At 42.5% G+C, this 1,153,433-nt stretch overlaps 3 protein-coding genes and 1 long non-coding RNA gene across 10 annotated transcripts; 1 reads left to right on the top strand and 3 right to left on the bottom strand.

The window, feature by feature from the left end:
* Nucleotides 1–503,633: 503,633 nt before the first annotated feature.
* Nucleotides 503,634–652,845, bottom strand: CYRIB (CYFIP related Rac1 interactor B). 4 transcript variants are annotated; one of them, XM_074943854.1, is made up of 13 exons: nucleotides 652,704–652,845; nucleotides 578,894–578,973; nucleotides 564,303–564,339; nucleotides 543,354–543,436; nucleotides 530,059–530,180; nucleotides 524,772–524,877; nucleotides 522,002–522,138; nucleotides 514,205–514,282; nucleotides 513,525–513,641; nucleotides 511,953–512,032; nucleotides 510,642–510,768; nucleotides 509,600–509,670; nucleotides 503,635–504,422 (listed from the first exon to the last, which is right to left on the bottom strand). In XM_074943854.1, exons 4-13 carry the CDS (start codon nucleotides 543,424–543,426, stop codon nucleotides 504,359–504,361), a joined length of 975 nt encoding a protein of 324 aa, XP_074799955.1. In that variant the 5' UTR covers nucleotides 543,427–543,436; nucleotides 564,303–564,339; nucleotides 578,894–578,973; nucleotides 652,704–652,845; the 3' UTR covers nucleotides 503,635–504,358. The 4 variants fall into 4 exon arrangements, with proteins under 4 accessions (XP_074799957.1, XP_074799955.1, XP_074799954.1 ...); XM_074943853.1 differs by lacking the exon at nucleotides 652,704–652,845 and adding an exon at nucleotides 630,765–631,017; XM_074943855.1 differs by lacking the exon at nucleotides 652,704–652,845 and adding an exon at nucleotides 594,511–594,535.
* A 5,085-nt stretch (nucleotides 652,846–657,930) lies between these two features.
* Nucleotides 657,931–662,618, top strand: LOC141981268 (elongation factor 1-alpha-like). The gene is made up of 7 exons (XM_074942944.1): nucleotides 657,931–658,332; nucleotides 658,451–658,630; nucleotides 659,033–659,329; nucleotides 659,713–659,863; nucleotides 660,279–660,535; nucleotides 661,606–661,840; nucleotides 662,299–662,618. The coding sequence occupies exons 1-7, from the start codon at nucleotides 658,171–658,173 to the stop codon at nucleotides 662,415–662,417; spliced, it is 1,401 nt and encodes a 466-aa protein (XP_074799045.1). The 5' UTR covers nucleotides 657,931–658,170; the 3' UTR covers nucleotides 662,418–662,618.
* A 5,175-nt stretch (nucleotides 662,619–667,793) lies between these two features.
* On the bottom strand, nucleotides 667,794–1,038,774 carry ASAP1 (ArfGAP with SH3 domain, ankyrin repeat and PH domain 1). Of its 3 annotated transcripts, XM_074943849.1 has the most exons (32): nucleotides 992,819–993,204; nucleotides 954,138–954,224; nucleotides 951,787–951,854; nucleotides 942,950–943,079; nucleotides 852,089–852,161; nucleotides 839,094–839,239; nucleotides 827,791–827,865; nucleotides 827,398–827,447; nucleotides 808,365–808,494; nucleotides 807,366–807,451; nucleotides 805,497–805,572; nucleotides 800,065–800,151; nucleotides 787,302–787,402; nucleotides 783,787–783,856; nucleotides 759,302–759,389; nucleotides 757,721–757,769; nucleotides 743,955–744,118; nucleotides 742,054–742,187; nucleotides 733,904–733,995; nucleotides 732,156–732,342; nucleotides 730,154–730,239; nucleotides 723,963–724,078; nucleotides 723,591–723,658; nucleotides 717,978–718,085; nucleotides 709,840–710,068; nucleotides 704,284–704,337; nucleotides 700,407–700,568; nucleotides 692,576–692,642; nucleotides 687,554–687,612; nucleotides 683,471–683,973; nucleotides 679,409–679,531; nucleotides 667,794–671,092 (listed from the first exon to the last, which is right to left on the bottom strand). In XM_074943849.1, the coding sequence occupies exons 2-32, from the start codon at nucleotides 954,201–954,203 to the stop codon at nucleotides 671,018–671,020; spliced, it is 3,522 nt and encodes a 1,173-aa protein (XP_074799950.1). In that variant the 5' UTR covers nucleotides 954,204–954,224; nucleotides 992,819–993,204; the 3' UTR covers nucleotides 667,794–671,017. The 3 variants fall into 3 exon arrangements, with proteins under 3 accessions (XP_074799950.1, XP_074799951.1, XP_074799953.1); XM_074943850.1 differs by lacking the exons at nucleotides 951,787–951,854; nucleotides 992,819–993,204 and adding an exon at nucleotides 1,038,540–1,038,774; XM_074943852.1 differs by lacking the exon at nucleotides 951,787–951,854 and having other exon boundaries at nucleotides 992,819–993,203.
* Nucleotides 1,038,775–1,040,888: 2,114 nt separating this feature from the next.
* LOC141981267 (uncharacterized) lies at nucleotides 1,040,889–1,054,777 on the bottom strand. Of its 2 annotated transcripts, none has more exons than XR_012637709.1 (3): nucleotides 1,054,673–1,054,777; nucleotides 1,054,330–1,054,493; nucleotides 1,040,889–1,041,048 (listed from the first exon to the last, which is right to left on the bottom strand). It is a non-coding gene; the product is annotated as an uncharacterized LOC141981267 (long non-coding RNA). The 2 variants fall into 2 exon arrangements; XR_012637708.1 differs by having other exon boundaries at nucleotides 1,054,668–1,054,723.
* Between the last annotated feature and the right edge of the window lie 98,656 nt (nucleotides 1,054,778–1,153,433).

Genomic DNA, 1,153,433 nt, shown 5'->3' with positions numbered 1-1,153,433 from the left:
CTGGTAGGGAAACTAAGCTGTTTGGCCCTGAACAAGTTGCAAGGTCAGTGTTAAAATCGAGTCATGACTGACTCTCAGTTCTATACTCATTCCCCTAGACCAGTGTTTCCCAAAGCATGGGACTTCCTCTATGGAGGGGAGGGTGCTTGCTACATAGGCTCCCCCGGTCCCCTCAATTTTGCTCTAGAGTCTGAGATAGCTTGATTTTCTTTCCTTCCCCCTTTCCCCTTCGAGTTAGTCTGTACCTATTATGGTTGTGGAGCAAAATGTTAAAAGCATGATCTGCATGCAAACAGTGCAGATGTATGCCTGACTTTGCAGAGAGCCTGAAATCATAGCTCTGAGGTTTCAACTGCCCCATTCATTCTAATTGGTGCTAACTCAAGTGAAAGCAAATAATCATATAAAGAATGTCAATGTTGTTACCTGTTTCACTGCTCAGCCAGTAATACATCAAGAGAGGAACTGTCTTCTTACAAAGAACTACACCAGTGTTTCCCAGAATGTGGGGTGAAAACGAAAGAACTAATGGGAAGGTATTGAAGGCAGGGCATATCAATTAAGATGTGTAGGCCTTTAACAACAGTTGATGGGGCTGGACAGGAGAAGGAGTCATTATGACTGACCCCATTTTTCTGAATGGGGGGGCTCAGCTTTTAAAGGTTTGGGAAATGTTGCCCTATACCAAACCCCCTATGACATGGTTAGAGAACTAGGTTATTGCTACAGTAAAAGGAAGCTAAAAAATTTGCTGTGGATTTATTCTCAAGAGAGAGTAAGAGAAAGTTTCATGCCCAAGTTGCATCTGTCTGAAGATCATCTCTGGAATTTACATATGTTCTCAATACACAAAACACATCACTGATGTTCATTCTTCCTGTTCAGTCTATTGTTTAGCTCTGCCTAGAGCAAAGCACTTGACTGCTTTGTACTGAGTTGAAATGTTTAGCAGGGTAGGGCCTTTAGGCAGAAAAGTGGAAATCATAAGTTTCTAAGTTTTTAAACTGTCTGTCTAAGAACCTGCCTGAAGAGCTGGTTTAGTGGGACAAAAAACCAATGAAATACTTTTGAGCCTCCATAAACCCTCTCATGCAAATCATTGAAGCCACTAAAGACTGACCATAGCTTAGCTCTAAGCAACTCAGTCAGCTTCTTATTTGAGCTTAGTATATCTGTTAACAGACTTTACAACTCCAAAAAACCTCACAGAAAGGCCATCCTGTGTCTCTGAACAGGGGAAGAAAATAATTTTGTAGTGCAAATCACTTGAGAAGGCACAGCTGAGCTGAAGTTAGTGCCCGCTTGAATAACAGTCCCATCCCTCTCCCTCTGTGGTTTGTATAATGTGGCAAAATAAATAACTACCAACGCTTCAGAACCACAGCAGGACATGCATTGACATTGTAACCGCAAAGTAAGTTCTCAAAGAACGATTTGATCCTCCCCAGCTGTTGGTACCTTACAGGCCCTGTCCACACCAAACTTGTGACTTGAGATCCTTTTAAACTTATTTTAAAAATGACCTCTTACTAATGTGGGGCCAGATTCTCGGCTGATGTAAATTGATGTATCACTGGAACTACACCAATTTATACCAACCAAAAGTCCTGCCCTCAGTTTTAATGCTGTGGATGGATTTAAATCAAGCTACAGCTGTTTTAAAAAAACCCAACAACCTGTTCATACCATCTAAAATACAGGTGTTATTAATTATTTTTAAGTAACTAGAGCCCAGCACTGTACTAGGAGCTTTAAAATTCAAATAGAATAGGTTCCTTGTCTAGTGTGGTTGTTAAAAGCACTCAGAAATGAACTAACTCTTCTCCCGCTGAAGTCAATATGAATTTTGCTATCATCTTCAAAGGGGGTAGATTGGGGCAACTCTGAGCCCTTCTGAAAATTCCACCCTAGCCTTTAATTTTCAGGGTGACGTGATGAGTGAGATCACATGCAGCCTGGAGGAGATGGGGTGAGGAAAGATAAGGCCTGAAGCAATGGAATCACACAGTTACTCCATTTAGATATCTGCACAGTTAGGAGAGTCAATTAAAAAACCAGAAACTTTAACAAGTATTATTACTGCTGACTCACCACGTGTGATTACTGGGGGCTGGCGTGGGGGGCATTGTTTTAACACTGTCTCACCCCTTCCAGCGTTACCATTTTAGCCTGACACAACTTAAAAGCACTTCAGCAAACCTGGTTTTAGTACAAAATGAGGATGGCTCACAGCAAAGCAGTACCAAAGCTGGGAATGCAGCCCCAGCTCATTGGCTCCTAGTCCTGTGCTCTGACCAATGGCAATATTTCCTCTCGCCTGGCAAGTGAAGACTACAAAACGTTTTTCATTGACTAACCCTGTATCTTGTAAACATTAGTTACGATCTAGTATAAATTCTAAATTGCAGAGAACAGTGTGCTTAGACTCCTTTCTAATTCATTGACGTTTTTGGTTTTTCCTGGCCTTGTATGTAAGGGAATCATGCCCATGGAATTACATAATGTGGATTTGAAGCTGCTGCTTGGATGGAGCAGCATTCACATAAAGACTCTCAGGCGTATTACGGCTGCTCTGTATCTCTCAACCAGCCACTGGCGTTTTCCTTCAGTCCAGAGGAAAATTGGTGTGTGGCCATTTATCAGCTCCTATGCCACCTTCCTCCTGATGTATGGGGCTGCCCTGGGTCCAATAGAGCATCTACACTAGTGGTCTCCAACCTTGTTATGCCCAAGATCACTTTTTGAGTTCAAGGGCAACCCAGGATCTACCCTGCCCCTTCCCAAGGCCCTGCTCCTTCCCCACAGCCACGCCTGCTTACTCACCTCCCCCCTCTCCCCCACCCTCACTCACTTTCACCGGGCTGAGGTAAGGGGTTGGGGTTCGGGAGGGAGTGCAGGCTCTGGCCAGGGGGTGTGCAGTGTGGGAGGAGGCTTTGGGCTGAGCCTGGAGCAGGGGGTTGGGGTACAAGCTCTGAGAGGGAGTTTGGGTGCAGGAGAGGGCTCTGGGCTGGGGCAGAGTGTTGGGGTACAGGAGGGTGTACAGGGTGCAGGCTCTGGGAGGGGGGTCAGGGCTGGGGCTTGGGGTGCAGGAGGGGTGGGGGTGCTGGTTCTGGGAGGGGGGTCAGAGCTGGGGCAGAGGGTTGGGGTGCAGGAAGGGGTTTAGGGTGCCAGAGGGTTCAGGGTGCTGGCTCCAGGAGGGGGCTCAGTGCTGGGAGTTGTGATGTGTAGACAAAACCACACAGGATCGTTTCAGGGGACAAGACAAGATGTCACGTTTATTATAACACAATCTGATTTATAACCACTAGCTAATACCTAATACTTATGGACACACACACACATATCAAATATTCTGCAGCTGCTGTATAGTTACCAGTCCTGAATGTGGCTTGGGTTCGTAGCTTGGGGCGGCTAACTGGCCAAGAAAGCCGGGCACAAGGAAGGGCTGGGTCTCTGTGGGGCATGCACCGATGCCCTTCCATGTTGGCAGCAGAATGTTACCCTCCAAAGTCTGCCATCTCATCCATCCTTTTTGTAGGCTTTAGTTTGAATCCAGAGTCTACAGGTCTTACTGTGTTACGTTGCCTCTGGGTTCAGTATGATTGATCACCTGTCAATTGCAGACGTGACTTTCAGCCTAGGACCTGGCTTTGATGTTTCTTGAATTGTACTTTTGTTCTTTTCTTTTTAGGGTGGATTCTTCTTGCTTTGTCAGGGCTGTTGCCTGCATCTTCAGCCGTTGGTGTTTACACTTTATCTCAACAGGACAGGCTGGGGCTGGAGGTTTATTCCATCATCCATACAAACCTCATACACACACCTAAACTAAACTAATAAGATTACAGCAGGGTTTTGCAAAAATGAAGGTTGCAGCAAGCTTTTAAAAAAATGGAGTTTGAGTTACAATAAGGACAAGTGTAAGGAATGGCAAACAGTGAGCAGAAGTTACAATGCTGAAACAGTGCAAATTTCAGTGATTTAAGCAGCAAACGGATTGAAAGTGAAACTCAATTAGCCAGTTACTGGGGTAACCGGTTTTAGAATGAATGTTGTTTCATTCATAAAACTTTGCTTATGAAGTTATATTAATAAAGTGAACAATTAAAAACAATTTCATTGATCAGTTCTACAGTTGGGGTGCAGCCTCCCACCAGGCAGCTCTTACCTCTGGCGGCTCCTGCTTGGTGGTGTAGCGTGGCTGCCACTAAGGTGGGCTCCTTGCCTATCCCGGCACCACGCCGCTCCCGGAAGGGGCCAACGGGTCCCTGCGGCCCCTGGGTGGGGGAGGCGGCGTGTGGCTCTGCGTGCTGCCACTCTCTGCAGGCACTGACCCTGCAGTTCCCATTGGCCACAGGAATGGGAGCTGTGGGAGTGGTGCTTGCAGGCAGGAGCAGTGCGTGGCGGGAGACCCTGCCTTCCCAGGCCCGGGGCCACAGGGCTCCCTGCTGGGGCGGCCAGGGAGCCTGTCTGAGCGGCAGCCCTGCTGTGCCGCCAGAGATCGCGATCGACCGGTTAGTGACCACTGGTCCACACAAACCACACCTGTATTTATAATAGTGTGGACCAAAACCTCAAATGTGAACACACCTGAATCTGGAATGTTTGGAATCCAGATCCAAATTTTGTGCCTGGAGAAATATTTCCAATGGTGACGTTATATTTTTTTCTTCTGATTAAAAGCCAGTTTGTTTCAACACTGGTTTGCCAGTCACTTGTGCCGAGTTCCCATGTTGCCACTTTAAATTCTTTAATAACATACCCACAGCTATGATGGGCTTGGAGCTCCTCAGTGTAATCAAACCCTTCCTTTCCAGATACATCGTCTAGCCTATTAATGGGGAATGAGCTTTTTCCCCTGCTGAGCTTTCAGACTGGTAGGCTGAGAACAATGATGGGAATTTTTCTTTCCGCTGGGGCTTGAACAGCTCACACATGAATGACTGTTTTGAAGAGAGCCTGAAGCTTTAGTTACTCATCACAAACAAATCTGTTTTCCCCCCACACAAGTACGAGTGTGTAATGGGTATTTCACTGCACTCTTTCTCTCTCTCACACACAGCTCTGCCTTATGTGGGTGAGGTTATAAACCGGTGTGTTTTTCTAACCTTTTGTCCCATCCAAACAGCAGATGAGTAACATTTCCATTCTTCACAGTGTGTGGGGGGGTAATGGGCAAAGCGCTGCCTTGCAGGCAGGTCAGAGCCTGGGATAGTGAAGGACTTTTAAGTCTAGTTGCTTATTTCCTTTTTGTCTGAGGGTATGTCCACACATAAACCGCTAGAGCAGCGGTGGTTCTCCTGTCAGCATAGATAAACCCCCTCCCGGAGAGGAGGTAGCTAGGGCAGTGGAAGAATTCTTCTGTTGACCTAGCAGGATCTATACCGGGGGTTAGGTCAGCGTAGCTCGGTCTTTCAGGAATGTGGGTTTTACCCCTTTGCCAATGAGAGTTCCCAGTGTAGACTAGCCCTTAAAAAGGGAAATCTTGATTGAGCTTGAGTTGAAGAACATTGAGAATATCAGTCTCGTCGGATGAGCTGCTAACATTCACAATTACCAGCTATTTCTGGAGACTAGGGCTAAGATTTTCAAAAATAGGAGCCTAAAGTGAGGCATCTGATTCCCTTATTAGGCACCTAAATCATTGGTCTGATTTTCAGAAGTGCTGATCATCCAGCAGCTCCTGGTTTACATGTATGGATCAGGAGCCTATTTTAAGCATCCATTTTTTGAAAAATTTACCCTAGGAGTAAAACAACTGTCCTCTTGACAGACAGCTGTCAGTTAGCATCACATCTCCTCCAAACAGTGCTGGGCATTAGTGGTACTACTTGGTACTTATCTGGAGGAACTGAAGAGGTCACATAAAAGAATGTAAGGGGACTGTCTGGTCTTGTGTGGTGATTGATATTAGCTTCACTTTCTTTTTCCGTTCATTTTTGAGTGCAGTTTCCTTTCTTTAGCAAGTTGCTTATAAGCATGGAGGCTTTTCCTCTTCTGATTAGGGTAAACAGGTATCAAGGACAGGACTGTGTAATGAAGTAACATAAGGACTATATAAATAAATAATTCTGCATTATGCTGTTGAAGAATAAATGCACTGCAAATGTGGGATTAGAATCTAAGTAGGGCTGCATATTTCTAATCACTAGCAAATTAGAAATATCAAAATGCTCAATAGTCTCATGACTTTATGAAGAAGTCTGCCGTAGGTATGGGGGGACTTTGGTTGGTTCAATTAAAAAAATTCAGTGGACTGTCTATAGTTTGCCAAAGGATTGCCTGATGTTACAAAATTTGAAAATGCTATGATGGCCTTCGAACTGTCTGAAAAGATATGGAAGCTTCTCAACAGGACGGGCTGAGTTTTACACTGTGCTGGAACTAGCAGGGCACGGACTCTGTCCCCTTCCACTCCAGTGTACCTGCAAATCTCTACCAGCACCCACCAACCAGTCACACACACAATCATCCTCTGGACATCATACACCATGCTTGGGCTCCATGGAGCTTAGAAACCACTAGACTCACTGAGATAAGGCCGTCCCATCTCCCTGTTTCAACCTGTCCAGCCCACTGACACCATACACAGCTCCCTGACCCCCACACCATGCCACAACCTTCCCAACTCACAGAGAGTGAAATATGTGAGTGAATGTACTTAGGTGGCCAGAAAGTCTGGAGGGTCATACTAAAAAGTTAGGGTAGAAGCCCTTTAAGGAATCCTCTTCCCGGGCTCTGTTCCATAGACTTGTTAAAATGTCAGCTCCACTTCCTATTTACCATCAACTTGTTTCTAATTAAAATCTAATAGTTTATTAACAACTTTCCAAGATATGCTAAAATCAACAGGGGTTCTGCTTTTTACTGGGACACAAAACATCCTGCCTGACCTATTATAACTAACTATAAGATAGTTACCAGAGTGATGGGAGTGACATAAGAACCTGATTAGAAAAGCATTGCCAATGTCTATCTGCATCTGTCCACACAGACAGTGGGCCAGCTCTGTTCTGCCACTTTGGCTATCTTAGATTGTATAGCCAGCCTGCTCAGTCTTGTGGCTTCAGACATCCTGAATGCTGTTTCCTTGACCTGATCAAATTCATATTTTGCTGCAATGGGGTTCCAGCCATAAGGCCAAAATATACAGGGCCTGATTCTCCTCTCAGTTGCACCAGTATAATTCAGGAGGAACTCCATGGAGGTCAGTGGAGTTTCATAAGTGTGAAATTAATTTAAGTGAAAGGAAAATGTGGTTTAGGAGTGAACTATATCTTATTTAATCATTGACCCTCTGTGACAGTCTGGATGCTTATGTTCATGCTTCTTACAGGACTACGATAATTTTTTTTAGAAAGTATGCCTTGTGAGGTATCATTTGGAAACTCATAATCTGCTGATCATTATTGTCCTTGTAAAATATGTGTGGCAACATTGTATGTAAAGTTATAAAATTCGACTGTATCACATTGCTGAGACATGTTCCAGGTTTAGAAAAGGAGGCACAAACCAGTTCCTCAGAGGCAAAAGGCAGACTGATGCCTCAGACAGGTGTCAACAAAAATCAAATGGACTATCACAAAATCAAATGGCTCTGGGGTTTTTTCGCCTTCCTCTGTAGCATGGGGCACAGGTCACTTGCTGGAGGATTCTCTGCACCTTGAAGTCTTTAAACCATGATTTGAGGACTTCAATAGCTCAGACATAGGTGAGAGGTTTATTGCAGGAGCGGGTGGATGAGACTCTGTGGCCTGCATTGTGCAGGAGGTCAGACTAGATAATCATAATGGTCCCTTTTGACCTTAATATCTATGAGTCTATGAATCTATGAGTCTATCACCTAGTTAAGTGGCCATTTTTTGGCAGGAAAAATTGTGTGAGTGAGAAATGCAAGTGAATTGCTCCCGTCAGCTAAGTTTACATATTTATCACTTTAATGTCAATGTATTGTTTATTTTTGGGGATGGGTGGGATGGAAGTACTTTGAGTTAATATGGTCCCTTTCATTTGAGGATCTCAATGACCATGTAGGCCAGCATCATGCAGAGAGGTGTTATTGGATAACTTCAGTATTGCCAACTTCAAGAGATCAAAAATCATGAGTCAACCCCCACCCCCGGAGGAAAAAATCATTAGATTGGTCCCCCCCAAAATGAGATTTTTTAAAATAAAATATTGTTTTTAGTATGTTATTTGACCTTAACTCTCCTTTTTCCCTCTGCTCTGTGTGTGATAATGTCAGGTTAAAAAGTCAACCTTTAATACACACACAGATGTACACCTCTCCCTGACTGCTCAGAGGGAGACTCCTCTCCTCATCAATGAGATAGGGGAACCGCCATCCATCTCCTATTACTGTTTTGTCCTAGCAGCATCACTTCTCTGCATCCAGCTGCCTTGGGACTTCTCTACCTGGGACCCAGCAGTACCATTTCCCTGATTTCCGCCCCAGTCCTGCATCCTGCTTCCCCAGGACCCTTTCTCTTCTGTGAGTCCCTACATGTAGGCAGGACTCAGGGTCAGGGCAGGGTTGGGTCCTCAGCCTGAGGCTCTTACACACAGTTCTGCCCAGCTCTGAAAATGGAGGGTTAGGATCCTGACAGCTCCTACTGCAGGTGCCCAAATCTCATGACTTGCCATTAATTTGCAAGCTGGTGACACTGCCTTCCACTAGCTGCTGGAAGAGGACTCTCCTTCCCTGCCACTGCCCCCAGGTCTGGGAGGCTGCCATCTGATCCCTCCATCTCTCACCCCATCACTGTCCTCTTCTCCTCTCAGCCTCCCTCCTGCCCCCACATTCCCTGCCTCCTGTCCCCCTGCAACCCATAAATAGACCTCCTGCTCCAGCCTTCCCCCAGTACCCTGCTCTTCCTCACTCCCCCATCCACCATTCACAGTGTCTCTGCTGCTCCTCATAGTCCCATGTCCTCTCTAACCCCCTGAATCATAGCATGGCAGCCATTTTGCCTGTGGGAGCCTTCAACTTCCTTTAAAACAGTAAGAGGGGGGAGCCAATTTTTTTAAGGGCAGCCTGACTCCCACATGCAGAGCGGGAAATGTTGGCCATTTTGCTGGCTTCAGCCCCACTTACAGTAAGAGGTGATGGGGCCATTTTGAATTAGGGAAAACTTGCTTTTTTAAACACCCCCTCCCCAATTACTACAGTCACGATAAAACTGTGAGAGTTGGCAATACTCTAACTTGCCCCCATGAGAAGTTTCTTCCTGACCTCCAATAATTAAAACTGGCCCGGTCACACACTAACTCAGTGGCAGAGTCTGTAATAACCCACCTACTCTCCTGATGATAAGCCTCTTGCTTTAACCATTAGGTATATTCCTTGATAATGAATGTGGCATGGAAATACATTTTAATACTGTAACTGACCTGATTTGGTGAAGAATTTCACTGTCACTGACAAAGTATTACAGTTACCCTACCAGCCAGCCAGGCACGCCTCCCTTCACCTATGATTGCAATGAGGGTTTCATTGTGAACATATCAGTGTTTAGCCTTGTCTCAGACAAGCTTATCTTACAGCATTAGTCATTGCTGTAAGTGCAAAGACTCTGAAAGCCCCCCCTCCCCAACTGTTGTCAGTGGTTGTGGTAAAAGGTGTCCCTTCAGTTCTTGTTCCATGTTGCTGAAAATAAAACCAGATTCTTATAAGTCTGTCTCAGTCAATGTTTATTTATAACTGCACAAGAATAGCCTCTCCTGGCTACAAACTGTATAGTAATGTATATTGGCTATGCTTTGATGAATTTTCTACTGAAGTGGAAGGCTATTTATTCCACCTAGTGATGGGTGAACCTTGAGTTTCAGAGTTTGGATTCAAATTGCAAGCTTATGAAAATGATCAAAATCTTTGGAGTCCCCCTCCCACCATTTCTCAACATATAAAATCCTTCCTTATGTAAGCAGGGTCTGAATGAACTTTCCCTGACAGATAGTTCAGGATGGGGAGAGAGTTCAGGAGCAATCTGTATTTACATGAACACACCTACTCTGCATAGGTGACAGGAGTTGTGTAGCTCCACGTGATCAGCTTTCACTGGTGTTGGGCTACAAATCACTTTAGTATTGAATGCAGGGGTAGTAAAATGCTGTTATCATGTTATTGTCTTTATTGTATGAATAAAGAGGAGTAGAACTGTGCTTAACCTGTCCCAAATGAGGAGGCCACTCTCAGCTGAAAGGACCTTGTTAAGCCAGGGGCTTGGATGCCAGAGCCCTGTGAAGGTAAGAGGGGTAACAAGTGTCCCAGCCAGGAGGTATGGATGCTCCCTAAGGGTCCCTGGGCTGGTTTAACCTATTCCTCCCCACTGTTCAAAGACAGAGCTAAACAGGCATCATTAGGAGCCTTTGTTATTTTAAAGTGCTCAAATGAGAGCTGAAATCACTTGTGATGGGGCAGTGTTTCTGCCCAGCCTGCAAAGAGCTGAAAATCACTAAGCGACTGACCTGCAGAGGTCACAGCAGACAGGCAGGTGGCAGCAGAAGGTGACTGATAGTCGGCCGGCAAACGAGCAGCTGGTGAGACAGCCAGCGGAATGAGCAGCTGGCAGGGTGGCCAGCCAGAGCAAGCACTCAGATGGTGGAGCAAGCAAAGTGCCTTCTTCCCTGGGTGGGGGGGTGAACTCACACAGCTGCACCTCTGAACCCTGGGTCCTCCCTGACCAAGGATAAACACTGTGACTGGCGTATGGTGAGGGAGCAGAAGGGGGCACAGTAAAGGAACTTTTGGTTGTAGAACTCAAGAACATGAGGCAAAAGGCACTGCCCCACACACTCTAGGGTGGGTTTCCTGCTCACAGTTTTATGTTTATGAATCCTGCTTACGGCATTTTCCCTAATTAATGTCGGGTGACTTCTCTTCTTTCATTAAACGTTTCTTTTCTAGACTCAGACTCTGTGCTTGCGAGTGGGGAAGTATTGCCTCTCAGAGGCACCCAGGGTAGTGTGTAATTTTCACAAGTTACTGGGTGGGGGCTCGAGCCCGTTCTGTGTTGTTGAGAGGAACCCCTAGATATTGAACCCAGCCCTGGTTGTTGCTGGCTCCACCTGGTAGAAGGGTTACACTTAGAAGTCCCCATTTTCCCCAACAGACCCTAGAACCTTTCAAACAAACTAATCATCACAAAAGACACTGCCTTAGTTCCAAAATTGGCCAAAATCAAGGAAGAGGTACAGTGTTTTTTGAATTTTGTCCTTATGCTGGATGAGAATGGAGTGGGGGGTTCGGAGGGAGGAATGTTTTCCTAGTGCCATTTTCATGTCTTTCTTCTGTGAAGCATCACTTGGAACGGTAGCTGGTTGAAAAACAGGCTGGCATGATCAAGAAAATGTCACCCTAGTTGGTTGATCAAAATTCCAACCAAACACTTTGTCTGAATTTTCTGACCAGCTCTAATAGGGGCACTTTTGTTTGACCTTCACTGCACCATTTCATTGAGTCTAAATGTTCAGATGTATCTGAGAACTTTGAATATGTATTGTGGCCCATTTGGATATTCCTTTTAGATTGTGCTATCAGATTACCCTTGATCCACCCTTTGTTTTGTGCTTGCAGGGAAAAAGGAAGGGCTGGCTGTTAAGCATTAAAGAGCTTTGCACATTACTCACCTTTTTTCACTTCTGCAGCTCCTTTAGATTTGTACGCTGACCACAGTGAGTGGAGGAAACTGCTAAACCTTTTGAGTGTGTTGGGTTTTCCTGTTCTAAGCAGGTCTGAAACTCATTAGCTTGTGAAGCAATAAAACCACAATAGTAAGAACCAGTAACTTATTACACTGGAAAATAAGTACTGCCTCTTACAGACTGGCTCAAAGAAAGTGTTGTGCTTTTTGGGGGGAGAGGGGTGGCGTTGTTTTTTTTTGTTTTGTTTTTAGTACTATGTGATTATGTGAACGCTATCAAGATCAGGCCAGTTGTACTCACAAAGGTCTTCTTAGTACAACATGCTTCCCTTTCACACATCACGCAAGTCTTAAATTTAGCAAGAATAAGAATAGAAATTGTTTGAAACTTTATAATGGGACAAGAGATAGCAAGATGGGTCTAACTAATTTTTGATAATAAAATGCTGTAGATCCAGATTAACTTTCTGTTCAGGTCTACTATTATGTTTAGCCTGTCCTGCCTTGAAATTGCAATTGCTTTGTGAAACTGACATAAGATTTATTAGTGAGACAAGGTGGGTGTGGTAACATCTTTTATTGGACCAACTTCTGCTGGTGAAAGAGACATGCTTTCGAGCTACACGGAGTTCTTTTTCAGGTCAAAGCTCTGTGTAGCTCGAAAGCTTGTCTCTTTTACCAACAGAAGTTGTTCCAATAAAAGATATTATCTCACCCACCCTTTCTCTCTAATATCCTGGGACCAACACAGCTACAACCAGACTGTCTCAAGGTTTGTCTGGTTTCAGAGAAGGTTCTGCAAGTGGCACAGCAGTGGGCCTATTTGTGACTTGTAGAGCCAGAGCCAAGCAAAATATTCACAATGGAGGTCAAAACTATGGAACTTTTACCTGGCTTCCATTTTATGACCCAGATATTTGACTCAAAGCTGAACTGATTTGCTTGTTTTGATGCAAAACAATGTGACACTCATGTTTTTGCCATGAAACCATTTTTGTTTGATGCAAAACTTGGTGATTTTGACTGCATTTCATACGCAGAGTTGGGTACTGCCTGCAAACCCATGTGGCTTTAAATCAAAGGAAATGTTCTTGCAAACTACTGTAATGTAAAACCTTCAGGTTTCATGGATTTTGAATTAGTGTGTTCTTCCAGCAACAATAAAATCAGGACACCTCCCCCAGCCCACTGTGCTTTCTCTAGCGGTGGTCATACAGTGCCATAGAAGGCCAGGTTATGGCGATCTCTAGTCATCTCTTCACTGATGTCAATTGTGGAAAGTGTACTGCTAAAAAATTGGAGTGGGTTAAATCACGTTTCAGAGGCATGTTTTCTCTCCTACTGCTTCTATTCAATTTGGTTAACATTGCTTTTTTTATATTAATCACTAAGAAGATACAGAGATCCTACAATATTATAAATATCCCAAGTGAAGATTTTGTACTTGACTCTTGCATTTCCATTAACTAAACTATAGGCTGGTCCGCTTTCCATTTCACACCTTCATAAAGTAGTGGATTTGGCTGATCAAGTGAAGTCAGATTTGCTTTGCAAGAGCTTCATTGTGTGAGTAAAATGTGTGCTGTGATACAAAATCTAAGGGAGAAAGCTTTGGTGCAAAAGGCTGAAAAGTAAAAGTGAAGATACTGAGACAATGAGCTATATATAGGATGTGATTGTAACTAACAGATTTAACCCCACAGCAAATATAACACCCACACAAACAGGATAATACTTTTAGGCATGTGATTTTTAATTAACTACACACAAACAACTTGCAGGGTGTTGACAGATTCTAATATAGCCTCAGACCATGCATCAGTTCCCCAACACTAGTGACTCTGTCTCCACCTAACCACAGGCCAAACTGTGACCCAGCATCTGCGGCCCCACCAGGGAGTAAGGGAGTGCAATGCACCCCTGAACCTCTTAGAGTAGATCTTTGCTGCACTGTTAACCCAGGTGCTTGGCACCCATGTTAGTTGAGCCTGGGTGCGAGTGTCCCCACAGCAAAGCCCTTTCCGCGTTACAATGGCCTCACTGTGTCGGCACTCACGCATAATGTGTCGGGGGGGGGGGCATAGCCCGTGGTTCTTTGTTCTGAGACACTCTAGGATTCTTTCCCTGTCAATTGTGGAAGAAGTTGTCTGTCCTTCAGCAGGAATTGTGGGAAAGGCGCTGGAAATCTATCAGCAGCTGAGTGACTTTTTTTTTTTAACCTGCATCTACACTGCAGAGTGGCTGTTTTCCAGCCACAGTTAAATTGTAGCTGGGGCTCTAACCTCTACGCTGAGACATGTCAGCTAGCCCTTATTTAAAGCACCTCCAAACCTGGGTCAAAGGTTTTTCTCTGTGTGGATTGTTGGAGAATGGGGGGTGGGTGTTGGACTGAACTAGGATGAAAGTCCAGTTAACTGTGCAGTGAAGAGATACCCATCCACGTTAGGGCTTCCAATTTTGGTTGAACGTATTCCTGGAGGTTTCATCACAACATAATTTTAAATTAAAGATTTAATCTTTAATTCCTGAAGATTTCAGTGCTATCCTGGGCGGTTGGCAACCCTATTACATCTGTTACTCCTACTGTGAATAGTTGTGTTGGAACGGAGAGCAGCCCCTGCTTGGTTGCTACGTCCCTCCCTCTTACACATGAGTGTCCGATGAGGAAGGGCAGGCAATGGGTGAAGTCTTGACTCCCTTCTCCTTTAACACTATGCTGCATGGTGCACTGGGGGATATTTGCTCAGCCATGTGTAGGCCAAGCACAGAATACTTCTTCCTCCCTCCATACCTGCCTAGAGAAAAGGGATTGAAATCACAATCTGCTTCTTGGTCTGTTCCTGGGGCAGCACAACTATGTGTGGGCGTCATGTCAAAGTCATAATGTTGCCCTGTGTGATCAGAATGTGTAACCCATGCCTGTTTGATGAGGTGCTCTGTCCCTCTCTAGTGGCACCGAGCCCAGCTAGAGATCGATGAGTCTGCCACAGCCATAGCTAAGTCATGTGGCTTTTAGCTCAAGCAGTAGAGGCTCATACGCTAAGCTTTAGGAGTCCCAAGTTCGATCCTGCAGACTGGGGTTTGTTGGTGTTATAAAGGCGCATCTGAAGGAGCAGCTATAGAGGCGATGGTATCCCAAAGCCTTCATTTCACAGGCAAGTGGCGACACAGTTGTGTTGCAGTAACACGGCATTTCACTACGTTCCCAACATTATGCCTTATTTTGAGCAATCTGTACCAGTGAAATTAAACGTTGCCATTGTAACCTACAGTATGAACAAGAGCCGTGACATGAAGCACTGAGAAATAAAAACTGATGGCCTGATCTCTCAAACCCTTTTCAGGCAAGTCATCCTTCCCCACACTAATTGTTCACTGGATTACTCATCAGTTGAGGTATGTTAAACATACATTAGTGAGGCCTCGTCTAGACCATGATTTGTGGTCAAGTTATAGTTTGGTTTTTCCCTCTAGCTCAGTTCTAACTAACCCTGTATCAGTACTTTTAAGTCCCTCCTTTTTTTATGGGTAGCGTTTTAGATCATGCTAAGTAACCCAGGAGGAGGCGTAGGGAGGCTTAGTTTGTTTACCATATCAAAGAAAAAATTATGACGTGACTTAGGCCACGTCTACACTTACAAGTTTACAACGGCACAGCTGTACCGATACAGTGTTGCCACGTTATGCCGATGGGAGAGAGCTCTCCTGTCGACATCATAAAACCAGCTCAATGAGCGGTGGTAGCTATGCACATGAGCACTTATGCCGGAAAACTTATTTCACTGAGGGTATGTGGGGTTTTTTTCACGCCCCTGGGCAACAAAAGATTTGCCGACATAAGTGCTAGTGTAGACATGGCCTACGTAGCCGACACATCTCTTCAGTGTGGTGTTCTGTCCCCTCTAGTGGCACGGAGATCACTTCGAGATTAATGAGTCTGCTGCAGCCTTAGCTAAGGGCTATGTGGCTTTTAGCTCATGCATTTAGCTCCAGAGGTCCCAGGTTCGCTAATGACCAGGGTCTGTCAGTGTTATACCTACATAAAGAAGGTTTCTGATATTGGGGCATAACAAGACCCAATAGCTGGAAGTTAAAGCTAGACAAATTTAAACTGTAAATATGATGCATATTTTTAAAAGTGAAAATATTTAACTACTGGAACAGATAACCAAGGACTGTGGTGGATTCTCAGTCAGTTGAAAACTTTAAGTCAGGGCTGGATGTCTTTCTAAAAGATATGGTCCAGCTGAACAACAAGTTATCAGGTTAGCTGCAGGAATTAATGAATGAAATTCTTTGGGTTGCATTACACAGAAGGTCTGACTAGAAGTGCTCCCTTCTAGCCTTAAAATCTGTGAGAGTAAGGACTACCCTCAGTTTGGGTTCGTGGGAACAAAGCTTTGGACAGTCAACTAAAGCCTAAGAAACATTAGCTGTGAAGAGGGGAAAAGGCTGAAAAACTGTAGATTTTCCCCTAGCTGAACATGAAGTTACTAGGCAATGCAGATACATCTCAGCATGTTAGAACTCTTTAGCCCAAACACACCGTGGCATTTTCTGTTCCTCTATTTCAATTCAAATGTAACTTTCACTAATTTACATTTTCCCCTTAGCTGCGTTTTTCTGCTCTAGAATGGGGAGGGTAAGGAGGTTCCTGAGCGGCAGAGACAACAGTCTGGCTCTTATTTCACTTACACCAGTTTCACACACGTGTGTAACTCCATCCATTCGCTTCAGAGGCGTTCTCTGACTCACACCAATGTAGATGACAGACTCAGGCCTGTGCACTTAATCTGGTCAAATGGAACTGTGGCCCACAAAAGGTAGGGAGCCATTATTCTAAACAGTATATCAGTGAAGACTCAGTTGTCTGCTGTAGTTTGTTGTGGTGTTGTCAGGCTATTACTCTGGAAAAAACTCTCTAACAGTCTTAAAGCTGGTCAAAATCGTTTTCACCTTCCTGGGTCTTATTCTGTGATGTTTAATAACAGCAGCCAACAACTCAAGAAGCACAATAAATGTCCAATATTTGCTTTGGTACTATCCTAATGTCAGTGGCGGAGTGATACTGCACATCACAACAAGCACCTTCAAGAACAGCACAGGGACAGTCTCAAAGGCTGGCACCAAAGAAAGCTAGTGCTAGAAAATTACAATAGCATAGGCTAACTCTGCCTTCTCCCCACCCCCTTCATCCAACCTATTACAAGCTGCGAGACTGTTGTAGAGATAATGAGAACTAAAGAATTTACAGCTGCTGTTAGGCTGGGAGACAATGAGTGTTATTAATGGTTCCACTTGTGCCCATCTAATTCCAGATAAAAACAATCTCCTGCACATCTGCAGAATAAAGAATCTGATGGTGAGGCAGAGACAGGGGGAAAGTAAGTTGTGACTGTTAGTCAAGCACTGAGCCATATTGTGTAGGACAACTCATATCTCTCTCTCCGTGAGTGATCCCTGGCATAAATCTGTCCGTTGACTGGTTCTCTAGCAAACACAAAACCAGCCCACACTAGATATATGCAGCTGCTTTTATGCCACTGCTGAGATACATCACACAACAGTTATTTATATTGAGTGGGAAGGAGGAAGAAAAAATCTCCCTTTATTTTCTTTTGTCTTTTCCTTTTCCCTTGATACAGCCGTGCTGACATACGTCTTCATCAAATCCCAGCTCTTCAGCCTGAAGGATCAGACGGTCACATTACCCAGGTGCACTGAAAGGAGTATCCACGAATAGTGAAATATACGAGGTGTTAAGTATGATGTCGATACTGGGCAAGTGACAAATGGATCTATGCCAATTTACACCAGTGCTGTATGTGGCCCTCTGACTATACAGCCAGCCAATGGATCAAATGTGAGGCTACATACATGGTATTTGTTATCCACACAACAATCCTTCAGTAGTGGGTGTACACCTGGGACCTTTTGACTCACAAAATACATGTGGCCAAAAGAGACATGAGACAGAAGAGACTTTCCACTAGTAGGTCTGACATTAGGGCTTATATGTTGGTGGTCCAGCCACTAGAGGGTAACGTGATCACTTGAGCATGCCTTGATATTCCACAGGCATTTGTTACAGCGGCAACCTATAGCTGCATTTACCTTGGGACGGTCTTTCCTTGCTGTGGTTTCATGTAGCAGGCCAGGGATTTCAGCATGTCTGTCTCTTAAAGAACCACCGCACCCCAAAACAAGTCACCATCTCACATTGCGTCACCAGATCATTAACATTACTACCCTGCTTAACACACAGTTCACACTCATCCCCTCCCCTTTCAGATAGCCGTATCTTTAGATGGCTTTAGGTGGCAGCCGTCGCTTGACCGGAGGCGGCGGCAATCCCTCGAGGTCGAGAATAATCTCTTTCACAGGTTTTATTTTTCATGGGTCCTTTGGTAACTGAGGACCGCATCGCTTTATGTTTATCTTGAGGGTGTCTTTAAAGCGTTTCTTTTGGCCTCCCAGTTTCTTCTCCTCTGGTGAGTTGGGCATACAGCCCAACTGTTTTGGTAAGCGTACATCAGGCATGCATATACAGTGCCCGCTCCACCTTAGCTGGTGCTGGATAATCAGTAGACACAAACGGACCAACAAGTGCTGACTCAGCACTGTCGCTTATGTACTGTGCTACATTAAATTTCCTGTGAAGGCTTCAGAGTAACAGCCTGTGTTAGTCTGTATTCGCAAAAAGAAAAGGAGTACTTGTGGCACCTTAGAGACTAACCAATTTATTTGAGCATAAGCTTTCGTGAGCTACAGTATGCATCCGATGAAGTGAGCTGTAGCTCACGAAAGCTTTGCTCAAATAAATTGGTTAGTCTCTAAGGTGCCACAAGTACTCCTTTTCTTTCTGTGAAGGCTTGTGTGTGTGTGTGTGTGTGTGTGTGTTTGTGTATAAAAAGGAAAAAGGCTGCCTAAGATGTGTTCCTTTCTCTCTACTGAAGGAAGTGTAAACAGGATCCTTATAAGGAACAAGAAAGTAATAAGGCACCAAGGACAAATTTATAATAGCAATTGAAACTCCTCTGTGGACCTCACAGAGGAGGCAGCTGAGCTCTAGATTCTATAAACAGACCCCTGTGCATCTCTGGAAAGGGGATTTGAAAAGCCAAACACACCCTGGCCATGCCTATACCAGTAAAAATTACACTGCCCAGAGCCCTGTAAGCAACAGGCTTATTTCAAACACCAGAAGCATATAAATGTGAGTCGTGGGAGAACAAGTCAATACATTCCTTCTCATGTAGATACACATCTGCCTAAGATGCTGTTAGTTTGGGGATTTTACACATTACAGCCATGTAAATATTTGTGTGCTCTACCTGCCAAAAGTTAAACTCAGTAAGGCATTTTAGCCCATACATATGCAATTAAAGGATGATTCAAACTGCCTGACTCAGGGAAAACTCCATGGAGCTAGCGGGGTGTATAGACTGGGGCTTAAGAAGGCAACAAAGGAAGGGGAAGCCTAGTTCCCAACCTCACAGATCTCAGATAGCTGCCCCTCTGGCAACACCAGCCAAGGGAGAGCCAGTAGGTGTGCTGCATTGGCTCACTGCCCCTGCTGCATTCAGTGACTCCATCAAGCAGAGGCACAGAGCATAGACTCTGCCAGATATTTTGCAGAGGGCAAGGTAGCTACATGGTCTTGGGAGAAGTAGCCCCCTTAATAACCTTCCCCCTCTGAACTTTGAGATCTACTGATGAAAGGTGTTATGGAACAGCTAGATATTATTCCTGCTATGACTGCCCTAACCAATTGCTCCTATTCATTACTGGCTAATTACTCTAATTCATTACTAGGTGGTGGGGAAGGAACACATATGGGAAACGGGTGGGATGTCCTGGGTCTTGGAGTTCCCAGAAAGCTGCCACACCCCAGGCTCCACCCAATGGCTACTGAAATCAAATGGGCTGGGAAGGCAGCCAAGGCACTACCTATGAGAGCTCTGATTGGAGGATTGCCCAGCTCCACTGATTGGTCCAGCTATGCTATTTAAGCCAGGAGGTGGCACAGGAAGTTTGTCTGAGCAGCATGGTGGTTTCCTGTTGTGTTGCACTGACCCCCAGGTTTCTGCTCCTGCTCCTGCTCTGTGCTTGGTCCTTGCCTTGCCTTGCCTTGCCTTGCCTTCAATCCAATCCAATCCAATCCAATCCAATCCTCAGTGGCCAGGCCTGGCTCCAACTCTATCCTTCAACATCTGACCCTGACTCTGGCTCGACCCTGGGCTCTGGCCTTTGGTATCTGATGTTGGCTCTGACCCTCAGCTTTGATTCCTGGTTCTCACTCTGGCTGTACTGCTGGCTCTTGTAACTGGCAGTTGACTCTGGTGCTGACCCTTGGCTTCATTCCCCAACCTAGATGCTTGCTCTGCCCACTAGGCTAGACCGCCTACATCTCAGTCCATAACAGTGGGTTGGGCTAGAGATGGGTTGAGAAAGCTATTGCCTGGCCTTATTGATTCATTTAGATTTATTGACAGTGATGATAAATTCCAGGTGAATTGCAAAATGGGACATAAATATTACGTAGAGCACAGCCCCACTAAAACTACAGAAAGGGGTGCCCCCAAGGCTACACCTTCAACTTTCAAAAGAGGCTTTCCCTTTGCCATTTCCTCCATCCCAAATTGCACTGTGCACAGCGCCCTCCCAACACAATGGAAGCACAATTCACCTATGCAGTGTACAACACCAAGCAAAGCTCCTGTATGTTCTTAATTTGTATCCTGACCATCTTCCTTCTGAAAATCAGTCCCCTTTAAGGTGTCTCAAATTGGACACCCAAAATCATATGGCATTCTCAAAATTCTTGGCCTGTGTCCTCTTTTTGTTCTGTAAAGGGCTGGCAGAGTGTGTAAATATAGCACAACAATAATAGCCACAACACAACCACCCAGGGTATGTCTACACTGCAGTGTAAGCCCAGGGTTAGTAGAACTCAAGTTAGCAGACCCTGCATTTGTTAACATAGGGCTTTAGCAGCTACATTCATTTGTTGAGGCCCAGGTTAGGAATTGTTGAACTGTGCGGCTCCAGCATCTACACTGCATGATGAGGGCCTGAGTCCAACCATCCATATCCCAGACTTCCTAGTGCCCTCCCAAAATGTGGCTGCTCTAGTCCTTTATTCATGGTGCAGTGAGGGAAAATTTGACTGTCCACCAAACTTGAGTGTCCAGAGGACAAAGAAAGTTGGCCGGTGGGATACTTTTGACGGACTTCTGGAGCATGTGTCCAATAAGGCTGCATCTACGCTGCAAAGTAATAGGGCCATGAGTCCCAGCTTGATTCAGGCTCAGCTCCTCCATCCTTTTGGGCCCTGGGTCTGAGCCCTGGCTTAGCATTATTTGTGTGTAGACAGAAGGAGAGGAGGTTAGGCTTGAGCCTGATTTGGAACCCTGGGCTTACATTGCAGTGTAGAACTACCCTAAATCACAAGAAAAGCCTTTTCAGACCTAGTAAGGGGTTACAAGTCTCTTCAGGGATGATAACTTTTTTTTCTGGAGACCTTTCTCGGAAGAGAAAATTCTACAACTGCTCCAATTAATCACCAAGAAAAGACTGTTTGTTCGTTCCCTGGAAGACAACAAGAGTTAAGGGTGCACAGCTCCAGCCACTTGTCAGATTTGGCAAAGTCCAGCCAACAGCTGGTGGAGGCAGTTAATTAGTCCTATGCCCTGCTCAAAGTTCAGTTTATTGGCAGGAAATGGCAGGCTGCACCAGCCTGCTTTCCTCTTTCTATTAACAAAGACCTGTGCCATCAGATTACCTTGGCCAAAATCCAAGACCTACATGTCATTTGCCTGCCTGAGCTTTGCTATGGCAACAGGAATGCTAGGCTTGCCAAAATAGCAGCTGGTAGATGGGTGGCAGATTATCTGCCAAACAGATTTACTAGCCGCAAAGTGCTGCAGACCTCTTCGATGAGTTAAATAAAAGGAGAAGGGAGGAATTTGTGACAAAAAGATGGTTATCCCTTTTAGGGTTTTTTTCTAAGCAAAGGTTTCCTGGTGTCCAGCTGCTGATGTGTGGGTAGACCACATCCCTATTCTTTTGGGTATGAAAGGCATTAAACAAATTAGTCTTTATCTTAGTTTCAAGTCCCCTGGGCATTACAAAAGCAAAAGGCTCCCTTTCCTAGAGGACTCATTTCCATAACTCAGTAACGAGCCTGGAATTGGCAGAGGACTGCTGATTTTTCATTTCATTCTGTGGCTTTCCGTGTTGAGTCTGGCGTTGGATTGTGATTCAAAACCATGCATCTAAAATGCTCGTAAACTTTGGAAATGTTCAGAGCCAAGTCTGAGCATCATGTCTCACTCCAATTAGCCATAAAACACCAGAACCAGGCCAGAACTTGAATCATGGCAGGTTTGGGTCAAATCAGGGTTAAAACCTGCTCTTTGATATTTGGGCCCATTTCTAATAGTTACGAGCTTTTCTGTGCAACTTTCTTGATCCTAGTGAAATAACGGCCAACTTGGTGAACCTCAATAGGTTTACAGTTCAGGTTTAGTTAAGCTAAATGTCACAAAATTCAAATGTTCTTCTGAATGCAGCCATTCCTCCCTGGAACACAAAATTTACTGATGGCTCTCATGAGAAAGTGGCTTTTCTAATGAGATTTCATGAGCTAGGATGGAAACAGGAAATGGCCCCCAAAGCAAAAGCTAAGGTCCAAACTTACTGGAATTTTGAGAAAATTTGGATCTGGAGCCAAACTTTGTGGTTGGTCTCAGTCTCTCACTGTGCTAAATCCAAATCCAATGAAAACTGGGAATATCTCAGATTATTATAAAATTCCCCCACCCAACCCACCAATTATGTTACTACATATTAACCACCATAATAATTCCTTGAAAATAATCCCAAACAATAAAAGCAGAAATCTTATCTTGCAATCAAGCAAGGCCATTTTTATCCCTAATTAGTCAAATTAACTTGACTCCCATATTCTCTTCTCCCTGCTGCCCAGCCCTGGACCTCCCTCCCTCCCTTTCTCACCCACCAAACTGTCCCTCATCTCCTCATTACCCCTTTCCAAGAAAATGGAACCTCCTGCTTCTCATCCACCAGCCACAGACATAATTCTTGGTTCTGTGACCATTCTTCTCTGTCTCTGGCCACTGCTGCCTTCTGGAACCACCTCCCCTCTTGTGATTCATAGCATGAAGTCGGGAATGGGCCTAGTAGTAATAGCTGGAGAGGAGGCAAGACTGGGAGAGGAGCGGTATCCATGGCCATGACAGGCCTGGCTCTATGCTGGAAAGCTAACTCGGCCCATGCCCAGAGCTATAGACGCTGCCCCTCTTCATACATCACAGTGCCGGTGAGAGATTGCACTTCAGCCATCTTGGAGGGTAAAAAATCCCTTAGAGCTTAGTGCCCCAAGAGTTAAAACATATTTGCAAAAGAGTGTGATTGCCTTCGTGTCGGATGGGCCCACACTGCACCACACAAGTGGAACCATCAGCTAATCCATAGAAAATGAGTACATTACATAGTATTTATCCTCTGAATGCCCTGTGAAGTAGGGAAGTTCTATTATACCCATGTTACAGTGGGGGAACTGAGACATAAATAAGCTAATTGACTTACCCAAGTCACTCAGAATGTCTGGGGAAGGGCAGAGAATTCAACCTAGCCCTCTAATGGCCTAGAGTAACACCTTGACCATTGGACCATCCATCTTCGCATAGTGGCTTATCTTCTCCTTCTAATGCACAACCAATAACCCACTATGGCTCAATGGGCAGAAGGTGCTCTTAGGGCCAAATCTTGTAGTCTGCCATACTGGAGTCAATAGGAGATTTGCAAAGCTGCCTTTCTTTACTACAGCATTCACCTTCCATGGTATCATACCATCTCTATGAAGCTGTTCTCTCAACCAGATCTCACACATGATAATGCCCTGTGCTCCTCGGTTCTTTTTGCAGAAAGAGGATCCTGGCATTTTCTTCCCCGATGGTTAAAAATGATGGATCAACAGTATTGATCAAACAACAAACATAACTTGGATGGATGTTGTTTAAGTTTCTCCATTGCACCTTTGCAAGAATACCCCAATCCTGAGAGGCAGTACATCTATAACTCCATTCCACGTGCTCTCCTAAGAAGAAAAACTGCTTTTTGTGCATGATTTGCATTACGACCCAGTTGAAATTTTCCAAATTTTGATTCCCCCACCCCAATTTTAAAATGTTAACCGTAACAGAAATAAATGGAGCAATGCTGATAATTTTGTTTGCAATAACTTTCCCCTGCTTTTCAACCAGCAATAATTGCCTTAAAAGGAGTTTAAAAAAGCATCTTGCTGGCACTAGAATAATCCAATCAAATTCTCCTAAATTGGTATATAGAGAGTTTGATCTTGCAGGCTGATGAATGTCTCTTGTAAAGTGCTAAGGGTCTTGAACTCTCACTGAAGTTGTTGGATGCTGAAAGTGTCCAAACCTAATGTGCTGAGCTCTTTTGGAAGGTTGGCTACTTATTTTAGTGCCTAAATGGGAGCAGAGCTCTTGGTGAAAATCTGTCCCCAGGGATCTGCTCCAAAGCTTATTGGAGTCAATTGAAAGACTTCTGTTGACTTCACCGGGCACTGGGTCATGCCCTAGAAGAATGTTATAAGTGCCAACAACACTTCTGAGTGCTATAATAGAATATAATTATAATTAATTAATTAATTAATATAAATATATTCCTGCTCTATGCCACCAATGGCAGAGGTAGCTCAACCTGTGTCTCTCAGCATGTTGTACGCTCTTATGGCTGTCTTCCAACGTAACAAGGTTATTTATTTATTACTGATTTAATCATCTCATCCAAGACAGACTGAAGGACTTAGCAATATGGAATGTATTTTGTTTACCTCTCCCCATAACCTGATGTATGTATAGGAACTTCATTGTAAAATGAAAAGGACACACATGGGCTTTTAGCTCAGTCCCCAAACTATGCTCAGCAAACATGTATGTCGCATGAGCTTTGGATAGGCAGAATTGATGCAAAACTCTGTCACCTCAAATATACTGCTGGGCCAGCCTAGAAAATCCTAATAAATCTTTCCAGCTTAATTGCTAAGCTCTCAGGGCATGAAGACAGACAAAAGCAGAATGCTAAATGGCTTTCAGAGGACGTGAAGTTTAAGAAGCTGAAACTGAGAACACATTCATTATCACTAAAGCACTCTTATTATCTTGCACAAGCTTGCTTGTAGTTCTTCATCAGAGTGACTTTATTGGGAGACAGCAATTGTCAAGGTCAAGCCTAATTACCTACAGCGTTAGGGTGTCCTCATTCTCATGTCGATCAAATCCCAAGGAGAAATATCAGCTGGTTGGGGGAATATTTCTGAATATGGTGTTGCATATTTGAAATGGTGTCTTGCATTTGAGGACATTTTTCTCTGTTCGATGGTAGCGATCTGCCTCAATTAAGGGGTGCTCCACTTGGGGCACCATGAAAGGCCTGATTTTCAGAAAGTGCTGAGCACCTGCCCTCCCACCCCTTAGAATTGTCTCAAAGCAGGCACCCAAAATGAACAGTTGCTCTTGGGGGAAAAGAATGTAAGTCACTGGTTGCTGCTGTGAGTAAATCCAGGGTTTCCTCCCATGCAGCAATCAAAGTTTTAATCCACAAGTAGGTCAAATCCAGATGGTGCATCGTCAGCCAGTAAAGTGTTTTAATTATCAGGCTATTTTTAGAAGGTTCAGCATCTTCTGGTGCCAGTAAGGGAAGTGGAGCAGAAAATGAAAATGAAATGAAAAGATACTTCACTCTTCACAAGGGTTAGGCATCAATAAGACTAAAAATAAAAGAGGCTGCATGAGCCGCAAGTCCAGATTGAAATGCTTGCAGATAAGTGGGGGTTCTCCTCAGCCAGTCAGCTCCCTGTATTTGTCTCCTCCAGAGCTGTGTTTACTGACAAGCTGATCTTGTGATCAATGGAAGTTGCAGGTGGTCATCTGCTGTCAACCTTACAGAATGTCTACACTGCAGCTGGGAGCATGTCCCCCAGCCTGGGGAGACAGACACACGCGAGCTCTGCTCAAGCTAGCATGTTAAAAATAGCAGCGTGGATTTAGTGGCATGGGCCAGCTGCCTGAGTCCAAGCCCGCCAGACCCCAGGGTCTTATACTCAGATGGCTAGCCCATGCTGCAACATCAAAGTCCACACTACTATTTTTAGCATGCCCGCTCGAGCAGAGCTAGCATGTGTCTGTCTACCCGGGCTGGGAGGGATGGTCCCAGCTGCAGTGTCAAAATCCCCCTGAGTGCGAATATTCCTCATATTGGTCTTTTCCACTCAGTATTGGAGCTATGCAAGCCTCATATACTTGGTCGGCAGGAGAGTCACATGACTCTCTTCTTCCAGATTCCATTTGTGTGGCTTTACAGTCTTGAGTTTTCCATAGCTCTGTTCATTTCTGTGAATGGCTGGGTGGATTTGAACGACAAACCCCAGTCAACCAAAGCTCTGCCCCAAATTCAAAGCAAACCTGCTTGAGTGAATCTCAAGGCCCGGCAGAGACAGGCAGTGTCTCAGAGACAGGCAGTGTCTCAATATCACAGAACACCTTGTTCTTCCATTCCCCAACTCACGTGCGCAGAGGCCTGGATAACTCAGATGAGATTTGTCTAAGCATCAGAACTTTTGGCTGACTTTCTGAACAGAACTGCTGAGCCTTTTGAAGGTCATCTATTACTATTCATCACACTCTGACCCTTTTAAGCTGTAAGCACCTGATCATAAGCTTCCTGAAGTCAATGGGAGCCTTTCCATCGATGTCGCTGGGCTTTGGATCAGGTCCCAAATCTGCATTCATAATGTAAACAGTTACAGCTACACTTTGCAAAAACATCCATAACTTGCCTACTTTTGGGATTCATTCTGAAGTCAAAGCACAGCCCAGGTTCATCAAGAGGCTTATTAATGTTTCTGAATCTTTACAAGTGACATCTGTGTTTGTGTGTGTGTGTGTGTGCATTTACATGAAAACCTACATGTTTTCAAAAGTGATTGTTTCATTGTGAAAGGTGGTAGCCTTGACTGAACTCAAAGCAAAACTCAGGGTGTGAACCCATATGAATGGAAAATGAAGAAAAGGGTGGTCTGATCCCTTATGAAATGAGCCTGCTAAGTTTCACTCTCACTGATTTCGTAGAGCGAGCTGGAAAGCCTAGCACCACCAGCCGCTTAGCTGCTGTCAAGATTTTTGTGGAGCACCCTCAAGGTTGCTCTAACTATGCTGGGGCCAGGAGTGGTACTGCAAAGTGGTGGAGTAATTGGTTCCCTGACAGACTTCCCACTCTATACGGCTTTCTTTAACTGAGCAGACCTTGTTACAGGAGGGAATCAGGCCATTCCCAGTGGAAAAACAGTGATGATAGGCAAAATTTGAATTGCTGCAGACAGAGATACATCCTCATTATTAGCAGTAATAGCATGTATTATTTGTATCGCAGTAGCACTGAGGGGCTCCCATCCTGGACATGGGGCCCTACTGTGATAGGCACTGTACAAAGGGATGGTTCCTGCCCCTAACAGCTTACAGTCAACATACAAAACAAGAATCAACATGGTAGATTCAATAAACAGGGGAGAAAAAGGTAGCAATGAGACACCACTGGTCAGCATAATAAGCAGTGGTCTCAGCATACCAGCTATATAGCCATTGTTAAGTATTATGTAGTCTTCACAGCAGAGGAGAGTTTTAAGGAGGATCATCCTAAGCTTGTATGATTATCTGAAGCTCTTTATTATGGAGCAGGCTAGCAGAGTATGTTGTCTTCCCCAAATGGGTTCATTTCCATCCAACGCATTTAGGTCCTAATCTTGGCTCTGCAACAGACTTCCTGTGTGACCTTGAGCAAATCATTTATTCTCTTAATACCCCATGTGTCATGGGAATGATAACACTGCACTGGCCTATTTAGATTGCAAATTCTCTAGGGAAGTGATTGCCTTATTGTGTGGTTTTGTAGCCCCTACCAAAATGGGACCCTGATCTTGGATGAGGCCTCTAGCTGTTATTGGTATTATGACAAAATTCCTCCTCTGCCACGGTGGGTCCTGCACTTATTGGTGGATTTGCTCGCCTCAGAGATTCATGGCAGCCCTCAGTTTGGCCGCTCTTGCTAGTGGCTCAAACCTGCCATCCACTCAGCTAACCTCATCACCAGCCAGCACAGGGGAAATGGAGAACAATCCCCGCAGTCTCTGTGTCCCACCTAGTGGGTCAGGGACAGGGCAGATCCCTTTCCAATTTAGACCTTCCCTTCTGGTGTTTCTCACAGACCAGGTCATCTCCTCCTGTGTCCAATCAGGGTTGGGGGTGATGGGGGGGAACCCAGGCTCACCCTCTACACCAGGTTCTAGCCCAGGGCCCTGAGGATAGCAGCTGTCCACAATGTTCCCTGTATCAGCTGCGTGACAGCTACAACTCCCTGGGCTACTTCCCCATTGCCTTCCCCCCAGCATCTTCTTTATCCTCACTGCAGGATCTTTCTCCTGAAGCCTGATCACGCTTGAACTCTTCACTCCTCCAGCAGCACGCCTTCTCACTCCCTGCTCTTGGCACGCCCCCCTACTATCTGCTGGGAGGTCCTTTTAAACCAGGTGTCCTGATTAGCCTGCCTGCCATAATTGAATCTAGAAAGTTCTTAATTGGCTCCAGGTGTCTTGATTAGCTTGCCTGCCTTAATTGGTTCTGGCAGGTTCCTGATTGCTCTAGGGCAGCCCCTGCTCTGGTCACTCAGGGAACAGAAAACTGTTCATCCAGTGGCCAGTATATTTGCCTTCTACCCGACTCCTGTAGTTCCTCTGGGCGGCGTCCACCGACTCCCTTGACGCCTTTGAGGAGCGGTGGGCACTGTCCGGGGTCCTCTGCTCGGTGTCCCCGTCCGGTTCCCTTCTTTTGACCCTTTGACCGCACTCCCGTCCCTGTTCTTCATTAGTTGTCCCCCGTAATTACTTGGCTTCCAGGTCTTGTGGATCTCCCCCTTAGGCTGCGGGGGGGATCCTTTAGCAGTGGGTGAGCTTTGCCCTCCCACTTCCTGGATCCCAATAGGACCCGACTCCTGTAGTTCCTCTGGGCGGCGTCCACCGACTCCCTTGACGCCTTTGAGGAGCGGTGGGCGCTGTCCGGGGTCCTCTGCTCGGTGTCCCCGTCCGGTTCCCTTCTCTTGACCCTTTGACTGCACTCCCGTCCCTGTTCTTCATTAGTTGTCCCCCGTAATTACTTGGCTTCCAGGTCTTGTGGATCTCCCCCTTAGGCTGTGGGGGGGATCCTTTAGCAGTGGGTGAGCTTTGCCCGCCCACTTCCTGGATCCCAATAGGACCCGACTCCTGTAGTTCCTCTGGGCGGCGTCCACCGACTCCCTTGACGCCTTTGAGGAGCGGTGGGCGCTGTCCGGGGTCCTCTGCTCGGTGTCCCCGTCCGGTTCCCTTCTTTTGACCCTTTGACCGCACTCCCGTCCCTGTTCTTCATTAGTTGTCCCCCATAATTACTTGGCTTCCAGGTCTTGTGGATCTCCCCCTTAGGCTGAGGGGGATCCTTTAGCAGTGGGTGAGCTTTGCCCGCCCACTTCCTGGATCCCAATAGGACCCGACTCCTGTAGTTCCTCTGGGCGGCGTCCACCGACTCCCTTGACGCCTTTGAGGAGCGGTGGGCGCTGTCCGGGGTCCTCTGCTCGGTGTCCCCATCCGGTTCCCTTCTTTTGACCCTTTGACTGCACTCCCGTCCCTGTTCTTCATTAGTTGTCCCCCGTAATTACTTGGCTTCCAGGTCTTGTGGATCTCCCCCTTAGGCTGTGGGGGGGGATCCTTTAGCAGTGGGTGAGCTTTGCCCGCCCACTTCCTGGATCCCAACAGGACCCGACTCCTGTATCCCACTGGTCTGGGTCTGTCACAGTATACAAATAATAACAACGATGCCTGGCCTCTGCACAGAGACAAATGAGGACTTCTTGTGACCTCTCCATGCCCTCTTCATTCCAGTTGTGAATCTGTGCAGAAAAAAATGCAACATAACTAAACACAGACCAAACAAGAGAACAGATTGTAAAGAATAAGCCATTTATCCTGGATGCCATGCCCTCTGCCTGATCCTGATCCCTGGGATAACTGCAGAATTGGCTTAGGATGGAAAATGCCCTTCTTGAGGTTTGCAAGCACATCATTTTGAATTGAGGGTTTTTTTTCGTCATGTGAATTTGCTGTCACTTGTTGGCTTATTGTGTGGTGTTAGCAGGGATCTACAAGCAGGCTAGACCTTTGTTGGATCTCCGGTGGCTCTATTGCCTTCCTCTTGTACTTACTCATTCATTCATTCAGTATCTCAGAGTCCGCCAGCTCCATGGGCATGCAGCCAGTCTTGCTTTTACTACTGAGTTGTGCGCCAGTCACAAATGACGGTGATCAGTGGATTCAATGGCACCTGACTCAGATCTGTTAAATTCCTGCATTAGTTTTTAACCCTCTCGCTACCAAAATTAATTATGCCTTGCAATGCACTGAAATGTGGATCCATTTGGTGAGGTACAAGCCTTTACTAGTCACTAAACCATGGAAACAAGTCTGGCGCTATTTGAATTTTTGAATCCGGGGTATTTTATTATTATTGTGGAAGTAGTTTTATAAAATTCGATCTTCAATCTGTCTCAGGGTTTTATCCTGCACCTATCACCACAGTAGCTGAGGACTTTCCATGTAAAATCTATAGCAATAGAGAAGCTCATAATGAACTTTATGGAGTCTCTGGGTCTTCCCCCTTTTTGAGGTCAAAACTTGGCTTGGGGTAGGGTTTGGGGATTTTTAATATATATATATATATTTTATTACTTTCCTCTGCTGTTGGAAGGGGTGTAGGAATACAATGGGGTGTCAGAGCTGTGGGTACCATTCCTATGGTGGAAAGGCTTTTTCAAAGAGGAAGTTGGTCAGTCTTTTGGTAGGCATCACTCATTAGTTCCATGAGTTGGCACCCCTGAATTTCATTGTCAGAACCCTAAACTCACTGTGCACCTCCACCAGAATGGCCAAGTTTTGTCTGGTTTGGAGTCAATGCCCTGTGGAACCAGTGAGTCTTGTATGCTCTCCATCCACACGCATGTATGAGTCCAGGTGCTTGTGAAACTTGGCCCAGGCTCATTGATAGGTTTGAGAAGCATGGCAAACATAAAAGTGCACCGGACACGGCGTCATGTAATTGTCAGCCCACATCTTGGTCCCAACCTAGAAGACCATGATGGCAGCTCCCGAAAAAAGAAAAAGGGAGCATAGACACTGGGTGTCTTCAGAAAACCCAGGGAAGAGGGACACCCAGCCTCATCAGATATTGGCATCTGTGGGGGAGGGGAGGTCAGGCTACAAGCTCCTCAAGAAGACACCAAAGAAAAGCAGGATGGAGGTTCCCAGGGATTAGTCTTGGGGGAAGGGGTAAAGTTTTTGAAGGTTCTGGTTCTGTAAAACCCAGACTCTTAAGCAAGCCAGCAGGGGTTGGTTCAATAACTACCCCCGCAAATAGATTGTAGCTAAAACAAGGAATTCTGCCCAAGAAACAATGGGATGGAATGAACATATTTTGGCTAAAAGCAAAGCAATTAACAATATAACAACTAATTATGCCTGATGTTAACAACAAAATAAATATGATAAATTATGACCGCAACATTCTGAGTCAAAACCTCATGGAGAATTACCATTTGCTTTTAAATCTTCCTAAATGTAAATTGTGTATCGTTAGCCAAGTATTAGCCATGTGTTTTTCACCAATGTTTAATTACATGGGAGGCAGTTAAGCAGATCAAAGAGCTCTATTAACAACAGATAACCACAGAGCAAATATGATTAAAAGTAATTACAGTAAGTAAGTAATCGGCAATTTCTAATGGCTCTGAGGACTCAGAGCGCAGTTATCAAGGTGATTCACATCACTGGGAATCGGAGTGGTACTGTAATGTCCCAATATGGTATCTGGTCATTCAGAACTGTGAGCTTTATAAGCTATGTATTATCTTTATTCAGCAACAGTGGGACATCTTTTATTTAATGCAACATTTGCTCAAAGATGGCTGATTTTATTGATTTATTTAAAAATCCAGGATGATTTGGAAGCATCAGGAGCCACTGAGTTGTGCAAGAGATCGTCATGCAAGCACAAGTTACTTTCATTACCCACGTCCTCTTTCCAACTCGTCCCTCTTATTGATTGCCACACTCCCGTGTTGTGACTTGTCTCAGATTGTGGTAAATTCTCCATCACTTTAAATCAAGACTGGAGGTCTTTTTCTGAAAGATGCTCTTGTTCAACCATAACTTGCTGGGCTAGATGCAGGAATCACTAGCTGAAATTCTCTGACCAGCGTTGTACAGGTGGTCAGACTAGATGATTCTCAAGGTGCCCCCTGGACTTGAAATATATAAAATACATATGGACATCTGTCACAGGGCAACTGGCCACTTTATGGGCCGTCAGGGCCTAGTCTGCCCAAGACTGCCTTCTCAAGATCCACCTGGGTCCTAATTGAATTAATTAGTTTATTAATTAATAAACAAGCACCTGGGCCTAATAAAGGTTACACAAGCTCAATTAGAGTGCGGATGTCTTAAGGAGAGGTGGTTGCAAGAGGCCTCTGGGAGAGCTGTCCAAGATGGGAGACTCCTAGAGGGAGAACTGCAGGCATCCAGGAGGGCCTGGTCTCAGCCTGTGGGGGTGTCTCTCAGACTGTGGCAGGAAGTCTGATCCGAGAGGAATCATGTGCTGCCCCGGGGAAGAGTGGCAGTGGACAAAGCTCCATGGACCCCTGACTCCAGAGATGGAGCCCATTCCAGTATCAGCAAGGGGCCTACCCTCAAGGATGTAGGCCTGAACTGAGAGAACTCTGGGTATGTTTACCTCCATCCAGGCTCCTCTAGACTCAGGTGGGAGCCAGGTGGACTAAGAATGCTGTGGGTGCCCAGGTAGGATGCCATGGTGAATGTTTTGTTTATGTTCTGCATTGCCCTTTCTGTTAATAAATGAGACCCTCCAAAGGGGGTGCTTTTTAGTATCTAAAGGTCTGTCTGGACTTGCTGGGTGCAGGGCAATCAAGGCAGGACTCACCTGCAACACCATGCCCGCCCACAACAGCATGATCTGGGGAAGCCTGGATGATGACCACATGAAAGGCCAAATTTTGGTTTGGATGCATGTGTGCAGCTCCCATTGAAGTCAATGAGAACCTCACGTGCACATTCAGCAGCAGAATTTGTCCCCCCATGTAAAGATATAGAAGAGAGAAAGTTTCTTGCAGTTAACTTGAAATCAAGAATTGTATGTCTCCTGTCTCCTACTTCATCCCCTTGTCTCTCCTCTGAAGCAAAAGGAGAAAGAGCCCCAGTTGAGCAAACCTGGATTTCCAAGTCCATCCCTCTTCAGCAAACCACATAACCCGGTGCTTAAGTCCCAGGGCAGACTGCTGAATTGGAGTCAAAACGAGAGGGGGTGTGTGTTTATATATAAAATTTGTTTTTTTGTTAGTCTCTCTCATCCCTTAGTCTTCTCTCTGGGCTGCCAGACCCACCTATCTACTCCCGTTCCCTTTTTCTTTGCCCCTAGCCCTGTTTCTTTCCTTCAAATCCCTGTCCCCACTACCATCCAACTGCACTTGACCCTATCGCCTTCTAGTACTACCACTTATGTGCCTTGTAGCCCTTGTACAAAATGATTACAAACCACTTACAGCCTGCTCTAACAACTACCACTCAACAGCTCTAATTGCAATGCTCGTAAGAGCACCCCAAGTTTCACTGCAATGTATTTCTCCTGACCCCCAAGATCCCAACTTCAACCAATAAACAGGCTCACTGAACCCCCTGTGATCTGAAAGGAACATATTACACAGAGCTGTAATCTATGCTCTTATTTAACATTTGGGTTTTATCTTCAGAGAGACATTTTGTGCGTATTGAAATGTGTCCTAGATTATTTTTAAATTATTCGGACCTCTACTATCTAGTCTCTTGCTTTCTTCACTTTTTCCTTGATGCTGTTTGGAACCTGACCTTTTCTCCAGCAAGAAATTTTAAGGTAAAAACTTTTGCTTTACATTTTGCAGTAAATAAAAATGACAATTTTTCTAATGTCAATTGAAAACAAACACTTTTATTCTGAAATTTCTCATGAGAAAACCTTATATTTTCCATCAGTATTGACATTTTACCAAGAAAAAATTTGGTTTAAACTAAACTATATTTTTCAGAAAAAATGCTTTCTATATGAGAAATTTCTACTTCTTTATACATTTCTTTTCTTTTTCCTCTGGCATAAGGATCTGAGTCACAAAGTTCTCTTTCTATACTTGGTGGGTTCAGCACTGAGCTTCTGCTTCAACATGATCTCTAGTTGTTTGAGTGTTTGAGTATATGTGCTTTAAATTAAATTTTCTGTCAGATTTTGACCTGTTTAGAGCAGGGCTTGTGCAACAATCAAAGATCCCTTTGCAGCATTTAAAACATGAATCCTAGTGTAATTTACAGAAACCAATTAAAACAATATCATGCAAAAACATTGCGAATAGCACAGAGGCAAATGGGTTGCTATTCTCGTCGATCTTTGGAAGACTGTGTATATCAGGGAAATTCACAGTTGCCTTTGCGGGGGGTTCTTCAATGAAGATATATTATATCTATTAAGAACTATAGGCCACCATAGTTTTAACTTCTTCAAGAGAAAGGAAAAAAAACAGTTTTATCCCACCCCCCCACCGAGAAAAATAAACACACCACCGGGGAGGATTAAGTTGCTACGTCTGGAAACTTTTCTTCCTGCAACTACAACATGAAAAATGTTTTCGACAAATGGCTCTTTCAGACTATTTGAGCAACACAGAGGCCTAGAAATAATCTTTGTTTGTTTCACCCTGTCCAGAACAGAGCTTTATGAATTCCTGCACTAAAAATATTCAAGTCAGAATAAGTATCAATCGGAGCCAGATCCTGCATGTGAACCACCTATTGAAGTCAAGGCAAGTTCCAGGTGAGGAAGGCTTAAAAGAGCTATTCTGTTCCATCTAGGTTTTTATATTGCTCCCATCACCATAGTATCTGTGCTCTCGGGGTGAAACCCTGGCCCCACTGAAGTTAAAGGGAGATTTGCCATTGATGTCAATAAGGACAGCATTTCCCCTCTGATTCGTTTTTTTGTTCCTTATAGTCTCTGAATCAAACCCAATGTCATTTGATACCAAGATTTCAAAAGATAAAATTCTAAATCTAGGCTTCTAAATTCATATTTAGGTGCCTAAATAAGTGATTTTTTTTTCAAAATGGTGCGCATTCAGCAACTCTCACTGAAATCAGCAGTTAATTCACAGCTCTGAACGCCCACGTTTGAATGTAGGGCCTCTCCAGAACTCAGGAGGTGGAAATCTGACTTCACTGAGGAAATCGGAAGAGCTATTGCCTGTGTCATGTTTAAAGTACCTTGATCTGGAAGAAGCTGAGGCTTGGCATCTGAAACAAGGAAGGTGGGCCCAGACCCTCAAAGGTACTTCGGTTCCTGACTCCCATTGGTGCCAAAGCGATTCAGGCATCAAAATACCCTGGAGGCTGTGGGCCATAGCCACTGGGAACAGGCAGTCTTGAGGCTGCGTAATGAATGTGAGATTCAGATGTAGCCGTGGGCTTTCGTGGCACTAGTGGTGAATATCTCTGCAGCTCAGGCTGCCAGGACTGATGCTGGGGTGGCTTAGCTCTGCAGCCCTGGCTCTTTCCTCTTCCTTCTCATGAGTAATTTTAAATACCACCTTGAAAGGTGACTTGTTTGAACTACGCAAGGCATATTTTATATTTCCACAATTTGTGTCAGTCCTTTTACTGAACCAGTGAACAGACTGTGAGTGCTATTCAGGGACTATTCATTGGATTTGGAGGACGCGGACTTGAATTTTACAGGCCCTCAGCCACCTGTTCTTCTATGGTCTCTTCTAGCTAGGTGTTGTATGGCCCTCATTTTCATAGTGTCTGAACACCTCAGTCACTAATGGAATTTATCCTCATGACACCACTGGTGTAGGGAGGCATCTCCAATTAACAGATAGGGAGCTGAGGCACAGAGTTGATTAGGTGACTTGCCTAGGGTCACATAGGAAATATGTGCTTGTGCCAATGACTGAACCCCGCTCTCTTAAGTCATAGTTCAGTGCCTTACCTGTTAGACCACCCTTCCTGTCCATGGGCCCTGTTCCTGCACTGGGCTGTGTGTAGGGTTGCCAACCCTCCAGGATTGTCCTGGAGTCTTCAGGAATTAAAGATTAATCTTTAAGTAAAGATAATGTCATGTGATGAAATCTCCAGGAATTCAACCAATCAAAGCTGGTAACCCTAGCTGTGTGCCATCACAGGGTTAGCCCAAGGAGGCCCCACTGAAGGATCAAGGCCTTAGATATAAATTAAACTGTAGGGCAGTTGACCCTATTTCTTCACCATTAGTGCTGCAACCCAAGTACAATCAATAAGGTGCCCCATAATTAATGAATCTATGGTTTTTAGCACATTGAATAGGTGCCTTTAGAGCTCTTAATGTGTCACAGACAACTTCTGATGATATGTCAGTGTGAGTAAAACTTTTAAAATGTTTCTCTTTCATTGTGAGGCAGCAAATGTTGCATAAGATAAACCAATATGTGAATATACTGTAAGCTGCAGAAAGAACTGCTGTTGGTTGCTAAGCTGTAGCTAGGGTTTCACCTTTTCACAGTTGGAGGTGATATATTTGGTTACAAAGCAGTAGGCGTATAGCAAGCAGGATTGCTTATGTGGCCTGTTCTTTTTGCCCATTGCTCATTCAGTGAATACTGGTTTTATATAATTTCTGAGAGGGAGTATAGACCCTGCCAGATATTGGTAGTAAAGAGGTTAACCTCTGGTAAGATCTAAGGACATTCTTACTTGCCTTAAGTGTAGCAAGTCTGGGACAACTGTGGGGAAATAGCCCTGACCTGCTTTCATTGAAGTGGTATCTATCTATGGACCTATATGGTCCCCATTGCCTTGGTAATTCCCTCACATTGACTTTCCCCCTTTCTTGCCCTCCTCCCCATTGCCAGGAAGATCCTTGCTCACATCCTTTTGAACCATCTACTCCCTCTTGCCGAAGACATCCTTCCGGAATTCCAATGTGGTTTCAGACTGTCTTGGAGGGGCATCACCGACATGATTTTTGTTTCACAACAGATCCAAGAGAAGTGGATCCAAGAGAACTAGCCATTGTTTATGGCATTTATTGACTGACTAAGCCCTTTGATTCCATCAGTCATGAAGCATTATGGAAGGTGCTGGCTAGGTTCAGTTGTCCATTGAAGTTCATTCATGTTCTCAGGCTACTTCATAATGGGATGACCACCACTGTCCTCTGTAATTGGCTGGAGACAGATAGACCCATTCACCAGCTGTACTGATGTCAAGCAGGGCTATGTTATTGCCCCAACTCTTTTTTCCATCTGTCTTGCGATGATATTGATTCTTATTCATGACCGCCTTTATCTGGAATTGGAACTGAGTATCGGATGGATGTCCAGTTCTTCAACTTGCAGTGTCTTTATTCTAAAAATAAGGTCACCAGGACTGTTTCAATCTTCAGTATGCTGACGACTGTGTTATCCTCACACACACAGAGGCTGACTTGCAATCCACACTAGCTCTCTTATCAGGTGCCTATCATAGTCTGGGACTTTCCCTAGCCTGGGAAGACTAAGGTGCTACACCAGCCTGCCCCAGCATAAGTTGCTCCTGTTCTCACACAAATTGTCATCGCTGGTGAACTCCTGGAAAACATTGAGCATTTCCCTTACTTTGGTGGCTACCTCTCCCAGACAGCCAATCTTGTTGTGGAGATTGAACATAGGATCCATTATGCCAGTGCATCCTTCGGAAAGTTGCTTTGTTGAGTCTTTATTGACAGAGATCCGTGGATGGACTAAGAGCCTGGTCTACAATGCAGTAGTCATCCCCACTCTTCCTTATGGGTGTGAGACATGGATGACAAACTGAAGCCATCGTAAGCGTCTGGAGTGGTACCAACAGCACTGCCTTAGGAAGATTCTCCATATCAGATGGGAATATTGTTGCACCAATGCCAGCATTCTCTCTGCTGCTAACATCACCAGCATTGTGGTGAAGATTATGAAACATCAACTTTGCTGGGCTGGCCATTGTGTGCGGATGACTGATACTCGTCTTCTGAAGCAAGTCCTCTTTTCTCAACTTAGTCATGGTAAGAGGACCCGGGGGTCAGAGGAAACACTACAAGGACACTTTGAAAGTATATGTTAAGAAGGGAGACATTGACCCCACGACTTGGGAAAAGCTGGTTGGCAATAGAGTGTAATGGCATCGCATCATACATCAAGCCTTTTCCCATTTTGAAGAGAATCACCTTACTCAAGAGGCTTACTCAAATGGCAAAGGAGGAAGGAAAGCATACAGGATCCTGGCCAGTAGTTGTGCTCTCTCCAAGTAATCACCTGTCACATATGTGGAAAAACCTGTAGAGCACGGATTGGATTCCTCAGCCATCTTAAGACTTATCAATGATTTTTCCCCTGAAGACATCACCCTCATATCGAGGGATAGCCAACAATGATATGGTCCCCAGTCCCAGAGTAACTGAGCACCTCACAGTCTTGAATGTATTTATCCTTTTATGTATTTGATGCATCTATCCCGTATTTATCAAAGTGAATGGGAGTGTCCTTTGACTTCAATAGGAGTAATACTGTGCTCATTGCACGCTATGGCCTCACTCCTGCAAACACGCACAAATGTGTTTATCTTTATACATGTGAATAGTCCAGTCAGCTTCAATGAAAGACTCACATGTATAAAGTTAAACATGTGTAAGTATTTGCAGGATTGGGGCCTATAAAACGTATGTGCTGTGGAGAGTCAAGATCTCTAGGGAGAGGGCTGAAGGTAAAAATAAGAGAGGAGGTTTTCTTTTCAGAACTTTTTAATGTGAATCATGGTTTTGATTTGGGCTTGGCTGAAGCATGCCTTGACTTCTATGGAATCTTTACTTTGGCTGGGGGAAGTCCTATTGTATTTCTGTTTGGCTCTTAACTGGGAAGAGTATTCTTTGTAGGTGCTTTTCTATATTATGATAAAGCTATTTTCCACTTGAGTGCCCAAAAGTCTTTCTCTGAGCTGTCAGTCACAACTGCTTAGTTTCAAGGGGAAAAGTTCTTTACTTGTATTATTAAAACTGAAGTACTTTGCTTTTCCCAGTTTATGCAGTTTGTTTATACTGTGTGCGATGAAGTGGTAGTAAAGCTTATTCACAGACCATGAAAGTCTAGATGCTTTTAAATATTTTTTGGTGAGAAATATGATCTCAAAGGGAAAGCGCAGAATATCTTTTACCCGGACCTTTAAAAAACCATCTCGTAACCAAAAGTTGGTAATTCAGTGACTAAACCTCTGAACTCCCTACTGGAGGCTTCCACTCTTATTGGAATCTTTTCCCAGCATGCTTTTCTTGTGGCTAGCCATTTAAATTTGGGAGAGAAAAGCAACTTCAGCCTTAAGGAGGCCATTTTCTATTTGACTGCAGGCTGTACCCTCCTTCTATTTTCCAGCTATTTTTAGTATTTTAGTATCGAGTATTTTTAGCTCCTCTTGTGTCTTCTCTTGTTACAGAGAATATGTTATGTTCTTATATTTTGCATTTCATTCAGCGTGAGCAATTAATATAGACTAGTCAGTTTCATTTTTTGGCTCCAATGTTTATAGCACAATATTCAGATGTTCGGTTATGAATGCTGCAAGGAGGAGGAAACTCTTTTCCTTGGATTTAAAGACAAGTTAATTAAAAAGCTGGGCTTTAAAAAAAATTGTTTTGATTTAATGAAATCTAAACTAAAGGGAAGCTATCAAGTCCATACAAACTAAAATGTTTATAATTGTTAGAATACTAATCCTTCAAGTATCACGTATTTTTATTTATTCTAGTCTAAAAAATGGGTACACAAAGCTAAGATCCAAATACCATTTTAGATAGCTGAATAAGTGTCCTGACTTTCAAAAGTACTGAACTCCCAACTGCTTTCATTCACCTCATTGGCAGCTGATGGATGTTCAGCATTTTTGTAAACCAAGCTACTTATTCAGGTGTCTAAAGCCCTGATCCTGCAAAGACTCACATATGTAAGTTTTCTGCAGGCTTGAGGCCTTAATATCATCTTTAAAAAAACTAGTTTTATGTTCTTGGTTTTTCTGAATTTTGGCTGCTGACTCCAAACTTCCTGGTATTCCTTTTACTTTACTTTAGAATTACAGCATCTAGTGCATGAAAGATTGGTTTTGACAAATAACTAAGATTTCATTATCTGAGCAGGTGGGAGGACATGACTGATAAGTAAGGTGTCACATAAATCACTGAGAAAAATGACTTACTTTGTAGGCCAATCATAGCAAAATGGTAAATCTCTCTATTTGGTACAGATTTATTCTTAAATCAATACACAAATCAGAGCTAGGAAGTCAAATTCAACAGCAATTAACTTATAAGCAAACTGCCTCTCTCTCTACTGAAGAATTTTCTATAGCACAGCTCTCTAAGCTTTATTGGCCTTTACTACCATGCTGGCCACTATGCAAAGTAGTTTGAAAACAGGTCTACTATTTCTGGAGGAAGCTGATGTTTTGCTGTCATTTGGGTACCTAATGCTGGTGAAATAATTGAGCTATTTGATGTAACCACATAAAGTACTTGATGTAGAAATGCTATTCCGTTACTAAAACTTCAAAGAGGGATATATACCTTCATTCAGTTCGGGGGACTTTCCTTGGCTTTAGCATATGTTTTCTGAGTGTCAGTAGCAAAACATTGTCCTATTACAAAGATCATTTTTCTCATGCTATTCACTTTAGAGTCTAGTTTGTTGCAATCTTTATTAATCCCCTTCCCTCACCTCCTCCTGTAAGAAATTAATTTATATTGGAATGTTTAAAATGTTATTTGAAAAGTAATTCTGTGTGCCAAACATGCTAGAGTTGTTTTATAAATGAGCAGGGAAGAATGGGGGACTACATTTAAAGTAAGTAGCCAATAATTATTTATTCATTTGACACAAAATCATAAATCATCTTCTTTTTTTGCAGAAGAATTTCACTGTAATGTATATTACCACTTACCCATACAATGTATAAATGCTACTGTAGCATGAAGTAACTTGTCTAGAAAAACAATAATGATTTGCCTTCCTAATATGCCTTCAGGGATCTCAAAGCCCTTCATCAGTGCTAAGTAAGTTTGACTATACCCTTGGAGGTAGAAAAGCATTCATCTCTCCACTTTACAGTTGGAGTAACTAGATACAAAGTGGGTAACAGCTGAGTCTTCAGAAGTTCTGAGTACCCAGAGGGGAGGGATAGCTCAGGGGTTTGAACATTGGCCCGCTAAACCCAGGGTTGTGAGTTCAATCTTTGAGGGGGTCATTTAAGGATTGGGGGCAAAAATCGAGGATTGGCCCTGCTTTGAGCAGGGGGTTGGATTAGATGACCTCCTGAGGTCCCTTCCAACCCTGATATTCTAAGTCAATGGGAGCGGATCAGCTCTAAAAATCCAGTCCTAAGTGACTTACCTAGTGTTACAGAGGATATTTTTGGCAGAGGCAAGAATAGAGCTCAGATCTCCTGAGTGCCAGACCTATGCTTTAGCTTCTAGATCTTGCATTCTCTCCAGATAGAAAAGGTTTTTGTGTTTTTTTCCCTAACTCTCGGGTATAGCTAGGTGAAACACAAAAAAGGCTAGAATGGCAAAAAGCAATGTCCAACAAAAACTGAAATTAGCCAAATTTAAGGCTAAGAAAAGACAAAAGGAACATAAAAAACAGGTAGAACTCAAACAGATGGAGATTGATGCACAAGCGGCCAAAAAAAAAAAAAGCTGCTAGGGAGGCAAAAAAAGCTGCCCACAAAAAAGCTACAAGGCAAAGAAAAAAAAAAGAAAAAAAAAAGAAATGGAGGCAAAAGAAAAAAAATGGAGGAGAGGGGGAAAAAAAAAAAGGAAGCGTGCACTAAAGATAAAAAAGGCAAGGGCTCAGCATAATATACCAAATAACCCTAACAATCCTTCCCCAACAATCCACAAATGGGAGCAACTATGTCCACAGTATAATAAATCCAGTGATATTGCTGAATATTTTCTCACCTTTAAGAAACTGTGCACACTCCATAAAATTCCTGACACTCACAAGATGACCGCATTGGTCACAAAATTAACTAAAAGAGCTCTGAACATATTCAAGAAGATGCCTACTAATAAGGCTTCGAACAAGAATAAATTCAGGAATTTGGTTTTAAAACAATTGTAAGTTACACCTAAAACTTACAAAGTAAAATTTCAAACCCTTAAGAAAGGGCCTGAACTAAGTAATGTGGCTTATGTAAACCAAATAAAAAATCTGTTTGATAAATGGCTCAAAGAACGGAATGTAACTAGCTTTGGAGGAATGCGGAATTTGATGATACAGGAGCAATTCCTGAATATGTCCAAGGATAATATAAAACAGTGTTTACGGAATAAAAAAATAAACTCAGCAAAAACTCTTGCTTCTTATGCTAATCAATACGAACAGTCCCAGACCACCAAAAAGGCGGGGCAAACTTAAAAAAAATGGGAGAAGGAAGCAAAAAGAAACAACCCTGGTAGCAGTTTAAGCGAATACCAGAAGGGACACCCTCAGACCACACCCTACCACCGGGAGCAGCCCAAAACCCCAACTACACCCCAAGAAAAACCCCAAACACCTTATTGTCCCACCACTCCATTCTCCAGCAACCCACCTCGCCCCAGTGACCAGTCAGCTGGGAGATGTTTTAAATGTAACAAGCCGGGGCATGTAAAGGCCAACTTCCACAAGAACCCCAACAGATTACAGTTCATTGCACCGAAATCACACCAGAGGTCCTCAGGCCCAGATGCCTCCCAGATACCCTCAGAGCAGAGGGAAACTGTAAGTGTGGGCGGAAAAAAGGTTACAGCGTGGAGGGACACCGCAGCACAAGTGTTGGCTATCCACCAATCCTTAGTGAACCCCAACTTCATCGACCCAGAGATCCAAGTGACAATTCAACCCTTCAAGTCAAACTCTTTTGACTTGCCTACAGACAAGTTGCCGGTCCAGTACAAGGGCTGGTCAGGAACGTGGCCTTTTGCAGTCTATGATGATTATCCCATCCCCATGCTGCTGGGGGAAGATTTGGCTAACTATGTAAAGCTGGCCAAGAGGATGGAAATGGTCACCCGCAGCCAGGCTAAGCAAGCTGTCTCACCTAGCTCTGTTCCAGAGACTTCTACCAGGGCCCAGTCCATGTTACCAGAGACCCAGACAGAGGTGATGGAACCGGACCCCATGCCATCGTCTGCGACAGCAGTGGTGGAGCCAGTCGCAGAAACCCAACCAAAGCCAGTCCCAGAGCCGGAACCGGTGGAACAACCAGCACTAGAACCATTGCCAGCACTGAATCCAGTGCTTGCAACCCCAACACCAGAGGGCCCCACCGGACCTGCACTGGCAGCAGCAGAAAACCCTGACAGATGTGCTGCATGAACATGGCTGTAAGTGGAAAGTTTGTTTGGTATTTTTTTATACTTTTTATAGGATTGTATGTTAAAATGCATTTTTGGATTCTGCCCTGTACAGTTCATGTTGCCATTTTGAATTCATTTCTCCAGTGGAGTGCATTCTCCCAGTAGATTTATACTGTTTGAATTAAAAACCAAGTTTTAAATAGTGCCCTAAAGATCTTCACTAAAGAGAAATCCAAGATGGTTCTTGCAATCTTGCAGCACATATAGGGACCCCACAATATCCTACACTTTGCCATGTGTGTCCATGACTGATCTGTTGCATGAACGCAATTCAGAATATTGTGCTTCTGTCTCATTGGCTAAAACTTTCTTTGTTTTTTCAGTTCTCCAGGATGCTTTAGTAAATTGGCATTTCACTGGCAACTACTGTATAATGGGATTCTCTAGTTCCCTGCTGGAACATCCACCCCCCCCAACATAATGTAATGGGTGCGCTGATGAGTAAACAATTGTTGGAGAACATTGCTGCCTCTTCTTTTGACACCAGTTTCACCCCTGTGCCAAGCGGTAGCAAATGTCTGAGAGCCTTGCAGGTCAGCTCTCCAGTGGAGCAGAAAACAGTGACAGAATTTGAATATATTCTAAGTGTAACTTGCTTTATTGGCCCATATATATACCAGTCCTGGAACAGAGGTGATCACAGACAGCACCGAGGAGCCTCCCTTCTTTCAGCCATCTCAACCCAACACCAATGTCCAGTTCCTCAGAAGCAGCTCTGCCTCAAGAACTGATTCTAATCAGAACTCATAGAATCATAGAATCATAGAATCATAGAATATCAGGGTTGGAAGGGACCCCAGAAGGTCATCTAGTCCAACCCCCTGCTCGAAGCAGGACCAATTCCCAGTTAAATCATCCCAGCCAGGGCTTTGTCAAGCCTGACCTTAAAAACCTCTAAGGAAGGAGATTCTACCACCTCCCTAGGTAACGCATTCCAGTGTTTCACCACCCTCTTAGTGAAAAAGTTTTTCCTAATATCCAATCTAAACCTCCCCCATTGCAACTTGAGACCATTACTCCTCGTTCTGTCATCTGCTACCATTGAGAACAGTCTAGAGCCATCCTCTTTGGAACCCCCTTTCAGGTAGTTGAAAGCAGCTATCAAATCCCCCCTCATTCTTCTCTTCTGCAGACTAAACAATCCCAGCTCCCTCAGCCTCTCCTCATAAGTCATGTGCTCTAGACCCCTAATCATTTTTGTTGCCCTTCGCTGGACTCTCTCCAATTTATCCACATCCTTCTTGTAGTGTGGGGCCCAAAACTGGACACAGTACTCCAGATGAGGCCTCACCAGTGTCGAATAGAGGGGAACGATCACATCCCTCGATCTGCTGGCTATGCCCCTACTTATACATCCCAAAATGCCATTGGCCTTCTTGGCAACAAGGGCACACTGTTGACTCATATCCAGCTTCTCGTCCACTGTCACCCCTAGGTCCTTTGGGGCAGAACTGCTGCCTAGCCATTCGGTCCCTAGTCTGTAGCGGTGCATTGGATTCTTCCATCCTAAGTGCAGGACCCTGCACTTATCCTTATTGAACCTCATCAGATTTCTTTTGGCCCAATCCTCCAATTTGTCTAGGTCCTTCTGTATCCTATCCCTCCCCTCCAGCGTATCTACCACTCCTCCCAGTTTAGTATCATCTGCAAATTTGCTGAGAGTGCAATCCACACCATCCTCCAGATCATTTATGAAGATATTGAACAAAACCGGCCCCAGGACCGACCCCTGGGGCACTCCACTTGACACCGGCTGCCAACTAGACATGGAGCCATTTATCACTACCCGTTGAGCCCGACAATCTAGCCAGCTTTCTACCCACCTTATAGTGCATTCATCCAGCCCATACTTCTTTAACTTGCTGACAAGAATACTGTGGGAGACCGTGTCAAAAGCTTTGCTAAAGTCAAGAAACAATACATCCATTGCTTTCCCTTCATCCACAGAACCAGTAATCTCATCATAGAAGGCGATTAGATTAGTCAGGCATGACCTTCCCTTGGTGAATCCATGCTGACTGTTCCTGATCACTTTCCTCTCATGTAAGTGCTTCAGGATTGATTCTTTGAGGACCTGCTCCATGATTTTTCCAGGGACTGAGGTGAGGCTGACCGGCCTGTAGTTCCCAGGATCCTCCTTCTTCCCTTTTTTAAAGATTGGCACTACATTAGCCTTTTTCCAGTCATCCGGGACTTCCCCCGTTCGCCACGAGTTTTCAAAGATAATGGCCAAGGGCTCTGCAATCACAGCCGCCAATTCCTTCAGCACTCTCGGATGTAACTCGTCCGGCCCCATGGACTTGTGCACGTCCAGCTTTTCTAAATAGTCCCTAACCACCTCTATCTCCACAGAGGGCTGGCCATCTCTTCCCCATTCTGTGATGCCCAGCGCAGCAGTCTGGGAGCTGACCTTGTTAGTGAAAACAGAGGCAAAAAAAGCATTGAGTACATTAGCTTTTTCCACATCCTCTGTCACTAGGTTGCCTCCCTCATTCAGTAAGGGGCCCACAGTTTCCTTGGCTTTCTTCTTGTTGCCAACATACCTGAAGAAACCCTTCTTGTTACTCTTGACATCTCTTGCTAGCTGCAGCTCCAGGTGCGATTTGGCCCTCCTTATATCTTTCCTACATGCCCGAGCAATATTTTTATACTCTTCCCTGGTCATATGTCCAACCTTCCACTTCTTGTAAGCTTCTTTTTTATGTTTAAGATCCGCTAGGATTTCACCATTAAGCCAAGCTGGTCGCTTGCCATGTTTACTATTCTTTCGACTCATCGGGATGGTTTGTCCCTGTAACCTCAACAGGGATTCCTTGAAATACAGCCAGCTCTCCTGGACTCCCTTCCCCTTCATGATAGTCCCCCAGGGGATCCTACCCATCCGTTCCCTGAGGGAGTCGAAGTCTGCTTTCCTGAAGTCCAGGGTCCGTATCCTGCTGCTTACCTTTCTTCCCTGCGTCAGGATCCTGAACTCAACCAACTCATGGTCACTGCCTCCCAGATTCCCATCCACTTTTGCTTCCCCCACTAATTCTACCCGGTTTGTGAGCAGCAGGTCAAGAAAAGCGCCCCCCCTAGTTGGCTCCCCTAGCACTTGCGCCAGAAAATTGTCCCCTACGCTTTCCAAAAACTTCCTGGATTGTCTATGCACCGCTGTATTGCTCTCCCAGCAGATATCAGGAAAATTAAAGTCACCCATGAGAATCAGGGCATGCGATCTAGTAGCTTCCGTGAGTTGCCGGAAGAAAGCCTCATCCACCTCATCCCCCTGGTCCGGTGGTCTATAGCAGACTCCCACCACTACATCACTCTTGTTGCACACACTTCTAAACTTAATCCAGAGACACTCAGGTTTTTCCACAGTTTCATGACGGAGGGCAAACTCTTGCTACGTGCTCAATGTCCTGTCAGAGAAGCACAGCCTCAACAAAGAACCATCCATAGCTAAAGCTAACACAGCATGTCTTCCCAAAACTGAATGTTTGCTCACACATTAAGAAGAAGAACTTGAAGGTCTATGTGTAACAGTGTAACCCACACACCTCCTGGGTGTGCTGTTCTGTCCCATGTAGTGGCACCGAAACCACTTAGAGAGAGAGAGAGAGATTAATGAGTTTGCTCTACAGCCTTAGCTAACAGCCAGTTGGCTTTTAGCTCATGCAGTAGAGGCTCATGTACTAGGTTCCAGGTTTGATCCCGCCCACCAACAGACCCTGGTTACAACAGCACCACCTGGGGCTTGTCATACATACATAATACAATACAATCCATCACCAGGATGGAAAGCTTACGGCTGCTGCTTCAGTCTTTCATTATGAACAGAGAATTATATGGGAGTGAAATGGTGGTGTGTGGGTTTGGGTCTAAGAGCAGTGTTGGCATACATATTTTGACTACATTTCCCCATTTCTGTGAGATTTATCACATTAGCTGTTACCTAAGAGTTATAGGGCACACTGATTAAATTCAGATCACCAAGGGAATTTTCAGGCTAACTGAAAGATGTCAGGGGATGTGACCTGGTTTTGGATAATGGGGAGTGTTGGACAATTGAGGTTTGGATAATGAAGGTTATTCTGTAGTTGTATTTTACCTTCCGACAGAAGTTTTTTGAAGAGGTTGTCTAACCTTCTGTGAATCATTGGTTTTCCCCTTCATACCGTGCTGATGAATACCCTTGCTTAAAAGCATTTAAGTCATTAATGAGGCATTAAGCACACTTCTGAAGGTAATCCCCTTTAAAAATGCCACAGAAAATTGCAGAGCAAAGCCAGAGAGAGTGTCTGTTGTTGCTTCTGTAGAGCGGTTGATGAGGCTGGAGCGAGCTTTAGGCTATGTCTACACTATCGCCTATATCGGCATCATTTATGTTATTCAGGGGTGTGAAAAAGTCACCTCCTTGAGCCACATAAGTTACACTGACATAAGTGCTCGTGTGCACAGCGCTATGTCGGCGGGAGAGTTTCTCCCAGCAACATTGCTTCTGCCGCTCGCAGAGGTGGTTTTATTATGCTGAAGGGAGAGCTCTCACCTGTCGGCATAGAGCGTCCTCACCAGATGCGCTGCAGTGGCACAGTTATATCAGTACAGCTGCAGCGCTGTAAGTACAGACATGGCCTTGAAGGTGACTGTGCGGGGGGAGGGCAAACATCCCTGGTTTAGTAAACTCGTAGTATAACGTAAGGGTGAAAAACCAGTGGAATCACAAGAAAATACCTGGCGGGAAGAGAGGCAGGGAAAGAGCAAGTAGTAAGTGCTTTAATTGTAGTTATGGCAACCACAGTCACTACATTCTTCTTGGAATCTATGTAAACCTTCTCCTTGAGTTAACACGACATCGGAATAAAACAGCTTGTCACTTTAAAATGTGAGGAACATGCTGGCTCTGACTGAACATGCTAGTGATTGTATGGATGGAATTGGACTCCTGGGAATGAGTTCATATATCCTGATACCACAGGGCTGACATCACTAGAATGGAAGATAAATACATTCTCCATATGTTCTTGCATGTCTAAGAATACAACATATGTATGTGACAATTCTATCTAAACCCTACCTACAGCATTGCAAGTGGGGGTGAGGCGAGTATTGTATTTAAGTAAAGAGCAATGTATTTAAATATTTTTGGCCAAACTAATCTTTAGTGAGCTCAGTGGAATTACACTATTGATGAATTTGACCCTTCTAGATTTATATGAAACTATAGCACATCAGTGGAAGGCACAGTTGTTTCCTAAGGCCTACAGTTTCAAAAGTGTCCAATAGTTTTGGATGCCTCTGTGGCCTGGCATCCAATTTAAGTCACCTCAGTGTATTAACTTGGGCCTCCAGAGTGGAAAGCACCCCAGATTCAGTGGCCACCTTTGAAAATGTAGGCCTGGGGCTTTATCCTAAGGTGGTAATGGAGGCATTATATTTTCTTCCATAGCTGTGTTATTCTGTACTTGTCCACTACAGGGTTTCTTTTACCTTCTTCTAAAGCAATGGGTACTGGCCGTGTCAGATGTGGCCTTGATGGATGACTATTCTAATCTAGTATGGCATTTCCAATGGTCCTATGAGAGCGGGGTGTGTGTTTGTTTAAGTTTTAGACCTTCTGTACGTATTGGTGTATTGAAAGTAAGAGGGTCAACTCAAATTGTTGGCATGGTCTTCTCCTTGCAGCACCCCTGCCACCATCAACTGCAGTACACACTACAGAAGTCCATGTTTAGTTTCTTGGCAACCTTTGGACCATTACAAGGACAGAGGTTGGGGTGTGAGACAGTAATCTTGTGAGAACATTTAATGTTGCAAGATTTCTGCTGTTGGGGTCCTGTAGGTGGATCTAAGGATGGAATTTAGGATAAGAATACCAACCTGGAACTTGAAGATGGGCGGTTTCTGGATTGGAGCACCACTACCTTGGTTTGCATGTGGCTTGATTTTTTTCCGCAGAGGTGTTGAGCCCACACAACACCAGATGAACACCCAGAGTTTCCATCAACTTCAGCACCTCTAAAAACCAAGCCTATACGGTTTTAATGAAGGATAATGTTTCACAAAACATTAGAAGGGTTTAACCAAAGTCTTTATTTAAACAAATTCTAGATTTATTGAGACCCAAATGCCCTAAAAAATTGTATTACAGGTAAAGAAAGTGTATTTTATTTTGGTAGTGCTCAGAAAACTCAACCAGGATCTGACCACATTGTGCTAGGTGCTACACAAATATAAAGGAAGACACACTTTTCCGTTTTGTACTAATCTCTTGATTTAGACCATAAGTTCTTATGGGAAGGGAACCAATCTTTTATTTATACTGAACCTAGCATCAGGGGGCTTTGATCCCTGACTTGGGCTCTGGGTGTTGCTCTCTACAACTGTTTGTACACTGCCTAGCTCAGTGGGGACCCATTCTTGGCTGGCCCTTAGGCACTACTTAATAAACATGATTATTATTAATAAAAATTGTATTTTTAGGCTTTTAGGCATGATTCTCTTCTGCTGAAGTTTTCCTTGACGTATTATTATTTGTATTAGACTGGCACCTAAAGGACCAATATCAGGTTCCCATTGTGCCAGGCACTGTACAGTCATACAGTGAGAGTCCCTGCACTGAAGACCCTACAGTCTTAAATTGACAAGACAAAGGGTGGAAGGAGAAACAGAGGCACAGATATGTGAAATGATTTGACCAAGGTTGCAGAGCAGATTAGTGACTAAGCCAAGAATAGAAACCAAGTGCCCTATGTCCCAGTCTAGTGCCCTTCCCATTAGGCCACACTATCTCCTAGCCCAGTGGTTCTCAAAGCCAGTCCGCCACTTGTTCAGGGAAAGCCCCTGGTGGGCCGGACCAGTTTGTTTACCTGCCGCATCCTCGGGTTCGGCTGATCGCAGCTCCCACTGGCCGTGGTTCGCTGCTCCAAGCCAATGGTGGCTGCGGGAAGCGGCGCGGGCCAAGGGACATGCTGGCTGCCCTTCCCGTAGACCCCATTGGCCTGGAGCGGTGAACCGTGGCCAGTGGGAGCCATGATCGGCCGAACCTGTGGACATGGCAGGTAAACAAACCAGTCCAGCCTGCCAGGGGCTTTCCCTGAACAAGCGGTGGACCGGTTTTGAGAATCACTGTCCTAGCCCACTATTCTCAAGCCCACTATTTAAGTGTGCTTTTAAAAATGAGACATAGAGTTATTTTATTAGAAAAGCTATTGGTTCTGTTTGATTCTTTATTTAATGCTGGCAAAAATCTGATCGCATTTGAAATTCACACTGCAGGGAACAATGTATTTCCCCTGTTTCTCTGTTCTTCTCCTCTGGGTAACTCTTGTTCTGGGGCTACCAGTGGAACGTTGCTGCAGGCTGTCTTTAGCCATTTGCCATCTGAATGATAATTGTTCCCTATCTCTCTGAGCCCTGACTTCCATGCTTCCCTCCCTTTCCTCCTTGACCTGCACTGCAGCTCTGAGCTTCCTGTGAGGTCTCAGCAGTAACCCCTTGGGCCTCTTCTGCCACCATATGTATGCAATCAGAGGCTGAAAACTTCTCCGCCTCCTAATTCACAGGGCTGCCATGTGAGATAACGGTCTACAGTTATCAACCCCTCACTGAAAAGAGAGTGCATTCGCCGCCTTGCAATCTATCATCCTCTAATGCTTTTGTCTTGCTGTTTTGGAATTGCTCTGGCATGAACATAATGAAGGATCAATATTAAGTTAATCAGGCAAAAGTAAGCCACCATGGAAACCTAACAGCATGTCAGGCCTCGTCTACATTAGAAAAGCTGTACCAGTGTAACTAAAATCGGTCCAGTCACACCAGCTCTAACCCCCAACAGTGCTACCTCCCTAAACTAAATTGGTTTAAGCATTAACTAAACTGGTTTGAGTTCCTCCCATAACTAGATTGGTTTAATTACATTAGTGCAAGACAAGGCCTAATTGAGGAGCTAAGATTTTGGCCCAGTGGGGTTATTTCAGATTGACCCCATTGTAATGGAGATCAGAATCTGGCCCACTCTGCATACGTTAGTTATAATCAATCATTCCTCTCATAATGTGCTGTCAACGGAAGCATTTTTACATCGACTGAGTGCATCTACACTGGGGGGTAGGTCTGCATAGCTACAGTGCTTAATTCTTTCCATCCCTGAGTGCCATAGCTATGTTGACCTAACTTTTAAGTGTAGACCAGGCCTTAACAGGCGCAGATCCCATGCTAAGAGGACAAAATACTGCGGCTTTTCTCATGGAACAGCACACAGACTTAAGGTTATATTTGAAAAATAAAATATGCTCAAGTATATTTACACTTTCATCCATTTCACAACATTAATGGAATGAAATCATTGTGGTTTAACTCCCCTCCACTCTCCCGGGTCAGGCTTTGTCTACACTTTGAGCCGGAAGTCTGATTCCCAGCTCTCACAGATGTACCCATTGCTAACTGGGGAGCACAGGTGGCAGCTTGGGCTAGCTGTCCGAATACGTACCCATGAGGTCTGGGGAATCATGCCTACAGCTCCAAGAACAGACATACCCAAAGGAAAATGCAATTTCCCCGATATTTATCTTCTTCCTTATATATTTATATAGGTTTCTTTTAACAACTTTCAAAACATATGCTCTCTCTCCTGAGTTATTCCACCAACATAATTGAGTGGTGAAATGATTCATGTGTGTTGATGACTAACATATATGGGTGTTGCTCTCTGTTGGTAAGCAATTATTCAGAAGTGGAACTATGGGGAGAAGTCAGCCAGATTCTGAAACAATTCTGGATTTTGAATCATGTGATCCTTACATAAACCAGATTAAACATAGTTTGCTTTAGTCTTGTTATAAATTCCACCCCCCCTCCCCCCCCAGCCATTTGAGTCAATGGGTATTGAACCTAGCCTTGTGACGGGAGCAATAACCTTTTGTAGCTATGATAAGTCTTACCTGACACAGGCCAGGGGAAAAGAACAGTCTCTTGGCAACACATGTTGGTTACGCAAAGTGGCTCTTGTGAAATGCCAAATGCCTGCAACTTCCAATGGGAGTTGGTCATGCTCAGCATTTGCAGAGCTAGGTGTTTTATGGACAAAAGAAGCTGTCTTATCTAAAAACATGGCCCTGTGGACTTTGGTGCCTGTGGGATAACAGTTATCTATTAAGTTAAAAAGGGACAGGTTTTCATGCCTCTTCAAGCAGCGTATATAATTTTAAAGAAGGAGCACTATTCAACACTGACTTGAAAATGTAACTTATATTTTTAAATCATCTGATACAGCTATCTATACTGTTTTGTTTTTTCCCCCCACTAAACAGAGCACATTCTCACTCAAAAGCTCCAGGTTTCCTTATCTGTTTCCTGATCTTCTATTTAACTGATGGAATTCCTCACCAGGTTTGAATTGCCAGCTCTCAAAAATCCTCCTTACAGGAATGGGCTCTAGGGGCTTAAATTCTATTGAGTGCTTTGTCTTGCTAACGAGTTTAGGACACAATTGGCCATCAAGCTGTGTGTCTGTTCTTTGGCTGGTTAGGGACTGATTTTTAGCCCACAGGAGGAGAATGGACCTCAATAATAATGTCTGAGGAGAGTTCTTCTTCAGAGGATATGGAGGTCATAGGCAGGACTGAGCTAGCAGATTGCATTTTCTTGTTTAAGGACTGGGCTAGGAAATGGGTAACGATGGGGGTTAACAATGGGATGAAAGACTCTCACTGAAGCCATAAACCGCAAGGAAATGATGATGGCCATGCATACAGGGAATTAATGGACCTGAGGTGGGAGGCAACAGTATTAAGGGAATGGTGACACCCTGATATAAAGTAAAAAAGGGTTCTGTATTGGCAAGAAATGTGTGTTCTGTTCTCTCAATGTGGTACGTGTGTAGAATGTGTATGTTAATGATCAAAGTCATCCATACCCCTCTTCTGAGTCTTCTATTTAATGCTGGAGTACAATCTTTTTTTCTGATCTATCTCAGTAGTACCCATGTCTCTTCACATTAACTTCACCATACTTGCTGTCCCTGGTGGGAGAAAGATGGAGCTCAGCACTTCTTGGGAGCTGACAGACCACCCACTCTATTGAAATTCATTCAGGGATCTCCTTTGTCCAATCTCATCTCCATCAGTTCCCAATTTCAGGTCTCACTCTAACAAAACACAGGCAGCACCGTGCTGCAAACTGCCCCTTATCTTCATGTACCACCCTGAGACAAGGCTTCACAAGTACTATAACGGGACATTGTGCCTTCCAGTTTACATGCATAGCCTGGCCAGATGTGTCACCTCTAAAGTACTTGTATATCCTCATCGCTGTAGTATCTGAACACCTCACCCTCCTCAAGGTAGTTCTCCTCACAACACCCCGGGGAGATAGGGCAGGGGTGATATCCACATTTTGCAGAACTGAGGCACTAAGACTAGGTGGTTTACCCAGGGTCACATGTGAAGTTTTTGATGGAGCAGTGACTCAAACCCAGATATCAAGTCCCAGCCTCATGCCCTAACCATTGCACCATCCTTCTCCTAAGCTATATCTAACTGGGAGGCAGGACAAGGAGCACAGCAACAATTCCTATGCTTCTTCCCTTGAGGAGTGTGGTGATAATTACATTCGATTTACATAGCAACCCTAGGTGCTGATATTACATAAAAGCAACAAGCTACGGTTTCCGTGCTGTCCTGAAGAACTGGAAGTGTGTTAGGGGTTGCTTCTGCCTCCTCACTCACTTTGACCAAGTTATAGTATGCGTGTTCTAGGCTGATTGACTGAACATACATATATGCGAGAGTGCACGCAATGAAATGTTAAAGTTACAAAGATTCTTGTCTGTCTTGTTGAATTATTTGTATTGTGGCCTTTAGACACTGCTACGATCAGGGGTTAGGACAGTCTGGTGCTACACACTGTACAAACATATAACACTAATATGACCCTGCTTAAAGTTGTGGTACGGGATTGAGGATTACCCAAGGAAACCGTGAGATGGTTTTGGTCATACAAGACAACACAATTTAGGACTGGGGCCATGGACCCATGGGGCCAAAGGAATTTGAATTCAGTTTTGTACCTTCTCCATGCGTATGTAAACATGAGGTACATACAGCCAGGGAAAATGGGAAGCAATGTGAATCTTAATTTGGGGACACAGTGCTAGTTTTACATTCTCCCCATTGTTGCAGTATGAAAAGTGGGTGCATACTTTAAAACTGACTCATTTTTAAATGAAAGATTTTTGAAAACCCTAGTAGTAGTAGTAATACTCTGGTGGTTCCTAAAGGCTCCAGCGGAAATCAGGGCCCTCTTGGGCCTGGTACTGTAAATACACATAGGAAGAGACAGTCTCTTACCTGAAATGCTTACTGTCTAACTAGACAAGACAGACAAATCGAGTGCTATTATCCCCATCATACAGATGGGGAATTAAAGCATGGAGGGATTAAGTGACATGCATAAGGTCAGACAATAAGGGAGGTCTACACAACCTAGGTTATGCAACTCCAGCTATCTGAATAACATAGCTGGAGTCAACGTAACTTAGGGCGACTTACTGTGGTGTCTACACTGCACTGGGTCAATGGGAGAAACTCTCCTGTCGACTCACCTTATGCTTCTCATTCCAGTGGAGTACTGGAGTCGACGGGAGAGCGATCTGCGGTCGATTTATCAGGTCTTCACTAGACCCGCTAAATTGACCCCCGGTGGATCGATCGCCACAGTATCAATCCCCTGTAAGTGTAGACATAACCGAATAGCACAGGTGGTAATTGACCCCCATCTCTTGAGTACTAGCCCAGTTGCTTTAACCACAAGGTTATCCTTCCTTAAGGGATGACTTGGCACAATGAGGTCAAGTGACTTGCTCAAAGTCATATATTGAATCAGCACCAGAGCTGGACTAGAGTCCAGGTCTCCTGAACCCTATGGCCCTAACTATTGGAACATGCTGCCATCCTATAACCCCAGATAACAATCCAGTTCTTGAACTCTTGGCATTGTGCATGTCTGAGAGAGAAATTGCTAGATGATGCATCCCAGCCATTAGTGGGTTTTTTACTTGCTATTTCAGAGTACTAGTGCTGGTGTATGTTCATTTTCACGTAAGCCTCTGGTTAGCTGCAGACTAACATAACTCTTAAACACAGAGCATATTTACTATTGTGACTTTCAGCAAGATTAGTGAGGCAGGACATTATTTTAATTTGTTTCAGATGGGGTAGAGCCCTTGGTTAAATTTTCCTCTCTAACTGAAGGAGTTTGTGGCTTAGGAGTTAAAGGCCTAATTAGGCTGCGTGTCAAAAACAACAAATACTAGCTCAAGTGATTCCTTCTCGCAAAACTGCCTTTCAGTTCAGGCTCCCACTTTGACTTGGTACCAAACAGCAGGTCCTCTGGAGAGGAGTTCATCTTAAAAATCCATCCATACTTGAAGCTTATCATTCCCAGCCCAGTAACCCCACATCAGACTACTTCTAGCCATGCTGGTTCAGTTCAAATAACGTCAGGGACAGTATGGACTGAAAAGCACAAAATCTTTCCGATAAACCTTCGTACAGCACTTCGGTGGCATGTTTTCCATAATGCATTGTATGTGTGAGCCACAACGATATAGGTGTTATAAATACACAGCACACAACAGTCAAGTGGTAACTATGGCAACTGCTTCAATAGAAAAGTAATATTAGGAAACTACTTACAGCATCGTTAGCTGCCTTTAAGTAACTTAGCAGCTGGAAATGAGGAGGAGACAACAGCATCATTTTCCAGGGACCCCAGGTCAGGCCTAGAATGCGTCAGCAAACATGCTATGCACATGCCATTGTTGTTTAATTTTTGAAAAGTGCCAGCCACGTGCTAGATGCTGTACAAACAAGCAGGAAAGCGCGGGGAGGCAGGGAAGAATAAACACAGTTCTGTGAATTGCTATGGGAAAATGAACTGCGCTGTGACATGGGAGATGGGATTACAGGTGCCGACTTCCCCACTTTCCCCTGGGTGCTTGACCCCACCTCTGCCCCGGCCCTGCCCCCACTCCACCCCTTCCATGCGGCCCAGCCCCTGCCCACCTCTTCCCACCTCTGCCCCGCCCACATCCCAACCCCTTCCCCAAAGTCCCCGCACAACTCCACCCACTCTCTGCCCCTATTCCAACCCCTTCCCCAAATCCCCGCCCCAGCCCCACCCCTTCCCCCCCTCCTCCCTTGAGCGCACCATGTTCCCGCTCCACACCTCCCTCCCAGCACACCGCCAAACAGCTGTTTGGCGGCAGCTGGGGGGAAGCACTGGAAGGTAGGCGGAGGACCCGGGACATGGCGCACTTGAGGCGGGGCGGGAGAAGGAGGTGGGGAGCTTGGCTGACAGTGCGTGCAGAGCACCACTAATTTTTCCCTGTGGGTGCTCCAGCCCCGGAGCACCCATGGAGTCGGTACCTATGGATGGGATGCATTGCAAATCCAGTGGAAGGAATAACTTAGAGGGGTTTCTTTTTAAATTAAGTGAGTCTTAAGGAGGGACTCAAATATGAGGGATGCAGTGACTTGGTGATATTGGTCTGGAAATGCATTCTGTGCCTAAAGAGAATCCTTGAAAAAGCCGCAATGAACAAGGAAATGAATGAGGTAATAGGCAGTGCACCTGCTCCAGGGAAATGTGCCTGGACTTGTGGGCTAGGTGCCATAGGACAGCTATGCAATCATGGTTGAAGGTAGCACTGTGTGTGGAAACACTCCACCAGTTGACACAAGTCATGCTGGTAAGTGAGGGTGCACTGGCCTTTGCAGAAACAAATAGTGCAAGAAAGGCTTAGTCACTACCTTCAGCCTTCCAACGATTGTCCTCTCATGTAACCTGGGTGTTAGATTTCAGAGTAGCAGCCGTGTTAGTCTGTATTCGCAAAAAGAAAAGGAGTACTTGTGGCACCTTAGAGACTAACAAATTTATTTGAACATAAGCTTTCATGAGCTACAGCTCATTTCATCGGATGCATTCAGTGGAAAATACAGTGGGGAGATTTATATACATAGAGAACATGAAACAATGGGTGTTACCATACAGACTGTAACAAGAGTGATCACTTAAGGTGAGCTATTACCATCAGGAGAGCCGGGGGGGGGCAGGAGGGGAGAACCTTTTGTAGTGATAATCAAGGTGGGCCATTTCCAGCAGTTGACAAGAACACCTGAGGAACAGTGGGGGATGGGGCGGGGGAATAAACAAGGGGAAATAGTTTTACTTTGTGTAATGACCCATCCACTCCCACTCTCTATTCAAGCCTAAGTTAATTGTATCCAGTTTGCAAATTAATTCCAATTCAGCAGTCTCTCGTTGGAGTCTGTTTTTGAAGTTTTTTTGTTGAAGAATTGCCACTTTTAGGTCTGTAATTGAGTGAGGTTGGGGGTTCCACGACCACCACTCCCAAGAGAAGGAGGCGGGTGGTGGTGGTCGGGGACTGTCTCCTCAGGGGGACTGAGTCATCTATCTGCCGCCCTGACTGGGAAAACAGAGAAGTCTGCTGCTTGCCAGGGGCTAGGATTCGCGATGTGATGGAGAGACTGCCGAGACTCATCAAGCCCTCAGATCACTACCCCTTCCTGCTTCTCTACATGGGCACCAATGATACAGCCAAGAATGACCTTGAGCGGATCACTGCGGACTACGTGGCTCTGGGAAGAAGGATAAAGGAGTTTGAGGTGCAAGTGGTGTTCTCGTCCATCCTCCCCGTGGAAGGAAAAGGCCGGGGTAGGGACCGTCGAATCGTGGAAGTCAACGAATGGCTACGCAGGTGGTGTCGGAGAGAAGGCTTTGGATTCTTTGACGATGGGATGGTGTTCCATGAAGGAGGAGTGCTGGGCAGAGACGGGCTCCACCTAACAAAGAGAGGGAAGAGCATCTTTGCGAGCAGGCTGGCTAACCTAGTGAGGAGGGCTTTAAACTAGGTTCACCGGGGGAAGGAGACCAAAGCCCTGAGGTAAGTGGGCAAGCAGGATACCGGGAGGAAGCACAGGCGGGAATGTCTGTGAGGGGAAGGCTCCTACCTCATATTGAGAATGAGGGGCGATCAGCAGGTTATCTCAAGTGCCTATATACAAATGCACAAAGCCTTGGAAACAAGCAGGGAGAACTGGAGGTCCTGGTGAAGGCAAGGAATTATGACGTGATTGGAATAACAGAGACTTGGTGGGATAACTCACATGACTGGAGTACTGTCATGGATGGTTATAAACTGTTCAGGAAGGACAGGCAGGGCAGAAAAGGTGGGGGAGTAGCACTTTATGTAAGGGAGCAGTATGACTGCTCAGAGCTCCGGTATGAAACTGCAGAAAAACCTGAGTGTCTCTGGATTAAGTTTAGAAGTGTGAGCAACAAGAGTGATGTAGTGGTGGGAGTCTGCTATAGACCACCGGACCAGGGGGATGAGGTGGATGAGGCTTTCTTCCGGCAACTCGCAGAAGCTACTAGATCACACGCCTTGGTTCTCATGGGCAACTTTAATCATCCTGATATCTGCTGGGAGAGCACTACAGCGGTGCACAGACAATCCAGGAAGTTTTAGGAAAATGTAGGGGACAATTTCCTGGTGCAAGTGCTGGAGGACCCAACTAGGGGAAAAGCTTTTCTTGACCTGCTGCTCACAAACCAGGAAGAATTAGTAGGGGAAGCAAAAGTGGATGGGAATCTGGGAGGCAGTGACCATGAGTTGGTCGAGTTCAGGATCCTGACACAGGGAAGAAAGGTAAGCAGCAGAATACGGACCCTGGACTTCAGGAAAGCAGACTTCAACTCCCTCAGGGAACTGATGGGTAGGATCCCCTGGGGGAATAACATGAGAGGGAAAGGAGTCCAGGAGAGCTGGCTGTATTTCAAGGAATCCTTACTGAGGTTACAGGGACAAACCATCCTGATGTGTCGAAAGAATAGTAAATATGGCAGGCGACCAGCTTAACTTAACAGTGAAATCCTTGTGGATCTTAAACATAAAAAAGAAGCTTACAAGAAGTGGAAGATTGGACAAATGACCAGGGAAGAGTATGAAAATGTTGCTCGGGCATGTAGGAATGAAATCAGGAGGGCCAAATCGCACCTGGAGCTGCAGCTAGCAAGAAATGTCAAGAGTAACAAGAAGGGTTTCTTCAGGTATGTTGGCAACAAGAAGCCAAGGAAAGTGTGGGCCCCTTACTGAATGAGGGAGGCAACCTAGTGACAGAGGATGTGGAAAAAGCTAATGTACTCAATGCTTTTTTTGCCTCTGTCTTCACGAACAAGGTCAGCTCCCAGACTGCTGCGCTGGGCAACACAGCATGGGGAGTAGGTGGCCAGCCCTCTGTGGAGAAAGAAGTAGTTAGGGACTATTTAGAAAAGCTGGACATGCACAAGTCCATGGGGCCGAATGCGTTGCATCCGAGAGTGCTAAAGGAGTTGGCGGCTGTGATTGCAGAGCCATTGGCCATTATCTTTGAAAACTCATGGCGATCGGGGGAAGTCCCGGACGACTGGAAAAAGGCTAATGTAGTGCCCATCTTTAAAAAAGGGAAGAAGGAGGATCCTGGGAGCTACAGGCCAATCAGCCTCACCTCAGTCCCCGGAAAAATCATGGAGCAGGTCCTCAAGGAATCAATCCTGAAGCACTTACACGAGAGGAAAGTGATCAGGAACAGTCAGCATGGATTCACCAAGGGAAGGTCATGCCTGACTAATCTAATCGCCTTCTATGATGAGATTACTGGTTCTGTGGATGAAGGGAAAGCAGTGGATGTATTGTTTCTTGACTTTAGCAAAGCTTTTGACACGGTCTCCCACAGTATTCTTGTCAGCAAGTTAAAGAAGTATGGGCTGGATGAATGCACTATAAGGTGGGTAGAAAGTTGGCTAGATTGTCGGGCTCAACGGGTAGTGATCAATGGCTCCATGTCTAGTTGGCAGCCGGTATCAAGTGGAGTGCCCCAAGGGTCGGTCCTGGAGCCGGTTTTGTTCAATATCTTCATAAATGATCTGGAGGATTGTGTGGATTGCACTCTCAGCAAATTTGCGGATGATACTAAACTAGGAGGAGTGGTAGATACGGTGGCAGGTAGGGATAGGATACAGAGGGACCTAGACAAATTGGAGGATTGGGCCAAAAGAAATCTGATGAGGTTCAACAAGGATAAGTGCAGGGTCCTGCACTTAAGACGGAAAAATCCAATGCACCGCTACAGACTAGGGACCGAATGGCTAGGCAGCAGTTCTGCGGAAAAGGACGTAGGGGTTACAGTGGACGAGAAGCTGGATATGAGTCAACAGTGTGCCCTTGTTGCCAAGAAGGCCAATAGCATTTTGGGCTGTATAAGTCAGGGCATAGCCAGCAGATCGAGGGACGTGATCGTTCCCCTCTATTCAACACTGGTGAGGCCTCATCTGGAGTACTGTGTCCAGTTTTGGGCCCCACACTACAAGAAGGATGTGGAAAAATTGGAGAGAGTCCAGCAAAGGGCAACAAAAATGATTAGGGGTCTGGAACACATGACTTATGAGGAGAGGCTGAGGGAACTGGGATTGTTTAGTCTACGGAAGAGAAGAATGAGGGGGGATTTGATAGCTGCTTTTAACTACCTGAAAGGTGGATCCAAAGAGGATGGATCTAGACTATTCTCAGTGGTAGAAGATGACAGAACAAGGAGTAATGGTCTCAAGTTGCAGTGGGGGAGGTTTAGGTTGGATATTAGGAAAAACTTTTTCACTAGGAGGGTAGTGAAACACTGGAATGCGTTACCTAGGGAGGTGGTAGAATCTCCTTCCTTAGAAGTTTTTAAAGTCAGGCTTGACAAAGCCCTGGCTGGGATGATTTAATTGGGGATTGGTCCTGCTTTGAGCAGGGCATTGGACTAGATGACCTCCTGAGGTCCCTTCCAACCCTGATATTCTATGATTCTATGATTCTATGATCAAAGAGACTGAAGTGTTCTCTGACTGGTTTTTGAATATTAGATGTAACTCTTCAGAACATACAAAATGTTTCTGTTTCCCAGTAAACCTGGAATAAGTGGAGTTTAATTGATATTTAAATGTAGATTTGAATAGTGACAAATCATGTCAGAGCGGTACCGCTGAAAACGGAAGGACAGCTTTTCAGTGTGCTTGGAGGACCACAGCTTTCTATTATTACTGAAAAAGCTCAATCTGAAGGACCCTCCCTATTTTTTGGATGACAAGTAGTTTACTTACCTTGGCCTAAGGAAGATAATCCGATACTAACGTATTTTGTTTACAGGGTCAATAAACAATAAATCACTGATAACCTTTGACATTTCATCAATATGTCTATCTGGATGCCTCTAATCTTTATTTGCCACGATGCTGCTGCTAGCATAGATAGGAAAACTTCTTGCTGTCTGTCCATCTCGGACAAACTTCAGAAGTTGGTTTGCTTGGTAGAACCAAGTATTTTCCTCAGTGTCCTTTGGTTTCTTCCTCCAGTTTGTGAGCATCACTTAGCTCCTCAAAAGACTTCTATGAGGTGCTCCTCATCCTTCATAGATGCATTGGCATGAAGCCTATATTCCCTACTCGGAATTTTTGCTCCACTTGCTGGGGAAAGTGAAAGGGAGCAAAGAAAAATAAAAAGGCGAAGGAAAGATCTTGCAAGGCAGGGAAGGGTGTTTGCTAAAAGTATTCAATAAAAATAAGTGCATGGCCAAAAAAACACACCAAAAAGTATTGGTGAAATCATGGGAGATTTGCCACTGATTTCAATGGGATCCAGGATTTCATCCTATAAAGGTCTATACACCAATGTGAGAAGCTCAAAAGCAATAGTAGCCTGGAATTTGGACAGTGGAAGGAGATTTTGACATATCAGACATTACTGAAATATGATGGAATGACAAAAATAAATGGGATTCTGTAATACATGAGTATAAACTATACAGGAAATTGGTTAAAAGATAAAGTGCGGGGAATACTGAAACATCAGACTTTTCCCACAGAACCTAATGCAGACCATACAATGGAATAAGTTTGGATACAAATCCCAAATCATAGGAGTACAAATATGCCAGTAAGGTTTTATTTCTGATCTCCAGATCTGAAAAAATATACTCAGTTCATGATGCTGAAGAAGATCAAAGAAACAAGTAACTCTAATAACAGTCCTGATGAGTGATTTCAACAACCTACTTATAAATCTGGTCAAATGTCTTGTTGAGACAAGGCTTAGGCAAGCAGTTTCTGGACTTATTAAACAATTGCTAACTCTGAAATGCATAAGGAGAAGACACTCTTGAACGTGTTCTTTGTAATAAACAAGGGTTAATTCAAGAGTAAGTTGAGCCACTCAAAGTCTGTGATTCCAAGGTGTCCAGGACTTGTCCCAAAAGCCATGTGCTAAACATGCCCATGCATTATTATCAGCTCCATTCATCTCATTTCAGTATCAGCTGCAGTCATATTTTGACAGGTTTCAGAGTGGTAGCTGTGTTAGTCTGTATCAGCAGAAAGAAAGAGGAGTACTTGTGGCACCTTAGAGACTAACAAATTTAATTGAGCATAAGCTTTCGTGGGCTAAAACCCACTTCATCGGATGCATGCAGTGGAAAATACAGTAGAAAGATATAGATAGATAGATAGATAGATAGATAGATACAGAGAACATGAAAAAATGGATGTTGCCATACTCACTATAACCAGATTGATCAGTTAAGGTGAGCTATTATCAGCAAGAGAAAAAAAAAACTTTTGTAGTGGTAATCAGGATGGCCCATTTCCAAGAGTTGACAAGAAGGTGTGAGTAACAGTGGGGGGCGGGGAGGAAGCATGGGAACATAGTTTTACTTTGTATAATGACCCATCCACTCCCAGTCTTTATTCAAGCCTAATTTAATGGTGTCCAGTTTGCAAATTAATTCCAATTCTGCAGTTTCTCATTAGAGTCTGTTTTTGAATTTTTTTTCTTGTAGTATTGCCACTTTTAGGTCTGTCACTGAGTGACCAAGGAGATTGAAGTATTCTCCGACTGGTTTTTGAATGTTATAATTCTTGACGTCTGATTTGTGTCCATTTATTCTTTACGTAGAGACTATCCAGTTTGGCCAATGTACATGGCAGAGGGGCATTACTGGCACAGGATGGCATATATCACATTGGCAGATGTGCAGGTGAATGAGCCTCTGATAGTGTGGCTGATGTGATTAGGCCCTATAATGATGTCCTCTGAATAGATATGTGGACAGAGTTGGCATCGGGCTTTGTTGCAGGGATAGGTTCCTGGGTTAGTGTTTTTGTTGTGTGGTGTGTGGTTGCTGGTGAGTATTTGCTTCAGGTTGGGGGGCTGTCTGTAAGCAAGGACGGGCCTGTCTCCCAAGATCTGTGAGAGTGAGGGATCATCCTTCAGGATAGGTTGTAGATCCTTGATGATGCGCTGGAGAGGTTTTAGTTGGGGGCTGAAGGTGACGGCTAGTGGCATTCTGTTACCTTCTTTGTTGGGTCTGTCCTGTAGTAGGTGACTTCTGGGTACTTTTCTGGCTCTGTCAATCTGTTTCTTCACTTCAGCAGGTGGGTATTGTAGTTGTAAGAACGCTTGATAGAGATCTTGTAGGTGTTTGTCTCTATCTGAGGGGTTGGAGCAAATGCGGTTGTATCGTAGAGCTTGGCTGTAGACAATGGATCGTGTGGTGTGGTCTGGATGAAAGCTGGAGGCATATAAGTAAGTATAGCAGCCAGTAGTTTTCCGGTACAGGGTGGTGTTTATGTGACCATCGCTTATTAGCACCGTAGTGTCCAGGAAGTGGATCTCTTGTGTGAACTGGTCCAGGCTGAGGTTGATGGTGGGATGGAAATTGTTGAAATCATGGTGGAATTCCTCAAGGGCTTCTTTTCCATGGGTCCAGATGATGAAGATGTCATCAATGTAGTGCAAGTAGAGTAGGGGCGTTCGGGGATGAGAGCTGAGGAAGCTTTGTTCTAAGTCAGCCGTAAAGATGCTGGCATACTGTGGGGCCAAGCTGGTACCCATAGCAGTGCCGCTGACTTGAAGGTATACATTGTCCCCAAATGTGAATTAGTTATGGGTGAGGACAAAGTCACAAAGTTTAGCCACCAGGTTTGCCATGACATTATTGGGGATACTGTTCCTGATGGCTCGTAGGCCATCTTTGTGTGGAATGTTGGTATAGAGGGCTTCTACATCCATAGCAGCCAGGATGGTGTTTTCTGGAAGATCACCAATGGATTGTAGTTTCCTCAGGAAGTCAGTGGTGTCTCGAAGATAGCTAGGAGTGCTGGTACAGTAGGGCTTGAGGAGAGAGTCTTCATAGCCAGACAATCCTGCTGTTAAGGTGCCAATGCCTGACATGATGGGGCGTCCAAGATTTCCAGATTTATGGATCTTGGGTAGCAGATAGAATACCCCTGCTTGGGGTTCTAGGCATGTGTCTGTGCAGATTTGTTCTTGTGCTTTTTCAGGGAGTTTCTTGAGCAGATGGTGTAGTTTCTTTTGGTAGCCCTCAGTGGGATCAGAGGGTAATGGCTTGTAGAAAGTGGTGTTAGAGAGCTGCCTAGCAGCCTTTCGTTCATATTCTGACCTATTCATGATGACAACAGCACCTCCTGCACAGACACACCCCTAGAACTCCGAGCAGGGGTATTCTATCTGCTACCCAAGATCCATAAACCTGGAAATCCTGGACGCCCCATCATCTCAGGCATTGGCACCCTGACAGCAGGATTGTCTGGCTATGTAGACTCCCTCCTCAGGCCCTACGCTACCAGCACTTGGGTAGCAGACAGAATACCACTTGGATCTTGGGTAGCAGATAGAACTGCATGCATCCAATGACGTGGGTTTTAGCCCACGAAAGCTTATGCTCAAATAAATTTGTTAGTCTCTAAGGTGCCACAAGTACTCCTTGTTCTTTTAGTCTTATTTTGGTTTCTTCCTGCCTCTATCTCTTGCCTGTTTAGTTCCCTTGGTTTTATATTTATTTATCTCTATAGGTGTTTGCAATTCATCATAGTTTAGTATCACCCTCCAATGTCACTAATATGCCGTTTCATGACAGTAAGCCAGTTTGTTTTTTCCCCCCATGTTGTCCTTATAATTTCATAGGCTTCTCCTTTTGTTCTCCTGGCTCTGAATGGCCATGCAAAGGGGAAGGGTTGGATTTAGCACTAATTTGGAGGTGCTGCTGTGTGTGTTTATTTTTTTACAGTATTATAATTTCACAATCAACAGCATTTCCCTCCCATAACTGAATCTCTTGGAAAGCTGATGCGGGAGTTTTCCACGCTCTTACGACATCAGCCGCTGCTTTCTGTTAGGAATGCAAACACTTAAAACAAACACCCAAGGTGGAAATTATGAAGAGATGCCTTTCTGTGCTGGGAACTGTTGGCTTCAAGCCAGCTTCAGTGTCTTTCTCACTCTCCTACTCCCTCCCTGCCTCAACACTGGCACCTTATAGAGCTTCACCTGATGTCTTAGGAACCCAAGTACGTCCGTGCCCAGCTCTGTGAAATGAGCCTTACACATGTGCCATGTTGTTTTTAAACATATGTTTATTGCCCTGGCATCCGTTCAAGAATTCCTGTTCACGAGCACAAGAAGTGCTTTATCAACTTTGCTTTTACTTGAGGCAGTAAGAGATCTTGGGTGGAGATGGTGGCTCAGTGCCTGATGCTGGTGGGAAACTTGTTCTCTCTCAAAATAGCCTTGGTTCTCACTAAGGTGAGAGCTGCAGCTGTTTCAGGGATGACAGCTTAGGAACTGAGCTAATTAATTGGGAATATACAGTGTGTTTTGCTGTAGATCCTTTTTTGTTTAATTGACTCCATATGTATAATGTACACCCAGCTCTAAAAGACAAAAGGCAGGCCTTCACTGAGCAACTTTACAGCTGTAAAGTTGCTGGCCCCTGACCAGAGGGAATGTGGTGTAGTGGTTACAGTAATGAATGAGGAGTCAGCACTCTTGGGTCCTGTTCTTAGCTGTGTCATTGACTCACTTTGCCACCATGGTCAAGTCATGTACGTCAGAGCTGACAAGCTTAGGTGCCTAATGCAATCTGTTTTAACGTGACTGCGTGCATTTAAAATCTGGCAACTAATGCCGCATTTATGCTTGTTTGTAGAGATGTTGAGTGTGACATGCATCATCTCCACCAACTGAACTGGGGGCAGACAAAGCTAAATTCATGAACTGCTACAGCTTGAGCTAAAGAGCAAATGGTCTAATAGGTGGCCTAAAACACCTGGATTGGGCTCAGAAGGGTACTTGTTACATGCACGTGCCAGTGGGTTATATTGAGCACCCAGAGAGCTCATCAATTTCAATATATTTCAGTGGGAGCTGAACACCTCTTAAAATCAAGCCAATGAGACAAATGTGTAATTGTTGATTTAGATGTGGATCTTCATGTGCCTGTGATGGGGTGTATACCCCCCCACAGGCGCTGAATGGGTTAGTATGGGGCTGAGAGTTATGCTACCTGGCTGCACCTGGAAGGACAGCCAGCCTTAATTAATGCTGAAGCCCAGTTCATAGAATCATAGAATATCAGGGTTGGAAGGGACCTCAGGAAGTCATCTAGTCCAACCCCCTGCTCAAAGCAGGACCAATCCCCAATTAAATCATCCCAGCCAGGGCTTTGTCAAGCCTGACCTTAAAAACTTCTAAGGAAGGAGATTCTACCACCTCCCTAGGTAACGCATTCCAGTGTTTCACCACCCTCCTAGTGAAAAAGTTTTTCCTAATATCCAAACTAAACCTCCCCCACTGCAACTTGAGACCATTACTCCTTGTCCTGTCCTCTTCTACCACTGAGAATAGTCTAGAACCATCCTCTCTGGAACCACCTCTCAGGTAGTTGAAAGAAGCTATCAAATCCCCCCTCATTCTTCTCTTCTGCAGACTAAACAATCCCAGTTCCCTCGGCCTCTCCTCGTAAGTCATGTGTTCCAGACCCCTAATCATTTTTGTTGCCCTTCGCTGGACTCTCTCCAATTTATCCACATCCTTCTTGTAGTGTGGGGCCCAAAACTGGACACAGTACTCCAGATGAGGCCTCACCAATGTCGAATAGAGGGGAACGATCACGTCCCTCGATCTGCTCGCTATGCCCCTACTTATACATCCCAAAATGCCATTGGCCTTCTTGGCAACAAGGGCACACTGCTGACTCATATCCAGCTTCTCGTCCACTGTCACCCCTAGGTCCTTTTCCGCAGAACTGCTGCCGAGCCATTCAGTCCCTAGTCTGTAGCGGTGCAGTTGTGGCTGGGCTGGGAGAGAATTATAAACAGAGGCAGTTGAAGGCAGACTGGTGCTGCAGGTAGAGCAAAGAACTCTGCAGTCGCTTTCTCTGGAACTAGAGAGGTGGTGAGGAGACAGCACAGGGGGAGACTTGATCCTTGGATGGGATCCTCTCTGGAGTAGAGAAGTCTGGAAAAGGCCAAGAGTGATAGACAGCGGCCAGTGGAGTGGAGCAGACTGTGGCAAGAAGCCCTGACAAAAGAGCAAGAACTAGACTTTCTAGGGAGCCAGACCTGAGAGGTATTTAATTGAGAGGGATGTAAAGTCGTTGGTTCACATTTATATTTTATGGTTTGGGACTTAAAAAATTTCCAGAGGAGAGTCCTCGGAGTCCAGGCCCCTGACAGACAGGTTAACCTAGAGAGGTTATAGGAGAGAGGGCTTGAGAAAGGTTGTGTGGGAAGAAGTCCAAGGAAACAGTAAGAAAACGTTGGATGGAACACCCCGTGGCTGCTGGTGATAGGGTGGGAGGTGTAGTGCAGTGGGAGTGCCTGTTCCTCGGCCTACCACCAGCTGGGATGTGACATGAGGCCAGAGAATGGGACAAGAATGATGTTGAGGCCTGAGAGAAAAGGTGGGGAGGAGGATCCAGAGTTAGGGCCAAAGACCTCATACAAGGTTCTGGACTTTAGTTTGTTGACTTGTTACCCAAGAAGGGGTAGATTCCGACATGACTTGGCCAAAGAACTGAGTCACAAGAAGAAGTGGACCACCACCAGGGCCATATTAACTTTCCTGTGGGCCAGGGGCTATTAGATTTTGTGGGGCCCCTGTTTACAAGTCTTTCTCCTAATTTAAAACAAAATGATTACAATTATGGCATCGAGGCTATTAACGCTATACTGTACTAAACTTGCCTTTTAATTAAACATAAAGCCGTTCTGTGGTTACATTTCAGTCTTAAAACATGTAGAATATAGTTAAGTTAATTCAAAATAGCCTACTTCTTACCTTAGAACAGCTGTTATATTAGTTTCTTTCTGGGAGGGCGTCTCGGTGCAGGAGCAGGCTCCAGGCTGGGGCAGAGTGTTGGGGTGCAGGAGAGGGTGAGGGGTGTAGGTGCCGGCCAGGAGGAGCTTACCACAGGTGGCTCCTGGCCAGCAGCACAGCAGGGCTCAGGCAGGCTACCTGCCTGCCTGAATGCTGTGGCCCCTCTGCTCCAGGAAGTTGCCGGCTGCTGGCAATTCTCTGTGCACCCCTGGGGGGAGGGGGACAATGTGTCTCCATGCGCTGCCCGGGCCCGCAAGCACCTCCTCTGCAGCTCCCATTTCCTGGCCAATGGGAGCTGCGGAGACAGTGCTGGGGGCGGGGGCAGCACATGGATCCGCCTCCCTCCCTCCCTCCCGCCAGAGGCTGCAGAGATGTACCAGCAGCTAGCTGCTTGCGGGATCGGCATGAGGCCACGGCATGCAGGCAGCCTGCCTGAGCCCTGCTGTGCCAGCCCCCGTTTAGCTCAGGGCCCTGGGCTGCAGCCCCTAAATCTCCTGCATTAATCTGGCCCTGACCACCACGGCATTGGAGTGACTGTTGGCAGGGGAGTGCTAGACAGGAGAGAGGTGCTACGCCACACCCAGTGACGAGGAAGTGCTCTAGAAGTGAGACCACACTTCTACAGTGTGACAGTCTGAAAATGTTGGCCCTAGCTTCTGTACCTCCATGGGTTGTTGTGAGGATTCATTATGAGAACCATAAATCAATCACTCCTCTGATAAGGTTGTAAGTACATTTCCTTTATAAGCTAATTTAAGCCTCCACCTGCCATCTAACTTGCTGAAAATTGCTCTTATTACAGTGTCTATTTTATAGTGTTTGCCATTATTGACTCAGCTATAAGTGACTGGAAAGTCAGTGTTGGGAATGTGTAGTATAAAATGTCCAGTGAGGTTAGTTACAATGGAATAATGTCAGCAAATAGTATCAATCTGCATAATCATCCCCTCAGCTTTCATGAGGCGAATCTGAACTTGTGAATGTTGGCTGGGAAAGATGAAATGGAGGGAACCGCGAGTCAGTGGAATCATTCCTTGTCATTCTCCCTCCACGGAAGTCCTGGGGCAGTAGGGGAGCCTGATAGGAGAGTTGCTTTCTGAGACCTCACTCCTTGGAGACCTGAACGGAATCCATTGTTTCCTCCACAAAATGGCCCACCTCAAGGGAGCGTGAAATGAATGCAGTTAGCAGTAGGACTAGTTGGAAACAAGGACTTTTGTTTGGCAAAAGAACTTTGAGATTTTGAAATCTTTTCTTTGTTCTGCATTGGAATGAAAACGAGACCTTTTGAAACTTTTCTGAAAAAAAAAAAAAACAAGAGGGAGACCCAACTGTTGGCTCTGGGATGGGTGATTAGGGCACTTATCTATGATGTGAGAGACCCAGGGTGTAGTCCCTGCTCTGTCCAGATGACTGCCCTAATCACACAGCTATTCTGGGGTCTTTCTTATGCTCTCCAGTTTTGACCAGAAATTCTACCATGGACCTGAGGAAGTTTGACAGAATGATAATGTTTTGATGCAGACAAAGCAGCATCTTCCATTTGAAAAAACACTTTTTTTTAGTCTGAAAATTCCCAGCCAGCTCTACTTAGTAGGCGAGCACATGGCAGAACTGCAGTGCTGCTTCTGAGCTTCAGAAATGAGCACTGACTTGTGGGATCACATCATAATGCAAGTTTGGGACAATGAGCAATGGTTGCAGAACTTTCGAATGCAAAAGGCCACATTCCTAGATCTGTGTGCGGAGCTTGCCCTAGTCCTCCAGCTCAGGGACACTAGAATGAGAGCTTCACTGAGGCGATTCACTGTGGAAGATTGCATCACCGGACTGCTACTAGTCAGCGGGAAATCATTTTGGAGTTGGAAAATCCACAGTGAAGTTCTTTGTCATGCCAGTGTGCTGGGCCACTAATCATCTCCTGCTATGCAGGACTGTGACTCTCACCAATGTGCAGGACATAGTGGATGGATTTGTAGCAATCAGGTTGCCGAACTGTGATGGAGTGATAGATAGCACACATACCCCTATTTTAACACGAGACCACCTTGCCACAGAGGACATCAACAGAAAGGGCTACTTTTCTATGTCTATGCAAACGTTGGTGGTTCACCGGGGACACTTCAACAACATCAGTGTGGCTGGTCAGGAAAGACGCATGTCTTTAAGAACACAGGACCGTTCAGAAAGATTCAAGCAGGGACATTCTTTCCTGACTGATGGATCACCGTTTGTGATGTTGAAATACCAATAGTGATCTTGAGGGACCCAGCCCATCCTTTGCTTCCCTGGCTGATGAAGCCGTACACCGGCCACCTCAACTGTCCCAAGGAAAGATTAAACTACCAGCTCAGCAGGTGCAGAATGAGCGTTAGAATCATAGAACCATAGGTTAGAAGGGACCACAAGGGTCATCTAGTCTAACCCTCGCCAAGATGCAGTTGAATGTGTGTTTGGTAGATTGAAGGGACACTAGCATTGTTTATTCACAAGACTGGATCTCTGAGAAAAATATCCCAATAGTTACAGTTGTGTGCTGTGTCCTGCATAATATCTGTGAAGCAAAGGGGGAAAGGTTGCCATGGAGGTGGAGTGGCCGTCTGCAGTTTGAACAGCCAGACACAGGGGCTATTAGAAGAGCTCAGTGCTGAGGGGAGGCCTTGAAAGAGCACTTTAACTGTCCTTCACAGTGCTGTGGTATGGTGGAGTGTGCTGTACCTGGCCCTAAAGTTTTAGGCTTGTTAGGAATTATGTGGTGCTGGGGTATGTTTATGAATTTAACACTGTCTGTTAATGCACCCATTAGTTTTCCAGTGCTTGCTGTATATTTTATAATGATTACACTGAGTGTCACTGATCCCATGGGTTCTGTCACCCTGTACCATAAGAAGTAATGGGTGCTTTCAGTATCACTAGACATTCTACAACGTGTGTGGGGAAATAATAAAGATGAATTAATTACCCCCATCCCCAAAATAGAATTTTATGGCACAGCAAAACAGTGCAAAAACTATGTGCAGTTGAAAAACAAATACAATAAAAACTTCTGAAATAAATGAACAGAATTTAACAAGGGGAAAAACATTCATGTCCAATTTTGGCTACACACCCCCCTTCACTTTCACATGGCACTGCTGATGATCCCTGCTGTGCCCCTTCACCTGAATTGCCTGAGCAATCTGCTCCGAGATGTCCACATTCCTATGACTGCTCTGTAGCTGTGCCTGCACAGCCTCTTCTCCCATCAGGCCCACAAGATCCAGTCTGTCTGCTAGGGGCAGGAGCATCACGTGTGTTTAGGGCATGTAACCAGCATGGTCATTTGGTCAGCAGCACACAAAAAGGGAGAGCTGCTAGGTGTGCTCACCAAGCTGGGCAACCAGGAAAAGTTATTTCAAAAATATGCAGGGCTTTTAAAGGGGGTATGGGTGGGAGCTCCAGTCTCTGTGATCCCCTGGGCATCACAACTGTAACCAGAGCAGTCAGTGCCAGGCATTATAGGACAGCTGCTGGATGACTGTTAGGGTCGACATAAGTCATGCACTGTCTACGTTCACACTGTCAACCACAGTGTGTTGATCATAGCTCAACGCCATTTGGGGACATGGTGTTCCTGCATCACTATAACAGGGCACTAACATCTGCAGGAAACAAATTTGAGTGTAGACCCATGCACAGCTAGGTTGATGCAAGGTGCCTTATGTCAACCTATCTTTATGGAGTAGACCAATCCTGAAAGTCACCATTTTATATCTGTTCCTAGATTGGATGAGCACACATGTACACCAAGCATGAATACTGAAACATGGGAAACATTTGATTTTCACAATCCTCCTGCACGTGACTTTGGAATTAGTTTTTCATGAATATTTTTGCGAGCAAAACACAGTCCCTTTCAAGTTCATGGGAAGTGAAAAGGAGTGTCAGTGTATCTTACACAAATTCATTTAAACACTGGCACAACTATTCACCCAGGTCCAGTCTTTCCACTTCTGCAGCTTTAACGTTCCATCTCTCCTGCAGAAAGTAAGTCTCTTTTTTATGGGAACTCGGTGTTATTCAATAAGATTTACCATGTCGGGCAGGAACTGGGTCAGGTAGAAGTTTAAAAATCCAGTCCAATGAGGTGCCACATGCCATCAACTCCCATGCAATAAGTGGGAGTTGAGAGCACTTGGTACCTTGTACTATTATGCCCCCAATTTAAGTCCTATGTAGGTTTCGCTAAAAGACAAAGATTAAAAAGAATGGTTCTCCAATTATCTTTTCAGCGTGTTATATACAATGTCATCCAGGAGAGGAGTGGGGGAAGAATGGGTATTCTTTCTCTTTGCTTCTGTAGACCCCATGCCTCAGGAATGCCCTACCTCCAAATCTCAGGAGAGTCTAGAAAGCACTCTCAGAACATTTTCCACAGGGTCAAAAATAGCATGACCCACAAAAGGGTAGCAGCTTCTGCCTTTTTAAAGATACACTAGAAAAAAACACTGATTTGTTTGGGAGTGGGGGTAGAGATGGAGTGAAAATTGGGAGGGGAAGACTTTGCTAACATGGGGCTAAACAGGGGATAAAAAGAGAGTTCCCTTTACAGAACTACCCCCCCCCAATCCTTTCTGGAATGGGGAGACAGGACAGATTGGACTAGGACCAGAGGCCCCCTGTTGGAGGCGTCAGGGTCCTGCCACACTTGTCCTAGGAAAGGAGCAATGGAGAGGTCCTCCAAGCAGGCTCAAGTGGCTACAGTGGAAGCAGCCAGAGAGTATTGAAGCTTGGTATTTCCCAAACTAGTTGAGGTTTAATCCATCCCAAATCCAAGACCAATATTAATTAAGTTGGTCCAAACTACACTTTAAAGAGAGACTTTATAGACGAGTTTCTTTAGTTTTCTGTGTCAGTCCCAGACTTGAGATAGGTTTTGAAATTTTGCTTCCAAAAATTCATCCAATGCTTCCACCTTTGGTATGTATCATATGTACAAAGCACTCCATCCCATCACCTTCAGCTCGATGGAGGGCTGCCAGCACAAGGAGACGTCAAGGTTTGTGGGAGAGGGAATAGGAAGATAACAATGGCTCAAAATATCATGGCAAGTCAAGTCAGAGCAAGTAGGATCCCTAGAATGGCAGAACACTTTGCTTCTGTGAAAGAACTAAGCGCACTGGAATGCTTTATAAAGAATCCTTTCTCTGGAAGATAATGTAAAGGCTTCATTGGTAAGTAAATGACACCTTCGTTTGTAAGCCAATATTGTCTTGAATCTCTAAGATAATTCACTATGGGGAGGCAGTATGGACTAGTGGATAGTGCACAGGATGGACGCAAGAGTTCTATTCCTGGCCCTGCCACTGGTTTGCTGTGTGATCTTGGGCAAGTCACTTCACTCCTCTGTACCTCAGTTTACCCATCTGTAAAATGAGGATAATGATAGTGACTTTCATTGTAAAGTGTTTTGAGATCTACTGATGACAAGAATGTTATAATGGCTCCACTTAAATCACACCTATAAGTCTAATCTAGGTGGAGATGAGTAAGCCACATGGAGGCTGTCTAGGTGCACCCATTAAAGGCACTGATCCTAAATGGCTTCAAACCACATACTGTGAACTAGACACCTTCTGAAACATGGTGTTTTATGGAGAGGTTTGGGGCTCTCCAATCTTTACCCATCCCCTCAGCTGACTTTCAGCTAGACTTGGGAACATCTGCTCTTACCTTCTATGGCAGCAATTCTCAAACTGTGGGTCGGGACCCCAAAGTGGGTTGTGACTCCATTCTAATGGGGTCACCAGGTCTGGCATTAGATTTGCTTGGGCCTGGGGCCAAAGCCCAAGCCCCACTTCCCGGGGCTGAAGCCCAAACCTGAGGGCTTCAGCCCTGGGTGGCGGGGCTCAGGTTAAGGCCTCCTGCCCGGGGCTGAAGCCCTTGGGCTTTGGTCCTCCCAACTGGAGTGGTGGGGCTCGGGCTTTGGCGTGGCTCGGGCAGGCTCAAGCTTCGGTCCCCTCTCCTGGGCTTGTGTAGTAATTTTTTCTGTCAGAAGGGGGGTCATGGTACAATGAAGTTTGAGAAACCCTTTTCCATGGGATCTTCTTGCCCTCAAAAGGAAGCAGGCTCCTCGTCTTACGTTCTACTGGCCTTTGGGGTGTGGCTCAATGGCCTTTTCCCTCCCCACTCCTACTACGTTGGAGATGGAAGGAATCCGGTCCCTTCAGGGGTGGTGAGGAGGGGTCATTTATATAAGGAGTGGAGAGACAGGCCTACAAATAGTATCAATCTCTCAATACATCAGAGACTGGAACAGTGATCAGGTGAAGAGGGCAGCTTTTCACTCTCTCTCACAAGCAGTAGCATTATATGGAAGTCACTAGCATTGTGATCAGCACTGCACAAGCTAATAAGCCATGATCCCTATACAGAGGAGCATGTGGGTCTGCTCCAGCCCTTAGTAGCCCCAAGTAGCACCTACCAGCAGTCCCAATGGGAATACTCATGTGAGCTAGCGATACTCAGTGTAAGGGGTGCACAATCTGGACCTCCTACATTTAAAATTCTCTTCCCAAATTACCAAGTGCAAAGGTCAGTAATTTTGGCTCTTGCATGTCTTGGTGTGCTTAATAATATCATTATACATTTCTATAGCATCTTGGATCCCAAAGGATCCCAAAGTGCTTTAAAGCCCGATACACAAAGGTGTATTTAAATTTGAAGAACTGCACTGATGCCGTCTACAGACTTAAAAGCCTATTATTCTTTTGATCCTCCAGCTGCTGGGAAAAACCACTTACTTTGATAAGTGATCATAGATTTGCTTGATTGGCTTTATGGGTGTATTGTTTGCAATGACAACAAAGTGCATTGATAGTTAAACTATATTGATCTCTTTTTGGAGTCATATACAGTTTTCCTAATTGAATATTTTTGCTTCATTTTTAATGGATGTGTTCAGTCTGTATTTCAAATTCCAGAGTCCTGTGTTTTTCTTAGCTTCTAAATGGACTTTCCAGACCATGTGGTATTTTATACAGAGCTGGTCAAAAACCTATTTTTTGTTGTGTTCTTCCCCCTCCCACCACACACACTCACAAAATGTGAATACACTTTTTTTGAAAATTTATTCTGATATTTTTAGGGAAATTTTGAAACAAAATGAAAATTTTCCATAGGAATGAAAACATTGATTTCAGTTTTAAATTTTTGGTTTGGGGCTTTTGGCTGTGAGAAAGTTCGGGGAAACTTTTTTTTTTTTTACTCCTTTCAATTGGAAAAGTGTAAAGTTATTTTTTTTAATATAATATGTCGGTCTAGAAAATAGCACTTTCCTTCATCATCACTTTTACCTTTTTTTTCTTCTTACACTTTTTCAATTTTTAAAAAGTATGTCTCCTCCCTTCCAATTTTTTACTTTTGTTTTGGTCCAACATTGTCCACAGGGGGAAAAAAGGTACATGGGGGAGAATGTGGACTTACTCCACTTTCTTTTGATTCATTTACACTCTCGCTTTCTCTGGCAGAGGAAAAGTTTACCAGAAAAGGGAAGAAAGAAATCTGAAAATTCAAAAATTGAAAACCAAAACCTGAAACTTTTTACTTTTTTGAAAACTGAACTGAAAAATGCAATTCAAAATGAAAACTTTAATTTCATTTCAAATAATTTTATCAGAAATTATGGATGAATTACTCTTTCCAATGAAAAGTTATTTGATCAAAAACCTGTTTTTGGTAAGAAAATTTATCGCTTGAAAAATTTCAACCAGTTCTAATTTTATATAATGTTTCCCATTCTTTTCTTCACCTGTCTGCACATTCCCTGACATCCTTTGTTTCAGAACAGGTTTCAGAGTAACAGCCGTGTTAGTCTGTATTCACAAAAAGAAAAGGAGGACTTGTAGCACCTTAGAGACTAACCAATTTATTTGAGCATAAGCTTTCGTGAGCTACAGCTCACTTCATCGGATGCATACTGTGGAAAGTGTAGAAGATCTTTTTATACACACAAAGCATGAAAAAATGAGTGTTTACCACTACAAAAGGTTTTCTCTCCCCCCACCCCACTCTCTGATGGTAATAGCTTATCTAAAGTGATCACTCTCTTTACAATGTGTATGATAATCAAGTTGGGCCATTTCCAGCACAAATCCAGGTTTCCCCCCCCACACACACACACAAACCCACTCTCCTGTTGGTAATAGCTTATCTAAAGTGATCACTCTCCTTACAATGTGTATGATAATCAAGGTGGGCCATTTCCAGCACAAATCCAGGGTTTAACAAGAACATCTGGGGGGGGGGGTAGGAAAAAACAAGGGGAAATAGGTTACCTTGCATAATAACTTAGCCACTCCCAGTCTCTATTCAAGCCTAAGTTAATTGTATCCAATTTGCAAATGAATTCCAATTCAACAGTCTCTCGCTGGAGTCTGGTTTTGAAGTTTTTTTGTTGTAATATCGCAACTTTCATGTCTGTAATCGCGTGACCAGAGAGATTTAAGTGTTCTCCGACTGGTTTATGAATGTTATAATTCTTGACATCTGATTTGTGTCCATTTATTCTTTTCGTAGAGACTGTCCAGTTTGACCAATGTACATGGCAGAGGGGTATTGCTGGCACATGATGGCATATATCACATTGGTGGATGTGCAGGTGAATGAGCATCTGATAGTGTGGCTGATGTTATTAGGCCCTGTGATGGTGTCCCCTGAATAGATATGTGGGCAGAGTTGGCAACGGGCTTTGTTGCAAGGATAGGTTCCTGGGTTAGTGGTTCTGTTGTGTGGTATGCGGTTGCTGGTGAGTATTTGCTTCAGGTTGGGAGGCTGTCTGTAGGCAAGGACTGGCCTGTCTCCCAAGATTTGTGAGAGTGTTGGGTCATCCTTCAGGATAGGTTGTAGATCCTTAATAATGCATTGGAGGGGTTTTAGTTGGGGGCTGAAGGTGACGGCTAGTGGCGTTCTGTTATTATCTTTGTTAGGCCTGTCCTGTAGTAGGTGACTTCTGGGATCTCTTCTGGCTCTATCAATCTGTTTCTTCACTTCCGCAGGTGGGTATTGTAGTTGTAAGAATGCTTGATAGAGATCTTGTAGGTGTTTGTCTCTGTCTGAGGGGTTGGAGCAAATGCGGTTGTATCGCAGAGCTTGGCTGTAGACAATGGATCGTGTGGTGTGGTCAGGGTGAAAGCTGGAGGTAGGTAGGAATAGCGGTCAGTAGGTTTCCAGTATAGGGTGGTGTTTATGTGACCATCGTTTATTAGCACTGTAGTGTCCAGGAAGTGGATCTCTTGTGTGGACTGGACCAGGCTGAGGTTGATGGTGGGATGGAAATTGTTGAAATCATGGTGGAATTTCTCAAGGGCTTCTTTTCCATGGGTCCAGATGATGAAGATGTCATCAATATAGCACAAGTAGAGTAGGGGCATTAGGGGACGAGAGCTGAGGAAGCGTTGTTCTAAGTCAGCCATAAAAATGTTGGCATATTGTGGGGCCATGCGGGTACCCATAGCAGTGCCGCTGATTTGAAGGTATACATTGTCCCCAAATGTAAAATAGTTATGGGTAAGGACAAAGTCACAAAGTTCAGCCACCAGGTTAGCCGTGACATTATCGGGGATAGTGTTCTTGTTGGCTTGTAGTCCATCTTTGTGTGGAATGTTGGTGTAGAGGGCTTCTACATCCATAGTGGCCAGGATGGTGTTATCAGGAAGATCACCGACGGATTGTAGTTTCCCCAGGAAGTCAGTGGTGTCTCGAAGGTAGCTGGGAGTGCTGGCAGAACAAAACTATAGAATCATGGAAACAGAGGGTTAGAAGGTACCACAAGCGTCATCTAGGCTAACCCCCGGCCAAGATGCAGGATTTGTTGTGTCTAAACCAGCAGTTCTCAACCAGGGGTCTGGGGCCCCCTGTGGGGCCATGAGCAGGTTTCAGGGGGTTTCGCCAAGCAGGACCAGTGCTAGACTTGCTGGGACACAGGGCAGAAAGCCAGAGTCCCACTGCATGGAGAAGAAGCCTGGGGCCGTGAGCCCCACCACCGAGGGCTGAAGCAGAAGCATGAGCAACTTAGCTTCACGGTGTCCCCTGTGGCAAGGGGCCCTGGGCAATTGCCCTGCTTGCTACCCCTTAATGCCGGTCCAGACTTTTATATGCAGAAAACCAGTTATTGTGGCACAGGTGGGCCGTGGAGTTTTTATAGCATGTTGGGGGGGCCTCAGAAAGCAAAAGGTTGAGAACCCCTGGTCTAAACCATCCAAGACAGATGGCTATCCTGCCTCCTTTTGAAAAGTTCCTGTGAAGGAGCTTCCACAACCTTTCTAGGCAGTCTATTGCATTGTCCTACCTTTCATAGAGCATGTTTCCAATTCCATAGATTTTATTTGATTTGATTTTTATTTTTTTAAAGTTATTAATTCTTAAAGGCTAAACCAAGTGTTTTTCTGTGATGGCACTTCCTATGCTAAATCATCATGGGGTGTAGTTTAGATTGAGCTGACATCAGAATGGAGAAAGGCAGTTACAAGCAATACCTGGGACTGGTGTCCTGCATGTGATTTTTGTAATGGAGGGACAGAGAAAGTGGACTGCAATTCTGAAGTGACTTGTTCCTGCATCATAGTTTTACCAATTATCATATACTTGTATTCATAGCATTCATGTGACTGCGATCAGTTTATATAGTGGAGTTGTAGCTGTGTCGGTCCCAGATTATTAGAGAGACAATGTGGGTGAGGTAATATTTATTGGACCAACTTCTGTTGGGGAAAGAGACAAGCTTTTGAGCGACACAGAACTCTTCCTCAGGTCTGGGAAAGGTATGGAGAGTGTCACAGCTAAATAAAAGATCAGACAGCTAGTTTAGCATAAGTGTTAGCACATGTTCTAAGGGTAGAGTGGCCTATTAACACCCCTGTAGTCATAGGACAAAAAGCGTGGTTAGTGTGGGTTACAGATAAGTTTATAAAACTTTGGGTTTGGCATAAGAAATCAGTTTTGGCCAAATCTGAATTGTGACACTATCTATAACTAAGATCTTGTCTGGCAGATCAGTACTGCATTACACCAGCCATCAGACTGAGTTTGCTGTCCTCCTTAGAAACACTAGACAATTTTTTTCTTGCTAGGGAACTAGCTCTGCAGACTATGGTTCTAAAAGTACTTTAAGAGCACTCTAAAAATACAAGGTACTTGTCCTGTACATATACGTCTAGTCAGTCTTTACAATTGGCTTATTTTACGTAAACATATATTGTTTTCCACATTTTTCAGATAGGGAAACTGAGGCAGAGAGGCTAAGAGACTTGCCTGAGACATGTCACCGTCCAGAGTCACGGTCATGATTAGAACGCACGTCTCAGAGAAGTCTTTAATTGCCTTCAATGGGTTCAGGATCAGGCCGTTAAGTATTATAAATAATCACTGCAGTTTTCTCTTTCTGAAATGAATACATCTGAAATGGCAACTGTAGTGTAGTTTACATAGCTGGTCTTTCTGAAGCCCTTATTGCAAGATACTTTCTGGTTCTTTAGAGAACCACAACCTGTCATCATTTAGAATGAGCTTTTGAAAAGTGCCCATCGTAACCTGAAATGTCCTGATGCTGAAATACACCCTGTTCTCATTTTTATACTCGATATCCATCCAAGTCTGTCCCACAACAAGGCACTAAGTGAGAGCTCATGTTCGAGTCCTGTGTATTAATAGACACACAAACCCTCAAGAAGGCATGTCACAGACTTTGAAGTGTGGCGCTCTAGCCAAAATACTTTAAAATTACAGAAAAAGAGATATATGGAGATAAAAATCTATTTCCCACTTATGAAGACCTCATGTTTATCTGGCCAAGGGCACCCAGCCCAGAAATTCCAGGAGTCTGCTGGAAAAAAAAAGACTCTTCTTAAACCATTACTTGAAGTCTCAAATCTAAATGGCCTGAAGATGAAAGAGCCTCTTTAGTTAATTTTAGACAAAGCTCTCCTATTTTGGTTGTGGACTGGAAGCAGAGAAAAGTAAAATGTTTACTCCGAGAACAACAGTCCTGGGCAGCAAGCCGAAATACAGCTATCTTCCATAATTCTCATACCATATAAGATATGGTTCCTTTCAGAACTATTTACAGCAGAGTTTGAACTATCCTAATGCTTCCCAATGCAACATATCATCCATTGACAGGACAGTCTAATCTGCTGCACTGCAACCCAATGTGGTGCTGCCACTTCACTAAGGCCATTATCCAGCGACCAATGAGAATCAGCTCTGAGGATCTGTGCTTAACCAATGTGATAGGAGATCAGGCCCATGACGTGAGCAGGAGCTGTGATAATGCATTGCTTTGAAAGCAAGGACATGAAGCTTACATGTAATGTTTAGCACACTCAGGAGCCAGAAAAGTTGTTCCAAGGGTGTGAGGTAGGGTGTGTGTGTGTGTGAAAGACAGAAACAGAGAGAGAAACACCCACATAAAAAGACAGTGGGAGAGAGAGAGAAACAAAGTAGCAGGCTATAGATGAAGATTACGGAATTAGAATTTTGGACCAGCTGGAGAAAGGTGAGGTTATTATCAAAGACCCAAAAGGAGGACATTGCAAATAATGAGAATGGGAGATGGCCAAGGCATAAACAAGCAATTTGGTGGTTGGGATAGAAAGGAAAGGCTGAATTTTAGAAATACCGCAACGGGATGGACAGAAGAGGAGGGCAAAGATGGCTCCTTGCATCCCTTCTCTTCCTGTGCACTCATGCAAGGCTATACATAACATAGCCCTGTGTCTTTACAGCGTAACTGAAGCTCTACTCTGAGCTTTTGTTCTGAGTATTGTAAAACAGGATTTACAACCTGATGCACAAGGATCAGTTGGGTAAAGGGCATTGAGCACTTCAAAGAGGTATAATACTATGGCCTCGATCCTGCAAGGGCCTGAGTATCTTTAGCACCTCTTGAAATCCCCTGTGTCAAGAACAGTTTGCACCTCTCTGGATACCACAGTATCACATAGTCTATTCGGGCTCTCCCTTCTAGTTCCTATGAGACTCCCAACCTAAAAGCAGTGGATCCACAGCTTTGGGATATCTTAATTCCCACCCTCACTCTCCCTATCTCCTCACCTCAAAAAAAATCTTCCTGGCTTGGTATTTTTTGACACTGTTCCATTACAGAAGCACATAACCATACCTCCATATGTGATAACAATTCTAAAATGGAATGCTTGGTATTTCCTTGCTCCAGTACAGGACCTCGGAGAGGATTTTGAACCAGATGTTCTGAATCTGCAAAGCTCACATTTTTCCATCCATATGTTCCAATGACCCCTATGTAAAGGTTATGTTGTGATATCGCCAGGTACTGAGAAGGCTTGGCAAGAGTGGATGAAAAGGTGACCTTAGGTAAAGAAAGGTGATGAAATAACACAAATAAAATACAAGTCCAGTTGAGTTATATACAGTTATTGGTTAGTGATTTGTTCTACAATATCTGCGTGCAGTTCTTCCAACTGAACTGATCTCCTACCTTCCTCAGCACTCTTTACTCAGGCAAAACTACCTCTGAAATGAGGATTTCCACACGGTTCAGTGGGACATGATTGGGCCCTGAGTAAGGAGCACTGAACAGGCAAGTCACTTTACCTTGTTTGTATTGCTGTAACATGTTGTGGGGCCTGATCCATGACTGGGGTTCTTCTGTGCTAGGCACTGTACAAACACAGGACAAATAGACTCCCTGCCCCAAAGAGCTTAAAACTTAAGTATAAGTCAAGATACAAAGGAGGATACAGCCAGATGAGGAAGTACCAGGAAACAATAAGACAGTATTGATGCTTTGTTTCTCTTGTCTCTTCAGAACGTAAACTGTACAGAACAGGGGCTTCTAGACTAGGCACTATATCATGACACATTTTTTAAAAGAAGTTCTTTATCCTGTTAGTGATTCACTAAACCCTGAGGCCATTGTGTCCTTTCCATATTGCTAAATGGGAGGGGAGCCTCTGAGAGAGAGGAGTATGGAAAAGGCTTTGGAGCGGAGCTGGTTGTGAATTTTTTTGAAGCAATATTTTTTGGTTGGAAAATGCTGACTTATCGAAACCAAAACTCTTCAGGGGCAGGGGGGCAGTTGGGAAGATTTCTTGGATCCAGGATGGAATTTCTGGTCAAAACATAGGGACAGCCAGGTGCCCACCCAAGAACAGCCAATTGGTAAGGGCACTCAACTAGGATGTGGGAAACCCAGGTCCAGATGCCTGCTCTGCCTGATTCAGAGCAGGAACTTTAACCTGTGTTTCCGAGCTGTGGGAGGGAGGGGGGTGGGGGGCGGGGGGTAGGGGAGGTGCTGGGGTTTTTTTAATGACTTTTTTTTTTAAAAGGTCTCGGTTTCATTCTGATGCATAATGACAACAAATGCCCAAACCTGAACATTTTTGGAAACATTGTTTTCCACCCATCCCTATCGATAACCACTGCCCGTCCCCTTCCCCACTCTACCTTCCTCAAGGATTCTGAAATGAAACCAAACAGCAACACGATGCCATAACATTGTGTGATCTTCTTTTAAGGGTCTAGGTTTTTGGTTTTTTTCTTTTCTTTGCTGCATCACCAAACCTGCTGAAATCCAGTGTTTGGATCTGTTCCCACCCTACGCTGATATAAATCTGTGTGTTTGTGGTGTGCTCTTCTTAAACCCTGGTGGAAGAGTGCTAACATGAACTGAGCACTTGGCTGACTGCCTGGGATGAAATGAACTTTCCCCTGCAATCACCACATCAGAACTTTCATTCACGATCTAACACAGCAGCGATCTTATAAAGGAATTGCTCCCTGGTCCTTTTGGCAACAATAACCCTGTATTTGTTCTGGTGACATACTGGAATGTGATGATTTTTTTTAAAGATACCAAGTTCTTTTTACAATAACTGACGAGATGGTAGAGCAGCCTGAGTGCAACCCCCCCACTTATAAATTAAAACCACTTTTTATATATTTAACACCATTATAAATGATGGAGGCAAAGTGGGGTTTGGGGTGGAGGCTGACAGCTCGTGACCCCTCCCACCCGTGTAATAACCTCATGACCCCCTAAAGGGCACCGATCCCCACAGAACCCCTGTGGTAGAGTCTATTCACGTTATCCTCCTGCAAAAGCTTCTTCTGTTTCTTCCTATTGCCAGCTGGGGCAGACTTTGCATCTCTTTGCATTGGGCTTTGCTGACACCTACTGATCACCCTCAGAGGCCAAATTCTGCTCGAAGTTACATGAGTGTAAAAGTGGAGTTACACCATTTACCAATGAATGAGGTGCTGGGTTCAAGCAGTTAAGGCGCTGGGGCTCAAGTAATTTTTTTACATTCATAAGTGATGCAGCCAGCCCAGAGGTGCTAGGGCTGTGAACTGCCAAGCCTAGAGGTGCCGGGGCTCAGCCCTGGCACAAATTAAGCACTGAAACTTACTAAGTTTTCCATTGGTGTTGCTGAGAGCAGCAGAATTGGGTTTCTGGTGTCAGTTGTATTGCTAAGCTAGTGAAATGCCACTTATGCAAAGCCGTTCACACAGTTCTAACACTGACACACATATGGACATGCCAAGGGTCCCTGTTAACTTTCTACAGCCAATAGTATCACCAGTAGCTTTCTGGCAGGACAGTCAGCCACGAACCTATGGTTCACCATGTTGGGGCTGATCAGAATTAGCAACTTGAACTGGGCATGTAAAGTTGCTATTAGTTGAACATATGACAATATCTGTGGCCTGGGACCCATGACCCTGTTGTCTGAACATCTCCCGGTCCTTAATGCATTTAATCTTCACAACACCCGAGTGGGACAGGGAAGAGCTATTATCGTCATTTTACGCATGGGGAAAACTGAGGCACAAAGAGACGAAGTGATTCGCTCAAGAGCACACAGGCACTGTGATTGAGCAGGGAATGGAAGCCCTGTTTGCTGAGTAATGTGCTAACCACTGGATCATCCTTCCTCAGTGTGGGATACAATTCATCCATGGGATTTATCTCTAATAGATATTACACTGGCAGTTAATTTTGCCCCACTATATGAATGCCTAACAGTGGTTTTGCTGACAGATCTGAAGCTCCGGATGCCCATTTTGTAGGTCATTGCTACAGAAATCAATGATGGATTCGAAACCTCTAGGCTTGGACAGAGCAGAGAATTGCAGAGTCTTCCTAAAGAGCTGTGTTCTGAGTGCATGTTCTTCAAAAGCTCATCACAAGAAGAAAATCTCATTAAAATTAGTCCAAGGATCCACTAACTTCCACTGTGAGCTGCTGCAGAATGAAAGGATCAGCTGCAAAAAATCAAGCCAGCTGAGTCAGATATCCTTAAGCTACCCTCCTCATGAAAAGGTATCTGAGGCACATCGTGATTTAGAGAGAAGCCAGCTTGAAACAGGTGTTTGGTGGCTTAGCTACAGAGTATGTGTCAAAATGAACCCTATCATATAGCTGTGTGTACTGGCCAGCTGTGAAGGCTAGAGAACATAAATATATACATATGTAAGAAGAACATATGTTCTATGGGTTAGAAATGGTCTAGGCCAGCAGGAAGATAACAGTGTAGCAAGCGAAGCAGCTGTCAATTGCAATACAAGCCTGGATAGTGCTTCAGCTTTATGATGCCTGTAGTGTGTAGGTGTCCTAACTAGATCATTTCCTATACCATGCCTACAAGTATATCTGTAGTGAGCTGGGCTTGACAAAGGACACCAGGCATGCCCCCTAGGCCTCTCCTCAACTGCTATCAAAAGCAGTTGTGTCCCTGGTAAGGATCTATAAAGCAAAGCATTGTAGAATGGGAGACACATGTTGAAGTTAGCTCTTTCCGGCATTAGCTGTTTCTGACCCCCACTGTTAAACATGGTTCATTTGTATTGTGTTCTAATGCAATGGGAGTCTCCGATCTGTCTGTAATTTTCTGCTTAGTTACATGCAGCTATATAGTAGTAACATACTGAATTAAACCTACAAAAGCTGGAGAAGTGAATAGAACTAGATAATTGGGGCTGGCTTTAACTGCACATCCAAAATTTGAATGCACCTCCATCGTGCATGCAAATGGCCAATTATCCAGCTAAGTACTTAATTTGGGGAGTAAATGCTCTTCGTAGAGGGGGATGATTTCTGGAAGAATCTACTGATGTCTGGCAAACTTGTAGGTTTATGACATCACAGATACCAAGGGACGGAGCCTTGATTAACTTAGAGATGAAGTGATTTTCATTCAAGTTGATTAATTTGGAATTCATTTTATGGACTATTTAACTCTTCACACCTGTCACAGAGCTAGAAGGAAGGATCTCTTTAAAGATTCAACACACCTCATTTTTCAAGGCTAGCTAAGAAAGCTCCTAGTCCATATGGCTGAGTTCTTCAACTAACATCTTCAGCTAAACCAAAGTGACAGGACTATCTGAAGTGTCAAGATGTAAGGTAACAAAGAGACATTTATTTTTATTTTCTGTTCCCATATCATAAAGATACAGTGCCCTAGCCCTTGCTCAATTGCTGGGAGAAGGGGAAGAGATTGCCCACCTTCTTATAGAAGGGTCTGAGGCCATCTCAGCCCTTGTACTTGGGGGTGGGTGAAGAGCATGGGGACTGCTCCCTCCGTGCACCTCTGGGGGAGGGCATGTTGCTCAAAGGACACCGAGGTGAGTCTACACCCCTCTCCAGCGTGCAGTGGCGAAGCACTCTGCACCATCACAAGGGATACCCCGGTGTTCTCATGGCCCTTGCACCCCAAAGACTGTGGTAGGGGTTGAGGAGGAGAGGTACTATGCAGTGTGATTCTCCCCGGGCACTATGTCTCTGTACTGCCACATACGCACCTGCCACAATATGTATGGCACCATTTCTCAAAGTGAGAGATGAAGTAGCCCATTGTGAGAGTAAGTACTTAGACTGAGTGATAAAATGCATATTTATGTAATGAATGGTAATGGATCCCTGGGACCCATTCTGGTGCATGCTGTAGATTCTTAGGACATGATCCTCTGCCCAGGGAGATCAATGGAAGAATGTTCAGGCCCTTATTTTGAACATTTATAAAATATGTTTGGTACTCAAACGATCATGAGAGTTTTTCAAAGCAGCTAATTGCCTGGGTAAAGTATTGTATTAGATAACTCAAGGCATGATCAGCAGCTTCTCTTGTGCCAGTGATGTCTTGTGTGTGTGGTAAAGGCCTGTGCTTTTGGTGTTGAAAGTCCCAGGTTGAGCAGTTTGTATTTGTATGTAGGTGGCCATGGCTTTTTTCCATCTGTCTCACTTAGGAGTTGAAGTGGGAGTGCAGAAATATCAGGAGATTGGCTGTTCTCACAGAATATATTCATTATTATTTACAGGGGCACCTAGAGATCTCCGTGCTGAAGTCAGGGCCCTAGTGTGCCAGGCACTGTACATGCATTTAGAACCAGTCACTGCCACAAATTGCTGCTGATCTAAATAGACAAGACTAAGGCTGCGAAGGTAAAAACCTTCACGGAGAGGCAAAATAACTTGCCAAGGTCATCAGCGTGGGTGAGTGGCAGAGCTGAAATAAAACCCAAATATCCTGACCCCCACGCTGCCTCTTATTTTTTCCCTGGCTGAAAGCAAAAAGGAATGGGAACTCCCTGTGCCAAGCAGAACCTGGGGGGCCTTGTAGGGCAGCTTCCCATCTGGTTCAGAAGCAGGTGATGCAGAGCCAGCCATTTTCTTAGTGTCCCTGATTGATTTACAAAATGTTCACAAATCCAGTTTCCTTGGACAGAGGCGGTAACAAATGTCTCACAGGGATCTCCCTCTTCCAGAAACATCAGGTCAGGCACCATTACCCTGCCCCCAGAAAGAGATCCTGTCTCTCTCCTTGGTCTCGTGTCAATCTTGTTGCTTCATTCAGTCTTCTTCTTTCTGCCTCAATCCCTGGGTTTTCCACCTGGGAAGCCCCTCATCCCAGGCTGCTCACTGGGACCCTAATGGCCTGGAAAAGAGAGCCTGGACATCTACCCTCCTGTCCCGCCTCTCTTTTGCGACACAAAGGAAATTCAGAGCTCCAGGTGCTAGACCAAGGAGGGGGCTGTAACACGCACAAGGCCCTTAAAGACACTTGGTGTGGTGACTGCATAGCATCATGCCTCTTTCTATGGGGAATTTCATCCTGGCTGCTCCTACATCGGTGACTCCTAATGGGTAGCTGCCATTGTCGTCAAACTGTAACAGACTCCTAGGAAAAGTCTAGCCCAATTCTGCAGACTCAAGTTTAAGCATCCAGGCTTTGAGGTATTGTTCTGAACTAAGTTACTGAAGATTTTGGGTCCGATTCTGTGCTGTGCCTCTGAGGTGCATCACAACATTTGCAGGGGAGCAGAGGGAGAGGGGGTCATGGTGACTCTAAGCCACCTTTCTGCCTCTCGATCCTAGGTTGTCCTGGGGGCTGTTGTAATTACAGCCACCTTCCCATGACACCCTGTGTCTGCAGCACAGCCTGGAATCTCTGCAGCACTGTCCCCCAACATGCCTCTTTCATCCCAGCCCCATCCTGCCATGTCCCCTACATTGGAGCTTGCAAAGGGGTCCTTGGAAAGAAGTCGGATGTCTGTGTTCCACAGTGCCTGAGCCGGGGGAATCTCTCTCTACCAGTTACAGGGCTTTTAGGGCCCCTTCATGCTGCTCTGGCCCTCTTAGGTACTGTGAAGGGGCTGTAGCGCACAGGTGATGATACCATTTGAGTTTTGCTCCTCAGTAGTTGTGACATAACTATCACACAAGCCTTTACCGCACAACTCCCCAGAAATACCCACCCAGCCTGTGAGTCAGTTGACACTCAGGTTTAAAATGCTGTTGGTCAAAACCTTAGCCAGAAATATAGTTCAGAGATGAGTCAGTCTCATGCATAGTAATATGCAAGTGAATAAGAAAACGAACCTGTTTGGAGAAAGGGGATGAAATGGGAAAGATCAGAGGGAGGCAAGAGAAAACTGAAGTGGTGGGGGAAGGGCAGAAAACAGAAAAGAAAATGGTTAAAGAGTGGAGAGAGAGAAAATAGCATGGAGATAAGGGAGAGGGCGAGAAGAAGAGACAGAAACAAAGTAAAAACTACACCAAGAACACACACGAATTTGGACCCAGCTTCATTAGCTGGAAAGTTTAGAGGCACAAGGAGTGAATGGTTAGGTCCTTTATGGTTAGTAAATTTCTTTTTCTTCTCTAGCAGAAGAGGAGGGGCCTTTACCTTTTCCCTTGTCCTTCAACCCTCTCCCCCACTACCACAGTCATCTCTTAAATGACACCTTAAGGCACCATCCTGCAAATAGTTGCTACCATGAAGTGGCAAGTGATCACTGGTCATGGTAGGAAGTGTGTGCAGGATCAGGCCTTTGATAGCAAAGTCTGTAGGGTAGAGACCCTGGGTCAGATCCTCAGTCGATAAATTGGCACAGCTCAATCGAAGCCCTTATTCTTGTATTAAGCGTCCTACAGATCATAGAATATCAGGGTTGGAGGGACCTCAGGAGGTCATCTAGTCCAACCCCTTGCTCAAAGCAGGACCAATCCCCAACTAAATCATCCCAGTCAGGGCTTTGTCAAGCCTGACCTTAAAAACTTCCAAGGAAGGAGATTCTACCACCTCCCTAGGTAACGCATTCCAGTGCTTCACCAGCCTCCTAGTGAAAACGTTTTTCCTAATATCCAACCTAAACCTCCCCCACTGCAACTTGAGACCATTACTCCTTGTTCTGTCATCTGCTAGCACTGAGAACAGTCTAGATCCATCCTCTTTGGTCGTTGAAAGCAGCTATCAAATCCCCCCTCATTCTTCTCTTCCGCAGACTAAACAATCCCAGTTCCCTCAGCCTCTCCTCATAAGTCATGGGTTCCAGTCCCCTAATCATTTTTGTTGCCCTCCGCTGGGCATTTTCCAATTTTCCACATCCTTCTTGTAGTATGCGGCCCAAAACTGGACACAGTACTCCAGATGAGACCTCACCAATGTCAAATAGAGGGGAACGATCATGTCCCTCGATCTGCTGGCAATACCCCTACTTATACATCCCAAAAATGCCATTGGCCTTCTTGGATATGTTGACTCATATACAGCTTCTCGTCCACTGTAATCCCTAGGTCCTTTTCTGCAGAACTGCTGCCTAGCCGCTCGGTCCCTCGTCTGTAGTGGTGCATGGGATTCTTCTGTCCTAAGTGCAGGACTCTGCACTTGTCCTTGTTGAACCTCATCAGATTTCTTTTGGCCCAATCCTCTAATTTGTCTAGGGCCCTCTGTATTCTATCCCTACCCTCCAGTGGATCTACCTCTCCTCCCAGTTTAGTGTCATCTGCAAACTTGCTGAGGGTGCAATTTACACCATCCTCCAGATCATGTATGAAGATTTATGGCTCTAATTAAACAATGAGGAAAACACTGTCTGAACAGCTGAACATCCATCCTTGCTCCATGAGAGCCAACATTTTACTACTTTCCAATTTAAGCTGTTTTTTGATGTACTCTTGTGTCCACGGGAATTTGCAACAATCTATTCTGTAATCCAGGCAAAGTCTCAAGACTTCCCCAAACTCAGTTTGAACCAAACTACACAGGAATCTTTGTAAAGAACAATCTTGGGCCTTTTGAAAACGTACTGAATGCTCAGAAGTACTAATGCGTTCCACATTTGGTCTTTAAATGCTAATTGGTAGCATACTGTGTATGGGATCACACTTTGACTAGCCAGTATTTCCTAGGTCATGTCCCTGCAAGACCTGCTCTGCCCCCAGTGCCTTTATGTGACCTGCCCTTTTGAACTTTTAATCCTACTTCTGGTCAAAGAGCAATAGTAGCTCAATCCATGCTTTAAACCACTGGAATTTTTCCCTTGGCTTTTTAAATATTTGCTTGTGTGGTCCCCCCACTTCCTTAGCTGGTTACGATGCAGGATGTCTTGTGAAGGCCTAACTGAAGGACTCGGAAGCACCTGGTACTTTATGATAAAACTGTTGTCCTTGGTAAACATCAGAGGGTTGTGGGTGATGTTTTTTTTTTTAATGTATTCTAATATTTATCCGATTAGTCTGCCATTTCCCTGTGAAATTATGAACTTTGCTGACCATTTAAGCAAGCTAGTTTTATATATATAAGGTGTGTGAGAGAAGAAAAGCCACCAAGAAGCTCTTCATCAAAACAGTGCTTGGAATGTAGCCTCGTGGAGGCTAATCAGCAATTTAATAGCAATGGTAAGGGGAAATATCAGAAAACTAACTATACAGAAAGGAGGGGGAGAGCCTCAACTGGTGTCAGTCAGTGGGCTAATTTGAATTTGATGTAACTAAGCACTTGGGTCCCCTCCCCCATCCTTTTCCCTTCTCTTTCCCCCAAATGAGATTCATATGAAAATAAGACCTCCTTATGAGAGCCACCTGCATCACTAAGCATTATTTGTACCAGAGAGTGAGAATGATTTTAATAATAATACCTTGGTCTCCTAGACTTTTCATCCCACGTTCGTAACCTACCACTGGTCTAAAGGTGGGAGTGAGAGGGTGACAGCAGCAACACCACCACCTCTTCTTCCTTTTCCGGCCATTTTGCCAAAATGCCTTGTGTCAAATTTGAAAAAAATTGTATCACCCAAATGCATTTTTCATCTAAACTATTTGTCTGAAAAATTGTACCCAGCTCTAGTTGCATCAACACTTGTTTGTTGAAATTAGCTTTCTGTTTCCAGAAATACAGCCAGAGTATACTCCTTAACCTGTCATCTATGCAGGGCAGGTGCCTCCAACAGCTGACAGTGTACCAGAAACAGCTTCTTCTGGAGCAGTAGCTCAAGGGGCAAAACAAAAGCAAACTATGTTGTGGCATGTTTGGGATGTATGTGTGAGATAATTGTGTGTTTGCGTGCATCCATCTGCAGCATGTATTCACTTGGTTTTAAGTGATGGCATCAACCTCAAACGCCTTGGAGGTGAGGTGTGGGTTAGATAAAAATCCAGATCTTTAGAGGCCTACTGGAAATTTGCCTGAACTTAGGGTGCGTTCTAGCTCTTAGGCAAGTTGTTGGCAAAACTCCCACTGTATTCAGTGGTGCAGGATCCTTATTCAACAGCCAAAATTCTCAGAACCTCTGGGTGTTCTCATGATGCTTCGAGTTCCGCTTGCAGGATGTAAGCGGAGAATAAATACCAAAAACTTCAAATATGCAGAGTCATTTTCCTGTGAAATAAGTCTTAACATTATGGAAACTGCCCCTGTCAGATACATACACCCTGTATTATCTAGGCCAGAGAAACAGGCAGCATACAATACATCCAATCTGAAAAGGGAACACTATTTTATATAAACAAGCATTCTTATTTATATTCAGCCCCAATCAGAATCAGGGTAATGGTATGCTGGGTGCCGTACAGCCACATAGGGAAAAACAGTTCTTGCCCTGAAGAGTTTACAATTTAATTTTAACACAAGACATGATAAGCTGATATAACAAACAAGCAGAAGGTGGCAATAACATTGACAGGAAGTCATGGTCACTTAAATTGGCCATATTCATGATCTGCAGGGTGAAGGGATTCAAATTTTAACCATAAAGTAGTTTTGTCTCCAGATCCAGGCCACTTAGCTGTTTGGAAATAAGCAAGAAGCGCTATTTCCAATTGCTTAACTAAACTGAGCTGTATGATCTATCCAGATTGGCACATATCTAATTTCTCTGTTACCCAATACACCTGTCTGAGATGTGGCAATAGATGAGATCTATTGATGACTCACTAGTCTATAAACTGCATTACATCACAGTTCCTTTAGGACAGTTTAAATTCTGACCGCTAATCAAACATCTAGGAATATTAACTGAATCCCTGCTCTGGACTCTGCAAAGGCTATTAATCTTAATGTAAAGTTATCTTAAAAACACCCATAGCTATCTTAAAGAAATGGGTTCATTCTATATTTTCAGTAGCTACTGAATTATAGTGAGGATTGAACACTATCATCCCTAACCTTTTGTTGGTTTACAGGTTTGGTGTTGTAATTATTGACAGATAGTGGGGAAGACTGTGTAAATCCCTCAGAAAAGACAATGGGTCTAAGTCTGCCATGACGTGCACCCAGTGAAATACCCTTTACCCATTCAACAGGTGTGCATCAGGACAGAATATTGCTCATCGGCTTTTTAGCTCAGATTACTGGTCTGCGTAGTTTTCTGTGCAATGCTGGTGAAAGCAAAACTTAGACCATCAAAGCTATAGGTTTCATGTGGTTATGCTCGTAGTAGTGACACTGCGGGTAACGTAAGGGAACAGGAAAAAAGCTGCTGTTGTAGGTAGGAAAAGACAGACCAGCAGAGATCATATGTCCACTCCCATTAATCCTCCTCAGGTAGTCTTTAAGCTTGATCCAAAGTCACTGATTTCATTCCTCCCTCTCTCTAGTGCCATTCTTGAGTCGCTATCAGGTTCCTTAACCCTGCTCCACAGTTTAGTAGGCTGGCCTAACTGGCTCAAATTAGACTGGGACCAATATCACCTTGTTTTGTGAGCTGCACCTGCTCCAAAACATTAAGGAATCCTAGAGGTGTAGAATTGGAAGGGACCCCAAGACTCTTCTAGTCCAGTCCCCTGCACTCAAGGCAGGACTGTGTAATAACTAGACCAGGGATCAGCAACCTTTGGCATGTCAGGGAAATCAGCTGGCGGGCTGGGACGGTTTGTTTACCTGCAGCATCCACAGGCTTGGCTGACTGCAGCTCCCACTGGCCACGGTTCGCTGTTCCAGGCCAATGGGGGCTGCGGGAAGTGGCGGAACAGCACATCTCTCTGCCCGTGCCGCTTCCCGCAGCCCCCATTGGCCTGGAACGGTGAACCATGGCCAGTGGGACCTGCGGTTAGCTGAACCTGTGGACACTGTGGGGTAAACAAACCGTTCCGTCCCGCCAGCGGATTTTCCTGAGGGGCTGCATGCCAAAGGTTGCCGATCTCTGAACTAGACCATTCCTACCAGGTGTTTGTCTAACCTGTTCCACACACAACTAGTCTGAACAGAAGATGTTTGTTTCCATCACAAAACACTAATTTTATGTTAATAACAAAGTAAAAGATGGAAGAAAAACTTTCACCCCAGAGCCAGACTCCCTAGCTTTGGGGATGATTGGATGTGGAGCCAGATCCAAATCTTGCAGCTTGAGTCCACCTCTAATAAGGTCAGTAATAGAGCTGGTCAAGTATTTTCCATCAAAACTGTGTTTTCACAGGAAAATTCGAGTCTTGGCTAAATGCAATGTTTTGCAGAAAGTCTCTGCTTTCTGTAGAGCAGTGATTCTGTAGAGCCCCCAAATGCATACCCCAAAATTCAGCAAAACAAAAATACTTTTATTTGGATAGTCTGAATTTCCTCATGGAGCTGTTTGTTTTCTCCTCATGTCCCCATTCTCCTCAGTGGGCCTCACTCCCCATCTAGAATGCATCTCCCATGAAGCACCACAGCCTTTACTGTATCCCCTTCCATCATCAACAAGGGGAGAAAGTGGTGCATCATGGGAGATGTAGTCAATCCAGGGAGCCCAGCCTACAGAGTAGAATAGGAGCCTGAAGCACCCGAATTCCAACTCGCATGAAGAACTAGGGAAGCATTACTCAAAACTGAAATTTTTTTCTTTTTGCCACAAAGTCCAAACTTTTCTGTGGAAAAACTTCAATGAATATGTATTCTTTTTCATTTTTCTCTAAACTTTTGGAAGCCTATTTTCTGACCACTTCTAGTTAACAGTTGTGTCAGTTGCCTTTTGTTCCTTAAATGCCTCTGAGCCCTTATTCCTGGATGTGAATTGAGCTCTATGTGTATTCAGACTATTGAGATGGTCTACTCTCTTGTCCGTGGGCCTGATCCAAAGCTTTCTATTAAGATTTCTACTTCAAATCAGACCCCTCTGGATCAGACCCCATATGTAGAGCTGTCCTTAATCATAAGCTGTATAAGTGGCCAGTGAACGTCCCTTTCTCTTCTGCTAAATCAGCAACTCGTGCTGGATTGATTCTACCACCACCACCTTCGGAGTATCAAAACTACAATAGGACACACATAATGGTTTGATGCCCTCACTCGTCACCCCTCAACAGTGTGAACCCGGCTCTTTTTTGGTGCCTCACCTGAGACTCCAGCCCTGTTTGCGTTTGTGCTCCAATCAGCGCCAACAGATGGCTCTTTCATGGAAAGATGTATAGCGTTCAGGATTACGTCATTTGGAAAAGTAGCCACTATTTCTAGTGTTCTGAGATCTATCTGTGTTAAAATGGTAAGCTGTCACTTTAAATTTCAGGAGGTTTTCCTGATCCTGCTTGCCAGGAAAGGGGGCTCTGTGGGGGAAGTGTGGGAGCTAGGCCTAGCAGCAGTCAGTCTGCAGACAGCTAGCTGATAAAAAGGTGGAGTGTGTTATACCCTCTCTGCTTTAGGGAGTAGCTTGTTTTGTCTCTGTTTTGGTTACTGCGTGTTATCATTCTGGATTCTAAGAAATAAAGTCGTGTTATGTTGCAACCTTCCAGCAAGAGTATTTGATGGTTTTTTTTTTTTTTAACTTTTGTGTGTTTGCTGTAAACACGTGACACTATTCACATGCAATAATCTTTCCTCAGCTGCAGTGTCATCAGAGAGCTTAGAATGAACACATACGGCAGTTCCATGGGCACGCTTCACCAAGATCTCTGTTAGTAACAGGCATGTTTATGCAATTCAGTGTTACGGTTCAAAAACAAAATTCTGTTCAGACAGGTCAAAAATGTGCTTTAAAAACACACCCTTAATGTATCCCTTGCATCTGAAAACATTTGGTGGGTTTTTTCTTTTGTACAGCACAGTAACTGAACCCCAGTCCTTCCCCTGAGTCTAAACTTGAGGACGCTGGACACTACATTGAATCTGAAATACATGAAGATATATAGCAGGGGCTATCACTTTTTTTTTTTCTCTCAGCTGCCTCCACAGAGTCTTAACTGTAGAGGGGTCAGTACTGATGAGTAATTTTATATGTTGTGCTACTCCAATACCTAGAAACAAAAGTAAATGTCAGAGGTTCAGAATTTCCTGGCCCTGGTTTAGAGTCAAAGTTTTAATGCTTGAATGTGCGTCCGGTGGGGAGTGAGTTTGGTTGTGCTGATCTGAGAAAGAAGTAAATACTCAGAAATGTCACCAGTAGGACAGGTAATTCTTTGCATTTGAAGTGCTCGCAAACCTTTGATTTTTTTTTATTACTTTTCTTTTTACTTTTATTACTTTTTATTACCTATTCCAGGCCCAAGTCTAATCAAGCCTAATGTGCTTTCAGTTGGGACCTTGAGGAAGAATGGAATGGTCTGAGGGTTAGATTGCTAGCCTGGGATTTGTGAGACAGTTTGATTCATTGCTCCACCACAGGCTGTCTATGGGCAAGTCACTTAGTCTCTGAACTTTAGATCCCCATCTGTAAAATGGGGATAATAGCACTTCCTTACCTCGCAGGGGTGCTATGAGGGTAAATAAGACTGTGAAGTGCTCAAGGAACTATGGTAATAGGGGCCATATGACTTCCAAAGATAGAAGTCCATAGGAGTCTCTCCATTGACTTATGTGGATTTACAATCAGACCCTCTGCGCTACATATTATTTAAAATACTACATAATGCAATACTTAAAAATAACAAGTCCATTATTGTGCAGTCCTATAACAGTAGCAACATTGACCCACCATCTTGATCTCTCACACCTAGAATTTTCAGACATCATTCCATGGACCCTGCTTTGCCATAAATGCCTACAGATCAAGAAAATTTTTTTGCAGCATCCCCTGAAGGTAGTCAAATTAAGGCTCTTGCAAACCAGCTAATGTTTTCAACATCCTTGTGAAGTAATAACTACTATCTCTAGGGGAAACCAAGACAATCTTTCTGTGTGTGGAGATATGGGTGGCCATGCCATCTCGCTGGCTTGCCTCTGTGATCTTTCACGGGTGTATACATTTTATCAGAGCTGGTTCAAGACAGGAAAAACTAGTTGGGGGGTGGGGGGGGAGGTGGAGGGAGAGGTTAAATGAAAGATTCAAAACAGATGTATATTTTCACTTCTCTACCCCAAAAGTTTTTCTGTTTTTAATATAATACACAAATTTAATTTTAATTAAAAACATTACCAAACTGGCTATTCAATATTTTTCATTTACTGCAGATCTGATATATGGACAGACACACAAATTTGGATAACCATTTTGATGATTTTTAGTGTTACTCATCAATTTTTTTAAAAAACAACATTTTTAGCCAAAAATGTTTATATTGTAAGCAATTTTCATGTTTTGATGTCAATTTTTTGTGCTTAAAAAAAGTCTGTAGAAAAGGCCATTTTTGGACAAATTGTTTAACATTGTTCAGTTCTAGTATTTTTTTTTCTAGTAGAGCATGCAGTTCATAGATTTGTAAAGTTAAAACCCAGAGGGACCATGAGATCAACTAGCCTGACCTCTTGTATATCACAGGTCATTAAATTTCACCCAGCTATGCCTGTGTCAAGCCCAATAATTTGTCTAACTAAAGACAATAGGCACTTTTCAAGCATGAGAGGGAAAGATCCCTACCCCAAAGCTGAGAGTCTAAAAAGACAAAACAGTGATGGGAGGGGGGAGAAAGGAATGGCAGAATAAAAGTAAAATGGTGACCCTGCAGGATTCCTCCTGTTGTACTAGGTAAGGAAGAGGGGAGTGTTGCCAGATCCCATGCTGCCATCCCAGAGACAGCCAGTTGTCTTGGAGTAACGAGACCTGGGCTATATTACCAGCTCTGCCATTCGCATTCTGTGTGACCTTGAGCAAGTCACTTACCTTCACCATGCCTCAGTCTTCTCAGCAGTAAAATGGAAGTAACTAATCTTTTGTCCCCCTTGATGAAACTTTTGGAGATGGATGCTAAGTGCCTAATAAAAGCTTATTATTGTTATGAATGAGAGTCAAGGAATGCTCAGATCCACCAGCTGTTGGTGTAAGTGGGTTAATAGACTCCGTTAATCAAGCCAGTATCTGCCCAAGGCACATGTAAATTTTCTCTCTGTAGTAGAATTTGACCAAGCTACAGGGAGATACTGCTGTTACAAAACATTTCCCCTGACTCTACCTTTGATCTCTATCCTTGAGGTCACATCAGTTTCCTGATCTTCTGAGAACAAGATGGTGGTTTCTTAGAAGCACCTAGTACACATCCAGCGGCTGTTATCTGGCTTACAAGTAGCATCTTCTCTCGTGTAATGGGGGAATACACAGAAGATGGAAACTTATAGTGAAAGGTCAGGAATTTTAAAAAAGTGTCTGTACTGGTGTTTTCTCTCTCCCTATCTCCCCACCTCCTGACCCTCTGTTTTTGTCTAATCAGCATGTGGGACAAATGTGGGCTCCTACCAAATGTGTAATATGATAAATAACTGCTCAGTGGTCTAATACCTGGTGTGGTGGCCTCTGGATATAGGCTGTAGTGTTGATGATTCCACTTGACTTTTAAAGGAATCAGTTGGATTATAAATGTGGGGGGGGGGTGGGGGGTTTGTTCCCTGATGGTAGGGTAACTGGGGTTAGAAGAGATTACACCGAGGAGTGTGTACCTGTCACGACACTGAGGGAAGTGAAATTGTTTGCTGAGGGAAGTGAAATTCTTCCATCCACAATCCTTCTGCGTGTGTATAGGGTTTTTCATATAAAAAATAAAGGAATCCAGCTTGAAATATGGCAACAACAAAAAAAAATCCTGTCTGACTATTTGAAGCATTATATTTTTGGGTGTCAAGTTAGGATTTATATCTCGAAACTGAGCAGACAGACAAAAGAAGAACTTTGCTATCCCCCTGTTAACAGCAGGTTACACATTTGGCACCAAAATCATTGACTTCTATCTTCTGGGCTTTTTCTATATACTGTAGAAAACAACATGCAAATTTGTTCCACTTTGTATAATATACTTAAATAGTCAATGGGCCAGAAATAGGGAGTGAGAGTGACTCTATAGCCCAGTGGTTAGGCTGCTTGGCCGGAAATTTTTTTCCTACTTTTTTTTTTTATTTCAGTTAGTCCCGAAATGATTTTTTTTTTTCCCAATTGCTCTGTAACTATTCATACCCAGTTTTAAGTGAATTTGCTTTGATCAGGCTTCTGGTCACATAATTAAGTGCTTTGCTGAATCAGGGCTCATTGAGTAAGTCATTAGTTAGGAATGAGTCATTGAGCTCTTTGTGAAACTATGATCAGAATATATATAGTCCATTTTTCCTAAATTAGCTCATTGCTATTGTGTTTCTCTGAAACAGAGACGGGATTCTGGACTTAAACATATCACTGAAATACTGTAAATACTATTACTGCTTCAGCACTTTAATCATGTCTCTTTCCTCAAAGGAGATTATGAATGATAGTAAGTCAGTTCTGGTGTCTTTTCCACTACATGCACTAAACAAATAATAATTTATCCAGATGCAACACTGAGCAATATACACCAGTCAAGTTCAGACACTCTCGGGTAGGGAAAGTGGAACCAAACACCTCCGTATGTGTGGATGGAGAAAAGTGCCAGAGCCAGAGATCCACAGCCACTTTGATATTTTAAAAAAAACAAAAAAAAAAACCCTATGCAGCAGCATGAATAGACTCTGTAGGTGTGTAACTGGATATCTTCCCACAGTTCAGCGTTAACAGCCCAGCCAAGTGGCCGCTGGATAGAAGTCGTAGTGATTTTCAGTGCCGGATGTGTAACCTGCTGTTGATGGGGGGGGGGAAGGAAAGTTCTGCTTTTGTCTGTCTGCTAGGTTTCATGATAAATTCTAACTTGACAAAAATATAATGCTTCAAATAAAGTCAGACAGGAATGCCCATGGAACAAATGGGTTTTCAGGGAAGACGTGAATCACAAGTCTATTAGTCTGGTGAACTGTTAATAGAGGTTGGGAATCTTTTTTTCCAGGAACAGTGATTGGACAGCCAATATATACTATATGGTCTAATGTTTTTCTCTGGGACTGTCCTAGATTGTTAATTCCATGGGGCAGAAATTGTGTGTCTTTGTTTTTATCAAACAGACCATTCATCAGTTATTGATTCAAGATCCGCAAAAAGAAAAGGACTTGTGGCACCTTAGAGACTAACAAATTTTATTTGAGCATAAGCTTTCATGAGCCACAGCAGTGAGCTGTAGCTCCCGAAAGCTGATGCTCAAACAAATTTGTTAGTCTCTAAGGTGCCACAAGTCCTCCTTTTTCTTTTTGCGGATACAGACTAACACGGCTGCTACTCTGAAAACGGTTCAGGATCTGTGGTTCAATGTAAACAATTGCTATTATTGTTATGAGTATGCTATGTGACTGTGAAAGGTCTCTGAAACAATATTTTTTTACATAGATTTAGAGCTAGTGAGGAAAACAGAATTTCTGTCTCGGGGGAATTCCTACACTTTGAAATGTTTGTCTCAACTAAAAGTCAAAATCTTGAAATATTTTGCAGAATGGAAATTCCAAAATATTTTGATTTCGACCTTCTGAAACGGGTGGCCAACCTGAGCCTTGAAGGAGCCAGAATTTACCAATGTGCATTGCCAAAGAGCCACAGTCCTCAATCAGCTTCCCCAGCGCCTGCTGCCTACTGGCAGCCCCGCCGATTAGTGCCTCCCCGTGCCTCCCCATCCCTCCCTGCACCTCCTGATCAGCTGTTTTGTGGCGTGCAGGAGGCTTAGAGGGGAAGGGGAGGAGTGAGAGCATAGCAGGCTCAGGGGAGGGGGCAGGAAGGGGAGGAGTGGGAGCAGAGCCAGGGGTCGAGCAGTGAGCACCCCCGGGCACATTGGAAAGTTGGCGCCTGTAGCTCCAGCCCCAGAGTTGGTGCCTATACAAGGAGCCACATATTAACTTCTGAAGAGCCGCATGTGGCTCCAGAGCCACGGGTTGGCCACCCCTGTTCTGAAACAACCTAATTTTTTTGATGATGTCCAAACGCTTCATGTCAATAATATGGAAACAATATATAATAAAATAAAATTAATACTAAATGACAAACTCCACTTCAGCTTTGAATTTTCCCACTGAAAATTGTCAAAAATCCATATATTCATGCAAAACATTTTGAAGAAACAGCATTTAATGACACAAAGCATTTAATGACAAAAAAATGAAATTTTTTCAACCAGCTCTATTTCTATTAAGATGTGGTCCACACTATGGTAATTTGAGCATTGCTTCTATACCACCAATACCCAGACTAGTTTTTTCTCAGCTAAACTGAGAAAGTAAATTACCTGGGACCTGGTGAGTTTTTATGAGCTGACTATAGTATTCATAAACTTGGAGTGTCCCAGTAAGTAAATAGTAACCACTTCCTCCAGCTGAGACAACATTCCTTGGCTGTAATGTTCATGTAACATCTGGAAAGTGAATTCACTCCATCTTAATAGTAACTAGTAATAGATGTGTTCAACTCCCGAGCACATCTCACACTGCACATAGGAAGGGAAGGTTTTTTTTTATTGTTAGCTACTTCCATCTTAAAATCTGTTAATCCTCTATTCCTTTCTGGTATTAATACATCCTCAAATTGTCTGTAACTGGTATAATTAAATAATCCTAAAACAGTCATCAGGGTGACATTGTTAGGTATTATACAATGCCTAACATAGAATAAAGGGAGAGTCCCTGTCCAAAAGAGCGTACAGTTTAAGTAAGAAAGTCAACGTTTTCTGACCAACAGGTCCTGAGGGTTGATATCCAGGAGATCTCAGTCTCACCAAATTCAGATGCAAATTAGTGTCAGGCTCAGGCTGATTGAGATTAATAACCTTGAGAACCTCAGATGAAAGGGACTCTAAAAGTGTGCAGGGTTTTCCAAACTTCAGTTCAACCTCACAACGTGCCTGTAAACTATTATTGTATTATTATTTGTTAAACACTCTTCGCAGCCCAACAAAGGTAGAGAGAAATGAAATGATTCATCCAAGGTCACAGCCAGCTAATGGCACATAATAAACTTGACCTACTGAGGGAATATTGAAAAAATTAGGTTTCTTTAGTCAACAAAAGACTGAGAGGGGACATAACAGTTTTCAAATATCTAAAAAGGTTGTTACAAGGAGGAGGGAGAAAAATTCTCCTCCTTAACCTCTGAGGAGAGGATCAGAAGCAATGGGTTTCAATTGCAGCAAGGGCTGTTTATGTTGGATGTTAGGAAAAACTTCCTAACTGTCAGGGTAGTTAAGCACTGGAATAAGTTGTCTCGGGAGATTGTGGAATCTCAATCACTGGATATATTTAAGAGCAGGTTAGACAAACACCTGTCGGAGATGGTCTAAATCAGGGATTGGCAACCTTTGGCACGCGGCCCGTCGGGGAAATCTGCTGGCGGGCCGGGACGGTTTGTTTACCTGCAGCGTCCGCAGGTTCAGCCGATCGCAGCTCCCACTGGCCGTGGTTCACCGTTTCAGGCCAATGGGGGCTGCGGGAAGCAGCGGCAAGCACATCCCTTGGCCTGAACTGCTTCCCACAGCCCCCATTGGCCTGGAACAGTGAACCGCGGCCAGTGGGAGCTGCGATCGGCTGAACCTGCAGACGCTGCAGGTAAACAAACCGTCCTGGTCCAGCAGTGGATTTCCCTGATGGGCTGCGTGCCAAAGGTTGCCGATCCCTGGTCTAAATAATACTTAGTCCTGCCAGGAGTGGAGGGGACTGGACTAGATGACCTCTCGAAGTCCCTTCCAGTCCTATGACTTTTATAATCAGGAATATATGCCAAGAACAGAATCTCCTGCCAATCTCTGATATAATCACATAAGCACATTGAGGAATGCTAGGATAATTTAGCCTATTCTAGTGAAAGTGCTTTTAGTTTCTATCAGGTTGGTAAGCACTATGCTGATCAGAAGTTACTAGTTTGACTCACAATCTGGTTGACTTTTTTTTTTTTTTGTGTACCTCCAAATAAGGTTGAAAGTTCCTGATTTCCAGTCAGTAACACGTGAGCACCTTAGTGAGTTCCCCTTACTTAGCTGAGATTCATCAATACTGATGCCTCTTTGGAAGGGCTGACACTTAATGACACAACCCAGATGAAGTCAACTGAAACCTCAGCTTTTTCAGATGGGAAATATTTTTCACTCATCTATCAAAAAAAGAAATTCTTTATTGGAAACTTTATTTGGGTCAGTGTTAATGATATGTTTGAACCAAATGAAATGCAGTAAAAATCTGGACTTGGTTACTCATGAAGAGCCCTTTTGACTCTGGGACAGTTTAGTTTTCAGCAGTCTTGCACTCTCTCTCTTATTATCAGATGGTTTGCATTATGATTTCCCCTACCAGTTTTCTCTTTCTAATGAGGCTCTCGCTCTAAGATTTTATGTGGTTCACTTAATGTGGTGGAGAAATAAGAGTGAGATACTGTACCCATTGCACTTATGATTGTACCAAAATTAGGCCTAATCAAGGAGAGTTTTAGGAGCTCAAGTTGGACTCCGGCTCCCCACAGGATGAAAGATCATTGCAGTCATTGAATCTTCTAAAGCTCAATGGAGGAAGGATGGTCTGGTGATTAAGTTACTAGATGGGGACTTAGGAGCAGTGGGTTCAGTTGCTGGCTCTACCTGGGTGACCTTGGACAAATCACTTTAATCTGTGCCTCAGTTTCTCAGTTGTAAAATGGGGGATTATAGTCCTTTTTCCTCACTCTTTGTCTGGGTTGTCTAGTCTATATTTAGGACTATCCACAAAGCAAAAATTTCATGTCATGAAAAAAATCAAGGTTTTGCATGTTTGTTTTCATCCTGCATCAGAACAAAATAAGGGATGAAGAGGAGAGGGGAAAAAAAGAAACCACGGACACACACACCTCTAGGATAGCCTATAGGTTAGGGTACTCACCGGCAATGATGTGGTATATCCAGGTTTAAATCCTCCTGATTCAGCTGAGAGATCCAGGTTCAAGTCTGCTCTGAATGCCCTCACCCTTTGGCTATTCTGGAATCTCGCATGCACTCTGCTTCTGACCCAATATTCCATCCTGGAACCGAGAAAGTTTAGTTGAAACTGATAACATTTCTGCAAAAAAAGTGTTTCTATATTTTCAATGAAAAACACTTGTGGGCATCCAGTCTGTGGGCACACCACTAAGCACATTGCACCAACCTGCTTACTTAAGATGAGGCACTAGCAGATGTACTAAGGAGAAGGTTCCTGCATTAGCAGGGAAATGGACTAGATGACAACACGTCCTTTCTGTTTCTAACTTCTGTGATCCTAAGACTAATTTCCATTCATTAGAACACAGCTCTTAACTACAGAGGGGGTTGTGTGTGTTTTCTTCTCCCCCGCCCCAATATGTGTTAACTATTTGAATGGGACCTGGCTACTGATCCATTCCTGAAAGTTGATGATAGCTTTTGTTTTAAGAATAGTGAAATGAAATGGCATCACCACTTTGGCAACTGACTATGGGTGGCTCATGTTGTAGGCAGCTGCTGTGTAAGATCGGAGACAGGATTCAGTAGCTAGATGTCTTTACCGGAGTGAAAATCTAATTTATTAAAGCAAAAAAAAAAAAAAGTTTATCCCAGTGCAAGAGGCCCATCCTTGAAGAGTCATTTGCATCAGCACTACAAATAGCTGGTGGAAAGAAGCTAGCAGGGGGCTAAATATAAGATTAATTACAAACTAATCTGCTAACTTGCTATCAGGATTTATGGGACATAATTTGGATCAAGATGCTTAAACTGGAGCTGCACTTATGACTAGACTAACACTGTTTTATCCTCTTTTCCACTGAAACAGATCCATGAAGTATTCACCTGCCCTTCAGAAATCGTCTCCACCATCTTTTTTTAGAAAGAAGGTCTAAGAGGAAGCTGAACATCACTGCATGTTCTGAGTGGCATAGAGATTAGATATTCTTTAAGGACAAAGTACTTTTTATAACCTATTTGGTGGTGCTAAGTGCTGAAGGCTGGAATGTTGTTGCCTCGATAACACTGTCCGGGCTGCTCAGTGCTTCTGTCCTTGGAGCTCCAGCGTTAGCAGATAATACAGCCTGCTAATTCAGCAGACCTCCGTTCTTACTCATCAAGAAAGACCACAGGCACAGTTAAGTAACAAAGGTGCTCTGCCAAGTTGATTGCCCTCAAGGCACATTACTAGCATCCCATAGGAACTACTATTACACTAGCATATGAGTGTCCAGTGACCAGGAATGGCTCAAGGAGCAGTGGGATTTTCTGCTGTCCCCAAAGCCACACAAAGGGCTAAGGCAAGGTACCCTGACATTTATAGACTGAGACAAACAACTGGAATAAATAACTTATGTACCACCTTAAATGTTTCATGACATCAATTACCTCCCCTTGTTCCTGATATCTCAGACGCAACATCCCTATTCATTGTTCTGTCAAACCCTCTTATCTTGTACTAGATTGAGGTGTATCTGTACTAGCCTTGAAATATATTTATGGAAATAGCTAATGTCTAATATACTAGCAACAACTTTGCCAAGTTCATGTACAGGACAGTGAACTTGTAAGCATCTGCTTTATTACATGGCCTGACTTGGGTTCACAGCCCCTGGTTCAGGCTTCAGATTTGCACCAGGTCCAGTGCTCCAGGCACTCAAGCACAAGCTCTCTCCCCCCTACACTGGGAAATTATTTTAGACCATATGGCCATTGTGCCATGACTTCATTATTAGCAATTAATGATAGGATTGGAAAGACACTCCAGTGGCATAATCCATCCTCCTGTATGTAATGGAGACAGGTGAGCATATAACTAGGACCCATGGTGAGTTCTAATTCCAGCTCTAACAATCACTATTTCTGGGGTTGATCCAAAGCCAAGTGGAAAGACTCCTACTGATTTCAATAGGCTCAAACCTGTGTTACTCAGGACTAAGTTGAGAATAGCTTCTCTTTCTGGTCTGCTCTAGAGTCAACTGCTGTCAGAAGCAACTGAGAAATTACTTTTCTAAAGCAGTCTTGATGGGGATATTTGACCAGTTTATATTCAGATAGTTAATGTATTACTTGTTGATGAGATGTAATTGCCTTTTTGATACTCCTCAGCTTTAACTGTTTCCTGAGTTGTATGTAGCATAGTTGTAGTCGTGTCAGTCCAGGATATTAGAGAGGCAAGATGGGTGAAGTAATATTTTATTGGACCAACTTCTGGTAGTGAGTGTGTGTGTCAAAAGCTTGTCTCTGTCAACAAACAGAAGTTGGTCCAATAAAAGCTATTACCTCACCCTACCTTATCTTTCCTGATCAGGAGGACCACCTAAATAATGCTGCTACTATGGGTATGTCGACACTTACCTCTGGGGTGATCAATCCAGCGGGGGTTGATTTATTGAGTCTAGTGAAGACGTGATAGATTGACTGACTGCCAAACCCTCTCCCATCGACTCCGGTACTCCACTGGAACGAGAAGCATAGGCAGAGTTAATGGGGATAAAATCATGAGTGGTATAGAGAAACTAAATAAGGAAGTGTTATTTACTCCTCCTCATAATAAAAGAACAAGGGGCCACCAAATGAAATTAATAGGTAGCCGGTTTAAAACAAACACAAAGTTGTTTGTGTTTTTGGTTTTTTTCACACAACGCACTGCCAACCTCTGGAACTCCTTGCCAGAGGGTGTTGTGAAGGCCAATACTATACCGGGGTTCAAAAGGGAGTTAGATTCATGGAAGATAGGGCCATCAATGGCTATTAGCCAGGATAGGCAGGAATGGTGTCCCTAGCCTCTGTTTCCCAGAAGCTGGGATTGGATGTAGACCAGGCCTATATTTGTGATTTGGGGATTTTTATCCACAGAGATACACAGTTCTCTCTAATCCAAAATTTGATCTCCTTAGATTCCATGATAAATTCTAGGTTCAGTGGCAATTCCACACATCTTTGACCCAACTTTATTTCCCATGTAGTTCATAGCTAGTTATCACCATATCCCATTGATCTGTCATTTTCTGTTTCAGTAATTCCTTTTATGTCCGGTGTCTCGTCTCTTTGCCTGGGTGAACTGGGTGAATTAAAATGTCTAGCAATAGAAGATGGCTCTGTGGCCTGCTGGTGGATGAAGATATTACCAATGATTTGGGGAGAGAAAGAATCCCAAAAGTGCTGGAGCCTTTAAAGGTTTGGATGTTTAGATTCACAGCCTACGTTTTGGGTAGTTGTCTTCAGTGGGCCAGGCCTCCCTATAGCTTGAGTGTCTTCCGGTGCATTACTGTCCACTTACATTTCACGCTGGTGACAGGAGATAATCCAGCTATCTCTACAACTGCCAAACATCATGGGGACATGGAATGCAGGGGGGAAAGGGCATCTCCTATTGTTTGTTTTAAACAGTACTTTTCGCAAATCCATAGATTTTGAGCTATTCTGCATTTTATAATCTATACTTGTCATAGTGTTCCCTCCTTGTTTGCTATATTTTTATGGCAGTTTGGAAGTGCTATAAACCCTCATGTTGCAAAACACCATCTCTAAATAATGGAGGTTAGGAGGAAAGTTTTCCTGGGGTAAGACTATCCTATAACTGCCCATTGCAAGGTTTCTTGCGCCTTCTTCTGAAGCATCTGGAACTGGCCACTGTAAGAGACTAGACATCCACTTAGTCCTGTATCTTGTTATGGTAACTCCTATGTTTTTATAAACTCAATGACATACTTTCTATACAAGCATGGCAGCCGATATCAAGCACAGTGCCCCAGGGGTTGGTCCTGGGGCTAGTTTTATTCAACATCTTCATTAATGATCTGGATGATGGGATGGATTGCACCCTCAGCAAGTTCGCGGATGACACTAGTGGGAGAGGTAGATATGCTGGAGAGTAGGGATATATTCCAGAGTAACCTAGACAAATTGGAGGATTGGGCCAAAAGAAATCTGATAAGGTTCAACAAGGACAAGTGCAGAGTCCTGCACTTAGGACAGAATAATCCCATGCACTGCTACGGGCTGGGGACAGACTGGCTAAGCAGCAGTTCTGCAGAAAAGGACCTCGGAATTACAGTGGATGAGAAGCTGGATATGAGTCAACTGTGTGCCCTTGTTGCCAAAAAGGCTAATGGCATAGCGGGCTGCATTAGTAGGAACATTTCTAGCATATCAAGGGAAGTGATTATTTCCCTCTATTCGGTACTGGTGAGGCCACTTCTGGAGTACTGCGTCCAGTTTTGGGCTCCGACTACAGAAAGGATGTGGACAAATTGGAGAGAGCCCAGAGGAGGGCAATGAAAATGATTAGGGGGCTGGGGCATGTGATTTATGAGGGGAGGCTGAGGGAACTGGGATTATTTAGTCTGAAGAGGAGAAGAGTGAGGAGGGATTTGATAGCAGCCTTCAACTACCTGAAAGGGGGTTCCAAAGAGGATGGAGCTAGGCTGTTCCCAGTGGTGACAGATGACAGAACAAGGATTAATGGTCTCAAGTTGCAGCGGGGGAGGTCTAGGTTGGATGTTAGGAAACATTATTTCACTAGGAGGGTGGTGAAGCACTGGAATGAATTACCTAGGGAGGTGGTGGAATCTCCGTCCTTAGTGGTTTTTAAAGCCCGGTTTGACAAAGCCCTGGCTGGGATGATTTAGTGGGTGTTGGTCCTGCTTTGAGCAGAGGGTTGGACTAGATGACCTCCTGAGGTTTCTTCCAATCCTAATCTTCTATGATTCTGTCTATTTTTTCCATTATGTATTTACTATATTTTTGGTGATTGGTTTATTTTGAGTACCCTGTGTAACTGTTGGAAAGCATTGTTCTCAGTTCTAACATAGTGGATTTGTTTTGTCCCTTTCATTAATGCTCTCTATAGTTGCATCGTAGCTACTGAAGAATATATAGACTTTCCACCCTGCTTTAAATTCAATAGGTGTAGCTATTGAATGAGTAGTGTAGTCTTAATTTATTATCTGATACCAGAACGTGAAATAACAAGCAGAGAGAAGAGAGACTTTCAAAGCATGAAATTAAAACCTTTGGGCTATGACTTAACTTACTATTTTCTTTCTCATTTTGTTGCCATCAATACCTTAATTCTGATCTTGATCCTCTGGGATATGCTAGGTCATGATCTTGGGCCCACTTGCATTTTGTGTTAGTGTTGTTTTTCTGCATTATAATATGTGCAGTGCTAGGAAGTGGAGTCCCTGATTTATTGGCTATCCCTGCTAACGTGTATGCTATTGATGACTCGCTGAGGTCAATAATTCCTGTCCAATGTCCAGCCCCAGATGTCATTTAACTCACTCAAGGGTTAGTGTTGATTAAACAGAAATGTCACGCCTTGGTGCTAAATGATAAAAGCCAAATGATCCTCTCTGTTTCCATGAGGAGAAGGGATGAAAATCCAGTAGATCCAAGTAAGGGAGCAGCATAAAAGGAGGGAGAACTGGCCGTGTGATATCCCTCTTCACTGCCTGTGAGTCAGGAACCCTACTGAGCTGTGAAGGATCATAAATTATTTCTATAGTAATCCTCTATCTTCAAGAACTTATTTTCCCCCCCTTCCGACACCTATAATTCAACAAGCCAAAAATGTAGCTCTCTTAACATGCTATCAATTTGGGAGTTAGAGAGGCAGGATGGTCTTGTGATTAAAAAGCTCAGGAGATCTGTCTTCCATTCCTCGCTCTGCTGCTCTTTGTTGAAATAGGGCCAGTCACTTCCCCACTCTGCCTCAGTTCTGTTATGTTCACGGCTCAGGAACAGAAGTTGGATAAAAAACTCTGTGGAAGGTTGCAACTTCACACATCACTTTTTTATTTCTTAGAATTCAAATCTGGAATATGCAAGAACTGAAAACGGGGAGAGAAAGCAGGCTGCTCCCTAAGCTAGCTATTTACCCTGACTTCTGAGGTTATGTCTACATTGCAGTAAAACGCCCACAGCTGGCCTGTGTCAGCTGACTCGGGCTGCAGGTCTATAAATTTTCAGTGTAGATGTTTGGGCTGGAGCCAGGACTCTGGGACACCGTGAGAGGGTCCCAGAGCCTGTGCTCCATCCCAAGCCTGAACACCTACAGGGCAATTTTAAAGCCCCACAATATGAGCCAGATGACACAGGCCAGCCCCAGATGTTTTTATTGCAGTGCAGATATACCCTGAAAGACCCAGCTCTCTCAATTCCCTACAGAGCCCCCTAGGCTGCAAGCAGGACTAGAAAACCACTGCAAATTTAAAGAGAGCTTATAATTTTAACACAGTTCCCAATACACAAACTGAATTCACCATCACTAAAATGGGGATTATGCTTGCGTTCGCCCAGCTCTTTGTGTATCATGTCTATTTAGACTGCAAGTTCTTGGTTCAAGGAGCGTCTTTTACTATGAGTATGTGCAATATGCATTGTCATCCTAGACTGTGACCTCCCATAGGAGCTATAGTGATTTATTTTGTGAGGCAGGTAACTTCTGTTTGTACATTATCTACTGTATATGAGGTACTTCTAAAGTGCTTATTATCTTGGCATAAAAATGCCAGACACAACTATGACCAAAAATACAAAAAAGGGGATTTGCTTCCTTATGCTTATTCTTCTTTCTCCCTAGAGGAGAAGATTGACTGACTGGCCCCAAGCGTTTCAGATAAATGGTTATTTTTAAAATATACATTAATCTCGCAATTTACATGAGAACTTGTTTTCTTTATTCCACCTCCCCCACTCCCTTCAGTTATCACTAAGGAAGTGTATGCATTCTCACAACTGCATGAGTAGGATAAATGTAAAATGTCTAGTTTTAAGGTTATGGTTTTGAAAAGTGGCCAGTGATTTCTGGGGTGCCCGATGAGATACTTAAATGGACTTGATTTTCAAAGGTTGGGTGAGTAGCACTTTGTGGGATTCAGGCCGCTCTCAGGTGTCTCAGATTGGACACTTTAAATGGTCAGTTACTTTTGATAATTTGGACCTAAACCTATACTAGTTACCAGTAAGAAATTGAATATAATATTAAATCAACCCTATCTAGCCTTGTCAATTCCAGTTGGCTCATGTAATATGATATAAAAGGGCACAAGACAAATTAGATTTTAATTCCTAGGCACAATAAAGCCTTAAGATTCAGATTTAACTGTGAAGTCCTTACAGGTTTGAGCCCCAACTCTTACATTGTGGGCCAAAATCTGATCTCCTTTATCCCAATATAATTCTGGAATTCCAAGGCAATGCTTCCTCTGGCTAGGTCTGGCAGATGGGCCGCCTGCCTCTGGACATGGCAGTGCTGCCTGTTAGCTCTGGTGGTGATGGAGGCTCCTGGTTGACCTTGTCTGTAACCATGGCTGCCCTGGACAGCGAGGAGTTGAGGCAGACCATGTGTGAGTGGCTAGGAAGTGCTGCATTTCTGTTCTCTGGCTTCTGGATGGGGTGGGCCCGAGCTGCAGCTGCTTGAACTATGGTTCTTTTTCAAGTGCTGTCCCTGTGTGTGCTCCACTCCAGGTGAAGGTGCGTCCTGGCGCCGTTGATCAGAGATCTTCGGTAGCAGTGCCTAGTTGGAACGCACACTCTCAGCTGCTGTCTTGCGTCATCGTTAGGGTCTGCCTGAGACGTACGTCCACACCCCCCTCAGTTCCTTCTCAACCGTCCTCGGCTGAAGACTGGACTCGGGGCAGTACTTATCTCTTCCCTGGTTACTGTAGGAAATAAGTAGAGAAAAATAGTTAGCTAGCCATTTCCCAGTTCTCCCTTTCCTTTAGTGTAGTTTGTTAGTGTCAAAAAAAAAAAAAAAGTTCCTCTCTTTTTTTCTCAAGTTAGTCTCTTGTGGAGACTTCCCCGGCCACTCATACTTTCATTATGCTGCAGTCGCCAGGCTTTAAGAAATGTGGCTCCTGCAAGGAGTCTATGCCGCAGTCGGACGGGCACTCACTCTGCGTTAAATGTCTTGGCAAGACACATGTCCCTGTGAAGTGTCTCCACCAAACCAATTTAAAAACTAGAGCTCGCCGTGACAGAGACTTGCGGCTAAAAATGCTTCTCATGGAGAAAGCTCTGCAGCCGTTTACGGAGAAGGGCAGTAAAGCCTCTCCCTCATGCTCCCCTGCCGGTCAGAACTGACCGGGAGCCCGGCCCCACCCTCTCCCGCGAAGAGGCAGGAAGCACTAATGTCTCCTCTGAGACACTCAAAAGGGTAAAGGATCTCCTGCAAGGTCTTTACCCTTGGTGCTGTCAGTGCCAAGAGCAGGCAACTCTGACGGCCCCAGCACTTCAGCAGCAACTCTCACAGGGTGCAAAAGCAGGGACCCGACTTCCTGCAGGGGGAAGCTCTCTGCAACACCGGTCCTGCCGGCACCGACAATGGACCCAGTGCTGGCAACGTGTTCCACCCCAGTGCTGACCAGAACATCGGCACTGAGCCTGCCTACCACCCCCGGAGCAGATTCAGACCCCCCCTGTGGGGCTCTAACAAATGTTTCACAGGTTCTACAAAAGTGAAAATTAAAATCACTCCGGGCTGCTGCTCACACTCCATGCTCTACAGCACACCAGCCTAGGGAGCAGCAACAATTCCTGCATCAGTAGGATATCACTGTGGCCCCTGAGCCTGACTCTCTGCTCCTAGACAGGGAGCACTCGCTGTTTGAACAGCATCTCTCACCACCTCACCTGGCTACTTTCACTGATAGTAAGAACAACACACAGCAGGCAGAGTTCTCCCCACCTGAGTTTTCCCCTCCACCAGAGCCATACGTACCCCAAGACATAGCACATCATAAGAATAGTCTCAGTTTCCCTACTTTGTGCCCCGGTGGCCAGGACCCAACTTTTCCTACCCAGTTCCCTGGCCTCAGTGGTACCCATGGTCTGCTCCTGCCACGTCTACTGGACTGCAAGCTCGTCCTATGCCTATATCCCCAGCTCCGTCAAGATGTGGAGCTCCTGAACCCCCTCCTGAAGAGGTGGGCTATGAACCCTTCCTGGATTTACCGGCTCCTGCCTCGCCATCAGCCGCAGAAGTCACTCTCATGCCTCCTCCTCCACAGAACGTGGACGACTTTAAGCAATTCAAGGAACTTTTCAAGAGACTGGCACTCAGCCAGGATATCCCTTTGGAGGAAGTCCAGGAGAAACAACGTAGACTCCTCAAAATCCTCCTACCCTCTGCACCCCTCAAAGATTGCACTACCCATAAATAAAGCTCTCCTAGAACCAGCTGATACTCTCTGGCAGACCTCTGCCTCCATCCCACCAACATGAAAGAAAGCTGAACGTAAGTACTACATGCCCGTGAGGGATGTCAATTTCTTATTTTCCCATCCACAACCCAATTCTCTTGTGGTGGATGCAGCAACGCAGAGAGCAAAGCAGCCACACCACCAGCCCCGCTCCGCAGGACAAGGACCTCAAACACCTTGACCTCCTGGGCTGCAAGGTTTATACCTCTTCTACTCTACAATTTAGAATTGCAAATTATTCGGCCCTCCTTGCAAGCTATGACTACAACAACTACAATGAGCTCTTTGATTTTGCATCCCATATCCTGGAGGACAGGAGAGCGGACTTCAAGTCAGTCCTCATTGAGGGTCAGTTGGTGTCTAGGATGACATTACAAGTGTCCATGGACATGTATGATACAGCAGCCCGCGCCACTGCAATGGTGATGCGCAGATCTTCCTGGCTCTCGGCATCTGGTATCCCCAAAGATTTGCAGACCAAAGTGGAGGATCTTCCCTTTGATTAAGACACATTTTTTTTTTTTCAAAAAACCACCGATGAAGTCCTTCATGCTATGAAAGACTCTAGGGCCACTTTGCATACCCATCCATCCCCAGAAGACCACGGTATCGACCTTATCAGAGGCCCTGCGCACAACAATATCCCCAACCCCAGTCCAGACCGTATAACACTGGGAGAAACCACAACAGACCTCCTAGGTGCAGCAAAACCGGGTGCAACCAACGACTTCCCACCCATCGGGTAATAAACAACAATTTTGAAGTGCTGGTCGGGGGTCTGTGCAACCACCCCTTGACTCCGCCGCCTATTTGCCCATTTGGCTACTGCCTCCAGGCTTTCTACGATGTCTGACAACAGATCACGCAGGACCACTGGATCCTGGAAATAGTTCAGTCCGGTTACTCCATCCCTTTCCCCTTCCCCGTCCTTCTTCAGGGACCCCTCTCACGAGCACCTTCTCCGTGTGCAGGGGGCTCATCTTCTCCACCTAGGTGCAGTCGCACATGTACTGACGCAACATTGGGGGAAAAGGGTTCTACTCCCACTACTTTCTGACCCAAAAGAAAGGCAGGGGGTGGGGATGGAGACCTATTTTAGACCTACACCGACTGAATTAGTTTGTACGTGTACAAAAATTCAAGATGGTCACATTGGGCACAATAATATCCACACTGGAACAAGGGAACTGATTCACAGCCCTCGACCTACAAGATGACTTTCCATATATCCATTCATTCAGCACACAGACGCTTCCTGCAATTCACACTCTGACACAACTGCCTTATCAAAGCCAGCTCCTACGCCGAGATGTTAAAAGTGACAAGCTTTACCATCTCCCTTTTCCACAGTCCTAGGCTTGCAAATAAATTTCCAGAAATCCACCCTAATACCTACACAGCAGATAGAGTTCATTAGAGCTCACCTGGGCTCGATTTGAACCAGAGCCTTGCTTCCACACAACAGATTCCTCATTATTCCACATCTCATAGGCACGATCTCTGTTCGCCCCAGAATACAGGGCACGGATCTGCCTTCAGCTTCTTGGTCACATGGCAGCCACCACCTTCGTGGTCAAATTCACCAGGCTGCACATGAGATGCCTTCAGGGTTGGCTCAACTCCAACTACAAACCCAACGGACACAGTTTCTGCATAACACTGACTCCGCCACCGTACGTATTGACCTCCCTACATTGGTGGACAAAACCAGAGAACCTATGCATGGGTGTTCCCTTCCATCCACGCTCCCCAGTACTCAGGCTTACCACAGACACTTCCCTGATAGGTTGGGGAGCGCACCTAGGTGACCACAAGGCGCAGGGCCGCTGGACCCTATCAGAGATGCATCTGCACATCCATCTCACACTCAGCAGACACTTCTCCAAGGAACACAAATGGGAATTACATCCCATGATACTCTGACAGCTCTAGTCCCACTGGGGTACTCCGTCGATAGACCTGTTTTGCCACACCTCAAAACCGCAAATGCCATCTATTTCACTCCAGAGCAGGACTCGGAAACACATCTCTAGGGGATGTGTTCCTCATTCTTTGGAACAACTCCCTCATGTACGCTTTTTCACAGATTCCACTGATACACAGGCTCACAGAGAACAAGCTCTACGCAAGCTCACAGAGAACAAGGCCCGGGTCATACTTAGTGTCTGTTTGGCCCAGACAGACATGCGTAACAGGTAAGGATGCCATGTCCATCCATCCTCCAAGGGCTCTTCCCCCGACAGACCAGATCTCCTCTCCCAGAACCGCGGTCGGCTTCTTCATCCGCAGCTCCAGAAACTCCATTGACGGCGTGGTTCCTTCGTGGTTTCAATCCATGAATTAGCCAGCTTGGAACAGATCCAGCACATCCTCCTGCATGGGAGAAGGGACTCCACTCATAAGGCTTACCTGCAAAAGTGGTAATGCTTCTCCACCTGGTGCTTCCACAGCCACCTGACACCCCAGACTGCAACCCGCCCTGACATCTTCGACTATCTTTTCAAACTAAAACAGGACAGGCTTTCGCTCAGTTCTATCAGAGTACATCTCACGGCCCTTACTGCCTTCCATCACACTCTGGATGGTGTCAAGTTTCCTTCCCCACTCTGAACTCTAGGGTACAGATGTGAGGACCTGCATGAAAACCTCCTAAGCTTACTTTCACCAGCTTATGTTAAAACTTCCCCAAGGTACAAATTAATTCTATCCTTTGACCCTGGATTTCCACTGCCACCACTAAACTTTTTAACTGGGTTTACTGGGAAACGTAGTTTGGACACATCTTTCCCCCCAAAATCCTCCCAACCCTTGCACCCCACTTCCTGAGGAAGGTTTGGTTAAAAATCCTCACCAATTTGCATAGGTGACCACAGACCCAAACCCTTGGATCTGAGAACAATGAAAAAGCATTCAGTTTTCTTACAAGAAGACTTTTAATAGAAGTAAAGGAATCACCTCTGTAAAATCAGGATGGTAGATACCTTACAGGGTAATTAGATTCAAAACATAGAGAATCCCTCTAGGCAAAACCTTAAGTTACAAAAAAGGTACACAGACAGGAATAGTCATTCTATTCAGCACAGTTCTTTTCTCAGCCATTTAAAGAAATCATAATCTAACACATACCTAGCTAGATTACTTACTAAAAGTTCTAAGACTCCATTCCTGTTCTATCCCCAGCAAAAGCAGCATACAGACAGACACAGACCCTTTGTTTCTCTCCCTCCTCCCAGCTTTTGAAAGTATCTTGTCTCCTCATTGGTCATTTTGGTCAGGTGCCAGCAAGGTTACCTTTAGCTTCTTAACCCTTTACAGGTGAGAGGATTTTCCCTCTGGCCAGGAGGGATTTTAAAGGGGTTTACCCTTCCCTTTATATTTATGACAGATGGCTATTCACTTTTCGCTCACCCCACCATGAAATGCTTCTTCACAGGTCTGCAACATCTCTACCCTGAGATTCATTCACCAGTAGCCTCCTGGATTCTCAACCTAGTTGTCCGCACTCTTATGAAACCCCCTTTTGAGTCCCTGGCTACCTCATCCCTGCTCCACATGTCTATGAAAGTGGCTTTCTTGGTTGCCATAATGTCAACGAGAAGGGTTGGTGAAATAAGCCCTCTGATGGCCTATCCTCTAAACACCATTTTCTCTAAAGACAAGGTTACTATGCAACTCCCACCCCAAATTCCTCCCCAAGGTGGTGTCTACATTCCACCTTAACCAGCCAATACACTTACCTGTATTCCATCCCAAGCCTCACACAACTCCCCAGTGCTACTAAAGAGAAAGTTACTCACCTTGCAGTAACTGAGGTTCTTCGAGATGTGTGTCCCTGTGGGTGCTCCACTCCAGGTGATGGTGCATCCCGGCGTTGTTGATCGGAGATCTTCGGTAGCAGTGCCTGGTTGGGATGCACGCGCTCAGCTGCTGTCTCATGGCATCATTAGGGTCTGCATGAGCGCATGCATCCCGCAACCCCCTCAGTTCCTTCTCTACCTTAAAGTTGTCTGATTAGTACTCCAAAGTAGAGGGGAGGAGGGTGGGTAGTGGAGCACCTTACCTATTCAATAGGAAGTTCTGAGTCCTAACAGACCACTCTCCATTGGCATGGCTTCATAGAACGAAAGAAGCTAATTCCAGACTGCTACCCTTTAGCAAAGTTCTGCAAGAATATGATATGGAAGCTGTACATATTAAAGGCACAGAAAATGTGGTGGCAGATGAAATGTTCAGGCAAGAGGGTTCCAAGCTGACACCTACAGATTAGCCAGTGGCTAACCTTATAATGTCAAGGTAAGGGGTGAGGTGTGATCAGGGACCTCATGAGGCCAACTGGCATAGAGGTTTACAGGCATCCCCTGGGTTATATATATATGCAAAATAATTCACTACAAGATGGCAAGTGAGTCTCTACCGAGAGCTAGTAACCCACTGATCATCATAATCATTGCAAAATGAATGTACAGATAACCCCTTAAATATTGTGTCTATCGTGAAAATTACATTCCTAAGGTAGCCAAGTAGGCAGGTGGTGACCTGTCTTGTACAGGTTCTTTTCAAGCAGGACATAACAGGTACTTATCTCCCGGTCCGGTCACGTGTGTGTTGGGCATTGTGTCTCACAATGGGTGCCTGTTTGCATACTGAGCCAAATGCTAATCAAGGGATTGTGAAATCTTTGAGAAGAAATAAACAGCCAGATACATCCTATTTACGAGTAAAGGTGATGGATTGTTGGCATATAGCCGGGGGTGCAGAGGTGCACCCTGGATCTGTAACTGAGACCAGGTGACAACATGACTCGTCCCATGAATGGATGATCACAGCCAAATCTGGCTGTGAAGTGCTGGAATTCTGCTCTAGGAGACATGAAAGTATCTAGTTAAGTATATCTAAGTTCTGGAATGCCTGTTCTGATTTTATTTTATATGTAACCATTTTGTTTCCTGTACTTCTACTTGCTATCACCTGAATCTCTATACTTTGGTAAACATTTTTTTTTTTACTTTCACTATAAACATATCTAAGTGCTGTGTGTTAAGCAGAGCGGCGATCTGAGGTGTAACTGGTAAGCTCTCTGTCTCTTTGGAAGCAGTGAATCTATGAACACTGTGAGTGTCCAGTGGACCAGGGTCTGGAACCACCAGGGAGATGCTCAGAGGGCTCAAGAGTTGGAATGTGACTTCTCTAACCTGGGGACGCTGGGGGGAGTGGGACAGGGGCGGGGGCTGAGTAGGCCTAGAAGGAAGTGCTTGTGGTTGGGGGGGGGGGTAGGGGTTTGGGGAGCTGACCCATGGCAGGCACAGACAAAGGTCCCTCATGCTATGGCCAAGGGGTAGCAAGGGGCCTAACTGGCCTGGGTTCCCCTGAGGGGCCTCATGACTGGTCTCAGTTGTAAGTGTATCTTTTTCCACTATTGGTCAAATCAAAATGCCAGAATTCATAACCCCTCATACCATGGCAAGAGGGGTCCTGCAGAGGCCCAGAAAATACCTCCCATAAAAATCTTCATAGTATCTGTATACCAGCTACCACCCCGTTATTTTGGTGGGAAGGAGTTAAGGAGCACACTTCTTACCTGAGAGACCCTCTGATTCATGATTTCATTATCTTGTCCTGCCCCTAGTTTGAGTTCTCTGGTTGATTATCCAATTCTAACTAAAAGCAAGGAGTAAGTAATGCCTCCTGTGAATCAAGGACTGGACAGTTCTCTCATGATCATAATAGGGATCTGGGCTGTCCTCGCAGAACCACACATCCTACACAGGGCGATTTTTAAAACTGTTTCCCAGGGTTGTTAGCAGAACAAGTTCTCTGCTGAGAGCATTGACTGTCCTTAGGGAAGTTAGTGGATATGATGATTAAAGCTATCTCAGAAATCAAACTTTCTTTGATTTCAAGGTTATGCTGTGAATGTGGTGGTGGGGTTATGACAGGTTTGGCAAGAGTCCAACTATTCTAAGGGAAGTATTAACCCTGAGTGTGTCTCGTTAATATCTGCTAATCAGAAGAGGGTGCTTAGCATCTCTTCTGATCCAGATCCACGTAATGGCTCGGGTGTCAGATTTACACCCATCAGTACTGAGCCTGGTACGTCCCCAAAAGGTGATGACAACTCCCAAACCATTCTTGCTATTCCCTCCCATACCTCTGAGGTTAGTAGGCAGCCTTAGGAGTCTCCACATGTTGCTTTATCCTCTCAACCCAGTCCAATTGAAACCACCCCGATTTAAGAATAAGAAATTTCTAAGCACCTTTGACCTGTGGCTCTTGTTTTTAAAACCTCTCTAGGGAAAAGGTTGCATCACAGGCCCATTTGCAATGTCCTATATATGTATTGCTAGAGTTTTATTCTTTTCCCAGTAACTAAACTCTAAAGATAAAAAAGGCTCTCTTATATCGGATCATGAGAGAGTTAAAGGTGGCGTTTAAAGATGGGTGGGTGGGTAAGAAAACCTGGAGTGAGAGAGCTCTTCTAAGCTATAGAGGCCATTCAATAGAAAAAGTCAAAAGGAAACAGCTTATGAACATACGGCCAGAAAGAATCTCTAATCCTTTTAACAACAAAATAAATTACCAGACCACCCAAGCAACTCTTGCTGGACTGTTTAGGTGAAACCAAACAGCCTGGTCTGAAACCCTCTTGCTCAAGACCCAAAAGCCACCCAGAGGACTGAAGACCACCATATTCAGAGAATTAGGCCTAATCATAAAGACAATAGGGCAGTTTTTCATGGCAAATTTTCAGTTGAGGCAGTAGGAAAGGAAGGTGAATTGACTCGATGGGCCTGATGGGGATTCCAGTAAAACTTGTATCAAATCTGTCTTGTGGAATACTGCTGGCTATAAAAAAGTAAATCCTGAGATTTGGCTTTCTGGAATTATTTAGCTCAATTTGATTTCATCCAAGAAACGTGCCTTTCCAAGGATGAGTCTGTTTATTTACAAGACTTTGAATTTTTTTTAGAGAGGGATGCTAAGCATGCAAACAGGTAGACTCAAAGGTGGTTTGGCCCCTCTTGTTCCCACTAAATTAAAGTAATAGCATGTTAACATCTGGCAATCCCTACTTTCAGGCCAGGAGCTGAGAATTTAAAGAAAAACACCAAATATTTACAGACAGAGATGGCAACACTGTGGACATCAGGTACATTTTTAAGAACCTTTGCCTCGTTTTCAGGACTTTAAGTTGGAAGTGCTTTTTAAAAGAATATATATTGCCAAGTGTCCCCACATTTGAAAACCCCATTAAAAGGGTTAATCATAGCTACCAAGAGCTTAGTAAGATTCAGAAAAGGACTAGACATGGATATTGATAAAATGTATCCACTGTTCTCCTGACAATTGTAAGGGATATAAACCCTCATGTTTCAAGGCATAAACCAACCATGAACTGTTGGGTACTCGTAGGAAGCCTTTCCTATGAGGAGACTATTCTCTGTGGTCCACGTCAGATTTTGTTGCATCTGCTTCTGAAGCATCTTGTACTGGCTGCTGTTAGTAGGAGGTCAAGTTAGACAACTGGTCTGATCAATATGGCAATTCTATGATTTTAAAATAAAATGTTCTAAATCAGACCAGTAGAAACCAAAATGCTGGATCTGAAAAATCCCGTTTAGGCAGAAGTTAACGTCCAGTTGCTAACTTGGTAGCTGGGTCTCAACAGTTGCCCTAAACAACATATCCATACCAAATCCAGTCACTGCCAAGCTTGAAGAAAGTTGATAGCAGGGCCTTCATCGAACTTTGAAACTCAGGCCGATTGCTAAAGCGTGTGGGAGTTCGTGGGCTTCATCCCACAAACAACTGAATCATACTTGGAAGAACATTTTTGGCTTAAACTGGTTTCACAAACTCACATTCTTGTTAGAAGACCCCCAAAAGTTTTGTAAAATCTTGAAGTTCATGAGGCTTCCCACCCTTCAGATGGTTTTTTTCACATGCTTTCAGTCTGTTAGGAAAGTCATTCATTGAATGAAGCTGCGTGTTTTCATTGCTTCTTGAACAAAGAAAACCTGATTCATTCCTAGACTGAAAGATCTCTCTTAAAATGCAGATCTATGATGTGAACTGTGGCTACCAAGGTAACCCCAGACCTAGACTGAGCAGACAGTTGTCTAAAATGAAGACAAATCAATCAACTGGTTAATCCAGAAACATTAAGATGCAACATTTCTAACCAGCTGGTCTCCCTCCAGTAGGGCAATTCCTATTTCTGCTCAGTCATGTTCAGTGGGTACTTGTGGATGAAAGTAATACCCAGAATCCTTTGCATGGTCTACCATTGTGTCTCCTTTAAAAGATGCTGTAGCTATTGCAAATTATAGGACACATTTTGTGGACTGAACACAGGGAATAGGTTATGTCCTGGGAAGAAGGGCACAACATGCAGACAATATGGGGAAGTGAATGTTTTTTTCTTTTTTGCATGACTGGAATCAATTTTTGTGAGATCAAGTTTTTTAGCTGGAAGGGCCTGAGTGTATTGGAAGGATCTTAACTCCATTCATTCATTCTGTCAAAAATTGATTTTAACAATACTGCAATGAAGATACATGTGTATGTAATATGTATACTGCTCTGCCCTCTACTGGATGGAATCAGAATGTCTCAAGGGTGTAAGTGGACTGATAGAAATTTTCCTTTTGGGTCAAGTGTAAGGGGCTTGTGCTTTTGGAGCTGGAGGAGATGTATCTTCTTGTAACAGTGACGTTCCAAATTGGCATGGTGTAAAGCACAGTGATAGCCTTGAAATTCCTAGGTGGCTGTGGATTTGTTATAAAACTCCTGGTAGCTCCTGCTGTGTGGTTAATCCATGTATAATCCCTAGAAAATACAGCAATATGTGCTGTAGAAATGTCTCCAAAGGGTCAGGTTAAACCGCACTTCTGCATAGCTGATTCATCAAGACTTTCTGGTCTCAACATAGATCTTCTTATGTGGTCTTCCTTCCACTTGGGAAGGAACGATCAGTTGCACACACACAAAATGGGAAATGACTGCCTAGGAAGGAGTACTGTGGAAAGGGATCTGGGGGTCATAATGGATCGCAAGCTAAATATGAGTCAACAGTGTAACGCTGTTGCAAAAAAAGCAAACATCATTCTGGGATGTATTAGCAGACACCAGAAGCAAGACACCAGAAGTAATTCTTCCGCTCTACTCTGCACTGATTAGGCCTCAACTGGAGTATTGTGTCCAGTTCTGGGTGCCACATTTCAGGAAAGATGTGGAAAATATGAGAGAGTCCAGAGAAGAACAAAAATGATTAAAGGTCTAGAAAACATGACCTATGAGGGAATATTGAATAAACTGGGTTTGTTTAGAGAAGAGAAGACTGAGAGGAGACATACCAGTTTTCAAGTACATAAAAGGTTGTTACAAGGAGGAGGGAGAAAAATTGTTCTTCTTAGCCTCTGAGGATAGGCCAAGAAGCAATGGGCTTAAATTGAAGCAAGGGCAGTTTAGGTTGGACATTAGGAAAAACTTCCTAACTGTCAGAGTGGTTAGGTACTGGAATAAATTGCCTAGGGAGGTTGTGGAATCTCCATCATTGGGGATTTTTAAGAGCAGGTTGGACAACACCTGTAAGGGATGGTCTAGATCAGTGGTTCTCAAAGCCGGTCCGCTGCTTGTTCAGGGAAAGCCCCTGGCCAATGGGGGCTGCGGGAAGCGGCACAGGCCAAGGGACGTACTGGCTGTCCTTTCCGCAGCCCCCATTGGCCTGGAGCGACAAACCACAGCCAGTGGGAGCCGCGATCGGCCGAACCTGCAGACACGGAAGGTAAACAAACTGGTCCGGCCCGCCAGGGGCTTTCCCTGAACAAGCGGCGGACGGACTTTGAGAACCACTGGTCTAGATAATACTTAGTCCTGCCTTGAGTGCAAGGGACTGGACTCGATGGCCTCTCGAGGTCCCTTCCAGTTCTGTGATGCTTTACATGTCTCTTCTGCTTGTAGGAAAAGAGAATCTTCATTAGATACTGCTAATATTAGTTCTTGGTCCTGTTTTGGTAGGCCAGCTGCCAGAGCGGGTGTTGATCATAGCTCTCCTATTTTCCTGAAGTAGAAATCAATGGTACACACACACAGCCCACTCTGTTAGCACAATACTGATGGGATCCCAAGAAATTGCTGAGATAATCTATCAAGTGATCATTGCAAGGGAAATGGCTGTCGGTTTTCAAGAACTGCTTGAGTAGCTGGATTTCCACCCCCCTGGAAATATTCCTGGTCTTCAGGATTGTGAATAGTGACTGAGGAACCTACACATGGGTATTGACAGAAAAGGGAGAATACTTACTTTAATTGAAATCTGGTGTGTTTCATTGGGGCTGTAGATGAAATTCAGGGAAAAGATTGTGTAGTGGGTGGTAGAGGTTTGGCTGTAGGAAGAAGCTTTAAAATCTATCCTGTCCAGCATCAGACTGGGAGTCCTTATGTGCCTCATGAGGCTATAGCATGATATGGCTTAAGTAAGAATAAGCATATTTTTATTAAGACACTTTAGGTTAAAGAGCTACAAAGGTTTCTTAAAGGTAAATAATACACACTGTGTGTGTGTATTATATATATACACACACACACACACACACACACACACACACACACACACACACGTTCATGGAAATGGACAAATGAGGGAGCGATTACAGAAAACTTCTGAAAGAGATGAAATCATTAATGGTTAGGCCAGATCAAAACTTCCAAACTTTGATTTTTATTTATTTATTTATTTATTTTTGTATTAAACTTTTTTTTTCTTTTTCACTTTTTTCTTTTTTAAACCAGCTCTTTTTATGGTCATTTTCAGGGCTTTAAGAGCAAGTTCAAATTACTAATGTCTGGAGTCTGAAAACTCAAGCATGATATCAGTCTGAGTTGATGAAGTTTTATTAGTTTGCCCTTGAGTTTTGAATCAGAAATAATTGTGTAAAGACAACTGCTTGTCTACTTACCCGTGTGCGTGGTTATACAGTTAAAATAGACTGGAAGTGCCATGCCCAGAAAGAACTAAAAATGAGGCCACGTAAGCAAATATACTTAATTATTTATGCTATAGTTAAGGATAATGTAATTCATATAACTCTAGGTGAACTGATGCCTTGAGACTGAGTGGCCATTTGTTTCAGGAGTGAACCTATTTTGACTAAGGATGTTTCGAAACATAACCATGCCCTTTCATAGATCATAACCAGTATGCACTGTTCATCAACTGTCTGTCACTAATATCTCCCCTTTATTATTTTAATTAATGTTATTTTTATCAAATATTTTTTACAGGAGCATACAGAGTCCCCAATCTACACAAATGCACACAACGTGGTCCCTCCCAAAGATCTTACAGTCTAATAAAGATCTGTCCGCTCCTTTGTAATAGCTATCCAGGATGACCACCAGCTAAACAATCATTAACGCCGGAGCTTGATCTGGCAGATTTAGATGCTACTGAATCACTTTGGCTTGGCTCTTTGGAAGCCCATGCAGGCCTTCCTTATCACTCAGGTAGCTCATAAACTACACAAGAAACCAGCTGAGCAGCATTTTTCCGATGCTCCATTGTTTACAGACAGGAGTTTGTGTTTTGCTAACTTGTTGATCAGGGGGCCACTCCTGCGTTAGCAGAGTAAGCAGAAACCGGTGGCTGTGCCATCATGTGAATTTAAGGAACATATAAAATATGAAGGAGGCTTGTCAACTCAGATTAACCTTGCAAGTGGCTCTTCTTCTTCAATCTGCAGTCCAAAGGAAAAAAGAAAGGGCTGTGGGAAAGGGTTCTGCAAATGCGTGGGCTCTGTTGCGTGCAATACAGGATAAAGCACAATTGTTTGCTAATGAAAACTTCACAGCAAAAAAAGATGTTATATTAGTTAAAGTTAAATACAGTTCAAGACAAGATATGCCCTTAAATACATCTACTTAAAACAGGTGCGTGCAAACAATACCCTATGAAAATCATTACACTGATGTTAAATCAACAGTTACTATACCTAGTTCACACACGCCATTACATGGAAACGTTTTCAATGACAAGAAATCAAATAATATTAATTCTGCTCCTGGATTCCTATTTTAAGTCCCCATGAATACTTCCATTGAAGTCATTGGTAAGTCTTCCTTCTGACTCTAATGGGCTTTGTACTGTGCATATTTTTCCCCTTATAACATAAGACTCCTAAAAGCCAAGGTCAAAAGGGACCATTGTGATGATCTAGTCTGACTGTCTGTATAAACACTGGCCATACAAGGTCCCCAAAATAATTCCTAGAGTGTATCTTTTAGTAAAACATCCAATCTTGGTTTTAAAAATGGTCACTGACTGAGAATCCACCACAACCCCAGGAAATTGTTCTAGTGGTTCATTACCCACACTTCTTTTTAATGTATGTCGAATGTCCAATCTAAATTTTCTCTAGTTTCAAGTTCCAGACACTGGATCATGTTATACCTTTCTCAGCTAGAGTGAAGAGCCCATTTGTTCCCTATGTAGACTGTAATCAAGTCATACCTTTACCTTCTCTTTGCTAAGTGAAATAGACTGAGCTCCTTGAGCCACTAAAGGCGTGTTTTTTTTAATCCTTTAATCATTCTCATGACTTTTCTCTGATTTTTTTTTTTCAACATCCTTCTTGAATGGTGGACACAAGAACTAAATTCCGTATTCCAGCAGTGGTTGCACCAGTGCCAAATACAGAGGTAAAATAACCTCTCTTTTCCTACTGGAGATTCCCCTGTTTATGCATCCAAGGATCACATTAGTTCTTTTGGCCAACGCGTCACACTGGGAATTTGTTCAGCTGATTATCCACCACAACCTCCTAACCTTTTTCAGAGTCTCTGCTTCCCAGGAAAGAGCCCCACATCCTTTAAATGTGGCCATTATTCTTTGTTCCTGGATCTTCTATGCGTTTACTTTTAGCCATACTAAATGCATATAGAAAATGCATACTAAATGCATTTCGTGCATCCGATGAAGTGAGCTGTAGCTCACGAAAGCTTATGCTCAAATAAATTTGTTAGTCTCTAAGGTGCCACAAGTCCTCCTTTTTCTTTTTGCAAACACAGACTAACACGGCTGCCACTCTGAAACCTGTCTAAATGCATATAGTTTGCTTGCTCCCAGCTTACCAAGGGATCCAGTTACCTCTGAATCTGTGACCTGTCCTCTTTTTACGACTTACCACTTCCCCAGTTTTTGTACCATCTGCAATCTTTATCAGTTGATTATTTTATTTTCTTCCAGATCATTAATAAAAATATTTAATAGGACCAAGAACCAATCCCTGCTGGACCCCACTTGAAACACTCCTGCTTGATGATAGATTCCCCATTTATAATTACATTTTGAGACCTATTAGCCAATTTTTATCCATTTAATGTGTACTATGCTCATTTTATATTCTAATTTTTAATCAGAATGTATGGTACCAAGTCAAAGTGTGTTATATCAACACTATTACTTTTAACAACCAAACTTGTAACCTCATAAAAAAGATATCAAGTTAGTTTGACAGAATCTACTTTCCGTAAACCCATGTTGGTTAGCATGAATTCTATTACTCTCCTTTAATTCTTTATTTGAGCCCCAGATTAGCCACTCCATTTTCTTGCTCAGGATCAGTGTCAGGCTGACAGGCTATAATTACCTGGGTCATCCTGTTTACCCTTTTGAAACACTGGCACATATGTATAGCTGAGTTTGTGGATTGTTCTCCAGCATCAAGTTTGATGGCTTGTTACAACGTAAATCGTTTCTCTATAATCTGCACAGGAGTAATGTTTAGTCGATGTTCCTACTGCAGCTCTCTGGTTTTGTCCAACTACTGGTAGGAATTATTTTGGTTGCTAGGGGAATATGACTGGATGGTTCTACAAGAGACTGGAAGTCAGGAGCCTCGGGGTAAAATTCTCACCCCTCTTTTTAGCACTTTGTTCCTGACAAAAGGGATGGAGTGATGTGAAGGGGCCCTAAAAGCCTAAGTTCCAGTTGGGGAGGATTTCCCCAGCACGGGCACAGAGAAGGAAATCTGTAAAGCTGCCTTCTAAAGACCCCCAAAGCAAGGGGGTCCTTAGGTGCTGAATCATCTTTCTCTGTTTTCTTTCTTTCTTTTAGGCACTACCCTTGGCCTCTGGCCACTGCCACAATGCAAACACTGACAAAAATGATACTGACGTTCCCTTGAATTTCATTTTTGAGGATTGTCTATGGCTCTATGAAAGGCAAGTCATAGAATCATAGAATATCAGGGTTGGAAGGGACCTCAGGAGGTCATCTAGTCCAACCCCCTGCTCAAAGAAGGACCAATCCCCAACTAAATCATCCCAGCCAGGGCTTTGTCCAGCCTGATCTTAAAAACCTCAAAGGAAAGAGATTCCACCACCTCCCTAGGTAACGCATTCCAGTGCTTCACCACCCTCCTAGTGAAAAAGTTTTTCCTAATATCCAACCTAAACCTCCACCACTGTATTGAGACCATTACTCCTCATTTTGTCATCTGCTACCACTGAGAACAATCTAGATCCATCCTCTTTGGAACCCCCTTTCACGTAGTTGAAAGCAGCTATCAAATCCCCCCTCATTCTTCTCTTCCGCAGACTAAACAATCCCAGTTCCCTCAGCCTCTCCTCATAACTCATGTGTTCCAGTCCCCTCATCATTTCTGTTGCCCTCCACTGGATGCTTTCCAATTTTTCCAGATCCTTCTTGTAGTGTGAGGCCCAAAAACTGGACACAGTACTTCAGATGAGGCCTCACCAATGTCGAATAGAGGGGAACGATCACGTCCCTCAATCTGCTGGCAATGCCCCTCCTTATACATCCCAAAATGCCATTGGCCTTCTTGGCAACAAGGGCACACTGTTGACTCATATCCAGCTTCTTGTCCACTGTAACCCCTAGGTCCTTTTCTGCAGAACTGCTGCCTAGCCATTCGGTCCCTAGTCTGTAGCGGTGCATGGGATTCTTCCTTCCTAAGCGCAGGACTCTGCACTTGTCCTTGTTGAACCTCATCAGATTTTTTGGCCCAATCCTCTAATTTGTCGAGGTCCCTCTGTATCCTATCCCTACCCTCCAGCATATCTACCTCTCCTCCCAGTTTAGTGTCATCTGCAAACTTGCTGAGGGTGCAATCCACGCCATCCTCCAGATCGTTACAGAAGATATTGAACAAAACCGGCCCCAGGACCGACCCTTGGGGCACTCTGCTTGATACCGGCTGCCAGCTGGACATGGAGCTATTGATCACTACCTGTTGAGCCCGACAATCTAGCCAGCTTTCTATCCACCTTTATAGTCCATTCATCCAGCCCATACTACTTTAATTTGCTGGCAAGTTTATGAATGAGGTTTTTAAGTTATGTATATGTGTCAAAGTTAAGGGATGAATGGATAAAGTTCAGTTCTTTGTAGTTACTGGATTTTTAAGGGGCAGAGTTAAGGGTATTAGGGTTGTAGTCATTCAGAAAGTGTTTGCTTAATGAGCTTTGTGTATGAATTGGAGGTTAAAACTGATGTGAGAATTGTTGATGTGACCTTTAGCATGTGATTTCCAATTTTTGTAATATTTGTGGGTTTTATTACACTTCTTTTAAATTCTTTGCTTCATATGGAAAGCTCTGTGCACTGCTTGGTGAAAGCTTGAGTGCTGGTCAATGCCTTCTCCCTCCCAGGCGTAGAAATGAAATCTAGCCAGGACTCCAGGGCTGCTATTGGTATCCTAGCAAAATATGCCATTGGGCTTGGATATTTTTATGTACAAATTTATATTTGTCTGTACAACCAGCCATTGCTCTTTACATTTTAATTTTATTCAAAGCACCAACTATCATAAACTCCAAGCATTTTCAATATACCTAATGAACATCTTCCACCAGGAGATCTCACTAGATGATCATAATAGTCCCTTCAGGCCTTAAAGTCTATGCATTTATGAAAGTACTGCTGCTTATAACATTCATACTATCCCATCATAATAAAATTAATTAGACTGAGAATCCTGTATCTCATCTGTGCTCAAGACTTCGGGTTTCTGAATGGTTCTGGGCAAGATTCTCTGCTGCCCTGCACCTGGGGTTCAAATTTACCTCTGAAAACAGGCATAAAATACTTGGTAGAATTTCATGATGTCCTTGCACAGCTCTAAGTGGTGCAGTGGCGTGGAGAATCTAGATCGTCTCCAAAAGTACAGCACCTCCTAGCAATATGCTGAGTTATGTCTCAGAAGGAAGAGTACCACCTACTAACTAAAACAATGCTTTGCATTTATTTAGCACCTGTCATTGAGAATTGCCTAGTGTGTGTCAACCTACAGATGAAGCCCTTTGTACAATATTGTAATTGTTTTGCTTAGAACTGAAATGCAGCCACCTTTGGGGTGATATGTGGCAGTTGTTAATGGCAGTAATGTGGATTCTCTCATTCTACAGAAAACACATTTACTGCTCAACAAGTGCTTTGAAATGGTTACTTATTGCCACTTGCAACAGTGGTTGGTATCTCCTATAATCCCATAAAAGGGAAAATGAGAAATCTCTAACCCCCGTTTAATGTTTTGTTGCTGCTGCTGTGATTTTTTGTTTATGGAATGAAAGACGTATTAGTAGTGAAATATTCATGGAAATGGCCCTTAAATACCAAGATGTGCCCAAGTTTCGTGGATGTTTATTCCACTTTTACCTGTTGGAACTTTAATGCATTTTGTTTGCTGCTTCTGATTTGTTACAAGTGCCCATCCATTGCTCTGGTTGTTTTCACAGGGCGGGATTCTTGCATAGAGGAATACCTTACTTCTCCAGCACTCCCATTATGAGATGAATGTTCATGAAGCTCTAATCAACTAGTCAGCCTCAAATTATCTAAATGGGCATGCTTCCATTGAAGTGAGTGGTGCTGTGCTGACTTCCACCTGCTAAGGATCTGCCCTAGTGGAAGAGTTGGCAGAATGTGGGTCACAATAATTAAAATGGAGACTGTCAAGAAACATTCACCATGTGAATGGACTGATTATACAACCTTAACTAATACCCTAACAAACACCTTTTATCTGTCCCATATACCTGTAGCTGGGGAAAAAAGATGTACCCAGATTAGACTGTGACTTACATCAGAGTAACTACATTGACTTTATTAGAGTTGATTTGGATTTATACTGGTGTAACCGCAATTAGAATTTGGCCAGAGGACTTTGTCACATGCCTGGGTTTGTTAAACTTTTGGGCTTTGCCAGAACAAGATGGAGAACAAGTTCCAGGGGTGAGAGAGTTTCATGGATAATACAATAGCAGCAGCCTCTCCTGTGTTTGGCCCTGATTTTAGCAAAACTCTTATGCACATACGTCAATCCCACTGAGGTCACTGGGACTGAAACATGTCTAGATAATACTCAGTCCTGCCATGAGTGCAGGGCATTGGACTAGATGACCTCGCAAGGTCTCTTCCAGTCCTATAATTCTATGTGGTTAAATTTTTTGAAGAATTGGCCTAAAACAGGGGGGCTCCACCTTAAGCCCAACTGTGGAGGTATCACACACGGAGGAAGTAACTAAGTTTAAGTAACTAAGGCCCTGATTGCACATTAGGATCCCCTAGGATGGAGTCCTGTGCCCATGTGGAGTCCCGTTAAAGTCAGTGGCACACAGGTGCAGAGGTCTGTATCAGCAGATATTGATGCAAAATTGAGGCCCAAGTCCATATAGGACGTATCTCTAATCTAATGACATAAAGTTAATCAAGAATGCTTAGCACATGACAACTATTCAAAAAACAAAAAAAATCCTAGCACCCTTGTGAGGCAGGACAATGTAACTATCTCCTTTATACTGAGGAGGAAGCAGAAGCACAGATTAGGTGCCATACAACTAGTGAATGGCATAGCCAGGACTAGAATCCAGACATATCTAGATTTCAGTCCTGTGCTTTAAGTCCACAATTATGCAGTGAGGTGGCCTGCAATAGTAGGGATGGACTCCAATATCCAAGATGTCCCTTCCAGTCCTATGTTCCTTGCTGCTGCAGCTGCATACATGGTACACTGCACTGTGTTAATGGTTTTGAATTAACTTTGCTTTGACTATGATTTTTTGTTATGGATTTTAAACCATAGCCACATTGTCTGGCCATACAACAAAGCAAAATGGAAATTCTCTGGTACTGAATGTTAAAACCCAATCCCAACATGCAATAAGAAACAAAAGTAAAACAAGGACTTCCTTTCAATTATATATTAGTTCTAGTAATTGGAACAATTCAATTTACATTACGGAGAATTAGACACAATACAGGTTCATTGTCCTGTACGGGAGAAAATCACAGCTGGTCAATTTTAGAACACAGACTATTCCAGATAATCAATGTCTAATGCAAATCAAATAATACTTATTGCTTAAATGTACTACACAAAATCAAACTGGTGTGTGTATGCCATAAACATAATTGTTTCCATATTTCTCAACAAATTTACTGTATAGTCATAATAAGGTCTACACATAAAACTTCGGCAGGTATAGTAATGTTGGTTAGAGGAGAATGACTTCTTTATGACATTTTTATACCAGCAAAAGCTCTAATGTAGACATAGTGATACTGGCCCAAAATAAAAAAAAATGCTTTTGCTGGTAGAGCTTATTTTGCTTGGGGAACTGGTCTGAGCTATACTGATTGCCATCTTTTGCCAGTATAAGATGTATCTGCACTAGGAGTGTTTGACAGTGTAGCCATAACTTTTCTAGTGCAGATTAGGCCTAAGACTTCTGTAGGCACTAAGCATTGTAAGAAGACATGAGAATTTTGTTTAGCTTTCAGCACCATTATGTCTTTCAACTATTGTTTGATTTGCACTAGACAGTAATTACATGAAGCAATATTTAATGTTCTGAATTGACCAATTCATAGGTAGTGAATTCACAGAACTCAACATCTACAGTGGAAAAGCTGCCACAACAATGTCTAGACTGAACAAGAGGGTATGGCAAAACAAACTGATAGAACACACAAAGATCTGTGTGTATCGTACATGTGTTATCAACCCATTTTTGTATTGGAGCGAGACATGGACCTTAGCCTCTTTTCCTGATAAGAGTATCAACAGCTTTCATATGCATTGCCTTCATTGAACCTTTGGAATCTCCTGGAGGGACAGAGTCACCAACACTGAGGTGCTGAAATGGGCCAGCAATACCCAGCATGTAAACACTCCTCCTCAAACAGAGATGCCTCCACTGGCTTGGGCATATGTGCCGAATGAATGATGGGTGCATCCCAAAAAACATCCTCTACGGCAAATTGGCATCTGAAAAAAGAACCAAAGGGTGCCCAAAATTACGTTTCAAGGATGTGTGTGAGCGAGATCTCAAAGAAATTGACATGGATGTGGATAACTGGGAAGATCACACTCAAGACCGCAGCCTTTGGAAACAAGAGCTTAACTAATGTCTCTGGAGTTCCGAGAGGAAGCCATCCAGCTTAGCAGAGAAGAAAAAAGTTTGCAGAGGGCAGAGCCCAAAGGGTCATAACATCTTTAAATGTGGCAGAGATTGTGTCTCTCTCGAGTGGGTGTCTTCAGCCACGTTCGTAGCTATCATAAAACAACTGAGTAAATTCTTTACCTCTCTGGGGCGCATACCCAAGGTGTTTCAAGGTTGAAGGATGCCTACTTATTCAGGACAGCTATATGTACCATTGATTGATTTATTTATATTTGAAAAAACATTTTGAGTAGGTTCTCTAACAATTACTTTAACTGAAAAAAATACTTTCCAAAACAACTTGGTTTGTAATCTCACTGGGCCAGATTCTACTCTTTTAGCCCACCTGGTGTAAATCTGGGATAACTCCAATGACTTTAGCAGAGCTGATCCAGATTTAGTCTGGTATAACAAGAACAGAAACTGGCTCAGTATGCAGGAACCTGTCCCAGATGTTGAGAGTGTTTGCTACTACTTAGGAGGTACATAGAAACTTGTCAGAGTGAATTCTTAGCCCCCTCCTTGCTCTTCTTGTTAATGTCCTAGACCTTTCTGACAATGATATCCCTTTAAGACTTCTGTCTGATCCTCAACTGCTGTAAATTGGTGTTAAGTCCATTGGTGTCAAATGATTTATACAATCTGAAGATCTCACCTTGTTTTTTTCACGGAGGATATCTGGATTGTCTTAAGTATGTGTGTCTTTTCTGAGACGTCTTTTCTAAATAATTTGGAAGAAAAACTACTTTCTTTTGGAGAGCCTCAGTACTATGAAGCGTGAATCCTCTTGAGGGTCAGAGTAGCTACCTGAAATTGGTGATTCTTTTCTCTGAAGATGTGAGATCTCTTTTGTTAGCTCACTACATATGACTATTGCAAATTTTTCATGACCTTTTGGGAGACTGAAAATGTTCCTCACTGAAGCATGTCAAAATCAGTTCTGAGTGAAACTTCACACTTGTGAATTTTTAACTTGAAGGAAAAGCAATCCGTGATGGGGAAGGAAGTGTGGTCCTGGGGAAGGAATACAACCCATAATAATTGCAGCTATATAAGACTTTACAAATATTAGTTACCCCTCATTACATCTCTATGGGGAAGATAAATCTACTGCCCCCCTTTTCACTGATGTAGACACTGAGGCTGAGAATGGTTAATTGAGCTGGCCAAGGTCACAAACTTTTGAACAGCAAAAAAATAAGTTTTAGTTTGGTATGTGTTTGGGTCTATTGTTTTAAATCCTATGGCTTATTCACGAATAGTTGCAGACAGTTGACTTCTGTATTTGTTTCTCTTTAGAGTCCTCCTGACTCTCAAATTCTTGTTTAGAAAACAGCAATACTTGGTTTGCCTTAGAATTCATGGTGTATCTCTATATTTTAACTGAAGTTTTCGAGGATATTGAGCCCACTTATAGTGATTTAATCAGATCATTTATTTCTTTGATTTGGTCACCTCCTCTTGTCACATTTCATGGTTTGGGGCCTGAGTTAACACTGCATTATTTTAGTTTTGTATGGGAGCAAATTCATTGATTGGAGTGGTAAATTAATCCCCCATGTCTCTCACTTTTACAAATGTAAGTTTCTCAATCATTAGTATCATTGGATCAAAGGAGCATTTTATGCAAAATGTACACTTTTTTGGTAAATTCTATGTTAAAATTTCTGAAGACTTGGAGTTCTTTGCATCAAAATCCCAAGAGATTCCCGCATACACCATTATTTCAGTATTCTGGAGCTCTGTAAAGAATAGCAAGCTTATTTTATGAGTAACTCTTCTAAAGTTTCTGTGATCATTTTATCTCTTGAAGGGGTCTTTAAAAATAGCCATTATGCAGAAGAATTCTAGATATGTTTCATCTACGTAGGACAAAGTATATTGGAATTTTGTCCTCACAAGCAGCAATCAAATGAAAAGGACCAAAAAAAGCCCCCACTGTCATTAAGTATTTTTATTCCACTTCATAAAGAAGGTTGCTGTGCCAATTCTATTCATGCATTTTAAAACAATGCAATCAAAGTGTCTTGGATTATAAAGTTTAATGTCCTTTGTGTTTGTTCTCAACTCAACAAAGTTGCTTTTCCACTTGACTTTCATAGGTACTTAATGAGCTTTATAAAAAGATTCCTATGGCTGGTTTCTAAATCGGACTATATAAATCGATACGGATCGCATACACCTTTTGGAAGGTTACATTTGCAGAGAGGAAGGTGTTGTTGGAGGAAGATGAGAGAACAGGTTTACACGAGGAAGAAATATACCAGTCTGTCTATTCAGATTTTTCAAATTATTCATAGCTTTTGATATGTAGTACACACTTTTTGGGTGAAATCCTGACCCCAGTGAAATCAATAGGAGTTTTGCCATTGCCGTCAATGGACACAGGATTTTACCCCAAGAGTTTTAGAGCGGCTATAAATGCTTACTATTCCAGACATCACACAACCTCTGACTAATGGGGGTTAGGGAAAACTTTTCCTTGTGACCAAGCCATTTCAGGACAGTTTCCTGCGGGATTTCTTGCACCTTACTCTGAAGCATCTAGTACTGGACGCTTGGAGACAGGGTACTGGACTACATGGCCCACTGGTCTGACTCAGTAAGTCAATTCCTATGTATCAGTGCCATACATAAGAACTAATCCTCCCCGGTCTGTGACCAGTATCCTCTGTGGATGCGGGGTCAAGAATCACCTTGGTTGCGTTCAGAGTAGCAGCCGTGTTAGTCTGTATCCGCAAAAAGAAAAGGAGTACTTGTGGCGCCTTAGAGACTAACAAATTTATTTGAGCATTAACTTTCGTGAGCTATAACTCACTTCATTGGATGCATTCAGTGGAAAATACAGTGGGGAGATTTATATGCACAGAGAACATGAAACAATGGGTGTTACCTGATCACTCTTGTTACAGTGTGTATGGTAAGGTGAGCTATTACCAGCAGGAGTGCGGGGTGGGGGAACCTTTTGTAGTGATAATCAAGGTGGGCCATTTCCAGCAGCTGACAAGAACATCCGAGGAACGGTGGAGGTGGGGAATAAACATGGGGAAATAGTTTTACTTTGTGTAATGACCCATCCACTCCCAGTATTTATTCAAGCCTAAGTTAATGGTGTCCAGTTTGCAAATTAATTCCAGTTCAGCAGTCTCTCCTTGGAGTCTGTTTCTGAAGTTTTTTTGTTGAAGAATTGCCACTTTTAGGTCTGTAATCAAGTGACCAAAGAGATTGAAGTGTTCTCCGACTCGTTTTTGAATGTTATAATTCTTGACGTCTGATTTGTGTCCACTTATCCTTTTTAAAGAAAAGGAGTACTTGTGGCACCTTAGAGACTAACCAATTTATTTGAGCATAAGCTTTCATCCGATGAAGTTAGCTGTAGCTCATGAAAGCTTATGCTCAAATAAATTGGTTAGTCTCTAAGGTGCCACAAGTCCTCCTTTTCTTGGTTGCTTTGCTACTATATCACATTTGAAAGTGTTTTGTCTAACTTGCTGACCACTGTCATCCTTAATCACTTGCAGCATTGCTGCCTTCCTGGTATTTGCTTTCCATTAAACATCGTGTTTCAGGTTATTCTTCAGTCTTGACTTCCATGTTTGCCTGGATCAGTTTCAGTTATGTATTCCCAGCCCATAGATCTAACAACTCTAGGGCCTTGTCTATTACTTCTCTGTCCTCCCTGCTGTTTGTAGCACCTCCTAATTTAGTAGTATCTGCAGATCTAACAAATGGGCTATATGTTCCTTCCGCAAGCTTGTTAATAAAAAATGTTGAATAGCACTAGGCCTGACTCCCATCCCTAAGGCCTTTCTCCACAAGGTGATGCATTGCCGCTTGAATTTTACAAGCGTGCAATACTTCCTTGCATTATATGTCCTAATGCCAACCATGTGCCTGAGAGTAAAGCCATCGGTAATAGTGGAATAGAATATCCTTTTTCCCTGGGCTCAGTAAAGTTATTTTTCTAGTATCTTTCCTGCCTGACATGCAGTTGTACAATATCAGGCAAGGGAGTAATATTCCCAGGCTTGTCGGTGCCTTAAAAGTACAGAGAGAACCAGTGTTTGACTTTGGGAGAATGTCTGGCGTTTTATTAGCATTGCTTCCATCTTTCATGAGAATTCAGTGGTTATTTTGGGAGGTCTGATTAGAAATGCTTTTTCAACAGAATATGGGAGTTTCCTAGCAGGAAGATCAAAATCAGCATGTACACCTAAAGGAAAAACCTAGTGTGGGCCTGACTTGTAGTCCAGCCGGCCTTAAAAGGCAATGAGAGTACTGGCTAAACACAGTCCTTGAGTTTAGTGCTTCTTTGACTGCCCTCTCCTCTCCTCCCCAGTCCACACACACCAAATTAGTTTTCCAAAACTGTAAAACTAAACAGCTGTTCAAAATAGCCGCCTTTCCCTGTGGTCCCTCAGTGGGCTTTATCCTCTTGTCAGATTAACTGCATTTCTCATGGAGTCTGCATTCTGCAAATAATGACCTCTATTTACTTCAAGTAGAAATCTATCTCAATTAGCACAATGTAAGCATCAATTGGATCCCTGGTGAGAAGCAGGTTTATAAATAAACTATTTTGTTTGTTCACTGAACTAGACTGTCAGACAAGCAGAATTGCTGACTCAGATGAAGATAAGTGATTTAGAAAGTTTACATGAATGCCTTTTTAAGTTGGAAAACTTTCTTGCTTTAAGTGCACGGAGAGAGGGACTGGGGAAGGGAAGTCCAGGGTGCCGTGCGTTTCATCATCCTAGCTGATACGGAGACAGGTTGTAGCCAATGTCCATAATTCCTTTATGGACACTTAGCATATGCTTTCTATTTCGATCAATGGTATTTATATGGTACCCATTACTGTAAGTACCTGAGCACATCATCATCTTTAATGTATTTCTCTTTACAACACCCTGTGAGGTAGGAACTGGGGCACAGAGACTCAGGCCCAGATTTTTTAAAAAGGTATTTAAGCGTTGCAACTCCTGGCTGCTAATCGCTGAAGTCCTTTTTGAAAATGAGACTTCGCCTCCTAAATCAGTTAATCATGGCAATGCTGAGTGCAGCAACATCTAAATACTTAAAAATCTAGGCCTAAATGACTTGTGCAGTGTCGCAAAGGAAATCTGCGCTGGAACAGGGAGTTGAACCCTGGTCTCCTGCGTCTCTCTTACAGTGCACTTAAGGTACTTTCTTCTTCTCTCCTAGTCTAGTTACTTGCTCATTTATTTTCTATGTGTCAGTATCCGTCACTGTAGTATTTGGGTGCTACTACTTGCTTTTAAAGGATGAACACGTGAAAATGTCCTGGGGGTATTTTAAAGATGATGCGGGGGGGGGGGGGGGGAAGAGAATCTCGCAGGCAAACTTCTATCCCTCTGGGGGATGAGTGTGAAAATACGAGATGGTGCCCTACTTCTATTTGCAAGCAGGCAACAAGGATGAATCTTCCTGAGGTCATTTGGGGACTGAGCAGGGAAGCTCCAGTAGAGCTGTCTCCACTATATTTGAATAGAGATCTACAGTTTTGAGTGCTAAATGTTACCAGGAACAGAGATTCATTGCTACTAAAGTCAACCATATAACTGCTGAAGACTGTGAAAGAGGGGGAGAGAGAGGAGTCTTTAAATGGACTATAATCTTCTCCTCCATGCTGCTACACTTTAACAGATTAATGTATATCTACTCCTTATCCCATGTTCTGTAAGAATATCAAGTGTGGTTGTTGAGACCCAGCTGGAAATGTCTAGTCTGCTATTTCCCCTGAGGTTGAGTGCCTCTGATCGAAGGTACGCGTCTTCGCTAATCCTACCTAAACTAATACAAACCAAGAGAACATGTACTGCTTTCACAGGTGGCAAATGAGAATTTCTTACATGCTCAAGTATGCAGTGGACTCATGGAGCCTCCAGCATCCCCAAAGACAGGCGACAAAGAAATTCAAGTTGGTGTGAACTCTGTTTAGAGTTGTTCCACCTACTATGTATAGATCTTCCTTCTATTTAACAAGGATGCTGAAAGCGTGTCTCAAGGACTAAATATGTCCACGGTATGATTTTATCAGGCCCATACGCTGGCCTAGCAGTGCAGCAAGGCATGGTAGCATGCTTCAGGGAACTGATTCCTTAACATGTCTGTGTACGGAAAGTGCTAAACCCTCTCCAATGGTCATATGACAGGGTATGTGATGGAACTATGCCACCTGCAACTCTCATGGCCGATCCGATGGAACACAGTACCCTAATCACAGCTTCCTTACGCGCTCTGGTCCCCCTTCTCATTAACGTTTGTAACTATTTAATCACACAAAGTAGTGCTGGGGCAGGGCAAAGGGACATACGTTTCTACACTGTTGAGATATATTGATCAGAAAGTCGGGTAAGCCTAGATCTTTCCCTTTGGCCCATTCTACAGCTAGCAATCTGAATATGTAAATACAATAGCAGTAACCCAGTGGTTCTCAAACTTTTCAGTTGGTGACCCATTTCACACAGCAACCTCTGAGTGCACCCCCCACTCCTTATTAAAAAAAAATTAATATTTAACAGTATTATAAATGCTGGAGTGAAGCATGTTTTGGGGTGGAGGCTGACAGCTCGCAATCCCTTATGTAATAACCTCGTGACCCCCTCTTAGAGAACCCCTGCGGTAACCCATATTCATTGATAAAATATGCAAATATTATGGAATAAATCAATATAACTATAATGGGCTTGATCCTTATCTCACCTAAACCAATGGAAATCAGTGGTAACTACCGAAGCCAAATGAGTTACAACAGTTTAAAATTAGTGTGAGATCAGAAGCGGGCATGAAAACCTTCTCACTGATTTCTGTTAAGCTCTAATACCTTCAGCTGATGGAAGTATGAAACTGGTACAAAAGAAATGCTAGGAGTCGACACTGCAGTAGATTTAGTAGAAATGAAACTCCAGGCTTCCAGCATTTTGTGGGGAACCAAAACTGTGGGTCAGCACACATTCCCATAAAATGGTTATCAGATGCAAGTCAGCAGCTTCCCAACAGTGCTCTGTGATTTGGATTTAGCAGCTTTCACCACACAGCTGAAGTCATTTCCATGGGTTTGCCCTGGTTCTTTACCAAAAAAAAAAAAATAAATAAAAATTAGGAATCCAAGGAGTTAAACAGCATATCTATTGTTTTCTCTTGATGAACATTGGTATAATTTCTTATTAAAATTATTTGGATTTTTAAGTGGTTATATTTTCTCAGGTCATATATATTAATAATGACAATAAGGTTTTTTTGTTTTTTTTTTAAAGATAAGATGCATCTAAAGAATGCATTTCACTCAGATAATGCTTTTATATCTTCCAGATGGCTTGCAAACATTATCAATTATTATTACGATCTCCATTCCTCAGGATGATAAATTTAAAGCAAAAAAATAGCTGTGTTGACCAAATTCATACATCAAGCTAGGGGCAGCGCCAGGATCAGAATCCAGGTGTCCCCAGCATCTGGAACAACCTTTAAATTCAGGGGAAAGACCACTTTTAACTCCAACTGGCTTTGGAGCGGGTAGCTATTCTTTTGCTCCACCAGTCATTCCTTATTGCCTCTGCCAGCAGTTTTGATAAAACTGCCAATTAATACCGCTTTTGAGCAGCGTTGCGGTTATGTTGATACAGGCAACTATCAGCTGTAACTTGTGGATTCCTCTGGCTTTTTTTTCCCCCCCAGGGTCTTAAATCTGAACTGAAATCAATGCAATTTTTTCCCAGTGCACCTTGAGAAACTGACATTGTATCTGGAAAAACCTGTTTGGCTGTGTGAATCTACGGCAGACACCGGCTCATTAAATAGTTATTTCAGCCTGACTATCGTAATTGTGACAGTTTCAGGTTCTAATCAAGGAAACTGGTGATAAATTATTTTAAATGGGCTGTTTAAAGTGGAAATGGAGTGGCCACTTGCCCGAAGTTCATGACAATGAAGAGAAGAGGCCAAGATGATATGTTAATCCCCAGATGACAATCGCCATGGCTAATTTTCTAGGGGCCTTCGTGTTGTGCTGGGAGCAATGTGCAAAGAAGGTTTCTGGCTTCTGAGAGGCAGAGCTAGGATGGAACTCTTCCTTAGACTGTGATTCAGTGGGCTTCCTCACTGCCAGGAACCTTCCCGCTCTCCCCACCCTGAGTACATGTGGTCTGCTCCCACCTGCTGCTGGTTCTCAACCTCCTCTTTAGAAGGAATCCAACTGGAGGAAGGCTGCGTGGGAGTCAGGCTCAGGGAGAAGATGAGAGTGCCTAGAGTAGGAGAGAGCATGAGCCACAGGGAGCCAGAGCTGTTGGCCAATAAAAGAACCCAACATTTATTATTTTGTAAAAGCCCTGTGATTTTTTAAGCCAGTCTTGTGATTATTTTAGTGGGGCGACAACTCATGAATTTTGAACGTTCAGTGCTGGAGTACTGCCTTTTAATACAAGTTGTTTCCTAAGGGTACTTTCCATCTCCATCTACTGGACAAGGCACCTGGGCATGTGAAGTGGAAAGGGGGCGGTGTCAACATTTTAAGAAATGGGTCAGAGTCCCATTTGCTGCCAGCAGGTGATCTATAACAAGCATACTCATTCTTTCTTCCTTCCTCAAGGGATACTTTGACTAAATACACTTTTTACTGTATAGTGGCTGCAAAGAGGATTGCACAAGAAGGCAGGAGTCGGCTAACAAAAGAGAGCAGCAAGAAAACTGAATTAAAAATAACGTTTTGGAATGTTGGTTGACAGCGACTCAGGGACTACTCATTTTGAGAACAAGCAGTAGGCCCATTGCTGTTGCTTGGAGAGAATAACTAAAGATGGGTGGGTGGAATTGTTGTTTACCCTCCAATGAGGTTATCAGCACTTCTTCTAGGCCTCACACGCAAAATCGTTAGGCTTGCTGGAAGTGCAAATTCACCTCAAGCAGCCATGTCCTTCATCCTTCTGGGCAGAGCCAAGGGAAAAATTCATGATGAATAATTGAGGTGGCAAGCGTACCTTCTTTGCAGCTTGTGGGATATCTGTGAGCGGGCTGCCCTTTCCTCAAATGCATTCACCTACAGCGAAACTCACCCCTGTAAAGAAACACAGCACAAGTCAGTTAAGCTGCTCTGCCCTCGGCCGCAGTGCGGAGGACCTGTATGAGGTCCTAACTGCCACTTCAGTCTGAGTGACACAAAAGTTCACAAGCAGTAAAAGCAGGCAAATATTTGAGTACATCTGTTGGATACCAGGCGGTTGAATCTGTGCAGCTCTTTGGACAAGCCCTTAAAAAGACAAGCTCTTGTCTACTCTTTTTCAATACTAAAGATCCCAGTGTATATTTTGCAAGAGACTGCATTTGCTCCTGCCGCCCTACCCAAAATGTTTCCCCTCTCCACTCTTGTACAGCATATCGGGTGCCATGTTGGCTGTGTCTATACTATTTTCCTTAAATTTCCAAAATGTGTATTAGTGAATTTAATGCTGATGACAAATGGAGTGGTAGATGTGAAAACCCAAGGCCTTGCTTTATTTATAGGACATATACAACGTATTCAGCTTCAGTGTAACCTGTTCTACTGTGCCCCATCAATGTGTCTCGACACTGTAGATGAGTCATCAATCAGGTGCCTACGCTCCATCTTACAGTGGTTTCTTTTACCATATCTGTCTCCACTTTATATACTGGTTTTCAACCCTCACTCATTTCCTTCAAATCCCGCTGGCACACTGATAGCCTCTGCTTTCTCAGACGCTAGACCCCATGCAAACAAACATTTCTTCTGGATCTTGTCATTACATAACCTTCACACCAGATGGTCCATTAATGAGTCACTTACGTTTCCTCTAAATTCACCCAGCTCTGAGCTGCTTCAGGTCAGTCCCCTCAATCCTTTGTCCTCTCTGAAGAGGCCCTTAGCAAGGTTGCTAATAAGGGCCATTGTGATGTTGTTTTAGGTTTGTCTACACGTGAAAGTTAACCAAATATAAAATAGGGGGTGGCTTTAAAGCGGATTAACTATTCCTCATTATCATCATGTTTGGAAGCTCTTATTCTGGAATAAGAATAATTTTATTCCAAATTAGTTTAATCCACTTTTTGGGAGTGGATTAAGGTAATTCAGAATAACATAAAAGCATCCACATATGATTCCAGAATAAGAATGCCTTAATCAGGAATCAGAGTAACAGCCGTGTTAGTCTGTATTCGCAAAAAGAAAAGGAGTACTTGTGGCACCTTAGAGACTAACCAATTTATTTGAGCATGAGCTTTCGTGAGCTACAGCTCACTTCATCGGATGCATACTGTGGAAATTGCAGAAGACATTATATACACAGACTGTGTATATAATGTCTTCTGCAATTTCCACAGTATGCATCCGATGAAGTGAGCTGTAGCTCACGAAAGCTCATGCTCAAATAAATTGGTTAGTCTCTAAGGTGCCACAAGTACTCCTTTTTTTTTTTTAAATCAGGAATAGCTATTCCAGCATCACTTCCCATGTAGATATGTCCTTCATGATGGCTTACATTTTATCTTCACTTCACTTTCTACCTTCTCTTTCAGTGGTATTTCAATCATATGTTTGGCGCTCCACATAATTTTAATACCAGCATCACCTCTCTATAATACAGCAGTTCTGGAGACTTTATGGATAGCAAATCATTGTTAATAAGTGACATCAGCAGCTACATAGTGACATCCACTAAATAGAAGTGCCATGAACTGTACAAAATAAAACAGGTCTTTAATAAAAGAAAATCTCTCTCTAGACATGAACTTGGGGTAATGAACTAGTTTGTCTCAAAGATATCTCACATGGGTATTTGGTATTCAGTTAACTGAGGATGAAATATATACTGTTCTACCTATGACCATTCTGTACTCTTATTGTCTTCAATAATTCATAGAAGGCAGACAAAAACATTCATTGAGTTGCACAGAAAATAGTGTATATCAGCACCCAAAGTGCTCAGAGGATGGAAAAGATGGCCACAAAGCAAAAGGAGTGAAAAGATCAAGAGACTTTTTGAATTCCTCTAAGAAGAAGTGAATTTTACTTAACATACAGTAGGACATAAAATAATCCCAGTTCTAAAATAGTTTTTGTTTGTGGGTTCAGATGGTATCTAAGGAGTCTGTAGTTGAAAGGCATGAACTGACTTAGAGTGACAGTGTTAGATGGCTTATTTTTAGTACCAATTCCTTTTCCTTGAGCAATAAGACAAACATTTCCCAGTGTCCACCTCTTCCATTCCTGCAAGCCCTCGTGCTTTGAAGTCAGTGGCAGCCCTCTGCAGGATCAGGCCATTGTGGGGTTGAGATTACCCTGTTGCTGCGGTAATAAGGTATTTCACAGGGCAGATGAATTCCCAGTGATGTCCATCCTTATCCATTCTTTAATCTCTCCTTACTCAGGTAAAACTCCTTACAGCCAAAGGGACATTGGAGTTGGGCCCACTGAAAGTTAGTTGTGATTGAAATCTCCTGTAATTATGGGTGACCTGCAAGAAATCTCATAACCCCAACTTGCTTATGGATCACTTTTGAACCAGTGAGGTCTGCCACGTTTTAATGTCAAGCTGAGAAGAGCCAGAGAGGAAGTAAATTTGGGAGTGATATCACAGAGATGTCTGCCAGTCAGCATTGTAATTTGGCTGGCTAGCTAGGATCCTTGGATCTGTGATGTACCAGCTAGCACTGTAGTCGGTGCCCCTAGAGCATTACGTTAGGATTCTACTCTGCTGTGGTGGTAGGAGTAAAAGGCAGAACCTTGCTCTTACAAAGCAAAGGGAAACCGGTGAGCAGCTAGAAGAAAAGGAGTACTTGTGGCACCTTAGAGACTAACCAATTTATTTGAGCATAAGCTTTCATGAGCTACAGCTCACTTCACCAGCTGTTTGTCTATAGAGCAGCAACAACTTTCATGAGGGTGAAAAATATTTCTGGATCTTATTATTGTCCAACATTTTATATGCAAAAACGAAAGAGGAGGCAGGTCACAAGCCAGGCCTGAACAAAGACTAGCGACCACTAAGAGGAGTATGTGCTGTTTGTAGCTGTAAATTTGCACTCATGTAGCTACTTATTAGACAAGAAGATGGCTTGGCAATTAAACCACTTCTTTGTGACTAAGTGGAAAATATGTAACCGTTTTTTGTTTCAACCTATCAAGTGCCTATAACCTGTTACCCTTATCAAGCAGTTCTGTGATGTTTTCTGTTAGCTTAGTTATTCATTCATACCCTACAAAGCTGCACTGGTGGGCCTGGTCTCATAAAAGCTGACTACTACAGCCTGAGGACACAGGAAACCAGCAAATGCATGTTTTTTAAAAAAGCCATATGACCTAGCACAGGAAACGAATCTAATGAAGGAATGTTCTCAGCTCTCACAGGAAATTATTTTCATTTTATGCCATTTGCTGCATCCATAAAAGTAACCGAGTTGACCTCTTGTGCTCTGAGCTAACCTCTCAGCATCAAGGACTTGCGGGCAGTAGCATTCCCTCAAACACCAAGATGCTAATATGTTAAGAGTGTAACAGGAAACAGATTCTTTTCACAAAAGGGCAGACCAGCTGCAATCAATGGGCCAAGATTTTCAAAAGTGGATTTTGTGCCCAATTTGAGACACTTTAGAAGGGCATGATTTTCAAAAAATGCTGAGCCCTCTGCCAGTGGAAAGCAAGCTCAAGTTGAGCACCCAAAATCCAGGAACTCAAAATCACTGGTTACTTTTGCAAATCTTGGCCAGTGTCCTCTATGTGCTAAAATTGATACGGTTCTTATTAAAGATCTTGAGGTTGCATGCATAGAAAACTTCCTCTATAAGGGGAGAGAGCATGTTTCTGTACTGTGCACTAGAATTAAAAAAAAATGAGGAAGGTTTTGTGGTGCATCCTTTCCAATTCTGTTCAGTTTGATTTCAGGCGAAAGATTAGGTCTCATCTTTCTTTTCATGCAAAGTAGTTCTCCCATATTTGGTCCTCACCCTGGTTCACTCTAGTTCCAGGAGGAATCTAGTTTTCTTTGGGAGGTGCCTTATCTTGGAGAATGAGCCACAGGTTCCGTTTCTAGTAGATATTGCTAAAATGCTCTGCCTCAGGAAACAGTAAGATAAACGTGGTCTTATTTAAGACGTAGTCTTGGAGAAAACCAAAACCACCTTTTGGGCAGCTATCTCACAAATTCCTTAGGGCTGCACTTTTTTAACATTTGGTACAGTTCTAGGTAAGCTTGCATTTTAACTTTTTGTATTACTTCTCTTACAGCGATAGGTCAGGAGGTTTGAAATACAGCTACGTGGTGCCATAATGTCATTCCTTGATGTACCTACTTCTGGGATGATTTTATAACATGCACTGGGTCAGCAGGCAAGTGAGAAAGGCCTGTGGGAGTTACCTTAGGTAGGCAGGGGTATTATATTACTAGAAAACACATTACGAGAAAACAAGGATGAAAGAAAATATTCTTCATGCACCTTTGAAAGAATCAGTTCTGAGCAGCCTTTAAGAAACATTATCTGCTCTGTATTTAATTTATTTCTGTGCTTTCATGTAACTCTCAAATTAACACTAGCACAATGAATCTTTGTAAATTTAATGAGCGAACGAGAATCAATCAGCTGTTTCAAAACCCATAACAGCTAATAAGAATTTTAACCAAATCTGAACCTCTGAGTCATAGCTTACTGCTAATAGGATGCTTTTTCCTTTAAACAAAATAATTAAAAAATCATCACATTCCTTATTCTTTGAGTAACTTTTTGTATTCTATTAGATCAAAACATAACCATTTCCCACCAAAGGTTCTTTGTAAGAAAGCACTGGAAAACAGTGAAGACTTTCTGAATGTTTTTTTCTTCCATGGCATGCACTTCAGGCAATGCAGTTAGCAGTAATGATTGATTGAACCTCCAAAGGTTTGGATAAGCAGGGCACAGCTAGATGTTTAAACACCCTGCCAGAAAAAACACGCAGATCTCTGCACAACTTTAGTTACAAAATTTAGAGTAAAACTGCCTGTTATACCAGTGTGAGAAGGACAAAAGCAGGCTACCTACGTTGTCTGACAATGGAAGAGACTTGGACTTAGCAAGCATAGCTGAATGACCAACATCAACGGAATCCTGGCTATAGACTACATAGGAATGTAAGATCAGATCAAAGAGGTGCAGGAGTAGCATTACAATGAAATCTAATGAGAGAAATTCTTAGTGGAAAGGCCCATTACAGTACAATCTTTATGGATACAAATCTGAAGTCATAAAAATATAAATATTGTAGCTGGGTTATATTTCTGGCTTCCTGATCATTGAGTGCACAATGTTGAGAGAGATCAAAGATCAGCTTAATAAAATGATAATGGATGACTTTAGCAACTTGCATATAAGCTTGTCAAATGTCACAATTGGGGGGAAGGTTTAGAGAAGCCATTTCTTGCTCTCTGAAAGGATTGCGTCTTGGAACCACCATTAATCTAGTGTAACTCTGGCTACTGGTATATTTTTTGTTCTAACAGTGCGTTATTACTAACAGCTGCATATCCCAGATAGTTACACTTATGATGCAGGTTCATGAAGCACAGTTAAGTCAGAGTATGATACAAAGCACAGGACTAGAAATAAGGAGATCTGGTTTATACTCGCAGGCCTGCCAAAGTCTCATTGTGTGACCTTGGGCCATTTACTTGACCCCTCAGTGCTTTAGTCTCACCACCTCTAAAATATAGATAATACCCACTTCATGGGGGGCATTGTGAAGTTGAACTCATTGATGTTTGTCGTGAGCTTTGAAATCTTCTGATGTAAATAGCTATGGAGGTGTAAAACATTGCTGTTTATTCTGAACATTATGATTTATGGTCTCTTTTGAGTGCCTCAAGAGGACGTGATCTTTCAGCAGATGTTCTAAATCACCAGCATTGTCTTCAGTGAGTCTAAAAATACCATGACTGCGACCAAATACATGGAGTCCACTCAGTCATTGACTTCATGGCTGATTAATCTTCTTTAACAAGAATAACAGGCAGACTTATTTCAAATGATGAAGGAGTGGGTCTGATGAGGCTTAGCATATAGTGGCAGGAACTTCAGGGAACTATTTTCATGCTTGCCATGGTACAGTATATGGGGAAAATCTGAACATCCTTGCTCCCTGTGGGAAGGATTCTTCAAACTATGGGCTTTCAGTTCCCCCTAATGCATAGCTATCAGGTGGCCAACAGTTTTTCTTTCCCATGGAAAAGGGGGTCCTTTGTTAAACATTACAACTTTATTTTGTTACATCCTTGTTAAAACCTGCAGTGAAGCCCTTAGCCATATTTGCCTTTATGCTAAAAACTAACACCCAACAATACATCCAATGAGGTGAGCTGTAGCTCACGAAAGCTTATGCTCAAATAAATTTGTTAGTCTCTAAGGTGCCACAAGTACCCCTTTTCTTTTTGCAGATACAGACTAACACGGCTGCTACTCTGAAACCTGTTATGCTTTAAACTTCAAGTGAGTTGAAGCCTTGCTCTGAAATCTTGCTAGCATAACTTTTCTGAAAGTGTGTATCAGGTACTTAAAACTCACTCACATAATGATTATGATCATCATTTTGCATAAACTTAGTGATTATGATCTTGTAGCCAAACTTTAGAATTAAAGCAATCTGTTTCCTCTGTCTTCTCAGAGTGTAGCTGTAATCTTGCACCTGAAAACTGTTTATGCAAGTGCAAAGGGGTAATTGCACATGAAAAAAATAACGGTGCATATATTTTCAAATTGATATATGTAGTGTGCTTGTTTACCAGGTATATTTACTATTACTGTCATATATAAGTATATGTGTGTGTATTTCACAGGCTTCTTCTTTCCCTGACATACCGATACTATAAATCTACTTACCTTTAGTGAATTAGGCCTTGTCTACACTCGTTTTGTCGACAAAAATCCGCTTTTGTCAATAAGAGTGGAGTTGTACACACTGAAATACTCCTCCTGCCAATGTAACTCCCCTGCTATGCTGACATAATAAAACCATCTCGGTGAGAGGCATAGGACTTATGTCAGAGTAGTTAGGGTGACACAGTGTCCGTGAAGCCCCGGGCAGCTGCCCCCACCCCTGCTTCTGGCTGGGAGCTGCGCAGAGCTGAGAACCTGGCCTCTCAGTCCCCCACACTTGCCCCTCTTCAGTCAGTGGAAGCACTCCTGATGAGGATGCACACCACCAACAGAAGGAAGGTAGTGTGGACATCAGCCACCGCAGTAATTACTGTGGTGGCTGTAAGTAGACCTAACATAGGTTGACTTAAGATTGTAGTGCAGATATAGCCTTAGTCTTCCTATGTTTACAGACAGGTTTTCAAAGGGAGCTGCGGTCTACCTGCCACAGTCAATTTAATTTTCTTGGCTGGTCCAATAAAACCAGAATCTATTGTTTTCAGAGAAAAGTGTAAGGCATTTTTATTCTCCCAGGCTGCCTGGGGAAGGAAGGAATTTGGGTTGGTACTTAGTTTTTGAAGAATTTCTATTATGGTTGAAATTGAAGAAATTATGGACAAAAGAGTCTAACCTGGGTGAATATACTAGGTAGGGGCTGATCCTGCAATGATTTATGAATGTGCTTAACTTTATGGGCTGCAAGGAGCTGCACTGCAGTCTTTACACACATGCTTAACTTTACACAGTCTTTTTTTTTCATAGATATTTAGGTCAGAAGGGACCATTATGATCATCTAGTCTGACCTCCTGCACAGCGCAGGCCACAGAATTTCACCCACCACTCCTGCAAAAAACCTCACACGTATATCTGTGCTATTGAAGTCCTCAAATCGTGGTTTAAAGACTTCAAGGAGCAGAGAATCTTCCAGCAAGTGACCCGTGCCCCATGCTACAGAGGAAGGCGAAAAACCTCCAGGGCCTCTTCCAATCTGCCCTGGAGGAAAATTCCTTCCCGACCCCAAATATGGCGATCAGCTAAACCCTGAGCATCTGGGCAAGATCTTTGCAGCATCAGTCCTTAAGCTCTTAAATAACAGTGGCCTGATGTTCCAGAGGTCTTGTGAATCTGCAGCTCATGTTGACCTTGGACTGAAAATCCATCTGCTTTTATTTAGGAGCCTAATTTTAGGTGTCCCAGATGGAAAATTTGGGGCTTTTTTTTTAAATAGGTCATATTTTTCTAAAATGCATTCTACGGCATGCACAAAAATGGGCACAATTGCATATCTAATTTGCACAATGACTGCAACTGTGTAGGAACAGTTTTATGTCTACCTGGCCATTTTATTGAGCATATTTATCCGAGACCTCGTATTTAATTTAGTTGTCCAATGGCACACTTCTTTTTTTTTTTTTTAAGTCCAAGCACTAGATACACTGAGTTTAGATCATTAAGAATATCAGTCATGCATTTTAAAAATAACTGAAAATAAAGCAAATGGGGCTGATTCTCTGCCCCGACACATCCTCTTTGTGCCACCCAAGTGGGCTGCAACTGACTGCAAATGCCCAGCAGGAAATTCTCCTGGTGCCAGCAGAGAATTCCCAAAGACAAGTGTGTGCCAGATCCAGGCCGTGAGACTGCAGACCATCACCCCTTGGCATGGAAAGCATAACAAGGACTTAAGGAATGTGTTGGGAATGGGGAGGTGGAGTGGCAGAACTCCACTATGTTCTACCAGCACTCAGCTGGGATAAGGCTAAGAAGGATACCACATTCGATTTGTGCAGCAGCTGCTCTAAGTCAGGGCTGAGCCAGAGAGCCATAATCTGTTTTGTGATGTCCCCTCCCTTCTCTCCCAGCACTGAGCAGAGCTAGAGTGCAGGAGAGAAGCTACCCTGACTGCTTTATTTTCCGATCCTGGGAGGAGTATTATGCCTTGAAAATTAGAAAAATCATCTTTGGACTTCTAAGCTGAGTATGGGGTATATTTGATATGCAACTCTTTGAGAGAGAATAAATATGGAGCATTACTGAAAGAAAATAAATAGAGAGCTCTGTAAGGCCATTGTTGTTGTCACTTTTCAGAGCACATCTGCTCTTTAATATATTTAGAATTTTTTTAAAAATGTTTTACTAGATATCCTGGTGCACAAGCAAGCTCCTAACAACTGCCCAATGTCCTGTTTGGCATTGTCTTGCCAATATCTCCATCGTCCGGAGTTACATTTCAGAAATAATGTTGGTTTGAGATTATTTAACTCAATTTGGATCATCTGGATAGGCAGAATGGAGACTCTTGCATAGCTCTGTATATACCAGTGCTGGCCATAAAATGGAAATCCCTTCCTGTGGAAAAACTTCACATTTTGTGGGGGGAAATCATCCCCAATCAGGATGAAAAGTCACAAGTGTGACATTTTTCACAGGAAGAGATTTCTACAAAAAGGCCAGTTCAGGAGAACCAAAATGGAATTTTTCTGGCTTGCCAGCTGCCATATATGTGAACTGACAATGAAGAGCCATCCAGGTAGGCTCCTGGAAGCTTAGCTCCCCAGTTCCTCCTCCAACTGAAAAGTGAAATTGAAAAGAGGCTTCCACATGGACACCTTTTCAAATTTTCCAACAGAAAATGGAAATTTTCCTATAGAAAATTTTGATTTGCAAAAAGTGTATTTTTTCCATCAGAAAATCATTCTGCTGAAAAATTCCTAACTCCCTCTAGTGTAATCCACTTTCCCATCAGGTCCCGGGAAGTCTAGCGACTCCTGAATGTCCATTGTTCTTCTGAGTTACAGCAGAACCTCAGAGTTACGAACTGACCAGTCAGCCCCACACCTCATTTGGAACCAGAAGTACGCAATCAGGCAGCAGCAGAGACGGAAAAAAATTAAAGCAAATACAGTCCTGTGTTAAATGTAAACTACTAAAAAAAAAAATAAAGGGAAAGCAGCATTTTTCTTCCGTATAGTAACGTTTCAAAGCTGTATTCAGTCCATGTTCAGTTATAAATGTTTGAAAGAACACCCGTAACATTTTGTTCAGAGTTATGAACATTTCAGAGTTAACAACCTCCGTTCCTGAGGTGTTTTGAAACTTTGAGGTTCTACTGCACTACAAAATTCAGCCCAGATTAGCAGTGATTTTCAAGGCACTGTCAAGGGATGGCTCTTGATCAGTGACTTGGATAAAATGAGCTGATAGCCTGAGCACAGTTTCTAGAGGACAAGTGAGAAGTTTAGTCAGTCAGTAGTCACAAATTATGGTAGTGGTTAGCCGGGAGCAATCACAGGCCTACTAAAATTCATAAACTATGAGCTGTATTTGTGTGAATAGAAATAATGACTAAATATCTGTGATGCTGATATAATTCTCGCCGTAACAGTTTGTAACCCTGACCTCCCATTCTCATTCTCCCAGCTCATGTGACTAGGTCCAGGAAATGAAACCCAGTCTTTTAGGAGCCTTTGTCTGTGTCACACCTTTGAATACATGATGTCAGAAATAAATGAACCCTTGGGCATAAATAGAGCAAATGCAGTGAACAGAATCCCTCAATCTGGAATGGAACCAGTCCAAACTGGAGGAGGTGTCTGCTGTTACTTCTAAATTTTCCAGGAAGCAAGTGGTGGTATAAAGAAATCAGACAGGAGGAAATACTCCACCGAGCTGCACATGTGAGGACTAGACACAGTGGTGATCTGCAATACATTCCAGTGAAAGCAAATTGCTAAAAGTAATTCAAAAATGTCAGGTACACTTTGCTCCATACAAGAGCCACTTTGAAAAGGTACATTATCTTTACAAGAAACTAGCTGGCAGTAAAGGCCATTGACCATTATGTTAATGACTTGCATAATAAAGCTGTGCCATGTGAATGTGAACAGCCAGCAGATGGACTAATTGGCACCTGAATTATGTGAAAATGGATGTGGGTTTGCCAAGAACAGGAGTTATTTTTTACAGGTTTCAGAGTAGCAGCCGTGTTAGTCTGTATTCACAAAAAGAAAAGGAGTACTTGTGGCACCTTAGAGACTTATGCTCAAATAAATTGGTTAGTCTCTAAGGTGCCACAAGTACTCCTTTTCTTTTTTACAGGGTGAGTAAAACCTGTGCTTCCTAAATGAAAATGCTGGCAAGCGGTGAAAGAACTAGCATCTTGTTAAGAATGTAAACTAAGGCAAAAAGACACAATGCAAGAGTATAAAAAAGGTCCAGAGTAAGAATTGGGAAGGTGGTACCACACATTTAGCATCCACATCTCTTAAATGCATAGATGCTAGTGTAAGGAAAGGCTTCTACTATTAGATCACGCACCTCATTCCCTTGCCATAGATATAGACCTAAGCCAGCGGACGTAGCAGACACTGGGATGAAAGAATTAGTAACTGGTGTCCAGTAATTACTGCTGATTCTTTTTTTTAATCACTACCATCATTTTTATTTTGTATCAGAGGAGTAGCCGTGTTAGTCTGTATCCCTAAAAACAACGAGAATCTGGTGGCACCTTAAAGACTAACAGATTTATCTGGGCATAAGCTTTGGTGGGTAAAAAACCCACTTCTTCAGATCTTCAGAAGTGGGTTTTTTACCCACGAAAGCTTATGTTCATTTTTATTTTCCTTCACACAATTTATCTCTGTTCAATCCTGGTAATGTTGGATGCTGCCTTTAATCCATGGCATCTACACCTTTTAAGACAGGGCGAATGTAATTAAGCAATCAAACATGGCTGGTTGTGTGTGGTGCGGGTTTTTGATACACTCGGAAGAGAGCCAATAACCAATATGAAGCTCTGTGATGTCTTCAGCTGATAATGAAGGAGTCTCCTTGAAGTAATTGGAATTTTCTAGAGTTAAGCTATTGAAATTTAATTAAAATATATCAATAGCCCAGTGGATTCATGTATCATCCAGTACCTGCAGGTTCTACAATAATTTTAATACTATTTATGACTGCAGCAACAGTGCTCTTGCAGGTGGGACACTTCACCGCCCTGAATGAACTCAGAAAAGAGCTACACAATTTTTTTTAGTTTAGCGCAGAGAAGATGAAGAGGTGACATGATCATGGTTTATAAGTACCTGCATGGGGGAAAGATTTCTGATAGGAAAGGGCTCTTAGGTCTAGTACAGGCATAACAAGATCTGATGTCTGTTAGCTGAGGGGAACCAAATTAACAATGAGGTTAATGAACCACTGGAACAATTTACCTAGGGATATGGTAGATTCTCCATCACTTGAAGTCTTTAAATCGTGATTGAATGTTTTTCTAAATGATATGTTCTGGCTTATCTGAAATGTACAGGCTTGACAGAGGAATTGCTTGGTGAAATTCCATGGCCTGTATTTAGGTAGATGGTCAGAGTAGAAAATTCTAATCCATTCTTTCTGGCCTTCAAATCTGAGTCCATAACAAGTAGAAAATGAAATCAGAGCAAAGTGAAATTATTATCCTAGTTCCATACGTTGTTTGTAGTCGTTAATGTAACAGTGTCGCTCTCTATCTCGTGTTGGGTCCATCCAGCGAATAGCTTCAGTCACTCTGACATGTTAGCTCACATTCCAGGAGGAGGTTTCAGACGAGCAACAGGGTCCTCACGGTCAGACATTTCAATGAGCAGCCCAGAAGCAATGGCAGAAAACTGAGTTGCCTCTTTCAAAGCACTTTCCCAAATTCTGTCCTCATTTTACACCCATGCAACTGCTTAAACTCAGGAGCATTGAATGGGGCACTGGCAGCAGTGGGCCAAATGTTTAGATCCTTGCTTAATTTTTACTCTGTCCTCTCTCAGGCAAACTCTGAAATCACTGGGAGCTTCTAGTGAGGTTCTGCCTGAGTGGAAAAACAAAGGCCCTGGTCCTGTAATAGGCTGTGTGCAGGTACATCCTTAGGTCCACAGGGAGCCCCCATTGGCTTAAATGTGGATCTGTGAGTACAAAGATCCACCTGAATACAGCCACTTACAGGATCAGGGCCCAAGTAAAGTAATATTTGAACTTAAAATGATTTTTTTAAATGATCCTAAATATAAAATTGTTAAAAATCAACACTGAAATACTAAGTTCCCTTAGGAAGTTCTGCAACACTACAGTTCCTCTCCCAAGCTCTTTCACTTCTTCCCTGCCTCCTCCTGACCCTTGTCACAACATCTGTGAAGCTGCAGCTTTTAGTAACACTTCGCCTATGATTGCCCTGCTTTTAACTTTCACGGTTCATAGGGAGGAGGAAAATCTTAGGGGAGAAGGAAAACCCAACCCTGGTTACTTAATGCAGCATGGCGAAATTCAAAGGGAATCGGGGACATCTGGAGTAAAATGTTAGTTCAGGGAATGGTGCTCTTTGCTGGTTGCATGTTAACTTCTTCAGTGCCTTATGGACATATAATAGAAGTGGAATTTAAAATCTAATGCAGTTGCGGAAGGTGAAGTAGCACTGAACATAACATGCCAAAATAAGATCAAGGGAATAATAGCTGGGATTTGGAAGGGGGGGGGAATTGGGTCAGGGCAGGGGGGTGTTAGGAAGTATTTGCATGCGCCTAGCTTTTCATGGCACCTTTTCCTTGGACGGTGCTAGCTTTTTGGTTTGCTCCCCCCCCAAACAACCATGAATAAATGAAAGTATCGATACCCCATTTATAAATAGAAAAGGAGTACTTGTGGCACCTTAGAGACTAACAAATGTATTTGAGCATAAGCTTTCTTGAGCTACAGCTCACTTCATCGGATGCATCATTTATAAATGTTTATGTGCAATATATTTAGTCACTTAATGTCTTTGTGGGGATAGTGGTTCAGACAGGGTGTGGTCTCTGGTAAACAAGGGAGACAAAGCTAGAACTCAAACTATGTGGAAACGTGTTCTTGTTCTGTAGTTTTCTTTAATAAAACCCTCCTTTTCAAGATGTTCTGAAACTCCATACATAATGATACTGATGTAAGAGGCAGACATTGGAGAAAGAGGGTATTGCTCTCAGCCATCTGCAGACTGGAAGAAAAAATTGTCTGAGCGCAGTGAAGACTTCAGATGATGTCAAGCAAGAAAACATGGTTATCTGGGTGTCTGGCTTTGACCTCATTCTCTCATTGAAATGAAATGCTGCTGCTGCTGTAATTATCTAATGGCTTTTCTCTGAATCTGTTTGGACTGTTCTGCCAGGATTTTTTGTTTATATTCTCTTATTTGTGGTGTGTCTGGATCTCTCTTAGTCTTATGTGTTTAATATACATTTTAAATGCCAGTGTCATCGCAGGCCTGGAACTGAGTCTGTTGTAATTTATTTGAAAACAAAGTAACTGTTCTAATGATTAAATAAAAATCTGGATTTTTCAACCAGATTGACATTATCCATATCTGGTCACACAAAATACCACTATTCTAGTACTCTGCTAGTGCTGCCTTCATTTTTGTCATTGAATGCCTGCTCTGATTCTATCCACAAATGTTTTTTTCCCTTTCCCCCTTGATGCCACGAGACAATAGTCTGATGGGGCACAAAACGAGATCAAACTAGTTAGAGGCATAATAGGTAACATGAAAACATTCTACAAATGCAATAGAAGTAAGAGGAAGACCAAGGACAGGGAAGGCCTGTTACTCAAGGGGGGGGGGGGGGGGGCGGGGGGGGGCAATAACAGAAAATGTGGAAATGGCAGAAGTGCTAAATGACTTTTTTGTTTCTGTTTTCACCAAAAAGGTTAGCAGTAATTGGACTTCTAGCATAGTGAATGCCAGTGAAAATGAGATAGGATGAGAGGTTAAAATAGGGAAAGAACAAGTTATAGATTACTTAGACACGTTAGATGTCTGCAAGTCAGTAGGGCCTCATAGAATAGAATATCAGGGTTGGAAGGGACCTCAGGAAGTCATCTAGTCCAACCCCCTGCTCAAAGCAGGACCAATCCCCAATTTTTGCCCCAGATCCCAAATGGCCCCCTCAAGGATTGAGCTCACAACTCTGGGTTTAGCAGGCCAATGCTCAAACCACTGAGCTATCCCTCCCTGCCATGAAATACATTGTAGAATACTCAAGGAGCTGACAGAGGTGAGCCATTAGTGGTTATCTTCAGAAAGTCATGGAAGACTGGAGAGATTCCAAAGGTCTGGAAACGGGCAAATATAGTGCCAATCTGTGTTTTTTAAAAACAGTGGGGTGGGGGGAATAAGGACAACCTGGGGAATTACAGACTAGTCAATTTAACTTCAGTACCTGGCAAGATAATGGAGCAAATAATTAAGCTACCAATTTGCAAACATCTAGAGGATAATAAGGTGTTAAGTAACAGCATGGATTTGTCAAGAACAAGTTGTGTCAAACCAACCTAATAGCTTTCTTTGACAGGATAACAAGGGGGTGGTGGGTGAGGGGAGAGGTAGATGTGGTATATCACACTATCAGAGGCTCGTTCACCTGCACATCTACCAATGTGATATATGCCATCATGTGCCAGCAATGCCCCTCTGCTATGTACATTGGTCAAACTGGACAGTCTCTACGTAAAAGAATAAATGGACACAAATCAGATGTCAAGAATTATAACATTCAAAAACCAGTCAGAGAACACTTCAATCTCTCTGGTCATTCGATTACAGACCTAAAAATTGCAATTCTTCGACAAAAAAACTTCAGAAACAGACTCCAATGAGAGACTACTGAATTGGAATTAATTTGCAAACTGGATACGATTAACATAGGCTTGAATAGAGACTGGGAATGGATGTGTCATTACACAAAGTAAAACTATTTCCCCATGTTTATTTCCCCCACCCCCCACTGCTCCTCGGACGTTCCTGTTAACTGCTGGAAATGGCCCACCTTGATTATCACTACAAAAGGTTTTCTCCCCCCCTCCCCCTGCTCTCCTGCTGTTAATAAAAAGAAAAAAGAAAAAAGAAAAGGAGTACTTGTGGCACCTTAGAGACTAACCAGTTTATTTGAGCATGAGCTTTCGTGAGCTACAGCTCACTTCATCGGATGCATAGCATATCGTGGAAACTGCAGAAGACATTATATACACACAGAGACCATGAAACAAAACTTCCTCCCTCCCCACTCTCCTGCTGGTAACAGCTTATCTAAAGTGATCATCAAGGAGGGCCATTTCCAGCACAAATCCAGGTTTTCTCACCCTTCCCCCCCCCCCCACAGACACACATACAAACTCACTCTCCTGCTGGTAATAGCCCATCCCTCTTTGAAACCTCTCTTTATAATGCGCATGATAATCAAGGTGGGTCATTTCCAGCACTAATCCAGGTTTTCTCACCCCCCCCCTCCCTACACACCCCCCCCTCCAAAAACCACATACACAAACTCACTCTCCTGCTGGCAATAGCTCATCTTACAATGTGCACAGCAATAATCCAAGTTTAACCAGAACGTCTTGGGGGGGGGGTTTGTAGGAAAAAAACAAGGGGAGATAGGCTACCTTGCATAATGACTTAGCCACTCCCAGTCTCTATTCAAGCCCAAATTAATAGTATCCAATTTGCAAATGAATTCCAATTCAGCAGTTTCTCGCTGGAGTCTGGATTTGAAGTTTTTTTGCTTTAAGATAGCGACCCTCATGTCTGTGATTGCGTGACCAGAGAGATTGAAGTGTTCTCCGACTGGTTTATGAATGTTATAATTCTTAACATCTGATTTGTGTCCATTTATTCTTTTACGTAGAGACTGTCCAGTTTGACCAATGTACATGGCAGAGGGGCACTGCCGGCACATGATGGCATATATCACATTGGTGGATGTGCAGGTGAACGAGCCTCTGATAGCGTGGCTGATGTTGTTAGGCCCTGTGATGGTGTTCCCTGAATAGATATGTGGGCACAGTTGGCAACGGGCTTTGTTGCAAGGATAGGTTCCTGGGTTAGTGGTTCTGTTGTGTGGTATGTGGTTGTTGGTGAGTATTCGCTTCAGGTTGGGGGGCTGTCTGTAGGCAAGGACTGGCCTGTCTCCCAAGATTTGTGAGAGTGTTGGGTCATCCTTCAGGATAGGTTGTAGATCCTTAATAATGCGTTGGAGGGGTTTTAGTTGGGGGCTGAAGGTGACGGCTAGTGGCGTTCTGTTATTTTCTTTGTTAGGCCTGTCCTGTAGTAGGTGACTTCTGGGAACTCTTCTGGCTCTATCAATCTGTTTCTTCACTTCCGCAGGTGGGTATTGTAGTTGTAAGAATGCTTGATAGAGATCTTGTAGGTGTTTGTCTCTGTCTGAGGGGTTGGAGCAAATGCGGTGGTATCGCAGAGCTTGGCTGTAGACGATGGATCGTGTGGTGTGGTCAGGGTGAAAGCTGGAGGCATGTAGGTAGGAATAGCGGTCAGTAGGTTTCCGGTATAGGGTGGTGTTGATGTGACCATCGTTTATTAGCACTGTAGTGTCCAGGAAGTGGATCTCTTGTGTGGACTGGACCAGGCTGAGGTTGATGGTGGGATGGAAATTGTTGAAATCATGGTGGAATTCCTCAAGGCTTCTTTTCCATGGGTCCAGATGATGAACGCATTATTAAGGATCTACAACCTATCCTGAAGGATGACCCAACACTCTCACAAATCTTGGGAGAAAGGCCAGTCCTTGCCTACAGACAGCCCCCCAACCTGAAGCGAATACTCACCAACAACCACATACCACACAACAGAACCACTAACCCAGGAACCTATCCTTGCAACAAAGCCCGTTGCCAACTGTGCCCACATATCTATTCAGGGGACACCATCACAGGGCCTAACAACATCAGCCACGCTATCAGAGGCTCGTTCACCTGCACATCCACCAATGTGATATATGCCATCATGTGCCGGCAGTGCCCCTCTGCCATGTACATTGGTCAAACTGGACAGTCTCTACGTAAAAGAATAAATGGACACAAATCAGATGTTAAGAATTATAACATTCATAAACCAGTCGGAGAACACTTCAATCTCTCTGGTCACGCAATCACAGACATGAGGGTCGCTATCTTAAAGCAAAAAAACTTCAAATCCAGACTCCAGCGAGAAACTGCTGAATTGGAATTCATTTGCAAATTGGATACTATTAATTTGGGCTTGAATAGAGACTGGGAGTGGCTAAGTCATTATGCAAGGTAGCCTATCTCCCCTTGTTTTTTTCCTACAACCCCCCCCCCCCCCAAGACGTTCTGGTTAAACTTGGATTATTGCTGTGCACATTGTAAGATGAGCTATTGCCAGCAGGAGAGTGAGTTTGTGTGTGTGGTTTTTGGAGGGGGGGGTGTGTAGGGAGGGGGGGGGTGAGAAAACCTGGATTAGTGCTGGAAATGACCCACCTTGATTATCATGCGCATTATAAAGAGAGGTTTCAAAGAGGGATGGGCTATTACCAGCAGGAGAGTGAGTTTGTATGTGTGTCTGTGGGGGGGGGGAAGGGTGAGAAAACCTGGATTTGTGCTGGAAATGGCCCTCCTTGATGATCACTTTAGATAAGCTGTTACCAGCAGGAGAGTGGGGTGGGAGGAAGTTTTGTTTCATGGTCTCTGTGTGTATATAATGTCTTCTGCAGTTTCCACAATATGCTATGCATCCGATGAAGTGAGCTGTAGCTCACGAAAGCTCATGCTCCAATAAACTGGTTAGTCTCTAAGGTGCCACAAGTACTCCTTTTCTTTTTTCTTTTTTCTTTTTTCTTTTTTCTTTTTACGAATACAGACTAACACGGCTGTTACTCTGAAACCTGCTGTTAATAGCTCATCTTAAGTGATCACTCTCCTTACAGTGTGTATGATAACACCCATTTTTTTCATGTTCTGTGTGTATATAAATCTCCTCACTGTATTTTCCACTGAATGCATCCGATGAAGTGAGCTGTAGCTCACGAAAGCTTATGCTCAAATAAATTGGTTAGTCTCTAAGGTGCCACTAGTACTTCTTTTCTTTTTGCGAATATAGACTAACACGGCTGCTACTCTGAAACCTGTGGTATATCTTGACTTTAGAAAGGCTTTGGATACTCTCTCCATGACCGTCTTGTAAACAAACTAGGGGAATACACCATATATGGAGCTACTATAAGGTGAGTGCATAACTGGTTGGAAAACTGTTCCCAGAAAGTAGTTATCCGTGGTTCATGGTCAAGCTGGAAGGGCATATCAAGTGGGGTCCTGCAGGGATCTGTTCTGGATCTGGTTCTGTTCATGATCTTCATCAATGATTTAGATAATGGCATAGAGAGTACATTTTTAAAGTTTATGGAAGATACCAATCTGGGAGGGGTTGCAAGTCCTCTGGAGTATTGGATTAAAATTCGAAATGATCTGAAGTAAATAGGATGTAATTCAATATGGACAAATGAAGAGTACTCCACTTAGGAGGGGACAATCAGTTGCACACATACAAAATGGGAAACGATTGCCTAGGAAGGAGTACTGCAGAAAGGGATTTGGGGTCATAATGAATCACAAACTAAATGTGAGTCAGCAGTGCAACACTGTTGCGGGGAAAAAAATCATTCTGGGCTGTTTTAGCAGGATACAAGAAGTAATTCTTCCACTTTACTCCACGCTGATTAAGCCCAAACTGGAGTATTGTGTCCAGTTCTGGGTGCCACATTTCAGGAAAGATGTGGATAAACTGGAGAAAATCCAGAGAAGAGCAACAAAATTTATTAAAGAAACATGACCTATGAGGGAAGATTGAAATTAAAAAAAAGGGGGGGTTGTTTCGTCTGGAGAAGAGAAGACTGAGAGGGGACCTGATAACAGTTTTCAAGTACATAAAAGGTTGTTACAAGGAGGAGGGAGAACAATTGATTCTCCTTAATCTCTGAGGATAGGACGAGAAGTAATGGGCTTAAATTGCAACAAGGGTGGTTTAGGTTGGACAATAGAAAAAATTTCCTAACTTAGAGTAAGTAAGCACTGGAATAAATTGCCCAGGGAGTTGTGGAATCTCCATTATTGGAGATTTTTAAAAGCGGGTTAGACAAACACCTGTCAGGGACGGTCTAGATCAGAGGTGGGCAAACTACAGCCCGCAGGCCACATCTGGCCCGCGGGACCATCCTGCCTGGCCCTTGAGCACCCGGCCTGGGAGGCTAGCCCCCAGCCCCTCCCCATCATCCCACCTCACCTGCAGCCTCACCTCGCTGCACTGCCAGTGCAGTTCCTGCCAGGTAGCGTGGCGATGCGGCTGCAAGCTCCCGCTGCTCCGAGCAGCATGGTAAGAGGGCGGGGAGTGTGGCGGGGTTGGATAAGGGGCAGGGGTTTCCGGGGGCAGTCAGGGGGTGGGTGGATGGGGCGGGGTGGTCGGGGGAAGAGAGCAGGGGGGTTAGATAGGGGGTGGAGTCCTGGGGGGCGGTTAGGGGTGGGGCTGTGAATAGGGGTCGGGGCAGTCACGGGGGGTTGGATAGGGGGCGGGGGTGGTCAGGGGACAAGGAGCGGGGGGGTTGGATGGGCTGGGAGTTCTGAGGGGGGCAGTCAGGGGGCAGGAAGTGGGAGGGGATGGGTGAGGGTTGGGGGCCAGGCTGTTTGGGGAGGTACAGCCTTCCCTACCTGGTCCTCCATACAGTTTCACAACCCTGATGTGGCCCTTGGGCCAAAATGTTTGCCCACCCCTGATCTAGATAATATTTAGTCCTGCCATGAATGCAGGGGACTGGACTCGATGACCTCTCCAGTCCTATGATTTTTAGTATCTGCATCCAAGTCCTAGTATGAGCTTTGCTGCATATACACTGGACCCTCGCTATAAAGCGCGAGTTCACATATAACGTGGTTGCGGCCATGGATCCCAAATTTAATTACTTTATTTGCAATTCATTGTAACGCGGTCCCCGCTATAATGTGGTCCCCGCGTTAACACGGTACCGCCCCTGGATCCCAAATCCTGCATTCTAGCAAGGGGCCGGTGTATAGCCAACAGCTTGTGTTGATTAGATTCCTTTGTAAAAGCCACATTCTGCAATTGCAGCGCTACAGGACAACGAGAACAAGATTTCCACCAAGAACAATTATGTCCTGAAAGGCAGTTTAGAGAGAGAAGATGGGGAAGGTAATATCTTTTACTGGACCAACTTCTGCTTGTGAGAGAGACAAGCTTTTGAGCTACACAGAGCTCTTCCTCAGGTCTGGGAAAGGTATTCAGAGTGTCGCAGTTAAATACAAGATCGAACAGATAATTTTAGCTTAAGTAGTTAGCACGTATTCTAAGGCAATGGTTCTCAAAGCCGCTCGTTCAGGGAAAACCCCTGGTGGGCCGGGCCAGTTTGTTTACCTGCCACGTCTGCAGGTTCGGCTGATCGCAGCTCCCACTGGCCGCGGTTAGCCGCTTCAGGCCAATGGTGGCTGCAGGAAGTGGCACGGGCCAAGGGACGTGCTGGCCGCCCTTCCTGCAGCCTCCATTGGCCTGGAGCAGCGAACTGCGGCCAGTGGGAGCTGCGATCAGCCGAACCTTCGGATGCGGCAGGTAAACAAACCGTCTTGGCCCACCAGGGGCTTTCCCTGGACAAGCGGTGGCCTGGCTTTGAGAACCACTGTTGTAAGGGACCATTCATGGCACCTGAAGAGCAGGTGGCATTGTAATGGAAAGCTTTATTAAATATGCACTGTCACTTGTTATGGATTTGATGGCATTGAAGTGTGATTATAGACGTAAGCACTGAAGTAGGACATTCTCTTTCTCTTCCTCCCTCAATACCAACCTGTGTAAACTGGTCTAGATGATTACCAATTTGTGCATTGCAAGAATGGGCTAATTCTATATTGTGTGGCATCAAAGCAGTGAAACGATTAGAATGATGGTCGTTGTAGCCAGTGAATCTGGCATCCATATGTTCACTGGAAATTGCATATAGATCTGATTTTTCTGCAGCCTTGAAGACCCTTAAATATTTAGCCCTTACAATAAGATTTAGGACAAAAGAGTCAACACGGTGTCTTTCACTACTGGGAGTTCCAATGTAGCACTTTTGAGCTTTTGCAAAGTCCCAAACAATAAAATATCTTCTCTTTGAAAAGTTAGACCGACATCGGTCACAGTGAAAAATAAATTCATTGTGAAATACATTGTTCACATAAATTTGCCTGTCTTGAGCTCCATGGGGATGTCCCTGACTCAGTTTCAGTAATAAATTCCAGTTGGGTCACAGCCAACAATGATCTTTGCATATCATTGTACTCTGCCCTGACCAGCAAAGCAATGTATGTAATGGAGAAGGAACATTCATCTAGCTCTAAGGCAGCTTCTGCAACATGCTTCTGCAATCTGTATGTGACTGAAATATTCCAGGCTGCTTCTTGCAGCTCTAGATGCACCTTTATGCAGTGTTACTCCCTCACTTTTGTGCTCTAGTTCTGATGCCCAACTGAGGAGAGCAATCCTGCAATCACTTGTCAAATACTCCTGGGGCCCTCTTCCTGGCAGGTCACTACTACTTGCAGTGGAGATCTTTTCTGGTAACTCTTAGAGGAGAAAAAACAGTTGCCAAAGTAACTGTACTAAGCCCCCATGGATTCACGTTCCTCAACCACCTTCTTCAAAATCATTTGTGCGAGAGATTTCTGAGTTAGTGGAAGGAAATGTAGAGTGATGTCTTTTATACTCTGGAAAAAGATGTGCAGTAACTCCATGGACCTCAGGTGAACTACTCCTGAATTACCACAGAGTAATGAAAGCAGACAGGCCCAACAGGTTTACAAAACAGCGTGCTATTTGTACTCTTCTCCCTCCCAGTACCTTCCAAGATGCAGACTCGCACTGGGATTAGCAAACCCTGTGACTTTAAAAATTAGTTGAGATGGGCCTAAGGCAAAACTCTGCAGCTGAAGATACCTGAAGTTTGGGGGAAGTTTGCATCAGTATCTGAATGCTGTGGCTCAGACCACCACCTAAAATATGGTGGTGACCTTCTTCTGTCCTCCTCCTGGCCCGTTTCCAGACAACTGCAGCTTCCTTTTGCTGATGGCAACAGATTGCTTTAGCACAGAACTATACCAGTATAGTCAGTGATGATGAATAGTAGGAGTCTCTCCTGATGGGTCAATTCTGCAATGAGCTCATGAGCATCAGTGGGCTCGCTTGCTAGAGCTTGAAGAAATTTCAGGTGAACAACTAGCTGTCTCTCCACTTAAGTGTCCAATCACTCAAACCTATAACCATAAAGCCACTCTGAATTAAAATGAAGAAAGAAATTCTGTTGTGGTAACTGTAGAATCACGTCATCATTTTGGGCCTGATTCTTTCATCTGTGCTCACATTGTTTAGTATTTATTTAAATGATTCATCCTGTTGATTTTTAACAGAATTACTAGCATCAGCAGATACTGCTCAATGTGAACAAGGGCTGTAGACCAGACTTAATATTATGATTAAACAGACAAACTTTCTGGTAAAATTCTCACACATTTCTTTAATCATAACCACAGTTTTTGGCTTAATCTACCACATGGTATCACATGTCTTGCAGAGCGCCGTTGAATTGTAACTTATTATGTGTGCAGTTCTATAATAATATGAATAAGATTATCCAGCATTGTGGACTCAAAGGACCCTGCTCTATTGTTGTTGTTAAAATCTGATGAGGTTTAACAAGGACAAGTGCAGAGTCCTGCACTTAGGAAGGAAGAATCCCATGCACCGCTACAGGCTGGGGACCGACTGGCTAAGCAGCAGGTGGGCTATTATCAGCAGGAGAAAAAAAACTTTTGTAGTGATAATCAGGATGGCCTATTTCAAACAGTTGACAAGAAGGTGTGAGTAACAGTAGGGGAAAAATAGCATGGGGAAATAGTTTTTAGTTTGTGTAATGACTCATCCACTCCCCGTCTTTATTCAAGCCTAATTTAATGGTGTCCAGTTTGCAAATTAATTCCAGTTCTGCAGTTTCTCATTGGAGTCTGTTTTTGAAGGGTTTTTTTGTTGAAGAATTGCGACTTTTAGGTCTGTAATTGAGTGTCCAGGGCGGTTGACGTGTTGCAAGGATAGGTTCCTGGGTTAGTGTTTTTGTTGTGTGGTGTGTGGTTGCTGGTGAGTATTTGCTTCAGGTTGGGGGGCTGTCTGTAAGCAAGGACTGGCCTGTCTCCCAAGATCTGTGAGAGCGAGGAATCATCCTTCAGGATAGGTTGTAGATCCTTGATGATGCACTGCAGAGGTTTTAGTTGGGGGCTGCAGGTGACGGCTAGTGGCGTCCTGTTACTTTCTTTGTTGGGACTGTCCTGTAGTAGCTCTCCTGCTGATAATAGCCCACCTTACATGATTAGTCTCATTAGAGTTGGTATGGCAACCCCCATTTTTTCATGTTCTCCTTGTGTGTATATATATATATCTTCCTACTGTATTTTCCACTGCATGCATCTGATGAAGTGGGTTTTTAGCCCACGAAAGCTTATGCCCAAATAAATTTGTTAGTCTCTAAGGTGCCACAAGTATTCCTTGTTCTTTTTGCTGATACAGGCTAACACAGCTACCACTCTGAAACCTGTATTTTAAAGAAGCCTTATTGAGGGCGCAAGAACAAACCATCCCGATGTGCAGAAAGAATAGCAAATATGGCAGGCGACCAGTTTGGCTTAACAGTGAAATCTTCTGTGAGATTAAACACAAAAAGGAAGCTTACAAGAAGTGGAAACTTGGACCGATGACTAGGGAGGGGATGTGAAGGGTAACAAGAAGGGTTTCTACAGGTATGTTAGCAACAGGAAGCTCAGGGAAAGTGTGGGACCCTTACTTGATGAGGGAGGCAACCTAGTGACAGATTATGTGGAAAAAGCTGAAGTACTCAATGCTTTTTTTGCCTCAGTCTTCACAGACAAGGTCAGCTCCCAGGCTGCTGCACTGGGCAGCACAGTATGGGGAGGAGGTGAGCAGCCCTCAGTGGTGAAGGAATAGGTTTAAGGACTATTTTAAAAAAGCTGGACATGCACAAGTCCATAGGGCCAGATGCAATGCATCCGAGGGTGCTGAGGGAGTTGGCTGATGTGATTACAGAGCCATTGCCCATTATCTTTGAAAACTTGTGGCAATCGTGGGAGGGCCTGGATGACTGGAAAAAGGAAAATATAGTGCCCATTTTTTAAAAGGGGAAGAAGGAGAATCCAGGGAACTACAGCCCCACTTCAGACCCCGGAAAAATCATGGAGCAGGTCTTCAAGGAATCCATTTTGAAGCACTTGGAAGATAGGAAGGTGATCAGGAACAGTCAACATGGATTCACCAAGGGCAAGTCATGCCTGACCAACCTGATTGCCTTCAGTGGTGAGATAACTGGCTCTGTGGATATGGGGAAAGCGGTAGATGTGATATGCCTTGACTTTAGCAAAGCTTTTGATACGGTCTCCCATAATATTCTTGCCAGCAAGTTAAAGAAGTACGGATTGGATGAACGGACTGTAAGGCGGATAGAAAGCTAACTAGATCGTCAGGCTCAATGGGTAGTGATCAATGGCTCCATGTCTAGTTGGCAGCCAGTATCAAGTGGAGTGTCCCAGGGGTCGGTCCTGGGGCCAGTTTTGTTCAACATCTTCTGTAATGATCTGGATGATGGGATGGATTGCACCCTCAGCAAGTTCACGGATGACACTAAGCTGGGAGGAGAAGTAGATACGCTGGAGGGTAAGGATAGGGTCCAGAGTGACCTAGACAAATTGGAGAATTGGGCCAAAAGAAATCTGATGAGGTTCAACAAGGACAAGTGCAGAGTCCTGGACTTAGGATGGAAGAATCCCATGCACTGCTACAGGCTGGGGACCAGCTAAGCGGCAGTTCTGCAGAAAAGAACCTGGGGATACAGTGGACGAGAAGCTGGATATGAATCAATAGTGTGCCCTTGCTGCTAAGAAGGCTAACGGCATATTGGCCTGCATTAGTAGGAGCATTGCCAGCCAATCGAAGGAAGTGATATCTCCCCTCTATTCGGCACTAGTGAGGCCACATCTGGAGCATTGTGTCCAGTTTTGGGCCCCCCACTACAGAAAGGATGTAGACAAATTGGAGAGAGTCCAGTGGAGGACAACGAAAATGATTAGGGGTCTGGGGCACATGACTTATGAGGAGAGGCTGAGGGAACAGGGCTTATTTAGTCTGCAGAAGAAAAGAGTGATGGGGGTACTTGATAGCAGCCTTCAGTTATCAGAATGGGGGGTTCCAAAGAGGATGGAGCTAGGCTGTTCTCAGGCAGACAACAGAACAAGGAGTAATGGTCTCAAGTTGCAGTGGGGAAGGTCTAGGTTGGATATTAGGAAAAATTATTTCACTAGGAGGGTGGTGTAGCACTAGAATGGGTTACCTAGGGAGGTGATGGAATCTCCATTCTTACAGGTGTTTAAGGCCCTGGCTGGGATAATTTAGTTGGTGTTGGTCCTGCTTTGAGCAGGGGGTTAGACCAGATGACCTCCTGAGGTCTCTTCCAACCCTGATATTCTATGATTCTACTTATATGATCCCCCATTACCATAGTATCTGAGTGCTTCACAATCTTTAATGCATTTATTCTCAAAACACCCCTGTAGTTAGGGCAGTGTTATCCCTATTTTACAGATGGGGAACTAAAACATGGAGAGACTAAGGGAATGTCTACACTTTAAGCTATAGGTATAAATTCCAGCTCGAGGAGACATACTGGTGCTAACTCTGATCAAGCTAATGTGCTCGAAACCAAGTGTAGCTGCAGTGGTATGCTGCCTGCAGGATATACTCATCTAAGACCCTAGGCACATATTCATGCAGCTAGGCTCTTCCGCCACGGCTATGCTCTAATTTCAGCCTTGAGCTGGGATTTACACCTTCATACCCGAAGTGAGTTGTCCAAGATCACACAGGAAATCAGAAGCAGAGTTGTAAATTGAACCTGGATATTCCTAGCCACTGAACCAGTCTTCTTCTCAATTATTATAATTATTATAATATCGCTAATTTTACATGCTTGATTTTAACTTTGTTAGCATATTTCTTTGGTATGAAAGGTTGAGAGGAGAGGGGAGAGGCAGCAAACACCTTGTTATTACTATTTATTTTTGGTTCTTGCTGTTTCAGAATAATGTTTTAGGAGGCTAGCCCTCTTTGTGGTGTCTGAAAGAGTGGGGTACCCTTTAAGAAAGGACATACATGGCATCCTGGGGCTTTAGTGACTACACAACACACTTGGCACCCAGGCGATCCTAATTTGGGTCTAAACTCAGTGAGCCAGCAGGGGCCTTTGCCAAAAGAAAAGTAAAGAAAGAATAAAATGGGGAATTCCTGAGGGGGAGACAAAGCTGAGGATGTTATATACAGCACATACATACAGGCATCATTCCGATATGGTTCTAATGTTTTAAATCTTTTAGTACTTTATGTAGAGAAATCATTATAGTTTTTTTTCTTACCCAGAAACTGAAATCCGATTTGAACGGAGTCATACATGCTTAATGAAATCCTGTTTACAGTTCATGCAACATGGCTTTTGGCTCAGTGGGGTTGTTTTCCTTTGTGCTCCCAGCATACCTACAATATCTGGCTTGATTAATCCGTTGCCTTTGCACGGTCTATTTAAAATGTCAAATTAATTGTTAATGCAGGAAAACAATGCGGGCCAAATTTATCTCTTGGTTCCACCTGGGCCGCCCCGCAAAGTTAAAGCATTCTCTCATTTGTAAAGGGAGAGCAAGCTGAGTCTGAAGTAGGGGGAAAATACAGATCTGTGACACCATTTTTATTCTTTGTAAATGAGAGAAATGCAGAGTGGTTACAATAGTGTGTCTGACTGTACCTGGTGAAAGTCCACTGAAGTCAGTAGAAGGCTTTGCTCTGACCTAACTTTGAACAGGGATGAGGATTGTTCCCTTTGTGAAAGTTTCATGCCACGTAGGTCAGCTTCTCTCTCACAGGCACATGTATAAATTAGATTCTTTCTTTAATTAAAAATAAACATAATAGGAATGGTTTCTCTCTGTCTTAGGCACTTATGTGGCCCTGATTACCATTCTATCTGAACCCCTCATAATCTTAAAAGTATTTATCTTCATAATGCTTCTGTGAGGTCAGAAGTACCATTGTCCCATTTTACAGATGGAGAATTGAGGCAAAGAGAGACTCGGTGACTTGCAAGGGTCACACAGGAAGTCTGTGTCAGAGCCGGGAATGAAATCCTGGTTTCCCAAGTAGCAGGCTATTACCCTGGACCATCCTTCCTCTTATGAAATTCCCTTGATGGAGCAAAGAGAGTCCTTGAAAGCTAGTACTTCAACTGACCAAGATAGGTTTCCCAGTCTGTAGAAGAAATAAATTATTCATCTCTAGGTTTTTATGTACGAAAAATGTACACAATTGCACACCAGCAATCCAAACCCTATTGATCAGAGTACAATAGTTCTCATCATGCATGTGCATGGTATATAGAAAGTAGTCTGTAACTCTTACGCCTTTGTTTTGTGTGTACTGTACTTTTAAATTTCAAAGAACTCTGCTTGTCTGTAGAGCTAGCAGTCATTTTGTTCTCAGGTCTGTTACAGAGAAGGCACACCTACTGTGCACTCTTCTGGAGACTTTATTCATTTTGCTCTTTTCCTTTCATTTAAAATACAAGACACAGATGAAGAACATATAGTGGGGAGAGAGAACTCAGGTTTTTAATAGTGATCTTAACAATCCATCCTGCACATACTCCAGTACCAGCATCAGTGGCTTGCACGTTAGCAGTTAACATGGAGATGCAGTTGCTTCCTGTTAGCTGGCAAGAATTTCACCTCTCCTTCTGGCTTTGTGATTCACAGCTGGAAACAGTAGGTCTGAATCTTGCCTGGGTAGGCCCATTTATTCTGTTGTCACATGGACTATTTGATATTTAAATCTGGCATGACAACCATAGCAGAGGTGTCTTAGAAAGCCCAGTGAAAAATAAAAGCTCCAGCTGTCAGAAGGGAAGAGATTCTTTTGATTTGACATGTCTTTCTGAATCCAGCTTTGTAAACAATTAGGGTCAAATTCATAGATACCAAGGCCAGAAGGGATCACTGTGGTGATCCAGTCTGACTGCGTATATAACACTGGCAACAGAATTTCCCCAAAATAATTCCTGCAGCATATCTTAGAGAAAAACAGCCAATCTTGACTTTAAAATTCTCAGTGATGGAGATTCCCTTAATAAATTCTTCCAATAGTTATTTACCCTCAGTGTCAAAAATTTACTCCTTATTTCCAGTCTGAATTTACCTGGCTTCAACTTCCAGCCATTGGATCATGTTAAACTTTCCTTTGCTAGACTGAACAGCCCACTCTTAAATATTTGTTCCCCGTGTAGATACTTATAGACTGTGATCAAGTCACTGCTTAACCTTCTGTTTGTTAAATTAAATAGATTGAACTCTTTGCGTTTATCGTTAAAAGGCATGCTTTCTAATCCTTTAATCTCTCTCATGGCTCTTCTCTGAACCCTCTCCATATTATCCACATCCCGCATGAATTCTGGGAACCAGAACTGAACACAATATTCTAGCAGAAGTCACACCAGTGCCAAATATAGAGGTAAAATAACCTCTCTACTCCTACTTGAGATTCCTTTGTTCATGCATCCCAAGATCACCTTAGCTCTTTTGGCAACAGCATCAACTTGAGAGCTCGTGATCATCTGATTATCCACCATGACCCCCACATCTTTTTCACTTACTGCTTCCCAGTCCCCCATTGTGTAAATATGGCCTACATTCTTTCTTCCTACATGTATACATTTTAACAGTATTCAAACACATATTGTTTGCCTGTGCCCAGTTTACCAAGCAATCCAGATTGCTCTGTATCAGGGACCTGCCCTCCTTTTATTTGCCACTCCCCCAACTTGTGTGTCACCTGCAAACTTTACCAGTGATGATCTCATGTTTTCTTCCAGGTCATTGATAAAAATGTTTAATAGCATAGGGCCAAGAACTGATCGCTGAGAGACCACACTGAAAACACACTCACTTAATGACAATTCTCCTTTTACAGTTTCATTTTGAGACCTATCAGTCAGCCAGTTTTTAATCCATTTGATTTGTGCCATGTTAATTTTATATAGTTCTAGCTTTTTAATCAAAATGCCATGTGGTACCAAATCAAACATTGTACAGAAGCCTAAGTATAATTACATCGACACTATTACCGTTATCAACCAAACTTGTAATCTCATCAGAAAAAGATATTAAGTTAGTTTTACAGGATCTACTTTTATATAAACCCATGTTATTTGCATTAATTACATTACCCTCCTTTATTTCTTTATTAATCGAGTCCTGTATCAGCTACTCCATTATCTTGCCCAGGATGAGTGTTAGGCTGACAAGCCTATAATTACCTGGGTCATTCTGTTCACCTTTTACAAAAATGGAACCACATTTCTTCCACTCTTCTGGACTTCCTCGTGCTCCAAGACTTATTGAAAATCAACATTAATGGGCCAGTGAGCTCCCAACCAGATCTTCTAAAATTCTTGAATGCAAGCTATCTGGACCAGCTGATTTTAAAATGTCTAACTTTAGTAGCTGCTGTTTAACATACTCCAGAGATACTAGTGGAATGGAAAGAATGTTATCACCACCATATGATGAGACTATATCATCTGGGTTTTTTTTCCCCAAAAATACAGAAGAGAAATATTGAACACTTCTGCCTTTTCTGCATTATTATTGATAATTCTAACATTTCCATCTAGTAATGCACCAATACCACTGTCAGGATTCTTTTTGTTCCTAATTTATGTTTTTAAAAAACATTCTTATTGTTCTTCAACTCTTCTGGCCATAGATTTCTCCTTTGCTTCCCTTATCAGTTTTTTTACAGTTCCTAACTTCTGGTTTATATTCATTATCATCAACTTCCCCTTTCTTCCATTTGTTTATAATATATACATATACATTTTATATCTGCCTTCACTTCGCCTCTAAACTAGGCCAGTTTTTTAGCCAGCACAGCCTTTTCCTCAATTGTGGGATTGTGGCTTTTGGGGCATCTGGTAAGATGTTCTTAAATGATTCCCAATTATCATTCACATTTTTCTGCTTAAATTCTTCCACCCAGCTGATTCGGGTGAAAATAATTATTTTCAACTTTGTGAAACTGGCCCTATTAAAGCACCAAATATATATATATATATATATATATATTATTGGTCTGGATTTTATTCTGCTTCCACATTATAAATGTGTTCAAGTCATGATCACTTGTACCTAAGCTACCATTAATAACTTTTTTTTTTTAGTTCTTTTTCTGTTACTCTCTTTATCTGTTAGGACAAGATTTAATAAAGAATTCTCCTGTGTTGGCTGAAGCACTTTTTGAGTTAGGAAATTGTCATCTATAATATTTAGAAAGTCCAAGGATGTTTTAGTGCCAGCAATATCAGATTTCCAGCATATGTCACTCAAATTAAAATCCCCTATGATCATGCAGTTTTTTTCTTATGTATTATAGATAGGTACATAAGGAGGCAATCATCCTGTTCCCTTTTATGATTTTGTGGTTTGTAGCAGACACCAGTACCCCATCTTGTGTTTTACCTATTAAGACATTGATCCATAAGCATTCAAGATCATTTTCTTACGTGTTATTAGTGACTCGGAAATAGGTAATGGCTTTTTTGACACAGGGTGCCATTCCCCCTTCCCTTTTTGCCCACTCCATCTTTCCTAAACAGGTTATACACACTGATTTTTAGTATTCCAGTCATATGAATCATTCCACCAGGTTTCAGTAATACCAGCTAGCGTAAATTTATGCCCATAAATAAGACTCTTCTCAGCTACACTCATGCATCTCCATTTGCCCCTTACACTTGTGCCATTCCATGAAATTTTAAGTAAGGAAAAATTTGGCCCTAAATAAGGGCTGTCGATTACTTGCAGTTAACTCACGCAATTAACTCAAAAAAATTAATTGCAATTAAAAATATTAATCACAATTAATCTCAGTTTTAATCACACTGCTAAAGAATAGAATACCAATTGAAATTTATTAAAAGTTATAGATGTTTTTCTACATTTTCATATATATTGTATTCTGTGTTGTAATTGAAATCAAAGTGTATATTATTTTTTATTACAAATATTTGCACTGTAAAATGGCAAACGAAATAGTATTTTTCAATTCATCTCATACAAGTACTGTAATCTCTTTGTCATGAAAGTGCAATTTACAAATGTAGATTTTTTTTGTTACATAACTGGCATCAAAAACAAAACAGTGTAAAGCTTCAGAGCCTACAAATCCACTCAGTCCTACTTCTTGTTCAGCCAATTACTCAGACAAACAAGTTTGTTTACATTTGCAGTGTCACCAGAAAGTGAGAACAGGCATATGCATAGCATTTTTGTAGCTGGCATTGCAAGGTATTTATGTGCCAGATATGCTAAATATTCTTATGCCCCTTCATGCTTCTGCCACCATTCCAGAGGACATGCTTCCATGCTGATGATGCTCTTTAAAAAATAATGTGTTAATTAAATTTGTTACTGAACTCCTTGGGGGAGAACTGTATGTCTCCTGTTCTGTTTTACCCACATTCTGCCATATATTTCATGTTATAGGAGTCTCGGATGATGATCCAGCACATGTTGTTCATTTTAAGAACACTTTCACTGCAGATTTGACAAAACGCAAAGAAGGTACCAATGTGAGATTTCTAAAGATAGCTACAGCACTCGACCCAAGGTTTAAGAATCTGAAGTGCCTTTCAAAATCTGAGCGGGATGAAGTGTGGAGCCTGCTTTCATAAGTCTTAAAAGAGCAACACTCCGATGCGGAAACTACAGAACCCGAACCACCAAAAAAGAGAATCAACCTTCTGCTGATGGCATCTGACTCAGATAATAAAAATGAACATGCATCGGTCTGGACTGCTTTGGATTGTTTTCGAGCAGCACCGTCATCAGCATGGACGCATGTCCCCTGGGTTGAACCATGAAGGGACATATGAATCTTTAGCGCATCTGGCATGTAAATATCTTGTGACACTGGCTACAACAGTGCCATGAGAATGCCTGTTCTCACTTTCAGGTGACATTGTAAACAAGAAGCAGTCAGCATTATCTCCTGCAAATGTAAACAAACTTGTTTCTCTGAGCGACTGGTTGAACAAGAAGTTGGACTAATTGGACTTGCAGGCTCTAAATTTTTACATTGTTTTGTTTTTAATGCAGGTTTTTTTACATAATTATATGTTTGTAAATTCAATTTTCATGGTAATGAGACTGCACTACAGTACTTGTATTAGATGAATTGGAAAACACTATTTCTTTTGTTTTTTTACGGTGCAAATACTTGTAATCAAAAATAAATATAAAGTGAGCACTGTACACTTTGTATTCTGTGTTGTAATTGAAATCAATATATTAGAAAATGTAGAAAACATCAAAATATTTAAATAAACGGTATTCTATTATTGTTTAACAGTGCAATTAATCACGATAATTTCTTTTAATCGCTTGACAACCCTACCATAAATGTATGCTGATGAGAATCTTTGTATGCTGTTCCACTACGGAAATGAGCAGTGGCAACTTATCAACTACGGCAAGCGAGGCCCAGCCTACTCAGAGAATTCAAAAGCTGATTCCTAAACTCTATTTTTTTTTTCATCTATACAGATTTAAAAGACAGTTAAGCAGGTACATAGTAAAATATTCAAGAAAATGTAGTACTGCATGTGAGGCTCAAATCATGGCACAGGTCATGGTGCCTCATGAAACTACCCTTTACCATGGCAAATTACCATACCCGAGAGTCACTTCATGAGGGTATTGCTGAGGTAACCACAGCATGGTGAGGCTGCAGCAGGATGGCAGCAATTAAGGCTGGTTCTGACAGCGGGGCTGCAGGGGGCTCCCTCCCACCGCTGACAAAGAGGGGCTGGAGGAGGCTCCCTGCATATCTGAGAAACCCAAGATGCCAGGGTGCAAGGCGCCGAGGCGGCTGCAGTCATCCTGGCCTGGCACAGCATTGCAAGGAGTAGCAAGAGACCCCAGGCATGGGGGAGGCCACCCTGCTGTTGAACAGTTCCTGCCTTGGAATGGCCGGCTGGTGAGGGATGAAGCGAGCTCCCTGCAGCCATGCAGGGCCAGTGACACCTGATCCCTGCAGGTGCAAGGAAGTAACAGCAGTGGTCCTGACAGGGTGGAGCAGAGATCCCTGGCCAAGACTGCAAGGAGGAGGATGTAGATTGGAATCTGTGAGACTTTTTTCAATATTAGCCTCACCTGTCAAAAAAGTCACCTGCCACCACTGGAAATAAGTACTAACTAGAATTTGCTTTCATTGCGGCTATCTTTTTCTGTACACTGTTCCTGTTCTAAGTGTGTGTGTATGTGAATGCGGATACCAATTTAACCATCCTGGAGACCAAGCTATGCTCTTTATTCACAGAATGAGTATGTTATGGGCAGCAGCAGCAGTGCAAGCGTCTTCCCCACTCAGCCCTCCACGGGCACCTCAACCCTGCTTCAGGGTAAGAGGGAGGCGTTCAGCCTGCTCAATTCTTGAGCTGCCTTCCAAGGCTAACAGGAGGAATGCCAATTGTGGAGGTGGTTTGTGTGATGTGGTGTACTCTCTCTACTGGGCTCAAAGTGTGTGCACTTTACTCTATGTATTCTCGGAAATTCCACTGCTTTTTAAAAATTGTTACAACGGTGTAACCAAAAACATTATATAAACAAGTTGCATACTTCAAGAAATACATTTGCTGCCTAGAAGCTACCCGCATTGCTTAAGTGGCTAAAAGCAGTTGACTTTTGAGGTTGTATTTGTCAATGCACCCAAAGGTGCTTAGTCATGTGGTTTACCAAACACTGTGGTGTCTAAAGACTGTTGGCTAGAACAAAAATGAGTAAATGCAATGTACAGCTGAATACTAGTAGGGATTTCCCAGTTCAGCAAAGCACTTAAGCACGTGTTTAAACCCCTCTGACTTCAACAGGGTTTAGACTTGTGCTTAAAGTCAACTGCCTTTAGTCGCGTTAGCAATCCATCCCTTTACAATAAAGTTCTTGCTCAGATACTTAACTGTAAGTGAGTCCTGAAGAGAAATTTGAATGTAAATGGTAGTGGTTTGTCCGATAGGAAGTAGTGGGAACTTCTGTGAGTAGGGGGTAACATGGGAAAAGGCGTGAGAGAAGCAGATGAAGGAAACATCAAGGCTGGCACATTGGCAGGGCAGAGAGGTCAGGGGAAAAGAGATAAGATCAGCGGTGCTGGCCAGGACAGATTTTGTATTCCAACTTGATCCACATTCCAGTCCAGATAAGAACTGGACTGATATTAGTTTTCTGAACATCTTGGAGGATTTTTTCTGCTGGGAGCAGCTGAATTTCATATTTGAATGTAAAGCACAATCCCAACAGATACTTGTTGAGAATATACATCCAATTACCACATGGCACAATTAAGCATGACTGATATTGTTTACCCCATAGTCCACCAACTTTCCCTGCTATGCAGTGTATATGTGAACTAAGAGCTGCTAAGTCTTATGGGGAGGAGGAAAGAGCTAATGTGGCATTTCCCCAGCCTCATTGTCACTTGTCTCCCCTCGATGGCCAATATGATACAGTTTTTGATCCATGTGGCCAAGAGGACCAGAGCAAGGGGAAGAGCCAAAGACTAGCTATTCCACCATGGCATATTACCCTTGAAGGAAATCAAGATTAATGACGTATCACTGTAAGCTTCTGCTTTTTGAATGCAGCTGCAACTCCTACTATGTAGCTGTTCAGTATTGCAGAGTAGACAGCCAGGAGTGACAAGCAGCACAGTTACAGCCAGGAAGGAAGCCAGGATACCCACCTGTGCAAAAGGTACGGAGAGGTAGAATTCCATATATAAGTGCAGTGTGGAAGATATCACTGTGGCGGGTAAGGGACACAGAGAGGAATGGCACATCACTGGCAGAATGGAGGCATCTTGGAGAGGCAGGCCAGAACAGAGCTATACAGGGTCTAGAAGATGACAACACAAATCTTAAATCTGATCTAGTGGAGAAGTGGGACTTTTGTGTGTAACTATAAGAAGATGCAGAAATACCAAATATAGGTGAGTTGCAGCTAAAACAACCCACTTTACATTATCATGAATACCTGCTCCAGACCAATTTCTCCATGTGTCTAAGGTGAATTACAGCTGTCTCCTTCGCTTCTGCAGGAAATATGGGAAAGTATGGAGTCCTTGTATTTGTTGTTCCTCCAGATACACTGGACTATGATTTATTGGTGCAGGCTCACTAATGATTTTTCTCTGAGGGAATATTAAGAAGTCACTAGCTGAAAAATATAACTGACTACAATAATCAGTTCCACCACAGTCCAATACACTTTTCAGCAAGGCATTTGCTGCAGCAGATCAAGAGAGATGTCCTTTGAGAATGGTATTTTAAAGTGTTCCCCTAAATTACAGTTGTGCCATAAATATGACCAGTTTAAACTAAGGCAGTTGAGAAATTATATATATTAAAAATTACAGGGGTATGATCTTTTTGCACTAGCGCATAAAGATTTAATCTTCCCAGGGTTAAGTACCCAGAACACAGCAGTTGTGTCAAGATAATAGCTAGAAGGATGTTCGGAGAAATGTTCTCATGGTTATTTCTCACAGCCTCGATGTGTTCTTTGAAGGAAATGCCCTCTGCAGAGCACAGGTGCAAAGTATACATAGCATTATAGGGATGGACTAACCACTCCTGTGGGGACATTTTGCAGGAAAGAAAAGAGGGAACGTGGCCACAGGAGAGTTAGCCCACATGTGAGCTCTTATCATTTCATCTGATGTTCTAGGAATGCTCCACAGGCTTCTGACTAAAGAAAGAAAAAAGTCAAATTTACCAGGGAAACCACGTAGTTTGAGACAACAAGTTGGCAAAATATAGACAGATCGCTGAGAACTAGCTGCAGCCTTTCATTGTTTCAATACAGCCATTATTACACTTATGGGAAAGTCCAACGAGACTTAGGGATGGATGTCTCTGTTTCCCTGTTGAAGCTGTTCCACTGTGTATGAAATATTTACTTTCTCTCTAGCCCAATGAAAATGTAAGAATTATTGTATTGCCTAATAGTTAGAGCACCTGGTTCCTATCCCTGCTCCAATGACTATTGAAGTCTATTATAAAAAGTGGAACAGCTTCAAGAGGAGAGATTGAGACCTAGCCTTGATTACCCTATAGCCTAATGATTAGAACACTCACCTAGCAGGTGGGACACATGGGTTCAAATCCCTGCTCTAAATTGGGCAGAGTGGAGATCTGAACACCTGGGTCTCCAATGTCCCAAGTGAGTACTCTAACTGCTGAGCTATCAGGAATAACCAGGCACCACTCCCTTTTTTCATGTGGGTTAGGTGTGCTCTAAGCTTGGGCCCCACAGGTCTGATAGGGGAACACCTAGTTTGTGAATCTGATGGGGCTTGTATGTGAGTGTCAAGCAATTCAGCACCATCAGGACTCCAGTGGCTTTGCACGTAACCACCAGCAGCAATTTAGGTGCCTATGGGGGCTGACGACAGGTAAGCAGGAATTATGAGGATCTAAATTTTGGATATAGGCATGTAAAGTGGTAGCTAGGAACCTAAATCCCTTTGTAGAATAGCCCTAATATGCTAAGGGGATCAGGGTAATAGACAATCTTTTCTGTCGTTTATAAAACAAAAAGAATCTATTATACTCTGTTTCCTATATGTGATCTCATTATTTTATGTGATGAGAATACCAGTTGGGTTGATACAGATAACTGCATCAATATAATAGACTTTTATAAGGCATTTAACTTAAACACAGAGCCTTAGCCATGTGGTACTGTCACGGAGGTCACGGAAGTCACATGTTCTGTGACTTTCCATGACTTCTGCAGTGGCTCGTGCAACTGGCCCGGGAGCCACATAGGCAGCTCAGGCAGCCCCTGGGCCAGTGCTACCGGTGGCTGCTGCTGGGGCAGTCTCACCCCCCCTCAGCTCCCCAGCAGCAGGAGTTTAGGTGGGGGGGCTCAGGACTGGGGGCTGGGGTGAAGGGCGGTGCTTACCTGGGGGGGGGCACATATTAAATGGATTCAGAACTGAGTAAATGACAAATCTCAAAAAGCAGTTGTCAATGGGGAAATGGTCATTGAATGGCAGTCTTTGTAGTGGAGTTCTGCAGGGATCAGTACTAGGCTCAATGCTATTCAATGCTTTTATCAATGATCTGCAACCAAATATAAAATCACGGCTGATATAATTTGCAGGTGATACACAAATTGGTGGAAAGGTAAATAATGATGAGGACAGGGTAGTCATACAGAGCAATCTGGATCACTTGATAAACTTGGCCAGTTTAAACAAAATGTGTTTTAATATAACCAAAGGCAAAGTTATACATCTAGGAACAAGGAATGCAGGCCACACCTATGGAATTGGGGGACTGTATCCTGGAAAGCAGTGACTCTGAAAAGGATTTAGGGGTCATATTGGACAAGAAAATGAACATGAGCTTCCAATGTGATGCTATCTCAAAGGGGGCTAATGCGATCTGTATAAATAGAGAAGTAGTGAGTAGAAGCAGAAAGATGATTTTTACTCTGTATACATCATTGATCAGACCAAAACTGGAATACTGTGTAAAGTTCCAGTGCTGACATTTTAAGAAGGATGTTGAAAAATTGGCGAGGGTACAGAGAAAAGCCACAAAAATTATTCAAGGCCCAGAAAAAATGTCTTACAGTGAGAGACTTAAAGAGCTCAATCTGTTTATCAAAAAGAAGATTGAGGTGTGACTTGTTTATAGTGTATAGGTACCTTAACGGAAAGCAAGTGCCAGTTATTAAAGGGCTCTTTAATCTAGCAGAGAAAGACATAACAAGAACCAACAGTAGGAAGATGTCAAACAAATTCATTTTAGAAATTAGACTCAATTTTTTCACAGTGAGGATGATTAACCATTGGAGCAGAGTACCAAGGAAAGTAGTGGAGTCTCCATCTCCTAATGTTCTCATATGAAGGTTAGATGCCTTTCCAAAATACATGCTTCAGGCATACACAAATTATTGGGGGTTAACTCCATTTTTATCTGCTTATAAAGACACAAATTCATAATTCAACTTTACAGTAATAGGATTTTCTTTCTCTACCCTTTGAAAAATCCAAACAAAAATTCACACATGTTTAGGGTTGCTTTGTCTTGCTAGTTTTAGAACTGGATTTATTATTTTTATTATTATTCATTAATATTTTTTTCCAGGAAGCTTATTTTGTATTTTTTGTACTGAATTTGAATAATCCTGCCATGTGACTAAGATGACCAATCAAAATTGACAGTGTGTAAAAAAACAAACAAACAAACAAAACAAAACAAAAAAAACCCCTCAAATCAGAATCTCATGAGAAATTTTTCAAAAACAGAAAATCTCCATAAAAAAAAAAGTCAAAGCTTTTTGGTGAACACTTCAATGTAAAAAAACAGCCAAATTTTCATCAAAATATTTTGCATGAAAAATGTGGATCAGCTCCAATTCTAAAGAGTTTCTTTACTGTTCCTGATGTGTATGGAGTAGGGCTTATTTTCCTGGGTGTCGCCAACATCCTTCAGTCCTAAAGAACTGGAGTTGCCTTGCATCTCATGACATGAACACTGTATGACATTGGTCAGACTATGATCAGATTCTGATTTCATTTACACTGGTTTAAATATGGAGCTAATCCAAGTTTACAGGGGTATAAATGAGACCAAAACGAGGCTTATGTTGCCACAGCATAATCAGAGCAAGCCTGTGGTGCTTTGGCACTGAAGTTACCAATTCCTCCTTTTTAAAAAAAGGTAAAAGAAAGAGCAAGTTGGGCCAACAATGCAGATTTGTTTTCTCTAAGATGTAAAGAAAATGAAATTACTCAGGATTTACACCAGCATCAGAGCAGAATCTGGCCTATACTGTTTAATAGTTCACACAGGCCTCAATTTGGCTAAGCAGTTAAGTATTTGGTTAAGGCCATCCCCTGTTCATGAAAGCCCCTAACTATGTGCTCAACTTTAACCATGAACTTAAAGTCAATTCGGCCTTAAGCCTGTGTCTAACACCTGTGCCTAAAGTTAAGCACTTGCTTAAGAGCTTTGCTGAATAGGGGATGGACTGCTGAATCAAGACCAAACAGACAGGGACCCAACATAGCCCACTATTATGCAGGTATGGTTTCCAAAGTACTACGATAGTTTGGATTTATTTGGGGGAGTTATTTAGTTATAGGTTAACTGTGAAAATTCACAAGGAAAGACTAGAGACCAGCGTATGCCAGACTATTAAACTACTTTACTCCTTGCTATTTACAGCTCAGCTTTTTCCTTTTGTTTTCCTTTTTTTTTTTTTTTTTTTTTGCTGTCTGGTCAGGTTCCTGGGAGCTCACCTCTCTGCCTCAGACAATGCATTTTCTCAGGTTCTCTGATTCTGGTAACTTCAGCTAGTAATTGATTCACATATTTCACTTTCCAAGATGGCAGCGCTAAGATTACTGTGAGGAGATGCAAACAGGGGAAGGTTATAAATTACAGAAACAGATTTAGTGGATGCAGAGGGCTGCAACACAGCTGTGAGCAACTTGCCTCCCCCCTCACACACATACAGTATTTTTAAAAAGCTGATATAAGCTCTCATTAGCTTCCGAATCAGATTCCTAAGAGAGCATGCTTGAGACAACACTATCTACCTGCTGGAATAGCTAAAAGCCTACAAATACCCCGCACATGGGACTTTGAAATGTGAAATTTGCTTCCTGCTTTTTGGCCACTAAACTTGATTGTTCAAATGTTCATGGGAAGAAAATGCAGAAGGGATGTGTACATGGTCGAAGCTAATTTTCATGAATATTTCCAGTAATTTTTTTGTATCCAGATCTACTAAACTGTATTTAAGGTAACTAAGAATTTAAGTTTTGCAGGTGGGACTTTCAAAACACTCAGCACTGCATGTGTAAGCGTTCATAATCGGGGCCAGATGATCAAAATGGCTCCCATTTAGGCACCAAAGTGTTCAGCACGCAGAAGTTCCTGTTGGGACACTTATTCTGTATCCCAAATAATTTCCCAGGCATGACTCTGCCTCACTCTATCCGATGAAGTGAGCTGTAGCTCAAGAAAGCTTATGCTCAGATAAATTGGTTAGTCTCTAAGGTGCCACAAGTACTCCTTTTCTTCCCCTTCTAGTTATTTTATGGATCCCTTTCTTTCTTTGGTCATCTCTTCTGTTCTTTCGTTCTTCTCACTGGCTCTTTGACTCACTGGTGTGTATTATACGACCCTCTCTGTGCCAAACCACTCAGGGATATTACTTGTTACAGCTCCCTGCTACAGAGCCTTATCTTTTTTAGCTCAAGATGCCAGAGGTGTGGCAGAACTGATTTGATCACCTGGGGTGTTGGCCAAGAGGGTGGTCATCACATTTGTGCAGTCTTTAACTTGGGAGTTTATGTCCAAGTTAGGACATCAAAGGATCTGACCCGTTATTGTTAAGGATCTACCATGTGTCTGACCCTGTACAAAGTATAGAAGATGACCATGCCCATGCTCCAGGTAGCTGAAGAATCTGATCCTGTATCCTCCAGTAGAAAGATGAGGGTGCTTTGGATCTCTCAGGGTCAGGGCCTTATCATCAAACTAAATTATGTTCCTCTTTCAAAAAGGAGTGAGAAGGTTTTGCTGCAATATGGCTGTACAGACGCAAGACCCTCGCAATTACCTAATTTAGCTGTACAAAAGAACACACATTTGGAATTGCATTTTTGGGAACTGTTTTGAAACAGACCAAACTTGAGTCAGCGTCCATCTGACTTTACTTAGTTGTTTGATAGCATTGTTTGAAGTGGTTTCTTTCGGTTCTGGCTGGGGCTCATAAACCAGGCAGCAACGGTACAAGCTGCCACCCACAGTTAACTCAGAGGTAAGCAATGCACAGCTGGAAACATTCATTGCTCTAGAAAGAGCAGCAGCAGAGCGAAAGAAAAAATTGCTGACTCATGCTTTTGGCTAGTTTGGTTTTCAGGAATTCTCTGGTTTATGAAAAGATGAAATCTAGGACTGCTTAATTATATAGGGAAAGACATCAGTATCCTGTAGAAGTGATTGTCTACTAAAAAAAATTGAGTGTTTTTATCGGACATACGTGATCTTAATTTCACTTGATTTCTATAAGTTAGACTCTGGTTTAATTTTACTAGGCACAGTTTAGAGAAAATATGGAAAGGGGATGTGGGAACTGTCAGTGAATACTTCAGAGGTAATGAAGGAAATGCAAGGGAGATGGGTTTTCGGATGTTTAAAGAAAAGAGAAATTAAAGAGTAGTGGGCTGAAGAGAATGGAAGACTATATAAAGTTTTGCCCAACTTCTAACTAAAATAACAATGAAACCATCTGAACAATGTCATCATTTGCCAAGAGAAATAGTGGATTAACCCTGCAAACTGCTAAACAAAGAGATAAGGCCTTTGACAAAGATCTTAGGTCCAACCTGGGGATCCTCTGTATCTCTTCTTTCCTCCTATTTTATATTAACAAACTGTGTGTAAATAGGATTGTAAATATCTCATCCTTTAATTAAGCCATTTTTTGCTTTTGTTAGTGCTTTTCTGTGGTTATCTAATAGAAATGAATGCCACGTGTTGTTAATTGTCTGTGTTACAGTAGCATGAAGGGGTGTCAAATGAGATCAGGATCTCATTGTAATAGGTGCTGTACAAACACATAATAGACAATCCTTGCCTCAAAGAGTATGAAAATCCAAACAGGCAGGACAGACAAGGGGCAGGAGAGAGAATGTAGCATTATCCCCAGTTTACAAATGGGGAATTGAGGCACAGGGAGATTAAGTGACTTGACCAAGGTGTCACAGGATGACTGCTGGAGAGCAGAGAACTGAACACAGCCTTCCTGAGTACCTTCCAGTACCTTAGCCACCAATCCAGCCTTCCACTCATACATCTATAATAGTTAGGTTACAAATTTTTAACTAGCAGAAGTTCAGAAAATATTAATATTTAATAAAAGTCCCTATAAATATTTTTGCTTTGCAAAAACCTCCCTAAATAATTTTTTGGCAGATTTACTTCTTACACTGCAACACAACAGCATAAAAGAATTCCTGCATTCCTGTTGCAGAAAGAAGTTAAAAGCAGGCCACAAATAAAATAGAGCTTCTATTCAATGGAAGCATTTCCAAGAATAAATTACTGACTACAGGTACAGTACTCTATATAGTCATCTTTCATTGATCAAGTTAGCTTTAACTCCCTGCCGCCCGCCCCTTCCCCAAATGAATTATGGTAAGACTCACATTCTCTTTTTTCCTAGGCTCAATTATTCTTTGTTTTTCCGCACCACTCACCCCAGAATTGACAACAGCAAAGGTCGTGTAGGTCATGCTTAGCTAGTCACAAATGCCATAGCACATTATCTGTGACACAAAATATAATTATATTTTCAAAAGTGGCAATTAGTAAGAATACCTCCCATCAATTCTGTTTAGAATTTAACATGGTTGAAGCTGAAGTATTATAGCCATGAGGCTCTGGTATCTTGACAGGCTTAAATCTGACACCAAAAATGCATGGATTTAGTGTTTAATAGTAAAAATCTGAATTTCAAAAATCTGAATTTCATAGGAAAAAACATAGTGTTAACATTTCTGAATATTTGAAAAAGCATTTTTGTAACACTGTTTGTTGTAAAAGTACTTGGTATTGGGCAACACTTTCCTTTTCCGGATCTCGGCATACCTCAGAGACATTAATGGATTAATTTGCTAAAATAGATAAGTAGTATTAGCCATGTATTATAGATGGACTCCTCATCTCAAGAAGGTAGGTATCAGAACTTCTATTTTATAGATGAGGAACATCCCAGGAAAGGTAGGTAAACACCCTTCCAAGATATTATCATCCCTATTAAAACTGGGGGAAACGGAGATATGGAGAATTTAAGTTTCAAATTTTCAAAAATGAGGTCTAATTTGAGGTGTCTTCCTTTCTAGGTGCCCAGTGTTACTATCCCCGGTGACTTTCTGTAGCTCTTACAGGTGCTATGAATTACATCCCCAAATCTCCTGACTCCCAGTTTGGTGCCTTTAATTGCAAATCCTTCCTTCCATCCCTCCACAGCTAGGTAGAGATTTAAAGGCTAAATTTGGGTATTTACAGACTGACACGGAAAGGATCCTGGATCACCTATAAACAGTTCCATTTGATATGAGTGCTCATTTCCTACAATGCCATATTCACAGGATACATTTTTGCCCAGTTAACTCTCCTGTACATAATGGTTTCTGGTTGCAGCAGTTACTGAAAGATGTCTTTGGAGTGAAATGGCTTTGGGCTTGATCACTGGGGATTTCACTATGCTTCAATAAGCTGAAAAATGTCCAGACACTGAAATTTCTGCTTATTTCTTTCTAAAAGGATCTGTTTTCCTATCATTTGTCTTGAAGCTACAAAAACACATTCTGATGGTTTCTCATCTCAGTGAAAGACTGGCTCTCAACCCTCCATTATATTTATATGGAGGAGGATATATTTTAACTTGGGCAAAGGGCACACAGAGAAATCACGTTATTCCCACAGCAATGTAGCTGCAAGATAATTGTGCTGAGCACAAAAATGTTGTTTGGAGGGACAGAAATAAAACTATCCAACTTGTTTCAAGTGACTGAACTGCATGAGGAGTCCCACCCACTTTATATGAATACTGATTTCACCCTGACATTTAACCCACGATTGAACTTCTGTGCCCACCTGAAATAGATTCTGGCTGTACATTGTATTTAGGCACTTTAAGCCTATATGCAGCCTATACTACATAATCCACAGTATCTGAGCATCTTGAATGACACTCAGATACTATGGTGATGAGAGGCATATAAATACCAGAATAGAGTTTTATTGATAGTATGATTTCACTTACGAGACAGACAAGCAAGTTGGCTCCATCTCCATGGGCCTTTTGCTGATGTGGAAATAGCTATTTACTGCACTCGTCTATGAAAGTCTGGGATAGGGACTCATCTACATGTTTGATGAGAGGAAAATATTAGTTTGGCAAACTAACTTCTTTGCTTCCTCTGGTAGCCCTTGAATATCCAGTAGCAGAGAACAGCCAGGTAGAGCATCAGTGGCATTACAATTAACAAATGGATGCATTGTAATTCCTTCGAAATGTTTGAAAAAGTTTAGGAAAGTTCTCCCATCTCCCCAGAGATGGCTTGAATTATTTCCTGATTTTTTTTTCAAATTGCAAAAATGTTTGCAAGATGAACCAGGGAAAAAGAGTAACATATTAGACATCGTTTCAGGACATTCACTTTATCTTGCCAACAATGCTGTCTGGACTTACACGAATGTAACAGACAATAAAGTCTTTATTTGAATTAGGTCAGTGACCATAAGCCATTATATCTATTTAATTCTACCATAAAACACTACTGGTCTGAATGAATAGCTCAACAGAGAGTGCTAGCATCAAGTCATCCTCAAAAAATAAATAAAATCTCCTTTCCACACACTGTTAATCGAGAAACTATTTTGTGAGGTCCCTATGTATTCCAAATATGTGTTGCCTTTTCTGGCATTCAGTTCCCAAAAGTCTACATATACTGACTGCCCAGGAGAGAATTTGGCTGCTTGTCCAAAAGCAAGGAAAAAGCTAAATGACACACCTCTGCGTGCTACATGGAGATGGAGGAACTCATATAACTGAGCTTGTCATTCCCTATGTACTGCAACTCCCTATCCTTTCTCTTCTTATGTGTATTAAAGTAGCAGGTAGAGGCCCCAAATGAGATCAAGGCCCCTTTGTGTGTAGTATATACACATAGTAAAAGTCTTAGACCCAAAGAGCTTACTGTCTAAACAGACAAGACAAAATACAGGTGAATTATAAATATCCTCATTTCACAGATGGACAAATATGACATAGAAAGATTCTGATTTGCCCAAAGCCACCAGGGAGTCAATGACAAAGTCAGGAATTGAACCCCAGTACTAGTCTGGTCCCTTAATCACAAGACCATCTTTATAACCTAATTATACTAATTTTCTTTTTCCCCTTCTTCCTACTCCTGCTTGTAGCTTCTTTCTGGGGCTTACAGGATGCCACTTTTCAAGGCCACTAACTATTGAGATGACTTTTAGTCTGGAGAAAGCCCATAGTTAGTTACCAGCAATGACCTCTCCTTGACCCTCATTTCAAATGCATGTAACATTAAACATTAACCAGCCAAAGAACTAAAACCTTAAAAGCAGTCAGAGGTAAGCGAGAATCAAAGCAACAATGGCATGCAGCATGCCACTGGACAAATACACAAATACCAAAGATGCTGCTCTTGTCTGGTCTATTACAGCATTATGTTTGCACCTGAAATTTTTCGAACGGACACAACCTACTACTTTGCCTTTGCTATCCTAGAATCTTTGCACGAGGAAAAGGCAAAAAAAAACAAACTTGAAAGCAGTGGATTTCACTGTGAATCTCACTGAAGACGTTCTTTAAAACACAAAGGTGAAAGGGTTTTTTTAGCTGTTGGAAATTGTAGTAACATACACTTTCTTTTGATAGTTATTCAGGCCAAAAACAAAACAAAACAAAAAACCAACCTTGCCTGACTTTTTGTCTAGATGTTTAATATCCTTGTTTCTAGCTTACTGGAGGCACCTCTTAATGCTTGCTGTCAACTCATTTGTGATAAGCTAACCATAGTTGAAAAACGGTTGAATTGATGGTTCTGTAATGCATACATTGTTAAGGATTATCTATCAGCATTAGCCTCTGGGAAGAGAGTGTCTGCAGGGCTCTAATTAAAAGAAAACATACACAGTCAAATCAAGCATTTCCTATTTGTTTTATTTAATAAAAAAGAAAAGATGTGAATAATAATTTTCCCTCTTAACCCCCCTGGGTGGGGGGAGCAGACAGAAAAGGGCCTTTCAAAGCCATTTAGCAGCCGTAAACTAGTCTCAGATCAATTGGCATCCCAAACCCATCTCTGAAGGCTTACTAGTATTTTCACGTGGGATCCAAAGCAGTCAGTCTTCAAGGGAAGTTATTGCATCTGGTGAAAAAAGTAAAGTTGACATTTTTTGACAAGACCCTTAAGTGTGCTCCTCCCAGGAGGGTTGTACCATAGAAAAGGCTGAGCAGGTGGCAATAATCAGCATTACATACATTCGAGCATTTTCTATCATGTGGATTACCATGGATTTCCCCCCTCCCTCCCCCCCGGAGACTTGTGTGAATTGGAAGTGTTTTCAGAGCACTGGGATAGCGTTTCTATCGTCAGTTCCACAGCTGTAGCTAAGTTGTTATTAAACAAATATAAAAACAGCCCGATCCTCTCCCCAAGAAGTAAAAGGGGAGGGAGGTGTGGATTCCCCACTTTCTCCTCTTACCCGCTATTGTGCCTGTACGACAGATTGTTTTTGTTTGCTAATGGCTACGGATATTCCATTTAGTTTTTTTAAACGTGTGCTTAAGCGTTAATAAGCCATTGTTAATCTGTGAAGATTGAACGTTACAACCATGTCTCAGAATCAATTAGGGAGAAAAAGTAACTAGGCAGAGCGCAGATACCCTGTTGTTGTGGGGGTGGGAAGGCAAGTTAAACACATTGGACTTGCTTCTCCTTTCACTTTAACCTGTATAAGTCAGAAGTAATGCTGCTCAAGGCAGTAGCCAAAAGCCTTACTTACATTGACTTCAGTGGGACCATTTGTGTAATTAAACCCATGTAAGACCAATGTTCTGATTTTCCTCTTTCTTAGACCAGTTTAGTGCAATTGACTTTATTTATTTGTATTGGAGTTGGGCCAACAGACGCCAATCAGCCCCATTGTGCTATGTGCTGTACATAATGCAAAGATGATCCCTACCTCAAAGAGTTTATAATCTAAGATAGAGCATGCATTTCACTCCCTCAGTTGGAGTTGTACAGCACTTTAGGATTGCAAAATATTATTTATAATAGAAATACCTCCAGCCCATGAACCATTCTCAACCTCAATATGCTCTTGAATCTTCATAAATTCCAAGGCCAAAAGGGACCATTGTGATCTTCTAGTCTGACCTACTTTATAACACAGGCCATAGAACTTCCCCCAAAATAAGCAGATCTTTTTGAAAAACATCCCAATCTTGATTTAAAAATAGTCAGTGATGGAGAATTCCCCCCATGACCCTTGGTAAGTTGTTCCAAGGCTTAATTACTCTCATTTAAAAAATGTATACTTTATTTCCAGTCTGAATTTGATTGAAGAGCCCATTATTAAATATTTGTTCCCTATGTAGATACATAGACTGTAATCAAATTACCCCTTATCCTTGACTTTGTTATACTCAAGGAGCTCAGTCTATTTAGCTTATCAGTATAAGGCAAGTTGTATAATCATTCTTGTGGCTCTTCTTTGAACCTTCTCAAATTTATCAACTGCCTTCTTGAAATGTTAATATCAGAATTGGACACAGTATTCCAGCAGTGGTCACACCAGTGCCAAATACAAAGGTAAAATAACCTCTCTACTCCCACTTAAGATTTCCCTGGTTATGCATGTAAGGATTGCATTAGCCCTGTTGGCCACATCGTCACACTGGAGTGCATGTTCAGCTGATTATCCGCCATGACACCCAGATCTTTTTTCAGAGTCGCATCCTTTAAGTATGGCCTATATTATTTGTTCCCAGATGTATACATTTACCTTTAACCACATTAAAACTCATATTGTTTGATTGCACCCATTTATGAAGAGATCTGGTGTGCTCACCACCTTTTTTGTGAAATATCGATTTTAACAAAATTTTACTTAGAAAAAAATGGAAAAACTTGTTTTGAACACTTCAAAATGTCCTATTTAAACATTTTCTGAATGGAAAGTTTTTATTTTTCATTTTGAAACTACTTCTCATTTCCAAATTTGTTTTATATGTAGCAATACATTTTAAATGGTCAAAATTGAAGAAAAGAAAAAATTCAGTTGAACTGAAGTGAATTTTTTTCAGAATTTCCTTTCATAAAATATTTTGAAATGTTAGCTTCCCCTCACCCCGATTTGAAACATTTGTTTTTACAACATTTTTCATGGGACAGAAAATCCATTTTCTGAACAGCTCTTTGATTCAGTGGACTGTAGCAATAATCTTAAGTATCTGAGCAGTGTTGTCAATTGAGACTTATTGTCCTATCTCAGTTAATAGGTTTGCCAGTGTGTGTAGAATCTGAAGGTGTCTCCAGATTTTTTTCTTTACGTTTTTCTGCAACTGAAAACTACAGGTATTTTTGTTACTATTTGTTTTATTACTATTATTAAACATTGTGATATCTTGATTGTCCTTCTTGATTGAAAACATAGACTGTGATTCCTGTTTCATGCTACACATCTTGCCTTCCAAACTACAGGTCTGTCAGTTCATTCCTTGTTTTGTTTTGTTTTGTTTTTTGAGACACAATTCGTCTCCTTTTTATTTTTTTTAAGACTCCATTTCTCCATGCTCAGTGACACTCTTTCTTTTCACTTAGCTTTAGCTTTTCACTTTTCATATTGCATATGTCAAAAAGCTTTTGTAAGAGGAAAACCTAAATAAAAGTACAGTGTGCTCTCCGTTAGTCTCCTCTCTGACGGGGCTCCCTCATGCTTCAGTATACTGAAGCCTTTATTTTTCAAAGCATACAAGCAATTTTTCCCCCGGAAACAGGGAGAATAAATGATTAGTTCACTGCATTCAGGTCTATTCCTGAACAGCATGTCTTAGGAAATTATATTCTTACAAGGAACAAGTAATTATCAATTTTTGTTTTAAAAGATCATGCTATTGGTGTTAACTGAATTGTTCTATGGAATTGTCAAAATGATGGTTAGCGAATAATTCCCTAGCAGAGGTGGGAAGAGAGAAAGAGATTGTAATTTTCTTGGGGAGAGACTGTATCTTCTGTGTTTCATACATCTCCATGCACACAGTCAGTGACTGACGTAAAATGTTATTATAATAGAGAGAAGAGAAGCTGCTTAGAAGAAAGCCAGGGTTTAAGTCTGGTCTCAGTTACAATAAAGAAAGCCCACTGAAGTCAATAGGATTGCACCGTTGCAAGGACGAGAAGAATTTGAGCTTGTGTTGATGTAAAATCTGCATCTAATCCTAAATAAAGCCTGGCAAAAGAATTCTCTATTTCAATTCTCAAGGCAATATTTCTGTTAGCTAGGCTTGTTACAGATTTGAGGCCCAATACTCAAATTTGAGGTCTTGAAGTTCATCCCCTCTGAATTCACAATTGGCACAAAAATACCTATTTCAGCAGCTAAATGTTGATTCAGTAGTAATTCAAACCAGAATGAATTTTGTTCCCATAGAAATTAGTTATGAACTTGTCGTATGACAAGGAGGTTCATCTTCCTACTTATAAAATAAAATACTAGAAATTCTCTTTTGTATGATGTTTTATTGGTACAAAATTACACAGGACAGCAGCATGTAAAATGGAAGCTGTCACCTGAAGTAGCCTGAGATTTTCACACAGCCAAGAAATCCAAGCAAAGTAAAACACTGATGCAATAATATCATTAGCATGCTGGATGTACTCTAACAAGAGACCTGTTTCTCAAAGTCATTGGCTGATTTAAATGCTTTAGGAATCAACCCTGTTACGTCATCAGATAGCTGGCTGACACTTTGAGAACCTTAACATGAACATACCAGTCTCATTAATCCATTAACCAGCTGCATGTTCACTGGCTGATCCAGTATCCCAGCTGAGCACTAACATTATAATACTCGAACAAGTCAGTAATTGTAACAAAACATAGAAGAAATTAATAGCATGAGGAGATGTGCATAGCAGTCTTGAGGAGTTTCTATCTTTTAGGTTCAGTAGTGCTTCAGGCTAATGGCTCCATAATTAGTTAAACCAATTACTTGAAGACACCTTCAGAAAATCTCCCTCCCCCATTTTCCCTTGCTTTGCAAGGCTCCTCATATTAGTGTAATCAGGGGAATGGTCCCTCTATTGTGAGGAACTTTCCTGGCTTATGCACTATCCCGATGAAATGGGATAGCGAAAGGATCTGAGTCCTCGCTCTCACTTCCTTTACCTAGAGGCCTGCCTGACCTCGAGGGCTCCCCGTCCACTCTCCTATGTGGCAGAGTCCTCGTAACCCCAACAAGGCTGAGCCCAGGATTCCTTGGCCCCCCAACTTTGTCATGGTCACGTAGGAAAGGGGCAAATGTATCCCCACTCTGGGGTGCTCTCTCCGCTCTGGATGCTTCCCTGACCCACTGATCATTACATATAGTTCAAGCAAACACAATTTATTAAACAGCAACCAATTTTAAAAAATAAGGAAAAAACGGGAAAGGTTAAAGGAAAACACGTAACCCCGCTCTGTGGCATGGGGACATCACAACCAACCATCGCTGAAATGTAAGTGAAGTTCACAGTCTGTTCCTCACATGTCCCAGGCCTCCTGCTCAGGCCCTGGCTGTGCTATGGGGATGCTGTGGGTTGGACACTTGCTCTGGCAATGGTCACACACCTTCAGGTGCTAGGTGGCAGGACCCTTCTTCACAGCATTGGCCCCCCTGTTGGGGTTATGATCCCTCTCCAAGTCTGGCCTGCAAGACCTCTTGGCTAGGGGCGTCTCCTTGTGCTGGGCCCGCTGCCCAGGGTGCCCCCTCGCTCTCCCCAGCTGCTCACTGCACCTGGTTCCAGACTGCTCCAGCCCCAACTCCAGCCCCAGCACTGCTGCTGCTCTGCCTCCAGGTCCCTGGGCTGTTTTTCTGACCCCTCTGGCTCTGGTTGCTGCAGCTCTCCTCCCGGCACAGGTCTGCTCTCTGGGCTGCTTCTGTGACTCTGCTCCCAGCAATGACCTTTTCCCTGGGCTGCTTCTCTGGTTCTCTCTGGCTGGTAAGGCTCTTCTCCCCAGCTCAGCTCGGGCCCCTGCTATCTCCTTAGCTTGGCCCCACTCTGTTCCAGGCAATTCCAGCTCACACAGAAGACAAGACTTCCCCAGCCTCCTGACTCCCTCATTAGCCTGCCCACCCTGTCAATCAGCCTGACCTGGAATGTTGGCCACTCCCCATTGCCCTGGGGACTGTCTGTCTCAGGGTCCTGATTTCCCATCAACCCTTTCCCTTTCTTTTGGTACTGAGAGCTCTCCAACCCAAAACCCCTTACTAAAACTCAGTAGGGGGCCAACAGTCCCCTTGCACTAGGGGTTGTCTATGCATGTTTTCAACAGAAGTCCTTCAACAGTAGATAAGCAGGGTCAAACTCTATTTCCACTGGTACATAAAGTTCCTGTTTCTAGCAGATGGGTTATAAGGTATCAGACCTTAGTGGGAGAAGGGTTGGGGGCAATTTCACATTTGGAGAGAGCACAAAGAAGAAATTTGTCTGGCAGGTTGGGTTTGGTTTTGGCTTTTTAAAACTCTTTTTGAAGCCGCTCAGAGACTTAGAATGTCAGAAGTGGCCCCTCTTAAGAGAGGTTTATGGAGAGAATTCAGGTGAAGCTGTCAAAGGTTACTCAAATGCAGATTCCAAAATGTATCCTATGATGTCACAATTCATATGTACTGTAGTGCATGTATATATCAATATAAACAGGCACACACACATATATATAATGTATGTGCATATACATATACATCATGCATACCAGCCCATCCTTTGGGTGGATGTGACTGTCTTATGCTCCAGCCACACACTCAGTTGCCTTTCAACAATTGCCTAAAAATCTGGTAAATAAAACCAGGAATCTCAGGCAACCTTAATTTTTCCACAGTGAAGGCTTCAGTTGCAATATGGCAGTGTCTTAGAAGAAACTTCCTATCGCTTTTGTGAGGTCACCCAAAGGTCATCAATGAAAGAGTCAAATTTCCATTTTTCCCAGTGATTCTTGTTCAATATTGAATTAATGCACCAAAAGTTCAAGATTGTAAATCTAAAAGGCATCTGAAGAGTTGAAATCAGAGAAGAAAGACTTATGACCTTTTAGTGACATCTGATAGAAAGATCAGAGGTCAGATTTTGTGACCTGAGGGGCTGTAGAGAAATGATGGCATATTGAATGAGTGAACAAATTTCATGACTGCAGCTTTAGAGGGCATTTGAACGGTTGAACTGAAATAAAATGGACTGGTTTGAAAATGACCTCTTATAAATGATCTCTTAGGTCAAATTTGGGATCCCCAACCCCTTTCTCCTGTTCTGAATGGCCCATAATGAATATTTGTACCAGATTTCAAGATTCTAGTTCAATGGGAACATGGATGCTAATTGTGTTAATCAGTACCATGGTTACGAGTGTCTGTATTAGATTAGATATGTGTGTTTATGTATATAGCTCTTATCCATACTGATCTGAATTGCTCTTGTTTGGAAATCAAACTTGAAATATGACACAATCAGAGGGGTTTTTATGGTGGTTTTGTGCTGGGCTTTTTAGAATAAATAACAAAATTATTGGATTTTGTCTCAGGAAAAGCCACAAGTGATACCATTCTAACAATCTGAAGAAAAAATGGTGCTGTTTCAGATCTAAATGTACTAAATACTATATATGTTTACAAAGTGAGGTTAATTAATCACAGAACAAATTACCTCGGCATGTGGTGGATTCACTGTCACTTAGCCTTTAAATCAAGACTGGATGTCTTTCTAAAAGAAACACTCTAACTCAACAAGAAGTTATGGGCTTGATGTAGGAATCACTTTGTGAAATTCAATGGCCTGCGTTATGCAGGAGGTCAGACTGGATCATGATGGTCCCTTCTGGCTTAAAAACTGGGGGGGGGGGGGGGGGAGGGTGTATGTGTATGTTGATTGATTTGATTTTTTTATTTCAGTTCAAATACAGAGGGGAGCCCTAAAATCAAAGCTCAATAATAATTTAATTAATAATAATCCATACAGGGATTACCACCAAGCAGCATAACAAAACTGAGAATAAACTGCTTTAATTACCAGTGATTCAAAGCAGCAAAATACTCTTCTCACTCACACCTCCACCACACCCATGCCATCAGCCTTTCTTACATGCTTACGACCTATCTTTTCAAACATGATTCCCAAAAATTAAGCTCCCTGTAAAATGACTTGATTTTTTCTCAATTTTCCAACAGCTCCCAGCATAGTCAGTGAGAATTACCGGATGCTCATCAGTCTTGAAAAAGAGCCCTCTTATCTTAGATTTAAGAGTCTAACTTTAGGCATCTATTTTTGAAAATCTTGGTCCTAGCCAACAGCAGGTCTCTGCAATGGTCCACAGATTTAGGCCATACTGGGCTACTGGGGAATGGGAACAAGTTCCAGCAACTAGAAGTCTTGATGGAGAACACTCCAGTTGAGTACACGCTGGTAGCTGCTCACTCTTTTCTGTACAGAGGGGCACATCCCCTGACCACAGCTGTGGAAATATCATATAGACATACCACATTTGCTGGAAACCAGTTTACAGTGCCTTAAACTGAGGTCCCGTCATAAGGCATCCCCTGCCCGAGGCACCATTCTGTGGCAGTGTGCAGTGTGACAGGTGTACCTGCCTCAGCTTCTTTTCTTCAGAGACCCAAAACATATTCCATTTATCACCATCGCTGTCTATAGTCCTTAAAAACTCATATCCTCTTGTCCATTGACATAGTACATACTATGCTTCAGCTTCTTTTGCTACACCAGGGCTCTTCGGGCCTCATCTGTCCTTTTCCCAGGACAGCTACCCCAGCCATTCTCACTGGAGTGCAATCCCACTCATCCCCGGGGGAACTCCAACAGCCTCTTCTGTGAGTTCATCCTCCCCAGCAGAGGATCCCTCACTCACCTTGGCCCTCATCCCTTTCCAACCCTCTGGGTCTAACTCTCCATTGCTCCCCTGCCTTCAGCCCTCTCTGGCCCTCAGCTCTCCACCTTAGAAATCAGCAGATAACTCCCTCTGCTGTTCTCCTGCCTTCAGCCTTCTCCCAGGAACCATCTACATCATCTTTCAGGGACCACTTGCAGTCCCCTGGTCTCTAACAGCTTTCATGTGCCAATCTCTCACTTCCAGGCAACCCTCATCTGCCACTTTTCCTGACTGATTCTCACTGCCTGTCCTTGGGCATCCCCCCATTTATATATCCCAGGAGTCCTTGCTTAAACCCAATTAGGAGGCAGCTGACTAGTCAAAGGTGCATTGGCACCTCTTTCCTCTTAAAGGGCCAGTGCCACTCTGTGAAAGGTCCCTTATTGACATTGACAAAACATCACTATTTTTTTTTCTTAGCAAGATGGCTGCTCCCAGGAGAAAGGTAGATATAGTTGTAATTTAAACATGTGTTTTCTAAATACATTTTATAATTCTTCATGAGATTTGCTTTATTTTATTTTACTTTTATTTTAGAACTTGCAGGCTGTTGCCCTGAGACAAATGGGTGGCCCCATTTCCTTCTATGCATAGTGTGAGTAGGGGGAAGCCTTTGTATTGTTGTGCGATTTGCTTTAGCAGCTGGCATAAGATGCAATATTAGGCAGGTTTAAAACATTTTAAGAAGAGATTAATTAGATGGTGTGTTGGCCCTTTTACTCCAGCTGGGCACATGAGCAGTGATAGACTCTTCTACCAGGTTGGTAATTAGGTCTGCCTCACTCCCAGGAGATTAATTCTCCACCGAACAGATTATTACAGTCCAGCTCCTGTATCCATGGGCAGACTCAGTCAGTAGGCTGATTTCAGTTAGAGAAGTTAAACTCTATTGCCTTATCCTATGTACAAGGAGAGGTAGGAGACACATAACAAACAGGATTACTCAGTTAATCTTACTGTCACAGACATCAGAAAGATTCGTAATCCATTATTATCTCTGAAAGGAGTAACTGAGGAGATACGTTTTATTTCATGGTGTCATAAATATAAAGGGAAGGGTAACCACCTTTCTGTATACAGAACTGTAAAATCCCTCCTGGCCAGAGGCAAAACCCTTTTATCTGTAAAGGGTTAAGAAGCTAAAATAACCTCACTGGCACCTGACCAAAATGACCAATGAGGAGACAAGATACTTTCAAAGCTTGGGGGGGGGGGGACAAAGGCTCTGTCTGTCTATGTGATGCTTTTGCCGGGAACAGATCAGGAATGCTCTTCAGAACTCCTGTAAAAAGTTAGTAAGCAATCTAGCTAGAAATGCGTTAGATTTCCTTTTGTTAAATGGCTGGTAAAATAGGTTGTGCTGAATGGAATGTATATTCCTGTTTTTGTGTCTTTTTGTAATTTAAGGGTTTGCCTAGAGGGATTCTCTATGTTTTGAATCTGATTACCCTGTAAGGTATTTACCATCCTGATTTTACAGAGGTGATTCTTTTACCTTTTCTGTAATTAAAATTCTTCTTTTAAGAACCTGATTGCTTTTTCATTGTTCTTAAGATCCAAGGGTTTGGGTCTGTGTTCACCTATGCAAATTGGTGAGGATTTTTATCAAGCTTTCCCCAGGAAAGGGGGTCTAGGGCTTGGGGGGATATTTTGGGGGGAAGATGTCTCCAAGTGGGCTCTTTCCCTGTTCTTTGTTTAACACGCTTGGTGGTGGCAGCATAGGGTTCAAGGACAAGGCAAAGTTTGTACCTTGAGGAAGTTTTTAACCTAAACTGGTAAGGACAAGCTTAGGGGGGTCTTTCATGCAGGTCCCCACATCTGTACCCTAGAGTTCAGAGTGGGGAAGGAACCTTGACACATGGTAATAAATTGAATTCTTGCTAAAGGTGACTTGCAAAGGGGAAAAAAATTAAGTGTGTGTGTGTGTGTGTGTGAGAGAGAGAGAGAGAGAGAGAGAGAGAGAGAGAGAGAGAGTCTAGAAGTTTTTACATTAGAAATTCATGTCTTGTCTACCCTTGAAGACTCTATGGTGATTCGGAGGACTAGTGAAATTATGACACTGTGATAGTCGAGTGACACTGTGAAAGCTGAGCCACTGACAGGGAAAAGTCATCTTAGTCAGGCTGCTTAAGCCTTTGTTTCTGGTAAGCGCTGTTTAATTCTATGAACTAATGAATGTTTGGAAGAGCCTACAATGTGTGAGGTGTCCCATTCATCTTAATGGGCTGTTAACTCTAAAACCCACTGCTGTGTGGAAGGGACCCTACCAATACCAGCCAAGCAGAGGACACTCTAGGAGAGGGTCTTTGCTGCTCACACTCCCATCAAGGTTTTGCTGGAGGTTGGCAGAGGTCCCCACATAGAAAAGTCTTCTGCTCCGGTGGGTGGAGGCTCAGAACTTTTTCTGGTATGGACCCCAGCCCATCTGCAGAGAGGTAACAGTGGTCCAGGGAATTGGTAGGTTGTACCCTGCCCAAATTGGAGTGTAGTGGGCAGCTACCCACCCAGCAGGTGTGTTTGCATGAGTGGCCCATGCCAATACCATCCCAAATTTAGACAGAACATAGAGATGCTTCCATTGAAGGGTGTGCCTAGGGCCCCAAATTGCTTGGATCCAGCCTTGGCCATCCACTGTTTTAGAGATTTATGACTTCTGCCGTTTCCATGGACCACTCTGTGAACAGCCACAAAGCTTATTATGGTAGTGTCACTTGGGGGTTCACCACTCTGTGTCAGCAACTTTTGTCAGGCCTGAAATACTCACTACACCTAACACACTACAATGATATATACCCAAAAGATTTCATGTAATATATCATTGGAAAACTAATAACTCACTAACCATTACTATTCTTGTGTGATGTATTTATGGTAAACCCCCAAAGGACTTTATAGAAATGTGCTGCAAATGTCTCCATGGACCATTCCCGCCTACAGTGCTGTGTGATGTCTTGGGAACACTAAACATTCACAAGCAACTTCCAGAATATGGGTTCAGATCCTCAGCTGGTGTAAATCAGCATAAGCGTCAATATCAGTGAAGTCCATTCACTTTGATGGCGCTATGTAGAATTACATCAGGTGAGGATCTGTCCCATAGTCTATAAAATGTGTCTGTCCCTAACATCAGCAACTTCTTTCCCATTGGAATCCAACTGATGGGGTTAAAAATGCACTTGGAATTTAATATGTCTGATTGTGGTGGCCTATTCAGAGCATAAGAAAAAATGCACTCACAGGAATTTATAGGGTTCATGTGTCCAATATAGGATGCAGGGACTAACTTAAAGCAGGCTAGGGGTTAAAGATTTCTAATGTCATTTGTTTCAGTTTTCTGTGCAGTCATGGAGGAATCAAATGTTTGCTTTTCAATGGCCGCAGAGCATGTGGACAGAGATGTGCAGGTGGAGATGTCATGCCAATTCTGAGAGCTATCACACATCTGTGTGCCGAGTGTGTCTCTCTAATCACAGTGTTTATGTCTGTTTCTGGGCCCTCTTACTGTGCAGCAGTTTATTTGTAGACAGGGTGTCACGCCCAGATAATACTACTTTGCACTTACCTCTTCAAAGTGATGTACAAGCAGTAATTAATTAAGCCTCACAACATCCTTGTGAATGAGGGAAATATGTACTGTACTATTTATTATCTTCAATGTGTAGATGAAGAAATCGACACAGAGAAGTTCAGTGACTTGCCTCAAACCCAAACTTCAAGTTAGTGGCATTGCTTGGATTAGAATTTGTGGATTCCAGTTTTTACCCCTATCCTCAGATGACAAGTGTCTGTGACTGCAACAGACACATGGTCTCTGAACAAGAGTAACACGCCTCTCCACTCCCAAAAGTATTATTCCCGAAATGGAACTTCAAGGGAATAAAGGCAATTTGGAAAGATGCACCTTAGGTTAAATTGTCCCTATTTGATGTGCTGTGATGTTGGTACACAACCGCCATGATGAAGTGGGGAAACCGACTCAGTGAGCTCTCTCTCCCCTTCCTCGGTTACCAGCAAAGCCCCGAGCTAGATCCTGTATACTAGCTCAAGACCTGGGGCATCCCCGAAGAGCAGGGGGGCAGTTGAGAATAGGACAGAGGGGGTACAAGCAGAGAAGAAGAGTGGATTGAGGGCCTCCCACCCCACCTGAGACATGACATCAGCATTGAGTAAGAGGCCTGCTGGCCTCATCGCTGGTGTATAGGCATTGACAGACAATGGCTTCTCTCTCACACACACAAATGAACTCACTGATAACACAGCTGGATGAGACAAATGCTTTCCATTTTTGCTGGGAAGCTGAGAAGAACAGCAAATGAGTGACCCATTCCCACCCCCATCTCCCTCCTAGAGAACTGTAAGGAGCAGGAGACTTGTGGGCTGAGGGCTGTTTCTCCCCTTCCTTCCCCCTGAATTCACTGGTAATAGGTCACTGGGATACACTTTCTTTCCCTGCCAGAGAGCTGAGAAATGGAATAAATGGGAAGTCCACCCCTCCCCCTTCCCAGAGGATCAAAAGGAGCAGCAGTTGTGTGGGTCAGGGGTCATCTCTCTTCACCCTCCCCTTTATTGCCTGTGTGGAAGTTGCGGTGGGTGGAAACCATGCCACCAGGGGTAGTGACACATCTGAAAGGAATTGCGATGGAGGGATGGAGAGAAAAAAACACCTTCCCTCTCTGGCGAGCAAAGGTGGTGCTGGTGGTGACAGTGTAATTGAAAGGGGCACAGGAAACCTTCCCATGGTTTAAGGCTGGATCAGTGTAGCCTGGAGGCAGCCAAAATACAGAGGGGTACAGAAGGTGGCTTTGGAGTTAGTAGGTCTATCCCAGAATTTTTGGTGGTGGTTGGGAACTCTGGATGCAAAACACAAAGAAAGGGGAAAGAGCCACATGCAAAGCAAGTAAGGAGTCAGAGCCCAAATGTCTACTCTGCAATTTTATAGCCCTGCAGCGTGAGCCCAAGTCAGCTGACAGAGGCCAACTGCAGGGTAGACATACCCCAAGTCAGAAGAAGACTCAGCAGTTCTGGGGAGGGCTAGTAAAACAGTGGCACAGATTATTTCCAATTTCCCTGTGGTGCTGGAAACCCATTTCAGCAAGTTTGGAAAAAAACATTAAATAAGAACCTGACCACAGTGGATCATTAAATAAATGAATTAATAGAAGCCACTACAGATATGGACTGTGGAACACAATGAGGAGGACATGCGGGATTGGGAGGAGAGACTTGTGGCCCTGGAATCTCAAGTCAAACCACTGACACTAAAAATGGAAGACCTGGAAAGCAGAGGCCACAGGAAAAATATTAGGATTTCTGTGCTACTGGAGGGAACTGAAGGCAAATATCCCATATGATACATTGAAACACGGAGCCTCAGTGCTTTGGGGATCCAACAATCAAATCAAATCCAATATATATTGATGCTGATACCAGCCATTCCATCAGGAAGCAAACTTTCAGAAAGCAAAATGGCCTAAAAGAGCTTAGAAAATATTTGAAAGCAATGTTCACATAACACCTCTGGGAGGGGTTTTCTGCTTGTCCTGGCTAGTTATGGATGTCCCTTGCTTTGTTTGTGCTTGATTTGAAAAACTTACACCAAAATTGGGGAGTGATTCAGATCTAGACTTTAAGTTATCCAACCTTAGGGAATGTAAAATGAAAGGTTCTGTTTCTCGCCCCTCTGAAGATGTGAACCCAGCTTTGTTCTGGCTGCTGCCAGATGGTTCCAGAAAGAATATTGTCATTTTGGTGTGGTTTTGGCTCTTACTAAAGCTGGGCAGAGAATGGAAATTCCATTTTGTAGAGGATTTCAAGATTTGCTTTCATTCTGGAAAAATCCCTGAAAAATCTCAAAATTCTTTGAGAAAGAAAATTCTGAAAAAAATTCATTTCAGATCAATCCAGATGTTTTGCTTTCAAAATGGAAAGTTTCCTCTTGATTTTGAGTTCTTCGTTGTGTCGTATGTAATACATAATTAAAAAATCAAAACAAGATATCCTTTAGAAATTAAAAACTGAAACATTTACTGCTGAAAATGTTGGAAATTTCCCCCCTCCGTTTTTCTCCAAAGTGAAATTTCTGCAAAATCATCAGTTTTGCAAAGTGTTTTGATTTCACTGGAACTGTATTTCATGCCAGAAAATTGTTCCATTGAAGTTTTTCCAACCAGCTCTAATTCTCACTTTGTCCAAATGATTTGCTTTGCTTCCGGTAGAGCTGGCACAGCAATGATGATAATCCTCTTTAAAAGTGACTCTCAAATGTTTTTCAGAAGGAAAGCTGTGATGAGTTCTTCTAGCTCTTACTTATGGAACCATGATATTTGTCTGTTGGTTTTATCTAGATGGCCATTGGACACTTATAAAAATGTTTGTCAATCCCCCAAATTCTAGCACAAATGATTATTCATTTGTAATTTATAATATTATTAATATTGATTTGTAGCATGATAGTACTTAGGAGCCCTGTTGTGCTAGGTGCTGTACAAACCCCAAACTAAAAGATAGTCCCACCCCAAAGAGCATATTATGTCAACTGACTGTGAATAATGAAGGGCAAACTGTGAATAGTCTATGAGTCTGATCCAAAGACCTTTAGAACTCAGTAGATGTCTTTCACCAGCAATTCACAGGCTGACATTTGTTTGCATAAATAATTTCACTATTTTATGAATAATGAATGCATTCCCCGAAATCAGGGATCAGGTCATAAATCATTCACAAACAGAAAAAAAGGGCTTAATTAAAAAAAAAATTAGCCACATCTAGCTTCCAACTGACTGAAGCAAGTTCTTCTCAACCTTGATTCCAGAAAATTGGTGAGTAAAGGGTAAGAAGTTCTCTTGCACTTTTTTGCTAGCACATCTAGTTTGGTTTCAGTGAAGATTCAGGTCGGTTCTAATTTTTTCCAAACCAATTCACTCAACCCTGATGTCAAATCAAGTGAGAAAGCTGCAGAATTCACACACATATTAAAATGAATATTTGATACTCTTGCTGATACTGTAAATTCTCCGATGCCTAGTTTTTGAACACAATAAGAATTAAGTTATCGGACAAGCCAAGAGTCTACAAGCTCCATAATTCCCGCTGTTCAAGTGCAACGAGAAATTTTTTTTGACAGTATATCAAATCTCTAAGAAGGAAAACACTCACTTCAGTTTTCTAAATAAAAACTACTGTAAGAACAGTTGTTTAAGGGGGTACTCACTGTTGTCTGATAGCTAAAAGGATCTGATCCCTGATATGTATATGAGGTATCACCCCAAAATAGATCAGCATTTTACCTCTGTGTAGGGCCAGCAGCAGCTTCTGTGCCGACTGTTACTGTGCTAGGATAGTGCTGCCTTTTAAAAAGGATACATCTTAGAACAGATACTTACAACATGGCTGTGCCCAAACAGCCCACAAAACAGGGACCAAACATGGGAGATTTTAGCCCTGCATGGCAATTATTTGCATTCTCTTGTTGAGAACAATGTATCATGCACATGACTATCTTCAGTATGTCTAAGGCACCTATCACCTTATCATCTCAGGCCTCAGTTAAATCGCAGTAGGAGTTCTCCTTTCTCTGCCTTCCCACGGGTACTGGGAGTGGCTTGCAGTATGTGATCCTTTGTTGTTTTTGTCTGAAGGAAGGCAGGTCTTGCATGTCAATCTGAACACAGCTAGGATTGGGCTCAGCCTAAGGAAATGACAAGCCTGCAGTCCTCCTCCTGAGAACACGCAAAAGACTAAACGCTCAAACGACTAAACTTGGATTGTGAGCTCTCGGGGCACAGAGACCAGGCCTAGTGTGATCTCATTTGGGGTATGTCTACCCCCTAAATGAAGGACTGATGGTAGCATGGGTAGACATACCTGTGTTAGCTTTAATCCAGATAGCACAGGTAATAATAGCAGTGAAGACGCAGTGACACAGACCCTGAAACAGGCCAACAACCTAAGTTCATCCCTGGGGTTTCTGGCACTCTTGTACTGGGACAAGTACAAAAACAGGAACCCCTACTTGCTGCCTTCTGCTTACCAGTAGGAGGGACGTGGTGAGCTGCAGGTAGTGGGGGCCTTATGGGACGGGGTTGGATGAGAGGAGGGACTTGGGCAGGGGCAGGCGGTGAGGGTCTGGCCGAAGGGGCAAAGCAGGGACAGGAAGAAGCGGAACGCAGGTGGGGCCACCACAGTCCAGGTGTTAGCGCTCTGAAAGGCAGCAGGTTGGTGGCCCACCACCTATGAACACATAAATAAAGTGTCCAGGTAGTGATTATTGCTGAGCAGCTTCAGGATTATTAAATATTGTTTCTTTATATACATATATATGTGTCAGGTTTCAGAGTAGCAGCCTTGTTAGTCTGTATTCGCAAAAAGAAAAGGAGTACTTGTGGCACCTTAGAGACTAACAAATTTATTTGGGCATAAGCTTTCGTGAGCTACAGCTCACTTCATCGGATGCATTCAGTGGAAAATACAGTGGGGAGATTTTATATACACAGAGAACATGAAACAATGGGTGTTAACCATACACACTGTAAGGAAAGTGATCGCTTAAGATGAGCTATTACCAGCAGGAGAGTGGGGGCGGGGGGGGGGATAAAATCTTTTGTAGTGATAATCAAGGTGGGCCATTTCCAGCAGTTGATAAGAACGTCTGAGGAACAGTGGGGGGTGGGGGGGGGGAATAAACATGGGGAAATAGTTTTACTTTATGTAATGACCCATCCACTCCCAGTCTCTATTCAAGCCTAAGTTAATTGTATCCAGCTTGCAAATCAACTCCAATTCAGCAGTCTCTCATTGGAGCCTGCCCTTGAAGCCTTTTTGCTGAAGAACAGCAACTTCCAGGTCTGCAATCAAGTGACCAGAGAGACCGAAGTGCTCTCCAACCGGTTTTCGAATGCTATAATTCTTGACGTCTGATTTGCGTCCATTCACTCTTTTACGTAGAGACTGTTCAGCCCGACCAATGCACACGGCAGAGGGGCACCGCCGGCACATGATGGCATATATCACATTGGTAGATGTGCGGGTGAACGAGCCTCTGATAGTGTGGCCGATGTGATTAGGCCCTATGATGGTGTCCCCCAAATAGATATGTGGACACAGTTGGCAATGGGTTCTGCCGCAACGACAGGCCCCTGGGCCAGCTGTTCCGTTGTGCGGTGTGTGGTTACTGGTGAGTATTTGCCTCAGGTTGGGGGGGCTGCCTGCAAGCAAGGACTGGCCTGCCTCCCAAGACCTGCGAGAGTGATGGGTCGCCACCCAGGACAGGCCGCAGATCCCCGACGATGCGTCAGAGAGGTTCCAGCCGGGGGCTGAAGGTGATGGCCAGCGGCGCCCTGCCACTTTCCCCGTTGGGCCCATCCTGCAGCAGGCGACCCCCAGGCACTCCTCTGGCTCCGCCAGCCTGCTTCTCCACTTCAGCAGGTGGGCACTGCAGCTGCAAGAATGCTCGACGGAGATCCTGTAGATGTCTGTCTCCGTCCGAGGGGCTGGAGCAAACGCAGTTGCGTCGCAGAGCCCGGCTGCAGACAATGGATCGTGTGGTGTGGTCTGGGTGAAAGCTGGAGGCATGTAGGTAGGAACAGCGGTCAGTAGGCCTCCGGCACAGGGCAGTGTTCACGCAACCATCGCCTATCAGCACCATAGTGTCCAGGAAGTGGATTTGCCGCATGGACCGGTCCAGGCTGAGGCCGATGGCGAGATGTGTGTGTGTGTGTGTGTGTGTTTTTCTAGCACAATGGGGCCCCAGCCTTACTGACCTCTATGACACACACACACTTTTATATATTTTCTAATCAGCCATAGAGGTCAGCAAGGCTGGGACCCCATTGTGCTAGAAAAACATGGTAAATGACAGTCCCTGTCCCAAAGAGTTTACAGTTAGAGGTGGTTGGAAACCAAAATTTCCATTCTGCAGCAAACACCAAAATTCCACACACCCATCCCCCCAAAAAGAATTTGGAATCAGAAAACAAAAGCCAAAATTTAGACATTTCCAGCAGAACAAAAATTCTGAGAAATTTCAGTTTGGGGCCATTGAACGTTTCATTTTGATAAAGTAGAATTGTTATAATGTAATGTAATTAATATAACCAATACAAAATATGACATTTTAATATAATATAAACATAAAAAAATGGATTGAAATGATGAAGTCAAAATGGAACATTTTTACCTTATCAGAATGAAATGTTTTGACAACATTGAAACAAGAAAGCTACTATGATTTGTTTAGACTTTTTCCTGTCAAAAATTTGTCAGAATTGACATGTTCCCATGAAACATTTTGATCTAGACAAAACTGTATTTTCTGTTAGAAAACTGTTCCATCAAAACTTTTTTGACCAGCTCTATTTACAAACTGAAAATGAGAAATAACAGGTACATAAATCAAACAGTCTGGGGTTAGGAATAGAGAGGAGAGGGGTAACAAAAAATAAAAGATGGCTACAATTAGCCCAGCTAGAGTGGTTATCACAACGTTGCTCCATTGAAGTAATGCCTCTTTGTACAACCTACCCCAACTACATACAGTCCCACCCATCTTGAACACTCCTTACCCATAGCTAAAGATCTTGCCTTCAAAGTGAGTACTCCTTTTCATGCAGCTCTAGCCCCAACTGTGTTAGCACAGCGCCTAGCACAACAGGGTCCTGCTCCAGTACTTGGGGCTCCTAGGCAATATGGTAATACAAATAATGGATAATAATAACTGTGACTGATGAGGGTAAATGTAACTAATATCCGTCCTTGAAAGATGGTAGAAAATATTGTTGGCTAGTCAATTAAAATAAAGAAAGTCATAGAATCATAGAAGTGTAGGACTGGAAGGGAGCTCAGTAGTCCAATCCCCTGCACTCAAGGCAGGACTAAGTAATAACTAGACCATTCCTGGCAGGTGTTTTTTCTAACCTCTTCTTAAAAACCTTCAATGATGGAGATTCCACAACCTCTCTTGGCAATTTATTCCAGTGCTTAACTTCCCTGACAGCTAGAAAGTTATTCCTAATGTCCAACCTAAACTGCTTTTGCTGCAATTTAAGATCATTTCTTATTGTCCTAATCTCAGAGGTTAAGGGAAACAATTTTTCACCTTCCTCCTTGTAGCCACCTTTTATGTACTTGAAAACTGGTACGTCCTCCCTCAATCTTCTCTTCTCCAGACTAAACAAACCCATTTTTTTCAATCTTTCCCAATAGGTCATGTTTTCTAGACCTTAGATCATTTTTGTCCCTCTCCTCTGGACTTTCCCTAATTTCACCACTTCTTTCCTGCAATGTGGCACCCAGAACTGGACACAATACTCCATCTGAGGCCTTATCAGCGCGGAGTAGAGCAGAAGAATTACTTCTTGTGTGTTGCTTACAACACTCCTGCTAATATATCCCGGAATGATGTTTCCTTTTTTTTTTTTTTGCAATAGTGTTCCACTGTTGACTCATATTTAGCTTATGATTCACTATAACCCCCAGATTCCTTTCTGCAGAGTCCTTGCTAGGCAGTCATTTCCCATTTTGTGTGTGTGCAAATGATTGTTCCTTCCTAAGTGGAGTACTTTGCATTGAATTTCATCCTATTTACTTCTGACCATTTCTCCAGTTTGTCCAGATCATTTTGAATTTTAATCCTATCCTCCAAAGCACTTGTAACTCCTCCCAACGTGGTATCATCTGCAAACTTTACAAGTGTACTCTCTATGCCATCATCTAAATCATTGATGAAGATATTGAACAGGACTGATCCATGCAGGATCCCTCTCAATATGCCCTTCCAGCTTGACTGTGAACCACTGATGAATGGTTTTCCAACCAGTTATGCACCCACCTTATAGTAGCTCCATCTAGATATATTTCCCTAGTTTGTTTCTGAGAAGGTCTTGTGAGGCAGTATCAAAAGCCTTACTAAAGCAAGATATACCACATCTACTGCTTCTTCCCTATCCACAAGGCTTGTTACCCGGTCAAAGGAAAATATTAGGTTGGTTTGACACAATTTGTTCTTGAAAAATCCATGTTGACTGTTACTTACCTTATTAACTTCTAAGTTTGCAAATTGATCGATTAATTATTTGCTCCATTACCTTTCTGGGGACTGAAGTTAAGATGACTGTTCTGTAATGCCCTGGGTTGTCCTTATTCCCCTTTTATAGATTGGCACTATATTTGCCCTTTTCCAGTCCTCTGGAATCTTTCCCATCTTCCATGACTTTTTGAAGATAATCACAGATCTCTCCTCTGTCATCTCCTTGAGTATGCTGGGATGTATTTCATCAGGCCATGGTGTCTTGAAGACTTCTAACTTTTCTAAAAAGAAAAGGAGTACTTCTGGCATCTTAAATTTATTTATTTGAGCATAAGCTTTCGTGAGCTACAGTTGCATCCGATAAAGTGAGCTGTAGCTCACGAAAGCTTATGCTCTAATAAATTTGTTAGTCTCTAAGGTGCCACAAGTCCTCCTTTTCTTTTTACGGATACAAACTAACACGGCTGCTACTCTGAAACTTAACTTTTCTAAATAATTTTTAACTTGTTCTTTCTCTATTTTAGCCTCAGATGCTACCTCACTTTCACTGGCATTCGCTATGTTAGACATTGGATTGCTAGTAATGTTTTTGGTGAAAACTTAAACAAAAAAGTCATTTAGTCATGTAATTAGAGAAGGGTTGCCCATTCTTGTGATTGTATTGTGAGTCTCGTGATATTTGTTGTATTTTTTTAAAGCCTCATCTCCTAAAGTCATGTGAATACATGAGAATCTCTGCTTTAATTTCTTTTTTTCTTACTTTCTTAAGATTCTAGCCTTCATGATTATTGAGAAAACTTTGGAATTGTGACCCATGTTCACCCCCTAATGGTTCAAAAACCAGAAGGTAAATAAAGCAACCCTCCTCCCCCTTTTTAAAAAACTCATGATTTTGAAGTCAATCTTGATTTCTGAATACTTGGAACTGGCGATACTGCTGGAGTGTTGTGTGTGTCAAACCTTAATAGTTTTCTCTAGTTTCCAGGGATAGTGGTGGTTGCTTGGTATTTGTATTCATTGGGGCCTAAAGTCGGATTTGTGTCTGTGTTCAGAGTCCTGCTTGGATTCCAGATGAACTCCTTAAGGTCTTATACAGAAGCATAAAAGACTCTACCCTTCCCTGTGTAAAATCATTTTTACTTGAATGTTCTGAATACTATACCAGTTACCCATATTCAAGCACATCCCTTTTTCTGATCAGTTCTTCTCCATCTTAGTGGTGTAAATCTAGGCACTTACTTGTCAAGTATTGACTTAGAGCCAAACTTTGGTGCCTGCACCAAGCCTGAATAAACAGATTTGGCTCAGGGAGGTTCTACAGAAGTCTGGGAAGGACTGAAGCCACCCGCTCACCCACTGCACACTGGGGAGTACCCTCAGGGCTGAAATACCCTACATGGCTGTTGCTCACCCAGCCCATCACACATTGATAGGGCCACTGGATGTAGAGCTGGTTGGGAGTTTTTGAACAAATAGCTTTTTGTTGAAAAATGCCAACTCGTTGAAAGTGAAGCTGTTCACGACAAAGGGTCAGGGTCAACAGATTTCCCAACTCATAAAAAATGTTGGCGGTTTGGGGGTGGGAAGAAGATTCAAAATTCTGCGAATGTTTTGTTTTGACATTTTCAAAATGAAAAGTTCTGTCTTTCCAGTTCAAAGTGAGCTAGTAAGACTGAAAAAAGGTTAGAGAGAGAAGGTCAAAAATGCAATATTTTTGAGATTTTGCAGTTTTGTCCGCATCTGAGTTGTGAAAAAATTTCAATTTCTTGAAAGTCTTTGGAGACTCGGAAAACTATTTCCCACCCAGCTCTATGTGGGATGTGCTGACTACCCTCCAACCTGTGCTCAACACACAGATCTTTCCAGTCATGGAAAGCCGAGAGCTCCACAGAAAGCAGACGCTTTAGAATCCGTTTACAGGCTCCTTCCATCCTGCCCCTCGCACTGTGTATCTGTGTTGTTCCCACTGTAATCAGGCAGTATGTACCTGCTTGTACATTACGGGGCAAAATCCTGCCACTCTAAAACTTTATTTGATTATTTCGAGCGTATAAGAATGTTATAGTTGATGGAGCAAGAAACTAACCCCACCCTCTCATCCGAATGCTGCAAAACTACATTCAGTGTCTCTGTAATGGAGAACTTGCTTTCCTTAAGGGAAGAAGAATGAAGATGATTTACTGATTTAGGAACTGGGTGGAGTAGACCACAAAGAAATAAACTGAAAACATATGGAGTGAATAATTTGCAAAATAAGAAAAAATATGCCTCAATATCTCTGTAGATAGATCTGGATATATAAATATATAATATAGTTTACTAGTGAAACAAAGCACAGATGATTTGGCTACATTTAGGCCAAACCAAACATTCACATTAAACATTGCACTTGGCCACATTTCAAAACAGGCAGCAGGAGCAGCAGCCACAGAGAGAGAGAGAGTGACTGCTTGCCAAAATTGCATCAGACACACATTAGTGAAGGAGGAAATGAGTTTACTTGAGCCAGCTGTGACATGAAAGGGGCTGGTCTTGCAATGAATTGTGGGAAAGGGTTCCCCCTTCGGTAAAGTTTGCAAAGTTCAGCCAAACTTTTACAAAGAGTCCAAACTCCAAAAACAAGATGATTTTTTGTTTATAATTGTTTCTACTATTAGAAGAGTAGCATTATCAATCCGCTAAATGCATTAGGGTAGTTAAGGGAAAGGGGGATGCAAAGTTTTGTATTGGCAGAAAAGGATTGAAACCTCATTTGAATAATCAACATCTTTATACAAGGTGCTTCTGTAACAAGCACTGCTCATTGCTAGAGTGACTGTAGGTAGGTTTTCATTATGAGTGGCCTTCTTGTTGGATTGAATTTGGATGTAAGAGCTATGCTTTGGAAGAACTAGGAAAGGGAACAATTTTCTCAAACTGCGGCCAGTGTAATGGAAATATAGATAAAACTTGGGGGATGGTGGTGGGGGGCAGGGGACGGCAAATGAAATCCTGACCTCACTGAAATCGGTAGCAAAACTCCCATAAGTGTCAGTGTGGCCAGAATATCAACCAATTTGTATGAATCTCTCAGTTTAATATTCTCTCTGACCCACCTCTCACCCTGCCTCCTCCCATAGCCATGCTCCTGAGCCGACTGAAGACTTTCATAGCTGCCTCAGCGATCCCACAATGCCCTGCTGTGGGAAACCGCTGACTCAGCCAGCCCTCACATCAGGTAAGAGAGGTACGGAGCTGCTTTGATTGCAGCGTTTGTCAGACAGCACCACACCGCGGCTCCTGCATGATCCACATGCACACAGAGAAAGTAAAAACCAGTGCTCTCTGCCAGGAGGCTTTTAGATCTTTGATGCCCATTAAATGGTCTAATTCGCTCCCAGATGTGTGTCCATGAACTATGGGAGACTTGCAACAGTATCCTTTTAATTAACAGGAGATTTTAAACTGCTGTTTGAAATCTATTTTTGAAAGAGATTCTATATGCCTAATATCCACATGGTACATGGGTAGTTTGTGTCCTCACACTGTGCATAATACAGTGGATAGTAATAAAATCATGGATCAAGATTTTCAAAAGCAATTAGTTATTTTGGCTGCCTCAGTTTTGGGGTGGGCGCTGATTATCAAAGGGTGGGTGCTCAGCTGGGCTATGCGGATGCAAAGTGTCCCTAAACATGGCAAATCCAGCCCCCAGAGGATCTCCCTAGTGGTTGGGAGGGAGGGGATCACCCAACAGGCATAGAGCTGCCATAGCATCTTCTGCACAACCCCTTCCTGACTGCTGAAGGATAAACTTCGCCAGGTCTCCCTTGTTTCCCAAGATCCCCGGCTGTTATGACAGCTCCTTGCATCCATGGAATCATAGAATATCAGGATTGAAAGAGACCTCAGGAGGCTGTCTAGTCCAACCCCCTGCTCAAAGCAGGACCAATCTCCAACTAAATCATCCCAGCCAGGGCTTTGTCAAGCCTGACCTTAAAAACCCCAAAAGGAAGGAGATTGCACCACCTCCCTAGGTAACGCATTCCAGTGCTTCACCACCCTCCTAGTAAAAAAGTTTGTCCTAATATCCAACTAAACCTCCCCCACTGCAACTTGAGACCATTACTCCTTGTTCTATCATCTGGTACCACTGAGAACAGTCTAGATCCATCCTCTTTGGAACCCCCTTTCAGGTAGTTGAAAGCAGCTACCAAATCCCCCCTCATTCTTCTCTTCTGCAGACTAAATAATCCCAGTTCCCTCAGCCTCTCCTCATAAACCATGTGCTCCAGCCCCCTAATCATTTTTGTTGCCCTCCACTAGACTCTTTCCAATTTTTCCACATCCTTCTTGTAGCGTGGGGCCCAAAACTGGACACAGTACTCCAGATGAGGCCTCACCAATGTCGAATAGAGGGGAACGATCATGTCCCTCGATCTGCTGGCAATGCCCCTACTTATACAACCCAAAATACCCTTAGCCTTCTTGGCAACAAGGGCACACTGTTGACTCATATCCAGCTTCTCGTCCACTGTAACCCGTAGGTCCTTTTCTGCAGAACTGCTGCCTAGCCACTCGGTCCCTAGTCTGTAGCAGTGCATGGGATTCTTCCATCCTAAGTGCAGGACTCTGCACTTGTCCTTGTTGAATCTCATCAGATTTCTTCTGGCCCAATCCTCTAATTCGTCTAGGTCTCTCTGTATCCTATCCCTACCCGCCAGCCTATCTACCACTCCTCCCACTTTAGTGTCATCTGCAAACTTGCTGAAGGTGCAATCCATGCCATCCTCCAGATCATTAATGAAGATATTGAACAAAACCGGCCCCAGGACCAACCCTTGGGGCACTCCGCTTGATACCAGCTGCCAACAAGACATGGAGCCATTGATCACTACCCGTTGAGCCCAACAATCTAGCCAGCTTTCTATCCACCTTATAGTCCATTCATCCAGCCCACATTTCTTTAACTTGCTGGCAAGAATACTGTGGGAGACCGTGTCAAAAGCTTTGCTAAAGTCAAGGAATAACACGTCCACTGCTTTCTCCTAATCCACAGACCCAGGTATCTCATCATAGAAGGCAATTAGGTTAGTCAGGCATGACTTGCCCTTGGTGAATCCATGCTGACTCTTCCTGATCACTTTCCTCTCCTCTAAGTGCTTCAAAATTGATTCCATGAGGAGCTACTCCATGATTTTTCCAGGGACTGAGGTGAGGCTGACTGGCCTGTAGTTCCCTGGATCCTCCTTCTTCCCTTTTTTAAAGATGGGCACTACATTAGCCTTTTTCCAGTCGTCCGGGACCTCTCCTGATCCCCATGAGTTTCAAAGAGGATCTGTAGGCTGCTCTAACCTGCATCAAGGGACCGGCATGTGACAGAGTAATTTTAGGACTATGGACTGCGAAGGGTACCGTTGCATCCTTCTTTCTGGGCCACAGCCAAGGATCAGCCCCACAAGGTTTGCCACACTGTGGTGCAACAGTATGTGCACTCCTACCTTCTGCTGGGAGTCCCACTCTGGTCCTGAGGACTCTATAAAGGATTCTTTTCTCAACAGCAGAGCTGAGGCTGCTGCAAAACAGTGGATGGTGCAGAGCTGAGGGTGGCTTTGAGGAGATGGATGGCACAGAGCAGCAGTGGCCAGAGCAGAGCAGAGCTGAGGCTGCTTGGGCTGAAGCCACAGAGAGCGCAGCAGCCTGCCGAAGGGACTTCATACCCAGCCATTAAAGCTGAAATCTCCCTAGCTTGGTCAAGTGGTAGGGCCCCCAGAGCAGCCGAGGCAGCACTGGCCTGCCAGCATCCTTGGAGTTCTCCAGCCCAGGACGGCTGTGAGTGGGGAGCTAGGGAGGAGGGCAGTGGCTACGCTGTGCCACCCCCTCACAATTGCCAGGAGAAGAGAGATTGGGAGGTATTATGTCTAAGGAGCCCTGCGGGGGTGGGAATTTTACCTCATAGAATATGTTTGATTTATTAATTGCTGGTTTTCCGAAATTCATTCTGTTCTCTCCTCCCCTCCCCGCCCACTTTTGTTTTAAACCCCTGGATTCAGTGCGTATGAGTGAGGAAGCATTTTATGTCAAGGGCCCCCAGGGTGGTTGTACAGTTTCCCAGGTTTCTGGGCAAGGGCTCGAGCTAGAGTTAGGTCTTTAAGGAAACCCCCAGAAAGTTGAACCCAGCCCTTTTTGCTCCCGTCAACACCTGGCAGCAGGGTTACAACTGATGCTGTAAAGATCTCCTGTCAGCGTGCTAGGGGCTAGAAACAAAACTACCCAACCAAGACAACTGAAAATATTGAAAATCTCATAATAAGTACAAAGCGGCAGGTCATGGTATAAATTTAACACACAATATGAGCAGGTTGGAATAACCAATTTATTTTCATGCTATAGGGCTATGACTTGCATAATTGGCTCATGGTTTCTCTGCGCTTCACTACTTGTGAGTTACATGGTGATCCCTAAGTCATAAAAATAAATGGTTTATTTCCCATATACATCATGACGTGCTTAAAGCAGTCACTAAACATTTGATTTCCCTTGTCCCAGTGGGGAACAAAGACAGGGATTAGATCTTGTTCTGGGAACTTGTTAAAGCCTCTTATTGGCCAATTAAAAGTGGAATGTTTCATTTTGATGAAACTGGGTGCATGAAAAACAATGTTCTTGTCTTATGTATGTTTGCAGACTTCCCCAGCCCTTTACTAACTATGTGGTTCTTGGTGTCTCTGTCCTCTATCTGTATGTACTGCTCAGATTTTTTTCCATTAGCATTAATAGTCTCTTTAAAATTAAGATATTTCCAAAATCAAAAACCAAGTAACTTGTATGGTGGCATTTTTAGGGTCACAAAAATGCTCATACAAAAGACAAAAGTACACTTTTCTTAATGTGTTTTGATGTCAGTACTGCCAGCTTCTGACCTGATGGGCAATTGGGATGGACAAGTTGACCTAACAGGGCTTTCTGGTCCTGATTTCCAGAAGGCAGAACACATAACCAGTAGCAGAGAGTTGGAGGGGGTAAAACCACTGGCCTTTCCTTTGGCCAACTATCCTCCCCACCAATGTAATGATCCCAAGAATATTCTTCAGATCTTCTATGGTGGTCATTTCTGGAGAGGTGAGCAATTTAGCCCTTTGAGTCTTAGATCCCTATTTTTCTTGGGATGGAGGAGACTGCATTTCCCAAGCAAGCTGTTCATCTGAACAGGCTTGATTCAATTTGGAGGAGACAATGAAATCTTACACTGGCTTGTAAAGACAAAGGGAAAACGTACTACTGTGCTGTCCAGAAAAGAGTTAAGATTCCTGGTATTTGGGGGCCTACCTGCCTTAGGTCCTCTGAAAATACCAGCCTAAAATAGGAGGCATAGATTTAGATTACTTTTTTAGACTTTTACATTTTTCTTCCCCTGTCTTTGTGTTAATCAATGCAGACAGAAGTTGTCACTGCTGAGAATTGAATAATGAAGCTATTAGTTTAGTCCATTTAACAGAAGCAGGAAACATGGTGTATTCCTGAAGCGCTTTAAATACAGTAATGTCTATAACATGTTATCCTTCAGTGAGTAGCTCTAATTGTCGGTTGTCATGCTGGAACTGAAAAGCAGTATTCAAACGATTGCTGTAGAAACTGTGTCCTGCAAAAACTAAGCCAAGCTGAATTTCAGCTTCAGGGTAACTTTACTAAGTCAGCAAGGGATTCAGACATTTGTAATAATGTTACAAAGGTAACGAAAAAGATGCACAGAAATTGATTTGAAGCTCCTCTAGAATTAAGTGTTGTGCTCCTTTCCGCCTCCCATCCCACCAGTCCTCAGGCAAGCAGGCTCATGACTGCACTAAATTGCACATGGCTGTCAACAGTGCCCTGACCACTCCCCCTTTGTCCTAGCCACACCCCCTACATTAGGGCTGGGAGTGGGCGGTATAGAGCCACTATGTACCAATTTCTGTTGGTGAGAGAGAGAGAAGCTTTCGAGCTTCCACTATCTATTCCATTACTGTCTATACAGTAATGTCTTCTTCAGGTCAGTGTGACAGCTCCTGTTCCTGGGAAAAGCTGATCAAAATTCAGCTGGAATGTTTCCTTTACTCTAACATCAATGGTACCACAGTCCTTATCAGGAGCAGTGCCAAATATTTATTCCCCCCAAAAATCTATTTTATTGTTTCAAATGTGGTTAATGAATTATTTCTTTGTCTTAATATTTATAGGACTGATTATGGAATTTAACTGACAGAGTTGATCAAAAAAGTAATGTTTGCATTTTCTGAATAATAACAGCTCGCTCTTACATAGCGCTTCCTATCAGTAATTCTCAAAGCAAAGAAGGTCAGTAGTATTATTTATAATGGGGTTAGAGAGGCAAAGTGATTTGTCCGAGGTTACTCTGAAGGCCAATGGCGGAGCCAAGTCAAGAACACAAGTCTCCTAAGTCCCAATCCAATACTCTGTGCACTTGGCCATACTGCCTACCTGAAACAGCTATTACTTTTTCGATGGACTGTGTCTTCAAGATTCATGGCTTAGAGCCCCAGAACGTAATTGTAAATCATACAGTATGCAAATTTGAAATATTTAAAATGGCCTGATATCAGGGCCTGTGTGGTTGGATGAGTGTGTGTTGACCTCTTGGGGCATGCCTATGCTGCAATCAGAGGTGTGACTGCCGCACATGTAGGTGGAACCAAAGTATCTTTGATCTAGCTAGTCTGAATAACAATAGTAATGAGGCACATGTTAGCTGCTTGAGTATGTACCCAAGTTGCCAGACAGCCCAAGTTTGTACAGCCCACACCTCTACAACTCCACTTCTACTACTCAAGCTACCTAGAGCAAAGTTAGCTTGGATATGTCTACATGTGCCGCAGTCACACCTCTGATTTGCCATCTAGACATACCCTTAGATAAAAGAGTCTGTGTGTTCAGAATAATTCCTTGAAACACCATGACAAGTAATGCTAGTTTCATGTTAAGTTTCTTTGAGAACCATTTGTGGACACTGGCATCTCTTTTGCCTACAATTGAGTGGTAGGGACGTTAACTTTTTGAGGCATAATTACTCATGTTGGCTTAAAGTTAAAGTTGTTTGCTCCTTAAATCTGTTGTGACTTGCACTCTACAGACCTCTCAAATATAGCTCATTTTGAGGGATGTCCCTTTTAGGGCCAAAGTTACTTAGGTACCAAACCAAGGTGGTGCCCCTCACTTTTACTGCTAAAATGTATTTACATCAGAAATAATGAACCATGAAATTGAGGTTAAAGATTTATTTTACACTGAAGGAAGGAATCCCACAGGAATGCCTATGTGAACAATTTGAAGCTACAATGTTTAATCCATATTCAGTAGATAGCATGAGTCAAATTAACAGCAGATGTAACACCGATGGTGATACATCAGGATGAAGTTAGCCTATGTGTTTTGCTTTGACAGGTTAGGTTTCCTTATGGATTACAGATGCTGAAATGCTTATGGGTTCTCCTAATAGTGTCGTCACTGTACAATGCAGTATCTGTGGAGTACTCTTTAGGGTTCTCACTACAGCACATTGCAATGCTAGCTGGACCAGTGTCAGCAGTTTAGGTCATTGACTGTCTCTAGAGAAAAAAGAGTGTGGATGATCAGCCCATGTTATAACTTGGCATGGGAAATATTTTGTCTCCCGCCTCCTTTGTTGCTGTCATCTAGGTTTAGATACTATCTGTCAGCCTGCAGTTTGGTTTGCTATTTCCAGAAGGAACATTAATGAAGACTTAGCTTTTTTTAATGGCAGGAGAACTCTGACTTCTCAGAATTCAAGTATAGCTTAAAAACACACCCCATGTCACACTGGGGCCCCACCCATGGAGCAAGGTCAGGCCCCCTCTGCCACTAGTCCACGCTGGGCTTGGTCCTCTTCAGTCACACAGTCATTGGGGGCCAATTTACACCAGGTATGTCCACACTGCAATAAAAAGCCCGTAGCACCAAGTCTCAGAGCTCGGGTCAGCTGACTCGGGCTTGGCTGCAAGGCTAAAAATAGCAGTGTAAATATTCGGGCTGGAGCCCAGAGTCTGAGATCCTCCAGCCTCGTGCCCAAATAACTTTTCTGCTATTGTATAGCCCCACAGCCTGTGAGCCCGAGTCTGCTGATCCAGGCCAGCTGTGGCCCTTTTGTTGTAGTGTAGACATACCCACCGACATTTGGGACTTGGATGCCTGTAACAGTGTGCCTGCCCTGGGTTATGTGTGTACACTCCAGCACCCTATTCCAAGGGCTTGGGCACTGTGGGGTCACATGCCCAAGGATTACATGATGGCAGCCTGGAGCTGGTGCTTCCTATACAAGGGAGCAAGTCTAAAGAGAGATGGAGAGTGGGGTCATGGAAACGGAGCTCTCTGCACCAGCCGAGTGGAAGACTAGGTGAGAGACACCTGCAGGAAGCAGAAGAAGAAGAGAAAGGCCAGGCAGGAGGACTTGGTTTCAGAAGAAACTGTAGAGTCTGGAAAATGTTTGCTTTTGAGGCAAATTGACTCATGAGAGCCTATGTGCAGTTACTGGGAAGCTCAAAAAGGGGAAACTGAGGCAGTGAGTTAAATGGCCTGTTGGAGGTATATTGACCCTGTGACAACTGCATAAACCTGAGTCAGGTTTTTTCCCATAATTATGATTCTCTTTTTGCAACGTACTATTAGAATTAGCAAGATAAAGATCCCTGGCATGAGGAGATTAACATTTACCTGAGTCAGAGGCAATACCCATGGAAGAAGGCAAGGAGAGATCACCAGTGGAAAAAAATCGACAAAGGGATGCTTGGCAGAAGATTGGGGGTTTAAGAGAGGATGTGGAGCAAGAGAAGGCGGGCCCTTGGCATGCAGGAAGGCAGAAGTTTTTCCCCAAGCATAGGGGGAAGGCATGACACCCAGAATGAGGGAAAGGGATAAAGGGAGTGGCAAGAAAGAAGGAGACAGAGAAAAGCAGAGTGTGAGTGTGTAGGATAAAGTGAGAGCAGAAACATATAGTCAGGGATGAGATTCTGGAAACTGAGTACAAAGAGAACAGACTTGATAAGGAAGGTGAAGGAAAGCCCATGAACGTTTCCTGACCGCGTAAGTGGGAATGTTATTAATGTGTGAAAGTGATTGTCAGTTCTTTGGGGCAGACAGTATCTGGAGCAATGGGGCCCCAATCTCAATAGGAGTCTCTGGATTCTACCATATTACTGTACTACTATTACTATAGCCTTTACAGTAACTCCTCACTTAACGTCCTCTCGCTTAATATTGTTTCGATCTTATGTCCCTGCTCAATTACAGAACATGCTCCATTTAAAGTTGTGCAATGCTTCGCTATAATGTCGTTTGACTGCCTGCTTTGTCCACAGCTGGTAGCCCCCCATCAGCTCCCCTAAGGCCCCCCCAGCACCTCCCACCCTCCGGCAGACCCCGTGGACTAGCGCCTTCCCCCTCCTTCCCCTGCCTCCTGCAATCAGCTGGCTTGCGGTGTTCAGGAGGGATGGGGGAGGAGCGAGGACATGGCGCACAGGCTCCCCCTCCCTCCCCTGCCTCTTGAACTCCGCAAACCAGCTGACTGCCACGGGCAGGAGGCAGGGGAGGGAGAGGGGAGGCGCACCGAGTCCTCACTCCTCCCCCTCTCTCCTGCCCCCTGAGTGTCGCAAGCCAGCTGATTGCCGTGGGCAGGGGGGAGGAGCGAGGATGCAGCACGCCTCCCCTCTTCCTCCCCTGCCTCCTGCCCGTGGCAATCAGCTGGCTTGCAGTGTTCAGGAGGCAAGGGAGGGAGGGGGAGCCTGCGCACCGTGTCCTCGCTCCTTCCCCCTCCCTCCTGAACGTTGCAAGCCAGCTGATTGCCGCGGGCAGGAGGCAAGGGAGGGAGGTGGGAGGAGCGAGGACGCGGCGTGTGGAGTAAAGGGGGAAGAGGGGGGAAGAAGAGGCAGGTTAAGGGTGGGGGCTTGGGGGAAGGGGTGGAGTGGGCAGGCCGAGGGTTGAGCCCCCCACCCCTGGTGCTTGCAGAGTAGGGGAAGCTGCCACTGCTGCTGTGCAACGTGCTTCTCCTAGCCTACAGCACCTTCCGCCTCCTTTCCTTCCTCATTTTCTCCAGTGCCAGTGGGCTGTGCCTGTGTGGGGTAAGGCGGGGGCACCTCCCAACTATAGGACTGTACTGTATGGCAAAAAAAAATTCCCTGGAACCTAACTCCCCCCCCCCCCACCATTTACATTCATTCTTATGGGGAAATTGGATTTGCTTCACATCGTTTTGCTTAAAGTCGCATTTTTCCAGAACTTATAACTACAACGTTAAATGAGGAGTTCCTGTATTTGAATCGCAGGAGTGCCTCGGGGCTTTAACTGGGGACCTGGGTTCCATTGCAGTAGACACTGTACAAACACCTAAAAAACAGGTGTCTTCCCTGCCACAAGGAACTTACAATCTAAGCAATACTAATCGTTTTAAGTTCTAATAACTCTCCATAAATAAGATCCTGAACATTACCATTCAAATTTCTAAAGGTTCATGGTCTTCCACACCTGGCCTTTTCTCAGGAGCAGACAACCTGCTTTGGTGGTGGAAAACATATTTTTATGCTCACCCATAAATGTAACCAGTTTTAATGCACCTGAAAAATTACATAAGGCCTATAGCTTCCCTCTCTGGATATACCTGGAATATCTTTCCTTGCCCTGGTTAGTAGGATTTAAAGGAAGAAACTGTAAATTAATGAGTTAATGCTGCTGTGAAAAGTAAGAATAATTGTGTGTTATAAAGATAGTCATAAACTTTTATCGTGCCTTCACCTGAATGAAACTGTGTCCTTTGGCTGTTTGCCACATATTCACCACAGTCCAGGTAATTTAGGGAACTCTGTGGTATTGGCAATGATCCACCGTCTGTGTGCTAGGAAAATTCTTAAACTGCTTTCACTGGTGCAAGTCTGGCATAGTGCCTGAAATATTCCATTGTGGGAAAGCCTGCTAGAATTTCCTGATTAAGCTGGTATCTTAAAAGCTATTTAAGGCGTGACAAAGAGTTCATTGTCACAATGCATGCTTGTACCAGTATGATTTTTAAAAACTATTTATGGTCTCTTGTTCAGGATTAGTATTAATATTTATTTAATCTCATACATAATGAAAATAACATGGTAAAGTAATGCTCTATATATGTTGATTAGGATTCTCTTTCTGGAAGTACCTCTTTTTTTTCTGAATTTAAAAGCAGTTCAGCAAAGACTGTGTTTTAAGCCCCTCCCCCCAAAAAAGGCTTTTTTTTTTTTTAAAGTGAGCTATGATAAATAAAACATCTCTTTTCCTTTAATGAAATTAGATTTTTTTTAGTGGGGTTTGTTTGTTTTTTTGGCATCTCTAAGGCAAAATGTTACAAGTGACCACACAAAAATGCATTCAGATCAGATGCAAAAACTTTACAAAAAACTGTATAAAAATAGATTTACAAACTTTAAGAATAAATAAATAAAATGGAAGAGAACATTATAAAAAGTTCTCAAGGGCTTATATTTCTTACTTTTCATATTTTATAATTCTCACTTATATTTCTCACTTTTCAGGCTCTTACATAAATAAGGCCTGATCCTACAAATCCTTATTCATGTGAATAGTGTCTTTGAAGTCAATGGAATTACTGTAAGTGCTACTCGCATGACTCAGAGTTTGCATGATCAGGCCCCTGGTGTAAATATTTTTCTCTTGTGTATATGGTTGAATGAACCAGCAAAAAGGCTCAGTTAATTTCCTTAGCCTAAAAAGCTAAATATAAAAGAGTTCAGCTCTCCACATGGTCAAGGCCAGATGATCAAGGCAGCCCTAACTTGTGCTAGTAATACCAGCCCTCTAGGGTTTGTTCTACCAGCCCAGGATTGCTGGAGAACAGTGCACACTAGTCACACCCCTAACTAATTCTGGATCACCTCCCTACACCCAGAAGAAAGCCAAGAGCCAGTGCTGTAGATTCAGCTGCACAGCCCAGAGAATTCCCCTTTTCAAGGGGAGTTACCCTCCAGTTGCTAATATTTGGCCCTTAAAGTTTGTTATCTTTGCCGATGCAACCAATCTGTTTTGCGAAGTTTAGCTGCATATGTCTTTTACCACAGCTTCCTTAATAAAAGCTGACAATCTGCCCTCCAGAAGGGAGGCATTGGCCATCTCCACCAACCATGGGCCCAATTCCTCCTCACTGGCCTTCACCAGGAAGAACATGGCCCCAAGGCAGTTGGTCTGAAATAAAATATCCATAACACCAATACTACCTCAAGAAACGACACCCGTCTCCGCTCAGGCAGAGAAGACTTACTGCTAGTGCCCTCACATCTCACCCTGTACAAACAGACTGTCCAGGTCCAGATCAGGCTTGCCCACAAAATAACATGATATATCATGATATAAGAAGGAGTTGTATCAGCAAGTCAGCAATTAAAGAAGCTCAGCTTAACCAGACTGTCAACTATCAAACAAATCCACTGACTGAGACGTAGCAGGCACTAGGCCACAGAACCATGACACAAGATTTTAAAATAATGTTATAATGCAGTTGGTCAGATCTGCATGAAACTTCCACCAGCAATCTTCTAGGCACCTTACTTCCCACTTGAGTTGTTACAGGCCATCTATAAACTGTAGTGACCTTTAGGAACCAAGCTGAGGGAAAGGACACCAGAGGGCTACTTCAAAAATTAGTTGAAGACAAAATCATAGAATCATAAACTATTAGGGTTGGAAGAGACCTCAGGAGGTCATCTAGTCCAATCCCCTGCTCAAAGCAGGACCAACACCAACTAAATCATCCCAGCTGGGCTTTGTCAAGCCAGGCCTTAAAAACCTCTAAGGATGGAGAGTCCACCACTTCCTGAGGTAACCCATTCCAGTGCTTCACCACCTTCCTAGTGAAATAGTGTTTCCTAATATCCAAAATAGTGTTTCCTAATATCCAGTATCCAAAAGATCATTATTGAAAGAGTGGTCTGTGAGAGGAAGAATATTCTCCCTGTGGAAACACTCATGTTCAAAACCTTCTCATGCATCTCAAGTTGGATTTTCCAAAAACAGAGGCACTCCAAATCAATAACCACTTTTTGGGAAATGTAGGCCAGTTAACTTAATTATATCACAATATGTGGCATTCCAGCCCAAATTCAATCTTTTCTATGTGGACTATTGGGTGGGGTACTAGTGTTGCTTTAGCTGTCAAAACAATATGCTCCGCTGTATTATTACCATTTTGTGTCTCACTCTGCACATTCACGAATTCCTAGATAAAGAAAGGAATTGCTATATTAGAAAACATTAATGGCTCATCTGGTCCATTATTTTGCCTCCAGTAGTAGCCTACACCTGACGCTTCAATAGAAGCTGAAAAACTACCATTTACGTACGCAGCCAATAGTGTAATACCATATTAATAATTTCATTTGCACTCAATGGAGACAATATACTATAATTTCTACATGGCTCCATTTCATTCCGTCATTTAGCAGTTGTGTGGTTATGCCAGCTCAAGAATATTACACTTCCACATTTGTCTAAAATGTTATCTTTTAACATGAAAAATTATTCTCTTTCATTTGTATAGCTGATTGGACTGGGTTACCAAGGTCAGATAGGCTGTCTGTCTTTATATAGCCATTTGTTCACAAGCACAGCCTTCTACTCTAGATGGAGAAAACTTGTTAATGTTTTTAAGCCCTAATCCTCTCACGTGCTGGTAAATGTGCTTTGCACAGGGGAGTCCTCCAAAGAGAAGGTGAGCGGGATGGAATCATCATCTTCCAATTGTTCTGGGATGACTCCTGCAGCTTCCGAGAATGTTTCACCCAACACAGGCTGCAGTGGAATGGGGAGGAGAAGTGGGATGTGTAGGGAATGAGAAGGCTACCTGTTGGAGATGAGTAGTCATGGCTCCTGGCCTGTCCCCAAAATCTCCTCTCTGGTCCTCTTGTGGCAGGTGCCCAAGGGGAAATGTTCCGTGGTGCACAGAAAAATTCAGCCAGTTCTATAAAGTGGAAGACGAGGAAGTCACATGGAAGCACTAGAAGGAACGGTGGGAGGGGAAATAACTTGCATCAGCTCTCTTTTAGATTTACAATGAGCCACTTTCCCTTTATCAATAACATAAGGCCAAGCAGCCGACTACAGTAAACTTCTTCTGGACTTGAGTCAGAGTAATTAAAAGCAGAATTTAGCACTATGAGCATAGCAGTTAAATGCATGCTGAGGGGAACATTGCAGACTTGCCTTTGGGCTATTTGAGAACATTGTATTTGAGGCATGGGTGGTCTCTATTTTTCAAAACAAAAAACAGACACGGGAGACTAAACCCATCATTGTTAAGTACATAGGTTTATTAGGAGTAAAAATATCTTGTAATGTTTGTGAAGCTCATGAAGTTGAGAAATGCTATATAAAATAAATGAAGTATTGGATCACATGCTACATGTTCTAAGCAGACAGCAACTGGAATTTAATACTTGTCGGTATGTGAAGAGTAAGTAGTCAATGATCTCAACTTAAATAACAATAATATAAATAAATTAGAAGTAAGATGGCTATGGAATTCAGAAAAGCTCATTCCCTAGTTGACAACAAGGCTGATAGTATTCAGAGACTAACAACTACGTTGATAATTCCTTTGAGACAACTCAAAGTTTAATGGCCATTGTGACAGTCATTGGACTATCCCAAGTGGTTGCCATCTCAATTTTACCCATGTCATGGACCATTTTACCCATGTCATGATCATCACTTCCTGTGCTATGATACAGGGGTACATTCTCCTGAATGGGTGAGGTCCACCCTGGGTTTGATTTTCAAAAAGTACAGAGGCCAGGCACTCTGAAAATCAGGGTACTGGGGTGTATCAAGCTGGGCACCCACAATCACTCGGCACTTTTGAAAAGTTAAGCCATTAATCTTCATTTCATACTAGTATGTGCTGCAGATATTTTTGATGCAACTGGAAAAAAAAATTCATTTGAATTGCCTTCTCATTTACTTGCCTACTCAGTGCTGGTCAGAACCAGTCAGTAATGCTGAGAAGAATTATGCAGACACTGGTAGGAGTCCTGTCTTTTTTCTCTTCCTGCATCATCACTCCAGGTTCCAAAGCCAACTGTCAAGTGCAGAAACAACTAATCGAACAATGCTTCGGCTGACCAGTCCACTTAGCTCTGAGCTTGATGGCAATTTGTGATCACAGTTTGTTCACATTTCAGATGCTTATTCTATATGTGTCCTATGCCTCTGTGGAGAAGTGCTTCCCCCATTCAGTCTGTTTAGCCTATGCCATGTTCCTAATTTAGGGTGGTGTAAGCTAGGAGCCTGATAGTTGAAATGTTAAAATCAATTTTATTTACCGGCGAGTAGCAATCAGTTGTATTTATGAAGATGGATTAGTGATAGGACCTCATAGAGCACAAGGGAAACCATAATTAGTTACAGTCCCGCTCTGCAGTTCCCAGCCAAGAAAGATTCAGTCTCTCTGAACTGTTTGTAGAACGTGTTTCCATGCCTCCCAGAAACAAATAAGCTTGACGCAGTTGAACGTGATGTCTCCCCATATACGAAAACTAGAGACTGCTCCAGCCAGCACTACCGGATCTGGAAACCCTTGGCACTCGGTTAACTTTCCACCATGCAGGGAAGTCATTGGCTGTGCTGCTCAGAGGGTCATATTCTGTTGTAAACCCAGAATAGCTACACTGACTTATTGCACAGAGCTACCCTGGGTAGCTGAGAGGTAGATTAGACCCAAGAAGATTTTTGCTTTGCTTTTTCCTTGTGGTCTGTGCTTAGCAGTCTTAAATCCGGCAGTAACCTAACAAAAAGAAATCCTCTTTAACAGCTATTGCATTCTGTCAAGTGAGCTAGCGTAAGGAAGAAAAAGCTCTTAGACCCACACTGAGACAGATTTGCCGCTCCCGTGGGAGCACTTGTGGGAACAGCTGACTCCAGACGCTTCACTTGGAAGGGACCTAGAAGTGAGAGTGGAACAATGGCCACTTCTGACTTGCGGGATTTAGGAAAAATGATCATCAGCTGCACAGTAAAATCTCCCCTGGATTCCCCTATTAAAAGTCTGACGTAAATTAAGTACATTGCTCTATGGCAAGGTGCCCAAGACTTCTGGGAAGTACGTTCAAATAGTCGTTGTGCCAGGGAAATCAGCAACACTTCAGAACTGTGTGGTGCACAGGCTATAATTAGGGATGTTGAACTACCCACAGTTGTATGCTTAAAATTATTTGGAAACTCTGGACAATAAAAGGAAGAGACAGCCTCAATGCATTTTAACACACTTTCTATTTTGGTGAATGAATGATCCCAGGAATCCACCCTAAGTGTGAGCTAATAACTACTTTCTCATCTGGCCTCTTTCCCCCTGCCCCCCTTCTCCTCCCTACACTCCTTTCCCATTATTTGCATAGATTATATGTTACTATCCTATAAATCATAGGTACTTGGAGGTGAACTTCAACTTCTCACTTGGCATGAGGCCTGATCAAACAGAAAATGCCTCATTGTAGCAGGCCAAATGAAGATTTAACAAGAGTCATCTTGCAGCCAGTAACTGAGATGGAATTCAAAGTAAGCCCTAGGTAGTGGTTTAAAGGGTGATAAAGAGCCCTATCCTAGGAAGGGCTGAGTGCCTTCAACTTCCATAGCTATCACTGGCAGCTGAGGTTGCCTAGCACCTTTCAGGAACTCACAGGATCAGGTCCAAATTATCCTGATGGTATACAAGGCCTATGAAAATATTCTTACATATACACTGGATCGCAGTTTTGTCTCTTATTAGAAAAATGCAGAGTTTCTCTCACCTCCCTACTTACCGTGTTAAAATGCTTTAGAGAGTAGTCTTAATAGTATGTTCAGATCATAAGCTTTCAGGGCCAGATGAGTCCCTGTCTTCTAGTGACATTCTCTTACCAAGCCAAATAATCATAGAATCATAATACTGGAAGGGACCTTGAGAGGTCTTCCTGTCCAATCCCCTGCACTCATGGCAGGACGAAGTATTCTCTAGGCCACCCGTGACAGGTGTTTGTCTTACCTGCTCTTAAAAATCTCCAGTGACACAGATTCCACAACCTCCCTAGGCAATTTATTCCAGTGCTTAACCACCCTGACAGGAAGTTTTTCCTAATGTCCAGCCTAAACTGTCCTTGCTGCAACTTATGCTCATTGCTTCTTGTCCTATCCTCAGAGGTTAAAGAGAACAATTTTTCTCCCTCCTCCTTGTAACAATCTTTTATGTACTTGAAAACTGGTATCATGTCGCCCTTTAGTCTTCTCTTCTCCAGACTAAACAAACCCAATTTTTTCAATCTTCCCTCATAGGTCATGTTTTCTAGACCTTTATTCATTTTTGTTCTTCTTCTCTGGATTTTCTCCAATTTGTCCACATCTTTCCTGCAATATGATGCCCAGAACTGGACACAATACTCCAGCTGAGGCCTAATGAGCGTGAAGTAGAGCAGAAGAATTACTTCTCGTGTCTTGCTTTCAACACTCCTGCTAATACATCCCAGAATGATGTTTGCCTTTTTTTTTTTGCAACAGGGTTACGCTGTTGACTCATATTTAGTTTGTGGTCCATTATGACCCCCAGATCCCTTTCTGCAGACTCCTTCCTAGGCAGTCGTTTCCTCGTTTGCATGTGTGCAACTGATTTTTACTTCCTAAGTGGCGTACTTTGCATTTGTCCTTATTGAATCTCATCCTATTTACTTCAGACCATTTCTCTAGTTTGTCCAGATCATTCTGAATTTTAATCCTGTCCTCCAAAGCACTTGCAACCCCTCCCAGCTTGGTATCGTCTGCAAACTTTATAAGTGTACTCTCTATGCCACTATCTAAAACATTGATGATAATATTGAACAGAACCGGACCCAGAATTTACCACTGCGGGCCCCACTCGTTATGCCCTTCCAGCTTGACTGTGAACCACACAACCAGTTATGCTCCCATCTTATCGTAGCTCCATCTAGATTGTATTTAATGTCTGTAAAGGAAGCTGCACTCACCGCCTGATAGGTGATTTTGGACTTGGCTATTGTGATTTTCTGGAGCATGTTTGAGTGGATTTTAACAATACATAGAGACAGATTTTTCCACCCTTACTGAGTACTGGTTTACTCTAGAAGTAGTGCCATTGATTTCATGGGGCGGCTCACATAGTAAAGTATTATTCAATATGGATGTGGGTACATTGGAGTCTAGCCCTTAACATTTTTACACTTTTTTTGGTAGTCCAACTGAATTTTGGTTGCAGTTATTTTAAATGTCTCCCTGCCAGAAATTGACATCAATATCTGGTTGTGTGAGCTGCCAGGCACTATTATAGTGTGACCCCTATCTGCTGGTCCCAAGGGCTTGGTGCATTTGTATCCATTTCAAAGATAAGATACAGTAATTACTAAATGGTTCGCTAGGAGTAATTTTACAATAACTTTGAAAGCCTCTGCTTTTACAATATGAGGATCATGACTGAGGAGATGAAAAGCAGTAATTCACACTTTTGATACCTGCATGATCCTGAAATGAACAAAAGATTAGACATTTTACATATATCGAATTGCTAAAGCTGTCCCCCACACCTCTATCTTCATGTTAGCAGTAAACAGATGATGCCATTAGTGGTCTAGCTAAAACTGTAGTGAAAAAGTAAGTGCAAAAACCAGGCATTTATTTATTTTCATTCATCCATAACATGAAAGCAAATACCATATTGCATAGTTCATAAAATCATAGAGTTAGAGATGGAAAAGAGTGATAAAGTCCTCTAATCCATCTCCCTGCTAGTGTGACTTGTTCCCACCAGTGTATCTTCTAGTGTTCTTAGGTAGTCTAAACATCCTGAGCAATGAAGCAATCAGTTGGCAGTGTAGAATGGAGGAAACTTTGTGTGACTGTGTATGAAATGTTCCCAATTTTGCATTGCTTGTTACTGTGTACCTGACAAATTGTGTCTTCAGGACAACAAAACTGACCAGTGAAAATGTTTAAAACAATGGCACGTCACTTGTTTTCACAATGAAGACAATTTTGTTGTAAAATGAGACCATTCTAATGGGAAAATTGTAAAACTGGAACCAAACTTGAACAGGGAAGGAAAATGATCATATTAGCATATTGCCAATATTTCAAAGGGTTCTGTGACTTGTGTCTACTGGAATGAATTGGTTAGCACGTACATTTACCACATCCTTCTACTGGAAGAAATAGCTCCCTTCAATAGCGCCCTTTTACTGCTGCTAGCTAAGAGAGTTTCCTCATTATTATCTGTGCTTTGGCAGCAGAATTAGTTCTGTTCCCATTGTCTCTGAGGGGTTCTGAGTTGCCATGGTGTGAAGTTTAGTTGCAATCATGAAATAGCCAAGGATTTGCATAAAATACCATTACAGCTGCTAGATCCAGGATGCTATTTCATCTTATTATAGCTTTAAAAAGTTTTTTGTATATTATTTATGAGAGTCATGACATTAGTTTTTTTTTATTTCAAAAGTTTTTATTTTCGTGGAAAGATCATTGAGGCCAAAAGCTCAACAGAATTCAGAGAAAGCTTGGACATTTCTGTACAGAAGAATATTCATGGTTACATTAAATATGATTAAAAAAATTAGGGATATAAACCCTGATGCCTCAGGGTATAACCCAACCACAAATTGCCTGGGTTAGAAGGATGCTTTGCAATTGGCATGTTATTTCAGAATGATCTATTATGGAATTTCTTGCATTTATTTCTTAACCTCTGGTGTCATACAGGATACTGGACTAGGTGGACTATTAGTCTGATCTAATATGGTAATTCCTGCGTTCCCTATTGCAGTGCAACTGGTCTGGGGTACTTTGCTGGGCTCAGCATCTCTCTCCTAAGGCCAAGAGGCCACATACTCAGTCCATGCACAACAGGACAGATTTAGCTTGTTTGAAAGGTCCCAGAATCCTGTTGGTTTATCCTCATCCCTTTAAACCTCTCCTTCCCATCTTTTTCATCCCCACTGCAAGGAACGGGGACAACAGGCCTTCTCTCTTTCCGTCTCCCTTTCCATGTGATCAAGAGGAGAAACAATCTCCTCCCTTTTCCTTCCCTCACTGCAAGATTAGAAGGGAATGGAACTGGAGTATCCCTCATCCACTTCTCCAGGAAGGGGAAGAAGGTTTAATAGCTGGATCTGTTCTGAGAGAAGGCTGGGGAGGCCCACTGATCTTTCCTCTATTATGGCAGCTTTGCCAAAGACCAGGCAGAAGTAATAGAACACTAGTCAATGCACTTGTGTAGTAGCAGCTATCGTGGTACAAAGTCAAATTCAGGTCTGTTTTTCAAATTAGAATCAGGATTCTCCACCAGCTTTGGGTTATGTAGGTCCCAGATGCTGATTTCTCAATGGAGAAGGTGCTTTCTGTGATTTCTGTGCCAAAGTAGAGGACCGGTGTTGTTTGGCTCTGAAGGAAGTCCCATACTGCTGTCCTCAAACAACCAAGGTCACCACAAAATGGAGCCATATGGGAGGGAAAAAGAGGAGGAAATCCCCTATGGAGGAAATTTTATAAATATAACCTTTGTGTTTATATAGCACCTTTATCCCGAAGGATCTTAAAGTACTTTGCAGACAAACAACCATTCCTCCACCACTGAAATCCCTTCCTCACAGTAAAGAGACACCCGTGCCTGGCATAATACAATAAGACAGGAAGAAAAACGGGTGGTGTAACCCAGCGGTTCTCAATCAGGGGTACACGCAGAGGTCTTCCAAGGGGTACATCAACTCCTCTGGATATTTGCCTGGTTTTACAACAGGCTCCCTAAAAAGCACTAGAGAAGTCAGTACAAACTAAAATGTCATACAGACAATGACTTATTTATACTGCTCTGAAATGTAAGTACAGTATTGATTTTATTTTATTTTATTAATTGATTTATTTTATAATTATATGGTAAAAATGAGAAACTTTAAGCAATTTTTCAGTAACAGTGTTCTGTGACACTTTTGTATTTTTATGTCTGGTTTTGTAAGCAAGTAGTTTTTAGTGAGGTGAAACTTGCGGGTATTCAAAACAAATCAGACTCCTGAAAGAGGTACAGTAGTCTAGAAAAGTTGAGAACCACTGGTGTAGCCACTCCCAAAGAATTACTCTGTGTCTGTTTGACTACTGCCCTCTAGGGAAATCTGTCGCACCTGACTGGATAAAATGGCTTATGTTGATTTAAAACAGTGTAAGGCTGTATCCTGTGCTGGCCAGCAGCCCACTCCACCACATTGACTTCAATGCAGTTGCACAGAGTGGTAATCAGAACAGATCTTGGCCCTTTGCTGTAACTTTTAAAGCCATGACAAGATCATATACACGCTCCAAAAGTAACGCATGTATCCCCTCTTCGAAAATCTTCATTGCTTTTTAATGACAGGTTTCAGAGTAACAGCCGTGTTAGTCTGTATTCGCAAAAAGAAAAGGAGTACTTGTGGCACCTTAGAGACTAACACATTTATTTGAGCATAAGCTTTCGTGAGCTACAGCTCGCTTCATCGGATGCATACTGTGGAAACTGCAGATAACATTAACATTAATGTTTTCTGCAGTTTCCACAGTATGCATCCGATGAAGCGAGCTGTAGCTCACGAAAGCTCATGCTCAAATAAATTGGTTAGTCTCTAAGGTGCCACAAGTACTCCTTTTCTTATTGCTTTTTAAGTGAGCCAATATACTGTAATGCAAAGTGGCGCTATCTCAAATGAAATAATATAATTACACTAATGGCATGACCAGTGATGCTAAGTTCACAATGTACAACTTGTAATGAGACTCCTGGATCAATAAGCAGCTCTTTGCCTTGTCACACCAGGCACACAGCAGAATATTTCTGAAAAATGCAAAAAATTAACTCTAAAAATGCTGGCAATATTCTCCTAAAAATAATATTTTCTTCTGGTTATACAGTGTGTTACTTACCTATCCCACAATGTACCTTGTTAATCAAAGTGATATGTTTATAGAATAGTATCACTTTATAAATACCAAACAGGGATGGATGATGCTATTTTTCCTATAACGCTAGACATCTGGTAAGTCTCAATGCTACTACCATGTTCATTAATATTTGGAAGAATTAAAATGTTACTTTTTCATTAACAGTAGAAAATCAAATATCTATCTCTAGAAAGAAATCTTTGTATGTTTCCAAGGTGGGATGGATCCTCAAGCAGCTTATCATTCTAAAGCAGGGGTTATTGAAAACCAACGAGTGTGCAGAGAAAACAGACTTCACTGAAAGGAAAAGCTCAATAATGTATATTTCATTGTCAAGTCATGTTGGGTAGATGAAATATTTCTTGCTGTGTCTTAAGCATTATTCATACTGAACCCATAGTGTAGGAATGTCCTTTGTCCAGCCCCTTCCCTCTGGATGGCACCTTATATTTTTTTCAGTTGTAAAATTCTTGATAGAGAACACAAACATGTTTTCTTGTCTCACAAGCCATGTAGGAGGCAAATAATATTGATTGAAACTAGCTTGGAATTAAGGCTGTGCTGTCAAGTGATTACAAAAATTAATCGTGATTAATCATGCAATTAAAAAAATTAATTGCACTTAATCACACGATTAATAGCACTGTTAAACAATAATAGAATATCATTTATTGAAATATTTTTGCATGTTTTCTACATTTCCAAATATATTGATTTCAATTATAACATAGAATACAAAGTGTACAATGCTCACTTTATATTTATTTTTGTTTACAAACATTTGCACTGTAAAAAACAAAAGAAATAGTATTTTTCAATTCACCTCATACAAGTACTGTAGTGCAAACTCTTTATCATGAAAGTTGAACTTACAAATGTAGAATTATGTTTAAAAAAAACCCTGCATTCATAAATAAAACAATGTAATATTTTAGAGCCTGCAAGTCCACTCAGTCCTACTTCTTGTTTAGCCAATTGCTCAGACAAACAAGTTTGTTTACATTTGCAGGAGATAATGCTGCCCACTTCTTGTTTATAATGTCACCTGAAAGTGAGAACAGGCATTTGCATGGCACTGTTATAGCCGGCGATGCAAGGTATTTAGTGCCAGTTGCGCTAAAGATTCATATGTCCCTTCATGGTTCAACCACCATTCCAGAGGACATGCATCCATGCTGATGACAGGTTCTGCTTGATAATGATCCAAATCAGTGCAGATTGATGCATGTTCATTTTCATCATCTCAGTCAGATGCCACCTGCAGAAGGTTGATTTTCTTTTTGGTGGTTCAGGCTCTATAGTTTCTGCATCCGAGCATTGGTCTTTTAAGACTTCTGAAAGCATGCTCCACACCTCATCCCTCTCAGATTTTGGAAGGCACCTCAGACTCTTAAACCTTGGGTCGAGTGCTGTAGCTATCTTTAGAAATCTCACACTGGTACCTTCTTTTCGTTTTCTCAAATCTGCAGTGGAAGTGTTCTTAAAACGAGCAACATGTGCTGGATCATCGTCCGAGACTGCTATTACATGAAATATATGCAGAATGTGGGTAAAACAGAGCAGGAGACATACAATTCTCCCACAAGGAGTACAGTCACTAATTTAATTAACGCATTATTTTTTTAACAAGCATCATCAGCATGGAAGCACGTCCTCTGGAATAGTTGCCGAAGCATGAAGGGATATATGAATGTTTAACATATCTGGCAAGTAAATATCTTGTAACGCTGGCTACAAAAGTGCCATGCAAATGCCTGTTCTCACTTTCTGGTGACACTGTAAATAAGAAGAGGGCAGCATTATCGCCTGTAAATGTAAACAAACTTGTGTCTCTTCGCGTGGCTGAAGAAGAAGAAGGACTTAGTGGACCTGTAGGCTCTAAGGTTTTACATTGTTTTCTTTTTGTGTGCAGTTATGTAACAAAAACAATCGACATTTGTAGGTTGCACTTTCACAATAAAGAGAACACACTACAGCACTTGTATGAGGTGAATAGAAAAATACTATTTCTTTTGTTTATAATTTTTACAGTGAAAATATTTGTAATCAAAAGTAATAATATAAAGTGAGCACTGTCAACTTTGTATACGGTGTTGTAATTGAAATCAATATATCTGAAAATGTAGAAAAACATCCAAAATATTTAATAAATTTCTATTGGTATTCTATTGTTTAACAGTGCGGCTAAACTGTAATTAATCGCGATTCATTTTTTTTTAGTTAATCACGTGAGTTAACTGTGATTAATTGACAGCCCTACTTGGAATACACACGTGCACACACATACACCCCTGATTCTCCACCACACACTGACAACAGTGCAAAGAGGCCATAAAGCCAGTGGATCTGACCTCCTGGAAATTCCACTGGCAAAGAGGTAAGACCTTCCCTGACACACAAAGCATGGCTGGGGAAAAGGGGTCTGTAAGCAAAGCATTGCTGCACTCTATTTATTCCTGGAAGCTGGAATGACCCAGTGGGTTGCAAGGCATAACCAGACAGCCCTTAGGCTGCTTTAGCTGCTGTAAACCAGTCCTCGGACAGCCCCAGAATCTGGGGACTAACTTTCTTCTCACCCCACTTAGGTCTTGTGCTAAGCTGCTCTTGTCTCATTGTGACGCACCATAGTAGCAGTAAGCAGAACTATTCCTATGGTGTTATCTTTACTTTGGAACTAGACAGCACCATAACTATTTGTTATTACCATAAAGCTTCTCAGTCAATGATGACTAGGGCTGGTTGTGACAACTTTTTGTCACCTTTTCTTTCAATGGAAAATTGGGTTTTCAATTCAATTGAAATGTTTGTGGAAAGTGTCTGCTTTCCTTGAAAACTTTCAGCTTTTTGCCAGAAATCTTTGGGCCAAAAATTTTGTATTCTCAATGTAAAGTGATCCCTGCACACATTTTTTCCAGCCAGTTCCATCCATGACTTTACCATATTAGGAGAGTTACCAGCAGGTCTCCGTGAACTTTTACTTCTGAAATGCCCCTTCAGTGGGCGAATGTTATGCACATCCATCTCACATTAGCTTCAGTGGAAGTTGTTCCTACTTATAAAAATGAAAAAATTGGGTTTGTTTAATCTGGAGAAGAGAAGACTGAGGGGAGACATGATAACAGTTTTCAAGTACTTAAAAGGTTATTACAAAGAGCAGGGTGAAAAATTGTTCTTAACCACTGAAGATAGGACAAGAAGCAGTGGGCTTAAATTGCTGCAAGGGAGGTTTACGTTGGACATTAGGAAAAAATTCCTAATTGTCAGGGTAGTTAAACACTGGAACAAATTGCCCAGGGAGGTTGTGGAATTTCTGTCATTGATGGTTTTTAAGAGCAGGTTAGACAAATACCTGTCAGGGATGGTCTAGTTAGTACTCAGTCCTGCCTTGAATGCAGGGGACAAGACTAAATGACCTATTTAGGTCCCTTCCCGTCCTACATTTCTATAATTCAATACCAGGGCTGAATTTGCTCCATTGTCTTTTGATACCAGGAATATCCATTATTTAAGCCTAAATTTCAGACATTTGTTTTCAAGGATTTATTTTAACTAAATAGAAACTTTGTGAACTGAGTTAACTTTGAATTTTAAATTTCATTTTTAAGACAACTATAAGTACCTACATGGGGCACAGAAATTGAATAATAGAGGGTTCTTCAATCAATCAGACAAAGGTATAACATGATCCAATAGCTGGAAGGTGAAGCTGGACAAATGTAGCTAGGAATAAGATGCAAATTTTTAACAGTGAGGGTAATTAACCATTGGGACAACTTATAAAGGTTGTGGTGGATTATCCATTACTGGATATTTTTAAATCAAGACTCAAGAGTGGATGTTTTCCTAAAAGATATCATAGAAATGTAGCACTAGAAGGACCTGAAGATGTCATCTAGTCCAGCACCCTGCGCTGAGGCAAGACTAAGTATATCTAGACCATCCTTGACAGATGTTTTTAAAAACCTCCAATGATGGGGATTCCACAACCTCCCTTAGAAACTTATTCCAATGCTTAAGTATCTTTATAGTTGGAAAGTTTTTCCTAATATCTAACCTAAATCTCCCTTGCTGCAGATTAAGCCCATTACTTCTTGTCCTACCTTCAGGAGACATGGAGAACAACTGATCACCATTTGTCTTTATAACAGCCCTTAACATATTTGAAGACTATTTTCAGGTCCCACTCAGTCCTCTTTTGTCACAACATGCCCAGTTATTGTAACCTTTCTCATAAGTCATGTTTTCTACATCTTTTATCTTTTGTTGCTATCTTTTGGACTCTCTCCAATTTGTCCATATCTTTCTCAAAGGGTGGAACACGGAACAGGACAAATACTCCAGCTGAGACCTCACCGGTGCTGAGTGAAGTTGGACAGTTACCCACCATGTCTTATATATGACAGTCATGTTAGTACACAGCAGTACAATATTAGTCTTTTTCGCAGCTGCATCACATTGTTGACTCATATTCAATTTCAAATCCTCAGGTCCTTTTCTGCAGAAGTGCTGCCTTGCCAGTTATCCCCTTTTTGTAGTTGTGCATTTGATTTTTCTTCCTAAGTGTAGTAATTTGGCATTTGTCTTTATTGAATTTCATCTTATTCATTTCAGATCGATTCTCCAATTTGTCAAGGTCATTTTGAATTCTAATCCTGCCCTCCAAAGTCCTTGCAATCCCTCCGAGTGTGTTGTCATCTACAGATTTTATATGCACATTCTTCACCCCATTATCTAAGTTATTAAGGAAAATATTAATGTAGTACTGGACCCAGGACAGACCCCTGTTGGACCCCACTAGATAATTCCTCCCAGTTTGACAGCAAACCATTGACAACTACTCTTTGAATAAGGTCTTTCAACCAGTTATGCACTCATCTTATAGTAGTTTCATTTAGACCACATTTCCCTAGTTTGTTTATGCATTAGTTCAAAAAGGACTTTAATTCAAAGAAATTCTATGGCCTAAGTGATGCAGAAGGTCAGACTAGATTATCACAATGATTTCTTCTATTATAATTATTATCTATTATTATAACCTATGAAATAAGTTGTTCTTGTAATTAATTTTGTGGTATTGTTCACTAGGGACTCAAATATTTGCCATATGGCAAACCATCACATGGTCCCAGATAGGCAGCCTGTTTCAGAGAAGTCTGAAAAAGCAAGGCTGTTTCATGGTAGGATTAAGGGGTATTGGCACGGCTTTGTGGAGAAGCCGGTCTGTACTATGCATGGCTCTCTGTAGCAAGGACCATCTTTATGTCACTATCTATTGCAGGTATCGGCAACCTTTGGCATGAGGCCCATCAGGGAAAGCCCCTGGCAGGGCAGGCCAGTTTGTTTACCTGCCGCATCCACAGGTTTGGCCAATCGCAGCTCCCACTGGCTGCGGTTCACCATTCCAGGCCAATGGGGACTGCAGGAAGTGGCGGCCAGCACATCCCTCGGCCCGCGCCACTTCCCACAGCCCCCACTGGCCGGGGATGGTGAACCGCAGCCAGTGGGAGCTGTGATTGGCTGAACCTGCAGACACGGTAGGTAAACAAACAGGCCTGGCCTGCCAGTGGCTTTCCCTGACAGGCCGCATGCCAAAGGTTGTTGATCCCTGATCTAGTGTATCTAGCGCAATGGGGCCCTGATCCTTGACTGAGGTCCTTTGACACTTCTTCAATATATACAAGTCATAGTAACAATAGTGCTTCATTTTGGGGATCCTCAATTCATACCCAAAATTTTAAAAAGAAATTGACATTTCCATTAATTTTCATTTTGGTTTCTAAGGAGACTATGGAAACATATAGATTTAAAATAACTCTATAAGCAAATGGAATTCTCTTGTCAAGTTGCCAATGGACCGTGCAGGTTTCCCCACACGGCTTTTCCAATAAGCTAGCCGTCCCCTGCCCCTTTCAATCAACAAACAAAACTTTTAGAGGGGGAAGCCTTTCATATCCCAGTAGGGATTATTGCTGATGTAAGTCACAGTGTGCTACCCAAATAAGGGAGGGAGGAAATGGAACCATCTGTTGGAGGAATGTGTTAATGAAAGCTAGACTCTGATTACAACCACGTTGCCTGTGTCCTGGTGCCCTATGGACTGTTGGAGGAGCAGGAAACAAAACGTAATTGGCATCTTTATTTACTAATAAACCACACAAAAATATGTTAAAGTAATGTTTTGGCTGATTTTCAAGCATTTATTAGCCATTATTGAACTGGGTTGAAGGAGAATTTGCTTAATTACTGTTCTACTGGGACTCTCTAGGAAACAAGATGTGTATCTCATAAGCCAGTCCCTTGGAGCAGTATTTTAAACCAGTTATCTATCAGAGAGAGGGATTAGATACCTATGCGCCTTAACCCACATGATGATAGATAATGGCCTGTAAAATGCTATATTTTTTTAACAAAAGGTAAGTTAGTGATGTGCTGCGAATAAACATTCCCACAAATAAATTTGTCGCTCTACAATCCGACCCTGCTCCCACTGACAGCAAGGGTACAATTCTTATTGGTTTCAATGGCAGCTGGAGCAGGCCCTTGGTCTTGTTATAGTTTTTAAATGACCACTTAGGCTCCTGATCCTTTGAAATGGCCAGTGTGGCTGGAACGCTGGTAATCTGCAAGCCCTATTTTTGGCAATGGGGCATCACACAGCCATATAGATCTACTTGAGGGGTTCTCTTTGCAAAACCAGGGCCTAAATGTAAGGCCCAAATCCTGTAAGAACCTCGATGTGGCTAGATCACTGGGCCTGCAGAGCCCAGCTGATTTAAATGGGGTTCTGTGTGGGCTCACGGGTCTGCCTGCAGAGTCTTCTCAGTGGCTGGTCCAAGGTTGAGGCATGAACTCCTGCAGGATCAACCACAAACCTTACCAGCTTCCAAGTGCACAGTGCATTTTGACCTGCCTCCACCAACAATAGCACACACAAATCCACATGTAATTTTCCTCCTCACGGAGTAAAGAGAGAAAGAATGAAAGTCCCATACATGGCAGATTGTAGCATATTGCTTAATGTGCTACTGGAAAACGGACAGATACAACCACGATGGGCATGGTGAAAGAGCTAGGACAGGATAAGATCAGGAATCTTTAGGTGATAATAATTTTGGGTAAATAACAAAATGCTCAGAGCTCTGTTTGGACGCTTATCTGAACTATTAAAAGCACTTATATGTACAGAATTGGGATAAAAACTGCCATCTCCTATCCTGAATACTATACTTGCAATCAGCCTCAGCACGGACTTCAAGATTGAGCCCCTTGAGATTATCAAGAGTCTCATGAGACTTCTGGCCCTTTCTGTTCCCAGTCAGGCTGGAATGACTGAAATAACAGCTTTTGGTGGCATGGGGTTTATAAAACATTCTTTTCCAGTTATAGTCACAACTAGGGAGCCAACTCTTTTTCTTAAAAAAACAACTAAAGTTTAAATCTGGGGGGTAAAAATTTTGTATAAGGACCTTCAGGAGGAGGAAGTGACAATTACTAAAGGGCTCTTAAATCTATCAGAGAAAGGCAGAGAAAGCCAGAGAAATTCATATTCGAAATGATGCACAAATGTTGTAACAGAGAGGGTGATTATCCACTGGAACAAACTAGCAAGTGATTCTCCATCTCTTGAGGTCTTCAGACCAAGACTGGACGCCTTCCTGGTAGATATGCTTTAGCCATAAACAAGTTATTGGGCTCAAAACTGGGGTAACTGGGTGAAAATTCATGCCCTGTGTTATACAGGAGGTCAGAAGAGATGTTTACAATTGTCACTTCTGGTTCCCCCTGCCCCCTAAACTGCAAGCTTATGGGCTAGATTCTACCACATGTACCCATGCTGAGAAGCATGTATCCTGTGACTAGCCTTGTAATGGGGTCTTAATTCAAGAAAAGAAAAAATAAAGGCCTAAGATGATTCTAAATTATTTTTTCATAAATAAAGAGAAAATCAATGAATGTTTGAGATAGGAAGACCAAAGATTATTTTGATCCAAAGGCACAAAATTAATCATTCTACAATTACTAAGTAGAGTTGAAACATCATTTGTCATGTAATGATTGTTTAAATTATCTTATTGGTTCTGTAAACTGCTCTCTAATCATTTTTTTTTATTGCTGATCAGAGGAAATAGCTCGACTATTGGCATCATGTTGTCTATCCAATGGATTTTATCAAGGAGCAGTTAAAAATCTATACCAATTTTCCAGTGTTGTTTTGTTTTGTTTGTAATCTTTGGTCTTTTTTTTTTTAAAAGAGAGTATTATGGCTCAATCCTTGAAAAATAATCAGTCTAGTATAAATCCCGGTTTGCAATAATTTTAAAGCACTTGGTCTCCCTCCCCCTCACCTTTTCAGCCTTTGCCAGACAAACAGATTAATTTTTGTGACAGTCACAGAGCAGAGAACACATCCTCCCATGAAATGCACACAGATTGATCCAGCCTGATTGGCTACCCTTACAGTAAATCGGTAGCTTCTATTCCCATGGTAACAAAAGGGGTTACACTGGGCAGCTGTTCTTGCTGTGAATGACTCCAAAACAGACAATTGCAATGTAGCAAATCTAACCCTTATCTGACATGTTAAATGCAAGGGGTTCTATTTACAGCATTTTCTACCAAGATTGTATTTATTTGCTTTAGGTGATTATTTCATCTGCACTGATAGATTCAGAACAGCATTACCTTTTTTCAGAGGATGAACATATATAGGAAAGGGATGCATGGTAGAATGTGTGTGTGTGGGGGGGAGAGGTTTGGGGGAGGGTAGAGTTTTTTGGGGGGTGTTGCATGCTGCTTTCACACATCGTCATTTTGCTGTTTTATGCTTTTGATGTTCTATAATATTTTATTTTTATATTACTTTCTTTTAAGATATAGACCAACCTTGCCACACCCCAAATAATCCAGAGATATTTTTTCCCAACGCCTCTTCTGGTTTGGAGGGGAAAAACAGTAGCATGAAATAATGAAGACTATGGGTGACAGCTAAACCACAGACATGTAGAACTAGGAATTTCTGCTTCATAAACAAAAACTCCTACCACCTGGCTTAATGGAAACTCTTGGCTAGCTGTACTAGTATTAAAGGTTATGTCCTCTGGCTACTAGGCACCACAGAGCAACATGATCTCCCACATACACACTTGAGCAACTTTGATTTTACATCCATAAGGGGCAATATATAGTACCCCATACATCACATCATTATATGGTCCACCCAACTAGGCAAAGCTTATATCCAAGCATCTGGGGTTTCTAGAAGTTCAAATTCAGCAGCCAGGTGCCAAATTGTAACTTATGTGGCCACAAAGCATGGACACCACAGTCCTCATTTAAGCCACAAACATGCAACATTGGCTATAGAAGCCAAGATTTTATTGGCCACTCTACCACCTGAGCTAAAAGAAACTCTGTTGCTTACATTGATAGTAGAGTTAATATTCTTCATAGGCTGCAGCCATATGTTTTCACATACTTGAGCAGGTGTGAATCCACTCAGTAGAGAGCAGCGGTACATGTCGTGCTAATTAGTCTGAATCTTAATCTTAGTAGTTGGGTCTTTGCCTTTTAATTTCACACATCTCTGGAAAAAAATAAATCTAATCAATCAAACCATGGCAGAACTTGGTATGGATGGCTACCATCATGGGCCCTCACTGGAAAAAAGTATACAAATAGCTCAGAAGTTTGAAAAGTTTGACTCAAGGCTACAGGAAACACAAAGACAAATATTGAATAGGTGGAAAGGGTGATCCATGGGCATGATGCTGTTCTCCAGGGATGGTGCTGAAAATTACAAAGCACCATTGACTTGAAAAGCAAGTGTAGACAGAGAAATATCTGAATGAGGAAAGTTTTAGATGCTGGGGTTTCCAAAGCCACCTAAGAGATCGAAATGTCTGGTGACAGGAGATTATTCTGACTCTTGCCAACGGTTACAGTGCTGTCCTTTGAAAAGCAGCAGGGACTCAGGAGAATGTGTTAGTTCTCCTCGGTTCTCAATAGGAGGCTTGCAAGTTCTTGCAAACTTCTCCTTGAGTCTTTATCATATTTTAGTGGATAGTACTCACTGGAGGCTAATTCTGAAATCCCTCTGTGTGATGGTGAATTGCATTCTTTGCAAGTCCAACAAGATACTATATAGTGCAGAGGAAAGAATGTTACGTTTGGAATTAACAAGATTTAGAATGAGTTTGTTTGTATTGAACCATTCTGAAATATTTGTTTTCTTCTAACACTGAACAAGGAACTTAATTAGAACAAAGAAAACCATATCATCCCTGAGGCTACTCTATCTCTCTCCTCCCGTCATTGGAGAGCTTCTGCCTGGAATCTTCCTTATCCCCTAGTTGCTGCCTCTGATATAAAGAAATAATTTGTTGGTCCAGTAAGAAGTAGAATATCTGAAAATCTAGAGAAATAGTCAATAGCGACTGGCTAACTATATGCCTTTTTTCATAAAGTTCTCGTGCTTTTCTTTCCAATGCCTATTGAATAGTGCTGTAAACATGAAAGGTCCTTTGAATTGTGTCTTTCTGGTTGCTCTGTAGCATTCAAATGATTTCACCTTGCATTTTAGGCCCCACCCTAAGTTTGTCATATTATACTTATTATTGTTTCCTTTTTTGTCTCCACCATGAAACATTATTTTGATATCTTTTTACAGGCTACAAAACCAGCAAAGGGCCAAATTCTACAAACCTCTCTGTATGTGCAGCTTTTTTTGGAATCAAGGGGGAGTTTATCTGATGAAGGGCTTGTGGGATTGTGCCTTGTAAACATACCATGTTGTATTCGTGACCCAGAGCTTGCTCAGCATATTTCAACCTTTCTGGATGGTAGCTGCCCCTCAGCTCTCAGTGGTAATTTATTTTTAATTGTGCGGTGGCACAACTGAGCACTGTTCCTTTAATTTAATGGTACTGAACTGAGCACACAACAGATTTAATAACAACACCAAAATTATTAGTCACGGGTACTGATTTAAAACAGATAATCCCAAAGCCCCAGCAATGCAGCTAGTCTTGCCTGGATGTAATGCCCGTGTATGGTATTTTGTTAACAAACATGAATCAGAAGGAAATTAAAATATCAAAGGCATGTTGACCGAGTTGTTGATTCAATGCCTAAGAATGAGAAGGAAATATGGAATCTTTTATAATTTACAAATGTAGAATATGGGCGGCGGGAGATGGACAACCTAATTTGTTGGTTTAGGAAAGTAATGCCAGCTGTTAATCAGTGAATCTAACAGCGAAAATATTGGCTTTATCACTGGGGCCTGAGGATAAAACATCCGTTTGTACTGGAAGCTCAGCCATCCCAGTTTTACTGAACATACAGTAATTCAATCATGACTAGGAATAATTTATTTGTAACAAGGAAGGCTTCTGTTTCCCCATAATGAGTTGATTATATCTTGTCAGAGGAGCCTTAAACCCATCAAATGTCAAATGAATTATATCAAACATATTATTTTCATAGCAGCTGGATATTTTCATAGCAACTGGTGAAACAGAGCTCTATATTGTCATATTTCGCTGAGAAAGACAACATCTAGCTCGTAACTATGGAACTCGTGACAGGGATTCACATCGGTCTCTACATGATATTGTTATTTACCCAAAGATTAACTCAAAATTTGCAGGGGGGGAATTATCCATCATAAAATTCTGATGTAAAATACCTCACCCCTTCTTGTTCAAACAATACTAGCCCTGATTCATAAAGCACTTTTGGACAATTCACTTATCCAAAATAAGGTTTAATTATTTTTTCATCCCCCAAAAGCACTGGCTGGGGGGGGGGGAAAGTCAGCAATTTGACAAAGTGTCCCAGCTACAAAACTTGGCAGATGTCTAGATTTCAGAATATATGTGCATATCTGAACCTGTGTAGCTCGCATGTGAATAATCTGGTTTATGACCTACTACTGGCAATCGTCCAGTATCAAATTTGTGCCTGGTGAGGAAGTTTCTTAGGATATAGCTCATGGGGAATTGCCAGTGACTGCACAATATGTTCGAAAGAAGCAGAGACACAGAACAGTGCTTCGATACTACAGTAATCCATGCATACGAAATGCTGATTGACGGAAAGAGAGGGTCTCTTCAGCCACCACTGTCAGGCTACGTCATCCCTGCCCGTACTATCACAGCTATACTACCATTTTTAGTGTGCTAGCTTGAGGAGAGCCAGCAGGAGTATGTCTACTTGAGCTGGGAATCACACCCCTTGCTCCAAGACTATATGTAGCCCAAGACAGATTTGTCTCCTGATATGCTTGTAGGCTGAAATCACTCTGCTCTCATAGAGCCAAAGAAATTAGGCTTTACAAGGGTGACGTGCAAGTAGGCTAGGGAGATGGAATTCACCCTCTCAACCCAGAACCGGGGCATAGGTTTCAGGACCAATGGCTGCATCCATTCTGTGCCACTTGTATAGTGTTAGAGCCACTGGATTTGGGCCTTGCCACATCCCAGTTTTCCCCAGTGTGGCAACCTGTAAGGAAGATGGAGGGTGGAGCACAAGTTGCTGGAGGGAAGTGTTTGGAGGAAGCACCAGGAAGTTAGTCTGTGTGCACATGGGTAGATCGTTAGCTGCACTTGCGGCATCTCTGCCACGTTTTATGCAGCATGTGGTACATGAAATATCCAGTGCTGCCCACTACATTGGTCTATGTGGCCTAGCATAGAGACCCCTTTGTAGGATGAAAGGTGTTCCAGGTATATGAGGGTGCCACATAAAGAAGGAAATGTGACGGGGGTGGGAGAAGGAAATTAAAGTAGCTGCTGCAGTATTTCTGAAGACTCTTACCTCTACATAGGAGCTTCAATGGCCAGACAGATGCTGGTGGCTCCTAATAATAAACCTACTTGATACACTTTGCTAATGCTTCATGTACAGTAATAGCTTGCTGCTCCCTTTCTTCTGTTACTTTGTTGTGTTGATGTTGCTTGCTCTTTTTTTTTCAGTTACAAAACTCACTAAGGACTAGAGATTCAGCATTTAGCCATAGCCCTGAATAAGCACCAGTGCAGCTGTACGGAGGGTGTAATCCCTTCTGGCTATTATAGGAGTGCTATATGAAAGAGAGAAGTCCATTTATATGTAAGCCTGTGGCCTGAAGCTCTGAACATTAGGGAGCACACTACTACCATCTGTGGTTGAAGAGGGACAGGAGTGGCCGAGAGTGGTTCCATAACTGTTTGTTTACCTAAAACTCCAGATGGACAGAAACTCCATGAGGGAAGGAGTGCTCTGCCACCATCTCTTCATGAAGAGGGGAAAATATGCCTACAGAGCGAGTGTAAGCTTTCTACCCAGAAATCCACCAAGTGCCATTCTGGGGAGTCACCCCACAAACTCTGACTGCGTAGGGTAGTGAGACTGAACTGAAAGGAGAGAGGGGCTCTGATCGTGTGGCAAGGGGTGAAACTCGGGTGGCAAGGATTCTGCTTGGGGGTCCTATGCCACTGATCCCTCTTCACTGGAGACTTTGAGAAGATATGGTGTAGAGGTGACTTTGTAGAGAGGCATTGCCAAGGCAGCTCTAGAGGGCAGTAGCTGTGCTGCATGAATTCTGGGGAGGCCCCTCCCTACTTAGCACCAGTAAAGCTGAAATCACTGGGACTACATGTATAAAGGACACCAAAACTATGAGTGGCGTGTAGCAGAGGGGGAATGGGGAAAAATGATGTCTTAAAGGGATGCTTGTTTATTGGATGCTCACACCAGGGGGTGGGGAACCGAGGTGAGGTACTACTGCCAAAGATACCGTGAGGGTGGGTATTTTACTTATTATTCAGTTATATATATTGTTGCTTTGTTCTCCCAAGCGGATGCTTCATTCCCTTTCCCTCTAATAAAGCTTCTCTTTGTTTTATACACAGACTCAGTGCTCACAAGCCTATGAAGAGCACCCCGGAGAGATATTTACTTTCCCTAGATTTCTGGGTGGGGAATCAAGTTGGTGGTGTTTGTTAATTTTAATAGGAAATTTTTGCTGCCAACAATACCTGGCGGAAGGTTTACATACCGGTGTACATGGTTGGTTAATGAAAAGAGTACCCTCTACCGGCACAGCAAAATATGTAACATTGATCATAAATTAGGCACTTGAATAAAGTTGTTGTTATGGACTATCAATGACTTCCTAAATCCAACCATCAACATTTGTATTTCTGACAGCGTGCATCTTCAAACCTTCTATTGCGTGATGTAACAGGCCTCTTGCTTTGCATTTAGCTGGCTCAGTGGGCTAATGCAGGATTGGGAAGGTCATGTCCCTGCTCCTCCCTGCTCATTCTGGGGTGATTTATGACCTAACTCCAGAGAGTAGATAAGATGTAATCTGAATGGGAGCCAAACCTGCCAATGGGTATAACCTTCCTACTGTACTGCTTCTAGTCACTCTGTGGAATTTACTATCATAGGAAAACATTGATCAAATACTATAGCAGAATTTTAAACAGGCCGGCTAATTTTCCGACCCATAATATTTATAGGTAAGCATTCTAAAGTGGGTAACCAAATCTCATGCTTTAGGTATAAAAGAATCATAAAGGGTTCAGGAAGGAAGCTTCCGCCGTTCCCCCAGTACAACAGATGAGGAGTATTATGAGGAGGAAAACAGTTTGCTTTCCTGAGAGTATTTGCCACTGCTGGAGTCAGAATATCTGACATGACAGACCAGTGGTCAGATAAAGCCTATGTTCACTGGCCAATCAGACAAGATCATGTTATCAAATATTGCTACTATTAATATTGAAGTGAAGCTACAGGAGATCCTTGATCACACTCAGCAGAAACTTTATGGGATTTTCCAACACACTGAGATCTATGAATGACAAATTCTATAAAAGTGCTATTTATTCATGGTTTGTAAATTTGCTCGTGACAGAATTAAGTTCAATTCCTTATACGTCAGATCCATACTATGTGGTGGCATGTATTTTAAAGGACATACGTATTTTTAAAATGTATTTTTTATAATACATAAAAAAACATTTTCTCTATACCAGTCTTCCTCTCTTGGACTGCAAAAAGAAGAGGAGTACTTGTGGCACCTTAGAGACTAACAAATTTATTTGAGCGTAAGCGTTCGTGAGCTACAGCTCACTTCATCGGATGCATTCAGTGAAAAAACATCCGATGAAGTGAGCTGTAGCTCACGAAAGCTTATGCTCAAATAAATTTGTTAGTCTCTAAGGTGCCACAAGTCCTCCTTTTCTTTTTGCAGATACAGACTAACACAGATTCTACTCTGAAACCTGTCTCTTGGACTGGTCTTTCAAATCAAAATGGTAACTGTTATCAACAGAGACTGCCATGCTATATAGATAGATATACTTTTATTACACTTTCAGGCTGAATGTGGCTGTCAGACCAGTGAAAATTTAGAATGACTCCATTGATTTTTGTGGCGTTATTCCATATTTACTACACCTATATGACTTAGAGCAAATTTGGCCTTTCATTGGTAGTGTCAGCTCTTCTGGAAAGCTAGACGCCGCTACAAAATTGTAACAGTCTACAAGTGATTGAATTGTGGTCGTAGCTGAGTATTTAACACCATTTCACACGTTTTCTGTCATCTGGATTATATAACAATGTGCTGATTTTATAAACAGCAACTACTCATTTTTGTGGTTGAGTTTTACTGGATACACAAGAGAAACATCTGACTAAATAAAGCTGGAGACAGAGAAATTGAATGCAGAGGAAGGAGTGGCATTCCGGAGCACATGAAAATAAACTGTGCCAGGCCTTTCAAACTGCAGTGCCACCAGACAAGGCCCTTGCCTTCATTTGCAGCCAAAATACCATAAGCATTCATTTTTATGAGGTACTGTATTTAAATGCTTTTGCTTGGAATATTCTAGAGAAACACTGCACTCACCTCTTGTACTGTCATATATGTGGGGGGAGGGACTAACAGTATAAATTCAGGAGGATAGGAATGGTCAAAAACGTTAATAACAAAACCAAACCATAAGTATGAATACATATTTCGAAGCATAATAAGAAACAGTGGTGCAGATCTTCAAAAGGTATAAATCAGCATAGCTCCATTGAAACTACGCTGATGTACACCTGCTGGAGATGTGCTCTAGTAACTTAGAGGAAAAACACCGGTATCCGTTCTCTCCGGAAATGGAATAATCAGTCTCTAAGGAAGTGTTTAAAGCTTCGTATATTTTATAGTACATTATTACTGTTATGTTAACATGCCACAAGCCTGTACCAGCATGAAAACTTAGAAAAACCTTTCCTGCTATATTACGTAACTATTTTACACTGTACTTGAGGTCCTCTGTTCTCATGCTGATGTTCTGGGCTTCCTTCTGCTTGAGGCAGTACAAAAATATATTTACATATAACAAATGTAACCCAGAAGGATCCCAAATGCACCCTAAATCAATTTATAAACATAGACTGATCCTGAGTGGGTCTGAGCAACCACATTCTACAGGTTCTCTTTATGCTATACTACATTGCACCATGTGAAGAAGTATAGAATAGAGTCCATAGCCAAGGAGTACTATCATGCATAGGAATTGGTGAATATACTTTTAAATAGCTTGAGAGCCCTTTAGTGGTGCTCGCTGTGTTCTGTTTTAGAAAGGAGACAGAGCAGCAGTGTATAAGGAACTAGGAACTAGGCTCTAGATAGTGTTGATAATCCCTCCTATGCTTCCCCCTATGGTGGTTTGCTCTGCACCACCCCTTAGTGCTGTGGGACATTTGACCGCCATATTAGAAACATTAGTGAGATCAGACTGGAGTGCAGCATATCAAATCTGATAAGCTTAATACCCTGAAATAAAGAGAAAAAATGTGATGTGGTTTGATACAAGAGACTTCACCTCTGTACAACTTAAGCCAAAAGAGATCCTTTTTCCCACTGTCACACATTCCAAACCAGGGCTGGGTCCGAGTGATGTTTACACCTCTGCTTTTGTAACTCATTGGTCCAAGTGTGGATGGAGGATTTGGGTCTGTTACAGTTTCCATTACAGAGTCTAGTTCAAACTCATGCTTTTAGATCTGGAAATCCATGATTCAATCCTCAGTGTCAGTCGAGATGGTAGCCACCATACTTTCTTTCTAATTTTACTTCTTTCTGGAGACGGGTGCAAGCGGGAGTGTTCATATCTGAATTCCCTTCCAAACTTCTGCAAAATTCAGACCCAGGGTTCTGGTTCAGGCCTATCTCTACTTGTCTCTCGCTCATTGTCCCACCTCATGGGAATGCTTGCATAACCTCATGGGGGAGCATAGCAAGCTCACCACTACTGCAGCTTTCTGCACTGAAGGCTTTTCAGCAGAAATGAAAGGAATTGAATTAAAAAAAAAAAGGCAACTGAATTTACAGTGCGGGGCAAAGTCTGAGATCGATCTGTACAAAAGCGATATACTTATTGCCAGTGCACTTCTCTTAGTTTCACACTGTATGTGATGGCTTCTCATCAAAAAGCAGTTGCTTTTGTTCCTGACATTTTTGACTGTGAGGGGAGGCCTTACCTTGTTACGGTAATTTAAAAGCACCTGTTGTCATATATTTTCATATGGCAGGTAACACTGGAACTAATCCCACCTAATCCCCTTAATATAAGATGTTATGGGTTTACTCTACTGACATGGGTTTTGCATTTCACACATCTTACTACAGATACATTTTTGTTTTATTTCTGACATTTCAGTATTATCTCTAAGTGCATGTATTATTTGCAACATTTGCAAATGTTTTCCATCTATTACAGACAGCCAAAATAACAAAACAAATTCCTTCACGTTATCGCACATCCCTATTGTTTTCCAGGCACCACTTGTAATCCCGTTCTTTTTAATATGAATGCCACCATTGTTTCCCATTTCACTGGATTCTACTTGATGGTGAGGTGCATAACTCTGAGTTCTATTGATCATGCCTGCATTATGGCCCAGATTCAGAAGAGCACTTACACTTGTTCTTACGTCCATGTCTGTTCAGCAAAGCACTTAAGCACATGTTACATTCAAGCATATGCCGATGTCCCATTGATATCTTTAATAGGTATGAAAAATACATGGAAACATTAATTATTGCTTAAATAAATAAAAGCTTGATGGCTAATTTCCTTTTAAAAGATCATTTACAAAACATCATTTTGATTCCTTGTATGATTAATGTAATTTTGTCAAATTAACGATTAATAAAAGCATGTCTGTTCAAATTTCTTTCACCTTTGTTCCATATTTTAAATCTTTATCCATCTGAATTTTGTTCCCTAACAGCTATCATTTTATTTCATCTTAATCATTTTTATTTTGATTAGAGTTTCATCTGGTTTCTCATTCACACCCTGATATTTTGTGGGTTTTATCCACTATTTTCAGCTGTTTTGATTTATATGCAACCATCTCTTTTATCATTCACCCTTACTTTGTATCCATGCCTATTTACTATATTCACTTCATATTGATGCCCAGGTTGTACTCCACATATGTAGAGCTCGATGGGGTCGGCATGTGTTTGTATACATTGTGACAGGGTCGGGCCAGATGGCTACAGAAAAAGGATGGTAGACACAATAGCTCCAGATTAAGCAGTTCCCTTTTCCCTGGGTAAGGTAACAGGGACTATTTTTTTTTTTTTAACAGAAAAGAAATTTATTTGTAACAGTTACAGAGATTACAAAAAGATAAAGAAAAATTTAGCAACAAAACAACGCAATCAGAAGGTATAACACAACAGCTTTCAGGAGGGAGAGGTGTTCAGGCTAGCCCAGGCCCAGAGCGGGGGGGCTTCCTCGACACTCGTGGTCTTCCACCCTCCTGAGTTACCTGGTGGCCTAGAGCGGGGGGGCTTCCTCGACACTCGTAACAGGGACTATTTTTTTTTTTTTTTTTTTTTTTTTTTGAAAACAGGAAAGAAATTTATTTGTAACAGTTACAGAAATTACAAAAAGATAAAGAAAAACTTAGCAACAAAACAACGCAATCAGAAGGTATAACACAACAGCTTTCAGGAGGGAGAGGTGTTCAGGCTAGCCCAGGCCCAGAGCGGGGGGGCTTCCTCGACACTCGTGGTCTTCCACCCTCCTGAGTTACCTGGTGGCCTAGAGCGGGGGGGCTTCCTCGACACTCGTAACAGGGACTATTCCAGAACAATCAGGAACCTGCTAGAACCAAGTAAGACAAGCAGGCTAATTAGGACACCTGGAGCCAATTAGGAAGCTACTAGAACCAATTAAGGCAGGTAGGCTAATCAGGGCACCTGGTTAAAAAGAAAGACCTCCCTTCAGTTAGGGAGAGGCCCGTAAGGAGCTGGGAGTGAGAGGACATGCTGCTGGAGGACTGAGGAATACAAACGCCATCAGGAAGAAGGTCCTGCGGTGAGGACAAAGAAGGTGCTGGGGGGAGGTCATGGAGAAGTGGCCTAGGGAGGAGTTGTTGTCACACAGCTGTTCCAGGAGACATTGTAGACAGCTGTGATCCACAGGGCCCTGGGCTGGAACCTGGAGTAGAGGGTGGGCCCGGGTTCCCCCCATTCCCCCAATTCCCTATTTGACACAAGAGGAGTTGACCTAGACTGTGAGTCATATCAGAGGGGAAGGTCTCTGGCCTGTCCCCAACCCACTAGGAGGAACAACAGAGACTGCAGGGATTGTTCTCCCTTTCCCCCGTGCTGGCCAGTGATGAGGTTAGTTGAGTGAACGGCAGGTTTGAGCCAATGGCAAAAGTGGCCAAACTGAGGGCTGCCATGAACCTCTGAGGCGAGCAAATCTGCTGGAAAGCACAGGACCCACCAAAGCAGAGGAGGAACTTTGGCACAACGTATATATAGATTACAATGCAGCCATATCTAACATCCAAAAAACTGCATTAAAAGAACATTAAGGTTGCAAAGTCAATTACTCACTAGTTAGGGAATTAAAGTTGTTTGGACAGCCCTAATTTGCCCCCCTCACACACACCCACCCTTGTGTGTACGCTTTATGAAACAGTCTTAAATTCCATGAACCCTATTTTTTTCCATAGGACCTCTGCCTCAATCGGTGCACAGGATGGGTGTTGCTCACTGTATTGGCCACTGTTCAATATTTTGTTTTAGCCTCACTGTTCCATGTTGGCCTTGTGCCTAATTCACTACACATTATTCAATCCTTGCTCTGAATTCCGCTTTTCTATGGCACTTGTCACTATAGTGTCTGAGTGTTTCACAAACATTAATGGATTTATTTTCATAACCCCCATTATTATTACTGTAGCAGTAATATAGGAGTCTTGGACCAGGGCCCCATTGTGTTAGGCATTGTACAATACAGAACAGACAGTCCTTGCCCCACAGATTTACGAGATGAGGGACCATTACTATCCCCATTTTACGGATGGTGAACTTAGGTTCAGAGAGATTAAAGTCAAATGTGTCAACTAATTTTGGGGGCCTAGTCCAAGAGGACTAAGGCCTGATTCTTCCAAGTATTAAGCATTATATGGCACTTCATACGCCAAAAGCATAGCTCCCACTGACATCAATTGCAGCTGTGTCTATTCAGCACTTGTGCGACTCAGACCCCAGGGTCTCACATTGGACACCCCCAGAAAGTGAGGAACACACAATTAGTGGCCACCTGTGAAAAGTTTGGTGTTAAGTATATTTCTGAGCCTCGGATAAGAACTCTGTGGAAGAGGCAGGAATAGAATCTAATTCTCTAGGACAGCTATCTTTAGCCATGTGACCACCCTTCCTCTTCCTGCAATCCCCTGCCTTATTCACTACATACATTACAGTTCTGGTCCTTTTTCACTTCATGTACGCAGGCAGAGTTCCTCTGGGCAGTGTCCACTGACTCTTTAGATACCTTTTGGGAGCAGTGAGCTCCATCCAGAATTCTCTGCTCGGTGTCCCTGGTTCCCTGATTTTTAACCTTTGACCTCACTCCTGTCCCTGTTTTTGACTTTGTTGTCCCATGTACTTTTTTCATTTGTTGTCCCAAGTATCTGGGCCTAGTGGTTCCAGTGGTTCTTAGTGGTTCTTAGTTCAGGGGGCAGGCCTTTCATTTTTGGACAGGCCTAGACCCTCCTGTGCCAGTCTAGCAAATAGTACACACGTTCCCATTCTGGACCCTTTTCACTTCATGTGTCTGGGCATAGTTCCTCTAGGCCCTGTCCACTGGCTCCTTGGACTTATTTGAGGAACAGTGGGCACTGTCTGGGGTTCTCTGCTTGGTGTCCCCCTCTTGATCTCACATTTTGATTCTATGATCTTCACTCCCATTCCTGTTTTCTCTCTTTCTCCCCCTGCCCTCTCAACCCCACAAACTCAGTTGTGGCTTGAGTTTTGTGGTTCCTCCACCCTTGATAGAGGGGGCAAGCCATTATATTTGGGCAGGTCTGGGCCTGCCTGTCCCAGTACTCACAACAGGTACATTTCGGTACATAGCTTCCAACTTCTGCAACAACTGAGACTCACTCCATGAGCTCCCTATCCAAGTCTTTCTGGCCAGGCTTCATGTCCTTGCCCAGCTAGTACACTATATCCACTGGATCCCCCTTGTCCACATGCTTCTTGATCCCTTCAAAGAATTCTAGTAGATTAGTGAGGCATGATTTCCCTTTACAAAAACCATGTTGACTTTTCCCCAACTAATTATGTTCATCTATGTGTCTGACAATTTTGTTCTTTACTATAGTTTCCACCAGTTTTCCCGGTACTGAAGTCAGGCTTACCGCCTTGCAATTGCCAGGATCACCTCTGCAGCCCTTTTTAAAAATTGGCATCACATTAGGTGTCCTCCAATTATTTGGTACAGAAGCTGATTTAAATGATAGGTTATAAACTACAGTTAGTAGTTCTGCAATTTCACATTTGAGTTCCTTCAGAACTCTTGGGTGAATACCATCTGGTCCAGATGATTTATTACTGTTTAGTTTATCAAATTGTTTAGTTTACCCAATTGTTTATCAATTTTTTCCAAAACTTCCTCTAATGACACCTCAATATGGTAGAGTTCCTCAGATCTGTCACCTAAAGAGAATGGCTCAGGTTTGGGAATGTCCCTCACAAAAAACCCAAAAGAATAAACAAGTAAAGGATTGGAAAGGGAGGGAAAGAAAAGGAAAGAAGGGGAACAGAGAGTGACCTCTTGATATCTATCTTCTAGGATTTAATCAAAGATTTTTAAAAAGTCAGACCAAATCTTTTTAATTTTCCCCACATTTTTGACCTACTAAAGAGCAAGTTGAGAGAAAAAAAATCTTCTTTTTTTTTGGAAAACAACATGGAAAGCTCTTGGTGGAGGAGGAGAAGGGAAGCAATTCCTTTTCTTTTTTTGGCCTGCTGTAGCTGAAATTGAATCTTCAGTTTCTGCAGCTTTCTCCAAACACTGAGTGATTTAGCAGAGCAATTAGTGCAATACTTAAGCACAACCGAGATGAGTTAAGGACAGAGAGGAATTAGAGTTTGATAGAACAGTGACTGGCCAATCTCAAAAGATTTATAGTCTGGACTGATTTTTTGGATGAGTACCCAAATGTTCAGAGGCAGATGTGAGCATCTTGAGTTCATAGAATAGAACCAGATCTCTCACAAGCTCTCCTGCAAAATTCCAGTCCTTCCTTTGGGGGGAGGGGCGGTTATTGCTAATCACGTTGGGCCAGAGTTTGAACTGAGTCACCCATTCTGAGTAAACAGCATCTTACTCCATGATTGAATTCCAAAGGGCCTATTTGTGGAATAGGGGAATAAGGGAGTACTCAACACGATTAAGGTTGGTAGAATATGCACTATGAATGTACATGGTACGTTTCAAAATACAGAGTAGGATGTTGATCCCTGTTCTGAAGAGCTTAAAATGCAAGACACAAACCAAGCCAAAACCACAGGACAGTGGTGCAAGAAGGATAGTCTAGAGATTAAGCCACAGAGTTGGGAGACCAAAGTTCAATTCCCTGCTCTGTGACCTCCAGCAAGTCATTTAGCCCCTCCGTTTCCCAACTGTAAAAGTGCAGCTACTCCTCCACCTCACACGGGTTTTGTAAAGGTAAATAGAGTAATGATTGTGAAGCACTCAGATACTGTAAAAGCTTATGCCCAAATAAATTTGTTAGTCTCTAAGGTGCCAAAAATACTCCTTGTTCTTTTTTCAGATACTGTGGCGAGGGGCCTAGGCAGAGAGTGTGAAGAGTTTATTACTGAAGAGAATCAGGTAGGGAAGACCTGGAAGAAGTTAGTTAAAAGGAGAGATCTGGAGTAGAATAGAGGGAACAAAGGTGGACAGGAAATGGACAATTTTTCCAGCTGTAGGGGGGAAGTAGAAAAGAGCGATGACTGGGAAGAGGAATGAGATCAGAGGGGTGAGATGATGTCAGACATTGAAGATGTGGGCAAAGAGTTTGAATCTTGTGTGGTAAAAGGCAGGAAGCATTCTCCCTTGTGGTATTTCAGTTTCACTTGCATTTCTATTCCCACAAGGACCATATGCATGCAAAGGTATTCCTACTTGAGGGATACATTAACAAAATGAAGGGGCAGCAAGAGACTCAACAAAACTTTATCAAACCTCCAAAGACTTCAGGACAAATTTTGGACAAAAGTCTAGGGAGGGGGGAGAAGGGGTGCTTTTATTTTTTCCAAAGCGGGTTGCCCCTTCTTAACTCCATCCTGCATTCCTCACAGTGGCATTACCAAAGCTCAGGGTTGCTTTTTCCCTTCTCTTTTCATGGTTTAATATAGTTTATCATGTTATCAGCAGCCTGGAACTTGAACTAAGTCTCCAGGTAGAAACCTCCTGAAAAGAATTCAGATCCCGTGGCTACTCTTTCCTGTTTAAAAAAAAATATCTATGTGTCTTTAAAAGAGCTGGGGTCAAAGGACCTGCGCTTGCTTTTAATTGTCCCAATAAATTTGAAAGATGCTATTACACTGCAGTGATTAAGAAATGGTAAAAAGAGATGCAATTTGATAACATGAAGGCCATCAAGCTTAATAGTCCTTAACTGATTGTCACCCTGCTCAAAAAAAAAAATAGATAGATCTACACATATATACATGCTGTTCTTTCCCCTCTCATGCTCCCCTTCCCTCCCAGCCTTCTCAAAGCACCTCAAGCCAACAGGAATTTATACCTCCTGCAGTAAAACCCAAAGTACAGAACAGCTGGCAGCTGAACTTAAGATTGCTAAAACAAACATTGTGACATTGATGGGTGGGGGGGATTGGATCATTATTACAACATGATGTGGCTGGTTCTGCAGCATGCAAACAAATAGCTTTTTAAAAAATAATAATAATTCTATTCGCTTTAAAAAATACCTCGAAAAAATAATGGCCCACATGTTCAAAGTTGGAGTCATAAAGTTAGGTGCCTATGTGGATATTTAAGCATCTAAATAAGTGGCCTGGTTTTCAGATCAGAGATTCATCCAATTACCCCTGTACTGAGGCCAAGAAATTGGGTTTGATTAAAGCATATCTTCCAGAAAGGCATCTAGTTTTGATTTGAAAACGTCAAGAGATGGAGAATCCATCGCTTCCCTTGGTAATTTGTTCCTGTGGTTAATCACCGTGACTGTTAAAAATTTGCACCTTCTTTCTCATTTGAATTTGTGTGGCTTTAACGTCCAGATATTGGTTCGTCTTATGCCTTTAACTGTTAGGATAAAGAGCCATCTGAAACTTTCATTTAATTTAACTTGGCTCTGATCAGTAAGATACTTAAGCACATGAGTAGTCCCACTGACTTCAACATTACTACTCACACGCTTATGCCACGTTGCTGATTTGGAGTCTGGGTGGATGGATTGAGGGGCCTAGCTTTGAGGAACCTAACTTTGAACATTTTTGGCAGCATTTCTATAACCTCATAGGGTGAAAGAAATCCAAGTTTACAAAGAAGGGCAATTTGTTGCCTTAAACGGGGCTTCATGTGGGCGCACCAGTCTGTCATTGGGTTGCAAGCTGCAGGATCAAAGCCACAGTGACAGGCAACTAAGAGATACCATGGATGCAGCAGGCAATTTGTTAGCTTAGAGCAGTGCAAAAATTGTATAACCAAATGAAAAACCCTAATGTCGGTGTCTTTGCACAGTTTTTAAAAATCAGAAACTGTTCTGACATCACAAAAGAAAACCACAGAAAGTTTCTGAATTTTTCACTTGAAAATGGATCCACATTTTATCCCAGAAGGGGGAATTGCACACACAAATGGGTGATATTTCCAATGAAATGACTCCCATTTTTGAACAAAGGTGTATTTCCAACTAAAATGGGGGAGGGGAAAATCCCTTTTGCACATGTTTTCAAAGCAACAACTCCACTTCACAAACCATTGAAAGGGCAGGGGGAAAATCATAGTTTTGCAACCCCCTAGATTATATAGAAGCTTCCCAGACTGCTATTGATATTTATTTCATTAGGTAGGTCATAAGGGATCTGTTTGACTTTGTGTGACGTTTGATATTTCTGTTAGAGATGAGTGAATCTTAGAAAGTTCAGAGGTTTAATATAAATAAGCACCCAAAAGTTTGGCTTCTATTTCAAAACTAGGGTTACCAGATGTCCTGAATTTATAGGGACTGTCCCGCTATTCGGGGCTTTGTCTTGTACAGGTGCCTGTTACCTGCCCCCATCACCTGTCCCAATTTTTCACACTTGCTATCTGGTCACCCTCTTCAAAACTGAACCAAACTGCAAAACTTGAAGAGTCCTTTCCTAATCCCTCATGACCCTTTTTCTCTGAGAACTCTGAACCTTTGGCTGATCACTCCTTGCTAATTCAAGACCTCTGCAATACTTACCCCAAAGAGGCAAGTTAAATCCCTGTCACAGGATGGGCTGGCCCTTTCAGGAGAGTTGGGTCTAGTCCCATATGTCTAGTTATCCACCTCCAGGGTAATGGGCTTCAGCTTGGACTGGTGGTTGGGTCAGGTGACCAGGGTTCATGTGATGGTTACTTGGAGCCTGGGAAGTGCTTCATATAAAAGGGAGCCTGCTCAGTTAGGAGCGACTTGCAGAGAGGTGGGATGCTAGGAGACAGCTGGTGGAGGACTCCTATACAGGCTAAGGGTTAAGAATGAGACTGACTGAGCTCCCCAGCTGAAGGGAACTGGGGAGCTGAGAGAGAACTGGGTCCTGAAGCCCTGATGCAACAGGAATGAGAAGGCCCTGAAGAAGCATACTCTTAGAAGGAAGTAGCTTGGACAGGGTAGCATGGAGAGGTTTTGAAGGAAATTGTACTTACTTAGGGTTCCAAGCTGGGATTTCTGATGGGGGTGACTGGACAAGGCAAATGCTGAGCTGGGGTGGATAGAAAAGGATGAAGATACTGTGGGACTCTGACCTGGGCATGAGGGCTTTGTTCACACACCCCTTTTGGATGGAGGGGATGAACTTTATGACTTGGCCAGATTTGCTGAGAGAAGAAGCACAGGAGTTTTCCAGTGTGAGGAACCTGAGGCAGTGGCAGGTTCCACTGCCAGATGAGGTAAGTTCCTGCTACAGGCCTGAATTCAGGAAAGCAATTAATTCAGCAAATGCCTAAGTCCATCCCTAATCAGGAAAGCACTTAATCATGTGACTTCAATGGCACTTAACCATGTGTTTAAAGTTAAGCACGTTGCTGTAGTGCTCTAATGGAATAGGGATGCTTTCCTGAATCGGGGCCTCACACGCCAAAAACCTCCATGGAGTTATTCCGGATACGTAACCTGTGTAAATGATGGCAGTGCCATCCTGGAGTTTCAACCTTAATTCCAAATGCCAGAGCATTTGGAAGGGTCAGATGAGATCTTCCTGAGGACAAAGATAGACATGGGTAAGAAATAGGGTCACATCGGAGGAAAGAAAAGGAAAACAAAGCAGATGTTGCTGGTTGCATTTATATTAAGCCTTTAAAGTGAGCCAAAGTGGAGCAATGGAAGAAAATTCTGCTCTCCCTTGGGCCAGTGAAAATCCGGAGTAACATCCTTCCCTTCAGCTGAGTTACACCAGTATAGGTGAGAGTGCAATATGTCCTGTAAATGCTGGAAGGAACTTCATGGTTGTATTTTACAATGTCACCTTAATATAAGCCCATAGCCTGATTGGGGATGCTGCTGCTTGCTAGCTGGGGTGGGAGGAGCAGCAACAGACCCTAGCAAAGCAAATTTAATAGACTGTCAGCATAATTTTGGCTATCTTTGTGCACAGCTGACTTGAACTTTAATTGATGAATCCAATACCAGATGACAGGGGATTTTTCTCTACCGTCCATAGGTTTGTCACACAAAAGTGAGATTCATTTCAGTGACTGTAAATGTAAACTCCTCTCCCAATCTTCTGTCTCTCTACTTAACACGTATCGCTGATCATTGCTCACTGAGCTGTGATGTGCACGGACAGGCGTCAGACTCAGAGCTGGAATTTACAGATGGAAAAGACATATTAGGTCACTTAGTGCACTTAGTCCCCTTCCCCTAATGCAGGATGGTGCTCTGCACTAGTGGGAGTGCAGGGGGAGGCAGAGGCCAGCCAGCCTTGCCTGTGGTCTATGCTGCTTGAGGGGTGCAGGACGGGTCGTTGCACAGGCATGGCCTCTGCTCACCAGCTGGCGTATGTGGAGTTGTGTTGGGAAGATGGCAGATTACGCGTGCTATCAGTGTGTCAAAGCGGTCAGCAGTGAACATGCTACCCTGGAGGCAATATGGGCTTGATTTCCCCACCCCCTCGTAGTCATCTACACCTGTTTAATGTGGGTTAAAATGTTAGCAAATTCTCAGTTCACACAGCAATTGCATATTACAACCAGTAACATTTGGTGCAAAGGACTCCACAATGTGCAGAAGCAACAGAGCTCCCGATGGCTGCTCCTGGCCTCTGGAAGTATAAAAGTGCCTCCAGGTTCCCTGGTCAGGTGCTGTGTGTTCTCCACTTCTCCTAGTTTGAACGCCTGGGAGCAGCATTAGGGCCAGATTGTGCTTGTCTATGGGTGATGCATGAAAGTTGGAGACGGCTTAATGCCTCTTTGTGGCAGTAATGGCCATGCTCAGCAAGAACAAGAACAACTATGCATGTCTAGCCCAGCCAGTGCCTCTAGATGCCTCAGAGAGGGTGGGAAGGGGCAGCAGTTCCACACAGACTAGCAGAGCACACACTGCACCTTTACGAGTTCACTCCCTCTGCCCTCCTAGAGGTGTTGAGCCTGATGGTTATTAATTATTTGTATTAGGATAGCACCAAGATGCCTCCATCAGGGTCCCATTGTGCCAGGCACTGTACAAACACAACAAAAAGATGGCACCTGCCCTCAGAAGCTTAACCTCTAAGCCATAGTCTAACTAAGGGAGGTTACCTAGGGAGGTGGTGGAATCTCCATCCTTAGAAGTTTTTAAGGCTTGGCTTGACAAAGCCTTGGCTGGGATGATTTAGTTGGTGTTGGTCCTGCTTTGAACAGGGGATCGGACTCATTCTCCTCTGTTACGCTGGTGTAACTCCATTGACTTACCCTTGCTTTAGACCGGCGTAACTGAAAGAAGAGTGAGATCTCTTTGCATCTTGTCTGTGGCCCCCTGAGCCCAGAAGCTTCCTCAAGGGAACAGCTCTTCTTCTCATTTCCCACATGACAATCAGTGGCTGGACCTGAACTTGGTCCCAGGTCTGATACTTTCCACTGACTTTTTTCTAACCCTGTGGCATCTCATCTGCAAATATCCAGTTATACAGTAAGATCACTGAAGCCTTTTTTAAAAAAAGCATAGGGCTAAACAACTTAGATGAGACACTCTTGAGTCATAAGCATTCATTATCCGTTCACGCTGTGTGTAGGGAACATTACCTGGCATGCTTTACACTGAGCCGCACTTTTTTTTCCTTTTTCTGGTTGGAATTAAAAGCTTCAGGTAATATCGCACGACTACACATGCTGAAAAAATGTTACCATAATGACACACAAAATTACCAGCCATCCACGAGATATGAAAAAAGAGCTTCCTTGTTGTGCTCCTGAGAAAGTGAGTTCAGATTCGAATTAGTCAAGGATTTAATCAAAAGTGTCAACATCGGGACTGGAAAGAGAGAAGCATATATGAAATACAGGTTGCCATTGTTTTGGGGTTGGTTGGGGGTTTTTTGGGGGGAGAGGCAGTCCTCCCCCCACTGCCACCCATATGCACATTTTCATTTTAAAGACTAAAAGTTTTTTAGGTCCTGTTCATTCCACAGCTAAGCTGGGGCTGGCTCTGAAAGAAAGCAAATGTTTTTCTTCAGATAGTGATCATAACAACCCACCTGTTTCCCCCTCCTTCTCTTAGAGGTGCCGCACCCGGGTCATTGCACAATCCTATTAAGGGTAGGTGCAGCAGCGGCCAAATATAACCTCATCTGTGAATTGTGCAAGAGTGGAATGATGGAGCCTGGTTCTGGAGCCTGGCTAAAGGACGACACCTGCTGCTCCCCAGGAAGACCATGAATCTTCAGTCTTCACAAACTGCAAATGCTGCTACTGACAGAAATGTCTCAGCTGGTTACTGAGTGGTTTCTACCTCCACAGAACAGGTGTGAAAAATCCGTTTGATCATGAGCTGCCCTGGGTTTCATGGTACTTTTTCAGTTAAAGACCAAAAATCCAGTGGTGCTTTTCTACTGAAAAACTTTGTGAAGGAAATCAGCAAAATTGGTCTATTAACCACGGTACTTCCCAGGGCCACAGTTTAATATATCTCGATAGCCATACATTTTCAAAACAAATATTTGGGACTGAGTTGGAGGCTTCACAAGGGTAGTCATCTCTCAGTCTTATTTCATTCACACCCAACTGATCATAATACAGACCAGTAAGTCTCCTCATTCAGTATGACTGTCCTCATCACAATCCCTTCCCTGTTGTAACTTAGCAACCGTTCCCAATTCAGCAAGATACGGAAGCACATGCTTAAAGTTATCCACTGAGTTCAGCGGGTTACTCACATACTTAAAGTTACACATGTGCTCAAGTACCTTGTTGAATCGGTGCATAAGAAAGGGTGTCTTGAAATGCATATTATGATGATCCCTTAGGCACTCTCCCCTCTGAGTGAGTCAGTACTAAATCCATTTTCCAACTTGGTGCTAATGGACATACTGAGAATGAGGGGCAATCAGCAGGTTATCTCAAGTGCTTATATACGAATGCACAAAGCCTTGGAAACAAGCAGGGAGAACTGGAGGTCCTGGTGATGTCAAGGAACTATGACGTGATTGGAATAACAGAGACTTGGTGGGATAACTCACATGACTGGAGTACTGTCATGGATGGTTATAAACTGTTCAGGAAGGACAGGCAGGGCAGAAAAGGTGGGGGAGTAGCACTGTATGTAAGGGAGCAGTATGAATGCTCAGAGCTCCGGTACGAAACTGCAGAAAAACCTGAGAGTCTCTGGATTAAGTTTAGAAGTGTGAGCAACAAGAGTGATGTAGTGGTGGGAGTCTGCTATAGACCACCGGACCAGGGGGATGAGGTGGATGAGGCTTTCTTCCGGCAACTCACAGAAGCTACTAGATCGCACGCCCTGGTTCTCATGGGTGACTTTAATTTTCCTGATATCTGCTGGGAGAGCAATACAGCGGTGCATAGACAATCCAGGAAGTTTTTGGAAAGCGTAGGGGACAATTTCCTGGTGCAAGTGCTAGACGAGCCAACTAGCGGGGGAGCTTTTCTTGACCTCCTGCTCACAAACAGGGAAGAATTAGTGGGGGAAGCAAAAGTGGATGGGAATCTGGGAGGCAGTGACCATGAGATGGTCGAGTTCAGGATCCTGACACAGGGAAGAAAGGTAAGCAGCAGGATACGGACCCTGGACCCTGGACTTCAGGAAAGCAGACTTCGACTCCCTCAGGGAACTGATGGGTAGGATCCCCTGGGGGACTAACATGAAGGGGAAAGGAGTCCAGGAGAGCTGGCTGTATTTCAAGGAATCCCTGTTGAGGTTACAGGGACAAACCATCCCGATGAGTCGAAAGAATAGTAAATATGGCAGGCGACCAGCTTGGCTTAACCGTGAAATCCTAGCGGATCTTAAACATAAAAAAGAAGCTTACAAGAAGTGGAAGGTTGGACATATGACCAGGGATGAGTATAAAAATATTGATCGGACATGTAGGAATGAAATCAGTAGGGCCAAATCGCACCTGGAGCTGCAGCTAGCAAGAGATGTCAAGAGTAACAAGAAGGGTTTCTTCAGGTATGTTGGCAACAAGAAGAAAGCCAAGGAAAGTTTGGGCCCCTTACTGAATGAGGGAGGCAACCTAGTGACAGAGGATGTGGAAAAAGCTAATGTACTCAATGCTTTTTTTGCCTCTGTCTTCACGAACAAGGTCAGCTCCCAGACTGCTGCGCTGGGCATCACAACATGGGGAGTAGATGGCCAGCCCGCAGTGGAGAAAGAGGTGGTTAGGGACTATTTAGAAAAGCTGGACGTGCACAAGTCCATGGGGCCAGACGAGTTGCATCCGAGAGTGCTAAAGGAATTGGCGGCTGTGATTGCAGAGCCATTGGCCATTATCTTTGAAAACTCATGGCGAACGGGGGAAGTCCCAGATGACTGGAAAAAGGCTAATGTAGTGCCAATCTTTAAAAAAGGGAAGAAGGAGGATCCTGGGAACTACAGGCCAGTCAGCCTCACCTCAGTCCCCGGAAAAATCATGGAGCAGGTCCTCAAGGAATCAATCCTGAAGCACTTACACGAGAGGAAAGTGATCAGGAACAGTCAGCATGGATTCACCAAGGGTAGGTCATGCCTGACTAATCTAATCGCCTTCTATGATGAGATTACTGATTCTGTGGATGAAGGGAAAGCAGTGGATGTATTGTTTCTTGACTTTAGCAAAGCTTTTGACACAGTCTCCCACAGTATTCTTGTCAGCAAGTTAAAGAAGTATGGGCTGGATGAATGCACTATAAGGTGGGTAGAAAGTTGGCTAGATTGTCGGGCTCAACGGGTAGTGATCAATGGCTCCATGTCTAGTTGGCAGCCGGTGTCAAGTGGAGTGCCCCAGGGGTCGGTCCTGGGGCCGGTTTTGTTCAATATCTTCATAAATGATCTGGAGGATGGTGTGGATTGCACTCTTAGCAAATTTGCGGATGATACTAAACTGGGAGGAGTGGTAGATACGCTGGAGGGCAGGGATAGGATACAGAGGGACCTAGACAAATTGGAGGATTGGGCCAAAAGAAACCTGATGAGGTTCAATAAGGATAAGTGCAGGGTCCTGCACTTAGGATGGAAGAATCCAATGCACAGCTACAGACTAGGGACCGAATGGTTAGGCAGCAGTTCTGCGGAAAAGGACCTAGGGGTGACAGTGGACGAGAAGCTGGATATGAGTCAGCAGTGTGCCCTTGTTGCCAAGAAGGCCAATGGCATTTTGGGATGTATAAGTAGGGGCATAGCCAGCAGATCGAGGGACGTGATCGTTCCCCTCTATTCGACATTGGTGAGGCCTCATCTGGAGTACTGTGTCCAGTTTTGGGCCCCACACTACAAGAAGGATGTGGATAAATTGGAGAGAGTCCAGCAAAGGGCAACAAAAATGATTAGGGGTCTGGAACACATGACTTATGAGGAGAGGCTGAGGGAACTGGGAATGTTTAGTCTACGGAAGAGAAGAATGAGGGGGGATTTGATAGCTGCTTTCAACTACCTGAGTGGTGGTTCCAGAGAGGATGGTTCTAGACTATTCTCAGTGGTAGAAGAGGACAGGACAAGGAGTAATGGTCTCAAGTTGCCGTGGGGGAGGTTTAGGTTGGATATTAGGAAAAACTTTTTCATTAGGAGGGTGGTGAAACACTGGAATGCGTTACCTAGGGAGGTGGTAGAATCTCCTTCCTTGGAAGTTTTTAAGGTCAGGCTTGACAAAGCCCTGGCTGGGATGATTTGATTGGGGATTGGTCCTGCTTTGAGCAGGGGGTTGGAATAGATGACCTCCTGAGGTCCATTCCAATCCTGATATTCTATGATTCTATGATTCTATGATTCTATGACATTGTGCTACAGAAGGTTCTGTCTTGTGGGTGAGATGTAAAACTTATGTGCAGCTCAGTTATGTTTATTAAAGCTCCATTAAATTTTAGGCAAAGGCCTGGGGTATTTGGCCAAAGACTCATGCCATATCTGTATGCTTTCTGGTGCTCTTAAAAGTTTGATTCATCGTGATGAAACAAACATGTTTCTATTCAGCTCTTCATTTTCTATTTTCAGTTGGGACTACTATAAGAAGAAGCTAAATACCTCCAATTTTTTTTTAAAGGGTGCTCTTGCCATAATGCTGGAACCAGAAAGAACTAGAACAATTAGGAGAACAATTGATCTCGCTAGGTATCCAGCTAGAGTGTTTGACCAGGATCTAAGCTTTCCGATGCTTATCCAAACTCAACTTCCCGACTCCTGGAATTTCACCCATCCATATTTACAAGAACAAGTACCTTCCAACCAAGTGAAAGTGCAGAATATTCCACTGCCGACATTCTTCACTTCCTCATGCCTCAACAACCCTGTTCAAACAATTCCCTGGTTATCTATATCTCTGACAGGGCTATTAGAGACAACATAAACTTGGTCTCAGTGCAAGTGATAGCAGGAAATTGCTTATGTTTTTACTCTCTACCAAAATTATATATCATGAAAAATGATCAGTACATGAGTTACTTCTCATTTAATAGCAACTGAGGTCTTTCCATTAGCTGGTTTTGATTTTCCAGACATACCGCTTTAATTAAGCTACGAGGAAGGTATACTTAAGCCTTCAAAACTAAAGTATTACAGAGGGGACAATACAATAAGTACATTAGAGGAACTCATTCTTGAGGCTGTTTGTGTTGTGGCAGGGAAGCAATCTCAAACGTATGTCATTAGATCTCAGCGCTGCCTCGTATAGAGACGTATGGAAGCAGTTCTGTCCCTTGAGACTGCTTAGTAGTAATGCTGCTGCGGAAGTTAATGGTTTGCCCTGCACAGTAGGGAATTCAGAGTTTCTTTGGCTGGTACAAACCCAAACTGGCTTTAAAGGCCATTACCATACAGGGTTTATTTTAAGTTTTGAGTTTTCATGAGTATCCATGATTAAAAATTACTCATTCCTTGATTAAAAACTTCCTTTTCTCTATCAGGAGAGTTCAAATGGTAAAATGCATGGGATGGATATGACTCCAAACTTCTGAGAAAGGTCTGTACTTTGTTATATGTATGAATCTTAATCAGAGATACCTAAATAGATACAGGTTTCAGAGTAGCAGCCATGTTAGTCTGTATCCGCAAAAAGAAAAGGAGGACTTGTGGCACCTTAGAGACTAACACATTTATTTGCGCATAAGCTTTCGTGAGCTACAGCTCACTTCATCGGATGCATTCATGAAGTGAGCTGTAGCTCACGAAAGCTTATGCTCAAATAAATTTGTTAGTTTCTACCATTGTTTCATGTTCTCTATGTATATAAATCTCCCCACTGTATTTTCCACTGAATGCATCCGATGAAGTGAGCTGTAGCTCACGAAAGCTTATGCTCAAATAAATCTGTTAGTCTCTAAGGTGCCACAAGTCCTCCTTTTCTTTTTTCTAAATAGATACAGTGGTGAAGACCTTATTGGTGGCCACTGCTGCATTATTTAAGGTGCATAAAATTCAGAGTGCCAAATTCTGCTCTCTGCTGCAGGAATCTGGCCATTGTTTAAAATAAAAAGCTCTGGCAGAGTTAAGGATTTTCTGCTCAGCCCCTATTTATGGGCACAAGCAGAATTTGGCCCTAACTTAGTTGTGGAGTTACAGCCTTTTACCTTCATCATAAACAGCGGACTAACTAGTGCTTCTTGCATCCCCCCTCCATCTCTCCACCCCAGACTAAACAAGTGCGGGTCGTTTTCTCTTCTTCGTCTTTAACATTTTATCAGTGGGGCTGTCATAAAATCCACCCTAAAATATCTTTCCCTTGATTCCACCAAAAGTCTTTTTGTTTCTTTGAGTAGAGACAGGCTCAGACTAAAAACCCTGGCTCCAAACACTCCTGAATGTTGATCAAATTTGGCTTTAAGTTCCTTAGCTGATTTACAAATCCCAGATCTGAATAAACCCTACCTTTTGCAGATGTTTTTAACCAGTGCGTTCCAGTTATGGGCAAAATGAAGCCTCACTTTTGACAAGCATGGTCCAGTGGCTAGAGCACTGGCCTCAGACCCAGAAGGCCTAGCTTCTATTCCCAAGACCGACTCTGGCACTGATCTGCTGTATGAGCTTGGGTAAATCTCTTTACTTCCCTGTGCCTCTCTTTTCCCTCCAACACTTTGTGTGTCTTGCATATTTAAAGTGGAAACTCTTTGGGGCAGGGACTGTCTAGTACTGTGTTTGTGAGCTGCAGTGCCTAGCTCTGGGGTCCCAAGAACTTGTTGGATAATTTGTGCCCTGCTGTGTTATTTTCCCAACAGATGTCTGGATAGGTTGAAGTCCCCCATCACCACCAAGTCCTGTGTTTTGGGTGATTTTGTTAGTTTATAAGAAGCATTATCCATCTCCTCTTCCTGGTTAGGTGGTCTGTCGTAGACCCCTTCCATGACATCACCCCTGGTTTTTTAACACTTCTATCCTTACCCAAAGATTTTCAACAAGTCTGTCTCCTATTTCCATCTCACCCTCAGTCCAAGTATATACATTTTTGATATATAAGGCGACACCTCCTCCCTTTTTTTCCCGGCCTGTCCTTCCTGAGCAAGCTCTACCTTTCTGTACTAATAGTCCAGTCAAGTGTATTATCCCACAAGTCTCTATAATGCTGTGTTGTCAGCCATGTCATAGTTTTCAGAGTAGCAGCCGTGTTAGTCTGTAGCCGCAAAAAGAACAGGAGGACTTGTGGCACCTTAGCGACTAACCAATTTATTTGAGCATAAGCATTCGTGAGCTACAGCTCACTTCATCGGATGAAAGCTTATGCTGAAATAAATTTGTTAGTCTCTAAGGTGCCACAAGTCCTCCTTTTCTTTTTATGTCATATTTGTGTTTATTGACTAGCATTTTGAATTCTTCCTGTTTATTCCCCATACTTCTCTCATTAGTATACAGACATTTTAAGATAGTGATTTTATTTCCCTCCTATGTTCTCTCTTGTCTCTGCCTTATCCCTGCTATAATGGCCCATGCACCCCCCCACCCCACCCCCAGATTCTTACCCTTCTCCTAGGTCTCGATGTTTTTGTTTACGTTTGGGCTTTTATCTCCTGTCCCCATCAAACCTAGTTTAAAGCCCTCCCCACTAGGTTAACCAGTCTGCATCCAAATATGCAAATGTACCCTAGATCTGCTATCACCTTTAAAGAAGCACATTTAGGGTATGTCTACATTGCAAAGAAAATCTTGCAGTATTGAATCTCAGAGCCCAGGTCAATTGACTTGGGCTCACAGAACTCGGGCTGCAGGGCTAAAAATAGCAGTGTAAACATTCCCATTCTGGCTGGAGCCGGTGGTCTGAAACCCAGTGAAAAGAGGCAGGATAGCTATCTGTCTTGGATAGTATAGACACAACAAATCCTGCATCTTGGCAGGGGGTGGGGGTTAGACTAGATGACCCTTATGGTCCCCTCTAGCCCTACTGTTCTATGGTTCCATGATTCAATGTCTACAATGCTTTTTTAAGCCCCACAGCCCAAGCCCTGGGAGCCTAAATCAATTGACCCGGGCTCTGAGACTTGGTACTGCAGGATTTTCTTTTCAGTGTAGACATAGCCTAAGCAACATACTTGATCTAGCCTTTCTGGAAAAAATATTATCCAAGGGCCTGATCTAGGGCCTATGGAAGGCAACTGAATGACTCCCAATGACATCAGGGTACTTTGGAGCAGGGCACAAAAGCAGAATCTGCTTCCTTAAGTCTTCTCCCTGCGTGTTGTCATTTATGTGCATGTCAAGGATATAAATTGTTTTCAGGGTAGGGACCTTGGGTAAAGTTTTCAAAAGCACCCAAGTGACTTAGAAGTCTAAGTCCAATTTTTTAAAGTGACAACCTCTTCCCACTGGCTTTCAATGGACTGATGTGCCAGAGTTCACCTTTTGAAAAAAAAAATTGGATCTAAGTTCCTAAATCACTTAGACACTTAATCTACCTATGGTCTACAGTGCACAATGATGATAAATAAATAATAATAAAATGAAAGCTCTGATCCATAGTTGTACATTCCCATAGCCCCTTTCGGTAAGTGTCTGGCATTAAAAGTAGAACAGGAAGTGTGTGTGTTGGATTCTTTAGTGAAAAAGATTTACTTTCCCATAAAGGTTATTGGTTAAAGGTGAGAAGCAGCAAGAGGATAGGAGAACTCATTGTTAAGGACTAACTTCCAGACTCAGCTAGAGTTTAGGATCATAATGGGGAAAGATAAATCAGTTTCTGGCACAAAGACCAAGAAAATGGGTTATGAGCTTATGAATGAAAGATCCAAGATAGTTCCTTCTGAGCTGAGAGAAAGATAAAGCAAGGGGGGGAAATCCTCCTTTCCATGACGGCCTGCAACTTCTAACCTGCTGGGAAGGAGGAAATACTCTGAATTCTTCCCTGGTTACAGTGGTGCAGCAGGACAGAAAGGTCCTGCATTTGACGTTTGTGAGTGGGAGGCAGCATTACCAGATGTTCATAAGAACTTCCGGCTTCCAAACCAAGTTCCATGAAGCCAAATATCTTATTTCATTTGGGTTTAGGTTTCCCATATTTACAGAGAAACAGCAGGATATACCAAGGGAACAATCCTGTGACACATGGGAGGAGTGGGGTGAACTACAGCGATTAAGATGTCTGTCCCATTTCTAATTTCTGTTATTCCCACAGCCATTAAGTAACATTAAGTTATTGAGTAACATGGTACCAAAAACTGACCACACCTAGATATGAAAAAAATTCTTGTATTCATGGACAGGGCTCAGTTATACTCCTAGAGCCAGAGCTCTGTTTGTGTGTGTTGTGTGTGGTGGGGGGGGGTGGAGGGGGGAGGCTGGAGCAGTGCTGCCTGAGATACATTGTATCTGAATGAACTCAAGGCCAAAGTTAGTAGCTGATAGGTTTTGCCTGTATTCAGGCTGAAATTATGCAAAACCACCTAGTTTCAGTCCACAAATCGAATTCCCTCCTTGACAACCGAGCCATGGCTCAGGTTCACTCCAAAGTTTGCAAACCTGAATGAACCAGGAGTTTTTAATGAACCCCAGTTTATCTGATTGTGAATGTTTATAACACTAGTGAGAATATGGACTCACCTTCTAAGGTCCATCATGGAAACCTGAGTCAAGCATACTGCAAGGTAGGTAAAGTACTGTGTGAACAGGGATAATACCACATATTGCAACAAAAGTATAGGTTGGATGATCTTTTCTACCTCCAATATAAGCGATTCATTCAAACTGCTTGGGCTGATTTTTCTGCAGTATGAAAGCCAGGGAATGATCAAAAAGAAAAGGAGTACTAGTGGCACCTTAGAGACTGACCAATTTATTTGAGCATAAGCTTTCGTGAGCTACAGCTCACTTCATGGGACGCATTGATCCTCACTCATGAGATTTCTCCTTGTTAAGGCTGAAAGTCACCTCAGTGCAAAGGGCCAGCACACAGCCCTGAGGTGGGGCTTGACTGGGATTTAAGTGATACATAGGGCCCTGACCAATCTGGCTGCAGTAGGGTGAATTTCTCCCCAGATTCCTGCTCTTAAACAAAGCCTATTTATGTGATTGGAAGCTTCTTTCTTTGTGTAATACTGGTCCCTAGTTCATATGACCTAAAATATCTCCTCTGGCTCTTTATGAGGAGACTGGTCTATGTCATGTTATCTAACAGCTGTAGGCTGCATCCTGTCAGCTGTTTGGTAGATGTCTGAATCAGCTGTTAGAGCTGCAGCAAGAACAGGGCCTCTTGGCTCCACTACAGAGGTCTTCACATTTCTTGGTGAAGGCTGCTTCTGAACAAGCATTTCACTAGCTCTAGAGATGAAGAGGTGCATTTTGGAGTGAATTAATCATGGTTGTAGTGGGGGGGACGGACTAAAATGACCAATTGCTCAAAATGTGAGTTTGTTTTTAGTGTGTGTCGTTACAAATAGATTTCTCCACATCTGTGCAACAAATTTTACTTATTTCAGGTGGGACACTGGTTTATCAAAACCCAGAAAAACAGAACTGGTGAAGATACAGTGTAAAATGTTCAAAACCATTGAAATGTACTTAGCAACTAATATGATTAAAATGAATTCACTGGGGCAGGTTCTCAATTAGTGTAAATCTCCATGACTTTAAGGAGCTACACCAATTTACACCAGCTGAGGATCTGGCCCAATAATAGGAAAGGGGGAAGGTAAAGAAAGGGGACTAGTTGTGTCAGAGGAATGAGAATGGGACCAAGTTGTTCATTTGTGTTAAATCTGGGCTAGACTGGTAATAATAGAAATAAGAGGTGGAAAAGACCAGTTACACAGGGACCCCAAGTATTCTATGATTCCACTGAGGAATCCAATGCAGAATTCACCCTTTACTGTGGAATTGGATTCCAGTTGCAAAGACAACCTTGAAAACAAGAATCAAATGTAAGCCAATGCAGTGATATCTTCCTGATGACTGTTTAAATCCCAGCGTTGTTAGCTAATTAACTGCTTCACCAGTTAATATGCTTATTCGACAACTGCACACTGCTTCCCAGGTGTCTAAAGCATCAGCTTCAAAAAAAGCCAGCTTCACCTTTGATGGCTTCTTGGACGCAGTTAGGCATTGTCAGTGCAAAAGTCTGTGGCACATTGGAAACTGACAATTCAAGGACAGCAAAAACTACATTGAACTTCTCTGATTCAGACTACATTGGCCCCCTCTCAATTTCATCCTATTACTCATATCCATTGACAGCAGGAGGCATAGGGAACCATCCCTCCCCCCAAGAGTTGGCAATTGCTTAAAGGTCCTCCCGTATGTGGCTGAGCTGTCCATATTCAACGGGGGTGGGTGGGCTGCTTCTCTAGTCAGGGGGATTAGGCCTAGGGGTTCACTTCAAAGCCCAGAATGGTAAGGTGTGCAAGGAAGGAGAGGTATCAGTTAAGATGATCCAGGAGAGCATAGCTAGAAGACGGGGGCATTTTTTTTCTTTCCCTCTCCCAGACTGAGTTTTCCTCTAAGGGTGGGAGGAGGTGGGGGGCTGTCATGAGAGGGTGACAGTGAAGAGCCAGGCTAATCTAGGGGTTCTTTACTTTTGACTGTTTGCGTATGTAATGTGTATCTATTTCTGGTTGTTAGCCTTGTGCTTTCGACTGCAACCTCTTCGGAGCAGGGCCTGTCTTTTAGTCTATGATTTACTCCGGGGGAATTCTGTGCTAAAAAACAAAATTCTGCACACGTGTTAAAATTCTGCATATTTTGTTTGTCAAAATAACATAATATAACCACCCCAGTTTCAATTATTTTGTTAATTTATTTCAAAATACCTGTCAGCAAGTATTTCTGTAACAATACAGATAACAAAATGGGTTCAGGAAATGGTTTTTGACAAATAGATTCCATACTAGGCATATTAATACAGAACTTTGAGTAACAGTTCGTTTAAAGTTCAATACAGAAAAAGTCACAATAATTATTCAGCATTTTCTAAACACATGAAAGCAAAGTTACAAATACTTAGTAACCAATATCCTGCATTTCAATTATAATCCTGGATTTTCATTTTCATTACACTGCAGAAGACCAAACAGCAAAATAAAAATAAAGAAGAATGTCATTTTAAATTGCTCATTTTAATCACTATCAAACAAAACTGTAGTTCAAATTCTCAGTTCTTCCTTCAAAAGATGCCAAACACAAAGCCCATCAGTGCACTTTACCTGAAGTGCTGCATACACATTATAGGCCTGATGAAGGCATAAACTCTAGGTGGGCAGACCCCTGCACCCACATGGAACCTCGCTGCAGGATCAAGGTATAAGCTACCCTAAAGTAGGAGAGATGGGGAGGAAGGCAGAAAGCAGGTTAGTCAGTTGAGAGAATGCATTAGCTTAGTGGGGTCTGTGCCTGGTCTCTTCCCAGGGAGAGGTGAGGGTGCTCCCTCCTTCTCTGAGGGCAAATGGACCCCAAGACCCACTTAGCTGCTCCTTGCCCCCCTCACTTCTTCAGCTCCCCCTCCCTCAGGATCCTAGTCCCCTCAGCTGCCCCTGCCACACTCACTGCCCCCTCCCTCAGGGCACAGACTTATGCCCTCACCTCTGCCTTCCCCTGGAGAGTGACTCCCCTTTCCCACCACACTGCCCCCTCCCCCAGCTCCAAAATGCACCCCCGCCATTGGTGCCCTGTGCTCCCTCTGCTCACCCTCCCACCGGCAGTGGGGAGCCTCTGCTTCTTCCCCCTCCCACCAGCACTGTAGTCCCCCCTCCCACCCTGACTGACCCCTCCCTTCCCTGCCCCATCCCCAGAGGCCCTAGCACCGTGGAGGAAATCGAACACAGGAGCCGCAGGTGGAGAACTCCAGCTCCTGGAGGAGGAGACCTGCCTGTGTGGCACTACAGGTAAGAGCTCCACCTGGGCTGGTACATGGCCATGAGCAGACCTCCAGTACGAAACTGCCCTCCTGCCCTCCCGAAATGGCACTCTTGGCCAAGGCTCCCTGCGGCTTCCCCACAGCTGCCTGTGTCAGCCCCATGCCTCTGCAGAGGGGCGCAGCGATGTGGGCAAAGGGTCCCCACTGGGGCTGCCTCCCAGTGAGAGTGCAGGCCACTGGCTGCACAGAGGTGGGGGATCACCCTGCAGCTCCCCGCCACACACCCCCAGGACACGGACTCAACAATGAGACTGCACCCGACCATAAGACAGCACAAAGACTGGGCCTGCCCCATGTCTGCCCTAGAAATACCCTTGGGCCCTGCCCCTCCATGCCAGGTGCACTGTGATAGTGAATGAGAGGGACAAAGTTTCGCATGCACACCCAACATCCTCCACTCCCCCCTCCCACCCCAGGTGGTGAGTTATGTCTCTCCCAGGGGCTCCTGACACCTGAACTGATGCGCCCGCTCAGGACCACTGCCGGGGAGGGGCGCATGAACCCTCTTGCAACTTCCCTTTGCTTCCCTGTCAGAATCTATTATTCTGCGGGGAAACAAAAAAGTCTGCAGGGACATGAATTGATGTGCATGCACAGTGGTACAGAATTCCCCCAAGAGTAATGATTGCAGTGAACAGGTAGGGACATTTATATGCAGAATATATAACCATCATGTGATTGTGAAGGGATTCTACCAGTTTGTGCCTTGGTGAAAACCAGGAGTGTGTCATATGTGACCAGACAAGAAAAAACAAGAGAACTAAATGATTTAAAGCCTGGTATTGTCCTTCTAGCACAGGAGATTGTCTTTTATTTTATTATTTGTGTCTGGTGGTAGGTACATAATGTGCTAGGCTCCTTTCAGGCACATTCTTGCCACAGTCTCTGCAAGGACAAAACAACCAGACAGAGAGACAGAGGGACAGGGGAACAGCAAACAAGTAAGGTGGCAACTGTCCAGGTACCAATAATACAGAGTTTTAAATTCATGTATTTAGAGAGAGACTTCAGGTGCTTTCCTTTATATAATTGTCAGCTTTATCCAAGTGTCTGCTGTAGTGACAAAGCAAATGAAAGTACTATTTAACCATGAGAATGTGGAAGTCAAGCCTTTTATTGCTTAAAAATCTTCTGTGTTCTCACAGAGATGTACTCCTGGAACTAGAATTTACCCAGATTTCCTCTGCCTCACGAAATGAACTTTTACACAGTTCTTCAAAAGACAGATCTCTCCTCTATCACCAGAGCCTAACTGTGATCTGCACCCTCTGTAGAGTGATTATCCATACAAAAGCTCATTCAGAAATGCCCACACTTGTTCATGCCTTAAAATTCCCACATCTGGTTCTTACGTAATGCATCAGCTGGATTTCTGGTCTCTCACTATCTCTATTAATGCTGGCACTTCCATCTCCTTAGTGTGCAGAGCACAGCTGAACCAGTTATATGGTGGCTTTCTGATTTTAATGCTTGTGCATGGCTGCTGATTGTTCCGAAACTTATTAGCACAGCCTTTCACAAGCTCAAAAAGGGCCCGGGCAGTTTCTTTTCCCAAGACTTTCCTTATGAATGTTTTCACTCAGGTTCTCAAAAATGAAGAAGGTTGAGTGTAATGAACAGGTCTCTGCAAGAATTTCAAACTAGCATCAGGGAAGACAAAGAGAGGATCTCCTACAGGCAGTAGAATGGAGTTTGGAAAGAGAGAGAGAACCATGGAAGTTAGGAGCAAAAATATCCATTATGGGCCTGATCCAAAGCCCACTGAAGTCAACAGATGTTTTTCCATTGACCTTAATAGACTTTGGACGAGGCCTTAGGTGATCTAATCCATCACCCTGTTAGTGCAGAATTGTTCCCGCTAAATCACTCTCCAGTCCAGTTTTAAGTGTCTCAATTTCTAGAACTTTCATAGCTTTTCCTCGGAGACTATTCCACAGCCTAACATGTCTCATTGTCCAGAGGTTTTTCTTATACGTACTGTCAGGAATCTCTGGACAATCTAATGAGCACAGCTGGCCTGTAGTAAGGTGCCTGATCATCTGGAAGAGTCGGCAGACTGACTCTTAAGCCCAGCAGCAGTTGAGCACCTGTTCAAAGCATGCACCCATGGCTGCTGTAGTTCCTGTGCTGGCTTGTTCCCAGCCTTGTTCCAGCCCCACTCCTGCCTTAGTCCCAGCCCTGGCCCTGCCTTGCCTCACTCCAGGTAACCCAGTCCTGACCCTCGGCTCCATTTCCTGACTTCAGCTCTGACCATGGGCTCTGGCAGCTGGCTACCAACTTCTGGTCTAACCACTAGGCATGACTCTCCTTCTGACCACTAGGCATGACTCCTCTCCAACCACTAGGCACAACCCCCCCATGTTCCAGTCCCATGTTAGAACCTTCCCTTATTTAATTTAATCTTATCTGATATTTTGTACCACCCTCGATGAATGTCTCCTTCCTTTCTGTTTACAAACATGAAATAGATGCAGACTTTTATCTCATCTCCATGAAGGGACAGATTATGCCAAACTAACTCATGCTGATTATTAACATATTTTACAAGTAGTCCCATTGACATCAATGGGACTTTATATCACATAACTAAGTTATACATATTTACCTCTTTTAATATTGCCTCATAAATTAAATGCCTCCGGCCACCTGACCATATTTTTTGCTCTTCCCTGAATGTACCAATTTTTCAGTATTTTTCTGTTAGTGTCCATTACTGAATGAAATATTCCTAGTGCAAACACACCAGAGCTATATAGAGAGGGGCCGTTTACCACTTGGCTCTATGGCATGATTAATTTGCATCTGCAGCGCAAAAACTCATCAACCTCTTTTGCTATCATATCACATTCAAATCCACATCCAATTTGCTAGCCCATCTCCTTGTACATTTCTGTCCGCATATTGATTGTTCCTGTTCTGAAGATCAGAGCTACATTTGGCTTTCTACAGTCCTCCAGCACCTCCACCGTGTGTTTTCCATTACTTTTAAAAAATATCTGTCAGGTGAAGCCATTTCATCAACTAATTCCCTGGGTGCAAGTCACCAAAGCCGGCAGATTTGTATATGTTCAGATTTTCACTTTAACTGCTCATATAGCTATACTTGGTTTTTCAAGGCCTTCTGTACTTCTGAGTGGCTCTTACGGCTTTTCTCCTTGAGGGTGGTCTTTAAAAAACATTTGAAAACCATTCAAAGTGGAAGTGAGATGCAAAGACCTTTGTAAAATTGTAACCTGGATGTGCCAGATGGACAGACACTATATTAACAACAGGTCTGCTATGAGCTGGATGACCATAAATGGGAAATCTTTTGTAAGCAGTTATAGCAGAATGCTTCCGAGTAGAATAGTGGGGCTGAACAAGAATTTTATTCTTTGTGGCAATGACACTAGAATGTAATAAAGGTTGAGGTCTCCCACTAACACTGGTTGATCTTCAAAAGGATGTTCATAAACCTGGTTGATTTTACAAGCTCAGAATTATGGCTCTAATTCAGGAAGGTATTTTAAGCACATATCTAACTTTAAGAATGTGAGTAGCGCTCAGAGTTAGGCATGTGGTTAAGTACCTTGCTAAATAGGGCCCTAAATCTCTTAAAGTACCTTTCTCTCAAGATGAGAATACCTAATGAGGCACCCTGATACTAGGGGTGTAACATATCCAGTCCCTGTGTGGGTACACAAGGTGGGGTGCAATAGGGAGGCAGGAGTCTTCTGTTGACTCACATTGTTAGCAATAGTTAGAAACCTGTAAAGGACTACTGATGGATTTTGCTGGTTCACTGCAGCAAGTGGGGCTCATTAACTGGATATAAAGGAGATAGGAGTCAGGAGAGCTTCTCTGGACAGGCTGTCTAGGTTGAATAGTCTTCAGAGAGGAACCCTAGGAGCAGCCAAGTCTGGGGAGAAAGTTTGGGTTAGACATTGTTATTGCCTTCTTTGTTAGTAAAGCCAAGCTGCAGGAAGGGGGTGAGTCTGAGCTTATGCAGCATGTGTGGACTGTCTTCTGAAACAGCGTACTAGAGGTGTGATATTTTAACCACCATTATGAAAGAAGAATAAAGGGGAAAGATGGAAGAGGTCCTGAAACAGCTGATGGAAACAATAGTCAGAGAAACTGGTGCATCAGCAGAAGCAGATGTTCCAGAGGCTGGTTAAGCAGGGGATACCACCCAGATTTCCGGCAAGTCCCAGCCCTTCACCATCCAAGATGGGACTAGATGAGTATCTTGAAGCCTATGTAGTCACTTTTGAGAAGGTGGTCACTTGTTCTCAGGAATCCTGGGGCATCCACTTTTCTCCTGTCTTCCGAGGCAAGACACAAGCTACATGGTAGGTTCTGGCTGGGGGTGCTGCCGGAGATTACAAGGCATGTCAAAGATGCCACCAGGGACCAGGTTGGGATCCCAGAGATGGTATCAGCAGTGGTTTTGAAAAGAGCACTTTTCACTGGAGGGGGTGAGGATCCCTGCTCTGCCAAATCCGTGCCAGCTGTATGTAGGCAGAGCTGCGAAAGGCCACAGCATCTGAGAGCTCGTTTTCCATTGCTGCCTCTGTAACTTATTGTTGCACTTAAGTGAGAGAGAGATGAGGGGTGGGGAGGGGCTTGGAGGGCTCTTTGTTCCTCCTTACTGTATCTGGGTTTATAATCTTGAACACAGCAGCAAGTTTATTTCAAGGAGTGATTGTGTGAACGCCATGTGTGTTCTAGTCTGAGAAGCACAGATACGCTTAGATGAGAATAAATGACAGATTACCATGGAGAAAGCCAGGGAATTAAGTTACATGGCTGTTTGCAAAGTTATACCCGATACTCTTAATATTTTTAATGGCCTCAAACTCTAATTTCCTCCCCAAAATTGCTGCTTTAAATGCAGACTGAGTACATATAGGATTCCCTTCTTGTACAGCCAATCTCTTTGCTTTGTGAATGGAGTGGTGATGATGTGGGTGACATGCCCAGAAGAAAACCAGGAAAACTAAAAAAGCGTACAGCAGTGTGAAGAAGAAGCAGAACTGAGAGCACACCTGGCTCACAACTTTGTTTTCCACTGCGGAAGCTTGTAAAAATATCAAAACTGACGTTTCTTGCTGTGCCTGGAGAGTCTTCGAACAGGACTGCAAAGCCAGTAGGCTACTAACCTAAAATTAATTTTGAAAAAGCTGAAGCTGGGGATGGGTTCTGGCTCTGTTCTCATTCGTTTCATCAATAGCTTCATCTCATTTGTGTGAGGATCTCAGGAGAACAGCAGTTCTACACTGTTGCTCCTGCTCTCGGGCTTGATGCAGAACAAATGATGTAATTAGAGAGGAGCCTGATCTCGCAAGGTGCTGAGTCCCTCCTGCGGTCTGCTAAGCATCTTCAATTTCCATGGACCCTGATGAGAGTTCAGGGCACTTGGAATGGTGCAGGAAGTGCATGGCACATAGCAGGATTGAGCTATAATGAAGGGCTGGATCTGAATTTCCCTGAGGTTTGCAGGTGTTTGTGTAACCCACTACTGAGCGTGTTACAAGGCCCACTCTGTGGGATATGAGCTGCTACAGTGACTGTTTAGCTCAGCTCAAGCTTGTGCATTCAGTTGCAGAGATCCTGATGTGCTGACCAAGAGGGCAGCAATCATCTTTGGATCTTGGCCCCCCCTAAAAATACAGACCTGTAAAATATGAGGTGACATCAGTCAACCACTACATCAATTCTTTGTGCACTGAATAATCTTATTAAAGTGCTTGCACACAAAACCTGATGTCTGTCTTAATGAAATAGTCTGTTTGGTGCTGCTACTTCGACTATCTACCTCCTTCGTTGTAAAAAATTCATAGATAGCCATGAATGAAAGCCGTTGGATAAAACAGCACATAACTAGGCTGGTGCCAAGCTGTGAACAAAGCATGCTTATACAAAGATTTACATCTAGTTACACAATGTTGCTGCCTTCATTCAGGGAGACTTGGCCAATTAAGACCATTGTAGAAGTCACATGATCGGTCCTGACTTCATAAGAAAAAACAAGCCAGTATCAGGAGAAGGGAGTTTGTTTCTAGTTTTACTATTGACCATAATACTTCATGTAGCCAGAGTAATGAATAGAAATAGAGCATGTACAACCCAGTTATCAGACCAGGTGACCTTGTTATCAGCCAAGTAGTGGCAATAAAGCTGATAAGAGAATTATTTCTTTTATTATTGTTCACTACTAGTTTGAATTAGGGCTGTCAAGCGATTTAAAAAATTAAATCACAATTAATCGTGCTGTTAAAGAATAATAGAATGCCATTTATTTTAAATATTTTGGATGTTTTCTACATTTTCAAATATATTAATTTCAGTTACAACACAGAATACAAAGTGTACAGTGCTCACTTTATATTTATTTTTATTACAAATATTTGCACTGTAAAAAACAAAAAAAAATGTATATTTCAATTCACCTCATACAAGTACTGTAGTGCAATCTCTTTATCATGAAAGTTCACCTTACAAATGTAGAATTATGTACCAAAAAACTGCATTCAAAAATAAAACAATGTAAAACTTTAGCACCTACAAGTCCACTCAGTCCTACTTCTTGGTCAGCCAATATCTTAGACAAACAAGGTTGGTTACAATTTGCAAGAGATAATGCTGCCTGGTTCTTGTTTACAATGTCACCTGAAAGTGAGTATAGGTGTTCGCATGTCACTGTTGTAGCTGGCATTGTAAGATATTTATGTGCCTTATGCACTAAAGAGTCATATGTCCCTTCATGCTTCAACCACCATTCCAGAGGACTTGCTTCCACGCTGATGATGGGTTCTTCTTGATAACGATCCAAAGCAGTACAGACTGACGCATGTTCATTTTCATCATCTGAGTCAGATGCCATCAGCAGAAGGTTGATTTTCTTTTTTGGTGGTTTGGGTTCTGTAGTTTCTGCATCAGAGTGTTGCTCTTTTAAGACTTCTAAAAGCAGGCTCCACACCTCGTCCCTCTCAGATTTTGGATGGCACTTCAGATTCTTAAACTTGGGTTGAGTGCTGTAGTTATTTTTAGAAATCTCACATCGGTACCTTCTTTGTGTTTTGTCAAATCTGCTGTGAAAGTGTTCTTAAAATGAAAATGTGCTGGGTCATCATCCGAGACTCCTATAACATGAAATATATGCAGAATGCGGGTAAAACAGAGCAGGAGACATACAATTCTCCCCAAAAGGAGTTCAGTCACAAATTTAATTGACGCCTTTTTTTTTTAACAAGCATCATCAGCATGGAAGCATCTCCTCTGGAATGGTGGCCGAAGCATGAAAGGGCATACGAATGTTTAGCATATCTGGCATGTAAATACCTTGCAACGCTGGCTACAAAAGTGCCATGCAAATGCCTGTTCTCACTTTCTCGTGACATTGTAAATAAGAAGCAGGCAGCAGAATCTCCCATCAATATAAACAAACTTGTTTGTCTTAACGATTGGCAGAATAAGAAGTAGGACTGAGTGGACTTGTAGGGTCTAAAGTTTTACACTGTTTTGTTTTTGAGTGCAGTTATATAAAAAAAATCTGCATTTGTAAGTTACACTTCCACAATAAAGAGATTGCACTTCAGTACTTTTATGAGGTGAATTGAAAAATACTATTTGTTTTATCATTTTTACAGTGTATATATTTATAATAAAAAATAATATAAAGTGAGCACTGTGCACTTTGTATTCTGTGTTGTAACTGAAATCAATAGTGAAAATGTAGAAAAATATCCAAAAATATTTAATACATTTCAATAGGGATTCTATTGTTATAAGTGCGATTAATCGTGATTAATTTTTTTTAATTAATCGCATGAGTTAACTGTGATTAATTGACAGCCCTAGTTTGAATACATATATTCTGAAATGTGTAACTGGCTGTTTGAAAACATTAAAATCTCAGAGCAAAACACATTGCCCTCACCCAGATTATAGTTACAGCATATGCCAGTGTCCATAGACACTGTTCACTACTTTAATGGCTATATTAGTCTTTCTACCATATGGTCTTGTGGTTAAGGAACTGGGCTGAGACTAAGATGACTGGGGTTAATTACTGGTTCTCCCACATACTTCCTTCATCTATGACCTTGTGCAAGCCTTTATTACCTTCTGATCCAGCAAGATGCTGTGCAGTGAATCCAGGGTCCACCCAGGCAGAATAGATTGTAGAATCAGGGCCTTAATCTCTCTGCGCCTCAGTCCCCCATCCTCACAGAACTGGAATAATAGTAATGCTTCCTTCTTCCCACCCTTTGTCTGTCTTACCTATTTAGAAGGTAGGTATTTTGAGGCCTGGACTGCCTCTTAGTCTGTGTATGCACAGCACCTAGCGCAACTTGGCCACTAGACGTTACTATAAGAACAATGAAAACTCTGTGTTTAGAGATTTCTCTCCTTTTGGTCTGTGAATTTTAGTGCAGGTCAGTGTCCGACTGACAGCCCTGGATGCTGAAGTCCTTTGTCCACAGTGTAGCTAAGGTAAAAGGCAGCAACAATGCAAGCCTATCCCCAGTGTGGAACTCTAAAGGGTGACTAAGGTCATGCATATTCCATCCTCAGCCTTGGATGCTATGGCCCAGAGAACACCAAGAGAGGTGGTGGGTTTTGTGATGTGCACAGCTGTCGACTAAGAGTCAAGACTGTTTCACAGACTACTAAACAGCTGTCAAATGCTTTTTTGATCACTAGCAAACAAAGCTTCCATTAAACCATGATCTTCCTTTTACCAAGTACTACAATGGCAAAAGCAGTAACTTGGTTAGCTGGCAGCAGTAGTAGGCTGTTATCCTCTATGACTGGAATTTGCAAAGGAGTCTCAGGGTATGTCTAGAATGCAATCACAGGGTGTGATTTTTGTCTAACTTGGGTCCTCGAACAGTGGAGCCATGAAAGTGTGCCTTTTCAGCATGGGCTAGCCCTGACAGTAATCGCACAGAGGGACTTAGGTATTCAAATCCTATTGAAATTCTGTGGAAGCTAAGTGCCTAATTCTTTTATCCCCTTGGCAAATCCCAGTCTATATGGATGACCACTGGGTGCAATATACACTCTACAGAAATGTGATATAGATGCCTACTTGTGCCTTTCCAGCCAAATAAAATGAGAGAATTTAAAAAATGGTCTCCTTGTTCCATTTCTTAGCACTGGGGGTCATTGGACAGGGAATGAAAAGCCCAAACCTGTGAGATGTCAACCACCTTCTGCATGGTGTTGCATATTCCTTCTGAAGTCATTGGGATCTGAGTATATTCAGCCCTTTGCAGAACCAGCCCCTTCCATCAAAATAATCCCACAGGAGATGCTTCCTGGTGTGTACCTGGAATCACTGGAAAAGCTATTGCCAACAGTTGGTACCTTTAGAACCTATAATTCCCTTAGCTATCTGTACAAAACTAGAGCTGTCTGGAACAGTATGAATTCATTCCCAACAGTTGTGAATCCTATATAATTCATTTATTCGTGTGTCTATAAAAGGCATTAAAATGTAAGTGTCTGAAATAAAAATGAGTGTAATTGCACCTGTCTTTAGATTCCTTTCCAAACTGCTGTCCCATTTCATTTTTACTGCCATTTAAATGGCACAATGTTTAATTGAAAGCTCAGAACTGCTGACTGCTGGTGCAATGTGACTTCTCAGTGGGAAAAGCCTCTATAAATAATTTGAAGATGAAATGGTAACCTTGCTATCCACAGTAACGTGCCCGCATGTGAAAAGCCAGAATTAGAGGAATGATTATGTTCATAATTCTGGCTCAGTGAGGATTCCTGGGTCTGGTTTTAGTGAGTGAGCTGCAAATATGATATTAAAACTTTGACATATAATGCACCACCTTGTAGTCACTTTACCGGGTCTTCTTCCCCTTTGGATTGATTAGTAACTAGCTATTCAAAATAACACAGTAAATAAGTTATTTAATATTCAAAAAAGAGACAAATTTCAACAGATAAAGAAATAGACATAAACCAGACATAAAGCTATGTGGCAATTTTCCAGCTCCAAAGAGTATGCCATCTGCTATAAGACAAAAGATGGATGAAACAAACACTGAAGAGACAAGGTAACACTGAAATGCTCTGATTAGCCAGCTAATAGTGGTGTCAATGCACAATGGCCATTAAAGTCAATAGAAATCCTCCCATTCATTTAATTATCTTTGGATCACACCTCACCTGTCAAGCCTCAAAGCTAATGAGAACCTGGATGACCAGGAGACAATAGACATGGAATGACTAGATGGCAGTTCATTAATAAGGGATGAATAGTGAAGTGTTTTGGACAATTGGATCAAACATGGTGGTGTTTGCATTTATCATAGCTAGCATATACCAGCACCTAAATTTAGGAAATTGCACCTGTTTTGTCATTACTGATCCAAAATTTTGGGCAGGTTTGCAAACCTGTTAAGGTATGTGAGCCATTGATTCAAGCTAACTTTGACCAATTTAAGGTTTTGATTACTCTCTCTTCTTGCCTGGTTCCAGACTGAGAACAGGCAAAAATTGATGGTTAGAGATAAGGATTTTTTTAAATGTGAATTTTTGGCTTCACTCAAATGCAGAGCTCATGGCACGTCAATAAAAAAGTTCTCAATAAACCCCTAGGAAATTATTCTGTTGGGTTTTGCCCAGCTGTAGTTTCCAGCTGTAGTTTAATGATATGATCAATAAAATATAGACAGAGGGGACATTTCCTACATTTTCTACAAAAGCTGCAGACATGGGAAATGTTTGATGCATCCCTGTAGCTATTACTGCACCTGTGAGTGTTGTGAGACCTAGACACAGCTTGTGTCAGGTCTGTCCAACTGAACGTGAACCTAGTGTTAATTCCAACAGATGTAGGCTGACCAGGTGTTAGACTTTGATATGACATGGTGAGATCAACATTCATAATTAATATGAGTAGCTGGCCTAAAAGTGCTCCTGCAGAACACAGAGGCAGGATACGATGCTCCCCTCAAGCCAATCCAGTAGAATCCTTATGCACTGATCCCGTCCTGCCTGGGTGGTAAAAGAAGACTGGCTTCTCCTATGTGGCTGCTCCAGCAGTCCTTGGAGCCCCCCACAGGCTGTGTCTGGGGAACAAGGGAAGGGGAGGGGACCAGCTTTTAGTCCATGACTGGCCCAAGGGGGAAAAACCTCTAGAACTCCATTCTTAGAGTGCAGACAGCAAGGGAAAATCAACATCAAAATCCACCTTGACCTTCTCCAGAGCCTCCCACCCCCAGCTAGAACCTTCATCCAAACAGGGAACAGAAGCAATATCATGAGAATACAAGTAACCAGCACAGCTGGAATCTCTCACCTTGTTGAGTAAATTGTTTCCTGCTGGTTATTCACCTACCTCTGTTTTTTTGGCGCCCTCCTTTTAGCGACCACCCCACAGTATCTCCAAATGTACTGAGATTAGATCTGCTCCAGTTACATTAGAAGATTGCCTCTGATAAGCAGCCACATTTTGGTTGGTCGCTCGATTCGTCTCTTAAGACAAGCGTTCCCTAAATCCAGTGAAGGAAACAGATCTGCCATATCCCTGTGGTGAACATATCTGGCTTAATCTTCAAACCTAATCACCTGACGAGGGCATCTAAATGCCCAGTTTGGATGCTTAAATTAGCACATTAAAGGCCAATCCTAGCCTCTCTTCCACAGCCATGGAGGGCCTACCTGCAGCTGAACTGGTGCTGCTCTTGAAGTCATGGCCGGGATCTAAGGAGTGTGCACAAGAGCCCTCATGTCTCACACATTAGGTTTTGGAATGGTTTAGCATGGGCCTCTAATGACAGGAGCAGAATAAATACTGATGAATCCACAGCAAGCCACAGGACTCAACAGCAAAAGGCAAGCCTGTAGCTCTAGCATTCTATGGCACTGCCTATGGGCAAAGATTTTGCCTTCCTCACTGCCTCCACAGACGCTCCCTGAACCAAGTCCGTTTGCCTTGTGCACAGGGAAATGATTATCCCTTCTATGCAGTTTCACCCTCGGAATGTATGAACATCCGAGGTTTGGGAATTGGGGCCGAGGTAGAAAGGAGGCAAGTATTTTTCAGTATGAATATTTTTTCTCTACATTCACAGAAAATCAGAGCCCACAGTCACATCTTCAACACATCTTTTTTTTCCCCTCAGTGGTGCACTAGACCCTGAAATGTTCTCCAGATCTGCAATGCATTTAGTCCATATCTTTCCCTTTTACTAGTAAGAGCCTGGCCCAGATGAAGGACACAGCTGATGAATGACTCCATTCCTTTCTCCTTCTTTACAAGGTTTTTCCCGAACCATTTATATCATCTTGATTGTATCTGGCCTGACCCATTAAACAACATGAGCCTACAGTGACAAAGGATAGTTGTTGTTTCAGAGGCGCATCTCACCTGTCCATGCCACTTATTTGATAATCACTCTTTCTTTCTGTGAGAATACAGGTGCTCTGCTTCCGTGCAAGATGCCATCATCCTCCCAGCAGGAAACTGCTTCATTCCTGGTTCCATTATTATCAAAGTTAAGAGGGCAGGATTAGAGGAATGTGATGTGTCTGCTGCTCATTCCCTACAGTGGATGTAACCAGTTCCTCCAATTCAGTCTCTGACTCATTCATTCCGGTCTTGTGCCCAGAAACACCTGCACATCTTCCACTGGAGTCAGTGGGAGTTGAATGTGTTAACAGTTCCTGAGGTCAGAAGCAGGCCCACTGTTTGTGTGTCCTGAACAATACAAGAGCATGTCAAAGCCTTTTTCTGGAGATGTCACATCACATCAGGGACTGACCTTGGTGACTGGGAGTATGATCCTACAAGGGGTTGAGCAGGTTCAGTTCCCACTGACTTCACTGGGGGCTGAACATGCTCAGCACCTTCCAGGATTGGGCCTTAAACCTCCTTTTGAATATTAGAGATGCAGCTGTCCTGTCCATCACCAGCCAGAGCAGGATTGTTCCCTGCAGTATAATTCTCCATTGCTCTTCCAGTTTTAAGTGGTTTAAGCAATAAGCTTCCACATCTGTGTGCCAGTTTCAGGTCAAAAGTACAGGGAAGGAAATGAACTGGGGAGCTAAATTAGGTGTGTGTGAGTGTGTGTGTGTGTGTGTGTGTGCGTGCTCATACACACACAAGTTATATTTAACTTTATATACTCAGTAAACAGGTGAGGTTTATTTATGTACTCTATATACACACGTGGAGTGGGCATCATCACGAAAGCCAAAAGTGAAGTCAATGGGATTGCTCATGTGCTTAAAGTTAGGCATGTGCTCTAGTATATTTTGGAGTCAGGGTGAAAGTGAAGCCATCCAGTGGTAAATTTACCACATGATACTGATCCCAGCAGCCTGTCAGCAACACTCCAGTCACACTCTGGCTTCCACCAACCTGGGTTACTACCTGCAGGGTGACCCCAACATACTCCCAGTCCTGAATTTTCCCAAAAATGTGTGTTCTGCACTGTCCAGCCCTCTCCCGGGCAGTTCAAGGTCTGTTGCCCCTGTAAAAGATCAATATTCAACAGTTTACTACTTTAAATGGTGTTACCAAACAGTTCAGTTTAAATCCAGCACTGGATTGGTTTAGATTAAAAAAGTAAAACAAGTTTATTAACAAAAGAAGATGTGATTTTAAGTGAATTCAAGTATCAGGTATTAAAATCAGAAATGGTTACTAGAGAAATAATTTTTAGCTACTAGAAACATTTTATCTTTAACATGCTAGACTTGGTTTGAGGTCAAATCCTTACCATGTGTTCCCAGCAACACAGCTGATCAAATTCTCAGGTCAGGATCTCCCCCCTAAAGTCAAAGGGCTGCTTCCTTTGTCTTCTTAGGTGAAACACAGAGAGAGTTTGGAGATTTCTGCTCCTTTCTTCTATAGTCCAGTTAACCTTTGAAGTGGATTCTTCTAAAGGTTACCCCTCAAAGCAAAGTTTCAAACAGTAAAGAAGGAAACATGGAGTTTGGGGGTGAAGGAGGCTCCATGTTCTTTCTTCTCACCTGTGTTTGCTGAAATACAAATTTGCTTTGTCTCCTGCCATCTCTTCTCCCTACTGTCTTGAGGACCCTGTTTATTACTTATATGTAAATTGAGCTAAAGGCACATTTCTTCATTCAGGATACTTCTGTGGGGGCAGAGCTGTGTGGTTTTGAACATGTGCTAAGAGCATCATACAGGGGGAATCTGTAACTTCACATAGAATGTAGCTACATACATTTCACCAGGTTATTACTGACCAGTGAGTTATTGGTTTTTCAGATGGCACCTCACAAAACATATTTTGTACAAAGATTATTACAATAGTATATAGGATGTGAATACAGGGGTGCTCTCAGTCAGACCCACTTTCAGCCTAGTGGTTTGCACATTTGTCTGGGATGTTGGAGACCCAGCTTCAGTGCCCCTCTCTCTCTCCCAGAGATGGGAAAAAGGATTTAAACCAGAATCATCCACATCTCAGGAGACTGCGCTGACCACTGAGCTATGGGATATTCTAATATGGAGCTCCCTCAGTCTCGTCTGTTGAAGCTGATCCACTGTGGATTAAATATTTATACAGTCATTTGGCCAGAGCAAAAGAAAGCAAGGGGGGATGACTCTGGTCCAGTGGTTGGGCACCTACCTGGTAGGGTGACCAGATGTTCTGATTTTATAGTCCCAATATTTGAGGCTCTCTCTTATACAGGCACCTTTTACCCCCCACTCCCGTCCCAATTTTTCACACTTGCTGTCTGGTCACCCTACTGCCTGGCAGCTGGGAGACTCTGAGTCCAGTCCCCCTGCTCTAAACACTCTTTCATTGTTCATTTTCTGGCACACAAATGCATTGCTAGAAAGTCCCCAGCCTGTTCCATTAAGAAGTAAGAAGAATCCTTAGTTTGTATTTATGCTGATGACTGTTGTGCACTGTGCCTTGGCATTAGCTGCACTATTCTCCACCAAGCGCCCTATCCAAGTCCTCAGCTGGTGCAAATCTGTGTAGGTCCATGTAACTTTAGTGGAAACGTATCACTTTATGCCAACTGAGGTTCCAGCCAGACAACTGCTGCAGATGAGCTTCACTATTAGCAAACTTTTTGCCTTGTGTCATGTTTAAAAATAATAAAAACCCTAAGAACTGTAAGAAGTTGCATTTTAGCACTGTCAGTGACAGCTGGTATATCAGGCAAGATAATCGGTAGCAGAAACATACTGTCAAATTAATTTTAACAACTTTTGCTGGAGTCTTCTTTTCTGGATGCTGTATAGCTGATTCAGAATGACAGTTGCTAAATGTTAAAAGGAAACCAAAAAAGTTCAGCTTTTTGTCTAACTTTTTTAGCAGTCAGCACACAACCTGCCTTACAGCAGTTCATGCACAGTAATTATGTGTAATGAGCTGCTGTAATCAGAGATACTACTATTCTACTAAGTTATGGGCATAGAAAAGGTCTGATTAAGGGGTTTGGTCATAGTTGTATTTGGGGTCTATAACTCATGCTCCAAACCCTGCCCCATTATTAAGGGACCGTACAGCAGTAGTCTATGCCTGTGATAGCAGGGGACTGATCTCTATAACCCAGGAGGTCACGTCCACACCTGTGTTACTAGGTATTAGTTGTTAAGCAGTTACAATTTTCAAAAGTGCCCGAGGTATCATGAGCCTGAGTACCGATGACTTTAAGTGGGACTTGTGCTCCCATCTTCCTTGAGTGCCTTAGAAAATCCTACCTGTCCTCCATTTTGAAAGGATCCACCAGCTTGTGAAATATGCTGTACAATTAAAATAAGGCCTATCCCACTGGCACTGGTCATGTCTGCCAAAATGGAAAAAAAATTTGGAAGAAACTTTTACAGTGTGACCACTGCATATAGCCCATCATTATTTATACTAATGCCTTCTGCAGTCAGGGTCCTACTGTGCTAAGCACTGAACATACATATAGTAAGTGAGTGTCCATGACCCAAAAAACTTACAATCTCAACAGACAAGGAAAAGGAGAAATGACGGATTTTACTCCTGGGAAACTGAGACACCAAGATACCAAATGACTTGCCTAGAGTCATGCAGGGAGTCTGCGACAGAGCCAAGAACGGTATGCAGGCCACTGGGGTAGCTACGTGACCAGCCTACTTCTCGCGAGGTGATGGTTAATGACTTACGAAGTGATCAAAAGTGCTCCAGGTAAAACTAATAGGGGCACATTACCCACCCTAAAGATCTTACCATCAAAGGGCCTGATCCTGCAATGAGATACATGTGGGCAGAGCCTTGTGACCATCTATAACGAAGGGGTGGAGCCAGGAAAAAGGAGGATAACTCTGACAAAAAGCGCATTCATAGAATCGTAGACTCACAGGGTTGGAAGAGACATCAGGAGGTCATCTAGTCCAATCCCCTGCTCAAAGCAGGACCAATCCCCAACTAAATCATCCCAGCCAGGGCTTTGTCAAGCCGGGCCTTAAAAACCTCTAAGGATGGAGATTCCACCACCTCCCTAGGTAACCCATTCCAGTGCTTCACCACCCTCTTAGTGAAATGGTGTTTCCTAACATCCAACCTAGACCTCCCCCACTGCAACTTGAGACCATTGCTTCTTGTTCTGTTATCTGCCACCACGGAGAACAGCCTAGTTCCATCCTCTTTGGAACCCCCCTTCAGGTAGTTGAAGGCTTCTATGAAATCCCTCCTCACTCTTCTCTTCTGCAGACTAAATAACCCCAGTTCCCTCAGCCTCTCTTTGTAAGTCAGGTGCCCCAGCCCCCCCATTGTGCTATCACAGTGTATGAAAATACATAGCAAGGCCCATGGACAGAAACCGTCAAATATTTATGGATTTTAATCCAAAAAGGACTGCTAGGATCATCTTGACTGGCCTCTGATATAACGCAGCTCATAAAACTTCACCCAATAGTTCCCGCATCAAGGCCAATAGCTTGTGTTTGACCTACAACATACCTTTTACAAAGATGTCCGGTCTTAATATAAAGACACCAACTAATGGAGAATCCACCACAATCCTTCATAAGCTGTTCTAATAACTAGTTTATCCTCACTGTTCCAGTTTGAATTTTTCTACGTTCAACTTCCAGCTATTGGATCTTATGTCTTTGTCCGCTACTTTAAAGAGCCCTGTAATATCAGATATCTTCTTTCTCTGTAGGCACTTTTGATCAAGGTCTATGTTATCTCTTAATCTTCTCTTATAAAACTAACTAGACCAATCTCTGTAAGTCTCTCATTGTAAAGTGTGTTTTCCAGACCTCAGATAATTCTTGTAGCTACCCTCTCCAATTTGTCCACATCTTTTTAAAGTGTGGACACTAAAACTGAAAATGATATTCCAGTAGTAGTCAGCACAATATCCTAGCTTCTCTTCCCTTAGTCCTCCCCAATAGAATAGACGTTTTTCCCCCAAACTGATCCCAGCTGGCGTCTTGCTTCCCATCAGCTTGCCACAGCACAAACCCTCACTCCCAGTCAGATACAGACTGACGCTGCGTCTTTTAGAGTTCCCCCCTCAGACTGCTCACATAGTATCTGTGAGGCAGCACAGTTTATGGCAATGTAATTGCCACCCAAGCAAATTGTTTTAATGTGGTAAAATGTGACCATGATTGTTACTTCTGTTGCAAACAGGGGCTCATGGTACCATCTGCAACCCATCAACGGATCACATAGCAAATTTGCTGCAGATGTAAAATGAACCCTCGACACCTCGGAGCATATTGTTAAAAACTCCTCTGAATTGAATGCTAATATTTCTGTTTCAGACGGCACACCGGCTATTTGCATAGGCTCAATAGGTGCAATGGTGTTGGTGAGACAAGAAGATTCCAAGATCCAACGCCAGAAGGGACCATTGTGATCATCTAGTCTGATCTCCTGCATAACACAGGTCATAGAACCTCCTTGAAATAATTCCTAGAGCAGATTTTTTTAGAAAAACATCCATTCTTGATTTAAAAATTGCCAGTGAATCCACCATGACCCTTGGCAAGAATGTAGTTAGGTAAGACAATAGCAGGGTACTGACGGCTTCTTAGGTTAGAAAAAAAGAATAGGGGCATAAAGAAACATCATCAGTGCTAATGAGTCAGAGAAAGTGTCCTAGGATGAGACCGCCCTGTTGGGAGTCTGGGTGCTACTGCTGGCAACTCACTGTGTGACCTTAGGCAATTCTCTTATGCCCTGAAGTCAGTGGGGAACTACTCACAAGTCTAAAGTGTTCTCAGTGCCTTAACCATTCTGCATCTCAATCTCCCAAACTGTAAAGTGGAGATAATACCAGGTGGACAGGGCTATTGTGAGGCTAAATGAATTAATGTTTATAAAGGGCTTTGAAATGCTTTGATGAAAAGCACTGCAGGAATGCAAACTGGGGTTCGTATTAGTAGTAACGGGGCTTTCTTTTAATAGTCATATTTTATTTTCGTATATCCTCAAATCTTAAAGTTAATGTAAAAAAAGCATATCATCATTCTATTCTTGAAAATATCGAGCAAACCCTACACATATTTTTGCCCCATTTAAAAGTTTGTTGGTGGTTTGTTTTTTAAAAAAGATTTTTGGGGAAGATTTTCAAAATCAGCTCAAGAATTTAGGAACCAGAAAGTTCCATTGACTTCTGATGAGACTTAGGCATTTAGGAGCACTAGGTTCTTTTGAAAATTTTTCCCATAGTTCATAGTAATCTAGATATTCATTATCCTGGCAAAACTCATTCGAAACTGAATTCTGAGGCCTATCAAGGTTGGTATTTCTGCTGAAGGCATTGTGTCTGAGATTACCAGGATACATTACTTCATGAGTCAGAAATGTTTTTTCAGTCACAGTGATTGTCACATTTTGAGCCCCATCCCTTCTGTGCTGTAGTTTGATTAGAACGTAAGCAGCTCCCTTGGGACTCTTCACTGCACTAAGAGTAGGAGATATTGAAAGAGGAAAAAATATAAACCAAAATTTGTAAAATGTGTGCTTCCTACAAGTGTTCTGGTGTGGCTGCTGAGCTTCTCAGTGACCTCCGCTGCCAACATCCATTTGTCCACAAATCCATACCCTCTAGTGTGCAAGTACCTCTTTTGTATACATGAAGGCATAATTTGGCATGGAGTTAACTGGATGTATGAGTGTGCACACATTTTGCTGGAGCAATATATGCATTTATACTTTAAAATATTGGCTTATAGTACCCTGATCGTTGTACCACTTAAAATGAAGATTAGTTTAATTTTCTCGAAGCTAAATTCCTAATCAAGTGCATCCGCACCTTGGGACTTAAATGGAAACCTTATGTAGCCATCTGAGTTAACCCACAGACTTTCAGATTATAAGCTTTCTCCTGGAATTGTGTGAATTTAGATAAAGAATATAGGTCAATAGATCTGCTTTATTTTAACTAGCAGAGAACTGGCCTTTTGGAGCTGATCCACAGTTCATAGAAGCCCATGAGAGTTTACTAATGTGAATAGGCTTTGGATCAGACCCCCTAAAGATGTAGGGGCAGAATCTCTGCTGGTGTAAATTATCATAGCTCTGTTGACTTCAGTGCAACTATGACAATCTTAGTCTCTGTCCCCAAGACAATCTCAGTTCCTGATGGATAATATCTTGCTTCAGGATAAATTAGGCCACCCTTAGACTATCTCAACATTGTGGTGTAATGCTACACTTTTACAATCCTGAGCACTGATCCTCAGTTTTATAATAAGCTGTTTAATCTTTGTGAATTATAGACTGGAGGCTGGTTGACTATCAGAAAGAACAAATCAGGTTTTTTTACTGTTGAAGGGGAGGGAGATTTTTTTAGGAAGGGCATGTTTGCAATTGCAAAGATTTTTTTTTTATTGGATGAATGATTTGTAATGTTCAATAATGTGCAGCCCTCTTTGCCAGCATTATCTTGGGAGCAAGGCACTGTCTTAATGATGTTTACTCTCATAAAATAAACTGTAATAAAAATGTAGAAGCTAGCACTCGATTATCTCTTCCATTACAGAGCACTTTCAGGAAACAGTTGCACTGGAGCATCCCTGGTGCAACGTAAGGCGTGATGCTGGGCACTTGTCAATTATGATCATCCATACTGAAACTCAAAAATCACTGCTTTATTTTATTATTGACTTTGTCAGTAACAAAACTAGTTCTTTGGGGGGGTATTTTGCACTGGATTAGTAGTGCCAGCTAATGAACTCCTATCTTTTGTCTCTGTTTGTCTGCTCAGCTGACTGAGTAACATGTTCCAGCAATCCCCAGAAGGGAGAAATCTCGACTGATCTGTTTAGCTCTTCACTGGCCTCTTTGCACCTTTAGAGTTGTAGAGAATATTGCCTGCTATCTGAAGTATTGTGGTCTGGCCTGGTCTTCATATCACATGACTGGTGTTATTGGCTTGGAGAGGGTGCAGCCCAGAAAAAGAAAGGTTAGAGAGTTTTGAAACACCTACATGACAAGGAAACTTCAGAGGGGCTTAAGTGGTGCATGGTTCTTGTATGGATCCTCTGAGCCGGGGTGAATTTCATTCTATTTGCATATAGGAAATAAGCTGCAAAGAGCAAAAATGATACAATACATCTGAAAACAAATCAGCTTTAAAAATTCTGAGATACTATTAGGAACATAATCAGAGCTGCCCATGAATTTTCCATTTAGACAGAAAATATTTCCACAAAATTGACTACTTCCATTAGGAAAATCAAAAAGAACTGGTTTGCGTGTAATCAATATTTCAGAATGAAAACATTCATTTCAAACTGAAGTGTCAAAACAAAATGCCCTGACATTTCCAAATTAAAATCTTTTACAATATTTCATTTCATTAAAATTTCAGCTATTTCGACTTTTGATCCTGGATCAGGACAAAAATGACTGTTGAAATATTAGAATTTCAGGGGGGGATGGAAATTTCATTGTCTAACCAGCTCTAAATATGACTTAATAAACAAAAAATTACACTGTAATTTTGTATCCATTTTCTTGTATCGAAGTATATGGGTTTGCCGAGTGCTGTTGCTCTATAGGATAAACCGATACTTGCAATAATTATTGGGAAGGGAAAAATACGTTAAAAAAATGAAGGATCACAAAAATATTTGTGCCATCTTCCTATTTTTTTTAAATACAGTAAATATAAAGCCTTACCCAGCTGAAGGCCAGTATTGCTTTCTATTTCCTCCTAGATATGGTTTTCAAAACCCATTTTTAAAGTTCATGAATCAGGGCATTGGGAAATTTATCTGCTGTTTTTTCAGTAGGCAAAATATATAGTTCTAGTTCAAGGGGGGAAAAGGGCAGCAAAGTTGATCTGCAGACTTAGCTTTAGTAATTTTAGACAGGTGCCCTTTGCCTAGCGGTACTTTTCTTGAAAGAATGTATCTTGGCACAAAGGAAAAAAATAAGTAATTGTAGACATGTGGCCTTTAGAATGACTTACACACCAATTTTACCGGAGGCCTGTAACAATTACATGACTTGTCATTTATGCTGCCATCTAGATATTCACCTGAAGCTCATTTGTAGACTTAACTTCTCTGTCCAGTTTTCTCTTGAGATTAGTTGGAGAAATAGTGTGCATTTTTATATGGCCTGAAAGCAGAATACAGCAGCTCCAGCACTGCCGAATGTGCTGATACAGAAAAGCTTCCCTGGATTGGCCATAGCTACCCTAGAGATCACCTCACTCCACATCTGTGACTTCCCATGTCAGCTAAGTTCATCTGGAGTAACACTGTCAACCAGTAAGAGAGGTCCCGAGTGCTTCTGACAGAACTTTCAAAGGAGCTGGAGCTAGACTGATTCTCACACAATCGTGCAAGAGGTAAGAATGACCATGGAACCAGTCACTTTAAGAACTAATTACAGAACTCATTGCTTCAACTTGGCCTCCCCTTGACAGATGTTTTGCACATACGCAAATGAACAGAAAAGCTAGAAACTATCTCTTCTAGAAGACTGGAAGAAAAAAAGAGAGAAAAATAGAGCTGGTTGAAAAATGGGATCAATTTTTTGCCAACATTATTCTGAAAAATTCCCTATTTGGTAGGGTGGGGTCAAAAAAAAGGCAGAATTTGAAACTTTCAATCAGCTCTGATTGCTGTTTCTACTTGTAAACACTTGGTAGACACTCAGATGTTATGGTGATGAAGGCCATGTAAGCAGCTAGATAGATTGAGACAGAGATACTATTACAGGTTAGAAACACAGAAAGCTAAACTATCCTCAGCCAGTTATTGTAAAGGGTGTCATGGTGTCTGTCGTCTTTGATTAGGCAATAGAAATCTATAGCCTAATCCAAAACCCTTTGAAGTTAATGGGAAGAGTGCTTCTAACTTCAGTGGGCTTTTGATCAGCCCCTTCATCCACATTTTTAAGCTCTAAAAATAAATTATAAAAATAGATTTGGGCATGAGCTTGCAAAATTCAGATCCATTTTTTCCAAAGTTTGGGTGTTTGGGTGAAGGGTTAGGTTTCACTGTTTTCTCAGAAAATGATTATTTGACTCAGTGGATAGGCATGACTCATCAAGAAAAGCTTTCTTCTCTATCTTACATTTTTCACAGTTTTGTATAATATAATATATTAAAAAGACTTCATAAACATTTACTTTTTGATAACAATGGCCCTGAACTGCACCCACAAAGGAGTCACTTAATAACAGATGTTTGTCTCAGTTTTGACTGTGAAATGCAATGTCAAGCTTCCTCATTTTATTTAATTCAAATCATTTTAACATTAGATCGTGTTCCTCATGGGAGTACCTCACAATGCAGATCAATTACAACAGAATTAGTAGTTGTTACCTTCCATCCTTAGATACAGTAAGTACCTCCAGGGTTCTTCCCTAATTCCCCAGTTGGGAAGTGGTTATTTCCAGTGGAAACGTTGGGCCCTGGCTGTGAGCCTTTCAAGACCATAGGAGTGAGGTTCACAGATGCAACAATCCTCAAACCCAGACTGAGTCTGAGTGGGTTCAAGGGTTTTTACAAATTTTGTATGTGGCTCCATATGCACATAGGACCCTTCATTAGATGGGGTTTCTTCAGATTCCCTAGAAGTAATATTTTAAACCAAAAATCAATTACATAGAGTCGTAGAACTGGAAGGGACCTTGAGAGGTCTTCTAGTCCAGTCCCCTTTATTCATGGCAGGACTAAGTATTATCTAGACCATCTCTGACAGGTGTTTCTCTAACCTGCTCTTAAAAGGAGATTACACAACCCCCCTAGGCAATTTGCTCCAGTGCTTAACTACCCTGACAGGAAGTTTCTCCTATTGTCCAACCTAAATCACCCTTGTTGCAATTTAAGACCATTGCTTCTTGTCATCCTCAGTGATTAAGAAGAACAATTTTTCTTCCTCCTCCTTGTAAAAACTTCTGTGTACTTGAAAACTGTTATCATGTCCCCTTTCAGTCTTCTCTTCTTCAGACTAAGCAAACCCATTTTTTTCACTCTTCCCTCATAGGTCATGTTTTCTAGACCTTTAATCATTTTTGTTGCTCTTCTTTGGACTCTCTCCAATCTATCCACATCCTTCTTGAAATGTGGCACCCAGAATGGACACAATACTGAGGCCTAATCAGTGCGGAGTAGAGCGGAAGAATTACTTCACACGTCTTACTTTCAACACTTCTGCTAATGCAGCCCAGAATGATGTTTGCTTTTTTTGCAACAGCGTTACACTGTTGACTCATATTTAGCTTGTGGTCCACTATGACCCCCAGATCCCTTTCCGCAGTACTCCTTCCTAGGCAGTCATTTCCCATTTTGTATGTGTGGAACTGATTGTTCCTTCTTAAGTGGAGTACTTTGCATTTGTCCTTAGTGAATTTCATCCTATTCACTTCAGACCATTTCTCCAGTTTGTCCACATCATTTTGAATTTTAATCCTGTCCTTCAAAGCACTTGTAACCCCTCCCAGCTTGGTATCATCCGCAAACTTTATAAGTGTACTCTCTATGCCATTATCTAAATCATTGATGAAGATATTGAACAGAACTAGACCTAGTTTGACACGATTTCTTCTTGACAAATCCATGCTGACTGTTACTCATCACCTTATTATCTTCTAGGTGTTTGCAAATTGATTGCTTGATTATTTGCTCCATTATCTTTCCAGGTACTGAAGTTAAGTTGACTGGTCTGTAATTCCCTGGGGTGTCTTTACTCCCCTTTTTATAGATTGGCACTATATTTGCCCTTTTCCAGTCCTCTGGAATCTCTCCCATTTAACATGACTTTTCAAAAATAATCGATAATGGCTCAGATACCTCTTCTGTCATCTCCTTGAGTATTCTAGGATGTATTTCATCAGGCCCTGGTGACTTGAAGACATCTAACTTGTCTAAGTAACTTTTAACTTATTCTTTCCCTATTTTAGCCTCTGATCCTACCTCACTTTCACTGGCATTCACTATGTTAGATGCCCACTTGCTTCTAAACTTTTTGGTGAAAACTAAAACAAAAAAGCCATTTAGCACATCTGTGACTTCATATGCATTAGCATGTCAATATTCGTTCTAATTACAAAAATCCATGTAGCTGTATTTTTCCCAGTTGTCTGCACTGAACTTTTCGGGACTGCTTTATGACTTTCCTTGGTTTTTAAGTGTTTTATTCCTTGTGGGGAGAAGTGGGTATATCTTTAGCTTCATAAAATACTTGGTTTTAAGAAATGGTCACCTGTTCTAGTAAATAAACTGGAATTTAAATAGTAATTAAACAGTGATTTGTTAAGGGAGATATTCCTGGCATGTTAATTTATGAAATCTAAAATAAGCTCATTCTGCATAATAAAAACATCCCAATATTTAGTCACATATTTAGACTACCATTTGCTTGCATAACAGAGTCAATGGTAAGAGAACAAGCTATCCTGGAAATATATAGAGGTGCCATTTTTCATCTTCAGGGGATTGCAAAGCTGACTCTGAGAAATATCGTAGATGCTACCATGTGAGCCTAGCTCTAGAGCAAACTTCAATAGGGAGACTTGAGATTTTTCCATTAATCATTGTTTTACAGCTAGTCAGTTTCAGCCATTAACTTGTAATGCCCAGCAGGCTTGGAGCAGATAGACTTTTGCTGCTGTCAATGTAAAAAGGCCAATAAGAGTTTTTAAGATCTATAGTAATTTGTAGGGGTTTTTAACTGTAGTAATAACAAATCCAGAAAGTAAATAATTCATAAAGGTGCTGTCACTTATGAAAACCAAATATAAATTCCCAGTATGGCTCTAGATATCAAATTATTACAATAATTCTCTCCAAGAACAGATGCTGTACTGATGTACACTCAACATTTTGCAGCTTTTCAATACTGTTCTGAACTAGAGATTGGCTGGAACCAAAATTCCAGATCCAAATAAGCTGGAGATACAAGGTTTTCAAAATCCAGCTCTGAATTCAGTGTGTTAGAAAGAGGAGGTTCTCCAAGTCCACTGAAGGTAATCATCTTAATGTTCAGTGAGAGAGATTTAGGCTAGATATTAGGAAAAGCTTTCTAAACTACGGGTATGTCTACACTGTGAGTAAAAACGTGTGGCATCAAGTCTCGGAGCCCGGGCCAGCTGGCTTAGGCCATGGGGCTATAAAATTGCAGTGTAGACATTTGGGCTTGGGCTGCAGCCCAGGATCTAAGACCATGTGAGGGGAGAGGGTATCAGAACTCGGGTTCCAACCCGAGTCCAAATGTCTACCCCACAATTTTATAGTCCTACAACCCAATCCCCAGGAGCCCAAGTCAGTTCACCTGCTGCCACAGCTTTTTGGCACAATTTAGATGTACCCTAAAAAGATAGCTAAAGCACTGGAATTTAAGAATATGTTAGACCAGTGATCACCAACCATTAGATCACGATCAACTGGTCAACTGTGGAGCCTCTGACAGTCGATGTCAGTCTCAGTCTAGGGTTGCAACCCTCCTGCAGCCAAACTGGGAGATCGGCCACTAACAGTCCAGCAGCACAGCAGGACTAAGGCAGGCTCCCTGCCTGCCCTGGCCCTGCGCCACTCCTGGAAGTGGCCAGCATGTCAGGCAGCGGCTCCTGGGGGGAGGCGCAGGTGTCTCTGTGTGCTGCGCCTGTCCGCAGGTACCACCCTCGCAGCTACCATTGGCTGCAGTTCCCCATTCCCAGCCAATAGGAGCTGCGGGGGTGGTGCCTGCGGATGGCGGCAGCATGCAGAGGCTCCTGCCAGGGGCCACAAGAATGTGCCAGCTGCTTCCGGGAGTGGTGTGGGGCGAGGGGAGGCAGGGAGCTGCCCAAGAGCCACCTGAGGTAAGCGGCACCCGGCCGGAGCCCGCACCCCAAACCCCTGCCCAAGGTCAAAACCCCCTCCCACACCCTAACTCCCTCCCAGAGCCTGTACCCTGAACCCCTCCTGCACCCTAACCCCCTGCCTCAGCCCTGAGCCCCCTCCTGCACCCAAAGTCCCACCCAGAGCCTGCACCCCCTCACGCACCCCAACCGCCTCCCAGAGCGCCTACACCCCGCATCCCCTCCTGCACCCCAGCCCCCTGCCCAAGCTCCCTCCCAGAGCCTGCACCCTGCACCCCAAACCACTGCCCAAGCCCTGAGCCCTCTCCCAGAGCCAGCACCCTGCTCTCCCTCCTGCCCCCCAACCTCCTGCCCTAGCCCTGAGCCCCCTCCTGCACCCAAACTCCCTGCCTCAGGCTCAGCCTGGAGCCCCTCCCACACTCCAAATCCGTCGGCCCCAGCCCAGAGCCTGCACCCCCTCCCGCACCCCAACCCCCTGTCCCAGCCCCGTGAAAGTGAGTGAGAGTGGGAGAGAGCAACAGAGGGAGCGGGGAAGGAGTGAGTGGGGCAGGGCCTGGGAGAAGGGGAAGGGCAGGGGCGTGGCCTCATGAAAGGGGCAGGGCAAGGGCATGGAAGGGTGTTTGGGTTTGTGTGATTACTGTTATTTCTACATTTTCTTTGAGGTAGATCCTGGGTTGCACTTAAATTCAAAAAGTGACCTTGTGCTTAAAAAGGTTGGAGACCACTGGGTTAGACAAACACCTGTCGGGGATGGTCTTGTCCTGCCTCAGCACTCGAGATCTCTTCTACCTCTACATTTCTGTGATTCTATGATCTTGAGACTAATGCTATTCTAAACCTGGCATCAGTTTTGCCTGAAAAATGAGCCCTGGACTAAGCCCCTTGTCTGCTCTGATAATTCAGAGAAAGAGAGGGAACATAGCTCATTATCCTAATTGGCAACTGTCATGTTCCTATTAGAGCATATCTGCAGGGGGGAATTATTCCATGAGAATTAGTACATTTGAATATTTGTAAAAGTCATTTGTCATTTCTCTGAAAAATTCTTTCTTTGGAGATAGAACCTTGGTCTCCTCCTATAATTAACCTTATTTGCATAAGTAATGAAGAATTTATAGTGACCCTCAGCAAGTTAATATTGCCACCTACTCCACAAATTGTGTAGAAAGCTTTTGACTGTGTCCCCTTCTTTTTAATGCATTTCAACCCGCTTTCTAGCCTTCAAGATTTAAAGTACTGTTCAGGGTACATGGCTGCAATACTGTGGTCTGAGGTTAAAGCCGGTGCAGGTGGGTAGTTGAATGGGGTATTGACTGGGTAGCCGTGGAACAGAAATAGGGAGCTCAGAAGGTTTTTTAATGAGGGATTGTGCAGGAAAGAACAGTTGCTGAAATTCACGGCAGTGCATAGGGAAGTCATAGTTATTATTCTTCTTCATTATTTGTACAACCCCATCAGAGACCAGGACCCCATTGTGCTATGCAAGAGACAAACAGATAATTGCCACTTACATGATACAGTAGTCCTTGTATTGGCTTTCTGCACCACAGTGAATTTTGCCTGGTGTGAATATAGAGCTCCGTAACTAAAACTAAAAGCAAGGGAACTTCTGACTCCGTTACAGAAATCTAGATTCTGCGACTCTACATTGCCCCTTCTAAGGGAACAGGCTTCCTGATGGGGCCAGAAGAGTGCAGTGAATTTGATTTGAAGGTGAATGTTCTTCTTTTTTAACCTGGCTAATTTGTCTGGAGACCTTCCTGCTGATGGCTATCTTGGGTGGAGATTACATTTCAGTCGGCTTGTAAATGGGAAGTGCAAATGGCTCTCCTGGAGAATATGCAATAAGTAACCTTTCATTGGGCAGAGATTGAATGAGACCCAGCTTAATACTTATTACATCAAACATCTGTCTGTCTCTCTCTCCACTTTACTGTGCATGTGGATGAGCATTAGTGATTTCATCAGTGGGCAATTATACTTGATAATTGTAGAATTCTAATGTAAGTCATACAGGGCCAAGATGTGGCCTGGTGTAAGTGGGCGTGACTCCTTTAAGGTCAACAGAGAGGCTCCTGCTTTCACCAGGTCTGAATGTGGCCCTCATTCAGTAGACACAAACAGACACCTGTTATCGTCTGCCAGAGCATAGTATAACTGTCTGCCTGATCATTTTCCCAAAGAGGATGCAACTGTAATGGTTTTACCCTTATCTTCCTCGCCATGTAGAGTGCCTGGCCAACAAAACAGCAGCTTCCAGCATCACATTAAAGAGACCTGGTCTTGTTTTAATCTAAAACGTATGCATTCCATTCCCATGGAACCTTTCCTAGGTAAAAGAAACTGATCTGCTTAGTTGCAACCAACGCAACCTATAGGTTTGCCTCAGCTTCCTTTGTAGTAAAAGAAAACTGGTCCTGCTAACCTACTCACATACACACCACTATTCTAGACTACAGATCTGTCTCTACTGGAGCTGGAAGGTGTAATGTCCAGCTCAGGAAGACATAGCAGTGCTAGCTTGATCAGAGCTAGCATAGGTATTTCTACTCAAGCTGGAAACTATACCATCCAGCTCCAGTGAAGACATACTCTAAGAGTATGTCCACATGGGTCACTTACAAACCAGGCCCCCATCTAATCTATTGTTCAGTAGCCTACCTAGGCATTTATACCACACTTGTCACTGTGGTATTGGAGTGAGCCCCACTTAGGTTTCAGATTCTCCCATGAAAAACTTTTCTGAATGCTATCAGGTGTTCATGGTCCCACCCAGCTCTCACAGGAATGGGTGCCATTGAATAACTAGATTCAGGACCCCAGCACATTCAGCTGAGCTCCGTTAGGCGGCTGACAGTGGTGACCCTCCACCTCTTCAGCAGATAGTTTCAAAAACGAAGGTTTCAAAAGCCCCTCCGTGAGTTAGGAACACAAATCCCATTGGCTGTGAGTGGAACTTGTGCTATGGACTCCCTTTTGAAAAACCCCACCCATTATATCGAGATATACTTGGAAAGAGTTAAAATGATGGTTTGGGGGCACCCTCAAATGTAGCCATATATTTCTATATATGTGGGTGCCTCAAAACATCATTCATTAGCCCTCTAAGCGTCCTGTGGCGAGCCCTGTGCATATTACTGTGGTGGCAGCAGACAGGAGTCAGCAGTTGGTTCCATTTAGGGACAGAGGAGAAGGGATAATGGTTTTTATGGCAGGCTAGGACAAAATGCTGATGCCAACGTAAGTGGTGGGATCTCTCACCAGCCCCGGAGGGAACAAGTGCCATGCTCAAGGCCGTTCAATCCCTTGCCACACAATATATTAGTCAAACGTGCAAACTCATGATGCAAAACAACACACTGCAATTCCTGACCAAAGCAGGCTGCAGTCCCCAGAGGGATTTCCCCTTGCTTCTCTCAGCCTGGAAAGAGAACATGCCCCTTCTCAGTGATATGACAGGTAGGCAGCTTTTAACCCTTGCCAGGCTATTTCACCTGATTACACGAGGATCTGGCTATCCACCCTTCCGAGCCACCTTGATTAACAAATACGTTCTGACACAAAACCACCAGCCTTATGATTCCAGCTTTTAGAGACGTGATTACTGTTCATCATCTTGTAGGTCTCAGTCCCGCCGGGAATAATGACAGGATGGAGACTGAGCCTGAAGATAGTAGTGAGGGGAAGGGAATGGAGGATTTGTCTCGCTCAGGCTGATTCAGAACAACTCTCAGTCAGGATGGAGACGGGACCAGGAATGAACATGCTGCTAATCTCTTGGACAGCAACCTGCATGTATCTGGATCACTGTGGCAGTCTAGCAAGTAGGGGTCCTACCATAATTATGTCAATGACAATACACACTGCCTTCACATTTAATATAAAAGGCAGCATATCATCTTCAAGCAGGGACAATTGCTGTTTCACATCATTTCTAGAATGAAGGAAGCAGCCACTTGCCTAGGAATCTATTCAAAACTAATGGAAGATTGTGGCATGGAGGGCAATCTTATTTTAAAATCTCTCCTCTAAAGGGGTCTGGACTGTGGTCACCTCTGAGACTTCAGCCAATGTGAAAACCTAATTAAAGTGAAGAAGGCCAAGCTCCAAAGAAAGTAATAAAGCATAAACTTCTTTGATTTTTTTTCTCCACATCAACCAGAGCTTTCAATTTCCTTGCTCCATTATAAACATGTCATTTGAAAAGAGGAAGACAACACTGAGCCGGCATGGGGACTACAAATACAGATTAGAAAACATGTTACAGTATTAAGCCTTACAAAATGTTATTCGGTGACTATATGGGGGGTGCATTATAGAGCAGGGCGGTTGAGGGGGAGGAAAGCAGTAGCTAAAGATAGTTGAAAACATTTTGGGTTTTAAAATGTACTGTCAGTTCAATAGTGAGGGGGAATCAGTCTGGTCTGATGAGCTGCTCTGAGAAATTCCAGCTCTGAGGCCAGGTAATTCTAGCAATCGGTATAAAAGACGAAATCTGTCTTCCTCCTTGGCTTTTCAACTAACAATTCTCTTCATCCAGCTTCAGGATGAACATCATAATTCATCATTAAATGGAGATGGGTTGAAAAGACAAGCACAGAGAAGCTCAAATCAGGCCAGGTGTCTTAGTGAGAGGGCATTGAGATGTTGTGATTGGAGATGCACTTGGCCTAAATCATGCCCCATTAGATGAGAACCTGAGTTCAAAGGAGAGGGGATTGCTCGTCTTTCATTTTAATTGAAAGACTTTGTCCTCACCTCACATTGGTAAAGATTAAAAAAAAAAAGTATGGAAGTTTTAAAAAGTTCAAGAAACATTTTGTCAGAAAGAGACATCGAAGAGCTTTCCTTTCCTTGCAGAAACATTTCTTCTGCTATTTATTGCTTCTGTTTTCCACAGTGACAGGTCACCAGCCTCTCTAAGAAATAGGAATCCCCTTAGTAAATAACTCTATTATAATAAGGTCTATAATGTCCTTACAAGGAAATATAACAATGCTGTAGACCAGATGCTGTCCCCAACCCCCATATGTAGTCTCACACAGGGGATAGGATGGGCCTGGCTCCAGAGGAAATGACAGCAGAATATGACCCATTGTTGTCAATGCTTTGGCAGATAATATTACATCAGCTGCCTTTCTTTTCACCATCCATTCAAGCAAAAATTGTGCTAACATTTGTCTGGCATAAGGATTTGCAGACCAGCAAATCTAAGCAATTTGTAAAGAAGTAATTAACTTCCTTAGAAATTGCTTAATTTCCTTCTCTAATCATAAAAACACAAAGTACAAATAACACAAGCTCTCTCGTTAGACAAATGACCCTGCAGCTCTCTGAATTGTTTTCATTCTGCTAGGCTAGGCTGTAATCATTATAATTTAGAGTCCTAATCATCATTCTTTACTCACACCTCTCTAAAGCAAAATTCCCATTGGACCAAATCCCCAGTTTCGGGCGAAGTGCTGTAAATCTGACGTAGCTGTTGAATTCCAGGTGTGAGAGCAGTATTCTGCCCACTGACTTCAATGCCAGTCTTTCCTGATTCCATTGTGCTGCGTATGGCCCTGTCTATTCTTTATTAAATAACTAACTATCTACCTTTTGCTGATTATCACATTCTATTCTGCCAGTTTCACCTGTTGTTAGGAATCCAGCACAGAAGGCCTCTAACTGGGAGTCACTGAAGACATGAATTACCCTGGGTACAACAATAACAGATGGAGAGTGAAACTTAGCATCCATTTAAAGGCTCTGTCTGTGCAAAAGCTAACTCAAGCAACTTGCTGGCTAAGAGGGAATAAAGATCTCTCTCTGTAGGAAGCTGCAGTATTGCAGCCGCAGACTCTCTTTCAACTGCCTTCTATAATGTACTGTAATATTCCAAGGGTTTGTTCCAGAGTCTTGTCTTTTGTATTCCAGTTATTGGTTCAAATTCAGCCTGAAATTAGTTAATGCTTGTGTGCGAATTGCCTAATAAGGGCAAGAATAATTCTGAAGTAACTCCTCTGAAATTAAAGGAGTTACACACCAGGGCTGGATATAGTCCACGTGGATATAGCAATCTCCTCATGAGTCAGATTCCATCACTCTTACTCCTGCTGAGTAGCACCTACCTCCCAGAGTAGTTCCATTGGTTTCAGTGGGACTTCTTGCAGAGAAAGTTAATATTCATCATTAGTACAGGGCTTTGATTCCTGTTTCTGTGGTGCCAGTAAATTATTTGTTTTAATATTGATTTTTCTTTTTATATTTGTCTTATGGATTTCTGCCTATGTAAGAGGTACATTTTAGGCACATCCTAAACCACTCAAAAAAAAATCAGAATGACACAGCAGTTTATTAACATAGAATCGTAGGCCTGGAAGGGACCTCGGGAGATCATCTAGTTCAGTCCCTTGCACTCAAGGCAGGACTAAGTATTATCTAGACCATCCCTAACAGGTGTTTGTCTAACCTGCTCTTAAAAATCTCCAGTGATGGAGATTCCACAAGCTCCCTAGGCAATTCATTCCAGTGCTTCACCACCCTGACAGTTAGGAAGTTTTTCCAAATGCCCAACCTAAACCTCCCTTGCTGCAATTTAAGACCATTGCTTCTTGTCCTATCCTCACAGATTAAGAACATTAATTTTCCTCCCTCCTCCTTGCAACAACCTTTTATGTACTTGAAAACTGTTATGTCCCCTCTCAGTCTTCTCTTTTCCAGACTAAACAAACCCAGTTTTTTTCAATCTTCCCTCATAGGTCATGTTTTCTAGACCTTTAATCATTTTTGTTGCTCTTCTCTGGACTTTGTCCAATTTGTCCACATCTTTCCTGACATGTGGCACCCAGAACTGGACACAATACTTCAGTTGAGGCCTAATCAGCATGGAGTACAGCGTAAGAATTACTTCTCGTGTCTTGCTTACAACACTCCTGCTAATACAGCCCAGAATGATGTTTGCTTTTTTTGCAACGTTACACTGTTGACTCACCTTTAGCTTGTGATCCACTATGACCCCCAGATCCCTTTCCGCAGTACTCCTTCCTAGGTAGTCATTTCCCATTTTGTATGTGTGCCACTGATTGTTCCTTTCTAAGTGGAGTACTTTGCATTTGTCCTTATTGAATTTCATCCTGTTTACTTCAGACCAAAATAAATAGTGGGGCTCTGGGAATGCAGTGTCCTGAGACAAATTGTCCACTTTATGGTCTATTTGGTAGAGGTGATCTCTAGTCTCTACTCCCCAAAAGGCACAGAATTGAAAATGTTGTAATACTAGGTTTTCACCTACAACCATCTTTCTAGAATGCCCAGTGCACTGAAATGGATTGCACAAGACTAATGTACTCTACAGCAAGAATAAATGGAATTTTCTTTCCTCTGGGGTTCCACAGAGATTCATTTTTTGGCAGTAATTGGTCCAAAATTCCATCATACATTTCAATGTTGCATAAAATCCAACATTCTGCTAGTTACTTACATTAGTCTACAGTGATGCATCAGCTGATCTTTCATAGAATCATAGAATCATAGAATATCAGGGTTGGAAGGGACCTCAGGAGGTCATCTAGTCCAACCCCCTGCTCAAAGCAGGACCGATCCCCAATTAAATCATCCGAGCCAGGACTTTGCCAAGCCTGACCTTAAAAACTCCTAAAGAAGGAGATTCCACCACCTCCCTAGGTAACGCATTCCAGTGTTTCACCACCCTCCTAGTGAAAAAGTTTTTCCTAATATCCAACCTAAACCTCCCCCACTGCAACTTGAGACCATTACTCCTTGTCCTGTCATCTTCTACCACTGAGAATAGTCTAGAACCATCCTCTTTGGAACCACCTCTCAGGTAGTTGAAAGCAGCTATCAAATCCCCCCTCATTCTTCTCTCCTGCAGACTAAACAATCCCAGTTCCCTCAGCCTCTCCTCATAAGTCATGTGTTCCAGACCCCTAATCATTTTTGTTGCCCTTCGCTGGACTCTCTCCAATTTATCCACATCCTTCTTGTAGTGTGGGGCCCAAAACTGGACACAGTACTCCAGATGACGCCTCACCAATGTCGAATAGAGGGGAACAATCACGTCCCTCGATCTGCTGGCTATGCCCCTACTTATACATCCCAAAATGCCATTGGCCTTCTTGGCAACAAGGGCACACTGTTGACTCATATCCAGCTTCTCGTCCACTGTCACCCCTAGGTCCTTTTCCGCAGAACTGCTGCCTAGCCATTCGGTCCCTAGTCTGTAGTGGTGCATTGGATTCTTCCGTCCTAAGTGCAGGACCCTGCACTTAACCTTGTTGAACCTCATCAGATTTCTTTTGGCCCAATCCTCCAATTTGTCTAGGTCCCTCTGTATCCTATCCCTACCTGCCACCATATGTACCACTCCTCCTAGTTTAGTATCATCCGCAAATTTGCTGAGAGTGCAATCCACACAATCCTCCAGATCATTTATGAAGATATTGAACAAAACCGGCTCCAGGACCGACCCTTGGGGCACTCCACTTGATACCGGCTGCCAACTAGACATGGAGCCATTGATCACTACCCATTGAGCCCCACAATCTAGCCAACTTTCTACCCACCTTATAGTGCATTCATCCAGCCCATACTTCTTTAACTTGCTGACAAGAATACTGTGGGAGACCGTGTCAAAAGCTTTGCTAAAGTCAAGAAACAATACATCCACTGCTTTCCCTTCATCCACAGAACCAGTAATCTCATCATAGAAGGCGATTAGATTAGTCAGGCATGACCTTCCCTTGATGAATCCATGCTGACTGTTCCTGATCACTTTCCTCTCATGTAAGTGCTTCAGAATTGATTCCTTGAGGACCTGCTCCATGATTTTTCCAGGGACTGAGGTGAGGCTGACTGGCCTGTAGTTCCCAGGATCCTCCTTCTTCCCTTTTTTAAAGATTGGCACTACATTAGCCTTTTTCCAGTCATCCGGGACTTCCCCCGTTCGCCACGAGTTTTCAAAGATAATGGCCAATGGCTCTGCAATCAGAGCCGCCAATTCCTTTAGCACTCTCGGATGCAACGCATCCGGCCCCATGGTCTTGTGCACGTCCAGCTTTTCTAAATAGTCCCTAACCACCTCTTTCTCCACAGAGGGCTGGCCACTTACTCCCCATGCTGTGTTGCCCAGAGCAGCAGTCTGGGAGCTGACCTTGTTCGTGAAGACAGAGGCAAAGAAAGCATTGAGTACATTAGCTTTTTCCGCATCCTCTGTCACTAGGTTGCCTCCCGCATTCAGTAAGGGGCCCACACTTTCCTTGGCTTTCTTCTTGTTGCCAACATACCTGAAGAAACCCTTCTCGTTACTCTTAACATCTCTTGCTAGCTGCAGCTCCAGGTGTGATTTGGCCCTCCTGATTTCATTCCTACATGCCCGAGCAATATTTTTATACTCTTCCCTGGTCATTTGTCCAATCTTCCACTTCTTGTAAGCTTCTTTTTTATGTTTAAGATCCGCAAGGATTTCACCGTTAAGCCAAACTGGTCGCCTGCCATATTTACTATTCTTTCGACACATCGGGATGGTTTGTCCCTGTAACCTCAATAGGGATTCCTTGAAATACAGCCAGCTCTCCTGGACTCCTTTCCCCTTCATGTTAGTCCCCCAGGGGATCTTACCCATCTGCTCCCTGAGGGAGTCGAAGTCTGCTTTCCTGAAGTCCAGGGTCCGTATTCTGCTGCTTACCTTTCTTCCCTGTGTCAGGATCCTGAACTCGACCAACTCATGGTCACTGCCTCCCAGATTCCCATCCGCTTTTGCTTCCCCTACTAATTCTTCCCGGTTTGTGAGCAGCAGGTCAAGAAAAGCTCCCCCCGTAGTTGGCTCCTCCAGCACTTGCACCAGGAAATTGTCCCCTACATTTTCCAAAAACTTCCTGGATTGTCTATGCACCGCTGTAGTGCTCTCCCAGCAGATATCAGGATGATTAAAGTCGCCCATGAGAACCAGGGCGTGCGGTCTAGTAGCTTCTGCGAGTTGCCGGAAGAAAGCCTCATCCACCTCATCCCCCTGGTCCGGTGGTCTATAGCAGACTCCCACCACTACATCACTCTTGTTGCTCACACTTCTAAACTTAATCCAGAGACACTCAGGTTTTTCTGCAGTTTCATACTGGAGCTCTGAGCATTCATACTGCTCCCTTCCATACAGTGCTACTCCCCCACCTTTTCTGCCCTGCCTGTCCTTCCTGAACAGTTTATAACCATCCTTTAATATCATAGTGTTTAATGAGACTGTTTAGTCTCTATATTTATCCAGACTGAACTCCTGCCCATCATCTACACTTTTCTATGTCTCAGTGTTTGAATCCCTCAGACAGAATTCTCAAACTGTGTTTTGGAGACGAAGCACATCTAAACTGAGCTAAAACTGAGTCCTTGTCCTTGTTAATTCATTCACCAAAATGTTACTGTACAGGATAGCCAGTGCAGAATGGCCCACATGCTGACCACAGCGCTGGCTGAACTTGAGTGATTGAGGAGTAAACAATAAGAGCAATTCAATTATTTAAATGAGCACAAGTTATGCTAAACAATGGTTTACCAATATATCAGAAGTCTGATTTACTGTGTACAGAGGCACATATTGCTCAAGACGAAATGGAAGTTCTGAAAGCTCTCGGTTCTGATGAGCGTCATATGGTTTTTATTGAACAGATAAAGAATAAGGAACCCAAATATCAATTAGCTGTTAACTTATACTTTTAGAATAATCCCATTGATTGTAGTGCGGTCCAAGCAAACTTCATTGGTGTAACTCAACATTTCAAAGACAGCGATACAGTTGTAAAAGTACAAAGGCAGTTAAGTATTATTACTGGGTATCAGATACCCATAAATGTGTAGATTAACCCAATATGCACCTTTAAAAATCAGTTAGAACATTGCCAGATGTTCAGGCAAATGACATAAAATTACAGTACAAAGGTCTCTAGGAACTTCAGCCAAGAGTGTTTCATGTCAAAGTTGTCTTTGTGTGCATGTGTATGTACTTACAACTAAAAAGGAGTATTTAATGATGAGTAAGGGAATGTGTATATGCCAAGATTTAAGCAAACCACCTCTCTTATTTACTGAAATTGGTGCTACAGCAAGTGGCTCTGACAGATAACCAGTTCGCGTGTTAGGATGCTCTCCTAAGAGAGCAAACAGATTAGCTTTTCTCAGCTAAGACACGGTAGAAACGAGAGGGTCAAGTTATATGGGTTTTAGTTTATGGACAGCGTCTGTTGTCTACTTAGTGTGTCTTGGCTCAGGCTGGAATTCTCTGGGAACGGATGGTACCTACTGGACGGAATAGCCTGGAGGAGGGATAGATGAGTCTCTTTCTAATCTGTGGGCCAGTTCAGCTCTGAAGTTCTAGTATGAGCTCATCTAAACTTTGAACTAAACAGATGAGAGAGAATGAGCCAAGCAAACGATGAAGAGGCATCCCCCATGAGTGTTTCTGCTAGATTTACTGTTCCCATTAGCTGTTGTTACACATGTGAACCATTTGAAATTAATTGTGATAAGAGCCCCTTTTGGTATTTACTAACTGCAGTCTCTGAAAGATAAAATTTGGGGTCCTGCACTGAAATTAACTCTTGATTTATTCATGTATCAAGACTCCTGAAATAAGCATGTCTAACTGCCCTCTTTATTAATACTTCTAAGAATGTTTAGAATTTTACTGCCATTTAAACAAGAGTTCCAAAAAGACACAGTATCAATTAATGGTCTTGTTAAAAGTCAGATGGTATTTTTCCAACACCAGCAGAACTCCCTGTTACACATTAGACACCTTGGAACAAATCTTAAGTGCCAAGAAGAAAAGGAATGCTCATGTTTTTATTTGGAAAGGTCCATTGCAGTGATATGCTGCCAATACTTTAACAAGGGACTCCCACACGAAATCTCTTCCTTCACCTGTGATAAACACCTCGTATCAGGAGTGTGTGGGCTCTGGGAAGGGGATGAAGGACAAGGGAATCCATTCCTTTGTTTTCCTTTTAAAAATAATTTGTTTTTTCATAACCCCAAGGAAAGAGGTAGCTCTGCTTGCCAAACAAACTGGTACTAAATGCAATCATTGGAAATGTTTATATTTTTCTTCTTCAATATGCTGAGCATACAGCACAGTGTTTCACTTCTCCAGGGATCAGTGAGATGGCTCAGGAGAGCCACACAGTTAGCCAGGTGGAATTAATATGCATCATCCCTACCTCCTCCTTCCCACCCCCAAACACACACCAATCCCAGGAGGGCGATTCTGAAAATGTAATACAGGCTGAAGCTAGATGAACATTTGCATGGGTATGTCACCATCGTTAGAGGGGGATCCCAGCACGACCATCAGGTGGGGGAAGCCCTTGGCAGCTTGACTCCGTGACAGCAACATTGCTTGAGAGTCTGGGTGAAGCAGAATTGGTGCAAAGTCCCAAGGCCTCTTTTAAATCCTCTGAAATCTGAGTCCTGGGGACAGAGCCCCCTTGTTCGTTCCATAGGGGAGCAATCTCCACACACACATATATATTTGCACGCCATGGAACCTTTCTCTGTCCCTAACCACTTACTACGTTTTTCCTGCTGGAAGGGAAAATCCTCCCAACCACCAATTACTCTGGGCCTTATTCAGTACTACTTCTTTCTCAGACACCACTCCTGTTCAGCTGCAAGGGGAGGTCAGTAAGACATTTGCCCAGGAAGCCAATAGAGCCCTGACAAAGCAACGGGACTGGACTTTGTACAGGAAATTTAGTTTAACCGTCAAATTCATGTTGTTTCAATATTGGCCAATAAACTCCTGCTTATATTTACTTGATACACTTCATTGAAAGAATACTCTGAAATGTAAATGCTGGATGTATCAAGACAAAGGAAGATCATTTTTCCTCGGTGAGCTAATCACGTAAACTTCCATGAGCAGTTAAAGCCAGAGATTCTGAATGAGTCACTTGATATTTGAGAAACGCTTAAGAGATGGAAGCAGGAATAAACAGGCCAATTCTTGTGGCCCTTCAGGGCAAAGCAGGCAGTAAGCTCATGTACCACCCGTATACCGGTAGGAACAAGGGACCAGATCCTCAGCTGGTGTAATTCAGAGTAACTTCATTGAAGTCAATAGAGCTATGGCAATGCACGGCAACTGAGGATGGGGGGCCACAGTTTAGATGTCCGTTGTGCTTTCCCACTCTTGTTGCCCAACAGCTTCTTCTGTAAACCGAAATGTGTGAGAGAGAAGTGATTCTGCAAATGTGTTTGGTGTGGGGGGGGAGCAGGGAAGATTTGCATTAGCACCAGCATCCGGGCCACCAAAAAAGAGGTGCCTTTAGGATTTATGAGCTTATGACTTTGGCGGCAAGCTTGGCAGTGTCTCTGGGCTCGGGCTAGCCTCAGGCATTGGCTGGTCTGGCCAGTCCTCGGGTCGGCCGCCGATTGCCGTGGTCTCCCAGCTAGAAGCTCTGCCATCGGCGTCTGGCCTCTCCGGTGGCTGTGTTTCAAGTGAGCTCTGGGGTCGGCCTTTTATACTTCCTGTCCTGCGCCTTGACCTCTGAGGGGCAGGCGCAGGGTTCACTGGCTCCGCCCACTTTGGCATCCAGAGAGGCTCGTCCCTCTACGGGGCGGTGGGGAGACAGACCGCCTCGCTACAGGCACATATACTACGTTTTTTTTAAAAAAGACAAGATTATAACAAACTATCAGCAAATAAACCTCCCCTAGAGTAATCGGAGAAGCCTAGTGGCTTAAAGGAACTCAAACATACCATCTCTTCTCAGCCATTTAGCTGAGCACTCTGGGCCTGAGCCAGCAAAGTCCTTGAGCCTGTGTGTAATTTCAGACACACATGGGTCATGTCGCTCCAGTGGAACTACTCATGTGTTTAAAGCTCAGCATGTGCTGAAGTGCTTCTGCTGGGTCAAGGCCAGAGGGCTCCGCATCTTTCAGGAGTGAGCACATAAGACTTGCGGGACCTCCTGTCCAAACCTTTATTCAGGCAAAGTTCCTGGATAAAGCAGTTGGACCGTACTCTTCAAGCTGACAGTCACCAGATGGTGATTCTGATGGATCAACAGCAAGAGGAGAGAGTTGCAAAACCAAATGCCCTTCATTAGACAGTTTGTATCTTGGGCCTGTTAAGTGAAGCACCTTGGCTGATCTCAGCTGTAGGAGCAGTATTTTCGGGGAGATAGGGTCTCAAAAATTACAATCGGATTATGAGGATGGCTAATTTCATCCTTGTGGTAACACCACTGAAGCCAGTGGAGAGCGGGGATTAATTTGGTCCTATGTCTTTTATGTGAGTTGTATAAAAGTTGGTGATTTTAGTTCATGTTGCTTCATGAGAGTTCCCATTCCCCCCAAGTTCGTGACAGACCCTGAACTATGACTTCTGCATGGCGTCAGGTTTTGTAATGAAAGATTTTCACTGCTCTTTCTTATACTGAGATTCTTTTGTGCATTTTTTAAAAAAACAGCCTGCTTAATTGGTGCAAACAGTCAATCTAATTGGGAGTGAATTACTGTAAAGTTTTAAAAGTTAAACATTAAAGAGTAGTTCGTGACCACACTATTTAAAGTTTTTCACACCAACTCCTAACAAAACATGGCCAAATCCTCAGTGATGTAAATGAACACAGAATTATTATTGAGATTAGCCCTTCCAGAGAACAGGTCAAAGTAGTGTTGTGAAAATAACTGCAAATTTATATCAGGATGTTTTATTTTTATTGGCCAGTTGTACCATATGTACCCTTCAGAGTAGACAGGAAGAGCAGTGGTGTAGTTAGGGCACTAGATTGGGATCCAGGAGATTTAGGTTCAGTTCCCAGTTCTGCCACAAACTTCTTGTATGACCTTGCACAAATCACTTAATCCAGGGATCGGCAACTTTTGGCATGCACTCCATCAGGGAAATCTGCTGGCGGGCCGGGACGGTTTGTTTACGTGCAGCAGCCACAGGTTCAGCCGATCGCAGCTCCCACTGGCCGCGGTTCGCTGTTCCAGGCCAGTGGGGGCTGCGGGAAGCGGCGCGGGCCGAGGGATCTGCTGGCCTACACTTCCCGCAGCCCCCATTGGCCTGGAGCGGTGAACCGCAGCCAGTGGGAGCTGTGATCGGCCGAACCTGCGGACGCTGCAGGTAAACAAACCGTCCCGTCTGCCAGCGGATTTCCCTGATGGGCACCATGCCAAAGGGTGCCGATCCCTGACTTAATACCTTGGGTCCCCAATGGAGATAATAATTTCTTTGTCTATCTTGTCTAATTGGTTGTTAATGCTTTGCAGTAGGACTTGTCTTTTACTGTGTTTTTGTACGTTTGCTAGCAGAGCGGAGCTCCAATCTCGATTGAGACCTGTAGTTATTGATAACAAAAGTTCTGTATTTTCTCAAGAAAAAAGATTGATGGTGAACTAATAATAGTACCTTGCACTTCCTCAAGCACCTTCTGTTTCAAGAGCTCAGTTTGTGTTGTAAATTAAATCTCATAACATCTATATGAATTAGGTCAGTATAAATACATCCCTTAGTAGATAGGGCACTGGACTGGATGCAGGGATTTCAGTTCAATTCCTGCCCCTGCTACTGGTTTTCTGGGTGACTTTGGGAAAGTCAGATGCCTCCCCGTGCCTCAGTTTCCCTATCTGTAAAATGGAAATAGTGATACATCCTTTATAAAGCAATTTGAGATCTACAGATAGAGTGCTCATAAGAGCTAGGTATTACTACCATATACAAGTACACTGAATGGTAGAGAGAAATGATTTGTCAAAGGTCAGATAACAAGTCAGTAAGAGAGATGAGAATAGAATCCGAAAGTCTTGACTATTAGACCTCTACTGTAACTATTGAATATTCCTTTCCAGTACACACTTTACCTTGAAAACTTTTTGTTCTAGTTTATAGCATCTAGTACAAGCTTTAGTTTTCGCTATAGTGGTATGTGAATTTTACTTTTTAATGAGTGCAATTTATCTAAAATTTCACTTCATTTTTAAGTAATTATTTCAGAAATCCTAATGACTTTAATGGAGAAGTTTTCATCTGTCACTTAAGATATCATCATCTGACAAGTGAATAAGAGAGGCCTGGTGTTTTTTAAATTCCAGTCATTGTCGGTATTTAATTCAGTTGAATCCGCATAATACTTGGGACTAACTTGTTAAGATCTAGAGAACAAAAAAAAAAAAAAATTAACCAGTCGACAGCTGGACATGGAAGAAAGTGTCATGAAAGGAGAGCTACTGTAGCAGCTCTGAGCAGTTAGAACAACAAGCTGCTAGTTGGCCATGTTCAGAAAACATATATCATGGAATCATTGTCGGAATTCTATGTTCCTAATTCCTGCCAAAACCTAAAAATTGCCAGTCTACAATTACAGCTGAGAATCTGTTCGCAGAAATAGGCCCCAGTCCTGCAATGAGCTCTGCCCAGACAAACCACTGCACTGAACCCCAGTGACTTCATCAGGGCTTCATGCAGATAAACGGGTTCATCCATGTGGGATTCATTGCAGGATCAGAGCCATAAAGCGAGGTTCTGCGAGGTGCTGGGTACTCTCAACTCCTACTGAAGCTTCTCTTATTGGATCACACCTCTTGTCATGGTTTGGATCACCTGCATTGCTCCACCACCTACACCCAGCCTCAAAACCATTCTATGGCCTCCTCCCACTACCTTGTGCCTTCTTCCCCTGCACCTCCCAATCCCAGCCTTCACCCTCACCCTCATGAACCCCCCTGTTTCTTCCACAAGGCCCTGTGGTATAAACAATGCAAAATGATCAGATTAAGAATGTGAAAAAATAAATGCAATCCGATGCATACAAAAATCATGAGTAAAGCCCTGCAAATCATGAGATTGGCTGGAAGAGTCATGAGATTAAAAATAAATAAAATAATTGTTGGGGGTTTATTTACCTTCTGATTTTTGAGTCTTTATTGGGGTTCAGGCTTTTCCCTACAACCACCAAGGTGGCCAGAAACTTGTTTTATTTAAAATGAAAGCTGACATTTTCACATAATCACATGACTCCAGGAGCTGAGGCTTTTAAAAAATTGCCTGATATCATGATACCGGCAATAAAATTGCAAGAGTGGGCAACACTGTAAAATTGCCTACAGTGACTCTTTCTTCAGTGAGTCCCAGTGCATCTCCTCCCTCAGTGTCACGCTTGTAGGTTATAAACCCTGAGGCAGGGACTGTCTTCGTCTTGGCTGTACAGCACCAGGCACTTGGCTGGCACATAAATAACAGCCACAATGTGAGATTAGGCCATTTGGCACCTAGTAGGAGGAAGCCTTTCCCCCGCCCCCATCCCCACACACACACACACAGCAGAGTAGCACAATCCTGCTTGTTCTTTCCAGAGACCCTGCAATATGAAATCACTTCCTCCTAATGCCTATATTGTATTCCGAGGACCCCAGATATGCACAAAAGCCTCTGTTGCAGGAAGTGACTCCTCTCCTGCCCATTTGCTCTTTAAATACATGTCTCTCAACGAGCAGGATTTAAATGGCAGCCAAACAGGGCAAATTGCACTTGGTTCCCACTGCCTGGCTCAGTCAAAGCTTGCTGACTAACTAGTGGTCTGTGGAGTGCTGGTCTACAGGGAGCTGGCTGGTCATGTGATGCTGGGTTCCTCCCCCTTGTTTCCAGCTGAATGAGACAGAACCAATGAGAGGAGGAGATGCCACAAAGAGCTGAAGCAAACAGCGCGATTAACATTTTCAACACCAAGTAAATGCTGCTTGCACTTGAGAGAGCTGCAAATTCGCTAATACCCTTCTAACGCTGTCCCGTGCGTAAGCAATTGCTGTAGATTCCAAAGGGATGTGACATTATTGCATATGGGAGAGGAGTAGGTCTCTGTGGTCACCCATGGGAGGGGAGGTTAGCTTCAGCAAGAAAATGCCACAATTAATATGTTACCCACCCTGCAAAACTTTGGGAACACCCATACTCTGGATTTTGGTGCTGTAGAAGTACATTAGCTGATAGATAAATACCTCGGGCCCAATTCACTGGCACATCCTGGCTGCTTTGTATTCCTCTATCAGCACAAACAATCTGTAAACCTGGATTAAACAACCACTTGTTGTCACTATTTAATTTCAGTATTACAATAGCACACTTGAGGTGGGGACCGGATTGTGCTATACATAATAAGAGTGAGTTTCTGCCCTGAAGGGCTTACAGTCTAAATAAAGAACACAAATTGGGGAAAGATAAGTAATTATCCCTGTTTTACATATGGGCACTGAGGCTCAGAGAGATTCAGTGATTTGCTCAAGATCACTCAGGAAATCTGTGATGAAGCTTACAATTGAACTCAGATCTCCCGAGTTTCAATCCAGAGCTGTAAATGCAAGTCCAACTTTCCATTCCCCCAGTGGGGAATTCTCCTGTGGCATAGTTCCTCTCTAGCAGGAGTACGGCTAGCAGGAAAGGGACAATGCTATTCATGGGGTTGTGGGAAACTGGGGCAAAATAGAGCAGCCATGAGGGTGCTCTGCCCGGGACAGCCTTCAAATGAAGGGACTGTAAAGGTTGCTTTCAGCCACCTTTGCATCCCACCCTGGGCTTGTGTTAAGCACTGTTTGGTTGAACCAGAGAATCTGTTCTCTTCTCTCCTGACTCACATTTTCCCTCTAACATTTAAGCTCAAGTGCTGCTTTTAGGGATTTGTACATAGCTGCATATTGTGCCAGGAGTCAGGACGTCCTGACATTAGTCATGACAGCAGACTCCCATCAGACAGCATCGTTTGCTGTAAGTGTGGTTAACATGGACCCAGAGAAGCTCTGCTCCCACGGCCAGGGAGATACAGGACAGCAGATCATTAATTATTCCTTCCCTCAGAAACTGAACAGGAAAATAAATAGATGAGCACTGCTGGACCCAACACAGCAGAGCCTTCTGGCGAGTCCGTCCATTCAGAATTCCTGGAATCTGAGTTCCTAGCACATATGTGACAGGTAAAGATCAGTTAATGCCCCTCTGACAGAAGATCACTGGTTTGTGCTTCTTCACTGATTTATTGTCAAAGTCTTCTTCTCTAGCATTTTGCTCTGCTCTCTCATAACTTAGGATCTTCCCTCCCTGTGTTTTATATTTCCTTTTACTGCCAGATGTATTTATTTCAGATTCATTTTTTACGAACGCCTCATCCTTGCTCTTCTAAGACCATTCGTTCCTCTCCCATCCCTCCCTCCCCCAGTGCTCTGTTCCTACCTCCCAGGGCTCCTTGATAATGAGATCTCTCAGCAAGTTAAGAAGTCTTCAATTAGACTGTAGCTTTCTATCTAAGACAGCAATCATAGAAGAGCCCCAAGAGTTCCAATTTCTCCTCCTCCTGTTTTGATGCACTGATTATCCTCTTGTCAGATCAATAGCTCATCTACTTCTAGGGGTATTCTAGCACTCTGATGCTAAATTAAAACAGATAGAATCAATCCTCAGTTAATTTCCCCAACCAAACAATTTATATCTCTCTTCTGGTCCTCCATAGTGTGACTTATATAATACTGACATGCTATTAGGCCTCCCCAGACAAAGTAAGCACTTTTGTAATGCTGAATTACCCTTTTTATTAATAACTCTCAAATGTGACAAAACAGGGGATTTGTTTTATAATGTTGCATAGTCCCTAGCTGAATTTGTTCAAACACCCAGGTATGGTACTGAATAAATCTCTAATTAACAGTGGCTTTGGGGGTTTTTTAACATACTTGAGGTATAAATTTGAGAGTGGTTTTAAGCTTAGTGTAAAAGAATATTGCCGTTAATTATTTCAAATCTATTGTTATACTAATAGTGAACAATTGCTTCTCTCCTTACTGTAAATTAATATACCAAAAATAACTATAAAAGGAAAACACTACGTAACAGTCTTACAGGGAGCACCAAGGTTTAATGCTTAACACGCTTTTAGAGACGTGGGGCTTGATTCTCCACTGCCTTGGATCTTGTGTAGTGCTTAAGTTAAGCATGTGCCTAAGCTGCAACAAAGGCAACAAGACATAAGCACTTGCTTAAAGTTAAACAAGGCCTAAAATATTTTCCTGAATCAGGGCCTGTGTGAGTATGTGGGCTGCAGAGGAAGCTTTCACAGCAGAGATATAGGGCCTGATTTTCCATGGCTGGCTCATTGTCTAGTCATTTACATCTGTACAAAGGGATAGCGAAGTGTATTTATACTATTAGCATTGGGCTGAGTGGAAAATCCTTATTTGGTAATGTTTTACACCCACTTTGCACAAGTGTGCATGGTGGCGTAAATCGGTGCAGCTCCATTGATTTCAATGAAGCAATGCTGATTTACACCAGCTGAAGATTTGGTCCACCAGGGCTGGGGCAGTGAAGCACCATGCCCAAAATCACCTAATTTCTCCACTGAACATTTAGGACTGAACCGTTCTCTTATTACACATGTGAATCACTGGGGTCAAACCCTGCTTTAGACCAGTTCATGGTCTGGCCCCTGGGCTCTTAAATGTCATGATCTTACAGGTCATCCAATCTTTAGCATTTTGGCCCACTTCTATTTGACTGTTACCTCCTATCTGGGAAGCTCTACCCAGCTCTTCCCTTGCCCTGAGGCACTTGTTTGACTACATTATAGGTTTATGCGCACAGGGGTCTTGTTTCCCCTCAACAACTATGCATGCATAATTCTTATTAACGTCAATCAGACAGGAGGAGACTAGTTCTTAGCTCTCAAAATCACAGACGCCCATGATGCAGACAGCGGAGAGCAAAATGTTTTGATGAAGACTAAGTCAGTGCTTTTCTGGTTTAGATTCTACTGTATAGGCCGCTGTCACACTCCTGACTGAGCTCCCCCTCCTGCATGCTCACCAGGCAGCTGTGTTCAGACCCATGCAATGGATCCATGTGCTTCTAAGCTCTCCTGGCTTTGGGCAGGCTCCAGCCAGACTTTGGCCTCTCAGGGTGTGTCCATACTGCAATTAGACACCCGTGGCTGGCCCTCGCCAGATGATTCGGGCTAAAGGGCCCAGGCTAAGGGCCTCTTTAATTGCAGTGTGGACGATCAGGGCCAGGCTCAGGCAGTGGTGCTGGAACAATTTTTATAGTGAGGGTTCTGAAGGCAGAAACCATGTATTTGGGTTGTTATTACTACTTCAAGCCAGGGGGTGCAGTAGCACCTCCAGCACCCTTAGTTCCAGCACCTATGGGCTCAGGCTGCAGCCTGAGCTCTGGGACCCTCCGACCTCGCAGGGTCCTAGACCCTGGGCTCCAGCGCAAGCCCAAATGTCTACACCACAATTAAACAGCCCCTTAGCCTGAGTTCCACGAGTCTGAGTCAGCTGGCATGGGCCAGCCATGGGTTTTTACTTGCAGTTTAGACATACCCTCAGGTGCAATCCTAGGCACAAACTCTCTGTCTGGTGCTGCTTCTAGGGAATGGGACCCTGTGGTCCAGATGCCCTAGGCCTCCAGGATTGGTGCTGACCTCCCAAGACACCCCAGGGTTTCTAGCACACCCTGCCCAGAGTTACACACTCCTGGATACTCTGATTTACAGTTTAACCTTCCTTCTTCCTGCCTCCTTATTCTGCTCAGTGAGAGAAAGCTTCCAAGAGCAGACCTTGTTCTTTTGTAACTTTCCACTCCCCTTTGTCACATGACCCTCCTGGTCAACCTCAAAGCCTATGTCACATGATCAAGATTCCTCTCCAAGTGATCTTTTGCTTAAAGTCTGAACTGAAAAAACTGTTTTCTTGCTGCTCAGCCACCCTCTCTAGAATCAGCTCCATGTGTGGCTAGCGTAGAACTATTCAGGTGTTAATGAGACTTGACATTCCTGCAATAGCTGTCTAGGTACAGTCCGTGCAGTATGTGACGCAGTCCCTTTTAGCAAACGACTGATTCGGTATGCGCTGAGGCATTCAATGACACAGCAATTCCATTAAATCAGACAGAATTCACAAGTGTTACACAGACAAATGCTACAAATCGTCACCATAACGAAAGCATTTCAACTTGAGAATGGAGTCTAGTGATCAGAGCAGAGGTCTAAGAACTATCGGTCACTGGCGCATTGTATGGTTGTGGTCGGAACACTTAACTTCTGAGCTCCAGGTTCCCCCATCTCAGTAAAATGGTTTCAGTCACAGGCCCATCACAGAGGTGGTGTGTGTGTGGCGTATTCAGATATGCAACTGTCATACCTTCTTGTGTTCTTTGTACCGCATCTTTAAATAGCGAATGTCTCTGCTGTCTGGTGATATGGGCAACCATTTTGTGTTCAGTTCAGTGCAGACAGTTACAACGAAGGCACATGCCTGGTGATCTCTCACGTTTGTTCTTTTCATCTAAACTAAAAGTCATTGCAGCTGTAAATATGAGAGTCTACTCTTTGTACGAAGCAACATAAGACCGTGAGACTTTGTGAGCTACTTGTAAAGCATTTTGAGATAGGAGATGCAAAGTATTATCATTATTGCTGTTATTTCTATAGAATATACTATAAAGTATGTTGACTTTTCCCAGCATTTCTCGGATGCCTACCCCACTTCTAAGCTCTGTCACATGGCCTTGTTTCTCAATCAAAAGAGAGAGATGGATATTGTGCATTCTAAAAGTAAAATAAGGTTTAAATTTGCTGTCAGAACTTTAATTAAAACACTTATAGACCAACTTTACCATGGCAAATTGTCTGTACCACTATTACTATAGCAAGATGAATGTTAGCTGTGAAAACAGGCAGAGTGCACTCCCCTAGACTAATGTGTAATTTCATAGCCATTGATTTTTTACTTTGAAAATTCTCCCACATGCTCCTGGGAATTGGAACTTGTTACAGGTGACCTGGCAGCAGTGTTAGCAATTTTTTAAACCTTTTATGAATGTGGGAGATCAGTTCTTTGGCCCATTCATGTTTTACCTTGGCAGTCATGACCCATAAATACTCACCTTCCTGGTTCTGAACTAAAGGCTAATATATGAATGATTAGATTTAAGAGATAATAGTTAATTTACAGTTTTGACCTTTTGGGGTATTGGAGAACAAAAAGTTTTTTTTAAAAAGGCTATAGGGGCTAATTTTGCAGTCAGTCTGAGCACAAGACATCCACAGAATTTGGGGGGAATAAAAACAGAAGGCCACGACCTCACCTGGTGTAAATAACTTTCAGTGCATTCACTCCAGTGGAGCTGTGTTGACTTACACCAACTGAGGTGTATTCTGAGACCTCAGAACATAAAAAACTGCCCTCAAATTGACAGCATACATTCTGTAGCATGCAACTCTGACTTAGAATGGTTGCAGAGGTTAGCAAATGGACACCCTCAATGAGGAAATTAACATTTTAACAAACTCAAAGTTAGGATGAGCACTGCACAGTCTTTAAAGTTTTTGTCTTCACAACCTCCCTGTGATGTAAGAAAGCTCTATTATCTCTGTTTTATAGATGGGGTACTGAGGCATAGAGAGGCTGTGTGATATGCCCAAGGTCACACACAGGAAGTCTGTGGTAGCAAAGGGAGTTGATTGGCTAGCATCCTAAGCAGTGGCCCATCCTTCTTCTCCAAGAGAGTTGAGTTTGTGGCTTTCTGGTAATGGCTATGCATGCATGGCTCTCCTCACCAATAGTAGCTCCCTCTGATCAACCCACAATGGGGCAATTAGGGGGGAAACACAGGGGTCAAGAATGGCCATAAGAAAGGGATATGCAAGAGGGAGGAAAGAATGATTTTTTAAAGAATATAAAAAAAGATGGTGGTCCTTTTTGGAGGGGTGCTTATTGCTTCTTAATTGTACAGCACTGAGGTACCATGGTGATGGACACATGACAAGTGCCTGTCGCTGGAGACTCAGCTGTGGTCCAGCTGTAAAGTATTAAGTAGAAGGGCTGTAAATTGTGGTAGTTTAATTGAGTTCATGCTGTCGATAACTGTTACGAAAATGTGGGACCAAGGAGGGGGGGCATATAATATCTGACCACACTGCAGCTGGCATGGGACCTGAAGTGGGGAGGAGGCCTGGGTTTCTGGGAAGAGGTTTGACCTCTGGCCTAAATCAGAGCAGGGTTGCTTTATCTTACAGAAGCTTACAATGGCCCCTTTCAAAGTCTTTGGGCTGAATATAAGGATATCTGAGTGAAAATTAATGGCCTGTGATATCCAGGAGGTCAGACTAAGTGATGTCCCTTCTGGCCTTAAATGCTATGAAACTATGCAATACCGCAAGGTGTGCAGGAGCAGTGTATGCTTTGGCCACACCCCATCTGACCCCCAACATGTTCCCGCTGTTAGAGGGGCTGGAAGGGGATAGCGTAAAACCAACTACACTGGCTTTCGCACCACCCAGGAATTCTTGTGTTCCAGTGGGATCTCCAGCTTGAAGCTTGCCTTGTGCCCCAGAGTTGTGCAAAGAGGCCTCACCTGCAGGGAGGCTATGTCCCTCAGTACACACCAGAGTGCCTCACTGACTAACATGCAGCAAATTTTGGGCCTGAGTCTGCTCCCATATACACCAGTTTTATACTGGTGTAATTTCAACCCCCTGATTTACACCAGCATGAGATCAGAATCAGGGCCAACAATTGTGTCCTAAGGAGCTTCTTTACTGTCCCTGATTCTGGCCTGGAGCTGGCAGTTGGAAGATGGCAGGAGAACCGGGTAAGAGTATGATCATCCAGAAACCCGCCACAGGTAAAGCATGGTCCTTGTTATTACAGAGTATTTAGGGAATTTTTATTTATCATTTGTATTGTGCTAGTGCCTAGACGCCCCAGTCGTGGACCACGACCCCATGGTGCTAGATGCTGTACAACACAGAACAAAAAAAGTGGTCCCGACCCTCAAGAGCTTACAAGCGAAGTATAAGACAAGAGAGACAGGAGCATACAGACAACCTACAGAATAGTGCCAGGGAACAAAGAGACAGTGTTAGTCATCATGATTGGCAGTGGCATCTGCTGTAAGGGAAATAAGTGTTGTGCTGAATGTGCCACTCATGTCACTGTCTAATCTCCTGGGTGAAATTGGCTAGAGAGCTGTACATGCAGATACAGGGAGCTAACTTTTTTTTTTTTCCTCATGATGATAAAAAGGTTCAGATCTGTCACCTGATATCCACATGTAGACAGAGTTTTGGCAGCTGCCAGAGATGGTGCATGCTGAAGTCTCAGATCTTCAGGGCAGCTGTTGTTTCTCTCTGGCTCAGATTTGTGGCAACCGTATGTGTCCTTTGTTGTACTCTTGTGAAGTATTAAAGATGCAATATTCAGGAGGGGCTATTTTTGATGCACGATATTAATTGTGTGCCTGTCCACTAATGACTACTATCTGATCAATCAATGTTTCCAAATCCTGCAGTTTGGGGAATATTGTAATCCACTCCTACCTCTCCCCGAAATCAGATTCGTCTTTTAAAATCATGCTAATTTTCACTGTGTATTTTTAAGGACAGTTACCTATTCTATGTCTTGTTTAGCCTAAGTACATTCGATGTGGCTGGATACTGGAAAGCGTGCTAAAGTTACGTGCAAAAGTAATGCATAAACCAAGCAAGCAATAGCTTCCCTCTGGGTTAATGTGCTGTAGCAGAACACAGCAATTCTGCTGCATCCCACAACAATTAGCACAACAAAGAATGCAGCTAAAGATGCTCTTTGATACAGAGCAGAACAGGGTTTCCCCAGCACAGGCATGCCTCTCCAAGCCTGCAGTATGATTTAACATATTCAAATCAGTAAAGCCTTTGTTGGTAAATAGAACTCTGTGCTCTTGTGGTGATCACTCATGACCTCACCATATATGTTTACCTACATGTCACGCAAGCAAAGAGAAGCAGCAGGGCACATAACCCACAAGGCTGCTCCCTGTGATATTTAGGTCTGAATCCAGGTTTGGGTTTCCCCTGCGTTGTCTCTGCTGTTCTATTTAAGGCCCTACTTGAATTGTGGGATGACTGTCAAAAAAAAATTGCAGCTGATTTGCAGCCAAGCCATGGAAAATTGCGGAAAAGTAATAACGGACCTTTTTATTTGCAGTAATAAAGTCCATTATTACTTTTCCATGATTTTCCGCTGTCAGCTTCCCAGGGCTGAGAGTGGGGAGTCCAGGGCTGACAGTGGGGGCTCCCGCTCTTAGCCCCGGGGCGGCTGGGGCTTCCACTGTCAAAATTGTGGTGAAAGCCTAATATTGTGGAATCAGCAATTTCCACAATATGGCAAGTTAAGTAGGGCCTTAGTTATATTTGTATTACAATAGCACTACAGGACCCACTCGGGATCAGGACCATCTTATTGTCCTAGACATTGCACAAACACATAGTAAGTGGCCATTGCTGCCTTAAAGAGCTTACAGTCTAAGTAGGAAAGACAGACAGAGGAAAACTATTATTCCCATTCTACACATGGAGAACTAGGACCCAAGGCCCAGATCCTCAAAAGTTATTGATTTCAATGGGAGCGAGACACCTAAATACCTTTGAGGACCTGGGCCTAAGTGACCTGTCCAAGGTGACACAGAAAGTCTGGGATAGAGCCAGGAATTGAACCCACATATCCTGAGTCCTACGCCAATATCCTTTAACCAGAAGATCAACCTTATTTCTTGGTTTCTAGTGGCACACGTCACCACTGGGCCTTTCCTTGGCTCTGTGAAGACACAACACAAAGTGAGGAAGACTCCTATGTTTCGTTGCCAACAAATGTCCCACATACGGACCCAATTCTGCTCCCCTTCAGTTCTATGGAAGTTGTGCCAGAGACTTTGATGGGAGTAGGCTGAGGCCCAAAGTGAACTCTTGGAGGTTGTAATGCTGAGACAATCACACAGGAGCACTGAGTGAATGGAGGACAAAGTGGATTTGTAACGGACATGGCGTAAACAGTTTACACTAAATAAAACAGGGGGGCATAAAGGGACTAAATGGAAGCTCTTCCAGCACAGACTCTACTATGTGAATGGTGAAGCAGTACGGTCCCCCAAGAGCCATTGGACCTGAAGCGGGATAATACTTCCCAGCTCCATCGCTGCACCACCAGCTGCTCTCAGTGTTTGAGTGCAGGCTGTTAAAAGGGAGGGTGGCTCTTTCCCATCTCTCCCTTACCACTATTAGTAGTATCCTCTCCAACATGGGTATCAGCCTCCTGCTGTCTTGAACCTCAGGAAGCAAAAGGGCTTTAGTTGTGCCCAGCCCTTGCACTAGTGCACAAAAAAGGTGGTGCAATTTACCCTCTTCACCTTGGATGCTGAACCCAGGCTGGGGGTGATCTTTATTTTTTATATTTAATTTGCTCTTTACTTTGCCAGATAATGAATTGTTAATATCAGGTAACTGTTTATTAGCAGCGTTGTTGGGATTGGGATTGGGGTAGGGTTTTGAATGGAGCAGAACCAAATGTAATTTGCCCTGCTTCTCCTGCAGACAGACCACTAGTTTTTTGTAGAAGGTTTGGGGGTTTCAGTTAAATCAACATAGATTTCCCAGAGCACTCCAAATGAGCATCACTCTTACCACTTGTCTTGTCCCAGGAATTGGAAAATCTTACTCTAACAGCTACCCTGCGGGAACCTTCCCATCTGTCAGCCGACAGCAGGCATATAGATCTGAGTGCAAAAATAAATAGCTAGCTTTCATGATTCATGCACACACAAAAAGCAGCCAGCAGCCTGAGGTTTTGGGTGTACACTGATGGTGGGAAGGAGTCAAATTCCAAAGTGGCATTTCTATGCTCTGAAATCATCAGCAAGATTTCTACTAAAGTTAGAACCAAGCCACCCTAGTGATAGTTCTGATAGACCGGCCTGTAATTTAGCGAGATCTGTGGAATGTACGCAAGTCTTGTCTGTTTGATTTACACACGGGCCTGCATTAGTGCCTGATCCTGCACCACTGAAGTCAGTGGGAATTCTGCCATTGACTTCAATGGGAGCAGGAGCACAGTCTTAAAGCAGTGTAGCTCTGTTCCTCCCGCAAACTCCTGGACCCATAGGGAGTGTCAGGGTTCCCTCCCCACTCTGAACTCTAGGGTACAGATGTGGGGACCCGCATGAGAGACCCCCTAAGCTTATTTCTACCAGCTTAGGTTAAAAACTTCCCCAAGGCACAAATCCTTCCTTGTCCTTGGATGAGTACTGCTGACACCACCAAGTGAGTTAGACAAAGATTCAGGAAAAGGACCACTTGGAGTTCCTGTTTCCCCAAAATATTCCCCCAAGCCCCTTCACCCCCTTTCCCTGGGAGGCGTGGGAATAATCTACCAACCAGATAGGTAAACAAGGTGAGCACAGACCAGACCCTTGGGTTTTTAGGACACTAAACACCATTTAGATTCTTAAAAAACAGAACTTTATTATAAAGAAAAAAAGTAAAAGAAGCACCTCTGTAAAATCAGGATGGAAGGTAATTTTACAGGGTAATAAGACTTAAAACACAGAGGATTCCCCCCAGGCAAAACTTTAAAGTTACAAAAAACAGGGATAAACATCCCTTTTAGCACAGGGAAAATTCACAAGCTAAAACAAAAGATAATCTAACACATTCCTTGCTATTACTTACTATTTCTGTAATATTAGATGTATCATTTCAGTAGGAGCTGGATTACTTGCTTGGTCTCTTTCTTTGTCTCGGAGCGAACACACACAGAGCACAAAAGCAAAGCCTCCCCCCCCAGATTTGAAACTATCTTCTTTCACCATTGGTCCTTCTAGTCAGGTGCCAACTAAGTTAATTGAACTGATTAACCCCTTACAGGTAAGGGGGTTCTGTACCTTTGGCCAAGAGGGATTTTATATTACTGCATACATAAAGGTTGTTACCCTTCCCTTTATATTTATGACAACACATTAAACTTATTAAAAGCTGGCTAACTGATAGATCTCAAAATGTAACTGTGAATGGGGACAGGTTTCAGAGTGGTAGCCATGTTAGTGTGTATTGGCAAAAACAACAAGGAGTCCTTGTGACACCTTGCAGACTAACAAATTTATTTGGGCATAAGCTTTTGTGGGCTAGAACCCACTTCATCAGATGCATGGAGTGGAAAATACAGGAGCAGGTATAACTACATGAAAAGATTTGAATTGCCTTACCAAGTGTGAGGTTAGTCTAATGAGACAATTCAATTGACAGCAGGATACCAAGGGAGGAAAAATCACTTTTGAAGTGGTAATGAGAGTGTCAGACAGTTAACAAGAAGGTGTGAGTAACAGTAGGGGGAAATTAGTATTGGGGAAATTAGATTTAGGTTTTATAATGACCCAACCACTCTCAGTCTTTATTCAGGCCTAATCTGATGGTGAATCGTCATTTAGCGGATGTGTTTCTAGTGGGGTTCCATGGGGATCACTTGTTGGCTGTACTCTATTTAACATTTTTATCAATGATCTGGAAGAAAACAGAAAATCATCACTGATAAAGTTTGCAGATGACACAAAAATTGGGGGAGAGGTAAATAATGGAGTGGATAGGTCACTGATACAGAGTGATCTGAATCATTTGGTAAACTGGGCACAAGCAAAGAATATGCATTTTAATATTGCTAAATGTAAACGTATACACCTAAGAACACATAGGCTGTACTTACTCAATTGGGGACTCTATCCTGGGAAGCAGTGACACTGAAAAAGATCTGGGGGTCATGGTGGATAATCAGCTGAGCATGAGCTCCCTGTGTGACACTGTGGCCAAAAGAGCTAACGTGATCCTGAGATGCATAAACAGGAGAATCTTGAGTAGGAATAGAGAGGTTATTTTACGTCTATATTTGGCACTGGTGTGATCACTGCTGGAATAATGTGTCCAGTTCTGGTGCCCACAATTCAAGAAGGATGTTGATAAATTGGAGAGGGTTCAGAGAAGAACCACAAGAATGATTAAAGGATTAGAAAACATGCCTTATAGTGATAGACTCAAGGAGCTCAATCTGTTTATCTTAACCAACTGAAAGATTAAGGGGTGACTTGATTACAATCTATAAATACCTAGAAATGGACTAGAAATATAAATATATAAATTTTTCACAGGGCATGTAATTAACCATTGGATCAACATACTAAAGGTGCTGGTAGATTCTCTAGCACTGACAATTTTTAAATCAATATTGGATGTTTTTCTAAAAGATCCGTTCTAGGAATTATGGGAAAGCCCTATGGCCTTTTCTATACAGGAGGTCAGACTAAAAGATCACAATGATCCCTTCTGGCCTTGGAATCTATGAATCTATTAATCTAAAATCACTATTCTCACCCAGGCTGTGACTGCACACACAGATTAACCACTTCTATGCAGAATTATCCATTGTTCACACACAATTGCATTTTTGCTGCAGACCAGGCCTGCTCACTTTGCATATATTTTCAACTTCATCTGAAATGTTTCCATCTAGAACCGATTTTCAAAGGCGTCTTATGCTTTGAGACTCAATATGAGTGTTAGGAGTAATTCCTGTTATTGCATGCCTGGGCTCAAGGGTTTGCTGAGCAGAGAAATACTGTGGCTGATTAATCTAAACCCTGGTTCCTTTCCACATTTTCACCTGAGTCCTCTCCTTGAGCAAATACAGTCCAGCTGCCATTGTGCCTATATCGATATAGGTTAGCTTCTGGTCTATAATAAATGAGAGGTCAAGGAGAAGCAAGGACAGGCTCTGGCGAGATTATGATAGTCTTATATTAAGCAGATAAGGCGGGTTTACTGTGACTATTACCTCTATTGGTATTTCCTTTGACTTTTGACCTTCTTTGATGCAAAGGCTCTGGTCTCCTCAAAGCCAGCTGCGTCTCTCTCTGAAGTGCCTGTAGTGTAACATGATACCTGAGGAAATGGTACCTAGGGTAATTAAAATGTTTGTTGACTTTGGTACTGCCCACATCAGTGAAGCTGTCCATAGGAAGCCGGTATTTACTTGTTGATTAAGTGCCGAACAATTAAGAGACTAAGGATAACAGCTTGGTACATAAAGCCATCAGCTTTCCTAGAACTTAATGCTTCATTTCCCAGGTGTCCACTCTTTTCCCCATGGACTAAAGCTACAGTCACTAGACCTGGGTATGCACAACTGAGGCTGTAGTTTGACAAGGGCAGGAAATGAACATCTATGTATGTACCATTTTTTATTTTGTAGAATACAAATTTTGTAGAATACAGTGCGCATAGTACATCATTCAGTGAGACTCCAGAGATAAGATATAACAACTTTTGAGTGTTCAGAACCTTGCGGGATTGGGCCCTTTGGTATCTATCTGATGGATATTTATTTATATCGCACACATACGCACGCACACACACACGCACAAGTACATTAAAAGAACATTAAGGCTGCAAAGTCAAAAATTAAAAGTGAAGAAATACCAGAATTAAAGTTGCCTGGGCAACCTTATTTTGGCCCTTTTATGTGAATGCATTATGATTCAGTCTTTAATGACATGATAATTTTTCCACAAGACGGCCACCTCATTCATTGCACAGGATGGACAGTGATCAATATTTTTTTCTTCTCAGTGTGTGGCCCCGGGCCTTGTTTACTGCACGCTATTCAAACCCTGCACTGAAGACAGAATAATTACATTCCTAATAGGCTCCTCTATGGCACTTAACACAATAGTGTCTGACAGGTTTCAGAGTAACAGCCGTGTTAGTCTGTATTCGTAAAAAGAAAAAAGAAAAGGAGTACTTGTGGCACCTTAGAGACTAACCAGTTTATTTGAGCATGAGCTTTCGTGAGCTACAGCTCACTTCATCGGATGCATAGCATATTGTGGAAACTGCAGAAGACATTATATACACACAGAGACCAAAAAACTTCAAATCCAGACTCCAGCGAGAAACTGCTGAATTGGAATTCATTTGCAAATTGGATACTATTAATTTGGGCTTGAATAGAGACTGGGAGTGGCTAAGTCATTATGCAAGGTAACCTATCTCCCCTTGTTTTTTTCCTACAACCCCCCCCCCCCCAAGACGTTCTGGTTAAACTTGGATTATTGCTGTGCACATTGTAAGATGAGCTATTGCCAGCAGGAGAGTGAGTTTGTGTGTGTGGTTTTTGGAGGGGGGGTGTGGGGGGGGGGGTGGTGAGAAAACCTGGATTAGTGCTGGAAATGACCCACCTTGATTATCATGCGCATTATAAAGAGAGGTTTCAAAGAGGGATGGGCTATTACCAGCAGGAGAGTGAGTTTGTATGTGTGTCTGTGGGGGGGGGGGGGGGAGAAGAGTGAGAAAACCTTGATTTGTGCTGGAAATGGCCTTCCTTGATGATCACTTGATGATCACTTTAGATAAGCTGTTAGCAGCAGGACAGTGGGGTGGGAGGAAGTTTTGTTTCATGGTCTCTGTGTGTATATAATGTCTTCTGCAGTTTCCACGATATGCTATGCATCCGATGAAGTGAGCTGTAGCTCACGAAAGCTCATGCTCAAATAAACTGGTTAGTCTCTAAGGTGCCACAAGTACTCCTTTTCTTTTTTCTTTTTACGAATAGTGTCTGAGTGCTTCACATACATTAATGAATTTATTTTCACAACACCCCTGTGAGCTGAGGGGGCATTATTATTCCTCATCCTTGTCCCATTCTCCTCACCTACCCAGTCCCAGTCTCCACTCAGTCTTTTCATCCCAGTCATTCCCTGTTCCAGCAGACACTGGCATGGAAAATATCAGTCCAAACAATTAAAGTTTGGCAAAGCTATAATCAACTGAAAACAGGAGCTTATGATGGGAAGTGTCAGACAACCTAAATAATAGGCAGTGCTACTAGTGCCATCTATAGCAAGAATATGAACTTGATCCACCTCTGTGTTACATGAGCATAAATCTGGATTGTAGTGGAGCAATGCCAGTGTAAAACTGGAGCAATGCAGAGGTGAATCAGGCCCGGTATCTTTACAAATATGAATGTTCAAAACAACTTTAAAATATATGATTCTATATGTGTCTTCATTCAGAGGATGCTTCTGTTGTCTCTGCCAGTGAGGGCTGCCTTTTACCCACCCTTCCCAGTGGAATATAGTAGAGGGGGTGCTGGCTCTATGTCATTTGTGAATTTCCCCTGCCACAAAGAAAATCCCCGGATAGCTGGTTAAACTGACTTTCTAGCTTCTTTGCACCATCAGAATGGAACAAAGCAGCCTCATCACAGAACTGGAGTGCAGCAGCTCTTTGCAGGCTTGGGCCCATCATTTGCCTCCAGACTTTTGCTGAAGTAAGTTAATACACTACTGTGGTCCCAGTTTTGAATTGGGTGCAACCTACTTCTCAGTCAGTGTTGGGTGTTCCAGTCTCATGCTGCAGCTGATCCACCAGGAACAGCTACCAGCTAGTGCAGCTAACTAATGGAATGGATCCTTTCGGTTGGTCACAGCAGTCTATGCTCCAGGTTGTGCTAAGGTTGTGCGTTCAAGTCCCTGTGAGCGGTTGCTACAATAACACCAGTACTTTGTGTTTATGAACTGAAACAATGCTAATCTAAAAAAAAAATTCCATTCTTTCAAAAATCAATTTCACAACAATAATGTGTACTATTAAACCACCCTTTTGGCTTTCTATATATATGGTTATTGCTAGTCCTAGAAGATGTCACATGAGCCATAAACCAGACAAGGGCAGCCAGAGAGCATAACCCAATATCAAAGGCTTTATAACAGAAATTAAAATACGCCATGCTACAGAGATGAAGCACAAGAAGCAATGTTTTATGTGGCTACCCTGGGATTTTCCAGTTACTAATTGTTCCTTTTGTCCTTAAATGTTTGTATTTTGGCCAAGTAAAGCCTGGATGATTATTTTTTATTATTATTTGGATTACGGTGGCATGTCCAGACCCAAACTGAGATCAGGGCCCTCCTGTGCAAGAAGGCATACTACAAACATGCGGTGAGACACAGTCCTGCCCTGATTGCAATAGGAACAAGAAAGGCATAGAATGGATGTAAGATATCATTGATTAACTCAATTTTACAGATGAGGAACTGAGGCACAGGAGATTTGCCCAAGATCACGCAGGCAGTCTGTGACGGAGATGAGAACTGAAGCATCCCTCTTGAGACACTCATCAGTGCCTTAACCACAAGGCTGTCTGTACTCTGTTCAGTTACTGTTTTCCACGTAAAGGGCAAGTAACAGAGTTGAAGAAACTGAAAGGCTGGAATGGATCGCAACTTCTGCTGCAAATGGATTGGGAAGAGCCATTGGTTTTTGAGCATCTGGAGACAGAAGGCGAGCCTGGCATGGAAGCATAGAGAAAACAGCAGGCTTCTGCCAAAAGAGAAGGAAATTGCAGAGCAGCCAGTGAGTAAAATCACAAAAGAACTACTTGGAAGGGGAGAGAACCAAACTCTATGGGTGGGAAATCCAAAAATGAACAGGGACACACACAGACTAGAGGGGACATAAAGGGAAAATGATGAGCGGGAAAGAAGAAGAAATCCAAAGAGAGACAGAGAAAAGGAAAAATGGAAGGAACTGATCCCAGTGACTGACCGAAAAAGGGAAAGGGACATGGCTGCAGGAGCAGGTTCTCTATTGAGCAGATATGCTGCACTCTACTGTAGATGGTAGATAATGACTGGGGCATTGGAAAAAATGCTTAAGTCATTTAGGAACCGAAGTCCTATTGACTTTCCATGGGGCTTTGGCTCCTAAGGCATTTAGGTGCTTTTGAAATGTGTACTCTAGGTCTTTATCCACTAAGGGCAAGAGCAGTCTTTTCCATGAGCTTTGGATCATGTCCTTGGGGAAGCCTGGAGAACTAAGACTGAAAAAACATTGTGGTCCTGATTTCAAGCTGAACCTCCATTTTTGCCAGCACAAGTTTGTTCATGAATGCTTTCACGTGCTAATTTATTGCAGATGTGCGATTTTGCCTGAAAAAAAAACTAAAAAAGGCCAGAATTGAAAATCAGGTCCTCTAGTTTAAAGTTTGTTCTCATTGTTACGGTATAACTAAAAGGAGGAGTTTGGGAGTTTAAAAGCAGAGATTCTGCATTTGTGCTTCGTTGTATTAAATAATAGATTTAATGGCATTTGATCATTTCAGTCCAGTTCTCAGTGGACAGGATCCCCAGATCACAAAACACTGTCACAGTATCTGTTGGTTACTGACTTCTGGCATGTGATCGGAGCATTGCACTTTTGTATCCCTGATCATTGAGAACCAAGAAATAAAGATCCATTGTCTTACCAGCGCTACTGAGGCAAAGAACTGGTTGAGTTGCTTGCACTGCTTCAGATTGTTCCTAAAAACAAGTGCTATTACAGAGAAATTGAACAGCATGAAATCCTCCACACTGCTGTACGTGGAGGCACAGAAGCACTGGAAATCTACAATACAATTCCAGTGAAAGCATGAAGACAACTGTTGACCAATCTGAATTTGAATAGTTAACGTATGGACTAATTAGAGACTGAATTATTTGTGGTATAAATGATAGCCAGGTCAAAGAAGGTTATTGAAGAAATGGACTTGTCTTTGCAAAGAAGAGTAGATATTTGCAAAGTGAGTGAAAACTGTACTTCCTAAATGAAAATGTTAGCAAAAACCAAATGGAATGAAGGGAATCTGATTAAAAATGCACAACCAGGCATAAAGACACAATGCAAAGGTAAATGAATGGCTTAGACCAGATGTCCTTACAGAAAATGTGACAACAGTCACAACATGACACAAAGTTCTCCAGCACCGGGGGCATGGGGTCATACATGAAATAAAGGAAACCGTTCTTCAAGTGTGTTGCTCTCTCAGCAAAACGTTGCAGAGAAATACAAAGGAAAATACATGCCTGAACACATACCTGAAGGACAAAGTTATAATGTAGGAGCATAGATAGTTCTTTGAATCTTAATTTACAAAAGCAAGATTCTCCAATAGATTTGAAACACTGGAAATAAATTAAAAGACATTGCAGCTGAGTGCAATGTAATTATCATCTTTAATTATGTATATCACAGTAGTGCCCAGAGGCGACAAAAAAGATCAGGCCCCTGTTATGCTAGGCATTGTACAAACATTGTACATAGTAAGTGACCATCCCTGCCCCAAAGAGCTTGCAGTCTAAACAGACAAGAGACGGGAAGGAAAACAGGCACAGAGAGAGGAAAGAAGATATTTTCCCCCCAATGTATTCTGGGAGGATTTTAATGTCTCCTTCCTCTGAAGCAACAGAGATGGCCACAGCTGGAGATGGGACAGAGGATGGGGAGGGCCAGGGCTCGGAGGTGTCACTGAGTATTATCTCTCTCGGGTGCTGCTTGGCTGGTTGGGTCTTGCTCACATGCCCAGGGTCTAACTGATCACTACATATGGGGCTGGGAAGGAATTTTTCCCTGGGTCAGATTGGCAGTGACCTTGGGGGGGTTTTACTTTCCTCTGCAGTGTGTGGGTGTGGCTCACTTGCCAGGATTATCTGGGTGTATCTCATTTAATCATTTCCTTGCCATTGCGGGGCCCTTGGGTCCCTCCTATTATCTGCCAGTCGCACACAATAGTCTAGTCTCCTGGGGGCTGTAATGCTTTGGTCTCGTTTTGGTTGTTGGGTTTAGTGTGCAGGTGCTGAGTGGTACTGGTGGCCTGTGATAGACAGGAGGTCGGACTAGATGATCTGGTGGTCCCTTCTGGTCTTAAACTCTATGACGTGACTTTCCCAAGGCCATATGCTGGTTATTAGCAGAGCTGGGAGTAAAACCCAGATCTCCTTACTCCCAGCCTAGTGTCCTGTCCACTGAACACCCTGCCTCTTGCTCTAAGCACAGTAAATGTAGTCAGAAAGACTAACCTTTGTGCATGTAACAAGTGCAAAACAAGCCCATCCAGCAGAGCCACATTGGCACTTCTCCGTAAGGACAGATGCCACTCAGAAAAGCTTGAAACAGTGGAACGGGATGGCTTGTGTGCTTCAGTTGAAGACAGTCATCTAATGCAGGTAATTAAACAGGTGCATAACTTATCTATTGACCAGAATGCAAAAGACTGTCTGAAAGAATTTGATGAGATGGTGTTCAAAGGACTGGGATTCACTAAGCATACCATCTATCATATTGGTAGATTCCAGTGAGCCACAAAAATACATGCACCATATTTTAGAACAAGTGAAGGATTTATGTAGTTCCAGAAGATTCAGATCACATCATCCTGGGTACCTGCTGGGAACAGCTGAGAAGGTCATGCCTAGACTTCAAAATTCAAGAATATTTTCACTCTTGGGTGCAAGCCAGGAGTTTGAGATGGCCCAGTGCAAGAGAGAAAGGGTAACACTGTGCACCTTCAGCTCCCCTCTTTCACAGGGCACATGGAAAGTGAAGGACCCTTTCCTCCTTAGAAGTAGTTGCTATAGATCAGGTATGAGAACTAGGTCTGCTGGGCAGAAGATTGCTCTGTTTACAATCTGTGCTGTACCTGACCTGTCAAAACAGAGAGGGCTTCAGTCTTCAGGGATGTAACTTTGCTCTTGTTCGTACCAAGGCCATGGGTGTTGTCTGGGGTTCTCTGCTCAGTGTCCCCCTCCCCCGCCCCGAAGCTCTTGTTTTGACCATGTGACCTGCCGCCCCATCCCTGTTTATCCATTCTTTGTCCTAGGTATGTACTTAGGTCATGTGCCCTCTCCCTTATCTGAGAAGGTGGACTGTAGAGATGGGCTCCGCTCTCAAATCCCTGGATTTAAATAGGCCAGCACCAGTCCTTTCCTCAGAGCAGTGGGCATTGTATGAGGTTCTCTGCTCAGTATCCCTTTCTGGTTCCTCATTGCAGTACCAACTCCCATACCTGTCCCTGTCTATTTTTCCCAGAAAGAGTAAGCTGGCCCCATCCTTCTTGGTCTCTCTCTCCTCCTCCTTGACGTAACCCATGCGGTTTTCATGGCTGCCTTCCCAGGTCCCTCCCTCTTACTAAGGTCAAAGAAGCTAAATTTACTACGCCTATTTTTAAAAAGCTAGGCACATTTGTATTGTTTGTAGATTCATAAATTCATAGGTACTAAGGTCAGAAGCGACCGTTATGATCATCTAGTTTGACCTCCTGCACAACACAGGCCACAGAATCTCACCCACCCACTCCTGCGAAAAACCTCACCTATGTCTGAGCTACTGAAGTCCTCAAATCGTGGTTAAAGACTTCAAGGAGCAGAGAATCCTCCAGCAAGAGACCCGTGCCCCATGATACAGAGGAAGGCGAAAAACCTCCAGGGCCTCTTCCAATTGCCCTGGAGGAAAATTCCCTCCCAACCCCAAATATGGCGATCAGCTAAACCCTGAGCATATGGGCAAGATTCACCAGCCAGATACTACAGAAAATTCTTTCCTGGGTAACTCAGATCCCACCCCATCTAACATCCCATCACAGGCCATTAGGCCTATTTACCATGAATATTTAAAGATCATTTAATTACCAAAATCATGTTATACCATCATACCATCTCCTCCATAAACTTATCGAGTTTAATCTTACAGCCAGATAGATCTTTTGCCCCTACTACTTCCGTTGGAAGGCTATTCCAAAACTTCACTCCTCTGATGGTTAGAAACCTTCGTCTAATTTCAAGTCTAAACTTCCCAATGACCAGTTTATATCCATTTGTTCTTGTATCCACACTGGTACTGAGCTTAAATAATTCCTCTCCCTCTCCGGTATTTATCCCTCTGATATATTTATAGAGAACAATCATATCTTCCCTCAACCTTCTTTTAGTTAGGCTAAACAAGCCAAGCTCCTTGATTCTCCTTTCATAAGACAAGTTTTCCATTCCTCGGATCATCTTAGTAGCCCTTCTCTGTACCTGTTCCAGTTTGAATTCATCCTTCTTAAACATGGGAGACCAGAACTTCACACAGTGTTCCAGGTGAGGTCTCAGCAGTGCCTTGTATAACGTTACTAAAACCTCCTTATCCCTACTGGAAATACCTCTCCTGATGCATCCCAAGACCGCATTAGCTTTTTTCACAGCCATATCACATTGGCGGCTCATAGTCATCCTACGATCAACCAATACTCCAAGGTCCTTCTCCTCCTCCGTTACTTCTAATTGATGCATCCCCAGCTTATAACTAAAATTCCTGTTATTAATCCCTAAATGCATAACCTTACACTTCTCACTATTAAATTTCATCCTATTACTATTACTCCAGTTTACAAGGTCATCCAGATCCTCCTGCATGATATCTCAGTCCTTCTCTAAATTGGCAATACCTCCCAGCTTTGTAACATCCGCAAACTTTATTAGCACACTCCCACTTTTTGTGCCAAGGTCAGTAATAAAAAGATTAAATAAGATTCGTCCCAAAACTGATCCTTGAGGAACTCCACTGGTAACCTCCCTCCAGCCTGACAGTTTACCTTTCAGTAGGACTCATTGTAGTCTCTGCTTTAACCAATTCCTTATCCACTTTTCAATGTTCATATTGATCCCCATCTTTTCCAATTTAACTAATAATTCCCCATGTGGCACGGTATCAAATGCCTTACTGAAATCTAGGTAAATTAGATCCACTGCATTTCCTTTGTCTAAAAAATCTGTTACTTTCTCAAAGAAGGAGATCAGGTTGGTTTGGCACAATCTACCTTTTATAAAACCACGTTGTATTTCGTCCCATTTACCATTGACTTCAATGTCCTTAACTACTTTCTCCTTCAAAATTTTTTCCAAGACCTTGCATACTACAGATGTCAACCTAACAAGCCTGTAGTTACCTGGATCACTTTTTTTCCTCTTTCTTAAAAATAGGAACTATGTTAGCAATTCTCCAATCATACGGTACAACTCCTGAGTTTACAGATTCATTAAAAATTCTTGCTAATGGGCTTGCAATTTCACGCCAATTCCTTTAATATTCTTGGATGAAAATTATCTGGGGCCCCTGATTTAGTCCCATTAAGCTGTTTGAGTTTTGCTTCTATCTCAGATATGTTAATATCTACCTCCATATCCTCATTCCCATTTGTCATGCTACCATTATCCCTAAGATCCTCTTTAGCCTTATTAAAGACTGAGGCAAAGTATTTGTTTAGGTATTGGGCCATGCCTAGATTATCCTTAACCTCCACTCCATCCTCCGTGTTTAGCAGTCCCACTTCTTCTTTGTTTTCTTCTTATTTATATGGCTATAGAACCTTTTACTATTGGTTTTAATTCCCTTTGCAAGGTCCAACTCTACTTGACTTTTAGCCTGTCTCACTTTATCCCTAGATGTTCTGACCTCAATAAGGTAGCTTTCCTTGCTGATCCCTCCCATCTTCCACTCCCTGTATGCTTTCTGCTTTTTCTTAATCACTTCTCTGAGATGCTTGCTCATCCAGCTTGGTCTACAACTCCTGCCTATGAATTTTTTCCCCTTTCTTGGGATGCAGGCTTCTGATAGCTTCTGCAGCTTTGATTTAAAGTAATCCCAGGCCTCCTCTACCTTTAGATCCATAAATTCTTCAGTCCAATCTACTTCCCTAACTAATTTCCTTAATTTTTGAAAGTCAGCCCTTTTGAAATCAAAAAGCCTAGTTGCAGATTTATTTTTGTTAATCCTTCCATTCAGTTTGAACTGAATTAGCTCATGATCACTTGAACGAAGATTATCCCCTACAAACATTTCTTCTATGAGGTCCTCACTACTCACCAAAACCAAATCTAAAATGGCATCCCCTCTAGTAGGTTCAGCAACTACTTGATGAAGGAATTCATCACCTATCACATCTAGGAAAATCTGAGCCCTATTGTTATTACTAGCACTCGTCCTCCAGTCTATATCTGGGAAGTTAAAGTCTTCCATGATCACACAGTTTCCATTAGTATTTACTTCATTAAAAACATTAAAGAGGTCTCTATCCATATCCAAATTAGATCCCAGAGGTCTATAGCACACCCCAAGCACTATCCCAGGGGAGGCTCTAATAGTTTTCTTCCCCAATGTGATTTTTGCCCAGACGGACTCTGTCTTATCCATTCCATCGTTTCTTATTTCTTTACATTCTACCTCATCATTGATATACAATGCTACTCCACCACCTTTACCTTTATTTCTGTCTTTCCTAAACAGCACATACCCTTCAATACCCATACTCCAGTCATGACTACTATTCCACCATGTTTCTGTTATCCCTATAATATCTGGTTTCACTTCCTGCACCAGTAGCTTTAGTTCCTCCATTTTGTTACCTAGGCTCCTCGCATTGGTGTACAAACATCTTAATTTTTGCTGTTTGGCCTCGCTCACATTCTGTACCCTATTAGGCACGGTCATTCTTCAGCCAGTGTAACCTATTAGACTGGTATCCACACTGCCCTTCCTCCTTATATACATTCTCCTACCCACGGCTGTATCCTTTCTTACTTTGTTTTCTTCCCTCTCAATGCTAAAATCCGGCGTAGAGATTACCTGGACATCTCCCAACCATCTCCCCCAAATTCCTAGTTTAAAGCTCTCTTAATCAGTTGTGCCAGCCTCCATCCTAGAAGTCTATTTCCTTCCCTACTCAGATGAAGTCCATCCCGAGAGAACTGTCCTCTGTCCATGAACGCCTCCCAGTGGCCATACATCCCAAAGCCCTCCTTATAGCACCACTGCCTCAGCCATCTGTTGATAGTCATAATCTTGTCACACCTTTGTTGCCCTTCTCTAGGAACAGGCAGAATCCCACTAAAGATTACCTGAGCCTCGATTTCCTTAAGCGTCTTCCCCAGCCTAGCATAGTCTCCCTTAATACTTTCCAGCGAGAATCTAGCCGTATCATTTGTTCCCAGATGAAGGATAATTAGGGGATTCTTTCCTGCTCCCTTTAGGATCCTTTTCAACCTCAGGTCTACATCCCGTATCTTAGCACCTGGAAGACAGCACACCCTTCTATTCTCTGGATCAGCTCTGGTTACAGGCCTGTCTATTCTTCTCAGTAAAGAGTCCCCGATCACATAAACCAGTTCTTTCCATTCCTATTCTCCCTTGTAATCCTCTTCAACCCATCCTGTATCCTCCTGGGGCTCATATTTGGTGTAGTCTCCATTAACTTTTCCCCTTCTCCTGTAGGACTAGCCGCTCTTCTCTTCTTCCTTGCCCTTCCACCTTCAGCGACTACCTGCTGAGCCCCTTCTTCATTTTCCAACTGTGCAAACCTGTTCTTGAGCTCTATTTCTCCTTCACTAGCCCGTCTTTTCCTCTGCCTGGTTCTTTTAGTCACATGCTTCCACTGACCACTATCCTCACCCAGCCTCCCCTCAGAATTCCCCAGCCCTATTTCCATCTGCAAGTCTGAGCTTTTCCCTTCAGATACCTCATGTCTTTGCTCCATAATCTGCTCAAACCCCTTCCTAAACTCTACCAGACTTTCCACCTGCATCTCCAAACCTCGGATCTTTTCCTCCATCAGCTCTATCAGACGGCATTTCATGCAGACAAAACTCTTACCAGGTACCCTCTCCAGGATCATGTATATACCACAGCATCTCCCTCTTCCCCCACTTCTAATCCACTGGGCTCTTTTAGTGTGGCAGCTGTTGCCCACATAATTCACCACTGAATTTTCACACAACAACCCTGGTTGGTCAGAGCTGAGATTAACACTGTGCAAGGATGGGAGTAGGCACAGAATTACTATTGTCTAATCAATGAGCATGGCTGTTTGTTCTAAATTTGTTTAAAATGTTTAGTTTAATATTAGAAGCTGGCCAAGTGGTTTAAGTATGCTTGTCTGACAGCAAGGAATGTATTGGGGGGAGATGGGGGAATGAGATGTTCCACACAGTTGCTTGAATGTACAACACTCTAACCATTCTCTGATCTCATCTGCAGAGAGGCACAAATACTAATAATAAAATAAGTTACCTTTATAGACTGAGGGCCATATGTGGTTCTAACCAGTACTGTATTTAGTGTACAGGCATCTATTGCTAGGTTTTTCTCGATTAAGGCTATGTCTACACTTAAAAAATACAGCAGCACAGCTGCAGCACTACAGTGTAGGCACTTACTATAGTAATGGGATGGGTCCTCCCACCGGTGTAGGTCAGGGGTGGGCAAACTTTTTGGCCCGAGGGCCACATCGGCATTGTGAAACTGTATGGAGGGCTGGGTAGGGAAGGCTGTGCCTTCCCAAACAGCCTGGCCCCCGCCCCCATCCGCCCCCTGGCTGTCCCCCTTAGAACCCCCAACCCATCCAACCCCCCCTGCTCCTTGTCCCCTAACACCCCCTCCCGGGACCCCCACCTCTACTGCCCCCTGGGACCCCACTCCCTAACACACACCCCCGCTCCCTGTCCCCTGACTGCCCCCTCCTGGGACCCCCCCACCCACCCCTAACCCACCACCCCCCGAGGAGCCCATCCAACCCCTCCCTGCCCTCTGACTGCCCCGACCCCTATCCACACCCCCGCCCCCGACAGGTCCCCCCAGGACTCCCACGCCTTTCCAACACCCCCTTACCATGCTGCTCAGAGCAGCAGGAGCTCACAGCTCCGCCTCCCACGTTGCCCGGCAGTAGCGGTGGGCCAGAGCACTGGCGGCGCGGTGCGCTGAGGCTGTGAGGGAGGGAGGACAGTGTGGGAGGGGCCGGGGTTAGCCTCCCTGGTCAGGAGCTCAGGAGCCGGGCAGGACGGTCCTGCGGGCTGGATGTGGCCCACGCTCCATAGTTTGCCCACCTCTGGTGTAGGTAATCTATCTTTCCAAGAGGCGGTAGCTAGGTCAATGGAAGAATTATTCCATCGATCTCATGCTGTCTACACTAGGGTTTAGGTCGTCTTAACTACATCACACAGGGGTGTGGAGTTTTCACACTCCTAAGAGACGTAGCTATGCCAATGTAACTTTTCAGTGTAGCCCTAGTACAGATAATCAAGTGAGACCTAAGCTGGGCTCTTTACATCCAACTACATTTATTTTGAAATTGTGCCGTAAATACAAAGGACATTTAGCCATGGCACAAAATAACAATCCAGTTTAAAACAACAATCCAGTCATGAATAATCACACTGAGCATAACAAAGCATGATCTCCTCACAGTCTCCATCCTAATCTTCCCCCCCACACATTTGTTTCTAGGAAGGAGCCTGGGAGAAGAGACCAGGACTGCAACATGTCTAGAAGGTTAAAAAAATCTGAGGTCTAGCAAACCAAGGTTGGAAGTGAATTCTGAAGCGTGGGAGCTGTCACAGGGAATGCCCCTATCTATTAAGCCAGGAAAGTGTGTGGGGCAGAGAGAGGGGGGGATCTATCTATCACACAGGGAGAGAGGCAGTCTCTAGAGCAGCCAGGACCTAAACCATGTAGGACTGCAGATACCAAACCCAACAGCTTAAACTTCACATGAATTAAACTGTTTCACAAATATTTTCTTTCCTCATTCTCCCAAACCCCCTTTTGGGAGATGGGGGGGGGGGGAGCAGGGGGCAGCCAGTGAGTAAAGGGAGAAAAGGGGCAGAGGATTCTGGGAAACTCATACCTTTACACAAGACTTCTGCTCCCTATGTTTCATCCTCTCCCATCCTGTACTACCTAATAAACAGTCTCCCATCACACAATGCGACAAGGACAGGACACTTGGGAGCAATGTGCAAAAGCTGGGATGGGAGCTCTCCAAGGGCCTGCTCCAAAGCCCTTGGGAGTCAATGGAAATCTTCCTATTGCCATCAGCTGGCTTTGGATGAGACCCCCTAGAGCCCAACAACAAAGTCTGTAAAATCAGGTTTAATACTCTTGGCCATTTATAACCGCGTAATCTTAGAACACTTTTTTTTCATCTACTAACAATAGGAAAAGTGCCATGTAATGTAACTTTCCAATGGGATTGGCAAAATCTTTGTATAATTCAGTGATGGAGTGCGTCCCCTGGTTAAGATGAGGACCTGGGAATCAGAACTCCTGGGTCCAATTCCCCCACCCTCTGGGGGTTGTATAATAAAACAGACAGTATAACAGAATTGGAGTTCTACTGGGGTGAGAAAATAGGGCCCCTGGAATCTATTTCTGATTGCATCTGGATTGCTGTGTGTTTGCGCAAGTCACTTAACTGCCTGGAGCCTCAGTTTACCCATTTCTAAAATGGGGATAAAAGTACTTATCCTTAACAGAGTGTTTTGACCGTTTAATTAACTAATGTTTATAAAGGGCTTTGAGCACCTTTGATGGAATGTGCTCTCAGAGTGGAAGAATGATTCTATTACCATCAAAAACTGGAAGTGTTAAGAAAGCTGCACAACTTTTCATGGAATATGGGAGGAATATGCAACTAAAGCTGCTTGTGCTAGTCCTGAGCTTGCCTGATAGACGTGACATGGGGCCTGTGTTGAGATTAGACCATTGCTGTAGGCACAGCTCAGAAAGCTCACTTTTTTTCTTCTTCATGGCAGCAAATGTACATCTGAATATCCAAATGCAGTTATTGTGCAGGTGATACGTACTGAGAATGAAGTGCCTTGTGATACAGTCTTGTTTCAATTCATATTTTATTCACTGAATATTTTCCAGCTAGAATACATGCAACATAAGAAAGCAAGCCATGGAATAAAAGATCATTGGCTCAGTTACTTGACAACGGAAAGACTTGTACTATCAAGTAAGACATCAAATAAGCACTATCAAGACTTGTACTATCAAGTAGCACATCAAATAAGTGATGAACAGTGTAGTCAGTGTTAATATGTGGCTTTGAAATCCACAAACTATTTTTACATTCTCTATTATTTTGTTAACATGGGTCTGTCTAGGTATTTATAGCTCATTTGTCACTGCCCTACCAATGTAAAGGAAATGAACAAACATCATCAATCAGAACTAAAACAACTTGCCCCATTTAATCTACCTACCTAGATCAGCTTTAGAAATTTACCAGCTAAGGCACAAAAATTACTCATTCCCTCCTCCCCCTACTCCTTTTTAGCCTGAGAATTGATGGAGAAAAGACAAATGATATTTTATTCACCCCAAGTCAGTGGCTTAGTTGAACTCTGCAAGGCTAATATAAGTATAGCTCACGCAGGCATCCTGCAATATCTACTCATCATACCAGAGATTAAAAAGAATTAGTTGCTGTCTAGTAGTTTCCTCTCCTCTCTTGGGGTTCTTTGGGGAAAGACAACTTAGAGAAGGAAAATCTCACTGGCCATGTTAAAGACCCCTCTGCTGGGGTAAGGCCTTCACTAAGAGGTAGCCAGAATTTTTTTCCTGTCATGACTAACTAGCATCTCTAGTCTGTGAGTCACCCCACTGGCAACAGATGAAATTGTTTCTTGCTTCAGTCACATCTAAATCAGCGAAACAGGCATGAAGTCTTTCTGCGGAGAAGGAGAGTGCGGTGCTGGTTAAATCAGTCCTGTAGATCCATATAGCTGTGGTTGTGGATTGGCAACATGCACTCTAGGAATATGCCAGGTTATGAATGCCTTTTATCTCACGTTTCATTTTGCGAGACCCCATGATGCATATGAAATGCAAACACTATCTCTGTAGCTTCTTACAGTAATAAACTGAGTTCCCTCCAACCTTCCACTGTCATTTTATGGATTCTCTCTTTTTAGTACCGTTGATTCAGGAGTACAAACTGAAATTATATTGGATATTAAGAGTGTTAAAAGTCTGCCACAGCTCAGGTGCATCTTTCTGACATTTCAAACTTAAGGAGAGTGTGCCATCTAGAGGGTGAGGCATTTTGATCTATTTGGAAAGTGGTTCTCAACACTGCACATTACAAATTAGGTGAAGAGAATTAGACCAAACGAGAAAGCGGTCTGATGGTTTCTTTCTGACTGAGTCCTGGAGGAACAGTAATTTTCTAATTTAAATTGTGTGAGCTGAAATATCCAGTTTAATTAAGCTGAGTAGATCAATGGCTTTCATATTTAGTGGAGAGTGTACACATTTGGAGCAGATGCAGTAGATTCAGAATATTCAGAATCATGATTATGACCTCTAGTGGTTAAACCCATAAGGGCCAATCCTGTGAGGTGCTGAGTGTGGCTTGCTGTAATTAAACCATTCATCTTGAATCTCCTTGCACACACATTCACAGGCAGGCACAGCTCTCATGTATTAAAAACGCTGTACAGAGAAAACAGATTCAGAGGTACCTACATCCCACTGAGGGCCAGGTACAAGGTCATGAGCAACCTCAGCTCCCATTTAATTCCAATCCAGCATACTACAGTCCCATTGAGTCCTAGGCTTTTGCCCTAACTCTTTTTTATTCTGTATACTATATGTTAACACTGGAGAGAATGTCCATTGTGCTGCCCTGGGGACCCTGGACATAGGACTTATTAGCTGCCATTTGTCAGCATTGTCTAGTAGTGGACACACAATCAAGAGACCTAGTGTTTCGGCTTGACCTTGCTGCTTGTTAGCTGGGTGACTTGGAGCAAGTTATTAAATTTTCAAAAGTGGCCTCTAATTTTTGGTGACTCCATTTTTGGGTGACCAACTTGTGTCGTCTTAGACTCGATGCTGAGCAGCTACTGGTACATTTGAAGTCAGCAGGAACTGTGAGTTCTCAGTATCTGGGTAAAACAGGCCCAGGCTGTGTCAAACTGAGACACCCAAAACTAATAGCCACTTCTGCAAAACGTGGCCTTAATCTCCTAAATAAACTTTGTACTAACATTGCCTTAAGATATGTTGAGAACAGGAACTATTATAAGTCACCAACACTTACCTCTGCCTTCCATCCCTACTAGGCAACCATCTGCTAGCTAATAGTTCTTGCAAAAGTTCAGTTGGGTGACCGTGCCAAACCTTGCTAGTAGTGGAAACTTTTCACAGAACCCAAGTCTCACTTTGCACCCACAATGCAGGGAATACTCTTTAGCTCCATCGAGTGCCACTGCATATTTCCTCCATTCACTGTATTCTCACCGTGTTGGACATGAAACATGCTTTCTATTGCTACTTTCCACAGACCTTTCAAGGCTGTTTTCCACAGACCTTACTTCCTGCTGCTTCTCATAAGCATGCAGTTGGAAAAGGAATGCAGTCTGAGCACCTGGAGTCCCCTGAATTCTAATCCCAGTTCTAATGATGACTCTGCGGCACTGAGCAAGTCACTCAACCTCTATGCTTTGGTTTCCCTGCTTGTTAAATGGAGACAATCTGTTCCTACCTCACCAGGGCATTAGGAAGTTTGTTTCAAAAATGCTTTTCAGGGGAAAAAGCAATAAGGGCCCCATCCTTGGGGGTGAAATTTCTCCTTGAAATTCTTTTCACCCTTTACGCAGCATTAGTCTTCAGTTCAGACTCAGGTAAATGATACAGCATAATTCTTCATGGCAAAACAAACAAATAAAAACAAACATGCAGATCAGTCCAGTCCTTGAAAGTGCTGGGAACTTCAGCTCAGTCAGAGAAACTTTTCTTCCTCAGCACGTTTCTGTATTGTGTGTCTTGTGATCCAGACTCTAGTGTATTAAATTGTGCCTGTATCGTTTTCACTAAACGGCTCCTAAAAAACACTCTAAACCACCTGTGCTTGCAGTCACTTGGGGGTGGAAGAGAGGGGAAACCAAAGCAGCAGATCTGTGGGTTTTTCATTACTTTGTCAGTTTTGCTGTGAGGATCTTATGTCAACCACTCAGATAATAGTGTTTCATGGGTACTGGCTTGTATGCAAAAGGAAACCTGCTCTGGATACAGTTTTCAACTGCTTTCATTCTCGCTTCCATGTTTTTTTAGTCTGCTACCTTTGTAAGCTCGTGTTTGCATTCCTTAAATCTCCCGGCGTTCGGTTTTCCATAATATGGTTCCAGGCTACTGCTTGTACGACGTCACAATCTGTTCAGTCCTAAATAGAAAATCTTCCTGCTTTGGTCTGTCACTTAGCATAGCAAGAAGTGGCATGTACACACAAGGCAAGCAGATGTGGCCTGACTTAAAACAATGCCCTCCCCCCATTTAGGGGAGCGCTTTGCTGCTAGAGGTGCTTTTTGGGGATGAGACATAAGCCAAGGTTGTGAATGCTTGTGGCCATTACAGATTATGGGCCACTTTTTTGTAAAAGGAAAGCTCTCAGATTTGTGCCCTGGACAGTTTATGGCTGCAGTGATTATGTATTGCCCACTTTCATTTGCCCTCCAACTTCAGTTAAACACCAATGAGCCAAATTCAGAAGTGAGTCTGAGGGCTAGTCTATATAAGAAATGGTGCACCAGTGCAACTATATTCATGTAAAATCAATCTAGTTAGACCACTCCAAACAACTCATGTAGGTGTGATTAAACTGATTTAGCCCTTGCTTAAATCAATTTAGTTTCATTTGGCATTTTACCAATTTAAGATAAATTGATTTAAGTGAGGATTAAAACTGATTTCAGTGCAGCTTCATGAGTGATTTGCACTGGTGTAACTAGATCTATTTTATTTCCTTTAATGGCATTGATACAAATTTTTAATGTAGGCCAACAAAGAATTTAAACATGTGCTTCACTTTAAACATGATGCCCGTAGTCCCATTGACTTCAATTTCCACTTTTTTAAAGCTCACTCAATTTGTAAGCTACAGCAACTTGGAATCTCTTGGACTCCATGAACCAGACACAGAGACCACTGGGGAGGAAGTGTGAGACAAAGGAAGTTCAAGTCTGAACTGCTGTAAATTTCAGGAAGGGCTAAATTCTGAGCTCACTTATACAGCTGTAAACAAGGGCAGAATTGAGCTCTAAGGTAGAAGGTACAAAGCATACAAGCTTGGACTCCTTTAGACTCACAATCATGGCCTACAAATATCTACATGGTGAGGACATTTCTGTTAGAGGCTGGCGCTTTAGTTTACCAGAAAAGGGCATCACAAGACAAAATGGCTAGAAGCTGGACAAATTCAGGCTAGAAATAAGATGCTCATTTTTAACAGTGAGGATAAATAGCCACTGGAACAACTTTCCTATGGATGGAGTGGTTCCTCCATCACTTGAAGTCTTTGACTCAGACTGGATATTGTTCTAAAAGATACGCTGTAGCTCAACCAGAAGTGATGGGCTTGATGCAGAAATTATTGGGTGAGATTCTCTGGCCTGTGTTATGCAGGAGGTCGGACTAGGTAATCATAATGGTCCTTTCTGGCCTTAAAAAAAAAATCTATGATCCCTGAACAATAATGGCTTATTAGAGTATAACTCACTGTCTATGCCAACCCCCCTCACCTATCACTAACACATTTGGTTCACTGGGTCTAAATGTCTGTAAAGGAGCTGTACACTTGCATGATAATGGTTCAGAAGAAAGGAATGGGGCAAAAACAACTTATCAGGCAGTTGTAAGAATCAAAGTTAAAGTAGACCACGCTAACATAGATCTTCTTATAATTCCTTCGTCTCCTTTCTACGTAAGCCACATCAGCTTCAGATCCCATACACTAATTTACACATTGGTATGTGGGACGCTCAGAGTGTCACCTAAAGATTCCTAACTTAAATCAGCTCATACACCACTTCTGAATTTGGCCCAGTGTGCTTTCTGTCCAAAGTGTGGAGTAGTCCTGATGTGTGCAGTTAAACACCTGTTGCAGCCTAACCTGGAAGTGACAGCACTTCATTGTGTGAAGCAATTCCAGTCTCTTATTAATTATTAGTAGTAAGATTTATTATTTGTATAGAGGTAGCCTCTAGAAGTCCCAGCCATGGACCAGGGACCCCATCGTACTAGCTGCTGTACAAACATGGAACAAAAAGACAGTCCCTGCCCCAAAGAGCTTACAACCTAAGTACAATCTTACTTTCTACAGTGTTTTTGGAGTGAAAGGGGCTATGTAAGAGATAGTTGTTATTTATTATTAATGGGCTTCTGTCACAAGAATAGGTATTTCTAAAGTTCTGAGGTACAAGAAATTAGCTGGAAAATTAATCTGATGAAGGCTTTAAAGGATGTATTATTTTTTATTAATGGACTTTAATGAAACTGTGAAATAGGGTGGATTTCTCAGCCTCAGCTAATATTTTGCAGTTGTAGCCTTAAGTCTATTTTTTTCAATTGAAACTTCCAGAATATACACTTTCTGTTCAGCTTTTGCAACTTCCTATGTGAATGAAATATCCCCTGACCAGAAAACCCTTCCACATCTCTTTCAAAAATTCACCTCAGTAAATGTAACATCCTCACCAGAAGGAAACTCAGCTCATAAAACATTCTACTGCCTTCCTCTCTGTCTGGCTTTCTTCAGGCTTCATTCATAAAAGAGAAAAAAAAGAAAAGAAAAAGTGACAGTTGATTCAGAAAGTTGTAAACACTCATCCCTGGGTGATGTGTGGATGGCTAGTGTTGCATATCTCTAAGGACAACACATGCCTGTCTTTCATACTTGACAAATCATAACGGCCACTGTTATCAGCCTACAGTAGCTTCCAAATTCCTACTTGTCACTGAAATTCTTAGAAACCATGACACTCTGAGGGGAAAAAACCCCATCCATCACTCTTATGCTGCAAATGTTCAGGTCCAATCCTGCAAACAGTAGCTCATGTGCTTAATCCTTGCAAATGCAAGTTGTCTTATTGAAGCCACTGGGACCTGAATAAGGGTGTGCAGGCCTGGACTATCAAGATCCTTATAACGGCTCCCATTAACTATTTATTATTTGTATTACCGTAGCAGCTAGAGGTTCCAAGCAAGATCATCTGAGTTCCATTGTCCTGGGCACTATACAAACACAAAGTAAGAAACAACCCTTGCCTTGAAGAGCTTAAAAGACTGATAAGGAGAGTATTATTAGCTCCATTTTACAGAAGGGAAAATGAGGCACAGGGATTAAATGACTTGTCCAAGGCCACTCAGTAAGTTTGTGGCAAAGCCAAACATTCAACTGAGCTCTCCTGAGGCCCACTCCAGTGGCTCGACTACAAGACTGTCCTCCTCTTCAGCGCCATCTGTGTGGAGGCTTTAGGGCCTGGATGCAGTTAGGCCCTTACGCCCTTGTTTTAGGCACCCAGTTTTGTTTCTGCCTCTGAGCATGCACACTGCTGCCTCCCTCAAGGTACTCGGGCACCTATCTCCCACCTAAGCCCCAGAGCGATTCACCAGCCAGGGGAATAGAGGCATTTGGCCACCTAAGTCACAGGCAAGGCCCAATCCAATAGGCATCCTCTAAGCACACCTATCAGATTGGGCCTTTTAGGCAGGTTCACATAACACAGCCAGAGGGGGGGGATGAAGAGGATGTGCCTCATAACTTTTAGCCCAGGGGTTAGGGTACTCATCTGGAATGTGGGAGACCACCAGTTCAAGTCTCCCTTCCCCTTGAGAGGGAGAAAGGATTTGAATAGGGATCTGCCACCTCTTACATGAGTGTTCTCACTGTCAGGCTATGGGATATTCTGATGTATTCACCCAGGATTTGGGAGACCCAGGAGCCAGTCTCCCTGCACCAATGACTCTTTACTTGAACCGGGAGTGTCCCATGTGCTAAACGAGTACTCTAATCACTGGGCTAAACGTTATAAGAGCGCTCCTCCTCCTGAGCTTCTTGCTAAAACAGAGTAGGCACCTAACTCCAGGAGAGAGTTCACAGCTGAGAATCACTAGCAAACACGTACACCTCCCTACACCCTGCACTTAGGGGCCTATCTCCTTGAGGGGGGTGTGCAGGGATGGCATAGTACTTACCAGAGGTGTTTTTTACCAGGTGAAATTATGGTTTTTACCTCCTTGGGAAAAACTAGTTAGTCCCAGTTTACGGCCTTTTTCTATTTTAAAAGCTCTTTCATTAATGCACACCACATTACACATAATTCTAGCTACATGTTCAAATTGTGGTTACATAAGATAGTGGATTAATTTAGGGTTGTACAAATAAAAAGTAGAACTGCAGTGGGTGTAACACTAACATGTAATTGTAACATTGAATAGCGGAATGTCTGTATAGGTTTTGGTTCGGTATTTTCTCAAGGAAGTTATACATGTCATGACTCATATTTCAGTTTTCAGTACTATATAGACAAAAGTCAAAGCCATTCAACTATATGAAAATGACAGTAATGCAGAGTTGGCTGGAAGCATTAAGCAATCAGAAGCATGCAGCATCGCTGACTACCTTTCCTGGTCCATTTGGCCATGCAGCAGTCTGTAGCAGAAGATGCACTTTGACATAGTGGATAGACCAAGCCTATTGCTCAGTTTTGAATGGTGATATCCAAAATTTGAAGATTTATTCTATGCTTGAAGCAATTCCCCCCCCCCCCCCAGTTTCTCGGGTTAAACTAGGTTCAAGCCAGTATTTACCAGCAGCCTGTGCTAAACGAGTTTTTCCTCAGGAAATTGCCAACCCCAGAGTTGTGGCTTAGCACACACCTTTGTCATCGACATCTTCCTTTGGCTAGCTTAGGCGGCTCCTTGCCTGGCATGCTGGGATTTGTGAATCATGTTCAAAGGCACCTATCTTTCCCCATTCACTGTATAAGACCTAACTCTGTGAATCACAGTGAATTTTTAGGTGCCTGAGCCTCACAACACCTGACGCCTTTTGTGCATCCCGGCCCAGGTCCCTTGCATTTCCCTACCTCCATATTCAGCTGTGTGACTCCAGTAGAGCTGTGCTGACAGGGCTTCCATAGCTGGCAGCTGGTTCTGGGTCCATACCCTAACAGAAATCTCCACTGTGATGTCATAATGGGGGTGAAGGGCAGAAATGTTTTAAAGTCTCTGGCTATATTCTATTGCTGCTGTAAACGCTAGTGAGTGCAAGAGGGTGAGGGTGATGCACACATCTCCCTGCACACCAGCAATACACAAAATTAAAATGTGTTCTCAAACACACCAATGTAATTAAAAGTGCTGGGTCTATGGGAGCAAGAACTTCTGACTAATGCGACCACGCATGATCCCATATTGCCACTTGAGCGATGGCACTAAGATAACAGGGAAGCAAAGCTGGCAAATATTGTCATGAATTTTCCAACCAGTGCCAAGTAAATTTTGAGCTAAACCTGCCAACATAAAAGACAGGGACAGTTTAAAAAAAAAAAAAGAGAGACATTTTCTCAGCAGTAATATGAGGATACTTGATGACGAGAACACACATCATGCTATTACCTGGAGCGCGCCAGACAGTCAAGCAATATGAGCAATGCCTTCACTCTGGATTTATGTATGCAGGTACGATAGATGTAGTGGTGGATGGGAGGTAGTGTAGATTGGTGGTTAATAGCACTGGGAGTTGAAAGATCTAACTACTATTCCCAGCTCCACCACTGCCGTGCTCTATAACCAACAACCAAGATGTCATAAAATGAGCACCAAAATTAGAGGTCACTTTTGAACATATGGACCTAAAACCTCTCTGTGCTTCAATTTCACTAGCTATAAAATGGGCATGATAGAAGTTCACAGGAGTGTTGTGTGACTGAACGTATTAATGTTTGTCAAGTTCTTTGAATCGATGGCCATATGATGCGACAAGTTATCAATATACTTCCTACATCGCTGTTGTCTACATTTGCTCCAGCTCACCATCACAGCAGCCCGAGGCCAGAAGCAGCACAGAGCACGTAAGCAAGAGTTAACCCTGATTAGCTATTGCTGCTGGGGGGGGGGGGGAGGAGGAGTGTTGTAGACTTTGCTCCACTAGATCTGGCTACTTTTGAATGCACTGGGACTCTCAGCAGGCACTAGGAATTTGTGGAATGTTGAACATCAGGATTAAGCCATAAAACTCACAGACATGAATGATATCTAGGAAGCTGGAACCTCACAGATAGCATTTTCTAATTAGGCCCCAGAGCTGGCAAACAGCCTTGTCATTCTTGCTGGCAGAGAGGAAGTAGGAATTGTTTGCCTTGCACTTCTAGGGTCCTAGTTTTCATTGAGAAAAATGAGAGCGTGTTTGGTACCTGATAGATTATCTTTCACTGGGCAAAAGTCTAGTTCCCGGGCTGTGGTTTTTTTTCAATGACTTCAATGTCCCACTGACTGTAAAGGTTACTTCCCTCACCTCATCTCACTGGATCCTGTCACAAGTTTCACGCTGTGAATGAAAAGCAGAAACTGCAGGGCTGAATGAAACCACTTCTTATTTTCAGTGTTTAGCGCTTCCAACATCCCCACCCCCTGCACACACATGGCCTGTAGGTCATTTCAACATCTGAAACCCTTCCCCCATGGTCAGGAGCTACCAAGAGAGCTAAGGTAGTTGGAAGTCTTTTATGGATTTTGGCCTGAATGCACAAAAGGAGTTTGGTGTTGTGACCCCAGCATTGTCACGCCTAACTTTTAGGTGCCGAGAAAATCACTGGGATTCACACAGCCTGAGTTTGGCACCTAAACTCCAAAGAATGGGGGGAGAGAGAGGCGCCTTAGAGTGTGATTCACAAAAGCCAGCATGCTATGCAGGGAGCTGCCAATGGGAGATGCTGACCAGATGGGTGTGCGCTAAAGATAGGTGCCTAAATCCAGGCTGCAGGGAGATGCCTCTCTCTGCTTGGGATTCTCAGCTGCAAACTCTCTCTTGGTATTAGGCACCTATGCTGTTAGCAAGAAGGCTGAGGGAGAGGGAGAGGAGCAATAGCTTCCTTGTGAGTTTTAGCCCAGTAGTTAGGGTGCTCACATGAGATGTGAGAGGCCCCAGTTCAAGTCTCCCCTCCACCTTAGCAGGATACGGGATTTGAACAAGAATCTACCACCTCTGCGGGTGTGTGTTCTAACCATTGTGCTCTGGTATATTCTGATGTAGGGCTCTCTCAGGCTCTCCTGAGACGGGTGCACTCTGGAAAAAGAATTAAGGCATCATTGGAACAGGGTACTGGCTCCTGGGCTTCTCACATCCTGGGAGAGTGTGCTAGAGAGTCATTCTCATGCTTCTGTTTTCTCCCTCTCTCTAACGACTCTGAAAGCGAGTGAGGACAATAGACCAGTGGTTAAAGCACCTGAGAAGTGATAGGTGGGAGATGGGTGCCTAGAGTAGTGGTTCTCAACCTATGGCCCGCAGACCGCTTGCAACCCAATCAACACACAGCTGCAGCCCATGTGACATCCTCAGGGCCATACAGGTAGTGGATACGGCTACATAACAAATAGAGGGCTGCATATGCAGCCCACAATGGTAAATGGGTTGAGAACCCCTGGTCTAGAGGGAGGCAGCAGTGCACTGCCCAGAGGCAGACACATAGGTGCTTAGGGAACTTTTACTGTAAAAACTTAGGTGCCAAGTGATTTAGGCACCACAGGGTTTAGCTGTAGTTTTGTGTATCGCTGTGGTCCCAATACTGAAACTTTGGCACCTAACTCTTTTTGTGCATTTGGGCCTTTGCTCCTAGAAATGCTTGTGTGATTCTCTGTGACCGTGTACATGTGCGCATAGGTTGGAACTATGCTTGCCTTGTGATACATAGGAAGGGCAGCACTGTGGCATTCAGCCATTACCTGTGTTCGGGTGGTGCAACAGTGGCTGCTTCTAGACACAGGCACCTTGCCTCCAGGAGTGTTGGGGCAGCACAGGTCTCAGCAGTTCCTGGTATGCTCTAAAAGCCATCCTGAATTATCCCCCACGGTTTTTAAAAATAATAAAATGGCTTGAGTCTGTTCTTGCTTACCCCAGTTTTACACTGGTGTAACTCATCTGAATCATAGAGTTTAAAGCCAGACAGGACTATCAGATCATCTAGTCTGACCTCCTGTACATCACATGCCACCAACACCACGCCACACCAGCACAATAAACCCAGCAACCAAAATGAGACCAAAGTATGACAGCCCACAGGAGACTGGACTATTATGTACCACACGCAGAGACTAGGAGAGACTGAGGTGCACCAGTGCCTGAGCTCCCTGCAATCGGAGTGAAGTAATTGAAGTGTACCCAGATTATCCTGGCAAGAGACCTGCACCCCATGCTGCAGGGGAAGGCAAAAAACCCCAAGGTCACTGCCAATCTGACCTGGGGGAAAATTCCTTCCTGACCCCACAAATTGTGATCAATTAGACCCTGAGCACGTGAGCAAGAACCAGACAGCCAAGCACTTCATTGGAGCTACTCCAGATTTGCACCAGGGCAATCACACACCATCTCTCCCCTTGCCCCCCTTCCCCCCCGTAAAGGGGCTATGCCAGGGCTCGACCCTCTCCGGGGCGGCGGGGAGCCACACCGCCTCGCTACACACAGTTAACTTTGGGGAATTTGTCTGGCCACTGGAGTCTCCCTCGGCAGCCCTTGCGGTAACTGGATGGAGCACCGTAGGCCCAGACCCTGCGTCAGGGCAGGGGGAACAAACAGTCAATAGCTCAGGCCTTCAGGCAGGGACTGAGCAACACAGGATGTGTGAATTAGCCCAGGCCTCTAAGGACCTGGAAGAGGGAGAGATTGCCATCCACGAGTTGGGTGGGGGGGACACAGGCCCACGCACTCCACTGCATCCCAGCCCGGGGCCCTAGCCGCAGCAAACGACCCGCTGCTGGGTCACTGGGGATCCTGGCCGCAACACACTGACATGGTTCTGGCAGAGTTACAGCCGGACTAGGGTCGGCTGCCCCCGGGCTAGTTCCTAACTCCCCTCCTTCTGGTACCTGGGTCCCAGCAGGGCTCTCCGGGGGGTCCAGCACCAGGGGATCCTCGGGGCAGTGGACAAGTGACCGGCCTGGTAACTCCCCCGGAGAGCGGGCGCGGGGCAGGTCCGGCAACTCCCCCGGAGAGCGGGCGCGGGGCGGGTCCGGCCAGTCTTGGCGTGGACCTGGGGCTGCGGGGTTTTCCCTGTCGCAGGCTAGGCTGGCTACATCTGGCCTCCCCGGTGGCTGGTCCTCTAGTGAGCTCTGAGGGCCCGCCTTTCTACTTCCGGGTCGCGCCTTTCTACTTCCGGGTTGCGCCTTTCTACTTCCGGGTTGCCACCTGTCCCTCTGAGGGGGGGCTCAGAGCTTCTTGGCTCCGCCTACTCTGGTGTCTGGAGGGGCTCGACCCTCTCCGGGGTGGCAGGGAGCCCCACCACCTCGCTACACCCCCCCTCCACAAAAGAGACCTAGGGTGGGCTTCACAAAGTATTTAGGCATCTTATGGTCGACAACTGGCTGGCTGCTGGCAGAACCAGCCACTGGCTGAAACTACCAATAACAATGCTGCAGATTTGACACAAATTGAATCAGAAGATGCGGGGGAAGGTGAAAATGAGCTCAAAGGAACTTCAGGAAAATCATCACCCGTGTTAGTGCAAGTCAGGGCAGACCCTTGGTGAAGTGAATGATCACTACATGCAACTCTTTGAAGGGTAAAAACCAAGGAAGGAAAGGAATTATCCAGCATGGTACACAAGTGAATAACTAAGAGAAAGGGATTTAATTTAAGAATGGAAGAGTTTGGTCTGACTATCAGGAATAACTTCCTGAAAGTGAGGTGTCCTTGACTGTAGAACAGTGTCCCAAGAGAAATTATGGAAGACACACCTGTTGAGTTGCCCCTCCCCCCTGATTATGTATTTGGTGTTATGATTTTGTTTGTACGGCACGACTAGCATTCTAGGCACTTTGCAGGCACAATGAAGATGAGCTCCCTGCATTGAAAACATTACATATAGTCAGTAGGAGAACTTTGGACTGGATTATTTTTTTTAATAAAATGCTTTTTTTTTTCCATCAGAAAAAGCTGATTCATCAAAACTAAAACTTTTGGTGGAGACATTTTGGATTTGACAAAATTTTCTCATGTCTGCAAGGGAGTTTCTGTAAGAGAGAGAGACCCCAGAATAGCCAATAACCCAGGTGCTAGGGCTCTGATGTGAGGGAACCAGATTCAGATGGCTGCTTGGAATCCAGCAAAGGCCTTGCATCCAGCTCTCCTAAAGCACAGTTGGGGATTGGTCCTGCTTTGAGCAGGGGGTTGGACTAGATGACCTCCTGAGGTCCCTTCCAACCCTGATATTCTATGATTCTATGACCGGTGAATGCCTTAACCACTGGACTATTAGCTAGTCCAGAGGAGGGCTCTCCCTGCATGCTTTTTCACAAAACCATTTGAAAGGGCTTACTATCAGTCTGTCATGGCACGAAAACAAATTTCAGAACTGTACAATTTTTCACAAAAGAAAATGTTTGCTTTCCATCCACTTCTAGCTAGTATACAAACTTGCATCAGGCAGAACAAGGGAGAAAAATGAAAAGTAATGTGATTGAATGGGAAGGCTAAGTACAATGTCTTGTTAATTTCACAATGTGTGTGGGGGCACTGGGAGATCTGTGCTCATCTTTTTCTGTTACTTAAGGAGTGGAGCTGTCTAGGGTTTACAAATCATGTACAATTAAAACCATACTGAACAAAATGCTAACAAGTGCAGTGTAAGGAACAATTCAGCATTGCCAATTAGATGGATTAGATTATGGACAGTAACAACTCTTCCATCGCCAGTGTTTATGAGTCTATGGAACACATGGCATGGTACCAATTAGAGATAGAGTCCTGATTCTCATCTTTTTTTACACTGATGCAGATCCACTAACTGCAGTGGAATTACTCCTGGTTTATACCATTGTAAGTAAGAGAAATAATCAGACCCAAAGTCTTTCAGTCAGATTTTCAAGCAAAAGCACTTGCTCTGCAAATACTGGTGATTGGCATTTAAGTTATATATTGAAGGGGCCAAGTTTCATACTCACATTCTATCCTCAAATGCAGTGTCAGACTGCAGAATACTACCTTACAGTGAATACACAGGAGGTTTAAAGTATCATAGAATCATAGAATATCAGGGTTGGAAGGGACCCCAGAAGGTCATCTAGTCCAACCCCCTGCTCGAAGCAGGACCAATTCCCAGTTAAATCATCCCAGCCAGGGCTTTGTCAAGCCTGACCTTAAAAACCTCTAAGGAAGGAGATTCTACCACCTCCCTAGGTAACGCATTCCAGTGTTTCACCACCCTCTTAGTGAAAAAGTTTTTCCTAATATCCAATCTAAACCTCCCCCATTGCAACTTGAGACCATTACTCCTCGTTCTGTCATCTGCTACCATTGAGAACAGTCTAGAGCCATCCTCTTTGGAACCCCCTTTCACGTAGCTGAAAGCAGCTATCAAATCCCCCCTCATTCTTCTCTTCTGCAGACTAAACAATCCCAGCTCCCTCAGCCTCTCTTCATAAGTCATGTGCTCTAGACCCCTAATCATTTTTGTTGCCCTTCGCTGGACTCTCTCCAATTTACCCACATCCTTCTTGTAGTGTGGGGCCCAAAACTGGACACAGTACTCCAGATGAGGCCTCACCAGTGTCGAATAGAGGGGAACGATCACATCCCTCGATCTGCTCGCTATGCCCCTACTTATACATCCCAAAATGCCATTGGCCTTCTTGGCAACAAGGGCACACTGTTGACTCATATCCAGCTTCTCGTCCACTGTCACCCCTAGGTCCTTTTCCGCAGAACTGCTGCCTAGCCATTCGGTCCCTAGTCTGTAGCGGTGCATTGGATTCTTCCATCCTAAGTGCAGGACCCTGCACTTATCCTTATTGAACCTCATCAGTACTAGGACTTAGCTTTGTAGTGCATAGCTGGCTAATGGTATGTCTATAAGGTAATACTCAGGGCACAATCCTGCTATGGAATATATTACCATATACTTTGCTAGACAAGCTACTGCACTTGCAGATGATAATTCATACATTATGAATTTGCAATGATGTATGTTCAAGTGTCAAATTCCATTGAACTTCTTTTTATGTATTGTTTGTATTACCTTGGTGCCTAGGAGCTCTAGTCGTGGACCCTTTTGTGCTAGGCACTGTATACTAATATTGAGCCTGCATATAGCCCACTGAAGTGAAGTGTGCCAAGTACGTCAGCATTGGTCAGGACTGAGCCCTTATAGAACAGCATCCTGTAATAAGTGAAGAATGTCTTTCTTTCTTTCTTGCACATAGAGATTGTTGTCCGATCTTCAGAACAGTGCTTCTGGCAGTCAATATTCTTATTAGCAAATGACTGTCCTTTATTAGTACTAAATGAGGCTCTTAACCAGGCTGAAACGTGGGAATGTAACAGTTCATTTACAAAGTTATCCCAGGAGAACACAGACAGTCTACAGAAATACACTGTTTTTATTCAGTTCATTTAAATGAGTAAAATGACAGCCCTGACATTATGCACTGAATTTACATGTAGACTGGTCACACTTAAAAACCGGCCAAATTGCCTCAAATAACTAAATAACATTACCTTACAATAGTGCAGATACTAGGTATGCTTTGTGCTAAGTACAAGGAAGTATGAGGGAGGCAACCTAGTGATAGAGGATGTGGAAAAAGCTAATGTACTCAATGCTTTTTTTGCCTCTGTCTTCACGAACAAGGTCAGCTCCCAGACTACTGCACTGGGCAGCACAGCATGGGGAGGAGGTGACCAGCCCTCTGTGGAGAAAGAAGTGGTTCGGGACTATTTAGAAAAGCTGGACGAGCACAAGTCCATGGGGATGGATGCGCTGCATCCGAGAGTGCTAAAGGAGTTGGCGGATGTGATTGCAGAGCCATTGGCCATTATCTTCGAAAACTCTTGGCGATTGGGGAGGTCCCAGACGACTGGAAAAAGGCGAATGTAGTCCCCATCTTTAATAAAGGGAAGAAGGAGGATTCGGGAAACTACAGGCCAGTCAGCCTCACCTCAGTCCCTGGAAAAATCATGGAGCAGGTCCTCAAGGAATCAATTCTGAAGCACTTAGAGGAGAGGAAAGTGATCAGGAACAGTCAGCATGGATTCACCAAGGGCAAGTCATGCCTGACTAATCTAATTGCCTTCTATGACAAGATAACTGGCTCTGTGGATGAGGGGAAAGCAGTGGACGTGTTGTTCCTTGATTTAGCAAAGCTTTTGACACGGTCTCCCACAGTATTCTTGCCAGCAAGTTAAAGAAGTATAGGCTGGATGAATGGACGATAAGGTGGATAGAAAGCTGGCTAGATTTTTGGGCTCAACAGGTAGTGATCAATGGCTCCATGTCTAGTTGGCAGCTGGTATCAAGTGGAGTGCCCCAAGGGTCGGTCCTGAGCTGGTTTTGTTCAACATTTGTATTAATGATCTGGAGGATGGCGTGGATTGCACCCTCAGCAAGTTTGCAGATGACACTAAACTGGGAGGAGAGGTAGATATTATGGAGGGTAGGGATAGGATACAGAGGGACCTCGACAAATTAGAGGATTGGGCCAAAAGAAATCTGATGAGGTTCAACAAGGACAAGTGCAGAGTCCTGCACTTAGGACGGAAGAATCCCATGCACCGCTACAGACTATGGACCGAATGGCAAGGCAGCAGTTCTGCAGAAAAGAACCTAGGGGTTACAGTGGACGAGAAGCTGGATATGAGTCAACAGTGTGCCCTTGTTGCCAAGAAGGCTAATGGCATTTTGGGCTGTATAAGTAGGGGCACTGCCAGCAGACCGAGGGACGTGATCGTTCCCCTCTATTCGACATTGGTGAGGTCTCATCTGGAGTACTGTGTCCAGTTTTGGGCCCCACACTACAAGAAGGATGTGAAAAAATTGGAAAACGTCCAGCGGAGGGCAACAAAAATGATTAGGGGACTGGAACACATGACTTATGAGGAGAGGCTGAGGGAACTGGGATTGTTTAGTCTGCGGAAGAGAAGAATGAGAAGGGATTTGATAACTGCTTTCAACTACCTGAAAGGGGGTTCCAAAGAGGATGGATCTAGACTGTTCTCAGTGGTTGCAGATGACAGATCGAGGAGTAATGGTCTCAAGTTGCAGTGGAGGAGATTTAGGTTGGATATTAGGCAAAACTTTTTCACTAGGAGGCTGGTGAAGCACTGGAATGCGTTACCCAGGGAGGTGGTGGAATCTCCTCCTTAGAAGTTTTTAAGGTCAGGCTTGACAAAGCCCTGGCTGGGATGATTTAGTTGGGGATTGGTCCTGCTTTGAGCAGGGGGTTGGACTAGATGACCTCCTGAGGTCCCTTCCACCCCTGATATTCTAACTAGGAGGAATACTGCAAATACTGAGATAAGGTTATCTGTTTAAAGTGAAACTGGCATATTTTTAAGGGTGACCATTGTATAGGGATTAGCACTTATGGGAGAGAAAAAACATGATCTTCATTTTAAAAAAATCAGTCAAAATTACTGGTTCTTGGCTTTCTACAGTTAATATTGCTAGTCCCTCTGCTTCCAGTCAGTCAACTACCATCAGACAGACTTTTTTTTCTCCAATTTTAGGACATTACAAGTCAATGAATCAAGTTCATCCCTGTTGTCTCTCTACTGATTTCAAAGGATTTACACTAGGGATGGACTTGGTTTGATATGTGAGGGGATCCAATTACACAATTGCTTGTACCTATCCAAAAAACCCTGTAAGATGAATGATTTTTCTAATCAAGCACATATGACTTAAAATAAACCAAAATTATAACTTCTTATGGCCAAAGTCTGCTCTTGTGTATGGCATACATGATTCACCTCTCACCCACCTCACCTTCTAATCTGGCACTGATGTGCAATGCAACATACAACCCATTTTAATATAAAATGCACAATGTGATATTATCAGTCTTGAGTAACCATGCAATTAGTCAGTGGCATCTAATCTGTACATATTTCTACTTGCAAAATAATAGATTAACAACATTCCCATACATAATTACTAGGAGAACCTTGCACCTTGTGTCATAGGCTTAAATGTCTGACATTTCTCTGTAGGAAAGGAGGGGTGTCAATGGATAAGAGTTAAAAATCAAAGGTTAACTCCTGAATAGTAATGTCAATGGAAGTTGCAGGTGCTAGGGATTGGTCTTGGGTCTTTGCACTGTTTACCTACATAAAGAGCCTGATTCTAATTTGTATCAGTCTGCACGAGTGTAACTCCACTGACTTTATTTGAATTACTGCAGATTTACAATGGTGTAAATGAAAACAGAATCAGGCCCTTCGTGTAATAAAAAGACTCTTGTGTAAAACCAGAAAAAACAGTGAAGTGACAAAAGAAAATGTCAAAATCTACACCGTTTTTTAATACAAGTTATTAACAAAAATCGAGGATTAAAAGACTGCTCTAACTCGCAGGGAAAGATCACAGTTCTGTGTTACTTCAGCTAAGACATCTTTCTTCAGCTGTGCGTGGGAAAGCCAAACAAATGAAAATGAAGATATTTATTTACAAAGCATCCCCAAGCGTTGACATGATTGACAACACTGTACATAAAGGTGCTAACTCACGAATCAATTTAACATTTCTTGACTGTAGTGCAATCCAAGGCAAGTCTGAATAGGAGTGGAGAGGAGGTGTGGGTTTTTTGGGCAACAGCTCCCCCTAATGATTTCTTGGGTTTAGTGTTTCAGAGTAGCAACTGTGTTAGTCTGTATCCGCAAAAAGAAAAGGAGTACTTGTGGCACCTTAGAGACTAACAAATTTATTTGAGCATAAGCTTTCGTGAGCTACAGCTCACTTCATCAGATGCATTCAGTGGAAAATAAATTTGTTAGTCTCTAAGGTGCCACAAGTACTCCTTTTCTTTTTGAGTTTAGTGTGTTGGTTTTACTGACTTAAAATTGAATTTGAAAATTTAGGAGATGTGTCATTAAGATCCAAGTGAAGAAAGAGAGCCACTTACATTCCAACCTAGATCCAAGATGGAATTAGTGTTATTTATTATTAACTGGTCAACAACTGTTAACAATTAGTAATGTAGGCGTATTTTAATGTCATTATTTAAATAAAACTAGTTAGTAACTGTTTTTTTCATTGATACCTCATCCAGCTATCCAGGAGAAGACTAATCATGAATGGCTACCAGCACTGGTGAGCCTAGAAAGCATTTGGCCTTTGAAAGCAAACCACAGGAATTAGCTGTGGTTGCAGTATTTAGGCATATTAGCTTGAGGGTTAGGCAGTACTTACACTAGAGAGGGTAAGCAGCTGTTTCTAAGTAATCCAGGTCAAATTCTTCTTGGTTACCATTGTCTCCAGTGGCGTTTCTCTGATAATTGGAAATTTGGCCCTCCCCGCTGAACAGAAACACATTGTTTGTGTCACTGAAATGCTTTTCTCTCCTCTCATAATCTGCCAGCTCAATATAACACTTTAAGAGCCTGATCGGGCTCTATTGAAGTCAATGGGAATGCTGCCATTGAGTTCTACGAGAGAGTACTGAGACTCAATTCTCCACCAGCAAGTTTCTTTAGTCACAAGTCCTAGAACTATAATCATAAAGATGAGTTAATAATTTGCTAGCAATATGTCAAATGTCATGTCTTGACTCCTGAGGGAAAATGCCCACATAAACCACGGCAAAAGAAACCAAGTCCATTGGTTTCTATTTCTTACTCTAGCAAAGGCTTGGGGAATTTCAGAAATCTCCTTTACTAGGAGACATTCAAGCTCTTACCCTCTCCTTCCCCCATGCTCCCAATAAAGCAGTGCTGGAAGAAGCTGTTTGTCTGGACTCCTGGATCCTACATGGTGGCCGTCAGGTAGACGTTTAGGGTCTGATTCTCTACTGCCTTGCAAATTGTGTAGTCACTTACACCAGTGCAGGGTGGATGTAAAACTCTAATACTGTGATCTGGTAGCACTTCACACTCAATTTGGACAGGCATAAATTAGTAACAAGAAGCAAAGTCCCTACTCCGCAGCAAAAAGGGATAGCTATGGGCAAATCTCTGCAACCTGTACATATATCAAGCAGCACTTACTCACATAAGTAATGCCATTTACCTGAGTAAGTACTGCTCCATTTTCACAAGAGTTGCAGAATCAGACTCTAATTAAGTAAAAAAGGAGGAAAAGTACTACCTGAAATAGACTGGTGTAAGCTCCATGATCCTTACCTCTGGCCATATCTTCAAGTTAATAGGAATTTTGAGTACAGACAGCAGGACTGGGGATTTAATTAGTATTAGCAAGTTTTCTAGATAGCAGTTAACTAAAGAAAAGCTTGCATTTAATGTGTGTGTGTGTGTGTCAACTGAAGATTAAATGCTCTTTTTCAATTAATTTGCACTGGCTGGAGGAATTTTCCTCCAAATATCCAAAACAATGCATTTTTGGGAAGAGACCACTCATGGAAAAATTAATCACAAAAGGATAATTTTTTCCAAATTTCATATGGGACTGAGATATGCAGATTAATAATAGAAAAAACATCCTTCTCTACAGCATTTGCTCCCCGCCATCCAGCTTCTCAAATCAGTACTTACCATAGGCAACTAAATTCCCATTTGATGTAGCTAGATTCCATTTTGGGATTTGGCTGTCCTGTTAAGGTGCCAACCTCTGAAAACTGGGACTCTGGTATTATTAACCCGTATATACACTAATCCCAAATACTTCGCTCTATGCAGAAAGTTCTTTTTAACACCATGTGTGATAGATCTTTGAAAACTAGGTGGTCACACTAGATGATCATAATGGTCCCTTCTGGCTTTAAATCCATACAAACATGATCCCATCAATCACGTGCTAAAGCCCATTGATCTCATGTTTACCTTCTACACCATCTCAAGAAAATCCTAACCAGCTGCAGTGAGTGACACTAGACGGAAGACTCATGCAGAGAAGGCTGTAGTGTCCATGTCTTTTGGCTGTCCATAACAAATGGCATTGCCCTCAGCAGCAACTTGTACAGAGGCAGCAGAAAGAGAAGCTAAACAAAGGGTCAAAAATGTCAATAAAATGCTGCAAAAGAGCAGAACTGAGTTGGCTTCTACTGGAGAGTCACATACAATATTTTGACCGGCCTTCTGAGAGGGAAAGGCAGTAATGTATCATGGCGTAATCTGTACTATGATGAAAAACAAAAAAAATAAATGGACATAATTTGAAATCATAACATCCCAGATTCTGTTCTTATATTTATAAAAGTAAAAAGGATTACTTCACAGTGGACATTCGAAGAAGCTTGTCTTGTACCATTATCTGGTATCTGTGATATTCTCTGTACTTAGAACGGGGAATTTCTGCAAATATAATAAACTTTTACATGGCTGAATTGATAAATGCAGCTTTTTAAGATTGCCCTTTGTACATAGCATATCTTATTATTCATTACTCACTGAGCACTGTCAACATGTTAGATGCTGTTCAGTGCAGACTAAATTCCGTCCTTCGCTCTGGATTGTATGGGCAACGCAATGCAGATGTGGAATACACCTGATGATCAGAGTCTATTCTCAGAATGGTGCAAAATGTTATTTTTTGCTTTTCATTTCATAGATCGATTAGTGATGAAAGCTTCTTGGATCTATATATTTTGGAAGGAGTTATAATAAATACCTGAGCAACACAAAATCTATTAAAAAAAGAAAAGGAGTACTTGTGGCACCTTAGAGACTAACAAATTTATTTGAGCATAAGCTTTCGTGAGCTACAGCTCACTTCATCGGATGCATTAAGTGGAAAGCTTATGCTCAAATAAATTTGTTAGTCTCTAAGGTGCCACAAGTACTCCTTTTCTTTTTGCATATACAGACTAACATGGCTGCTATTCTGAACCAAAATCTATTGTTATTCTAGCTTCTGTTGAACAGTTGTTTGTGTTACATTCCCTTCTCAGAAGGGCTAGTTTTTCTTAACTGCTTCCTTCAACCACTGGGCACAGATTATGGGGAGTCACAAAGGTCACAGTTGCAGCTCTGTGGGTCTGCGGTTAACACCCACCCCAGCCTACCTTAGAGCCACCTGCCTTCATTGGAGCTACAGCACTGTCCTACACCAGCTCCCAGAACCATAAAAATAGCTGTGGGATTGGAGAGGCTCCCCGTGTTTATTCTTTGAGTTGCACTCCCAAACCCACCTGAAAACCAACACACTTGGCATTCAGAACCGGCCACTCCAAATCACTTGAACAGCGCTATTGCAGACAAAATAAATCACTCTAGCATGATACACATAACCTAGAATGTTGGGATTTTCCAACATGTAGGGCCAAGTGCTCTGCTGGTGGCAATTGGCACGCCTGAACTGAAGTCAATGGAGATGGGCCAATGGACAGTAGCAGGGAATCTGACCTTAGAATAGTGAAAAAAATGTATGACTCTATGGAGTCGCACAGATGCCTTTCCTAAAGTATTTCTAGCCTCCTCTGCCCCTCCAAGTGTTCACACATATGAGAATGTGCTAATTGGCACTATGGGTCCACATAATGACCATAAAAATAGTTCGTTAACCACCCTCGGTGTTGCTAAAATAGATCAGGTATCAGCAGCTGCACCAGCAGAGAGACAGTAAGTCCATATCTCTATCTAGGAGGGCCCCCATAGCTGTAGTGCCTGGTGTCTTTCCATTGAGGTTCATGGGCTTTGGATTGGGCCCTGTCTGAAGAAAAGCTGTGGTGATACAGCTGAACACCATAAAACTACTAAAGACTTTTGTTCTTGCTGTTCTAGTAAATGGTGAGAACTCCCAAACAAACATTCCCTTCTTCCCATTTGGGAAGTAAACACGATCAGAAGGGCAATAATCACAACAGTTCCCCCTTCACATGTCTCCAATTTGGATGTGCATGTCATTTAAAATTTCCCATTCAAAAGTCTACACTTCCTCTAAAAGCCTGTTTGCTCGTTACATTAAAGCCAAAGATGGTGTAAGCTGCAACATTCAGCTCTGGATCTGAGTTTTCAGTACCCTCAAGTGTCAGGGGTGTTTAGTTAGACCCCTTGATTTAGTTCATCATAAGGGTAAAAGCAATTTTCAAAATTCAGATCCATATTTGAATTCTGAACTTGGACCCCCCACAAAGGTTGGTTTAAGTAATAACAAGTTACATTCCTCTGACAAATCTGAGGGCAGAAAACAGGCATGTCACTGACTGAAGATTTCACAAGTTCACCCACTTCTGCCAAATCCAAGAACAAAGCACAAATTCACCACACTTCAGGACATGAAAACAGTACAGGACACAGCGTGCCTGCAAGGCACTGACTCACACTGGTGACAGAGCACGGTTGCATCACCCCACTGGGAGCTGTGTGAGGCATGGTACCTCAGAAAGTCACAGACCACCCTGGCGTGCACGTGCCTGCTGCTTCACCCCACTTAATGGGGCTCAGTGTACACTCCTCTTCATGGCTGACATCCTCAGCTGGCCAGTACAGAGAGGGGAAAACCTGTGGCTTTGTCTCCCCCATGCCTGTTGTAGTAGCTAATGATAGAAGTAGTCCTTGTGCTTAGTAGACTGAGGGTATGTCTACACAGCAATTAAACACCCATGACTGGCCCAGGTCTTCTGACTCAGGCTTCTGGGACTCGGGCTGCAGGACTGTAAAATTGCTGAGGAGACATTTGGGCTCGGGCTGGCGCCCATGCTCTGGGACCCTGTGAGGGGAGAGGGCTCCAGCCCAAGCCCAAATGTCTGTACAGCAATTTTTAGCCCCGCAGTCCAAGTCCCACAAGGCCGAGTCAGCTGACCTGGGCCAGCTGTGGCTGTGCTGTGGGTCTTTTAGTCCAGTATGGACATACCCTGTAAGAACTTAACTCTTCCACCCACTCATGGGAGAGTGCATGTATCCTGAGCATCACTGGGCAGAAAAGGGACAGGTTTTTAAAGGCATTTAGTTTGCCTAGGGATACAAATAGTGCACCCCATGGACTTTTCATTCTGTATCTTTAGACACCTAAATGCCTTTAAAAATCTGGCCCAAAGAAACACAGGAAGCTGTACCTTCAGGTAATACCCCCTCACACACACACATGATTTTTTATTATATTTTATTTAATCAATCCCCTCCCAAAAGCAAAATCCTTGCCTGTCCCTGGAACTGGATCATTATCTGGAAACCCAGACTTCACAGAAATGAGCAACATGGCATTTGTAATGAGAACAAGACAAACAAAAACCAACTGTGAAGACTTTATTGCCACTGGAGCCATTAACCTGCGTGGCACGTAAAAGGAACTGGCAGCTATGCCTCTCCTCATCTGGGAAACAAAGCAAACGAAGCTCCGTATCAAGCCGCTCGCCTGACCGTTACATCAACTTCAAGTTTCTTTCTCACTCTTGCCCTGAAACTCATTATATTATGTAATTCATTAAGTAGGAGACAACTGTGGTTATTTCTTTGATGGAACTGTGCAGCGTAACTGTAGAGTAACAAAGAAGAGCTAGGGAAAAATATTAATTAAAGGATGGTGTAATCCCTCAGGATGACACACCACAGAGCAGCTAAGATGTTGCAGGGAAGAACTGCAGACGCAATGGAAGAGATGTGATGACATAAATGGCCCCAGAGTCTTCAGGTAGCTCTTGAAGATAAGGGTGGTTTCCAAGGCCTGAGGTTTGGCATTATATAGAGAAGCTAATGCACAAAATGTCTCGGGGAAGTAGAGTCAAAAAGCATCTAAGATACACTTAAAGCGAGGGTCTGCATAACCCAAATGGATGCCACATTTTTAAGGTGGGGAGAAGTATGTGTGTGGTTCTGCACGGGCAGTTCTGGCCTGGTGCCAAATAACTCAGCTAAGTGAAGAAGTCAGATCCACAGATTAAGCAGCCAAAAAGGCAAGATGGTGAAAAGTGTCCAGAGGATTATGTGGTGAAATCCAGTAGCCATTGAGGTCCATGGCAAAACTCAGTGGGGCCAGGAGTTCACCTACTATTTGTGACCTGTATTGTGATAGCAACAAGAGGGCCCAGCCAAAATCAGTGTGCCATGGTGCTGGGCACTGTAAAAAAACACAGAAAGACCCAATCCATGCCCTAATAAGCTTACAGCGCAAATGAATGAGCTATGAAGGGTAGGGAGAGAGGGCTTGAATCACATATACACAATTTTATAACCATATATGCATTTACTAATGTAAGTGTAGCTGGCAGTACTGCCTTCTATTAAGTTTATAAATAGATAAAGTGTTAACTAGCCTCATGTGCCTGTCAACCTAGCAGCCACTAATTGGCTTATTTCTTCTAGTCATCGCAGCAGAGGGGGGTGTTGAGGAGGGATTTAAACAGCAGAGGCTAGTGGCCTTATGGATGAGCTGAAGGTGTAACATGGAAGAAGGCAAGGAGACCTTTTGTCAAAAGCATTCGAACAACAAACTGTCTCACAAGTTGATGAAGACCAAAAAAATCTGTAGCGAAACCTTGTTTCATTCCCACAGAGCGGCTGTGATTTAGCTCAGGTAGCTTTCATAACATAACGGTTTTCTTTGTGGAAATATTTGAGCAATTTCCCGCAAACTCGACCCACCATGCCAGCCTTACAGCATCCACTCTGTTGTCTAGATGCTTAATTCACAATACTGCTGTGTGCAAGCGGTCTGGTTTCTGACTGTCTTGGATAAGAGTAGTCGTGTAATTCCCACAAACCACAAGTGACAAGGTGCAGTGGGAGATTGGAGGGAACTTGTTTCTTCTGTTAGTAACCACAGGAGTTTCTCTAAGTCTCTTGTGGTTAATTCCTAGAACAGGAAGTTGGAGAAACTTTAGGTACAGGGGACTCTGGTTCCCAGTTTGCTGTGCCCACCCATCCAGAGGTCAACTGATTAGGAGAGCTCTCAGAGTTACATAATGACATTTCAGGGTTGGTTCATTGTGAAGGAGTGGGGCCCCTTTAGAGCAAATTTCTTTTTTAAATAGAAAAACCATAAGAAATATAATTTTCTCTTTGTTCTCTTAATCTTATATTTATTTATTCATTTTGATTTAAAATAATGTTAAAAACACCTTTCAAAGGGTCTGGACATGCTAAGGCTAACACATCATTAAGAATACAATAAAACACCTTGTGCATTAATCCTTTCAACAGGAACTCAGCTAGCCAGCCACTTACAGAGACTCCTTTCCATCTCTTCATTGTGGGAAGCATACCTTCAGTCCTTTCCAAAACCTCTCTCAAACCAATGTCTTGCAACATGACTCAAATTGGTGGTAAGGCCTGAGAAGGGGAATACCCTCACTCTAGTAGAGAGGAGGCTAACGTGATCTTCTGGGCTCAGCCAGCAGGAATCAGGTGCACCTGTAATGCTTGCTCAGCTTGAAGGGAGGAAGCTTAAAGAAGGAAAGGCTGCCACAGAAAGGGGTGGTGAACAGGAAGAAGACTGCTGTACCTCAGACTGCGGACCACAGAGACAGATCAGCCAAGGGGGAGACAGTTGCAGATCTCACCGCTCCTGAGGCTGCACAGACCAGATATAAAAGTGAGGTGCCCCAAGACAGGTCAGACCCTAATCCTGATTAAAGACACTATACCATCTGATAAGCCAAGCCCCAAAGAGGTGACCCAAAAGACTGCCTAAGAGACAGACCATCTTTGCCTTTCACTCTCATTCCCCTCTCTCTCAAGGGAAAGAGAGAAAAGGACTATTTTTTGCTTGGGGGGGGGGTTGTTTGTTTGTTTTTTTGAGAACGCCTTGTGTTACAAAAACGGGAAGGATGTTGTAAACAATTCAAATCATGGTTTGGTGGGGACTCAGGGGAGCCCCCAATCCCCCCACAAGTGGTGGAGAATGTGGGCATAACTATGCTTGATACAAGGGGTTAAAAAGAATGCCACACAGAGGATAGAATTCAGCATCTCTGTGCAAGACAAAAACAGAGCAGTGGTATAAGTGGCTAGCAGAGATGCAGCAGCAGCAAGCTACCCAGAAACAGCAGCAACTGCTGCAGCAGTGGGCAACCAGCAGATGGTCCAGGAGCAGGAGTTTCAAAAAGAAACGATACAACAGATAGTACCAACCCTACATCCCCAGGTAGTTCCAGCAGGTCATGCTTCTGCAGCGGGGATTCCCCCACCAGTGCCAGTGAGGCTAACCAAGATGGGGCCAGACGATGATCCTTAGGCCTTTTAAATTACATTTGAGAGGGTGGTAGTAGCATTCCAGTGGCCCCTAGAACAGTGGGCTTTGATTTTGGCCCCATACTTGATGGGTCTGGTCCCGGCAACCTATCGTAATCTGGACTTGGAACAAGCAAAGAACTATAAACAAGTACAATCCACCATTTTGGACTGTTTGGACATTTCCAAAGAAACCCACTGCTAACTCTTTCGGCCAGACCCCGAATTGTAGTGCAGCAGTTGAGGGAACGCTGCCGGAAGTGGATCCACCCAGAAAAACTATCGGGGTGCCAAGTGGCCAAGGCCATTGTGAATGAACAATTTATAATGATATTACCCATGAAAGGCAGGGAGTGGGTATTACAGCACCACCCTGCAACATTATCAGATGTCGTGTGGCTAATGGAGGACTTTGTAGAAGCCAAAGGATCACTAGAGGCAGAATCCCCCAAGACTTTGGCGGCACAGGGGACAGACCAGAGAGAGACCCGGGAGGGCGAACCCAAACCAGTAACAACCCCTCTGAAAGGTCTGACCCCCAAGGAAGTCCTCCCAGATGGTCAGACCATACCTTAGACCAGGGGTAATCCAAGGGGGTCAGGCACAGACATAACACTGCCAGTGGGACAGCCAGGCACCTCAAACAACTGGTGTAGGACTCACAGACCCGGGGTCCAGCCACTGCTCCACAACCAAGTTCACCCCCACCTAGAAAAGACACCAGCCCAATAACTTGCTAATTCTGTGGGCAGCCAGGACCCATGAAGAGGGAATACCCTCCTATGGACTGTGAATATGCCCAGGGCTGGATGGCAGAATCCCACCCCCAGAAAAAGACTCCCCCTAAACTGAAGGTATCAGTGGTGGTCCAAGGAAAGAGGGTTCAAAGACTCTTGGACTCTGGCTGCAGCCCGATGATGGTTCAATTCTCCACAGCAGGAGATGACAACACCCCTAAAAATACAATCCACCTGCAATGTATACATGGCGATGTCAAAACGTGCCCCAGCCAACTTTTACAACTGACAGTGGGGACACATCCCACAGTGATAATAGTAGCTTTTGCCAAAAAAGTTGATCTACCTCATAACCATAGGCCGAAGGATGTGAAGAATCTGATAGGATGGGAAATGTGAGGAAGTCTTTAGTGAACTGAAAGGGTGACTATGCTGGGCACCTGAGCTCTTCAGCCCCGATTTTTTTCCTGTCAATTTGTACTGCACACAGGAGTCCACTCAGACATTGGACTCGGGGCTATGGTCTCACAAGACGTCAGAAGAGAAGAACATCCAATGCTATACCTGAATAGGAAGCTATTCCCTAGAGAAAAGGCCTACTCAATTATTGACAAAGGAGGCACTAGCGATCAAATGGACCATGGCTTCCTTTGGGTAATACATGTTGGGTAACCTTTTATCCTTGATCATGCTCCCCACACATGAAAGACATGAACCTGCATATAATGCGATGGTGCCTTGAGCCACAGCCCTATAGGTTGAGTGTAACACCTTGCTGGAAAGAACCACACTACCGTCTATTTCTTTTCACAGGAAATAGGCGATGGAGACAACCCAGCACTATCAGGTGCACCCGTAAGGATTATGCTGTGTGGAGTGGGGAAGCTTAAAAATGGAAAGCCTGCTACAGGAAAGGGGTGGGGGTGAACAAGAAGAAGATGGCGGCACCTCAGAGGCTGCTGACCACAGAGCCAGGTCAGCCAAGAGGGAGACAGTCACAGGCCCCACTGCCCCTTAGACTTCATGGACCAGGTATAAAGTGGGATGATCCAAGAGGAGGGGCTGGAGGCGGACCCTCATCCTGACTAAAGAGACTATACCAGCTGGTAACCCAAGCCTCAAAAGACTGTCTAAGAGACAGACCACCTTTGCCTTTCTTCTCTTTTACTCTGATTCCCCTCTCCATCAAGGGAAAGAGATAGAAAAAGATTTTATTTATTTTTTTGCTGCTTTGTTTTGGTTGGAGAACCCCTCACGTGCTACAAATGGGGGAAGGATATTGTAAACAATGCATACTCTGGGAATCCAGGGTAGCACCCAGCCCCCACACAGTTCCAAGACGGGGGAAAAATTCCAGAGTCCTCCCAGAGAACACCCTGCCAGCTGACCCCACTCTTTCATATTGAGGGAAATCCAGCATGGGTGCCCTTGCTGATGGCAGCTGTCGCGCAACTGGCTTAGCGCTTGTGAAAGAAGCTAAGTTAAGAGCTGTGACAATTGAAGCCTTCTACTTGAGTGACATTCTCACGGAAGCAGAGGGCCAGTGTGACGGCCACCATCCTGGCTGACACCCTGGGTCCTGAAAAGGGACCTCCTAACATAACTGCATGAGCTGCTACAGCTTAAACTAAAGAGCCACGGCTCTGAAGCTGGCAGTTCTCACAACTCTTATCCTCTGTGTATTGGCAAGGGGGCGGGCGGTACCTGTACCATACACACTCACCAGCACAAGGCCTATGCAACATTTACTCCCTCAAAATGGGGCTGAAATAGGATTGAAGCAGTGCAGTCTGTGTGCTGGCCCTCCACACACAGGTGAATTGGGGTCTTTATCCACCCAACATGTACTATGCAGTATGGGCAACTCTGGCCCGCATTGTACAACTAGGAAGCTTCAGTTCTGATGTGAAGAGGCCACCTGTAGGTGGGAAAGGAGAATTCAGTCTCCAACCCTGTTTGCTTGACCTCTCAACCCAGGTTGACTACAACAAAAGTTCATCTGGAGGCAAGTGTGGCGGTGTTATCATGATACAGATTTTTGTCTGTAGTGAATTATACTGAAACCTCCAGTTCTTTTTACATCGGCGACTTAACTCCATAAGACAGAGATATAATTTTCTTCCTGCTCCAGGAAGAAAGCCTGACTTTAGTTCAGTGGTCTATGTGAAATGAGTTGTGGAACGTCAATGTAATTCCCCCTAGACATTGTACAGCACCAAAAAGACTACAGCGTTCAGCAGCAGATGGAAACAATTTCGGGGAAGTACCGATGTGGGGACAGATTTGGACTCATGGCCACAGAGGGTAAGGTTCAGGGTTCTCGTTGGGTCTGGGAGCTGTAACAGAAAAAGTGCAGTTGTTCAGAGCTATCATAGCGTGGCAATAATATTTTTATAACGCAAACACTTTTCCATATAATTCAAACACCACTGAAGGGATTTTCCTCAAACTTTCCACAATGATTTATCTTATGGCAGAGCGTAAGCATGGAAAAAAAACATATCAAAACAGAGTGAGTTCCCTTCTGGTTTCTTTTGTCTGAGCGAATAGCTCTCCTAGAATTTTAAAATTATTTCAGGAATTTAATTTCTGCTAGGAGTAGATTGAGTCAGTAATGCCATTGCATGAGGAGGGCCATTAGTTGCTCTGAACTAGAAGCAGAAGACCACTAATACGCCATAGTAAGTTGCTAGGCAAAATGTTGTTATGAATACCCTGCACGTAGGTGATTGAGAAAAGTTCCCCCTTACCAGAGAGAAAAAGATAAACCGCTCTGAAAAAATACTGAACTGCATCCTAATGGAATTCTTGTGGAGTTATATATTACAGCCACGCAGATGCCACACCAATTCATCATGATTAATGTTATTACAGTGAATCCCACAAATTCCAGTAATGACTGGCCACTTATTGTGAAGTGTTGCTGAATAGTTATTTTGTTCCGCGTGCTAAAGACTGAAATCCTTTAAACACCACAGATTGGAAGATGCTGATTACATTCACCTTTGAAGCATGCAAATATTTTCTCTCTCTTTTAGCTTACTAAGGCACATGCATTTTCCACGGAGTTCTCAGGAAATTAGCCACACAAATCCCATCAGTTGTCATGAGAGTTGTGTAACCAATTCTTCAATAATCTCTCTTAAAAATAAGTTATGTTCTATAAGGTCAGTATCTTGGGGGTGGGGCTAGTGCGGATGTGGAATATGACAGAATTAAATGGTTGATACCTGTTTGTCTGACCCTTTTATTGACATAACCATACTATTACGTGTATTACAATAGTGTCTAGAGACCCCGAACATGCTAGGCACTGCACATACACACAGTAAGAGACCGTCCCTGCCCAAACAATCTGAATAAACAAGACAGATATAGTGTGAGAGAAGTAACAGAAGAACAGAAAGGTGAAATGACTTACCTAAGGTCACAAAGCAAGTCAGTGGCAGAGCCAGAAATATTACCCAGGTCTCCTGAGTTCCAATGTGCGAGGCCACATCGCTAAGACCTTCAGGTCATTCCAGACAGACCTTATACATAGGGCAGTGGTGGCTGTAGTTTCACTGCTGGGTTACTCTGACATAGTTGAGCTCCTAGGTAACAAGGTCCGGGTGGTACAAAGCAGAGCCTGGATAATTTAAAGTGTAGCTAATGTTTGCTGGGGTAGTGTGGTCAGGGGGCTGGTCAGTAATTCTCCCAGCAGAGCTCAGGTGTGTTTTAAATCTGTCCTCCCTCCTCCAGGCATAAACAGCAAAGTCAAGTAGAAACAAAAACACCACCTGCCCTGTGCTAGGTGAATCACCCCTCCTGTGCTGGACACTTAGTAATTTGTATCTCCCTGTCCTGTATTTTCTGAATACTGCTTAGCCATTTAGAAAGTTCCTGGAGCCATTGTCATCTGTTAAATAAAGTAAAGAGTGAAAAATGTGGAATTATGGCCTCAATAAACCTGTTCAATATTAAGGTAGATCTATATTAATGAATGCTCAAGCACTGGTCTGCCACTCAGGAGAGCTGGATTCTCTTCCCAGATTTGCCGCTGGCCTGCACAAATCACTGAGATCTACCAATGGAAAGTGCTGAATAAAAGGCAGGAATGGTGATGACGATGACATGTTTCAGCAGCTTGTTACTTCCAGCCATCACCTTCAGACCCATTATTTATTTATGCAAAATACAGAGAATACAATATTCCCATTCCCATTTTCAGGCCTGTGAGCATACACATACATTCCCATGTGTACACGTATGTACACAGACACCCCCACAATAGTCAGCCCTCCTAGGCCAGCGACAGATTTAAGCTACATCTCATTCCCCTTCAGCACATACATGAGCGTTATCCCATTAGAAAGGGACTGTGACAGCTTTCCAATAAGCTACATAACCCTCACACTAGTGGGGCATGCACGGCAACATCAAACCTCAATCCTACGACATCAAAAATTGTCTAAAATAGGTTTTCTAGAGGTTTCTAAAATGTGGTGGTTATATTTTCCCTCTCACTCTGGATCCTGTACAGTTGGACTCATCATACTAAGCGCATCTGGCTTTACAAATGGAAGGATCTGAAAAACAGTCCTCATTTAAAAAATAAGTAGCATGCTCTAAAATATGTTTTCCTGGAAAACATGTGGCATATGCATGATGTAGGCCTTGCTGGAGCCCTAGCCATAACTAGCAGTGTGAACCAAAGGATGTGAACCAGTGTCTTCACTGAGGCCAGGATTTTACCCAAAGATTTTAATTACACCTCATTCAGGACACCCTGCATCAATCACTCACAGTTGCACCAATTCTGAGTAACATGGCCACCCCCAAACCATGCTGATGAGACCCCACCCTTCTCTCTCTCTCTCTCTCTCTCTCTCTAACCAGGCTTTGGGATAAGCTTCAGAACAAACACTTATCTGAACTAAACCTTCAAACCATTTGATTTTGTTAAGAAATGTAGAATGGCAGAACATGCAGCATTGTAGACACCTGAGCTTCTTATTACAGCTCATCGCCTGTTAGCAATAATAGTGACATACCAAATGAAAACAAGAATAGGTTTGGCATGGTGGCTTACAGACAGGTTTCTCAAAAGGTCTAAGCACAACCTCACATTACAATACAAGGAATAGGTTGTTGGTTTTTTTAAAGAACGTGCTTTTCAAAACAAGTAAATCAAGAAATGTAAGTGTCATGAAAGGGAGAAGTTCAAAATTTGTCTTAAGGACTGAGCCAATAACCATTACAGTGCTTAAAATATCCATAACAAGATGGACGAGACAACTTTAGAGTATTTTTCCCCTATCTAGTGTGTCCCCAGCTATGTTTACAGCTGCTGCTGTCAATATCAAAGTATTTTCTTCCGGAAAAATCATAATCACAGCCAAGGAATATTTCTTATTCCTAGATCTATTATTGTCATGACTGGAAAATAGCTGGGTAAATAATTATCCTCTCAGATTTTTCAGTAATTAATTAAATAACTCCTCATAAACACCGGAATAGAGAAGGCACCATAGAAGGTATTATACACACCCTTCTACTTCCCATGGCCAGTGTCATCTCAGTCACAACTAATATGGTTTTTAACTATTCAATTTAGTAGATGAGTCAATGGAGCTTTTGAAAGAGCCTTTGAACCCAGAGACTAATTAAGAGGACATTCCATCAGAGGCAGAACAATGCATTCTACTACCTGCAAATGATCCATGTTTAGAGATGAACATGGAATCACCTACCCCCAGGGACAGTGATAAACTGTCAAGCCAAGGAAGCAGTCAGTCAGATAGAGTAAGACTACCCCCCACTGCTCATTGAAGGGACTGCATTAGTCACATATAGACAATTTTTTTCACCCTACCAGACAAAGAAAAACAGTTACTGTAAGCAGAGAAGACGAAGAAGAGGAAGGTGCAAAAAACAGTTGGGAAGTGAAAGATTTAAAAGGGTTCAGTCAAACTTGCTTTCAATTTCAGTTAGTTTCGCAATGGTTATTTTTATTATCTGAAAATTGTTCTGCACAAGTACTTTCGTTTTTCAAATATAAATGGGCAAATATGATTGGCTTTTTTGGATTTGCATTTAGTCTCCTTTCTTCTCTAATCACCCAAGATAAACATCCCTTATTAGGAGAAACAATGCAAGTGTGTTAGAAGAGTGATTCCAGATGTCTTTTCCCAATTTTGTACTGCTTTTTGTGAAAATAAAGGAGGCTCTACATTTATATACTGATTTGTGTTCCCTGCTGTATTATATTCCCTCTTCCCCTCACCTGATTCTTAATTCAGTCTAATACCTTGCATTTCTTCAGTGCTCTTCATTCAAAGATCTCAGTGCACTTAGGGTAGTACAATACTCTTCAAATAGTCCCACAGGGTACTGCTGCATGTCAATAAAGACATCAGGATCTTGCCTTTAATGAATTAAGACTCATATCACCCTTGTGTAGTAGGTAAGAATTATTAACCTATTATTCCAGATGGTGACACCAAGACGCACAGACAGATGATGGATTGATACCAAGGCCCAAACGAGAATCTTTCCCTTGTCTTCAGTGGACTTTGGATCAGGCCCTGTGACTTGCCCAGACACAGAAAGTCTGTAGCAGAGATGAGAATAAAAGCAAGGTCTCATGAGTTCCTGGCCTATCCCCTCCATAACATTCTATGGAAAGGACCTCCAATCGGTGATTATGAGTTTAATTTTATAAAGCAGTTTTCATCCAAACTTTACCATTTGTACAACTCATACATATGCAACCAGACTTTGTCCAGCGCCGATGTGCAGCCTCTTCTGGAGCATTTGTTTACCAGCACACGGCAATGCTACACAGCTGTTTTTGGGCCATACACTCCCCAACCTTTATGCAGTACAGAGTGGAGCCAAAGACCATTAACATTGTGAGGAAGAGTTGTAGGAGGCCGAGTGAATAGAAAATTAAATTGTAGTCTCTCTCTCACCCACACACATGCCCATTACCATCTGCCCTATTCAATTAACGTAGCAGACATCCTGAATGTATAAAAGGGGGTTGTGGCCTGATGAAAAGGGAGGCATTGGAGAACAGACACCACATGTGGACTACAGTAAATTGTTCAACTTGTGCCCCAAGAACCATTGTAACATTAATATTCTGAACAGGGTGAAGTAGAAGAATAACACCTACAGTATGTCAGTCACTCACCTAGTGATCAAAGGAACAAGAGCATGTAGCAAGTTCCTTACATGCAGCTGGGCTCACACGTGTGATGAATGCCCTTCCTAATCCTGTGGAGCTTCAACCTCTGTACAGTCTGCAGCATACAACCTCTCCCATACGTGCACAACCACAGGACCTACTGCCCAGTGCAACTACTGTAATGTTATAGCACTGCCAACAAAGCAAAGATCTTTGCAGGCGACACCTTCTTTTGCATGTGTGTGTTTTCCCTAACAAGCAGAAGACGTAGTTCTAGGATATGAAGTGCAGAGTAGCCCTCATCCATTTGGAAGCACAAGGAGGAAATTTAAGTGAGATGAATTCAAACTGAAATTTAAACAGGATGCAGAGAGTTAACACATCTACTTTTTTGGCAACTTTAACAACCGAGAATGGTCAGGACCTCATTTTTGTGAGTCATCTAAAAATTGGCACCTCCACCAGTCCTCTCCTTGTAACACTATATTGCAATGTTGGTTCTTTGCTAATTCTGGGCAAAGAGTTCCTTTCTGCTGAATCATTAAATCCAGCATCACCTAAGCTTTCCCTAGAGATCATCTATCTGAGCTCTCACCTCGCCTGACCCTGCTTAGATTGTGACCTGATGTTACCACCAATAAGGCAGTGTGGTTGTAGGCGGAAAGCGGATAAGGTTAAATAGCACAGTTCCCTCACAGAATGTGAACTATTAAAATTCCTTCACCTCACTGTGGTATAGTACTTGTAACAAGAGCATTAAAAATACTTTGCTGATTATGCTAAGAGTGGAATATCCCATTCTGATTATCAAAGGTCTGATCCAGTAACGTGCTGAATATCATCAACATCTCCCTTCCTCCCCCATGACTTCAGCATTCCATGAGGTGGATCCAGCCTTGGTATTTTGTGATTCTCCTCAGATGCCATGCCAGTGTGTCTGTCAGAACTCACTCCCCGCAACTGCATCTTCCTGCACCATAACGGGTCATTGAAAAGGGCAAGCAAACTAAGGCTCTGCTGAATACCAACTAACCATGAATTGCACTACAACAAGTGAAGTAATAATTCCCTTGTGTCAAAGTTACAGAAAGACATCTGCTAGAATGATCCATCATGGCAGGTTGATGTTAAGTCTAAGACCAAGTAAACAAGCAAGTGAGGCCATCCTGCTATGTGCTTCAGGGTCCAAAAAAAAAATTCAAAAGATACCTGTTTACAGTCCAGAGATGTTTTTGTTGTTTTTAGAAGCATTGTTATGACAAGAAGGAATGTGCAGCAGAAAATGAGACACATGGCATAATCTCAGGGTTCATTTTCTGCAACGAGAGTTAAGCAGTAAGGAAAGGTTCCATTTTCATCCAGAAACTTTTCTGTATACTAGAGTATTTTGTTTATTATTTTTATGGATTGATCCTGGGTAACATTATCAAAAGTCCCTACATGATTTTGGCCCAGATTCTCATAGGTTCCCAAGTTCCATTTTTAAAAGTGATTTTGGCACTTAGTAACACTATGAGGCTTCGGTGCCTAAGGGCGCAATTAAAAACCTGCAGCTGGCCTGTGGCAGCTGACTTGGGCTCACAAAAGCTCGGGCTAAGGGACTGTTTAACTGCAATGTAGATGTCCGGACTCGGGCTGGAGCCTGGGATATAGGACTTGGAAAGATGGGAGGGTCCCCGGGCTCGGGCTGCAGCCCGAGCCGAAATGTCTATACCACAATTAAACAGCCCCGTAGCTCAAGCCCTGCGAGCCTGTCAGCTGGTATGAGCCAGCCATGGGTGTTTTCAGTGCAAACATACCCTGAGTCACTTAGGCACCTTTGAAATTTTTATCCTATATATTTATGATGGTATAATGCCCATAATGTGCTCAGCACTGTACTGTAGAAAAATCAAGCAGTCCCTCCCCCGAGGATTTTAAAATCTAAAAGACAGGCTCACAGAAAATGGGACATAGTGGGAAATCCAAAGGTGGTGATAACTTTAGATGGCATTTTTCCTTCTCTTGTTTATAATTATTATGACTTCATTTCTTATGAAGAAGTGGGGGATTATTTTCTTTCTATATAACTTTCATTCTGACTCTAGTGTTAGGAAACAACACACAGTCACCAGTCTTTTAGCTTTAGTGAGTAGGGAATAAAGACAAAGGCTGTGTCTACACTAGCACTTTTGTTGGTAAAACTTTAGTCGGTCAGGGATGTGAAAAAACACATCCCTGACTGATATAAGTTTCACCAGGAGAAGTGCCAGTGTGGACAGCACTATGTCAGTGGGAGAGCTCTCCTGCCGACACAGCTACCGTCGCTCGTTGGAGGTGGTTTAATTATGCTGATGGGAAAGCGATTACACAGGAGACCTTACAGTGGCGCAGCTGCCATGGTACAGCTGTAAGGCCTGTAGTGTAGACATAGCCTAATTCTAAGTCCTGGTTAGTAGTAATATTTAGAAGGGAGGGGTGAGTGGAATCAGTAAGGGCTTGTCTACACAGGGATACTCAGAAAAGTTAATCCAAATTAACTAAGGTTGTGAATTTAAAAGTGCTTAGTTAAACCACATGAAACCCCTGTGTGTATCTCTCATTCTGATTTAAAGTGAGTTTAGTGTAATTGAAATGAATTAAAGTAAACCAAATTAAGACAACTTTCATTCTGACTAAGAGCGTCCACACAAGAGTTTCATGTGGTTTATCTAAACCACTTTAAATTCACACCTTTCATTAATTTGAATTAATTTTCCTTCGTATTCCCTGTAAACAAGCCCTAAAACAATATCCAGGTTCAGAAGAGTGCCGTTTTCACAGATTCACCAACACAGCATAAAGAGGGGAAGTGTTCATCAGCTTCCGTGAATGAAATGCCGTGGAATGGCTCCCTCCTTTATCCTATCTGTCCTAATTTAGAAGTCCCCAATGATCCATAGTGAACCAACTCTGGATTTAGTCTAACATGGGTTTTGAGTCAGCATGCACATGTGACTCTACTCGTTTTACATTTATTTGATGAAGAGCTCTGGTTTCCAGCGAACTCAAGACATGTGGGTTTGGTTAGCATGATTTTCTCTCATGACAGTGCACCTATTTAGAGCGTTAGAACTACACTATGCATGTATTAGCTCTCAGAGAGTTTGAACTCTCACAACCTCCCAGACTAAGGGCATGCCCTCTCTTAACCTTACTGCACAGCAATTTGGGTTTACAATTCTTTAAATCATGATGTATTTTTTTTTTTTCATTCCTTGGAGCAAAATAGGGAAGTATAGGGTATGTTCATCAAACTTTAATACTACTTTGCATTTTTACTGAATTCCAAATTGCTTTGTTAATGAATTGTTAGTTATTATTTATACTATGATAGCACCTAGGAGTCCCAGTCATAGCTCGGGACCCCATTGTGCTAGGCTTTGTACAAACACTGAACAAAAAGACCGTCCCTGCCTCAGAAACCTTACAAACTAAGTAGAAGACAAGAAGCAACAGACAGACAGACAAGCGGGTACAAGGAAACAGTGAGACAATATTGTCCTCACAACAGCCCTGTAAGGAGGGCATTATTATATCCATTGTGCCGGGGAGCGGAAAGGGGGGGGGGGAACTGAGGCACAGAGAAGTAAACTCACCTCCCAAAATGACAGGTTTCAGAGTAGCAGCCGTGTTAGTCTGTATTCGCAAAAAGAAAAGGAGTACTTGTGGCACCTTAGAGACTAACCAATTTATCTGAGCATAAGCTTTCGTGAGCTACAGCTCACTTCATCGGATGCATTCAGTGTGAAGTAAGCTGCAGCTCACGAAAGCTTATGCTCAAATAAATTTGTTAGTCACTAAGGTGCCACATGTACTCTTTTCTTTTCACCTCCCAAAGTGCTCCTCAGGTAGTCCCATAGACTTCAGTGGGACAAGTCCTGGGGAAAGGTACTGCTCAGGGGATAGAATCAGAGCCAAGAGCAGAACTCAGAAATCCTGAGGCCCATTCCTATGCCTTAACCACTAGACATGCAAAACTCAACTGGACCTTTACTGTGGAGCTGCCGTAATAGATACCTGGAACAGATATAGCTACATGGAGAGAATAAATGTTTGTGTGGTGTAGTAGAAAGGTTTAGTTGGCAAGAGTTTGGGATGATGACATCACTTACAGGTGGTGAAGTACAACAGAATTAGGCAGGTCAGCACAAACAAGTACCAGAAAAAAAAATCTATACCTCACAGCACACCTTTCTCTATTATAGGTGTGGCTGGTAGCCCCACCAATTATTAAGGTTTCCCAACACTTTCCATTATAAGACCCTGTTTTCAGTTGCTTATAACTTTGCCAGGCTTTAACTGTCTGGGCTGAAATTTGCCATACCTCATGCTGAATTTGTCTGGAAAATTTAACCCTAAACTCTTCGGCATTTCTGAGCATGAGGCTAGGGAAATATACATTGTTTATTGGCCATCTTTTCTAAGAACAGCATTAGCAACCCTATGCTTTGGAGAAGGGACTTGAAATTTGCCAGGAAGTGGCCTTTGTGTCAGGCATGTGCCTTTTGCCATCCCTATGAAAATCTGTCCACGTTATAAGCCTTTGAAAAATCACAGTATACAAATGCTCAGTAGAGTCTTCTTAGCTACATTCCCTGAAGATTCTGTCCACACTGGGCATGCTGCAGCTCAGAGCTGAGCAGGACTTTCCCTGCAATTACAGCTCTGAGTTACTGCAAACCGTGCCAGGTCTGGGCATTAGAAATGAGAACGGGGAGGCTGTCAGTCCTGTAGACCCAGGCAGCCTGTAGGAGGAAGCGGCCTGATTCAAATGCATAGGAGACAAGGGCCAGATCTGTGGGGTGAGGAGAGGTAGATTGGGACAAGTACCTGTGGGAAGAGACTGGGGCTGGAGGCTGGAAGGGGACAATGAGACTGACTGGCAAGGAGTCTCGCACCAAGAACAGGGGGAAGTGACTGAGACTGGGAGATTGGGTGTGGGGGGAACTCTTGACTGCCCGGTCCGGGAAATTGGACCAGAACTAGTGGGGTATTGGGAAGAAGGGAAGAGGAGAGAAATTTGACAAGGAGCCAGGATACAGGTAAGAGAACTGGGATGGCTGGCAAAGAGACTAGAACAAGGAACCATGGTGGGGTTGGACACAGAGACTGGATGAGGAGCCCAGGGAGGGAGATTGGAACTGAGAGCCAGTAGGGATAGGGAATGTGGGCATGGACTGGGACTGGAGACCAGGGGTAGAGGAAAGAGACAGATCAGTTGAGGAGCCAGTGGAGGGAAGGCTGGAGCTTTGAGTGGCTGGACCAAAAGATGGGGGCTGGGACACTGAGCCCAGTTGGGGAGACTAACATTGTGTACACATACCTCGTGATAGGCTGGGCAAGGTGATCGGACTAGGATGAGAAGTCTGAGGAGTGGGGAATCAGACTGGGACAAGGAACCAGGGGTGGGGAAGAAACCGAACTGTGAAAGGCCAAGTTTGGAGAGGAAGGGCAGAAGGAGTCAAGCTGCAGGGAAAGGGCCAGAAGAGACTGTGCCCACTCGAGAACATTCCCGTCTACAGCCTGGAATGGAACCTAAGATTCTTGAGTCTCATCATTCCTTTGCTGAAACCCACTGGCAAAGACCCCCATCCCTCTCTAGTGCTGGTCCATAGAGAGGATGACAACCCACTACTGCTATCAGTTACTTCTTTAGCTCAAGAGACAGAGGTCCATGCAGCAGTTCCAAAGGTTCCAATGCTGCCGATGGTCCATGTGGGGCTAAACGTGGTGCCACAGAATGGAATTTCTCGTTTTTTAGTTTGCTTTTCAAAACCTTTAAAGATTCTCAAATGAAGTCAATGGGAGCAGTATTCAGCACCTCTGAAAACTAGGCCTGTGGCCATCCAAGCCCCTGCCTTTACAGGCGAAGGGACACAAAAATAGTCCCAATAAAAATCAGATGCCTCAGTGGTCACCAGCCTGATTTTCAGAGGTGCTGAGCACCCCGCTTTTCCCATTGACTTCATCTGAGGCTCTGGGCTCACACTTCTGGAAAACCCCAAGAGCCAAGTTGCACTGGACACGCTGGAGGACCAGAGCTGCAGCAGAAGAGCAGGGATATCCTTTCACGGCCCTAGGATCTTGGCCCCTCCCTCTGACTTTAGGTCTCTCCGAAAGGGAAAGTTAATTTCTGTCGGGGGGGGTTGTGCAGAGGGAAAGTAGAGAACTGAGTAGCCAGGAGAGGAAGGTGAGAAGCGAATGACATGTGTTCAGCATCACTGATTTCTGTCAGGAGACGCGCAAGAGGTTAGGCGGGGATTAGTGAGGCCTTCTTTGTGTTGGGAAGGTTTGGTGGGGAGAAGAGGTGTTCTGTAGGTTGCACGTGGTTTTCAAGGGTTAAAATAAAGGAAGGTATTTAAAGGGGTTAAAAATGCTATTTTTGTTTAAAAAACTAAAAAGTTACTTTTAGATATAATTTAAATGACTGCAGACAGTGTTTGTTATATAAAACTCAGGTTAGAAACAGCTACAAAATAGAAAAGGTGAAGGTCAACTATCAATCCTTAAAAATTAGAGAAAAAGCAAAGGCTAGGAATATTAAATAGCAGTCAGCCAGGCCAGGGTGACATGTTCAATAAACAAATACATGTGAATAAAAGCAAGAGTTAAAGTGACAGTCTTTCAATACTCAAAAGCTGCCATGGGTCTGATCCTCCACTGCCCTGCAATTTCTGTAGTCACTTCCAGCTGTGCAAAGGAACTGTAAAATGGGTACAAAACATCATTTGAATCTGGTAGTGTTTTACAATCACTTTGCACTGGTGAAAATGACTGTGCAAGGAGCAAGGGAGCAGAGACTGAGGCTCCAAGCCATTCAAGTCCTAAAAACCAGAGCTTCCTATCACTGGTGATTTTTACTAGCTTCTCAGTGGGACACACTACACTTATTTCTAGCCCTGGAAGTTGTGATATTATTATGAATCAAGAAGTTATTTTACATCACTAATTATTATTATTTATTCCCTGAACACTCCATAGAGTACCAAATGATGTCCAGACATATAAAAAAGATATGTTCCTGGCCCCTAGAATCTTAGGCCCAAATCCTCAAAGGTAGTTAGCCTGGTCTATACATAAACTTGCATCAATTTATCTGAATCAGTTTCTTAGATATAGCTAAACTGCTGCAAACCTTGGTATGGACAATATTAAACTGGTTTAAAAGTAGCCTAGCTCCATTTAGTGTAAATTGATTACTTACTGAAGTAAGCTAAACCAACATGACCCACTCTTAAACCAATGTAAGATTATGCACAGAGGGCTTACTAAATAAGTTCTTATTTTTTAAAGAAATGAATCTGAAATGTATTTATTGTGGCTGGTCAAAAATGAATTTGCAAAAATTTAAAAATTGTTTTCAATTCACAGGGTTCAAAATGGACCCATTTTTCTATTTTTTATCAATACCTTTCTTGATTTTTAAAAACATTTGTCTGTGTTTTTCCTTTTTTCCCCAGTGCAAAACAAACAACAATTTTTGAAAGTTATTGGGGGAGTTGGGGGGGGGGGGGAAGAGGAGGAAAGAAAAGAGGGAAAAGAAAAGAAGGGAAAACCAAACAATGGGGGGGGGGGAATGAAGCATTTTTAAAAGTACTGAAAGATTCTTTAAAAAACAGGAGAATTTTCACACAAAAATTTGAAAATGGAGAATTTTTTGAAAAAAAAATCAAATTTGAAAGACGCAATTTGGGAGCAAAATAAATCTTGTTTGAAAAATTTTAACCAGCTCTAGTCCCATGATTTTGCTACTTGACTCAATACTTAGTTGCAGCTGCCTCGATATTTATAGGTTATATTAATAAATCAACCTGTATGACTTTTAAAATCCTGTCAGATATACGTTTTTTCATGTGTGTCTGTAGTTTCAATTCGTGTAGGAAGTGCTTGGACTATAGAGTTGGGCACTATAGAAACCCCCTGGACAGACAGTTAATTGTGCTGAAACCAAAAATAGCAATGTCTGTAGTAAGAACCAAAGGATGAAGGGAAAGGTAGGTGTAGAGAGGTGCTTAGTGCCTCTGCTTAGCACCAATCAAGGTCAGACCTGAAGTAGTTTGCAGCTGTAAACTCCCTCTACCTGCCCCATCATCCTCATATACAAATCTAGGAATCAAGCTTCCTTGACAAGTAAGAAGATGGTGTGTGAGAGAGAGAGCATATTGTGCCTGTTTACATTTCTGCTGACGATCAAGGGTGTAACTTCTTTCTAATGACAGGAAGCTGCCAGCCTCTTATGTAGTGGACAGTTTAGATAAGCTGAGTGACTGGTGGGCTCCAAGTAGTTTAGTTGGGAGCAATATTTGTGTTTTCTTGAGAGGCAAGATGTTTATCCATGTCCTTCCCCGAAATTCATTGTTTGTCATAGGTTTACAGGTAGTCTATGGTTGGGGTGGGCTGATCTCTCTGTTGTGATATGCTTATTTTATGCTTGCCTTTTTTCCATCCACTAGTTGTGAGGAATCAGACTCAAAAGGGTTTGCATTGCAGCCTGCTGATGACAGTGACCAGACGAAGACAATGGTTCAGTGAGATGCACAAGCTCAAGCCTTACTGAAGTAGCAGTATACTTTGCTGGTTAAAGCACAATATTAGCAGTCAGAAGACCTGGCTTTAGTCCTGGCTCTGATACTGAGTTCCTGTCTAAAGTCGTCTCTGCCCCTCCCGACCAGTTGCTTGACCTTGGCTTGTGAGAGGAGTTGAGGCAATCTTTAAGTGTATGCTTCTATATTACATTCCAACTATATCCAGCAACACTTTAGCTCTATTCCTTATCTTTTCTCATTATTCTAAAAGCCCCATCTGGTTGTGGGAAATGCAACATGCAGTGTCTTTGTTCACATATTAATAAAGATATAAAAGTATCAAAAATCAAACCCAAAATTCTATCTCAAGCTAACAAACAGGCCTATGTACTAACAGATATATTTCAAGCGTTTTCATAAAAGAATGATAATAAGCAAATGCTATAATCTTGCTTGGTTTCCTAACATTTACTTTCGGTTTGACAAATTTTACCCAAGCTAAGCCCGTATTTTGCATTGGGAGTTCACTTAAAAACTCACCTTGACTTCAGTCAGGTGCTTTGCACGCCAAAGAACTGTAGGATCGAGCCACCCAGATATAGCCTAGTTGTGGACTACATTGCTGTACTTACAGCCTTGTCCTGTCTTCTGCAAGACTTAGAACTCGCCCTGGCTACACCAGCCAAACCCATCCCAGAGGCAGGATGACAGCACACTGTCTCCTAATAGGTTTCAGAGTAACAGCCGTGTTAGTCTGTATTCGCAAAAAGAAAAGGAGTACTTGTGGCACCTTAGAGACTAACCAATTTATTTGAGCATAAGCTTTCGTGAGCTACAGCTCACTTCATCGGATGCATACTGTGGAAAATACGGAAGATGTTTTTATATACACAGACCATGAAAAAATGGGTGTTTATCACTACAAAAGGTTTTCTCTCCCCCACCCCCACTCTCCTGCTGGTAATAGCTTATCTAAAATGATCACTCTCCTTACAATGTGCATGATAATCAAGAATGGCCCACCTTGATTATCATACACATTGTTAGGAGAGTGATCACTTTAGATAAGCTATTACCAGCAGGAGAGTGGGTTTTGGGTGGGGGGGGAACCTGGATTTGTGCTGGAAATGGCCCACCTTGATTATCATACACATTGTAAGGAGAGTGATCACTTTAGATAAGCTATTACCAGCAGGAGAGTGGGGTGGGGGGAGAGAAAGCCTTTTGTAGTGATAAACACCCATTTTTTCATGGTCTGTGTGTATAAAAACATCTTCTGTATTTTCCACAGTATGCATCCGATGAAGTGAGCTGTAGCTCACGAAAGCTTATGCTCAAATAAATTGGTTAGTCTCTCAGGTGCCACAAGTACTCCTTTTCTTTTTGTCTCCTAATAGCTTATTCTGGCCTTTGTTGCACCTACGTTTTGTGGCATGTGGTGTTAGTTCTCCTCCCTGGCCCATGGGCTTCCTCCTAGCCTTAAATATACCATTCACCTTAGCGAACTCTTGTATTCACATTGTTCTCCCTTCTATACATTTTTCAAGCCTCTGGAGCCTGACTTTTAGCATATACTCCACTTTTTGGTGAGTGCCTATTCACGTGCTCCTTCTGTCCTGACAACAACAAAGACATGGTCTACACTAACGAGGTAAATCGATCTAAGTTATGTAAGATACGTAACTTAAGTTGACATATCTTAGATCGACTTACAGCGGTGTCCGCACTGCGCTATGTTGACGGAAGACACTCTCCCATTGACATAGCTTCTGCTTCTCAGGGAGGTGGAGTACTGAAGTGAAGCTCTCTCATCAACTTATCATGTCTTCACCAGACCCACTAAATCAATGCCCACTGCATCGATCACAGCACCGCCACTTTAGCCCGTAGTGAAGACAAGTCCATACTTGTGGCAACGCAAAGTAGCAAAGCAGTTGATTTGAGATATATGTCTGCAATGCCAAATCTTAATTACATTTGTGTAGCAATACTTAAAATGACTTTATATATTCCTTGTAACAGGCAGACAGACAGACAGACAGTGTGAAACCTGTCTTACGGGACCATTCAAGGAAACTATAAAAATTGGTGTCTTAATGGAGCTTGTCTCCAAATAAAAGTAAAGCAGGATTGTTTGTATAATGCCTGTGCTATGTAATTATAACAACTATTTGTCCAATGGGAGTGATTCAGAGGAATTTTGCAATATTGATATTAATTATTAAAGAATAATAGAAAAACTTAACTCAAAGCAATTCACTCATCCGTAACTGAAATGTTTTAAAGTTTACTTTTCTCTTCTTGCTTTTTATTTTCTGCAACCTCATTACAGAAAAAGACTCCGGCATTATATGTCCCAGTAGTGGATGAGCCCTCCCTGAAGAATTTGTTTCTTGATACAGGGAGGAACCAGTAGCCTGAAGCTAAAGGAGAAAAGTTTTAGGCTAAATATTGGGAACATATCTGAGCAGTCACACCAATTAAACTGATGAGATACATGTGTGAGGCACCATCGCTACACATATTCAGCAATGGGTTATAGAAGATAGTAATAGATGTTAGCCTTGCAAAAAGACAGAGTGGATAGACTGAGAGTGGCCTCATATGACCCAATTCTCTGAGGTCTCGGTCATGCACCATTGAAGTTAACAGAGTTTTGCCACTGACTATAATGGGAGCAAGAACAGACCCTAAGGACCAAAATCTAGAGAGATACTGAGTACTTCTAACTGGTGCTAAAGTCCATGTGTAAGCAGGGGAATAGTCCCGCTATTGTGGGGAACCTTCCTGGCTTCTGCACTACCCCAGTGAAGTGGGCTAGCAAAAGGATCTGAGTCCTCACTCCCACTTCCTTTACCCAGTGGCCTCCCTGCCCTTGAGGATTCCCCTTCCACCCTCCTGTCTGGCAGAGTCCTCATAACCCCAACAAGGCTGGGCCCAGGATTCCTGGAGGGCTTGACCCCCAACCCTGCTGTGGTCACCTAGAACAGGGGCTAGGGTGTCCCCACTCCGGGGTACTCTCTCTGCACTGGGCACTTCTCTGGCCCACTGACCATTACATACAAGTTAAAGCCAATGCAAGTTATTTAATCAACAATTAATTTTTAAAAGAACAAGGAATAATGAGAAAGGTTAAAGGAAACACATCACCCTGCTCTGTGGCAGGGAACATCACAAACAGTGTCTCTGGAATGTCAGGGCAGTTCACAGTCTATTCCTTGTAAGTCCCAGGCCTTCTTCTCAGGCCCTGGCTTTGCTGCAGGGATGCTGTGTGTTGGACACTCGCTCTGTGGGTGGCCACACGTTCTCAGGCTCTAAATGGTAGGACCCTTCTTCCCAGTGTCAGCCCCGCCTGTCGGGGTTATGATCCAAGCCTGGCCTGCAGAGCCTCTTGGCTGAGGCGTCTCCCTGAGCTGGGCCTGCTGCCCAAGGTCCCCCTCGCTCTCCCCAGCTGCTCACCACACCCAGCTCCAGACTGCTCCAGCCCCAGCTCCACCACTCTGTCTCTGCTGCTCTGCCTCCAGCTCCCTGGGCTGCTTCTCTGGCCCCTCTGGCTCTGGTTGCTGCAGCTCTGCTCCCAGGACAGGTCTGCTCTGCAGGCTGCTTCTGTGACTCTGCTCCCAGCACTGACCTGCTTCCTGGGCTGCTTTTCTGGCCCCTCTGGCTCTGATTGCTGCAGCTCTCCTCCCAGGGCAAGTCTGCTCTCTCTGGGCTGTGCCTCTGGCTTTGGGGCTGCAGCTCTGCTCCCAGGACAGGGTCTGCTCTCTCTGGGCTGCTTTTCTGGTCCCTCTGGATCTGGCACAGCTCTGCTCCCCAGCTCAGCTTGCGCCCCTGCTTTCTCCTTAGCTCAGCCCCACTCTGTCTGACCTAGGCAATTCCCGCTCACACGGAGGACAGGACCTCCCTGGCCTCCTGACTCCCTGATTAGCCTGCTCGCCCTGTCATTCAGGCTGACCTGGAGCATTGGCCTCTCCCCATTGTTCCTGGGGGCTGTCAGTCTCAGGGTCCTGATTCCCCATCGACCCTTCCCCCTTTTTAGTACTGGGAGCTAGCCAACCAAAACACCCCCAGTGAATGTTAGTAAGGGGGCAACACATGGGAGGTGCAGATGCTTTATGACTCTCAGGATTTGGCCCATATGACAGTAATCAGAATCCTAATGCACTGGATTTGGGGAAACACACCATCAGTAATGAGAAGTGAGCATCTGATGCAGGTGTGTATAAGATACATTCATTCCAAGGATTAGCCAATACTGAGTAAGACAGTGGCTGTAATCACCTTTAAGAATTCTCTCTTACTACCTCAATGTCTTCGAGGAGGTGCTGTTTTCTCATTGAATTACTGCTATCACTTCAGCCTTCCATGTCCTTTAGTCTTTACCAGTCATTTTTGATGCCAAGCCAAGTGGGGAGGGGGGGAGAAGGGACTGTTAAGGAGGGCTGAGGGGGGCAGCAACCTCTTAATTCAGTTAACGATTGCAGGAAGTGGTTTGTCAGTTTAGAGGTAGTCCCTGCTCAAAGCCAGTGCCCTTCTCAGAAATGAACTTGCACTTCTCTAAAGATAGATTGTGCAAAACACCAGGGGGCCCTCGGGAATCTGCAGCCACAATTCCCCAGACAAGGAGTTCCAGAAAAGAATTGAAATGGCCCCCCTTTGTGCAGCTGCTCTGTGGACTAAACCAACACTCAGTGGAGCGGGTCTCTTATGCAAGTTCTCAGGTTTCATATCCGCAGTGACCAAATTTTGTTAAAAATACGACAGCTGCTCGTGTCACTTTTTTCCATGTAATCTTAACTGTAACTTCCAACTGCACATGCATTTGCTGAAATTCTGTGATATTAATGAGCTGTTCACAGAAAATGTGGAAGTTTCCAGCTTTGACTCTGAAGAACAGGTACTGATCGTGTAATAGCCAGATAGATTAGATAAGACAGTTTGCAAACCATAGCAAGTAATCAATCTACTAGGTGATGTTCAGAACACGCTGCTGGAGCAATGTGACTGGTCACCTGTGTTCGATTAGAACTGCAAAGAAATAGGCAATTAGTATGAAGAGAGATTGCATCTTAAGGCAACTGCTCCAGGGATCCCCTTTGAAAATAAAGAGGAGATGATTGATATGAGAAAGTATTAGGTCTTCTAGTCCATCCTCATTGGAAATGCAGAATCAGTACCTTCATCTTAGTCTAAGATAAACACTTCTGTTGTGAGACTATTGCATTCATTGCTAAAGAATTGTTCCTGATATTCCATTTAATGATCAAATTATGTTCTGACATAGTGGTGTAAATCCAGAGTAACTCCATTCATGTCAATAGATTTACTCTGAATTTACACCTGTATGCCGTGAGAGCAGAATCTTGCCCTACATTTTCCTTTATTAATTTTCATCTCAATGCTCCTCGATAGTTATACTCCTCCCATTATGACACCTTAAATATATGAACTGCCCTTCTGGATCAGACCAGTGGCCCCTGTAGCCCAGTATCCCACCCATGACTGTACGGGCAACATCACAGGAAGAAACTCTGGTGCAGGCCCCAGGGAACATCTCCTCCTAAACCCCATTACTTGGAGGTTGATCTAAACATCCCTGCTCTCTCTTTCACCATGATTTTTATCCTGTTCAAATATTAGTAGATGGTTATCACATCTCAATGACAGTGGTGGTATAGGTGTGAATTATTCACCAGTTGTGCTTCTGCCTATCCAGAATGAATTTATTTGTTGTTTTTTTCCCCATGAGAGTATTTTTGCCCTCCTCTGGCCCAAAACATTAATGCAAAAGTTTTAAAAATAAAAAGGGGGGTTGGGTGTTTTTAAAAGTTTAAAATTTTAATTTAAAAGTTTTTAAACTGTGTAAGATAGAGATGGCAGAACAGATTTACAGCAGTATAATTCTATTGGACCAAATTCAGGGGTGAGTCTAAGACAGTCATAGAAGGAGTGAGCCCAGGAGGCAAGGACGAACACAGTTATATAGTCCTTTTAAAAATCTGACAGTCAGTTACATCAATGTAAATCTGGAGTAATTCTATTGACCTTAATAGGTTACTTGAGATTTCCACTGCTTTAACTTGCCTATGAACTTCGTTGCAGTACTGTAGAGTGCAAAGTACTGCTGCTTCCTACCCTTGGACTAGAAGTCCAGTCGTTACTGGGCTTCTTTTAGCTATTTTTTTTCCTAACTCAAACGTATTTTACGTTGTAGCTGGACGTACCCAGTGTCCCATTAATATTCCATGTAAATAAAAGCCTAATTAAAACAATTGGTTGCCAGACAGGTTAAAAAAATACCTTTGAAAAGTATTAAATATATAGATTGTAACAAGCACCAAAATGTAAATCTCACTCCTGAATTTAGAGGCAGCCACCAGTGGGGATATTTCCCCAGCCCACCACCAGGTTTTTACTCTTCTGGTTCAGGGTACGTCCACACGGAGAAAAATGGTGTGTTCTTAACTCAGTTTAGTTAACTCACGGTAACTAACCTGGGTTAAAACAGCAGCGAAGACACAGCAATAGGCTTTTAACTTAGGTTAGCAGCCCGAGTTCAATCAAGCCTCTCAGGCAGCCTGAGGCTGAACTCAAGCGGCTAACCAGGGTTAAAAGCCAAGTTGCTGCATCTGCTCGGTTATTTTAACCCGAGTTAACTGACCCAAGTTAAAAGCGGAGCTGCTGTGTCTGCACTGCTATTTTAACCCAAGTTAAGTGTGCACCTTTTTTTGCAGTGTGCAGAGACCTTCACTGTGGCTGAAGAACTAATGCATTTTCACTCTCATTTCTCCCCCCATCCCCAGCTTTTTGTAAGCAGTTACATCACCTCTCCTGAGCCCTAATCCCTGGTGGCGGCAGCTCCACAACCACTACACAGACGGTCCAGTGACATTGTGCAGAACTGGCCATTAGACATTTTGCAGGGAAACAGAGACAAATACTGTGCCAATAGATTTTATCTCTAAAGTAGTGAGTCTCGGTGCACTTTGGTATGAGGATTTCATAGCACTTTATAAACATAAAGTAAGCCTCCAAATTAGCTAATTAAAGCTACCTTCAATCCCCGTGAAGCAGGTATTAGCATCTCACTTCCAAGCCTGTCTCCCAACTTCCCTCTTTTGCTTCCTCAAATCCCATACACATCTACCAGGAAACCTGTCAGTCATGAGCCACTGAAGATACCTGCCCCACATCACACTGGTAGCTGCACCACTAGTGAGTAATTTATAGCCTGCAAACTTGCGCTCTGCATCTCCCAGAGAGGGTCTAATAAAAACAGCACCACCACCAAGTCACTGCATTCACTGAGACCTAGACTGTGCATGTCGTTACTCCTCAAAGGGACTAATGCAAGGAAGTGTCAATAACATAGCTGAGGGTTGCACACCCACCCCTGCAGCTGTGAGTCTTTGAATCAATGGCCTGTCTGCTACTGTTCACTCCTTCCATAACCCCCCTTTCTTCTTATGGAATAATTTAGCTTTTGTGATAACTCATAAAATAATCATATGTTGAAGCACTGAACACTGGGATTTTCAGGGTTCTGTGGTGGATGAATCAGATGAGTGAATGAGTGTTCTCAGCCCTTCCAGCTTCCAGCTTTGCTAGTCAGGGTCTGCTTTTGCATTCCTCGCTCACCCAAAATTCCCACATTAGGCCCTAGTTGTGTAATTTAGCCAGAGAGTCTCCCCTTCCCCCCTGCATCCTCTGTACAACAGAGAGCTGGCCACACAGCAAGAGAGGAAATGAACAACATCTGGTGAGATTCCTCCCTCTCGTAAGAATTGTGAGTGAACAGCTGTGTCAGGCATTTCATCCAGCTCTGGAAGAGGGAAAGAAATCCCTTTACCACACCCCCTAATTCTGGCATTTGCACTGGCCCTGAAAGATAATCTTTTGATTTACTTTCCTGAAAATATACTGGAATTGTATCCCAGGCAGGGAGGACATTCCTTGCTGTGAATACATATGTGTTTTTAACGCAGGGGGGAAGTTTGTTTAAAACACATATTTAGTATTTTGTTATATTTGTAGTGCATTTAAGCCCCATTCTAACAAAGCATTTAAGCATCTGTGCAACTTTAAGTATGTGAGTCATATCATTGGATTCAATGGGACTACTCAAATGTTTGAAGTCACACATATGCTTAAGTGCTTTGCTGGATCAAGGCCTCAGTGCTGATAAAAACTGCTGGACTGACAGTCCTGGAACTTGGAGTCCCCTTCTTAGTCACAGAATGGACGCAGGGCAGCAGCAGCAGCCATCAGACAGGTACAGCACCAGCAGTAGTAAGGCGATTTTCCTCTCTCTGCCCAACCAATATGCCTCCACCCTGACTTGGAAGGACAGAGCTAAGTCTAGGGTTGAGGGTAGCTCACTGTCTGTGGCGTATTCAGTTCCTGGCACTGCTGACACTGCCAAAAAGTTACCAATTAGTCCCAATGGCCATGGTGGTTATTGTGATGTAGGCATCTGGCCACAGAGATCCACCACCTGATTTCATATGATTCACCAAAGAGTCATTAGATAACAAGGATGAGCTCACACACAACTCGGCTTTGCCCACGAAGCAGCGGAGGAGATGGGGTGCAAAGGGTTACACATTCTCAGTCCGGGGACACTTGTGCGTCAGGCCAATCCCCCAGTATAGCCTACAGCAGCTGGAATTATTCTCAGGTAAATCAGCGGCTAACAGTCCCAACGGGCCACTGTGCTAGCCAAGGGAAGCCTCAGCCATCTTTTCTCTGGCCACACTGCTTATGTCAAGAGCAGGTGCTGAGGAGCAATGTAGGAGGTGTTACGCTGGTTCTACACCCTTGAGGACCTCTTCACTGCTGTGCTGGCTCTAGGCCTAGATTCCACTAGTGGTATGGTGCAAAGCAGAGACTGTACACCCACAATCATTACCATTCTGACCTGCTATTTGAACTGAAAAACAGACAAATACATTGGACAGACAGACAGACTTTGGGCCAAATCCTGGACCCTACAAGGAGACCAAGTGTCTAGTCTAGGGGTGGCCAACCCGTGGCTCCGGAGCCGCATGCGGCTCTTCAGAGGTTAATATGCGTCTCCTTGCATAGGCACTGACTCTGAGGCTGGAGCTACTGATGCTAACTTTCCAATGCGTTGTGGGGTGCTCACTGCTCAACCCCCTGCTCTGCCCCAGGTCCTGCAACCACTCCACCCCTTCCCCCAAGGTCCCTGCCCCTTCCCCCAAGCCTGCCGTGCCCTCGCTCCTCCCCCCTCCCCACCAGAGCCTCCTGCGCACTGCAAAACAGCTGATTGTGCGGGCGGGAGGAGGGAGGGGGAGGCGCTGATTGGCGGGGTTGCCGGTGGGTGGGAGGCTCTGGGGGCTGGAGGGGGGTTGCGGATGGGGGGCTGCTGACGTATGACTGTGGCTCTTTGGCAATGTTCATTGGTAAATTCTGGCTCCTTCTCAGGCTCAGTTTGGCCACCCCGGTCTGGTCTGTGTGCTGGAGATCTCCACAGGCGCTGCAGGCGCACTCCCAGCCCTGTGCTCCAACCACTACACCACATTGTCAGGGATACTTATAGGCAACCAGCTAGTTAGGTTAGCTTGATCTCATCATTTCCCTACCCCCCACCACCCAATATCATACCAGTTGTCTTTCATGTTTAGATCTGGTCACACAATTATTCCAGCCTGGAAAGAGACAAAAACTCTGAGGAAGAGAGGAAAGGAGTTTTTCAGCACTACTGAGTGGGCCAACATCATTGAAATCTGAGCTCTCTTGGCATGGTGCCTTCGTGAAGAAATGTGGACTGCAATGTTAGAACTCCCCCTTTCCCAGCATCAGCCACCCACACCTACAGACATATGCAAAGCCCCCACCAAAATGGTGAGTTTCATTCCTGTAAAATGGCATGAAGAATTTAGATTAACAAGAGAAAGAGGGAGGCAGCTAATAACAGGCATATATGTAATCAAAGGAAGTAAGCTGTATTATTAAGATTAAACTACAGCCCGAAGTTTTGCCAATACGCCGTGTAACAGCACGGGTTTATGATTTCATCATCCACATTGCATGATAGCAGATAATGAGTAAAGCATTTGCATATGGGTTCAGACAAAATATTACTGTCTGGGTACGTACACAAAGGCCTCACACTCTTCACAGGTTTATTACTTGTGAATGCAGAGTTAAAGAAGGGAAAAATAGCAATGACAATAAAACATACTTTTCCATCTAAAATAGGAATTGAGCAAATAATCAGTGAGAGAATTTAAGCAGCGTGTGTGTTTTTGTAAAGTTGTAGCTTTTTTATCCTTATTATTTATTTTAACAGCATCTGTTTTATACAGGCTCTACTTGTACAGCCCCTATTACTGTAGTGCCAGAGTTCTTCACAATCTCACTGGGAGGTAGAGCAGTGCTTTTATCCCCATTTTACAGATGGGCTACTGAGGCACCAAGAGGCTAAGAGACTAGCCTAGGGTCATACAGGCAGCCTGTGGAAGAGCAGGGAATTCAACCTAGGGCTGCTAAGCCTTAGGCCAAACACCCTAACCACCAGACCAGAGCAGCCTTCCTTCCTAGAGGAACCACAAAACAGGGGACATCATCACAGGACCTAACCACATCAGCCACACCATCAGGGGCTCGTTCACCTGCACAGCTACCAATGTGATATATGCCATCATGTGCCAGCAATGCCCCTCTGCCATGTACATTGGCCAAACCGGACAGTCTCTATGCAAAAGAATAAATGGACACAAATCAGACATCAAGAATTGTAACATTCAAAAAGCAGTAGGAGAGCACTTCTATCTCCCTGGACACTCAATAACAGACTTAAAAGTGGCCATTCTTCAACAACAAAAACTGACTTCAACGAGAAACTGCAGAACTGGAATTAAATTGCAAACTTGACACCATCAAATTAGGCCTGAATAAAGACTGGGAGTGGCTGGGTCACTATAAAAAATAATTTTCCCTCTGTTGATACTCACACCGTCTTGTCAACTGTTGGGAATGGGTGACATCCACCCTGATTGAATTGGCCTTGTTAGCACTGACCCCCAACATGGTAAGGCGACTCCCATCTTTTCATGTGCTTTTTATTTATACCTGCCTACTGTATTTTCCACTCCATGCATCTGATAAAGTGGGTTATAGCCCACGAAAGCTTATGCCCAAATCAATTTGTTAGTCTCTAAGGTGCCACACAGACTCCTCATTGTTTCTGCTGAACCACACAATATTCATGGCAGAGAAGAAAAAAATGCCAAAAAATAAAAACTCATACACACAGGAGCTTCTGCTCCAGCCTGCCACAAATGAAATTATTGGGTGCTTGTTTTGTTTTAATTTAAAGGTGAAATATAATTTGGATTTGTGCCTCAGTCCTGCAAGCAATTATGCACATGTGTAACTGTACTCATATGAGTAAGCTCACTGGTTTCAATCGCATGCTTAAGTGTTTGCAGGGCTGGGCCTTAGTTTCTGCTCAGACCCAAATGACACACAGAGCATCTGTAGTAATCACAGGATGGCTATGTTGAGGGGTGGAGAGTTGGTGAGAATTAACCCTCTTTTGCTGCTTTCTTCACTTGCCACTTGCCCTGATTTTTGTGTCAGGGAAATCTTGCATATCTCGGACTGGCTTCAAGCTGTGCAGGCCAACACACAGCTAAGAAATGAGGTTAGTCTATATATAATACCCAAAAAAGAGTCACCAGTTTGGGTTCACATGAGGTTAGGACAATGTTTAACTGAATTTTGCTTTGAATTTCAGGAACTAAAACTCACAAATAGAATCTCAGCCAAAACCACATTTTACATGATTTCCACCCAAAACTATCAATCAGCTCAGAGCCACTTGAAACTTGCCCAAAATTTTGCCTAAATTGGCTTGAAACTTGGTGGGACTTGTTCAAAACTCAACCTAAGCTCTCCAAAAGGTTCGGAAACCTTCGGAAACCTGCCTCAAGGATTGGGGTCATAACTGAAAGTGAAACCAGAGCAGTTTTCTTCCTCCTGCACATCCAAGGGAGGGCAGAACTCTTCAGTCTCAAACCGCAAAAGGGAAAATAAAAGTTTCCCAATCTCTGTTTTGGGAACTAGCGATAAAAATACTTTGTATAACAAAGCTGTTGTCGATACATAGTCATCATCAAGGTTTCAGCGCTGTCAGATCAGGGAGATCTATAGCAAACTCTAGAATACCCAGGCAGATGGTAAGTAGACTGTGCAGATTCACTATTTCCCAAACCTGCACTGAGTTGAGGGACATCTCTTTTGATTGCTGATACTTTCTCTCTTTCTGGTTGACATACAGCTAAGAGAGGTAAATATTCTGCATAGAAATAGGACAAAAATAAATTCATGGAGGAACGAGGGCTTCTATATTGCAAGCCGCTGAGCACCCTCAACGTCCATTGAATTCGGTGAGTGTTGAGATTGCTCAGGAGGTGCTCAGCACCTTATAGATTTAAACCTCAGAAGCAAATGTATTACTCTGAATCAGGGACTGTGTGTGATTTGCTCTGCTAGTCTCTGAAAGTCTAACTTGAGCCACACATTTCAAGGTAATGCGCAAATTCGAATGGGTAAAAAAATCCACTAACAGCTTGGAGGCTTCCAAACTACAAAATGTTTTGTTTGTGTAATTTTTTTTTCAGCAGTGTAGGTCTGTGTGTTATTGGTGTGTGTGCTTTGAAGAAATCACCTTATTTTTTATTCAAATGAAAAAAATGCTCAGGCTCCCTCCTTCCCCCACCCCCACCACCCCCATTATTTCTAGCCCAAAGACATACCATACAAAAGTAAGGGTATTAAAATAATTCTGCTTTTTTTTTTTTGCAATGTTGTTGTAGCTATGGTGGCCCCAGGATATTAGAGATACAAGCTCTTCTTCGGGTCTGGGAAAAGAGAAGACCTCCCACTCTTTGAAGCAGAGCCTGCCCCCTTCCCCTCCTCTTCCCCTCCCCCCACACCCGGCCAAGTCAGCAGCTGGTGGAGCCCAGCCGGGGAGCTTGGGTAGTTATGGGAGCCGCGTGGACCCTCCACCTGCCCACAGTGCTGGGGGGGAGGGGCTGAGAGCAGCCCCCGGCTTGTGTCCCCACTCCCCAGGCTTCCCGTCCAGCCCAGGGCAGGTGGAGGGTCCGCAACTTTTCACCGGCTCACCACAGCTGCCCGTGGGGCTCTTACTCCAACCTGGCTCCAACTCGGAGCTCCAGCCCGGCCATGGTAAGAGCTGTGTGGGCAGCTGTGGGGAGCTGCGGACCCCCCACTTGCCCTGGGCAGGGTTGCTGGGTGTGGGGACATGGGCCAGGGGCTGCTCTCGGCAGGCCCCCAACCCAGGGCAGGTGGAGGGTCCGCTGCGACTCTCCACAGTTGCCCACACAGCTCTTATCATGGCCAGGCTGTGGCTCCGATGCCCTGCCCCCCAGCCAGAGCCGGGTTGCGGAGGGCCACATGGGCAGCTGTGGGGAACCTGGGGCCCTCCATGTGCCCTGAGTGGGGGACCTAGGGGATGAGACCCTGGGCAGGGGGCTGCTTTCGGCCCCACTCCTCCCTGGGTGGGGGGAGAGGGGACCAGGCTCCCGTGCCCTGATCCAGCTTCCGGCTTGGCCAGGGACAGGGCCTCAGGGGGGAAGAGGAGGGGTGGGGGCAGGGCCTCAGAGGGGTGGGGTCTCCGGCCACCAGTCCCCCCACTTTTGGGAATGTTCCAAAGACCTTGCTCTGTGTAGCTCGAGAGCGTGTCTCTTTCACCAGCTAAAGCTGGTCCAATAAAAGATGTTATCTCACCCACCTTTCTCAGCTGCTTTTTGTTATTACTAGGACCACATCGCATTCTGATTTAAAAAGTAGCACTCTATAAATTCAGTGTCATACACATTAAACGGATGAAAAACTAGTGAATGGATAGTTCTAATAAAAAGGAGGGAAATTGGTAATGGGGAAACATCACCAAAGGTGTGTATTTCTAGTGGGATCCCAGAAGAATCTATTCCTGGCCCAATGCTATTCAATAACTTTAGTAATGATCTAGAGCGGTGGTTCTCAAACTTTTTTTTCCACCGACCACTTGAAAATTGCTGAGGGTCTCGGCAGACCACTTAAAAATCTTTCCAGATGTTGTTTGTACTATTAGCTAACTATTGTGAAGCACTTTGGATAAAAGCACTATATAAAAAATAATAATAATAAATAATAATAAACTTTTTTTGTTCAACAAATAAAAGCACACAACTCATATTTTAATATCAGTAGTCTTAGCTTTCTAATGCAATGGATATGCCCTCTCTCCCCTGCTGCGGCAGTTTCCGAGCTGGGGCTGGGAATGAGGGGCGTCTCTCCCTCTCTCCCCCACCGCAGCAGCCCCCTAGCTGGGGCTGGGAAGGACATCCATCTCTCCCTGGCAGCCACAGCCCTGAAGCTGGGGAAAGTCACCTCTTTCTCTGGCCATCGCAGCCCTGCACGTCCCAAATTCCCCCCACTCCCTCTTCTCACCCCACTGCCCTACCTCCCACCTACCCCCTATTCCCCCCAAGGCCACTACCTCACTTTACATGTGTGTCTTCTCCAGGAGGCTCCATGCATCTGAAGAAGTGGGTTTTGTACCCACGAAAGCTTATGCCCAAATAAATGTGTTAGTCTTTAAGGTGCCACCGGACTCCTCATTGTTTTTGTGGATACAGACTAACACGGCTACCACTCTGATACTTGAGCTACTTGGTGAAATTCTATATCATGTGTTATTCCAGAGGTAAGACTAGAAGATCATCATCATCCCTTTTGGCCTTAAAAATATATGAATATATTAATCTATAAAGAAAATGCAATACTCAGTGCATAATTCTTGTGTCCGTTCAATGAAAGATTTTCATAGAACAGTTTATTAGGGTTTTTCCAAAGCTCATTGAAGTCAGTGAGAATATTTACATTCACATCAATGGGAATTGTATTGAGACCTTATTTTCTGTAACAATCACCATTGCTTGAGCTCTGTTTTCATATTGCCTTTTAATGCAAAGATTCTCCTTGGCATTCCCATAATGTTCTCATTTCCTTCAGGTGCGCAGATTGATGACAGAGCAATGCTGAAATAAGAGCTAAATGAGGTGAAAATATATCCCATAAAAACTCCCATTAAAGAGTTTAAAGAGAGCCTTCCTACTGGTCTGACTCTGATAGCCCCATTTTATTCCTTCCAAGAAACAGCAAACCCTTAATCCAGTAAGAATGCAGCTAGAATCAAAGAGCAAGAGGTGGCATTAGGTTGCACGAAGAGGGAAAAAAAGAAAAAGAATTTTACAGCACACTTGGAATGAATGGGATATCATTATAGCCACGGCATAGCTCCAGAGCCCTGAGACAGAGAGGCGAGCGGATGTGGGAGAACAATACGATAAACTGGCAATCTATGAAAAAATCCATGATCAAATAGCACTGGGTTACTGTAATGTAACAGACCATTGAGTGCCTAATGACCCAGCCTCCATTAGGAAATATATGCATAAAATAAAGAAGTACATGAACGGCTTGTATTCAGCTATAATTAATTAAGAAAATTGAGAGAAAGAATCAGTTTGAGAACAGCTCATTCTCAAACAAAGACCCCGTCTCATCTGTAAATCAGATATAATCTATCCCCCAACTCCATCTCATGTTATTTATTTTACTTTTTTTAAAAACCAGATCCTGTTCAGTATAGCATCCCAGATTCTGGGGAAGTGATGGTTTGTGCCAGGTACAGTGTGTGAATTCCACATGCATATCTTAGACTACATGAGTGGTTGTATGGTTCTCTGTTCATGCTTGTTTATCTTCAGTTTCAGTGCAGTGTATCTGGTGGGTTTTTTTTATTGCTACATTAATGTAAATGTAGTAGGTCGCATTCTGCTCTCATTTACCCTGTGCAATGCTACTAAAGTCAATGCAGGGCAGAGAAGGGTAAATGAGGGCACAATTCTGCCCTGTGTCTATGTTTTATGGCATCTGCACAACAAGGTGTAATAGACGCATGTTGAATTTACTGTATTTTCATATCTACATGCATATCACAGTATAACCATTCTGGGACAAATCCTGAAAGGTACTGAGCCTCTGACAAGTCCCTTTCAAGTCAATAGAATGGGGAATGCACAACATGAGCTCAGCACATCTCAGCATTTGGGCCTGTGTCATTTTTCACGTGGTGTTGTCCAGTGAGAGTTTTTCTTTGCACTTAATCTGTTTTGTGATTTTCTTATATTCACTGATGTTGCTAACACAAAGAGACAAATACACAGAGTTCATTTAGCATACAGAGACACTCACATTCAAGTAGCTATTGACTGGCTTGGAAGCCAATAGCAATAGAGGACCCAGGAGGAATATAGTTCCCCATCTATTGACCTGAAGTTGGAGGTTAAGGGGAAATTTACATAATGAAAAGAATGTGAGCTGACATGATGGGAGGGGCCTATAAAAAGACATTTTCCTTCCACACCCTGTGATCACACCACTATGCCTGGAATCAGCCTTCGGATCTGGGGGAGAGTCTTCAAAATGATTCTTTGCTTCCTCCTAAATTTTCAGACAGCCATCAGCCATGTCTGCTATAAGCGTACAGCCAAGACGCTCATGCTGGCATCCATGCATAGCTGTTAACACTTACTTTTAAATGTCAAGAGACAAGTCTCCAGGTCCCTGATAATAAGCCCACTGAAGTCAATGGGAGTCTTCTATTGGCTTTGGATCAGTCCCTATATGAGCTGTTAGGGGTGAGGTGGGAAGGGAAGGGTGGCTGCTGGGTCCCCATCCACCAAATGTTAGATTTTCTCTGTCTTCTCCTGCAGTTATTTAACTACAGAATCCAGCAACACAAACACCATAGTAAGGGATCAAGAACCCAGCCCTTTGCCTCAGATGTACAGAAATACAGGAAACTACAACCAAATAAAGGAGCATATGTTAAATACAAATCAACAATTCCCTTAAAAGTTCTGCATGTGATTTCTTGTTTCTTCACTTCCTCCCATTCTTTATCCTTTTTCCTCTCCTTCCCTTCTCTGACACAGTGTATGTACCTAGACACCACTGAGGTTCCCTGTAAACCTTATTTTGATCACTTGGCCTGGGTCTTGTTTTGGGTGTCTTTTGTCTGCATAAACCTACTCACAGGAGTAAAGCAAGCAGCTTTTGGGCCACAAGGCGGCAGCACATGATATTTGGAAATTAAGCCCAGTCACCTTTCGTAGAAAATGTTGCCCCACCATGAGTCCAGACTGCAGTCCACAGGCAGGTGTGCCTGGAGTAGAGAGAGGTGATAAGATGCCTTTTCTCCACTTTAAGCCCCACCACCACTGTCATGCAAGGGCTACAAGTGCAGGCCCTTCTGCATGCAGGCATCGCTCAGTGCTTGCTCTCAGGGTCCTGCCTGCCTGCCATTCTTAATGGCCAGAGTTGCTGCCTGGCCATGGAGGGGAGCATGTACTTCCTCCTTGCAGGAGTGTAACATTAAGTGTGCTCCCTCTGCATGCCATGCACCCTGGGAGGCATCGTTTCTCCCTAAGGTCCTAATGCTTCCTGGTGACCTTGCATCTGCCCCTGACATAGGGCTGTGGCCTAAAACCACAATAGAGCCCATAGGAACTTTGTGTATAAAAGGCTTCCATTTCTTAGAATTCATTCTCTGCTTTAAATATGTGTTTGCAGGGCACCTCCATTGTGAATTTTTGCCCCCTCTTAATTCCAGGGTTGATAAAAGGAACTGCAGCCCCACCCATCACCCCCTTCCCACTCAAATCAACTGCCCTGGTTTGGACCATGCTGCGCTTTGGCAGCAGAAAGGCCCTCATCTCCAAACCAATGAAAACAGCCAGTTCAGTAAATCTGGCATATTGCACAATGTTGTCCTGTGGGAACAAAGGGATTGACAGAGGGTTACTCTGTGCCGAGGATTCTCTGGTGTGAATGTTCTCCGGCTAACTTTAGAGTGACAATATCGTCTAATTATAGCGAGAGTGATCTGTTCTGTGGGTGTGTTTTTACTTACCAGTGTGCGTGCATGGGTCTTTGGGATTCTAGGTGTGTCCATTGGGGGCACTGTAGATTGAGCTTCAAACATATTAATTACTCATTTGGGTGCTAGCATCTACTGTTGGTGGATTTAGATATCTTACCTGTGATTTTGCAGGGCAGGGAAATACGTACTGATCTTTTCTCCAACATCCTGAACCTATGCATGGACTCTTCCCTGTCCTCATTGCACACCCTCCCTGGATCCAAGAGATGAGTTGCAACTCCCAGACTGCTGCACTGGGCAGCACAGCATGGGGAGGAGGTGACCAGCCCACTGTGAAGAAAAGTGGTTCAGGACTATTTAGAAAAGCTGGACGTGCACAAGTCCATGGGGCCGGATGCGCAGCATCCAAGAGTGCTAAAGGAGTTGAAGGATGTGATTGCAGAGCCATTGGCCATTATCTTTGAAAACTCATGGCGATCGGGGGAGGTCCCGGACGACTGGAAAAAGGCTAATGTAGCGCCCATCTTTAAAAAAGGAAAGAAGGAGGATCCGGGGAACTACAGGCCAGTGAGCCTCACCTCAGTCCCTGGAAAAATCATGGAGCAGGTCCTCAAGGAATCAATTCTGAAGCACTTAGAGGAGAGGAAAGTGACCAGGAACAGTCAGCATGGATTCACCAAGGGCAAGTCATGCCTGACTAATCTAATTGCCTTCTATGACGAGATAACTGGCTCTGTGGATGAGGGGAAAGCAGTGGACGTGTTGTTCCTTGACTTTAGCAAAGCTTTTGACATGGTATTCCCACAGTATTCTTGCCAGTAATTTAAAGAAGTATGGGCTGGATGAATGGACGATAAGGTGGATAGAAAGCTGGCTAGATTTTCGGGCTCAACGGGTAGTGATCAATGGCTCCATGTCTAGTTGGCAGCCAGTAACAAGTGGAGCGCCCCAAGGGTTGGTCCTCGGGCCGCTTTTGTTCAATATCTTCATTAATGATCTGGAGGATGGCGTGGATTGCACCCTCGGCAAGTTTGCAGATGACACTAAACTGGGAGGAGAGGTAGATACGATGGAGGGTAGGGATAGGATACAGAAGGACCTCGACAAATTAGAGGATTGGGCCAAAAGAAATCTGATGAGGTTCAACAAGGACAAGTGCAGAGTCCTGCACTTAGGACGGAAAAATCCCATGCACCGCTACAGACTAGGGACCAAATGGCTAGGCAGCAGTTCTGCAGAAAAGGACCTACGGGTTACAGTGGACGAGAAGTTGGATATGAGTCAACAGTGTGCCCTTGTTGCCAAGAAGGCCAATGGCATTTTGGGCTGTATAAGTAGGGGCACTGCCAGCAGATCGAGGGACGTGATCGTTCCCCTCTATTCGACATTGGTGAGTCCTCATCTGGAGTACTGTGTCCAGTTTTGGGCCCCACACTACAAGAAGGATGTGGAAAAATTGGAAAGCGTCCAGCAGAGGGCAACAAAAATTATTAGGGGACTGGAACACATGACATATGAGGAGAGGCTGAGGGAACTGGGATTGTTTAGTCTGCAGAAGAGAAGAATGAGGGGGGATTTGATAGCTGCTTTCAGCTACGTGAAAGGGGGTTCCAAAGAGGATGGATCTAGACTGTTCTCAGTGGTAGCAGATGACAGAATGAGGAGTAATGATCTCAAGTTGCAGTGGGGGAGGTTTAGGTTGGATATTAGGAAAAACGTTTTCACTAGGAGGGTGGTGAAGCACTGGAATGCGTTACCTAGGGAGGTGGTGGAATCTCCTTCCTTAGAAGTTTTTAAGGTCAGGCTTGACAAAGCCCTAGCTGGGATGATTTAGTTGGGGATTGGTCCTGCTTTTAGTAGGGGGTTGAATTAGATGACCTCCTGAGGTCCCTTCCAACCCTGATATTCTATGATTCTATGAACACTTTGAAGATATTATGCTGAGGTACAAGAGCCAAATCCCCTTCTCTTGCCACTGATTCCATCCTGGTACTCAGCAGCTCCTTCCCATCCTGTGTCTCAGAAAGATGCTATGGTTTCTCCATCATTCTTGGCTGCCGCATCATCCCACTACACAAACTTGTGACATTGCCAGGGATAGCTGCAGCCAAATGATGGGAACGCAACTTCCTGCCACAAAAAACTGCTGCAGCAGATGCTTAATGAGTACCCTTTCCCTAAGATTTGTGCTGACTAGGGATGTGTAATCAGTGTGCATCCAAAAAAAAAAACTGACCTGAACTTTTACTCAAAAGTCAAACTAACTGACCTAGAGATTGGTTTGAGAAACTGTGAAGTTTGCACTGAGATCAGAGGTTTTGGACACTGAAAGATTAAAACACAACTGCCACACTACTCCGATAACAACATGACAGCACAATGAACAAGCCCTTTCATGGAATGCCTTAAAAATAATGCTAAGTTATCACAGCACAACAGAAGTACAGGGAATATAATACTAGCATATAATAAACAGGACTCAATTCATGGCGAAGGTTGCTGGCAGCGGTAATCCCACCTGTAGTAGGGGAACAGTGTCCACAAACCCTGCTTTGCCAAGTTAAGGCATAAAAACATTTGCATAAATTCTCCAGATTTCTGAACCTCCTGTTTGAAAAAATTATTACACAGATATTTCTCAAACTGTTTGTAGCAAGAATTCCATCAATTCGTCTGGAATTGACTCATCAAGTTGTGTGACTGGTCCCTTGAGTTATGTGATATTTTTTCTGTTATTTGATTTGATAACTTACGCTTTTTAAAGTATAGCCTCTAACCAAATTTGTTTGCACCCAGGATAAAATTTCATTCTGTGCCAAAAGCTCATCCAATTCCTTGATTACACCTCAGTTTTGGGCCCAAATGTTGCAGTTCAGGAAACATTCATACAAACAAAAACATTCATTCAGGAAAAGCAAACAACAAAGGGAATATAAACAGGCCACATCTGTTGCTAATTCAGCAAGCTGTTTGCGACAGGTTTTTACATTATTCCACCAGCTCTCATATGTACAATAACATGACATCACCCGAATCCTACAGTATACTATCTTAGGGACTGACCCATAGCCCATTGAAGACAATGGGATTCTTTCTATTAACTTAGTGCACTTTAAATCAAGCTCTCAGTTCAAACTGTTGAATTTTTTGGTTTGTTTTATAACCCTTCTTTGTAGAGCACAAAGGATTCCTACCCTACATTTTACTGAGTGGTGATATAGGGTGGGAATCAACTCTGTTAGGCACCTATCAGCTATTCTTCATGTTGTATCACCCTTCAGAGACTGATTCTTCACTATGATGCACCTTTTGCAGCCATCCACACCTGTGCAAAGTAGGTGTCAAATGTTACCAAATCATAATGCCAGCATTTCCCCATGCACACTTTGCAAATAATTAAGACACTCGCCTCACTTTAGATTGATTGATAAAATGGAATCAGACAAGATTAATTTTGATCCCCTCCGATCTTTGAATGCTTCGTGTTATGACAGGGTGTTAGATAACATGTCAGGTAATGTATCGTGTCACATTCCATGGCTGTTTGATGCCATTTAATCCAATACATTCTGGCACATCATGATGTGATGACACAAAATGAGAGAGAAGCCAAGCTGGCAGTACCAATTACCCACTCTTAACCCTTAGTCAGTGGGAAAAAAAATAAAGCCAGATTCTGGTTGTCCCACGATCTGCTTATTCCCTAAGCTTAAAATTTAAGAAAGTTTGTGCTGTGTGTTCTTCAGTCCTAAGTCATTATGAAATGTTGAGATGGCCAAAGTATCTATGCTCTGGACTTCATCAAAGATCCAAGAGAATAATCTGAGAAATTGTCTGAAAATGTAAATCATTGTTCCCAGAGTGTCAAACTGAGCTGATATTCTGTGTCTAATAAGCTGCAAAGCCACAGGTATAAGGAACCATAGGAAAGAAAAGGCAGGAGAGATCAGCTGGAAGCACCTAGTATAGTGGGGCCCTGGTCCACTTCTGGTGAGCCAAACAGAAGATCTGTACACAAAGGCCATGTATAACCAATGCAGGTTTGTGAGTACTGAAGCAAGGTGAAAAGTAACAAGCAGGACAAGGGAGTAACCTAACCCTGCCTTAATAAAAGCGCTGCTGGCTGCTGCCAAATTAGTCCTGCCTAGTAGCAGGAATAACATCTAAAAAAGAGGAACACAGAGCTAAGGGTCTCCTTAACTTGATGAAGATCATGCCTGAGACCAATTAGACAGCAAAGGTCACTCACATGACACCAAGCTTCCTGCTCCTTTCCAGAACCACCCTCAGACTTAAATTTACAACTCCCCATAACATTCTTAGCAGAGATCATCTCCACCCACATCATTTGGATCTTATATCCAAATTTCAAACACCTGGCCGTTGGGGTGAGTTCAGAGCCAGGATTCTGATTCAGCTTTTTCTCTATCTAAATCTAACATATACTGTGTCCTCTTTTACCAACAATACTGCATTAGGCAGTACCCTTGAAAAATCCACATGTTGGTAAGAATGGAATGTCAGAGGTTGCTCCTCTTTTTTCCTCACTTTTCTTCCTTCTCCATTCTTTGCTTCCTCCATTGATCCTGCCTTACAGACACCTCATTTTTGTACCTTAACTTTGTTACACTTCGCTGAGTTTTGAGATTGCACCCAGAGAAGTAAGTAGGTGACACAGTGGGCAATGTTAGTAGGGAACATAAAGAGAACTAAAGAAACAAGGCAGGTAGCAATGATGATTAGGTTTACTATCAGTGATTTGTATTCTTCTACTACTTAGTAGCCCCAACCAGGATTGGCAGTAGTGATGGTCGGAAAATGGGTTTCTTTTTTTGTGGAAAAATTTCAACAAACAAAAAAATGTTTTCCATGGAAAATTTTTGACTTTTAGTCAAACAACTGAAAAGTTTTGAGCTGAAAACTTTGGTTTTTGAGTTTGGGGGTTTTTGATAAAAGCTGAACATTTCCTCAGAAAGCCACACTTTTTGTGAAAAACTTTTAAGCTGCTACATGTGCACAACTTAGCTCTGAGTATCACACCTGCATTGAGGCAAACAATATAGCTCAGTGTGTGAAAAAGATTTTAAATCTCAGATTGTAATATTGGCCTGACTTTGTCTTGGTTTGTTCCCACACAATCTTGCAGAACTCTGGAAATAAACTGTGTAATGGTATATTTTCGTTAATCATCTCCACTGCTGTAGAAACATTACACTATCTGCAGAAAATGTTTAGCTTACAGTGTGAGAAAGCGAGAGAGAAAATCTCTAAAGTGTCTGCCATTAAAAATGGCAATGAGCATATCTAGTTATATCATTTAACAGCTGGCAACTACGAATATGATATGGCAGATCACAGCTAGGCTGGACTTACAAAGTCCATTTTGTTCAGAGCTGAGCAAAATTGCAGAGATTCCTTGCAAGAAAGGCTGAGGGAAACACAAAGTTAGCCAAAGATGTGTTTTCTTCTGTTGGGATATACATTGCAATTAGTATCTTTATTTCATTCTGACATATTCTTCCATTAGTTTCTTTGGTGGAGCAAAAGGACTAGCCAGTCTCCAGCAGAGCTGGGGGACTGAACAAATTTCAGAAGAACACCATGTAATCGCATAAAGAAAAGTGCTGAAATGATGCAATCAAATTCCAACATGATGGGATTAAAAAAAGATATCTGAGAACCATTGTACCAAGTCAACAGGGCAACTGGAGGATTTAGGATAAAATCTCTGTGACTGGGATTTGGAAGATGGTTGTGAGCAAAAATATATACATCAAATATTTTCAGTACAGAAGAGAATGTGGACCAGACACGTGATTCTTGGACAGAGCTAGTGACACAGCTCAAAGCTTCAGGATTCTTCTCCCCAAAAAATGACAATATCTTCACAAACCATCATGGGCCAATCAGTGATAGTACAAATCCTACATACTTGCAAAGCACATGGAGTGCTACACTGTGGTTCATGGCTACTCTAATATTTAACTGGGAAGTGTGCTTTCCAGAGACTACAGAATTTAGGATGCTATGATTCTTTGATCCAAGCAGTGCATGCTGCATGAGAGTCGTAGACTTTCTGGGCCACACCCTCTGTGTCAAATGGATGAACGAGCTAAACCAAAACAAAAGAGATTCTCACACCTCTGAGCTTTGGGGTGATTCAGAGCCCGGGCAGAATTTAGCAGCCAGGGCCTGCCTGTCTGTTAAAGATAAAGGTGTCTTCAGTGCCCAGTATTTTATACAAATTAGGTGTTGCTTTCTGGCTCCTGGAGGGATACCATTGCTTGGATGGTCAAAGTTTGGATGCCCCAGTTGTAACAAATGTTACTCACAGATTCTTGTGCAATAGACAATGGCTTGCTAATTCAATTTGATCTGAAAATTTTTGTTACAAAAAATTCAGTTTTTATCACATAAATGATCCACGATTTAAGAGTGAGGACCATTCTTATTATTTAATATTTAAATTACTGTGTAGGCCTGGCATGACATGGGTAATTAGACATGAAAAAATAGGGTGACATAAAAAATAGGGTGAGGCCCTATTTTTTAGGAGACAGGATTAGGGAGGTAAATGAATCAGGAGGCTGGAAAACAGAATGTCAGTAGTAGCTAAGATAAGGGGGAATGCCCAAGAACCATTTACAATGGACAAGATAACAATGGATACGATTAAGTCAGGAATGTAAAGAGGAGGTAAAGAGTAAGTCATACAGGGACAGTGAGCGGACAGAGCATACTGACCAGGGATTGGCTCCTACAAAGTAACCAAGCCAATCCCAAAATGTGTGATGCAATGTATACTAAATGAAATGTAATGTGTAAATGCATATAAAGGAAGGGGTTTGCTGTGTCACTTTGGATGTAAAATATGCCCTGTATCTACACCCTATGCTTGCATCTGGTCAACTCAGCATAGCTTTCCTGTATGCCAAATAAAGGAACCAGAGTAATGAGACCATAGTCCAATTGAGTTCTTGGGAAACTGAGTGGAAGAGGTGTCGGGGGAACCCCAACATAAGGTAGCACCCAAAGAACCCAACCAATATCTGGATCCCATTATGCGCAGTGCTGTACAAACACATACCAGGACACAGTCACTGCTCCCAAGACTTCAAAAGCTAAGACTAGAGTTTGACTTTCTCAAAAGAGCCATGTAAGGGGCAGTGTGTAGCTGCACTGCCTCGGGAGCAGACCTGGAACTAAGTCATGACTCAGAGTGTCACAATCTGCATTCCAGGTTCCTCACTTAGTCCTAGGGAGAAATAATCTGCCCTAGCCCTGTACTTGGTACAGATTACGCTTCTCCTGCACTGAGGTGCCCTTCCCCATAATATCTGCCCACCTCCACGGGAGAGAGAATAGCAGCCCCATGGAGTCTGATAAACCAACTTCATTGCTACCCAGAATATGGCTAGCCTGGGCAGGGGACCAAGAGATGCCTCATATCCCCTTACTTCCTGCATCGCAGCCTTGGACTAGTGACAATCTAGCCCTAAGACAACAAATGACAAGTGAATGGGGAGAGAGATACACTCCGATATATACCGTATATTTTATACAGTATATCACACGCACACACACACAAACTTGCAATTTTTAAATCACAATAAAGAAATGAAGCACACATCATCTATCCCCAGCTGCCTCTCAACTCCTGTATAATATTCATATTAGTATCGTTATCTTCTCTTTTAGCTCCATGCCCATATTTGCTTTGGCATTGCTGCAGTGTTCAACAGCACATCACCCAAGGGTGCGCTGCTGGAAATTTAACTTGTTATGTAGTATATGGAATACAGTAAAACTGTGAAACCTTAAAGGACCTCTACTGTGCATATTAGAATATTAATCAAACTAAATCAGGAGCCTTTCAGTTGTATTGATTTCCTTTTATGTTAGGATTTTTTAAAAAAAGGTGAAACTGATCATGTTGTGGCTGAATGTCCTGATCTTACATTCTGTTCCTAAGGAATCAGAAACTGTGGTGGGAGGTGTTTGCTTAAGTAGATCATACAATGACCTACATCTCAGGGATACCAATTACTGTCCTTGTGCTGCTGGAAGTTCTGCCTTTGGATGAGAGTGAAATCAAGACCCTGCCTATCAGAGCAGCAACATAAAGCCCAAGAAAGAATACTCATGTTTCATTTTATCGAATCGTATCAAGGTAGACTGGGCCTTGTGCACTGAAATATACCACACCTTCCAGCTGCAAGGAAGTCGCGAAAACCTGATCACCATTTCTGCATGTCTGTTCTCAGGAAGGTCTGGTTGCCAGCATTAACACTGCAATGGATGCCAGGATTTCAGTGTAAGGGAACACTTAAATTACATTACAGGGGTAATTTTCTTACAAAAAGTTTGATCAGCCTCTGGTTCATTATAACCAATTCACTCCTCCTGTTCAAGTTTTCTGTTTGCAAAACTTTTCAAAGGGCACTGGATTTCCTTAGCTAATTTGATGCTTCCTTTGTTTTTACTAATCAGCAGTCGTACTTACTAAACAGCGTGTCGCTTACTAGCTGGTATGTCACCTGTGAGTTAGAAATCAAGGTTGAGATTCTCAAAGCTGCCTAGGGGATGTGGATGCTTCATTCCCATTCATTTAGAGGGCTTTAAAAACCTCCGTCTTCCGCAGTCATTAGTTAATATAAAGAAAGAAGAGCTCAAGAGTTAAATTCTGCTCAGTGTTAGACCAAGTGGAGCAACTCCACTGAAATCATTTAGATTTTATGAATGGAAAGAAATAAAACAATATGGACCAGATGGTGAACGCTTGCCTCAGAATAGTGAGTAGTTATTCACATCGGGCCAGATTCTGATGCCATTACTCAAGTTGAGTAGCATCATTCTCCTCATCTAGGCCCACAGAAGTGAATGGGGCTACTTGTCAGGTACTAGTCAATATATCAGAACCTGGCCCATAAGCCGTCCCGCTGAAGTGAGTAGGTTTACTTGGGTGAGTAACTGCTCACTAATAATGGTTCATAATCTGGTCCTAAATAAGGGCCTGATTCATAGACTCTAAGGCCAGAAGGAAGCACTGTGATCATCTGGTCTGACCTCCTGCATAACACAGACCATAGAATTTTACCTAGAAGTTCCTGTGGTGAACCCAATAACCTGTGGCTGAACTACAGCACAGCTCTTAGAAATATTTTGATTTAAAGACTTCAAGTGACAGACCTTACAGTGAGCAGCACCCACTATACGTTCCATTGAAATCAAGGGGCTGTGAGTACCATGAGGTATTATTCAATGTGAATAAGGGTGGCACTGTTGGGCCCTGACCAAATAACAGTATCCAGCTCTCACTCTGAGTTCCACAGGAGGGAACTTACAATACACAGCCCCTGATTCTGCAATCCTTACTGTCCAAGACAGTGCTACCTAGCTCAATGGAGCTCCCAGCACCAGGGTGCACCGGGGGGTGCCAGGCTGCAGGGAGCGTGGCACTCTTACATCAGAGTCAGTGCTGACCTCAGTGCACCGGCACGATGCTTGGGTTTGGTGAAGCAGTATCATAGACTCCACATAAAAATAAGAGTTGCAGGGGTGGGCCATAGTCTTTTATATCGTTCAGATTTTGCTACTTTGATACACATTGAGGAGCAACTTACTCAGCCAATACTCCTGTTGAAATTCACGGGACTCATGGAGAAAGGTGCTACTCAATGTGAGCCATTAGTGTTTTCATTCATATACTCATAGCTTCCAAGGCCAATAGGGCCCATTGTGATCATCTAGTCTGACCTCTTGTATGACACAGGGCAAAGACCGGCCCCAAAATAATTCCTTTTGGAACTAGAGCACAATTTTTCAAAACTTCTGACCTTGATTTAAAAATTAATTGATTGATATTATAACCTCCAATTGGTTTCCTCCACCCCCACATTATTGCAGCCCCAAGGATGGATTGTTCCTGGAGCAGCAATTTTCTCCATCTTTGTGATGCTCAATTATTTCCCACACAAGTTCATTTTTTTAAAAATTTTCTTACCTCATCATTAGGAGCAAGCCAAGCTAGTCTGGAAACAGACACTGAAAGAGCCAGAGCAGAAATGGCAATAAATAAACAAATAAACAGGGACTCCACCTCCTTTCATCCGTTTCATCTCTCACAAAGACAGGTCATTACTGAGGATTAAGCCTTTGAGTTCAGGGGACCCAAAGGCTGAGGTCAGCCTCCTGCTAGGATCCTTCTTTGTGTCTTGGCATCTACTTCCCAAGCCATGAAAAGCCATCTCTTTCTGCTCCCCCTGACCTTCCTCCACATAGACGCTTACGCCGATCTTTGAAAATTAAGGGAAAAAAGAAAAGGAAAAAACCTCCAGTTCTCAGCTTCTGACAAAAAATGAGATTAAAGTGTTCCTGGACAAGCCCAATAAAAATGGCTGAGAGGAAACTATGGCATGAGGCAAATGCAAATGGATCAATCATTCACTCATTTCAGTCCGTCTTTCACTAAGACATCTGCAGAAGAAAGAATTGTAGAGAGAGTGAATTTGGAAAAGGGGGTCTCTTCCTTCGCCTTCCTCCTGTTAAAAGCAGCCCAATACAATGGCCTTTCGACCATAGTTAAAGAAGCCATAGGTAGGGGCAGAGGGTGTCTCATAGGATACTGTCAATTTGGGGGAGGCTTATGAAATCCACAATAGGAATAAAAAGGATTTTCATGGGTTTTTTTTAAAAATTCAGTAAAGAGGAGTTTGTTTTTCTAAATTTAAAACATTCCATAACATTTTGTGAACCAAAGCATGTCAGTATAATGCACCACTCTCATTTATTATAGTAATACCAAGATCAGGGCCCAGTGTGTTAGGTGCTGAAGACACGTGTAGTAAGAGAGAGTTCCTGTTCCAAAGAGCTTTCAATCTAAAAAGACAAAACAAGCAAAGAGTGAGAGAAAAGAAGGTACCATTATGGTTATTTTACAGATGAGGAACAGAAGCACAGAGAGATTAAGAGCCCAGCCCAAGCTCACAGAAAGTTTTGACAGAGACAAGATTTGAACTCAAATTTAAAAAAGAAAAATCAGTGTAATGTGAGCTCTTCAAGGCAAGGGTTGGGTCTACGTTCCATTGTGTTTACTGTGTGGGCTGTATTCCAATATCCTTACTTACAGTGAGTAATGGTATCTTATTCTGAAACCCCTGGACTAACTGTAGAGTAATATATTCATAAATTCTAAGGCCAGAAGGGATTGTGATCGTCTAGTCTGACCTCCTGTATAACATAGGCCATAGGACTTCCTTGAATTAATTTCTGCACGAACTAAGACAGATCTTTTAGAAAAAAACGTCCAATCCTGATGTTAAAACGTTCAGTGATGGAGAATCAACCACAATCTTTGTTAAGCTGGTATTTCCTAATGTGCATACAGTAAATGCATCAGAATCTGGCCATGTGTTTATAAAACACAGTGGAACTATACAGCAGGACATAAATGATTTTTCATAACAATGTGGATGTTGTGGCAAGACCTTGAGCTAGCTGTCCTTGTCCAAGCCCACCTGATCACCTGGGTTGCAGCTCGGGTGGTCAACCCATGTCACTGCCTGTGTCACAACATCTGCACTGCTATTTTTAGTGCTTTAGCTTGAGCAGAGCTAGCGTGAGCCCGTGTTGGGAGGCATGCTCCCAGCTGCAATGTTTACATACCCTTTGTCGCTAAAAGCTCATTTTAATCTCTGGAACCCACTAGATGTCTGCCATGTCGTTTGCAGCAGCAGCTTTCATTTGATTAATCATTTGCTGACTCTGTTCCCTTGTGTTTAATTGTCTACTAACAATCTGAGACCACTGCCAGTCCTGCTGGCCAATACTACCTTGTTGACTCTTTGTGCTCCCTTCTGTCTGTCTCTCTCCATCTGTCGTCTCTTGTCTTATACTTAGATTGTAAACTCTTTGGAACAAGGACTGTCTTTTTGTTCTGTATTTGTACAGCACCTAGCACAGGGGGGTCCTGATCCACAACGGGGGGTCCAGATGCTACGGTAATACAAATACTATAATTATTCCTAGTCAGCCAATTGACGTTTCTTGGCTGCAACAGCACATTTACACATTGCACATATCTGGGGAGGTGGTGGATTAGCCAGCTTCTGCACTCTTCAGATGAAGTCTGGAAGTCTTTCTATGGGTACGTCTACACTGCAACTGAAGACGTGCTTGCAGCTCATCCAGACATGCCTGTGCTAACTTTCATGTAGCTAGCACAGCTAAAGATATCATTGAAGACGGGGCAGCACAGCCGTAATCTGGGAACACGAGTATGTACCCAGGGTTACAGGTGGGCTTGTACTGACTGCACCTCCACATCTTCACTGCTATTGATAGCCACGCCAGGTAGATTACAGCTAGTTTGGGATTGTCTGTGTGAGCTGCCATTACACTTCCAATGGCAGCATAGAGGTACGCGCAAAGTCCACTACAGATGATTGGGACTGATGAGGGAATTAATGGGCGAAAGCCAATGATGGGCCGTTAGGCAGTGTGCTGCTAAGATTTACTTGTCCGAGTTTGGGTTGGGTGCACTCCTTATAAATAGCAAAACTATTGTTTGAGGTTTCCAAAGCTGACTAAGGGCTTTAGCTATGCAACTCCCATTGAAATTGATGAAAAGCACAACTGTGACATTTCTACTGACACAATCTAGTCATTCGACACTGCCACATGATTATGGGGTATTCTGAATATTGGCAATCAAGATGTCACCAGCCACTATGCCAAACCCATTGTAGAGAAGCCAATAACTCTACCAGCCGGCAACAACTTTCATTCACTATTGACTTGGGTTGCACGTGGACTGGTGAGAAGGTTGCTCTGTCATATTACCAGCCCCTTAATCCATCATGTCTCAAGGGCCTAGTTCTCCTCTCTCTCATCCCAGTGTAACGCCGTTGAACCCAAAGTAGACTGCCTGGATTTTAGACGAGTACGTAGAAGAGAAAATATGAACAAAGCGGTGATATTTCAAAAAGAAACGGACCCATTAAGGGAATAGTGTTGTGTCAGAGCTAAATGTGAACCACATTCTACAGTAAAGGATTTCGCACAAAGTGTACTAGCAAGCAAGAGCCACTGCACTTTCTGTTCCCCTGAGTATCAGAAGACCCATCACATGCACAGCAACAGTTATGTAATAGGAAGCAATCATTTCCGGCACTTTCTACATCAGCATATTATATAATGAACACATTGATGTGGCCTTGACCAACGACTAAGCCACAGAGGGATGCAATGCTGGCAGGTCGATTTATAGCTTCTTTTTTTTTTTTTTAATGGTTTTAGTTCCAATAATACTTTGCCTTTCTGCTGCACCTTTCACCCAGAAATATCCAAGCACTTTGCAAATTTCCCATCATTTCATTTTGCAACATCCCCAGGCAGTACAGTACATTGATATTAGTAGGCCTCTTGTATGGACGGATAAACTAAGTAAAGAAGGGAAGAATGGTCTTGTGGCTAACGCACTGCACTGGGATTCCGAAGATCTGGGTTCATTTTCCAGCTTGGTCACAGACACGCTGTGTGACTTGGGCAAGTAACTTCGAGCCAGATTTTCAAAGGTATTTAGGCACCAAGAGATGCAGATAGGCACCTCGTGAAGGACCAAAAGGACTTACACACTCAACTGCCATTTTAGGTCCCTAAATCCCAGATTGAGGCCCCATTAGGATTCACAAATCCCCGATTCAACTGACCCCAAACCCTGTAGGCACCTAAAATCACTTGGCGCCTAAAATGTTGCAGTAAAAGTTCCCTAGGCACCTCTGTTTCTGCCTCTGCATATGCTCACTGCAGCCCCATGCCAGGTGTCCCGACACCTACGCCCCAGAGCAATGTATAAATGGGGCAACGTTAGGCATTTCTCTAACTCTTCTGTGGGGTCCAATCCACAGCTAGTGTGCTCAGGTCTCACTTACAGGATCAGGCCCCTACAGACAAGCTTACACAAAACTGCGAAAGGAGCCTCTCCCTCATAATTTTTAGCCAGCGGTTAGGGATGTGGGAGTGACCCAGTCCATGTCCCCCAACCACATGAGGGAGAGATGAGGTTTAAACAGGGATCTGCTACCTTTCAGGTTAGCATCCTTGCCACTGGGCTATGGCTTATTCTGATGTGGGTGCCTGTTGGTTGCTGGTACACTTTGTGCAAAATTCTTTACTGTAGGATTTGGTTGGCATTGAGCTATTACACAAGACAATTTCCTTTGCATGCCCCATTTCCTTTTGAAATATCACATCTTTATCAAAAACTTCCCTTCCATTTACCCTGCTAAGCTGTTCCACTGTGAATAAATAAGCACAACAAATCATTGAAGCAGGGGAGTGCTCTAACCACTTGGCTACAGAGTCAGTCACATGCTGGCTTGCTCTCTCTAGCTCAACAAATCTTTCATTGTTTATCCACAGTGCAAGAGCTTCAACACTGGGCGAGAGAGCGAGCAAGCCAGGATGAGAATGATTCTCTAGCCTGCTGGTTATGGCACTCAGATGGGAGGCCCAGGAGCAAGTCCCCCTGCTCCAATGAATCTTTTTAAATATATTTATCCACAGTGGAACAGCTTCAACAGGAGAGACAGGGGGACACGCACCTGAGAGGTGGCAGATCCCAGTTCAAATCCCTTCTCCCCCTCAGGCAGAGGGAGGATTTGAACCAAGGGTCATCCACATGCCAGCCTTGTACCTTAACAACTGGGCTAAACATTATGTGGGAGCTCCGAGTCTGCCTCTTCCTCCCACTTTGCTACAGTGGCATAGGCGCCTGGCACCAAGAGAGGGTTTGCAGCTAGGAAGCCCAAACAGAGGGAGACTTAGGCACCTATTTTGAGAGAGGAGGGGGGCTTAGCACATACCCCTAAGCTTGGCATCTCCCATTGGCTTGTTTAGGTGAGGCATTGCCGAGCATGCCGGCTTTTGTGAATCCATTCTAAAGCTCCTACCTCTCCCCATTTGTTATACAGGGAGCTGAGGCACTGAACTCAGTGTTTGTGAATGCCAGGGATTTTTCTAAGCGCCAACATTTCCTTTGTGAATCTAGCCCCAGATGAGGTTTTCAAAAGCACCTAACCTGGCGCCTAACTCCCACTGTTTTCAATGGGAGTTAGGTGCCTAACTTGCTTAGGGAAAAATCCCACTAGGCACCTAGCTGCATCTTTCGGTGCCTAAATACCTTTGAAAGTCTAGCTCCTAATGCCAAGGGCTAGTCACGTGTTTACAGTTACACACATGCTGAATCCAGGTCACAAGCTCTCTGTGCCTCAGACCCCTCCCCCTCCCAAACTGTGAACTGGGTTACAAAAATTGTCTTTTTCATACCTTTTTACCTGTCTTGTCTACGTAGATTGTAAGGTCTTCAGGGCACTGACTGTGCTTAGAACAAGGAGCCAATCTCAATTGCTACTGTATTGCATCTAAATGATATTAATAAACAATATATAATAAACGAATAATAAATAATAATAATAAAGCAACTTGCCTTTGGAATGCTGTCATTATTTAACAGACCATTCCATTTTGAATAGGACTAATCTATCCCCTGCAGGGCACCAAAATGAGCCCACAGCAAAATTAGGCCTGACTCCATGTCACAATAGCATAATGGAACAAGTGTCTCTCTGTCTGTCTTAAGTACCTATATGCCCCCTATAAGCATAGTATCTGACAGCTTCATAATCTTCTCCCACAGGACAAAGTGTAAGAAATAGCCACCCTTGAAATCCAAACCCTGCATAAAATACAGTCCAGTGTGGTGGCAATACATATGGATGGTCAACTACACACATTGGTCCCAATCCTGCTCCTAGCAAAGTCAACTGAAATTTGCTATTGTCGTCAGTGGAAACCAGATTAGGCCACTCAAAAAATATCATTCCTCCCACTTTGCTAACAACCAACTCTCCAGATAGGCCAGAAATGTGTGAGTTTTAGTATTTACATGCAATGACAGCATCAGGTTTGACAAGAGACAGAGCAAGAGCAGAGGGGCTTTGATGCTGGCAGGCAGTCGTCGTCCCCCCACCCCCCTGTGCAGAGTCCCAAAGGTTAGGCAAGCTATTTTTATATTTGGTTTGAAAAGGCAGGACTCCTGTAAAATTGTATTGTTTTATGTTAAAGATGCATTCACATCTGCTCACACACCTCTAAGACATTTACAGGTGATCTCACCACCCTCTCAGTCACATGAAATGTACTGAACAATTCCAGCTAACAATCAAACCCTTCTGAAGGAGCAATGCTTATAGACCGTGCAAGCAGGATACACTTTTAATTGGTTCCCACACACCACTGAGTACTACTTGGGCTCATTGTTGCTGTGTGATATAGCACAACACATCAGAATATATTTCCACTGGTGCCCGCTGCTAATGAGACAAGAGAAGTTTAAATTGTATGTGTCTGGAGGACATAATAAAGTAATGACACTGAGGGTGAGCCCAGAGAGTTAGCTGAGCTTTTTATATTGGACCTGCAAAACCAAAGCCAAAATTAAGACAGGCCTAGATGGTGGCTCCACCAAAGTTTGGAGGATGGAGTGTCCTGTTGCACAGAGGGGGTGCCGTTGATCGTATATCTCTGAATAATAATAAGAGGAGCTGTGGGTACTCACAGCACCTTCTGACAATCAGATCCAGGCACCCAAAGATGGAGGAAGTCAACATAAGAGGCTGCTTTTGAAAATGTGGACCTGAATGGGGCTCCATTGCTGTGGACCTTGTGTAGCCATTTACATTGTGTATGCCAGTATGTTCAAAGCATGTGTTAATGCCACCAGTTCATAGTGGCTGTACTTTTACACTCCTTTGGGACAGATTTTAGGCTGAGGTCGAGCAATGCACAACACAGCTCAGGAAGGGATGGTTGCAAAGGTGGCTTTAAGACAATCCTTGTGCTCCTCTGATCATGGGGCCATCCTGGCATCAGTCCAGTCCCTGGAGGGAATTAGAGCAGCCTGAAGTGGCCATTCTTGTGAGTGAGGAAACTGCTGGGTGTAAGGAAGTACGGACAATGCGCCCCCTTCCCCAGCCACATCCGCTACACTCACAGCCAGATTGAGCAGGTGGATTAGAAACCACAATGGCGATTCTGTGCCACCGGAGTTTTCCCCTAGCCTGGGGGGACCTCCCCATTGGCCGACTCGGCAGGCTTTAGGGCTGCATTGCACCAGTGGATGAGCACAAAGCTTAGTGTAACAGAGCATCAAGCTGTCTTTTCACAGGTGTAAGAGGCTGATCCAAAACTCCCATGGATTTCAGTGGGTTTTGGATCAAGCCCTGCATTACTAAAGGTAATGCAATGGAGAATCAGGCTCAGAGTATTTCTCATGCTGGCCTGAGGTTATATGGAGCTTCCTGTAAAAGCCTACCCCGCTACACACACACAAAATCACTACCTACTTTAATCGCTGCTTGCCTAGGAAGCTTGGATGTTTAAGAGCCAACCCGACCACTTGTTTTAAATTTTCTTTGCTATTTTTAATTTGGGCTTCCTGGAAGTTGCTGGGCTGACAGCCCTGGTTTTCCAAAGAACAGGACAGGGTGAACACCAGCAGTGGCAGCTTTACTCCATGACCCTGGAAACATCCCCAGGAATTAAGGGCATAGTTCACTTTCTGCAGCTCATTTAGTCCTTGGCCTCTCTGACGAAGCTGCAAACAGTGCTGCTAATTCGTGTCAAATTTTGCTGGTGGGTTTTGTGATGGGGGCACTTGTTTGCTGGGAGATGGACATAGACCACCCAACCCATTTCACGTAGCCCATCCGACAGCTATTAGAGTATAATCTTTATTTATGACCAATCAGGGGTGGATACAGACCAGCAGCCTGGAAGTAAAAGACGCTGTATCCTATTACCAATTCCTTGAGTCACCTGCTCAAGAACATTCATTTAAACTGTGGAGATGATTCTCACTCGCTGACGCCAGCATAAATCAGAAGTAACACGACTGAAGTCAATGGAGTTACACTACTGTGAGAGAGATCAGAAATCCACGCTATTCTGGGCTGTTGTATAAAAGGTCTGTAACTGTGAAATGTGATTCGATTTAGCTGAAGTCTCTAAAGATTTCCTTTTCATGTCAAGTCATCTGTGCAGAATAGTTTTATGAGCTGATAGCAAAACATAACTGGATGCCAAAACACCCAGCTTTCTGTGAGGTTCACAATTTGTAGCATGAAGCAACGAGAGGAGGGGAAGGGTTTATTTTATCTCATGTTTAAGATTAAGAACATAGAAGTTGCCAGATGCATCCACCTCAGCAATGAGCAGAGGTTGGCTTTGGTAGCCTCAACTTGCATATTGACCCCTCCCCCTATGCAGTCCCTGCCTGCAGATGGCTACAGTCAGCTGTCAAATGAGAGAAGATTGAGCATTTCTTACCTGTATTCAAGTGGCACCTTAAAAATTCAGACAGAAACATGTATTTTCAATCAGAAGTCAGATTGCACAGCAGTGGCTAAAAACTTAGCACTATGAAGGCTTTTCAGGGTCTCCTCGTCTCAAGCAAATAAGAATAACCCCTTCCCTTACAACCAGGACCCCTTACCTTACAACCCCGCAACCAATTTAACAAAATTAAATCAGCAGGTTCTACAGAAATATAACAAGGCCTGTAGCGATTACTCCTAAAACCAACAGAATTTAATCAACAATGAGCGTCTTTTTGTAGACTCATAGGACCATCCCCTAGAAGTCTACAAACAGTAGAAATGAATTTTCTAGTAAATCTTATAGGATGATCCAAAATCCAATAGAAAAACTATCATTTTATACCAAACGTTATGGGAATTTTTCATAAGGGTCCCACAACACTTCACCTAGCCAGGACTTAGGGAGATGCTGGATAGGTCAGTACGGGTTGCGGATCTAGTTTGGGAACAAGAATATACAAGGTCTTGTCAGTGGTCCAACAGCCCTTTATAACCCACACTACACACAGGACATAGATTGATTGTGCAATCCTATTTAGCCAATCTTTGGGGTACTCTCCTCCACCCCACCCCACCCCTTAGATCGAACACAGTTACACTGACTGTATCATCCCCAAATACAAACCTGAGTTACTTTCTCCATCAGTCACCTGAATGTCTTTAATTCCTCTGAAATGGGTTCCCCGAAGTGAGTTTGTTACAGACATTAATTCCCTCCAGTCTAAACACCGAGAGCCATTTTAATACGTTGTCTTCTTTATGATTATTAATGACTATGACCAAGCACATCTGCTGATCTCAGGTGTCGGAGCAATTGGAGACACAGTTTCCAACCACACATGTCCAGATCTACATGCCATGCAGGCCTTCTGTGCACGATCTGCCCTGCCTGGTGTGGAGAGAGGGGGAGGGCAGCTTGGCCTCTCCTTGGGCTCCCCACAGAGAGCTCTCCAAAAGGGGGGCACACCTGGCTAAGTCACCCCCACAAGTTCTAGATCTGGGCTGCATGTGTGTTGTGGAGGGTCCTGGAGGTGGCCCTACCAAGGGGGTGAGTCTGGTAATAAAGCTCCATTGAAGTAGCACTTGCAGGGAAGAGGGTGAAGTGGATCCAGGGCCCTTGAGGATCTGGGGAAATCTGTGTGTCTTGGGAGTGAACCCACATCTCCTTCCACAAGGGGGCAGCCTCCCTTTCCCAAGTTGTGCCTTTTAGCATATAGAAAACATGACAATCCTCCTCCATCTTCTCCGGAGAAGTGGGAGAGCAGGCTGCTTTGCATTCCCTGAGGAGTGGCTCCTGGTTAATGGCTCTGCTCTTTGTTCCCGAAGGACTGGCAGCATAAGCTTGCGCTACACATCCAGCTCGCCATTATGATTAACTCCCCAGTCACAGAACGGGACATAAGCATTCATCTCAGCAGAGCCAAACACAATCAGCGGCCAGCACCCCCGATGCCATTTATCACTGCATTTTACGTGGATAAAATGAACAACAGGTGTCACTTGTGCGTGGGAAGAATGATTCAGTAAAGCTGCACGTTCTTAAGACCACTAGGTTTTTTAACGAAAAGCACTAAGACCTTTTTGTTTCCCCTGCAGGGCCAGCTCTCCCATCTCCCCACCCTGCCCCTTAATCGCCTCTTGGAACATGAGGTGACAGTGTGTGCTGCATCTCCACAAGGCCCAGCTCACACATGCCCAGCCCGAGGGGGCATGGTGGGATGGGGACAAAGGTGGCTTTAGGTTACCTTTTCACACTTGGGATTCTGAGCTGGTGGAGGGCTGGTGCAGCCTCCATTTCAACTTAGAGAAACATCAGGAATGGCTCTAAGTTACAGCAACCCTGACTGGGCTGCCTATGGGCACCTCCATGACCCAGGACTGCCCAGAAATGCTGTAGTAACAGGCTATGGAGACTCCAGGCCCTGCCCCATCCTGACACAATGACCGCCATGGGTGCCATCCTACACTGTGAGGCTTGTGAGCGGCCTGTGTAAGGCTGCCATAGGCAACCCTACACAGTGTCTGCACTGGGGTAAATCTTCCCCAGCTGGCAGCAGTCTTCGTACACCACCATAGCTCTATAGAGAGGCTGCAGCAGGGGAGAGAATCCCTCCCACGTTCACCAAAAATGTCAGCTCTGGAACCACCTTCAGAGCCAATCCAATTGCAAAAGGCCCCTGCACATTCCAAGGTGCCGTAGACAGAAACCAGGGTCATAGTCACATCTTGCAGCAGCTACCCTCTGAAAAGGAGTCACCTGAAAGTGAGAGAGAAAGGGAGTGAGAGCATGCCTTTAAGAGAGAAACAAGACCATATAAAGAGAACAAGCCACACAGGTTTGGTCTCTGCCTGCAGCACTGAAGTCCACAGGAATTATCTGTACCCAGCAGAAAAACGGGGCCCACAGCAAGGATAGAGAAGCAGGTACCAGGATGGAGAAGAAAAGGACGAGAAGATCTGTTGCAAGAGGAGATCCCAGTTCACAAAGAATTTCCAATGGGTCTACTCAGCCAAAGGGCTGCAGTTGCAATTCTTTTTTTATGTCTTGGTCTTTATGCCACAAGAGGTGAATTAATCCTTTTACTCATGAAAGTGGGAATTTTTTTAGTTACATTACGACAAATGCAAAAAATGTTTCTGTACATGTTGTGACAACTAAACAATGGCCCTTATCCTGCAAGCAGTCATTCACATGAGTAATTTTATGTACACAGCACCAATGGCTCTAATTAGGATATCACTTACCCTACTTCTAGATCTGCATAGCGCCACTGACTTCAGTTACTCCTGATTTACACTGATGTATGTGAGTTCAGAATCAGGCTCAATGTTTCACAAAATGCTCAGAACAGTTTACAAAGTTTATAAAGCGTAAGACCCCTAAATCTCTCTCCTGTTTCCAGAAAAATCTAGGTAGATTTTTCTAACTGCATGTACCGTGCAATTCAGTGACACTCGTTGGCATGACAAATTATGTAAGTGTTGCCTAAGTGTAAGAAAAAGTGAGGCCTCTCATGGGTCGGTCTGACTCACTTGGGATAGAGGTACATGCAGTGTTTGGCGGTTTGATCCCTTCGATCCTTTGTGGTTGCTGTCTGCTCCAGGGACAGGTTGTTACTTAGCATGATGCCAGCTCGCTCTCTCCTTTCCCCAGCACCAGCAGCATTTCCTCATCACTTCCTCATCATGAGAATTCTCTTACGTTTCCTGATAATTTGAGGAAACATCTTTCTCGCACTAGAGCAGAAAGGGCATTTCACTATGGTGAGACACCAGTGAGTGTGATAATATTTTATAATGGGTCTAGGAGTTTCTAGAGCAAAGGAGAGACACTATTTTTGTGGAACTCGAGTGTACAAATGTAAATAGAGTGGTTGCCCTTTCAGTGCTACGTACCAATAAGCTGGGGTGTTGCTTGAAACAGGTGCGTAGCTCCCATTCTCAGAGTAACTAACAGGCATGGCCTAAAGATGCCTGGAAGTGAATTTAGCTCCTAGACTCAGATTTTCTAGTACTCAGAATAATACATTATTCTAAAGATCAGGGTCACGCCCATCTGTCCCTAGTTCCCTTCTGCATCCTCCATCCTTGTGGCACGGAGACATATGTAACTTTCATCACAAAGCTGTAAAAGACCTGAAATTAATGGAATCTTTTCATTGGCCTCAACCGGATTTGGACTGAGCCCTAAATGTGGTGGCATATTCTTCATATCCTTTTTTTAAAAATGAACACACATTTTTTTAAAAAATGAACACAAGCTGCCTTATGTACATAATAGGGGAAGGAAAATATTTTTTAGGTGACTTGTCAAAGGTTAACCTGGATCTCCAGGAAGAAAATATGGTTGCCCCACTTGTTTGCAGCCAAAAATAATTAGCCATGTGCTCTGTTCCCTATGTGCATTTCTGGGCACTTAGTCTGAGAAGAGCCAGGAGGGGAATTTAGCAAAACAGTAAGCTGAATGAGCAACTCATCCTTTCTCCCCGCTGTTCAGTGGAATGAACACAGAACCAGAACTGAAAGGGCAGCTTTGCTTTTCAGCCTCATCTGATGGCAGACATCTGAACAAGGCCGTGCACTGGGGCCCGGCTCTGATTTCACGGAGCCTGGGTTCACTCTGGAGTATTGCCACTGATGTTGATTTCAGTGCCCCTCTCGTGCACACGATTGAAAGCGTGGTCAGGGGGTCAGATCACCCTCGTCCCACTGGAGGGGGTGTCACCTAGGGCTCAGCCTGTCTCCGGCTCCAAAGCATGCACTGCCACACCCACTCTTTTCAAGGAAGTTTATTAACAGAGGTAATCAAACAATCAGAAACTAGTCGTAACTCAGTCCTTGGCCCCACCATCACCCTTTCCAGGGGTCTCTGGCACTCCTGCTTCTGGCAGCTTCCCTCCTCAGTCAGCTCTGCTCCCTGCCTAGAGCAGCACCCCCAGCCCCTGGCTCCAGGGACCCACCACAAGCACTAGCTCCACTCTAGGCTGGCTTTCCCTCCCCAGGGCTCAGACTGCCTCAGGCAATTCCTCCTCCAGCTTCCCACTGGCTGCCCTAGGCCCAGGTGTAGCCCAGCCCTCTTTAATTGGCTGGATTAGATTTGCTCCTGCTCTTGTCTAGGGGAGCTATACACGGGGTCCAGCTACCTTGTAACAAGGGGCCTTTATAGAGTAAAATACCCTCACACTGTACCATCAGTGGATGTGGAAGAGGCTACAGGGCTCACCCCTCAACCTGGTGGATACCCAGGGCCCTCCCTGTGCCTGCCTGGCAATGCAGCTCTATTTCATCCATCCTCCCAAGGATTCCCACCCCTAGTCACAGTGGCCACAGGATCCCCAGTGGGCTCTATGGGGAAGGTTAATATAGCTTGGGGCAGTATAACCTATTCTGCCTAAAAATGGGGCAGGAAGGATGATGCTAGAAGGCAACACAAGATCTGCTGTCCCTCCCAGGCTCCACCACCCCCATACGTAGGCTGGAGGATGGGTGGACATAATACCATGAAGACACCTATGCCACTTTTCCCCAGGAACATGCAGAGACCCCTGCATGGGGTGTCCCCTCCTTGCATGAATCTCATGGGGCGTGGGGGGGAGACAGGGTGAATGATCCAGGCCAGAGCAGGCCTGAGGCGTTTAAGTGCAAGTCAGCAGCTGTCTAGTGGGTCACAAGTGATTGTGTTGTACCTGGCTAGGAAGAATTGGATGTTCTAACAACCTGGGACAATCCAGAACCCAAGCCAGACGAGTGAAATCCAAACACACATTTCTCCCGATGCAGTAAATGCTGGAGGACAGCATTTTGATTCATTTCTCTATTCATCTGAATAACGCCTCGAATAATAAACCTGCATATCTCGATCTTCCATTTTCCAAAATTCAGGCTCACCCTAGACCTCATCAGACAGCAGCAGCTGCTTTTGCTGAGACACTAGACAGCAGGCAATTGCTCATGGGGGGATGATGATGAAATCAGCTGTAACTGTCAGCCCTTCCTTCCAATTCAAATGCCTATGCTGCCACCTGCAGCCTCTTCTGCGTCTCAGGAGACTTTGACTCATAAAAGAATGGATCGGAGAAGAATCCTAATTTAGAAGCATAAGGCATGATCGTGCAAACCCTGGCTCTCATTGGGCCCAGTCTTACTCCCATTGACAGAGAGGGTGAAATGCCTTTTGAGTGCTTAAATAATTCATCACAAACCATTTAACTTAGGAAGTTAGGTGCGTTTTGTGCATGTGCACGTGTGTTTGTTTCATAATTAGCCGATAAATCAGCTTCCTGGATTTATAATCTCTAGGAGCCAGACCCACAACTCATTCTATGGCTAGCCAAACCCCTCGCTGCTTATGGTAGAACAATATGCCGGGGGCGGGTGGGGAGGGGGAGTTCCACTCCATAAGAGAACCTCATTTTCACACGTCCATATGTTTTATTGAGGGAGATAGAGTCTTATGATTAGGGATGTAATAAAGTAATAATAATAGATACCTAGCTATAATATAGTACTTTTCCTAGGAGGTCGGTATCATTATCTCCATTTTATAGGTGGAGAAACTGTCACGGGGGGAAGTGACTTACCCAAAGACACCCAGCAGACCAGTGGCAGAGCCGCTATGAAACCCAGGTCTCCTTGCGAGGCTACACCACCTCCCTGCGGCAATGTATGTTTTAAATAACCTGATTCTTCAAATGGATACATTTTCACAGATACATAATAAAGCATGCTAATCGCCGCCTCTTTCCCCCTCCCGCATTGGGACTCAGCTAGTATTTCAGGAAAGTGGCATCTTACAGAAATAACATTCCAAGGTAATTAGAGTAACAATCTATTTGATAGCCCTAGTAAAGAATGGATGTGCGCCTCTCACTTTGCCATAGTAAACATTGCCCTTTCTTGCTGCAAAAATGTAGCCAGCTTTTTTAAAGGTCACTGTCTCGTTAAAAATGATGGGCCAAATTTACACGTGATGTAACTTCAGTGAAATTAATGCACAGGGCTTAATTTGGCCCTACCCATATTGGGAAATAAAATGCCCTTACCTGTGGGGTAACAATTGGTAATAACATCTTTGATAATGCTGTTTATTAAGGTGTTTCGGGTTCAGGGGGGGGAGGTTGGTTGGTTTGTTTGTTTTGTTTTGTGGTTGGGGGGGTTGTGTTTTGTTTTGTCTTTTGTGTTTTACTCACTGGGACAGTGAAACTAAACCGTTTTACGTTAGTGCCAGAGAGTTTCTAGTCAATTTCACTTGCAAGGTGTCTTACAAACAAAAAAAGAAATATTTGTTCTTTTTTTATAAAGCTCTTTCCATGTTGACTCTTAAAAATGAAATAATAGAAATATTGATGTTTCTATCATGTAAAACCTTCTTCTTCATGTAAACCAGGCAAAATTTCACCTGTCGGCATCCTTTTAAAGTCAACGTTGGTGAAACTCTTTGAACTTTTGTGGTCTGTGCTACACAGGAGTTCAGACTGGGTGATCTAATGGTCTCTTCTGGCCTTAAAAATCTATCCATCTATGCAACTTGAAATCTCACCAATTGCCCAGCCAATTTTTGTGCTTTGCCACCACTTTTCCTTCATTTTAAAATAGTGCTCTGTGATTTTTAAGTTGATGTGTCCCTTTAAATACAGATGTCTTTTTAAAATCTTATATTCTTGTATGTTCGTCACAAAAAAATAGTGTAATACATTGGTGGCACCCTAGGACTTCAGGACTCTAAGTATGCTGTGCAACAAATCCATTCGCAACTTTGCAGATGCCTGATCCTCCTCCTTCAAAAGCAAAGCCCTAAACCACTTGAGCAAAAGGAGAACTGCTGTGAGCTGATTACAGTATGGGACCTATGACACACAACAGAGCCATTCTAATTTCATCCTGTAGATGGCAGTGGTACACATACACACTAACCAGTACATGATTCTGTCTACACAGTACACGTTCAATAGTTATTTGTATTAGATATAATTTTACAAAATAAGTACTTTCCCTTTTTGAACAGCTAAAACGTACCTCCATTTATTGTAAAGGAATAAAAATAAATAAAAACAAAGAATGTAGACTAGTGAACTGATTAACAGCTACAGGCACCAGACACAACGCCTAAGAGAACCTTTGATTTTGTAATGCTAAATATCATGTTTTCTTGGTTGGCAACACAACCCCAGATCCTTATTAAATGTTCACTGTTCTGGATCCACAATGAATCTGTGAACCAAGGAAAGCCTGGAGGCCAAAAAAAACCATAAATTGTTGGGCCATGGGAGGCTCCCACTAGGAATTTAAACACAATTCACAGCTAGAGTTCACAGCCTGTCAATCACATCTCAGGAATGTGGCAACTGTCAAAGAAATGCAGAATTAGCTACAGAGCTGTGAAGCCCCATCTCATGAAAGGCACTGCCAGTTCGAAAAGGATTTCAGATTCCAGTCTCACGAATGGAATTTCAGATGACTCCACCACACTAGGTGGCTGGAGGATTGTCACTAGAGAACTGAAAGGACGCCAGAGTAGGAAATGCATTTGAGAAGCAATTAAGGTGACATATACGGTACTAATCAAACTAGAGCTTTGAAATATTGTAATATGTGTGTGTTTTCTTCCAAACTGTGCTCAAATTATTCAGAGGCTTGCAAAAAATGTACACTACATGCAGGCATGTGTACATACTCAGCACTGCCATCTACGGGATGGAATACGTCTGACCTGCCCTAATTTAATACACCTATGTATTTTCGCACTGGGATTTTCCAAAGCATTGGTCTAACCTCTGCTCCCATTCCAGCGAATGAGAGTTTTACCACTGATTTCAACAGGAGCCGAGTTAGACCAGGGCTGAATGCATTTGCAAAATCCCACCCTTAATGTTTATTTTTGAACCATCTATAAGGGGCCCCTTATGTTTTACTATGCAGCACAGAGTGGAGAAAAAGTCCCATAATCCCATGCAAATGGAAATAGAAGGGACTGAACAAAAGTGAACACTGGACATGCATCCCCTTCCAGCAGAGGTGGCAGCCACACCACTAGACAAACTGTGACAAGCCATGTGCCCAATGGGCTGTGTGGAAAAGGCAGCATAGCTAGCCAGAGAAGGTGGGAGTCATGGGGACAGCTGGGCTGTACATCAGGCCTCCTGATCAAATGGCAAACAGACGTGGAGCATTAAAGTTAATACTGCCTGAGACAACACTGATCCACACCCCCATGCCATGCGACTCTCCCATCAGAAAGGTCACAATGCACACCCACGCTCCAGGAGCCGGTGGCAGCGTGGAAACTGAGACAACCATTACCAGTGCTGGAACAGGAAGGCAGAGGAGTTAAGAAGCAGAAGGGCTCCCCACCTTTGTGTGATTACACAAAGCTGTCTTTTGGGGATCTTTCCCAGCATGTTCTTTGGAGGACAGCCCCTTGACCCTCCCACAATAGAGCTAACCCAGCCCCGCCTGGGGAGCAACCTGCACAGTGAGGAGGGAGAGTTTTTGAAACAAAATTCATTGTTTTTACATACTTTTTTAAAGTTAATAAAAGTCCAAATCAGAATGAAACGTTTCGATTTTATTGAAACAAAAACATTTCCGGTGACCCAAAACAATTGTGACATCTTTGTTTTTTGTTCATTTTGGAAGGCAAGACATTTCAAAATCACGGCATGATCCATGAAACAGGAAATCTGGTTCCTGCCTGGCTCTATCTGCACATTCAGTGACAAATTCTGGAGCCCCACTGAAGCCTAATTAAAGCAACCTCATACAAGGAATCTCTTTTGGGGCAGGACCCTCTCTCCCATAGTGCTCAGAACTTCGGAGCAGTCACTCTGCAATGACTGCTAGCAGCTGATGGGGTGACAGTAGCATGCCCCTCCACCTATCCACCCCCACATACAGAGTTTTGCGTCCATGTCATCAAAATCCCCTTTCCAACTGGCCTTGACCCTCTTCCTTTCCTAGTTAACCTCCTGTCCTGCCTTCAAAATGTGCCCCACCCTTCAGCCTTCCATAGACTTTGGAACAGTGGAAACAGTGCAGCTTCTCTGTGCAGGGCGAGCAGGATTCCTCACAGATGACTGGGGGTCTTGTTAGGGAAGGTGTGATCTCTACGCTCATCCAAAAACCATTCCCCTCCACACTAACAGAAGACTGGTAACAGCAGCTGCAGGGGCAACTGCAGCTGTGAGGTAGCTCCATGGACACTCTGTGTCCTATCAGAGGTGGTGAGAAGATTCCCCGGGTCTGCACAGAACCCCCCCCCCCCCCCCCGTACCATGCCAGTGTAGCTAGACTTGGTGTAAACTCTAGAAAGGAAGGTCTGCGAACATCCCTCTTCCTTGGCACCAACTCTACTACATTTGCCTATTGCAGCTTCAACCAGCTGCCCTTTAAAGTGAGAGTAAAAGGCCCAGCGTACACAGTCCAATGTTTCCTGGTCATTCATGCCACTAATTTTCCCTTCCCCTTCCCACCCCCCCAGTGCAGGGAGCTAGCTCCCACATCCTATTTTTCAGGACACTTTTCTTTTCGAGAAGAGCCGCAACAGACCCTCAAGAGATCTGGATTCCTGGGAGGCTCTCAGACACTACCAGAATGGGTGTTCTATAGCTAATTAGCTAGAATCCCATATCAGAACTCATTCCCCTATAGCTTTGGTTCCAGGTCGGATCCAGGACTGGAAGGGGCCTGTTTTGCCAGCATTCAGCCAAAAACTCTCAGGGGATATCAGGCTTAAATTGCAGAAGGTTCATAGATCACCTGATCTTGAAAGATTTCCACTATTTGCAGACACACTCTTGTGAGGACAGCTTGAATCTGAGCCCAAATCCTTCTCCTGATTTGGCCAGACACTTGCCTTCACAGGATCCAGACTATTGCCTTTACATCTCACCGGTCTACTTTCTTCTGCTAGTGGGCATGGATGTTTTTAGGCCAACCCTGCCAGAGGCTGACTTGATTGCAAAGGCGGCCTCATTCCCAATCAGATCCTATGCTCCATCTTGCTCTTTTCTGTTTTTTTCAGTTGCTTCCAGGAGTTTCTTATCTGAACCATGAAGGCGTTTCTAGTGTCCCAGTGATATGAGCAGTTAATGCATTTTCTGGGAACCCAATGGTGGAGTGTGTGTTTCAAGGACACACCTCCTTCCAAATACAAATTCTGTGAATTAACCACTGCGCTGTTTATCGCTTCTGGCCCAGCCCTGATCGATGGCGATGAGTCTGACAAACTCTGGCAGTGAGCATCTGGGCAATGACATCAAGCACAACAGGCCCGGGTAGTTTCCAACTCGGTGGTATAAGTCAGTTGGAGAGAGTTCCTACCAGCCATGTCACCAGGGCTGGGGCAGTGCTGAATAAGCTGTGGAATTCAGTGTAAAAAAGGAACAGATAGGATTCTTAATAGGCAGTTACTCCTTGGGTAGCAGTGGTATGGACAGCGGAGGGATAACAATGAAAGACATCAACAACAGCCTTTTGGCAGAATGAGGACAGTATACCTAGCTTGCCCTGCCACACTGCACAGCGCGCCTCCCTTCCTGGGGATGTTCTGGGATCCAATCCCCGATGCGAATGCCTTATGTCATGGCAGCAGTCTGTGACAGGATAGCCACAATGTCTAGCAATGCAGAGGTACCTGATCCTCCGTATAAACTCCCACACACGTGTGCCCCACTCCCTCACAACACAAGCTCTGGAAAGCAAGGAAATTATGGCTCCCGTCACTGTCAGCACAATATTAACCTCCAGGTGTTAGCCCAGTCCCGTTAACACCCTCTCTGCTATGTTCAGCTTGATTTCACCAATACTATCCCCTTCATTGTACAAAAAATAATGAAAATGACGCTGCGGTGTACAGACTTAGCACCAGCATGGAGGCCCCCCCCTCCCTTGAGGGATCAGAACATGGAGCCACATGCCCACAATGGGACTGGTACACATAAGCCTTTAACTCCCACATGACATCCTGCAAAAGGCGAGCACGTGCTGACATTCACACATGCACACTGGCTCAAAGGGAGCGATGGGCACCAATACGCATTCCTGTGCCCCATTCATAGAGTGATCACCTGGCACCCACACTTACTCCCGTGCCACTGCAACTGACTCCAGTGGAATCTGCGTGAGAGTAAGCATCAGCTTGTGCGGTTTCCTTTACTGGACTGGGAACCTAATTTTCTAGTTCAAAGCATTATGTATGTTAGCACACAATCAGTCTCCAGACGCTGCATGCCAGCCCCGCTTAAATCCTAACCAGTACTTTTCTCCAGGTTTGGTAGCCTGAGCACAGGCAATGGCTCTGCTGGTGTAAATTTTGCTTTGAAATACATTTTTTCAGTGTAACAGTCGCTAACAACAGCAAGGTGGATGACCCTGCTGTCTTGGAAAGATTAAGCTGCGTGAAATTGTAATCACTCTGTCATGGCAATATCTTGTGCTGACACAGGGGGCCTGAAAAGCCAGTTCTTAGCACTGGCCAGTTAAGCTCAGTTCAGACAGAGGTCAGCTCTGGGGCCTCTCAGAGCACAAGAAAGGAGCTCTGGGCTAATGCCAGAAGCTGGCCCTCACTCTTAACAGATTCCAGCTGTTCTTGTACCCACCCCACCATTTCTGCTGCTTGTGGGGGGACATCTTCACATGTGCTTGACAGAAGGCAAGGTCAAGTGGGTTTCTGAAAATGAGGTTCAGTGGATGTCAGAGGCAGGCGGGCTTGTTCACTAGAACAGAAGAGCTTCTGTTGCTTGACTGGCTGCAGCCAGTTTGGGGGGTTAGATGGATAAGAATGCCATCTCCACACAGCAAGCCCGTCGGAAACTGTAGTCACAAATCCTGGTTGCCTACAGTGGAGAGGTATATTGTGATCCCAGAGATTTGAGAGTTACCCTTTCCTCCTTCAGAGGTTAATGGCATACATAAGCAAAGAGTATGAATACATGATCTTTAAAATGTTGTACACAGTTTAACTAATTCATTTTTCTTGTTCCCTCTGTGATGTAGGCACCAGGCTCTCGTTTCTATTTTAGAGGTGAGAAACCTGAGACAAGGTGGTTAATGGTCTGGTTTTCATACGCTGGTGGAAACTGCAAGTTCTCATTACCTCTGATAATCAGGCCACCAGTGATTTACTTTCTCAAGACTAGAAGAAAGTGTCCAATGGGACTTTGTTGCCCAGCTCCTTTAGGCTCCTTTGAAAATCACAGCCAAGTCTTTTTTCAGTGAGGTGCCTAGATATTCTCAAGAGCTCAGAAAACAACGTGGCCCCCTTTTTCTGACACTAGAGCCCACTCTGACACAGGTGTCACCCCGTTGCTGAACGGTAACAGATGTCTGGGGCCTTGCAGGTTGACTTCCCAGTGGAGGAGAAATCAGTGAGGCAGAGTCTGGGTACATTCTAAATGCAACTTGCTTTATTTACACATATCCAGCAGTCTTGGAATGGTGGTGGTCAAACAGCATGCAGGGCAATTCCTTCTTTCAGGAATCTCAGCCCAACACCAGTGCCCAGTTCCCAGAGAGCAACTCGGCCTCCAGAATTTACTTTAATTGGAGCCCCAGGCTAAGTGCAAACTCTCCTGCTGCTCACATAGCATCCCCTCTCCCAAAGTTGCCTCTACATAAAACCTTGCATAAGCCAAAAACTGAGAACACAGTATGTCTTCTCAAGAGTCAAAACTTGCTTGCACACTAAGAAAACAAACTAGGAAGACCATGTATGCTACTTGGTGACACCTGCCATAACAACAACAATCATTATTATTCCATTGGTTATTAAAACAGGTTGAAAAATATGACCCACTCCACTGACTACACACATTTATTTAAAATAGTTTGAAAACCTCAACTTGCTCAGAATTTGTGAATGTGCCCACAACTGCCAGGGTAAGTCTTGGGCTCATCTGGCTCTAAGCCCATAAACTTAGCAGCCGTTCATTGAAGTCATGGCTTTGCAGATGACACAAATATGATCAATGAGATGTCAGGCCCTTAAGGGACCTCATGCTTCCAGGTGTTAATGTGCAACAAAGGTTTAAAGTTCAGGGAAAAAGACAAGAGAAAACTCAGCTCATATGGCCAAATGCATGTCGGCATTTGACATCTGACCTTGTGTGACAGATACAGGTCAACAGAAGTTATCTTTAGGGATATTGGCATGTCTTTTGGATGAATGTAATAGCATAGATTGTCTTAACTTCTCAGCCCACCGACTAACAGGATCTTATCTGGTACTGCAAGAAATTGTTTATCTTTACTGGAGGAGTGGAAACAAGCAGACGCTAAACTAAAACAGATTTTCCCACTCTGTTGCACCAGTTCTATGGCAGTGTAAATTCATTGTAATGAAACTGGAAAGTCGGGCTTAAAATCTTCAGTCCAGTCCTCGACACTCCTCATTACTCGACACTCCTCATTACAGCAATGTTCAGTGCCCTTGGCCCAGTTGTAAGTCTGTACCTATGTCATACTATAACAGATCCTCAGCTGATGTCAATTGGCATTACTCCATTAACTTCAAGTTTAAAATTAAAACCTAATGATTGTCTGGTTCTGCGTGGGGAACAGTTACTTGGCTAGATCCTAAGTTGGCGTAATCAGTGTACCTTTATCGAAGTCAATATACTATCCAAAATAAGAACAATGGTAGTTTAGGACGTGTTTATATTTTGATGGACTCTTTTCCTGCTCCCATTCAAATAAACTGACAAATCCTTCTTACCACGGCTGTGAGTAACCAGGGGTTTGGGCAAGTGGTTGATACTGTGCAAAACATGTGCACAAAACTGAAGCCCTGCAGAACTTACCTGATTATGTTATAAAGTCGGGGCCCCATTGAGCAATCCGATTCTCATGGGTGGCCCCTTACGCCCATGTAGAGTTCAACTGGGGGATCAGGGCCTTAATACTTAGACAAAAGCCTCACCAAGATTTGAGAAGTGTTTGAGTGACCTATGTCCTGCGTGAAGTAAACCTGGGCCAATTTACAGTGTCGAGTGGAACACACCACAGGGTTTCACTGATTTAAATTATGGGCTTATTTAAATTGGAACCCAAAGCAAAGCTCAGAGGCTCATATGCTGCTAATATGTCTAATGCAATTTTGTTACCATGTGACCAGACAAAAAGTTTCGTGAGAAGTATGTGATTTTACAAGAAAATGAATTGTGCATATTAATTATTATGTTGTATTACTGTAGCACCTAGGAGCCCATTGTGCTAGGCGCTGTACAAACAGAACAAAAAGACAGTCCCTGCCGCAAAGAGTTTACAATCTTGGGATAAGAAATGAGACGACAGGCTGAGACAGACAGATGATACTCCGGCCTGGAGTGCAGGGGACTGGACTAGAAGATCTCTCAAGGTCCCGTCCAGTCTATGATTCTAGGAGTATAAGGTTACAACGAGACAATATTGGTTGCAGCAGCAGCAGCCTAAACTGTTGTCAAGTGTCTTGTAGAAATCAGGTTAAAGGACAGTTAAAGAAAAATATGGAACACTTCACAAATGTGCATGTCTTATAGAATATCGTTTGCCTGCAGGGAAGATGAATGGTCTGGAGACTAAGGCATAGAAGTCAGGAAATCAGGCTTCTCTTTCTATCTCTGTCAAATACTTTGTGTGTCCTTGGGAAAGTTACATAACTATTCACAGTCTCCGTTTCCCGATCAGCACACTGAAGGTAGCAAGACCGTACTGCTCTCACAGGTATGTATGTTTGTGCGGTGGTTATAGCTACAGTAATGAGTGCTGTAGAAATGCCAATAAATAAATACAGAGTTAACTGGTATACAGCTTAGGTATGCAGTAGACCAGAGGTGGGCAAACCACGGCCCGCGGGCCACATCCGGCCCACGGGACCATCCTGCCCAGCGCTTGAGCTCCCGGTCACTCCCCTGCTGTCCCCGCTCCCCCACAGCCATGCCGCCAGCGCTCTGGCCCACTGCTCCTGCCGGGGAGGGCAACGGCATGGCTGCGAGCTCCTACCGCTATGAAAGGCATGGTAAGGGAGTGGGGGGGGGCGCGGTTGGATAAGGGGCAGGGGGTTGTGGTGGGCAGTCAGGGGACAGGGGGCAATTGGACGGGGTGGGGCGGTCAGGGGACAAGGAGTGGGGGGCGGTTGGATGGGGCGGGGGTCCCTGGGGGCCTGTTAGGGGGCAGGGGTGTGGATAGGGGTCAGGAAAGTCAGGGGACAGGGAGCAGGGGGAGTTGGATAGGGGGTGGAGTCCCGGGAGGGGGCGGTCAGGGGACAAGGAGCAGCGGGGGTTGGATGGGTCAGGGGTTCGGAGGGGGGCAGTCAGGAGGCAGGAAGTGGGAGGGGATGGATAAGGGGCTGGGGCCAGGCTGTTTGGGGAGGCACAGCCTTCCCTACCCGGCCCTTCATACAGTTTCACAACCCCGATGTGGCCCTTGGGCCAGAAAGTTTGCCCACCCCTGCAATAGACTGTCACCAACTTGGTAAAACTATTGCAACACAATGGGATACAAGCAGAAGGTGAAAAAAAGGAGTGTACTATGCTCACTTTGACAGCACATACTCTGAGGTCCCTGCCCTTCTTTGAACGTATCACATAAGGAGAGCCATAATTGTCCTGTGCTGAGGGGACCAGAGACTGGTCTGTGTGTTCCTGGGCGTGGGGGGAGGCAGGACCATGGCCTGTGAGGAATAGATGACACCATTGCAGGAGTTGGTACAGTCTGTACATCCCTGCACCTCATCCCTGCAACAAGGTTCTGTTAATGGATGTATAATTCATCCCCCTGCTTCCCGAGAGGTAATGTGCCTCTGCACCACACCTAACGTATGGCTGAGCCTTAAAGCGATCTAGCCCTAAAATCAGAGGGATACAAAGAAGATTAGCATAGGCCTTAAAAAAAAAAAAGCCAAAGTGTCACCCACAAAAATAAATGTTTCAAGAAGAGGGGAAGAAATAAGGTTTATCTGAGTCGTGGGCAAAGCACAGCTATTCCATTAAAATGGAATTTGGAGCCACAATTTCATTTAAAGTTTACATTTGTAGCTGCTCCTTAGTTTGCACCCCAAACTGGGAGACAGAAATTTGCACTTGCATGTGTGGGTGGGGGGGAGGGAAGGGGGAGAGATAGAATGATCATGAACAACACATTTTTGCTTACCTGTCTTTCCATTCATCATAGGCTGGTTAGGAATAATGCAGTCCTAGGCCACAGAAAGAGTTCGTAACGAGCTTATGAAAAGGTCAGAGGCTGTGCAGTGCTTAACAACTGCAATAAATAACTTCAATTGACAATTTTTGCCCCACTACCCATGACTAACTATGATCAGTCCTGTTCCCATTTATAAAACAAAACAGCTGAGCAAATTATTTACCTGGAAAGTAGAGGTGTGGGAACAGGTTCAAGAAAGGGAGAGATTAGAGAGGTCAAACATTCAGTTTGCCAAAATAATCATTTCCCAGCGTTAAGACTATCATCTAAACCATATAGCAGATTCTACATATGCTCACTGGATCTTCCTTAGCTAAGTGTCTTCAGCATGCGGAATAGATTATACTCCATTTAGACAAGGTTCCTTTTGCACTTTTACATGCAATTAAAAACATAATAAATCTGTATGGTTTGGGTGAATTTGTGAACATGTCATTTTATTAGAGCGTGGAAAAATGGCAATCAGAATTTGTTTGGATTTTTTGCTTGCTTTCTTTTGTTTATTAATTTCTTGCAAAAAGCTTTTGGTTTCACAATGAAAAATGGCAGGTTTCAGAGTAGCAGCCGTGTTAGTCTGTATCCGCAAAAAGAAAAGGAGGACTTGTGGCACCTTAGAGACTAACAAATGTATTTGAGCCTAAGCTTTCGTGAGCTACAGCTCACTTCATCGGATCACGAAAGCTTAGGCTCAAATAAATTTGTTAGTCTCTAAGGTGCCACAAGTCCCCCTTTTCTTTTTACAATGAAAAATGAAAATCCAAATAATTTTTGGTGTCTGAAAACCGTTTCTGACCAAAAAAAAATCTGTTATTGGTAAAATTTCAGTTTTCAAAATGGACATTTTTGTTGAAAAAGTAACCAAAAATGTTTCAGTTTTTAATTTTCAGATTTTTATTGAAAAACCCAAACATTTTGACCTAAATTAAAGTTTTCCCCCAAAATTTAAATTTTGGTCAAAGAGTCATTTTATGATGAAAAAAGGTTTGGGTGAACAAATTTTGACCAGTTCTAGATTTTATATATAAAGGGCCAGATTTTCTTCAAGTGCAGGTCTCCAGTTTTTGAAGGCAATAATTGTGGTTGGCAAATAATTGCAGGTGCAATTTTGTGCGCACAATTATGGTAAGTTAACTGACTAAGTCATTAATTTGCAGGTTATAAATTGTGAGTATGAATAACTGCAGATGCAAAATTGTGCCTGTAAAAACTTGATTGAGGCTGGGTTGAATATTTAACTCTGTGTCTGTATATGTGTATGGTAAACCATTTCAGAGACCAGGGCAAATTTGCTCTCCTTGCTTTTATAGCCCTCTATGCATTTGCTTCAGACTAACTTAAGGCCTTTGGGTGGGATTTTCAAAGTGTTAAAATAACTTAGGGTATGTCTACACTAAATTAAAAAAACCCACAACAGTGAGTCTCATAATCTGGGTCAACTGACTCCGGCTCACAGGGCTCATGCCTCTGGGCTAAAAATAGCAATGTAGACATTCCCACCTGGGCTGGAGGCCGGGTTCCGAAACCCAGCAAGAGGGGAAGATCTCAGAGCCTGGGCTCCAGCCCAAGTGGGAACATCTACGCTGCTATTTTCAGCCCCATAGTGCAAGCTCTCCAAGCCTGTGTCGGTTAACCCAGGCTTTGAGACTTGCTGCTGCAAGTGTCTTTGCAGTGTAGACATACCCTAACGCATACAAATGAGGTGCTTTGGAAAACTTCACCTTTTTGTCTTGCTCTGCTCTCCTCTGCAGTACCTTTGGACATCTAACATAGACCTCCTCTCTGTCCAGGCACACAATCTCCCCACTCGTAGGGCTCACTCCTACAAGGCACAGAATACGCCCTTCCTGATCCAGCAAAGCACTTAAGCAACAGAATAGCCTCAATGGAGCCAATGGGACTATGCCTCGGTTTCCCCATCAGTAGACCCATCTGAGGTCTACAGATGAAAAGCACTAGGAACCAGGGCTTATTATTATCACTAATAAAGAGAACCATGAGCTTAAGTGCTTTGCTGGATCACTGCTTTGCTCAGCATCTGTCAGGATCCAGCCTTTAAAGCAATAACCTCATTTTATGCAGCTCCTGCTCTCTGGAATAGCCTGACTCTCTATCTCTTCATCTCATTGCAAATTTTACTGAAAATATAGCATGTTTCTGCGCTCATGCCTCTTCATTTGTCCCTCTCCATTTAAGGTGGTAAATTCTATAAATCAATACTGCAAAGTAGTTAGTTTGGGATACGGTTTGTATGAAAGACTCTCTCAAGCAGTGCTGTTGTGTCTCTCTTCGCAGGTAATATTTTGCCATCTCCAGCAAACCATTTGCAGCTACTGTATAAGCATATCCAGCTGCTTGCACTGGCACAGGACCACACATTCTCTCTCTCTCTCTCACTTTAACAAATTGAAACTAGCGGGACACAAAATGGGCTCCCATTCACCCACAAAAGTGGCAATAGTATTTAATGAGCTCAACCCAAAGCAATCTGTTTAAAGTGCACTTTATATTTTTTCCATCATCCTGCAAGCTTTGTTTTTCAGTTGCCACCAATGAAGTAAATAATTACATTGCCAGCAAGCAACGACTGTTGTAACCTGACATCAGTCCATAGCTTTAAAACATATATATAAAAGTGTGGAAAGACATATCTCATTTCTGGACGTGTTCCTGCTTTATATGGGTCCACTTCCAAATGTAGGAGGAATGTGTCATGGAATAAGAGGCTGAGACAAGAGTTCACAGCTACTCTAACAAGAGATTGGTCCTTCTTGATAGTTCCTCTAAATGACACCTGTCCTTTACTTTTAGAGTGTTCCATCTGAACATTCAACTCCACTGCTTAAGCAGGAAGGAACATGCCATTTCACCTCTTTAAACACATACACTCGAACAGATACACATGCTTATTTACATGCTCATATACTTACCCCCACCAAACACACCCTTAAGTATTTCTAAAGCACCTGTCACCTTGGTTTTCATTCACACACTCGTGCCTGTTAGAAATTAAAGTTTGCAGAACCACACATGTTACTCCACCATAGGAAGAAGAACACAGTACAAAAAAGTCACACCTTGATGTCTGCAGTACGTTGTGCATCTGAGCTGTATTGTTTGCATAATTCAGGACCTGATCCTGAAACTTATTCAAGCGTTAAGCACCCTCATCTCCACTGAAGCACTTCAGGCATAAATTTTATTTGTTTACATATTTTTGATGGATCAAGGCTGCTACCACATATTTCCTCTTACCCAACGGGATGTATCTGGTGATTCCAGAGTAGGTGGACCCTTCCCATTGTTAACACCTACCTACCCAAACATTTCCCAGATAACACTGTATTCTACAAATTGATTTCCTTTCTGTGGTGAGCTGAGTTCAGGGGCTCAGTGAGGCTCCCCAGGGGCTATGGGATCCACCCATGTGGACCCCACTGCAGATCAGACCCTTATTTGTTTCAGTGGAGGTGCATAGCACCGATTGCCCATTACTAGCAGAGACATTCAAACATAGTTATTGCTATTCACACGGCCGGGGCACTCAGAGCCAGTGCAGCCACCGCTAGATCGGATCTTTGTGGTGTGAAGATTACCACACCCTCGTGCAGCTTGCTAGCTAAGATATAGGGAGGTGGAGCTGAGGTGCCACCTCCTTCCCCCCCCCCCCACCACAGAAAGGGAGTTGGGATGGAATGGCCCCTGTACTTCTCCATGCACAAGGTCTGCAATTCTGCTTGATCTTTCTGTGGCCCACCTGAGAGAGGAGTGGGAAGATTTCTTCTTCCACCTTACCCACACATGTAAGGGCCATGAAAAATCTGGCCCTTCATTTCTACGTGACTAACTACAACCAAAACAATGTTCTGTCTCCTCTACCATAGATTTAAAGCAACTCCCCAGCTTGTTGCCAAGAAGGTTATTGTTCCTGAGACTCAGGTAGCACCCCACAAACCCCCTGGCAGTAAGTTTCCAGCAGTCACGACAGAAAATGATCAGTTGAAGAACTTACAGGAATGCGTGAAGTGGATATTTCCAGTGTGCCTGTAAGTACCTGACTTCCCAATAGGCCAAAGTGCCACTGGGCATGGTTTCTGAGAAGTGCCAATTCTTTCCTGCTGCTGAGATTCAATGGCACAATACAAATGCGTTTCATATGCAACTTGATGCCATCCTGGCTGCATTAGCCACAGATCCCAGGTTGCCAGGGCACTCATCAGTCCTCTGTATTACAAGTAACTGAAATATAGCCAGAGATCATAGAGTAATGTTATTGTTAACAGGTAGGGAGGTTGATAACAAACAAGCAGTTAATTTGCAGGCTAGGGATCTGTGTACCACATCACCCTTAAGGGTTAATTTTCCTTTAAGAGGTACAGAAAGGGAGGCAAAGTAAGCCCCATGCAACCCTGGGCCACAATCTCTGCTCTCATATGATTGTAAATGATCAGGAAGGAACCACTAGCAGGAGGATATTTGTCTCCTAGCTACGGTTATCATCAGAGGCCTACCCGGTGTATGTTACGCATCTCCCCCTGTGTCTGCTACAGGTGCCTAGCTAGAGGGACTTAGTCCTTTCACTCAAGCTTGGGGGGGCTCAGTCTTTTAGCTCTAGAAGTTTCAGATTCAACCTCTGCTGACATCCAAGATGACAGTTGTTACAGATAATATAAGAATTGAATAATCCTACCTGATGACAAATTCATATATCCCTGCTGGAAAGGCTCCCTGTATATGTCCCATGGGCTTTATACATCTCCCCCCCCTCGCATACACACTCCAGTCAGAGCTCCTGAGCATGAAGATAAGCAACAAGCTGGCCTGGATATTTCAAGGTGTGACAATTACTATAGCAGTTCTCTTCTCAGACAGCCTGTGATCGATTCAGTCAGACCTCATGACACATACAGTACTGTAACTGGCAGCAGTCACGTGGTGTAAGCATTACCCAAGAAAAATCAAAGCAATGGGAACAGACTGACATTCTGTATATTTTAACTACTGAACAACACAAGAGCAGAGGGACGGTGGGGAGCTAATCAAAAATATGATTCTATTCTGAGATCCAGGCCTGGAAAGCAAAATGCATCATCTAAGAGCTCTTACCAAAACCCACACATCTCTTCTTACATCCCTGGCACTGATTTATTAATGAGACACCATGTCCTAGGGACAGTCACACATATGTTTCACATTGCCATCGGTTCTGTTTCCCACACATCTCTGCTATATGTGACCATTTGAACTCGATGTTTTACCACACAAAGCAAATTCCCTTCAATATTCTAATAGCTGGTGTCCAAAATTGGTGGACTATGTGACTTTGAGTTTATCAGAACCAGCCATCCATACCAACACATTCTTTTACCTTATGTTTTCTGGACTAAATTAGATTTGGATAGAGGGGGGAAATGATATAAACAGCCTACACCTTAGCCTAATATCTCTTGTTTTGTCTTCATCTGCAGTCTGTGGTGTATGCTTAATAAAGACAATTAGAGTCAGTAAAGTGGCTTCTTACAGCCTGGAAAGTAGGCCAAGCATCTCTTTGATACACATCACAGTTAGATTTAACAAGATCCAAATCTGCCACTGTGCCAACTTTAACCTTCTCTTGCTGTACAAAGATCTGGTAAATGGGGGGATCAGTAGCTATCTAAGTTACTTAGATGGCCCCCAGTAACAAAGTATCTGTGCACTCCATGATCTTTAACATATTTGTCCTCACACCACCCTGGTGAGGCAGGGCAGGGCTAGGAGTCTCATTTTGAAAATGGGGAACTAAGGCACAGAGCTGCAGCAACAAGCCTCAGAGCCTGGGTCTACAGACTCGAGCTTGCACTGCAGCACTGAAACCTGGCAAGGGAAGTGGGTTTCAGACCCTGGGCCCCAGTCTGAGCAGGAGCATCCACACAGATATATTTAGTGCCATAGCACAAGCCCAAGTGGGGAGATTTGGGGTTTGAGACTAGTTGCCAGTGTAGATGTATCCTAAGGGTATGTCTACACTGTGATAAAAAACCCCTGGCACCAAGTCTCAGAAGCCAAGTCAGCTGACTCAGGCTTGGGCTGCAGGGCTATACAATTGCAGTGCAGAGGTTCTGGCTCAGGCTGCAACCCGAGCTCTGAGACCCTGCCCCACTTGTGGAGCCCCAGAGCCCGGGCTCCAGCTTGAGCCAGAAAGTCTACACTGCAATTTTATAGCCCCTGTAGCCCCAGGCCGAGTCAGACGGCCTGGGCCTACTGCAGCCATGCAGTGGGTCTTTGATCTGGAAGTCTGTGGTTGAGCCAAAAACTGAATGCAGTTCTCCCAAGAGCCTTAACCACATGACCAATGCTCCTGACTCTTCTCTCCATATTTATTGCTGCCAGTGTCTGTGCTTACTCTTGCCTCCCAAAATAGAAAATAACCCATATAGCCTCCTCTTTGCCCTCTCTGTCCATGCACTGTTACAGCGTGTCAGTGGATATACCAAACGCTCTGTAAAGGAGCATACTATTAGCTAGGGATTGAATTCCCTGAGGTATTATCCAGCCCTGGAATCCCAGGAGTGCAGCAATGCCAGTGCCAGCATTCCAGTCTGCAAAATTTCAGGCTCTGAATCCCAACCCTGGAGCTCAGTCAGAAAATAATTATATGTTGGCTGGCTGACTTTGCAGACTAGAAGGGCAGCTCTGAAATCCGCATGCTGAATTATAAGAGCTTTCAAGATCCCAGGAGAAAGTAAAACTGATCCTGATGCCCCAGGATTGAAAAGTCTCTTTAACATTGCATGCCCTACTGCAAACAACGGCTCACCTGTTTTTACTAATCAATATATGATCCATGAAAGAGCACAGGGGTAAACTCATGCAGATAGATAAGGATGGGGAAACAAAATCTGGGAAAGCAGGAGTCTTGCAGCCATGAAATAATGAAGAGGGGACAGGGCCACTCATTCCTGTGTAACCCAGCCTATGCACAAGAGAAAACTTAAGCAGTGACAAGACAGGAATACTGCAGTCTTCCAGCACTGCTTTGTAGCATCGGTGGACAGTGCAATACACTGGTCTAGCAGGACAGATTCCTAAGGGATTCCCCTTTAGAACCTCAAGTCTGAGTTTCCCAACAAAGAAAAAAAGACCTTCCTCTTTTCCTTAGCGGGATAACTGTTGTGTAAAGTACTTAGAAACATGCAAGAGATTATGGGTACATCTACACTGCAGCTAGGAGGTGTAATTCCCAGATCAAGTATATATACTCACATTGTCTTTGTGATCAAGTGTGCAAAAAAATAGCAGTTTGGCCATGACAGCACGTGCAGTGGCTCAAAGCTGCCCAGATACAACCCCATCTGAGATCTTAGTTACATACTTGGTTGGCTAGCCCAAGTTACTGCCCATGCCATCACAGCCACACTGCTATTTTTAGATGCTGGCGTGGAGCAGAGCTAGTGCATGGACACCTCCCAGCTGCAGTGTAAGGAACAGATCCTCAGCTCACGTAAATTGTCACAGCTCCACTGAAGTCAATGCAGGTCTGGCACTTTATACCAGATGGGTATCTAAAAACACTCATATTGATACTGGAGCGAGGCACAAGTGTGTTTGTGATGAGATGAGAAGTGCGTATGGGCACTAAGGGCTGGTCTATGCTACTGCAGTCGACCCAAGTTACGACGCTACTTCAGTTATGTGCATAACGTAACTAAAGTCAACGTACCTTAGGTCGACTTACCGCGGTGTCTACACTGCGTTGGGTCAATGGGAGACGCTCTCCCGCCGACTTCCCTTACTCTTCTCAGAGAGCTGGAGTACTGGAGTTGACCGGAGAGCGCTCTGCGATCAATTTAGTGGGTCTTCACCAGACCTGCTAAATCGACACTGCTGCATCAATCATAGTAGTGCCAATCTACCGGTAAATGTAGAAATGGCCTAACATAAAATCGGTGGTAGATGGAGTGCCTCAAAGAAATAAAGATGTCGTTAGAAGTATTTCCATATTTTCCAGAGATTTTAGGGGACAAAATGTGCTCCTGATAAATCAGAAAAAGACTGGTGTATCAAAGTGGCCAACACTAGCAAGATGGGAGACAAACTTTCCAAGTGAACCTTGAGTTTATATGCAATACTTTATAAAATCCATGGTTTGTCATTCCTAACTCCAAGAGAAATTATCGGACAAGCTTGCCAGGCTGTACACTCAATGGCATTTCTCTGTCTGTAGTATAACACAACTTTTGAAAGCCGCTTCTGATCGCGTCCAAACTTTCCAGGAATATTCTAGGGATCATTGGGCAGAACCCTATTGATTTTGTGGAAAGTCAAAAAACCAAAGGCGGTATAATGGGGGATTTATTGAGCTCCGTTCCTCTGGTTAGCAGAGCCACAGCTTCAAGCACCTCTGCAATTGTCTGTAGAGCAAAGAACTGGTTGATGGCACCCATGAAGGCCTACACGTATAACAATAACCCTGTCTCAGTTCTGTCTATTCTCCCAATAGAGTTTAACATGCAGGGGAATGGAGAGATGCAAGGAGCCCCTGGTGTGTGCAGAGAGTTCGGTCAACAGCTGCTATGAAGTGTGCAACCTCCTAGTGACTAACAAGCCTCTGTGATGCTGAGAACTCTTAAATCCCACTAAAGACACCACTCAGCACCTTGCAAAACTGGGTCCATAATTAGTAGCCATGTTATGGATGGGAAAAAAATCCAGGCAGCTATTCTAGAATGCTGTAACATTATTTCTAAGATATTTTGAAATACATCCAGAGGGATATCCTCTTTTTGGGGGGTAGGTGGGAAGGCTGAGGTTTGGGAATGGACTAGCAAGACATACGGGCAGCAGAAAATGACAGCATCTGAGAGGGGGTATCTAAACCTGCCATAAAGTGGAATGTGCAAGAGACATGCAGAGTAGGGTGGCTCATCGTCTGGGGGAAATGATTTATTTCCCTCCCCCACCACAAATTCAGGGCCGAAGCGCCTCAGCTGGTGTAAATCAACCAACCACCTTTGACTCCAATGTCTCCATGCCAGTTTACACCAGATGTGGATCTGACCCAACTGTTTTCAGTCTAAGGGCATCTTGACAATGTTATGTGAACATTCAATAAAATGTTTTTTTTTAAATTAACTTATTATGTATCCCTCCATTCCAGACCATGTCCTATTTTGGAAATGTATTTAAACTGCTTAACAGTTTGAGGTCGAGTGTCTTGCTGGGACAATGGAATTTCCATGAGCATATCAAATAGAGCTCTAAACATTTTCTTCTTCTGCCTCTGAATTTAAAGATTGCTGGCTGATTAATAAGCAAATAAATTCTCTTACCTGACTAACTGTACAAGCAATACTGTTGCTTTGCTTCCAGGCTTGAGGGTTATCACAAGTGTTCACATCTTTAAAGGGAAAAGTCAGCTGCAAAGAAACCGGAAATCACAAAAGGTTTTCATTTTGTGCTTGAGCATGTGTGTGTGTTCCCAGGGCTACAGGCTGCATGAAAGAGAAATGCATGAAGTAAATGACACCAGTCCAAAAGGGGCCAATTCTCCCACACAGCTCTGAATCAACAGGAAAGAAGCATCTCTCATGCTGCTCAGTTATGCTACTTTGAAAAACAGAATTTTTTCTCCCAGAGAGACAATTTACTGTGATCCTTGAGGATGCTGGTGGGAGATCCCCATGAGCACACTGCTGGCTGTATCAGCTACTGTTCAGTGTTCTTCAGATGTTGCGTGGCCATTTCTTTCTTCCAAAGCTAGTGCTGTTTCTAAGCTGGAGCATACATACATGTACTTAACTTATAAGCAATGATTTGAATAGAGGCCCTGATTCAGCAAAGCACTTAATCCCATACATAAGTACTTTGATGAATCAGGGTCATAATAATGTAAAATCCTCAAACAGTAACAACTGAGTGTGGAAGGGTTCCCAATTAGACTAGTTTCTAATACCAATATATTAGGAGACCAAGGCTCAAAGGGTTTGCACACAACAGCACAACCCCATCATAAACTATCTGAGGTAAGCATATGCAGTAGAGAGTCATCTTGGACTGGGAGTCATAAGCTCTGGGCTCCAGCACCCATTTTGCCACTGGCTCATGTGTGGCCTATGGTGGGTCACTGAGGCCAAATTTTTTAAAAGGCATAACTAGGGCTGTTGATTAATCGCAGTTAACTCACGTGATTAACTAAAAAAAAATTAATCACAATTTAAAAAAATAATCGCGATTAACCACAGTTTTAATCGCATGGTTAAGCAATAGAATATTAATTGAAATTTATTACATATTTGGATGTTTTTCTACAATTTCATATATATATTTTATTCTGTGTTGTAATTTAAATCAAAGTGTATATTATTTTTATTACAAATATTTGCACTATAAAAATGATAAACGAAAGAAATAGTATTTTTCAGTTCACCTCATACAAGTACTGTAGTGCAATCTCTTTGTCATGAAAGTGCAGTTTACAAACATACATTTTTTTTTGTTACATGACTGCACTCAGAAACAAAACCATGCAAAACTTTAGTGCCTACAAGTCCACTCAGTCCTATTTCTTCTTCAGCCAATCGCTAAGACAAACAAGTTTGTTTATGTTTATGGGAGATACTGCTATCCTCTTCTTATTTACAATGTCACGAGAAAGTGAGAACAGGGGTTCACATGGCACTTTTGCAGCTGGCATTGCAAAGTATTTACATGCCAGATATGCTAAACATTTGTATGCCCCTTCATGCTTCAGCCACCATTCCAGAGGACATGCTTCCATGCTGATGATGCTCATTAAAAAATAATGTGTTAATTAAATTTGTGACTGAACTCCTTGGGAGAGAATTATAAGTCTCTGGCTCTATTTTACCCACATTCTGCCATATATTTCACGTTATAGCAGTCTCGGATGATGATCCAGCACATGTTGTTCATTTTAAGAACACTTTCACTGCAGATTTGACAAAATGCAAAGAAGGTACCAATGTGAGATTTCTAAAAATAGCTACAGCACTCAACCCAAGGTTTAAGAATCTGAAGTGCCTTCCAAAATCTGAGAGGGATGAGGTGTGGAGCCTGCTTTCAGAAGTCTTAAAAGAGCAACGCTCTGATGCGGAAACTACAGAACCGAACCACCAAAAAAGAAAATCAACCTTCTCCTGGTGGCATCTGACTCAAATAATGAAAATGAACATGCGTCGGTCCACACTGCTTTGGATTGTTATTGAGCAGAACCCATCATCAGCATGGACGCATGTCCCCTGGGATAGTGGTTGAAGCATGAAGGAACATATGAGTCTTTAGCGCATCTGGCATGTAAATATCTTGCAATGCCGGCTACAATAGTGCCATGAGAACGCCTGTTCTCACTTTTAGGTGACATTGTAAACAAGAAGCAGACAGCATTATCTCCTGCAAATGTAAACAAACTTGTTTGTGTGAGCAATTGGGACTGAGTAGACTTACAGGCTCTAAAATATTACATTCTTTTATTTTTGAATGCAGGTTTGTTTTTTTACTTAATTCTACATTTGTAAGTTCAACTTTCCCAATAAAGAGATTGCACTACAGTACTTGTATTAGGTGAATTAAAAATTACTATTTCCCTTTTTTTTTTTTTTTTTTTTTTTTTTTTTTTTACAGTGCATGCCTCCCCACTTTTTAACATAGGCATAGTTGCGAGGGACAGAGGGTGGTGCTGCCCCCACAAACTGCAAGCCTCAGGCAAGCGTGGAGTGGTGCCGGGAGCTCCCCCACTGCAAAGCACAGCCCCTGCCAGTGCCGCTCCGTGCCTGCCCCCGAGGCTTGCAGTTTGAAAAACACCTCTCCCTGCCTCCCAGTCTACGCCCAAGTTAAAAAGTGCCCTTGCAAGGAATGACGCAATCAAGCAGGGGAGGCAAAGAGTCAATTAAAGCTCACAGGGAAACAATGGGGCAGCGAAACAAAATGGAGTTCATGCTAGCCAGGGAGGCAAGGAAAGTGAGAAAGACTTTCACAAATCACAGAGTAGTATAAATAAAGGAGGAGGTAGTGAATCTGGGCACTGATAAAGCAACGCACATAAGTACATGCTTGACTTTAAGCAAGCGCATCGCCCTATTTAAGTCAGTGGGATTTGTCATGTGCTCGAGGTTTAGCACATGCATTGCAGGGCCCAGGACCTAGTGAGGACACTGATGGCTGGGGTACTGAAATCTTTTTCAAAATTTGTCTTCAGATAGAAAATAAAGAAACCTATTTGGACTATTGCACTTAGCTGGCCTGTAAGGCCGCAGGAAATGAACTCCCCCCTGCCCACCACCACCACCACCCCTTATAACACATTTGTTCTCCTGCCTCAGTATACACAGGGCACAATATATGTTTAAAATGTAGCACCCCTGTTACACCTTTGTGCTTAGATTTAGGATGGCAGAACAGAGAACTTTTAATAAAATCTCTTTTTGTTACTTTGTGGTTATAGAACAATAAAATGAAGCATTTATATAACACAAGTGTAACATTAGAAACCCTAATTAATAATATCACTTTGAAAGACAGTTATTTGCTGTGACAGGGAGAGGTGTTGCTGAACACAACAGAACAAGTCCATGTCAGAGACTAGAATTCAGAAGCTCCCGGATCCCAGGCCTGTGTTTACTCTTATCTGGGAATTATTGATGTTGTTTGTGTTTCAGCAGCACTGTGGAAGAGTGGACTCTCTGCTAGAGTGCCCCTTCATGGCTGGACATGGCATGGCAGCTCTTTCCTCATCTAGTGACAGTCACTGCTGACATCCTGCTGACAGTCACTCTAATCCTGTGATGGTTCCTGTTCTCATGTCTCGACACTCCAGTCAGGTCACATTTAGTCCTACCCCATCTGAGGTAACAGAAAATCCAATAAAAACAAATGTCCAATCCCTACATCCATTCTGCTGCCGTAGGTTCTGGACCCAGTGGTCCATACACACTCTTCTCAGGGTAGTCCATATCCCCTTCTCACGGGCTTCACACCACTTTACCAGTGACTGGTAGGGAACCAAGCCCACCTTCAAAACTGGGTTCCAGTCTAGGAACCCTAGGAAAGGTAGTCAAGGTTCACTTTACCAGACTCCTTGCTGCCACCTCCTGGAGCTTCTTCCTACACAAGCCTCTACCTGGGCTTTCTCCCCACAAATTCTCTACGTTCACCCTTCTTTCAGGGCCAGGACTTATAAGGTTCTCCCCTGGAATCCCCACACACAATTGCAAACCAAAAATACAAACTTTAACCAACTTTTTCCCTCCTCACGTTTGACCTTTCAACTCTCTTAAGTTACCTCAGTTCTATTCCTCAGTTAAATTCTTCCCAAGGCTCTTTCCCTGGAAGTCGAGATCCTGCCCTATTATCTGGGCTTGGTCCAGCCCAGTGACTACTCCATGTCTCTCCTAGCTTTCTGCCAGACTTTTCTACTCAGGAGAGGATCCCAAGGCCAACTCTCCCTCTGAGCTTCCTCCTTTATCCTCCCAGTTTCTCTAGTACCAGAGAGTGACAGCAGCATTCTTTCTTCTTTCCCTACAGTCCCCCTTTTGCTCAAGACTCTCCTTCTTTATAGTCACAACCCATGTCCTCCCTCAGCTGGGCTTTATCTTTAATTAAGCCTGACCCACCCTCCAAGTGCAACTAGGTGTGTTAATTCATCTCTCAGGATCTCTAACTTTTTCTTTGCTTGTGTTCTGAAATAATTCTCAATTATCGTTCACGTTTTTCTGATTAAATTCTTCTCATAAGCGTTTTCAGCTTTTGAAATTGGCACTTTTAGAGCACCAGGTTATACATATTACTTATTTGGACTTTATTCTGTTTGCACATTATAAATGTGATTGAGACATGATCACTTGTACCTAAGCTACCATTAATTCTTAGTTCTGAGATCAGTTCCTCTTTATCTGTCAAGAGGAGGCCTAATATAGAATTCTGCTATGTTGAATGCAACAAATTTTGAATGAGAAAATTCTCAATATATCCCGCTCCCCTATTTAAAGATAGAGCTAAGTTCTTAGACCTGCTGCAGAACAGCATTTCTGTGGAAAAGACAGCCCAGCCTGCACTCGCTATGAGGTTAAGAACATACGAACATAAGAATGGCCCTATTGGATCAGACCAAAGATCCATCTAGCACAGTATCCTGTCCTCCAACAGCGGCCAGTGCCAGGTGCCCCAGAGGGAATGAACAGAACAGGTAATCATCAAGTGATCCATCCCCTGTCACTCATTCCCAGCTTCTGAAAAACAGAGGCTAGGGACACCATTCCTGCCCATCCTGGCTAATAACCATTGATGGACCTATCCCCCATGAATTTATCTACTTTTGTTTTAACGCTGTTATGGTCTTGGCCTTCACAACATCCTCTGGCAAGGAGTTCCACAGGTTGACTGTGCATTGTGTGAGGAAATACTTCCTTTTATTTGCTTTGTTCCCCCACTGAGAGCTGAAATCACTGAGAGCTGGGTGGAACCTCAAGAGACCAACTTGCAGGGGTCACAGTGGCAGGCGGCAGCAGAAGGTGATAGCACAGGGCCATCAGTGATGGAGTGGTGGAGTGAATGGTGGCGCGACAAACAACAGTGCCTGGAGTGAGCGGCTGGAGCGAGTGGTGAGCAGCTGGAGGAATGAGCAAGGTGCCTTCTCCCCCCCGCCCACTCCCCCAGGGTGGGAGGTGAACTCATGTGAAAGCACCTCTGAACACTGGGTCTTCACTGACCAAGGACAACAACTATGAGTGGGGTGCGGTAGAGGGAGAACGGTGGAGCACGTTAAAGGAACATTTGTTTGTTGGAGTACATTTTAGTGACTTTGCTCCAGAATGCTAGATTGGTGACTGAGAAACTTATATAAATATACATTTCCTAGTAGGCCAAGATTTTTAAAATGCATTATTTGCCAAGGTCATTATCTCACATTGTTGCTATCTTGAGAGGTCGTTATCTTGGGGAGTTTCTGTACTAAACATTTTTATTATATTATAATTAATTTTTACATAAGAACGGCCATATTGGGTCAGACCAATGGTCCATCTACCCTGACTTCCGACAGTGGCCAATTCCAGGTGCTTCAAAGGGAATTAGAACAGGGCAATTATTGAGTGATCCATCCCCTGTCATCCACTCCCAGCTTCTGGCAAGCAGAGGCTCTCAGAGCATGGTGTTGCATCCCTGCCCATCCTGGCTAATAGCCATCGATGGACACATCCTCCATGAATTTACATAGCTCTTTTTTTAACTCTATTATAGTTTTGGCCTTCACAACATCCCCTGACAAAAAGTTCCACAGGTTGACTGTGTTGTGTGAAGAAATACTTCCTTTTGTTTGTTTTATACCTGCTGCCTATTAATTTCATTGGGTGATCCCTAGTTCTTCTGTTATGTGAAGGAGCTTATTCACTTTCTCCACACCAGTCAAGATTTTATAGATCTCTATCATATCCCCTCTTGGTCCTCTCTTTTTCAAGCTGAAAAGTCCCAGTTTTTTTAATGTCTCCTGTTAGGATATAGATATTCAGGCCTGTCTGCAAAAGCCTATACTCTAAGAATTTAGGTGTATTCTTATCACTTGGCTAATTATAGAGGTATAAAAGAAAGAATCAAAATCACTGTCTGCCAGTGTAAGGGCCTTCTCTTACTGTGACAGTCTGAGGCCCTGTTCTTAGGCTAAGGCCTTTGGCTAAGCAGCAGAGGCAGCCATAAGCTAGGAAGCGAACAGTCACCTCCTCACATTCCAAACTAGTCACATTGAAATAAGGTGCTATTGGGCTGTTAGGCACTATCAGGACAGGATTGTATTCCTATCCCCTCCAGAGAAAGGGAAGTGCCTAGAAAATGTAAAAGGAAACTTAGTTTGATAGCATCCTGTCTGGCAAGAACTCACTTATCAATAGCTGGGATGTGAAATCCTCACTTCTGTATTGTCTTGTCATTATAGTTCCCACTTTGCTATTGTTAGTCTGTATAATCTCTGTCTGGTTCTGTGATTGTTCCTGTCTGCTGTATAATTAATTTTGCTGGGTGTAAACTAATTAAGGTGGTGGGATATAATTGGTTACATAATCATGTTACAATATGTTAGGATTGGTTAGTTAAATTTCAGGAAAATGATTGGTTAAGGTATAGCTAAGCAGACCTCAAGTTTTACTATGAAGTGAGCTGTAGCTCACGAAACCTTATGCTCAAATAAATTGGTTAGTCTCTAAGGTGCCACAAGTCCTCCTTTTCTTTTTGCGAATACAGACTAACACGGCTGTTACTCTGAAACCTACTATATAATCTGTAGTCAATGAGGAAGTGAGTGGGCGTGGGTGGGTGGGGGTGGGCATGCGGGTGGGGGAAATGGGAACAGGGAATGGGGGTGAGGAAATTGGAATCATGTTTTGCTAAAGAGGGGAAATGGGAACAGGGAATAGGAGTAATGAAGGGCAGGAATGGGAACAGGGACACAGGTGTAAGGCTCTGTGGTGTCAGAGCTGGGAAGGAGGATACTAAGGAAGGAAACTGGAATCATGCTTGCTGGAAGTTCACCCCAATAAACATCGAATTGTTTGCACCTTTGGACTTCGGGTATTGTTGCTCTCTGTTCATGCGAGAAGGACCAGCGAAGTAAGTGGGTGAAGGAATAAGCCCCCTAACATCTCCTCATATGGAAGCTGTTCCATACCCCTAATCATTTTAGTTGCCCTTCTCTGTACCTTTTCCAACTCCAATATATCTTTTTTAAATGGGGCGACCAAAACTGCAAGCAGTATTCAAGATGTGAGCATACCATGGATTTATATAATAAAAGTGGAGGAGCTTGGTTTGCCAGACAAATCAGCAAAGCCAATGCTGACAAACTGTGTGAAAAGGCTGCAAAACACAAATCCTCTGGACTGCACTGACATGCAGAAAACCTTATAAGCCAGTCATTGTCAAAGCCAATTTTAGAAATACTTAATGAGGCTGTTAAAAATGCTGGAGACACGACACAGTTTATTCAAACAAACATGGCTGTCACATCGTACTTTCTCTTTAAGCAAGAGATACCACACACTACAAACTGGAGGCCAATGTTAGGTGCATTGTCATTTGTTTATCCTGAAGCTGGACACTGGTTCCGACCAAGACCGGCAAATGCTCTCTATCTTTCTGCAAGAAATTCAGCTGACTGGTTAGAAGCATGCAGTGCAACCGCGAAAGACTCAGCCGTTGAAAAAGTGAAGAACTCTCTCACCGCTTTCAGAAAATGTGCATACATGGCTGATGAATGAACCGATGCAAATGGGTGTCACGTTATCTTGATGTCAGTGGAAGGCCAATAGATGAATTTCTAGATGTTCAGGTTACAGAAGGCACATCAGCTGCAACTCTGACAACCCACGTCTTCGAAGAGTTAAATGCTTGTAAGTTGAACCCCAAAGAGATGGCTGCTTGTGCATCTGATGGAGCTGCAAACTTCTCTGGAAGACATGGTGGAGTACAAGCTTTGCTCATTTAAAAGTGTAACTCTAAACTCTCCTATACACACTGCAGAGGCCATCTACTCCTACTAGCACTAGTACAAGCTGCAGGATCTTCAAAAGGCATTTTAAAAGCTATAAATTTAATGTCTTCATTACACTCTTTTTTTTTCAGCAAGAGTCCAAAAGGACTGAACGTCTTGGAAAATCTAGAAGATACACTGGGACTGAAGTTAAATTAGTCCAACCTGGGAAAACCTGCTGGCTTTCTCGTGAGCAATGCTTGGCAGTTATGTTAAAATTACTGCAACCATTATTATTGGCTTTGGAAAATATCTACCAAGATGGAATAGATCTAAGTAGTGAGGCTGGTGGACTACTTTTGCTACTAAGTTCAGAGAAGAAAATCGCCATTCTCTCATGTAAGTCTACTGTTGAAACCACTTGGGTCATTAAACAATGCCACCCAGGCATCTACTACAACAATGGCAGATCTCTGTCCAGCAATGGAAGCTACGCTTGGATCAATCAGAGAGATATCCATTGAAAACATACCGAAAGAAGCAAAGACTTCAATTCAGAAGTTGACTATTTGGGGCACTTATATTGACAATTCAGAAGTTGACTTCTTGGGGCAAGAAGTGTTTGTTAAGCCAGCTGAAAAAGTAAAGTACACAGACTTGATTCTTACATCTCTACAACAGCAACTTCTGGATTCTATCAACCTCTACGTAGCTTTTACAGATGCCTGTCTTATAAAACACCTATAGTTGAGTGGAGTGAGGCACTACCAGCAATCGGGCTGCCATGTGATCAGGACAGAACAGAGAATTTGAACACAGAGTAGAATATCATACGACGAATGAATGAAGATTTAACTTCAACTTCTTCTTTATCATCACTAGAGGTTCGACCCAATTTTTGTGCTGTGTTTCCTGGGATGAAAGAAGCAGGAATTCATCTCTTTCTAGTCCCAGTCACAACGGCTACAGTTGAGCGATGCATTCTTTTTCCTCACTGAATAGAATTTTGTGTTCTAAAAGAAGTCACCTTCTGCCTGATCATGAGCATATCATGAAGGACTGGAAGTACCGGACTCATGAGAAGCCACCAAAAATGAATGCATTGCATTCAAGAAGTTCATTAACAGAGTTGTGCAAAATTACAAGAAGAAACCAAGAAGGATGTAGATATAATGCTTCATAGTAGTTTTGTGTAGCCAACTTTAATTTGTGTGATGATTTAAAAACATGAGTTAAAGCTAATAAAATGGTCGTAAAACATTTTTCAGTTTTTACTATGGTGTCATACAGCCCACCTTCGCCCTAATTGTCTCCCCCGTCATCAGTCCTCACACACACCCCATATTTTTGGACACCGCCACCCTAATTTCCATTCCTGGGGAAAACACTGGAAAGGTGGTCACACCAGTACTATGAGTAACCTTGCTTTGCACAAAGCTAACCACCATGTGGTCTTCCACTTTACCAACCTGGACTGGCACTGGCATTTGTCAGAAGACAAATGCTGCCTAGCAGCCACAGAAGTGCAAATAGTTTTCCCATTGCTATCCCACAGTACCCCAGGCTACTCCACTTTATACAGCATCACAACACTATCATGAGTTAGATTAGTACCAAATTATCTTCCCAGTTTTAGAGAGACTCTCTTTGTGTCACTGTTGACCTAAGTGACAGAGCCAAGGCCACATAATCAGTATCAAAAAAGGAGACAGCATCAAAGCTGGGAATAGAATCCAGGAGTCCTGACACCAGACCATTGCTTTCCCACTGCCTATGGAGAAGAAACCCACTATGAAGATTCTCTGCTCTCTTTCTTTTATACTTCTGCAGCCTCTTAGTATACTGACCAGCACAGGGCTACTGCAGAAAACAAAACACGAATAAAATTACTTCCCCATGCAGTCCAGCTTGCAGCAATTTTTCATGAATTATGCGTGTCTATGAACCTTCCCTTGCCATGGGAAGCACAGTAACCCTGACCATCAAGCTGTCGACAGAATCACCCAAAGGCTTTATATACCCTGATGTAGGAGAGTCCCTTGAGATTTTGGTTCTTGCAGAACTTCTTCAATGCCTTTTGGCAACACAAAAAGTTATAATGCTCTATAGCTCCACGTCTTTGATCATCCTCAAATTCTAAGATGGTTTTAAATGGAATCAACAGCATCAGCATGCATCCATTTGTGGATGAAGAATGCTAGCAGCAGACAGTGCAATTTTTTGTGGGAAGGGCCAGAGGGGTTGAATGGCTAGGCAGCAGTTCTGCGGAAAAGGACCTAGGGGTGACAGTGGACGAGAAGCTGGATATGAGTCAGCAGTGTGCCCTTGTTGCCAAGAAGGCCAATGGCATTTTGGGATGTATAAGTAGGGGCATAGCGAGCAGATCGAGGGACGTGATCGTTCCCCTCTATTCGACACTGGTGAGGCCTCATCTGGAGTACTGTGTCCAGTTTTGGGCCCCACACTACAAGAAGGATGTGGATAAATTGGAGAGAGTCCAGCGAAGGGCAACAAAAATGATTAGGGGTCTAGAGCACATGACTTATGAAGAGAGGCTGAGGGAGCTGGGATTGTTTAGTCTGCAGAAGAGAAGAATGAGGGGGGATTTGATAGCTGCTTTCAACTACCTGAAAGGGGGTTCCAAAGAGGATGGCTCTAGACTGTTCTCAATGGTAGCAGATGACAGAACGAGGAGTAATGGTCTCAAGTTGCAATGGGGGAGGTTTAGATTGGATATTAGGAAAAACTTTTTCACTAAGAGGGTGGTGAAACACTGGAATGCGTTACCTAGGGAGGTGGTAGAATCTCCTTCCTTAGAGGTTTTTAAGGTCAGGCTTGACAAAGCCCTGGCTGGGATGATTTAACTGGGAATTGGTCCTGCTTCAAGCAGGGGGTTGGACTAGATGACCTTCTGGGGTCCCTTCCAACCCTGATATTCTATGATTCTATGAATTCATGAATGACCAACCACGACCTAAGAGGTGTCTCAAAACGTTGTTAAAGAGAGACTAATTCATCTCATTCTGCAATAATGGCTGCTCCTATGCAATCACAGTGCCATTTTACAATGACCCACACATTCTATTTTGCTCATCTTAAACCATGCAATTTGTACTCTCTGTTCACTTGTACTATATTTGACTTGAAAAGACTAGCTCATTTTCTGAAGTGTCCATCATACCAGTACCGTGTTTGCCAGGTGTGTTGGGGCTGCTCTGTTTCACATGGTGAATAATAAGGAAAAGTAATAAATGGTTTGGGGGATGGGGAGGTGGTTTAATATCTTCAGATATTTTTTTCACATTAGCCTGCATGTAGTAACAAATGTCAGTTACACCCTACAGACTCAGACCAAGAAAGAGATGCAGAGAGGCAAAATCCAAGTGCATATCAGCTTTCTATGCAAATCAAAACATTCAGAGGCAGCAAAATTTAGGGTTCAGTAGGACGAGGAGGACTGTTCAGTCTGTGGGTTCCTGTTTGCAATAATGACAATGTGTGTGTGATTTTCTTCACTTCTCTTGAGTTTGAATACACAGTCAGCAGATGCTTATTTAACTCACTTCAAGATCTTGGCTGAGAGCCTTACATTTTTTCAGATGATAAGTGTAGTTAGAGTGGATCTACTTAATCATTTCAGTAAGGATAGAATGACCCACACTGAGCTTCTGAGCTGATTTATAAAACAATTACATGAAATAGAATAAAGTAGTGGGCTGATACAATGGTGGTCACATAACATCCCTGCAATGTTCAAGCACAAGGCTCAGAAGAGAGACAATGCAGCCTAATTGGACGGCACAGGGTAAGGATCCTGCCTTCCCTGTAACATCAAACCTGTATGTTAAAGTTACAACATTAAATTTACAGCTGTAGAAAGCAGTTCAAGTAGGGAAGGATGGGGTAAAATGGAGCCCAGCTGGGGCCATCCTTGCCTCCAGACCCAGAAGTATGCCGGGGAAACCCCACAAAACTATGGGGACACTACGACTCATACAGTGTCCATCCACCCCTCCCAAATCATCATAGTTCACTCTGGATGTGTGCCGTTCCCCTTTCCCCTATCCTGTGTCTGTGTAGTCCATCTGGGCTGTAATATCTTTAGGGTAGGAACTGTCTCTTATTCTGTTTGAACAGTACCCAGAACAATGGGGGACCATTCTCAGCTGGCCACTAGGCATTGCCATAATACCCACGATTAATCAGTTCATTTCAGTAGAGTGCACGCTTCCTCTTTGACAATCCTATGTGACCAGCTTCCCTTCCTGCTGACTCAGAGACTGGTTGCTCAAAGAGCGGAGCTTCCTCAATTCCCACTTACTTCAGTAGGCATTGAGAGCACTCAAACGCTTCCGGGAGGCACTTAGTACTTTGTAGTATTTGCCCCCTACTAAACATATTGTTGACATTATTCCACTAGGCTAATGCATTAGCCCAACCACAGCAGGGTGTCTCCCAGGCAACACTGAGGATCTAGTTTTAAACAGGCCTATGCAGATCAAGTGCTTGGTCTTCAGCAGAGAGACAGGAGTACTTAATAAAGGTGATTTTCATATCTTTTGTTACCATCCTTTAAGGAATCCATGGCCACATACATACGAGGACCACACTCCTCGGCAAAACAATCTCTTTGGGTGTGTCTACACTGCAATTAAACACCTGCAGTTGGCCCATGTCAGCTCACTCGGGTTCATGGGGCTTGAACTGTGGGGCTGTTTAATTGCAGTGTAGATTTTTGGGCTTGGACTGGAACCTAGGGTCTGGGACCTCAAGAGTAGTGAGGATTCCAGAACCTGGGCTCCAGCCAGAGCTCAAACATCTACACCGCAAGTAACTAGCCCGGCAGCCTGAGCCATCTGACACAGGCCAGTCGTGGGTGTTTAACAGCAGTGTAGATGTACCCTTGATGCCTCAATTCCTCATCTGTAAAATGGAGATACTACTTCCCATGTCTGTTTTATCTATTTAGATTGCAAGCTCTCTGTGACAATGAATGTATTTGAACAGAACCTAGCACAATGGACCTCTAATATTGGTTGGAGCTTCCAGGTACTGCTATAATATCAATAATTAACGATAATACTAGGAAAAAGGGGATTAGATTGGGCATATATATATATATATATTCAAATTCAGGAAAACTCTTAAGCACATGCTTAACTCTAAACATGCACATGAATCCAATTGAATTAAGCATGTGCTTAAGTGCCTTGCGAATAGGGATTGCTCCCTGGAATAGGAGCTATAATTAGGAGGATAAAACACAAATAGCATGTGCACTGCGCCTGCCCAGTGAAAGGAAACAAAAGGGGCTTTCTGAGTGAATGGACCTTGCTGCACATGCTCAGACACCAGATGATGAGCTCAGTACAAGAACCAGAATTGAACTAATTTCAGTGAAAACAACTACATTTGCTAGCCTTTTGCTTTTCAAGAATGATAGTCACAAAGATTTACCAGCAGCAAACTTGCGTTTTGAGGGGTGTTCTCCTGCAGATTCCTACTGAAAACCTGATCTTCCAATGTCTTGAACATCCCTGATTCAAGCACTGAATGCCTAAGTCCATTGATTCTTGACCAACCAGAGAGACTGTGGCTGAGCAACACACAGCACGCTCTCTCCAGCCTGATCCAATGCACACTGAAGCCAATGGAAACATTCACATAGATCACAATGGATGCTGCATCAGGCCTGTATAGTGCAAGGGGTGAGCCCCAAGAGCTCGGAATTTAACCCATGTTTCCAACATGTCACAGTGCACAGCATTGCTAGCCAATATTTCTGGTTTCTTCTTTATTTAGTTATTTACTTTTGAACTGTGGTAATAATCCCATCTACACATTCTCTTATATAGGTTCAGAGGTTTTAAAGCCAGAAGGGGCTACGAGATCATCTAGCCTGACCCCCCCTGTATCCCACAGCCCATCCCATTTCACCTCCTGTACTGAGCCCGCTACATGGGATGAAGGAGAAAACGTTGGGTTTTCTTCCATGTAGCCAAAACCAATTAAACTCCTTGTTCCTAAATTCCAGGTGCTCCCTTTAAGTGCTTTCATTATTGAATCACCAGCTCATTTACCAGGACAAACTGTACGTTTTGGTCTCTGCGCAAAAGAGCAGGCATCTCCAACCAAACCTTGCAGCCCAAATGCAGTATAATTAATTCAGTCTTCCGCTACTCAGATGTTCTCCTGACTGAAAAATCAATGCTAATAAGGAGCCTTGGGAAAGAAGTGTGTTGCTGTCTGCTGTCAAATGGACTAATTTTAACCTGCTATCTAATGACTTTCAGACTGACAGGCTTTAAAGAACCTACAAAGCCAAAGAGGTTTTTAAATGTCCCTTTCCGAAACAGCGTTCTCGGCTGATGAAGGCATCTAAATGCATGAGGATGCATTTTTATTCCAACTCAGTTTCTCTATCAAGAATACTGGGTGCAAGGACTGAAGTGACAATTGTATTTTAACTTTGTCAGCCATTAGACCCGTGTGCAGGGAAGAACCAGGTAATGCAGATTTGAAAGACCAATCTCAGCTACTTAGAAACATAACAGGTTCTGAATTCATTGCAACCTGTGAGGAAATTGGGATTGATGTCAATGTGTGCTCAGTGAATAGATCTGCTCCCTGCATAGTTGCAGCCCAAACTGCATATAAGGTGTTAGGCTATATTTAAGAGAGGGAGAATAACGACATGACCATTATCCACAACACCATTGCCTAGCGTCCCTCTACTGGCTCCCCCGTCTCCACTGCATCAAACAAAAGCTCCTTGTCTTCACCTTTAAAGCGAAGCATGATTTGCCCCCCCACCCATCAGATCCACTAGCTTACGAAGTCAGCCTTTGCTCTGCCAAGCATCCCAACCCTGCTTATCCACTTCTCACTCGAGCACCTTTGTGCTTCTTCTCCTGCTGCCTGCCCAAGTGTGGGGCAAACTCCCCTGGCAAAATCTGTGAAGCAGCCACATTTTATCTTCCTTCAAATCATTCTTTGAAGCCCACCATTGCTGTGATGCCCACAGATCACTCCCACCTGCCATCGGTTAGGCACGTGGCAAGCGGTGACATTTTGTTCTCTGCTAAACTCTGTTAATTTTGTTGTTACCTGAGCCTTCCGACCCATTGGTTTGGTTTGTCCACCCCTGTTGTGACCTCCCTGGGGCAGGGACTGTCTTCTTTGTTAAGTGTCTGAAGAGTGCCTTGCACAATGGGGCCTTGATTGTCAAGGGAGGCTCCCCGGTACCACTAGAATATAAATAAATATTACTGTTATTACGGTCCATCCTCACTTTGAATACTGCCTCCATGTTTGGTCACTTCATTGCCAAAAAGGGCCTAGCTAAAAAGGTCCAGATAAAAGTAATAATGGCCATTAGATGCATGGGAGAGAGGGATTCAAGAAGAGGGGAGACTGAAAATATTAGAACTATGTCGTTTTGAAAAGATTCAAGGTGAAATTCACTCCCGTGCAGAGCCCTAGGCATGATTTAGAAATGGGCTGTAGAGATGGTCTAGCAGTTAAGTCACTAGCATGGGACTTCGGAGACGGGTTCAGTTTCCTCATTTGTCACAGACTTCCTGTGTGATCCTGAGCAAGTCACTTAGTCTCTCTGTGTCTCAGTTCCCCATCTATAAAACAAGGGTAATAGCACTTCCCTGCTACATAGGGGTGTTATGAGGATAAATACATTGAAGAGTGTGACGCAGTAATGTGGCAATATAAGTACCTTAGATTTAAGTCCTTAGAATACTCAGTTACTCTTTCCCCTTGCACAAGCCTTCAATGAACTTAAAAGGCAATATATTTACAAAAAATATATTTAGTACATATACTTAACCTGTGGAACTCCTCACCACAGGAGATGAATATAATAAAAAATGTAATATTATTTTACATGTATATAGAACATTTCTCCTCAGAATCTCAACAGGATTTATAGTCATTAATTTACTCCTGTGAGGTAGATATTATCCTCATGTTATTACATGAGCAAACTGGGGCACAGAGAGTTTAATTAATGTGCCCAAGTTCCCACAAGAAGTGTGTGGCAGAACTAAAAAACAGAACTCCAGTCTCTTGGCTCCTAATGCTGTGTGTTAAGTGGGAATTTTCTGTAATATTTTTCTGAAGCCTTAGAGACTAACCAATTTATTTGAGCATAAGCTTCCATGAGCTACAGCTCACTTCATCGGATGCATGCAGTGGAAAATACAGTGGGGAAATTTATATACATAGAGAACATGAAACAATGGGTGTTACCATACACATTGTAACCAGAGTGATCACTTAACATTCTAAGGCTGTCACCTACTGTAAACACAATTTAATACTAGTCCACCCAATGTTGGCACAAAGTTCAAGTTTCTTGATGTTAGTACATCAAGTAATTTTTAAAATTTAAAAGTTTCGAAAAGCTCAGAGGATATGATTTTTTTATTTGCTTATATATGGCATGAGTAAATACAGACTTACAGATCCTAGTGTGCCAATTTATCGTCTTAGATAACAGGAATAAATCATGCATGCAAATTGTGCATCAAAGTCGTGAAATGGGCTACAAATGCAGTAAAAATAAGGTATTCAAAAGTTTAACAAATGGAGGGGGTTGCTGAAGACTCTCCTCGCCTATGGAGCCATTTGGTCTAGGTCTGGCCCTGTCAAGCAGTCACACCTAAGTGCAAGATAGAACAGATTGTTTAGCGTAAGTAGTTAGCATGTATGAAAATGGACCATTCAAAGTATAGTGCCTACACCTGTACTGCATGCACTCAGGACAGGCAGCTGTGTTCCTTCTTTCTGCGGGAGGGGAAGGCTAAACCTCTGCATATGGACTTTACTTCGCCCTTCACAGATTCAAACACAGCTCATTGGTGCTGCCAATTTTCTCCACTGCATAAAATCTCCTCCTGACAAGCCTTTCTGCGTGGTCTCTCATGCTGGTGCAAACAGGACAGGTATGGTGTTTTGGTTTGTCTGAAGATCTGAGGTTATGGTTAACTTCTGACAACAGTGAGGTTCTAAAACATTGTAAAAGAACAAGTTAGATTTTTCCTCTTGGCAAAGTCACATGATGTGATTAAGATGTGTCAGATCCTCGTTGCATGATGGCTGTAGAGTACAGCCGTATTTCAAGTCAGAACTGCTTGGTTTTATTCCACCTATGGTAATAAACTGATCAGTGTGGGTGTTTTCACACTGCAGTCTCTTAGATGGAAGCTGAACTTCCTAGTTATTTGTCACAGATCCTATCCCATTAATACTTAGCAAAGATGTTCCTCAAGCAGAAGGATAAGATGTGAGTAGAGCTGGCTGGGAAATGGTTTCACATCCCATGACAATATTTGAAATTTTGAAAAAAATATGTCCCAACTGGAATCGGGACAAAAAACAAAATCTTAAATTTTTGCAAACCAAAAATCAGCTCAGATCAACTGAAACATTTTGTTTCAATAATACTGAAACATTTCGTTTTGTTTTCAAACTTTTTAATTTTTTTTTTACTTTTTTCTATAAATTAAGTTAAATTTCAAAACAAAGTTGTATCAACTCCAAAAAATTAGAACTTCTTCGTTTAGAAAATGTTGAAAATCGAGGGCCTTTTGATAATTTTGAAAATATATTTTCAATTTTTTAAGAGGGAAATTTGTTCCAACCATTCTTTTCCCGCGAACAGTTTCAGTTTCAATGAATCAGCACTTTCCAATGAAAAAGCCTTTCATCAAGAAATTCCCACCCTGCTCTAGATCTGAGGTTTAGCCCCACTGCTGCTGTGAAGCTCCATGTGTCCAGGACACAAGTATGAGCTCAACTATAAGCTCCAAGGTGACCTCTGGCTACTTGCTTAATACAATCCATCTAAAAGGCTAGAATGCTGGATTCAGACACTGTGATCTACAGCCAGTCAGTCTCTTTCAATCTCTCCTATTGGAGCTGTTCCACTTTGTATAAATATTAATTGAGCCAGAAACAAAGATTGACTCTATAACCTGGTGGGTAGGAGCCTGAGGACCAAGTCCCTGCGCTGACTGATTCAGTTCAGAGACCTGAGCTGGGTTCTCCCACATCTGAGAAGACTGTCCCAACTACTGGTTATTCTGGGGCTTCTGTCTCTCTTGTTTTTTCACAACAAATTTCAAAAGGACTCATTTTCCTTCTGCACTGGAATGAAAACAAACTTCAAAACCTAGCACACTTTTGCAAAACACAATTGTTGTTTTCCAGCCAACCCCAGTTACTGCCCATAATGCACATTGTGGATCATGAAGAAAAACAGATACATATTCTATGGCAGCCATTTCTTATGCCTGACAGCCTTACGGTGCATAGCCCATCATGACAGAGTGGGTAGAGGGTTAGGCAGGGGCACCACACAGCCTCACAGTTCAATTCTCTCTGAGCAAAATCATAAAATACATTTTCTTCTCCAACAAGAAGCAGCTCTTTCTGTAGCACTGGGCTTTGCATTGTAAGGACACTGCCGGCCATGCAGCACTCTAGACTATTCTAGCTATTTCTTTATTGACAAAACAACTTAAGGGGGGGGTTATTACCAAATGAGAAGTCCTGCTCTTTTGAGGTTAGCTCATCGTTAACAATCTAAAAGTCCCATTGACAGTGTCTCCCTCATTCAGGGATGGAAGAGATCCCATGTAAAGAATTTTGGCAGGAATTTCAGAGAGTTAAGCCCAGATCCTTCAGGGGCATTTAGGCACCTAACTCATAGTGAAACTAACAGGGGGTTTGTAAGAGGATGAGGGAGAGGTATCCTCCCACCTCAACCCCACCACCTCTGCTCCCAGAAGAGTCTAGGGAGGTGGTTTTCCTTAATAAGAATCCAAAAAATGTCAAGGAAGGTTTGTTTCATCAACACAGAGCTTCTTTGGACTCCTCCCTTGGGGAGGGAGAAGGCGACCCAAAAACAAACTTAAAAGGGGGAATTCCCCAATCATTCAGAGTCCCAGAAAGTCTGTCCCAGGGCTTGGCTCTTACCTCAGAGCCTGGGTGAGCAAAAAAGATTTCTTCACAGTCTCTCTCATATCACTTCTTTTGAGGTGACCCATGCCAGGTTTGGCTTGCAGCTGCCTGGCTTATAGCTGAGTCCCTTGCAGCCTCTCACTATCAGTCTTCCCTACCTCCTACTCCAAAATCACTTCAGCTCCTTTATGAGGAACCTGCCCCAGGTGTCTCTGGCTGGCTCATTGAGCAAGCCGGCTCCAGGCTTCAAGTCTTCTGAGGCAGTTCTCTTATTTCTTTGCTTTGAGGATTTGGGCCCTCGGCACCCAATTCTCACTGAATGTCAGAGGGAGTTTGACATTGAGCTCCCATAAACTCTTCTGAAAACCCCAGACATTAAGTTCATCTTGGAGAACTTCAATGTCCATTGACTAACCTTTGTAACACATGCCTGCCACTCGAGTTAGTGGTTAGCTTATTTTGGGCAGAAGAGATCACCCTTTCCAGCTATGCTTGATTATCTTCAGGTGACATTACCTGAGAAAAGTATAAATAATTTTGAGCCAACATTGAAATGCCAGACTATATTGACATTTTGGGTATCCTACGGTCTGCAGTTAAATTAACAGTGTTTGGATGTAACCTTAATGATTAAGCATTTGGGGGCCCAATTCAGAGGTTAACTGATTACATTAATTGTTAAATTGTGTGATTTACATATTGAATGGGCTGAAATAATGTGAAATTATACTAATTTAGGCTCCTTTAATTTCATTGTGGCTTAGTCTATGCTAGAAAACCTTTTCTAATACAGCTGTACCAGCATATCCTCCTAGTGTAGACGTAACTCAAACTGACAAAAAAGGGCCAGTATAGTTTATACCAGTTTCTTGAGTGAAATAAACTCTAACATCAAAAGGACTTTTTGCCGTATAACTGAGTCTACACTAGGGCTTTTGCTGGTATAGAAAAATTAAAATCACACACGTAACCAACGTTTCTTTACCAGCAAAAGTTTCTTCTGTGGATCTGGCCTTAGAATCACCTTTAAATCTGGCCTTTTATGTGTAACAATTTCCAGCTCATGGAGAAGGCGTGTATTCCCATATTGTGTGACTGAATTATCCCAGTGTGGTTACAAACCCTTTGTTCCTGTGGCATGGAGTAAATTGTTTGCTCCACTTAACTGTTCTTAAGGAGTAGTTGAAAAGGTATCTGTATTTGCAAGAGTGAACTACCAGCATCAGAAAATTAAATGATTCAGTATCACAGATTCAGGGTATTCTTGTTCATTTAGGTTAAGCCACTCATCGAACACATTTTGGCAATGGCACTGTTTCTGTAGCAGAATAATTACTATAATTGTCACAAATTGGTAACTCAGTGGGTGACATTGTATAGCACCATTCATTCAAAAATGAGCTACACAATCCATGCAGCCCTTTAAAATCATCTCCTTTGCTGAATAAATGTAACTGGAAGTCTTACACTTTATCCTACTCCTGCAAAGTTTAACTTCTTGTTGTTCCCAAAGTACTTTGGTACCCACTGAGGGAAGGTGCCCCAAAAGTGCAAAGGATTATTAATTCTTATGACTATTCTCTCTTCAGTTTGTTTCATAGAACTCTCACCCTGCTAAATCTGAAGGCCTTAAAAGCAACCTGTCATGGGGCGCACCACTCACAGTTGTCTGGCACCTCCTCCTTGCCACTTTGGGGATTAGCTTGAGGTAGAGGACTTCCTTCTGTGCTTGCTGTCCCCCCATCTTGACTACTGCTTTGCTCTCTCCTGGATCTGCAGTTCTCTCCTCCTGACTGGGCCCACCGGCGAGGTCACTTAAGTTCTCCCCTTCCAGGGAATCACAATCTTTCCTGACCCTGCTGTCTTCTTTGTAACTCCCACATCCTTAACCACTACCCAATGGCTGTTGGCAGGGATGGGACCCAGGCCCATCCACTGCTAAAGGTCCTTGCCCAGAGACCCTCTGAACCACAGTCTGCATTCCTTTACCTTGACTACCGCTGCATTTCCCTAGGCCATTCCCCTACGGACACAGGACCCTACTCAATCCCAGCAGCCCATCTGAAACTCCTTCTCTACTCCCCAGGTCCCTGCCTGCACTGCTCTGTCCAAGGAACAGGTTACAACCTACTAGGGACACAAGCTTCCCACAGCCACTGACCCTGCTCTGCCCTGCAGCTCTTCTTATATGGGCCTGCTGCGCCTGGATTGGCTGTTTCTAACAGCCCCCCTCTTATTGGTCGCTTCCCTGCACAGTCTCCCTAACCCTCTTAACCCCTTACTTGCCAGTGTGGGGTGGATGCCCCATCACACAACCCATCAGGCACGTTCAGCAGGCTGGTTTGCATCCACTCTATCTCAACTCTCATCTGAGCTGCGTTCTCCTTACATATCTCAGGGTTCAGTCTGCACAGCAGGCCTCCAGCAGATATTTCTGCATTTAAAAAAACAGCCTCTTATAGCCTGCGCTGATGAATTTTCTGCCACCGGTGAGTTGGGAATTCAGTTACCCGGAGTTTCCCTGCTGGTTGCAAAACATTTCCACAGAAGCAATGGATGAGTCAGGCAGAGGGGGACAAAATGTTCAGCAACCCTTCCCCGCCACTGTACACAACAAAGCCTAAGCTGCCACTGCAGTTAATCATAAAGCTATCAGCACCTGGAGCAACTTCTCCAGGGAGCCATTTCAATTATGGAGCCAGATAATAATACCAGTGAAAACACACAGGAACAATGTACTACAGATGAGGAAGGGAGACTGCCTGGGACTAGCTCAGCATGTCAGCCCTTTTGTTGTTGTGAAACAGATTAATTTCATTACAAGCAAAAAGATATGACTAGAAAAGCAGCGTGTCTAGTGGGTAAAGCAATGACCGAGCACTCAGGAGACCTGGGTGATATTCCCAGCTCTGACACTGACCAGCTGTATGACCTTGACTGAGTCCCTTCTGTCCTCTGTGCTGCTGTTTACCTTTCCACTTTTTGTCTATTTATTTAGATTGTTTAAGCACCTTGAGGCAGCAACTGTCTCTCACTGTGTGTACGTACAGCGCATAGCACAATTGGACCTTGATCCTGGTTGGCATTTATAGGTGCTACTGAAATGCAGATCAATAGTAATAAAAGTCACACAATAACTTTTTGATACTCATTAAAAAGTTTTTTTTATCGGTATTTTTAATTTTTTCCTACCAGCAACCATTCCACATAGGCTAGTCACCTTGTTATACCTCTGGCTCCATTCAAATGCTTTGGCTTCTGTTCATGGATTTCAAAGCAATTAAGGGATATTCATGAATTAATCCTCTCACTATTAGAAGTGAAACATGATTGTCCCACTTTTCCATCTGGGGGAAACCAAGGAACAGAGTCTGTGAGTTGCTAAAGGCCACAGAAGAAGTTAGTTAGTTTCAGAGCAAAGATTAGAACTGGAGGGGTCCTGGTGCCCAGCCGAGTGTTCAGATCACTAGAGGTAGAAAGGAATCCTGATCCTGCACTGGGATCCACATGGAGAGATCCCTGAATCAAGGACCTATGCCCAGGTCCTCAAAGGTATTTAAGTGCCTGACTCCCTTGAATTCAGTGGGAATTAGATGCCTCCATACCTTTGAGGATCTAAAGACCATTCCATCAGAACCATTTAACTTCCAGACAGAGGTCTGGAAAAAAGGAAGAATGATGCTCCCTCCCCCAAGTACTCAGCACAGGATATTACTGGAGATGATGGCAACAACTTGATGCAACCTTTATCCCAAAACTTGTGTCAAAACTGGCTGTAGTATAATGGGCTGGGCAGGCAGTTGCTATTTATTCTCTCTGCTTATTAATTTGGTAATGCCTAAGGACAGTTAGAAAGCAGCATGACAGCAATCAACTATTTATGCTTCAGACATGCATAAATTACACACTATGAAGCATATACCAGCCATACTGATTTCTCACAAGTATATGCATCTGCACATAGGTATCTGTGTCTATACACTGGTTGCATTAAAAGCTGTGTTTTGGTTGTGCCTAGTTTGTCAAGCAAATCAGACCACTCCTCCTCAGTGATCTGTTCTCATCATTATTTACCGCCCCACCAACCTTTGGGTCATCTGCAAACTTTGTTGATAAATATTTTATATTTTCTTCCAGGTCATTGAATATGGATAAATATCGAATAGCATTGGACCAAGAACCAATCCCTTCAGGAGTCCACTGGAAACACCCTCACTCATTGATGACTCTTCATTCGTGCTGTCTGCACACAGACACACACATCAGTGAGGGCTCGATTGGAAGTCTCACCTTTGACTTCAATGGGAGCCAGATTGAGCACTAGAAGGTTGAATATGCCAGAGTTATTGCTCATTCAGTTTAACAGGAAATGTTCTCACTCAAGCAGGGTTTTGCTACAAGGGAAGATGATTCCAACCATAAACTGTGTACCATACCAGAGGAGAAGTACTCAGCTGTGAATTCTGAACCATTCCATGCCACCCTTCCTTCTGCACTGCTGCTGGGCGGCGACACTGCCTTCTCGGCTAGATGCCCGGCCAGTGGTTGCCTTTCTTCGGCTGCCCAGCTTGGAATTCAGTACCACTGCGAGCAGCGGCGCAGAAGGAAGGATGGCGATACCATACCCATAATACCCTTTGTTCGGCGCTGCTGCGGGCGGTGGCACTGCCATCTGTGTTGGGCACCCAGTCGGTGGCCACTGCTCTCCGGCCAACCAGCTCAGAAGACAGCACCACCACCAGCATCAGCACAGATGGAAGGGTGGCAATACCGTACCATGCCACCCTTCCTTCTACACAGCTGCTGGTGGTGACGCTGCCCATTGCTGCCGCTCTCCTGCTGCCCAGCTTTGAAGGCAAGGAAAAAATCAGACATTTTTCTTTTTTTTTTTCATATTTCCAAATCTGCCCACAGGGAGATAGCAGACCAAAAAAGAGGTCATGTCCGGGAAAACCCTACACTAGTCTTGCGACCCCCTTTTGGGTTGGGACCCCCAGTTTGAGAAAGGCTGCACTAGTGGATTCCCCAACAACCTTGAGGTCCAACATGGCCAATAGTTTCTGGCAGACCATTTCCCACAACTTCTGCCAAAGGGGTCGTAGATTCTCAGGGACCTTTTTTCCCGGGGTGGTATCCACTTGGTGGTAGGCTAGGTGGGTTTGTTCTGGCAATGCTACGAACACTAAGGAGAGGTCTTCGATTAGCTGTTGTATTTGCTGTCTCTGTTTGAGCAAGAATCATGGATAAAGGGCACTTATGGGGCCATATTCTGGTAGAAAAGGCATTATGAGGAGACTCTCTTGGTCCTTCTAAGCCTTCAGAAAGTTCATGTAGTACATCTGTGCCTCTTTTCTCTTCCCTGGATGGCAGATTTAATAATCAACTGCCCTTGCCCCTTTTTACTGCCTTGAATGATCCTTGCCACTTGGTCACCAGTTTTGACTTGAAGGTTGGTAGCAACAACAAACCCTAGCACTGGTCTTAAATTTTCACATCCTGGCCCCGTTGTTGTAGCCATTCCTCATTCTACTGAGATTTTAGCAGGCTTTTGCTCAAGGAAGCCCACAGCATCTCCAAGTTTTCCCTCAAATAGAACATGTACCATACTGGCTGTTCCTGGGTCTGGCTCCTCACATGGTTTGTGGAGATCAAAGATCCTGTGGGACTGCCTCTCATAGAGTAGCGCAAATGGGGATAATAGGAGGTGTGGGATCAACTGGGCCAAGTGATGGGGATCTGAGGCCTTGGCCCTCTGGCCAGTTCACCAATTGAGTCCAACAAAATGTATACAATCCAATGTCCCCACAAAAGAAAAGGTCTTCAGCCCACCTCTGGTCTCCTGTTAGTGGCACACCTTTGGCTCAGGGCTTATAATTTCTCTACCCTCTCCTCGTCTCCAAGGGAGGGAAAAGGGGTCTATGTCCCTTCCATGAAATGGAGGGTTAGTACGGGAGCCCAGGCCCTCCCTCTCCACTGGGCAATCAAATGCCTCAGCCATGATACTCCCGAAGTTAGATCAAAGGGTTCTAGTCTTAGGGAAAGGCTAGCCCCTCCTCTCAGGCCTGGGGTAGCTGCTTAGCTGCTGCTAGCAAAATGTCTCCGGCAGCCTGGGCTCCTGTTGCACCATTATTCAGGATCTCCTGAGGTAAGTCTCTTGTTCTCTGCTGCCTCTCCCCCTTCTGAGCTGTCTGGCTCTGTGGGGTGGTGCGTCAATGCAAAGGTGCCTGCCTTAGCCAAATGGGGGTGGGAGCATGGCTCTGACTCACTCAGCTGAACGGGGCTGTCAGTCCACTCTCCTGGTGTCCAGTAATCTGGACATCTTCTCTGTTCTCAGGTCCATCAAGGGCGTTGGTAGGGGAACCCAGGCCTACCCCCTCCACCGGTTCCAGCTCTGGCAGTGGGGCTCGGGGGGGCATTTTAAAGGGCACGGGGCTCCAGCCACTGCGGGGATCCCTGGGCCCTTTAAATCACCGCTGGAGCCTTGCTGCCACTACCCCAGGGCTCCGGCAGCGGGGCTGAGGAGGCGATTTAAAGGGCCCGAGGCTCCGACTGCTGCAGGCAAGAGCCAGTACGCCATGCCGGACCGGACCAGCTTACTTTCACCTCTGAAAATATCTGAAACAGAACAACACAGACCTTTTGAACTAAAGGTCTAGGTTTAACATTCTAAGGCTGTCACCTACTGTCACACTATTTAATCCTGGTCCATCCAATGTTGGTGGACAGTTCAATTTCTTGATGTTAGTACATTTCAGTTATTCTTAAAAGTAAAAAGTTTCTATAAGCTTAGAGGAAATGAATGTTTTATTTGTTTATATATGGCATGAATAAATACACATTTACAGATCCTAGTGTGCCAAATTTATCGCCTTAGATGACAGGGATAAATCATTCATGCAAATTGTACATCAGAGACATGAAATGGGCTACAAATGCAATAAAAAATAAGGGATTCAAAGTTTAACACATGGGGTGGGGACTGAAGACACTCCTTGCCTGGGGTGCCATTTGGTCAAGGGCCAGCCCCCAGATAATGGCAACTGTTGTGTAGAGAGGGCATAGACTGTTTACCAGTGTGTCATCTCAAAGTAGGAATAAATGATGTGATATTAAAACAAAAGACTGTCTCTTTCTACACTGCAGCTCTACCAATGGCAGTACCAGTGTGTGGGAAAATGCACACAAATCTTCCTACCACATACAAGATGCATGAGCAACATGTCTATCATATGCACAGACACCAGAAGCAATCCCTAGTACACACCTTCCTTTGAAGCTTCTGGCTTTGACCACTGTTGGAGACAAGTTACCAGAATAGGTGGACTGATGGACTGTTCTATTTGTTCCTACAGTTGCTTCCAAATGTTTACACGCAATGTGATGTCTAATTACATGATTTCTCTACTATTGTGTTAAATTTTTAATTGATATTAGTACAAGCAAATGGAGTGAAGCGTCTTTTAAGGAACCCACAAATCAGGTGTTTTTGAATCAAAACGTTGAACAAAATTGTGCTTGAATTTTTATGGTTAGTTAAGTGGTCATTTAAGACATGAAAAGAAAGTGTTTTTCCCCAAACCAAACCACCAAAGGGAAATTGCTCCCAAAAACAGAGAGGGAGGGAAGAAAGAAATATGGTGGAAAATGGAAAATGTTAAAGCTACATTCATATTTTTTATTTCTTTCAATTTTTTTCAAGAAATATACTTACCTTTTCCCAACCAACTCTACTGTCATCAGTGACATGCATTATCCTCATTTGACCTTGACAGTGTCCCCCATGACTCCTTAGACAGCTCTTGTCCATAGATCCATCCCCTGTGCAGCTGTACTCCTATCTCATGTCCCTCCAAAGAGTCCTATTCTCCTTATGGCGCCACTGTACAGTCCAGATTGCCCCAATCCTCCCACACGCCACAGCATGCCTGCGAAATTCATTTTTAAATGTATATCTAGATAAGCGCAGGTCCCGGATTAGTGCAGTTTACACCGCACCGGTTTTCAGAGCTGTGCCTAACATCACAATCTAGCCTCAATGAAAAATAAAACAGTGTGGACTAAAATGGCAGTGGGGGAAAAAATCCTCCCACCACACAGTATCCTGGGTTTTAATTTTACCTTTCAGTATGTATCTGTGAACTTCTGTGGATGACTAATTACCCAACCTCTTCAAAAACTCCAATTAACAGCAATTAACAATTAATGAATTGACGTGGATGCCCAACATTTAGAACAAGTTAAATACTTGGCAAGAACACAGCAGTAGAATTTTCCCCATCTAAACTACTGGGGGTTTACTTCGCGGTCGTATCCCTTTGCGGAGAGGGTGAAAGAAACCAAAGATTCAGTCAGTCAAATCTATTTTTAACTCAGAGACCCGGACTAATAATATCCGTGTAGCTAGTTTATCAGCTAGATCTTTTGCCTGATAAACCTTAAACACAGAGTCTATTGCCATGTGAACATCCCACAGGAATACTATTTCATTCTGCGTGTGCCTTGCTATCACACAAATAATGCTGCCTTTGACAGAGCGACTCATGCCAAAGCTTGTGAGTCTAATCCCAGAGGAACTGAGGCCTCTTGCAACAGCCCTGTCGACCAAGGAATTGATCATTAAAGTTTCGCTTTCTCACAAGACTCTTCACTTCGTGACTTGACCCTTTATGTTCCCTTCAAATGACTTCTGAGAGGCTGAGCTCAGACATTTGGAGAGAAATTCAATTGTCTCCTTTGAAAATCCTGCTAATGTAAGAAACTACAACATAAACCATCGCAGCTACAGGAATTTCTGTCCCTGAGATCTGAATTAACCCACTTTCTTTGTTTGTGGCTTGAGGCGACACTCCCAGTGCACAAGGGAAACCCCTTTTATCTGAAATGGTCTCCAGAACCAAGGACGTAGATTACTAAGAAATCATTATTTCTGACTTCTTGACCTACTTGTAGCATTTAACAGAGATTGGTTTGGTAATGCAAAAATTCCAGCACTGGTTCGATTTCATTTTGTGTCCCAGTTCAGTATTGAGAGCTGCTGAGTTTTTAAGCTTGTGGTGATGCAGCTTAGTCTAGTTGATAGGGCCCTAGACTAAGAATCAGGATTCTTTTCTAGTCTCTGCTACTAACTTGTTATACAACCATGGACAAGTCACTTCTCCTCTCTGTGCTTCTGTTTCCCCTCACACCCTTTGTATGTTTAGAATCTAAGCATTTTGGGGCAGGGACTGTCTTTCACAATGGATTCTCTAGGCACTACTGCAAGACAAATACTACTACTGGCATATTGACTGATGAGGGTCAGAAGTACACAAACATATATATCAAAGACTCACCCCATCCCCTATTGGTAAGTCTCCATCCAGGCCCTGGCATGCTGCCACTGCTCTTCCCTTTTTCTCTGCACAGTGAGGCCTGCCCTCATGACAGAAGTTTACTGTAACCCCAGCTTCACTGGAGAGCAGAGACTGTAAAACTGGAGGATCAGTGAGCTTTTTACAGAGGAGGTCTTGGCGTGGTAAATTGATACAGTTACCTCTAACTATTGGGCATTAGGAGGAAGTGTACCCTGGCTACAGGTTATCCCTTAATTACTTACTGCAGGATTTCTTGCACCTTCTTCTGTAGCATCTGGCACTCACCACTCAAACACTGATTCTATGTTATTAGAAAAGTAATTGTCACTAACAATTGTCTGCTACAAACATCTGTATAGATTCAATCTATTGTACAAGCAAGTGAGGTGTGTGTATTTTATATATATTATATATCTTCTGTGTAGTCTCTCGTGCCCTCTACTGGAGAATGACGGACTGGCTTAGCTGGCATAGGAATGTTCCTGCACAGAAGTCTGCAATTCAAATCCTTTAATGGTGCTGCATAAAAGGGGAATGTTTAAAGACCATAATGCAATAGTGCACATCACCAACCACAACCTATTACAATGCACTGAGACCTCCACTTATTGTATGATAACTTGCTTACTTTATTATTGCTTTACCTCATCCTCCTTCATTTGTTTATCTGATCCACTTATTGCATCTCGTCATTATCTGAATGGAAAGCTCTTTTTTTAATGCATAGCTGTAGAGAGACCAGAACAACAGGGCCCCATATGATTGGGACTTTAAAGTGATCCTTTAATACAGATCATAATAACAAGACCCTGAGGCTTAATTGACATCTCTAGGACCTACTGCAATGCAAATAAATAAAAAAAGTAATTTTACGTTTTCTTCATTTACAGTCCCCCATGCACTTGGCCACACATGCGCTACCCACACACAAAAATCAATATACAAAACGTTTCTTAGAAGTATTGCCCAGAGAAGTTGTGCAGATGTTGCTGGGGTTTCTGAGCTCGACTCGCTAACATTTGTTCTGAATTCCTGGCTTTATCAAAGCTTCAGATGCCGACGGTATCAGAACTCTGCTCGCCTGCTATCAGGTTTCATCTTCTATTATATCCCCTTGAGTGGGGTGGACCTCAGTTCTAAATGTCTGGAATCTTCATTCTGAACAGGAAACAGCACAGACCGACCAAATTCCAATCCCATGATATAACATTTCTGAGCCACTCCTGGTACGGGTTAGCGGAGCGCTGAGCTTCTCGCTGTAAATGTAAAAATGCTGCTAGGATTAAGGATTCCAAACTACTCGTTTACAATCGAAATCCAATATCACTTACTGTCATGCTCCTAGCACCCAGGCAGCATGAACCCAAGCTGGACTTGTTGCACCAGGCTATGTGCAGTGATTAATGATTTTTGAAGGGCTCAGGATGGAAAAGAATGCAGGCCGAATTCCAGACCAGAATGTAGGCCTTCAGCAGTACAGAGTTACACAGTCTGGCTCAGGTAGTTCTGAAGAACGCATCTCCACAGTACCTGAGATCCTCCCATCACTGAAATTCTGTAGGGATGGGCACCACAGGACAGCTGGAGAGTATCTGAATGCCAAACGGAGTCACCTAGTTTCCCACAGTACTCCCCAAGATGACATTATAGCTGATTCTTCTCTCTCCCTCTCCCAGCTCATAGGAGAGGGCCTTCTGTGACTTGGGCTTGAAGGTCTTGGTCTCCCACTGGCTGGGTCTCAGGCTTTCAGACTTGAGCCTCCCATTGGCCAGTTCTTCACCTTCATCTTAATAGTAAATGGAATTCAAATGATCCTGAATGGTGTATAAATTATTTCTGAGCATAAAATACCTTTTAAATTGCATTACACAAAATCAGCACCCTAAAAAGTTTCCATAGACCAAAAGCATATCAGACTCTGAGATCGCCGGCACTTTGTCAGCAGTCTCAGCAAAGAGGCCAGGGATGAGTGGGTAAAAAAAGGTTGCCCCTCCAGGTCAGGGTAGAGACCCTTAGGCAGGTCAGTTTGGAGAAAGTTTGCACTACTGCCCATGCTGTACCATTTAAGGACTCCACTCCCTGGGGATGTCTATCCAGCACCCTTCATAACAACAAAATCCACTGGATAAAAACTAAGTAAAATATCCACTTAACAGAACACTTCCAAATGACTTACAGATCTGTAGGTGCTGACACAGAGCCCTTTGATTTTTTTTCTTATAATATTATTATTTTAAAAGGTCTTGTCACTTTGCAATACAGACATGGAATTTGTCTGCAGTACCAAGTGCTCCCCATTTGCAGAACCAGAGAATGAAGCGAGTTGTGGCACTGTGTTGAAATGAGGATGAAGTAAAGACACTGATGGATCACCGAGCCTTTGAAAGGAAAAGTTGCACTATAGTAATTTATGGGAGGGAGAATTTGTAGGTGGGACAGCCACTAACAGAATGGTAGCATTTAGCCAATAAAAGATTCCTCACTTCAGTAGAACTCTACTGCCATCTTCAGGACAGTCAGTTTATCTCCAAAGAGATATAGAAATTTATTGAAACCTTTTCCTCTGAGCTTTTTTTTTTTTTTAAGCTCCTTTTATAGGCGGGAGAAAGCTTTTATTCCAGCACTATAATTATTCCTGTTGCGTGTTATCAAAGTTTGATAGATCATGCTTTTGTTCAACACTCTCCAACCTCTGAACTCTAAATGCCAGAAACTAGTTAGGAATCTTTTCTAATGATTGACTTAAATTGAATCACAGATTCCCAGAAATTCAAGATGGGAAAGACCATTTAGGTCATCTAATCCAGCCCATTCCAGTGCAGGATTGTTTCTTAACGCACTTTTTCTAGTGTTTTACCCAATCTAAGGGCTTGTCTACACTACAAAATTAAGTCAACTTTATCTAATTCGACCTCGAACCTCCAAATTAATTAAATTGATTGTTCATGGCCACACCATGCTCATTGTCTTGATGGAGTGTGTCCTCACTAGCAGCGCCTGCATCAATGCACAAAGCAGTGCATTGTGGGTAGCTATCCCAAAGTGCAACTTACCGCAGTGTGTTTTGGGAAGTTTGTGCAATGCCTCATGGGACCAAAACATTGTCACTGGGGAGAATGGCAACATTGCGTCATCATCCCATGATGCACTGTCCTCCCTCCCTCCCTCATATCAACAGCAAACAATCCAGTGTTTTTCACGCCTTAAAACCGCTGCGCGTACGCCATAACCCCAGGAGCGTGGAGCCTGCTCAGTTGTGCACTCTTGCTGTGAGCATCTCAAACACCTTGCGCCTTCTCCTGTAGTATTTCCAGAGCCGAAGTAGGGTCCACCGCATGGAACATAGCGATGTCCTGCAAGCAGCCCTGCTGCAAGCCACTGAAAAAAACAGTCACAGAGCAGCTGCACTCTGTTGAGCACCGTTTCTGGTCCCATGAAACAAGCGCTGACTGGTGAGACCACACCATTTTGCAGGTATGGGATGACAAGCAGTGGCTACAGAACTTTCGAATGCGGAAGGCCACCTTCCAGGAGCTTTGTGCAGAGCTTCCCCCTGCCCTGCTGTTCAGCAACACAAAAATGAGAGCTGTTCTGACAGCGGAGAAGCGTGTGGAGATCGCAATTTGGAAGCTTGCAAGACCAGTCAGTGGGGAATCAATTTGGAGTAGGTAAATCAACCGTGGGAGCTACCGTGCTCAAGGGTTCAGGGTCATTAATCGACTTCTGCTACGAAGGGTAGTGGGTCTGGGAAATGTGCAGGACATAGTGGATGGTTTTGCTGCGATGGGGTTCCCTAACTGTGGTGGGGCGATAGATGGCATGCATATCCCCATCTTGGCACCAGACCACCTTGCCAAAGAGTACATAAACTGAAAGGGGTACTTTTCAATGGTGTTGCAAGCACTGGTGGATCACAGGGGGCGTTTCACCGACCTTCAACATAGGATAGTCAGGAAAGGTTCATGACGCGCGCATCTTTAGGAACTCGGATCTGTTCAAAAAGCTGCAATCCGGGACTTTCTTTCCAGACCACAACATGGATGACGTTGAGATGCCTGTCGTTATCCTGGGGGACTCAGCCTACCCCTTGCTCCCGTGGCTCATGAAGCCATACACTGGCCGCCTGGACAGCAGTAAGGACCAGTTCAACTATAGGCTGAGCAAATCCAGAATGGTGGTTGAATGTGCCTTTGGTCATTTGAAAGGGTGCTGGAGAAGTTTACTAACAAGGCTGAACCTCGGTGAAGAGAATGTCCCATAGTTATAGCTGCCTGCTGTGTGCTCCAAAATATCTGTGGAAAAAAGGGCGGAAATTTTCCGCAGGGGTGGGCAGTTGAGGCAGATCACATGGCAGCCATTTTTGAGCAGCCAGACACCAGGGCAATGAGAAGAGCACAGCAAGGGGTGCTGTGTATCCGTGAGGCTTTGAAAAGCCGTTTCAATAATGAGTCACAGTAATGTGAGCTGCTTGTCTGCATTGTGCTTACCCAAAGCTTCACCTGGCTTGTATCACTGTCCTTGTAAAGCCAACTCCCCACCCAAGCCCAGTGCTTCCACTCAATAAAGAACATTTATTTCTCGAATCCATTTAGTTTATTTAACGAACATAAGTAAAGAGGGAGAACTGGAAAAAAAGTTAGTCTTGGGGAAAAGGGGTTGTAAAGTTGGAGCAGGAGAAACATATCCAGCTGTGTAACATACCACTGCGTGCTAGACCATCAAAGGCCTGTGAATGGGCACCTTCTGTTCCTTGTATCCTCCCCTTGAGGTAAGTGAAAGGGATAATGGACTTTTCGCCCACACCTCATGGAACGCTTGGGGGACAGTGATTCTGCACCAGGCGATGCTGGCTGGCTGTCCACCACTGTCTGCAGGGGGACTCCACCCTCCTGCTTCTGTTCCTGCAGTTCAACCAGGTGCCTCAACATGTCTGATTGGTCCCTCATAATCCAAAGCAGCTCGTCCTGTGCCGCACACTCATGCTCATGGGAAGCTTTTCTGCTTTCCATGTCCACATCTAACTTCTCAGACAGTGAAATCCTCCATGCTCTCAGCTCTGGGTCAGCTGTCCCGGAGGTGTTCATTATCTAGGTGAACATGTCCTCCCACGTTCTCTTTTTCCTCCTTCTAATCAGCGAAAGTCTGCTTTCAGGTGTTGATGACATGCTGAAGGACACATTTCCAGCTGTCAGTCATGGGAAATAAGAAAGGAACCATTGTACATGCATAAAATGTTTCCATAGCAAGGCTGTTTTCATTTTTAAAAAACCCTTATTACACTAGGTGCAAGCCATAACATGATCAGAATCTGTAACCATTCACTGCACTATTTTGCTGTTCCAACCATGGTGAGTAGGCCCCCCCACCCAAGTCATGGGTGTCCACACTTTTAATGAAGTTTATGACAGGCTCATGTCGGGAGCACAGGTAGCTAGTTGAACAATCGCCCCTCCCTGGGAAGCTGTTTATGAAGGGGCGGGGTGGAATGTTTTCACTCCCAAATTGTGGAATCTCACATGTGGGGCCCCAGTTCCCTATCAGCCACTTTAACTACTTGCTGACCCATGCCGAGCACAATAAAGGCACATTAGTGGCCGCGTGGTTTGGCGATCCGGAATGTGGGGGGTGGGGTGGTCTAGATGCTTTTTTTTTTTCTTGTAAGAGCCCCTAGGTGACCCTATGTGATATCAGTCTCCTGAGGGTAACAGAGGTGGAAAGGAAGAGATGCTGCAAACGTCTGGGCATAGACCTGGTCCTTATGCTGCTATACCGTGTACCACAATGATGCCAGCAGAATTAATTCAGGAGTTGCGTGAGAAAGTGTCCTACCATGGTGGAAGAAATAAGACTGCCCTGCCCAGAAACCTTCTGCAAAGGATTGCAGAATACCTCCATGAGAGTTTCTTAAAGATATCCATGGAGGATTCCCCGGGCTATCCAAGGCCACATAAACAGTCTTTTCCAGGGGCCACCTTCTGGAGCGGCCTCTTGTAAGCAGAGAACCACAGCACCTCACTTTTTCTTCACAGTAAACATGCAATGCCACTGAATGTGTGTGCCCACTAAAGTTTAACTGGACTTTCATTGTAACTGTATACTCACCAGAGGTGCCTTCCCCAGCATCACGGTCGGCCACCGTGAGCTCCAGGGTTAAAAATATTTCCTGGCTCTCGGGGAGAATGGATCCACCGCTTGCCTGTCTCCCATTCTCCACCTCCTCTTCCTCATCCACCATATCGTCCTCCCTGTTGTCCCTAGACTCACACACCTGTGAGGTGTCCATGTTGCTTGTGGGGGTACTGGTAGGGTCCCCCCCAAGAATCACATGCAGCTCATTGTAGAACTGGCATGTGTGGGGTTCAGCACCAGAACGACTGTTCGCCTCCCTTGCCTTCTGGTATGCTTGGTGAAGTTCTTCTATTTTCACACTGTACTGCTGTGTGTCCCTCGTGTAGCCCTTCTCCCCCATTCCATGAGCGATCTTTGCACAGACGTCAGCGTTTCTTCTGCTGGATCGGAGCTCTGCCTGCACAGACTCTTCTCCCCCCACAGCGATGAGATCCACCACCTCCTGTGCAGACCAGGCTGGAGCGTGTTTGGGGCGTGTGGTCTCCACGATCAGCTGTGCTCATGCTGGCACGCTCCCAATGCTGATCAAACACGAAATGGGAAATCAAAAATTCCTGGGGCTTTAGCAGGGGAGGGGCTGTTTCCTGTGTACCTGGCTGCAGTGCAGCAGAGTTGAGAATGATCTGCAGAGCGGACACAGATGAGCATTGTGGGACACCACATGGAGGCCAATTATGTCGAATTACACAACGCTGCATCTGCATTACCGATGCAGTCGACCCATGAAAATCAAATTAAGCGCTGCGCCTTTCGCAGAGGTGGATTACAGAAGTCGACATTAGAGGTGATTTAGGTCAGCGTAAAGGACCGGGTAGTGTAGACACATACATTAACAGGTTGACTTAAGGCAGCTTCCTTCCACCTAACTCTGTAGTGTAGACCAGGCCTAAATTTTCAATGCCTCTAGGGATCAGATTTCCACCAGTTCCCCTGAAAGATATTTCTGCAGCATAATAGATCTCACTGTTGCGATATTAGCCTATTTCCCCCTCTCTTAGCATTACTTAGAGTTATACTCTAATCTCAAATATGTAAATGTAACCCTTCTGCCCGTCAGAGTTGGCAGCAGCAAGGGCCGGGTTCAATATCTAGGGGATCCATTCCAATAACACAATGCACAACCGGCTCAAGCCCCCACCCAGTGACCTGGGACAAATATATACCACCCCCGCTGGGCGCCTCCAAGAGGCAATACTTCCCCTCTCGCAAGCACAGAGTCTGAGTGTGGCAAAAAGCCTTTTAATAACAGAGAGAAACAATGTGGCATTATGTTGGGGAAACACCACCAACAGGATTCATAACACAACCCATGAGCAAAAACCCACCCCAAGCAAATTGGGTTGTGTCCTTTCCCTTTGGTTCTTGAGTCCAGCAACCCAAAATCACCCAAAGTCCCAAAAGTCCAATGACCCAAAAGTCTCTGTCCCTGGTCAGGGCAGCCCCAGAGTTCGAAAGTTTATCTGCAGAGCTTTACCTCCCTACCTGGGTGGAGATGGGGCTGGAGAAGAGAGGTAAGAGGCACCTTACATGATCTGAAGCTGACTGCCCAGCAGTTCCACTGGGCTCCTCTCCGCTGCGCTCCACATCCCACAAGCAGCTCCCGTTGTCCCACAAACTGCTCCACCAGCCAGTCCATGAACTGCTCCACTCCACGTCCCACAAACTGCTCCACCAGCCTGTCCACAAGGCACTCCAGCCATCCCACAAACTGCTCCACAATATATCTTCAGGCTCCCCCACTACTTAACACAACGCTCAGTGATTTCAGCTCTTAGTCAGTTCAGCTCTTTGGTGAACTCAGCTTGTAGTAGGGGAGCCTCAGTGTTGGTGCACCATTAGCCCAAAGTGAGCTCAGCAGCCTGTAACTAGACATCTAATGAAATCAAAATTAGCTCTGATATTCCACAGTGAAGAGAGGAGAAAATGTAATTAGCATGTAAGGCCCTCACCAAGGGGCCCATGCTACCAAGTATTAATACTTGTCCCCAATCTCTCTCAATTCACAGAGTTTTGGAACCCATGACCCTTGCCTAGCGAGTGCTACTTAGTTGATGGTGAGTCCCTCCATCATAACAAAAGGCCAAGTACAGTTCCAAGCACAGTTCCCATAATCAGGGTAATAACAATTTATTCTTCCTGCCCCAATAAGAGACACTGGGGGTCCCACAGCAGCCATAGTGACCATTTGGGCAGCTATGGCCTCATTCTAGGCGGGGTGGGTGTGCCTATGCAAATGAGATCGGCCCCTGAAGTTCTTTTCCACAACTTGCCACACCTCACCACCAGATGTCAGGGTGGAGCTCATCCTGACTCTGCTTACATAAATATCTGCTACATGTAGAAGACACCGCTGCAGGTCTAGCACCACCATAATGATATGCCATTTGTCAACCGCTTGCTTTTTGCAAACAGTTTTAAACATTTGCAGTATGATGATTATACACATGTATATATTATATACGAAAACAACATTAAAACATTAAAGTTCACAAAGTCAAGCACTGACAAGTTAGGAACTGGCAGAATTAAAGGTGCCTGAGAAACTTTACTTCAGCCCCTTTGCATTATGATAAAAGTCTTTAATTACATGATCACAATCTTGTTTTGTTTGCCCACAGGACCCCTGACATTCAGTGTACAGGAAGAACAGTGCTCATTAAACAGACAGCTAGTCACTATTTCTTTTTATTCCCGTGGTTCAGTATATGGCCCCATGCCTTATTTACTGTACATTATTCAAACCCTGCACAGAATACAGAATTATCATCTTCCTCATGGGCTTGTCTATGGGGCTCATCGCTAGAGCATCCAAATGTTTCCCAAATATTAACTGAATTTATCTTCACAACACCCTGGGTGAGATGGTATTATTATTTTCAATTATTTTACAGATTCATAGGTTCCAAGGCCAGAAGGGATCATTGTGACCCTAAAAGCCTTTAATGCCCCCTGGCATTGGGTACACTGTCTCCTCAGACCCAGCCAACTCTCTACACCCAATACTCTGTTGTCATGGTATTTATCCAATTTCCAATACCAATATTGTGTAAGGTATCATATGAAAGCTAATCACACACTGGTTATTAATGTAATTGCCAAATGCATGTGTTCATGTTATATGTGACATTATGAATTCCCTCTGTGTGATATTACTAGAACATGTGTAAGACCAGACTGCCCAGCCTAGGTAAAGGAGATAATCAGGTACGTCAGTTCTAGTCAAAGAAATGTGGGTTTACTTAAATTTACATATTAGCAGTAAGCAAAGCAGTCGAGCAAAACCAGCCAGGGTTATTCTGAATTCCAAAGAAACAGAGAATTAGCATGGCTCCTCCATCCCCGAGAAACAGGAGACTGAATCCCCAGGAGACCTTCCTGACTTGTAAGACAAAGACAATCGCTTTGGGGATATTAGGAACAGAGAGAGATTCCATCTTTATCCTTCACCTCAGGAAACAAAGGAAGAGGAAGTTACTCACCTTGTGCAGTAATGATGGTTCCTCAAGACGTGTGTCTCTATGTATGCTCTACTCTAGGTGCATCTGCACCCCTGCGCCTCCGATCTGACGTTTCAGGTAGCGATGTCCGTTCAGCACTGGTGGCTGGTATCGTAGGCTGGGGGAGGCTGTGCCTAGCATGGCCCTAGTGTGGCCCCACCCACACAGCCTAGTGTGGCCCTGCCCACACTCCGCACCCAAGCCAGGCCCCATCCTGCAGTTCCCAGTGCTCTGCCCTGGCCCAGGCTGGCTGGGGCTGACCAGCCTGCCTCCTGCAGGGCCTCAGGGTGACTGGCACTGGGGCCACACTGCCCGCCTGGCACACCAGGGCTGAGGGCACGGCAGCTGCACCACCCGGTACACCGGGGCTGGGGCCTGGGCGCTGCAGTGGGGGTGCTCTGGGCTCCTGTGGGGTGGGGCGGGCAGAAAGGGATGGGGAGGAGCAGGGCCAGGGGCTAGCCTCCCCCAACAGCTGGGCCGCCCATGCCATTCAGCCTCCCTCCCTTGCGGTCTGCCTCGAGACTATCTAGCACTGTGCACGCAAACCGCCCACAGTTCCTTCTCTACCGCAGAGTCCCACACCGAGAACTCCAAAGTAGAGGGGAGGAGGGTGGGTTGTGGCGCACGCAGAGGGATACAAATCTTGAAGAATTATGATTACTGCACAAGGTGAATAACTTCCTCTTCTTCTTCTAGCAGTGTCCACTGTCGGTGACATCACAGCAGTATCCGCCCTGTGCGGGCTGAGGCTTCAGAGTGGAGTCTGTTATTACAGAGAGCACTGGGGAACTGAAGATGGCATCGGAAACCGAGGCTCCAGTGATTGCATGGTGCTCCAAGAAAGTATGGGCAGAGGCCCAAGTCACTGCACTGCAACTTTCCAAGATAGGAACATCTGTAAGGAAGAGATTGACCTTGTGGTGTGCGTACAGACTCCAGACGGAGGCACCAGGCTTCGCCCCTGGTAACAGTGAGTAATGCAACTGGAGATCCATTTGGATAATCTTTTAGTGGACATTATGGAACCTTTGGATCATTCCACAAAGGACAGGAAGAGTTTAGGACAGTGGTTCTCAAAGCCGGTCCGCTGCTTGTTCAGGGAAAGCCTCTGGCGGGCCAGACCGGTTTGTTTACCTGCCGCGTCCGCAGGTTCGGCCGATCGCGGCTCCCACTAGCCGCGGTTCGCCGCTCCAGGCCAATGGTGGCTGCGGGAAGGGGTGCGGGCCAAGGGACGTGCTGGCCACCCTTCCCGCAGCCCCCATTGGCCTGGAGCGGTGAACCGTGGCCAGTGGGAGCCGCGACCGGCCAAACCTGCGGACGCGGCAGGTAAACAAACCGGTCCGGCCCGCCAGGGGCTTTCCCTGAACAAGTGGCGGACCGGCTTTGAGACCCACTGGTTTAGGAGACATCCTGAAGTCTTCAGTCCTGTCCAACTAAAATGCTAGCACTCTTATAACATCTAGCATGTGCAGAATCGCCTCCCTGTTGTCATGATGTGATTTCAGGGAAAAACAGGAAGATGGATTTGTTGATTCATATGAAAGGCTGAGGCTATTTTAGGGAGAAACTTGGGATATGGCCTCAGTGTTACTTTGTCTTTTAAAAAGACTGTGAACAGCGAGTGTGCCAGCAAGGTCACTATTTCTCCTATGTGTCTAGCTGAGGTGATGTCAATAAAAAATGCTGTATTCATGGATAGGTGTAAGAGAGAACAGGTTGGCATGGGCTCAAAGGGTTTCTAGTCAAGGTTCTAAGAATTAGATTGAGATTGCATGTTGGAGCGGGTGATCTGACACGTGGGAAGAGATTTTCAATACCCTTAAGGAAACTGCGTGTCAGTAGGTGAGAGAACACTGAGTATCCATCTACTTGACATTGAAAGGCCATTATAGACGCAAGATGTACCTTACAGGAGCTGAGAAAGAACTTTGACTTTTTGAGGTCTAAAATGAGAGGCAGGATGATGTTGGGTCTATGTGCTTAGAATGAACCAAATTTGGGATCACTTCCATTTCTGCAGGTAAGCACACCAAGTGGTTGATTTTTGGCTGTGTAGCACGTCTTTCACCTGCTCAGAGCATTCTACCTCTAAATCCTGGAACCAGGATGGAGCTAAGCCTGGAGGCGGAAAATCCAGAGGTTGGGGTGAAGGATCCATCCATCATCTTGAGTGAGCAGGTGAGGAATGGGCCAAAGAGGAACCCATGGACATCTGATGAGGTTCAACAAGGACAAGCAGAAAAGGATCTACAGGTTACAGTGGACGAGAAGCTGGATATGAGTCAACAGTGTGCCCTTGTAGCCAAGAAGGTTAACGGCATTTTGGGCTGTATAAGTAGGAGCATTTCCAGCAGATTGAGGGACATGATCATTCATCTCTAATCGGCATTGGTGAGGCCTCAACTGGAGTACTGTGTCCAGTTTTGGGCCCCACACTACAGGAAGGATGTGGAAAAATTGGAAAACGTCCAGCGGAGGGCAACAAAAATTATTAGGGGGCTGAAGCACATGACTCGTGAGGAGAGGCTGAGGGAACTGGGATAATTTAGTCTGCAGAAGAGAAGAATGAGGCGGGATTTAATAACTTTTTTCAACTACCTGAAAGAGGGTTCCAAAGAGGATGAATCTAGACTGTTCTCAGTGGTACCAGATGACAGAACAAAGAGTAATGATCTCAAGTTGCAGTGGGGGAGGTCTTGGTTTGATATTAGGAAAAACTATTTCACTAGGAGCGTGGTGAAGCACTGGAATGGGTTACCGAGGGAGGTGGTGGAATCGCCTTCCTTTTGGGGTTTTTAAGGTCAGGCTTGACAAAGCCCTGGCTGGGATGATTTAGTTGGGGATTGGTCCTGCTTTGAGCAGGGGGTTGGACTAGATGACCTCCTGAGGTCCCTTCCAACCCTAATATTCTATGATTCTATGACATACTGCCATCTGTGCTTGGTTAGGGTACCAAACTTGCCTTGGCCAGGAGGGGTCAATGAAAATAACTCTCACTTTGTCTCATTGTATTTTCAACAGGACCTTGGCTAGTAAGGGAAAGGCATATAAAAGGTTCCTGTCCCTTGGGAGGATGAGCGCATCTCTCAGAGACTGCTCTGGAGCACTAGCGAGGGCATTTCTTGTTCCAGGGCATAGCAAAGAGATCTATAGTTGGGGTTCCGCAAAAGATGAATATGTCTCAAAGCACCTCTGAGTTCAGGTCCCATTCCGTTCAGGTCGTGAGAAAAGTTCCAACTGAGACTGTCAGCTGTCATGTTCTGTATCCAAGGTAGGGAGATGGCTGAGATAAGCATATTGTGTCAGATTAATCAATTCCAAAGTTTGAGTGCTTCTGTACAGAGCAATGGAGATCTGGCACCGCCCTCCCCCCAGAGATTGATTGTCCATCATAACCTTCATGTGGGTGTTTTTGAGGAATGGGCGAAAGTGTGCACAGGCGTTCCTGAGAGCTCTTAATGCTAAAAGATTAACATGGTGGTTTGCTTCTGTAGGCGACTACTAGCCTTGAGCCACTACAACCCCCCCCAAACCTTTTTCAGAGTTATTGCTCCCCAGGATACTCCCTCATCAGATAGTATGGCCTATATTCTGTGTGCCTTTGTTAATGAAGACATGAGGCACAAAGACAAAATGTCAAAAGTTTCCACTAATTTTGAATACTTAGTCTGAAATGCTTATGGCCTGATTTTTCAGATAACTTAGTGTAAGAAGAGTCAGAATGAGCTCTACCCTGACATCTGGTCATGAGCTGTGGAAAAGGACTTCAGGGGCTGATCTTGTTTGCATGGGCACACTCACCCTGCCTAGTATGATGGACTGCTTGCCCAAATGGTCACTTTGGCTGCTGTGGGATCCCCAGTCTCTTTGTTATTGGGGCAGGAGTAATAAAGTGTTGTTATCCTGGTTATGTGAATCAAGGACAGTAGAACTGTACTTGGCATTTTATGATGGAGGGACTCGCCCTCAACTAAGTAGCACTTGCTAGGCAAGGGACATGGGTTCCAAAAGCCAATGACTTAAGAGTAGGGTTGGGGACAAGTATGTGTGCTTGGTAGTGTGGGTACTAAATACCACTTTGATCTCTTTGCTATGTAATAATCTTTAATCTTGCAAAATGGTGTTGCGGCTTGTTTAAAGGCACAGGTCTGACTCTCTTCTGCCTTGCAATGGAAGTTGTTAATAAGTTTTTGGGGGGAGGGATAGCTCAGTGGTTTGAGCATTGGCCTGCTAAGCCCAGGGTTGTGAGTTCAATCCTTGAGGGGGCCATTTGGGGCAAAAATTGGGGATTGGACTAGATGACCTCCTGAGGTCCCTTCCAACCCTGATATTCCATAATAACAGAGCTAATTTTGGCTCTATTAGGAGTCTTGTTATATGCTGCAGAGCTGAAATTGCTGATAGATAGGTCTGAGCATTACACCTGCTTTGGGCTAGTGGTGTACTAGCACTGAAGCTCCCCTACTACCAGCTAAAAATCACTGAGAGCTGTGTTAAGTGGGGGGGGCCTGAAGACAAGTTGGTGAGCAGACAGCAGGATGGCTAGCGTGGAGTGGAGCAGATAGCAGGGCAGTTGGTGGAGAGGCGCAGCTGGTGGTGAAGACTGCAGCAGAACCCCATGGAGAGGCGTGGCACTTGGCTGTTGACCTGAGCAGTGGAGCTTGTAAGATGCTCCCCATACCTCCCTCCGCTTCCATCCAGGCTGGGAGGTAAACTCTGCAGATGAACTTCTGAACTCGAGTCGGTTTTGCCTTGTGTTATTGAAACGGAACCCCTAGATACTGAACCCGGCCCTTGTTGCTGCCAACTCTGATGGGCAGAAGGGTTACATTAGCATTTTAGAACACTTCTTCTGTTCAAAGCTCACCTGCCATTTGTGACACTGTACAGAATCTGGGGGACACTTTAGGATATTATGAATACAAATATTGTAAAATTGCAAGGAATCTGGCCAGATATGCCATGTAAGGTATTTATGAAAATGATATTATTTGCCAAATATGATGATCTTGTTTATATATTTGGATCACCTTTGTGTTATGAGTTATAGATATGTCTGGTATCTCTTTATTTCCAAACTTGTGCTGTGTTTCTGTGTGACACCCCCCAGACAGATTGGCATCAATATTAGACCTGGCTTGAGGGCCCATCAAGGGTCATCAACTGTACAATGAACCCCTTGAAAGGAACAAGGACTACACCTTATGATTCAGCAAGACATGCAGGGGCATGCCTATGGACAGAACTCTAAGGCTTCCAGACCACGTGCTGGGCAGCTTGTGTTTGCAACAAAGAAAATACAAGCTGCATGGCAAAAGACTATAAAATGCAGCTGCATCTTCTCCATATTGTCTTCAGTCCTGCTTCTTATCTCTGGAGTAACCTTCCTACAAAGGAAGCTCTGAACAAAGAACTGAATGACCCATCCAAGCTATGGATGTGTACCAGAGGGATTTTCAAGCCAGCACACTCACCAATATTGCTAGGAATCTGATATATGGACTTTGAAGTGTTTGTATGTATGTGACTGTTTTACCAATTAACAACTCTTTTCTTGTTCTTTCTTTTTTCTTTATAATAAACCTTTAGTTTTAGTGGTATTCTGGGTAAGATCCAAACCTATACTGACCTGGTGACGTGGCTGACCCTTTGGGGTCAGAAGAACATTTTGTATATATGAGCACAGTTTTTTAAACAACTTCTCACTGTACTGGACCGAGGTGCTGATTGGGAGCCAGAGAACTGGAATGCAATAAAGGGGGCTACGAGATTCCTTTTTTGCTTCTTGATAACCAGAGTGGGGGATCAGAAGCAGAGTTTGTGACTGGTTGGGGGGTTTAACTTCAGTGTTACCCACCAGTCTTGGGAGTATCTGCTCTCCCTTTTGCAGCCTGCCCTGACCTTGGCATTTCCAGTGAGGGCTGTCCCAGGCACCCCGGGTCACACCATTGACTTAAATTGCAGCTGAGAGTGCTTATTACTTCTACAAATCTGTCTCCATGTATCTCACATTAGACACCCAAAAAAAGGAGAAACACACAATTTGATTATTATTGACATTAGAAAAGTAATGAAAAGTTCTGTGTAAATGATTTGCCCGGCATCACACAGGAACTCAGTGACAGAGGTGGAGATAGACGTCACTTCTTCAGGGTGGCATCAAATCACCTTATTTATAGATTCATAGATTCCAAGGCCAGAAGGGACCATTGGGATCATCTAGTCTGACCTGTATAACACGGGCCATAAAAATCCCCCAACTTCACTAAGTCATCCTTTTAATGCACCCAACATTTTCTGGTAAATAAAATCCTGATGTGGTTTATGAGCACCAGAACAAAGGCAAAGATGAACATTTTGTTTTTCAATAGCATTACTGGGAACAAATGATCCCAAAATAAAAATTAAGGGCCCAAACATTTTTAACCCAGCCTCCTTTTGTGCACACACTATCGTGTTTTAAGCACATTTTTAAGCACTATCACTTGCAGTCACATAAAATAGTCTTAAAAAGACATGCAGAAGTGCTTTCCCGTGCAGAGGTGCAGACGTAATGATCCACTGTATGTGTCACTGGGGAGGTATGAATGCTGGTTCTTCAGCACTAAAAAACATGGATCCGTGCCACTTGAACAAAAGGAGTAACTCTAGTGGCTGGCAGAAGTAGAAATCTGGACTAAGCCACATAATAGAGAGACAGAGGCCACATACTGTACCAGTTATTCATGCATGCAAATGGAAAGCATGCTGTAACAATTTAAATGCTGGCATTTGCAGTCTGCTTGCCCCCTGTTCCAAAGTCAGTGAAATACACCTCATGTAGCTCTAGGATTAACAGGAACAATTTACAGGTTTCAGAGTAACAGCCGTGTTAGTCTGTATTCGCAAAAAGAAAAGGAGGACTTGTGGCACCTTAGAGACTAACCAATTTATTTGAGCATAAGCTTTCGTGAGCTACAGCTCACTTCATCAGATGCATACTGTGGAAAATACAGAAAATGTTTTTATACACACAGACCATGAAAAAATGGGTGTTTATCACTACAAAAGGTTTTCTCTCCCCCCACCCCACTCTCCTGCTGGTAATAGCTTATCTAAAGTGATCACTCTCCTTACAATGTGTATGATAATCAAGGTGGGCCATTTCCAGCAAAAATCCAGGTTTTCTCTCCCCCCCACCCACAAACCCACTCTCCTGTTGGTAATAGCTTATCTAAAGTGATCACTCTCCTTACAATGTGTATGATAATCAAGGTGGGCCATTTCCAGCACAAATCCAGGCCTTCTACCCCCCCCCCCCCCACTCCCCTGCCAGCAACAGCCCATCTGAAGTGATCACTCTCCTCACAACATTTATGATAATCAAGGTGGGCCATCTCCAGCACAAATCCAGGGTATAACAAGAACGTCTGAGGAACAGGGGGGGGGGGGGAGGAATAAACAAGGGGAAATAGGTTACTGATCACTTTAGATAAGCTATTACCAGCAGGAGGGTGGGGGGAGAGAAAACCTTTTGTAGTGATAAACACCCATTTTTTCATGGTCTGTGTGTATAAAAACATCTTCCACAGTATGCATCCGATGAAGTGAGCTGTAGCTCACAAAAGCTTATGCTCAAATAAATTGGTTAGTCGCTAAGGTGCCACAAGTACTCCTTTTCTTTTTAGGAACAATTTAGTTGCATAAAGGAAATATCATTTGCAAGAGGCTGGCAGCAAAGTGCTGAACGTGTACCTCAGAGACACCAACATGCCTCCAGTTCAGAAGCTGAACAGCTGAGGCAGGCCTGCCAGCATCCCAGATGTTCATCTCTCTGGGGAGAGGGACTAGCAAAATCAAAAGTATGCCAGTTGTAATCTGTCTTCCCAGCTGCATATGCCAAGAGCAATCATAGACCAGAAACGTTGGAAAGAGAAAGGAAAGCTCTAATTATTCTCAGGCTGCAAAGGAATGATGTTTAAAGGCAGAGATTGGAGGGAGAGCAGAAATGAAAAGCTGTCCAAAGCAGTCAGATTTAAAAGGCCTCTTTCAGGCAGCGCAGAAAGAAAAACCTGATACACTGTTAAGTCCTTAAACAATAGCTTCCCGGCTGGATTTACTCTCTTCTAATGTCTCAAGCCTTTTATAATGAGATCTTAAATGGGGCTGACAAATTACACTTTAAAACATGCTCTCCAAAGAGGGGTTTCCTCAAACATGCTTTATTTCCAGTAATAACATGAAACAACAGGGAGTGGGATTGTGTCTCCTGAGATTATTACTAGATAACATTCATTGTGAAAAGACAAGAGGCAAAACTAATTGCCGCTCATCCTTGATGGTGGTGAAATCATCAGGATGGCGAGCTTTCAGGTACCCCCTATGTGATTTCAACTGTGCTGTTAGGAGGGACCATGCACACATCACAGAAAAAAGCTCCAGGTGACATAATCTAAAGGAGTAGAAACCTAGGGTCAAATCCATCTGTGGGATAAGCAAAGTCAGTCTATTGGATTGGATCCATCAGCTCCTCAGCAGGTGTCAATCAGCACATCTCCGCTAAGGCTGCCTACAGAAATATTGAACTGCTCTTCTATAAACGCTTTCCCATGTATCGTGTATGTAGTGAAGACGAGACAGTTCCCTACCTGTGCTGTAAATGTAGTTCTTCCAGACGTGGGTGAAGCCGTGTATACCACTTAGGTGCATGTACACCCCGCTCATCAAAGCCAGAGAACTTTGCTGAGCAGTACCCTTCTGAGCAGAGCTCACACCCTCTGGCCTTCTAGCCCCGCCCTATTTAAGCAAGCACCACCCCAATCTCCCTCAGTTCCTTAGCACCGAACATTAGGAGTTGGGTCTCTGTATCAGAGGGGATGGAAGGTGGGTCGGGGAATAAGTCTGCACTCACATCTCAAAGAACAGTTACAGCACAGGTAGGAACCCGTCTTTTCTTCTTTGAATAGTTGAAAATGTGTACTCCGCTCAGGTTTCAGAGTAGCCACCGTGTTAGTCTGTATCTGCAAAAAGACTAGGAGGACTTGTGGCACCTTAGAGACTAACAAATTTATTAGAGCATAAGCTTTTGTGGGCTACAGCCCACTTCATTGGATGCATAGAATGGAACATATAGTAAGAAGATATATATATATATATATATACACACACACACACCGAGTTTGTATGGCAACTTCCACCTTCTCTGTAAAAGGCTAATTAATTAAGGATGAGCTAATAACAGCTGATAATAGCTCATCTTAATTAATTAGCCTCTTACAGTTTGTATGGCAACTTCCACCTTCTCTGTATCTATCTTTTATTATATGTTCCATTCTATGCATCCAGGGAAGTGTAGCCCACGAAAGCTCATGCTCTAATAAATTTGTTAGTCGCTAAGGTGCCACAAGTACTCCTGTTCTTTTTACTCCACTCACGTGACTCACAAGCAGTATTGGTAGGAGGTGGGGCTTGGAGTCTACTTTAAGAACAATTGCAGAATGGCTTTCCCAAAATTTGCATCTGATCTGGATGCTGTCGTAACGGCATAATACTTGGTAAAAGTATGTATGGAAGACCAAGTAGCAGCCCTGCTGCAAATCTTCAATAACGAAAAGTCACTGAGAAATGCAATCAATGTCACTTGGGCCCTCATTGAATGAGCTCGTAACCTCTGTGGAGGCTTGTGAGAAGGGATGGGGATGGGAGGTGGGAAATGAGGGGTGTGCAGAAATTGGCTGGCATAACTCAATCTCATGGTGCTTGGGACCCAATTGTCCATAATTACTGTGTCCCAAGCACTATAAAAGCGAGACAGCCTGTCCCTGAACTGAAGAGATTGGGATGGGGAGGGCACAGCTGTCCAGGAAATGACAGTCAAAATGGCTGCTTGCTCAACATTGCTGGAGGTCAGGTTGGCTGGTTAAAATGGACCCAGAAGGTCTTCTCCTCTGTGACCTATGACTCTTCCTGGAGAAATCTTGCTGCCCAACAAAAAAGGACAACTCCCAGAAGAACTGCTGTGAGTAGTATTGCTGCTATTGTTCCTGACCTCCATAATCATGTCTGTTTGGGGCTAGGGCAGGGGGGCCAACCTGAGCCTGAGGAGCCAGAATTTACCAATGTACATTGCCAAAGAGCCACAGTAATACATCAGCAGCCCCTCACCAGCTCCCCCACCCCCACTCCCAGTACCTCCCACCCACCGGCAGCCCCGCCAATCAGCACCTCCCCCCCCCCCCATCAGCTGTTTCATGGCATGCAGGAGGCTCTGGGGGGGAAGGGGAAGGAGCGAGGGCATGGCCGGCTCAGGGGATGGGGCGGGAAGAGGTGGAGTGGGGGCAAGGCCGGTGGCAGAGCCAGGGGTTGAGCAGTGAGCAACCCCCGCCCCGGCCCACTGGAAAGTTGGCGCCTATAGCTGCAGCCCTGGAGCCGGTGCCTATACAAGGAGCCGCATATTAACTTCTGAAGAGCCGCATGTGGCTCCGGAGCCACAGGTTGACCACCCTTGGGCGAGGGAATAAACCCCCAATTAATGTAATGTAGGATGGGAGACTTTAAAAGAATGTAAAGTCTCAGCAGTTTTGTCAGAAAACAAAACCCAACCAAGTCTATGCTCTGCTGAACCCCATGAGCAAGGCCGGAATTCTATACCCATGAGGCCCTTCTCATGTGGAAAAATTGGAAAACATCCAGCGGAGGGCAACAAAAATGATTAGGGGGCTGAAGCACATGATTCATGAGGAGAGGCTGAGGGAACTGGGATAATTTAGTCTGCAGAAGAGAAGAATGAGGCGGGATTTAATAACTTTTTTCAACTACCTGAAAGAGGGTTCCAAAGAGGATGAATCTAGACTGTTCTCAGTGGTACCAGGTGACAGAACAAGGAGTAATGGTCTCAAGTTGCAGTGGGGGAGGTCTTGGTTCGATATTAGGAAAAACTATTTCACTAGGAGCGTGGTGAAGCACTGGAATGGATTACCGAGGGAGGTGGTGGAATCTCCTTCCTTTTGGGGTTTTTAAGGTCAGGCTTGACAAAGCCCTGGCTGGGATGATTTAGTTGGGCATTGGTCCTGCTTTGAGCAGGGGGTTGGACTAGATGACCTCCTGAGGTCCCTTCCAACCCTGATATTCTATGATTCTATAGTCACAGCTGATGTCATAATATGGGAGAAAGCATCTGCTACAACCAGAGCTGACTGCAATGACATGTTGACCACCAGATGGCCCTCTGCAATGAACATCTTAAACATTTTCCTGGAGTATTCTTGCACATTATCAATGAATTTGGACACAGCATCCCAACTGATGAAGTCATATTTAGATAACAATGCTTGCTGATTTGTAGTGAGCATCTGTAATGATGAGGTTGAATAAATTTTTCTCCACATCAGCTCCAGCCTCTTAGAGTCCCTGTCCTTATGTGTGGACTTGCTTCTCCCCCGCTATGATCTATTGTTTGCTGCTGCTACAAGAGTTAGGGGCTGCATGGGTATAGAAGCACTTGAAACTCTGCATAGGGACATAATATTGTTTATCAGTACACATTACTGTAGGTGGCAATGAAGCTCTTCTACAAGGATTAGGCTCCAAAAGATCTGGAGAGCTACACACCAACATGAAAATCAATGTGGAGATGGAGGATGGAAGAACAGTCAATGTCTTATCTACGAAAGAGACATTACACTTCCACTCAGCAGCGCAGCAGATGGGGATACTGAAGCTGGAATCAGTACCAATCCTGAAGATGAGGTCTGCACTTAAAAGTATCGTTGGTTCCAATGATAGCGCCCTCAACAACAGACCCCTCAGTACTGAAAAGAAGGCAGACCTCAACGCTGCATGCTGCACCCCTGGTGGTGCAGAATATGGTAATGGCGAACGAGATAATTCTGTGACCAGACCAGGTGGCACTGAGGACACAGCCAAAGCAGAAGAAGGAAAGCAATCCCTCTCTTCCTCCTAAGCCAGAGCCTGGAACAACATCTCATATTAGTTTTGAAGGGCTCTGCAAGTCTACATAATCAGTGGAGGTTTCCAGTGACAAAGCGGGTCTCAAGGCCTGCTCCAGAAAGTACTGCTTGAGGTGCAAGTCCCTCCAACTTGAGTTCTTGAGAACCTTTTCTTTAATGTGCCAGCTCCCAGGTGAGATAAGCACCCAGTGTGGGGGTCGCTATGAGGCATAGCCACCCCACATGGCAGGCAATATTTAAAACTTAGTGAGGTCATTACACCAGGCTAAAAACTACTGCTAACTACCATCAACTAATAAAAACCTAAGGGTACTACTAAACTGACTTACTATATATAACAACTTCTGAAACTCTGGACAGAAAGAAGCACGAGATAAACACCACACAGAATGCTCCGACAAGTCATGGGAGGTGAGAAGGAACTGAGAGGGCTACAGGGCCAGAGGTTACTGCTAAGCAAAGTTCTCTAGCTTTGGTGCACTGGGTGCTTGCAGATCTGAATGGAATACTCATCTGCAACCACTCAAAATAGTTCTCAGCATTTTTCTAGTGGCAGCTGCTAAAAAGAATCCTGAAAAGCAACCGAGCGAATAGCCAGCTCTTTTTAGATGTCTTACACTTTGCTTTACTAAGGTTCTTGGGCAGCAGTACAACCAATGAAAACAACAACAAAAAGTCTGCCAAAAAGAAATAGAGCAATTTTGTTGGAATGTCATTCTAACGCATTTTTTCTTAGCTTTTTCAGATTTATGTCATTGAGCTATCAAGGACAACAAAGGCACTAAGTAATCTGGTATTATAAGAAAAGGTCATGGATTGTTCTGAGAGAATGTGTCTGCTCTTTCAGCAAGAAAGAAAACTAGGGTAAAGTATAACAAGAGTTAAGAGTACTCACTAGCTAAAAAGAGATGCAGCAAACACAGTTAGTAGCAGAATGATCACTTGAGGGCCACAGCTGCTTGTTTCTATCGCATTTAAAGGGACATCTCCTCTTCCCATGTTGGGAAAGAATTTCTATAGGACAACCATGCTGCCCTGGGGTGGACCAATAGGGACCAGGCAAACAGAAAGGAAGGTGCTCCTGGAGAAGAGGTTGCTTTGCCTTTTGTACCATTTTCTGTATCACAAAGTTTTATGCCTGCACATTGCATCTTCAGCAGAGGAGGAACCCCTACTCTCGACAATTTGATGGCTACAGTTGACTTATTCAGTGCTCTTCTAGCGAAAGAGTCACGATTAGGGACTTCACTCCTCCAAAGAAATCTCATTGTTTTGGTTCTGCTGTGACCCACAGAATACAAAATCTCTCCAATATTTTGTTATATGGCCGTTTTGCAGCTTTCTTCTCATCTGAGAGCAAAGACTGCATTGTATGTTTTTGAATGCAGGTCTCCTGGCAGGAATCCCTGGTGGGAGACATCTAGTCATCAGTTTAAGCCTTCCGATGCTCAGAACATGCTTCCTTCAACAATCATTATGTGGTATGTGAAGGGTCACCTGAGTCGCATGGTATTTCTGCCTTCGATTGTAAGACAAGATGAGAAGAGATGAAGACCAGCCAGCAGATACTATTATTCCTGCACAAACACCCTTGTTTGCATGTGGATATGGGCATTCGTTCAAATACAGCCATTCCTCAAGTATTTGTACTAACAAAGACTTGTTCGTGTGAATGTTCACAAACAGGAGGTACAATCATAGTCAAACTAACAATATTTTTACAGAATTCAAACTGCTAGCAAACAATGCTTTCGATCAGTTCAGACAGCTTTAGTCATGAAAATTTCTAGATATTTTCTACAGAATAAACTTATTTTTTAAAAAAGTGTTTCAATCCCTTCTAGTTGGGAAAGTTCACAATATAAAAAGGTACAGTGATGTTAATTAAATACTACATTTGGAATGTGCAATTTGAAGTTGTCAATAAGCACGTATAAGGGTTAAATTTTGAAGGATTTTTTAAATGAGAAATCAGTTTATTTTATGCAAATGCCTACTTTAATCTTTTGATAATTTTGCCACAGATTATCAAAGATTAAAAAAAATCTCAACTAAACGCTTTCCATTCTGCCGTCCCCATGTGTACCGTCTTCTCCATTTCGAACAGATTTTAATTTTGGGGTGGGGGGAGACAGGATGACTTCTGTGTTTTGAACAGTGTTAGCACACGCACTGTTTAAATTTTTTAAAAATACACATTTTAGGTTTTTTCCATTGTTCTTTACTGGGAGAGCACAAATGACTATGGGACACAGTGAAAGAAGACTGGGATGTTTTGGGCTGCTTGGTTAAAAAAACTCCTGGACTAGCTGAACTAACATGATTTTTTCCCATCCCTTGCTTGTATGACTGTCTTGGGATTAGGAAATAACCCATATCATACCATATATTGTAAATCAGGGACCCTAACAGATCCTGTTAGGCTTAACTAAGCACTGGCTCCATCCATTTCAGGTGATTACATGTAATGAAACAGCAGCATAGTTTTCACTATATAAAATTTATACATGTACTTTTCTGGTAAAAAGCCAAAAAACATGGAGACATCTCACTCAAAACAATGGTAAAACAAACCACACTTAGAAAAATGAAAGCTGATTTTTATTATTTTATCCACAGCCAATCATTTGACATGAACATGCATACGTAATTTTGCTACGCACACACCACATATTTTAACGTTAGTTTTTAAAGGTTAAACATACATCATACATCCTTATCCTTACAAAAATGAGTCAAAATGCAAACATAACTTTTAAACAAAACAGTCTTTACTTATTTAAAAAAACTTTTGTGTTGAGTACCATTTTGTACAAACACAGTTAATTTAAACAAATCTGCTCTTATGTTTCCTCATGGTTGCACTTGAAAATAAGCCGCAATAGAAAATGAAGTCATTGAGGGTTTTTTAAATAGCAGAAATAGGCAGTTTTGCCATGCAGAAGAAGCAATATTAAATATTAGTTTTTCAAAAAAAGAAAAAAAACCACAAGTTTAAAAATATTTAGTTCAAGTCACAGAACTTTCCCCGTACAGAGAAATCCAAACGCAACGCATAATTAGCTGCCACTTAAGGATGGCTGTTCTGAAAAGTAAAAATACCTTCCAGAGTTGATCATTTTCATTGATTTGGCACAGAAAAGAAGTCTGAGCTTACTTAAGAACAAGAAAGTGATTAAAAAGGGAAAAGAGGAAGAGAAAAGAAAAGAAAATAAAAAGCAAGAACGAATGAGATAGTAGTTGCAATCACTAAAAAAAAAAAATCTGTGCATCTCAGTCATTGCAGAATACTGTCTTCTGTTTACAGCAGGGGCTAATTCCAGGTAACTGTTATTGCAACATAGATTTAATTTGCTTGGAGGTAGTCTCATCATTCAAATGCTTTGTTGTGTACCTAAAAATGAAAAGAAAAAAAAGATTTACAAAAGCACACTTACAGTTCTGTTCTTCTACAAAAGACAAAGCAAGTAACTGAAGGAACAATACCAAATTTATTTAGTTACAGTAAACCCTCACCAATGATTGGGAGATCTATTTGTGAACTTCCTAACTAGGAAAATTCAGTAATTCCCATTGAAAGTACATACATCTTTCAGAAAATTAAATTTATAAAAATATTAAATGACAGATAATGCTACTCATGATTATGTCCAACTGTTCTGTTACTAAAGGAGATTTTAAATGGATCCCTACATGGATTTGGGAAAAAACCTCAAGATCTCTTTTGAGTTGGATAGACTAGAATCAGTAAGGAACACTGACACATTAAAGACTGTTAAACTGTCAGTCAACGACATCTAAAATGTGTAGGTCTGGACTGAGATTAAGGTTTGATGATGATGCTCTACTTGAGTAAAGACAAATTTTGGGAATTCCCTACTGTAAACAAATGGCTACTTATAGGATTTCTTATTCTTGAATTCTGTTTAACGCTGTAGGTAACATTGAACTAAGCATTTATATTTACAATAGTCCCTATATTTGGAAAATGCTGAAGAAACATTTAATATGGGTAAATAGCAAGTATTTAAGTGAGGCCATCGTATGTGTGAATTACTACGGGAATTATCTAAAGTGTGTTTAATCTCGTAATTGATAATGTATATGTGCTTCAAATTATGTAGAATACAAGGTAACAGACATTTAAGTGTATTTATGTGTGGACTGTTCCTGTCCTATGTCACTGGAGGAAAACTGAATTTAATTCCTGCTCTAAAACGCTTTCTTTTCTTGTACCCAGCTCTCTCTTCCTCTCCTTTCCCTTTAATTTTATGTTCACCAGATAATTTGTTTTTTTTATTTTTATTGGTTATACCAGTAGCTCCTTTGCAGAGTATGTTCTTTTTTATGACTGAATGTACTGAAATTATGCCCAGGTGTTTTGCTGATGAGTGGGGGCATGCTTCTGATTCTTCCCCTCTATCTCAGGACCTGAGAAGCTCATCTTCTGAAGCCCCACCTCTGTGGAGTGTCAGAAGGTTTCTGGAGCTGGAAGGGATGGAGCAGCCACTAAGCTCATGGTTCTCATGGGAGACTTCAATCACCCTGATATCTGGCCAGAGAGCAATACAGCAGTGCACAGACAATCCAGGAAGTTTTGGAAAGTGTAGGGGACAATTTCCGGTGCAAGTGCTGGAGGAACCAACTAGGGGCAGAGCTCTTTTTGACCTGCTGCTCACAAACCGGGAAGAATTAGTAGGGGAAGCAAAAGTGGAGGGGAACCTGGGAGGCAGTGACCATGACATGGTCCAGTTCAGGATCCTGACACAAGGAAGGAGAGCAGCAGAATACGGACTCTGGACTTCAGAAAAGCAGACTTTGACTCCCGCAGGGAACTGATGGGCAGGATCCCCTGGGAGAATAACATGAGGGGGAAAGGAGTCCAGGAGAGCTGGCTGTATTTTAAAGAATCCTTACTGAGGTTACAGGAACAAACCATCCCGATGTGTAGAAAGAATAGTAAATATGGCAGGCGACCAGCTTGGCTTAACAGTGAAATCCTTGCTGATCTTAAACACAAAACAGAAGCTTACAAGAGGTGGAAGATTGGACAAATGATCAGGGAAGAGTATAAAAATATTGCTCAGGCATGCAGGAGTGAAATCAGGAAGACCAAATCACACTTGGAGTTGCAGCTAGCAAGAGATGTTAAGAGTAACAAGAAGGGTTTCTTCAGGTATGTTAGCAACAAGAAGAAAGTCAAGGAAAGTGTGGGCCCCTTACTGAATGAGGGAGGCAACCTAGTGACCGAGGATGTGGAAAAAGCTAATGTACTCAATGCTTTTTTTTCCCCTCTGTCTTCACGAACAAGGTCAGCTCCCAGACTGCTGCACTGGGCAGCACAACATGGGGAGGAGGTGACCAGCCCTCTGTGGAAAAAGAAGTGGTTCGGGACTATTTAGAAAAGCTGGACAAGCTCAAGTCCATGGGGCCAGATGCGCTGCATCTGAAAGTGCTAAAGGAGTTGGCGGATGTGTTTGCAGCGCCATTGGCCATTATCTTTGAAAACTCATGGCAATTGGGGGAGGTCCCGGATGACTGGAAAAAGGCTAATGTAGTGCCCATCTTTAAAAAAAGGGAAGGAGGAGGATCCAGGGAACTACAGGCCAGTCAGCCTCACCTCAGTCCCTGGAAAAATCATGGAGCAGGTCCTCAAGGAATCAATTCTGAAGCACTTAGAGGAGAGGAAAGTGATCAGGAAGAGTCAGCATGGATTCACCAAGGGCAAGTCATGCCTGACTAATCTAATTGCCTTCTATGATGAGATATCTGGCTCTATGGATGAGGGGAAAGCAGTGGATATGTTATTCCTTGACTTTAGCAAAGCTTTTGATATGGTCTCCCACAGTATTCTTGCCATCAAATTAAAGTAGTGTGGGCTGGATGAATGGACTGTAAGGTGGATAGAAAGATGGCTAGATTGTTGGGCTCAACAGGTAGTGATCAATGGCTCCATGTCTAGTTGGCAGCCGGTATCAAGCGGAGTGCCCCAAGGGTCGGTCCTGGGGCCAGTTTTGTTCAATGTCTTCATTAATGACCTGGAGAATGGCGTGGACTGCACCCTCAGCAAGTTTGCAGATGACACTAAACTGGGAGGAGAGGTAGATATGCTGGAGGGTAGGGATAGGATACAGAGGGACCTCGACAAATTAGAGGACTGGGCCAAAAGAAATCTGATGAGGTTCAACAAGGACAAGTGCAGAGTCCTGCACTTAGGACAGAAGAATTCCATGCACTGCTACAGACTAGGGACCGAATGGCTAGGCAGCAGTTCTGCAGAAAAGGACCTAGGGGTTACAGTGAACGAGACGCTAGATATGAGTCAACAGTGTGCCCTTGTTGCCAAGAAGGCTAATGGCATTTTGGGCTGTATAAGTAGGGGCACTGCCAGCAGATCGAGGGATGTGATCGTTCCCCTCTATTCGACATTGGTGAGGCCCCATCTGGAGTACTGTGTCCAGTTTTGGGCCCCACACTACAAGAAGGATGTGAAAAAATTGGAAAGCATCCAGCGGAGGGCAACAAAAATGATTAGGGGACTGGAACACATGACTTATGAGGAGAGGGTAAGGGAATTGGGACTGTCTAGTCTGCAGAAGAGAAGAATGAGGAGGGATTTGATAGCTGCTTTCAACTACCTGAAAGTGGGTTCCAAAGAGGATGGATATAGACTGTTCTGTGCTAGCAGATGACAGAACAAGAAGCAATGGTCTCAAGTTGCAGTGCGGGAGATTTAGGTTGGATATTAGGAAAAAAAATTTCACTAGGAGGGTGGTGAAGCACTGAAATGCGTTACCCAGGGAGTTGGTGGAATCTCCGTCCTTTGAGGTGTTTAAAGGACAGGCTTGACAAAGCCCTGGCTGGGATGATTTAGTTGGGGATTGGTCCTGCTTTGAGCAGGGGGTTGGACTGGATGACCTCCTGAGGTCCCTTCCAATCCTGATAGTCTATGATTCTATTGGTGTTCTCAAATTTCCAAAGTAGATTTTTACAATGATTCAAGCAGCATGAACATTTAGGCGCCTACCTTCCCCACTTCAAGGCTGCTACCATGCAGCCCTTGCTGCTGCTGCTAGCTCTGTTCTCAAAACAGGACAGCTGCACAGAACAGCTTTCAGGAGAGCTAATTGTTGGGGGTTGGGGGAGGAGCTGGCTTTTCCACAGGGGACAAGAGGAAATCCCCACTGATGCAGCATGAGTTGGAGGATAAACTGAAACTGGCCACATCTTACTCATTTTTGGACATATTTGGCACATCAAAACTTCTGACTACAAGATCTGGCTACGGTCCTCTAAGGACAATGAATCCAGCAGATTTTTTTGGCTCAAATTTTCATTCCGACTGCAAGTTGTGCACCCCTGCATAACTAAAGAATCTGCTATGCACTGAGGTGTACATTTTCCCAAGTATCTATCTATAAGGTTAACATCAAGTATTTTCCAGATCTATGCAAATGCTGGCCACTGTTTATCTTTAACAAACAGGAGAATATTGTATACAATCAAGTTTACTATCCATGTATAACACCCCAGTTGTTTTATATTGGAGGTCTACTTTACTAAACTCCCATTAGACTACAGCTTACATTTATTCCTGTAACTAAAATCTGTTATACTAAATTATTAGCCACTTGTCTGCCTGTGATACTCAGTTACACAGATTTTGAAACTGGTTACTCTGATTTGATGATGTTATCCTAGTGAAGAAATGTAGTGGTGCTTTCTTCCTAGGATTTCAATCCATTCTGATAATGTATGTTCTGCACAATAACAGACTAAGATTTTCAGAGATCCAGAAGGATTATACTGTACAGAGTACTGTGCCAAAGTGAAATGCTGACCTGTATTAAAATATTTAACTGAATCTTGAATTATAAACGTCCTATATCTTTCCCCATATACATACTAATATCATATAAACTCATCTTAAACAAACTGATATCTCAAAACATACAATATGAACATTTCTGACATTCCCCACAATCCAAAATTGAGCTTTCACTTCTGTGGTTCCTCAGATTTGCTTAAACTGGCTTCTCATCTATCATTTTATGCCTCCTCGTTCCATCTACCCAGTGAGCAACTAATTAAATTTTTCCAATTCTGTTCCTTTGCTTTTACTTTATGAATTGGATTTGAGGAGTCTATTTGTTTGGGCATGACATTTTATCCAGTGTTAACTCCCCTAGTGTCTCACCTAATGTACACAGTTGTGCAGTTAGGTGGTTAACTGGCTATGGAAATGGGCAATACAAATGGCAGTTCCATGTTAGTAAATGCAAATTTTGAACCAAAAAACCACCATAAAACAACACAATTAACAGTAGGTAAGCTGACTGGCAGTCGTAGCCAGGGAGCAGGGAATGAATGGGCCTGAAGACTTGACTATTGTTTTACCCACAAAGGCCGTCAACTCCATGTTAGGATTAAGGCATGCTAGTGAGGAAGCCTGCAGAATAGAGGCTCATCTTTTATCTGTTATATTGATAAAAGACTTCTTCATCCAGGTGTCTCTGTTCAGCACCTTCTAAAAAATTCACGTTAAAATCATTTCAAGTTAAAAATAAGTACCTGAGAGCATTTAGAAGGCCTTCTACGCTGTTAGGAGGCTGGTCTTTAAGGACTTTGATGCATCCTTTCATCTGGAAATTAAACAAGTTAACACTCTGTATCATGTAAATGCCATACAAAAATAACTTGCAAAAAGTATAATTCCCCAAGCCCTAACACTTAACTACTTTAAAGGACTTTAAATGTACATGTTATTCTTCTGGATACGGGAAAGGTAGCAAACATCTAGAACTCTGAAATCTTCCCTTAATGTAGAAAGGCTTATCTAGTTACTTGCCATCACACTGAGAATTAAACCCATCTGCAAGCAGTGGAATAGCTACATCAAAATCTGCTGTAAGGAACTGAAAGACTTTTACCTTAAGGACAATATAAAAGGTTTCACAGGGTTTTTTTCTGGTTTTTAAAATTAATACTTGTTTTGTCAGTGTGCTCAGAACAATACAGAATAAAAACCCCTGACCCTGGTCCAAGTTCCATGGGACAACATTTCTTTTGATGCATCTACTACACATTTAACAAATAAAACATACACGCAATAGTATACATCCAACAGCACATTTCAATTACAGAACAAAAGGGGGCAAAGTTGGAGGACAATGCAACCAATCCAAGTTGGTCTGGATGATTGTGAGGGATGAAAAATTATGTGGCAGTGGGGAACATACTGGACCTACTAGCCTTTCATTTGTAGATATTCTAACGTTTATGTTATTTAAAAGATAGACATATTGTGTGAATAAAGTATAATAATGTTTCTGGGTGTTATCTGGATTCCACTGAAACTCACTTTCTACCTTAACTCTTAAGATGCCTTTTTGTGCATTTGAATGTATATTTTGGATTGCTTGCTGTGTGCAGTCATCTATACGGTAGGCTGGTAGTATATGCCAACCAATTAGGACCATTCCAGACTGTACGCATACTTGTTATTGATTTATTTGGACTCAGAAAATTCATATTACAATGGGAGGGGGGAAGAGACAGTCTACGTATAACTTTGGTTTAAACATCCAAAGACTATGAACAACACAAAACTTACATCAATTTTTGAAGTTTTGGCAAAGGCACCCACTGGATGCACATGGTCATAGAGTATGATGACACCCACCATTACCCTCAGACAGAACGATACTGTTTCCTCATTTGTAAACCTGCTTCTGTACTCACTGGAATTTCAGAACACAAAAATATCCATTATTATATCAAACACCAAAACAGGCCTTCGTCTTTAACACTGACATTTAGAGGGGAATCTTCCAAAAAAGAAAAGTTTCTTCAGAGACAAGAGCAACTATTTTCACCAACACAAAAGTTAGACCATTGCTTAGAAAGCCCATTATTTGGAAACTGGAAGAATAAATCTCTCTCAAGCCCAAACTGACATCTTGCTGTTAATTTTAGGATTTTTCGTATTAGCTGTCTTGGCCTCTTCCAAACAAATGAACATTTAGTTTATACCCAAAGAAGAAAAACACAATTCGCTTGTGATGTACGCATGGAATAAGGATGCCAAGTTTTTATGAGCAAGGCGTAACTGCTTGTCTGTCAGTGGCACAAACTGTCCCTGAAGTTCAATGTTTGGAGTCCCTCCTTCTTATACCCCCAAAATAAAACATGCACTGGTATTCAGCCCAGTCCTTTGTGTTTTTGTTTTTAATTTGACACGGTTACTTCATTCCTGAACAGCTATATCAATAGCAGCCTCTTCAGATCCATGAACAGCTGGTTAGAAAAACTTAGCACACAATGTTTAACTTCTCCTGCCCATAGTTTGTCACATTTACAGTAGACTCAAGTAGCCCAAGCCTACAAGTTATTATATTCAATACTCAAACAAGGACCCAGGCAGTATATTCAATACTCAAACAAGGACCCAGGCAGTAGACTTGCTGGAGCCACCATTCACCCATTGAACTCTCCTTTCATGCAGCAGTTAACAAGGAAACAACCATTACGTGCACTGCTCGAGCCACTTTTCAAAGCATGCTCTAGGCAAGTGTGCTCAATTTTCCTGAATTATGCATGACAAAGTCATTTACAAATGTACTGAGAGATCTGTTAACCTTCATACCCATTCTACTTTTAAATATTAAACAATATTCTCACAGAAAGTAGACAACATGCTGTGTCTAGTGCATGAGAAAAATAAGCCATAACAAGGCTAGAAAAATGTTATGGAATTTAGTAAAAAAAATTATTTGGCTCCCATTTTGTTAATTTTCCTATTTTTTCCCATTCATTTTATGCATTATGGATTATGCCTGACATGCATACTTATATTTTCTATTGATATTGTGCACAAGAGGCCTATGAATGAAGAACTGAATTTTGTCACTCAGCTCATACTTACGGGGTTTCCAACATGACTCTGCACACACTAGCCATGGTGCTTAAACAATCTGTGGTATTTTCAATTGGTAAATTTTTATTCTGTGAAAGGAGAAATGAGTAATTCTATTCAGTGTAATGAAAGTGTAATACTGTAAAACCTAATACAATTCTAGGTCAATGAACACTACCTAAGACTGAGTGCTCGACCCACACACCCCCCTTTAGGGATAACACACACTGCAGTACTTTATCAATAAAACATCTACAATCAGTTGTTTTAAAACCATAGTGATTGTACCACTTCCACTATTACAGACACCAGGCCTTACTATAGTTTCCATTTTTACACAGAATTTTTCATTGATTTTTGGAGAGTTTGTTTTTGCTATATTGATTTCAGTGGGGAGCTTAAACAATGGCATGACAGGTCCATTGAGAAGGAAGAAAAATGTGACCTTAAAATAAGATTCTCTGTCTTTGACTGCAGATCATTATGTACTACAGTATTAATAATACATTACTATTCATTTGAAAAAGTAACATATTTTGTTTAAAAAAACAGTATAGTTTTAAAAATAAAGGTTGATTTTTCTCAGCTGTACATGGGAAACTGTGGTAATAAGTGAGCCAAGTCAATAATAGTGGTGTTGTGGATGTCATGTCAGATACTTCAGTAGGTAGTTCAAGGACAAATGCGAAAGTAATTGGATACTTTGATCCTATTCCATAACAGGTTCAAGATTTATTCTAACACACTCGTGTATCTAATCAAGTTTATGCTTGTATTGTTGTAATTACATTTGAACTTCTATATGTACCAGAATGAAGCTCTCCTGGGAATCTTTCTTTTAAAAAAAGCACATCACTTCTTTTTTATTTGCTTCTCAATTTCAAGCAGAGATATTCAAGCCCAATTTGTTTCACTCTTTGTTTCTAGAAGCCCTTTCCGAGTATGGATATATCTAAAAATGCAGATTATCAGACAACATAACCGAAGGCACACGACCAGAACAGGCATGTGCTTATTTTACTGGATAAAATAAGTTTTTACTGATAACAGTACAGACATAGCTATTGGACAGCAGCCTACAACAGAACTGTTGGAAGGCCAGCTGGAACCTATTCTACCATGCACAGCATCTGCAAGACTGGCTGCATCTAAATTTCTTCTGCTTGTGTAAAAGGCAGAGATTTGATTTACAGATTCTAAATTACGGGCTTGTATACACGGTGCCAGCAAAGCCCAGTAGAGGGTTGTGATTTGTAGAGCGCGCTCATGTGCTGCACTGTAACTGCCCTGTGCAGGTATGTAGACTGCTGGCGTGCTCTAAAAGGTACCTAGCTTGTCTTAACGCAGTCCTGTGCAGTTAGAACACAGAATGTTAGAGTGATCTATAAATCATTCCCTTCTACCCCTCTGGTTCACTTTGCTGTGCCATGTAGACAATCCTTAAGTCTTCAGCAAATTTCACCTGGGAGTTATCAGGACAGAATGTCCCACAGTAACTTCTTAATTGTTGTCTTTCAGAACATAGCTGCATTTTACAGTGCAATATCCAAGTCAAAGAAAAACCTTCTCCCATATGCTTACCTCTGACACAAATTTTGTTGTGGCATCACTTAAGGTTTTCAACATTGGCGTCGCTTCAGCATAAAATAAAGACATTCTATTTGCCAATTCGTTATTTACTTCATTTTCACCCTCTGCCTATAAACAAAGATACAAAATTATATGTACAGTAAAAGCTTTGTTATCCGGCATATTGGGGGAAACGGGGGTGCTGGTAAGTCAAAAAAAATCCAGTTAACTAAGAGGGAGGGAATTTGGGTGTAGGAGGGGGCTCAGGGCTGGGGCACAGGAGGGGGTGTGGGCTCTGGAAGGGATTTTGGGTGCGGGAGGGGTTCGGAGTACCGGATTCGGGCAGCTCCTGGCCAATGGGAGCTGCAGAGCCAACGCTCGGGGTGGGGCGGGGCAGCGCGCAGAGCCGCCTAGCCGCACCACCGCCTAGGAGCAGCAGGCACGTGTCACCGCTTCCGGGAAATCACGCAAAGCCAGGTAGGGAACCTGCTGGCCCTGCACCAACCGGTCAATAAACCGGACTTTCATGAAGATGAGAAAAGCCAGTTTATAGAGCTTTCCGGTTGGTAAAGTGCCAGATAACACAGCTTTTACTATAAATTGTTTTGTACCCTAAAAAACTGGATAAATAGTACTAGAAAGACAAAGAATTTAGCATTTAAAGTGTTTTTTCACTTCCAGAGGTTACCTACTGGAACATTATTAATCCTCATACGACTCAAAGTTCTTCTGTAGTAGCTGAAGTCATTCTGTATAGCAGGATTTGTCATCTACAAAAAGTGAGAAAATGAATATATTTTAGTGACAGATGCTCAGTTAGGATCCGAAGACAAACTTTATGGAGATATATACTAAGAGGTATAGTGCACACTCAACTGTCATTGAAGTCACTGGAAGTATAGAGCCCTCAGCATCTTGCAATCCCTGGATGTCTTTAGAAGTTCTCAAACTGGGGGGCCTCTCAAATTGGGGGTCTGGGGGGAAAACCTTACTGTGCAGATTCAGAGCTGGGCAGCCGGAGAACTGCAGCTGCTGGCTGGGTGCCTAGTCCTGAAAGCAGCACAGCCGCCAGCAGCAGCACAGAAGTCAGGGTGGTATGGTACTGACACCCTTACTTCTGCGCCGCTGCTTGCGGCGGTCCTGCCTTCAGAGCTGGGTCCCCAGCCGCAGCTCACCGCTCTGCCTTAGGAGCTAGGCAGCTGGAGAGCAGTGGCTGTTGGCCGGTTGCCCGGGGTAGGAGAGCGTAAACTACTACAGACTCAAAGAAGGGGGTAGGATTAAATAAGTTTGAGAAGAGAAGGTTACTCACCTTTTGCAGTAACTGAGGTTCTTCAGGATGTATGTCCCTATGGGTGCTCCACTCCAGGTGATGGTGCGTTCCTGCGCCATTTGCTTGGAGAGTTTGCAGCAGTGTCTGTACAGGTCGCGCATGCGCGGTGCCTACCTCACACACCATTGGCACTTCATCTAGCATGCGCGCAACCCGGAATCCTCAGTTCCTTTTCTACCGCAGAGTCTACTTTAAACTACGAAGTAGAGGGGAGGAGGGTGGGTAGTGGAGCACCCACAGGGACACACATCATGAAGAACCTGTTATTCCACAAGGTGAGTAACCTTCTCTTCTTCGAGAGAGATGTCCCTGTGGGTGCTCCACTCCAGGTGACTGTAGAGCAGTGCCCTCCTAGGATGGTAGGGGCTTCGGAGTTGGTAGGATAATTGCCGATAATACAGCTCGGCCTAGCCGAGTATCCGCCTTAGGGCCTTGTGTGATTGTATAATGTTTGGCAAAGGTGTGTTTGGAGGCCCCAGTGGCGGCTTTGCATATGTCTATAAGTGAAACATTGTTTAGGAACACTACTGACACTGATATGATCTAGTAGAGTGTCTCTTCATCCCCGCTGGAGGTTGTGAGCATTTCAATTGATAACACAGGTGAATGCATCCAGATATCCATTTAGAGAGTCTCTGCGTGGATATGGCGGTACCTTTAGAGAGTTCTGCGATGGATATAAAGCGTTTTGGTGAAATTCTAAATGTCTTGGTTCTGTCCAAGTAGAAAGCTAGTACTCTTCTAACGTCAAGGGTGTGCATCTTAGCTTCAAACGTGTTCTTGTGTGGTTTAGGAAAGAAAGCTGTATAGGTTGATTAATGTGGAAGGACGCTCGTACTTTGGGGAGAATAATGTGACTTCATCTTTAAAAAAGGTCAGGTATGGTGGATCTGCCACGAGTGCCCCAATTTCTCCCACATGTCTAGCTGATGCGATTGCTATTAGGAATGTCACTTTCATGGATAGGTGTAGTAGGGAGCAGTTTGCTAAGGGCTCAAATTGTTGCTGAGTGAGGGCCATTAAGACCAATGGTAAGTCCCAGGGTTGTGTGGGTGCTCTTACGTCTGGATATTGAGTCCTTGACCTTGTGGGGGCATTGTTAATCATACGTTAAACCTGTGTTCGTTTGGTCTGTAGATGGTTGCTAGTCATCCTTGCAGGCAATGAATGTGCAAGTGTGCGTGTCTGACCACAAATGTGCATGCTGCCATGTGGCCAAACCGTTGTAGGCACGTGTGGGCTGTTCCGCACTGTGGATAGGGGTGTCTTTACCATGTCGAATCTGTCTCGTGGAAGTGATGCCTTCACCGTCACCAAGTCTAGGTAAGTGCTGATGAATTCTAATTGTTGAGCTAATTCTACTGTTGATTTCTTTTTATTTGTAGACCGAGACTCTGGAAGCAATCTATCGTTGTTTGGGTAGAGCGAATGGTATCTAATCGAGTGTATGACTTCAAGAGACAGTCATCCGGGTAAGAAAATATTATTCCTTGTTTTCACAGGTGCACTCGCCGTTACTACCGCAAAGATCTTTGAGAAGAGACGAGGTGCTGTTGACAGACCAAAAGGTAAAACCTTGCATTGATAGTGGTCTGTGTCCGAAGTAAATCTCAGAAAACGCCTGTGGGCAGGGTGTATGCTAACATAAAAATAAACATCCTGCAGGTGGAGGGCTGAAAACCAGTTCCCCTGCTCCAGTGCTGGTATTATTGTTGCTACGGTGACCATCTTGAACCGCTGCTTTCTTACAAACTTGTTCAGTCAGCTGAGATCGAGAATAGGTCACCATCTCCCATTTTTCTTTTGTGTTAAAAAATAGTGGAAGTAAAATCCCTTCCACCTGTATTGTGCGGGAACAGTCTCCACTGCCCATAACTGGAGGAGATGATGACCATTTGCTATGTCAAGAGGTATATGAAAGGGGTCCCTGAAGATGGACGGGGAGGTTGGGGTGTAGATACAGGAAAGGAATGGTATAGCCCATTCGGATGACTTCTAGGGCCCATTTGTCCATGGTGATGGCAGCCCATTTCAGGTAGAATGAGAACAAACAGCTTCCAAATAGATGGGTGGATGGTGTAAGGACTGGAATGTGGGAGAGGTCTTCCAGACCCTCGAACAAGCCTTCAAATTTGTTTATTAGAGGCAGTAGGTTTAGATGCCGCTCGTGGTGATGGACATTGTCATTGTGGTCTCTGTCGTTGTTGGTGTTGTTGCTCGTAAGGCCTCTGGTGTTGCTGTGCACGTGTTGGGTATCTATTCCTCTGATATGGTTGATACCTATATTGTCTCCTTCTTGTGGCAGGTGTATGAATGCCGAGGGACTGGAGAGTGCCCCGCGAGTCCTTCATAGTGTGCATTACCTCATTGGTTTTGGCTGCAAACAATTTTTCTCCATCAAAGGTGAGATCTTTGAATGTATTTTGTATCTCCCATGGGAATGCTGAGGAGTGAAACCATAAGGCGTGTTGCATGATGACAGCTGTAGCGGTGGACCTGGCGACTGTGTCAGCAGAGTCTAGTGAGGCCTGTAGAGCTGTGCGTACGATCATCTGTCCTTCAGAGACCAGAGATTTAAATTGTTGCCCCTTTTCCTCTGGGATCTCCCTAATAAAGTCCATAAATTTGCCATAGTTCCTGTGGTCATATTTGGCAAATAGTACCACGTAATTTGCCACTCTGACTTGAAGCAGAGTATACTTTGTGGCCGGATAGGTCCAACCTCTTACTCTCTTTATTGTAGGGTGGATCAAAAGTGCTGTTGTTTGCCCCTTTAGTTGGCTGCTTCCACTACCAGAAAATTGGGTGCAGGTGTGTGAATAGAAATTCTGATCCCTTCGAGGGAACATAATATTTTCGGTCCGCCCTTTTGCAGGTAGGAGGTATGGTGGCTGGAGTTTGCCACAGCATCTTGGCGGGTTCCATGATAGCCCCACTGATTGGCAATGCTATCTTGGAGGAGTAAGATGTCTAAGATATGTTAGCTTATGTTGAGTTTCCAGCACTTCCTCCAGAATAATTTTGAGCTCACTGACCATTCTTTTGAATAAGTTTTGGAAGGGGGTAAAGTCATCCACCATGGTTGGTGGTGGAGGCAAAATAGCCTCACCCAGTGAGGAGGGAGGATGTATTGTTGTTGGTTGGCGAGGAATCAGGAGCAGTGTCTTCTTCCTGCTTTGCCATGGGTTCATCTGTCTCTGTCACTAGCCTCTGAAGGTGGAGGTGGGGATCTGGCATCTTCCCTATGTGGTCTGTGGTGCCTGCTATAGTGTCTTTGGTAAGACCCCCAGGGGTTCCAATATGGCCAGTGACTAGGATAGGGTATGGCTGGTGCCATCCATGGGTGGCTGTACTATAGCGACATGTCGTGAGCATATGAGGGTTGTGGCCGTAGGGGTCCAGTAGCCATGGGGGAGGAATGGTGAAGGGAAAATACCCCTTCAACATTCTTCTCTTCTTTGATCAAGAACTGTGACGCTATCGAAGATAAATGTTGGTATGGTACCGCTGGCCCTGGTGAGAGATATTGGTGCCTAAGAGAGGGGACTCCAGAGTTGAGGATACCAATAAATCCTTGCGGTGCAGAAAATGGCGTACTGCTGAGAGCCTCGGTGCTGGAGGGCAAGGTCCCGATTGCATCGTTGGTGTGATGTGCTGAGCCAATGTAGTTTGTATTGGCGTCACTGCCCTAGTAGCATTGGGCTGCGGCACGGAGATAGGAGCGGTTGTCGGTGCAGTCTCCTTTGGAGCTGCTGACGGTACCGTGGTGGAGGCAGGCAGCTTAGAGCCCTTAACCATGGCACCGTAGCGCTGGGTTCCGGCGGCCGCTGCCGCATGCACTGTGCTGGAGGTGCCCAGAGTATCATATCTGCTGAGCAGCAGCGTGGCTGGCACCGATGAGAGCGATTTGGTCAGTGACCGTTTTGTGTTGATCTGCTCTCTAGGAGGTTAAGAGGATGGCCAGTTTTTGGCCTTCAGGGACCTTGGCAGTGGGGAGACCAGGGACCTATGCTGGGAAGAGGGTTCCTGTCCCGGGTCGGAGGCTGGTCTTAAGGACTTCTCCATCAAGATGAGTTTAAGTCTCAGGACTCTATCCCTTCGTGCCCTAGCCTCCAGTTTGTTACAGTGGACACATTTCTGAGGAACGTGAGCTTCCCCCAGGCAACGGACACATTGAGTGTGTCCATATAACACAGGCATTCCCTCTCTGCACGTCGTGTATCTTTTAAATCCTGGTAAACTAGGCATTTTCCTAACCTAATTTTAACTGTACTAAGGGATGGAAAAAGAAAACTTTTTTTTAATTTTAAATAAAAGGAACGTAACTCTAATAACTGAAACTTAACTTGTCTAAACTATCCGAACTCACTAATTTATCTAAACTTATCTATTTGAAATGAAGATTTTCAGCAGGACTGCTGAGCAATGTCTTAGGCCGGGGACGGTTTAGAAGGAACTGAGAGTCCGGGTTGCACACATGCTGTATGAAATTGCCATCAGCGCGTGAGGCAGGCACCGCGAGTGTGCGACCCGTACTGGCACTGCTGCAAAACTCTCTGAGAAAAGGCGCAGGAATGCACCATCACCTGGAGTGGAGCACCCACAGGGACATCTCTCGAAGAACCACCACTGCTTTAGAAGCAGCTAGAGCACGTAAGATTTCCTGCTTTGCTCTATATAATTTTTCAGAATAAAAACTATGTGAGAGAAGAGTGGATGTTCTGTTCTGCTCCAGTTTGCCAGCTTTATTGCCATAGGATTAGACCAGTGTGTCTAGACCATTGCTACGTGGTTTTTGGGAAACTACAGACACATGGAAAATCAGATAGGATGAGAGAGAGAGAAGAGAGAGAGAGTGTGAGTGTGTGTCCAGAGGTAGCAACTTCCTCTTGATGAAGAGGTATGTCAGACTAAAACGGGGAGACAGAATGTGGGGAGACCTCAAGAGGCCATCTAGCCCATCCCCCTGCACTGAGGAAGGATTAAGTATACCTGTACATGGTTGATATTAGTCTTGAGCAACTGGAATAATACACATGGCTTTAGGGCTTGTCTGCATTATGGATTTTTGCACTTGCAAAGGCATGTTCAAGTAAACTGTCTTTGCAGATGCACTACACCAAGGTGACTTACTCCAGGAGGTAAGTCATACTGGCACGCACCTCACTTTACAGTGAAGCAGCACATGTACACTGTGGGGTTTGCATTGGTGTGGAAACAATGGTACAAAAATCTCTAATGCTGACATGCCCATAGTTTAGAAAATATCCCCAGTGCACAATTACTTGTGGACAAAAATAAACTTGGATCCAGGAGTGTTTTTTTTAAAGCCAAAATTAAAATTGGTATTTGGGGGCTACTGATTCCACATGAAGAAAAGAAAACTAATATTTTTTATTATTTGTATTATAGTAGCAACTAGGGATGCCAAGAGAGATCAAGGCTCCATTGTTCTAGGCACAGTACGGAATGAGCAGGTCTTCACTAGACACGCTAAATCAACCCCGATGCATCGATCGCCGGAGTGTCGATCCAGCAGTAGTGTAGACATAGCGTTAGAGACAGTACTCGTCTGAGGAGTTTACAGAATTATTGATGGGTCTTGACATTTCCATTATGTACAGACTTCATTATCAGAGTTTAACACTTTATCATTAACATTTGTGCCAAGTAAAAATTCTGTTTTCATGTTCAATGTTAGTAGGCATTTTGAAAATATTCCAAACAGAAAAATGAAAGGGATTACATTTCAAATAAGTAGTATGTTTTGTGCTCCCCATTTTTTTTAAAGTCCTATTTTCAAAAATTAAACCTGGAAATGGATCAGGCAAAAATATTTCTTGTTCTTTTTCAATCAAAAACAAAAATATACAGAATTTCAAAAATGTTGTATTGGTCACATGCAATAATTTTTAATGTAAAGGCAAACAGTTTGAGATTTAAGCACAATGAAAGTACTCTCTGTAAAGAAATCACAGAACAGTAAGTACAGATATATATGGAAGATATATATATTTGCTTCATACAAATTGACAAGAGCCAGGGAAACCCAAAGACCATCCATCTCAGTCATAAATTTCCTAGCTTTTGTTAATTGCTTTCTTCTCTTTTAATGTTAGTCAACTTTTTCTTCCTCATACTTAATTATATTAACTATTTTCAGGAACATGGGGCCAGATTTGATGCAGTGCAGCTTCCTTGTACCACACTGACAGTGTAACCTGGACCTAAAGTCAGTTTAATTAGCCCAAGGGGATTTCACCTGTGTATGGGTGAACTTCAAATGGCAGAGAGCCAATTTATGGGGCTCTTATTCTTTTGACCACTCTTCTTTCACTCCTGCTGACATTGCAGGGAAAGAGGCATGGTCAGAAGAAAAACAGCACTGCTGACAAGGTCATGTGCTATACTAATCCTCGGCTGCATTTTCAGTGCCCTGGGGCCGTTGCAGCCTGATGTTAAAGTAGCCATAAGGAGACCTAGCCCGCATACAGCTACAGCAGGATCAAGGGAGTGAAAAAGTGAGCTTTAAACTTTCGTTGCCCTCTCCCCACCCCTGACATTCGACTTGTGCAATTCAACCACATTCCAGAATTGGCCAATGAGTGTTGACAATTATATGCAATTTCTATTGCATAAATGAAGCAATTCTCAATTTTTCCATAATACTTGATGAATGCTAGCATTCAATGAAAGAATTAACTTTTCATGATCTAGACCAGGGGTTGTCAAACTGGGGGTCGGGACCCCTTAGGGGGGTCGCAAGGTTATTATATGGGGGGTCGCGAGCTGTCAACCTCCACCCCAACCCTGCTTTGCCTTCAGCATTTATAATGGTGTTAAATAGATAAAGTTTTTTTTATTTATAAGGGGGGGGCACACTCAGAGGCTTGCTATGTGAAAGGGGTCACCAGTATAAAAGTTTAAGAACCACTGATCTAGATAAAGTATCTGAGCATTTTAAGTATTAGGAAGCATCACAGAGGGACTGAAGCAAACATCATTCTTTTTACAGATAGGGACATCAAGAATGATTAAGAGGTTTGCCCAATGTCATGGAGTCTGTGGCAGCGTCTGGAATGAAACCCAGGTTTCTCCAAACCTCAGTCCTGGGCTCCTTTTAGATGAACGGCCTATTTAAAAATGCATGAAAATTTACCTTGAGCTCATCAAATCGGAGTGTGAAATGAAGAATTTCTGCAAACTGCTTAGCAAGAGCCTGCTCTCGCTCCAGGTGCTGAGTCGGTGAATATGGGGTGCTTGTCAGGGCTCCCAATAGACCTCGCAATCCTGCCTCTAAAGAAAGAAAGAAAATCAAAACATGTCAAACGGTATCTGCTTCTACTATATATTAGTCGTTGACTTAAAATGCTAAAATGTATGGTAATTCCATGATCTAAAGTGAGTTTTAAGATCAAATAAGTTATAACTGGTTTTCATGGGGCATTTATACTGGAGATTACCCATGAATTGCTATAGATATAGAGCCTATATCTGACTGGATTCTACAGTAAACTAATTTTTCAAGTTGTTTCATGACTATATTCAATTTTTGTTTGAAATTGACTTTACATTGGTCATTTCAGTTAATATTGCTATATGAAAAGCTATTCAATGTTAAGGAACAGAAATGAAACAGTGACAAAATTTCCCTATCTACAAAGGCCATATCAAAAAATTGGAAATGCAGCTAGTAGTTAAAGAAGGCAAGCTGTAATCTCTTAAAATTTGGCAGGCTAAAGTTTTATTTAAAAAAACAAACAAAAAAACCTTTGTCATGAAATTATCTACTTAATTAAAAGATGCATTTCTAAGTATCTTTCAATCCACTAACCCAGAATGGAGAACTCTTCTGTTGGTTGAATACCTAATAAAGAAACTTGTAAACCTTAGCACTAACAAGTGAGAAGCTAAGTAAATAAGTGGCTAGTTTCCTATGTTCTTTAGACATGTTTATGTAGACCTTCAAATGTTTTTGCTCTACAATTTTTTTTTGGTGGGGGAGGGGGGGAGAAGAGGACTGTGGTGAGATGAGATTGCCTGAAGAAAGCAGAGTTTACCTTATTCATGAAATACAATCCTGCACTTAGCACTATTTTGCTATTAACTGTGGAAGTGACAGAAGGCTGTTCAATAGACAAAGCCGCCACAAATAGTTCTGAAAGTTCTATGGCTGATGCATTTCCAGCTTTAACATACAAGGGACACTCAGATATTGACTAATTACCATTTCTTAACACTGTAGTTCAAAGGGACATTCTGAAATTGTGTCTCTCTCACCAACAAAACTTGGTCCAATAAAAATATTACCTCACCCATCTGGTCTCTCTAAGGCCTGTAAAACTAAGATAAGATTTCACTTTTAACGGATTACATTTTTTCATCTTCAGACACTTGGAACATTTAGGTGCAAGAAGATGCTACATTTTCTTGGAGACCACAAGAAGGTTTCCAATGACTGTATGCTAACATACAAGGAAAGTTCATGGAAACATATTCCTGCAGGAAACACAGTATGGTGAGGGTGACATATTTTATCCTTTCTTTCAGTGGTGTAACTGGTTTGCCTCTACAACAGTGGGCAACAGTGCACGTTTTATAGTAAGTGAAGCACCTCCTGGAGGATAATCAAAAATACAATGTGATCTGTGTATCCCCTCTAAATTTTCTTATGTTTTCCAGTGTGCATTACTTTGCATTCATCAACATTCAATTTCATCTGCCATTTTGTTGCCCAGTCACCCAATTTTGTGAGATCCCATTGTAACTCTTTGCAGTCTGCTTTGGACTTAACTATCTTGAGTAATTTTGCATTGTCTGCAAATTTTGCCATCTCACTGTTCACCCCTTTTTCCAAATCATTTATGAATATGTTGAACAACACAGGACCCAGTATTGACCCCTAAGGAATACAACTATTTACCTCTCTCCACTGTGAAAACTGACGATTTATTCCTACATTTTGTTTCCTATCTTTTAAACAGTTACTGATTCATGAGAGGATTTTTCCTCTTATCCCATCACTGCTTACTCTGCTTAAGAGCCTATGGTGAGGGACTTTGTCAAAGGCTTTCTGGAAGTGTAAGTACACTATATCCACTGGATCACCCGTGTCCATGTTTGTTGACCTCAAATAATTCAAATATACTGGTGAGGCATGATTTCCCTTTACAAAAGCTATGTTGACTCTTCCCCAACAAATCACGTCCATCTATGTGTCTGATAATTCTGTTCTTTACTACAGTTTCAACCAGTTTGCCTGGTACTGAAGTTAGGCTTACCAGCCTGTAATTGCCAGCATTGCCTTGGGAGCCTTTTTTAAAAATTGGTGTCACTCAGCTATCCTCCAGCAATCTGATTAGGGTGACCAGACAGGAAGTGTGAAAAATCGGGACAGGGAGTGGGGGATAATAGGCGCCTATAGAAGACACAGCCCCAAATATTGGGACTGTCCTATAAAATTGGGACAACTGGTCACCCTAAATCTGGTACAGAAGCTGATTTAAATGATCGGTTACATACCACAGTTAGTAGTTCTGCAGTATTATATCTGAGGTCCATCAGAACTCTTGGGTGAATACCATCTGGTCCTGATGACTTACTACTGTTTATCAATTTGTTCCAAAACCTCCTAATGACATCTCAATCTGGGACAGTTCCTCAGATTTGTCACCTAAAAAGAATGGCTTAGGTGTGGGAATCTCCCTCACATCTGCATTGAAGACCGATGCAAAGAATTCATTTAGTTTCTCCACAACGGCCTTATTGTCTTTGAGTGCTCCTTTAGCACCCTGATTGCCCAGTGGCCCACTGATTGTTTAGCAGGTTTCCTTCTTCTGATGTACTTAAAAAAAAATTTGCTGTTACTTTTTGAGTCTTTGGCTAGTATGAAGGCTATCAAGTCATTAGTTTACCATCTTGCAACTTACCCAGCCTTTGAGAAAATTCATAGAATTTCTTTAGCTTGCCTACTAATGGAACAACTGCACCCCATGCCTTCTCCTGCAATTTTTCATCAGTGGGATGCTGTATCGCCTTGAAAATCGAACACATGGAGAAAGCAAAAAAGTCACACCTCGCTTAACAACAGGAATCAAGACTAGGAAAGTTTTCTTTCATTCAAAATATGTATTAAAAGAGGTTGATCAGAGGTACTGCAGGAAAACAGAAGAAGGGAGCATCGTTCTTTAGATTGTGGGAAAAGAACAGTTTCTCCAGACATTATGGGTGCAACCAGTGTCCTATTATGAGTCAGATTTTCATTGAAAATTATAAGCTGGTGTCTTTCATCACATACTGTACCTGTTACGCACATTCTTTACACATACACGATGAAAATAATTAAACACACTTTATGACCATAATATTTTATAGGATGTAAACCATATTATACAATTACTTGTATGTGGACGATTTTTAAAGTTGCCTAAAATACAAAAAAGGAAACAATTTACACAGTACAATCTACTTGGTCAAATAACTGCTTTATCAGGATACTCCAAGAGAATGAGTTGAGCCTAGTTTAATGATCATGGCTTGTACACAAAGTTAGTTTCAGCTACAGCAATCGGTATCAGGTAATGGGGAGGGAGAACCAACCACCTTTAGCTCATGGAATTTTTATACAATCAAGTCAATACCGCTGGCAGAATCTGACACCAGGGAAAAGGTGACTAAACATCTCAGGTAGTTGAGATTTTTTGGTGTTCTGACAGTAGTGCTGTGTCAGAACATTTGATATATAAACATTCTATATTAATTGCAGTTAGCTTTGCAGTATTTTGTCACATTTTATAGGAAAATATTTGTTCAAAAATTAAACTGTATAACATTGAGTTCTAGAATAGCAAGTTATTCAGCAGTGTCAATCCAAGAACTACATTTGCTTGTATTTGGAATTTTGCTTAAAAGAGGAACACTCAAATATTAAATGACCCCTTTGTACTTTTCAGATCATACAATAATAAATTCAGATATGTTATTTCATGCAGAATTTTAGTACAAACAATAAATTTAATTCTATAAAATTATTTAGAAAAATTTTACTGCAGTAAATATTAAAGTTTAGAGTAATTTCCTTTCTCCCAAAACTAAAAGGACGCATAATGCATGCAAACAATCTTATTGATTTTTTCCTTCCATACTGTAAGGTATTGGGGAATTTAATTTTCTTTTTAAATGTTTCCTAGTCTTAACCTTCCCTTCCCAGTCAACTTAGATGAGAGGTGTACATATATCACATATCTTACAGGAAGGATACTAAAATTTTGAAAATAGACACTCTTGGAAAGAGTTGCTGTGTAAGATACCAACAGGCAGGAAGTTTAGAAGTTTAGAAATTCTAATGTTCCAGCATAATATTTGTGAACTGATACACTTTTATTTTCATCTGTCTAGTTTATACTGGTTACTACATTGTTTCACTTCTTGTTCACTGTTTTCTTACATGTCTTGCTGCAAACCTTGTCTTTCAGTCATTACTTTTGAACTAATTCTTATTATTTGTTAAAAATGTTAGTTGATTTCTATCAGTGTGGAGGTATAAGGTGGGAGTTTTTGTATATTAACACTTCATTTCTCTCTCCATCCCTGGTTCTCATCATTGTGGACACACTCAGATTACTCAGTGGTGTCCCAATACAGTAACTCCTCACTTAAAGTTGTCCTGGTTAACGTTGTTTCATTGCTGATCAATTAAAGAACATGCTCGTTTAAAGTTGCGCAATGCTCCCTTATAATGTTGTTTGACAGCCTCCTGACAGAAAGAGCAGCCCGTTGGAGCTAGCTGGTAGGGGCTTGGAACCAGGGCGGACCAGAAACCCCCTATCAGCTCCCCACTTCCCTAAATTCCCTGTGCGGCAGCCGCCCAGCAGGCTATCAATTGCCGGGCAGTTCAGCTGTCCCTCCCCCCACTGCCACGTGCTGCTCCTGCCCTCTGCCTTGGAGCTGTTCCCGGGAGCCTCCTGCTTGCTGTGCAAGGGGGATGAGAGGAAGAGGGGTGCTAATGTCAGGGTGTCCCCCTCCGCCGCTCCTTTACCCCATCTAAACAGAGCAGGGGTGGGATACGACAGGGCTCAGGATGGAGGGAGCTTGCTGGAAGCAGCTGCTGTCTCAACTTGCTGATCTACTTAAAAAGGCAGTGTACTTAGAGTGGGGTCAGCATATTTAAACGGGCAATGCGCGTCTCTCTCACACACATGGTGTGTGTCTCTGTCTCTCTCTGCCATGCTGTCTCCCCTCCCTCCGTTTGTGCTGCCTTGTAGAGCGTGAGGCAACACTGACAACGTGTTAACCCTTGAGGGCTCAGCCAAGTGCTAGTTCATCATTTAGCAGTAAGGCATTCCCTGGGAAATATCCCACCCTCTTCCACCCTCTGACTCCACCACCTCAACCAACTTCACAATCATCACTGCTGGGTACAGTATTAAATTGTTTAAAACTTATGCTGTGTGTGTGTGTGTGTGTGTATATATATAGTCTTTTGTCTGGCAAAAAAAAGTTTCCCTGGAACCTACTCCCCCCCGCCCCTTTACATTAATTCTTATGGGGGAACTGGATTCGCTTAACACTGTTTCGCTTAAAGTAGCATTTTCAGGAACATAACTACAACGTTAAGCGAGGAGTTACCGTATGGTACTTTAATTATATTTATATAGAAATCAATAGACTTTAGAAGTCTGTTTTCTCATTCAATTATTCAAAGCTGGGTGTAGTAGTAATAGTCAACAGAACACCAAAGTGTGCCTGAATCTATCAAAATCAAAGACTCTGGGCTTTCCAGTCTAATCATTCCAAACTGATTCACAAACCTTGACTGTGACACTACACTATGACCACTCTGGTCTAAGCCAAGCCCAGCAGTTAACATGAAAGGTTCAAGTAGTGATTAAAATCTTCAAGCAGAAGATCTAAAGTTTCAGGAGCCATCCAAATCCATATTCAGAAAACAGAAACAGAAAAGGCAGACAATACCCTGAACTGTACACAAAAGAGTTGCTCCAGAATTGCAATTGTTATTGTAGATGGGAGAGATATGGGAGTGAGAGCAAACAAGTCAGTTTGGGACACCACTGCAGGTTGCCTATATTGCCTACAACTGCCGAAAACAATTCTTCTGCCAGCTGTGACCAAAAGAGCTAATAGGATCCTGGGATGCATAAATGGGGAACCTCGAGTACGAGTAGAGAGGTTATTTACCTCTGTATTTGGCACTGGTGCGGCTGCTGTTGGAATGGTTTTCGCCTTCCTCTGCAGCATGGGGCAAAGGTCACTTGCTGTTTTAAACTAGATTAAATGGCAGATTCTCTGTAACTTTAAATCATTTAATCAAGATTTGAGGACTTCAGTAGCTCAGCCAGAGGTTATGAGCTATTACATGAGTGGGTGCAGGAGGCTCTGTGACCTGTGGTGTGCATGAAGTCAGATTAGCTCAGTGGACTGCATATGCAGTTCTCTCTGTATTATGTGGGCCACATCCACACAATATACATACTACCTATATGGCCCTGAGGATGTCACATGGGCTGCATCTGTGTGCGGATTGGGCCGCAAGCGGCCCACGGGTTGAGAGCCACTGGATTCGATGTTCACAATTGTGCCTTCTGGCCATAAATTCTGAGTCTATGAATCAAGCAAATATTATGTCCAGTTCTGGTGCCCACAAATTCAAGAAGGATTTTGATGAATTGGAGAGGATTCAGAGAAGAGCCACGATAATGATTAAAGGGTAGAAAACATGCCGTATAGTGACTTAGCTTTTGAGTCTATTTAGCTTAATAAAGAGACAGTTAAGGGGTGACTTGTTTATAGCCTATAAATATCTACACGGGGTAAAATATTTAATAATGGGTTCTTCAATCTAGCAGAGAAAGGTATAAAACGATCCAATGGCTGGAAGTTGAAACTTGACAAATTTAGACTGGAAATAAGGCATAACTTTTTAACAGTGAGATTAATTAACCATTGGAACAATTGATCGAGGGTTGTGGTGGATTCTCCATTATTGAGAATTTTTAAATCAAGATCTAAAAGATCTGCTCTAGGAATTATTTTTGGGAAAGTTCTATGGCCAGTGCTACACAGGTGATCAGATTAGATGATCACAATGGTCCCTTCTGGCCTTGGAATCTATGAACACTGAGGTTGTGCTCAGCTTTGCATTAAGAGCTGTTCAGGTCTGCAAAGTTTGACTTTTTTCTTGTCTATTTTTCTTTGAAATAAGTTGGACTTAAGAGCAGACCAGAGAAGTACCTTGTGGTGCCTTTTTAAACTCCACTGATGGTGATGGATATATAAAATTAGTTAACAGGTCTGGGCAATTTCCACAGACCTTTAGTTACTTGTAGTAGGGTTACCTCTGGAGAACAGTTGTCATATTGGCCTGGCTCAGGACGACAATAGGACTTCATATACATTTGGGGCATGGTGCACTGAGCTGAGAACTATGAATTCTCTAGGAATGGGAGGACTGCCTGCGCCACCGTTTTATTGGAAGCAAGGAACAACTGGAACAAGCTATTAGAGAGGGAACCCCCCCCCCCAAAATCTCTAGTTCAAATAAGACTATTAAAATGTATTATGGGGGCATTTCTTGTCTCTCAAGATTTGCACAGCAATTTTTCCCAGCAAGCAAAAACACGGCTCCAACTGCTAGTCCTGCAAACTCACCTATGAATCTGAAAGGCAAGCTATGTTCTTTCTGGCTCATGCATTATTATAAGTAATAAAGATTCTGCAATTTCAGCTTAGTTAACAACGATTACATGTGTGGTCAGAAAAATCTTCTATAGTCTCCAACAGCTGTGTTAGCTTGCAATAGTAAACAACAATGAAAAAGTTGTTTTAGTCAGTAAAGTCAGCAAATGTTATTGAATACACACAGAAAGCAGATCTCTGTCTCAGGCTAGTGACCCAAGATCCAGCAGCAAGAATCCTGTTAAGATGAAAGCTTTAGAGGAAACATCTTTTTAATTACTCAACTATGTGCATTTAATATGAAAGTTACTGAAGACAAATATAGTAGCCAGTGATTTTTTTTAAATCACATTTTAGAGTAGAACCATATTTCAAAGTAGAATATTTTCATTTCAGATTATTAATACAATAGCCCTGCCAGAGAAGCTGAAAATTAGCTCATCTATCTGTTCCAGGTTATGTACGCTAACAACACTCCATAGAATTGTGTGTATGATCGCAAAATATCTAACAATGCTTTACCTCTCGTATTTCGTGGCCAGCTCCTCTGTATGACTGTAAGTCTTCCAGGATTCCTTCTGCATCCTTTAGCACTACATTCACCTGATTATAAATTTCCTTTTCAGATTCTGTAGGCTGGGCATCTAAACAGTAGGAGAGCATATTAAATAATTTGTTTAACTGCGTGAGTTTTTAAGAAGTCCACCATGATCGAAAGGACAAAGTTCCTAATGAATTCTTGTATAACTATTATTCCATTTACTGCATAAAGCTACCACTATATCTCTGAGAAACTTTACAAAGATAACTACAGTTGTGTATATTCCCCCATCATTGTTTGGATTTGGAATCTTTTGTGTATGAGGTCTACAGGCAGCGGGGATGTTAAAACCTTAAATTTACCTTCCAGATTACCAAACATTATTACCCATGGTTAGTTACAATTTTAAGGGTTTGTTGTTTTTTTTTAATTAAAATTGACAAGTTTTAATATGTTTTTATTTATCAAACCATATTAGGATTTATTCTCACTTTTAGGATTCAGTAGGAACTCAGTGGAAGAGCCATAGATGAGTTATGGAAAGACACACTGATTAAGGATACACTAAAAGTGTTACAAAATAAGGTAGTCTTATCTACTTTCATTTTAAAAAATTGTACACTTTTATATATTTCAAGTTTTTGGAGCAGGAACTGTATTTTTGTGTTTTCTTTATAGCCCTGGGCACATTCTCAGTTCTGAACATATTAAAATATAAATGCTGTTTAAAGGCCAGTAATCGAATTAGTCATGAGATGATCCATTGTAATTGGCTCAAAGACAGATGCAACAAATTGTTAAAGCCACCTGTGCAGACTCTCCTGTATATTGTCTATAGTTGGGATATATTGTTATCCCACATAATAGGATAATTAAATCTCTCTCTTTCAGCTATAAGACACTCTCCATCTCTGGGTATCATTTAAGTAATGCTATATTTGCCTAATAAACACAAAACTAATTCATAAAAACAACGTATATGTTTTAAGAAATGTCGTAATATTTTTGTGGTCTAACAAGTTTTTTTTTTTTTTTTAAATATTTAGGAGCATCATCCCTAATCCAAACATTTTATTTCATAAATTATTTATCTGAGGTGAGATCAGATTGTGAGAAAAAAAAGTTATAAAAGAATATAATTTTGGCTCCTTTTATATCCCTAACTGGTAATTATGGTGTCAGAAAGAAAAGCTATTCAGACCAATGAATGACCAATGGTCATTACTTCTGAACTCTGCAACTTTAACACTGACACTATTTCTTAGCTATCTACACTGGCAAATGAGTTAGGAAATAAACTTTCAAAAGTAAATTAATCTAAGATTTTCAAAGTACAAAATCCAGGTAATTATATTGACCAAATAAAAATTATTTTTCTAGTAAGGATTATCTGTAAACAATTGACCACTAATGCTAATATTTCATGTGTTAGGTGCAGCTAGGCCTGTACAAGTTTAATGTAACTAATCAATACTACATTAAAGGTAAATTAGAGTAAAGGGTCTTCTGTCCATGATACAAATGCCTAACTCCCAAAATAAAACCAGCCTGCTGGGGTAGCAGTTCCTGCTCTTCCGACTGTTTGTTTTCTGCCTGTTGTACGTAAGCTGTAGGGAATGCCTGGCACCCTGGAGTACGGGATCCCCTGCACCTGGCTCTCCCCTCCATGGGACTTAACAAGCAAAGCTGCTGTGGTCCTAGAGGAGACACAGAACTCTGTTCCACTTTTGGCAGGACTCTGCTGCCTTGTGACGGACACCAGGTGCCTGCACATTAGTGAAGAGTGTTTGGAATAGCTGCTTTCCCCAGCTGGCTCCTTGCAGCTCAGGTCATGTGTAGCTGTAGCCAATGTGTTCCATGGGATATGTTGCCTGATTCTTTGTAGGTTATTTAAATAGCTTCTATTAAGTTATACAAATGTAAATAAAGTGCATTGTGGTCCATGAGAAAAAAAAAAACATTGATGGAAGTTGGGCACACCCATCAATTGGAGCGTACATCCGTTAATTTTATACATTGTGGAAAACAGTTTTAATGCATGGATCATGATGGAACAAAAAGGTTACACACACATTATCTATCTGGTTTTGGTATATTCAGTTTTGTTAAACCACAAAAATAGGACACCTATGTTACGTGCATAAAGATGGGGCATTGTTAGCAAGTGCACCTAAGTAGACCTTGCAACATTTTATTAATACTTAACATTTCAATATTAAGAAGTATCTGAACACAAGGAAGCTTGCTGCTCCCTTTTTAAAAGGAAAAAATAGCACTACATTGATTAGGTCTTGACTACAGAAATAACTGGCCAACATTTTTGAGATGGTCATAGAAAAGTCAGATTTATAATTTTGAAAGCTGCTGAAGACTGCTGTAAGAAATTAAGATAAAAATGGGGGAAAATAGCAGACAGGTAAGCAGCAGTTTACTATTAACAGTTCATGTACAAACATGAAATGCTATAGTACATGAAATACTATAGGACAGTATAGTCTAATATAAAGCTCTGTAGCATTCCAGAGTATTTGCATTTTTAAATAATTCAATCAAGACTTGCCACTTTGGTTCTCTTATACTGAATACATCTCCTGTAACCTTAAAGCTTTTCCATTACCCTTCCTTGCTTCACCCTCCTTATAAAGGGTGCTCCTTTTAGACAATGAGAGTAGTAGAAGGATTTGTGAAGATACTAGCCAATGTCAGAAATTCTACACAGAATGGATATGCTGAGTTGATGCATTAGGGTAGATTGTACTCTTCATTTCTGAAGTCATCTGAGGTGATACCACCTAGATACTCATCTCTGGGGATTGGAAGTAGGGCTGTTTCAGTTAAGGGTCTCTCGCTATGGAGCTCATCCCCTCAGGATGTGGGCAGTGAACGAAGATGAGGAAGGATATTTATGCCGCAGTTCATTTTAAAGACAATCCTTTAATGACTGGTTGAATTTATCTATGTCATACACCCAGAACAGGATGAGGGGTTGATACAATTATTCATTCTAAAGCAAAGTTGAAAGAGCTCCCACTCTTGCTTATATGACAAGACCAGGATTCTACATTTCCCTTGTAACACCTGATGACAGCAAAAACACCAAAAGTTTTGCAATGTTTAAATGGTTGAGGTTGTCATTTGTTTCTGGGGGAAATTACAACCTTAGATCTTTCAGGTTAAACAGGCTAACTTCACCTTATACTTGATATTACCAATGAAGTCCTGGGATGCATAGACAGGGGAAACTTGAGTAGTAGAGAGGTTATTTTATCTCAATATTTGGCACTGGTGTGACCACTGCTGGAATACTGTGCCCAGGTATGGTGCCCATACTTCAAGAAGGATGTTAATAAATTAGAGAGGACTCAGAGAAGAGCCATGAGAATGATTAAAGTGTTAGAAAACACGATGTATCATGATAGAGTCAAAGAGCTTAATCTATTTAGTTTAACCAAGAGAAGGTTAAGGGGTGACTCAATTACAGTCTACAAGTACTTACATGGGGAACAAATATTTAATAATGGGTTCTTCAATCTAGCAGAGAAAGGTATAACATGACCCAATGGCTGGAAATTGAAACTAGACAAATTTAGACTGCAAAGAAGGTGTAAATTTTTAAAGGTGAGAGTAGTAAACCACTGAAACATTTTACCAAGGGTTGTGGTGGATTCTCCATTACTCAGAATTTTAAAATAAATATCAGATGATTTTCTAAAAGATATGCTCCAGGAATTATTTTGGGGAAGTTCTATGGCCTGTGCTATACAGGAGGTCAGACTAGATCAGAGGTGGGCAAACTACGGCCCGCGGGACCCTCCTGCCTGGCCCTGAGCGAGCCCCCGGCCCCTCCCCTGCCGTTCCTCCTCCCCCGCAGCCTCAGCTCACTGCGCCACCAGCGCAATGCTCTGGACAGCAGGGCTGCGAGCTCATGCCGGGCAGTGCAGTTGCAGAGCCGCGGCCTGACCCAGTGCTCTGTGCTGCATAGTGGCGTGGCTGGCTCCAGCTGGGCGGCACGGCTGCCTGTCCTGGTGCTCTGGGCAGCCTGGCTGTAGTGCTGCCAGCCACCCGTGCTCCAGGCAGTGCAGTAAAGGGGAAGGGAGCAGGGGTGGCTGGATAGAGTGCTAGGGAGTTCGTGGTGGTGGTTGGGGGCGGGTGTGTGTGGATAGGGGTGGGGGCGGCCAAGTTTGCCCGCCCCAGACTAGATGATCACAATGTTCACTTCTGGCCTTGAACTCTATGAATCTACATTTCTAGATTATAAACTAGAAAGACTGGCCCAGTTGTTTCAAGCAACTGATGAGTCCTTTTAGAGCTAATTTTCAATGAATTTTAAAATGTAATTGGTATGGGAATGCACTAGATTCAATATATATCTAGGAGTTCAGAAAAGCTATACAGTATTGCACTGAAGTAATAAGAACTAGTAGGAATATGAGTACTGTCACATGGGCTGAATATTGGCTGAAGGACAGTACATAAGAGTACGACAGACAGTGTATCAAGGAGGGGGGATGTGGATGCCCATTCTAGTGCCAGAAGTGAATCCAACTTAAGAGGGAGAGGGATTATTTAGGATAATTTGAACAATGAAATTGAGCAACAAATAATTTACACTGCATATCAGTAAATACTTCCCTAATGGCAAGTTCTATTGTACTGTGAAATATTCTCCCCAGAAGTAGCAGCACAGGAACCAGCAAGAAGAGCTGTAAAAAAGGGAGGTTGAGTAGGAGTTTGTAGGGGAGAGAAAGAGAGAGAGACAGGGGGAGGGTTCCCACTCTTCTTGACAGGAGCTTAGGAAGGAAAGCTATGACAGCTACAGAGACAGCAGTGCTAGTGACCCAAAGAAGGGAAGAAACAATTAAGATGACTGGATGTGGAAGCCATGGTATTTACATTATTCTGGAGTAGGTATCTGGAAGCTGCTTTGCTTGTATGAAGTGCTACCTGAAGATCTGAGGTTTGGAGAGACAGCTAGAAACTATGGTTCAGTTTTGAAGGGGATTGGAGTGGATGATGGAGGGAAGGAGAGAGGAGGCTGAAGGGAAACCTCAAGTCTTGGAGATGGATGCTGGACCAGAGGACTGTGAGGTAGACTGCTGAATGAGGAAAGTGGCCAGTGGAAGCATGTGACTATGAGAACAAGTCAGAGGAAAAGACTGGCTAGCGAAGGAGAAATAGATATGAATAGCTTACTTTTTATGTTCAGCATGTATGAATAGCTTACTGAGTTGGAACATAAAGTGAAGAGACAGGCAGTAACAAGATGAGAGAGCAAGGGAGAAGAGAAGAAGAGCTAATCCTACAATAAGAGGGAACGACAATGGAGATAGCCAGAATTCAGAGTCCCAGAAAGAAAGAGGATGATGCACAAAAGACTGCAAGTGATAACAGAAGACAAGAAGACTTGCTGCTAGAAAGAACAGAAGGGGGAAGGCTGGAGAATTGCACCCACACCAGGAAGGGGCAGGTCTACGTAACTGGGGACTCCCTACTAAGGAGAGGAACAGACAGGCCTGTAACCAGAGCTGATCTCAAGAACAGAAGGGTGTGTTGTCTGCCAGGAGCTAAGATACAGGATGTGGTCCTGAGGCTAAAGAAGATCCTAATGGGAGTGGGAAAGAATCCACTGATTGTCCCTCATGTCAGAACAAATTATACTGTTTGATGCGTCCCAGCAAAAATCTGTGCCAGGCTGGGGAAGGCACTCAAAGAAATGGAGGCTCAGGTGATCTACAGTGGGATTCTACCTGTCCCTAGAAGAGGAGAGAGAAGGTGAGACAAGATTATGGTTATCAACAAATGGCTTAGCCAATGGTGCTATAAAGGAGGGCTTTGGGACATTCAATCACTGGGAGGCATTCACAGACAGAGAACTGTTATTATGGGATGAACTCCACCTGAACAGGAAGGGAAATAACTTCTGGGATAGAGGTTGGGACGACTGATAAAAAGCTTTCAACTAGGAATTTGGGGGAGACGGTTGGGAGATCCTCATGTTATCTCCACACGTGATGCTAATACTAAATGGTAGGAAAAGTAAGTAAAAGATGGAGAAAGGAACAACAGAGGGTAGGAAAATAGACAACAGGAAACCGTGTCAATACCAATGAAAATAACACTCAGGTAGGCTGTAGCTAGTTGGGCAAGGAATCTGGGTAAGGCCAAGCAGAAACTACTAAGATGTCTGTACACCAATGCAACGAACACAGGTAACAAAAAGGAGGAATTCGAATTACTGGTGCAGGAAGTGAAACCAGATATTACAGCGAAAACGGAAACATGATGGAATAATAGTCATGACTGGAAAACAGGTATTGAAGGGTATGTGCTGTTCAAAAAAGACAGAAATAAAGGGAAAGGAGGTTGAGTAGCATTGTATATTAATGACGAGAGACTATAAAGGAATTAGAAGTGATGGAATGGAAAAAATTGAATTTGTTTGGATCAAAATCACTTAGGAAAAGAAAGGTAACAAAGGCTCCAGTAGAATAGTGCATAAATAAATACTACTGAGAATTGTGTGATTATGGGAAAACTTTAATTTCCCAGATATAGGTTGGAGGACAAATGCGACTAGTAATGGTATCCAGATATTCCTGGATGTGATAGCTGACAGATTTTTTCACCGAATAGTCATGAAACAAGTGGAGAAGCCATTTTTGATTTAGTATTGGTAAATATTGAGGATCTCACAGAAAAAATGTTACCTACTTCTCATAATTGTTGTTCTTTGAGATGTTGTGCTCATGTCCATTCCATTCTAGGTGTGCGCGTGCCCATGTGCACAGGTGTCAAGAGATTTTTTGCCTTAGCAGTATCCATAGGGTCAGCAGTGGCGCCCCCTTGAGTGCTGCACCCATGCACCGGTACATCAGGCGCTGCTGAACCTACGCCCTCTCAGTTCCTTCTTGCTGGCAAATACGATAGAGGGGCAGGAGGGCAGGTAACCGAATAGACATAGAATTATCATAGAGGCCAGCATCATCCCGGGCCTGCTGGGTCAGCGCATAATGGGACGTAAATGTGTGGACAGACTATCAGGTAGCAGCTCTACAGATCTCCTGGATCAGCACCTCGGCTAAGGCGGCCGCAGATGCTGCTTGTGCTCTAGTCGAGGGTGCTTTGACTACTGCTGGTGGAGGCACACTTGCCAGCTCGTAGTAGTATTGGATGCAGGCTGTGATCCAGGATGAAATTCTTTGAGCAGACACAGGGCGACCTTTCTTCTGGTCTGCTATGAACAGTTGTGTTGACTTACGGAACAACCATGTCCCATCGATATAGATGGCCAGTGCTCTCTGGACATCCAAGGCGTGTAACCTGCGCTTCTCTTCAGATTTATGGGGTTTCAGAAAGAAGACCGGTAAGAAAATGTCCTGGCCGGTATGAAACTGGGAAACTACCTTGGGCAGGAACATCAGGTGCGGCTGGAGCTGGACCTTATCTTTGTAGGACATAACCGCCACCAGAAACGCAAACTTCCAGGAGAGAAGGAGAAGAGAGCAGCAAGCCAGAGATTAGAAGGGAAGCTCCATGAGCCTTGACAGCATGAGATTCAAATCCCAGGGAGGGACAGGATCCCGGACATGAGGGTAAAGATGTTCCAAACCTTTCAAGAACTGGGCCGTCATGTCTTGAGCGAAGACCCACCTGCCTTGGAATGGAGGGTGGAAAGCCGAAAAAGCAGTCAGGTGGACCCTGACAGACGACAGGGACAAGCCCTGAAGTTTGAGGTGCAGAAGATAGTCCGGAATCACTTGCAGTGAGGCCCGGATGTGCTGATCCGAAGCCCAGCACGTGAATCTTTTCCACTTAACCCGGTAGGTTGCTCTGATGGAAGGCTTTATGCTACCCAACAAGAACTGTTGCACCCGGGTCGATCAATCAAAAGCTATGTGCACACTACAACTTACTGTGGTATAACATACATCGCTCGGGGTGTGAATAAGCCACCTCTCTGAGTGACGTAAATTACACCGACTTAAGCATCGGTGTGTACAGAGCTATGTCAGCTGGAGAGCTTCTACTGCCACTTGCGGGGGTTGGAGTAATTAAGTCGATGGGAGATTCGCTCCCATCAGTTTAGAGTGTCTGCACTAGCAGTGTTACAGCGGTGCAGCTGCACAGGTGCAACGGCACTGCTGTAAGCTCTGTAGTTTAACCATAGCCTTAGTTCAAGTGATCAAGAGTTAATTCAGTTTAAATTAAACAGAAGGATAAACAAAAACAGATCTTCAACTAAGGTCCTTGATTTCAAAAGGGCAAACTTTAAAATATTAAGGGAATTAGGGAAGTGGACTGGACTAAAGAACTCAAGGATCTGATTGTGAAGAAGGCTTGGAATTACTTTAAATCAAAGTTGCAGAAACTATCTGAAGATTGCATCCCAAGCAAGGGGAAAAAATTGTAGGGAAAGGTTGCAGACCTAACTGGATGAACAAACACCTTAAATAGGTTATTAAGAGAAAGCAGAAAGTCTACAAGGAATGGAAGAAGAGATGGATCAGCAAGGATCTCTTGGAGGTCAGAAAGTGTAGGGAAAGTGAAAACTGCCAAGAGCCAAGCAGAGCTTGACCTTGTGCAGGAAATTAAAACCATCTGTAAAAGGTTCTTTAGCGATACACATAAAAAGAAAACAAGGAAAGAAGGAGTGGGACCACTGAGCACTTAGGATGAGGTGGAGATTAAAAATAATCTAGACATGACCCAAAATCTGAATGAAAACTTTGCCTCAATTTTTAATAAGAATAATGAGGTGCTTGAGGACAGAGGTAGGGTGACTACTGGGCATGAGGATATGGAAGTAGAAGTTACCACATCCTGTGTGGAAGCCAAACTCAAACAGCTTAATGGGACCAAATTGGGGGACCTTAATATTCTTGGATGGACACTATTTAAGGAACTGGCACATGAAATTGCAATCCCAACAGGAAGGATTTTAAATGAATCCAGGACTCCGGGTCATACCTTATGACTGGAGAATTGCAAATATAGTACTTCTATTTAAAAAAGGAAAAAGAACAGTGATCCAGGAAACTACAGGCCCCTTAATTTGACCTCCATTGTATGCGAAGTCTTAGAACAAATTTTGAAAGAGAGAGTAGTTAAAGACAGAGGTAAAGGGTGACTAGGATAAAAAGAACATGGTTTTACAAAAGGTAGATCATGCCAGACCAACCTGATTTCATTCTTTGAGAAGATAACCAATTTTCTAGACAAAGGAAATGCAATAGATCTAATCAATCTGATTTTCAGTAAATCATTTGATACAGTTCCACATGGAAATTGGTTGATTTGGAGAAGATGGGGATTAACGTGAGAACTGGTTAAAGGGAAAACTACAATCTGTCATACTGAAAAGAGAACTGTCAGGCTGAAGGGAAATTACTAGTGAAGTTCCCTCAGGGATCCATCCTTGGACCCATCTTATTCATTAATGATCTTGGCACAAAAGGGGAGTTTGCTAATGAAATCTGCGGATGACACAAAGTTGGGAGGTACTGCCAATCCAGAGGAGGACCAGAATATCATAGAAGAAGATTTGGATGACCTGCAAAACTGGAGTAATAGAAATGGAATGAAATTTAGTAGTGCAAAGTGCAAGGTTATGCACTTAGGGACTAACAACAGGAGTTTCTGCTATAAGCTAGGGATGTATCAGTTGGAAGTGACAGGGAAGGGCAAACACATGGGTTTATTGGTCAATTACAGGATGACTATGAGCCGCCAATGTGATGTGGCCATGGAAAAGACTAATGAAATCATTGGATGTAGCAGATGAAGTATTTTTTGTAGAGATAGGAAAGTGTTATTACCATTATACAAAGCATGGGTGAGATCTCCTCTGGAATACCGCGTGCAGTTCTGGTCTCCCATTTTTAAGAAGGATGAATTCAAAATGGAACAGGTACAGAGAGGGGCTACTAAGATGATCAGAAGAATGGAGAACCTATCTTGCCAGAGGAGACTTAAGGAGCTTGGCTTGTTTAGCCTAACAAAAGAAAGGCTACAGGGAGCGATAAATAACTCCTCTCCCTTCCTGGTGTTTAAGTTAATGGTGGCACAAGAACAAATGCATATAAACTGACCATCAACGAGTTTAAGCTTGAAATTAGATGAAGGTTTGTAACCATCAGAGGAGTGAAGTTCTGGAACAGTGGGGACAAAACACCTAACTGGTTTCAAGTTTGAGCAGTTTATGGAGGGGATTGCTCAACGGCATACGGCCCATCCACAACTGCTATTAGGAAATATCTCCAACGGTTGCAGATGGGACATTAGATGGGGAGGGCTCTGAGTCACCATAGGGAGCTCTTTTCCAGGTGTTTGGCTGGTGGGTCTCACCCATATGCTCAGGGTCTAACTGATCATATTTGAGGGTCAGAAAGGAATTTTCCCCCAGGTCATATTGGTAGAGACCCTGGTGGGTGGGGGTTGCCTTCCTCTGCAGCATGGGCCATAAGTCACTTTCTGACTTTAACTAGAGTAGATGGTGGATTCTCTGTAACATGAAGTCTTTACATCAAGATTTGAGGACTCTGGATTCTATTTGTTTTTCAACTTTACTTGTTGAGTACTAATCAATATTTGCTCTTCTGGAGCAATTACACCAACCTATAAGGTCCACTGTCATCACCCTCTACTGCCCTGTTGCAACGACTCCTGTGTGTGTTTTCACAAATAACCACACCATACTGTCCCCACCGTAGCTGTGCCCCTTACACTGGTGGTCTTAGAATGTTGGTGCACGGTAGGGTGACCAGACAGCAAGTGTGAAAAATCGGGATGGGGTGGGAGGTAATAGGCGCCTATATAAGAAAAAGCCCAAAATATCGGGACTGTTCCTATAAAACCGGGACATCTGGTCACCCTAGTGCATGGACACACGTAGAAAACAAAAGGCTACTATTGGTTTTCAGATATTTAAGGAGTATTACAACAATGCTGAGTTTAAAACCACCAGTGTTGCAACACACTGACAATATCTAAAGGGAGAGCCGACAGCCCATCATACCAACTTTCTTGATATTCTCTCTTTGCATTCTCTGAAAGCCAGTGAGATTACTATCAGTGAAATCTAGCACCAAACAAAATTAAGTCTGGAAGTCTCAGAGACTGGCGTACAAATCCATACTACGTCTTTCAGGTTCACCACGTATCCTTAGTAAACCTTATGGAGATTAACTTTGTGCTGTGTACTGTATTCTCTGATAATACGGGTGTTTAACAACTAACCTTTTCAAGAGGTCATTGTGAAGTGTGTTTATAGGCTTGAATTATATGGAACAACGACCCAAAAGTAGCTTGTTCTGTAACACTGATAGGCCAAACAAACACAGCAGCTAGCAAATTTGTATTTAATATGAAGCTTCCTCACTTGCCCACATAAAACACGACATTAAGTTTATCAAAAGATCAAGTGCCAAGTCTTGAAGTATAAGATCTTGACTGTATCAAAGCCAAGATTCTGTAAATGCAAGCCATCTGAAACAGAACAGAGAGAGGCACGGACACGAAATACAGCAGTAGAACCAAATGCAAGTTCAAAATGAACAAAATACATGACCTAAAACTCAGCCATAATATAAGCTGCTTCATTTGATTGCATGTAAACACTTTGTGTCAGCAACCTGCTTATCCCCATGCCAATTACCCTTTTTCATGCTGAAAACATGCACTTTGCAATAGAACTGATCATTTTAAAAGGTCAAAAGATTTTAAAAACTTAGCACAGATTTTTATCACATTTTAAGTTTGCTAGATGTATGATTCTTACCACTAAAGTCATTTGATGAAGTGCTATTAAATAGCCTAGAGCATGTGGAGTGCATCTTTATTCCAACATTCTGATACACAACTCAAAAGCTCCCACAGTTAATATTTTACTGTCCTGAGACATGATAATTCATAAAGTATATTAATAATATTAAAGAAAATTAAAAAAAACAGTAAACCAAAGAAATCATACATAAAAGGCAGCTATGCCAAGATATTGGAACGTAAATATATTCAGGAAAGTCAATACTTGTAAATGTCAACAATAAAAGGCAAGTTTAGAATTATTCTTCTACTGTTTTAAAGATTAAATTTAACTTTTTAAACTAGTTTTTTCACATTAAAACCAATACAACCAAGATGGCATTGTTTTGGCAAAAAGGGGAAATTTAAAAAAATGGAGAGTGCACTTCATATTTACGCTATATCAATATTTGCTCTCTTAATATTTCACTTACATATTATTGATTATATTTTACTAAAAGGGCAACTCTCTTTCCCCACAGACTAACAGCATTAGTTTGCTTTTTCTCATGTGCTTTGGTGCACATCTGGGAAGTTAAATAATAGCCAAAAGCAAAGCAGTTAAACAAGCACAGCAGCAGCCAATAACACTTACCTGCCATTTTTAGCCCATATTACATCATGCAGTGTGGAACAAACAAAAAGCAGAAATAATCAAAAGATATGTGAACCTTTCAGGACATTTGGCACTGATCAGGAAAGGAGATTTTTTTCTTTGCTAAAAATTACTAAAGTTCTGCATGTGGATTTTGGGGTTTTTTTTGGTGAACTGTAGGAAGCACTTCTGTGCTTAGTCAAGTTAGGTTCACATGTAATGCACCTTTAACATGCTGCTGTTAGAGAGTTATGAATGGCTTTTGTGAACTGATTAGCATGGTTAGCATACCAACGATTGTTTCAGTATATATTGGTATAGTGTGAAAGACGGGATTCACATTAGTATTCTAGTTCTGGAATCTGTAAGCCAGTTTTGGCAAGTCATTCTACAATTCTTTTTAAGTTATGACATATTGAGAGGATTATTTACCTCTATGTACTTAAAGGGTTTTGGTTTTTTTTAAAGGGATGAATGGACCATTATATGTGCAAGCTCTTCAGCTGTTTTACAATTAGTGAAGTCTCAAATTTACAACGCATAACATAAGAGGCAGATATTTTCTTTAAAATGTATTAATGTCTAGAAAAGGCACAAAAGCATATCAGATCCCTATAGACAGTGTAATATCAATAGCGATTGCTAAGACAAACTCACTTCTGGCTTCCCTTTTTTTAAAAAAAGACAAGCTTACCTTTGTTAATATAAATATAGTGGGATATTGACAATTATTTTACTTTCCAATTGTTCACAAAAGTATTCATAACTCGGTCATGCAAAGTAGTTAGAAGGATGGCAAAGTGAAGACATATGTTTAGCATGAGACATAAATGCAGTCTACTGCAGGCAAAGAGAAATAGATATATAAAATCATCTTCTCACTTTCAAAATCAAGGAAAAAATTTGGCCCCTGCTCAAGGTCTGTGCATGTCAAAACTTTAAGAAGGTTCCCCATGTTAAGGTACCTGTCGAGACAAGAATGAGAGAAAAGAGAATATCCCTTTATAAGAAGGAACAGCCCAAATATAGTAGAATGAAGGTGGGGAAGGGGAGCGGGGGGAGTCCAAACAGTTCCATCAGACATAAAAGCATCCTTCAGGTTCCTGCTATGATGGAGGGTGATCCCCACCTCCAAGGATGTACAACTGGTGATCCCAGAGATGCAATGTGGATTTCCTGTAAAAAGTGACAGTCATATGTCACCCACATCTTCATAGTCTCTCCTGTGAGAAAGAAGAGCTCCAACTGAAGGCTTTATAACTGAATAAATTCCATCTCACTGAGCCAGTGTCCTGAGCAAGCGTCTGTGCCTTCAAGGGTAAGTATCCTATATGCAGCTTGGCTACTATGTTAATGTTGACCCAGACTGCGTTTGATGATGTGGAGTGGTGGAGAGCTTTCTTTTTTTCCTTTACAATTTTGTTAAAGGAGAAACATCATAGAAAGCTGCATCCGGACAGTTTTTTCATTTCAGTTTAATGTGTACAAAAAACAAACATAGCACCATATGTGATCCTAGAGATCCTGTGATCTTTAGGTAATGCACCTGAAAATTAACAGGTGTGACGCCCAAATTCACTTCCATTCATGACTTTAAATCCTGAGTAAAAACAATACTAGCCCTGCTATGAATGAACAAGTTGGAATCAGACAGGGATTTTACTGTTCCTTCATACAAGTCTGTACATTTCACTACGGCACACTGACAGAATTTTTCATTGTATGGCTAGTTGATTTGCAGACAGATGAAAGGACATCACTGACCAGAGAGACCCAAAATGATTAAGCACATGAAAATCAAGAATTACATAGTAGCATGATGGTGGCTTGCCTCTACTGAAAAAACAAAACAAAACATGCAACCCTTTCTCAGACTGTGCTTTTGCAACTGCTGTTCCCTCCGCCTTCACGGTGGTGGAGGGTACACGCAATCCTACCGTGACCATTTTAAAATGCACCAGCTGCGAAGGGCTGAGACTTACTTTCAAAATCCAAGAAAAAATGTGCTGCATTGTGGTCTATGTCCCTGGTTAGCACTTTAATGACATTACCCATGCCAGCAAACCTAAAAATAAAAATGGCAACATTGTTTAGTTCCAATAATTGTTTCCTTTTTTAAGCAGAGGACTGGGGTCCATTTAGGGCTGGCTCCTTTGTGGTTTCACACATGTGCTGATTCACCAACTTGTGGCTTGGACAGGGCTAACATGCACTTTGTGCAAGTGCCATTCCACCTATCCCTTCTCAGAAATAAGTGGTTAATGAAAAAGAAGATGGCAATTTATACAGAAAAACGAAATTCTGCCATTATGCGTATCCAACTATGACAAGCATTTGTATCCAACTATGGAAGAGCAAGGAGTAATTCTAGCATTATAGTTGCTTAATACTGAGTAGTATGTGATTTGCAGTGTCCCATGGGGTGGTCACAGCTATATCACAGACTGGGTGGAATCATGGTGTCCATTATAAATACAATTTTCTTCCTCTCTCTAAAATCCAGAAGAAATGCAATTCTGGCTAGAAATCTGGTAGGAGTAGTCTGTAGCAAAGGACAATTTTCCCCACCGAAACTGAAGTTAAATTGACAAGCCAAATAAGTTAAACTTTATTCCCCCAAAATATGAGCGAATCATATTTGAAAGGTTCTTCTTATGCTTTTCTGCTGCATCTTAGCTAAAACAAACAGAGTGAAAGAAAAACAATTGTGGTTTATTAGATTCACTTGGTTGAGACATATATCCACATGATGAAACCTCAAACATTACCAGCAAATTTTAGAAGTAATTAAATGCTTAAGTAGGAATGCCAGAATGACACATCATGAAAGGGCAGCATTTTCAATGCACATCAATAGTTCTAAGACCAACATATAGCTCTCCATCATGCTTTGGCAAGATCTGCAGAACAGCAATGAGCATGAGCCAACCTAAATTCAGTGGGGTGCTTTAACAATGTTGCCGCTACAAGGCCCAAATGCAAATACTTACTACCAGAACGATCCCATTTCAGAAGCTTCACTAAACTAAAAAATGTGAGATGTGGATTTCAAGCACTTAAAAATAAAAATGTTAAACTAAGGCCAGCTCAATAGTCTGACTTATGGGTTCAAATGGAAGGAGCCAAGAAGGAAGTTTATTGATCTGCAATTTATTGAATGCATTTGTATAAAAATCACAGAAATCCAGTGTTTTTCACTAAGGTGCTTTGAATTCTTTATTCATGGCAGCAATGTTTATTTGGAGCGGGAGAGCACAAGACCATTCACTCTGAATTATTAGTGACTTGTAGAGTACATGACTGAAGCAGCAACCAGTAAGTTAAGCAAGCCGTTGGATCTCATAGTGCTTGGAATCAGCAAAAGGAACTGGGGTAATTTGGAAAGAAGTCAACTAAAGACACTGGAAACAGGCCCACTACTCCTATCCATCTGATTAGATAGTACCCCAGAATGCATCACATGATGTGAGAAGGGGGGAGGTGGGGGAGGATATTAATCCAAGACATGCAGAAGGTCATTGGTGTTTTCTACAAGCTCTACTTACAGTGTTTTGTTTATTTATGGATAATAAAGCATTTCAGAAGCCGTTTACAATGAAGTCAGACAAAAGGCAGGCAATTATGAAATTGTTGGTCAGTAATGAGAAAATCTCTCTCCACAGCAAAGATTTATACATGCTGCCCAATTTTAGCCGCTCTCTAAAGTCCTAGAAAGAAGGTCACGTGCACCTCAAATTTTGAAAGTCTGATCCGTATTTTTGCAATATGGAACTTGAGAAGTCAAACAGCTGGTAATAATCTTTTGAAAATTCTCCCTATCCTTTTTGCCATATACCTCATATCAAAACACAGCTATTTTAAAAACTCCAAGTGAAGTTTATTTTTAAGATCTCAGCAAGATACAGTACCCAAGACCAATAAGGGGAGCAGTGGGGGGCAAAAAACCTAGCTGGCTTCAAGACTGAGCTTGATCAGTTTATACAGGGGATGTTATGATCAGACTGCCTACAATGGCATGAGGATAATCTGCGATTGCTAGTAGCAAATATCCCCAATGGCTAGCGATTGGATACTATATGGGAAGACCTCCGAGTACTACAGAGCAGCGGTTCTCAACTGTGGGTCCGCGAGCCCTTTCAAGAGGGCTGCGAGGCCCTGCAGCTAGAGCCCTGATCCCTGTTACCTGCCATGGGGGTGAAGCCAGGAGGGCGTGGGGCTGAAGCCCCAATCCCTGGTGCCCCCCAGGGGGCTGAATCCCCGATCCCCAGTGCCCCCTGGGGAGCTGAAGCTGGGAGGCAGGGCGGGGAGGAGGGCCCTGAATCCCGGAGCCCCGAGCCTTGGTGCTCCCTGAGGGGCAGAAGCCCTGAGTCCATGGGCAGAGTTGGGGACATAGAGGGCATTGCCTCCCCAAAAACTGCAGTGCAAGAGCACAGCATTCCAAGGGGCAGCTCCACACCTACACCCCACAATCTCCTCTCCCTGCTCCCTGGCCAGGTTGGAGACAGGAAGCCAGAGCTGGGCACTGCGGGGCAGCTGCTGCTCTGGCTGGTGCTATGGAGCAGGCAGCGGTAGCATTCCCTCTTCCCCTGCTGGTGCCCCAGGTTGAAGTTGCTCCTCAGGTCCCAGCCTCCTTTGCTCCCGCAGAGGCAGCCAGTAAGAGCCCACCTGGGTGGAGAGACGTGGCTCCGTGGCCAGCAGACCCCTCTGGGAACAGGAACCGCAGGGGAGTCCTCCCAGCACATAGCTCCTAACACCCCTCTCCCTATACCCTGAGCTATACCTCCCTGCACCCTGAGCTACCCCCTACCCACACATAGCCCCTAGTACTCCCACCACATGCACAGCCACTCCCTGTCTGCACACAGCCCCTAGCTACCCACTTCCCTGCACCCTAAACTGTTTTCAAACTTTTTGAGTTAAGCCCCCCACCTTTGAGTTATAATATTTGGTTGTGCACCCCCCAAAACCCAGACAGGCTGGATAGCCTGCTGCGGTGAGTCAGGGAATGGAGGTGGCACTCCCTACCTGGACCCCATCATGTGGAGGTGGCTCGAGCCCTGCTGGCCCCTGCCCCCCCCAAAACAGAAGTCAAACTACGCCTATGCCCAAGGCCCCTGCCCCGAGAATCCCCCGCCCCTGCTGGATCCTGGAGTTTTTATATGTCGAGTGGGGCCTCAGATAGAAAAAGGTTGAGAACCCCTGCTACAGAGGATCCTTTCCCAGGTGTCTTGTTGTTGGGTCTTGCCAAAATGTTCAGGGTCCAACTGACTGCCATATCTGGGGTCGGGAACGAACTTTCCCCATGGTCAGATTGGCAGAGTCCCTGGGGGTTTTTTTGCCTCTCTCTACAGCATGGGACATGGTCACTTGCAAGTTTAAACTAGCGTAAATGGTGGTAACTTGAAGTCTTTAAAACACGATTTGAGGACTTCAGTAATTCAGCCAGAGGTTATGGGTCTATTACAGGAGTGGGTGGGTGAGGTTCCATGGCCTGCCAAATGCAGGGAGGTCAGAGTAGAGGACCATGATGGTCCCTTCTGGCTTTAAAGTATATGAGTCCAAGGAGGCTGGGAAATACATTTATGAAATTACTCATTGGAGAATTAAGCACATAAGAATGGTCCATAAGGTTCCAGCAAATTCTAAAATATAATTAAAAAGGTAAGCCTCTAGCCCTTTTTCTTACCAAAGCATCCCTAAAATGTAAACCAACTGATCATGATGGACTTCCCTAACATTTAAAAACAAAACAAAACAAAACCTTCAGAGTCTACACCCTCCTGACAAGCTGTATGCTCTCCTGTTTGTCTGGCTACTGCATAAAGGGTTTGCAATGCTTACCAAAAATTATAAATTTGAGAAATAAGACTAAGTTAATACAGCAGCTAAATATATTTGAAACCCACCACTATAGCCTTGAAAACTATTTTGCAGGAGAACCTATAACTAACCCCATCTTCCAGCACTTCCCCAGCCCACCAAGAACATGGACTGAAGTTAAGACAATAATGAACTATGTATTTTAGTAGGTTAAAGTACCCTCAACCCAAGGTAAATTTTTAGCATTTTTGGCTCTCAAAAGCTTGTTACCGTAGATTAATTTATTTCCCAGTTTACTGAAAGGTCACAGAGATCTCTACAAATATCACTACAAATGGTTTCCTACTGGTTAATATCTCATTAGAATTTGCTATGTTTCAAAGAAACACAAACTTGACAGCTACAAAAGTTAACATAAGCAATAATCGACGCTTCTGAAAGTCAGGTCACTTATTTAGGTCCCTAAATATGGACTCAGAAGCCTAACTTTAAGCATCTGTTTAGGAAAATCTTGACCTATTTCAGCAATGTAGTGAGACTCATGTTTTGAGAAGTTGTTTAGATGGATTGATTTTTTCCTAAATACACACACAATCACACACTTTCACAATGCTCCTTGCCAGAGCATCTGAGCCTGTCACAAATTTTTGACTTTTTCCTCAAAACCCACTTGTGAGGCAGGGAAGTAAAATGGGGATAACTACTACATGCTTACCTCACAAGTGTATTCTGAATACATATTCATTGTTTGAGAAGTGCTCAGATACTACAGTGATGAGCACCATAAATAAAATGAATTCATCCTTAGAGTTTCAGATAGGGGATTAAGACGAAGTGTAACTTCCCATTGTCACACAAACTTTCTAGCAGAGCCAGAAGTAAAACCCAGATCATCTTCTGAATCCCAATCTAGTGACTTAATTAAAAAAAATTATCCCTCCTCTCAAATTCTTATGTTGCTGCATAACTTAGGACACTTTTACGTTACTTGCTCAAAGAGAAACAAATATTTAAGTTTAACTATATATAATAAATATCTTTATGCACATCCTTGAGCTGCCCAAAAGTTCCCTCAAACATTTTCAGTTCTAAAATTACATATTTTTTTTGTTTTCTGATTTGTTTTGGGCCAGATATTAGTTACAGAAGCAGGAATTTTCTGCCACCGTTGCAACACGGTCAGATTAAGTGGGTTGGCGAGTGTGTGCTGCTGGGTTGAGAAGAAGATAAAATATTCTAGGAAAAATCTATAGCCATCATTCAAGGGCAGTTTTAAAAATTGTTCAATAAAATCCCCCTCTCTTCCTAAAATAAGCTAGAGGGGAAATACAGTTTTGTGCCTAACGACTCCTCAGTCAGAAATGTCTTCATATAATAGATTTTCATTTCCTGCAGGAATCTACTGTTCCAAGTTTCTTTTCTAGGAATAAGGTTAACAAATAAAACCGTTGCCATGCTTCATTGAAGCCCTATGGTGAAATATCGCAGAATACATGCTGGATTTATAAACAGAAATGCGATTACCTAAAGGTAAACTGCTTAGTACACTTCTCCCACAAAAGAGGCACACATAAGGAATTCATTTGTCTTTCTCAATATCTACTCTGACCAAGTATAGCCAGAAGTAATGTGCTGCACAAATACAATGATGCCTGGACTTGTCATTTTGTTCCAGTTAGAATTTAGAGGTGACCAGACTTCTCAGACAATGAATTCATAAGCAAATAAAGAGTTTGCAAGATATATTTTAACTATCAGCAGAAAAAAAAAATCTTCATATAGCATTTGCTCAGACAACCATCATGATTCCTTACGAAAGGCCTAACACTATATATTTTCAATTTCAGTTTAAAACTAGAAGACAAACATTTTTTCCAAAGTCTGTTATTTAGACACTAAAGAGTATCAACTAAATGAAAAAATTGTTAGGGAGAAGCAAAAGACAAAGTCAAATTAGAAAATATTTGGTTTTGCTACCTAGTTTCAGAACAACTGTGAAAAAAATTACTCAAGGCTCCCAAAAGTTTTCATAGTATATAAAGTCTGAGCTCTTGGAAAAAGTAATGCTTTCTCCAGTTTCATAACAGTGGATTATGACCACAACTCCCCACTCCGAATTCTCAAAAATTTAAGCCACCTAGGTAATGTTCAGCATGTTTCCTGATCAACTAATTTTCAATGCGCTGAAAATATAGTATTAAAAAAAAAAGGGGGGGGGGGACACTAATATACTTCAATACATAGGAAAGGCTGATTTGCTTTTTAATAATTGTGTGCCTGTCATATGAACAAAGACAGGAACTCCGAGTTTACAGAAGCACCAACAGCTCTAATATAAATAATTTAGACAAAGGCCCAAACAGCTGTGTCTTCTGAAGAAAAAAAAGAAAGCCTTACCATCATACAACAAACTGAAAAAGATATACTGTATTCAGCTTTCAAAAGAAAAGGCTGCACCCAATTTAAGTGCCCAAAAATGCTGTAATTACATGCTCAGTTCAAATACTGATATACACAAGGCTAGGCAAAGTTGGGCTAAATCAGTTCCTTGTTGATTGATCTCAACAGAAAACTAAGGAGGAGTTGCAGGAAATGGTGCTGGTGATTTGAGGAATAGCTTTCTTCCTTCCATGTCTGCACTGATCCAATGCCCCAGAATGGGATTAAAAGACACTGTGCAACCAGAGGCAGGGAAGATGGCTTTGGATGAGATTTGCAAGGAGTGTCTTGATCATTAGGAAAAAAATTCCCTGTGCTTTTTATAAGGTCTAGGGATATGAGTTATGGTCCTGGCCAAATTCAAACAGTTATATTTTAACTACTAAAATATCACATCACATCTTAGTAAATTCTGTGTTCTTTACTCTTTCTTTTCTTAATGTGTGTGTTGGCTATATATACAGTTTTTTTGTTTCACCCTAAGGTGGATTCTATAATGGGATAAGCGATACTCAATTTGTCAAGTGTTTTGGGATCTATTAGGATGAACAGCACTATTATTTATATTGTCATAGGACCATGGACCAGACTCCTATTGTGTAGGCGCTCTACAAACAGAGAAAAAAAGATGGTCCTTACCCCCAAGTTGCTTGTAATCTAAGTAAAAGACAAGAGACAAACGGATGCAGACCAGGAGGGAAGGGGAATACAAAGAGTCAGCGTGATAACTGATCTCAGCACACCAGCAGAATATATTATAAATAAGTGCAACATTTCTTAAAACATGTGGTGCTATTACTTAAGTGCTGATAACATCCTCTGAACAGTATGATGTGAAACAAAAGTTCTTTCCAAGTACCAGACAGAAAAGAGGGTGTACTGGGAAATACAAAGAGAGAGCAACTAGGTAAGTTTTGTGGGCATCCCTAAAGAATAATCATTAAAGAAAGTGCTAATGATCTGGGATTTTAAACAACTGCTGTTTAATTTAATTGTAGGTCTAGCCACTCTTGTTGCTGGCCTGGTAGCCTCCACCACTAGACTCTCATAGATTTGGAATGGGGGAGAAAACTGATGGCATCCCCATACAGAAAATAGAGAATACCTTAAAAACAGCTGAAAGTATGCTGCTGCTCCCACACTCACTAATTAGTACAATGTCGGGGGGGGGGGGGGGAGGATGTTGTATGAAGATTTTAAATGTTACACTGAGTTGAGCTCCCAGGGCAACCTCTTGTTTTTGAGGGATAAAGAACCAGTTCAAATAAGGCTGGGACAACTAGAAGCTTCCAGGTGTCTAACACAGAGTTATTAGCATTTTAGTAATAGAGTAGGGAAGCCGCTACATGCTGTACACCACCACACCTAAGTCTAGCTGATTGGAGACATGCTGATTATCAAGACAGCACCAAGGCTTTCAGTCTGGCTGCTACCAAGGCAGAGTCAGATGCTCGTCTGAGACTTCCAAATGGGTCAATCAAGGTTGAAGCCTTTTGGACCAGACTCTTGGCCTGCTGTTCCTTCAACCTGGAAATATCGACAAGGTGGTTTCAAAATGCCTGAGGTTCTAACTGTTCATAATATCTGTAATCAAATCTTAGCCAAGCCAGAACTGATCACTTCTGAAACAGGATGTACCAGCCATGCCTGTTCATAAGTAGATTTGGAAAGATTAGATTTTTATCAGTAAGTATCAGTAAACATCAATTTCACCATACACTCACAAACAAAAAAATTTCCATCGATAACTACTGAAATTTACAGCTAGGCAAAGTTAGAAAGATGCTACTTGAGAATTTAGTTTGATTTAAGGGTATCTAGACATGTGATATTGACAACTTGTGTTTTAAAAGTTGCAAAATTTAACATTGTGAATCTCAACATGTCTTCATTAAATAATTGTCTGACCCCCCCACCCATAATTTCCCACAACTTTGAAAATGTAAAATCTACAAAAAGTAAAAAAAAAAAAAAAAAAAAAGCTTTGAACCCATAATTTTGCACAAGTCAGAAAATTTTAATTGATAAAAATTGAAAAAAAGCTTAAAAATGAACATATTACCCATCAAAATTATTTTAAAAAACTTAAAATTGAATTCTGCCAAGCCTATCCATACAAGATACTGTGTCATCACTGAACTGTACTTTTTTTTTTTAAATAGCAATTGCAGAAAAGCCAGTCTTGCAGAGCCATGTAGTGCTGAAAGGCATCAAAAGTTTCAGAGCTCTGTCCATTATCAGGCTAACTCCTCTCTCATTCTAAGCAAAAAGTCACTGAGCTGCACTTTGTTGAATTTGAGCTTGGGTCCACCATCATATGACAGTTCAATCAACTCTTTCTTTTCCTTAGCTGAGAACCCATCTGGCAAGGTGTCTTCTATTTAAAATGGGTCTCTGATCCTTACCTGGGCACCAGGCAACTTGAGCTCCAAGCTGCTCTTATTCCCAGTTCCCCTCCAGTTCCCTCTGAGCCAGAGAGCTCTGCCAGTCCCACTGCAGGCCCTGGAATCTCTGAAAAGTCTTTCTTATTAGTCTCCTCAGGTGCTGATCTCAACTCCTTCCCCTGGACTCAGGGGCCCCACAGCCCTCCAGCTTGGGCTGCATTGTGATTCTAGCAGGCTTCCATCGCAGGGAGCCTCTCTCCTGACTCAGTGCTCCCCTGACATTGTCCTCTCCAAGCTGTCTGCCTTCCTCCTCCTCCTGGGAATCAACTAACAGCTGGGTTCTATATTAAGAAGGTAGTTACCTGATTAACACCTGGCCCATTTTCCAGCTAGTCTGCTGCTCCCTTGAAGCAGATCTCTGTTTCTATAAAAGGGGCTATATATCATGGAACAAGGATTAGCTGGCCCTGAGTTCCACTACTCCTTAAAGGGGACAGTCATAGTGTACCACTTCCAACAAGCTTAGGTCTCACAGTTTGGGGACTGCAAATGTATAGCGTAACTGTCATACTCTGTGTGAAGATTTGCAACACCAAGTTTTTGAGTACAGGTAAGGACGTTATACAGGCCAGTCTGATGGCTCTGGGCTAATCATGTGATTTGGGGACCAGGTTCCTTGAATCTGTAGGTGCTCCAAATGAGCTCTCCAACCTGTCCCTTGGGTTCCAAACACTAAGCCAGCTCTGCAATATGTTGTGGTATTAAGACCCTCTAGTCTGTCTGACATTTCACCAGATAATAGACTGGTCTGAGCCAGTGTTGAAAGTCTAGCAAGTGGCATCAAATCATGTACATGAATGCCAGCATGTGGCCTAGCACTGCAAGATATGTTCATATTGTTGTAGCTGGTTATTATAACTAGAGCATGAGTGAAAGCTTGTAATGACTGGAACCGGTTCTTGGACAGGTATTCTTTTTCAGATCTGGAGTCAATCAAGGATCCTATGAACTCTATCATATGTGCTGGGGTAAATGATTATTTTCACAGTTCTCTAGAAAGCCCAGCTGGGTGAAAAGGGATAGACCACATTATAAGTTTGTTGCTGCCTCTCACTATGCTGTACCTGTCATCTGTCAGTCATCCATGTATGGGCAAATGCGGACTGCTACCACGGCAAGGCATTTCATGAAGACCCTCTGTGCTGTTGAGAATCCAAATGGCAGTGCCTTGTACTGGTAATGATTTGACTCCACTGTGATACCCAAGCACTGGGTTAATTTCCCATTCACGATCATGCTCAGTCCCCAGAATCACCGGGGTGTTCACCTCCAGCTTCCCTCTCAGCCCCACGGATGTTCCAGCAAGGAGTCAGACAGTGACCAACATGACAACCTCTCTCTGACCTCACACCTCTAGCTGCCTACTTCCAGTTATTTTTACCGATTTAATTCACAAACTTAACTCAATATTAGTGAAAACTGAAGTTCTTATTTTTTATAAGATCTCCTCAGCATTATTGTAGAACCTCAGAGTTATGAGCTGACCAATCAACCACACACCTCATTTGGAACCGGAAGTACACCATCAGGCAGCAGCAGACACACACACACAAAAAGGGGGAAAGCAGTTAAATATAAAAAAAAGTAGTTAAATGTCAACTACTAAAAAAAATAAAGGGAAAGTTTAAAAAAGATTTGACAAGGTAAGGAAACTGTTTCTGTGCTTTTTTCATTTAAATTAATATGGTCAAAAGCAGCATTTTTCTTCTGCATAGTAAAGTTTCAAAGCTGTATTAAGTTAATGTTCAGTTGTAAACTTCTGAAAGATCATAATGTTTTGTTCAAAGTTATGAACAACCTCCATTCCCGAGGTATTTGTAACTCTGAGATTCTACTGTACTTTTTTCTGTTGCCACAAAGGTAGCAAGATAAAGCTAGAGAGAAAATAAATGCTACTACCTATCACTCAGCGCACAAAACTCTGACTATCCCTGTGAAGCTGCCCATAATCCCTTCTGGCACTCAAGGTATTTTCGCCAATGCTCAGGCCACGTGGAACAAGTTGTGGGAAACAGAAGGGCTAGCCAAGAAAATGGTTTCAAACTTGACCTACTTTCAAAAAAAATAAGACATATGGAATGCCACATTTGATTACAATGATTTGGCCCATTACAGCCTTATGGGGCTGTCTGATGCTGAGTGCAGTGTCAAGATCAGACAAGCAGAAAGCAAAGGCATATTTTCAAAACAAAACTCGCACGCATGCCCTTCATGCTGAAAACACCCGACAGATTTCAGTTTTTTACTGAAATCCAGAGGAAATTTAATATAAGTACATGACGTAACCAAATTCCCGAGCACTATAGACCAATTCCCTGAGGGGAACTGTACATTAAAGTACTTTGCTCCCAACTGGTGAACAACAAAATATATGCTCAATGAATGATAAAACCCTTTTTAGTATTTATGTAAGAAAACATGAGAATCAAGAATGGTGCCAAATGTAAAAGATGTGAGGTATAAAATTGCCATGCTTTTAACTCAGATAATGTACAAATACAGGAAGATATATTTGTAACCAATGAGGCTGTTTGTTTAAAGAATAAATCAACTCATCTTTGTAGAGGTAAAATAGAAAATACTAAAATATTCCTGTGATGGTTTATTATTTGCATTTAAATGCACATTAACATTGACAGCTATGATGTTTAAAATCAATAGCAATGTTCAATATATTTAAGGTCTTGTGCTTAATTACAAACAGTTACCTTAAATCCAGGCTCTGTACACTAGTTGAGCTTCCTCTTCCAACCCTCAGACATGCAAGAATACATACCATTAAAAACATGAAAACAATTTATTTTCTTTGTGGGGAACTGGATCCTATGGAAGTTTTTAAGTCAGGCAAGCATTTGTAACTGATTTCAGAGTGGAAGCCGTGTTAGTCTGTATCAGCAAAAAGAACGAAGAGTACTTGTGGCACCTTAGAGACCAACAAATTTATTTGATCATAAGCTTTCGTGGGCTAAAACCCACTTCATTGGATGCATGCAGTGGAAAATACAGTAGGAAGAGATATAAATATAGATACATACATACACACACAGAAGATGAAAAATTGGGTGTCGCCATACACACTAAAACAAGAGTGATCAATTAAGGTGAGCTATTATTAGCAGGAGAATTCTCCTGCTGATAATAGCTCACCTTAATTGATCACTCTAATTATAGTGTGTATGGCAACACCCATTTTTTCATGGTGTGTGTGTGTGTGTGTGTGTGTGTGTGTGTGTGTGTCTTCCTACTGTATTTCCCCTGCATGCATCCAGTGAAGTGGGTTTTAGCCCACGAAAGCTTATGCTCAAATAAATTTGTTAGTCTCTATTTGTAACTGAGAATCCCCTCATCCCTTCAGCATGCTGTTTGTTTGGCCTCTGGAAAAACAGCATGCTACCAGTCGGAAAGACACACTCCACAACATCACATACCTGATAGACCACCCATATCACAATAAAAATGCAGAGATTGACAGACAAGAGTCAAGCTGGAAATCAATTTGGCAACTCTGTCTTTTAAGGCACGCTGAACATGTTTTTATTTGAATGTATCACAAAGAGATAACCAGCTCTTCCCTGCTTAATGAATAACAGTTATTTTCTGAATATATGATGTCCCAGAATTAGATTAGTCAGATAATGGCCTGAGCATGACATCAGAAAATAGCTACCCAATTGGCTTGAACTATTTGCTTTCTTCCCTCATGAAATATACAGTTTGTGATTGGAGGGAAGAGGAAATGGGAAGTTGAGGTTATACTCTGAAGCTTCACCACCAATATTGTGGAATTCAGAGGCTCTAGATACACTCAGCCTTCAAGGCAGATGGCAGGCTCCAGGAATGCAGAGAGGTTTGTAACCAATGATACTAGAGTTAATCCTTTCACAGAAAGCGTCCAGAAAGATCTTAATATTTTACTTGGCTCTGAATGTAGTCCACATTACTGTCCCATCTCCATAGTTATTTTTTCCCCCTCCAATGGAGCCATATGAAGGAACAGGAATACTAAAAAGTGTAACCATCTCCATCTACGGAAACATGCTGAATCCTAGTATTATAGATGTTACCTAATGAGGTCTGCCTAAGGGATCTAAGGATCTAACGTTATAACTCAGGGACTGTCTTGCGCAAACAAGCCTTAATGTCCAGCTTGGAAAGGATTATTCCAATAGATTTTTACTTGAAATCTAGCAGCTATTCAGACACTTGTACAAGCTTATAAATAACCTGCTCAACTGCTCACTGAGAATGCTCAATCTACAGACTGAGTGGAAAAAAACACAGCCCTATTAATGTTTATAGGTACTACTAATTTAGACTGCGTAACCACTCAACAACAGAAATGCAGGTTTAAAATCCAATGACAAAACAGCTGTGGTGGAATTTTTATTTATTTTTTAACACAGGAAAGATGTAAATTTAGAGTTATGGACATTTACTTATTTCAGTGTATGATTCAGATTAAAGAATGGAAACTACCATGAATTTCATATGAGCAACTCAGAAATCGATTTGTGCTTTAGCTATTTAATACACAAATTACTTAGAGCACATTTTACTGTTTAATATTCTTACCATCAATTTAAGTTTTGTGCATTCTTTTCCACGACTGACATCTAGTGGTGGCTCTTAAAAGAGCCACTTCAAGAACTCCATAATAGTTTTCACACAGACGAGTTTTATCTTGGAACAATATTCTACTAAACTACAATGTTTTTCCATAAGTGGCCCTTCAATTCTGCAGTTGGAATAGTTCATGCATTGTTCTTTGATAAGAAAAATATTGCATTAACTGAAATTAATCAGTAATGGAATAAATGTAGATTAAGTCTTCCAGCAACTATAATAGGGTTCAAAAAAGAACTAGATAAGTTCATGGATGATGGGTCCATCAGTGGCGTCCCTAGCCTCTGTTTCCCAGAAACTGGGAATAGGTGACAGGATGGATCACTTGATTACCTGTTCTGTTCATTCCCATTCCTATTTGGGCATCTGGCATTGACCACTGTCAGAAGACAGGATACTGGACTAGATTGACCTTTGGTCTGTCCTAGTATGGCCATTCTTATGTTCTGTTCAAATTGTTATCTACTTGGAGGGTCCTTCATAAGCAGTTTGACATCAGATTATAGGACTGCACAGCTGAGCGGTTCTTTATTAATATCTGAGCTGTGAATAAGTTGCCTTCTAATTTCAGAGGAAAGTAAAACACCTGTTTTTACTTAAGAAACTATTTTGATGGAGTGATATTTTTTAAAGTTGTATCAATAGTCCCCCCTGTGGCAGAGTTTAGGGGTTCAAATCACAGGACTTTCTTCCCAGGATCTCATCATTTGCCAGAGGAAATGGCTTAGTGAGCAAATCAACACCTAGATTCCCTGAAATCATAGTTTCAAAGTTTTGGCAGGATTGATTCCACCCCCTTCATTTTAAAAGAAAAATGGATCATCATGTTTTTTTTTTGTATGAATCACCGATGAGACCTTGAGCTGAATACGGTCTATTCTGTGTAGACACTAAAGATTCTTTTCAGAGTAACAGCTGTGTTAGTCTGTATTCGCAAAAATAAAAGGAGTACTTGTGGCACCTCAGAGACTAACCAATTTATTTGAGCATAAGCTTTCGTGAGCTACAGCTCACTTCATCGGATGCATACTGTGGAAAGTGTAGAAGATCTTTTTATACACACAAAGCATGAAAAAATACCTCCCCCCACCCCACTCTCCTGCTGGTAATAGCTTATCTAAAGTGATCACTCTCCTTACAATGTGTATGATAATGGCCCAACTTGATTATCATACACATTGTAAGGAGAGTGATCACTTTAGATAAGCTATTACCAGCAGGAGAGTGGGGTGGGGGGAGGTATTTTTTTCATGCTTTGTGTGTATAAAAAGATCTTCTACACTTTCCACAGTATGCATCCGATGAAGTGAGCTGTAGCTCACGAAAGCTTATGCTCAAATAAATTGGTTAGTCTCTGAGGTGCCACAAGTACTCCTTTTCTTTTTACTAAAGATTCTGTGGAACTTTCTTCAAGAATTGGAGGCCCCGTGGAAGACCTCATGTACACAGGGAAACCGGCCAGCATAGATGTTGCAAGAATAAGAAAAGTTCATCCTGTGGACGCTACTGCGGAATAGAAGTCACTTTTATTCTGGAATAATTACTATGCTTTGTGAACTGACTTACCCACAGCCAAAAACTGGGTGCAGTTCACCTTGGAGTGTGTAAGTCCAGGGTTAATACAGACTTGACTATTAACAATGTGCTTTTCCTTTTCATAAGGACACAAGCTAAAGGATGTACTCTCTATCTTACCTCCAGATCTCTTTGTTTGTTAGGTGTTCCAAGCACACATTTTGCATTTAATTTTATATTTGCATCATGATTATGTAAAATATTTCTAAGTTGTATTTTTTTTAAGATGAAAAAGTTATTCGCCAGTCCTTATTAAGTTAAAACAGTTTGTACTAAAAGTTAACAGATATAAATAATTCTTAGAATTAATGAATGGAAAAAAGGAAACAATTTTTCAAAGTTGAGTTCAATGCCCAGTTCAATGCCCAATCTAATAATATTACACCACCAATCTTAGTTACAGTATATTTACATTCAATTGCAAGCAGGTTTCAATCTTTCATATAAAAATTATCTTGTAGTACTTCATCTCCACCTGTAGAGGTCATTCATTTACAACTTGACCTTGCAGACCAAGGGAAATATTCATCACAACTTCAGAGAAACAATCATCATAGAAGATTTTTCTCTGCATATCCCCAGGCATGCAGTTCCTCTTCTTCTGCACTTTACACTGTGACAACCAAGATCCTCAAACCTTAATCACTGGTACCACCTTGTGACATTAATATATTTGTTTCCTTTCAAAGACACTTAAAATTTCTTCATTCTATTAGTGTTTTACACAGTCATGGGAAAGGTAACAAGAAATTCACATAAATAAAGTTGCAAGACATTAAAAATTTCGCAAGGTGCTTTGGATGGCTCCGTGATTTAGACTGGGATACAGACCTTCACTCTTGATCCAGATCAGGTTAATAGCCAATGAGATAAATCATTACCTCAGGCCTGTTCAGTAGATTATTTGAAATAAATTGATGGGTTTAGTATATTTTCTAAGGGATGGGTGTCCAATGTTATAGAGCCCACACTACATACTTGGTAGTTACAGCTGTAGTGTTAGCCAAAAGGCCATACATTAAGTGATTAAGAATACCTTCTTCACTCTTAGAAGTGACACCCTCACAAAAGGGGTGAGGTGGGAAAGCTTGCCTTTTCTGTGGCTAAATTTTGTAATTCTCAGTGCAAGGATTGTCTTACGCTCCTTATAAAGTGTTATGCATATTTATTGTGTTTTACAGCAGTAATACAGGATTTTCTATTTCAGGGCTGTCAGTCTAGCACCTTTATTGAGCACTAAGCACCCCTTAAAAAAAAACAAACAAACACTTTCACATCATAGATTTATCCATTTAAAGTTTCAAAACGTACAAGTCTTTTTGCCTCAATACATCATTTAAAAAAATATTTCAAATATTTTCACTCTGAGGTCTATTATCTATTGATTTATTGCATTTTTGGTGTGAATTTCACTTATCTAGAGGAGAGGAGTCATTTAATAACTTTTATTCCAATCATACCTTCTTGAAATCAGCAAAACTCCCAGTAGACTTAACTTTATTTCCCCACACAAAAGCCAGTCTAAGTGCCCAGCTATCCTGATGCTAGATTGTGACCTGAACATTCATATTGCTTCAGTTAATATAAAATATTTGTTATTCGAACACTGGAAAGTACATGAAGGTCTCTGTCCATAATGGCTCACTAATCCTGTCATCTGATCAAGTAATGCAAACAATGTGTTGTTTCTATGCACTGTAGCTAGAGAAAAAAGTATTAGATAAAACTACAGCAAAACAGAAGATTCTTCAAAATAAATGGAAACCCTTAGTTCACTCTAACTACCACCAACCATCACAGATCAAAATGGTCATGACTGTGATAATTATCAATAATCACCTATTTAATTATGTAAATGCTTATTTCCATATTCTAGCTCCCAGTCCTCAGGTTTGTTTTGCATATCAGCCAGTAAAGATGACATTCAGTATTTGAAAGATATAAAGTTGTTTTTCTATAGATTTAACTATCAACCTATGAGAGTTAACTAGGGAAATACACAGGACAGCTCCAAGGAAAGAGAGCACTTCAGCTCCTGTAGCCTTCAGATCCAAGAACCTGAAAAAACGTGGTTCAATTTTGGTATTGGAAGTCCATCAGATTGAGCTGTAGGGGATCTCCATTTCCAGAATACCTACTGAGTGCAGTCCCATTTGTTTGGCAGAATTTGGATGAGACTGAGCCAATACATCATGATAGATTCCAGCTATGTTAACTGTTGACAGAGGCAGCAGGTTACTTTTGGCTCCTGGGAGGATATTACTTCCATTCCCAAAGTCAAAACTGGAGATTTTCAAATACTAAAATAGCTGCCACAAATCTTTGGGGGACTCAATATGAGGATTTTGAGGATCAGACTTTTTGCATCCATAAATAGGGCAAAAGCTAGAGGGACAACAGCAATCCTTTAAAATGTTGGCCCAACAGTGCTCCACTTTTTAAATTTGGGTTGCAGCTCTAAAAGAAAGACTCCATCTCCAAAGGAAGCCAGTGTTTTATTGATTAAAATAGATGAAAACTTTGAAAAAGAGTAGAATTAAATGGAAACAAACACTTGGACGTTCATATTTGTATTTTAGACTCTCAGGAAGGCAATTTATGTTCACATTTAGATCTTGCATAGGCTGTGTTTTTCCCCACTGTCATAACTGCCAAGATCAAGTATAGGCATTTTCACTTTCTGTTATCTTCAGTTGACAAGAAGATAGTTATTGGCTAATACTATAGGTATTAACTTGCCCCATTATATTTTGAGAGGTTTTGTTCTTGATTTGGTATGGCAGCTCACTTGCTAGGAGTCTGGTCCTTGAACTGTGCCAAGTCACTACCATAAGGGGCAGTTTATACCACTTCTTCTGTAAAAAACTTCTTTATGTTTCCCTGCACACATTCTAAAGCAAATACTGAGAAAGTTCTCTTGACCTACATATATTACTATTTCCTCATAATCCTAAATTCCACCTACTTGTGATCTTGTAGACTATGAAAATATTCCCTGTTTTGGATATCTGATTTTTAGTGAGGAGACAGCCAATATCAGAACTGCCAGGAATCTCACTACAAAGCACTGAAAATTAGATTTATAGGTGTCAGTGAAAAATCAAACCTTCTTGTAAAAAAAATGTGAGACAACTATGCAAACCCAAAAAGGTTTAACCACCTTTTGATGTGTGGACAATGTATATACATAAAAAGCTCTTTTCCATCAAGAGCAGAAGAGACTATAAAAGTCAACAACTGAAAAAAAAAAGAAAAGCAGGAAGCTAGGCACAGATGAGTTACCAAATATGGAGTGAGAACACGCAGTTACTTGCATGGTCACACATTACTGAACTGAAGTCTCCCAAGAATTGAGATGAACACTTAACATTTGAAATAAGCAGATATCTAAAAATCAGTTAAATTCCTCGCCATTACTATATTACACTGTGCACCAATCAATTATTTCACTAGTGACTATGTTTTTACAGTGTTACTAGTAAGAACTCTTAACTGAAGCTGAAGAATGGAAAGGAAAGATGGACTTATGGTTCAGGCACTGGACCAGGACCCAGGCAATCGCGGCAATTCCCAGCTTTGCTACAGACTTCCCATGTGACATTAGGAAAGTGACTTAAATCCCTCAATGCCACACTTCTCTATATAGAACAATCTCATAAAATATGTTCCTATCCCCCTACATTCTTATTCCTTAAATAAGACAATTAGTTTAATTGGTAACAAAGAGACTTCTTGACACTACTCCCAACACTAATCAGACAGGACAGATGTAGGTAATTTCCCACCCCATGATTCAAACACTTTCTTGATGCTGCATCAAAACTAAGAGGTAAGGTTCATTCTTCTTCTATCCGGTGCCAGTGGTATCTTCTTCAGCATCTCTAGTTAAGAGACAGCCAGCACTGCTGGGCCTCTGTTGGCACAACACCAGATAAACATGGAGGTACAATACAACTATGCTTTATGTGCTAACTTATATGACTGCAAGATAAAAAGCTAATAATATAGGGTATTTATAGTGCACACCCCATTTCACAGAATCTTAAAGTGGTAGAAGATGTTGCTTGTTTTGAAGGTAAAACATCTGGTCTAGGAAAGATCCTAAAGCAGATGCCACTGTAGCCACATTAAGAAAGCATTTTTAGTGTGTAGCAAAGATCTGAAGCAATTAGTTTTCTCTTTGTTTGGTCTTCCAAAGAGTTTAAGAAACACTGCCCTTGAAGGTCATTATTATTTTTAAAGGCTATCAATGATTTACATGCTCAGAGCCCATGTTTCTTTAAATGAAAGCCATTTTAATGAGCTTTCTTCAAGTTATCTTCTTATTCCTTCACTGTTATTAAGTTGAAGACTGTGTTAGGATATTGAAGGAGCAACGCAGAAGCAAAAGACTCCTTTATCTGTTTTCTCCGTGGCAAGATACTGTATAAAGTGCATCTTAATGAAAAAAATTAGTAGATCAAGCATATTTATACTCTTTCCTACCTTCTGAAGGTTAAAAGTAAGACAATGAATAAGTGAGAGAAAAGGTAGGTGGGGTAATATCTTTTATTGGACCAACTTCTGATGGTGGAAGATAAGAAGCTCAAAAGCTTGTATCTTCCTATCTTCCACCATCAGAAGTTGGTCCAATAAAAGATATTCTTTCATCTACCCTGCGACCAACATGGTTGCAATAGCACTGCAAACAACCACTAATAAGTTTCTGTCATTCCTTTCTAGTCTGAAAATCTAAGTAATTCCCAATGAGCTTTGTACATTTCTAAAATCAAAGTAGCCAATTGGGGCTTTTCCTTCAAGATACAATTAATGCTAGCTTAACAATTTTCTTCCATTTGCTATCTTTTAAAAGCTTATAGTTTTAGTTCCCTTGGCCAATTCTCTCCCCATCAATGCACTTACACAGTGATAGAGAAGTTAAAATTCTTACCTACAGCCAGCGCTGCTCTCTGTTTTTGGACCCCCGTCTGTTTAAAAAAAAAAAATACATACATTATGAAATAATATATTATCTGCACCTAGATTTTATAAAGCATTTTAATAAATATTAAATGTTTAAAAAAGCCTAAGTTTAAGATGTTTAACACACGCTACCTAGCTTTATAAGAAGAATATATATCTGTTTGATCCACGGTACTGTTCTTTTGAAACTGATGAATGTATAGAACACCAATGGTGTGTAGTACTGAGACATTTTACAAGCGTGGGGAGTTTTTAATGAAGGGCTCAATACCACATGCTAGTTCGTTTCACTGATAGATATCAGAATAGATCAGGCAGTTCTGATTATTTTACAACTTGGTTTCAAAATTTGTTTTTACAGAAGTTTGCTAGATTTAGTTTAGCCATTAGTACACATACCCCATCATTACATTAATCTCTAGGCTCTCAATACAAATAAAGGCAAAAGTTTTCAAATACTGTGAGAGACAGAAGCTTTAAAATACACTAAATATCTTCTGAAAATAGAACATCAGAAGGTCTGGCTCCAGTGCTCAGAACATGCTTCTTTTAGGAGTCTGCACCTCTGATAAATACATCAAAGGGTTACATCTGTGCAGTGAGGAAGGCCACATGGCCCCTGCACAGCTCTAGTCTGTGCTATATGTTACTTTCATCAACTATCGAACATTTTAGGGTTAATATAAAAAAGAAACACTACTAAAATGGTTTGAGCATTGGCCTGCTAAACCCAGGGTTGTGAGTTCAATCCTTTAGGGGGCCATTTAGGGATCTGGGGCAAAAATTGGGGATTGGTCCTGCTTTGAGCAGGGGGTTGGACTAGATGACCTCCTGAGGTCCCTTCCAACCCTGATATTCTATGATTCTATGTTAACAGCATGCTTCCTCAAAAGGAAGCAGGGAAATCCACTGAATCCAATGCAGCTCCCAAGCTAGACACTACAATATTTTCTACTGATAACAGTACCAAACAAGAACACTCAGCAGGTACTGTAGCACCAGGAGAGCCAGGGATAGAGGGAGAAAGAGGAATCCGAGTTATCCTCCCCGCTTGGCAATACCCAGATCTGCGTGGATCATCAGATACTAATGATTTCAGACTACTTTTGTGCGTGTGCATGTATACACACAGGCAGTGTTTAGTACAGTAGAGCCCTGATTCCTGACTGGGGACTCTTTGTATGTGAGTGCATCTACTTTCTCCTCTACTGATTGGCTATTGGCTCCTGCCCTCTTTCTTACAAATAATAACCAACATTAGCTGCTTCTTCCACTACCTCAGTTGAATATTCCATGTTAACTGCCATTTGTATTCGAACAGGGATTCTCAGTCTGGAGGTCACAAAGAGGTTTGAGGGATCATGACAACCCTACCTTTCCTCTCTTTTTTTTTTTTTAAAATAATAAATGTTTATAGCCTTCATGGTCACAGACATAACCTCAAACCAGGAGCGAGCATAAACCAAAGTAGTGATATCTGTCTGACTCTATGGACAATCTGAAATAATAGCTAAGACATGTGAACTGCCTGAATTGTTTCAGCCAGAGCTCTGTGGACTATGCAAACCTACAGCAATGGAATTTGGCATTTTTCCAGTATAACATAAAATCAGAACTTTTGCCACAGAATTTGCCAGTTTGCTGCAGCCAAGCATCTAATATTCTGTTTAGTCTCCCTGCTCTGCTGGGAACTGGCCTGCAGCTGCTTCTTGCTCCCCAGTTTTCTGCTCGAGGGTTAAATACATTGGACTATATATAGCATGTGCCCTACGCTATTCCATGAAGCCTGGCAGCAAGGCTAGGCTTGGCAAGCCGGTCAACTGACCGGCCAAATAATATCATCTGACCAATAACTAGCCCCCTATTTGACCACCTGTCAAATACTCCTGTAAGAATGTCCAGATGTAGGTGGTGGCATATCTTTCTGACTGCACCATGGTGCCATCTATTACCAAGCCTACTTCAATGTCTTGCTCAATACCCTTTATTATATGCTAATGCCACCTGTTGGGAAAAAGGTGAACCAACTGAAAGCTAAGCATCTTCTAGATGTGTCATGAAATCTTCTAGAACAATGGCATTACGTATTATGTATTTTTATATAATTAATGTACATGGCAGTTTTCAAAGCACAGTAAACAATTTAAAAATCACGCTTCTTGCCCCAGAAAAACTAACTCAGAAGGGAGTGGGAGGAGAGGAGGGTTCACAGTCATTAAACCCCCTCTCCCAACACAGAGAGGAAAAAATGTCCAAATGTTAAGCCTCTTCCTTAAACAAAAGTATCACAGCTTTTAATTGCCCCAGCACCTCCCCCGCACTTTCAAAGCAAACAACCCACATTAAATGCCCATGTAAATAAACCACCACTCCACCCCTCAACAAATATCCCATTCATAACCTCCCTCCCGCCCACATATCATTAGAACCTGCAGGGCTGGACCAGGGGGGTTCTCAGCTGCTGATCCTCCGCATCACCATAGGAGGCTCAAGTTGAGCTCCCATGGGAGGACCCTGTGAGGTTGGGCGTGGCAGGAGGTACAGGCCAGCAGGACCTGAGTGGTGGCCCTCACAGCTCCCTGAGTGGCCAATACCAGTACTTAAACAAGGAAGCTGTGAAGGGGAGCTTCCTGAGCAACAACACAGACTGCCTGCCTGTCTCTGCTCCAGACCCCTGGTTGTGATTAGTCTCCAGCTTCTGACCCTGGTTTGTCCTCACCTTTGCTCTTCGATTGCTGTCTGTAACCCGGCGCCTGATCCCAATCGCCTGGTAACCTGACCCTGCATGCCCCCCTACACCTGATCATCAGTTCACTCTCTGGCCTGTCTCAGACTCTGATATACCGGTACCTGACTCAACCTGGCTCCCAACTCCTGTCGCTACCACTAGATCTGACCACTCTTGTCCCGGTCATGACACATATCCTCAGCCAACTATTACTGATAATATGAAAAGTTCTATGCTAATGAGAGGACATCACATCTTGGCAGAGGAACCTCCCTTTCTATTCTGTTCCTCCTCCTGCTGCTTATGAGTCCATTGGTTTGCTATAGGGATGTCTTCCTCCCTTTCTCTTCATGTTATCTAGAAGTCTATAGGGGTCCTGGAAAGAAGGGGCAGCATATGTCCTAAAACACTGATTGGTTGGAATCTTCTGGGATAGCAGCAGTTAGAAATAGAACTGAATGGCTACTGGTTGATTGAAATACAAGAGATACTTCATAATCTAGAGAGCATCCCAGAAGTAGTGAGACATTAATAACAGTGACAATGAATTATACAGAGTCCAGCAAAGCCTAAATAAAAAAAATTTAAAAATCCATACAAATTAACTAGACATGGAAAAACTTAAAGCTAACTGCACATTTCTGTTCTTCTGAGTATGACACTCATGTAGACAGAATGGAGAAACACTTGTTGAATGTGTGTGATGTGTGTGTCCAGTCAAACCAAGAAATGGAAAATTAGTCTGCAACAAAATTTGTTTTCTTCTGTGCATTTCCCTACTTTGCTTTTGGCAGCAGCATCAGAAAGCATGGACTCTTTTGATGAAAACAGTAATATGAGCAACAATTAAAGTGAAGCTAATTCCATTTCTTCATCCTTTAATACAAATTTTACTACTTCAACTGCTAGAGCATCAAATACTCCTAATTCAGGAAAGTCTTCAGATGTTCATCAAATTGGTATTACGACGTTTTTGAACAGAATGTCCAATGACCAGAAAAACAAACCTGATTGTATGTTTGCCAGAGCTATTCATGCCAGCAATACATAATGTCGTATGGTTGAAAATCCTTATAGTCTAGAATTTTTTCATAAATTGCATCCAATTTACAAAATGTCAAGTAGGAAATGGTTGCAGGAAGTCTTCTGAATCTCAAAATGGATAATGTGAAAAAGAGTTGGTGTTCTTATTGCACAAGCTCCTCATGTGTCTTTAGTGTCTGATGGATGGTACGACATTCACTATGAGAACGTAATCAACTTCATGGTGGTAATTCCACAATCAATGCATAACTGAGTTTCACCACATGGCTCAATATATTGCTGACCAATGTTTAAAAATGCAATCAGAGAACTGGGTCCATTGAAGGGAATTTCAGTTGTGACTGACAATGCAGCTAATATGAAAGCTGCCTGGGCTCTGTTAATAAATCAGTATCCAGACCTTCTGTGTTATGGATGTGCTGCCCAGATAATGCAGCTTTTCACTGGTGATGTTAAAGAGCTGACAACTTCTCATCATGTGTCAAAAGTAAAAAGTATTGTCCAGATTTTCAAAAGCAAACATGTACTAGAAGCCATTTTTCATCATCGCTTAGTACAGCCCTTGATTTTATCCACACTGAGCAAGCCATGTCACACTCAACAGGAAATCTCTATTAAATGTCTCAAAGATGCAAGAAGGGTCTTCAATCAGCTGCTGTTGAAAAACGATTGGCTGGATGATGCCCCCCCGAATATCCACACTCACATTTTTGATGACAGTATCTTTTGGATGCTAAACTCAAAATTCATTCCACTGCTGGAACCCATAAGCTCAGTCCATTCAGAATATGGATAATGATAGTTATACACTGTCTGATGCCACGAAGGAGTTCTTGAATGTCAAGAAACATATTTGTGAGAATGAATACAGTCCACTTACAAAAGCTAAAGAGGAAATGACAACAAAATAAAATCACAGAAAAATCAAGTGATCCTCCAACACATAATGTTGCTACCATCTGGAGCACATTTTCAGGGACAAGACCTTTCTGATGATGTATTTCATTCACACTGTGACCTTGTGGTGGCTTTTGCCAATTTCAAGAAAATACAAACAAGCAATTCTGATGGAGGCAGCAAATTATAAAGCAAAAAGACATAAAACAATTTGAAGTGCAATCCCAGCAGTTGAATCAAAAGAGTTTGCTCCTTCATCACGCTGGAAAGGGTTGTGTCCTCCCTGCTCTTTAACTACAGTGGCAGAAATTCTTTTTAACACTTCAGCATTCAACTGCATGTGCAGAACGAAACTGGTCAGTTTGGGGAACCATCCATTCAAAAACCCAAAATAGACTGAAGACCTCCACTGCTGGGAAACTGGTGACCATGTATCACAATTTACGATTAGAGAAGAAAATGGCAGATGAAGATTTAACTCAGTATTCATCAGATGAAGAACAAGGAGATACTGATGACGACGACAAAGATATAGACAAATCAGTTGAAGCAGATAAAGAAAGATGATAATGAAAAACAAGATGCTTCAAGAACTGGCCCAGCACTTACCTAGTATATGTACATTTAAAATTGCCTGGTTTTTTTATAGTTCCTATTTTTGTTTTATTTCTGCTTAAATTTCATTTTTCTTTTGTAATTGTTCAGTCTTGAACAACAGTCACATTTAAATGCTAACCCAACACTGATAAAAAGGTAGTAATTCTCATTTTATATAAATGCAAAGCACAATGAAATGAAGTTTTCTGAATTAAAATAACTCAAGTAACATTTTGTAATTAGGCATAAGTTTCTAAGGCCAAGCCTACTGGAGACCCTGAACTCCTACTCCTTTTTGTTACTGTTCTAATAAATTAATGGTTTAAAGGAGCTTAAAACACGACTAGACAACTTGAATGATGGGAAACTACAAAATGTGAATGACAGATAAGGGTTAAGAGGCTTCTTACCAGTTCCAATTTTTTATTATTAAGAATTCTCTTCACTTCTAGAGGCCCCAATTAGTAATTAGAGCCTCACTAGACAAAGAACTGAACACACACAATGAAAAGAGTCCCTGTCTCAAAGAGCTTACAATCTAGCTGTTTAAACACACAGATCTGGTTATCTGGGATAACCAGATCTTACTCTATAGCCCTCAGGGTTATTTCCAGCAGGGTATTTAAAATGAGAACAAAGCAGCATGGGCTTTGTGGCATAGTAGGATATGAGAGCACAGGATTGAGAGAGAAGGCCAAGGAGGCGGCACCTTAAGGCTTTTCTACACAGTTTTTGTACCAGTTTAACTATATCTGACTTAATAAGCACCTTACAAATGCATCCACAATAGGGGTGGCATAAATCTTAAACTATAATCGTAAAAAGAAAAAAGAAAAGGAGTACTTGTGGCACCTTAGAGACTAACCAGTTTATTTGAGCATGAGCTTTCGTGAGCTACAGCTCACTTCATCGGATGCATAGCATATCGTGGAAACTGCAGAAGACATTATATACACACAGAGACCATGAAACAAAACTTCCTCCCACCCCACTGTCCTGCTGCTAACAGCTTATCTAAAGTGATCATCAAGGAGGGCCATTTCCAGCACAAATCCAGGTTCTCTCACCCTTCCCCCCACTCCCCCCCCACAGACACACATACAAACTCACTCTCCTGCTGGTAATAGCCCATCCCTCTTTGAAACCTCTCTTTATAATGCGCATGATAATCACAGACATGAGGGTCGCTATCTTAAAGCAAAAAAACTTCAAATCCAGACTCCAGCGAGAAACTGCTGAATTGGAATTCATTTGCAAATTGGATACTATTAATTTGGGCTTGAATAGAGACTGGGAGTGGCTAAGTCATTATGCAAGGTAGCCTATCTCCCCTTGTTTTTTTCCTACAACCCCCCCCCCCCCCAGACGTTCTGGTTAAACTTGGATTATTGCTGTGCACATTGTAAGATGAGCTATTGCCAGCAGGAGAGTGAGTTTGTGTGTGTGGTTTTTGGAGGGGGGTGTGTGTGTGGGGGGGTGGTGGTGGTGAGAAAACCTGGATTAGTGCTGGAAATGACCCACCTTGATTATCATGCGCATTATAAAGAGAGGTTTCAAAGAGGGATGGGCTATTACCAGCAGGAGAGTGAGTTTGTATGTGTGTCTATGTGTGTGGGGGGGGGGGGGGGAAGGGTGAGAAAACCTGGATTTGTGCTGGAAATGGCCCTCCTTGATGATCACTTTAGATAAGCTGTTACCAGCAGGACAGTGGGGTGGGAGGAAGTTTTGTTTCATGGTCTCTGTGTGTATATAATGTCTTCTGCAGTTTCCACGATATGCTATGCATCCGATGAAGTGAGCTGTAGCTCACGAAAGCTCATGCTCAAATAAACTGGTTAGTCTCTAAGGTGCCACAAGTACTCCTTTTCTTTTTTCTTTTTACGAATACAGACTAACACGGCTGTTACTCTGAAACTATAATCGGTTTCCAAACAGATACAGTTAAATCCATACAAAATTTGTGTGTAGACCAGCCTTTAGTCACTATTCTTAAATGGAGAGGGAACGAGAAAAGAAGTACTTTATGATCTGGGACAGGACTATCTAGGTATATCTCACGTAATCATTTCCCTTACGTTGCAGGGGCCTTGGACACTGGTGCACCTCAGTCCCTCCGATTCTCTGCCTGGGCACATAACAGTCTAGTCTCCTGTGAAATGTAATATTTTGGCCTAATTTTAGTTGTTGGGTTTAATATTCAGGTAGTGGGTGGTATTGGTGACCTGTGATAGACAAGCTGATGTGGTGGTCTTTTCTGGCATAAACTCTGACTCTGTGAGAAGTAAAATCCACCTATAGAAAACAATCTCAAGATCTAAGCATTTCCAGTTTTTTCTTATTACTTTTAGACCTGACTGTTTGTAGCATTAAAAAACAGCAAAAAGAGTGCATTGAATTAGAATTTAATCTTTTGAAATACTTAGCTGTTATAAAAAAGTCTGAAAAAGAATTTCCATCAAGTTTATTGTACAGTGTGGACTATTCAGGCAGTATGTTTTATTGTGACGCCTCAAGTGGCTTTTAATATATCTAAAAAGTTAAAAGCCATCAACGGAAGATCAGAAATATTCTGATATGGGGAGAAAGTGAGTCAAACCGGAGGTGCATAAAGAGTGGAGGGGAAAGACAATGCCAAAGGCCAATCAGAATGAAGAATAAAAATACTCATAGCCAATTCCTGACACCCAAGAGAGAAAAAGTTAAACACACAATGTTGGGAAGCTAGAAGCTACCAAAATAAGCCTTGCGAATCATACTTCAATATCAATTTTTTTTATTTTTAATGGTATTCAGAAAAATACCAAGTGCTAATTATGCCCAGCTCTAGATGAACACATCCAAATTTATGCAGTTAAACTAAATGGAGTCAGCTCCAAATATGAAAACAGCTGCTTAAGGTATAACCCAAACTATGATTTGTAAAATTAAATACCTTATTTAATTCTACTCCTAGGTGCTATTCCCAAAAGCACACCTTTATTAGAAAAACAGTAACTGAGTATTATTCATTCTTAAGGCTCCTCAAAGTGCTACCAAAAAACCCCAGACATAACACAGTGAAGTATGGGATATATGTTGGCAACCATAAACATGACGCTGTACAATAGTGGAGTAGGGAAATTATGGCCAAGGACACCAGGACAACGATGTATTCTTATGAGCAGTGTCATGGAACCCTGAATGCACAAATAGGAGCTCTGCTTTATTTCCATCCCAAATATGCTCAAATGGTAAATTACATGGTACTTAGTTTACTGTAAAAAGATGAATAGTTTAAATTCACTGCATTGAAATATAATTGTGTGCTTCCAAGGAATCTAGTTATTCCAGATCTGAAGTTTAGATCACTAGGATATCTCCTGTAGCAATAAATATGCTACTTTGTTTTTAAAGAAAACTTACTTTTAGACACAACCTGGATGTGGTGTTTTTTCAAATATTAAACGACTTTATTATAGCAATTTAGAACAAAAAGCAGCGCTTATCATTTGGAATTTAAAGGAGGCTAAACTACAAAAAAACTAAACTAAAAAACTAAAAATAGTTCAGTTGAGTCTAATTTGAACATTTGCTGTTTAAAATGATCCAGTGTTTAAATATTTATCAACAGTGGAGCAGAATGAATGAAAAATTAGGGCAAAAACCTTAAGAGTCTCACTGTTTCTCCTTTCTTCAAGAATTGCCTCTGCCCAGTGCTTACTCTGACCTGACTCATTATGACTCATTATGGGACGGGGGATGAGGAAGAACCAGGTTCAGGTGGCTGATCAAGGTGGTTGAATCTCCTCACTGCCAACTTGGCCTCTTCTCTGCCCACCCTAGCTGCTCTCTATTCCACAAGGCAGATAGGTATGAAAAGGGTCAGGGAGGGGGTGATGGTGGTGGATTAGATAGAAAGCTAGATGAGCCAGCCAACAGTCCTAGCTGAAGGGCTTTCACCTGGAAATAAAAACAGGAGCAAAGCCACTGAAGGAAACAGCAAGGTGGAGATAGGACTCAAGAGTTGAAAGCCAGGGAGATATTTTTCTGTCCACCTGCAAACACAAGGTTATGACCCACAGGTTGGCAAACTCTGCTTTAAGCACACCACACCAGACAAACAACTAACCACCAACAAAACATCGGACGTAATAGCATACTACTGAGCATGTGGTTAAGCTCAACTGCAGGAGTGCATCAACAGGACATCATGCTTATGTCTCACATAACTTGCTATTGAACACATGGAGTAGCTGCACTGCCTGGGAACTAACAGCATATGAAGATTTTATTTTGCCCTTTTTTTTTTTTAAACTCATTTTAAGTAGGAACTGTTTAATTTTCACTGTTTAAATTTCAAAGAGGTGTCCCTACTTATATCTGAATATTAGGACACTAAGCAAAGGTTTGAATTTTCAAACATTTGGTATGACACTATTCAAACATAATTCCTTCTAGTTTAAAGACTGCTAAAAATGTGCTCCCACACTAAGAAACCAGAAGACAAGGTCTGCCCAAAATTCATTTTTAACACCGAGATAGACAAAACATTTACAAGTGGAAATAACGACAGAACTGCAGCAGGACTGTAGGGCTAAGCTACGCAGTGAATTAGTATGGAATATGACCCATATTCACCTCTAAGAGCAGTCACAATTGAAAGTTAAGTCACTTATTTGTGTAAATATCAAAAATTCATCTTCCACCCAAGGACCTCTGAACACTTGTCAAATCCGTGGATAAATTCTGCTTCTCTTATTACGTAGTCAGATCCAGTGACTTCACATATAATATTAAGGGGATCAATATTTGGCTTAAAAATTGCCTCACTACCCTAAGGAATAGGTAAGTATTATTGCACACATTTAACACATGGGAAAATTGAACCAAAAATGGGAGGATTTCCAATGGTATACAGTGAGTCAATGGCAGTGTCAGGAATAGAATAGAGAGTTCCCCACTTTAGCCACTAAGCCAAAGTCCCAGACTCAAATCCATTATACTAATTTAGCACGTTTATACAGAAAGTAAAAATTCTAGAGAATGCAATAGCAGGGCTGCTGCAGGTGACGGGGGTGCACTGACACAGCTGGTGTTCAGAACTATTAATCCCTCACTTTTAGAGACATTGCTTTCATTCAAGGTTTTAAATATACCCACTATGACAGTATCAATAGCACAAGCCACATCATTAAACCAGTACAGTTGTGACTAAGGAGACTGTTTGTACATTCAGTGCCTACAAATATACCATTGTTGTTTGACATATTAGATAAAAACCAGATAAATTTATTATGCAATTTACAATATTAACTGATTTACAGAAGTATTACATTTTATTATAGAAAATAAGAACAGCACATAAATATGCCTAAATCTTTTGGGGTTTTGCCAGTGCTCAGCTCAGGTACCAGCATTGCTATAAAATATGCATGTGCTGGAAAGACGTTCAAAATTATTACAATGCAAATGAGCAGGCAAATGTTTTATGGTAAATCTTTTCTAAAAATAATCCATGCCTTTAAAATTTACAAGAAAATTGCTTCCTATCATCCCGCTGCTACGAAGCATTTTGATTTAAATTCAACCAATACTACAAGGACCATGCAAACAAATCAACTCCACAAGCTGTCTATATAAAATAACATTAAAGTATTTTTATGCTTCATTGTATTGGTGTCCTAAATATTTTATAGCAATTTATGTATGCTAATACGATCAGAGAAGATTATTTCTAATTTGTGATGCTAATATAAGACAAAAGACAAGTGGTTTCACTCCCCTGGAAAATAAATATAAAATGGGATTTTCCACATATTTCTGGTATGTGATACTATCATTCTGTAGCTTGTTAGCATGACTTTCAGTGAAAAATTATTATGCGTGGTACTTTGTAACACAATTTGAAATTCTACAATTAGTATACCTTACTACATTTTCCATCTTGCACAAAAATTGAGGGATCTGTGCAATTCAGATTTCCTTGATGATAAAATACATGCTCTAATAAACAATTTTTAAATATGGTTAATCTCTTACTTAGAATCTATTTCCTAATTTACTAAAAGGAAACATTGAATGGTGTGCTGTAACAATAAAAGAGAGCCTCATATTATACTTCTGGCAACACAAATAGATTCTTCTTTTACTTCCCCACCAATTAACCCAGAGAATTGTCTCACAAAGTTATCAGTGTAACTACATGGAAACTCGTTATCATATGCAAGATTGTGAGTATTGGACAACACTCACAACATCAGTTCTGAATGAGCTATTTTGCTACTTTTTTTTTCTTGTTTTAATTGTTTTGGGGAGAAAGGGGAAGAGGGAAGGAAAGGGAGGATATAAAGGCTTGTGCTAGATTGAATGCAAGTTAGAAAGTGACCTACACCTATTTTTCACAACTAAATAAGAAGGGGTTTGTGCTGAATACTGCAATTGTTTTGGGAAAAAGGACATTTCACACACAATTTAAAAATTTCAAAGGAAAATGGTACACTTCAGAAAAAAAAGTTTGTTTAAAAAGTCAGCAAACAAGATGTAAACCTGTTAATCCTTGATTATTATGATACCAGCTCTGGGATACAAGCTGCATAACATGCTTAGAGCAGTTTGTACAATGCACCATAATAGATCAGCATATATACTCATCATTACAAATTACAGGAAACTTCAACTATTTCTGGTAAACTAGCTACATAAAAACAAATCTCTAACAACTTCTAAAACATGTGGGTGAGTCACAGGGTTGCAGGTGACAAAACAGAGCTATTTATAAAATTACAAGAAAGAGTGACCATTCCTGTATTTATACCCTCTGAAGTAGGAGACATAATTACAGAGATCACAATTATTGAAAGGGGAGTGGAGCATCTCCCCCCACCGCCCCAAGAGAGTCTATTACAAATAAAAATGTCCATAAAATTCAACCTTATATATTCTACGTAAGTATCAGCTACTACATCAAATAAACAAGGAACAAACATTTTTAAGATTCCTGTATAATTTTGCATAAACTTAATTTTAAGATTATCTTTTTGTTCTAGAGCACAATATTTATTTTGCATATCTTCAAAATGCAAGATATGTTATCCTTTTTAAGGAAAGGTGGGGTTTTGGCTTTAGACTCGATACTCAACAAAAGCTTCTTTTTAGAAAGAGGGTTCCTTTAAACAAAGGAAATAGCCTACCTGGAATCAACTAGTTTACTCCAATGGATTTCTTCCCCTGAAAAACCTTGTATTTCCTATTAATTATTGCTATTAGCTCTCTAACTTTGTCTGCGTGCATAAGAACAGGGCAGGCTTGTCAGTCATGCAGTGACATAAGCACATACAGTATTTGTACTAAAAAGATAGCATGGTTCAGTTGACTAGTTCTTGACCCATAATAGGACTGGCTCAAAATCAATGTTGAGAATGCAATATTTGGGTATATCGTCAAACGTGCCATAGTACAGATGAGAAGTCCCTTCTGCTTGCCCAGATAGAAGTTAAGGGTCCCATGGTGTTTTTCAAAACTAGCAGGGAATAATCCCCCACCTGCACGTCCTAATGTCAATGTCAATAGCCACCACCTCAGGAAGCCAGGTGCCTATATCCAAAGCTGTTCAAGCTTTCAGTTACCTCAAAAAATTGCTGAACTATAAGACTATAAATCAAGCACTATGTTAAACCTTGTATATAGGAGATACATATAAAGCCAAATTCACAGAATGTGGTGTCTGCATTTCAAATAGCTAGACAACATTGACTACTGTGTTTTTCCAGACCCTTGGTGCAACTGTCTTCTTACAAATTTAGCAAACTACTAAGTATGGCAAAGCATTAAAACAATCACTATTCTTCCGCTCCATCCCACCAATAGTAAAGGTTACGCAACCACTTCCCATTATAACACTCTTTTCAGTTGCTTATAATTTTGCCAAACACAATCTTTGAGCTGAAATTTTCCATGCCAAGTGTCTGCCGCAGGCTGATTTTAAGTTTCAGCTAAAATGGTTCATCCGTCTGTCAGAATGAGTTCAGGAAAAAATAAGTTGTTTTGCCTTCTCCTTCATCCTGGAACATCTCTGCAGTACAGTGTCACCATTCATTCCTGTCCATGGCTTGCTCCTCCAATAAGTCCAGACTGGTCACCTTCCTGCATATGATGTCCCACCATCTAGTTGGTGGTCGACCTCTAATTCTTACAAGTGTTCCAGTGAGATGCTTTAGAGCCTCTATGGTAGGCCAGGTCCCTTTCTCTCTGTTTTTCCTCCTCCCTAATCCTAGGCCCAGTTGTCCACTCTCCCTCTGGATTAAAAGACTCCCACAATCAGCTAGTTTACTTTGTCCTGTAGCTCAAGCAGTAGCAACGTGTGCTGACATGCTGAAGGTTCAGGGTTCAAACTCTGTTGCTGGATCACAGTAAGGGGTTGTTACAGTTGTGTGTGTGTGTGTGTGTGTCTACATACACATAAATAACAATTTGTTTTTACCTTTTTTCTTTAAAAAGCCTCAGAAAGTTGCATACAAAACACTACATTTAAAGAATGTTATTTAGGATGCAAAAACAAGAAATGGAAAAGTTAGGAAATGTCAGCTTTGCAGTCGCTTGTGCAATCATAATTCTGTCCCCTCATGCCTATGCATTATCATATACACTTTAATTATATGATCACATACTATTTTTGCTACAATCCCTCTGTCTCATTCAGTACACAGGGTGGAGACACAAACAGACAGGAAATACATTTGCCTGTGCAACCTTATTTCTAACTTTTGAGTGTTTGACTAAATAACTTGTTTAAATGCAGTTTTTGGTATGTGATTTATATCTACACTACAGGAAGGGTAATATTTTGCCACATACCAGTAGACATATGAGGTTTGAGGCCACATATCAAGACAATACAATACCTAAAAAAACTTGAACTGTTTATCTTCTTAAATATAGCTATTTTATCCTCCACTTCTGAAAATGCTTTAGATTTGAAATTTCAACATTAGTTTTATGTTACTACTTCAACTATGCAATCTTTGTGCAATGCGTTTTGTATTATAGATGTTCAGAGAGATGTGAGATGTCAGGGGTCTATGGAATGTAAAAATTAATCTGATCAGGCAGACTCTAAAAACAATAAAGGAATAGTTACTATTATTTAAAAAACCCACCACAACCTAATATTTCCCAATATAAAGGGTTGAGTCTCAGTGGATAACATATTGATCTTTAAATTTAATTTGGATTCAGTGAAGTGTAAAATGCTATTCTTTCACTAAAAGGAAGATAATTAACAGTGTACAAGCAAGGACACCTGAATAAATATTTACCAGTTGATGAGATCTTCTTGATGTCTTAATGGAAAATTCCTACTCCTTATGGAGTTGATGTAGCAGCTTGTCTTCAGAACCTGAACAGAGAAACGAAATTAAAAATAAATGGCACATGGTCTAATTCAATAAAAATACCACAATTAATTTTTATAAAAAACTTTAATGTACAGTAACAAACTTAAATTAATTACAGGTTGTTAACTATTTTCATGTCAAGGAACCAATATAATTATTCCATCTTAAAAACAGAACATGGACGACATGCAAAGAGCAGTCCAGAATAGTGAGGGATGGAAGAACCTTGTTCATGCCCTAAGCAACGTCTGACAGCACAGGAAGGATTCTGACTCAGAAGAAATGCAAATAAGAATCATGATATTTTGAAGTTGTTTATGGAAGTGGAGCAACATCATGAAACCCTTATCCTACAAATATACATAACTTGAGTGTGATGCAAGACCACAATTCCAGATATCTTCAGTTGCCTCAGGAATAAAACTATAGGACAAACACATTGAGGAGTCCTATGTTATTTCAAGTTGGATTGGTATTAAAATTGGACAGTACTGAGAACCATTTGAGTGATATCAGAAAACTGATTTTGAAATACCAGCTACAAGTTATACTACCTGTGAGATGACTATCCAATTTCAGTGATCTGACAACTTCTTTTTACAATAATTACTCCATTTTTAAGTCAGAAAACTACTATATCTTGTAAATGACCTTGCTCAAGAGATTTCAATTGCCAGTACACTAGACTATTTCAGTAGCTACAGGTAAACTCACAAGTTTCTGACTCATGATTTAGCACAGGATGTTAGATAATGGGAACTCTCCCTCACCAAAATAAAATGAGTATCAAAAAAATTCAAGAAAAGAATTTTTACTCATTGGTTCCATGAATCACCACAGGCAGCTGGTTAACCACTACCAGCAGAATGAAACAAAGCAACCTGTGGCATTAAATTTGAGCATTACCCAGTGAAGTTACTATCAATACAAAACAGCTCGCAGTTTAACAAACACCACCGCACAAGTGTAGTACTCCTGGTAATCAAATCCCATTTACAATGTAGTATATCTTTCCAGTAAACAGATTTTTTTTTTTTTAAAATGTGCTATTTTACTGGTAAGGCTTATTTTACAGCAGTAAGAATGACAAATACATTAACACGTAAGCTTTTATATTGACTTTTTCTTCATGAAGACGCTCTCAGAATTACTCTAATACTCCCCTCTTTGAAACACTGAAGTTTCTAGTTTATACTCTGATTATACGGGCCTTTAGTTTCTAATTTGATTTTATATAGGGACTCTCTTTATACAGGCCTCTTGAAAGCACTCAAAATAATGACAAATACACACACACACACACACACGCTTTTTGGCATAGCAATTGAATCATAGACAAAGAATTGGCAACAGATTTATCTTCCACTACTGCAGATTTAGTAGGCCTTTTCACCTTTGTTATGATCTTAAGAGTCTAAACAAATATCCTGGACATTTAGTTTAGTCATACATAGCAGACACCTCAGGGCAACTGAAACAGTGAAAGAAACAATTTAAAAGTGAAAGCCCATAGTTTCGGGCACAACATCTGACCTCAGAATCACCCTGCCAATTGCTGGGGTTTTATAAAATAATGTTTTCCTATTTTTTAATCTCTCTCCCTCCCCCGACCCCTCATTGCTGTATTCAGTCAGTGAAATAAAATGTTATGCTTTTACGCCCCTGTAGTAAAGGCAATTATGTGCCACAGTGAAGAATTCTTTGTGCTAACATCAGAAAAATGCATTTTAAAAAGCAGAAGTTAAACAAGTCTGAATATTCTATTATGTGACCAAGTGCAGCTTGACTCATTAATCCAAGTTATCATCAACATGCTTTTGGTTCATTGCATAGGCAAAAAACTACATTCAATATTACATTGTATGAGATCAGATACACGACAAATGCTTTCTACATTAGTAAACCTGGACAACCTATATCAGTAAGTACTCAAAGCAGAACAAAACCATTTTGTTTTACATTTTTGTTTTCTTACATATTCCTGGGGGAATTCTGCACCACTGCGTAAGGACAGAATTAATGTCCTGAGCAGATTTTACTCTTTCCCTGCAGAAAAATTGATTCCTGCATCCCTCAGTGGTGAAAGAACAGGTTGAGGACTATTTAGAAAAGCTCGACATGCACAAGTCCATGGATCTAATGCATCTGAGGGTGTTGAGGGAGTTGGCTGATGTGATTGCAGAGCCATTGGCCGTTATCTTTGAAAACTTGTAGTGATCAGGGGAGGTCCCGGACGGTTGGAAAAAGGCAAATATAAATATAAATCTTTAAAACTAGGGTTTCTTCAGGTATGTTGGCAACAAGAAGAAAGCCAAGGAAAGTGTGGGCCCCTTACTGAATGAGGGAGGCAACCTAGTGACAGAGGATGTGGAAAAAGCTAATGTGCTCAATGCTTTTTTTGCCTCTGTCTTCACTAACAAGGACAGCTCCCAGACTACTGCACTGGGCATCGCAACATGGGGAGTAGATGGCCAGCCCGCTGTGGAGAAAGAGGTGGTTAGGGACTATTTAGAAAAGCTGGACGTGCACAAATCCATGGGGCCCGACAAGTTGCATCCGAGAGTGCTAAAGGAATTGGCGGATGTGATTGCAGAGCCATTGGCCATTATCTTTGAAAACTCGTGGTGAACGGGGGAAGTCCCAGATGACTGGAAAAAGGCTAATGTAGTGCCAATCTTTAAAAAAGGGAAGGAGGAGGATCCTGGGAACTACAGGCCAGTCAGCCTCACCTCAGTCCCCGGAAAAATCATGGAGCAGGTCCTCAAGGAATCCATTTTGAAGCACTTGGAGAAGAGGAAGGTGATCAGAAACAGTCAGCATGGATTCACCACGGGCAAGTCATGCCTGACCAAACTGACTGCCTTCTATGATGAGATAATTGACTCTGTGGATATGGGGAAAGCGGTGGACATGATATATCTTGACTTTAGCAAAGCTTTTGATAGGGTCTCCCACAGTATTCTTGCCAGCAAATTAAAAAAGTATGGATTGGATGGACTACGAGGTGAACAGAAAGCTGGTTAGATCGTCAGGCTCAATGGGTAGTGATCAATGGCTTGATGTCTAGTTGGCAGCCGGTATCAAGCGGAGCGTCCAGGGGTCAGTCCTGGGGCCGGTTTTGTTCAACGTCTTCATTAATGATTTGGATGATGGGATGGATTGTACCCTCAGCAAGTTAGTGGATGACACTAAGCTGGGGGAAGAGGTAGATATGCTGGAGGGTACGGATAGGGTCCAGAGTGACCTAGACAAATTGGAGGATTGGGCCAAAAGAAATCTGATGAGGTTCAACAAGGACAAGTGCAGAGTTCTGCACTTAGGATGGAAGAATCCCATACACTGCTACAGACTAGGGACCAAATGGCTAGGCAGCAGTTCTGCAGAAAAGGACCTAGGGGATACAGTGGACAAGAAGCTGGATGCGAGTCAATAGTGTGCTCTTGTTGCCAAGAAGGCTTATGGCATATTGGGCTGAATTAGTAGGAGCATTGCCAGCAGATCAAGGGAAGTGATCATTCCCCTCTATTCAGCACTGGTAAGGCCACATCTGGAGTACTGCATCCAGTTTGGGGCCCTCCACTACAGAAAGGATGTGGACAAATTGGAGAGAGTCCAGCGGAGGGCAATGGAAATGATTAGGGGGCTGGGGCACAAGGCTTACGAGGAGAGGCTGAGGGCACTGAGTTTATTTAGTCTGCAATAGAGAAGAGTGAGGGGGGATTTGATAGCAGCCTTTAATTACCTGAAAGGGGGTTCCAAAGAGGATGGAGCTAGGCTGTTCTCAGTGGTGGCAGAGGACAGAACAAGAAGCAATGGTTTCAAGTTGCAGTGAGGGAGGTCTAGGTTGGATATTAGGAAAAACTATTTCACTAGGAGGGTGGTGAAGCACTGGAACGGGTTACGTAGGGAGGTGGTGGAATCGCCATCCTTAGAGGTTTTTAAGGCCCAGCTTGACAAATCCCTGGCTGGGATGGTTTAGTTGGTGTTAGTCCTGCTTTGAGCTGGAGGTTGGACTAGATGACCTCCTGAGGTCCCTCCCAACGCTAATCTTCTATGATTCATGGGCAGAAGTTTGGGGGAGGAGGGGGCATCTGGGTCGGGCATCCGGAGCAGCTGGAGGAGATGTAAATCTCTGCCTCTGGGCTCTCTCTGTCCCTCTCGCTCGCTAGCACGGTGAGCCTGGAGCAGGAAGGTGTCTCCCACCCTGCACCAGGCTCCAGCTGCTAGTCCTGGCTGGGGTGGGGGGGAGGAGAGACTTTCTCTTGCCCTGCACAGGCCACTTATGTGACCAGGGGTGGGTCAGAACCACGCCTGGGAACGTCCAAGGGCTACAGACCCAGACACTTCCTCAGCCCGCTGAGTCCCACCGCCCCCTGCATCCGGACTCACCCCTTCATCCAGCAACCTCCCTCCACAGAGCCCCCTGCACTCAAACCCCCACCCTGACAAGCCCCATCCCCCTTGCTCTTGGACCACCCTGCTAAGCCTCCCGCACCTAGACCCCCACCCCACCAAGCCCCACTCGCCCAGCACCCGGACCCCTCCTGCTGAGCTCCCTGAACCCAGAGCTCCCTTCCGAGTGCCATCACCCCACACCGAGACACAGCCTCACGTAGCCGCAACCACCTTCACGTGGACCCCCTGACCCCTGAGTCCCATCCCCCTGCACCCGAAACCCCGTCAGCGAGCCCTGTGCATCCAGATGCACCTGGGACCCACACTGAGCTGCCCACACCCAGATTGACCCACACAGGACCCTCTCACCCCACACCTGGATCCGCAGACACTAAGCCCCTCCATACTTGGATCATGCCAGGCTGAGCCTGCTTGCCCAACACCTGGATTGGGGGAGGGTCGGGATGCATGTGGAGCCACATAGATGTGCTGATATATTAGTAAGGATTTTATTTGTCAAAAATCATTTCCTGAATCTTTTTTGTTATATGTTACAGACATAGTTGCTGACAGGTATTTTGAAATAAATTACCAAAATAATTGAAAATGCTGTGATTATATTGTGTTACTTTGACAAATAAAATATGCAGAATTTTAAAATATTGTGCACATAATTCCCTCAGTATATTACAGCCACTAGTCCATAGTTTTACTGTGTTCTCCCAGCCAAAGAACAGCTTTATTTTTCATTTTTGGTGCCAGTTCGCGCTCATAAATAGGAACTCGTGCACCAAATTTCACATTAAATAATTTTTCAACCTGAAGAACAAAATTACCAGTTCTGATCACCAAAAGAAGAGCCAAACTAAAAACTATGGGAGAGGGATTCTCTAGATTAATGGATTTATCGTGCATGTTATGGAAAAGCCAATTTACAGACAAGACAAAGTTATCCTATTTTCATCAATATATAGGAGGCACACTTGAGATGTAGCAGGGAATAGTACAAGGAAGGGAGAGAGAGAGAGAAAAATCAGGTATTAAAGAGTTGGGTGGCCTCAGCAACTTGCATCAGCAAAGGCACAATCTGCACAGGATGAAAACAAACACACTGTATGACAAATTAACACAGTTTGCTGTTCTGAATATTTCATTATCTGAAGCACTGTTTGTCACTACCCAAGAAATTGCTAATGATCTAACAGTGTGAGCTAAGATACTTTAAGGAGTTTTGGTGCCTAAAGAGTTCTGAACAGCGGCACTGAAAATTATCTGTGTTATTACGCTCAGTTGCATGTTGACAAAGCTCTGAGCAGCAGAGGTACTGTAGCAGTCTGCAGACTGAGAAGATGACATGGCATCAATTTGTAATTAGCTCATGTATGACTGCTTATTTGCACAGCCTTAAAAGCTAGAATTTCTTCTAATAAAACCTAAATTCCTGCAGAAACACATGGCTTAGATCCCTTTATGCTAACCAGGAAAGCATCTGACTACTGGAGAATGGATTTTTCAGGTTTTGCTTGAATGTATCCCTTTAGAAACTAGAACATTTCTATTTTGAATTTAAAATTGGAACAAGGAACTCATTTTTACTCTACTGCCAATTTTTTCAAACATTACTTCATTTACCTTAGCTCTGATAAGATTAATGTATTGCTACTTAGATCTTTTTAAAATGACACTGGAGTTAGCGTGCAAAATAAACCTTAAATTTTCAATCTAAACATTCTCCTGCAATTAGGAATACAATGTAACAAAACAAGAAGTCAGACTAAATAAACTGTTTTGATTGTCCACGCTGAGTTAATTGCAAAAAAAGTTTACAGTACTTTTGATAACATATTTAAGGAAAATCTGTTAACCTGACAGTATCTCTTCAAATCAGTATTTAAGTCAACAGAAGGAATTTTTAAAAAATATATAGTTAACATGGCATTCATGCAGTAAATCAAGAAACTGTTTTGCAAATGTCTCAAAAAGATTAGTATCAGAGGTGTAGCCGTGTTAGTCTGGATCTGTAAAAGCGACAAAGAGTCCTGTGGCATCGCTTTTACAAAAAGATTAGACATTTATACTAATTAAAACAGCAACTTCATATTAACTGTAGGTCAAAGATTATCAATGTTGTATTTCAGCGCATAGGCTCTGAAAGAATAAATTGATGCCCAGAAGAAATCACCATCCACCCTCCCCAAAAAGCCCAGTTGTATAGTAACACATAGGTAGTTGAAATATGGTGTTTTTACACTTTTTTCTGAAGCATCTAACATGGACCAGATGGGAGTCAGAATGAATTACTTAGACAAAAGGTCAGAACTGTAATTATGTTTTAATTAACTTTTTTTAAATTGGTAAATCAGTTACTAATTTCTTAATAAATTAAAACTATACCTACAATATTGCATTTACTTCTTTTAATTTCTTAGATTAATTTGAAGAAATAAAGCACAGGTTAATTATTTTGTTACTGCAAGTTCATCCCATTATAACAATTCAAAAGTCAGCTAGTCACGTACTCTAGATTCTTGCTTCCTAACGAGCTTCACTAAAAAGATGTATGTAGGTTACAAAAGTGGATGTTTGCAGGCGGCTTCATCTTTTCAAAGCAAATATCACCAGTGCATTTTTGCATAGCTTATACAAAGTGTAGTAACGTAAGTCTCCCTAATTCTCATTCTTCATGATCAGTCATGTTTCATCATTATAAGAACTGTTCCTACTCAGAGGAAACTGGAAGAAAGGGATTTAATACACAAATCACATATGCTGACACTTTTGTATCTTAAGTCACTGTGTTCTGATATACTCCACATTATTTCTGACAGTTGAATCTTCACAATCATTTAATCTTTTTGGCACTCAGTTGCATACCTTGGTTGCCCCTCTTTTAATAGAAAGCACTGAGTAGAAGAGGTCTTTCCCCTCAAGAATCTACTGCTTATTTATGTCACAACAAGTCATTTACCTGCATGCCTTTTGGAAGTCAGATTCCTTAGGATAATCTAAACATTTTTAAAATTATTTTTTAAATCAGTGGTTGCACTTTGGAAAGTTCATTTACAAACAAAAGCCACATTACGACATTTCCTACTCCAGCACTAATGAACATTCACATGAATATGGTACCTAAATAACACAAGAACAACTTATGAACAACTGCTCCCATTAGCAAAACTAAGAAAAGAGGAGGCCAGGAGAAACTTGTGCAATGTATCCCAGAGGAAGGGAAATTAATTCCTATTCTAATTTTCATAATAATTATAATAAATATTGGAACAAAGTTTTGGGTTAGATTATATCAAAATAAATGTGCTTTATAATTTACACAGTGAACGTCTTCAAGAGTGTCTAAAAATTGACCTTTTAACTGCTCTTCTCTGATGCTTCAAAATTCTGTGCTTCCTTCTAGGCACCGGAGAAAGTGACCGGTGCCGACTTTCAGATGCAGTGTCCGGAAAGGTACTTCTCACTGATGCCAAACTACTTGGTGTCCGCCCTGAGAAGGAAGGTTCATGAGGTGGCCGCAGGGTGCCTCTATGAGAATGTGGCACAGACTCACTTCTGTCCTTTTCTGTCAGGGGTTTCCAGTCCCTGAAAGTCTGGCAGAAGTCTTGAATGTGACCCTCAAGAGGCACTTCAGTCACGCAAAATGAGAATCTCTCATCAGCATAGATTTATTTTACCTGGCACAAGACTGAGGCATACCCCAGTACCGAGCATTGATACTCTGTGACTAAGAGGGGACTAATGCTCCGAAAAACATAACATAAGAACGGCCATACTGGGTCAGACCAAAGGCCCATCTAGCCTAGTATCCTGTCTTCCAACAGTGGCCAATGCCAGGTGCCTCAGAGGGAACGAACAGAACAGGCAGTCATCAAGTGATCCATCCCCTGTTGCCCATTCCCAGCTTCTGGCAAAACCGAGGCTAGGGACACCATCCCTGCTCATTCTGGCTAATAGCCATTGATGTACCTCTCCTCCATGAGCTTATCTAGTTCTTTTTTGAACCCTGTTATAGTCTTGGCCTTCACAACATCCTCTGGCAAGGAGTTCCACAGGTTGACTGTGCACTGTGTGAAAAAAATACTTTGTTTTAAACCTGCTGCCTATTAATTATATTTCGTGACCCCTAGTTCTTGTATTATGAGAAGGAGCAAACAACATTTACTTTCTCCATACCAGTCATGATTTTATAGACCTCTATCATATCCCCCTTAGTCATCTCTTTCCAAGCTGAAAAGTCCCAGTCTTATTAATCTTTCCTCACACGGAAGCCATTCCATAATCCTAATTATTTTTGTTGCCCTCTTCTGAACCTTTTCCAATTCCAATATATCTTTTTTGAGATGGGGCGACCACATCTGCACACAGTATTCAAGATGTGGATGTACCATGGATTTATGTAGAGGCAATATGATATTTTTCTGTCTTATTATCTATCCCTTTCTTAATGATTCCCAACATTCTGTTAGCTGTTTTGGCTGCTGCTCACGCTGAGTGGATGTTTTCAGAGAACTATCCACAATGAATCCAAGATCTCTTTCTTGAGTGATAACAGCTAATTTAGACCCCCTCATTTTACATGTATAGTTGGGATTATGTTTTCCAATATGCACCACTTAGTAAGTGATGTGATGAATTCTGCACCAGGTTCAGTTCATTTTTTAATCTCAGTGCATAGCCCCATTTACAGCACATTATAATGATCTAATCTTGAGGTGCCGAAGACAAAGCTACACATAGTTGCAGAGAGGCTAGGTTGCACTTTCAACTGCACCTGACAGCTAGAAAATCGCTGTTGTCCACAGCTACTTCCTGAGTACCCAGGTACAAACTAAAAGTTCACACGCCTTAAATTGAGCACCTATACTCCCTCAATTAGGAAGGCCAAATACAGCAAGCAAGAACTTCTTTACAGCACAGAAGAATTTGAGAAACTAAATTAAAAAACAAAAAGTATCCTCTGAATGTGAGACCCCAAATTTTGCATTTTTAGAAAACATGCAAGTCTGAAAAGAGTAAAAGAAAAAACTTCTTCAATTAGGAAGAGGTCCTTTAGGCCAGGAAGCCGTGATTGGGTTTTGGTTTTTCTGGTGTGTTGAAAGCCAATGTTTGTTTCTATTTTTGGGAGGATGTTGTAGTTCAGGGATTGGCAACCTTTGGCACGCAGCCCGTCAGGGAAATCCGCTGGCGGGCCGGCACGGTTTGTTTACCTGCAGCGTCCACAGGTTCAGCCAATCGCAGCTCCCACTGGTCGTGGTTCGCCATTCCAGGCCAATGGGGGCTGCGGGAAGTGGTGGCCAGCACATCCCTCGGCCCACGCCACTTCCCACAGCCCCCATTGGCCTGGAACAGCAAACCGCAGCCAGTGGGAGCTGCGATTGGTCAAACCTGTGGATGCTGCAGGTAAACAAACCGTCCCGGCCTGCCAGCGGATTTCCCTGACAGGCCGCGTGCCAAAGATTGCCGATCCCTGCTGCAGTTGGTTCAGAAGATGCCTTGTTACTTTCTATTTCTAGAGCACGTTTATTTCAGCCTTCTCAATATCGGAGTGTAGAGTTTGTGTCTAGATTTAGAACACTGGAATTCCAGAAATGAATAGAAAATATCCTTGGCATCAATTTTATCTGACCAATGATTAGAGAGGTAATCTTAGATAATTAACTGTTCTGAGATATCCTATCCAACAGCTGAAATGGGCAATCCTGAATATCGAACATTACAAGCCCTTAACTAGATCACTGGTAGCATGAGCCAAAACAAGCACTGCCTGCTATGGAACTATTTTCTTTTCACTGCCATTCATGAACTTTTGCAATTTATCATAGATGTCCTATGGCAAAAGCATTGGAAAAATATAGAGTGGTTTATAAACACATATACTGTAAGCAGAACTCCTAATAGATTTTCTTCTACATGAGGGGCACTCTCAAGGTGCCTTGGCCTATTGGTAAGGGGAAGAAGAAAACAGTGGATGTGGATAAAGTTACATGACCTTGGATCAGCTTCTCACCAATGCAAGTATATTCTCATGACTCTGGGTAAACTGGAACACTACCAGTTCTTGGCTAACACAACAATCACTGAAAAGACCAAGCTGAGGAGATTGACAAAGCAGGATCATTTTTTAAAAAACATAAAAATAGAATAGATGCACTTTTTATTTAAATGAAAGACAACTAAATAATAAGAAACTTATATTTTACATGTACTATCGTTTAAGACAAAGGACTTAGTCTGACACTTGAAAGTCAACAAGAGGAACTGAGTCCAAATGATGGGCCCACACCAATCATGAACATTTTAAATTTTTACTATCTCTGGTAATATTGTCTGCTTAAGAGCATGTCAAATGTCAGGTTGGTTTACATTTGGTGTAGTTGTAGCTGTGTTGGTCCCAGGATATTAGAGAGACAAGGTGGGCGAGGTAATATCTTTTATTGGACCAACTACTGGTGGAGAAAGAGAGACAAGCTGTCCAGTCACACAGAACTAACTCAAATTTCATCTTGAGATACTACTATACTATATCTGTTTCACAAAGTATTTCCGTGGTGTACATGATGGCAGCAACACATATGTCAAATGGAGGAATGACAAATCACCAGTTACAATGAACAGAAGGGTTACTTTACACAGTAATTTAATACAAATGTTCTTCGGCTCCTAGAATACCTTCCTTAAATTATTTATACTTTGCCGCTTTATAAAGAAATCAAGTCCTCCTTTCTCCGAGTATTTGCCTACACGTGGACTATTCATCTATCCAGTACCTAACTGTGCGTTTACATATACAATAATATAAGTAAAATCACTTAGAAATTGGTATTTGTACCTTTCACCAAGCACTTAGAGGTCTTACATCAACAAAAGATTTAAAAGAAAAAGACAGGCTACCAATAAGGGAACTAGAGCCCTAATCCCTAACATTTATCAAACCTAAAAATTTTCAAAAAGCTTGTCCAAGTAATTCTTGATCTTGGAGAATGCTGGAGGGAACATGTTCCAAAGCCGAGAATTCCTGACTGAAAATGTGCTTCCAGCCACAGAGAGATTAATTGCAGCAGCTCTCAAAGAAAGCTGCAACAGTTGTAATGCCTTACACAAGCGTTTTCATTCAGGCCTCTCTGTTACCAGAGACACTTGACTACTGTCATATTGCTAATACAAATGATGGGTTTTTATGGTAAAAGCACCAAACTGGGACTCTGGAGACTTATACCACAGCCTTCCTATATGATCTCTGGCAAGTCACTTCAGTTTTGTATGTCTCAGCACCTCATCTTAAGTGGGACCAATGCCACTTCCTTTCTCCTTTCTTGTCTTATTTATTTATTTCACAATTTCTTTGGGATAGGGATTGCATGGACACCTAGTAAGAGACAATATCCAGCATAATGGGACCCCTCTCTTGATGGGATCTCTATACTACATGTTAATAAATAATGATGGTGCTGACCAAAAACAGGACTGGTTCAAGCTTGTAGCTAGTACACTCAATTGATCTGACTACACAATTTTCCTTCGCTCCTCAAATCTAAAGCGATCATTACTAATTCTGTTGGAGAAACAACAGAACTTATAAGGATAGACTCCATCTCAGATTTCTCTAAACTCAGTTTATTAGACTAATATATCACAAATTACCTTCATATCCCACGCTAATCTTAGTCACCTAGGTACAGATAAACATGAAAACCAATCCTTCGCTAATGAGTAGTCAAAACAATCAGACTCTTGTTGGAAACTCTGAACCTGGAGCTGCAGACAATCTGAAAATTAGTACTCAATGGTGGAAATGGTTTTTGCACTGCTGAAAACAAGCTGCCTATGCCTTTTTCTTACACAAATATAAGCATCTGAGACAGAGCACCAATCAATCCTAGGCAGGAAGAGAAGAAAATACTTTGCTAAAACACCATGGGGCACTCAGAAAATTGAACAAACTTAAGAGATCAAAAATGTGATACAACTTTATTTTTGGTAGGAGGTGGGTTGGGAGAGAAAAAAAATATTGGGAATAAAAACCTTTGTTTGCAAACTCTGCTGGAACCCTTACTACAGCACTCATCCCTGGAAGCAATCCCCACTTGACATGATGGGCTCAGATCCAAGGACTAAGGTAAAGCCTCATCTATTAGCAGGATCTCCAGTCTCCACTGTCACATATGGCAACAGCCCACAGACCAAACAATCCTTCAGGCAGTGCTTCCAACTACTGACCCTGCTGATCTGAACTAGAGAGACACTTTGATACTCAAACACACTAAACCCACCCTTACATTATGGACTGGACCACCCAAAGCCATCGTTAATTTCCTGAATAAACTATACAAAAGGTAGCTAAATTTTAAACTAAATGCTACTAACTGTAAAAAGAGTAGTCAGTTCCATGACTATTCTCACAGGCAGAAAGTAGGGAACCGTGGATGCGTCAAGAGGGCCTTCTATAACCTAGAGTTCTGTAGCCATCAGATCCTAACTAGGTGTGGTACAGTAACTTTTCACTTAAAGTCGTCCCGATGAATGCTGTTACGTTGCTGATCAATTAGAGAACTTGCTCGTTTAACATTGCGCAATGCTCCCTTAAAATGCTGTTTGGCAGCCACCTGCTCTGTCCAAAGCTTGCAGAAAGAGCAACCTGTTGGAGCTAGCTGGTGGGGGCTTGGAACCAGGGTGGACCAGCAGCCCCCCTATCAGCTCCCCTAAATTCCCTGCACAGCAGCCGCCCAGCAGGCTATCAATTGCCGGGCAGTTCAGCTGTCCCTCCCCCCACTGCCCTGTGCTGCTCTCGCCCTCTGCCTTGGAGCTGCTCCCGGGAGCCTCCTGCTTGCTGTGCAGGGGGGAGGGGAAGAGGGGTGCTAATGTCAGGGTGTCCCCCTTCCCCCCACTCCTGTACCCCATCTCCACAGAGTGGGGACGGACGGACATGAAAGGGCTCAGGATGGTGGGAGCTTGCTGGCAGCAGCTGCTGTCTCAACTTGCTGATCTACTTTAAAAAGCAGTGTACTTAGAGTGCGCATCTCTCTCTCTCTCTCACACACACACAGGGCCTGTGTGTCTGTCTCTCTCTGCCATGCTGTGTCAGCCAAGTGCTAGTTCATCATTTAGCAGTAACGGATTCCCTGGGAAATATCCCACCCTCTGACTCCACCACTTCAACCAAGCCTCACAATCATTTAATAATAATTGTTTGTTTAAAACTTATACTGTATACACACACAGTCTTGTCTGGCAAAAAAAAATTTCCCTGGAACTTAACCTCCACATTTACAGCCATTCTTATGGGGACACTGGATTCGCTTAACATCGTTTCACTTAAAGTAGCATTTTCAGGAACATAACTACAACGTTAAGCGAGGAGTTACTGTACTGTTATTGACAGTTCTGTGTGCAAGGGCGATGCACTGTTCCTAAGGTGATGCTGCAATAGCAGTATTTGAAGAAGCACAGAGTTTTTTTACCTAGATTATACCATATCATAATTATATTATTAGGAGAGAACACACAGCAAAACAGAAAGCCAATTGGGGGAAACTAGCATTCACACTGAGGAAACACCATATTAGTAACTCAATTTCTCTAATCTTATTAGTTCCTTTTACACATCTGCTTCGAACTAGCAAAGCAATGCATGGACTGTAGTTGGACTACACATGATACAGGAAGCAAGTTCTGAATAACCATGACAAAGGCAGATTCAGTTACAGTGTTGGGCAATCCCTTTATCCAATATGCAAGTGGCAGTTTTATATGCATGCAGTAGCTGCTGAAGCTGCCTGATCTGCCTAGAATATTACAAGTGCTTTTGCTTCAGACACTACCTTTACTACTCAAACATCCTTCTGGAAAAAGTGTACTTGTGTATAGAAGAAAAAAAGACTACTAGAAGAAGAGTTTACATGGATTTCCTAAAACAATTAGTCCAATTTATGTCTACTTACAGAACCAATATGTTATCTATGGCAGTAGTTCAAATTGTAAAACCTAGGAAATTCAGAAATTAAAGCTGTTATGCTAACATCTCTGAATGCTTTGAACAATTCCCAACAAACAAACCAGCCTTTTACACAAACTTATGGAAGAAATGAAATATGATGAATACTTGTGTTACTTGAATGTAACTGCAAAAAAATTAGAGAAAAATCCGTTCGTTTATTTGCTTTATTACATACAAAAAACATTAAGAGCCTTAAGTTTTAAAAGCACTCAAAAGTTAGAAAATGCCAGAGTTAAAACTGTACATGCAACCTTAATTCTGCAAACCTGGGCACATGCCTTAGTAATATAGTCTTCTGTTACATGATCAACAAAATGATTAAAGATATGAAGAGCAACAAAAATTATTAGAGTATGGAACATATTCCATATGGGGAGAGATTAAAAAGGCTGGTACTGTTCATCTTAGAAAACAGACGACTAAGGGAGGATGTGGTAGAAGCCGACACATTCATGAATAGTGTGGAGAAAGTGAATAGGGAAGCGTTATTCACCCTTTCACATAACACAAGAACAAAGGGTCATCCAATGAAATTGACAACAGATTTAAAGGAAACAAGGAAGTACTTCTTCCCACAACAACCCAATCAACCTGTTGGGATATCGTGAAGGCCAAAAGTATAACCTGATTAAAAAGAAATTAAATAAGTTCACAACGGATAGGTCCATCGATGACTATTAGCCAACATGGTCAGGGATGCAACCCGATCCTCTGGGCGTTCCCAATCCTCCAACTGCCAGAAGGTGGAACTGGATGACAGACAGGGTGATCAGATAGCAAGTGTGAAAAATCAGGACAATAATAAAAATGATAGAGGATGGATTGTTAAAATTGCTCTGTTCCGTTCATTCCCTTTGAAGCATCTGGCACTAATCAGTGTCAGAACATAGGATACTGGGCTAGATGGACCATTGGTCTGACCCAGTATGGCCATTCTTATCTTCTGTTCTTATCACAAGAACTCTAAATTTGCAATCCTCAGTTATTTAAACAAGATGACCAAATCTAATACTAAATTAAAGATACAATGATTGTGTTATAAAACATTTAAAATAAACTTACAATTCAAGAAGTAGGCCCAGAGTCTAAAGTTAGCATGAATTTACAACAGAGGAGAGGAAATATTCTCTTTACTTACAGAATAATCATTTGAATATATCCATTTGGTGTCAGATCGACCTAAGAGATGATTAATGAGAAAAAAAGTATATTTTGTCAGTGCACAACTGAATGTGCTAAAAGAACGTGCTAGAACGATGTGTAAAATTATTCAATCCCACACAGCATTGAACACAAAACTATACCAATTACTCAATGGTAACTATCGCAATATTCTGCGGTACAGTTTAGGAGTGCAGTTATTTCATGCTGTATTGTCTTTGTATATATGTATAGGAAGAGCTGAGTATGCACTAAGATTGAATTTTAAAAAAAGAAATCAAGCTATCATAATAACAACGTTCTCTCTACCAAATCACTCAAATGTTTCCATTAAGATTACAGATTGACATAACGTGTAGTGCGTAATCTCGAAGAGATATAGCAAGTAGCTTTATTTTCATATGAAAAGGGAACCACTGCAGAGGCAAACTATCCATTTTCCTATTGGCTACCTCATTAAACAGAGCATGGGCTGCAGAGACTAAAGAAGGCAGGCCAGTGCAATACAGCTTGAGCTTCAGTGAGACAACTCAACGGGTCAGTACAAATATAACTTAACATGTTATCTAAGGGAAATACTTCATACCTACCAAATCATTAGGATGCAAAACAGTCTCTCTCAAAGGCCAAACTCCTGAAAGAAGTCAGAATTACACTAACTTTCCTACTCAAAACACTTCATGTTGAAACTGCTACAAATCTGAAACAATGTATAAATTGACATTACTGCTTGAGCCAAGATGCATGAGTCAGGTTAACTTTAGAAGCTCTTACTAGTTAGCAAAACAGAATAGAATGAGGGTAGCAACAATTTCTATGGCCACTTTTAAAGACTGCAGTAACAAACTTGGGGCAGAATGACAAAGTAGCACACTCAAAACTGTATCATTCAAGGGAGAGTACAAGAAAGACTTCTTTCATGAAATACTGTGTTTTTTTAACACTATATCTTGATTACTTTAAAGTAAACAGAATAAGATTGAACTAATTAAATGGGTTCTAGAAATTAGCAGTTCTCCATTAGGGGTTTGAGCCCCCTGGGAGGCCACAAGCTGGTTTCAGGGAGTCTGCCAAGCAGGGAAGGCATTAGACTCACTGGGGCCCAGGGCAGAAAGTCAAAGCCCCGCCACCCGGGACTGAAGCCGAAGCCTGAGCAACTTAGCTTTGTGGGGTCCTCTGTGGTGTGGGGCCCTAGGCAATTGCCCTGCTTGCTACCCGCTAATGCTGGCCATGGCTTTTATATGCAGAAAAATAGTTGTTGTAGCACAGGTGGGCCGTGGAGTTTTTGTAGCATGGTGTGGGGGGGGGGGCCTCAAAAAGGAAAAGGTTGAGGGCCCCTGCTATAAACATCAAATTGAATACTACTTTGTTAATAATCCAACAGGGCATACGCAATATTTGATGGAAAGGACAAGGACTGCTTAAGTAGTAAAAGAATTTAACCCAATGATATTATTTCACAAGTTGCCCCTCCATTACTCAAGGACAGCTTATCGAAAGCAAAAAACTTACAAGATTGAAGTTTGTGAAAGTCAGACTCAGAAACAACAAATGCCAACTCGAAACTTAAAAAATTAAACCTCTTGGACAGCTAAAAACAAACGCTCCAAGCAATATTTACTTCTGGAGAAAACAACTGTATTTGGTCTCTCTTTTATGAAGTATAAATATGACTAGTAACCTTGGAAAGAGGAAGATCAAGATCAAGATAAATGCACTGAAATTTTGATAGTTATATAAACATAAGATTTAAGTTTTCACACTACTTGAAAAACTTAACTAAAAACTCAACCAAATCAAGTGCAGCCCATCTCTGGCTGCAGAAAGTGGTATTTCTAACTCTAAGTGGTCAGGATTTCAAGTTAAACTTCAAGCCACAGACAGCGTCAATAGCCAGGCTTTATATCATCCGTGTAAAGAGGAGCAAATAAAATGGTGGTACTAAAAAGTATTGGTACAGTTGAGCGGAATGCTGCCATCTTTAGAACATAATGATTTGTTTGAAAGTGAGCAGGCAATCCACTGATCAGAATTTGCTGATTGTCTTCTCTCCCTCTCCATTTAGCCAAACCACAGTGCCTACCAAATTATGTTACGGCATATATTATTGGCATAGTTTCAATTCCAATATCTAAAAAACAAAACAAAATCAAAGCTAATCCATATTAATAGCAGCACAATACTTTATAAATCCTAGCAAAAGCATACATTTTCTTCTCTAAACTGCTAAGAGTTTAAAACTACGTTAAAAATATGGTCCCTGAAAAAAACTTATCAGGGAAATTCTCTTTTCTGTCTGTACGGTGACTAGTATATTGAAGTCCCAATCTTGATTTGGACCTTTAGTGTGATCATAAGTAACAACACATCATATTTGGTGATGTGGCTGTGGTACCAATTAGGAGAGCTGGAGAGGACATATGCCCCCCCATACCCCAAGGTTTTTGCACTTGCTCAAAGTTCCATAGGTCACAGAGCCCTGGGGTGGGGTGAGGGGCCTAACCACTTTAAAGCAACAGTCCCATACTAAATCAACCTGCCTGCTGCCGGAGCAGTCCAGAGCATTGCTCCAGCTTTGTGGTTGTAACACCACTGAAATTTGAGTAGCCTATCTGTCCAGATAGCGTCACCAGGCCAAATGGCGTTGCAACCTGGAGCATAGGGAATCTGTTCCTGTACAACAGAGCACAGGGGAGTCTGCTGACGACTTGACTCCTGGCAGCACTGACTCACACGCTACAAGGATAATAGAGATGGGAGACTCCCTGAGCCCAGGAAGACCCAGCATCCCTGCAGGAGGTGTGGTGGGAGGGAAATGAGCAGGGCCTGGAATGAGTTCCTGCCAGGGATGGTGGCAGGGACTGGAATTTCCTCCTCCCACACAATAAATATCTGACATGGCGCCACTGTTGTGAATTGGTTTGTTGTTTCATTTAAGGGAATGGGTAGTAAATGTTCACTTTTCTTCCATCTAATAGAGCTATTCAGGATTTAAAGTAACAGCTTTGTCTGGTATTTTTAGTGCAGTTGCATTCTATGTATTCAGAGTTATTTTCTGACTAATCATTAAAATAAGATATTATTGGTTTTTTAACCCTGTTGGCCTTACAGAGCCAAACATAATAGGGAATGAGCATGTTAACAGAACTGTTAGATTTGGTTGCAGAATTTTTATTGCTGATGTGGGGAAAGAGAAACTCAGCTTGACTTATAGATCCCTGTAGGAGTTAACAGGACTGGCAGCAAAATAAACCATGGTTTAGTAGATCTGATATGGAAATCAATTAAACATGGAGCACCACACTACCATTTTTACAAAGTTATCCTTCAAAATCGAACACCACACATTAAAATGACAATGAATCACTTGGCATCCTTAGTGACAAAACAGCAACAACTGCCACAGAACTGACTGGGGGGGGGGGAACACAAACTTCTTCCAAAGTGTTCCTACATGAAAAGAGAGAAAGATTAAACTTTACATCTAGTATGCTTCAGTTATCTTGTCAATACACCTCTACCCAGATATAACATGGTCCTCGGGAGCCAAAAAATCTTACCGCATTATAGGTGAAACCGCATTATATCGAATTTGCTTTGGCCTCGAGCATTTCTGTTATTAATACAGTATTTGACACAAGAAGTTTTATTCCTGCTGTTGTTTTAAAAAGGGTGCATCTGATGTCGTCCTTCACATCAAGCCTGGGGCTGGGGTTCGCAGCCACGCGCCCCTGTCGGGGTCGGGGCTCGCAGCCCAGCACAGGAGTCAAGGTTGGGACTTTCAGCTGTGCGTCGGGATCAGGGCTCTTAGCCCCACAGCTCCACACAGGGGTCAGGGCTCGCAGCCATGCGTTGCAGTCGGGGCTCACAGCCCGGCGCAGGGGTCGGGGCTCGCGACTCCCCACATAACCAGGTCGCGACCTCCAGTTTGAGAACCAATGTTGTAGACGAGACAGAAAATCATTTTTGCTTTACCGCATTATATCCGAATTCATGTTATATCAGATTGCGTTATATCGGGGTAAAGGTATAGTATGCAAGCTCATGAGCCTACTGGCTCCATACACTGTTTTGCCTGACACATTAAGCAAGGTAAAATTTTTTTTTTTTTTAAAAGAAAACACACACACTTACTCCAAACTTGAACAAATTGATCTGTAGCACTGAGCAGAATGGATTCCAAGAGTGAGTGCACGTGTCTTACTTAGAGATAAAAACAAAGCCAACATATGGAGTAAGAACTGCAGCACTTCAGACAGAGTCCTGTTGAACCTGTGAGATTTGTATATGAACATGTCATTACATGACTATTCTAATGTGTTTTTAATTTCAGTTAAGGGCCTTATTCTAGGTACATCTAGATTTTTTTTCCTCTTGTTTTTACACCTAAATACTGGCTTCTGATCAAAAAGATACACACACCCCCCAACCCCAAAAGGAAGGAAAAGAAGATGTAAGCAAAGAGAGTAGTATCTTGATCTAATCTACTTTCTGAATTTTGAGTTTTACTCCTGCCAAATGCAGTATAAAATGATTGGACAGATTTCAAAAATGTGTTTCAAAAGGTGATATTTTAAATACTTGAATACGATATGAGGAACAGTTAAAATTCACTCAAACCCTGCAGGGCAGTAAAGTGCAGAGCTTTCTGTATTTCAAAAGCACAACAGCAGCTCAGTCAATTCTTGGCAGACACACACGGAGTATAAGAATCTCTTATATCCTGCACATGGTGTCAGCCTTGGACTCATTCACATCTGAGTAGAGTGTACTTTCACAGTAGAATTTTGACTGAGAAAGTTTACAAAAAGAGATAAGAACTTCAAATAGTAAATCACTGATTGAAACAACATCCAGCCACTATTTTGGAATATTGCCAGATGGCACAGTCTAGAAAAAGTCTTGTGCTGACACATTGAAACGGTGGTCATTTTGTCTTTGGGATGAAAGGAGGCTAATCCAGCACTAGTGCTATTTGTACAACAGATTAACAAACAAGCAAGGATTTAGGAAAGTTGCTTAGCCACTGTACTTATTATTGTTTAGCTAGCCAGCTAGCTGTAGACAGACTAGCATTCTACCAACAGAGAGAACAGTTCCGCTATTTTGTTGCTCACAGTTTAAGTTTCATAATCTGCATACAGGAAGTATGAGACTTCAGTTTCATTTTGCTTCAGAGGATGGAAGGAAATAATTTGTCCCTACACTTAAATGGGAGAATGACAATTATTGGTACAGAGGTGAAACTGAGTTTATTAAGTAACTTACTAATAACATGCCTCACTGCCCGATGCCCCCAAATTCCTTTCCAGATGGTGTTAGCAAAAAATTAAACTGATGAGAATTCACTATTCTAACCAGTCTCAAACCACAACTGCTTGGAAAGGTGTCTTATGCTGGAGCATATGTCATGGATTGTGCCTGCTTGTGGATTTGTTCCTCACATTCTTTAAGGTGAAAGTTGTGTACTTTTGCAGTCTCACACACTATTTAAACTACTGCAATTGTAGGAGTTCATGTTTAGACTTCTAGTGCTGCAATTAGTGACCTTACAGATGACAAATCCATAAAATTAAGGAAATCCATACAAAAAACTATAATTTAACTTTTACTTCGAGAAATTAGTTACAGTGGTATTAATTCTATTCAGTAATAGTGCCATTGTTGAAAGCACTCTGCAACAGTCTGCCAGAAGTTCAGTTTCACGTTTCCTTCCTTCTACAAGAAAGAGTCATATCCTTAAGTCTGTTTCCTTTTTAGAAAGCTAACACAAACTATATTACAAGGAAAACAAGTAATCTGTAATTAGACATTCTGGTGTTCGAGATCACACAGCACTACAAGGAATGTGGCCTTCCACATCTGAAAGTTCCACGTCCACTGCTCGTCATTCCAAACCTACATTACGATACAATTCCACTAGTCGGTGTTCATTTCTCAGGCCCCAAAGCAGCACTCCACTGTCTGCAGCTGCTCCATGAACACCACCACCAACCTTGAATTGTTTTTCGCTATATCCCTTAGCACAGTGGTTCTCAACCAGGGGTACATGTGCCCCTGGGATACACAGAGGTCTTCCGGGGGTACATCAACTCATCTAGATATTTGCCTAGTTTTACAAAAGGCTACTTAAAAAGCACTAGTGAGGTCAGTACAAACTAAAATTTCATACGTTGATTTGTTTATACCGTTCTATATACTATACATTGAAAAGTAAGTACAATATTTATATTCCAATTGATTTTATAATTATATGTAAAAATGAAAGCAAGCAATTTTTTCAGTAATAGTGTGCTGTGACACTTTTGTATTTTTACATCTGATTGTGTAAAAGCAAGTTGTTGAGATGAAATGGAGCCCTCTGCCATATAGATGAAACTTGGGGTACCCAAGATAAATCAGACTCCTGAAAGGGTACAGTAGTCTGGAAAGGTTGAGAGCCACTGCCTTAGCAAACTGTCCTCAAAGAAATCTTCATGTCTCCTGTTGTGGCAATACTTCTTGTTGGTCTGCAAATACAGGAGAATTGCATGGCCTATATTTGCAATGTTCATGAGAATAATGCATAGGCAAAAAGTGATGCATGGGTTTGTGAGATTTTTTAAAAAGGCATCTAAAATAGAGAATACGTATGGCTTTATGAGATGGAGAAAGTTGCATGCTGAGATCTTTACCCCATTGGTGCATTGTAGTGTGCATCAACATAAGCACTCCTGGCAAGTACATGCAGCACCAATGCCAGCAGTCAATTGTGCATACATACAGGTGATATATGAACTTTGGCAGCTGTACACAGACATAATTTGCATTGACCAAAGTTTGTAGTGTAGATGTGGCTTTTTTTTTTTTGCTTTTTTTTAAAAAAAAAAAAAAATCTATAGGGCAGAAAGCTTCATTACAGCGATCAAAGAATTCTTTTTTAGGGGCTAAACAAAATAATTAACTGTCCTTCACAGAGATCACAACAGTACATTATGAGCTGAACTCCACAAAACAGATCTCATTTCTAGACAGTCTTCCTAAAATATTAAAGCTTGCACATATTTGTTAAAGGTTTTTCCATTCACTTTGGAATTTCAATGGCAGACAGTGGTTCAAGTGAAGCTAGATCAACAGACTCTCACTTTGCATCAACTTTGCCAGAATTACCTTCACTATGATGAAGATGTGGGGGACACTGACAAGTCCAAATCAACAGAATTGTAGGCACCGAAAGAATCATTAGGCACACAGTTAAAACATGGTTTGGTCCCCTCCCCACGAAGACAGCTGAACTGTGTTCTAGTGGTGTTGTAAATGGAACAAGATAGTTTTGCCAGCATAAACAGATTTACACTCATCTACATTACAGATTTTTTTTAAAACCATGTAGTGACATAGCTGACTCCACACATGACATGACTAACATAGGGCTCCTATCCATGCTTCATAGCTGCTCACAAGCAAGGTTGTAAAACAAGCGTGAGATCGCAATAAGATTCCAAATGCTGATCTGCGGCATCGACAGGACTGCCTAATTGTGTATGGGCATGTAGATTATTCTAAATCCTCTGTCTCAGTGCAGAAAGACATCCTAACGTGTACTGTACAATTCAAAGACACCTATAGTCCTCTGCTCTTGACCCCAGCAGCTGACGTAATACTTGATGGCTGTCCTGGTTTCCTGCACAAACACTGAACAGCACATAAGATACGTACTAGCAAACACAATTTACACATGAGTTAGCTGAAACCATTCAGAACCTGATTGAACGTAACACTGGGCATTTATACAAGTTATTTTATTACCATTATACCAATAAACTTCTAATTCTATTGAATGATTAAATGTCTTCTGTTTTGCAAAGTACAGATTCAGTAAATACAAGGAGCAGGATTATCTTTATTACAGAAGAGTGTAATAGTGGTGAGAGAATTAACTGCCGAGGTGCTGGTCTAGAATGTAAGAACATTGGGGCTTTCCCTACACAGCATTTTAAAATCTGCAGCAGGTTGTCTTACCACATCTTAGAAGTAGACAGGGGACTAAAAGAACCAAAGCCCAAGAAACCAAGAGCAAGTTCTCCTCAAATTAAAAAAAGATTAGGACAATTAAAGGGCAAAAGACAAAACAGATTTTCAAAGCTTTTCCCATTGACGGAAACATGTTTTTTTTTTTTTTTTTTTAAATTAACAGCAACTTAGCCTTGGGCCAATGCACAGAAAACAAAACATTATAATAAAGCCTAAAAACTTAATTATAAAATTATAAAATATTAAAAAAGACATACACCATTATTTTGTGTATAATCATCTTGCCGCTTGCCTTTTAGCCGCTGACTGTGACCCTAACAGTATCCTAATGCAAGAGGACAAGGGGCCTATTAGTATGTGATAGTGAGTTTCAGCTGGCCTGACCAGTTCAGTGTGCCCTAATTCATAAATGTCAAACTGATGTGTGTCATAAGAACAGAAGAATGGCCCTACTGGGTCAGACCAAAGGTCTATCTAGCCCAGTATTCTGTCTTCCGACAGTGGCCAGTGCCAGATGCCCCAGAGGGAATGAACAGAACAGGCAATCATCAAGTGATCCGTGCCCTGTTGCTCATTCCCAGCTTCTGACAAACAGAGGCTGGGGACACCATTTCTGCCTATCCTGGCTAATAGCCATTTGATGGACATATCCTCCATGAATCTAGCTCTTTTTTGAACCCTGTTATGAGCTTAGCCTTCACAACATCCTCTGGTAAAGAGTTCCACAGATTGACTGTGCGTTGTGTGAAGAAATACTTCTTTTTATTTGTAAAAAGAAAAAAGAAAAGGAGTACTTGTGGCACCTTAGAGACTAACCAGTTTATTTGAGCATGAGCTTTCGTGAGCTACAGCTCACTTCATCGGATGCATAGCATATCATGGAAACTTGCTGCCTATTAATTTCATTTGGTGATCCCTAGTTCTCCTGTTATGAGAAGTAGTAAACAACACTTCATTATCTACTTTCTCTATACCAGTCATGATTTTATAGACCTCTATCATATCTCTCCTTAGTCGTCTCTTTTCCAAGCTGAAAAGTCCCAGTCTTAATAATCTCTCCTCATACAGAAGCCATTCCATACCCCTATAATTTTTGTTACCCTTTTCTGAACCTTTTCCAATTCCAATATATCTTTTTTGAGATGGGGGGCCCACATCTGCGCACAGTATTCAAGATGTGGGCGTACCATGGATTTATATAGAGGTAGCATGACACTTTGTCCTATTATCTATCCCTTTCTTAATGATTCCCAGCATGCTGTTCGCTTTTTTGACTGCTGCTGCACATTGAGTGGATGTTTTCAGAGAACTATCCACAATGACTCCAAGATCTCGAGTGGTACCAGCTAATTTAGACCTCATTATTTTATATGTATAGTTGGGATTATGCTTTCCAATGTGCATTACTTTGCATTTATCAACATTCAATTTCATCTGCCATTTTGTTGTCCAGTCTCCCAGTTTTGAGAAATCCTTTTGTAGCTCCTCGCAGTCTGCCTGGGTCTTAACGATCTTTAGCAATTTTGTATCATCTGCAAATTTTGCCACCTCACCGTTTACCCCTTTTTCCAGATCATTTATGAATATATTGAATAGGACTGATCCCAGGACACACCCCTGGGGGACACCACTATTTACCTCTCTCCATTCTGAAAACTGACCATTTATACCTGTCCTTTGTTTTAACAGGGAAGGTCCTCTCATGGATTGGTAGCTCTTATCCCGTGGCAGCTTACTTTGCATAAGAGCCTTTGGTGAGGGACCTTGTCAAAGGCTTTCTGAAAATCTAAGTATGCTATATCCACTGGATCACCTTGGGCCACATGCTTGTTGACCCCCTCAAAGAATTCTAGTAGATGGGTGAGGCATGATTTCCCCTTACTAAAGCCATGTTGACTCTTCCTCAACAAATTATGTTCATCTATATGTCTGACAATATTGTTCTTTATTATAGTTTACTTGATACTGAAGTCAAGCTTACAGGCCTGTAATTGCTGGGATCACCTCTGGAGCCCTTTTTAAAAACTGACGTCACATTAGCTATCCTCCAGTCATCTGGTACAGAAGTGGATTTAAATGATAGCTTACAGACTACAGTTAGTAGTTCTGCAATTTCACATATGAGTTCCTTCAGAACTCTTCAGTGAATACCATCTGGTCCTGGTGACTTATTGCTGTTTAATTTATCAATTTCTTCCAAAACTTCCTCTAATGATACCTCAATCTGGGACAGTTCCTGAGATCTATCACCTAAAAAGAATGGCTCAGGTGTGCGAATCTCCCTCACATCCTCAGCCACGAAGCCCGATGCAAAGAATTCATTTAGTTTCTCCGCAATGTCCTTATCAGCCTTGAGTGATCCTTAAGCACCTCGATCATCCAGTGGCCCCACTGGTTGTTTAGCAGGCTTCCTGCTTCTGATGTATTTAAAAAAATTTTGCTATTACTTTTTGAATCTTTGGCTAACTGTTCCTCAAATTCTTTTTTGGCCTTCCTAATTGTTTTTTTACACTGCTTTTGTTTATGCTCCTTTCTATTTTCCTCACTAGGATTTAACTTTTGCTTTTTAAAAGGATGCCTTTTTGCCTCTTACTGATTCTTTTACTTTGTTGTTTAACCACGGTGGCTCTTTTTTGGTTCTATTATTATGTTTTTTAATTTGGGGTATACATTTAAATTGAGCCTCTATTATGATGTCTTTAAAAAGTTTCCCCAGAGCTTGCAGAGATTTCACTATTGGCACTGTACCCTTAATTTCTGTTTCACTAATCTCCTAATTGTTTAACTAACCTCTTCATGTAAGGTATCATTGGAAAACTAACACCACATTGATCATTAGTATTCTTGCATGATGTCTGTACAGTAAACGCCCAATGGACCATAAAAATATGAAGGAAACATAGAACTAAAATATGTTTAGTTAACCAGATAAGTCTGGGGAGTGGATAAACAGGTTTCTCCCAGACAAGGACAAGCCAATGCCTCCAGCCAGGTGACAGAGTCAATTAGTAATCACACATCAAGTAGCCATTCATTTGCACTGGAGAGAGCAGGAATAGATTGATTTGCAATTTTGCAAACGCCAACGCGGGAAGAAACCAGCATGGAACTTCTTTCCCCACCAGACTCCATGTTTCCTTCCTCACAGTTCAAACGAACTTTATTTTCTGGGGTAACCTTCAGAAAGATCCATTCCAAAAGGTTCACTGGAGGGAAAAGTGAGGAGCAAAAAACCACAAGTTATCTTTCACCTAGAAAGACAAGGGGAACCAGCACTCTGTACTTCTGTGAAAGGTTCTGACTGAGTGTCAGTCATGCTGCACAAAAGAGTGATTGTTTAGAGGAGCAAATGAATCTTATTATTTCACTGAATGATCCAGGAAAGGGCAGAGCACATGGTTTTGGGAAAATTCAGGACTAGGAAGGTGTTGGGGTCAACTTGCCAGGAGTAACCAAAATGATGGCAGATACCAGAGTGTGGCTGGGGCGTAACAAGCAGGATGCCGGAATCAGAATTGCTGGTCCATGGCTGCTTATCAAAGACATTCAACTCAATACATGTTTGTATGCCGGCCTAGAGCATCCAGACAAGGGAGGTACAGCAGCAGAGCAATTTCAGGCACCCAGAGTAACAGGGCAGGCAGTGACACAACCCTCACTCGTCTGGACTGCACCCCAGAATGTGACACTGACCATGTAAATAGAGTAACCACTCGAATCACAGACACAGTTTCAGTTCCTAACAAAATACCTTTTTCTACGACGTCTCAGATAATAAAGTACCCAGGACAAAACCCACAGAAAGCCATTTTGACCTCAAATGGCAATATAAATTATAATGCAATAACTAATGGAACAGATCTTCCACATGCCATAACCACATGAATAGAGGCGGTTGAATTTCATGATGCTAGTATAGCAGCCTTGTAAGTAAGCTGTTTCCATGGATTGAAAATGGAGAGCTGTAAAAGTCCTACTAAGCATGTTATTACACAAACTATCTAAATATCTGGCATAACCATGAGTCTTTTTAACAGGGGGAACCAAGGAGACATTTGAACTAGATAATTGCCATATCCCAGTTGCTTATTACTATCTTCTATTCTTGACTTCATTAGAGTGTTCACATTTTTAAAGTTTAAATCTAATCATTTCCAATTCTGAAAGGCCAAGAGTACAAAGAATTTTTACTATACTCTGACAAAGGAAATGTATGTGACGAAGTCCTGCTAAGCTGTTTGTCTAAGCATAACCTTGGCAAACACTGTGGGTGCATACTATGAATACAAAGCCAAAAATTAATATTAGTGTTGCATTTTGGACAGAACAGAATTCCTACCTGTCTCGGATCTAAGAAGAGCGTCTGAAGTATTATTTGGGAGACCAAGGATCTTCTTAAGACATTTGTTTTGAATCACTTCCAGTCCCATGGTATCATTCCATCCCTATATTTCTTCTCCATACAAATTTGAATCCATATCTTAGCCTCAAACACTCTAAGGGCTAGGGCAATTAAGTTGCTCCCATGAATCCAGTAAAACACAACACTGTTTGCAGTGAATCTGAGGCCTTCTCTCTCTTGTTACCTGAATATGCTTACCCCACAAACCATTTTCCCCAGGTTGGAGAAAGAGCTAACTTGTTCGCTATACTGCCCATCAATCCTCCATTTATGCATTTCTGTCTCAGACTAAAAACAATTACTTTAGTTGTGGAATAATTTATTGAAAGTCCCTCGAGTTGACAGTATAAACCAAATGTGTTTAATAAATGCTTCAATCTTAGAAGGTGTTTGTGACAGCAGAACCATATCATCTGCATATAACCAGACAGACGCAGGGTGATTCACGATTTTATGGGAAAATACTGATCCCCTTTTAATGCTAAAACATAATTAATACAAAAGTTAAACAGAAAAAGGGCTAAAAGTCAGCTCTATTGAACCCCCTTTGTCATTGGGATAAAATCAGTCAGTTCCCCATTCAGGACTATCTTAATCTCGGCTACTGTTTATTGTGAAAAGTTCTTCACATACGAAGTAACCGGGGATCTATTCCTACCATCTCCAATTTGCCCCACACATGGTCCCTATCAAGAGAATCAAAGGATGATTTTAAATTGACAAAAGCTGCATACAATTTTCCCCCTTAGAAGGCACATACAGTATACTCCAGAAACCCTATTATTTGAACCTCTGCATTATACGAATATCTTCCTTGTCCACCAGCATGAGACATGCCCTCTGCAGCACCTACCTGATGCTGGGGGACAAACAAGGGTTTTGGAGAATGCAGAGGTTCAGATAATAGAGCAGATACCTGTGGCCAGGATTGCAAAGAGGAAGAGGATGAATCCCCAAGCTGCAGGGGAGGCTGCTGCGGTACCCTGTAGCAGCAGAGCTGAAGAGGGCTCCCTGTGCTGCTGCAGGGCTCGTTAGATTTGATCCCTACACATGCAAGGTGCAGGGAAGCCTGCAGTCCTGGTGGGGCAAAGCAAGAGTCCTGGCCAGGGGTCTCTGCTCTGTCCTGCCAGGACCACAGCCTCTCTCCTCCCGCCAAAGTTTGTGCCTGCAAAGATCAGATGTCACAAGCCCTGTGGCAATGTAGGGAGCCCTTTGTAGCCCTGCTGTCACAGGAGTAAGCAAGCAGCGCAGAGCAGAGCCCCCAGCCCAGACCGCAAGGAGGAGGAGGAGGACGACAACAACCCCTACCCGCAATGGAGGCCATCCCGCTGCCAAATGGCTCCTACCATCTCAATTGTCCGAACTCCTAATTATCCCAATAAAATCCATATCCCCGATGCTATCTGGATAATCAGGAGTACCCTGTGTTTGTAGATCATATAAGAAAGAAAATAATTATCTGTAGTGAAATGGCCGTTTCTGAAACTAGCTTGTTCCTCAGCAAATAAATTCTTCAGTTTCCCCCAAAAGATTTCTAATGCAAATTTTAAAGCAATATCCAATAAACGAACTTGGTGGTAATTCCCAGGGCCTTTCCTACCCCCTTTTTTTATAAAGTGGAATGATAATACTAGTAGCCCAAGGTGAGGGAGGGAAATCCCTGAATTATTTATATTAAAGTTTAAACAAAATCAGTCAATGTTCCTTCTCTGGCGCTTTATTGCAATGTTGTTGATCAATTAAAAATTTTACTTCCTCGGTGGACACTGCTGACCAGTTTGGAAGGGAACAGGGAATAGAGACTACCAGAGCCAATTGTGCTAAAAAGTTAATTCATGGCCTACCATTATAAAGCACAGAAAACTATTTCTTCCAAATGTGCTTGGGGATCAGAGCCTCAATATTACTCCTGATCTTCTTGGAGCCCGTTACTACCAATTTCCAAAAATGTACAGAGTTTTTCATTTTGGCAGCAAACTCAGATTCCCTCCACAATGCCATGTGATGTTCCAACTTTTCTTTCAGCAATTTTTTTTAAATAAAGCTTTCTAAAATTAACTACTTTGTGTATGGAATCCTATCAGCCATCTTTCCTATCCTCCCTTGCCATAATCTGTAGCCAAAAACAATCTGCGTCATACCGAATTCTTTTATCTTTCAAAGGGAAATAAAAGCTCTTTTTGGTAGTCAGAACAATCTGTAAATTCTGTAGGATATTGTTAATACACTACAGGATACAATCGATTCACTAAGATCAAAAATTGAAAAAAAAAATATTATTTTGAAATTGCCAGATAAATTATAGCATTCTTCCCATAAGCCATAGTTGCATAGTTTCAGCAAAGGCTATTTGCTAAAACGATACACTGTAAAAGTCCTACATGGTTTGTTTTTCATTTAACTAAATATTCTAACAAGTTATAATTGAACAATTTGCTGGTAACTTTTCTGCTCAGTGACCTCTAGTTGATTGGAGTTCCCGGTAACCATGAGATTCCAGCCCTGTCATGGAAAAATAGAGCCTGCTGTCACAGAATCAACCTTCTACTGGTTTGGAAAGAAGAAAAGGGAATGAAACCTTCTGCAACATGGAGTATATGTCAGAGAGATGGATTCTACCATAGGCATATCTGACCTGACAGCGAAGGGATGGCTAGAAGCACTAATGGCATTCATTAAATAAGAGAAGCATTACCACCATCCATTATCCAAATCTGTTAATATTCAAGGTTAGAACTACTACTAGTGATAAACACTATGTTTGGCAAGGTGGAGACAGAAAAAAAAAAAAAAAAAAAAGAGGGCAGTGACAATGGATGAGGAAGAGAAAGATGTGCAAAAAGGCAGTTTCCTACTCAAGGGACAGACTGTCTCATCAGTTAAAAACAAAACACTGTCCTAAATACAAGTCAAATGCAATGTCAGAAATACAAAGAGCAACAGGCCAGATTAGAATTCTCTGATCCAAGATACAACTGGAACGTAACAGCTATTTTCCAAGTATTTTCCATTATATTAAAGAAACTATTCCACATTTGGGGACAATGTATACCTTCAAATCAGCAGCACTGCTATGGGTACCCGCATGGCCCCACAGTATGCCAACATTTTTATGGCTGACTTAGAACAACGCTTCCTCAGCTCTCGTCCCCTAATGCCCCTACTCTACTTGCGCTACATTGATGACATCTTCATCATCTGGACCCATGGAAAAGAAGCCCTTGAGGAATTCCACCATGATTTCAACAATTTCCATCCCACCATTAATCTCAGCCTGGACTAGTCCACACAAGAGATCAACTTCCTGGACACTACAGTGCTAATAAGCAATGGTCACATAAACACCACCCTATACCGGAAACCTACGGACCGCTATTTCTACCAACATGCCTCCAGCTTTCATCCAGACCACACCACACGATCCATTGTCTACAGCCAAGCTCTACGATACAACCGTATTTGCTCCAACCCCTCACACAAACACCTACAAGACCTCTATCAAGCATTCTTACAACTACAATACCCACCTGCTGAAGTGAAGAAACAAATTGACAGAGCCAGAAGAGTACCCAGAAGTCACCTACTACAGGACGGGCCCAACAAAGATAATAACAGAACGCCACTAGCCATCATCTTCAGCCCCCAACTAAAACCTCTCCAACGCATCATCAAGGATCTACAACCTATCCTAAGGACGACCCATCACTCTCACAAATCTTGGGAGACAGGCTAGTCCTTGCTTACAGGCAGCCCCCCAACCTGAAGCAAATACTCACCAGCAACCACACACCACACAACAGAACCACTAACCCAGGAACCTATCCTTGCAACAAAGCCCGTTGCCAACTATGTCCACATATCTATTCAGGGGACACCATCATAGGGCCTAATCACATCAGCCACACCATGAGAGGCTCGTTCACCTGCACATCTACCAATGTGATATATGCCATCATGTGCCAGCAATGCCCCTCTGCTATGTACATTGGTCAAACTGGACAGTCTCTATGTAAAAGAATAAATGGACACAAATCAGATGTCAAGAATTATAACATTCATAAACCAGTCGGAGAACACTTCAATCTCTCTGGTCACTCGATTACAGACCTAAAGGTTGCAATATTACAACAAAAAAAGACTTCAAAAACAGACTCCCAACGAGAGACTGCTGAATTTGGAATTAATTTGCAAACTGGATACAATTAATTTAGGCTTGAATAGAGACTGGGAGTGGATGTGTCATTACACAAAGTAAAACTATTTCCCCATGTTTATCTCCCCCCCCCACCCCCCACTGCTCCTCGGACGTTCCTGTTAACTGCTGGAAATGGCCCACCTTGATTATCACTACAAAAGGTTTTCTCCCCTCCCCCCGCCCCGGCTCTCCTGCTGGTAATAGCTCATCTTAAGTGATCACTCTCCTTACAGTGTGTATGATAACACCCATTTTTTCATGTTCTGTGTGTATATAAATCTCCTCACTGTATTTTCCACTGAATGCATCTGATGAAGTGAGCTGTAGCTCACGAAAGCTTATGCTCAGATAAATTGGTTAGTCTCTAAGGTGCCACAAGTACTCCTTTTCTTTTTGGGAATACAGACTAACATGGCTGTTACTCTGAAAGATGGCTGAAGTAATCTTTTATTGGACCAACTTCTGTTGGTGAAAGAGATAAGCTTTTGAGCTACACAGAGCGACTCTTCTGGTCTGGGAATGGAACTCAGATGATAGGTCTATACAGCAGACAAAAACCGGCAGCTGGCCTCTGCCAGTTGAGTCGGGCTCACACAACTCAGGCTGTTTAATTGCAGTGTAGACTTCCAGGCTTGGGCTGCAGCCTGAACTCTGGAACCCTCCCACCTTGCAGGGTCCTAAAGCCCAGGCTCCATCCCAAGCCCAGAAGTCTGCACTGCAATTAAACAGCCACGCAGTCTGAGCCCCACAAGCCCGAGTCAGTTGGCATGGGCCAGCCATGGGTAATCACAATGTAGACATACCTAGAGTGTCACAGCTAAATACAAGGTAGAAAAGATTGTTTAGCATAAGTAGTTAACACATATTCTAAAGGACCATTCAAGGTAAAGTGGCCCCTTAACACCGGTGCAGACCTAGGACAAAAAAGGGAGGTTAGTGTTTCACAGATTGTTGTAATAAAACATAAATCACATGAGACACAAAGTGGACCACTTCACCTTGAATGGTCCCTTAGAATATGGGTTAACTACTTATGATAAACTACCTGTTCAATCTTATATTTAGCTGTGACAATACATTTCCCAGCCCTAAAGTAGAGCTTTGTGTAACTCGAAAGCTTGTAAAAAGAAAAGGAGTACTTGTGGCACCTCAGAGACTAAACACATTTATTTGAGCATAAGCTTTCGTGAGCTACAGCTCACTTCATCGGATGCACAAAAGCTTATGCTCAAATAAATTGGTTAGTCTCTAAGGTGCCACAAGTACTCCTTTTCTTTTTGCGAATACAGACTAACACGGCTGTTACTCTGAAAGCTGTCGAAAGCTTGTCTCTCCCACCCACAGAAGTTGGGCCAATACAAGATATTACCACGTTGTCTCTAATATCTAGGGACCGAGACAGCTACAACACTACTGCATACATAAATCCCAGTGTCTCTACGGAGTCCATGAGTTTAGTGTTTAGCAAAGTTATGAATTTAAGCTCCCACGCTCATCTTTTGAAGGTGTTTCCTTTGAGGACAAGGACAGAAGTCAGATATGGAGTAATCATTTTGTGAAAAGTGTTCACCCATGGATGATATGGCGTTTTTGTCTTATTTTTCTGTGATAATTCATTCAAGAGTGTTGTGAATGTCTGGTTTTACCCACATAGTTGTACACCACATGTTGCACAAGGCATGTGTAGGACCCACAGATCTTGAAAGGTGTGTTGTCAGGAGTATTGATCATTGTAGCAGTGGAGATATGTCTGAAGGTTTTGCATTCTTTGTTATGGCAAGGTCTGATGCTTCATTGAGTTGATGGGTCCTGGTCTACAGGGATCTTGCTTTGGCTGACGAGCTTGGCAACACTGGAGGGTTGTTTGAAGGCCAGAAAAAGGGGTTCAGGAAAGATTTCTTTGAGGATGAGGTCCCCATTGAGAATGGGTTGTAACTGTTTAATGATACCCTGTAGGATTCCATTGTGGGGTGGTAGGTGACAACTCGGGGTGTGCAGTCAGAGGGTTTCCGCCCCCTATATTGAAGCAAGTTCTCTTGGGGTATTTGGGGGACTTGTTCCACGATGCAATCTACAATTCCGGTAGAGCTTCCTTTTTGGTGAGGTGTTTTTAAATACATTAAGGTGTGTATCCTGGATTCTCTCTTCTGAGCATATTCTGTGGTATCTGTGGGCCTGTCTGTAGATAACAGATTTCTTGCTGTGTTTAGCATTGTTACCAGATCTGTAATGGTAGATCCATAGTGAAGGTAGATTATATTGTCACTGGTGAAATATGGCTTCACACTGAAAGACTTCTAAAATGAAAACCCATAAACTGATAGAGAGATCATAGTCTTGGTGTAAGGATGAGGCCTTTTCCTGTTGCCATATTGTAAGGTCTGAGGTTTTTTTCTGCAGCCATATTAGGACAGCAGCAGACACGAGCCATGAAGCAGAAAGTCACATCCTCACATTCCATCTAAGTTACATCAAAACAAAGAAGATCCTGCCTAATAGTACTCACTATCACCACATAAAGAAACATATCTTTAGATGATTAAAGAAAACTTTGTTTGATAAGTGATTTCTTGCCCGACAGAATGTTAACAGTTGTGACAGTAAAATCTATACTTCTATTGTTTTGCCTTTATGGTCCCTATTCTCTGTTGTTTATCTATGTGGTCTCTGTCTGATTCTTTGATTGTTTCTGTCACATAACTAATTTTGCTAAGTGTAAATCAACTATGCTGGTGGAGTATGACTGGTTAAAGAATTGGTTTACAATGTGTTAGGATTGGTTAGAAAATAGTTTAGTAATATTTTAGTAAAATGTTTGGTTACGGTATAGCTAAGCAAAACTCAAGTTTCACTCTATAAATGGGTCCAAAAGGAAGTTCTTTGGAACCAACTCTAGGACACAGCCCCAAGAGCAGAGCTGCCAGATCTCAACACCCTGCCAGTCACACCATGCAGAAGCTGGAGTCACCAAATGATCTAATCCTGCCGGCCACCAAGACAAGTTCACCTGCCTATTGGGAGTGGTGAGCATTGTATGCTTAGTGTGTGCATCCTGTTTTGGTGATTGTTAATAAATAGAGGTTAAGGATATTACTGTGAAAGAGCCTTACACTGGTAAAAGACCCTGTAAACTAGCAAAAGATTAAGCCCTGAGCCCTAGGAATTGGGTATGCGTGGCCCTGAGCCCTAGGAACTTGGTGCCTTTCCCCCGGAGTCCTAGGAACTGGGAAAGGATGGGGTGCCTAAATCAACCAGGTTACACCTTGAGCCCTAGGAAGTAGGTAGAGCCAGGGTGTCCTAGACTGTGCGCCTTGAGCCCTAGGAACTAGGTAAAGATTGGGTGCCTTATACCTTGAGTCCACAGAAGGGTAAAGGTGGTTGCCCTAGAGTATGTGTAAGAGAATTTTGTGCAAGTAACATTGGTAATTAGTGAAGTGGAAATTAGCCAAAATTTTGAGGAAAAACATGGGGAATGACTGGATGACTTTTTTAAAAAAAGCCACTTTCACTAGATGCCCCTTTGGATTCAAGGAGTATGCAAGGAAAAAAGATAATTGGTGCTTACGAATTATTGGAGAAGGGAGGGAAAGCAGATTTCTTGGCTAAAGAAGAAAAAAGCTCTTAACTGAAAAGAAAAACATTTCTAACACTTTAGAAAATTGGATAAGACTAAAAAGGTTAAGAAATGTGTGAAACACTGTGAGGTGCAAGAAAGTTGCAAAGCCAGCTATGTTTAATAAAAAGAAATTAAACAATAAGCCCAACATTCAGTTAATATAATTGCTTACCTCTTTGCTACATGCAGTGAAGAGAAAAATCTAACCACCTTTCCTCTATATAGTGTTCTGTCAATAACAGTGTCAAGGAGCATTTAATTCAGTTTTTGATGGTGGTATTTAAGGCCATTGTTGTCTTACAATAGTGTTACTACAATACATTGAATTTCTAAGTCATAATTGTGTGTTTATTGATAAAAGTGACATTATTAAAACTGCAACATGAGCTATATTCAGTCATATGCTATCTAAAAGGACTAAAGTAAATGCTTTATTTTTAGGAAAGCTTGATTTTGGAATCAGGAAACAAACTGTTGCTCTGATCATTAAAGTTAGTGCTTCCATTTGAAGGAAGCTTTTGATCACATTAATGAAAGTGCTTTTGCCAATTAAAGAATTTTAATATTGAACACTTGACATGTTCTAAGTTAAAACTATAGTTTCAACAAACTTGAAAAGGCTTAAATTGTTTTAAGTTACATAGGATGCTTTTTTAGTTCCCCTTTTTGAGAATTTACACATACATAAACAGGACAAAATGGAAAAACAGTATGCAAACCATGTTGTCAATACTGCAAAGGCAGCAAACATGAAATTTAAGGTGATAAAAATGAACCAAATGCAAACTTAGTGTAAGTGTAAGTGTGACAGTTTCAGCAATGTAAAGGAATTGCTGAAATTGTAAATTCATTTACAATGAATGCACACATGCCTTTTCCAGAGCGCAATGAGTACTGCCCTCACAAAATCACCACAACTACATGACTAGAGTCCAAAAGCAAAATTTATCTTACATTTTCAGCAACCCCCTTTTTCTGGAGTACCATTAAGTCATATAAATTTGTAGAGAAGGGAAGAAATTGGGTGCATTGCTTACCAATTATTTTAACTCACATCCAGGAAATTTAACATTTTAGTCACAGGCTTTACATAGGAGCTCAAATTATTGTATGTGAAGTAGTAATTATTTTATTTAATTTTTTTTGTCCTTAACTGACACAGGTACATCCTTTCTTATGGAAGTTCTATACATAAAAGAGCAACTTTATGTTATTAGATTGACAAGAAGAATGCCATACCCTGCAGCTTTATTTCATACTTTCATTCTCCTATGACTATATGGAAACAAGGTTATTTTGTTTTGATTTGCTTTTTTAAATCATGACATTGTTCATTCTTAATGCTACCATACTCATTTCATGCCTGACTCACCCAGAACTATCTGTTTCAACATGTTGTTTTTTATGTTCCTCTATAAACATGTTATTACAATCCCTTACTTGCACTAAAGAGATTTAAAAACCACATAAATCCACTCATTGAGATAAAGATATGAAGAACTGACAGAGCACCTAACTCATAAAAAGCCTAGAATGGTAAGACCAGAAACTAGAACTTGTGGCTCTCACATTTAATTGTTTATATTTTTCTAACCATACCTCTTTTTACATGAAGTACCTTAATTTGGGGGGAAAAAAAATTATACTTAACTTTGTCTGCCACTTGCCCAGTGTCAGATATCAGTAACCAGCTGTGCTAAGAGACCCAGCATAGAGGTAAATTTTTCAGAGCAAAACCACAATTACTATTGCCACCCTATTTCTCCAATAGGATAGTGTTATCTTTAAATTGCTTTTAAAACCATTCACTAGCAATGTGTAGAAAACTTTCACTGGAAACTGAGCGTGTAAGCCAGGTTTTGCAGCGTTTAATCGTTTATGCAACCAGGTTTTTTTTTTTTTTTTTTTTAGCCTGTAAGGTTACAAAGATAACCTTCCAAAAATGAACTGAACATAAGCCTTCCCTGTCGCTGCTCATAGCTTTGCCAAGTGCAGCATAATGTAACAAGATCCAGGTCAGTTTCATGTGTTGTTCAGAATCCTGTGACCAGAGGTGAACTTGTTAATAATCATGTCAGTTTCACCTAAATGCTTTGAGTAAGGAACAATAGGACACCAACAGAAGGCACTGAAGTTATTCACACAGAAAGAGAGAGGACCCAGAAATGAAGGATGTAGGAGAGAGCCAAGCAGAGGCTCACTGAGCTTGATTTACATACAAAAAAGCCACGTTAATATAATATTAAGATTGCAATTTCCCAGTTTAAAAAAAACTGGGGGTGGGGGGGAACAAAATAGAAATTCCACCACCTCACATTCTACTGGCACTCATATGGCTCATCAACAGGGTTGGGACCTTTGGATTCATCACACAGACCTCTGCTACTTGAACTAATAGAATAACTGATAGCAGTAGCAGGTAATCACGCACTGTGGACTCAGGAATTTTGGGCTCCATTCCAAGATCTGGACGGGAGTGTGCTCTAGCGGGCACATGCCTGTGCCCCTGCAAACTTGACCTTTTCTGCTGAGTCTCCTCCAACATGTCCCATTCTTCTTGCCTTCCCAGTCTCTACTACTCAAGGTTCTCATCCCAGTCACATTCTCCTTCCCACCCAGCACCAATCGCCCCAGGCGCCTTGTTCAATGGCAGTTTGCTCCCTATCCAGCCAATTGGCTTCCAGTCTCTCCCCTGGTGCTAGTCTCCTTGCCTAACCAGTTCCAGCCTACTCCCAACCCTGCTTCCCAATCCCCACCTCACCTCCCAAACAAGTCCCATCTCCATCCCCACCAAACCTTGCCCCAGTCAATCTACTCCTTCTCCTTCTGGTATGGCTTTTATCCCCTTCACATTTCACACTGCCTGGATGCTTGGGAAGGCAAGGAGGGAGAAGAGAAGACATTCAGGGCAGAGAACACAGAAGAGATAGGCTCCCTGTTCTTCATTCCAATGTCAAGCACCACCCCAGCCTGAAACAGCTGTGAGCAGCCATTACAAAAGTCCAGTTTCACACGTGTAGTCCTGGGCTGGTAGAAGCATGCTCAGTGGGGATGATGTGCAGTCTGGTCATGTGTAGGAGCTGGTTGCGGCTTGAGGGTGGCCAGCAAGTATGAAATTTTTGGAGATTTTAACAGCTAAAAATCTAAGTAGTCTCTACTGGGCACACGTGAACTACAATTTGTCAGAGGCTTATAACCTGACCAAATAAGGGTGGATTTTCATGTAGAGGACTAAAGGCACATTCCTGATAAAAATCACCCCGACCCTCTTCTAAAGCTATGTCTACGCTACAAAGATAAGTCGACCTATGTTAAGTTGACTACAGACACCGCATTAATTACTGCGGTGTCTGTAAGTCCACACTACCCTCCTTGGGTCAGTGGTGCGCGTCCTCACCAGGACTGCTTCCATGACATAAGAGGGGCAGTGTGGGGAGCTGAGAGCTCGATCTCTCAGCTCCACTGGCAGCTCCCTGCCAGAAGCCCAGCTGCCCCATAGGCTTCCGGCTGGCTGCTCTCCCCACCCCCTCGTTCCCTGCTAGGAGTGAGGGGGAGGTCACCCAGGCTTCTTGCCCTGACTTCCAGCCAGGAGCAGGGTCCAGCTTCCTAGCTCACCAGGGGAGCGGGGCAGCTGGGCTCTAGCTGCCTGGCTTTCTTGTCAATTTCATGGCTTCGCTGTGAAATTAACAAGAATCATAGCCAACAGCCAATGTAAGGAATACAGTTTTTACTTTACATTGGGTCATCCTAACTACACTGATACAAGCCCTATGCCTCTTGTTGGGGTGATTTTATTATGTTGTCATACCAGGGGAGTTATATCGGTGGGGGGAGCATTTCAGTGCATACACTTGCACTGTTTTGTTGACAAAAGCCACTTCTGTCAACAAAGCTGTGTAGTATAGACAAAATTTCAAGTCCCAGATGCAAAACATGGGAACATTAGAGCATTTCAAAGAAAAGGTCACCAAAATATGTTTTTTTTTTTTTTTTTTTTTTTTTTTTTTTTTTACCATGGGCTAGACATATATTTTAACCTAGTCTCATTCTCAGGAACAGCTGAACTGTTTTGGATGAACTTTTCCTGAAAATTCAGCCTGACACAGACACCAGGCATGGAAAATTTCAACTCAAATAGAGTTTGGCAAAGTTTTAAGCAATTGAAAACAAGGTCTTATTATGGGAACTGTTAGGCAACATTAATAAATTGATGGCACTACCAGGCCTTCCTATAATAAATCCCAAAACAGTATAATTTTATGATCCACATTTATCAGAAAGCCACTATGATTAAACAACTGACAACTTAATTGCTTAGGACTAATTTCATTATTGTTAAAAAAAATGAAAACCTTAAAAAAAATAAAGCTCCCAATAAAACCATCATTTATTTTCTAGACTATAAAAGATACTGCAAAAACTTTCATTGACTTCTATTGGCACACTTTACCTTTATTGCACAATGCTAACAGAACACTAAGCAATTTATTCAACCATTTATTCAACAGTGATGTAAAAATATTGACAATTAAGCATTTTTAAAAGGTAGTATCACACTGAAATATCATACAACAGGCTCTCCATATTGATTTTTAGCAAAGTAAGTAAAGATTCAGACATATTGTATATTTAAACAGAGGAAATGCTTTTGTCAAATACACAGCAACCTTGGTTTACTATGTAAATTTGAAACAGGAATGTTTTTCTTTTAAAAAACTTTTATGCCAAACTCTAAATTACTATTCAGCTACATACTGTGTAACTTAAGTCATAATGACAGGCAACAATTACTAACAGATGATGTATTTAAGGTTAACCTTTAACTGTAACATTTTATTTCTTCCAGGTGGGGAATAGATCTCATAAGATTCTAAAGTGCTATACAAGTTTAATGCACACTTTATAATGCCATATATGCTGCCGCAACATTTCCAAGGCTTGCTATATTTTGAATGAATACAGTAAAGTGACAGATTAAATGTTATTTTATTTTGAACTCTGATTTTGGTAATCCTTCACTGGTCAAATGTGCATATATTTCCATAGTTATTCACATCACATAGCAATACAAGGCTAAGATAAATGGATAAGTACTATACATGCTTATGGTGCCTTCCAATTAACCTAATTTACCTACATTTATAGAGACACTGAGTTAAAATGCAGCAAATTGTTTAAATAGATGGAATTTTAGCCCACTGTTGCTCCCTCAGACACAAAAAAAGGCCAATTTGTTATACATGAAAGGAGGTATAAAGACTCTAGAAAAGCTCCAAACTCTAGACCAGGGTTTGAAAAGACAATTCACTGTAGGGAGTGGGAAATATCCCCTAATGGACATGAAAATGGAAGCTAATTTCTTAAAATTAAGTTTATTTAAAAATGCATTTTAGCCGTTAAAAGTCGCAAAAATAACCTTCCCACTATAAACCTGCACAGGTTGTGGACAGACAATTAGAACTAATGGTATTTGATGCAGTAATCACTCCTCAATCATTCCAGAGATAATAAAACTAGCTTTGTATCTCAGCACAGGTTAAGAGACAGGGAATGCCTCCCTTGACCAATAGTAAGAAAGACTACAGTCCCTCTTTCCCCAAAAGGTTCTGTAAGGACAGTGACTACTGTAAATGTGGGCAGAGGAAGAACCAAGAGACATGAAGGATGCCAGGCATGACTGCAAATACTCTTTGTCATTTTTCTTAATGTTCAAAATTACATCTTTGCTTGATCAACCTACATCACACAAAAAACTCCAAGCCCTTTCATCGAGTCAGCTGCTGCCCTACCGCAGCTTTTGGGAATCACTCATTTATTTCCATGTAGCACACATCAGAAAAAATCCTTCACGTTGACAGTTCATGCAACTCAATCCTCAAGAATATCAGCAAAAAGAGGACTCTCACAACCAGCAGACAGTTCTATACAGAACTGCACGGTCTTGTAGCGGACTTTAGGAGTCACTTAAGGTGTGCCAATGGGATTCATTTACAGGATCTCCCATGTTGAGGAAATGCTGAGGCATTTAAGATAAAACATGTTTCTGGGAAAGCACACTGTCTCACCGACTTTCTCATACAAGAAAATAATTATGCCAATACTATAATTTTGCCTGATGGACAGTAATGCAGTACGGTAGTGGTCGTTGACAGAATTTAGATAATTAAAGATACCATCTGCCATCAAAACCAGACCTCAGGCTGATGGAAAGGAGTGTTTTTGCAAGGTACATTATTTTTGTGGAGGTGGATCTGAATTAGCTAAGGTGCATTTATTTTACTTTTGGTAGTAAACAGAAGTAAGACACTATCCACCAGTGAAGATTTTGTATGGTACTGTGAAAAGTGTGGCAGATCAGTCACCATTGGTTAACTATATGAGTTCACAGTAAACAGAGGCATGACAAAAAAAAAAAAAAAAAAGACAAAACTAAGCATATCAATCACACTGATGTGTTCAGTTTTGAGAAGTTACATTTTCATGAGACTAAAAAAAGAGACAAGACACCTTAAAAGAAGATAAGCTAAGCAAGATAACAAAAAGCCTTGTAAGTAATTATAAAGTTATGTTTTTACTATTCCCATAGTTAACCTGATTGAACGTACCAAACACTTTAGACAGGATCAGGAAAACCCTCATTTAAAAATACTAAATCTCCATCAACACTTGCTATAGCACGTAGAGGAAACCATGACCAAAACAAGGTAAAGCCCATGATTCCTTGGTTACAACTTTTCTCACTTTCCTATACCACTTATAGGGACATTATCAACTTATACTTGTGCCTGAAAATATTTTACCTACTATTGTTCAAGCGACTCCTAAAATTACTGTAAGTGAAAAATTAGAGAAACACACTTCTCTGTTTATTCTTTTGTCCTGCCTTATGTAACTAGTGTCATTGTTTCTTCTGTGTAGGCATTTTTTCTTTGTATGGGTCTTTCACACTGAAGTTATGCAAGTAGGCTAGATGGAAGAAGAGCTGTTGTTTGAAGTTTCAGGAGAGAAGCTCAGTCAAGAGAATTTGTGTACTTAAAAAGTGTACTTAAAGTGTCCTGGGAGAGAGATCTGAAGAACTGAAAAGAAGAACTCAAGGTGCATAGTCGACAGTGAAAGAGGTGGTAGGAGTACTGTAGGACCAGCAATTAAGTAATAAACTGAAAGGAAACGTGTATGCTACATGTGTTTGTCCCTGCCAGCTCTATGGTTTGGAAATGGTGGGACTTACAAAGATGGAAGAAAAGAAAACACAGATAGTAGAAGAAAATATACTGAGAAGAATGGCAGGCAAACGGATTGTAGACAGTGCACATGGAAGAAATTAAGAGGAAGATGAACTTGGGACTCTCAGTGACAGGCTGGAGAGCACATGCTGAGGTGGTCTGAACATGTGACAAGACAGGGAAGAAGGGGACAGCCAAAAGGGACATGAAAGACCAAAGATACAATGGAAAGACTGTGTCAAGAGAAGTTTGTAGGAAAAAAAAAAGGACTGGCACTCCAAGACCTAGGAACCTGTGCCATGAACTGGAAGGACTGGCAAAGAATTGTGGGCACCTCTGACCCCAAGTAAATGGGAAAAGGAGTCAACATGGGTCTTTCACGTAATAGGGGAAAGAAATACATTATTAAATACAGGAAAATGTCACAAACCATAAAAATTGTCTCACACAAGGGAAGGTGTAATATCTATAAACATTAGTTGAGCAATTTTAAAATTGACTATATTCAAGTTGATAGAGATAAGTAATAGAGCATAAAAGGAGTAAGTAATACTTAAGTCTGTAAACTATTGGGTTGCAATCTATATCACAGGCACGATACAAAATAAAGTTGCATAAGGAAGAGTACCTTTATGTTATTCAAATGAGACTTGAAATTAGATTGAGTTGAGACAGAGATGGCAGGAGCGCCAGAAATAAATCCGGCAGCTACTCAGTTTTGCTTTGGGGTCTGTACAAGTTTTCTGTGGATTCTATATCTCAAGACCATACATTTTAAGAATCTGCCTGATGACACTATCACTGCTGAGCATTCTGAAATATCATTACATCCCACACTTGCCACCCCCAAACAATCAGTAAGAGTTTGCATTATCTAGGGGCATACAAAATCAAAGCAGAGGAGTTTTCTTTAATGTGAAAAATATTCCAACTAAATGCATTTTTTTCCAAACAGAATTATAATTATGATCATTTTAACTAAATACTTCATTTGGGAATAATTATAAATGACTTCTAGTATTCTCCCTCATTCAAACTACAGTTTGGTATCCTATTATGTGTAATACGGGTACTACATGCATCCCCATTTTTATCTTCAAATGCTAGAACTGATTTTGCCAGGTTATTGCAATACACCATACTTCCTTGGCACACACAGAATATAGCGCATGGCAGTTTGGCATTGTTACAGCCACATCTCATAGATTTACAAGGTGCACTGCTCTCACAGGAGCACTTGATTAACTTCAAAATGTCTGGAGGAGCAAGAGCAGCATTCTGCAGAGGCAGCTGTGTACTTGTACTCAACTGATGCATTCTGCTTGCTTCTGTAGCTCTGCTAGATCTTGTAACACTTTGCACTGACACCTTTATACCTGTAGAAGACAAAGTCTATATCACCTGCTGCTAGCTTGTGTTCAACATAGACTCTGAACCTTGTCAAAGTCCTTGATGATATCACTTGCTGGCCAGTATAATACCCAAAGAATTGTGGAACTTCAGTGACTGCGCAGGTGACATCTTGTGAAGTATGTCTAGTTGACACCTCCATCTGCAGCTACTTCTTTAGGTTAGACTTGGCCTTAGCAATCCTCATGTAACCACAGTCAATGAACACTGACACTGGCACAAGAAGCCATGTGACAAGATATTCTTGATGTGACTCTTTTGTGAATTTGCTTGTAGGCCTATCGGTCTTGAATAGATAAGGTTGGTGTCAAATGGCTGTGTTGGACCAACCATTGCATGCTTTTTTTTTTTTTTTATCACTGCCGGTGTCTCTATCATCCTTGGTATTGTTACAAAACCAGGTGGGCTATGTTCAAATTCTTGCATTTGTTAAATGTCAACTGTGCTTCGCCTACACTGGCTGATGGTGGTGCCACTCTAAAAACAATGTTTACTATTGCCTCCGAGTGCTTAGTGGGATCTAAAGGATCCACACACGGCCATTCTTACTAATGGCTTCTCTGTCCATTGTATACGCAGCAATCCTTAACTTCTTCGTGTAGCTCTTGTATTGCATTTGGTGTATGTTTGGTTTATAATCTGTTAATGTCTTTAATTGTCCAGTATTTGAAAATTTGTCATGAGTGAATATGTAAGAATTTGTTGAGTGAGCATACTCAGAGTACAAGAAGAATATACCTTGTGTCTCAGTTCGGGGAGGGAGGTGGGCACAGGGAGGGGCAAGGGTTGATGTACTAGCAATGTATACAAAACATATGGAACAATTAGTTACAATGCACACAAAATATTAGTGTGACGTTTTCATTAAAAGTAATTGCACTTATTATCATCCCCCTCACGTGAAACAGGAGGGGGTGATAATAAGTGCTCATATTTCAGAATGCTCAACAGTGACAAAGTGTTATCAGGCAGTTTCTTATTATGTAGGGTCTTAAAATACAAAACCCACACACACACACAAAAACCCACCGCACACACTCTATGGACACTAAAAACAAAATACTGCCAAAACTTGTATTTGGCTACCAGCCTCAGTTCTTGTGTGTGAGAGAGTATAATAGGGTAAATTTAAAACAGGTCCTGAAATTAAATTGAATCTAATGAAGCTAATGCTAGAATTCACTTGGTCATGCTACTTTAAATGCATGAGAAAGTGAAGAGTAAATTTCTGCATATGATGGAGAGTGGAAACCTTTGGAGAGCCCAAAGCAGAAGCAGCAACAGTACAAGCAAAAAGCGATGAAGGTGTAGATGAAGATTATAGCAAGATTTTCAGCTGTGATGGAGAATACCTCATTTGCCCAAGAGAAGCACTATTGAGTTGATATGGAGTGGAAATGAAGCTATATGTTTACCTGGTCAAGATAAAAACAAGTTACTAAAAAGATGTCAAAAGATACATGTAACTAATAATCTGACACATTATCTATTGTAGGAAAGAGATAAGTATGATTTGTAACTGATGCACTCTTATTAGAATATGTTACATCCAGTACCAACTAGTAGATCTTCAAAACAACAAAAAACCTGATGACCAAAATATTTCAACCTGGGGGGAAAATTGTTTTTAAGCTTTGTTTACATTTATTAAAAATTAAGACAAAAAGCGAACATGGGCAATAATATACAAGGGAATATCCATGAACAGCAGCTTAAAAGACAGAACTCACTCTTTGATGCTACATTTAGGCCTGGTCTATCTTGGTGATTTCAACGATCAGTATAGCTGCACTGGTGCAAATCCCTAGCACAATCATGTAAAGCTGCAATTTGCCCTAGTGTCACTTACACAGATTTCAAATAGGAATAATGACACAAGTGCACATTGTGGCTTAAACTGTCTGCACTCGGAATTTGCATCAGTGTAGCTATAGTTATGGATGGTCTGCGTTGGCCAAAATCCTCTGTGCAGATAAGGCCTTAATAAAGATTTGATATTATGTCTTTGTATTCTGCTAGAAAAAGACCGCCAATAAATAATTAAAATAATTCATGTTTATTATCCTCCAAGTAACTAGAAACCACCACTAGTTTCCCTCTAAACACTACCTTCTAAATGGCAGAGTCAATTTCTATCACTGTATTGCTCAATAATTCATTAGTGCTCAATAGGAATATTCCCTGCCTCTCTGTGTCTTTACAATATCAATACCCAGTATCTGTCCTCTGAGTGAGGTCTAGGAACTTAGTTCACGGTATTTGCTGTTGTATCGAAACTATCTACATATTTTCCCTGCAATATTTTTAACTTGCTTTGCCATGATTTATTTGGATGGTATAGTCACACAATGGTCCACTATAGTTGAAGACAACACAGAAATTTTTAGAAGAGGAAAGCTTTTGGGGCAGAGACCATTTCTTACTATACAAGTGCACAGCACCTAGCACAATGGGTTCTTGATCCAATTGGAGCTTCTGAGAACTTTTTAATACAAATGCATTTAAAGATAATAAGAATACCTTACTAACAGCTTTCTGCTTACACACACTCCCTTGTTATAGTTTGACTTAGATTAAAAGTTTTTTACTTTCCTATTAAACACTTGTTACTGGCATGGAATAGTACCTGTATGCTACCCCAAAAGTGGATACATTTTAGAGGTGAAGCAACAGCGTCTGTAAAGCACTGTAGAATCATTCCTGGTAAAGATACTAAGGAAAGTGGTGACACGAGACAGGAAAGTGGAACACTAAAAAACCTCTTAAATCTGTGCACTTTGGTAAAGAGCAATTTACCAGACAGAGCACACAACCGGGAAGACATTTGGATTCAAGTTCTAGCCCTGCCAATAATTTACTGTGTGCCCTTAGATAACCATTTGATCTTTCTTCCCCAGTTCCCTACCCACCCCAATTCAGAAAATGGGGATAATGCTGCCCTAACTCACTACTATGTTGCAAGTCTTCGTTCATTAGTGTTTGTAAAGTGCTCTGAAGTAGTAAGAGCATAAGCAATTCAACAATTTTCCATTTTTGTGTAAAGAGACAGTGATGTGTAAAGAGTCAGCATGTTCAATTTATAAGAGGAGAGAGTATGGAGTAAAATGTAATCTAGGTGAGAATATAATACCATGACTGAAATTACAACATTATTTTCCTGTGTAATAGAGGGAGGATCAATGCATACCTGAGAACAATAACAATACTTTGCACTTACATAGCACATTCCATCAGAGGCATTAAAAATGGTGTACAAGTTTTAAATGAACAATGAGACTCCATCATTACAGCAAAAAAAAAAAAAAACCCTGACATCTGTCAAACTATTACTGCCAACAAGGTCTAGGACGCTGATGAAGTTGCACAGAAAATGCAAAGGGAGAAAGATACCAAGAATCTTCACAGAAGCAGTCTACATAAAAATATTTTAGATGTCAAAAAAGTCAGTTAGTATTTTCATGAGCAGTGATTCAACTGCAAAGTGACAAACAGAGGCTCTGAATTACATTTCTTCCACATATTCTTAAATCAAAAGCAAGAGAAAATTAATGTCCTGTGAACTGGATTTTATCATTTCCATTTATGAAAAAAATTGAATTATTACTTTCTTTCATGGTTTAGAAATTCACCTGAACCCCAGATGGAATTATAGCCCTGTGAGTCAATTACCTACTACTATGATAATATTTTATTATGCTGTCTAAACTTCAGGATATTACCAATACTACCATAAATTCACAAGTGAATTCTAGATAAACCATTGCATATTTTAGTCCTAGCTTTTTAGAGAAACTAGATGTCCCTTCAACAAGCTTCGCCTGCAGAAAGAGGTCAACAGCAAACATTCATACTATTCTTCCATTACTACAAATCCTGAAATGATCTATGTATCTTGGGTTCTGTGGTGAGATTACAGTGCCCCAAATGCAAATGGGTTCAAGAGAAGGCCATTTAAATTAAATAGCAAATGAGGTTAGGTCACTAACTACTGGCACAAGTAGACAACTCCACTAACATCGATGGAGATGTGTCCACTTACATGAGTGGGGAAATTGGACCAGATCTGATATTTGGAAGGGAAAGAAGATTAAATCCCTTGGGAATGGATAGATCCGGGGTACACTCTTCCTGGAAGATGTTTTTATACATGACAATTTATACAAACTAGTGCAGAGGTTTCCAAACTCTTTTTTGCTGAGCCCCTCTTCATAGATTCATGTTCCATGCACACACCCCTCTCAGGGGAGGGGTGCCCAGTACCCACAGAGACCTGGGCAGGAGGAGAGGGGAATGCGGAGAACCACTGCATCCCAGAGACAAAGTAATCATAGATCAACATGTGACTACTGCAGTTTCTTACATAGTCAAAAGTACTGATTTAAAAAAAAACAAGAGGGATAAACAATTACACACCCCTGCTGCCTCCTCTAAGTGTCATTATTAAGTGCCTGCAGGGCATACATGGAAATAAAGCAGGCAATGGAGAAGAGTCCAGGCAGACTGCACATGCTGATGAAGACAGTGATGAGCCTATAAGCCAGTAGAGTGAGAAAGTGATGAAGGTATGGTTGAGGGTGTGAGATGAACGATATGAAGGGAGAGAAAGAAGCCAGGTATAAGGGGAGGGTTGGATCAATGTGTGAGGAATGGAGGAAATGAATGGAAGGATTAAGAAATTTGATGGAATACTCAAAGAAAACACAACAGGAAGGGATGAAAGAATTAGGGTTCAGTGAGGGTCAGTAAGAAGGGATGGGATTTGGTCACCAGTGTTCGACTGAGAGCAAGGCAGCAGATGCTAGGAACCAGGCCCTGGGCAACAGGTAAAGGATCAGTGGAGAGAGGGGATAGATGACTGGGAGGTTGAACATGGGGTCAAAGAGTGGCCTGTGATTGAAGAACCGGCCAAGAGGACGGTCAGGGAAGATGTAACTGATGAGAGTTGGCTTGAAAGAGAAAAAAAAGAAGTGGAGGGAGGGGAACTAGGGTCAGTGTGGGGAGGCAGGAGGAAAAAACGTGGAGGGGAACCAGCTTAGGATAATTGGCAGTGGGGCCAACAGGGTGAGGCAATAGATGGAGTCAGTATGGCAGTTAAAGGAATAAGAAGGAGCACAGTTGACTTAGGGTGGGAGGCAGGTGAGTTTGAGCGGGAGTGATAGAAAGCGCATGCCTGGTTACTGAGAATAAGAAAAGTGGGGGGTCCTGGTCAGCAGAGAGATGATGTGGGAAACAGCAGGAGGGCAAACGAGAGGAATGAAAGGATGGGGTCACGAAGAAGATGATGGGGAAAATCAGTGTGCATACGTATGGCAGGGAAGAGCCAGCATGAGCTCAGGGAGCAGGATGTGAACAGAAATCAGAGAGCAGGGCTGAAGCCAAGTGGAAGGGATGGGGCAGCTGCGTTAAGGAGTCAGTGAGGCAGATATGGAGAGCAGAAGGGGGGCAATGGGGAAAAGGGGGTGGAGCTGAGGTCAGGGGAGGACAGTGATGGAGGTGGGTACAGGGAGCAGAACGGATTGATGGGGGCGGGACTGAAAAGAGGGAGCAGTATCAGGGGAGTTCAGTGAGAAAAGCAGGTACGGGGAGCAGAGGGGGTTGGTAGGTAGGTCTGAGGGGGTTGGTAGGTAGGTCAGAGGTAGGTCTGAGGTGAGGGAATAGGATCGGGGAGATCAGTGAGAGACGCATGGGCGGAGAGCAAAGGGGGTCAGGGTGAGGTGAGGAGACAAGTATGAGGAGCAGAGAAGGTCAGTGGGGGACAGGCGGGACTGAGGTGATGGAGCAGGGTTGGGGGAAATCAGAGAGGTGATAGGTACGGGCAGCAGAGGGTGTCATGGGGATAGGGTGGGAGCAGGGCTAAGGTGAAAGGAGTGGGATCAGAGGACACCAGTGAGGGAGGCGGGTGAGGGAAGCAGAAGGGGTCAGTGGGGGTGGGAGCAGGGTCAGGTGAGGCAAGCAAGGGAGGCAGGTACAGGGAGCAGAAGGGGTCAGTGGGGGCGGGGCTGAGGTAAGGGGGCGGGGTCAGAGGAGGTCAGTGAGGGAAGCTGGTAGGGGGATCAGAGAGGGTCAATGGGGTGGGGCTGAGGTGAGGGAGCGAGGTCAATGGAGGTCAGAGATCTAACAGGTATGGGGAGCAGAGAGGGTCAATGGGGTGGGAGTGGGTGAGGGCAGGTCAGAGAGGATCAGTAGGGTGGGGCTGAGGTAATACAGAGAAATGACGGGTACGGGGAGCAGAGAGGGTCGGTCGGGTGGGGGCCGGTCAGAGAGGGGGGCCGGGGAGCAGAGGGGGTCGGGTCGGTGGGGTGAGGCCAGAGGGGGGCCGGGGAGCAGGGGGGGGGGTCGGTGGGGTGAGGCCAGAGGGGGGCCGGGGAGCAGAGGGGGGGGGGTCGGTGGGGTGAGGCCAGAGGGGGGCCGGGGAGCAGAGGGGGGGGGGTCGGTGGGGTGAGGCCAGAGGGGGGCCGGGGAGCAGAGGGGGGGGGGTCGGTCGCGGGGGTGAGGCCAGAGGGGGGCCGGGGAGCAGAGAGAGGGGGGCCGGGGAGCAGAGGGGGGGGGGTCGGTCACGGGGGTGAGGCCAGAGGGGGGCCGGGGAGCAGAGGAGGGGGGGTCGGTCGCGGGGGTGAGGCCAGAGGGGGGCCGGGGAGCAGAGGAGGGGGGGTTGGTCGCGGGGGTGAGGCCAGAGGGGGGCCGGGGAGCAGAGGGGGTCGGGTCGGTGGGGTGAGGCCAGAGGGGAGCCGGGGAGCAGAGGGGGTCGGTCGGTGGGGTGAGGCCAGAGGGGGGACGGGGAGCAGAGGGGGTCGGGTCGGTGGGGTGAGGCCAGAGGGGGGCCGGGGAGCAGAGGGGGTCGGGTCGGTGGGGTGAGGCCAGAGGGGGGCCGGGGAGCAGAGGGGGGGGGTCGGTGGGGTGAGGCCAGAGGGGGGCCGGGGAGCAGAGGGGGTCGGGTCGGTGGGGTGAGGCCAGAGGGGGGCCAGGGAGCAGAGGGGGTCGGTCGCGGGGGTGAGGCCAGAGGGGGGCCGGGGAGCAGAGGGGGTCGGGTCGGTGGGGTGAGGCCAGAGGGGGGCCGGGGAGCAGAGGGGGTCGGGTCGGTGGGGTGAGGCCAGAGGGGGATGGGGAGCCGAGGGGGTCGGTCGCGGGGGACAGGTCAGAGAGGGGCCGGGGCCGGGCACCGGAAGGGGTCAATGGGGAGAGGCGGCGGGTGCCCGTCGCGGAGCGGAAGGAGCCGGGGCCAGGACGCCGGTCCCGGGCGGAGTGGCGGCGCTTGGCGGGGGAGGGGCGGGTGCCGAGGTCACTGACGACGGGAGGGGATGGGGGAGCCGAGCCGAGCCGCCCGCTCCGCCCCCGGCAGCTGCGCCCCGCCTCGCCCGCCCCTGACACTCACCGAGCCGCCCCAGAGCGGGCGTGGATGGAACCCGGAGCCGCCTCTCTCGGCTCGGCTCGAGGCAGCGCCGCGGCCGCAGCCCCCGCTGCGGGGACAGACCGATCCTGGCAGCACCGGGCGGCCGCAGGGAACAGGCTGCAACCACCCGGGAGACCGTGCGGGCGTGCGAATGACCCGGATGTACCGGGGGGCAGCAGGCAGGTGAATGCGCCTGCGCGGCGGTGGCCTTCACGTTGCGCATGCGTATGCACCTGCCTCAACCCTGCGTATCTCGGTGCCTGAACTGGTTTGCAAAGTGAGGCGGGAGGGTACAGCGACCAGTGCAGCCTCTTAAAGGCACAGCGACACCATTTTCGGCTGCCGAGGAAACCCACACACTGTGGATTAAGAGACTTCACATGTAGGCTAAGCTGCGGGAGCAGATGAGTGAAACAGAGATCCTGTTTTCTGGGCAGCAGCCTTTAGTAAGAATGCACACACAAAAGGGGAAGAGATCTTTTTTTTCTGATATCCAAGTAAAACATTTTTTTCAAAAATGTTTCCCCAAGAGGCCTTAGCTGGTCTTTAGTGTGGCTGCATCTTCTGAAGCCAAACACTCTTTTATTATTTAAAATTTGGCATTGCTGCATTACCAGCTCTATAGAGTGGTGGCCACACAATAAAATAGGCAAGCTGCCTTTAATGCCAAGAGTCTCAACAATGATCATTTCAAAGCTGCTAGCTTCTGATTTTCATACAGTTCCTGAATCGCAGCGCAGCACAGGTGGGCAAAAGGACAGAAGTAGTGCAATGAGAAAGCAGGTGGCTGGCTCTAAGGCTTTGGTGATTTGGGTCTTTGTAAACACAGCATTAAGATGGAAAGCAGCACTATGGGCAGAGGTGATTTGTTTTAGAGTAACCACACTGAAAGCTACGAGAAGTGTAGTCACTTGGTTCTGCTACTTCCTCTTCAAAAAAGAGAGGAACTCAAGTTTAATGCTGGAACTGTCAATAGCAATGACAACCCCACGTTAGTAAAGAGAGTGAGGAATAGAAAACTCAGAGATTCAGATCATGTATATGTACTCACTTTCTTATTACCATTGCTTCTGGCAGGACTAGAGCATATGTCCACTCATGCTGCTTTCCATACTCTGATATACTATACAAAGCTTCTGCACAAACTGGTAGGAACTAAGGGGGGATCCACAAAGGTACTTAGGCACCTACGTCCCATTTTTAGGCACCACAGCAATCCACAAAACTCCTGCTCGGCTGTCACCTAACCTTGTAGGCCTCGACACTCACTCTGCACCGAAGGTTTTTTTTCCTCTGGGCACCTACACTGCAGCCTCACTCTAGGTGCCTCTATTCTGTCCGAGCAGGCTCACTGTTGCCTCACGGTAGATGTCCGAGCACCTATTTCCCACCTCAGCCCCTGAGCGATTCACAAACCAGGAAAGATAGACATTTCGCTGCTCAAGTCACATGTGGGGGGGCCTGATCTAGTAGGCAGCCTCTGAGCATGCTTACTGGATTTGGCCCCTCAGGCAAGTTCACACAAACACAGAATGACTGCCCCTTGTCCCCAGGCTCTTTCTCTGGCTCATTTAAATATGCTATTGTTTAATTAAAGCAGAACAACGTGAAGAGGAGAAATTGAGGGAGACTATTCCATAGCCCAGTGGAGAGGCAATCACCTGAGAGGTGGCAGATCTCTGTTCAAATTCCTCCTCCTCGGGAGGAGCAGGGGACTTGAACTGGGGGCCTCCAAAATCCTGGGTGTGAGCACCCTATCTACTAGGCCAAAGGTTATAAAGGAGGGCCTCCTCGCCCCTCCCCAGCTGTTTTGTTTCAGGTCCCTCATGCACCTCAGGTAGCCAAGCGCCTATCTTTCCCCAGTTCATGGAGCACTAGCAGAGCTAGGTGCCTCCCTGCAGCCCAGATGTAAATGCCTATCTGAGAGGGGCAGGGCTTAGCACACACACCTCTGGTTGGAGTCTCCCATGGGCTACTTTAGGCAGTTCCTCATTTAGCATGCTGGCTTTGTGGATCGCAGTCTAAGGCACCTATCTGTCCTCATTTATAACACAGGGAGCCTGAACTCAGGCTTTGTGGATCACAATATTATTCCTGTGACTTTCTGGGCCCCTAAAAGTTAGCACCAGGACGATCAGCATTGCAATACCTAAGTCCCTTCATGGATCCCACCCTTAGAGCTGTGCATGGATACGTGGACTCGGTGCTGGGCAAACTAAAACCTTTAATATATATTTATAGTGGATCCTTGGGCTCTGAGTGGCTGCTTTACAGTGCACTGCTTGGCATACTTCACCCACAAAACCTGTCCAAACAGCCCAGGGAGGATCGCTCCAGTGCAAGGGTGATCCTCTAGAGGCATATGGCCAACATGGGGGCTTGCATGCCACAAAATCCAACCTCCTGTTGCCAAAAGCATGATTAGAGAAAAGGAGAAGTGAGCATGCCCCCTGGGCTATGCTGATCCTGGGCTTTGATTTTGGTCCTTTGTGTACGACCCAAGGGCAGGCTGTTCTAAAACAGCACAAGAAAGAAGAGATTCATTGAGCAGCACCAAGATCAGGGAAGTGCAAGGGAGAGATTAAAGTTACACTCTGATTTGTCCTCCATGCAGTTTGGATGAACTTAAGAATTTAGCCCATAATGTTCTCTGCTGCCCTCCTATGGCATTTTCCCCCCAAACTAGTTGATAAAAGTGGTGGCTGATTGGGGGTATGGGTGCCATCCATCCTGAAATGTGCAAGTCAGTCTCAGATTTTCATGGATCAGTCTTATCCTACAGCTTGTAGAACCTTTAAAAACCTCATATCTAGGGGCCAATCCTACTCCAACTGATGTCCAAGCCATGAAATTCAAGCAGACACTGGATCACGCTTTCCGTTTAGGTTGGATGCAATATCATGGTTGAATAGTATCATGTCATCAAATGACCAGATCCTGTCGCGTCCTCATGGTGCAGCTAGTTTGTCCCACTAAACACATGTAAGCTCACATAACCTTGCCTGAGGGTTGGGGACTTGGGCTATTGAGGACATTGTAAGCAGAGCTGACAGAAGAGCCCCACTGAAACAATAGAAAGGTTTATTATAGTACTTCGGCTGGAGTTTGCTGTTCTGAGAAGCTGTAACAATCGTGTCCCCCAAGTTGGGCACTCAACTGAATTACTTAACATTAGCGGATACTTTCAAAAAGTCATCCCTAATGACTAGAAAAGCTTTGAATACCATTAATTTTGCCTCAGATCTTAACTCCAAGTGTTCCCCTCTATCATAAATGCCTCTGAACAGCTTATTAGAATAACAGTAACAGAAACCAAGATGAGACCACACTTGCTAGTTAGTATCACATAAATGGTAGGTGGCAATAGTTGCTGTCAGCGACGTCAGTCACACAGCTGAACATCTCCAAGTTTGTTTTTATTGTACAGCACAACTCCAGTGTAGGAGTCTGAAGACAGATCTGACAGTGAATGTGTGGTTTTACTAATCTGCTCTAAAATGTTCTCCAAAATTAATAATTTATTTTAAAAACGTATATAAGTCCCATGCCCAAGGGAGTTAGGCACCATGAACAGCTACAATTGTTCTATTACTTTTAATTTTAATGGCAGCCTAAGGGAGAAAGTCAGAAATAATAAAATAAGGGAAGTTCTCTTTTGTCATTTGTACACAGAAATCACAATCTGGTGCATTGTCCATGAACAGTAGTGTTTATCCAGGGGGCCCATTAAGTTTTCCATTACATGTCTCAATGTGGAAACCAGGCTTTTCCCCACATCCAGAGGTCTTTTTTTTCCATTAAGACAGATTTTTACTGTAAAATCTTAAGAATGAAAGATAGCAGTTGCTTTTGTAACAATCCTTTGTTATACTGGAGCAGTTCATATCACCTTTCTGCTACAGATGAAACGAAGGTTATGTTTTCCCACTTTCAGATTTCTCTGCTCAAGTCACCGTGTCTAACATATGGGAGACTGCCGAAGTAGTTGCCTTCGGACTGCACTGTCCTTTAAGGCTTTACACATTTAATTTCAGCAAGTACAAATCGTGCAATATAACAGATATTACCTCACCAACCTTGTCTCTTCAGAAATATAAAACACTTGTAACAAACATGAATCAACTATGTAAATTTCAAAGCGTAGAGACAAAACAAAATGCCAAGGTCAGATTGTCCTATGCTTACAAGAATGCCTGTAGGGTTTTCCCCAATACAGTAACAGCACTTGACATTGTGCGTAGCCCTTCACCCCAGAATATCAAAACACTGTTTTTAAAAAGTGGCTATTATCTCCATAAAACAGATGCGGAAACTGAGGCACAAGGAAATTAAGCAATTTGCTCCAGCAAATCAAGGGCTAAATTGGGAAAAGACCCGAGATCTTCTAACTGCCACTCTCATACTCTAACCACCACACTATGCTGATTGCATCAGTCATTTCTTTTATGCAATTACTTGTACCAAATGATTAGGGCAGTTCCCTAGTCTGGTGTGGCCAAGGCCCTAGGACAACAAATACAGCACATCCACAGCTAGTGGACAGTTCCTGAAGGTCAAGAGATACCAGAGGGTAATAATGTTGGCCCATGATCAGAGATAACGCTGATATTACAACAATACAGCTTCTTTGTTTTGATATCATCACTGCCTTCCTTCTGCATTTCTGCCTGCTCGTATGTGGTAGGGGAGAGAAATAGACAAATATTGGCAGGTGTTGAAATTGCACTACAAACAGGATTGTAAAATAAGGATAAAGGAAGGTCAGAAGAGAAACTGCAGCTTTTAATTTAATTGTACTTTGTCCCCATTATAAAATAGAGCAACATCCCCTATGCTATGCTGAGTCTTTTATTAGCTTGTTGAGATGAGTACAATGCAGAATTCTTCCAGTAACTAGGGGTACAGATTATAATTGCATTGGAAGGTAATTCCTCATCAGATGTGCCACGGTGTTCTAAAAGCTATTGGTAGCAAAAGTGAAGTGGAAGAGTGAAAGAGAAACCAGTTTAAACAATCCTCTAGACAATTCAGCATTGTTCAACTCAGGAAGCAGTGGCTAGAAAGAAGAATTCAGAATGACAGGACCTTTGACTAGGTTCAAACCGAGGCTCCGTGATTCATTTTGGCTACAGTCAGCAAGGGTGTGATTCAAAGCCCACTCAAGTCAAGCCCACAAAAGTCCTTTCACCTCCAACAGCCCCAGACTCTTTAAACGTGCTTAAATACACCCTATTCAGCAAAGCACTTAAGCAGGTGCTTAACTCACATTCAAGTTACTAGATTTAAGCAAATGTTTACATGTTATGTTGAATAGGAATGGACTACTGAATCGGAGTCTATGTGACCTCAGGCATAGAGTCAGACTTTAAGGTCAGCAGGGACCATTATGATCATCTAGTCTGACCTCCTGCACAACGCAGGCCACAGAATCTCACCCACTGACTCCTGTAACAAACCCCTAACCTATGTCTGAGCTATTGAAATCCTCAAATTGTGGTTTAAAGACTTCAAGGCATCTTACTTGACCCTCCCTTCTGCCTTGGTTAGCTCAGCGGTAACCGGTCAACAGCGAGGATCTCACCCAAAGCTAGATATTGTATCGGTAGTGAGTTTTCATGTCTAGCCATCCACTCTTCCCCTTATAATAGTCTGAGTCAACAGTATTCCAGCTAATGAATATAATCACTGTTACAGGCAAGAAAGAGACATTTTAAAAAGATAGGACTAATAACCCTCTGCCAGAAAGAGAAAACTATTTCTATAAACCCAATCCTGCAGTTCTGATGTAGGCAAACTCCACTGATTTCAATGGGAGTTGTGTCGGCCTCAGGCATGTAAGATCAGCTTTTAATTTGATTATGTCCTTCACTGAAATGTTGTTGCTTTTTTAATTAGGTGCTGACTTCATTCATTAATAGAAGTTATTAGAACATTATTCTACGCATAATTGTTTTGACTGTGTCTAGTTGTCCTCCAGGGACATAGTCAGAGGATCACTTTAATTCTGCTTAGCTGTTTTCCCCTCTACAGTTTCACTTGTAACATCTTCTTTAGATCACATGAGATTCAAAACAATTGTTTTCAATGGTAGACTAGCTAGGTGACTTAGTTAAAGGACCTCTGCTAAACGGCTGGGGAAGAGGTATTCTCTAGTGCCGAGTCTAAAAGTCAGCATATAAGCACAAATTTCACCAAAACAATAATAGGCAAAGCCAGGTGTAACATGGGCATGAGACAGTTGTTCTCAACCTGCGGCCCAATCAGCACACAGCTGTGGCCCATGTGATATCCTCAGGGCCATACAGGTAATATTGGATGCAGCCCACATTCAGTGGTCTGAACACAGCTGCCTGGTGAGCATGCAGGAGGGGGAGCTCAGTCAGGAGTGTGACAGCGGCCTATACAGTAGAATCTAAACCAGAAAAGCACTGACTTAGTCTTCATCAAAACATTTTGCTCTCCGCTGTCTGCATCATGGGCGTCTGTGATTTTGAGAGCTAAGAACTAGTCTCCTCCCGTCTGATTGACGTTAATAAGAATTATGCATGCATAGTTGTTGAGGGGAAACAAGACCCCTGTGCGCATAAACCTATAATGTAGTCAAACAAGTGCCTCAGGACAAGAGAAGAGCTGGGTAGAGCTTCCCAGATAGGAGATAACAGTCAAATAGAAGTGGGCCAAAATGCTAAAGATTGGATGTCCTGTAAGATCATGACATTTAAGAGCCCAGGGGCCAGACCATGAACTGGTCTAAAGCAGGGTTTGACCCCAGCGATTCACATGTGTAATAAGAGAATGGTTCAGTCCTAAATGTTCAGTGAAGAAATTAGGTGATTTTGGGCATGATGCTTCACTGCCCCAGCCCTGGTGGACCAAATCTTCACCTGGTGTAAATCAGCATTGCTTCATTGAAATCAATGGAGCTGCACCCTTGTGCAAAGTGGGTGTAAAACATTACCAAATAAGGAGCCAGGAGAGAACCATTGAATGGATTATGTAAGGGCCTGATTCTTTAAGCTGTTGTGTGCCCTCAACTCCTATTAACTTCAGTGGGACCTGAGGGTGCTCAGCACTTTGTAACACTGAGACTTGTTTCTGCCACTGTGCTGCTTCTGTACCTTGGCGCCAATTTGAAACACTCCCCCAGTCTGGTCTTTGGATCCATCTACACTGCCCCCCCCCACACACACACACCACCACCCCAAAAAAGTGTGCTCTTAACTGGGTTATGTAACCTGTTTTAGCTATTTCAAGTTAAAAGAGCAGTGAAGCCAGGGCAACTCCGCTTTTAACTCCCTTTAGCAGCTTGAGTTCAGCCTTAAGATTTCCTAGAGGTTTTAACTCGAGCTACTAACCCAAATTAAAAGCTGAGTTGCTGTGTCTTCACTGCTACTTTAACCCAAGTAAGTAATGCAAGTCGGCTAACCCATGTTAAGAACATTTTTTGCAGTGTTAACATACTCTTTGTCCTGCTCAGTGGAGTAAAAGTGATAGCTTGATTCGCCAAAACCTGTTTTTTGTGACATCCAAATGCACTTTCATTTATAATCTGAGCAGGGTTGAACACACAGCTTCTAAATGGTGGGGGGAAAAAAACCTCACAGACATTAGTCATTCAGTGTCACCAGCCATATGTCTATTTTTAAAATACACACTATATTCAATGCAATTTACATCAATGTGCTCCTAAGGGTCACCATCTGAAGAATACCATTACTTGGTGCAGGGAATTTTTGAAATAACCCCCAATTTTCTATTAGACCATACCATCTTCTCAACAGAAGATCACTGTATCATTTTTCTGCAGATTAAGGAATCCCAAACCATGATCACATAGTATATTTGGATTTAAACATAAAAAGCATGTATTATTCACTATCTGTCCCAAGATACTCAGCAAGCTAGAAGCACAGACATAGCCTAATCCTGTACTCGTATTACAGGCAAAACTCCCACTGACAGCAAAAGGAGTTTCACCTGCATAGGGAATATGGAAGTAGGTCCTTTTCATGTCACATGATCATTGCCAGGTGTCTGGAGGACAGACAGAACACAGCGTCAGGCTCTGATTCAGGGAAGGACTTGAGCACAGGCTTAACATTACAAAAGTGCTTTGCTTAATCAGGGGAGAATAGCAGAAAGGTGGTGTGAAGAGATGTCAGACTTCTCCATCTTTCCCTTCTTTCAGAACTTCAGCGTGACATCTTTGAAATCCTTACCACATACTAAACTTAAATCTGGCATCAAATCCAGCCCTTTAAAGTTTACAGTCAGAAAAGCGACTAAAATAGACATGGATATTCCATTTTTTGAAAGCTTTAAAGTATATTTAATAGAAGAGAAGATTTTTCTGATCAGTCTATAAACTCCACATAAGAGCTGAAAAATTATGTTGCATCCTTTCTGCTTTTTTATCACCCGTAATAAAATTTATGCAATCCAACCTTAGGTGAATATTTTGCTGACAAAGCATGAGGTATAACAGAATCCAGCAATTTCCCCTCTGCAACAGTGTTGGCTGTGTATACGCATTATCATGTAGTCTTTAATTACATGATCACCTTTCTTAATCCTAAGAATTTGTAATTGACTTCAGTTAGAGATTTTACTGCAAATATATCTATTCATTAAAGTCTTATTCCCTGTTCTCTGTAAGTCTTGGTGTTCCCTACAGTAGTGAATAATCTGAAATAGCACTTGGCAAATTCTGTTAGGGGAATTAATGACAAATCAACCCTTCCAAAGATTGATTTCTAAGACTGAAGAGAAAAAAAAAGGGGCACACACGGAGCTTTAAAATAAATGGATTCAGAATTACAGTTGTGTGTAGAATGTTCCTTTCCCAATACAAAAGGAGAAAAATTAATATAGGCCCTTAGCAACTCAAAGATTTTTGTTCTATTTAAAGATGTTTACTACATAGCTTGGGAGCTGCATTTCTCACTTTGAAGCAAAGTTAACTATTGCAATTCATTAATTGACAAGTGTAGCCACTGAATGTTGCCGTCAATCCAGACTCAATATTTTACACTTTTACCTTTAAAAACAAAAACGCTCTATTAGCTTTACGTGGCTCAAGAACAATACACAGAACTACTCTATTATTAATAATCTGTTTCCCCTTCAATAAAGCTTTTTGGATATTTACTACTGTCTGATGACCTATTCATTGATATGTGGGAATCAGAGTACAGTAAGTTAGAGCACAACACTATCCTTTGGGACAGAATCCAGAAATAACCATCTATTTGATATCAACCCAAGGGATTTCCTAAGGGAATGGAAGCACCATGACAGTGCAAGTCATCAATGGTTTAGGAAAATGAGACAAATCCATGTCTGAGGATCAGATGCCTCAGGAGATTAGCAATGTGACATGGAGCCTTCCTCCTGTAGGTCATCAGTTCATATCCAGTCCAGTAGTGATTGGAAGCCATTAAACATCTAATCGTGTTTGGTGGTCTATGTGGCATGAGAGAGGGATTCCTAATGGACAGGTGTCCACATCATAAAGCCACCAACATCCTCATTGGGAGTCTCAGCAGAAAGGAATGAAACTTGATAGACAGAGACTGAATGAACCACATAGGAGGTCCAGGGAAGAGGTACACTAGTAGGGTGTAGTAAGGTACCTTGCAGTGGCGAAGATGTGGCCAGAGCACTTGTGTTTCCAGGGCTGCCAGTCTGACTTTAGATTTCTTGCCAGCACTTAATTAAATAAAATAAGTACATTTTAAGGCACTCTATTTTAACCCTTCTTCACTACCTTCGTTAGGAGAACATGGGGAACCTGACAAAGAACTTATCTCCAAACTTAGCACTCACAAATGGCATCCAAGCCTACGTCCACTGGGTCTCAATAAGTCTTGGAGAAGGAGGAGGAAAGGGGATGTGGTCTGCAAAACAAGATCATGCGTTATTCTTACACACAGTTCTGCAAATTCTAAGTCCCCAAAATGCTACATGCTGCATGTATCTACCCACATTCCAGGTCTGCTAGAGGAGACCAGAAGCAACATATATAGAGTGCCTCCATGGGTATTGGTTAGAGGTGACAAAAGACCACTGAGGAAGAAAGCTGGGGCACATGGCCTGCAGCATGAGGTAAAATAGCTTGACGGTCTCATTCTGGCACCAAGCCCTTTTATCTCTGGATCTCAGATTCCACCAATACTATGTAGGGGATGCAGATTCATGGAATCTGCTGCTACCAGCTGTGAATTCAGGTGCATTTTCATACCTGCATTTCAGTTAACAACTCCTTCACAGCACATGAGCAGTGACCACATGGCCCAGTTTTACTGTATATTCTATTACGGAGCAAGCCCATAAAGCGTCGAGCTTCCCTCAACTCCCATCGAGTAAAAGGTGAGTTGAGCATGGTAAGTACCTTGCATGATTCAACTCTTACTGAGCGGGTCAGTTCTGAGTACAATGGGCTTAGGTACACTTATACAATACAGATGTGGAAAGAGTTCTTAAAACTATGATTGTTTATCATTTGAATTCTCTTCAGATTTACTTTCAGATAGTGATTCAACAATTTACATTTAATTCCACCAGTCTAAAAACATAAACCTTAGAACTTTGTTATAAGAATTGTGTTCAGTGCTGCAAATGAATCATAATATTTTGCGGGGGTTGGAGGTAGGAATTCTTACTTTTTAATAATTTACACTGTACTTGTAGTGAGATGTGAAATAGCCTTTTCAAGAATATCAGAAAAATATCCAGCCACAGATGTTGCCACCTTAAAAAAATGTCATAGGCCAGGAGTGCTGGAACAATTTGTGTAGTGGGGGTGCGGAGAGCCATTGAACCAAACTGTAAACCCTGTCTATAATGGAAACCACTTCAAGCCAGGGGGTGAAGCCACACTCCTAATTCCAGCACCGATGTCAAAGGCTTTTTGAACTATCATGCAAGCATTTATGAGCAGAAAGTCATTCAAGTATCTCTAGAAGATTGGAAGTTAGTGAAGAAGATCCCACTTTGACACTGCTCATTTCTCCTCCTTGTGAGGAGCAACTCCCTTCCTGAGGCTAGCCTCTCCAGGATCTGTAAGATTTGCTAAAGACAAATTGTCTTTGGCATTGTGGTCCAGCAGATACAGTGCTGGCCTGGGTGTCAGGAAAACTGGATTCTATTCCTGCCTTTCCCACTGGCTTGCTGTGTGACCTTGGGCAAATCATTTCACCTCTCTGCTTCTGTTTCTCCACCCACCCTTCATCTATTTACACTGTAAGCTCTCCAGCACAGAGGTTTCTCCCCCTATGTGTTTAGAGAATGCATAGCAAAGTAGGACCCCTATCTCTTTTGAGGCCTTGAGCCATTAATATAAGTAACAGCAACAAAGAACTTACAGTCTAGGGTGGAGAGAGAGAGAAAGAGAGAGAGGAAAGGTTTGCTGTAACAGGATCACTTGGTTACTCACTTTTGGTACCAGCATGTACACAGCTAGCTATTCCAGTGCATTATCATCTATTGTAATGCATGCAGATGCAGGTGAAACGTCAGACTTTGGGGTAAAGTTACATGGTGGTAGGGGAATTTGTCCTTCAAAACACCCTTAGTATTAATGGCAGATTGATCAAGCAATTTAAACTCACAAGGGATACAAGCTCTTGCTCAACTATTTTCTCTTTTTGAAAAGAGTTCAGTTTTGTGAACCAAGTACAGATACATTTTATTAAGCCTTTTAAAGCTCAACTGGATAGGAGAGAAGATGGGTGATGAATGTTTAAGATACAGATTAAATACATTTTCTAGGCATGGGAGTCCTGGGGGGCCTGTCAGGGGGTGGGGGTGTGGATAGGGGTCAGGGCAGTCAGGGGACAGGGGGAGTTGGATAGGGTGTAGGGTTCCAGGGGGCGGTTAGGGGACAAGGAGCAGGAAGGTTGGATGGTTTGGGGATTCTGAGGGGGGCAGTCAGGGGGCGGGAAGTGGGAGGGGGCGGATGGGGGCGGGGGCCAGGCTGTTTGGGGAGGCACAGTCTTCCCTACTCAGCCCTCCATACCGTTTCACAACCCCGATGTGGCCCTCGGGCCAAAAAGTTTGCCCACCCCTGTTCTAGAGACAAAGCCACTTCAAAAGGTCCTCTCTGGCATTAATGTTGCAAAGAAGGCTCTTCCCTTCCCGCACGGGAATACATAAGAAGGATTTGCATTGCTTAGAAATGTAAGAGGAAGTTGCATTAACTCAGACACTGACTGAGAATGCTACTTTCCTTATATTGTGCACAGAAGATCATGCCTGCTAGAGATAAGTGGAGGGGGAGGACCCAAAAGCCTGTGCACTATGCAAATGATCTAGAGGCAGTTAATCCCTAAGAAAATGAGAACCTAGAAACACCACAAAGTCCACTAGGCAACAAGCTACACAAAAATCCAGGGAGCAAACTAAAATTCCTCTTTGCTATCTTTAACAGAGCACTCTCTCCAGCAGCTCTGGACAAAATAGAGAACACTGGGCTGAATCCTGCACTCCTTGTGCATTCAAAACTCCCACTGAGGTCCAAGGATATAGAAGGATTGCAGAATCAGGCCCACTGTATGTGACGGGTCTGCAGAATCAAGTCCATTATATTCAATGTGTTCACCTGAGCAAGTTCTTCCCTTTCAAGCATCCCGGTTCTCCTCCCTTGTCCCCTAGAACTGGCTGAGCTACCATGAGAGTCTATGGAGAGAAATCATGCTGATGTTATACTGGTTGCACGAGAGATCAGAAGAGTCCCGTAGTAAGACCCACATACTAGCAGTCAACGACAAAAAAGCATTTTCAGTCAGAATATAAACAAAGAGCGCAAACTACTCTGGGTGGCTGGGTCTGGTAATACAGCACACCAAGTAGATTAGATATAAGGCCCATCTTTTTGTTATGTGCTTGTACAGCACCTAGCACAATAGGGACCTGGTCCACGACTGGGGCTCCTAAGAGCCACTGCAATACAAATAAATATTTTAGATGTACTAAGATTTATATTTTATACACACACAAATTTATCTGGTAAACACTAATCACATAAACAGAAAAACTGGGGGTGGACCTGAACTAACCCCTCCCCCCAAAAATCTCAGGGGGCGGTCTCCTTCCCTTCTTCAGCCTGAAGTTTTCATGGTATTTGAAACCCCCTTCTACCAGAAATTAATTTCAAACCAGCAACCAGAGCAAAGATACTTGGATCCAATCCTTAAATAGATATTTGAATAGCTTGTTCATTCAGAGGGAATCCTACTAATGTTCTAATTTGATAAATTGTCTTTGGCAATTGCCTGTGGATATTTGTGATACGTGGAGCATATTAAAGAGAGAACGTGGCTCCTTACAGTAAATATTTCTTGAGGCCTCAACAAAAGCAGAGTGCCAGATGAACCTACTAATGGCCGCAGATCATGTTTTCGGGACATGGCCAGACCATTAGAGGCAGCGAGCTGCCTTAGGAGTCATCTGCAAACACAAAACGGCAGCTTTTGCCACTAACAAAACTGAATGGGGGCAGAAGGTTTGAGGAAACAAGCTTGGTGCCGTGATTTACTTTTTAATGTCATGCTGGTGAAAGGTTCCAGACCCACAGTCTGAAAAACTAACACCCCCCGCTCCAGTATATGCTGGCAAAGGACACGGCCTGCTCCCTACCATCATGTTTCAGCCCTGACCTGGAGCTGTGTGCTATAAATTACAGATTCATCCCTGCCGTAACTCTACTGTCTCCAATGGAATTACAGTCAGAGTTAAAATGGCTCTACATCATCAGGAGTGCACAGAAGAAGAGCTCCTCAACCTGTTGGCTGCAAATGGAGGGATGGATTTGGTGCTGCACCTCCCTGAGGCACAGTGCAGAAGGCACAGCCTAGGGGGAGGAAGGGCAAAAGATGGCTTTAAAGCCACCTTTGCACCACATGAATTCTGGGCTGGCTGGAGGCCTGTGCAGCCCCCTGCATAAGTTAGAGCCCCTGCGAAACTGCTCTAGTTTATGGCTGCTTATGGAGCAGGCCAGGCTTTCTGTAGCGGTCAAGAAACCTCCATCATGACCCTTATGCCAAAGGCTGCCAGGAGGGCAATCTAGGGCTGCATACGCTTGCACCACAGAAATTCTCCCCCTTGTTTACAGTGACTGTACGGTTTCTATATGTCATCAAAATGGCCTTACTGGGACTAGAGTGGAGGCCAGAATAGGCCCAAGAGTATTTTACAGTGCCTAAATAGCTGTTACAATAACATTAAGTTGGGTATTCATGGTAGACTGTCTACACTTGACCTAGAGAGTGTCTTCTCTCTCATTATGTGAGAAAGGGCATCAATGTGAACATCATGATAGAGAGGCCAGCCCTCTTTGCAAACTTTTCAAAAGGGCTTTAAGATATTGTTTAACTTGATTTCCAAGTGACCCTTAACACCTGTAGGCAGGTTGGGGTTACAAGGAAAACTCCCAGAGGTGGAGGATCTGCTTGGATCTGCGATGGCATGGCTGAACAAAGCTAACGTTAACTATCAGGTTTATTTTTTGGTTGACTTTCAGGTAGTTATTAGTTCTTAGAGTCCAGCTCTTGGGCTTCTCTGTGCCATGTTAGAGGACATGATTCTAGGAATCTTTGTCCCCAGAGGTCTCTTAATACAAGTATCCTGTGGAGCTAGTAATAGAGCTTTGCTTTAGGTTTTGGGTCTGGCAATGGCCTCCAATTGTTCTGTTGGAGATAAGGAACAGCCCTGAGACTCTAGAGGAAATGTCCACCATTCAGCTGGAAGGATGCGACAGCAATGCAAGGCCATGGAGGCTGAAGGAAAGACATATAGGAGAGCGAGGTATGTGTGTGTCGGTGGGAGGGGGGAAAATCCAGAAACCTCGAAGAGAAGCATAGATTTGAGGAAAGATATAAAAAGGAGCATCTAGACATTGCCAGGCCTTCTGAAACTTTTTGCAAAGATACAGGTCTCCCTGGATTCCAGGTTACTCCCTTGACACCATAAATCCCTTCGTGTCCTAGGCAACCTACTGCCAAGCAACTAACTAACTGTGGAAGCAACTGCTCAGCAGTGCTATAATAATCTGCACATTCCCAGAAGTTATAATTTAGTACCCTCAAATAAAGCAGTTTAAAATAAATAGTGCAAAAAAGAGGAAGTGTACTGTATTTCCAGAGCAGTGAAACAGGAAGTCCAGCTCTGCTGTCAATTTTTTTGACAAGTCAGTAGTTCCTCAGCTGAGATTTCTTACCATCAGACATGGCAATGTTACGAATTCAGGACATGACTTCCAGTTCATCTGACTTGATTATTCTCTGTGTTTCAGTCACTAAAAACTTCCTTCCCCTTCTGGGTTCACGGCTCCTGGGCCATGCAGCCGTAAGGCTTACTGTAGCTCAGTGATTTTCAACATTTTTTCATTTCATCTCCTAAAAAACGTGGAGGTGCAGACCCCTTTGGAAATCATCAACATAGTCTGTGGACCACAGGTTGAAAATCACCACTATAGATCGATGAAATCAATTTTTTTTTTCTTAAAGGGTCTCAGTCAAGGTTGATGGGACACAAGTGACTAACATGGTCCCATTTACACAATTTGTAGCTTAGAAACTCAGAGTGAAAGTGGTCAGTTTTCTCACACAGTTGTCCCACTAAGGTCAAACAGGTTGACTAATATTAGTAACTGCTGACCAGCGTGGGTAAGAAATTCATTGTGTTCCTTTTTAAACACGCATTTGGTACTGCCACAAACAGTGCATGAATTACTATCCATTAACAGCACTTAGAAAATTGCGTCTGGCTTTATTTAGCATGCCTGGTTTGAATTACACAGAATTGAGGCTGAAAAGAAAGACCTTTCTGAGGGGACCATTGACAAGAGGGGTTAATTTTTAGACCTACTAATGGTGACGTTAAAATTTAAAAGAAAAAAAAAGTCTTGCAAGCAGTTTTATGTATCCTGGTTACAACGGCCTGAGAATTGTTTGTATATTGGTCCCCACATTTTGCAGTGAGTGATTCCAACTTTTCACACAGTCCCCTTGGCAGTTACTACAACTGACCTAAGTATTCTGGAGGCACAGAGTGCATCTTCGCTTCCAGGGTTCCAGTGATTATTGCTGACAAATTCTTTGTGGTATTACAACAAATTAGGTTGCGGGTTAGGTTTCCATTATAACTCTAGCATCCATATTATTTCTTAAATACAGAGGGTTGGGGTCTAATGGTCTGACAGCCAGGTGAATTCCGAGTTCTTCTCAGTCTAGCTGAGCTTCACTCTTACTGAGTCTCTCTCAATAAGAGCCAGGAAGAGAACCCAGGAATCCTGACTCTCAGTTTTCTACCTAGCTAGTAGATTTTATATCCTCCCTTTTCTAGGCAGCAAACTTTGAAAAATAAAGGAGAGCTTGCACATTAGGTACCATGGTAATGAACACCATGAAGATAGATAAGAAAGAGAGATTTGTTGCAGTACTTTTGCAAGTAAGATGGGTTTTGATGTACTTTTTGTTGTTAGAAATGCAGCACAATTCAATACAAACTTCAAACCAAAGGAGCCAGTGGAAGCAGGAACCACACTGATCTATTAAAACACATGGCCGATTCTACAAGGATCCTTCAGCATCTCTTGGGTGGAAAGATCCTAGGAGCGTGAGAGCCTTGATATTTAAATTAACGGTGAGTATAAGAATATGGACCAGAAAGACAGCCTTAGAGCTTGTGGCACCAAAAACAAAACTAGCTTATACTAGGCCACATAAAGAGTCACAGGTTAGAGGGGTTTAAGTTAGGTTTGTACTATCAGGGTAATTTTCAGATTTCACTTTGCACAGAAGACGCTAAGGCAAAGACACTCCTTTTCCACTGGGAGACAAAGGCTCATGTTGCTGAATCCAAATTGCTGCTCCAGCAATTTCTAATACATAGGTATTGTCAGTATAAGTTTTCCAGCATTCTGAAGCAGTCCTAAGGCCCAGAATTGTGCCCGTACGAGTTAAAGAATGAGGCATCTATGAGTTGGTCATCTCAGTTCAGTTCCTAGTGGAACTGTGTCTCCATTACAGAAGCCACCACCACACTTGGTGCTTCCTCAGCGAAGAACTGTGCTTAGACACTGTAGTGATGAGTGCCATGCAAAAACCTACATTAGCTGATCAGACAGATATGGCACAGAGCCTGAATTAGCTTTGCCTAAAGTTAGGCCTTCTAGGTCAGGGTTGAGACACAGTGACAGGGCATTGTGGGAAAGATCCTCAGCTGGTTGGCCTAGCTCCATGTGATAGGTTACTCATGCAGAAAGGGGGCCTATCTTGGCCACTGGAGCTAGCAACTGATAATCCAACCTATAGTATCTAATCAGATGTTTAGTGATATTTGTAGGCAAACAGAATGAACTCTCCCCCCTCCCCCGGCTCTGGTGAAGTGAGGGAAGAGATGTATTTTGTTACAGGCCAACTGCAATGCTAGGCCCTGCTGCTGAAAGGTACTGAGACCCCTCCCCTCTCCCGTCTTCAGCGTCCTTAGAGAGTTCCAATCATAAAAAGAAAGAATTTCCATTTAGACTTTCACTGGAGCTAGGCTGACTTATCCAGCTGTGGATCTGACCCTAACAGAGTTCCATGCACTTTAGCAAGAAATTCTCCCTTACACTTTCCCAAACCAAAACACAAGAAATACCTTGTTTGGACCTCAAATAACTTGATCGCTGCCATTTATCCTACAGTAACTTTCACTAAGAAGAAATAATAATTCATTAGAGTGACTACGGCTTTTCTACATCCTGCAAACTGCATTAAACTTCTCACTGGCCGCACTAGCTAAGCCTCTTACATCTCTATCTGGCCTGTTCATATTTAGAGGCACAGCAGTAAGGCCCAATTGTTTTTTCTCAGGTCTTCCCATGTCTAGGCCTTATTAACTGTGCTCTCTGTATTACTGAAAATCCATTACATGCTTCTTACCAAGCAATGTAAGCTACAGATCTTGTTGAAAGAAACACATACTCTAGACTGTATCAGCAACGTTTTAAAAGGTGCTGACTGGCTGTGAGCCTGATCCTGTTTCTGCTGGACCCAGCGAACTTGTTGGAATGCCTGTTTGAGTAATACACTCCCAGAACTGCGATTACTTTTCTCTCCTGACACTGGAGAATCTGCATAATAGACATTTCACTGTTCCCACTGCACAACTGCCTCCTGCAAGGTTTCTTGCACCTTCCAGTATAAAACCTGGTACTGGCCACTCTTATAAAGAGCAGACCAGATAGACTATCTGGTCCAAACCAACATGGCAATCAAATCCCAGATCCCTTCAGAATTTATTTCTTCTTGGAACAAAAAAATACAGGGTTAGTGATCTTGCTGTGATGAAAGCAGATCCCCCTTGACATTTCCTGTTCCTATCAGGCAACTGATGAAGTGGCAAACACAAGACCTATTCCTCTTGTCTTTTTAAAGGGACTTTAAAGAATGGTCCATTTACAGATAATAGCTCATTTATGCATTGGTCAAGCTGGGCATCAGAATATGACGTTCTAACCACAAACCAGGCAAATCAACTAGTTATAATTATTTGGTTAATTTCCTCTGTATTTCACCATCATTCCTTTTGAACCACACTATAACTTCTTCCTTAAGAAAGGGAGGTGGCTTTTGCAAACAGAAGTCATGCTTGCAGCTTACAGCCATTGTGCTGTCCCTTCTCAGACAGGGAAGTACAAAGCCCCAAAAGCAGAAGTGCTTTTCTTCTCACAGGCCAGTCCAATACATTTTTGGCTCTCAGGCTGAACTTCTAGCTGTGTTAGCCAATAACAGGTGCAAGATTTGCATTAACAATAACAAAGATTCAAAGGTCTCAAACCTGGCATCTGCTCTAACATAAGGGGACAATCTGCTTTTAGTCAAAGGAAAACTATCCAGATCAGTCTGTAATAAAATGGCCCTCCAATATCATGTCAGTTGCTGCAGTCAGATACTTGGATAATCACAAACAGCCTCCGAGGAGCATGCACACACCCATGCATCCATGAGGAAATGTTAGCCTGCAACTCCTAGCAACTGACAAAACTGGCAATCATCAATTAAGAATGCTGGGCTTCAAACTGGGAGTTACTGGAAATTGCAGTGATTGAAACTAGGAACATTATCCACTCGCTGGTGTTTCCTTGGGACTGACATTTGCTGTGATTATCTTTATTTGCAAGGGAAGAACATGAATAGTACTTAGCACTTACACAGCACTAGTATGTCTTATGTAATGCTAATATTCCAGTGTTCTAGCCTTATTACTTTTCATCTTCAATTCACTTTACAAACATTAACTAGCTGATCTCCACAACCACATCCATCAGGTAGGTGGACAGAATTAACCCCATTTTACAAGTGGGGAAACTGAGGCAGCCAAGCCAAGTGACATTAAGGTCACAGAGGGAGTCACGATCAAGGTTAAAAGCGTAACTCAAATTCCTGCCTCCCAATCCTATGCTCAGACCACTAGGACATCTTCCCCATAGACTATGCCTCTTTAAGCCCTATTTCCACCAGAGGCCCCTTTACAGTCTGATTCTTCTGTCATGTAAGCTGGTGTAAGTCAGGGTAACTCCACTGCCTTCAGTGGAAACAGGCTCGTGTAAAACAGGTGTAACTGAGAGGAGAATCAGGCCCCGCGGATCCGCAGGTGGATAAGTCCAGCCACTCTCTTCTTTGTAATTTACTTCTCTGAGCCGTGAGCAGTCCCATCAAATCCACTCTCGTGCCAATGGCTGAGCTTTCCATTCTTTGCACCTTTTATTGCTTGATCAACAAACTAAGGATTGTGGGCTATTGATTTGTATAGTTATTTTAAAGCCAGGGGCAGGGAGAAAATCCCTTTATTGTAAACAAACCTTTTGATTGAGATTTGATTATTTGTGTATTTATGAACTCACTTCTTTTGCCATCTCCACTGAGTGCAAGGGCTCAGCATTTTGTAAAGAAGCTCTACAAAAATCAATTGAATTGAATGCAAACCCTTTCTTTCCCTAACTCTGCCAATTCCTCTGAGAAGCTCCCAAGCCATTCTTGCCTTATTCTTCACTCGCCAGTTTTGAGAGTTCAAACAAACGGTCTAAATTTCTGAGATCATGTTTCCAAAAGGCTCCGACGGAGGCACCTTTCCTTACTGCTCCAACAAAAAGGAAATCTACTGGTTTGATTACTTAGCTTTATGCATCATTTGTCATAATCATACTCAACCTCCTGCCTTTGCCCCCAGAAAACTTGGGACTTTTGCCATGAAAAATATAGCACGTGGACATTTCAACAGCTGTCCCGCACCCTAGCTAAATTAATGTGCTTTGAAATCCGCTGCTAAAAAAGGGGTGAGAAGATTATTGGGTTACTAAAGCTGCATGAACACCCCAATGCGGTGGGTAGGTCTGAGCCCATGTTGCAGCCGGGAGAACAGAAGCACTGTGACTTGCCCAGGTACAGCACATAAGAGGCAAAGCCAGGAATCCCCAAGAGTCCTGACCCCAGGAGCCTCTGTACTCTTCCAGCCGTTCGAGAAATTTTGAACTCAAGGGCCAAGTGTAAGAGAAAGATCACCAGGCAAGCCCAGGGGCTGCTCGTTTTTCTCTTTTTAGAGGAGAGGGGCGTCACGCCAGTGCCATAAAAAGAAAACCTTCCCACATCAACCTAACAGCGATGGATAAAAGTGTCCTGGGTTTTCCCTATGAGGAATTTCCACCACTCTGACATCTGCAAAACCTCTTGCTTCCTTCCCTGACCCCACACCCAGTGTGAACCCAGAGAACTAAAACAAGCACCACAATAGACCCCGCCCGGCCTGCATCCTTTGCACTCAAGCCAGTTGACTATGACCCCTTTCCCTCATCGCCAGTTGTCCCCGCTCCCCCACCTGGGGGCTGGGGCTCAGAAGCCAGCTATCAAAGGAGCACTTCCTTTTATTTCTAGGACTAGGAGTGAGAGATGGAGCAGGAGCCCTCATTCCTGCTAAGCACTATTTCCTTAAGGCGATGATGGTTCTTGGTGGAAAACCTTCAAGGTATCCCCCTCCTCCCAATATCATGGTATGTGGAGTACTTAGCAGAGAGGTTTGTATGCCACTGTTAAAAACAGAACCGCCCCCATCGCTTTCTCTCTCACACAAACCTGAAATAAACGTTTTTTAAAGCTGAAAGAGGAAGTCTCCCTTTAAGACAGGCGGGTGCCTAACACTATGAGGAAGTAGGAGAGTTCAAAGATCTACCCCCACACCCCACGCCCCAGTTCCTCAAGGCTGCAGCTGTTGCTTTCCAGCCCCAAATGACACCCATTAATGAAACCAGTGATTTCGCCCACCACAATCGACCTAGCATTGGAAATAGCCCTTCGGCGAGTCCCACACTCACCCCCCAGGCCATCTTCACCCCCCTGCGGAGGAAACCCCACTCTTGGCCCTCAGCCGAAATACAGCCATTGCGTCTGGGGCTGGTTTTGATCCCAAGCCACGACACGCCCGGCCCCCCACGCACGCCTGGGCGCACCCACAGTGGGCAGCGCATCTGGGCATTGCAGAGGCGGGGGGAGCAGAGGGCGGGGGAGGGAGGGACACGCTCGCCGCCGCCGCCGCTGCTGTCACCGCATCCACCCCGGAGCAAACAATCGTGCTCGGCTCGGCTCCTCCGGGGGCTGTTGCTTGCGGGAGGTGAAGCCCTTCGTGCACGTGCATCGCGTGGGGAGCGTCTCGGTAACGGGGGTGGAGAGCACACGCAGGCGGCTCTGGAAAGGCACACCTGCGGGCCGGGGGGGTGGGGGAGGAGACGGGCTTTGCTCCTGGCACCTTGTGTCGGCAGATGAAGCGCCGTCCCATCCCTGCAAAATGCCAGCCCCATCCCTAACCCTCCCCGCCCAGAGCACCCCCCCGCTGCAAGCCACCGGAATCGAGCCGAGCGCCCTGCAGACAATGAGGTCACGGTACCTGGGGCCGCCGCGGGAAGAGGCAGCTGCTGCCGCCGGCGAAGGAACCGCGGGTGCCGGCGCCGGTCGCAGGCTTCCGGGTTGGTCCGCGTCAGCGTCACCGCCCCAGGTTTGCAAAGCGGCCGCGGCAGCATGAGAAATAACTATAAAAGGAAGAGACACGCGGGGGAGGAAGAGGAAACCCTGTTTACCTTTGAAAAGCGCAACTGGCCTGGCAGAAACAGCGGATTCTTTACCACCCCTGCGGGGGCGCCCGGGAGCGGCTCGGGGCACGTGCAGCAGGGAAGCAGAGATCCCGCCCCCCCCAGCTCAAAAAGCGGGGACTGCTCGCAGTGGTGGCCCATGACACGAGGGATCTGCCCCTGCAAGCTGCTGGGCAACTCCTGGCCGTACAAAGCACCCTCACGCCCACTGGGAGCTGACCGGCGCTGAGCACCTTGCAGGATGGGGGCCCTAGGGTGCTGTGAAGTTCAGCATTTGTAAAGCACGCCCAGATCTTCACAGGAGAAGTGCAGTAGAAAGCATTTGTTTACTGCTGGATTTATTTCACCCGTAGGGATACTACAAGCACGCTCACCAGGGCGATCGTAAAGTCCAGTCATTTTCTTTCCTTCTTTCTCAGACAGAAGAATAACCCACGCTGCAGCTGGAGTCTGGTTGGTTTCATTCACCGACGGAATGCGCCCACTGGGGGTCTGATTTTCACAGCTGATGAGCACCCCCAGCTCCACGCGAAGCCAATGAGCCCGATTCTCTTCTCACTTACACTGGCTTAAACCCACTAACTTCAATGGCATCGCTCCTGTTTTACATTCGGGGAGAGGAGAAATAAGCCAAAGGAGAGGTGGGCAGGAGTGTTTAGCAGCTCTGAAAATCAGCCTCTAAGCATCCCTGGAAGGTGGGTCTAGTGAATGGGACCACTCAAGTCACACGTGTAGACATGGAATAACAGCCACGCTCGGCATGGATTGCAACCAGTGGCTACTCCTCTCGTTACCTGTCAGACTACGTGCAGACATGCCTGCAGCAGCGAATACCCAGTGAGCAGAATGGGGTTGCAATAAACCCAATCTTTCAGACATTGAAGCGCAAAGCTAATTTTATGGACATGGGCTCCACTTTAGGAGAGCCCTTAAGCATGTGATGAAGTTCATCCCTATTAAACAAAACACTTAAGTTTGTGCTCAACTTTAAACGTGCTTAAATCCCACTGAAATCAATGGTACTTAAGCTCATGCCTAAACAGAAGCATGCGCTTAAGTATTTCCTGAATCGGGATCAATTGCTGCATGAGAGACATGAGCAGCTCTGTTGAACTCAATGGAGTTCCTCACCCGTATTAAATTTGTCACATGTGTAAGTGTTTGCAGGATCCGAGCAGAAGGCAATCAGAGGTTTAGTGCTGGCTTTACAGAGCTGTGTTAGAGACTCAATGGCCTGGTTTTGCTGTTGACAGTGCTCATGCTATAAATGTCAAGTTTTTGTCTCATGCTTGAGTGTTACTGCCATAGCACTAAGCCAGAATGCAGCGCTGGTGTGAATAAACGCTACAAGCAAAACCACAATTGAAAAGGAAGGATTGCGCTCTAGACACACCAGCATACAGGGGTTAGTGCTTGCACACAGGCGGTCACCGATGAGACGCTATCAACTGCAGCCTGCAGTTTTAATTTTTCTTCTCATTTATTATACCCTCTTGAAAGCTTTTCTATTAAAGAAATACTGACAGCCCCTCCGGCTTTTCCTCTCTCTTCTGGCAGCAGAAGTCAGAGTAGCTCTGTACAGCTCGGTTCCCCATGTGTGCACAATGGCTGAGGCAGCCAGGATCATGCAGAGCTCTAGAAAGCCAGGAGAATTCGATCATGTCACCCTTCCTCCGGGAGCAGCACTTTGCTCCTTAAATAGTCCCCCTGAAACATAGTCCCCGTCCCTGGGGGGAGGGATAACTCAGTGGTTTGAGCATTGGCCTGCTAAACCCAGGGTTGTGAGTTCAATCCTTGAGGGGGCCATTTAGGGAGCTGGGGCAAAAATTGGGGATTGGTCCTGCTTTGAGCAGGGGGTTGGACTAGATGACCTCCTGAGGTCCCTTCCAACCTTGATATTGTATGTAAATGGGAGCCACAGATGACTCCGTGTGAGTATGGGGTGGCAAAATCAGGCCCCCCAGTTTGTTAATTCATTGTAGCAGACAAAAGATCACAAAACCGTAGCATTGTGGGAACAGCAAAGAAACAACCTTCCATCAAAATATTTCTCAATTCTGCAGACACTTATGCACATGCTTAATTTTAGGTATATAAGTATTTCCATTGACTTCAGTGGGATCTTTCCTGTGTTTAAAGTTCAGCGTTTGCAGGACACGTTAGATATTCTTTTCCACATTCAAAATAAAACCAAGGTCCTGTCTATCTATGGTAGTTAAGAACTTCATGGCACTTCCCCCCATCACACCCCCAACCAGGAACAGCGACGTCATACCCCAGTATCTTATACTGATGCCAGTTTCTTAATAATACTACAACAAAACTCAGAGGCCTTGATCAGGATTGGGGCTCCATTGCGTTATGCAGAGCACACACATATGCTAATGAACAGTCCCTGCTCTGAAGAGTTTACAGTGCTAGGCCTTGATCCAGCAAACCCTGATGCCACGAGTAAGTGTATACACATGATTAAATTTCTAATACGTAAAATCAGGTCTTTATGTAAGATAAGACACAGGAGGATGTAACCAATCCTGTGAGAGAGGAACAGGCTCACAGAGACAGGAATGTGTGGTTAGAAACACTATGTTCACTATGAGTTGGTTTCAAGTCATTTAAAGAGATTTTTAAGAAGCATTAACAGTATATGAACAAAAATAGCAGCTATAAGTAATCCCTAGATTGTAAACTCTTTGAGATACAGCACTGTCCTCTTACAAGTCTGTAAAGTGCCATGCATATAGCACTGGTGCTATAAAAATCATGCAAGAATTTTTTTTAACATGAATAAAGCCACATATTTTCCCCTAATCTGCTCTGACCATTTTTGCTGAAACTTTCCAAAAACAGTTCAACCTGAGGCAGATATCTGGTACGGAAAATTTCAGCCCAAACAGTTAAAGTTTAACAAAGCTATACACAACTGAAAACAGGGTCTTCTAATGGAAAGTGTTAAGGAAACTTACCTATAAATGTTACTACCAGCGCTGCCTATAATAAGGATAATTTACATGGGCTCTGATCCTGCAATAGGTGCAGACCTTGTAGATCTCCACTGACTTCAGTGGGGCTCTGTAGTTGCCAGTGTCAGCCCATGTCGATCCAATCACAGCATCAGAGGCTAACGTTCATAGTAAATACTTTCCCACACTCAGCCCACTCTTGCAAACTGCCTGTGTATCATTCCTTTATGGCCCCTTTCACCATAGTATCTGAGCTCATAATCATTAATGGACTTATCCTCACAACTCCTCTGTGAATTAAGGAAGAACTATTATTCCAATTTTACAGATGGGACCCGAGGCAGAGAAGCTAAAGCCTAGATCTGCAAAGGTACTTCACTCCCATTGATTGCAATGCCAGTTAAGGCCATAAATAGCTTTGAGAATCTTGTTCACTGTCACACTAAAGGGATTTGAACCTGTCTTTCAAGTTCTAGAACAGTGCCCTAACCACTGGACCATCTTGCTGCATGAGCAGCTTGCAGTATCAGTACCTTGGCTATGAAAATTAAAGAGACTAAGGTGAATGGACTGTACTCGATGCTTCCTTAGTTTACTCCATTATATTACTTTGATATCATTTGCGTTACGGAAGCAAACAGGAGCCCTAATCATGGACCAGGACCCCCTTGTGCTAGGTGCTGTACAACACAGAACAAGCAGAGGATCCCTGCCCCAAAGAGCTGGCAATCTATATAAATATTATTAGCAGTAGATTGCACGTAAAATGTGTAAGAAAGACACTGTCATATTAAAATGACATTTTAAGAAACCCCTTACTCATATTAGAGCTTTAACATTACAAAATTTTTTCCAATGTAGTCCACTTCCCAACACCTATGCTCTTTATTTCATATTGGATTTTCCTTGTCTCCAACTTGGAAAATGAGAATAGGGGAGTCTGTTGTTCTTTAGGCCCGGATCCTGCAATCAGTTCCATGCCGACAGACCCATATCCCCACACAAGGGCCCACTGACACCGTGTTCATCTTCTAGGTCTATGCATTCGCACAATGCATCTGTGATTGGTTGCAAACACTGCAAGGGACTATTTGAGATCCAGTGACAAACCATCTTTATTAAAAGGGTAAAAATATCCCGGGAACTGGGCTCCATGATTTTTTAAAAATGTAAATGTTGGGACAAAATTATAATGTCACTTTAACACCAGAAAGAACACAAGGCAGTGCCTTAAAATGGTTACAGCCAAGAGAGTACTCTAGCAAATACCCAAGGAGCAGTTTGACTTTCCATGAAATTCTAGCCTCTTCTGACTGAAAATCAATTACTGGCTGCCTATACAGATGACCGGTGGGCTTTGGAAGACTCAATTTCTTTTAGTTAATTATAATGATGACATCTAATAAGAACAGCCATACTAGGTCAGACCAAAGGTCCATCAAGCCCAGTATCCTGTCATCTGACAGTGGCCAATGGCAGATGCCTCAAAGTGAATGAACAGACAGGTTATCAAGTGATCCATGCCCTGTCACCCAATCCCAGCTTCTGGCAAACAGAGGCCAGGGACACCATCCCTGCCCATCCTGGCTAATAGCCATTGATGAACCTATCTTCCATGAATCTATCTAGCTCCCTTTTGAACCCCATTATAGTACTGGCCTTCACAACACCCTCTGGCAAGGAGTTCCAGAGGTTGACAGTGCATTGAGTGAAAAAATACTTTATTGTGTTTGTTTTAAACCTGCTACCTATTAATTTCATTTGGCAGCCCCTTGTTCTTGTATTATGAGAAGGAGTAAACAACACTTCCTTATTTACTTTCTCTATACCACTCATGATTTTATAGACCTCTATCATATCCCCCTTAGTCGCCTCTTTTCCAAGCTGAAAAGTCCTAGTTTTATTAATCGCTCCTCATAGGGAGAGAGAGAACCTGGAAAAGTCCCCAGTGAAGTTGCCTGTGAGAAGAAGACCCAGTTATTCTCTTTGGGAACAAAGGCAGGGGCAGCGATGACCTGGGGACATCTTGGCAGGGTTGGGGCTGGTTTTCTCTGTTAAGTAACTTTCTATGTACATGATGACTCTGGAGCGCTGGCCCAACACGGGGACGTGAGACTTGCGCCCTGGGGGGAAGCTGCTCTCCGGGCAGAGGCCCAGCACAACACAGGGCTTCAGAGGGGTCTGAAATGCGGCCGAGTCCCTGAGGGGAGCGGCCTGGCCCGGCAGGTGCGGGCCTGCGCCCATCAGCGCGCCCGATAAAGGCGGAGCCCGCGGCGGAAGCGCCTCCAGCCACCCCGGCAGGATGGGGGAGCCGGAGCCGGAGCAGGTTCGCAAGACCCACATGAACATCGTGATCATCGGCCATGTGGACTCGGGTAAATCCACCACCACCGGCCACCTCATCTACCAGTGCGGGGGGCTGGAGCCCCGGCTGCTGGAGAAGCTGGAGGCCGCGGCTAGCCAGGTACGCTCGCCCCCGTCCGTCCCCCCGGCGGGGTCGCCCTTCCCCGGGCCCCGAGCGGCGCGGCTGCGGGCCCGGGCGGCCCCGGCCCGGGCGCCCTGACCGCCGCTCCGCCCCGCAGGTGGGGAAAGGCTCCTTCAAGTTCGCCTGGGTGCTGGACAGGCTGAGGGCGGAGCGGGAGCGGGGCATCACCATCGACCTCTCGCTGTGGAAGCTCCACACGCGCCGCTTCTCCGTCACCATCATCGACGCGCCGGGCCACCGCGACTTCATCAAGAACATGCTGACCGGCACCTCCCAGGTAGCGGGGCCCCGATCCTGCCCCGGGCCGGCGGTGCGGCCCCGAGGGCGCGGGGAGCGGCCCCGATCCTGCCCCGGGCCGGTGTTGCAGGGTGTGTGTGTGGGGGGTGTATGTGCAGCCCCGTGGGCGCAGGGAGCGGCCCCGATCCTGCCCCGGGCCGGTTTTGCGGGGGGGTTGCGGCCCCGAGGGCGGGAGGGTTGCGGCCCCGATCCTGCCCCGGGCCGGTGTTGCAGGGTGTGTGTGTGTGGGTGTGTGCAGCCCCATGGGCGCAGGGAGCGGCCCCGATCCTGCCCCGGGCTGAGCTGGGGCTAGTGTTACACGGGGCTGGGGGAGAGGGGGGTTGCAGCCCCGCCGGGCGCACGGAGCGGCCCCCTACCCTCACCCGGCCCGTCTCCGCCCCAGGCGGACGCCGCGGTGCTGATGGTCTCGGCCGCGCCCGGGGAGTTCGAGGCCGGCGTGTCCCGGCAGGGGCAGACCCGCGAGCACGCCCTGCTGGCCTACACCCTGGGCGTCAAGCAGCTGCTGCTCTGCGTCAACAAGATGGACCTGACCGAGCCGCCCTACAGCCAGCGGCGCTTCGAGGAGGTGGTGCGGGGCGTCAGCCTCTACCTGCGCAGGATCGGCTACAGCCCGGCCGCGGTGCCCTGCGTGCCGGTGTCCGGCTGGGCCGGCGAGAACGTCACCCTGCCCAGCCCCAAGGTGGGGGAGACCCGGGGATGGGGAGCGGGAGCTGAGGGCAGCTGCTGGTGGGAGGGACCACGTGGAGCTCAGTTCCGTGGAGGGGCTGCTCCGCTCCAGCAGGGCTCTGGGCCCTGGGCCATGCCCAGTGGGTGGGGAGGCGATGGACTCTGCCTCCTGGGCCAAAGGTGCCATGCAGTTGGAGCTGGGGATGGCAAGGTGAAGCGCTGAATGCTGCAGCTATGGCTGGGAGGGACAGGCCTATGGGCACCCTTCAGGGTGAGTCCAAGGGGAATGGCCCTCCCACGGGGGCTAACGCCAGACCTTGGGTCCCAGCCCCAGGCTGCATTTCCTGTATCCAAAGGCTGCCAAGCATCTCCTTGGCTTCCCTCGACCCCCTGCAGATGCCGTGGTTCAAAGGCTGGAAGGTCAAACGGAAGGAGGGCTTCGGGAAGGGACAGACGCTCCTGGAAGCGCTGGATTCTCTCCTGCCTCCTGCGAGGCCCAGTAACAAACCCCTGAGGGTGCCTCTGCAGGATGTCTACAAGATCGGAGGTCAGTCCAGGCAAGAATGGGACCCTGGGACTTGCTGATCTACAGCTGGGTTCTGCATGGGGTTTCTGAGGTGACTGACTGTTCCTCTGTGGGAAGGGCCCAAATCACCCCCAACTTAATGACTTTCTGTGTAGATGAGTCTCTCAGTAACTTGCTCCTTGTAATGCCTGAGACTCAGGAAGTGTGTATAGCAGTTACAGTGTTAAGCAGCCTGGGTACTGGTCCCTTTGCTATTTCTGGCCTTGGTTAGTGAAGGCTCAACTTCATGAAGGAAACACTTCTAAGGAGACGCTCCCTTCTCCCCCATCCTGGCCAGGACACCCCACCCTACCTCAAATTAACTGGTCTGCTTGCTGTGCTGGTTATGGGCTTTCCGCAGTCAGCTCTGACTTACTCTTCCCCTGTCTCCTCCCAGGAATTGGCACTGTACCAGTGGGGAAGATAGAGACAGGCATCCTCAAGCCTGGCATGAACATCTCCTTTGCCCCTGCAAACCTCTCAGCAGAGGTCAGAACCATTGAAATGCACCATGAGCTGTTGCAGGTGGCTTTTCCTGGTTACAATGTGGGCTTCAACATAAAGAACATTGCAGTCAAGAACCTGAGACGGGGCCATGTAGCTGGCAACTCCAGGAGTGACCCCCCAGCAGCAGCAGCCCACTTCACTGCTCAGGTGCAGAGACTTGCCTCTATGGGGCTTACATGGTTCATAGGGTGTTGGCCCTTCATGTCTGTGCAGCAGGGAGGCCACAATTCCTGAGGGGTGTGACCTCTGGTAGCACCACTGGGAGGTTTGGAATAGATGTGGGGGTCAGACTGGACTCTGCAGAATACAGTAATTGCTACAGACACTCCTCACCAATGCTGGTGTCTGTTCGCTTAGGCAGTTTCCAGCCGTATCTGCTGCCCAAATTTGGAGGCGCTGCTCTCCATAAATGTCTATGCCAGTGGTTCCCAAACTGGGGTTCGGGAACCCCTGGGGGTTTGTGAAATGTTACGGGGCTTCTCAGGAAAAACATCCCTAATGGCGGACAGAGTTGTCCCTACAGACCCCAGACAGCACGGGGCCAGCAGCACTGAGCCCCTGGACTTCCAAGAGCTAAGCAGATCAAAGCAAGCATATCTATCACACTGAGGAGACTTAAACTTCAAGACTCCTTATAAGAAATGGAAAGGGTGATGGATATTTTTTGCTGGTTTTAAAATTAAATAGGCAGCTAGTATTTTTAAATTTATTATAAGTTTAAGCTTTATGTGCGTTGTTTGCCTGGACTGCTCAAGACCTGAATGCTTGGGTAGGAGGAACTCTTTGAGTTGACTTCTTAAATATCGTCATGCTGTTTCACATCTGATACTCCTTGATGAAACATAGGAGCCTTCTCTTATAACAGGCTTATTCAAAGTGATACAAGCTACGAAAGTGAGATCTTGGAAGAGCATTGCCATTTTCATCATGTAATAAATACTGTAATGATAAATGATGTGTAATAAGCATGTCATAAAACAAATTTTATATTTCCAAGATGACTGCTTTTATAATTTATACTCAGGTAAAGGAGAAAATCCCTGGAAATATTCAATTTTAGGAGGGGGTTTGCAAGACTTGACATTTTAGTGAAAGGGGTTCACAGGTTGTTAAAGTTTGGGAACCACTGGTCTAGGCATTTAAAATGACGAGAGGGTTGGGGAACTCCTAAAGCACAGATCCTTAGTTCCTGGAACAAATCCCTCCTTTTGTCCTAGGTGATCATCCTGAATCACCCTGGCTTTATCAAGGCTGGCTACTCACCAGTGGTAGACTGTCACACTGCTCATATCACCTGCCAGTTTGCTGAGCTCTTTGAGAAGATTGACCGTCGATCTGGGGAGAAGCTGGAGGACAATCCCTCCGTGCTGAAGTCCGGAGACTCTGCTACTGTCAGGCTTGTACCTAAGAAGCCTCTGTGTGTGGAGAGGTTTTTTGACTATCCCCCTTTAGGCAAGTGTTTTGAAGTCAAGTCAGCTCTACCTATTTGCTACTAATCACATACATGAGATGTGATGAGTCACCTTAGCTAAACCCTAGGAGCTTCCATTTCCATTGTCTGTTTATCGTGATCTTGTGTAGTTTGATGGATTGGGCAGGGAAGAAGAAGCTGACTGTAAACTGCAGACTTCAGCTAAGCAACTTAAATAAACAGACTGTTACTGCAGTAAAGGTAGCTTAGCAGTCTGAACAGCTTGAATTGTAACACTTGAGTCCAGTCATGGACCAGGCCCCCATTGAGTTAATGCTGTACAAACACAGAACAAAGATGGTCCGTGCCCCAAAGAGCTTAAGTCTAATTCTAAGATGACAGATGGGGCTGGAGAAAGTACAAGGTGACTGCATGAATATAAGCAGTAGCACCTTCTCCTTTGTTTGAAAGGCAAGTAGAATATTTAACTTCATTTCAGGTCGCTTTGCAGCTCGGGACTTGAAGCAGACTGTTGCGGTTGGAGTCATCAGATCTGTGGAAAAGAAGCCTGCAGGTGTCACTAGAAAACAGGTGCAGAAAGCTCTGCTTATCAAGTGAAATGGGTCTTTTTTTTGTTTAAAGCCAATTTAATTGAAAGGTACCTTTCATGTAATAAGGTTAATTTGAGATGGACTTTTTGTTTTGCATAACCCAGAATTGGGATGATTCTGTTTTATGGCTGGTTCAGAGCCAATAACATTATCTGAACATTAAAAGCCTCTTCATCTCAGAGGCCTGCATCCAGTTTAATAAAGACATCATTTAAGAGAAGCACAGCTTGGTACCTCCTCCTTTATTTTAAGCTCCTAGAAAAATGTCTCCACCCTCCAGCTGTGGAGACAACAAAGACAATTTGAACAGGTCTTAAGGACCACTTCAAACTACCACTTGCATCTATGTAAGTAGGCTTGACAGGTGGCCACAGCTTCAGGAGCCTCAACTACTTTAGAACACTCCAGCAAGCCAGTGTGAACTTCAAGGAGCTTCTATGTAAAGGGCTCTAAACTCAAGAAGCAAGCTCACTTCTACTTGTGGGGGAAGTAATAGCAAGAACTAGGATGTGAGTCTCTAGTGGTTAGCACTTCTATGAATGGCCACGTACAGCTTTCACTAGATGAAAAGGGAGGTAGGAGTAGATTTAAATTAGGGCTGTCAAGCTATTTTTAAAAAAAATTAATCATTAATCTCCCTTCTAAACAATAATAGAATACCATTTATTTAAATATTTTGGATGTTTTCTAAATTTTCAAATCAATTCTATGTTGTAATTGAAGTCAATATAAAGTGTACAGTGCTCACTTCATATTTAATTACAAATACTTGCACTGTGAAAAACAAGGAATTTTTCAATTTACCTAATACAAGTACTGTAGTGCAATCTCTTTATCATGAAAGTTGAACTTACAAATGTAGAATGGTGTACAAAAAATAACTGCATTCAAAAATAAAACCACGTGAAACTTTAGAACCTACAAGTCCACTCAGTCTGTCATATATATAATTTCATTCAGCTAAATAGCTCAAACAAGTATGGTTACAATTTGCAGGAGATAATACTGCCCACATTGTTGTAGCTGGCATTGCAAGATATTTATGTGCCAGATGTGATAGAGATTCATATGTCCCTTCATGCTTCAACCACCATTCCAAACGATGTGCCCATGCTGATGATGGGTTCTGCTAGATGTCAGTCTGCTCTGCTTTCGATTGTTATGTTCATTTTCATCATCTCAGTCAGTGTTGCTCCTTTGACATTTGAAAGCATTCTCGACACCTCAGATTTTTGGAAGGCACTTCAGATTCTTAAATGTTGGGTTGAGTGCTGTTGCTATCTTTAGAAATCTCACATTGGTACCTTCTTTGCATTTTGTCAAATCTGCAGTGAAAGTGTTCTTAAAACGAACATGTGCTAGGTCATCATGTGAGATGACTAACATGAAATATATGGCAGAATGTGGGTAAAACAGAACAGGAGACATACAATTCTCCCCCAAGGAGTTGTCACAATTTAAATTCTTTTTTTAAACAAGCATCAGTATGAAAGCATGTCCTCTGGAATGGTGGCTGACACACGAAGGGGCATATGAATGTTTAGCATATCTGGCTTTGCAAGGTATTTATGTGCCAGCTACAACAATGCCAGGCGAATGCCTGTTCTAGCTTTCAGGAGACATTGTAAATAAGAAGCAGTCAGCAGTATTTCCTGCAAATTGTAACCAAACTTGTTTGTCTTAGCAATTGGCTGAACAAGAAGTAGGACTGAGTGGACTTGTAGGCTCTAAAGTTCTACATTGTTTTGTTTTTGAGTGCAGTTATGGGACAACAAAAAAATCTACATGTGTAAGTTACATTTTCAGGATAAAGAGATTGCAAGAGTACTTGTGAGGTGAATTGAAAGACTATTTTTTATCATTTTTACAGTACAAATATTTGTGATCCAAAAAATATAGTGAGCACTGTACACTTTGTATTCTGTGTTGTAATAGAAATCAATATTTAATAAATTTCAATGGGTAGTCTATTTAACAGTGCAATTTTTTTAATCAGTTATTTTTTTTCAAGTTAACAGCAATTAATCAACAGCCCTAGTTTAAACATAACTTTGTCACTGAAAAACCTAGGGCAATTTTAAGAGTCCTAATTGACTTCCCCCCCTACAGTATCCTTTAGGGTTCTCTTTCAAAAGTCTTCCTTAGTTTTAGCCTTGAAGCCAAATTCTTCCCCCCCCACCCCCTGTAGTATCAAGTGCCAGAGAAACTGAACCAGCCTAACACTTTATTCAGTATCCCTTCTAATTACTGATATTCTTTGCCTAAATTCCAGCCTGTGGTTCTCACTAATGTGTGTAAGATGGCCTAGGTACAAGGTCCCCAATGTGTAAAGCATGCCCCCCTAGGGGGGACATGGAGGACTATCTGGGGCATGTGTGGTATGCCAGGGTCCAGGCTAGCCCACAAAGGGGAAGGGAGGGAGCACCACAGAGCCCCTCCCCAACTCCAAGACTTCGCACAGCTCCTTTCCGGGGTGGGGCTTGGCCTGACTGCTAGCCCCCACTGCAGCCCTGCTCCTGGCCCCAGATCTGGCCCCCTTACCCCTGTCTGCATCCACCCATGGCTGGTTCCTGGCCCTGGGAGGGAGATGGGATCCTCAAAAGTTTGGGGACTACTGGCTTAAGTGTTCTTTGAATAAACTTGACACAAGGTATTTTGCATCAGTCTAGCATCTTTAACTGTACTAGATCACAGGTAAAACTAATCTTTCACAGGTGTTAACCTAAAATCTCCAATTTATGCATCTTTGGTACAAGCATGTCATAAGCCTACTTCATAAAGATCACTGAGTGGGAGGGAGCAGAAAGGCACATGTGGCTAGACTAATCCTCCACTCTAGGCTAGGAAGGTATAAGTGGGATTGTTGCTTAGCCTTGCAAGAGGGCTTTTCTGATGGAGCAGGAGAACAGTTAAGGTTTTGTAGGTGCTGATCTTGATAAGACATGGAATCTTCTAAACTATCTACAAATGCAGACAAGTTGAAAATGCTTGCAGTCAAATTTTACTGATAAGTCTAAGTGAAACAGGAGTAAAAAGTAGAGGGGTGGTTCTAGTCAATTTGTAGTTCCTAGACTAGCTGCCATTTGTCCTGTAATCCTGTACATTAAACCCGTAGTGCATTAGTACTAACCTAATCTCTTGTTTGTGACAGGTGTAAGGAAGTAAAATTATACTAACAGCTGTTTACAAAGTCAGCTTCCATAAAACCATTCCTTTCACAAAGAAACAAGCAGTTAATGTTTAGCTTCAATATCTCAACTTAAAGTCACCAGCAAAGTCTACTGGTGTAAGTTCCTACTAACTCTGTGCTTATCACACATACTCTAGAAACAAAATCTTGAACTAGCCACATCTTAAGCTTTAGGCCTATAGTTGTGCAATATTAGCAAACATCAACAGTAGCGTGAACCTGCTGCATCTAATTCTAACAAGTGCCAAGCAGTCTCAGGGCCTCTCCAATGTTTTGCAGTATAATAATGTTGGTGTATTTTAAGTAGACTTACATGTCACAAATTAGTGGCCAAGTAGTCAGTGCATTTTTATTTAGGGCTTAGATCTCTCCCCTAATTAACAGTATTCATGTTTCCTGTAAATTGAAGGATTAGTGCTTACTGTGTACATGCAGAGCACGTCTTTAGACACTTGAGGGCTTTTCCCCTCAACTACAATCCATGAACATACTTTCTTCTTCTAACTAGGCCATTTGAGATGTAGCATATGACTGACTACTTTGTGGGAGGTGGCTTGAAGGATTTATTGTCTTACTGAGCAACCTCCAATATTGAATTGCAAACTTTTAACCCTTTATCTTTCACTAGGTAATCTGTATAATAGGCCTTAAGTGAATACAGTAAATGTTAAGGATTAGATATAGTCTATAGTTACAGCAGGCTTACTGCTCAGTATCTGAACCTAATCACTGATCAGCCAATCATCATTCAGTTTAAAGCTTCCATTTTCTTTGCTGGTGTTGAATAGGGTAAGCAGATCATACATCTCTGAACAGCAGACTGAGGAATTTGAATGAACAAGTATTAGCTCTCTTGTGCAAGGAGAGGGCAGGCCTACTTAAAAATTTGAGCTCTAACCAGGAAAGTGCCTGTACCTTTTTGCTGAAGGACGATTCAAAGATCCTCTACACCATCTGTCAAAAATACTCTGTTCTTGCATTGGAAATGTCATATGCATACCCTGGGTTGTTTTTTTTTTTTGCCAAGGTATGGGAGGGGTAACAGAATTATGACTGTTTAAAACTTTGTTAAAATACCTACTGAACTCAAAAGCCCCAACTATTAGGGAGCACAAGTCATTGTGAAAGAGTCAAACACTGCTTTCCTTTGAGTTAAAGGATGAAAGAACGTCAACCCCACTGTGGTAACAGGTCAGGAAAGTAGCAATTCAGGGCCTTTAAAAGGAAATGTCTTATACAGGCTATCGGTAAGACCAAGTGTCTAGCACAATGCAAAGATATTGTACATTTACATGGATAATAAAAATGTCCAGAGTTATAGTGAACATTGAAAATTTTGGAAGAGACACCATCATGCTGCCAGGTATAGCCTCTCTCATTATTGAGAGTTAGAAGGGAATTTTTTCCTATGGACAGGTTATCCCATAATTACTTGCTGCAGAGGTTCTTGTATCTTTCTCTGAAGTAATGAGTTACTGGTCACTATTAGGATAATTGGGGCACAGGAATTACCATACAGCCTCAGCCCAATTTACCTAACAACAAAATAGCAATTTGATATCTCAGGTTGGGGAAAAAAAAGGGGCAGAAAAAAAATCCATTCTTTTGTACAGATGGAAGATAAGTGATTTTTTTCCCCTTTGCAAGTCACCTTTACTGTGGATTCATAACCACTTACTTCCCTTTGAATTCTAGCAACGCCCTGTGAAATCATTAAAAATAATTTAAATGACTGCTAGGCTCCACATATCAATGTGACCCAATATCTCTAAAAGAGCTGTGAATTTTCAGTCTATCTGCAGACACAGAAAGATGGCACTCTGTTAGGCACATTTTGAATGTTTTCTTCACAATCAGAAGGGCTAGTCATGTTTTTAAATATTAAAACTTTATGCTGCAGAAGCTGATGGGGCCACCAGAGACGCTTAATCCCACCCATGAAAGAATGAGTGTATTTTGATACTAACACATAGTTTTATCCTAAAACTTTTTGCTACTAAGTGCATTCATATTTAACAAATGGGTTACACATATACATGAATTTATCAACTTAAAGTATACTTATATTGATAATTCAGCTCTCTACTCAATAGCTTAAAATGAGTTCTCTCTCAAAAGCCACCTACGTGAGATGTAGACTTTCCTCCTACAGGAGATTCCAACTGACAAAAGGGCCTTGTTCAGATGTCTGGGATCAACTGAATACATTTATTTCAAAGCAATTTTAAATATTAAAAAAGTAGAAATTAACACATACAGTACTCAAAAACTGTCACATTTACATACATGTGAATAGACAAGTGTACTGATGTTTGATCTTAACATTCAAATGAGAAGTCAAAATTTTAACTACTGGCACTACCAAATCTGATTTCTATACAACATGTTGATGTATTATGTAATAAAAAAATAAATAGCAATTGCTGTTCAACAGTAAAATAAGACATCATTTGCAGAACATCCCCATCCCAGGGGAAAAAAAAACCTAATTATTAGCTATTTGTCTATAAAGATCTAAACTTTCCAAATACTATTTCATGTACAAAATTGCAGATAGTGGCTCACTGAGTTTAAATATAATATTGTACTTAAACTCAAGCAATATAACATACAATGTATTTTTAAATTTCCTATGACCCACAATAAGCCAGAACAAACAGAACTCTTGTTCCTGATGGAACTAATCTCATTTTAACAATGCCTATGTATACTACTGCAAAGAGTGTACAAAATAATAGACATTTGCTTCTACATCATTTTACATGTCTAGGTTTTCTTTATGTGGTTAGCTTTTACCAGATTATTTTGAGATCACTTAAAAATACACTTGACCACAAAAGTGAATAGTTTTTCTTTCTTTAATGCAACTTAAAACATTATATTAATGGATAAAATGGAATGCTAAATAAACTCAGGTCCTGACTGCCTTCCATAAAGAACAGTATAAGACTGAAATACTGAAACTGATAACACTGTGGATTAGATGTGAGCAGGCTCACTCACTGGTGTATTTGTTTTTGAATACATATTTGTCATGACACTGATAAAGCAATAGTTTAAAAGCCACTTTCCAGTAACAGTTGATAAATATTTTGGAATATTTTTTCATGCAAGGTTTATTTGATATTTAAGTTTTCATAACCATATAAATAGAATTAAATATTCACTGACTATAGCCTTGTAAAACTGCACTAAAAATGAAAACTTTCAGAAGGTTTTTTTGAGTTGTGCTTTTATGAAATGAAAAATCTTCCTATGTAGCCAAGACTGTCTGCTGTAAAATATTAGTAATATGTACTGTTGCCAAAGTAACATTTTAAGCGATATAATACCAGTCCTACATAAGAAAATCACAGAACCTGATCAATACAGTTATCTGATCACAGAAAATAACAATTTCATTCTGTTCCAAAATTAAAAATGATATAGAAAATCTGAAGTAAATGAATGTTTTTAATAGTACACTAAATGTTTTGATTAGAAAAAAAGGAGACTAAGTGAATTAACTGCAAGGAATGTGTTTTCCACTAATGCCATTTTATAACAACTCTGAAGCTACCACAAGTCAAACACATCCTTCCAAGACTTATTAGAAATTAATTTTATGGTAATGTGTTTTTTGGCTGGTGCTTGGAGTTAAGACTATGAAATACAAAGATAGTTTAATGAAGACAGTTAATATACAACTTGATTCTAGTGATTAGTTTCTATAATTAATAGCGTGACAAACTGCATGAAAGGTCAACCTTTCACTCTGATTTTCTAAACAATTTTTTATACTGTAATAGTTTACATTTATCCAGACAATAACATTGAGGAAATTTTACACTGGTTAATTATAACCTTCAGCAAAGCGGAAGACATTTTTTTTTAAATAAGTGATTTTCAAAGAGAGCCAATTAGCTATAAATAAATACTGTTGCAAGCTCACATTTCAATCTGAATAGTTATCAAATTAAAATGTTCTTTTGTTCCAACTTAGCTATGTGACTACAGTACTATTCCTGTACAAAGACAGGTTTCAAGTAAGATTCTAAATCAGGGGTTCTCAACCCACAGGCAGCCTAATTAGCACACAGCTGCGGCCCAGCTGTGTGCTAAAGGCCCCCCGGGTCATCCTGCCTGGCCGCCCAGTGTGGCGGAGTCTGGTCTGCTACTCGGCCCCGTACAGTCTGGGGTCCAGGGCTGCGGGCCGGCCCCACGGGGTCCGGGGCTGCAGCCAGCCCCATGGAATCCGGGATCAGTGGCTGCCGGCCGGCCACGCAGACTCCAGGGTCCGGGGCTGCTGCCCAACCCACAAGGTCCAGGGCTACAGGCCAACCCCATGGGGTCCGGGATCTGGGCTGTTCCCCGTCTGCCCAGTCACACGGCCGCACACTGCCTGGCTCTGCACAGCAGGGTCTGAGGTCCCTGCCACCTGCCCAGGGCTCCACTCCTGGCCCCACTCTGTGGAGGGGTTTCTGGGCAGGAGGCGCTGGGCATTGGGTCTGGGGGGCACTCTGGTTCACAACCTGCGGCCCAGGTAACACATTGTGGGCCAGATATGTGGCTCACAATGATAAACAGGTTGAGAACCACTATTTTAAATGCATGCATAATGTAAACAGTGTAATATTTTCTAAAAGTCCTTGGTTACTAAAAATTCAGTGAAAAACCTTCAGCAAATTTCACATATGTATAAGGAAAGACAGTATGACTAATTTTTATCAAAATAAATTTTCAGATGGAAGTAATTTGTAACTGTCTTAAAGTGAGGTAATATCACAGGGAAACTGCAATCAGAGTTTGGCATAGGTCCACATAATATAAACATGAAATGCTGTATGCACACCATAAAATGCTACTGATGTTCTGTAAAGTCAGTGAATATTCCTTTTGCTTTCAAACTTACGTTTAACTGAACACTTTCTTTAATAAATACCAAAGTGGGTTTCTTAGCTGTAAACTGTGTACACTTAATTGTAGATTGGTCTTTAAGTGGGCCAAAACCATTTACTTTGAAAACAGAATCTTAACTCTGCTAATTATATAATTGAGGATACTGAGTTATTAGGAACAGTCATTTCTACAAAGTTACATGGTTGATGGAAACCTATGTTTGGAAAGCTGGCAGTTGATACACATTTTTAACAGCATAAACAGAGATGTAAGTGCTAGATGCCAAGGATGGCTTCAGCAAACCCAGTAAGGCATGCCAGGTTCCAAGGCTACCATAATACTGGCAAAGGCAGAATAACACAGTATATTTACAATACATATAATTCACCTCATGAGGTGAACCGTAAATGAATCCTTATTTTGTAACAGCAGCTATATATACATTTGTGCACAGGATTACAGAGAGGCAGCAGCCGTTAGCTTTTGCTAAAAAGCCTGTCTTGCATGAAGGATGTGCAATGCTCAAGTTTTGAATTTTATTAATCTGACAAAATGTGCACAAAGGACACCGGGAAGACTCCTTTCCTCTCTGGCTGTCCTTCGACATGGCCAATCTGCAACAAAGGAGAAAAACATTGTGGGTTTCTCACTTACTCCATATAACAAAACACTGTTCCTCGTACATAACAATACAAGCCTGGTGATGGTTCTTGGACATTTCACAGCATGCCATCTAAACCCTTGCCAAGGAAGCTACATTTTGATGTATGTTAGCCCTGGTCTACATTATGAGTTTAGGTCGAATTTAGCAGTGTTAGATCGATTTAACCCTACACCCGTCCACACAACGAAGCCATTTTTGTCAACTTAATGGGCTCTTAAAATCAATTTCTGTACTCCTCCCCAGCGAGGGGATTAACGCTGAAATAGACATCGCCGGGTCAAATTTGGGTTAGTGTGGACGCAATTCAATGGTATTGGCCTCCAGGAGCAATCCCACACTGCTCTGTTGTGACCACTCTGGACAGCGCTCTCAACTCGGATGCACTGGCCAGGTACACAGGAAAAGCCCAGCAAACTTTTGAATTTAATTTCCTGTTTGGCCACCGTGGTGTGACCATGCAGAGCTCATCAGCAGAGATAATCATGGAGTGCCAGAATCACAAAAGAGCTCCAGCATGGACCGAACGGGAGGTACTGGATCTGATCGCTGTATGGGGAGACGAATCCGTGCTATCACAACTCCGTTCCAAAAGACGAAATGCCAAAATATTTGAAAAAATCTCCATGGGCATGAAGGACAGAGGCTATCAAAGGGACCCGCAGCATTGCTGCGTGAAACTTAAGGAGCTCAGGCAAGCCTATCAAAAAACCCAAGAGGTGAACGCCTGCTCGGGGTCAGAGCCCCAGACATGCTGCTTCTCTGATGAACTGCAGGCAATTCTAAAGGGTGCCCCTACAACTACCCCAGCCCTGTGCATGGACTCCGTCAATGGACTCTCACGCAACAGGGATGAGGATTTTGGGGACGAGGAAGATGATGAGGAGGGGAAGGTTGAAGATAGCGCACACCAGGCAAGTGGAGAAACTGTTCTCCCTGACAGCCAGGAACTGTTTATCACCCTGGAGCCAATACCCTCCCAACCCGAGCTCCCAGACCTTGAAGGCGGAGAAGGCACCTCTGGTGAGCGTACCTTTGTAAATATAATACACCGTTTAAAAGCAAGCGTGTTTAATGATTAATTTGCCCTGAAGACTTGGGATGCATTCGTGGCCAGTACAGCTACTGGAAAAGTCTGTTAACATGTCTGGGGATGGGGTGGAAATCCTCCAAGGACATCTCATTGAAGCGGTCCTGGAGTTACTCCCAAAGCCTTTGCAAAAGGTTTCTGAGGAGGGCAGCCTTATTGCGTCCTACCATGGACACTTTACCACGGCAGGCCAGTAGCACGTAGTCTGGAATCACTGCATAAGAAAGCATGGCAGCGTGTGGTCCCAGTGTTTGCTGGCATTCAAGCAACATCCGTTCTTTATCTCTGTGTTATCCTCAGGAGAGTGATCTCATTCATGGTCACCTGGTTGAAATAGGGGAATTTTATTAAGGGGACATCAGAGGTGGCCGTTCCTGCTGGGCTGTTTGCCTGTGGCTGAAAATAAATCATCCCCACTGTTAGCCACGCGGTGGGCGGAGGGGTGAAGTGATCATCCCAGAGAATTGGGTGTGTGTCGGGGGGTTAGTTGGGTTAGTGCTGCACATTAACCCAAAAACATCAGCCCCTCCTTTTAAATGGCCAATGTGTCTTTTTCAATTTTAATCTCCCTTTTTTTCCTCCTGCAGCTGCAAATGTTTCAACACTGTGACTAGCATCTCCGTCCCAGAGGCTAGCACAGATAAGAAGGTGAAAAAAAAAACGCACTTGCGATTAAATGTTCTCTGAGCTCATGCAGTCCACCCAAACTGAAAGAGTCCAGCAGAATGCATGGAGGTAGACAATGGCAGAGTCCAGGAAAGCACAAAATGAACGTGAGGACAGGAGGAATGTGCAAGAGGATAGATGGCTGGAGCAACAGGAGAGGTGGCGGGATCAAGAGGAAAGGTGGCGGCAGCATGATGAAAGGATGCAATGCTGAGACTTCTGGAGGATCAAACTGATATGCTCCGGCGTATGGTTGAGGTGCAGGAAAGGCACAGACCACCACTGCAGCCCCGGTGTAACCAACTGCCCTCCTCCCCAAGTTCCATAGCCTCCTCACCCAGACACCCAAGAATGCTGGTTTTCAAAGCTTCTCTGATGCGCAGCGTGCCCTGCTGTGCTCTTCTAACTGCCCTGGTGTCTGGCTGCGCGTAATCAGCGGCCAGGCGATTTGCCTCAACTTCCCACCCCACCATAAACGTCTCCCCCTTAGTCTCACAGATATTGTGGAGCACACAGCAAGCAGTAATAACAATGGGAATATTGGTTTCGCTGAGGTCTAACCGAGTCAGTAAACTGCGCCAGTGTGCTTTTAAACGTCCAAATGCACATTTTACCACCATTCTGCACTTGCTCAGCCTATAGTTGAACAGCTCCTGACTACTGTCCAGGATGCCTGTGTATGGCTTCATGAGCCATGGCATTAAGGAGTAGGCTGGGTCCCCAAGGATAACTATAGGCATTTCAACATCCCCAACGGTTATTTTCTGGTCTGGAAAGTAAGTCCCTTGCTGCAGCTGTTCATAAAGACCAGAGTTCCTGAAGATGTGAGCATCATGTACCTTTCCTGGCCATCCCACGTTGATGTTGGTGAAACGTCCCTTGTGATCCACCACTGCTTGCAGCACCATTGAAAAGTACCCCTTGCGGTTTACGTACTGGCTGCCTTGGTGGTCCGGTCCCAAGATAGGGATATGCGTTCCGTCTATCGCCCCACCACAGTTAGGGAATCCCATTGCAGCAAAGCCATCCACTATGACCTGCACATTTCCCAGAGTCACTACCCTTGATAGCAGCAGCTCAGTGACTGCACTGGCGACTTGGATCACAGCAGCCTCCACAGTAGATTTGCCCACTCCAAATTGATTCCCGACTGACCTGTAGCTGTCTGGCGTTGCAAGCTTCCAGAGGGCTATTGCCACTCGCTTGTGAACTGTGAGGGCTGCTCTCATCTTGGTATTCTTGCGCTTCAGGGCAGGGAAAAGCAAGTCACAAAGTTCCATGAAAGTGCCCCTACGCATGGGAAAGTTTCGCAGCCACTGGGAATCATCCCAGACCTGCAACACTATGTGGTCCCACCAGTCTGTGCTTGTTTCATGGGCCCAGAATTCAGCGTTCCATGGCAAGAGCCTGCTCCATTGCCACCAGAATGGCCAAACTGCCGGGGCCTGTGCTTTGAGAGAAGTCTGAGCGGGCTCCATGCTTGCCGTGGTATGGCGTCTGCAGGAGAGCAGAGTTGCAGGGGAAGTGGTGGTTGGATAAGCAGTTTTGCATACCTACTGCACCATCTGCTGCCAGGACACAACAGCTGAGCAAGCTGCATGCTTGCCGTGGTATGGCGAGACGAGAGCAGCTGAGCAGAGTTGCAGTGGAAGCGGCCCTGCGAGACCACCAGGAGAGCAGGAGAGAAGAGTGGTGGATGATGATGGTAATACAGAGGACCTGCGAGGTGGATTCATAGCATCAGGAGAGCAGAGTGGCAGCGGAAGCGGTGGATGACGATGATGGTTAACAGTCCAACTGATGGTTAGCAGTCTGCTGAAAGCAGTATGGTGCCCGCATGGAAAATAGGTGCAAAACGATTGTCTGCCGTTGCTTTCACGGAGGGAGGGGCGACTGACGACATGTACCCAAAACCACCCACGACAATGTTTTTGCCCCATCAGGCATTGGGAGCTTAACCCAGAATTCCAATGGGCAGCGGAGTCTGCGGGAACTGTGGGATAGCTACCCACAGTGCAACGCTCTGAAAGTCGACGCCAGCCTCGGTACTGTAGACGCACTCCGCCGACTTCATGCACTTAGTGCATTAGTGTGGGGACACACACGATCGACTGTATAAAATCGCTTTCTAAAAAATCGACTTCTATAAATTCGACCTAATTTCTTAGTGTAGACACATCCTTACTCTTCAATATCTCCCACTCTCAAACATAGACATTGGAGTTTTATTTTGTTTTATTTGGATTAATATAGTCCTCTGTCTACCTTGGTTACAACAATATTTGAATTTGTAAAGAGATCAATAACCAACACCAAACATTGCTGTAACTGGGATAAATAGGAGGACAAGGTAAATGAACTGGAATGAAAGGATCACGGTTGTAATGGTAGATCTGGAAGTGTCACATATTCCACTGAACCAAACACAGAGAGGAGAGGTTCTCTTGGCTGTCAGATTAACCTATAGTTATCAAACTGTATCTTGTAAGAGAACTGCTACAAACTCACTCCAGAATAAGGAATCTTGGGACTATCCTACCCTAGGAAGCCGCCTGTGGATGAAAAGAGCAAAAGAGAAACCTACAAGTTTGCTAAAAATGGGAAGTTACCTGGAATAATTCTATAGATGTGGGTAGAAGAAATCCAAGCGAAGCATTACATACCAAACATGAAAGAGGAGCAGGTGATGAAGGGTGCCCACCCTCCAAGCAAATTAGAGCACCAATGATGTCTGTCACTCATGTTTACAAAAGGATAGATCCAACAAATCTCAATAACTTGCAAATGAGGGGACCAACCATGCCCCACACATCAAATTTGTACAGGAAACAGTTTGCAAGCAATCCACAGCATAATATACATTCATAAAGAGAGATCCAAGCAGTTTCAAATAATGAATCAGTCATTATCTTGTGTGTGGACATTTCACAAACGGGAGAAAAGCTAAATAATTTGTCCACTATACACAGTTTGCCGAACTCTAGTTAACAGTATCGGAACAGCATGCCTTGATTTATTGTACAGTCAGTCCTCTTCTAGCTCTTAATTCTTCTACGTTGAAGATTTACCTTCTGGTTCACTGTTTTCAGTATAGCAATGTGCCTCTCACTGCTCTATAGGTTATCAAAATGGAGAGGGGGAATAGGTGAGCCCATTGCTACCCCCTATGGAGTCAAGACTTGGAAGCAAATGGCCCAACAGCCCTCATCCCCCAATCCCAGAAGCACCAGGTGATTCAGAGCCCTTCATAGAATTTCCCAGGGGAATGACCTTTTAAGAAGGTCCCAGCATCCTTCATGAAGGAGAGACTCAGCAACCACTGCCAGCAGCGTCAGAAGATGGGGCAAGGGGACAAGCAGAGGCTACCTCTCCCCAATGGTGCTAAGACTTTGGGGGCACATGGCCCCAGCAAAAGCCTTCTCTTTCCCAGCAGTACAAGGTGGTGAGTCATTCACAGCCTTGGGAGCCCTGATGAGGTCCACAATTCTGGAGTTTTTCAGCTGTTTTGGGGACCTGGGTGTATGTGTGTGTGGGGGGGAGGGTAACTGAGTAAGCAGTCAGGTAATGGGGCAGGCCTCCTCAGTGTAACCTTCCCAGCCTCAAATTGTAGTTACCACACCATAAACTCCATAAATGATCAGCGTACTTTCTGTCTTTTGTACCTGACATCTACAGGACCCACCCGTGTCCTGTGCAGACCAGCAGAGAATGGGACCCTGATTCTAATTGTGGCCTCTGAGTGCTGCTGTAATAACACCACTGCCACATCATCTGAGTTCTTGCGAGCCATTTCTGCACTTTGAAGATAGGCAAAACCAAGAGTTATCAAGTTTACAAACTGAATGGTCCAGAAAAGCCATAATAAATTCAGAAAAAATTAGTGCTCCCATGTCATTATACAAATTAGGTAGAGTATCTCTGCTAGAGATTTGAATTGCCTAAGGCACAGTCCTGAACTATTAGGGAGATGGAACAGATGATATAATAAGTCTTTTCAGTATCTAACTTCTATGATGTGTCAATTCCTTCTTGGTTCACCTTGTCATACCTACATATGGACTGCAGAATATATAGGGCTCAATTAAAAAAAAAAGACACTGTTCAATGGTTTTTGACAAAAATAGGTATTTTTGTTTGTAAAAGATGCGTTGACATACATAGATGCAAGTGTCACACTGGGAAATTCCAATTGTGCATGCAGCTGGATCTTTTGCAAACAAAATCTTAGGTACACATTTCTGAAAATTAGGCATTATTTTAGCACTGTCCATTGTTTTGAACTTCCTAGAATCCCAAAGCTAAATAAATTGATGAAAGAGAATGAACCTTAACTCCAAATTTCCTTTTGTCAGTCTTCACCTTTAAATAATGCATATGAAATGTAATTTCATTTTTTTAAAAAGAATGTATAAACAAATATAAATAAATTAAAGGAGATAAAAGAAATGTTTCCACAGATATTATAAGTGAATACTAGATGTTGGAATCATGAAGACAAAAGAGTCATTAAACTGTCAGTTTGGCTTTGACTCAAAGACACATAAGTGATTAATGCATTAGAAATCTGCAGGATGGATGGCCCATGACATATTGATAACATGTAAGACCTCTTGTTTCTCAATGTGAATGGAATGGTTACTACTGACATTCACAGACATACAACATATCTATCCATTTATCAGTGATTCATCGTCAATACAAATGAATGAGGCACATCTATTGGCCTGATGATAACTGTGTGTCCAGACAGATAGACAATATAATGGACAAGTTCGATAAATTCCATTTTCAAGATCTGAAATTTCAGGATTATGTGGACATCCAGCAGACCATTTTCTGAGATTTCACAGCCGTTTACTGATATTTATTTTGACTGTATGTAATTATACACAGATGGGGAGAACAGCCATATGTAGCAGCGCAGTTATCTGCGTTAGCACTGTAAGAGAACCTCTGTTTCCCTTCCCCACTGTTTTCTCCTCATTGTGAGGAAGAGAAACTAAAAAAAGTAAAATGTTTTAGCATCTTTCATCTGGGCACCAGTCCTTTAATATTTTGTACTGAGTCTGAATTCTGACAGGAAATCCTGAGTGTGGTAATCAGAGAGAAATATTGTATCTGGCACAGACCCCAGACATTATGGACAGCACTGCAGCTGGACTGGTGCACTAACACCTGCTGGGACAGTGCAGCAGTAGGAATTACATTTTTATTGGTAAAATTTGTCTCACTTTCCTTCCTTACAGCTGAGGCCTGGGGAAGCAGGATTCACTAGGGCTTGGGAGGAAGCTAGCAGAGGATGAAGGAAGGATTGGGCCTCAGGCTAGGTTTGAGAAACTGTGAGGTTAGCAACAGATTGAAAATTGGATCAGGTCCAGGAACATAGAAGCAGTGGAGTGGGATCCAGGAGGAAGACAGAGAGTAAGACAAGAGTAAACTGCAGAGTAAGGACAAAATTGATCAACTGCATGTAATTTAGGAGGGGAAACCAATAGTGCATGGGATTAATCACAAGAATCATATTCACAGCAACTGTTGTTAACTAGCTTAATGTTGCTGGTGAATTCAGACAAGAACCATATTTTATCATAAAGAAAAGGAGTACTTGTGGTACCTTAGAGACTAACCAATTTATTTGAGCATAAGCTTTCGTGAGCGCATCCGATGAAGTGAGCTGTAACTCACGAAAGCTTATGCTCAAATAAATTGGTTAGTCTCTAAGGTGCCACAAGTACTCCTTTTCTTTTTGCGAATACAGACTAACACGGCTGTTACTCTGAAACCTGTCATATTTTATCATGTATCAACAAAGATACACACACTGTTTAAATGGAATAATTTGCAGGGAAGGGGAAATCTGAAACTACCTCATTTAGTGGAAAGCTGGTGCATTCCAAAGGCAACAAAATATTGCATTTCAGAAGTATCTCTGAGGCTGGCAAGGATAGTTTTAGCAATATCCAGGGAAAACTGTCTCCCCACAAAAGCAGGTAAATTCCTTGCCTGTACACACCCATTCTCCTTCAATTTAAATACTGGATGCAAGTTTACATAAATGCTGTTGCATAATTTTTTGACAAAAGATGCAAACATTAATGCAAATTATGTACAATACATGGTATGTTGTCACTGTCCAGTTAGTTTCCTCTAATCTAGGGTAAAGGAAGGAATCAAATAAACTTGGAATAGCAGCAGTTCAAGAATCAAAGAGCATATAAGGTCTCTCAGTAAGTCCAATCATCTGAAAACCTATGAAATGGGGTCAGTTTTTGCTGCTGTCCCTATTAGTTGCTAACACCATTAAGAATGGGAGTCTGCATTTAAGTCCTTATGAAGCATAAAATAATTGAATTTCTCAATGAAGTATGATTGGTCTGATGCTCAAGAGCTTTAAGTAGGTCAAATAAGGTGTAGCATATAGAAACTATGAGTAAGCTAGCTGCTACTCAGATGAGAGTAATGCCCAATAAAGTGTCAATTATACAGAATTTTCATAAAAGGAGAGATACATACCCACCACTCTTGGTCCTCTTCACCAGTTACTATAATTACTTCTCCTTCAACAAATGTAAGCTCATCATCATTGTCTGCTTGACAGTCATAAATGGTCTTCACTCTCCTAACTTTGTTTTTCCCCTAAAAAGTAAACACAATTTTAGCTGAAAGAGCTGAGAAAGGGGATAAATATATAGAATTTAAATTTGGAGTTTTGGCTATGATTTATTCTACAAATCCAGTGCATTTTACCAGCAGTTTGTATCTCTGATTGCAGGGGGAACCCTGCCCTCCCCATCTCCCCTGCCAGATCCCCAGCTCATCATGCCAATGTGCCTTGTTTCATCAAGGTTTTTAAACAACTATATCTAGATTATATAGTCTGTATTCAAAAATACAATGTTAGAAAGCCTGACATCTAACTACTGCCTAATTAAATGATTTAGGCCCCACCTATACTTACTTAGACTAGAAAATACTTTTAACAATGGTTCTGACATGGTTTTAGTCTATATACACTATCCCTTTAATGTGTATTAGAATTAAAAACTGGCCAAAACCAAATTAAAATCCAATCGCCGATGAAATTCAGAAAGATAGGGGAACTAAGGAAGTTACTGAATTCAAACCCCAGTATCTATACCTCTACTAAAGTTTTGGTTCCAGGTCCAGTGCAAAACCAAAATGAATCTATTCTTTGGTTCTGGAACAGACACAGACTAAATCTAGCAAGACAATATTTTCATGAAATTTTGACTCAATGGCTGAAATTCCATATGAAGATCTACTCTAAGATGAGTGGCACTATTTTGGGCTGCTCTCTCATGAGAATGGCTTGTGTTAATTATTCTGAACCCAAACACAATCAGTAGGTCTGATTCTGCGCTAGACTGTCAATTCATATCCAAACACTGCCCCTCTCTAGATGCAGCCTGTTTTTCTGGGAACTGTGTAAACAGTTTCCAAACTTGACTACCTTGCAAGTATATGATCTGTTATTGTATATCACATTTCAAACACTCAAAGACTAAAGGAAGGCAAATGATAAAAGCTTCAGAAGCAACAACTAAGAAGGATGGTAAGCAAACCATGCAAGCTTAGTCAATAAGACAATGTGAGACTCCAAAAAAATAAGATTGAGGTGGAGATGGCACCTGTTTGCAAATATATAAAGGAATGTTGTATAAAAGGGAAGGGATCCATTAGTCAGAACTGGATTTAATATGATGTACTAAAAAATCACATTAAATATTAAGAAAACCTTTACAAACTTCAAACCAGTTAAGCAACAGAGCAAACTATCAGGAGAGGTTGACAGTCACCATTAATGTTGAGAGTAGGCACCCAGCTGCTAGTGATATTTATATACCAGGAATAATAAAATCAATCATGAAATGATGCAGGGGAATGGGCTTTTTCCACCAACTAGACTGTATTAATTTTTCTAGTTCAAGTGAATTTCTATAGAAAGGTAGATTTCCATATCTGTCTCAAGATATAAAGATGTGAGGGAAAGTGACTGACATTCCTCCAGGTAGTCAGTGCTTTATTATTAATACATGGGTGACATTTTAATAATCTGCCCACTTCAACTCATTAATAATCTGCCCACTTTAACTCATAGCCTGAGGTGGTATATATCTCTGGAAAGGACTAAGGGCTGGATTTTAAAGGAATGTACATTAAGAGCACAGTTTGAGGTTGTGATGTGTAAAGAAATAAGTATTTTCAAGGCATGTAATTTTTGCAGCAAATGCAATTAACAATCATTTTCTCTCTTTGTGCACCCAAATCTATCCTAAAATGACCATATATCAAAATATTCAGGAAGAGGTTGTGGTGCTCACAATAGTTGCTGCCTTGCTAATTAACTGACATGACCCCTCCAATTTGTGCTCTCATTTACACTTCTAAAGGAACAGCTTCTAATAGGGTACTTTTCTCTCTGTTGAAAACAATGATGTTTATAGCCAAGGAAAAATGTGACTGTTAGTACTAGGTGTAGTTTTAATGACACTGAGACCAAATTTTATCTCTCTTCAAATCCCATTTAATTCCTTAAATATTAGTGGTACTTTTCATACCTACTATATGCTTCTGAAATACCCAATTCCCTCAAACTGTTAAGAAACAAAGACTTTTGCCTGCATAGCAGGTGGTTAAATTCCCACTAATATTGGTGGCTGTCCTTAAAGGTGTTGATGTTCTGTGGTGATGCAGCATTCCATCATCTTGTGGTGACAGAACCCAGCAAGGGAACCAGATGAGAAATGTATTTGAGGGGTTCACGTATTAAGTAGCTCCATTGCCAACCAAACACGAGTGTGAGCATGCATGCACAGAATCTGGAGCTGCACAGACACACATTTCTAGTGCTCCCTCACCATTTCCATAAATATAATTTAGATTAAGCCAGAACAGTGAGTCTATACCGATGTAAAAACAAATATAAATGGAAGGCCCAGCAGTTCATCCTCAGAACACTTGGAAATATCCAGTGTGATTTTCTGTATTTTAGAAGATATTAATCAAAAGATTAATGCATTATTTGTCTCTTTCCTCACAGAGGGAAGAGGGAGCTTGCAGTACTGAGTTTTCCCCCTCCCTTTAAAGTAAATGAATATGCAACTCTTGGCTGGGAGATCTCTTGTGGTCCTTCTGATGTCCCACCTACTGGCAGGAAAGCAAGGAAGTCCAAAAGACAAAAACTTCCGTTGCTCTCACTTCAGATTACCCTGACTGGTGAGTCCTTGCCTCACCAGTCAGGTAGGAATGGTGAGCTGAAGAGAAAGCGTATGCTCTCCTAAGCCCGGGAGAGGAGGAGGAGTTCTCCCCCTTCATTCAGCAAAGGAGAGGAAGCTGTGTATCCTTCTACCTCAACCCTTTGCATACCCAGCTTGCTGAATAAAAAAACACTTCCTCTATTATTTTTTGGGTAGTTCATAGGACGAAAACCTTATAAAAGTATGTTTAACACCTTTTCTTTATCTACTTGGATTGTGAGATAAACAATAAAGGCCACTCTACAAGAATAACTAGTGTGCAGTCTGAATAAGTGTCTTAGGGTATGTCTACACTACCCACTGGATCGGCAGGCAGCAATCGATCCAGCGGGGATCGATTTATCGCGTCTAGTCTAGATGCGATAAATTGATCCCCAAGCGCTCTCCCGTCGACCCCTGTAATTGTGAATAATATAGCTGAAGTCGACATACTTAGATGGACACCATGGTGAAGACACCACGGTAAGTCCATCTAAGTATGTCGACTTCAGCTATGTTATTCACCCCCCACCCCAGTGTAGACCAGGGCTATGTAAATTAGATGAAGATAAACTGTTCCTATTATACCTAAGTTTGTTAGATGTGAATTACATTAAAGTGTAGTGGTGAGAACTCCAGATTGGGTTCCAGTTCTGTTCCCAGCTTTGCCACTGACTTGCTGCACGACCTTTGGCAAGTCAAAATTTCCCTCTGTGCCTCTATGGGCCCTTCTGTAAATACAATGATATTTATGCACCTTTGTTAAGCATATAGGTGCTAAATATTTGAATTATTACATTGTGAAAGTTGATTTTTTGTGGTTGACATTTTAAGTTTTGTAACAATTATTAAAAAGGAAGTTTAAAATAAAACCTATTAAACCCTTTTCTAAATATGTTCAAAATCAAATATATGTCCCAGTTATTTTATATGTAGGAAACAGAGAGCAAAGAATTAAAGACAGAAAGCTTTAAAAATGTTTTTAACTCCTTAACGCACAGAAAGTCACCACTTATTGCAGAAACATAATTTGCACTCTTAACACTGCCAAAAATGCTCTGGTGAATTTAAGTGGAGTGCCTTGCTCCCAGGCCTGACCTTTTATGTTTTTATACTCCTTTTGGCATGCAAGAGGCTTTACCATCAGAAACATTATCTGTTGAAACCGTTCAAAAGCATACATCTGTGCTCAAATTTGTGAGCTGTTGCCTGTTTTGTGCACATAACTCAAGTGCAGTCTTTTTGCAAATTTAGCTTTAGGAGAACTTCAAAGCTTGCCATGAGGCTTTCAGCACGTTGGAATAACAGAACTACCCACCATATTTATTTTCCTGGGAAGCGGCACTGGGGTCTCTGGCAGAGTATGTGTCACATCATTAGAATCTTCAGATACTTGCTTTTGGACGGTATCTCTAGAGTGTACATTTGGAGAAAGATCTATGGAGTGAGATTTCTGATTTGCCTCTGAGGGCTGAGGCTTTGGTGATGATTCTCCAGCTTGAGTTTTAACCAATACCTCTCCTAGCTGAGGTTTTGGAGGCAGGTCCTTCATTTGTGGCTTTGGTGGTAAGTCTCCAAGTTGTGGTTTTGGTGGCAAATCTCCAAGCTGAGGTTTTGGGGGTAATTCTCCTGGTTTTGGGGGTAGTTCTCCAATTGGAGGTTTCTGGGTGAGTTCCACAGGCTGAGGCTTTGGGGGCAAGTCTCCAGGTTGTGGTTTCTGTGGCAGATCGACCGACTGTGAAGACTTCTGAAAGATTTCCAGGTGTTGATTAGATCTGTCTATTGAAAGATGATGACTGGTTTCTATTTTTCTTAGTGCCACTAAAACAGAAAGCAAAATCAGGATATTTTCACATGTATTTCACGGACAGACAGACAGACAATCTCATTTCCCCATATTACATTTAAGGAGAATCTGAAGTATGCAAGACAACTTCTTTTCTTCTAGAAAGATTTATTTACATCATACAAAATACAGAAAGAGAATTTCTATTTCAGGCTAACTCCAAGTACAGATATCGACAATAAAAGAAACTAAAAAGCTCAAGACCTAGCAGTTATCTTCAATAACTGAAGATGTCAGACACACTCTGAGTTACCTTTCACACATTTTAAATAAAACACTATTTCCCAACAGTTGAAATTAATAAGCAATATTATATTTGTGATGTAAAAGAAAGGACTGAAATTTTAAAAAACGATATTGCCTTGTAGTTTATCTACAAGAGCTGGAAAATACGCAGGTCCTTTCAATCAACATTTATTTTTACATTTTCTTAGTTTCACTGCTCTTTCTTCCTTAGACTCGTCCATTAAGTGTGCCAAGCAAAACTTGACTGGCATGAGTGTACTTAGCTATATTTTACAGGTATATATGTATGAAGCCTGATACTGAGAGAGTACGCGCCTTGATGAAAGTACCACATCATTTTGACTCAGAAAAAGGGATAATTTCATACTATGTTCAACATTTGCTTTTAGGTCAAGCAACACTGTCAAGAATGATAGGTCCACACATTTAAACTTACCACAAAATAGTATCACACATATACACTATTTATAATATAACCTACTATAAAAACACATTCACATCATTATATATGATGATCCTGATTTTTAGATGAGAATTCTGCACACATTACTACAAGTGAGAGACGATTTAGCCATACATGTACATAAGAATGACTTCTACAAACATGTCGTAACACATATGCAAATAAGGCACAAATGAATCAAGTTCAGGCTGAAAATCAGGCCAAGCAGTTTATTTTAACTGCACTCCTGATATTAAATATATTTTTATTAGTCCTCCAAAATGAGCGCTTCAAATAAAACAGAGTATCAGATTTGTTGCTAGGTAACACACCCCTCATAAAGGCTGGAACAACCACTTGCTATGGTTTGAGAGTTCTGTATATGGCCCCAAAGTAATTTCAGCCCACAATGACAGTCAGCTCTAACCTAATTTTATACCAAGTGAATATTGACTTATTTTGTAGTGACACCTGTCATCTCAATGACACCTTAAAAGGAAACTGCTGAACTGAATTAATTTTCTTACCTGTAAAAAACTGAATTTTTAAAATTTGTATTTAGTTTTTGCCACTAATGCTTTGCATTTCTCTTATCTTGCAGAATGGCCAGATTCATTCTCTGGTTCTCATACTTTGGAACAATAGAGTTGTAATATCCACTGACACACACACACTGGCATATGTAAAACTGTGCTATATTTTATATGCTTACCCTCACTGTGTGTGCTCACGTGTGTGTGCGTGTGAAGGGGTGTATGTATACTTCTCTGTTTTCTCCAGTTCTTCAATTAATTCTGGCACATCACTCAGAGAAAGAGGCTTCCATTGACAACCTTTTCCTCCCAATCTTCTACTCTGTTTCTCAAAATGTTCCACTTTACAGACTATGGTACAGGAAAGCTCCTAGGACCAGTGGTAGTCCATAAACCATAGTGTGAAAGTAATGCATTATCCTGTATATTACAAAGATTAATTGTTATGATCTCTCATTTTCAAGCACTCACTTAAACCTTTGTGTTTTAGCAATAGGAAATCTTACCTTACATGTTAAGGTGCATTTAATAGATTTTCCCCTTTTGTATATATGCACAGCATACAATGTTTTCTCGGTTGGTTTCAAACCATTTATATTTGCAAGTTTCTTAACAAAACTTCATATTGGTTATAATGTATTTGCATGTTCTCATTCAGGGCTGTCCCTAGCTATTCTGGCGCCCTATGCAGGCCCCCCGCAGGGTGGGAGCCGGGCTGCTGGGCGGGGAGAGGCTGACCCCAGGCCTCTGCGGGGGAAGGAGGAGGGCTGGTTTGGGGGGCAGGGGGAACTGCCCCCCAGCACTCACCGGCAGCGTGGCTGGGTCGCTGCACTTCCCGCCATTGGGGAGTGCAGGCCTGGCCCTGTAGCAGTCCTCAGGGGAGTGGGGGCGGGGCTGGGGGCGGAACAGAGTGGTGGCTTTGGGGAAGGGGTGGAGTGGGGGCGGGGCTGGGGCAGAGTAGGGGCGGGAAGAGGAGGGGCTGCACCAAATTTTCTGGTGCCCTACACAGCTGCGTACAGGTAGGGACGGCCCTGTTCTCATGCATACACTAGGTGAAATTTTTCAGACAAAACTTCTTTTGCTGAAAAATGTAAATTCAGGTCCAGCAAAACATTCTGTGAATTCGAGTTGATTTTAGCCAACTGTTTTGGTCAAAACAAAACAAAACAAGCAAATGTCAAAATAGTCTTTTTTGATATTATCAGCTAGAGTCACAAGGGGATTTAGGCGCCATTCACAAAATTGAGGAGGTGGTGTTGGTGTTATAACCTTTAGCCCTGTGGTTAGGGCACTCACGTGTGACGTGGGCGACCAAGGATTGAATCCCCACTCTGGAGCAAGAACTTGAACCCAGGTATCACCCCTCTCAGGGGAGTGCCTTAACCATTAGGCTATAAGCTATTCTGGGTTGGGTCTCTCTATCTAACCTGTTCAAGCTATTCCACTTGGTATAAAATACTTGAATAGCCATTGGCTTAGAGAGAGAATGACGCTATAGCTCAGTGGTTAGAGCACTGACCTAGAAGGGCAACTGCTGGGTTCCAGTCCAGTCCCTGCTTCAGTGAACACTTAATTATTTATACAAAGTCAAACAGCTTCAACAGGAAAGACTGAGACTCACCCCATAGTATCCGGTAATCCTGTAGTATACCCTATAGTATGAAAGACTTATGTAATTGTTATCTCACTGAACTCTGACAAAACAAAAAGGGAAGACTTTTAACCTCTCTTCTTGGCCCTGAACAATTAGAATAGGGGGATTTTTTCAAAAAGAACCTAAGCGACTCAGGAGCCTGAAGCATATTTTCAGAAGTGACCTTAGTTCCACTGATTTTCAAGGAACTTTTGTAAATGGGATTTGGGATCCCAAGTCACTTAGACAATTTTGAAAATTTCCCCCCCTAGATTTGTATTATTTAACATTTATATTGCAGTAACAACAACAGACCCCAATCAGTGTCACTGGTCCATTGTGCTAAGTACTGTACAAATACAGGTGAATATGTGGTTCTTCTGCAAGGAGCTTATGATCTTGGAATAAACCAGTAATGAAGGAGGACAATAAAAATACACAGATTCTTACTGATTTTCCTCCAGGTTCTGCAGGATTTCAGCTTTTGTACTAAAAATATGTTTAGTCTTTTTACAAAATCCTTGCTGAAAAATCCCTATAGATTTTGCCAGAATTTCCAGATTTGTGTTGTCCCAGAAATAAATGTCTTTTGCTCAAAACACCAAATTTCTGAAGACCCTTATGATTTATCATCACTTGTTTAACACACACACAGATGCACCAAAATTCAACTATGTATATATCTTTTAAAAAGGTCTTACCTTTTTGAGGTAGTTTAGGAAGAACTCTTGGGCCAAGTGCAGTCTTTGCGGTCCCCGTGCTAATCAACAGATATGAACTATCAGTACTTAAACTTCTGAACAATGAGCTAACTGTGTCCCATTTCTAGTACCACCCACCCACTTTTCAGAAAAAAAAATTATAGTAAGAGTTTATGCATAGCCAGGACACACAATGTTGTCCATGAAACAGCCCTGAAACGCAAAGCAGTGTTGGAAGTGGGCTTGGATTATCCAAATAAAGGAAAAAGCTGTGCAAAGCCTACGCATGGTTCATGCTGCATGGCACATCTGTTCCATAGATAACAATGTGTGCATACATTTATATTTAGAAAACTGCTTAAATTGAGAGAGCAATTCAACTGACAGATTTTGTTTAAAGAAGAAGCAATAAAAGGACAAGTCAAGAACTTAAATTAACACATTAAAATAACCATATTAAGTACATAGGTAATACATTCCAAAAGCATGCAATTATGGCCTAAGATAGTCTATCTTTTTCTTCGTGTGCTTCACAGTTCACCCCATGTGTATACTATCTGTTATAGGTAAGTTTGCCAAAACATTCCAACTGTTTTTTCAGTTGTGGATATCTTTTCAAAATCTTCACCAATTAGGCTCAAGTTTTTCAAGCCTGGTCTTGGTTCAAGGGTGAAACTTTCTGAAAGTCTGAACAAGAAAATTTGAGTCATGTGTACACAAGGAATATGAAAAAATACACACACACACACCGATAAAAATGCCTTATGAACTTTTCTTGAACCCATTTTGCACAGAAACAATTTGGGGATTAAAAGATTAAATTTGGCAGGGAGATAACTCTTCTTGATAAATGTCTGAGTATTCTGGTGAAAACTGGTTTTGATTTGGTTAAATTATGAGACTCTGAAAATTGCATTTTGTGTATGCTTCATAGATAATAAAAGAGATTTCACAACCATGTGCCAACATGCCAAGGGAAGACAGACTGCTCTCCATCAGACAGATCCTCAGCTAGTGAAAGTTTTCATAGGTCCATTGACTTCAATAAGGTAGAGCTGCATATGAGTCCTACCAATTTTACTCCATATTAAGATAATGAGCGAATGAAGCAAAGCTTTGATCTTCTAGTAAATGTTGCCCAGGGAAGGGCAAAGTGAATTAAGCAATTTTTTAAGAAATCATTTTCCTTGCCCCTCTACTCCTCCTCCACTAATACTTTGTTCTCCTCTCCTCTACACTTTCCCTTTACTTGAAACGCTATGTGAAGTGCCATCTGACATGGTAAACTGCCAGTGAATAGCAGATTTGAATCATTCAAATGAGCGAGATCACTTTCATGGATTTTTTTTTATAGCAAGGGCTGCAGTGTGTTCAAACGCTGTCATTTATTCAATAATTATTGTAATTTTCATTTTTTTCTAAGGGTACACCACTTTCTGTACAACCACAGAATTATATCAATGCTTCCCTAAGTATAAAATTTCCACTTTCAAGGGGTTACATGCTTTAAACTGGTAAATACGAGTGGTATAGTACATATAAAAAGAGTAGTATTTTGCGCTTAACATGTCATGCATGTCTAACATACAAACACAAGAAAGACAACAAAAACAATGTTCTGATAAGATCTCATTATGAACCTTTTTTTAAGATCATGCACAGATGTTATAAGCATTAGACTTATTCAGGAGCATAATTCAAGGATAAAAGCATGTTGCAAAGAGATACAGGAACATAATCTCCTTGTGTGGTGTAAAACTGTCCAAAATATACACTGTAAGATGATGATGAAGGTGCATTTAAGAGATTATTATGGTTTTGAATATGAATGGTCACCTTATGGAACACACCACAAAATGAGAGTACGAGTCTTACATTTTAATAGACAAAAACCATTGAACAAATATATTATCAGATTAGGGGATTTAACTACTGTATGTGAGTGAGCAGATACTGTTAAAATTGGAAGGGTTCCACTTCCCAGCTGACCCAATGGCTGACCTTGTTAGTTCAGGCTACTGACCTTATTTAAAAGCATTTGCCTCATTAACTCGGTATATTCCTAACCAAACTACTATTTGGCCTGGGACCAGCCAAACACTGCCAAGAAAAGGGAAAATTTCTGACCTGTTATTCTGCTTTTCTGAAGCTATCATTTTGACAAGCTTCTCACTTCTGGGTCTCAGCTCTTTAACATGAGACTCGTGGAACTCCACAAGCTCTTAAGTGTTATGGCACTTAAGGACAATGGCAGCAAGGTGGGGAAAAAAAAGCCACACTCTCTAGTGGCTGTTCTGCACCACCATGAGTTTAACTACTGCTTCAGGAATGTTTAGTTATTTCCAACTGCCTGGGAGGCAAAGAACACAAAGAAAAAAGCAAGCCAACTGAAGTTATAAAAAAATCTGTCTAAAAATAAAAATCAAGGTGCAAAAATTCAGTAACACCTCAATAAAGATTAATGTAAAACAATGAGGGCAGATGATCAGTTGAGTAAGAATCTTGTCAGAATATTTTTCAATAAGCAGAATTCAATCAATCCTCTGATGCACAGGCAGCCTCAATGCTGGCATTTGTTAACCTGTGAGTGTTTGATTTTGTAACATGAATAAAGATTTTTAGATGTAGCTTTCGAGGGTTTTTTTATTTTTTTTATTTTTTTAAAGAAAAATGAAAATAAATATGACATGCAACTGTAACAATCCTCACACAACCACCTTCAAAAAACAAGTGGTCATCTGAGTTTGAACTTGGGGTTTTGCAACCAAAACTCAGTCCTCTATCACTTGAGCTAAAAAAGCAAGTCCACTGGCTGGCACTAGTTGAAGGCTCACTAGGCGGCACAGTATGGGGAGGAAGTGAGCAGTCCTCTGTGGTGAAAGAACAGGTTAAGGACTATTTAGAAAAGCTTGACATGCACAAGTCCATGGGGCCAGATCTAATGCATCCTAGAGTGTTGAGGGAGTTGGCTGATGTGATTGCAGAGCCACCGACCATTATCTTTGAAAACTCGTGGTGATTGGGGTTGGTCCTGGAAGATTGGAAAAAGGCAAATCTAGTGCCCATCTTTAAAAAAGGGAAGAAGGAGGATCTGGGGAACTACAGACCAGTCAGCCTCATCTCTGTCCTCAGAAAAATCATGGAGCAGGTCTTCAGGAAATCCATTTTGAAGCACTTGGAGGAGAGGAAGGTGATCAGGAACAGTCAACATGGATTCACCAAGGGCAAGTCATGCTGATTGCCTTCTAGGATGAGATAACTGGCTCTGTGGATATGGGGAACGTGATGGATGTGATATACCTTGACTTTAGCAAAGCTTTTGATGCGGTCTCCCACAGTATTCTTGCCAGCAAGTTAAAGAAGATTGGATGAATGGACTATAAGGTGGATAGAAAGCTGGCTAGATCGTCAGGCTCAATGGGTAGCGATCAACGGCTTGATGTCTAGCTGGGAGCCGGTATCAAGTGGAGTGCCCCCCAGGTCGGTCCTGCGGCCACTTTTGTTCAACATCTTCATTAATGATTTGGATGATGGGATGGACTGCACGCTCAGCAAGTTTGCAGATGACACTAAGCTGGGGGGAGAGGTAGATATGCTGGAGGGTAGGGATAGTGTCCAGAGTGACCTAGACAAATTAGAGGATTGGGCCAAAAGAAATCTGATGAGGTTCAACAAGGACAAGTGCAGAGTCCTGCACTTAGGATGGAAGAATCCCATGCACCGCTACAGACTAGGGACCGAATGGCTAGGCAGCAGTTCTGCAGAAAAGGATCTAGGGGTTACACTGGACGAGAAGCTGGATATGAGTCAACAGTGTGCCATTGTTGCCAAGAAGGCTAACAGCAAATTGGCCTGCATTAGTAGAAACATTGCCAGCAGATCAAGGGAAGTGATTATTCCCCTCTATTCGGTACTGGTGAGGCCACATCTGCAGTAGGTTGTGTCCAGTTTTGGGCTCCCCACTGCAGAAAGGATGTGGACAAATTGGAGAGAGTCAGTGAAGGGCAACGGAAATAATTAGGGGGCTAGGGCACATGGCTTACGAGGAGAGGCTGAGGGAACTGAGCTTATTTAGTCTGCAGAAGAGAAGAGTGAGGGGGATTTCATAGCTGCTTTCAAATACCTGAAAGGGGGTTCCAAAGAGGATGGAGCTAGGCTGTTCTCAGTAGTGGCAGATGACAGAACAAGAAGCAATGGTCTCAAGTTGCAGTGGGAGAGGTCTAGGTTGGATATTAGGAAAAACTACTTCACTAGGAGGGTAGTGAAGCACTGGAATGTGTTACGTAGGGAGGTGGTGGAATCTCCATCCTTAGAGGCTTTTACAGCCCGGCTTGACAAAGCCCTGACTGGGATGATTTAGTTGGTGTTGGTCCAGCTTTGAGCAGGGGGTTGGACTAGATGACTTCCTGAGGTCTCTTCCAACCCTAATCTTCTAGATTCTAGGATCTTTTTATGTTCCACCTAGTAGAGTGTTATTTTTTGCATCAATGCATAATGCATCGAACCAGTGGGTTTTATATGGAAGAGTAGCTTATATTACAAATGCACAGATCAGTCAGACTGAGAAATGTGTGGTTAAACGGATGAGACTTATATCTGTCATATTAGGGAACCAGGTTCTAGTCCAAGCTATGCCAAGAGTGAACTTATGTAAGTGTATGGTAGGGGCACATGACCTAGTTCAGGAATGAGGGTGGTGAAGTACACAGAATTATTTAGTGTCAGCAGGCGACATGAGAATAAAATTCCTGGATCACAGCCTAGTGCAACTTTCTCTAGTTCCAATGGTATTTTGATGAGAGAAAACAGCAGCAGCATCTGCTGCCATAATTTTGTCTGTACCATCCAGAGCTTCAGTTCTTTGTGGCTGCTTCAAACTGATTCAAGAGGTTTGGCAGAGCCCGAGAGCAAGAATGCATTGTATAGTTGGAATATTCAGAAAATTAACAGCTGATTTTCCACAGTTTATAAATTGGCCACATCATGCACAACATTACTATATGCAAATACATAAAATCTTACCTTGACTGCTGAGACATTCCCTCAAACTTGTTTGCAGTCTTAGTTGAGGGTGGACCCAGATCATTACCTAAGGGGATATAAATTACTTAGACTTTTTAAAATGGAGAATAAAAGAACAGAAACATGCAGGTAGCAGATATCATATAAAACAAACATTTGCAGCTTTCCCAATATTTTCCATATAAACCTAAGTATATTTTAATGAGTATTTTTCATTCATAGACTCATAAATTTTAAGGCCAGAAAAGACCATTAATATCATCTATTCTGACCTCCTGCATACCATATGTTTGAAAAACTGTCATTGATAGCATCTATTCACTGGCAAGAAAAAGCAAATCCGACTATAGTCACTACTTCAGGGCATTTATTTTGTCTCTGAAACAAGAAAAAAATACTTCACAACATTGTCCCTCAACTATTTTGTTGGAAGGCAGTACAAGGAAAGGGCAAAAAAAGTGCAGCATCTTGCTTTGGAAGTAACACATTATTTTTTAAAAGCTATCATGAATTAGCACTTATTCAATAAAACAAATACTGATTTTGTAAGGATTGTTATATTATTGTAAGAAACAGTCCATTTACTCAATTCTGCCATTAAGTGGAGGAAGAAAAAATTGAAGTCAGAATATCCGAACCGTCAACATCAAACTTGGCTTCATAATCACTAGAATCTCCAAGTCTTGAGCAGTTGCACTTACACTACCTTCTTTGTATAAGAGACCCTATTATTATCATCAACTCTTCCTACTATAACCCTATTTCTGAAGATCCTTAAGTGTGACATTAAAAGTGTTTCATTCATATCATTTGATCCCCTGACACCAAAACTTCAGTTAAATTCATTCCACAGAAAGTGAATTTACTGAAGTTATACCTAATGATCAAAGTCAAGAAGAAAGCACAGAATTTCTATACAAAGAAAATGAAATTGCATACAGTAGAACCTCAGAGTTATGAATACCAAAGTTACCAACTGACCGGTCAACCACAATCTCATTTGGGACCGAAAGTACGCGACCAGGCAGCAGCAGAGACAAAAAAGCAAGTACAGTACATAGAATCATAGAATCTCAGGGTTGGAAGGGACCTCAGGAGGTCATCTAGTCCAACCCCCTGCTCAAAGCAGGACCAATCCCAAACTAAATCATCCCAGCCAGGGCTTTGTCAAGCCTGACCTTAAAAATATCTAAGGAAGGAGCACTGTGTTAAATGTAAACTACTAAAAATATAAAGGGAAAGTTGATAAAAAAAAAATTGACAAGATAAGGAAACTTTATGTGCTCTGCCCTCTGACTAGATTTGATGGTGATCTGAGGTCTCTGCACTGCAAATGGGCTTGGAAAGTTCTATATCCGATAAGAAGATTACATTGAGATTTTCAAAATCACTCAGCAACAGCTTAACTGAGCTTCCACTGAAGTCAATAGTAAAGAAACTCCCATTGACTTCAAAAGGGAGCAGAATTAGGCTAATAGTAAGCATTTATAAAAATTCCACTGTTAGAGTAGGTGGGCCCCAAGGCATAGTAACTCAGAAAGCGCTGGACAATGAAGGATTTTTATATCATGAATAAAAAAGCCTTTTTTTTTGCTGAGACCTGCCTGCTTGAAGACAACCTGTCCACCCTGTAGTTGTAGGAGAAATAATTTTCTGAGATCTACGAAGCAATTTCACTCAGACTCGGAGTCAGAGGATCTGACATCCTGACTGATAATGTTCAATTAGGGGTCTGATTAGTTAACTGAACTATCCATCTAGTAACGAAAGCTTTAAAAGAAGGTTTTTTTTCTTAGTTTGTTTTTCACTAGCTCCAAAATCTCAAAGTGTGTTCTTTGTGAGGGTCCCTGACTTTGGTTTACCGGGGAAGTGAAAAGAACAAGGAGTACTTGTGGCACCTTAGAGGCTAACAAATTTATTTGGGCATAAGTTTCCGTGGGCTAACATTCCCCCCCTCACCCCCAGATGCATCGGGGGGGAGTGAAGACAGCTATAAAAAAAGAAAACAACAAATGGAAGATATGAATATAAATCAAAATTAGGAACTGCAGAAAATTGATAAGGGAAGCAAATGAACATAAGGAGAAATGTATGGCCTGAAGAGTTAACAATAAGAAGGTGTTTTTAAAATATAGTAGGAACAAAAAGAATCCTGACAATGTATTGGTGCATTACTAGATTGGAATTATCAATAATAATGCAGAAAAGGCAGAAGTGTTCAATAAATATTTCTCTTCTGTATTTGGGGAAAAACTGATGATACAGTCACATCGTATGTTGATAATAACACATTAGTATCTCTGGAGGATGTTAGCGAGAAGTGTATCCGCAGAATTTGACATTCTTTCCATTTTGTATGTTCAAACACTGCCAGCTAAAACCCAGTCATCACCTAGCTAGAAATAGTTTTAGGACCGTGAGAGGCAAGGCCGTGCAGCTGCATTTTTGCAGTTCTGCTAATCAGAATGGGAGGTTGGGACAGGGAGTTAAGCTTCCATGAAAATAGAAGGAATTTTTGGATAGCCTTAGTTTTAGGTGCCACTGACATGTAAGTTTTATTGTTATGACTAGAAATGCTTTGCCGATAAGAAGAATACTGAATTGTTATTGGCTGTTGCCATGGAAATTGTTAGCCTATTAGGGGCTATTATGATTTATGTGCTTTGTCTGGATAAAATTTATAAAAGGTTTTGTTAGAAAGTGTTCTTTGGAGCAGTCAGAGGAAGCTTTTTCTTGGGAAAGGATCTGACACCTACGTTCCTCAGCAGCTAGATAGAAGGAGGGGGCCACCTGAAGCCTGGCTGCTGATTTCTTGAAACAATTTCAGACTTTTGGGGAACGATAAATGTTTGGAATGCTTTGAATTTACTGGTATATATGTGTGTGTGTGCTTGAGACCTCATTAAAAAGCAGTTTTAGATAAAAGCAGTTTGGTTTGTATCAATCATGTATCAGACGGAGGAGGTGTGCCCCCATTGATTTATTCCTGATACCACATGGAGAGAAACAGTTAAATTACCACTGCTTTGTGTTCTGAAAACTCAGGGTAACAGAAGCTACTAAAGTTAGATGTTTTTTAAATCAGCAGGTTCATTTTACTTGCATCTAAGAGTTTAAAAGAGCTGGCTAAGGAGCTCACTGGACTATTATGTTGATTTTCAATAAGTCTTGGAGTACTGAGGAAGTTCCACAAGATTGGAAGAAAGGTAATGTTGTGCCAATTTTTAAAAAAGGTAAAGGAGATGACCCAGGTAGTTATAGGCCTGTCAGCCTGACATCAATCCTGGGCAAAATAATGGAGCGGCTGATGCAGGACTCAGTTAATAAAGAATTAAAGGAGGGTATTGTAATTAATGCAAATCAACGTGATTTTATGGGAAATAGATCCTGTTAAACTAACTTGATATCTTTTTTTGATGAGATTACAAGTTTGGTCAATAAGGATAACAGTGTTGATGTAACATATTTAGACTTCTCTAAGGCGTTTGATTTTGGTACCACACAACATTTTGATTAAAAAACTAGAATGATATAAAACTAACATGGCACACATTCAATGAATTAAAAATTGGCTAATTGGTGTCTCAAAATATAAACAGGGAAATGTCATTGAACAGGTGTGTTTCCAGTGGGGTCCCAGAAGGATCGGTTTTTGGCTCTATTCTATTTAACATTTTATCACTGACCTGGAAGAAAACAAAGTTATCACTGATAAAAGTTTGCAATGACACACAAATTGGGGGAGTGGTAAATAATGAAGAGGACGGGTCACTGATTCAGAGCAAATCTGGATTGCTTGGCAAATGGGGTGCAACCAAACAATATGTGTTTTAATATGGCTAACTGTGAATGTATATATCTAGGAACAAAGAATTGTAGACCATACATACAAAGTGGGGGAACGACTCTATTCCTGGAAGCTATGACTGAAAAAGATTTGGAGGGTAATCAGCAGAACATTAACTCCCGGTGTGATGCTGTGGCCAAAAGAGCTAATGTGATCCTGGGATGCATAAACAGGGGAATCTTACGCAGGAGTAGAAAGGTGACCTTATCTCTATATTGGGCACTGGTGCGATCATGGCTGGAATACTGCACCTGTCCAAGTGCCCAGAATTAAGAAGGATGTTGATAAATTGAGGAGGGTTCAGAGAAGAGCCACAAGAATGATTATAATGATAGATTGAAATAAATCAATCTATTTATTTTAACAAGGAGAAGGTTAAGGGGTGACTTGAGTACAGTCTATAAGCATCCACACGAGGAACAAATATTTAATAATGGGTTCTTTAGTCTAGCAGAGAAAGGTATAATACAATCCAATGGCTGGAAGCTGAAGTTAAACAAATTCAGAGTGGAAATAAAGTGTAAATTTTTAACAGGGAGAATAATTAATAACTGGAAATCGCTGACTATTTTTAAATCAAGATCGGATGTTTTTCTAAAAGATATGATTTAGGAATTATTATTAGTTCTATGGCCTGTGTAATACAGGAGGTCAGGCTAGATCAGAGGTCGGCAACCTTTCAGAAGTGGTGTGCCGAGTCTTCATTTATTCACTTTAATTTAAGGTTTCGCGTGCCAGTAATGCATTTTAACATTTTTAGAAGGTCTCTCTCTATAAGTCTATATATTATATAACTAAACTATTGTCGTATGTAAAGTAAACAAGGTTTTCAAAATGTTTAAGAAGCTTCATTTAAAATTAAATTAAAATACTGATCTTACGCTGCTGGCCCGCTCAGCCCACTGCCAGCCTGGGGTTCTGTTCACCTAGGCCAGCAGCAGGCTGAGTGGGGCCTGCGGCCAGGACCCCGGATGGCAAGGGGCCAGCAGCCAGAACCCCAGACCAGCAGTGCGCTGAGCGGCTCAGCCCACTGACACTCAGCCCGCTGCCAGTTTGGGGTTCCGTCCGCCGGCTCCTGCCAGCCAGGGTTCCGGCTGCCGGCCCCGCTCAGCCCGCTGCCGGTCTGGGAGCCCAGCCCTGCCCACATAGAGTGGGTACCTACCTTCTCCCTGGTTTGAGCCCATTCTCTTCCTCTCTCTCTGCACTGAGCTGAGGGTGGGAGTGCACTGAGCACAGGGCTGGGGGTGAAGGAGCAGGCTGGGGGTTGGGGCGTAGGGTCTGGCCAGGAGCTAGAATGAGGGAGGGGGCTCAGGGTTGGGGCAGGAGGTTTGGGTGTGGAGTGCTTACCTGGGCAGCTCCCATTTGGTGCGAGGGGTGCAGGTGGGAATGTGGGGTGTGTGTGTGTGCAGGAGCTCCTGTTTGGTGCTCAGGGTGGGGGTGGGAATGTGGGGGGTGCAAGAGTCAGGGCATGGGGTGTGGGGGGACTGGAGGTGTTTGAGGAGGGTGCAGAAGTCAGGGCAGAGGGCTGGGGGCATGTGTGGGGGGTGCTGGAGTCAGGGCTGGGATGTGTGGGATAGGCAGCAGCGTGCCATTAAAAATCGGCACGCGTGCCATAGGTTGCCAACCCCTGGGCTAGATGATCACAATGGCCCCTTCTGGCCTTTCAATCTATGAATGCACTCCCCACTTCGTCCTGAAATAGCCAATGACGTGCTTCAGGGAATGCTGCAAAGCCTCTCTTCACTTCTCAAGTTTTTAAGAAAGTAGAGGTATGATGAATGTAACAAAGAGGTGTATATTTTCCTTTTTAGATAGCAACTTTCATGTTCATTGGGCTTTTTCATCTCTCATACTGGAATCTGACCTGAGTCTCAAATACAGATGACAGACAAATCAGTACTGGAATCAGACTGGGATCTAGTGTAAGCCCAAAGGTTGGTGACTGGACTAATTATATGGCTTTTATGTTTGTCAGAGATTTTAGCTTTAGAATAGGACAGCCACAGCAATCTGAGTAAAGTCTGAGTGACCCATTAAACAATTTTTGGACCTAAATCCTAAAGGTAAAGGGGCTTAGGGAAATCCTGCCAGCTGGACTCAGTGCAGAGTAAAATCACATGGGCCTGAGATGCATTGTGTCCAAAAAGCTATATCTGGCAGAAAAAAAAAGTTTGGGACATCTGTGATATTCACTTGGAAATACCCCAGAAAAATATATCCATCTGTATTTACTTGCAGCAGTATCAAATGTTTACTGCACATAGCATTATGCTGACAGATACTGGTGACTGCATCAATCACAAACCTCTTCGTGAGTGGGTGTGAACACATCCTTCAATCAATATAACTGTCAGGATAAGTTAATCTGAAACCTCCGACCTAAGATGAAATGGTGTTGACTGGAAAAGGCATTTTTTGTTGAGTGGCCATTGGACTGAAACATCTCTCTTGGTATAGACTTTTTTTTTTTTTTTAACACTGAGACTCAATGTATCATCAGTGCCAGACACTTTCACTAGTATCTGTCGGTAATGTCTACAGACTCTTTTAAATAGTTGATCAAAATATTAAATGAGGTTTGATTTATTGTCTCTTGCATACATGCATGTTTACCTATAATAAAAACAAAAACAAACAAACAAAAGCAGGTGTTGTGAATCTGCCCAGGAATTTGGACTGTGTGGGCAGAGAGTTTTGCTGAGTATTGTTTGTGGTCTGTATGTAGGTAGAACACAGAGAAACTGAAAACAGACCAGACAGAGAGAGACGCAGAGGGAAAAAACCAAGAAAGCCCAGCAGCAGCCGGCGAGCACAGCATGACACTGGAAAAAGTGAGGGAGAGAGCTTTTGGGTCTGTTAGCCCAAGAGGCTTGGGGTTGTAAAGTAAGAAACTGCTCCTCTTGTTCTTGATTCCTCTTGTGTTCGGAGAAGCAGAGACTTTGTACATTCCATGTAAATAAACAAGATTACATGAAAAAAAATGCAAGACTATCAATTTCTACTTCTAACTGGAACACCCTCAGGGTCCCAAACTCTGACTAGCCACTCTGGTTGAAAAGGGGCAACAATAGCATTTTGCTTTGCACCAATTCCTCCCCTCATTTTTTCTAAGGGCTTCTCTTCACGTACAATGCTGCTGGTGCGCCACTGTAGTGCTTTAGTGAAGATGCTACTATGCCAACAGGAGAGCTTCTCTTGTCAGCATAATGACAGTTTTCAGAGTAGCAGCCGTGTTAGTCTGTATTCGCAAAAAGAAAAGGAGTACTTGTGGCACCTTAGAGACTAACCAATTTATTTGAGCATAAGCTTTCGTGAGCTACAGTCAGCACAGTTAATCCATCTCCTTGAGGGGCGGGGCAGTATGTACATAGTGCTGTCTACTAGTGAGGGGAAGGGGGTTAAGTCAGTATAACTATGTTGCTCAGAGGTGTGGATTTTTCACACCCCTGAGCAATGTAGTTATACCAATATAGGCCTGTATTATAGACCTGGCCTTAGGATAAAGAAGAATGTGGTGTGCCTGGGCTGGTTTTATGAATGGTGGCAACTTTCCCTCAGAAAAGATTTGTCTTTATCATGACAAAGGAATTCCTCTAAGAGTGTCAGCTACCAGGAATAGGCAGGATTTACAAATAGAAGCAGAAGTTTGACTGGGCTAGTTAGTCTTTACTATGAAAAGAAAGTGCCTATCTGGATAGGTCTGTAATAAATGTTTCTATAAAGTTGTTGTCAGCAAAGTATCCCATTATACAAATACTTAATCTGTTTTTTACATCCAGCTACTGGCAGAAAGATGTAAACCCTGTCAGTCTCTGGACTGGTACAGGCAACATCACAGAGAGCCTGGGGATTTATTTGAGGATGGAATTGTTCTGAAATTCCATGAAATATAGCAGCAATGGACAGTTAGCACTGACTAAGAGAAGCAAGTAATATACACCACACATCTTAAGTTTTGTTTTATTTTACATTTTTAAAACTCACCCCAAGGAATTAGGCCCTTATTCTGGGGTCCATGAGGTAGTGGGCTTGGTGGGTCAGAGAGGGTTCTTTTATGTCCAGGGGGTGGGGGAGGTGGTCTCTTCTTGGAAAGAGTGGAGCTGCCACTGGAGGGTTGAGTGCTTAGAGGAAGGGTTGAAGGTGGACCTGTAAAATTAACAAAAAAATCTTACCAATACAGGATGTGTAACATCAAAGTAGCACTGAAGAATTCAAAATCAGAATATAGTAAAATGGAGCAAAGGACTGAAAACAAAAATAAGCCATGCCAAAACACGGTTGAGATTAATGACATACCCATCACCTTTTAGCCATTTTAATTGTAATATGACAGTATGCAATTTGACAATAAATGACAAACATATATTTTAAAATGTACATTCACATAAGGTTAATCACTGCAGGATTTATAATTTTAGACATTGTTAAAAACAGCAGAAAATGTTTTAAATCTTTATAAACTATTTATTGAAGATAAAGTACTTCAATTAGGGTTTAAGAATTACTATTTATAAAATCTCCATACCACAATGAAACAACAAACTAAATCTTTTAGCATGCTGTCAGTATTGTAGCTTCAGAGCATCATATCATAGCTAATGTGACTAACAAGGTTTTATAATTTTTTTCCTTTAGCAAACTTTCCTTGAATGCTAAGAAATAGGTTTCCAAAATAAATTCATTCTTCTATTGTTAATCGCTACTGTTTGTGTGTGGATTAAATATATAGTGCATGACAAAGCGTTAAACCTAGTGGATAAGAAACAGACATTACAAAACCCCATTTTAAACGTATATAGTATTTGTTTAGAATGGCTCCAAATACTCTTGCCATTACAATAAAGTAATAATGCATTTTTTGGCCATGGTCCTGCAATGAGCTCTGCATGAGCCTTTGACTGGATAGAGCCTTACTAGTCCGAGACTCTGTTCAGATGCAGGGATCTGCCCACATAGCACTTATTGCAAGATTTAGGCATTAAAAATAGCGTCTATCTATGAATACTTAATTATTCATCCATTCAAAACCTGCCTAAATATACACTGCATATTACTTATGATTTAAATAATAATATGGTCTCTTGTTTAAGTCATACAGTAGAACCTTGCTAATTTGCAGTTTGCTAATCAATATACCCCATAATTTGCACACAAGCAGTGCTGTTTCCTCCCTCAGAAAATACAGAGCTCCGAGTGGATATTATGAATACTATGTTACTTTTACACGTGTACTGCAAAACATGTGTATGTAAAAATAACGTGAACCAAATTACATGTCAAATGTGTGAACAAATTACTATAAATTTTGCAATGAATTATCCTTGCTATTTTTGTTTAACTTATTCACCAACTCAGTAATTTGCAATTCTCTCAGACATGAGTGCAAATTAATGCACTTCTTCTATACTAATTTTATCATTTAGTTTCTATGTGAATAATTTCTGTATCTTTTAAAATTTCATTATAAAAAAAGGTAACTTTAAGCAATACAATTCTCCCAATAAACATATTGACAGTTTTGGTGCTATAAATCTAGATTGAGGATCCTGTAGACTTGTGCAACACAGAAGCTCTTCATTTTACTTTATATGAATGATTTTGTGAAGTGCTACAAACCAACAGCAGCTCAAAATATAACCTTAGAATCATAGAATCTCAGGGTTGGAAGGGACCTCAGGAGGTCCTTAGAGGAGTTCAGTACTCACTGTGCTGCTGCTAACATTATTCTAAAGTCACAGTTAATACAACATATTTGTTTGCTACACAAGGACAGAAGAAAAGAGGTAATTATTTGAAATCTCCACTTTGGAGGTACATGTGCTGACACATGGATCTGATAAATGCAAACCATTAAAGTTCTTACAGTTTTACCCAATCACCCCCTAGTGACCAATTGATGGAAGTGCATACCATCTTTATCAGTCCTTCCAGCTGAACTACAGAACAAAAAATCCAAGCTTCATTCAAAAAATGGAGAAAGTATCCTGAATTGGCACTATATACTGCCATTTAAATTAAGGCAACATAAAGCTTCAAACTCAAGTGGAAGTAAACTGAATAAGATCTCTCTCTTTTTATTAGTAATGCAAAGCAAGAACTTGACTAAGAATATATATTTCAAAAACCAAAAGTAAAATTAAATAGAAAAAACTTGTGACTAAAACTGAGACAGAGTGTATGCATTTTTAATACCTCATGATACTAACATGTCTATAGATACCACAGAAGGAGTTTAAAACGTTTATAATTTTATAGTTTTCAAATGTTCACATTCTAACATGTGAAACTTATGGATGGTACAATAGAAATAATTAACATATAACTCCTTTCAGTAGAAGGATTTCAAATCACTTTGCAAATTTTAAGACTTGCAACATACATTGTGAGATAGGTAGTGTTATACCCATTTTATAGATAGCATAAACAGACACAGAGAAGTTTCGCCTAAAAACGGTTACATTGTTGGTTTGCAGTGGTGAACCAATTCCATCTCATTGTTTCCTTTCTATTCCCTGTGTGTAGCCATTTGTGGTCTCTTGTCTTATACTTAAATTGTAAACTTCTTGCAGGCAGGGACTGCCTTTTCGTTCGCTGTTTATACAGCAGCTAACACAATGGGGGGTCCTAATCTATGACTAGGGGTCTTAGCTGTTCCAGTAATACAAATTAATAATACTCAGAGTGACTTCACCAATGCTAATAAACCCAACCACTCTCCTGCTCTAATCACTAAACAACACACCCCCCCTTTAGGAAAGTAGTGGGTAACGTTTACCAAAGATAAGTTTCTTTTCAGAAAAATAAGGAATATAGGGAAAACCATCTAAAATATATTCAGGGCAATAGCTAGTTTCAGAATGACAGAAAGTCAAATTGTTGGATTTTCAGGAAACACTATTGTGGAAAAAATGAACTGCAATCTGTTATTTATTACTGAAACAGGTGATGGAATGATACTAAGGTCTGTAATGATATGTTTCGTACAGGTTGAACCACTCTAGTCCGGCATGCTCAGGACCTGACTGGTGCCAAATCAGAGAATATGCCGAACCACAGGAGGTGAATGCAGAGTGCCAGCGGGTCTCTATAGGCCCGGGAAAGTAGGGGTCCGTGAGGTGCTGCAGCATCGCCAGGCTTTGCACCCAGCGTGGTCCCCCATCTGCAGGCCCCACTGTCACCCGGGGTCCCGGCTGCCAGCCCCCTCCCCGGGGGGCTCTGAGGACGGCTCCAGGTCCTCCCCGCCACCCCCCGCCTCCCAGAGCTTGAACGCTGTGAATCAGCTGTTTGCGGTGCTCCGGACGCGCTGGGAGGGAGGAGGAGGAGTTGGTAAGTGTGGGGCCACCGGCGCGCGAGAGGCGAAGGGGAAGGACGGCAGAGGGGGGAGCTTGGTGCCAGTGGATGCTCCGCATCCACTAATTTTTCCCTGTGGGTGCTCCAGCCCTGGAGCACCCATGGAGTCGGCGACTATGCCAGACAATGGATGTTGCCAGACCAGGAAGTGCCGGATTAGAGAGGTTCAACCTATATTGATAAAAATATTACTATCTTCCCTGTAACGATCAAAACTCAGAATAGCATAAATTTATACAAGGTAAGTTAGAAAACGTTTAATAGAACATGTAATTTAAAATTAAATTTTCCAGCCTTAAGATATTTATCTGTGCAGCAATTAAAAACATTCTGTGGGAAGTTAAAATAATTGTAAGAGGCCTGCAATTAACAGTGTGTGTACTTCAGCTTTTGTGGAGTTAGTACATGTTCTATATATTAATTTGTGTACCAGTGACAACATGCAAAGCTGTTACCATCCATCAAATAATTTTTTTTGTAGTGGGAGAACCTAAAGTATATATTTTTTTACCACTGCATGAGAGGTATGGCAGAACCAGTATTCCAGTTAATGGTAGGACACGTACTGCAAAGGAAAGTGATAAGTTTGTGTTAAAAATGATACTTTCATAACAAATGTTGCTATTTTTTTCAAAATTCTTATGAGAAATATAAATTGCTCATTGGTATTATTTACAAGCTCTGTTTGATTAGATTAATCATTTCAGACAATATCTTTTCTTTACTCGTCAAGCTCTTACTGCCAACATTTGAGAAATACTGATCACAAGCACACTATTACTCTTTAGGACATGAGCAGAATAAATTGACTGAACATTAACTATACACTATACTTACAACTGTCAACTCTAAATTTCTCCTGTAAAATAAGCCAAAACCTACAATTAACAACTTATATCAAGTTACTTCATATAGATTTTCATATATTCATACGTGCGTCCCATCAGGTCTCTCTTCCTATTAAAAGTACTGGAAAATTAACAGTATAGCGAATCAAGACTAACAAAACAAGATATAAACAAGAGTGAAATAGCTCGTTTTACCTAAATCAAAAACACAAGACAATGAAATACAACAAAACACATAGCTAGAAGCACTTTTCTTTAAAAATTAGTTGTGTATGCATTTAGTAAGGAAAGACTGTCATAATATAGTCTAAGAGCATTAAAGTCAGAGCTGTGCTTTCAATGTATATGGGTTGACACACTGTGTTTTGCTTCAAGTTTGGAAATCAAATGAATCCAGCAGCTCAAAATCCAAACAGACCTAAATTGGAGGGTTTTGATTTAGTCTTCTGATGAAAACTGGCAAAGCCACTTAGATTTTCTTAATTTTCACCTAAAATTGTGAAAATGACCCATATTTGCCCCAAACCTTTACAACAGGACTAGAAGAACTAGGTGGCAACATTACCCTGAATACTGGGTTTGTCACTAAACATTTGCAGAGATTTAATTAAGATCAGTGAAACTAATGGGTTGAGCCATGCTACTTTTTGGTTGTCAGTTTAAAAAAAACATTACAAAAACAACACACAAACCAGCAGACCTATCAGACAACTGAAGCTTGTCAGAATTATGGAAATTGAAATTCAACTGACTTTCTCACTAAGTATTACTGAGGACTTATTTTTACGTGAGAAAGTTGAGCCAGTTTAACTAAAGATGTGATTTTTAAACCAATTTATTTGAACTGGTGCCAAAAAGTGTGGACACACTTATTTCACTTTTAAACCAGGCTTATTTTGGTTTAGCATAAATTAATGTAAGTAATCAGTTTTAGCTAAACCAAAATAAGCCAACCTTTTAACAAAATAAGCATGTCCATGCAGGGATTTGCACCAGTTTAACATAAATAGGTATGCCTATTTAACTTCAACTGGTGCAACTTTTATCACATAGACAAGACCTAACGTACCCTTTTTCCTCGATGAAATGTAGGGAGCAAACACATCAATTTCTGCAGCTTTTAAAACTCCAGCTGAAAAGTTACCAAGCCAAAAGACCCTGTCTTACACTAACTAATATATGCAGAAATATAAAAGTAACTTGCAAATACATTAGCTATACACACACACACAAATTGACATACTGTAATTTATAAACCCATATACATGCACACAGTTTTAAAAAATAAACCAAGTTAACTTTTAGACATCAATTGCACTAAAAACCATGGGTAAGAGGGGCATTCAGTACATAAATGATTTTTAACTTGCCTTCCTTCCCCCACACTGTAGGCTAGAACAGAGTTAAATTAGCTTAGTTAAATAAAAAAAAATGCTTCGTGGTTTGTGTGTACAGTGCTGGTTTTGCTAGCAGTTGTGAGAAGGCCTTGAAAGAATATGGCTTAACTGGAAAAGCTAGCCCTGAAGGGTAATTGATAAAGATAAAGGGCAGAAGAAACCCCAGTTATAATATAATTAGTTAATAATAAGAAAAAATTGTGCACATTGAACAGCAATGACCCGAAACTGGCCCCAACATGTTTTTTAGCTAAGTTAGTAACAGGCAATGCCATCACTGGTTTATGAAAAGGGTACAAAAGGGTGAACTCCTGAAGGGTCATTGCTAATGCCTGACTGACTAAATTGGGTCTAAAACTCCTGGGTTTAGCCTGTTTGTAAATATCATGATCAGATGCTTACAAATGTTTTGTTACTCTTTGGATGTAGTAAGTTGTTTATTATTTAGGCTTTTTAGGCATGTTTAGAGCAATTGTATAAATATGATCAACGTTTGGATTTAACAAAGGAATTTGCGGTTAAATTAGTGTCATGGTAATATCCCCTACATAAATAATAATTCCAACACACACAAAGCTCAGATTTGATGGTTTCCACTTCACTGTGGCATCTCAGCAAAAACCATGGAACCTTGCTACTAAGGAACTTCACTGGAGACTGAAGCCAGCTTACGAAGGACTAAAGGGAGGTGTTTTTCTTTAAGTATACAGCATGCTTTGGAAAAGATTTATTATATTTATATCCCGAAGGATATAAAACAATATTAAGAAACTTTTTCAAAACTACACCACTTGCTAAATAATGGAACCCAACACCTACCTGCTCCTTACGGACTGGCTCCATACTCTAGCACAGTCCCATGGTAGCTGTTGGAACCTTACATCAGACAAGGAGATGTTACCTAGGGAGGTGGTGGAATCTCCTTCCTTTGAGGTTTTTAAGGTCAGGCTTGACAAAGCCCTGGTTGGGATGATTTAGTTGGTGTTGGTCCAGCTTTGAGCAGGGGCTTGGACTAGATGACCTCCTGAGGTCCCTTCCAACCCTGATATTCTATGATTCTATGATTTCTCATTTACCTCCCTGTAATCCCATGATGGTGCAGTTTTGTGGGGACCCTCTGTTCTGGTCAGACTGCTTGAAGTGCTCCTAGGGCTTTAATGTGGAGCCAGCCTATGGAGTGGTGGAGTCTGCCTTTCAGAGTCTGACCATCTTTCCCTGGCAGAACAAGCGTCCTTGGGCTGAAAGCCAGACAGGCTCAATCCCAATTAGGCTTCAGCCTGAGGAAGACCTGCATAGGAGGAACACAGGCTTCTTTGCATCCCTACAGAGCATGGCGGAGGGGCAGTGAGCATGGTAGAGAAGACGGTCTGTGAGAGAAACTCTGTGTATAACAAAAGCCCCAGCAAACACTCCCTCAGGAGGAGAAGACAAAGAAGGAGGAGGCTAACCCCATATTTCTTCCCGATTTATTCATTACCAGGAGTAATCACTGCCTTGTGAAGGACACATTTGCTTCTGTCATTCTGAGAGTGTATGGGATATGCAGGACTTACCCCTGAGTACCCTGAGAATCCCCTGATTCATAGTGGGAGTAAGGAGAGCTGTGTAGGAGCCCTGCTTATTTCCCCAGGGAGCTGAGGACTCACTTCACTATCTGGGAGGGACACTAGATCCTTTCAGGATTTTTTCCCCCTCCAGCCCATGTCTATTGCAAGACTTACCCACTAAAATGACCAAATAGCTTTCTCCTCATCCTTAGACTCTCTACCCGAAAGCTCAGAAGCTCTTGATCAGGCTTTTCTGTGAGACATTGGGGCAGGGTTGGGACTCGACTTGCTGATCTGACTCTGAGCCCACTGCCCAAGCAGTGCCAAGGTTGGCTGGCCAGACTCTGAGCCCCGTGCCCTAGTTATGCAAAGGTCAGCTAGATGGTAACAAGCAGGTCATAATGAACCCTCTGTAGATCTTGTAAGTGCTGCCTTATGTAAGGAACGACGCTTAGATTTAAGTCTGGTGTTTTTAGGACAGCTCTGCAAAGGAGTCCAACAGGAGATGCTGCAGTAGCAGATCCAGGTGGCTGAAACCGCCCTGCTGCTATTCATCTCATTGAGGGGAGGAGGGAGATAATAAGTCAAAACCGCATGAAAATGAATAATAATAAAGGCTTTAAAACAAAATGGTTGGGAGAAACTGAACTACCAGCTTGCTCCATCACCAGAGGCAGAAAATCTGGTGGCCTTAGCTGAAGAGCGAAGCTTAGTCCTGGAGCCTCCAGCAACAACACTGGACCACCTCCGAATGCCACAGGAGGGGGAGCATTAGCCCATGAGTAATGGATGAAGACAGAAGCTGTGTAACAGAACAGCAAGGCTAGTTAGGCAGTCAATTGGCAACTTTCCTATATTAAAAAAAAAACAACAACCCAGGAAACACTAAAATCACCAATACATGACTAATGCTGCCCTTGGAACAGTATTTCCTAAGCATGGTATCTGAATCATGCAACTGTTGTTCTATAAAGCAAACAGAGACTACTGTGTCCAGTGTCACGCTGTACATTTTAATGAGATCTTTTCTTTATTCCTTTTGAAAATTTAAACTAGCATAAGAGCCAAGAAAATGAAATGCAAATAGTTATGTAACAGCTTTGTAACTCAAGGGGGCAAATTCACTTAAGGCTTTTAGCCTCATGTTATGCTGTTAGCCACTAAGCACATTTTACATAAGTCTAGTTTAAAAACAAATCAAAATCAAAATAAATAAATAAAAACAGTTTGGCTCTGTATAAGCTGCAGGAGAGAAAAAAGTAGAAAATTTGATGGTAGCAAAGCTTCAAGATTAGACTTCAGTGCATTATAGAAAACTAACAATTATATTCCATAGATGAATAGCCCATAATGTTATGAGTATGGTATAAATGAATTAACGAACTATTAACACCTATTACAGCAACAATACATCAGGTGTGAAAAAAATCTTCAGGACTAATATAGTTGTAAGAGATTCTCTTCCCTTTTAAACACTATTATAATATTTATTATTTCATCACAAAAAAGGCAACATTAAGTATCTCATGGCTTTACGTTAAGTGCACATGATGATGATTACACAATTTTAGCACAAACCCTTAATTCTTCTTCATGGATAATCCTAATCCTACAAAACAAAGCAGTTGTTTCACTCAGTGAAGACCTGGGGCCTCTTGCTCAGTTTTTCAGTGAATATGCGGTTTGCTGGACACCTGGTGGAGTGCTTAGGACCTTCCCTTCCCCCGCATTAGTGCTCAGCAGAGCCATTCTAGCAGCTCTACATGTGGGAAGCCTAGTGTGATAAGTGGGGACCTCACCAGCGTACTCATGGTCTGGCTGTCTTCTCTGCCAGAAGCTGCATAGCATTCTAACCTGAAGCACCGCTCATTAGTTACCAAGATGTTCAAAGGGCTCAGATTTGAGATTTTGGTTTGGGTTTATGTCTAGTGTGTACTGTTAAAATAATGGCTTTAAATAACAAGCATAACATGAGCAGAATTATTTCTATATAGAATGAATTAGCTGCTTTTTTGAAAACAGAATTGTAGTACATATTTGTTATTCTTAATAATTCATGTCGGATGCAACTTAAATACAAATCTACTGTAAACTTTTCATTTCAGCACTGTAAAATGCAAGCTTTCAGTATGTGAACTTCATTAGATTAAAAAGCATTATACAAAGTGAAGGAAAAGCACACTAAATCTTGGAAGAACACAAAGTGTTCAGGTTGGTTATGATAAGCATTGAACAATAATTTTGATTTCCATTAAATTTTTGCGAACAGACTTACCTTTGCCAGCATTTCTAGGAGGGAGAGGAGGAGCATCTGCTGTTGGAGAAGCTGGAGAATCTGTGCTTGTAGAGACAAAAATCTGATTTGTAAAGGCTCCGTAGGACAGTCTTTGTTTGTCTCTAGGAGTGCTAAATCCAGGCAGAGTCATTTTGTCTTGGGGGGAAAGACTGGAAGAGTGGCAAAAGCTCTGGGGTCTTGGAGAACGTTCTTTCTTTATAGGACTAGGCTATGAAAACAGAGAAAAATTACATTATTGCACAGATTTAGTATAGGAGGGCCAATATAGTCATCATATACACATTTTGGAGTCCTGCAATTCTCAGCTTTGTCATCTTTTTTACAATACTATACAAAATGTGAAAGCCACTGTGTATATATACAGGAAGGGTGTGTGTGTGTGTATGATTAAATACAGAAAAAATATTTGTATGATTACAACAGAACTAGTTCCTGATATACACATACATAGATACCGATATGGCTTCCTTGCTGATTGGTTAGATAACTTCAGCTCATCCCCTTAAGGTATCCTCATTCGTGAAACTCCCACTCCTCTCACATAAATTAATGGCTGTGGCTTTAGCAGATTAAAATTTACAAGTTGTAATTAGATTACTGGCACTGAAAACTATATATATACTGCTATACAGTTATGCTATTCACCTCGCTTGGTTTTTAACAAAATATTATTTAGGAGGTAACAGTAAACCTTCAGTTTGAATTGCACTTAAAATCCTGGCCCAACTGAAATCAAGGGGGAAGACTACCAATGGGGCCAGGATATTAATTTAAAATTACATGTGATGCTAGAATGAATTATAAATGCATAGAGAAATAAAGGAATAACTTTTCAGGCAAACAAGTTTGGCATGCTTACTGCAATAGCCATTTACAAGATGCTATATTTTCTTTTCCCAACGTATGTGTCATTTTCTATTTTGAAGATCCCTAAGGTCCCCATTTTTGGTAATAATGGGGCAACTTCCAACATTTTTAGTGTATTTTTCCTCATATCTGTGTGAGGTAGGGAAGTACTGTTATCCCCATTTTACAGATGGGGAAAGAACACTCAGAGCAATTAAGTGACTTGGCTAAGGTCACACAGGAAGGCTGTGGGAGAGCACGGAATTGAAACCTGGTCTCCCAAGATCCAGACAATCACTCTAACCACTAGGAAATCCTTCCTTTTGCCCTGAATTTGGTTCTTTCATGACTCCTTTTTCCAGAACTGTGCAACACAGTTCTTGAAAAACAGACAGGGCTGTTGATGCAACAAGTAAAAACAAATTATGGATTTGTAAAAAGTGTATTTAACACAAAAAGTGCATCTTATGAATTAAAAAAAACCTAACCTATCTCAATTTGGAGGGAAAAAATCACCATAAAAAGGACAACTATACTGATTTAATTAAATTCATTTTCTTCTGGCAGCTATAATTAAAGCTGAAAGTAAAAATGTGCAACTTTTTTTTTAAATGGCATACATGCATTTTACATTAAAGATAGTCCGGTCTTCAATAGGCATATTTTAACATCTATGAATAGACATTTTAATCAAAGGAGAAATGGTTACCTACCTTTCCATACCTACCTACCACACCTGCTCTGCGAGGTGTGTTTCACATATCCATTCTACTGAAGACATGTGTGTGCCTACTACACAGTTGTCAGAACTGCAGTACTCGTCGGGTGGCTCAAGCACCCTCTGTCACCACAGAGCCACTCCCTGCCAATTACTTCTTATCGGATAGATTCCGACAGAGAGGGGAAGGAGGGCGAGTTGTCGAATGGACATGTGCTACATATCTCAAAGAACAAGTTACAGAAAGGTAGGTAACCTTTTTTCCCTTTCTTTGCGTGATTGCACATGTTAATTCTGCTGTAGGTGACTCACAAGCAGATTAACGTGGAGGCGAGCTTGGAGTCTATCTGAATGACTGTACAACAACCGTCCCAAAACTGGCATGATTCCTGGACTGATGGGAAATGGTATAATCATAGAATCATAGAATATCAGGGTTGGAAGGGACCTCAGGAGGTCATCTAGTCCAACCCCCTGCTCAAAACAGTACCAATCCCCAACTAAATAATGAGCAGCAAAGGTGTTAACTGATGACCAGGTTGCTGCTTTGTAAATGTCTCAAATAGCTATCTGTGCTAGGAAAGCTGCTGAAGCTGCTTGCACTCTAGTTGAATGAGCCATTGACATTAGCTAAGTGGTAGCAAAACGAACGCAAGACGAAATCCAGGAGGAAATCTTCTGAGTGTAGCCAATTTATCTTTCACTGTCTGCAACTGTGACAAATAACTGGGCTGAGAATCTAAAGAGTCTGATGCAGTCAAGTAGATGGCTAATCACATCCTCAGATCCAGTAAATGAAGCTTCTGCTGATGTGTATGCTTGTGAAACTTCAGGAAAAAAGTTGACAAATTGCTTGGTTAATGTGGAAATTGGAAACCACCTTTGTCAAGAATTTTGGGTCAGGGTGGAGGTAAACTTTATCCTTATGGAAAACCGAATAAGGAGGTTCTCAAACCAAGGCTCTCAATTCACCCACTATCCTTGCTGAGGTAATCACAATCAGAAACACCATTTTCATGGAGAGATGGAGTCGGAAGCAAGTCACAAGAGGTTCAAAGGGAGGTCCCATTAATTTTGTTAGCATGATGTTGAGATCTCATGAGGAAACAGCTTCTTGAACCTGAGGGTATAATCTGTCCAACCTTTTAGAAACCGGATAGTTATGGGATTGGAAAAAAAGCAATCTATTACCCACTGGAGGGATGGAATACTGAAATTGTTGACAAATGTATTTTAGTGGAACTGTCAGACCTTGATGTTTTAGGAGCAACAGACAATTCAAAACATGGCTAATGGAAGCCTGCACTGGAGAGAGACTTTTCTCTTGAGACCACATGGAAAAACATTTTAATTTGGCCAGGTAAGTATGTCTAGTTGAAGGCTTTCGGCAATTCAAAAGCACTTCCTGAACATCTTTTGAGCAACTACTTCCACTGTGCTAGCCATGAAGCATCCATATTGTCAAGTGGAAGGCCTGTAGTTTGAGGTGGAGCAGACAGCCAGGGTCTTGAGAAATCACATGTAAATTCAATGGAAGAGGTAGAAGTGGCCTCGCTAACAACACTAGCAGGGTCGAGAATCAATGTTGCCAAGACCAAGCTGGTGCTGTCAGCGAGGCAAGCATGATCCTGCTTGGCCTTGAACAGGGCTCTGAGTACAAATAGTATCAGAGGAAAGGCAGAAAGTGTCTGTCAAAGACCCTGAGCTGTGACCCCTGTGGGAACAGAACTGATGGCACTTTCTGTTGGCCTTTGCTGCAAACAGGTCCATTTGGGGAGTTCCCCCACAGCCGGAAGATGGACCTGGCAATGTCTCGATGTAATGACCACGTGTGGTGAGAAAAGACCAGCTTAGGTGATCTGCCAACATGTTCTGTTCTCCTGGAAGTTACGCAGCTTAGAGGTGAATGGAATTGGTTACGCAGAATTCCCAAAGTAGAACTGCCTCCTTGTACATTTGGGACAAATGTACCACTCCCTGTCTGATTACATAAAACATAGTTGCTGTGTTGTCTATTAAAACTAGCAGATATTTTCCCAGAATACACGGATGGAAGGCCAAGTAGACTAGATGGATAGCACATAGATCCCTGAAGTTTATATGAGTCCTCAGATTCTGTGACAACCAAAAGCATTAAGTTTGCACGATTTCAACGTGTACACCACAATACAGGGACGAGGCATTTATGACTAAAATGAGATTTAGTTGCGGAGAAACAAAGGGAACTCCCATGCAAACGTTCCAAGGGTCTGTCCACCACCTCAGAGAGGACAAAATTTCCTCTGGAACGTGAATCGCTCTGTTTAGACTATGTTGAAAGGGGACATACGTTGATGCTACCCATCCCTGAAGCCTCCTGAGGAGTAGTCTGTCATGCTGTACTACACAGGTATGTACATATGCTGCCTCGTGCCCCAAAAGTTTGGGGCAAATGTGCACTGTGGTAACAGGATGTGCTTTTAGATCCAACATGGTCTCAGAGTGTTTGGAACCTTGAATGGGGCAAGAAACATTCTGGTTTTTGTAGCATCCAGGAGTGTCCTGGTAAACTCTGTTCCCTGCACAGATTTTAGAATTTGTTTGTCCAGACTGAGTAAGAGCCCCAGTGTATTGAAGGTGGACTGAATGATGGCCACACTGGACAGCACTTGAGACTCGGACTGGCCTCTCACCAGCCAGTTGTGCAGGCAGGGGAACACAAGGATTCCCAATCTCCTCAGATATGTAGCTACCGGTACTATGTGCTTTGTGAAAACATAAGAGGCTGCTGACAGGCTGAATGGAAGTACCGTGAATTGATAGTGTCCCATTCACTACAAACCTGAGAAACTTCCCATGGTCTGGACAGATTGCTCTCTGGACGTAGGCATCCTGAAAGTCAAGAGCAGCATACCATTTGCCCTTTTCCAGGGAAGAAATGATGGAAGCTAGGGTAACCATATGGAACTTTATTTTCTTCAGGTACTTGTTTAACTCTCTTAGGTCTAAAATACAAATGAGACAACCTTTTGATTTGGGAATAAGGAAAGAGTGGGAATAAAAACATTTTTCCCTGAGGAACTCTCTCTGTGGCTTCCACTAGAAGGAGAGATTGGACCTCCCGCTGATGAATGGTCTTGTGAGTAGTCCCTGAAGAGGGATGGGAAGAGAAGTGGAGTTGGAAACGAATGCAGGGAATAGCCCAGATCCATTATGCTAAGGACCCACCAATAAGATGTGGTGTGAGTTCAAGCATGAAGGACTGGCAAAGATAGGGTAGGAACAAATTGGTTTGTAAGTACTGGTATGCTGCCTTTGACAAACCCGTGAAAATGCATATTTAAACTGGGCCGCTGCTTGTCACAGATGACAAGAGGGGCTGTCGTCTCCTGTAATTCCTGCCTCTCTTTCTTGGCAGGTCTTGGTGCCAAGGTATAAAATTCTGATATCTGTGAGCCTGATGGGGCCAGAAATGTTTCCTCTTTGTCACCAGCATGTAGATTCCAAGTGACTTCAGTGTTGTCCTGGAATCTTTTAGGTTACACAGCCTATCATCCATCTTTTCCAAAAAGTGGGACAGACCATCACATGGCAAATCCTGGATGATGTGCTGTACTTCAGGAGAGAGACCGGAAGACTGCAGCTATGAACACCTCCTTACAGACATGGCAGATACCATGCATTGAACTACTGAGTCCACCACATCCAAGCAATCCTGAAGAGCTGTCTTTGCCACCAACTTACACTTCTCTATCATAAGAGTGAACTGCCTGGAGTCCTCCAGTAGCTGTCTTTAAACGTTGTGATGTTTTATAGACTCACAGACTTTAAGGCCAGAAGAAACGACCATGATCATCTACTCTGACCTTCTGCACATTGCAGGCCACAGAACCTCACTCACCCACTCCTGTAATAGACCCATAACCTCTGGCTGAGTTACTGAAGTCTTCAAATCATGATTTAAAGACTTCAAGTTACAGAGAATCCACCTTTTACACTTGTTTAAATCTGAAAGTGACCTGTGCCCCATACTGCAGAGGAAGGTTAAAAAAACCCAGGGTCTCTGCCAGGGGAAAATTCCTTCCCGACCCCAAATATGGCAATCAGTTAGATCCTGAGCATGTGGGAAAGACCCACCAGCCAAACAACTGGGAAAGAACTCTCTGTAGTAACTCAGCGCCCTCACCATCTAGTTTCCCATCATACCATCATAGCCCCGTTGGGATATTTGCTACTAGCAGTCACAGATCGGCTACATGCCATTGTAGGAAGTCTCATCATACCATCCCATATGGTATGGACCATCCCGTCCATAAACTTATTAAGCTAAGTCAAGCCAGGTAGGTTTTTTGCTCCCAGTGCTCCCCATACGGTGAAGTCATAGTGACACAGGAGAGCTTGCTGGTTAGTAATTCTAAGCAATAGGCCTCCTGTCAAATAAAGTTTACAACCAAACAAATTCAGCCTCTTTGATTCATTACTCTTTGCTGTTGACCCTTGGTGTCCTGCCTCTTCCACTCATTAGCTAGTGCCACAACCAAAGAGACTGGGAGCAAGTGAAATCAGAGATGTTCAAAACCCTTAAAAAGGACACAGTGTCTCTATTCTGCCTGTTTCGCCATAGGCAGGAGAGAAGAAGGGGTCAGCCAAAGTTTTTTAACCGGCTCCAGAATTGCTTCATTAACTGGAATTGCCACTCTGGAGGGCTCAGCAGATACTAATATGTTCACTAGCTTGTGATATTTTTCACAGACCCCTTCCACTTGACTGTCTAAAACCGAGGCAAGCAGTCCTTAGTGAGCCTTGTAATTCTCTTCTGGTTGTGGAGAATCACTTACCATCTCTACAGCCTCATTGGGTGATGAGGAAGAAGACACACCACTGGTACACTGGGCAATGCTGAGGGAATGGCTGATCTGCCTCTTGCAGTGGAAGTGCCGTCTGAGCAATTTCTAGTTGCTCAGTACCGCTCCCAGTTCCGGGCACCAGAAACCATTGTCTGTGGTGCTGATGATCTCTGTGCACCCTTGAGGAAGTCAACTCAGGTGAGGAGAGGTCTTGACAGGGGGATGGACACCCCCACCTTCCAGAATGGCCACTGACATGGTGGTGGGCCCCATGGTTATGCAGGCCATAGCCCGTTGCGATGTGCCCATTGCTGGGACTGATGTGACATCCATGGACTTTAAGGCTCTTATGGAAAGTCAACTTCCTGTCTGGTATGGGACACAAAAGACCCCACTTCCAAATCTGACTCTGAGTCCCCGGTAATGGTGGAGCAGAACCCATGTGGACAGGGCATAGGTAAGCCGAACCAGGGGACGGTGGTACTGGGGATATTAACAATAGCTTTCCCCTGGAATATACAGGCCTTCTAGGTACTGGAAGTGGCATTGCCACTCCATGGTCTTGAGAAGCTGGTGCAGGAACTACAGTCACCAGTATCAGCTGAAACCCTTCCTGCATTGCCAGGGACACCAATACAGAAAGGTTAAACAATTCTCTGGCAGCAGCATATGCCTCTGGCATTCTTGGTACTGGAATTGGGTCTTGAGTCCAGTGTATTGGAACTTCAGGGGTTGGCCTTGACAGACCTGGCACAGGTTCTGGAGTTGATAAATCTTCCCCCTTTGTAGCAGAGGAACACTCTGGGGAATGCTTCTCCTCAGTGACCCTCTCAGAATTCTTGCTTCTAATTGGCCTCAGTACCAAAGGTCTTGCTGTATGAGGTACCATGTCCTTGGAAGACCTGTCTCTTCTTCAGTTCCAGAGACACAGAACATAGCGCTGAAGACATCTCAGGAGGCGCAGAATGTACTGATGGCTCCCATGAATGGTGAAGTGCCGCTTCCATAAGGAGACACTTAGGTCTTGCTACTCTATCTTTTTTAAAGCGAGGTTTATACCCTCTACAAATGAGACACTTGTCACTGATGTGGGACTCCTCCAAACATTTTAGGCAGCTGAGGTGTGGGTCGCTGACCAGCATCAGTCTGGCTTACAACGGGCAGGATTTGAATAACAGAGAGCGAGGCATGGTTCTAGCCCCAGTCCTGGGCCTGAGAATCAAATTTGGTGCAAAAGTACCTAAAAACTGAAACTTAAGACTAGTATGAACTATACACTATATCTAACTAACTACTAAATGAGAAACAGATTATATACAAAGAGTGAGGGAAATAAACTTGTGATAGCAAGACTGGGAGCACTCCAGCTGTCACTGGTGGTAAGAAGGAACTGAGGAGCGTTGGGGGTGGCTCCACATTATTACACAACATGCCATAGCACGGCAACAGAAGGCACTCAAGCCACCCTGATGGGTACTGCTGAGGGAAAAAGTTTTCCAACAACTGTGCATGAGGCATGGAAGCACCTGCAGTGGAATGGACACGTGCAATCACTCGAAAAACTGGAACAGGATAAAGATGTCAGCATTAGTTTCAATTGGCAAAGTAGCAACTATTGAATTTCATATTAAATTTAAATTAAAAATATTTTCTTACATTTCCACAAAACTAGCCAACTTTGAGAACTTCTTGGAAACCCATGTCAATTATTCAAAATTCACTTTTACCTTGTCATCTAAATCATCATCACTTTCATCAATTTCTTCCTGTCGAAGGTTCCACTCATATTCTACATGTACGTGTGGATTTAGCTTCCCTGCCTTGGCTTGGGAAAGCTGAAAAGCAAAAATGTAACAGTATCAAAATGCTTACTGTTTCGTCAATCTCTACTTCCTATTCCAAAAAGTGTGCAGTAAGAATGTTTTTTTAATATTTAAGAGCTTGAACAAATGGCAAAAAACCACTCTGTCTTAGTTTTAAACCCTTCTCCCTTCCCCAAAATTAAAATCATAAAGCCCAAGAAACAAAAAACATCCACATAAACATTTAAATCAAATTTTCTTTAAAGCACTTATTAACCTCTGGGAGTTGTCGTATTTGACTTAAACATGCTAATACTTTGAACACAACAGAATATCTGTATAAAGCAGCATACATCTGGAGAGTTCCTCTAAAAAGCAATTTGCCCTTTTCTGCACAGCTTTTCAGGCCAAACTATTAGAGAATGCTAGTTATTTTTGTGTGTGCCATTTCTGGTGTCATCTATGGAAGAGTGGGAAGAAAGGAGCAAAGTAAACTTGCAAACTGATACTTTCCTGTCTATGTACTTAGATGACCCCCATCACCATTGTATCGGAGCATCTTTTAAGACCAGTATGAAGCTGTCATTTTCCCCCCATGCTACCCCCTACACATGGAATGTCCTTCGAACTCCAGCTGGCCAGTCTATATGACTCATTCAAACCCCACTCAGAGACCCATATCTTCTGTGCTGACCTTCAAAGAGGAGTTTATTGAAATTATGGGGGAGAATAATTAAACCTCTTATCTACTGCCTCGTACTTCCCACTGTGCGTGTGTTCTTTCACTTATTTCATATTGTAAGCTCTTTGGTGTTGAGGCTGTCTTGCATCATACAACACCAAACACAATGTCAGACCCAAACAACATAAATAATAATTTGTATATTTACAAAGCACTGCACAGGGTTTAGGACATCTCACTTAATTTAACCTAATGGAAATTGTGTAGTTAAGGCTCCAAGCTACCCAAAGAAAGTTTACCCATGAATTTATCTTCATCAACACAAATACTTTGACACCATAACTTTTTACTTCCTTTATAGTTTACATAGATATTAAGTGTTGCCACTTCCTTTCAATTGGGAACTTAGTCCCACTGTCAGTTTTCAAAGACAGAGAGAATATTTTCTCCCCCAATATGGAAAAATATAAAAACACATGAAATGATCAGTCTTATTTTTAATTAACCATGACAGTCTGAGTAGGTATTTGCATGATTTCAATTACAATAATAAGCAAATGTAGTGCTGTCAAACTGTCCCATGTCGACAGGTTAGGATACCTGATGGTTTATTGCTAAGATTTTCACAAAAGGTACATTTATAACTATACAAAACCATTGTATACACAGTCAAAAAGTTAGCAACCAGTCCTCACAATTCTGTTGTGCAGTAGCTCTTCTTTTAATGGATAATGTGTCTGCAGTACTAGAAAGAGCACTAAGAGTAACAGAAGTGGTAGTATCTATCAGATGACTCAGGCTCACTAAGCTCAGGTTAAGGGGCTGTTTAATTGCGGTGAAGACATTTGGGTTCAGGCTGCAGTCTGAGCTCTGGGATTCTTTCACCTCGCAGGGTCCTATAACCAGGCTCCAGCCCAAGCCCAAACATGTACACTGCAATTAAACAGTTCCTTAGCTCAAGTCCCAAGAGCCTGAGTCAGCTGACACAGGTTTTTACTATGCTGACAGCTTGTGCCACACGTTCTCAAAGAAACTGTGGAACCACCTGATCAACATCCTCTACAGCAAACAGGGAAAGATTAAGAATGAGCTCTCAAAACTGGATACTCTCATAAAAAACCAATCTTCCACACAAACTTCCTCGTGGCTGGACTTTACAAAAACTAGACAAGCCATTTACAACACACACTTTGCTTCTCTACAAAAGAAAAAGGACACTAAACTATCTAAACTACTACATGCCACAAGGGGCCACAACAGTGATTCCCTTAACCCACCCAGCAATATTGTTAATCTATCCAACTATACCCTTAGCCCAGCAGAAGAATCTGTCCTATCTCGGGGCCTCTCCTTCTGCCCCTCCACCCCCACGAACATGATACAGTTCTGTGGTGACCTAGAATCCTATTTTCGACGTCTCCGACTCAAGGAATATTTCCAACACACCTCTGAACAACATATTAACCCACAGAGACCTTCCTACCAAGACTACAAAAAGAAGGATTCTGGGTGGACTCCTCCTGAAGGTTGAAACAACAAACTGGACTTCTATATAGAGTGCTTCCGCCGACGTGCACGGGCTGAAATTGTGGAAAAGCAGCATCACTTGCCCCATAACCTCAGCCGTGCAGAACACAATGCCATCCACAGCCTCAGAAACGACTCTGACATCATAATCAAAAAGGCTGACAAAGGAGGTGCTGTTGTCATCATGAATAGGTCGGAATATGAACAAGAGGCTGCTAGGCAGCTCTCCAACACCACTTTCTACAAGCCATTACCCTCTGATCCCACTGAGGGTTACCAAAAGAAACTACTGCATTTGCTCAAGAAACTCCCTGAAAAAGCACAAGAACAAATCCGCACAGACACACCCCTGGAACCCAGACCTGGGGTATTCTATCTGCTACCCAAGATCCATAAACCTGGAAATCCTGGATGCCCCATCATCTCAGGCATTGGCACCCTGACAGCAGGATTGTCTGGCTATGTAGACTCCCTCCTCAGGCACTACGCTACCAGCACTCCCAGCTATCTTCAAGACACCACTGACTTCCTGAGGAAACTACAATCCATCGGTGATCTTCCTGAAAACACCATCCTGGCCACTACGGATGTAGAAGCCCTCTACACCAACATTCCACACAAAGATGGACTACAAGCTGTCAGGAACAGTATCCCCGATAATGTAACGGCAAACCTGATGGCTGAACTTTGTGACTTTGTCCTCACCCATAACTATTCCACATTTGGGGACAATGTATACCTTCAAATCAGCAGCACTGCTATGGGTACCCGCATGGCCCCACAGTATGCCAACATTTTTATGGCTGACTTAGAACAACGCTTCCTCAGCTCTTGTCCCCTAATGCCCCTACTCTACTTGCGCTACATTGATGACATCTTCATCATCTGGACCCATGAAAAAGAAGCCCTTGAGGAATTCCACCATGATTTCAACAATTTCTATCCCACCATTAATCTCAGCCTGGACTAATCCACACAAGAGATCAACTTCCTGGACACTACAGTGCTAATAAGCAATGGTCACATAAACACCACCCTATACCGGAAACCTACTGACCGCTATTCCTACCTACATGCCTCCAGCTTTCATCCAGACCACACCACACGATCCATTGTCTACAGCCAAGCTCCACGATACAACTGCATTTGCTCCAACCCCTCAGACAGAGACAAACACCTACGAGATCTCTATCAAGCATTCTTACAACTACAATACCCACCTGCTGAAGTGAAGAAACAGATTGACAGAGCCAGAAGAGTACCCAGAAGTCACCTACTACAGGACAGGCCCAACAAAGAAAATAACACAACGCCCCTAGCCATCACCTTCAGCCCCCAACTAAAACCTCTCCAACGCATCATCAAGGATCTACAACCTATCCTGAAGGACGACCCATCACTCTCACAGATCTTGGGAGACAGGCCAGTCCTTGCTTACAGACAGCCCCCCAACCTGAAGCAAATACTCACCAGCAACCACACACCAGAACCACTAACCCAGGAACCTATCCTTGCAACAAAGCCCGTTGCCAACTGTGTCCACATATCTATTCAGGCAACACCATCATAGGGCCTAATTACATCAACCACACTATCAGAGGCTCATTCACCTGCACATCTACCAATGTGATATATGCCATCATGTGCCAGCAATGCCCCTCTGCATGTACATTGGTCAAACCGGACAGTTTCTACGTAAAAGAATAAATGGACACAAATCAGACGTCAAGAATCATAACTTTCAAAAACGAGTCGGAGAACGCTTCAATCTCTCTGGTCACTCGATTACAGACCTAAAAGTGGCAATTCTTCAACAAAAAGACTTCAAAAACAGACTCCAACGAGAGACTGCTGAATTGGAATTAATTTGCAAACTGGATACAATTAACTTAGGCTTGAATAGAGACTGGGAGTGGATGTGTCATTACACAAAGTAAAACTATTTCCCCATGTTTATCCCCGCCCACCCCAACCGTTCCTCAGACGTTCTTGTCAACTGCTGGAAATGGCCCACCTTGATTATCACTACAAAAAGTCCCCCCCCGCTCTCCTGCTGGTAATAGCTCACCTTACGTGATCACTCTGGTTACAGTGTGTATGGGAACACCCATTGTTTCATGTTCTCTATGTATATAAATCTCCCCACTGTATTTTCCACTGAATGCATCCGATGAAGTGAGCTGTAGCTCACGAAAGCTTATGCTCAAATAAATTTGTTAGTCTCTAAGGTGCCACAAGTACTCCTTTTCTTTTTGCGAATACAGACTAACACAGCTGCTACTCTGATTCCAAACAGTTTCCTTCAAAAGCAAGAAGGAAAAATTACTTACAGGTTGTTCTGCTTCTCCGAAAATTCTTGCAGAATTCTCATTATTAGGTTTCTGGTCCAGTGGAAAATTCCCCAAGCTCCAAAACTTCTGGCCCTCTCAGACACCAGTAGGTCTACGCAATGGCACTGCCCAATCAGAGCTCCCCTTAGGTGCCCCTGGAACATTCTGACTGCATTTAGCAAAGGAGCTCCCCTACAGGAAATGTCTAAGAGTTTTAATCATCACTGCTCCAGCTTACTTCTGTAACCCACATTGGGTGTGAGTTTTCCTTACTTTCACTCACTGCCCCTTAGTTTCTTTGTTCTTTAGGAGTTCAATATTGAGTTGTTTCCATTTCTCTTTTCAGGATTTCTGAAGATGAAGATGTCTAATTACTCCATCAACAAATATGATCTGTGCTCCTGGTAGCAAATCTAAGGGGAGACCAAGATCTGACAAGTCTTGATATGTGCACCATCATTTTACTGGCCTGATTTGAGGTCCTGGCAGAAAGGCCAACAGGGAGAACATGTGTCCCATGAGATACAGTAAGGTGCAGCCAAGATGACTCAGACTGGAGAAGAGGCCAGAACTGAGAAAGATGCACAGCTCCTAAACTGGATCTATAAAAGTAAGAGCTGTAGCTCTGCGGGTTAAAGTAGATAAAACATTTGTTGTAGAAAGCAAGCTTCTTCACTGACCAGTCATAAATATGCTGGCTGGAATGTTCTGAGGGTGCAGCACAACCAGGAGGGCAGAACCCTCAAGCTAAGCTACAGAAGACCCAGAGAATACAAAACAAAAACAAACAAAAACTTAAAAGCAAGGTAGTTTCCAGCCTTGGGACAGGAAATCCGGGAGTGAGACTCCTACATAGACAGTATCTTTAGAAAAAGAAAAAACTTCTCTTCTTTAATTTGTAACATTATTTAATTTTAAATATTTTAATAATTTCTGATTTATCTTAATTCTGCCAGTGTTTTGAGATGTCGGGTGCTTAAAAAACAAAGTTTTTCTTACCAGTTCTTCACACTGAGTAGCTTTCAGTCTCTTTGCTATGTCCAGAGCTGTCTCTCCAGCTTGGTTTACTATAAAATAAGTTAAAAAGCTGAATAATTTTATGTATACATTATGCTGTAAAATCTCTCTGGAACCATACATTAACTTGCAATTCTTCGAAAGAAAATATTTGAATAAAAATATTTAAAGCCTATTTCCTAGCTGAATTCCTCTTTGTCTTCTTGGTAGGGCATTTGCGTCATAGATACATGCTTAACACAATTTTCATTTTTGCTTGGTAAATCAGTTTTTACACACTGGTATACAAATAAAACTGCATAAACTCATATTTTAGGAAGAAAAATTTCAAGTATCACATATTAGCGAGCTTACCTATATCAATAGTCGGTTTGCCTCTCAAAAGCAATTTCAAACATTCAGGTTTATTATATATACCGCAGTAGTGTAGAACTGTATTCCCCAAAGCAGTTTGTTTATCCAGGTTTCCACTAAACAAAGTAAAGAAAAAGAAGAGAAAAAAATCATATGCATGTTCAGTCCCAAATTTGTCATCTGTATATTGTATCTTATTATGGACACCATACATGACAACATATATAACTTCTGCAAAGAAAACGTGTATTTTAACAAGTAACTCCCCTTTTCTGTCTAACAGTAACTCTTGTTCTGTGGCTGCACTGCTTTCAGTGAAATATAGTGTAGGAGTTGTGTGCCTAAGCACATGGCTCTGGAACCTTTTTTGAACAGTGGCTGAAAGTTATAGAGTATACATATTTTCTCTGTGTCTACATTCCAAAGCCCAAGGATATGTGCCCTGCTCCTTATACAGGTACCTTAAGTTCCTCTCTATTCACCATCAAGAGTGGTCAACAAACCCAACTCCTGTTTCTCAGGCATGTTAAGATACAAAGTTAGATTTGATAGTTTAACAAATACTTTATATTTAGGGCTCTACAAAATTCACGGCTGTGAAAAACACATCATGGACAGTGAAAACTGATCTCTCTCATGAAATCTGGCACCCAGCCGAGGGCTCCTACCCTACGGAGGGCTCCAGCTGTTAGTCCTAGCGGGCATGGAGAGGGATGAGACTTCCTCTTCCCCTGCAGGGGCTGCTCCCAGGGTGGATCAGACCCACCTCCAGGAACCTTCCCCAAGTGCAGGAAGCACCGCAGTTCCAGCTGTCACCTCCCCTCAGTGTAGGGAGAGGCTCTGGCTCCTTGAGCTGTCACCTGCCCCCAATGGAGTAGGAGACTGCTGGGAAAACTGGACATATGGTAACCCACCCCCCATACCTTGCAACCCTCACTTCTGCGCTGATGGTGGTGCTGGCTTTAGAGCTGGCACCCGACCAGCAGCCTTCCTCTCTGGCTGCCCAGCTCTGAAAGGTGGATAGAAAGCTGGCTAGATTGTTGGACTCAATGGGTAGTGATCAATGGCTCCATGTCTAGTTGGCAGCCGGTATCAAGTGGAGTGCCCCAAGGGTCAGTCCTTGGGCCGGTTTTGTTCAATATCTTCATTAATGATTTGGAGGATGGTGTGGATTGCACCCTGTTTGCAGATGGCACTAAACTGGGAGGAGAGGTAGATACGATGGAGGGTAGGGATAGGATACAGAGGGCCCTAGACAAATTAGAGGATTGGGCCAAAAAAAATCTGATGAGGTTCAACAAGGACAAGTGCAGAGTCCTGCACTTAGGACGGAAGAATCCCATGCACCGCTACAGACTAGGGACTGAATGGCTAGGCAGCAGTTCTGCAGAAAAGGATCTAGGGGTTACACTGGACGAGAAGCTGGATATGATTCAACAGTGTGCCATTGTTGCCAAGAAAGCCAATGGCATTTTGGGATGTATAAGTAGGGGCATTGCCAGCAGATTGAGGGACGTGATCATTCCCCTCTGTTTGACATTGGTGAGGCCTCATCTGGAGTACTGTGTCCAGTTTTGGGCCCCACACTACAAGAAGGATGTGGAAAAATTGGAAAACGTCCAGTGGAGGGCAACAGAAACGATTAGGGGACTGGAACACATGACTTATGAGGAGAGGCTGAGGGAACTGGGATTGTTTAGTCTGCAGAAGAGAAGATTTGATAGCTGCTTTCAACTACCTGAAAGGGGGTTCCAAAGAGGATGAATCTAGACTGTTCTCAGTGGTAGCAGATGACAGAACAAGGAGTAATGGTCTCAAGTTGCAGTGGGGGAGGTTTAGGTTGGATATTAGGAAAAACTTTTTCACTAGGAGGGTGGTGAAGCACTGGAATGCGTTACCCAGGGAGGTGGTGTAATCTCCTTCTTTAGAAGTTATTAAGGTCAGGCTTGACAAAGCCCTGGCTGGGATGATTTAGTTGGGGATTGGTCCTGCTTTGAGCAGGGGGTTGGACTAGATGACATCCTGAGGTTCCTTCCAACCCTGATAGTCTATGATTCTATGAAGGCAGCAGGGCAGAAGTAAGGGTGGTAATCCCACGACTGCCCTACAATAGCCTTGTGAGCCCCGCACCCTGAAAGTCTTTTGGATCGGGACTCCCAGGGTTACAACACCATGAAATTTCAGATGTAAACATCTGAAAAAGTGAAATTTTGACTAATTTAAAAAAACCCTGGCCATGAAATTGACCAAAATGGACTGTGAATTTGGTAGGGCCCTATTCATATTGTTAGATTTAGTTTAGGTTGGAAAGTCACAGCATTTCTTTTTTTTCTTTTTGACCATTCCATTCCATTTTTGGTAGTTTTGTGTCACCTTGCCCAAAGTGGTGATCTTGTTTTAAAACAACGTTTGATATATGTCCCTCTTTTCCTGTGATCTTCCCACATACTTTTATCTGAGAGTGTTAAGCCTGATGGTGGCATACCTCTCTCTTAGTGGGACTTTGTGGAGTCAATGTCAAAAAGAGAAAATCTTCATTAATGCACGGTAAAGTCACTAAAGATTTTACACGGCAGGAGACTGATTTTTTTTTTTTGGAATTTGGCTCCCTTGTGCATATGTTGCATTTTTTATTACTGTCTGCTCCATACAATGACTAGAATAGAAACCTCATCTCAAGCTGAAAAACCTGCACGTCAGCCTTTGGGCTGTAGCAGCCTTTATTACTGCTGTGTCTAGTCTCATGGGGAATCTAATATGTGGGCAGACCAACCGTATCCTTGCACCTATCCCTGCCTGCATATTGGGGTGAATGGGACTTCACTAACACCCAAAAGGTGCAGACAGCCAGAGCAGTTGGGCCCACCATATAATCAGAACATGAAGCAGCAGAGAGGCTTCCAACTTCCTTATTGGAAGGGGTAAGAAAACCAATCCCCAACCTCATGAGTCTTAGAGGTGGCAGGAAGATTAAGCAGGAGTCACCAATGACCAGACCTCTTTCAGAGGCTGTCCTCTTCTTTTGCTGGAAGCCCTTGCCTGACAACAGGGACTTGGAATGAAAGTGTCCAATGAGACTGTGTCACTAGCATGACAGGATAATACTCTTCACCATTTCTGGAAGTTTGAGTTTTTATGTGTATATTTATGAAAATCAAAGAACAGTCTCAGGGCAGATCTACACTACTGCTTAAGTCGATCTAACTTATGTCGCTCCCACCCCACTCCCCACCCCGAGCGACACAAGTTTCGCGCTGTGCACACCGGCACTGTACTGGTGGGAGACACCCTCCCGCCAGCATAGCTTCTGCTTCTCACTGAGGTGGAGTAATTATGCCGATGGGAGAGCAGTCTTCCGTCGGCATAGCACATCTTCACCAGATGCACTACGGTGGCGCAGCTGCACTGATGTAGCTACACCGATGTACAGCTATAGTGTAGAGTTGACCTCAGAAAATTATAAATGATTAGAAGACAAATATATAAGGTGGCTGACCGGTGTTGTTCATACCAAAGAACCAGTGGCTGGCTCTTTTTGTTGGAGAAGTGCACTCCAATTTTGAGTTTAACATGACAAAGAGTGACAACTGACAAAAAAAAGATCTGACTATATAGATGAGAACATTGACATAAAAGATCATCAAGTGAAGATTTCATAACTAAGCAGAATCACTTCAACTAATCACTGTGTAAAGTATCAAACCATGTGAAAAACCAATAATAATAATTTGCACTTTTAAAGCATTTTCCAATTGATGGTCTCAAAGTGCTTTGCAAACATTAATAAATTAACCCTTAAAACACTTTTGCTAATGTAGGCAAGAAACATTTATTCCATTTGACAGATGAGAGAAGTGAAGGGTCAGAAACGATGAGTGACTTTCTCAGGGACACGTAACAAGTCAATGAGAGATCTAGAAATGAAACCCATTTCTGACTTCAAGTCCTGTGCTTTAACCACAAGACTAAGTTTCCTCTCTTATACAGACTATATAAAGTTTGAAGTAGCTACATGAGTTACTGGAAAGGAGAAGGGAAAACATGTATAATTAAGACTGTATTCTGAAGGTTAACAGGAAATATCAGCTGTGTTAGAAAAAACAGGCTGTGATGAGTTTACTGATCATCTTCTAGCCCTTAATTACTGCTGCTGTGCTAAAACCCACAATTTGACAAGACAGCAGCAGCTCTTTGTTTTCTTCACTCAACAGGAAATCATTAAAAGTGACATCAGATCTATTTAGTCAGCTCACTGCACACACTGTAAATCTCATATCAGAAATAATCATGCTGCATTGTATATGAATTGATTTTATTTCCTTTAGAGTGTGCATTTTCACTAAAAGAAAAGGCGGACTTGTGGCACCTCAGAGACTAACAAATTTATTTGAGCATAAGCTTTCGTGAGCTACAGCTCACTTCATCGGATGCATTCAGTGGAAAATACAGTGGGGAGATTTATATACACAGAGAACATGAAACAATGGCTGTTACCATACATACACACTGTAACCAGAGTGATCAGGTAAGGTGAGCTATTACCAGCAGGAGAGCGGGGGGGAAAAAACCTTTTGTAGTGATAATCAAGGTGGGCCATTTCCAGCAGTTGACAAGAATGTGTGAGGAACGGGGGGGGGGGGGGAATAAACATGGGGAAATAGTTTTACTTTGTGTAATGACCCATCCACTCCCAGTCTTTATTCAAGCCTAAGTTAATTGAATCCAGTTTGCAAATTAATTCCAATTCAGCAGTCTCTTGTTGGAGTCTGTTTTTGAAGTTTTTTTGTTGAAAAATTGCCACTTTTAGGTCTGTAATCGAGTGACCAAAGAGACTGAAGTGTTTTCCGACTGGTTTTTGAATGTTATACTTCTTGACATCTGATTTGTGTCCAGTTATTCTTTTACGTAGAGACTGTCCAGTTGATGGCATATATCACACTGGTAGATGTGCAGGTGAACGAGCCTCTGATAGTGTGGCTGATGTGATTAGGCCTTATGATGGTGTCTCCTGAATAGATATGTGGACACAGTTGGCAACGGGCAATGGGCTTTGTTGCAAGGATAGGTTCCTGGGTTAGTGGTTCTGTTGTGTGGTTGGTGATGAGTATTTGCTTCAGGTTGGGGGGCTGTCTGTAAGCAAGAACTGGTCTGTCTCCCAAGATCACAAAAGCTTATGCTCAAATAAATTTGTTAGTCTCTAAGGTGCCACAAGTCCTCCTTTTCTTTTTGCGGATACAGACTAACACAGCTGCAACTCTGAAACCTGTCATTTTCACTAAGTTTTCCTTGCCCCTGTCATCACATCCTCTCTACACCATAAAATATCTCAACATCCCATTGATAGTTTGAGAACTTGCTACCTAACACTGCTACACCATCTACAGTAGGACCTGAGAGTTACGAACACCAGAGTTACAAACCAATCGGTCATCCACACACCTCATTTGGAACTGGAAGTACATAATCAAGCAGCAGACACAAAAAAACCTGTTTCTGTGTTTGTTTCTTTTAAATTAACGGGGTTAAAAGCAGTATTTTTCTTCTGCATAGTGAAGTTTCAAAGCTGTATTAAGTAAATTTCAGTTATAAACTTTTGAAAGATCATAACATTTTGTTCAGAATTACGAACAATCTCCATTCCTGTAGTGTTCATAACTTTGAGGTTCTACTGTATTGCATTTTCCATAGTTTTAAACCTACCGTTTATTAAAATGTCCATCTTTTCCTAGGTTACTTTTATTCATTTACTTCTCATTTTCTGAGAGAAAAAATGTCTATACCTTTGTTTTCACTCTCTTGCTTTTCTTGAATTATTCTATCCCTAATTTTGGAAGCTTTCTTGCCATCTCTTTTCCATATTATCTATTTGCATTGATTTTCCTTTGTCATAAAAGTTCCCTCAATGTTTTTTCTTTTTTCCCCTACTCTATCATATAGTGTCTCTTTCCCTACATAGTTCAGGGTGTACCTAATGTTCATGTTTTTATTCTTTTTCCCTTTTTTATTGCTTTACAACACAAAGGTCAACTCAAGTTAGGAATTTTATTTAGATGCAACATCAAACATATACTAAGTAGTATGATCATTAATAAAAACAAACATCGTACAAAGCAATGTAAATGATGAGAATGATTTTGAATTGGTAAATTTGTCATTAAAGTTACTCTGGTTAACAAGTGAGCAATCCATACCAGTTTTGTACAAGAAAGTCAACCAGATGAAGGGAGGTTTGGTCAGCAGTCCGGACTGCTAAATGAAGTGCTGTTTCACCTGGCTCCTAAACACATGAAAAAAATGTACAAGATTAAACACTTTTGGACTCTCTTCTATGCAAAGATTATCACGGTTAATCTCCTACTAAAATATACTTTAATCACTTATATTTGTATTAAATATTTAAATAGAGAAACTATTATGAAAGCTATGATGCAAACAGCTTTTGTTTCTCACTCCTTATGGGTGCTACTTTTCCCAGGAAGTAGTATCCCCTTCCTTTTGCTCCCATCACCCTCTCCAACCAGCTTTCCTTTTGTATCGAGTTTGGTCTAACCATTGTGCACAATCCTGAAAACACTAGTAACCATTACTCCTAGTAACAACTGCAATTAGTCCCTTCTAGCAAGAGTATGTTCTCCTCCCCCATAAGAACGTGTAATACTGGGTCCTTAGACCGTAAACATCTTCTGGGTAGGGAACCATATGCCTGTACCATATGCCTGTAAAACTTGCACAACAATTGTGATACTGGTGAAAGGATTATGATTGATAATGGTGAGATATACAAAGAAAATAACAAAAGCCAAAATTTTTAAATACAAGTGCATAAATTTAGACATCTGAATCAAAGCATTCTGATTTTCAAAAGGAACTGAGCACTCAACTCTCATTGAATTCGATAGGAGCTGCAAGTGTTCAGGACTTCTGAAAAAAATCAGTCATTTTCCTATTGAAGAAAACAATGCTAATAAAAATGTTGTATCATGATCAGCACTTAAGGAAACAGAATGACTGTTTCATAGTATACAACACACACAGAGACTGGCATGCATTATTGCTTTAAAAGAAATACACCTTGGAAGAATTTTGTGTCATTTTAATAGGGTGTAGTGTAGCTGCGCCTGTAATGTAGACCAGGTCATCAACTCGCTAGTCTTTTATAATGCATTTATCAGACTGCTCTCTGAACACAACAACAGACACCCCTAACATTTAAACTATAGTATAGAAAGAAAGAGAAAATATGCCATCATTATTTATTATTTCTTTTCTGGTAGTGTCCAGAAGCAGCAGTCAGGATCAAGACCTCTTTCTACTGGGCACATTACAAACATATAAAGATAATCCCTGCTCCAAAGAATTTACAGTCTAGATAGGGACAAAATGCAACTATTGGGAGTTGACAACTTCAGTAATAGGAACACAAAGTTGCACATACTAGCTATATGCATAAGTTACAGGCTTTAAGGTTTTTTTTAAAAAACACATAAAATAAAAATGTTGATGGGCATGTACCAGGCTATCTGCTGAGCCATCATCATTAAGTATCTTATTGTGAGCATCACAGAAGAGATGATTTTTGAGAAGTGATCTGAAGGAGAACAGATTAATGACTTTGTGAAAAGATTCAGAGAGGGTATTCAGTGCACATGGAGCAGCAAAGAAAGTGCTTAACATGAATGTTGGAGGCTGCCCCTGTTGTCAGAGTAGAGGCATCTGTTCACAGCATGACACAGTCAGATAAAAAAAAAGTAGGTAAGTAAGAAGAAACTGAATTGTGAACAGCCTTGAAGGTAAAGACCAAAAGTTTGTGTCTGATGTGGAGAAAGGTGACCTGTTGGCGGGACTCAAAAAGAGGACACACATCAAAAACGACTGATTAGGGAGAAATGTGGATACCCCTGAATACAACACTCAGATCTGGTCACCACATTATTTACCTTTCAGACTTTTAAAATGTACTATTCTTTGAGCACATATACAAACATTCATAACAAATCTTTTAAACTGTACAGGAGAAGGCAAGAGAAAATACACTGGCAGGAGGATAAGCCAGATCAGCTAAGATCTTTTTCATCTATGATTCTAATAAACGTCATTCTCCCATGTACTTATAAGTTATATCACTATTTTAATTGATGGCTTCCAAAAATAATGTTCTTAACTTACTCAATATTGTTTATCTGATAAGCTTACCTGTCCAGGCTCTAACAGTGGCTCCATTAGCTCTACCCCCTCTGCATAGACTTGAATTAGTGCAAGTAGATCCCTGGATTTGACAGCCTCGAGTAGTTCATTCAGTTTAGCTGCTGCAGATACACAAGTCTTTCTAGAAAACTTATGATCTACATACTTAGCAGTGATATATTCTTTACGTGCAGTCCTGGGGGGAAAAAAAACAGAACTTGGTCTAGAATTCTGAGCAAAAGGGATCTCAAATGGACTGATAATTTAGGCTTAAAATCAGAACTCAGCTTGCTTAAACTGAAAAGTGAGGACTGATTGTATAGAAAAAGATCTGATAACCCCATTTAATATATAATAATTTAATCACTATGCACGTGACACACTATTTGCAAAAAAGAGGTCCAAAATGAAGTAAACAAGCATCTTACAGTATCCTGCCTTTTCAATAATACATGAGGTATAGCCTTTGATTTTGGGAAATCAGTTTAATTCAAAACTGAAGATGCAGAAGACAATTTTCATAATAGGAAAATACATGTAAAATACATCAACTTGTTCAATTGTGTCAATTTCAAGAAAAATTATGAAGACCCCAATTGAACAAATTGGTGCATCTTTCATGTATTTTCATATTATGAAAATTCTCTTCTGCATCTTCAGTTCTGAACTGAACTGAGTTCCCAAAATCAAAGTGTGTAACTCATGTGTCTCTCTGTGTGTGTGTATATATATATATATTTATATATAGGCCAGGAAATAGAACGATAGTCTAACAGATTTTTGCCATTACTATTTCTGCGATTCTGTTTGTTTAAAACAAGGGTTTTCTCCTTTCTGACCATCAGCTACTTGCCTTATAGTAACTGAACTGATGATATAAAACTGAGTTTACAACAATTATTTCCAAGGCAATTGACTTGTATTATAAACAGAGGATTATGACTTTGCTGCATAATCAAGGAGAAGAAGGGTTGAGAAGAAAGCTCTTTTTCAAGCTAAACATCTTCCATAACAGTAAAGGGAAAAACAAAATTCCTGTCCAATTACTGCTGTTTGTAGAAATGCCCTTTTTTTCAAGATTTCTCTGGTATGACAATCCCACTTTAAGGTTAAAATCCAGTTCCCAGCAGGGCTCTTGGTGGAGTGGAAAGGAATTCCTTCCTTAGGCCACAAGCGTGGGCTGCGCTCTGTGAAGACCACTTTAGTTTAGTGGCTGAGATAGATTCTATGGGACCTTACTTCCTCTGACTGCAATGATCCTCTGGTCTTGCCCACTTACAGAATAACTAAGCCACCACTCCCATACTCCTCAGGAGCTGAACTTCTCTGCATGACCTCCAGAGGAAAATGGGGCTGGATTTATCCATAAATTAATATGAAAAGATTCACTGTTAGTGACTCCATTAGAGTTTATCACATGATCATGAATTACAAAACCAAACAAATACTGTAGCATATTCTAAGGAGACACAACCCATCACGTATGAACACTGTAACTGCCTGTGAAGTAAATTCAAGAGCAAATTTGAACAGAAATAATGACCAGAGAAGGGATTTGGAATTCCGTAATGAGAAATTTAGCAGTCAAGATTGGCAGGTGGAATGAAACAAAAATTTTTGCCATCCTCAGACAGCTTTTTCTTTTTTAACTTCTCCCTTGACTTGATTATACTTAATATATCTCATTGTGGAAAACCTATCTACACATATATATACTCCATTCCAACTGTACACTGGGGAAGTGTTCATGTACTTACATATCACTTGATGGAGTGGGTTTGGGTGAAGGACTAGGTAAACTCCCTTCCATTATATCATTAAAACAATTATTTCCTACATTCTTGGCCAGCTGTAGAAAAAACAAAAGCACATGTTTTCATAATTTGCTATTGGTCTTAAATTTTCAAATAAGACTTTTTTTAAAAAAAATACAGTGCCTTTTTCTTATTAGCAGCAGAGTACAGTACAAATAACAAAATGAATGCATAGCATTAAAGTTCAATGTAGGCTCTGTCTACATTTGGAACTGGGTGTGCAATTCCCATCTCAATCAGATGTACTCGTGTTAGTTCTGATCGAGCTAGCATGCTAAAAATACTTTAATTGTGGTAGCAGTTGCACAGGATAGCCATGCCGAGTACAAACCTGCCTGGACCCTGTGGGTACTTGGGCTAGCCCATTCTGCCACTTGCCATGCTACTATGACTACACTCCTATTTTTAGCACACTAGTTCAATCAGAGCTAGTGTGATTATGTCTACTCAAGATGGGAACTGCACCCCCAGCTCCAAGCACAGACATAGCCTTAATGAATTGAAAGATATTCTTATTACTCACCTTACAGTAACTGGAGTTCTTCAAGTGGGGACCCTATGTGTATTCCATGCTAGGTGCACATGTGTTGCATGTGCCTGAAACAGGAAGATTTTTCATTAGCAGTGTTCGTTGGTTCACATCTGCACCCTCTGCCTCCTCATGCTCTGAAACAAGAGCATATGAGGTGGTGTGGACTGAATGTCTCTTCAATTCCTTTTGTAGTGTGAATCACCTTAGGAAAGAATCCAAAGGAGATGCAGGTAGTTGAATACGTATAGGGCCCACACATCTTGAAGAACTCCAGTTACTATAAGGCAAGTAACCAGAATTTCTTCTTCAAGCGATAGTCACTATGTGTATTCCACTTTACGTGGCTCATAAGCAGTTCTTACTGAGGAGGAGGAGGAACTCTGCTGTATCACAGATTTCAGGATCGCTGTGCTGAAGGATGCATCTGCTGAAGACGCTTGTGCCAGGATGTAATGCCTAGTAAATGTATGCATAGAGTCTCATGTTGCTGCTCTACAGATTTCTAGGAGGAGATCCTGAAGAGATGCCACTGAGGATACCTGGGCTCTGGATGATTGGACTCTGACACCCTGTGGGGGAGCTATTGCAGCCAACTCATAGTATAGCTGGATGCAACCTGAAGCCATTTAGGAAGTCTCAGTGAGGAGGTAGCTTCCCCTTTCATATGGTCAGCAAAGGAGATGAATAGTCTAGGAGATTTCCTGAAGGGTTTTGTCCTCTGCAGGTAAAACACTAAGGCTCGACAAACATCCAGAGAATGGAACTTCCTAACTTCTCTGGAAGGTGTATGACCTGATTTAAGTGGAATTTGGAGGGAATCTTTGGAATGAATGTAGCGTATTACCTCAAAGAGACCTTATCCTTATGGAATGCCCCGTAGGGAAGGTACACCGCCATAAGGGCCCCAACCTCACCAAACTCTTCTGGCAGACATAACTGCAGTCAGAAAGGCCACCTTTATAGGCAGATGAAGAAAGAAGCAGGAGGCTAAAGGTTCAAATGGAGGATTCATGAATGTTGCAAATATGAACAGGACTGAGGTCCCAAGCTGAAGTAGGTTTTAGCACCAGAGCAAAGGTTAAGGACTTTTGAAAAAACTCACTGTCATAGGGTGGGTGAAGACCAAAAAGTTCTCCACCAGAGGAAAGAAGGAATTAATGGTCACTAAATGCATTTGCAGCAAGCTGAGGGACAGACCTGATGTTTTTAAAGAAAGAAGGTAGTTCAGAGTGGGTAGTATCCCTGAGCCCTGTGGAGGTACAGTAACTCCTCACTTAAAGTCATCCTGATTAACGTTGTTTCATTGTTACATTGCTGATCTATTAGAGAACATGCTTGTTTAAAGTTGCGCAATGCTCCCTTATAACATTGTTTGGCAGCCACCTGCTTTGTCCACTGCTTGCAGAAAGAGCAGCCCGTTGGAGCTAGATGGTGGGGGCTTGGAACCAGGGTGGACCAGCAGCCCCCCATCAGCTCCCTGCTCCCTTAAGTTCCCTGTGCAGCAGCTGCCCACCAGGCTATCAATTGACGGGCAGTTCAGCTGTCCCTCCCCGCACTGCCATGTGCTGCTCCTGCCCTCTGACTTGGAGCTGCTCCCGCCCTCTGACTTGGAGCTGCTCCCAGGAGCCTCCTGCTTGCTGTGCAAGATGGAGTGGAGGTGGGGAAAAGGGGTGTTAATGTCAGGGTGTTGCCCCCCACAACTCCTGTACCCCCAGCTCCACAGAGCCGGAGGGCGCACACACACGACAGGGCTCGGGACAGAGGGAACTTGCTGGCAGCAGCTGCTGTCTCAACTTGCTGATCTACTTAAATTGATCTACTTGATTTAGTTGGGGATTGGTCCTGCTTTGAGCAGGAGGTTGGACTAGATGACCTCCTGAGGTCCCTCCCAACTCTGGTATTCTATGATTCTATGAAAAAGGTAATGTACTTAGAGTGGGGCCAGCGTACTTCTCTCTCTCACACAAGGTGTGTGTGTCTGTCTCTCTCTGCCATGCAGTCTCCCATTCATGCTGCCTTGTAGAGTGTGAGGCTACATTAACAACAATGTGTTAACCCTTGAGGGCTCAGCCGAGTGCTAGTTCATCATTTAGCAGCAAGGCATTCCCTGGGAAATATCCTACCCTCTTCCACCCTCTGACTTCACCACCTCAACCAAACTTCACAATCATCATTGCTGTATACAGTATTAAACTGTTTATTTAAAACGTATACTATGTATATGTGTGTGTGTGTATATACATACACACACATGCTCTCTCTCTCTCTCTCTATACATACATACATACATACATACATACACACACACACAATATAAAATATAGACTTTTGTCTGGCAAAAAAAATTTCCCTGGAACCTAACCCCCCTATGTACATTAATTCTTATGGGGAAATTAGATTCGCTTTACTTGATTTCGCTTAAAGTAGCATTTTTCAGGAACATAACTACAACATTAAGTGAGGAGTTACTGTATCTGATGGCGTTGGATGGAAAATCTCTTTTATTTTGCAGCATAACATTTTCTTATACAGACTTTCCTGCTATTATTAAGGACGGATTTTACTGCCTTAGAACAAGATCTCTCTAAATTCATCATCCATCCAAATACCAAGCTATCAAATAGAGGGATGCTGGATTAGGATGGGCGGTCTTCCCTTTGTCTTCAGTCAGCAGATTAGGAAACAGCTGGTTTTGTATGCATGGACTTGAAGCTGTCCAAAGGATGAGAGCAAATCAAAGCTACCTCAGCCACCAGGGTGCTATTAGGATGATTGATGCTGTGTCTTGCTTGATTTTCCTCAGGATTTGAGATAAGAGGGGAATGAGTGGGAGAGCTCTGATCAGTGTACTAGGAATGCAAGTCCTCCGGAATTGTGTCCCTGAGCTGCTCCAGAACAGTAGTCCGGGCATTTCTTGTTTTCTTCCGACACAAAGACATCCACAAAGGGAATTCCCACTGTCAGATGTGCTGTACCACTGAGTTGTGAAGCATCCAGTCGTGGTCTCTGTGGATGTTCCTGCTGAGGCTGTTCCTTAGGATGTTCAGTACTCCGAGGAGGTGCACTGCTGAGAGACAGATCTGGTGCCAGATGCATCAATTTCACAGCTTGATCACCTCTGAGGCATACACTCTCTGTTTATATAGTATACTATAATCATATTGTCTCACATGACCTGAACATACAGGGCATGGATGAATGGCAGGAATCTTTTGCAGGCTTTGTGTACTGCTCGCAGTTTTTTGTGAATCTTGGATTCTTGCTGGGTCCATTTTTGAGCCATTTTTGCCCAGATGCACACCCAAACTCTATAGGGAGGCATCCATAATTAGCTTCTTTGTGTCTAGATGGGAAACAAAGGGAACCCCTACACACAGCTTCTCTGTCTTCCCATCAGATGAATGATGTCAGAATACAGTGGGGAAGTGAGACTTGCTTGACCAGGCTATCCCTGCTCAGAGCATAACCACACCTGAAAACACTGGAGATGGAGCCTTGCAAAGGGAGTCAACGTACAGGGCCATCTGGCCTAGGAGGATCAGGCAGGATTGCACTGTCATCTGAGGGTTCAGTCGAAGACAGATGATGAAGTCCCTCAGAGCTTGAAATCTGTCCTGGGGTAAGTATGCTTTGGCTGTAATTGACTCCATAGCTGCTCCAATAAAGTCTATCATTTGCATGGGAACTAACGTGGATTTTTCTAGGCTCCCTAAGGATTGAAGGACACTGACAAGGGATAGGACATTGACTGCACTTCTCTGTATGACCAACCCCTGAGCAGCCAGCTGTTGAGGTAGGGAAATACTGGAGTGGCCTGGTTATGTAGGTATGCTGCCACAATAGATAGTACTTTTGTGAAAACTCTCAGGATGGTTGAGAGACATAAGGAAGTACTCCGTATGGATAAAGTTTTAGGCCCACCATAAAGTGCAGGAACCTCCTGTGTGCTGGACATATGTGTACGTGGAAATAGGTGTCCTTTAAATTGAGAACTGCAAACCAGTCATCTTTCTTCAAAGAGGAGATTAGAGATGCAAGATGACCATTCTGAATCCTTAACAGTGGATGAAGACATTCAGTTGTCTGAGATCCAGAAAGGGTATTTCTGGGAATGAGAAAACATCGTGAACAAAATCACCTTACCTTGTACTGAGGAGAGTCAAGCTATATAGCTCCAGCTGGAGCATGGATCTACCTCCTGTCTGAATATCCTCCCATGAGAGGGGGTCCCTGAAAAGAGACAGGCAGGGATGTTTTCTGGTAAGGATGAACAGAAGTTTTATAAGATATCTGGTGGTGACAATTTCTGAGACCTATTAATGCAACATATGATATGATGCCATGCTGGGGAGAAATGGGCCAGGTGGCTACTAAATGAAGTGTGGATGCAGGAGGGCTGGTTTGTGACTCTCAAGGGTCCCGTCAAAAAGATTTCTTGGCAGGAGCCTGGGGCTGGTGAGAGAATGACAGAGACGTTCTGTCTGCTGCACTGCACTCTGGTGCTTCCTGGAAGGCTCATCGGCCCTTATGTAGTAAAAGAGCTGAGAAGTGGGACACTGCTTATACAGTGGTGATGTGGAGTATTTTCTCTAAGGTGCTGGGATGTATATACTCAAGGTGCAGAGGGTTGCATGACGGTCCTCACAAATATACAATGACTCATCCATTTTGTCACTGAACAGGTGGTTGCCCTCAAAGGGAAAGTCTTCCAAAGTGGCTTGAACTTCCTTTGGAAACCCAGAGGACTGGAGCCATGAAGCTTGTCTCGTGACAGTAGAAGTCTCCATGAAGTGAGAAGTGATGTCTATTGCATCTAGCGAAGCTTGAAGGAACGATCTAGCTATCACCTGACCCTCATCGATCTGGCTTGAAAATGCGATCAAGCTCCTCGGGTTGGTAGTTTGTGAACTCAAAAAAACTTCTTATAATTAATAAAATCATATTTAGACATCAAGGCTAGATAATTTGCAACGCAAAATTGTAGGCTAGCCAAGGTGAAACTCTTCCATCTGAAGAGGTCTACTTGCTTGGTGTTCTTGTTGGAGGCAGCAGACTTAGGTTGGTGTAGTCTGTTACATTCAGTGATGGCCTATACAACTAGAGAGTTCGGTGTGGGGTGTGAAGGTAAGTTTTTCATCCTCTTAGAAGGAACAGAGTATTTCTTCTCCATTCTTTTCAGAGTGGGGGGCACAAGTGACTGGGTTGTGCTAGACTTTTTCTGGCCAGCTCTAATATGGCCTTGTTGATTGTGAGTGCCATCTTGCTAGGGCTGCACTCTGGAGGATATCTAACAACTTACAAGTGGTATCCTGAACTTTTTCCAGGGGAATTTGGAGTGCATCTGCAATTCTCCTCAGATCTTGGAACTGCTTATAGTCACCGCATGGTGATGGCGAGGGAGGTGCAGTCGCCTTAACAGGAGATGAAAATAAAAATGCTGCTGGGGAGAGTAGGTCTGTTGGTTCAAGTTGCTCCTCCTCCACATAGTGTTCCTCAGTGGGCTGGGGTTCTTCCTTATGAGGTGACTTCTGTCTGATCCTCCGTACCCAGGAGGTCTTAGATACAGATCTCAGTGTAAAGGACCATATGGGTAAGCAGGTGGTGTTATGGGGAAGGATACCACTGGTCCTGAGCTGGGCAGCATCCTGTGGGATTGGGTGGGTTCTCAAGAGCCTCTGGAACCTCTGTTGGAGTTAATCTTGTCTCTTGGTACTGTCGGTGGACCCACTGTCTCAGTCTCAAACTTTCCGGAAGACTATAAGTCCTCAGATTGCACTAGCGGACCACAGGTACCAGCAAATGTTCAGCAGTGTGAGCAACTCTCTGGTGATAATCGGCTCTGAGAGGATTAGTGACTCCAGATCAGAATATTCAGCCAGGTCATCAAGCACAGTACATCCAGTCCTTGAGGAAGGGGAGCAGGAAGGGCTTCTACCTACTGGCAGAGCCAATGGTGCTAATTTAGATCAGGCAGTGAGAGCTGGTACTGCTGAATCCTTCTTCTTGCTGTGGGATGATACCAGCCATGTGGGTGGCTGCCTTCTTTCCCTCACCTGTGCTGGAGTTGGTCCAGGCCCTTCAGCAGTTGACAGTTTCAGGGCACTCTTGGTTCTCAGCACTGACGAGACAGGCCTATGCTTTCTGTGAGCTCCTGACACACCTATAGCAGGGTGCAGAGTCCCACCAGACTTGGAGGCAGCAAGGAAAGAAGTTCACTTCTTGGATCATGACTTGGGAGGGGATTTCTCTAGTTTTCTGAGAGAGTGCTCCCACCTGCTCTGCCTCCTGCAGTCTGTAGCTCTTCCCTCTGATGATCTGGAGTCTGGGAGCACTGTGGCTGGATGGGCACAATACAGTGACTCTGGCCAATGCACAGAGGGATCTGATGACCCAAGGTTGAACTGGGTCATCAGGGGGAGTTCCACCAGGAATCTTCTGAATTTCAATGCTCGATATTGCTGGGTTCAGAGAGGAAATGAATGACAGATGATGCACTTGGAGGGGATAAGGCAATAAAAACAAGTGTGGAAGTCACTAACCAGGAAGACCCGGGGGCAGGCTACACAGGACTTGAAACTGGGGATCTTGGGCATACTAAGTACCCAAATGAGGGGTAAAACTCCTACTAACAATATATAGCTAAATACTAAAAACTAAATAACTAGAGAATGGTAAACTATTTAAAAAAACCTGGAATTTGAAGCAGGAATGTTAGCAAAGTTGTAGACACTTGGAGAGGTTCCATCTGAGACAAGGGGTGGTAAAAAGGAACTGGAGAGGTGGTCAGGCAGCACCACCCTTTATGCACTCAGTTCAGAGCACAAGGAGGCAGAGGGTGCAGGTATGGATCAATGAACACTGCTAATGAAAAATCTTCTGGTCTCAGGCACATGGTGTGCATGCGCACCTCGAGTTGAATACACATAGGGACCATCATTAAGAGAACTTCAGAATTACCTGCTCCTTAAATCCTAATAATTTTTACATGTTCTCCCCCCCCCACACACACACTTTTCACAATTTCCTATGCAAAACATAAATCTTTTTCTAGGTCACACATATTTTGTTTGAAACATGTCAAACTTCACTTTTGTCTTCTCCCACATCCAGTTCACAGTATCTCTTAACATCAGTGCAGGATCTTTCCCTTCAAATTACAGTTTCATCCTATGCAATTTAATGGAAACATTCTGAACTCTCTTGTTGATTGCAATTAGCTTCCTTTCTCTTATCGTGCAAGGATTTTGTCAGTGGCTTTTGATTCAGGATCAAGACTACCTACCGAAAGGTAATATTCGAAGTATACTAGTACTGACAGCAGCAGTTAATAATACATCATTAGGGAAAAACTTGATTCACTAAGAAAATAAAATTGGTAAATGGACAAAAGTATAAGTAGTACAAGATAAATCCTTCTCCACAGTACTAGCAAAATGTGAATATACTTTTTTCTACAAAACATGTCCTTTAAAAAATAAGTAACAGTACATTATTCTATACCAGGAAGTATCCTTTATATGCAGAGTATCTGATTAAAGATACACAAACTACAGGGACTCACCAAGAGTTCAGACGTTCCTAATTTGTCTAGTTCCAAAGACTGGATTCGAGAAATATGAACACCCATTTCCCTATGTATTCCAGAACACTCTATACAGGTTAAAATGCCCAGGTTCGTTGACAGCCAAGTTGGATCTGTAGAAGAGTTTGAGAAATAAAATATTTAGCAAATATTAAAAAGAGTGAAAGTTATTTTCTGTAAAAAACAATATTCCTCAATGAAAATGACTTTCCTCTTAGGGGAAGCAACTTAATTATGAATATCTGATGCTTTTTTTCAAACTTCATAACCAAACTGAACCAAAAAGTTAATAAAATGCATTTTTCCATTAATAGAATTAAGTCTGTATATTCCTAAAAATCCACCACCTATCTAGAAACATCTAGGGCAAAATTTTCAAACCCAGACGCCTAAACACATATTTTAGGCACCTAAATGTAATGCCGGCCCACCAAATGTATCCATTTTGGCCTTCATTTTTAATGCTCTAAGTGTATTTTTTCATAAAGATTCAATTAAGAAACACTTCACTATAGATGGAATGGACATCCACAGAGGTAAACTTTAAACTCTAGGGTTGGCCCAGTAATAGTGCTCTGCACTGCCATGTGAGCATCCCTACACTAAATACCCAAATAGTTCTCACATCATGTATGTTGCAAAATGAGCATGTTCAGTCCGTGAGAGGTTTTTTTTTTCTTGGACCACTTAACAGCAATAACATGGGCAGATTAGACAAGAAAGTCAAGTGGTTCAAAATGAGCCTCATTCAGTCTTCCTTGACCAGGGGGATAATTAAGTGCCCACTATGTGAAGTCTTGAGTCAACAGTTTAAAACAAGAAAAAAGAGGACAGATGCTTAGGACTTCATTATAATCAAGGTGGCAAAGGTTAATAAAAACATGTTTCCCCCGATTTCCAGAGATTTAAATTATAAACTACAAACTATTTATCATCTTTCAGTATTTGAAAAGCTGTATTTTTCTATGGTTGCAATATTCTACTTACATTTCTAATGTACATATCGTTGTAGAATGTAGCTACCAGTATTTCAGTATAATATTGGTATCAGCTACCTGCCAGAGACATTATTCTTCTATCTTCCCCAGTCCTCCGTTCTACCTCCCTTCTAAGGAACCTCCTTATGATACAAAAGCAGCAGCTATCAAGCACTATTAACTCAGTAGCTCAACGATGATTTATAACTCTTAATTGTCCTCAAGCTCAGACAAGGGAAAATGACTGACCTATAATTCTGCTGCTCTGAAGAGATCATTCCAAAAGGATTCTTACGCTGAGTCTTTGCTTCCTGGCACAAATCTGGGAAAACTACCAAAGCTCTGAAGATTTTTGGCACCGATGGGTAAAAGGATAAAGCATGAACCAGGACACCCTATTGACAGTTGTGTCAATCGCTCAGCTTAATTGCCAACCAATAAGGGGATGGTTTGTGCATCGCCCTATTACCATTGTCCTTAGGGTCAGAAATTTTAAGATCTTTGGTAATTCCACAAGTCTCATGCTATGAAGCTGAGATCCAAGAGTAAGACTGCTGGAGGATTACATCTTCCTTAATCACTGCCTGAGCACGACTCACTTCCAAGTAAGTAGCTTACAAAAACAGTGATGCTAAGCAATTTCCATTCCATTGAAATACGGATCTGGAGAGAGTGCAACAACATCAGCAGTTCAAATCCCACAATGGGGCTTGAACTGCTGAAACTGAGTGCAGACAACACACAACAGTGACGGATGAGACTCAGAACACTTGCTCTTTTAAACTAGGGTTGAAGGCTGATCTACATATTGCTTAGAAAGTTAATCTGCACTCTAAAAACTTTTTAAAAATGTTATTTTGCTTGAAATAAGACATTTGGTGACATTCATGTAAATTAAGATACCTGGTGATCCACAATCACAACAGACTTCATTTCCGGGTAATCTCTGTATATCATCAATAATGGCTTTTGTTAGATCCTCTAAACTGTTTTCCCCTGTGCTCTGCTCTCCGCGGAATGCCATGTTTAATGCTTCTTCTTTACTGTTAGTCAATACTGATATCCATCTAGTATAAAATGAAGGGTTTTTATGAAGATTGTTTTACAAATACAACTTTACCTATAAACTATAGCAAGTTTGCAGGTGAAAGAACAGGGTAGATGTGGAGGGGAGGGAGTATACTGTGAGAGAGACTGAAAAGTTAAAAAAAAAAAGCAGAAGTAAAACAAAAATGAGAGGAGGAACAAAGTAAAACAAGGGAAAACGATTTTTAAATTGCTCATCAAAAAGGGTTTGAATTAATGTACTGCAACAATGTGTGCCATCATATATAATTCCTGGTTTCTGAAGTGGGTTAAAGCCTGGGAGTGGATAGAGACTAAGGGCCAGATTTGGAATTTAGGTTCCTAGGCACTTTTTAAAATATCACTAGACACTTATCTGCATCTTTAGATACCTAAATTCTTTAAAAAATCTGGCCCTGAGTCTTTTGCTATAATAGCCCATATACAAGGACTATGAAGGCCAAATAGATGGGACAGGTCAGGAGTAAAAATGGGACAGGATTTTAGAAAGGAGGAGAAAGATGAGAATAGAGAGTAATGGAGTAACAGTAGTGGCCAACATTAAGATTATAACTGGTAATGTGATCTTACAGATATCAATCTGCAACTCAGTCAAGTTAAAACAAATCAACAAAGAGTTAAAAGTTGTTTCAGGTACTATATCTGTGCTGAGTCTACCCACTGATTTTTAAGGTTTATACAACAACATTTCCCTATTTTTAAAAGTGTATTTCTCTCACTTCCTGTTGTGTGAAAGTCCCAAACTAAGAGGGGCCATTGACTGACAGATTTTACAAGGGATTTAGAAAAAATGGCTACACACTAAGTGCTGTCTAATATATCAAATTAGCAAGCTGAAAAAACAAATCAAAATAAGAACAAAAAACAGGTTTTTTTCCCTCCAATCCCTTTCAGCTACAGTAATTGTTTGTTACTTGGAGCTAAAGCAGATAAAATAGCACACTTCTATCTAAAAATGCTCAAGCTCTTCTTAACCAATTTCCTGCTTAGATATTTCAACTTTCTATACTCAATGTGTGATTTTTTTTTGTTTTTGTTTTGTTTTGTTTTTTTGCAGTGTGCTGTAATGTCTAGGTTCAACTGAATGGATTGATGATGAAACTTTAGACTTAATTTCATAGTCTCTAGCGTGCAAATACTAACATATGTGAGTAACTTTAGAGACATAAGTAGTTTAATGGGGAACTCATACAAATAAAGTTACATCATAAATGTTTGCAGAATCAGGGCCTGAATTTGTATTTGCACTCACATATGCACTTTTTTGTTTTGTGATTAATGCGCAAAAGATGAATCTGGGAACAAATGGTCTTTTCCAAAAAACTTGCAAAGGAAGGTTAGTAAAAGCCAGTTTAACATGCCCCCTTCCCCTCCCACCCCTGAGAAATGTAAGCATTTCCAATATTTTCCCTCTATAGTTCTGTGTACAGAAAACAATACATGTGCTACACATAATCTGAATTTGTAAAGTAAAATATATAAACACACTCTAGGTGGCAGTCATTTGCAATTTTGCTAATGAAGACCAGTTTGTGAAAACAAAACAAAAAGGAAGTATTCTTGGCTTCTGATATTAGCATAATCCAGATAAATGTAGGTAATGTACAAGCTGAAATATCTGTTCATTTAGAAATTGGCAACTGGCTTAAAGAACTCGTCAGCAGCTACAGTTATTATGGTTCCAATTTAATTGCAATTACGATAAATAGAAATTAACATCGAATGTCAGATATACAATAGCAATTTAAAAAGCAACTTTCAATCACTATTAGAAGGAATGAAAATTAGATGAAAAATTGGATGTGTGAGCAGACCAGAGGTTTGATTAGTGTTTCAAGCATTCTTTTATTTACTACAGTTACATACAGCAATAACAATTCTCTTTTTATTCCTTTTAGCCAAGGAAATGAAAAATTCCATATAACTGCATATCACCTGATGCAATCTCTGAAAAATTTAGAGCACAAAGCATCATACTGTGTGCTGTAGCTAGAGATTATCAGCAGGGCTAATTTAACACAAACATTCATCCCATTTATAAAACACAATTGATCATTAATACTCCAAAATGGCAGAAATATATTATATACATTATTCACTGCAGAACCTCTTCCCCCAAACCCTCAAAACAGTAAAATGGCATTTTAACCCAATATGACATTACCAGGTGTCCTATGGTTCTCTCTCTATTTTAATTATAGCTTTGTTGTTTTGTACAGTTTCTGTTTGAAGTACACAGAATGCTTCTGCTTCACTGTATGAAGCCACTGGACTCAATGTAATATGCAAAGATGATCAGATATAAATTTGTAGTGTTAATGAAAACCGGTTGCACAGTTGTCCAATTGTATTACAGACCAGGGTTCTGCAATCTCCACCTCAATTAAGTAGTTGCCCAGTTTTCCATGCTGTTCTCTTCCTCAGATGTCTAGATATTGGACAGCTTTCTGTTTTCTCCTAGGACTCCCTTATTGCCCACAGGTTTCTGTCATTGTTCTGTTTTGGGGGCTGTGTGCTGAGCCAAGTAGCCTGCTAGGCTAGGCTGAGAACTTGCTAATGAGGTTCTAGTTTGCTATCTTTGATTCCTAATCCCTTTAGAATCCCTTGACAAGATGGCAGGGCTAATTGAGGGAGAACAGGAGTTTAAAAAAAACAGCTTCTAAGCAACTAGAGGAGCTAGTGAACAGGGAAGTTTTGCAAGGGAGTTGCGAGAGGGACTGTTGGACCCAGATACACCTAATAAAAATACTCTAAACTTAGTACAATAACCACCATCCCCACCCACACAATAAAATAAAATAAACAAATCCTGCAAGACTAAAAATAATACACGCAGGGTCTAGCAGTATAGTGAGGGGCTATCCATTCTTTTGCACTGAATGCAGCACGTAGGACTACATACCTGTACATTCAGTGCAGGCCTTCAGAGACAGACTACTGGCTCTTTAGACCAGAGTAGCTGAACTGGAGATGCTAAAGGAGACAGAGAAGTATCTAGAGAAGATTTTCAGGGACACAGTAGCATGGTCCTACCCCCAACCTGATAGCCTTTCTGCTGTTAAGGAAGACAAAAGTCTCAAGGAAGGAGAACGTCAAGCTAGAGCAGAGGAAAACAATCCCATAATTGGGACCCTCCTTCCAGATAATGTCCTGGTATCTTCTCGCACTGAGGATACCTTTCCGGGTGAGGGGACCCCAGTTATTAGGAAGAGACGAGTAATAGTAATGGAGGTTTTAATTATTAGAAATATTGACAGTTGGGCTTGTGATGATTGGGAGACTGGCTCAGTGAATTGTCTGCAGAATGCGAAGGTTGTGGACCTCTCGAGACATCTAGATAGACTTATGTGCAGTGCTGGGGAGAAATTGGTGCTCATAGAACATGCAGGTAGAAATGACATAGGGAAAGGCAGGAGAGAGGTCCCGGAGGCCAAATTTAGATTAAAATCCAGCATCTCTATGGTAGCATTATCTGAAATGCTTCCAGTTCCACACGCAGGTCCAGAAAGACAGGCAGAACTACAGAGTCTCAATGCATGGATGAGATGATGTTATTGGGAGGAGGGATTTAGGTTTATTATGAACTAGGGAACCTTTTGGGAAAGGAGGATCCTATATAGGAAGGATGGGCTCCGCTTAAACCAAAATGGAACCAGATTGCTGGCATGAAAAATTAAAAAGGTATTAGAGGAGTTTTTAAACTAAGGGCTCGGGGAAAGCAGACAGGTGCAGAGAAGCACATGGTTTGGACAGAGAAGCACACAGTTTCTTAGGGGAAAATTTATTCAAGGGGATACTCTATGTCCTAATAAAGAAGAGAGAATATAAGTTGAGAAAGTACAGATAAGAACTGAAGAGAAACTCTGAAATGAAAAAGAGTCCCACTCAATTACATCATATGAAGCCAGACAACTAAATATTGACAAATTTTATAAGTGCTTGTGTACCAATGCAAGAAGTCTAAATACTAAGATGGATGAACTTGATTGCCTGTGTCAAGGTTCCTTCCCCACTCTGAACTCTAGGGTACAGATGTGGGGACCTGCATGAAAACCTCCTAAGCTTACTTTTACCAGCTTAGGTTAAAACTTCCCCAAGGTACAAACTATTTTACCTTTTGCCCTTGGACTTTATTGCTGCCACCACCAAACGTCTAACAGGGATATAACTGGGAAAGAGCCCGTTTGGAAACGTCTTCCCTCCCCAAAATTCTCCCAAACCTTACACCCCCCTTCCTGGGGAAGGTTTGATAAAAATCCTCACCAATTTGCATAGGTGAACACAGACGCAAACCCTTGGATCTTAAGAACAATGAAAAAGCATTCAGATTCTTAGAAGAAGAATTTTAATGGAAGAAAAAGTAAAAAGAATCACCTCTGTAAAATCAGGATGGTAAATACCTTACAGGGTAATTAGATTCAAAACATAGAGAATCCCTCTAGGCAAAACCTTAAGTTACAAAAAGACACAAAAACAGGAATCTACATTCCATTCAGCACAGCTTATTTTCTCAGCCATTTAAAAAAATCAGAATCTAACGCATATCTAGCTAGATTACTTACTAAGTTCTAAGACTCCATTCCCTTTCTGTTCCCGGCAAAAGCATCACACAGACAGAGAGAGAGGCTTTGTTTCTCCCTCCCCCCAGCTTTTGAAAGTATCTTGTCTCCTCATTGGTCATTTTGGTCAGGTGTCAGCGAGGTTATCCTAGCTTCTTAACCCTTTACAGGTGAAAGGGTTTTTCTTCTGGCCAGGAGGGATTTTAAAGGTGTTTACCTTCCCTTTATATTTATGGCAGCCTGGTATTAAGTGAGGCTATTGATATAATAGGCATTAAAGAAAGTTGGTGGAAAGATGATAATGGGACATAGTAACAACAGGAAAAGGAATACTTGTGGCACCTTAGAGACTAACCAATTTATTTGAGCATAAGCTTTTGTGAGTTACAGCTCACGTCAGCTGTAGCTCACGAAAGCTTATGCTCAAATAAATTGGTTAGTCTCTAAGGTGCCACAAGTACTCCTTTTCTTTTTGCGAATACAGACTAACACGGCTGCTACTCAGTAACAACAGGGTACAAAATACATAGGAATGACAGGAGTAGGTAGCGCTATTGGGGGAGCGAAGGAAAGGAAACAGAGTCAAATATAGTAAAAATCTTAAATGAATCAAACTGAATTACAGAATCTCTATGGATAGAAATTTCATGCTTGAATAATAATACATAACAATAATAAAGCGGTAGGACTATACTATCAACCACCTGACCAGGATGGTGACTGTGACTGTGAAATGGTCAGAGAGATTAGAGAGGCTACAAAAATAGAAAATTCAATAATAATGGGGGATTTCAACTACCCTCATATTGACTGGTTACATGTCACCTCAGGACCAGAGACAGAGATACAACTAGCATCAATAACTACTTCTTGGAGCAGATACCCCTGGAATACACAAGGGGAGAGGCAATTCTTGATTTAGTTCTAAGTGAAGCACAGGATCTGATCCGTGAGGTGCATATAGCCAAAGAAGTTACTCACCTTGTGCAGTAACAATGGTTCTTTGAGATGCGTCCCCCTGTGTTGGGGCTCCACTGTATGGGTCCCTGTGCTGCTGATAAGAGAACTTCAGTAGCAGTGTCCGCTAGCGCCCCCACCCCCACGGTCTCTCCACGGCTATGAAGCTAGGCAGTGCGTGCAGGCTAACCCCCCTCAGTTCTTTCTCTACCGCAGAGTCATTGACAAGAACTCCAAAGTAGATGGGACAAGGGTAGGTTGTCCTATCCCTGCTCTGGATCAGTAGCATGAACATTTCTTGTTCAGGTAAGTGGCAAACAAGTCTGTGGTCAGCATCCCCCATCTCCTGAATAGATTGTGAAGCACTACTGGGTATAGCTCCTATTCATGGTTGTGTGGGAATTTGCAATTGAGACTGTCCGCCATCAAGTTTTGTGTATCTGGGAGGTAGACCGCTGACAGCATGGGAGATACACCAGTTTCATAGTCTCAACACTTCTGCAGAGAGGGAGGGAGACTGGGCTCCATCTTGTCGATTTATGTAGAACATAAAGGCAATGTTGTCTGTTAGGACTTTCATGGGTGACCGTCTGATTAATGGGAGGAAATGGGCGCAGGCATCCTGACCACCCTTAGCTCAAGGAGGTTGATGTGGAGGGATATCTCCATGGAAGATCACTTCCCTTGTGTCGTAAGGCTGTTTAGATGTGCGTCCCACCCTATGAGGGATGCGTTGGTGGTGAGAAGCAACAAGGGAGGATTCTTCAGAAAGGGGATCCCTTTGCTAATATTGGCTGGGTCTTTCCACCAGTCTAAGGAGGTTTTTACCCTGGTGGCCAGTGACAGGGCTCTGCCTAGAATGTCCCTCTTTGGTCTATAAACCAAGCTGAATCATATCCGAAGGCACCGCATGTGGAGTCTGCCGTGTGGTATTACTGCTGAGCCAGCTGCCATATGCCCCAAGAGTTGTAGGCAGTCTGGCTGATATTTGTGGACTGTTTTGGACAGTCTCTGTAAGTGTAGCCAGAAAGAGTAATCTGTGCTGGTCAAGGTTGGCGCCTATAAACTCCAGGTGCTGTACTAGAGTGAGGGTTGATTTCTGGCCGTTGATCTGTAGCCCAGCTCTGTAAACAAGTGCATTCTTGATTTGGTGACTTGGTGAGCCTCTTGGAGAGACCAGGCTCTGAGGAGGCAATCATTCAGGTAAGGGTAAATCATGATCCCTTGGCAGCGTAAACAGGTGGCAACTACTGAGAAAATCTTGGAAAATACTCTCAGGGCCAAAGATAACCTGAAGGGGACTACCCTGTGTTGGTAGTGATCTTGTCCCAGGGTCAATCTGAGAAATTGCCTGTGATTTGGTATGACCGATGTGAAAATATGCATCCTGGAGGTCAAAGGCTTAAAATCAGTCTCCCTGTTCCAGTGCTGGAATGATCATCGTTAGTGACCATCTTGAATTTCACAGCTTTGACAAACTTGTTGAGTGCACTGAGGTCTAATATGGGTCTCCAGCCCCCTTCCTCTTGGGTATTAGAAAATACCAAGAGTAGAACCTCTGACTTGTAGATGTTGAGGTACTGGTTCTATGGCTCCTAACTGGAGGAGACTGTCTACCTCTTGTAATAAACTCTCGTGAGAAGGGTCCCTGAAGAGGGACAGGAAAGGCTGTTGTGGAGGGGGCAGGGAGACAAAATGGACAGAGTACCCACGGTGAACAATCTCTAGGACCCATAAGACTGATGTCATATGCTTGCAGGTGCTGCAGAATGCTGCCAGATGGTGGCCAAAAGGGTGGGTAGTGATGGTAGGTTGTAGCAGTTGTGGGGAGTGAACTATCGGCACCTCAACCAACACTGGTGTTTAGACGGGGAAAGCTGGGACGAGGAACATTGCTGACCAGATGGTTTACATCTGGAGAATTTAGTTTTCTTTCTCTGTGGCTCGTAGTATCATTGAGCTGGGCACTGGGAAGTTTATGGTTTATGCTGGAGCTGTGGACTAAATCTTCTCTTTTGTCCCAGCACATAAATGCCCAGCATATGAAGAGTGGTTCAAGAATCCTTCAGTGTGTGAAGGGAGGCACTGGTTTTCTCCACAAAGAGCTTAGTGTCCTCAAAGTGAAGATCTTCAATGGCTGCCTGCACCTCCTTCAGGAAACCTGACAGGTGGAGCCAAGAGTCACATTGCATCACCACCATGGAGATGGATCTGGCTGCAGTATCAGCCGCATTGAGGGCAGACTGTAGCATTGTCTTTACCACTAGCTGCCCTTCTTGGATAATGGCCTTAAATTGTTTGTGATGTGACTCGGGCAGCTACTCAATAAAATTGTTCAGTTTTGAGTAATTTGTGCAATCATATTTCACTGTAAGCACTTGGTAGTTGGCAATTTGAAACTGAAGCATGGCCAAGGAGTACACCCTCCTGCTTCCAGTCCCTATTGTAGGGAGTGGGCCTCATATGGTGTTGACGGCCATGAGAATTGATGGAGTTGGGTGGAGAGTGGGAGAAGAGGAACTCTTTCTGTAGGCCAGGATGTACTACTTTTTGTTTGCTTGCTTGCTTGCAAGTCGGTGTGACCAATGCTGGGGTCTGCCATATGGTTCTTGTGGGTCGAGAAGGGCCTCATTGACAGGGAGGGCTATTATTAAGGATGAAGTGGAAGATGTCCAGGAACTTGTGGTGTGTGTCCATGACTTCCTCCAGAGGTATCTGGAGAGAGTCAGCCACTCTCTTTGCGAGGTCTTGGAAGAGGCGAAAATCATCTGCCAGGGATGGTGGGGGAGGCATGACAGCCTCATCTGGGGAGGAGAAGAATATAGTTTTTGGGGTTGCCTCTCCCTTGACATTACCCTTGCACTCCTCCAAGATTCCTTCTGGGGGCTCCGAAGCTCTGGACATCGCAGCAGAGGAAGGATGTCTTGGGGGGCTTCTGGGTGGGACTAGAAGCCCGAGAGGGATGGGGGTGGTATGCAGCCCAGGGATCCCAGTATGGCCACTGGGGTGGCAGTGGCATGGAGTCTGGTGGTGGTGCCCATGGATGGCCATACTAGGATGGTGGCAGTGGGGACATATAAGGATATGCCTGGAGGACCTGCTGGTATCGGGCACTGTAGGGGGCTTGAGATGAGTACTGAGATATCTCTGGTCCGCTATCTGAGTCCACACTGCAGAGCAGGGGAGCATGGGAAGGCAGCGGGAAAAACTCCCATGTCAAGCGGAGACCCGGTGCAGAGGTCTGGTGCCAAGGAGAGACTCTGGTACATCAGCTAAACGGAGGTCCCTCGAGTGCCAGAATTCCAGTGGTGCTGACTGGCTCGGTGCGACGAACGGTGATGGGGGGTGGGGAGATATTCTCTGGACTGGCTGTTCAGGTACTGGAAGAGGCATCGGTACAGATGGGACATGGCCTACCAGTGGTGCCTTGGACTGTTTACTCCGGTCTTCTCCTGAGGTGCTGTTGACTTGGTGCCCATGCCCACTGGGTCTGTGGGTGCATCAATGGTACCTGCCACCGTAGTCTTCCTTGAGCCATGGGTACCAGGTTTGGCCTGTCTCGGTGCTGATGGTACTGAGGATACTGAGTATGACAGGGATCGTTTGTGGCTTGCTCATGGCTCACTGTGGGGACTTCCCGCTCTCTTTTTCAACTTATGAGAAGGGTTGGTGGCTGATTTCTTCAAACCATAGCCCTTTAATGTTGAGGGCTGTGGGGAAGACTCACGTCTGTGTGGAGACTGTTGGTGTGTGTCCAGAGAAGGTCTCAGAGCTACCTCCATGAATATAATCTTCTGCCTTAGCTCTCTGTCCTTGTGAGACCAAGATCTAAGCTACTGGCAAAGAGTGCACTTTTAAACGTGTCCTTTCCTGAGGCAATGAATGTACCATGAGTGCGTCTGCGATGAAGATAGCCTCATTGCAGGACTTCTTGAAGCCTGGAGAACTGGGCATGCCCCATTTGGGGGGGAAGGGACCCCAATAAGAAGTGTGGGAAGAAAGAAATTAAATTCTATCTATATCTCTCTACATATAAGTATAGATATATTTTAGAATATAAGGAAAAAAATAAAAGACACTAGACTACCACTAAAAACTAGGCTCTAGGCTACAAAGAAAGCATGAGGTAATAGTTGCTAATGGACTGCTAATAGCTCTGTCTCTAGCCAGGAGCGGTAGAGAAGGAACTGACGGGCATTAGTCCGCGTCCATTGACTAGCCTCGTGGCAGGGCATAAAGATCTCTGATCAGCAGCACAGGAATCCAAGTACACCTACAGTGGAACTCTCATACAGTGAAGCGCCCACAGGGACACTACTTGAAGAACCACTTGGTAATACCAACCATAAAGTAATTAAATTTAACATCCTTGGGAGGAGGGGAATACCAAAGGAACCCACCACAGTAGCCTTTAACTTCAAAAAGGGGAACCACACAAAGATGAGGAAGCTAGTTAAATGGAAATTAAAAGGAACAGTAACAAGAGTGAAATGCCTGTAAGCTGCAGGGAGACTAATTAAAAACACCATAGTAGAGGATCAAACTAATGGTATACCCCCAGCACCCTCCCCCAAAAAACCTCAAGAGGACCAAAAAAACAATGCCACCATGACTAAACAACAGACTAAAAGAAATAGAGGCAAAAAGGCATCCTTTAAAAATTGGAAGTCAAATCCTACTGAGGAAAAGAGAAAGGAGCATAAACGTTGGCAAATCAAGTGTAAAAATATAATTAGTGGGCCAAAAAAAGAATCGGAAGAGCAACTAGCAAAAGACACAAAAACAAACAGCAAAAACTAACAGGAAGACTACCAAACGATCAGTGGGGATACTGGATGATCGAAGTGCTAAAGTAGCACTCCAGGAAGACAACGCCTTTGCAGGGAAGCTAGATGAATTCTTTGCCTTGGTCTTCACTGAAGAGGATGTAAGGGAGATTCCCACATTGGCACCATTCCTTTTAGGTGACAAATCTGAGGAACTGTCCCAGATTGAGATGTCAATAGAGGAGGTTTTGGAATAAATTGGTAAATTAAATCGTTGCCCTAAACAGATATCCAAGAGTTCTGAAGAAATTCAAATATGAAATTGTGGAACTACTAACTGGTATCACTTAAATCAGCCTCTCTACCAGATGACTGGATGATAGCTAATTGTAATGTTAATTTTAAGAAGGCTCCAGAGGCAATACTGGCAATTACAGGCCAGTAAGCCAAACTTCAGTACCAGGCAAATGGCTGAAACTAGTAAAGAACAGAATTATGAGACGCACTCATGGAGAATATTCAACGCAGCTTTGTAAAGTGAAATCATGTGTGTCAGAATTCTTTCATGGTGTCAGCAAACGTGGACAAGGGTGATCCAGTGGATATAGTGTCTTAGACTTTCAGAAAGCTCACCAAAGGTTCTTAAGAGAAATAAGGAGTGATGAGATAAGAGGGAAGGTCCTCTCATGAGGCAGTAATATGTTAAAAGATAAGGCAGGAATAAATGGTCAGTTTTCACAATGGAGAGAGGTGAATAGCAGGGTCCCCAAGGGATCTGTACTGGGAGCAGTGCTATTCAACATATACCTAAATTATCTGAAGAAAAGGGGTGAACAGTGAGGTGACAAAATTTGCAAACGATAAAAAATTACTCAAGATAGTTAAGTTCAAACCTGACTGCAAAGAGTTACAAAGGGATCTCACAAAACTGGGTGACTGGAGAACAAAATGGCAAATGAAATTCAGTTGATTAGTGCAAAGTAATGCACATTGGAAAACAATCCCAACTATGCATATAAAACGATGGTGTCTAAATTAGCTGTTACCACTGAAGAAAGAAATCTTAGCGTTATCGAGGATGGTTCTCTGAAAACATCCGCTCAGTGTGCAGTGGCAGTCAAAAAAGCTAACAGAATGTTAGGAACCATTAGGAAAGGGTTTCATTATAAGAAAATATCATAATGCCACTATATAAATCCATGATATGCCCACACCTTGAACACTGCCTGCAAATCTGGTTGTCCCATCACAAAAAAGATATTAGACTTGGAAACAGCTGTATCACCGATCAAATTCACAAAATTACACAGACATATCTAATGCTATTTGGGTCACTTATAAGTACTTGTCCAAAACACACAGCACTTGAATAAGCAGAACTACAGGAATGTGTTGTAGTTTTTAGTGGTTTGTATTTCCAAAACAGGCAATATGTCATTAGTTTTCATCAATTTACTACCTCTAAATCCAGTAAACTTCTCAAGTCTATTTGTAGGGCTAATAAGTTCCATTTAGCAACAACAATATTAAAAAAATACCCCAGAACAAATTCATTCTCTCAGCTACTGAAGTTGAACCGTATTCCTTTATTTTGATAAAACGTACTGAAGCTTACAGGAAATAAAATCATTGTGGGATCTCAAACTAGTCTGACAAAATAATCAGAGGGGAAAATATACGCAGTAACAAATAACTACTTTAAATGACTGGGTCTCAAAATACAAAGACTAATAAAGAAAATGAAATATATTATAGCTTGATCTTTCAAATAAACAAATATAGTAAAAGCTAATTTATGGCAAATATTTCAAGATCAATTGTGCATCCAAGACATTGCTGACTAAATATTTTAAATGGCATTATTTTCTTCTCACCCAACAAATGAAGGGAAAATAACATGGTGCTTCCCAAACAGACAATGTGCAAAGTCAGCTGTAAACATGACAGAACCATCACCTTTCACAACCTGCAGGACTGGCCTAAAGCTTTGAAGGATTCCATGTGCAACATGAGGCTCCTTCCCTGCTCACTCCCTGTCTGTGACTGGGCCCTAAACCACTGCTTCCCCATGTCATCTACTTCTCCACCTGCCAATCAGCTGTAAAGGCTTCTCAAATGCATACAAGACAGCAAGCGTACAAGAAGCAATCTGGTGTTAAACTAGAATACAGGTGAGCAGGTAAGGAATAGTGAAGCTGAAAGGAGGGAGGCAGGCAGGCACCAGACCTCAATCTGGGCATTCCACCAGCAGCTTTCTTACGGGAATTGTCAGGTGGCAGTGGAGTGCAATGTTCTACAGCAGTGGTTCTCAACCAGGGGTACGCGTACCCCTGGGGGTATGCAGAGATCTTCCAGGGGGTACATCAACTCATCTAGATATTTGCCTAGTTTTATAACATGCAACATAAGAAGCACTAGCAAAGTCAGTACAAACTACATTTCATACAGACAGTGACCTGTTTATATTTCTTTATATACTATACACTGAAATGTAGAGTTCAATATTTATATTCCAATTTATTTATTTTATAATTATATGGTAAAAATGAGAAAGTAAGAAATTTTTCAGTAACAGTGTGCTGTGACACTTCTGCATTTTTACGTCTGATTTCGTAATCAAGTAGCTTTTATGTGAGGTGAAACTTGGGGCTATGCAAGACAAATCAGACTCCTGAAAGGGGTACAGTAATCTGGAAAGGTTTGAGAGCCACTGTTCTACACAACCACACTGCTACCAAAGCCCTATGGCTACCAAAAGCAATACGCAAAAGACAAACAGAGGGATGTGAATCAGAGAACTCTAGAAAGTTCTAGAGAGTTCTGCACTGGCAGGTAGATGGATAAGTCTAATGAAACAGTCTATGGGGGCAAGTAACTGCATTAATAAAGTAACTAATGTAAATGATTAGATTCCAAAGTATAGTAAGACTCAAAGAGAAGGTGTTTTCTGTCTCCCATTTCCAGTACCGTACTCTTACATCTAAAGTGGCAGATATATGGTTTTTTCGGCTGTGAAAAAGGTGAGATAGGGTACAGATAATTATTCTACTGTCTCTTCCCCTCCCCCCCTTTCTCATGGAGTTTTTGTGGGCGTCAAACCTTTTGTAACCTTTACCACTCTTCACTCTGATGAATGGCAGTTTTCACTTACGACTTTCAGCATAACAAAAAAATCTAGGGAACAAAGGCATATAGTGTTTTTCCACTAATTGAACAAAAGTAGTTTTGCCAGTGACACATGTTTTGCATATTTCTAGAGACAGATTTAAAAATATCTTGATGACCGTGTAAACATCCTTACGCTATATACTCTTGTTCATCCTCCGCCTGAAAGTGGTATGTTCTGTTATCTGAAATACAAACAAAAATCTTTCTAATGTTGAACACACCTGACAGAGCTGAAATTAATTTTAAGATGCCAAAACAGCATTTGTTACCAAAATATATTCAGCAAGTAAGGACATATGTTAACGTAAGTCAGTAAACCTATGACAGCTCTTTTTTCAGTTACTAACTTTTTAATAAAGCAACAGAATTGTTGACAGTATAAGTCATTTGTATCAAATGAGGGTCTGGTGACAGATATTGTTAATGTAATACCGAAGAGGTGAGGCAGTATACTTTTTGAGTTACATTAAGTTCACTTTTTTTTGTGTGTACAGCCAGCATATTTTATGCCACGTCTTAGTCAATTTGTTGAAAACAGACACCCTTGTTTTTTTAGAATGCATAGAAAAACACTATATGGGGCATATTCTGCCTTGTAAAATCCCTTTTGAAGTAAAAGGAGTTGCACAAGACAAAATTAGGGCAAAATTAACCCAAAATAGGTACATTTTGTTTGGAAAAAAATAAAATCAACACAAAGAAAATGTTATTGTTTTTATCACCATCAAAATTAACTTCAATGATTAAGGCTAGGATTTAGTCATGGGTATTTTTAGTAAAAGTCATGGACAGGTCACGGACAAAAACAAAAATTCAGGCCCCTGATCTGTCCATGATTTATACTATACCCTGACTAAATCTTGGGGCAGCTGCTGCTGCGGAGGGTGCACCCCAGGGGACTGCTGCTGTATGGAGCATGCCCCAGGGGGCCGCTGCTGGGGAGAGTGGGGGCAGGTGCACACCTGCTCCAGCCGCCCCGGGGACTACTACTTGGGCTGGTGCGGATGGCTGTGGGGCCGCCTGAGTGGCTGGCTGTAGAGTCGCTCCAGCAGCGGCTGGTGTGGCTGTCCCCAGGGCCACCTGAGTAGCTGGCCCTGGAGCCAGCTGCTTCAGCGGCCCTGGGGTCAGCCACACTGGCCTCTGTAGAAGTCAAGGAGGTCACAGAAAGTCAGGGATCTGTGACTGCCGTGACAAACACAGAGCCCTATCTATGACACAACGCAAGATAGACAGGCACAGGTATTACTAAATGGTTAAAGGCTATCTTTTATGAAGGAGATGAAACTGAAGTTCCACACACAGTACAGGGGGTATTTTGAACAAGTACTGATAGACTGTTAAAATTGCAGAATAATTACCTGACTGAATCTAAGCAAACATGTTCACGCATAGTTGCTACTCTTCATAACAGTTAATTTTGTGCACAGTGCATCTTATGGTTTGCAACACATACACAGTATAGATATTAGAAAACTTTCCATAAGAAGATGTATATAGTCTTGGTCCTTGAGTCAAAATCAGAGCTGGATCCAAATATCCACAAAACTTTGTACAAGTTTGGATTAGGAGCTTAATTTTGCATTTTAGACTCACTTCTAGTTAAAACAGAACCTTGTAATTATTTTGCTATACAACAACACCCTGTAAAATCCCAGCCAATAGACTAGTTGATAATGAATGGTGTAAATATTTATTCACTTAAAATGTCACATACGTGATATCAGATCAAAAGACTTCTTATCTTCTGCATTTGGCTTCACCTGGCAGGTTAGTAAATTCAGTTTGGCAGGTTGCCTGTTGGACTAAAGAAAAAAAATTACCTATAGTAGTCTTGATGTAGGGCCCTTTTCCCACTGAAAGGTATTTTTTCCATTCCTTTTATATATGGTTATAGTCACATTTTAATCAGTATAGATGGAGCAGTACAAGAATAACAAAAGCCCCTTTTTAGCAATTCATTTTTTTTTATAATTTCAGACGTGTCTGAAGAAATGAAGATTTTTTTTTTAAAAAAAGTCCCAATATTTAATTTTCCTATTGTGTTTAATAAACACAAAGATTCAATTGTTATCATTAAGCATTTTTTGTTACATAATGAATACACACATGAATGCTTCCATTTTCCTTGCATTTTATTTCATTATTTCATTCAAGTAATTGAAAATAGCTAAAAAGTAACAAAACAATCTTGATAAGTATATACACACAGTACATATATACACACACAACCCCCCCCCCCACCCATTTCCCTTACTGGGAGACAAGTGTCATTTCTTCAACTAACAGGTAAAGAAAAGGTGAAACCAAATTAACTATACAGGCTGGCTCTGTTTTTCCAACCAGTTTTGGTGGTTGAGCTGAATGTAGCTCCTGTGTAAATCCGGAAGGGATTATTGCTGACCACTGCTTTAGTAAATATGTGTACATAATGTGCTCTGTTAAATCTTTTTCTATATTTTCACTTACCTGACTGTTGCTCTGGTTCAGGAAGGTAGTTAAGCATATACCTAGCTTTCATGTATCCACTGACCTCAACTGATTACTCACATGATCAAAGTATGTTTAAGTACCTTCCTGAATGGTCTAAAATGAGCACACAGGAATCACAATACATCTTTCCACTGATCTATATTGAAATTCTTCTGTATACAAATCCTCAAGATCTAGCTCCTCTGTCAGCTTTCAAAATATTCCTCAGGGTAAGTGCAGTAAGTAAGTTTAAATAAACCTTGTTTGAGTGAATTACCACCAAAAAGGTTTTGGTTGTCCCCTGCAGTCCGAAATAACGTAAATAAAATAATGACCAGAAGAGCTGCCACCAGGCTTATGGTCATTAAAAAGTTATATTAAATGTGAATGCTCAAATCACATGTAGAGAATAAGGCTTCAACTCAAATGCAAGAACAAGTTAGGGGACCTTCAAGAAGCATATTACATGGGTCTCAAAATATCCACAGTTAATATCCCTTTCATCCCCCATAGCGCACGCAAGCAAAACGAGACAAAAAAATAGACTGATTAGATTTAGGAAGGATGATTTCTCCATTTCCCACTCCCCAAACTACAATAGAATTTTGCTAATCCACACATTGTATAATAGCCATTTCTCAGAAAAACGTAGCAGAAGCTTAGTGACGTTTATTAAGATTTTGCTATTTTATAAAATATACCACATTATATTAGAACAATTGGGTAATCTTTGTTTTGCTGATGACATCCTCCTGCATTCAACATATTGCTTAATGGAAGAAAAGACACAGATTTTGGCAGACACTGCAAAACAAGTTTATCAACAAGAGGAAGACAAAATATTTGGCCATCAACGTCCCGAGAGCAACCATCAGAGCAAAAGGCGACACTAGAAGAAGTAAGTCATTTTACATATCTAAGGAGTGAGAAGTGCAACAATGGTGACACTATGCTAGATATCAAGCAATGAATATCAAAAGCAGCAAACAACTTTCACAAACTTCAAAAGATTTAGAAAAGTAGCATAACTGGCACTGATACAAAATTACTAATTTTTAACACCACCAAGTCTGTCCTCCTTTATAGAGCAGAGTTGTGGAAATCTGCAGCAGAAATTGATAAGAAGATCAACTCATTCCAAAGTGAATGCCTGTGGAAGATCTTCAGAGTCCATTGGAAAGAGTTTCTTGCAACATCAGAAACTGAGCAGAGTAAACAAACCTAAAGCACCAAACATGGTAAGATGACGATGAACATATTTAGGACACACTTTAAGGATGCCACCAACATGACTTCCACATCAAATGATATTATGGACACCACCTGGGAAGAGAAAAAGAGGGCAACCTAGAGAAACATTACACAGAACAATAGAGAAAGAAGCCAAATCCATCAACATGACACTCAAGAGGCCTGAACAGACCAGCACAAGACCTAAATAAATGGTGGAAACTGATGAACACCCTATTATGCACCTGAGGGCATGGGAATATAAAGAAAGAAGATGTTTATTAATACATTATGATGTGTTACCATACAGAATTAAAAGTGAGTCATAACTGTGAAAATAATCGGATCTCTTTCTTCTACACAGTTAATAAATGGTAGTCATATATCATATTCATAAGTAATTCTCCAAAACCTACCATATTAATATTGATGTGCCATACTGAACTAAACTTGTGCCGTTCTGAAGATCTAGGCACAAACGTCTGCCTGGAACTCATAATGATAAAATTATGTCACTGTTCTTTAATTTATTTAGTGAAGGCCTGTTAGTAACAATCATACCTGAGCCACAACTAATGGTTTGATTTTGATTTGATTAATGAGGTCTTTTCAGTATTCAAATATTGGGGACTCTCTCCACAGATATAAGACGTTTCCCCTCTCTATGCAAGCTTGATATAAACAACCTAAGCCTCTCCAATACCTTTTTAAAATTTATCATCTTCACTGCCATAAGGTACCATTTATACAATAAGCAACACAACAAAAATCTCTGATACCAGCTTCATACTGTATTGCATGAAGCACTATTTTGATAAGTATTAAAGCCAGAAAAGTTACCCTATCATTAACTTCTAAGGTTTCTTCACCAATTACTTGAAGCAGGGATAATTTATTTGTATAACAAAAGCCTTTACCATTCAGTTTACTGTTACCTTTTATTCAGTTAGTTTTCACACCAAGATCTACTCTGACATGTAAAAAGGAACCTCTCTACTACTAAGACAGATTTCAGAGTAGCAGCCATGTTAGTCTGTATTAGCAAAAAGAAAAGGAGTACTTGTGGCACCTTAGAGACTAACCAATTTATCTGAGCATAAGCTTTCATGAGCTACAGCTCACTTCATCGGATGCATTCAGTGGAAAATACAGTGGGGAGATTTATATACACAGAGAACATGAAACGATGGCTGTTACCATACACACTGTAACCAGAGTGATCACTTAAGGTGAGCTATTACCAGCAGGAGAGCGGGGGGGGGGGGAACCTTTTGTAGTGATAATCAAGGTGGGCCATTTCCAGCAGTTGACAAGAACGTCTGAGGAACGGGGGGGGGGGGGGGGGGAGAATAAAGATGGGGAAATAGTTTTACTTTGTGTAATGACCCATCCACTCCCAATCTCTATTCAAGCCTAAGTTAATTGTATCCAGTTTGCAAATTAATTCCAATTCAGCAGTCTCTCGTTGGAGTCTGTTTCTGAAGTTTTTTTGTTGAAGAATTGCAACTTTTAAGTCTGTAATCGAGTAAACAGAGAGATTGAAGTGTTCTCCAACTGGTTTTTGAATATTATAATTCTTGACATTTGATTTGTATCCATTTATTCTTTTACGTAGAGACTGTCCAGTTTGACCAATGTGCATGATGGCATATATCACATGTAAACAAGCCTCTGATAGTGTGGCTGATGTGATTAGGCCCTATGATGGTGTCCCCTGAATAGATATGTGGACACAGTTGGCAACGGGCTTTGTTGCAAGGATAGGTTCCTGGGTTAGTGGTTCTGTTGCGTGGTGTGTGGTTGCTGGTGAGTATTGGCTTCAGGTTGGGGGGCTGTCTGTAAGCAAGAACTGGTCTGTCTCCCAAGATCTGTGAGAGTGATGGGTCATCCTTCAGGATAGGTTGTAGATCCTTGATGATGCGTTGGAGAGGTTTTAGTTGGGGGCTGAAGGTGATGGCTAGTGGCGTTCTGTTATTTTCTTTGTTGGGCCTGTCCTGTAGTAGGTGACTTCTGGGTACTCTTCTGGCTCTGTCAATCTGTTTCTTCACTTCAGCAGGTGGGTATTGTAGTTGTAAGAATGCTTGATAGAGATCTTGTAGGTGTTTGTCTCTGTATGAGGTGTTGGAGCAAATGCGGTTGTATCGTAGAGCTTGGCTGTAGACAATGGATCGTGTGGTGTGGTCTGGATGAAAGCTGGAGGCATGTAGGTAGGAATAGCGGTCAGTAGGTTTCCGGTATAGGGTGGTGTTTATGTGACCATAGCTTTATTAGCACCGTAGTGTCCAGGAAGTGGATCTCTTGTGTTGACTGGTCCAGGGTGAGATTGATGGTGGGATGGAAATTGTTGAAATCATGGTGGAATTCCTCAAGGGCTTCTTTTTCATGGGTCCAGATGATGAAGATGTCATCAATGTAGCGCAAGTAGAGTAGGGGCATTAGGGGACAAGAGCTGAGGAAGCGTTGTTCTAAGTCAGCCATAAAAACGTGGGCATACTGCGGGGCCATGCGGGTACCCATAGCAGTGCCGCTGATTTGAAGGTATACATTGTCCCCAAATGTGGAATAGTTATGGGTGAGGACAAAGTCACAAAGTTCAGCCACAGGCTTGCCGTGACATTATCGGGGATACTGTTCCTGACGGCTTGTAGTCCATCTTTGTGTGGAATGTTGGTGTAAGAGGGCTTCTACATCCGTAGTGGCCAGGATGGTGTTTTCAGGAAAATCACCGATGGATTGTAGTTTCCTCAGGAAGTCAGTGGTGTCTCGAAGACAGCTGGGAGTGCTGGGAGTGTAGCGCCTGAAGAGGGAGTCTACATAGCCAGACAATCCTGCTGTCAGGGTGCCAATGCCTGAGATGATGGGGCATCCAGGATTTCCAGGTTTATGGATCTTGGGTAGCAGATAGAATACCCCAGGTCAGGGTTCCAGGGGTGTGTCTGTGCAGATTTGTTCTTGTGCTTTTTCAGGGAGTTTCTTGAGCAAATGCTGTAGTTTCTTTTGGTAACTCTCAGTGGGATCAGAGGGTAATGGCTTGCAGAAAGTGATGTTGGAGAGCTGCCTAGCAGCCTCTTGTTCATATTCCGACCTATTCATGATGACAACAGCACCTCCTTTGTCAGCCTTTTTGATTATGATGTCAGAGTTGTTTCTGAGGCTGTGGATGGCATTGTGTTCTGCACGGCTGAGGTTGTGGGGCAAGTGATGCTGCTTTTCCACAATTTCAGCCCGTGCACGTTGGCGGAAGCACTCTATGTTGAAGTCCAGTCTGTTGTTTCGACCTTGAGGAGGAGTCCACCCAGAATCCTTCTTTTTGTAGTCTTGGTAGGAAGGTCTCTGTGGGTTACTATGTTGTTCAGAGGTGTGTTGGAAATATTCCTTGAGTCGGAGATGTCGAAAATAGGATTCTAGGTCACCACAGAACTGTATCATGTTCGTGGGGGTGGAGGGGCAGAAGGAGAGGCCCCGAGATAGGACAGATTCTTCTGCTGGGCTAAGAGTATAGTTGGATAGATTCACAATATTGCTGGGTGGGTTAAGGGAACCACTGTTGTGGCCCCTTGTGGCATGGAGTAGTTTCGATAGTTTAGTGTCCTTTTTCTTTTGTAGAGAAGCAAAGTGTGTGTTGTAAATGGCTTGTCTCGTTTTTGTAAAGTCCAGCCACAAGGAAGTTTGTGTGGAAGATTGGTTTTTTATGAGAGTATCCAGTTTTGAGAGCTCATTCTTAATCTTTCCCTGTTTGCTGTAGGATGTTGATCAGGTGGTTCCGCAGTTTCTTTGAGAGCGTGTGGCACGAGCTGTCAGCATAGTCTGTGTGGTATGTAGATTGTATGTATGCCTTGAAGTATTTTCAGGACCTGAAGAGATTTTTATGATAGTCACAAAGTCCTTTCTCCCCCATACAGTGCACATCAGCAGCAACGTTAGACACCCACCCTTGTCCTCAAGCAGCATTTCATGGTGGCAGTCACTAAAATATAACCTGATGAGATTGTACTATGTCAGACTGAAGCTGACTTACTAAAAAAAGTTACACAATATCATCAGAATTAAAATCCCTGGTCCCCAAACAGGACATCTCTGTAGCTTGTGTAGTCACAGTCAAAGTATCACTGCATCGACCTGTGTGTACAGCACAGAAGAGGTCACAAGACTGAGGATAAGCAAATCAAAGTACACGGTAAGCAAGTAAAGTCTTAACTGAAGACCAGGTGTAGACCCTGTCCAAGAAAAGTAAAGAGCACAATCTGGTATTATTTCCTCTGTCCTATTTGCTTAATAGAAAAGGTGAAATTTGAAAGACAGGTAGGTAAATCTTCAAAAATATACAAAAAACAAAAGAACACACTATGGCAGTCCAATTTTTTTAAAAAAATTTTTGAGAGAAAAGGAAAGGGCAATGATAAGAAAAAAAGACATTGCTATTAAAACTGTGAAAGCAGCAAAATAGAAGCCTGGTAAGAAGATGTAGTAGAGGTAGATGGGTTCCAAAGGAGGAAACACTAACTTTTTCAGAAGTTTAGACGGTCTCTGCCGTGCTCAGCATCACTCATAATATTTTAGAGAATGCAAGGCTTCATCAGTCTTTGTATTAAAAAAGTTCACACACTTCAAATGGCAGATCTTTTATTGTAACCTGCACCTCTTTAGGAATTTGAGATGACACAAGCCAAGAGGATTTTCTCATGGCAACAGAGGTGGCCATGGATCTGGAAACTGTATCCACAGTGCAGAGAATTGCTTGACGAGATGTGTGAGCCACAAGTTGCTCCTCCAAAACCAAAGATTCAAATTCTTCTGTTTTCATGGGGGATTTTGTCAATAAATTTGGAAACGAAGTCCAAAAACAAGTAATCAAAGCCTGATTATTGACGATCCTCATTTGTAGACTTGATGATTGTGACATTACGTATGGTACAATCTGGACTGTTGAACAGCGATGTCCCCTTAATTCTCTAGCTTGGGTGTCCTTCTACACAGCTTTGTTGTTAGAAAATCCATTACTGGCCTGCTCACACAGTCTTTAGGATGCAAATTCACTCCCAGCTAAATACATGAGCGCTCTGCCCAGTCACTCATTAATTACATACAGGGTGACATCCCCAAGTTCTTAGTCCCAGCCATGTCTCCCCAGAAATGTGCCTTGCACTGTCCAGCACACAAATACACGTTCATGCAAGTCCATCGTTCCATCAAAGGAAAATGATATATATACCGGCCTTTTTTTTAATCCCAAATGGAGTTTCCCCCCACACTCTAATCCTAGCACACTGGTTAAGATAAAACAGTAAGATAAGTTTATTAACTGCAGAAAGATAGATTTTAAGTGATTACAAGTATTGATGCATAAAAGCCAGCATTAGTTACAAACAAAAATAAAAGAGCAATACGCAAGCTAACACCTAACTTAACAAGCTAAGTGAATTTAAAAGCAAAGGTTTTCCTCTCTATATGATGCAGTAAATTTCACAGGTGGCTTTTTCTTTCAGTCTGGGACTATGCTTCCTTAGTTCAGTTCCTTGAGAGTTGATGTCATGAGCAGAGAGATGGGAGGAGGAGAGGTGAAATGGAGGCCATTGTCTCTCTCTCTTATACGACCCTCCCCTCTTTGAGGATTACCCCTAACTGGAGTGTAGGTGATAAGTAGTCTCTTGTGGATGGACATAAGGGTTGGACTGTGTCTGTGATGAAATGTAAATTTCTTGTTTATACCTTCCCATTGCTGAAGAATGGCTGCTTAAGCCGGTGATAGCTCTTTAACACCAGGCTGAAAAACTGGTTTGTAGGTGGTACCCAGAATTAGACTCTTACAATCTCACATATGGTTTTGCTAAATGTATTTTACCCAGGCAGATAATGTTCAGCATATTATGAGCTTTCTAATAATACCTCATAAGGCATACTTTTTGCAAAATTTATCACAGTCTTGTAAAAGTGGTGACCATAATAGTATAGACGGTCACAATGATGAATACGCTTCCAGTCAAATAAATTGAGCTTTTTTGAATTCTTTGGCTTGAAGAATAGATTTTGCTGACAATGATGTCTAGTCCTTTTGTGGATCACTGCAACAACCAATGACCCAGATACAGGGTGCATATAAAATTGTTCAAAGCCGCTAGAAGGCACTTAGTAATGGTGATCTGCTTGTGTTGATGTCTGTGCTACAGAAGTAAGTATTGGCAGAGTAACTTGGCTGATCCAAGTAGTCCCTTATTTATGGGCATCACAAGGCAACCAGGTATAGACTGACTGAACCAGAGGAAAAGGAGTACTCCTCTTGTAGGGGTGAACTAGCCCTGACTGGAGTGTTAGATGCACATTTAAACTGTGCTTTAAATAGTTCTGCTGATGTGCTCATTATCAAACTCAGTAGCAGTTGGTACCAGAAGAGCTATCATAACCACTGAGAACAGTGGTGACTCCTGTACCCCAGACACCATGAGGTCTCTGAACATATAGGTTTGAGTGCCAAGTAAGCTGGCACCATTGGCAGGCAAATAGAAGGTGTGAGTTCTGGAGGTCTCTATACTGGGAGTCCTCAGACACGCTGAGGAAGCTAGTACCAGGACACAGCAGCCAGTGCATGAATGAATGCAATAGGGACCTTCTTGGGCTTTGCCTCTAAGGCAAATCGAGAGGATTTCTGAATTTTAGGAGGTAGAACCTACTGTAGGGAACTTTGATCTCTTCCCCTTAGAGGCTCAGTTTTCCTTTCTCCCCTGACCCCAAAGGTTTTATTATTTGTAGAAGATGATTCCTTAGAGATGTCCATCTCAGATGAGCTAGCAAAGGAGCTAACTTTCTGAGGATTACTCAGGATTTTCAGGCCCAGTCTCTGTAGTATTTGAAGAGGGGCTCATGGACCTCTCCCAGCAGAAACCATTTCAGGTGAGTCACTCTCGCTTTTTGTGTTCTCTTCAAGAACAATTTGCAAATGGCAAATTTCTCCAGTATGTACCATCACCAAGAGACATAATAAGCATATTGAGTCCATCTTTAAGGGACATCATTGTCTCAGATGAAGGACAATTTCTAAGACTGATAACTTGTGTTCCATCATAAGGTTTGGACCTGGTACTTGAAAGTCTCACTGGTACAGAAAAGTTCTTTCTTAAGAGAAGAAAGGAAACACTATACAAATGACTACACCTAATCACAAACTACTAAATATCTACTGACCACTTATTTAAAAAATAATGGACAGACTTCAGAGTGAGAAGCTTTAGTTTTATCTCATAGCCACAGACTGGTGAGAAGGAATTAAGGGACGGCTGAGGTCACCCCATCCTTTAAAACCTCAGGTGGACACCACGAGGATATGCAAAGTGCATGTGCGACCCCATATGCTGCTGGCCAAAATAATCCTAAACTGAGTGCATGGTGCATGTGCACCAACAGTGCAATATATATGGACAAGCACTTGAACAACAACAAAAAGAGGAGGTATCCTAGGAGAACCAGAAACAGCAGCACAGTATAGGACATCTAAACCTCTGCCATAAATCCTGTTTTTAAAGCTGTTTTGAACAATCTATTAACTGAAATGCAAATGTATGAATGTTACAATAACCTGAAGTATTTTGAGTGAGAAGCTTGGACATTGCCAAGTTCTGTCTCATAGCAATAGATGGTGAGAAGGAATTAAGAGATATCCCCAAGATCACACAAGATGTCAGTGGCAGCGCTTGCAGTACAACCAGGTGTTCTGACTGAGGCCAGCGCCTTACCCACCAAATGCAAATTACAGCAACAAAGCATATTTATTAGATTGTACTTCATCTGCAAGTGTTAAAATGTAAAGTGCTAATTCTGCTAGATACAACAAGAGGACTTCAGAGGATGTCAGTCAGACATGACTTCATGAGTGCTAAATTTATAGAATTTATGAAGAAGTGATCTGCAGTTTTAATTTTGTGCGTGTCCTGGGTTTAGCCCATTAAACTGCTAGACTACAGGTTTCAGAGTAGCAGCCGTGTTAGTCTGTAACCGCAAAAAGAAAAGGAGTACTTGTGGCACCTTAGAGACTAACAAATTTATTTGAGCATAAGCTTTCGTGAAGTGAGCTGTAGCTCACGAAAGCTTATGCTCAAATAAATTACAAGTACTCCTTTTCTTTTTGCTAGACTACAGTAAAACTACTAGTGAACTCCTGCAAGATTTTTTTTTAATTAAAAAAAAATCTGTTAAAATCTGATTTAGATAAAAATGACACATTCTCTACTAAGAGAAGTACACACTAAGACAGTGATACTTAGATTGAGGCTTCGGAGCTGCAAGTGGCTCTTTAAAGCGTCTCCTGTGGCTTTTTGCAGGATGTGATATTAAAACACAGAGTGATTTAATTATTAACCAATCAGGATGCTTTTCCTATGTTATTAACCAATTATAGTTGATAAAATAATAATACTTGGTCAGTCATTTTACTATGAGAATTTATATATTTACGAATTTATTTACACACATATATATAAACTAAATATTTTCCTTGTAATACTGTTTAAATATGAATATATAGTACTATAGTAAATGAAACAATGAATTCACACTACTGTGGCTCTTTTGGGTAATGTTGATTGCTAATTTGGCTCCCAAACCACTGAGGTCTGAGTATCACTGCACTAGGACTTTAAACGTTAGCCTAAATCCTTACACACTTGGCCTCTAAATTTGAGATCTCCTTTCATTTTTAATCCTCTTTTAAAAAAAAATGGTTACCTACCTTTCATAACCATTGTTCTTCGAGATGTGTTGCTCATGTCCATTCCATTCTAGGTGTGCCCATGCCCATGTGCACGGTCATCTGAGATTTTTGCCTTAGTGGTATCCGTAGAGCCAGCTGGGGTGCCCCCTTGGGTGCTGCGCTCTTGCGTCGGTATATCAGGAGCATTACCCTAAGCCCTCTCAGTTCCTTCTTGCCAGCAACTCCGACAGAGAGGCAGGAGGGCAGATAATGGAATGAACATGAACAACACATCTCAAACAACAGTTACGAAAGGTAGGTAACCATTTTTTCTTCTTCGAATGGTTGCTCATGTCGCTTCTATTCTAGGTGACTTACAAGCAGCATCAATGGAAGTGGGCTTAGTTCACGGTCTTGCCGCTTGCAGCATTGCTCTGCCAAGGCCAGCATTGCCTCGAGTTTGCTGGGTAAGCGCATAATGAGATGTGAACATGTCGACAGATGACCAGGTAGCGGCCCTACAGATCTCTTGGATTGGTACCTGTGCCAGGAAGGCTACTGATGACGCTTGTGCCCTAGTCGAGTGTGCCATCACAATTGCTGCCGGAGGTACCTTTGCCAGCTCATAGCAATAGTGGATGCAGGCCGTGATCCAGGACGAAACCCTCTGAGCAGACACTGGACGACCTTTCATTCTGTCTGCCACTGCAATGAACAACTACATTGACTTATGGAACGGTTTTGTTCTATCTATGTAGAAGGCCAGCACCCTCCTGAAATCCAGAGTGAGTAGCCCACGTTCCTCATTTGACATGAGAAGTACCAGGGGTGCCAGAGGGCGAGGCACGAGGTGATTCTTGGCAGGACAATTTGGAAGCTGGACGAAGGGCAGCCTCCAATGAGGAGAGCCCGCAAATGAATATCCCGCTCTGAGTGCTGGGTTGAAAATTTTTACAAATACAACACTTGTCCTTCACATGGGATTCCCCAAGCACTTGCAGCAGGTGCTGTGGGGGTCACTTACAGGCAAAGGCCTGTTACAGTCCGCATAGAGCTTAAACTCCGGAGACTGGGGCATGCCCCACCTGGGGCGAAGTTCCCATTGAGATTCTAACTCCCAACTATACTTACCAACTACTTAACACTAACTACTATAAACTGCTGTTTACAAGGCCCTAAGGCTCAACGTCAGAAGAGACGAAACAGCTAGATCTTGCTATGCCAGGAAATGCTCTCCAACTAACCACCACAGGTGGTCAGAAGGAACTGAGAGGGCATAGGGCCAGCAGTGCCTGATATACCAACACATGAGTGCGACACTCAAGGGAGTGCCACTGCCGACCCTATGGATAGCGCTAAGACAAAAATCTCCAGTGACCTACTGTGCACACCTAGAATAGACTCGACATGAGCAAGCACTCAAAGAAGAAACAAGCTATTTCCTGGCAACGTCCCAAACTTTGCTTCCTTGCAGCTACTCTAAAAGCCTTCGTTTTAAGATTTATTTGGCAGCTCATCTATCCCTATCCAGCTAACTCACTTTACATAGGAAGTGACCAGCATAATAAGAATCTTGCTCTATGTAACAGACAGCAAGAAATAACTAGGTAATAAGAGAGCTGGCATCTTACCCTGGACATTGATCAAAAAGTCTCTGGTTTTGACAGGGGTACAGAGTCTGAATTCCCAAGTGTCTCACTGAACACAGATGTCTTGAATGGTAGCTCCATGCTCTGTGCTATCAGACTGGCTTATCTGCATTTTTAGGGATAGGGTTGGAAATTTACAATAGATGAAAAAACCTGGCATTTATAACTTGTATTGCGGTATCAACTAGACTCTTCGATCAGATCAGGGCCTCACTGTATTAAGTGATGTGCAGTTATACACTGAGAAGACTATTCCTGCCACAAAGAGCTTGCAATCTCACAGACAGCTTGCAATCTAATTGATATCATCACTATATCCAGACTTAGAGGCAAACACAGTGCAACCGTCTCTCAAATCTCTGGCAATGCATCTCAGTCTGGACCTGCAATACCACAATTTTAGTTATCTCCCTTGAGCAAAACACATGCTAAATGGCAAAACAAAAGCCATGAATATTCTGTGATAATCAAGTTTTATATTTTCACAGTGATATGGATTCCAAAGTGTTATATAAACTTTAAACCCTTTCAAAATCCTACCCAATATTTTATATGTAAGTTATTAGGGCCTCTAAAGCTTTGGGATTTGGACAGACATCCAAAAAGTTTGGATTCTTACTTGACCCTAACAAACTTTGCCCCACAATGACCCACATTCCTATGTCTCCAGACAAACTTCTATCCTCAAAAGGTGTTCCTTACCTTCAATTTTCTTGGGTGAAAGGAAGCCAGTGGGCAGCTATCTCCTCTCAATGGCATCTTTTGGGGGGAAGAGGGAAATTATGCGGGCCAGCCCTAGAATTTCAGGGGAGGATGGCACATCCATAGCTCCTGGGTATCTTTAGTGGGCATGTCATGCTTTCTTGCTTCCTTCCTTCATACGGTAAGAATTTGGCTCCCCACTCTCCCAGCCACTCCTGGGAATGTAGGAGAGGAGGAAGAGGAAGTTACTCACCTTGTGCAGTAACAATGGTTCTTTGAGATGTGTCCCCCTATGGGTGCATGTGTGCCCCTGTGCCTCTAATCGGAGATTTTCGGTAGAAGTGTCCCGGTGAGCCTGCGCATGTGCCCTCCCCTCCCTCGTGGTCTGCCTCGAGGCTATTTAGCACTGCACGGGCGAACCCCTCTCACTTCCTTCTCTACCGCAGAGCCCTATAGAGAACTCTGAAGTAGAGGGGAGGAGGGTGGGTTGTGGAGCACCCATAGGGACACACATCTCGAAGAACCATCGTTACTGCACAAGGTGAGTAACTTCATCTTCTTCTTCAAGTAGCGTCCCTATGGGTGCTCCACTGTAGGTGACTCCTGAGCAGTACCCAATACTGGAGGCTGGGACTTCAGAGTGGAGTCTTTTACTACAGAGAGTACTATGGAGTTGAAGATGGTGTCAGCGGCCAAATCTTCAGTGATCGCATAATGTTCTGCAAAAGTATGGGCAGAGGCCCAAGTTGTTGCTCTACAGATTGCTGAGATAGGGGTATCCCTAAGGAATGTGATTGAGGTAGAAACTGACCTCGTGGAGCGAGTATGGACGCTGGACGGAAGCAAATTGAGCCCTTGATAAGTGATTAATGCAACTAGAGACCCAATTGCATAGTCTCTGAGCTGATATCACAGAGCTTTTGGATCTTTCTGTGGACAAAAGGAAGAGTTTAGGGGATTTCCTGAAGTCCTTAGTCCTGTCCACGTAGAATGCTAATGTCCTTCCAATATCTAGCATATGCACAATTATCTCCCAGTTGTCACAATGTGGTTTTGGGAAAAAACAGGGAGATGGATCTGTTGATTCATATGGAAAGTGCAGAGAAAGTAGGGAGAAACTTGGGATATGGCCTTAGAGTTACTCTGTCTTTAAAAAAAAAAAAGGCCGTGAACGATGGATGTGCCATCAGGGCCGCTATTTCTCCTATGTGCCTACCTGAGGTGATGGCAATTAGTAATGCTGTCTTCATGGACAGGTGTAAGAGAGAACAAGTTGCCCTGGACTCAAAGGGAGGTCTAGCCAAAGCCCTGAGAACTAGGTTAAAGTCCCAGGCTGGAGTGTCCCAGGGTGGTGTCACATACGGGAAGAGATTCCCAGTGCCCTTAAAGAATCTATGCATTAGTGGGTGAGCAAATACCAAGTGGGAAGCCAATTTTGCCGCAAGATGAACCTTAAGAGAGCTGAGTGAGAGTTTAAAATGTAGTGCAAAATCAGAGGGAGGAAAGATGAGGTTGGGTCTGTGTGTCTCAAATGACAAAAACTTGGAGTCGTTTCCATTTTGTAGATAAGTATGTCAAGTGCCCAACTTTTTGTTGTGTTGCAACACATCTTTCAGCTCGTCAAAGCATTCTGCCTCTAAGCCTTGGAACTAAGAAGGAGCCAAGCCTGGAGGTGGAGGACCCGCGGGTTGGGGTGAAAGGTCAGCCCATTGTTTTGAGAGAGCAGGTGAGGAATGGGCTGAAGAGAAACCGGAGGGCATATTGCCATCTGTGTCAGGTAAGGGAGCCAGAGTTATCATGGTCAAGAGGGGCAATCAGAATAACTCTCGCTTTGTCTCGTTGAATTTTCAACAGAATCTTGGATAGAGTAGGAAACTGGGAAAAGACATACAAGTGGGCCCTGTCCTGTGGGAAGATGAGAGCAACTGCCAGTGAATGTTTCCCCAGGCCGGTCCTGGAGCAGTAACAAGGACCTTTCTTGTTCCATTAAGTAACGAAGAGATCCATAGTCAGGGTTCCCCAAAGAGTGGATATATCTTGAAGCACCTCTGAATTCAGTACACACTCATTGTCGTGAGAAAATTGCAACTGAGACTGTCGGCTGTAACGTTCTGTATCCCTGGTAGATAGACAGCTGAGATGAGTACATTGTGATGGGCGCATCAATTCCAAAGTTTGAGTGCTGTCTTGTAGAGGGAGGGAGATCTGGCAGCTCCTTGGCAGTTTATACAAAACATACACATCACATTAAGTCCATCATGACCTTTGTGTGTTGTTTTTGATGAAAGGCAGAAAGTGTGCATAGGTACTCCTGACAGCCCTTAGCCCCAAAAAGGTTATATGTGAGGTCATTTCTGTGGAAGGCCATTTGTCTTGAACCTTGTGGCTGTGTAGGTGATCTCCCCAGCATATTAGGGAGACATGTGTTCCAGGTTGGTGAATGTGAGTAGCGAGACGAATGCTCTCGTTTGTACTGCATCAAGGTTGGTGCTGATAGTCTAGTGTCTGTACCGGGGTTAGTATGCTGCTACAATGAAGAGAACCTTGGAGAATACCCTGTGAAAATGATCCTGCCCCAAAGGTAAACAGTAGGAAATCTCCTGTACGATGGTTGTATTGAGATATGGAAGTAGGCACCCTGTAGGTTCAGGGCCAGAAATCAATCTCCTTGCTTTAGAGCTGGTCCTAACTGCTGTGAAGGAGGACAAGGTGACTTCTGAGTGGTGTGACAGGTGTATAGATGGCAGCTGATGCTGTAAGGTATCATTGTTCAGGCCCTCGACCAGCTCATCAGAAGTGCTTATAAGAGACAGTTTGAGAGGTCACGGACTGGGGTGCAGACTGTTCCCACTTTTGAGTCCTGGTCCTCTTACACTGTGGCTCATAACAGCACTGAGATGTTGGGTATTGAGAAGATTGTGACCTGTGGTGTGGCTGAGAGGTATAACTTCTCTTCTGTCCCACAGTGTAGATTCCTAAGGAGTGTAACATGGTCTAAGAATCCTTCAGGATGTGGAGAGAAAATCTGTCTTCTCCGCAAAGAGTTTGGCCCTTCAAACTGGAAGTCTGTAGCTCTTTGGACAATCTAGAGAGATGTAGCCAAAAAAACCAAAACAAAACAACGCAACCCACCTCAGTACCACTGTCATGGAGACTGGGCGGGCAGCTGTAACAGCTACATCCAGTGCTGTCTCTAGGACCAGTCTGGCTATTAATTGACCATTCTAAGAATGGTCTGAATCTGTTCTTTTTGTGTTCCCAATAATGTTCCAGAAACACATTGGGTTTCCCATAATTAATAAAATTGTAATTGGCCGTCACAGTTTGGTAATTTATGACTCTAAACTGTAATGTTGTCGATGAATACACCATCTTGCCTGATCGTATGGAGCTAACTTGGCATCATTGCTTCCTTCATGCATTAACCATATCCACTATGATGGAGTTGGGTTGTGGATGTTGAAAACAAAGTCGGCCTCTTTGGGTAGAGATGTAGGTTTTTTGTTTGTTTGTTTATACTCTGTTGCTGGATGGTGCGATGGTGGCTGGTGTCTGCCAGATGACTTTGGTAGGATTTAGAATCGCCTCTTTAATTGGGAGGACAATTCTAGATGAGAAGGTGGTGTGCAAAATTTCCACGAACTTGTGATGTGTATCTGCCACCTCCTGCAGGGGAATCTGCAGCTTGTCTGCCACCCTCTTGGTAACATCCAGAAAGTTCTTAAAATCTTCATCTAGTGATGAGGGGTGGGCAGCACAGCCTCATCTGGGAGAGATGAGGAGAAGTGTGCTGGAGGGGTAGCTTCCTCTTCAGGTTCTTTTTCCTGTTCTGGAAAAGCTTCCTCCTGTGCTGACTCAGGTGCTCTGGACAGCCAGGCTGTAGCAAACCATCTGGTGGACTCTCCCTGAGAGTCACTTGGGATGGTCGCGACGTGTATGTGTAAGTCGCCCAAAAATTACAATATGGCGTTGGGGGGGGGCGAGGGAAGAAGGCAGGCATGGGTGGTGGGCTTACCTCAGGGGGCCCGTACCACAATTGAAAGTTGGCTTGATGGAATTGGGGAGGACCCTTGTAGTGTGACAGTGGGCCACGATGAGGGCCAGGGATATTATCTCCTCCTGACCAGTGTCAGATTCTTCCGTGGGTAAGGGTGGCACTGACTGGGGTATTGGCAGTATACAGCCTGGTGTCAAGAGCGATTCTGGGTGGGGGGATGTTCTCGATACCAGTGTCCTGATACCAAGTAATGGAGATTGCGATTCTTCCCCAATCATCAGGTCTCCAGGGTACCAGAGCTCATGCAGTACCATGGGTTCATTTGGTACCACAGAGGAGCGTCCACGGTACATTGTCAGTACCGATAGTTGGGCAAAGCACTCCCTAAATGAGAGTTTTGTTGTGCCCAGTACAGAAAGTTTGTTGGTGCCACTATTTTAGAGATGGTACGGTAATTGTCTCTCCCTGGGTAGTGAGGCCACAGATCTCCGGAGTACCAGAGCATGTGTGTTACCAGGGGCTCCCGTGGTACCACAGAGGAGTGTCTGTAGTATGCTGTCAGTATCGATGGTTGGGAAGGTGCAGAACACTTCCTAGATAGGAGTTTTGTTGCACCTGGTACCAAAGGGTTTCTCTGTGCCGCTCTTTTAGAGATAGTACGTAACTGTCCCCGCTCCTTCGGGGGAGTACTGACTGTGGAAGCCCCTGGCATCTCTGGAACGGTGCGGTGCCCTGGGGATGGTGCTGCAGCAGAGCTCACAGCAGGGCAGAGCTCACAGCAGGAGACCCTGTCTCGGGTGCCTGCTTCAGAGCTGCAGTGTGGAGGGTGCCACAGGTCCTACTGAGGTGGCTACTCTGGGGAGCTCCACTGGCTGGCCAGCTACTCAGAATGCATGTGTTTGGATTGGTGCCGAGATGGCCACACTGGAACCCCTCTGGCTGGCCAGTTGCTCGGAGGAGCTCTTTTTATGAGCTCTTCCAGGGGGAGTCTGCTGGTGGCTCCCCTCCCTTCTTCTTTCCTCTTCACCACTCGACCCCTTTTGAAGTTCCAGGGATGATCCAGGGTCAGCACTCACTGGAGTCCCCTGTTTTCTCCATATGGAGGAGTTTTAACTTCAGCTTCCAGCTCTTGTGGGACTGCCGTTTTAGCTGTGGCCGATAAAACACTTCTGTGAGGCTCTCCTAGGCACAGTGAGTGTGTCTGGCCATTACAGGAACTGACTCCTGGCAGGAGAGGCACCGCTTGGAGCGGAGAGAGCCAGGCATGCCCCTGGGCAGGGGGTTGTCATCCTCTAGCAGGGAGGAATGCAGAAGAACATGGTCTTTATTTAAAAAAACAAACAAACCTGAAAATAAAAAATTATGAGTCTACTAGATGCCTGGGGGGCAGGGGGAATGCCCCCAGACAGGGTAGGAAACTGAAGTTCTTTTCCTTTCTCTCTCTCTTTTTTTTTTAACCCAAAGGAATAAAATAAAATAAACACACACTAGCCTAACTACTTTTAAGGAGAACAAAGGTAACAAAACAAACACTATTTATGCTAATGACACAGATAAGGAAGGGACAACTGTTCATTCCATCTGAGGCCAAAGGCAGTAGAGAAGGAAGTGAGGTTCGCCCTGCAGTGCTAAATAGCCTCCAGGCAGACCACGAGGGAGGGAGGGCACATGCACAAAGGCTCAACAGAACATTACTACCAAAAATCTCCAATTAGAGGTGCAGGGGCACACATACACCTACAGTGGAGCACCCATAGGGACACTACTAGAAGAAGTAGTATGAAGCTTCCTCCACCTTTGTGTCTTTCATCTACTACCATCTCTGCAGCCCCATCCAGGATTCTCTAGTGGGCACCTCTCAACATATGAAGAGAAGTTCAGATTGTGCTTGGCCTTCCAATTTCCAGTGTGGAGGAGGATCCTGCAGGAAGAAAGCTCCTCCAGTCTCAAAGTGGGAAGAGTTTGCGGTTTTCCTCTCTCACCAGGTTACTTGTGCCTGCTTCCCTTCCCCTGAAATCCATGTGTCCCAGTCAGCCCTGAGATACCTGAAATGTGTATGAAAGAGAGACCACCCCAAATCACTCACAAAACATTAATGTGGAAGGTTGGGACTGTTGAGACAGGAGCGGCTTTTGCCAGTTCCGTGGTCATTCTTTTTGCTTCTGCTCCACTGGGCAGCTGCACAGAAGAAGAACAATCATACTTCCAACCCATTCAACAGTACTGCAGCCCCTAGCGGTGGGAGGCCAATTTTTAATTTTATTTTAAAACCAAGACAGATGCCCTGCACTGTACTCCAGAAAATGGAGAAGACCTGGCCAAAACAGGCAAACTGGAGCATACATGATATAAAAAGGATTCTTTGGCTTGGTTTTCACTCTTAAATGGAATGTCTCACATATTAGTTCAAGAAAAATGGCCAAAAGGATAAATTTTATTGCTTTACCTTTCTTTCAGCCTCTAAAACTGACAGGCTTCACAAGATTTAATGCCTTCTCTTTTTGGTTATAGATTACATTTTTAATTTGACTCATGAAAGTCAACTAAGGTGGGGGGGGGGGGGGGGAAGGCATTCCTATGCATATTACATGCCCAGAAAAAAGTATGTTGAAAAGTTGGTGTGTACTAAACATTTAAATACAGTACGCGGGAAAGAGAAACAATGGATCATTCATACTTTCTGCTGAGAATGAAATAATCACTGAATGTATTTGATATTTCTATGTCTTCTGATAAACCCTTGGGTTATGACATAACTAGACTAGTAACTACAAGGAACTGACTGCCCTGAGAAAAAATGAAACTTGAAAAAAAAAATTTGTTTTGCTTAGATACTCCTGAAAAAGAAAACAAACTGCATTACCCATACAGCTAACTATATTTGTTCTTCTGACAGCTTTGGCTTCTTTATCTGATTTCAACAAGTTTGAACTTTTAATGGGGATAATTTAATTATCCTCCCAATGTAGAGGATTTTTATGATGCCACTGAAATGCATAGGTGTCTAGATCACAAAAGCCAGCACCATAAATGACATCTTTGTTGCCAGACACAGCAGAGAGACCAAGCTTAGGATAGGCTTGGAGACTGAGCTATCTTCTTATCCCTAGAGATAATCCTTCTAGGTCAGGACTGATGCAGTAATCAGCAGGGAAAGCTTATGCTGCTTTTCTACATGATGCTTCTATTCTGTAGAGTACACGGCTTCAGTCTTCAGTGCTGTCAATTACAGACACACCTTACTGCTACAGGAAGTGAGTGGTCTGCGTTCCAGGTGGAACTGGAGAACCAGCTAAAGTAGGACAGCCTCTGCACCATCCCTTATTAAGGAAAAAATTCTAGTTTAGCAGAGCTGAACAAAAAACTAATCACCAAGTCATGTATATGCACAGGCCTGAAGTTTTCTTAATGCTGTAATATTTGTCTTCCTCACTTTGTTTCCTTTCATGTCTCATCATATCATAACTTTATTGTACTGTAAAGCACCGAGCATGTTTTTGGATGCTGTAAAAATAGTAACCTAACTTTTATAATTGATTGCTGCCATTATCTCATGAAAACAAGTTATACAAAAAATATTATATGTAAAAGAAATCTCATAGCATTTTGACCTTATTGCAATTTTAGTTTTCTACAATTTCAAGTCGGAGGGACCAATATTTGAGTCTTTGCAGGGGAAAAGCCATCTTAGGTTTACTGAGACTGGCAGGAGGGAGTGACTGGAGGGACGACAAGCACAGGCACAGAACTCTCTTGGTTTATATGAAATCTGTAGAATATAGTATTTTGGGGAAGATCTCAAAGCAAGAACATTAACTATCTTGTCTTCATGTCTTTGAAAGGAAAGATGTCAGCTGTCAAATTTTGCAACTTGCTATCTCAACTAAAGGAGGTGATGACCACTAGGAATACAATTTTAAAAGTATAAAGATTAAGAAGGACAAGTCAATCAGTTCTTGATCTCTATATGTATTACAATTGAAGTTCAGCATGGCAGGCACTTATCACTTTAGCAAACTGAGTCTCCTGGTAAGTTAGCTAGTTAGAATCTGAGTAACAGCCTAATCTTAACCAATAAAAGTAGATAAACCTGAAGAAGGTTTCTTAATGCTTAGTCTGGGAAGGCTTTTTATGTTTTACGTGGATTACAGTTATCACTTATGAATCAGAACTTAGTTTGTTCTAACGTTTTCACACACCTTGAGAGAAAGTTTACAGATTTTGTAAGAGTGAAATCTTCCAAAATATGGAAGCTAGAGAATTTAAATTTCTCTAGAACAGCAATAAGGGAATTTGCTGTGGACTACTCAATATGAGTTGTGATCAGACATCAGATTTAACATTGTACTGGAACTAACTTTGTCCTTAGGTCAACTGTAAGCCTTAAGTCAAACAACTCCTGAAAAAACTACTCTGGATCAGATATGGGGGGGGGGCAGTTTGAAATCAAATACCGAGCAGTAAACGTAGGCTTAATTCACACCCAAGCTGCAATCCAAATTATTGTGATCAGTTTTTGGTCTTTATACCTATTTCACCAAGAGTAACTAACAATTTTTTGGAAGGATTTGAGAACTGGTTCACTGAAGAAAAACTCCTTGCAAATAATGTCCTTCGTGACAGATAATTGTAATTGTTCATTGTGAGGAATTCTGAGAAATCATTTGTCATCCTGTTATTTATTCATCTATATAAAACAGACCCTATAACTAAGCAAACACAGGAGGGTAAATGAACAGACTGATATTCTTACCTGAATATGAATCAGGCATTCTTTTGTGCTTTTCGTCCCGAAAGATAATCATAACATATTTCTCTTAAGTTAGTGTTCGCAATCAATTTTTATCCTGTTGCTTAATTATCAAATAAAAACTTGCAAAATCAGGAGAAGGCACTGAAGCTCCTGTAGAGATTTCCCTTTCAGGAGCTATGATGGAACTACTGTAATTTAGATAAGCGTAAAGGAGTCTCTGTAACTTGCTGAGTTAGCAGGGGTACTGGTGAAGATACACTGTGCCAGTAGCAATGTGAGTTTTGACAAGTTTTCAGCAATGCCAGTACAAGTAATACCAGCGTATGAACCTATACCAACATTGGAACACCAATCCTGTATTATATGTCATTTGCCAAGATGATATTAATCTCGAGAATGGTGGTATATTATAATAATAAATAATAACTAATTGAATCTGTCTTACAAAGCCCTTTACAACATTTACAAATTGATTTTATGAATTAAAACTCACACATCTCACTTCATCCACTGGTCAAATGCTACCATCACTGAGGTAGAAGATACCAGTCATTTCACAGCATACAACAACTCTCCACTTCAGTAAAGCAAAAAAATATCTTTAAGGTGTTTTTGCGTAGGAAGAATGAAATTAGCCAACTGGAAATTATTAAAAGTCACAATAACACCCCTTCCAATACTTGTGAAAGAACTGGAATCTGTAGTTACCTGAAGTGGTAAAGACCAGGTTTTACACCTCATCTGATAGATGGCACCTCCACCAGCACAATGCATTATAAACTTAACACTGGCTTACAGGGAAAAGTGTCACCATCTGTTTCAGCAACACCAAATTCATAGATTCAAAGGCCAGTAGGAACTATTGTGATCATCTAGTCTGACCTCCTGTATAACACAGAACATAGAACTTCTCCAAAATAATTCCTAGAGCATATTTGTTAGAAAAACATCCAACTTCGATTTAAAAATTATCAGTGATGGAGAATCCACCACAACCATTGGTAAACTGTTCTAATTGTTAATTAACATTTAAAAATTATGCCTTTTTTTTAGTCTGAATTTGTCTAACTTCAACTTCTAGCCACAGGATTGTGTAGTACCTTTCTCTGATAGATTGAAGAGCCCATTATTAAATATTTGTTTCCCATGTAAATACTTATAGACTGTAATTAAGTCACCCCTTAATATTCTCTTTGTTAAGCTAAACAGTTTGAACTCTCTGGATCTATCACTATAAGGCATCTTGCATCATCATCGTCTTTTGTTCTACTGAAGTTCTCACATCATACCACCATTCTAGCTGAGCACCCATGCAAATACCAATCAGGCCTCAACCTGCCTAATTTAAGCTATGTGATGAGATCATTGCCCAAAGTGGATGGAAGAAGTTCAAGCTTATAGATCAAATTATAGACTCATTTGTATATCCAGAGTGAGATCCGAAGACAAACTTTGCCTCCTTTATGGAGTTTGACTAATGTTGCACAGAAGTCTGAGCAGCATCCCCACTTGCTACCTGAACACAAAAAGTGAAGAAAATATTTTTATGTAGCAGCCTATGGGAGAAGGAAAAAATAGTTCAGCCAAGAACATAACTGATCTGGCTGATACTTAATTACAATAATCATAGGTAAGATGAACATGTAATTCACGAAAGCAATTGAGGATGTGATTCCAGCTGTTAAAACTGGGTACGAATGTTCTATTAAAATATTTTTAAATTAGTATTAGCACCTCAGTATAAATGTATTAAACGCCAATTCACTTGCCAAGGAAAACATTTTCTTAGTTAATCTGTTGTAACTGCCCATGGACTAACATTATTCGGCACAAGATATTTAAGGGCCACATCCTAAAGTCCATTGAAAGCAATGGGAATCTTTCCTAAATCTCCAGAACAGATGAAAGTGTTTACTAAATCAATACATTAATCAGACTGTTGCACCCCATTCATATGTAACATAAGCTCTGAACACTTGGCAACAGCTCTATTCCAATGGCTAGATAGGCAAAACAATGTGATACTATTTATATGGTCTAATTTTATTTATAAAAGAAGTAAAAAATTGCAGTTTGTGGGGCAAATTTTACTACTATTAATGTGCAAAGAATAAGATGTGCTCTTTAATATTGTCTATTGATTTCAGTTGTTCCCATCGAGTCCCAGCAACAGCTAGATGCCTCAAACCTGGAAGTTAGCAACATTTATAACAAAGTAAAACTAGATGACTTATTCATTGTGAATAATTTCTCCAACAAATTTTGTCACTTGCCAAATACATTATTCACAAATACATTTTTAATATTGAATTAGCTCTAACAACAAGCTGTTTAATGTAAATCACGGTAAAATCTTAACAGGCTCCGGCAGCCTAAAACAGTTCAGCATTTACTTTGGAAGTCAGTGTGTACAAAAGAACAAATATAACAAAAAACCTACTTCATGCTAGATTTTTTATTATACACAATATAGAATATTAATTATATGTTACCATTCAATCAATCTTTTATGTTTTCATTTATTTTGCTTAACTGAATGGTTTTCAATTTTTCACAAATAAGTGAACAGGCATTAAATTATCTAGGTAGAAGAGGTATTTATTCACCATACTTTAAATAGTCACATAACAGATCTATATTAATTCAGTCAATAGATTCACAGGAATTGAGTTCATTGAATTCACTATGGCAGTAATGGAGTATAAAAAAGTCAACTTACTGTTGCATGTGATATGGTAAGAATTCCATTTTTGACAGTGCACTTTCTTCTCTGCCACACTTTCCTTAGCCTAAAAAATAACAGGACAATATATCAAGAACCAAACATAATTACTGCTCCTTTTAGTTTGTCTGTACAACAAACTTGGAGGACAAACAGAAGTTAAAGATAATAAACACGTTTATCATTCTGTTTACATTTAAAATAGATTAGCAAGCCAACACACTCTCCATCAAACCAACTGAGTTAGGTAAAATTTTCAAAAGTGCTTAATTCCCATTTTCAAAAGAGTCTTCAGCCCTTAGGAGCTCAAGTCCCACTGATTTTCAATTAAACTTAGGTGCCTAAGTACCTAATTCACTTTTGACAATGTTATCACTACTCTTTATGCTTTATTACATTAACTGCATTAGTTTAATAGATGGAAGCTTTTAAATAAAACACCTAATTTCACTTTTCTAACCAGGTGAGGAGAATTCTTCATGTAAAATAATAAAAAAGTGACATAATCCAAACCTGATTTGGCTTAACTGAAATTTTTCATTTATGTCTCCACGTTTTAAAACAAACAAAAAAAATGTATAACTGTATCCACCACAAAGTTAACAATTCATGTCCCTGATTTATCTCTGATTGAAAGGTCATAAATTAAATTCTCTTTGAAAAAGGTGTTTGTACATTAAAAGGCTTATCACTCTGTCTGATCATTCATGTAGTCCCCATGCTTCTAAGCCTATAAAGTACTTTAAACTGATTAAAATAGAACTACAGTAGGATTCTAATCAATGTTTTTAGGATTTCTCTGAGTTAAATTCCCAGTTCAATAGATTATGCTTATACGAATCCTATTCTCCAACTCTTCCTCATCTCTTATATGGGATGGGGAGCAGGAAAAACCTCCACTCTAGTACCAATTATCTTAAGGCTATGCAGTTTTGATGCTGTGTATTTAATATTTTTCAGAGACAGAAAACAATTATTTAAATTTGTTCTACGAAGGTTCAAAGCAGAAAATTGGATCCTCTCCCATCAACACATTTCTGTATAAAAGCTGTGTTAGTTGGCTATCTTCACTCTATGTTCCCTGAAGAAGAGATGCTGTTCAGCTTCTACTTTTTTCACTACTGAGGCTTTTATTTTTATTCATACTTTAAATCACTATATAGAAGAGGAAAACCAAGTGGTCCCTGAACTTTCATCAGCACTAATACCTCATTCAAGAGCACTGGGACAGTATTGCAGACTTTCCTACCTGCTTTTATCTACATTGCCCTCACTTGATTGATGTAACTCCTGTTCCTGATGTGCTACTAGATTAATAGGGAGTAAATGAACTACAGACTGGACTGGTCTTTTAATGACTTCACTTCTCTAATATCTAGGGCACCAATGTATGTTATCTTTGGGAAGAAGTCTGGCATCTACAGACAGAAAACACTGGCAATAAAGAATCTGGATTATGATTTCACATTTAACATTTTGCCTGACCACACAATGTTCCATTTTTTCAATGAATAGATTACACTAATATGAAAAGGAGTACTTGTGGCACCTTAGAGACTAACAAATTTATTTGAGCATGCGCTTTCGTGAGCTACAGCTCACTTCATCGGATGCATTCAGTGCCACAAGTACTCCTTTTGTTTTTGCGAATACAGACTACCACGGCTGCTACTCTGAAACCTGTCATTACACTAATATGTAATTCTGGCCTGTCTTCCCATTCCTCCCCTATCTTTCCAGCTAATACAAAAGTTGTTAAAGAGGTGACTGCTGTAATCTGTTTTATATAATTTATGTATGTTGAAGAAGACAGCAATGTCTGAAAATTTTGGAGCATTAAAAAGAAAAAGAATTATTGGTTGACAGAGCTCTCACACAGTGGCTGTGCATTTTTTGTCACCAAAGACACAAAATAAGTGAAGCTAACAAAAGAACCACCCAGATGGAATGTAGGTAACAAAATGAAGTCAGACTGTTCTTTCATAATAATAAAATCTTAAAATCTTAGTGCTAGAAGATTTACTTTTCTGATGCCCTAGCACTAAAAATGACTCAAGTTGTTAAACAACCTTCACACTGCAGGTCTGACTATTTTTCAGACTTCAAATGTTAAAGTTTGGATTTTTTTCTAAGTCACAAAGGTTTGGTTAAAATATTATTCATGTCTGTAGAAAAGTGCAGTTATCTTCTTGCAGCTGGTTTAATATCCTATGTGAAATGACTGGTGACATCAGAATAGTTAAGGATTCTAAAACTACTAAACCTTTTTTTAAATTGCTTTATTTGTAGATATTAATGATACTTAGAAAATAAGATATGCATGAAACCTGTATGTAAGATTCTGCAAGAAATTCCAGTTTATAATTTAATAAACATTTTTAATAACTTAACAATACAAAGAGAGAACCTCTTTAAGGTCTTGGCATAGCAAGAAAGAGTTAAGCTTACATTTTAAAGTTAGATATGCATTTCCTGATCTTTGAGTGTTTTATTTTTTCATCCTTAATGCTACATTCAAATTGCTTGAAGTAATAACTTTTTGGTAAATAAAATATAAATATTACAAATTAAAACTCTGAACCTAGCAAACACTTGCTCATTTAAATATGCCTTTCATTAGTTGGCTAACTGAAGCCCATGGAACATCTTGAGTGAGTATAGGCTTGCAGGTTCGGCCTGTAAACTACTATAATTCTCTCAGTTTTCTACAGATACATAAATTGTATTCTATTTTATAGTTAATGCTATGAGCCTGAAAATCAAGAATTTCAAATCAAACATTTAGATACCAAAATGTTCAATTTTTAACCATTGTATTTTTATTTATAAAGGGTAATGTTTTCTGAAGTGCCTCACTGACTTAAGAGCGTAAGTCCCATTTTAAAATTGAGCAGCTCTCAGAGAGAGCTAGGTCCTAAGGACTGAAGTCATTTTTGAAACACAGACTTAGGCTCTTAAGTTTCTAAGGTGCTTTTGAAAACTTTATTCAAATGGCCCAGAGAAGTATGTCTCAAAAAGGGTTAAAATTGTGTATAATATGAATTGAGAAGTATCTGAATCTAGTAGTTTATGTTCAAATGTAGAAATTCTGGATTTTCAAGAGCACTAAATGATATCAAATGGGGTAAGTAAACAACATCTTCTGCACATCCAATGGGACAAGTAATAAAAATTTAACACAGAAGTTAATCACAGTTTTACACATCTCCATGAAGTGTGATTCAGATGTCTCTATGTTACACACCACATGAATTGATATACCAAACAACATTGACTTTTTATTTCTAACTAGTTTTCATAAATTCTAAGTTTTAACAATGTCTAAAGAGAAAATAAGCACTTCACAAATGAGATATGCAAGCATTCTAATCAGTAAATTAAGAGAATTCTTTTAATCATGTATGTTTTTAAAATGTACAAACTCAAAAAATTCAGCGCATACACTGTATATTGATGGTGATCAATTATATAAAACAATTCATATTAGTATATTATATACTCCAACTACATACCCATCACTCTTCTTTAAGAGATAACCCTTCTTCTCGCTTCCATACTCCTTATTTCCCTGAAGCTGATGCATACTATATCCTCCTTGCCTGCTCTGGGAATCCTATAGAAGGGGAAAAAACCATTACAAAAATTTTAATGTCATTATGTAACAAGATCTCACATTGATCGTAGTTTACCTCTCCTTCCCCACCTCCTCCCACTTTACGTAATAACAGATTTTTCAAACAAGGAATCCCAACTAAGAAGTTTAATAAATAGTTATGGACGCTACAATAAATACATGACCAGGTAATGTAATATTCAAAACTCTGAATTTTGAGTATATAAAGAATGCAGGTGTGTCCCCCAAGGTAATGAAGGAATTAAAAAGGCTCATCATAAATTGTTAAAGGAAAGCAAGTAAGTTTTACACGCACAATTATATAGGAAACAACACCAGTAATCATCCTCAATTTTAATTAAGTTTAAAAATACACATAGTGTACATATTTTTTAATAAATGGAATCTTCCCAAATAAATTTTAAAAAAACTAATGAAAGAAACAAGTAGGGTGATAAAAATGTCAACAAATTCACTAGAAAAACAAAGGGCTTATTAAAACATTGACTTACTCTCCTAGCCTTCGATCAGGAAAGGCAAAAGCAACATAGGAAAGAAAAAGCAAAGAATTCAAAAAGAGAATTAATTTTGGAAAATAATGTGCTCCTGAACATATATTCTGCAGCTTCCACATTTAAAAAGACAATCAGCAGTCATTCTTGCAAATGGCACTAATTAGTAGGAAGAAACAACACAGTTCTTTGTTTAGACACTTATTAGCCTTTGCTTGCCAAGTAACATTACAGCATGCTAAAATACTGTACATGTTTATCTTTTAGTGGTTTGTAATTAAAATATCTTTTAATATTGAATTGGAACATGGAAGGATACTAATAACGTTGTATGCAGTGTTGTTGTACCCATGTCGGTACATGGATATTAGAGAGACAAGGTGGACGAGGTAGTATCTTTTACTGGACCAACTTCTGTTGGTGAGAGAGATACGCTTTCTAGATACATAGAGCTCTTCCTCAGGTCAGTTTCACACTTAAATACAAGGTTGAACAGATAGCACATATTCTAAGGGACAGTTCAAGCTGAAGTGGCTCTTTAACACCTCTGTAGTCAGGATAAAAAGGGGTGTGCTGCTGGTAGACCAGCTCTTGCCAAGGCTGTAGGCATCAGCTGAGCACTGACACATTCACAGCTGGAAACCAGACCAACTTACCTGTATGTTAGTATTGTTCAACATAGGTGTTAGACTTGTAAGGATGTATTTAGTGTTTAGTCTATAAAATGGTTGTGAGTTCCAGCATGCACTAATCTTACTTGTAATGTCTGTATCCCATGCTATAAGGCAATACATAAGTTTTGCTTTATAACTGTAAAAATGCCTGCTCTAAACTTGTGAACTCAGACAGGAGGAGTGTTTCCCCTGTCCATCAAGGAGGACTATCAAAACTAGGCAATTGTGAAGCATCACAATACAAAGATTTGGCTAACGGCCTCCTCACATCAATAAAAGTGCTACGTGCAAGGAAGCTCATCTCATCAACATGAATTCTGAAAGCAGAAAATAAAGACAGCAGACATGAAAATTCTTCAACTCTTTGCTGTTTGGACTCTCAGAGGGCTGAAGCTAGGAAACAAAAAGCAGATATCTCCAAGATCAACCTGGGTTAGCCCTAGAAGACATTCAATGCTGACAGATTACTATATCTCTGTCACCTTTTGGAACCACAGACTGCAACTCATTTGTATTACATGTTGCCTGCTTTAACCTGTAAATAACTCGTCATTTCTTTTTTCTAGCTAATAAATCCTTAGTTAGGAGTTTACTATAGGATTAGCTACAAGTGTTGTCTTTGGTGTGAGATCTAAGGTACAAATTGACCTGTGGTAAGTGACTGGTCTCCTGGGACTGGGAGCAACCTGAATATTTTATGATCTATGGTGCAAGTGACCATTTATCACTAAGTACAGCTTGCTTGGGTGGCAAGATAGTGCACCAGGAGACTGTCTGTGACTCCATGGTAAGACTGTTATAGGAGTTCACATTTGTTACTGAGTTGGTGAAATCTAATCCTAGAACATACCACCAGTTTGGGGTGTCAGCACTGCTTTCTGACTGTCTGCCCCGAGGTTGACACTCACTGTCGTGAGCCATTTCAGACAGCATGACGGGGGGTTAGCGGGTTACAGACTCTTGTAGTAAGCTATAAATCCAACGTTTTTATTAAGAACATGATTTTTAGTGTCTAGCAAAGTTATGAATTTGAAACCAGACAATCACTATGCTCTCAAATGAACTCACACAGGAGAATGATAAAAGACAAAAACACCATATCACCTGTGGGTGAACACTTTTCACAAAGCAATCACTCTATATCTGACCTATCAGGCCTCATCCTCAAAGGAAACCCGCGCAACACTTTCAAAAGATGAGTCTAGGAGCTTAAATTCATAACTTTTCTAGACACTAAAAATCATGGTCTTAATAAAGACACTGGATTTATGGGTTATTAAAACAATCTGTAACTCACTAACCTCCCATTTTGTCCTGTGACTACAGGAGTGATAACAGTCCATTTTACCTTGAATGGTCCTTTAGAATATGTACTAACTAGGGCTGTTGATTAATCACAGTTAACTCATGTGATTAACTAAAAAAAAAGAATCATGATTAAAAAAATTAATTGCGATTAATCGCAGTTTTAATCGCACTGTTAAACAACAGAATACCAATTGAAATTTATTAAATATTTTGGATGTTTTTCTACATTTTCATATATATTGTATTCTGTGTTGTAATTGAAATCAAAGTGAAAAGGAGTACTTGTGGCACCTTAGAGACTAACCAATTTATTTGAGCATGAGCTTTCGTGAGCTACAGCTCACTTCATCGGATGAAGTGAGCTGTAGCTCACAAAAGCTCATGCTCAAATAAATTGGTTAGTCTCTAAGGTGCCACAAGTACTCCTTTTCTTTTTGCGAATACAGACTAACACGGCTGTTACTCTGAAACCTGAAATCAAAGTGTATATTATTTTTATTATAAATATTTGCAATGTAAAATTGATAAAAGAAATCGTATTTTTCAGTTCACCTCATACAAGTACTGTAGTGCAATCTCTTTGTCATGAAAGTGCAACATACCATGTAGTTTTTTTTGTTACACAACTGGCCTCAAAAACAATGTAAAACTTCAGAGCCTACAAGTCCATTCCTTCCTACTTCTTGTTCAGCCAATCGCTAAGACAAACAAGTTGGTTTACATTTGCTGGAGATAATGCTACCCTCTTCTTATTTACAATGCCACCAGAAACTGAGAACTTGTTGTCTAAGCGATTGGCTGAACAAGAAGTCGGACTGAGTGGACTTGCAGGCTCTAACATTTTACATTGTTTTATTTTTGAATGCAGTTTTTTTTTAAACATAATTCTACATTTGTAAGTTCTACTTTCATGATAAAGAGATTGCACTACAGTACTTGTATTAGGTGAATTGAAAAATACTATTTCTTCTGTTTTTTTACAGTGTAAATACTTGTAATCAAAATTAAATGTAAAGTGAGCCCTGTACACTTTGTATTCTGTTTTGTAATTGAAATCAGTATATTTGAAAATGTAGAAAACACTCAAAAATATTCAAATAAATGGTATTCTATCATCATTTAACAGTGAGATTAATCGTGATTAATTTTTTTAATGGCTTGACAGCCCTAATATTAACTATGTATGCTAAACTATCTGTTTGACTTTGCATTTAGCTGTGACACTCTGAGTACCTTTCCCAGACCTGACAAAGAGCACTTTGTGGCTCCAAAGCTAGTCTCTCTCACCAACAGAAGTTGGTCCAATAAAATATATTACCTCACCCACCTCACTAATAACATTGTCACTCAGAGTTCTTAAATTTTTCTTCTGCTTTCAAGTTTTATTGCATATTAGCTGTTTGTTCTGCTATTTGAACTCCTTGGTGGAGAGGGATTTATAAACTAAAACAATGCAGTTATTAATTTATGTGTGTAATCTCTACTCATGTGAAGAATGTCATTGATTTCTGATGAAACTACTCAAATGAGCAGAAATTATTTTCATGTGACTAAAAAGTTTAAAGATTTTACCTAAGCATCTCCTACTCTTTATAAATTTTTGAATGTTCATAACTGTCCCCGTCCTCCATAGCACTGGAACTAATTATGGAAGAATAACTACTTAAAGAGTTACCATGCAGTGTTTTTGGCTGAAAACTTGTATTTTGTAAAAGCAATTTAAAAAACCTATTATTTTATTAATGTAATTAAAATATTTTAAAACTTTATTGTGAAGCAGTTAGATGTAGTCATAACATACCTGAATAAAGCTACAAAAGCAAGGAAGTGAAAAGTTAAGTCTTAATTTTTATATATACTCTGTCCATAATCATACACCTTAAAATTACTCCAACTACTATATATCATAGATGATGCACTTCAACTTTATTCTGCTTCCTCAACCTGTTCTTCTGCAACTACTTCCAAGTGATAAGAATTTAGTATATTTGGTGCAACAGTATGTCGAATCAGGAAGGGGCAGTTTGGTGCAGGGGCTGATGTGAAGCTTGTATCCCTTGGGTGTGCAGAGTTAAGATTTTCGTATATGTCAACACCAAAGATTTACATCACTGCAACATACATAAGAACAGCCATACTGGGTCAGACCAAAGGTCCATCTAGCCCAGTATCCTGTCTTCCGACAGTGGCCAACGCCAGGTGCCCCAGACGGAATGAACATTGATGACATCTTCATCAGCTGGACCCATGGAAAAGAAGCCCTTGAGGAATTCCACCATGATTTCAACAATTTCCATCCCACCATCAACCTCAGCCTGGACCAGTCCACACAAGAGATCCATTTCCCGGACACGACGGTGCTAATAAGCGATGGTCACATAACCACCACCCTATACCGGAAACCTACTGACCGCTATTCCTACCTACATGCCTCCAGCTTTCATCCAGACCACACCACACGATCCATTGTCTACAGCCAAGCTCTACGATACAACCGCATTTGCTCCAACCCCTCAGACAGAGACAAACACCTACAAGATCTCTATCAAGCATTCTTACAACTACAATACCCACCTGCTGAAGTGAAGAAACAAATTGACAGAGCCAGAAGAGTACCCAGAAGTCACCTACTACAGGACGGGCCCAACAAAGATAATTACAGAACGCCACTAGCCATCACCTTCAGCCCCCAACTAAAACCTCTCCAACGCATCATCAAGGATCTACAACCTATCCTAAGGACGACCCATCACTCTCACAAATCTTGGGAGACAGGCTAGTCCTTGCTTACAGACAGCCCCCCAACCTGAAGCAAATACTCACCAGCAACCACACACCACACAACAGAACCACTAACCCAGGAACCTATCCTTGCAACAAAGCCCGTTGCCAACTATGTCCACATATCTATTCAGGGGACACCATCATAGGGCCTAATCACATCAGCCACACCATGAGAGGCTCGTTCACCTGCACATCTACCAATGTGATATATGCCATCATGTGCCAGCAATGCCCCTCTGCTATGTACATTGGTCAAACTGGACAGTCTCTATGTAAAAGAATAAATGGACACAAATCAGATGTCAAGAATTATAACATTCATAAACCAGTCGGAGAACACTTCAATCTCTCTGGTCACTCGATTACAGATCTAAAAGTGGCAATACTTCAGCAAAAAAACTTCAGAAACGGACTCCAACGAGAGACTGCTGAATTGGAATTAATTTGCAAACTGGGTACAATTAACTTAGGCTTGAATAGAGACTGGGAGTGCATGGGTCATTACATAAAGTAAAACTATTTCCCCATGTTTATTCCCCCTCCACCCCCCACTGTTCCTCAGACGTTTTTGTCAACTGCTGGAAATGGCCCACCTTGATTATCACTACAAAAGGTCCCCCCCCCCCCCGCTCTCCTGCTGGTAATTGCTCACCTTAAGTGATCACTCTGGTTACAGTGTGTATGGTAACACCCATTGTGTCATGTTCTCTATGTATATAAATCTCCCCACTGTATTTTCCACTGAATGCATCCGTTGAAGTGAGCTGTAGCTCACGAAAGCTTATGCTCAAATAAATTTGTTAGTCTCTAAGGTGCCACAAGTCCTCCTTTTCTTTTTGTGAACAGAACAGGTAATTGTGAAGTGATCCACCCCCCGGTTACCCATTCCCAGCTTTTAGAACAATGGAACAACTGAATCATTGTAAAATAATATTTATTGGGTATGGTGGTACCAGAGAAATCATGGGATGGTTTCCTCTTGACAAGAGGCTTTTGTGGAGGGTTGGCTAGAAGTCTGTAGGATCTTGGTATGCGAGGTCTGAGAAGCAGGCCACTGCACTAGCTGCAGGCCTACTACTGCCAGCGATACCAGTACTAAGAGGCTAAGCAAGTCTTTTGTGGCTGCATACACCTCCGGGGTGGTTGGGATCAGTACCATCTGCTCCATAACGGTCCTTAGGGAACGGCCTCAATGGACCTGGCACAGGCTCCGGAGGCAGCAGTCCTCCTTTTGGAGGCAAGGAGTGTTGTAGGGATGGCCTCTCTTCCAAACGCTTTATGGAGCATCCACCTCTGTCAAGCTTCAGACTAACATAGAAGAGTGAAAGACGGAACCTGAGGAAGGTCTGAGTCTCTTCTTTAGTACAGGGGAACAGGACAGAAAAGCCGCAGACATCTCTAGTGGGGCGTACCATACTGAAGTTGATGTACTTCAGCTGTTCTCCCCATGTGACTACTCCTATGGGGATGGAAGTGTTGCTTCCAAAAGCAAGCATTTAAGCCTCGCTGCCCTATCTTTTTTTGAGCGTGGCTTGAAATCTTTACAGATGTGACATTAGGAGAATCCCACATCGTTGACAAAACATTTCAGGCAGGTTGAATGCAGGTCGTTGACCAGCATAGGCTTTCCGCAGGATCTGCAGGACTTAAACCCTGGCAAGTGAGGCATCATTCTGGTACCAGTACCACAAGAGGAAAAAATGGTCAAACAAAAGACCAAAAATGGAAACTTAGCCCTAAAACTTTCAAAATTTGACTAAACTAACCATAAATAACTGTTGTTCTATGCAGTGTTGTACCTCCTATGACGGTCCCAGGATATTAGAAAGATAAGGTGGGTGAAGTAATATCTTCTACTGGACCTCTCTCATCAACAGAAGCTGGTCCAATAAAAGATCTTACCTCACCCTTGTCTCTAAAACAAACTACAAATTTACAACTACACCTCTACCCAGATATAACGCGGTCTGCGGGAGCCAAAAAATCTTACCGCGTTATATGTGAAACCACGTTATAGCGAACTTGCTTTGGCCCCCCGGCTCCTTGTCCCCTGACCGCCCCCTCCAGAGACCCCATCCCTAATCACCCCAGGACCCCACCGCCTACCCAACCCCCCTGCTCCCTGTCTCCTGACTGCCCTGACCTCTATCCACACCCCCACCCCCGACAGGCACTCACCGGCAGTGGCGGGAAGCGGAGCAACGGGGCCCCAGCTAGCTCCACTCTGCCAGCTCCCAGCCGCGGCGCTCCGCTTCCTGCCGCCGGTGAGTGCGGGGAGGTTGGGGAAAGGACGCCCCCTGCACTTACTGGTGGCAGGAAGCAGAGTGCCGTGGAGCGGGCTGGGGCTGGGCTGCTCCACTTCTGCCGCTGCCAGTGAGTGCGGGGGGTGGGAGGGGGCAGATCCCTTCCCCTAAGCCCCCTCCCCTGAGCGACACGGCTGGGGCCGGGCGAGGGAAGCAGAGCGGGCTGCTCCCAGCCCCCAGCTAATCACCCAAAGTGCCCCCCCACAGCTCCTGCCTCCCAGACCCGGGGGGGGGGGGGAGGGGAAGGGCCTGCTTTACCACATTGTATGAGAACCCGTGTTATATCGGGTCATGTTATATCAGGGTAGAGGTGTATATAGAAAGAAAAGCGAGGGAAGTACTGAATTAATCAAGTCTGGAATTGCTCTGACAACTGTGACTGGTGATAAGAAGGAACTGAGGGGGGCCAGAGGTGGTTCCCTCTTTTATCAGCACACAGTGGCACACAGTGACAGAGGGCACTTGAGCTACCCCAATGGGTACCACTGAGGAAAAAAATCTCCAACATCCAAGCAGGGAGCACACACGTACCTACACTGGAACTGACACGTGCAATCACTCAAAGAAGAGCTACAAGGTATCTGGTTTGTGTTAGAAGTGTCATGGGAGCTTTAATTATGAACAGCCAAGGCCACAATTTTACTATTTTAAAGTACTTTGGAAGGTAAATGGTAAGTTAATTTGTGAATTTTGATGCAATTTAAAATAGTTTAGAACCTTACAAATATGCAAGAGAAAATCCAATTTCAGTTCATATGCTGTAATATTCTGAATTATCTGTAAATTTCCTGATGTTAAATGCTACAATGCAGTAATGCAAGGGAAAAATGCCCTTAATCTCTAACAGCCATGCCATCTGTTTCAGTAACAAACCCCAGCTTTAATCATGTAAAAGTTCAAATACCCACAGATCATTGAAGAATTGGTTGTTCAAACCAGGGTCATGTATCTTCTGTGTCAATGTCATTTAACTCGTGTGCTGAGTGCTATGTTATTTTGGTATTAAAGGACTAAAAAGCTATGGTATATTTTAAAAGCTGTGACAAATCTAATGAGTAAGGACTCAGTTTAACAAAGCACGTAAGTATTTAGGAGTACAGTATAAGTTACAGTAACTCCTCACTTAAAGTTGTCCCGGTTAACGTTGTTTCGTTGTTACGTTGCTTATCTATTAGAGAACATGCTCGTTTACAGTTGTGCAATGCTCCCTTATAACATTGTTTGGCAGCCACCTGCTTTGTCCACTGCTTGCAGAAAGAGCAGCCCGTTGGAGCCAGCTGGTGGGGGCTTGGAAGTGGGGTGAACCAGCAACCCCCCTATCAGCTTCCCGCTCCCCTAAATTCCCTGTGCTGCAGCCTCCCAACAGGCTATCAGTTGCTGGGCAGTTCAGTTGTCCCTCCCCCCACTGCCATGTGCTGCTCCTGCCCTCTGCCTTGGAGGGAGTCTCCTGCTTGCTGTACAGGGCGGGGAAGGAGGGGGAGGAGGAAGAATGGTTAATATGTCAGGGTGTCCCCCTCCCCCCTGCATCCCACTTACACCATCGTCATAGAGCAGGGAGGAGACACAACAGGGCTCAGGACAGAGGGAGCTTGCTGGTAGCAGGAGCTGTCTCAACTTGCTGATCTACTTAAAAAGGCAATGTACTTAGACTGGGGTCAGCATACTTAAAGGGACAATATGCATCTCTCTCTCTCTCTCGCACACACACAGGTAGGAGTCTCTGTCTGCCATGCTGTCTCCCCTCCCTCCATTTGTGCTGCCTTGTAGAGTGTGAGGCCACATTAACAACAATGTGTTAACCCTTGAGGGCTCAGCTGTTCTAGTTCATCATTTAGCAGTAAGGCATTCCCATCCTCTGACTTCACCACCTCAACCAAGCCTCACAATCATCACTGCTGTGTACAGTATTGTTTGTTTAAAACTTATACTGTTTATATACATATAATATAGTCTTTTGTCTGGTGAAAAAAATTTCCCTGGAACCTAGCCGCCCCTACTTACATTAATTCTTATGGGGAAATTGGATTTGCTTAACATCGTTTTATTTAAAGTCACATTTTTCAGGAACATAACTACAACGTTAAGCGAGGAGTTACTGTATTTTATTGGGCATTTTCTTCATAGATGCAGTAATGCAAATTCTAGTGCATTTTAGGCCTACAAAATAGACTGGAAAAAGAAAAGGAGTACTGGGTAATAGAAGACTCTGCAGCAGAGCAATGTCAAGAGACATTGTTGGTGAACTGAACTCTATAAATCTTTTTAATTCCATAGAACATCTCAGCTTCACTTAAAAAGTTATTAGGGATTGAGGAACTTGGAAAAAAACATCCTTGTCTTACAAATTTTTTTTAATGATTTCAAAACACCATTTGGGTGTCAATATCTATTCAAACAGAACTTCTTTCCCTGAAAACAATTCATTCTTTCATTATAGTAAATGCCTCCCCTGAGCTCACTGAATATTTGAGAATAATGACCTTCTTCCTTTTACTTTAAAAGTATCCTTTTCAAGCCAAAATTTAATTTTAAAAGTGGGTTTATCTTTTATTTAAGTCTGACAGCTTGACTCATGGTAACTGCAACTGGAATAACTAAATCAGTTCTAATTCACATTTTAGTTAGTTATTTTATTGCATGTCTGTGTGTGGAAACATACTTCAGAAAAAAGTGCTATATTTCAATGGAACTTGTATTCATTTTTTGCCAACTTAAATTTCACTGAAATAAGGTGAATTTAGTCAGAAATAAAAATGTGCAAACAAAATATCCAATGAAATAGCAAAAGGTGTGAATTTACAGCTGATTGAGCTCTTTTGGTTGCAGTTAGCATATAAACAAGACCTTAGAGAAACTTGGAGAACATACTGGGTGAAATACTGGTCTTACTGAAGTCAATGCGAGTTTTCCTGTTGACTTCAATTGGACCTGGAGTTCACTGGTTGTATGTATGGAATGCTCTCTCTAGTGGATTATCCTTTTGATCCATTGTCTATGTTTCATAATCCTTTTGTTTACAAAAAAAACATGTATGAATTCTGGGTGTTAAACATGCAATACCCAGTGACTCTATTATAAGGAATACATACAGAAGCGCAAGTTGCATTTTTAAGTAAGCCTCTCTGAGTTTTGAAAACCGTCTTGAAGATAATGGCCCCTAGCACACTATAAATTCAGAAAGGTAGTCTATATTTATTTTTTAATTCTCAGTAGGATTACTAATGCTATGAAATTATGAAAAAAACACTGAGCTGTTTCAGATTAACTGACAAACAACTTCAAAACTGGCATACTAAAACACATGATTATACATATTTCAGGAATGAATTACTATGCTCCGTTAACATGTTGGGATTCTGATGTCAAATGTTTCTATAGCTCTTTTTTATTAGGGATAGATCTTAAAATAAAACAAGAATAAACATTTCTGTTTCTAGATTTCTTGATAAAATTATTTTAAAATTTATGAAAATTTTCCGTTAATCCATTTCTGTTAATGAAGCCAACAATTATAAAATAACACTTAAAATTTGTGTTAAGTATGAAGATGTGGAAAAGAATGACTGTCTTTTAATAATTTACAAAAATACTAAATTATGACTATACATCTGACTTTAAATAAACCCTCTGAGAAGTCATATTGCAATCTACAGACATCAGCTAAAGCTTTTCAGTGTGCTACATACAAAATTAACAATATAAAGTATATCAAAAATGGTCATTTGTTCTGATTACCAATGTCCACTATCTAACATTAGCAATACTGCCCAATTATAGGATCCCCACCAAGGCATTAATCTTCATAAGTATCTTATTAGAGAGTGGAGGGTGCTCATGATTTACAATGTATGCCATTACAAAATCATCTGCACAATCCACTGATCGCCATTTTTAGTATCCTACGTTTAAGAACAAAAGAAGATTATTTGATAGAGTTTTGCATTTTTTAAACTACTAAAACTGAATCATGTTCTTCACTGTTTTGGAGAGAATATGATCAACACTTCCGCATTTGATTTCCCTCAGATTATTTTTAATTTTCTACATCTATATACCAGCTGATGTTTAGATTTAGACTGAGCAGCCAATGAGGTACAACACTAGTTGCCAGCAAGGCTTTGTATTACACTGGCTACCAGCATGGTACATAACTGGTTACTCCAGAGATGGAGAGCTTTAAAAACACTACAGTAGAGTGCAATATAAGGGCTATACTATAACTATATTAAGTTGAAATAATTGATTATAAAAAAGACGGAAAACTTCAGATTCCTAATGTTATTTTCACCATATGTGTAAATTAAATATTAAATATTTCACATTCTTAATATAGTTAGACGAGGGATGGATAGTTGTTATTTTTGACCCTTAATGACATTAATTTTAAAATTTACTAAGTAGACCCTCTGCTCAAACTGTAATTAGAACCCTTTCTCTGCAACTAAGCATACAAAACGTGACATTTAGAAATCATAGAAGGAAGGCATATTTATTTGCATGGCGTTTAAGAACATGGTTGGGTCAGGTGACCCTGTTAGGAGTAGTTGGTCATACAGACCAAACTTCATTATATATGTCCTGCTGCTGTAATCAAGATGTGAGAGGAGGAAGATCTGGACCAGCCTTAACAGTAAACATTTTCTTTTGAAAAAATTAAGTTTTTATTTTAAAAACAGGTTTATCTTCTTTCCCATCTTAAGTATTACAGCCATCACAAAATAAAATGGCAGCAGCATGGGACGAATACGCAAAGGGAGATCTCATTTTTATTTTGAAATATTTTGTTACTTAGCATCATAGTATTGCACAGAAGTTGTAGTATGATTTCTTGCTGTTTCTTTTGAGGAGCAGAAGGGGAGGGAAGGGTCTCTTCTCACATATGAAATCTGACAAATATCCAAAACCTTGCTCTGCATTGACATGTAGTTGGATATTTTGAATGTTATTTTTGTTGAATATTGTTTAGGAAACAAACAAATTGTTCTGCACAAAGAAATGATGCCTATATAAGCCAGTTTTCAACTCAGACTTCACACAATTTACATTCTGCTCGAGAGTAAGACACATGTAAAATTACCTACCTCTTTCTGATCAAGCTGTAAAGAGGATTTTATCAAGTCTCGGAGTGCAGTAAGCTGTTTCTTTTCTTCATCTTGTGTCTGCTTTATCTGTGGAAGGAAAAATTACTGGTATTATATCCTTTTCTAAAAGCAACTTTTACCTTCAAAGTTTAAATTCACCAAATTTGGCACTGTGTATTTGGCTTTCGTGGCCCCTGCCTGAGGTCCCGCTGCTCTGCTACGCTTGCCCCAGGAAGCAGTGAGATAGGAGAAAAAGTGGAGCAAAGGTGGGTCCTCCATGCCCTTCTGGTGAGGCCTCACTGAAGCAGCCATGTTGGAAGCTAAAGAAACCTGGTCCTCCAAGGTCTAAAAGGGGTAGGGACAGTCAAGCCAATCAGAGCCCTCAGGCTCAGATAACAGGAGCGGCAGGGCCTTAGCAGGTCATCCTGGCTGAAATCAGAGGAGTGAGGAAGAGAGCTCCTCTATGGCTTGGAGATAGAAAAGAACCGAAGGATGCTGGCCCTGAAATAGGGCTGGAGATAAAAAGGGTCTGGTAGGAGAGGACCAGAGAAATAGCAACGGACTGAAGTAAGCAGTAAGTGGCTGCTGTGTATAGGGTTCCTGTGTTGGAACTCAGAATAGTGGGTGGGCCTGGGTTCCCCTACCAGCCACAGCTAAAGTATAAACCCCAAGAAGGGGACAGGCTTTATTTGGGAGCCTGAACAAACAGCCAATTTAAAGTGCCCAGAGCCAGGGCTGAAGACCTGAGCGAGGGCAAACAGACTGTTTAGTTATTGGACTCGGATACCCCAGAAAGGGTTCATTCAGACTTTGTGACTGGATTGGAAAGCCAAGCCACTGAAGGAAGACCCAATAAGGTTGGCCAGCAGCCTGCAGGGAGCACCAGAGATAAGCAAAGGACTGTGATAGCACACCCCACCACTCAGAGCCATTACAGTCACCCATGAAAATTAAACACACAGTAGTCTACTCCTTATGTATTTATCCTCTATACGCATATACCTCAAAAGCAAGCCAAAGTGAATGTATACTGAGAAATAGCCTCTTCAGTCTCTGCAAATGGATAGCATGTACTTTCTTGCCATATGTTAATGGTTCATTATAGTTAACACCACTAAATTAGTCTCCAAAGTCTTAATATTTCAAATAAGCTTGACAGCTGGTTTATAACTAGACTGGAAAACGGAAAGAGTTTAATTCAACCACATACATAAGGTCTGGGAGCATGTGTAATTCTGTGGGCAGAGGCAAGGGTGATGTCATCTAATTTGTAAAAGTCTACAGAATCTCAGTTTCAATAGTGTAAACTTCTGCAGCATGATAGGAGGGAATCGCTGCCATCCTGGCTCCCAGGTTGAGGTCCACCAGTTGGTAGAAATTTTGATAATAAAGTGTTGTTGGAAATGGATTGAGCTGGGTATCATTCAAAAGCCCTATCTCCCTCGAAAAAAATGGTATCAAATATGACAAATCCTAGAACAATTATGTAAATATATATTTAAGAAAATGTTTTAAAATATATTTTTTAAATTATACTTTAACACAGGCATGTCAAACATGCAGTCCTCATGAAGATAAATTGTGGCCTTTGACTGACAGTACTGTGTTATCAGTTAATGTCCAGAACATACCTGCTAAATTTTTTTAAGGTTACAGATTACTCTAAATTGAAGGAGAGCTTCAAGTTGATTTGCCATCATCAGCAAAACAAGAAGTGGTTCCGTGGTACTGATTATCAGCTTTATTTATTATGCCAAAACAGTTGTAATGAGGTACTGGTTAAGACGTCAGCATCCAGCCAGAAATTACTGGAATTCATCTGCAAACGGTATGCATGTAGTTACATAACGTATATTACATAACATAATTAATTACAATTCCAAAGTAATTTATTACAAAATCCTTATTTTTACTTCGGTCTTGATCCTTTTTAGGCATTAATGGGGAGACACAAGAGTACTGACTAACCGCTGAATCTTTGGAGACTATAACTGTGGAGGACCTGGTTAAACACAATGTTCAGTGGCACTTTAAATGCTGTAAGAAGTGCACCCATAACCTGAATTTAGCAAGGCTGGAGAGGAAGTACATTGCGCATCAGGAAAAAGTTGAAGATGCTGGGATATGTGCTAGCTGTGGGCAAGACTCACCTTATACTAGTTCCCATGGCACATGTTTCGAGAACACCTGCTTCTTCTCTGGTAAGCTGGAAGCCCAATGGCATCCATTAAATATAGTTTCAACACATGAGACAAGTGAGAAACTATATGAAGTAGTCACCCTTAGTGAGAACATTCCCTGGAAAATAAAGTTTTAAGTGGCTGCATTGATCCAAAAGACACCCACACATACAACACTGCCTATCACATCGACTATGCCAAGAAAGTATGTAATGTGTTGCATCAAAAGTAAAAGAAACAAATACTGGTTTTACCACTGCAAACTGTACAACTCAACTGGAGTTGACTAATTGTCTCGCAGAGGCTCTAATGAATGGGAAAGTGGTGGTGATGGCTGATGCAGAAGCTAAATAGAGAGAAATATATGCTTTGAATGGGATAGAAAAGGAACAAATGTTTAACAGAAAGGCTCTTAGAGCACATATTGAAGATGAACTGTGGGCTATGAACATTGCTTTTTGCAATCCGATCCACAGAAATGAATCTCAGCACATATCCTTAAAATCTTCAAAAGAAGTGGCACTATCAAAAGCAGAAAAAAAGAGCTGATTTCAACAGTAATATTAAGACACTGTTTGCAGCTGCTAAAATTTTACAGAAAGGCATTTTGTCCTGCACGCAGTATGTTGGGAGTTTCAGGGACCGATAGACGATGCCCAACCTGAATAAGAGATATGGAAAAGTCTGACCCTGACATATGGGAGAAATTTTGAAAACAAAATGTGGTTGTTAGAAGGTTGCCTCTTGGCCACTTCTGGCCACATGATGCCCTAAAACAAGAATACAGAGCTCTGAAAGTCCTTGGGGAGGGAGGAGGGGAGGGGGCGGGTTGGTGGGCATAACAGTATACAAATGCTCTTTCCTATTTTCCTGACAATCCTGGAACTCCATCGAATTTCAAACGAAACATTAAGCATGGCTGAGATGACTCCCCAGAAGTAACCAAACATCATCTAGTCTCATCAGGTGCTGTTAAATGTCAAGAAGGGTCAATTTTAAAGCTACAGGATGATCTTACTCTCACTGAAAACCAATTTGCATATGACAGACTGGAGCTCATTAATATCAAATCTTCAGTGATAAGATTACAGACAGGTCATTGTTTACTCATCTCCTTGTTGTGTCTAGATCTCAGGGTGATACTGATCTATGTGAGACTTTGGGAAAGTAGGAGTTCTCCGTGATACCACGACTGATGGTCGAATGTAAAAGAACAATGTATACATGCCAGGAGAAAAGCAAACTAATGCACAACTTGCATAGTCTTTCTAAGCCAACACCTACTGACAGATTTTCTAGTGCTCTCTGTGAGAAGGTACCCAATACTTCCTCAAGATTCTATTTTTGTGCATGCCGCTGGGAATCAGAATCACAGTATATCCCTCCAAGCTGTGTTCCTACTACTTGGAACATTAAAAGCTGGCACATTGCCAGCATTCATATGCTGAGTTTACCATTTCAAGACCAAGATTGTAACACTTGCAGAGCTATGTTGGTGGATATTGTCTAAGAAGCAGAAAGAGAAAAGTTGCCACTGACAAGGGGTACATTTATACCTGCTACCAAAAGGGCAAACTATCAAGTAATGAAATGGTTTTAGGACGATTAAGCGCATCCAAAACTATCTTCCCATATTGGGCATGAATCGGTCTTCGAGGAGAACCTGATCACATCAGTTAAGTGTGAAATACCATGCATTCTTGAATCAATCCTTCAGCTAATCAAATGCTTGTATGCAATGACCAGATGCTCAACACCCTGCAAATGTCTGGCCAACAGCCTGCCTGGCATAGAGATGTGTTAGCATGGCATGTACAAGGATCAGTGTGACCATATAGCTAGCAGTGAGGCCCTAGACAAGGACAACACTGATGATGAATACATGTTTTCAGTCCAATATGTCCAGACTAGCTTCCCTAGTATTACCAAGATCAACATGTTTTTTATGTAAGCAATACATCCCTGTGTTGAAGTATAATTAAAATGTTGGGTTTTAAACATTATCTCAAATACGTATCTACATATATGTCTGTCATGTTTGTCATCATTGTGTTTGTGGGAGAAAGGGCTTTTGAACGATACCCAACTTGACCCATTTCCAATGACACTTATCAAATTTCACCAACTGGAGGATCTGGGAGCAGAAGTAACATGCCCCCCCGACCCCATTACGCCACAGAGGGTGACACCACTGAAATGATGATTCTGTAGATTTTTATAAATCAAATGACACCTTCCTTACCTTTGTATCGTTCACTTGCTCCCAGAATGAGATTTTAACACATTATGCCCCCAGACTAATAAACTACAAAAGCTAATGGGATTACTATGGCAATGTCTACACAACAAAAACAAACAAACCAATCAACCAAGTAGTGACAGTGAGTCAGAGTTGTAGGTCAACTGACTCGGGCTTGCAGGGCTCGTGCTACAGGGCTAACAATAGTAGTGTAAATGTTCCTGTTCAGTCTGGAGCTCAGACTAGGAGACCCTCCTCCCTTGCTGGGTTTCTGAGCCCGTACTCCAGTCCTAGCAGGAATATTGACACTGCTATTTTTAGTCCTATAGTGAGAGCCCATGAGCCAAAGTCAATTGTCCAAGGCTCTGAGACATATTGCCACAGGGTTTTTTATGCCATGTACATGTACCTGTACCTTATGACTTCAGATTGTGAAATACAAAATTACACTGGTGACACTGAGCTCTAATACTTTATCATTTTTTGCCTCCAAATCAACAATCACCATTTGCAATATTAGTATTTGAGAGATTACAGAACTACACAATTCACTCATCAAATGCTGTGTTGTACACAATTCCAAATTAAGTCTGTATTGTCAAGCAGTCCATTATGAAAACCAGACACAGATAAAATTTGTGCTATATTAGTGAATATCTGATGCAAGAATACCCATCCAGTACTATCCACATGGTACAATAGTCAAAGCCTCTATTTGCAGCTGAATAGATAACTTCTTCCTCAAAGTAAATCATGGGTATAACTTACAGAATGCAAAGGTTTTGGGAAACAGTTAGTACCATCTAACTACTAAGATAGCTTGTCCCACCATTTTAGTTACAGTTGAGGCTTGAAGGAACACTTTTTTATTTTTACAGTGTAAATGTGAAGTTAGATTATACTTTTAGCTATTTAGTTATTTCGGTTTACTGATAGCACTTAAGACTGAATTCAGATGAACAAGCAAAAACATTTTCCTATTTTCAAACACTACAGTACCTCAAATTACTTACATTGTATAAATCGGCAGCCAACTTTTCAATATACTGTTTCAATTTATCAGCAGTTTTCAAGCCATCTTGGAAGAAACTACAATGGAAAATACCCGTGATTTATCAGCAATACATGAACTTTCTGTATCAAAAATCATTGAATTTTACATTGAAAATTATACACAACTTACACCCATTACCAGTTGTCTGAAACCATCTGAAATATAGTTTCCACATAGCTCTAATTTGAAAGCACTTTAAAGATACGAATGTTACATTATAATTCTTCACAAATATCCCTTGCTGCATGAATATACAGTATGCCCAAATATATGTAATTTTATGATTGAGTTAATCTTGAAACTGCTTTTGCATACAATTTTGATTTGGTTTTAGCATTTCAGACTTTAGAGTATACAGTGATGTCATGTAAAAAGCAAATTCACACAGTACACACACTGCAAAAGCCTACGTGTATGAGTCTCATAAAACTCTGCAAACCCCACACACATTCACCCAAACTGCATTCATCAACTGATAGCTAGACATAGGACATACAAACCTCTGTAGATAAACACAATTTTAATCTCTGTCAACTAAGTATTTATTTTAAGTGGAAAGCTCTGGGAAAGAGACTAATTTATCCACCAGAGAGACAAGCTCTTAATTTGTGTATTTCTCTTAAGATTTCAATGGCACACTCTCCCTTACCACTTCTGTCAGCAGAAGAGATTTAACACTGACTTCTACCCCTAGATACCAACATCAATAGAGATAAATTTCATTGTTTTATTTTATCACTGCTAGTAAACATTTTTCTCTTTAGCGATTCCTATCTCTCTCTCTCTCTCTCATCATAGCTGCACATGAGATCTCTCTCATCTTGTGCATCAATTCAAGACAAAAGCGTCTTGAAGTCTAGTTTTGGTAAGTCTGCCTCTGTGCTTCCATCTGTAAAAACTGATATAATTCACCACTTATCTACCGATGTCACATGGATGCTGTCAGGATTACTTGTTTGTAAAATGATTTTGAAGACTAAAAGTGCTATATAAATATTAATTATTATTATGTAGAAGTAAGCAAGTTACCTGTTCATTACATTCCAGCTCCATCTGCTTTGACAGTTAAAATCTGCTTCCTACACAGCACTAGAGGGTTATGCTGCCTTTTCACTAGACCTACCTCTCTCTCTGGTTCCCTCTTTTCTTTTTGAAGGAAGCAGTTCTTTACTTGCCTGTGGAATCTCTATTTAGGTTGGTCATATTGTAGTCACCATCTTTTCACTTGGAGGAGGACTAGAGAGAGCAGTATTTGGACTAGACAAAGCTATTCCCTAATTAATCTAATGGATCACTGTTGTGCAATACAAAAAATACCCTTCAACCCTCTCACTCCCACAGAGTGAGAAACTCAGAACAGAAATGAAAGATACAAATTTGATATGGCCTTACAAAACACTATCTTCAAGCTCGTTTACTAGTAAGAATTATGGATACACATAAGAGAGCTAGCATGTATTCTACTGCAGTCCAGTCACTTTACCCTAGTGATATTAAATGGAACACAAAATTGAATAAAGAACTGAATTCTATTGATACCTTAAAATCAAATTCAATGGCTCTCAATTCATAGACAGCACTGATCATTAAGTATTCAGAATGGCCCAATTTAACAGTCTGCTTGGAATAGACATTACCTGGACTTGAGTCAAAGCTAGGCAATGTTCACATTTCTGTTGTCAGATTTATTTGGCAGAAAAGCCTCAAATGCTTCAATGACCCACCATCAAAAGACAGACACCATCAAGACAACGTAGCAAAGGGAGGTAGAGAAACACATCTGTTTAACTGAAATATTGGATTTAACGATCCAAAGCGTTATACTTACTTGCACTGTGCATGATAATACTTAATAAGATTCTGTAGAAGGTCCACACCTTTTTTTGTCTTGATTTCATTAACCTTAATGAGATACTGTAGAAATAAAAACATAACTTGCTGATGATATTTATATGTTAGATCTTCAGCTATGTTCAAACAGAAGAGCTTCTGTCTCTAATCTGTTCAACTAATTCAATAATGATTTCTGTGGTTACCTTGTTGCTGATTTGCAGAACATTGAACCAACACACAATGATTAAAACCTGAATACGCAAAATAAATTAGTATGTTTTTAGAACCCCCAAATGAACTAATTTTAACAATTTCTAATACAAGTTTGCCATAAATGCAGGAATTTTTTTCCCCTCTAAAACGGTAGGAAGACATGCCTTTTCATTACATCACAATTATTAGTGCATTACTTCAAAATAAGAATGTTATCAAATTCTAATTGATTTCTCCTCAAATTGAATATAAAGAGAACTATTTTAAAAGTTACTAGTAAATATTTTAGAAGCGATCATCATAAATTAATATTGATTGAACTAACATGTCAGTTTAACAGGCATCACCAGATTCTCAACCAAATATTTCCTAATTTTACAAACAATATATCAGAAAAGACATCCGGAACAGCAATGCTTTGCACCTAAAGACCAAGAAAACTGCTTTTGCTTACTATGCTTTCTTTAGCTCGAGATCCTTACTCTAACAATCTAAACAGAGGACTGAAACTCAAAATGAGAGGATGGCGAAGCCATGTCTTGCATAGGATTTCCAGAACAAGAATTTAGTCTCTAAGGTGCCACAAGTACTCCTTTTCTTTTTGCGAATACAGACTAACACGGCTGTTACTCTGAAACCTAATATAGTTCAGCCACTTGACAGCCAAACGCATTTTCTAATTCCACTAGCAAGAGAATTTCATCACCACTTTCTAATAGGATCGATAGGACACTTCTATTAAAGTATGTCACATAATTAAATGGTGAAAGTTGTTTCTTACTTCACACATCTGGAGCTGAAATAGTCGCCTTTCCTTCTCCATTTCTTCTGCTATCTCAGCTCCTGTTATCTCTGTTCGTATCATCCCATGCTGTTTTGCATGTTCTCTTTTTTCCTTTTCAATTTTTGTGCTGCAATTATAATTAAAATAGATTTTGGGAAACTTATTTCACTGTCATGTGATCTAGTAATTTTACTAAAACATACATTGTATAACATCATGATGGAAAAACAGCCATTCTGTAAACACACATTCTCCCATATTTTAACAAGTTCCCTCAATAATATCTTGGGATTTGAGAGAACTGACTTGCAGACGAAATGCTGAGATCACTATTAAGTGAGCCCTCAGTGAACTGAGTAAGAGACCAGAAGACTGATGTGTAATAGATACTCCAAAATGTCCTGAATGCAGGCCAGTATTGGCTGAATTCTCCACTTGGATCAATAAGCTGCCGTAATAGAAGGCCTCCTACTGTTAAGCAACATCTGTCAAACAGCTTCCGAACATTGTTGCTCCCTCCTCATCTAGTCATGCAACATCCACACCATGACATACAGAGTGCTAAGTGCAAAACTTGACCGTGGTGCTGAGTCAGTAGGTCAGGATGAAGAGGAAGTAATATGGGAGGCTGAACCAACAGACTGAGAAGGTCAGACAACCAACATTGCTTCAGCGAAGCTGGAGTGTGGAGAATCATTTTGGCATGCTCCAACTTCAGCTTTAAAATGACCTTTGTGGTGACTGGGATTGGGGAGGGGGGAAGCATACATCAGAGCTAATCCCTAATTGAAGTGGAAGGGGTCATTTGAAAGCCTGGGATGAGACCTGCTTGAGAGCAAAAATTGATGGCACTTCTTGTTGTCTCTTGTTACAGAAAGATCAACAGTCAGAATGCCCCATTCTGCAAAGCTGGATCTCAGCACACACTGACTTCAGAGACCACTCATGATCCTGGGAGAAATTCCTACAGTGCTAGAACTGCCAGTTGGGTATGCCCAACACCTAAACAGATACTTTGCCTCAGTTTTCAGTAAGGGTAATGAGGAGTTTGGGAGAAGCGGCTAATGGGAATGAGAATAAGGAAGCAGCAATTACCACTTCCAGAGTGGAAGTCAAACTCAAACAGCTTAATGGGACCAAATGAAGGTGCCCAGATAATCTCCATACAAGAATATTAAAGGAACTGGTACATGAAATTGCAAGCCCAATAGCAAGGACTTTTAATGAATCCGTAAACTCAGGGGGCGTACCCTATGACTGGAGAATTGCAAATATAGTATCTATATTTAAGAAAGGAAAACATAATGGTCTGGGGAACTACAGGACCATTGATTTGACCTCCATTGTTTACAAGGTCTTAGAACAAATTTTGAAAGAAAGAATGATTGAAGATACAGAGGTAAGTGGTAACTGGGATAAAATTCAACATGGTTTTACAAAAGATAGATCATGCAGACCAACTTAATCTTTCTTTGAGAAGATGACAGATTTTCTAGACAATGGAAATTCAGTAGATGTAACCTCCCTAGATTTCAGTAAAGCATCTGATACATTTCCATATGGGAAATTATTAGTTAAACTGTAGACAATGGGGATTATAATATGAGAATCAAAAGGTGGGTAAGGAATTGGTTAGAGGTGAGACTACAACGAGCCATATTCAAACATCAGGCCGGAGAGAGATTATTAGTGGAGTTCCTCAGGGATTCATCCTGGGACCTGTGACAGGATCCCCAGGGTACAACCTGGAACTGGGGTACTGCACTGCCCCCGTAACTCTCCAGCCCGGGCTGTCTCTCACAATACTTTGCCAGTGACAAGCAGAAAACCCCTCCACGTGCTGTTATCACGCAGCACAACATGTGGAGCCCCACACCCAGCTAGACAGCATGAATGCTCCCAGGGCCACTCACGAATCACGCAGAGAAAGACACCAGCAAATCTCCCAAGCCCCCAGCCTGGCACCCTAGACTGTACTGTCTTGCCCTGGTCAGAAGCCTAACCAGTGTAAGTTTATTACCCAGTCTGCCCCTCCCTTGATGTGGAGAGGACACACACTAGCCTTTGTCACCTGAGCTGAAATTTCCCAAGCACTTCAACCAAAACACACTGTTTTTGGTAAAATATAAAATAGATTTATTAACTACCAAAAGATAGATTTTAAGTGATTATAAGTAGTCGGCACAAAAGGTCAGAGATAGTTACCAAAGAAAATAAAAGGTAAGCGCAGACTCTAAATCTTAAACCTTATTAGACTAGGCAGTATTTGGCTCCAGCAGTTTTCTCACTCCACTGGATGTTACAGTTCTTAATACACAGGCTTCCCCTTTTAAGCCTGGGACCAGTCTCCTCAGTTGAAGTCTTTGTCTTCCCAGCATTTTTGTCATTTCCAGAGTAGGTGAGGGAAGGAGAAAAGCAAAAGCATGATGCCACTGTCCCCTATTTTATATCCTCAGTCTGTGTGTCTGCAAAACACTAGCCCAGACATGTCCTGGTGGGCTTTGCTAAGTCACAAAGTTGAGCAATCCCCCATTGTGTGATGTTTGCATACAAGACCAATCTTATTTAATATTTTCATTAATGACAGCACAAAAAATGCAGTATGCTTATAAAATCTGCAAATGACACGAAGTTGGGAGGTACTGCCGACATGGAGAATGACCAGACTATTATACAAGGAGATCTGGATGGCCTTAGACGTGAGTAATAGAAATGACATGCAATTTAATATTACAAAGTGCAAGGTCATGCCCTTAGGGCAGGGGTGGGAAAACTTTTTGGCCGGAGGGCCACATCTGGGTATGGAAATTGTATGGTGGGCCATGAATGCTCATGAAATTGGGGGTTGGGTGTGGGAGGGGGTGAGGGCGCCGGCTGGGGGTGCAGGCTCTGGGGTGGGTCCAGACTTTAGGAGTTCAGGGTGCAGGAGAGGGCTCCAGGCTGGAGCAGGGGGTTGGGATGCAGGAGGGGGTGAGGGCTTCAGCTGGAGGTGCGGGCTCTGGGGTGGGGCCAAGGATGATGGGTTCGGGGGGCATAAGGGGACTGGAGATGGAGCAGAGGGGTTTGGAGTATGGGGGGGGTTCCGGGCTGAGGCGGGGGTACAGGCTCTGAGCTGAGGGTGCGGGTTCCAGGGTGGGGCCAGAAATGAGGGATTCAGGGTGCAGGAGGTGGCTCTTGGCTGGGGAAGGGGTTTGGGGTGTGGGGGAGGGGGCTCTGAGCTGGAGCTGAGGGGTTTGGAGTGTGGGAGGGGGCTTCGGACTGAGGCAAGGGGGTGGAGTTTGTGTGTGGCGATGATGGCTCCACCTAGGGGTGTGGCTCTGGGGTGGGGCTGGGACCGAGGGATTTGGGGTCCAGGAGAGTGCTCCAGGCTGGGACTGAGTGGTGCGGGAGGGGGATCAGGGCTGGGGCGGGAAGGGGATCAGGGCTGGGGTAGGGAGTTGGGGCCCAGGAGGAGGTCAGGGGTGCAGGCTCCGGGCGGCGCTTACCTCAAGCAGCTCCCAGAAGTAGCAGCCTGTCCCGCCTCTAGCTCCTACGTGGAGGTGCAAGGCCAGCCAGGCTGCTCTGTATGCTGCCCCGTCTGTAGGCGCCACCCCTGCAGCTCCCATTGGCCGTAGTTCCCAGCTAATGAGAACTGCAGAGCCGGTGCGTGGGGCAGGGGCAGCATGCGGAGCCCCCAGGCTGCCCCTACGTGTAGGAGCTGAAGGGGGGACATGCTGCTGCTTCCGGGAGCCACACGGAGCAGGACAAGCCCCCAACCCCGCTCCCCAGCTGGAACGCTGGAGCAGGGCAAGCCCCCGACCCCATTCCCTGTCTGGACCTCGAGGGCCAGATTAAAAGGTCTGATGGGCCAAACGCTGTCCATGGGCCGTAGTTTGCCCAACCCTGCCTTAGGGGCTAACAACAAGAATTTTTGCTATGAGTTGGTGACTTATCAGTTAGAAGGAACAGAGGAGGAGAAAAACATGGGTATATTGGTCAATTGCAGGATGACTATAAGCGACCAATGTGATGCAGCCGTGAAAAAGGTTGATGCCATCCTAGGATGCATCAGGCGAGGTACTTCCAGTAGAGATAGGAAAGAGTCATTACCATTGTGTGAGGCACTGGTGAGATCTCATCTGAAATTCTGTGTACATTTATGTTCTCCCATGTTTAAGAAAGATGAATTCACACCGGCACAGATGCAGAAAAGGACTACCAGGACAAACGGACGAATGGAGAACCTGCCTTATGAGAGGAGACTTAAGGAGCTTGCCTTGTTCAGCCTAACAAAAGGAAGGCAGAAGGGCAATATGATTGGTATTTATTCCTTTGATATATTTATGGAGAGCAGAGAGGGAGAGGAATTGTATAAATTAAGGGCCAATGTTGACACAAGAACAAATGGATATAAACTGGCCATCAACAAGTTTAGGCTTGAAATTAGACAAAGTTTTCTAACCATCAGAGGAATGAAATTCTGGAACAGCCTCACAAGGGGAGCACTGGGGGTAAAAAACCAATCTTGTTTCAAGACTGAGTTTAATAAGTTTATGGAGGAGATGGTATAATAAGGTTGCCTACAATGGCCATATGGCCCATCTGTGACTGATATCAGCAAATAGCTGCAACAGCTGGAGTTGAGGAGGGCTCTGAGTAACTACAGAGAATTCTTTTCCAGGTGGCTTCTTGGTGGGTCTTGCCCACATATTCAAGGTCTAATTGATCACCATGTTTGGGATCAGGGAGGAATTCTCCCCCGGGTCAGATTAGCAGAGACTTGGGATGGGGGGTCGCCTTCCTCTGCAGTGCGGGGCATGGGTCACTTGCTGGTTTGAGCTAGAGTAAATGGTGGATTCTCTGTCATTTGAAGTCTTTACATCAAGATTTGAGGACATCAATAACACAGCCAGAGATCCTGGTCATTATAGGAGTGGACGGGTAAGTTTCTGTGGGCTATGACATGCAGGAGGTCAGACTAGATGATCGTGATGGTCCCTTCTGGCCTTAAAGCCTGTGAGTCTACAATTGATTCCAGATTCCAGGTAAGTGAGCGGCTGTGGGAATTATGCTCTCCTTGATACTGAACCGCCAGAATTTCGTTGCCTCTTGATACAGCTGGTTGGAGCATGCTCCTCCTTGATTGTACACATAATACATTGTTCTGTTACTGTCTGTGACTATATGAACCACTGTGCCCCGATGTGATCTTGGAAAGTTTGGAAGGCACTGTGAAGACACTGATATGGTGGGAAGCTTCCTGGTCCAACTACAAACCTTGAATCTTCAATATCCCCAGATGCACTCCCCAGCCTATTGAGAAGGCATCAGTGACTCCAGTCCTGGTTGGAGGAGGAAGAGCAAATCGAATGCCTTGCCCACCACTGCAAGGAATGCAGGATTGAGAGGCACTCTGACAAGCTTGTTCAATGTTTGAGAACTCGGGTGACAGACCAACCTCAACCACACCTGAAAGAGACAAAGGCACAGTCTTGCCTTTTTGACTACCTAATTGCATGTGGCCATATGGCCTAGTAACCTTAGACATATATGAACCATATTTGAGGGTTGAGATTGTAGTGTCAGACATGACTAGCAAATTGCTAGAAACTGTTTGTTCAGCAGAAATGCTCTCAAACTTGTGGAATCTAGTAGGGCCCCAATGAATTTGATGTTATTATATTAATATTGACTTCCCTTTGTTCAAGATGAGACCGAGATGACTGAAGATACGTTATGCGAAGTGGACATGAAAGAGGACTTGTTCCTGGAATCTGTCTCTCACAAACCAATCATCCAGGTATGGCAAGATGTGAATTCCTTTCTTTCTGAGGTATGCTGTCACTACAGACATGCATTTGGTAACAACGTCTGGATACAAGGACAGGCCAAAGGGAACCACTATGTACTGATGGTGACCTGCTACCACAAACTTTTTTTGGCCCAGGAGAATCACCACGCAGACACAGGCATCCTGAAGAGCCAAAGCAGCAAACCTGTCATTGTGATTTAACATAGGAAGGAGATATGCCAGAGTGACCATATGGAAAGTCATGTATCTGATGTACTTGTTGAGGCCATGGAGACTGAGACTAGGTCTCATCCCTCTCTTGGATTTGGGGACCAGGAAATACCGGGAATAAAATCCTCCCCCCTGATGCTGTAGAGGGACCTCCTCTATAGGTCTCAGAGTAAGCGAAGTCTGGATCAGCTGAAGGAACAGTGGCTCATGAGAGGGATGCCTGAAAAGGGACTGGTGAGGGGGATGCACAGGCACTGAATGTCATAAACCAATCTCAAGGTACTTAAACACATTTGTCCACGGTTAGTGCATCCCAAGCACTGTACAAGTGAGACAGCCCATCCCTGAACTCAGGAGATGGAGGCATGGAGGTCACGACTGGAATGTTGTCCTGGATCTGAAAGTCAAACTGGTTGCTTATTTGATGATGGTGGAGGACAAGCCGTCTGTTTAAAGTTAGACCCAGAAGACCTCCTCTGCGATTTATGTCCTTTCCAGGAGAAGTCCTGCTGTGTAATAATGAAGGCCAACTGCCGGAAAAACCTTGTGAGCGGTATTGCTGCTGTTGCAGAAAGGCCTCACAATGACAGCTCCTGGTGGCTGGGGTATGAACCCCCAACAAACAAAGTAGCCTGTACATTTTTAAAGCAATGTAAGGTCTCATTGGTTTTCTCCCAAAAACAAAAAACCACCAAAGGGCAAGTCCTCTACACTCAGCTGAAGATCCAGAGCTATGCCAGAATTTTGCAACCATGAGGCCCATCTCATGGTTCCAGCTGATGCCACAACTCTGGATGAAGCATCTGCCACATCCAGAGCTGACTTCAATGACATTTTGGCCACTCAACGGCCCTCCTTAATTAATGTCTTAAACTCTACACTGGAGGATTCTGGCAACTTATCCATGAACTTAGACACACAATCCCAAATAAGGAAGTCATATTTGGATAACAGTACCTGTTGGTTTGCAATGTGCATCTGTAAAAAAACTGTGTAAATTGTTTTTCCCCGTAAAGTCCAGCTCTTAGACTCTTTGTCCTTAAGAGTGGTCTTATACCTCTCCTGTTGTAATCTGTCACTCACCACTGTTATCATGAGGGAGAGTTAGGAGCTGGATGGGTTTAAAAGCCCTTCATAGAAATATACAATCTTTTCTCAGAACACTTTGGTGTAGAAAGTAACAAAGCTGGGGTACTCTCTGAGGGCTTTGAAGGCTCCAAGGGAGCTTCATTTATCGGGAAGGCCATTCTCCCTGGTGCTGATGACTGGAGATTATTCAACAACGTTGTGTATTCTCTTGCACAAACAGCCTGAATGCTCAAGGCAGAGGTCACACACCTGAGAAGGTCCTGTTATGACTTGAAATCCTTGGGCACATGTGAAGAAGAGTCTGGTACCATTGAGTTGTCTGGTGATGAAAAAGGGCCAATGGAGGCTCCTGAGGGGGAAACTGGTTCCTGTGCAAGAGCATCAGGCTGAACTGGCTCAGAAGGGATGCCTTCAGACTGCACCTGCAACAGAAGTGACTCGAGAACAGAAATTGCAACTGGGATCAGTGATCTTGCCCTGGACTGGAACTGTAGACTGAGGAATATCCCAAGAGTTTCAAGGAGACCACTGAGAATAAGGGAAAAGCATTGCTGGCCAGTAGGTTCTGAGTCAGGAGCACTTATCCCTAGTGCAGAAACAGTGCCAATCTCAGTACTAAAGATGTCTTGAAGACTTCCAAGAGCAATGCTTTGAACATGAGGGAAGGGCAGAAGATGTCCCTGAACTGGATCTCAGCAAGCCCTGAAAATCATCCTGTGACAGCAAAGGAGCCACCTCAGATAGGACAAACAAATGATCAGATTTGTCCAAAGCCCAATACAGGGATGGCATCAGTATTGAAGATGAATGAGTAGCTGATGCCTTTGATGCCAGATGAGGCATCACATTTCTAAAAGGCTCCGGAACAAAAGGACAGTGCCGGAGCTGAGGAAACTGATGATGGGGTCTATAATAGAGACATCACTGGTGCTGAAGATAGCACTGCACTGATGAACTCCCAGTACCATAAAGGAAGTTGACTGCAACTCTGCACTCTGAGTCTCAGGTGATGCGGACTATGGTGCTGACGAATGAGACAACTCTGCGACTAGCCCAGACAGTGCCAAGGGCACAGAGAAGGAAGAAGCCACAGCAGCTGAGTGCCTCTGAACTGCTGGGGAATTAGGGATGCAGAGCAGGTTTGACATCACCTGGTATGCCAGTGTATTAGAGACAACAGACACCCCATGGCCAGAACTAGAGTCAACAGTACGATATCCATCTAGTCCTGATGCGCAACCAGGGAGCAGTTAGATGGCTCAGCTCCATCTTACATTCTGGAGGAGTAACGGTGCTGATCAGCACTCCTCCAAGAAGACAACAAGGAACATTTCTGATCCCTGTAGTCGTCTTGGTTCATCTTGTGGGTCCTCTTCCTCGGAGGACCAGAGGAAGGAGAACTGTCTTTCTTCCTCCTAGGGGAAGCATCAGACCTTGCACCCAGAGTAACATCTCATGCCGGCTCCAAAGGGGATTACGGCATCAGATCAGTGAAGGTCCCCAGTGCTGAAGCAGGCCTCATAGCTTATTCCAAAAGGTACTGCCTTAAGCAGAAGTTCCTTGTCACCTGCATTCTCTTCTTGAATGATTTGCAGACAGAATACCATTCTTTAAAGTGCCCTTCTCCCCAGAACAAGCATCACGTGTGGGGGTCATTCTTGGGGATAGCTATCCCACACAACAGACAATGCTTAAAATGCCCGGGAGGGCACTCACCAAGGTAAGTATCTAATCTAACTAAACACTACAAACTAAACCTAAGAGTACTACAAAACTACACTAAATATATGAATGAACACATATATACAAAGAACTCCCAGAAAACTGAGAAGCAGAAGTGAGATAAATCACCACGAGACATTGTGACTCTAGCCACTGGCAGTGAAAAGGAACTGAAGGGGGTCAGTATAGTGTTGCCCTTAAATAACTAGGGGAGGGGCTAGAGCCACTTTGCACGAGCACCCCCTCACCCGCAAGGGCACTGCTTGACAAAGTTCTCCAGCTTTGGTGCACTGGAAGCGTGCACACGTGAATGGAATATATGTCTGCAACTACTCAAAGAAAACAAGAGGGTCTGCACTCTTAGTCAAACATTCTGCATATTCTAAATTGGGAACTCACAGCTACTAAATAACTGCTGTATGAAACTTGTCTCCAGACAATTCTGTAAATATGACATGACTGCAACTGGCTACCTTCTCCAGAAAAGAAAATACCCCAAACCAAGAATCTGAAGTGCTAAAACTAAAGGCTGGGATTAGGAGGCCTGCCTTGGACCTCTTGGGTAGTTTTAGAGGGTCTCAGTGCATCTCTTTAGTAGTTTACATATAATCCATTTGTATGCAAATCTAGTTTCCCAATACAAAGCAACAAAATTTGAGTAGACATCTGCTTTCCTTCTCAATAATCTGTCATCCTCTCTTGACACATTTAAAGAACATTAGTTGAACTTTTGGAAACCTTTAAAAATGTCTGGCAAAGCATTAAGCTTGTGTGTTTCTTGGGCTGGTGCCATATCAGTACAGAAAGAGTTTTGCTTTCTGAAGATCAGAACTTTATGATAACTGAATGCTTCCCAATTGACCAGTTTACCCACCTGCAAAAACTGATCCCTACATTTTGGAAAATGTCCATACTATTGACATATCCATAACTATTCTTATCTCTTTTATTTCCTTAAAAGTGTGCTTTTTGATGGATTTTTTAAAAAGAAAGTTATGGTTTTAGTGGACAGAGTACAGTACTTTGAAGTTCTAATCCTGGCTCTGATCATAACTCCCTCTTTGGCTTTTGGCAAATTACTTAAAATGTGATTCTCCTCTGAAAAGTCTAACATGACACCATGTTCCATTTTTGTCTTAATGAATTCAGATAAAATTTGTTCAAATTTTAAGTGGAAAAATGTTTCAAAAGAGAAGGTCACTCATCTTGTGCAGTAACGGGTTCATCAAGATGGTTGTCCCTGTGGCTGCTCCACTTTAGGTGTCTTGATGCCCTGCACTTGTAATAGGAGATTTGTGGTAGCAGTGCCCGGTTGAGCCACACATGCACCGTAGCCATCTCACGCTGCTCCGAGTGGTTACACAGTAGTGTGCAGCCAACCGTCCCTCTGTTCCTTCTCTACCCCAGAGAATCTACATGAAACTCTGGAGTAGAGGGGAGGAGGGTGAGTACTGGAGCACCCACAGGGACAACCATCTTGAAGAACCTCAGTTACTGCACAATGTGAATAACCTCTTCTTCAAGGAGTGTCCCTGTGGGTGCTCCACTTTAGGTGACTGTTGAAGTAGTGCCCCTCAGTGCGAGGGCGGGGGGCAGAGGGGAAGGAGGGGGCCTTCGGAGTTGCTCTATTGATGGTGGATAACACCATGAGAGTCCAAAGTGGACAACTGATGCTGATTGTTGCTCTATAACATAGTGTTTAGTGAAAGTATGGACTGATGTCCAGGTAGCTGCTCTACAAATGTTAGTGAAGGGACATTATTGAGAAAGGGCACAGATGTTGACAGTGCTCTGGTGGAGTGTGTATGAATTCCTGCTGGAGGTTGTAGCTTGTTGTATTGGTAGCACAACAGGATACATCCTGATATCCACTTGGACAGTCTCTGTTTTGAGATGGTTGTTTGATCCTTCAAGTGTTCTGTTATAGAAACAAATAGTCTGTGATTTTCTAAATGTTTTTGTTCTTTCAGTGTAGAAAGCTAATGCTCTGAAAACAACCAGTGTGTGGAGTGAAGTCTCCTTCCTGTCCGCATGTGGCTTTGGAAAAAACACAGGTAAATAAATGGGTTGGTTCAAATGAAAGGGAGAGGCGACTTTGGGTAGGAACTTGGGATGCGGTTGTAGAGTTACTTTATCTTTAAATAATCTTGTATACGGTCGGTTTGCCATTAAGGCACCTAATTCTCCCCACCCATTTGGCAGACATGATGGCAATGAGGAAAGCCACTTTCATGGATAAGTGCAACAAAGAGCAGGCTGCAAGGGGTCAACGGCTTTCCCATGAGTCCGCACAGAACAAGGTTGAGGTCCTACATGGATGTAGGGTTTCTTATTGTGGGGTAAGCGTTTTCAATGCCTTTAAGGAAACATTTTAATGGTTGGGTGAACAAAGTGACTCTGTCCACCCTGTCGTGCAAGGATGTAATAGCAGCAAAGTATACTCTGATGGAACTAGTAGATAGCCCTGATTTTTTAAGTTCCAGTATATAGTCCAGGATCCTCGGCGGGGGGACAATTGTGGTAAGATCTGTTTATCTTGGCACCAGGTGCTGAATCGTTTCCACTTATGAATATCTTTCTTTCTTGTACTTGCTCTCTGACTGTTCAGTAATATCTCTTTTACTTCCTCTGAACAGGCCTCCTCAACCCCAGTCAGCCACGGATTAGCCAGGCCTTGAGGTGGAGTACTACGAGATTGGGATATGGACGCGTCCTGCATTTTGTGACAGAAGGTGAGGGAAGGGTTCGAGGCAGTTTCATCGCCATCTGAAGCAGGTATGGGAACCATGTTTGTCTGGGCCATGTAGGTGCTATGAGAATGACCCTGGATTTGTCCTGCTCCATCTTGTGAATGACTCAGCTTAGAAGTGGGGTGGGAGGAAATGCATACATAAGTGGTGCATCCCATTTTATGTGGAGAATGTCTCTTAGAGAGTGATGTCCCAATCCCACCCTGAAGCAATATGGGCACTTGGCATTCTGAGCTGTTGCAAACGGATCTATGGTGGGGAACCCCCACATGGACTTTAGAATTCTGGGATCCATCTCCCATTCATAGGTTTGTGAGAAGTCCCTGCTTCGGACATCCACTGTTGTATTCCGACATCACAGAAGATAGGATGCCAATATCTCTATGTTGTTGGTGATGCACCAATTCCAAAGTCATATTGCCTCTGTATATAGAGAGAATGATCATGCTCCCCCTTGGTGATTTATGTAAAACTTGCACGCTATATTGTGTGTGAGGGTCTTGATGGCATTGTTTTTGATTAGAGGGAAAAAGTGGTTGCATGCATTTTGGACTGCCCTTCGCTCCAGTAGGTTTATGTGCAGGTTGGACTCCGCTGGGGATCAGTGGCCTTGGACCATATTGTTGAGTAGATATGCCCCCCAACCTATTAGGGAAGCATCTGTTGTGATTATCATTGTTGGAATTCTTTGTAGAAAGGGGACTCTTGAACAGTTGTTCTTTGGCTGTGTCCACCATGTTAGAGAGTCTTTTACTCTGCGTGGCATTGTGAGGCATCTGTTGAGAAAGTGTCTGTGCAGTATATACACTGTTCGAAGCCACGGCTGCAAGCATCTCATGTGGAGTCTGGCATGTTTGACAACAAACGTTGTTGCTGACATATTCCCCAAGAGTTATAAGCATGTTCTGGCGGATGTCTGTGGGCTGTGCATCAGAATCGAAATTAGATTGACCAGTGTGAGGAAGCATTGTTGGGGTGGTGTTGCTGTTGCTGTCAGGAAGTTGAGGCAGGCTCCAATGAATTCCAACTTTTGGACAGGAACCAGTGTGGACTTTTGTGCATTTATTTACAACTCTAGGTTTGTGAAAAGGGTTATCATGCTCTGTGTGGCATTTATTGCTTCTTGCTGTGTTGGTGCCCTTATGAGGCAGTCATCCAAGTATGGAAATATCATTACTCCACGTCTGCGGAGGTGAGCTGCCACGACAGCAAGAACTTTGGTGAAAACCCTCGGAACAGTGGATAGCCCAAAGGGTAGTACTCTGTATTGGAAGTGTTGTTTCCCTAGAATGAATCTCAGGAATCTTCTGAGTATATGGTAATATAGAAATATGCGTCCTGGAGGTGGGGGGTCAAGAGCCAATCTCCCTTCTCTAGTGCTGGATTTATTGTAGGTAAAGTCACCATTTTGAAACGTTGTATTCTTATTAATTTGTTGAGTTTGCATATATCCAGTATGGATCTCCACCCACCAGTCTTTTTCTGAGTTAGAAAATAGTGTGAATAAAAACCTCTCCCCTTTTGTTGCAATGGTACGGCTTCCACGGCACTTAATTGTACGAGGTGGTTTATTTCTTGTTGCAGCAGGTGCTCGTGACAGGGGTCCCTGAAGAGAGATGGGTCAGAGGGGTGGGTCGGAAGGATAGAAATAAAGGGGACAGAATAACCCTTTTGGATAATCTCTAAAACCCATTTGTCTGTTGTGATGGTATTCCAGATTGGGTAAAATGGTGACAAGGCGGTCTCTGAATGGATGGGGTACCATTTCTACTTCCAGAGTTCGAGAGTGTGGTGGTCTTGTGCCCTCGACCATACCTTCAAAATTGTTGTCTGGAGGTGGGATTGTTGAGATGTCGAAGGTTGATCTTGGTTCTGCCGACATCTGTTCTATTTTTGTTTACACCGTTGGTCGTACTGAGTGTGGGGTTGAGAGTATGGAGTTGACCGGAATCTGACTGTAAACCCTGCTGTTTCTTTTTGTTTGCAGGTACATAAATGTCCAGGGTTTTAAAAGTTCCCCTTGAGTCTTTTAGAGTGCGTAGTGACACATCAGTTTTGTTTGTGAATAGTTTTTGACCCTCGAAGGGTAAGTCCTTGACCATTGCCTGGACCTCCCTTGGGAACCCGGAGATATGGAGCCAACATGCACGGTGCATGACCACAGATGTCGCAATGGATCATGCTGGCCATGACTGCAGAGTCCAGGGAGGCCTGTAGGGCTGTCCTGCTGATAAGAGACCCTTTGGAAATGTTCGCCTTGTATTGTTTTTTGCCATCTGGAAAATTTTCAATAAATTCAGACATTTTGGAGAACATATTGTGTACGTATATTGCCAGTAGGGCCACATAATTGGCTATGAGGAATTAAAGTGTAGCAGAGGAATAAGCTTTTCGTCCAGAAAGGTCTAACCTTTTCCAATCCCTATCATATGGGGTCATTCTGGACTGGTGTTGTTTTCCCCTTTTGGTTGACCACTTCTATTATTAAATAGTTTGGTGCGGGGTGTGTAGATAAAAACTCAGCCCCTTTAGCTGGCACATAATATTTTTGGTCAGACCTCTTACATAAGGGTGTTGCTATAGCCAGTGTCTGACAGATTATTTTTGCAGGCTTCATGATAGTATCATTAACTGGCAGGGCTATCTTTGCTGCTCAGGATGTCTGAAGTATGTCCGTGAGATTATGTTGGGCTTTTGATAGTTGTTCTAACAAAATGTCTAGAGATTCAGCTACCCTTTTGAAGAGGTCCTGAAAGGATTTGAAATCATCCCCTGTAGTGGTGGGTGGTAGCATTATGGTTTCCTCCGGTGAAGAAGATGAGAGGTGAGTAGGTGGCAAAGTGTCATGTTCAGCTCTGTCCTCAGGTTCCTCAGTCTCTTCCTCTTGTGTTTCTGAGGGTGCTGGGACAGTTAGTGAAGGGAAGCATGTTGTTTTGGACCTAGGCCGGCTCGGGTCCTGCGGTGTTGGGACCTATATATTGTCCATGGAACCCAGTATGGCCAAACCAGTTAGGTGGGAATGGTATGGGGGGCAGTGCCCATGGGTGACCATACCAGCCTCACATATCTGTAGGTGGTTGGTGGTGAGATGGTCCAGGCTTGGGTGAGGAGTGGCAAAGAGTATATATTACTGCAGCATCCTCCTCTTCCTCATCACTGGAGATAGGAGGGGCTGATCTACAATGAGTATTCAGCTGACTTGGTACCAATCTGGATGGGGTACCCTCGGTACCGAGTAGAGGAGATTCAGGCGTTGAGGCCACTATCGGGTCTGCATGTCTCATGAATTGCTGCAGAACCGTGAGGCTCTGTGCCGGAGACTGCATTATGGATGGCCCGGGAGTATGAGTTGCAGCTGCCGGTGCCAAGAATTTAGAGCTGTGAGGTATACGTACAGCAGGTGGCACCATTGTACTGCTCGGTGCTGAGGTTTTCTTCGCCGAGCTGAAAGGTTTCACTTTACTGTGTGAACCTCCATTTGAGCTTGCCCACATAGGGTCTTTAGCTCTTCTAGAACTCTAGGTACTGGACGTTCCCGGTGCCGCACAGTCTGGCGCTCTTGATGCTGTCAGTACTGGGGCAGATTTTTCAGTTGGAGATTGCTTTCTCTTAGGCGATTCTCGGCACAAGGATGTCTGCGACCACTTTTTGGTAGCCTTTCTTGGAACAAGAAAAGGAGTACTTGTGGCACCTGAGAGACTAACAAATTTATTTGAGCATAAGCTTTCATGAGCTACAGCTCATTTCATTGGAACAGGCTCCTTGGCAGCCATCGTTGAAGCAGAACCCCTGTCAGAAGCTGCTGCTGGCGGCGGCCATTGGCCAGTGGGTGGTCCTGGACTTGGGGTCCGAGGCTGGCCTGTGGGATTTCTCTATCATGAGGGGCTTAAGCTGGAGATCCCTGGCTTTTCTTGCCCTGGTTGTCAGCTTTCTGCAGTGTGGGCACTTTTGAATAATGCAAGTCTCACCGAGGCAGCGGACACACTGTGTGTGGCCGTCAGAGACCAGTATGTAGAGTCTGCAAGTCAGACAGCATTTAAAGCTGGGTGAGCTGGGCATGCCTGAGAGCGTCGGTCTCTTAAAAGAAAAAAAAACAGGGATAAACCCTGTTTGAGGCTAGAGCTGTCTGCCTCATGGAGAAACAGGAGTAGATAGGGAAGGTAAAAGGAAAAAAAAATTTTTTGAATGAAATAAAAGAAATTATAGTAAGGCAAAGGGATAGGGTAGCTAACTACAGCTAAACTAACAGTACCAAGAAACAACTACGGACTATCTTCTATTAATCCTATAGGAGGTAAGAGAGGGCGCTGCTGATCTCTCCAACTCAAGACAAAGGCAGTAGAGAAGGAACTGAGGGACAGTTGGCTGCGCACCGCTATGTAACCGCTCGAAGCGGTGTGAGACGGCTACAGCGTGTGCACAGCCCAACTGGGCACTGCTACCACAAATCTCCGATTACAAGCGCAGGGCATCAAGACACAAAATAGAGCACCCACAGGGACACTCCTCGAAGAAGTAGAAAGATATTTTTCTGTCAGCCCTGGAAACTCAGCTGAGGATCTGATAGACAAACTGGGTTCTGTTTGGCTTATGCATCACCAGAAAAGTTTCTATACACCAAATTTGCTCTTAGTGACACCTGCACAACCCAAATGGCCTTAGCAGAGTTCCACAGGTATCACGAAATGTAGAAGTTGACCCAGCAATTGCAAATGTATACAGTCAGCTATTCCACTGAAAATGCATGGGCCAGAGAAATACTTAACATATTTATGGAAGAGTGAGCCACAGCTCTCCAAAGCTAGCAGGAATAAAAAATAATTTCATATGCAGATGTGACTGAATACACACAGTTTAGTAAAAAGATGCCATTTTTTACTTGGACATTAATCCTTTTGCCTTTGATTCCTCTGGAAGATGGGAATATTTATTTATTAATTTACAAGGACTAATATTTGTAATGAGACTTGAATGTGAAAATATCTGTGTTTAGTGCTAAAATTATATAGTTATGATTAATAAAAAATCAATCAATCATTCTTATTGGTCTGACTTTTCTTTCCCTTTTATTTTTTCTGCTTACATATAACTATAGATAGAGAGCAAGGCAAATAATGTGATGAATGGGAGAAACGTAAGTAACGAGACAGATAGAGTAATAAAGCTTCCCTAAATCACATTATTATTCCCCACATGAAATATACACTAATTATCGTAAATGAAATCACCACTGCTGACATTTATCCAAAATAATATTGTGACAGGTTCGGTCACAGAGGATCCCCTTGGGACTGTCACCTGATGTGCTGAAATTGCCTCTGAGCTGATTTTCCCTTCCAGCTTGGGACTCCAGAACCCTACCTTGTTGAGCCAGACACGCTAGCCTGCTGCAACACAGACCCAGGGTCTAGGCCACGCCCCCCAAAATGCAGACTTTACCTAAAAATAGCTCAGCAGGTTACCTGTCTCTAGCACCCAGACACCCAGCTCCCAATGGGATCCAAACCCCAAATAAATCCATTTTACTCTGTATAAAGCTTATACAGGGTAAACTCAAATTGTTTGTCCTCTATATCACTGATAGAGAGATATGCTCATCTGTTTGGCCCCCCAGGTATTAATCACTTACTCTGGGTTTATTAATAAACAAAAGTGATTTTATTAAGGATAAAAAGTAGGATTTAAGGGGTTTCAAGTAATAACAGCCAGAACAAAGTAAGTCACAAAGCAAAATAAAACAAAATATGCAACTCTAAGCTTAATACATTAGGAAACTGATTACTGGTAATATCTCACACTCAAAGATGTTCCAATAAGTTTCTTTCACAGACTAGACTCCTTCGTAGTCTGGGTCCAATCCTTTCCCCTGGTACAGTCTTTGTTAGATGCAGCAGACATCTCAGGTAGTAAGCAGGGTTTTTTCATGACTGGCAGCCCCTTTTGTCCTGCTCCACCCCCTTTTATAGCTTTGGCATAAGGCAGGAATCTTTTGTCTGTGCTTGTCCCCACACCCGCCTCTTCAATGGAAAAGTACAAGGATTAAGATGGATTCCAGTGCCATGTGACATGGTCACATGTCACTGTAAAACCCCTAGTCTCCATTCTTCCAGGGTTGGCCCACATGTACACAGGAAGGTTTGCAGATAAATAAATCATTTACAACCAATTGTCCTAGTCAATGGGAGCCATCAAGATTCTAAACCACCATTAATGGCCCACACTTTGCATAATTACAATAGGACCTCAGAGTTATACTTCATATTTCTAGCTTCAGATACAAGAATGATACATGCATACAAATAAGAGGAATATATTCAGTAGGTTATAACCTTTGTTATGATACCGTACAAGAGTCCTTTTGCATAAAGCATATTCCAGTTACATCATATTCACACTCATTAGCATGTTTCCATAAAACATATGGAGTGAAACAGCAAATATTTTTAAAATTTATATCACTTATCCAACCATCCTTTTAACCTTGTCCCAGTGTCTACAGCCACACTCAGTAAGAGTCACTGAATTTTTAATATAACACTCCAAAATCTAATGCCAATCCAGAACTCACTTCCATCAAGTCTTCCTTTGAATGGACTGTAACAGATTATCATGGGCCCAGATGCCTGAATTATGCACCAAGGGATGGGTCAGAAATAAAACTACTACCACACATTGAGTTAGGGGCATTATGAACTAAAGCTTCCCAGAGCGATACATGATTTCTCCTTGTAAACTTATTTAAAATTAGTTTTGCATCACAACTAGTCTACACACATAAAAATATTGCAAATGTATGGTTTAGTAATATATTGTATTTACTTTTTCATTTGACTATTCATCACTTCTTATAACTAATATTCCTTCTGTATACACAGACTATTTTATTCTATTATATACTGCTTAAGACTAGAGCGCGTGAGCAGCTGTTTTAAGATTTTTTTAATCTATAAAACCTGTGTCACATGTCCACAGATGTTTTATTGTAACTGTAATGTCTAGATATTATATGTATGGTGTATAGCTTGTATGTCTGTATACCAACTAAAAATGTACAGTCCCAACTAGAAAATTAATGGTTTGATCAGCAACCCAGTCTTCTTCCTTATTCCAGAGGAATATTAGGCATAAGGTTTAACCCTTCAATAGAATACACAAAAGCTTGAATTTCCATTAACACTGAAGGTTATATATCTAATGTGATGTTCATGGCATTGAGAATAAACCCATTCTTAATCCTTCATCTTTACAGATTCATCAATAGTAACAATGAACAGTTCTGAACCAGAATGAAAATCCAAGAATGTTACTGACCTGTTAAATAAGTCTGAGTCATCTACCGAAACAAAGATAAATGACAGGTATTCTCAGTATCATAATAATCAAGGTTAGAATGTAAAAGGTTTTCCTTCTCTGACATTAAAGTGTTTTCTCTCTTTGTATGAATTATGACAAAATGAAGAATACTTACAATTTGGTCTCATAATCCTTCCAGGCTTTGTCAAAAGGCTTTTTAAGATCCTTAGGAAACAGAAAATGCACTTAAAATATGTTTATAAACACTTTTAAATTGTAGGTTTAAAACTAAGATATCATTCCAAAAATCATAAATGGCATTTTAAAAAGTCTTTTCTTTTAAATCTTTTCAAATATTCCTCTCTCACGGATCTTAAGACAGATATGAACCACATATTTTCCAAGTGGAATTTTAATCATGCACCTTCAATTATACTTAGCAGAATCCATGCAGATATGATGACAATAAGTGCCAACATAAGAATCTGGATGGATGGATGGATAGTAAGGAGCTGAAATCTAGGCAACCCTGAAAATGTTCCCCTGAAAGTACTCACTGAACACTTACCCCTTTAACTCCTTTCAAGTCTCCTTTTAAGAGAGAATCCAAAGTGAAGATAACATTGTGGCTTAAGCCCTGGAGCTAAGGAAAAAAAAAAAGAAGCAGCACTAGTTGAGTTTAAAGAAAAACGTATAAATATCATGATTTAAACAAATATGCTGCACTCATATTTTTGTTTCATTTCACTATCTAATGTAGCTGAACCTGTGGCAAAAAAAGTTCCACACTAATAGCAAATTCAGATCCATAAAGAGTTAATCAGCATGTACATGGATGGAAACAGAAGCATTAAAAAAATATAGGAAACTTATGCACATTCAGGGAAACATGAAAAGTGAAATTAAAATTAACAGATGAAGGAGGTCCAGAAAACAGATCAAGGTAATTTTCAGTTTCCCTAACAAACAATAGAACATTACTTGGGGAGCAATTTAAGAACATAAGAACGGCTACACTGGGTCAGACCAAAGGTCCATCTAGCCAAGTATCCTATCTTCCGACAGTGGCCAATGCCAGGTGCCCCAGAGGGAATGAACAGAACAGGTAATCATCAAGTGATCCATCCCCTGTCACCCATTCCCAGCTTCTGGCCAACAAAGGCTAGGGACACCATCCCTGCCCATATGCTGGCTTCTGGGTCAATAAGGCTTTTCTTACAGTTCAACAAACAAAAGATATGGAGCAATTGTAGCTTATCAATTGTTGCTTTAAAAAAATAAAAAAATAAAACCAACAACTCAGACCTGAAGGTCATTAGCAAAGCTGGGCTCCACAGGGCTGAAGGGAAAGTTCCACAAAATATATAAAAAGAGTGTATTTTAAGTCAGTATGTTTGTTAATTTAAGGACGTTTGAAAACAATATCCTAGAATGGGATTCTGGAGATAATCACAGGTTAGCCTTTGAAAGATATGACTGGGGGGATGTGGGGTAGGGGTGTGGGGAGGATCAGGAACATGAGCTACTGTTTACTTATTGATATCTTCTTCATTTAATACAGTTTGTCAGCATTCTTTTAAATCCCATCCTTCTTATGACTCACAGATATTAGAACTGATTGTTATCCTTGAATACAATGTTGTTGCAATTCAGATGACATACACGCAAGCATCCAGGAAGGAATATCTTTACAATGGTCTTGAGTTATATGTCAGTAAAATGAAATACACACATTCTAGCTTTTCATATCCATACAAAAAGTTTGTCCACACATCACTAGAAGAAAGTCATGAACAGCCATCATACCTTCAACTGCAATTACATCAATTCTCCTAAGCAGTTTGGAGGTGATTCAAACTTGGAAGGGAGACCACACAGGAGTGAGACTGGTTATTCAATAAGTGGGATTCCTTCTCCAAAGCAGTAATGGAATTAATGTCTCAACGTATTTTCTATTAAACAATACTGAGACCCTTACCATCTGCAGTCATTAGAAGATATAAAGATATTTACCCTGTTCTCTTTAACAAATACCATTATGGGTAACTACCCATAAGTTTGCCTTTATCTGAAAACATTTTCAAGTTCTTTTGTATATGTTTTTATATGTTTCAGTCTGCGAACAGAATAGTCATCCATCAGCTCAGATTTTTTTTTAAACACATGTACCCAATTGCAAGTACTATTCTGACTGTGCATACTATATTTGCACACAAATTGCTAAATGCAGAAAATGTTCATTCACATTTACAAATCCCACAATGATGTATACCATCACAATAAATGTGTGGGAAAATTATTTGCACACCTGTTTTAAACTCTGAGTCTATATACTGGCTGTTTTACAAACTTTGTCTAATAAAATTGTACAGATATTTAACAGTTTGGTTAAAACACTACCTGCTCAAACTATCTAAAAGATGTGTCCACAAGAATGTTAAGGAGGATTTTCAATCAAATTAATTTAATTGAAAAATACATCTTTTAGCTTGTGTAGACAAGGCCTTTCTAACAGGATAAACAGCCATATCAAAACGTTAATATTTGAGAAATGAATTAACATGCTCACAGAGTCTTCAAATTTAGAAGGTTACACCATTTAAGTTGGGGTTGGAAGGAAAATAATTTCTTATTTTAATGGAGTCTCTTACCATTATCCTTGGGAGAGATCATGTGGGGATCAGAAAATATCTGAGTGTTAATTATGAAACAAAGTTAGTAGTTACCAGGCAACTTCCCTTCCATAAACAGAACAAATGTAGGCATTCTTAATCAGTGCCTTTGACCTCCGGATATGTAAGGGTGAGCATTTCCCAGCTCCAAGAAAGCATGACACTAATACCATCAAATTCATTGGGGTGTGTCAAAGCTACTGCTATAATTTCCGATAAAAACCAGCACATTGAATTTTCTGAACTTTACACCATCTTCAGATATGAAGATGCATAAAAAGAGAACCTAATAATACATCTGTCAACCAAAATAAAATTAAATCTGAACAGGCATCTGTCTCCTTGAATTATGTCAAAAGATTAATAGGAAACATTAAAAATCCAATAATAAAAACCTTGCACTGATAAATGCCCGTTTAAGTCAGTAATTCTCCATACCCAATGATTCTGTGTCTGCATCCTAAGCTAATGCTTCTTGCTTCTTCTACTGTGCAAATGCCTGTCCTTCACACTCATTACAAAAGAATGTGTTTGGCTGTCAAAGCATTTACTCAAGAAGTGTAAATGTTTCCCCACATGCAGAGACACCAAAGATTTGGGATTACAAGCACAAAAAATTGTCAGGCAAGAGTCCTCACGTGCCATTTTGAAACGCTAAAGTTCCAGCTGTTCATGACTTATTATCAAAGACTCTCAGTACTATTCCTGAATATTTAACAGGTCTCCGGATTCATTCCCCACTATGCCTTTTCTCTAGGAAGTTCCATGAAGGATGAAAAACAAAATCGGATAGCCAGTCTTCCCTCCCCGCAAAACAAAGTTGTTAAATAACAGAAGGATTTTCTGGTCCTCACTTTAAGTGTTTCTGAGAAACTGTACTAGCAGATGTTGTATTTGTGAGAAAACATCCAACATGTTTTACTGTGTGGCTCTGGGTGGAGCTGACAATGAGGACTTGGGTTGTACAGCGGAGCATCTTTTAGCAGTGCAGTACTATCAGTAAAGGAGATTATTCCCTTCCAGGTCGCTGATGCAGCGGCTGGTTCTGCCCCTCGTGCAGGTGGTTTAGAAGCACCCTTGCCTCTGGGCACCCAAAACGTAGACCCATGCTCCCCATTAGCGCCTGACACCCCCCCACCAGGGCACAGAGTCTCACCAGACCCCGAGGACATGGGGGAGGTGGTCCTTTTCTCTGAGGACTTGGAGGCAATTTCTCCCACTTCATATGAGGCTGCTTGTCCTTGACCATGTCTATGCTTGGACTAGTCAGTGGGCCTGACCTCTGAGGATTTGGAGCTAGGGAGCACTGGGGCTGGAGGGAAACTATTTGGCCACCCAGAAGGCCTGAGATCATAATGGGTCTCATGGAAAGCTCCAAGTGTCTACAGAGTTGGAATTCATGAGACTGTAGGGTTTGAGGAGGAAAAGAATGAGAAATGCTAGTAAAGCTTGTGCACACAGGAGATTTTGTCACACCACGACTGGTAGAAAGAAACAGGAGAGGTGGTCGGTCCGGGCCGTCCCTTATGCCCTTGGTTTGGAGCATGAGAAGGTGCAGAGCACAGGTGCAGACCAACGGATGCTTCTAGTGAAAAATCTTATATTCTCAGGAGTATGGAACACATGAGCACCCACAATGCATACCCGGAGGGATCATCTCTCGAAGAAGAAACTACTTCCAGTCTGGCACAGACTTACTATGGCTCTATTGAACAGGAACGAGTTTTCACTATATATATGTATGTGCTAAAATCTTAAGAATAAGAAGAGATAAGAAAAGAGCAAATTATTTAAGATGACTGAAGCAGTCTATTATTCTCTCAGAAAAAGTGATCTGAAAATACAAAGTACTATATAAATACTATATAAACTTTGCTCTTTATGCTTCTGGTCCTCAAAAAAGCCTTGTATTTCACAATCTTTTTTTCCAAGAGTGATTGTTTTATACCTAACACAGCATAAATGTTCCAATTCAAAGTTTAATAGTATTAGATCCAGTGTTGGAAATTAGATTCAGTGTTATCTGGACTTTTTTGAAAAGAAAAGAAAGAAAAGAAAAGAAAAGAAAAGAAAAGTTGCTTGCCACAAAGTTTAACCATATCTTTCACTTTTACTGCTTATGATTGCATTTTGCAACTTTGAAAATTATTTTAAATTTATTATACTAAGATATAGTTCTTCAGAATTGGAGACTGCAAACAACATACACAAATATTTAGAAGCGTTCAGCAGCTAGCAAATTCTTTGAATATTTTTCAGAATTAACTTCAATAGAAACAACTCAGATAATTCACGCTGAGCAGTCTTACCAGAAAAAAAACTTCATCTGTATCATAACCCATACAATTTTACCCGGTTACTCCTGTACTGAGCTCAATAACTTGTGTAAATTAGCAGGATTTCCACATAATTTATATTAGAGAAAGAAACATTTTAATCAGCTCCTTTCTTTCCCCCTCTGCATCTTTATTTAATCTTATACTCTAAATGTCTTGAAAAATAAAATTTCTTATTAATGACTTTTATTTTTATCATTTGATAAATGCTGATTTTTTTATCATTTCTTTTACCTTATTTACCAGTATATACATTTAATTATTTTAGTTTACTTCCTTGTTTCTGCACCTGCATTACTCATAACGACAGCAATTCCCAGGGTACACAATGTGAGCTAATTGCTATAGTTGGCTTAGCAGATGGCACTTATACCACATTTTTTGTGACTACTGTTAATTGCAATGGTGGATTTCTAGTTTTTATTGAAATCAGGATTATATTACTTGACAGAAAATATAACTGGTGCTATCCTATTTGGCAGTGTCCTATGAAAAATATGTCAAAATACAAGAAAAAAATCTGAAGTTCTAAACTGAGAAATATTACACTTAATTATATTAATGGCATAGTTATATAAAACGAGCCCCAAACTAACATATTAAAAACAAGAGCTGCTTAGCAAGTCTTGTAGTTCACGATCTTGCTAGGGGTTTTGACAAGTATGCATACATTTTACGGACCACAAAGTTCGCTACAGGGAAGTATCCTCCAATTACTAGAGAAAACCTAAAGGTCTATGAAAACACCTAATTTTGAGATGACTCGCTTCCTGTATCTGAAAAGTTCCCAGGTTTTATTCCATACAATAAAGAATTTGGAAGAAAAGAACAATAACTAATGTCTTAATAATAAATGACGGTCTCAAAAAAAAAGTATATGTATATTTTTATTCCAGGGACTATGTAAAGACATCATCAAGATTTTGGGCACTGAACACTATGATAACTGTTTTGAATATGACAGGTTTCAGAGTAACACCCGTTGCCAACTGTGCCCACATATCTATTCAGGGGACACCATCACAGGGCCTAATAACATCAGCTACACTATCAGAGGCTTGTTCACCTGCACATCCACCAATGTGATATATGCCATCATGTGCCAGCAATGCCCCTCTACCATGTACATTGGTCAAACTGGACAGTCTCTACGTAAAAGAATAAATGGACACAAATCAGACGTCAAGAATTATAACATTCATAAACCAGTCAGAGAACACTTCAATCTCTCTGGTCACGTGATTACAGACATGAAAGTTGCGATATTACAACAAAAAAACTTCAAATCCAGACTCCAACGAGAAACTGTTGAATTGGAATTCATTTGCAAATTGGATACAATTAACTTAGGCTTGAATAGAGACTGTGAGTGGCTAAGTCATTATGCAAGGTAACCTATTTCCCCTTGTTTTTTCCTACCCCCCCCCCCCCAGACGTTCTTGTTAAACCCTGGATTTGTGCTGGAAATGGCCCACCTTGATTATCATACACATTGTAAGGAGAGTGGTCACTTTAGATAAGCTATTACCAGTAGGAGAGTGGGGTGGGAGGAAGTATTTTTTCATGCTTTGTGTGTATATAAAAAGATCTTCTACACTTTCCACAGTATGCATCCGATGAAGTGAGCTGTAGCTCACAAAAGCTTATGCTCAAATAAATTGGTTAGTCTCTAAGGTGCCACAAGTACTCCTTTTGTTTTGAATATATTTTTTTATTGTCTGCTGATTTATGAGGGCCTCTCAAATTTAAGGAACAATCCAATTATAGAAAGGAAAGAAAGCTAAAAGGAAAACCCTCTAACCAAGAAACCTGCTTGTTTCCGGAGGAATGTTAAGACCATGTAAAAATGTACTTGTGGCTGCTTTCAATAGTTCCTCTGTCAATACCAAATATGGAACAAGAAAGGAGAAAACTTTATATTTCTCGAATGCAGTGGTTGATACATCTAGCACAATAGTTGAAGCCATTTTTTATAGCTCTTCAGCAAGGCAGCTCTGTTTTTTCCAGTATAATGGAAGCCTTACTTAATATATCTTTTTTATGCACTTCGTTTTCCTCCCCCCCCCCAACATACCCGTTAAAAAAACTACAATGCTCTGAATAACTTGGAAATATCCCACGTTGTAAAGTAAAAACTTATTTGTACTCTTAGGTATAAAAACTATACCTCAAAAGTTTTGAGACTGCTTATATTATATTATGTAAATATCCCACTCTTAATTGTAAAAAGAAAAGGAGTACTTGTGGCACCTTAGAGACTAACCAATTTATTTGAGCATGAGCTTTCGTGAGCTACAGCTCACTTCATCGGATGCATACTGTGGAAGCTGCAGAAGACATTATATACACACAGAGACCATGAAACAATACCTCCTCCCACCCCACTCTCCTGCTGGTAATAGCTTAATTGTGTTATTTATGAACACTAAATTAGTTATATGCTGATAAACATTCCTATTTAACATTTCAAAATTTCCTATCATTCCACTGTGTTATCCATTATTTTTGTATTATGGGATTGGAATTTTACTAAACCATTCATTTGTATACATACTCTCATCACCTCCTACCCTCCAGCTCTACGAACTAGATGGCCTAAGGACAATATATTGAAAAGTGACTAGTGATTTTGAAATGCCCTAAAGGGACCAGCTGTATAAAAGGTGGTACTCAGCACTTTCTGAAAAGCAGACCTTTAAGATGTTACAAAAGTTGGGTACCCAAAAACTGACACATCCAAAATCACTACTCACTTCTGAAAATCTTGACCAAATTCGTCCTAACCTCGCCTTCTACATAAATTCTCTAGACCACTTAGCATCCTACTTGCCCTTTTCTTCAACTTTTCAAATTCAATATGCCAATGTAAAGGTGATAACCAGAACCGATTTAAAATACTTATGGTTACATTTTCTGTCCCCCTTTAATGCACTCTAGCATACTATCTACCATATTAGGGCATGGCTACACTTGCAGATGTAGAGCACTTTGAGTTAAACCAGCCTTTGGAGAGTGCAGTAGGGAAAGCGCTGCAATCTGTCCACACTGACAGCTTCAAGCGCACTGGCATAACCGCATTTGCAGCAGCATTGGGAGCAGTGCATTGTGGGCAGCTATCCCAGCATGCAAGTGACTGCAACGTGCTTTTCAAATGGGGGGTGGGATGGGGTGGAGTTGACAGGGTGTGTATTGTGTGTATGTGGGGGGAGAAAGAGTGGGTTTCTGAGGGGCTGAGAGCATGTCAGCATGCTGTCTTGTAAGTTCAGAGAGCAGCAGACTCCCGGCCTCTCTCTCTCTCTCTCTCTCTCACACACACAGCATTCCACAGTAATGGTTGCTTTGTCTCGGAGCAGATAAGCAGCCAGCTGTCAGAAACGGAGATTTCAAAGGGCATATCCGCATTCCTGCAGCGATTCAAAAACAATGACAAGAGTGGTCACTTGACTTAAGGGGATTATGGGACGTTTCCGGAGGCTGATCAGAGCGCAGTAATGCAACACCTCGTTCACACTGGCGCCGCGGAGCTCCAGCGGGGGCGCAGCAAACATTATTCCACTTGCCGAGGTGGAGTACCAGCAGCGCTGTAGCCGCGGAGTCAGAGCGCTCTACATGCCTTGCCAGTGTAGACGGGTAGCGAGCTAGTGCGCCCAGGGCTCCTTTCTTGCACTGTAACTCGCAAGTGTAGCCAAGCCCTTAGCCTTTGTGATGGCTACTGCACACTTTGCCAATCTTCGCTAAATATCTATGACTCTCAGATCATAGTATCTGAGGGATACTATCTAATTTTAATCCATGTGGTATGTATGAAAAATGTATCTAAACCGGTTTTATAGATGTGTGTTGCTTTGCACTTACCACTAACATTTCAGCTGTGCCATTATTTCTCCCATGTCTCCATTCACCTCATTAACTAGCATACCTTTCAATATTGCTTTTGATTAGAGAGTTTACGTGGATCATTTTCTGATTCATTGACTCTGGTAATATTTTTTTTTTCTGAACACATATGGATTTCCTTTAGAAATCATTCCTGCTACATTTCATTTTTGGTCTCAAATTCATTATACATTTTATAATTATGAATACTCTTTCCTGTGAGGTAGTGAGTATAGTGGTCAGAGCAGTGGACAGCATAAGAATTCCTGGCTTCTTTTCCTGATTGCTATTAAATTGTTGTGTGACTCTGAGCAAGTAATTGAATTTTGCTGTGTTAATTTCTCAATACATCAGACTTGTAGTAAAGTTTAATTGATTCTAGCTTTTGCAAAGCACTAATATCTTTAAAGTTTTGAGTATTATAATCATTTCTCAGTGTTAATTTCCTCCACTATATTGTCCAACCACAAAGACTGACAAGATCCATTTGGAGTTTCTCAGTCCTCCTTTGTTCATTTCATGCCCTTAGTTGATTGGTGCCTTTAAATTTAGCTACTTGAGACAAAATAGTCCTGCCATTTATGATGTTCCCTAACACTGTGTTGACTTTGAAGGTATCTATCTCTAGATTTAGCAAAAAAATTTCCTGGCAAAATTCCTGAATCTAAGGTGTGAATATAGAAAGAATTATCAGCATGCAATAATGAGCAAATTTTAATTCAATAATAAATTGCCAGATTAAAAAAAAAATCAGAAAAATTTTGACCACCTTCAAAACTTCGATTCTTTTGTAGCTTTTATATTGCCAAATTACCAGAGCCTGCAGCTTCAATGTTTAAATAAAAAACTTGGCCCTTTTTGAAAGTAAGAGTCTCTAGGGATAGATCAATTTTTAGGGATATACTAATGTTAGAATGCTCACATGAGCCAGTGATCAGAATCCCTTTGGTATTTGAATTCTTCAGTATTTGAAAGACCATGAACCAAAAGGGGAAGTCAGCAAAATAGGGAAATACACAAAACCTCTGATAAAAGCATATATTGCTACAGTTTGCAGGCATCTGAATTTAAAGGAGAATCGTGAAAGTATTTGAGTCTAGATGCCATTGGACAGACACTTTGTCAGCACTCCAAACATTTTTATTTTTTTGAAGTGAATAGAAAGTGTCTGTATGAACATTCCATTCCCTTGATGCACGTCTCATTAACTATCTAATCGTTACATTGAACTTCTCCGAAAGAACTACGTTGGAAAGTGCTTTCTATCCAATGCGAATATCTGCTATTTTTAGAGGCATTTGTAAAGATAAAACAATAGTATTCTAAGCCCAGGTTTATTTTATGTATGAAATCCTATAGAAGTCTGTTATATGTACATTCTCGAGCACAAGTTTACAACTACCAAAGGGAGACAGGTTCAATGGAATCAAAGTAACTGGAAGAAATACTTTTCAGGAAACAAGAACGATAACAAGACTTCCATGTTATCTCATCCTAATTGTGGACTTTAATGGGGAGTGAAGAGAGTGTATGAGTGCAAAAGAAAGTTCTACAGAGACTAAAAGACCAAGTATATCGATCTATTCATATTCTCAAAACTATAAGAGAATCCTGTTACTTATGAATAGGGCCCTTCCAAATTCATGGTCCATTTTGGTCAATGTCACAGTCAAAGACTTTTAAAAGCTATCAGATCCATGCTTTCAACTATTTACATCTGAAATTTCATGGTGTTATAACCACGGGGGTCCTGACTCATTAGAGGGTGTGTGGGAGGTTGCGAGGCTATTGTAGTGAGGCTGCAGTATTGCCATCCTTACTTCTGCGCTACTGCCAACAGAGGCACTGCCTTCAGAGCTGGGCAGCCGGAGAGCAGTGGGCAGTGGAGACATGAGGGTTGCATGGTATGGGGGAACCAGGAGGCTGGGAACCGTGCCCCCTACTTTCTAATATGGATGTAGCTTGGGAGATGGGGGGTATTGCCCCCCCAAACTGCAAGCCTCAGGATCTGCTCCCCCACCACAAAGCACAGCCCCTGCCGGCGCAGCTCCGCATCTGCCCGAGACTTGCCCCTGCCCTCCCAAAACTATACTAATTGGAAAAGGGTTTGAAGGAGAGCATCCCTTCTTGAAGCTGAGAACGTGGGGTTTGGGGCTCTGGGCTCCTACGTCCCGTCAGAGGGGAACCAACCACACTCCTTTTCCTGGTCCCCGGTTAAGAGAGCTGAGGAAGAGGGTTTGGGGCTTCTCTGTCTGGATCAGCAAAGAGCTGACCCCCTACTCCCCACATTGTACAATTTGTTGCTGGACACACCCAGATATTATAAGTGAACAAATCTGTGATCAAATTAAACCACATCGATGGCGTCCTGACTTTCTCCCAGTGTGGACAGACAAATGAGAGATATTGATTTGCAGAGAAGTCATAGATAGGATTCTGGTTCTCTTTGAAGTGAGAGGTTCTCTGCCAAGAACCTATATTTTAAATGGACCTGCTAGCAAAGAAGTGAGTGGTTTAACTTTTTTGCAAATTGACTTAGTTTCTGGAATAAGAAAATTTTTACCATTAGTATTATTATTTTAAACAGCCAGGTTTATAGACAAAAAGTAATTCTGACAGATCTAGCTTTCTTTAGGAATTCTATACAGAGACCAGTAGGAATTACAGAGAACTGTAAGATTCTTCCAGTCACTTAATTGTGCATCAGTTCACACTTCCATCATTCCGTCTGACTAGACATTACCATAACCAAATACAGTATGTGTAATATGTATCTTATTCTTTCCAACGGTTTTTGAAGTGTAACTGTAATTGAGGTTATTTCTGTAGTACACATACACTGATTTCAGTTTAAAATTAGCTGATTTGTTTACAAGACAACATTCTGATGAATATTTACATAGCTAATCAAATCATCAAGAAAAAGGTGCTCCACTGTAGTTTGTTTTGAATCATTTTATAAAAATAACATATATAGAACTCCTTACCAGGTTTTTCAGCAGCGTTGATAGTTCCTTAGTAAGTGTTGAAAATTTAACAAAAGCAGTGCCAAGATCTGGATTATCCCGACTTAAAAAATTACTTCCAAATTTATCTAATACTTGTGCATAGTTCTCTTCATTCTGAACATGATCTGAAAAGAGAGGTTCAAAATTAGCAAGTTTCTTTCCTATAACTATCTATTTTAAATCTATACTTTACTGCAGAGTATTAATGAAACCAAACTGGTGAATTTACAAATTAGTACCACGGTGTCAAGAAAAATAAATGACTGCATTTACTGAAAATTGGTTATTTTAAAATTAAAAAGGACTATTTAACATATAGCTGGAAGTTATTTTTATGTCACCATCTAAATTTAAGGTCACATGTAATGACAATCAATGAAATACAAAATTTATCAATGATTAATAAAGTAATACAACTGAGAAAAGTATGATAAAGAGCTATTTAAATGGGAACATTAGCTTGTTTTTCAGAAAGTATAAATATCTTCTTTTTTTGTGTGATGTACTGAAATTTACTTGGGAATAAAAATCAAAATGAAGTTAGCGCTACTACTATTAATAGGAGCATGTTTAATTACAAAACAAACCATGAAGTCAATAGTATTAGAGGTATAAATATGGGATATATTTGACCCCCATTCTGTAGATTAAGCAGGAGAAATGGCCCTCATGTTTTGTATTATTCATAACAGAATGTTAGAATTTATTTTTCTAATTGTAGAGATAAGATCTCAATGGAAAAGAAAATATATTACTACTTGGCCATAAGGAATGTTATATTTTAATTTTGAAACACTAATTGCAAATCAAGGATATCAAGATGCTTAGGCAATTTTGAAATGACTATGTTTTGATGTGAGAACCAAACAATGAAGCTAATCTAGAGTTAAAGCAAATTATCACTAAAATCCTAAAATCCTAAAGAGGAAGGAGATTCTGAATTAAGAACCATCACTGTGTATTAACATATTTTCTATTTTTTCTCTCTTCCTCCTTCCTCTTTTTCTGGCATCTCTCTGCTCTTTTTTCTGCTTGTTTGCGTCTCCCATTTGAGTACCACTGTAGAGGAAAAACTCTCACTATGTGCCCTTTAGGGATGCCAGCCTTCCAACTACCCAGACAACACAAACTACTATACCAAACATGAACAAGTAATAGTGCTGAGAAGGGATACCTTGGTATACCAGTGCATGCAGAAGGGCAGGTTAAGGGGGAGAGTTAAGACTGAAGTATATGGTTTGTGATGTATGCTAGGATAGTGTGTGCCTGTGGGTGGAGAAGTAGACGGTATGTACTGTAAGGTAACTTAAATTTTAATTTCCTTGATTTTGTGGGTTTGAGTCAGGTTGTGATGAGTGTTTTGAGACTGAGTCTGATGAGTCATTTAAGATAATTACCTGTGAGTCCTAAGGGCCCAGCCCTTTCATTTGCATTTCAATACAATCCACAAGCAAGGGTCTAGCCAGGTGACTCCAATGCAGGTATACAGGCCCCTAATGAAAGCAGCAACTCCAGTATGCTCAACATCCTTACCTTGTTGGGGATACTCTACCTGCTACTTCCGACACACTACTCCTGCTCGCCTCTGCCCATTCCAGCTTGCTCCTGCCTCAGTTCCTGTTCCAGCCACAACAGATGGCCTGATTATCCTGATACACATATGGTATGTGCTGCAATCTTAACTGTTTCCCAACAATGTTTTCTAAATTAACGTATACAATCTCATACACCTTAAACTATTTCTGCTGTGAGAAAGTTTAAATGATTTGCTTGGAGCAGTTCGGGAGATGATCTTTAGTCAGCTATTATTCAATTCTATATTCTTTTATTGCCCTCATCAACAAAACAGCTGAGCACCTTCAGGAATGCATAAAGCAAGGTGACTAACATCTTACCATTAACTTGGGTTTGAATAGAGACTGGGAGTGGCTGGGTCATTACACATATTGAATCTATTTCCCCATGTTAAGTATCCTCACACCTTCTTGTCAACTGTCTAAATGGACCATCTTGATTATCACTACAAAAGTTTTTTTCTCCTGCTGATAATAGTTCATCTTAATTAATTAGCCTCTTACAGTTTGTATGGCAACTTCCACCTTCTCTGTATGTGTATATATACACATATATCTGTATGTATCTATGTATATGTATCTATCCATTCTATGGATCCAATTCTATGTAGCCCAAGAAAGCTTATGCTCTAATAAATTTGTTAGTCTCTAAGGTGCCACAAGTACTCCTGTTCTTTTTGTGACATGTGGTTCATTCTCTCTCATCCTTTCTAGAGGGGGAGAATTGTATGCGCTGTGGAGAGAGTTGTTTTGGAAGACTGTTTTATCTTTCTCATGCTTTTTTAAAAAATGTTGCTTTTTTAAAATATATTGCTGTGTGTTTATGTTTCAAAGAGCACGGTAAAAGAAGTGCACCGTGCACTTGAAGCAGAAGGTGGCAAGGTATATGTTCTGGTGAAAGTTTATTTCACAGTCTGGGACTAGCCATGAGAAATCTCTGTCTCCTGCACAGAGCTTTAGGTGATCTTTTACATATCCTGGGCTCAGGGCACTAAGTGGTTTTTAAACACAAACAGAGACTTTGAAGGATAGGTTAACATGTGCTCATAGTAGTTTGTCTTGCTAAGTAAGTGTACTGTAGCATTTTGTACTAGCAGGAGTTCTAAGGGCCAAAGGTTTCACTCCTAGGTATAATGCATTGCAGTAATCCAGATGAGAAGGGCAAAAACATATATAACCAAGGCTGGGTCATTGTCAGACAGGATGGGTGGGATGTAGTTTCCTGGATAACCAGAAGCACTACTTGTGGATGCTGCAAGGAGAGAGTGTAGCATCAAAGAGAAATCTAAAAGCACTCAAGAACTACAGATTGAGCTGACCAATTATGGGTGCTTATCTTCAATCAAAGGAGCCTGTACCATGACTGAAGACTCCTCAAAGTCCCTTCCTCTTCCCACCAGCATAAACTTCATCTTTCTCAGTTTCAGCCAGGTCTTCTTCATCCATGAATGGATCTCATCCAAGCACTGAGCCACCTTGCTAGTAGTGGCACAGTCACAGATGGAAAGGGTAATTAGAGCCTATCATCTGCATATTGCTACCACTTGAGTCCATGTCATTTTACCAGTTAATCTAGTGGCTGCATGCAGACGTTGAACAGGACCAGAAAAAAACCTGATCCTTTTGGGATTCTACAAGTGAGAGGTCTAGAGACAAAGGTGCAGTCTCCTATTTCTACTCTTCGGGCATGAAAGGACTTAAAACTATTTTAGAGCCTTCTCCCACCTCCTTTCTCAGACAAGACAATATCATCTCCAAAGTTCAAGGGAAGGATGAGAACAGATGTCTACCCTCCACCCACTGAAAGCAGGAGATCATCCATCAGTGCCATCAAAGATGTTTTCATCCCATATCCTGACCTGAATTCAAATTATGCTGGGCCTAGGATATTGCCTTTAATCAGAAGAGCTTGTAGTTAGTCTTGGGCTAGCTTCTCTATGAGCTTGCTCAGGAACAGAAGATTTTTTATTGGGCAGCAGTTAGAACAGATGTATCCAGGGTGGGTTTCTTCAGTGTTGGTCAGACTACTGCACTCTGGAAAAAAATGGAAGGGAAGATTACTTCCCTGAATGAGGAAATGGCTATTTCAGTTAGGAGTGGCACCAGCTGCTTATGACTCTCCTTCATCAGCCAGGAAGGGCATGATTCACAAGACTTGGGTTGAGATTCTTTAGAAGTATCCAATACTTCTTGAGAAGGAAATGTATTTAAACTCTGAGAATACAGCTACACTAACTTGTTGTGTGTGGGGGTTTTCTGTTTTTGTTTTTAAAGAATGCAGAATCTTTAGGAGTCCAGTCCTGTAAGTCTAATGTTCTCCTTCCAACAGTGTTTAATATTTTCCTCATTTGCAATTGTGGTAATGACACATCTTACTAAGCTCCTCTTCTGTCTTTTTGTATTACTTACTCCTGAGTGAATTCTGTGACAAAAAATTAAAATTCTGTGCATAATATTATAAAATTCTGCAAAATTCTACAAATTCTGCTCATTGGGAGGTTCAAGGTGCAGGGATAATGGGCCTCTGCAGGAGGATCCAGGTAAAGGTGGTTGGGGCTCAGCGGTGGCTTCGGGTGCTGGGGGACTGGGGCTTCGTGGGGGTGCAGGGGGCTCATCAGGGTGGTCCAGGTGCGGGAGGCGGTGGGGCTTGTTGGGGTGGGGGTTCAAGTGCGGGGCGTGGTTTGGGTACATGGAGGCTCCAGCTATGGGGGTTGGGGGGATGCCCGTACAGTAACCCCTCCCCACATGCTGAGGAGCAATGGAGGCAGGAAGCGGGGGGGGGGGGGTTGGTAGAAGGGCTGTGCAGAGCTTCCTGCAGCCGGGCGAGCTTTCTGGGGTGGGTTTGACCCAGCCCCAGCTGCTCCTTGCAGGGGAAGAAGAAGTCCCATCCTCCCCAGACCAGCCAGAACTAGAAGCAGAGCCCAACGTATGATAGGAGCCACCGGCCAGGGAGTCCCCTGCTCCCCGCCACGGTGATTTACCATTTTGCCAGCTGTTCCAGATGCCCAAAACAGCGCATCTGCACTGCTGGTGGGGGCGCGTGACTGCTCTGTCGGCTTCCCTTTGCTAACCTGTCAGAAGTCATTTTTCTGCGGGGAAGCAAAGAAATCTGTGGGGGACGTGATACTGGCATGCGCGCAGTGGTGCAGAATTCCCTCAGGAGTAATTACTTTAAGCCTCCAATACTGGTTTGCTCAACATTTCTTTATTAGATTCCCATCCTTACGGCTTTAAAAAAACCCACACACATTACAGACACACCTCCCAAAATTAATTTTCCTTAGTGGGAGAGAGAGGGCTATAAATGTCAACAGGAATTATGTTTATTTCAGGTAGTAGTATGAGTATCATTCTCTCCAAGCTGTAAATTTTGTCTGACGGTATTTGAATTACAAAAAATAAAAAATCACCATTTAATTTCAGATATAAATTTGAAATCTTTGGGTGCTGCAAAATACTATTTTTCTGTTGACTTCCACACTTTACTTTTAAAACCATGAATTTCACCACAATCCATGTGCATTATCCCATGATGCATGAATCATCTTAGACACTAAAAATACTTGGCAGAAAGCCTCAAAAGAATTACACTTCCAAACCCTTTAAAAAAATCTGCTAAGTACTAAGTTCCACTACAACCATAAGAGAAAACCAAATGTCTTTTCTTAAACTCAGATCAAAATTATGAAATTGCTCATGATCTTTTAACTGTATTTTGTAAATAAGATTTTACAGTGTATGTTTATAATTAATTTATATACCATTGTCCTACTTATTGCAAATACAAAAATTAATGTTATCAGATGCCCAAAGTTTTCAGTCATGATGTTGTGGGTTCACAAATAGTAAAATATGTTTTTAATAAGACTAAATCTGTTCTAAAAGTTTACGCTTTTAATCAAATATCTTGGCATAAAAACTAAAGAAATCATTATGCAATAATAAAATGCATATTTTTAATGTAAAAGTTATTCTATAAATATGCACAGGAGATCTCAGCTAGGGAGGAGTATTAGCTGACTCAATCCTGGCCTAATGAAGCTCAAATGTGTCACAGGGTTTGTTCTGGGCGGTCAAGGAAGAATAAGGGAACCACAGAAGTCAGAGAACAAAAAGACCCAGTAATTCATCCTGTTCCTCTCCTTGCCAATGCAGGATTTCTCCCTACAGTATATTTCTTAGTACTTTGTTCAATCTACTTTTAAAAAAGGTGGTGGTAATGGCTACTCAGAACAATACCACACAGGTGTTGGTATCAAGCTTTAGATCAGACGATTACCTTTACCTGGGCAAAAGTATATATGCTTCCCCTCCCCCTCCCAGTCAGAAAGGGGAAGTGAGGAAGGAAAAAGCTGGTTATCCCAGAATGAATGCAGGGGAGAGGCCTCAGGAATCTGACAACACACAAGTGCACGTGAGACTATTTTCCAGTAAGGTAAAGTGAATGCCACTATCAGCAGTAAGTAAGAAAGAAAAGAAAACCCTAACATATAAAATTCACATACTAAATAAGGATATTTAATAATCTTTACCATAAAGTACATCTACAATATGTCCCACCTAACTTTAAAATGAACTAGAAAATTATTCAAGCTGTGAAAATCTGAAAATATTTCCATCCAGACATTTCCACTAATTTTCTAGTCCATCCAGAAGTTATACAGGACATATTATAGATGTACTTTATGGTAAAGAAAAATTTAAAATACATGAAAAACTGACACACATTCAGAAGATACAAGATACACTTCTACAAGAACTTACAACCCTATTTATTTTTAAACCTCCCTCCCTCCTTCATCCTCTTGCCAGGTATACTATTTCCCTCCATGATATCATGTTTTATCTCACTATTGGTTTGATCTTAAAAACATTTATGTGAGTAATTGTACTGGTTGTCTCAATGGAACTTTGCTTAAATGGGATTATTCAGATGAGTAAAGTGATGTATGTACATGTTTGTAGCATTGGACCCCTAGATAAGATCCTTACCAATGATCAGGGCTTTAAACCATGCACACGTGGCACCATGTACAAATGACAAATAAGTAATTCTGCACTTCTGTTTCAATGGAAAGACTATAAGGAAAAGGGAATGTCAGATTCACCATAGCATGCCACAAAATTCATATAAGTCCCTACCTAACCCATCCATTGAGTAAAATACCATTTTATTTATTTAAAGATTACCAAGGTGCTAAAACATTTGAACAAGCTCGGCTTTCACAGTGCATACAACGATCTTGATAACAGTCCGAAAGCTGGAACTAGAAACAGCGAATATGCATAAATGATTTTAACTTCAATAATCGTCTGTTTTATTAATCTCCACAAGGCAATGCATGTTTTTGTACTGAACAATGTAATCAACAACGAAACTAAAGTTTATTTGTGAAGATTAAGGAAACAGACTGAAGTGCGTTATGTACCCAATTCTTGATACAGTACATAAAAAAAACAGCCTTCCTGCACTGTGTGGAAAAAACAATGGGTTTACTGAATGTATACTGGGATAGTAAATCTCTTCAGTGAAGTCCAGCACTCTGGTGCAGTGGTAAAGAGAGACAATAAAGTCAGGGCGACCTGATATACATGAAGGAAGCCCTTCTGAATATCTGACTCCCTGTATCTAATGGCAAAATGTTATTTTATAGCAAGATGGAGTATAATACATCAATTTTGTTTGCAGAGTAATTAGAGCCGTGTTGGTTCTCAATATGCCAACCTCTTCATGGGCCATCTTGGGGGAAAATTTCTGAAAAAATACACCACAAAACCAGTGATATATCTGAGATACATCAGTGTTTTCCTCCTCTGGACAGACTACTCAGATTTCAACCACAACTTCAATAACTACCACCCATCCATCCAACTCTCTCTAAAACACTCCCCCATGAACAATCAGATTCAACAATGAAACTGTACAGACAACTATATACAAGAAACCCATGGATCACCATACTTACTTCAACAGATCCAGTAACCACATCAGACACACCAAGAAATCTGTTATCTACAGCCAGGCACTCAGATACCACAGAATATGCTCCAAGGAAAAAGTCCAAGATACACACCTTAACACACTTAAAACAACATTCACCAAACAAGGACACTCCACCAGAGAAGCAGATTGAGTCCTACATCTCTATTACAACATGTCATGTACCTCATCCAGTGCACTAAACGCCCCAACAACAACTATGTGGGTGACATTCATTCTTGAATGAAATCACACAGAATAATGACAAAAAGACAAAAATGCCCACATCACCGATAGGTGAACACTTTTTCACAAAAGGATCACTCTGTATCTGACCTCTCAGTCCTCGTCCTCATAGGAGCTTAAATTCATCACTTTGCTAGACATGAAAAATCATGGACTCAATAGAGACACTGGTTTTATGTCTCATTATAACAATCTGTAACTCACTAAACCTCTTTTGTCCCATGACAGCAGAGGTGTTAATTGCCCACTTCATCCTGAATGGTCTCTTGCAACCTGTGTTAACTCCTTATGCTAAACAATCTATTCCACCTTGAATTTAGTCTGTTTACCTATCCCAGACCTGAAAAAGAGCTCTGAGTAGCTCAAAAGTTTGTCTCATTCACCAACAAAGTTTGTCTCATTCACCAACAAAGTTGGTCACCTACCTTGTCTCTCTTATATTACTTCAAAACTTTCAACTATCAATGTTTTTCCAAAAGCAAGTATCCACTCTTAACTTTAATGTGCCTTTCAGAAACAGTGTGGGTTTCTGTGACTTTACAGAGGATATTCACTTTATGGAGCTATAATTATAGGCTAGATTTTTCTTTTTCTAAAGTATAGTATTCTTGAGAGATCTTCCCTTCCAGACAATAAAGAAGATGAAAGGTCTCTCACCAATAAACTACACTTTACAAGAGGAAAATACCAAACAAGCAGCAATCTATCGTATATATCAATTTGCTCCACTTCATGTTTCTTTGTGGGTATATTTTTAAATGTAATGAGAATTACTTCTATAGTTCTACTTAAATTTGTACAGGGGTCTATCTATATCAAATTTCTCTGTAGATATGTCTGACAAAAAAAATCTTGGGTCTTTTTTTTTTTTTAAATGAACATAAAGAATTAGGAATGTTCATCTGCAGGACTGTAGGACACAAATGCAGGACTGTAGGACACAGTGCTGCAGCTGCACTGCTTCCTGTTGGGCGGCTGCCTGGACACGAGTAGCCTCCTGCTGGGCAGCCGTGGTTTGTAGCCATGGCCCGCACTACCTCCTCCATTGTAATGAAAAAGGAGGAAGTGAGAAGGGTAGAACAGTTGAAGAGTTGAAACAGGTATTACTATTTTCTTTCTTAGCATTTCCATGATCCATATATGAACACTGGGAGAAGGGAAGAGAAGAGATGCACCAAAAAAAAAGAGGAAGTAACTAAGTCAAGGAAGAGCAGCACTGATCCAACTCATTTTGAAAGATGTTTCATCAGCTAGTACTCACTGCTCTAACCCCTTTTCCTAGTTCTCACTTTTCTCCCCCACTGTAGCACAAAAAGCTCCTTGTTGGCTGGTGGCATGATGAGATTAAAACATCTTCCTCAGTGGGAATGTGAAATAAATACATTAGCTAATTCCACATTTTACTACTTTCCAGCCCCTCTTAAAATTATTTTCTTGCTGCAATACAATTTAAAATATCTTCACATTTTTCAACCAAACATTTGGTCACTTTTTGTGACATACACATCCATCAAAAACTGAGATGAGAACTGCAAGAATTAGTTTGTTGCATACAGATGCACGCACCACTGAACATTTTTCCTTTGTAAATTATGTTGCATTCTTGCTTAAGACTCTCTATAAATTAATGAAGATTAGCCATTCAATTGAATTAATAGGAAAAGGCTATTGAAAACTTAGACTATTAGTTATGATTGAATTCAATGCCACTAAAATTCAACCGAGTGTTATTGGAAAGCTATCCTAAAAGATTTCCCACTGACTTCAGGTACCATCTTCAGTGAGACAAAAGACAGCTTCCAACTCACAAATCCAATCTGACTATTCCAGAAGTACCTAACAAGTTGGAGGGGCAACTGCAAAAAGCTTCGCAAACAGGTTGGTGTGACATGTAAACTGACCTGAATTCTTTTAATAACAGAAAAAAATCTCCTGCCTTTAATGTTTCAACAGTAAAGAGGATTTGTGATACACACAAACATTTGAGCTCTTCTTTCTCAGAACCCTTCAGAATCTGATATGAGATCTACACTCCCCTGAATGTCATTGTTCATATGTCATTACAGGCAAAACAATAGTGTAACTATCACTTTCTGGAAAGCATATATTGGATTAGAGATCTCAACAGACAGGCACTGTTACTGCCCCAATGTAATTTTATTTGCCTCCACCCCTAGCCAGTTTTGATTTTTCAAAAGAGTTTATGAGGTAGGTGAGAGTTATTAACCTGATTTATTAACCTCATATGCCCCTTATAAAGAAAATATAAAATAAATCCTCTAAGCCCCCCAAATGTAGCTAGTGGCCTCCCCCTGCAATATAAAAATATTATCCATCTCCTTCTTGAACTGATGTATGACAAGAGGTTCCATTGCTGTCTTTGGTATCTTGTGTGGAAAAATTCTATCTGAATGAGATCTCAAGAGACAAACTGATCTGAACTACTACTACTATCAGTCTCTAATCCCTTTGTTTTCACATTTTTTTTCCTTTGGAGGACGCAATATATTTAATACTATATGCACTACTCACTTCCTTTATTTCCCCTCCAACCTGTATGAGCCAACTCTTCCATAGTGGAGAGACAAGGTGGGTGAGGTAACATCTTTTATTGGACCAACTTCTGTTGGTGAAAGAGACACACTTTTAAAGAAGCTTTTAAGCTTGTTTCAGAGTAACAGCCGTGTTAGTCTGTATTCGCAAAAAGAAAAGGAGTACTTGTGGCACCTTAGAGACTAACCAATTTATTTGAGCATGAGCTTTCGTGAACTACAGCTCACTTCATCGGATGCATACTGTGGAAATTGCAGAATAAATTGCTCAAAAAATGCTCAAATAAATTGGTTAGTCTCTAAGGTGCCACAAGTACTCCTTTTCTTTTTAAGCTTGTCTCTTTCACCAACAGACGCTGGCCAATAAAAGATATTACCTCACCCACCTTGTGTCTCTAATATCCTGAGACCAACATGCATACAACGCTTCCTTATGTTTATTAACTATAGTCTGAATTAACTGCCTTCTGCATTCTGTTTTCGCTATAAGTGATCCCAACTGCACAACATTCTGAAGAGGGAATTACAATATTGTTTCATACTTTATATGAAGAAAGTATTAAAGATGCTTACACCAATCTGTTCCTTGGAACATAATTTCTGACTACTACAATTTTATGTATATTCTTTTAACTTTTTCCTGATCAGTAATGGGTTTCATTTTGAGACTTTGCTATATATTCTTGGTCCTTACTTATTAATATTTATTTAAGTAAGTGTTTTCATTATACGTTCCTTCCCTATAATGAACTGTCAGATCAATTTAGACACCTGTAAGCAAGTAGTTTTCAAAAATGACTTTGGTTCTTCCAACATACTGCCTGCCCCTTCATCATTAGACTTTAGAAGTTACTGAAAATGATATAATTTTCCAAATAATTTCCAGGGTGTACAAAAGAGAGAGAAGTGAGCTTCATATTTGACTTGGCTACAAACAAGCTTTTTAATTTTCAGTTGTAACATTATTGTTTAAAATGGCTCCTAACTAATGTTATATCACTTATTGAGTCATTTAAACAGTTCACATAACATGCCATGGTTACCGGCTTTGAAGACATTGAAACCAGTTTTATTTCAAAGCCTGGGGCAAATGGCAACTGGAGGCTACGGTGCAATTCATGTACATTTCACAGGAGGCAGTAAATGTTTGACAGTTCTTAAAAGCTACTCAGTTTTGAAAATCAATCAGCATGTAGTTGTTTAAAGACCTCTTTAGAGTCAAATATGCGACTTTGCAGGCCCAGAGCACCTTTACAAATCTAATCTTCAGTAAAAGTAAATGCACTTGTGTCAAACAATGCATGTGGCAAAAGATAGTTATATACACTATAAACTTGCATAAGGTGTTTAGTTGGCTTAACAATCTATTGGCAAAATGTTTATCCAAATCAACTGAAGAACTATGGGAGCGAGGGAGGGGAGGATGCGTGTGTTGTGGGGTTGGAATGATGGGTGGGGGAGAGAAATGGGGAGAAGCACAAAGTAATATACATTGCCATTAAAAAACCTTACAAGTACCAAATACAGTCAACTACCAACACAGAACAACAACTTTATCTTTTTTTTAAAACCTGTAACTCCGAGAAGCTGCTCTAAAGGGCAAGACATTTGCTAAGCTGAACATGAGTGCCAAGGTATACAAATTGTGCTTTCCTGAACTTCAATATTTTCAACAAGGGTAATTCCATCCGAATAAGATGGCAAATGACCAAGAGCCTGATTCTGCTCCCTTAGATATCCAGGGACAAAACTCCTATTGATTTCAATAGAAATAGGTAGAAGCTGGCCCTAATAAGGCGCACACTACCCAAATAAATATTTGTGTTGATTGTTGACAATTTGTTATATTTAATACCTATTTAAGTTTACCAACTTTATTAAGAATACCTACACACATACTAATAAAATTCATTAATGGAGATTTTGTAAAGTACAGACCTCAAAAGGGTCAAAATTTCATGACACAGTTGCATTCTAGCCATTCATCTAGGTTCTTATATTGGTGCCCATTATCGCTGTATCCAAGTTCCTCCTAAGGGGCAAAAAATGGCAAATCTCCCCTTCTGGCCCCCCGCTGCTGACAAGATGCACAGTGTTTTCGTTTTCTGTACATTATTATTTAATACAGGAGAGTAAGAGTGATGGAGTAAGGTTACTAATGTTGTAAAACTTGGGCAAAAGGGTAGGTTTTGCATTTTAGTTCTGATGGCGAGGAAGTTAATGGTCGTTCTCATTCATGTGGTTATAATCTTGATCCAGGGTTCAGTCTCCTGCTGTAACAGGTCTCTTCTGGTCAACAGCTTTGCTGTTCCAGTGGAATGTACATATGGTAGCACAGAATGAGAAAAAGTCTCTCTCTCTCTCTCCCCTGCCCCCTACCTCCCCAGGAAGGCAGGATCAGTTCAGTAGGGAGCTTTGGGGGGTTGGGGGGAAATCAGGATGACATCCTTGAAATACATGGTTTCCAATGAGGTGTCAGGGGGGCAGAGTTGTACTTGTATTATGGAATAGGCAGGCATCACCTACTCTTTAAGTTCAATATGCAATGAACAGCAAAGCAAACTTTGTAAACATTATTTAATAGAATGGTTTAGATTCTCACAAAAGACCCAAATCACTTACCTTGCCCAGAATTATATATTGCTTTTACAGACTTTTTCACTTTCTGTAGTGCAGTTCTGTCTTGATCCAATGCCTGTAATAAAAGAAAGACTGTCAAAAAAGACCACCTCCGTTTAGCTTGTTATTGAATAGCATCAGCCAGTTTCATAATATTTCTTAGTAAACAGTGAATAATTTCAGGGTCTGGAAGCACTACAGATGCACTGTGCTCAGCCCTCTGGGAAGGTCTTAGGTCACTCAACCCCTTCAAGTCAATTAAAGAGCTGAATTAAACAGCTCTGAAGGGAGACTTATCCTACAGAGGTGAATGGTTGTGAGAGACCTAAAGGACAGCTATAAGTTGATTAAAGCTTTGTAAAAGAACTCTGTCAACTTGAAAGATAGTCAATTTAAAAAGGTAAATTAAAAGTCATTTAGGTATTACAGCCACCTGAGTTCCCTGCCAATTTCTATGGTTTTAGCCATTTCACTATTACTCACACAAACAAAACTGACTATTCAGAGGAAACAGTGAAATTGTCATTCAGTAATTTTGGAGGTTAGTTGTTGTGATATTAGGTACAACATTTTTAGATACAATTCTGACTTTTAAGGCTGACTGTGTTCCTCCTAAAAATAAATTGGATACAGAGCGATAAATTTAAAGAAAAAACAAAACTAAGAACCTGATTTTGTAAACACACACAAGTCCATTATTTAAATGGAAAGAAAAGGAGTACTTGTGGCACCTTAGCGACTAACACATTTATTAGACCATAAGCTTTCGTGGGCTACAGCCCACTTCATCAGATGCATAGAATGGAACATATAGTAAGAAGATATATATATATGTACACATACAGAGAAGGTGGAAGTTGCCATACAAACTGTAACAGGCTAATTAATTAAGATGAGCTATTATCTGCAGGAGAAAAAGCTTTTTTAGTGATAATCAAGATGGCCTATTTAGACAGTTGACAAGAAGGTGTGAGGATACTTAACTTAAGGAAATAGATTCAATATGTGTAATGACCCAGACACTCCCAGTCTCTATTCAAAGTTAATGGTATCGTAGTATCTAGTAATGAAGTGGGCTGTAGCCCATGAAAGCTTATGCTCTAATACATTTGTTAGTCTCTAGGGTGCCACAAGTACTCCTATTCTTTTTGGGGATACAGACTAACATGGCTGCTACTCTGAAACCAGTATTTAAGTTGAACAATCCATAAGAGTATTATTACTCAAGTAAATAACTGTTTTCAGGTTTGGTCCCTAGATTTGGAACACAGAAGCCTCTATAGACTGCAATACTTTCAAGGAACAAATCAGTCAATTTTTTTGACTAAACTCCTGGCCCAGTTGTTTTAACCTCGTAGAACTCCCCATGAACCCATTCAAAACCTATTGAAAAGAATGAAACAAGTTAATAAACCTTCAGAAAGAACTTTTGTGTGAAAGCTCCAAATTAAAATAAAGTCAAAGAAATAAAAAGCCAGCCTAGTTTGTGGAGTAAGAAATTTTAAAGTCCCACTAGAGCTTCTTAAGACATTCTAGGCCCATTCCCTTGTAAATTTAGGTATTGAACACACTAAGCACTTTACTACATATGTTTGCTTACATAACTCATCGTTCATAACTGAGAGAACAGATACACAATAGAAGTGTTTAAATTGATTATTTTGGACCACTAAAGACAAAGGGAACAACTTAATATCAATGACTATGGTGTTAGGTTTATATTTATAAATGTTCAGTTAATACCTTGCATTTTGGCAATGCACTTGGATTCAGATTGTTACCTAAAATGTAAGTGGCTCAATTTTGACAAAGCAAAATAGTTATAGTTAAAAGATATATAATACCAATAGTAAAAGAGAATATATAACAATATTTTATGGATTAGTATCCAATTCAGAGCACACTCTGTACTCGACTGAACAATAAATTATTAGCATTTCAAATATAGTTAATTTTTGACAAGTTCAAACCACAGAATCAGCAACACTATCTCTTTTTATACTGTTTTTTCTTTTCATTTCAATTATATCAGAACAATGGATACAAATATAATTTTACATAGACACAATCTTTTCTTTAGTTACAGTGAGGAATATTTTATGTTATCATGCCTAATATTAGGATGGAAACGAAAAATATTTAAAATTGTAAAACTGACAAATACCAACACTAAGAATGTTTTATTGTTGTACTTGGAAGATCTGATGATGGTATAAGGTGTGTAGTAGCTGACCTCTGCTGCCCCCTCAATGGCAACCAAAACTGCATTACTATTCCATACACCATAAACCACCTCAACAAGTACTTATCTTGAATGTCTATTTAAGCTCTAATTAGTTTCAACTAGGATGATGAGGGCTACTCAGAAAAGATAGTGTAATTCTTCACTTATCTAGCTGCTTTTTAGTTTAGCTTCGGAATTTCAGCATTAAAGGGTTTTGTTTTGTGTTGCAAAATACAACTGTTGATGTGTGAATTAGGAGATGTTTCAGTGATAAAGCTTGTGCAGAGATCTGATAATAATTAACCAAACAAGACACTCAGGAAGAAATTCAAAGCTCTAAGAAAACTTCTGTGTGTTCATGAAGGGAAGTTTAATTTGGAAATAGATAAAAGAAAATTTGACCTTCAGAGTGAAACCTAATAGAATCTTGTCTAGTTTTCAATTCATTGGAGTGGGTTTACATTATTAATGGAGTACCATCACTGAGCACAGCACATATAGATGATGACATCTCTGGCCTCAAGGAGTTTATGAGCTTAAATTAGACTGACAACGCAGGTCAGTTTTGTACATTTATACTTTAAAGTATTATCTCTATTTGAACAAATCCTGTCTAGTTCAAAATATATCAATTCAGGGCAGAATGTTTGTACAATGCTTTACACAGTGGGACCCGAATTTTAACTGAGGTTTCTGGGTGTTACAGCAACAATTATCATACCTTCCTCCATTTAATAATTTCAAAACAGAGGCACTTTTGTCCCCAAATATGTTAAACTCTTACATTTGATGTGTTAATACTTTATTACACTATATTTTGCTTCCAAGGAAGTTGTTATAAATAGCAGAGCGCAATTATGTTGCATCCAAGTTTCAAATTAATTTTTATTCGTAAGTATTGACTTTGGAAGGGGTTCAAATGGAAAGGAGCAGCTTTGTATTCCCCTACTAGTCCAAAGTATGTGTGTGCATATATATTAAAAAAAAAAATCATTCCAAGCAGATGTATTTAGATGTAAGCAGATGTAGCTATTTTACAGACAGAAAATTATTAAAATATTTTTATTCTATAAAATAGAAAGTTCAGAAATATAAAATTCCAACAAGAGCTTCACCTGGGTAGATTCATAAAAGCTGTATTCCCATAGTTGGAGATTAGTAATTTTATGGCATTCTGAGTGCTTCTGAAACGGGTGTGTAAAAATTTGTAGATTGTTGTATTTAAAGAACTACTGTAGGAGGTCAAATAGAAAACATTATAATCCTGAATATTACATTATAAGTCTATAATTTGGTACCCTGAAACTAAAGTTCAAACCAACAGATGCTCCCACATACAGTGTTATTAATCTAAAATGGATTTAAACTCATAATAAAATAATTACAGGCAAATGCAGTACTTAATTGCAACTGAACGAATAGAAATATTGAAACTACATCTAGATCTTGAAAATGGCATCTCAATCTCTTTGACAGATATTTAAGACCTTCTCTTAGGAGAAATAATGTATTAATTGAACTAAAACAAGTGTCATTGGTACACTGTTTCTGTGGATTAACCAATGTTAATTTGGCACATTTTATGCATTTTTCCATGCAAAACTTCTATCTTTCAGGGTCCACCTGAATTTTATATGTGCATAGCACTTTAGCAAGTGGATACATTTTACACTAACTGATATTGATTCTTCTGAAGGATAAATGATCTCTACTGCTCCCTTTTTTTTTAAACCACTATCTTGTGTGAGATCACTTTTGTTGTCTTTCAGGAGAACACTGCCGGACGACAAATAATCAGAGCTGTGAGAAAAGCAACTTGTCCCATCAAATGAGGGGAGAAGACTCAAACCAACCACCTTTTACTACAGATTATTATTAATCCTATGGCAAAAAACTGTTACGATTTAGATTGCTTGGTGGTATGTCACCCCTTTGCAGAATGTGCAGTTAAGCAAATATCGAACTACTGAAAACAAGGAAATGCACAATTAAGGCTGTTCATGCAACCTACACAATTCTGCACAGAAAAGATTAATACTGCACCCTGAAGGTATGCATGCACCTCTTCTCCTTCCTCATAGACACAAGAGGGTGTAAAATACAGATCGCCTCGTATAACAATCAAAGCTCTGTAATACCCCTCAAAGTAATCCATAGATGTCACAAATACCCTTGTACAAAACAGAACTACCTACTGCCTCCACCGTTCAGTACAGATACATCTGATCCAGATCACACTCACTTTACCTGGAGTGCATGCAGATAATAAATGTTTAGACTGCTCTCATATACACAGCTCACTACTACAATACCCTTTGCAATAAAACCCTTTGTACCCTGTTAATTATAAAATGTATATGGGGCTTCTATTTTGGAAGGTTTATTAATTTCATTTTCCAGGGTTTATTTTTAGCAATTTTCATGTTCTGTGGGGGGCGGGGGAGCTGTCTCTCTCTTTGATACTGTAATGCGAAGATATTTTTTCAGGTACTTACCGAAATTCTTGCCTAAATAGGATCTACTTTATTTTTTGTTATATGGCATTATATGTATAAAAATGACTTACATGTGAGCTTAACTTTTTTCTCCTTGTTACTGAACCCATGGTTTAGTGTTTTGTGTGTTTGTCCCTTGTGCACTTTAACGTAGTAAGAGCATTTATATTAAAGCGGACTAGAAAGTATAATGTACTAAAATCTCATTTTGTGGGCAAGTTAGTGATAGAAAGGTAAGGAAGATGTCACTTGATTTATAAAAATCTACAGAATCATAATTTCAATGGTGTTCTCCTCTGTGGCCTCGCAGGGGGGACTCGCCCCGCCCCAGCTCCAGGACCAACAGTTGTTGGAAATGTTGAGAATAGAACATCATCAGAAATGGGTCAAGATGGGTATAATTTGAAAGCTCTTTCTGCCGCAAACACAATGGTGCCAAACATTAAAAAAACTAGTACAGTATATAAATATATATTTGAGAAAATGTTTAAAAATTATCATTTTTTCAATTATACTTTAACATTGCATACATAAAAGAAGACACTCATCTTTGGTAATGCTAGGAAAGTTAGCCTTTACATGTGGGACTGAAAACATTTATTCAAAATCATCGTCTGTGTCCTCTCGGAGCACCATTCCTAGACAATGTTGTCAACACTAATCCTTGTCCATGCCACACTCGCACTTCTCTGTACAAGGAAGGCTGCCGGCCAAACATCTGGAAGGTTCTGAGCATTTGGTCATTGCACATGAGCATTTGATTTGGAGAAGGATTGATTCAGGAATGCATGGTATTTCAGATAACTAGTGTGATAAGTCCCTTCTCCAAGACCCATCCATGCCCGATCGGTGAGTGTAGTTTTGGACGCGCTCAATTATCCTGGAGCCATTCCATTACTTAATAATTTGCCCTCTAGACAGCAGGTATAAATATACCCCTTGTCAGTGGCAATTTTTCTCTGCCTGCTTCTCAGGAAACATCCCCCAATGTAGCTCTTCAAGTATCACAAAGATGGTCTTCAAATGGCAAACTCAGTATGTGTGCATTTATAAACTCATCAGTGACTTTCTCAGCCATTCCTAACATCTTCAGAGCAAGGAGCGTGTCTCTGGATGCTGAATCAAATGCCTTCCAATAAGATAAATTACATTAGTCTTTTCAGTCAACCTTCCAGTAGTGTCACATACTGAAAGGACATGCAACCTGGCAACGAACTGGCTTTTAATGTTCCGAGTGACAGGAACACATCTCTGAGGGATATACTGTGATTCTGTTCACCAGCAGCAGGCACAAAAACAGAATTGTGCAGAAGTACTGGATAGCATCTCACAGACAGCACTATAACGTGTGTGTGTCTTGTGCAAAAATCCAGAGTTTAGCAGTACCTTTCTCTGTGGTATTGATGGCATGCCAGGTAATTTTAGTGTCAGCCTTCTCATGGGAACTACATGGAAACTCCACTGAACAGTGTAAAGCACCAGCTTCATTATGCCATGCAATAAATTTTTTTGAGTAATTCTTCGCATGCTGGAGTATTTTTCCTGCAAGGTATGCCGTAAACTTGCCCTTCATGTGAGTATGAGACAGTTGCTTCTTCACTGCAACGTTGGAGATGTTCACGGAGTCAATGATTTTGTATTGCACACATGCAATACCATGGAATCTTTTCTTTCTGGTAATGTTTTTAATTGGTTTATCTGCATACATGTCGAACACGGGGTGAACTTCATTACTGGTTCAGTATTCTCTCTGTAGCCTCATAATGAAGTGTCAGCCAAATCTCGGCAGATGTTAACAGTTTCTGGTTTGCCGAGAGCTTGTACCTCAGTCATACCATCTACGATTGCTACACCAGAAGGCCTGTGCTAGCAAAAGGTACCAGTCACATTGTCAGTAGATGCTGGCTTAGGAAGACCATGCAAGTTGTGCGTTAGTATGCTTTTTGCCCAGAACATATACACCGTTCCCTCTCATTCAAACATCAATTGTGCTACCATGGAGAACTTGTACTTTCCCAAAGTCTCATGTAAATCAGTATCATGCTGAGATCTGGACATGACCAGGAGATGAGCAAAGAATGACCTGTTAGCGATTAGCTCTGTAATAGTCCCTGCCATCTTCATTCTCTCCTCTTTGTATTTGAGCACAACTTTAGTCTATTCTTCTTGATTGGAGCTTATAGACTGATGGAGCCTTGGATAATACAAGTCATGAACCTGAGTATCCATTCAACTGGTATCTTTAACTATCTCATCACTGAAGATGCCTTTCATCATGATATTAATGAGCTCCAATCTGTCATATGCAAATCGTTTGCCAGTGAAAGTAAGCTCATCCTGTAGCTTTGAAATTGACCCTTCTGGCATTTAACAACACCTAATGAACCTAGATCAGGGGTTCTCACAACAAATTTTTTGGTGGCCTCAGAGTGCGACCCTGAACCATTCACTGTGTATCCAGCCCTCCCCTCACCCACTGCAAAGAGAGAATCCATCTCCCTGAAGTCTTCACTTCCTGGTATTCAAACGTTTCTATTGCCATTACTTCCCCCCTCCTATCAGCCAACTCAAAAACAGTGCCTGCAGCAAAGGACAACTATGTTACAGTGGAATGGTGTTCCTAGTCACTTTTTGGAGTAGTTGGAGGGTGGAGTTTGTGGCATGGCTGGTGAGAAAAAAAATCATAAACAAGGTTTGTGTTTCAAAATATTGAAAGTTTTATATTTTAGAGAAAAATCTTAAGAATGCTGTCCAATAGATAAACCCCAGCTATAAGAAACAGTGAGTTTTTAATAGATTCCAAAGCCAGAAGGAACCATTATAATCATCTAGTCTGACCTCCTGTATAAAACAGGCCTGAGAACTTCCCCAAAATAATTCCTATTTCATATTTTTAGAAAAACATTCAATCTTGATTTTAAAATAGTCAGTGATGGAGAATCTACCACAACCCTTGGTAAGTGGCACTAATGGTTAATTTCTCTCACTGTTAAAAATTTACACCTTATTTCCATTCTGAATTTGTTTAGCTTCAACTTCCAGCCAGTGGATCGTGTTATACCAGTTTCTGGTAGATTGAAGAGCCCAATATCAAATATTTGTTCCCTGTGTAGGTACTTATAGACTGTAATCAAACTACCTCTTAATTCCTCTGTTTTAAGCTAAATAGATTGAGTTTCTCAAATCTACAACTATAAGGCATATTTCTAATCTTTTAATCATACTCATGGCTCTTCTCAGAACCCTCTCCAATTTGTCAACATCATTCTTGAATTGTGACTACCAGTAGTGGACAGAGTATTCGAGCAATGGTTGCATCAGTGCCATATACATAGATAAAATAATATCTGTACTCCTTTTCTACTCAAGATTCCCGTGTTTATGCAGCCTTGGACTGCATTAGATTACACCTTTTGGCCAAAGTGTTGCATTGTGAGCTCATGTTCATCTGTTTCAACACCATGACCCCAAAATCTTTTTCAGAGTCACTGATTCTTCCCCAACCATGTAAGGATGGCTATATTTTTTGTTTCTAGATGTACATATTTATATTTACCCATATTAAAACCCATATTGTTTGCTTACAACAGCTTACCAAATGATCCAGATCACTCCTTATCAGTGATGTGTCCTCTTCATTATTTGCCACTCCCCCAATGTTTGGGTCATCTGAAAACTTTATCAGTAATTATTTTGTTTTCTTCGAGGTCATTAATGTCAAATAGTACAGGAACAAGAACTGATCTCTATGAGACCCCACTGGAAACACATCTGTTTGATGATGATTCTCTGTTTACAATTACATTTTGAGACCTATCAGTTAGCCAGCTATTAATACATTTAATGTATGCAATGTTAATCTTCCTTTTTTTTAAATCAAAATGTCATCCTGTATGACGTCAGCTGCCTTACAGAAATCTAAGTACATTACATCAACACTATTAACTTTGTCAACCTAACTTGTAATCTCATTAAAAAAAAAAAAAAAAGGTATCAAGTTAGTTTGACAGGATCTATTTTTGATAAACCCATGCTGATTAGCATTAACTATATTACCCTCCTTTAATTCTTTATTTAGTGCCTTATCAGACACTCCATTATCTTGTCCAAGATTGCTGTCAGACCTATAATTATCCAGGCCACCCCTTTTTAAATATTGGCACAATATTAGCTTTCTTTCAGGCTTCTGGGAGTGTTCATTGCTCAAAGATTTGTTGAAAATCAACACTGACAGTCTAGCGAGCTCCTCAGCCAGCTCTTTTAAAACTTTTGGATACAAGTTATCCAGACCAGCGGATTTGAAAATGTCTAGTTTGAGTAGCTACCGTTTAATATCCTAAACAGATACTAGTTGAATGGAAAGAGTGTTATCACGTGATATGACACCATCTGTTTTTTTCCCCCAAATAGAGAACAGAAATATTTCTTAAACACTTCTGTCTTTTCTGCATCATTATTTATAATTCTACCATTCCCATTTATTAATGAACCAATACCATTGTTAAGCTTCCTTTTGTGCCTAACATACTTCAAAAACTCTTTATTGTCAGAGCTTGTATTGTTTCTATTCCATATTCACATATTCCAGTAAGCCATGAACCCTTCCATTTCCCTATTAATGTTCTTCTAATATTTATTAATTGGTTTACGTATTGTCACTGCAGCAATTATTCACTCAGCCAAATCAGAGCAAACTATCACAGCTCTTGAATATAAATCTCTGATATGCTCCTGATATGCTCCCAATCTGCTCATATACGTTGTATGAGGTGTACACCAGGAATAAGGCCCATTTCATTTCCACCTGAGTAAACCATGATAATGTGCAGTAGGTCACAACCTCTTAAATCACCAGTTAGACACTGTAGAATCAGCAATACTTGATGCTAATGCAAGCCACCTGTCCCTACCCAAATTAGTCTGTAGTCAGCAATACCGATGTTAAGATGTGCTCCTTGATTTCTCACAAACTTCAGCAACCTTGTAATCCCAAAACTGACCAGAATCCACACGTTGGCAACCCTGGTAGCACATGTATTCATTTCTCTGAGCGGTCAAGGTACCTGCAATGTCAGTTCCAAACCTCCACACTGTGTGTCCTGGGAAACACCACCTTAATCTGCCCCCAGATCAAGAAGTAGGCATTTGTCCCTCTCCCACCGATCCCAAGAATTACTAAAATACAGATTTTCTTAACCAACCAATCCAATTTTTGCCTATCACCTGAGCTAATTTCTCATCTTCACTGCAGACACAACCCCTGTTCCTGTCCCCTGGTCCCGACCCCCTCTCTGCACCCACAAAATCCTCTGCCTCCAGTTCCTTCCCACCCAGTATAACCAAAATGTTGGTTAAATTGGCTGCTGACTAGTCTGGTGTTCATAAATTAAATGTTATATTATAACAGAGGCAACTTGTAGCAAGCAACATGAGTTATTAAATCTTTACTGCACAGCTGTACAAAGGTTCAGACTAGAAACATCAGTGGTGGAGTATTCACTGGGGAAATGCTGTCGGCACATTCCCTCAAACTACACTGGCAAGCTTAAAGTGGCTATATAGAAACTCTCTCACTATTTTTTTTATTGGCGTATGCGTAGTGTAATCCTTCCAGACTGCGCATCTATATAAGTGAAGTGAACATGTTCTTAAATACTGTCCACAATTGCGGTTCCCCAAAGATTTAAGTGGTGCTATGCATTACTTTGGGTAAAACTTGACTTGCTGCAGCCCCAAAACCTCTTCCCTTATTCTCCCATTCTTCTGCCCCCTAACACACCCTCTTTCTCCTCCCAGGAAGCATTCATATGTCTAATTTTTCCCTCAAATGCTTTGATTACAATGCTACAAAATAAAATTGTCATCCATTACTCACAAATTGTAGCAACCCCCAGACACTCGGTCCAAAACTCTTTTTATCTTAGGTGGGGACTTGTGACAAACTTATCCTTAGTTATGTTAACTGAAGGATGAATTCACAGCAATCAAACTCAATGAGGTCTGTGACCCATCTACTCATTAATACCGCTCAGTTTAACAGCACTAGGTAACAAGGAAACTGGGTTTGGCAGGTGGGTGGGGAGGGATGTAACTCAGGAACTCCTCAGTCAAAAAGAAAAGGAGTACTTGTGGCACCTTAGAGACTAACCAATTTATTTGAGCATGAGCTTTCGTGAGCTACAGCTCACTTCATCGGATGCATACTGTGGAAACTGCAGAAGACATTATATACACAGAGACCATGAAACAATACCTCCTCCCACCCCACTCTCCTGCTGGTAATAGCTTAGCTAAAGTGATCATCAAGTTGGGCCATTTCCAGCACAAATCCAGGTTTTCCCACGCTCCGCCCCCCCCCCCACACACACACAAACTCACTCTCCTGCTGGTAATAGCCCATCAAAAGTGACCACTCTCTTCACAATGTGTATGATAATCAAGGTGGGCCATTTCCAGCACAAATCCAGGTTCTCTCACCCCCTCACCCCCCTCCAAAAACCACACACACAAACTCACTCTCCTGCTGGTAATAGCCTATCCAAAGTGACCACTCTCCTTACAACGTGCATGAAAATCAAGGTGGGCCATTTCCAGCACAAATACAGGTTTTCTCACCCCCCCCCTTCCCAAAAAACACACACACAAACTCACTCTTAGTCAAATGACCCCCATATTTGAATAATTAATGCTACCCTGCACTAAATATCAGTCTCATTTTGGGCCACGCACTACCTAAGTTAAAATTTGACAGACAGACAGACTACTTTGAACGGCCTCACATTAATAATTTCATCTCTAGCTCGTGTGCAAAAAACCTCCCAAAACAAAACTATCAACTTTCTGAAAAATGGGAGAGAGAGGGGTTATATCTCTATAACCACTAGCTTGAATGACCCCAAATAGATCAGTAAGCCTACCCTACAGTCTCCTGTGAACCACCAAATTTAAAAGGAATCTAAGCATGTCAAATTTTAGAGAATATAGAAAGGTCAACTTTTAAACAGAAGTCATGATGCTACTGCAGTGACCCTGCCACCCCATGCAAAGGAGAAAAGAGGAGGTGATAATATAAGAGGTGATAACAAGAGAAGAAGTTGAATTTTCTGTAGTTATGAAAAACAGATGAGACAACAGTAACCTTTCCTGTCTTCTTTACTATTTTCTTTTAAAAATACATTCTTGCACACACATTTTTCCCCTTCTTCAGTCATACTTTGACTGACACTACTTCCCTTACCTAAGAAACACCCAGACATTAAAATATGTGAAGAATTCCCTGCCATTGAGATGTACAAATAAAAAAATTACTTTCAAAAACACACCATTAAACAGCAATTTCACTCAAATCTCATCAGCAACACTTTGCCATCATTAACTGCATACAGCTCCCACCATAAAGAGAACACTATGGGAATGCTAACAGAAATAAAAAGTGATACATGTATTAATAAAATAAAAACTAATACCATGTGTTATGTAACTTTTCTTGCTCTAGGAATGTAGGAATTACCATACTGGATGATACAAAGGCCCTCTCTAGTCCATCCTGTCACTGATAGTGGCCAGTATCAAATACATTGGAGAAAGGTGCATGTAGCCCTGTAGTGGGCAATTATGGAATAGGCTGCCTGTAGGAGAAATTTCTTCTTACTCTCATGAGATAGTGGTTTGTTCGTGTCCTGAAGCATAAGTGTTTATACCACTTAAGGAAGGTTTAAAAGAAGTTATCCTACCTAATATATGATTGCATATGCTCCCATAAATGTGTCTAATTTTTTAATTTTAATTTTAACAAGATTTTGGACTAAATGGTATCTTGTGGCAATGACTTCCACTGGTTGATTATACATTGTGTAAAAAGTAGGGCTGTCAATTAATCACAGTTAACTCATGCAATTAACTCAAAATGAATTAACTCTATTAAAAAAATTAATCATGATTAATTGCAGTTTTAATTGCACTATTAAACAAAAATAGACTACTAATTTAAATTTATTGTAAATATTTCCTGATTTTTTTCTACATTTTCAAAATATACTGATTTCAGTTACAACACAGAATACAAAGTGTACAGTGCTCACTTTATAGTATTATTTTTATGACAAATATTTGCTCTGTAAAAAAGATAAACAAAAGAAATAGTATTTTTCAATTCACCTCATACAAGTACTGTAGTGCAATCTCTTTATCATGAAAGTGAAACTTATAAATGTAGAATTATTTTTTTACATAACTGCACTCAAAAACAAAACAATGTAAAATTTTAGAGCCTACAAGTCCACTCATTCCTACTTCTTGTATTTTGCCAGATATGCTAAACATTCATATTCCCCTTCATCCTTCGACTTGCACTACTGTGCAAATATTTGTAATAACAAATATTACTATAAAGTGAGCACTCTACACTTTGTATTCTGCGTTGTAACTGAAATCAATATATTTGAAAATGTAGAAAAACATCCAAAAATATTTATAATTAATTTACACTGGTATTCTATTATTGTTTAACAGTGTGATTAAAACTTTAATTAATCATGATTTATTTTTTTTAATCTTGCAATTAATCGCGATTAATTTTTTTAAGTCGTTTGACAGCCCTAGGAAAAATATTTCCTTTTACCAGTTTGAAATTGGCTGCCTTTCAATTTAACTGATTGTCTCCTTGTTGTAATATTACAAGTAGATAACAGGAGTGCCTGAGTTACCTTTTCTATGCTATTCATCATTCTGTATACCTTTGCTAGGTTTTCAGCTGTATGTCTCTTCTCTAAACGAAATAGTGAAATGCTAGCTCCTTTTAAGTCTATGATAGAAATGGTATAGTCTAAAATGGAGCTAGGGCTCCACCCAGAATCTTTTCAATGTCTTAATATGAAAGTCTTTACATGGCTCTAATATTTTTGTTATTTCTCTAAAAACCCCTCTGTTTCTGATACGACTCTTGAGATACTCCAGGTGGGGTTACACAATTTATTTACTTAATGCATAGTATTCCTAGTATTATCTAAAATAGTTATGTATATAATATATTTCATTTTTTGAGATTGTGCATGCTAGTTTTCTCCCCGCAATAACTCCCCGCCCTCCGGCAAAAAAAAATAGCAGGAGGAAAGCAGGATTGGATTTGGGAAAAAGTCATGGGCAAGTGAAAATAAAAAGTGATTATTCAAACAGTTTTATAACCTTTCGTGCAAAGCAGAACCTAGAATAAATATATATAAGAACATAAGAATGGCCCTACTGGGTCAGACCAAGGATCCATCTAGCCCAGTATCCTGTCTCCCGACAGTGGCCAGTGCCAAGTGCCCCAGGGGGAATGAACAGAACAGTTAATCCTCAAGTGACCCATAAGTGAATATTAGCATGATTGTGCTGTCCTCTTGGCTCCTTACACTGCACTCACTTCAATGCAATATGTATTTTCTGGCCTCATATATTACACAGTACTGCAGATGGGATCTAACAAGTGCCTTTATTGTAACAATACCTCCTTTTTGTATCACCTTAGTTAAAACCCAATATATTCTTAGCATCTTTTCAGTTCCATTCAGTACTTTTCACACATTGTTTTCCTTTAAGTTTAATTACATTACACATTTCTATATCTAACTGCATTTCTATTGCTGGAACAATTATTCAGACTGTTCTAATGTGTTTTTTTTAATTTGATTACTGTATTTTTCTTCCCCCATGCCTTCCCTGTTTACTCTGTCTCCAATTTAACTATCACCTGCAAACCTATAAAGCTAGTTTTCAATATGCTCACAAAACGCATTTAATACCAACCACAATACTGAAAATGTGCAATGCACTTTTAAGTTCTGAGCAAAGACTTACTATCCCTATTTTACACACTGAGAATCTGAGCCACCCAATAAGTGACGAGCAGAGGTTTGATTGGACTCTGCACCAAGCTCAATTCAAGTGTATAGCATGTATCAAAGAGCTGAATATTCATTCTCAAGGTACCAACTGAATTTTTTCCAACTGGACAAAGTTGATCCTTGGCAAGCCTCTCTCATTACTACAGTTCTACTTCTCTATTAATTATTGTGGCTCTTTCTACTTCAAGATTCTTACTTTAGATCTCATGCAGAAGCAAGTCAAAGGATTTCTACAGTGGAAAAATAAAGTATGCTATTGCAAGTTCATGCTGCAGGCCAGAGTACGGGGAGAGTTGTTTAAGGAACATCATTCAAAAGTGTTTGCTTTTTCCGCCCCCCCATACTCTGTAGCCTAGCAATAGGTACTACATAAATAAAAATTATAGACTGAGTATCTGCCACATCTCACAACAGTAACACAAATCCTTAAAAGAATCGCAGAAAGCAGTTAAGCATACCATCCTATGCCTGTACCAGTGCTGGATATATTAAATCCATCTGCATTTTTCCAGGTGTTCTTCAACCACATCTTTTAAGATATTTCTAAGGTTTCCCCCACAACAGATGTTAAATTTAATAGTTTGTAATTTTCATATTTGTTTCTTGACCTTGCCTCCCTCGGTTTTCCTTAAAACAATGTTTCCCAAGCTTCTGGAAAGGTGACACCAACTACATTTTGTCTTTTTTTTTTTTTTTTTTTTTTTGCAACACACCATTACATATATGCACTCTCTTGGCAGCACAGCCCTAATCCTAGCTTGGTTCAAGGGGGCGGAAGGGAGTGGAGAGCAAGCCCACCCTGAACTCACCCCACAGCAGTGGCTCCCTACTCTGGGCATCGCAACCAGGAGCAGAGGGTCTCTGCACCCATCAGATGTGACCTAGACAAAGGGGTTGCCAGGTCAAATTTAAGTGAGCGGCATTACAACCTGGCACAAACCTCTGAGAGGAACCTGAGTGGTGCTGCAACCCCATGCATCAATTTGCAATGCCCAGAGCGGGAAGTTTGGCTCAGTCCCATGGGACATGAGCCACCACTGCAGGATGAGTGTGGGGTGGGCTCACTCTCCAACCCCCTCCGGGGTCTCCCAGGCCAAGAGAATTACATGATTGCCTAAGGTACCATGACCCACCTAGAACCCGCCTGTGATCCAGTGTGAGGTCAGACACACTATTTGGGAAACACTGGCTTAAAAAACATTGTCTGATACTTTCTAATCTTCCAGATCTCTCATAGTCTAGTGATAATTTAAGATTCTCCACTGCAAGTTCAATGGTTTCCTTGCTCAGTTTCATTAAATATGTGTTGATTTAGGTTACCTTGACCCTGTACTTGGTGCACTAAGTTCTTATTTTTGCACTCATGTACAATACCCAACTACTAGTCAATCATCCCAAGAAAACAGACTCCTGACTTCAATTTCCACCATAACTCTCTGAAGATAAAGAAAAAAAGGAAAGAACTATTTAGAATAATAGAAGATTAGGGTTGGAAGAGACCTCAGGAGGTCATCTAGTCCAACCCCCTGCTCAAAGCAGGACCAATCCCCAACTAAATCATCCCAGCTAGGGCTTTGTCAAGCTGAGCCTTAAAAACCTCTAAGGATGGAGATTCCACCACCTCCCTAGGTAACCCATTCCAGTGCTTCACCACCCTCCGAGTGAAATAACTTTTCCTAACATCCAACCTAGACCTCCCACGCTGCAACTTGAGACCATTGCTCCTTGTTCTGTCATCTGCCACCACTGAGAACAACCTAGCTCCATCCTCTTTGGAACCCCCCTTCAGGTAGTTGAAGGGTGCTATCAAATCCCCCTCACCTCTTCTCTTCTGCAGACTAAATAAGCCCAGTTCCCTCAGCTTCTCCTCATAAACCATGTGCCCCAGCCCACTAATCATTTTCGTTTCCCTCTGCTGGACTCTTTCCAGTCTGTCCACATCCTTTCTGTAATGGGGGGCCCAAAACTGGATGCAGTACTCCAGATCTGGCCTCACCAGTACCGAATAGAGGGGAATAATCACTTCCCTCTATCTGCTGGTAATGCTCCTACTAATCCAGCCCAATATGACGATAGCCTTCTTGGCAACAAGGGCACACTGTTGACCCATAGCCAGCTTCTCATCCACTGTAATCCCCAGGTCCTTTTCTGCAGAACTGATGCTTAGCCAGTCAGTCCCCAGCCTGTAGCAGTGCATGGGATTCTTCCATCCTAAGTGCAGGACTCTGCACTTGTCCTTGTTGAACCTCATCAGATTTCTTTTGGCCCAATCCTCTAATTTGTCTAGGTCACCCTGGACACTATCCCTACCCTCCAGCATATCTACCTCTTCCCGCAGCTGACTGTCATCCGCAAACTTGCTGAGGGTGCAGTCCATTCCATCATCCAGATCATTAATGAAGATGTTGAACAAAACCGGCCCCAGGACCCAACCCTGAGGCACTCCGCTTGATACCAGCTGCCAGCTAGACATGGAGCTATTGATCACTACCCGCTGAGCCCAACGATCTAGCCAGCTTTCTATCCACCCTATAGTCCCTTCATCCAATCCATACTTCTTTAACTTGCTGGCAAGAATACTGTGGGAAACCATATCAAAAGCTTTGCTAAAGTCAAGGTATATCACATTCATTGCTTTCCCCATATCCACAGAGCCAGTTATCTCATCACAGAAGGCAATCACTTTGTTCACGCATGACTTGCCCTTGCTGAATCCATGTTGACTGTTCCTGATCACCTTCCTCTCCTCCAACTGCTTCAAAATAGATTCCTTGAGGACCTTCTCCATGATTTTTCCAGGGACAGAGGTGAGGCTGCCCCTTCTGTAGTTCCCCAGATTCTTCTTCTTCCCTTTTTAAAAGATGGGCACTATATTTGCCTTTTTCCAATCATCCTGGACCTCCCCTGATTGCCACAAGTTTTCAAAAATAAAGGCCAATGGCTCTGCAATCACATCAGCCAACTCCCTCAGCACCCTTGGATCCGGCCCCACGGACTTATGCATGTCCAGCTTTTCTAAATAGTCCTTAACCTGTTCTTTCACCACTGAGGGCTGCTCACCTCCTCCCCATGCTGTGCCGGCAAGTGCAGCAGTCTGGGAGCTGACCTTGTCTGTGAAGACTTAGGCAAAAAAAAGCATTGAATACTTCAGCTTTTTCCACATCATCTTTCACTAGGTTGCCTCCCCCATTCAGTAAGGGTCCCACACTTTCCCTGACCTTCTTCTTGTTGCTAACATACCTGTAGAAACCCTTGTTGTTACTCTTCACATCCCTTGCTAGCTGCAACTTGAATTGTGCTTTGGCCTTCCTGATTACACCAAAGCACAACTGGAATTGCAGCAAGCAAGGGATGTGAAGGGCAAGAAAGGTTTACAGCATTACTTAGCTACAAAGGTTTCTGATTGACCTTTTACAGTAGATTTTTACAGTTTACTAGAATTAATTTTCTTTGTCCTATTACCAATAGCATATAAAATACTTCCTGCTTTCCTCCCCACTTATGATTTTACATGCATTATTGAGTTCCACTTTATCTTTTTTTTAGTTCACTTCACATTCCTTCAGAGTCTATTTAGGTTAAGGCCCTGCCTACAGGCTCATTAGCATTTCAAACTTGATATTAAAATCACTTGATTTTAAGTTCTCCCCAGTTTCAAATGTATCATTTAGGTTGGATATTAGGCAAAACTTTTTCACTAGGAGGGTGGTGAAGCACTGGAATGCGTTACCCAGGGAGGTGGTGGAATCTCCTTCCTTTGAGGTTTTTAAGGTCAGGCTTAACAAAGCCCTGGCTGGGATGATTTAGTTGGGGATTGGTCCTGCTTTGAGCAGGGGGTTGGACTAGATGACCTCCTAAGGCCCCTTCCAACCCTGATATTCTATGAGTCTATGATTCATACCTGGTTTATTCCATTTATTAGGTACAGCATTGACTGACATGGTTATATTATACAACATAAAGCATCAATCCAGCGCTACATTCATGATCATCATTCCTTCATTCTCCCAGTAACTAATTAGGCAGTTAAACCTCACTGACCACTACAATCACTGACCAATCTTTTCACAGACCTCTTAAAACATTTCTTGGCCTACATTCTCAGTCTGTTCAAGGGTCTAAAGCAACACCCAAACATTACTTTTAAACTGTTTGTCCTATCAAACGGTCATATATAATTTCTCACCTTTTATCTACGTTATATAATCATTTTTCTGACTGCTTTTCCCTAGCTTCTGTGTATAATCTGTATCCTGATGATTTATATTTCCCACTCTGATGTCTTAAAGTAATGACAGACACTTAATTTAAAACAACACATTTTTAATCATTACAAACTTAAGAGTTTTACTTCTCCTCTTGTTGCAAATTTGTTCTGGATTTTCTAATGTGGAAAACAGTAACAACAAAATTATTAAAAATACAGTTTCCAATGGTGAATAATGTAAATGTTAATTACTTTTTCCTAAAAACAAAATATGTTAGCATCACTGATGGTAGTCCAGTGAATTCTTCCAGCAGCAAACACCACAAGAATCTATTACAGATTCCTTGATTTAGGTCTCAGACATATACACAAACCAGTGTATGCCTAGCATCTGCTATCGTAATATGTGAACATAGCACAACAGCCTTTACAATATTTAATATATGAAGCACCAGAGGAATGATGAACACAAATAAAATACACCTCCTACAAGTTGGAATAAATACCAGAAAACAAACTTTAAAGGCTAAATGCTGAAAAGTGACAGCTGAATTACACAACATGTTGAGCTGCAAACCTGAAGTTACAGGTCTGATTGATTGGTGTGGGGGAGGGGGTGAGAAAGATGCAGATAAGATTTTGAGGGAAAAGGTATTGTTTTGTTGCTAGGATTTTTTTGCAAACCTCTTTCCTTTTTTTGCAAACCCCTTTCCTTTTTCCCCACAGCAATCCATAGCTTCAGTTCCAGTGATCTTACATTTCACCCTCCCAGGTTTCAACTCCTTTCCTCCATATAAGTGAACAGTTTAGTGATAAGTAAATTAAATTGGATAGTTGACAATTAGCTAATTTTTTGTACACCTTACATAAAAGTTTGCCTTTAACAGGGATTTAAAATGTGTGAAGGATTAATGGCTTTGCAAATCAGCTTAGAAAGTGTGTTCCAAACATAACAGTCAGTACAGAGGAACACATGGAAATAGTTGTGGGAGAACTGAACAAATCAGGTGTTGAGACCGGCATCACTGGCAGATCAGAAAAGAAAAAAGTTGTGGGGAGTGGAAGGCGAAGACACACAAATGAAGACTAATCCAGTTTTCAAGTTTAAACTTTCAAATATAATTTCAACTAAAAAGGTCTAATTCAGGAATAAAAAGTTACCATTTCAATTTGATTTTAAAAGTATATGCTTTCCTTAATTCTGATACTGAAGGAAGAATATAGTACATAATGTAGCACTTACTAGTTTTGCACATTAAGCATTTTTATGCTATACCTCAGATATGTCCATATTTGCCTCACTAATAAGAGAGGGACCTCACTAGCCCTCACGCTATTGTAATATAAGGCAAAATTTTCCAAGGTGGATACCTGAAGTTAGGCTCCTAAGCCAGTGGCCTGAGTACTCAGTAATTTCCATTGGCTTTAATGAGAGGTAAAAAGAGCTCATGCCAAGGCCCCTAGACCTCCACTGAACACTGACCAATACATAGCTGGAAATCAGACTGGCTTACCTGTGTATTAGCACTGTAAAAATAGATGTTAAGTTTATAAGAATGTGTTTAGTGTAGGGACGTCACGCGATTAAAAAAATTAATCACGATTAATGGCACGATTAAAAAAATTAATTGCGATTAATTGTGCGATTAATAGCAGTTAAATAATAATAGAACACAATTTATTTAAATATTTTTGGATGTTTTCTACATTTTCAAATATATTGATTTCAGTTACAACACAGAATACAAAGTGTACAGTGCTCACTTTATATTTATTTTTATTACAAATATTTGTGCTGTAAAAAACAAAAGAAATAGTATTTTTCAATTCACCTAATATAATTACTGTAATGCCACCTCTTTATCATGAAAGCTGAACTTACAAATGTAGAATTAAGTACAAAAAATAACTGCATTCAAAAATAAAAGTGAGAACAGACTTTCGCATGGCACTACTGTAGTCGGCATTGCAAGGTATTTATGTGCCAGATGTGCTAACAATTCATATGTGTCATCTTCAACCACCATTCCAGAGGACATGCATCCATGCTAATGACGGGTTCTGCTCAATAAGGATCCAAAGCAGTGCAGACCGACGCATGTTCACTTTCATCATCTGAGTCAGATGCCACAGCCAGAAGTTTGATTTTCTTTTTTGATGGTTCGGATACTGTAGTTTCCGCATCGGAGTGTTGCTCTTTTAAGACTTCTGAAAGCATGCTCCACACCTCCTTCCTCTCAGATTTTGGAAGGCACTTCAGATTCTTAAACCTTGGGTTGAGTGCCATAGGTATCTTTAGAAATCTCACATTAGTACCTTCTTTGCGTTTTGTCAAATCTGCAGTGAAACTGTTCTTAAAATGAACATGTGCTGGGTCATCATTAGAGACTGCTATAATATGAAATATATGGGAGAATGCGGGTAAAACAGAGCAAGAGACATACTAGTTTCTCCGAAAGAGTTCAGTCAAAATTTAATTAACACATTTTTTTTTAACTAGGGTAATCAGCATGGAAGTATTTCCTCTGGAATGGTGGCCGAAGCATGAAAGGGCATATGATTATTTAGCATATCTGGCACGTAAATACCTTGCAATGCCAGCTACGAAAGTGCCATGCAAATGCCTGTTCTCACTTTCAGGTCACATTGTAAATAAGAAGCCAGCAGCATTAACTCCTGTAAATGTAAACAAACTTGTTTGTCTTAGCGATTGGCTGAATAAGAAGTAGGACTAGAGTGGACTTGTACGCTCTCAAGTTTTACAGCGTTCTGTTTTTGAGTGCAGTTATATAACCAAAAAATCTACATTTGTAAGTTTCACTTTCATGATAAAGAGATTGCACTATAAAACTTGTATGAGATTAACTGAAAAATACTATTTCTTTTATCATTTTTACAGTGCAAATATTTGTAATAAAAATAATATAAAGTGAGCACTGTACACTTGGTATTCTGTGTTGTAACAGAAATCAATGTATTTGAAAATGTAGAAAAACATCCACAAGTTTGGTATTTCAATTGGTATTCTATTGTTTAACAGTATGATTAAAACTGTGATTAATTTTTTTAATCGTGATTAATTTTTTTGAGTTAATTGCATGAGTTAACTGCAATTAATTGACAGCCCTAGTTTAGTGCTTAGACTTTATGAAATGCTTGTAGGATCCTGCATGTAGTAGCCTCACTTATAACATCTGTACCCTATGTTATAAGGTTATATTGAATGTTTGCATTGTAAACCTCTGTAATTATGCAATTCATCAGATAGAAAAGAAGCATTAAATACTGTAATATGCTGGCTTTACTACAGAAGGTGTTAAGTCCTGCCCACAAGAAGGCCCACTGAAATCAAATGAGCCGTTGTTAAACATCAAAGAAAAAAGGCCATGTTTACACTACCACATATGTGGGCAAAATTTATGTTTCTCGGAGGTGTGAAAAAAACACTTACCCTGAGCTACGTAAGTTTCACCGGCATAAATGGTAGTGTGCATGGCGCTACCCACCAACACAGCTACCACCACTCATTGGGGGTGGTTTAATTATGTCAATGGCAGAGCTCTCTCCTGTCAGCATAGAGCAGCTACACGAGAGATCTCACAGCAGCGCAGTTGCATTTGTACAGCTGTGCCGTGGTAAGCTCTCTAGTGCAGGGGTTCTCAACCTTTTTCTTTATGAGGCCCCCAGACATGCTATAAAAACTCCACGGCCCAGCTGTATCACAACAACTGTTTTTCTGCATGTAAAAACCAGGGCTGGTGTTAGGGGGTAGCAAGGAGGGCAATTGCCTGGGAACCCTCACACCATAGGAGGCACTGTGAAGCTAAGTTGCTCAGGCCCCGGGTGATGGGGCTTGGGGCCCCGTGCTGGAGTCCCGAGTGGTAGGACTTCGGCTTTCTGCCCTGGGCCCTAGAAAGTCTAATGTCAGCCATGCTTGGCGGATCCCCTGAAACCTGCTCGCAGCCCCCAGGGGGGCCCCGGACTCCTGGTTGAGAACCACTGCGCTAGTGTAGACATAGCCAAAGACATTCTTAATTGCATTCCTTCCCTGTCCCCAAATGAAGAGGAGATCTGCATGAACTCATCCCATCAGCTTGAATTCTGGGAGGAAGGAAATAATCTGTGACAAGAAGAAACTTGTTTTTTATGCTGCTTGAACTCTGAGGGGCAAGGATTACTAAGCATAACCAAAAGATCTCCAGTGCTTGGCCTTGGTTATGTTGGAGACCCCAGGGCATGGCCACTAGTTAAGTCGAGGGGATGGAAGGCCATAAGGGTCGAGGAAGTCTCCCTGCTGTAGGCCTAAGGGCTTCTTTTCAACCCCCCTTAATAGAATTCAGGCCTGGCTGGTTTGAGTAAGCTCTTTTGCTCTTAAAATAATGTTGCAGCTGTAGATAATGCCTTATAGTGTAAGGTTTGCTGACACTAAGTTAAAGATAACAGGAGAGACAGCTACAAGGCCAGACAGAATGTGCTGGTTGTTTAAGTTGCTAGGAATGCTTGTTAGAGGTTGCAGGAAATAAACATTGTTGTAACCCATATAAGGAAGGCAGAGTATTTGTGCAAAGCTTTGATTGGCTGATGTGTAGTGCAGTAGCATTAAGGAATATAGAAGTGTGTGTAATGACCTGCTCTGATGTGCAGGATTTGAGATTTCTCTCCCTGTACCTTTCTTTGGAATTCCAAATAAACTTTTCTGCTTCTCCATCCTGTTGTGTTTATTGGGTGATGCACACCGGGCAACGAACCCCTGCTGTTGTTTGCCTCTGGGCACTGGGTGCCGGCAACAGTTAGCTCTCAAGGACATACAGAGCTTGCTTATTACAGCAGCCTCTATCACCTTTTGGTACTTAAGACTAACTCATTTGTGTGCGTCTGCTTACTTGCTTTACCCTTGTAAATAAATAATTTCTTCTTCTTAGTTAATAATTCTCTGATTAGTCAATTTATTATAGGATTGCCTATTAGCGTTGTCTTGTAAGATCTGAAGTGCAGTTGACCTGGGTAAGTGACCGCTCCTTTGGCATTGGGAATAACCTGAATATTGTTGTGATTGTCGGTGTAAGGAACCCATCTACCACAAAGGCAAGCTTGCCTAGATGGCAAAATAGACTGGAGTACCCAAGAGGACTGTCTGTAACTTCTTGTTAAGGCTAATATAGTGCTTGAGGAGTTCACAGTTGACACTTGTTTGGTGAAATCTAAGTATAGAATTCATAATCAGTTTGGGGTTTGTGCCCTCCTTCTTAACAGTCTGCCCTCACATTGCTACTCATGCTCTTGACCTGACTAAAGGAGCCCAAGATTTTTAAAAATTAGGTTACTGATTTAGGTTTGTAATTACGCATTCAGGAACTTAACTTTAGGAACCCATTTTTTAAAGTCTTGGCAGTAACACTTTGGCAATCTAACCTATTTCTTCATATTGAGCAATCTCAATGGGGAAATAACAGCATCCAAGCTAAACTGGATGAACAGTGGGTAAAACTGATATGTGAGAAATTCCTTTCTAGACCTCACAAGCTACATTAGAAGAGTATGGTTGCAATGTCAAGCATTCAATAGTTAGGAAGTGCCAGAATAAAGATTGCCTGTGGAACCTCAATTCATCCCTCTTGTGCGTACGCATTATCATCATGTCTTTGGGATCATGCAATTAAACACAATCATAATGCATACTCACAAGACAGTCGCATGCAAATTCTGGCATTTCTTAATGTTTGAGTGCTTGACTTCGCAATCTTAATAATGTTCTTTCAAAGTAGCTTTTTGGCGTGATTTCCTAGATATTTTTTTTTTTAAACAAAAACAAATTCAATCCTGTGGCATCATATTGACAACGACATGGTTCGAACCACACATCCTCTGCTATTTAATCTAATGAGATAACTGGTACAGTATGACAAAATATTACTGCTATGTGGAACAGCATGAGAGGGGGATGGGACTCTCTGTGATTGGGTTTTAGAGATATATGCTGACAGCACAAAATGGTAAGACCTAAGACTTTGGGGTTCCATTACAGATTCTGGAGGGAAAAATGCATGACATAAGAACAAAAGAATGGCCATACTGGGTCAGACCAAACGTCCATCCAGCCCAGTACCCTGTCTACCGACAGTGGCCAATGCCAGGTGCCCCAGGGGGAGTGAACCTAACAGGTAATGATCAAGTGATCTCTCTCCTGCCATCCATCTCCACCCTCTGACAAACAGGGGCTGAGGACACCATTCCTTACCCATCCTGGCTAATAGCCATTAATGGACTTAAGCTCCATGAATTTATCCAGTTCTCTTTTAAACCCTGTTATAGTCCTAGCCTTCACAACCTCCTCAGGCAAGGAGTTGCACAGGCTGAGTGAAGAAGAACTTCCTTTTATTTGTTTTAAACCTGCTACCCATTAATTTCATTTGGTGGCCTCTAGTTCTTATATTATGGAAACAAGCAAATTACTACTACTTATTCACTTTCTCCACACCACTCATGATTTTATATACTTCTATCATATCTCCCCTTAGTCTCCTCTTTTCCAAGCTGAAAAGTCCTAGCTTCTTTAATCTCTCCTCAGATGGGATCCGTTCCAAACCCCTAATCATTTTAGTTGCTCTTTTCTGAACCTTTTCTAATGCTAGTATATCTTTTTTGAGATGAGGGGACCACATCTGTACGCAGTATTCAAGATGTAGGCATACCATGGATTTATATAAGGGCAATAAGATATTCTCCCTCTTATTCTCTATCCCTTTTTTAATGATTCCTAACATCCCATTTGCTTTTTTGACTGCCACTGCACGCTGCATGGACATCTTCAGAGAACTATCCAAAATGACTCCAAGATCTTTTTCCGGATTAGTTGTAGCTAAATTAGGCCCCATCATATTGTATGTGTAGTTGGGGTTATTTTTTCAAATGTGTATTACTTTAAATTAATCCACATTTCATTTGCCATTTTGTTGCCCAATCACTTAGTTTTGGGTGATCTTTTTGAAGTTCTTTACAGTCTGCTTTGGTCTTGACTATCTTGAGCAGTTTAGTATCATCTGCAAACTTTGCCACCTCACTGTTTACCCCTTTCTCCAGATCATTTATGAATAAGTTGAATAGGATTCGTCCTAGGACTGATCCTTGGGGAACACCAGTAGTTACCCCTTTCCATTCTGAAAATTTACCATTTATTCCTACCCTTTGTTCCCTGTCTTTTAACCAGTTCTCAATCCATGAAAGGATCTTCCCTCTTATCCCATGACAACTTAATTTACATAAGAGCCTTTGGTGAGGGACCTTGTCCAAGGCTTTCTGGAAATCTAAGTACACTATGTCCACTTTGTCCACATGTTTGATGACCCCCTCAAAGAACTCTAAGATTAGTCAGACATGATCTCCCTTTACGGAAACCATCATGACTTTTGCGCAACAATTTATGTTCTTCTATGTGTCTGACAATTTTATTCTTTACTATTGTTTCAACTAATTTGCCCGGTACTGACGTTAGACTTACCAGTCTGTAATTGCCAGCATCACCTCTAGAGACCTTCTTAAATATTGGCGTTACATTAGCTATCTTCCAGGCATTGGGTACAGTAGCTGATTTAAAGGACAGGCTACAAACCATAGTTAATAGTTCCACAATTTCACATTTGAGTTCCTTCAGAACTCTTGGGTGAATGCCATCTGGTCCCGGTGACTTCTTACTGGTAAGTTTCTCAATTAATTCCAAAACCTCCTCTAGTGACACCTCAATCTGTGACAATTCCTCAGATTTGTCACCTACAAAAGACGGCTCTGGTTTGGGAATCTCCCTAACATCCTCAGCCGTGAAGACTGAAGCAAGGAATTCATTTAGTTTCTCTGCGATGACTTTATCGTCTTTAAGTGCTCCTTTTGAATCTCGATCGCCCAGGCGCCCCACTGGTTGTTCAGCAGGCTTCCTGCTTCTGACGTATTTAAAAAACAGTTTGTTATTACCTTTTGAGTTTTTGGCTTTTCTTATTACATTTTTACATTTAAATTGGCAGTGTTTATGCTCCTTTCTACTTACCTAACTAGGATTTGACTTCCACTTTTTAAAAGATGCCTTTTTATCTCTGTCAAGGTTCCTTCCCCACTCTGAACTCTAGGGTACAGATGTGGGAACCTGCATGAAAGACCCCCTAAGCTTATTCTTACCAGCTTAGGTTAAACGCTGCCACCACCAAAGTGTTACACAAAGAACAGGGGAAGTGCCTGCTTGGAAACGTCTCCCCCACAAAATATCCCCCCAAGCACTACACCCCCTTTCCTGGGGAAGGCTTGATAAAAATCCTCACCAATTTGCATTGGTGAACACAGACCCAAACCCTTGGATCTTAAGAACAATGAAAAGCAATCAGGGTCTTAAAAGAAGAATTTTAATTAAAGAAAAAGTAAAAGAATCACCTCTGTAAAATCAGGATGGTAAATACCTTACAGGGTAGTCAGATTCAAAACACAGAGAATCCCTCTAGGCAAAACCTTAAGTTACAAAAAGATACAAAAAGAGGAATATACATCCCATTCAGCACAACTTATTTTATCAGCCATTTAAACAAAACAGAATCTAACGCATATCTAACTAGATTGCTTATTAACTCTTTACAGGAGTTCTGACCTGCATTCCTACTCTGGTCCCGGCACAAGCATCACAAAGACAGAGAGAACCCTTTGTTTCCCCCCCCCCCCCCCCCCGGCTTTGAAAGTATCTTCTCTCCTCATTGGTCATTTTGTTCAGGTGCCAGCGAGGTTATCTTAGCTTCTTAACCCTTTACAGGTGAAAGGGTTTTTCCTCTGGCCAGGAGGGATTTAAAGGTGTTTACCCTTCCCTTTATATTTATGACAATCTCTCACTGCTTCTTTTACATGGTTGTTACGCAATGGTGGCTCTTTTTTAGCTCTTTTACTCTGTTTTTTAATTTGGGGTATACATTTAAGTTGAGCCTCTATTATGGTGTCTTTGAAAAGTGCCCATGCAGCTTGCAGGGATTTCACTCAAGTCACCGTACCTTTTGATTTCTGTTTAACCTCCCCATTTTTGCACTACTGGACAGATTCTGCCCACTCCCTCCAAGAATGGCTCCTTCCATGGCATCCCCTCCAGCCTGTCCCTGTCCTGTCTCTTTCCCACACCCGGCTCCTCATCTTAGTCCCATTTTCCTCACCTAGCCAGACCCAATCCCTACTCCTCAGTTTTCTCACCCCAGTCTCAGTCTATTTGCTCAGCAAGTCCTTGTCTCACTATACTCCGAAAGACTGCCTCATACAAACCCAGTCTTTCATGCTCCACGCTCTGAGGGCTCAAGAGTACTTTTCCAGTAATTGCTGCTCACAGCTGCTCCAGGCAAAATCATGCCTGGGCACCTGAACTGAGAACAGTGAGCCTGTCTCTCCTGCAATTTCAATGACCCTCTGCTGGGCCCAGACAACATGGAATAGGGAGCCACCTGACTAATGCAGTGCTAAGAAGACCAGTGCTGAACTGAGGGGGAAAGAATGGTGTAGTGTTGGACAAGGAGCCTGATGAGACTAGGCTGGCCGGGCGGGGCTGGAGGTGGTCCTTTACTAGATGGAAATGGTAGAATTATCAATAAAAATGCAGAGAAGGCAAGAATTCAAAAATATTTCTCTCCTCTATTTTGAAAGAAAAAAAAAAAGATTACCCATTCCATTATTTGATGATGGCAATACTCTTTCCATTCCATTGGTATCTCTGGAGAATGTTAAAACAGCAGCTACTAAAGTTATACATTTTAAAAATCAGGAAGTCTGGAGAACTTGCATCCAAGACTTTTAAAAGAGCTGTCTGAGGAGATTGCTGGGCAGTTAATATTGATTTCCAATAAGGAAAACAATGGGAAAGTTCCAGAAGACTGGAAGAAAGGTAATGTTGTGCCAATAATTTAAAAAAGGGTAAACGGGATGATCCAGGTAACTACAGACTTATCAGTTCGACCCTGATACCAGGCAAGATAAAGGAGTGGCTGATACAGGGCTCAGTTAATGAAGAATTACAGGAGGGTAATACAATCAATGCCAGTCTACATATGGAAAATAGATCCTGTCAAACTAACATGAAATATATATTTTTGATGAGATTACAAGTTTGGCTGATAAAGGTAACAGTGTTGATGTAATATACTTTAACTTCTGTAAGGCATTTGACTTGGTACTGCACGATATTTTGATTAAAAACTAAAATGATATAAAATTAACATGGCACATATTAAATGGATTCAAAGCTGGCTAACCGATAGGTCTCAAAATGTAAATGGGGAATCTTCATTGAGAAGGTGTGTTTCTAGTGGGGTCTCACATTTTATCTGTGACCTGGAAGAAAACATCAAATAATCACTGATTAATTTGGGGAGTGGTAAATAATGAAGAGTACATGTCATTGATACAGAGAGAGCTGAATCACTTTGTAAGCTGGCACAAGCAAACAATATGTATCTTAATATGGCTAAATGTATATATCTAGGAACAAAGAATACAGGCCATACTGACAGAATAGGGAAGTCTATCCTGGAACATAGTGTCTCCGAAAAGATTTGGGGATCATTGTAGATCATCAGTTGACCATGTGCTCCCAGTGTGATGCTGAAGCTAACAAGGCTTATATGATTCTTGGATGTATGAACAGGAGAATCATGTAGGAATAGTGATTATATTACCTCTATTTGGCGACCGCTGCTGGGATACTGTGTCCAGTTCTGGTACCACAATTCAAGAAGGATGTTGAAAAACTGAAGAGCATGAGAATGATTAAAGGACTAGAATACATGCTTTATAGTGCCTGAGCTCCTTGAGTCCATCAACTTAGCGTCATAAAGAAGGTTTGACTTGATTAGTCTTTAAGTACCTACAGGAGGAACAAATATTTAATAATGAGCTCTTTAATCTAGCAGAGAGAGACATAACATGATCCAAAGACTGGAAGCTGAAGCTAGACAAATTCAGACTGGAAATAAGACATACATTTTTAACAGTGAGGGTAATTAACTATTGGAACAGTTTACCAAGGGTTGTGGTGGATTCTCCATGATTAACAATTTTAAAATAAAGAGTGGATGCTTTTGTAAAAGATATGCTCTAGAAGTATGTTGTGGAAGTTCTATGGCCTGGGTTGTACAGGTCAGACTAGATGATCACAATGGCCCCTTCTGGACTTGGAATCTATGCATCATTTACTCCATTAGTTCAAGTGGCAGATGTCTGTGCAATGGATCTAAAGGTTCCGGTCCTGCTGATGACCCATGTGGGTGTCACTCTGTGGGACGGTGCATACACTGCCCGGTCAGCACTAGGAGCTGTGAGAAGATGGAACATGTTCAGTGATGACTGAATCTTTGGTGATTTTCCAAAAAATTAAATCATTTTACTGAGCATGTGTGAACTGCAATTTTTCAAAGGCTTATAACTTAGCCAAACATGGGCAGATTTTCACTGGTATGGCTAAAGACATGCCCCTGATACAAAGGCCAACTTCCTCTCTCCCCTGCCCACCTGCCGCCAAATTTCAAGTCCCTGCTCTAAAGCATGGGGGTGCATGAGCTGTTAAAAAAAAAAATTAACATACATAAAGCAGTGTGGTTTTTCCTACCTTTGTTCTTTGAAAGAGCTGAAACATTTTTGCTGACGTTTCCCCCCCCCCAAAATTTCGCCTGACGCAAAAAACTGCAACCCAAGCAGTTCTGAGAAAGTTATAAGCAACTGAAACAGGGTCTTATAATAGGAAGTATCAGGCAACTTTAACAGTATGCAGCACCTCTAAAATGGGGGAGTTTATAAGAATACAGTGAATATCAGTTAGCTGAAAACTCTGGAGGACAAAGGAAATTGCAAAGACTGCAGGAAATTAGATTCAAGATGGAATTACACGCACAAGTTAGTTTTAAGAATACTTCTCATTTAAGATCTGTCCTCAGACACTGGAATCAGAACCACATTCACACAATTCTGATCCCAGCATTAATTGAGGCTTGTGACAAGCTGGTTGCAGATATTCCTGTCTTTCTTATAAATAGTAATTTAGGCAAAACCCTGATTTTTAAATTCACTGTTTCAAAGCCACTGTGCAGTTTTCAGAGATTAACATGAGATGCTGTGATATTACATTTAGTAGCACCTAGTTTCAGAAAAAACTATTAGGCATTGATAGAAGCCCATGAAAATAAACCTGTGATGTTTATCAGTAAAGTTTTTGTTTGTTTGATTGTTTGGTTTTTTTAAGGTGAAAGATTTTGCTTTGAGTGGCGTGGCCCAAGGGGGAGAAGTTAGACATTGTACTAGCACAGAAAACAAATGTCTAAATAAAATGTACCCTAGAGTAGTTCATATTGATGCTAAAAATAAAAACCCAATTTAAATTCAGGGTCACAGTGATGATTACTCCCAAATATTTAGTATATGGCAGAAGAAATGTGATGGTTGCACTTTAGTCAGCCCTTAGAAAATTCATAATACTTAAATGTGTAATGGTTTTGGATGAATAAATTGCTAAGTAAAAAAAGAATATTACAAGCATGTAGAGACAAAACCAGAAAGGCTAAGGCACAAAATGAGTTACACCTAACAAGGGAGAAAAAAGGCAGTAAGAAGAGGTTCTATAAATACATTAGAAGCAAGAGAAAGATCAAGGAAAGTGTAGGATCTCTCTGATGCAGGGAAGGAGAGCTAATAATGGATGACATCAATAAGGCTGAGGTGTTTAATGCAGTTTCGTTTCAGCCTTCACTAAAAAGGTATATTGTGACCAGATGCTTAACACAATTAATGTTAACAACAAGGGGGAAGGAACACAAGCCTAAATAGGGAAAGAATAAGTTAAAGAATATTTAGATAAATTAGACTATTCAAGTCAGCAGGGTCTGATGAAATTCACCCTAGTGTACTTAAGAAACTAGCTGAAGCAAATGAAGTCCCAGAAGACTGAATAATGGCAAACACAGTACCTATTTTTAAAAAGAGAAACAAAGTGAAACAGGGGAACTATAGACCAGTCAGCCTAACTTGGATACCTGGAAAGATACAAACTAATAAAAATCTAACTGTAAGCACCTAGACAGTTATAAGTAACAGCCAACATGGATTTGTAAAGAACAAATCATGACAAATCAACATAATATCCTTTTTGACAGGGTAACTGGCCTAATGGATGGGTGGAAGCTGTACACTTGATATATCTTGATTTTAGCAAGGCTTTTGACACAGTCCCACATGTGAGCGGTAGCTCACGAAAGCTTATGCTCAAATAAATTTGTTAGTCTCTAAGGTGCCACAAGTACTCCTTTTCTTTTTGAGTCCCACATGACATTCTCATACACAAACAAGGGAAATGTGGTCTAGATTAAACTACTATAAGACAGGTGGATAACTGGTTGAAAGAACTACTCACAGAGTAGTTATCAATGGCTTGCTGTTAAACTGGGGGGTCATTGTCTAGAAGCTCCCACACTAATTAATATTTTCACTACTGACTTGGATAATCGAGTGGAGAGCATGGTTATAAACTTTGCAGAAGACACCAAGCTGGGAGGGGTTGCTTGCACTATGTAACCCACAGGAAGAGTTGTCCTACTCTACTTGGTGCTGGTGAGGCCAAGTAGAGTTGTCCTACTCTACTTGGTGCTGGTGAGGCCTCAGCTGGAGTACTGAATCCAATTCGAGGAGCCACACTTTAGGGAAGATGTGTCCAGAGGTGAGCAACAAAAATGATAAGCAGTTTAGGAAAACTGACCTATGAGGAAAGTTTAAAAAAAAAATGAGCATGTTTAGCCCTGAGAAAAGGCTGAGGAGGGGACCTCATAACAGTCTTCAGATATATTAAGGGCTGTTAGAAAGAGGATGGTAATCATTTGTTCTTCATGTCCCTATATGGTTGGGCAAGAAGTAATTAGCTTAATCTGCAGCAAGAGAGATTTAGGTTAGATATTAGGAAAATCTTTCCATGAAAATAGTTAAGCACTGGAAAAGGCTTCCAAGGGAGGTTGTGGAATCCCCATCATGGGAGGTTTTTAAGAAAACACTCAGAAACCTTTTAGATCTAACTTTAGATTAATGAGGGAACACATTATAAGACAGGAGACTAACGAATGAAGCTGGATTGAGTTAATATAGACAATTCCCAAAATTTCTATTGCAGCTAATGCCAGGGAAACAATAAAAAACTGTACACTACCCAACCAGTCAGAAGCTAACTTGTCCCCAGGGTTGGCCCAACAACATGAGAGAAATTAGAAAACAACAAATTAGGTCCACTGCCGATGGTCATGCTCAAAGGTGGTCTCCTTGGAATCATGTTAATATTGTTTGTTTTCATCTACTGGTTTCCTTTATATTCTGTAAAAAGAAAAAGAAAAGGAGTACTTGTGGCACCTTAGAGACTAACCAGTTTATTTGAGCATGAGCTTTCGTGAGCTACAGCTCACTTCATCGGATGCATAGCATATCGTGGAAACTGCAGAAGACATTATATACACACAGAGACCATGAAACAAAACTTCCTCCCACCTCACTGTCCTGCTGCTAACAGCTTATCTAAAGTGATCATCAAGGAAGGCCATTTCCAGCACAAATCTAGGTTTTCTCACCCTTCCCCACAAATCAGATGTTAAGAATTATAACATTCATAAACCAGTCGGAGAACACTTCAATCTCTCTGGTCACGCAATCACAGACATGAGGGTCGCTATCTTAAAGCAAAAAAACTTCAAATCCAGACTCCAGCGAGAAACTGCTGAATTGGAATTCATTTGCAAATTGGATACTATTAATTTGGGCTTGAATAGAGACTGGGAGTGGCTAAGTCATTATGCAAGGTAGCCTATCTCCCCTTGTTTTTTTCCTACAAACCCCCCCCCCCCAAGACGTTCTGGTTAAACTTGGATTATTGCTGTGCACATTGTAAGATGAGCTATTGCCAGCAGGAGAGTGAGTTTGTGTGTGTGGTTTTTGGAGGGGTGTGTGTGTGTGGGGGGGGGGGTGAGAAAACCTGGATTAGTGCTGGAAATGACCCACCTTGATTATCATGCGCATTATAAAGAGAGGTTTCAAAGAGGGATGGGCTATTACCAGCAGGAGAGTGAGTTTGTATGTGTGTCTGTGTGGGGGGGGGGGGGGGGAAGGGTGAGAAAACCTGGATTTGTGCTGGAAATGGCCTTCCTTGATGATCACTTTAGATAAGCTGTTAGCAGCAGGACAGTGAGGTGGGAGGAAGTTTTGTTTCATGGTCTCTGTGTGTATATAATGTCTTCTGCAGTTTCCACGATATGCTATGCATCCGATGAAGTGAGCTGTAGCTCACGAAAGCTCATGCTCAAATAAACTGGTTAGTCTCTAAGGTGCCACAAGTACTCCTTTTCTTTTTTCTTTTTACGAATACAGACTAACACGGCTGTTACTCTGAAACCTGTCTTTATATTCTGTGATACTTCTAGCTGGAAATTTGTTTTAATCAAAAAGTTGCCTTCTCCAGTGAAGACCTGCTTAAAACACTAAGCCTTTTCCAGTGTGAAAAAACAATTCTGAAAATATTAGGGAGTAGCAGTGTTAGTCTGTATCCACAAAAACAACAAGGAGTCCGGTGGCACCTGAAAGACTAACAGATTTATTTGGGCATAAGCTTTCGTGGGTAAAAAACCCACTTCTGGAATCTTGCATCTGAAGAAGTTGTTTTTTTTACCCACGAAAGCTTATGCCCAAATAAATCTGTTAGTCTTTCAGGTGCCACCGGACTCCTTGTTAATTCTGATAAAGTGGATCAACGAGTCCCCACCTTCATTACCATTCTGGAAATTAACACTTCCGCTAATCCTGTTCATGGAGGAAAAAAAGGCAAGAATAAGTAGTACAGTTTTCCAAAGGTCCTGAGACCATTTTTAAATTCTCCGTATGAGAAAACTTGAAAGATGATAGAATCAGAAATGAATGAACTTGTTTGAGAATTATTCCATCCCATCATATAGCTAATAGCAAGCTTACAGATTAGAAGGCGATAGGTATCACTTTGCAAGGGGGATAGGTGGGTTGGTCTTTTTTAAAAAAAATGTATTATTTAGAAAGGCAGGAGGAAATCTGGGACACAGAGCGGAAACAATACTATAATGGTGCAGGAGTTTCTTATGATTCGATATTGGAGAAGACTGTTTTGTTTGACAGGTTTCACTGATTGCTACTCAGTGATTTTCATTCTTTTGTTATGTACAACTTGAATATATAGGTTACGTATGTAAGCATATACCAAATAAATTTTTATTTAAAACAATGAAAATATCAAATAACTCCATGTTAAAATGCATTTAGAAGTGAAATTTTCAGCATTTTGGTCAAATGTGATCTGCACAATGTAAATAAATCTAATGAACACTTTTCACTTCACAAAACTGTTACATAAGCCAATAAAAGAGGAGGGTAAGCACCAGTGGAGGAGATGGTTTAATGCAGAAAACTGATGAAATACCCAGAATTATCCAATTACTTAGCATTTTAACATGTTTTTAACCATCACATTCACTTCTTGTAATCTTTCCAGCTTTTAATTAATAACAGCTTCTACGTGAGAATTTTTCTACAGTTCCATGGCTTTCCTAATGAAATGCATACACATTCTTTATAAAAGCTTTCCTGATGCAGACCATTTACTTCAAACACAATACCGGTTTTCTATTAGAGCCAAGGGGTTTAGAGCCATAACCTGCAATCAGTTGTTTTAGCATTTCTCTTATGCATCAATTTGCCTTACAGTTTTTGCTGCTGTGCTCCCCCCCTTCCCCTGCTCCCAACTTGCATGCTGGTTTTTTCTGTTTCCTTTTTTTAAAAGGAAGAGGAGAAGGGAGAGAAGCAAGGAATCTTTTAATCTCACTATTGAATTCAAACCTAGTTGAGCAGGAAATCATCTGAAAATGTATTTCAATTACCAACAAATAAAACTTGCACAATCACCCTACCCTCTCTATCCACACCTCTGTATCAACATTCATCAATACTTTTTTCTTTATAGATCTTGGGGGAAATCCTGCTCTACTGAAGCCAATGTGAGTTTTGCTATTTTCAATGCAACTGGATTTTACTCATTGTCTATTGCCTTAAAATTAAATTTTAGAAGTCACAACAGAAAAAAAAAATTATTGATTTTTCCAGGTTCTTTATTTATGTAAATATTGAAAATAAAACAAAGTCTCAAAACTCAAAATCTAGCAGATGACTGCTCATGATCATGAGGCTTTTTAAATAGTTGAGTAATGGATACTTTAGAGCAGTGGCTCTCAACCAGGGTACACGTACCCTTGGGGGTACACAGAGGTCTTCCAGGGGGTACATTAACTCATCTAGATATTCGCCTAGTTTTACAACACGCTACATAAAAAGCATTAGCGAGTCAATACTAAACTAAAATTTCATACATACAAAATGAGAAAGTAAGCAATTTTTCAGCAATAGTGTGCCGTGACACTTTTGTATTTTTATGTATGATTTTGTAAGCACGTAGTTTTTAAGTGAGGTGAAACTTGAGGGTACGCAAAACAAATCCAACTCCTGAAAGGGCTACAGTAGTCCGGAAAGGTTGAGAACCACTGCTTTAGAGCTCTCAGGAAGGGAATGTGTGTTAGGATATAGATTCATGCCTGTCTGTAAAGGTCTATACTTTAAGAATTTAGATATATATGTTTATCATTTAGCTAGTTATAGAGGTATAAAAGAAAGAATCAAAATCACAGTCTGCCTGTGTAAGGGCCTTCTCTCCCTGTGCCAGTCTGAGGCCCAGTTCTTAAGCTAAGGCCTTTGGCTAAGCAGCAGAGGCAGCCATAAGCTGGGAAGCGTACGATCACGTCCTCACACACTTCAAACCAGTCATATTGAAATAAGGCAATCTGGGGCTGTTAGAAAGGTAATCCAATCTATCACCTCCAGATAAAGGGAAGAGCCTAGAAGATTGAAAGAAACTTAAAAAGAAAAGGAGTACTTGTGGCACCTTAAAGACTAACAAATTTATTTGAGCCTAAGCCTTCGTGAGCTACAGCTCACTTCATCGGATCCATGCAGTGAAAAATACAGGAGGGGGATTTTATATACACAGAGAACATGAAACAATGGGTGTTACCATACACACTGTAACAAAGTGATCAGGTAAGGTGATCAATGTGTATGATAACACCCATTGTTTCATGTTCTCTGTGTATATAAAATCCCCCTCCTGTATTTTTCACTGCATGGATCCGATGAAGTGAGCTGTAGCTCACGAAGGCTTAGGCTCAAATAAATTTGTTAGTCTTTAAGGTGCCACAAATACTCCTTTTCTGTTTGCAGATACAGACTAACACGGCTGCTACTCTGAAAGACAACTTAGTTTGATAGCATCCTGTCTGGCAAGAACTGACTTATCAATAGCTGGGGTGTAAAATCCTCACTTCTGTATTGTTTTGTCATTATAGTTCCCACTTTGCTATTGTTTATTTGCATGGTCTCTGTCTGGTTCTGTGATTGTTTCTGTCTGCTGTATAATTAATTTTGTTAGGTGTAAACTAATTAAGGTGGTGGTATATAATTGGTTAGATAATCATGCTGCAATATGTTAGGATTGGTTAAGGTCATAGCTAAGCAGAACTCAAGTTTTACTATATAGTCTGCAGTCAATCAGGAAGTAAGGGGGGGGGGGCAATGGAATCATGTTTTGCTAAGGGTGGGGAACAGGGACACAGGCCAGGCTCTGTGGCGTCAGAGCTGGGAAGGGGGACACCGAGGAAGGAAAGTGGAATCGTTGCTTGCTGGAAGTTCACCCCAATAAACATTGAATTGTTTGCACCTTCGGACTTCGGGTATTGCTGCTCTCTGTTCATGCGAGAAGGACCAGTGTAGCTGGAGGGTGAATGGATAAGCCCTCTAACTATGTGGTCTACTAGAGTGGGCATAGGACTGAAAGCCAGGTTCTTCCAATTCTAATATCAGATCTACTCTCTCTGAGGCCTTTGCCAAATCGCTTAATCTGTGTTTCCCCAACTGTTAAAGAAAAATAAGGTTTAGGAAATTCTGAGGACAGTTAATGTTCATAAAGATCTCTGAAGATGTACAACTGTATGTAAATATTGTCCAAGTGAAATGAAAACGGTTCTTAAAATCCTTAAATTGAAGTCTTATTTTACGGATATTCTCTCCATTTCAGAATTACACAAATGCTAAAGTTAGTCCTCTAAGGAGTATTCGTCACATAACCAACTCACTGCTAGTTCTGTAATCATTTCCCTGTAAATGTTTCACCAGTGACATCTTCTGTTTTTGCAATCTGCATCATTCAGTCTCTAAGCAATTTTGTTAAGGAAATTTGATCGCTAGATGTCTGGACCAAGACTCTAAGATCATTAACATCAACAGCTAATTCAATTATCAAGAACAGAGTATGAGAACATTTTAAAACACAACTTCAGTTGCCAAATTGTACATTGGTATTGCAATATTGTACATTGTACAATACAACTGTACATTCAAAAGAAAAGGAGTACTTGTGGCACCTTAGAGACTAACAAATTTATTTGAGCATAAGCTTTCGTGAGCTACAGCTCACTTCATCGGATGCATTCAGTGGAAAATACAGTGAGGAGATTTATATACACACAGAACATGAAAAAATGGGTGTTATCATACACACTGTAAGGAGAGTGATCACTTACGATGAGCTATTACCAGCAGGAGAGCGGGGGGGGGGGGGGGTGAACCTTTTGTAGTGATAATCAAGGTGGGCTATTTCCAGCAGTTAACAAGAACGTCTGAGGAACAGTGGGGAGGGAGGGGAATAAACATGGGGAAATAGTTTTACTTTGTGTAAACTATACCAAACTGTACACTGGTATTGCAATAGTCTTCAACAAGCAATATACAAGCATTGTGTGCACTACAGTTAGGTTCTGTGGGATGAGCTATGGAAAGTCAACATGACTCTCTCTCTTAAGATTGTGATAGTGACAAAAAACATTACCTTGCAGTTTGTATGCTTAGTTGTTCCTTTTTAATAGAATTAATACACAAAAACAAAATAACTGTGCATTAACAGTCTACAGAGTTTAATACCCTTCACAGACAGCAGCTTTTAAATGCTAAATTAAATTTTACTTGAGTTCCATGTAATATTTTAAGTAATCTGGTATCAGTTTTCCAGAGCCACATGTCAGAAATTGTTGTTTAGGTTTAGCAGTCATTTTCTGAATTTCTTTTTGGAAGCACAGAATTTAAACTTTGTATTACTGAAAATGTTAATTTATTATGATGTGTACCATAGGTTTAACTTGGTTGGCAAAGATTACTTTTTGTTAATCCTAGTCCATTGTAAATATCAAAACAGTTATTCCCAATAAAAGTAATTAGTACTCAAATAAATTTAACACTTTAAATCTCACAGCCACTTGAGGTGCTCAGCTACCACAGTGATGGGAGACTTTACAGAAAGTCTGGACAGATTGACATACTAACAGTAATAAATTAATAGGTTGAAACAATAACTTTAAAATCCTAGTCACTATACAACTGCAAAGAAATATTTCTGAACAAGATTTGCATTCCTTTTAAACATTAAAACTGGTATACAAAACAATTTGTTCAAACATCTATTAATCCTGATTACATAACATGAGCAAATGGAAAATTGAACAACCCCCCCAAAACTGCAATACCCTACTAAGGTCGCTTTGCTTGTCAAGCGAAAGTTATTTTAACAATGATAATTTTCAATTTATGTAACACAACGGCTGGTTAAATATTTTTCAAATTCAAAAATGAACTATTCACCTTCACTAAATGAATCGTTTGTGATTTCGGATGAAGATTTGTCCTCCTTTTTCTTTTTAGACAAAATTATTAACAAAATGATTGTCAAGTTTAATGTACTGCAGTACTAATCTGATATCTAAACTTAGTAAGATATATTTCAAAACCTTGTTCTAACATCTTCCTCTGGTACAAACAACAGTTTTCAAATCAAAAATCTGTAAGTTAAGAAATTTGTTTTATGTGCTTGTGTCAGTTTAAAAGATATTTTTAATACATGAGGTTTATGAATACCAATTTTGACATGCATACAAACTGCACAGTTGACATGCATACAAACTACACATTTAATTTAAGGCTGATATGGAAAAACTTGTGCAAAGAGAAGGCCAGTATTTTTGGCAATTTAAAGGTAAATATAATTTTAAAATTGTAAGCAGAAAAATAAGAGGTTCTGCATATATTTTGCTTGTATTGTAAAACAGCCTTTTTTGGGTCAAATATAGAATGTACAAAGTACAATGTATACTGACCATATAAACCAGCCTGTGCGTGGAGCAGGAAGTATAAAACCCTTTATCATACCCTGCAGCATATGATATTTTCACATGGAAGAAGAATGATTATCAGATATGAGAGATGATTGCAAGAGGCCTTGACAAAATATAAATTTCATCAAAGGAGTAGCCTTAAGTAAAAGCTCATCAACTCCCCTCATTCCCACAGGGAAAACTGAAAACAACACTTGAAAGGTTGAGATTCATAAGTTATGGAGAAAAGTTTCTAATTTTAACTATAAAATAAACTAAGTTTACATATTAAAAATGAATGGATATTACACTTATTAAAAATCCAGCTCAGATCTAGGCATTTATAATTATAGGTATAGTTAATGTATTTATTATAAACAGATATATCAGATTTTAAAAATGCACACATCTTACCCTCACTTCTTTGCCTCAATTTCCTCACCACACAAGTCTAAATTGGGCTTAGGTCAGAGTCCAATAAGTAGTCCAGGATCCTCACTCCCGCATATGGCTTCTACTCTGAATTATGGCATGTCTCTCCTCTAAGGCCAGTCTCCTTCTTTGGACGGTTCCTGCAGTTAGACAGGACACTCTGCAGGAAAGCATGCCCCTTTGTTCTTCTCTCTTGCCCAAGCTTTCTTTTAAAGTGGCCGATGATAGATCACCATCAAATCCCCCTTTTATGACTTCCATCCCCCTTTGTCAGGTGATTTCTTGATCAGTCTTGTCAGGTGACCAAAGCCCCCGTCAGGTTATCTGTTACTAGTTATGATTTTCCTGGACTTCAGACTTCAAAAACTGTTTGCCCTGCACGGCAGCCATTTGTTTGTCCAAAGGTACTCCATTTGAATGGACAATCAAAGTTTAAATGATCAGCTATTGTTAGACCAGTGCCAGGTGCAGAGAATTTCTCCTGTTACCTCGTGTGGGTTTAAATATGGAGGCAAAAGACAGCAGAGAAGACAAACAAACCCCACATTCAAAATGGAGTTTGCAGCCTGCCACAGATACACCTAGAGAGAGTCCCTAATGTCAAACAGAATTCATAAACTGTACAGATTCCCCAAAACATAACACTTATAAAGTCACAAAAATTGAAATCTGGTGATCAGAGATAAACTTTTCACATATAACACAATTGCCTCAGTTAATCATTTGACCCCAAAGGCTCTTCTGTTTTCTCACTACTTACTACTAAGTTGTAACGCCTTAACATTACTAAGGGCACGTCTACACTTACCAGAGATCAACGCTGCTGCGACCGATGCACTGGGGGTTGATTTAGTGGGTCTAGTGAAGACCCACTAAATCAACCGCAGATCACTCTCCCGTCAACTCCGGTACTCCACCGCAATGAGAAGTATAAGCTAAGTCAATGGACAATGTCTCCTGTAGACACCACAGTAAGTCGACCTAAGCTATGTCCACTCCAGCTACATTATTCACATAGCTGGAGTTGCGTAACTTAGGTCAACTTACTCCCGTAGTGACAAGGCCTAAGTATCAAAGCACCAGCTGACGTAGATTTAAAGACTGATTTTGTAAGGCATATTAGTCCATAATTTAGGACTAAAGGTGTATATTCTGTGGAAGCACAAACTCAATCACAGACTTGCTTTTATAGAATACTAAAGAACCACAACAATCAATAGGCCTATGAGGCTCAGACTTAAGGTACAGCAGTGATATTCATAGGTGTTCATTTTCAAAAAGGCAGAAGAGCAGAATGGTTTAGGTGATTGAATACTAAAGGAAACTGGACATGAGTGGAGGCACTGAAGAGCACCTGACAAGCCAGTATGCAATGAGGAGTTGCACCAGCTAGCCAAAAAGCTGGACCAGAAGCTTCATGCTGACTTGCCACACACAAAAAAGCATTCTGGCAAGTGGTGGGTGAGTAAGGCACAGAAGCCTGGACTGGGTGATAAAAGCTGCAGAGCCTGGTATGTGAAACAAAAGAATTGCAGCACACTGTTCACCAGAGTCAGGCACCTAAATCATTTAGGTTTAGTTAAAGCTGTTAGGCTTTAGGCACCTAAACAGTGATGTGTATGTCTACAAGGCTTTTAGCTGGCAAACGATAGGCATCGAAGTTTGGAAATTCAGCTCCAATTGATACAAAGTTGTCATGGAGGCAACAGTGGATATAACTGTGTCTCCCTCTAGTGGCTAGTTCTAAACAGCCTACCACCATCTGACATACAGAGGAGTTCTTTTGTTCAAGCCGTAATGACTTGTGCATGCAGTGCTTAAAATAGGCGTTCAATCCCTAATGACCACTGTTGAATTCATATGTGAATATGGCCACAAACAGTTACAGATGGACATCTTACAATACTTCAGTTTTCCACGACAAAAATTCCTCTATTCTATAAATCAGTTATCGCCACAAGAAGGAACTTTCATAATACCTTATTACAATTCCAAGTGTTAATTTTCTTAAATTACAAAGACAGTACATTTATATATGGCAATCACTCTAGGGTGAAAAACCCCAATAGGAGTACCTCAAAAATACAATGTGCAGCTAGATCTGAACATGCTCAATCCATGTACAGGCCATCATGAAACCTCTCCCAGTCCTTGCACCAAGTAGAAAACAATATTCTACATTCTGAAGATACACCTTTGAAGTGAATAGGTATCCTAGAATTAATAAATTACACAAAAGGTGCACTTCTAATTTACTAAGCAGTTAACCAATAAGAAGCTATCCCGTCAGCAACAAAGACTCCAAATTTGAAATCTCCTCCTTAGCTTTTTGTCAAACACTGCCCAAAGATGATCTTTTTGGGGGGGTGGGGGGGAAAGAGGAGGAAGTGGAAAGAGAGCTAGTACTTCTCTCCTCATTGACCATCAGTCAATGCCACTATCTCAACCAATTATGCACCACTGAGAATTTCAACACTAATAGGTCATCATGCCTACAATAATATTGAATACTGTCGAGGAGAAAGGTGTGATATGCCTGTATGGTAACATTTTTTACTAGAAATAAAGCTTTCTAATGACAAACCTGAGGAAACACCAGTATTCGGCTATCAAGATGTTTAGAGAGGTGGAGAAGTTAAGGAAATGTTACTGGGATCGTCCTTTGAGGTCTCTTGTGCCAGTCTAGACGTTGGGTTCCTCCCAAATAGCAGATAGAGAGAGAGCATTTAAGGACATTTGTTAATGTCGTGCCCTCACACTCAGACAGCCATGTCTGTCTTCATCTTAATATTTGGAAGTAGTAACAAACAAAAGTTAGACTGACTCTATTCTCCACTAACCATTAACAGACAACATTAATAACAGCTGAAATCAGGATGTATCAGAGTCTGTATTCAAATTCACTACAAGATAGCCATCCAAATCTTAAAAGCAGGGGGATCGGACTGGTATAAAAGATTTTGAAGAAAGATAACAGGTAAAGAAAAAATTCAGCTTGATCTTCAGATATAGTTAACCATTTTAGTACAGATGGTATTATCATCTGACAACTGCTTGAGACTCCATTTTGCAAAGGCCACATCTGTGCAGGTGGGCAAGGCTATTCTATAATGGAGACAGAGGTTGCTAGACTCTTAGAAGAGAGGTATGACATCAAAAGACTTAGTATCCCACCTCCATCATTGTGATGGGAGGAACTATAGCTCGAACAACTGAACTAGTATGCAAGATTGAAGAGACCAAACTTGATTTAATAGCAAAATTATGTCAATGTGCAGGACAAAGATAGATTATGGAGCAAACGTTGTTGTGTAAAATCAGATTAGCTTCCTTTGCCTCTTTTGATTCAATGCTCTGATAGCCATCCTGAATCTGAACAGCATATGTCATCAGGTTTGAAAGAAGCTTAACATCCAGAAATAAGAAGATTCTAGGGGGAGAAAAAATAAACAGATCTCTTCTCGGCATCTCTTCTGAAGCAAGCAAGGACCTGGGGTAAGTCATTTATTAAAAAAGCCAATGCAACAATTATGGCTTGGGAAGACAGACACCACTACATCTTCCACTTTTTTTTCTTGAAGTTAGCTGTCATAAAAGTCTGAACATAACCATGTACAAAAAATATTTAGAGTTCCTTTCGCAAGCTGGATTCTGCTTAAATTAGAGAAATGCTGGGGAAACAGATGAGCAAAGGGAAATGCACACAGGAACCAAAGTGTCAGCTGTGGCTGCCTGGTACATTTTATTTTCAGACCAGAGTATCAGCGCACTTCAAACTGTGAAAGTGCAACTCACGTACCAAATACAACTGTTTACAAATATAATACTGCAAAATGTGAGAATAGTTTCAGCTTGTGTATGTAATATACATTTACATGTTAGAATCATAGAAATGTAGGGCTGGAAGGGACCTCAAGTCCAGCCCCCTATGCTGACCAAGACCAAGTAAACCTAAAAGAATCTATTTTAAACTGGACATATTATTTCTGCTCTTCAAAAATACAGTCACTATGATTTTTCCTTGTGCAATCAAGCCTTGTATTTTACACAAAGTTATGAATGCCTTGCCTCAGCTATTGAATGCAGCATAACTGTGATTACCCAAGTGTCACTACAAGAATTCTGTACTCATCCATCTATTGTCTAGGTAAAGTTATTCCGAGGGTAGCCACGCTTAACATCAGTCCCTAATGTGGCAAAAAAAATATTTTACTGGAGAACCCTGATTAACTTTAATTAGAGTTCATATTAAGGATCAAAAGGTAGGGCAATTAAACTTACTCCAAAAGAATCACATTTCTGTAATAAAATAATACAATATGGTTCCATAAAGCCCACTCAGTTGAAATAATATTATATAAGCACTCTAGACAAACTAGCCAAAGCAGACATTTTAATAATTAAGGTTTACTTCAGTGAAACCCTCCTGCAGCACTGATCTCCCTGAAGGCACACCAACAATTCATACTTCTGCAGAAGCTAAGAAGAAGCAGTATTTTACAAATGGCTATTTCCATGACTGTAAAAAAGTCAAGTAGTACCTAAGTAATTAAAGCCTTTTTCATAACTAAATAAAAATTTTATTTCACTTTAGAAGAATAGGAGAAATAATTCACATCACATACTTTAATGTAAGAACAGTAAAAAGTCCAGTTTCCAGAGGCCACGAGGCATCTTGTACTATTTTTATTTTATGCTTACAGGAATGATCCCTACTTTCTTGATGCAGAATTTTTATACGTTTTATTTTCTCTATGGTATATATTTTAATTTTCCAAGAACGCACGTACTGTACACTTCATTTTCTACCAGTAGCGCTGTCAGGAACGGGGCCATTTAGCTATGACGCTAGCTTACCTGCAAACACAAGCTCATTATATATGTCAACATACATATATTTGTGTGAAGTCCAACAATTGGATTCTGTTAGTCCAACAGTTGGATTCAATGTTCAGTTTGTCTTTTAAATATAATGAGCTCCTAAGAAGCTGTTCTACCTGCAGATAGAGGTGAAATTCTTGTCTCTTCACCACCCACAAAAAGTCAGTAAACAATGATTAAGAGAACATGGCTCAAATCTTGGTTTCACTGGTACTGATTCAGAATATAAGTAGCAACCATAACTCGTAATAAGCTTTGAAATACTAGTGGAAAAAAGACTGGTAACAGATTCAAATCTTTTTTGGTAATGATACATTTTTTTGAGCTTAAAAAACTTGGAAATTTAACAATTGCTTTTTTTAAACAGTTTTATTTAAAAGTATATTTATTACTTTTATGAATTTTACAAATGCCATGCTCCTAAACATTTATATAAAACACTTCTTTTGTAATTTCTTCTAGTTAGAATGAGCAAATGATCATAAAATGTGACCGCTAAAGATCATAGCATTGTAGTCCTGACTAGACTCTACTTTTCAGATCACGGGTAATAAAAAGTTGAGACTCTCTGATGCTGCCTGTTCAGTCTGTCTTAAGAATTTCTCAAATTACATAAGTAAAGGTGGGAGCTTATGGTAACTCTGGTATTCTGTTCCTAATAGAATCAAAGGTGCACTTCTGTTTTTTGGTAGAAGAAGAGGGGGAACGTGTATGATACATTTTCTTAGAATACTTTTTTTTTTAATTTTGGAATAACCATATTACAACCATATACCATTTCTGAACTTCTGATATCAGAATATTCTTTATCCATCTTTGCAAAATGACTCAAGGAACTACAATAAAATTAATTCTCATAAGGCTGAAACATTTAGTCCCACACAAAATTATAATTGTCAATATACAATTACAGCTTGTATTCAACAAAAAAAAGTCAATATGTCATTCCCCCCAACCTTTTAGGTAAGATCCATAATTTCAAAATGATTGTGGGCATTAGAATGATAAAGACAAATTGTTTATGTTCTGGTGATTTAAATATAAGTTGAAAAAACCCTGAAAAGAAAGATTAAGTGAATATATAAATAAATAATAAGTCAGTAGTGTTCTGTGCTAAATTACCCTCCATACTCTTGCTGGTTAAGGGCAGGTCAGGCATTGCAGCTGCTACAGTAATGGCAGCAGACAGGATTACCTGCAACTGGCCAATGCTGGGTGCTGAGTGGTGGTGAAGTAACTTGGCAAACCTCAAAAAGTACCAACGCCTTTGGATAAATGGATGGGCACCTGAGGAGCGTAGTGAGACACTGAAAGGCAGAAGAGTTAAATCACGTCACCACTGAAAAATACAGAGAGTACAATAAACTATTGATCATATGCTTTCAGATCTCCTGAACAGAAAAAAAGACTAATACCTATGTTAGAAATATTATTGGATTGAAGCAAGCCCTGATATCAGAAATCAACAAACACAAATTTATGTACTTTGGTCACATTATGCATACTGATGGAAATAATCTTGGAATGGTTATTATGGAAGGAATGGTAGAGGGTCATCATAGTAGGGGATAACAAACGAGGTCGATGGACAGTGGGGTGGCAGATTACTGGAAGATCAACCACTGAGTGCTCAAAATTATAGATGAATTGTGAAGCCTTCTGAAAATTCTGCTATATCACTGCTATTCAGACATGAATAAATGTACCTACTTACTTAGTCTTGATGGTTTACTATTTACAGGAGCAACAATTAAACTGATGAGCCTCTGCAAGATTTTTCAAAAAGCAAAATTTTCAAGGACTGAAGAATATGGACATTAACTTAAAATTCTTTTCCATTTTTGGAATTAAAATTAGAGTTAACTTTTTAAAGCCTCATACTTTAGGACTGCTTTATTAAAATATAAGCAATTTAATTAGATTGATATGTGTAAAGTCAGGATCCTACATCTGTTTTTAGGTCCTTAAAGAGTGGCCTGATTGAGTGCTGACGAGCAGGTCCCACTGACTGGAATGTCCTCCTTAGTCCATTGTGGTAAGTTTACAACCATTCCTCCAAAATCACTACCCAAAACCACTCCCAGCTTCTATCATGCAACCCATCAATCGCAATCCATCACCCAGGAAGTGACATTATACATACTAATAAAGTGGAAAAAGGTGATATTTGATTTTAGTCCATTTATATTGTTATACCATATACTATTTAGACATAGACCTTGCCTGCTCCATGTTTCATAGAATGTCACATCAGAAAGGTCCACTCGATCATCTAGTCTGACCTCCGGCATATCGCAGGTCATCATATTTCACCCCAATACCTTTAAATTGAGCCCAGTGACTTCAGTTCAACTCAATCATTTTAGTCCTGAGGAGACTGAACTGTTGTGTTCCACAAGCAGAGAACAGGAGAGACCACCAATGCCTGAGACCCCTCCAATGGCAGGGAACTGGATTAGGTGAGACATGTCCAGATGATTTTAGAAGGCAATCTACAGCTCTTGCCACAGAGGAAGGTGAAAAAAACAAACAAAAAACCTGCCCTACCAACCTGGCTTGGGGAAAAATTTCTTCCTGAAGCCAAATCTGGCAACTGGTCAGCCCTTGAGCATATGAGCAAGACGCATCAGCCAAATGTCTAAAAAACAGAGAATTTTCTGCACCACTTCAGAGCACAGGCAGAAAAAAAAACCCAGATTACCAGTGTGCATCAGGAAAAAAGGATTTCTTCCTGACCCATTCAGGCTACCATCTGAAGCCCTGAAGCAGGAGATTATAGTCATCATAAGAATACAGAGCTATAAGTGTTATGAGCATGTTGAGGACAATGTAGATAATGATGTTGTTCAAGACCATGAAGGAAGAGGATGAACAGGTCATTTACAGATTCCCAAGTCAGATGGGATGAACGCTACCAACCAGCCCAAACACCCCTCTTCCCACCTCCCTGCACACACGTCACCCAACTTCTCTCAGAAACTGGATTAGAGCATATTTTTCAGAAAGATATCTAATCTTATTTTAAACAACTGAAAGCAATAGTGAGTCTACTTCCTCCTATAAACTTCTGTATAATGCCAAACACGCTGTCAGTGTAAATAATAATAAAGTTAAGGCTGAAATACAAAGGTATGAAATTCTGCTAATTCTAAATTATGGAGAACATTCGCTTTCATTCCAATTCCTCAACCTTGAAATAAATACATATATTTTCATTCTAAAGTTTTACATCAGAAACAGTGAACATCCTGTACTCAGATACCTCGGATGTCAAATGCAAACTATAAAAACTTCCATCCTTTCCTCTGGATTAAACAATTGCTTAGGTAAAGTGAAATATAATTTCCTACAAAGAAACTACTGTAGTGTGCTTGGTGTAAGACATATAGCCACATATGAGCAGATACTCATTTACAAGCCAAAAAAATATAGAATACCAATTCATTACAATTCCCATTGGCTTAGCCCTCCAATTATTCAAGGGAAACCTTGGTGAGAGCCTTGATTGTGCAATTTGTCCAGAAGGTTAATTAAAAAAAAGAAAAAAGAAAAAAAAACAATCTTTTTTCTAAGTAGACATTTGAGAAAGTGGTCAGTTGATGGATTGAGGACTGAAAGAATAAGTAGGCTGAGCAGATGGTTTCAAGGAAGGACCAATATAAAGTCAACTGGTGATCTCACTCTAGGTCCTAGTAGACTTTTTTCTCCCCCTGACTGTTTTACAATGAATTATATTAAATATGAATGCATGTGGAACACATTGAATTAGCAGTGAACGCAACTGTTCTGGATTTCATGAAACTATTTGATTAACTTTCACTTAAGTGGATTTATAAGTCAGTTTCCAACTTCTCTTTTGACTGTGATTTTAGTGACTCCATCCAGTCTTCACTGCAACCAAAAGAAACTCACTGATTTAATACATCTAACTGTAAGTTGAGTAGTAACTGAAATATTTCCAGGCCAATTTGTTTAGTTCTTCCACAAAGGATAGTGAATTTTTCATGTAAAAATTATCATGCTGGTCCCTATGTTTATTCCACTGAGGGTGACCGAAAAGCATTACTCAAATAGGAGAAGGGTGCGAGGCTGTAGATGGCAAAGCTGAGAGGACTGCAGTTCCAGTAGGATGCATGAACAGAGGAGTCCTGTACCAAGACATAGTGTTTTGCAAATCAGTAGACTGAGCTCAGTATAGCTGCCTTACAAATATCAAGTAGAGGCACCACTTGAAGCAATGTCATAGATGTTGCTTGCACTCTTGTGGCAAGAGCTCTTGTCCCATGAGGAAGGGGGAAGATTAGACAGCTGACAGCAGAGAAAAATACTGCCCGAGATCCATTTCAACAGTATGTAGCCTGAACCCTGACCCTTTCTACTATGGCAACAAATAGTCTAGTGGAATGTCTGGTTGTTTTCATTCTCTGGAGGTAACAGGCTAAGGCTTGCCAAACATCAAGGGAACAGAACCTCTGAGGATGTGTGAGGTTTGGGGAACACAGGTAAGTGGACAGAATGGTTCAGAGGAAACTCAGACTACCTTGGGGATGAATTTAGGGTGTAAACTTAATGAAACCTCATCCTTATGAAATACAGTGTAAGAAGGATCAGTCATCAACACCCCAAGCTCACCAGCCCTCCTGCTGAGGTGATGGCTACTAGGAATGTGACCTTCATGGCTAGGAAAGACATGGTGCAAGAAGCCAACGGTTCAAAAGGTTGCTTAGTGAGTATTGAGAGAACAAGGTTCAATTCCCATTGAGGAGCAGGCCTTTTTATAGATGGAAAAGTTCTGATTATACTTATCCAGAATCTGCTAGACAGAGTGTGTGTGAAGACTGAGTTGCCTGTGAAGGCAGATGGTATGCACTGATTGCTTCCAGTGGACCAGTAAGGAACTGACAGAAAAACCTGCCATCTTCAAGAAACGAAAATAGTCCAGAACAAGATGAATGTCTATGGCTTTTGGAGAAGTAAGTCTTTTATGTGCCTAGATAGAGAAACACTTCCAGTTGGCTAGATAACATTTCCTAGTGGAATCCTTCCTACTATGAGAAAGGATGGTCTGCACAGCTTCAGAACATGATTGCTCTAAGGACAAAGCCCATCCAAAAAACAGGCTCTGCAATGAAGTAACTGTGGGTTGCGATGCCTAATCTTGCCATTCCCCTGAGTCAGGAGATCAGGAAACGTAGGAATCATGATTGGTGCCCAAGACAACACACATAGGAGATTCAGGAACCAAAACTGCCTGTGCCAGCTGGGGGCAATGAGAATAACTCACCATCTGTTTTGCCTAATCTTGTGCAATACTCTAGGTGGTAGCGGTAGTGGAGGAAAGGCATAATTCAGATCTGACCACGTAAGGAATAGTGCACTGCTCTGTGAGGGGTGACCCAGGGCTTCTCCGGAACAGTATATGTTGCAATTCCTGTTTGTCTGGGAGGCATTTTGGTGGGAACAGTTACTATGGTGCTCACGGACTGTCGGTTTGGCGAGTACACAGTCTGAACGAAGGTGGAGTCCTGCAAGAGGCACGGCATGCATGAGGCTGTATGGCCTGGGGAGGGAAGGGGGGAAGAGGTCTTGCCAGGCACCCTGGGGTTGATTATGATCTGGTCTATAACAACATTCATAGCCTGCAACCAGTCTCTCAACAAGTACACCCTTGTCATGATAGAGTAAGATTAGGCAAAACAGATGCCCTGATGAAGTACAAAGTTTGTGCTAGCTGTTATAAAATTACCATCTAAATTTAAAAGCACAGAAGTCACAAAACTGCATATCCATCACACAGATATCAAACAAGTGAAGATAGAGGAAAATAAGGGAAATTAATCCAATTTGATTTTGATAAAATTTCAGTGTTTTATATAAATATTATAAAATAAATTAAAAACTATCAAAGCAAAATCAGCAATAATTATTGTTGGGCAGAAGTATTAACTAACATAATTTACCTGTGATATTTCATTAGCTAAAACTGCTGTCGATACAAAATCGTTAAAAATAAAATGCTTTACAGTACTGAAAAGAGAGGCCCACAATACAATGCCTTTGACATGCATTAGTAATAAGAGGAAGAAAGTATTTAGGAAACAGGTCCCTATTTGGAATTCACACCCAATCATTCTGATAATAGCATCTTGCTAACAGGTTTTTGGAAAACTTTCTTGAATTATGGAGCCGCTTAATTTCCATCTAAAAAGCTTTAATTTAACAGTAACTGGAATAAGTTAGTTGGATATTTTTTAAATACTTGAGAAACTAAGGAATCCAATTCAATCAGTTAAATGTATGTATTTGTCCAAGTTTTATTGAAAAAATATAGTCAGAGTTTATATTTTACTGCACAATTTCAAATATTTGCAAACCTGTGCACATGAAAATTCTTAAAGCATACTTTATTTTAGGGGGAAATCTTTGTGAAATTAAAAGCTAAAAATGAAAGCTTTTATTACCGTATCAAGTGTTCCCCTCTAATGCAGGAACTAATAAGTTTGAGAAGTAAGACAGAGGCCTTTTCCAGCTTGAAGAGTTCTCCATCACTTGCAATTTTTAAATCAAGATTGGATGTTTTTCTAAAAGATACGCTCTAGGAATTGTTTTGGGGAAGTTCTATGACCTGTGTTATACAGGGAGGTCAGACTAAAGGATAAAAAAGGTCCCTTCTGACCTTGAAATTTATGAATGTAGTGAAGTCAATGGCAAAATACATTGTCCTAATAGGACCAGCATTGAGACCAAAGTATTTGCCTGACTGGGTAAAACATAACATAAAAGCTGTTTGTTTTCAGGAAAAACTGCTGATGTGTAATTTGGCACACTGAACTAGAATTGTTTCAGAGTAGCAGCTGTGTTAGTCTGTATTCGCAAAAAGAAAAGAAGTACTTGTGGCACCTTAGAGGCTCACTAGAATTGTTTTTTAACATATTGCAAGTTAGAAGGATCCCTGTTGAAGGGACAGTCACATGGTGTCCAGTCTTTCAGAAATCAGAGACTTTTGTGCAAACCTCTGACTCAATCAAATGCAAACCTGTCAAGAGAACACATGTACTTTGTACACAGATTATTTGCTTTTCCTCTGTTTATAAACAACTTCTTCCACTGTCATACAGACACACCTGCATTAGATGTCTTGGTAAGGTCATCATTACAAACACCACAATTTAATCATTCAACCAATTCATCTATGTTAAGCCTGGATATTAGAGCGACAAGGTGGGCGAGGCAGTATCTTTCATTGGACCAGCTTCTGTTGGTGAGACAGTCAAGCTTTTGAGCCACACAAAGTTCTTTTTCAACTACACTGCATTAAGCCGAGGTGGTCATATACTCAGGAAATCCATCTGTCAGACCTTTATGCTATTCATTCCTTAAAAGCCAGAATCATAAAATACCTTTTTGATGTTTACTAGCATTAGTGATGTTTAATGATCTCTAGCAAGCCATTGTAAGGAATCAAACTAACCCTGTTTTAAGGAGCTGACTAGTAGAAATCACTTGTCTGAATTAGTGAAACAAAATCAAGTTTTTCAAAACACAAAAAGCACACAAAAAAGGGATCTTACTAGCAGTGACAACATTTAGTAAGCTAGGAAAATGAAGGACTACATTTCCAAAAGTGAGTAGTGATTATGAGTGCTCTACATGAGATACCTTAAGGCCTGATTTTCAAAAAGAACTAAACACTCAGCCAGTTAAAGGTGTCTAGTTGGGCATCCGAAAATTGATATTTTGACAACTGACGATTGAGAGGCTGCCAAATTAGAACAGAACATTGAAAAAGAATGATAAGCTGGCTTTCTACTAATCACTTTACTCTAAGTATTACTAGAGGAGATGTTTTAAAACTTCTACAATAAATAAGACTCAGAAATTTTTGTTTATGGGTTTCAATGATAATTATGAATTACTAATGGTTCAGTTACTGAACTGTTTGGGCTGTGAGGAGTGACATTTCAATTACGAACATTTTCACCGACAGATCATCCAGAAAGTGAAGTTTTAAACATCAAACTATTACTCCTGGGGGAATTCTGCGCCACTGCGAATACATAGCGTTCATGTGCAGATTTTTTCCCCATAGAAAATACATTCTCCCTAAGAGGCTCTGCAGTTACACCTTTCCCCCACCACGGGCTGCTGTGGCACCAGAACAGAGGCAGTCAGTTCAGCGCCTCTAACAGTCAGCAGTTGTTTGGGAGAGAAAAGAGGCTGCCTTCCTCACAGCATTTTGCCAGGTGAGAAGGTACAGGTTATGGGGGGGGGGGGGGGAGAGGACAGTCGGAACAGGACACACAGGGCTGCTGGGGGGGTGGGGAGGTCTGTCACAGACTGGGATTCAGAAAGGCTAGTGTGGGGGACAGCCTGGAGCAGGGACTAAATGGGAGTGGGGGTTCAGGGACACATGGGGATGGAAAGGTGCAGGGCCACATGGGGGCGGGAGGTGTCTGAGTGGGAGTGCCGGGATACATAGAGACAGGGCAGGGACCCATGGGGATGGGAAGGAGGGTGGCTAAGTGGGGATTCAGGGAAAAAAGGGGACAGGGGCAGATGTGCCTGACTGAATGGTAGAGGCTAGGGGTCAGCCATGGTTCACATGGGGGAGGCTCCCCAACTCTCTAACAATCCCTCACCCTTACCCCCCCCACCCCCCAAAAAAACCCCTGTTCCATACTTCTCCCACCCACACTCAACAATCCTCCAGGTTCACTTCCAGGCTCCTTCCCAGCAATTACTTCCCTCTCCCTCAGCTCCTCCATTACCCCTGACTCCCTCAAGCCTTTGCTCTGTTTGAGGGATGCGGGAAATATGGTTCTGTATTATAGTTTAAATGAGTTATTACTCAAAGTTCTGTATTAATATGCCTAATAAGGAATCTATTTGTCAAAACACATTTCCTGAATTTTTTTTGTTGTCTGTATTGTTACAGACATAATTGACAGGTATTTTGAAATAATTTACTAAAGTAACTGGAACTGGCATGATTATATTGTGTTATTTTAACAAATAAAATATGTTAAATTTTGTAGAATTTTTCATTTTTTGGCACAGAAATCCCCCTGAAGTAAACTACAACTTGGCTATCACAATCATATCAGGTGAACACCACAATATGAGATGAGGATATGTCAAGTGATCCATTCATGAATATACAGTCCGTGTTCCTCTGAATTGCAGATTTCATGGGAAAGAGAAGGATCTTTCCAAATGTTGTTTGTACTGTTAGCTAACTATTGTAAAGCACTTTGGATAAAAGCGCTATATAAAAAAAACCTGAATAATTAACTTTTTTTTGTTGTACAAATAAAAGCACACAACTCATATTTTAATATCAGCAGTCTTACCTTTCTAATTCGATGGATGTGTCCTCTCTCCCCTCACCGCGGGAGCCCCTGAGCTGGGGCTGGGAAGGAAGGGGTCTCTCACCTCTCGCCCCAACATGGCAGCCCCCGAGATGGGGCTGGGAAGTGGGGGGGGCCCCTCTCCCCCACCACAGCAGCCATAGAGCTGAGGCTGAGAAGGAAAGCTGTCTCTCCCCAGCAGCCACAGCCCTGGAACTGGGGACAGTCGCCTTTTTCTCTGGCCGCCGCAGCCCTGCACATCCCAAATTCCCCCCACCCCCTCTTCTCACCCCACTGCTCTCTCCCACCTACTCCCTATTCCCCCCCAAGACCACCACCTCACCTTACATGTGCGTCTTCTCCAGGGTCCAGGCACCTAATTAGTGGAGCCACCCCTGCACAGCTCTACTAATTAGCTGGGTGGCCCTTCATTCTCTCATGTGCAAACACCCAGGCATGCACCCTTGGGGGGAACTATCCGCAGACCACCTGAATGGAGCTTGCAGACCACAGGTGGTCCATGGACAACAGTTTGAGAACCTCTGTCACAAAGCATAAAAAGATATAGTGAATCTATTTCTTGATTCCATATTTTCTTTTCCGAATCTTGCTTTCCTTACAGTTTTAACAAAATGAAATACTCCTATTTTAGAGGGAAGGTAAAAGATTTGAAAATATGTGGTTGGTGAGTACTACTAAGTTTTACTTAAAACTCACTGAAAAGGAAAGGTCTTGAATTTGCATGAGGGAATTTTTGGGAGACACTTGGAAACTGAGGCTGTCCGATTAAGGAGTTAGCTCTGTTAACCACCTTATATTCTCAGGTTCTTAAGGCTCCTACATATGTAGTTAAAGAAAAAAATATACGTAAAATTAGAATTTTCTAACTAAAACTAAAAAAGGAAAACAAAACTGCTCACATTAAAATGTAAAAGTTTAGGTTAAAATCCAATAAATTTGTAAGTTCACATCCAATAAGCCATCCTTATATCTAACACCTGGAAGTTGGTGCTTTATAGCTTAAATACAAATAAAAGTCAAGCAAAAAGACATTAATGATGCCAGTTCAATATTCAAATACTATGGTCAAGAAGGACCACTACGTGAGGGAAATAATTTTCAATTTAATTCACTTAAATTATGACCCCAAAGAGTCTTTAATTAAATACCAACGTTTGGCCCTTACTGCTCACAGGATGGTTACAGAAAGTATTCCGGTACCATTTACGATGATAAACCCAATTGTGTAATATTTGGCCAACTGAAAGTTTAGGCAAAAACAAGTAACTAGAAGTTGAAGCCAGATACATTCAACTTAGAAATAAGTTGAGACAGTAGCAGAGGATAAGATAAGAAATGGCTAGCAACAACTGCAACCTATGCAAATCCCAGTTCAAAGTCAAAGGAGTCAGGCAAACCGATCAGATTCCACCCCCCCAAAGAAAAAGTATTTTTTAATAAAAAAGGACTACTGTGTAAAAGAGAGAAAGAATGTACCCCTTAAATAGCTCATTCTACTAGGGCTAATATGGTAAGTCTCTGCCTTACCTGTGCATTAAAAGGATAATTCAAGTGTTTTCACATCAAAAGTTGCAGAGATAGTGTCAGGCATGAGCCAGTCTCCACCTCTGCAGCAGAGCCAGTCTCCACCTCTGGGCAACCTAATGAGCACAGCTGTCCTGTAGCAGACTGCTTGATTGGCAGGAAAGTCAGCAGACCCACTCTTAAGCCCAGCAGCAGGAATTCTGCAGCTGCTCAAAGCTTTTGCCCTTGGCCCCTACTTGTCCCCAGCCTTCCCTCACTCCAGGTAATCCACCTCAAGACACTCAGCTCCTATTGCTGGATACCAATTCCTGCCCCAACCAATAGGCTTGCCTCCTGCTCCAACTACTACGCTTGACCACCCACATCCTGGTCTATACATCTTTGCAATTCAACAATGAAAAGAAGTTATTCCAGGATGGATAAAAATCAATTATTTTTTTTTAAATAATAAAAATAGTTTTTTTTCCCCTCAAAAAGCATTTTATCAAAAAAATCTGATCTAAACATAGTTTTAATTAAGATACCTTATAGCTCAAAGATCTCTCATCATGGAATAGGAATTATAAATTCTAATTCTATAGTATGAGACACTATATTCATGAAATGTTTAAGAAAAGTTTTGTAAATGAATTCCAATAGTTCATGGATTATGGACCCAATCTTATGGGTTCCAAGGGCTTCTGTATAGATTATTTAGGTTAATCTTTCTGTCTACACAATGGGACTCAGTGCTCAGTCTAGAAGATACCATCAGAGATGCTTACTTTTGCAGTTCTCAGACTCTGGATTTGTCTCCTCAGAGATAACATGCTTAACAACAGCAAAAATGTTTTTAAATAAATAAATAAATAAAATAAATAAATAATATATAGAGGTGAGAAATAAACTTTAATCCTACTGTCCCTCTGCAAATTTGCGTACACAGAGTCAATCCCTTACCTCTCTCTAAAAGTGCAAAGTTTCAAAAAGTTCAATGAATAGAAGATCGTTGGGGGCGGAATAGATCTGGACAAGGAGAAGAAGTCTGGAGAAAAATGTGAGCAGGGAAGGACAGGCAGTAGAAACAAAAGTGAAACTGTTTGAGCAGCATATACCAGAAGTCTTGACGTCTTTCTGAGCGTAGCCTTCATTGATTTGAGATCTACTCAGGGCCGGTGCTAGGCACCAGCAAAACAAGCAGGTGCTTGGGGAGGCACATATCTAGGGGCAGCATTCCTGTGCTGGCCATGCCACCCTAGAAATGTGCCCCTGCCGCCCCAGCTCGCCTCTGCTCTGCCTCCACCTGCTCCCCTGAGCGTGCCACCACCACTCCGCTTCTCCCCACTCCCTCCCAGGCTTGCCGCGCGAAACAGCTATTTCACGCGGCAAGCCTGGAAGGGAGGGAGAAGCCGAGCGGCGGCGTGCTTGGGGGCAGCGGCAGTGGTGAAGCGGAGGTGAGCTGGGGCAGGGAGTGGTTCCTCTCCCTACCCCTGTTACTTCCTGCGCTCCCCCCCACCCTCACTCCCCTCCGCTCTGCCTGCTCCCCTGAATGCGCTGCCTCTCCCTTGCCTGAGAGGGAGGGGGGAGAAGCGGGGCGGCGGCGTGTTCAGGGGAGCAAGCGGAGCGGAAGTGATCTAGGACGGGGGCTGGTGGGGGGAGCTGCAGGAAGCAATGGGGGGGAATGCGGCACGCCCGGGGGAGGAGGCGGGGGCCGGGGATTTGGGGAAGGGGTTGGGAAGGGGCGGAGCCGGGGGGGGGGCATGAAAAAAAAGCAAGGGCGGCCAAAATTTTTTTTGATTGGGATGGCAAAAATCCTAGAGCCGGCCCTGGATCTACCATACCATTCTCTCACGAGAAGGGAAAACCTATAATGGCAGCAGGCCATAAAAGAGACCCCGGTTTCAGAATATTTTAATGAAGTTCCTCTACCTGTTGGTAAGACAGGCATGTGTGCAAAATGCAAACACTGCAGCAAAGAAATGCAAGGCCTGGTTGACCGAATGAAACAACAGCATGAGAAGTGTTCCTTCTCAGGAGGAAGCTGCGCTGAAGATGATGAAAGGAACATGTCTGAACATGCAGGATCTTCGGGTTGGTAAACCTTTTTATTTCATACTTCTTTCTTAAGGACTGCCTGTCTTCCTTCTGGACTATTCTTGAATTCTCATGTTTGAGCAAAAAAATACAGTTGTTACTCTATAGTACTATCATTTTAGATGCAGTTGTGATAAAAAATAAATAGCTGAAATAGGCAGATCTTCCTTTTACAATTTCACCTTTAAAGTAGTACTGAGTGTCAGTGAATGCAATGAGTAATACTAAATGAACAGTATAGTAATAATAATTAAATAACTACATTGACTTATTTTGTTTAGGAGAACCCATCCTCAACATACAGGATTCTGAAGACTATCCACCTTCAAGATCACCGTCATTTTCTATAGTTTCAGAGTTATCTGCCAATGATAGTGTTTTAGTCACATCATGTATGTCACACAGCCACAGTATATGATCTGTAGCAAAAAGAAAAAAAATCTCCATCATCCAGAAACAACCATAGATCAGTTTGTGATATGAACCAGCAGATTACAAAAAGAGGGAACTGATGAAAAAATTGCCCGGTTTTTTTATGCAACAAACTCTCTTTTCTGTATGATTGAGAACCCACACTTCATTAACATGGGTCAGTCATTAAGACTAGGATACAGTCCACACAACAGAGCAGACATTGCAGGCAAACTGCTGGATAAAGTGTATGAAAGAGAAATTGAGCAGTGAGGGTGAAATTGTTAACCTGAATCTGATGGGTGGAGCAATGTCCACAATGAGCCTGTTGAGTGTGCTTGTGTGACAACAGAAGAAGTGAATGTCTTCCTTACACAAACAATTAATACATCAGGAAATGCACACACAGCAGAATATTACAAGTAGCAGCAGTAAAAGCTACAACAAACTGAAAAAAAATTCAAGTATCTAGTAAGCAGCTTGATCACAGACAATGCTGCAAATGTAGCCAAGATGAGAAGACATTATTTAGAAGAGAGTCCCAAGCTAAGAACATACGATTGCAATGCTCATTTGATGCAACTCCTAGCCAAAGACTTCCAGAAATAAAGGCTAACTTTGTTGAAATTGCAAAATACTTCCATAACAACCACTTTCAGCAGCTGCTCTGAAAAAAGTGGGAGGAACCAAGCTAACTCTCCCACAAGACGTGTGATGGAACTCAGTAGTGCACTGTTTTGAGCTCTATATCAAGAACTAATCTGATGACAGTTTGTGAACAAAATAGTGAAAAAATAGATAACACTGTCACAGCCAAAGTTCTCAACATTGGGCTTAAGAGAAATGTTGAGCACATGCTGAAGCCTATTACCCTGAAGCCTATTTCTGTAGCCTTGAACAAAATGCAGGGAAGTAGCTGTTTTATTGCTGACACTGTTGAAATTTGGAAGGAACCGAGTAAGATCCTAAAAAGAGAAATATGCAATGACCGAGCTAAATTACAAGCATTAAAAAAACAAATGGGACAAGCACTATTTCCAGCTCATTTTCTTGAAATATTCTCAATACTCGGTAACTGCTGAAGAAGAGGAGTTAGCTATGACATGGACATCCAGCAATCATCCCTCCATAATGACAACTATAATAAACTGTAGAGCTAAGGGTGAACCACTGAAGAAATATATGTTTGCTGATGATGTTTTAAAGAAAGTCACACCAGTGAACTGGTGGAAGTCACTTAAGCACTTGGATTCAGAGACTGTTGAAGTGATAATCTCACTTTTAACAGCAGTAGCTTCTTCTGCCGGTGTAGAAAGAATACTTTCTTCCTTTGGATGAATTCATTCCAAACTGAGAAACCGTTTGGGTCCTGGAAAAGCAGAAAAGCTTGTTTTTCTTTTCCAGATTATGAACAAATAGGAAAATGAAGGTGAAGACAACAGAGTTAGCTGCAGAAGCCAATATTTTAAGTTTCTCATGTTGACCTGGCTGACACAGTCTATTTAATTTGGGGTTGTTTTTTTAAAAAAAATATTTCATTTAACTATTTTAGTTAAAAACAATTTTAACAAAAACAAACCTGATTTTAAAAAACTTGAATGTTTAAATTCAAAAATTCATATGCTTGTTTTGTTAAAATATTGTATGTTTGAAGAAAAAAATCCAGAATACATAACATTGTTGTTTTAGTTAAATAAAACAATTTAAATGTCTGTCTGGTGATGTTCTCCTAATACAGCATGGCGAGACAATCCTCCAAATATTAATGATTAACCTGTTGAATTGGAGATAGTTTACCTCCCAATGACCTCATAAATATCTGCTTCAATTTACCTTTGGTAACAGAAATAACTAAACAATCATTCATTTTCTGATATAGCTGTAAAACTAATCTGAAAAGTTTCCAAAATAAATCACTTTAAAAATGTATTGCGTGTACCTTCTAAAACTGAAACCTACATCTATCTCTGAGTTGTGAAGAATATGTATTAAGGTTATAACAACCAACAAGAATGTACTTTTACGTAAAAATCCATGGTTAAATCGAGTCTTCCTGCCTTTAAATCAAATCCACCCTGAATTATACCTGTAGAAATTTCAAGCTTTCTATGGCTGAGGCCTGCCCTCACTTTGTTTGGAGGCTTTCCTTTTAAACAGACAGGAAGAAAAAAAACAAACATTCTGTTCCCTTTCTTGTCACTTTGGCTCTTGTGGCCACAAACCTACCTTCCCAGCATGTAAAATTCCAAAGCATGTTCTCCCCACCTCACCTCAGCCTAGCCCACAGCATCATAGAATCCAGCTCACTAGATAAGGGTCGGATTGGAACAGAACCCCAAATAGCTACCCCCCAACAGCAAGAGCAAGCAGAAGAAAACTGTCCACCCCACCTCAGCAGGTAGAAGCCAATTAGCTGGCCATATTGACCACCCACTATCCAATGAGAGCAGGGTGGGCAGGACCAGCTCCAGTACCCTGATGCAATGTGAGAAAGTCCCACCTCTACCCCAATCCCCACAATGGAGGAAAGGTTGGAGGGAGGGGCGAGAACAAGAAAGAAGCGGCACCCTCCACCTTTCCCTCCCATCCCCACAACGCTCATTGCAGGCCATCAGGAGGAGGAAGCAAAGGGAGTGTATAGCACAGACCCAACTGCTCCCACTTGAGATCTTGCCCTCCTCACCCAGGGAGGTGTCTCCATTGCTCCTTGACCCACCAAAGATCCACCCGAGTTAGCAAACTGAGCACCGCTGGTAAGAGGGTGCACCCCTTACTTCCTCCCTGTCTATTTTAATTGTGTTGGAAGAAAAGGAAGGGGGAAAATAGCTACAAAGGTTTCTCATGCTATCTGTTCCTTCTGCCCAGCAATGCAACTAATGGTGGTTAGCTGGATTCCTATTTTAGATTCCTGAGTAAGAGCTCTCTCTTTAAATTTTGGCAATCCCAATTTTCACCATCTTTGGAAGGAGAAGCGAGAATGGAGATTCCTCCAGACAAAAAGGAAATTAAACCCCAATTTACTGACAATTCCACCCATATAATCAATACCACTACCAGTCTTGCAATGTTTTAACAGTTTCCATTTCCTGTGTAACTGTGGTTAGTATGAGAAGCAACAGTGAATAAAACAATTTAGTAAACTACTGTTAAAGAAAAAAGATCAACTGTGACCAAAACCTGAAATGCCCACTCAGTTACTGCAGCATTTGAATGTGTATATCAGAACCAACACCAATCAGGGATAATTTTTAAAAAATATACCTTGGTTAAAACAAGACAGTATTTGCCAGCTTATTGTAGTCTTATGACCTCCATTTTAACAACACATGTTAATAAAAGATGTTCTTAAATAACAACTGACACCTGTAATAAAATAAATTTCCCTCAATGCTCACCATCTCAGCAAAACTAATATCTGCAACAGTTTTGATGTTTCCCATTTTTACTTTTAGAAAGCCTTTAGAGAACTACAAAACAGCCATCTCTAAATTCTCACTAGGGAGAGAATACCATAATGTGAGGTTCATAATCTGAGATCAATGACAGCAGCTTTCAGTTAAATGTTAATAGTGCAGTACACATCTGATATATAATATTGAGATAGTGGAGTATAGATTCTGCAATGTTTTTGTTTTAACAGGTAAGAGAAATAGCAATTGCATTGTGGAAGCATTATTCCTATTTTACTTAAACATATTCCCCCAGGGATCACCATTCACTTTGTTCACAAGGTATAGCTGCCAGACCCTCAGATAACATCCCAAAGCACTGCTGACATTCTTTCCACAGCAGGAACACTAGAAGTAGCTTCCTCAGAGCTCTGACAATTTCCTCAAAAAAAGAAACAGGAAACTTCTTGATCTTTTCAAAGATCAATCTGACAAACAGGGACACTGACCATGACAAAATGTGTTCACTGGTACCATTTTTCAAATAGTGTCTCTCATAGACTCAGACTTTCACGTCAGAACGGACCATTATGATCATCTAATCTGACTTCCAGCACAACACAGGCCACAGAATCTCACCCAGTCACTCCTGCAATAAACATCTCACCTATGTCTGAGCTATTGAAGTCCTCAAATCATGGTTTAAAGACTTCAAGGTGCAGAGAATCCTCCAGCAAGTGACCCAGGCCCCACACTGCAGGGGAAGGTGAAAAACCCCCAGGGCCTCTGCCAATCTACCCTGGAGGAAAATTCCGTCCCGAAATATGGCGATCAGCTGAACCCTGAGCAGGTGGGCAAGACTCACCAGCCAAATACCCAGGAAATATCCTCTGTAGTAACTCAGATTCCACCTCATCTAACATCCCATCACAGGCCATTGGGCCTATTTACCACTAATAGTCCAACATCAATTAATTGCCAAAATCATGTTATCCCATCATACCATCTCCTCCATGAACTTATCAAGCTTAATCTCGAAGCCAGATAGGTCTTTTGCCCCCACTGCTTCCCTTGGAAGGCTGTTCCAAAACTTCACTCCTCAGATGGTTAGAAACCTTCGTCTAATTTCAAGTCTAAACTTCCTGATGGCCAGTTTATATCCATTTGTGCTTGTGTCCACATTGGTACTGAGCTTAAATAATTCCTCTCCCTCTCCGGTATTTATCTCTCTGATATATTTATAGAGAACAATCATATCTCCCCTCAGCCTTCTTTTGGTTAGGCTAAACAAGCCAAGCTCCTTGAGTCTACTTTCATAAGACAGGTTTTCCATTCCTCGGATTATCCTAGTAGCCCTTCTCTGTACCTGTTCCAGTTTGAATTCATCCTTCTTAAACATGGGAGACCAGAACTGCACACAGTATTCCAGGTGAGGTCTCACCAGTGCCTTGTATAACGGTACTAACACCTCCTTATCTTTACTGAAAATATCTCGCTTGATGCATCCCAAGACCGCATTAGCTTTTTTCACGGCCATATCACATTGGCGGCTCATAGTCATCCTGTGATCAACCAATACTCCAAGGTCCTTCTCCTCCTCTGTTACTTCCAATTGATGCATCCCCAGCTTATAACTAAAATTCTTGTTATTTATCCCTAAATGCATGACCTTACACTTCTCACTATTAAATTTCATCCTATTACTATTACTCCAGTTTACAAGGTCATCCAGAACTTCCTGTACGATATACGGGTCCTTCTCTGAATTGGCAATACCTCCCAGCTGTGTCTCATCCGCAAACTTTATTAGCACACTCCCACTTTTTGTGCCCAGGTCAGTAATAAAAAGATTAAATAAGATTGGTCTCAAAATCGATCCCTGAGGAACTCCACTGGTAACCTCCCTCCAGCCTGACAGTTCACCTTTCAGTAGGACCCGCTGTAATCTCCCCTTTAACCAGTTTCTTATCCACCTTTCAATTTTCATATTGATCCTCATCTTTTCCAATTTAACTAATAATTCCCCATGTCGCACGGTATCAAATGCCTTACTGAAATCAAGGTAAATTAGATCCACTGCATTTCCTTTGTCTAAAAAATCTGTTACTTTCTCAAAGAAGGAGATCAGGTTGGTTTGGCACAATCTACCTTTTGTAAAACCATGTTGTATTTTGTCCCAATTACCATTGACTTCAATGTCCTTAACTACTTTCTCCTTCAAAATTTTTTCCAAGACCTTGAATACTACAGATATCAAACTAACAGGTCTGTAGTTACCCGGATCGCTTTTTTTTCCTTTCTTAAAAATAGGAACTATGTTAGCAATTCTTCAGTCATACGGTACAACCCCTGAGTTTACAGATTCATTAAAATTTCTTGGCTAATAGGCTTGCAATTTCATGTGCCAGTTCCTTTAATATTCTCGGATGAAGATTATCTGGGCCCCCCAATTTAGTCCCATTAAGCTGTTCGAGTTTCGCTTCTACCTCAGATATGGTAATATCTACCTCCACATCCTCATTCCCATTTGTCATGCTACCATTACCCCTAAGCTCCTCATTAGCCTCATTAAAGACTGAGGCAAAGTATTTGTTTAGATATTGGGCCATGCCTAGATAATCCTTAACCTCCACTCCATCCTCAGTGTTTAGCGGTCCCACTTCTTCTTTCCTTTTTTTCCTTCTTATTTATATGGCTATAGAACCTTTTACTATTGGTTTTAATTCCCTTTGCAAGGTTCAACTCTACAGGACTTTTAGCCTCTCTCACTTTATCCCTACATGTTCTGACCTCAATAAGGTAGCTTTCCTTGCTGATCCCTCCCATCTTCCACTCCTTGTATGCGTTCTGCTTTTTCTTAATCACCTCTCTGAGATGCTTGCTCATCCAGCTTGGTCTACAACACCTGCCTATGAATTTTTCCCCTTTCTTGGGATGCAGCCTTCTGATAGATTCTGCAACTTTGACTTGAAGTAATCCCAGGCCTCCTCCGCCTTTACATCCATAAGTCCTTCAGTCCAATCCACTTCCCTAACCAATTTCCTTAAATTTTTAAAGTTAGCCCTTTTGAAATCAAAAACCTTGGCGCAGATTTATTTTTGTTTATCCTTCCATTCAGTTTGAACTGAATTAGCTCATGATCACTCGAGCCAAAGTTGTCCCCTACAACCATTTCTTCTGTGAGGTCCTCACTACTCATCAAAACCAAATCTAAAATGGCATCCCCTCTTGTTGGTTCAGCAACTACTTGATGAAGGAATTCATCAGCTATCGCATCTAGGAAAATCTGAGCCCTAATATTATTACTAGCTCTTATCCTCCAGTCTATATCTGGGAACTTAAAGTCTACCATGATCACGCAGTTCCCATTAGTATTTACTTCATTAAAAACATTAAAGAGGTCTCTATCCATATCCAAATTAGATCCTGGCGGTCTACAGCACACCTCAAGCACTATCCTAGGGGAGGCTCGAGTAGCTTTCTTCCCCAATGTGATTTTTGCAGACAGACTCTGTCTTATCCATTCCATCGCTTCTTATTTCTTTACAGTCTACCTCATCATTGATGTACGATGCTACTCCACCACCTTTACCTTTATTTCTGTCTTTCCTAAACAGCACATACCCTTCAATACCTGTACTCCAATCATGACTACTATTCCACCATGTTTCTATTACCCCTATAATATCTGGTTTCACTTCCTGCACCAGTAGCTCTAGTTCCTCCATTTTGTTACCTAGGCTCCTCGCATTGGTGTACAAACATCTTAATTTTTGCTGTTTCGCCTCACTCACTTTCTTCAACCGATTAGGCATGGACATTCTACCACCAGTATGACCTATTGGACTGGTATCCACACTGCCCTTCCTCCTTTTGTCCATTCTCCTACCCACAGCTGTAACCTTTCTTACTTAATTTTCTTACCTCTCAATGTTAAAATCTGGCGTGGAGATTACTTGGACATCTCCCAACCATCTCCCCCAAATTCCTAGTTTAAAGCTCTTTTAATCAGTTGCGCAAGCCTCCATCCTAGAAGTCTATTTCCCTCCCTACTCAGATGGAGTTCATCCCAAGAGAACATGAATGCCTCCCAGTGGCCATACATCCCAAAGCCCTCCTTACAGCACCACTGCCTGAGCCATCTATTGAGCATCATAATCTTGTCACACCTTTGTTGCCCTTCTCTAGAAACAGGCAAAATCCCACTGAAGATCACCTGAGCCTTAATTTCCTTAAGCATTTTCCCCAGCCTGGCATAGTCTCCCATATGTTCCAGCGAGAATTTATCGGTATCATTTGTTCCCACACGAAGGACGATCAGTGGATTCTTTCCCGCTCCCTTTAGGATCCTCTTCAGCCTCAGGTCCACATCCCATATCTTAGCACCCAGTAGACAGCACACCCTTCTGTTCTCTGGATCAGCTCTGGTTACAGGCCTGTCTATTCTTCTCAGTAAGGAGGCCCCAATCACGCAGACCTGCCTTTTCCTGGTGATGGTGCGATTCTCCGGTCTATCCCATTCCCTCTGGCTGCAAGTCCTTTCCATTCCTATTCTCTCTTGTAATCCTCTTCAAACCATCCTGTATCCTCCTGGGGCTCATATTTGGTGTTGTCTCCATTGACTCTTCCCCCTTTCCTATAGGACTAGCCACTCTTCTCTTCTTCCTTGCCCTTCCACATTCAGCGTCCACCTGTGGTACCCCTTCTTCATTTTCCAACTCTGCAAACCTGTTCTTGAGCTCTATTTCTCCTTCACTAGCCCATCTTTTCCTCTGCCTCGTTCTCTTAATAACATGCTTCCACTGTCCATTTTCTTCACCCAGCAGTCTCCCCTCTGAGTTCTTTGGTCCTGCTTTCATCTGAAAGTCTGAACTTTTCCCTTCAGCTGCCTCATGTCTTTGCTCCACAATCTGCTCGAACCCCCTTGTAAACTCAACCAGACTTTCCACCTGCATCTCCAATCCTCGGATCTTTTCTTCTATCAGCTCTACCAGTCGGCACTTCATGCATACGAAACTCTTTCCAGGTACCCCCTCCAGTATCATGTACATACCGCAGCTTCCACATCCAGTTATCTTCATTTAGTCCTCCACTGCTTGGGTCATTACCACTGCTGCCTCTGTATCTGTCATAGCCTTCCCACCTAAATCCTGTTAGTCCGGGAAACACAAACCACACCAAAACACCACCACCCACAGCAAAAACAAACCCCAAACGCAATCCAAACTCCTTCAACAGAACTCCCACTCAAACTCCCCTGTTTATAGCTGTGTTTGCTGGCTCCTGTGCCGCTGCAGCTGTCTGTGCCGCTGCATGACTGGCTGGCTACCTTTATAGGACTCCTAATCAGTGTCAGGTCTCCAAGTAATAAAGTAATAAAAGTAAGGAAACAGCTAGAATCAGACACTGCTTCCTTAATGCAGAAGTATATTAACTCTTTCAGAAACAATCCAGTCTGTCTTGTATACTTTTGTTCATGGTTATTTGTTCAGGGATTCAATTTATTTTTAAATGTGGATGTCTGGCATTTGGGGTGCAATCCAGATCAGTGAGGTGTTGTCTCACCCCTGCTCTGCAACTTTGGGGTGCCTCACAATGCCTTGCTGTTGTAGCTCCCACCTGGGCCACACCCAAACAGCCTGCCAGCATGCAGGTCACACCCTGAGTGTCTGTGTATGGACATAGCTCTGATTCAGCAATTCTGATCCCAGCAGCCCGTCAGCAAACAACAGCCACACTGAGGCTCCCACTAGCCTTAGTTATTACTTGAAGGGTGACCCCAACACACTACCAGTCCCTAAATTTCCCCCCAAAATGTATGTTCTATACTGTTCAGCCTGCTTCTGGACAGTTCAGATATTTTAGGTCCATTGTCCCTGTAAGGAAAAAATATACAACTTGCCACCTTAAATGGAGTTACCCACACAGTTCACAACACTGAATTAGTTTTGATTAAAGAATAAAATAAGTTTAACAAAAGAAGATAGGATTTTAAGTGAGTAAGTATTAAGGCACTAAAGTCATAAATGGTTACAAGAAAGAGACAGACAAAATGCTTCCTAATACTAAACTTAAACCAGATGTGGTTCCAGGTGAAAGTCTTACCACAGGCTTTCAGTAGCAGTGCTGACCACTTTTCAGGTCAGGATCTGCCCCCAAGGTCCAAAAGCTGTTTCTTTTGCCTTCTTAGGTGAAAAGTGAAATGAACAGGGAGAGACCACTTGGTGTTTTTGCTCCTCACTTTTATAATTCAGTCACCCTTTGAAATGCATTTTCCTGGGAGTGACTCCAGTAGGGTGACCAGAGGGCAAGTGTGAAAAATCAGGACAGGGGGTGGGGGGTTATAGGTGCCTATATAAGAAAAAGCCCCCACAATCCGCACTGTCCCTATAAAATCGGAACATCTAGTCACCCGAGACCACAGGTAAAGTTCTTTCCAGCTGAGAGCAGGAGTCATGGAGTCTGGTGGGGAAGAGGTGTTATGCTGCTATTTGCTAAGATGAGGATCTGTTTGTTCCGGCCCCCTTTCCTTGCCAAAGCATGGTCATTTGATAGGAGATGGCCCATCAGCTTTGATGACACTTGGGAGATGCATCAACTTATCCTTTGTCTTTAAGGAACAGGTTTACCCACTACCCAGACGTGTCTGATAAACACACTTCAGTTATGATCTCAGCTTTTGTTCATAACTTTACATATAGTGTTGCAACATACATTTTCCATGATATTATTGACCAGCAATTTATTAGTTTTCAAATGATACCTCACAAGGCAAACAAGAATTATTACAATAGCATGTAGGGTGTGAATACAGAAGTGCCTCAGTTGCAGGATGTCTACCAAAGTATAACAGTACATATAAAATTAAACACAAAAACAAAGAAACACTCCAGATTCTTAGATGTCTTGAAGGAATGAATTAAAAATTTAAGTCCCATTGTTTCACCACAATCATAATGAAATGATTAAGTCAGATACCTTAATTCTGTTCCTCTTAAGAATCAATGTCTACTTGCTCACATTAATTTTGAAAGAATGTATGCAACTTCACTTCTAAATATTACCTTAACATTTTCTCGAGATAAACGCAGGTCTAGCTTTTTAGAGAAAAAAAATCTTCTTCCGCATGTTATAGTGAAACACTGAATGAACTAGTTATTGAACTGAACTAGCTGAATAAACTGAAAAGAAAATATTCTCTCTACACCTGCAGAAGAGGCTACTACTATCAAAAGCCTGTTTAGCACTTCAACAAACTCTGGTCGCAGGTGCTTTGCTAGTGCCTTCCACCAGTTCAGTTGGTGTGACTTTCTTTAAAACTTTAACAGCAAACATGTATTGCTTGAATTCCAAATACATTATTTTAAAAATAAACATATTTTTTAAAAATCAGATTTAAAAAAAATTTACTCTCGTGGTTACTGTAGATAATTTGAAGTAACAAGTTCAGAATTCAGGTGTTATGCTGTCAACATATTTAACAGTACATACACACAGAATGTTAATTGCTACCAACTTACCCTTTGAGCAGACATGGCTCTCAACATTAGCTAGGAAAACAGCAATTTAGAAAGCTAGGGCAATGCCCCTTTAACTTAAGAGATGATCTTGCAATAGGATGATTTCCTGGCAAATGGAGATAAGGTAACAAGAAAGTGTAGTCACTATGTCAGGCTCCTCTTGAGGAAAAGAGGAGTGGGGAACAGCCAAGAGGAAGGAAAGGTGGGTAGGAAGAAGCTAGAATACAAGAGATCACTGAAATGGATGTAAAAGTGAGTTAAAGAAAAAAAAAATGTATACCATCTGTTGGAATTTACCATATTGTAATCCTCAGCGCAAGACCAGTGAATGCCCTCAGATCTGAAAGATCTGAAGCTTGAAGGCAGCAGTAACAACAATCAACCAGTAAGAATAAAACACGCTCTCCAAACATTCCAGTCAGTTCCTTCTTCACCACAGTCAACAAAGGAACTCGCTGTTCATTATGCTCCTGCATGGCTCTGGTTCTTCACACAATCTCTGTGTATTCTTTATACAGCGTCCCCACCATCCACTTGGTCTGTTATCTAAATTGTGAAGCCTTTACTTTGAATACTCCAGTGCAGTGGTTCCCAAACTTGTTCCGCCGCTTGTGCAGGGAAAGCCCCTGGTGGGCCGGGCCGGTTTGTTTACCTGCCACCTCTGCAGATTCGGCCCATCGCATCTCCCAGTGGCCGCGGTTCGCTGCTCCAGGCCAATGGGAGCTGCTGGAAGCAGCAGCCAGTACGTCCCTCGGCCCGCACTGCTTCCAGCAGCCCCCCATTGGCCTGGTGCACCGAACCGCGGCCAGTGGGAGCCGCAATCGGCCAAACCTGCGGATGCAGCAGGTAAACAAACTGGCCCTGCCCGCCAGGGCCTTTCCCTGCACAAGCGGTGGAACAAGTTTGGGAACCACTGCTCCAGTGCATTTTTTGGCACTTATTTGCTCAGTGCTGCAACATTTCTGTCAAAACCCTAACTTCTTAGGAGCTCCATACAAAGGCGAATAGCTGAACTGGCCTAGAAGATCAAAGACAAAAGTTTTCGCTACTTGTTAATTTTCCTCTTGGAAATCTTCTATGCCACTCTAAACCATTTCGCTGAACAGATTTTTACAATTAAAACTCTGCTCTCCAAGATGTTCTGATGGTTACTATTAGTAAAGTTAGCTGTTATGTTCGCTAAGGGATAGTGTCGGTCTTCCTTGTTTCATGGATACTGATTCTAAGTATTCAATGGAAAACTGACAACTAGACCCTTATATAGATGGGTGATGTTGCAAAAGCCTAAGAGTTCTGTGCACTTGCAAGAAGAGTGAAGAGACTGATACAGCAGCAGTTTATTAGGCACTTAATGGACACACACACAAACATCAGGCATCTAGTCTTCATATTAATCAGCCATGAAGTGAGAATGTTACTTAGCTGACTCCAAATACAAAAAGACATGTTTTGTTCTGTAGAGTGACACACTTTGCAACCAGCAATTTAGCACCAGGTTATTAGCTTAAGAAGCAAACTAATTCTAAGCCATTATTTCTGCTTCTTTTCTTTATTTCTATAAACTTAATTTTCTTTATCAGATTTAAAAATACAGAGATGGAATAATTCCACTCTTCTCTAAGTCTGTTGGCTTAACAAGAGCCATTACTGTACATCATTCAGACAGTATTTTCACTATGATCAAAACTTACTTTGTAGTTGTCCCATATTGGTCAATATTACATTTACCTTGCTTGGGGTGCCCTATACCCACTCTAGGAATCATTTTTTAGTACAGAAAGAGTCAAAAAGTTACAGATTTATAATTTGTTGTTAAATAAAGTATTCACAAGACAGTTCTGTACCACTGTCCATACACATTACACACAAACTATGTTAAAAGAACATTAAGGTTGCAAAATCAAGCACTCTATAGTCAGGAAAAGCCAGAATTAAGATGAACTCTGCAACCTTAATTTGATCCCCCTCTGCATATTCATTATGATACAGACTTTGATTACATGATCACATACCATTTTTTCCTCCAGGACCTGCCTCATTCAGTGCACAGGATGGAATGTGCTCAAGTAATGAACAGCTATTCAATATTTTGTTTTCTCCTCTTTCAATAATTTGTGGTCTAACACCTGTTTTACTGGATCAGAGCAGAACTGAATATTGTCCACAGACTCAAAGAAACATTGCATTGGTTTACATCTGGTAGGTTCTCTTCACAGCTACAAGTCCTACAATTGTTTGTTTTCATTATAAATGAAAAATTGAATTCCACAGAATTTGATGGCTTAAGCTACCCTACTTGCAAGGGAGAGCATCCCTACTCACCAGTAACAAATGGATTTTAAGCCCTGCACTGCTACATACTTTAATTTGAAAAGATTATAGCTCAGAACCAATTTTTCCCCTTTTCTCTGTTCTCAACATATATGGTTTTTAAATGATTTTAATAAAAGCATGAAAAGTGTGTTTTAATTATACTATGACACTTAGTAGCCTTACTTTATGCCCTGAGCCACTTCAATTAGACAAGTTGTATATATGTGTTCCACCTTTAAAAGAAAAACATCTGAAGGAACTACGTTCTTCTGAAACTGGGCACTATTACAAACATTAAATACATGATGATAAACACATTTTCTCTAGCTGGAATTCAAAATTTAAGTAATACTAATTATTATAATTTGAATAAATTACATACTCATTATAAACCCACCTTTCCCAAATCTAGCAATCCTCAAAGGTACGCTCAAACATACAAGTCTTTTTCAAAGCAAGATTAAAAATGTTCAACACCAAGTTATTTGCAGTGTTACTGTAGTTGTGTTGGTCCCAGCATATAGAGAGACTGGGAGTGGCTGGGTCATTACACATATTGAATCTATTTCCTTAAGTTAAGTATCCTCACACCTTCTTGTCAACCACACTCTCTACTCCTAGGGAAATTCTGCACCACTGCGGCGCAGCAGAAAATGCTACCCCCTCCCACCCCACACACAGATTCTCTTTACTTTCCACAGAAAATGGTTTCTGAGGGGAAGCAAAGAGAAGCTGCACCAGTGCTCACTCACCCCTCCCTGGCAGCTCAGATACGTCTGCTTGGGCAGCGGGTGGAGAGGTAAATCACTGGGGGAAGGTGGGTCTGGGGATGCCCCGGTCACTCAGGAACGTTAATCCCAACTGGGGGGGGGGGGGGGGGAAATGGATACAGAGTTCCCCCTCCCTCTCCCTGCACAGAGCAGCTGGGTCAAAAATCTGAACCAAAAGAAAACAAACAGCAAAACCACCAAGAATTGGAGTATGAACAAATAAATATGCAGCAAAAATAAGACAGATATCCCACATTCCTTATGCATCCACTAATATATCTGTAGTATGGTACTATTTCCCTCTGGGCAACAGAGGTGTCCTCCAGTTTATATTTCCTGGACAGTCTACTGACTACTGGAATCTTACAGTGAGGGATATCAGGAGGTGTATCTGTGCAACTGGGATTACAGATGTTATACTAGAGTATTACTGTCAATAACCTATTAGCAGAAATAAATTCTACAACAAGAAATCACAGATGAATGCAAAATAGCTAATGGGAGAGAGAAGGTAAATTCGGTACTCCTTCCTATCTACCCTCTCAATACAATTCAAGGAAATATACAATAGAACTGAATAGAAATAAACTTGAGAACTATTTTTTAATTCTCCCTCTTCATAACCACATTGAATTATCCTGTGAAATATATTGCCACGAAGTATCATGGAGGCCAAGAACTTTAGTAAGATTCAAAAAGAGGATTAGTCATTTATATGGTTAGTGAGAATGTTCATAATTACAGCAGCACAGTTTAAAGGGCCCTGATCTGCTGCAACCTGTAGCCCAGTTCAAGAGAGAAAGAGGAATACAGGAAACTAAACCAAAGACTCTAAATGAGAGTCTAAATCAATCCCTGCAGGACCCCAGTCAATATGCCCTTCCAGCTTGACTGTGAACCACTGATTATTCTCTAGGAACAGTTTTCCAACCAGTTATGCACCCACCTTATAGTAGCTCCTCTACATTGTATTTCTTATGAGAAGGTCATACAAGACAGTATTAAAATCCTTACTAAAGTCAAGATATACCACATCTACCATTTCCCCCCCATCCACAAAGCTTGTTACCCTGTCAAAGAAAGCTGTTAGGTTGGTTTGACATGATTTGTTCTTGCCAAATCCATGCTGACCGTTACTTATCATCTTATTATCTTCTATGTCTCTGCAAATTGATTAATTATTTGCTCCATTATCTTTCCGGGTACTGAAGTTAAGATGACTGGTCTATAATTCCCCAAGTTGTCCTTATTTCCCCTTTTTATAGCTTGGTACTAAATTATCCCTTTTCCAGTCCTCTGGAATTATTCCAGTTTTCCATGACTTTTCAAAGATAATCACTAATGGCTAAGATATCCTCAGTCAGATCCTTGGATAATTTTTAGGATGTACTTCATCAGGCCCTAATGACTTGAAAACATCTAACTCGTCTAAGTATTTTTAACTTGTTCTTTCCGTATTTTTGCCTCTGGCATTCATTAAGTTAGATGTCCAATAGCTACTAAACTTTTTGGTAAAAAAAAAAAAAGTAATTTAGCACTTCTGCCATTTCCACATTTTTTGTTATTGTTCTCCCCAACACACCACTATCGAGTAATGGGCCTATCCTGTCCTTGGTCTTCCTTGCTTCTAACGTATTTGTAGAACATTTTCTTGTTACCCTTTTTGTTTCTACCTAGTTTAATCTCATTTTGTGCCTTGGCCTTTCTAATTTTGTCCCTACATACATGTGTTATTTGTTTATATTCATCCTTTGTAATTTGACCTAGTTTCCATCTTTTGTCGGATTCATTTTTGAGTTTCAGATCACTGAAGATCTCCTGGTGAAGCCAGGGCAGTCTCTTGTCAGACTTCCTATCTTTCCTACACAGTGGGATAGTTTGCTTTTGTTCCTTTAATAATGTCGCTTTGAAAAATTGCTGCCGCTCTTGAACTGTTTTTCCTTTTAAACTTCCTTCCCAAGGGATCTTATCTACCAACTCCCTGAGTTTGCTAAAGCCTGCCCCAACTCCCTGAGTTTGCTAAAGCCTGTCTTTTTGAAATCCATTTTCTTATTGTGCTGTTTTCCCTCCTACCATTCCTAAGAATCATGAACTCTCTCATATCATGATCACTTTCACCCAAGCTGCCATCCATTTTCAAATTCTCAGCCAGTTCCTTCCTATTGGTCAAAATCAAACCTAGCACAGTCTCTCCTCTAGTGATTTTGTCCACCTTCTGAAACAAAAAATTGTCTCCAATACATTCCAAGAACTTGTTGTGTAATCTGTGTCCTGCTGTGTTATTTTCCCAACAGACATCTGGGTAGTTGAAGTCCCCAATCACCACCAAGTCCTGTGCTTTAGATGATTTTGTTAGTTGTTTATAAAAAGCCTCATTCACCTCTTCTTCCTCGGCAGGTGGTCTGTAATAGACCCATACCATGACATCGCCCTTGTGTTCTACCGCTTTAATCCGTACCCAGAGACTTTCAACAAGTCCGTCTCCTACTTTCATCTCAACCTCAGTCCAAATTTATACATTTTTTATATATAAGGCAACACCTCCTCCCTTTTCTCCTAGCCTGTGCTTCCTGAGCAAGCTGTACTCTTCTATACCAATATTCCAGTCATGCATATTATGCAACTACCATATCAACCAAACTTGAAATCTCAAAGAATGAAGTCAGATTTGTTTGATGGACCTATTTTCTATAAAACCATGTTGACAGGTATTAATTATACTCCTATGCTTCAGAAACTGAATCCCATATCAGCTTTTCCATTATTTTCCAGAGAATCATGTCAGGCTAACTACACTATAGTTATCGAGGTCATTCTGCTTGCCCTGTTGGAATACTGACACTACATTATCACTCTTCCAGTCCTCTGGAATTTCCACAGTATTAAAAATGTCTCATCAGGCCAGATTTCAGAGTAGCAGCTGTGTTAGTCTGTATCCGCAAAAAGAATAGGAGTACTTGTGGCACCTTGGAGACTAACAAATTTATTAGAGCATAAGCTTTCGTGCGCTACAGCCCACTTCATGGGATGCATAGAATGGAACATATAGTAAGACAGACAGACAGATAGATGTACAGATAAGTTGGAAGTTACCATCCAATGAAGTGAGCTGTATCTCACGAAAGCTTATGCTCAAATAAATTTGTTTCTAAGGTGCCACAAGTCCTCCTTTTCTCTTTGCGCATACAAACTGTGAGAGGTTAGTTAGTTAAGATGAAAAGAAAAGGAGTACTTGTGGCACCTTAGAGACTAACCAATTTATTTGAGCATGAGCTTTTGTGAGCTACAGCTCACTTCATCGGATGCATACTGTGGAAGTGAGCTGTAGCTCACGAAAGCTCATGCTCAAATAAATTGGTTAGTCTCTAAGGTGCCACAAGTACTCCTTTTCTTTTTGCGAATACAGACTAACACGGCTGTTACTCTGAAACCTTAGTTAAGATGAGCTATTATCAGCAGGAGAAAAAAAACTTTTGTAGTGATAATCAAGATGGCCCATTTAGACAGTTGACAAGAAGGTGTGAGGATACTTAACTTAAGCAAATAGATTCAATATGTGTAATGACCCAGCCACTCCCAGTCTCTATTCAAACCCAGATACCATTAACTTGGGTTTGAATAGAGACTGGGAGTGGCTGGGTCACTACACATGGTATCTAGATACCATTAACTTGGGTTTGAATAGAGACTGGGAGGATGAGGCCCTCTTCTAGCAGTTGAGGTGTGAACACCAAGGAAGGAGAAACTGCTTTTGTAGTTGGCTAGCCATTCACAGTCTTTGTTTAATCCTGAGCTGATGGTGTCAAATTTGCAAATGAACTGAAGCTCAGCTGCTTCTCTTTGAAGTCTGGTCCTGTACAGAGTTCTCCTGCTCAAGTGCCTGGTTTGTGTTCTGAAACATGGAGCCTTCTCTCCCTCCCAGCTCTTCTTCTGACCTTGGTCGGCCTGCCACCTGTCCAAACGTCTTGTGTGTCCCTGAGTTTTCCCACTGCCACATCCTTTTCTCACCACCCAGTCCCCCTGTCAGGTGACTCCTGGATCAGCCTCCCCGGCAATCACAGACCTCTACTAGGTAACTTTGCTGCCAGGTGACCCCTCCCCTGACAAACCAGTTTTCCTGGTTGGAAGCCAGTCTATCTTTTAGGGTATTTGTATTAGAAGAGAGGACCGTCCTGATTTAATGACCCTCTGTTGTCAGCTTTGTATCATTACACCTTGAAATTTCAGAGAGAAGCACAACTAGGAAGTTAACAAGTCCCTACATTCAAAGTGGACTTTGCAGTTTAAGAAAGATATATACAGCGTTCATAATTTCACACAGAATTTGTAAATTGTAGAGAGAGAATCCTAAATTTTCACAACTGTATTCCAGTTGATTAAAATTAATGTTGTCTTATGTTTAAAGCATTGTCCTGTGTAGCTTCAAACATCTGCTGGTTGCATAGCTCTCAAATGGCTACATCTTCAACAAGAGTTCAAGTTCTTTTGGACTCATAATGAGAAAAAGTGATGCTGAAGTTAGGCCAAGTCTCATAGTGGAGGTGCAGGGCCTCCCCCTTGCAAAAAGTGGAAGCCTAGCACAAAAAGGGAATGTTCCTTTGAGAGACTGTTTGAAGGTGGGAGGCATGCTCACCCTGTGATAGAAACAAACTCTCCTTGTACACAATGCTTCTTTAATTTTAAGTCTTTCCCTGACTCCACTACACCCCACAAATATTATGGGAATAGACATTAAGTTTCCAGTCTGGAGTAATGTTTGTTCAAGTCTCTGTTTTTCCCCCTCACTTCCAACTTTTTTCTCTGTTGATCTCCTTCCTCCTTATGGTATAGGCTAAGTTTTCAAGGTAAAATGATTGTAGCACTCAGCTCAGATCAAAGCTATCAGTTTTGGAATTCAGTCCCTCTTCTGAGAAAGAATTCACTGGGCACTACTGACTTCACTTAATTCAGCATAGATACCATCTCAGAAGAGCTCTGCCAAAGTATGGTGAGGATTACATATAAATTGGTTTTATCATTGAGATTATTATTTGGATAGCGTGATGTTTTTGTCAAACACAGTACTCACTAAAATTGTTATTTTTAAATCATATCTATGTTACTTTCCATTTGTTGTAAACTTCTTTAAATGTTTCATGAAAGACACAGGCACAGTGTCACCCTCTGAAAAGTAACTGGTACACCAAGAGAAAGTTTAGACAAACTTTGCAAGCTTCACAGTACATATAGAATAAGCAGCAATCAAATCCTGTTCAAGTAATTAAGTACACCAAGCTGGTGGTTTTTCGTGGGAAGCAGGGGGAAGCTTACTATACATGTGAGCAGAAAAACAAAATAATTAATGCATTCATAACCATGAGTTTTCACTAAGCAATTTATTCTGCCTGTATATCTTCTAGGAAATTAAATCTGAAACAAATATAATGATATATTAAAACAATTATTCTACACAGCAAAATTAGTAAGAATAAAAATCAGTTAAACAAGCTTCACACACAAAATGAAAAGAAGTGTGTATTCCTTTTTTCTTGCTATTACATTTACCTACATTTAATGGAATACAAAATTAATTTGCAATCACAATTTATCACCAGCCTAGCTGTTATTAGGTTGCCATTTCCTGTATGCATTATGGAAGAGGCAAGTTTTGAGGAAGGACTTAAATGCAAACACCATGGCGGTTTTATGGATTTTCACTGGGAGCTTCTACCTGATTCAGATTACAACCATCTCAATATTAACCTGTCTTGATGAGACATCAAGTAGGTGGCAGCTGTCAAATGTTTAGGCAGCATGACAGACAATGCTAAAGGCTGCTCATACAGCAGAAGCTGCTGCAAGTTTTCAGCACCCTTTATGAGGGCATCATGACATCAAGCTTGCTACAAAGCTGTGGATTTATACAACAACAGTTTTATGCCAACTCTGTTGGATGGAAGTGAAACATGGGCACCGAGGAAGGCTGAATAATACCGGATTGATGTTTTCAATTCTCATCCTCTCTGCCAGCTGCTCCATATCAAGAGGCAAACAAGTACAACAGATCAAGAACAAAAAGGAGTCATTTGAAGCCAAACCCAGCTATTCCCTCTGTCAGCAATGGTTCAGTTTCAGCAGCTTTCTTGGTATGGACATATTATAAGAATACAAGACCAACAAATTCTGAAGCTTGTGTACCACGGAATGCCACTAAACACCAGTGATCACATAGGTATCAAAAGCTTCAGTGGCATGGCAAGATTGCCAAACTGTTGTGATGGTCGAACTGAATATACAATCAGCCTTAAGCACCTTGCCAAACACTGATTCAAGCAGCATTCAATTTGCAAGGAGGCCATGTCCCTTTGAGATTTGCCATGATGATTCCCCCCACTCATTACTGTATTCTGTTTGCGTGCATGTCTGTCTAAAAAGTAGAGAATCAGAGTTGGAAGCAGTGAAGGAATTTCAAGAGGGAGTGTGACAGTCATAGCAATAAATTGGGAAGATCAGCATAGCAAAATTTTGAATCGACTCGAGGAGCTGAGGTTGCAGGCATAAAGGCCAGAGGAGATTACAGGGGTCAATGTGCGAGATGATCAGGGCTTGGGCAGAAGTTTTGGCAGTGTGGCAGAGAGGAAAGGTCAGATCTTGGAGATGTTGTGTAGTAGGAAGAAGTGGAAAGGGGAACGAAATTGTATGAAGTGAGATTATAAAATAGGAGGGTTAATTAAATGGAAAGCTACAAGAAGGTTGTTTTAGATGAAATTAACAGCATGAATAAAGCTCTCACACCAACAGTAGCAAGACTGCAGAACAGAGCATGGGAGAACCAAATGCTCAGTGAAAGAGAATCAGGGAGGGAAGAGAGACAAATAAGGTCCATGAGGTAGGCTGGAGTATTTTTTTAAAAAGGAGGCAATTCTGAATTAGATCCTGAAAAGCTCAAATTATAACCATATAAAATAATTGGGAAACTTTACCAATAGCTTAAAAGCCCTGCAATATTAACATAAGGTTAAAACGTTGATTTCTGCATCAAACTGTGTTTTTTCTACCCTTCCAAATTTTCAGGAAAGGATTCATCATTAAGACATTTCCCCACTCATAATTTTAAAGCAGAGAAGAGAATTTATCTTTCTTCTAATTCTCTGCAGTTAAAGGAACAAATGTCTCTGATACTAACAGATTAGACTAAGTGAGAATTATGAAAACTCAAATTATTGTCACTTTACTTTTGACATTTCTCTCAGTTTAGACAATAAGTCAGATTCACTTTCACGTTCTTAGTGCCTCAATGCTGGATTTGAAACCCTGAAGTGGAAAGTTTATTTGTGAACAATTTTCTTTATTATATTGCTCTTTAATTATGAAAATATTTCTACTGGTCTTACATTTCATGAGATCTTGTTCTTACACAATTTAAATATTTCGGCCAAATATAAGTTGAACACCCCTTTAAGAGAACACCTCTTCTGGTTGAAGGATCCATGTAGGGCATCTGTTCTAATTCTCCAGACTGCATGGTGAATATTCCATTGTGGCTTGAAAGCAGCAAGGCTTAACTGAACAGCACACTGAGCAGAGCACCAAGGACCACTTCCAACTGTGCGATTAACTGATGAGCACATAGGCACACTCCTGTAAGTAGAGAGTTCCAAGGCAGCAGTACTCTCCTGAACAGCATATGAGCCACTAAACAGCACTGAGGGGCACTCTGGAAGGTGCCCCTAAAAAATGAACATATACAGTAAAAAATTAAGGCAAGTTACTTTGCCCTACCTGAAATTTTGACTTAGAACCACTCTCTTTACCCACACCAGACATTTGTTCTTAAGACGGAATCAGCTGGGCTTTGTTTGCTTGTTATAATCCAGTATTTCTGTTTCTATTGGATCAAGGGTAAAACTGATGACACAGTATATGGATATGCACTGCAGCTTGTAAATATACAGAGCTACCATATATACTCATTCATAAGCCAAATTTTTTTAGTAAAAAAGGGAAGCATCAGAGAATGGGGTGAGTTTATGAAAGGGTAGAGAGGAAAAGAGGTTGGACACAGCCCCCTCCCACCCACAACAGAGGGGGCAAGGAGAGGCAGTACAGTCAGTGGAGCCAGAAGGGAAGAGGCAGGGCCAAAGTCTCTCCTCTTCTGGCCATGCTGGTCTCCCCCAGCCTCTGAAGCAGCTGCAGCTCCAGGGCTGGCAGGCTGCGGCTGCGCCACCCGGCCTGTCAGAGCAGCTCAAGCCGGGCCAGAGACATCCAGCCCTGGCCCGCCCCAGGTAAGGTGGGAAGGGATGGGATGGGGAGATTGTGGGGTCATATGGCGGGTGGTGACAGGGGTTACTCCCCTGACCCCCAGCTTCTCCCCCCACAAAAAATTTCCCCACCAGTTGCTGTCCCAGCCCATCAGGGTAAGCTGCTGGTGGGCCGGGACATTTTGTTTACTTAGGTTTACCTCCGTGTCTGCGGACGCTCGAGGTAAACAAACCGTCTCAGCTGGCCAGTGGCTTATCCTGATGGGCCGGGAGCCAAAATTTGCTGATCCGTGAATTAAAGGGTCGGTTTATGAATGAGTCATAAAAATTTGCCATTTTTACTTATCTATCTGGGGGGAGGGTCGGCTTATAAATGAACCAGCTTACAATAGAGTATATACGGTAAATATCATCCACTGCATTTTTCTGTGGCATGTAATTATAAGCATGTGACAGGATTTAGCAGCCTCTTCCCTCCCTCAATATTTCTGATATCCTGATTAGAAGTCACTCTTGAAAAACCTGTACGAGTGCTGTCCCTGTTTCTCACTTGCTTTAGAGAAATCATATACCTGGTTTTACTTATTTGGTGTGGAATTAGCTAAGCAGTAAAAAATAATTATCCTGAACTTTTTTTATGAAGCAAAGAGGCTTTTGATTTCCTGTGTGTTTTGCTATCAAGAACATATGTACTAAAGCACTCCTTTGAAACTTAAGTATAGCTTAGTGTCTAAACTTAGCTCTTACGTAACTAACCACAAGCACTGCCACGATGCCGGACTGCTTGGTAACATGCTACAAATTGCAAAAAGGCTAGAAAAGCTGGCTTTAAATTTTGTACTATTGGGATCTTTTATAGTCAATATTTTAAGTAACTTATTTTTGGATTTCAAATTGGAACAAATTAGAACTTTATGATTTATGTTACAGTAGTGCAGGGGAAAGCGTGTGGTAGAAATAAAAGTCAAAGAAAGATGGCTTTCCACTTTAACCAGTGACTCAAAAACAGACTTCCCAGTGGTTTCAGAACAGTAAATTGTAATCAGCAAAGTTTAGGCAGCATGACAGACAATGCTAGAGGAAGCTCATACAGCAGAAGCTGCTGCCAGTTTTCGGCACCCTTTATGAGGGCATCATGACATCAAGCTTGCTACAAAGCTGTGGATTTATAGAACAACAGTTTTATGCCAGCTCTGTTGGATGGAAGTGAAACAGAGTACAAGCAGTTGACTTAAAAACTAGGCTTGATCTACTCTACCAACTTACATCAATCAAGAGTTTGGAAAATCTACACCCCCAAGCGACACAGTTATACCAACCTAATCCCCTCTCCAGTCAGCTGCAGCACTGTAAGTGTAGACGAGCCCTTAGTCAAAGCCCTTGAAATCTAGTGCTTGGTCTTTCCTCCTCTCTCTCAACACCCCATCAGCAGGCAATCTTCTCTACTCACCTGGTTTCAACTACCGTCTTTTATGTCAATGCCTCACTATGCCTGACAGTCCCTCTCTGTCAAAACCCACATCCTAGCCTGTTTTTCTGATCTCATTTTCATTATCCTATCGTTATGTTAAACTTAACGTGGCCCAGGCTCAATTCCTCATCTTCCTTCCTTCCCCACCCCACATCAAGCCCTCACCAGTTCCCCCTTTCTCAAGCAGTGTTAATACCAACAATCTTCCAGTCACTCACACCTATAACTGAGATGTCATCTTGGACTCTGCCATGTCTCTAGAACCACGCATTCATATGGTATCTAAATCTTGCCATTTCTGCCTAAATAACAACTCACAGGATTGGCCTTTTCTCTTTGTCCACAGTGCCAAAACTCTGATGGACCCTTACCTCGCTTCTTGACTGCAGATGCCTCGTCTCCTTCAAGTTTATTTGATCTTTGCGACTGGGTTTCATTTATTACCTATAGAGAAAAAATCTTCCCAGCCCATCATTCTGACCATGACACTCTTTCTAAGTCTCTCTACTGGCTTCCCTTTCTCTACCACATCAAATACAAGCTTCTCATCCTTTACTTTAAGGCCCTCCACCAGTTAGTTCCACCCTTTCTGTCCATTCTAATAATTTATCTAACATTAGCTGCCTTGTTTGCTTTTTTGCTGCTTTGTCCAGTTGCCCCATATGCATCTTTACGCTTTCTTCTATTCGCATAGAATGCCTTCTCCGAAATGATCTGTAAAGGCACTGTCACAGTTTCAGGGTAACTGTACCTGAGTTCCCCTTCTGTGATCCCTCAAGGGCACCCACAGAAAGGTTTCCAGCTCTTGCTCCCACTTTTTTGTGCAGAGACGCACATCTCACTCCCTTCTGACTGGGGATTTTAAGGCTGCACTAATATCTCCAGCAAGCCAGACAGCCTAAAAAGGCCAATGCCTGCACTTTGCTTTTTCTCTGAGGGCTACAAAGAACATACCACCCATAGTTATAAGTTACCACACTGCTCCTTCTAAGCGAGCACTTTTATTCTTAAGGTAAAAGCATTACAGAAAAAACATATTAAAAAATAAAAGAAACTACACACATGCTAAAAAGCTTACCAGAGATCACCTCCAACTTCAACCTAGAGCTCTGGTAGGTTTTATTCCCTCTAAACTCACAGAAGGGTTTTTCCTGTGGTTACAGGTTCATCTGTCTTAGATCCAGAACAAAGGCTGGGCAGATCAGCCATTTCTTTATACAGATCAGGCCTGGTAAGCAGCAGACAATGACCCTCTCCTCAGGGCTTGCCTTCAAGAGGCTGGGTTTTTGCATAACTGGAGTTGGGGAATTTGCATTAAGCTCTCCCTATGGATTCCCCAGGAAATTCACTTCACGCCTACTGTCCCAAAAGTCCATACTTGACTGGAACATTTTCAATATAATCTTTTGAACTCCTTTACACTCCCCAGGCCTCACATCTGTCACATCTACCTCCTAAGGAAGTTATATACAATCCCAGCCCACCTTAATACATAAACTTACTACAATAAAGTCTTCAAGGATATTGCAAGAAGTTGCCATATCTGTCACAGCCACTATCTTATCTTCCTTCAAATACTTCCTCAATGACTTCTGCTATGATGTCTACAGAATACTACCAGCTAATAAAGGCTAAACAGGTGGCAAGCTGGGACTACTACTTCTGAACTGATGTTTGTCTGAAAAGCCACTACAAATAGTCAGTCACTCTTCAGAAAAGTATCTTTGTATTACTGCTACTTCGTCCTCCCCGTGTCCCAATCCCTCACCTCCACCCACTCATGCACACACATTTTTGTTATACCCACTTTAAACATCTTAAATTTCAGCCCTGAATATTCAAACACTTATGTATATGAGTAGTCCCACTGAACCCAATGGCTTTGTTCATGGGCAGAGTTATTCATAAATGCCTGCATGATCAGGGCCTCAGACTGTAAGTCTTCAAAGCACCAACTTCTTACAGTTTTTACAAGACGCTGTCATGTTGGGCACTGACTTGGTTAGGACCTCCAGGCATTACTGTAAAATAAGCAATTACATATAAAAAGCTATGTTAAAAGAACATTAAGGTTATATTAAGGCAGGGGTTCTGTGGAAAACATGGGATCATGATAATTAAAGATTATCATAATATTAATTGAAGTTATTAATATTAATTTAAGACTATCATAACATATATACTAGGGGGCAGTCTTAATTCTGGAACTTCCTAATGCTGAGTGCTTGATTTTGCAACCTTACAAGCAACTGCAAACATGGGTCTTATGATGGAAAGTATTAGGCAAAATTAGCCAGCTTCCATATGAGGAAAGATTAAAAAGACTGGGACTTTTCACCTTGGAAAAGAGACGACTAAAGGGGGATATGATAGAGGTCTATAATAAAATGACTGGTGTGGAGAAAGTAAATAAGGAAGTGTTATTTACTCCCTCTCATAACACAAGAACTAGGGGTCACGAAATGAAATTAATAGGCAGCAGGTTTAAAAAACAAACAAAAGGAAGTATTTTTTCACACAATGCACAGTCAACCTGTGGAACTCCTTGCCAGAGGATGTTGTGAAGACCAAGACTATAACAGGGTTCAAAAAAGAACTAGATAAGTTCATGGAGGATAGGTCCATCAATGGCTATTAGCCAGGATGGGCAGTGATGGTGTCCCCAGCTTCTGTTTGCCAGAACCTGGGAATGGGCGACAGGGGATGGATCACACTCGATGATTACCCGTTCTGTTCATTCCCTCTGGGGCACCTGGCATTGGCCACTGTTGGCAGACAGGATACTGAGCTAGATGGATCTTTGGTCTGACCCAGTATGGCCGTCTTATGTTCTTAACTATAGGCATGCTACAATGTCTAACATACAGAGTCACATTACCTATACCATAATGAATTTAAAGTAGTTTTAGCACTACATGAGCTTTGGAGTCATCCTGCCAGTTTTTGTCATTTTACAATCCTGTTTTTTTAATGTCTTTCTAAACTAAAGCAGAAAGTGACCAGCAGTACAGGATAAATAAGTTTTAAAAACAACAACATTTCACTTTCCTGTCTCATCTTAGATATAACATTTAACTGCAGCAGAGAAATTTTCAGAACTTTGCTTTTTTTAAGTTGTCACATACTGTGCTGTAATTGGGACCATGAAGTACTCTAGTCCCAGTCTATTTGATTAAATATCTATTTACTATTTTATTGATGGAGAGTGTATTAGTGCAGTGGTTCTCAAAGTCAGTCCGCCGGTTTGTTTACCTGCCGCGTCCGCAGGTTCGGCCAATCGCAGCTCCCACTGGCCATGGTTCGCCGCTCCAGGCCAATGGGGGCTGCGGGAAGCGGCGCGGGCCAAGGGACATGCTGGCCGCCCTTCCTGCAGCCCCCATCGGCCTGGAGCGGCGAACTGCAGCCAGTGGGAGCCGCAATCGGCGGAACCTGCGGACGAGGCAGGTAAACAAACCGGTCCGGCCCGCCAGGGGCTTTCCCTGATCAAGCGGCAGACCAGCTTTGAGAACCACTGTATTAGTGTATCTACGGGAGGAAAAGCACTATTAACATTTTTATATACAGATATGAAATGTTCATAGTGCTTTTATGGTATATTACAACAAAATTCTACCAAAGACCAGAACAGACAGCAAAACACGTGAAACAGAAAATTATTTTGGCACTCATGTTTTGTAGTTACCTAACATCACCTTTCATCCCATCTAAGCAGTTCCTAAATTTACCTACAAATATGGCTTTATGAGATTACTACTACTGAAAAATCCTGCAGACCTGAGAAAGTGCTCACAGTTTTAAACTTCTCTTTACTACTATTCAGTGAAAAGTGATATTTAACTCAAATTGCAAGAGTGCTACAGAAATTTACAGTAAAGTAGTCATTGGAAGCAATTGTTAGTGGTGAAGGCTATGTCATAAGCTCAAATCCAGACCAGGTCAGTAGAGACGGAAAATCATAATCTGATGGCTGTTTAGCAGCCCATATAGAGTGAGTTTGGAGTCGTGGTCTAGTTTTAATATACAAGTGACCATCTGACAAACCCCACCAAAAATACATATAGTGCACCAGCTGTCAGCCTTAAAAGAGAGACTAAAGACCGTGTGGTCATGCTGACCAAAAGTTACCCTTTCACTGCAGACGTCTTCCTCCAGTTTAGGATTGAGGCACATTGGGAAGGTAGTGAAGAGAGCCTTGCATTGCTACTGCACATTTGAAACTTGTGCTGTGAATAGCTGTTTTCATTCCCCAAGATTCAAATAAGCTGGCACTTTTCACAAACACTGAATTCACACATACTACTTTTAATGATAGAAAATTAACTGTTTCAGTAATTTGGTTCATCAGGCTATTTGGTTTAAAAGCATGCCTGCCAAGAACAAAACTGAGAGACTACACCTGAACAGATCAGATCTATACTCACAACTAGTGCCCATACACTATCCTATCCCATGCCTTCAATAAGTTGTATATTGTCTTGTGGTATGACTACATACACCCAATGTTCTAATGACCCATCAACTTTGTATATAATTTATATATAAACTACTGTGCAATACTCCCACAGAAAAATAACGTTACAATGATAGCTCTGGCAAGGATATTTCTGTGACTTTAACATTATGTCAAGAAAAATCTTTGTAGGAAAATACCAAAACATTCCAAGTTTTGTTGAACAAAAACAATCACCATAAAATTTAATTTTCTCTTAAATCCTTCATTCTCCTATCAATACAAACATGTAAATATCGGTAACACCCATTATTTTACCTTTAGTAGGAATTACCACATAATCCCAATTTATTGATGAAATAATTACTTTAGATAATCTCAGATACTTTAAATTAAACCACTAGTTTATATAACGAGTCCTGCAATTCTCTTTGCATGTGTTACCTGATAAAATACTTTTTTACTAGTATTTAAGATTCAAGCAGTTTTGATTTTACAGAGCTCACATGGTCTGTTTTAGTTTCCTGACGCGATGAGAAGAACTCACAAGATCAGGTTTTTGTGTGGAAACACTTGTGAAATTTAAAATCTGCTTTCCATTAATATTCTGTAACATTCTCTTAAAACAGACTGTACCTTAAAACAGACATTCCTGCCAGTAAGTTCATTTACTAGAATATTGCAAAATGCAAACAGTCTCAAAGTGAATTTAAGATTTTGAACTAATATGTGCTCAACTTTACTGACTACAAGGGTTCCATGTTCTGTAGCAGTGTGTAATTGCTGTTTTCTCACTGACAGAATCTCACATTACATTTAGTTTTACTTAAATATGATTTACAGAGAAAACTGAAATACACAAGAGTACTTCACAGAGTCCTTCTTAGTCTTCTGATGTTCTCTTGTGATGTTCGCCATCTGCTAAAAACGTACCAAATTATGGCATATATATATACTGGTGTCATTTGATAACAATTTCTTCTCTAATTTTTCACCTGATCCCAGGCTTAATATTGCCATCCTATCAAATCATAGATTCAGAGATTCATAGATATTAAGATCAGAAGGGACCATTATGATCATCTAGTCTGACCTGCTGCACAACGCAGGCCACAGAATCTCACCCACCCACTCCTGCGAAAAACCTCTCACCTATGTCTGCACTTTTGAAGTCCTCAAATTGTGGTTTAAAGACTTCAAGGAGCAGAGAATCCTCCAGCAAGTGACCCGTGCCCCTTGCTACAGAGGAAGGCGAACAACCTCCAGGGCCTCTTCCAATCTGCCCTGGAGAAAAATTCCTTCGTGACCCCAAATATGGTGATCAGCTAAACACTGAGCATATGGGCAAGAGTCACCAAATCTCGAATCTCCACTAGCCAATGAAGATAGCTTCTGGAATTCAGTTAACGTGATATGAAAGGAGTCACAAATGAATACATATCAGTGTACTGAGGCAGTTAAATAAGCTACACTCTGGCTTCTTGCATGGTGGGACAAAGTACATGAGGAAACCCTAGTTAAGCTAGCCAATAAATTCCATTACCCTTTCTCCCACTTAAGTATACAGGCCATCAGTTATGACAGGGAAATGAGGAATTCACATTTCAATGATGTCTTATTGGCACTGATTGTGAATATGGAAAAAAAATCAGAACAGTTTTGTCACTGTCTTAATGAGACAGAATACTGATGCAATTGTTGATTAGAAAGAAGGTAGGCATTACGTTAATTTTGGGAGGGCACTACACAAAGCGGGTCATGTCGAAAGGTTTAATTCTCCTACTGTGGATAAACCAAGTTTTTAAACAAACTATCACTTTTAAAAAAAAGTGAGAATGCAGTTTCCCTACAAAGTCTTTATATGGGGCAATCCACCCATCTAAACTTTTCACTTTCTTTGCAAGCCATCCCCATGCCCGAACTTCTGTGACTTAAGAATCAAGTTAAATATCTTTTAAGTACCCAACAGAACGGTTTACTGGTTTGCCTTCTCTTCCCTCTGCCCCCTCAATAAAGACTTTCCTAAAAGTTACTGTAACTTCAAAAGTAACCCAGTTTAACCTAAAGTGCTGATCTATTAAATAAAGCATGCAGAATATATATAGTTTCACAAAAAAATCCCCAAACTATCAATACAAATATAAACAATGCTCATTACTGATCCTCCTATGAAAAAGGCAATGTACAAAGTAATGTATTTCACGAAAACAGATATTATATATTCCAAAGGTCCAAGATTTGTACTATCACTACATAATGGTGCAACATATGGCACATTAAACTTATCTATTCTGACTGCTGAATAGGTTCTCCTACCTATTTTGTTTTTAACTGGAAAGTCACAACTGAGACTGTCAGTATATTTTTCTTATTAGATAAATGTTATATTGTATTTGAAGTACATCTATACTTACCCTAAAAGTTGTCAGTGAAAGAGAATATCAATGTTGGATTTGAGCAGTTCTATGAAATTTTACTTTAACTCTTATCACTGCCTTTGGAGATGTAGCTTTCAAGAACCATCATCTCTACTACCAAACGTATATAATAATGACTGTCCCTATTTCAGACTGTTGAAAAAAGAAGGGTGCAATATTGTCAAGTGCAGAACAAACTAGATTTCTGACAATTGTACAAGTGTACAAGTATAAGACATACCGTCTTATGAAATGATTAATCTTCAAGTGAGAAATAAGTTATATTAAAGGCTGATCACTGCCACAGATTTAAAAATAAAAGGGATGTTAATGCAATTGTATTCATCCAGTAATTCTATTACCACTCTATTACCTAAAAGTTATTGTAGAAAAGAATAGTTCCACTATAGTTTTGAACATAGGGAACGTTAATTAATTGTAATCTTACAGAATTACGTTTTGTATCCACAAGACTACCAAAAGAATGTCATGATTAATACTATTCCTTTGCATGCCACACAAGACATTTTGTCTCCTATTAGCACTCAGCAAAATTTTGTAATATAGAGAGAATCTGTATGTAGCTCTTGAAACATGTGAGTTGAAATGTTAAGAAAATCATCATAGGGAACTGAGAGCTGTGAACTTTCAATCTAAGATAATAAACGTTTCACTTCGTTTATATGGCAATATACTATCAACTTTGACCTAATATAGGGAAGAGAAGGTTTTACATTGTTTTTTTTTTTGTCAGTCTTGTCCCTAAAATATCTACTACACTTGTCCCATTCATTATAAAAACATACTGAAAATCATGATGTCACAAGTGACAGATGCAGATCACAAGATGCAACAACGCCATCTCTGCAACTACACAATACATCCAGTTCCCTGAGTACCCTTCCAAGTTGCTCAAACAGGGGAGTAGGTTTAAGTACCAATAATATAAGTATAACTTCCGGCTGCTAGGCTGAATGGGATAAAACCAAATTGACAGTTCTATTGCATCATTTTGCTTTCCCTTTACCCACAGTTTCTTTCCAATTTATCTCCTCACCCTACATTCATCTCTTCACCCTGCCTCACTTGTGAAGCAGATTTCCTCTGCAGTTTTCCCCCGGCCATCACATTCTTTGCTGGTCCCTGCCAAGCAGAATGGATCTACCACTATGCTGCCCAAGAGCATACAGCCTCCATTCCTCCAACCTCAGACAATTCTTCTACTGCCGCCGCCACCACAGAAAGGCAAAATCTGCGTGTTGTTGTTGAAGAAGTTCACGCAACCTTGACTGTTTGACACATAACAGGCTTCAGCCCTCAGAGGTTTAAAAGGCGCGTTGCGTGCATGTGAAGGATGAAACCTGGCGGCAGGCTACCACCATTAAAAGAATGACTGAAAGGAGAGTATATTACATACCACCGCCTCTAGCCCCTTGACCTGGGGGTGCCACTCCCCCCCTGTCCCGCTACAGTTTCTGCGGGGCGAGGCGGGGATTCTTTACCTCCTCCAGCAGCGTGACCGTGTTCCTGCAGTTCTGCAGCCGGGTCGTGAAGCTGGAGGTGGTCGGAGAGTTGTAATCCTCCGTGGTCTCCGCGATGAACTCGGGCACGGTGATCTGGTCCGGCATGATCCTGCCCGGAGGGGACGAGGAAACAGAAGCGGGGGGCGGGGGGAAGAGAGGAAAAAGAGGGGGTTAAATACAACACAGCGAGACACGGAGCATCCACCAGCAGAGCCGGAGAGGCAGGAGCTCCTCTGCCCGGCTCCCTGCGGACGGGGGTCTCCCTCCGGCCGCCTCAGCCCCCGCCCGCCCGCGCCGGCAGGGGGTGCTGTGGCCAGCTCTCCCGCTCGCGCTCGGGGGCTGAGGAGGCGCCTCGCCCGGGGACCCCTCGCTCGCCGCTGTCCCGGGGAGGGGGCTGGGAAGTTGAGCACTAACTTGTGCGGGCTCCGGCTGCGCCCCCGGCCGGGCGGAGGGGGGGAGCGTAGAGGGGGCGGCGGAGAAGTGGCGGGGGGGGGGCGGCGGCGTTGGCGGCTCCGGCGAGTTACTCGGGCTCCAGCCGCCTCTGACAGCCACTGCGTGAGTGACACTCGGCTCAGCAGCCCACCCTCCCGCAGCCGTTACGTGGGCAAACAAGGAAGTGCTCTGCGCCTGCGTCGAACTCGGCCGACACACACGCGCGCGCGCGCGGCCACGGCGGGGTGCGCGCGCCACCCCGGAGCAGCCCCGCGCCAGACCAAGAGGGCGCGCTGCGGGCCAGGCTGGAGCCTCGCGCGCGCGCGCGCGCTCGAGCAGGCGGCCTCCCTGGGTTAGGACCTTGAGTTTAAGACCGGCAGACAGATTGAGGGCGTCGAAGGGGGAGCGGAGCCGCGCCGGGAGGGGCGCTACTCCTTCGGTGGGCTCTCGCTGTTGCTGTTAGCCCGGGCTGGCCTTAGGCACCCCCCCCCCCCCCCCCCCCACACACACACACACAAAGCAACGCCGGCATCCCCTCTACACGCGCTGCCCTCCGGGCACTGGGGCGGGCTCGGTGCCGGCTCTCCTGGCTGAGCAGTGGGAGCCAGCGGCTTTGTCCTGTGCGGCTGGAAATAGACGTCGGAGAGCATGTCTGCGCAGCGGATTGGGGGGATGCTATTGTTTGTCTTTTTGTTTGCAGCCAAAGCACAAACATAAGGAAGCGGGCAAGAGCTCAGGAAGGAGCGCCTGTAATATAAGTGATACACTAAAAAACAAAAAAGCAGCTGTAGGACAGATTTGAGCAGGGTTTGCCCACAGATTTCTCATTTTCTCTGACACGACAGATGGTCTTCCTTCACCAGTCTGACCCATGCTAGCTCTACCCAGCCATATAGTCTAGTCCCCTCCTGACAGAATTGCACAGTTATTCTGTATTACTTAAACAGCCCCATAAGATGATTTCGTAAGGAATGTCATCTCATGTTAATAGTCTGACCAAACATAAGAACAAGTTTAAATTCCAGCAACATCTTGGCATCAGTTAATATGATTGTCACCCAGCAAGGCACAGATCAATGAATTGCTAGTCTAGTTCCTGGATGAATCCCAAGCTATCTAATCAGCTGAAGATAAATCTCAAGGGCAAGACTGTAGAGATATATAGATAGATATTTAAATGTCCATCATAGCCATCAAATTAAAATGCTTTTGCTGTTTTTAGCACTCATAAATCCTTGTGCTGCAAGCATTTTATAATGGGGGGAAGGGGCAAATTAAGATATTTCATATCTCAATAAGATTATGTTCCTGATGAAATAGTCCAGGCAAGCTGATTATATTGATTTTCTCCCCCACAGCCTCCACTTTTCATTGATAGTAAGACATATGGGGCACCTGTTTATATGATCACAAAATATAAACAATACATTTTTAAATAAAGTTAATTATATATGTGAATCCTTGAAAATTATGCTACTTTCAAAAAGAGCTATACCTGTATTTTTAATACTGAAAAGACTATTGTATTGCATAGATCACCATTATTCCCATCTGAATAAATTAAAATAGCAGAAGGAGTAGCCTGACATTTTCCAAAACCATACATTTCTGGGATACACTTAGCAACTTCATGTCTAAAGTTATATAACCCATAAAACTTTCAGAGGTGATATTTTTAAATACAGTAATATTTCTAAATAAGGGAAAATACATGGGAAAACAATGCAGAAAATGTAACTTTAGGAATTAACCTAATGAAAAGAACAGGTGCTTTTTAAAATTTCTCTTAAATTTTTATTTCTGTATATGCCTTTTTTTTTAAAAAAAAAGCTTAGGTTTACGAGGCCTGAATAATCACCAACCGCATCTGCTGTTTCAATCAGATTTGTATATTATGCTGCGTGGAGCCCCGCTCTTCCGCTGACCTGCCACAATACGAGCGGAACATTAAGAACGAAGTAAACACATGTATTCTTAAAAACTTCCCTAAAATGAACATTGTGTAGTAAGTTTCTTCACATAATACTCCATATAAGTAACCACACGGCTGTAAATCACACATAGGTTTTAAAGTGGATTCGCATGTAATCCTAAAAGTGTTCCTACATTTTAAAAAAATAAAAAAATCAATATAATACTGCAATTTTTGGATAAATATTAAAACCAGAAGTATCTGATTTGTGCCTACCCATAAATACATGTTCTCAGTACAGTTTGCATCCCTTCCCTGCCAGAAAAATATGAGCAGTGCTGAAACAGTCCTGACTGAACAAGTTTCTTTCTTTGATCATGGTGCCTTAGCAGCAGCCCTCCATGTGTATTTATTCACATGGCCTGGCTTTCCTCCACATAGATGTAAGGGCTGTAAGACTGAGCCCTACATCGAGGAGGAGCACTCACTCTCATGTACTTTTCACTAGTAAGCTGGTAGGGTCAGGCAGTTGAATAGCACAGACTTGTTGGGAGAGGACAAGCATTGGAAACTGAAGTGATGATATAAGCTTCTGAAAACCTGCAACCACTGAAGCCATAGAGTCAGAGTCCCTGGGCCAGATCATCCAGTCAGCTGAGTGTTGCATTCATGCAGCTGACAGGATGATTAGGCTCTGGTTATATGTTTCAGGGGCAGGGGTGGATTTTAAAGAGAGTGAGACAGAGAATTAAGAGCCATAAGAAAAGTAGGGTTCAAATTTTCCCTAGAAAAGGGACCTATCCAGAAAGATACAATGTTCTCTCTCAGCTCCCACTGAATTCACAGGTACTGCTCAGTACTTTGCAGGATGAGGCCAAGACCATTCAAAAACAAAACACACACACAAAACAATGGACTAACAATAATGGGATTGTAATAAAACAAAAAAATCATGGAGCTATTTTGTAACCATGTTCTCTTTGAAGGTGACCAGCTGTTGTCCCTTTTAGAGAGCCCTGGGACTTGCTCACAGATGGATTACAAGTAGCACATAGATCGTAGCTGTCTGCTGTTTCTAGCCTTTTTTGACATTTTCTTTGCAGCCTAAGGCTTTCAATTCTGAATATCAGCATTGAGATGCTTGTCACAACTGCCCTCGTGGAAAGTCCCTGGTGGGTACAGAAGACATCAGCATTTATCAAAAAAAGATTGGAGCTCTTGTTTCAAAATGCTGTAATTCCACTGCTTGGGTGCTTTCTCAGTCCATGTTTAATTAATGAACTCTCTCAATAGGCTGTTCTTAATAAGACAGGGAAAAAAAAAGTAAATCAACTACAGTATCTTTGATCTGGTCTTACAATCAAGATGGCTGTGTAAATGGTAGGTGTGTATCACTGATGCTATTATTATAAATAATTTGTATCACCATAGTTCTTGGGGGCCAGCACCCCATTGTGCTAGACACAGAACAAAAAATACAACAAAGAGATGGTCCCTGTCCCAAAGATCCCCATTTAAAGACAACAGACAGTGTGAAGACACAATTACTGTGAGGCAGTTATGACCAGTGTAATAAACAGCAGTCACAGCATACCACTTGCCTCACTATTGTGAAGCATTTTGGAAACATCATGACATAGGCTGGTTTTTAGGAGAAACTAAAAGGAGGATAACGTAGAGTGTGTTACAGATATTTACAGCAAGTTCTTACCGTGTCTAATGTAGAGGCATCAGAAAAAGCACAACACTGTTTATCCAAAATTTTGACAAATGGGCAGTCAAGGAGGGTATTGTTGGTGCAGTGGGAGTTTAAATCTCTGTAGCATGTAAGAGATGATGGGTAGGGCTGGAGTAGACCAGAAGGGCCTTAAAGTGAAAGACAATTGGTTCATGATGAAGTGGAAAAAAACGGAGACAGGAGGAATGCAAGGAGGGAGATGATGAGATTGAATGAGCCAGGAAGGTGATCTTTACAGCAGTGTTTTGAATGGATATAAGTAGGGTATGAAGGCCAGAGAGGAGGAGGTTTCAATAGTCAAAGTGCAAGAAGAGGAGGATGTGGATAAAAGTGTTTTAGGTGCATGGATGGAATGGAAAGGCTGGATCTTGGAGATGTTATACAGGAAGAAATTGCAACATTCAGACACAGCCTGCATATAATGGTTTTAGAGAGAGGGATGCCCAGATTATAAAACAAATTTCCAATTTGCATAATTGTATTCTTCAGTTTCAATCAAAAGTATTCAATATTATTCTTCTCTTCTTGTTCTAATCTATTGTATAGCGTTGCTCTATGCTTAAAACAGCTACACCATTTCATCCCAGAGGTGGTTGCATTTTCATAGTGGATTCTTTAGTATCTCTCAGGAAGAAAAACTTTATATACATAAAGTATTATGGTTATATATGTATAGGTTAAGTCTCATAACAACATGCAAAGAACTTCCACTACCTTTAAGAGGAAATACACATGTATATCTATGTGCATTAGAATATCTGGTAATATGTCTAAAATTGCAACTGTTATAATTTTGGTTGAACGTTGAGGCTGCAGATAAGAACAGTTAAATAAATACATAAAATTAAAGTAAGGACGAATTTGGCTTGTTATTTGCAAGTATGGTATCAGCTGTACCAAGATTCAGTACATATTTTTGTAAATAGGTCGCACATAGCTTGAATGTTCTTGCTATTTATTATTTACATAAGGATATATAATATCATCTACTTTGTGCTTGAGCTTGAAATGTTTTGTTCAGTTCAGGAGCAATTTCACCTTCAGAAACAGTGTCCTAGCACCAGCATGTTCAAGCAGCTGACTCAACCTTGTGTGAAAGGTAAGAAAAGTGTATTTTAAATACAGCATGTTTATACTTTTAATCTCACATGAAATGCACCATGTACTCACAGTGAAAGGCTACATCTATTTTAAATGTTGAAGCCTACACCACATATTGACATTGGTGCTAATTTGCTATAAGGAAACCTATACGATAAATTGTAAACTGCCTGCACTAAGGAGACTAGGGGATATGACATTTACAAACAAACCTTTGAAATTATTGTTATTTTTGGCACATAATAATAGGGTACCTTTACAGTCAAAGAAAGCAGCTGTCGCTCTACCTCACATAAACTGTTTATATACAAAAAACAAAAATCTGATCAAAATTCTGATTGACACGATGTGTTTTTGAGTTACAGCATCCAGCAGCCTGGCTTGTGGAATACATAAGCTGCCTCAATGTTTTTTTTGTTACTCCTGTCTGGCTGTTTTCGATACTGGCATCAGCTGATTTCAATTTTCAAACTGACAACTTGAAGTATTTTTTTTTACTTGGTGTTTAAAATTAGATAAGGAAACATAGGCAACTATCTTGGAAATTACTATTTCAGTTTCAGAGCATATTTTCAGTAATAGCAAGGTAAACAAAAAGGCCCTTTTTACAGTCTTTCAATATTAATATGATAGGAAAAAAGGATCCATTGTTTTCCCATTATAGATGACATTTTAGTAACATTAAGTTGTGTCATTTTAATACTATGTGTTTATGAAAAAGATCAAATAAAAACAACTGATTACATGTTTTGCATATTGTCCATTTTATCTTTAATATCCTGTGATAGGGGCTTATGCTAATGGTGGATGCCCTCAAATAGCTGTGTCAGAAAGCAGTTGAAAGCAAAAACCCTGAAAACTAAGTAGAGCATTAAGTTACATGAGATTAAGCTGATTAATTTGCTGATTCAGTTGTGCCTTTGTTTTTGGTGTTGTCATGAAAGATCAAGAGTCATACAGACAATTGCATAATGGCATTCCAGACTCATAGTAACAAGCAGAAATGGTCTATTCTTTGGATCCTCGGTATCCTGCCAAAATAAAAACAGAGCAAACAGGAACTAACCCCAAGTGGTACCAGGATGATGCCACAGAAGATGTTCCCTTGTTATTACTGTAGGTGTGTTGAATATTGTATTCTTTGATTGCAGATGCTCCCTTTAAGAAACCCTCTCTAATTCACAGGAAAGATAATTGTGGGATGAGGGGAAAGAGCTTAGATTAAACAGAGCTTTCCCTTACCTTAAAGAATCTATAGAAGATAAAACCCCAGAGTATATTCCCTTGAAGGGCCCTATTTATGGAGGGGAAAAATCTTGTTAAAGTTGATTGCTGGGAAAACAGCCATGAGTTGAGCTCCTTGGTGTATTTGTCTTCTGGCAAACTTGACCCTTGTCTGGACTGGAGTGCAGATAGTAAACCGCAAAGACCACCTAAGCAGTGACAAGTGCACTCTGGGACAACAGTAGAAGGATTGTCCCTGTTGGGACTGTTATGCCTGCAACCACCATAAATTGCAACCCCCCTGCATTGGCGAAGACTAGCACAGCAAGGAGCTGCAAAATGGTTACTCTTCCTTGAATCAAATTTGTTCTGAACCATGCTGTGGCTGCCCAGGCATTTGTGTATGGTGTGGAACAGATCTGCTCGGGCTGGGGAGTTGATGGGGAGAAATGCAAATATTGGTTAGCATGTGTATCAACAAGGCTAGTGAATTGCATTTGCATAACGAAAGGGGAAAATAGTATAACCCTGAATCTGGTCCATTTCCTCTTTGTATTAGAAAGTGATAGCAACAGGTCTTGAAAAAGGGCAGAAGTAGCCAGGCTGAGTTTTCAATATGAGAAACTGTGCTGACTAAAAACAGAGAAAGCTGTGGCACGAATTAACAGGTTTCAGGGCAGCAAGTGCAGTAGGCTTCTCCAGAATAAAAAACTGAAATAGTTCTTTAAACCATATTGCAAACATTTCAGTATTTTCTGTCTGTTACAGAGGGAGTGATTGTGCTACATCCCTATCTAAGCAGATCCCGCAGTCCTACTGGGGCAATTGAACAAACACTGATGGTAATGCGAGTTTTGGCTGCCTAGAACCTGCACATTCAGGCCCACATGGAGAGGCAGTGTGGTCACTGGATAAGGGATTGGGCTAAGAGTATTGCCTGCTGGGAAGTGTAATCCCAGCTCATGTAGACATATGCTAGCTCTACTTGAGCTAGCACACTACAAATAACAGTGTGGCTGCGAAAGCACAGGCAATGGCTTGGACTAGCCAGCTGACTACCATCCTGTCCAAGGTCCTTTTGCAGCTAGCTTCAGCTGCCACCCATGCTGCTGTGCCACACTGCTATTGAGCATGATGGGAAAAGCAGAGCTAATGCATGTACATCTACCTGAGTTGGAAATTATACCTCCCAGCTGTAACGCAGACACCCTACGTTTACATTCTGCAGCTAGTTGTGTGCTTTCCAGAATGCTAAAAATAGTAGTGTAACCAAGGTAGCATAGACAGCACCGCAGGTTAGCTAAGTTTAAGCCCACTGGACCCCTGGGTACGTACTCGGGTGGCCAGCCCAACTTGCTGTGCTACCTCTGGCTACACTGCTGTTTTCAGTGTGATAGCTCAAGCAAGCCAGTGCTTGCCTCTCTATTCATGTTGGGAAGCATGCTCCCAGCTGCAGCGTAGCCATACCCTAAGAGTCAGGAAGCCTGGTTCTGTTACTGAACTATTTCACGTTGGGCAATGGGGGAGAGGGATAGCTCAGTGGTTTGAGCATTGGCCTGCTAAACCCAGGGTTGTGAGCTCAATCCTTGAGGGGGCCATCTGGGATCTGGGGCAAAAATTGGGGATTGGCCCTGCTTTGAGCAGGGGGTTGGACTAGATGACCTCCTGAGGTCCCTTCCCACCCTGATATTCTATTATTCTAATTCACTACCTCATACATCAGTTTCTTCACCTGTAAAATGGGGATGTAATGAAATTTAATTCCTGAGTTAAAGTTCTTTGAGATCAACAGATGAAAAGTACTATAAGAGTAAAGTCTTATTATTCAGTCATTTTATTATAATGTTATTTTAAAAATTATGTAACAATGAGAAGCACTCAGGTCAAAGCATTTAAGCACTGCTTGTCTCGGTAAACAAAAGACTTGCAGGCAACTAAAAGGGCTATTTTCCAGATGAAGTTAGTGATGTGCAGATGTAAGACACAAACTTCATTACAGTTCTAACCAATTCCAACCCAATAGTAGTAGTAGTTGTATTACAGCAGCGTCTCGTGGTTTAATGAAGATCAGGGCCCCATTGTTCTAGGCTGTACACAAAGAAACACAGGAAGATGTGTCCTAAAAACCTGTTTTTATAAGAACTTATCCCATTAAGACCCCAATCCTGCAAACATTCACATCTGTGGGTCCAATGAGTTCAAGCAGATGAAATCCAAGAGATGGCTTATAGTGTTGAATGAACACACTTGGCTGTTTGCTTAATTTCTTAAACGGCATATCATTATACTGATGATAAAATGAGTCTACAGATATGAGAAAGTATAAGAAAGGCCCCTCCAACCACTTCATTTAATGATATATCTGCATTTCCTTTATATAAACTCTATTTCCAGGAATTTATAACTCACCTAAAAATAGTCACTCCAGACTTGAACTTGGCATACAAAGTTTCAGCTTGGGAGCAATTTTGTTGTTGCTGTTATAAATTTTTCAAAAAAAAATAAATAAATCTGTTTTGTCTGTTTATGTGCAAAACCTGAAGCATTTGAAGCATGCCAGTTTCAGAACACAAAGATCTGCCATAACTCAGAGGTTTGATGTTAAAATTAAGTCCTGGGTGTTTACAGTCTACAATCTAGATTAAGCCATGCTTCTGTTTCTAAACTAGAACAGGGCAGTTGGATAGCTTAGGGCAGAGGTGGGCAAACTACTGGCCACATCTGGCCCGCAGGACCCTCCTGCCGACCCCTGAGCTACTGGCCCAGGAGGCGAGCCCCCGGCCCCTCCCCTGTTGTTCCCCCTCCCCGACAGCCTCAGCTCACTGTGCCACCAGCGCAATGCTCTGGGCGGCAGGGCTGTGAGCTCTTGCCGGGCAGCGCAGCTGCAGAGCTGCAGCCTGACCCGGTGCTCTGTGCTGCATGGTGGTGTGGCTGGCTCCAGCCTGGTGGCATGGCTGCCTGTCCTGGTGCTCTGGGCAGCATGGCTGTAGCGCCGCCAGCCACCAGTGCTCCAGGCAGCACTGTAAGGGGGCAGGGAGCAGCAGAGGTTGGATAGAGGGCAGGGGAGTTCGGGGTGGTAGTCAGGGGGCGGGGGTGTGGATAGGGGTCGGGGCGGTCAGAAGGCAGGGAACGGGGGGTTGAATGGGGCAGCGGGGAGCAGTCGGGGCAGGGGTTCTGGGGGCGGTCAGGGAGAAGGGGTGGTTGGATGGGGCAGGGGTCCGGGGGGCCAGTCAGGAATGAGAGGAGGGGTTGGATGGGGTGGACAAGGCAGGGGTCCTGGGGGGGCCGTCAGGGGGCGAGAAGCGGGAGGGGGGGGGTCAGATAGGGGGCAGGGGCCAGGCCATGCCTGGCTGTTTGGGGAGGCACAGCCTCCCCTAACCAGCCCTCCATACAATTTCGGAAACCCGATGTGGCCCTCAGGCCAAAAAGTTTGCTCGCTCTGGCTTAGGGTATGTCTACCCTGCAATAAAAGACCCTCAGCTTGGTTGGGGCTTGGACTTTGAGACTATAAAATTGCAGTGTAGTCAACTGGGTTCAAGTTGGAGCCTGGGCTCTGACACCCTGGAAGGGGGGAGGGTGGCCTTTGAAACATTAGTTGAAGTTTTTTATGCCTTAATTTTCCTAGCTTTTCATGAAGTAGTTTTTTTGTTTTTTTGGTTTTTTTTTTAAATAGGAATAGCCTGAAATTTGTTTTAAAATTATCCTAAATCCATATCCAACTAGGTATTTTTAAAAGCATGTTATTTACCTGCTAGGCCATGTCAGTTTATTTTTTAAAATCATATGCAGTAGCAAGCTTTAAAAAAAAAGAAACTGGCATGGCCTAGCAGGTAAATTACATGCTTTTAAAAATGCCTAGTTGTATAGCTGTTGTATTTTTTGAAAAATTTTATAAAAATAGCGATTTAATCTGATTTTTAGGCTATTCCATTTAGCTGTCTGATATGAGATCAGCCAACCCCACTCAGGGCTCTAAAGTAGACTAAAGACTCATGCGTCACAATAGCTGGATCTAGTGAGTGAAGGGAGGCTCAAATTTCAGCCTTAACCCTGAATTTTGTAGTCACTCCTGGGTTCAAGTAAGGATCTCCAGGCAATCTGAATGTAGCTTATTGTAGTTTAATGAAGTACAGTGCAAACTTTAAAACAGAGTACTCACCAGAGACTGAATAAACAAAAGCATATTTAGACAACTGTGTGCTGTTCTACATTCTACGTCACCAAAAGGAATAAGAGTCTGCTCTTTAAAACCCCCACACAAGTCCTAGCAGCATTGCAAACGCCTTGCAGGCTGATTTCAAATGTGTGCTATTTTAAAAGTTAAATGAGCGTTATTTCCCAGATCAGCATGTACTTCACGAGGGACAAACTGCTACTTTTTAGATTCCTTTTGTTAAGCAGCTTTGAAACATATCTATACAATGCAAAGTGTAATATTTTATGTATATTAATATTTTCCCTATTGTGTGTTTAAAGTCATAATTGTCTAAAAGGGATTATTGAGAAATGCTTTTGGCCTTCCCCTGAAAAGCACCTTTTGTGATTAGTCCAAACTAGCAAAAAAAACAAAGGAAGGATTGTCAAATATTGCAACTGGTATCGTCATGAACCAGCATCTGGGGGGGGGGGTGTGTGTGTGTGTGTGTGTGTGTGTGTGTGTGTGTGTGTGTGTGTGTGTGTGTGTGTGTGTGTGTTTTTTTAAAGGTAGCAAATACTAGAAAACTATTATTTTGACCTAAAATGTCGTTTTGCTTTCTTACCGATTCCATAATGAATCTCTTGAAGAAAAACTTGAAAGCCTGGAGGCTGAAGATCTCATGTCTCATCTGTCACCACAAGAAAACTACCTACACCAGGAGAAAAAGTGAGAAAAGTAATTAATAGTGAACAGAGCTGTGGAACTTGCAAGGTCACTTTTTAAAACAGTGTCCAAAAAAATCTATGAATGCCTCAGTAACAAGACTGATTGTCAAAAAATTCAACATAAGTTACTTAGTTACTTTGCAATAAATAATTATACTTGTTTTATTGTACTTGATGTTGCAAGTTTCCTCACAAGACACAGACCCATTAGAAAATCATTGAGGCAACATTATTTATTTATTTAGCTGTATTATAGGTGGGGCTGATAGCACTGCATATAATTAAGCTTGCCCGACATTTCCCATTATAAGACCCTGTTTTCGGTTGCTTATAACTTTGCCAAAGTTTAACTCTTTGGGCTGAAATTTTCCAAGCCTGGTGTCTACTGTGGACTGAAATTGTTTGGAAATTTTCAGCAAACACAGTTCAGCCATTTCTGAGAAAGAGATTAGGAAAATTATATTGTTTTACCTTGTGTGACAAAATTCCTCCTCCACCTTGGTGGGTCCTGCACTTTTTGGCAGATTTGCTCGCCTCAGAGGTTCACGTCAGCCCTCAGTTTGGCTGCTTCTGCTAGAGGCTCAAACCTGCCATTCACCCAACTAACCTCATCACTGGCCAGCATGGGGGAAACAGAGAACAATCCCTGCAGTCTCTGTGTCCCACCTAGTGGGTTGGGGACAAGCCAGAGCCCTTTCCAAATTAGATCTTCCCTTCTGATGTTCCTCACAGAGCAGGTCAACTCCTCCTGTATCCGATCAGGAGTTGGGGGGATGGGGGGAACCCAGGCCCACCCTCTACACTGGGTTCTAGCCCAGGGCCCTGTGGATAGCCACTGTCTACACTGTCCCCTGCATCAACTATGTGACAGCTACAACTCCCTGGGCTACTTCCCCATGGCCTTCCCCCAGCACCTTCTTTATCCTCACTGCAGGATCTTCCTCCTGAAGCCTGATCACACTTGTACTCTTCAGTCCTCCAGCAGCACACCTTCTCACTCCTTGCGCTTGCGCACTCCCCACCCCCCACTAACTGATGGGAAGTCCTTTTTAAACCAGCTGTCCTGGTTAGCCTACCTGACATAATTGATTCTAGTAAGTTCTTAATTGGCTCCAGGTGTCTTAATTAGCTTGCCTGTATTAATTGGTTCTGGCAAGTTCCTGATTGCTCTAGGGCAGCCCTTGCTCTGGTCACTCAGGGAACAGAAAACTATTAATCCAGAGGCCAGTATATTTGTCTTCTACCAGACTCCTATACCCCACTGGTCTGGGCCTACCACACTTGTTAAAAAAATTCTTGAGACCTTTGAAAATTTCTAGCACCTCTATGCTTTTGAGCAGACTTGAAATTTGACAGGGGAAGGGGTGGTGGTGGTGGTGGTGATGATGGCATTTGTGTCAGTAATGTGCTCTGCCTGTGAAAATCTGCCCAAATGTGGCCAAGTTATAATGGTCTGAAAATTCATAATTTGCACATTTAGTAGACATATATTTAACTTTGGCTGCTAAAGTTTCTACATATTGAATCCTTTCTGAGCACCTAATGCTCAAAGCTCCGAGTGCTAGCCAGACTGTGTATGCGCCATCCCCACAGAGTACCCAAGCATGCTCCATCCCCTCACAGTTCCTGCATGTGACAGGACTACACATGTGCCATCCTGGGGTTACAGGGGCTAAGCCAGACTTTCCCTGTAATACCTGTTCCAGACCTGGGACTGGAATTGAGAGCAGAGAGTCTGTCTCTTCTGTGCTCTCAGTGACACCTCCCACTCCACCTGCACTCAGGAATGTGGAGGAGGAACCATCTGATTTGATTGTTGAGGGGACAAAAGCCAGATCAGGGGAGGAGGAAAAGGAGCAGACTGGGACAATGTGACTAGGAGTTTGGAGGGGGAGAAGAGACTGGGACTAGATGGACAGAGAGACTGGGACAAGAAGCCAGGGAGGAGGTAGAAACTGAGATTAGATGAGAAGCCTGAAGGGCAAAATAGGTCTGGGACCTAGCTGTAGGGGAAGGAGGAGGAAGAGGAAAGACAGATCTGATGTGAAGCCAAGAGAGGGGAACTAGGACTTGCTTGGCAAGGAGAATGGGACTGTGTGGGGAAGGAAAATGGGACTTGGACATGGAGCCAGGATATGGAAGAAACAGGGACAGGTTGAAGGGAACGGGGCAGAAATGGTCAAGCTTGCAGGGAAACAGGATGAATCTGTGCCCACTAGAGTGCACTCCCCTCCAAAATCTGGAACGGAAGCCAAACATTCCTGAGTCTCACCCTTCCCCTGGTGTCATAAAATATTTCTGAAACCCACTGACAAAGTGTGTGGCTCCTCCCCCTTTAGTGCTACAGTTACTCCATTAGCTCAAGTGGCAGAGGTCAGTGTGGTGGAAATAAAGATTCCAATCTTGCCTATGAAACATGCTTATCAGTATGATGCCACATGATGGAATCTCTCGGTGGGGGGGGGGGGTTCAGTTTGCTTTTTTAAAAACTTGGCGAATGTTAAAATAAAGTTAAAAGAGCATTTAAATTGTGAAGTCAAGTTCTCAAAACTTAAGAAATGCCACATTTAAGGTAGCCAGTGCCGCCTTGGTCCCCTTGTGCATATGCATTATGGTAGCCTTTAACTGCTTGATCATAAATATACTTCTTCATTCAGTGAGTCTCCTTTTGTTAACCACTCCTCCCAGTTTATTGTCATCTGCAAACTTGCGGAGGGTGCAATCCACGCCATCCTCCAGTTCATTAATGAAGGTATTGAACAAAACCAGCCCCAGGACTTGGGGCACTCCGCTTGATACCAGCTGCCAACTAGACATGGAGCCATTGATCACTACCCGTTGAACCCGACGATCTAGCCAGATTTCTATCCACCTTAGAGTCCATTCATCCAGCCCATACTTCTTTAACTTGCTGGCAAGAATACTGTGGGAGACCACATCAAAAGCTTTGCTAAAGTCAAGGAATAACACGTCCACTGCTTTCCCCTCATCCACAGAGCCAGTTATCTCGTCATAGAAGGCAATTAGATTAGTCAGGCATGACTTGCCCTTGGTGAATCCATGCTGACTCTTCCTGATCACTTTCCTCTCCTCTAAGTGCTTCAGAATTGATTCCTTGAGGACCTGCTCCATGATTTTTCCAGGGACTGAGGTGAGGCTGACTGGCCTGTAGTTCCCCAGATCCTCCTTCTTCCCTTTTTTAAAGATGGGCACTACATTAGCCTTTTTCCAGTCATCCGGGACTTCCCCCGATTACCATGAGTTTTCAAAGGTAATGGCCAATGGCTCTGCAATCACATCCGCCAACTCCTTCAGCACTCTCGGATGCAGTGCATCTGGCCCCATGGACTTGCGCTCGTCCAGCTTTTTTAAATAGTCCCGAACCACTTCTTTCTCCACAGAGGGCTGGTCACCTCCTCCCCATGCTGTGCTGCCCAGTGCAGCAGTCTGGGAGATGACCTTGTTTGTGAAGGCAGAGGCAAAAAAAGCATTGAGTACATTAGCTTTTTCCACATCCTCTGTCACTAGGTTGCCTCCCTCATTCAGTAAGGGGCCCACAATTTCCTTGACTTTTTTCTTGTTGCTAACAGACCTGAAGAAACCCTTCTTGTTACCCTTAACATCTCTTGCTAGCTATAACTCCAAGTGTGATTTGGCCTTCCTGATTTCACTCCTGCATGCCTGAGCAATATTTTTATACTCCTCCCTTGTCATTTGTCCAATCTTCCACTTCTTGTAAGCTTCTATTTTGTGTTTAAGATCAGCAAGGATTTCATTGTTAAGCCAAGCTGGTCGCCTGCCATATTTACTATTCTTTCTACACATCGGGATGGTTTGTGCCTGCAACCTCAATAGGGATTCTTTAAAATACAGCCAGCTCTCCTGGACTCCTTTCCCCCTCATGTTATTCTCCCAGGGGATCCTGCCCATCAGTTCCCTGAGGGAGTCGAAGTCTGCTTTTCTAAAGTCCAGGGTCCGTATTCTGCTGCTCTCCTTTCTTCCTTGTGTCAGGATCCTGAACTCAACCGTCTCATGGTCACTGCCTCCCAGGTTCCCATCCACTTTTGCTTCCCCTACTAATTCTTCTCGGTTTGTGAGCAGCAGGTCAAGAAGAGCTCTGCCCCTAGTTGGTTCCTCCAGCACTTGCACAAGGAAATTATCCCCTACACTTTCCAAAAACTTCCTGGATTGTCTGTGCACCGCGGTATTGTTCTCCCAGCAGATATAAGGGTGATTGAAGTCTCCCATTAGAACCAGGCCTGCAATCGAGTAAATTCCATTAGTTGCCAGAAGAAAGCCTCGTCTACCTCATCCCTCTGGTCTGGTGATCTATAGCAGACTCCCACCACGACATCACCCTTGTTGCTCACACTTCTAAAGTTAATCCAGAGACTCTCAGGTTTTTCTGAAGTTTCATACCGGAGATCTGAGCAGTCATACTGCTCTCTTACATACAATGCAACTCCCCCATCTTTTCTGCCCTGAATATCCTTCCTGAACAGTTTATAGCCATCCATGACAGTACTCCAGTCATGTGAGTTATCCCATCAAGTCTCTGTTATTCCAATCACATCATAAATTCCTTGACTGTGCCAGGACTTCCAGTTCTCCCTGCTTATTTCCCAGGCTTCTTGCATTTGTGTATAGGCACTTAAGATAAGTCGCTGATCGTCCCACTTTCTCAGTATGAGGCAGGAGCCCTCCCATCTTACATTCTCCTGCTTGTGCTTCCTTCCAGTATCCCACATCCCCACTTACCTCAGGGCTTTGGTCTCCTTCCCCCGGTGAACCTAGTTTGAAGCCCTCTTCACTAGGTTAGCCAGCCTGCTTGCAAAGATGCTCTTCCCTCTCTTCGTTAGGTGGAGCCTGTCTCTGCCTAGCACTCCTCCTTCTTGGAACACCGTCCCATGGTCAAAGAATCCAAAGCCTTCTCTCCGACACCACCTGCATGGCCATTCGTTGACTTCCATGATTCGACGGTCTCTACCCGGGCCTTTTCCTTCCACAGGGAGGATGGACAAGAACACCACTTGCGCCTCAAACTCCTTTATCCTTCTTCCCAGAGCCACGTAGTCTGCAGTGATCCACTCAAGGTCATTCTTGGCTGTATCATTGGTGCCCACGTGGAGAAGCAGGAAGGGGTAGCGATCCGAGGGCTTGATGAGTCTTGGCAGTCTCTCCGTCACATTGTGAATCCTAGCTCCTGGCAAGCAGCAGACTTCTCGGTTTTCCCGGTCGGGGCAGCAGATAGATGACTCAGTCCCCCTGAGGAGACAGTCCCCGACCACCACCACCTGCCTCCTTCTCTTGGGAGCGGTGGTCGTGGAACTCCCTTCCCTAAGACAGTGCATCTCATGCCTTCCAATCGGCAGAGTTTCCTTCTGCTTCCTTCCCTCAGATGTATCATCTAGTCCATTCTCCACATTAGCACCTGTGGAGAGAACATGAAAATGGTTGCTTATCTGTATCTGCATTGCTGGTACATGGACGCTCCCCTTTCTTCTTCTGGAGGTCACATACTGCCAAATTTCTTCACCGTCCTTCTGTCCCCGCTGCGCAGCCTGCTCTGAATCTTCAGAATCTTGTGCCCGTAGAGCATATCCTGACGTCTGTCCAGGAAATCTTCAGTTTCTCTTTTGCAACGCAGGGTTGATACTTGTTTCTCCAGACCTTGAACCTTCTCTTCCACTAAGAGCTTGGCTCAAGGGAGGAAAAACAGTGCAGTGGATAAGGCATTAGTCTAGGGGCTTGGGAGACCCTTGTTCATCTGCCATAGACTTCCTGTGTGACTTTGCGCAAATCAGTTTGGGTCAGATTCACAAAGGTATGTATGTGTTTACATGCCCTGGGTAGCTAGACAACAATAACGGCTAAGGGGAGACACGATCACAGTGGACAAGTATCTGTGGGACTCTGATTCCAAGAAGAGGAGGAGGAGGATTGCTCAAGGAGAGATGAAAGAAGGGACCGTAACTAAGTGAAATGGAATGATATTAAAAAGATAAATTAAGACTTGATATCAGTTAAGATGTGCTAATCACAATAGTAAATTCCATTAGGACCCAATTCAGGAAAGCAATTAAGCATTTACCTAACTTTAAATACAAATAATTTGACTGAGATCAGTGGTACTACTTATATGCCTTGCTAAATCAAGGTCTTAGAATCTAGATCATAGGATAGTCTCCCAACTGAAGTGGTGGTGGTCCTGTCCTTTGAGGCAGTTAGATTTGATCAAGTGGTAGAAAATACAGATGAATTATAAGGCTGGAATATATAAATTGAGAGGCCATGCCAAGTGTATGCAGTGGTAGTCATGAAAGAAACTTTGGGATTGTGGGTAGGAGAGAAAAGGATCAAGAGATATGTTTCTACTCTTCGGTTATGTGCATTTGAGGTTGTTTACAATCCATGTGTTATCATCCATAGGTAATTTAATTACTTGCTCTGGATTTTTTTCCTTCAAAAATAATACAGAACTCAAACATCATATATACTTTGCATCTCTAATTAATATTTTAGGGCAAATATTAACCAGCCTATTTTCATGGAATGTTTGAACTGAGTTAACTTAAGTATAAAAACTGAAACAAGCAAATGTTAATATTGTTTCTACAGCCACTGATGTAACAATAATAGTAGTTGTACACCACCAGGCTGAAAATCAACTCCCTTTATGTCCAAACAATAGAGTGAATCACAGAATTCTGACCTTGATATATAATGTGATCATGTAGTAATTATAGCCCTTGTACTTTGGGTATAAGCAGACTACATTATCAGTAAATGCTGTGAAGTACTGCTTCTTCCTGCAATTTACAGAAAACGACTGGTATGATAGTATGAAAACTATGAAGCTTTAAGATAATACAGGAGAGAAAAAAAATCTTATATTCTGCAACTGAAAAAAAATAAGCTGGTTATTTGAACTACATGGAACCAGCTTATTATTGGCATCCAAATTCTGTAGAAGAGCATGGCTTACAAATTTAAAGATTACAAAAATATATATAATTCATAAAGGTCAGTGCTGCTATTTTCATGTCCAAAGCATAGAATTAAATCCTCAATCCATGCCACAGCTCACATGTTCTCGAATGGCAGTGTGATGAAAGAAAATTCCTTTTATTTCATGGCAAAATCTGCCATAAATTTGTTCTCTTTGTGTCCCATCAGTGCAAGCCAAGATATAACAAACAGATGTTCTTCAGCGTCACCTTAATCTCTGATTTGGATAACACTACTAGCATGCACTCCGATGTATTTTACTGAGGCAGAGACAGGAGTATTTGTGGGGAGTACAAGTGACCTTGGACCTGATTTTCAGAAGTCCTGCACACCTAGCAGCTCCAGTCTGACCTCAAATGCAAATGTGAGCGCTCAGCACTTTGTACAAATCAAAATCTTCAATTAATTTGCACACTGCTGAATACTGAATAATTAAAATAAATAATAAAATCATCATAATCACTTTCCTGAAAACAAGGCAGTACATGAAGTTCTCAGTTGGAAAGTCTATTCTCCCCTGGATGGGCCCACACAGCTCCCGTTAATGTTAATTGCTATTTGAACAGTGGTAGTTGAGCAGTTTCTGGAGGCTGCTGGTCTGACTGGCTGTCCTTTCTGCCTGATGTCAGATAATCCAATAAGAACTCTGATCACAGGGCCACTCCCAGAGTCCCTGCTCTGATGCATTCAGGACAGCAACGGGGAGCACGCAGCAACAGGAACAATGGTTTGGGAGCCTTTGTTCCCTTTGCACAAAAGCTCCCTGATGGTGCAATAAAGAAGCTGTTCCCAAGAAGAAGAAGAAGAGATCCTACCAATGAACGAAGTGGAAAAATGGAAAAAAAAGAGAAAAACAGTGCTGGGAGGCAGGTTATATTATTCATAGATTCAGAGACCACCCGTGCCCGCCAATAGTGGGGTGGGGGAGAGTGAGGGCAGCTGGCTTCAGCAATGTTACTGAGCATGCTCACTCCATGTACAAGCCAAGCAGCAAATCTGCAAGAAGCATGTGATCCTGCATGCTCCCCGCCATGTCTTGCCTCTATGTGGATTATAAGGCCAGAAGGGACCATTCTTATCTTGTCTGACCTCCTGCATAACACAGGTCATAGGACTTCCCTAATGTAATTCCTGTTTGAACTAGGGTATATCTTTTAGAAAAAAACCCAATCTTGATTTAAAAATTCCAGTGATGGAGAATCCACCAGAACCCTTTGTAAGTTGTTACAATGGTTAAGTACCCTCACTGTTAAAAATGTGCACCTTATTTCTAACCTGAATTTATCTAGTTTCAACTTCCAGCCATTGTATCTGTTGCTATGCCTTTGTCTGTTAGAATGAAGAGCCCTGTATTATAAAATTTGTTCCCCATGTAGGTATTTACAGACATTTTTAAGTTAACAGCTCTGGATAACTAGTATTTGAAAGTTGTAATTGAGCTGTCCAAGGAGGGACGGTTAATATTGATTTTCAATAACTCTTGGAACATTAGGGAACTTCCAGAAGATTTTAAGAGAGCTAATGGTGTGCCAAAATTTTAAAAGGTTAAATATGACAACCCAGGTAATTACACGCCTGTTAGCTTGACACTGATTCCAGGCAAAATAATGGAATGGTTGACATGGGACCTGATTAATAAGGAATTAAATAAAATTAATGCCAATCAACATGGGTTTATGCAAAATAGATCTTGTCAAAGTAACAATGTCTTTATCAACTGAACTTCTAGTAAAAAGAAAAGGAGTACTTGTGGCACCTTAGAGACTAACAAATTTATTTGAGCATAAGCTTTTGTGAGCTACAGCCAGTAGCTCACGAAAGCTTATGCTCAAATAAATTTGTTAGTCTCTAAGGTGCCACAAGTGCCCCTTTTCATTTTGCAGATACAGACTAACACGGCTGCTACTCTGAAACCTGAACTTCTAATATCACCTAAAAAGTGTTGATGTCATATCCTGAGATTTCTGTAACTCATTTGACTTAGTGCCATATAACATTTTGATTAAGAAACTAGAACAATACAGATTTGACATGGTGCACATTAAATGAACTAAAACTAGGCTGACAGATCAAACTTTAGTAGCTATTTTTTAACATCCTCAGTTACTTTTGGAATGGAGAGTACTTCATCATCAGCATACAATATTAAGGAGTCTCAAAGAGATGCAAAAATAACCCCAGAGGGCATTCTGACACTACAGTGTGATGCATGCATCATCATTAGCCAAAACACGGTTTTGAGACATCAGTACAGTATTACAACATATATTGTATGTCAGGGTGTTCAACTGCAGTTGGGTTTTTCTGCAATTCCATTCAAAGACAGATTTGCTCAAGGACTCAGATATATATTATATAACAAAGATCCATATAATTATCTAGAGAAATGGACTCTCCCACTCTTGAAAAGCAAGTGCCATTGCCTTCCACTGTTTGCCTGATGGTTTCAGGATGGTTGTATCTATCCACAACTTAAATCTCTGTTTGATATACATAAGAATGATTTTTTTCAACATATCCCTACTCTATCCTTCAGCTATTTCTTGGGCTCACAGAAGCATTTTCATTTTGTTGGAGGCAGAAGCTCATCAGTATGCCTGCTTCCTTTCTTTCAATCTCTGAAGCGCTTTCATTAATCTCATCAATGGCACTTTATATATGTGATGACAAGGCTGCTATCAGCAATCCAATATTTTAAGTAACTTAGAATTCACTTCTTATATCCAATGAGAGGTTAATAATAAATCAGGATGTTTCCCCCTCTGTCAAGCTGTCTTGGAGTGGCTCATGACCGTGAGTGCCAACCTCAGGGCAGACTGTTAGGAAGCAGAGCACAAACCCCAAATTGGTTGTGTGTTCTATAATTAGATTTCACCAGCCAAGTGTGATACTTCTCAAGCTCTGTAACAGCCTTAACATGGAGTCACAGGAAGTTTCCTTGGATACTCCAATCTATCTTGCCACCTCGGCAAGCTTGTGTTTGTGCTAGATGGCCCTTACACCAAAAAAAAAAAAACAAAACACCACACACATCACCACAATATTCAGGTTACTTCCAGTAGCAAGGATCCGTCACTTATCCCAGGTCATTATCTTTTAAAGACAAGACTTGTAGCCAATCCTATAATAAATTACCTAAAGGTTTATTAACTAGGAAAAAGAAATGAGAGTTATTTACAAGATTAAAGCAAGTAAACATATATTACATAAATGAGTGACAGTCTTAGGTTTCAAGAAGTAATAGAAGCTGCTGTAATGAGCAAACTCTATATGTCCTTTAGGACTAACCCAAGCTAAACAGCCGGGGGGATCCCTTGCATATGCTTAGAAATCTTGTCCTCTTCCTAAAGTCCATGCAGCATAGGGTAACAATTTCTTCTTAGTCCCTTCCTACAGAGCTCAAGCTGATGGGACAAGTGTCTGTGCATGTCTCCTCTTCATAGGTGGTGGGGAGCAATCAGCAAGTCTTTTGTCCACTGATGTTCCACAATGGCTTCTCTGGTGTATAGGGGGCCTTCCTTTGTTAGAGAGGAGATGACAATTCTTGTGGCAGACTAGTATTTCACAGTTGGTAATGCTTCTCTCCTGACGGTGGGGGTTTACAGTTTTAAAACAAACATCACTTATAGTTACAGAGCAGACACTTACTCTTACTTATAACATCTGTACCCCATGTTATCAGGTTATATTTAATAAATGCAGCATCCTACAAGCATTTCATAAAGGCTAACCATTAAATACATTCTTATAACTCTATCGGTTTTAACAATACTAATATGCAGGTGAGCCAGACTGGTTTCCAGCTATGCATTTGTCAGTGTTCAGTGAAGCCTAATGGCCTTGGCAAGAGGTGACACCTGCTCTGCCAGAATCACCCTCTACCATGGTCAGGCCAATAACAGTATAATGATTTACTCCATGTAGAGTCTGTGGAAAATAGGCCTGCATACTCTACATGCATTGTAAATGAATACCACCAACCTGGATGTTGCATAACTTCCCCCACTGATTTGTAATATTAAAACAGATATTATGGGCTGAATTCAATAGTAGTAATTTCCTAAGTGTCTTTGTGGGACAGACATTATAAAAATTAGAGCCAATTAGAGCCATCTGCAGCCACGTACAAGGTAATTTTGCTCCCTTATGAAAAATTAGGGGAGTCTGAACTGCAGGTTCCCCTGGTCCTCCTGCCATGACATTTTTACTCTGTGACAGCAGCTCTTCAATGAAGCAAACTACATATTTCTGCCCTCAGCTCCCACTATTTAAGTGCTAATATGGTCCCCACATTGCCACACTATTTGAACACTCCACAAATATTAACGAATGTATCCTCACAAAGCCCCCTTTGAAGTACAGAAGTATTACCCCTAATTAATCTCCAGGGAGTTCAAGGTCACACAAGGAGCCTGTAACAGAACCAGAAACGGAACCCAGATTTCCTCACACTTAGGCTAGGTTTACACTACAGCAGCTGCGCCAACGCTATAAGCCGATAGGAGAGACCTCTCCTATCGGTGTAACAACACCTATCTCCGTGAGAGGTGTTAGCTATGTCATTAGGAGAAGCTCTCCCACTGACATAGTACTGTCCTTGGTCGGTATAAGGTATGTTCCTTGGGGGTGTGGATTTTTCACACCTCTGAGCGATGTAAGTTATATCAAAGTAATTTGTAGTGCAGATATAGCCTTAACCACAGGACCATATTTTGACTACACCCATGCTTGTGTATTACACTCTGCCAACCCATTCTACCTCTGAGCCTTTCTGAGTCTTCTCCCACTAGCATCTGTCTCTTTTTCATGCTGCCCCCCATGTCTCCCTCCTCCTGTTTGTCAACCAATTCCACTCTCCTACTTGGAATCCCACCTAGAATCGCACATCTTTTGGATAGCTTTGTATTGCTGACCATCCTCTCCTTTAATATACATACAAAAACTGTAGTGTTATATGATATCTATACCCCCCAAATTCCTGGTAATACAAAACATGTGGCAGACTTAAACAAAAGACAGTTTTTACATCCCTTCCGCCCTCTTCTTTGTGTCTGTGCCCAACCTTATGTTGAGTTTTCCCCTATTCCATGACTAGTCCCCTTGAAATCAAAGTGAGTACTTGTACAGTAAGATATGAATCAACTTAAATAAGGAAAACATAATGAGGCTCTTAGAGCCTGATCCAAACTCCTTCAAAGTCAACAAGAGCCTTTACATTGACGTCTATGGACTCTGAGTCAGGCTTTTAGATTGCAAGCACTCTGGGGCAGGGACCTCTCATATCTGTCTGTAAAGAGCCATGCACACATGATGCTGTAGTAATAAATAAAGAGTAATGCATTATAAAACAGGTTTCAAGTGCCTTTAGCCATTCCTTAACCTCTAGTAATCCCTGTCTCCACCTTCCCTGCAACCTTCAGAACCACTCCAAGTAGCTGAGGATGACATGAGAAACATGTAGTGTTTTCACAGAGGCAAGAGTAGGGGTTTAGAAAATCAACATGAGACGCCATAAACAGAATTTCTGACTGTCCAAAAAAGCAATTGCTCCATTGCATATAACTTTGGGATATCTTCACGCTTTCATATCAACTAATCTAGACAGCTAATATTTCAGACTTCACGTTAATTCCTATTTAAGTTATTAGTCTCCCCCCGCAGTGGAAAAAACACATGTATATATTTAAAGTAACCTTTGGACTAAGATCAAACATTGAATGCTTCAACCCCCAAAGAAAATCTTTTCAGAAAATGGAGAAATTAAAAAAAAAAAAAAAAATGTATAAAGGAACTTCCATACCAATCTTATCTATAGGATGCACTACCATGAATGCTATATTATGCATCTCCATCTGAATGATATTGGGAGGCTTAGTTCATTGATGTTTGGAAGAGCTTTGATCTTCTTGGATGAGAGTTGTTACATGAATATAAAATATTACAAAGTAATATATTGTAGATTATAAAAGTTTTCTTTTTGCCAGGGGAGTAATGAATTCCATTATTTTCATGGTTTTGACATTTGGGAGTTTTTGTTGGTAGGTAGATAAGATAGGATAGTAAACAGCTGAACTAAATGCCACTCAGAACCTTAAGAGCTGCCAAGTTAAATCTTGGGCTACATAGGGGCTGGGGACTAGAAAAGAGAAATTATTTCAGTACACACTTACTCACATCAAGCAGCACACTGCTGCTGTACAAGAAGTCCCGCGGATGACAGTGAGATTTCTTCTGTGATTAAGTGTTCATCTGTGTCACTAGAGGGATCACAAAATGTGGACCTTAAGGGGGCCTGCATAAGACCCAATTTATCAGTGTACTAACGCCTACCTTAAAGCATGTATGTAGTCCCATTGAGTTCAGTAAGAAGATTATTATACACTATGCATTGTGAGCTAGCTGTGTTTGTAGAGTGTGTGTGTGGTGGGAATCCTTTAGGCCTCCCTAACCCTGCTGTGGAAGTGGAGTCCAGCTGCTTGTGCTGAATCTGTGCGTAGCTGACAAATGCCAATATTTAAAAAAGAAAAAAAAAATCCTGGAATGTATGGAAGCATGTATGGGACAAGACAGAGCAGGTTAAATTAGGTCAATTAACCTTATAGGCTGCATATGGAGGAAAGCAAATGGAAGATGAAGTTCAGCTCGGAAGGAGCAGGTTGGGTCTGCATAAAGAGATGAAGCTGTGACCAGAAAGAGGCTGAGGCTGGAGGCTGACCAGAGCTGGAAACACAGGCTGAGAGGGAAAGGTTAGAGGTTATGTAGGGAAAATATGGGAGAAGCAGAAAGGGATGAGGTGTGGCTTCAGATTTGGAAGAGGAAAATAAAAAGAATAGAAATATCAGTATTTGAAGACTACATGGCTCCGGGAAGGAGGATAAAAGAGTTTAGGGCGCAAGTGGTATTCTCATTCATCTTCCCTGTTGAAGAAAAGGCCTGGGCAGGGACTGTCAAATCGTGGAAGTAAATGCATGGCTATGCAGGTGGTGTTGGCAAAAGGGCTTTGGCTTCTTTGACAATAAGCTGATGTTCCAGGAAAGAGGATTATTGTGCTGGGATAGGCAGCATCTATCAAATATTGGGAAGAACATCTTTGGACGTCGTCTGGCTAACCTGATAAGGAGAGCTTTAAACTAGGTCTTATGGGGGATGGTGACAAAAATCCAGCCAGTGCGCATCTAGGCTTAAGTAATGAAATCAAGGGGAAGGGCTTAAGTTCTGGAGAAGGGACTAGAAATCACAACCACATTAAAGAGGCAAGAAGAAAAGCAACAGGACAGTCTGCAAAATATCTTCGATGCCTATATACCAATGCAAGGAGTATGGAGAACAGGCAGGATGAACTGGAAGTCATGGTATTTGAAGAAAATCAATTATGACTTAATTGGCACTTCAGAGACTTGGTGGGACTACTCCCATGATTGGAGTACCAGCATTGAGAGAAATAGCTTGTTCCAGAAGGATAGGTATGGGGGAAAAAGGAGGAAGCATTGTGCTGTACATCAAGAATGCATACACTTGCTCAGAGTCCAAGAGGAAGTGAGCGACAGACCTACTGAGAGTCTCTGGGTGAGGATAAAAAGGGAAAAGAATAATAGTGATGTCATGGTGGGGGGGGGGTCTATTATAGACTACCAAATCAAGAAGAGGAAGTGGACAGGGCATTCTACAAGCTGGTAACAAGATAGCTAACACACATGAGCTAGTATTAATGGGGGATTTTAACTTCCCTGATATCTGTGGCAGACTATTACAGCAACACATATGTCCTATGTAGGGGACAACTTTCTGAATTAGAAAGTTGTGGAAACAAGTAGGGAGTCATCCATTTTGGATCTGGTGTTGACCAACAGGGATGAATTAGTTGCAAACGTGAAGGTGGTCGGGAACTTGGAAAGAAGTGATCGTGAACTATAGAATGCAAGATCCTTTGGAAAGGAGGACATGAGAACAGCAAAACAAGGACACTGGATTTCAAAAAGGTGGATTTCAACCAACTCAGAGAAGTAGTAGGCAAAGTCCCATGGAAAGACCAATTAGGAAGAGAAGGAGTCGAAGCAGTTCACGAAAGATGTAATATTAGAGGCTGAACATCAAGCTATTCCTGTGCAAAGGAAAGATAAGAAGAGCCACAGGAGGCCAAAGTGGCTGCAGAAGGAGCTTTTTAGCTATCTAAAAACCAAAAGGGATACATACAGGAAATGGAAGGAGGGGCATGTCACCAAGGAAGTATACAGGGGAATAGCACAAGTATGTCGGGACAAAATCAGGAAAGCCAAGGCAAAGAACGAGTTACAAATGGCAAGAAATGTTAGAGATGACATTAGAGAGCTGGTAACAGAAGATGATAGGAAGGCAGAGCTGTTAAATGCCTACTTGCTTCAGTCTTCTCACAAAAAACAACATACAACTGGATGACACAAAGTTACCATAGACAATAAAGGGGAAGGGATGCAGATTGGGATAAGAAAAGAACATGTCAGAGATCTGACTAATTTGAACGAATTCAAGTCAGTGGGGCTTCACGCTATTCACCCCATGGTGCTGAAGGAAATAGCTGAAGAAATCTTGGCGCCACTGGCAATAATATTTGCAAACTCATGGATGACAGGAGAAGTCCTGCAAGACTGGAGAAGGGCTAACCTAGTGCCCATCTTTCAAACAGGGGAAAAGGGAGGAACCAGGGAATTACAGACCTGAATACTAGGAAGCTACTAGATGAATAAGACATTCCATTTGTGAATACCTGAAGGGTGAAGGGGTAATCACTAGCATCCAGCATGGATTTACTAAGAACAAATCATGCCAAACCAGCTTGATTTCCTCCTTTGACAGTGTAACTGGTTTAGTGGATGGGGGGGGATGTGTAGTTGCAAAAAAAAAAAAAAAAGCAAATGCAATTTTAGGGTCCATTAATCGAGGCAAAGCATGCAAGTCACGGGAGGCGATAGTACCACTCTATTCGGTGCTGGTTATGCCTCAGCTGGAGTACTGTGTCTAACTATGGTCACCAATGTACAGAAAGGATATAGAGAAACTGGAAAGGATGCAGAGGAGAGGGACAAAGATGATCAAAGGAAGGAGCAAAGGCTGAAGGAAGTGGGTATGTTTAGTCTGGAAAAGAGGAGATTAAGGGGGGACATGATAGTGGTCTTTAAATGCTTAAAAGGCTGCTATAAAATGATGGAGAAAAGTTGTTCCGTCTTGCCAGAGAGGGCAGGACAAGAGGCAATGAGTTCAAACTACAGCCTAGCAGATTTAGATTAAATCACAGGAAAAACTTCCTAACTGTAAGAACAGTAGGACAATGAAAGACTGCCTAGGGAGGTTGTGGCAGCTCCTTCACTGAAGGTTTTCAAAAAGAGGTTGGATAGCCACCTGACTTGGATCTTGGCAGGGAGTTAGACTAGACAACACTTGTGGTCCTTTCTAGCCCTACGGTTCTACAATTCTAAGAAGAGGGAGGAGACAGGGATGGAAAAGAGAATAAGGAAAAAAGGATCAACATTTTATCATTATCAAATCACTAGCTGAAGATGTAAAGATAGAAGATGTTAATCCTTTAAAAACAGTAGATTGGATTAGGCAAAGTAGTAGAGAGTTATTACAAGCTAAAAGAATGCAGGCTGGAGATCTATTAGCAGGATGTGCACATAAGGAACAGGCTGAGAAACTTCTTAAAGCTACACTTTCAGGGAAAATAAAAAGTAATTTGCCAGCAACCTAAATTTGTGACAGAAACAAGAGGGGTAATATATGGGGCTCCCCCAAACATGGCTGAGGATGAAATTAAAAGGGCTATAGACAAGGACCAAATGCTGTTTGTTAAGTGACTGATTAGCAGAAAGAGAGAACACAAAACCATCCACGCTGTCTGAGTAGTATTTAAAGGTGCAGTGCTTACCCAGTAAGGTTAGTATAGGATATCAACCCTTCTGGGTTAAATCATATTTGCTGGCCCCTTTGAGATGTTATAAATGTCAAAGGTTTGGGCATGTGGTGGCTGTCTGTATGGGGGAAACGAGGTGTGGTAAATGTGGAGGAGAACACGCGTATGAGAGCTGTATGGAAGGAACAGAACTACAATGCAGCCATTGTAGGGATAAGCACAGTACAGTATACAAAGGGTTTGTGTAGCTCTAGCTTTTTCCACTGCTACAAAGCTAAAACTATCAAAAAGAAATGCTGTGCAGAAGCTACCAAAATATATTCACAGCGGAATGTGGAGAAGGAAGAAAATACCAGTGTGGAAAAAAGTTACTGGTAGAACCACAGGCAGTTCAGAGCAGAAGAGATCATATAAAAGGAACAGATGAAGACGTATTGTTTACAGGCAAAGAGAAATGTATAGCATTTATGACTGGAAGTGATAAAACTCACTTTACAGACAGAGAAGGAGACTGAAAATAAAAACAACAAAAGTAGCAGAAAAATACTTGCATATAGGCACTCTCTCGATAGACTGCATTCATGCAATTTTAAATGACGGTAATAAAGTAGTTTAAACAACATCATTCTAATGTTTTCTGCTGGAATGCACATAGTTTAAACACACATGGTCAGGAATTAAAGAAAACTGGTTTCGAAATGGAAACAAATTTAACGTGATGTGTACAAGAAACATGGTTAGTGAAAATGTATGTTTAGGCTGCCAGGATATGATGTAATCAGATGTGACAGAGAAATAAGAAGAGGAGGCGGGATCTGTATACTTATAAAGGAAGGTCTTAGTTATACTGACATAGAATTACAGAATGTAAGTTTTGAGATACCTCTGCAGAGTAACAGCACCCTTATACGAATCTTTAATGTTTACAACCCATGTAAAACCTAGGCACTCTAGAATTGGAAGAGTTAGTTAATGGTGTCAAAGACCTGTATGTTATTTGTGGAGACTTTAATAGCCATAATGAATTATGAGGAAGCAGGAAAACTGCTTATAATGGCAAAAGCTTGGAACGGTTCACTGCCATGCACAACCTGGTATTGCTCAAAAGGTGGATGGAACCTTTTCATGTTTAGATTTGGGAACTGCAACAAGCAATGTAGCAAGTAAATGCAGCTAGGAAACCTATAAAGAAGATGGAATGGGAAGTGATCACTTTCCTATGCTAATTACATATAAAGGCCAAGGTAACATTGAAAACACCGAAGGAATTCTTACCTGGAGCCTTAGAAAAGCAAATTGGAGACTCGTTAAGAGTAAGTGTGCTGAGTATCTAAGTACCAATTGAATGAGTGATAACCTAGAGGAATTTCATGATAATATAATTAAGGGAGTTATAGCAACCACCAACCTAATGATATGGAAGACATTGAATTGCCACAAACTCAGAAATCTAGTTCCCTGATGGAATGAAGATTGTAAAGCAGCATTTAAAGAAATAAATAAGTCAAACAAACAAACAAAAAAGTACAATGAATAGCAAGAACTTAATAAACTATAACAGATGTAGATGTAGAACAGTGGCACAAAGAATTATTAAAAAGGCAAAGAAAGAGTATTGTGGGAAAATGAACAAAGATTTCAAGGTTTCAGAGATTATATATATATATATATATAAGAAAGTTTAGAATAATGAATGGGATATGGAGTAAAAACAAATGTATACCTGGTCTTCTAGCAAATGATAAAGTTGAAAGTTCTAACATAGGAAAAGCGGACATTTTAGCAAAAAAGTTCCAAAAAGTTAGTAGTGATAGAAATCAAAGTAAAAGTTTTGTGAACAAAAACAAATGTTTGCTGAAGAAAATTGTGAGCTTTTACATGGCTGGGTAGACTATAAAGATGATGCATTGAATGAAAATTTCAGCATACAGGAACTCAAAAAGAACTATAGACAAAAGAAAAATACAGCCCTCGGTAAAAAGATAGTATGTGTAATGCAATGCTTAAGCATCTACCAGAAAGCATCTACCAGAACTTAAGAGTTTTATTTAAGTTATATAATAATATATGTGGAAGAGGAATACTACTAGCAGAAGGGAAGGAAGCAGTGGCTACATGGATAGGAAAACCTGGCAAATTACACACAAGACCTGATGCATATAGCCTCACCGTGTGTGGGGAAAATTATGGAAAGGATGAGAGATGAGTAGCTTACTTGGAAAAAAATGAAATTATAAATTGTGTACAAAGTGGTTTCAGGACAGGAAGATGCACAGTTGATCATGTTGTAATAGAAACAGCAATACAAAAAAACATGAACAGATAGCTGTCTTTTTGGACATTGAAAGTGTATATGATTGGAAGGGATGGCTATGGAGGGAAGGCTTGTTGTATAAACTAACCACAATCGGAATAAGAGGAAGAATGTTCTGGTGGATAATAAGTGACAGAACCATATAAGTCAGGGTGGGGGCAGCTTTGTTGAATAGTTATAAACTTACTTAACAACACTCCCCTATGGAGTGCCATCAGCCCCACCCCGTTTAACATTACGATTAAGGATCTCCCAGAAAGTATATGAGCAGGAATAGGTATTACTCCATTTACAGATGACTGTGCAAAAGACCTAAGATGTTGTGCAGAAAACCAGTGAGGCACTCAAGAGGATTTCAGGATGGGGAGATACTTGGGGATTTAAGATTTCTCTTCCTAGAACAAAGGGAATGTTCTTCACAAAAAAGGAAGATTGGGGAAAAATGGAACCTATATCTCTATACAGAAAAGATATGAGTAGTTCAAAATTTTACATTCTTAAGAGTTATGTTCGATGGCACAATAACTTAGAAGGGTCATATAGATAACATCAAGACTAAATGAAAAGATAGGATGAATCTGCTTAAAAGTATTGCTGGGAACAACTAGGGCACAGATACAAACATGCTGATGCTGTGTAAGGCATTAATAAGTCCAGTTATAGATTCTAAACCTTTAATTGAGCTTCTAAATCAACACTGAAAAAAAATTAGAACCAATCCGAGCCCAAGCTCTGTGAATCCCAGGTGGTGTGAGTATTATGACTCTGCTGTGTGTGCTGCAAGTAGCAACTGGAGAAAATGCTTATAAATTTAAGGATGCGATGGTTAACCATTACCCAAAAGGTTAAATCTAATGGAAATGGTGAAGATAAGAGTACACAAGGACTGCTGAGAATTAAGTAGACAAGTAGTAACTGGACACCACAAACTCCCACATACTAACAGGGTCAAAAGCTGGGTAAAAGACTTGGGTGAAGATGGAGGTCGGGAAGAAATTAAAATTTTTAGTCATGGGAAATCAAACTATAGCTGGATGGTTATCCCTCCAATTGTGGAAGAGCAAGACCTTAAAAAATGACTACTAAGATTTATGAGTTTATACATGGTAAATGAGGTCAGCATTGCCAAATCTATACTGACAGCTCTAGAGATGACAACACAGGTAGAGTGGTAAAGGCCTTTTGTATCCTTGAATTTGTAATTAAGAGATCTGAGACTACCCAATTAGTGCCATTATGACAGCTGAACTGGTGAGCATACTGTTGGCACTGACCTGGATAAGGGATGTATACTCAATGATGACCAGAAAGGGAATCTCGAAAGGCAGGAATGACTTAATTAAATATTGTTCTTAATTATTGAGATTGTGCAATTAGATATAGATATAGAAATAGTGTTGATTCCAGCACATGTTGGGATACTGGCCAATAAAATGGCCATAAGGCAGCAAAAAATGCCTTAAAATGTGGCGGTTGATATAAAGAGCAAACAAGAATTCAAAAGTTTGGTGAAGAGAGACCTTAAGAAGGAATGGCAAGCACTATGGAGAAGAAAGGATGAAGGTTCAATGAAATATGTTCTGAACTTGAGGATAATGGAATACTCAACAGCTATGATAGAAGAAGAAATGAAGTAACTATATTTAGAGTGCTAGCAGTTCTCCGTGACCTGAACGGTAATTTGTATTTACTAAACAAGCACAAAGATGGGTTGTGCGACACATGCAAAATCCAAGAAACAGTTGAGCATCTGCTATGAGAATGCAGCAAGGATTACACAGAAAGAAAGATTCTATACGAAGAACAGAGACACTGCAATGTGAAAGAATACAGTCTGAAAGAACCGGTGAGCATGCCGGGAAAGTGGGGTAGCAATAAAAAAAGCATTGCTTTTCAGGAGGTCGAGTCTCAGAACCTTTATCTGTCAGGGTGGCCCTTTGATAGTGTGAACAAGCTCTTTTTGTAGCTGCCTGTACCACCCATGCACTGGGGCAGGATGGGAAAAATAAAAATTCAGCTCCTTTGGTTCTTTTCTGTGAAGGGGCACAGGATTCTGGAGCGTGCCATATTGCTCGGAAGACCCACCTTACTCAGTCCCTGAGATTGCAAGATGTCCAGGAGCGGGCGTTGCAGGTCCTGGATCTCCTCTAATGGGATCTCTGGGTCATTGGTAACTCTTTGTAACAGCTCCTGGTTCTGCCAGTGGTCATCCACCAGAGAAGGCAAACGAGTGACCGCATTGTCCGGGAATGATGAAGAGGCACCCATCGGAATCACTGGTACCTGTGGCTCTGGCTCTTCATCCTCGTACACTGATGTAACTGGTTGGCAAGAGGGAGAGGAGCAGTATGACTCTGAGAGGAGCCTGGACACTTGCCATAGGGATCCCACAGAAAGGCCAGAAAGAGGGATTGATTGATTGCAAGGGATCCCAAGGGAAATGGTACCAGTGGTCCCTGGGCTGGGGGGATTGTACCCAGAGAAATGGCAAGCATAACCCCTAGACTGTCTGTCAGGCATACAGTATCTCCATGGAGATATCAGTGTGGCTACCTCCACTGACTCATCCAAGTCCGAGAACTGTTCCTTCAGTAGAGGTGGCACCGTTGGTACCAGGGCATTCCTACCAGATGTTTCTGGGACATTGATATAGACTCCTTCTCCAGAGTAAGGAGATTCCTCAGGAGGGCAGGACTGGAAAGAAGTGAAGACTGAAGGATATATTCCTCCTTTATCCACAGTGTTATGTACACCTCCGTACGGCTTGGTTTCTGAAGGGTTCCAACAGTCAAGTCCGGTGCATCTGCAGCAGCTGGATGATCTTTAGAAGAATAAGGCAGTACCAACACAGACCAGTACTCATAGACAGAACCGGCAAACATCTCTCCTTGTGCTTCGGTACCAAGGTGACTGATAGAACTGACAGATCTTTCTTTTTATGCACCTTACTCTCCAATCTGGAGGTCTTCAGTGGAGCTGGTTCCTTGGGTTCCATATGTGACATCTCAGATGACCTGGACAGGCTCAGGGAGAAATCACACTTCTTATAGACAGTCCTCAAAGAGGATCTATCCTTGTGCCCATCAGACTGCCCTCTGGAAGAAGAATCCTTGGACTGAAATGCTGAAGGCTCCGCTCCAAGGCACACGTTTGGAGGGGCACTGCTGGTCAGCTGAGGCTGATGTACAGGGAGGGTCTCCCTGGCGCAGATTGGAGAGGGGCCTTCTCCAGCAAGTGCTTTCATAGGTGAAGCTCCTGGGCTTCTCAAGTTCTGGGCAGGAAGAAGCAACAGATACTGCACTTTGCAGAGATAAGTGCCTCACCCAGACAGTACAGGCACCATTGATGTTAGTCACTGATGGAGAAGGAGTGAAGGCAAGAGATGCATTCTTGAATTCTGGGATTCTGAGCGTAGTCCCAGAGCCAGGGAGGGGTTCCCCAACTGGGCGAAAGAAATTACTCCATGCTAACTAACTACTAACTAGTAAGATAAGCTATATAACTATTTACAAGTATTTTCTTTCTTTGCAGTTTATGCAATAGAGTGAAGGAGGACACTAATCTGACCCAGAACACGGGGTGGTAAGAAGGAACTGAAAAGGCATTGACCAGCACTGTCTCTTATACCCTCGGTCAGGACACAAGGAGAGCTACTGCATATGTACAGGTTAACGGACTCTGATTTGAAGAATTTTCACACTCAGGCGCATGGTGCCCATATGTACCCATGTGTGTAATATGCATCGGGAACAACAAAGAACTGGGGATGACCAAGCCCTCGGTGACTGGAGGATTTGTTTTGTACATTCCAGGAAATGTTTAGCACCACAGCAATTTTCAAACTTTAATTTTAGTAACATGTTTCTCAGCTCCCTTTCAACTAGACAATTATTATTAAGTCCATTTTGAAGATGGAGAAACTAAGGCAATTAAGTGACTTTACCAATATCAAAGAAACAGTAAGTGTCAAAGCCTGTATTGGACTGTAGAAGTCCCTTGGACTCAGTGTTGTGCCTTGTTCACCTGAACACTCTCTCTCTCTCATGCTGTAGAGATGTCTCTCTTTTAGACCAGCATAGCAAAAGAGTTTTCAGCATTCGTAATGGTAGCTTGTGTGGCACTGCCCTCCTCCCTCTACTAGATTCGGAAACTGAACTAAACAGAAATGAACTCCCCCGCAAAAAAGTCAAGGGACCTGTGACCATGAGCTTTCACCCTACCCCAAAAATCTAGCCACGTGCAACTGTAGGAGAGAATAATCCCTGGGAGAATGCTTTGTTAAAGCTTGCCATTGATTTTTACAGACCTGGTCATTGGTTTACAGTTTCAAAGGTGTGTTTGTAATAAAAAGGCTAAATTTCATTTTTAAAAAGTTGAATGCTTAGATTCTCCTTTACATTCTAGGTGTCCCGTTGGTCCATTGAGTCCAGTAACCTGGTTCCTTTGGTGGCTAATCAATGCTTTAGAGCAGGGGTGGGCAAACTTTTTGGCCTGAGGGCCACATCTGGTTTCCAAAACTGTATGGAGGGCCAGGTAGGGAAGGCTGTGCCTCCCCAAACCCTAACCCTATCCGCCCCCTCCCACTTCCCGTCCCCTGACTGCCCCCCTCAAAGCCCCTGACCCATCAACCCCGCCCTGCTCCTTGGCCCCTGACTGCCCCCTCCTGAGACCCCTGTCCCTAACTGCCCCCCCAGTTCCCCCCATCTAACCCCCCCCCGTTCCCTGTCCCCTGACTACCCCAACCCCTATCCACCCCCCCCGCCCCCTGACAGGCCCCCCAGGACCCCACCCCCCTGCTCCCTGATTGCCCCAACCCCATCCACTTCCCCGCCCCCCCGACAGGCCCCCCGGGGCCCCACCCCCTATCTAACCCCCTCTCTAAAGTCCCTTTTGGAATGCGGCCCTGTGAACGCAGGCGGAGGACTCAGGAAGAGCAGGGGCAGCTGCACAGCCGGAGAGAAGCGGCGGTCTCTGGGCGGCTGGGTGGCAGCCTGCTGCTCCTCCCGAGTCCTCCGCCCACATTTGCTGCGCTCCCATACCGCCCGCCTGCTCCCCTGTGCCTGCAGGCGAGCCTCCCTTCCTGCTCTCCCCTGCCCCCGCAGTGCAGCCCCCTCCCGCGCTGGTGGCCCGGCGAGCTGAGGCTGCGGGCGGGGGGGTATCGTGGGAGAGGGACCGGGGGCTAGCCTCCCTGGCAGGGAGCTCAAGGGCCGGGCAGGATAGTCCTGCGGGGCAGATGTGGCCTGCGGGCCATAGTTTGCCCACCTCTGCTTTAGGGGAAGGTTTAAAACCCTCCCAAATGGATAATTCTGGAATAATCTATCCGTATGGGAAGTTTCTTCCTAACCCTGTCAGTTAAGAACTGGTTTATGCTCTGAAGCATGAGGGTTTATATCCCTTAGGAAAATGGTTTTAACTCATCGGGTAACTGGGGATGTTGTCATTAATCATACGAATGGCAAATCCTTTTATAAACTCTTCGGAGCTCTTGTTCAATGATATCTTGTGGTGATATGATCTCCCCAAAGGCCAGCTCTTCAAACGAGTGTAAGAGCATCAGTGTAAGAGCATCAAACTAAGAGCATCAAACTATGTGCTCAAAAAACAAAACCCCAGTGCTTTTTAAACTCAACTCAGATTTTCACAGGACATAGCTGATCCACTTTAACTCAGTAACATCATTGCCAGTCATTCATCTCCAGACCAATTTTGACTTATATTTAATTATAAATTATGACTTACTGCACATCTTTGCTCATACTTCTCTCAAGAATAGGTTACCCTGTCTTTCCCGCAGTCTCCTGCACTGGGAACACTATACAAGAACGGCACAGACATGAACAGAAGTCAGAATGTTATTCTTCCTGGAACTCTTTTCCTCTCTCCCCATTGCCCCTCATTAAAGTGTGGCTAGATAGAACATTGCGATACTGCAAACATATGCAACTTCCAAAGGAGAGAGAATCTATTGGTAGCATAAACAACAGGATTTGTTAAATCTATTGCTCACTGCAAAGGCCACACAATAGCGGACATACATAGAATCATAGAATCGTAGGACTTGAAGGGACCTAGAGCGGTCATCAAGTCCAGTCCCCTGCATTCATGGCAGGACTAAGTATTATCTAGACCATCCCTCACAGGTGTTTGTCTAACCTGCTCTTAAAAATCTCCAGTGATGGAGATTCCACAACCTCCCTAGGCAATTCATTCCAGTTCTCAACTACCCTGACAGTTATGAAGTTTTTCCTAATATTGAACCTAAACCACCCTTGCTTCAATTTAAGCCCATTGCTTCTTGTCCTATCCTCACAGGTTAAAAAGAAAAATTTTTCTCTCTTCTCCTTGTAACAATCTTTTATATACTTGAAAACTGTTATAAGAACATAAGAACGGCCAGACTGGGTCAAACCAAAGGTCCATCTAGTCCAGTATCCTGTCTTCTGACCGTGGCCAATGCCAGGTGCTCCAGAGGGAACGAACATGTAATCAATAAGTGTTCCATTCATGTCCCTTCTCAGTCTTCTCTTCTCCAGACTAAACAAACCCAGTTTTTTCAATCTTCCCTCATAGGTCATGTTTTCTAGACCATTAATCATTTTTGTTGTTCTTCTCTGGACTTTCTTCAATTTGTCCACATATTTCCTGAGATGTAGCGCCCAGAACTGGATATAGTACTCCAGTTGAGTGTGAAATAGAGCAGAAGAATTACTTCTTGTGTCTTGCTTACAACACTCCTGCTAATATATTGCAGAATGATGTTTCCTTTTCTTGCAACAGTGTTACACTGTTGACTCATATTTAGCTTGTGATCCACTATGACACCCAGGCCTCTTTCCGCAGTACTCCTTCCTGGGCAGTCATTTCCCATTTTGTATGTGTGCAACTAATTGTTCCTTCCTAAGTGGAGTACTCTGCATTTGTCCTTATTGAATTTCATCCTATTTACTTCAGACCATTTCTCCAGATCATTTTGAATTTTAATCCTGTCCTCCAAAGCAGTTGCAACCCCTCCCAGCTTGGTATCATCTGCAAACTTTATAAGTCTACTCTCTATGCCAGGGGTGGGCAAACTATGGCCCGTGGGCCGGATCCAGCCCCTCAGGGCTTTGGATCCGGCCCGTGGGATTGCCACTACCGTGGCGCTGTGCCGCTCTGGGAAGCGGCCACACCACGTTCCTACGGCCTCCGCGTGCTGCTCTTGCCTGTGGGTACCTCCCCCAAAGCTCCCATTGGCCAGGAACGGGTTACCGCGGCCAATGGGAGCTTCGAGGGAGGTACTCACAGGCAAGGGAAACACGCAGAGCCCTCGGTGTCCCCCACACGCCCAGGGGCCGCACAGGGACATGGTGCTGGCCGCTTCCCCAAGCGCTGCTGTCACCCTGGAGCCGCTCTAGGTAAGCAGCACCGGGCTGGAGCCTGAACCCCTCCTTCACCCCACACTCCAACTCCCTGCCCTGAGCCCCTGCCACATCCTGCACCCCAACTCCCTGCCCTGAGCCCCCTCCTGCATCCCACACCCCTTCTGCACCTTGACCCCTGACCTGAGCCCCCTTCTGCACCTCAACCCCCTGACCTGAGCCCCCTTCTGTACTCTGCACCCCTCATGCACCTCAACCCCCGACCTGAGCTCCCTCCTGCACTCCACACCCCTCCTGCACCCCCTCACACACCCCACACCCCTCCTCTGCCCCAACCCCTTGCCCTGAGCCCCTTCCTGCACACTGCACCCCCTCACACACCCCACACTCCACCCCCACACCCAACCCCCTGCCCCAGCCCTGCAAGCAATTTCCCCACCCAGATTTGGCCCTCCGGCCAAAAAGTTTGCCTACCCCTGCTCTATGCCATTATCTAAGTCATTGATGAAGATATGGAACAGAACCAGACCTAGAACGGATCCCCGTGGGACCCCACTCGATATGCACTTCCAGTTTGACTGTGAACCACTGATAACTACACTCTGGAAATGGTTTTCCATCCAGTTATGCACCCACCTTATAGTAGCTCCATCTAGGTTGTATTTCCCTAGTTTGTTTATGAGAAGGTCATGCAAGACAGTATCAGAAGCCTTCCTAAAGTCAAGATATACCACATCTACTGCTTCTCCCCTATCCACAAGGCTTGTTATCCTGTCAAAGAAAGCTATTAGGTTGTTCTGACATTATTTGTTCTTGACAAATCCATGCTGACTGTTACTTATCACCTTATTGTCTTCTACATGTCTGCAAATTGATTGCTTAATTATTTGCTCCATTATCTTTCCCAGATACTGAAGTTAAACTGACTGGTCTAATTCCCCAGGTTGTTCTGATTTCCCTTTTTATAGGTTGGAACTATATTTGCCCTTTCCCAGTCCTCTGTAATAATTGCCGTTTTTAATGATTTTTTAAAGATAATCACTAATGGCTCAGATATCTCCTTAGTCTGCTCCTTGAGTAATCTATGATGTATTTCAGCAGGCCCTGGCGACTTTAAGACATCTAACTTGTCTCAGTAATTTTTAACTTGTTCTTTCCCTATTTTAGACTCTGATCGTACCTCATTTTCACTGGCATTCACCATGTTTGACGTCCAATCACTACTAATCATTTCGGTGAAAACTGAAACAAAAAAGTCATTTAGCACTTCTGCCATTTCTACATTTTCTGTTATTTTCCCCCCGCCCTAAAATTGAGTAATTGGCCTACCCTGGCCTTGGTCTCTCTCTTGCTTCTATTATATTTGTAGAATGTTTTCTTGTTACCCTTTTTGTCTCTAGCTAGTTTAATCTCGTTTTGTGTCTTGGCCTTTCTAATATTGTCCCTACATACTTGTGTTATTTGTTTACATTCATCCTTTGTAATTTGACCTAGTTTCCACTTTTTGTAGAACTCTTTTTTGAGTTTCAGATCATTGAAGATCTCCTGGGTAAGCCAGGGTAGTCTCTTGCCAGACTTCCTATCTTTCTTACTCAGTGGAAATATGGTATTGCACAACCACCTGGGAGTGCTTTAAGCTGTTAAAATCCCACATGTGCATCCTCTAGTACTTAAATGAAACTAATGTACTCCATGTATTCCAGCATCAGCTTATTTCCTTTTTGGAAAGAAATTTTCATGCTCATTCTGACACGGATGGGAAAGGACAAACATAGATTTTCTGTTCTCACAACTAATATAGTTCAGTAACAAAAGTTTCACATTTTCAAGGAAGGCCTGGCTTGCCAGAGTTCACAGAGATGGTGTCTGGCCACTTCAATCCTTCTTCCTCCCCTCAGTTATATCTGCAGGGGCTAGTGCAAAGCTCACTGCAGTGCAAAGCTCATTGCAGTTTGTATACAGAAAAGCTGAATAAGCCGATTACATTTTTTTGGTATTTATCTCCAGCATTCTTCTTCTTCTACAGAACCTAGTGAATGAATATGCACATATGCGGTTATGTGGTGCTATGTAGCTAAAGCACCAAGTTGTTGTTTCTGGGGATCTGGATTCCTTTTCTGCGTAAATTCACAAATTCATCTGAGTTTGGAGGTTTCTTCCAAGTCGCTATTTGACTTGTATATACTTCACAGTTTGGCTCAGTTGGCAATTCTTACTCAGGAGATGCCCAGAATTTCAAAAGCAGAAGTGTTGTACATTAGGACTGAGATACATTAACAGACTTATGGGGAGAAACAGGCAAAAGTTTTCAGTCTTGGGTGGCTTAAGCTAGGTCCTTCTAGCCATATACAAGCACCTAGATAAATAGCCTGACTTTCAAAGGTGCTAAGTACCTGGAGCTCCCCTGGAAGTTACTTATTTAGGTACCTAGCTTTAGGAACTGAAGTTTTAAAAATGGTTAGTTTAACTTCTAGCCATGATGCCTGGCTCTAGCAAGAATGGTACTCTTGATACTGATACTCAAAGTGAAGCATTACTACTGCAGATTGGCCAGCTCCACATTCATGGTCAACAGAATTATGACAAATTCTATGGTTTAAAAGTTCCTTTGGGATGTTTTTCTCCAAACCCATAAAATACAACATGACATACAAATACCATCCTCCTTCCCCCAAGGAAAAGACAAGCGTCCCTACAGACTCAAATTATAAACTCAACATACAAATAGCACAAAAACCCATTGACTAAAATTCCCTGTTTCCTTACTATCAGGGTGAGCCTAGGTCTCACCCAAGGGTAACTGATTTCAGAGTAACAGCTGTGTTAGTCTGTATTCGCAAAAAGAAAAGGAGGACTTGTGGCACCTTAGAGACTAACCAATTTATTTGAGCATAAGCTTTCGTGAGCTACAGCTCACTTCATCAGATGAATACTGTGGAAAGTGTAGAAGATCTTTTTATACACACAAAGCATGAAAAATGGGTGTTTACCACTACAAAAGGTTTTCTCTCCCCCCACCCCACTCTCCTGCTGGTAATAGCTTATCTAAAGTGATCGCTCTCCTTACAATGTGTATGATAATCAAGGTGGGCCATTTCCAGCATAAATCCAGGGTTTAACAAGAATGTCTGGGGGGGGAGGGGATAGGAAAAAACAAGGGGAAATAGGTATCATGTTTTGTGCTTGATCTACAAAGGATGAGAATCTGTTGGAGCTCTTAGCTTATGAGCCTAGCTTTCTTGCTCAAGTGGTAAAGATTCATGGTTTCAGCTCAGAAAGGCCCCTGTACAATTCCTGGTGTCAGCCAAGATGGTGGCTGTCACATAAATCAGAGCTCATCTGGGATATGAACTGCTGAGAGCCTCAGATGCTTGACTTACATCCTCTGGACAGAAGAAGGGCATGTAACCCACTGCTGGGTATGTATTTTCCCTGTTCTGTATATGATCCACAGAGGATATGGGTTTGCTTCAGAGCCTGACTCTTTAACTCAAACTGTAGAGATTCTTGCTTTCCACTGTAGAGGTCCCTGCACCGAGGTGGTGGCCATCACACAAATTCATTGAGATGTCAGTTTCCAACAGCTTATGCACTCTTAGGGCCTAATTATCCGATATACTTTAGGCTACTCTGGCAGTGTTAAGGGTCCCTAAAGTGGGGAGAATTGCCCCTGGAGAATACCCTCTGTGCAGGGAGCCAGTGTAAAACTGGCATAAATGCTCTACACCAACCATGATATCTTCTGCTCCCAAGCACGACAGAGACAGATCAGAGGACTGTCAGGGGCTCAGCCTGAGTGCAAAGCCCTATGGCTATTTTATACTTCTCATGGGGCATAATGGACCCTGGGAAGAAAAACATAAGTTAGATGTCTTAGGGTATTCTGACAGGTTTCAGAGCAGCAGCCGTGTTAGTCTGTATTCACAAAAAGAAAAGGAGTACTTGTGGCACCTTAGAGTAACAAATTTATTTGAGCATAAGCTTTCATGAGCTACAGCTGAATGTATCTGATCAAGTGAGCTGTAGCTCACGAAAGCTTATGCTCATATAAATTTGTTAGTCTCTAAGGTGCCACAAGTACTCCTTTTCTTTTTAGGGTATTCTAACTCACTTTTGATGCCAGGTAGGGTCCTGCGGGGCTCCAGTATATTGACGGCACAAAGATGATTTACAATTACCTTTGCGTCCCTGCTCCTGTACCAAGTGCAGGAATGGAGGAACTGATTATCAGGCCCTTCAAGTCCAGTATTCTCCATAGTAAGGAAATTGGTTTCAGCCGAGCTCAGATATATTTGTCTGTCTAGGCAGTGAGTGCAGATAATAGCTGTAGATCTTCTCTTGTGCCAGAACCAGATTTAAACCCTATCCTTACCAAAAGCTGGATGTGTTGCTTCTATCCATCCCTTCTCAATTATACACAACTTCTTAAACATACAAAACAATGATCATGTTAATCTCATACTTATTTTTGAGGACAAGAGTTCTGATGAAGATCTCATTTACCTTTGTGTAATTCTGAAATAACTCTAGTGAAGTCAAAGCAGTTACTCTACTGTAAAAGAGATCAGAATTTAGGCCTGAATGTCTGTACCTATTTAAAAGCTGTACACTCAATATAAACACACATTATATTGTAGGAATTATAAAATGCCATGACAAATAACTCAATCATTAAGTGTATATACTTTTTTGGATGTATAAATACCGAGTTGGGCTAAGATCTGAGTCTGATAAGCTTTGCTGCATACTTGGCTATGATTGTTACTCGTATGAACAGAGATAAAAAAGCACCTGCTGGCACATTTAATTATTAAAGGAAGTGCAACAAAGACATGCATCTGATAAGATGGATGTGCCAGATCATTTACACCAGCTGAGGAGCTGATGGTGTTTTATGAGAGTTTTACATAGTGATGTAATGTATTAAGTGCTTTGGGTTGTTAGCCGTCTAACAAGGGTTAGAGTGCAGGGGAGAAGCAGCAATTAGTCACATCACACATGGTCCATTTATGACAACATGCACTCAGTGTTATGGTGTAGTCCAAAATGCTAAGGGCTGCTGGTTAAAACATTCAGCCCTTTCTGAGGCAGGGACTGAACTGGCTGGTGCTCACTCAGCCAGGCACTGTACGGTGGGTGCACTCACAACTGGCAACGCTGCGCTAGCATTTGCAAAAGAACTCCCCTCCCACATGTTCCACTGGCATCTAGCAGCACATGGAGGATGCACCACCTATTTCACACACACTCCTCCCTCCCCGCTGCGTGCTCCAGCAGTGCACAAGGAGAAAGACAGGAGGCAGGGCCATGATGCTGCTCTGATGTTTGTGTGCCCAGCCCCATCTGGAGACTGAAGAACCAGAACTAGATGGAGCTGATTGACCAGAACTCTGCTTTCCTCCAGTTTCCCCACTATCACTCAGGGGAAACATGCTTCCTCAGGCTACCTAGAGAAGACCAGCTCTCTCACACCAATTACAGAAGACCTGATCCCCCACACCAACTAATAGCAACCTCCAGCAGTTAGAGAAGATCCATCGACCTCGATAACCAAAGGGGACCCATTCCCCACCATTAAAGAACATTGGTCTGCAAGTCCACAGCCACAGGTTGCAGGACAACCTGCCTGCCTTCATGGGTTGCTGAGCAGGGAGAGCATGGTGGATTGAGGGATACTGGGCTAGGAGTGGGTGTGGAAGAACTGTCAGACTAAGGGGAAAGACCATTAACTTTAAGGATTGTGATGGGAGAAGAGTAGGGAGCTGATTGTTTGTTTGAAAACCAGATGGGGGAAAACACATGATTGAAGTACCACCTCTGCAAACTGGTAAGTAGTATTACTCCCATTTTATAGTTGGAATTGTAGAGGCTTGCTCGAGTTCACAATGGCAGAACAAGGTTACACTGGGAATCCCAAATCTCTTTCCTGTGGTTCAAGCACTAGCCCATAGTATAATTTTCTTCTCCTCAGACTGGAGAATGGATATTAAGAAACACATGTGGTCTGGGACCAACTGATCTGGAAGACCACCTCTCTTTCCATGCCACACAGCCACCATTGTGTTCGGCAGAGGTGCCAGAGCTTGAGATTATATAACAGAGAGGGAGCAGCTGGCAGGGCCTCACTCCCCCTTGGTCCAAATGAATGCTAGCTAGTCAACCTTCATGGCATGCTGCAAGGTACACTTGCTTCCTGAGCTGAGAGATGTTGGGGGGACTTTGGTGGGACACCATACAAGTTGGAAACACATATTTAGCTGCTGGGTTATGATTTAGGTTCCTTGTTGGGCAAAGGGAGGTAACTGGAGTAGCCAGTCTGTATAGCTGACTTCTTTAAAAATGTGCCTGTCAAATAGCACTTAGATTCAGAGCAAAGGATAGGAAGTCCTGCCAATAGCATGTGTGTCTGCATTAGAAATAAATGAAAATTGAAAACAAACAAATCTCCTATTGCAGGGGACTAGCAGCAGTTATTGGTTGTAAGATTTCTCATGAGTCTCTCAACACAGAAAAAATTTGCAATCTTAAGTTTTAGTTGTTTAAGCTCTTTACAGCCTGGATGAGCACTGCACAACTAAAGGATCATGCAAATGTATGGGTATGTACCCCCAAAGTTATTTGTCACAGTAGGACATTTCTGTTTTGTGTGTACCCTGCCTCCCTAACTAACAAGAAATTAGAGATGGAAGAGACCTAGTAGGGCATTTAGCCCACTCATCCACTAAAACAGGAATGCTTTCTGCTCTATATTCCTCCAGTGCTTCTTCAAGTCATGTTCTAAATGTCTCAGCCTTTGTGGCTCCCACTAGAGAGACTATTCCACAACCTCACCTTTACTAAGCTTTCTTACAAATATTCCTCAATTTCAGTTTGTTACTCTGCCTCCTATTCCCTTTATGAAGCTGCTATCCCTCTTATGACAAACATCCCTCTTTCTTCTCTCCCTATTTTATTTCCTGTTGCGTGTTTCACTGTGACATGCCAAGCAGAATCACAATATAGCTTTGACATAGGAGAGCAGCTGGGCCTTGCCCTAGTGGGCAGACGGAAGAGAAGTTCCAAAGGATAAAATGAGTGCATTTTAATCAGGAGCTTTGTCATGGGATGTGTACAGCTTCCTGGCGCAGTACTACAGTGCAGCTAGCAGAACCAACAAACACTCCTTTCCTGTTAATATAATTAGAGGCTGCAAATATTTAGAGACAGGCTTTTTTGAATTAGCCACATGCTTCAAATTGTTAAGTGGTTAACCACTAAGCACCTCCCCCCCTTCACACATACCTGTAGTCCAGCTTGGTGAGTGGGGGGAGAGGGTTTCCTTAGTTTGCTTTCAGTGATATATATTAGAGAGCAAAGCAAATCAGTAGATTCCTCTTGACTTTTAGAAATAACTAGCAGCCACTGAGAAGCAGTAAACACTGATCGTTGTAATTGACAGTTTGTTCAAATTTACTGTTGGTGAAAGATGCTTTGTTCAACAGCTCTAATTATTAACATGCTGGGCCAGATCCTCAGCTGGTGTAAGTTGGCAAATCTCCATCCACTATCCTAGTTAACAGCAACCAAGGATCTGCACCCTTTCCTTGTGAGCGTATATCTGCTTCTTGACATTGACCTGACCTGCTTCTACCCTGACTTAAACAGGCCACCTATCATGGTGAATGACAGCTCATTCTTTGTCTCCCTTCAGTATTTGGTCTCCCGATGAGAATGCCAACACAAGAGACAGTTATGGTGTTGTGGGATTTTGTGTGTGTGATGTGGACATCTACCTGCCAAGAACTATGCTGAAAACACCCACTGATTCCAAAAGACCAATGCCACCTGAGAGTTTTACGATAGCTGGTAAACAGCCATTAAAAGGTGACAAACTTTGGCCACTATGGCCCTGATCCAAAGCCCCCTGAAATCAATGGCAGTCTTTCTACTGACTGTCATGGGCATTGGATCAGGCCCTGTGTGCCCAGTTCTGTGAGGCCAGGAAGTATCCTCGAGTGTTCTTGCGGGTGGCACCTCATAAGGTCAGACCCAGTCAAACTACGAGAGTTTTGTGCTGGTTACCTATGGCTCAGCGGTAAGGTTCTAGCTCTTATTACCAATCCTGTGCTGTCTGGGTCATCCAGTCTCCCGCGAATACAGTGGCAGGGTCTCTGAACGTGGAGAGGCATACAGCATTCATCCAGGAACTCATCCCGTTTCTGGGTGCTAGAACCCTGCATAAAGATGCAGAGTAATTTCTGCTGACTCACAGTGGTAGATATTTTTTTTAAACTCCAGCCAAGATATAAGAAAATATAGCAGAGAGACACTCTCTCTAGGGAGAGGAAATAGATACAGGGACATACGAGCCCTGCTGGGGCTAGAAACCCTAGAAACAAGCCATGCTCATGTAGGGGGAGCTTGTTTTGTGGGCAGAATACCCAGACTGAATTTATTCCAATCTGAGTGCTAATTCCATTCCTTTTATTCTGACCTGTTTTTTTTTTTTAAGACTCTATATCAGTGGTTCTCAAACTTTTGTACTTGTGACCCCTTTCATATACCAAGCCTCTGAGTGTGAGCCCCCCTTATAAATTAAAAGCACTTTTTAATATATTTAACACCATTATAAATGCTGGAGGCAAATCTGGGGTGGAGACTGACAGCTCGCGACCCCCCATGTAATAACCTCACGACCCCTCAGGGTCCCGACCCCCCAGTTTGAGAACCCCGGTTCTATATTCTGTCCTTCCTTCCCTTGTATCTGAGGTACCTCAGCTTCCTAAAGCCAAAAAGGCGACTTTGAAGCAGAGGGCGAGAGAAGCATAAGCACACTGGCGTATTTGGAACCCTCTCCTGAGCTCCACTGAGCCTACTTTAAATCTGGGCCAATTCTCATTGTGTGACAGAAATATTCCATAAAGTAAAAAAATCCCTTTGCTTTTTGTTGTGGGTGGCAAAGCCAGGGAACAGATATTTGTGCAATGAACCCAATCACACAGGGAGACAGTTTTGCAAAATCAGCTGCCTTATTTGTCCATGCAGATCCCACGGTAGCACATACAAATGCATGTGGACAGTTACCCCTCTTGTGTGCCTGAAGTGCCCACAAGTGTGGGAATTTCACCTGAAGTTTGGGTGGCCATTAAAAAAAAAAAAATAGGTTCTACAATAGGACTGCTAGAAAGGGTTTGAGAAATGGTAGAAAAATGACTGAAGATTAAAAATGCTCTGCAGGCCAGAAGAGATGCAAAAATCACATCCTACTCTTTCCCCATAGAACAAAGGGGACAGGAAGGGTTAGAAGCTTTTAATGTGAGATATGATTTAGTCAAAATAGCTTAGTTACTCTGGTCCATCGATCGTCTGAGCAGAGAAACATCATTGTATGTATTAAGTTGATTCTCCAGTACTCTATGCCTGTCAAAACTGTTTATTCACTCTTGCCAACAACAACAAGAAGAAAAGGAGGAGGGTTGGCAGGCCCAACAGTGAATGAGAGGCACAGAATGAGAGCATGAGTTGAGGAGCGCCTCATATATGCAGAAAGGAGATTGTACAATAGGGTCTGTAACTGTAGAGCTTATTGGTGGTCATTAGGAATAGACTAAAAAGACCCGAAGGAAATATCTCCAAGGATAACAGGGTGGTTTGTTCTCGATGCCCATTCAGCCCATTCTCTGCTGACTGTCACTGAAAATATTTCAGAGGGTGAGTTACCATGGTGCTTATTGTTATGTCCGCAAATGGCCACTGGTAGCTGGATCAAGGCTACATTTAAAAAACAAAACTAATGTAATAATCATTTTTAGTTAAGGGGAGATGGCTTGGTGCAGTTAAATAAACAGAGCGCTGAACAAATTCCCAAAGTCCAAACCAAACTGAAATTTAAAACTTTGTGAAAAAGAAAGTTCACATAAGGGGAAAAAAAAACCACATACACAAAGAAATAAAGGTTGTGCATCTGCATTTCCTCTTTCTGGGTGTGGGCAAAAGAGGAAATACCAAAATGTCACTAGAAGGGCTATGCTCAGAGCATTTCCAGCTTAACCAAAGCCAGAAACACTGGCATTTTTACAGACAATCCTGTTCTTATGACACTGCCAACCTGATTTTCAAACCCAAGAGATTTGATTGGGCTTGGAAAAGTTCCCATGCTTCTTTTCAATGCTTATCTCAACTCATCCTCTGAATTTTCTGAAGATCACCTGTCATCAGTGACACCTGAACTTGGGCATTTAGCCCTTTGGTATTGCTAGGAGTTTTGCAGACAGAACATCATAGCCTGGAGATTAGGATATCCCCCTCTATTCTGCTTTATTTCCAGTCATGCATATAGATAACCAAAGTAATGTACAGTCTTTAATGCACAGCAGAACACCAAAGGTCTATCCTGCATACCATTACTCAGGTGAGAAGTCCCTACTCATGCCTGTCGGCTCCAAGGAGCTACTCACATGAGTATGGGTGTCTGGGAAGGATTAAGCTCAAAGTGCATAACTTTGAAAGAGAATCTCAACTTTCCATGTGTAAAACACTGGCTACTTTCTCTTCAGTATCACAAGAAAACAATAAAAATGGCATTCTTACAAGACTGATGGAAAGAGATGTGCTTAATCCTGACAATCTCACTCACAAAAGCCTCCTATTGACATCAGTGTGTTGCATAAGAACTGCAGGATCAGGTCCAAGATGTTGCATAGGCAGAGGGAGCACCAAAATAAAACAAATGTGTTTAGAATCTCCAAGGCCTCCACACAGTAAGATTAAAATGCAGAAGTTGGTGAGCGCTTTCTTTCAGTTTGTAAATGGAAAAATATTTTCCCACTTAAATACCTAGAGAGTTTTAGTTTTAAAATGGCTTGACTGCCCCAGACCTGCAATACTGTACATTAAAATTCAGGGAGATTTCAGTATTCCAATGTGAAAACAATGCTGAGGTGTAAATATCTCAAGTAAACTTATTACACATAATTCCCTCTAGCACAGATGCTTCCTAATATCCAAGCAAATTGAGGCAATCTAATCCCCCACCCCCACTAAAAGATTTTTGAACTAATTCAAATAACTCAGAAGTGTTGAGTGTAACTAGAGCATTTATTTAAGGACAGTGTAAAATGAATTTCAATAGTTCAGTGCCTGTATGGGTCTGATTTTTCCCTTTGGTTCAGACAGAACTCGCACTGAATTTCTAGAAAAGATTTGCCTGAGCAAGGACTGCAAGATTGGGCCTTAAGTGTTTCCTTTCAAATGCTGACTCATTGAATGTGAGACCATCAGACTCGCTGGATTTGTGATCAGGGTTTAATTAAAAATACACAAGACTACTATCACTGCCATGCACTCTAGTTTAATCATAAGCCACGTCTTACATTTTGTTTTAGTTGCACAATTCATTTGCTACAGGGTATCTTTTAGCAATTCTGCTACAGACAAAAATAAGCCCCTTTTTGGCCTCTAGCAATACAGCTGCACTAAATACATTTTTGCTTCTATTGCAAATTTATTTGAAAAGGCAATAGGAAAAAAAGTGTCAAAATGATTCTTTTTAAAATTTAAAACCAAGTTTAGATTCAACATGCAAAAGACCTATGAGGACTACAATTAAAAATACAGCCATAAAATTCCTATTTTAACAAAAACCTCTGATTCACTCACTCTTTTCTAAGATCAAGACATTGTGGTCTACCAAGTAACCTATATATGGGCGCAATCCTGAAAGCTCTTGCTTACATGTGCTATTCTTAAAGTTAATCAGGCTACTCGTGAGTAAGGGTTACTTTCAAGAGCAAGGATTTGCAGAATCAGGCTCTATATATTTTGTTCAGGTAAATAGCATGCATTTACAGGGAATTAAACAATGGACTTCACCAGCATACCCCACTCCCCAAAAGTCCTTTCTCCTCAGTTTCATGGATCTGTCTGTTGTAAAGTGATTAGCAATCAGATTCAGTGGACACACACTCACACCTTGTCTTTGTCTAAGTACTGTACTGTACTAACCACACCTAACTTTAGCATGCTGCAACTCACCAGAACTTGTGCAGTTTGAATTCCCATTCCAAATTTGTTTCTCAAACCTAAGGCCATTATTCCATTTTAGGCTAAAACATCTTCTCCCATGGGCCGCTGAAAGAAACCATGTTTCTTCAGTTGTTATTTCCAGTTAAAAAAAAAATAAAATCCAATGTACAGTGGTCCACAGATTTCTGGAGACTAAAAGTTTTGATTTCCATCCATAAGTGTCCTGAGCAGTAAGGACACACAGGCACTACAACTGGGAAGGGAGCAGGAAGGAAAGCCTACCATGTGAGCACAAAGAAAACCCCCCCACAAAAGTCTGTTCAGTGGACAGCACTTGGGTCGATAGCAAGGATTTCAGGAAATCCAAACACTTAACAGGAAATCTGATGACTGGATAAACATTCCATAATCTCCACAGATACAGTTAACATGCTGCGTCTCCAGTTAACCCTTACCCTGACAACTGCTAAAACTGAAATCTGACATTCCTTGTAACATAATCTGTCTAGTTGGGTTCAAAAGTCTAAACGGTTCCTCATTATGTGTTTGTCTGAGCAAGCAGAGCTCTGTTGAGACTCCTTTTTAGCCTATTGTGGAGGATATTTTTCCCCTCTTGCTTTTGATCTCTACATGGTGACATTTTACTTAAATTGTGCAATTTTTGTTAGGTTAGTATTCCTCATTTGGAAAGTAAATTATATTGCAGCCTTAGTCTGCAGCAGCCTGTCTGAATATCTGTGTGCTGCTAACCATGTTCACCTAGTAGTTCTCTATTTGCTTTATTTCCATTTGTATTTTTAGTTTTTTCTTTCTTTTGCTGTAACATCAGATTTATACAGCCTCCTATGTGTTACTTTACAGGTACCATTTGGTGATTTTATTATTCTGTTGACTGAAGCAGAATGGAGGAAGGACAGTTTAAAAAAAATGAGAACACTCTTAAAGAAACAGGGGATAATTTTTTTAAAATACCTTTACCATACTTTGTCAATTACTTCCAATTGAAACTCTGCAACTCTTAATGAAACCCGGGGAGTTTTGCCTAAATAAAGATTTTGCTTTGTCTCTTTTGGTTTACTTTCCTATGTAGCATGAAAACAGCACGTTGTGTGATCTTCTCATGGGGTTTTTGTTGTTTCCTATAGTTTAATTTTATTGGATAAAAACTTAATTAGGACCCTGAGCAGTTGTAGCTTTTAAAGACCCGTTAGAACTTTGTGCAAAAGTAGGTGCATAATTAACCCCTGATCCTGCAAATGCTAATGTATACACTTAATTTTCAAACATGAGTAGTCTCATTGAAGTCAGTGGGAATATTCACATTCATATAGTTAAGCATATGTGTGTTTGCAGGATTGAAACCATACTATGTTTTCTGAAAGAGGCCAGGTGCAAGTTTAGATGACTTTCTGGTGTTAATAAATTCTAAAGGCCAGGGTCTATTGCAGGGATTGGCAACTTTTGGCACGCGGCCCGTCAGGAAAATCCGCTGATGGGCCGGGACGGTTTGTTTACCTGCAGCTTCCGCATGTTCAGCCGATCGCAGCTCCCACTGGCCGCGGTTCACCATTCCAGGCCAATGGGGGCTGCGGGAAGCGGCGGCCACCACATCCCTCGGCCCATGCCGCTTCCCACAGCCCCTATTGACCTGGAACAGCGGACCGCGGCCAGTGGAGCTGTGATTGCCCGAACCTGTGGACACTGCAGGTAAACAAACCATCCCGGCCCGCCAGCAGATTTCCCTGACAGGCCACATGCCAAAGGTTGCCAATCCCTGTCTACTGCTAAGAATACCTTGCCCTTGAATCTGTACAGGGCATATGGCATGCTGGAAAGCAAGAGGATGTCCCCGGGTATCTGGACTCTCCTGCGTCCTTGAGGGCTTTGTACAGGATAACTAGCACCTTGAATGTCACCCAGCCAGTGAAAGGCTTTGGACATAGGAGTAATATGCACTCACTCATTAACTTGGCTGGCACAGACAGTGGATACCCACATTCTTCACTAGCAGAAGTATTCATACATGGGTTTCCCATAAAAATATCTGTATGTTTACATCAGGTATTTTTAGGGTGGCCATTGTTGTACCATATAGGCACCAAATAAGAGATACACAGTGATATGATTGAGGTGGCTTCCTCTCTTCATCTCTTTTACTGGCTCCCGGAAGGAAGAATTTGGAGGAGGTACCAGGAAGTCAGTCTGTGTGCACATGGATAGAATGCTTGCTGCAGTTACCATATGTCTGTACGTAGATCACTTAATACAGTGAGAGTTTTGTTTTAGAAACATGGTGTCCTCATATGGCATTACCCAGCACATGGAATGCGAAATATGGTGGCAACAATCAGTCTAGTGCAGTGGTTTTCAACCTTTCCAGACTACTGTTCCCCTTTCAGGAGTCTGATTTGTCTTGCATACCCCAAGTTTCACCTTTCTTAAAAATACTTGCTTACACAATCAGACATAAAAATACAAAAAAGTCACAGCATACTATTACTGAAAAATTGCTTACTTTCTCATTTTTAACCATATAATTACTAAATAAATTGATTAGAATATAAATATTGTACTTACATTTCAGTGTATAGTGTAGAGAGCAGTATGAACAAGCCATTGTCTGTATGAAATTTTAGTTGCTACTGACTTCGCTAGTGCTTTTTATGTAGCTTGTTGTAAAACTAGGCAAATATCTAGATGAGTGGGTGTACCCCCAGGGGTATGTGTACCCCTGGTTGAGGACCAGTGGTCTAATGAGACCCACAGCAAGGAAGAGTGTGATTAACAGGCAAACAAAACAGTACCTAGAAACTGAGCAAGCAGGCAGCATGGAGGGACTCAGACCACCAAGAATGTTGGATTTCCTGACAAAAAACCTTGCACAAGCATAGAAGCAAGAATTGAGTCTGTATACAGAGCTGATCATGGGGGATACAGATGAGAAAGTGACTGTAAAGCTAGCTTTTTACTGTCTCATTGGGGGCGTGGGAGGAAGGATGAGAAGTAAATAAGACCCTTGTTGAAAAAAATGTTTTCACAAAAAATTCTGATTTTGAAAAAATGCCATTCTCAACTAAAACATTTTAATTTGAAAACTTTCACCCTTCTCTAGTAAGAAGGGAATTGGGGGAGGGGAGAGGACCTATAATTTGCTGCTACTAATGTCTGCTTTTACTGTCAGAGGTAGACAAATGTTCTTCTGCGGAACACAATTCACTCATGATGAGCAAGGACAAAATAATAATAAAAAAAGGACAAAATAAAAGAAGCCATCAGACCTGAGCCAATTTCATTGTTCCCTAACTGCAAATGGGATTGTAGCTACCTACCTTCATCTTAAGTAGCAGAGGAGCAAGTAGTCAGGTGTAGAACTGTTTGGAAAATTTCAACAAGAGTGAAAAAAAAGAGTTTTCATTTAAGTCTTCCATGGAAAATTTTGACTTTTCAACGAGAAACCCCAAATCGTAATATTTTCAGCTGAAAATTGCAAACACTGGGGCAGGAGGATTGTTTCTCGGATTAAAAATTGGAATTTTTTGTGTGGAAAGCACAATTTTCTTCAGTTGAAGATGCAATAATCAATCTGGAAAAGAGTTTTGATTGAAATGTTTAGGAACGGGCCTAATCAGATAGAGAGGAAAGGGTAGAATGTTGGTTGAATGATAAAACTGATAAAGATAAATCATAAGGAAAAAGTCTGCATAATGAAAATAGAGCAGAACAAAAGCTTGAAACCATTGCCAGCTCAATTACTGTAGCTGAAAACAGGGTAAGCCTCCTTGAAGACCACACTGCTACAAGCCATCCACTATCACAGACACAAAACAGCCAAAAGCTTTATTGAATACAGATGTGAAAATCCTTGCCACTAAGTTAGAAAGAAACACATACTCTCCATAACATGCCCAGATCAGCTGGGCTTTATACTTGGTTTGTTCCACCATCCCTAGATCTTAATATGCTTAAGTGCTAGAGCTGGTGAAAATAATTCAAAATTTTCAACAAAATGCTCTAAAAATGACTAAATTAAGTAGATGATTCTAATTCAGTGAAGTTCAAGATGATTTAGCTCAGTATCTGAAACAGCAAACACAACTCTCCTAATTAATTATCACTGAAGGTTTATCTGACAAAAATAAAAAAAAACCTACTAAAATTTAGTGAAATCATCAAGTCCCCAAATTCTATCATTTTCAGTGTTGAAACAGCAGGACATATTGGTATAATAGTTGGAAGATGGCCTTTTTTCCAACAAAAATTAACAAAAACAGTTTCCCTTCCTATTTTCATCCAAATTCTTTGCATTTTCGGGGCGGGGGATGGGGGGGGTGTCAAAAGACTGAAAATCTAAAAATAATTTTAAAAAATTAAAAAATCCCAAACTTTTTTTGGTTTTGGGATATAATTTTCCATGTTCATCACCAATCAATTATGATGTGGTGCTTCTCCCTTGAAAAACTACTAACTTCCTCATGTAGTTAATTTACTCTTTTTAGACCTCTGAATTTGGCCAGACATATTTAGTTGGGGATTCCAGCCGACTAAGCGACTACTAGAAGCTAGATTCCGCTGGAATACTGTGAAGTGTAGAAACAGAGTTCCACATTCACTCTGTGACCATATACTGGATTTATAACAACACACACTTAAACTCAGGCAAACTATTACAGAAAATGACGAGAAAACAGACAGATTGCACGAACACTAACACTGCTTAACACAAACCATAAACAGTATTTGTATCACAAAGTTCAGCAATTAGCTGCTGTACAGCCGTCTTACTGTGTTACAATAAAATATTAGTTCGTAACGTCTTTCAATTTCTAAGATGTTTGCTTAGCGATCCATGCCCATTCTATTATGTTATTCTCCTTCCTAAATGAGCAAACAAGGAGGTTTACTTTTAAGATCAGCATCCCTGCTGGCAGCATTTTGCATTAGCAAAAGCACCAAGCCCTCCTCATACAACAGCACACCACTGCTCTTATATTAAACAACAAATGTTACCACTTTCCCCGCTGTTCAATCAGTGAAATACAACAGAAACAGTGTTCTAACAGGTTTAACACCACTTTGGCACATTTATTAAATTAAACAAATAACATCTCTCAGCATTTGGAATAGCAGGAATTAGAAACTGATTAACAAAAGACACTTGATCCTTGAAAAAAGAAAAAGGAGTACTTGTGGCACCTTAGAGACTAACCAATTTATTTGAGCATGAGCTTTCGTGAGCTACAGCTCACTTCATCGGATGCATACTGTGGAAATTGCCACAGTATGCATCCGATGAAGTGAGCTGTAGCTCACGAAAGCTCATGCTCAAATAAATTGGTTAGTCTCTAAGGTGCCACAAGTACTCCTTTTTCTTTTTGCGAATACAGACTAACACGGCTGTTACTCTGAAACTTGATCCTTGGTGACTATTGCAAACTGCACCAAGAAAACAAGAAGATAATTTGTTTCGCCACTAGAGGTTTCACTAAATATCATAATTAAAGCTGATCAAAAATGGTAAGATTTTACATGAAAATATTCAAAATGTTTCCTTTCTAACTGTTCTAATTTTTCTGTGAGATGCAAACATTGAAAATATTTCAGCTTTAATTTTTTCTCCTCTTTTTTTGCTGCTGAAAATGGGAGGAGAGAAAAGGAGAAGAGGAAGGGGGGAGTGATGAAAGCAGAGTGGGAAAGTGACATCTCCACCCCCACACACCCTACAATTTTCAGGGGATTTGTTCATTGGAAAATTTCAAAACAAAATGAAACAATTTTCCATGAAAAGAGGCCATTTTCAGAGAAAGTTTCAAACTAAGCATTACACTATCTTTAGTCACAATATACAACATAGAACCACAATCTGTCTTAAACTGTCTGCCTTTTTTTCTTTAACAAACAGCTGCCAACTAAAGACTCACAAACAGACTTCCCCACAGCTTGAGTTCCTGCTTTGTTTGCCAGGGATCAAAAACCTGTCTGGAACTCCACACAACATACAGTGACATGTAGTAGTTGAATTAAATACTGCAAATGAACACATCATAATACAACATATTGCTAAAAGCTTTCTAGCAACATAAAGCAACTTAAGGGAATTTTAAAAGTTGGGTACAATCACTTTTCGTCTGCATCTTTCATCTTGGACTTACAGCCCTGCAGAAAAAGCAGAGAAAATATTTCATAGGACATCCTGTGAATCTCAGGCCATGTGTGTGTTTTCCTTTTGTCACTACACTGCTTTTTGCAATCCCCACAAGAACTGGTAGAAAAAATGGCTCCTTGCCATGCTGCCACTGGCTGATTTTAGAGAATTTAAATTACAGTATCGCAAAACTCCAAACATTCAAAAATCAGGACTCAGGCCCTAAACAAATAACGAGGTTGTTTTTTTAAAATCTCATATGTTTTAAGCCAAACTTTGGGGTTCTTTCTGAGCCCGGCATGGTGCATATAAGCCACATTTTCAAGGTTTACCCTACAACAGTGAAGGCTAAGAACTTCTAAAAAACAAAAAATTAAATCTAAGATTCTCATATAATCCTTTGATTCCTGGAGCAGAGGCTTTAAGAAAAATGCCAAGTATCATGAGACTTGCCATGAAGTTGTAAGTCAGCGGCGGTAGGTTTGTATAATTTTTGGTGGTGCCCAGAACAGGTCCAAGTCCCCCCCACACACACCCCTGCCTTGTAAGCCAATAATACAGTAACTCCTCACTTAAAGTTGTCCCAGTTAACGTTGTTTTGTTGTTACATTGCTGATCAATTAGAGCAGTGGCTCTCAAACTTTTTTTTCCGCGGACCAATTGAAAATTGCTGAGGGTCTTGCTGAACCACTTAGTGATCTTTCCAAATGTTGTTTGTATCGTTAACTAACTATTGTAAAGCACTTTGGATAAACGTGCTATATTAAAAAAATCCTAAATAATAATTAACTTTTTTTGTTCTACACATAAATGCACACAACTCATATTTTAATATCAGTAGTCTTAACCTTTCTAATGCGATGGACGTGCCCTCTCTCCCGCACCACAGCAGCCCCCAAGCTGGGAGTGGGAAGAAGGGGGGTCTCTCCCTCTCTCCCCCACTGCAGCAGCCCCTGAGCTCTGGCTGGAAAGGACAGGGGGGTCCTCTTCCCTGCCACAGCAGCCACAGAGCTGAAGCTGGGAAGGAAGGGGGTCTCTCCCCAGCAGCCGCAGCCCTGGAGCCTCTTTCTCTGGCCACTGTAGCCCTGCATGTCCCAAATTCCCCCCACCCCCTCTTCTCACACCACTGCCCCCTCCTACCTACCCCCTATTCCCCCCAAGTCCACCACCTCCCCTTACATGTGCATCTTGTCCAGGGACCTAATTAGAGGAGCCACGCCTGCACAGCTCCACTAATTAGGTGGGTGGCCCTTCATTCTCTCATGTGCGGTCATGTGCCAGGAGTGCACCTTAGAGAGAATAACCACGGACCACCTGAATGGAGCTCGCGGACCACCCACAGTTTGAGAACCTCTGAATTAGAGAACATGCTCGTTTAAAGTTGCCCAATGCTCCCTTATAGTGTTGTTTGGCAGCTGCCTGCTCTGTCCACTGCTTGCAGGAAGAGCAGCCCGTTGGCGCTAGCTGGTGGGGGCTTGGAACCAGGGTGGGCTGACAGCCCCCCCCCCCCCATCAGCTCCCCTAAATTCCCTGTGCGGCTGCTGCCTACCATGCTATCAATTGCCGGGCAGTTCAGTTGTCCCTCCCCCCACTGCCCTGTGCTGCTCCTGCCCTCTGCCTTGGAGCTGCTCCCGGTAGCCTCCTGCTTGCTGTGCAGGTAGGGTGACCAGATGTCCCTATTTTATAGGGACAGTCCTGATTTTTGGGTCTTTTTCCTATAACACCCCACCCCCGTCCTGATTTTTCACACTTGCTGTCTGGTCACCCTATGGGCAGGTGGGGAGGGGAAAGAGGGGTGTTGTTGTCAGGGTGTCCCCCTCCCCCGTTCCTGTCCTCCCCCCAGCCCTCTCCCCGCAGGCAGCAGTGAGCTCCGGGGGAGGGCCCCCCTGCACCACACTCACCTCACACCACTGCCATTGCACGTGCTCCTAGGGCCCCTCTCACTTACAGGAAGCCCCCTCACCTCCCCTGCGGTGGGTGCCATGGGGGGGCTGCCATCCCATGTTCACCTCCTCCCCTGCTGCTGCCCCTCACTGTAGCTTCACTGGGTGTGGGGCTGTCCCTTGTCCAGCGTGGGGCAGGAGCGGTGGGGCCCCCTGTGCTGGTGGAGGGTCCCGTTAGAAAATGAAAGTGTCTGAGAGCGAAGGGCAGGCTCCGGGTCAGCCTTTCCTGGCAGTATTGGGTGCGGGGTGCTAGGACCCTGCAGCGGCAGTTGATGCAGGGAGGCAGCATGGAGCTGCAGGGGAGAGACAGGGAGGCTGCGCTCGGAGTGGGCAGCAAGGGAAGGCCGGGGGACACTCCGGGGAGGTGCAGGGGGCGGCAGGTGAGGCCAGGGGAGAGACCCAGCCCCTAACATTGGTGGAGCTGGGCCCCTGGACTCTGAATATTGCTGGAGCCCGGGCACCACAGGCCCATATAACTCGCCCCCTACGGTAAGAGTTGGCAAATATTAAAACATCATTTGATTCCGTTTCAAGGCAAACGTATAGCACAGAATATCCCTTACCCCAGAGTTCAGTGGACAAGAGGAAAGAAATGTCTCTAGAAAAATGAATAAAATTCTAAGTGCAATTATGAAATGGCTTTGGAAATGGATAAGGAAGATAACATGATTACTGACTTTATACATACAACTAGGAAGTTTATATTAAAAACATAAAGCAATTAATTCTTTGTGTTTGCAACAATTCTGTGAGTTTGCAACAATTGTAGCTGCTAGGGTTTATATATGTGTGGGGATGCATACGCAGGTGTTTACAACCTGAAGCTGGATGGTCCAAGAAACCATTAAAAGGTGAGAAAAGAGTGAGGAAAAAGTGCTGACAAACTAAACAGTGGTGAAAAATACGAAAAGCAGTGTATTGCAAAGTTGCACAGACAGTGACAGGAGCCAGCTGAGGCCCAGGACTGTCGGATAAGAAGAGTTGAAAAGTGCAGAGTCACAAAGGGTACAAGCAGCATGACAGCACTCAGCCACTTCCTTTCCTGTAACCAAAGTGCTTGGGACTAGAAACCAACCCATAGAGTTGTGGTGCTCCAGGAGAGAAGAAAAATAGAACAATCACAGGGACTGTCACAGGACAGGCTACTCAACGAGACAAAAGAACCATCTCTCTTTTTGGGGGTGCATTTTGAGAGAGTCTATGCCACAGGAATGTGCATTGATGGCTCCTCACTGCTTTCCTGTCCTCATTATACCTGGGTTATAGGAGTCTGTCAGTTAGTGAGACTTGGAAATCAAAACAAGTCTGCAGCAGCTGTTTGGTGCCCAGGTCCTCATTATATGTCTCTGTGTGTAGATGTGCTTGCGTTCACCAGCTGAAACAGTGACACTGGCTTGGCAGAACTGCATCCCAGTGCCCTATGCAGGCAGCCTGTGCTGTGTTATTGTCTGGGGCTTTCAAGCACTGCAGTATATTATGCTGATTGCACATCTGTTTTAGCTACACAGCACAGGCATGGTAGAAGGCCGCAGGACAAAGCGTGAGTTAAAGGTCCCTCTGGCTGATTTACCTCCAGCTCCATTATTGTCTGGGCTAGCATGGTTGCTAGTGAGGGAGACAATGCCACACTCTGCCTCCTCTTGGTGTGCATGCCTCCTTTTCAGATAGCCACACCAATTTCCCCATAAGCACAACACTTTAGAATAAAGTTTCTATATACCCTTGGCTGTTCCTGAGAGCAGCCATGGAAATGGTACCCACACAGCCCTTCTGATGCAAGTTACCCCATGCATTGAAATGATGCATCTTGCACTTTTCCTCTCACTCACAAGTAGTACAAGTGAATGGACAACTGGGCTCCATTTAGTGCCATAGTGACCAAAGGTCATGTCACATCCTCGTTTCCATATCCTGGAAAGGAAGGATAGTCCAGTGCTTAGGGCACCGACTAGCACTTAGGTTCAATACCCTGCTCTTCTACAGGCTTCCTGAGTGACCATGGGCAAGTCACTTAGAAAACTGATGTGCAGAGAGACTAGCTGTGAAATAGGGGTAACAGCACTTCCCTACCTCATGGGGGTGTTACGAGAATAAATACATTAAAGATTGTGCAGCGCTCATATACTAAGGTGTTGGGGGCTATGTACATAAGCATAAAAATGAGATGTCTAGAACATATACACTTACAGTAGTAAATGGTTACACTGGATTCTTTACTATATAGAACATTAGAAAATGTTTTGCAGAGGATAGGCTGGATGACATCTTTTCCCTCTCTTATGCTGCGTATGATTTCAATCTGAAAACTTGATTTTGTCTCATAAAACATTCTGAGAGTTTAGCAGCTTATAAACTCTTGTCTAGGGGACATTTAAAGTGGTTTCTTGATTAAATTAGATCTAGAATGGATTTAGAATCAACCACCATTGCTGTCTGCTCTGTAAGGAGTAAGGAGGGTTAACTTCTTTGGAAGGAGGAGCTGTACCTAAAAAAAGTTTGCCATTGAACACAAAACTAATTTGAAAAACTAAGATAATTTGAAACACATGTTCCCGGCTACATAAGTACTGCACAAACTGCAAAAGAGAAAATGATCATAAAAAGACATGGAATATTTCAAAACATAATTAAGAAAGTCAGCATTTTACAACACAAGAGTTACTGTACCTGAAATATTGTTTTGCTTTGTTAATGCTTTAAAAATGTAATTTTCTAAAGACTTTCTAGCACAGTGTGAATTTATAATATAATGAATATGGCAGGTATGTTAGATGATAGGGTTCACTAAAATATTCTTCTTATGTAATACTGTGAACAAAGATGACTCAGAATGAAACAGTTGGATACCTTATTTTGGGCACAAAATGCTGTGAATTAACTAACTCCTAAAAATAACATGCCTTCCCAGTTGCTTTTCAATGAACTTTTTTGATACTACCTGGATGTGTAACTTTTTTCAGTACAGCAAGACATTTTTTATAATCTATTAATGCACATACTCCTTGTCAGGCTAAAGTTTCAGAAACAAGACAGGCACAGTTCCCTTCACACCTACACTTTTGTTCTGTTTGCAGTCTTTCAGTTCTGATGCTCAGAAAAGAACTAGATAACACTTCTTGGGTAGTTAAAACCAGAGGAGGCGGCAAAAGGTGTGAAAAGCTCTGCAAAAGAGTGACGATTCAATATATACTGTGACATACACTCAGATCTGTACAAAAGCCAACATGCCTCAGTGCTGCAAGCATAGCTGTAAAACCCACTCTGCAAAACCTCCAAGGCTTAAATATCGTGTTACAGTACCACATTCCAGCACTTGCCAGAAGACACTGAATTATATCAAACAATCCAGAATCCCTGGAAATCAGAGATAAGCTGCACTATGAAGGAAGGAGAAAGTCTCCATGAGCTCCCAAAACCATGCAAGTGTTGCCTAGGACAGCATGAATGCAGGATGGTATTTCTGTACTGACTTTGCTGATTTTGCAGGGAAGCATGCACACACTCTTTGTCGGATATGCTGACTTTCTCTACAAACCAACCTGGTTTGTAAAGCTTTGTAAAGCTAGGAGTAGACTGAGGGGGTGTTTTGCCATTGGTTTCAATGGAAGCAGGAGGCGGGCCATGGTGCAGTGTATACCAATATTAACAAATGTTGAAAGAATATTCCTAGGGTTGCAAAGCCAAGCACAGAAAGTTAGGCTATTCCAGAATTAAGACATCAGAGCTGTAGCAGGGTTCACTTAGGGTCCAGAAGGCAGTTCAACAGTCCCCAAAGACAGTTCAACAGTCCCCAAAGTCCTGGGGGTGGCCTGGTAAGGCAATCTGGGAGTCTAGCAGTCAAATTACAGTCCATCCTTCTCCAAGTTACCCCAGTCAGAGAAGGGGCAGAGGAAGGGTAGGGGGAACCCATCCCTTCCCTCTCCACCAGGTGCCAGCTCAGGGCTCAACAGGGAAGAGATGAGGAACATCTCAGCTCCCTCTAGCTCATACTCTGGGCCACTTCCTGCCACCCCTGTCTCTCTTCAGTTTGGGGCAAGGTCACAGCACTCTGCCTCCCTCCCACAAGAGGGTGGCTCAAGCAGTCTCAACAAGTCTTCACAGCTCCCTTCCTGGTGTCCAATAAGTCTCCCTTGTAAGGGAGAGAAAAAGGGATCAGGCTCCTACTGCCCAAACAGGCCTTACCATAGTGTCTCCCCAGCTGTGTCCTCTGTCCCAGAAGAGGCTAACTGCTTCCTTTCTGCAGGCAACCTCTCCCCCTGCTTGATTGTCAGAGTCACCTTTTAAGTCAGCCCTCCAATGTGCAGGATGCTCTGCAGCTGCTAAGGGGTGGAGCTTTCTGAGCTCAGTACAGCTCCATCACTCCGTCACTCTTAGTGAGGGGTCTGTAAACCCCACCGTATGGGCACACAGTGAATAACAAAGTGAAAGCAAAATAGGGAATAGCTTCTTCCTGAATGAGCACCATCCATTCAGTTGCTGTCAGGGATGGTCTAGGTATCCTGGCCCGGCCTGAGTGTGGGGACTGGACTAGATGACCTCTCTAAGTCCCTTCCAGCCCTACATTTCTGCGATTCTATGATGATGCACACACACAAAGGGGTCAAATTAAAGTTTCCCACACAACCTTAATTCTGGCATTTCCTAACTTCTGATTGCTTGATGTTGCAAGCTCAATAATGAGTTTTTGTAACAGTTTTTTTCTGTGTACTTTTCTAGGTTTTTTAAAAAGCAAACTGACCCCCTCGCAGAAATGCCATCATGTGGCATCATATTGACACCCACATGGATTATTAGCAGGTAGATTCACCACACAGACCTCTGCCACTTGAGCTAACAGTGTAACTGATAGCAACAGTAGGTTGTCATCCTCGGTGTGGACCAGCACTAGAGAGAAATGGGACATTTTGCCAGAGGGTTTCAGAGCTATTTTCTGATAGCAGAGGAATGGTGAGATTCAGGAATCTTGGATTCCAGTCAAGATTCTGGACGGGAATCTCTCCATAACCTTCAAGTGTGTCCCCTCCAGCCTATGTCTTCCCCACCCCTGCCCCTTCATTTCAGTCCCATTTTCCTCACCTACCCAGCTCCAGTCTCCACTCCTCAGGTTTCTTATCCCACTCTTGGTCTCTTTACCCAGCAAGTCCTAGTCTCACCCTTTTGAAAACCCCATCTCAGTCTCCCCACCAATCCTTACCCAGTTATTGCTTGTTTCCTCCCCCAACCTCTTGTCCCCACTCTCCTTGCCCAGATAGTCCTAGCTACCCATCTCCCAAGCTCCACATCTCACATGTCTTTATCCCCTACCCTGGCCTCCTCTACCTGCATATACAAACTGAAGTTTTTCAAAGGCTTATAACTTGGCCAAATTTTGGCAGATTTTCATGGGGATGGCAAAAGGCACATCCCTGATATAAAGGCCAAATTTCAGATCCCTGTTCAATGCACAGAGGCACTAAAGCTTTCCAAATAAAAGGTCACCTGAACTTTTTTAATATTGAAAAAAAACCAATATATTTTTCCCCTGGCCTCTTCTTCCAAAACCAGCTGAACCTTTTTGGTTGAAATTTTCCAAAAACTTTGATATGAGGCTGACACGCAGCATGGAAAATTTGAGCCCAATGGTAAAAGTTCAGCAAAGTTATCAGTGTGACAGATATGGCAATTTCTTGCAATATCTTGGGGAGATCTTACTGTGTCAAGTTTACGTATCATTGCAGGCCAGGGATTGTATGTAATTCCCTGTGCTAGAGTGACCACAGCTTCTCCAGGAGCTAAGAACAGTGAGGGGTGATCAGGCAAATTCACTCAGCGAGTAACACTCCAGAGAAGTACCACCACCTGGACAGGCTCACCTATACTAGCTCAGAATGGATTCTCCAGAGACCAACAGATGAAGAAAGTACTTTTGGATAAATAGCTGGAGTTTAAACTGATTCAGGGTCTTCTTTCTGACACAGCAAATGGGCTGGAATTTCTGTCCGAGGGGGGCTTCCAGTCCTTCCCGTGAAGGGTTGAAAGGACTTTGGCCTATGGAGGCCCCATAAGACAGATGGGTGACCTCTGGTAAACTTATGAGCATGGATGTAGGTTCTTTTATTGTTTCTGATATACTTTTGCTGTAATTATTTCACTTTAAGAATAAATGAGCTTATTTAGAAAGAGCTATGTGGTAATTTATAACTGTGAGCAATTGCAATTGTTTGTAGCCTCTGAGAAGAGAGCAAAGTGCAGATGCAGGCTTGTTTAGGCAGTATGGCTTGTTGGGATTAACAGTGTAGGCAGGGAACTATGCAGCCTTGAAAAACCTGGTCAGGAGGGTGAGAGATCTGCCCAAGAGAGGTGATGGCTGCCAGCTGGAAGCTGAAAGGTGGGTGTCCTTCTTGGACCATAGAGGTGGATTACAGGTGCAGTTTCCCTGAACAGTGACAATAAGCCACTGAAAAAAGGGTGTTATAATGGGACGTGTCAGGCAGCCTTAATACTAAGTGCAACCAGCACCACCAGTAATAGAGCCTGATCCAAAGCCTGTCAAGGGGAGTCCTTCTATGGCCCTTAATGGGCTTTAAATAAGGCCCCTAAATCCTTTATTGCACTACTTCCCACTGTAAACATAAGGAATATCACAAACACTGTGGTGCAGTAAATATCCATTTTTAATTATTGGCATAATCTCACTTAGTCACATTTGACACGTCAGACACTGCCAATTCGCACGGCTTTTCTTTGACATGTGGCACATTAGCCATGGGAGCATATGGTCCTGCATTTTTTGTACTATGTTTGTCTTCTACTAGGATCTGGGTAAATCAATTCTCTCATGAGAAATCTGAAAAGAACCTATGTAGGACAGATGGAAGTTAACATTGTTCTCTTATGCTTGTGGGATCTTTGAAAAAATCTGCTGAAATTGGCAGGATATATTTTACTGTGCAAATAGGATACGGAAACCTATTTGCACTCCAGCAGATGTTCTCCAACTTTCCTATAACAGGCCCCACATCTTACCACTGAGATTGTCTCATGGGCACCTCCCACAATTGTATAACATCCCTGAGGCAACTTATGTTACATGGAAAAGTCATATTGAGAAAGTATTTTGTGCCTTCCTTTAAAGCTGTCTTTAATGTAATGAGTATTGACCTTTTAATGAAAAAGCTAACCACACTGATGTTTTTTGCTGTTTATTTTCTCTCTTCCCCTTCCACTGGCTTTGTTTCATTCAGCTGGAAACCAGGAAGAAAGCCAGCATACCACCTGAGCAGCAAGCTCTCTGGTAGATCACCGAGTGGGCCAGGAACCACATTCTGGGAACTTCAGTATTAGTAATTTTCTGCCATACTTTGTTGGTGTTCTGCTTTACCAGTTTCTTACATGCAAGTTGCTTACAAGGTAAAACATATTTAATAGTCAAAATAAAAAATGCTAATTCAACACCAGTGCTTATCCAACAGAGGGATGTTCAGCTGATTATAATGCCTTACCCTGATGTACTTGACTGTATTTTTCCAACTCATTTACTTCCCTGATCACATATAAACAACAGGATGGCACTGGGAACTGAACTTTGACACCAAAGTCTGCTGTTACTCCTACTTTGGATGCTGCTGCTGCTCTTTCTCCACAGCCAGGTTGGATCCCAGATGGAAATGTTTATTATCTCATCTTTGAAGAAGAAACATATTAAAAAAGAGTAGCTCTATTTACAGTGGGAAGGAACTTTTTTTGCCTATCAGTGTGATAGCTTGTAGAGCATTAATATATTCTAACTGCATTTGGAAGTATCAAATTGTGTCTTAAGGTAAATACATTTACATCAAAGTGTATTCATTTGAAATACATTGTATTTCAGTAGCTTTAAACTTCTGTGCAAGAAAAGTTTGAAAAAAAGGTAAGATACATTATATTTATTTATTTATTTATAACATAAGAATGGCCATACTGGGTCAGACTATGGTCCATCTTCTGACAGCGGCCGGTGCCAGATGCTTCAGAGGGAATGAACAGAACAGGGCAAGTCTGAGGGATACATCCCGTCGCCCGGTCCCAGTTTCTAGAATTTGGAGGTTTACAGACACCCAGAACATGAGGTTGCATCCCTGACCATCTTGGCTAATAGCCATTGATTGACCTATCCTCCATAAACATATATAATTCTTTTTTGAACCCAGAACATCCCATGGCAATGAGTTCTTCAGACTCACTGTGTTGTGTGAACAAGAAGTAAAGAAGTACATCCTTATGTTTGTTTTAAGCCTGCTGCCTATTATGGGGAGGGCTTTGAATGACTACAGAGAATTCTTTCAGATGTATCTGCCTGGTGGGTCTTGCCCACATGCTCAGGGTCTAACTGATTGCCATATTTTGGATTGGGAAGGAATTTTCCCCTGGGTCAGATTGGCAGAGACCCTGAAGTTTTTTTTGGTCTTCCTCTGCAGCATGGGGCACGGGTCACTTGCAGGTTTAAACTAGTGTCAATGGTGAATTCTCTGTAACTTGAAATCTTTAAACTATTATTTGAGGACTTCAGTAACTCAGCCAGAGGTTAGGAGTCTATCACAGGAGTAGGTGGCTGAGGTTCTGTGGCCTGCAATATGAGGAGACTAGACTACATGATCACAATGGTCCCTTCTGACCTTAAAGTCTGAGAGTCTATTTTCATCATCTATTTCTTGTGTTACGTGAAAGGGTAAATAACACTTCCCTATTCATTTTCTCCACACCATGCATCACTTTATAGATCTGTATCATACCACCCCACCCCCCTTAACAATCTCTTTTCTAAACGGAACAGTCTGTTTTTGTAATCTCTCCTTGTAGGGAAGCTGTTCCATACCCCCTAATAACTTTCATTGTCCTCCTCTGCACCTTTTCCAATTCTAATACATCTTTTTTGAGATGTGGCGATCAGTACTGAAGGCAGTATTCAAGGTGTGGGTGTACCATGGATTTATATAGTGGCATTATACTGTCTTATTATCTATCCCTTTCCTAATGGTTCCTAATATTCTGTTTGCTTTTTTGACAGCTGCTACACATCAAGCAGATGTTTTCAGATAACTTTTTAGTTGCAGAAAATGCAAATAGACACATTGGAAATTTCAGAATGAAACAGCACATAGTTGACATCAGTTGTGATTACACAGGAATGAACATTTTAACGCATGGAAACCCTACTGCGCACTCTATATAGATGGTACTTGTCTGATAGTGAAGGCAAAATTTTAAAGTCTTGGCAATCACAGAAGGCTTCATTAGGATTTTTCTGCTGTCTGTCAATATCAGGCCATATTGGACAATCTGGCAGAAGGGAATAATGTGACAGTGGCTAGGGACAGGACTCCAGTAACAACAAGGAGTTCCAATCACCTGATGCCTTCCCCTTGTGGGCATCTTGGCTCTCCAACAGAAAGAGAAGGCTATTGTCAGCGTTTTAATGTTAATTCATAATTACAGAAAGAAAAGCAGCAAAGGAGAGCTGTAACATTCAAAACATGTCTGCTGTGGTAGATTAAAGCAAAACCATATGTGCTGTGAAGTAAAAGATCCAGGAGTAAATTGCTGAAAGAAATGCAGAGGGGTCTTTTTCTCACTTGGGACATTCTGGTCAATTAAAGTTTATCAATGGAGCACTGAAGAAGGTTACTTCACACTTCTCTCTGGTGACAACTGATTTATATGTGCCAGGAGAAGAAAGTTATCGAAGGGGATAAATAATATCGTCATGAAAAGGTAAGCTTGACATAGTTCCTACTACTACACAAGTCCCCAAATCATATTCTAAATTTGGTCTTGATGTTTTTGAGAGTTTGTATCACAGAGCAAAGCACCAGAGGGTGGCTGTGTAGTTTAGAACTGGAGGAGGCCAGCCTTATACAGAGAATCAAAAAATTCCCAAGTGGATTGTAGATGATAGAATGTAATAGAGTAATTCTGTCAATGAGCAGGTTAGGAACTTTTTAATTTGCGAATTATAGCTGTGAGACACTTGAATTCCTCTTTCAGAGGAACTTCAATCTATTGACTGTTGGAACTCAGCTTCCTGGCAGTACGAGTGGGTCCCACTCTCCCTTAGTTTAGTGTCTAGTTAATACCATATTACTTGATGTTTAAGAACAGATTCAACCATACTGATTAGTACCTGATTTCAAGGAACTACCTGCACAGTAAGCTAGCGCTAAAGGTGAGTAAGGGAGGCAGAGCTGAGTTTTATATTGCACTTGTTCCCCAAGGGAACCCAAATCCTTTTATGTACATGCTCACCTTCAGGGTGGAATGCAGATATTTATCAGTGAACAGTAACACTACACAACTATTGAGGCCAAAAAGTGAAGTAGAATCTCTTATACAATAGGAACCTCCACTGGGAATTTAGGTATGTCAAATGTAGTTGCCTAAGTTGGACATTGGTCAGAAGTCTGGGGCTAAGATGCCTACTCTCACAAGAAGTGCCATGGGTTTTATTTTTTGTGGCCACAGAGGACAGGATGTTTGTTTTCCATCTCCTCTGAATGACAGCATGTCCAAAGGCACAGTTCCCTCCTAACACCATGCTTGGGCTTTTGTTTAGGACTGATTCAGAGGAAAGGGTGCCACTTCATGAATCAGAAAGCCGCTTCCTTCAGTACTTGGGTTTTTCTTAGAGTCCTCCCCACCCAGTATTGAGCCACCCTGCTTAAACAGTGAAATCCTACAGGTACTGCACTGGGGCTCCTTCCTCATCCATGAGTGCTATATCACTTAGGCCCTGATTCGGCACACACACACACACACACACCCCCCCTGAACTCTACACGTGTGAGTAGTCTCACTGAAGTCAATGGGATTACTCATGCCTTTAAGGCTCTGCAGGGTCAGCCCCTTTAGTTTGTAGGTGCAAGTGCTTGGATGAGCACAGTTAATCTATTGAACAAGGTCATACCCAATTCGGCATCAGAAAGTGCTGCTGCCTCAGTTTCCCTTTCTTGGCCTTCCCAAGAACTGTACCCAGCTCTCACAGGAGAGAAACAACACCCTTGTTGTGGGAACTGGTTTATGAAAACATCACAACAGTTCAAATGTTTAAGTTTACCTTAAAGCAAATCTTTCCCCAGCTCCCTTCAGCCCCTTCTTAGGCTCCCCAAACCTAGCTCCTAATCACCTTTGTCCAGCTTGTCCTTGTCCATCCCTCCACGAACACAAGTCGAGGCCACACCACTCTATTCTGTTGCAAGCACGTTCTTTCCATTTCTGGCCAAAGTTTTGTCATGGGATCAGCTCCTATTCATAGAATCTTAGACTTTAAGGTCAGAAGGGACCATTATGATAGTCTAGTCTGACCTCCTGCACAATGCAGGCCACAGAATCTCACCCACCCACCCCTGTAACAAACCCCTAACCTATGTCTGAGCTACTGAAGTCCTCAAATCATGGTTTAAAAGACTTCAAGGTGCAGAGAATTCTCCAGCAAGTGACCCATGCTGCAGAGGAAGGCAAAAAACCTCCAGAGCCTCTGCCAATCTACCCTGGAGGAAAATTCCTTCCCAGCTCTAAATAAGGCAGTCAGCTAAACCCTGAGCATGTGGGCAAAACTCACCAGCCAGACACCCAGGAAAGAATTCTCTGTACTAACTCAGATCCCACCCCATCTAACATCCCATCACAGGCCATTGGGCATATCTACCGCTAATAGTTGAAGATCAATTAATTGCCAAAATTAGGCTATCCCATCATATCAGCCCCTCCAAAAACTTATCAAGCTTAGTCTTGAAGCCAGATGTTTTCTCAAATATAATTTCTCTTTAGATTGTTGCTCCTCTTATGGTTCCTGCTCCTGCCCAGCCTATCCTACGGAAAGCTTCCTGCCCACAACTGGAGGTTACTTTAGCCAGGCCTTTGTATCTGGCTCATGGGGAGAGCCCCTTCCTCAACCCTCTCTAACCCTAAATTCCCCCTAGAGGCACCTTCCTGGAAGCCTTTCCCCCTTCTTCTCCCTACTGGATCAGGCACTCTTTTATAGAAAGTCCCACCCCAGGGCTGCTATCAAGTGATCTTGATCACCTGACCCAGTTGCCCTGCTCAGCTCCACATGTGCTGGATAACTAGGCACAACACCCTAAAAAGACTAGCTCTACCTGTGAAAGTCTTCCTTTAAAAATTCTTCTTACTTTTGGTGTTATTTTGTGCAGTAGCTGCTTTTCGAACTGAAATCACCTTACCATGTGTGTTTAAACAAAGAAATAAAACTTTGAAGTCAGTGATCTTGTTATTTTAATAAATAGCTAATTTTTCAAGGGCCAAGCATATAATACATATATAAAACACATATAAACTTGGAAGAAGCAGTCTGCAGAGGGATAGTGAATTTCTTTTGAATTTCTTTAGTGAACTATTCAGTCTCCCACTAGAGACCATTTATGCCAGGTTTGAGCCTAGAGCAGATTTTTATTGCTGAGTTGCAGTTACCCCTTGAAAATTGGGGTTTATAATGGAAACTCTGACAAACCCATAGCTAGAGCTGCGCTAGCAGCTGTTTCAGTAATGAAATGTCTGTTCAGGGCAGGGACTAGAGAGTGAACAGCATAATATGCTTTTTAACTTGCAAATATTAGAAATGATTGTGAACAATCCATAAACCATGTTGGTGTAACCTAAGATTAGAGAAACCATACGTGTCTGTGCAGCACACATACATGAATTAATATGACAGGGGTATGTTGCCAGCTGTTAAATGGAACATATTGCCCTGTTTATTTGGACTCGCAGATGGTGGGGGGGGGGAGGCAAGTTACTTCAGATAGTGATTGCAAGAACAGGATTTTGGGGATATTACATGGATATGGTGGAATTCAAAGGCACAGGAGGATTTGTGCAGACAGCTAACTAGTCCATCAGTACATTAATCAAGCAGCCAGCCTGAACAGAAAACCAACCTTTACCATAAAAACAGGATACAGAGTAGGATGTTCCTGCCTCCCAGAGAACATTAGGCTGGTTAATTCTGTGCATTCATCCAACTTGCAATTTTCAGCGTGCATAGAAATGCAAATACAGGGCCCTCTGCTATCCCAGAAAGCTTTGCTACTCGCCCCTTCAATAGTATAGTTACAACTATTTGTGTAGCCTCTCACAGTGACGTGATACAAACTGCAAATGCTGTAGGTGAGAACTAGGGTGACCAGATAGCAAGTGTGAAAAATCAGGACACTTTCTTTTTTGGGACGGGGGTGGGTAATAGTTGCCTATATAACACAAAGCCCCTAATATCGGGACATCTGGTCACCTAGCAAGAGCTGAATCCCTCTCTCATTTAGATTTGGGCAACGCTATTGGGGCTAACCTGGTGTAACAGAGCCGAAGTTTGACCCACTAGGAAAGATTCCCTACCCTATTCCGGTCCCTTTGTGCTGCTCAGGCTCAGATGGTGCAGAGGGAGTGAAGACTGGCTGCAGATCCCGTCATGGCAATTCCCCTTCATGGAGGCATCCTCAGCAGGCCTAAAACTGGAAGAGCTGACTCCATCTCTTTTCCTGTGGTGGGGGAAGGGAATGGAGTAGCTGGAATGCAATGCATTCTGGCTGTCCCAAGCTGGCATATGGTCCTCTGTGGACCATTGCCAGCTGGCACAGGTCAGAGCAGGTCATGGAGGTCTGGGCCTGGGGTCAGGCAGAGAATTAGGGAGTTGTAATCAGCTTCTTGACAGCTCACCCGTGGAAGCAGAGAATCTGGCCCTCAATCATTATATAGTTGAATTCTAACTTAAAATGGAATAATTTAAAAAAAAGGATAGAGTTAACTTACAGATTCACCAGAAAAGGAGGTTTTAGGAGATTTGTTAAAAAAATTTCCTGTCAGAGCTCATTAACTGGAGATCAGAGTAATTAGATCATCAGTTCCTGAGGATGTGCTTGACAGCTGCATGCCACGAGGCTCGCTGGGAGTTCATAGGCAGGATACAAATGAGTCTACGTATACTTGTTCCCAACTGTCTTCCTTTGTATGATCCATGTTCTGTCAATCTGATATGCCCAAATTCCTTTAGCGGGACTAATAACAATACTGTATAACTAAAGCTTTGCCATGTTACCTACCCATTTATTCGCTGCATCCAGAAAAAAAGTCAGCAGTGTTGCATTCATCTTGCTCACTGTTTTGAGAAAGAGTGACACTGAAACCATCACAGTCGTGCATCAATACACAGGGGACTGATATGTATAACTGTCAGCAGAGTTAAAGGAAATTATCCTTGTAAATCTCTCAGGCAGTGATGGGGAAACAGAGCCCTGTGACTATTTCAGTGTAATGCTGGTACCACTGACATGTTATTTTCAGGGTGGATTTAACTTGAAGGCATATGGGTTCAGCACTGTTTGCTGTAACCTCCTGTCTGGCCCCCCCAACTCTCATATTATTTCCTTCAGTTCATCCAAAATGACCATCCTTGCCTGTCAATCTGTTCCTGTCACTCCCCACTTTGAGCCTCTCACTGGTTTCTCCCTAGCCACTGCACTGAACTTTAATTTCTCAGCCTTGCCATTGGGTCAACTCCATCTGACCCTGCTTCTCAGATCTTGTTTCTACCCTAGAAGTACCATATTGATCAAATTCCTACTCTTGGATCACAGCTCTTTGGTGCAACGCAGGTCAGGACCAGACATGCCAAACCATGAAAAAAACACAGACATTGGGCTTGTTTTTCGCTTAATTGGCTTGTGAGTTGCTTGTTGGGTAGTTTTTGGCTTGTTGTAGCTTGTTGCTTCTTTTTTTTGATCGGCTCCCGGCAAGCAGGGGCAAGGGTGGGGTGAGGGGGAGAGAGTCAGGGGTGCACAGCAGGCCTACCTGCACGCTGTGGGGATCTAGTCACATAGAGTGTTGGCGTTTTTAGGGATTGACTTGTTTTGGCCTTGTTTTGAAATGGGATTAGCTTGATTTTTGGCTTATTGTGAAAGTCGGGGTGCTTATTTACTGTGTGAAAGTTGGCACCTGTGGTCAGGACTCCTTCATCTTTCAAGGACTATTGCTCTTTTAGTGCCTCACTCGGAGACCGACTCTTAGTACCACAGTGCCCCCATCTAGAACATTCCTTTTCAGTTCCTTTCTGACCGTGCTCATGTAACTCCCCAGTCAGAATGGCAGCGATCACTGCCATTCCTGTGGACTCTGGGTCAGTTGGCAGCAGGATTTCTGAATCCTTTTTACTGACTTTTCCTCTTCATCTCTCATTTCGCATGCCCCTGACAACTCCTTGCAGTACCAATGTCCCCTTCAGTGCTTTTAGCTTTGGAGCCAAAATTGTATTTCAACTGTCAGTGCCTCTTTGAGGTAAAAAGTGGTTTTTTGGCTGCCATCGCAGGGGCCAATTTTCTCATTTCCCCAGAGGTGCTCGACCCCCGCTCTGCCCCAGGTCCCACCCCCACTCCACCTCTTCCCCCAGGGCACCACCTCTTTCTGCCCCTTCCTGCCCCACCTCTTCCTGTGCCATTCCGCCTCCGCCTCCGAGTGCGCCCTGCCCTTGCTCCGCCCCCTCCCCACCAGTGCCTTCTGCCAGCCATTCAACAGCTGAGAGGGAGTGGGAGGTGCTGGGAGGGAGTGGGAGGAGCTAATCAGCAGGGCCCGCCAGTGGGTGCTGAGCACCCACTATTTTTTTTCTATGGGTGCTCCAGCCCTGGAGCACCCATGGAGTCAGTGCCTATGGCTGCCATGATTCAGTTGTCAAGGATTTCTGTCACTGGCCTAATTTCCCTCAGGTGATATTCCTTCAACGTGCATTACGGCTCATAGTTTCAAAGAGTTTAAGGACATAAGGGACCATAGGATCATCTAGTCTTACCCTCTTGTATGTCACAGGCTATTGATTTTCACCCAGATGCCCCTATATTAAGCCTAGAGACTTTATTTAGACTAAAACATTTCAGTCCTCAGGAGACTAATCTGTGTGCCACATGGAGAGAGCAGGAGAGAGGAAGGGAGTGCAGGGGACTGGACTAGATGATCTCTCGAGGTCCCTTCCAGCTCTGTGATTCTATGAAGGTGCCACCAATGCCCTGGGCAAGGAACTGATTAGAAGAGGTAAGCCCAGGTAACCCCAACAGGCAAACCATGCCCAGTGTTGCAGAGGAAGGGGAAAACTCCCAAGGCTACTGCCAATCTGACATGGGGGAAAGTTCCTTCCCAACCCGAAATCTGGGGATCAGTTAGACCCTGAGCATATGAGCAGGACACACCAGGTAGGCATCAAGAAAGGGAACTCTCTGTACCACCTCAGGGCACCAGTCTACAGGTCCAGTGTCCCCTCTCCAACTGTGGAGAATCCCCGATGCTTCAGAGAGAGGTGGTCACCTCATCCCCAAACTCAACTAGCCAACTGTGCATTGGGGGGAAAAACTCCTTCCAGTCAACAGCCCTGATGCTTTACAGGTGTTGTTGGCTTCTCTAGTTGCCATACTTCGATGGAGATACCATCCGGGTGCAGGTACAGTCTGCCTGACTCAAGCCAGCTATGTTTGGTGTGACAAATCTGGCAGAGTTATGACTAGCTCAGCAGAGGAACAAACTATAGAGTTGAGGGTATAAATACAGATATAACACAGCAAAACCAGAGGTCTGGGATATGGAAATGATATGAGGTGAATGCTATCTCAAATTGGTATCTTTATCAAAATTGATACAGGGTGGGAAACCACCCTCTTTTCTCCCATATACAACTTTCTCATCTCTTAATAAGGTTGGGAGCCTACATTGATATTCTTAATAGTGACTACAGTGTTCCTAATTGGATTTTTAAAAAGGAATTACATATACTAGAAGGATACAGTGTTGCCGAGTGTCTGATTCGGGGACACAGGAACTCCTAAATTCTAATCCCAGCTCTGACATTAATTCTATTAATAACTTTGGGCAAGTCAATTGAGTTCAAATTTTAGGCACCAATAACCAAAGACCGATTTTAAACTTTTATTCTTAAGCTCTCAACAGCTCAGTCTACACATCTGATAAATGAAGATTACATAGAGTTAATGTATAGGGGTGTTAATGGTGGTAAAATGAAGATGTAAATAACTGTAAAAGTGCTTAGTATATTATTATGAGTAGACACACTGGACATTGAATTCTGCATTTTCCATGAGTATGGGATAATTGCATTCACCCTGAAGGAGCAGTGCTAGGTCACCTCTAAAGTATGGAATCAAATGACAGTCTCTACCTACATATGGAATATTCCATTATTTTTCCTTGGGCAATATATTCTCTCATGCTCAGTACTTTAACTTCATATTTCATTGTCTGACTTCCTCACAGCAGGCTCTGCAGGTTGCCAGAGAAATCTGAGTGAGATGATTAAATTCATTTTTTGGCTATTTGAAATCTTGGTGAACTGCCAGTTGCCAAAATGTCTTTCTCACTTAGGCATGGGTATGAACAGTAGATTTTTTAAGCACATTTATTAATGTACTCTTTGAAGTTTCAATTTTATGTGCATCCATATTTTTTAAAATACATCCATAAAAAGATATATTTACAATGCAAAACAAATTACCATGTATACAAAACACATCACAATGACAAACAAGATTAAAATATCACCTACTGATTCAGGAATGGTAATGACTGCTAGAATAAAGGAAACATTACAGTTTCTATTCTATACTAAAATGACTACACAAGGTACAAGGCTGTGGAGAATCAAGCCCTTGGTGTCTTATATTTTAGAACATCTTCTGTAATTATATATTCTAATTGGTGACTATGATGCCTTGGACCCCACTTCTGGGATGCCACCTGATGTACTGGGGTTTCACTGAGCCCCTTCTGCTCCACCAGCCTGGATTCCCTCTCCCTATTTTGCTGAATTAGGCTCTCGGGCCTCTGGCAGCACACACCCAACTGCAAACACAGACTGAAGCCAGCTCTGTGTGAGAGGATTCACCCAGCACTCACGTGCACAACCCTTTTGGGGAATAAACCCAAAATAATACTGTCTTGCTCTGTATAGAAAGATCTGCACAGCACAAGCTCATAAAAAATTGCCCTCTCCCTCATTGTGAAGAGATGCACAACCTCTTGTCCCCCAAGTTAGAAATTGCATAAACTGGGTTTAATAATAAACAAAACGAATTTATTAACTATAAAAGGCAGATTCTAAGTGATTATAAGGGATAGCAAACAGAACAAAGCAGATTACTGAGAAAATAAAACAAAACACACAAACTAAGCTTAAGATCTTAAAGAGACTGGTTTCAAGAATGACAGGTTTCAGAGTAACAGCTGTGTTAGTCTGTATTCGTAAAAAGAAAAAAGAAAAGGAGTACTTGTGGCACCTTAGAGACTAACCAGTTTATTTGAGCATGAGCTTTCGTGAGCTACAGCTCACTTCATCGGATGCATAGCATATCGTGGAAACTGCAGAAGACTGCTATGCATCCGATGAAGTGAGCTGTAGCTCACGAAAGCTCATGCTCAAATAAACTGGTTAGTCTCTAAGGTGCCACAAGTACTCCTTTTCTTTTTGGTTTCAAGAAGTAATTTCTCACCCTAAATGTTATTTTAGGCAAGTTGCAGAGTTTCTGTAGCTTAGAGTTCCAGTTATTTCTTCTTACAGACTGGACCCGTCTCACTCTGCACTCACCCCTGCCTGTCAGGTTGGTTCCTTTGTTCCTTCAGGTACTTTCATAAGTCCTTCTTCTTGCTTAGGCAATGGAGGAGAGCCCAGATTAACCCCCTCCCCATGGTGGGAATCGTTTCTTTGATCCCCATCCTCCTACAGAGAAAAAGTACCAGCAGTGTCCAGGGTGGTATTTTGTATCAGATGATCTTACCACCTGACCTGGTAGTGTCACAGCTACGTCCCAGGATGCCTCTCAGGAAGGAGAGAGATTAGTATCTTCACAGTCTTATTGTTTCTTCCTAATGGCCCATCAAGGCTGCGATGGCTGGTTGTCTGGTGGGTGTCTCCCAAATACACACACAGTTGTAATGGTCAATATTCCTAACTTTAGAATCAGAAATATTTCTATGAAGAATATGGAGTGTAACGTCACAATGACATCATCTTGGTTGGTTATATCATTTTCTTCCACAATTTACTGTACTGATACAATTAATGGCAGCAAAGCGGCTGTAAAATATAAAGACCAAGAGTGAATTCCTGGCTCTACTGAAATCAATGGCAAAACTCCCATTGATTTTATAGGGGCCAGGATTTCACCCCAGATTTTTAACCAGTATAAATCAATTTAGTTATCTTTACTTTAATAGAGCTATGCTGATTTATGGCAGCTGAGAATCTGACCCTAAAGCTATTAAAACCTGTAATATATAAAGCTATAATTATGGAACTCTAATCCCATCAAGTGGTTCTGGTGATGTCACAGACCATCAGAATCAAGTGAATTGTAAAAATTAACTGTAATAATCTCGCAGTGCAGCCCAAGTATCTTCTCTAGCTCCCTCTAGATATGCCTGCTGCATACAGCATGAAGATATTAAAATATTTTTGATCTACTCAAACTTATAATTGCAGGAGAAAGATTAGTTAGGGCACCCTTCGGCAATGAGTCATAAGCGTTGCATTTTGAGGTAGTCTAGAAATAGCCATTCCAAAAGTGCGACGGTTCCCACTCACTGCTGAGATCAAACATGGATATAAATATTCCTCTTGAATCTGATCTTTATTTTACAGTATCATTATCAACCAGCCCAGATAATAGATTCAATTTTTAAAGCTGGACACATGGAAATGACATTTATGCATTTGTACGTGTCTAGCCTATACATGTGAATACACAAATGTGCATGCACTCATGTATTTGCACATGCACATGGCCAGTTAGTTTCCTAGTTTGGCAACAGCAGAAGCCAATACCTAATCTAAATGTTCTTGCATATATACATTACGCATATGCAAAATTCAGGCTCTGTTAACCTCTCTGATGGCTTTTAATAATTTGAAAGTTCAATTATACCCATACAAATTAATCTTGGTTAGAGATGGGTCTGAATCAAAAGTATGGAGCTAAACACTTCGGGACTTCGGGAACAATTTGGCACAATCATGATAATTTTGAAACAGATTTCTGTTTTGGCTAGAACTGTTTGCTCATTTGTTTAATTTTAAAAAGCAGAAAAGAAAAAATAAAATGAGAAAATTTAAAACAAACTACAATACTTTCATCTTTCTCTGATGAAACATAGTTTTTCAAGTATAGTTGTGTACACAAGATATAAATAATTGAACTCTGTATATGTTAGTTCCTAAGTGACTGAAAAGTGACTTCAAATTCTTGCCGCATTGATGCCAGAATAAACTGATATTATCTACCTATTTGGACAGTCATTAACAAAACAGAAATAACTGACAGATCACCCTGGTGGAAAATCGCTATAGAATTTAATAGGAATGAGACCATGGGGTTCTAAAGATGGAAGTGGGGTATAGAAATTGTGGAAAAAACCTATTGAATTTAATAGAGATCATTTTCATTCTATAGAATTCTGTACCAGGGTATAATTCCTATTATAAATATAGGTTGATTTAAAAAAATCTATAGAAAGGTTATTGGAGAAACAAGGTGGGTGAGGTAATATCTTTTTTGGACCAACTTCTGCTGGCGAAAGAGACAAGCTTTCGAGCTGCACAGAGCTCTTCTTCAGGTCTAATTCAGGTTATAATTTCCTATTAAATTCTACAGGACTTTTCCATAGGTGATTGTGGCAGGTTAACTACAGTATACAGTATCTGGAAATAGAATTATGGCTCTTATGTGTGACAGACTGGGATGCACCAAGAACTTTAACCAGGGTAAAGATTGTTATTGGCAGTGTCACTTAGAGCAAATCCTTTCTCAATTTTTGATATTCTAACTACTGCACTCAAGCTGTGATCCAGCAAAGCACTTAAGCATATGCCATTCAGCAAAGCCCACTCTTAAGTCCCATTCAGTCAATGGAACTTTAAGCATGTGCTTAAGTTAAGTACACGCTGAAGTGCTTTGCTGAATCACGGTCTAAAGGCTGCTCCAAAGCTCACTGAAATCAATGCTAGTCTTTCCATTGACTTCAATGTGCTTCGGATCAGGACCTGAAAAAATATAGCTCACATGTATTAGCAGTGTGCTGTTCAGGATATTTATCTTTCCTAGTTCGCAGTAAGAGCAACTACTACATAAGTCAGAGTTATGAGAGGCATCTGAGTAAAGCAAGGGTCATGTCTGAGGGACTTCAATGAAACTACACTGATTTGCCCCAGCAGAAGATCTGGCCCTTAGTTTCCATTCCACAGTCCAGTCAATATACCATCATTCATGCATAATGAATTCACTTAAGATATGAATTATATGAAGGACATGGATACTGTATATTTTAAAAATAAATAAACCAAGCCCCAGCTGCCACCAGCATTTCTCAACAACCTGCATTATAGGAATTAATACCAGTGTTTAGCTGAAATAATGTTAACTGATTATGCTGAATACATAGATGTAGGAGAGAACGTCAGGAAAGCAATTAATATGTGTGTATAGAATGCTAAGGTGAAAACTGTCACAGAGGAGCTTGTGCTATTGTATGTGCCAGCAAAGTCCTGCCCTGTATAGAATCATAGAAATGTAGGGCTGGAAGGGACCTCAAGAGGTCATCTAGTCCATCCTTCCGAGCACAGAGGCAGGACTGAGTACACCTATCTGTGTATCTGTAAAGCAGAGGATGACACGTATCAATTCCTCTTACAAACAGAAAGTTAATCAAAAGTTTTGTATATCAAAAAGTCAAACAAGGCAGCATCCCTCTTTATATGGGAATGTTAGTAGAGCCTTGTAAGCAGAACAGGGCAGAGAAGAGAAACTCCATGCCACAGAGGATTTCAAGTTTTCAAAATTTGTCTTTGTCCCGATTCAGAACATTACCCCAAAATTTCAAAACTCTCAGCCAAAGAAAATTCAGATTTTTTGCTTGATCGAAATGTTTCCATTTTGACTTTTTAATTTTGTACTATAATCTATAATATAAACCAAAATATAAACAATTTGAAATGAAAAGTAGTTTCAAAAGAAAAAATTGAAATGTTTCATCCTGAAAATGTCAAAGTAGAAAATGTTGATATTGTTGGAACTTTCCCCCCTTGTTTCTCTGAAACAAAACTTTGGCAAAAACAACATGATTTTGTGAAGCATTTTGATTTCAATGGAACTGCATTTTCCAATGGAAAACTCTTCCATGAATGTTTTTTCTGACCAGCTCTACATGTAAGGTTGCTGGGTTTTGAAACTGCAGTACTGTATTGCCAAATGGACTGTTGATGTTTCTTCCAGCAGTTTACTTGCATACTGCAGTACAATTGGTTCAAAGTAGCCCTGGACCACCAACGTGTTCATTTGGTTAGTCAGAGAAACGATGAAGCATATAGAAATGTAGCTAGAATATCTTAAATGATAACAAACCTAAGATGGACCTGAGGCACAGATTTCAGACTGAGATTTCCCTAAAGTGTGAAAATAAAGCCCTCCTGGAATAACATACTTTCTATTGTGGGTAGTTCAGTGTAATGTGTATGGGGTAGGTTCAGTCCAGGGTTATGCTGAGTTAGTACACAGGAATGCAGGGAATGGAAAGTCGACCTGTGGACTTTGAAACATGGGCAGTGCTAGATGGCCAGGGGATGTGCTAATTCGGTGCATCCCCTCAGCAGCCTTTGCTGGCAGGGAGCCCCTGGCAAAATTCCAGCCATGGAAACACCTTCATTGTCCTGGGATTGAATCTTCCCTAGGAAACAGTGGATAAGGCTAGCATAGGGAGGTGCAATTTATGCAGTCAAAGATAATAGGCAGAATTATTAGCTTTTTGCTGCTATCTGGGCATAAGAGGTAGTGAATAATCCATCTTGACTATTAAGCACACACAACATATTATGGACTCTGATAGCCAAGGGCTGCAAGAGAAGCTGCAAATACGTACACAGTAAAGCTTCATCTATTTACAAACCTTAAAATCAGTAATGACTTTGGATTAATGGGCTATCACTTTCCCCAAAACCACAGCCCCCTAAGATCCTGCATTTCAGGAGAGACAAAATCCTGCCACAGTACCGCAAGCTGTCATTTTTGATTCACTCCTTAGATTGCATGAATCCTGGTAGGCATTTTAATATGTTGAAGACCTATATTTTCAATTGAAAAGCATATTGGAGCATTGCATGTAGCTAGAAGCATGGCCCGGGCAGAACATTTCTTGTGGAGGAGGGATGGCATTCATATTCTAGTGATCACAAGGCTTCTTGATTGTAATTCATTTTCTGCTTGGCTTCTCCATTGCTTGCTTGTTCAGAATGCAGCAGATATCTGATTCAGTGTGGGACACCCACAAATGAAAGCACCCCAAATCAAAGAATTATAGAATCATACTGGAAGGGACCTCGAGAGGTCTTCTAATCTAACCCCCTGTAGTCAAGGCAGGACTAAGTATCATCAAGACCATCCCTGGCAGGTGTTTGTCTAACCTGCTCTTAAAAATGTCCAATGATGGAGATTCCACAACCTCCCTAGACAATTTATTCCAGTGCTTAACCACTCTGACTGTTAAGAAGTTTTTCCTAATATCCAACCTAAACCTCCCTTGCTGCAATTTACGCCCTTTGCTTCTTGTCCTATCCTCAGAGGTTACCAAGAACAATTTACCTTCCTCCTTGTAACAACCTTTTAGGTACTTGAAAACTGTTATGTCCCCTCTCAATCTTCTCTTCTCCAGACTAAACAAACCCATTTTTTCAGTCTTCCCTCATAGGTCATGTTTTCTAGACCTTTAATCATTTTTGTTGCTCTTCTCTGGACTTTCTCCAATTTGTCCACATCTTTCCTGAAATGTGGCACCCAGAACTGGACACAAGTTGTGGCCTAATCAGCGTGGAGTAGAGTGGAAGAATAACTTCTTGTGTCTTGCTTGCAACGCTCCTGCTAATACAGCCCAGAATGATGTTTGCTTTTTTTGCAACAGTGTTACGCTGATGACTCATATTTCGCTTATGACCCCTAGATTCCTTTCTGCAGTACTCCTTCATAGGCAGTCATTTCCCATTTTGTAACTAATTGTTCCTTCCTAAGTGAAGCACTTTGCATTTGTCCTTATTGAATTTCATCCTATTTACTTCAGACCATTTCTCCAGATCATTTTGAACTTTAATCCTATCCTCCAGAGCACTTGCAACCGCTCCCAATTTGGTATCAGTGGCCTCTAAATACATTTGATCAGGGTCATTACAGTTAGCTGCAGGGCTACTAAGGAAACCTGAAACGGGGCCAGACATGCCCAGCACTAAAGTAAGAAAAATACATTTCAAAAGAGAAAGCTGAAGAGAGTCCAGCTGCTTCGTTTCATGGCAGCAATGAGTGCTGAAGGGGCCAGCAGGAACAGTAAGGACAAAACCTATTCACTTTTGGTATGCTGGGGTGAGCTTTCTTTTATTTAAACTTGATAACACTGATCATTGAGGGTATTAATTGGTCTTGCTCGATTAGGGAGCCAGAGGTCAAACAATACCCCTAGCACCACACAAGCGTGCAAGCAAGCCACGGTTAAATCATTTTTTGGTTTTTGCTTTCTGAAGGTTAGCATGTATTTTTCCCATAAATAGCACCAACTCATCCCCCCATCAGCAGACTGATGTGCCAGGCAAATCAGAAGTGGTCTCTCAAAACAACTGTTCCCAGGTCACTGCACATCCCCAGGCAAGGCAGCTTTGTAGCTTTCATTGTCATTTGGGTGGCTGTTCTCTCTGGGCCTGAACCTGCCAGGGGTTGAAGCACTCCCAAGGGTTCCTGAACACTCCCCATTCTCGTTGACTCCCCAGAACCTCTTGGATATACTCAGCATATTGCAAGACCAAACCCTGTGTCAGTGAGTATGCACAGGTCTCTCTCCTCCACCTCTACAGCATCGCTGACTTCTCTGCCTCTACCTCTTTCTCTCTCCTCTCTTAGGGAACTTGTGCTTCCAGTTCAGTAATTGGCCACAAGCAAACCAAGGAAAGGTTTTTATTTGGGTTTGGTACTAATCTACTTCAATTTGACTGTTTTTGCATCATAGCTGACCAAAGCCAGAATGTATTAATCAAACCAAGCTCTCCAGCTCCATGATACAGGCACTTCCCTGGCTTCACAGAGCAGAGATGAAGTTTGAATAGGCAACATTGGCTGTATGGGCCCAAGTACCCCCTAAACATACAGTCAGCAGAACGGCATATGCGCATCCGAAGGGAACCTGTGTGCTCACTGATGCTTTCGCATTTAGAGTCATTGTCAGCTTCTTCTGTGAGTACCATCCCTTCCCTGCCAGAAAACCCCTGTTAGCTTCCAATGAGTGGCATAGGGTGGATGCGGATGTAGAGGAGGAGATGCCTTGACAACTTTTTACAGTCGAACAAAAGAAATCTAAGGTTCCCCTCCAAATAGTAAAGCAAAGACCGGGGACAAATTTTCTGCCAAGAAAGCAGTTTATACTAACTCATCAGCTCTGCCCAGAGACAAATGCCACTAGAGTCCTGCAACCAAACAAAAAACAGTTTCTGTGAATAAACATACATTTGGCATGAAGTCTAACAAATCCCTCTATAATCTGCGTGCAAGGTTCCAAACAAAGGAGTAAAACCAGAGCCTGTGTTAAACAGCACCAATATAACCATCATCCTCATGGACTGGGGACAGTCATTTCTACTATTTGGGTGTGTCTTTGTTCACTCCCTTACACAGTCCCTCAGGAACACAGCATCTGTCTTAGAACCAAGCCTAAAAGGCTACACAGACTAGTTCACACTAGCCAATAGCATTTAAATCACTCATGTGACATTCCCTGAGTCGAGACACGCAAACACCTTCAACATCATAGAATCATAGAATCATAGAATATCAGGGTTGGAAGGGACCCCAGAAGGTCATCTAGTCCAACCCCCTGCTTGAAGCAGGACCAATTCCCAGTTAAATCATCCCAGCCAGGGCTTTGTCAAGCCTGACCTTAAAAACCTCTAAGGAAGGAGATTCTACCACCTCCCTAGGTAACGCATTCCAGTGTTTCACCACCCTCTTAGTGAAAAAGTTTTTCCTAATATCCAATCTAAACCTCCCCCATTGCAACTTGAGACCATTACTCCTCGTTCTGTCATCTGCTACCATTGAGAACAGTCTAGAGCCATCCTCTTTGGAACCCCCTTTCAGGTAGTTGAAAGCAGCTATCAAATCCCCCCTCATTCTTCTCTTCTGCAGACTAAACAATCCCAGCTCCCTCAGCCTCTCCTCATAAGTCATGTGCTCTAGACCCCTAATCATTTTTGTTGCCCTTCGCTGGACTCTCTCCAATTTATCCACATCCTTCTTGTAGTGTGGGGCCCAAAACTGGACACAGTACTCCAGATGAGGCCTCACCAGTGTCGAATAGAGGGGAACGATCACGTCCCTCGATCTGCTCGCTATGCCCCTGCTTATACATCCCAAAATGCCATTGGCCTTCTTGGCAACAAGGGCACACTGCTGACTCATATCCAGCTTCTCGTCCACTGTCACCCCTAGGTCCTTTTCCGCAGAACTGCTGCCTAGCCATTCGGTCCCTAGTCTGTAGCGGTGCATTGGATTCTTCTATCCTAAGTGCAGGACCCTGCACTTATCCTTATTGAACCTCATCAGATTTCTTTTGGCCCAATCCTCCAATTTGTCTAGGTCCCTCTGTATCCTATCCCTCCCCTCCAGCGTATCTACCACTCCTCCCAGTTTAGTATCATCCGCAAATTTGCTGAGAGTGCAATCCACACCATCCTCCAGATCATTTATGAAGATATTGAACAAAACCGGCCCCAGGACCGACCCCTGGGGCACTCCACTTGACACCGGCTGCCAACTAGACATGGAGCCATTGATCACTACCCGTTGAGCCCGACAATCTAGCCAGCTTTCTACCCACCTTATAGTGCATTCATCCAGCCCATACTTCCTTAACTTGCTGACAAGAATACTGTGGGAGACCGTGTCAAAAGCTTTGCTAAAGTCAAGAAACAATACATCCACTGCTTTCCCTTCATCCACAGAACCAGTAATCTCATCATAAAAGGCGATTAGATTAGTCAGGCATGACCTTCCCTTGGTGAATCCGTGCTGACTGTTCCTGATCACTTTCCTCTCATGTAAGTGCTTCAGGATTGATTCTTTGAGGACCTGCTCCATGATTTTTCCAGGGACTGAGGTGAGGCTGACTGGCCTGTAGTTCCCAGGATCCTCCTTCTTCCCTTTTTTAAAGATTGGCACTACATTAGCCTTTTTCCAGTCATCCGGGACTTCCCCCGTTCGCCACGAGTTTTCAAAGATAATGGCCAAGGGCACAGCCGCCAATTCCTTCAGCACTCTCGGATGCAACTCGTCCGGCCCCATAGACTTGTGCACGTCCAGCTTTTCTAAATAGTCCCTAACCACCTCTATCTCCACAGAGGGCTGGCCATCTCTTCCCCATTCTGTGATGCCCAGCGCAGCAGTCTGGGAGCTGACCTTGTTAGTGAAAACAGAGGCAAAAAAATCAACAAGATAGATTTCTCCATACTACATGCTGAACGTATTCTTGATGACTGAATAGGTACAATAATTAATAAAGACTGTGAGTCAAATCCCCAGCTGGTGTAACCTGGCACTGTTCCATTGAAGTCAATGGAGCTATGCAGAATTGGATCAAATGAGACTCCAGCTCCATATATTAATTCTGTTTAGCACCTTTGATTTTATAGGCTCCCCAAATAAGCTTTACACTTACTTCTAAAGGGATTACTTCATCCACCATAGCAGTGGAGGAAGAATGCAATAGCTGTTTAACAGTGCAGCCAACACAACAGAATAGCTTGGGACAGGAATTGAAGATACCCAGTGCTACCAGGGAGGGAATTTTGCTCCTGTCTCCCAATTGCAGTGGAAGAAATAAATCTCCTTCTTGAAGAGAAATGGTGTTTTGCTGGGAAAAAAGGGAAAATATAAAAATTACCTTTACATTTTCAATTCGTGACAGAGGTTACGTTTGTGATTCCCAGAGATCACACTATTGCAAAGGGTCTGAAAGAGACCCATGGCTCTTCAGGGTAGAGACTGTGCCTTCTTTATTTGGAAAGTGCCTAGCATATTGTTGGGGCTATTGAAGATAAATATTAATAAAATAAAGGGATAAGACGAACATGTGTTTGTTCAATAGTTTCTAATAAAATTAACACGGCTGCCAGTGAGTTCTGTGCCCAGTTGCTCGACAGCAGAAGGGAAGAAATTAGCACATTTTGAAAATGCCAGTTGTTAATGGCTAAAGTGGCATGCAAATGCACCGCTAACCTGGGATGTTAAGCTGTCATATGGGACAGGGTTCTTTGCAGGCCACTTGGATTTCACTGTAGATTACAAAATATATGCAGCATTAGTTCCTGTAAGGAAGTTTTTCTTTCCTTTGTAATTTATTCTTCGTTGTCCATTAAGGCAGAGCTATTTTTGAAGGAGCCCTTCTTGCGTCCCCAAAATACCCTTCGACTCACAGAACTGAGGGTGTGAGTGGGAGGCTGTCAGATGTTTGGTAATCAATAAATTGAATTGAATGCAGCTTGCTTTGAGGCTCTTTCAGAGTTAACTCTGGTACTTATGTGACCCCCCACCCCCCTTGCTGTAGTGCCTGAGCACCGCAAAATCTGTTACTGTATTCATCCCCTGCCAATGCCCTGGTGAGGTAGGGAAGTGCCCACTCTTCCTATTTTACAGGTGGGAACTGAGACACAGTTGAATCTTGTAGGGGCCTAAATTAAATTGACTCAGCACCCTATATTTTTGCACTAAAAGTTCCCCAGGCACCTATGTTTCTGCCTCTGAGCACACACACTGCAGCTCTATCAGACATCCCGATGCCGGCACCCCAGGGCAGTGCACAAACTGGGGGAAGATAAGCATTCCTCCACCTAGCTTGCCTATAGGGCCCGATCCGGTTAGCGAGCTTAGACCTCCCCTGTTGGATTGGCCCCCTACAGAGAAGGTTACACAAAACGATGAAGGAGGAGAAGAACATCTAGCCCAGGGGTGGGCAAACTTTTTGGCCCAAGGGCCGCATCGGGGTGCAAAACTGTATGGAGAGCCAGGTAGCGAAGGCTGTTTCCTCCAAACAGCCTGGCCCCTGCCCCCTATCCAACCCCTCCCACTTCCCGCCCCCCAACTGCCCCTCCTCAGAACCTCCCACCCATCCAACCCCCCCTGCTTCTTGTCCCCTGACCACCCCCTCCAGGGACCCCCCGCCCCTAACCGCCCCCCCTGGAACCCCTCCCATCCAACCCCCACTGTTCCCCATCCCCTGCCCACCCCAAACCTCTTCTCCATCCAACTGCCCCCTGCTCCCTCTCCCCTGACTGCTCCCCCGGAACCCCCTGCCCCATATCCAATCCCCCGGTCCCCTTACCATGCCGCTCAGAGCAGCATGTCTGGAGCCGCGCCGCCCGGCCAGAGCCAGCCCCGCTGCCCAGAGCACTGCCCATGCGGCGGCGTGGCTGCGGGGAAGGGGGGACAACGGGGGAGGGGCCGGGGGCTACCTTCCCTGGCCAGGAGCTCAAGGGCCGGGCAGGACGGTCTGTAGTTTGCCCACCTCTGATCTGGCCAGTGGTTAGGGCATTAACCTGGAATGTAGGAGACCCCTGATTCAAGTCCCTCCCTCCAGCTGAAGGGGCCAAGGGATTTGCACAGCGAGCTGCCACTTCAGAGGTAAGTGCCGCAGCCAGTGGGCTATGGATTGTTCTGAGGTGGGGCTCCTGCAGTCTCTCCCGTTGACGCTGTTCCACGGCAGATTAACTAATGAAAGGATCGTTGCAGCAGAGAGAACACCAGCAGGAGACAGACTCGCCCTCGGAGGTGCGAGCCCCAGGAGCCAGCCCCCCTGCTCCAACGACTTTTTAAAATTAGCTATGCACAGGGGAACAGCTTCAGCAGGAGGAAGTGAGCGTGCCCCACATCAGACTATCCTGTAGCTCAGGTGGAAAGGGGCTTGAACTGGCAGTCTCCCATGACCCGGGTGTGTAACTAAATATTGCATCAAATGTTACAAGGGGGAGGGAATGCTGCCGCCGCCGGCTTCTTCCTAAAATGGCCGCAAGACGGTTTGCAGCTGAGAATCCCACGCAGGAGATGCCTCTCTGCAGCCTGGACTGAGGTGCGGGTCTCCAAGAAAGGGGTGGGGGTGGGGCTTAGCACTCCTCCCCCCCCCCCCCAGCTTGGCATCTCCCATTGGCTAGCTAAGGTGCGGCTCTGCTTACTGTGTTGACTTTTGTGAATCCCAGTCTAAGGTGCATCTCTCTTCCCATTCATTGTATTAGGAGCCTAGTCGCTAAACTCAGGCTTTGCGAATTCCAGCGATTTTCCAGGAGCCTACGTTTCTTTGTGAATCTAGCCCTAAGTGACTTGTCCAAGGTCACACAGGAAGACTGTGGCAGAGCAGGGAATTGGTCTCTCAACTCCCAGACTACTGTCCTAACTCCTGGATCATCCTTCCTCTCCAGCCAGATGCGACTATAATGTCCTGTCTGCTCTGCATAGATGTTAGAGAACTCAGAATGAGGCATTTTGTAAGAGTACTTCTCATTGTGCAACTGTTGGGCTGTTCACTGGTTGGTCACTTTTGGTGATATCTTAGATCTGTGGCAAGATTCCTAACTCCCAATGGAAGTAAATAGGATTTAGGCACCCAGCTGCCATTTGTGCCTTTTCAAATCCCTCCCCTATAGGTTGCGAAGCACTCTGGAAGCTTTCAGTAAGAAAGACAGCCTATTAACAAAACCTACAGTGCCCACACTGACGGAGGAAGTGGCCTTTCTTTCCATGTCTCCCAGATGGGGTCAGAGTGCTGGAGAGAAAATTCTAGGTCTGTATTTTTGGCTCTTTTGAAATGTCCATAGCTGCTCCCACTGCCACTTTCCATGGATCTTCATGTCTTTATGGCACAGCAGAGTGAGGGCTATATAGTGTATTGCACTGAATGCAGCAGTTATGATTGCCTGCCTTGTGGGCAGGTGGCATATGTGCACATTCAGTGCAAGAAACTCATGGCCCTCAGAGACAGGGTCTTGAGACCAGAGTGGCTGAACTGGAGGAGCTAAGGAGATAGAAGTTCATAGATGAGACTTTTCAGGGGCACAGTAGTGCGATCTCACCCCCAGTCTGACAGCCTCTGCTGTTGAGGAGGATGAAAATCTCAAGAAAGGAGAACATCAAACTGGAGCAGAGGGAAATAATTCCATAGTTGGGACCCTCCTTCCATATGGTGTCATGGTATCCTCTTGCACTGAGGATATCCCAGTTATTAGGAAGAGACAGGTAATAGTAATGCGGGATTTGATTATTAGAAATATAGATAGCTGAATGCAACCGATGAAGTGAGCTGTAGCTCACGAAAGCTTATGCTCAAATAAATTTGTTAGTCTCTAAGGTGCCACAATTCCTCCTATTCTTTTTGCGGATACAGACTAACACAGCTGCTACTCTGAAACCATAGACAGCTGTGTTTGTGATGACCAGGAGAACCACATGGTGAATTGCCTGTGGACCTTTTGAGACATCTATATAGACATATGTGCAATGCTAGGGAGAAACTGGTGGTCATGGTGCATGTAGGTACTAATGACATAGGGAAGGATAGGAGAGAGGTCCTGGGGGCCAAATTTAGGCTGTTAGGTAAAAGATTAAAGGCCAGGACCTCCGTGGTAGCATTCTCTGAAATTCTTCCAGTTCCATGTGCAGGCTCAGGTAGACAGGCAGAGCTGCAGGGTCTCAATGTGTGGATGAGACGATGGTGGTTGGAGGAGGTATTTATATTGACTAGGAAGTCAGGAACCTTTTGGGAAAGGAACAGCCTATACAGGAAAGATGGGCTCCACCTAAAGTGAAACGGAACCAGATTGCTGGTATGTAAAATTTAAAAAGTCCTTGAGGACTTTCCCTAAGGGCTGAGGGAAAGCCAACTGGTGTGGAGGAACACACAGTTCGGACAATCACATTAGGTAGGGGAGGATTTATTGAAGGGTATACTCTATCTACTCCACTAACCATATGTTTACATATAAGTGTGTAATTAAGTCCCCTAGTCTTCAGTGAGAGTTAAATGCTTCAGTGCTTAAATGATCTGAATAGGATGCTTTTTTGAACCGGAGCCGATATTTTGTAGAATGGTACATCTGAGGATCTTCACTCCTTTGTACACATTTGCTACAATGGAATCTACAGTACATGTATGGCTCTGAAAGTGTCCTGCTCTATATGACTTTAAAAAAACACAACTAATATATTTACATATTTAACGTCTCAGAAAAAGGAGTTCTGGATAGAAACTAGCTCCCACATGGTGTGGTTGAAAAACCAAAGAGCTTAATTGTTATGATAGCTCTGGATTCAGAAACAAAACACAGATGGCAGAAAGAGCCTGCCCAAATTTCCAAACATATCGCCTGTCCCTGCATTAAAGCACTGTTTATTTAAACTCTGCTGTCATGCATGCAGTAGATCATCAGACTTAACTTTCAATTTCCCTTGCATTAGTCAGTTTAAATTAGACTCTGAGGGTATTTGTACACTGCAATTAAACACCCAGGGCTGGCCTGTGTCAGCTGACTTGGGCTCACAGGGCTCAGGCTGTGGGGCTGTTTAATTGCAGTGGAGATATTCAGGCACAGGCTGGAGCCCAGGCCCTGGGACCCTCCCTCCTTGAGGGGTTCCAGAACCCAGGCTCCAGCCTAAGCCTCAATGTCTATAACCACAATTAAACCGCTCTGCAGCTTGAACCCGAATCAGCTGACACGGGCCAGCCACGGTAGATATAATTGCAGGGTAGATATATCCTAAGGGTCAAATTCTGCTCTCAGTTACAAGGGTGAGACTCCCATTAAAGTAAGGGGAAATTGCTTCTATGGAGCAGAAAGCAAAATTTGGCCCTTATGGCCAAAAATTTAAAAAAAAAAAGAAGGTGGTGCTATCATTTGTGAGTGCAAAATATGCATGCAAGAGCACAAGCAGATAACTGTGCCTACAACGTATACGGCTGCAGGTGTCACTGCTTATTTGCACATATAGGCCCTGATCCAGAAAAGTGCTCAGTCATGTACTTGACTTTAAGCAAGAGAATGGGACTTCTCATATGCTTAAAGTTAAGCATGTGCTTAAGTGCTTTGCTGGATTGGGGCCATTATGACTTTTTTTTTACATGCACAATTTAGGAATCAACATTTGCACGTTTAATTTTAATATACTGTATCTATGGCAATTAAAAAAATCTTACTTAAGTCATTTAGGGCTGAATTGTACAAGCATTACTCTTTTAGGTACACACTTTATCACACATATAGTCCCATTAATTTAAAGGTGGCTATTTCTGGGTATAAGCGCTCACTAATGGAAGGGTTGTATGATCTAACTCATGAGGGCCCGATCCCAAGCTTGCTGAAGTCAGTGGGAGTCTCTCTGTTGACTTGATTGGGCTTTGTATCAGGCTCTTACTGAGCAATCAGCATAAGAAAGAATTGAGATGCTTTAGATGAAGATAATTCAATGGTGCACCACACTGTCACTAATTGGCTCCAAGGCCCATGCACCAGCACCCCTTCCAATGCATCTAAACAGAAGAATAGTGGCAATAGGAGATAAATGATCAGAAATAAAATGATTCTGATAGGATAATTTTTTAAAAAACTGACTTCCTGTTTTCTGGAGTCTACCCAATTCCTTCCTCCACCAAGTATTACTATCATTATGAATCATCATTATGAAACCTGTCATTATAGTAATGTGCTGGGCCCTCAATGCAAGATCAGGGCCCCATTTTGCTAAATACTGTTCAAAAATATAGTAAAAAGACAGGCCCTGCACCAATAAAATTTCAATCAAGATAATGACAAGATGCAACAGGTGGATGATACAAGCCAACAGGGTGTGTGTGGGGGAAGTAGTTAACAATAAAATATGCAATAAAATAAGCAGCAGTCTCAGCTCACCACCTGCCAAGTGGAGACGGGCCGTAAGTAGCACATAATATCCAAGCAATATCCACACCCTTAAATATAGGGGGAATTCTGGTCCAGACTGGAATTTTCCATCTTAGACCCAAACCTATAATGGGGTCAAGGAGAAATCCCAAATTTGAAGAGGCCTGAACTCTGAGAAAGTTCTGCTTTGGATCTGACTCCAGATTCAAACTCCTTAATTCAGGCCCCAGCTTTACATCCAAGTCAGTGCAACTGCCTGTTGCTATAATAGGGGGTCCTGTCTCCTGTCTCCATGTCATCCCTATGTCATTCATTCCATGTAACAACATGGCTGCAGGAGCCTCTGTAAGCCCAGGAGAGCAGCAAGAGCTATTCCACGGATCAGTTAAGGAAAAGGCTCTTTGCCTTCCAATCATGCCACCTCCATAGTGCTCCCGATCTTCACTAGTCTACAAAACCAAAGCACTGAGTCCACTCCTGATTCTTAGATAGCTGGCATCACAGTGAGATGATCTGCCTAGTAACAAAGCATTGCTTTCTGGTTAGACATATTCAATGTAGCGCAGTAGGGATGTGATATAAGAAAAAGAAAACAGTGACTCAGAGCATATTAGTTGATCGGGTTCTGTTTATGATAACAGTAATTGGGATCATTAGTAACAGATGGAGGCTGACTGTCGATATATCGAAAGTCATTTGATCCTGTTGAGTGCCAGGTGAATAAATATTCAAATTTTAATTTGTTTTATCTACAGAACAAGAACCATAAAGAAAGAGGATGCCCTCTGCAATGGTCCTGGCACAAAGCCTGCATGTATAGTGCAGTGGGCACATCTGTTGCTATGGGCTGACTGTAAAGTATGTTAGCTTGTGCAGACTAATTCACACTGTGCTTTGGAATGTCGGCGATGTGATACATGTGGGATGAGGGAAGCCTATATTGTTACAGGCTGAGATCTTCAAAGTTGACTAAAGGAGTTAGGCCATCTCCAAAATTCAATGAGAGCTGGACATCTAATGCCCTTGGGCACATTTGAAAATCCCTAGCCATAGTGTCTGCAACACCAGAAACTTAGACTGAATGGTGGCTAAGAGAAAAATCTTCTGTCCCAGGGAAATGCTGAAGAAGTCCTCAAAGGTAGTGAAACGGATTTGGTTCTGCTGTGCTTATGCGGCCTTGACTGCAGTAAAACCATGCAGAAGGGCTTCGACCCCTCTGCACACAGTGCAGCATTGCTCTGCAGTAGCACCCTGTGAGGTGCTGTGGAAAGAGAACTGGGGGCTGTCTGAACCATGGAAGGGGTGGAGGTTTTGCCAATGGATCCTAAATTCCATGAATCCACTGGCCAAAACATATGTTTAGGGGCCACATAGTGGGCTGCAGTAGTGTTCCATGCCTTCCACATCTGGATTGGGGTGGTGGTGGGAGGGAGAATTTCTTCGATCCCAATATCTCTAGAGGTCCCATGCTCAAAAACCACCTACTTAGGCTTTATCAATGAGACTAACTTTTGGCTCCGAGAGTGGAAGTTTAGTATAGTACAGTAAGCAGAATGTTTGCTACGTGTCTGCAGCAGTTGCACATGGTACTATATGCTGCTTTGATAGAATTATTTCCCAGAGACTCAGCTGCAAGGCTCAAAGCCCCAGGTTCCTTGTCAGGCATTTCCAGTCTCTATAGCCCTGTGTCTCCTAGGAAAATGGATACCAGTTCTGGCCCAGCCCCTTCCATTTGTTACCGGAGTCCCTGTTCTCTGCCCCATTCAGAAGGAAAGTTTCTGTGTGACAGATTTTTGACAGGTCCATTTTGCATTAGGTATGGGATATAAATGAATGCCTGGATCCGATGCTCTTTCCTCACTCCCACTTGCATGTACATTCCAAAATTATCAATACGATCTTAGCAGAACAACATGCTGTTAATGATTGGGAGGAAGAAGAAATGAGCTCCAGACCTTAAGTGCTAATTGAACAATTACTACTTTTTAGAGGACTGGTCTGGCAACAAAATACTTGTCTTACTAGTTGTGAGGGGGATCATGAAAACAACTACAGTACTCAAGTTAAAACTGTGTTCACTCATGCTCGACGTTTGTTCAACTTCCCTTACCAGTACTACACGGCTACCAGCTGTGTCATTAGTAATACAGGAGTGGACACGTTTATCTTTGGTGACGTACGCTAAAAAGTTGATCACTTCTTTTTCTAAGAGAATACCACATGGGAGATCTACCCAGATAAATCCCATTAGCAATAATGATATTTTAACTGCTTTAATGATATTTAACATAATACACTTCTAATAACAATAGCTAGGGTGTATAATATGTAGCCCTTTTCAAGCATTAACTAACGATTCTCCCGACACCGGTGGGAAGTATATAGGTCTCATACCCACCTTACAGGAGGGGAAGTAAGGGCTCGTTTCTGCCATTCAGCCACTATCTCCCATTAGGGATGTTGTTTCCCATAGAGCAAAAGGCGGGGTGCAGTCACTGCTAATCTCCTCTGTAGTCAGTCAGATTTGTTGGCTGGGCTGTAGGAGGGAGATGGGATCACGGCTCTCTCTCCCCCTCTCTCCTATTGGGATGGTTAGTGCCGCTCAGTATTAGCCTAGTGTGCATCAGAGGAAGGACTGAGGTTATGGCTATCCCCTTCATGAGGGTACAAGATGGTACGTTTCCTTACAAATTCCCAACCCCACGGTCCTAAATGGGGGCCAGACATAATCTAGCCCTGAGAGGTTAAGCATCTTGCCTGATGCCACAGAAGTACTCATTTGAGAGCCATGATTAGAAGGCTAGGGGTCCACGCTGTAAGTCCTGTGCATAGATCACTAGAGTACTCTTCTCTCCTTAAAGTGCAACCCTGCCAGGTCGTATTTTGTGTCTGGTGTTGATTTAAGATAGTCAGCACATACAGTACGTCTAATCACTGTCAGAGCCAAGTACGCTCCGATTACAGCCATCTCCCTGTGTTGATAAATGGAAGTGTTCCAGCAATGTTGTATGTAAATTGCTGACACACACTCTACGATATTTCTGCCCCTCTGAATTTTTTATGTATTCTATTTGGGTTTTGTCTTTCCACAATACCAGTTGCTAGCTCCCCTGTCCCCATGGCCACCTTTAGTAAAAAAAAAAAAAAAAAAATCTAGCTCTGCTCCTTGTTTATTTTCATATCCCTGTCCTGTGCCCCAGTAGCAGATTCTGTTTATGCACAAAGCAAACGGAGTTCAATGCATGTAAAAAAGTGAAGCTCATGTACAAAATACGTTATGCAATTTTTTCTCTCCCTGAGCTGCTTAAACATTGTGGAAACAACACATTCCAGTAACTTTTTGGAAACAAAGCCCTGTGATTGAGAGAATGCACAGCAAGCAGTTTACACATGCAGACCCTATGTTTTCTCAGAACCGGTTCTTTTGTTAGATTATGGTCAAACGGAATCCTTTATAACTGATGTATCATTAGAGGTACACATCACTCATCCTAGCTTCCTGATTATTTCTTGTAGCTAAATGCAGAAATCAACTAATTTAAATTTCTTGAGAGTCACCATTCTCAGAAATGCAACCAGAGTGACTTGCCTAAGATGATGCTATTTATATCTTCTGCCTGAGTAAAATGAAGCACAATTTTAAAATTTGTAAGGGTAAGTGGATCTGATACTTACATGGACATGCTCCTTTTCTGTTGTGAAGCTCTTAACATTTCTGTGTGTAACAGGATTTACAAAATCCATCTGTTTGCAAAACCAGCATCTCCAAGTGCATTCAGATTTGTAAGTCACAGCAGGTGCATAAACTGTGGCTGACTCATTCAGCATACAGATTGACTATAATACTGCTCCGTGTTTCCTGGTACTGACACAGAGCACATTTTTGTTCCTCAGAACGTTCTGAAAAGCCGATTCCAATTTGCCAAGTTAGATAATTCAGAATTTGAAATAGTTGAATCAGTGGATTCTGTAGGGAAACTTTCAGAGTAGGAGTGTAGCTAAAAGTGATATACAATATTCCTTGGCATTTCTAGAGCCTCATCCAGGAGATGATCTCTGAGCGCTTTATAGATACTAATGAATTAAAGCTACAGCATTCCAGAGTGCTAGGTGATTTCACTATCCCTATTGCACAGTGGGAAATGGAGACACAGAAAGGTTAAGTGACTGGCCTATAGTTTGACTGTCTATGATCCAGAAAGTTTTCTGCAGCTTTCTGGAGCGTGCACACAACGCTAACCTCCCTGAAGGGATCAGGTACAACATACTCCACCAGACCCCCATGCAGCCATGACTCTTCCTTCTCTCCACTCCATTTCGGGGCCTAGGTAGCCCTGGGGATGTAATTGGGGAGCAATAACTGCAATTTTGCTTAGCCTTTATTTGGGGTCCTTGTAGGGTGGAGGGAGAGGCACCTTTCTTCCCTCATCTGCGTAGGGGAAGCTGAGATTTAAGCCCTTAGTAATTCAGGGCATGAGATGAGAGAACCCCTCTACCAGATATCCAGCTTTGCATAAGTAGTTAGGGACACTGACTTTTTCATCTTCCTAGGAGGGCTGGTCGAAAAATAAATGTTACTTAAGGCACAGCAATGGTGAGATTTACTGATTTTCTAAATGGACTGTTCTCCCACCTAACCCCTATTTTTCCATGGCATTTTTTCAATTCATTTATTTTTGTTTTCAATTTTGGAAAAAAAAAATCCTACCGTGTTAGGACTACATCGACCAATCAAAATTGGCAATAGACCCCTGTCATCCCAAAACAAAAGCAAGAAATGATAAACAGAAGAAAAAACATAAATAAAAGATGGAAAAAGGATTGTAGAAAAATGGAAACTTTTGAGAAAAATCGAAGTATTTTTGGCAAAAGTACAATTTAAACATAAGCAAAGACCACATTTTGTCAAAACAGTTGTTTAAATGAACATTTTTGATTCTATGAAGTGTTATGCAGCGGTCTCACCAGAGACAGGATCATGGATTAGATCGACCAGGAGTTGATCAGTGTGTGGCAAATGTTATGATTCTGGATTTATTACCCAATCTACTTTAGGCCAGATCCTGATCCTGTTGAAGTCTACCACAGACAAGATGTGGTTCTTCATAAATGCCACTTAGAGTTCCCTTTATTAACACCCTCTTCCTGTGTGCTAACCACACTCAATATCTCCTTACAAATCTTCCCTCAAGTCATACTTTTCATCAAGCACCAGTAACTACTAGTCTCTGCCTGTTTGCGTTAGGTATTTACTTGGCCTTTCTGACAATAGCATCAGTGACTGTGACATATACAAAGAGAATTCCACAGTGAACACTGCTATTTGCCTCCCCATATTCATCAGCATTGCTTACTGTGTTTTTGAGGTTTTCTTCCACTATTGTGGGAAGATTTTTGCAAAAGGGTGAGTCATGGACCGCATGCTTGAAAATGATCATGCTTGCAAGCGCACACCCTTCTCTCTTCCTCTAGGTGGGTCTAAAGGCAAGAGGAAACTTTGATTGGGAAAATTCTTTATCTCTTGTTCTTGAGGGATCAGCCAACAGAACCATCTGGATGAGTCATGGCTGGAGAGGCTAACTCAGATATAACAAGTCCTTAAAGATGAAGAGCTGGTCCTTGAGTTGCCACCTGAAGTGAACTGGAAGCCAGTGGAGGGTATGAAGTTCTTGTGTGATACACTCTTGATATTTTTCTGGATGCTGTGTTCTGCACCAGGCTGAATTTCTGTGTTGTCTTCACCTTCAGCCCCAGATGAAATGAGTCACAGTAGTACAATGAAGGATGAATGGAGGCGATGAAACCATGTAATACTGTGACAAGATGCCCATGCAAGAGGAAGTTGTGCAGTTTCCTGTTAAGCTGAGATGGAAGAAATCACTTCTTAAAACTGCTGCTACCTGGGGATGCGAGTTTAGAGATGATGAGCTCAGTAAGACCTCAAGACTTTGTCCTAATTGATGACAATTAGGTGGAGGGCAGATGCCTTTAACTGGGGAAGTGAGCACCACTTTTGTTTTCCCTTTTCCAACAGCATCACTTAAAGGTTGTGTCTGGGTTCAGTTGGAGGCAGTGGCTCTTCTTCTGGGTGTTGGCCTCTTACAGGCTCAGTGCTACCTTAAGGACTTCTTTGATTATGTGTTTTGAGATGAAATATAAAGCTTGGTGTATGACAACATATTCTCTGTAAAAATAAATTAAAAAATAAACCAGATTTAAAGCAAACAAAACCCTCAACCCCCTATCAGGCTGTATATAATACAAATCACATGATCTTTTACTGTTGAAACCTTCCTTCATTCTCTCCTCTCCTCTATTCAGCCTAAATTAGCTCTTCAGAGAAGGTACCTTGCCTCATTATGCCTGTAATATGCTGTCGAGGCTGATTCCCTACTCTGGCACTTCAAGTGCAGAAGTGGGGCCCGCAAAGATTTTAAAAATTAATACTTGCCACTCCATGCCTGTATTAAACTCCCAAGGTTACAGCTTTTCTCTAACCTTGGTTTGGTAAACGCTGCCACCATTCAGATGCAAAACCCCTTTTTGAACCAGAAAGGTGCACTTGGGAATTCTTTCCTGTGGGGTACCCTCAAGCCCTTTCAGCCCCCTGCCCCCCACCCCCCCGAGGGAAGAACTGAGAAAGAAAAACAAAGGAAATCAGCTGTTGCCACCAGCTAATGAAACAACATGTGCACAAACCTCTTAGGACATCAAAAATCCAATCCAGTTCTTAAAAAAGGTAAATTTTATTAAAACAAAAAGAAAGAAAATACATCTGGAATTTAGGCTTTTGCTAGGTTTTAAAAGAGCAATTCTAAAAATTAAGCACCCCAAATAGCTTTCTTGAGGGTTCAACTTAAAGGTTACAAGCAAAACAAAAACATCTGGGGTTAGCCCAGAGGAGTCCACAAGCCAATAAGAAATAAAAGAAATAACCCTAAGTGCGTCTTCTTAGACATTCCCTGATTACTTACATATTTGGGGTTTCAGATAAGTAGGGTTGAAATATGATTTGATGCTTTTTCATACCTAGTTTTAAAGCTTTTTACAGCAATACTGCAGCCCTGTCCTGTTCTGTCCCCTCTCTCTGGAGAAGAGCAACAGACACAAAGGGAAAGTTTTTTCCCTATTTTAAAAAGTTCTAGACTTCCCATTGGCTCTTTTGGTCAGGTGCCCACTCCCTTTTCTTTACTTGGGGGACTTTTTAACCCTTTACAGGTAAAGCAAGAATTAAACAGCCACCAAGAGGGACTTTATAGCTAACTGGCTGGCTGGGTGTTCATAAGAGGGAGCTACCCTCCCACACCCCCTTCATTTATCACATATGCCATGCACACCTATGATACTGCTGTAACCAATAAATAATAATCAAGGCCCTGGATAGACTATAATGAGCTTGACCTAAATTCTATGGCAAGGCACCTGGATTCTGTGGTACTCCTATGCAGCAGAGTAGAACGTCTGTAGTCACTTCATATCCTTTTAAACGGTGCAGGTTTTGTTGAATTATATATGAAAAAGAATGCAATCAGTACAGTATTTCTTGTCTTATTTAAAGTACGGTTATTTTAGGCTGCCCAAAATGTTTCACTTTTCATTTCAATGTGCTGTAAAATTTTGTATTGAAACCACATAACTGCATTGCAGAAACTGTAATGAGGGAAGCTGGAGATTTTGGTAGCAGGATAAGGGATAACTGAAGCTTTTGGTAGCTGGAAGATGCGAGAAGCAGTTTGGGTTTGTGGGAGCTACACATTATCATGATGTTTCCATTGGTCCATCATAGATATAGTTAATAATGTTGACATTTACAATGGCATCATTAGGTTTCAGAATCAAGATATCAATGCAAGTAATCTGATAGCTCTGGATTGGTTCACATTTGAAACGTTTTTTTCTCAACCGCATATGCTAGAAATTTAATTCCTTTAAAAATTAAAGTTTAGGTTATGAAGCCCAGTTCTCTGAGAAGGGTGGATTCTGTGGTATAGCCCATGGCCATGTAACTGCAGAATACCCAGGGTACTTATCACCGTAACGCACACAGCGTATTTCGTATTTTGCCCCCAAGCACAAACTGGACTTTTTTATGAGAGTGGAATTAAGAGATTGGATTGAGGTAGAAAGTTGGGATCTGGATGTAAAGCTTCCACAGAGGTGGTGCTGATGAGGCGGGCAGGGGTGCTCATTTGATTCTCCTCTCGCTCATACTGGTTTTACATCAGTGTAACTCTAATGACTTCACTGGAGTTTCTTCCTGATTTACACCAGTGTGAGTACCAGGACAATTAGGTCTCAAATTTTCATTCACCATAGTGAGTTTCTGATAATCATGTACTGCAGTAGTCAGGCAAGGAAGCTGACACTTAAAAACTGTCAAGGACACACTGGGCACTGCATAACCTTGTAGAACTCTGCCTTGCATTCTCCCGCCTGGTTTATTTTGGACTTCACTGTTGCCAGGACGAATTGCACTGGGGTTATTCAATTTCTAAACCAAATGTAAAACCGTAGAATAAATTTCAGTCCCAGCATTGTGCTTATCAGAGGCACCACCTGCTGTTAGATGTGGTTTCTGAACGACACCCTTTTGGCTTAATGTGTATTCAGATGAGATTGAGTTATTTTCTCTTGTTATTTCCCACTATGAAAAAGTGTGCTTGAGGAAGAGAATGATGGAACATGTTCCGTCAAAGGTGTATGTCATGTTCCTGCACTCCAAAGGGCCAAGTCTACCCTGATTGCACTTTACACAGAAAGAACTGAGAAATAGGCTTCTTACTTGCTGACCATTTCATCCAGTTTTCCAAACTCTTCTTGTGTTGTCCCTGCTCTCAGATGTGTCCCTTTAGTTTTTTTTTGTAAAGTGGTGAAAATGGCCAATACTTCTCATGCATGTTGTTCTGATTAAGGCACAGACAGCTTGGATTTGATTCTTTTTATTTAAAGATTATGCCCCGATCCTCAAAAGTATTTAGATTTCTAACTCCTGTTGAAATCAACAGGAGGTAGTCATGTTGCAAACATAGCCTCAGTTGACAATTTTAAGCTTTTCTTTACGACTGCAAGGAATAGGAATTTTCTTTCTTTTGTGGCATGAGATGGATTATTCAGCATATTCCCCAGCTGCAGAACATACAGAGCCTTGGTTATTGCTGTGGGAGGAGGAGGAAGGGAGGGTTATGAAAGCAGGGGAAGCAACAGCCATGTTGGGAATTGCGGAGAAGTTGATTCAAAACTTAAAAGTTTTGATTTCAGTTCAGGCCTTATTCATTCCTGAGCTGAGCTGCTCATCCCTTCCTCTGGCACTCTTCTGCATGAATGACAAAGTACCATGCAGACTTTCCCATTTTCTTTCACAATTTTCCATAGACTCTGCTACTGAGTAGGAAGGAATTCCAAGCATTGTGTCATCCATTATGCCCATATTATCTATGTATGGAAAAAAAAGATCTCATTTCCCATCTGGGACATCTCTATTTAAAATGCTTCCAAGCTCCTGATTACTGCAGCTCTCGAGGCATGCATAGTTCCAGATATTTTCTGTAACTACACTATGTATTCTATGATTCAGTCTCATGAGATGCACAAAATTTTCCATGGCAACTGCAGAGATCCCATTCTTCTTAAAGATACATTCACTAATAGAAAATGAGAAGTTGAAAGAGATAATATCAAGTAGTTTAAGGATATCTAGAACAGGGGTGGGCAAACTACGGCCCGGGGGCCACATCTGGCCCTCCGGGCATTTTAATCTGGCTCTCAAACTCCTGCCAGGGGGCGGGTCCGTGGCTTGCCCCGCTCCGGCACTCCAGCCAGGGAGCGGGGTCAGGGGCTTGCCCCACTCAGTGCGGCTCCCGAAAGCAGGGGCATGTCCCATCTCTGGCTCCCATGCATAGGGGCAGCCGGGGGCTCCGCATGCTGCCCCCGCCCCAAGTGCTGCCCCCGCAGGTCCCATTGGCTGGGAAGTGTGGCCAATGGGAGCTGTAGGGGTGGCGACTGCAGAAAGGGCAGTGTGCAGAGCCGCTGGCCACGCCCCTGCATAGGAGCCAGAGGGGGGGACATGTTGCTGCTTCTGGAAACTGCTTGAGGTAAGCGCCACCTGGAGCCTGCACCCCGACCCCCTCCCACACCCCAACCCCCTGCCCAGCCCTGATCCCCCATCCTGCCCTCTGAACCCCTCGGTCCCAGCCTGGAGCACCCTCCCACAACCTGAACTCCTCGTTTCTGGCCCCACCCCAGAGCCCTGACCCCCAGCTGAAGCCCTCACCCCCTCCTGCACCCCAACCCTAATTTTGTGAGCATTCATGGCCCACCATACAATTTCAATACCCAGATGTGGCCCTTGGGCCAAAAGTTTGCCCACCCCGATCTAGAACCGGTTACAGGCTGGCTGGCCATTTAAAGCCAACCGGGCTCAGCCTTGCCCCGAGCCGAAGGTGAGATAATTCATAAGGCCCGCTGTGAAAGGGTCAGGAAAAGGCTATAAACAGAGTGCCGAACTCAATTAAGGAGGAGGGACCCAGGATAGCATAACAGGGAGAGTTCTCTCTCTGATCAAGGCCTGGGGAAGCCAGGCTGGAAGGGATCCACAGGGCGCAGGTTAGGGTCCTTTGGGGGAGACCATGAGAGAGGGCGTGTAAGGGGCAGGAAGATCCCTGAGGTAAACTGATAGAGTCCCTGGGTAAGGGAGTTGGGGGTGGAGGGAGGAGGAGAACCCTGCTGGACAAGCTGCAGCAGGGGAGGAACTCTGCCGGGCCCAGCAGCGGGGGCAAAGTACTTTAGAGTGGCCCACGAGGAGCAGAAGAGTATTAGTTTTAAGATATAGTCGGACCCTTCATTACCGCAGAAGGTCTATTTGACTTAACCAGAGAACTCCTAGAGAGAGAGAGACTCAGGTTGGGAATGGCCATTGCAGGGTCAAGAAAGTAGCGACCAGAGGTGCCGGAGACAAGGATCCCTCGGAACACCATTTCTGGGCCTGAAGGGGGCACCCGAGAGTTGAGGGCACACAGAACCCTACCAACACAAAACACTCCACCGCACACACAATTCTCCCCCCCAGGGAGGGGATGAGAGGAAGAACAAACCCCATGTGGAAAATGATATTTGCGCTACCCCGTGCACTACTGGAAAGGCATTCAAATGCTACGATGAGGAGAGCAATGTAAGATCCTATGTAGGACAGAACCAGTTGGGTAAAAAAATTAATTTGTCCATATTTCAACTTTCCCACTTGTCCAAACCAAGTCTATGAACCATCTTTAAAGTGTGTGTGTATATATATATACAGAAGCTGGAGCTATGGAGCTGAGCAAAGGAGGTTGTGGTTTTCATTTCTCAGCCTAATGAGTGTATGTATATATGAGAAATGAAAACCTGTAAGGGCATCTTCCCAATGGTTATCACCATCCCACCAGTCCCCATCAACCCTCTCCACTTTAGAATATCTCCATTAAAGCTAACGTCTTCCATGAGGCCCATCAACATTAACTCACCTACTACATTAGATATAAAAACAGCATTACCTGAAATGCATGAATTGTGTACAACACATTGTGTGTCACTTTGTGTTTGTTGTCTGCATTTGATTTCATTAGTAAGATCCATGGGGCAGGGATAGTGTCTTCTTCTGTTCCTATCGGGCTCTGTGTACACTGTCAAGCACTCAGTAAACAATAAATAGCAATGATAAAGGGGCAGCCACACCAGGATTATTGCATTACATAATAAGTATCTCAAGACCAGAGAGGTAGTGACAAATGGGAGGGAAGTTCAGAAAATAGCAACAAAATTGGCAAAGGGACCAGAAGGAACTGACTTTTGATGAAAAATCTAAGTATTGTTGTTGAGAGAGGATATAGAAGGAGCATTGATAAGTCTTGAAATACGTGAAGGGTGAAAAATGGAGGGAGAAGAAATTGTCGGGTGGGACATGGAAGACTATCTAAAAGACTTAGAATGAAATTGGGAAAACCTTCCTGATGATAAGAGCTGTTAGTCTATGGAATAGTCCAGCTCCCAAGGAAAGTGGTAAAAGTCTCTTTGCTTGGGGCATATGTCAGACTTGCCAAAACACGACTAGACTGTAGAAAGCACAGTTCTCCACTGATTAATTCATTCTGTCTGTCCAACTTTAATGTGGAACCTGCATTGGCTGATGTCCTAACAGGTGTGTGATCCTTGAAGCCAAACCTCCACTGATTTCAATGTGACAGGTTTGGGTTCTGAGTCTATTCCTTCTCTCACACCGACCAGATCCTATGAATATAAAGTTCTCCACACTACCTGTACCAATATCTCCACTTGGATTGGGAGGGAGCCATAAAATAAAACCCTACGAAAACAAAACACTACACTGAACACACAATTCAGCCCTGTGGAGAAGATGAGAGAGAGAATGAACCACACCAGACAGATGCTAGTTATATTGCTTAATGCACTACTGGAAGGCACTCAGACACCAGGGCAATAAAGGTGGCATAAGAGCCTATATAGAATAGACAACTCTAGGCAAATAATTTTTCCTCTCTGTGCCTCAGTTTCCCTACCTGTAAAATGGGGATAATGATATCATAGAATATCAGGGTTGGAAGGGACCTCAGGAGGTTATCTAGTCCAACCTCCTGCTCAAAGCAGGACCAATCCCCAACTAAATCATCCCAGCTAGGGCTTTGTCAAGCCTAACCTTAAAAACCGCTAAGGAAGGAGATTCCACCACCTCCCTAGGTAACCTATTCCAGTGCTTCACCACCCGCCTAGTGAAAAACTTTTTCTTAATATCCAACCTAAACCTCCTGCACTGCACTTCAGACCATTACTCCTTGTTCTGTCATCTGCCATCACTGAGAACAGCCTAGATCCATCCTCTTTGGAACCCCACTTCAGGTAGTTGAAGGGTGCTATCAAATCCCCCTCACCTCTTCTCTTCTGCAGACTAAATAAGCCCAGTTCCCTCAGCTTCTCCCCATAAACCATGTGCCCCAGCCCATTAATCATTTTCGTTTCCCTCTGCTGGACTCTCTCCAATCTGTCCACATCCTTTCTGTAGTGGGGGGCCCAAAACTGGATGCAGTACTCCAGAACTGGCCTCACCAGTACTGAATAGAGGGGAATAATCACTTCTCTCAATCTGCTGGTAATGCTCCTACTAATCCAGCCCAATATGACGATAGCCCTCTTGGCAACAAGGGCACACTGATGACTCATATCCAGCTTCTCATCCACTGTAACCCCTAGGTCCTTTTCTGCAGAACTGCTACCTAGCCACTTGGTCCCTAGTCTGTAGCAGTCCATGGGATTCTTCTGTCCTAAGTGCAGGACTCTGCACCTGTCCTTGTTGAACCTCATCAGATTTCTTTTGGCCCAATCCTCCAATTTGTCTAGGTCCTTCTGTATCCTATCCCTACCCTCCAGCTACTTTGTAAAACAGCTTGAGATCTTCTGATGAAAAGCACTGTATAAGAGCTAAGTATTATTATTACTATTAAATTAAGAAATTAAAAATGTTCAGCTTATGAGGAACAGTAAATAAAACTCCTCCACTTTTGTCCTACCTTAACATTAATCATGGAAAGTCCTCTACGTTCCTTTTGTTTACAATTCATCATTCAAAGAAATAGAAAGAAAAAAACCCATTTGTAATGATTTAAGTTTGTTTCTCCTTTTGCAGCCACAGTAAACTAAAAAACTCTCCTTACAGTGTGTATGATAACACCCATTTTTTCATGTTCTGTGTGTATATAAATCTCCTCACTGTATTTTCCACTGAATGCATCCGATGAAGTGAGCTGTAGCTCACAAAAGCTTATGCTCAAATAAATTGGTTAGTCTCTAAGGTGCTACTAGTACTCCTTTTCTTTTTAAGAAACTCCAGTCACTGACTAGTGGGAGAATCATTGATGCTGCTCTTGCCCAAGTAAGAAGATGAAATAAAGCACTAAGCCGCTTCTGTCCAGGAATCTGAAAGCACATTACAGATAGGAATGAGGTAAGGTAGCATTATCCTATCTTTACTAACATGGAAACTAAGATGCACAGAGACTAGTGTATGCTCAATATGTTCAGATTATTCAGGTGTCAAAACGGGTACATGTCCAATTTGAGGCTCCAAGGAAGTTAGGAGCCTAAACGCTTTTATGGATCTGAGCCCTGGAACCTGGTTTTCAGAGGTGTTGTGTAACTGGAGTTCCCAATGAATTCAGCTAGATTGGTGGATATATATCTTCTCCTGAAATTAGGTCCTATCTATTTTAGGTTTCAGAGTAGCAGCCATGTTAGTCTGTATTCGCAAAAAGAAAAGGAGTACTTGTGGCACCTTAGAAACTAACCAATTTATTTGAGCATAAGCTTTCGTGAGCTACAGCTCACTTCATTGGATGCATAAAAGTGGAAAATGCAGTGAGGATATTTTTATACACACAGACCATGAAAAAATGGGTATTTGTCACTTCAAAAACAGTCCACAGTATGCATCTGATGAAGTGAGCTGTAGCTCACGAAAGCTTATGCTCAAATTGGTTAGTCTCTAAAGTGCCACAAGTACTCCTCTTCTTAATGGAAATTAGGTACCTAAATACCTCTGAGGATCTGGGCCTAAGGTATTTGCCCAGGGTCACACAGGAAATCTAGGGCAGAATAGGGAATTGACCACGGATCTCCTGGGCCCCAGGGTAGCACCTTAACCCCTGGCCCATCCTAGCTCAACATGAGCATCTAGCAATTGAGGCACCCCAAAAACTGGACACTTTGGAAAATTTGAGCCTCAGGGTATGTCTATACTGCAAAAAGCAAAAACATGGCAATGTGTCTCAGAGCCTGGGTCAACTGACTCAGGCTCATGGGACTCACACTGTGGGGCTACAAATAGCCCCTCAGACAGGAGTTTGACCTCTGAGACCCAGGCTCCTTGCTGGGTCTCACAGAGCTTGGCTCCAGCCTGAGCAGGAACGTCTACACTGCTAATTTTTACCCCCTAGCACAAGCACAAGCCCACGTCAGTTGACCCTGGCTCTGAGACTTGCTGCTGCTGGTGATTTTTCTTTTTGGCAGTGTAGCCATACCCTTAGTGAGTTGCTCAAAGTCACTGTGATGAGGTACACAAACCCCACACTGGACACCAAGGGGTTAAGAAGGTGATCTGGGCCCAGCCGACCCCACCCTACCAGACCTGCAAGAGATGCATAGACTAGGGAAGTAGTTAAAGGGAACAGAGCAGCTCACCTGTGGGCAAAGCAAGGAAGAGAACAGACCTTCAATGCTCAGTGCCTGAGGAAAGGGCTGAGGGAAAGCAGGAGCTTCCCTGAAAATAACTGCCTGAAGGTCCCTCCCTGAGGGAAGGGAAGGCCTGATCCTGGAACACCCTGACGGGGAGGTGTCCCCCTCTCTCATACTAACTCTGTTTATTTGTGTTAATTCCCCTGTCTTCCGACTTGGAAATGACGTGGCCAGAGGGCCGTGTCACGGGAAAAGACAAGCCACCACAGAGGCGGAGCAGCCAGCTGCAGGAGATCCCAGTGGCGAGGGAGAGCTGCTATGCCATGTCTGGCCATAAGGAGGCACCAGCAGCAAGCTGACCCCTTCACAGTACCACAGGTGTGTGGTGGGACTAACAATAGAGCCCTGGCATCCTGACTCGCAAGTCTATGTGTTCCACTATCCTTCCTTCCACTCACAATGGCTCTAGTGCAAGCACACCAAGGGGAAAATTATCGGTGGTTGCTAACTGGAAAATAACACCATTAGCAAAAGCAATTTTGTTTCAAAGCTTCTAGAACACTGAAAGAGAAAAAGATAAACTATTTAAAACAAATACTCCCTTGCCTTCCATTAACTGGGATTTACTGTGTCCCTCATAACAAAAATGTTTTCCAATAAGCAAATTTTATTTTTTCCTGATAAATGTTGGAATTAAGGTCCAGATCCTTAGCTGTTGTAAATCAGTACAGCTAAGCTAGCTGAGGATTTGGCCCTAAAACTTTTTCTCCTCTTTAGGAAATTAAGGAGAGATGATGAAGAAAGCAGCATGTCACGGTTACCAGGCTAGCTGCACTGCTGTCCCTTCTCAGAGTCTCTCTGATTGCAATCCCCACAGATCCCAAGCCTGGGGCATTAACTCTCCTGCAGTGGAACACCATAGTTCACCCATTCTAAGACCAAGACCTGGGTTGCAGCCTGCTTGGTACCAACTGTGATTAATTCAGCAGGTCCAGCTGGGATCAGACCTTGCCAGGCTCTCTCTTTGGGAGCCCATGACAGCATATATTTGCAGTGATACAGACAATGTCGTCAAAACAAAGCATGGTTTCTTTTGTACAAAAGGTACACTGTCTTAGGGAAGTAGACTTAAAATAACAAAGCGGCCCACACACCCAGTCCCTTACCGAACTTAGCCTCTCAATCCATAGTGCAGGTGGGTCTCTGTCTTATTCCCTATTGCTGAGCTGGGAGAACCAGCCTACACTGTTTGCAGCCTGGCCTCTGTCTCTCAATCATACTGTTAATTTTTTCTCTGACACATCCTCAGCGCACCCCAACCCCCCTTCTTTTCTGCCAGGGACCTTTTTATCGGTCAGGGTCTTTTGCTCTCAAGCTTGGCCTTGGGAAAGGTACTCCATTGTAGTCTGGATGGAATCAACTATTATCTTAACTCCTTTGAAGCTGGCTCCTGATAGTCGGTTTTATCTGTGTCATTGTTTTACCTTTCCTAGGTTCTTTAACAGCCTCCCTTTACAGCCTCTTTTGATTTAACTCTGTGCATTCAGGCAGGGAACAATCCCAAATGGAACAGGGAAACAGTCATACACAATAGTCATAAAAAACAATGCAAACATTTTTCTAGTTTGTGCCACAGCACATGGTCACTTCTGGAGGAAGCTTTGGCTGCCAGGGTCAGTTGGAGAACGTGCGAGTGGGTTTTATTAGTGCCTTTCTAGGTAATCATTTTGCCACTGTTACAGTCCCTGTAGCAAACGGCATCTCTTGCCGCTTCCCAGATTAATTAGTGCATGTACAAAACTCTGCATTAGTGATAAATATTATTACTTGTATTATTAAGGGTTTGCAGTCAGCACAGCTAGTCACTTTGAAGCTTCTTCTCCATCTTGTATTCTGTCTTTCCATACTCACTCTCCTGAACTTTGACAGCTAGATTCTACACTCTGCTGTCCAGGGGGAAGACAGAAGAGCAAGTAGATAGCGACAGGGTGGGATCTCTCTGTAAAGCTAGGAACACTGGAAGAGACAGCTCGGTAGCATACCAGCTCCTATATCATGGCCAATGGAGTAAAGTCAGCCAGTTGTGGCGGGGTGTCCAGCCCCCAGCTATGCTGGCTAGCGGCACCCAGATGCTAAGGTGATGGGTAAATACTAATGGACAGATATACTGTGCTGCTTTGCATACTGTAATCAGCAGCACATGTGAGCCATGGGTGCTTTTCAGACCAGTGCATCTCCCTGTGCGTCCCCCCCTTGTATCTGGCCCTGGAAAGCATGATGCTAGGGACAAAGATGACTGCTACCTCCTCTTTGTGCCTAGCAGTGCTAGTCGAGCCACATCACTTGTACAAGGCCATGTCATTCTTCTTCTGGGGCTAGATCATCCCCCCTGCATGGGTGCAGGCTTGTGTTTGTGTGTGTGTGTAGGGGGAAGACATAAGGAGCCTTTTCCCTGCTTCTGCACCCTGCTCAGGAGCCAGAAATCATCACAGTCCCTGCACCTGAAGCACTGGCCAGAGCAGCAGGCCAGCTGTGCAGAGGGGAGCAGGTTGCACTATCCTCCTGGAGTTGGGAAGGTGCGGCTCCCCATCAACCCCTCCACAGCATTGTGTAGGGATACTCTTGGCATTTGTCACCTTGTGTATAGGATATAAACTAACTTGTGCATGAATGTCCTCTGCTAGTACTCATCACCTTCACCGACACAGAAAGCAGAAGGGTGTTTAGCTGATCAGAAACCACGTCTTCATATAAGCCACTGTTATCTCTGCCTTTCTAATGGAATGCTGGAAGAAGTGAGGAAGTAGCTACATGACCGGAGGTTCCTCTTTTTGGTTATATAGGAATTTCCTGTAAGACTGGGTTTTTCCAGGGCAATGAGTTATTCACCCTGTGCTTATACATCTGTCAGCCAGTATTGAGAAACTGCTGGGAGAAATAGAGAGAGAATAATCACAGGATATATACTCATCCAGTACCAGAAAGATGGAAGAAACTCATATGAATGTGGAGGTTTATTACTGTCTAATGTGGAGTCTGTTACTATAATTGAAGCTGGGAAATTTGAGATCTGTTTTACAATTCCTGCTGCTTTTAATACATATAATATGGACTGCACAGTACATGCAATGTGTATTTCTTTGGGCTAATTAATGCTATTTAGTGGCCTGAGTGTTTCCATTCTAAGCTTCTATTTTAAGTCCTTCATATCTCTCTGAAACTTTCACCTATTTGGCTAAAATTTTCCCTGCCTGATCTCTCTATGAAGGTGAATTTATTTCAGAAGGTTGCACTCAAAAAATGGATCAGCTGTCTTTGGGTTCTTTATCTTAAAAATGTTGAGAGCAAGAAGGTTGCATGATTAAGCACTCAAAAGTCAGGAAATGCTAAAAATCAAGCTTACCTACACAACCTTAACTCTGCCTCTTTGTCTATAAGCATCATGACAGTCTTGAATTGCATCATCACGTTATACCTCAAATAAAAGACCTGGTGGAAAGCATCTTGTGTTCCCCTGTGGCGCCAAGCGTCATTCACTGCACATTTGGCTTGTGAATGACTTTCATGAACTCTGCAGAGGAAGCCTAAAAAAATTCAGTGGGGGAAAAAAAAACTACATTGACATTAAAGATGCAGGAAATACCTATGTTAATGTTGCTTGTTTAACCTAAATGCTTCTCCCTTGTGTGAATATATATGATACAGTCTGTAATGGCATGATCACATAATAATATAATGAACTATATCATACTATTTGGTTTTGGACTCATCTATACACATCTAGCATGAATGCAACAGGTACTACTCTCAGTTTGCCAGAAAGAGTCTATGGGTGTCACATGAAATGTCCATCGTGAGTTTCTACATATAGTATGCTATATATACTTAAGGAACACTGCCCTGCACATGTGTGCTGGCTAAATCTGCCTCCTAGCTAACTGCTTCAGCCCCTGAATTGCACCTAAGGAAGGCCATCTGCTGTTGAAATGGGAAAGTACAGTACATGGGTGCTGACAAAACTATCAAAGCACATACTGAACCTTGCAGGGCAGAGAGGTAGTTATATGGAAAGTCTAGGTTAAATAAGAGATATTGAACCATTTTGACAAAGTGGTCAGGAGAGAAGACTGATAAAAGCATTACAAAAGAGTATCTGCAGCTGACCAAGTGTGACTCTACTATTTAAGAAATAGTATGGGATCATGCAATTTAATACCATGTCACTGTGCATAGGCACCGGGCTACTGACCCTTAAGTATGGCTCCAACCTCCGACTCCAACCTCCAAGCATCTCCCTGGAGCGTCCAGTCCCTGTTCCACTGGATGTTCACAGTATTCACAGATTAGCGGCTCCCAAAGAAGCCGTAGACACCAGTTTCCCTTCAGATCACTGCTCTGTTTAACACACATCGCCTGGAAATGTTTATAGTGAAAACAAGTAAAAATGTATTTAATAAAGAATAGAGATTCAAGAAGTAGCAAGTGAGAGTATTGGAAATAAATGGTTACATGTAAAATAAAATCATAACAATTCTACAAGAGCCTAGACCTAATTAACAAGATACTGTCTTGTCTAATGAAGTTTACCTCACCCAAAGATATTTTCCAGCATTTTCCAGCCAGGTTGGCTGTGCCCTTGGTTCATAAGACAGAACATGCTAGCAGTTCATCTCCTCAGTGAAGAATACCCTGTGTCCCCTTGCATTCTCCTGATGCATCAGACTAATCCTTTGATCTTAGTCATAAACAGGACACCCTCCTGCTGTGTGTTCCTTCCTGTAGATTTTGTGATCTCTAGTCAGTTTAACAAACTTGATTAGCTGGTGGCTTAGTATACAAATAGACTTATGTTGTGAGGCACACAATGCACAGTGACAGACGTAGAGATAAGCGTCTACTTCCCCCTGTCTGACCAGAATCATGTTTATTGCCTTCTGGGCATCTGCAGTAACTCACACACCTTAAGAACATAATTTTCAGTACAGATACATAACTCCTTAAATATCTTCTGTGTAAACATTTCACATTGATTGTAATGCCCTGTGCAGAGCTGGCTATTGGTAGAGATCTCACATGCCACTTTTTAATGAATTATTATGCTTATATCTGACCCAAAGGATCCCTGTAAAAATATGCATCTCCTGTGCCCTCTGCTGTTTGGCATCAAGAAGTTCCTGGGTCACAATGCCTTAGGTTCCTAAGCCTTATGATTCCCATTCATGGATTGCTGTGGAGAGATCCTGCAGCCTGGATTTAGGTAGCTATCTCTGAAAGAGTGGAGGGTCTTTGGACATACTCCTCTGATCAGCATCTCCCATGGGCTAGCTTAGGTGGTTCCTTGCCAGCATGCTGGCCTTTGTGGATTGCATTTGAAGGCATCTATCTCTCCCCATGCACTGTGCAGGGAGCCTGGGCACCTAACTCAACTTTGTGCATTGCACTGTTGTTCCTGTGACCTCCTGTGCGCCTAAAAGTTAGGTGCTGTGATGCTCAGCATTGCAATGCCTAAGCCCCTTTGTGGATCTGGCTCTTAGATACCACTTATCAGGGCCTCTTCTTTTGCTGCCATAAAATGGGGGTGGTGTGGAGAAAGAACCCAAATTCCCTTGCGACAAATGCCACCATAACTTGGGTATCAAATAAGTTATCACAGGGAGAAAATATATGCAACTGATTTCAAAACTTGCCTCCAAATTCTGCACACAAACTAAAACCTCCTAACATGGCCAAACCAACTAATGGGACAAAAATGAAGGAGGATGAAGGGCAGAGTCAACCAGCCTGGAAGTTAAACCTCTTTCCAGGCTGTCATAAATATAAAGGGAAGGGTAACCACCTTTCTCTATACAGTGCTATAAAATCCCTCCTGGCCAGAGGCAACATCCTCTTACCTGTAAAGGGTTAAGAAGCTCAGCTGACCTGGCTGGCACCTGACCCAAAGGACCAATAAGGGAACAAGATACTTTCAAATCTTGGGGGGAGGTTTTTGTTTGTGCTCTTTGTTTATGTGTTTGTTCTCTCTTGGGCCTGAGAGCGGTCAGACAGAAATCCATCTTCTCCAACCCATCCTAATCCAAGTCTCCAATATTGCAACCAGTATAGGTAAACCAGGCAAGGCGGATTAGTTTCTCTTTTGTTTTATGTGAATTTTCCCTATGTTAAGAGGGAGGTTTATTCCTGTTTTCTGTAACTTTAAGGTTTTGCCCAGAGGGGGATCCTCTGTGTTTTGAATCTGAATACCCTGTAAAGTATTTTCCATCCTGATTTTACAGAGGTGATTCTTTTACCTTTTCTTTAATTAAAATTCTTCTTTTAAGAACCTGATTGATTTTTCATTGTTCTTAAGATCCAAGGGTTTGGGTCTGTGTTCACCTGTACAAATTGGTGAGGATTATTATCAAGCCTTCCCCAGGAAAGGGGGTGTAGGGCTTGGGGGGATATTTTGGGGAAAGATGTCTCCAAGTGGTCTCTTTCCCTATTCTTTGTTTAAAACGCTTGGTGGTGGCAGCATACTGTTTAAGGACAAGGCAAAGTTTGTACCTTGGGGAAGTTTTTAACCTAAGCTGGTAAGAATAAGCTTAGGGGGTCTTTCATGCGGGTCCCCACATCTGTACCCTAGAGCTCAGAGTGGGAAGGAACCCTGACACAGGCAGTCTCAGTATTGCAAACCTCAGGCTTGGACTCTTCTAGCTAAGAGGAAGAGACATGGTGGGAAACACCCAGAAAGGTTTAGGCTCTGAATATAACTCCCAACACCTGCAGATCCAATCTTCCCCCCCATGCTCCAAAAACCTACAAAATCTTTCTGAGCCAGCAGCACGATTACTAGCAAATTGTTGGATATGTGTTCCAGAGCATGTCTGTCAAGCCCAAACTCACAAAAGTTCAGATTCACTAGATTCACTCCTGTAGGCACTAACAGCTACTTCAGAGCTCATCGCTCTCCACTCCAGGTGCAAGGTGCACTGCTTTGAATTTGCTCTTAGAAATAAAAGCAGCTGGACACTACAGCAACAAAAAGCACACATCCAAGTTTTCCCAGGGGCGAAAAAGAGAGAAGAAGCTACATGTGACACAAGCTGGTCATGCTACTGAAGGCAGCCTCTTTGAAAGGAGCTTAGCTATTGCTGTGGTGGCCACTGTATGAAAAACAGAAGGGATGAGAGAATACACTTGGTTCTGGCAGATCCTGAATTCCCACTTAGCCATTTACTTGGCCATAGCCTGGCAGGAACATTAACAAGCTGCCTTTGCCCACATGGTTAAAGAGAGCTTTCCACACTGCTGTGGTATTTTCTTCTCTCCCTTTGAAATCAATGCGGCTGAGGCTGGCTCGCTGCTCTTATGGCAGCTTGGTTTAAAAAGATAATATTAACACATCCAGTGCATTGACATCATCTGCCAGGCTACATCTGAATTAAAACACATTCATTCTATAGCTGTGACATTATTTAGTTAGTTCCATATTAGGAAGGAGAGGAAACATTAATTTTTTTTAATGATGTCAGACCATTTTTAAAGACCATTTCTTGGCTGCAGAAGGGCACGGGGAAGATAGACACATCCCTCTTTCACTTGTTATACATCGGGGAGGCTGGCTCTATGCATATGACGATCAGAGAAACCCTGTTCTGATGGAAACTGATCTAAAAATCCTAGAGGACTTAGGACCCTGAGGACAGACAGTTTGCTGCAGCAAGGCTGCCTGCAAGCAATTAGCTTCTGCTAGAGCTGTGGTATTTTTTTTTCTCCCTTTGAAATCAGTGTGGCTAGGGTTGGCTCAGCTGCTCTTATAGCAACTAGGTTAAAAAAGATATTAATAACAACAAGTCCAGGGCACTGACATCATCTGCCAGGCTACATATGAATTAAAACACATTCATTGTCTAGTTGTGAAGTTATTTAGTTAGTTCCATACCAGGAAGGAGAGGAATATATATTTTTTTTAGATATCAGTCACAGGGTGGCTGGGGCAGGAGCTGTGCTGCCATAAGACACAGTGATTAAAACAAGATGATTTTTATCCAGAGCCAGCCCCGAAACAAATTGTTTAAAAAGGAAGTTTACTTAGAACTCAGTAGTACTTGGAGTTCTTTCCCATTTATTCCTCCACACGTAGAACCCAAGCCCTGAGCTATGGGAGTTCCAGAAGACTTTCAATGCCCCTAACTACTGCATTGACCACAGACCTGAGCATTCAGTGTGAGGATAAGAGGTGTACTGCCCAGACCATCCCTCTTTTCCTTTCTACCTGATCCAAATCTAGAAAAACTGAGGCAGGAGGTTTTGTTTAGATCTGCATAGTCAACACATTAAGAAAACAAGCCTCTTTCCTTCCTGTATTTGCCTCTGCATATTCTCGTTGTAGGAGATTACAAAGCAGGAGAAATTCCTCAGGCACAGTATTGAGGAGTGCAAATTAAAAAGAGACGGAAGGATTATCCTTAGTTATCATTGAGAAGTGAGCCATGGGTCTGTCCCCATTATTTAGAGAATAGGTAAAGATATGAATTGAGCTCTAGGAGGAAGCCTTACAAATCTGTTATCATGTAGCTACAGTGTCAAGGCAAGCCATAGTGGCAGCTACAGTTCAAGGAGAATGAGCTCTAAAATCCTGTGATAGTGACCCTCTTGCCTGCTTATCAAAGGTTTAATTTCACACCTGTTGATGATCTGGCCCTTTGCTGTGTTTTGGAGTAAGAGGAGGCTTCTAGTCACCTCAGCTCCACATGCTTTCGTGAGCCTTTATACTTCCAGAAACATCCTACTTTGTTTCTGAGTAGCAGCCGTGTTAGTCTGTATTCGCAAAAAGAAAAGGAGTACTTGTGGCACTGAATGCATCCGATGAAGTGAGCTGTAGCTCACGAAAGCTTATGCTCAAATAAATTTGTTAGTCTCTAAGGTGCCACAAGTCCTCCTGTTCTTCATCCTACTTTGTGGTGGTGTATTCTCATGCCATCCAATCAGTGGTATATCTACTCCACATCTTTGCATGCAGGACAACATTAATCCTCCTCAGATAGTAAATGACTATGCAGCAAGCCACAGTTACAAGTGTATCCTGCATGACTCACTTTTGTTTCACCAATATGATGTGCAAACATCCATCATGCGGGATATTATTAGAGTTCCTATTCTTTGCTGGAAGGCACATGCCATTTTCCACCAGCTGGCTATTGCCCCAGTAGAGTAAAAGGTGATAGTAAGTTTGTGATAACATATTAAGACTGGATCATCCTGCATGTGCCCAAGGAGACCTAGTTAAGTTTGCAGCCTTAATACTGGCATTTGCTAACTTTTAAGAACTTGACTTTGAAACTTTAACATTCTTTTAATACTTTTTAAAAAGGTCATATATTTATTGAATGGGCTAGTACATATATGTACCATTTCCCCCTTCTGCTCTAGTTTGTTACAGTACCTGTACTACAAAAGCAGATTCTCTTTTTAAAAACCAAAAGGAGTTGGGGCTCGTGCATTTGATCACAGGTCCTGAGTTCTATCACTCTCTTCAGAAAGCTTAGTGGCCGTGGTCTGAAGCACAGTGACAACCATGAATTCTTAAGAGTCCAGATTTGTTCAGTCCTTCTCTCTCTACAAACACACATACTTCTCCTGCATTTCCACATTCTGGCTGACAGCATTGCACAGGCCGGCAGCCAAGTACGTACCTGGGGTCCTGGGTGCGATCATGCCGAGGGGAGGCTAGTTCATCCCACTGCAGCCACCATGCTATTTTTGGCACAGTAGCTTGGTCACAGCTTTTTGTGGAAAAGGTCAATTTTGATGAATTTCATTCTGGGCAACCTTTGAAAAAATGTTTTGAAGTTGTCTAAATACCCGGTTTACAGATTTTCCAGATGAAAAGTTTCTGTTTCTCTGTTCAAAATGACTTTTTGTTTCAAACTTTAAGTAAATTCATAGTAAAGAAGAAAATGTTGGGGAAAAATGATTGACGTTAACATGAAATGTTTCGATTGAGCTCAACCACATTTCTGTGTTTGGATTTTTGGTTTGCGAAAACATTTGAGACTGGCGCTTTGCCCCAATTTGGGACTGGATTTTTTTTTTCTTTCAAAATCTCAAGGTTTTTACAGGATGGGAAAATTTTTTCCTACCCAGCTCTCACATATGGAAACTGAGGCACGAAGGGCCCAGAGGAGAAGATAAAGAAGTGTTCAGATACCGCGGGTCTTTTATTCCTTGCAGATGTACCCTCAGAGGCAAGAGACAGCAATTCTCAGGAGAAGCATGGGATGTAGCTGTCACTCCTATCAGTCAGGTGGAGGCAGAGAAAGTCCCTATACATATATACATATATAAACCCTTGCAATTTGTATATATACACTTTACACCTCATCCAAAGCCCATTGAAGTCAATGAAAGACTAACTACCTGCAGTGACCCTTAATACATTTCGGGCTGATGTTCAGCCTAAAACATATTCATAAGAGCGATGGGTATGGCCTATTTTAAATTGGCAAAGAATTAAAAAAAAAAATAGAAGATAGGCCAAAAATGAAGTGTGGTTTGTTTGAAAAATTGCAAGATCTTTAAAACCAATTACTTTTTTTATTTGTCTCCTGAGTTTTGAAGTTGCAGAGGTGGGCACTACGGTGATGTTGCAGTTTGTCCCTGCATTAGTAAATCAGATGGTGCTTGTAGAATGCCAAGTCTGCTTCACGCAGTCAGGGAGTGAGGAGGTAGAAAACCAGCTGTTAGTTAAAATGTACAATATTCTTATCCACAACTGGTGGGCATCTGCTTCCCTAATAACAGAGCTCTACATTCAGATGCTTTTCTAGCTTTTACCACAGCAACACCTACAGTGTAAAAACCATTCAAACATATGGGAAACCAACCACTTCTGTTGCTTGTGATATGACCATATATCGTCAGGGGTGCTGGAACAATTTGTATAGTGGGGGTGTGGAGAGCCATTGAACCGAACTGTAAACCCTGTACATAACAGAAACCGCTTCAAGCCAGGGAGTGTGGTAGCACCCCCAGCACCTGTGTATATAGTATAACAAAGTTCTAAAAAGGAAGATTCTTAAGACAGACAAAAGAGAAGGGCTGTTTTCCTCCATGGTGCTGGTGGTTTGGGTACATCTGGCTGGCAGTGGAGACAGTGCCAAATAAAACCCTAACTCTCCCTATGAGAGGGGTAATTACTGACTGAGTCCCAGATAATTCGCAAGACAAAACAAAGCTACCTTACCACTGGGAAGCCAAACTATTTTACAAGATAAGAGATTCAAAAGTATTTTGGTAAAGGGAGATTCTTCACTGCCTGGCTGTCAGTTAAATCACTGGCATCATTCCATTCACCACTTTGAATGTTATGTCCCATCAGATGGGATGCCACATAAACTGATTTCATTCTGTACTGCATCAGTTACATGGCAGAACACAAACTAACATGAACCAAATTTACGCACCTCCACTTCAGATAGAAACTTCAGGTATGTGCTGCAATTGCTATAGGCTATTTGAGAAGCAGAGAGGGATGTTTACTCCCACGATATAATTACTTTAACACATCATTACAATATATACCACACCAGAGTCATTATTTTAGGGATAACATTAACAAAGTGTCAAAACATTAACTACACATGTCAGTTAAATATGTGCTGTGCATACCCTGGATTAATGTGGCACTATTATAACTGCATATCATACAATCATAGAATATCAGGGTTGGAAGGGACCTCAGGAGGTCATCTAGTTCAACCCCCTGCTCAAAGCAGGACCAATCCCCAACTAAATCATCCCAGCCAGGGCTCTGTCAAGCCTGACCTTAAAAATATCTAAGGAAGGAGATTCCACCACCTCCCTAGGTAACGCATTCCAGTGTTTCACCACCCTCCTAGTGAAAAAGTTTTCCCTAATATTCAACCTAAACCTCCCCCACTGCAACTTGAGACCATTACTCCTTGTTCTGTCATCTGCTACCACTGAGAACCGTCTAGATCCATCCTCTTTGGAACCCCCTTTCAGGTAGTTGAAAGCAGCTATCAAATCCCCCCTCATTCTTCTCTTCCGTAGACTAAACAATCCCAGTTCCCTCAGCCTCTCCTCATAAGTCATGTGTTCCAGCCCCCTAATCATTTTTGTTGCCCTCCGCTGGATGTTTTCCAATTTTTCCACATCCTTCTTGTAGTGTGGGGCCCAAAACTGGACACAGTACTCCAGATGAGGCCTCACCAATGTCAAATAGAGGGGAACGATCACGTCCCTCGATCTGCTGGCAATGCCCCTACATATACAGCCCAAAATGCCATTGGCCTTCTTGGCAACAAGGGCACACTGTTGACTCATATCCAGCTTCTCGTCCACTGTAACCCCTACGTCCTTTCCTACAGAACTGCTGCCTAGCCATTCGGTCCCTAGTCTGTAGCGGTGCATGGGATTCTTCCGTCCTAAGTGCAGGACTCTGCACTTGTCCTTGTTGAACCTCATCAGATTTCTTTTGGCCCAATCCTCTAATTTGTCGAGGTCCCTCTGTATCCTATCCCTACCCTCCAGTGTATCTACCTCTCCTCCCAGTTTAGTGTCATCTGCAAACTTGCTGAGGGTGCAATCCACACCATCCTCCAGATCATTTATGAAGATATTGAACAAAACCGGCCCAAGGACCGACCCTTGGGGCACTCCACTTGATACCGGCTGCCAACTAGACATGGAGCCATTGATCACTACCTGTTGAGCCCGACAATCTAGCCAACTTTTTATCCACCTTAGAGTCCATTCATCCAGCCCATACTTTAACTTGCTGGCAAGAATACTGTGGGAGACCGTGTCAAAAGCTTTGCTAAAGTCAAGGAACAACACGTCCACCGCTTTCCCCTCATCCACAGAGCCAGTTATCTCACCATAGAAGGCAATTAGATTAGTCAGGCATGACTTGCCCTTGGTGAATCCATGCTGACTCTTCCTGATCACTTTCCTCTCGTGTAAGTGCTTCAGAATTGATTCCTTGAGGACCTGCTCCATGATTTTTCAGGGACTGAGGTGAGGCTGACTAGCCTGTAGTTCCCAGGATCCTCCTTCTTCCCTTTTTTAAAGATGGGCACTACATTAGCCTTTTTCCAGTCATCCGGGACTTCCCCCGATCGCCATGAGTTTTCAAAGATAATGGCCAATGGCTTTGCAATCACATCCGCCAACTCCTTTAGCACTCTCGGATGTAGCACATCCGGCCCCATGGACTTGTGCTTGTCCAGCTTTTCTAAATAGTCCCGAACCACTTCTTTCTCCACAGAGGGCTGGTCACCTCCTCCCCATGCTGTGCTGCCCAGTGCAGCAGTCTGGGAGCTGACCTTGTTCGTGAAGACAGAGGCAAAAAAAGTATTGAGTACATTAGCTTTTTCCACATCCTCTGTCACTAGGTTGCCTCCCTCATTCATAAGGGGCCCACACTTTCCTTGACTTTCTTCTTGTTGCTAACATACCTGAAGAAGCCATTCTTGTTACTCTTAATATCTCTTGCTAGCTGCAACTCCAGGTGTGATTTGGCCTTCCTGATTTCACTCCAGCATCCCCCAGCAATATTTTTATACTCCTCCCTTGTCATTTGTCCAATCTTCCACTTCTTGTAAGCTTCTTTTTAGTGTTCAAGATCAGCAAGGATTTCTCTGTTAAGCCAAGCTCGTTGCCTGCCATATTTACTATTCTTTCTACACATCGGGATGGTTTGTGCCTGTAACCTCAATAGGGATTCTTTAAAATACAGGCAGCTCTCCTGGACTCCTTTCCCCCTCATGTTATTCTCCCAGGGGATCCTGCCCATCAGTTCCCTGAGGGAGTCAAAGTCTGCTTTCCTGAAGTCCAGGGTCCGTATTCTGCTGCTTTCCTTTCCTCCTTGTGTCAGGATCCTGAACTCGACCATCTCATGGTCACTGCCCACCAGGTTCCCATCCACTTTAGCTTCCCCTACTAATTCTTCCCGGTTTGTGAGCAGCAGGTCAAGAAGAACTCTGCCCCTAGTTGGTTCCAGCACTTGCACCAGGAAATTGTCCCCTACCCTTTCCAAAAACTTCCTGGATTGTCTGTGCACTGCTGTATTGCTCTCCCAGCAGATATCAGGGTGATTGAAGTCTCCCATTAGAACCAGGGCCTGCGATCTAGTAACTTCCGTGAGTTGCTGGAAGAAAGCCTCGTCCACCTCATCCCCCTCGTCCGGTGGTCTATTGCAGACTCCCACGACAACATCACCCTTGTTGCTCACACTTCTAAACTTAATCCAGAGACACTCAGGTTTTTCTGCAGTTTCATACTTGAGCTCTGAGCAGTCATACTGCTCCCTTACATACAGTGCAACTCCCCCACCTTTTCTGCCGTGCCTGTCCTTCCTGAACAGTTTATATCCATCCATGACAGTACTCCAGTCATGTGAGTTATCCCAGCAAGTCTCTGTTATTCTAATCACATCATAATTCCTTGACTGTGCCAGGACTTCTAGTTCTCTCTGCTTGTTTCCCAGGCTTCTTGCATATAGAAAGGGGAATTTCTTTGTGCACAGAGTAATTTCCATGCTGTTGGAAGCTTTTCCCCATCTAAAGAGAAAACAAAAAACTATAGAGTACTGAACTTTTAATCAGAGATCGTCCTGAACCAAAATGTATGCAAACATCCCCAAACTTTGGGATGTGCATGACCTGAACCTGGATCCACAAGTGAAGCCTGGTCCATTTCCACAATTTACCCTGTCTACACAAAGTTTATCTGGCTTCAAAAATGATTTTGCAAATCAGGCATCCAAATGCCCTGTCAGTGCAGTGTGGAGTGAAGTATATTACCACCACCACTGCTAGGACCATGGTTATCCTGTGGCTGAACAGAGGATTTCAGTTTCTAGGGCTCTCAGTCTGGTATGTTTCACCAGCATTAAATTGCTTTAAAAGACACATAAAATGTTGTTTCTAGTTTTTTAAATATAGTTAGTACATTCATCACAACATTTTGCCTTTTCCTCTTGCTTGGTTTTGTTCCATGCCTATCTTTATTGCGTGGGTTTCTGCATTTCTCCTAGCGGTCCTTTGACTAGTGCGGTGACAAAGCCTCCAGCTCATTGCTTGCATAATAATAGCTTCAAATATTTATACAACACCACACATTTTTAGTTCCATGATACAATCACTGAGTCTACTTCTGTGCTATCTGCACAGAATGTTTGGTGCTGGATCAGAGGATGAGCAGATTCACATTTTTGGTTATATATATATATATATATATATTGTTTAATATTTCCTCTTTCCATTATTATCTTATTCTTTCAGCCTAACTTCCCCCACTTCAGCAACTGCACCAATTCTATCCCTCATCCCCTTTAACAACCAAACCTCTCTCTGGGAGAAGGAGAGAAAAAATACAGAAATCTGCTTGTGTTCACTCACAGATGTAAAAGGACTGTGGTGTTGGATGTGAGGTAAGAACCTAGATAGACTGACAGACTCCTTATCAGCTCTAGGATCATGATGTGATTGAATGCCAGCATTTGAACTACTTGAGTGCAAGGTGTGGAGACATCTTAATGCTGGTTGCTGTGCTAGAAACTCCAGAGGAGGTATGTTTCATGGACAGGCCTCCATCTATACACAGGCTAGTGTGAGCCAGGGTGAGCCAGGCTGCACCCTCAAAGAGGTTAATAGATTCAAAGCCTAGAGGGATCATGATGATCATCTAGTCTGACCGCCAGTTTAACACAGGCCATGTAACTTCCCAAAATAATTCCTAGAGCAGAACTTTAAGGAAAACTTCCAAAGGTAGGTGCCACTTCCTAAGTACATTCTACTGGGCCCCCACAAGCACTGTACCTGCCTCAGAGTTCTGATGACAGAACATCTCCACTCCCTGCTCCTGCATGCCCTCCTTAATGTGACTTTAAAAGCAACAGTCTGACCATGATATATTGTGTATACATAAAAAGAATGTTAACTCAACCCCTCCCCACAAAAAAGAAGAATCTGTGAGAATCCCACAGACCATGTTCAGGATGTCAGAAAGCTATCATTGAGGAGGTGAACGCACCTATACACGGGTTGGGTATGTTCACATTGGCACATTTTTCCATTGCTTTGTACCTTATTGGAAATCTTACAAGAGTGAAATCCTTGGGGATCCTCTGATCCTTCATTCTGGGGACCACAATTTTACTAATGATACTGTGCATTTATTTCCTATAGTGTTTTTTGTCAGGGAATTTCAAAGTGCTTTGCAAACATTAACCCCCGACCCACAAAACTGGCATGAGGTAGTATACAACATGGAGGGTTGGGTGGGGGGACAACACACAGGGAGGATAGGGCCCACGTTTTCAAAAGCAGCCACTAATTTTGGTTGCCTCAGTTTTTGGATGCCCAACTTCACAGACCTAGCTGGATGCTTTGAAAATTCAGGCCTAAGTGAGTTGGCCATAGTCTCGGGCATTGACAGAGCAATGAAAAGAACCAAGGAGCTCTGAATTGCAGTTCCCTGCTGTTTACTGGACCACACTACCTTTCGCATTAATCTTGTCATCACAAACAGGTGTGGGTGTTGTGATCTTTCAGAGCTGGATGAGACAATAGAGCCCTGGTCTGTGGATCTGCCTCTGCAGCACCTGATCGTGGTCTACTGGGGTACAACTCACCTGGTCTCAGGATCTCTGGGGGGATGGCCACAGTCACTCTGATGTAGCAGAGCCTTAGTCCTGCAGCCAATGCACAGTTCTGTCCTACCCCTTTGGAGTGGTAAAGTCCCAAAAAACAAGAAAAAACAACTCAAAACAGGGTCATCTGAAAAAGCTTTCAGTGGGACCCTGCCCTTCTCTTCAGAGCCTGTCTTCAAATAACCAGTGTTGTGGTCAGTCTCCTAGGGTCTAGCCATCCCTTCTATAGGGAGGTTTGTCCAACTGGCAAGCTACCTCAGTCTCTAACATCAGGAGAAGCAGAACTTTGCTCTCCTTCCTGGTCAGCCAGGGTGCCTCCTTTTAACTCCCTCTCCTTTTAACTCCCCTCACCCTGCAGGGGTGGCAGGGAAGAGCCAACTGGGTTCACAGGTTCTTCTTAACCCTCTCTTTGCCAGTGTGGGGGTTTGTCTAACCCGTCACAGGCCTTCTCTGAGATTAGCACTAATTCTGCTATTTAGATCAGGAGTTCTGAGAGTTGTGTATTGCAAGTTCTCACTCCTCTCTCAGCCTAAGCGTGCACTTTCCATTGTAAATCTGAGCTCCAACAAATAGGGGCAGTAGGAGATCCATGTCCACTTTAGAGACTGAGTCTCTCCTATCATAACACTGTCACCGAGCAACAGCCCTAACTACAAAGTAGAAAAGGAGTACTTGTGCCCCAAGTACTCCTTTTCTTTTTGCGAATACAGACTAACACGGCTGCTACTTTGAAACCTGTCATTACGCAAGGCACTGAATTTAGCCGTATGGAGTGGATTTTTTAAAATTTGCTAGTCTCTAAGGTGCCACAAGTACTCCTTTTCTTTTTGTGAATACAGACTAACAGGGCTGCTACTCTGAAACCTAACTACAAAGTGTTATTTTAAAAATGAAATGCATGTTTTGACATCACAGAGCTGCATGACAGCTTTGACCCATCCACAAGGGCACTAAGGTCTTAAATCACACATATGTCTCTCGCTCTCTCTCTCTCTCAGAATTTAAAACTCACTCTGCTCTTACATTATTTGTTGACATAATAGCCAGCTGCAAGGGCTTATGTGACTGAGTGCTAGCTGCAGACATGAGAACTGGAACCCCTTTGTGCTCAAGCAGAATGGATTCCACAGGCTACCATCCCTGTCTATTGGATCCTGCTCACCAATAGGTTCCACGTATCCCAAAGTTCCATGCAAACTTTCAAGGTTGAAAGGAGTTACAAGAACAAAAGAAATATGATCGGGAATGGCTATGGGAATATTAATAGTGATAGACAGGAATTTACCTGAAACACTGAAATCTTCATCCATCATTCCTCTTAAAAATATTCTCTTTTAAGAAGCAGATTTCATCTTCACCGAGGAGCTGGTTCCTTTGCTCTTAAGCAATATAGGCAGTCATGGATAAGTGGGAAGGTCCTCTTATGGATCAATAACTAATTAAACTGGTAACTGGTTCAAAGAAACAAAGGGTAGGAATAAATGGTTAGTTTTCACAGTGGAGAGAGGTGAACAGTGGGGTCCCCCCCGAGAATCTGTCCTGGGTCTTGTGCTGTTCAACATATTCATAATGATCTGGAAAAAAGGGGTAAGCAGTGCGGTGGCAAAGGTTGCAGATGATAACTATCTTGAGTAATTTTGTAAGTCCAAATCTGACTGCAAAGAGTTACAAAGATATCTGACAAAACTGGGTGACTGGGCAAGAAAATAGCAGATGCAATTTAGTATGATAAATGCAAAGTAATGCATGTTGGAAAATATAATCCCAACTATACATATAAAATGGTGGGGTCTAAATTAGCTGTTACTGCTCAAGAAAGATCTTGAAGTCATCGTGGACTATCCTCTGACAACCATCGGCTCAATGTGCAGCGGCAGTTGAAAAAGTGAACAAAATGTTAGGAACCATTAGGAAAGGAATAGCTACTGAAATTATCATAAATTCACTATATAAATCTGTGGTACACCCACACTTTGAAAACTGTGTGCAGTTCTGGTCACTCTGTCCCAAAAAAGATATTAGAATTGAAAAAAGTAAAGAGAAGGGCCAGAAACATGATTAAGGGTATAGAACAGCTTCTGTATGAGGAGAGATTAAAAACACTGTTTATTTTAGATGACTAAAGGGGAATATGATAGAGGTCTATAAAATCATGAATGGCATGGAGAAAGTGAATAAGGAAATGTTATTTATCCCTTCACATAACGCACAACCAGAGGTCAGCCAACGAAATTAATAGGCATCAGGTTTAAAAGAAACATGAGGAAGTTTGTCTTCACACAATACACAGACAAAGTGTGGAACTCATTGCCATGAGATGTTGTGAACGCCAAAAATATTATTTGGTTTAAAAAAGGAACTAGATAAGTTAATGGAAGACAAAGTCTATCAATGACTATTAGCCCAAATGGTCAGGGATGCAATCCCGTGCTGTGGGTGTCTCTGAGCTTCTGATTGCTAGAAGCTGGGATTGGACAACAAGGGACAGATCACTCAATAACTGCCCTGTTTTGTTCATTCCTTCTGAAGCACCTGGCACCAGCCACTGTCAGAAACAGAATAGTGGGCTAGATGTACCATTGTCTGACCCAGTAGGACTATTCTTATGTTCTTATCTCACAAGGAGAACAAAGTGAAATGTCCTTCAGCATCATCCTATAGTGCCCCAGTACCCTTTGTATTTACATGGCCAGAGCTTAGGGACAGCCCCATCCCTCTCTGCAGAAGGCCCTCTCACAGTGGAATTGGTGCTGTTTCATTTGCACGAGTTCGAGGCAGAAATTGGGGAGCCTATCCTGTAGTCAATGGCAAAACTCCTATTGACCTAAGTGGGGTCAGGACTTCAACCCTTGTGCCCCCTGTGTGAAATTCTCCCCTATTCCAACACAAGGGTCATGCACCACTCAAGTCTCTCTCAAGACCAGTTTTAAATTTCACCCCACAAAGCCCAGCTGGGATTAGGATGCTGTTGTTCCTCCTGTTTGACACACAGGAGCCGCATAGAGGCCATTCAGCGTAGCGGCCTTGTGGCTCCTGCCAAGACTGTGGAATGGTGTTGAGCTCCCCAGCAGGTGCAGTCTATGACTAATTAGCCTCTCTTTCCACCTTAACCCATTCAGTGCTGATGTAGGGCAAATACCCCATCACAATGACATACACAGTTATTCACAACTAGGTAGCCCCTGATGGTTCCAAATCACTATAGACTTTGGCTATCCCTGGTTAACACAAACTGCAAGCCTCACTGGCTGGCTGATTTCATATAAGCATCACAGCAGAGGCAGGCCTTGAAGAAGGAGAGGGCACTGGATTCATGAATTACTTCAGGGAGGGTTTCCCACAGCAAGGACAGATGTGCAGAGGCAGCTGTGGGAGAAGCTGATAACACAGGCAGCCGAGCATGAATCAGGTAGCTCACTGACAGAGTGGAGGAGGCGGGGATGAAACCATAAAAGACAAGATTGGAGAAATAGGGAGAGGGAGAGGCAGAGTTTTGCAGCTTGAGTTTGATGCACAAAGGGCCTCTAAATGAAAGCACCCAGCTATCTGTTTCACTGCCTGTGAGAAACGTGAATGATGTGAAAATACCCACCTGGTGAAATGCCCCGACACATACTGTACATTGTGAAATAGCTTGCCTTTGGAGGAGAAGGGACGTTTCCGAAATGGTTGCTTTTTGCAGCAAAAATTACGGTCGCTACTTATGGGAAAAGTGATCATAAAATATTCCTTCAGTTCGATGGCAATGGGATAACCTTGTGATGTGAGAAATAACCTGCCAGAAAAGTGACAAAAATATGGACTGTCCTGCTGCCCTGACAAGCCTTTAGCAACTGCACTAAGCAAAACCATGAAGGCAACCAAACCAGCATGGTCTAGCATCATGTGCCTAGAATGATCAAGAATGAGATGGATAACAATAACCGGACAACAGTAATACTGTACTATGAAAGGTATTCAGCAGTTGTTACATTTGACTATTGAGTACTAGCAATCAGCCTGGGGTATGTTCACACTGGAGCTGGAGGGTGTTCTTTCTAGCTTGAGTGGACATACAGGTGCAAGCTCTGATCGAACTAGTGCATTGAAAAGAGAAGTGTAGCCACAGCAGTGTGAGCAGCAGGAGAGACTAGCAGACAGAGTAAGATCTCCTCTGAAACCCTATGTATGTACTTGGGCAGATATAAGCAGCGACACAGCCTGCTACACTACCGCTGCTCATCTTACACTTCTATTTTTAGTGCACTAGCTCAATCAGAGCTAGCATGGGTACATCCACCCAATCTGGAAATTATACCTCCAGCTCCACTATAGATAGACCCTAAGGCTACGAGAATGGAAGGCGAGGGTAATCTGAGCCTCACATATGGGTAGGAACAGTCCCATTATTTGCAACATTTTTGTACCCAAAACACACTCTTTTCAACGTGTGTTTCTCCTGCTTTGCTGCAGAATAAAAACGATTTCCCAGGTGGGGATCAGGACCATCTGATTCTGCTGTGTTATAGGTTTTGTGAGGGGTTTGGGAGAGATAAGGGAGGAATTATCTGCATTTGAATAATTGGTTCCAATTCACAGACTCAAGTCATCTTTCTGTGTGTGTCTTCCTCTGCAATTCTTGTTGTGCCCTTTGCAAACTCCAGCACGTATCTGAACAAATTGTAGAGTGGGCTGCATTTGCTGCCTTGCTCGAGGGTTGATCATAAGGTGACCAGACAGCAAGGGTGAAAAATCAGAACAGGGGGTGGGGGGTAATTGGCACCTATATAAGAAAAAGCCCCAAATATCGGAACTGTCCCTGTAAAATCGGGACATCTGGTCACCCTAGTTGATCGTCGGTCATGAATTGCTTTACTGCCTCCTAGGAAGACCACTGTTGCTCATTGGGTGAGAGTCTGCCACCCTTATGCTCTTTGTGGTGGTACCTTATTTCCCGACTAGCTGCACCAATTTCAAGGTGATTACTTATGAAGTAAGGTAATCACAGGCAGAATCTGGCCATAAAAAAACTCCATCTTCTTCCCCTTAAGCCAGTTATGCTCTTGGCAGTGCCAGCTTCTAATACTTCTCCCATTGCTATCGCTACACTGATTCAATGTGTTCCAGAGTGCCTACCATTATGCCTTGAGGGAGATTTTGTAATTGTTCATCATTGTAGTAAAACAAAGGCCTCCCCCTAACCCACATGAGTATAGCACGCAGCAAAAATTTGGAAGTGGAAGGGGAACTACTAATACTGTAGGGAGGATGGGAAATGTCTTCTGCAGGTGCTCCTGTCCTGAAGAATAAATGCTGTGAAATGTTTCAGTGCAGTTACCGAGCAGTCATTATTCTGAGCAAAGAGCGGACAGAGATTTAGAGCTTGGCTCTCCTCTCATGTATATTGGTGTAAATTAGGAAGAGCTTCACTGGTTTCCAGGGAGCTACTCTGGCATAAAGTGACATGAGACTCAGGCCCAGGTGTAGTTTAAAAACAGAGGGCCTGATTCTCATTTACACTCAGCCCCTCCAAGGATTTTAGGCATCCAACTTCATGCTGGGTGTCAATATAAGTCACTCCCACTTTAAGGCATTTTTTGCACTGCCAGGGATCTTAGTGAAAATGAACAACAGGCCCCAAAAGGAAGCAAACCCTTAGAAGGTGGATATTAATGAGCTCTGTGCTCTGAGGATGGCTGCAAACAAAATAATCCAACGGAAAGGATTTGGGAACATCCTAGGCTGTGTAAGATGGATGCAGGGTTTTAAAGCAGTTACAACTTTCTACTTTTTACTTGCTTTCAAACCCATCACAGGCATCAGTAGGACTGATCCTGCTCTTAGTTCCACCTGTGAAAGCCCATTGAATGTACTGCAGTGCTTAGATAATACAATGCTGGGTACGAAGATAGACAGATAACCTGACAGATGGATAATTGGAAGCAGAATTTGGGCCATACGTCACTGGAGTCATGTTCTTGCTCACTTCTGGGTACACCCATTTTCTTGAAACATTTCTTGAAGCATTTCTGGTGAGCATGCTGACTGTTAGAATAAGAAAAACTACGACACTGGAAACCAGAGGGATGAAATCCTGGCCCCACTGGAGTCAATGGGAGTTTTGACATCCCGGTTGTTCTCCCCACAACCTCCTCCCCTTCTGCCCTAACTGTACAGTGAGAGATGAGAAGAGCTCGCAATGGTACTGTGTGGAATGGAAAGATGGCTTCCATCCTTTCGCCGCCATCAGAGTGAGTCTTCCAAGGAATGACAGATTCCCTCCCCCATCACCTACACAGGCTACAATGGAACAGAACAGAGCAGTCTGCTGCTGGTGCCCCACCCCCACTAATCCAACAGGCCCTTGTGTGATGCTCTAGCAGATGTTTTCATAAGATTTGCACTGTTTAATGTTTGGGTGTCAGATGTGAAATCAGATCTGGGTTATGACAGTATCTTATTCTGGACACCATCTGGTCAGTATCTACAGCCCAAACCAAAATCCTACATCAAAATACTCCCATTCTTTGCAGTGTTTGAAATCAGAATTTGGGGGCTTAGGTCTGTCTCTAGTAGCTTATTTATTGACAGTGGCCATATAAAATACAGACATAGCATCAATCTGAGTTGTTTTCCCAGTTGCCATACTGGAAATCTTTAAAAATCAATCACTGTTTTACTTGGAAACAATGATGACCAGAACTGTTAGTAGCTCACTAACCAGTAGGCATTCTGCACTGAGAGCCTGACCACTGGACAGCAAGTAAAATCTTTGGGCACTTTGACATTCTGTCAAAACCAGAAAAATTTTAAATTGACCAGAGCATGAAAACAAATTTACAGAAGCACCAGGTTAAGCAGTTGCATCCACGTGGATGGAGAGTATTATGGGCTTGACGGACTTCCAGAACAAAAAGCGGTACACAACAGCACTGGAAAGCACAAGACAAGAAAAGCAGATGTTCTCATCTCCTACTTCCTTGTTCTTATGTGTTGACCAAGTGCATCTCATGAAACAGAATAGGTCGTAAACCAGGGTTAGGCAAAGTTCACTCCATGGGTCAAATATGGGCCATGGAGTTCTACATGAAGCTGCTCTCATTTTTAACAAGGAGACTACAGCTTCAGACATCCAGTAACCCATGGAAAAGACCACTCGGATGAAGATGGAACACTGCAAGCTGGTGGGGACCTGTGATCTATCTGGGATGAACCTCCTTATTAAACTAGGGTAGGCTGCTAGTGGCTCCATTTTATACATATTAATTGTAGTCCTTAGACTCCTGGTAAGTTTAGCATAACAGTCCTCAGCTGGGTTGAGTGCGAGCAGCCCCATCATTCAGACCATACCAGAAAGCAGGCTTATGGAAGTGCTAGTAGTCACAGCAGTGAAGGACATGCCACAAAAAATATTAGTAGCCTGTTCTTGAGGGCAGATGATTATTTTTTTTTCATCATAAAATTGCCGTGAGGTCAAAGATAAGTAAAAATCAATTTGTACTTCAGCGAAAAATACTGAAGTACAAAGAGTGCAAATAGGAGAGGCCATGTGGCCAAAGAGAGGCAGGACGGGCTAGTGATAGGATGTGAGACTGGAGACCTGGGGGTGGGGGGTGGGGTCTGTTCTTGGCTCTGCCACTGACCGCTGTGTGACCTTGGGCAAGTCACTTCACCTCTCTGTGCCTGTGTTTGCCCTCCCACCTTTGTCTGTCCTATCTGTTTGGATTGTCAGGTTCTCAGGGCACACACTGTGTCTTATTTTTTTGTACAGGGCCTAGCACAATTGGCCCCCAGCTTCACTTGGGACCTCTCTGCACTACTGTAATACAAACAACCAACAACAAATTCTGCTCATAGAAACACTGACTGCTGGATAGAACTGCCTTCATGAAGATACCCTTGAAAGGATCTACTCCTTCTAACCTAATAGGCTGGGTCATTTCATTAGTATTTAGAATCTTCTAATGAATTCACAGTTTACAGCTACAAGATAAATTATACAATCAATAGGATGTAATATATTTCTTGTAACCTGCAAGCTTTTAGTTATATATAGATTTTATTTCTTGCGAATGTTTTATACATTTTAATTAAAGATAAAAATTCCAATAGACTATTTTCCTTTGTATCTATAGATATTTTTAATTAAAGGAAACTGTCAGGTCAAATTTGCCCCCAGAATTAGGTTTGATAAAATTCAGTTTTTACAAAATGAAGACCAGTTGAAAAGCTTCTATGATTATATAAAAAATTCAGATAGAAACAGTTTTTTAACCAATAAACCTTCTTCTGCAGTGCTGACAACCTAAACATCACAACACTGTGCTAATGCATGAGAAATGGAGTGTAAAGTTCTCTAACAAACAGACTATGAACAATAGTCAAACAATCTATTTGCATTGTCTATGCTGAAATGCAAAAGTAAACAAACAGCGTCAATTATGAAAGTAAATTAGATTTTTAAAGTTTGTCCAGGTCTAATAATGACAAACCTTGTACTGATGTAGCTTTATGTTTAAGACATAAGTGCCTGATCCAGCAACCTGGAATTCAATGGGAGCTCCGCCATCAACTTCAATGCGTACAGACTCAATCCCTTAATGAATGAAGACTCACAATACCCTGTTTCCAGATGGGAAGTCTGATGTGCAGAAGAGCTGTGAGTTGCACAAGGAAGTCTGTGGCAGAGGCCAGATTTCCTGACTCCCATTCCTTTGCTTGAGCCTCCATGTCATATTAGAACAGGCAAGGAGTCGGAGAATATGGGCAGGTAAGGAGATCATGGGCCAGGTTATGCCAGGATGTTACTGATGTGCACAAAGAAGGCCATGGCAGGGCACAAACAACCATTACATCAGCCCTGCATGATAAAGGATAGGCATAAAGGCAGCCCCAGTATTGAGCTGGTTAGAGGGATTGCTACACAGCTCCCCAGCTTTACAGAGTACCTCAGAGGGGGCAGGGAAAGGCAATGGGGCTATGACCCTGCTGTGAGCACATCAGCCTGCAGCATGGGACTGGTGCAGTCAGGGAATTAAGTATGTGTAACCCACACCCATTCAGGTAGGGCACTATCCCTTTGTGTTGGTGATTGGGCCATATATTAAGGTTGATGAGCCTGCTTCAGCCTTGGCTAACAGAGCTGGGTATTTTAGCTTAAATAGTAGAAGCTTTAAGATCCAGGAAGAGTGATGTAGGGCATATTTCCTTCTACACACGAGGCAGCTTGGGAGGAATTTAGGCCTACTTGAGGCAGGATTTCTCCCCAAGCTCCCTCAGGGTTGGCGCAGCTCTGCTCTGTCCCTATATGCCACTCCGACAGTGGGAGACTCTGGGAGAAGAAGCTGTCCTCTCTGGTAATGATCTTGTTCTCTTCCTGACTCAGAAGAAATCTCCAGCACAGCTGGCAGTCCTCTGATAGAGTGAAGGAATACTGCTTAATGAGAACCTGCTGGGATATTAGTCAGCTGCATGATGCGGTTTGTCAATAGGCTAGAAACACTAGGAAGTTTAAAAAGGCATAATCATGACTGATCTTAACCTGGCTTAATAGGCAGTTAGATGTGTTTGAGCAATAGGGGATGTGAATCAGAGAGAAGTGAGGCTTCTAACTCCTTGCATAATATGAACCATGAGATCCACATAAATGGCTGTGTTTGTGATATTTTTAGCACCATTACAGATGCCAACAGTGTTTCCAGCTCAGTAGCCAACACCTTCCTTATGTGTTATTGTACACAATCTGTGTACAACAACAAGATGTGCATTCGCCATCCCAAAAGTTAGACAGGGATCTTGTGACAAGGCTGGGCATACCGATGGTGCCACCTGGTGGTTACAGCACTAGGTCCCATCTCTCCCCCATCTATGGTATCCCTTGCCAGCAGCTGCTCTGACACTGTGGTGTATCCTGTTTCGGTAGGTAGCAAGTTGGCCCTGTGGCCAGGTCACCAATCAAGTCCATTCCTTACATGGTAACAGAGTGCAACGCTATATATACAGTCCTACATCGCCACAAAAGAAAGGCTCTTCAGGCGAGCTCCAGGCCCCTGTGGGTTGCTAACTCTTGCCTTGGGGCTTAGACTGTCTCGTCCCCCCTCCCTTGTCGCAGGGGGAGGAAACAGGAAGAAAGGATTTGTGCCCCCTTCATGAGAGGGTGGTTGGTAGGAGAGCTCAGGCCCTCCCTCTCTAAGGGGCTCTGGCCCAGGGCTCTATCACGAGAGGCAGAGATATCAAAGACCCAGTGTTTTGGGCCTGCATCCCTGGGCCACTTCCTACCACTTACCCTCCCAGGCTAGAGCATGGTTAAAAGCCTCACAAATGATCCACCAGAAGTTAGAGCGAAGAGTTCCCTAACACTAGAGCCTGGGGCAGCTGGCACTTGCTGACCTTTCCCCTTAATCCAGGATTCCGGCTGTACCTGTATTTTGGCACTCCCAAAATAAATCTTTCCTCCTAGCCTATCTGCCCCCTTCTGAGCTGCCTGGCTGTCTTTTAAGTTGCTCCTCCAGCTCAAGGAGGCTTTGCAGGTCCAGCAGGGTGGATCTTCCTGAGCCCAGAACTGCTCCTTAACCTCTTCTGTCCCAGTGTGAGGTTTACACACCCTATAACAGATCTGTAAAGAAAAAAATAAAAAGGGGCACCTGACCTTTCATGTTTCTTCATGGTGGCCCAAGAAGAACAGGGTTTCACACTTTGGAAATTCAGGTTGTACGTACCCTATTTTTTAAAAAAAGATGCTATGGAAGACTGGAGATCTAAGAAATGTGTGATGCTGGAGATGCTATGCAAAGCAGACTCCGTTACATGTTAACAGCTACTTAATTCCAATGCCTATACAATGCTTAGGAGAGAAAGATGCCTTTGTTAAAAATTCAACAACCTGGCCTCAGAAAGCTCCTATCTGAGGACTTACTTATATTGGGGATGTATGTACCATGTTATCTATATCAGTGCAACCTTCAGTGAAAGTGTGCTGCTCCATGTAATACGGAACCTGTGTAACCCACACACCTCCCGGATGTGGTGCTCTGTCCCATGTAGTGGAACCGAGACCACTTAGAGATTAATGAGTCTGTTACGGCCTTAGCTAATAGGCATGTGGCATTTAGCTCATGCAGTAGAGCCTCATACACTAAACTCCAGAGGTCCCAGGTTCAATCCCGCCTGCTGACAACTGGGGTCTGTTGGCATTACACTTGCACCAATCTTATCTTGGTTTCAAACTGGAGTAAGCTGCACCAGTGCAGCACATCCACACTGGTGGCTTGCATTGGTGATACAATACTGGTGCAGCTATGCTGGTATACATAGCCCCCTATTATTCAAGGATTTTCAAGGAGTCTCCCAGCAATACCAGGGAAGACTAGATTTGAAATTCATGATACTTCTAAAGTAATAAACAAAAATACATCAAATTTCCTGTTTTTCCTCTTCCCTCTGCCACCACCACCACCACCTTTTAGGGTTTGTCTATGCAAGAATAAAAAAAGGGCACAAATGCCAATCCCCTATCACACACATGCCAACTGAGCATGGCTTCATGAGGAATTTGGGTGCCAAACAGACTGTCTTTTGTAGTGGAACCATGGAGCGTCAACTCTGTCCAGGGCTTTTTAACCATGGTGATGAGGGCACTTATCTGTTTAAATCTAATTTTCTACTTTCAGCAGATCAAGCTATTGACTTTAATTTATTCAATGCATGCTGGGAAGTAACATGAGTGTACTCCATGCTTGTAAAACTAAATGGGCTCTTTATAAGAGAGCTATGTACAGAGATGTTGCAAGAGCTGCTAGCATTCTATTTATGTGCACGCAGACAGCCTCCCTGGTGCCGCCTCCAAATTCTTCCCTCCTGCAATCTGTGCTGCTCCTCAAGTTCCATGCAGGTTGCCATGCATGGGAGAAAGTGGTTTTGGAGAAATAATTTTTTGGCCACGTTAGTAGATAGCAAATTCAAGAAAATATTCTGATAACCAGTTATTTTGCATTCATTAATGTTTTAGTTACAGATGTCATAGTTTGCAGATGAGTGTGAAAGAACATTCCCTAGTTGCAACATGTGGAAAGCAATTAATTGATTAATCACGATTAATCACACTGTTAATAATAGAATACCATTTAAATATTTTTGGATGTTTTCTACATTTTCAAATATATTGATTTCAGTTACAACACAGAATACAAAGTATACAAATGCTCAGTTTATTTTTATTTTTGATTACAAGTATTTGCACTGTAAAAAACCAAAAGAAGTAGTATTTTTCAATTCGCCTAATATAAGTACTGTAGTGCAATCTCTTTATCATGAAAGTTCACCTTACAAATGTAGAATTATGTACAAAAAACTGCATTCAAAAATAAAACAATGTAAAATTTTAGAGCCTGCAAGTCCACTCAGTCCTACTTTTTGGTCAGCCAATCGCTCAGACAAACAAGTTTGTTTACATTTGCAGGAGATCATGCTACCCACTTTGTTTACAATGTCACCTGAAAGTAGCACAGGCGTTCTCACAGCACTGTTGTAGCTGGCGTCGCAAGATATTTACATACCAGATGCACTAAAGATTCATATGTCCCTTCGTGGTTCAACCACCATTCCAGAGGACATGTGTCCATGCTGATGACGGCTCTGCTCAATAACAATCCAAAGCAGTGTGGACCGATACATGTTCATTTTCATCATCTGAGTCAGATGCCACCTGCAGAAGTTTGATTTTCTTTTTTGGTGGTTCGGGTTCTGTAGTTTCTGCATCTGAGTTTAACTCTTCTGAAAGCATGTTCCACGTGTTGTCCCTCTCAGATTTTGGAAGGCACTTGAGATTCTTAAACCTTGGGTCAAGTGCTGTAGCTATTTTTAGAAGTCTCACATTGGTACCTTCTTTGTGTTTTGTCAAATCTGCAGTGAAAGTGTTCTTAAAATGAAATCTGCTGGCTCATCACCTGAGACTGCTATATCATTAAATATATGCCATAATGTGGGTAAAACAGAGCAGGAGACATACAATTCTCCCCCAAGGAGTTCAGTCATAAATTTAATTAATGCATTTTTTTTTAACGAGCGTCATCAGCATGGAAGCATGAAGGGGCATACGAATGTTTAGCATATCTGGCAAGTAAATACCTTGCAATGCCGGCTACAAAAGTGGAATGCAAATGCCTGTTCTCACTTTCTGGTGACATTGTAATTCAGAAGAGGGCAGAATTATCTCCTGTAAATGTAAACAAACTTGTTTGTCTTAGCGATTGGCTGAACAAGAAGTAGGACTGAGTAGACTTGTAGGCTTCACAGTTTTACATTGTTTTGTTTTTGAGGCCAGTTATGTAACAAAAAAATCTACATTTGTAAATTGCACTCTCACAACAAAGGGATTGCACTACAGTACTTGTATGAGGTGAATTGAAAAATACTATTTCTTTTATCATTTTTACAGTGCAAATATTTGTAATAAAAAGTAATATACACTTTGATTTCAATTACAACACAGAATACAATATATATAAAAATGAAGAAAAACATCCAAAATATTTAATACATTTCAATTGGTATTCTATTGTTTAACGGTGCGATTAAAACTGTGATTAATCACGATTAATTTTTTAAATCATAATTAATTTTTTTGAGTTAATTGCGTGAGTTAACTGCGATTAATTGACAGCCCTAATATATATATATATATATAGAGAGAGAGAGAGAGAGAGAGGTTTCAGAGTAGCAGCCGTGTTAGTCTGTATTCGCAAAAAGAAAAGGAGTACTTGTGGCACCTTAGAGCCTAACAAATTTATTTGAGTATAAACTTTTGTGAGCTACTGCTCACTTCATCGGATGCTTCGTCTCTAAGGTGCCACAAGTACTCCTTTTCTTTTTAAGTAAATATAGTGATTGAATAATAGGACTATTTTATTTGATTTTGAACAGTTAAAAATAGGCATGACATTTTATAAAATATGACCCTGATAGGCAAAAGGAACACAATAACTTCAGAAACACTTCTATATAAATCTTGCCACTAGCTTCAATCTCTGACCTACATTTCTATAAAAACCAGTACAAACACATACAGAACTGGAAGACAGAAACCCTTATAGATAGGCTTTACTACCTCTCATTTTATGAAGTCTTTTCAAAAGTCTGCAGTTAACAGTTAGAATCAACCTCACTCGCACTCCAGTAGGTGTAAATGTGACTCACAAAAGGGGGCTGAAAGACATCAGGTAGATGTAAGAAAAAACCCACTCACATATGTTAAATTAAAGAGAATAAGCATTCATAAGAAACAGCCATCCAGCCAAAAATGTCAAGAGGATGTGCTTTCGTTATTGTCCAAAAGAGGATAATAAACTCCCATTTAATGCAGTTCTGTATGTAATGATAAAGCAGTAATCACATTTCCTAAAATTAACCTAAAATTTTATATATATATATATATATATAAAAAAACCATATTTATATTGTGGTAATGTCTTGATGCCAACCAGGGCAGGATCCCATTGTGCAAGGTGCTGTACAAACACACACAATTATTATAATGATTATTTGTTATATGTATTACCATAGTGCCTAGAAAACTTATTCATGGACCATTGTGCTAGGTACTGTACAAACACAGAACAAAAAGATGATCCTTGCCCCAAAGTGTTGACTCAAACTACTTGCCCCAAAGAGACGAGTGCTTAAAATGCAAAACATAACAGCCAAATGAGAGAAAACTAGTGGCTTGAGAGAGGGGAGATGGATAACAAAAATAATAAGATGTGCACAATTCTTAGCCAGTTAGAAACAGCAATCATAACATAACATTTGTCAAGTATTATAATCCTCATTTCATAGAATCATAGAATCATAGAATATCAGGGTTGGAAGGGACCCCAGAAGGTCATCTAGTCCAACCCCCTGCTCGAAGCAGGACCAATTCCCAGTTAAATCATCCCAGCCAGGGCTTTGTCAAGCCTGACCTTAAAAACCTCTAAGGAAGGAGATTCTACCACCTCCCTAGGTAACGCATTCCAGTGTTTCACCACCCTCTTAGTGAAAAAGTTTTTCCTAATATCCAATCTAAACCTCCCCCATTGCAACTTGAGACCATTACTCCTCGTTCTGTCATCTGCTACCATTGAGAACAGTCTAGAGCCATCCTCTTTGGAACCCCCTTTCAGGTAGTTGAAAGCAGCTATCAAATCCCCCCTCATTCTTCTCTTCTGCAGACTAAACAATCCCAGCTCCCTCAGCCTCTCCTCATAAGTCATGTGCTCTAGACCCCTAATCATTTTTGTTGCCCTTTGCTGGACTCTCTCCAATTTATCCACATCCTTCTTGTAGTGTGGGGCCCAAAACTGGACACAGTACTCCAGATGAGGCCTCACCAGTGTCGAATAGAGGGGAACGATCACATCCCTCGATCTGCTCGCTATGCCCCTACTTATACATCCCAAAATGCCATTGGCCTTCTTGGCAACAAGGGCACACTGCTGACTCATATCCAGCTTCTCGTCCACTGTCACCCCTAGGTCCTTTTCCGCAGAACTGCTGCCTAGCCATTCAGTCCCTAGTCTGTAGCGGTGCATTGGATTCTTCCATCCTAAGTGCAGGACCCTGCACTTATCCTTATTGAACCTCATCAGATTTCTTTTGGCCCAATCCTCCAATTTGTCTAGGTCCTTCTGTATCCTATCCCTCCCCTCCAGCGTATCTACCACTCCTCCCAGTTTAGTATCATCCGCAAATTTGCTGAGAGTGCAATCCACACCATCCTCCAGATCATTTATGAAGATATTGAACAAAACCGGCCCCAGGACCGACCCCTGGGGCACTCCACTTGACACCGGCTGCCAACTAGACATGGAGCCATTGATCACTACCCGTTGAGCCCGACAATCTAGCCAGCTTTCTACCCACCTTATAGTGCATTCATCCAGCCCATACTTCCTTAACTTGCTGACAAGAATACTGTGGGAGACCGTGTCAAAAGCTTTGCTAAAGTCAAGAAACAATATATCCACTGCTTTCCCTTCATCCACAGAACCAGTAATCTCATCATAAAAGGCGATTAGATTAGTCAGGCATGACCTTCCCTTGGTGAATCCATGCTGACTGTTCCTGATCACTTTCCTCTCATGTAAGTGCTTCAGGATTGATTCTTTGAGGACCTGCTCCATGATTTTTCCAGGGACTGAGGTGAGGCTGACTGGCCTGTAGTTCCCAGGATCCTCCTTCTTCCCTTTTTTAAAGATTGGCACTACATTAGCCTTTTTCCAGTCATCCAGGACTTCCCCCGTTCGCCACGAGTTTTCAAAGATAATGGCCAAGGGCTCTGCAATCACAGCCGCCAATTCCTTCAGCACTCTCGGATGCAACTCGTCCGGCCCCATGGACTTGTGCACGTCCAGCTTTTCTAAATAGTCCCTAACCACCTCTATCTCCACAGAGGGCTGGCCATCTCTTCCCCATTCTGTGATGCCCAGCGCAGCAGTCTGGGAGCTGACCTTGTTAGTGAAAACAGAGGCAAAAAAAGCATTGAGTACATTAGCTTTTTCCACATCCTCTGTCACTAGGTTGCCTCCCTCATTCAGTAAGGGGCTCACACTTTCCTTGGCTTTCTTCTTTTTGCCAACATACCTGAAGAAACCCTTCTTGTTACTCTTGACATCTCTTGCTAGCTGCAGCTCCAGGTGCGATTTGGCCCTCCTGATATCTTTCCTACATGCCCGAGCAATATTTTTATACTCTTCCCTGGTCATATGTCCAACCTTCCACTTCTTGTAAGCTTCTTTTTTATGTTTAAGATCCGCTAGGATTTCACCATTAAGCCAAGCTGGTCGCCTGCCATATTTACTATTCTTTTGACTCATCGGGATGGTTTGTCCCTGTAACCTCAACAGGGATTCCTTGAAATACAGCCAGCTCTCCTGGACTCCTTTCCCCTTCATGTTAGTCCCCCAGGGGATCCTGGCCATCTGTTCCCTGAGGGAGTCGAAGTCTGCTTTCCTGAAGTCCAGGGTCCGTATCCTGCTGCTTACCTTTCTTCCCTGCGTCAGGATCCTGAACTCAACCAACTCATGGTCACTGCCTCCCAGATTCCCATCCACTTTTGCTTCCCCCACTAATTCTACCCGGTTTGTGAGCAGCAGGTCAAGAAAAGCGCCTCCCCTAGTTGGCTCCCCTAGCACTTGCGCCAGGAAATTGTCCCCTACGCTTTCCAAAAACTTCCTGGATTGTCTATGCACCGCTGTATTGCTCTCCCAGCAGATATCAGGAAAATTAAAGTCACCCATGAGAATCAGGGCATGCGATCTAGTAGCTCCCGTGAGTTGCCGGAAGAAAGCCTCATCCACCTCATCCCCCTGGTCCGGTGGTCTATAGCAGACTCCCACCACTACATCACTCTTGTTGCACACACTTCTAAACTTAATCCAGAGACACTCAGGTTTTTCCACAGTTTCGTACCGGAGGTCTGAGCAGTCATACTGCTCCCTTACATACAGTGCTACTCCCCCACCTTTTCTGCCCTGCCTGTCCTTCCTGAACAGTTTATAACCATCCATGACTGTACTCCAGACATGTGAGTTATCCCACCAAGTCTCTGTTATTTCAAGGTCAGGGTAACTGAGACATGGAGAAGTTAAGTGACTCACCTAAGGTCACATTGTTTTCATGTTAGTTAAGGAACTTCAACATCTGTAACTGGGTTGAACAGGAGGAGGAAAATGAATTTCTGAAAAAAACGAACCATTGGGCTTGCTAAATAGAGCCTACCACAGCAATGGACTGAAGGAAACGTCAAGAAATGGAGAGGAAATTCATCACTTGCAAATTACAACTGCAATATTACTAGTGTGGTTAGATGTTCAGCTGCGTGTGTGTGTTTTATTGTGTTGCCCAAGCTCTGTGCAGACAGCCCGTACAGCAGACCTCGAGCAAACCACCCAATGACCACAAGATCCATTAAGGTACGAAGGTGCCAGGCCAGGTTTATTGTCAACAAAGCACAGTAATAGCACCTGGCAGACTCTACGAGGATATTAAGACATGTATGCCTGCGACACTGGATGCAACTCAATGAATGGCAGGACTTCCCGTTCCCCCCTCGGCAGGACAAAGATACTCTTGATCTTGGAATGTGTTTGCTTGAATACTCTGTGTTGAGCACTTCTTAGAAATGGAGTATTTTGTCCATTTTTGGTCCCCCCATTACAGAATGGATGTGGACAAATTGGAGAGAGTCCAGCGTAGGGCAACAAAAATGATTGGGGGCTGGGGCACATGACTTATGAGGAGAGGCTGAGTGAATTGGGGTTATTTAGTCTGCAGAAGAGAAGAGTGATGGGGGATTTGATAGCAGCCTTCAATTACCTGAAGGGGGTTTCCAAAGAGGATGGAGCTAGGCTGTTCTCAGTGGTGGCAGATGACAGAACAAGAAGCAATGGTCTCAAATTGCAGTGGGGGAGGTCTAGGTTGGATAATATGAAACACTATTTCACTAGGAGAGTGGTGAAGCACTGGAATGGGTTACCGAGGGAGGTGGTGGAATCTCCATCCCTAGAAGTTTTTAAGGCCTAGCTTGAGAAAGCCTTGGCTGGGATGATTTAGTTGGTGTTGGTCCTGCTTTGAGCAGGGGGTTGGATTAGATGACCTCTTCCAACCTTAATCTTCTATGATTCTATTTCTGCAACATCAGCCCGGTTCTCGCCAGATTCTGTGAGCAGGTCCTGCCTCATACCAGGCCTCTGATACTAGGGCTTATGTCTCAGGCTCTCTTCCTACTACAGCTAGAAAAGTGGGGCCTGATTAGCCCGTTGTTTAATAAATCAGATTAAAGAGTTTGAGTTCTAAAGAGGATATTGAGCATTATGACCGAATCCCACTTGCCCGACTGGTAGGAGTAGCTCTGGCACAGCCTGAGGCAGGAGGTGCGTGGAGCCACGCGGCCCCATCAGGAGACATTGTTCCTCAGGGAGGTATGGTGTCTTCTGGAGCTCACTACAGTACAGTGGCAAGCACCTTCAAGGTGTCATTACGCTCTCTCCTGTACTTCCGAGCAGCTCTGGTAGCTGGTAAGGAAGTTTGGATGGGACCACTTCTTCCAGGGGTGGTGGAACCAGGGGGCAGTAGGACTAGCACCCCACAATGGCAATATTGTGGGTGTTGATCTGTGTTTTTGTTGTTGTCCCTCATTCTCTGTAAACTGTGTGCATGTGCAGGGAAGCAGAAAAGAGAACCGGACTCAGACGGGCTGGAGCAGCCACCGTGGTGCCCAGGATCGGGCCGGGGAACAGATAAGACGCCCTCTTGGCTGCTGAATCTCAATAGCCTTCCATGCAGAGCACCCACGCTAACCTTCCCTCCCTACCCTGCTGCTGCTGACTCCCCACTGCTCCGCATAGGGAGCACTCTGCTCTGCCCCCTCATTCAAAGTAAGCTTCCACTATCTGATTTCCTACCCACATCTGCCTAATACCTACAAGAAGCACTAGATGGGAACTGTTCCTTGGCTTGGGAGAACGTAGGGGCTCTGGCTGCGTCTGGTCACAGAGGCACAAGAAGGTGGCTTGCTGTTTCTGCCATCCCAGGAGGCCACAATCAGGCCCACTGACTTCAATGAGATTATTCGCATGAGTAAGGCGAGAAGAAATTGTCCCTATGTCAAAAATTAGTCAGCTGTGATCTTCTTGAATGTCTCTGCACTGTTCTCAGATGAAATGGAATACGTGAAAGGATGATTATTCTCTGATTGCTTGGTGCATGACTGAGTGCCTCTTGGCAATAATCCAGCGTGACTTACACCAGAGTCTCTGCCTGTATCAAAAGAAAAAGAAGAGGAGGGAAAAGGTCGAGTTAAGTTTCCTGCAAAATGCACACAATGTATTGTATATTTGTCATTTGTAATTATTCCTTACTAGCTATGGGGAAAAAATGGTTTGTATGACTCCCCAATGTCTGAAGATTTGAATGTATTGTAATTGCACTACATATGCTTCTACTGTAGAATCCAGGACTATCCTTATAAATTGTGTGTTCTGAACTGGGGAGAAGATTGACTGGTTCTTCTTGATCAACAGACCCAGAACACTGAGGAGGGATTGGATCCTGGATAGACTGACATATACTTGGAGCTTGGATCAATCTTATACCAACCAGTCATCCAGGTAAAGAAATACTTGCACACCTGCTTTCCTTAGGAATGCAGCTACCACCGCCCTGCATTTTGTAAATATTTGGGGGCAGCAGACAAGCCAAAGGGTAGGACCATAAACTGATAATGGATGTTGTTGACCAGAAATCTTTGGACCTGCCTGTGGCTTTGACAGATAACCACAGGGAAATATGCATCCTTCACATCGAAGGCAGCATACCAGTTACCGGGATCTAGGTAGGCTAGGGTGACCACGTGAAACATTGTTTTCTTTTAATATTTGTTCAAATTTGGAAGCCCAGGTTGGGTCTAAAACGTCCTTTGCCTTTGGAATCAGGAATTAATGTGAATAGAAATCCTTCCCTTAGTGAAAAGGGGGAACCTCTTCTATAGCTCCCAAATGAAGAAGAGATTGCACTTCTTGGAGGAGAATATCTTCATGAGAGAGGTCTCTGAAGAGGGACAGGGAAGGGGATTTGAGAGGGGAGAATAGAAATAAATTGCATGGTATATCCCTATTCCTCATATTTAGGACCCATTGATCTGAGGTAATATGGGACCAATAGGCAGTGGGATAACATATTGAAAAAACTTTCTTTGCAGCAGTCATGATTTTATAGACATCTATCATATCCCCCCTTAGTCGTCTCTTTTCCAAGCTGAAAAGTCCCAGTCTTTTTAACCTTTCCTCATATGGCAGCCGTTCCATACTCCTTATCATTTTTGTTGCTCTTTTCTGAACCTTTTCCAATTCCAAATATCTTTTTTGAGATGGGGCGACCACATCTGCATGCCATATTCAAGATGTGGGCGTACCATGGATTTATATAGAGGCAAAATGGTATTTTATATCATTATCTATCCTTTTCTTGATGATTCCCAACATTCTGTTCGCTTTTTTGACTGCCAATGCACACTAAGTGAATGTTTTCAGAGAACTATCCACAATGACTCCAAGATCTCTTTTTTTAATGGTAACAGCTGATTTAGACCCATCATTTTATATATATGGTTGGGGATTATGTTTTTCAATATGCATTATTGTGCAATTATCAACATTGAATTTCATCTGCCATTTTGTTGCCAGTTACCCAGTTTTGGGAGATCCCTTTGTAACTCTTCACAGTCTGCTTTGGATTTAACTATCTTGATTAGTTTTGTATCATTTGCAAATTTTGTCACCTCGCTGTTTACCCCCTTTTCCAGATCAATTATGAATATGTTGACTAGGACTGGTCGCTGTACAGACCCCTGGGGGACCCCAATATTTACCTCTCTCCATTCTGAAAACTGACCATTTATTCCTACCCTTTGTTTCCTATCTTTTAACCAGTTACTGATTCATGAGAGAATGTTCCCACTTATCCCATGAGAGCTTTCTTTGCTTCTAAGTGCACTATGTCCACTGGATCACACATACACTAAACTAATCCTAATGAATAACACTGTCATAAATATAAAGGGAAGGGTAAACCCCTTCGAAATCCCTCCTGGCCAGAGGAAAACTCCTCTCACCTGTAAAGGGTTAAGAAGCTAAAGGTAACCTCGCTGGCACCTGACCAAAATGACCAATGAGGAAACAAGATACTTTCAAAAGCTGGGAGGAGGGAGAGAAACAAAGGGTCTGTCGGTCTGTCTTTATGCTGCCTAAACCGGGGATAGACCAGGAATGGAGTCTTAGAACTTTTAGTAAGTAATCTAGCTAGGTACGTGTTAGATTATGATTTCTTTAAATGGCTGAGAAAAGAATTGTGCTGAATAGAATAACTATTTCTGTTTGTGTATCTTTTTTGTAACTTAAGTTTTTGCCTAGAGGGATTCTCTATGTTTTGAATCTAATTACCCTGTAAGGTATCTACTATCCTGATTTTACAGAGGGGATTTCTTTACTTCTATTTACTCCTATTTCTATTAAAAGTCTTCTTGTAAGAAAACTGAATGTTTTTTCATTGTTCTCAGATCCAAGGGTTTGGGTCTGTGGTCACCTATGCAAATTGGTGAGGCTTTTTATCCAACATTTCCCAGGAAAGGGGAGGGGTGCAAGTGTTGGGAGGATTGTTCATTGTTCTTAAGATCCAAGGGTCTGGGTCTGTAGTCACCTAGGCAAATTGGTGAGGCTTTTTACCAAACCTTGTCCAGGAAGTGGGGTGCAAGGTTTTGGGAAGTATTTGGGGGGAAAGACGTTTCCAAACAGCTCTTCCCCAGTAACCAGTATTTGTTTGGTGGTGGTAGTGGCCAATCCAAGGACAAAGGGTGGAATATTTTGTACCTTGGGGAACTTTTTGACCTAAGCTGGTAAAGATAAGCTTAGGAGGTTTTAATGCAGGTCCCCACATCTGTACCCTAGCGTTCAAAGTGGGGGAGGAACCTTGAGAAACACTAACATAACTATTTACAGAAAGGAAGATAATGTCCCTGTAAAGGGAGAAACTTGCAGTAGCAAGCTGATGAACTCTAACTACCGATCATGGGTGGTAAGAAGGAACTGTGGGGACGTCTGGGGTGGCTCTGCCCTTTATACCATTATGCAGCAGCATGAGGTGGCTGCAGGTGCATCCGCTGCCCCAATGGGTACCGCTAAGGAAAAAATCTCCAACTCTGGTGCATTTGGGGCAAACCCAACTTAAGTGGAATCGACTTGTGCAGTCACTCAAATAAGAACAGTCAATGCTCCTTAGCCAGTCACTTTCCATCTCTCACCCCCATCCGCCTCCAAAAACAGAAATGCCCCCCAAACACAATCCCTCTCCATCCCAGTTCTTCTTCTCTCCCCTCAGGACCAACAGTATCGTTAGTAAGCCTCCCCTATTTCTCCAGGTACACGGTAGGGATAGTAAGCGAAATTGTCAGTGTTCAGGAAATTGAAGCCTAAAACTTGTGCAGAAAAAGGGCGGTGGAATGCAACAGCTCAGCCACCTATTGTATAAAGGACATACGAGACATGGGGCTATCACTAGGGCTGCGAGTTTGTCACAGAGGTCACAGAAATCATGGATTCCGTGACTTTCTGTGACCTCCATGACTTCTGCAGTGGCCAGTCACACTGGCCATTGCTGGGGCAGTCTTGGGTCACTGCCCCACCCCCGCCCCACATCAGCAGCAGGAGCTCCAGTGAGGGGCTCAGGGCTGGAGGTTGAGGTGCCGGAGGGGGTGAGGGCTCTGAGCTGTGCTTACCTTGGAGCATGTGATAAATGAAGGGGGGGCGGGATAGCTCCCTTTTATGGACCCAGCCAGCCAGTTAGCCACAAAATTCCTCTTAGTAGCTGTTCTCTACTTGCTTTACCTGTAAGGGGTTAAAAGTCACTGCTATGCATAGGTAAAAGGAAGTGAGTGGGCACCTGGCCAAAAGAGCCAATGGGAAGGCTAGAACTTTTTAAAAAACAAGACTCCCCTTTTGTCTGTCTGTTTTTGGGAGAGGCAGACAGGGATGCAACTATGCTGTAAGAAGCTTGGGGCCAGGTATGAAAAATCATTGGTATCATACCTAGAAACTACTCATTTGAAACCCCAGATATGTAAGTAAATCAGGAAATGTCTAGGAAGATGCGATCAGGTTTATCTCCTTTTATTTCTTTATGGCTTGTGGACTACTCCGTGCTAACCCCAGATGCTTTTGTTTTGCTTATAACCTTTACGCTGGACCTCAAGAAACTATTCTTGGAGCTTAATCATTGTAGTTGCTCTCTTTAAATCTATCAATAGCCTACGTTCCCAAATGTATTTTCTTCCTTTTGTTTTTTAATAAAATTTACCATTTTTAAAGAACAGAATTGAATATTTGTGTCCTAAGAGGTTTGTGCAGAAGTTGTTTAATTAGCTGGTGGCAATAGCTGATTTCCTTTGTTTTTCTTTCACAGCTCTTCCCCCGAGGTGGGGTGAAGGGGCTTGTGGATACCTCACAGAAAGGAATTCCCAAGTGCGCCTTCTTGGGTTCTCAGAAGGGTTTTGCACTTGGGTGGTGGCAGCATTTACCAATCCAAGGTCAGAAAAGCTGTAACCTTGGGAGTTTAAGACAAACCTGGAGTGGCCAGTATTATTTTTTAGAGTCCTTGCGGGCCCCCACCTTCTGCACTGGAAGTGCCGGAGTGGGGAATCAGCCTTGACAGGGGGACTTCCTGGAAGTGGTGACATCCCTCGGCGTATAGGGGGAGGCATGGCCAGGGGGCTCTCCATGCTGCCTCTGCCTGCAGGCACCACTCCCGCAGCTCTCATTGGCCACAGTTCCCAGCCAATGGGAGCTGCAGAGCCGGAGCTCGGGGAAGAGGAAGCGTGCAGAGCTGTGTGGCCATGTCTCCGCCTAGGAGTTGAGGGATGTTGCCACTTCTGGGGAGGTGTGGAGCCAGGTAGGGAGCCTGCCAGCCCTGCCAACCCCCAACACCAGTGCAGGACCCGGGCCGCACACCACCGCCCCCACCCCCAGAAGCTGCGTGACCCTCTGGGCGACCCCGCAGGCACCAGCGGCCCCCCTGCCTGGGCTGCCCCCCCCAAGCACCCACAGCACCCTTGGGCCTCCCCCCCCCCCCCCGAAGATTTTGTCAGGGGTATATAGTACAAGTCATAGACAGGTCACAAGCTGTGAATTTTTGTTTACTGCCCGTGACCTGTCCATGACTTTTACTAAAAATACCCGTGACTAAAACGTAGCCTTAGTTATCACTGACAGGCAAAAATAATTGTTAAGGTAGAGTTAGGCTGTCACAGGTAAATATCAGAACAGCATGAAAAGTATCTTTTGACTTCAAGTGTGATTCTACTCTGAAGAGTAACTCTGCAGGAATGTCACTGTGGAGTTTTGTGCTCATTGTTTCTCCGTGCCTTAAGATCAAATATGCACCTTTGACAAATAAAGAGATTTTTCTTCCCTAGCTGCCAGTCCTGGAAACTCAACGTGAGATGTAATAGTCAAGTTGGGTTCTTTCCTTCTCACACATCACCACCACTGACACAGGGCTCTGCAGGCCATATCAGACCAGGTGCAACCCTTTGGGTGTTATTCTCAGGGCCCTGCTTTGCTCAGTCACTTCTGCCAAGTCGGCATCACGTGCTAGCCGATCAGAATGATAGTGCTTTGCACTCCCTTTGAACTGGTTTAAATGACAACACAAGGTGGAAAGCAGCAGGGAATCAGGCTCATTTCTTCAAAAGATGTCCTAAGTGACACCTGTGCTTTCCACTGCCTTGAACACAAAGGGGACAGGTCTGTGGCATAAGAAGGTGGCATTTTTTACACACTCACTTTTCAGAGCAGTCTCACACTTCTAAAAATGGCTTTTTAGATTCACTTCAAATTTTACACAAAAACCTCTCCTCTGGTCAGAGACTAAAACACCTGAAATGTCAGTCTGAAAAGAGTTATTTCTCTCTTGCTTTTTGATCAAAGTTGGGGCAGAGAAGTGGAAAGGAGGTTCAAAATCGGGTTTAGATTGACATCTGTTTACACTTATTATGGAAATTGCCTCCATAATCAAGCTCCTTCTTTTGCTCTTCTAATTTTTTTTATTTTGGATGGGCCATGAGCCATGCCAAAAAATACCATGCCAGCTCCGATTTCTATGCTTTATTAGGTCTCAGTTGACATGACTGAGGGATATATTCACAACTCTCATCTGCTCCTCTGGAGTGCCTCATTAATCCCCTCCTCTCCTTTATAGAATCAAAACCATACAGGAATAAGGAAGAATTATTTTACCCTCTATATAGCCAGAGAATGGGGTAAGAAGGCCAACACATGGGAGTGTCTGTATCAGAACAGTGGTTTTCACCCTGCGTTCCGCGGACCCCTGGGGGGTTTGCAGACTATGTCTAAGATTTCCAAAGGAGTCTGCATCTCTATTCAACATTTTTTAGGGGTCCACAATTGAAAAAAGGTTGAAAACCACAGTGTTAAAAAATTTGTGGTGGTGTAAATAAACTGATTCTGTTACAGCCATCTAGCCAACCCCAGTTCAGATGTATTTAAATGGGTTTAAACCATGATTTTACTGATCGATCTTAATTCAGTACACGAAAGGATTACGTACATTAGAAGTTTAGTGTGGTGAAACAAAGGGTAACTAACTAAACTGATGTGTAGACTCTGTGATACATATATTTGGTAACTGTGATTAGAATTTTTAGTAAAAGATGTTAATTATTGCACACAGGGCTAATATCTTATGATAACTTTTCCAGTGGTTAATTATACTCACTATTAAAAATTTGGATCTTATTTCCAGGTTGATTTTGCATAATAAAATTAATACCTAGCTCTCTTCATCAGTAGATCTCAAAGTACTTTACAAAGGAGGGCATCATCATTATCATCATCCCCATTTTACAGATGGGGAAACTGAGGCACAGAGTAGTGAAGCAACTTGCTCAAGGTCCCGCAGCAAACAGGTGACCAAAATCAGCATAGAACCGAAGTCTACTGAGTCCCAGTCCAGCAGTCTAGTCACTAGGCTCCACCAGCACCAATTTTCTTTAATTCCCGTTTTTCCTGTTCAAATGATTAAAGTCTGAGACAGCAGCATTTTTCCCACCTTACCATTCCCCACACCCATCTGGTTCTATGGCTAGCATATTCTTGGATAAGAAAAATCTAATAAATTAAAAAACATCTGGGCCTGCCTTTCTTCTTATTTACACCAGTGTAAATCAGGAGTAATTCCACTGACGTTAAATGGACCAACTCCTCTGTTGTAAATCAGCAAAAGCTCTATTGATTTCAATTGAGTTATATTGGGGTAAAGTTGGTGTAAATGACGGAAGAGTCAGGCCCATGTGCTTATTGCATTGTTGCATGTTGATTTCTGGTAGACAACCATTTGAAGCCAGCCAGTCTTTGAGTATCTTACTGCCAGCTCAGAATCTGATGGAAATAAGAAGTGTGTATTTTCTGTCTTTAATGAATGGAAGCCCTTTAATACAGGGGCCACTCAGCTCTAGTCGAAAGCTTTAGGATGTGTCGGGCATATATGCTGAGACAGTAGGAATTACTCTCCTCCATGTAGAATGGTTTTCTGTCACTTTATCAGTCTGAGTTGGTTTCTGAAGTCAGGCCCACAGGGGAAGAGGTGCTGCACTGAGAGATGAAATCCAAAATCAAAGGGAAGACAAACATCTGTGTACGTTCTGTGGGGATTGGACTTGTATGTGCATGTGCCATATGTGTGTCAGTGGGTGGGTAAGGTGAAGGTTTGAGATATGGCGAAGGGAGCTGAATCCAGACTAAACTGTTCTTATTAGAACAACATGGTTAAGTGCTTTTCTTTATTTACTATTTAAAGTGTATTTCTGTTCTGAAAAATGAATGTAAAAATGGCACCTCTTTATGTCAGTGTTCTGCTCCCTGGGCATATTCAGTCAGATCTGCTGACTTTAGTAATACAAATAAGTTTAACTGATTTTTATTCTTACTAGCCCAGAAGAACAAAACAACCGAGAGAGAGAGTGAGAGCTAGGTTCTGTCCTATCTTTTGCATCATCAACAGAATTGTTTACTAAGTTGCAATCATAGATACCAGTGTAAACTCATGAAGAAAACGAAGTTGCAGAGTTGCATGATCTGAAGACACTAGTATTGCATGGGTGTAACTAGATACACAATTTGGCCTGTAGGACCTCTATTTCTGTTGCCCCACTGGGTAGGGTTGCCAACTTTCTAATTTCTGAAAACTGGACCCTCCCTTCCCTGCCTTTTCCCCCAAGGCCTTGTCCTCTGCTCCGTCTCTTTCCCCAGGTCCTGTCCCTACTCTGCCTCTTCCCTTGAGGCCTTGTACCCTGCTCGCTCCTCTTCCCCTCCTCCCACCGTCACTCGCTGCTCCCCCCTCCCCCTTCCTCCTCGCTGGATCCTCTCTCCCTCCCCCCTTTCCCCGCTGGGCTCTCTTTGCTCCAAGGTTGGGATGGGTGCTATACCTTGATGCAGAGCCTGCTGCCTGTCTGCCCATGAGATGCAGGTAGGAGGTGGCCCCAACTGAGCGGGAGCTGGCAGGGGTTGATGACCTGGCACTGCCCACCCCCGGCCCATGGTAACCAGACTTTTGGTGGACACTGCCAGGTACCCTTTTTGACTGGACTTTCTGGTTAAAAAGCAGGCACCTGGTGACCCTTACTTGTGGGAGGTGGCTAGAAACCAGCTTGAATCTCAAATCCTGGTTAAGTTGGCAGGGTTGGTGAAAACATGTTCTGTCCGCTAGGACTACGCCATCTTTCCATTGACTTCAGTGGGGCTCAGGATTTCATCCTGAGGGTCCAATAAATCAGCCCCACTGGAATTTAATATAGGTAAAATGTGAGGTCTCGGTATGTTGACATTATATGTTTACATCTCTTCAGCAACAAAGAGAAGGAAATCACCAGCTTGAAAAGCTTGTTCCTTTAAATACTGCCCTCAGGAAGGGAGACATTAACAATAGGAAATAGAGAGATGTAGGGTTGGCAGGCACCTTACAGAATGCCCCCTCATTACTGCCTTGCGGCACCCACACTACTGATGTCTTGTGTCTCTTGTGAGCCCATGCCAAATGGTTAACTTGTTCAGTGGGGATGATTCACCTAAACCTTAAGCAAAATAAAACTCACCTGCAAAGGCTTCTTTAAAATGCTTGTTGGTTTTCAGGGTACACCTTACACATAGCAGAGCATACGGTAATGCAGCTGAGCAGCCAGAAAGGTTTGTGCTCCAGGGGCAGATCTGTCAGTGGTGCAACCTCCTGGAAGTTAAGGGAATTACAACAGAGATGAATTTGGCTTGAGGACCAGTCTGTTTCCTCGTTGGGGAGAACCGCGTTGCTTGTATCCTAATCTAATTTAGTTACTGGAGGTCCACTTCTGAGCACTTAGAAGGCGAAAGCGCAGCGGATAACTCAGATGTCGAATACCGTTTCCAGAATTCTGGAAAGCAACTGAGTTCAAGCCACCATTCGAAGTATTTCTCAGTGATTGCTCTAGTGTGCTCTGTTTTAACTCCTGTCCAAACACATTAAACCCCTTGGCTGCAAGAGCGCACCTAGGCTGTTACTCAGAATCGTTGGTCTCCGGTTTGGAAGGTCAGGTGTCAATCAAAACTGTGTCTGAGCTCAATGCCATTATGTCTGTTTTTCCTCCCTCTAGATAAGAGAGTGCGTCTAGTCACAACTCAAAAGGCTGCTCGTTCTAATGCCTTACATTTCAAAGAAGCATCTGCCTCTGAAACAATATGTGCTGTAAACTTCCTAGCAGAGGAGAAAATCTGGCATTAGTTGTCTTCTCCTTAGTTGCTGGCTGTTAACCCAATTTGTAAGAACATTGGGCTAGTCTGCAGTGGTTTATGAGCCCAAATGCTATTTCCCATCTCAGGTATTAATTTCAGCAAGTCACTAGTTTCCTATCTTTACCACTATTTGCCTCAATATTTAATTTCCATAAGGTCCGTGGTCCTGGGTCACCTCTCATTTATCCCAGCATAAATCAGAAGTGACTCTACTGAAATTGGCCAGATCCTCAACTGCTGTAAATCAAGGTAATTCCATTGCCCTTAATCTGAGTATTTTGCCCAACAGAGTTACACCAATGTATATGAGACAAGGACTAGGCCCTTGTTTTTTTTCCTGTTCTCTGTGATCTGGCACAAGGGACTTGGCCCCAAAGTCCCTGCTCTTCTGGCCAGGTGACTTTCATCCTTGCACCAGCATTGCTTGCTGCTGTCCACACTTCTCTCACTGTGATTCTCTCAACACTTTCTCCTCAACTTGTGATCTTAATGGGAGTGATGTAGCCAGTCAAACGGGCCCCAGTGCTGGTCCCAGTTTTAAACAGAGCAGATGGAAACTGTGGGCCTTCATTAAACGAAAGAATAGGAGAACTGTATGTGTTGAGAACAGGTGACTAAAAGGAAAAACATCAGTTCTCTTACTGATTGTCTATGACACTTAAGGCATGTCATTTAACTTTTCTTTGCTTCAGGAATAAGACACTCCTTATGGCACATTGTGATGCTTAATAAATTTCTCCGGAAGTGCTTTGAGATCCTCTGCTGAAACACACTATGGACTACATTCTGCCATCCTGATTTACGTTCCTTGTGGAGTGAGGTACCATTCGTCCTGAGTCAGAACAGCAGAATACAGCCCTAGGGAAGTGCAGTTATAACGTGGACTTTGTCATGTGTTTATTTAAAGGCAGCAATCTCCCAAAGTAGCTTAAAGACAGACTGTGGCATTTTCAAAGCAGAATGCTGATTGCACAGCCATAAATCCCTGGGAATAATGGGATTTGTATGGGGGAGGTGTCTAATTCCTTGCATAATAAACAGATTTATGAATGACAGATGTGGATAAATAATGAATGCTTCTAATTCAAGATAAAGGGCTGCATAAGCACAAGAAAGAATGGAAGCTCTCACAGCTGCTGGATGAATTTTAAACACCATTTAGAAACACACAGGTTAGAGATGAAAAAGATGCATTCAATCAACCAGTCCTGCCAATGCACTTTAATTTGTTAGTATTAAAGACGTACTATTCTGCAGCCACAAGTAAAAACAGAGATGGGCTGAAAACAAGGAGAAGTCAAATCACCAGTAAAATTCATGCTTCATTCCAAGTGTTCTTTACTGCTGTTTCACTATGCACATTCAAATGCAGACATTGCATCCTAATTGAATTAACTGATCCAGAGATCAAACTCATCAGCATGGTTAAGACTGAAGAGTACATAGTGAAGAACATCACACAGCAAAAACAAGTGTTACAAGAACACCACGTTTTTGACAAATCCTCCAAAGCATATAAAGTCTGACTTAGGGCAATCTTGGTCCGTATCATTAATGGGCTATAGCACATATAGTAAAATCATAGAATTATAGAAATTAGAGATGGAAATAACCTGCAGTTATTAGGTCACCCCATTAATCGCCAATGCAAGATCCTTCCCTATGGTATATTTTCTAATGCTTTGCCTAGTCTACTTTTAAGATCTATTCTGCATTGACACAATCTATAATTAACTCGAGGAACTCACTACTGCAGGGTATTGTTGATACAAATAGCTTAGTATATTTTTAAAGAGGTTTAGACATACAGTAGGATAAAGGTACAGAGGCTATTAAGTATATTGGCTCACTGGATTGAGTCAGGAAGACAATTTCCCTAATGGTGTAGGATAGCCCGATTAGATGGAGTATGGGGAATTATATCAACATCTGAATCATCTGGCTTTTGTCTGCTGTTGGAGACAGGAAATCAGACATCTATCTGATTGAGCTAATGTATGGGCTTTTCCATAGTATAATATCTAAACTACTAGATGGATCATGGGTCTGTTCCAGTATAGTGGTAAACCTAAATGCAATGATGTTAGGGAGTGCAGAGTCTGATTAAACAGGCTGTGTGCTCATCCCAATGCCTGTGGAGCTGAGGAAAGGATGCTTCAGACTAAGCCAGCAGTAGATGGGTCTGCTGCTACTATTGCAGACTATGGACAGGAATAGCAACTTCATGCAAACTCCCATCATGTGTGGGTTTGTGAGCACATGGATCAAGGCAGCTCACTGGCCGTTCCCCCATATCAGTTATTTGGACCAAATGCAATGTGAATTATGGTTCTTCTGTTTCATCCCTGCAAGGTAGAGATCACCAAGCCTAGACCCAGCTCTTGCACTGATCAGCGAGGATGCATGGGATTCATGTTCTAGAAGCATAGCATTCAGGTTTACATGAGGCTCTGTGTAAGGCTTCTAGACTTGAGTGTGATTGTAACGATGTTGCTATCCTAGCCTTCATGTCCTGTGCAACATTGCTCCTGCCTCTCTTTCTCTCTCTAATCTTGTCTCCTTTCACACTTTCCCTCTCTCACTTCACCCCACCCTGTCCAAGCAGAAAAACAAGCTGCTCTCTTTGTTTCCTTCTCCAGCTCTTGTCTTCAGGCCTTCATCTGAACAGCTCCCTATACCAGTAGACCCCTCACTAGCCCAATCTGCCATGCCCCCATCTACTCCTCCAAGACCTTCCTTAAAATGCATCCCTTCCAAGAGGCCTATAAATCCTAGTCTCTGCACAGCTAATCAGACAGCCAGTCATTGAAACACTACACACAACTAATTTAAAGAATGTAGGCCAAAAGCATGGAACTAACAAGATATTTTAAGTGCATTTGTAGCCTCGATTCTTATAGTATCTGAGTACCTGACAATCTTTATTGTATTTATCCTCACAATGTCCCTGAGGGATAAGGAGAGAAAACAGAAGCAGGAAGTGACTTGCCCAAGGACACAAAATAGGTCATGGGTAGAGCTGGGAACAGAACCAAGGTTTCTCAAGGCCCAGGTTAGTGCATCATTTGGAGAACATGGGCTCAACTTCACTGCTTGGTCATATCACTTTTCATCACATCCCAGCTCCTGTCTTTTATTTGTATGTTGTCTGTTTAGATTGCAGGCTCAGCAGGGAAGGGACCATGTCTGCCTGCCTGTATTCAAAGTGCCCATTGCTGTTTGCTCTAGAAAATAATCAATAACAAAAATATTTGCTCTGAAACATATTTAACATTTCAGTTAAGATTTTCATATTTTAATCTGGTACTTTGCAGTTATTCATGTTCGCAATGCAATTAGACTGGAGTTGATCATCTTATGTTAATTTGAGACATGTCTACAGTGATGCCCACAGCAAACTAGCCAACTAAGATTTCTTATACATTTTTATATTAAACCCCCTCTCCACACATACCTTTCTCATGTAGTCATGCTGTGTGCTAGTATCTATCGAGTTCCTGTGTCACTGTACTGAGGTTGCCTCTGTTCTCCTTTCCCCAGGCTTCTTACTGTTTTGTTAGCCCTCCCCCTGCCTCCTTATTTTTCTTGCGTCATGTTTGAAATTAGGCCACCATCCTGCAAGTTACGCCATGAGGCAGACCCCTGTACCCATGCCAGCCCTGTTGTGGCAGTGGTGGTCTCCAATGATAAAGCAACTTGTATGATGGGAGTCTTAATTTGCAAATTCTTCAGGCTAGCGTATTATGGCAACACCTAGAGGCCTCAACCAAGGGCGATGCCCTTGAGATGATCCCTACCCGAAAGAGCTTACAGTCTCAGTAGGCAAACTAGACAAAGGTTGGTAAGCAAAACAGAAGCACGGAGGCTAGTGAAGTGCCTTGGCCAAGCTCACACAGCAGGTCACTGGCAGAGCTGGGAACAGAGACCAAATGTCTTGAGTCCCATATACTGTACTTGGGCACTGAAAAGTAATAAACAATAAAAAGAATCATGCATTCAAAGGATAACCTTTTACAGTTCCTTTAAGTGGATTATGTCTGAGGGTTCCATTAAATAACAACAACAACAATCCCTCTAATAAACCAACAGCATATAGGCTGATGTGTGCTTATGACTTATGATCAGGAAAAATAGTTACCACTGAAGTGATTTAGGGTTAGTAACATAGACCACCTACACATTATTGGGCTGAAAAATGCTATGCTCCAGTTTTAAAAATACTTCTCTGAGCGCAGCCTGCCTGCCATATGTCTGCAAATGTTGCTTTCTACAGTACATCCTAGGAAATCCAACTGCCCTGAAAAGCTCATATTTCATTTGATGTCACTGCTGTGTTTATAAGAAACAGAAGAAAAATAATGAGCTGATGGCAGAACATGATTTATTGTTTTGTGCTTCGGAGTGGGATTAAAAACCCTGCCTCCTGGCAGACAGCCTCTTGCCATGCATCTTTCCAGTTGATTTCAGCACAGTAACAAACACTCTGAGGGAACAAGGATAGAGCTGCATGAGTTCTCCATTTAGGAAGGGTTGGGTGCTGGCCAGGCATTGTAAAGTGATCTTTGACTGTATAATCTATGAGCAGACAGAAGCATTTCCATTAGCCCTTTAAACTGAATTTTACTTGTAAATACATTTTGTTTTTTGGTTTAGAATATTATTGCTGACTTTATGCATAGTTGATGGAGATGTACCAACATGCTGAAGTGGTTATTTTACATATGGCCAAAGCCTGCATTACTGGTTAGTAAGAATAGCAAATAATAGGCCTTGGTATGTGAGTTTCCTGGAGGATTTGGTAGGAGATCCATACATGAGGCCAGATCCTGGAGCTAAGCTGATTTACACCCGTTGAGGCTCAGACCTATGGAGATCCTACAGGATCAACCCAAGTATTTTCACTAGAGATGGAGAAAATCCTGTTTCAGGTTGTGTTGCCCATAGAGAGAAGGTTCAGAGCTTGTCCCCATTTTAGTCAAACCCCAAATTTGGTGGGGATGAGGAGGATGTTGGATAAACAATTCCAATTTTGGGAAAAATTTTTCCAAATGGGCTAAGTTTAAATGACTTTCAATGGGACTTAGGCTCTTAGATGCCCAAGTGACTTATGAAAATGGGATGTGGGCTCTTAAGTCATTTAGGCACTATTGAAAATTTGACTATTCATCTCTTTCTTTTTCAGACTGAGTTGTATGTGGACTTGGTTTGACAAAATTAAATCAGCTGGAGGTAACTCAGCTCTTGGTCTCATTTTGTCCAATCCCCTAGAATTTGGGTTGTTCTAATAATTGGTTTTAGTCTTGTTCCTTCTATAATCTGTTCTATGGCTGAAGGTGTTTGTGAACTATGTGTGGAGAGCATAAAAGAAATTAGCTTCACAAACTGCTGCCATATGTCTATAAGCAGCAGTGGGCACTGAAGGATCTTTTCCAAGAGTTTGCCATCATTGGAATAGGGGGAAATATTTTCATGAGTCCCAAGAATAGCCAGACTGGAACATGCTCAAGGTCCATATGGTCCAGTATTCTGTCTCTGACTGTAGGCAGCACCAGATGCTTCAGAGGATGGCACAAGAATCCTGCAGTAGGCAGAGTGGGACAATCTTCTCCCAGCATAGATCTCATCCTGATCTCTAATAGTTAGAGCCTGGCTTAAGCCCTGAACCATAAGGTTTAATATCCCTTCCAAATGGCCTTTCATCTCTAGGCCATTGGTCCAAACCCAGACCAGACTGATAGTGTTATCTAATGCCTGTTCAGTGGCCTCCAGTAAATAGGTATGTAAATCACAAACATGGCCACCACAATTGGCACTTCCTGCCCCAGTCTCAGCAGAAGGGCCAAGGACTGGAAAGGCATAGCGACTGAATTGCCCTCTTACTCCTTAGTGGTGTTCCCAACAGGTCAGAGCTGAGACACATGAGTCAAGGGCAGTATGGGGAAACTTGAGGAGAATTGAGAAGCAGTGTGGTCTATTAAATCGGGTACTGGACAGTCAGTCAGAAGACCTGGTTCTAGCGTTTACTTTGCCACTAGTCTGCTATGTGACTGTGGGCAAATCACTTCTCACTTCTCTGTGGCTCTATTTCCCCTCCTTTGTGTATTTAGACTGTAAAGTCCTTTGGGCAGGATTTTCCTCTTTAATGTGTAGCACCTGGCACAATGGGACCCTGATCTCAATTGTGCCCTCTCGGAGGTACTGTTATACAAAAAATAATTGCTGCTGTCTCTGCTACTGACTTGATGGATACACAGAGGATTCAGCCTCCGGGGCTTTCAGTCCAGTAGCTCGCATAAACATGGAGAATTGATTTAAATAATTTTTTAAATAGAAGCACGTTGTGCCCAGCTAATGAGCTTAACAATTAACGCTCAGTTACTCTGGGCTTGCTGAGATGGTGTTTCTGGTCGATAATCAGCACCTACAGTAAAACACTGTCCAAAAACATAGTTCGAAAAGCATTGTCACCAGTAAAGGGGAGGGTATGTGATTACCTGAGTCAGTGATTCAGCTGACAGCTATTTTAATGAACTCAGATAAATGACCAAGAACTGACCAAAATGGAAAAGACAAAGGAAAAAAAGACTTCAAGCAAATTTCTTGTTACTCACTAAAAGTCTCCCATTATTGTCACAGAATCATAGAATATCAGGGTTGGAAGGGACCTCAGGAAGTCATCTAGTCCAACCCCCTGCTCAAAGCAGGACCAATCCCCAACTAAATCATCCCAGCCAGGGCTTTGTCAAGCCTGACCTTAAAAACCTCAAAGGAAGGAGATTCCACCACCTCCCTAGGTAACACATTTCCGAGTGAAAAAGTTTTTCCTAATATCCAACCTAAACCTCCCCCACTGCAACTTGAGACCATTATTCCTTGTTCTGTCATCTGCTACCACTGAGAACAGTCTAGAACCATTCTCTTTGGAACCCCCTTTCAGGTAGTTGAAGGCAGCTATCAAATCCCCCCTCATTCTTCTCTTCCGCAGACTAAACAATCCCAGTTCCCTCAGCCTCTCCTCTTAAGTCATGTGTTCCAGTCCCCTAATTGTTTTTGTTGCCCTCCACTGGATGCTTTCCAATTTTTCCACATCCTTCTTGTAGTGTGGGGCCCAAAACTGGACACAGTACTCCAGATGACGCCTCACCAATATTGAAAAGAAGGGAACGATCACGTCCCTCGATCTGCTGGCAATGCCCCTACTTATACAGCCCAAAATGCCATTGGCCTTCTTGGCAACAAGGGCACACTGTTGACTCATATCCAGCTTCTTGTCCACTGTAATCCCTAGGTCCTTTTCTGCAGAACTGCTGCCGAGCCATTCGGTCCCTAGTCTGTAGTGGTGCATGGGATTCTTCCGTCCTAAGTGCAGGACTCTGCACTTGTCCTTGTTGAACCTCATCAGATTTCTTTTGGCCCAATCCTCTAATTTGTCTAGGGCCCTCTGTATCCTATCCCTACCCTCCAGCGTATCTACCTCTCCTCCCAGTTTAGTGTCATTTAATGCAAGACCTTTTTACCCCTGGAATATTCCAGCACCAGCCACTAGTATTGCTGCAGCTAAGGTTGTGGCTGCATTTCCTTTATAAAGCCTCTTTTTTCCCCAGGGGTTTATAACTCAGCTGTAAAAAATTGCTTCTGGATGAAACTTGGCAGAAAAGGTCTCATTGCAGGCCAGGATTGAATTTTTTCCCTCCAGATTTTCAGAAAGGTTTTTTTGGGGTCAGATTTAAGCCACAGGAGTGAGAGGAGTAGGAGGTGGTGGGGGGGAAGGGATATGCCCTACATACAGCATAGAAGATGACTGCCTCTGGATGCTTTTATTGTGCTCCAGGAGTGCTCTGTTGTTTCTTTGACGAAAGGTAGGTGATAACTGCATAATGCGGCATAGACATTTTTGTACACATACTTACTGCTGCATGGAAAACGGCTGAATCACTTCTGCTGGAAAATTGCTTTGCTGAGCTGTTTTCTTTTCTTATGGTTTTACTTAGCTCTTTTGAGTGCTAACATTTAAAAAGAAAGTGCAAAATAATGCAACACCCTTTGGGCCAGGGAATGGACTGTGCATTTATAAATGACTGTATGCCACCTTTTGATGACTGCTATAATATAAATCATACAGAATACACAGATGAGAACATTGCTAATGTAGTAGAACACAAGTAAAGAAATAATAACACTTTGGATGACTTATAATTTGTATTATAGTAGTGCCTGCGGACCCATACCGAAATCAGGAGCTGCTTGTCCTAGGCATTGTACAAACACGTAGGAAGAGACATGCCTGCCTTCCAGCGCTTGCAGTCTAAACATATAAGAGAGATGAAAGGAGAAACAGAGGCACAAAGAGGGGAAGTGACTTCTTCAAGGTCACTCAGCAGAGCCAAGAATAGAACCCAGCTCCCCTGGCTTCCACCAGAGTACTCTTAACCAGGGGCTCGCTATGATGGAGTGCACCCCTGTATTCACACCCTAAGTACTATTTTTAAAATCCTTGTACAAAATATGCCTTGTAAGGTATCATTCAAAATCGAATACCTTTCTGCTCAGTAATATCATGGTGAAATGTATGTAGCAACAAGTCTGGGAAGCGGGTAAGTCTATTTCTCAAAGACAAAGAAAAAATTGACACCTCTAGCCAGGTGTCTTCAAAGCTGATGGACCATCACGTATCAAGTGGCTATTCTTTAGGCAGGAAAGGGGGCCGGAACGAACAGATCTACTTCTTGACAAACAACAGCATACCACCTCTTCTCTACCAGACTCCATGTCTCCTTGCTCTCAGCTGAAAAGAACTTTATCAAGGGGTCACCCTCAGGAAAATGCATTTTAAAGGGTTACTGAACTATAAAAATGAAGGGCAAAACACGCCAAGTTATCTCCCGTACTACCCATCTCTTTCTTTTCACCTAAGAAGACAAAAGAAACAGCCAATGGACCTTGGAAGCAGATCCTGACCTGAGAGTTTTTTGGTCAGCAATATTACTGGAACACACGGTAAGGGACTTCAGCTTGAACAAAACCTAGTTTGTTACGTTTGGAAAGCATTCTATCTTTATTTTTCTTGTAACCATTTCTGACTTTAATGCAACATTACTTGTACTCATTTAAAATCTACCTCTTTGTAGTTATATAAACTTGTTTTGTTCTTTAATCAAAACTAATCCAGGGTGTGAGTAATTCCTAGTAAAGTGGAAAATTGTTGTATATTGACCCGTTAGAGGGGTAACTGACCTAATATATCTGGCATGTCCAGGAGATGACTGGATAATGCAGAACACACTTTTCTGGGGAAAATCCAGGTTTGGGAGTTTGTTGGGATCACCCTGCATGTGATAACCAAAGCTGATGGAAGCCAGCATATGATTGATGTGTGCTGACAGGCTGCTGGGGTCAGAGCTGCTAGACCAGGGCTGTAGATATACATAGACACTCAGGGTGTGAACTGCATGCTAGCAGGCTGTTTGTGAGCGACCCAGGTTGAGAGTTACAACACCAAACCAAACAAGGTTGCAAGGGTGGGGTGACACAGCCCCTCACTGGTCTGGATTGCACCCTGGAATGTCATAATATCACTGCCACTCACTATATATTATACTAATATTGCATATACAGAAAACCCCTTTGTTAACAGAGGGTTAAGGTTGTCAAGCACTCAGAAGTTAGGAAATGCCAGAATTAAAGTAGACAGTGTCACCTTCATTCAATTCCCTTGTGCATATGCATTGTGCTGAATTTCTCGCATTTCCAAACTTTGAAGTGTTTGATTTTGTAACCTTAATATTGTTCTTTTTAATACAGTCTTTTTTGGATGTCATTTCCTAATTTTTTTTAAAAAGTGGAAAAAACAGAGATTCCATCACATGGAACCATACTTGGTTCATAAGCATGATTCAGCTCTTTAGATCCACAGCACAGACCTCTGTCATAAGTTAAAGGTAGCAAGTAGTAGTAAGCTGTTATCCTTTACAGTATTACCAACCTCAAGAGATCAAAAATCATGAGCCTGACCCTCAAACAACATGAGATTTTCTTAAAAAAAAGATTTTTAGTCTATTTTCATTTTTTACTCCTCTGCCAATGTGTGTGTGATAATTTCTGGTTAAAAAAATCTTTAATATACACAAAAATGCAGGCTGCTTCTTGGCTGCTCAGATGAGGACTTTATCATTTCCTCACCCCTCAGATAGGAGAACTACCATCCATTTCTTATTACTGCCTTGATCCAGCAGCAACACTTCTCTGCCTCAGGGCTTCTCTACCTGGGACCCAAGTACCACTTCCCCACCTCCCACCTCCACAGCCCCACCTCTCTGCTATAAAGCTATACATGAAGGCAGGGCTCAGGGGCAATGTAGTTTTATATTCTCAGTCCCAAGGTTCTCACACCGAGGTCTGCCTGTATGTCCAGCCCCTATCACACTATCTTAATATAGTTCCTTTTGCAGGCACCAAAATCTTGTGATTTGCAATCAGTTTGAGAGAGTTGGCAACAGGGCGACACTGCCTTCCCCTGGCTTCTAAGAGGGGACTCCTGTTCTGAACCACTCCCCACAGGCTGAGGGAGCTGCCATCTGATCCCTCCATCTCTCACCCCGTCACTACCTTCTGCTCTCCTTCATTCCTCCTCCTCTCCTGCTCTCCCTCATACCCTCACGTCCCCTGCACCCCATTTCCCTGCAACCCCTAAATCTGCCTCCTGCTCCAACGTCCCACCAGTGCCCTGCTCCCCTTCATTCCTTCCATCCACATTTCTGTGTCTCCTCACAGTCCCCGTGTCCTGCCCAGCCTGCTGAACCATAGCATGACAGCCATTTTGCCTTGGGGCATGGCTTCAAGCTCACTGAAACCAGTGGAAGATGGCCACCAGCTTTATTAAGGGCAGCCTCACTCCCACCTTCAGATAGACTGATGGGAAATGGTGTCCATCTTTCTGGCTTCAGCCCCATGGACAGTAGTGGGATATGATGGCCATGTAGACTAAGGGAAAATTCGTGAGTTGGTGCCTCTCATTGTCTTTTTATTAGACAGTTTATCCCCAAATCACTAGAGTTGTGATAAAGTCATGAGAGTTGGCAATATTGCCTCTACTTGAGTCAGTCTTTAGAGGTGGAGGATGAGGTACACACTTTGCCAGTGCAGTTCACACCTATTTGCTCACAGGAGAGGAGAGTAGCAAGTCAGGACTCCTGGGTTCAATTCCAGGTTCCGGAGGTGAGTGTTTTCTAGTGGTTATAGACTACTCTGTTCCTGTGACCCCAGCCTGTCTCTGCTCTTATCTGCTCCATCCTGGCTTCTTTCCTCCTTCCTCTCCATATCTACCCCATCAAGCACACATAGTCTACTGAGGAAGGTTGTGCCAGCCACAGTGACCACAGCTGATGATGGTACACCAGGCATTGCATAGTGCAGTTCCCAGTTCTGGCTCAATACTGAAAATCCATGACTCTCTGGTAGGGTCAGGGCATGCACCTCTTTCCATGTTGATGGAGAGTTTGAAAGCATGGTGTGCTGGGGTGTTTTTGTCCATGCTGGTGATGTGGGCAAAAAGCATGCAATGCCACTTTTGTATATAATGAGTGATTGAAAGAAGGCAGGATTTCTGCTAGCTTGTGGCATTTTGCACAAAGTCAAATCACTTTGTGATTAGGAATTTGCGAGTGTGGAATGATAGTGATAGACTGAAAGGGCTCAGTCTGTTTAGCTTAACAAAGGAAAGGTTAAGGGGTGACTTGATTACAGTCTACAAATATTTACATGGGGAACAAATATTTAATGATTGGCTCTTTAATCTAGCAAAAAAGGTATAACACAATGGAATGGCTGTAAGTTGAAGCTAGATAAACTCAGAATAGAAATAAGGCGTACATTTTTGACAGTGAGGGTAATTAACCACTGGAACAATTTACCAAGGGTTGTGGTGGATTCTCCATCACTGACAATTTTTAAATTGAGATTTGATGTTTTTCTAAAAGATCTGCTCTAGGGATTATTTTGGGGAAGTTCTCTGTCCTGTGTTACACAGGAAATCAGACTGGATGATCACAGTTGTACCTTCTGGCCTTGGGATCTGTCAAACAACGAAGGCTGGCAACTTAATTTTGTTTTAAGTGAAAGCTGAGCGTCTCTTGCAGTTAATGTCTACAGCAGCTGGGTCTTTAAGTTAAACATGAAATAAGGTGAGACTTGCAATAAAATCATGACGGTTGGGAACACTGTGGAAGAGATGGTAGGATTTGGGCCAAAGGGTATAGCAACGGTGAGTTAAAGATGGAGTATCAGCCTGAACTTGAACTTTCTTGCTTATGCTGAGTTGTACTTTGTAACAAATGTACAGACTGTATTGGAGAGAATGTAGTGCTTCCTGGTTTGGTTTTGTATGTAGCACCATGACATTATTTCTTCTTGTCCCATAAAGTCATCCTCAAAGTTCGGATTTCATAAAAATTGCCATTAAAGAATGTGGCCATGTGTCGATGCCTGTTTCAAAATTATTCAATCTCCTTAATTAACTGACATCACATCATATTTATTGTGCATGTTTTAAATATATTTCCCTCCCTTCCTTTTTCCAATGTGAGAGCTCAAATCAACCAGCCTCATCTCACATGCCGTTCGTGGGTGGAAATTTACATGCATCCAGAAAAGAGCCTGAAGTAGAAAACAGCATTGGAGGTGGGGAAGGAGGGCATTGGAGGAGGGAGAAGAGGTGGGTGGGGAGAGAAACAGAGGCTGTGCTGTAGCCAAGAAGAGAGACCAGATCATAGTAGTAACTGGAATGAGTGAGAATTACTCCCCACCAGTGCATCTGGAAACTTTGGCAGCCATACTTGAGTGGCTTTATAAAATGTCAGGCTACATGACTAGGAGCTGCTTTGCTTTTGCTATTTACCACAGCAGCCCGATTGCTGATCTTAAAGCAAAGTCTTGACATTGTTGATTATCCTGATTTTGAGTCTCTGATTAATGTTTCCTAGCATCTATTCTCACCTCAGTGACCACGGTGTTACATTATAGACTGTAAGCCCTTTGGGAAAGGAGCTGTCATTTACGAATGTTGTACAGAGTCTAGCACCATGAGACCCTGACTTGTTAGCCTCTAAGCACTGCTACTGTATTAGTGATGAATAATAACAGCCTCCCATTTCCCAGACTACGCCAGCCATCACATGAGACTGGGTGTATTCTGTGACACTGCCAGTAGTGACTCAAGAGTGTGAATGCCAACCTCAGAGCAGACTGTTAAGAGCCAGTGCACAAAACCCAAATTGGTTGTGAATCCTATCCTTAGATTTCACCAATCAATTATCAAGTGTAAGCTCCTCAGGCACTGTAACAGCCTAAGCATGGAGTCACAGACTGTCCATTTGGGTACTCCCAATGTATCTTGCCACCCAGGTGAGCATCCCTTTGTAACAGGCGGTCCTTGACACCAAGAATCACAGCAATATTCAGGTTACTCCCAGTCCCAAAGGACCAGTCACTTACCTCAGATCAATTGCACCTTAGATCTCACACTAAAGACGCTTGTAGCCAATCTTATTATACACTATGTAGAGATTTATTAAATAGGAAAAGCAAACAAGACAGTTATCTACAAGGTTAAAGCAGGTAAACATATATACACAAATGAGTTACAATCTTAAGTTTCAAAAGATAAAAAAGCTTCTATAATAAGAAAAATCTATATATATTTTAGGGTTAAGCTAGGCTAAGCAGGTGGTGATCTCTTGCTTATGCCTAGAAAACCTTGCTTCCCACAGTCCAAGCAGCACAGAGATAATTGGTTCCTTCTGTTTGGGGTTATTTTTTCCCTCCTTCCAAGTGCTCTGAGCTGCAAACTCAGCAGACAGGAGGAACCCACTTGAAGAAGGGGAGGGCAGAACAACAAACATTTTTGTCCTTTTTAACATCCCACAATAGTTTGTCTGGTGTTGATGGACATTTCCTGTAGGGCAGGACATAACACCTTTTGTTGGAAACCAGCACTTCACACTAATTAATGTCTCTCTCCTGTCTGATGATTTACACCATCACAGATGCTCACAATACAACCACTCAGATATCATCTTACAATAGAGCATACAGAGGTTATAACTTAGATTAATGTATGCAGCAATGCACAAGCATTTAATAAATTCAAAACACTAAACCACATTCTTATAATGCTAACATCTATTTTAATAGTACTAAGACACAGGTGAGCCAGACTGATCTCAGCTCTGTAGTTGTCAGTGTTCAGTTGAGACATGGGGACTTTGGCAAGAGTTGGCACCTGGTCTGCCAGCATCACAGATGCCCATTACACTTTCTCCTGCACTCTTTGCAGGTGGTGCCTTAGTAATCAGTCTAACTCAAATGGCCTCATCTGTCACTCTGGCAGCAGAAGGCTGTATCAGTGCTAATATCAAGGTTAAAAATAAAGAAAAGACTATTAGTTCAATTATCATTCCAGGCACGCGGTGCAATTGCTCTGTTGGCTGCCAGCCACACAGCTCTTGTGGCAACAAACAGTACTCCCCCCTAAGCAATCCCAACAGCACTGCTTTCATATGGGCTGAGAAGGTAAGAAAAATCAATTAGCAATATCATGGGATGTTACTCAAAGCCAAGTCTAAATGTGACTTTAGATACACCTTTATTAAAGACTAACGTAGCTTGAAAAAAACAGCTGGATCATTTTTATAACTGCTAATTTTTGGTGCTATTCAATCAAAGGGTACAATAGTAACCTCTGATGCAACCTTATTATTATTTATTTCTATTGTAAGAGCTCCACTGGACCCGGAGCAGGGATTAAGTATTGGGCTAAGCACTGCACAGACAAAATATACGTAGACAGTCCCTGCCTCCAAGAGCTCACAGACTAGGATTTAGACTACACAACTGCAGGTGAACAAGCAGACTAATAGAATGAGTGGAAGGACCATGGAAGAGCAGAGATATATGTGATTGCATGAGTTCGTAATCTTATATAGCACAATGTGATGACTGTTGGCATCACTGTCAGCTGCCCTGGTGAGGGGTCTGGTTAACACCCCGGGACAGTCTTTTTCTATTTTATATATTTTTTTGTTTTATTTTTCAGAAATTTTGAGTAATTTATTGTATCCATTTTATACACACAGTGGGTGAGGGTTGAGCGTGTCGGGTCCTGCCCAGTGTGGCGGGGGAGGCCCTGGGTGTATGTGCAGAGTGAGCCTGTCCCATACTCACTGTGCAGCGGAGGCTTCTGTCCCATGGGGTTGGGCCCAGCTGCTTGCTCTAAAAGTTGCAGCCTGATGCGCAGGGTTGTCGTACTGCCCAGATTTGGCCTGGAAACCAGGCCAAATTAGAACGAGTTCTGTTGCCACCTGGTGCATGGGGTCGCAGCTACACTCGCTCAAATCTGGTCTGTCTGCCCGGCATCATGACTGGTAGCTGTGCCAAACCTGAATGGCACTGTGATCCCTTGTGCCAGGTCACAATGTCTGGAGCAGGGAGCCAGGCCCAGCATGGCAGGAAACCGACCACTAGGCACTGAGTTGTTTGTTTTATTGCATATTATATGTTGTTTTCTGTTTTATTTCATATTTGTGAAAAACATGGGCCTCTACATATAGGATAAAAGAACAGGAGTACTTGTGGCACCTTAGAGACTCAAATAAATTTGTTAGTCTCTACGGTGCCACAAGTCCTCCTGTTCTTTTTGCGGATACAGACTAACACGGCTGCTACTCTGATACACGTAGGATAAGAACCTGAATAGATAGGTGTATCCAGTGGTTAGTTCAGGGGGACAGGACAGTTTGTAGGTTCTATTTCCAACCCTTGTTGTGTGACCTTGGGCAAGTCACATTCCCGTTACCAGTGGCTAATAGCTTTACCTGGCAGGCGTGTTGTGAGGTTTATGATAAGCGGTGCTATATAAGTGTAAAATATCATTACATTTACTGGGAGCTGGAACAGCATGCTTCATTTTTCGTTTATCTACAATGTAACTCAATTGCATTTTAAAATAAATATTTCATTTCCCTCATGCCATAAAGTAGAACGTAAGGAATAATATTGCAGTCTATTTGGGGCTGTTTAAACTCATATATAATATATCTGTTGGATAGTTACACTGTTTTTAACACTGTTTGCATTCTGCATTGTAAGGGGAATCATTTAGAACGATGGAAGACACTCAACTACTCCCCTGGGTCTATCTTTGAATTTTAATACCTAGTAGTTTTCATTTGGTCAGAATTTCATTCTTCCATATGAGTTTTATATTTTAATGCAATACACTTTAACAAAATCACAGCTGGTGAAATGATCTGGACTGACCGAGTCTCCAAAAGAACGACGTGATACTTCATAGGCTAATAGGATAGTATGTATGATGACCATATGGGCTCCAATGACATTTGCTGAGATTTGCACATTTTTTTGTAAATAAGATCAGAAGTGTTTTAATCGTGCCGGTGGACTTCTGAATTTCATTTCAAATGTATAATACATATTTCCACCACTGACTGTGCAATCTGCGATGTGAATCCTACTAAAACAAGGGAACAAATATTGGGGGAGGGGAAATCAAACCTGTAAGTGTCTAAGTGGTAATGGACCTATGAGTTCTTATCAGCAAAGATTTGTAAAGAACAAAATTATGCCAAGCAAGGACATGGAACATGCTTGCATAGAAGCATACCTCTGATTGAGCTTGCTACTGCTGCACTCGTGAGCAGAAGTACTTGAACTAGGGTCCACTAGGCTTGAAAGACTATGGCATTATTGATGAAGGGGGCTCAGTTTTGGGAGTTGTTTTCACCTTCCATCCTCCAGAGCCTGGAATTGTTAACCTTCTGGATTTGGAGTGTGGCAGGTAGTAGCGTTGGGCAAGGCAAGAACAGATTCTCCAATCTTCCCCCAGGCCATTCCTTGGGGCTACAGATGGATACTTAAATCATTAGGCTGAACCAGTCTTTGCAGCATGGCTCTGTAGCTGAGGTAGAGGAGGTGATTTCTTTCCCTGTGCTCAGAACCCAACCAGCTACTTCGATATGGGTGCTGGTTCCCTCAATGTGAATGTAATTAGATTTAGGATGCTGCAGGATCTTTAACGAACCTGGTTTTGGTGATTCATTAGCTGTTCACTGTAAAACTAGATATTTATCTGGGGAGAAGAAAGGCCTGTAGTCTGATTCATTTGTTTGTTGTTCAAACAGACCCACTGATTCAATATGCTCAACAAGCACAAACCTTCTCTCTGTTACAGAGGCAGGAAAACAAGCAGCAGGAGGCCAGCCCATCCCTATGCTGCAGGGCCGATGTAACTACATTTGTCACTGGGGGCAAGCTCCTTGCCAAAGAGCAAGCATAACCCACACATGATCTTAACACTGTCTGGAGGCAAAAGCTCCACCACGTCTCCTTACCTATTCTGTATGTTCAAGTTAAGTATCTCTGCTGTAGTTTGGTTTCTGCTGACCCAGTAAAACAATCCTTTAACCGTACCAGGGAGAAATTTACCGGTAATCTGTTTCCTAAACGGATTGCAAAACACACATACTAATTACTGTGTATCCTGTTCCATTTCCTGCAAGAAAGTTGCATGTGATTAGAAACAGGCAGTGGGAATATAAAGTGAAATGGGTATTTTGTGCAGAATTGCGGCATCGAGGCCATGCTCTTCCACATCTCCTTAAGCAAAGTTGAAGTGTCGAAAGGAAAGGCATGTTTAATAGCAAAGGTGATTCGATTTCAAGTCAAAAATAATCCCGGACAATGGATTTCTGGATTCCTGTTGTACTCAGCATTTTCCAGATGGTTGAAAATGACAATTGGTGTCTGGAGCTGGGGATGTCAGCGGTGAAGCCCCTTGCAAGCTATTGGAATGTCAGTCTTTATTAGGTACAAAATCCCCATTATCACTTTGTAATTCAGAAGAGGAAACCAGCCATGCAGCTAAATTTGCTGCATACTTCAGGGTTCCCATAATGGTTATTTTCTCTTTAAAATCAAAACCCAAGGTGAAGGTTTTGTTCCCACAACATTTTGCCCTGCTTTCAGCAAACCTAATGCACACAGTAAGGTATGCTTATCAATTAGCATTGATTTGTTTTTCCTTACACTTGAAAGGAAAGATAAACAGTATAGCCTAAGTACACAGGTATACTCCTGGGGGAATTCTGAGCCACTGCGCAATGCAGAATTTTGCATAAATTAACACTGTGCGTGCAGAATTTCCTCCCCGCTCCCAGAAACGGGATGCACTGCTACTAGCCGCCACTAGGGGCCACTGGACTCGGCGGAGCCCATCTTGGACATAGACACTGCTGTGGTAGGGAGAGAAAGATAGAGGGTTCCTGGCAGCTGCAATTTTCCAGCACACCCTGAGGGAAGGAGACGGTGGTGCGCAGGAAACTGTGCAAGCCTGGGATCAAGCATCAGGCTGTTGTTCCCTTTGCATCCCTGGGCTCTGGGAGGGGAAGGGGGACAGGTTTCTGGGGCGGGGGGGGCCCTGCGGCTGGGCTCTCGGGGGGATGGGGTTTGGATGTATTGGCTGAGGGGGTCCTGCAGGTGGGCTTGGGGGGGAGGGAGGAGGAGAAATCGGCAGATGATCACAGGAGAGAGAGAGCCTGGTCCTGGCCCACCGAGGGCCTTGAAAATTGGATTAAATTCTTAAATTGGATCAGCTTCCAATTTGCCTTGAAAGAACTCAAGGAATTTGTGTGAAAGAGGGAGTTTGACCAGCACACCTCCTCCCCAGCATACCTCAAGAGTAATGATAAAGTAGAGTAAACTGTGAAAACATGGTTTGTTCCTCCAGTGCAGTGTGCAGAGGCCTGGACTGATGTGATCTTACTGCTCTGTGCTGTCCAAGAGATGGGCCAATCTGGAGTTTATTGATGGCATTTACTGTCAAACTTGAGTACAGCCCATTGCAGTAGTGGAGCCTGGAGGTGATAAATGCATGGATCACTTGGCAGCTTCTTGTTTGACAAGGATGGGTGTAAGCTCTTGTCCAGCTGCAGATAGCAAAAGGCCTTTCTGGCTACTCAGTCTATTTGGGTCTTCAGAAGCAGAAGGAACCCAGAGCCTTTGTACCATCTTGACTGCACTGAAATACTCAGGCAAAAAGGTCTCAGTGCCAAACTGAAAACTCCAGGCATGGAAGCAGGGTTCTTCCAAGGACTCTGAAGACTGGCACCTTGTCAGCACTCCTGGGCAAGCAGAAACCAAAGAGACACTGGGCCACCAAAATAAAACAGTAAATAAAAAGAACTGGATCTGAATGGAATGCCAGGAGGGACACACAGAATGTACTCCTGGAGAAGTCACAGCTGGCAGAATCAGAAGAGCTGGTCCAGTGGCTGGAGAGGCATTGATCCTGCAGGGAGCAACTTTTACTCCAGCCCTCACAAAAGAACTGACTGGATGGACCTAAAAGCAGTGCAGGGTGACACAAAGACCAGTGGAAATCCATAGAGATTGGGGAGTTCTGCCTTTCTGTGTGAGACAACCTGAGAGCCAGGAAGAAGATATCATAAGAGAAGTCAGATTACAAGGTAAATCATTTCCCCTTATTCACTACTCCAGGGGTCGGCAACCTTTCAGAAGTGGTGTGCCGAGTCTTCATTTATTCACTCTAATTTAAGGTTTTGCGTGCCAGTGACACATTTTAACGTTTTTAGAAGGTCTCTTTCTATAAGTCTTTAATATATAACTAAACTATTGTTGTATGTAAAGTAAACAAGGTTTTTAAAATGTTTAAGAAGCTTCATTTAAAATTAAATTAAAATGCAGAGCCCCCCGGACCAGTGGCCAGGACCCGGGCAGTGTGAGTGCCACTGAAAATCAGCTTGCATGCCATAGGTTGCCTACCCCTGCTCTACTCTCACTGTTAAGGCAGTATCCTGAGTGCCTCAGCAGGGAGGCGAGTGAGGATGCTTTATAAATAATAATAAATGAAAGAAAGATAGAAATCTGTTCACAAAATGGAATACCCAGCATGAAACAAAAATTCATTAAAAATGAATGACCAGAGTAATAAGACCAGCTCTCTTTTGGCACTGGTAGCCCGAAGAAAAAGGGAGCAAGATAATTATGTTACAGAGATGAAAAGCAAGGAAGGCAGAAAAACTATTGCTAAAAACATTAGTTTTAAGGCTTATTATCAAGAGCTGTATAAATCTGAGAATATTAAAGATCTGGGATGACAAAATGGGTTGTTGGATGATTCAGATTTAATTGAGAAGAAAGAAAAGACTAGATGCAAAAATTACACATCACAGAAAATGAAGAAAGCAATGCAAAGCTTGGAGTGAGAAATCTTCTGTCTTCTGAGTGTAGCCCTTCTGCCCATCAGAGTTGGCAGCAACAAGGGCCGGGTTCAATATCTAGGGGATCCATTCCAATAACACAATGCAAACCGGCTCGAGCCCCCACCCAGTGACCTGGGACAAATATATACCACCCCCACTGGGCGCCTCCAAGAGGCAATACTTCCCCTCTCGCAAGCACATAGTCTGAGTGTAGCAAAAAGCCTTTTAATAACAGAGAGAAACAATGTGGCATTATGTTGGGGAAACACCACCAACAGGATTCATAACACAACCCATGAGCAAAAAAAACCACCCCAAGCAAATTGGGGCATGCCCCTTTCCCTCGGGTTCTTGAGTCCCAGCACCCAAACGTCTCTTGAGTCCAGCAATCCACAAATCACCCAAAGTCCAAAAAGTCCAGCCCCAGAGTTCAAAAGTTCATCTGCATAGTGTTACTCCCCAGTCTGGCTAAAATGTGCCTGTGTGTGGGGGAAAGGGGTAAGGGGCACCTTACGTGTCCTGAAGCTGACTGCCCCACAGGGCTCTGCTCTGCTACGCTGTCTCACGACCCGCTCCGCTCTGCACCGCTCACCGTCTCACGAACACACCGCTGTCTCACCAACGGCTCCACTCCACCACGACCGGCTCTGCTCTGCACCGCTCGCTGTCTCAAGAACAGCTCTGCTCAGCTCGCTGTCTCATGAATGGCTCCGCTCTGCTCAGCTCGCCGTCTCACGAACACACCGCTGTCTCACAGACGGCTCCACTCTGCACAGCTCGCCGTCTCACGAACACACCGCTGCACTCTAGATCTTCTGGCTCCCCACTACTTGACACAGTGCTCAGTGATTTCAGCTCTTAGTGATTTCAGCTCATAGTAGTGGGGGCCTTAGTGCTGGTGCACCTTAAGGCCAAAGTGAATGCAGCACAGTACCTGTAGCAAGACTCTTAATAGACCCAAAATTAGCTCTGACATTCCACAGTGGAGAGAGACAGAGGTGCAATTGGTGCTTCAGGCCCTCACAAAGGGGCCCACACCACCAGGTACTAATACCTGTCTCAAGTCTCTCTCAATTCACACAGTTTTGGAACCCATGACCCTTGCCTAGCGAGTGCTACTTAGTTGATGGTGAGTCCCCCCATCATAGCAAAAGGCCAAGTACAGTTCCAAGCACAGTTCCCATAATCAGGGTAATAACAATTTATTCTTCCTGCCCCAATAACAGAGACACTGGGGATCCCACAGCAGCCGAAGTGACCATTTGGGCAGCTATGGCCTCAGTCTAGGCGGGGTGGGTGTGCCTATGCAAATGAGATCAGCCCCTAAAGTTTTTTTTTTTTTTTTTCCACAACTTGCCACACCTCACCACCAGATGTCAGGGTGGAGCTCACCCTGACACTGCTTACATGAGAAATCAGCAGATGGAATTTCTTGCCAAGAGGACAGAGCCCAGAGAAGAGATGTGTTCAGCTATTTGGTGACAATAAACAGATTACAGTGCACTTTTAGGCTTTGTACGAATTATTCCTATGAGGACGCGTACAGATCGTTTCTAGGCTGAGGCAACCAAATAAAGACAGACTGCAGAGTGTCTCAAAGTCTGTAGGTTTATTATGCTCGAGCGTGGTACCGCTCTGTTAAGCAGAACGGGACCCCGATTACAGGTTACACAAAGATTGTATACTGTTGGCAAAACATCCTGCCTGTGTGCCTCGGGGGACCTAAACCAATAAACGGGCCTTCTCCTTATCTATCACCAATCCCCTGCAGCCACCTTCCCCCTGCAAAAAAAGCTGAAGTGGCAGCTATTTCAGGCATGTCGGCTGGTTCCTGTCTCCTTTGTTTCCCTTATTTTGAAACTGTCCAGTTGTCCACCTGGAAGGATCCTTCCTTGGTACGTAGTCTGCTCGCTTCTCGTTAATGGCCGACAGGAAACCCAAAATGGAGTCACGTGTGCTAACTAGGTTGATTTCCCCTAACAGGCTCAAAGGGATCTTGCACGATAGTTTAGGATAATGTTTCCCAATCTTGTGAAAGCTGAGGCCCCTTTCAGAAAAATGAAACCAATTATACCCCACGTTGCAGCATTTGCCATATGTTATTAAAGCTTTCACGTGCCTGCTACCTTTGACAAGTTCTTCTCCCATATGGGAAACAATAATGTAGCTCTCCATAATATGTTACTTCTTTTTCTCATCTCAAAGAGTCTCTACAGAAATGGGAAGCAGTAAGGCATTGCCATTCATTCCTGTCCACAGCTTCTTCCTCCATTAAGATGAGCCTGGCCATGTCCCTGCATACAATGTCCCCTCATCTAGTTGGTGGTTGACCTCTAGGTCTGACTGCCCTTGGTTGTGTTTGCATTATTTCCTTTGGCATCCTATCATCTGTTTGTCTTCTACAGTGTCCCCACCATCATAATCTTTTTGATTGCAGCCAGTCCTGTACCCTGACTTCACATCATACTCTGCTTCCAGCTTCTTCATTTGTCTTAAAATCATCCCACTGTATACCTGCCATATTCCACAGAACTCTCATCTCTACTGCATCCAGACTCCTCATGTCTTTTATTTAATGCAGCTGCTTCCAGACAATAGAGTAATACTGTCTGTACACTGGTTTGGTACATTTTCACTTTGTTACTCTAACAGCGTTCCCACTCACTGCTTGTGCACCTCCTTGCGTTTAGGTCTGGGAATGTTGCTCTCACTGTGGTAGGTGCCCCCTTGCTCTTCATTGATTGCTCTGTGATAGTTTTTCTTCTGGTAACTTGGCCTTCTGGTCAGGTCACCATTTAATCCACCACTTCCAGAATTACCAAGTCCAACATGACCACTGTGCAAATGCTGTCTCCAGACAGTGTTCAGCCCCAACAAGGGGCTCTGTGCCACTATACCAGTGGCTGGCAAGGACACCTGGGCCCACCTGCTACACCAGGTTCCAGCCCAGGGACCAACAACCAGCAATCCAGGTCAGCCAAGTCGCTATTGCTGTTTCCCTGGGCTTCTTCCTATCTTCTTCCAGTCTTTCTATCTTCTTGCCTGTTTCTAAGTTTACCACAGTAGCTTACTGTGGCTACTGCACCCCTCCTAGCCTTTTGCCAGACTCCTTACTATAGGGAAGGATCTCAGGACTTACTCTCCCTCTGGGCCTCCTCCTTCCCCCTGATGACTTCCCTCTTCCCAGGGAGTCACTGCAGCCTCCTTTCCCTGCAGCCCCCTTCTACTCTCAGCTTCCTGGCTTTAGAGTGCTGTCCCAGCCCTTCCCCAGCTGGGCTTCACTCTCAGTTAACCCTGTCCCTTCCTCTCTCAGGTGATGCCAGCTAAACTAATTGGCCTCTTAGGCCTTTGTTAACCCTATCATGGCTAGTGCTGGATGCGCTCCCCGTACCAGGTATCAAACATAATGGTTTTATCAGACCATAATTTCATCAACTTCTATGCAGTACTTGTAGCTAAACACATCTCTTTTTAACCTAATCTTTGATGGTTCCATTAGCACTGATCAACCGTCCTAGGCACACATAAGATTTTACTTGTTCTACGACTTCACCACTGTGGCATTTCAGTACTTTATCTATTGTCCCTTTTCTAAGGTGCAACCACTTCATCTTCTTAGCATCTACTGTAAGTCCACGTCAACTACCCCAATTTTCCAAGAGAGCGAATAGTATCATTAGTAATTCAAATGTCTGCCCGTTATATGATATTGTCTGCATAAGCTGAAGAGTTTAACTATAGATCACCCAACGTCATACCTCCAATTCACCTACCATTCTTAACATCCAATTTAAGAACATGATGAAAAGCGGCAGTGATTCCATGCCCCTTTCTCTTACTCCAAACTTTGACTTGAACCAGCTGTTTAATTTTCCACCAATTCTTATGGCATGACAGGAGTCTTCATACATAACTTCTATAATTATCCTATCTGGAATTCCATATGATTTTACTACTTTCTATATTACCTCCCTCCACACCAAATCTAATGCCTTTGTGAAGTCAAAGTGAAAAAAGCAAACATCTTTAATCCCCATTCTTTCTTTTTTGCCATCAACTGTTGGAGCATGACTATCTGGTCAGTGCATCTTTAGCTTAGTCCGAAGCAGTACTTTTTGTTGCCTACCACTTCCTCTAAAACTGGCCTTACTCTGTACACAATGACTTTCATCTTGATTTTCCCTGGTATTGACAATAAATATATGCATCTATAATTATTTGGATTGGCAGGATCTCCTTTCTTCAGGATTAGTAAAACAATTGCCTTTAGCCAGTCATCTGGTACCTCCTCTTGCCCCCATACCAGCTTATATATTTTTCCTAATGCTTTGATGGCACTTGTCCTACTGGCTTTTAGTATCTCAGCGGTTATATTGTCTATTCCTGCAGCTTCCCCATTTTTTAACTGCTTCATTGCTCTTTCTATTTCTTCTTCGGATGGTGGTTCAGTGCTGACACCCTTTCTGCCTTGCAAACTGCCCTGGTCACCTAGTGTTTCTAGAATGATTTCATATGGATGAATTACAGGGTTCAGCACTTTATCAATATGCTTCTTCCATACTTCCAGAAACTCTTCTGTACTTGTTGCCAGTTCACCCATAGCCTTTCTTCCTCTTGTGTCATTGACCCGATTGTGTTTCCATACAATTTAACCTTTTTGTATCTCATTTTCATATATTGTTTTCTTGATGCCTCTTCTAGTTGTTGAGCCTCTTCTTTCCAGAGATTTTGCTTGTCCAATCATTGTAATTTTTAACCTCACTGTGCCACACGTTTACTTCTGCTTTTCCAGGAGTCTTGGCTTGTTTACACTGTTCTTGTTTTGTTGCTTATCTGGCTTTTTCTTGTTTGCTCACAACTTCTAATAACATCCTCTGCTGTATCTTGTATTGGTTCCCTGAATATTTCCCATCCAGTCCACAGTGAGATTTTTTCCTCATTGCAAATTAATGGCCGGAAAAGCCCTCCAAGCATCACCTTACAGGTCTCCCCAGCAGAGGTAACGTTTAACTTATGAAGATCAAATTTGACTCCGGTTGCACCTATCTTGTTTCTTTTCACTTTAGCTTAATCTTAATCTTTCCCATTAGTAGTTCATGATCACTGCCACGCTCGGCAGGTATATACACAGTAACGCCCAACAGTGACCTTCTGTACCTTCCACTGATAATAATGTAGTCAATCTGGTTTTCGATTTGATTATACGGTGAGTTCCACATAACCTTGTGTATATCTTTGTGAGGAAATGAAGTACCTCCAATCATCAGATTCTGCATTTTCACACTAAGTGATACTACTTTGAGAAAAACCAAAATCCAGGTTTTTTTAACAAAAAATATAAAATGTAAAGATTCATAGTTTCAGAGATTATAAGGCCAGAAGGGACTATTAAGATCATCTTGTCTTACCTCCTGCATAACACAGGCCAAAGAACCCAATAATATCTGCATGAAGCCCATAATATTTCCATGATAAATAATTTTCCACAAGTTCTATCCAATCATCTCACTGGCTTCCCTGCTGTTTGTTTCCGCACACAGGGAACATTTGCAATAGTGTCTCTGACAGACTGGTTTTACATGCTACCTGAGTGGGCTTAGATGGATTTACCTAGTAGCCTAGGTTATAGCTATCACTCAAAGCTGAAAAATGCCAGCTGTTGATTTCTGGGGGGGCTTCTGCAACAATAGTTTATTTCTTTTTCATGTGTTCTGATGCTTTAAATAAATCCTTATTTTAAAATTATGGTTTGTGCTTCAAATTCAGAGAGCCCCATGGCGTGTAGATTCTTCTAGACTCATAGGCCAAAATGGATGGTTATGATCACCTAGTCTGACCTCCTGCACATTGCAGGCCATAGAACGTCACCCACCCACTTCTGTAACAGGCCCATAACCTCTGGCTGAGTTACTGAAGTCCTCCAAATCCTGATTTAAACACTTCAAGTTACAGAGAGTCCACCATTTACTCTAATTCAAACCAGCATGCCTCAGGCTGCTGAAGAAGGTGAAACCCCGCAAGGTCTCTGACAATCTGACCTGAAGAAAAATTCCTTCCTGACCCCAAATATGGTGATCAGTTAGACCCTGGGAAAGAATTCTCTATAGTAACTCAGAGCCATCCCTATCTAGTGTCCCATTTCCGGCTGTTGGAGATATTTTCTAATAGCAGATGTGGATGGGCCATAAGCTATTGTAAAGCAACCTCATCATATCATGCCCTCCATAAACTTATCATGCTCAGTCTTGAAACAAGTTAGTTTTTTGCCCCCACTATTGCCCTTGAAAGGTTGTTCTAGAACTTAACTCCTCTGATAGTTAGAAACCTTTATCTAATTTCAAGCCTAAACTTCTTGATGGCCAGTTTATATCCATTTGTTCTTGTGTCAGCATTGGCCCTTAACTTATATAACTCCTCTTCCTCACTAGTGTTTATCCCTCTGATGTATTTACAAAGAGCAATCACATCTCCTCTCAGCCTTTGTTTTGTTAGGCTGAACGAGCCAAGCTCCTTAAGTCTCCTCTCACAGGACATGTTCTTCATTTCTGTGATCATCCTAGTAACCCTTCTCTGCAGCTGTACCAGTTTGAATTCATCTTTTTGAAACATGGGAGATTAGAATTGCACACAGTACAGTATTCCAGATGAGGTCTCACCAGTACCTTGTACAATGGTAACACGTCCCTATCTCTACTGGAAATATCTCGCGTAATGCACCCTAGCATTGCGTTAACCTTTTCCGTGGCCACATCACTTTGGTGACTCATAGTCACCCTGGTTATGGACCAGTACACACCTGTCTTTCTCATCCTCTGTCGCTTCCAACTCGTAAGTCCCCAGTTTATAGCAAAAAACTCTTGTTAGTCCTTAAGTGCATGACTTTGCACTATTAAATTCCATCCCATTTCTATTACTCCAGTTTTCAAGGTCAAGCAAATGTTCTTGTATGATATTCTGGTCCCCCTCCATATTGGTAATACCCCCCAACTTTGTGTTATCTGCAAATTTTATTAGCACAATGGATCCCATTGGGAGCTGGGTGTCTGGGAGCTGGAGACAGGAGTACTTGCTAAGCTGTTTTCAGTTAAGTCTTCAGCTTTGGGGGCGTGGTTGGGTGTTGCAGCAGGTTAGCCTGTCTGGCTCAACAAGACAGGGTTCTGGGGTCCCAAGCTAGCAAAGAAAACAGGCTCAGACACCAGGTGACAGTCCCAAGGGGGTCTCTGTGACCGAACCCGTCACAAATGGTTCCCAACTTTTTTGGGCATCAGTATCAGTTTACCACAATAAAAACAGAGGCTGTACCAGCCAGTATTCTTCAGTTGCATATGCTGTTAACGCATGATGGAGCTTTGCAGTCACAACAGCGCAGTGTGGAGAAGCCTAAACACTTTTGGAGTTTGTAACTGAGTGAGAGCTCCTATCGACCAGCTTTTAATCACACAAGTAAGCCCTGAGCTCAGGAGCAAGGAGCTTAGAACACTAGTCATTAGCATGTGTAATATTAGATCTGGTACATAGATAAATGGTTAGGTGTCGATGGCTTTTAAAGTACTAGCAATCTTCCCTTGTTTGCTCTCAAAAAATAGCACTGCAGAGTCCCCTGCGGGGTCCTCCTTCATGTGTCACTGCTCATTTCTGAGTTTTCTCAGGATGATAGATAAATATTTTCTTAAAAAAGGCAAAGCCAGGACCCAGTCTGCCCACATGCACACAATGGATTAAACCAAAAAGGAATCAAGACTAGTAATACATTACTTCAATGTGAACTTCAGAGACAAGTCCTCTGGTTTCCAAAATGCTGCTGTAATTCTTTAAGTGGGTTAAAACTTATTTTTTATTTGATAAAACTAAACCTAGAGCCTGCTTGGCCTGGGTGTTGATCTCAGTGTGACACTGTAATTTCTTACTTAGCCAAACTGCAAAAATTTGGGGGTTAGCTGTGGTCACATTATATAACGTAACTTAGGTTTGGGTTTAGAAGTTCAGAGTTATTGATCTGACTTACAATGGACACTGAAAAGCTTGAGAAACTAAAGACTGGAGACTAGAAAACTGTAGAAATGCAGGTTTCAAAAATTACAGCAGAAGTGAATTGCTCCAAGGATAATAACTCCTGTCCTTAGATCTCTTCTCATTGACACTTGATCTGCCGAGTGTCTGGCAAAGGCTTTTGGCCCTGCCTGCCAAAGAGTACTCATGGCAGATTTTTGGGCGGTATGTGGATTGTGGTTGGAGGTGAGCACAGAAACATAATATCAGCTTTTACTTCAGAGACTTCAGGTCTCTGCAACAACATTTTTTTCAGTGAATCTATTAGAAATAATCTAACACTGCATGACCAGTAATATGTGTCCAGCCAGATTAGAAGTATCTCCTTCAGTCCTATAGCCTGTGTGCAGTCAAAGGAAGTCTGTCAATGGGAATAATACAAGGAGAGCTAAAAAATAATGGTGGAAGGGACAGACGGTTGTAAGTGGGGTTGTAAGTGAAGAGTTCGAAATACGAAGACTTCTGGGAATTACAGATTCAAATTTCAACATGGGTATCACTGATATAACATTTCACATGCACCAAGTACCTTACAAAGTGATTAATTAGGGTTGTCTCAACTCTTCATCTTTTTGAGGCAGGTAAATGGAATTCCATGGAGTTTACTCTGTGTTATTCATTCAGAGGAGACTGTGAGGCTGAGGACCTGCCTACTCTGCATGGATGGTGAACCTTTTAGTACCACAGTCCCCTCAGAGTACACAAAGCCCTGAGGTAAGTGGGGACATGGGATACCAGGAGGAAGCACGAGCAGAAGAGCGTGAGAGGGGAGGGCTCTCGCCTCATACTGAGAAAGAGGGATGATCAGCGAGTTATCTCAAGTGCCTATACTCAAATGCAAGAAGCCTGGGAAACAAGCAGGGAGAACTGGAAGTTCTGGCACAGTGAAGGAATTATGACGTGATTGGAATAACAGAAACTTGGTGGGATACCTCACATGACTGGAGTACTGTCATATATGGATATAAACTGTTCAGGAAGGACAGGCAGGGCAGAAAACGGAGGGAGTTGCATTGTATGTAAGAGAGCGGTATGACTGCTCAGAGCTCTGGTATGAAACTTCAGAAAAACCTGAGAGTCTCTGGATTAAGTTTAGAAGTGTGAGCAACAAGGGTTATGTCGTGGTGGGAGTCTGCTGTAGACCACCGGACCAGGGGGATGAGGTGGACGAGGAACCAACTAGGGGGAAAGCCCTTCTTGACTTGCTGCTCACAAACCGGGAAGAATTAATAGGGGAAGCAAAAGTAGAGGGGAACCTGGGAGGCAGTGACCATGAGATGGTTGAGTTCAGGATCCTGACACAGGGAAGAAAGGAGAGCAGCAGAATACACACCCTGGACTTCAGAAAAGCAGACTTTGACCCCCTCAGGGAACTGATGGGCAGGATCCCCTGGGAGAACAATATGAGGGGGAAAGGAGTCCAGGAGAGCTGGCTGTATTTTAGAGAATCCTTATCGAGGTTACAAGGACAAACCATCCCGATGTTTAGAAAGAATAGTAAATATAGCAGGTGACCAGCTTGGCTTAACAGTGAAATCCTTGCTGATCTTAAACACAAAAAAGAAGCTTACAAGAACTGGAAGGTTGCACAAAAGACAAAGGAGGAGTATAAAAATATTGCTCAGGCATGCAGGAGTGAAATCAGGAAGGCCAAATCACACTTGGAGTTATAGCTAGCAAGAGATGTTAAGAGTAACAAGAAGGGTTTCTTTAGGTCTGTTAGCAACAAGAAGAAAGTCAAGGAAAGTGTGGGCCCCTTACTGAATGCGGGAGGCAACCTAGTGACAGAGGATGTGGAAAAAGCTAATGTACTCAATGCTTTTTTTGCCTCTGTCTTCACAAACAAGGTCAGCTCCCAGACTACTGCACTGGGCAGCACAGCATGGGGAGAAGGTGATCAGCCCTCTGTGGAGAAAGAAGTGGTTCAGGACTATTTAGAAAAGCTGGACGAGCACAAGTCCATGGGGCTGGATGCGCTGCATCCGAGAGTGCTAAAGGAGTTGGCGGATGTGATTGCAGAGCCATTGGCCATTATCTTTGAAAACTCATGGCGATTGGGGGAAGTCCCGGACGACTGGAAAAAGGCTAATGTAGTGCCCATCTTTAAAAAAGGGAAGAAGGAGAATCTGGGGAACTACAGGCCAGTCAGCCTCACCTCAGTCCCTGGAAAAATCATGGAGCAGGTCCTCAAGGAATCAATTCTGAAGGACTTAGAGGAGAGAAAAGTGATCAGGAACAGTCAGGATTCACCAAGGGCAAGTCATGCCTGACTAACCTAATTGCCTTCTATGATGAGATAACTGGCTCTGTGGATGAGGGGAAAGCAGTGGACATGTTATTCCTTGACTTTAGCAAAGCCTTTGACATGGTCTCCCACAGTATTCTTGCCAGCAAGTTAAAGAAGTATGGGCTGGATGAATGGACTATAAGGTGGATAAAAGCTGGCTAGATTGTCGGGCTCAACGGGTAGTGATCAATGGCTCCATGTCTAGTTGGCAGCCAGTATCAAGTGAAGTGCCCCAAGGGTCGGTCCTGGGGCCGGTTTTGTTCAATATCTTCATTAATGATCTGGAGGATGGCATGGATTGCACCCTCAGCAAGTTTGCAGATGACACTAAACTGGGAGGAGAGGTTGTCAGGGTTCCTTCCCCACTCTGAACTCTAAGGTACAGATGTGGAGACCCGCATGAAAGACCCCCTAAGCTTATTCTTACCAGCTTAGGTTAAAAACTTCCCTAAGGTACAAACTTTGCCTTGGCCTTGAACAGTATGCTGCCACCACAAAGCGTTTTAAACAAAGAACAGGGAAAGAGCCCACTTGGAGACGTCTTTCCCCAAAATATCCCTCCAAGCCCTACACCCCATTTCCTGGAGAAGGCTTGATAATAATCCTCACCAATTTGTACAGGTGAACACAGACCCAAACCCTTGGATCTTAAGAACAATGAAAAATCAATCAGGTTCTTAAAAGAAGAATTTTAATTAAAGAAAAGGTAAAAGAATCACCTCTGTAAAATCAGGATGGAAAATACTTTACAGGGTATTCAGATTCAAAACACAGAGGATCCCCCTCTGGGCAAAACCTTAAAGTTACAGAAAACAGGAATAAACCTCCCTCTTAACACAGGGAAAATTCACATAAAACAAAAGAGAAACTAATCCGCCTTGCCTGGCTTACCTATACTGGTTGCAATATTGGAGACTTGGATTAGGATGGGTTGGAGAAGATGGATTTCTGTCTGGCCTCTCTCAGTCCCAAGAGAGAACAACCACGTAAACAAAGAGCACAAACAAAAGCCTCCCCCCCCGCCAAGATTTAAAAGTATCTTGTTCCCTTATTGGTCCTTTGGGTCAGGTGCCAGCCAGGTTAGCTGAGCTTCTTAACCCTTTACAGGTAAGAGGATGTTGCCTCTGGCCAAGAGGGATTTTATAGCACTGTATAGAGAAAGGTGATTACCCTTCCCTTTATATTTATGACAGAGGTAGATACGCTGGAGGGTAGGGATAGGATACAGAGGGACCTCGACAAATTAGAGGATTGGGCCAAAAGAAATCTGATGAAGTTCAACAAGGACAAGTGCAGAGTCCTGCACTTAGGACGGAAGAATCCCATGCACCGCTACAGACTAGGGACCGAATGGCTAGGCAGCAGTTCTGTAGAAAAGGACGTAGAGGTTACAGTGGACGAGAAGCTGGATATGAGTCAACAGTGTGCCCTTGTTGTCAAGAAGACCAATGGCATTTTGGGCTGTATAAGTAGGGGCATTGCCAGCAGATCGAAAGACGTGATCGTTCCCTCTATTCGACATTGGTGAGGCCTCATCTGGAGTACTGTATCCATTTTTGGGCCCCACACTACAAGAAGGATGTGAAAAAATTGGAAAACGTCCAGCGGAGGGCAACAGAAATGATTAGGGGACTGGAACACATGACTTATGAGGAGAGGCTGAGGGAACTGGGGTTGTTTAGTCTGCTGAAGAGAGAAACGAGGCGGGATTTGATAGCTGCTTTCAGCTACCTGAAAGGGGGTTCCAAAGAGGATGGATCTAGTCTGTTCTCAGTGGTAGCAGATGACAGAACGAGGAGTAATGGTCTCAAGTTGCAGTGGAGGAAGTTTAGGTTGGGTATTAGGAAAATCTTTTTCACTAGGAGGGTGGTGAAACACTGGAATGCGTTACCCAGGGAGGTGGTGGAATCTCCTTCCTTAGAAGTTTTTAAGGTCAGGTTTGACAAAGCCCTGGCTGGGATGATTTAGTTGGGGATTGGTCCTGCTTCGAGCAGGGGGTTGGACTAGATGACCTCCTGAGGTCCCTTCCAACCCTGATAGTCTCTGATTCTAACATCCCCCACAGAGCTACTACAACACATTGTTTTATTCTGACTAAACCACTGTAGTTAACACTTCCTGCAGAATACAGTTCCAGATGCAGATGTCTGAAGTTGACAATAACCGGGAATGCAGGCATTGGTCAGTGTTTTTATAGGTATGCCTAGAGGCCTCAGTCAACACCTTGGCCCCATTGTGCAAGGAAGACACAATCCCTGACCGTAGGAGTTTACAACAAAACAGGTGAGACAGACAAAGGGTGGGAGGGGAAACAGAGGCACAGGAGGTCAGTGAGAAAACTGGAGCTGGAACCTGGGTCTCCTGCTTCCCAGCCCAGTGCCCTATCCAGTCGATCCTGCTGCCCGCTTCCTACTCCTATACTGAGTATGTGTGTGTAAGATACCATAAAATGCTGAAAATATTGAGACAGAGGAAAGTGATGAGGAGCACAATAAAAAAACCCACACAGTACAGTGCAATTGATTTGCTGTATATCCGAGGTAGGCAAAGATTTCAATATCAAAATGTTTGAGGGGAAGTAAAAAAAGGTATATTTCATTTCTTAGGTGATTTTTTTATTGCCTTTTCTCTTATCTTGCATATTTGTTTATTTATTTGAAAATTATTTATAATATCTACTTCACCTAGAAAGGAGCCAGTGATCTCTGTATAAGGTACATCTCACCTACCTTGGTTTTACCCCAGCATCACTCCATTGAATACAATAGAGTTAATTCCTGATGTATCCTAGTGCAAGTGAAATCCTAATGGGCCTTTCTTGTATAATCTTTCCAGTGATTAATGATTTCAAAAGCTTATGCTATCAAGTCTGTTTTGGGAGAAGGGGAAAGAAAGCATTGTGCTGTATTTTCAGTTTGTGTTATGCTCACTAACATAATGATTAGTGGAAATGGGAAATCATGAATAAATAAAAATTTACTGAAGGTCTCTCATTTTTGCATCTTTAACATCCCTTTCAGATCTAGAGGATACATTTGATCTAGAGCCAAATGAGAGTATGCATTCTGATCACCTCTGAAATGTTTAGAAGGAGCTTCCAGTCCTCATCTCTTATGCCTGGGGCATTATGTTGCCTTCTCTGCAGCACTTGGCTGTGTCTCAATAACTTAGTTTCTTTGTCTTGTGATTTTTAATGACAAGTGAATGGGAACCCAACTGGAAAAACTCCCAGGATGGAATTTGCTGAATACAGAGAAAGATCCACTGTACTGAAGAAAAAATAATACATATTGATTAATATACTGTACAACTAATAATCAGTGACCAACTCCCATTTGATTCAGCAGTCCATCCTTATTCAGCGGAGAATTTAAGCACATGCTTATGCTAAATCAATGGGACTTAAGCATGTGCATTCCTGACCTGGAATGGATTTAAACACATGCTTAACTGCTTTGCTGAATTGGGGCCTAAGATAATTTAATTGTCAGAAATAAGACACTGACTTACACGCCAGGTGCTATAGGTCCCAATCCTGTGAGGTGCTGAGCATGCTCATCTCCCAGCACAGCTAATGGGAATTATGAACACCCAGCTCTTTGCAGGACTGGGCTTCTGAATTTTCACACTGGGCACCAGCCAGGTGAATGCAAATTGCCACAAACATTGTGGAAGAACATAGGAATCTGCCATCATGATCAAATATTTAAGACTCATGTACTGTAAAAGACATCCTTCACAAGAGTGGAACAACACACTCCGTTTTTAATTCAGCACAGACAGTCTAGATACCAGTGACTTGTACACAGTAAATGTTAATCTTTACATTCTAGAGACTGTCCAAAACTTCTTCCTCAAAGTGAATTGTTTGGTAGATAAGTCTTTTTCTCCAGGTTGTTTTGGAGCTGTCACTCTTTTCAGCTTCAGAGCTCTGTTTGTTTGTCCTCTGTTAAGTTTACCTGAAGAAAAATCAATAATATATTCAACTCAGGTTAACCCTTCATAATAGTACATGGGGTTATATGCACACGCATGTAAATATATATATATATATATATATATATGTATGTGTGTTTGTCATATATATATATATATATGTCCCTAGTCTCTGATTGCCGGCAGCAGGGAGTGGATGACAGGGGATAGATCAATCAATAATTGTCGTGTTCTAGATACCAGAGTAAATGTTAATCTTACATTCTAGAGACTGTATGTATAGTATCTAGACAGTCTGCGCTGGATTAAAAATGGAGTATGTTATTCCAAAGCGGGAATATCTATCTATCTACGATGTCACTAGCAATACCAACAACACCACGGGAGTGTCTGCCAGTTGCTTGCAGTAAGCCTTTGAACAGATGCTTGTGTATTTATGGCACTGTATAAATAAAAATAAATAAATAATAGTAATCAATGCCATGGTTTTGCCTATAACATTCATGAAAGAGTGACTATTAACAACTTTTCCATGGGTGGAGGGGCTTTTGCAATACTGGAAAATACAGATGAGTATAGGTGTTTAGTCTGTGTATTAGGAGAGATAGATGGGCCTGTAGCTAAGAAATGAAGTAGATTGGAAGCATAGCATCCCTTCTGCTGTTAAAGTAGAGAATATAAGAACAGTCATACTGGGTCAGACCATTGATCCATCTAGCCCAGTATCGTGTCTTCTGACAGTGGCCAATACCAAGTGCTTCTGAGGGAACGAACAGAACATGACAATTATCGATTGATCCATCCCCTCTCGTCCACTCCCAGCTTCTGGCAGTCAGAGGCTAGGGACATCCAGAGAATGGGGTTGTATTCTTGACCGTCTTGGCTAATAGCCTTTGATGGACCTATCCTTCATGAACTTATCTAATTCTTTTTTGAACCCAGTTATAGTTTTGGCCTTTACAACATCCACTGGCAATAAATTCCACAGGTTGACTGTGCATTGTGTGAAGAAGTACTTTCTTTTCTTTGTTTTAAACCTGTTGCCTATTAATTTCATTTGGTGACCCCTGCTTCTTGTGTTACGTGAAGGGATAAATAACTGTTGTAGTAGCCAGGCAAGGTACTAACAAACTTCAACAGGACTTTATTTTTTAAAGTGGAAATCTCTTTTCCAAGCTGCTGCTGCATCCTCAGTAGCTCTCCCTCAGCCTCTTCAACTCCTCCCCTGCCTTCCTGTTTCCTGTCCTTTCAGACTCCCAACAGCCAGTGCTCCCAATTCTAATAATTACAAGCAACATCTAAACACCAGAATAACACTACCCTATTCACTTTCTCACTATTTTATAGACCTCTAACATCCCCCCCTTAGTCGTCTCTTTTCCAAGCTGAAAAGTCCCAGTCTTATTAATCTTTCCTCACACGGAAGCTGTTCCATATCATTAATCATTTTTGTTGCCCATCTCCACACCTTTTCTAATTCTAATATTTATTTTTTTGAGATGGGATGGCCAGAAATGTGCACAGTGTTCAAGATGTGGGCATACCATTGATTTATATGGTGGCATTATGATATTTGCAGTCTTATTATGTATGCCTTTCCTCATAGTTCCTACCCTTCTGTTAGCTTATTTGACTGCTGCTGCACACTGAGCAGATGTTTTCAGAGAACTGTCCACAATGACGCCAAGATCTCTTTCTTGAGTGATAACTGCTAATTTATATCCCATCATTTTGTATGTATAGTTGGGATTATGTTTTCCAGTGTGCCTTATTTGGTGATTATCAACATTGAATTACATCTGCCATTGTGTTGCCCAGTCACCCAATTTTGTGATAAATGTCTCTTTACTGTCAGATTAATCTGCATTAAAGATCTCCTTTAAAAGGTAGATTCTTGATTGCAGGGATGGCAGTGGCTTCCTGCTTAATTTGCAATAATGACATTGTACGTATTCATAGATATGCTGGTCATTTTGAAAACATGCATTTTTAATACTTCTAGTGATGCTTCCATAATGCATTTACTTTAAGGGCCTGAGTCTCTGTCACCCTTCACTTTGTGTAGTCATTTACACCAGTGCAAAGTAGGTGGGAAATGCTGATCTGGCTATGGTTTACACCAGCTTTGGACAGGTGCTAATGCTAACCCGACGTGCAGAGCAACAGGGAATGGGGCTCGTAGAGTTTGATTCTTTTTTAAGTTCAGTAATGTTTTTCTTCATTGCACAAGTGCAACAAGACCTTTTGAAAAATCAGTCAAACCCTACATTTAATCTACTGAAATTCCACTAAGAACAAATTCTCATTTTCAGTTAATGCATGACTAATAGAGTGCGTGCCAGCTCATAAGCAATATTAAGAATCATGCAGGAGGCACTAGATGAATATTGGTACACTTTTCTCCCCTCTCTTCTGTTTAAACACCTACAAATTAAATTTATCTAACCTGATTTATTTTTTTTCTTTAAAAATTGTGTGTGACATTTATTGTCTTTAGGGTGGTTACTAAATTGATAGGCCCTGGAGACGGAAGCTTTCTATTTATTACTCTACAGAACAGATGCAACAGCACTTCCTGCTAATGTGACTGAACCCTGGTGGAGGGACCACCCTCCTGGTTTCAACAGATAGCCCTGTGTCAATGCAAATTCATTGCCCTCTCTGCTATGACTGCCGGTTATAGTGATTCTTTTTGCTGTGTGGACTCATTAATTGGAGAGTGGATTTAGGTTGTTATATTACACCCATCACTGTAGTGTTAGGACATCCTACAGAGCAGAAAATAAATCAGGGTGATTCATCCTTGGTCTTTTTTCCCTCCCCACTTGTGAGGATTAGTTTTGGATTATATTTTTTAATTGCTACAATTATCTGTTGCTGTGTGGGGAAAATAAGGCAGAAGAGGGGAGATATACACTGGGACCAGAAGGCAGAAAGATTTTTGGTCAGTCTCATCACAGCTCCTGTGCCTGTAAGTTTCAGAGCCATGGTCCAACCAATGAGAAAGCCCTGACTCTGGTGCAGGTGGACAGTTCTATTGTTCTTGTGGAATGGAGCTGTCCAGAGATATAGAGATCCTAGAGGTGCAGGTGGTCTTGTAGTTATCCTGGGCACATTCCACTGAGGCTCTTAAGGATAAATGCTGTGAACTTAAACTTGGCTTGATGTTCAATAGGAAGCCAATGAAGTGAGCACAGCATGATGTGTTCTCAGTGACCTGCACTGCTGACGAGGCAGGCTGCTGTGCTCTGCATCAAATGAAGATTTTTAAAGAGTTTGTGCTTTCCCATGAAGTTACAGAGCATTGCAGTAGGCTAGACTAGAGGTCACAAAAGGTGTCTATGGCTGGAGATTGGGTGGTGCATAAAACAAAAGAAAGGTTGGGGTGTATGATGATTTCTCAGATGAAGGTTACAGAGGAGCAGTATTCTATGTCCACTTTCTGCATAGATCCCCAACCCTGTGAGTGTGGACTAAGAACACCCCCTCATCTGAGGCCAGTAATTGGTAACAACATTGAGTCACTATGAGCCAGAGTGAACTTGAACCTGCAATGTAAGTCTCTGTCTCTCCTATTAGTAATATTGCTTATTTTAAAAGCTCAGCCTGAGTTAAAATCAAATGTACTATTTTTTTTTGGCTGGGAAAGGGGTTGGGAGTCCTTTGGTTACCTGTTCAGGCCCCAAGTATCCCTCCTCAGTGGCTATTTTTCATCCAAGGCACCATGTCATTTAGGTTGAGGAGGGATGGATGGAGTTTCCTTGGAAGCCAACCTTAGCTAGGAGGGTGAAAATGTGCTTATATACAATTAAAGGCTTTTCAGCAGAAGGCCTAGTTCCAAGCAACTGTGAGAGAAGTACACCCTACGTGTATAAATATCAACAAGACTTCTATATTGTGCCTTGATACTCAGTGATGTACCATCTATCAAAGGTGTTAAAGAGACAAAGAGAGTGAGAGGAAAAAAAATCCTCCAATCGAATAAAACAAAAAGTCACTGATCAAACCTGAATAACTCCTGTCACTTGTGACACCCACATCAGAGGAAGAAATTAACACCACCTGACAGAAATCCCACATGTACAAAAAGCGAGTAATGCGGGAAAAAAGGCACAAAACAGGGATGAATATTAAAGTAATCAGTCAGAGCTATCAGTCATCTCCCCCTTCTAACTATGCATGGAATGAAAAATAAAATGCGGCAGAGAAATTTTTGTGGCTGAAAAGCAGCTGGGATACTCTAGGGAGATGAGTCAAAGCTTGGGAGACTGTGAACAGTACACGAAGAAGAGCTCAGCTTTATCAAGCATGGACGGATAAATATCAGTGAACAGAGAAATAATGGATGGATAGATGAGGAATGGGGATAAACAGCGATTTAAAAGAAAAAACCTGGGTACTAAGAAAATCAGGGCTTGCTAGGGAGCAGCAAAACGAGGCTGAAGCCAGAACACTGACAAACATTTCTGCCAACAGAAAGTCTGATATAAATGGTATTTGTCATTTTCTAAACGACTTGAGACAATTAACAACCACCTGCAAGAAGTGTAGAGATTTCCTCAGCTCCTGGGTCCAGCCAAAAGTGGGGAAATTAGAGAAGGCCACTTATCTTGAAGAAAAATGAAAAGTCCAGAGAAGAGCAGAAGAAAAGAGAACAGGTCCATTACCAAATTATGGAGAAGTGAGAAAGCACAGCAGTTGTGGACCACAAAGTAATATTTCAGATTATTTAATGTCCCTGTAACTATACAGTGTATTTTTCTGTGTCTGTCCTCCCTTGATGGTCTGGGTGTATAAAATGTATCACTTCCCTCTACGGGTTGGAATGAGGCAAACATGCTCAAGTGTGTGTGAGATCATGTTGCCCTCTAAGGGCTATATACTACTTGCAAATGGCTAACTACTACACTGACAGGGAGCAAGTGTGTCCTTACTAATAAATACTACACAGGCTACATACACTACTCTCATCTCTGCAGTGGTCACGGTCATGTTGTCTTCTATGGGCTGCAGCCTACAGAGGCTATAAGCCCTAAAACAATTACATAAAAGTAAATATTTCACCAGTTACTACTAGTATCAAAGTCTGCCCCAAGTCACAGACAACTCACGAGGCAGATGAGGTTTAAGGCACATCAGTTTCTATAGCCCACAGTATTCAAGCAAGCGATGCAGCTAGTATCATGTCCAACCACTTTTGGATCATGTACCCATTTTACATTTGGGTGAACTGGAAGCAGCCTGTCAGTGTGAGGTCAAAGTGAGACCCAGGCCCACCTTGACCACTCAGCCACTGCTGTTCTATGCACTGGTAGTGTAATATGTTTTACATCTATATCACATACAAAAACTCTGCTCAAACAATGTTATTTAGATTACAAAGTCAATCACCTGAAAGTTAGCAGATCCTAGATTTATGATTGCCCTTGTGCATCATCCAGCCTGTGCACTGAATGAGACAGGTGTGAACAAAATAGTATGTGGTCATGTAATTACAGACCATATCATAATAATGCATATGTGAAGGGGGGGAATTATGGTTGCACAGGCAATCTTAATTCCAGCATTTCCTAACTTTGGAGTGCCTGACTTTGCAACCTAAATGCTCCTAATGTTTTTTTTTTGTTTGCTTGTTTTAAGGACAAAGATAAAAGCCATTATGTGTAACTGTAACAGTCTCCCTTCTATGCATCATCAGCAGGGTTTATACCCCGAGCCTTCAGCATTGTAGCATAGACTGCTAGTACTGAGTTACAGGACTAACTACAACAGGTGGCACTAGGAGAAGGCTTTATCCCAGAAGGAATGGGTCACTGGTGCCATTTGGATCCAGAGAGTAGCTGGGGGGACCCTGACCTGGCTCTCTTACCTATTTTGGGAAGTGAGAGCACCTGCTCCATGGGATGCCCCCCCGGGGGGAAATGCATTGCTGAGGCCATGTGCTGGGGGTTTACTAGCAGTTGGCTCCTCTGTCTCTCCTTTACCCTGGGAGTCTGGGTAGCTCCTGCCCCATGTGTTGCCCCCTGAGTATGTGTATTTGTGGTGTGTGTTGGGGAACCTGGGACCATACTCTGGGCCCAGGTGGGTTAAGGGGACAGCCTCGCTTGGAGCTCTTTCTTACCCCAGCGGGAGTTGGAGTAGCTCCTGAAACTGCCCTAACCCATGCCAGCTAGCAGCAGTACCAAAGGGATGGCCAGCTGAGAACTGCTGGAACATAGCAACACACCAACCGTGTCTTGTTATCCTCTCAGCACAGCCCCTAAACCAGGACAAGGTGGGACGAGAGGAGCCTTTTTGCATCATCTGAGAACTCCCCACATGGGGAGAATTCTCAGCTGGCCAGATATATAGCCTGTATGTGAACAACACAAAGGGGCTGGATTCGGGGAGAGAATTGGGCACAGAGCTTTCAAACTGAGAATAACTTCTGCAGAATGTGCAAACAATGTGAAGCATTTAGAATGGGGACTACCTGGTATTAAAAATTAAAACAAACAAGTAAACAGAAAAGCAATATAGTCTGCCCCTGCCCTACTATTAAAAACACTTTATGACACTGGTTAATTTTGGCTGCACTCCCTCTACTAATTTACTCTGCATATACTGGCATCTGTCTTGTTACTCACTGCATTAGTTGTCACCATGGGACTCTGTCTTTATTTTCTTCAACAGCTTTTGAGTGGGTTCTTCAACCCAAGTAATATACAAACTTCCCTGCAATACTTGTCTCTTAAACCCCCAGGTGCTGATAGGGTGAACTTTAATATCTAGCAGCCTGGAAGGAACTGCCGCTGTTCGGCATCATCTGAGTGAAAGCCCATTAAATTACCATGTAGATAAAGAGAACTTACAGCTTATTTCAACATAGCCAAAGAAAATGTAGGGCTCAATCCTGTAACTACTTTCACATGTGATATTTAGGCTGTAAATTCTTTGGGAAAAGGACTGACTTTTCATTGTATGTGTGGACAGTGCCAAGCACAATGGGACACCAGTGCCTGACTGGGCCTCTAGGCACTGTCATAATACAAATAATTAATAACTAATAGAGTCAAAGATTCCAAGGCCATAAGGAACCATAATGGCCATCTGGTCTGATCTCCTGACATAGGCCATAGAGCTTCCCCAAAATAATCCCTAGTGCAGGTCTTTTAGAAAAAACATCCAAACTTGATTTAAAAATAGTCAGTGATGGAGAATCCACCATGATCCTTGGTGAATGGTTCCCATGGTTAATCACCCTCACTGTTAGAAATGTGTGCCTTATTTCCAGTCTGAATTTGTCTAATTTATCTAACTTCAACTTCCAGCCATTGGATTGTGTTATATGTTTGTCTGCTACACTGATAGGCCCATTAATAAATATTTGTTCCCCGGGTAGAAAATTATAGACTGTAATCAAGTCACCCCTTAACCTTTGCTTTGTTAAGCTATATCGATTGAGCTCTTTGAGTCTGTCACTACAAGGCATATTTTCTAATCCTTTAATCATTCTCGTGGCTCTTCTCTGAACCCTCTCCAATTTATCAACATCCTTCTTGAATTGTGGGGACCAGAACTGGGTACAATATTCCAACAGTGGTTGCACCAGTGTCAAATACAGAGGTAAAATAACGTCTCTACTCCTACTCGAGATTCCCCTGTTTATGAATCCCAGGGTCGCATTAGCTTTTTTGGCCACAGCATTACATTGGGAGCTCATGTTCAGCTGATTATCCACCATGCCCCTCAGATCTTTTTCAGAGTCACTGATTCCCAGGATAGAGTCCCCCATCCGGTAAGTATGGCCTATCTGTTCTTTGTTCCTAGAAGCATAATAAAATAAATAAATAAATAAATATTATTAAGATAATTTGAGTGACTTTAGTCAGTTCAGTGTGACTATTCATATAAGTAATGTTATTTCTTTGCGTAAGTGTTCACAGGATCGGGCTCTTGGTATATTTGATCTGCATGGCTTTAGGCCTTAGGAGTGAACAAGGGAGCCTTTTATCTCTAGGTCACCCATTCAAACCCAACCTATGGCTGGGGTGACCAAAATTTGTGAATATGTGGTGGTGGGGAGGTGGCTTATGAAGAAGCAACGAACTTCCATCCGGCGCATCCCTGGGTGGTGGATAGGGGCCCATCCTGCCAATGCAGGACAGCTGCGAATATCCAATTAGCAGTAGCAAACCATGTGGCGGCATCTTTCAGCAGGGCCGGGGGGAGGGGGTAGATGATGACGCAGCTACCTCTGTAAATACCCTATGACGAAGACATCCAGGTGAGTAAAAACTGCCTTAAAGTATGACTTGCCAGGGCCGGTGTGGTTCATTAGCCTCCGTAGGCAGCCTAGGAGAAGGGAAACTCCAATTTTAAACCAGGGGTATCAGGCTTGGACAGCCAATCTGTAAAGCTCATCCAATAAAAATACTCATGTGAACTCTGGGGTACATGGACTGACTACCAGTGGACCTTAGAGAGAGCAGTTTGAACCACAGCCAGATGTACAATATTGACTTTTGGAAGAAGGCTATAAAAGTCACTGACCCTGTATAGGGAAGTAGCAAGGAAGAAGAAGAGAGAGGTGGCCTATGTGAAATGTGCTAGGTAGTTTCAGCAGGTACAGTGCCCATCTCCCAAATCATCACCACAGCGGGCACTGCTTGGCCTCATTGTGTCAGTGTCAGAGCAAAGGTCCAAGACTGAATGTATCATAGAAACTGACCTATCCCTTTCTTACAGAGGTTGTCCCTCCAGAACGGTGCTGAGGCAGGTTAGCATGGCAAAGATAAGAAGCTTACTCAGCTGCTGCTCATGCTGTAAATCTTTAGAGGACCTTGCTCTCTGGGGCTGTCGATCTGCTACAGTTCGTCTGTGCTAAATTCCTTACGCAATCAAAAAAAAAAAAAAAGGAAAACCAAACTCTCAGCCAGCTAATTTCAATGATCATTTTAGAATGCCAAACCCATATGGTCTTGATTATTTATATAGCTGTGTGTGTATGTAGTTTTTTCTATCTAAAAATAACTGTACTCAGGACAGGAAGACATATATGCGTAGATTATTTTAAAATGTAAAAGCTGCTAATCTTTGAGATAAACTTCAGCTGTATAGCGCACCGCACAGGGAACCCCTGCAGAATATGGCTGTGAGCCAGTCTCTGGGTCCTAGGGACGGGTAGCTCCCTCTTGTGGTGAGTGAAGGTGGAATTTGTATAATAGGGGTGGATGAAGTACAGCTTGCGTACCAAACGTATCGCATGGAAATCTGCAATGTGGCTGCCCTCTTCTTGAGCATGGAGGTGAGCCCTATACATAGGTGCTAGAACTAGGGGTGCTGGGTGTGATGCCACACCCCCGGCTTGAAATGGTTTCCATTATATATAGGGTTTACAGTTTGGTTCAATGTTCTCAACACCCCCACTGTACAAATTGTTCCAGCATCCTTGGCCCCACATTTCATTCTGCTATGTTCTACCTTGATCCTAGAGGAAGGATGCTTAGATCAAGATGGTACCATGCATACTAAGATCTATATTGCTCCATGGATGAAGCTTTGTGTTAAAGATGAGGCCTGTTGCAATTTGCTCCAATTTTCCATGCGTCTCTAAGAGCCCTTGCAAATCTTCATTGTGCCCCCTGACCTCAGAGGAGTTGGACACCTCCAACCTACACACAGCTACTAGAACTGTCTCTTGGATTATGTATCCGTGACTGCAGTACAACATCCACACTTAGCCTCAGGGTCCCCATGCTGCTACAGCTTCACCCTGGAAATAGAAGGTGAATAATCCCATGTGCCATCTTGCTGTGATATCCTGGCCCATAAAATATCTCAGTTCACCAAGCCGAGAGACAGTCATCTTGAAAATTAAATGCTGGCTTAGGGGATGCCTGTACTGCTGCACATCTGTGGACAATGAGGAGAGTCTAAATGAATACGTAAAACAAAGAGGTGGGACACAAGAACTTCTAATTAAAGAAGAAAAGGCTGAAAGTTGTTATTCAGTATGAAGCATAATGCGTTAATGGTATTTTTTCTGCTTGTGTGGCAAAGTAGAGGTACTGTCCCCAGAGACAGCCTTTTCACTTGAGAGGAAGGATGGTCTTGTAGTGAAGGCACTAGACTGGCCTTCAGGAGTTCAGGGTTCAACTTCTGGCTCTACCACAAAGTCACTGTGATCTAGGGCAAGTCAATTAATTTCGGTGGGTTTTGGTTCCCAATTGGTAGAACTGGGATCAATAAATAAAGTAAGCTTAGAAGGGCTTAGACGTGATTGAAAACGTATCCTGCATTTTTTGCAATAGATGAACAAAGAATTAAATCTTGAGTTCAATACAAGGTCACTCCTTGTAGCTTTCCCCAGACAATAATGTTATTGTTTTGGTTGACATTTTCACATTTACAGAATTTACACAGACTCTATTTATATGATTCATCTGCCTACCTAGCCACAAATATCTCATCCCAAAGGGGAAGTCCCTCCTGATGGTGAACTTGTGATCAGCTATTTTTGTTTCCCTGATATTTCCCAATACAGTCCTTCTTGTTCCTCTAGATGGTTTGTTTATGAATGTTGGCGTTGCACATTCTCTTTCTCATGAGATTGGAGAAGGTTTGACATTCAGCATGTCATGCCATGCTTTGGCTATTTGGGTTTAATACTGATGTGGGTTTCTTTCTGGAGTTGCCAGGAGAACCTGAGTGATCACAGTTCTGCTAAGGGATGGAGGCTAATGCCTGCTTCAACTGATGATGTTTGGATGTCAGAACACAGACTCTTATTCTTGCTTATTACCATTTTACAAAGAACTTGGTGCACTAACACAGAGTTCTCTTCTGCCCAAGCTTTACCCATGTTAGATACTTATATGATCTCCATTACCATAGTGTGTCTGCCTCACAATCTGTTAATGCTTTTACCTTCTCAACACCCTCTGAAGGAAGTGCTATTATCTCTGTTTTATCCATGGGGAACTGACGTAGAGAGGGGCTAAGTGATTTGCCCAAGGTCGCATAGGCAATCTGTGGCAGAGCAAGGATTTGACACTGGTCTCCCAAGTCCTAGACTAATACCCTAACCATTGTATTATCTTGTTCTGCATCTATACTTAATGGTCCCACTTACTTGCTTGAAGCCTGGGAGACTTGGCTGTTGCCTCTATAGGGTTTTTTTTTTTTTTTTTTATTACTCACCACACACTGTCACAGCTGTGGTTAGAGAGCAGCATTCTCACATCATGGCTGTACTGGAGAGTGCAAAGTGCTGATCTGGCACCTGGCAAATGCAGCTGATTGCCAAGCAGACCAGGGCTAGTCTCTTATCAGCTTAGTACTAACCTTCCAGTGGAGCAGAGATGGTTCCATAGTATTACTAACTAGTATCTCTTTGACATGGCCTCCAACTTACCTTTGCCCACCACAGCCAGCTGCTAATTGTCAGAAACCCTTTTTTTCCTCGCTCTCCAGGGCCAAGAAGAGTACAGAATTTTCCCCTTGGCTAAGAAAATTACTGGGGATTTACGCATGTTTTCAGTGGAAGTACACTAAATCCATATGGCTACACTTGGAAGTGTTTCTATTGTTTTTGGAAGCAAAAAAAGTTAAGCTTTTGCTTTATAAAAAAAAAAAGAATCTAATGGAAGAAAATCAGTCTACAGAGCCAATTTTGGACTTACTTTGACATTTTTCTGTGGCTTTAAAATCCTTCAAAGGTAAGTTAACTCAAGCCCAGAGGAGATGAATAACCTGAAAAACTCATACTCTACTTCCTACCTAAGCTACCAGAAGACTGGGCTGCATTGTCTCAAGTCTGTTCCAAATATGTTTCCCCAATGCCCATTTTCTCAGATAGGTTGAGATATTTTTGTTGTTTTAATATATTTCATAGTAGGAAGGATAATCTATTGTTGGATTCAGAAGCAACATGAGGCCATATCATTCCAAAGTAAGTATGGAGCTTTCCTCCTAAAAACCCATGGCATGATGTGGCCCAAGGATTGTTATGTTGTCTTTAATGCAGGCATGAAGTGTGTAGGGGGGCATTTTTAAGAGGACACCATCAGCTTGGCGTAGAATCTAATTTAAATTTTGTAAAAGCAAGTTTCAGATGCGTCAAAATGTTTCATTTTTTAAACATTCCAATGAAAACACTTTTGATTTGAGTTATTTCTCTGTAATGTTTACAAGCACTGTATCATTTTGCTAGCACATTGGAGCGGCATCGTGAAATTGACTAGTCTATTTTTATCCTCCATGTGGAGTAAAATATAGAAAGTAAACAGGGAGCATAAAAGAGGAAAGGTAAGTTATGTTCTTGAAATTGTTTCAATTTTTTTACGCTGTGATGCTCTTAGGAGCACAGAAAGGAAAATTATATTTAAAAATCAATGATAATTAGCCTAACAATCTCTCCCTTGCCTCTAAAAATTGGAGAAGTACTTATGTACTTTCAAACTGCATCATGTGAAAGATGACTGCAATGTTCTCCCATAAAAGGTGAATAATACAATGGAGTGTTAATTACTCAATGATGTGTACACACATTTGAGGAGAATGGGAAATAAGCAAGATGTGCTAAAAGCCGTAGTAACTGATGCAGAGTATAACCTAATGCAAATAATGAAACTTGATGGGATGAGTCCCAGAACTTGAAAGTTACCATAGAAACACTGAAGGAGAAGACAGGATGATACAGTGGGCCAGATTGCCCCCCCTCACAGAAATAACTATGGGACGGGGCTCTGAGAGGAAAGTAGGTTCCACAGGGGATCTTTGCAGAGATTTCCTGGGTTCCCTGACCTAGGGATTTGGGATCCCCCCCAGCCCGCTAGGAGATGCCTGGATCCTGCACACCGACTCTGTTTCTCCTTGCCAGTGTGCCTTGCCAGGGCTGCTTCTTGAATCCCTATATAAGGGTGGGGTTGTCTCAGTATGGATAGCAGCATTCTTACCCTCTTCATCAGCCCTAAGGAATGAGCTGCTTGGAGGGGTCTGTTCACACATCTATGTAGAACTCTAAAGCCGAGTCTTTGAATAATATCGTACGCCCCTATGATAATCAGCTAATTTTCATTTAAAGCAACCCTAAGGCCTGGTACTGCTCCCCCTGAAATCAACAGGAGCTGGGCCATTGAGTTCAATGGAAGCAGTGTTGGACCCTCATTTCTTTCATACACACTGTATCCCCAAAGGGCTTCAGAGGATTAAATAATTCACATACAGAGTTAATAAATAATAACCGAGGGAGAGAGGAACTGCGGGGGTAGGTGAGGGGGGATGGGTCATCATAATTTATGTATAAAGCTCCCCTCGCATCCAAACTCTCTGCCCTGGGGCTTGGTGCTGTACACATAATAAAGCCCATGAAGCCAGAATTAAACATCGCCCTGTTGAAGTTCAGACAGGGAGCGTGAATGAGAAGAGTATGATGCACACAGTGATGGGAGGGAAAGGGACTAGGAGGAGTCATTCTGAAAAGCTCCTTGGGGAGAGTGGGGCCTGTAACATACTAATTGTAGGTACTCGTTGTTGGTAGGGAGGGGGGAATTCCAGAGGGGAGTGAATTCCCCATTCTCAGGCCTACCCCAGCAAGGAGGTCTCGCATATAACAAGGGCCAGATCATCTGAAAATATCAGGCTAAGTTTGAAAAGAGATGGTGAGTCAATGAGCCAGACAGATAGAAAAAAAGAGACTCATTACTTTTCATTTCTGCATCTCTCCAGGATTTCATAAACTGCTGAGTGAAAATCAATGTGTGTAAATTACAACATTTTAAAAACTGTATGAAAAGAGAAAAAAATTCTATGCAGCCGATAATGGCTGAAAAGACCATTTTACGGCCACGACCTCAGGGCTTTGGAACAAAGGAAATGATTTTATTTGCGGTGTTCAGTAGATCTGAATGTTTTAATCACCCCAGAAAACTAAGATTTGTTAACATTTGCAAGCGTTGCAATTGCATGGCTAAGATTCTGCATCTCCCACGTTGCTTTTCGAGTGTCCAGATTTGAGAAACAGCTCTGTGTTCATGAAGTTTTAATGAAATGCAATGTACACAATGGGAACAGGAGACTCATTAGTCAGCTGTGGGCGTTCCATTTCTCTTACTGTAGGCGCCCCTATTGTTAATCTTGCATCCTTATTCAGGGAACACTTGAAATTTTGCTTATGCAAGAACTACAGGATGGAACCCAAACACAAGCCTGCCCAACCCCTTGGGTAACGAGCCTGTGACACCCATGCCACAATATCCACACTGCTATTTTTAGTTCACTAGCTCTAGGACAGAGGTGAGCAAACTATGGCATGCGGGCCACATCTGGCCCACAGGACCATCCTGCTTGGCCCCTCAGCTCCTCGCCTGCGAGGCTAGCCCCTAGCCCCTCCCCCACTGTCCCCTCTTCCCCCACAGCCACGCCACTGCCGTGCTGGCAGTGCTCTGGGTGGTGGGGCTGCGCACTCCTGCAGGACAGCGCGGCAGCGTGTCTGGCTCCGGCTGAGCGGCGTGGCTGCCAGACATGCTGCTCAGAGTGGCATGGTAAGGAGGCTGGGGCCGGGGGGGTGGGATAAGGGGCAGGGGGTCTCAGGGGGCAGTCAGCAGTCAGAGGACAGGGAGCAGGGGGCGGCTGGATAGGCATGGGAGTCCCAGGGGGCGGTTAGGGGGCGGGGGTGTAGATAGGGTTGGGGCAGTCAGGTGACAGGGAGCAGGGAGGGTTGGATGGGGGTGGGGTCCCGGGGGGGGCGGTTAAGGGTGGGGGTCCCGGGGTGGGGGCGGTCAGGGGACAAGGAGCAGGGGGGTTGGATGGGTCAGGAGTTCTGAGGGGGGCAGTCAGCAGGAGGTGGGAGGGGTTGGATAGAGGGTGGGGGCCAGGCCATTTGGGGAGGCACAGCTTTTCCTACCCGGCCCTCCATACAGTTTTGGAACCCTGTTGTGGCCCTCGGGCCAAAAAGTTTGCCCACCCCTGCTCTAGGAGAACCAGCGCATGTCTGTCTACCTGGGCTGGGAGGCACATTCCCAGCTATGGTGTAGACATACATAGAGAGTGCATTTGGCTGGTATTCAGGCCTGACAGCAGTGGTTCTCAACTTTTTTTTTCGCGGACCACTTGAAAATTGCTGAGGGTCTCAGCGGACCACTTAATGAACTTTCCAAACGTTGTTTATACCGTTAGCTAACTATTGTAAAGCGCTTTGGATAAAAGTGCTACATAAAAAAAAGCAATAATAATTGACTCTTTTTGTTCTACAAATAAAAGCACACAACTCATATTTTAATATCAGTAGTTTTACCTTTCTAATGTGATGGATGTGCCCTCTCTCCCCCGCTGTGGGAGCCCCCAAGCTGGGGCTAGGAAGGAGGTGGGTCTCTCCCCCACTGTGGCAGCCCCCCGAGCTGGGGCTGAGAGTGATGGGGGGGCCTCTCCCCAGCCACAGCAGCCACATTGCTGGGGCTGGAAAGGAGGGCCACCTCTCCCCAGCAGCCACAGACCCTGAAGCTGATGAAAGTCACCTCTTTCTCTGGCCACCGCTGCCCTGCACATCCCAAATTCCCCACACCCCCTCTTCTCACCCCTCTAGTCCACCCAAGGCCACCAACTCACTTTACATGTGCGTCTTCTCCAGGGTCTAGGCACCTAATTAGTGGGGCCGCCCCTGCACGGCTCCACTAATTAGGTGGGTGGCCCTTCATTCTCTCGTGTGCGACCGCCCAGGCGAGCACCTTAGAGGGAACTGTCCACGGACCCCCTGAATGGAGCTTGGTCCGCGGACCGCAGTTTGAGAACCTCTGCCTTAGAGGATTCGTCAGTACATTGTAGCCTTGGACTACAAGGCCTCATCTCCTTCATCTCATTTATAAACTCTGCCTCAGTTGAACTGAGGTAACCGTTTAGCAATTTGCCTCTCTGTATGTCATAAATGTCCGAGTTTTGTCAAGCAGCAAACACGGCACATATTCAACCCAGACCCTGACACAGGAATTTTGCAGTAAGTCCAAAATTTCAACAGTTTGATTTTCCGTTTGTTTCTGTTCAATCAGCGTGACTCTCTTTGAAGAGAATGTTAATATTTCGGAACCAAACCCTGCGCCTGCTGAAACGAATGGGAGTTTGGCCACTGTCATCACTGGGACTAGCATGTGGCTGTTGATCCATGATACAGAAATATTTCAGTCTATTTATCTTTGGTGCTTACATAGCCCCCCATTATGTTAGCATCTGAGTGCCTCGCACTCTTTAATGGATTTATCCTCACAGCAAGATTCTGCTATGCCTCTTAGAGACTCCGCAGAACACTCACAACACTGCGGGAGGAGGAGCTAAAGCGTCTTCAAAGTTACTTTTGTGCCTTCCTGATCCTGGGTTGCTCCAGGGTCTGGAGTAGCCCTGCCATAACTCATACAGCACGAGGGGCCTAATTTACAGCAGCCTCCCCAGGCTGCTTCATTGTGCGTACCGTGGCCTGCAGAATCAGTGCAGTGTATCTCCCAGGGCCCTATCCTTGAAACAGCCCTGCTGCTCCTAGCCCTGCCTCCTCTACGTCACGGCTTGTGGAGGGTCTTCAGCAGGCAGCATTATGGCTGTCCTGCATAGTGCTTAGGTGAGGGGCATCTTCCCCCAGGCAAACCAGTGCTCATAGAGCCTGTTTATGCCACACTGGACCTTGTACTTGGTCTAAAGGAGGCAAAGGGGAGGCTGGGAGGTGAGGATCTAATCTCCATTGTTTACTTGAGACAAAGATAGACCTAATGGGTAACACCTGTTCCAAAATCTTTGGGCTAGTTAGGATACAAATCTAGGTCTCAATCCTGCTCTCAGTGAAGTCAATGGCAAAGCTCTCATTTGTTTCACTGAGGCAGGCTTGACCCCAGGGTTACAGATAGGTGTCTTGAAGCTTATCATAACATTACAAAAGGATACTGAATATGACTCATCCCATCTTTGGTAACTTTGGATTTTGATCCAATTCTCAATCGGTATCCTGCAGCTTGGGTTCATCTCTGATTTCAACACAAGAATTTGAAAAGCTGCTTTCACTCGGAAAACTCCAAAATACGGTGTGCTGAATGAAAAGCATGTTGCCCATGCAAAAAGCAATATTTCTTCTCTGTGAGCCTCACTCATGTAGATGTTTGACACACATTTGCTTTCTCAGTGATAGTTCACCACTTTAATTAATATTTATAAAGCAGCCTGAACGTAAAAAGCATAAGTGCTTTTCATTAACTTGCAGAGTTCAGTGATCGTGAATATTTTTAACATAATCTAATTCCAAGCAAATAATTACATGATTCAAACACTTTCTAAAGAGACCAAATAATCCTTTACTAGATAATTTTTTGTATATCAGGTTTTTTTGCTAATGTTTTATCTGCTTCAGAGATATCTGAAACAATGCCACCTTGAGATGGTTTAGAGATATGACAACAGTAAACTGTAGCACTAAGGGAAGATATACAATTATTTGGTATTGTAGCCTGATCTGTAGGTTAGGAATAAAAATTCCCAGATATCACTTTGAGGGTTGACAGGTTCTTGTCCCAAGATCAGGCCCAGTGTTATTAAAATTATTATATAGTTGGGAACCCCGATGTGCACAGGTGCAATACTAACACTCTTTTCTAACACTAGGAACTCTTTTTTATTTACAAATAAATAATTTATTAATATGTTTAGCAAAGTCACACACACTCTAACTCAGCAAGATAGACAGAGATAATACAGAAAGTACATCTGAACATCCACACTCACACCATCCCTTGCAGAACAACTTGAAATTTTAGTTAGTATCTTCCTCATCACTGTCACCTTCCTCTCTTCACCAGTCATCATCATTCTGGCCCCTCCCAAGGGCTACATCTCTCTCTCCTATTGCCCACAGAGTGTGATGCCACTTTTATAATATATTACGCCAACTTTCCCATGTCTAATGCACATTCAATAGGGGTTTCTCCCCTCTTATCATAGAATCATAGAATCATAGAATATCAGGGTTGGAAGGGACCTCAGGAGGTCATCTAGTCCAACCCCCTGCTCAAAGCAGGACCAATCCCCAATTAAATCATCCCAGCCAGGGCTTTGTCAAGCCTGACCTTAAAAACTTCTAAGGAAGGAGATTCTACCACCTCCCTAGGTAACACATTCCAGTGTTTCACCACCCTCTTGATGAAAAAGTTTTTCCTAATATCCAACCTAAACCTCCCCCACTGCAACTTGAGACCATTACTCCTTGTCCTGTCCTCTTCTACCACTGAGAATAGTCTAGAACCATCCTCTCTGGAACCACCTCTCAGGTAGTTGAAAGTAGCTATCAAATCCCCCCTCATTCTTCTCTTCTGCAGACTAAACAATCCCAGTTCCCTCAGCCTCTCCTCATAAGTCATGTGTTCCAGACCCCTAATCATTTTTGTTGCCCTTCGCTGGACTCTCTCCAATTTATCCACATCCTTCTTGTAGTGTGGGGCCCAAAACTGGACACAGTACTCCAGATGAGGCCTCACCAATCTCAAATAGAGGGGAACGATCACGTCCCTCGATCTGCTCACTATGCCCCTACTTATACATCCCAAAATGCCATTGGCCTTCTTGGCAACAAGGGCACACTGCTGACTCATATCCAGCTTCTCGTCCACTGTCACCCCTAGGTCCTTTTCCGCAGAACTGCTGCCTAGCCATTCGGTCCCTAGTCTGTAGCGGTGCATTGGGTTCTTCCGTCCTAAGTGCAGGACCCTGCACTTATCCTTATTGAACCTCATCAGATTTCTTTTGGCCCAATCCTCCAATTTGTCTAGGTCCCTCTGTATCCTATCCCTGCCCTCCAGCGTATCTACCACTCCTCCTAGTTTAGTATCATCCGCAAATTTGCTGAGGGTGCAATCCACACCATCCTCCAGATCATTTATGAAGATATTGAACAAAACCGGCCCCAGGACCGACCCCTGGGGCACTCCACTTGACACCGGCTGCCAACTAGACATGGAGCCATTGATCACTACCCATGGAGCCCGACAATCTAGCCAACTTTCTACCCACCTTATAGTGCAATCATCCAGCCCATACTTCTTTAACTTGCTGACAAGAATACTGTGGGAGACCGTGTCAAAAGCTTTGCTAAAGTCAAGAAACAATACATCCACTGCTTTCCCTTCATCCACAGAACCAGTAATCTCATCATAGAAGGCGATTAGATTAGTCAGGCATGACCTTCCCTTGGTGAATCCATGCTGACTGTTCCTGATCACTTTCCTCTCATGTAAGTGCTTCAGGATTGATTCCTTGAGGACCTGCTCCATGATTTTTCCGGGGACTGAGGTGAGGCTGACTGGCCTGTAGTTCCCAGGATCCTCCTTCTTCCCTTTTTTAAAGATGGGCACTACATTAGCCTTTTTCCAGTCATCCGGGACTTCCACCGTTCGCCATGAATTTTCAAAGATAATGGCCAATGGCTCTGCAATCACAGCTGCCAATTCCTTTAGCACTCTCGGATGCAACTCGTCCGGCCCCATGGACTTGTGCACGTCCAGCTTTTCTAAATAGTCCCTAACCACCTCTTTCTCCACTGCGGGCTGGCCATCTACTCCCCATGCTGTGATGCCCAGTGCAGCAGTCTGGGAGCTGACCTTGTTTGTGAAGACAGAGGCAAAAAAAGCATTGAGTACATTAGCTTTTTCCACATCCTCTGTCACTAGGTTGCCTCCCTCATTCAGTAAGGGGCCCACACTTTCCTTGGCTTTCTTCTTGTTGCCAACATACCTGAAGAAACCCTTCTTGTTACTCTTGACATCTCTTGCTAGCTGCAGCTCCAGGTGCGATTTGGCCCTCCTGATTTCATTCCTACATGCCCGAGCAATATTTTTATACTCATCCCTGGTCATATGTCCAAACTTCCACTTCTTGTAAGCTTCTTTTTTATGTTTAAGATCCACTAGGATTTCACCGTTAAGCCAAACTGGTCGCCTGCCATATTTACTATTCTTTCGACTCATTGGGATGGTTTGTCCCTGTAACCTCAACAGGGATTCCTTGAAATACAGCCAGCTCTCCTGGACTCCTTTCCCCTTCATGTTAGTCCCCCAGGGGATCCTACCCATCCGCTCCCTGAGGGAGTCGAAGTCTGCTTTCCTGAAGTCCAGGGTCTGTATCCTGCTGCTTACCTTTCTTCCCTGCGTCAGGATCCTGAACTCAACCAACTCATGGTCACTGCCCCCCAGATTCCCATCCACTTTTGCTTCCCCCACTAATTCTTCCCGGTTTGTGAGCAGCAGGTCAAGAAAAGCTCCCCCCCTAGTTGGCTCCTCTAGCACTTGCACCAGGAAATTGTCCCCTACGCTTTCCAAAAACTTCCTGGATTGTCTATGCACCGCTGTATTGCTCTCCCAGCAGATATCAGGAAAATTAAAGTCACCCATGAGAACCAGGGCGTGCGATCTAGTAGCTTCTGCGAGTTGCCAGAAGAAAGCCTCATCCACCTCATCCCCCTGGTCCGGTGGTCTATAGCAGACTCCCACCACTACATCACTCTTGTTACTCACACTTCTAAACTTAATCCATAGACACTCAGGTTTTTCTGCAGTTTCGTACCGGAGGTCTGAGCAGTCATACTGCTCCCTTACATACAGTGCTACTCCCCCACCTTTTCTGCCCTGCCTGTCCTTCCTGAACAGTTTATAACCATCCATGACAGTACTCCAGTCATGTGAGTTATCCCACCAAGTCTCTGTTATTCCAATCACGTCATAATTCCTTGACATCACCAGGACCTCCAGTTCTCCCTGCTTGTTTCCAAGGCTTTGTGCATTCGTATATAAGCACTTGAGATAACCTGCTGATCGCCCCTCATTCTCAGTATGAGGCAGGAGCCCTCCCCTCACAGACGTTCCTGCCTGTGTTTCCTCCCAGTATCCCACTTTCCTACTTACCTCAGGGCTTTGGTCTCCTTCCCCCGGTGAACCTAGTTTAAAGCCCTCCTCACTAGGTTAGCCAGCCTGCTCGCAAAGATGCTCTTCCCTCTCTTCGTAAGGTGGAGCCCATCTCTGCCCAGCACTCTTCCTTATTTGTATTTCCTCCCCTTACCAATGTTAAAGGAGTCCTTCTCTAGATGAGTGTATTTATGATTTCATCCCATTATCATATATGTCAATTCGTTGCCATGGCACTCTTGCGGTTGGATGTTCTATCCAAAACCTTCCAGAAGCCGGTGTCAGTTCATGTTTCTGTGGTTGGCTAATGTGATTAAGGACGAAATTCCCCCCTATACTCTACTTTCAGTTCCCCAAACTTATGAGTTACCTATATTTATCTGTGCCGAAGTTCGTAGGCCTCAAGCCTCATGCTAACTGCTGAAGCCAATGTATTACAGGATACAAACCTGTAGGTTCCTTGCATTACTGTGGATTCTAATAAAGCAGAATATAATGCAAAGCAGGGAATAGAATAGAGGTAAGGAAACCCTATATTCTATTCCCTGCTTTGCATTATATTCTGCTGGGCTACAGTATCATGGGCGAGGCTAGTGCCAGGGACTGTAGTCCTGACAGTTCCTGAACCACAAGATTATCCTCCTTCCCTTTAAAGAGAGCTTTACAAGGTCCTATGGCTATGGTATAGACCATAGCTGAGAGCTCCTGAGGCTGAAGTGTAACTGTGAGCATCCATCGTGACCCATCACAGAGAATTCTTCCCAGGCATCTGGCTGGTGGGTCTCACCCACATGCTCAGGGTCTAACTGATCACCATATTTGGGGTCGGGAAGGAATTTCCCACAAGTCAGATTAGCAGAGACCCTGGGGCAGGGGGCAGTTTGCCTTCTTCTGTAGTGTGGGGCATGGGTCACTTGCTGATTTGAACAAGAGTAAATGATGGCTTGTTTGTAACTTGAAGTCTTTAAAACTAGAGCTGAGGACTTGAATAACTCAGCCAGAGGTTCTGGACCTATTGGAGGGTGGGTGAAGTTCTGTGGCCTGCGATGGGCAAGAGGTCCCATTAGATGAGCATGATGATCCCTTCTGGCCTTGAAGTCGATGAAACCCAGTACGATGGGAAGGTTCACACTCCATTCAGTTCTGTTCCACTCACAAGGCAGCAATTTTTTGTGATCAGCAATGTCTTGCATTGCTCCTCTCTATTGTTGTATCATGTCTTTCTGTACAGCACAAAAAAACAATTCTGGAATGCTCAGTTTATTGAATATCTAGCAATTATTTGCAAACAAGCTTTCATAAAAATTACGTTTGCTGTGAAACCTCCATGCAGTACTCATTTTGTTTTCTAAATTCATAAATTGGTCTCTAAAGACAGCCACTGATTAATCTCCCCAGGGATGATAATTATTACTATTCAGGCTTGTGGTAGCTGTGCATGGTTAAGTGACAATGTTTCCATTGTGGACACCTTAAGGAGAGGTTGTAACTCAGTCTATTGAATTTACATTCACCCCAAAAATAAAAATCATGATGTCAGGCAAGGCACAATTTTTAAATAATGGTTTCTGGTTTCGCAATCTTGTATGAGATCCTCTAACTAAGTGCTAAACTAAACCAACTCCATGCTCTAACCTGAGAGTCTCTGGATTAAGTTTGGAAGTGTGAGCAACAAGTGTGATGTTGTGGTGGGAGTCTGCTATAGACCACCAGACCACGGGGATGAGGTGGACGAGGCTTTCTTCCAGCAACTAACAGAACTTACTAGATTGCAGGCCGTGGTTCTCATGGGAGACTTCAATCACCCTGATATCTGGCCAGAGAGCAATACAGCGGTGCACAGACAATCCAGGAAGTTTTGGAAAGTGTAGGGGACAATTTCCTGGTGCAA

Source organism: Natator depressus, chromosome 2 (genome assembly GCF_965152275.1).
Source record: "Natator depressus isolate rNatDep1 chromosome 2, rNatDep2.hap1, whole genome shotgun sequence".
NCBI classification, from domain to species: domain Eukaryota; kingdom Metazoa; phylum Chordata; order Testudines; family Cheloniidae; genus Natator; species Natator depressus.
The sequence above is the reverse complement of the archived record's forward strand: the minus strand, read 5'-3'. Positions and strand labels throughout refer to the sequence as shown.

Coding starts and splice junctions, on each gene's coding strand:
- CYRIB (XM_074943854.1), bottom strand. CDS start 543,426: ATGGGGAACCTTCTTAAAGTTTTGACATGCACAGACCTTGAGCAGGGG. Junction 530,181..543,353: donor TTTTTTCCTTGATTTTGAAA/GTGAGAAGATGA, acceptor CCTACTGTTTAG/ATGCCCAGCCTACAGAATCT. Junction 509,671..510,641: donor CCAAAACTTCAAAAATTGAT/GTAAGTTTTGTG, acceptor TTTAATTTCCAG/ATGAAAGGATGCATCAAAGT.
- LOC141981268 (XM_074942944.1), top strand. CDS start 658,171: ATGGGGGAGCCGGAGCCGGAGCAGGTTCGCAAGACCCACATGAACATC. Junction 659,330..659,712: donor TCACCCTGCCCAGCCCCAAG/GTGGGGGAGACC, acceptor GACCCCCTGCAG/ATGCCGTGGTTCAAAGGCTG. Junction 661,841..662,298: donor TTTTGACTATCCCCCTTTAG/GCAAGTGTTTTG, acceptor ACTTCATTTCAG/GTCGCTTTGCAGCTCGGGAC.
- ASAP1 (XM_074943849.1), bottom strand. CDS start 954,203: ATGAGACATGAGATCTTCAGCCTCCAGGCTTTCAAGTTTTTCTTCAAG. Junction 839,240..852,088: donor AATATATAATTCTGGGCAAG/GTAAGTGATTTG, acceptor CTCTCTTTTCAG/ATCATGTTCAGAATGAAGAG. Junction 718,086..723,590: donor CTACTCAGTGTGAAGAACTG/GTAAGAAAAACT, acceptor TTTGCTTTTCAG/CTTTCCCAAGCCAAGGCAGG.